General features: G+C 35.2%; 2 protein-coding genes, 2 non-coding genes and 2 pseudogenes across 4 annotated transcripts; 4 read left to right on the forward strand and 2 right to left on the reverse strand.

The window, feature by feature from the left end:
* Positions 1 to 61,581: 61,581 nt before the first annotated feature.
* On the reverse strand, positions 61,582 to 953,805 carry Immp2l (inner mitochondrial membrane peptidase subunit 2). Its single transcript, XM_047562269.1, has 6 exons — positions 953,722 to 953,805; positions 908,928 to 909,064; positions 875,126 to 875,229; positions 354,167 to 354,232; positions 284,297 to 284,399; positions 61,582 to 62,215 (listed from the first exon to the last, which is right to left on the reverse strand). The coding sequence occupies exons 2-6, from the start codon at positions 909,060 to 909,062 to the stop codon at positions 62,096 to 62,098; spliced, it is 528 nt and encodes a 175-aa protein (XP_047418225.1). The 5' UTR covers positions 909,063 to 909,064; positions 953,722 to 953,805; the 3' UTR covers positions 61,582 to 62,095.
* On the forward strand, positions 72,297 to 210,230 carry LOC124990471 (prefoldin subunit 3-like; annotated as a pseudogene).
* Lrrn3 (leucine rich repeat neuronal 3) lies at positions 482,990 to 517,331 on the forward strand. Its single transcript, XM_047562268.1, has 2 exons — positions 482,990 to 483,373; positions 514,592 to 517,331. The coding sequence occupies exon 2, from the start codon at positions 514,950 to 514,952 to the stop codon at positions 517,074 to 517,076; it is 2,127 nt and encodes a 708-aa protein (XP_047418224.1). The 5' UTR covers positions 482,990 to 483,373; positions 514,592 to 514,949; the 3' UTR covers positions 517,077 to 517,331.
* On the forward strand, positions 647,837 to 647,943 carry LOC124992079 (U6 spliceosomal RNA). The gene has a single exon (XR_007110074.1). It is a non-coding gene; the product is annotated as a U6 spliceosomal RNA (small nuclear RNA).
* Positions 660,988 to 662,796, reverse strand: LOC124991592 (RNA-binding protein 39-like; annotated as a pseudogene).
* A 76,420-nt stretch (positions 953,806 to 1,030,225) lies between the features above and the next one.
* LOC124992087 (U6 spliceosomal RNA) lies at positions 1,030,226 to 1,030,332 on the forward strand. The gene has a single exon (XR_007110082.1). It is a non-coding gene; the product is annotated as a U6 spliceosomal RNA (small nuclear RNA).
* The last annotated feature ends 89,740 nt before the right edge of the window (positions 1,030,333 to 1,120,072 follow it).

The raw sequence follows: 1,120,072 nt of genomic DNA on the forward strand, positions 1-1,120,072 counted from the left end.
GGGAAATAAAGCTCTTATAAAGAGATGGTAGACATGGAATCAATGGGTTATTCATTAACGGACATCAAAAGTCTTAATATATATATATGCAGCTTCTGATTCAATAAGACCAATTCTAGGAATCTATCCTGGGGAAATACTTATGGGAACATATAAAACTTTCTACAGAGATGTTCCATTACAGTATTACTTCTAAAACTAAAATACTAGAAATGATCGAAAAGTTATTAAGTAAATATTCATGTATTTCTATTATAGAACATGATGCAAATCTTTAAATTATATACAATAATTTAATCATACTGAAAGAAGTTCTCAATACAAAGATACTATTGCTAAGGAGACTTCCAGTAAAAAGTGAAATGGCAACTTGAAAACATAGATTTAGGTCCCCTCTTTCCTGAAAAACCTAGAATGATAGTAAAGGGGCTTTTAAAAGGCATGAAATCACAAAGACAAACCGGATGAGAGGAAACAGGAACATTTGGAATGCTGGAAAGCACTGGATAGGTGGTCACTTAGAAGATCCTGGTAAGCTGAACTCTAACTCAGCAACGTGAAGAACCAATGAGCAACCTGAACTCCATTCTATTCCAGAACTCATGAAAGCCTCAGAAGCTAGTGGTATCAGACTTAGGAAAGTGATTGTAAAGGAAATAATAAAATATCAAATTGAAAGTTGGATTAAGAAGCAATTTCAAAAAGAAGTGTTTAAGGACAAAGTAAATAATAATAATAATAATAACAACAACAACGAACAAAGGCAAAGTCTGACACAACACAGTAGCCTTGAGGATTTTCCTGAGAACTTATTTCCTTCATGTTATTTTTCTTCTAAGAAAAGCTAAATGTTTATTTTAAAAAAAAGAAATAGAAGAAGTCAGTCACTTAGAGGCTATTCTAGATTTCCCGCATCCAGCAATAACTCTTTCCCTGTGTGGACTTGTTCTGGTACAGGAAGCAAAGCCATCTCTGGGCACAGTCCAGGTGAGGGAACCATATTGAAAAGGATGAAGTGAAATGCTTAACAAGCTTCATAGGCAGCATTTTTGTCTTTATACAGTGAACTTATAAGGAATTGCCAGCGATCTCAAACAGCCAAAATAATCTTCAAGAACAGAGTTGGAGAACTTGCACTTCCTGATTCCAAAATTGATTGGGAAAGTATAGTAATCAAAACAGCATGTTCCTAACATAAGTGTGTGTGTGTGTGTGTGTGTGTGTGTGTGTGTGCGTGTGTGTGTGTCCCAAATGAATTAAGAATCTAGAAATGAATCTACACATCAGTTGTCAACTGGTTTTCAACTGAGGTACTGAGACCATTCAATGGGGAAAAAAATGAGTCTTTTGAACAAATCATGCGTTGACAAATCAAATTCTACATGGAAAAGAATGAATGTGGACTTCCTCCTCATAGTATACATGAAAATTCAAAACGTGTCCAAGACCTAGATGAAGTGCTAAAGCTACAACTTTCAGAAGAAAGCACGAGTATAAATTTCTTTAACTTGGATTAAGCAAAGGTTTCTTAAGTGACAAAAAAATAAATACCCAGAGAAAAATTAGATAAATTGTACTGCATCAAAATAAAAAAACTTTTATGTTTGAAAGAGCCTAGTCTAGAAATTAAAAACTCAGTCCAATGAAAATGTTTGAAAATCATATACATAAGGAACTTTCATCTTAATATACAAAGACCTCCTACAACTCATTAATAAAAAGACAACCCAGTTAAAAAAAGGGAAAACGATCTGAATAGACATTTCTCCAGAGAAAACTTGAACAGTTGTTCAACATCAATAGTCGTTAGGGAAATGTAAATCAAAACCATATTAAGATACTACTTCATATCAACTGGGATGTATAAATCAAAAAAAAAATATCAGAGGTAATAAGTGTTGGGACAAAGATATGAAAAAAAATGTAACCCTCATACATTACTGATGAGAATATAAAATGTTATAGCCACTGTGGAAAATAGCAATTTCCTATAATGCTAAACATGAAATTACTGTGTGTCCCAGCCATTTGGGGCATTTCCCAGAGAAATGACAACTTATGTTCACACAGAAACCTGGACATGACTATCCAAAACAACTTCACTCATTAAAGTTTTAAACTGGAAATGTCCTTCATATTCCTCAGTGAGTCATGGTTAAACAAACTGTGACCCATACGTACCATGGTATCTTATTAAGCAATGAAAATGAGTGGACTATTGATATATGTAACAATTTGAATGAATCTCCAAGTAATTATGCTGAAAAAAATTCCAGAAAGTTGCATACTGCCTGATTCCATATTTGTATAATATTTTTAAGATGATAAAATTTTAGAAATGGAGAGATTAATGGTTGCCAGGGGTTAAGACAAGGGTTGGAGAAAACATGTAGGAGTGGCAGGAGGAATTTATGTTTTTTAGTATTTATGGTCATAATTATTGGAACACTAAATTGATATAACCAAAATTAGAATAGACCTAAATTTAAAGGATGGAGCTATTTGGTAGGGGTCAGGATACCAGAAAGAGGACAAAATCCTTAGATCTGGTGGGGTTGGGGTTAAAAATGTCTGTGTTATTTGTACATTTTTCAATAAATGTTGGGGCAGCATTTGTTCTGTCAGGCAACATGTTCAGTCCTAGAGATGTAGAGCTAAATCAGACGAGGCCTCTGATTATAAGGGATATGTAACTACTCCCCAAATGAAGATGTTTAGGTATTTTCAATAAAATCTTGAATCTACCCTTAGACATGATTACAAAATTGTTCTTCCTTCTAGAAAGAGCAGGCACAAATGCTTCAAGGTATAAAGGAGAATATATATCTGGGTAATTGATATCTGTGGTTCTTCGATATCCCTGTAGACTTCACAATGAGGAGGTTTCTAAGGTACTTCAGGCAGGATATATTTCTGGTGTTAAAAAGAGAATGTCTTTCTCTTCTTAGAGACACAGAGAAAACAGTGTAATAAAACACGGAACACACATTGCTTTTGCTCACCGTGGAAGCACTAAAACAAAGTTTTCTGATTATACAGGTTAAACTTAAAATGAGTCACTCCTCAAATTCAAATAGGAAATAAAAAATGACCAAGAATCAAGGACTCAGTCAGTGACCCCCTTTCAAATCAAAAGGATATACCATGGATCTGAGTCTCTTCAGCATATTAATAATAACTGTATTTTCAGGGATAAAATTAGAATGTTAATTATAACTGACATCGATAAGGACATATATCATTAGATATTTTCTGGATTAATTTCCTTCTTTCTCTTAAACTTTAAACCAACTCCTCATGAATCAACCTCTGCCCCACTGTCATATCAGCAAATTTAACTTAAACAGAAAATTATATTAATTGCTTTGGATCAGATCAAGCATTGCAATCTTCCATTTATATATTCTCCTTTGACTTGTCTGGCAGTGATGATCTCAATGAATCCTTTCTGTATGTAATAATAGGGCTTCTTCAGCTGAGGGCATAAAGTCTCCTAGATCTGTCTGACTGGTAGATGAAAGTTTGGCATGTGCCTAGGAGGAAATAGACACTTTAATTAGCACAGTTACTCACAAGTGCCTTGGACACTGTGCCCCAACGTTGGTGACGCTAATAAACATTGACGGGAGATCTCTGGACTTTGACTAAAAAGACTCTTTGAACCATCACACTTCTTATTTGAAATAGGGAATCATTTAAAAGCCCTATATCCTTCAATACCAGATTCTTAAGCCTCAGAGTTTTAAGCTTTCATTTACCACTCTGGGCTTGCAAGCTGCAAAGGCGATTAGTGAGAAGATGGTGCTGGGCACAAAGGAAATTCAAAAGTGGGAAAAAAAAAAAAAAGTAAATCAATCCGTACCTCACACCATATGAAAAATTAACTCAAAAACAGACAATAGATTAAAAATACAAAACTAAAAACTACAAATTTTCACAGGGAAATGTGTTACTATCCTGGGCAAAGATGCCTTGCATACAATATGAAAAGCATGACCCATAAAGAGAGAAACTGATTAATTAGACATAAGATTAAAAACTTATGGGGCTGGGGAGATAGATCAGTTGGTAGAGTGCTTGCCTTGCAAGCCCAAGGCCCTGGGTTCAATCCCCAGCACCCAAAAAAAAAAAAAAAAAAAAAAAAAAAAACTTATGAGTTTTAAAAATCACTGTTAACTAAGTGAAGATGCAAGTCACACACTGGAGAAAATAGTTTCAAAACATCTCTTCAAAGGATTTGCATATGAGAATATAAAAAGAATTCTTGCAGCTCGATAACATTACTAAAACCCTAATTTAAATACAGTTGAATGATTTCAACATGTATTTCAGCAAGTAATAAATATGGGTAGTAAAAAAAAATATGAAAAATACTCAACATCATTAATAATTAGGGAAAATCAAATTAGAACCACAATAAACTGTAACTATGCATAGAATGGCTAAAATTTAAAAGATTGATCTTAAGAAGTTTTAGCAGGAACGTGGAGCGGTTGTTGGTCTCATGCACTGCTAGAGGGAATGTACAAGGGTATAAACACTTTAGAAAACAGTTTAACAGTTTCTTAAGGCAGTTTCTTAATGTGTTTGGTGGCATATGCCTATACTTCCCGTGGCTCAGGAGGCTAAGGCAGAAGGATCACAAGTTCAAGGCCAGGCTCAGCAACTTGGCAGAGCCCTAAGCAACTTAGTGAGACCCTGTGTCAAAATAAAAAATAAAAAGGGCTAGGATGTAGTTCAGTGGTTAAGAACCCCTGGGTTCAATCCCTAGTACCAAAATAGATATATAAATATATATGTATGTATCATATAATACAGTCATTCTACTTCTGAGTACTAAGAAGAGAAAGAGAAAGGAAAGCATGTGTCCATACACAGACTTGTACGTAACTGTTTAATTACTACCCTCAAATTCTGTAGAGAGCCAGAGATCACCACTACCTTTGACTCGCACTGGTGATTTCCTGTCTTCAACTGCCCACATTAGTTATAGGCACTTTAACTGGTGCACATTCACAACTACGCTGCACTTTTTACCTTTTCCCATCTTTCCCACAGTTAAAATGTGTAGGAGTGGCCAAGTGTAAGCAGAGAAATCCAGATGGCAGCCAGCCAGGGTCCACCTTGCCACTTTGAAGCAAGTCAGTTCAACTCAAGCCACCCATTCATTTTCCAATTTCCTAGCTGATAAAATTCAGAGTGCACCCTAAAGTTTCTACAAGTTCAGACAAGCCATGTTGGTAGGCTCCTCTGGTTTCTGGCTTCTGGGAAGTGGAGGTAGTGTTTCTATTTATGCTCTATTAGTGCCAACATAAAATTCCCATCACTGGTATCCACTCAATACATAAATATATGTCATGACTTTAGTAGATCTTATTGGAGATTTGGAGCATAATAAGAGTAACTACATCGTAGACCATGATAGCCTTCATCATCTACCTCATACTTTCTCCTTGCTCTACATTCCTAAAACTTCCAAAAACGTTTTGGTTAGAATAATTTAGTTCACCCCTTAGTAACCTTGAGACTTACCTTTGTCCAGGCCTTAGGCCTTTCTTCTACCATGGGTACTGATCAAGGAATTTTTCTAATAAAGGTAATTCACTCCTTGGAGAATTCTGGGGCCAGATATTAAGATAATAGTTATTTTAATTCAAATTATTGCTGTAAGATGTTAAGACATTTCACAGTAGAAAGTCACATAATAATGTTCCCTAGAAATAGATTCGATTCCAGCCTTAAGCCAAATGGGAGGATTTGAAATTCTTTGCCCTGTTATTTACCAAGTATAAAACCTTTCCTTTCTCCAGGTATATTTCTCTCTTTCCTCCGACTCCACATAGATTTCCCATTATTTTTCTCAGAAAATGTTTAACTGAGACAAGGCTCAGGTAAGGAATGCTAAAAATTATCTAAGGTATGCCAGGCTCCTTATAGATATTTAAAAGGAAATTGTATAGAATTGACTGCAGTGTGTTTAGTACTTTCTGGACAAGGAGTTATTCTTTAATGGGATCTGAGTATGTGAGCAACTTTCCTCATTATAGATGTATAATGCCAATAACAGCAACAACAACCAACCTGAAGCACCAATTCATTAGAATCATACATAAGGCAAATCTACTCAGTGATCACATTAAAATATGCAGCCAGGAAAAAGTCATCGCTATGCATACTCCCGTATTAAGATAATTGAAATATGTCCTATACCAGTTCATTTTTCAGTACTGTAACAAAACACTTGAAACTGGGTATCCTTTATAAAGAAAAGAAGTTTATTTAGCTCACAGTTCTGAAGTTTCAAGGGCCCACATCTGGTCTTCTTGATGGTAGAGTTCCCAGGTTCTTCAGGGTGTACCATTGCCAGAGACAAGGAGCATGCATGTATGCTTATAAAGGCATTGGAATTCAATCATGGGAACTCCTTCCTGATGGTTTTAACTAATCCTAATCATTTCCCAAAGACCTCTCCCCTAAGAAACACAGTTAATTAGGTCTCCATTCTCTATATATCACAATGTGGATTAAATTTTGACACATACACTCTTAGGTGACACATACACTCCAACCATATACAAATAATAGCATGTCACACTACAAATCAAATTGAAAAAAAAAAAATTCAATAAAAAGGCTACATGTTTCCCTAGGTGCTAGGTTCTAGCAGTTAAAGAAAGTTTGATTGAATTAAAGGCAAGCAAAGTTTGTATTTATAGAGATAAATGTGAGTTCATGTGGTATATATTCATAATGGAATATTACTCAGCCTTAAAGAAGAATGAAATTATGGTATTTGCAGTAAATGGATAGAGCTGGAGACTATCATGCTAAGTGAAGTAAGTGAATCCCAAAAACCAAAGGCCAAATATGTTCTCGGATATGAGGATGCTAATTCACAATGTGGGGGGAGAGGGGGATAGGGAAGAATAGAGGTACTTTGGATGAGACAGAGGGGAGTGAAGGAAGGGAGTGGGTAGAGGGGTAGGAAAGAGAGTAGAATGAATTGGACATTATTACCCTATGTGCATATATGATTACTCAATGGGTGTGATTCAACATCATGTACAACCAGAAGAATGAGAAGTTATAATCCATTTATGTATGATGTGTCAAAATGCATTCTACTGTCATGTATAACTAATTAGAACAAATTAAAAAATGAACTTGTAATTTCTCAATGTCAGTTAGCTACATGAAGGTTATATAACCTCTATTTTTCAAATAAAAAGCAGAGGTTTCAGATTTAGTGGTAGAATTTCTCTGAAAAGTAAGATCATGTGAAACACCAGGCTACAGAGCCAAAACTTTTGAAAACCTCCTAATACCATTTGTCTTTTGAATTTTTACAAATGTCCATTCAATTTATCACTCTATTCTACATGTAATTTCCACACATTTCTTCAAGCATAAATTAAATCTTCAGACATTAAAATCTCCATGACAATGGAAATATTTGACTTTCAGATGGTATGAGATAAGCAAACCCCTTAATAATTAATGGCAGCATATTTATAATAAAATTTTCCTCTCTGGTTCCCAAATCACAGCCCTGACTAATCAGCAGAGAGGTCCTCCCCTATGGGTCTTTGTTGGATGTATGTCTGTCACCCAGGGGAGCTGGGGTCTCCCTCAGGCTCCATCGTAAGTGGCCCACCCTCCGTTTGTGGCACATCCCACCTCCCTTTACACACAGGACCAGCCTTTCGCCTCTTTGTGTCAGGGTCTTAAGCCCCCCTGCACTTCTCGACCAGCGACAAGAGAAGGGGACACTCCCCAACAAGGTCAGACCAGGATAGGTAGGGCCGACTGACCGCCTGCTCCCAGCCCTCCCGGCAGAGGACAATCAGACGTGTCAGGGAGACCCGTCACAGCAGGAACTCGTTTATTGAGGAAATCCCACAGCTTTTATGTAGGGTGGAGGCTAGGTGGGAACCAATCAGCTTAAAGGTCAGCAAGGCAGGGGTCTTCATGCAGGCGAGAGTCCCATTGAACTATATGGCAAGCACGAGCTGATCACAGTTTGCGGAACTGTTGTTTACCAATCCCTGACGGTGGTCCGATTTATCTCATGAACCTTTGAAACTGCTTTCGAGCCTTGATTTTGCTCACTCGCCAGGGAGTAAGGAGTCAGCCTGAGTTAGTTAAGTTGTCATTAGTCCCAACATCTTTGCAACTCAGACTCATCCGTGGTGCTCCCCTGCTCTGCGGCGGAGCAGGGTCTCCACATCGCTCACACTCTGGCCACCTGGCTTCCACGTGGGCTGAGCTGGTGGAAACAACTGGAGGATGGTGTGGGAGCGGGAGAGGCCGGGAGTTTCTCCCTCTGTGGCTACTTGCGGAGGGCGGCAATCCACAGCCAGCAGCTCCGTCCTTCCCGGGGTGACAATGTTAGACCACTTCTTCCTCCAAGATTTAGCGCATTTCAGACCGTCTCATGGTGCAGCTCATCTAACTCGTCCCATTTTCTAGGCTTTGGTATCCCAGGAGTAAATGAGTATCTGAGTAAATGGCCCTAACCCGTGAGCAAATAGAAATTCTTCAAAAATGAGTGCTTGAGGTTAATCCCATCAGGTAGAAGTCATGTTAGTAGCACATGCTCTGGATATGGTCTGATGAAAACGGCACTGCACTCCTGTGATCTTCCCACCCCACACCTACAACCGCAGTCTAATCTCTAGATAAACATCTACGAACCCAAAATACCTAAGCAGCACATCTTCCAAATGAATAAGCAAATAAATTTCTCTCACTATTTTGATAAATAGTACCAAGTTATTCCTTAAAAATGGTAAGACTAGTGGGCATGTATGAAAATGTAACAATGGATCCATCCCATTATGTACAACTATGATGCACCAATAAAATCATAGAAAAAAACAGACTATGCAACGAAGGCCTTAATTGTAGTAAACTTGGGAGGATGGGTTCAACACATCTTCGATCTCAAAGTCAACAATTTGGGCTTCACTAGTTCACCTCTTCAGACCTATATAACATGCGTACATCTATGTGTGTTTGAGGGTAAAGCTACTTTGTTTCTGGTTTCATTCCACTGCTTTTGCCTTATGTTTAGGGTCAAGCTAATCGGGTCTGATCACTCGGGCCATCTGGGAGTCTGGCTGTCAGGGAACAGTAGTCTCTGTTGTACCCTCCCTTTCCCCATCTCATACCCAGCCCCAGAATTGATGTAGTAATGATATGAAGGGATACTTGTTCTTAACTGTAAAGGAAAGGGGAAGTTTTTGATGGGGTTAGGGTCAAGGGGAGAGAAGAGAAAACTGGAAGGATGGCTTGGCTTCTTTGATTGAGAGTTCTAGACTGAGTGTGAAGTCCTGTGACTGAGGGCACACAGGCCGGACACTGAAGGATCCGTTTTTAAGAAAGAGTTTGTACAGGTTTGAGTGAGAATGAGGCCTAGAAGGTGAAAGAATCTCTGGAGTCTTAAGGTCCAGATGACAAAGTGTGGCAGAAGTCTAACAAAGAATTGAATCTCTTCTGTGGGTCTAGGACCACCCCAGTCCCTTGGATTCTGGATCAAAACAGTTGGAATTCTGTGTGACTCCCACTTTAGGGGACTCCAAGATTCCTCAGTTATGTTCCTGCTTGTGCAGGAGAAGTTGCTATAACAGCTGCATACACACAAATGTGAGTTGATTTTGTAGACTTTGGTAGGTGGGGTCAAGCTACTGATATCTACCTTGAGATTCTGATTTCTGCCTTGATTCTTACTTTTTTCAAAATTCCAGACCATATGTACAGAGATGACTTGCCAATATGTATCTTTAGTCTCTGTCCTGTAAACATCAGAGCAGTAAATTCAAAAGCCTACTAGGCATTTGTCCACCTTACCAGTGGTCCCTCAAGCACATGGCTAGAATCAACATTTGCTTCTCTTCCCATCATTTCTATTTTTATTAATGACACTATCATTCATCCTAGCTAATTTAAAACTTTTAACCCATTACTACTCCCTCTACTCAAACTACGTTGGATGAGTAAGGGTGATTCTGGTTGTTAGGAACAGAAACCAGGGCACACTAAATTAATCCATAAGGCAATGATTATCTCACATACTTACAAGTTCAGAGAAAATGGAGAAGAGGGAAAGGAGGGGAAAGTGGGTCTATTAACAATTCAATTATGTCAACAAGGACTCAGGCTCTTTCAAACTCTGTACCCTACAGTTTCATCCCAAGTCTAGTTCTCTTTATTGTCTAAGATGCTTAAAGTAACAATGAGGACAATACTCTGTCCTAGCAGAAGAAAGAAACCATGTGCTCCTGTTAGCTTATAATTCCTTCACTTCCATCAGACTGAGGCCAATCTGGTTTGCAAGACCGCTTATGGATTCTAGAGTTTTCACATGAAAATTATGCACTAGCTAACTTAAATTAACAAGAATCTATCCCAGGTAGGGAAAGCAGGGAGACTCATATTCCCCCAAGTTATGTGAGGGACTCCTGGATGCCTAAACATGGTTGCATTTCTACCAAAAAGAAGGTGGCAACGGATGTGAAGTGGACCAGGTCTATCAGCAAGATGAGATATCCTAGAGAACTCTTGTATTGTCCCCCTGAATACTGACCCAGTGATATCACCAGGACTTTTTGCTGTCTTATAATTAAATGCTTTTATGCTGAATTCATATTTCCTTTATAGTTTGGTCTCAACGCAGCCTTAATGCCTGAATACACCTTCCACTTCAGCCAGACCAGGCCACTCACATTCTCCTATCTGCTCTGCTCCATCTCACGTCCTTCACTTTATAGGTTTTGACTTTAGAGCCGTTAATACTTCCACCTAGATGTTCCACTAAACCCTATTTCAATCAGCAAAGCTATTGTTTACACCTCTATTACAAAGGGTTTTGTTGTTATTATTGTTATTTTGTTTGGGGTTTGGTTTTGTTTGTCAGGTTGGTTGGTACTAGGGAATGAACCCAGGGGTGCTTTATCATTGATCTACATCCCCAGGCCTTTTTATTTTTATTTGGAAACAGGATCTTATTAAGTTACTGAGGGTATCGCTAAATTTCCCAGGTGGGCCTCAAACTTGCAATCCTCCTGCCTCTCAAGTTTCTGGGATTACAGGAATGGATCATTGTACTCAGCTAGGACAGTGTTTCTTAACAGTCTTAGTTATTACAACCACACAGGAAATCTTTTTTAAAATCACCTATTCCCAGGACCCCAGAACCTCTGATTTAATTGATCTGGAGGAAAGCACACACACTGTTTTTCAGTTTGTTTACTTGTTTGGAGCTATGGTGGTAGGAGTCAGGTCTAGTTGTTTAAACTTCTCCAGGTGATTCCAATGCATAGTTAGGACTGAGACGTCTCCAGAATACATCATTCTTTCACATCAGAGCTGGAGGTAAATCTCTCTTGCTCTTAAATTTCCACAACATTTTTATTTCTTTCCTACCAACTTCTACTATAGTTGTGTAAGTGCCTGACTGAACAACTGCCCCAGACGGTAAACTCTTTAGAACAAGGTCCATGCCACATCACCTACCATAGGGTCTAGCATATAATAGATAATGGTTCATGAAAACATGTACAAAAGCATAAAAGTATTTAGAATACTTTTCAAAAATAGAATAATGATGTATCCCTGGTATCAAGTAATAGTTTTGTCAGATCATCATAAATTCCAAATAGTTTATCAACACCTCTGAGACCTTGCCAAAGAATAATAAAGAGATTTACTGTGATGTATGTGAATTAAGTCTTACTAAACTGTTGTCATATTTTATAGAATCTGCAAAACCAAAATGACTTTTAACTTCAAATCATAAGAACCAATCCTCAATAGTACACACATCAATCTAGGCTTAAATTCTTAAAACCTGCAAAGATTCTTTTAAAAAACACTAAATATTAAATGTCTGCTCTGTACTTCCTTCTGTGCTAAGTCCTTTTCAAACATTATTTAATTCTCAGAACAAACCTACTTGGGGAGTGTCACTCAGTTTAGTTACTGTAACAAATATCTGCAATAATAAACTTTTAAAAAGAAAAGGTTTCTTTTGACTCACGGTTTTGGAGGTTCCAGTCCATAATCATTTGGGTCTGTTGCTTCTGTGCCATGAGGTAAAGGCATGCAGGCAGAGTTAAGTGGCTCACCCCCTGGCAGGGGAAGTTGGGAGAAAGGAAGAGAAAGAGACCAGGTCCCCGAATACCCTTCACAGGCACAGCCTCAATGATGTAAAACCTCCCATGAGGCCCCACCTTCTACAGGATCCACCCAATAGAGCCAAGCTGGGGCCTCAGCCTTTAACACCAGGACCTTTCAGGGAAGTTTCAGATCCAAACTACAGCAGAGAAGTTCTAGGATTGCTGCATTTACAAATTAGAAGATTGAAGAGTGGAGAAACTTGCCTAGAGTTACATAGCTGGTAAACAGCAGAGCTGTGATTCAAACCCAATTCTGTCTGATTCCAAACCCCAAAGCCTACCCCTCAACAAAAGCATGCTGCTGAACATTAGAATATTCTTTGTATAAAATACAAACTCTTTCCAGAAAACTTAATCATTTTGCCTAAACTACTATGATAAACTAAATTGATCATCTCTAGTACCAATGACTTCATAAAGTAAAAACTTTATAATCAATTATTTTGGAAGGAAGGAAAAAATAAAGCTAGAATTCAATCTTCACAATTGAGTCCCTTCTTTTTTCAGAATGTAATTTGACAGAGCAGGGACCAAGCCTGTGAGAATAGTTGAAGGATGGGGCCTCTGAGAACCTTCTATCAAAAGAGTAATATTCAGAAAAGAGCTGACAGATAAGAACCATCACTCTGAATATTTAGCAATTCCATTTAGGATAAGTTTGCACCCATGAAGCCCTGTGATTTCAAACCGGGGCAAGTATATCAAACTTCCATTCAATAGATATTTGAAATAAAAATAAGTCAAATTCAGGTGGTAGCTCTATTCCACCAAAGAACAAAACTCCTTTTATACATTAAAAACCTTGTTATATGAGATTCATGAACTCCATTCTCTTTGGTAACCGCCAGCATATTTAGATAATTGATCATGTGTGCTGCCCTTGGGTTCCTACTGACTGTCAATTAAGTTTGTTCTTAATGTCGCTGCATGGAAATGGCTACAAGCAAAGACAGATGACACTACTGCTTTAGGGTGATAGGATTTGAAAAACATCATGACAAATGCTTGTGGCAACTCACAGCAGAATATTCGGATGTAAATTCCACTTTACATCAACAGTGTAATATTTATCTCTGACAGTCCTGATTGCCTATAAGGGAGGTCCTTTTTAGAGATTAGGTTGAATAAAATGTTGGCTTTTACAGTAAAATGCTCATAATTAGGAATGACACACAGTTAATTGATCACTTCATTGAGGTCTTGTGGAAGGTTTTGTTTCTTTCCTAAGGAAAGTAAACTTAATAGAAGCAGAACAAAGGTAAGAGACATGTTATAAGTATTTGGACTTAAGGTACCTGGAGGCAGTAGCCTCTTCGTTATTTCTTGAATTGCTGCCTTATTAATGGAATGCATCAGTCATGACTCTTCCTGTTTCAACTGACTGAATCCCAACTAAGTGAACCAACTAGAGTGGACAATGGGAAATTTATTGGCCCCTAAAACCCATCTGCTGAAGAGGCAGAAGTGGCCTGACCTCTAGAACTGATACCAAGGACTCAAAATGGCTAGAGAATAATAAAGGATCTCTTTTCACAGTCTGAATCTGAAAAGTCTCCACAGAGGAACTGTCTTGCCCTGGTTTGAATCACCTGCCCATCACTTAGATCAGTCACATAGGCAAGGGCTGAATCATGAGGAGAGACCACCCTTCCAGGTCAATGCCCACTGCAACAGATAGGGGATTCGTTTCTGTTGTCAGAAGAGGGAAAGTCATGAAAAACCAAAAACAAGAGGTAATTCATAGGACAAAGATGATTTAGACAGTGTAAGAAATAAAAAAAAAAAATCCCAAATCTGACCCTCTTGTCACATTATCACTTTTAACAAAAGTGAACAAAAATTAGTGCTGTAATACGATTTTTTAAAAATTTTGGTAACATTGAATTGGGTTTAATGAGCCATAATTCATTCTCGCCCACCTGAAGTGAGGAGCATTAGTTTTAGGAAAGTAAAAAGCAATGCAGGATCAATCTTCAGTTCTCCTTTTTTTGAAGATAATGTGTGTCCAAGATTCCCATTGGCCTAACTAGATTATATTCTATCCAAAAGGGGAAAACTACAATCTTAACTTTATAATGGTTGCTTTTCCATCTATGGGATGCCACATTAAAATTTCAAAGATATTCTTTGTACCGGTTGCAGTCAGGTTGCCTGTGTTTAAACTATTGCTTAGGCAAGTACAGGGGTTTAGGATAATTATGCAGGTTTCCCTATTTATTTATGAAGTGTCACATTAAAGTTTAAACCAAGATTTATCATTGAGTATAGATGTCCTATGCATAACAAACAACAATCATCTCTTTAGTCTGGTTGTTGAGTGTTAAATTTGGCTTTCAAATCCAACTATTTGGTATTTAAAGAGAAAGTTAACCAAAATAAACATTAGAGAGCTAGAAATGAAAAGAAGACTCTGACCAAGAGCTTGAAGAGTGAAATTTCCTTTAATAGTCAATAGAAGAATTGCAAAAGTTATTCATGATAAAAAATAATAGAGTCTACTTTCACTGCATTTCCACATTCCAGAATTCCTAGTGCTATTTTTATCTAATATGAAACTTCTGGGTGGCTGGATTCTGCTGTAATTCTTGAATCCACTGACATATCAGTTGTGAAATTATGTGAAAATGAAAGCAAAACACAATGCAAAATTGAGATTCTTAAGATGCCAAAATATTCTATTTTATCCTTCATGAAATCTGCCAAATCACCTGTTCCCCTTGTTCAAATTGTGCAGTGTGTACAGAGCTCAGCCTGGCTCATTAGAAAATCAAGCTGGAAAGAAAGAGGGAGATGTGCAGACCTGGGTGGGACTCTGGGGAAGGGAAGTGAGTGCGGATACGCCTCCCAAGCTGGAGAGCTGTTTTGGAAGTACAGGCAATCACGTAGGCTTGGGTGGCAAAGGAACACCCTACTCAAGTTTGGCCCAGAAAGATATCTAAGTGCGAATCTGAACTTACAGCTGCAACCTGCTTCCCAAGTTCCAGACTTATTTATCTAAGTGCTTCCTTCTTTCAACAAGGATGTACAGAGCACCTGCAAAGTGCCAAGGGGACATGGAAGTGAGGAAAATATATGTGATACCAAGAGTCTAACAGAGGGCAACAGAAATAAATCAGAAAGTTCCACAGAGGAAGAAGTGCACTGAAGGAAAACACCCACAAGGAGATTCTGAGGGAAGCCTGAACAAAGACACCTGAGGCAGAGTTGTCACACACCTTGAGGAAACTCCCTGAGAAAGTGCCTCAAGTCAGAACCAAAGGATCCCAGGCGAAAGTGAGCTCTGGTCCGTATGCCTCCACAAAAACTTACGTTCAAATTTAACACCCATTGTGATATCAAGAGGTCGGCTCAAAGGGGACCCTTAAGAGGTGATCGGGTCTCAAGGGCCCTGCACTGGGTTAATGGGGTAATGGGTTATCTCCAGAGTGGTCCTGTTATAAAAGTCATTTTAGCCCTGCTCTTGGATACACCCTCTCACCACATGGTGCCCTTTGGCACCTCAGAGCCCGGTGTGCTCCTACTGGCAAGAACCTCACCTTGTACCTCCTGGCCTCCTGAACCAGGAGCTGAGTAAGCCTTCATTCTTTATTCTGTGATTCTCGATGATAGCAAAAGAAAAAAGACTAAGAATGGTGGGAGGGACAAGAAAAATCGTGCCTGCGGGTAAAGGTAAGAAAGGAATGGAGCACGTTGTAGGAGTCTATGCTGCCAGTGTGACTGTGGATCCACCGGGGAGACAAGTTAAAAGATGGGAGAACTTCCAGAGCTGGACCACACTGGTCCTGTGGGCAACGTTCATATTAAGTGTTGGCATCAGATCTGCTATTTTGGGGCCGCCATTATTCTGCCTCCCCCACACCACTTTAAAACCCAGATTGTTAGCCCGGGAACTTCCTTGCCAGTAATTGGTCCAGATTGTTAACCCACGAACCTCCTCGTCAACCATTGGTCCATCGTAATTAGCCCGCAAAATTCCACTACTTAAGAGCTCCCCTTCCATTTTCTCTCTCTCTCCTCCTGGCTTTCACACTCTCTCTTGCCTGCGCATGCTCTCTCTCGCTCTCTCGCTCTCTCTCGCTCTCTCTCTCTCTCTCTCTCTCTCTCTCTCTCTCTCTCTTATTTTCTCTCTCTCACCCTGCAGGGAGACACTCTGCCTGTCCACTTAATAAAATCTCTTGCTTGAGTTCCTGTATCTGGAGTGGTTTCTGGGTGCTTTCATTAAGTATTTTACTCTTCATTCTGAGAGTAGTGGGAAGCTAAGAACACATATGATTTAAATTTTTGAACAACATTAAGAAAAGATACAGGTCAAATTAATTTAGTAATATATATTTTTTAACCCAGTATAACCCATATAACATAATTTCAACATGTACACAGTCTTAAAAATTATTAATAAGATACTTTGTACTCTTACACTTGTGGCACATCTCAGATTAAGACTAGTCACATCTCAAGGGCTCAATAGCCCCATGTGAACTAGTGGCTACCAACTGCACAACATAGCTCTAGACAACTAAATGCGTTATTGCAAACTGAGCTAAGTTCTCAGGAGGTTATATACCTCTGGGGTATATAAAGGTGAAGGAAAGACTAATGAGACTTGGTGAGACAGAGAAAACCTCTGTGAGAAAGTTACACTTAAACGAAATCCTAAAGAACAGCAGATATGGACTTAGACAAGGAGCACAGAGCTCCCTGCCACAATCCTCTCATCTCTGTCAGTCATGGCAGTTAATTAAGGAGATACCCGAGGAGGGGTGATGGGGGATTAAGAAAAGAGACAAATAGATACACAGAGGGTGAAAAGGTTGGGGTCAGGTGGGTCACCAAGCCCTGGTGACGCTTGACTGACTCAGAGCTAACTCAGCAAGTACATAGGTTTCATCATCCAAAGGTTAATTGTGGGAAAGTTTCAACGAAGCAGGCAATCTGAAAGATGTTGGACTGGTGAGACATTAGGGTCATCCTGTTTTGCTTGGAATTCACTATTCCCGGGAGAAGATGCTGAACTCAAGGCCTTGACTGATAGAGTCATGCACCTTTGCCTGTAGCTACCCCTGGCCGGTGTTAACATAGCAACTGGGGCATCTTGATCAGTACCTTTGTACAGGCAGCTGCCCGTGCAAATGCAGCCATGAGAGTCAGACCATGATTTAGATCACCACTCTCCACAGCTCCCTGTAGCAGCAGGTACACGATATCCATGATATGATAGAAAAAAAACTCTGGGAAGACTTCTGGGGTCACCCAAGAGATTTTTTTTAATTTTTAATTTTTTACAGACCGCATTTTGATTCATTGTACACAAATGGAGTACATCATTTAATTTCTATGGTTGTGCATGATGTAGATTCATACCATTCATGTAATCATACATATACATAGGGTAATGATGTCTGCCTCATTCCACCATTTTTCATACCCCGACTCCCTCTCATTTCCCTCTATGTAATCTAAAGTTCCTCCATTCTTCTCTTACCCTCCCACCCCCATTATATATCATCATCCACTTATCAGAGAAAACATTTGCCCTTTGGGTTTTTGGGCTTGGCTTATTTCACTTAGCATGATATTCTCCAATTCCATCCATTTATCTGCAAATGTCATAATATTATTCTTCTTTATGCCTGAATAATATTCTATTGTGTATTTATACCACAGTTTCTTTATCCATTCATCTGTTGAAGGGCATCCAGGTTGGTTCCACAATCTACCTATTGTGAATTGACCTGCTATAAACATTGATGTGGCTTTGATACTGTAGTAGGCTAAGTTTAAGTCCTTTAGGCATAAACCAAGGAGTTGGATAACTGGGTCAAAAGGTGGGTCCATTCCAAGTTTTCTGAGAATTCTTCACACTGATATATGCCAAAATACAGTTGAGAGCTGGAGAAGGGATTTTAGCAAGTTCATAGTACTTTCGGCAACCCCTTCCCATTCCCATGCCACACCAGTTATACAATCTGAATCAGAGCCCTCTCTTCTGCCATGTTGGGTATTAACCATGCTTTTGGATTCTGTATTGACTATTTAGCATTTGTTATTCCTACCTCTCCTTAAGTCTGCCAAACCATAGGGCCAGACTGATGACCAAAAGGTGTTCACATCTTCACTGCAAACTAGCTTCTGTAGGTATAAAAGAGCCCTTACGATTCCCCCAACCACCAACCGTGACCTGTGTGTTTCCATGCAGTACCCTATAAAGGATGTCTTTTCCTAGTCACTTTTCACCATCACAGTCATAAAGGCAAAGTTCCAGTTGCTCCATCCATCTGCTTCCCGACCCCAGCACCTGAGAGGTCTTGGTGACTCTAAATGGTGTGCTGTGCCTCTCACTTCTGAGGGAACTGTATTAAAACCTTCTTTCAAGGATATTAATATCTCCAAATCCTCCCTCAGCTACCTTAATAAATTAAGATGTAGGCATAATTCAGTCTCCCCAGCAGAGGGGAGGATGCTTCTCTAACATACTCATCGCCACGTGGGCAAATGGTCTGGTGCTAGTTTAATGTCTGTCTTCCGCACTCACCTCTAGTTTTCTTGAGTCAGGAATGATACATCTTATCACCATTTGTCCAGCATGTAGCACAACTAGCACAAAGCAAATGCTTCATATATATATATATATATATATTTTTTTTTTTTTTTTCCAGTGCTGGGGATTGAACCCAGGGCCTTGCGCTTGCAAGGCAAGCACTCTACCAACTGAGCTATGTCCCCAGCCCACTTCATATATTTTCTAAGAAAGAAAAGAAAGATGTGGGGGAAGTAATGGAGGAGAGAAAGTCTTAAGAATAAAGAGAGGAGGTCCACAGGAGTGGCCACATTCAAAGGGGACTTGAAGCAGTGTCTGAGCATTGGGTTGGGGTAACTGCTCTGTTCAGGGTAGAGGATTCACAAAGCTTATGCAGTAGAGCAGGTCTTTCAAAGCTGAGGAGGGCTAGGCAGGGAGACTGAGGCTAACCCCACTTCTATAGATTGGACCAAAAGACAATTCATAATTAACAGCATATCACCTTTCAGTGAATATTCACATGCTCAGACACTTGGACACTGGTTCCATAGGAAGAAAGGAAACTGCCAATTACACCTGCTGCTTCTCTTTCTGCCGTAGACAAGATGGGCTCAACTGATGTAGCATCTGCAGGTAAAATCAGCCATGATGCCAGAAAAATAGGCTAGAGAAGGTTTGGGTTAATTGAAGTCCATGAAGTACATAAAATCCATCTCAGTATTTCTCTCTTCCTTCCACTCTTCCTCCTTCTTTTCCCTTTCTCATCTTTTTGATATTCTAAGGAAATAAGAATGCATTTATAGGAAAATATGGCAGCAAGGTTATGCATATATGACCTTTAGAATATATAAATTTGACCAGTTCCCATGCACAACCACTACTCTATCTCTTTTTTAAAAGTAAGAGGAGGAGTATTATAAAGGAAATACTTGATTCTTGGACTGTTTAAATGTTTATTAATTTTGGTCACATAGATTTCATATATTCATACTAAATGGAGCTTGGTTTGGGGGATTTCAGTTTTTCTACATAAGCCAAACGTGATGAAAATAACCCAGTTTAAAAGACCTAAAGTTGGCCTCATATTTTTAAATATGGTATTCTACTAGCAAAATTAATTTTTTAGAATATACTATGCAATAAAGCATTATAATGTACATAATGAATAAATAGTGTCACTACTGGATTGATTACCAAGGGTAGAGAAAGAATTAGAATTAGAGATCATTTTAAGAGCAAAGTTCAGAGGCTAGAGAAACTAAACATATTGGATCATTTGATTTCTAGATTTAAACAATGAATTATTTGAAACCATGACAATCTCATTTATATCTGGTCCTTTCACATCATAACTTGCTAGATTGCAATATTTAAGCAGCATTCTTCTCACTGTACATAATAACTTGTTTACTTCTTTTATGTGTCTAATTTTTCATTACTGTGCCAGTCTCACTTTTTAAATTTAATATGTAATTTCAAAGCAGAAAATCAACTCTACTTTCTATATTAATTATGGGAATTATCCAATTCCTTTTTAAGCATTGACAGGGCTTGCAATATACTAAACCTTTGGATGAGCCCACATCAACTTTGATTGTAATGAGAGGCTGTGGTTTCCCCCTGGTAGCTAATTAGTGTTATTTATATAGCCACCTTTAGTCTGTGAAACTCCAAAATAAAAGAAATGTGTTTGAACCCATGTAAGGGCACTATGATAGCTTCCCGTAAATATCTTATTTTCTGGGCTCTTTTAATGGAATATTAAATGAAGCATTAGAAATATGTTCCTCTGAAAGTTGATTTCCTCCATCCTGCTAAAAATGTTTTGAATCTAAATTCTGACATGAATTATTAGCTGAATTATACTTCATTCTTATTTGTCAGTGTCCATTCTCATTTTTTTAAAGAATATCACTACTAAGTAAAATTAATACACACTACCGAACAACAAAGAGACAAAGAGAAATTTCCAGGGGAAGTCCGAAACATGTTCAGCATCCCTCATGTATTACCCAACACAGGATATCATTGATTTTACCCTGAGGGAACTTTATATCCAGCACCTATTTATCTTTCATTCAATATGATGTATATGGCTGTGCATATAGATATGTGTTTCTTCTGCTGACTTAGCAGTCTAATGGATGACAAAGATAAACAGAAGCATACGGCAAATGTGTGCCTTTGGAAGTGTGTTTGAAGGCAAGAAACCTGCCCCTATAGTTCTTGTTTTGCTAGTAACACCACTTGTATGCCAATGCTTCTCATGGAAAGAAACTTGAAAACCAATACCTTTCCAAGGAGACTTAAAGTAGGTAAGAATTATTTTAAAGGAGTAGAGGAAGCTTGAAATATAAACTTGTCTAACCTTCTTAAATCGTCACTGACCACAGCAGATAAGCAAACAACCTCTAGAGGTAACTTATTCTGATTTGTAATAGAACAGATTCTAAAATTTCATACTTTGATGTAAACTCAAGCTCCACTCAGAACCTAAGTGTAGAATAAAAGCAACCTGTAATTATCGTCTGGAAAACAGAACTTTACACACATAAACACACCACTTACATTGAGCCTAGCACTCTCATCTGTGCCGAGAAGGCTAACAGATTCCATGCATCATGTTGGACAATGATTATTTCCCTCTAAATAATAAATGTTTCTTTTTCCGTTTTAAAGGGAGAGAGACATTGGCTCATCTTCTGGGCATACTAAAAACACTTAGAGCATGACTAAAAGGTTTGTATCTGCAAACACTTGGCATTGAAACTTCCTTTCCAACTCATGGGCTTTGCTTAGAGTCATACAGCACCCTTCTCATCTTGTTGATGCATCTGACCATCCCGGGTTCCTCCTCACTTAGATATCTGAGAAGGGAGGTGGAGGCAATAGCCTCCTGACTTTCCCACCTTTCCTTTCACAGAGTAGGAAAGGACAGAAGCACATACATTTTCAGATCAGCAAACATGCATTCCACATAATTATATGTTTTTTTTCAGTCAGAAGAAAATAAGCATTTTTTTTTTTTTTTTTTTTTTTTTTTTTTTAGGAGGGAGAAACCAGGCGGCTTTCCAAAAGTTCTTCCAATATCTAACTCCTGGCCCCTGTGTCTGTTACAAATGTAAATCAATCCTGTTTCATAGACAGCTGAGGTTAGCATCAACAATCCCCCTTTTTCAAGATTTCCTCTGTAAACCATTCAGTTGCTCTCTGAAACTGTTGCCTCATTTCCCACTTGCTATTTTATTTTGAACAATCCTGAAATGTAAATCAAGGCTACCCTGGACTGTTGGTTGCTTATTCAACCACCGCTTACTGCCTATTCCAATGCAATTTACTTCCTCTCTTGCTACCAATGTTCCATGACTGTTCAGGAAACTGAAGGCCTAAGTGTTTTGTGGCCTGTCCCCAGACCCAGAAGATGAGTGTTCATTATGGTGGCATCATAGCTCTTGTAGGTCCCTTGCCAAGGACTGGTCTGGGCAGGGATGCCTGAAGCATCTCTAACTAATGAAACATAGGGATGTCTTTTGTAAGGATTTTGGGATAGCTTTCCATCTTGGTTTAATGAAAGAGAGAGAGAGAGGAGAAATTTATATACTGATGTGCCCTTCTGCCCCTGGGTGTGATTACACACTGTGTCATCTTGAGGGAACGTGTCAACTGTAGCGTGCTAGTGAACACGGAGTGGAGAACGTGAAGAAAACAAGACCCTGATGACATCATTGCCTTTCCAGGTTAAAAGATCCCTGAAATGCCTCCAGATTTCTTATATACGATAATGTATTGCTTATTATTTCAAACTCTTTTAGTTTGGTTTTCTGTTGCTTGCAGCCTGAAGCTCCTTAATTTATAAAAAGCTTTTTGCTTTCAAAAAGACAAATTAAATTCTATCTGAACAGAAATAATTTTGTGTCTGTACTTCTAGCATGTGATTTGAAGGAATATTTCTGGAGTACCCACAATGTTCCAGATTTCCAGCTACCCTCTCACTTCCCGTCTTCTTAAGAGCCCTCTGAGGTGGGTTATTTAATGTACAAGTAGCAAGAGATGGAGTAACTTGCTCAAAATGGAACAGCTTGGAAGCGACAGAGCTGGAAACCCAAGGCCACCTGACTCGGAGCCTGACCTTCTCTCACATACCATTTTCTTTCTAAATAAGTATTTTCTTGATGGATAAAAAATTCCAAAATATTAAGGCAAACTTCTTTTCCACAAGCCAATATTTCAATAAAGATCATATGTGTTTGCTAGAGGCATGCCATGCATCTAAATGTTGTTCATTCTCTGCTAACAGTTTGTATCCAGCCCATTCTCATCTCTGCAAGTGTGCAGGAAAAAGAGGAGTGCTTCCTGCAAGTCAGTCCCAGAGCAGGCATTCCACCTGTGTACCGGCAGGCTACCTACACTCAGAAACACTGCCTCCCGTGTTAGGCACTCTTGTGTTTCTGCGACCAAAAAACATAATGAGAAAAATTAACAAGAAAGTTTATTTTTATTTTGGCTCAGGGTTTCCAAGGTTCAGTTCATGGTTGGCCAACTCCAGAGATCTGGGCCTGAGATGAGGTAGAACATCATGGCGGAAGGGCATAGTGGCAGGAAGCAGCTCAGAACTTGGCAACCAGGAAAGCAAATAAAGATCTCTACTTACCAGGGACAAAATATAAAACCCAAAGACACACCCCAGTTACTTTCTCCAGTCACACCCTACCTACCTACAGTTACAACCCCGTTAATCCATATCAGTGAATTAATTAGTTCACAGTTCTTGTAATATAACCATTTCACCTCTGAACATTCTTGCCTTCTTTTGGGACATCTCATAGCTAAGCCACACCACCTTCCCAAGCTGCATGTGCTCGCTGATGTGTAGCAACTGCTCTAGAAAATTCTGTGTGCCACCTTGAAGTCACTGGCTAGCCCGAGTTGTTTTAAGCATATTTTATTGGCTCCCAAAGTCACAGGATGCCCGTTGAATGTTTAAAACACACACACACACACACACACACACACACACACACACACACATATATATATAGCTAGGCATGGTGGCACACACCTGTACTCCTAGTCACTCGGGAGACTGAGGCAGGAACATCACTAGTTCAAAGCCAGACTCAGAAACTCAGTGAGGCACTAAGCAATTTATCGAGACCCTGTCATTAAATAAAAAGTTTAAAAAGGGTTGGGGATGTAGCTCAATGGTAAAGTATCCTGGGTTCAATCGCCGGTACCAAAACCATGAGTGTGTGTGTGTGTGTGTGTGTGTGTGTGTGTGTGTCTAAATCTCACAAAGCAAAAATAAATTTTTTGGAACTAGAAAAACATAACATCAATGAAAGACAATGTTTAAGGTCAACTAAAATTTGGTCTGAAAAGGTTCAAATGATAATAAGAACTAAAAAAACTTGCTATCCACTAACTATAATAATAGTCTCAAAAGATATATACTTGGTCATCCTTTTAAGATACTGGAATAATATTTTAATATACTTACACAAACTACACAGAAAGACAGCATCAGGAAGGAGGATAAATCAGTCATCTATCAACTATAAATGAATGTAATACAGAATGCATATTTCTACCTTTAGTATTTATTCTTAGAAATTCATTTTTATTATTAACTCCTGAACAAAAGAACTTCTGAAAAGTTGAGGAATGGGTTTTATATGGAAAATCTCATGGCAAACTCACAACCATCCTATGAGGTAGTGTTGGTATTAGTATTGCTGGTCTTCACTGTACAGATGAAGAATTTGAGTTATAGATAATTTTGTAACTTCCCTATTATAAAGGTTAAATGTTTCTATGCTCCTAAAATTTCTATGTTGAAGCTATAATTCCCAATATGATAGCATTTTGAGCTGGAGTCTCTGGGAGGTAATGAGGTTTAGGTGGGAGGTAATGAGGTTTAGGTGGGAGGTAATGAGGTTTAGGTGGGAAGTTATGAGGGTGGGACTAGAGCCTATAAGAGAAAGTTGGAAAGCATAGAGTGAGAAGGCTGCCACTATCTACAAGCCTGTCTATTGTTTAAGCCAACCAGTGTGTGTTATTTTGTTATAGAAGCGTGAGCTAAGATACTACCTAACTTTTCACAGAAACTTTGGGCATCAGGTTTTTGAGAATCTAAGTTGTTTAGTGTATTCTAGGAGAACAGAATCAACAGGAAGTATGATTATGGAAAGGGGATTTATTAGATTGGCTTATACCACCAGAAGCTGGATAGTTCAAAATGACCTTCTGAAGGCTGGAGAGTTGGAAGAACCAGCAGCTACACAGTCCAAGACTCAGAAGCCCCAGAACAAGAAATACCAACAATAGTGCTACACTAGTCTGAGACCAAGGTTTCTGGAAACTACCTGGAGAATCACCAGCAGAGTCCGCTCTGGAAGAGTGAAGAATTGAGAGTCCGATATGCTCACATGATCGAAGCAGCAGTCAAAAACCCGTTGAAGAAGAGCCGAGCTTGCATCTGTATCTGCTTCCTTATTCTTCCAGCTTTTATTCCATCCTATTGGGTGGTGTTGCCCATGCTTAGGGAGGGGCTCCACTTCAGTTCACTAGCCCACATTCCAATCATTCCTAGACACACCCTCATGGACATACCCAGAGGCCTCTTTTTTTAAAATTTATCTTTTAATTTTTACAGACTGCATTTTGATTCATTGTACACAAATGGGGTACATCATTTCGTTTCTATGACTGTATATGATGTAGATTCATACCATTCATGTAATCATACATGTACATAGGGTAATGATGTCTGTCTCATTCCACCATTTTTCATACCTCCCTCCCTCTCATTTCCTTCTACATAATCTAAAGTTCCCCCATTCTTCTCTCACTCCCCACTTCCCCACCCCCATTAGATATCATTCTCCACTTATCAGGGAAAACATTCGACTTTTGGTTTTTTGGGCTTGGCTTATTTCACTTAGTATAATATTCTCCAATTCCATCCATTTATTTGCAAATGCCATAGTATTCTTCTTTATGGCTGAATAGTGTTCCACTGTGTATATATACCAGAGTTTCTTTATCCATTCATCTGTTGAAGGGCATCTAGTTGTTCCACAATCTAGCTATTGTGAATTGAGCTGCTATAAACATTAATGTGGCTGTGTTACTATAATTTGCTGATTTTAAGTCCTTTGGGTATAAATCGAGGAGTGGGATAACTGGGTTAAAGGGCAGGTCCATTCCAAGTTTTCTGAGGATTCTCCATACTGCTTTCCAGAGTGGCTGCACCAATTTGCAACTCCACCAGCAATGTACAAGTGTGTCTTTTTCTGACATCCATGCCAACATCTATTATTGTTTGTGTTCTTGATAGTAGCCATTCTAATTGGAGTAAGATGAAATCTTAGAGTTGTTTTAATTTGCATTTCTCTAATTACTAGAGATGTTGAACACTTTTTCATATATTTATTAATTGCCTGTGTGTCTTCTTCTGTAAATTGTTCAGTTCCTTGGACCATTTACTGATTGGGTTCTTTGTATTTTTGGTGTAAAGTTTTGTAAATTCTTTATAAATTTTGGAGATAAGTGTTCTATCTGAAGTGCATGTGGAAAAGATTTTCTCCCACTCTGTAGGCTCTCTCTTCACATTCTTGATTGTATCCTTTGCTGAGAAAAAGCTTTTTAGTTTGAGTCCATCCCATTTATTGATTCTTGCTTTGATTTCTTGTGCTTTGGGAGTCTTGTTGAGGAAGTCTGATCCTAAGCCAACATGATGAAGATTCGGGCCTACTTTGTCTTCTATTAGGTGCAGGGTCTCTGGTCTAATTCCTATGTCTTTGATTCATTTTGAGTTGAGTTTTTGTGCAGGGTGAGAGATAGAGGTTTAATTTTATTTTACTGCACATGGATTTCCAGTTTTGTCAGCACCATTTGTTAAACAGGCTATCTTGTCTCCATTGTATGTTTTTGGCTGCTTTGTCAGTATGAGGTGACTGTATTTATGTGGTTTTGTCTCTGTGTCTTGTATTCTGTACCATTGGTCTGCCTGTCTATTTTGGTGACAATACCATGCTGTTTTTGTTACTCTTGCTCTGTAGTATAGTTTAATGTCTGGTATTTTGATACCTTCTGTTTCACTTTTTCTATTGGCTATTCGAGGTCTCTTGTTCTTCCAGATGAAGTTCATGATTGCTTTCTCTATTTCTATGAGGAATGTCATTGGGATTTTAATTGTCATTTTAATTGGAATTCAATTGAATCTGTATAGCACCTTTGGTAGAATGGCCATTTTGACAATGTTAATTCTGCCTATCCAAGAACATGGGAGATCTTCCCATCTTCGAAAGTTTTCTTCAGTTTCTTTCTTTAACATTCTGTCGTTTTCATTGTAGAGGTCTTTCACCTCTTTTATTAGATTAATTCCCAGTTTTCTTTTCTTTTTTTTTTTTGAGGCTACTGTGAATGGAGTGGTTTTCCTAATTTCTCTTTCAGAGGATTCATCACTTATGAATAGAAATGCATTAGATTTATGCATATTGATTTTATATCCTGCTACTTTGCTGAATTCATTTATTAGTTCTAGAAGTTTTCTAGTGGATTTTTTTGGATCTTCTAAATATAGGATCATGTCATCAGCAATAGTGACAGCTTTAGTTCTTCTTTTCCTATTTATATCCCTTTAATTTCTTTGGTCTGTCTAATTGCTCTGGCAAGTGTTTCAAGGATGATGTTGAACAGAAGTGGTGAAAGAGGCCATCCCTGTCTTGTTCCAGTTTTTAGAGGGAATGCTTTTGGTTTTTCTCCATTAAGAATGAAGTTGGTTGTGGTCATAACATAGATAGCCTTCACAATGTTGAAGTATGTTCCTACTATTCCTATTTTTTCTAGTGTTTTAAGCATGAAAGGGTGCTGTATTTTATCAAATGCTTTATCAGCATCTATTGAAATAATCATATGATTCTTAACTTTAAGTCTATTGATGTGATGAATTACATTTATTGATTTCTGGATATTGAACCAACCTTGCATTCCAGGGATAAACCCCACTTGTCATGGTGCCTTTTTAATAATATTTTGTATGCAATTTGCCATTATTTTGTTAAGGATTTTTGCATCTATGTTCATCAGGAATATTGGTCTAAAGTTTTCTTTCCTTGATGTGTCTTTGGTTTTGGTATCAGAGTGATACTAGCCTCAAAGAATGAATTTGGAAGGGTTTCCTCCTTTTCTATTTCCTGGAATACCTTGAGAAGTATTGGTATTCGTTCTTCTTTAAAGGTCTTGTAGAATTCAGCTGAGAATACATCTGGTACAGGACTTTTCTTGGTTGGTAGGGTTTTGATGGCTTCTTCTATTTCACTCTTGAAATTGATCTGTTTAGATTGTGTATGTCTTCCTGATTCAGTTTGGGAGGATCGTATGTCTCTAAAAATTTGTTAATGTCTTCGATATTTTCTATTTTGTTGGAGTATACATTTTCAAAGTAGCTTCTAATTATGTTACATATTTCAATGATGTCTGTTGTGATTTTTTTCACAATTTCTAGTAATTTGAATTTTCTCTCTCCTCTTTGTTAGTGTGGCTAGGGGTTTATCAATTTTGTTTACTTTTTCAAAGACCCAACTTTTCATTTTGTCAATTTTTTGAATTGTTTCTCTTATTTCAATTTCATTGATTTCAGGTCTGATTTTAATTATTTCCTGTCTTCTATTTTTGGTGTTGATCTATTCTTCTTTTCATAGGGCTTTGAGATGTAATGTTAGGTCATTTAGTTGTTGACTTTTTTTTTTTTTTAAATGTTTGAGTTCAATGCAATGAACTTTCCTCTTAGTCCTGCTTTCAGAGTGTCCCAGAGATTTTGATATGTTGTATCATTGTTCTCATTCACCTCTAAGAATTTTTTATTTCTTCCCTGATGTCTTCTGTTATCATTGCATCATTCAATAGCATACTATTAGTCTCCAGGTGTATGAGTAGTTTTCGTTCATTATTTTATCGTTCATTTCTAATTGCATTCCATTATGGTCTGATAGGATACAGGGTAATATCTCTATTTTTTTTATTTACTAATGGCTTCTTTGTGGCATAGCATATGGTCTATTTTGGAGAAGGATTCATGAGCTGCTGAGAAGAAAGTATATTCGCTCAATGATGGATGAAATACTCTGTAAATATCCATTAAGTCTATATCATTGATTGTATTATTTAGTTCTATAGTTTCTTTGTTCAGTTTTTGTTCAGAGGATCTATCCAGTGGTGAGAGCAGTGTGTTAAAGTCTCCCACTATTAACGTGTTTTGGTCTATTTGATTATTAAAATTGAGAAGGGTTTGTTTGATATACATAGATGCTCCATTGTTTGGGGCATAAATCTTTAAAATTGTTATATCTTGCTGTTCTATGCTTCCCTTAAGCAGTATGAAATGTCCTTCTTTATCCCTTCTGACTAACTTAGGTTTGAAGTCCACTTTATCTGATATGAGGATGGAGACCCTTGCTTTTTTCACTGGGTCCATGTGCAAGGTATGTTTTTCCCCATCCTTTCACCTTTAGTCTGTGGATGTCTTTTTCTATGAGATGTGTCTCTTGAAGGCAGTATATTGTTGGGTCTTTCTTTTTAATCCATTCTGCCAGTCTATGTCTTTTGATTATTGAATTTAGGCCATTGACATTCAGGGTTATTATTGAGATATGATTTGTAGTCCTGGTCATTTTGGCTTATTTTTGGGCTTTTACTTGTCCTTTGATTGACTTTTCTTTAGGGTAGTTCCTCCCTATGCTGACTTGTATTGTTGCTTTTCACTTCCTCCTCATGAAATATTTTGCTGAAAATGCTCTGCAGGGCAGAGTTTCTATTTGTAATTTCTTTGAACTTTCATTTATCATGGAAAGATTTTGTTTCATTGTCATATCTGAAGGTTAGTTTTGGTAGGTATAGGATTCTTGGTTGGCATCTGTGTTCTTTCAGAGCTTGAAATATATTGTTCCAGGCCCTTCTTCCTTTTAGAGTCTGGGTTGAGAAATCTGCTGATATCTATATTGGTTTCCCTTAGATATAATCTGACGCTTTTCTCTCGCAGCCTTTACAATCCTATCTTTATTTTGTATGTGAGGTATCTTCATTATAATGTGCCTTGGTGTGGATCTGTTGTAATTTTGTGCACCTGGTGTTCTGTAAGCCTCTTGTATTTGATTTTCCATTTCATTTTTCAGGTTTGGGAAATTTTCAGATATTATTTCATTGAACAGGTTGTTCATGCCTTTGGTTTGTATCTCTGTGCCTTCCTCAATCCCAATGATTCTTAGATTTGGTCTTTTCATGATGTCCCATAATTCTTGGAGGTTCTGTTCATGACTTCTTAACATCTTCTCAATTTGTTCAACTTTATTTTCAAGATTAAATATTTTGTCTTCATGTCTGAGATTCTGTCTTCCACAAGGTCTATTCTGTTGGTGATGCTTTCTATTGAGATTTTAATTTGGTTTATTGTTTCTTTCAGTTCAAGTATTTCTGTTTTTTTTTTTTTTTTTTTTTCTGTTTTCAGAATCTCAATCTCTTTATTGAAGTGTTCTTTTGCTTCTTGCATTTGCTCTTTTAACTGTCTACTGGAATGGTCATGCATTGCCTGCATTTGCTCTCTTATCTCATCTTTTGCTGCATAAATCATTTTAATCATGTATATTCTAAACTCTTTTTCTGTCATTTCTACTGCCATGTGTCATTGGATTCTATCACAATAGCATCTTAGTTTGTTAGGGACACTTTCTTCCCCTGTTTTTTCATATTGTTTCTATATATTCCCCTCTAGCAGTGAAGGTCAGAGATACTGAAGTTCCCCTCTTGCAGGCTTATTATGACCCTGCAGTTTTCCACTACCTCTCCTTTGAAGGGGAGATCAATACCAGTAGCACCCAATACAGAGAAAATGCAGCCCTGAACTAGATAGCCCCTATAAAGACTTTAACATTATTGTAATGAACAGTATGAGTTCAATTACTATTTACAGTATTTCTAGTTGTGAACAAGAGGATGAGAAAGGGTGTAGGACGTAAGTGAGTAAATAGAGGTACCTGTCAAAGGGCCTCCAGTCTCCTGTAGGTGTCTCAGGAAGGGAGTTGCCCTTCCAATGATGGTGGCCACACCCTCAGGAATAATTCAAAATGCCTGCACCAGCCTCCAAAGAAGCTGGGGAGCCCCAGCGAGGGTGCGCTGAATCAGCACAGAGGCAGGTGCAGTGTCCCTCAGCAGTAGGGGGGCAGGCAGGCAAGCTCAGCTACTGGCTTCCGACCTCAGTGTGGAGGTGGGCTAGGGGGTCTCAGCACTGACCTCAGTGTGGGGTGAGCAGGTTCAGTGATGGCATCTGACCTCAGTGGGGGAGGGGGTGGCCCAGAGGCCTCTTAATCATCAGTATCTCTTAATCCAATCAGGTTGACAATTCAAATTAACCATTACACTTAGGACCTTGATAAGTTGCTGAGGCTGAACTTGAAGGATTCTCCTGCCCCAGTCCCCCAAGCTGCAGGAATTACAGGTATGTGCCACCACGTCAGCAGTTTTGAGCTATCTTTATGGACTACATGGAAAAATAAAAATAAAAGGCTGAAAGACCGCGCTTGTGGTAGAGTAGAACCTTAGTTGATCAAATGAACTTAAACTTCTGGTCAATTTATCCCTGTCAATTGGAAGAGACTTCTTATTTTGTCTACTAAACTGTATGGAATTTAAGGGTGGGACCATGTGATATAATAATATGTGCCAGTTATTCAACGTTTAGTGACTGCCAAATGCCATTCTAAGTGGTTTACACGTAGAGTCATTTAATCCTCACAAGAAACCTATTAAATTTTTAAGTAATAATTAAAGTATTCATTAATTAATAACTAATGGTATTGTCCTCGTTTGATAGAAGAGGAGACTGAAACAGACATGGTGAATACTCGCTCTAGGAGCTGGGAAGCGGCAGGGCTGGGGCTGAAGGAAGGCAGACGCTGCCTGAGCCCTTTGTCTCCCAGCCCTTCACCCAGTGCCTGACCGTGCTCTCTTTGCTCAGTAAGTACCCCATCGCTGTTTTATTATTGAAGGCCAAAATCAGTCACATAAAGCTATTATGCATTAAAAGAAGAAAGTATCCTGGAAATGGGACTGAAACACTGTCATTTAGGCACAGGAAGAGACTGAGGATTGCACCCAGCAGACAAGACTCAGTGGGCGGTGGAGTAGCTGTGATACCAGAGGAAACAGCATTTCTGTTTTGATATTATTGCCTTAAGACTGATCCACCAGTATTTCCACCGGCATTTTATCATTTTTAAGTGTCAGAATTTGTTTTTGTAAATATCAGAGAATCCATGGTTTTAAGGCACTCCAAATGTGAAATGTATAAATACTGTCAAACAGCCCTCAGGTGTCCAATGGCTGCTCAGAAGCCAGCGTTCAGTTCCCAGGGGCTTCTGAGCTGCAGGCTCTGATGTGGCGGGTCCTGTGGGACACCCACCTTCCAGCCCTACACAGCTCTCCCACGGGAAATTTTGAAAGCACTGGCTCTGGGAAGCTCTTGCTCAAGCTGGGGCTGGTGGCTCTGTCTCACAACAGTTTTCATTCCTCTCCCTCACCCAGAAGGTGGCCTGCCCTCCCCTGACGTCCTCTTATTTGTTTGCTTGTTTGCAGAGGAGAAGGAATAATCGTGGACAAGGGAAGCAGAAGTTATAGGAGTGAAAAGCAGTGCTGGGAGAGGGGATGGTGAGGACAGGAGTCAGGAACGAAGACCAGAGACAACAAATGAGATGCAAGGGATTCACAATAATATAATGAACACTGCTAATTAGAAATAACGCAGGGATAGGAAGGAAACTTGCTACTAAAGGAAAGAACTCAACCTACACATGTAAAAGTTGTCGACACTCTTAGAAAAGGAAATAGATTTCACTTTGCTACTTCATAGAGCAGAAGAAATGGCCAAGAGGAAAATTTTAGACAAGTGAAAGCAAAGAAAATTTTCAAACAAATACCCCCATCCAAAATTAATGGGCTGTCTATATGACAGTGAATTTTCCATAACTTGGGGCATTTAAACAAAACCGAAATGATTGCTTCTCGGGAATGGCATACTGATAAATGACTCCTACGTTCTTTAAATCAAATGTCCAATATTCCTTCTCCCAACTCCAATAACTATAAAGACCAAGTTTCTGAGCTCCACTATAGCAAGAGAATTTCACATTAAAAAGCAAAAAATAAAAATAAAAAGATAATTTAAAAAAATACTTTATGGGATAAATAATTTTCAAATAACATTAAATCATGAAAGGCAATCTCATATTTCAAACATTTGCTATAACTAAGACAATGAAGATCAATGCACAGAGCAAATAAACATGCTAACTTTAATCTTTGCCTAACTTAAATAGTAATAATTGACCTTGGCATAAAATTTTCAGACTATCTTTTCCTCAGGATCTTCCCTTTTATTCATCATCGAAGGAATGCTCGGAATCTATTGAGCTTTTCTATAGAAAAGCATTGCACTGTGAGAGATAGTTCCTTCCAACCCATCTCTCCTGTAGTCTCTCTTTCCTCCACGAGGTCAGTGCCCTTCTGATGGTAGAAATTGGAGTTAATAACTTCATCTCCCAATTCCAACTCTGCTGCATGACTGCAGACTAACCTAGACACTTCAGATAAGTTGCTCATTTACTTTAGCACACCTTTTCTGTCAGTAAATGAGGTATGTTTCAAATACCTGAATATGAGGTTTTCACTAGAGAATTCTAGAATACAGCAAAAATTCTTAGACAACACTCTAAGTCCCTCTTATAGGGCTCCTGACTTTTGTTCCTCTCACCATGCAAGAAGGCAATTCTGAGACCCAAGTTCCTCTCAGCCTCCTTTTTCTCTGTAATTCATGGCATTGAACCACCACTCCATCTTGGCCACAGGTTCAATTCCTACTTTCTTCATGCAAATCCCAATTCCCCTTTTTCTAATTATCTCCCATGGTGAGCCGTCAATATTTGCTTATTCTCTGAATGAAATTCTCTAGATTGCTGAACAGGTATAGGAAAGTAAATTTGACTATGCTAGAATTTTGCTTTAGGGAAATTCATGTTGTTAAGAATTCATGTATATGCTTTCCCAAACAGGCACATTCCAATTATTTTCTTTATTATGTTAAAAAAGACCATTTCTGCAAATTGTAATTCACTGTTTAGAACAGGACAGTTGCTTCTCTTTAAAAATAAAAGTTTTGGTATAAGTTAAATATTAAGTAACAGAAAACAGTTATTTCTATAAATTGAGTAAGAATAAGTGACTAGAAGAAAAAAAATACATGCTGAAGAGTTATGTCTAAGTTCAAAGTTCATCTCTAGTAGAGGGTAAGAGAAGGACAAAGTATTTTGAGGAATACAAATCTTTTTTCCATTCATTTTCATACTAAAAAATCATAATCAGAATTGTATATTTTTCAATAAATAAACTTTTAAAATGTGTTTGTTATTGCCAGTATGAGGATGTGCAAATATCCAGGGGAAGAGAGGGAAACGGGGGAGCAAAGAGAAGCATGGAGGACAGGGTAGTAGTGTTCTACAGGAATAAAAAAACAAAGGAATGAGAGAGGGAGGAGCGTTGACAAAGAGGAATTTGGTGCATGGTTGTCCCTGGGTATCCACAGTAAATTCCAGGACTCCCAAAGATACCAAAATATGTGGATGCTTAAGACTTTTATATAAAGTAGTGAGGTACTTGTATGTGACCTACATAAATTTTCCTGTATACTTTAAATCATCTCCAGATTACTTATAATACCTAATCCTCTAATACTTATAATACCTAGTACAATGTAAATGCTATGGAAACAATTGTTACACTGTACTGTTTAGGGAGGAGAGAGTCTGCACATTCAGTACAGGTGCAGTTTTTCCCAATATTTCAATCCACAGTTGGTTATATGAAGGGCTTGCTGCACATCTCAGAAAAGCAAGACAGCTGAGTCAGTGAAAACAGGATAGCACGAAGGAACATGAAGACAACGTCTTCTGCCAGCCATTGTGACATGAAAAAAAAAAAATTGATTTCCAGCTGTGACAGTGATCCCCTGGAGCAGACTCACAAAGTGGTGGTTTGCTCACTAACTCAGCATCAGGGGGCAGCTGGGATTTTAATTGGATTTGAATATGTTTAGATGTATCATTTCCTCCTCAATTTTACCACAAGCCTAACGACGTCAGAATACCTTTCAAGAAGGTATTGGATTTCTTCTAGAATGCGGGGCAGAGGTTAGAATAGATCTGACCCTCATATTAAAGGGCAGCCAACCCAGCTCCAGTTACTCCACCTTCTCTTGGCTTCTGCTTATATGAATCAACCCCCAAATCACCACTCTCTGTGTGGTTTGCCAAGGTCACTTCCCTCAAATTTCCGTTTTATGAAATCTCAGTTTCCAAGATTCTTGCTCTGCTAAAGAAATCTCAGTCTCTCAACTCCTGGCTCCAGAGTCCCTGCCCCCTTGGACCCACTGCTGGAAAAATAAATGATGAAAACATAAATCCTAATCTTACTTCACATTTTGAGTGAAATACCAAAACTCTTTTCCTCCTCTATACCTTTTTCATCTTGCCCGGAGTCCAAACTTCTCCAAGTTCCACAAGTATGCAACAGCTCCCATCAAGCTCATCAGACCCTGAGTCTGTTCCACAAATCAACATCAGCACTTAGAACCTCATCCCAAGACCTGCTCAGGCCCTTCAGAAAGTTCTGTGTTCCCTATTGCTGAATGAAGACACTCCTTTGCCAAGTATTTAGAACTTGGTCTTAGCTCTGAAACTCTGCTCAGATGAGCAGAAAATTGAACTTGTTAATTTTAACATAAGGGGCAAATGACCTAATAGCATTTCATGCTCAGTTGAGTAGACATAACACTGATAGAAAACAGTTCTGAGACACCTGATCCCTTGGAAAGGGTGTCTGCTCAGGAGGTGTAGCACCCAATGCCATCTCCGAACCCCAGGTGTGTTTGGGAAGTAAAAAAAATATCTTTTAGGTTTCAAATATGAATCTGGCACTTACTGTGTATATCACAGCCCCCATTCCATCTCCTGGGGCTCAAAGGCAGCACTCCAGAAGCAAGTAGCCCCAAGGCTGCCAGGAGACCTATACTGTGCACACCAAGGTGGAGAAAAGGTCTCTAAATAGCCTCTCACCATTCAGGCCAGGTATTGCACCAAGATGTGCTCAGGTCAGAAGAGTTTTGCTGGCCAATAGATAAACATCAACCAAACAATGAACTTTTCATTTTTGAATTTCAGAATTGTAGATTAGGCATCAAGGACCCAAGTCATTAAGAGGAAAATAGGCAAGAAGGCAGGAAGTCTCTCAAAAATTAAAAATTAAAAAATTAAAAAACACGCTGGGCAGAGTGATGTGTGTCTGTAATCCCAGCAGCTCAGGAGACTGAGGCAGGAAGATTGCAAGTTCAAAACCAGCCTCAGCAACTTAGTGAGGCCCTAAGCAACTCAGCAAGACCCTGTCTCTAAATAAAATATTAAAAAGGCTGGGAATGTGGTTAAGCACCCCTGGGTTCAATCCCCAATACAAAAAAAAAAAAAAAAGAAATGGTTAAGTACACAGAATCAAACAAGCAAAGGAGGCAAGTGTGGTATGAAGACTATGTGATGGAAGGATCAAGGATCATTGTCATGTGAAGGAGGAGAGTGTGGCACAGTGAAGAGGAGAGAGCACACATGGTGGGGTTGTTTCTCCCATGCCAAGAGCAGGAGGAACTAGGAAGGACCCAAGGCAGGTACTGGATGGGGAGCAGGTAGGGACCAGAAGTGCTGGAGGAGGGGAAGGTAAAGGAGGGCGGGGTGGGGTGGGGGACATAAATTGGGGTCCAGAGCAAGGAACAGGAGCCAAGAGGAAGCTCCTGATCAGGAACTTTCCCTCCCCTTTAACAACCAGGAGCAAAGAAAGGGATGTTCTAAACTGCAATCTCAGTAACAGAGATTTTGGTTTCCATACTTGATCTGTTCATTTAGACTTCTCTATAAGCTAGTGAATTTCTGTCTCCTCATCTGTAAAAATTATTTACCTCATGATTGTGTTCTTTATATTCATTCTTATTAACTTTATCCTGAATGCACACTTAAGATATTCTGGATCAGGCACAAAAATTCTTATTACCTCAGAGTAAATAATAAGTACATCCACCTCCTGTTACCCTCGTCCTTACCCCTGGAGCCATGCAATGAGGTTATTGTTCTGAGTCAGTAGCTGGCACTTCATAGGTGAGGGACAAATGATTTTTCTCAGCTTATAAAGGGAGAAAGTTTCAGGAAGTTAGGGCTTTTCACAGGACCACCAAGAAACCCAGGCAAGTTTTATTTTCCCACACTTACATGGTTTTAATGAACATTAAATGAGAATTATAGAAAGCATTAACACAAAGTCTTGTGTTTTCTATTCTACATAAAATCCTAATTAATCTTGTGGTACAGGTGAGTTGAACAAATATTGTCTGTACTTTACAATAGGTATTCCTAGAAATGCCGGGACAATGATATAATATTACTGAGGCTTCCTTGAAAACTTAGAAGACAGTTCCCTGAGGTAGGTGTTACACTCTATTTCTTTAGTAAATGATGAACATATTAATGAAATAAATTGGGTAAGAGGTGACCCACCAGTGGCTTCATATGCTGAGGCTTCTACAACTGTATTTCATTTGTTCCATGAGGTGAGTTGGGTGCTAGGACCAGAATATGGTTAATGCAACTGCAAAGTAAGAAACAGATCAAGCTCAACATTATCTATAAATATTATTTGTTTAATTTTAATATTTAGATCTAAGGAAAACATGCAACTCTAAGACAAATACCATTTAGGGAAAAAAAAAGTTATAGAATGGCAGAAAGACAAAGCACTTTTCCATTAATGCTCCTAATTAATATACACTTATCACATATTAGAATATCTAATTGAGTCTAATAAAAAAGTTGGAAGTGCTAATTATTTTACCATTACATTGTTTTACATATTTCCAGTGGTTTCTAGTGAAAATATATAGAAAAACATTTATTATTCATTTTGTGTTGAGGTTATTAAAAATAAATATCTTCATTGAGAGATTGGGAAAATGCTGTTATATACAGAATACAAAATTTTAAAAGGGCCTCTAAAAATGGACTGATGTTGATTTACTGTGTCTCCTGTTCGTCCACATATTTACCTGGCTGCAGTAGTGAAGGAACCTGCAGAGGAGGACTGAGTCAGGTTTAGCGCTGGCTCCGCTCCAACCAACCTGTAACCTAGGCCTCAGTTTCTCTAATACTCCTTTGGTTAGCCTGATGTAAGTTCATCAAGAAGTAAATTAGGAAGAATCCTATCTGATTACTTTCTTTAACCCCAAATGTGGGTGCAGAGTTGGTTCCCAATATAAATTTGCTTAATACATGAAAAAGGAATAGGCAAGGAAGGAAAGGAAGAAATGGAAAAAGGGAGGAGGGAAAGAGTGAAGGAGAGAGGGAAGAAAGGAAGGAGGGAGGCTGTATCTGTGTGAGGGGGAGCCCTATGTTGGTCTAACTTCTACATCTCCTGTGCTGGGGTCTGTCTAGATCAACTGGCCTATCATCTTTTTGTGTAAATAAAGTTTTATTGGAACACAGCCTCACCCATTCATTTACATGTTGTCCATGACTGCTTTCATGCTTCAACCAAAGTTCGAGTTGCATAACTGCAAAAGAGACCACATGGCAACCAAACTGGAAATTTTTTCTATCTGAAATTCTATTCAAAAAATTTGCTAGCCTCTTATTTAAATAGTCTACATAGCTCTGACCTGTCCTAAACAAAGGATTTAAGGGATATATAACAGAAGACCTTATCACTATTTTGGATAAGAGGTTTACATTATGAAGACATACTCCTCAAAACAGCCACAGAGAGAGATTTTTGAAGCACTTCCTGTCCTTTAATAACCCAGTTCTTGGGAAATCTAAAAATGTTGAGACTTTGAAAGGAGCCAGGACATGTGGTACAGAACAGCATTGTCCTCACCAATGCTGTCAAACAATTTTCGTTGACCCAGAACACTTTCTTCCAAAAAGTTAAGGTGTTCATACATCTGTGTTTACTCAGAACAGTTGCAAGTTCCAGCAATATTCCCAGAATAACTACTAAGATGCCCCTTACAAACAAAATCTCCTGAATGGAAAATCTATTATATCATCATACTTTATAGACTTGGTCCTGCAGTTATTGTGTTTGCTCTTGTCAAAACAAACTCAAGAATTCTTATCTTTGTCATCTTTGGAGTTTCTTGCTGGGCCTCAGGGTATTTGATCCATCTTTGTTTGCTTGTTTTTTTTTTTTTTTTTTTTTTTTTTTTTTTTTTTTTTATAGATGTTTATTTTAGAAAATACATGTATATATATACACATATAAAATATTAAATGTTTAATATTTAAAGCTAATATTTCCTCTGGAAATCTATGTGTTTATTTACTAAATGCTTGAAAATGCTTTAAAAAAAGTTGTCTAGCTACTTTTCACATCTTCCATTCATCTATCTAGAGTTTTTAATTCTCAACCTTTACCACACTGAACCTCCAGCACTTTGTCAAAGAAGTTTAGGTTTTCCTATCCCAGTATTCTTTCCCATGGTGGCATTCCTTTTTTTTTTTTTTTTTTTTTTTTTTTTATTTTTTATTGTGAACAAATGGGATACATGTTCTTTCACTGTGTTTGCTTGTTTTTTAATCATGTTTTTTGTTTATATTCAGAAGCAGCCTGAGCTAAAAACCCATAGCTTTTGACTCTTGTTTTTGAGAAAGTTACTTCACAAAAACCTATATCTGAATGCTTTCCATGTGTGACTTTCTCCCAAGAAAGATAAAAACTGAATCCTCTTGAAAATACCGTTTTACTTCCAGGCTCAAATATTTCTTCCTGCGTTCCTATAAGAACATTGACCTCTGTGGCATCAGAATCATTTAACTTCTCTTGTGGCTGTGTCTAAGAAATCATCTCAAAGTATTCTTTGAAACCATGTCTGAGAATCATTTAAGATGATCAGAAAGTCTCCCCGGAAAATGGAGGCTTCAGTCATAGAAGAATAACCTGTTTCTGGGACATTGTCTTTGCTAACCCCTGATGGGAAAGCAGTTGAAACCAATAAGCAGGTACACTAGTCAACTCCATGTGGACTATTTCAAAAAGCAATTGATGGATACAGATATAAAAGTTTAACCCAATGTCAATTTCACAACTTCTATAACCTGGCTGATTTTCTGTCTAAACTGTTTTCAAGCATTGAATGTCCATGAAAACTTTTTCTTGCCCCTGAAGTATTTCAGTGACTTGTATAGAAATCTGCACTGCTTCGCACAGGATTCACTAGCTATGTGGCTACTCAAAATTTAATTAATTTAAATTTTAAAATATTAAAGAGTTGCACCGGCCATGTGTGTATCAATCACCACATGAGGTTAGTGAGGACAGTGTTAGAAGATTGGCTATAGAACATCCCCTCACTGCAGTAAGCTCTATGAGTCAACACAGGATATGGAGAGCAAAGATGACTTTGATGGTTTAATTAATGGAGTTATAACAATGTATCACATTTCCTCCAACTAGAAAATGTTATACTGTAAAGTGGAATTTTTGAATTGCTGGTGTGTTTGGATTCAATTTATTCACCACGCAACTATCATATAATGTCCCATGTGCTGAATGCTATGAAGAATTAATGAACAAAAAGTGTTGCAGCTCGGATAGGTAAGATGGATGAGCCCCACGTGTGTCAGTGACGTGAGCATGAACAGTTCATACTGTTCATATAAAGGAACAGTTCAACCAAATGCAAATTGCCAGGGAGAATGAACCTTATCCACTCAGCCAGGCTTCTAGGAGGTGTCCCCACAGAGAAAAACATTGACTTACTCATTCATACTTTCACAACAGCCCCATGAAGAGGAGAGAGAAAATCTTTCCTCAGTTTTGTAGGATGCAGATAGTCTCTTGCTAATCAGTAATGGTTGTACCAGGATTAGAGGAAGGTGCTATTTCTACTGCATATGTTATGATCTTATAACTAGAAGTTTCAGACTCAGCTGATCAGGGGAAGAACCACAAGTGACAACAGAAAAACATGAGTTTACAGAGGACTTTTTCATTACTGTTTTAGTGAGGATCCAACTTGAAGTTTCAGTTTTCCCCTATTCTAAAATTTCCATTAAGTCTAAATGTTTAAGGAAAAGTGTCATTTCCAAAAGCAGTTATGATGCTTCTATAGGTAATGCAGCTAGAAAATGAGGTACATTTATGGACTAATGCTGAGGATGTTCCAAAATAAGACATTGAAAGCCTTACAGTGTGCTGATTTGAGTTCTCATCAGGAAAGGGGGCACATTTAGAGGCTTCATCATGAGACTCTGCCCTGCTCAGCACATGGTGGTGTTGCCCTTCCAATCAGAAAGGGCATCCCAAAGTACATTTCTATAAGGCTCTTGATGGAGTCACCTTTTAAAGACTTCACTTAATCTGATGGAGAATGTGAGAAGAAAACAGACCCTGTAAATGCATATTTGTGGTAATGCAATTTCTTTTGAAGGGCATTAGGCTATTTCTGTCTTAAAGGTTAAAGTGATTTTAAAACATAAATGTTTGAGTGTCAAGTGCAGGAGCAGAATAAGGGTTCATTATCCAAATGCCTAGCAATGTAGTGCAAACTGAAAATGACTTTCTTCATCATAAAAGACTCCTTGGTTGACTTTCTAGTGAACACACTGTAGCAATAGTTCCATACTTCTAGTTTATAGCTTCAGGGTGTCCTTTTTGTGTGTGTGCTTTATCTTCTCCCTTCAGGCTGAGACATTTCTACCCTCAGGTGTAAAGCAGAAAACACTGGCCTTGGAATTGACTTCACAAAGAGACCATAGATCTCTATAAAGAGGAGAAGAGAAAACTAAAGTCTGGTCAAGAGAAGAGGAGAAGGTAATTAACATGCACCTGTGGGAGTGCTAGCATCCTTCTTGTCAGAAGCAAGGATTCCTCTAGCATGAGTAATTGTGTTCTGCTACCTCCCATGGCTTCTTAGAATTGAGTCACTCTCTCAGGATACAAATACAAAAATAGAAGCAGGACTGACCACATTGGTCACTCATGTAACATCTTGTTCTGGAAGTCAAGGAATTACAGTGTAAGATTTGTTTTAAAGATGTTTTCCAAGGATTTTTATCTAAAGATCAGTTTTGTGGTCAAGAATAAGTATATTCAGTTTAAATCCTCGAGGACACGAGAGACAGACATTCTACTGTTGTAGAGTAGGCAGTTTTAAAGTTCTAGATCTTAGTGGTAAAGTAGTCCTGGGTAAAGAAAGAAGTTCGCATATAGCTATGTTTGAGAAATACTAGGTAGAATAAGATAACAAGTTAGGGTTAGGGAAGGGTCATTAATATGGATCTTTCAATAACTGTGACTAATGGGACAGATTATATTTTCCAAAGGAGCTTCAAGAATATCTCCCATCAGACATGATTGTTACAATGTGACTTGACACTTGTCTCATTTAAGGGTCCCATCTACCCCAATTCTTTAGAGCCATAATAGATTTTATGATTGTTCTATTAAAGAAAGAAAAGGTTTAGTTACACTAAATCATAGTGATTTGTTTAAGATCACTGAGATAGGTATAGGACTCATTGTAAAGGGATTAGCCACGGGCAAGAAGAGATTGTGTTCAACTCTGAATACAGCATGCACAAGTGAGAATTTACAGCTGAGCGTCAGGGTCATGGTCAGTAGATGGAAAATTACTACTCAGGAGTAAGGGAGTTTTGGGCTAAACAGATCTAATGGGATTTTTGCTGAAGACAGGTCAGGATGATCAGATATCACCTGGGGAATGGTGGAGAGTGAGGAAACTGATGTCAGATGGTGAGAGCGATCAGATATTGAGAATGGGATTTCTTGATTAAATTAATAAAGTAGGTTCTTGTTGTAAGTAGATTGTATAAAAAACTGCACAAATCGGCCTCTGAGAAAGTTGAGGAACCCCAACCTTCGTCGGTTTCAACCAATCAATGAAAGCAGTATTTTCTGAGCTCTAAGAGGTTATCAAATCCGTGTTCTTCATCTTTGTTGGCTGGAGGCCACCATGCTATGAGAAATCTAAAACATCCTAAATCATTCTGCGTGGAGACCACAGGGAGAGGCACAGAGACATGTGAAGACAGAAAATTCCCCTTTATTCCCCAACTGCTTTAGTCCCTGCTTCACCCACCATCTGTTGCTGACCCTCCCCAAATCCCTGACTCACAGAGGCTATGAAAGATAACAAAATTATCTTATAATTGTAGCCACTCTGACTGGGGGTTGCCGGGTAAACAGCAATACGTGACCGAAACGGCAGGATTAAAAGAATAACTAAGATGGGGGTTGACCTTGAAAAATGAGAAGGCTGTGCTGGCAATAAGAAGAGGATGCCAACGACCATGGGAAGAGGAGGGAGTGACTGTGTGGGACAGGTGTTAAAGAGGAAGGGGTGGGTGGTACTGTGAAGAATGCTCCCAAGCTCCAGGAGGGAAGAGTAGCGACTTGACCCATGCAAATTCCTAGATGCACTCCCTAAAACCTAGGAAGAGTAAGGAAAGTACACTGAGAGGATCTCATCAAGGAAAGGCCATGCTTTCATAAAGATCAGGAGTGAGAGTAAGAAGAATGTTCTGCCATGAGGAGATTTGGGAGGAGAGATGCACAGAACCATTAGGGAGGATGTATCAGGGCTAAACTCAAGGGGGAGGAACAGGAAACTCAAGAGCTGGTAGCATAGACACCCACTGCACCCAGTGGAGCAGGATGGGCTCGGGTAGGAAGATGACACAGAGAAATTGCAGGGACTCCATGTGGACCCAGTGTGGGCAGAGTACTGACTACTCTAAGGGGTTGTAGTTCAGAGCTTTGAAGTCCCACCCAAGAAACAAATAGACTAAAATTAATTGAACTTGACCCAAGCTTAGCAGATAAGAAGACTTAGGCTGAATTTGCAGACCAATTTAGAGGGCTCAAATAATTATGATGGTCCGAATTATGATTCCCAAAATTCATGTACTGAAGTTCTAATTTCCAGTACCCTCAGAATCCTAGGAAGCTTGGGAACTCAGGCTCTTTCTGTGGGTCCTCTGTGTTCCCTCTACCTGCCTTTAGTTCATGGGCCAGTGTGTTAACACTGCAGCCATTAGGTCAGCATTCTAGCTGGGAGGAGGATGCTCCCTTGAGCTACTTCCTTGAAGTCACGCATACCACATTCACTTGCATGTGGTTGGCCAGCCCTCAGTCTTTCACATGGATATACCTCATTGTGAGGGATGTTGGGAAGGTGGTCTTTATTCTGGGTGGCCATATGTGCAACTGAAAATTGGAAGCTTTATCATTAAGAAAGAAGAATGTGACAGAGATTGGGATATTAGTTTTCTCTGCTTCAGGAAATCATTGATAAAGAGTGCCAAAAGAATTGGATATCTCTGGCCTCAGCCTAAAAAGTAAGTGGAATGAAAAAAGACACAATTTTACAATAATGTATACAGAGTTAGATACTGGAGGTTGGAGGCTTCTAAAGTTAGGGTCTCTGCCACCAGAAATGAGTGCCCCTGCCTTAAAGAGAGCCCACTCACTATCACCTACCTGACTCTTGAATCAGCTCCTTGGTATAAAGTCCTTTGCAGATACATTTGAAGTTCCTTCGTTAGTCACAAAGTGAAAACATTGCCCAATCTGCTGCAAATGAGTCAAGATCTCTCAATCAGCCCAATTTCTCAGAACAGTTTAAGTACTATTCCAGTTTCTCAGTTAAACCCAGTGTAGGGTACTATGTAAGAGTCTCTGCGTACCATCACCTCAAATCTGGACCAGTGAGTATCACAGCAATATGCATGTAGTCTTTGAACACAATTTTAATAGAGAATTGGTCAGGTAACATGAGTCAGAGGTAAGCATCTTCTCCTTACAACCTTAATAAATACATACATACATACATACGTATGTATGTATATATATCAATCATTCAATCTTTCACATGAAGATATATATCCTATTAATAAATTTTGCTTCTTTGGAGAACCTGGCCTAAAGCAGGACATACCTTTGCATGCAGGAAGTTACTAACTACTCTCTTAACTCAGCCCAGTCTCTGATTTTCCCTTTTGATCTGGTACAGTATATTCTCCTTTGTGTAACCAGACTGGAATCTAAACATCTTCAAGGCTCCAATCCCTGTGCCACTTAACCCCTGCCTCTCTTTCAATCATCTCTTCTCACCCCTGCTGCCGCCCTGCCACACACACACCTCATTCAATTCTGGTCACAGTGACCTTGCTGCTTATTGAACATGTCAAGTTCATTCCACTTGAGTCTTCACAATTGTTCATTCCTCATCCTGAAGTGCATTTTCCCTTTGTCTTTCTTATTAAAGCTCACATCTTGAGAGAGACCTTCCTCTCAACATTGTATTCTTCCTTTCCCTGCAGTCCCTGCAGCGTTTTCCCTCAAAGCACTTAGCATGCCAGACTTGAGTTTCTCGCTCTGCACTAGAATATGAGCAGCGAGGCATGGTCTGGCTCATAACTGCATCACAAGCATCAGGAGCAATTCTTGGGCCATGATAAGTACATATCAAATATTTGTGTCATAACTTGATAGAGCAGATAATTTTTATCAGATTCCTTTTCCCCATTTTATATTCTAAGGTTAACATTTTATCTTTCCTATCTTGCACTACAAAATGACAACTCAGAACTGCAGGTTTAAGGGGGAGTTGGTGAAGGGGAGGGAAAATATGAAGTTCTGTTTTTGATCTCCCTAATTCAGGTTGACGATGAGAACTCCAGCTGACCCGCTATGTCTAGGACTGTGTAGAAAAGGATTGAAGGGGAAATTTCTAGGCTAAGAGCGAAGATTATTTGTTCATAATGATCTATTTGAAGATAGAAGTTAGCCTCCTTTTAACTGTGTAGTTTAGCTACCATTTCGCTGACTTTGAAAGACTTAACTTTTTCATCCCTTCAGGGCACCTCTATGAGGCAGGGTCTAAGGAACGAAAGTCACAGATGCAGTTGGTTTCAGGACACAATGGCAGGATCCTCTGCAGATGTGGGTTCTAGAGCCACAGATTATGACGATTTCTCATTCTCTTTTCCATTTGCCCCCTGACAATCAAGGATAAGGAAATCTCATTCCCTTTTGAAACAGTGCCTTGTCTTTAAAGGTATCTGAAGTCCTTAAGTGCTGCCTCTCCCTGATTTATTCTCCAGGAGCATTTTTATTTTTAGCTTTGCTTCTTGCAACTAAAAAGTTTAGTTCATTCCCCAAGGACATGTAACAGCCTTTTCCCTGGGAATGAAACCTAGAAACATTTGTCCTGAGTGATATGCCTCCTGTTTGGGGTTTGCACACAGATTCTACTGGACATATCCAGGGCATTGTTTGACATTCAAAGGTAACATGTAAAATTGAGTATATGGTACCTTTGTCACACATTAAAGTGATGTGAGCCGTGCTCGAGCTAAGAGACACAAGATTTTTGATTTCTCCCATAGCAAGAAATTATATCCTGTAACATGTGCTTGGTAATTACAAATCTTTGTGTGGGCACCAGTGCCATATGCATAATACACCCCGGTGGCACCATTTCAAGGTTGCAAAGTCACATTTTGTAGACGAATCCTTTATAATCACCACTGCTACTGCAGCATTGTCTGTCACGCTTTGCTCTGCCTGAGTGTTTCTATAACAGATCTTAAAGTTGCTAAGTGATTTCTTTAAAATGCAAGTTAATCTTAGTGTATTTGAGATATTTGTTAAGGACTATTAAAAAATGTCACCATGTACCTTGGAAAAAGACTAGGATAAGAGACAAAAAATAATTCTAACCAAATTTTTCATGGTTATCTTCCAATAGCAGAACAATCTTGTAAAAGTTGGAAAGACACAAGAGTACTTTTATACTTCTCTATCTTTATGAATTACAAGGAATCTGATGAAGTGACAGTGCTTAGATATTTTAAATTTTTTTAGTCCTATTTGCTCACATTATAAGATTCAGGAGGATTCCTTCATACATTCATATTTTCTTTATTTTTTTTTTAAATTTTATCTTCACTAGTACCTTGTCAAGTATGTACTACACTGAAAATAGAATAACCAAGTGGTTAAGAGGATAGGTTCACAGAGTGAAATTGACATGTTGAGGTTAAAAGCCTGGTCCACTATTCCTTAGCTATCTACCCCTCAGCGTCACTTAACTTTTCTGCATTTTAGTTTTCTCATATGTTAATTGGGGACAATAACAAAAACTCCTCATTGAGTTGTTGGGATTAAATAATTAATATAAGTACCTGACACATAAAAATTGTTTAAAATCAGCTGCTGTTTCTATAATCATTTTACAGGTCACATAATTGTTTGAGTGATGTCTTATAATTTGTCCAGAGTGGCATTACTAGCAAGTGGTTGACCTGGGGTTTGTATCCTGGCATCTTTGACTTTACAGGACAAGCTCTTAGGCACCATACCTCAGAAGAGAGGAAAGACCAGTTCACTCACACAGGATGATTGGATCATCTCTAATTTTGACTGATGGTATCATTTTGTTAATTATATGTAATTTTAAACAAAAGTAAGTATTTTGATTGTGCAGATTTTAATAGGTTAGGAGTCTGTATTTACCCTAAAATAATCCTGAGTACTGCTGAGACAGAAACTGAATAGCTGTTCACTAAATTTCTTCTTCCTCCTAGGCACACAGTAAGACTACGGTGCACTTGCTTCCTCTCTTCCTCTCTCTCTCTCCCTGGTACTGGAGATTGGACCCAGCTCTTCCACTGAGCTGCATCTCTAGTTATTTCTTATTTTGAGACAGGGTCTCACAAAGTTGCAGAGGTTGGTTTTGTGATCTCCTGCCTCAGCCTCCTCAGTAGCTGGGTTTATTGGCAAGCACCATGGCACCAGATTTTCTTTAAACTTGGGCATTATACAAAAAGTGGGATTCATTGTGATATATTCACACATGCACATAATACGGTTTGGTCGATTTCATTGCCTAGTACTTGCCTTTTCCCTCCTCTCTTCCCTCCCTCCAACAGATCCCCATCCTCTCCTTTCTATTTTCATGAAATCCCTTCTATCCCTATTTTTTTCTAGCTTTCACATATGAGAGAAAAAATATGACCCTGACTTTCTGAGTCTGGCTTATTTCACTTAACCTGATGTTCTCCACTACCATTAATTCATCAGCAAATGACATAATTTTGTTCTTCATGGCTGCATAAAACTCCGTTGTGTATACATACCACATTTTCTTTATCCATCTATTAATAGACATCTAGGCTGGTTCCATAACTTGGCTATTGTGGATTGTGCTGGTATAAACATGGTTATTTTTGTGTCCCTACAGTATGCTGACTTTAATTTTTTTGAATAAATACCAAGGAGTGGTATAGCTGGGTCCTAAGGTAGTTCCATTCCTACCTTGTTCTTTGAGGAATCTCCATAATGAGTTCCGCAGTGGTTATACTAATTTACAATCTCATCAACAGTGCGTTAAGGTTCCTTTCCCCATCCTCACTATCATTTATTTATATTTTAATTTTTTTTTTTTTTTTTAGTACTGAGGATTGAACCCAAGGTGCTCTACCACTGAGCCAAATCCCTAGCCCTTTTAATTTTTTTTTTTTTTTTTTTTTTTTTTGAGACAGGGTCTCACTAAATTGCTTAGGGACTTGCTAAGTTGCCAAGACTGGCCTTGAGCTTGTGATCCTCCTGATGCAGCCTCCCAAGGCATAGTATTTGTGTTCTTGCTGACTACCATTCTAACTGGAGTGAGATGAAAGCTCAGAGTAGTTTTGATTTATATTTCCCTAAATGTTAAGGATGTTTAACTTTTTTTCTTTTATTTGTTGGTCATTTAAAAAATCTTTTGATAAATGTCCCAATAAATCATTTCTTGACTGGGATATTCGGTGTTTTGTTTTGGTTTGGTTTGGTTTTGGATGTTAAGTTTTTTGAGTTCTTCATATATTCTGGAATCTTAATCACCTGTTGAAGGAATAGGTGGCTAAGAGTTTCTCCCATTCTATAGGCTCTCTTCACACTCCTTTGCTATGCAGAAGCCTTTTAATTTGATGCCATCCCTCTCTTGCTCTTAGATATGACACGTAACTGAGTTCTGGCGAATGAAATGTGGAGTGTTGAGCATCATTTCCAGGTAGAGCACATAAAACATTTTTATATGCAGTGTTCTTTGTGTTATTCTCACCATCTACTTGTTGGAAAGGAGAAGGTAATCAGGGCAATATAAGTCAATAATGAGAATCCACAAGAAGGAAGGAGTTTGCATCTTTTAATCACTGTCAAGAAAAGGTTACCACCATCCAGGAACTCCCATTTTGGAATCAAGTTGAAAGAGAAAGAAACTTCTACTATGTTTGAAAATTAGTATTTGGGGATTTATCTGTTAGAGTAGATAGTATAACTTTATTGATACAATTATTCAGCACCAGCCTTATTGGCCAAATTAGTAGGTTGTTGACAAGAGCCTGGGAAGCATGAGATATGAGTGCTAACTTCTTTTACCTCTGTATTCAACAGCATGTAACACAATTCCTTTGGACCCTAAATGGAATTCATATTTTACTTTGGCCAGCGTATATTTTATAAATATCTGAACTATATCTTTAAAAGGTTATAGAATTTGAGAGTTAGTAAATAGTTAAAAGTCACCTAATTCATCTTGAGCTTGCATCCTAGCTACACCAGTCCTATGCAGACTAAGTATCTATGGCAACATGAAATTTACTTCTAGACAATTCTGTTGTCCATGAATTCATGCTAGAAACATATGGTAGAGAATAGACACTGAGGACTAATGATCCCTGACCAGATGCAAACCAAATGTGTTTTGGTCCATGCACCACTTTAGAGTTAAACTTTCATTGATATGGTTCCTCTTCAATGTTCCACAGGTCCCATCACTCTCTATCATCACTTCCTGTTCCTCCATAAACTCGTATTATATTTCTGATCACTGAAGCATTTTAGTTTGTGCTGGTTGGTTTACCTTGAAATAAAACAATTTGTATTCAATCCATAACTCTATACCTTTCTGGCTTTTTGACCAAGTTCCTTAACTCTTTGAGTTTCTCATCTGTAAAATGGTTTCAAAATTACACCCTCCTATAGACAGAAGATATGAGAACATGCTGTAGAGACTTATGATATCAGAATTATTGCTGGAGTGATAATGTTTTTATTGCATCGTCTATGTGAACATCTTTGAATTATTGGTAGAAAATGATCATGTCAGTTCTGTGGTTTCTTTTCTTTAGTTCAAAATTTCCTATCTCTTTCAATTACTTTTGCAATGGCATTATTCAGTTACTTTATGGTTCTAAGCCAGACCAGCAGCATAGATGTGAGAAGTAGGCTGGGTGGGGGCTATGGTAGACAAAAAATTCCATGCTTAGTACAAAGAGTGAAGCCATCATTCAACTGATTGCTTCCAGGTGGCAATATTCAGTTAGCCAGGTTTTCTTAATTTTTCAAATGAAGGGTTTAATCTGAATTATATATATAGAATTATATATATAAAATCTCTCAATTTCTAAATGTGGAAAATTAATTCTTTTTAACATTGTCCTGGAGGCCTCTAGTTTATCAAATCCTCCCTTAAATTTTCAGACCTTAATACATGATCTTTAGCGCCTATGTGCAAAAATCAATCCAAAAACAGGTAGTCCAAAGTTGAAAAATGACCAAAGTATTTTTCAAGATAAATTCTAGTGATTAAAACAAATAATATATTTGACTTGAGGCAGTTTTTATTAATGAATTAAAATGTGAAAATATATGTCATATGTATTAATTATGTGGTAATCACTCACAGTGTTTTCTTTCTGAAAGGACTTCAAAGATTCAAGCAATTTACAATCACAGAACAGCTTTATCAGATGCAAAATTTTTAGTAAAGGATGTGCATTGAAAGGAGTCTGGGGATGTAAGGCTCAAAGTCAGGGTCCCAACTCTAATTCACTAGGGTGTACTTAATCTCTGGGTCTGGCACTGCCATCTGTGTGAGAGCATGTAAAACACTTTTGCACCAGGAAGCTCAAAAGTTGTTTATGGGGATCTCTTAATGAGCTGGTCACATAGGCACACCACAGCCTCATGACCAAGAGTTTAGCGCCAAGACTCTACTGAAACCAGGTAAAAATCACCTGGTTGTCCTGTCCACAACAGCTCATGACTTTCAAAATATCACTCATGTGCAATTAAAATTTTCAATAACCTCAGCCAAGGAGTACTGCTATGCTCCAGGGATAAGGACATACACACTCAATATAGCATATATTAATATATGCTATATCCATAACACAATTTCAACTCTCTTTAAATTCTCTGACAATAAATAGCCATCTTTTTATTGGAATTTTTTTCCGACAGGCAAAATCATCTTTGTTATGACTTACAGCCTTAAGGTTCCCTTTATCTTGACAAAATTATAGATAGGTTTCTTCTTGATTATAAAGGGAGGACATTGGTCCTTTTTTCTTAGTCTTTACTTTAGAAGACTTACAATTATAAATTGTTTCTGTGCTCCTTTGAGCTATAAATCTTTTTGTAGTCTTCTGCCAGTTTTACATACCAGAAATGTCTTTCTTGAGGGCCTGGTAACCATTCCTTTGAAGGAATCATGGGAAAGATAAGACTCCAAAGTCCTGGACTTTGTGAGCCTAACTTCATAAACACCAGTTAGCAAATACAGATGGCTTGATCACATTGACCAAACCCCCTACTAACATCCTCCAATAGTCTTCTATTATTTCACCTCAGCACTTAAAGGCTCTCTCACCTCTTATTTTAGCAGAGTTGAGTTCAATCTCTCTCCCACAGTAGTCCTGACTAATACTATATTTGTCTTGAATAGTCTTTCTTGTTTGATTAATTCTACTGGGCACAAAATCTCACTGACATGATGGTATAACTAAATAAAAGTGAGTTTTACCATAAACATAACCACTTACTAAGCATATTATTTCTAAAAATAACTTTTGCTGGGGACTAGAATGAAATACTTTTTTCTGTATTTTACTTTTAAGAAACTGCTTGATTTTTAATCTTCCTAAGGGAATATGTAGTGATTCAGACACAATCTTTAATAATAAAAGCAATAATACTTCTGAATAATTGCTGTTCCCTGGTACAGAGTAGCTAATTTCAGCAAAGTTAACTTTGTCTTCAATACTTTGCTTTTAGTTTCAACAAACTATTATTAAGCTAGCCTTTTGGCAGAGGCTTTTGTTTTCTTACTGGCACACTGGCTGTGATGTGCTTTTGATGTGATTATAACAGGACTAATGTTTTTGGAAAACAACTTGTATGATGTGAAATTTTCAAATGGGATTATTTTCATTTGTTTTTCCATATAAATATGATTGCCAATTACCAGAATCATTTAGGGGTTTCCAGGTTGAGAGATATCCTTGCCCTCAAACCACATAAGGATTAGATTACAAATAAAAGAACATGCTAATCTTATCATTAAGTGAGTTTTTGGTAATGTGCATGTGAAAGCGATGGTGATTGTCTGATTCTGACCATGGCAGCTATGGGGCTACAATGATAAAAACAAAGCTCTGTGAAAATGCTAACTGATTTGCTCATTATCTCTTCTTCACTGAGTTTCTGGAATGAACTTGAATTGACTTTTTTTCTATATGAGTATATAAGCAGCTAGATTCTGAAGTTTCCATAAAATTTTTCCTGTCACCAAAAAGTTACTTTTACATATAAACGTGTGTGGGTGGGTGGGGGGGTGTATGTATATTTCATATAGCCAAAGTCTCTGGATAGTAACTATGTTTCTGAAGTAATTCACACATCTACTATAAAAAAAAGTTTGAACCAAAACAATATTTTACAAATTTTCATAAATGTGTTTTAAAAATAAAATTTTATCAGAACTGCATCTTTTAATGATCTATGCAAGGTTTTATTTTCATGTATCTATGGACAAATAATATTTACTGGCAGAATGAGATAAGTTCACCATCAATTCTATTTCTAGTTTTCATTTTAATATGTATAAAGATTAAGAAACTTCTCACATAAAAGGTAGATGAAATTAGAAATGTTTTTATAGGAAAGAGTTAAATTCTCTGAACATCCAAGTAATAGGTAAAAATACCACATTATGACCTAACATTAAAATAACTGACAATTCAATTAGGTCATCCTTCAATTCTTTGAAACCAAAGAATTGAAAATGTCTGGACTTGCAAAAAAGATTTGAACCTAGTTATTACAGTCACTCATTTTCTCAATACCTAACAATTTTCATTTTTAAAAATTATCTGGCCCATGGATTTTACAGTGTGTGGGAATGCACCAAAATAAGATTGGAGTTTAGTAAAACATGCTTTTTACTGGGCAAGGTGGTGCACAACTATAATCCCAGCAGCTCAGGAGGTTTAGGCATGAGGATCTGAAGTTCAAAGCCAGCTTCAGCACCTTAGCAAGACCCCAACTCAAAAGGGTAGGATGTGGCTCAATTGTTAAGTGCCCCTGGGTTCAATTGGTACCAAACAAACAGAAAAAAACAAACAACAACAAAACATGTTTTTCTTCTATAATAGGGAATAAAGCAAACAGATTGATTTGAAGGATCCAAAATGGAAAATGAGTCTCCTAAAACTACAATATCATACATGAAGGTTTTCCCTTCATGTAGAGATGTGCATTCACAACAATGAAATGAAGAAAACATCTCTTAAAAAAGCCTTAGGAGAAAATAACTCCTTGCTTCTGCCCCAAGCATCTCTTAGCCAAAGTCCATGATTATCTGTGCTTTTAAAAAATAATCCCCAGGAGATTGTGACAGTGATTCAAGATGGAACATCACTGAAATAAAGGAAAAACAGTGACCTTTTAGAGGTAGATGGACACTGGTTTCCTACTTGGGTCCTAAGACTCACTAAGCCACATTGACAGTAGGCAAATCATTTGACTTCTTAGAATCTCAGTAGTCTCAGCTATGTAACAGGGTAGCAATCTACCTTTTAAGTAAGTACTTTTGGGAAGATAAAATATAATACATGTATATCACTTAGCACGTTGTCTAATACATGGAAAATATGCAATAAATAATTGCTTTGGTTATTGTCCACATGATCACCATCATAATTTATGGACCCGAGTTGATTCTTGAAAGTTGCCACCACATAGCACCACAGTGTCATGGATAACAAGCAGGTATTAGGGGCCCAACTCTCCTCACTGCACCTGACTGTGGAGATAATTATGGAGGAAGTTGGTCTGATTGGATGACTATAAGATGATTTCACAGGAGAGAAAGCAACACTTCAGCATACCTCAATACCTTACTCTCAGAGAGAAATGAGAAGTAATGAGGAACCAAAGAATTCAGGTAAAAAAAGTTCAAAATATTTAAATTATCTCATCCATTAGACATATGTAAGGACATCACAAAATTCCAGTAATTTAATCTCATTTAGAAAACTTAATTACCTTACTTTAAAAATCATATGAAAATTAAATTCAATAAAAATTAATGTATACTCATTTTCTACCTAACTTCATGATAAAAATTAGGTTCGGCTCTAAAGTTCTCCAAATTTGGTTTAAAATATAGCTGGCTGCAGCAGGAAAACGGGGAAGATGTAAAACACCTCCTGCACTTGCAAGAAGGAGACACTTATATTTAGAGACTAAGTGAGAGCTAAGGGAAATCCATTTCTTTAATTATAACCTCATCAGAAGTATGTTAATCAAATGATTACAGCTCATGAAGGGTTTAGATCTTTGAATGCCAAAATACAGGGTTAGTGTACAGAATCACGGAATGATTCAGTCACAAATTACGTGAAGATGGTATCTATTGGTGCTCAAACTATAGCTATGAAGAACTTTTTAAAAGGGAAAGTAAAATCCATTGGTCATTTGTTTAATTTATCATTAATAAAGGGATATTGAATATTGAGATGATAGTGCAAAGTAATCCCCTAAAATGTAAAATTCAGTTAGATTAGAAATGTTTGACTGTCATTTGATTAGAAACTAAACAGTCAAAGGTTTATCAAAGAAACCATGGACTGACATGGTAGTGATGACTTAGAAGAGAATATACCCATGACACAGTCTATCCATGATTTAAGCTTGAAATTCAAAATGAAAATTTCCAAAGCATCACCTTATGCAACTTGATGATGAGTGTGTGAAGATAAGCGAGCAAACATCACTTATCAGCTGAAGTTTGACTATTGTAAAATAAAAATAAATGTATTCTGTCATGATATAACCTGAGTGAGTTTACATGCTTTATTAGTTCTGACAGTTACTTTAAAATATTGGTGCCATATACCTTCAAGGAAGACTAACTTATTAAGTTGGAGCTCTTAGAAGTCCCTAAAAAGTTCCTCTAACTTTTCTGGTAGAACACCTGTATTAAAAACTGTTCAGTGGATTTGGTTGAAACAATATTCTCAGAAAAATTAAGACCACATACAATGATGTATATCTTAGACTATAATGCACGTATTAGAGTAGACTGACATGAACTTCAAAGTATTTTATGGCTTCATAAAACTTTTTAAAGAGATTCATTTATTCTTTGGGCCAGACTATAGAAATTTGGAGTTAAAAAGGGAAAAGACTAAATTGGCATGAATCCTTCTTAACATGGTGAGAATAGAGTTGATAACTTGGCAATCTCTGAAAAGAAATGGAATCTGACTAGGTGAATAACAATGAAGAATGGAAAAAGAGAGTGGATGAGGCAAGATGATGCAAGTACAATGGTTCATTGTGTAATGTAAACAGGAAGAGAAAAGCAGTTCATCTCTAAAGTTCTTGTGAACCCGAGTACTGAGATAAATTGCATTTGCAAGGACTTCTGGGAAGATGCTAAAGTGAATGTGCCAAGAAAGCTCTCCAACTGCTGTTACACTCAGCATTATTTTTCTAAAAATCAATAGGTTCCAGAATGCCTTCCCTCTCCATTAATAGATTTCCTGTGATTTCTCTCAATTTATGTTAAATCCACTTACTTAATTTGTAAGAAGTTGGATGTTCAATATGTAAAGTCTACTTTTTTGTCATTTAAAATAAAATAGAAATTTTAAAATATCTTTTGATAGCTGTTAATGGGTATTGAAAATGTATGAACTATCTTTTAATAGTTATATTTGTCCTTAGAATACAATATAAAAGGACCAACTTTACCCTTCCCCTCCACAAAAAAGAAAGAGGAAAAAGAACAAAAGAAAACCCCAAAAAATTCTGTGTTCTAAAATATTTCTTGGTAAATGGTATCTTGGTCCATTTTCTATTGCCATAACTTAGCACCTGAGAATGTCACAGAAAAAAACAGTCTTATTAGCTCACATTCTGATGGTTGGGGGGCCCGTGGACATGGCACTGGCATCAAGTGAGGACCTTCTTGTTGACTTATAACAGTTCAGAGAGCATGTCACAGTGAGACAGAGCAAGTTTGTCAGGAAGAGTACACTTTATGACAGAGTCACTCCCACCATAACCACTAATCTACTTCAATTTAATCTTTTAATCCATGAATGGATTAATCACCTCCCAAATATCCCACCTCCAATCACTATCAACCTATGGATTTGGGGATTAAATCTCTAACACATGAATTTGAGATCTTTACGTTTTATGTCCCATATCGCCCTTTATTATTAGAAAAGAACTAATGAACTGGAAAAAATGAAGATGGTTCATTAATAAACAATGACTCCATTCTCTAAATCCTGTCTCTCCATTATGTCCACTGTACATTTAGTAGGAACTATGGTAAGGAAGAATATCACATATGAATTTCTGTTTACTACATAAATTTAAAAATTACATTTCAGCTTAATATTCCCTCAGTGGTTCTAAGTATAAACTATCCATTAATAGAATGTCTGGCATACAAAAGGCATTCATATGTGAGCTGGGTGAATGACACTTTGATTTGATTTCACATGAAACCAAACAAACAAAATATATATCTGTCAAATATTAATTTTTTATTATCTGAGGAGATATCTAATATATACATACATACACATACATATTACAGCTAAATTTATATTTTTCTTATGTTCTCAATAATATGTATTAAAGATTCTAAAATGTGCTGAAGAATTCTAGAAAGAGATGCATGGTCTTATTTGTTTCAAGTATCATTAGTAGGATATGGTAATTGCAGATTGAGAGGGAAATCTCAGGAAAAGAGGATTCCCAGAAGTCCTCAAATGCATAATTTCTCCTAAAATCCTTGACTGATACCTGAATAGCACATGGGCAGGAGAGGTTCTGAGGAGACCACTTGGAAGCCATAGCTAGAAGAGGTGTGAAAATCAAACAGATTTCAGTTGCTGCTCACCACTGGGGTAAGGGATTTTGGAGTTGGAATTCTGCCAAGTTACTGGGGCCTGATAAATATTGTGGTCTTTCCACTTAAACTCTAGATGGGTTATACTTTAAGACAACAACTATGTTCCTGGACTAAGGGCAAATCCCAGGTAGATCTTCCCTCAAAAACCAAACCTCCACAAACACAAGGTGATGTTTTTTAGTAATTTACCAGTCTGACAGAACAAAATCTATTACTCTTCAGATAAAAACAGCAGAATAAAGGGCCTCTACAATATATCACTCCAAGTTTCTAGTATATATAATTTGAAAAATCACTAGACATGCCAAATAACAGACATAGAAAAGTATGACTATAATCAAGAGAAATAAGTCAACAGAAACTGGTCCTGAGCTAGCTGAGATATTGATATTAGAAGAGAAACTTTTAAAAGAAACTATTATCTATATGGCCAAAAATTTAAAGGAAAGCTTGTTATTATAAATGAACATAGGGTGAATCTGAAAAGACACATAGAAACTATAAAAAGAAACTCTTAAACTGAAATGTATAATGTCTGAAATGCTAAATTCATTGGGTAGGTTAATAGGAGATAATAAATGACAGAAGAAATGATCAATGAACTTGAAACAGGACAATTTTAGTTATCCAACCTGAAGTTAAAAAATAGTTAAAAATAGTTAAAAAAAATTTTTTAAAGATAATAGATCTTCAGTAATATGTGGGATATATGAAGCAGTTAATAAATACATAACAGGATTCCCACAGCAAAAATAATTTTAAGGATAACTATTTAAGGAAATGATGACTGAAAAATTCCCGAACTTAGTATGAATCAACAACAAACACCAATTAGGAGACAAAACTACACCTAGGCATCACACTCAAACTATAGACCAAAGGCAAAAGAAAACCCTTAAAACAAAGAAGTTTTAACATGATCAGTGAACAAATAGGAAGACTGATTCCCAAAGAAACACAAAAAGTCAGAAGACAATGCAGTTCTGTCTTCAAAGTAATAGCTGCTAAGCTAGAATACTAAACTCAGTGAAAATACCATTTAAAAATAAATCTGCATACTTCTTAAACAATCAAAAATGGAGAGAATGAATCATTAGCAGAAACTGATCAAAGAAAATACTTAAGGGAGTTCCTCACATAGAAGGAAATTAATCCCAGATGGAGACATGGAAATGAAGGAAAAATGAACAGTAAATATGTGAGCAAACTTTTAAAAATATGAACTTATGAAACAATAACTCTGTATTGTGGAGTTTAAATTACACATACAATTTTTAAGTGGTAAACAACACAAAAGGCAGCAGTTGTTATGTGTATTTCAGGTGAATAATTCCTAGTGTTGTCTTTAGGACTAATTAGGAATATGCTGTGGTCTAAATGTTTATCCTCTCAAAAAACAAAAACAAAAAAATCCATGTGGAAATCCTAACCTCCAAGGTGATGGTACTAGAAGGTGGGGGCTTTGGCAGATATTAGAGCCACATGAATTGGATTAGTGCTCCCTTTTAAAGAGGCTCCAAAGAGCTTGTTTTCCACCATGTGGGACTATGCTGAGAAGATGTCAGTCTGTATAAGAGGGCTCTCACCAGGCAGTAACTGCTGGCACAATGATCTTGGACTTTCCAACTTCCAAAACTGCAGTGGTGGTTACTTTTTAAAAGTGACCAGGAAAGCCCCATGATGAGAAAATTTTGAGTAGAGACCTGAACGATGTCAAGGACAGAATCACTATTTATGCATACATGATTGTAGACTAGGAAGGTAGAAAGAAAAATGTAAGTATTTTTATACTTTGGGTTACTATGACTGAAGGTAAATCCTTTTAAGTATCTGTTTGTGACTATAGCACATTATATAATGAAAAACTGGGAGACTGAACAGTGTAATTTCATTAATGATATCTAAATATTCTTCAAGTTCTATTTTCAAAGGCCAATCTCCTCTCTCCCTGCCAAAAAGTATGTTAGTGAAGTTCTAAATCTAAAGTGTAATTTTAAATTTTTCTTCAAATTATTTTTGCTGACAATTTGAATGCAGAAACCATATATGCCAGGCAAAACTGAGCATAAAAATCAGTAGTTTAACATTCATCAAAGTTTAAAGTATTTCCATGTACAACACATTTTAATGAAATTTTTGATAAAATTCTTTGCTATGAATTACAAAAAGTGAAAAGAGAATTGCAAAATGGCAGATCTAAATCTTCCTGGGGCACAATCACTATTTTATATTCTGCAAATGAAATATATAAAAGTCAGTATGCATATACCCTCCCCAAAAGTTAACTGGCAATAACTAGAAGCAATTTAGGTGAGCAAAATAATTTTATATTGATTACATTTATAATTCACAGAAGGATGACTCCTTTCAGCCTAGAAACCTCAGCCCAAGCATCTGTCCTGTGAAGGCTTCCCCCAACCCCCTCCTCAGAATCCTCTGTGCAGAATCCCACTTGCCATCCTCTCTGCTTCCACAGCACCTGTTCCACACTCCATTCCTACTGCTAAACCGTATGGGACATGTTTGCCTCTTTATTACTTCCTCCTTCCACCAAAGAACTGTGAGAAACTTTGTTTTGTGCATCTTGATTTTCCATTCTTAACACAGTACCTAACACTCATATATTGATTGGACAGATAGTTTTTAATCAATTTTGTAAAATTTCATTATTAAATTGAGCAAGATTAACCTTGCCCTGGATTAGGACAAGACTGGCTTGTTCACAGTTCAGTAAGGGTGAGATTACACACATGAACCTCTAGTGTGCCAGTGACTAATGCACTCGAGAATGTACTTAACAGGTAGTGCAGTGATTAACTTTGGCTGAAGTTGCATTTCAAGGAAGTAACTCTTGAGCCAAGTTGTTCAACAAGAATTAGGTGTTAACTCTACTGGTGATGTGCTAGATGGCTAGAGAATACAAAAGGAATAGAAAGAGCACTTACCTCCTCTTTGAAGATTTACAACCTTGAATTAACAGTTTGAGTGAGAATGACACAGGTAGTCAATAAAAGTATCAAGGTTGATGACCAGTTTGCTAAACTGTTAAAATATTGAATTCTTTTATACCAGTGATAAATAGCAGCTATTCCATGCACCCTTTCATTTATCCCTTATTCTACCTTCTCTGAGTACCCCTAATCTCCTCTTCCACGACCCTCAGACTTCTTGTGCACTACTAACTAAAGAGTCAAAACCCCTGTGCACTTACTATTTTACATATAATCTCAGGGAATACACTTTGAGGATTATAAAACATGAAATAGCTGTGAGTATTCAATAAACTGCAGTTAAAGGCCAGACCATGAGAGGTTCAAGCTGGGCACCAGAGGAAATGGAACTGAAAGATTAAGAAGGGCAATGGACATTCATTGGAAGATTTTTAAGCGGCTCTGCTTTTAAAAACAACAATTCTAGCTGGGCTCTGTGGCACATTCCTGTAATCCCAGTGGCTCCTGAGGCAGGAGGATTTCAAGTTCAAAGCCAGCCTCAGTAATTTAGTGAGGTGCTAAGTAACTCAGTGAGATCCTTTCTCTAAATAAAATATTTTTAAAAAGGTTGGGGATTTGGCTCAGTGGTTAAGTGCCCCTGGGTTCAATCCCTGGTACCAAAAATAAATAAATAAATAAATAAATAAATAAATAGATAGATAGATAAATAGATAAATAAAATAAAACCCCACAATTCTGACCAACCTTAGTATAATAAACTCTAGATGATGTTTATTGGATTGAGCTATCATGATGCTAATAAATTATTAGCAGAAATATATGCTCTTACTTTGCTATTGTGTGTGTGTATATGTGTGTGTGTGTGTGTGTGTGTGTGTGTGTGTGTGAACACATGTATTTCTATTGCTCTTTCTTTCCTGCCTGCTAATGAGACATTAGCATCCACATTTGCAAGATGGCTAGTCATTATTTGGGATCTTGTCTGCTGATAAAACAGAAGAAAACGAGACCAGATGAACAGAGGGAATTGGTCCAGAGACTCTGTTTTCATCAGCACAAACTTCCAGCCAACAAGAAGGAAAAGGGAAAAAAGTCTTTAGAAATCCTTTAGACTTTGTGGGGAATTTGTCTCCTTATTTGTACAAATTACAGAATCTATTATTCTACTACTACTCCCTTTTGCAACTGGTGATTTCGGTATTATAGACAGGACATTGAGAAATCATTGGGGGAAAGATCGAACTCAGTTGATCTGGAGTGATTTTTTTTTTTTCCAGTTCACTGAGAATTTTTCATTAAAAAGTGATTTAATGCTGATAAATGGGTTTCTTCATCATTTTGATCAGGCACAAGATCATACAGAAGTTTTGGATTTAAAAGGACCAATGAGGAAAGCTTGATGGTTTGAAAGTATTGACAGAGTTGGTTCCCCATTATTTAATTCCTTACTTGCATAAAAGACAATATGTTCCTCATTAATGGATGTCTAGTTAAGTGATAATTAAATACCAAAACAAGATCTGAACAAATAATTGTTTTATTTTAACATCACCATTCACTGTCAGTTTATCTGGCAGTCACTGCACCATAGATACTATCAATTACAATGTAATTCCAATTATTACATGTATGTCTTTTCATGTTCTCTCTTAACAGTAAATGACAAATTATTGTCATTGAATATTAATTTTCAAAATCTTTCAGCAGCAGGCACAAAATCAAAACCCAATCAACAGAATAAGTATGTCCAGGAAGAAATCAAGGTTACCTCCTTTAAGACAGAGATGCAATATTTTCACATTCCTAAAGGTCTGCATTTGGGGGGCAATAAACAATAGAATACTAAAATTTAACACAGAATCTGGTGTCATTTAATACTGTTTAATAGTTTAAAACTTTAAGAATATAGATCACTTTAATGTGGTAATTATTTCTTGCACAGCATCACATTGTAGGAAGCTTTACCCTTTTGGGGTGCTCCCCTCCCACTATAATTGTCTCCACAAAGTGGGCAGCCTGGCGAGCCTTGCAGTCATTCCTCTTCACTCTTAACCAGTATGCGCTCCGGAGGAAGAACAGATTCCAATTTCTGCCAGCGTTCTGGAGGCCACAGGATATGAGTAGCATGGGCATGCAGAAGTCCCAGGGAAACCTGAGTCCATGAAAACACAAAGAAAGCAACAAAGAAATCATTTTACAAAGGTCATCATCAATATCTTGAGAGCAGAATTTGATCCACATTCCATAGAAAGATGCTGATAAAATAGTCAACACCTACGTAGCATTCCCAGGTATCTAAAGTATGTGAACTCTTTTGATACTTGCAACAACCATTTGATGTAGGTAGTTATTATTTCCTCTTTATAGATTAGGATAAAAAAAAATTCAGCGAGATTAAGAAATTTCTCAAAAGCCACATACTATCAGTTGCTAGAGTCTGGTTCCAGTATCAGGTAGGACAGGCTGCAACCTTAACCTGTACCCTCAAGAACCTATTTCTACAGACTCGGGAAGTGTAAATATAGTTTATAGTCTCAGAATTTTTTTTTAATTAAAAAAAATTTTTTTTAATGTAAACAAATGGGGTACATCTTGTTTCTCTGTTTAGTCTCAGAATTTCTTACAGAGTTCATGTATCTGACAAATTTTCATTTTAAAATCATACAGACTTGAAAATTCACTTTTGTGAAAAATATTGTCTTACTACTGGATGAGCAGCAAGAGTTAGGTGTGAGTCCAGGTAACTAGCCTCCATGGAGACCACACTGAGCAACAGGGTATCAGTACTCATGGAGAGAGTGGAATCCAGGGGTAAGACAAACATGGTGGAACAGGAAGCTAAGGAAAGTATGAAGATTATGGCAGATGGTAAAGAAACCCATCAGCAGAGATGAGCAGTGATCTTCCAGGAGGGAAGAGGAGGCAAGGGGGAAGAAACTCTTCCTGGAGGAAGTAAGGCTGAGCCCAGAGGCAGAAAGGGAACCTTCAACACCATAATCTCCCTAAAGGCATCAACTCCAGCTAGCAGGAGAAGGTGTCACACTTGTTTTAAAATACAGATCAGGGCCATAGCCTCAGAGATTACCTGCTGATCATACCACTGAGATATACCCCCAACACTTTGTATTTTTATTTTGGGACAGGGTCTTGCTAAGTTTTTAATGTTGGCCTTGAACTTGCAATCCTCCTGTTTTAGCCTCCTGAGTTAATAAGATTACAGGTGTATGCCACTACCCTAGGCTAAGATCTTTACTATTAATACCATATTACTTGTTATATGGTCCACATTCAAAATTTTCCAATTGTCCCAATAATATCTTTTATAGCCATTTTATTTTTAAAATTCAGGATCTAATCAAGGATGACCAATTGCATTGGATGGTCATTAGTTTGCTTTCAATTACGTTTTGTTTACTTTAACCTGAAGTCCAGGACAGTTGCCTTGCAAAATGTTCAACATTTAGCATTGCCTGACTTTTCCCCCTCATGAATTGATGCAAGTTAAAAAATTTGGCAAGAAGAAAATACAGTCGATAATGTGTTCTTCCCATTCTATCATATTGGGAGGCAATAATATCAGCTTTCTCCACTGTTGTTAAGTTTGATAGTTTAATTAAGATGATGGTAACCAGATTTCTCCATTTATAACTACATATTTTCCCTTTTGTAATTAGTAAGTAATCTATGAGATATTTTGAAACAGGATAAATATCCTGTATGTCAACAACATTGCATCTAATGGCTTTATTATCCTTTAACAACCCTGCCTCAATTACTTTTTACATTGGAAATCATAAAAACAGTGATTTTCCTCTATTATTTCTTTTATACCTACTAGCTGGCACTCTTCTCTAAAAACAGAAAAAAAAAAGTCTTCTATTTCTCTCTCAGTTCCAACTCCTTCTATTTGAATACCAAGGATGTGGATGTGCTCATTAAGTCAGAACCTGTTACCATCTTTTGTTTGTTGGATGTTCAAAGTCCTCAGTTTGGCCAGTGAGAGCACTGTGTGCCCTAGCCATGTCACTATCAACCTTATTTAAGCACTTTCTTGCTTTTTGACACTACTAGCTGTTGCACTTTAAACCTGTTTCACCTCAAACATTTCCTTAAAATACCTTCGTTTCTTTTCGCAAGAAATGCGATTTATAAACCAAAGTCTGATATGAGGTATGCTTGTTGATCCTGGAATGTCAATATTCTATTACATTTCAGGAAATAACCATGCAAAAATCTAGCACCTAAAGGCTCTCCTTCAGTTTCCCCCATGCGATATTTAATTTCCATTCTTTTACAGTGAGCACCCTAGTTCTCCACATTAACACATTTGCTCATTTACATGTTCCTGAAATACAAAAAAAAAATTAATAATTTCAGGGTGACTATGCTATAACCACTACTTACAAAACATTTACTGGTAAAAATCAAGATTTCTTGGCAATTATTTTGCTTCTTGTATTAGTCTGTTATCTGTTATTTGACTGGGTAAGGTATGAAGAAAAAAGGTTTATTTTGGTTCATGGTCCTGGAGGCTGCACCTGGTGATGGGCTTGTTGCTGGCAGATTCCTGATGTGGCACAGGCGACAGGCGGAGTGTGTCTGTTGGGTCCTTCTCTTCTGATAAAGCCACCAATGTTCTCTCATCGGGTTCCACCCTAATGACTTCCACCTAATCCTAATCACTTTTCAAAAGTCCCACCTTCAAACAGCACAGTTGGATTAAGTTTGTAGCATGTTAGTACCTCACAACGGTTATCAAACTCAATGGCCTAGGAGTCCTTAAAATATATTTTGTTGTAAGGATGTTTGATAGAGTCCTGTGTTCAAACTTCATTTGAATCAATTCTTTTTTTTTCTCCCCAATGTAGTAATGTTACCAATTCATAAACAAGTTCATTTGTTTCTATTTATTTTCAATTTTAGAATTTGCTTTTGTTATTCTTTTTTGATTCAGTTTGGTTTTGAATGTATAAACATTTACATGGTTCAAAAGTCAAAATTATTTTGAAAAGGTATAGTAAGCAGAATAACGCCTCCTCCCCAAAGATGTCCACATCTTAATTGCCAGGAGTTGTGACATGCTATATTTCAGGGCAAAGGGCACTTAAGGTTGCTAATCAGTTGATTTTAGGACACTGGGAGTATTCTGAATTATTCCAGGGGCTCAAATGTCAGCAAAATGAAAAGTGAGTGAAGGTAAGGAGAATATGTTGCAGAACATCCTAAGTAACAGTACCCCCCACATTACTTCCCAGGAAATATTTCCCTTGACCTGATTGATCACTCATGCCATTCTGTAGTTGTTATTTACCTTTGTTCATGTCTGGGCCCACCTGAGTTAGAGAACAGCTTGTCTCCATCTCGCCCACAGGAACCCTTTTTAGATTTAATAGCTGCTTCTCAACTGTACCTCAAGTCTTTACTTGCTTTTCCAAGTTCTTAAACTTTTTCACAAGGGTGCTTTGCCATTTTTTTTAACTTCACTGAACACTTGACAATATATTTGTTTGCTTGCTTCTTTAGTTTTGGAGCTCAGTTTTGGACATAGTGATTCAACTCTGTATTTTTAATCAACACTCATTTTACTGAAACTAATCTTAGGATTCTTTTATTGCGAACAATTATTAAAGATACAATTCTCACTTCCTGAGAAAAATTAATGTTCACAATTATGAATAATAATGGTGAAAAAAACAATGGGCAAAACCAAAATTGCTTAAAATCATGATATGGAAATGCAAAATTTGGGGTTTTAAAAAATATTTTAAAAATATAAAACATTGATGTGGCTGCATTACTGTAGTATGCTAATTTTAAGTCCTATGGGTATAAACCGAGGAATGGGATAACTGGGTCAGAAGGTGGGTCCATTCCAAGTTTTCTGACGATTCTCCACACTGCTTTCCAGAGTGGCTGCACCAATTTGCAACTCCACCAGCAATGTAAAAGTGTGCCTTTTTCCCCACATCCATACCAACATCTATTATTGTTTGTGTTCTTGATAATAGCCATTCTAATTGGAGTAAGATGAAATCTTAATTTGCATTTTTCTAATTAATAGAGATGTTGAACACTTCTTCATATATTTATTAATCACCAGTATATCTTCTTCTTTCCTTGGCCCATTTATTGATTGGGTTCTTTGTATTTTTGGTATAAAGTTTTGTTAAGTTCTTTTAAATTTTGGAGATAAATATTCTAAATGAAGTGCATGTGGAAAAACCACTCTGGGCTCTCTTTTCACATTGGTGATTTTACAGTAACACAGCCACATCAATGTTTATAGCAGCTCAATTCACAATAGCTAGATTGTGGAACCAACTAGATGCCCTTCAATAGATGAATGGATACAGAAACTGGGGTATTTATACACAATGGGATATTATTCAGCCATAAAGGGTCCCACATCATTTCCTGAGAAATTTGTCAAAAGTAGATGAAAGTCTATAGTTATGAGCACATGTTTGTCCTCCAGATTTGTATACCAACATCTTAATAGTCAGTATCTGAGAATGCAACTATATTTGGAGATAAGGCCTATAAAGAGTGATTGAGTTAAAATAATCCTATCTGACTTGACTGGTTTTCTTATAACAAGAGATTAGGACATCCAGAAAGATAGCAGGTATGCCTGCACACAGAGCAAAGACCATGTGAGAAAACACCAGAAAGGAGATGATCTGCAAGGCAAGGAAAGAGACCTGAGAAGAAACCATATCTGATGACCCCTGGAACTAGGACGTCCAGATCCAGAATTATCAGAAAATAAATAGTTGTTGTTTAAGCCACCAAGACTGTGATGATTTTGCTGTGACAGCCCTAGCAAATTAATACACACATGAAAAAAAAAAAGGAACATCACGCTAGCATTAAGGTTCACAATATGTCCCAATCATCACTCAAAATAGGGATAAGAAACATTTGAGGAAAAAAAGAAAAAAGAAAAGAACTTTGTTATTACGGAGAGATTATTGAGCACATGCAACACTCCTGAAAAGTTAAATACTTTGACCAACTACTATAGCCTGGTTTTTAAGTGCCCCCCAAAGGCCTATGTATAAAATGTTTATTCTGCAGTCTCTGGTTCTACTGAGTGGTGGAAGAACCTTTAAAAGGAGGGGTCTATATTCCCCCTAAAAACTGGAAAAAGACAGGGATGCCCTCTTTCACCACTTCTATTCAACATCTTCCTTGAAACTCTAGCCAGAGCAATTAGACAGACCAAAGAAATTAAAGGAATACAAATAGGAAAAGAAGAACTCAAACTATCCCTCTTTGCTAATGACATGATTCTATATTTAGAGGAGTCAAAAAAATCTACCAGAAAACTTCTAGGACACAGAAATGAATTCAGTAAAGTAGCAGGATATAAAATCAATGCTCATAAATCTAATGCATTTTTATTCATAAGTGATGAATCCTCTGAAAGAGAATTTAGGAAAACTACCCCATTCACAATAGCCTCAAAAAAAAAAAAAAACTTGGAAATCAATCTAACAAAAGAGGTGAAAGACCTCTATAATGAGAACTACAGAACACTAAAGAAAGAAATTAAAGAAAACCTTAGAAGATGGAAAGATCTCCATTGTTCTTGGATAGGCAGAATTAATATTATCAAAATGGTCATACTACCAAAAGTGCTATACAGATTCAATGCAATTCCAATTAAAATCCCAATGATGGACCTCATAGAAATAGAGCAGGCAATCATGAAATTCATTTGGAAGAATAAGAGAGCCAGAATAGCTAAAGTAATGCTTAGCAGGAAGAGTGAAACAGGGGGTATCACAATACCAGAACTTCAACTATACTACAAAGCAATAGTAACAAAAACGGCATGGTATTGGCACCATTGACAGGTAGATCAATGGTACAGAATAGAGAACACAGAGGCAAACCCAAATAAATACAGTTTTCTCATACTAGACAAAGGGGCCAAAAATATGCAATGGAGAAAATATAGCCTGTTCAACAAATGGTGCTGGGAAAATTGTAAATCCATATGCAGCAGAATGAAACTAAACCCCTATTTCTGCAGAAAACTCAACTCAAAATGGATCAAGGACCTTGGAATCAGACCAAAGATCCTGTACCTTATAAAAGAAAAAGTAGGTCCAAATCTTCATCTTGTCAGCTTAGGATCAGACTTCCTTAACATGATTCCCAAAGCACAAGAAATGAAAGTAGGAATCAATAATTGGAATAGGTTCAAGCTAAAAAGTTTTTTCTCAGAAAAGGAAACTTATCAGCAATGTGAAGACAGAGCCTACAGAGTGGGAGAAAATCTTTGCCAAACACACTTCGGATAGAGCACTAATCTCCAGAATCTATGAAGAAATCAAAAAAATTTACATCAAGAATACAAATAATCCAATCAACAAATGGGCTAAGGAAATGAGCAGACATGTCACAGAAGAAGATCTACAAGCAATCAACAGATATATGAAAAAATGTTCAACATCTCTAGTAATAAGAGAAATCCAAATCAAAACTACCCTAAGATTCCATCTCACCCCAATTAGAATGGCGATTATCAAGAATACAAGCAACAATAGGTGTTGGCGAGGATGTTGGGAAAAAGGTACACTCATACGTTGCTGGTGGGGTTGCAAATTAGTGCAGCCACTCTGGAAAGCAGTGTGGAGATTCCTTAGAGAACTTGGAATGGAACCACCATTTGACCCAGCTACCCCACTCCTTGACCTATACCCAAAAGACTTAAAATCAGCATACTACAGAGATACAGCCACAACAATGTTCATAGCTGCTCAATTCACAAAAGCCAGATTGTGGAACCTAGATGCCCTTCGATTGATGAATGGATAAAAGAAACACAATGGAATATTACTCAGACATAAAGAAGAATAAAATTATGGCATTTGCAGGCAAATGGATGAAGTTGGAGAATATCATGCTAAGTGAGATAAGCCAACCCTCAAAAAACAAAGGTCCAATAATCTCTCTGATAAGCAGATGATGATACATAATGGGGGGTGGGAGGGAGGCAGGAATGGAGGAATGATGGATTGTATAGAGGAAAAAGAGGGATGGGATGGGTGATGGGAAGGAAAAGTAACAGAGTGAGACAAACATCATTACCCTATGTACATGTATGATTACACAAATGGTATGACCCTACTTCATGTACAACCAGAGAAACAAGTTGTACCCCCATTTGTTTACAATGAATCAAAATAAATAAATTATTTTAAAAAAAAGGAGGGATCTAGTGGGAGTTCTTCTGGTCATTGAGGGTATGACCCTGAAGACCTTGGGATGCCAGCCCCTTCCCCACCCTCTCTCTTTTGCATCCCAGTCAAACTGTGAACAGTTTCACCATGTACTGTGTCACGATATACTGCAATAGGGCTAACAAAACATGAACTGAAACTTCAAAACTGGGGGCCAAAATAAACATTTTCTCTTTATAAGCCAATCATTTCAGGTATTTGTTACAGTAACAGAAAGCTAATTAATGTAGCAACCAACATATCATCTTATTGAGACTTGATTCTCTTCTCCTTATCGTTTGAGTCCCATGTATAACTGTGTCTCCTTAAATGAATTTACAATATTTTTTAGATATTAAGAATCTACTTTAATAGTAAATATTGAACTACAACATAAAAACATCAAGTGCACCATTGCAAACCTTGAGTAGATCTACTGAATAAGAAAACAGCTCCATCTGCCTGTATTAATGGAGCTCTTACAATAACTCTTTTGTCTCTAGGGTACCCTGAGCCTGTGTATTGGTAATCAGGTATACAGATTAGTAGTCACCAAATTGTTTTGATTGTGCACCCCATCAGCAAAATACTTAGAATTCACTTCCATTTTTTATATTTTAAAATTATATATAATTAGCAATTGATAAAATCAAACATTAGCAAAGCTCAAATTCTTATTTTGAGATACAAACAGATGTTTTCATTTTTTCTTGCATTCAGAGTATCATTATCACATCACCTAAATGTTCCTATCCCCACTTCAGAGGTAGGTACTCTAGGAATCACAAAAAGTACTAGTTGGAAAAGTCATCAGCACTATCAGTCAACCAGTTTGTTTTGTCTACAATATGCCAGGGAACCACATGGACTAAGTTTACACTGAATTGTTCGTCTCTGATTGAATTGGCTCCACTGAGAAGTTATTTTGGCATCTGCCAGACGCAGCTTCATGAGCCCCGTTTTCCTTCAGGTGCCAGGGACGCAGGTGCATGTTGAGAGGTTCTCTGCCACCTCCCCATGGACCTGCATCTACAGGATGCACCTCCATTCCTTGGCTTCAGGAGACCCTCTCTGAGGGCAGGGCTTGCAAGGATAAGATAAGGAGAAGCAAAAGCAAAAGAGTCCTGTGGTGGAACAAGGGAGAAAAGACTGAAGTTACCAGGAAAAAATATAGGGAAAGAGGAAACCTGTTGCTGGGAGCAAAGACCTTTCTTAGAAGATGTTCAATACTGGAGGATCAGAAGAGAATTTATGTGAGAATGAGATGAAGCACACAACTTCTAAGTTCATTTGATTAAAATGTTTTCTAAATAGGAAAAAACAAACAAATTTATCTGCATTATTAGCAAATAATATCTATCTTTGATGAATTAATTTAACATCATAAAAAGAGAGAATTTTTCACATAAACAAAATAGGAGTCACATGATATTTATCTTACAATATTAAATTACATATAATTATGTTTGAAAATCAAATCAAACTGAGAAAACATACAAACTTTGAAGAATGTTGTTTTAAAATAAGTACTGGTTTCTCAAGGCTGAGAGAAATGTCAGTTTTGCAATCAGACATCCTAAGTCCTTCACAGTCTTGTCCTTCCAAACATCTTGATGATTCTCTCACCTATCTTAAGAGAAACATTCAAAATTCTTTAGAAAACGTTATTAGGTGACACAGAGTTTTATAATCACTGATGGTATGCCACCATGGATTGACAGCAAACTGCTCTTACCAAAGAACTTTGATACAATCTCAAGAATTTTTAGAAGATAAAATATAAATTAAAATGCATGTACATGTGTACATGTAATAATACATTTTATTTTGTGTTTACAGCATCTTCCCAATAAATCATTTAAATATATCATGAAGGCAAAGGAAATTGGTTCAGATTGCCTCCTGTATCTCTCGTTTGCCTCCAAGGCAGATGAACAAGAATAAAGGAGAACAACTTATCACAAGTGATTCCCAGCCCTCTGGGATGGATCCTAGATGATTACCTGGGCCCCTGATCATCACTCTAGCTACCTGCCTTCTTCCCAGACTGAAGTTACCAGAATGCAACATCAATGCCAATTTTCTGGGTGTGAGCTAGTGAACACTTCCCAGTGATATGAAGTGTCTGGGATTAATGAAGTCTTTCTGGATTGGGGTGTGACAAAGGTGGTGCTGTCCTTGGAAACACTGCTGAAACCAGAGCCAGGAGTGTTCTAAAAGAATGAGATCACTGAAGAGAAACCCAGGACTTCACTGGCAACCTCTGCTTGACGGTGCAGATACTGATCTGCCTTTGTGACTGCGCCTCCCAGGTCACCATTTTCTGCTCATTTCATCATCACACATCAACACAACAATACCAAAGGCACATCTTAAAAACAACCTGAGAGACTAAGAAAAAGAGAAAACAACAAAGTAATTCCTTTCATAGCACAAAAGCAAGTTTTCTTTAGATACCAACAAAAACAGATGCATGATCTAAGAAAATCAAACAGAATTAAAAATAAAGGCAGGGAAACACAAATGTCACATAGAAAAATGAGCAATTGCACTGTTCAAAAAGTATTATCAAAAAGATATTTTGGAAAAAGACTGAAGAGTAGAAACAATGTTACCTACTTTATTTTCAAACATGGATTAACGCATCCAGATTTCAATTTTTCATCAACATATTTTGATAACAGCAGGCAAGGTTCATAAAGGGAAAGTATTAGACTACCATGCATTTCCACATTCCTGAAATGTTTATCTGCACAGAACTGAACAGATAAACACCACTCCTAACAAACAAAGACATGTATAAAGAATGCTTCCATCCTAGGTATTGACTTGCATCAACTCAAAGACAAGCTGATAGGAGAAAAGCTTCAGTCTTTCAGGTGCATGAAGTGAGCTGAACAGATGGGGAAAAAAGCATCAAATTCCTAAGTTTTGATAAGAAAAAAAATTAAAGATAAATGGATAGGAATGAAGATGGGAGAAAAGAGACTCAAAAATGGAGAAATGGGTTACAAAGAGGAAAGAGCAGCATATGAAGAAGAGTGTAGAGATAGAGGTGGAAACTTTCTTTGTAGGGAATTAACTACTTCCACTTCCCTCTCTGGTACCACCACCCTCCTGAAGGACCCTAGCAGCAGTGTCAGTTCTGTGAACAGGTATGTGCAGGAAAACTTAACATCTTTCTCTTTCTCCTCCATGAAGTACCAAGCACAAGAGGCCTTGCCTGGAGGAGTACTTCCCTTAGATGGGAGCTCCTTCCTTCCAGAAGGCATATAACAGGCCCACAGTACCTAACTGGCAACTCCAAAATCTGAAGAGCTCACATATTTTATAAACTTCTGGTAGCAAGACCTGACCCCACTGAGCTGTTATGAATGGCAGTCCTCATTTCTCCACACAGTGTGCCAATTCACCATTTTTACTGCAGAAGCATTAGTGTGCTTGATTACAGAACTGCCCCACACTCAGTTGGGAGTATTACCTAATACATGGTATGAACATGGTTACAGACAGAAGCCCATATCATATTTCCAACAATTGGAAAGCTGGAATTCTGTTATACATCCACATCTTGAGGTATTAGATACAGCATTAAAGATATGCAACAGCAAATATGTAACAAGGAAAATCAATGTAATCAGAATTAGGAGTTTAATTCTAGGAAGGACAGTACGCTGCCGGATGTGAGAAATGTACAGAAAACAATAAACATGATCCCTGATCTCTAGGAACTCACAGTCTGGTGGGAAAGACAGATGTTTAAACAAAGCATTGAAACAAATCTGGCATGCTGGCTATTCTGAGGAGCCCAGGGCCCTGGGAGCAGAGGGTCTGGCAAGCCTTGGAAAGGCTGCACTGACCAGATTCTTCAAAGCTCACGCCAAGGGCTGCCAGAGACTTCCATCTCCTGAAGGCAGATCTCTACCTATGACTTCCCTGCCAGAGTTTTACCTAGGACATTTCTTCTGATCCTCCACTGGATGTCAAAGTTCAGATAAAATGATAGTTTGATACAATGTAAAATTTTGCCACTGAAAAGTAAAGCCATATGCTTTACAAAAGGTTCAAAATGATCTCTCTTTCAAACACCTCATTCTAGGACAAGTGTTTTCCTTCATTACCAGCAATTTTAACTTTAATCATTTCAAAGCAATTTTCCTGTTCAAGACTTAGCTTTAATCAGAATGCATTTTCAGGTCACTTCATGGCCTCTTCATGATTTTCTCCAGATAACTACAGAATCATGCATAATCATTCTAGTCCCCCAAGACAGCCTCAGTAAGTAGTCAGTTCAACATTTTATGCAAAAATAGATACCAAACAGGCCTCTAGGGGTATATTCGGCTAATTTTCATGAATTAATTTCCCAGGATTAATGTTTATGCACCCGTCTCCTTACCACATAATCAAATCACTAGAGTTGAAGTGGTCTAGCTCCTTATTTTGCAGCTTGATTAAGCAGGTGATGAAATGCTTGAATATAATTTGGATAGTTAGCAACTCACAGCATTCCCAATAATCCGTGGTGGGTGCATGGCACTACTGACCAATGTCTCATTGTTTCCTTGTGTTCTCTAGTAGTTGATGTCCCACATGCTATTTTTTTATGTAGGAAATAAAACTGCCCATAAACACATGAGGAGGAAGGTATAAAGTCTTTATTGTTATTGATACTGTCTTAAAAAATATTTAGACCAATGGGGCAGGCAGCCACTGAGATGGGAGAGACTACCATTGGAAAAGAAGGATTTGGGATGACAATGGATTTGGGATGATACCAGTGCCTGCCATGCTGCTGTGGGGGTTGCAGCCATTCTTCTGCTGAGGTCACTCTGTGCATTTTAGGTGGCCATCTGACATCCAGTTTTTGTCTAACTATTTCTCCCTATTTCTCTCTCTTGTTCATCCTTTCAAAATGAAAGTGAGAAGACTTACAAAATAAATAATCAGAAATAAGAGAAGATAAATAAAAGTGAAAACTACAGACCTTGAGTAGTTGCTGTGAACATGTCTGGTACTTAGCTATCTGAGAGTCATGTGAAGAGGAAAAACATGCTAACTTCACAGTTCTCTTATGAAAACAGGAACTTTCATTTTTTAAATGGAAGCTGTTTTTCTCTACTTAAATTTCTAGAATAGATTTCTAACACAAGGTATAGTACAGAATATTCTGTAGGTCCCAATGGATAACGTCCACAGTAGGTTTCCCCCAAAAGGCAGAAGCAGAAATAAGGTTACTGGCAATCTGATGAATATTGTTCTACAAGGAACTAAGGTGATACAGTCTTATGTGTAATTTTCTTAAGATCTGAGTTCATCTAACAAGAAAAACATGTATTACCTGGAGCCTTGGGTAATAAGATGCCCTTTAAATTATCTTTCCTAAATATCCTTCCTCTCTTAATATACATGATCTTCTCTAAGTTTTTTTGATTGGAAATAATTCCTGATCCCAAACTATTACTATATATGCACTGATAAATGAAGAGTTAGACTCAGTGATTTACTCCATTCTGCCTTTCTCCTCATACCAGAATGATACCTCAAGTGGTAAGAGCAGTTCTTATTTTTTATCAGAAGTCCCCCAAATTACACAGAATAGTGTTATTAAATAAAAAAAAAATAAAATAAAACAAAAGGTAAATTGAAGGAGTGATCAAACCCTAGGAAAACTGATTTTTCTGGAAGAAACTGATTCACCAGGTACTTTAAGTTTCAAAGGTACATATGGTGATGCTGGTGAAGCCAGATATGCTTCATTAAGATATGATTACATGATTGGTATGAATCTACATTGTGCACAACCATAGAAACGAAAAGATGTACCCCATTTGTGTACAATGAATCAAAATGCAGTCTGTAAAAATAAAAAAAAAATAAATAAATAAAACAAAAAAAGAAAAAAGACCCTGACAGGCCTGGGCATGGCACAGCCGGCGGCACCCGTCTTGGTGAGGCTTGCATGTCTGTGCAAGTCTCTGTCGGAGTCAGCACCCTCTTCTGTTGCCTACTCCCCAAGCCAAATGGTCCATACAGTCCTTCTCTCCAACCCCAGCAGCTAGGAGAAGCAACAGACCCAGGCTCGGCCAGTTGGACACCCACATCTGGAAAAACGAAAGTAAAGAGAATGACACCGAATGCAGCTTTACTGGCAGAGACATGCGTGCCATGAAGATTTACTGGCAGAGACACCAACTGCTATCCTCACCACCCTGCTCCTGTGGTGTGGCATAAGGGTGTCCTATGTTGCTAACTCTGAAATTTCCAAGCCTGGTTTTCATACTACCAATTCTGTAAGCTATTCAATATCCTTCCCATGACATCTTTTCTGCTTAAATTAGTCAGGAGGAAAATGAAAAAAATCAGAATATGTTTGTATTGTTTGCAACCAAGATACTTGATTGGTGTGCCACTGTCAAAATACTGGTGAAGGAATAATGTCTATAAGGATATTAGTAATTAAGTCTGATTCCCAATTTGATAGGTAAGAAAATTGAGGCTCAGAAATACTACTCACAGTCCCCAGATAGTTAGAGCTGGGACTCAAATCCTAGTACTGGCTCTTATTGAAAGCCCTGTTCACTATACCTGTCAGTGAAATGAAGTGTAGAGCCCTGGAAATTGTAATGTTTGGCAAGGGGCCCTGCATCGATGCTTTCTAAGCCTGCTTTTACCCTAGGGAAAAGTGAGGTCTTTCATTTTCTACAGAAAAAAAAAAAAATTGCACATTAAGGTTTGTACACAGCCATGCCACTCTGTTTGGGAACTGCTGCTGATTTGTAGCACCAGAGCATGTTACAAGCCACTGGGCTGTAAGAAACATTTGCTGGCAGTGACAAGAAAGCTAGTGCTTATTACAGCAGCATACTTATATCCACATGCATAAAGACCCTTGAAACTAAAGAAATGTGGTAAGAATCTAAAGTGCACTCCTGTTACTTGACCCAAAGAACGTGCAAAGGCCTACCATATACAACACACAGAGCATGGTGTTGAAAATCTACCCAGATGTGTGGCACATGGACTCTGGCTTAAGGAGCTTACAATCAAAAAGGGGAAGACAGGTGTTGTGGGCTTCATCCATGGGAGGTTTGTCAGAAGCAGAGAAGTGGAGCCTATAGGAAATGAGAATAATCTGGTGAGTAACACAGGCCACTGAAGAATTAGGAAAAGAGACAGGTTGTACAGGTCCTAAACTGTGAATGGAAGCCACCTCTAACTGCAACCTGAGGGAAAAACAAAGGTAAGAGAGTAGAAAGCAACATGATAGAAGATTTTTTTTTGCAATGGTGTTGATAAAAGACAGTATCCTGCAAAAAAATAAGAAGAAGAATACCTTCAGAATGAAATTCAAACTTCCTAGCATGGTGCACATGGTCCTTCATACATGTGCCTATCTTTTATCTCAGCCCTCCTCAACTTGTACCCATCTTGCAAAGACCTCACTCACTCACTCACACCTCTGCACATTAATACACACTACCTTTTGGACCTTTCTTCTGCTCTTTCCTAGATAATGCCTCTTCATCTCTCCAGACATGGTTTATATGACATGCCCTCCTAAAAGACTTCCATGTCTCCTTTCCTATTTCAACAGTCTACACATAGTTATCTTTAATAATTATCTACTGTACAGTGATGGTCTACTCATTCTCTCTGTCTTATTAGCTGTGAGCTTCTTAAAGTGAGCACTGTTTCATTTTCAAAAGAGATGGCACGAAGTACAAAGAAACTCAAAAACATTAGTGAACTGAGGAAATAAATGAAACTAGACTATGTGGATGTAGATGAATGAGATAAACCCTGGCAACTAACTGGACGTGGGAGCTGAGAAAAGAACAATGAGTAGAGATGAATGACCTGTTTGGAAAGATGGTATTGCCATTAGTAACAGGGGATTGTAGTACAAGGAGCAGATCTGGGAATGAGGAGCTCAGCTTTGGGTTATTCATTCTAAGATTCCTAACTTATGTCAGGGGAAGATATTCTATATGCAGTCAGTTGAACATTTGGGCAAGAGTGTGAAGTAGAACCTAAGAGATGGACTTATCAGTTGCACTTATGGGAATACAAATAAGTGAAGGAGAAGAAAGCAAGGGTGCTAAAGACAGATACCCCAGAGAACAACATTTCATAGGCAAATTGAGTAGTCTCTCTAGTTGCCCTGCTGAGAAATCATCTTCTTTGTAAAGCACAGTTTGAATAACCAACAAGGTAATGTTGATGAGATCATGTTAAAAGTGTACTGGTCCAATGTCAGTCTGAATAGTGATACTAAGCTCTGTATGCATAGACCTCATTGTTGATGTGTTAGGTTGAATTGTTAACAGAATCATTTCAGCTTTGTAAGTTCTCTCCTGCTTCTGTGATATTGTTTTTTAAATTTTCAGTTCTCACAAATAATAGTTCTCTGCCTTTTGTACTTTGATTACAGTAGTTAATTTAAAGAAATCTATTGAGGGTTATTCAACACACAATCAATAAACATGCTGGCATGAAGCCAGGGGCTGGGATGCTCTGATGAGATACACAAATTTCAATATACTGAAATTGCTAAGGGTAAATAACATTTAGTCTTTTGATTCTGAATGTGCACAATACTTACTGTCTGAAAGTTAATAATAACAGAATATTTAGGTAGAAACTTATAAAATGATGGGTAATCCCTTTCAAAGATGACATAATATCAGCAAGATAAATACTGGTACAAGTACTCTGAACCAGAAGAAATTCCTCAAGGCTAACTATGGACTATCCGTGTGCAGTTTATCTACAGAAAACATTTACATTCCAAGCTGGTATTTCCCTAAGTAGACTGAATAATTTTAAATCATATCTCTTTTCTCTATGTTCATCATGTATATGTCAGAGAAAAGGTTGATCATTTTAACAGTAGCCTAAGGAAAATATGATAACAGAGGCAAACTAGATTTTCAGAGGAAAGGTGACAAATTATCTAGACATTCACTACCATTAGCGATTAAACACATCTTTACTCCACTAACTCAGATAATCTAGTCCTGGCTCTGATTTGTAAATTTTCTTCATGTTTTATGACATGATTCTGTTGTGTGATATGTTTAGATTGATCTTGGTAGGGCAAAAGGCTGGGGTTGACTGCTGCAATTCTCGATGCTTTATAAATTCACGGGTGATTCTGAAGTGTCCAGGCTTCCACTTGCAGCTTAAGGAGTGCTTAGCGTTTGGGGCCCTGTGGCTGGATAGAAGCATCCACCAACTTGTGGGAGACAGAGAGATTTGGGTTGATGATGAAGGTTTCACCATATTTCACTCCTATCCTCATGCATACTCTGTGCCAGGCTCCCAGTGTTAAGAAACTGTCATCAGTCAGCTTCCTTACAAAGTGGAATGAAATAAGGCACTCAAAAACACCAGGAGCAGAACTGCCCTGTCTTGGGTGAACTCTTTTTTTATTTCGGGGGGTATCGGGGATTGAACTCAGGGGTACTCAAACCCTGAGCCACATCCCTGGCCCTATTTTGTATTTTATTTAGAGACAGGGTCTCACTGAGTTGCTTAGGGCCTCACTTTTGCTGAGGCTGGCTTTGAACTGGTCTGCTGGGATTATAGGTGTGTGCCACTGCACTCAGTTTGGGTGAAGTCTTTTCATAAAAATCTCTGACCATATTTTGTCCAGTACTAACTGGCACTTGAAATTACAATTTCAAAGAGTTTTCCTTTTCCTTCCAATGGTTTAACTTTTTTCCAATTTTTTTTCCCTATGCCTTCTTAAACCGGAAAAGACACCAGTTTCACAACTTTAAAGACATTTTAACTTGGGGTTGGAAGTGGTGATAATCTCAATCCAGACAAATTCATCAGTCACAGAGAGCATCCTTTCTAGTTATCAAAAGTCCTGATGATCCGGCATCAACAGCACAGCACCCATGTTTCTGGAACACTGATATACTGATACTCTAGGGAAGAGGAGGGCAGTGAGCATGAGTCTCAGAGGGCAGAGTGCACAGACTTTGAAGTTAGAAATCAAAATTGGGATCTAGACTCTGAAAACTAATATTAGTATTGTTGCTGGTAAATCACTTTACTTCTTTGGTCTTACTTTTTCTCATTTTCAGATGGGAATAATAATATCAAATCTGCAGGGTTGCCACAAGAATTAAATGGTGTAGTTTGCAAAGCACGGCACAATGCCCTGCTATTGTACTAACTGCTATATGGCAGCTCTGTGGAAAGTCAGGTGCAGATAAAGCCTGAAGGACTATACAGAAGTAGCAATAAATAAGAAAATAAGGTGTTGAAAAGAGCTGAATTACATCATATGCCATGGTTAAGTGTTAATGATATTGAATTAGGAGCTACGCCTTTAAGAAAAATCATATTTGGCTAGCTTGTGATACAGGTTTATAATAAATATAAAAATGATTGCAAAATTATTGTCTCAATAAATTTACTTCTTAGAAAATCTCCCCACAATATCCATAATACATGGTTGCTGTTATGTTTCATTTATTGATGCAGACCTGAACTTTAAAGGAACTTTTCTATATGCTGAGATGAACTCAATAAAAATGAAATCTTTGGATTAAGGTAACTTCCCTAAAAGACCTCTACCTTTAGCAAAGATATCTTCAGTATTGGGCAAAAGAAGAATGGTGGACAGCATTGTTATTTTAAATTATACAAATGATGGATCACAAAAAAATGGATTTTTCTTAAATGAGCAATATTTTCTTGATTTTCAATACCAGTTAAAAGGTCCACTGGCAGTATGAATTTCTTAGCAAAATAACACTGCACTATAAATTGTGCCAGTTCCTGACCACAAACTCATTCCTTAACCTCTACTGGCTGCAGTATTCACTATACAACAGAATTGCTTTCTTAAAGATCACCAACACCCTCCCTGGCCTGTCTTCAGTCTTCCTCTCTTCTGCAATATTCAACCTTGGTGATCACTTCCTGCTAGAAAGTCTTCTCTGGTGACTTCTCTTCCTAGACTTCTGAATATGCTCAAGTTTTGCTGACTTATCATTATGCCTTCTCTGAATGTAGCTATTTCAGAATGAGGTCCTGACTTCTCTAGTTCTCTGCCCTCTTTGTATGCTTTCCCTGGTGAAACTCACTCACTGCCACAGCTCCAGCTTCTACTATGCTGCCAATATCCACCAACTCCCTGTTTCTAGCCCTGGCCTTTCTCCTGACATCTAGACCTGGTCATCAGGGTGTCTCATATCCACCAATGTATCCCCTCATCATAGGAGGAGGATGCAGGCAACACAGCTTATCTTCAGTTTCTTCAAATGACTATCATATCCTGGCTTATTGACTTTGGGGTTCTTCCTATTTCCCAGCTTTAACTGTCACCTTAGACATAATTAGACTTCTATCTTCACTTCACCACCCTCTTATTGTAAGATTAATGTTCTCTTTTCTGTAAAAGTTAAACCTTTAGTCTGAGATTCCTAATATGTAACAAAAATCTGTTTGCTATAATCTAAAACCTAAATTTCATAGTATGCAGATAGGTAGAGCTATTTTTAAGTTACAAAATCATGTGGTTAAAACATAGCCATTGTAAGCCCACAACATATCCCCTTTGTCCTCAGTTTTATAATCATAATGCCTATAAGATAATATGTGATCCAATCATAACTACAGCTCTTCCTTTTCCCCTCCCCAATTTTAAATTAGTCAATCCTATAGATTGTCATTCCAAACAACTCCTACCAAAGCAAGGGGCAGTGCTGCATTAGGGATAAAAAGGTGGGCAGATTTCCCACCTAGTATGCTTGCTTGCCTGATTTTTTTTTTTTGGTAGTATACTTTCTGCAGAAGTAAAGTTGGCCTTGCCGAATAACTTTTGAGCATGTGTCTGATTTATTGCAGCACCCTGATATTTCTAACAATATCTAATTAGTTGCTGGATGCATCCTATCTTGAATCTCTTTTCCTTTTCATTCTCATTGCCCACATCAAGGAGCAGGTTCTGATTTTCTATATCCTGAATCTGTACAGTAACCTCCATACCAGGCTCCCTTATTTTGATCTAACTTCTATACTTATTTTCTTTTCTTTTTTCTTTTTATTTCCTTTCTCTCTCTCTCTCTCTCTTTCTTTCTTTCTTCTATCCCTCCCAACCCACTTGTTCTTTTGTAGTATAATATCTTCAGTATCACCTTTTCCCCAACAAGAGATGGAGTTTATTTCTTCATCTGCTTGAATCTGGTTGGTGATGGGTACCTGTAACTGCTCTTACCAATTATACTGGGTGTGGCACATATTGGATTGGTAGTTTCTTGTTTTGCCATTTGGAAACCAGCCCTTATGTAAAAAGTGTGATTTTATGAGATTACAAAGAAACCCAGGCCATACAGGATAATGAAATGCCACTTGGGAAGAGAAAAGGAAAAAAAAACAAAACAGCCCACAGAAGTACCAAACATGAGTGCAGATGCCATGTTGGAAGCAGATCCTCCAGCCCCAGCTACTCCAGTTGATGCCAATAGAATCAGACAGTCCACCCAGCCAAGCCCTTTCTAAAGTCTTGACTCATTAGTGATTGCGAACAAATTAAAATAGCCATTTTATATCACTAAGTGTCATGGTTTGGATCTGGAATGTCCTCTAAAGTCTCATGTGTTGAAGACTTTACTGAAGATATTATACTACAAAAGAACAAGTGGGTTGGGAGGGATAGAAGAAAGAAAGAGAGAGAGAGAGAGAGAGAGAGAGAGAGAGAGAGAGAGAGAGAGGAAATAAAAAGAAAAAAGAAAAGAAAATAAGTATAGAAGTTAGATCAAAACAAGGGAGCCTGGTATGGAGGTTACTGTACAGATTCAGGATATAGAAAATCAGAACCTGCTCCAGTGGAGCAATGTTTAGAGGTGGGCTTTGGTGAAGTGAGTAGATCATGAGCTCTCCCTTTTCTGTCCTTATGGGTACATTAATCCATTGACAGCTGAATCAACTACTGAGAGGTGGTAGAAATTGTAGGTGATGCAACATTGGAAGAAGTAGATCACTGGGGAAGGGTACTTCTTGTCCCTGGCCCCTTCTTCTCTCCTCTCTCCTCTCCCTTTCCCCCCTTCCCTTCTTGCTCCCCTTCCTTCCTGGCTGCTATGAAGTGAGCAGCTTTCTTCTCCCATGCCCTTCCTCCATGATGTTCTGCCTTGCCAAAGGCCCTAAGCAATGGAGTTGGCTAACGGTTGACTGAAACCTCTGAAACCATGAGCCATAATAAATCTTTCCTCCTCTATGTTGATTTTTCTCAGGAATTTTTCACAGCAATGAAAAACGAACACACTAAGTTTCAGCATAGCTCATTACACAGAAATAGATAATGGAACCACTGCTCATCACAACTTTGGACACACAGAACTGTGTTCACATGAAAAAGGAACCAAAACGTTATGATTACAAAACAGAAGGCTAATATTACAAATGATAAACTGCTGTTTATAATCTAAATGCTTTGAGGAAAATTTACTAATGACCAATTTACCAACTCCCCTTAATTCTGTTCTTAGCAAAAATTAATCAGTACAACAAATGGATTAAATATCTTTAATATTTTCTAAGTCAAGGCCTCCATTATAAAAAGCTAATGGATAAGTTACAAAATAAGCTGGAACTACCAAAAACATGGGTTATAAGTAAATCATGAGATGAATTTGCAAAAATCTCTTTTGGCAATGTCTATTATTAGTTTAAGGACTGTATGAAGAGCATTCGTTTTTCAAAATGCCATCTAGGACACCTGCATGTGAATCTCCTGGGGTTCTTTATTTGAATCTCTGTCTTAAACAATTTCTACTAGTGATGCTTATCCATATTCAAGTTTGAGATCAGCTAAGTGTGAAAAAGCAACAATTTTTTATAGGAAAATATGGGACATATCAAAACAAATTGAATTTCCATGTGAGACAAAGAAGAATGAAAACCAAAAACACCTTACATCAACTGTAGAATATCTACTGAATCAACTATTTCTTGAGAAGGGTGGAGTTTTGTGTGCTTTAATGTAACGTGACCCGCTAGCTAGAAGAGTACACAGCATGGAAACTTACATGTATCCCACCCACTAGTCTGAGATACCATCATTTTTACCAGGACTATTTCATTGGCCCCCAATATTATTTTCAAATGTCACCTTATCAGAACCACTTCCTATGCCCTCCAGATTTTAAACAATGCCATCTTGTTTCTCTCTACACCTATGTACTACTCCTCATGTCACTTGTTTCCAGATAATGAATTACCCAGTACGAACTGAGTATCCCTTATCTGAAATATTGGGGACCAGAAGTATCTCATATTTTTTCAGATTTTTGAATATTTACATAAAGTAAAACATTCTGGGAATGTGACCCAAGTTTCAACAAGAAATTTATTTGTTTCATACATATCTTATGCACAGAGCCTGGAGGTAATTTTATATAATAGCTTATATAATTTATAAATTTTTATAATAATTTATTTAAATTTAAATAATTTTGTACATGAAAAATTTTCATGGCATAGAATTTTCCATTCACAGCATCACATTGGAGTTCAAAGTTTTTGATTTTGGAGCATTTCAGATTTCTGATTTTCAGTATAAACTTATTCATTTGTCTCCATCTATATCTCTTAGTAGACGGTAAAAACCATGGAAACAGGACATTGCCTTGTTAACTACCATATCCAAGGGCCTATAAGATTTCCTTTATGTAGAAACGCATAAATATGTACTGAATATATAAATGAAAGAATATAAGGAAGCCCTCCTTTCCTTCTGGCTTATTAGAGAATACGAAGGATTCACAGAATAGAAAGGAAAAAAAAAAATCCAGAGGAAGCAGAAAGGAAGGTGTGTTATGGCTGAGGTCAAACAAAACCAGTGTCATGAGTTTGATCTGAGAAAGAACTTCACAGAAAAGGGAAAAGAAGAAGTCTTGCACTGAAATAAGTTTCTAGTAATAGAGACTCAAACTAGTCCAGAGGAGCAGCAGTAAAGCCAAGAAGGCTATAGAGACCCTAGCAAATTTGAGCTCATGTAATGGTGAGGGGTGTTTCCCTTCTGAGGGACCACAGAGGGTCTTTCATCCTAATCAGGTGCTGTGTTCCTTCCTGGGATAAAACATCCTAAATACAGTAGATAGCAGATTCTACCATTTCTGATGACTGACCCTGAAAGAATGATAAAGTCATAAAAAACAAAACTATTTCACAGTAGTTTTATAAAACTCTGGGAAATAGAAAGATAAGTGTTTATTTTTCCAAGTGAAGTTTTTGCCTTTGAAAAAGAAAAGATCATATACAAGTTAATAGCTGACTGAAAATGAATAGTAGAATTTGGTTTTCTGGGTAATGACTAATAATATTGGAATGATCAGCTCGTGGCAGGGACAGAGCACAATCTTACAGAAAAAAGGAAGGTAGTGCTTTGCAGCCTTGCCTCCTGGATGAAGTTGTTAAACCCAGATAAAATCAGACATAAAAGAGAATAATAAACATGAGGCAGAAAGAAGAACCATAATAGAAAGAAGTCTAGCAAGTCTCAGGGGAGAGTAAGGGGAAGGGAAATTAAGTCTGGTATTTAAGTCCTTAATTATCTTTGAGTCACAGCAGAAGTTCTAACATAGAAGCCTAAATGTGATCTTGGCTGTCATTAAGACTTCATGAGAAGGCACTGAGGACTAAGCATATGACTGATTGAGGAGGAGGGAGAAAGGGAAAGAAGAAAGGCTTTGAACCAGAGAGTGTTAGGTCAATTACCATATGACCTATAACAATATTTTTACCTACATATGTATCCAAAAGAAATGAAAACAGCTATTCAAACATATACTTGAACATGCCCATTTTATAGCAGCACTGTTTGCAATAACCAAAAGTGGAAAAAACCCAGTGTCCATCAAATGGATGAATTTACAACTAAAATGTGATATATGAATGCTATGAAATATTATTAGTTCATAAAAAGGAATTTAGTACTGATAAATGAACTCATGCTAAGTGAAAGAAACCAGACATAAAAGTCATAAATTGTAATATTCCATTTATATGAAACATCCAGAATAGGTAAATCCGTAGAAATTGGTTATTTTCCAGGGGCTGGTGGGAAAGGGGAATGGGAAATAACTGCTGCTGAGGTACGAAGTTTTCTCTTGGGGTGATGAAAATGTTTTGGAACTAGATAGAGATAGTGGTTGCATACTAAGTATATTAAATGACACAGAATTGCTCATTTTAAAGTTGTAAATTTTATTATATGAATTCCAATTCAATAGTAAAGGAAATACAGTCTGAAAGTCTAGAAAGTAATTTCTTAAGTAAAATGTTAAAAAAGATATGGAGGAAAGAAAAGGAGAAGGAAGAAGAGAAGAAAGGAGAAGGCAGCAGTCTATGATAGAAAGAGATATGCTTACAGGAACAGCCCAAACGTCAGGGCAGCAGCACAATGTAGGGCCAGTCATGTGGCTGACAGTGCAGAGACAAAACACAGATTTGTGAAAGGCAGACAGAGTCAGCCCAGCTGGACCATTAAGAATGAGTTTCCACTTAAGGTGCAAAACAGAGAGAAAAGATGAACGATGCAGTCCCGAGATGACTGCACTGTGAGAACTGCAAAGGTTAATAAGGTGAGGTCCTTGTCTCCAAAAGCTAATGGGCTACATCATGGTGACTTTCTAAGACCCTGTGCCATGATTGAAGTATGTGAAAGTGTCAGAAACATTCAGAAGAAGGAGAAACCATTATAGGAAGTGGAAACAGGAGAAGCTTCACATACATTTGTACTGCTCTTTATTGATGATCAGAAATGGAGGTGGGGAGGAAGAGTGAAAAGCAAGTGCAGACACAGGGTGTGTGGCATGCACAAGGGGGTTCTATAAACAATAAGGCTGGCAAGAAAGTCTATATCCACACTAGTGTCTGAATGCCAGGCTGAGTCTGGATTTTATCCATTATCTAATGGAGAGTCATGAAGGTTTTTAAGTAGTAACATGTGCTTTGCCACAGGAAAATTTATTTGGCAGGTATGTATAAGATTGATTAGGAGAAAAAAGGACTCTAGGCAGGAAGAGCAGTTAGAAGTCAGCTCTAATAGTCCAGGCAAAAGGGAATAGGTACCTGCATTGAGATAATGATTGTGGGATCAAGGAAAAAGGAAAGATAAAACAGATTATTAGAAGCTGATTGGTAGTTAACAAAGAGAACCCTCCAAAATTTTGAATGGAGGAGAATGAGAGGATGATAGTGTCATTAGCTAACAGAGGTAGTACTGTAAGTAATTGGGTAGAAGGCGGACATGGCACAGACATCAGTTTCATTTCATTGCAGTATGTTTGAAATGCTGGAGAAACAACCAGGTAGAGATGCCCAAGAGACAGCAATAAAGCCTGAGGGAGGAGATTAGAAGTCCAGGAGACATCTAAAAAGGTGTGAGGTTGAAATTCGATTGAAGTTTGTTATGCAGATGGTTTGCAAGCACTTAGGGAAATGAAAAGAAATCAACCAGAAGCAAGCACGAGTTTGCTGCCAACTAGTTATGCCAAATTAACCTCAATTCCTTTGTGATGAGGTATCTAGTCTATAAATCAGGGAGGTTTAAGACATGGTACATCTTGATTTCTGCTCAACATTTAACAATTATTTCATGTTATCCAGAAATATGTTGGATGCAAAAGCAAATATAGATGGATTCATTGTTCAATGAATAACCATACCTGAAGAACATTGAATAAAGATTGATTTTACACCAAAATGTTCCTTACCTTAAAGGAATGGCTTTAAGTAGTACTCTCTAAGTAGTTGAAAGGAAACTCAAATAAAACACAACAATTTTTTTTTTTTTTTGGTTTAAAGAGCTAATCCATGATTTGAAATTTTAACTAAAATTGATCACAGAGAAAATTCTTAAGAAATTACATCAAAATAATAAGAAAGACCCACATGTAGATATTATTTGGAAGAAAATCGCTAAATATAGTGTTTTTATATAAGATATACATGCAGGATTCCTATATAATTATTTGGGAATTTTTAAATATTTCATAGCTGAAAATACCATGGTTTGCTGTACATGTCACTATAAACAATTAGCTTTATCCAAGCAAACTACCTTCCAGTAGTTTAAAGCATCGGTGCTTTCTATCTGAAGAACTTACCATTCAGATTCCATGGGGAGGAATAAGAGCCTGGGAATAAAATCCAAGAAGAGATGGCAGAAATTAAGTTCCTATCCAAACTCTACCATAGTCACTGACTATATATTATCAAGAAGAGTCAATAAATAATTGTGAAATGCACTGAAAATAAAGTGTTATAAAATACCTAATGAAAATAATACATTCTCTCCAATGAGAGATCAGTCATGTAAAGCTGCTACCTGATGAAATAAATAGGTGTAGTTATTATACAGATGTTAATGAAGTCTCAAAATAAAGCATAATTTAATATTATCCATTACTAATAATACTTACAAAATCATTGCCTCTGAATATGAATCTTGCATTTTATTGTAACTCAACCTTTAGAATACAGAATTGTAAAAGGAGAGAGAGAAGCTTGGATATAGACATCTATAAGATCAGAGTTTCCAGCATGTAAAAGGGACTGTTATTTACATAATTAACACTCTTTTTCCCTTTCTTTTTTACAAAGATAACCCTAATTTTCCTCCTGGTAGCAATATCCCAGTAAAAACTGTAACCTAGCTTCCCTTGTTCTCAGACACCTCTGAGAACAACATAACATAAAAATAAAATCCCATGGCTCCTTGGGTACTGAGTGGACACTCCCTTCTCTACCCACCCACTGCCTCTTTCTTTCATTCTTTCTAGAATTCAGAAGTAAGAGTTGGAATTCAGCAGCCACAGAAACTAGCACAGAAACTTCAGATGTCCTTAGGACCAAAAGTCAGGCTTCTGAGAATGGCAGGACTAGAGGACAGGAGGAGCCCTGGACCTATTTGGAACAGAAGAAAGCCAAGTGGATTTCCTGTTATATTTAGTTAAATTTAACCACAACCAAAACATACTGCATAGGTGGTATTCACTTTCTCACCTTTGCACTGAATCACTTTACTCATAAGATGCTGCCTAATTTAGAACTTTAATGTTTGCAAGTCATTCAAAGGTTTTAATAAATATCAAAGCATAGAACAATACCAGCATATGCCTGGATAGTTTATGGCCTGTGTTCATCTGAGATAGTTTGAAAATTATTTTAATTTCTATTTGTCATTAAATGCTAATAACATGTAATTGTTTTTACAGATTTCCAAAGAAAGTGAGGCACTTTGACAGTTGTCAGCAAAGAGTCAAAGAGACTGTGGCAGTGAAAGGTGAGGGGATTTAAAAGTCCATATTATCAGTAGCCTTAATTTGATATCAAGATGCTAAAAATCAGCATCCAGTGAAGAAATACTGTTTACTCTTTCCCACAACTCTTTCACCTCTTCTTATTTCTCCCTGCCTTAGCTTTCTCAAACTTCTATCAGTTGTGTTCAGACATGGTCCCAGTTTCAAAAATAATTTTGCCCTGAACCCAGTGCCAATCTCAACTGAATCTTAAAATAGCTCTCCTTTCCAACATCTCATTTAATGACACTCAGAATAGTAAGTCACTTAGACTTGTTAAACTTTGGAAGATTACTAGGCTTGCCTCCTAATGCAGGAAGAATTCTGAGAAAGTTCTATGAACTCCATCCACTGAGCTCAGATTTTCCCTCCTTGAATACTGATAGAATCTATGACTCAGTTATCATAGAATATGGAAATGATGATGAGGTAGCACTCCCATGATTACAGTTATGTTATTTAGATTGTCTTAGCAGACTGAGGTCTGAAGGATGCTACTCTTGGCCTTGAAGGGAAAAAGGAGTCCTGTTGTAAACTGTCTACAGAAAGAGCCACCTGGTAGGAACTCGAGGGCAATCCTGGGGTCTTGATGGAGGCCTATAGTTGATAGTCTTTTAGAACCTTGTTATTCAGCCATAAAGAAATGAGTTCTTCCAACAACCTAAATGAGCTCGGAAATGGATTATTCCCTGGTCAAATTTCTAACACTCTGACCATAGCATTGAGATTTTTGAGGACAGGACTTAACTAAGTCATTTTCCTGATCCACAGCACTGGGAATTAATGAATAAGACTTGTTTAAAGCCACTAAATTTATGATTATTTGATAAATAGAAAATTAACACACTCCTTCTTGCTTCCACTTGACCTGGGACCCATTGCCCCATTGTTGGTTCTCTCACCGATTTCTTAAAGCTTTAAAAGTTCTATACCTCAGCACTGAAACATGAGCTTAGGTAACTTCTTCTAAATACCAACCCCCTGCATGGTTAATTTCTTCCTTGTACACTTTACCTTGCTTTGGTTAATTCCATTTTTTCAAATGACCCTAACTACTATAATCCCCATCGTCCTCACAAAGATTGGCAAAAAGATTGGCTAGTATTTAGACATTATCCATGGATAAGTTCAAGAAACTTCTGTTGGCTGCAGGATCCCAGCCCGCCCACACTGCAGCTTCCCATCTGCCATGGTGCAGCCATCATGGATTATTCCCGAAGTGGAAGCTGCCATCTATAGGTGGGGCAATTCCCATCCTGAGACACCTGCTGGAGAACAGAAGCTCATTGTCAGGAGAAGTATTGGAAACCTGCAGGGTTACTATAAGTCCATGGGGGGAAACTGAAATACCTCAGATCTGCACTGCTAGAGGGGAAGATACAAGAACAACATGAAAAAACAAGGGAAGAAAGTGTTCCAAACAAACCAAGATGCTATATTAATAGAATCCAATGATAGCATGGTAGAAGAAATTTCAGAAAAGGACTTCAGAATGTACATAATTAATCTGACCTACAAAGCAAAATATGACATAAGACAGCAAATGCAGGCAATGAATGATCACTCCAATAAGCAGATAAAAGAGCAAATGCCAGAAGCAAAAAATCATTTCCACAAACAGATACAGGTTCTGGAAAAAAAAAAAAAAAAAAAAAAAAAAAAAAAAAAAAGCAGGAATCCTTGAAATGAAGGAAACAATAAACCAAATTAAAAACTCAATAGAAAGCATCACCAACAGACTAGATCACTTGGAAGACAGAACCTCAGACAATGAAGACAAAATATTTAATCTTGAAAATTACGTTGACCAGAGAAGATGGTAAGAAATCATGAATGGAAACTTCAAGAATTATGGGATATCATGGAAAGACCAAATTAAAGAATTATTGGGATTGAGGAAAGCACAGAGATACCAATCAAAGGAATGACCAACCTATTCAATGAAATAATATCAGAAAATTTCCCAAACCCGAAGAATGAAATGGAAAACCAATAACAAGAGGCGTACCAACACCAAATGTACAAAATTACAACAGAGTCACACTAAGGCACTTTATAGTGAAAATGCCTAACATACAAAATAAAGATAGAATTTTAAAGGCTATGAGAGAAAAGCATCAGATTACACATAGGGGGAAATCAATACAGATATCAGCAGATTTCTCAGCTCAGACCCTAGAAGCTCAGAGGACCTTCAACAACATATTTCAAGTGCTAAAAGAACTTGTCAACCAAGAATCTATTATCCAGGAAAACTAGCCTTCAAATTTGATGACAAAATAAAATACTTTCATAATAAAAGTTAAAAGAATTTATAAATAGAAAGCCTGTACTACAGAAAATTCTCAGCAAAATATTCCATGAGGAGGAAATGAAAAACAATGTAAATCAGCAAAGGGAGGAAATACCTAAATGAAAAACCAATCAAAGGAGAAACCAAGCCAAGTTAAAAACCAAAAATAAGCCAAAATGACCAGAAAAACAAGTCATATCTCAATAATATCCCTGAATGTTAATGACCTAAACTCATCAATCAAAAGACACAGACTGGCAGATTGGATTAAAAATAAAGACCCTACAATATGCTGTGTTCAAGAGACTCATCTCATAGAAAAGGACATCCACAGACTAAAGGTGAAAGGACGGGGAAAAAACTTACCACACACATGGACTCAGTAAAAAAGCGGGGGTTTGCATCCTTATTTCAGATAAAGTGGACTTCAAGCCAAAGTTATTCAGAAGGGATAAAGAAGGACATTTCATACTGCTTAAGGGAACCATAAAAAAGTAAGACATAACAATCATAAATATTATGCTCCAAAAATGGGGCATCCATGTATGTCAAACAAATTCTTCTCAATTCCAGGAACACATAGGCCACAAAACATTAATACTGGGTGATTAAACACACTGATCCCACCACTGGATAGATCTTCCAAACAAAAACTGAACAAAGAAACCATAGAACTCAATAACACAATCAATAATTTAGACTTAACAGACATGTGTAGAATATTCCATCCATCAATGAGCAAATACACTTTCTTCTCAGCAGCATATGGATCCTTCTCTAAAATATACCATATGTTATGCCACAAAGCAGCCCTTAGTAAATACAAAAAACTATAGAGATACTACCTCGCATTCTATCAGATCACAATGAAAAGAAATTAGAAATCAATGATAAAATGAAAAGCAGAAACTACTCCAACACCTGGAGACTAAATAATACACTATTGAATGATACATGGATAACAGAAGATATCAGGAAGGAGATAAAAAATTCTTAGAGGTAAACAAGAACAATGAAACAACATATCAAAATCTCTGGGACACTATGAAAGCAGTAGTAAGAGGAAAATTAATTGCATGGAGCACATTCAAGAAAAGAATAAAAAGCAACAACTAAATGACCTAATTTACATCTCAAAGCCCTAGAAAAAGAATAGAACAACACCAAAAGTAGAAGACAGGAAATAATTAAAACCAGAGTTGATATCAATGAAATTGAAACAATTCAAAAAAATGACAAAATAAAAAGTTGGTTCTTTGAAAAAGTAAACAAAATTGATAAATCCTTAGCCATACTAATGAAGAGAAGGAGAGAGAAAACTCAAATTACTACAATTTGTGATGAAAAAGGAAATATCACAACAGACACCACTGAAATACATAAAATAATTAGAAGCTACTTTGAAAATCTATACTCCATAAAACAGAAAATCTCAAAGACATCAACAGGTTCGTAGAGACATATGATCCACCCAAACTGAATCAGGAGAACGTGCAAATTTTAAACAGATCAATTTCAAGCAATGATACAGAAGATGCCATCAAAAGCCAACCAATAAAGAAAAGTCCGGGACCACATGTATTCTCAGCCAAGTTCTACAAGACCTTCTAAGAAGAACTAATACCAATGGTTCTCAAAGTATTCTTGAAATACAGAAGGAGGGAACCCTTCCAAACTCATTCTATGAAGGTAGTATCACCCTGATACCAAAACCAGACAAAGACACATCATGGAAAGAAAATTTTAGACCAATATCCCTGATAAACATAGATGCAGTAGAGTATGATCAAGTGGGTTTCATCCCAGGGATGCAAGGTTGGTTCAACATCTGGAAATTAATTATGTCAACAGACTTAAGGTTAAGAATCATATGATTATTTCAATAGATGCTGAGAAAGCATTTGATAAAAGACAGCACCTCTTCATGCTCAAAACATTAGAAAAAACTGGGATAATAGGAACATACCTCAACAGTGTAAAGGCTATCTATGCTAAGCCCAAGGCCAACATCAATCTAAATGGAGAAAAATTGAAAACATACCCTCTAAAAACTGGAAGAAGACAGGGATACCCTCTTTCACCACTTCTATTCAACATCATCGTTGACTAGCCAGAGCAATTAGACAGACCACAGAATTAAAGGAATATGAATAAGAAAAGAAGAACTCAAGCTGTCACTATTTGCCAATGACATGATTCTATATTTAGAGGATTCAAAAACTCCACCAGAAAACTTCTAGAAATAATAAATGAATTCAGCAAAGTAGTAGGATATAAAATCAATATGCAGAAATCTAATGCATTTCTATTCATAAGTGATGAATCCTCTGAAAGAGCAATTAGGAACTGGAACAAGGCAGGGATGCCCTCTTTCACCACTTCTATTCAATATCGTCCTTGAAACTCTAGCCAGAGCAATTAGACAGACCAAAGAAATTAAAGGAATATGAATAGGAAAAGAACTCAAACTATCCCTATTTGCTGATGATATGATGGTATACTTAGAGGAACCAGGAAATTCCACCAGAAAACTGTTAGATCTCATAAGTGAATTCAGTAAAGTAGCAGGATATAACATTAATGCTCATAAATCTAAGGCATTTTTATACATAAGTGATGAATCTTCAGAAAGAGAAATTAGGAAAACTACCCCATTCACAATAGCTTCAAAAAAAATAAAGTATTTGGGAATCAATCTCACAAAAGAGGTGAAAGACCTCTACAATGAGAACTACAGAACACTAAAGAAAGAAATTCAAGAAAACCTTAGAAGATGGAAAGATCTCCCATGTTCTTGGATAGGAAGAATTAATATTGTCAAAATGGCCATACTACCAAAAGTGCTATACAGATTCAATGCAATTCCAATTAAAATCCCAATGATGTACCTTACAGAAATAGAGCAAGCAATTATGAAATTCATCTGGAAGAATAAAAAACCCAGAATAGCTAAAGCAATCCTTGGCAGAAAGAGTGAAGCAGGGGGTATCGCAATACCAGATCTTCAACTCTACTACAAAGCAATAGTAACAAAAACGGCATGGTATTGGTACCAAAATAGAAAGGTGGATCAATGGTACAGAATAGAGGACACGGACACAAACCCAAATAAATACAATTTTCTCATACTAGACAAAGGGGCCAAAAATATGCAATGGAGAAAAGATAGCCTCTTCAACAAATGGTGCTGGGAGAATTGGAAATCCATATGCAACAGAATGAAACTAAACCCATATCTCTCACCATGCACAAAACTAAACTCAAAATGGATTAAGGATCTCGGAATCAGACCAGAGACCTTGCATCTTATAGAAGAAAAAGTAGGTCCAGAGCTTCAACATGTCGGCTTAGGACCAGACTTCCTCAACAGGACTCCCATAGCACAAGAAATAAAAGCAAGAATTAATAACTGGGATAGATTCAAACTAAAAAGCTTTCTCTCAGCAAAGGAAACTATCAGCAATGCAAAGAAAGAGCCTACAGAGTGGGAGAAAATCTTTGCCAATCATACTTCAGATAGAGCGCTAATCTCCAGAATCTATAAAGAACTCAAAAAACTCTACACCAAGAATGTAAATAATCCAATTGACAAATGGGCTAAAGAAATGAATAGACACTTCACAGAAGAAGATATACAAGCAATCAACAAACATATGGAAAAATGTTCAACATCTCTAGTAATAAGAGAAATGCAAATCAAAACCACCCTAAGATTCCATCTCACCTCAATTAGAATGGCAATTATCAAGAATACAAGCAACAACAGGTGTTGGCGAGGATGTCGGGAGAAAGGTACACTCTTACATTGCTGGTGGGGCTGCAAATTAGTGCAGCCACTCTGGAAAGCAGTGTGGAGATTCCTTAGAAAACTTGGAATGGAACCACCATTTGACCCAGCTATCCCACTCCTTGGCCTATACCCAAAGGACTTAAAATCAGCATATTACAGAGATACAGCCACATCAATGTTCATAGCTGCTCAGTTCACAATAGCCAGACTGTGGAACCAACCTAGATGTCCTTCAATTGATGAATGGATAAAGAAAATGTGGTATATATATACAATGGAATATTACTCAGCCATAAAGAATGATAAAATTATGGCATTTGCAGGCAAATGGATGAAACTGGAGAATATCATGCTAAGTGAGATAAGCCAATCTCAAAAAACCAAAGGAAGAATGATATCGCTAATAAGTGGATGATGACACATAATGGGGGGTGGGAAGGGTTAGTGTTGGGGTTGGAGTTGGGTTTAGGGAGGGGGGCAGGAATGGAGGAAGGAAGGACTGTATAGATGGAGGGGAGGGGTGGGAGGGGAGGGGGGGAAGGGAAAAATGGCAGAATGAATCAAACAACATTACCCTATGTAAATTTATGATTACACAAATGGTATGCCTTTACGCCATGTACAGACAGAGAAACAACATGTATCCCATTTGTTTACAATAAAAAAAAAAAGAGCAATTAGGAAAACTACTCCATTCATAATAGCCTCCAAAAAAATTAAAATACTTGGGAATCAATCTAACAAAAGAGGTGAAAGACCTATACAATGAAAACTATAGAACACTAAAGAAAGAAATTAAAGAAAACCTTAGAAGATGGAAAGCTCTCTCATGTTCTTGAATAGGCAGAATTAATATTTTCAAAATGGTCACACTACCAAAGGCACTATACAGATTCAATGCAATTCCAATTAAAATTCCAATGACATTCCTAATAGAAATAGAGAAAGCAATCATGAAATTCACTTGGAAAACTAAGAGAGCCTGAATAACCAAGCAATTCTGAACAGGAAGAGTGATACAGGAGGTATCACGATACCAGACCTTCCACTATACTACAGAGTACTAGTAACAAAAATGGCATGGTATTGGTACCAAAATAGGTAGACCATTGATACAGAATAGAAGACACAGAGACAAACCCACATAAGTACAGTTATCTCACACTAGACAAAGGTGCCAAAACACAACAGAGAAAAGATAGCCCCTTCAACAAATGGTGCTGACAAAACTGGAAATCTATATGCAATAAAATGAAATTAAACCCCTCTCACCCTGTACAAAACTGAACTCAAGACGGATCAAGGGTCTAGGAATTAGACCAGAGACTCTGCATCAAATAGAAGACAAAGTAGACCCAAATCTTCATCACGTTGGCTTAAGACCAGACTTCCTTAATAAGACTCCCTGAGAGCAAGAAATAAAAGCAAGAATCAATATATGGGATGGTTTGAAACTAAAAAGCCTTTTCTCAGCAAGGGAAACAATCAATAATGTGAAAAGAGAGCCTACAGAATGGGAGAAAAATTTTTCCATATGCTCTTTGGATAGAGCATTCATCTCCAAAATTTATAAAGAACTTAAAAAACTTTACACCAAAAATACAAAGAACCCAATCAATAAATGGGCTAAGGTACTGGGCAGACACTTCACAGAAGAAGATATACAAGCAATTAATAAATATATGAAAAACAGTTCATTATCTCTAGTAATTAGAGAAATGCAAATCAAAGCCACCCTAAGATTTCATCTCACTCCAATTAGAATGCCTATTATCAGGAACACAAGCAATAATGTGTTGGTATGGGATGTAGGGGAAAGGCACACTCATACATTGCTGGTGGGATTGCAAATTGGTGCAGCCACTCTGGAAAGCAGTATGGAGATTCCTCAGAAAACGTGGAATGGACCCACCATTTGACCCAGTTATCCCACTCCTTGGTTTATACCCAAAGAACTTAAAATCAGCATACTACAGTAATGCAACCACATCAACATTTATAGCTGCTCAATTCACAATAGCTGGATTGTGGAAACAATCTAGATTCCCTTCAATAGATGAATGGATAAAGAAATTGTGGTATATATACACAATGGTATATTATTCAACCACAAAGAAGAATAAAATTATGGCATTTAAAGGTAAATGGATGGAGTTTGAGAATATCATGCTAAGTGAAATAAATCAAAGCCAAGAAATCAAAGGCTGAATGTTTTTACTGATAAGTAGATAAGGATACATAACTGGAGGGGGGCAGTGGGAGGAGTAAGAGAAGAATGGAGGAACTTTGGATTATGTAGAGGGAAATGAGGGGGGAAGGGAGGGGGAAGGAAAGAGAGTGGACTGAGACAGACACCATTACCCTATATACATGTACGATCACACCAATGTTGTGAATCTACACATGTACAACCATAGAAATGAAAAGTTGTACCCCATTTGTGTACAATGAATCAAAATGAAGTCTGTAAAAATAAAAAAAAATTTAAAATGTATTCATAGGTACAACACACCTTATAAAAATAAAATCCCTACCATCATATTTTGTTTACAAAAACAAAAAAAAAGAATTCTCTGCCAGCTCAGATTTCCAGAAATATTTTACTAACACCCTGACATCTCCAGTGCCTTGCATCACTACCTCTTAGAATATTTCTTACCTTATCACAGACTCTCCAGTGTTGGAGGATTTACCAGAACCTTAATTTGAAATTAGAATATATGTTAAACATTGGACTTTCATGCCTGGTCATTTTTTTCACCTTCTTGTTCCTTCTACATCTCAAAACAAAACTAAAATCACTCATTAATTATAAAAACAAAAGAAATTTAGTAAAAATTGTTTACTTATTATGACCAGCCTATTACTACTGCTATATACTGTTTGAGTATATACAAGTTTTATGTTTAATTTTTAGGAAACTGTAATGAGATTTGACATCAGATGAATATCTGAAGTGTAGTTATATATTCATTTTATAGACCTAGTAAATTGATAAAAACAATTTTTAACATCTAAATTGGGAAGGATTACAGTAAGGAAAATGTCTTGTATTTTATGACATATATAACAATTATATTTGAAGCCATCTCAAACAGGACTGAAATAATCATTTCTTATCAAATATATATGGAAAGTTTATTACCTGCCTTAACTAACAAATCATACTCTAGATTTTATAAATAAATTTAGTAAAAACTGAATATTTCCTACATTGTAGTACACAGTATAACATTTACTGCCCCGACAGTGTACATTACTATTATTTTTACTGATAATAACTGCCAATCATTTGGGGCTTAGTTAGGCATTATTTTAAATGTTTTATATGTATTACCTCAACCTGGGCAAACATGATATGACAATAGAATTATTAATCCTATTTCATAGATGAGAACCTAGAAGATTAAAGACACTAAATAAATTTTAAAGTTTTAAATTGTGAGCCAGGATTTAAATTTCCTTTTATGGTGTCTGGTTTTAATTTGGATGAGATAAATTGTGATGCTGAATGTCTTCTAAAATTTTATTGAAAGGTAGCACTTGTAACTGATTAAGGATACAAATTTAGAATTTATTTTTGCTCATGCCTCACTTGACTTTATTATATACATACACACACACACACACACACACACCCAGAAGTTCTTTATTCAGCCACTACTTATGAACAAAATGATAAATATGTAATAGATAACACTTTTATGAAAATTCCTAATGCTAATCATGTATAAATGTCTAAGTAACTAGGGTTACGCTGAATTTGTAAGCCATATCATGGATAACTGATATTTTAACAATATTTCAACCATTTTTAATCCAAGAACATGGTATATTTTTTGTATTAGGCCTTTAATATTTTTAAACAATGTCTTATAGTTTTCAAAGTATAAGGGCTGCACACACACACACACACACACACATACATACATATATATATATATATATATAAATTTATCCCTGAATATTTCAAAGTTTTGATGCTATTATAAACATTATTGCTTTAAAATTTTAATATTCAAATATTAATTGTTAGTACAGGAAAACATTACTGATTCCACTTTAGCATATTAACATGGCATTTTTTTCATTAGTTTCACTTTTTGATTGACAATCTCTGTACATATTCATGAGATACAATGTGATGTTTTGATTCATGCATACTTTGGGTAATGATCAATTCAAAGTAATTAGTATATTCATTACCTTAAAATTTTATCATTTCTTCATGGTGAATACACTCAAAATCCTTTCTTCTAACTATTTTGAGATTTATAGTGCATCATTATTTGTTATATTTATCCTGATATGCCATAGAACACCAAAATTTATGCCTCCTAACTGTAACATTGTATCCACTGACCAAAATCTCTCCAATTCTGTTCTTCCTACTTTTCCTGGTCTTTGGTAACCACTATTCTATTCCAACTGTATACATATACTACTTGTTCTTTATCTATTTGTCTACTAAGGAATATTTAAGTTGATTTCATATTCTGTCTGGTAGCTATATTTTTGTTTTTTTGATTAACCTCCATACTGGTTTCCATAATGGCTATATTAATTTATTTTGTATCAACTGTATATAAGTGTTCTTTCTCCACATCCTTGCCAGCATTTATTATGTTTTGTCTTTTGAATTATAGGCATTCTAACTGTGGCAAATGGTATCTCACTATAGTTTTCATTAATATTTTCCTGATGGTTAGTTATTTCAAGTAACTTTTATGTATCTTTTGGCCATTTGTAAGTGTTCTTTGGAGAAATGTCTGTTCAAAAATTTAAGTCCATTTTTAATTGGATTATTTGGGCTTTTATTTTTTTCTTTTTGCTACTAAGTTGTTTAAATTCCATATATATCCTGAATGCTAACTTCCTGTCAGTGAACAAGTTTGCAAATATTTTCTCTCATTCTATAGGTTGTCTATTTTCTCTGCTGATTGTTTCCTTTGTTGTGCTGAAACTTTTAGATTGATGTGATTCCATTTGTCAATTTCTGCATTGTTGCAGGTGCATTTAGAGTCATATCTTTAAAAAAAAGTCTTTGTTTCGGCCAATGTCATAAGGTATTTCCCCAAAGTTTTATTCTTCTTAGAACCTTCATAGTTTTGGGTCCTATATTTAAGTATTTAATCCATTTCAAGTTGATACTGGTAATTGTTGAGAGATGGAAGTCTAGTTCTATTTTTTTGCATGTGCATATCTTGTTTCCTGGCACCATTTATTGACAAAAACCATCTTTTCCCCATTGTGTGCTCTTAGCTCCTTTGTCAAAACTTAGTTGACTATTAATGTGGAGGGTTACTCATGGGCTGTCTATTCTGTTCCATTGGTCTATGTGTCTGTTTTTATGCCAGTTCATGTTATTTTAGCTATTATAACTTCACAGCACATTTTGAAGTCAGGTAGTATGTTATCTCCAAATTTGTTCTTTTTGTTCACAATTGCATTAGCTATTCAGGTCTTTTGTAGTTCCTTATAAATTTCTAGATTGTTTTTCCTAATTCTGGATAATCTCTGCTTGGTAAAGATATGTTATTATCATTATTATATATTGTTGGAAGCAATCTGTTAATATTTTGATAAGTACTTTTGTCTATGTTTACCAAAATACTGCTCTGCATTTTCCTTCCTCATAGTATCTTTATCTAATTTTGATATTAAATTATCAAATACATTAGGAAGTGTCTCACAATTTTTACTTCACTTCCCCACATACCCATTTCCAGAGATAATTCCTTTTATTTAGGATTTCCAAAATCTCAGTGTGTAGCTCATTCATATTTTAAAACTGATCAATACATAAAATCAGTTGCCTTGCAGAAAGAATGTTATAGAGTATGAGCTATGAAAAACAAAGGAGAGTCATGAAATTCAAAGCATCATTAGAAACAGAACACTGTATTCAGAAAATAAAACTGATGTTTTAAAGTTTTCAAAGAAGTCTTTGTATGATGAAGAGTATGTTATGTAATGACTAGGTCTCTACAGAAAATGTGGAATATGTTCAAAATATTATTGAGTTGAAATTATATAGAAGAGGTTATTTTTCTAATTACTCTTAAGAGGGAATTTTCAAAGGCTTTAAGATTTACCATTCACATGCCTAATATTCTTAATTTATTTTATAATTTCTAAAGAAAATTGACAAAATTATATTTTTTCAATATGTATAGTGGTAGAAATCAGCAAGTTAATGTGTTAATAACAATCTTTGAATTGTTGAATTAGAAAAATCAAGCCTAAGTCACTTCAGGTTGAATAATTTACCTTAAGAATATCAGTCCTTCCTAATATTTCCAATTTTTTCTTACAAAATTATCACACCTATTAAACAAGTTCTGGCAGGACTTCATCTACCAGGAGTCAGGTGACAAAAAGGAAACAGTAGAATGCATGGTAAGTTACTCATTAGACTATTAACTTTGTCTGACCCAGTTAAGATTTGGTGTTCTAAATGTCAATTTCTGTTCACTTGATTTCTTTTTCTAGCCCGAAAAGAAATTGCCTTTTTCTAAAGAAAGAAAAGACTATTAGAAAGAGCAAACTCAGAAGTCTCTTGGAGGGAAAGTTAAGTACTGGTGAGAACCATTTTTAAGTTGATTAACTGGCTGGGAGGTTAGTGTGATTCTTCATTCTGTTTGTCTGACATTGCCCCTCATTTAACACTTTGGTACTTATCACTGTGCACTGATTTCACAGCACACACCAAATCTGAGAGAACTTTTCAGTAGAGCATTTACTGAGACCAGATCAATCACTTCTTTCTGGGGAAAAATGTCAATTCATATTTTATAATGAAGTGATAAAAATTTAGTAGTCATTTTTATAAATGATCAGCTCATTATGATTTTTTTTACCAGAATTAACTGTTGAAAATGAAAAACTGAAACTAGAAGTATGCTTTCTGTTCCTATTAGCAGGTGTTATAAGGGGCTTAGTGATAGAGAAGAGAATTGCTATTCAGGGTAAGAAGACTGTTAAAAATGATCGGCAACATCTTTCATTCATGTGATGCATGACTAAAGACAACCAAGAATTGCCTTTAAAATTCTAACACTCAGCAAATGGTTGTGTTACAGGAAGGATACTGATAACTGGTTTCTAGTAGAATGTTTCAGAATAAGAAAAGCAGTGTGATTTTAAAACTACTTCATGGCACTTTCATTATTTACTAAAAAATATACATATACTTGTTGTGAACTGATTTGCCCAAGCCCTAAGATTAGAGAGTCCCTCAAGTAAGTGATGTTGCCAATGTGATTAAAAAAAAAACAAAATACAAAGGGCTGAAGAGGGTTCAAGTAAGTTTTCAGTTCTATACTAGTATTTCTGGTATGAAAAGGGAATGCATCAAGTCTGGAAACAGTAAATGGTAGTCAGAAATGTGAAGGATAAAGTCTATATAATCTGTTGAATTTTTGACTAATTAAATATGAAGTAATCAAATGTGATTAAAAGTGGGGAAGAGAGAGTCAAAAGATAACTAAATTTTCTAGTATACAATGGTGGAGATAGCCATCAAAACTGAAAATCTATCATCTCATGATAGAAGTCTGAAATGGAGAAATATTTGAGTCATAAGAATATGAGTTAAAAAAAAGAATTAGAAAACTTGAGTAAGTCAATTTAGAAGACAACTTGGAATAAGAAAAAAGGCTGGCAATGTCTAAGGTTTACTGGAGACTAGGAGGCATGAAGTATACTCTCAAGGCACAGTGTAAACTACAAACAACTCAGAGTAAGTCCTCCAAGGGAAGTGTCTTGCTATTGCCTGCCACCTGAAACACAGTAGGTAAACATCTGCCAAACGAACAAACCAAGACAGTGATATTATAAAAACCAAATGCACAAGAGGGTTTCCAAAAGAGGAGGTCATTTACAGTGGCATCAAGATGTCACTGTTACATTCACAAGTATAACATCATTAAAAACCTCACCAAGAACAGCTTTTGTACAGTTCTGGTGGTAGAACCCAGATTGCAATGCAGTGAAGAATAAATGGATAATGAAATAGTGAAAATGTTGAAAACTTTTTTTCCTTCAAAAATTCCATCAGAAGACAGCAGGAACTATTAATGGATACAATCAAGAAGGAAGCATTATTGAGATTTTTTTTTTTTTTTGGCAAGTTAGGAGAGATGTAAGCAGGTTTATATGTTGGGAAGAAGCCAGGTGACAGAAGAAATGGAAGAAGCAAAAAATAAAAGAGAAAACGGACCCAGTTGATAAGGTTTGGTCCATGAGACATGAAAGAGATGAGTTTACAGATCAGAGATGCAAGAATCAATCTAGATCAAAGTACAGCCCTCTCTGAAAAGTGATAAAATGTGTACCGTAAAGGTAAAAAAAGAAGAGTCAACAATAATTCCCAAATCTCTGATAGAAAGTGATGATCTGCATGTCTTAGCTTGATAAGGATTACCAGAAGGAATAGAGGAAATACAGGCAGATTATTGGTGTGAATAAAGGAAGTCTAGGGCCCTCTGATTCCAACTTCTTAGTGAAGTAGTGATGATGCACCTTTTTAGAAGGACTGGAGTAGAGTAAGTGTTCTGAAGAGAGCAGCAGATTATTTGGGGAAAACTCTGGCACTGGATAAGGGAGTTTCACACAGATATATAGAGAGAACTGCTGCTGTCCAACTGAAGAGGGGATGACAAATTTGAGTCAATCTGCTCAATGGTTGGGTTTTCTCCAGTGGCATTCAGGATCTTAGTATAGAAACCAAAAGGCAAATGGCAGGCTTAAAACAAGAGCAGAAGTTGGCAGAGAAGCATGACAGAATAGATGGGAACCAAGGAGTTGGGAGTGTTGGAAACCACACCCTTGAAAGCTTTGTTGTATGGAGAAGGAAGAGAGTAAGATGGTTTAAGTTTACGAGTGATTGAAGTGCTTAAGAATGTGAAGAGTGGAGGTAGTCAGAGGACTCAAGGAGTGTGGGAGGCTCAAGGATAACAGATTATGGCCCTGAATAATAACGGAAAAGATTTGGCTGGGTGTGGTTCTGTCCTGAGAGCAGAACCTCTGGTGAAGATATCAGGTCACCTCAGGTGCTGGCCTGAAATAGCAGAACAGCAAGTGAGAAGATGGCAAAGCCATGTCCTATGGCAGTCAGGGTGAGCATCAAAAGTGCTAATATTTGTCTGGCACATTGAAGTGAACAAATGAGGTGACCTAAAGCTGTAGGTGACTGGATTAAGGGGTTCTGCTGCCCATATGACGCCATATTCCTATCATACCTGTAACCCATTCCAGTCTATTCTCTGCAGGTGCACAGAACATACTGACTTAGCAAAACTCTGCCTTAGGATTTGTTGAAGGCCAAAATAAAGGATACAGAATGACTAATGACAAAGCTCAGAGGGTTAAGGTGAAAGATTCAAAACAAAGATACAGGTTATGATCCAGGAAACCAAGGGACTGGACCTGGGAGAAAAGAGCAAGGACAAATAAAGAGAATCTATGACTTGGTACAAATTGACCTGATGGCACCTGACATGGATGTGCTTTATGTGTCTTATGATACATGGATGAGTCACTACAGAAGCAAATGAGATAAAATTTGGAGTTCATAATTTCAGGAGTGAGTATTCCAAGCTGATAAGCTATAGTTTTTACAAATGAAGCAATTGTGCTCCGAAAGAAAAAAAAACAATTTATTATTAAAATGCAAAAAAATTACCTATCAAAATATATCCTAATATTTTCCTCTTCAGCAATTGCACAAACTGAGAACATTCTCTGGAGTCTAGGATGCCTATAAAATAACATTTTTGTGTTTCAGTAGAATATAAGATGCTTTATTCTCCTTGAATATCTTTGAAGGAACCATCAAAGAAGCAGAATATCTTTTGCACTGCCAAATGACCTTGGTCTGTGATCTTCATAGAAAACAAACAGCTTTAAATGAGAAGAAGCTGTCGATTCTGGCCATGTCACAATTATGAGAGTTCATCACATGCACCATCCTGTGGTTCTGAAATTATAGCACTCTTTTATGTAGTTACACTGTAAATCACCACCCACTATTTATGGCATTTCTGTGCTTCTAGCCAAAATATCAAGTAAATCAAATTGGAGATGAAATATTTTTGGCTTAAACCAATCCAATATGTTCTTGCTCCTGACAGCTGTGAAACTCAAGAGTTATTTTACATCTCAGTGTTTGAAGTCTAAAAAATCACAATTTTGAATGACCTGATGCACTACAACTGAAATCCTGGAAATCTCATGATGGGTGGGAAATTAGCTGAGAGGGGAATGAGCAGACCATTGTTACTAGATGAAACTCACAGGAGAATCATAGTAAGGAACTATTAACTATGAAGCCTAAAGCAAAAGATCATGAACAGTGAAATTTTAAGATACAGTCCAATTGGAATTAAGGTGTGGCTGTTAACAGGATAATAAAACACAGTGATACATTCTGTCTTAGTCTACAAAGTCAGCTAAAGGATAAAGAATCAGAGCCCCAGTTGAGCCTGGTAATTATTCTAACAAAACATTTATGTAGAAAGCAATCAATATTCTTCAAGGCTGCTGTAACAATTAGTAAAAGAAATAAAAAAAGGACTAAAGGGATGAACTAAAACAAGAATATAAACAATAATGGAACTGTTCACCACCACAGAGGAATATTGTCATCATTGTTTGAGGTTCATAAGTAAAAATGGTTATTTCAGTATTATCTCAAAACAATTCAGTGAAGTCACAGGATGTATCATGCACATAATAAAACAATTTAAATTTGGGGGAAAAAAGAAGAAATTTGATTTTTGCCCTACTAATTGCTAAGGACCATGATACTGACTGTGGCCCTTCTGTTCTTATAGCGCTGTCTCATGTTCATAGGAATATAACCCTTGGAGACTTTTGCATCTATGCTCATCAGGGATATTGGTCTGAAGTTTTCTTTCCTTGATGTGTCTTTGTCTGCTTCTTGGTATCAGGGTGATACTGGTCTCATAGAATGAGTTTGGAAGGGTTCCCACCTTTCCTATTTCATGGAATACTTTGAGGAGTAGTGGTATTATTTCTTCTCTGAAGGTCTTGTAGAACTCAGTTGAGAATCTGTCTGATCCTGAGCTTTTCTTGGTTGGTAGGCTTTAGGCATTTGATGGCATCTTCTATTTCATTGCTTGAAATTGATCTGTTTAAATTGTGTATGTTCTCCTGATTCAATTTGGGTAGATCATGTATCTCTAGCTAATTTGTTGATGTCTTCGATATTGTCTATTTTGTTGGAGTATAAAATTTTCAAAATAGTTTCTAATTATCTTCTGCACTTCAGTAGTGTCTGTCATTATATTTTCTATTTCATCATGAATTTAAGTAATTTGAGTTTTCTCCCTCTCTTCATTAGCATAGCTAAGGGTTTATCAATTATTTATTTTTTCAAAGAACCAACTCTTCATTTTGTCAATTTTTTAATTGTTTCTTTTGTTTCCATTTCATTGATTTCAGCTCTGATTTTAATTATTTCCTGTCTTCTACTACTTTCGGTGTTGTTCTGTTCTTCTTCTTCTAGAGTTTTGAGATGTAATGTTAGGTCATTTATTTGTGATGCAGTCACATTAATGTCTATAGCAGCTTACTTCACCATAGCTAAACTATCAAACCAAATGAGATGCCCTTCAAAAGATGAATGGATAAAGAAAATGTGGTATATATACACAATGGAATATTACTCAGCCTTAAAGAAGAATGAACTGGGCACAGTGGCTCATGCCTATAATCCCAGAAGGTTGGGAGGCTGAGGTAAGAAGGTCACAAGTTCAAAGCCAGCCTCAGCCACAGCAAGGTGCTAAGCAACTCAGTGAGACCCTGTCATTAAATAAAATTCAAAAAGGGCTGGGGATGTGGCTCAGTGGTTGAGTGCCCCTGAGTTAAAAAAAAAAAAAAAAAGAAGAAGAAGAAGAACGAAATTATGGCATTTGTAGGTAAATGGATGAAGCTGGAGAACATCATGCTAAGCGAAATAAACCAATCCCCAAAATCTAAAGGCCAAATATTTTCTCTGATGTGCAGATACTGATCCATGATATGTGTGTGTGGTGGGGGGGGGGAATACTAGGGAAGGATGGAAGAATTTTGGATTAGGCAGAGGGGAGGGGAGGGGAAGGGGTGTGGGGGTGGGAAAGATGGTGGAATGAGATGGACTACATTACCCTATGTACATGTATGATTGCATGAACCGTGTGATTCTGCATCATGTACAGCCAAAGAAATGAGAAGTTGTGCTCCATTTGTGTATAATGAGTTGAAATGCATTTTTCTGTCATGTATAATAATTAATTAGAACAAATTTAAAAAAATACAAAGACACGGTTTTTTAATTCTTGCCAACCTGCTTTTCCAGAATAAGTGGAATTCAAACTTGAATTTTCATTCTAAAGTACATAAGAACATATAATTCTCTTCTTGACTCTGGAGTGACAGTGATTGTAGTCTTAAATGTGCTTGGGAGGGCTTAGTCTTTCATCTTTCTCTCAGCTTCCCTTGATCCCCAACCAAATCATCATCAAGATTATTACACAGTATGTAAAAATAATGTGTTTGCTCCACAAGATCAGCTTTAGGAAGAGTTCTTTGCTTCCTCTCCAATAAATGACCAACATTTACCATTCTTCTATCTAGTGTGAACATGAAGAGGCAACTTAGTGCACAGATCAAGTGCATGGACTTAGGGATCAGACATTGACTGCTAACAAAAACAGGCTGAAAGAAACATGCACTCTATTTCTATGTGTATGACCTTGGGAAACTTTTACCTCCCTAAGTCTCAGCTTGCTCTGTATTTTTGCAAGGAATGGATGAAACAATGAGATGTGAAATACTTGGGAGGTAGGAAGTATTCAATTCAGGTTAGACATTTTTAGAACTACTGTTATTGTTATTACTTTTGTTTTATTTTCTCATGCAGTTTACCCAACAGAAAAAAAATCTAAATTAATAACCATAAGAAGTTATAGAAAATGAAAACAGGTTTTTTTTCTTATAATGAGTAAATCTTATAGGCATTCTGTATTCTATTACTAACTTTGAAGGTTTTATTTGAGGAATCATAGGACCCTAAGTTATGCTATTTTGAGAATGGCTAATTATCAGGAAATGAAGTTTTTTGGTAAATCAAAACACACTGAATGTAACTTGATTATTTAGAGAGGATTTCAGCCTCTTATGTTGCCTGACAGTTATCAGTAGAACTATCAGTTTTCTTTTTACTGGAAAAGAATGAAAATCCTTGCTATTAAAGAATTCTGGATAACAATTTAATTAAACAAGTATTGACTGAATTGTGAACCATGTGGAAAAGCTTTGTGTTTATTGGTAGGGACTGCATGTTGTGGGAGAGGATAAAGTAGGAAAATATTTCAAATACCCTACAATACAATGAAAGAGAGAGAGAGAAAGTTGTAAACAACCATAAGATTGAAAAGAATTAAAGTGCTATAATGAAAGTGAAAATCAAGGGATTGAAAGCACAGCTATGTGAAGGATTGGTTTTAACCCTGTAGACTGATGAAGATTTAGTAAGAGGACTCACTTGAGCTGGCTCTTAAAGATGAACAGGATTTCAACAGGGGTGAAAGATGACAGGATGAAGGATAGGATAAGATTATTTTGGTATATTTAGAAAACACACATGAGAACAATAGTGAAGGAAACAGAATAGGATGGGAAAGGAACAATTAAAGGCATAAAGGGCTTTGCTTAGTGGGGTGGAATAACAACCATAATAGCAATCACAGGGGGAGGAGCAGCAGGAATTATATTAGTAATAGTAAAACTAGTTACATGACTAAGACTCAGTAAGTGCCAGGCACTCAATAAGTGCTTTATGTTTACCATCTCATATAATAAAATGTTTTTTTTTTTTTTTAAAAATCAATAGAATGGAAACCAAACACTCTCTCTGTACTTTTTTGGCATTTAAATTTTTATGGGTTCATAATAGTTATACATAACATTAGGATTTAATTATATGCATGGAGTATAGTTTGCTCCAATTAAGTCCCCAGTACTTATCCTTGCCCTTCTCCTCCTCCCTTTCCCTATTCCCTTTCCTCTATTCTATTGATTTATTTACATTTTTAAAAAATTAGTGTCTTGTGGATGTACATAATGATAAGATTCTCTACAGTAAATTCATATATGTACACATAGGAAAATTAGATCAGATTCATTCCACTGTTTTTCCCTTATCCCATCCATCCTCCCCCTCAATCTGCTTCTTCTGCTCCCCTGATCATTCTTTATTTTGATGGAATCTCCTGCCCCCATTTCTGTTCTCTCTCTCTTCGCTCCCCTGCAAATTTTAGACTAGCTTCCCCATATCAGAGAAAACATTCAACCCTTAACTTTCTGAATCTGACTTGTTTTACTTAGCATTGTAGTCTCCAGTTCCATCAATTTACCATCAAATGACATAATTTCATTCCTTTTCATGACTGAATAATACTGCATTGTGTATATGTACCACATTTTCTTTATCCCTTCATCTGTCAAAGGGCATCTAGGTTGGTTCCCTAGCTTGGCTATTGTAAATTAAACATTAATGTGGCTGCTTCCCTACAGTATGCTGATTTTATATCATTTGGGTATCTATCGAGGAGTGGGATAGCTGGGTCATATGGTGGTTTTTTTCAGAAATCTCCATACTGCCTTCCAAAGTGATTGCACTAATTTGCAGTCTCACCAACAATGTGTAAGTGTATGTTTCCCCCCATGTCCTTGCCAACACTTATTATTATTTGTATTCTTGATAATTGTTATTCTAATTGGAGTGAGGAGAAATCTCAATGTATTTCAAAAACCACAATTAACACAAAAACCATCTCTGATTTTTAAAATGAGAAATCAGGAGTAGAGAAGAAATTGCCAGAGCTCACACAGGTAAATAAGTAAATAAGTGACAAAGATAGAATTCTGACAGATCTCACTCCAAGACTCTTTTACTTAATTCACATAAATAATTTTTCTTTCGTACAAAAATTAAGAACTCATGTAATCCATCTTCTCCATATACATAGTTAGGTCCATTTTTTCATTTAATTACTTTTTGGCAAATAGATGCTGTACTTTGTAATCAACATGGAACTAAGTTCTAATTTTTGTTTCTGTGGTACATGTTGGCATTTGCAGGCAAATGGATGAAATTGGAGAATATCATGCTAAGTGAGATAAGCCAATCTCAAAAAACCAAAGGACGAATGATATTGCTAATAAGTGGTTGATGACACATAATGGGGGGTGGGAGGGGTTAGTGTTAGGGTTAGAGTTAGGGTTAGGGAGGGGGGAAAGAATGGAGGAAGGAAGGACTGTATAGAGGGAAAAGAGGGGTGGGAGGGGTGGGGAGAAGGGGATAAATAACAGAATGAATCAAACAACATTACCCTATGTAAATTTATGATTACACAAATGGTATGCCTTTACGCCATGTACAAACAGAGAAACAACATGTATCCCATTTGTTTACAATAAAAAAAATTTTAAAAAAAGAATTTAGAAGGTATACTTAAAATGTAACAATACCATTATTTCTAGTGAGGTAATAAATGCCTGTCTTCTAGGCCCTTCTTATAATGATAAAGGAATAGGATCATCACTTAGCTCCTTTTTTCTATAATTAACAACCGAGATGGTTTGGGAACATGGATGACAGGAGTGTAGAGAAGGTATGAAGCAGAGGAAAGTGAAGGCAAAGTGAGTTTCTGAAAATGGACACTCTTCATTCTTTACTATCATGGTTTTGGACCAAAAGGATCTGGAATTTGGTACAACCTGCACTGGAAACAATATGAGCTGGGGAGCAGGCAATCGTGGCAAACTTGTTAAAGTTCTGTGCCCATTTCCAAGTCCTTCTTAATAGGAAGATTTTCTTATATCTAAGAGATCACAATGCATTGTGTGTAACACAAACATATCAACTATGACTTAAAAAATCTTCTTTTGTAAGTAATGATGAAATGGTCACTATGCTACAGTCTGAAACTTTGGTTACTGGACCATAGATAGGAATGCCAAATTGTATTATGATTGGGATTTTGAGGTATTCTCCCTTTGGACAGAAGTTATGCATGTGTGTAAACATTCCCCTTCAAGCAAAGAATATGGCTAGAAGTCACTGTCACATCAACTAATGGAATAAATTACCACCAGTCTGATGCAAAATCCTGATCCAAGCCTTTGGTTCTATAGCAGGATGCAGCTATCACAGGGTGATCTTGCTTATAAGCAAACTTCAACCCTCATGTATGAGAATGTTTTAGTTTTTTGCAATCAATTTTCACTGACCAAAGGGAATAAAAAGTAGTCAACTCATAGTGACCAATTCTTTGAGATTGATATATTTATTTATCCTCTTAATAAATCTTCACTAATTAGCAGTTGTAGTTATAAAAACTGATTGATGGAGGAAAAGACACATTCCATATGTCTAGCAATATGTCTTAATAAAATGCCTTTTGTAAAGAAATAATGAAACATTAACAATTTTAAGATATATTTACTGGAATTTTTATTTTATATCTTCTGGTTATGGCCATGGAGATGAATGAAGTGGAGAACAGAGGTAATTATATAGATATGCCATGCAATTTCAGCAGCAATCTCAGATGATTCTCAAACTTTATTCTTAAGACATTTTGGAACAGGAAACATAAGGAATTGAGGTGGGAAATACTGCTTAGGAAATATTTAGCAGAAATACTAGCAAATGCTTCACAGAAAGGTTTATAAATAATTTACATGAATTATAACAGTAACTAAAACTTTTATGCTAAATTTTGATATCTTATTTTGACTACTATCTTCCAGATTATTTTCTATTCCTATGTATTTCTTCTTATGAACAACCCCTCAAAATATTGTAGAATACTTGCACAACTAGAACTGAGTTATGCTTATATAACAAACTATCATTTCATATTTTCAGCATGGATGATAAAAGATTTGTGTAAAATTATAAAAATAGATTTCAAATGATCACCAGTTGTATGTCTTGCAATATAGTTAGTGTGGTTTTCCACCTGAAGCAAGATTATGCCTTGATGAATGGATAAAGAAACTGTGGTATACATAGATATATATAATATATATATATATATATATATATATATATATATATATATATCATGGAATATTACTCAGCCATAAAAATAATAAAATTATGGCATTTGCAGGCAAATGGATGCATTTGGAGAATATCATGCTAAGTGAGATAAGCCAATCTCAAAAAACCAAAGGACAAATGATCATTTCCTTTTTTTTTTTTTTTTTTTGTGGTGCTGATGATCTCACTGATAAGCGGATGATGACACATATAGGGGGTGGGAAGGGATCAAGAATGGAGGAAAGAGGGACTCTATAGAGGAATAAGAGGGGTGGGAGGGGTGGGGGGAGAAAAAAATAACAGAATGAATCAAAAACTATTACCCTAGGTAAATGTATGATTACACAAATGGTATGCCTCTACTTCATGTACAAACAGAGAAACAAGATGTATCCCATTTGTTTACAATAAAAATGAATTAAAAAAAAAAAAGATTATGCCTTGAATGAAAAAAACTATTAGCTATATTCTGCTCCATATACAACTCTCTCAAAATTAGCTTAGCTAGAGAAAAACTAATGTCAGAATAAATGCTTTGACTCCCAACCTGTAGATCTTTTGTAAATAATTCTTATCAGGAAATTTTACTGTGTTGCACTCAGGAACATTCTAGAACCAAAGTGTCTTTTTGCTATATTATAGGAAAGCAACAGCTGGTCACTCTGCTTTAATTTCCTTTAGAGTACTGTTGCAGGTTTCCAGAGGAATGTTGGAAGTGAACTCTTCCAGTTTGCTAAGGACAAGAGGAAATGTCCTCAGCCTTTTGTGTGTGTGTGTGTGTGTGTGTCAGATTCAGAAAAGAAATGCAGTCTAATAGCTCCACTTATTGTTGTTTTATAAATATGTTTTCATAAATATATTTTGATTCTTAGCCTTCAGGTTTTTAAATGAATATTAAAATTTGAAAGAACTAACCTAAGACTGTTCCCATCCATAATCACCTTCCCCGTCCTTTTCACCGGTACCATTAATCGTTACCATTAAGGATATCATAGAACTGTTGAGTGGCTTATCAGGAATTGCCTGTGAGAGGTTAAAACCTGCACGACCTTGACAAAAGTAAAAGCATTTCCAAGTACAATTCATTTAACTACACCATTATACTGGATGACAGGACTGAGACTGAGGGAGTATGAGAATGGTAAAGCTGCAAGTCCCTTGGGGAAGACAGATAAAATGAGGCAGAACACGTCTGAACAACACATTTGTTATAACCAGTCATGGAGTTTTCGAAGTCTTTGCTCTGGAAACTACGCTGATTGTGCCACAGTTCACCTTATCACTGCTGCCACGCAGGCATTTCAGATGTGGGACTTGCTCATCTCGATGTTACACAAAGGAAACCAGAAATGACAGTGCATACGAAGAACTGAACGCAGGCTCGAATTTTCACTAATGTGACTTAGTTTTTAAAGAAGCTCTGGTTCAAAATATTTTCTTTCTTACTTTAAGAAGTAGGTATTTTGGTAAAATTTGAAATTTTTTTTTTAATATTTTGGAATATGTTTTCTTCTATCCCCTTCAAAAATAAGGCAGATGTTACTATTCACTACAATAAATCATTTTATACTAATTGCCATGGTATTTGCTTTCTACGTTCAAATTTTTTAAAGAATAGTTTTTACTTTATAATATTGTTAAATATTATAAATTTATTTTTAGGCATGAAGCATTAGATTCAACCATGCAGCAAAAATAAGAGGAGGAAGAAACTAACATTTTCTGACTGTGTCTACTATGTTTAAACAGTATCCCAAGCAATAAACACAAACAGTCACTGGCTCCTGGAAGGCAGAAATGGTAATACTAACCATGACACCCTGCAACAAGGGTAGTGATACAGCTTGAGACCAAGAATTTGAAGCTGTCTTATTGGGATCATCTCAAAGGGCTTCATAAAGGAGGTGGTATTTAAACTGAGCCTTAGAGAATGAATAATACCAGAAGTAGTAATAATTACTACTTACTACTCACATAGCACTGGCTATATGCCAGGCCCTGTTCTAAGAGCCTTGCATATATTAACTCATTGAATTCTTACAACTCTGTGAGGCAAGTACTGTTACCTCCATTCTATGGATAAGGAAAATAAAGCTCATAACTTGACCAAGGACACACAACTAATAAGTTGTGGAACTAGGATTTGATCCAGATGGTCTAGCTCCATACTCTGTGCTCATAGACACTACATCAAACTGCCACTCACACAGAAATTCACCGAGGAGGAGTGTTAACAAGCCGAGCCAAGTCGAGGGAATAGTAATACATCAGAAGTTATGGGATAAATGATTATGCTGTCTTCAGTCACCAAGGTCCTTGAGAATTTCCCTTAACATCTGAGTAGGTATGTGGAGTTTATTCTTCCCATCATAGGCCAATTCAGTTCAGGTAGGAAAGACAAAAAATGGAGAGGAAAATGGATGAGGTAAGGAAAGCATATGAAAGCATGAAGGTCCATTTTACCCAGAAGTAATTATTATATACATAATGGAATATTAAAATGGAAGTTTTGGCTGAAGCATCAAAACAATAATTAACACATTCCAAAGGAGGTGTTAGACCATATGTTGAATTCCCAAAAGAGGATTCTTCTGAGAATTAGTTACACAATTCTAAAATGCCATACCCACATCAAAGTTCTATAATTAGAAATTAAGGAGGAAAACTTACTTACTTTGGATAAGTTATTGATAAGTTAAGAATTTGACTCTGAAGGGTGGGAGATATCTGTCCTCAGTTCCACATGGAGAAAGATACTTCAATAGGACTTAGAAAGCTTAGCATGTATCTCTTGTAATTTGATGTGCATGTTCCAACTCATGGATGAGAAAACTAATGGCCAAGTGATTGGCCAGTCTCACTAAGGGTAGGATGAAGGAAAGATTGTTGTTATGGAGACCACCCAAATCCCAGAGTACACTGGAATACAAAATGAGTGAATGTTTTCTGTGGAACAGATGTGGGCATTTTGTAAGAAGGAATCAGAATGGGGTCATCTATGATCAAATCCAAGACACTTGGAAAGGGTCCAGATCTCAACAGAAAACATTGAATGGCCACTAGTTTTCTTAGTCACACTACGGATGGTTCTCCTCTTCAAAACAACTGCAGAGGGAAGGGTCTACAAGGAGTCAATGAAAGCAGTCACAGGAAAACAGCTTTAACATCCCCAATGCCAGAGGGCAGCAATGCTAGACTAACACTATGGCACTTGTCAAGGATGAATTTTCCAATTCTTTTTTCTTCCCTTTCCTGTCAGTGCTCCAAACTCAGAGGAATCAGATACTGATATGAACAAACTAAGGCGGGAAAAGTAGACGGAAGGAGTAGAAAGAGGAGATCAACTGTTCCTTTTCCCATTGCAAGTTTCTTATTGCTGGAAGGTCTGAGTTTGAGAGCTCAAGGCGAGAAGCTTAAAGCTATAAATAAAGTTCAGAATATTAAATATTACAAAGGTTAGATATTTAAATCATTAAATTGAAGCTGTGTTTGTGTCCTTTCCAAAAAATACTATACTACATATTAACTGTGAAGCATGCCTATACAAAAAAATCTGAAACCTGAAATGCTTCAAAATCCAAAACTTTGAGCACCAACATGACACTGCAAGTGGAAAATTCCACATCTGGCCTTATGTGACAGGTTGTATTTAAAATGTAGGCACACTAAAAACGCCATATAAAATTACAATCAGAGGCTGGGGGATAGCTCAGAGATAGAGTACTTGTCTTGCTTGCAGGAGGCCCTGGCTTTGATTCCTAGCAATGCAATAAATAAATAAAATTATGATCAGGCTATGTGTGTAAGATTGTATATGAAATATAGATGAATTTCATATTTAGATGTGGGTCTTATCCCCAAGATATCACATTATGTTTATGCAAATATTCCAAAATCTGAAATGCTTGTGGTCCCAATCATTTTGGATAAGAGATATTCAACCTATACTAAAAAGAGTGTATAGAAAAGTCATGAAACTACCTGAACTTACATCAAGGGGCAAGAAAAGGCCTCACTTCACAGAGAGGATTTAAAATGAACTGTATTTATAATTTCATCTTACGAGTTGTGCCTATTTAACATCAAAGCTACACATATGACAATCTCTGTATCAGGTACCTGAACACAGGCAGTGCTACTCACTCCTGTTCACATTGTAGAAGGCAAAACAAGAGCAACAGAGCCTGAGCTCTGGACCCAGTTTGCCTGAGCGTGCCTCAGTTTCTTCATCTGTAAAACTGGGGTACTTAACAGTATATGCTTCATAGTGTTGTTGAGAAAATTAAACAAAACAATATGTGAAAACATTTAGTTTAATGCTTCAACCAGAGTAAGTACTCTATAAGTGATATTTGCTGTACTTGTTTCTATTGTTATCAATATTACTAATGATATTAAAAGATCCTTTTCACCCACCTTATGTGCAAAGAACCACCAGATCTGAAACTCACCACTGTTGTGCTTTACCTAATCTCCTCTGATTATTTTCAAACCAACGAATCCAAATACTGACACCAAGCCCTATCCCCATCAAAGGACAAAAATTTAGTTTCAAAATAAAACAAAACCCTATGTATTGAGTGCCCCCCACCCTGCACTCTGAGTTCTGCACATTTATCTCATTAATTCTTCCCACATCCTGTACATTGGCTTCTATTATCCCCATTCTATCAATGAGAAACTAGAAGTTAGAAAGGCTGTGTTCCTTGTCCATGGAAACACAATCAGTGTGTGGTAAAACCAGGATAAACAGTCATTATCAAGATTCTTGCAATCAAAATTATCACTCATTTTAGGGGCAAATATTGAATATGCTACATCTGATAGGGATTTCCCTAAAGGTCACTAATATCTCAAATGAAAGCAATGCATCTTTTATGATGAAGCCATCCTTCCTTAGTCATCTTTTGATATGTTTTGGGAATATATTAAATATTATAAGGTAAAATAAAACAGATTGACTTTTAATTTCAAGTGAAAGATTTTCATGTTACAGCATGTATAAAACCAACAGTAATTAAACACATGTTGCAGCTGTAGGGTTTGCTATTTAATGGGTGTGAATAGAAAGAGGTAGCAATTTAAATAAATTTGAAACACAATATTCAATTAGTTTACCTCTTCTGAACAGTCATCTCTTACTTTATATCTTCACTTAACTTTTCTTTTACTCTCAGATACCTGACATCTAATATGGGAATTTGTTGTAGGAAATCATGAGAAATCATATATACACATAAAAATGAGTGCATCTATAAAATACTATAAAACGTTAGCACTTATATTAATTTTAACAGGACTTACTATATTTTAATATACAGAAAATACAGCTCTCTCTGCTTCCTAGCAGCCAAGAGCAGAGCAGCTTTCCTCCACCACACTCTTCTACCATGATTTCTGAAGCCTTATCTTGGGCCAAGAGCAACGGACCAGGCCGACCAAGAACAGAACTTCTGCAGTACTTTGCTTTTCCTTAAATCAGCAAGTGCAGTGAGAGGATCAAGCAGAGCTGAGGAGCATGTCCCTTTGGACTCTGAGAAAACACTGGGGCCTTTTCTATGTTGACTTTTACCCATCATCCTTCTGGGGCCCCTGTCTGACTGATAGGCTCCTGAGCAAATCAGGCTGAGTAGAGCAGAAGACAGACAGGTTCACTACTTCGTGAGGAGTCCTGCAAACAAAAGTCTCCTGTGGTTTTGAGGAGGAAACATTTCTTCTTAAATTAACCTCACTAAAACAGTGTTTGCCATAGAACTGAAATTTTTTTCCTTCTGCATTTGACTATCAAATATTAATTGTACATATTAATGAGTATTTCAACACATGCATACAGCATGTACTGATCAAATCAGGGCAATTAGCATTTCTCTTCCCTTTATTCTTTCTGTCTTTGAAGATTTCAAGCTCCTCCCTCTCAGATCTTCATAAAATATATTATAGATTATTGTGAACTATAGTCATACCAGGACTGAATTTTTAAGTTCCCTCAAACTTTATTATTGGGATTCCATCATACCCATATGTTCTGTCTGACAACTCTAATAATTAGAGCAATGATAATACCAACTAATCTTGATGAAATCAAAGAATTATGCACCAGGTTATGGAATGAAAGACTTTATATGAATTTTCTCATTTGACCTTCAAAATAACTATATTAGGTAGGTACTGTAATATCCCCATTTTACAGTTAAGAATACTAATGTTTAATAAGTTCAAATAAATTGTGTGAGATTATTTATCTATTAAGTGACTGGGATAGGATTTGAACAAAGGAGGTTTGGTGCCAGAACCAGAGCCTACTTCTGGTTTGCTCTGCTGTGTATTTACATATGCAAATAAAAGCAAATTACCAATTAAGATATATAGAATATCATCAAAATTTAAATATTTAACTGCCTGTGTATAGTGTTTAACCTTTAGAAGGTGTTCAATAAATACAGATGATCTAAGTTCCTTACTAACAACATGAATATATCTAGCATTCAGAATTAAGAGTGACCTCATATGTTTGTCACTCCAGTAATAGACTTTGCCAATAGCTTCTGTAGTTTGAAACAGACCCAGGAAAGGAGAGGCACAAAAATAAATACAATATATGTGACCCAGATCTGGAATTCAAACTCACTCATGACATTGTTTTTATAGATTTTTTTTTCAGTAAAAAGACTTAGACAAATATATAAATACAACCATGAAAGATGACATCAAAAAATAAGGTATTATTAAGAAATAATAACTTGCAATAATTAGATGAAGGATTCTTGACATGTTCAAATTTTACGGTATTTATGTGATCATTAAATCTATTTTCTCTACTGACTTCAGAATGAAAAAGATAAAAGCCGTATGTGTGTAGTGTGTGTGTGTGTGTGTGAGTGTGTGTAATATCATTTCACAGTTACTGAGCACCTACTAGGTGCTAGGAATGTTCTTGTTAAAAAAATGGTCACCATGTGGAGCTTTTTGACTATATAGGGATACAACTAACCAGCAGTTAGGAAACAGCATGATACCAAGTAGGAAGAAGGAAGTACTGAAGGCTATATGAGGACAAGAGAAGGATTTTTCAGAGGTGTTCCCTGAACACAGCTATGTCAAAGTTGAAACAAAGTGGGGGTGCTGTATTGGGAGAACATGTATGATGGTGATGTTCAAGGGTCTGGAGATCATGAATAATTCAGGATCCTGAGTAGGGTGGGAGTGGGTAGACAGTGGACATAAGGGGTAACCAGGGGCAGTTCGTAAAGGACTTAGGAACTATGACTCCTTGGGTAAATTTCCCTATATGTCCAACATATTTATTTCTTTCCATCTATTGTTTGTTATTAATAAAAGCTAGCTGTTTTTGAAGAAGCTTCAATTTTTAATCAAAAAAGGAAGAGTACAAAGAACCAAAACAGGTCACTGTATATCTTTTTCAAAATACAAAATAAATAGATTTTTGGAGCTACCTGATCCCACTTCCAGCAATGTGCATTATGACTTGAGGGCTTGGAATGTGGCTTACTCTGAGAAAGGATGGACACAAATAAGCAAGAAGACATTTTCTTTTGGGTTTAGATCAATTTACTTTTATAAGGTTTTTGTACACTCTCCATGAATGCTGGAAACTCAAAGGAAAATTAATGTTCCCTAAACTAAATAAACATTAGGGAATTACCAACAATTTCAATTTACTGATAGTGATTTCCTGTGTTCAAAAGGAGAAAATACGTACCCTTTACTTAGAACCCAGGCATCTGGTATAAGTCACTAAACGGAATAATGAAGGTTCAACTATAATAAATAGATTTCAATTGCTTTGGTATCTTATCAGTTAAGATTGGATTTGGCTACAAGAAATAGACATTCCCACTCCAGTGGTTTAAAGAGGATATACACCATAGTTATGTTATCTAGAACTAGAGTGACAGCTCTACAAAGTTATCAGGGACCAGTGACCTTCTGTCTTAACTTTCCACTCTGATGGCTGTCTCCCCATGCTGGCCGTTGAGTCATCACATCTGGAGACTGTAGTAGAATAGAGACAGAGGTGAGGAAGGAATGGCCTCTCCTTTTCAAAGAACCCTCTGGGGAGTAGTACATAGCTCTGTTTAGGAATTAGCCCACAATTAGTCATAAGGCTCTTCCTAACTGAAAAAGAGAATGAAGGAATGTCATTTTTTATAAAAGATAGCAAAGTGTCCATGTAAGAAAGTATGTTTCTCTAAGACATAAAGATAGAAAGAAGGGGTTGAGGAGGCAATTCTTAATCTTGGAATTAAGCACAAATTCCTATGAAATAAGCAGAGTGAACTTGCTCTATTCTTTGAATGCTTGTGTATTTCCAAAATTCATGCTAAATACTCCAGTGGAATAGAATGAGGGGGTGGGGCCTCCAGGAGGTGATCAGGTCACCAGGCCTCCACACTCTCGGATGATACTGCTCCGACAACAATGGGTTTGAGGGAGTCTGTTTGGTTCTGTTTTTTTTCCCTTTGGCTCTTTCACCATATGGGGACTTTTTCTCTAAAATTATAATTATAACAACATTTCTGGAATACACAATGGCAGTGTGTACCCAAAAGCCTTACAAATGTTTGCATGCAGCTCATGAGTGAACGTCTACTATTTAATCCTAGGGAGAGAATCAGAGGTGTGGTAGGAAACGTATGAATAACAATGTTAATAATAAATGTTATAAAATACAATTTAATAATTAGAAACAACTTGTATCAAAAACAAGCAAAAATGGTTGTTAATTATAATACAGGCATGCAATGAAACTATAAAAATTATATACTTTCAAAAGTTTTTTGATAACACAGAAAAATGCCCATAATATAATATTAAGTGAGGGAAGCATTGCGACAAATTAAGTTACATTAAGTTTAAGCTCGTCCACATATGCACATTCCTAGGTAAATGCATAAAAGGTCCCACTTTCAAATGTTAATGTTATCTAGGGAGTTATATTAGTGAAGACTTTACTATCTCCTTTATGGTTTTCCACATTTTCTAAATTTCCTAATGCAAATAAATACTATATTCATACAATTAGAACTCAATGTTACTGAAAATCTATATCTCATTGAAAATTACAAAGTTGCAGAAAATAGGATTATACAGATTTTCAAAATTAGTAGATATTTTAAAAACTCTATAGAGCTAGTTTGGGGTGAGAGATACAGGGTATTTAAGTCTGACAAAGTGCCATTTGAAGGACATCCATATAGCCAATTGGGCTTTAGGTGATAGAAAAAGTTTAAATTATAGTTTAGTCATTATTCATTTAGCAGTAACAATGCATTTTGAAATAATTCATTTGAATTTGAATATGTATAACTCATGTCTATATTACTTACAGATAACTTTTGGAGTGTTCAATATGTTAATCAAAATCAAGTATGTCACTTAAACTGTTAAACAACTGCCATAAATATATCACTAAAAAACTTTTTGATTGGATAAACACTATAAGGATTACCTGGTTTAAGTTTCCAAGTGCAAATTCAATCTGAAATAATATTGCTAAAAATCTCTCTGGTCAAAAGGATTTAAAAAAAAAATCTACAAAGAGTGTGCACAGTTATATCTTCTCCTCACTGATCTGGGCCTTCAGAAACACATCAATACATGCAGTACATAAGAACCAGCTGTAAGAGATTTTTCTTTTTTTTTTTTTTTTGTCAATACAAAGCAAGGTCACTGCATTATAGGAAGACTCAGCACTCTGTTTATTTCACTTCCATAAAGGGATTGTTCAAGGGCAAATTCTAAAAGAATTTGATCCCGAGAATCATTAAAACCCTTGGAAAAGAAGAAGAAAATTTGGGGAAAATTCTGAATATCTAATGGAACATTATTAGATTATGTTGTAAATAAAGCAATAATTTTGTAAAGTTATTTTTATATATCTTAACTAAATGTTCTTACTGCTGATTTCAAAGCAATAGAAAGGAATATACACATGAGGAAACAATAAACTGATAATAATTATAGTGATTCACTCTGGAAATTTCAAGAAAAAAAAAATAAGAAAATCTTCTAACAACTAAACGCTGATGAAATTTTAATCCAGTTTAATGAGGGTCTGCTCTATGTTGGACACTGCACTTGTTACTAAGATCTCCTGCTAATTGCTTCTTAAATACTGTACTTTCTTTCCACACAGCATGTTAATAATAGGGAACAGAGCCAGGACTAGGGTGAAACTAGTGACATGCTTACTTGAAGCACCAAATTTAAGGGGGCACAAATGCAAAAAAGTACTAGGTAATCAAGATAAGCAATATTTTGTAATAATTTCTTTGTTTTTTTCTTTTGAGTGATGGGTATTGAACCTAGGGACTTGCGCATGCTAGGCAAGTGCTCCACCACTAAGCCTCATCTCCAACCCTAAGATTAACAATACTTTAAGGAAATATGTTTTAAATAAAAATTAAATAAACAATCTGTGATGTTCCAGTTTTTAGGGGGAACACTTTCAGTTTTTCACCATTTAGAATGATATTAGCCATGGGCTTAGCGTAGATTGCCTTTATAATGTTTAGGAATGTTCCCACTACCCCAATTTTTTCTAGTGTTTTGAGCATGAAGGGATGCTGTATTTTATCAAATGCTTTTTCTGCATCTATTGAAATAATCATGTGATTCTTAACTTTAAGTCTGTTGATATGGTGAATGACATTTATTGATTTCCGAATGTTGAACCAACCTTGCATCCCTGGAACGAAACCCACTTGATCGTGGTGCACTATCTTTTTAATATATATTTGTATGCGATTTGCAAAAATTTTGTTGAGAATTTTTGCATCGATGTTCATTAAGGATATTGGTCTGAAATTTTCTTTCCTTGATGTGTCTCTGTCTGGTTTAGGTATCAGGGTGATATTGGCTTCATAGAACGAGTTTGGTAGGGTTCCCTCCTCTTCTATTTCATGGAATAGTTTGAGGAGTATTGGAATGAGCTCTTCTTTAAAGGTTTTGTAGAACTCGGCTGAGAACCCATCTGGTCCTGGACTTTTCTTTGTTGGTAGGCTTTTGATGACCTCTTCTATTTCATTGCTTGAAATTGGTTTATTTAAGTTGTGTATGTCCTCCTCGTTCAGTTTAGGTAATTCATATGTCTCTAGAAATTTGTTGATGTCTTCGAGGTTTTCTGTTTTGTTGGAGTATAGATTTTCGAAATAGCTTCTAATTATGTTTTGTATTTCACTCTTTCACCGCTTCTATTCAACATCGTCCTTGAGACTCTAGCCAGAGCAATCAGACAAACCAAAGAAATTAAAGGGATACGAATAGGAAAAGAAGAACTCAAACTATCCCTGTTCGCTGATGACATGATTATATATTTAGAGGAACCTGGAAATTCCACCAGAAAACTTTTAGAACTCATAAGTGAATTCAGTAAAGTAGCAGGTTACAAGATCAATGCTCATAAATCCAATGCATTTTTATACATAAGTGATGAATCTTCAGAAAGAGAAATTAGGAAAACTACCCCATTCACAATAGCATCGAAAAAAATAAAATACTTGGGAATCAATCTCACAAAAGAGGTGAAAGACCTCTACAATGAGAACTACAGAACACTAAAGAAAGAAATTCAAGAAAACCTTAGAAGATGGAAAGATTTCCCATGTTCCTGGATAGGCAGAATTAATATTGTCAAAATGGCTATACTACCTAAAGTGCTATACAGATTCAATGCAATTCCAATTAAAATCCCAATGATGTACCTTGCAGAAATAGAACAAGCAATTATGAAATTCATCTGGAAGAATAAAAAAACCTAGAATAGCTAAAGCAATCCTCAGTAGCAAGAGCGAAGCAGTGGGTATTGAAATACCAGATCTTCAACTCTACTACAAAGCAATAGTAACAAAAACGGCATGGTATTGGTACCAAAATAGACAGGTAGATCAATGGTACAGAATAGAGGACATGGACACAAACCCAAATAAATACAATTTTCTCATACTAGACAAAGGTTCCAACAATATGCAATGGAGAAAAGATAGCCTCTTCAACAAATGGTGCTGGGAAAACTGGAAAACCATATGCAATCGAATGAAATTAAACCCCTATCTCTCACCCTACACAAAACTCAACTCAAAATGGATCAAGGACCTCGGAATCAGACCAGAGACCCTGCATCTTATAGAAGAAAAAGTAGGTCCAAATCTTCAACTTGTTGGCTTAGGATCAGACTTCCTTAACAGGACTCCCATAGCACAAGAAATAAAAGCAAGAATCAACAACTGGGATAGATTCAAACTAAAAAGCTTTCTGTCAGCAAAGGAAACTATCAGAAATGTGAAGAGAGAGCCTACAGAGTGGGAGAATATCTTTGCCAACCATACCTCAGATAGAGCGCTAATTTCCAGAATCTATAAAGAACTCAAAAAACTCTACACGAAGAATACAAATAATCCAATCAACAAATGGGCTAAGGAAATGAACAGACACTTCACAGAAGAAGATGTACAAGTAATCACCAGATATATGAAAAAATGTTCAACATCCCTAGTAATAAGGGAAATGCAAATCAAAACTACCCTAAGATTTCATCTCACCCCAATTAGAATGGCGATTATCAAGAATACAAGCAACAATAGGTGTTGGCGAGGATGTGGTGAAAAAGGAACACTCATACATTGCTGGTGGGGTTGCAAATTAGTGCAGCCACTCTGGAAAGCAGTGTGGAGATTCCTCAGAAAGCTTGGAATGGAAACACCATTTGACCCAGCTATCCCACTCCTTGGCCTATACCCAAAGGACTTAAAATCAGCATACTACAGAGATACAGCCACATCAATGTTCATTGCTGCTCAATTCACCATAGCCAGATTGTGGAACCAACCTAGATGCCCTTCAGTTGATGAATGGATAAAGAAACTGTGGCATATTTATACAATGGAATATTACTCCGCAATGAAGAATGATAAAATGATGGCATTTGTAGGCAAATGGTTGAAATTGGAGAATATCATGCTAAGTGAGATAAGCCAATCTCAAAAAACTAAAGGACGAATGATCTCGCTGATAAGCGGATGATGACATATAATGGGGGGTGGGAGGGGCTAGCATTAGGTTTAGGGTTAGGTTTAGAGTTAGGCTAAGGAGAGCGGTAAGAATGAAGGAAAGAAGGACTGTGTAGAGGGAAAAGAGGGGTGGGAGGGGTGGGGGGGAGGGGAAAAATATAATAAACATCATTACCCTATGTAAACGTAAAAAAAAAAAAAAACAATCTGTGATGAACAAAATGTCAAAATTTTAATAAATATGTGTCAGAAAGCATGCCAAATCTGCTTGATTCAAGTGGAAATTTAAAAATTCATGTTGAAAAATGTTTTCAGAGCAAATAGAATATAAGCCTTTTAGTAGGATATTGTACTTATTTTTAATACATTAGGATCTTCTTTAAACAATTCTCTCTTGAGACCATCATGAGAACATCATCCAGAGTATTTCTACTTATGTCCCTAAGTGACTAAAGGAAATCTTTGTAAGCCATAGACCTCAATAGAAAGCCATTATAGAAATTGTGCAATGGTGTTACCAAAGCTCATTTCATTATTTATGATGGATGGTTAGAATAGGAAAAAAAATAAAAAGAGAAAAATATCATTATGCTACTCCTTTAAAAACATATTTAATATTTGGCTAACCCTGGGTTTTTCAGCTGATTTCTCCCAGCCTTTTACAATCTTTTAGAAAGTCCACATTCAAGCAACTCCAAGAGGCCTTGAGGAAATAAGATGAAACATTCACAAAAAACAAAAGCAAGTGCACCAAAGAGAAAAAAGAGTAGTCCTGATAACCAGTCTGCTTCGGGAAATTTTCTTTGGAACACTGAAACAAGATCTAGCTGTAACATATAAATTATAATAAGGGCAGTTGGCTCAAAGCTTTTATATGGCAAATTAATAACCAGGAAAATCTGATAGTTAATGAACTAAAAATTGGTTAGTTTAAACCAAGGCTTTATCATGTGAATGAAAATAGTTACTTTCAAATTAACAATTTGTGGTTATATACAATGTTAAAACATTTTTATTCATTCACATTACATCTTTTTGGATTTATAAAATACATACAGGATTTTTTTAAAATGAAAGAATATAGAGATTAAGACTTTAGATGATTATATGCATTAAAAAACCTTGACTAACCTGTGGTTCTATTCCACTCTAGATTCTCATCTTAAAAATTCTTACCCCATTTTGCAGGGGTGAGGGTAATTATTGAAATTGCTGAGTCCCAAATCCCATATTAAATTTTCCAAATCAATATCTCTGAAGTTAGAACTCCAGAAATAGCACTTTTAAGAAGACCCTCTAGTAATACTTATATGTTCAAGTTTGAGAACCACTATTGAGTATAGACTTTCAACTTAGGCTTTTAAAAATAGACATGATGGAAATAGCTCAAGGGATGGATTCTGAGGTTTAGGGCTATAGAAATAGTTACAAAGCACTTTCTAGGATATACAATCCTCTCTGACACTTTGATCGTCCTAGTCTAACAATGTTTGCCTGATGATAATTGAAATAGTTGTTTAGAATACATGACTGTCCACTACTGTAGGAAAAAAAAAATCATTAAAGGTTATGTTTCAATGTCTCACTGTCTTGGTTTTACATTGTCTAATAAAAATTTACAGTGCTTTTGATTTTCTTATTTTAAATATGCCTGTGTCCTATTTTATGAAACTCTATGATTTTCAACTTCTCTGTAGGTACACATTTATATATCTAATGATTTTACTCATTATATTTTAAAATATAGGTTTCAATTCTCTTATACAATACAAAGTGACTGGGACACTCACACTAGTATTTTCAAGTCTAGCATTTGAGGCTTCTCTGGCCCTCTGTCACCACTGCAGCATGGTTGTTCTGGCACCATGAAAATCTTCTGCTAATGTGTTTCTCTTCCACTTCAGGGAGGAAGCAGATGAGCCAAGCTCTGGCCAGTCAATGAAAAAACCATCACACTGTGAAGGGATATGGAAGAGGAGAGAAAACAGCTTGCCTGAAAGGAGAGGTTGGGTTGAGAATGTATCTTGATCCATTAGGGGGGCACAGAAGGAAATCGACAGCAAATCAAACATCATATGTTAAAACCAAACATCACATGTTAAAATCAAACATCAAATGTTAAAACCAGCAGAGAACTGAAGACACAGATAAAGAAGGTCCTTCATTTGACCAAGGAGGAAACAAAAACAGTGAGAAGTTATGCAAATAGCTAGGTTGTTCAAAAGAAAAGATCTCATGATTGTAATAGTATTATTTTTGTTAATTATAGCTCTATGAAGTTGCTTTGACCTGCAATGGAGTCTAGAAACTTTTCCTCCACAGTGGTCATACTTTAAGGGAAATGCTTGATGGATATTGGGAGTGCATAATGTGGGGGAGTGGAAGAAAGGACTGCCAATATTCCTTAACTCCACTGCTTTTTGTGAATCCACAGTTACTTTTTAAAAATTTCTTTGAATCTTTCCAACTCCATCTAGATAGGAAGCCCAATTTGTTTCCTTACTATCTACTCCAATAGAAGATCATAGATATTGCAAAAGGGAATAGCGGGAGGTATGAATAACCCATAGTGTCTTCCATTGAACAAAACACTTCTTTTCATTTGCTAATTAATCAGCAAGAAGTTGAGATTCAGTTTTTCTTTACTGATCCCTGCAAATGGACTCATGACTTCAGACACTTAACTCTTAAAACAAAATCCTACACAGGGTTATGTTAAACTTATATATAAAATAGCTTACATTTCAGTGAAATGTTAGATTCTAAGCTGTCAGAGCAACATCAAGGTATCTCAATTTTCTAATACCCAAACATAGGAATCACAAATTTATCCTGACCCCTGGCCTTTAAATGGACATTCATATTGGTAGATACCAAGGACATGTGATAGCACACCATATATAATTTTTCAAAGGGAAATAGCCAAAGGGAAATGACCAAAAAGGTTAGAGGCTTTCATTTGAAAGTGTATGCTCACACACATGTGTGCATGTGTGTGTGGGAGTGGGGGGGGTATGGTGTGTGGAAGAGGGAGGATGAAATAAAAAGAGAATGTAGTCAATGGATGAAAAGTGGGTCTAAACATCAGTATAATTCACTGATTTCTTGTTCAGGAAATCCTGAGCTACCTAAACATGGATATGGCAGGACAAATGCAACCTAGCTACCTTTACCTCTTACCATAAACGTTTTGGGTGCCATTCAACATTTCCTGTAAAACGATCTTGAGTTTCTAGCTACAAAATCTGGTGCATAGTAAACAGCCACCATCACATTTATTTCAGCATCTGAGAAATTCTTCTGATTAGTCTTTTTCCAATCCTATCTTCAAGATTATACATTTCCATCAAATAACTTTTCTTTTTGAAGACTGTCCTTAAAAATGAGGGAAGGAAGGTAGAAGATTCAACCTTCCAGTCACAGTGCCAGAGAAAGAAAAACTAATATAATGGTCTACTGGCTTTTTTTTTCTCCATATTTTGCTGCTATTATAAAAGTAATGCTATTCCAATTAATGTAATCAGTGAATATTGATGCTATCACAAGATCAACCATACCTTATTCAGAGACTAGAGGGGTTGGCTAGATGGTCTCTGTTCTGAAAGTCCAGATTTAATAGCTTATAGAGGTAGAGTACAGTTTTTCTATCTATCAACTGCACTTTTTGTAGAAATCTGTCAGCTTTACTCAGAAGCTATCTCTACCCAAAGGCATATCTGTTCTGGATTAAATGTCAGTCCTCTCTTCTCTTCTTCCTGCCTTTCTATGGGTACAGAAATAGTTTATAGAAACTGAAAAGTTATTTTTGGGTCTGGTGGTATTATCTTGGATTTTGAATTTTAGAAGTTTGATTTAGGATTTTTTTAAGTGATCAAATACACATCTGCTTACTACCTAGTATAATGTCAATTATAATCAAGTTCATAAAATAATGTGTTATAAAAACGAGTATACAAAAGGAAATTTCTATGGTACTGTAACATATTTGCAATAAGAGTCTTTGTTGGTAATTGGTAGATTCAGCCTCACTTCAGTATTTAATCACCCACAAAACAGTTTATTGCCCTGTATATTCCTCCAACAGGAACATTATCATTTTAAAACAGCCCTCAGAGAACCAGGGAACATGGCATGGTGATAGTACATTCTACTTCTTTCATGTACTATTGCCAAATTTTAACCTGATCATCAAGTTCTGAATAATAAATATAATAAGTAGTTCATATTTGAATTGAAACAGATTATTATTGATGCAGAAGACACAGGTCAGGGATTAAGACATAACTATATCTGCAACATTAACTATGTGTATAAAATATTAACTTTTAACTATATATGGGTTTAACCTAAATTATACAACTATAATTTTCAGAAAAACTCTTGAAATATGCTGTTCATAAATGTGTTCAAGTACTGTAGATTCAAGTATATTCATTTAGAGAGATAGTTTTCTTTCTACAGTTTTTAAATAAACATAAATTATAAACTACTAATTTTCATTTTTAAAGTAACCTTTTCCACAATCATTAGGAAAAATAAAACTACCTGCCTTTACTACTTTCTAGACAATATTTCACAGATTATTAAGAACACTGCTCTCAGTTTTTAAAAACTCAAGTACTCATTTAAAATATTGATCATGAAATTCTAAACCTGTGGTTTAAATTTATACAAAGATGTGCATATTGTATGATGGCCAAAATTTAAATGTAGCACTTGTTCAACACATTTTTATTGAGCACCTAAAAATAATTTCTTCTCCAAAGAAACAGAGTTTGATGGTAACTTTAGATTATGTAGAAGGAAATGAGAGGGAGTAGGGTATGAAAAATGGTGGAATGAGACAGACATCATTACCCTATGTACCTGTATGATTACACAAATGGTATGAATCTACATTGTATACAACCATAGAAATGAAATGATGTACCCCATTTGTGTACAATGAATCAAAATGCAGTCTGTAAGAAAAAAAAATAGCAAAACACATGCTATTTTTAAAAAAGATACCTAAGTAGAATATTGCAATATTCTCTTCAAGGTTATAATGGAATTATTGCAAGGTATAGTGAGAATGTAGGGAGGAAGATGGGTCTTAGAAAAGAAAGAAGACAAAGTTCTCTGGGTTGGTAAGGATTGGGAAAACATTGCCTATAGGAGAATCAATGTTAAATGCTAAGCATGAAGGGGTTAGAGGCCATGAAAAAGACTTGGCTGAAGAAATAGTAGTAGTTTGGTATTTTTGTAGCATTAATTGAAAAGATCCAGAGGAAGTTAATACCTTAGAGGACTTTATATGTCATTTAAAAGAGTTCAGGTTTTTGGGGGGTGGGAGGGGTTAGTGTTAGGGTTAGAGTTAGGGTTAGGGAGGGGGGCAAGAATGGAGGAAGGAAGGACTGTATAGAGGGAAAAGAGGGGTGGGAGGGGTGGGGGGAAGGGAAAAAAATAACAGAATGAATCAAACAACATTACCCTATGTAAATTTATGATTACACAAATGGTATGCCTTTACACCATGTACAAATAGAGAAACAACATGTATCCCATTTGTTTACAATAAAAAAAAAATTAAAAAAAAAAAAGTTCAGGTTTTATGTTATAGGTGAAGAGGAATCATTGAACCAAATTTCCACAAGGGAGATATGATACGATATGTATGTATGAAGACCACTTTGTCAGCATTGTAGATGATAGATATAAAAGCATAGTTAAAGGCAAGACCACTGTTAACATCTAGACAGGAAATAACAAGCACATGAATTAGGACAACAGATGTGGAGATGAGAAGGAAGATGCAGACCTGGGAGATACTTAGGAGGTGAAAAACATATAGGCCATGGCATTTAATCAGACCATGGATGATGAAGAAAGAGAAGCCACCAGTGACTCCTGTGTTTCTGTAGTTGATCTTAGGAGGAATAAAGATGTTCCCAAAGCCAAAATAGGAATAGCAGGCTGGTGACTGGAGTAGGAGAAGAGAGATGTAGTTACAATCAATCTGAGTGAGCTCTAGATTCCTAAGAGATTGGCAAGTAATGATAGTAGCAGGCAATTGAATTGATGCAGCATATGTATTTTGAAGGCAAGATGGAAGATAAAGGCTGGAGACAGGGTTTGTGCTTAATCTGTTCAAAATATTGAACCTTTAGCTTTAGAGTATTTTGTAGGTCCTGCACAGTGAGGAGAGAAGTGGGGCAAGCATTGACTCTGAGAATGCTAATTCTGAGATGGGCAGACCACATTAAAAAACAAACAAACAAACAAATAACAAAAAAACCCCAACATTAGGTAAGTTCCTATCAGGGAAATAAACCTTATGAAACTTTAAAATTACATTCACACTCACATTTCTATTCTACATGCCAACCGCTAATTTAAATTAAAGGTCTTGTTTTGATCACTGCCTTTTATAGAGGAAATTGTTAAGGCAGATAATCTTAAATACTGAAGGTTTTTAAAATTATCTTTTCCAATGGGAGATAATGGATTTTATTTAGCTTTGAGTTTTGGCTAATGAAAAGAAGGGTCAGGAATATGGAAAAGGAACCAAGCTAAATCAATAAAGGTTTGATCCCATACTGTAGCCTTCCTTTTCCCCTTTTTCAGGAGAATGGTTCATTCATTGAATTTGTATATATTCACTGCATTTACCGTGCCAAGGAATGTTTGAGGCATTTTATACAGCATGTAAGGGAAGATGCTAAAATCCCTGCTCCAGAGAATTTAACTTGAGTGGGATAGAAAGAAAATAAACTAAATAAGTAAGTTAGATAACATAGCAGTTAGTTAAATAGAGAAAGAGGGAGAAAAATGAAGGAGGAAAGAGGCAAAGGTAATCCACTGCTGGAAGCAAAGGTTGGAATCTGGGCTCACTCGTGGGTGCTCAACCTATATAGTATCACAGGGCCCCACATGCAGAAGTACCCCATGTTTGATTTAAGGTTATCTTATCTTGAACTTAATTTTTTTTTTAACAAAAGTGGCCCACATTTTCATTTTGTTCCTCAAATGATGTACTTGATCCTGCTTGTAATTTTAAATAGAGAGGGTGAAGGAGGCTTTGTGTACACTTCATCTGGCTCACCAGATATACTTTCCCCCTTCCTCTGAACTCTGTCCTGGGAGGCTAGGCCATGTGGACTGTAATGGAAAATTAATTTGCCCTCCGGCCTCTAGTCTGGTATTGATAAAGGGGAGCCCGACAGAAGCTCAAAAGTCACTGCTTTTCACAAAGCCACTCTGTCTACCCCTCCTCTTGAACTGGGTTCTGCTACTGCTCCCACTTCTTGTCCTCCTTTGGCCCTCCAGAGGTCATCACGCTGCTTCGTTAGGTCCGGGTTATGCGTGTTCCTCCCAGCTCCCATTCTCCACTATACCTTCGCTAAGCCTTTCTTGAATTTTTCTAATTCGAATATGCCATCTATGCTCTGCCAGCACTCTGGCTGAAAAGGTCTCATTAAGATGACACTTGTGTAGAATCCTTAAAAAGGTGAGGGAGGAAGCTGTGCAGCTGTCTGGAGGAAGAGAATTTCAGGCCCTGGAAATGGCCTGGGCAAAGGCTTTATGAGTTGGACTCAAAAATCAGAGAAGACAAAATACAGTCTGTGGAGCTGAGTCTGTGGGACAAATCCAATATGCTGTCTGTTATTGTAAATAAAGTTTAACTGGAACATAGTCACACCCACTCATACGTATCATCTGACTGCTTTCTGCTATCACCCTAAGAGTTGAATAGTTGTAACAGAAACCACATGGCCCATAAAGGCTAAATTACTTACTATCTTTCCCTTTACAGCAAAAGCTCTGCCAAACTCTGAATTAGGGGAATAAGAAGGAGGCCCACAGAGTCTAGAGCCTCCTGGGTGAGGAAGAAATTAATAGAAGACCATGTCACAGGGATAACAGGATCCAGATGGTTTGGACCTTATGAACCATGGTAATGGGTAAATTAGACAGTTTTAAGGAAAGGACTTAAATTTTACTAGGTCAATTGTGTTTGTGGCATTAGTAATTAAGCAAGATTAGAAACACAGAGATCAGTTAGAGGACTATTTCAATCAGCCATGAATGAAAAGATGATGGCTGGACCAGGCTAGAGACAGTGGAGGTCAGAGCTTGGATATACTGTGATAGTACAGCCAAAATGACCAGCCAGTGGGCAGAATGTGGGGGGTGAGAGAAAGGGAAACTGAGTCAAAGTTTTCTGACCTGAGCTACTGTCAGTGTGGAGCTGCCATTGACTAAGTTGGGGGAGACATGGTGGCAGTGAGAGAGACTACGAATGTGGGGTCAGGAATGGGAGTGGTGTGATTCATCAGATCAGCTTCAGACACACACACACACAAGCTTTAAATTCTTGTAACACATCAAGTAAAAAAACATAGGGGGAAAACTGGAGAACATGTTGCCCTGGGAGTTCGAGAAGAAAATGTTTCAATGAAGAAGGAAGGACAGACAAATTCACTGTGTCAATGTGGCTGAAGGTCAAATAATAGGAAGATGAAGAATGGACCAGTGAAATTAACAACTTGGGGTTTGCTGATGACCTTGACAAGAGCAGTTTCTGTGGGCTAGTGCGAGTGGACCTGACTGCAGTGGACTTGAGAGATTAAGAAGTGAGAAGGTACAGTTCATGAGCATAGCCAACTTTTTGAAGGATTTTGGCAGTGGAGAAAAGGAGAGACATAGGAAAATGCTAGAAGCAGAAGCTGAGTAGAGAGGCTTGTTTGTTGGTTTGTTTTTTTTTTGTTTGTTTTGTTTTTAAGGAAGAAAAATAGCAGTTTAGTATGCTGTTAGGAAAGATCTTATAGACAGGAAAATATTGATGATGCAGGAGAAAGGATAAGAATTGCCAAAGCCATGTCCTTGTAGGTAAAAGCAGTTAGGCTCTGGGAAGTGGAGTGCCAGCCCTAGCTGAGAGCAATGAGAGTTCTCAGGGCATGTGACACTGAGCTATGTAGTAAATAACAATCAATCAATATTGACTTTCAGTCTTCCTGCAATAAAACCTCCTAATACTCTGAACAGTTACGGCATTAGTATCTAATCAAGATCTGGAAGTTCAATTCACTGTTTGGTCACTGATGAGCTCCAAGACCCCAGACAAAAGATCCAACCTTTTTATGACTTACTTTGTCTCTATTTACAAAATACAGCATTTTCTGGACATTACAGTACCTGGAAAATTAATGAGTTAAATAAGTAAACCTTCCCAGACACCAAATCTCTTTGATTCTCCCTGTTGCAGAACTTCATAGAGAAGAAAGAAAAGAAAGGTGCTTACACAAATGGCTACCTAGCAACAGCCACATGGAGATCTTTTCACAGTCCATTATTTCTATTTTGTACACTTTCTTGAATTTCCTACAAATGAGAGATATTTACTCTCCATGCCTCAACACTCGCTGTAGTTCATTTTCATTTCTGAGGAGACATATCTTTTGCATAAATGGCACAAGTTTAGTGTTCTAGTTGCCATTATTTTCAAAAGAACTGTGCACGGGAAGCTTAGCTGCAGATTCATTGTCCTCAGAGACACAGCTCAGTGGCACTCCCACAGGAGGCAGTCCTGGGACCCAAGGGGAGGTCCTCTCCTTCTTGTTCCAACTGCACTCTGTTCACACCTGCCCTAAAACACTGAGCAAGCTGCCTTGAAATCACTTGTTTATATCCACAACCCTGTCTCCTCCATAGACTATGACACCTTATCTAACACTCCTCTGAGTCTTCACTGGAATGTAGAGTAGATAAGAGATAAATATTTGTTGAATTTAAATACAACTGTTCAAATGGAGGCTGATCAAATCAATGGCATGACATACCAGGAAAGAAATGCATAGGGATTAAGATAGGCTTCTTCAAGGGCTCCTGAGGAAGGGAGACTCATGGTGCATGTGCTCATCCCATCTTAGTATTTTATAGAGATGGAAGTTTCCCAGGATTGCTTAGGTAAACTGAATTGGGAATACTTTCTCTAACAGGCTTTAATATTTTAAGCAGATTTTAGAACCGTTCTTCCTCTCTCAGATGTGTTCCACATAAAGACATAGGGTTACTTGTTTCCTTAAGAAAATATACAAATGCTCTTGTGCCCTTTTTCTACCAGAACTGACATCAATTAACTGCTGAAGTCATAGTTTTAATACTCTCCAGTAAGACAGGATATGAGTGAATTGAATGTACCTTAAGTGACTTTTCAGAACTGAACTTCCTAGATGAGATAAAGTTGAGTACTGTTCTCAGATTCACCCCCATTACTTTTGTATTTCTTGGTTATTATTTAGTTATAGATGACAGCAGAATCCATTTTGATATAATTATACAAGTGTGGAATATATCTTATTCTAGTTAGAATTCCATTCTTATGGATGTACATGATCCGCCCCCATTACTTTTTCCCTCTCCAGTGAGGTCTGTCTTTGAATTCTCTATGCTTCAGCACTTTCTGAGGGAAACAACAACAAAAACAAAAGAAAAAAACAAAAACAAAAAACAATGCCCTTCTTTTTCCGCCACAAAGGCAGTTAAGCCTTCCATTCAATATGAAATCAAGTGGAGACATCCATGCTTTGTCATCAAAAAAGAAAAGTTTTACTTTTCTAATTACTAACTACTGATCAGTCTTGGGCTAAGGATTCACTTGTCTTTGTGTCACCTTGAGAATTCAGTCTTGATTCCCCACAGCCAGGCCTAATGCAGAATTGTTCCCTGTCTATTAGTGTTAATCTGCATGAGCCTCAGAAAAGTTGTTTACATCTAATGTTGAACCACCTTTCACATTAAGTTTATATTTGGAAGCATTTTTTTCTAATAAAGATAATCTGTATCCCATTTGTCTTCAGGAAACTATTAAAATTCAGCAATAGGTGAAAATGTTTCAGAGCTATGAAGGGCTTAAAGTTGAATGTATTCTCAGTCATCTGTACAGTAAATACTTTAAAAATGAGAAAGGAAATGCCCACACCAAGAATGAAGAAGTTGGAAGATCTCACCTCTTACTGCTTTCAATGTATAAGTTGCTCTCAGAGCAAGTACTGAGAAGGAACGAAGGAATGAAGTACCCAAAAGGCACCAGCCCATATTGAAAAGGGAGAAAAGAAAGTGCTGGTTTTATTTTCCTCCAAAGATTCCACAGGGGTTGAGAGGTGCCCCCCCCCCCGCTTTTTTTGGTCTGTGTTTTATTTTTCTTCTACAATATGTTTATTTTAGAAATTTCTTGTTGTACCTTCAATACCTGGAAAATCTCAAGAAGTTGGCTGACTACAATAATGACTCTGATTAGACGCCCATTTGTTACTAGAAATGTACATGATAATCACAGTAAGCTCCTCATGAAGATCATGCAGGTCCCAGAGAAAATTAGAGCTCAGTGAGCCACTGGAGTCAGACCAGACTTGAACCAGATGTAACTTACAGATACATTGATGGGGCTGCTGGAGTGGAGAGAAAGAAAGCTGGCCCTGCAACACCACCACTGCAGTGATTGCCAAATACAGGACTCTGCTGGCTGGTAAGGAAAAATGGTTATATGGTCAAGGTCACTCGCTCCATGGATAGGTGAGACTCCAAGTGAGTCCAGCTTTCTGCCAATCCAATTTTAAACTTTTGGTGTTTACAACTATCTCTAATATTGTGAGATTCCAGATGGCATAGTTAAGGGGTTTTCCAGTCAATGAAATATGAGCACTTCACCAGACTTTTTGAACAGGGAGATGATGAGGAAAAAGAGAGAGAGAGAGAAAGAGAGAGAGAGAGACAGAGAGAGAGGAATAAGGAAAAGAAGAAAGAAAAAAAAAAAAGTATAGCCATTCCTCTTCACTTCAAACCAAGCCCTGCAGACAACAAAGAGAATGAAACTTTTAACTGATCAATGATGTCATTTCCATGACAGAAGAATCTTGAACTCTATACTTACACTGAGACACATACATGATTAGGGTAGAATCAGACCCATCTCTACTTCCATATTTGTAAGAAATCAAGAACAACATGCTAGAGTACTTCCTGATGATCTACAAACTTTAACATATTCTGTAGGAAGGATCCATAATGCTACAAAATTGAAGTAGAAAAACATCCATTAAGTGCCTCTTAGGAGATTTTAAATTTTTACAAAAATAACCATTTATATATATCAGATGCTTATAAGGCTAGGAGCTTATATGTGTAAATGGCTAACCTAATTTACATATATTGTCTAACTTAATCCTTACAGCTATCTTATGAGGTAAATATGATTACGAATCCAATTTCACAGATGAGGAACCTGAGGCATAAAGAGCTTAAACAAACACCTAGCTGTTAATTGGAAGCCTGAGTTCTTAACCTCTATGCCATGATGTCTATAAGTCACAACTTATTCATTTCTTTAACTTCTGACTCTTGGTGTCTTCATGCAACCGTCAGATCTATGGAACATACCTCAAATATTCTGTGTCAAAGCTAAATATTGCCAACACAGCTAACTTTCCGATACCGGGTTTGTATTCTAGCACCCGGTCCACTCCTGAGCTTCTATCCAGGTTGCAGTCCTGTAAGCAAAGAATGTTTTGAATTCTTTCTCTGACAATCACAGTCCTTTTACCTTTTAAAAAATCATGTAACTTGACAACTATCTTAACAGCTATTTTAAGGCATTTAAAAGATTTAATTGCAACTCATTATATTTGCCTCCTAATGTATTTCTAAAATTCATTTCTCCTAAAAGTTGTTAAAAAATAACTTTTCAGAGTTTTTATCTGGAAAAGTGACTTTTGGTAAACATACCACTTTTTCCATCATTAATTGGCTTTGCAGAGCTTTAAAATGTACAAAGTAATTAAACTATAGTACGATTAGAAAATTCTAAATGTCTAAAATGTCTAAATGTCTAAATGTCTACAGGTCCATAGAAACTATAAATCCTAATCTCTCAATCCAGGAAAGGGAACAAGGTTACAGCCTTGGTGGTAGGATCATTACTGGCTGTAAAGTGGCTGATTCTGTGTATAATGTAGGTCACAGATCACTTCAACATCAGCTGCCCCTCGGACCTGCCTCAACACCAGGGCTACTTTCATTCTCCAAGTCACAGTTGTTTCAAAATCCTGTATTGTTCTTCCTTCTTTGGTATCCTTCTTGACCTCCATACACACACACACCAAATCTTATTTTTTCTTTAAGTAGTTTTCTCTGACAGGACACAGGTCAGAGGCAGGCTAGTAGGGATGGACTAGTGAAGTCCTCCGGAGGTCTCTAAGGAAATCTTATCTGCTGAATTGAATTAATGTCCACTTGTATTCTGGACATATGCCCAGAAGCTAGTGGACAGTGGGGCCTTTTATATGCAATACAATTCCCAAAAACAAAAAGCAAAACTAAAAAGAAATGTTTGGAAAGCAAGGGCAAGCATAACAACGTACTGTACTCAACCCTGTATTTGATTTTGAAAACATTTTTCCCATCTTCTATTATTAATCAAAAAAATTTTTTTCAGTTTAATTTTAACCATTCTCTTTTCCTGTAACAATGTATGCAATAAAACCATCCTTTGAGCCGGGGAACAGCTCCATGGTAACAGATTCTCAAACATCAGTACAGGATGGAGCTTTCAGTGTGTGATCACAGCTCTGAAAAGAAGGAGGAGGGAAAATGATGAAACCCACATTGGGGTTCGCTCCCTCCTTGGGATAACATCCTGAGAAAAAGAAATCGACAATCTTGTGAGGTTATGGGGGGTGGGAGGGGAGGAAAATGGAGTCAAGTGACAGCACAAGCTTAAAATGTTAATAAGCTAGTTATGGAATTACAAGGTTTGAAATAAATCCTGTATTTCAGTTCCCTAAAGAGAGGAAAAATGCATTTCCTATTCAATAGAGCAGAAAAGAACTGTACACCCTGATGCCACACTTTGCAGCAGATAATGAAATAGGTCTTTCATTCATCTACTCAATATTCATTGGGGGCCACTCCACGCCCACTCCCCATGGTAGGTATTGTGCTAGAGTCCAGGTTCATTTACTCCATAGGATAAATCTTGGTGAAAATGTATTATATATGGAATGAATTAGGTGTTACCATCTCAAATAGCCAGCTGCACTAGAAGATGGACATCAAAGTTTCATCTGTCTGCTACCAATGGGAATGCACCTTCTTTTCCATTTTCTAATCACTATTATGAAACACTGACAAGCCCCCTATTCTACAAAAACTTCATGTTTTGCCTGCCAAATTCAACTGAACCTCATGGATTTGGAGTGACTGGGTTTAAAGCAAGGTAGTAGTGAATTAGAGCAGTATTTTTAAAAGGTTGTTATAAAGTCTCATCATGGTTGCTGGACAGAAATCTTGTGTAAAAAACTTTGAAAATATTTTGTATTTCAAGTTTAGATTGTCTTTAGGTATATGGGTACTTCTAAAGTGCTTAAGGGTGTTTAATACCATTTGTTCCTCCAATTTTGTTTGCACTATTAATTTGGTTAATGGGTTAGTAATCCTTTCTTTATAGACAGCAGGAAAGTAAACTTCAGCCTAACACTTTTCTAAATTATTACATCCTTTAAACAAATGGGATGCAGATTAATGAAGTTTTTCTCCATGCCTTGAATTCACAGGCGCCTTAAGTGAAGTGATGCATCCTTGTTTCCATTTAATGAATATAACAATCAAGAAATGTAATCTGATTAAATGCAGGGTAACAACTGGATAACTACCTGCCAAAATCACCTTCAAAGTACATCTCCCAGCAAATGAGAAGGCTCTGACCTCCCTACTGTCAATGCAAAATATACAATCACTTTAAAAAGAGTAAAAAGTCATTTATACGCTCTTCTTAGCAGCAGTGAGTCTCATGATATATAAAATAGATGCAATCTTACTACACATTAACAATAAATTGAAGAACATTCTGACTTTCAAATTTTTCATTCATTTAATCATAAAAGAGAACAGCCCCAATGCCAAATATATTACTTGCATTATTTCACCAAAAATAAAGTGAAGAGATGAGACAATATAATTACACATAATATTTTCTACAACATCAGCAAATTACATTCAAGCTTTTAAATAACTCAATGGCATTGGGAATTCTCTATGTAAGACACAATTAATTTCATTTCAACAAAACTTGTATTTTAAAATATTGTGAACCTGCCAAATTAACAAACATCTATCTTGAAATGATTTCTCATAAAGTAGCATTTAATTACAATAATAAAACATTCAAATGCAGGAGGAACAAATATGTCAATGAAAGCGAGTTATGGCCCCAAAGAGGGGGAAAAAAAATCTAACTTCTTTTTTGTGTCACTAAATTAATTGGGGAGAAAATGTTATTACTTAAATGTACCATCATTACTCTTGAAAGCGCTACTCATACATCCATCAAGCTCAAAATAAATGCTACTTTACTTCTAATCTTCTAGCCAACCAAGATGTTATTAAAAACATTAAGAACTCCTCAGTATCTTTGTGGTTTCTTGTATTGATCCAGAGTGACAACAGGAAGAACTACTGAAAACTGTACCACTCCAGTAATAGGCTTGACTCAAATTCCAAACCTCAACCTTTTCATCTATAACATGAAGAAATGCTGCTGACCTAGCTCCTGCTATACTCTTATGCAAGGTACAGGATAGTTTGCATATTTGAAAAGTGCATAACTACTATGTAAAAGCTGGTAGTTAATTAGCAAGTTTTTATTTGCCTCTATATTATATGCCTATAATAAATCAGATTGCTGAGGTTAATGATGAATAGTAGTTTCAAATCATAAACATATCAAAGAAATTAAATACTATAAAGTTCTGTATTTATACTCTAGGAGAGAAGATTACAAATGTAATTTCAAGTTTGCCAAAATTGTGTGTTGGGTTAAAGCAGTTTTCCTGACCCTCAATATATACCCACTAAATATGATGATGGGTATGGGGACAGGCAGCATAGACCAAAGGGAATGGTCAATATTTTTAAAATGACTTTTTCCATAATTGTGGCATTCCCATAATTAGTTTGTACTTGAGATGATACATTCTGTAGTTAGTACTTTACTTATGATTAGGGTATGCTGACACTAGATGGCAGTAAGGGCTAAGTCATAAACACTGGGAATAAAATTCATTTGAGAAATCTTTAAAATGTCTGCTAAAAATTCTGTTTACATTACATGCAATCTAACTTTACATGACAGTTTTATTAAGACAATAAAATACATAATCATAGAGAATCATTACTTTGAACAATTTTTTTAAAGGAACATCTAGATATTGAGATTTACCTTCCCTCTTAATGACTTACTCCAATGCCTATTCATTCTATTCATGATCAGAACTTACTTTAACAACTGTTTGGAAACATTTTTTTAAAATGTTTGATTCTTTATACAGTTGACTTCCAAATCATGGAACAGTCCTGGGATTTCAGTGTATCTGGCATCAAAAAGCAACTTCTGGCAATAATATTCAATTTCTTTAAATTTTGTTTAAAAGCATGGATTCTGTTTATATTTCCAAACTTTTTAGGAAGTTTAAATATATATTTGTATTTTGTAATATTTAATATGTATATTTGATATTTGTATTTGAAATGTAGTTTACTAATAAGAATTTACTAAAGTAAATGTTCACTAATTTATTCTGGTAGGTGGGTACAGCTCAGTGATAAAGTACTGGCCTCGCATGTGTCAGGTCCCAAATACAGCAAACGAGAAAGGAAGGAAGAGAGGAAAGAAGAAAGGGAGAGAGAGAGGGAGAGAATCTTCAAGCATCTTATAATATGTTTATGAATTTCTATGTCATTTCTTATAATTTTTGTTGCATTTCTTTTCAAATCTAGTGATACTGCTATAGGATATTTGTCAAAGTCACAAAACACATTAGAAAAAATTTTTTCTGACTTTCCTGCTCTTCTGACACAGTTCATGCTAGGGTAATTATTGTCAAAATTACAAGGCAAAATTCCATGATTGCTACTTGGAAAACAAGATATTTGACTCAGTGCAGCATCCTTTCAGAAGTGAAGAGAAAAGGGATTCCAATCATTTAAGTTTCTTTTTTAGGAGGTTGTAAAAAAGGGCTCTGTTCCATATAATGACCTCAAAACAGCTAAATGTACTACACGTGTAAAGTTTGTCATTCAAATGCAGATTTTGTTTCCTGATTGTTCTAAATCATTATGGGGAATAGCCCCAGAAGTATCCATCATTTGGGATGTCTTTGGAGATCTAATCTCTCTTGGGAAAATCCTTTGACCCAGGTTGGCCAGGATGACATCTCTGGCAGAAAGGGGGAATTTCTCTAAGGAAAGGCCTATTTAAGGTGAGGGAGGAAAGAAAGCAGTTTGGAGGGTTGATTGTTGAAAGGGGGTTCATTTAACTATAACAATAAATGTCACAGAGCACTTTCTGTGAGTCAGCTACCACGACAAGCACTCTCCTGCATCTTTAACCTTTACAACACAGGGCAGCAGATTTGCTTTGCTCTATGGATAAGCAACAGAGTATTACAGAGGTCAAGCAACTTGCCTCGAACAATCCAGAGTGGAAATAGAAGAGCCTATGCTTAAAATCAGGCATTTAAACATATTTTTCAAAGGTAACACTGTTCATCTCTCAGAAGTCAGAAATTAAAGAACAGAGACAACTAGACGAATACCATAATAAACTTCGGCCTCATTTTATGTATCAAGTTGGGTAGAAGGAACCCCAATTAAAGAGTTATCGTCAGAGAGGGAAGCCAACTTGGAAAGCCAGACTATCAGGTTCAAGAAAGAATCAGTAGGAAGACTAAGAGGCAGTTTTGTGGCATTCACAAACAACTAAGAAGAACTTCATCAAATCACACATTACACAATTTCCTCAAATGCAGTATGGGCTCTTCTGAAGCTACTTGTTTCTGAAACATAAATCAGCTCATACATGATTGATAAATGGAAGAACGCCTCCAGAAAAATATGCAAGTCACATTGGTTTTTAAACACTATTTAAAAATATTTTCCCCAGCAATGAGTGGCAGCTAAGCATAGTACATATGACACATCCACACCTATCTGATCTCAGTTCTGTTACTTGATGCCCAGTCATGCCCCTCAGCTCTCCCTGGCTGAGGTCATCCACCCTACCTGTTAGGAGAAGAGCTCACTGTCTGCTCTGCAATAGACTAATTCATTTTGTCTTTACCTTGTTTCCAAAACTGAACAGCCTAATGCTTCCTTCCACCTGCTTCCATCTAACTGCCTTCAGTTTTTGTGCAATGCTGTATTTCATGTTTTCATTAAATGGGAACTTAACATGTCTTCCTAAATTGGATTAGTATTTTTATTAGGTTTTTAAAAACTGGTTTTTTCTAATGCTCTGGATGCAAAGGTTTGGTCTACCTCAAGCCTATTTTTCCTCATAAACTCAATCATTTTTAGCGTGTGGTTCTGTAGATCTTGGGCACCTTCAGGACCACATATATCATGTTGCAGCAAAAAGCCTGTATTACATGGCTATAATATTTTTTTCATATAATTCTTGATTCTAATCATTTTATTAAGTAGGATTCATGTTGACTGTATTGGCTATTATCTACAAATGGAAGGACTTGCAGATTTCCAAATAACATAGGAGAGCTCATTTAAATAGCTCCATTGATGAAACATAATCTAAACATAGGTGGTTTCCAACTATTTTCTGGCACATGATAAACTTGTATTTGACTCGCTCCAATCCTGAAGGTCTTTAACTTGTCAAACATTAATAGTACAATACAAATATATGTGACCAAGAAAAAAACAATTTTTCATAACTCACTTGGGAATAGGAGGTTTTCATGGTGGGAATAGGGGCAGGAAATGGAATCATTAATTTATCATGTTTTATCCTTTTTGAACTCTGTTTCCTTTATGAAAACTGAGAATTTATGTTTGTCCTTTTTATTTCTTCAAAAGAACATGCTAATATCTTGCTTTCTAGTGTTGCTGTAAAGTCAGAATCATAACTAATTAGGAGTCCTGTGAATTCAGAGTAGTTGTAATCAGAAACTTCAGGCAACGAGTACTCAGGGAGTGGGACCTGGTGTTTGAGTTCCTGTGGCTTCTGATGAAACTTCTGACAGTTTTCATGCTTAATTAGGTCATTGGATCCTATCTGTGAGAGGGGAGAAAAACAAGGACCTGTTCATTAGGCATTTTAAATGATTCATTAATGACTACCTGGAAACATTAACTTAAGAGTCATTACAATGGTATCAGTATTTTTTGCTTTTCTCATTCTAATATTTATTTTACAAGATGCCATAAAACTTATAACTTGTTTATCCTAGTAAGTCCTATTTGCTGTTGCTTATGAGTGGGGTAGATTTGCTTAAATATAACTTATCTACCACAGAACCAGTTTTTGTTTTGATACAAGTAGAGACAGCCAGAAAGAGACTTCACACATGGAAGGAATTGTGTTTCCAAATCTAAATTTAAAAAAAAAAATCTTTAATTTGATATTATTGTGGATTTAAACTGGTTAATTAAAAAAATTTGATCTTGAGTTTGAAACACATAAGGATTTCAAGACCAACTCTCTTCTGATCTCATTGTATCCATTTTCTCCCAGGTCTGCTCATCCATTTGAACAAGGTCTTTTACCAACCATTTACTGATGATTTATAAATCCAAATCTCTTCATTATTCTCTCTTTATTGTTATACAAGAAAAATACCTGGATATCACCTTGACTCCTCTTTCTCCATCAATTAATTATCCAATTATCAAGTACAATGTACTATCTCTGTGCCTCATGCTATTTCAAATGTCATTCCCTTGATTTAACTCAGAATTTGGACTGGGATAGGGGTGGAACAATCTCAGTCCTCTCCTAGCTAGTATTTCTGCTTTTATAAAACTTTATGCTGCATCCAGGATGGTTATTCTAAAGCATTGAATCGTGATAATGTCCCTACTCTGCAAAAAATCTACTGCTTTCAACAGCATAAACTTCTTTGTACGGCACTGACATTATTTTATGGAATTGGTCTCTGCTTATTCTTTTATTGGTGCTGACAAGAATTTTATTGACCTAATGTGTACCAAGCACTGTTCCAGATGCTGAAGCTGTAGTAGTAAACTAGTGTCAAGTCCCTTTCCACAAGGTCTTGGTGTTAGTGAAGGAAGGTAGAAAATAGATGGACACATGTTTAACCTAAATAGACTTTTCTCAAGAGAAGACACACAAAGGGTCAATAAGTATAAAAAACATGCTCATCACTAACCATCAGAGAATTACAAATCTAAACCACAATGAAATATCACTGTATCATAGCCTGCAAAACCCTGTGCAGACACAATGGCTATTATCAAAAAGAAAAAGGTAAGTGACTGAGAGGATGTGGAGCAAAGGCAATGCTTACACACTGTGAATGGGAAAGTAAAAATATGTTGTAGAAAACAATATGGAGGGAGGTTCCTCAAAAATTAAAAATAGGTCTAGCATATGATCCAGCCTCCCTTCTACCAGGTATATACCCAAAGGAAATGAAGCCAGTAGGTTGAAGAGACATCTGTAGTCTCACATTTATTGCAGCACTATTCGCAATAGCCAAGGATCGAAACAATCTAAGTGACCATAAGCTGATTAATGGATAAAGAAAATGTAGTACATAGACAACATGAAATACTGTTTGGCCATAAAAATGGGTGATGGGTGAAATCCTGTCATTTATGACAACCTGAATGGAACTGGAGATCATTCTGTTTAGTGAAATAAGCCATGCATGATACCACATGTTCTCACTCATAGGTGGAATTTTAAAGAGTTGATCTCATAGAAGTGAGAGTACAGAGGTGGTCACCAGAGGCCAGGGAGAGTAGAGGGAGGGAGGGAATCTTTCCCTAAAGGTTAACCAATGGTTAGTTACAGTTAGATAGCAGTAAGAAGTACTGTTGTGCTTTGCACAATAGGGTAATTATAGATAAAAAATAACATACTTTGGACTGGGGTCCTAGCTCAGTGGTAGAGCACTTGCATAGCAAGGGTGAGGCATTGGGTTCGATTCTCAGCACCACATATAAATAAATAAAGTCCAATCAACAACTAAAAAACATACTGTACTTTGTATTTTCAAAAGCAAAAAAAGGATGTGAATGCTTTCACCATAAAGAAATGAAAAATGTTTGAGGGGATTGATATGCTTACTCTGATTTAAATAATGTATACATGTATGGAAACATCACATGGTATCCCATTAAGATGTATAATTTGTACATTTTTTATGTATCAATTTAAAAACTAAATTTAAATTACAAAAAAAAAAGAATTTCAGGACTGATATGAATGAAATAGGTAAGACCGTGTAGTTGGAAGGATGTGGAATGCTGCTTTAATTTTTGAGTGGTTGGGGAAGGCCCCAAGGGAGGGATGACCTGAGAGTGGAGTCTGAAGAAGCAGAAGCATGTGAGAACCAGAAGGAAAACTGAATTTAAAGATCCTGGGACTGGAATGAGCTTGATATGTGTAAGGGACAAAAAGAAAGAAAAAGGTCACAGCAAAGGTCAGCATAGTAAGGAGCCAGATGCACCAGGTTTTGCAGGCTATGATATATACAGTTCAATGCCATTCTGCTCACAATGGAGGACGCCACTGGAGGGTTTTAAGTAGAGAGAGGAGTGACCTGATTAACACATGAAAAGCTTCCTTCACTTCCCACTCACTCTTCATGCTAAGCCATAGCCATAACAAATTCCTTTTGTTCCCACAAACTTCATACTCTTCCTCCAGGCTTCTGGGTTATCCTCATCAACAACTCCCTCCCTTCCTGGCCAGCTTCCACTTATCCTTTGGACCTCTCAGAATAGACATCATTGCCAGAGGAAACCTATTCTCCCAAGCTGAGATAGGCATCCCGACTTTCTGCTTTCTAGCTTTGGTATCGTAACACTTACTGCAACCTGCTGTGATTGCTAACTTTTTCTATCTCCCTCACTGTATCACTGAATTTTTTTGAAAACACACATTGCCCTGTGGATTCCGAGTTACCCAGCACTAGTGCAGAACCTTGGTGTAAAAGTAGGTATTCAGCCTATTTACTGAATGAATGACGGAGTTTTTCTGAGTAAAAAGGACTACTGTGTGCTCATAGGGTAGAGAAGGCTTTATAGGAACAAGCACAGTGAGATGGGCTTACAATTTTTAAAAGAAAATATACATTGTATGAACCTAAAATCCTCGTAAATAACTCTTTATCTAAAAGCACATTTTTTTAAGAATCCCAATCCCTCTGGTCTGATCTTTAGAATTTGTTTTCATTTTGGCAACACATATTTCTAGCAACTAGATTCATTTATTCTTTTTTGCTGCTTCTCCAAATTATGTGGCTAATTAATGGTGTTCTTTGCTTCTTGTTTTCTTTACCTGCCTAGAACACTGTGCTCTTTCCTCGGGCATCTCACATTTCTTGTTGAGCTTCTTATCTCTTGGGCTTTCACATTCACCTCTGCCATTTTGTATTCATTCAGCATAAGAGTAGTGACTCCTCACACAGAGAACACACACGCTGCCTCATCACGCCACCCAGGTGCACATACACTTGTAATTTAGTAGTCAGCTAGTTCCTCATTAATCTGGGATTGATTATCCAATTGATAGATGGCCTAGGTCTCTTCCTTCGTTTGCCTGCTGTCTTTGGCCGGAACATTTTTTAATTTTCACTAGATAATACACAGAGGTGAAGAGAGGAAGTGAAATGCAAATTAATCAATTTTGATCATTCTGAGTAGCTCTCATAAAAAGATCTGATGGAAGACAAGGTTGAAATTATTGGCTCAATTGAGAATTATGAACTGCCAATGGGTGTCATCCATCCATGCTATTTCTGGTCATAATTTAACATGGATTAATTGAAAGGAAAATACGTAGAAGGGGTAAAAAACAAAAGTTGGTGATAAAGTAAGAAAAGAGAGAGTTAAAAGTAAGATGGAAGTTATACTTCAATATGGCTCAATCAATGAATTGAGTAGAGTCTGCCCTAGATTCAAATAATTTCCACTGCTCTGTGTCTTGGTGGGGAAACAAACCAAATCTTGTGTTATTTATCATACTATAGACTAAAAAACCAGAAGGTTGACAAACTGAACTGTTTGGCTCTATAATAGTCTTCTTTGTTCAAGTAGATAAAGCTACTGAAAAGTCCCTGACTGCTATCCACTCATAGAGACACATACACCATGACATGCAGTTGGTGCTTTCCTGATCCCAAAGGGACCCGAGAGTTGAATTCTTCCTTAAGGAAATTTACAAGGTAAAGCTAAGGATGCTACAAAATCTCAGGCCCTTAAGTAAAGCAGTCACTAACCATTGCCTGTGGAGAACTCGGTGGTGGGGGGTGGGGGTTCATCCTTAATCCCTCATAGCTAATGTGAAGTCATCTGCATTTATGCAGGGTCACTCTTCTATAGATGCAAGCCTTTGTGCACAGTGTGCCCCTCAATATAATGGCACTCATTAGCGAATGTACAAACATTTCTGTGAATATATTAAAAGGTTTAGGAGAAATTAGCCATTGTTTATAATTAGAAAATAGCAGTACAAATGTATTTTATTTCATGGACTTTTCTTAATACATTCAAATTAACAGTAAAGTACCTTCCCCCTTCCCAAACTTCCTCTCAGTTCAAATCTTTACATTTCATGCACTGTCTTGTTCCTGTCAGAATGCTTCTAATGTGTTTTGTGGCAATAAATGTTTCCAGTGTTTTTTTTTTTATATATTCAATATGGTAAATGTTCCTTTTAAGCAGCTCTGCTTCACAGGAAGGCATTGGAGCTGATTAGTGCTCATACTTAGGTGATAATTACATTAGGGACAAAGTCAATTATTCCATGGAAAGGGTCTTCCTAAGGTTCAAGTTACCAGGGGAATAGAGAGAGTATTTCTGGAGTAACTGATCCTCTAAAAGACATTCCAAGAAAGCTTTGGGTCCCTGGGCAACGCATGCCACTTTACAGCAAATGGAATATCTGCGTGGCAAATCCACCATGAAATTAGCACTAACGTTGCTCCCACAGAGCTGCTTTGTCCCTGGTGGGAATTATAGGACACTTGCTCCATGGGGCCTGTGTTTACCCCTAGGGTCTATTAGAGATACCCAGAATTCACCTATTTATCAAGCCCTAGGTAGGAGACTGAAAAGCTGATGGGAGGCAGGGGAAGAAAATAATGGCAAGGGAAAATTAATCTTTGAAAGATTCCAATGATAAGTATCCAGGGATTCTCTAAAGAAGGGAGAACAGTTTTCATGATTTCTGTGGTAGATATATTAGAAGTCGGGAGCTACTGCTGGCTTCAGTGACGTTCTTCCTGAGCAGGACCAGGTCAAGAATTAGTGTCCATGCTGTTAGGAAGGAGAATGAGGGAGTTACCCAGGCCTCTCTGCTAGATGGAGGATGATACCTCCAACCAGTTAGGCTACACCTCTGAGAAGCAATGAGAAAATAGCAAGGTGCATATTAACAGATTAAAACTGGGCTGTTGCATGAACAGCACAGACTTGGAAATGGAGAGTTAGTACAGCGGACTGCTTGGGAGCAGGGACCATCAGGCTTCCAGACTTGCAGCTTTGCCACTTAGCTGCGTGATCTTGGGCAAGTCACTTAACCTAGCTGGGCCTCAGTTTCCTCATTTGAAAACAAATATAATGAAAGCAGCTACTCTTAGCCTTGTCATGAAGTTTAAAAGTGCCCATATTTAGAATGGTACCTGATACAACTAAATACTATATAAACATGAGAGTATAATTAGCATTGAGAATTTATTAAAAACAAGAACATAAAACCCAACAACTAAAACTCCTGTGTTATATCCTATCAACCAGGCATTATTCTAATGGCTTTACCTATATTACTAGTATAATTCTCATAATAACCTATAGGGCAGTTCTCTTATAATCTCTATTTTATAGATGAGGAACATGAGACTCATAAAGGTTGGGACCCAGGATCTGGATCCAGCAGTGAGTTCCAGAATCTGTGTTCTTAACCACTGTGTTTGACTTACTCTGTGGTCTTTAGGAGCGCTCTTAGTCAAGACTTTTAATAAATGGGGGTCTCTATAGGATCTAAATGTTATATAAGTAAGGACATTTGGCAGTGTATCAAACTCTCCTAAAGCTGCCTGGTCCCTCTTGGGTCCCGAACCATCAGAGCTGCGGGGATAGGTTACGGATCCACCGAGTTGGTAGAAAATGGAAGAAACCTTGCCAGTGCTCCTGAGGTATCCCTCCGCCTTGTGACTTGATTGAGTTTATAAACTGAGAATGGCAGTGCCCACGGTGGCAGGAGTCGGGCACCGTCTGTGGCATGAGGTCCTGCGTCTGTGAGGGACACCACAGCACAGTTTCTCAGTCTTCGTGGCCTCAAGGCTGTGCTCCAGTGTCTGGCCAGAAGACTGAGCAACTGCCTGCCACACCCTGGAGGACAAGCCTCACGGATACATGGCTCGGAGCCTCTTCAGTGGATGTGACGCTGGGTAGGGGGCAAGTCCTTTCTTTAACACCTGGCTGTATCACTCGGGGGCATCTGTTTCAGCATTCCTGCCTTTAGACAAGGCTCACCAAGACTCTCTTCAATAGCCTGGGTCCTTGACCACAGTGCAATGCGACCGAGTGAATTCTGTCTCCCCTGCTCAAGTCATCTGTAAGCACCAGAGGGGAACGTGCAGACTTAGCCTTCTCAGTATTGCTGGAAGGAGACCTCAGGCACTGCAATCTAGGGACCCGCTACAGAGGGTTACTTGCACTAGGGACTGTGCAGAGGATACCTGAGTTAAACTAGAAGTACCCTGTGTCATATTCATTCCTTTTTCCTTTGTTCTTTTGTATGCATAATTACAGACATGAAAATGTTCGAAATTACGGGGAGGTATAGATATATGTTTGTTTCTATACTCCCAAGGCAATACATACATTCCAAATAACAAGACCTCAAATTCCTGGTCATCTTAAAGCAAGGTTTCATAAGAGAATGTCAAGCAGAAAAAGTGACTATTATTAGTTTCCTTTACATGTGCTTCTTAGAGAACCAAGGATTTTCAATTGCATAAACAAATGAAATGTTGAAACTTTCAATGTTTCAAGGTCTCTAGACTGACAAAGTGCTCACAACCTGCCTGGGGCTATATCTTGCAAGGGCTTTAAGAAAAGAGCATTAAATCTACCATCCTAATTGACTGAGACACAGTCACAGAAATTCAGGTGTTTCAGAAAATAGTAGAAATGATTCATTAGATCACTTTTCTCTGAAGTCATCCTGAACCAGCTTCTCAATCTAATATGATAGAACACTTTACTTATAGGGTCCTGTGGAGAACATTTAAAAAATTAATTAAAAATCAGGGATAGAAACAGATTAAATTGGAAACTCTGACCAAATGCTGTCTTACAAAATATAGCTACAAGAATAATCTTCCTTGGACTGTATTTCCCAAAGAGCTATAAACACAAAAGCAACTATAACAAAACAACTATGCTATTATTAGTACAGCACCCACCTCTTCTTCAGAATCAGGTCTACCAACCTTGCACTGCCACCCGAGTTCTGGGTGAGAAGGGACAGACAGGGTTAAATCATTCATTTCACTTGGTTAGCCTGTCCTGGGGGCAATAAGGTAAGTGCTCAATGGCAATTAGTCTATATATTTTTTAAGTTTCAGCACTAGTATTCTTTATTTTCTGCTGATTAGAGCTACAAATTATTGGGGAAAATAACCTCAAAATGTACGTAAGTAGCCATTTTAATGAAGGTGCTGTTGAAAACAGATACATATTCTTTCTGTATCTTTAGATATTAAATTAGTTCTCCTTTGATAACTACTGCTGTTTAAGGTTGTTTGTATCTGGCAACAATTTGGGAGGGGAGCAGGATGAAAGCTTTTAGTTGTGCCACATAAAAATACTGTATGGTCTTTCATAGTTTTGTCAAGTTTAAAAACGACTATTCTGCATAATAGGTGGAAACACTTAATGAGGGAAAAAACTATGGCACCACCAACTCACAAAGCCTTGGTTACTCAAATTTTTTTGTTGAAAAGAGTGACTAATTTGGTCATCCCTTTTAGTTGGTAGAGGTTGCACCAATTGCTCTTCATTGTCCCAAATCTCACAAAGTATAAAAAGGGGAAAAAATGGATAGATAAATATGGTGTTAAATGAATACACCCAACTTCCTTTCCAGGTCCCAATGCACATAGTCATCTATGAAATTCTAAGTGCAAATAAAGAATCATGAAATGGTTAAATGAACCATGGAAAATGCATAAATAGAATGGAATACTATGCAGCCAGTAAAAAAAAATCATTCCTCTTATGATTATTTAGTGATGTAGCAGGATGCTCAGAATAGGTGAAAAGGAAGATCTATACCCCGTATTTCAATTTTGAAATATGTAAATATGCACATAGAAAACAGAAGAAGGGAAATTGAAGATGCCATCAAAAACCTACCAGATAAGAAAAGCCCAGGACCAGACAGATTCTCAGTCAAGTTCTACCGGACTTTCAAAGAATAATTAACACCACTACTCCTCAGATTTTTCCATGAAATAGAAAAGGAGGGAACCCTTCTAAACTCATTCTATAAAGCTAGTATTACCCTGATACCAAAACCAGACAAAGACACATTAAGGAAAGAAAATGGACCAATATTCCCTGATGAACATTGATGCAAAAAGTTTAAATAAAATTCTAGGAAATCACAGACAAAATTATATCAAAAGGGTAGTGTATCATGGTAAAGTGGGGTTCATCACAGGGATGCAAGGTTGGTTGACATATAGAAATCAATATATGTAATTCATCCCATCATTAGACTTAAAGACAAGAATCACATCAATCATCTCAATAGGTGCAGAAAAAGCATATGACAAAATACAGCACCACTTCATGTTCAAAACACTAGAAAAAATAGGGATAGTAGGAAAATACATTAACCTTGTAAAAGCTATATATGCTAAACCAAAGATCAACATAATTCTAAATGGAGAAAAATTAAAAGCATTCCCTCTAAAAACTGTAACAAGACAAGAATGCCCTCTTTCACCACTTCTCTTCACCATCCTTGAAACTCTAACCAGATTAATTAGAGAGAAGAGAGAAATTAAAGGGGTACAAAAAGAAGAACTCAAACTATCCCTATTTGTCAAGGACATGAGTCTATATTTAGAAGATTCATAACACTACACAAGAAAACTTTTAGAGCTCATAAATGGATTCAGCAAATTAGCAGGATATAAAATTAACACCCATATATCAATTGTATTCCTATAAATCAGGGATGAATCAACCAAAAGAGAAATTAAGAAAACTACCCCATTCACAATGTCTCAAAAAAATAAAATACTTGGAAATCAATCTAACAAAAGCAGTGAGAAACCTCTACAATGAAAACTACAGAACTCCAAAGAAAGAAATTGAAGAAGCCCTCAGAAGATGGAATGATCTCCCATGTTCTTGAATAGGCAGAATTAATATGTCAAAATAACCATACTATCAAAAGTGCTACAGAGATTTTAATGCAATTCCTATTAAAATCCCAATGTCATTCTTCATAGAAATAGAAAAAACAGTTACAAAATTCATTTGGAAAAATAATAGGCCCAGAATAGCCAAAGCAATCCTTGGCAAGAAAAGTGAAGCAGGAGGTATCACAATACCAGGCCTTAAACTATATTACAGAGCTATAGTAACAGTTATGACTGCATGGTATTGGCATCAAACTAGACATGTAGACCAATGATATAGAATAGAAGACACAGAGACATACAGTTACCACATACTAGACAAAGGCACCAAAAACATACATTGGAGAAAAGATGGCCTCTTCAAAAAATGGTGCTGGGAAAACTGGAAATCCACGTGTAGTGAAATAAACCCCATTCCTCATCCTGCACAAAACTCAACTCAACATGGATCAAGGACCTAGGCATTAGATCAGTAACCCTGGGCCTTATTATAATAAAAAGTGGGCCCAACTCTCCATCATGTTGGTTTAGGAACTGACTTCCTTATCAAGACTCCTAAAGGGCAAGAAGTAAAATCAAGAATCAACAAATGGGATGGTATCAAACTAAAAAGCTTCTTCACAGCAAAGGAAACAATCAAGAATGTGAAGAGAGCCTACAGAATGGGAGAAAATCTTTGCCACCTGAACTTCAGATAGAGCATTAATCTCCAGGAATAAAAATAACTCAAAAAACTTAACACCAAAAAACCAAATAACCCAATCAATGAATGGGCTAAGGAACTGAACACTTCACAGAAGATATACAATGGATCAACAAACATATGAAAAAAATGTTCAACATCTCTAGCAGTTAGAGGAATACAAATCAAAACTACTCTAAGATTTCATCTCACATGGCAATTATCCAGAATACAAGCAACAATAAATGTTGGTGAAGATGTAGGGAAAAGGTACACTCATACATTGCTGGTGTGAATGTACAATGGTGCAACCAGCAAGTATGGAAAGCAGTATGGAAATTCCTCAGAAATTCTGAACTGGAACCACCATTTGACCCAGTTATCCCACTCCTCGGTTTATACCCAAAGGACTTAAAAACAGCATACTACAGTGACACAGCCACATCAATGTTTATAGCAGCTCAATTCACAATAGCAGGATTGTGAAAACAATCTAGATGCCCCTTTTTTTCTTTTTTTTTTTCTTTTTTTCTTTTTTCTTTTTTTTTTTTTTGCGGTGCTGGGAATTTGAACCCAGGGCCTTGTGCCCTTTAACAGATGAATGCATAAAGAAAATGTGATATATATACACAATGGAATAATACTTAGCCATAAAGAGAAATGAAATTATGGCATTTGCTGGTAAATGGATAGAATCGGAGAATATCATTATAAATGAAATAAGCCAATACCCAAAATCCAAAGGCTGAATGTTCTCTGGGATATGCAGGTGCTGACTCACAATAGGCATGGGGTAGGGTGGGGTAGGGAAGAATAGAAGTACTGTGGATTAGAAAAAGGGGAATGAAGGGAAGGGAGGGGAGTGGGAATAGGAAAGAGTAGAATGAATCAGACATTACTTTCCTATGTTCACATATAAACACACGTGCAATGTAATTCTATATCATTTACAACCAGAAGAATGGGAAGTTGTACTACATGGAAGTATAATATGTCAAAATACATTCTATTGTCATGTATAACTAAAAAGAACAATAAAAAATAAATAGAAAAAAAGAAAACAGAAAAAGGAAATACACTAATATCTCATGCATTAACCATCTCCTAGTAATGAGACTATGCATGTTTTCTCACTTGCTACATTTTTCAGTTTTTTCTTTTTCTTTCTTTCTTTCTTTCTTTTTTTTTTTTTTACAAAGAGGGTGTTACACTTATCAGCTCCATGAATGTGTAGACTGTATTCAGATATAATATAGTTTGTATTTATAACTTAAAGCATACACAGTTTCAAAATCAGAATTAACAATTTGTTGAGTTAATTGTTGAAGATAATGTCACCCAAAAGAGAAATATTTTATTTAAATTCCAAATAAATACCTGACAGCAAATGGAAACCTAAAGAAGAGGACAAGTGTATGAAGTCTATTCTAGACATAAACTCCCAAACTGGTAGAGAAATCATAACTGGAGAAAAGGCAATGCAGATTCATTTTGATATTACAAGATACAAAAATTTATGTTGACTGTTTTAAACTTTCAAACACACACATTCATCTTTAGTTCAAGGCCATTCTTAAAGGAATACTTAAATAAAAATGCTTTCATCTTGTCCAAATGCTAGTCTTTCATAATTAAAATCTCTGAAGACTAAAATACTTTTTGTTGTGCTATATCTGTTATTCTTCTTTACTTGGAAAACCTCTATTATTCTTCTTTTACTTGGAAAACCAAGTAAAGTATTAAATATAGAGTAAAGTAGGTGTAGATTTAAAAGTAATGCAGCCCAGCATGGTGACACATGCCTGTAATACCAACAACTTGGAAGATGGAGGTAGAAGAAACGGAAGTTCCAGGCAAGCCTCAGCAATTTGGTTAGACCCTGTCTCAAAATTAAAAAAAAATAAAACAAGCTCAGTGTAAAGCGCCTCTGAGTTTGTCAGTACTAAAAAAAAAAAAAAAAAAAAAAAAAAAAAAAAAAAAAAGAGAGGGAGAGAGAGAGAGAAAGAAAAGAAAAGAACAAAAGAACAAAGAAAAAAGAAAAAAAATTAAAGGAAGGCAGACACACACCAACCAGAGACAATGATCAATTTTCTCCAAAGGGAAAAAATGAAACTTCTCTTAAACAGGAAAGTCATTTCTCCTTGTTAGTGTACCATGAGCACACATTATCTTGGTTCTGCAGAACCCCCCAGAGGAAACAAAGTAATTGTGGTTGAAAAAAAAACACAAACAAATAAAGTACAGAAACATTCATGAAAAATAAATTTTTGAGGAAAGAACTTAGTAACCTCAAAACAGAACACAGCTGGGGTATAGCTTAGTGGCACAGCACCTAGATAGCATGTATAATCCCTGAATTCCAACCAACCCCACCACCATCTGGCCAGTGATGAGTCATCTGCAATTTACACAAAATCCTTCATATTAAATAGTGACTAGAATGTGCATAAGTATCTTTAATCTATACCCTGTGTAGATTCAATTAATACCACAGTCTTAAGTAATTCATACTCCAGGGTAGTTAGCATCTGAAGATTATTATAATCAAGAGTCCATATCATATTCCAGAATTGGCCATGTCACCTACTTTAAATATCACTATTGTGTCTATATTATAGGTTGAGATAATGACTTATGTTCAAAAATTTTTTTCTTTGTTAAAATGAGTGATATTTAAAAGAGGTGAAATCCCAGAAAGATTGTACAGGTCTTTCTGCCTTCCATGAACAAAAACCCAGCAACCTAACAGCACTCTAGTTCTGGAACTTCTTTTAGTTGTGAGCTCCCTTAATAAAGGACACAGTCACCTGAGGAAACCAGGAGGCTTCCTGATTCTGCCTCTGTAATATTGTTGCATCTTACCTGGAGTAAAGTTTCTCTGAAGGCTAATTATTTGAGCTCCTACATAAACAAAAAAATGGAAATGGACAAGACTAGTTTTACCCCTGCAGGTTAATAAATAGATGGATGACAGAGCTCATATGTGACTTCCTTTCATTTCAATATGGGGAAGAGATCTTTATATTCCACTTACCCTTAATTTTTAAAAGCTTCTGAAATTTAACTTTTTAAGTATGAAAATTATAAAACTCTACTTAAAGTTTCTTTCTTGGACAACACTTTTTTCCAAGTTGAAAAAATGATAGTTCTTCCTTTGTACCTGCAAAGGTTTTCTTTTTTTTTTTTTTTCTTTTTTCTTTTTTTTTGGATTATTTTTGCTGGTTTTGTTTTGTTTTTTTTGTACTGTTTGTCTTCCCCACTGATTGTGGGTTTCTTTAAAGTTTAGAGTAGGGAGCATGTAAACTTCATCCCTAAAACGTTATAAAGCTGGTGCTTGTTAAAACTTGTAGCTATGAATTTGACATTTGCTCTTCATTAAACTTAATGCATATCAAGAATGTAAGAGAGCTTAGCATCACTAGAAATTTCTGGGAAGGCCTATGATCCCTTCCCATGGTCCTTCTCATCAGCATGGCATTGAGTGCTGTAGGCTTCTTAGCATCCTGAATCCTGCAAGTCACAGGAGCCTACCTTAGTAGGCGTGCCTGACAATCCCTTGATTGGGTCACATTTGGAAAATGAAAGCATAACTAAATAAATATATGAATGTGACTCTTCTGAGCTATGACAGCCCTATAAGCCATTTTTCCTATGGGGAAAACCAGGTTGGTAGCAATATTAGTAAGCAAGATGCAGACACCTGGGACAATTTGGGAGCAATCAAACCTGCCACTCATATACATTTCCCACACTAAACTTCTTTCCTAGAACCTAGTTTTAAACTTACTGCTCCAATAAGACCCCACAAATTGAATAGTTTCTTGAGCCTATTAATTTAATATGAACATTCTGTGCCAAAAATAATATTGAGGAATAGTGCTGAGAAAGCTGTAAAGGTAGAGAATGAAGACTGCTTCTAGAATAGGATGTCGTATGTTATGTAAGCCTCATTCTATAAATATGTTTGGCATAAGTGTTATTCTGCATTATTTTTTGCTACAATATGTATTATTCTGAGGATCTGTTATAGTGGTGGCTTGCAGGTCTACTATATCCAAATTACATATTGACAATTGTGAAAGAGAAAACAATCTTAATACAAAAATAACTGTCAAAAAAGAAACAGCTTGATGGTTATATATGCAGTTTTATTTTAAAACTGATAAATTATTTTAATTTTAAGATGCTGAAAATATATCTTTCCTGTTCAAGGACTTTGACTTGTTTTTCATTTATTGTTCTGCTACTCTAAAAAAGGAAACCTAACATTTTCTAACTGATGGACAGCAGTGAATTCCTTTTTACTGAAACTCCCACACTTAAAACTTCTTGGCAGTTTTTAAGGCAGTGCTGGGTTAGGAAGAAGACGAGAATATGTCAACTCTACTAAGATGAACATCTGGCTTCTAGAGTCACTACATGAAGGCAAAAATGTAGGAACTGAAAAATATTTGTCATATGAAAGTTTTCTAATGTAGAGATCTAATAGAGCCTAGAGGTTTTAAGATATTTAAATTATCTATTTAATATTTCAATTTAATTAAAAAATAGAGTTAAGATTCGGTGTTTTCACATGTATGAGTAAATAAGAGCCTCAAGGAAAATAAAGCCTTCAACAAAATATGAGAACTAGAAGACATAAAACATTTCAGAATATTATCTTCAGAAAACACCTATCTCATACCTATAACACATATTGGAAGAGGTGCCAGGAATGCAAAGATGAGCTAACCACTGAAAATACTCACCTTTACATTAATTACTTCTGTTTTAAGTTAATGATTTTATTCTTATTGCTTTAGCATTACTATTATCCCTGACTTAACCTTTGTTCAATGTAAAAATAAACTAAAATATAGCAAATCAAAATTATGTCTATTTCATATTTTAGGAAGGTCTAGAACAGTGATTCTCAAATCTTCATTTGTAAAATAACTACTTCAAGAAAAGAGTCTTATTGAGAGGGCCAGGAGTACTTCCAAGAAATTATAATAAGCCAACAGAAGATAGAAGCATAGGCCTATAAGAACCACTATCTGAGATATGCTGCCCCAAAACCTGTGACAACACCTAATTATCCTTTCCCAATAAAATTAAGCTACAAGAAGTGGTGTGTTGAAAATGTTTAACAAGTGACTGTCAGTAGGGTGGGAGGAGACTGATTTGTAGTGTCTGACTACATCTATGGTATAAATTCTCCCACAATGGCCATCTTCAAACTACCAATGTGAAATCACTGAACTCAAAGTTGGGAAGAGATGCTCAGCAGCAAGCCATGATGCCTCCATTCTGTAACAATGAAGTGTGCAAAAATGATTAGAAAGTGGTATCCTGAGGATTTATTACTCCTCACATTTTAATTATAATTTATACATAAATTCATAAAATTTAAATTTTAATCATGATCATGGCTATGTTTTAACAATCACTCAAAAAATTCCTGAAAATTTAATAATCAAGTCAGAAACCAGGAAAACTAGCCCTAGCACACACTGGCATAAGAGCCATTTAATTTTGTCTGGTTTATACCAGTTTGATATAAAAGTAATAATTAAAGTGTTTTAGTCAGCTTTTTCACTGCTGTGACTAAAAGGACCCAACCAGAACAACTGTAGAGGAAGAAAAGTTTGAGGGCTCACAGTTTCAGAGGTCTTAATCTATAGAAGGCTGGTTCCAAGGTAAGGTTCCAGGGCTCAAGGTAAGGCAAAACATCATGGCAGAAAGAGTGTGGCAAGGGAAGAAGCTCACAGAAGGGAAGAAGAGCAGAGAGAGAAAGGTCTCCACTTGCCAGATACAAATATGTACCCCAAAGCCACACCCTGATTCCCATGTCCTCAAGCTATACCCTACCACTTCAGTTAACACTCAGTTAATCCCTACCAGGGGATTAAATCACTGATTGGGTTAAGACTTTCACAAACCAATCATTTCTTCTCTGAACCTTCTTACATTGTCTCACATATGAGCTTTTGGGGGACATCTCACATCCAAACCATAACATAAAGGGAACGGTTGTACTAGTTATTCCTATTAAACCTGCTATTAAACTGAAAGTTATTATTTTTATATGCAATGATTATAAAGAATTATCTTTTTTTAAAATCTGTTCCATGCCAGAAAGATACCCAGTTATCACAAAAACATCATGGTGGAAGCAAAGCAAATTTGGGTGAGCAGGGACTGCTCTTACTAATTTCAACAGTGGAGGTTCAGTCACTGAGAGGAGTATGATTTGGAAAGAGGAATGAAAGGGGGACTAAGGTATTTCTGACTCATGATCATATTTGGCAATGTGCTAATGTAAGTAGCTAGTATACATTGCAAATCAGTATACACTACAAATAGTCTATACAATGCATGCATTTCCAAGAAAAGCTACATAGTGTATTCAGCACTTTCTAACTTCTCTGAGCAAGGAAAAACTATTTAAGAGTTTAAGAGCATTATTACCTCTCAGAGCCTAGGATACTGTAGAATATTCTATGAGAGATTAATTTACTGTTACTCAAGAGATCTAAGAGAATTGAGATTTCTTCCTTTTCTTGTAAGAATCCTATTCACGAGCCATCCATGGGTCATGGTGACAATAATAATTACTATTTTTCTTCCCATGGTAAGGAAAACAAAGAAGTAAAATTTCCCGAATAACTGTTTAGCCTAGCAGTTAGAAGCAGATTTGGATTCTGAAGTTCATTTTTTTAAAAAACAATACACTGGCTATTAAAAAAGTACACAAAATGATCATTTCCTACAAGCATTTTAGGATAAGTGCCATCAATAACACATCTTCTAGTGCTAATTAAATAAAAACATTTTATTTTGCTACCCTTTGTACTGTCTTTAAACTCATCTTCAACACAAGAGTGGTTGAGGTGGCTGGCCTAGACAAGAATCTCTTGAGGAAGTGCTGAGATCTCCTTGTTCCTTTTTCTACTTCATTATGATTTGAGGATCTTGCACCAAAACTTCAAAAACATGGCTGATTCACATTGGTACTCAGGAACCTAAGTGTATTGTAAAATTCCTGTAATTGAGTTAGAAGCTGACTCTGATTCTCTATATACTAGAAACAAAAACAAAAAGGGTTTGTATTTAAAAAGGAAAATAAACATTCTGGTTTGCACTGGTGCTAAAAGAGAGTGAAGAATTCACCATTAGCAAGAGATAAGTTACTTAAGGAAAACATTTTCCCAGTGTCTCCATATCTCTGCAAATGTTCTAAAATAAATTTCACATATAAAGCAAGAGTACATTCAGAGGTAAAATTCCAGACTCCTACTGCTTCTATTACCAGGACCCCTCCCACCTCTAATTTCCCAACTCTTTAAGGACACAACTCTGCCTACTCCATCACAGAACCTCTCCCACTGTCTCTGCCATTCCCCATGTGGTCAGTTCAACTCGGTTCCACTCCCACTCTGACTAGCTCTTAATCAGAGTCAATACCCGTTGAAGTACTTGCCAATAAAGAAAAATCTGTCTTACCTTGCAAATTTATTTGTACTTAAAAGAAAGACTTTTACTTACCCAAACCAAAAAGAAAAAAAAAAAAAAAAGGGTACATTTTATTTAGTGAAGAGCCCCTCTTATTTCCTCACAGCGCAGGGTCAGAGTGCCAGCCTTTTCCCTGACACTCTGACCTCATCTTTTATTATTTGCATCCCTGTCCCCTGAGCCTAGAAATTACCTGAGAGTACAGCTCCTCTAGTGTATGCTGATTACCTACTGATGCAGGCTTTTCAGTAGGAACTAATCGAGATTTGACTAACATCCTTTAAGGAAATCAGCAGATGTTAGATAGAACTTAAGGTTTTCATTTGTGTTATCATTTGCTAACTTTGGAAATTTTAAGCATAATTATTGATGATTTTATAAGAACTCACAGATCACTGAAGAGGCTTTTAGTTACATATACCATGTTTGACATTAATATGAGCCAGGCAGAAATTATGTATATTTTCCATAGTAAACTATTTAATCTTGTGTCATAAAAATCATCCCTCTATTAAACTGGCACTTAAAGAGATGTGCTCCTCTTTTCCCTTCAATAATGTAGACATCTATATTCACTATACTGAGTAAAAATTTTCAGCATAATGCTGTATAATTCATTTTACACATTGTAAGTGTTAACTCCGCACATTGAGATTTTTCAAATAATTTTTAAAAATATATATATTTTAGTTGTAGGTGGACACAATACCCTTTATTTTTATGTGGTGCTGAGGATCAAACCCAGGGCCTCATGCATGCCAGGCAAGCACTCTACCAGTGAGCCACAACCCCAGTCCTCAAATAATTTTAAAGTCAATAAAAATCATTGCTTTCCCCTTAACTATAAGAAATATATTCTTTAATTTCAAATTGGCAAAAAATAAAATATTGAATTTTAATTTGATCTTAAGGTATTCTTATTTGGTTGTCAATAATACCAAATATCTACACAAATTTTATGGTCCGACTCCTTTTTGGCCACCCGTATCCAACATCAGAAATATATTATTTCTAAGATAAAGATATTTTATATTTCATCTCAAGAAAACTATGTACAGAATAAGTTCTTAAAATGGACTAAAATATTCATTTTTCTACACTCAAATATAATTTAGGCAAGATATAAATGGAACTTATCTGACAACATGTTAAGAATTGTCAAAAATCTTCATCCAAAATAAAACAGATTCATATAAAATATTAACAATAGCCTGCACCTGAAATAAAATTTTAAAGAGATAATTATAAGGGAAGTCATCCGACCTAATTATACCTATTTTAATAACAAAAAGTACATATAAAGTTTCATTATAATTATGTACCTAAGGTGATATGCTATATAGCCCCTAAACTTCTTTGAAAAATTAATAGGCAATAGAAATCAAATTCTCCTTTCCAATAAAGAAGAGTGATCATTTCATTCAATTAATTTGAAGTTTTCTCTTGAATATGAAGTAGATTAGCTCTTTCTAAGCCCCTTGTGGGTAAAAGAGCCAAGACCTCAAGATTGATTCAGCCACTGAGTCAGCCCAGCAAGCACCTGCTATGGGTCTATCAGTTTAGGGCAGCAAGACAAGGGCTCCTTTCAACTTTGTTTCAATATCCTTGGTCACCTCCGACCTTTAAAATCCAGATGTACTCAAAAAGGACTCTGAGACATTCACTGAACTTATAACCACAAACACATTTTAAACATTTAGTAGTCATTGTACAAGTTGAATCCATAGGAAGGTTGTCAAAAAGAAACAGTAAGTGTGGCTATTTTATATTAGAATTAAGAGTAGGGTGAGAAATCAACCAACTGGGTAAGAGTCTAACCTGCTATGCAATTCTGATAGTTTTTATAAGTCTTACCTTAGCATTGCCAATTTGATGGTTTTCTTTTCTGACAATATGGTGTTTGCTTAAATGTGATAATGCAACCTTATGGGGGAGAAAGCGGGGACAGATGGAAAGGTATCTGTATGAACCACATTATTCCTTTTCAAAACTTTAAAAAATTGTTTTTGATGTTCTATAAGTCAATTTTGCATAGTATTCCTTTTAGGGCATGTTTGACTATATTTAGTACCTTGAATTTTATATATATATAAATATATATATATATATATATGTAATATATATATTAAGAAAAATTCTGTTTATACCCATATAAACCCGAAGTTTACAGTAACTTTTAATAGGTATTTACTACATGCTAGGCACTCAGCTACATATCACTATATGAATTGACTTAGAAGATAAGATTCTTCAGAAATTCTTTGCCTTAAATTGAATTAAATCTTCAGTTATATGCAAAACTAACTTGGCTTCAACAGGCAGTATTTTCAAGAGTGTAGGGAGTTACTGCCTCCTTGGACTAACAATAAGAGGTTCAAAGGACAGAGATTATAGAAAAATAAGAAAAAAAATCCTGAAAGTGAAGCTTCCAAAAGGACCACAATCCTGAAGCCAAAGATAATAAACATTTGAGTATGTAGTCTGAGACAACTGAAGAAGAATAAATAAGGGGTGATTGTGATTTTTTTTCCTGGGAGGATGTAAGAACTCTGGAGCACACTGAGGTTAGAGCCGGAGCAGTGAATCTAGAAGGTGTATGTGGTGACAAAGTTCTTTGTTCTCTAATTAAGTTAAACTCAGCTATCAGGGAACCTATGGAACAAGGATACCATAATGTGCTTGTAAACTGGGTTCTGTAACTTTGGAGACCTATACCCTCCTTGCTAGTGACTAAAGCCTAGTAACAGTAAAACCTGCATTAAATTTCATAATAGTTTTCTCAGGTAGGTATCATCATCCTCAATTACAATGAGGAAACAGAAGGTTGGCAAAGTAATTTTCTTATCCGAGGTCACAGGGCTAGTTCTTAGGTTAACAATTCAAGTAATCAGTTCTTTCCAGCTCAATCAGATGTTCTCTGTCACAATATGACTAGATCATGTCAGTAAATGACACTAAATATTTACATGCTGAAATGCTTAAATGCTTTTAAAAAACTGAATATAAGAGTTTGATAACAAATGTTAAAAATCACTACTGTTATTGCTTTCTTAGTCAATGAACACATTGACTAAATAAAGGGTTTTCACAGTTTTTTACTATATCAAAATACCATGAAAAATCCAAAATCAAATAATTAAGCAGGTTATATTTTCAACTCAAGAATAGAATAAATATTTAGAAGTTTTAGAAAAGGCAGAAATGGATGTAAAGGTGGAGAAACAAGTTCTCCAAGGAGCCAGAGATCAACAGAGAATAGATCAGTACAAAACTGCATAAATTCATTGTGTGGAGGAATGAGAACAGTGTGATTTAGAGCATATTCCTTAACCCCCTGGAGCCTTAATCTCTCCATATAAAAAAGAAATGTTGGACTAGCATATCACTTACTTCATACAACTATTTAAAATTTGTTACTACTAAATCAACTACTAATTCTGTAAGTCTTTTCTTTCACAAATAAGTATTTTCTTCAGAAGGACCAGATGAGTTACAAACCCAACAATAAAAGAATTATTCTCAAATTTGCCTCTCCCTTGAATGGTCTTACCTAGGTAAAAATAATTTAGAAATGTTCCCCTTCAGTAGTATAATTCCCAACATCTTCAGAATTACTTAATACATATGATAGCAAACTCTATAGCCTTGGGCAAGGAAAGATCTTATTCTTATTTTACCTTTTTATGTATCTGGATGCACATTTTCAAACCTCATGACATGCAAAACAGTTTTTGCCTGTGTTCAATCTCTTAAAAATCACGAACTCTTGCATTCCATTGTAGTATCCTCCATTACACTGAATAAGTACCTCCGTCTCTAGTATCCTTCCACATTTCATCTGTAATCAAGAACTTTCATATTCTAAATAACTCTTGATTCCATCTCCATCTACCATGAAGCCATCATCTCTGAACTGGGCTTATAGCCCAAGCCAATTAAAGAATCTGCTAACATTTACATCTACATTTTCTCTCTCTAATCTGTTTTCTATGCTTTCACCAGAGACCTTTTAAAATTGATAATCTGATCATGCTTATCCCTATTCAAAACTCTTTAAAAGTTTATCATTGTTCTGGGGAGAAAAAAAAAACCCTGTGCAAAGTCTTCTGTCCACACAGTGGCCCTCAGACTTTGCTGCGCACTAGATTCACTTGGAAAACACATTTTACAAACCCTGATGCCTGAGCTTCACCCACAGAGACCTTGATGTAATTGGGTGCAGTTGGACAACCATATTTTTTTTCATATTTTGCTAAAATTTTATTTTAAATTTTTTTCTTTTTAAATTTGTTCTTTTTAGATATATAAGACAGTACAATACATGTTGATGCATTATACATACATGGAATATAACTTATTCTAATTAGGTTCCCATTATTGTGGATGTACATGATGTGGAGTTTCACTGGTCATGTATCCATACATGAACATAGGAAAGTTATGTCCAATTCATTCTACTGTCTTTCCTATTCCCATCTCTGTTACCTTCCCTTCAATCCCCTTTGTCTAATCCAATGAACTTCTGTTTCTCCCTCCTGCTTCCCCTATTGTGTGTTAGCATCCACATATCAGAGAGAACATTCAGCCTTTGATTTTCTGGGGGACAACCATATTTTTAAAAGCTCCTCCTATAATTCTCCAGTGCCATGAGGGCTGAAAATCAGTACTATAGAGCTGCACTGTCCAATATGGTCACAACACACCACAGACTTATAGTCATGGGTACAAGTTTAAAAATTATAATCCCATGTTAAGTAAAGTCATTGTCTTCATCCATTTTGTACAGAGCACCACATACTGGACAATTATTAATGAACAGAATATTTACTAGTTCATGATTCTGGAGGCTGTGAAGTTCCAGCCCAAGAAATCAGCATATGGTAAGGGTGACAGAGAGTAAGGGAGGAAGCCAAACTCACCCTTTTATAATGAATCCACTCTCAAGATAGTGAGCCCACTCCCACAATTAATCCATTCATGAGGACAGAGCTTTAATGGTCTAATCACCCCTTAAGGGTTCTCTCTCTCTCTTTCTCTCTCTCTCTCTCTCAACTACCTTCCTTCCTTTCCTTTTTTCTTCTTTCTTTCCTCCCCATATAATTCACTTCAGTCAATGAAACAGAAAGATTACTATACAGGGCTTACTTGACCTTTTCCTTGGGGTGGAGGTTCTTAGTTCATGACAGTGGGTGCAGGAGAGCATAACACTAGTGGCAGATCATCTTGCTTTGCTAAGTTGTATTTTAGGATGAGCTGATGAAGAGAAGGCTTGCAAGCAAAGCACCAAATGCAACTGTCTGGATATTGTAGTCTGGGAGAATATGGCCATCCTCTAGCTGTTTGCCTCTAAATGTCAATCACTACTGCTCAAGTGGGATGTCTGCCTTCTCTTGTATTTTGCTTCCACAATCTGAATGGTGTCACTGGGCTCAATTTCAGGGGTGATGGTCTTGCCCATCAGGGTCTTCACAAAGATCTCCATGTCTGTGTGAGCCACACAGCCTCTGCCACCAACCTGCCAGATTGCTGTCCTCTCTCTTGATACCGTTGTGTTAGGGATTAGGTTACCCCTATATAACTGTGATATATATATATATATGTGATGATATATACCATCACATAACTCTGGGGGACACATTCAATTTATATGTCATAATATTTTTAAATAAGATGATAAAATATTTGAAAATATTTTCTAATACAAGATATTCAAATTACCTTTAATTAGAAGATTAATTTTAATTTGTCATTAATTTCATGACAGTCTTTCTAGAGAAATAGATTGTTAGTGTTATAAGTAAATTTTGGTATTAACGTTATAGTAGGTTGTGGCAGAGTCATAATATCAATTGTGTCTTAGATCCTTTTTACAAGAGTTATTGGCAAAAAATAAAAAGATTAATGTGTTTTAGCTAAAAATATATCCTTAAAACAAGACATCATGTTTTTAAATTTCTGCATCAATATAATCTTGCACTTACCATCACTTGTAAGTAATAGTTATTTTTAAATGATGTTCCTTCTTATTAAGTATTCCTAATTCTGTTAGTGGTGGCATATATTAAGAGGGTGGAATCTTGATGGTGTTTAGAGGTGGGGCCTTTGGGAAGTGATCAGAATGAGATGACGTCATTAGGATGGAACCTCCGGGAGTGAAGCCTGGTGGCTTTATAAGAAGAGGGAGAGACCAGGAGAGACAAAGGTGCGAACTTCCTGTCTCTGGCGATGTGATTCCTTCTGCCACCCAGAGACCCTGCCTGCAGCACGGTCATCACCAGACATATCTCCTTGACCTTAAGCCTCCAGTATTTTAAGACAAAATGAACCTCTTTTCTTATAAAGTTGCCCAGTCTGTTCTACTATGTGAGTTATCAACAGATAAAGGACAAATACTGTATTTTTCACATTTTCCACACCAGTCAGCCCACATTTTGGCATCAAATAGATGTACCACAAGTCCTTTTGCAAATCCAAATGACGAATTCTGGAAAATTACCCTTACTGAATCACCATATTTTCTTGGTGTTAAGTTCTCCTGTTTTTTCAATATACCATGAAACAGTTGCATAAGAGTGAAATAATTATTTTAGTCTAATGTTCCTAGAATTATTTTTTCTAATCAATTGTACCATACATAGTACATGGTCACTTGAAAAAACATCAGAGATTTTTCAGTTGCTCTTTGACATTTAAAGACATTCAAATGCTAGCAAAACATTATAATTTGCAGGAGTATTAAGCCTCTGAAAACACATGAGACTTCAAATAGGATTTGTTCTATCTTTTCACAGAGTAAAGTTGCTAAAAATAGTATGAGCTTAAGCTAGGCCATGGTTTTGTGAAATTGCTATCATTTTACTAAAATGGGAGAAATAAAACAAGACTGTTTTGGAGGCCTGTTATGGAAGATGGATTGGCATTCACATACCAGCCCTCAGAGTGTTATACCAAAGGCCTTTTCTGGTGTGAAGGTAAACTTAACCCCAAGCTCAATCTAACTGTAGGACACCTCATTGTACTTGTATTACAGTATGCAAATACAAATAAAGTTACCACAAATTGGTGAACAATTAATGAGATTCATTGCAGGGATATTTCATCCCTGACTGCTGTTTTCCTGCCAACTGAGACATGATGTATTTAATTCTAAATGACACCACCTGCTCCCACCTCTAAGTGAAATGAAAAAGCTGCCAAAGGGCATGTTGGGAATTAACTTGCAGGCCTCCTTTTAATCAGGCATTTCTCCATAACCCTTGAAAGCCAAAAGCATAACATAATGAAAAATAACATAGCTTTGTAAGTCGATAGTTGAATTTGAAGTGCTCAAAGAATAAAAGAAACTGAGGGTATACAGCATGATGGTCCACACAATAATATTCTTTTCTTGCTGTAAAATTACTTTCTTACTCTAAAGCAGGAAAAAGAGAAAAAAGATGCGTAAGAAAAGACAATATTATATCTGACACGACAAATCAATAAGAAGGAGAAAGTGGAGTCAATGTTTTCATTTGTCACAGTTACCATGATAATGTTACTGTGAATGTACAGAGTGTCTTTTATCTGAGGATTTAACAGAGTTTCCCAAACCTTACTTCATAATGTTTCAATACATCCTCAGTGAAGTATCAACCTGATATCATTTATATTTTTTTAACAAGTAAGATGAATTAGTGTGTGGACAGGTGCTTTACAAAGAACTTACAACACTTTTCTTGTACCTCTTATCTCTTGATTTTCAATCCTCTTCCCTGATTAACTGAGATGCTATTCAATGTGACTGGGGATGGGGGAAGTACACATAGTTGATTCATACCAATTTCTTATCTGTGGGGTCTGTCAAATAAGGACCCATTTTCAGAAGTAATCAAGTTGCTAAAGATGAATTTAGTGTAAGGCAGTATAAAATTCCCCAAACTGTCTTCTCATTAAGTCCTCCCTAATCCCCAGAATTCTCAAAATAATACCCTGATTTAAATGTAATGTCAAAATCACATTTGAATCAGTGATAGTCAAAAAATAATTTTGAAGTTTGCTGCATTTGCTTTCTATTGCTGCAATGAAATATCTGAGATAAACAACTTAAAAGGAAAAAAATGTTTATTCTGGTTCATGGTTTCAGAAGTTTCAGCCCATGGTCAGTTGATCTGCCATTTGGAAGCTGATGGAGGGGCAGAATATCACAGTGCAGAACACATGAGGAGTGAAGCTGCTTACCTCGTGATGGAAGTGAAGATAGAGGAAGGGGTCAGGGCCCCAGTACCCCTCCAAGGTCACACCCCCGATGACCTAACTCCCTTCCACTAGACTCTACCTCCTAAAAATTCCACCACTTCACAGTAGTGCCACAGGTGGGCAGCCAAGCTTTAAGCACATGACCTTTGGGGGACATTTAAGATCCAAACTGTAAAAGGTTCTAAGCTAAAACAAAACATTCTTCAGAAAAGCACACTTTCCCATTCATTCAGCAATCATTCATGCCAACCATTTTTCAAGATACATTTTATATGCCAGGTTCTAGGTGCTAGGAATGGTAATAAACACGATGGGCAAAATGCCGGCCTTGGTGGGGCTCACGTTCTGATGCAGTGATAGAAAATAAAGAACTATGTAATAATGGCAAGCAACAGCAAGAAAAATAAAGAGGTAAAGAGGATAGGATAGGAGCTTTTCCCTGAGTAATTAGAGAGTTCTCTTAACATAGGACAATTGAACACAAATCTGAACAAGAGGAGGAAGGGACCCGGCAAGGACCTTTGACACTGCATGCCTTCTCTTCTACATGCTTTGATGACTTCACTCTACCAAACATCCCTCCTTAAAATTACTAATTCCATTTTCTGATTTATCCCTCACTGGTATACAAATATGTTCTAAAATCTTCCAGTCTAAAAATTAAAAAGGAAAAAAAAAAAGAAAAGCCTCCTTCAACCTGACTTCTAAAACCCATCTCATTGATTTCCCTTTACAAACTCTCCAGAATAAGTGTCCACAAGTGAAAAACTTCTTTTCTTCCCTTTGCTTTTGAGCACATACCAAGCTGGTCTGACGCTCCACCACTCAAGGAAATATGTTGTCAGGGTTATCAATGACCTTCACAATTCCAGAATTAATTATCAGACCACCTTTTTCAATAGCCCTCAATTCAGAGACTCTACCTAAAATTCTTCCCTTTCCTGGTTTCTGTAATACCATTCTCCAACTGATATTTGTGACTCATCTCTGTCATCTTGGCTGGTTCCTTCTCATCACCTTCCTCTCAACTTTGAAGTACTCCAGGGCTCCTTCCATCTACCTTCCCTTTTCTATCTAAAACTGCCCTTACCCTTCTCTCTATAAAACTTCCCTTCTCTATCTAAAATGGTGCATTTAAATAGACTGATGACTTCCAAATATACCCAAGCACAGATTTCTATCCAAATTCATATACTGAACTGTGAACCTGACATCTCTCCTTAGACATAAAACAGATATCACAAATAAAACACCTTGAAAATCATTAATTTTGCACTCCTATACATGCTTGCTACTCCCACAGACTTCCCCACAATGGTAAACTGTGTTTTTCAAAGAGGACTGCCACAATACTTCCCATCCTACATTCTCTTCTTGCAGGGTGACCTTGATATATCTCTCCTCAAGTGGTAAAGTCTCTGGGCCCTCCCCCTTGAATCTGTGTGGACTTTTGTGACTGCTTCATTTAATAGAGTATGAGGGAAATGATGCTGTGTCATTTCTAAGACTAGATTGTGAAAACAAAGTTCCATTTGAATGGGTCAGTCATTCTTAGAACCTAGCTGTTGTACTGTGTGGAAGCCCAAATTAGCCCATGTCAAAGTTCACCTGGAAGAGCCCTGGGTAGGAATTCCAACTGACGACCCAACTAAAATCCTGACCCTAACTAGCAACAAATGCCTGGCATGTGAATAAGACACTGCTGAATAAATCTAGTTTTCCACCATGAAGTCAATCCCAGGCTTTGAGTCCTCCCAACTGAAGCTCTGGATATTCTACAATGGAGATAAACTGTCCCCTGCTACAACCTGTTTAAGTTTCTACCAAATAAGACCTTTTGGTAAAACGATATATATGTCTTATACCACTAAGGTTGATACAGTTATAGTAACTGGAACAAATTTACTAGTTTTTCAGGACAAAACTTTTTGGAGTCGTTGTCAACTTCTCACTTTCTGTCGTACCCACATTAATCTATCAGCAAGGCCTATGAAGTCCAGTTCTTCTTTTGAAATGCACCTAAGATCCTATGACTTCACACCACCATATTTCTTGTCTGGACTACTACAATGGTTTCCTCATTCATCTTCCTGCTTTTACCATCCCTCCTACCCTATTTCAACATAATAGGAAGAGTACTTTCCTGAAAGTATAAGTCATATCATGTCACTTCAAAACTCAGAGTCCAACCGTGGCTTTCTTTGTGTTATAGTTTAAAAGCTCTAATCCTTAATGACGTACAACATTCTTCAAAATCTGGGCCTCTGCCGCCTCCTCCTACCTTCCCTGCCTTGTGTTGTGCATTCTGGGCATGCAAGCCTCCTTACTTTTCCTTAAAAGCAACTGGCATGCTCATGCCATAAGGTCTTTGTAATATCTGTTCCTTCCGCTTGGAACATGCTTTCCCCAAATAGCCATGAAAGTTTCATTTTTTTCTAGGCCCTTTTGGAGAGTCACTTTATCAGGGCTTCCTTGAATACTTTCCATAAAATAGTGTACCTGTACCCATTGCTTTCTACTCATGCTTATATATCATCACCTGACTGATCTTTATATATTTGTTTGCTTGTTTCCCTCCAGTAGGGAGAAAGTTTTAAGAGAATGGAAACTTTGTCTTATTGAAAGCTCTATTCTGTGTGCACAGCAGGAACTCAATAAACATTTCTTGTTGTTAAAGACTACTCCAAGCAGAGGGCAGAGCAAGTTCAAAGGCCCTGAAATAGGAATTAGCTTGACTTCTTTGAGAAACAGTGTGACCAGGACAGAATGAAAATGGGGGACAGTGAACGAGACAAGGTCACAGAAGTAGCCAAAGGCCAGATCATGCAGGTCCTGACAGTCTGTGACAGAGATAGCTGGGAAGAAATTGAAGGACAGTGATGTGATAGGATTGGCATTTTAAAAAGATGATTCTGGGTGCTCTGTGGAAAACAGCCTGAGTGGAGAGCAAGAAGGGAAGAAGAGTTAGGGAGATCAGCCCAGAGGCTTCTGCTGTTTTCAGTCAAGCAAGAGACCAGGGTGTCTCCAACTATGATGGTGATGGCAGAGGTGTCCAAGGCAGTCAGGTAGAGGACATATTTTGAAAGAAGAACTAAACAGGTTTTTTAGTTTAGATATAAAATAATAAGAGTATTTGAGAATACATTCTAAATTTTTGGCCTTTGTAAATGGTTAGACAGTGGTACATTACAGCAGTGCAAATGGTATTGTTTTAGCAGTTGGTTTACTTTAAACAAGAATCCTGTTTCCATATGATAAATTCAGAGTTGGCAAGCAAGTCCCAAAGCAATGTTCAATTGTACTATGGTTTAGTTGAACTGAAGTTCCAAAAAACAAAGAGTAAATGCTTTGATTCTCAGGATATTTAGCAACAGAACACAATGCTTGAACTTCAATAAAAATGTAATCCCAATGGTTCAGGAGGCTGAGGCAGGAGGATTGAGAGTTCAAAGCCAGCCTCAGCAACTTAGCAAGGCCCTAAACAACTCAGTAAGACTCTGTCTCTAAATTAAATATTAAAAAGAGCTGGGGATGTGACTAAGTGGTTAGGTGCCCCTGGGTTCAATCCCTGGAACCATTAGAAAAATAAATAAATAAATAAATAAATAAATAAATAAATAAATAATAACATTCCTTTTATTGTTTGAAACTGAGAGATTGATAGAAGATCAAAATGGCAGCCTGATTACTAAATAAAGCTGATGGAAAAATGAGACTCACGGGGATGACCAGAGTGAGCTCCCTAATACCTTGCAGTGTCCCTGAATTAGGGACTCTCTTAGAGGACACCCTGACTGAAAATCTCTCTGCATGGAGAGGCAGAGAATGCATCTTAAAGACACAAGTCAGCAGGAGAATCTGAGCACAGTCATTTCTTCTCTTAAACTCAACCATCAGAGAAGTCCCTCTTCCTGCCCTGAAAGGAGCAAATGATGAGGTGAAAAGAAGCAGATGACTTCCTCACCTGCTTGTCTCTTCAGGAGAGTGGAGTAGAAACTACTTTCTTTTATAAAAACATGAGATCGGAAAAAATGTTCCCCCTTTTTACCCTCCAAAATTGGACAAGGAAATGAATTTTCATTTTCAATCATAGAAATGGATCTGTACCAGTCATCTATGTATACTTTCATTTTTTTCATCATTTCTCACACACACAAATGAAAGCAGCTGGTGGCCATTGAACATGGAAAGAGACAGATACTTTTGAAAAATTTCCCCTCCATCTCTAACTTGTAGAATTTAGCAAATAATCTAACTTCTCAGAATCTAATTTTCTTATCTGAAAAAGGATCATCTCCTATGTTTTGTTAGAATTGAATGGAAATAAAATTAAAATTTGTATTAAATCAAACCTTATAACTTTTTTCCAGTCCTGCCATTTCGTTGAACTCTCGATAGTCACTGGGACTAAACCTCACACTTACATGATCTTTTAAAAATATTTTTTTAAAGTAGATTTGATTTTTTTAAAAGCAGATTTGGGTTCACAACTAATTGAACAGAATGTACATAGATTCCCATCTTTCACATACATATGGCCTTTAATACTATGGACATTCCACACTGGAATTTATTTATTATAATTGATAAATTGTAATGTACCCATCACCCAAAGTCCATAATTTATACTGGGGTTCATTCATGTACATTTTAGGGGTTTTGACAAAGGTAGAGCGACTTAAATACACCATATTATATTATTATATAGAATAGTTTTATTGCCTTAAAGTTCCTCTGTTCACCTTATATATCTTTCCTGATTTCTTAATCCCTGGAAACCTTACAATGGAATATTACTCAGCCATAAAAGAGAATTTCCTGCCACTTATAACAATAGTAAATCTGGAGGACATTATGCCAAATGAAAGAAGCCATACACTGAAAGAAAAATAGCACATTCCACTTATTTGTAGATTCCACTTATTTGTGGAATGTAAAGGAGTTGAATAAATAGAAGAGAACAGAGGGGAACTTACCAGGGAAATCAGGAAATGTTGGTAAAAGGGTACAAAGTTGCATTTATGTGAGTAAATCCAGAGATCTAATGTATAACAGGATGACTATGGAGCGGCTACCAAGTGCTTTCACCACACATGAAAAGTAACTATGTGAGAAGACAGATGTGTTAAATAACTTGCAAGTAGCAATTATTTCACTATGGATAAGGCTATCCAAACATTATGTAGTAAACATAAAATACATAAAATTTTATTAATACTTTAAATGAAGATACACAAATAGAAAATAAACATATGAAAAGATGCCAAACATGGTATATCATCAAAGAACTGCAAATTGAAACACCTATGAGATACTGACACATCTACTAAATGGAAAAAATTCCAAAACAATGACACCTCCAAATGCTAACAAGGATGTGGAGTACAGGGAAGTCTTATCAATTACTGCAGGGAAACCATAATGGTTCTGCCACTTTGGGAGACAGTTTGGTGGCATCTTACAAAGATAAATATACTCTTGCTATATTATCCAACTCATGTGCACACAAAACTTGCACATGGATATATTTAACAGCTTTATTCATAACTGACAAAATATGGAAGCACCTAGGATTTCCTTTAGTAGGTGAATGGATTAATAAACCATAGAACATCACAATGGAATATTAGCAGTAAGGAGAAATGAGTTATCAAGCCATGAAAAGACACAGAGGAACCTTAAATGCATATTACTAAGTAAATAATGCTAATCCAAAAAGGCTACCTATGTAGATTCTACCTATATAACATTCTGGAAAAGGGAAAACTATCTAGAGAGTAAAAAGAACATATATGGTCATATTTTAAGTGTTGATAACAGATTCCTTTAAAAAACATCTCCATCTTCCATTGTTCTCTATTATTCTATTATCAGGTATTTCCATCTGATTCTTTTATCAGATAGTCCTAGTTTAGAAGTAGGACATTAAGTTTTACTTTAAAAAGTGGCAAAATACCACCATAAAACAAATATTCCAGTTTCCTAGTGACTCTACTATGATACATGACAGCTGCCATTGCCACCTTGAGAGAAAGTCATCTTCAGGTTTTTTGGGAGGGAATGTAGGAAGTATAAGTTTGGTTTGATTATGAGATAAGATGATTCTGCAGAACCATACATATTAAGAGTTAAAAGGAACTTTTATGAAAACTCCAACCCCATACTAAAGCACACATGTGCATGTGTGCACACTCACACACATACACACAGAAACCAAAATAAAGAAAAGTTTAAAGACTTGCCCACAGTTGGCTGCACAGTAGTAGGGACTTGTCCAGTCTTCTGAGTTCTGGCTCAGGACTCTTTCCTCCGGTTTAGACACATGGAGGAAAACACAGATGGGGAGATGCAGTGGGGATCCTGGGCAGACAGAGCAATTTAAGACACCAGGTGCTTTTAAAACAGAACAGAATGAGAAAAAAGATGAATGCTGAAAGTGACTGGAACGTTCTGAAGATAAATGCTGCCAACTTTGTGAAGGGCTTCAAATGAAATATGTTTCATGATTATGGTTGGATTTCTGAGTTTGCTGTTTGCACCCAGTCCTGCTTTTGTCTCTTGATCACAGAAATAAACCTGTAAATTTGCCCTGGCTGTTGACTCAGCATGTGTCACATGACTCCAGATTCTCCTACTTAGTAATGATTAAAAAATCTAAGGCAAACATACTATTTTTAAAAATCAGTATCATATCATGGTTTAAATATGAGATATTGAGCAAGTGGGTCAGAAACAGGCAAGGGATTTTCCTTCCTATATCAGTAATGATGAACATTGTCATAAAATTCAAATTGCATTTTCTCTGGAGGGCAAAAGAGTGTGCTGACAGTGCTTTTTACTTAACAGCTCTGACAACCAACTCAAGCATAAGCATAGCAGCCATAGAGAAACATCTGCTGAACCAGAAATATGGAGACACATGAATTCTGTGACCGAAAGAGAAGATGGCGCTGGATATGAGATCACTCTGAGATTCACATTCATATCTGTTTTCTAACTCCACAGTTGTTGTCCTGTGCTTTGACTCAAAGGATCAAGATTTTGGTCATATATCTAAGAATTCAATGGGAATCAACCAAAAATTAGGAAGGGTTATTAAACTCCAGGCTCTAGCATGCAGAGAAAGAAAAGGTACCTTTCCAACTCACAAGAAAGCACTAAGAGGAAGCAATGCTTAGCCCTGGAGAGGTGGATGGACTTAGGACTCACCCAATGCCCCCAGGCATACCCAGCTGCAAAGAGGTAATGTGTCCAAGGCAGAAGCAGAAACAGAACCTGCCTCTAACTCTTGTCCCAATGTTCTTCCCAGCACACCAGTTCAAAATGACAATATGCTCTTTTACCATCTTTTCTTCTCTTCATCTTTCAAAAAGTTTTGCTTTGACTTTTAAAAGGAGGTTTCCTAGCCAAAGCTTTTAAACTGGATTCTATAGACCAAGTGCTCCCTCTATGATAGATTAAAACATAACATGAATTTCCTCCAAAAACTAAACACATTATATCACAGACTACCCTAAAATGGAAGAGGAAAGAGTTTAAGCTAGATAACAAAGAACATGAACAGATTCTGCATACTAACAAGAGTCACGGTCTCACAGCTCACAACACCAGGTAGCTCCAAAGCAAACCCTGCAAGATCACAGGAGAAAGATGGGCTTTCTTATTTAAACAGCTGATTAATTAACTAAAAAGGTCTACAGGGTGTTAAGAGAAAATTCCACATTTACAGTGCACACACAGGATAGCCAAGTGCTTTATCTCACATTATTCAGCCTTCCAGTGCATACTGGGAATGCAGCAAGTAATGAGTTAATTCATTTCAAGTTTCTAGTTTGCAAAGGGAAAATTAAAAGGCAGCAAAATGAATCAGAACACTCCCCTCCCCAAAAGAGTTCATGTCACTTTCATTTTCCCACTCCCTATGAGTAAACAACTCCTGTGTAAGTATTAAAATGCAGGGAATCTAGAGAGATTTGCTTCTCAATTTAAAAGGTAAAGAGTGAGGTTATCTTTCATAATCTTTTTGCTCAGGGAATAACAGTTCAGTATTTGCTTCTATCTCAGTACATACAAAAAAAGTAGTATGAAACTTAAATTATCATTACCTTTTTATTAGCTTATTTGAACAAACTGAAAAATGTGAGGAAAAAAAAATCCTGAATAGAACATCTCACCAAATCTGAATTCTCACTGAAATCACACAGTAGGTCTTATATGAAATACTAGAGAAAGCTTGAGTGGGAAAAATGTTCGTTTTAAGAAACTGCTTTTATTTGATGATAAAGCATTAATGACAAAAATGTTCTAATTTTTAGGTTAAATGAAAGTTTGCTTTTAACACCATCTTCCCTTTTCCTTGCTGTAATTAACCCTCAAGACAGAAAAAAATCATCTTATTTTGAAAAAATCAAATATATGAAGCCTGAAAGATAATTAACTAAGAGAAGACTGAACCTGACAACACATTTCTGCAAGCTTACACTTATGTGAGCACACTCGGGCTAGTGTGAGAATATCTTCCCTTCTTGATGCCACCCCCACACTGGGTACTGATGATCCCCATGGTGATCACTGGTCCCTACAGTGGTAAGACACTGCAAAATACTGTGGGAAAGTCAGACTGTTGCAAAATGATCCCTGACCTCACAGAAGTTGAAATATACTAACAGAAGTAAAACACATGAATGACTGAAGTCATAACAGTATAAAACAAGTGTCATGTCAGGGCTAAATGCCAAACCACTTAAAATTGGTAATTTGCTTTGAAATGAATCTCTTCATTTGCCTATGAAAAAATGAGTGATAAGAAGGATATAAAGAATAACTATCATATCCGAGAATGACAGAAATGTACATAATAGCTATTAACACAAAAGAAATGGAGATATGTAAGAAGAGATATGTGTTGTACAATGAATCAGTCACAGGGGTCCTTTAGAAGTCACAGCGTTTGTGTCTAAATTTTATTAATCAAAATATAAAATAGTGTGGACTTTGTGATTCTTTTTTTTAAAGATTATGTGTATTGACAATAATTTCATAAGTGTTCTAAAGAAAATTCCTAAATTTCTAAACTTAAAATGTTTAAAATCTGTTCTCATCAGCAAAATATCCCTCAATGAGATAAGGTAAACAGGTCACTATGAATGAAAATCACATTTAATATTGTTTCATTTTAACATCATGGCAAAAAGATTTTTAAAAATTTACAGTGTTTGATTTTTCCCCTCTTGTTACAATAAATTAATATTCAACTTTTATTTCCACTATTAGACACATTCATAAATATATCATGGAGCTGCTTGCGAACCTGTCAAGTCAGTCAGTAGTACATGCCCTATTGTGAATAGCAGCTCCTCTGGACTTTGTGATTCTAATCACAGCAGGACATAATTAAAGAGGAAAAATGGAACAGATATTTTAAAGTTTAGGTGCTGTATTGAACTAATTAAGACAGGCAATATTGATCTTATTTTGAAATATTCAAATAAATTATGTCTAAATAATAATAGAGAAAACAGGCAGCCAGAAAACATATTTCTACTGAACACCCTATGTTGGCATTATGGAAGTACAAAGGAGACTCAGAGAGGAAGCTCCTTAAAGGTAGAGAACACACCTCATTTCACAATTCCATCTGTAGCACCCCAGTATACACCCTGCTCCACAGGAGATGATCACTTAATATTTTTAAGAAATGAACTCAGATGAATGAATGCCTGAACAAGTGAATGAACAACAAAATCCTGTAGCTTATATTCGTTCTATGTCTAGATCATAACAACTGTGCCAATTTGTAACAGGAAAGCTAGGTTTAATGTCGAAAAGAGAGAATAGGAACCAAACGGAATGGAAAGAGAAAAAAAAATACTAAAAGATGAGGAAAAATGGTAACTTCAGTTGAACATTCTATTTATGAACTTCCTGGCAGTTGAGGGGGGGAAAGGGAAGCAATTCATTTTTCAGTTCTTATTGTTTGATATAAGGGAAATGTGTCTTCAGAGAAAGGGACATTTTCTTCAAGCTATATCATAAAAGGAACTTTTCACCAAGAAACTGACTTGTGAGGAAAACTCTGGGTAACTTGATGGGCAATGAGATCAATAGGCCCTTACAGATGTAGAAAGGGTTGTAATGTGGTCCTTGGTTTTATTTTGATAAAAACTAAAGAATGGTAATAAACTGTAACTCAAATAAGGCATTTTTATTGGCAGTTAAGCTTGTTGTGCTCTAAGGATTTACTGAATAATAAATAAACTTTGGAAAAAATGCATAGAGAAAAGCGGTGAATAGTGTCAGTCTAAATACCAGTTGTCTGCTATTGATATTACTGGAAGGAGCTGGATAGTGCTCAAGATTGAAGTCTTCATGAGGAATGCTCAGAGGATAGATTCCTGCATTGTTAACCAGATGCCACGCATGCATCCAGAAGGGTAGAGTTAGAAAATAAAAACTGAATTTGAAGATGTTAAAAGGGGGAACACTCTTTTACTAAACCAAGTGAAAATTAAGGCAACTCAAGAAAAATTCTGTAAATAACTTTGTTTTCTTTCTGAAATTCAAGCCAGGAAGTATTTTAAGACTAATTTATTGAACATATTGTGAAACTGATTTAGACAGTAAAGTCATTTTTAAAAGAAAAAGAATATAATCTTCTATTTTTTAAAATAATTTATTTATTTTGATTCATTGTAAACAAATGGGGTACAACTTGTTTCTCTGGTTATACATGAAGTAGAGTCATACCATTTGCGTAATCATACATGTACATAGGGTAATGATGTTTGTCTCATTCTGTTATGTTTCCTTCCTCCAGCCCCTCCCACCCCTCTTTTTCCTCTGTACAATCCATCCTTCCTCCATTCTCTCCTCCCTCCCACCCCCCATTACGTATCATCATCTGCTTATCAGAGAGATCATTCGACCTTTGGTTTTTGGGACTGGCTTAACTCATTTAGCATGATATTCTCCAAACTCATCCATTTGCCTGCAAATGCCATAATTTTATTCTTCTTTATGTCTGAGTAATATTCCATTGTGTATATATACCACAGTTTCTTTATCCATTCATCAATTGAAGGGAGTCTAGGTTTGTTCCATAATCTGGCTATTGTAAATTGAGCAGCTATGAACATTGATATGGCTGCATGCTGATTTTAAGACCTTTGGGTATAGGCCAAGGAGTGGGATAGCTGGGTCAAATGGTGGTTCCATTCCAAGTTTTCTAAGGAATCTCACACTGCTTTCCAGACTGGCTGCACTAATTTGCAATTCCGCCAGCAATGTATGAGGGGACATTTTCCCCCACATCCTCATCAACACCTATTGTTGCTTGTATTCTTGATAATCACCATTCTAATCGGGGTGAGATGAAATCTTAGGGTAGTTTTGATTTGCATTTCTCTTATTACTAGAGATGTTGAACATTTTTTCATATATCTGTTGATTGCTTATAGATCTTCTTCTGTGAAGTGTCTGTTCATTTCCTTAGCCCATTTGTTGATTGGGTTATTTGTATTCTTGGTGTAAAGTTTTTTGAGTTCTTTATAGATTCTGGAGATTAGTGCTCAATCTGAAGTATGTGTGGCAAAGATTTTCTCCCACTCTGTAGGCTCTCTTCACATTGTTGATTGTTTGCTTTGCTGAGAAAAAGCTTTATAATTTGAATCTATCCCAGTTATTGATTCCTGCTTTTATTTCTTGTGCTTTGGGAGTCAGGTTAAGGAAGTCTGATCCTAAGGTCTTTGATCCATTTTGAGTTGAGTTTTGTGCAGGGTGAGAGATAGGGGTTTAGTTTCATTCTGCTGCATATGGTTTTTCAGTTTTCCCAGCACGAATTGTTGAACAGGCTGTCTTTTCTCCCTTGTATGTTTTTGGCACCTCTGTCTCGTATGAGATAACTGTATTTATTTGGATATGTCTCTTTGTCGTCTATCTGTACCATTGATCTACCTGTCTATTTTGGTGCCACTACTATGCCATTTTTGTTACCATTGCTCTGTAGTATAGTTGAAGTTCTGGTATTGTGATACCCTCTGTTTCACTCCTCCTGCTAAGGATTGCTTTAGCTATTCTGAATCTCTTATTTTTCCAAATGAATTTCATGATGGCTTGCTCTATTTCTCTGAGGTATGTCTTTAGGATTTTAACTGGAATTGTATTGAATCTGTATAACACTTTTGGTAGTATGGCCATTTTGACAATATTAATTCTGCCTATCCAAGAACATGGGAGATCTTTCCATCTTCTAAGGTTTTCTTTAATTTTTATTCTTTAGTGTTCTGTAGTTCTCATTGTAGAGGTCTTTCACCTCTTTTGTTAGGTTGATTCCCAAGTATTTTTTTTTTTTTTTGGAGGTTATTGTGAATGGAGTAGTTTTCCTAATTTCTCTTTCAGAGAATTCATCACTTATGAATGAAAATGCATTAGATTTATGAGCATTGATTTTATATCCTGTTATTTTACTGAATTCATTTATGAGTTCTAGAAATTTTCTCATGGAATTTTTCAGCTCCTCTGTATATAGAATCATGTCATCGGCAAATAGTGACAGCTTGAGTTTTTCTTTTCCTATTCATATTCCTTTAATTTCTTTAGTCTGTCTAATTGCTCTGACTAGAGTTTCAAGGACAATATTGAATAGAAGTGGTGAAATAGGGCATCCCAGCCTTGTTCCAGTTTTTAGAGGGAATGCTTTCAGTTTTTCTCCATTTAGAATGATATTGCCCATGGGCTTAGCATACATAGCCTTTACAATTATGAGAAATGTTTCTACTATCCCTATTTTTTCTATTGTTTTGAGCATGAAGGGGGTCTGTATTTTATCAAATGCTTTTTCTGCATCTGTTGAAATAATCATGTGATTCTTACCTTTTAAGTCTGTTGATATGGTGAATTACATTTATTGATTTCCGGATGTTGAACCAACCTTGCATCCCTGGGATGAACCCTACTTGATGATGGTGCAGTATCTTCTTAACATGTTTTTGTATGCAACTTACTAATATTTTGTTAAGAACTTTTGCATCTATGTTCATGAGGGATATTGTTCTGAAGTTTTCTTTCCTCAATGTGTCTGTCTGGTTTTGGTATCAGTGTGATATTAGCATCATAGAATGAGTTTGGCAGGATTCCCTTCTCTTCTATTTCATGGAATGCTTTGAGGAGTATTGGAATGAGCTCTTCTTTGAAGGTCTTCTAGAACTCAGTGAGAATCCATCTAGTCCTGGACTTTTCTTTATTGGTAGGCTTTTGATAACTTCTTCTATTTCATTGTTTGAAATGGATTTATTTAAATTGTGTATGTCCTCCTGATTCAGTTTGGGTGGATCATATGTCTTTACAAACCTGTCAATGTCTTTGAGATTTTCTGTTTTATAGAGTATAGATTTTCAAAGCAGTTTCTAATTATGTTATGTATTTCAGTGGTGTCTGTCGTGATATTTCATTTTTCATCCCAAATTTTAGTAATTTGAGTTTTCTCTCTCCTTGTCTTTGTTAGTGTGGCTAAGGGTTTATCAATTTTGTTTATTTTTTCAATGAACCAACTTTTTATTTTGTCTATTTTTTTGATTGTTTCTTTTGTTTCCATTTCATTGATTTCAGCTCTGATTTTAACTATTTCCTGTCTTCTATTACTTTTGGTGTTGATCTGTTCTTCTTTTTCTAGGGCTTTGAGCTGTAGTGTTAGGTTGTTTATTTGTTGACCTTTTCTTCTTTTATTGAATGTGCTCCATGAAGTGAATTTTCCTCTTAGTACCGCTTTCCTAGTGTCCCAGAGATTTTGATATGTTGCATCTTTGTTCTCGTTTACCACTAAGAATTTTTTTAAATCCCTCCCCAATGTCTTCTGTTATCCATGTATCATTCAATAGTGTATTATTTAATCTCCAGGTATTGGAGTAGTTTCTGTTTTTTATTTTGTCATTGATTTCTAATTTCATTCCATTACGACCTGATAGAATACAAGGTAGTATCTCTATCTTTTTGTATTTGCTAAGAGTAGCTTTGTGGCATAACATATGGTCTATTTTAGAGAAGGATCCATATGCTACTGCAAAGAAAGTGTATTCACTCATCAATGGATGGAATATTCTATATCTGTCTGTTAAGTCTAAATTATTGATTATGTTATTGAGATCTATAGTTTCTTTGTTCAATTTTTGTTTGGAAAATCTGTCCAGTGTGTTAAAGTCATGTAGTATTATTGTGTTGTGGTCTATTTGGTTCCTGAAATTGAGAAGGATTTGTTTGACGTACATGGATGAGCCACTGTTGGGGGCATAGATATTTATGATTGTTATGTCTTGCTGATTTATGCTTTCCTTAAGCATATGAAATGTCCTTCTTTATCCCTTCTGAACTTTGGCTTGAAGTCCACTTTATCTGATATGAGGATGGATACCTCCATTTTTTTGCTGAATCTGTGTGCATGGTATGTTTTTCCCCATCCTTTCACCTTTAGTCTGTGGGTATCTCTTTCTATGAGATGAGTCTCTTGCAGGCAGCATATTGTTGGATCTTTCTTTTTAATCCAATCTGCCAGTCTATGTCTTTTGATTGATGAATTCAGGCCATTAACATTCAGGGTTATTATTGAGATATGATTTGTATTCTTCATCATTTTGGCTTATTTTTGGTTTTTAACATGACTTGGTTTCTCCTTTATTTGGATACTCCTTTAGGGTAGTTCCTCCCTTTGCTGACTTACATCATTGTTTTTCATTTCTTCCTCATGGAATATTTTGCTGAGAATGTTCTTTAGTGCCGGCTTTCTATTTGTGAATTCCTTTAGTTTTTGGTTATCATGGAAGGATTTTATTTCATTGTCAAATCTGAAGGTAAGTTTAGCTGGGTTTAAGATTCTTGGTTGGCATCTATTTTCTTACAGAGCTTGAAAAATGCTGTTCCAGTCCCTTCTAGCTTTTAGGATCTGGGTTGAGAAATCTGTTGATATCTGTATTGGTTTCCCCATGGATGTAATTTGATTTTTTCTCTCACGGCCTTTAAAATTCTATCTTTATTTTGTATGTTAGGTATTTTCATTATAATGTGTCCTGGTGTGGGTCTGTTGTAATTTTGTACATTTGGTGTCCTATAAGTCTCTTGTATTTGACTTTTCATTTCATTCTTCAGGTTTGGGAAATTTTCTCATATTATTTCATTGAATAGATTGTTCATTTCTTTGGTTTGTTTCTCTGTGCCTTCCTCAATCCCAAAAATTCTTAAATTTCATCTTTTCATGATATCCCATAATTCTTGGAGATTCTATTCATGATTTCTTTACCATCTTCTCTGTTTGGTCAGCTTTGTTTTCAAGATTAAATATTTTGTCTTCAATGTCTGAGGTTCTGTCTTCCAGGTGTTCTATCCTATTGGCTATGCTTTCTATGGAGTTTTTAATTTGATTTATCATTTCCTTCATTTCAAGAATTTCTGTTTGTTTTTTCTTTTTTCAGAATCTCTATCTCTTTATTGATCCTTTGTTTCCTGCATTTGCTCTTTTAACTGTTGATTAGTGCCTGCATTTGCTCTCTTATCTCCTAGTTTGCCTCTCTGATCATGTTAATTATGTACATTCTGAACTCCCTTTCAGACATTTCTTCTGCCATGCTGTCATTGGATTTTATTGATATAGCATCTAGGTTTGTTTGGTACACTTTCTTCCCCTGTTTTCTCATCTTGCTTATGTATCTTCCCCTCTAGGAGTACAAATCTAAGATATTGCAGTTCCCCCCCTATAGACTTATAGTGTCCTTGCTGGTTTCCAATATTTCACTTCCTAGTCTTCAGTAGCCTGAAGTCTTGGAGGAACTTGATAATGCAGTGACCCCAAAAGGATGCTGCCCCTCTAGGGATGGTGGCCTCCAGGCTGGGTATATTCCCTGCTAGTGGGCAGAGGCGCCTCCACGTGTTGACAGATGGTCAACCACAGGAGCACTAGACTGCAGGCTGGGGCCCAGCTGGTCTGGGCCTGAGGCTCTGGTCCTACCTCCCTGTTGGGAAAGTCTCACCCGGTGACTCTGTGCTGGGCCCGGTTCTCTGGGCCTACCTCCCCTCTGTGTTTATCTTCTATTTTTATAACATTAAACTTGTTTTGGGAAGTGTGGAATTTCAAGTATGAACTATCACCTCTTTTGTACTAAATACATAATTGCTCAAATACTTCAGAGCAAAGGAAAATGTACTACAGTCAGATTGACTTAAGGAATTAGAAATATAATTTCTGTGAAAAAAGGCCAAAGAAAGCAATTTATATTTACCACCAGTTATTTCATTTCTCTAAAGACACAAAGTATTCAGTAGAAGCATCTCCAGGCAAAGTCAAGACACTATAGGTTAAGAAGGTGGGTGATTAATAGGAATTTGATGTTTTTTTCTGAATTACTAATTCCACTCAATGAAGCTTTGCTTCAGTTTACCCAAGAATCTCTAATATAACCAGTTTAGTGGTGATGTAGGCCAGCTCAACTCCATAGCAAATTACCCTGTGATAATGAGGGTAGGTTTGGAAATTCATTTCCATAAGTGTTCCCTGAAGTTGTGCTATAAATTTTAACACAAAATTGACCTTAAAGATTTGCTAAAATATTAAATGCATGTTTAAAATATTTATTAATCTGTTCTTCGTTATTTCAAAGTCATATCTTTTCAGGGAAGCTAAGGACTTGAAAGAGAAAATTGATTGCTTCTTTTAATCATCTTTATTTTCTTATTATTTATAAATTTCTAGTTTCATGTGGCTGGACATCCTACAAGGCATCTAACTGATAGAGAAGATTATCAGGAAATGTGAGGATATACCAAGCAGAAAGTGTAAGGAAAGAGAAACAACTGGAGTATTAGAAGCTGTTTATGAATGAATACATTTCATAGAGCTAATAATCAAACTCCCCACTCACCCACAGCTGAATGGTATACCTGTCTGATCTAATGATTATGTCTTCTCTGTAATTTTTAGAGTTTTCCATGAATCCTGGGGAATTTTTGAATGACCAAAATGAGAGATGAAAAAAATCAGAAAATATGCAGATATATAATAAGTAATAAAAAGATCAAACCAGCAAGAGTTTATACAGTGCCTCTTGTATATGCATATTTGCCAACTCTTTAAGAAGTTATAAGAAGAAAGAACCATGGTTTCTTCCCAGAAAGCTGACATGCCGGTTTGAAAGAAAATATGTTTATGTAATTAAATCATTTTTTTCCTCATAACAAAATTTCCCTAAGATAATGCTTTTAGAAACTTGTCATAGTATTTCTACTCACTGTAGTAAAGGATATTTCTTGGAAACAATGACAGATGAGCATTGCTCGTCTCTACCCATGTTGTTATTTAAAGATTCACATACCTAGGTATATAATAGCCATCACCTCTGCTTCCCTGGTGTAGGTCTACAGGCAGAATGCTGATGATACAGGAGGAAGAGCTCCCAATATAAGCTTGTTTTGTTGTACAGTTTTAGACAGTTACCTCATAAATGGGGGCATTGGTCATAAAGAGTATCTTCTTCAGGAAGGTAGATCAAATATTTTTTTAAAAAACTTTGCAAAACCCTAATCAAGTTAAATAAACCAAAGTACATAGATTATAGCCTATGGTTTAATAGATTAAAGGTTTTTTTGTTTGTTTGGAGATTGAACCCAGAGGCACTCAGCCACTAAGCCGCATCCCCAGCCATTTTTATATTTAATTTTGGGACAGGGTCTTGTTAAGTTCTTTAGGGCCTTGCTAAGTTCTTGAGGTTGACTTTGAACTTTCTATCCTCCTGTCTCAGCCTACTGAGTCAATGGGATTATAGACATGTGTCAGGGGCGGGCTCTGAGGGCCCCAGAGCCACACCCTGGCCTGATCTCTAAGATGGCGCCTGGCAGCTTGCCAGAATAAGCCGTACTCATAAGCAAGTTTCAGGAAGTAACTCTGATTGGCTGCTGTATATGAGGTGATTCTTGTAACTGCCCGGAGACTGTTCCTTGGTAGGCTGTCATTTCTGGTAGACTGCTCTCTGATAGGCTTATGTTCTCTATATAATCTAGACACTTCCTCAATAAAGGGTCTTTTGTTCCTGTGACCAAGAACGGTGTACGTGTGATCATTGCCTACGGGCGGTGGGAGATGATAGGCATGTACCACTCTGTCCAGCTAGTAGATTAAGTTGTATATATGAATGGTAAGGCACTGTGGTTTGTGATTCCTTTTAGCTCGTGACTGCTGCACACATACAAAAATGATGTCATGCTTAGGTTTTCACCAGATTTCTAGGTCTGGTTAGAAAGTCAAAGTCACTCATTCTCTGACACAGAGCCTGCATGTGTTATCTGCTACTTACTGAGCTGCTGTAGCTGTCCCTTTAGGGGCATGTTGCTGTTTGAATCTAATACTTTGCTCAGATTGAGCCTTCCCATCTACTACTAGTCTGAACTTTATTTGAATTGCCTGGATTAGAAATGAGTGTATGCTCTCTTGACCTCTGCCTCAAAACTGGATTTTCCACATACATGACTGACTTACCTTTTTTGTTGTTGTTGTCATTGTTCTTATGAGGACTGACATTCTAAATAAAAAAGATAGCCAAAAAGTATAAACAGTGATGCCCTTTAATCATACCCTAGAGGATGGGGAAGAGAAAAATTGTCACTCCTCTTTATTTATGCTACTTACAATTCTAGTTTCATTGGAAATTTAATAGGTTTATAGAATGTGAAAACAACTTCACACTTCAATCATTTCAGTTGTGAGCCCTCTGTACTGAGAAAAGGAGGTAGACCATAGTGAGTGATGCCAAAAAAGGTCCCAGTGCAAACGTAAATGGAGAACACTGAGGTCCTGTACATAGACATTGGTAAGGGACAAATTTCCAGTGCTGGCACAAAAGAAATATCAAGGCCTGGAACACTGGGTAATAGATCCTGGACTGAACAACATGAGTTTCTAAGTAAAATTATTACTTTGTCTGTCTCTGGTGCTGATGAGAGGATAAAAGGCAGCTAACCTACTGTTTTAGGTGGAAATATCCACAGAGCAGCCAAGATCCCAATCCCTCCTAGTGCCTTCACCTAATACAAAGGACCTTGGGCTTGCACCTATAGCCCTACAACACATATTCATCCCACCCACCCACCAACCATCCTGGTTCTGCTGACAAAACTTAGGGCATTGTTCAAGCTAAACAAAGCACATTTGTGTGATATTCCATGCACTACAATATATATTCTTTACTACTTTAGGAATGAATCAGAATAGAAGCAAATCTGAATTAAATCTAAGTTATTTATCTTGTCCATCTTTGAATATGGATAAAGCTAATTGATCTAGTCTAACAAAAGTAGAAACCATGATGCAACTAACTTTATAAGAAGCCAAAATTAGTAAATATTACCCTCTGAATATTTATGAAATTAGAAGTACTAAGATTAAGTTGCTAGTATGGATTAACTTTTATTTTTTTTTTTAATTTTAAAGATGGCTTTATGTGTGTGTGTTAGTAGATGTAACACATATTTTTTCTTAATATAGTTTTCCAATATTGTTAACATTTTGTGGTTTTCTTCAAGTTAATATTCTATATCATTATTTTATTATTTTATCATTTTACTTATAAATGTGCTTAGATTATGATGAATTCACTTTCCTGGGATACTATAAGCATTAAAATTTTGAAAAATATATAATAAACTTGTAAGATATGGTCTTCTATTCAGAGTACATCTTATCAGCATGTTCTTTGTTATGAGCCATAAAACCACTAACTATAATAGGTTTCTTTATTCAGCAAGTATTCATGGAACATCTGGCCTCCCCAAAGCACACCACTGAGAACCATGAGAATACAACAAAGCTAACTAACAAAGTCCTACTCTGAGAGACTTGAAGAAGAATGAAGCAAGAAGGTAGGTCTGGAAGGGTGGTGGAGAAATCACAAGGCAATATGGGCACATTATCCGTGCAATGATCCTATGCTCAGTTCTGGGCTAGTTGTCTGTTCAAGGACAACTAAAGGTGTGGTACTTGCCCTCAAGCAGTTCACAGTCTAGAATAGACACAAATACATGACCATTTCAATACCACATGATGTATAATAGAGATATGCATAAGAAGTATAGATTATAAATACAATTACTAGGAAGAATATCAAGATCAACTCCATAGTGGTTTTATAGAGAAGGCTTCCTAAAATAGGTGAGTTTGGATCTGAGCCTTGAAGAATAAAAAGGATTAGGGCAGAAAAAAGGGGTTGAAATAGAGGGCCTACAGAGAGGTGGGGACAAGTCAGGCACAGTGGCACATGCTTGTAATCCCAGCAATTTGGGAGGCTGAGGCAGGATGATTGAAAGTTCAAGAACAGCCTCAGCAACTTAGCAAGACCCTATCTCAAAATTTAAAAAATAATAATAAAAATAAATAAAAAGGAGAAGTGAGAACAAAATGGACAAAATCCCTTTGACTGTGTGGGTCATGGTGATATTTAGATGTACTGAAGAGAGATGAGTAGGAAAGAGCTATGAGGCATGGGCTTCAGAGCTTAAGGGTGGCCAACAGATTGAATACCAGATTGAAATCAGAATGTGAACTCAATTTCATGAGCAACAGCAACAGAGTGAAAGCAGAATCATTACTGTTATAGTTTGAATCTCTAGAAAGACAGACTTTTAAGCAGAATTTAGTATTGAAATGCTTATCAGAGACTGCTCTTGTGATCAACACATGTGCAGGGAGAGGAGAAAGCAGAATACAGCAGAGGAAAAGGTCAGTTGACTCCAAAGGGAGCTTGGGAGCAGGAAGGATCCCAGAAAGTATCTTTTGTCTGGTAGTCACAGTTCTGCTATGCTCAGTCACTGGATGTGGACAGCTCCAGAAATGGGTGCGACCTGGGACAAGGCAGGTGTCTGTAGCCAAAGCATTTCCTGATAAGGCTGCCAGGCTGTCCCTTTGTAGCACTACCAGCAGCTAAGAGCAGGTCATTTCTTGAAGGAACAGTTGGGGAGTCACAGTTACCCATCTCATTTAATAGAGTAATGCAGTCGTTTTCAAAATATGGTTCCGGAACAGCAGCATCATGTCAACTTGGGGCTTGTTAAATATGCAAATTCACCTAAGACCTAGACAATCACACACTCTGGGGTAGGACCATCCAGGACTCTGTCTACCTAGCCCTCCAGGTGATTATGAAACAAGCAGAAGTTTTAGAACAACTCATAAAGTAGGTATTTGGAGAGTAAGAATGAATTCATAATTAGTGAACAAACTAAGGAGGTACACAGGGACTCCATTCCCAAAGTTTTGAAACTAACTTCTCAGTATGCTGCTTTGAACATACATGTCAAGGCTTTTAAAATTAATGAAATAGGAGATGCCCTCCCTGTTTTATCTTCTATATCTTAGTATAACAGACTTGGGGACTCCACACACCCAGGATTTAGAAGGTAAACACTCCTTTTATGCTCATGCTGTTGGAGATTTAGCATATATTTTACTGCTAGAACTTTCTTTCACATCAATTACTACTTTTAGATGAAAAGGCATTCTATGTGGCATTCCTAAAAGAATGTCCCAAACACTGTTATTTGTATGGCAAAAGTTCATATCATGATTAATTTTTTTGGTCCTCAATTGCTCTAGGCCCCTCAAACAAAATGTTAGTACATTGATTTCTAAAAGAGGAATGGTTTACCTATCAGTCAGGGATGAACTGAACCCAGTCAGAAGCCCGGGTATTCTGAACTCTGGTTTCTAATAAACACTGAGTCCTGTGGCACCCTAATAAAATGCACCTGGCAGCTCAGCTGGGACCACATTGCCCAATCTTCCTGGCAGTGTGTGCTACCCATATTATTTTGGGTCAAAATGATGTGAGATAAGTGAAATGTACAAGGTTTGGTTATCTTCAACTTAAAGACAATCACCTTTCCCTGGACTGCCTCCCATACCCACTACCACCAGGTGCTGGAATGTCAATGTGTCAGCAATTCAGTTTCAGTCATGAAAATGAGGACGATTTAGAAGATGGGAGAACAACATGCAATGATCATGGGTCTTTGAGTGACCTAATGATTCAGCGCTATCCTGCCAGGCAGGCCAGAATGTTACATAGGAGAGAAACAAACCTATTGCATTTCAGCTGCTGAATGTTCACACTAACTTAAACATTTACAAGCTTTACGCTGTACACTGTGTTACAAGATAGGACCTGAAATTAAACTAGGGAATAAAATCACTGGGTGTTCTTCATGTTCCTGAACTGCTTGGAAAGAAACTGACTTTAATTATAAATATTGTTGTGGATGTCACAATGAAGTATTTCCCATTCTTCAACAAAGTACAAAGAAGTTACATCAGTTTTAAAAGATAGATGAGTGAGTTCAAAGTCCTCTTAAATAAATAGCAAAGGCACCAGAAAGTGTTCCATCTATCATGGATATACTATAATTTAATTACAATTCAAAAGAAAATTTATAAATTTATAAGACCAATCTTTATCAGCATTCTATATGACAACTTCAGGTTACTACTAGAAGTAAGCTCTACAAGGGCAATGAATGGTGTATTTATTGCTAATCACAGAACCTAAGAAAAAAATGGTGACACATGAGTGGGTACTGAAGAATGAATGATGTGATGTCTTTCAGGGTTCACCATCTATGAATAATCAAAACACACATACAAAGATAATATGAAAAGATTTATATCTATCCTGGGGCTGTAACATACCTCAGAGGAAACAACACTCACTTAGCACACACAAGGCCCTAGGTATGATTCTCAGCACCACATGTGTACAAAAAATGATGAACACCAATTCCTGAAATATATTAAACCTTTTCCTCAAAATAACCCACAAATAAGTCTTTCTTAATTGCATAAAAAACTCCATGACCCCGTGGTTAATAAAACTTTTGCTGTTATACTTATTGATTAAATTCAAGATTTATGAATAATTGTGTCAAAGAAAATTTGAAATCCCAGAACTAATAACTAGGAACTATGTAGAAAAACATAAATTTGTATTTTATTGTCAAATAAACACAGTGAGTTTCCTTATAACAATGGCATATCACTGGTCTTATACTGGTTGTCTCATACATGGATTTTACCTTAGATGTATTTGTGACCTTTTTTGAAACTTTTCTTAAATCTATCAGTTAATGAAGTGGTATAACACTAAACCCAGAGCACATACTCTATACCAGATAAAAAGATCAAAAAGACTTTTATATATGGCATTATCTAGTCAGTGATTCGTCAACTCCTCGAGTAGATCAACCCTTGGGAAAATGGGCAAAGCATTAATTCAATAAATCAATAGTAGCCTAGTTATCATTGTTCCATTCTAAGGTCAAATGCTGCATCCTTAATTAGGAATTCTTGCTACTGATCACAGAGGACACCTGGTGAGTGATAAGATGGGTAAACTCATAAAATTACTTGAAAAACAGAGCAAAGCCTATTGTATGTGTTTAAGGCAATAATTGCAAATGTCAGTGAAGTTCAAGAGAGTTCATGTTCTGGCTCTGAAGTTCTTTTCTGCATCATTCTGAGTGACTCACTTGAGACTTCAATATTCCATTATTTTTCTTCCACTTAACTCAAAGAAACATTAACAGATTAACATGACAAAATACATTAAAATAGAGTAGGTCTATGGAAGGAAGATATGGTATGGTTCCAAGATAGCATTAAACTGATTGCTTGAGATAATTTATCCATAGTTTCAAAAGTATTCAATGTCTTATTCCTATGATTATATAATCCTCTTCATTCTATGTTAAACATGAGGAATTTTTAACAAACTTTTTAAAAGAACACAACTAAGGAATGGTTGGCCTCAAAAAACATCCAATTAAAGGGAAACTGCACACTAAAATAGCAATTAAGATAATGAAATATTTCTGGGCTCAGATCTAAGACTGCCAAATTTCTAGTTAACTTCCCAGTATAGAAATATGATCCAATTCAAATGCTTTTTTTACCCCCCTCTGAAATTTTCCAGCATATTCAGAGAATGGTGATGTAAAAGATGAGAAGATCTTAATCATGCTGGAAAGTACAAAAGAATCTTAGAAAGTAAAAGCATTTGAGACAAAGTTAAATATTTTCTTAGGATGTAGGGCTCCCATATTTAAGTGGTCAGACTCCATCTCTGCATGGTTTCTTGGTCACTGTTTCTGGAAGATTGTTCTGGTTCATTATCAGACTGAAGCCTGATAATGCTCTAGTTTTCTCTGTTCCCTTTAGACACTTTGGTTTTGTCTCTTTAGGAAGTTTTATTTGTTGAGCTGGTTCTTCTGGTCCTCATGGAGTTCCATCATGTTCTCAAATTGATATGGTTAGTTCCGTTTTTGTCAAATATGATATCTGTGTCACTATACTTAACCCAAGAGGATTTTCCTCTATGAAAAAAACTCAATTTGAAGATGTATCAGAATTTTTCTAATAACCATTTTTAAAAAATGGTATTGGGTTTATTCATGCCCAACTTGAACAAAATAAAAACAAAATTAGGTCAAATATCCCCAACTTCTTTGTAACAATTTCCCTTTGTTAGTGGCACCTTTCTCCTATCTAGTCAGATACACAGCCTAATTTTTGCCAAATATTTGATAATTTGAAATAAATGTCTTAGACTTACATAAAAGCAACCATTGTTTCCCAAACAATTCAGGGAAATCACCTAAATTTATGTATGTACATATATACATACATACATAATATGTTTGAAAAATTATTATAACTTTTTGTATAATAACTTTAAATCTATCCTTTTAAAACAACCCCATTAATGTTATAGTTATTTAAAGTATCATCCTACCTAGGAAACAGCAACTTTTCAATTCTGTATAGAATGTTTATCATCCTCACAAAACCAAACCACAGCTAAACCACTGAATTCTGGATCTTCCCCCAAACCAGATATAAGTCAGAAGACATCAGTGTAACTTCTGCCCCAGTTGGTGATAGGCTGTGGCTTAATATCTGTGTGTTTTCATTATCATGGTCACTAGAGCTCAAAGGGCCTAAAGTTTTGCTTAAGAAAAAGTTACAAATGAGTCTCCTGAAAGATTTTCAAAAGATTTTTAATTTGACATTTAAAAGGATTGCCAATGTAAAGACAGTGAGCTATAAAATAATGCATTTTCACTTTTAATAGTTAGATTTCAATATATGCTCCCCATTTGGCATCTGCTAAAAATATGTATGTGGATAAAAACTAAAACTATTTCAAGGGATGGTAAGGAGTATAAAATTCAATTTATATGTATTCTGTTGAGAATGATTCAGTGTGTGTGAGTGTGTGTGAGTGTGTGTGTGTGTGTGTGTGTGTGTGTGTATCCTAGTCTACACCTAGGAGTTTGGCTTGGTGACAGTGGGCTACATAAACCAGAACATCCACCATGGGCTAATGATCTCAGTACATCTGCTATTATCCAACACTTCAAATCTTTAGTCTGCAATTATAATAGAGGGAGGGAATCAAGAGTTTCTTTATTTTAGGCAGCCCTTTATGAATGAACAGAGTCACTAAAAGGCTAATTGTCTCTTCTGAGCTATTAATTGACTTAGCTCCAGGAGTACTGTATAAAACATATGGTGCAAGATCCAAGCAACTGTCCAGGGCTGTGCACAGGGGGCACTTGGCTTCTTTTTGAAAAGAAGAACTGAAGGTAATCCCTTTGCAGCTGCAGTGCAGATGGTTTCCTTTACACCATTTCACTGAATACTAAACAGAAACTGGAAAAAGTTTGAAAACATGATAAACAAACAGCTGAGTGTTAGCTTAAATGCTCTCTGCATCTATCAGAGAGAAGTATTCAGAATCTCTGGATGTTTACCAGATAGTTAAAAGAAACAGAAACATGAAAACTGAATGAAATGATTCTGGAATTGTACCTAAATATGGTTCTGTGTGGTTTCTTTCAAAGCAACAATGTAATTAAATTTCTCTGAAACTTCAATTATGGGTGTCATGATTCATAATCCTCGACATCATGAAAAGTTTAGGTTTCTCTGAAAATATGCTGGGATGGGCAGAGCTGAGCCCACCTTCCCCCAAAGGAATTACTTGGAAATCACTGTTAACATTCATTCTTCCTCCTCAGTGTAGCCACTTAACACGCTGAAATCCTTTCCAAATAAAAATGCACAGTGAAACTCAATTACCATTTCAACTTCACATCATTTATTCTGTCCTGGCAGAAGAAAAATATAATGCTGGTTGGTGAGTCAGAAAAGAGCAAAGTCATGTCAATGAGTAGTTCTGACCTGTTAACACCCAGCAGGTAAAAATAGTGTGTTTAGTTAGCTGAAGAAGATGAAGATATTAATTCAAAAAAAAAAATTAGGTTTCCTGATATGTGCTCACTACTCTTCTAGACATGGGAATTATAGAAATAACAAAATACATGTCCTGCATATAAACATGTATCCACACACAAACTATTTCATATATAGCTAGAAAGAAGACCAAAATATTAGCAGATTATTGGTTCTAATTAGGACCTAGGAATAGGATTATGGTTTGTCCTTATGGAGACTTCTTCAATTTTCTTTGTCAGGTGCCAATTGGGATTTTCTTAAACACTTATAATCAAAAGTTATTGATAACAAATAATACTTATTACTAACAAACCAGCCCAACCCAAAGGCAGTATAATTTATATGAAATAGGTAATGCATAAGGTGATACAATGATTTCTTTCTATAGTATCGAGTCTCCTAGAAAGTCAAGTATTAAAACTGAAGATCTTCAAAATCTGAAATAAACAAGTACTGTATTTCTGTAAAAGGACAACTATGTCCTTCATCAGCTGAATATTAAACAGAACAATTCATCAGGCAAAATATGTGTTCTGTTCATCAGCACAAAATAACTAATTCTTCCTCTTTTCTATGGCTCACCCCTTCCCACATTCTTGAGTTCCACGAGATTTTTGTGCACTTTGGAAAACAGCAGTAGCTCTGCATTATGAAAAAATTTAAAGGCCAATCACACCAACGCCAGCTCTAAGAGGCTGGTTGCTGGTGTGAAGTTTTCTTGCCTAAACGCCTGCCATCTGGAGCGTGCAGGCATGCTCATTGCCCTGCCTTGCCAGCTCCCAGTCCATTCCCAGCTCTCAGCTAAAAATGTATTGCTTATCCCTAGTTCAGTCTTCTTAATTTCTTTCTCCTCACTTGCTTGTCTTTCACTTAACTTAGTAAAACACTACAATGGCTTCATTTAGCTCACTTGCCAATCATTGTTCAACTAAAAAGAATCACAACAAAATTCACATTTGACTTCTGATATCATTTCTGGTCCAGTGAGTAAAAAGCCCCCCAATATTGGAAATTCTTCAGAGAGAAAAGTTCTGCTGTAATACACTGAGGAAATAATTGAAATTTCATAGCTTATTTTTCTAATGGAGTCTGCTCCCACTCCCAAGTCTTAACATGCAAAGGACCCCTTTATGATATAATATCTCAGCTATCATAGGGCTTAACAAGAGAGCTGAACTGTTGACTTGGGAATGAATGCTTAAGCTGCTTGTCAGAACTCTGGCCATGATAAAACCTTTAATGTGTCACACACATCCTTAGGATGTTACCGCTTCTCAGTGCCAGAGCCAGAAGCACGGGGAGAAAAAGTGCATAACCCAATTGAAAGTCAGCTGGTCATAATGAGAGATAGCTAAATTTATCAAACAGTGAATACTGGGATATTATATGAGTCTCAGATATGTGATTTTTCTTAAAAATAATGTAATGAAATCTCTGACACTTCAATTAAGGATGCCATGACTCAACATCATCAAAAATTTAGGCTCCCCTGAAAATGTGCGGAGACAGGTAAAGCTGAGACCATTTCACCGCTACTAAGTTGCCTATATAAAACACCATGTGTCTTCCCAGTGGGGGCAGAGGGGACCAACAGAATTTGTGACTGAAAGACTCCCCAGACACCAGTTTCTGATGCCAGACCCCATATACTTGGATGTTTTTTTACTCATTTCACAGGTAATTATTGGATAATGAGACTAATAAAATTTATTGGTACTTTGTTGATTTGATTGTCATTTTTTCTTAACTAAAGTAACAAACTTTATTACTTTGTAGCAATTTTCTCTATTTTAATAACACTGTAAAATGTCATAATTTTCTCATAGAATCCAAAAGCACCATAAGGTTTAATAAACAAAAAATTTCACTTTGCCAATTCCAAAATGACCTTAATGACTAATAAAGAAGATGTTGTAGAAAATCCTAAAAGTCAAATCCACAAGGCCTTAATGCCAAGCATTAGTCTGGTGAGAAATGTGATAAAGGGTAATATATTCATAAACAAACATAAGGGGGAGCAGTTTATTATAAATAGCATATTGGGTTTATTCATCAAAGCATCTGTACAGGTAAAGGTGGGAATACAAACAACATTCCCTTTTATGTTTTATGTTATCCTTGTAATTTTGGCATAAGTATTAGTTCAACTCATAGCATTTAGTTAATTGAAAGTATGCAATTTTGTTTCTTATATTTTAAACTTTATTATACATAAATTTAATTTTTAAGTTTTACTATAAGTAACATTTTAAATTACTAAAATAATATACAACCATTTTAAATAACTAAAGAAATCTAGGAGAAAATTAACTGGGGACATCTGCTATCTTCAATGACTAGTACCTTATATCCCTTCTGGACACAACATCCTGATTTTCCTTCAGGTAGCTATACTTGCCTAGTTTGGGTGGAATCCCTTGTGGTTTGGGTAGAGTTGACTGCTCACCCTGATCTTAGGGTGGGCCTAACTAACAAGAGCATTTTAACCCTCTGGCTATAGTGACTGGCTCAGGGAAAAGTAGATGACCTAAACTATTCAGAGAGGTTTATGTTTAGAAATTTGCTGCTACTTTTGCCTTCTACTCTCATTCTCCAGACACACTCTGGAGATGCTACCATTATAAATAACCTTCCAGACTTATTTCTCTGTCACATATATTTGTTGACAAATTAAATGTGTCCTTGCATATACAGATATGTAAAGATATATGTATGTGTGAATAGATAAATTTGTGTATTTACACAAAAGGTATCTATAAACAATGATATACTTTATGTAATTGTTCTGTGCAATGTAATTTCCATATATTAACTAGCATGGCTAACACTATCAATTGCTTGAATGAGGAAACATTCCTACTCAATATCCCTAAAGACAGACAGACAGACAGAAACACACACACACACACACACACACACAATATACCAAGTAACAACTGAACATTGTCTCCCTAATACTTCTTAAAAATTTAACCATGTCACTATTTGCTTAATTTGTTTACTATATTTTAAGTACCTTAGGGGATATGTCTATTCTATTCTGTAGAATATGCCCAAGCACTAAGGCCACACACTTGGCTTACAAATAATCTTGTTGAAACTATGTGTGAACAATGATGGGAGACAAGAAAAGGAAAGAGGAGGGAAAAGGGGGAAGAAATAAAAGGAATGGTGTAGAAGAAAGTCTAGTGAAGAAAAAATGGAAAAGCACATTTCAAAGTCATGTACACAAACCTGCAATTGTATTTCATGAAGAAACGATCTTATTTTTTGCAAAGTGGCTAAGAATAGGACAGAGTTTGAAAGGAATGAGATTATAAATACTTCATTCTTGTTTTCTTTTCACCTTACCTAAAATTTCATATAGATAATACTCGCAAACACATCTTCTTTCTTAAAAAAATGCAAGTTAACAAATGCCAAGACCATTTTTATCAAAATATACATACACTGACATAACTTGGCATTTCCAAGTGGTATTGCATTTTTCCTATGCCAGCTAGTTTGCTTAGTAGACACCCCTTGAAGACCATAAGCAGCATGGAACCGAACAGGAATTATGAAAAATGACTTAGCAGTCAAATGCTTTCCCTTATATCATATATCCCTTATATCTTTTCAAGAGTAAGTACATTGTAAAGGAAGTTGTCATAAAATCAAAGAACACTGAGTCAAAAAAGGTTCATGGAGTGGCTTTTTTTTTTTTTTTAACTTTCTAAATCATCTTATTTTTGCACCTTCTTCAATAATTAATTTCATTTTAGGTGAAACTCCCTTTTGTTGAATTCACTTGAACAAAATAGCAGGATAACTTTTTGATTGGGCCCTTCCAGCAGGAGAAGAGTTTATCATTTTACAACAGATCTATACTGAATATGAAAATTCATGATTATAGATTCTGGATTATCAAAAATATCAGCTTAAAACACTTTTAATCAAAGTGGCCCTAATGGAGAAATGTCAGAAGACTGCATTACTATAGTTAATTGTAGACCTGGCATAAGAAAGCTAATGATTTTAGTTCTGTGCAGATTAGAAATTTTAAGTACTCCAGAATTTCTTCATTTCCTACAAATCCTTCCCTAGGCTAATTTAATGTTTAGTAAGTCTCTGCCTACTAAAGTAATTCATACTACCTAATTTCTAAGGTACATTTTTGTCCAAGATTAAAGTAAATAAATAGGGTGCTTTAAAATTACACCAGAAGGAAAGACCCAACTGTATGTAGTTTGCAAGAGACTCATCATACAGGCAAGGACAGTCATAGGCTGAAAGTGAAAGGATAGAGATAGATTCACCATGCAAATTGAGCCCAGAAACAAGCAGGCTTAGCCACTTTCACATCTGACAAATCAGAGTTCAAGTCAAAATTAGTCAGAGGGAGAACGCGTCACCCAGAAAATATATGATGATAGTATTTTTGCCCCAAATATTTGTGCATCAAATTACATAAAATAGATACTACATGAATTAAAAATTCAGATAAAACTCCAGTACAATTAAAATACTGGGTGATTTCAACACATCAATAGATAGGTTTTGAAGACATAAACTCAGTGAAGACTCTTTGGATCTGAAAAATATTATAAATGAAATGGACCAAATAGACATCCATAGAATATTTCATTTCATCCAACAACAGCTGAATACACATTATGATCTCAGTGGCTCATGGAATCTTTTCCAAAATAGAGCATATTTTAGGCCATAAAACAACTCTTAGCAAAAACAAACAAACAAAATGATATAATACCTTGCATCTTATTCTGCAAACAACAGATACTTGGGTTTTATTTTTAATCCATTCTGCCAGTCTATGTCCTTTAATTGGTGAGTTAAGACCTTTTACATTCAGTGTTTTAATAGAGAGATGTTTATTAATTCCTGCCATTGTGATCTTTTTCTAATGTTTATTCATATTTCTCATTTGTTTGACTACTTTTCAAGTGAGATTTGTTCACTTGTAAGCTCTAGGGTTTGTTTATTTCTTTAAGTATTTCTTTAGTATTTTCTGTAGTGCTCATTTAATCATCATGAATTCTTTTAGTTTCTGATTATCTTGAAAGGTTTCTGTTTCATCATGAATTCTGAAGGATAGCTTTGCAATAGAAATCTTCATTGATAGTTATTTCCTTTCTGGGCTTGGAACACATCATTTCAAGTCCTCCTGGATTTTAAGGTTTGCACTGAGAAATCAGGAGTTTCTGATTGACTTGTCTCTAAATGTGACCTAATGTTTTTTTCTCTTGAGTCTTTTAAAATTTTATCCTTTAATTATAATGTTACATGGAAAGAGTTTTTTGATATTGTCTATTTGGGGTTTCCTGTATTTGCAGAGAACAAGAAAATTTGGTTGACAGTAGGATAAGAGAGAAGAAAAAGAAAAACAAAATAAAGAAAGAAGCAAAAACAAAATTAGATAAAAAAAAAAACAAACCAAAAACCTCCAAACTTTTAAAGGAAAATTTCTATTATAAAAAATGCTAAAAATGAGAAAAAGAAATATGTATATGTATGTGAGTGTGTGTGTGTAATGTCCATGAACTAATCAGCACAGTGAGAATTTTAAAAAAAAGTTGGTATAGGGGGTTCTCAATGAAAAATGAGAGAACTGTCTCTAATGAGGTTATAAAAAGAGCCAAATAGGATGGATGGTCACTGCTTATGCTGAACTATATGTTGTTTTCTCTTGGGATATATACTGATATAAAGAGAACAAGGGCTGGAGGGTGTTAACCAAGCTGCCAGCTGAAGTGGCCTAAAACTGAAGATGGATGAAACAGCTCTCAGTTTACCTTCTCAGATCACCAGTAAAGGTAGGATGAAATGGGAAGTACTACTGATGGGACTTTCGGCCGGACAGGTCAAATGGGTGTACTCCCAGGCTGGGGTTGCTGCAGTTCTGTGAAGGGAGTTATGAAGGCTGGGACTTAGGTTTAACCAGGTCTTAGGGGCATTGCAGGGTGGTATCTGCTTTGGAAAGATTAAATCAACACAACCCCTAGAGTGGGGCAGTTGCCTATCTCTGCTGGGAGTCTGGATCTCGGGAGCCTCCCAAGAATTTTCCTCACAAGGCAGGGGAGACAACTCACCACACAGTCTGATACCCATGAATATGGTCTCCCCAGGCCTAGTTACTGAGTGTGTCACACCTGCCTCTTCAGTTTTCTGGACACTTCAGTTGGTCATCGGAGCCATCAGACTCAAAAGGAAAGCAAGTTGCACTCCTGTCCATTTTTCTGACTTGAATCCCCTCTGGGCACAATCTTCTCTGTACCTGTTTCAGTCATGTTCTGCTAGGTACACCCTATGACACTTGAAAGAGCTTGTTGGGGGCAGTATGACAATGTTTGCTTTCATCTCTCACATTTCTGCAGCAGCAAACTGTAGCTTGACCTCCTCAAGATGGTTCCTGCCTTAGCTTTTCATTGCCAGTTGAGAAACATGGAGAACACCAGTTCATGGGTCAGCCTCCAGATCAGCTAAGTTCAGGTCGTTTTTCTGATCTGCAGCTTTTTCTATGCCAAATTTATCCAATGTGTTTCTCTATCTGTGTTATCCCTCCCCCTCTGTACAACCAGTGCCCCTGCCATAATCAACTTGGCTCCAATGTACTCTTTCTAGTTAGTTGTTCAATGCACCCAAATATCTGATTTCTAGGACACTCTGACTCTTCAATATTAAATTTTAGTGAAATCCCTCTTCTACCCTCTTCACTGAGAAGCAGTACTCCCATTACTTGGATCAATGTAGCCTTTCTCTAACCCACTATTTTGAATCTTCAAAACACAATTTTCAAGTATAGTGTTAAATATAATTAAAATACACTTCATGAAAATCATTTCTAAAAATTGATCACTCGGAAATGAAACCGCATTAAAAATAGGTATTGTGAGTACAAAACTAACATAAGACACAATGCTTTCACAGTATTTAACTTGTCAACAGGCATTTATTATGATGCTTAATCTGTTTTCTCCTCACCAGGATAGTTGGCATGTGGGTTACACAAATGGAGCACATGGTCTTTCTCCTTTGGAAAGTGAAAATATAATTGAGTTAATAGAAAAATTTCATAAAACCACACTGAACAATAATTGCTCAACTGTCAGATACTGCGAGGGTACTCTAGGATTATGATAGAAAAAACATCACCAAAGACTTCTTGAAGAAACTAGGACTTAGGCAGGAACTTCATGGAAATTATAGTACGGTTAGGTGAAAGGAGAAGAGAAGTAGCTTAATGATCATTTGGGAGACATCGAGGGCTGGAAGGAAGTGAGGCTGAGATGGAATTGAGTGAAGTTTTAATGGCCAAGTGTATAGTGTATGATATGGACATTACCCCTATGCAAATATGATGCACATATACTTGGAAATAATTAGAAATGTGGAGAAAAGCACTAAGGAGGTTTGGGAAAATGAGATAGAGGCAAGAAAAGCAACTCCATTAATGTGATGGTGGACACCTTACATTTCTGTGCAAACCCAAGGTGCCATGATAACAAAGTAAGAAAAATAGTGGTCACAGCAACCACATAGTGGGTTTTAGTACACCAAGCTCTAACAATTTACTAAACAAAATGTCCTGCCACAAAAACTCATATGAATTTTAGAGTTAAAGGAGCTAGCCATGGGACTAATGAATGAAATGCAAATTAAACTGAAGAACTGGGTGAAATTCCTAAATAATCATTATAAGCTATATCTTTCAAGTGAAACTATAACTTCATTTCCATTGTATACTTAAATTAAGACAGTAAAAATGCATGCCGAATAGACCAATTTCAACTTTTCTCTTTATTCCTCTATATCACCTAATATTTGTTTAACTTATTATTAATTTTGTTTTACTTAATTTGCCATCTCTATCGTGTCTTTCGTATTTAGGGTCTGACAATTCAGCTGTTGTTTATTTCTGGTAACATTCTCAAATGTTTCATTTGGCATCACTTATTATGTGTAGATGATAAAAATCTGTGCTCATTTTTATCACCTCAACCTAACTCCTAGAACAGACTACACAAATTCAATAAGAATTCAAATCTACTTATCTTCAGGGCACAATACAAAATCCATCTATTTATTCAAGTCTTTGATTAACAGTATCTATATTTATGAAATGCTCTGGGCTTTTCAGGTAAAAATATTTTATATGAAACTTGAGTATTATTAAATATGCTGTGATGCTATCACAGTGTTTTGTGTGCATATGTTCAAATGTTCAATAACTTCAGCCTGAGGGTGAATATGCACCATACACTTACAAAATAAGGAAATCTCCTCTCAAGGTATGAGTTCCATTTACTTAATAAATCAGAAAAAAATTATAAATTTGAGGGTATATAAATAAATTGCCTTCATAGAATCTTACTATTTTATTTCCCATTGTACACTAGACAGTTTGCAAACCATCCCTGAGGAACTGTTAAACATTATTCAAACATATATGTAAGTTATAAATATATCTGATATATACACACACATAATAGTTAATGCTAAACTTGAACTGACATTTGTGGAGAGGGAGCGTCTGACCATTGACAAACTCATCAATAAAAGAGGACACTGCAATTCTATTGTCTACTATAAGACATGCTAATTATCAATGAAAATTCTATTTAACTTAAACTGGTTACAAAGGCACAGTTTCTACTTTAACACAGGGCAGCAGGAAACGCAATGAGCTGTGAAGTCCCTGGGCCTCAGTGCTCTTTCATTAGCTGTGTACCCTTGAACATATATTTTTAACCTTTCTAGGCTCCCTTTTCCCCATCTATAAAACCAATATGATGTGCTGGCGATATAGCCCATCACGTAGAGTGCCTGCCTCACATGCTTGAGGCCCGGGTTTGAATCCCCAGCACTGTGGGATTGCAGAAAACCAATATGATTATCTCCAACATCCCTCCTGCACTAAAATTCTGCCTTCTGATGATAATAAATGATTATGATACTGATACTGTTTCTGATGATACAGTAAAAATATCTATGCATTAGTCACTATCCTGTATGTTTTAATACACTAATGCATTTCATCTTCACAACAACCTATGAGGTAGATACTCTCCATTTTGTAGAAAAGGTTAAATAACTTGCCCAAAGTCAAAGAGATAGTGAGTAGTCAATACTTAGATAAAAGAAGTTTGACTTGGCCTAAACTTCTAATTATGCTATATATTAGAATAAATTATTATGCTTTACAATATAACTAAAAATAGAGCCCTTACCAGTGAAATTTACTCACAACTCCATGTTTGTTGGAATTAATCTAACTTAATTCTTTAGTTGCTAAATCTATAATTCTCTCTCTCTCTCTCTCTCTCTCTCTCTCTCTCTCTCTCTCTCTCTCTTTATATATATATATATGCAATATGTTTAAGGGATTTTAAAAGTATCAAAAAATGTAAGCCTTAAAACAATTCAATGAAGGAGGTTGGTGTGGGGTAGTTATTTTTCATTTGCATCTTATTTGTGAGAAAATTCAAATCTAAAACCCAGACATTTATAAGACCTCCTAATTATAACATTAAGCTTATTTAAATGCCTTGAGAACAAGGAAAGGTATAATTTGTGTTGCAAAGCCAGTGAAAAACACAGCCAAGGACAGAAACTCGGGAATCCTGTCTGAATGTTTATCATTCAAATGTTGTCTCTACTCCAGGTCTTTTTCTGTCTAGGGTCCTGACAAATCAAATTTAAAACACCCAAATGAAATTTATCATTCTCTTCTCAAGACTTTTTCTCCTAAATTCTCTTTTCTGATTGATGACACCAATAATGACTTACCTGAACCAGAAATCTGGAAGTCTCCTCCTTTCTCTTCTCTTAGTCCCATATGTTCACTCAATCCTATAAATTAGACCTTCGAAATACAGCTTAAATCTATTTATCTTCATTCACCATACTTCTGCTTAAAGTCTTAAATCATTTGAAGTAAGTACAAGGTCCTCTGTGATTGATGGCCACTAATTCTGCATCTTCATTTCAACTCCTTTTTTTACCACCTCCACACTGGAGGCTACAACCTACCCAAACTACTCAGCTCCTCAGACTATAGTGCAAATTCCCTCCATGCCTCTGTGCATGAGACCTTCTCTCTCTGGACTCCCTCTTTGATGCGGACACTTCCTTATCCTAAACACTTCTTCCTGGAAGGACTGTTTCCTTATCAATCTTCATCACCAAATTAATCCTCTTTCTTTCTTGTTCTTTTCATAATATAATTTAATGGTAACACACGTTTCATATGATGACAATTAGGGCAAAGCTCCGTGGTTTGAATGTTTTCTCGGATCCTTAAAAAAAAACATGCAATGAGAAAGGCATGGTGATGCATGCCTGTACTCTCAGAGCTTGGGAGGCTGAGGCAGGAGGGTTGCGAATTCAAAGCCAGCCTCAGCAACTTATCGAGGCCCTAAGCAACTTAGCAAGAACCTTTCTCTAAATAAAATATAAAGAAGGGCTGGAGTTGTGGCTCAATGGTTGAGCACCCCTGGGTTTAAGGTTCAATTCCTGGTACAAAACAATAACAACAACAAAAACCCATGCAATGACAATATTATTCTTATTTTACAGATGATATCCTTCAGAAAAGTAAAGCAAGATTTAATTTTTTTTAACCTCTAAAGCCCACGCTCTTCTCATTTCTCTGTATTACTCCTCATTTCTTTGCATCTATGTCCACTTTGTCACTAACCATGGTACTCACAGAAGGCAGGAAATGCCTTTTATTCAAGACAGGGGCTCAGTAGAGGGCACAGGGTCTGGTATAGTGCAGACATTCAATAAATGTTTGGAGGGTAAGTGCAAAAACCCGTGTGTTGTTTAATTCACTAAATAAAATTCTATTTTATTAACTACCATTTAAATAGAAATTCCCATTTTATGAACATGACTGATGGGAAAGGAAGATGTGAACAATGTTTATGAGTTTTTAATGTAATTCTTATTGAGTTTTCTGTATCTCAACTCATTAATTAAAAAAAAATAAGGAATAAGACTGGTGTACTGTATCTCCCAACATTATTCAAATTGAATTGTTTTTTTTTTTTCAAGTTGCTTGGGGTACATTATTAATTTCTTTACTCCCAGAAAGGCCCATCCATTTTTCATGCAATGACCTTGGTCCTGCTTTATGAAAATAAATTTGCACATACAGATGACATGAGTTTGTGTATGGTTGTGCAATCATATTTCTTAACTATCCAAAAAGCAATATTGGCTATCACTAATTGATTTTAAGGAACTACAAAATGTGGGATATCCTTTATTGTAACAAGCCAAATTGCATCATATATCTCAAAGCCTAAGTATATCCTAAAGAAATATGTATAATCAGAAAAATGAGAGATTACACTCTATTTATGTATGATCGATCAAAATGTATAAATGCAGCTACTGTCATGCACAACTAATCAGAACAAATAAAATTTTAAAAATTAAAAAAGAAGCTTACCCTAGGAATGGGGCATTCTACTAAATAACTTCCAATTTATAAAACTAATACACTAAATTCTTGTCATAGCTTTACAAACAAAACAAAACTGCTTCTTACTACAGCACAATATTGAACTAAGTGAATATTTGCCTATTTGTCTCAGTAGCCCCTCTATACTTTGAAACATATTGAGGGGGGAAAGTGAATGCTATGAAAACTAATGGATAGAAAAGAAGTTCTGAAGATTCTAAAGTTGCTTAGAGAGAAACTTTGGGGGAAGACGTCTGGTATGCAAGTTCCATTCTCAAAATGTTATGATCATTCATTCAAAGAATATCAGAATTCAGCCCTGCTATTCAGTTCAATATACTCAGAAGCCAAATTTCAATCTATGATGCTCCTATCAAGTTATCATTCAGTAATTGCTTAGAGAACAAATTACTGATGAGACCACACTAATACCCAGAGCAGTCATTTACCTGTCTGACCAACTTTCATTGTTTATGTGATATTTTCATACATAACACTGTACTTATACTACAACCATTCCCTACAAGGTTAACCAGTTTTCATTATAGTGAGAAGTATTGTCACCCACACGAATTTTTTAATAAAATATGGAAGAGTATGAAATAAATGTCTCCTTCTATTCTTCTTAAATCCCTAATCATTTTCCCTACTATAATTCTTACTCCCACTTTCATGGTATTTATTTCCATAAAGAGATTAATTGTAGATATACAAATGGGATCACACTAAAATTTCTCTGCAGTTTTTTAATAATTGACATAACTTGACAATTTTTGCATAGTCCTACACAAATAACTATTTTAAATGTTTGTAAAATGTGTACTAATTTCACTTTTTGGATGTACTTATTTAACCAACTTTGTGTGTTTTGTATAATCCTTATTTTCTTTTTATTTTACTATTATAACCAATATTATACTATATTACTGAATTAATGGCTTATGAATTTAAGTGGTAATAGACATTGGCAAATTGTTTCCAAAGAGTTTGTACCAATTAATATTCCTGAAGTAAATGAGAATACCTTTCCCCCACATTGGTGGGTCTCAAACTTTGTGTGTGTAGACTCTTAAATTTAAGGAATATAGTGTGTTCTGTGACTTGTATGTATTCATATTTGCCATATTAGAAACTAAACCTGATAAATTAAAAAATGTTTACTAAAACATTTTGGGTAAAAAATGATAAACCCATTAACATTAATATAAAATTTCATGATAAATAAATATATTTCCCCAAACCAAAATCAGTGAAGATAGCAGCTTTGCTTTACATTTTTTACAAATGTACTAATTTTTGTAACTCTTTTTCATGTCTGTCTTAATAGAAGACTACTAAATTTTCATATCTGTTGGAAAATGTTGCTTTGCTTGAAGTGCATGAAGTTTGTCCTCACATAGCAGTCAAGTAGTTGGAAAAGGGGGATACATTTTAAGAGTCTTTTCAAATAATGGCATATATTCTTTGATACCACACCAAAATCTGACAGTAGTAGTTTCTTTAAAAACAGGTGCAAACGTGGAATCTGAAATCTTATCAATGAACATAATGAAATGATGATTACATGAAAATCTTTTAGTGTTGATGCACATCCATGTTGTACTTTTAATGAATCTTTACCTATGAGTAATTTAGGAACATTACATATTGGCCACTTGGAAAATTACCATTCATTAAGTTATACAGAACTCCCAAATGTTGTCTTATTTCATGATATGATATGTAAAAATATTTATCAGGGCATCGTGGCACATGCCTGTAATCCCAGGGACTCAGGAGACTGAAGCAGGAGGATCTCAAATTCAAGGTCAACATCAGCAACTTAGTGAGACCCTATTTCAAAGTAAAATTTAAAAATAATGTAGGGAATGAATCAACCAACATTACCCTATGTAAATTTATGATTACACAAATGGTATGCCTTTACTCTATGTACAAACAGAGAAACAACATGTATCCCATTTGTTTATAATAAAAATAAATAAATAAATAAATAAATAAAAAATAATGTAGGGATATAGCTCAGTGGTAGAGTCCCCCTGATTTCAATCCTTAGTACCAAATGAAAATAATATTTATATCAACAGCAATCTCTCCAGAAAGGTTTTTTTAAAGAGTCTCAAGAAATTGACCATTAAGGAAAATTGTGGCTTAGAAGAAGTGTCTGCAGAAAATCAACCATGTTTCTACCTGGGGATTCCTGAGGCTGTATATAAAATATATATATATATATATATATATATATATATATATATATTTTTTTTTTTTTTTAAGATGTAGATTCCTCAAGAAATAGCCTGGAATGAGAGTGCACATACAATACTAAAGAAGCTCTATGAATAGTACCAAAGATAAGTTTATGGAACTCAAGCTTGCTCAAAAGATAAGGAGGCTAAAAGGTCAGATTCTTGAAATTAAGCAGACTTTGGAAATCCTAAAATACATGCAGAAAGAAAAAGAATCCACCAATTTGCTGGAGACCAGATTGTTATTGGCAGATAACCTGTACTGCAAAATTCCATTCCTCCTACTCAACAAGTTTGTCTGTTCTTTAGGGCTAATGTAATGCTTGAATATGATGTTGAGGAAGCTCAGGCATTGTTGGAAAGAATTTATCATCTGGTAAAAAGCATCTGGATTCTCTTGAGGAACACCTTGACTTTATTCAGATTAAGCATTTATAACTGGAATGTAAAGAAAAGAAACAAAGATGATTCTACCAGGAACAAAGCATAATGCTCAATTAAAAATATGGATCAGTTTTACAAACATTTTAAATACTCCAGTATTTGTTCTTAAGACTGACATAACTTGGACTTTTTTTTTTAACAGCAACAATGATTAAAACTCTAAAAAGATACACAGCATTTTACTTATTTAAAAAAATAAAATTGGTTACAAATGTCTTATAAAACAGACTATATTTTTCAGCAAATTTAATGTTGCTTTCATAATTTTATTTATTTATTTTTTAATTGTCTATCAAAACATAACTCATAACTGAAGTTGGCCAAAAACTGTGAGGTAGCTATAAGAGGCTGAATGTTGGGCACTAGCGCAGTTTACTTTTTCTTTTTTGACAGATCTTACTCTCATTTGATGTGGTTAAACCACTTTAGAGCGAGGAAAGAAAGACAGTTTCAATATTTGTAAACTTGTTTTTCTGTAGTACTTGTAGGACTTTTATGCTCCTTAGTTGTCATTGTCTCCTGTGAGTAAGGTTTCATGAGTTATTGCTTAAACAGTAACTATAAAGATATTCTGGACTTTTCAGAAAATGGCAATTTGCCTTCCTGCATAGTTAGAGGGCAGTTGAGAGAGTACTTATAACCCCAGGTAAGTGCCCAGGGTCTGTACAATGATAATATAAGGGAGATAATGTCCAATGCAAAATAATATTACCCATTTCAAAACTCTTAGCTAAGGTGATATTGTATTTCATAATAGATCTTCAAGATATCTGGAACAGGGATATCTGCAATGGTTGAAAAGAGTTGTGAACTTTTTATTCATGTAAAAACTTCATAGGAATAGTTTTTAAAAAATCCCTGAGGAAAGCCATTGGTACAAAGGCAAGTACTAGATGATATAGATTCTGGCAAAAATACAGATGTATTATTCTATCTCCATGTGCTAAAAAGTATACTTGTGCAATGTTTTGTATTTGTGTTTTGTATAATTAAAGCAGTGATACTGAAGGGAAAGAAAGGAAAGAAAGGAAAGAAAGGAAAGAAAGAAAGAAAGAAAGAAAGAAAGAAAGAAAGAAAGAAAGAAAGAAAGGAAGGAAGGAAGGTCTTTTAAGCATTGAAAAGCTCTCAAGCTAATGGTGGAGGATATAAACTTTCCGAAATTCAAAAGTTTGCTGAAAAGCATAGTTCTATTACTGGCATCAAATATTATTAGTAGTTTTCCTTAAAGTGAAAGGTTTGCTTTGCTAATGTGTGATAAAATATTTGCCATATAGCCAGAGTCTGAATAGCTATAGTCTTTCAGTCATTCCTGCTAATGAAATGGTATTTCATGAAAAATGTGGTTAGAAAGTTCAGCTGGCAACAACACAAGTACTTGCCCTCAGGACAGCCATAGTACTCCAAAATGTAGCAGAAATGATTTATTCATAATTTTCATTTCAATCACAGAAAGTTTTAAGAGGAGATTGTACTGAAAGATTAAATAAAATCAATAATTTTCCTACTCATCAAGAGCATTCTTAAAACAGGCATGTCTTTTTTCATGCCAGTGCATGATAAGGACAAAATGACAGCTTGTTCATCTTGGTGCTGTTGCCTTGGTTTTTGCTAAGGCGCTGTCTTCCCACCATTTCTTTCGTTCCATCAGTGTCCATATCAACACAGTGAAAATGGTTAAAAATGCTCTAGCATTCTTAAAAAATAATTTTGACCTAATAGACCCCTTGAAAATGTTTTGGGGATATTTAAGTCTATAGTTCACTTACAAAACTGCTATTCTCTTATCATCTTCTTTTTATTTTATTGATTGATTGATTGATTGGTACTGAGGATTGGACTCAGGGCAATTTTCATTGAGCTAAATTCCAAGTCTTTTTAAAAAAAAACTTTAAGACGGTGACTTGTTAGTTGCTGAGGCTATCCTGAAACTTACAAACCTCCTGCTGGGATTACCGGAGTATGCTACTGCACCCAGTTATCATTTCCTTTTTGAGGAAATTGAGATTCAGAGATTAAGTTAACCACCAAACACACTTATTAAACTGCCTAGTCAAAATACAAACCCAGGTGTTCTAACCCTAAGATCTTGTCTTCGATGACTATGCACATTGTTTAGGAGACTTTTCTATTGGTTGCCAGTGCTATTACAAAGTTCTTTTTACTGAGATTTCTCAATGGTCCTTCCTATGCCCTCTGGGGTTATGATATACATTCATTCATCAAGCATTTAAGTTTCTTCCATGAGCCGGGTACTGAGGCCATGACGGGGATGCTAAGATGAATAAAATACTGTCTTCACTTTCAAGGATTTCACAATCGATTGGGGAGACAAATGTGTATACAGTTACATATAAGGCCATGTGATAAATGCTGTAAAAGTACTTTGTACTAAGTATTTCAGAAGCACAGAAGAGAGGGTGATTAATTGTTCCAAGAGAAGGGAGGAACAGGGACCTGGGTTTTAATAGCCAAAGTGTATTTTAGTTGAACTTAAAGGACAAATATATTTAATCCCTTTATTCACAGATAGTCCTTCACACACTTGATTACAGCTACTGTGTATCCTATATTGTATGAATTTCTACTACTTTCAATTAACTATTCCAATGCCCTTAAGAACATATGATGAAGATAAATATAAGAAACAAACTTCATATTATGGGAAACACCTTCTGAAAATATGTATTGATCTTTCTTCTGCAACCATACATGCACATTTGTTAACATCAACCTGTAATTAATCATGAGAACCAGAGAGACACTTTTGCCTAATATCCAAACTTTGTATTCTAAAGCACAACTAGAAACAAATATACAAACTAAAGAGACTGTTCAGAAAGTTCTTCATCCAGATTTTTTAGTCATCTTTCCTCTAAGCAGGAGGGCAACAATTTTTTGTTTTATTTTGTTTTGTTCTTCTCTAAAGGGCCAGATAGTAAAAATTTTAGGCTTAGTAACCCAGATAGTCTCTGACAACTACTTAGCCCTACCCATATAGGAGGGAAACAGTCATAAACAATATGAAAATGAATGGGTTCAGTAGTGTTAAAAATATATTGAATTTCAAAACCAGGCAGTGGGCCAGATATGGTTCACAGGCCATAGTATGCTGATTTCAGTTCTAACCTATCTTTCTTCTTATGTGCTCCATCCTCCCACTATGGAGTGAAAAGAGGATGAGATCTGGAATCAGCAGAAATGACTTTTAAATTCTACTCAGGTCAATAACCAGCTGCATGTTTTTAGGCAAACTGCTTTCCTGTTCTAGCACTGTGTTTCTTATGTCATATCAAGAATCTTCAAATTATATAAATAGTAATGGTCATCCTAAAACCAAAGAATTACTCCAAAGTAACTCTGTTTCCTGCCAATAATCTTAAATCCATTTCAACGCAGAATAAACAGTATGAGACACTAAGAAAGAATGAATGTGACTTCAGGTGGTACTATAAGAGGAATGTGTGTATCAAATGGAGACAGAGTCTCTGCAGGTCACAGTGCAGGTAATTCTGAACACACAGAGTGATGAGGCTGTCCAGAAGAAATCAACTGGGGATCTAAAATTTTCTGGTGATTTTATCTAAAGAAATATGTTTGAAAGAACTGACAAAGAATGGAAAAGATAAATTTAATAGGCATGATATTACTTTTCAAATGTTAGGAATCAACAAACAAATGTTAGAACCAAAATAAATATTCTAGTTCTAAATTATATTTCTGAATGGTGGAGTCTGATGGATACAAGTTCTGAGCTCTGGATCTTTGTAGTATCTTGAGTCTGCAAAGTTCCTGCTAGTGACATCACTAGAAGCAATATAATTACTAATTCCTTATACTTGTATAACCATGTAGAGTTTATATTCTTTTGTATTATATTGCTCAAGCATCCTGACCCTATGAGATTAGCAAAGATGAATATCATCATTGCCTTTTTACAAATCAGGGAGCAGAAATTCAAAAAGATTACTTTGCACTTAGAAGATTCTTGACTAAGTAATAAAACGAGAGGCTAAAGCTAAGCTCCTAGGTTAGCCTCAAAAATGTAGACCAAACACTAAAATCAGACATCACCAAATATTTTCTAGAACACCATATCCTTTATAATTCTAGGAGGAAGGAGGGCTTGGGGGAGTGGGATTTAACAGTTTTAAAGCACTTTAAATTTGGAAATAGTTGCTTAGCATTTTGCTTGAGCTGTTAGTGCCCAATTTACCTAGTTTTTCTGTTAAATGCTTCAGTCAAATGTAAATGCTTTATGAATATGGCTCATAAAATGTCCTGGGAGGGGGTTCCATAATAAAACAGCTCCAACTGTGAAGGATTCTAAAAGCAGAAGTTATTCCTTTCAATTTGATTGGTCTCCTATATATACTTTATTCTTACTAAAAGAAAAGAAGAAAATCCCAAACATCTGTGAATAATTCAAATTGCTAAATGGCAAGAATAGATTAATACTTTAATGTTATACTTGTCTTTTATCCAGGCACAACTTTGAACATAATAAATTTGGTTTCAGAACTGAAATCCACAAGATTCTGAGTTTGGTTTATTTTTTTCAATACATATAATTAACTTCATCTTTGAAGGCTTCTGAAGGTTGTAGAGGGCAGAAGAAATACATTTTGATTAAAATGATTCAATCTGTGGGCGGCCTCCACTGTTTCCTACACAGAATACTACAAAGAGATTTGAGAAAGAAGCAATACTGAAGCCAGGGATTCAAAAAGAGAAGATGTTACAGATGGGAAAGTCTCCTCAATTCGCTCCTTCCTGTCACTAGGGATACCAGTGGGAAACAAGGGGGGAAGTCACATGTATGCCGTCCCCCACCTTCAAGTTTCCCATGATGAAATTACAGTTTTACGAACACCCCAGGTGAGCTTGTGTGAGAAAAAGACCTGTGGTGTCTTTGAGTAGGAAAAAGGTGCATTGTTCTTCTGTGTGGAGATGTTGAGGGAATGGAGGATATGACAGTGTACACGGGAGCCGCATGACTCCTCCTTTACTTCCTGTGGACAACTTCCTTCTAGAAATCTCGGGTTTCATATGGGTTGTGGCTGGGAAAGGAGGTAGTCAGGACAATGGTATATTTGATTTTACATGGAGATTAGTTTCTTTTTTTTTTTTTTGCTACTAGGGATTGAACCCAGGGATTCTTAAGCACTGAGCAACATCCCTAGCACCACCACTCCCTTTTTAAAATTTTTTATTTAGAGACAGGGTCACACTAAGTTGCTTAGGGTCTCACTAAGTTGCTAATACTAGCTTTGAACTTGCACTTCTCCTGACTCAGCCTCCCAACCTTCTAGGATTATAGGAGTGTGCCATCATGCTTGGCTGGAGGTTAGTTTCCTAAAAAAATTAGTTTGTAAGGTAAAAATGACCATGAATCAAAATATGCTTAAAAATTTCTTATATTTTCCTTAAAGTACAGTAGTCATGGTTTTACATGTACAACCCTACAACTACATAGAAATATACTTAATAGTACACAGTGTAAAATAAAAAGGTCATCTTGTACCAAAAAAGCTATTGAGATATTGTAATATTAGAAACACACTCAGGGTTATGAGCAGTTAATATCATGAAGTATGTAGGATGTCACTTGAGGGTCAGTATTCTTATGATGAATGAAGGCTAATTTGTACCAACATTTATAATGTCAGACCCTCCTTCTTTCTTTTCATTTTTTCTCTTTCTCCCTTTCTTTCTCTTCCTGACCAGCTAGAATCAAATTCAAATAACTTGGACAACTCAGAGACACTCCACAGCATACTGAGCCTTAGTGTATACACTGGTTTTCTATCATTGCCATAACAAATTACTGTAAACTTAAAGCAACTTAGGTAAAACACAGTCTAAAAACGACAAGTCTATTATCTCACAATTTAGTAGGTCAGAAGTCCAAATTCACTGCTTTGGGTTTTCCAAAGCTAAAATTAGTACCAGTTGGATGGACACAGGGAACTAAATTCAAGTTACTGGCCGAATTCCACTCCCTGTAGCTGAAGGAGGGAGGCCCTCTTTCCTTGGGGCCTGCAGGCTTCTAGAGGCACCCACACTCTTGGGCTCCTGGCTCCCATCCTCTGTCCTCAAGGTCAGTCACAATGGGTAGAATCTTCTGCAGGCTTTTTCCTCCAGTAATTTCAGCCTGCATGTTTATTTTTATACTTATAATTGCAACTTCGGATGATTTTATTCAAATATTTATAATCTCTCACAATAGTCTGATAAATTTTCATTTCTCATATTTCAAAAATCTCTACCTCCCTTTCTGCCTCATCTTTCTTCTGTATCCTTCAACTGTATTTCTACAGTTGCCTTCATGTTTTGCTTTTAGGGGCTCCTGTGACTATATTTGATCCACCTATAAGCATCCAGATTTCTTGCCCTATTTTAAAATCAGCTTATTATAACCCTTAATTCTGTCTGCAAAAATTTTTAATGGCAGTACCTAGATGAGTGCTTGACTGAACAACTGGAGGATGGGAATCTTCAGAAAGCAAACACCTTTAATGTTTCCCACCATACTAAAATAAATTCTTAGTCTTTCAAACATACTTCTTTATAAACCCTAAAACATCATGCATATATAGCCAAAAGTACAGACAGCCACGTTTGTAAATATGATCTTATTTGAAAAATGAAGAAACAAATGAAAACTTACCAAAGAGAACTGTTGTGGGAGGTTACAAATATTTGAATAAAGTATCGCAACAGCAAGTATAAAAATAAGCATGTCCAAAAAGAATGCCCTGGCCTGACCAAAAAAACTGGATGGAAAGAGCCTGCAGAAGCTTTACTTGTTCTCTAGACATTTGGGGTCACTGATTTATTTAGAGGTGCCCAGGTGTTACTTCTTGCCAGGTGAAGTTTAAAGTACTTAGTGCTTTGAAACAAACAACGCTCTGAGACTTGTTAAAGGCCTAGGTGAAAGTCCCTAACTGAATCTAAAGATCCCAGCTGGGTTTTGAGAAACTGGCTTCCAAACTGATTTGACTTCAAAACCACTCTATCATTCTGATTTTAGCCAGTATTTGCACTGGGCTGTCTTTATCCTGGCATATGCATAGGCTTTGCTAAATAACATCTGAGCAAAGTAAGTCATGCTAGAGTTCAGGAATTCCCAGTAGGTGACATATTCCTTCTCTAGCCAGTGGTCAGAGACTACTCTCTTCAGCTGACAAATGAGCCCCTTCCAGTCTTTTACAAACTAAAAGAGACCTGCAGGTGGCATGTTTTAAAGCTTTTACTGTAGCTTTACTTGGTCTGGTGGCCACAGGTCAACTCAGAACAATGGGAAACCCAAGCCCGGTGCCATGAACTTCACCAATACCTACCCCAAACTGAATTTACACCACACAGAGAGTCACTCAATTCTGCACAGGCATTTAGTAGATAGTTGATGTGGATAAAGGTGAAAGGTTTGTTTTTTTCCCCCAAGTACCCTCCCAAGACAGTCAGAATTCCTCATAAGGATTCTAGAGACCAAACATTATTAAGGCATGTGAGAATGCAGGGGGCACATTCAGTTTTCTCTAACCATGCAAATGACATAAACATATTTGACTTGGACACAGAAATAGTGATAACTTCCCTAATGACCTGAAATCTGACTTTAGGTAACCAGGTCTGTAGAAGAAAGGATTAGGTAAAGCTTCTCAGCTCCTGATCTTTTTGCCTCTGGAAACTCTACAGGTGGTTAACAATGCCCAGCTTCCTCCTGCCATGAGATGTAATCAATACATCTTAAATGACATTGTTTCTTGTTTAAAGCATGGGCCACAGGAAGTTTACTGCACTGTTCACTAGCAATCATAGGAGATATTTGCTCCAGAACATGAAAAAGGGATAGTCTTAGAAGAGCTTTAATCCCTGAATTCAAGTATTTTTGTGTCCTGACACCCAGGAGTGATCCAGGAACAATCACGGTAGGATAAAAGGCTACAACAATGAAATAAACCCCTGTGCACAGTAAACAGTAATGCCTCTATGGTACCACAGCACGTTACTTCTCTACCCCTGTGCTCTTTTCAACAGACCTATCTTGAGACCCTGAGAGACAAGAGAAGTAAAAAGTTTGCATGAGTTAAAATTTTGACTTGAGAAATCCTAAATAAACCCTCTATCTTCACTTATTCTTAGTCAACTTAAAACCACTAATTTTAGAGGTCACATGGCTAATGAATACATTATTAGTCTCCCACAAGCTTTGCTATAGATCACAACTATGACACGTGAGTTAAGATGATGGTGGTAATCTGGTGGTTACTTTTCAGGAACTTAAAGGTCACTTTTGGTTACAACACTGACTCTTTTTGGGTCTGTGGATATGTGATGGGTGACTGGAATGGGAACTGTCTTCATATTATGTATTTCCCCTTTACTGCCTTAACTGTTTGGCCAAGTTTTATTCTGCTCTGCATGTAGACATGTTGAATGCCCACTGGAGCTGCTAAGTACTTTCTTTTACCCCACCCCTGTGCTTTTTCAGCACCTATAGAAGCCCATGTACCCGGTGTCCTGCAGTCCTCTTATAAGGCCCAGATAAACATGAAAGACCAAGATGTTTCACAGGATGATGGTGCCACCTCTAGGAATGACCAGAGCACAAGTTGACCATGAATGCCTGGTGGCCCAAGTCGTCCACAAGGCAAAAAGGAAACAAAAGACAACAACAAAAAAATCATCTTTTGGAACCATACCACTGGCCAACAGAAAATGCCATACTCTAGCCTACCCCAGCAAAGAAATAAAAGCTTACATCTCCCTTTGTTTAGGGAACATGCTGGTCCCTTAGTCAGTGCTGTCTGTCTTCAGCTCAAGTCCCAATTACCCACTTAGCTGATGCCCCAATTAAAGACTGATATATGCATGCTCACTTGACCTGATTTGGCCTGCATCACTGAGTCAAAAGTTCTCATCTCTAGTAGTAGGGGCATTCTTGGACAATTTGGGGTCATGGCTAATTTCTAGAGACTTTATATTATAATCAGCCTCTAGTTGGTGCGGAATTGGTTCTAGGACCCCCACTGATGGTGCTCAAGCAAAATCTACAGATGCTCAAGTCCATCATAGAAAATGCCACAATATTGGCATATAACCTATGCATATCCTTCCTTATACTTTAAATGATTTCAAGATTACTTATACTTCCTAGTATAATGTAACATATAAATATGTACAACTATGTAGTTATTAAGCTCTATTGTTCAGGGAATAGCAATAAGAAAAAAGAAGTCTATATATGTTCAGTACAGTCACAATTTTTTTCCCAAATTTTCAATCCACAATTGGTTGAATCCAAGGATGTAGAACTTGCAGATAGAGAAGACTCATTTTTTATTCACTGCAACAAAATAATATCAATCCTTCAGCATTCTCACAAGTTCAATAATACAAACACACTTCAAAGTAATGGCCATTTCTGTGCTTTTTTAACAGAACATCTCACACATAAAACATTGTGTTTTATGTTACAGAAGGCCTAAAAGTGAGGTCCTATGTTAAATTCCATATGGATTTCCATTCTAATGCAGTTGTTAAGTGGTTATGCCCAGCCCAATCCTTTGTTTCCTCCCGCCAGTGAAGAAGATACTTGTTTCCATTTGGCTTTCGTTTGCATTCCTTTAGATGGGCAAACTCAAACTGTGCCATTCTCTTTGGTTGACACCTGACCTATTCACTCATTTATTTGGGATCCTGAACCCTGAGGGCCCTGAGATGAATGTGAAGGATAAACATGAGAGATAAATAAACTAAATAATTTTCTTTTTTTGCTTTCATTGCCAGGAACTTTGGAATTAAGTTTAGTAGTTACCTACATTAATAAATTCTTTTGAAGTTGCTTCTAACTTCTTTTTCATTTAATTTCAGTTTGCTCTGAGTATATCTACATCTCCACTTTTTTACTATTTTTAAAAATTTCTTTAAAATATTCATTACAAATAATAAATAAATCTTAAATGTATTTTTTAAAATAGGGACTCTGCAGAAATACCCTGTGACAATGCTGTGACACTGGAGCATAGTAGCCCTTCCTGATTTGGCATAACAGTCTATCATTTAAGAAATGGCCATCAGATATATATCAGGCCTTATCTGCCATATTAATACAAAGGAGTTAAGGGGGACATAAGCCTACATACATACCACACACACACATGCTCATGAGCCCAAATCAGTCCTGGAGGAAGCTCCTTATCATTCTAGCATTTAATTGCTAGGAAAATAGGTACCAGAAGAATTAGAGACAACCACTGAAAGGAAGAAAGCTTTGTGTTCCTTTTTTCAACTGTGTCACCATTACCACATCTTGGAAGAAAGCAATTTTTGAGTTTCTAAAAGTTTTGTAGTTTACTATTTACTGTAGAATCAAAAACTTTCAACTATTGAGATCAGTCAGGTTGAAGAAGAGAAAATTATAGCATGTGACAGCACAGCATAAGGAAGTAGACTAAGATTGGGGGCTGCCATCTGCTACACAAAGAAATTATAGGGACCAAGAAAACATTTTAAAAAGCATTAGAAGAATTGATCAATCAATAGCCATGATATTTTTTTGGGGGGGGAAGGTGGGTGGGATGCCAGGGATTTAACCCAGGGTGATTAACCACTGAGCCACATCCTCAGCCCTTTTATATTTTTGTATTTATGTATTTATTTATTTTGAGGCAGGGTCTCACTAAGTTGCTTAGGACCTCACTAAGTTGCTGAGACTGGCTTTGAACTTGTGCCACAGTGCCCCGCAACAAACATGATCTTCTCAAAGACCCTGAGCTTTATGAAGCAAAGCAGAACCTGGTTCCCACGAACAGGTGTCATTTTCTACCTGCCAGAAAACCACTTGTTTGCCATGTAACTGTCAGCCTTAGAAATACAGGTTATAGGTGAATATAGAGCCATCAGCAGGGGTAGGCTTCAGATGGAAGCACTCATCTGAGTATTTCTTTGAGGAGATGCATTTGTCAACTGTGCCACCCTGGCTCCTAATGTCATCCCCAAAGGACGTCCAGTAGGAATATGTAAAACAGGAAACTAAATTACCTTTGGTGCTCAGAGAAGAAAAGCATTTGCTTTACCAAAACAATAACAAAAACAAAACAAAGGAGCAGGGGCAAAAATAAACTTGTTACAAAAGGCTCAAAAAAGATTCAACCCAGAAACTAGTTTTAGGGACAGTGTGAAAGAACACACCTGACTAGGAGGTAGTATGACTTCATTATTGTTTTCTGAAAAATAAAGGTGTTTTTTAACTGAGACCAAAGATCTGAACTACCTAAGGGCCTAACAAGGGGTATGGCAGAACTTCTTACAGACTCTGAAATTTTTTTTCTGTAGTGTTCTCAGATTAACCAAGACTAAAAAGATGCCCAGAAGTGACTGGCTCATCAACCAACTCTCCCCTCACATCCCAAGAGCCCTGGACCAGGGACAACTATCAACTGGAAAAAATAACCAGGAGTAGCAAAGAAAGGAAAATTCTTATTTTTGGATGTGCATTTCAAATTATTTCTCCAAATTGACATTCTTGCCTTTTACTCCCTGAAGCTAGTTTTGTTCAGCTTAGTAGCCTTTTTTTTCCTAAATCTGTTTTTCTTTCTTTGTAGATTCACTGGGTAAAAATGGAATCATTTCATTTGCAGATATGACACTGTAGTTAATAAATGCTAAATAACAGGATTAGAAATCTTTCAATAATTCTACTTTTTATTCTCATTGTTTTCTCTTCTTCTTTTCATTTAGCAAATCTTTCTTCAAGTAAGTCTCACAGGGAGATATCCTGATGGACATTGTAGAGCATGGCACATGCTGAAATGAAATTGTAATTACACTGAGACCCAGGGCAACACCCAGTTGTTCATGCTTATTTGTAGCTAGAAGCATCTACAAATGACATATATTAATGAATAGCAGATCCTGTGGTGAGTTAATAGGATAACAAATCTTGGTCAGTACTGCATAAATTGCAGGCAAGTAGAGTTGAGACATATGACCTAGTGGGATGGAATTTCTACAAAAGCAGTTTAGAAATGATGAGATTGAGCTAATACTGGTCCCTGTATTGTCATTGTTCTGTCAACCTACTAAATTCATACATTCTTATTGACTGTTTCCCAGGATTTCTGAGAGTAAGAACTGAATTTACAACCTCTGTTGTAATTTGGGGAGAGGGGATACAGCCATGAATACCCAAGGCACAACCCTTCCATGCATCCTAAGTTATTAAAGAATCCTTTTGGAAACCCCTGCAGCCATAGGTATTCTGTTTATTGCCCTTGTGCTTTAAGTGACTGAAGTGGTATAATGAAACATAAAGCATTAATGAAATTCTATTGTATTTTCACATGAAACTGGAAAAAATAGAAGAGACTGATAATATGTAGTACTAGTCAAGCTGCCCAAGGTGCAGAAAAATTCAATCACTGCTGGTGGCTACAAGAATTGCTGCCACCTTTCTCTGAGAAGTAATAAGGCAATATCCACTTCAGTTTAAAGGTGAAGATACTTTCAAATCAACAAAGTGAGGAACATCACATCATTTATATGATGTTTCATATAAATTTAAAGCAGAATACTTAAGGATACATGTGCAAAGTTGTTATTGCAGTATTGAGCAGTAGCACAAAGGAGGAAATGATCTCAATGTTTATTAATATAAGAATGATGAATAAAATGTAATGCATTCATATTATATAATATTAGACAGCTACTAAAGAGAATGAACAGGATCTATAGGTACTGACATCAGAGGAATGTCTATGATGCATCATATAAAAGGAAGTTATGGGATATATGTGTAGCATTCTAATTACCAGTAAAGATAGGGATGAGAGAGGAAGGGAGAGAAGGAAAAGGAGAAGTAATGAAAGGAGGGGAGAAAGAAGGAAAGAGGGAGAATAAGAGAGAAAAGGGGAGAGAGATAGAGAGAGAGAAAGGGGTCAAGGATATAGAAAATACAAAAATCTATGTGCATATCAATCTTCGTATGAACATAAAGAGTGCAATATTTCAGGCGATTATTTTAACACTGTTTATACAGGGACATGAGACTCAAGGAGGGAAAGGGAAGTTATTATAAATTTTGTTTTATATTGTAGAGTTCTTTAGGATTTATGTAATACAGGAAGGCCAGCATAGTTTGGATATCTAAATGTCCTGAAGGTCTAGAAATGCAGTCTTCAATTTCTTTCTCCCTGCAAACTGAAATTCATATACTGAGCATGACTTGTACTGAGAGACCAACAGACCACATAAGAACATACTGTTTCTAGGTCTAGAAGAGTGGCATCTAATTTGTTTATGCCTACCAAATTCCTGGAATAATTAAATACTATAGGAAAAATCTTGGTTGAAGATATATACTTAACATCATTGGTCAAAATAGAATTTTTAAAAGCTCAAATTCTAGATTTCCAAATAACCAGGTTTAGTCATTATTATCTATCCTTGATTATATATTCCTATAGAATTTCTGAACATGTACTTTAAATAAATATAAATTTATTTATAAATAATACACAACAACTTCTACTCTTAAACTACTTGACTTAAGTTTTGATGAAAACATGTAGACATTTTATTATTTTTTGTTAATGTATAACCTGTGGACTATTCTTTTGTTTCTGTGATGTATGGAATCCTCTTTTGGATCTATAGTTTTACAGATCCTAATGATTTATTTATTGAGTCCATGTATATGGTCCACTACACACATGGAATACTTAATTTATTGATGTTAGAAAAATATAACACAAGGCAAAATCCCTCACAGTTACCCAACTGCTGAAGTTAGCATAGCCTTAAGTGTTTTAGGATATAGTGATTGTAAGATGCTGAAAAGGCATTTGACAAAATATAGCATCTCTTCATCTTTAAAACACTAGAAAAATAGGTATAGTAGGGACATACCTCAACATTGTAAAAGGTATCTATGCTAAGCCCAAGACTAACATCATTTTAAATGGAGAAAAATTGAAAGCATTTCCTCTAAAAACTGGAACAAGACAAGGATGCCCTCTTTCACCATTTCTATTCAACATAGTTCTTGAAACTCTAGCCAGAGCAATTAGACAAAAGAAAGAAATTAAAGGGATACAAATAAGAAAAGAAGAATTTAAACTATCACTATATGCCAATGACATGATTCTATATTTAGAGGGTCCAAAAAACTCCACCAGAAAATTTCTAGAACTAATAAATGAATTCAGCAAAGAATTAGGATATAAAATCAACACCCATAAATCAAATTCATTTCTATACATCAGTGATAAAACCTCTGAAAAAGAAATTAGGAAAACTACTCCATTCACAATAGCCTCAGAAAAATAAAATAAAATACTTGGGAATCAATCTAACAAAAGAGGTGAAAGATACAATGAAAACTACAGAACACTAAAGAAATAAATTAAAGCAGACCTTAGAATATGGAAAGATCATCCATGTTCTTGGATAGGAAGAATTAATATTGTCAAAATGGTCATACTACCAAAAGTGTTGTACAGAGTCAATGCAATTTCAACTAAAATCCCAACATCTTTCCTCATAGAAATAGAAGAAGTTATGAAATTCATTTGGAAGAATAAGAGACCCAGAATTGCCAAAGCAATCCTTAGCAAGGAAAGTGAAGTGGGAGGCATCACAATACCAGACCTTAAACTATACTACAGAGTAATAGTAACAAAAACATCATGGTATTGGCACCAAAATACACAGGTAGATCAATGGTACAGAATAAAACACACAGAAACAAACCCACACAAATACAGTTATCTCATACTAGACAAAGATGCCAAACACTTACATTGGAGAAAAGATAGCCTGTTCAACAAATGGTGCTGGCAAAACTGGAAATTCATATACAGTAAAATGAAATTAAACCTCTATCTCTTACTCGGCACAAAATTCAGCTCAAATTGGATCAAGGACCTAGGAATTAGACCTGAGACCATGTACCTAATAGAAGAAAAAGTAGTCCCAAATTTTCATCATATTGGTCTATGACCTGACTTCCTTAACAAAAGTCCTAAATCACAAGAAATAATATCTAGAATCAATAAATGGGATGAATTCAAACTAAAAAGCTTCTTGTCAGGAAAGGAAACAATAACACGAAGAGAGAGCCTACATAATGGGAGAAAATCTTTACCACACACACACATCAGATAGAGCACTAATCTTCAGGATACATAAAGAACTCAAAGAACTTAACACCAAAATAAATAAATAAATAAATAAATAAATAAATAAATAAATAAATAACCCAATCAATGAATGAGCTAAGGAAATGAACAGGCACTTCACAGAAAAAGATATACAATTGATCAACAAATATAAGAAAAAAATATTCAACATCTCCAGTAATTAGATTAATGCAAATCAAAACTACTCTGAGGTGTCATCTCACTATAGTCAGAATGGCAATTATCAAGAATACAAGTAACAATAAGGGTTGGCAAGGATGTTGGGGAAAAGGTACACTCATATATTGCTGGTGGGGCTGCAAATTAATGCAAACACTCTGGAAAGCAGTATGGAGATTCCTTAGAAAAGTAGGAATGGAACCACCATTTGATCCAGTTATCCCACTCCTGGGTCTATACCCAAAGTACTGAAAATCAGCATATTACAGCCATGTAGCCACATCAATGTCTCTAGCAGCTCAATTCACAATAGCTAAACTGTGGAACCAACCTAGAGGCTAATCAATAAATGAATGGATAAGTAAATTGTGGTACATATACACAGTGGACTATTACTCAGTCTTAAGTGAGAATAAAATTATGGCATTTGCAGGTAAATGGATGGAACTGGAAAATATCATGCTATGTGAAATAAACCAATTCACAAAAATGAAAGGCCAAATGCTTTCTCTGATGCTGATGGATGCTGATTCATAATGGGGTTGAGGGGGAAAAGGGAAGAATGGAGGAACTTTAGATTGGGCAGAGGGGAGTGAGGGCATATGGGGAAAGATGGTGGAATGAGACAGACATTGCTACCCCATAAACATGTAAGATTACACGAATGGAGTGACTGCAAAGTGTATAACCAGGGAAATGAATATTTGTGATCTATTTATGTACAACAAATCAAAATGCATTCTGCTGTCATGTACAACTAATTAGAACAAATTAAAAGTAATTTTAAAAAGATACATTGATTGTATTTCCCACAAATATCCAACTTAACATCTAGTAGGTGTTCTTAACATGCTTTCAACAGCACAATCAATACTACTGCATTCTTCAGAGATCAGGTCTGCATTTGTTCAGCAACTCATTTCAGTGCTGTGGTTTGACCTTAAATCTATTCATTAAACCTATCTTAGAATGTGAAAATCCAGACTTAAATAAAAAATAAATTAGGAGATGATGATTCACAAGATGAAAAGATTTTTTGCTAAGTAAAGGAAAACATTAGGATATCTATCAACAACTAATTTCATTAATTATTTCCAAAATTATATACATATATATTTTTTTCACTGATAGGTAGACAACAGTAGAAACATCAAATGAACAGGTGGTATTCATTAGGACTTGTAAACAGTGCTTGAATTTTTTTTTTCAAAGTCCAAAGGTTGCAACTCAGGAATACAGCATGTGCTTATCATGTGCTAGGCCCTGAGTTCAATCCTCTGCATCACACACAAAAGAATTATTTCAAAATAGCCAAAAGAAAAGATATTGGATATTCTCACCAAAAAGAAATGATAAATGTATAAAATAAAGTGATGAATATGTTCAATACCCTAATTTGATTATCAAACAATGCATAAATGTATCAAAACATTATATTGTACCCCATAAATATGTACAATCATTTTGTGTAATTTTAAAAATTTTTAATTCAGTAAAAAAAAATTAAAAAAGGGTCTATTAGACTTCTGAAAGGTCAATTCATTTTCAGCTTGGGTTAACAGAAATGTCACTATCTCTTGACCTGGGTACAGATTTAAGAGAAATCACATTTAAGACAAAAATTATCCTTTTAAAAGTTTGTGAATATGTGTCCCTGAATAACTGCTTCCTTTTATAGGTATCCCCCCATGCCAGGCACTTAAATGTATATATATGTGTATGCATAATATATATGTATATGTTATGTATATATACACACATGCATATGTATATGTATGTATATATATTTTCTAGGGTGTGGTTCTGAGAGAATGCTTAAATAAACTGACGTCCCTATAATGCCAATCAGAATTAAGCAAAATAGAGTTTAGTAAATTGACACATTTAAAGACTTTATCATTGTTCTTTTTTTGTTTATTTATTTATTTTTATTTTTATAGACTGCCTTTTGATTTATTATACACGAATAGGGTACAACTTTTCATTTCTATGTTTGTACACAATATAGATTCACACCATTTGTATAATCATACATGTACATATGGTAATAATGTCTGTCTCACTCTACTATCTTTCCCTCCCTCACCCCCGCTCACCCCGTTTCTCTCTACATAATCCAAAATTCCACCATTCTTCTCTCACCCCTCCACTCCACCACTCCTTGTTATGTATCATCATCCACTTCTCAGTGAAAACATTCGGTCTTTGGTTTTTTGGGATTGGCTTATTTCACTTAGCATGATATTCTCCAACTCCATTCCTTTACCAGCAAATGCCATAATTTTATTCTTCTTTATGGTCAAGTAATATTCCAGTGTGTGTATATACCACAATTTCTTTATCCATTCATCAACTGAAGGGCATCTAGGTTGATTCCACTTTCTAGCTATTGTGAATTAAGCAGCTATGAACATTGATGGCCACAATGCTTTATTGTTGTATGATGATCTTAAGTCCTTTGGGTATAAACTGAGGAGTGAGATAACTGGGTCAAATGGTAGACCCATTCAAAGTTTTCTGAGGAATCTCCATACTGCTTTCCAGAGTGACTGTACCAATGTGCAACTTCACCAGCAATGAATGAGTGTGCCATCAAAAGCCTACCAACCAAGAAAAGCCTAGGACCAGATGGATTCTCAGCCGGATTCTACAAGACTTTCAAAGAAGAACTGATACCAATACTCCTCAAAGTATTTCATGAAATAGAAAAGGAGGGAACCCTTCCAAACTCATTCTATGAAGCTAGTATCACTCTGATACCAAAACCAGACAAAGAGGAACCCAGGAAAGAAAATTTAGACCAATATCTCTGATGAACATAGACACAAAAATCCTTAACAAAATTCTGGCAAATCGCATACAAAAACATATTAAGAAGATAGTGCACCATCATCAAATAAGGTTCATCCCAGGGATGAAAGGTTGGTTCAACATCAGGAAATCAATAAATGTAATTCATCATATCAACAGACTTAAGGTTAAGAATTACATGATTATTTCAATAGATGCAGAGAAAGTGTTTGATAAAATACAGCACTCTTTCATGCTCAAAACACTAGAAAAAATAGGGGTAGCAGGAACATATCTCAACATTGTAAAGGCTATTTATGCTAAGCCCATGGCCAACATCATTCTTAATGGAGCAAAACTGAAAGTATTCCCCCTAAAAACTGGAACAAGGCAGGGATGCCCTCTTTCACCACTTCTATTCAACATTTATCACTGTTCTATTCATTAACCAAACATCTAAGATGGAGAGTCTCTGTGCATGCACATGCCTTTCTCCCCTGGTTCTGTATCTTGTCTCCATCTTCCTCTCTGTTCCCAGAAGTGTTCCATGGAACCTACTGATGGCCTTCTCTAGTTTCTAGCTTTTGTTTGGATTTAGGATAATGAGAAGCAATGGCAGAGCATCAGAGAATGAGGCTCAAGTTCCTCTAATGGCCACAGCTCCTGCTAGCAGTTCTTTCCTATAGGAAGAGTCTCCAATAAAGCTCTTTTCTGGTCCTGGTAATCTCTCCCCAATTTTGCCAGTCAGACCTGTGAGTGGTAATAGCTCCCTGCTGCTACTAGCCCAAGAGTGCTTCACTACTATTGTTCTCCTTTATACCTGCTCACCCCTTTGTAAACAGTCCGTATTAAACTTATTACATGACAGAAAATGAGTGTGTCATCAATTTCCTTCTGGGATCCTGACCCATATACTTATTTGCAAAGAATCTATTAAGAGATCTATAACATATAAGAATAAATTAGAAATTGATTATGCTCTCAGTTTACAATCTGGTAAAGGAGATAACTGTGGTTCATCTAATATCATTAGTTAATTAATGTCTGCTTAGATATAATTGAGAAAGTGATAGTATTGTCACATAAATTCAGGAGAAAAACTAAAGGTAAAAAACTACATGGAATGATTTGTTGTCTTTTTGCTGGGTAGAAAGAATTTATTTACATATAATATAATCAAATTGTATTCAGAAACATTTTAAGATGATTTTAGGAATTCTACTTTTCCCTGGTTTGTATATGTGCAATACAATATTTGAAGGGGCAATTAAAATGTTGTGCCCTTGTATTTAACAATTATTTCATACACATGCTATTTTTATGGAAAACCTTTTTATCTATTTTCTATACAATATTTATTTTTAAAATTTCTGTATTCAAACCCACAATTGCTAAAACTTTTTTTCATAGAATACTTAAAACTATCTAGTATCAATGGAACTACTAATTATACATTTTAACAATTTGATACAGATAAACCCAATTTTGGTAATAATTATAACAAGCAAATGGCTGGAGTTTAGCAGTGAGAAGACTATAGACTTTAAAAAAGTAAATTCCACTGTCTAATGAGATTTATTTAATTCCAAGTTCCAGTCAATAAACTGGAAAAAGAAGCTCTTTTACGTAAACAGTTGGATTTAGATTTTCAGTCTCTAGTGGTACACCAGGTGAATTAAGAAATGTATAACACAACAATTTTTTCCTTTCTTTTTTATTGTCTAAATGTGAGATGTCCAAAACAATGTTTTAAATACCCATGTACACAATGAAATTATTTCTGTAAGTGAGCAATTATCAAGTCCATCATCTCACACTTTTTTTTAATGGAAACCTCACTTCAAATTTTTTAATGACCATTTAAATTTTGTCAATATATAAACAACAAATGAAACAAAGAAGGGAGAGAGTTCCTATCCATAAAATTTATAATGGGAAATCTTTGCATAAAAATTAATGATGGATGACAAAGTAGAATCATTTCTCTGTAGATATTTATTTTTTGATAACAAGTAAGGCTAATCTAAAATCATTTAGTTTAATTAGAGTTTAACAAATATTCCCCCATGAATATGTTCATGCCTGCTTCAAGCTTCCTAGCATTCTTTTATCATAATAGATTTGTCATTCACACTGAATTTCAAATCAAATTTTGCATGACTTCAATGGATATGTTGTGGAATTAGCAAATATTCAAATATATTGCTTGCAGTCTTTGCTTTTTTGTTAAATAACTGTATTTAGGGAAAATTACTTTTAGGTAAAATCTGCTTAATCCAACTTGGACTACATATGGATGTGGCAAGAAAAAAGTGCTTAAACATTTGCAGAAGTAACTGTAAAGATGAATAACTACATTATCTAATTGTCTAAGAACAGATGTGAGATTTAAAATTTTGCCTGTCTCAATGGCATGGCTTTCAAAAGGGTACAAATATAAATATGTTCAGTTAAAATAAATACTGTGTCAACAAATCTCAAATTCATAAAGTACACTCAAAGCTTTGAACTGCACAGCCTCAAGTGATACATTAGCAGTGCAGACATACATTAAAGCACTTAGCATGAAAATTGTCCACTGTAAAACAGGACAGAAACACATTAAATATTCTTATCAATTTCAAGTCCAAAAGAATTATAACTTAGAACATATGCACTGTCAGTTATGCAAAATGGGTTCAATAGTTTCTCCAATAATTGTCTAACTCTTGGGGAATTTTCCCCCCTATACTTTTGAACTTGTTGAATAGGGAGATCAGAAAGAAAATATTTCAATAATTTATTTTTGTTTATTTGGCTAGAATAGCAAATCATAAAACACTCACTGAACATAATTAACTCATTTACACTATGATTCCAAATCTCTTAGATGCAGGGCCAGCTGACCAGATGGTGTGTTATAAAATAATGCCTTTGAAATGGAGGCTTGAGTTCAGGTCCACAGGCCACAGGACAACAGAGGCAGCTTGCACAGTGGAAGAGATACATGCAACTCCGAAGTCCTGGGGCTGGCAAGTGCTACTGTACACCCTGCCAAAGGGCAAACCAAATGCCATCCTCTTCAAGATCAGGCTCTGCCTTAGTACATGGCTGCTTACTATGCTTCTGACCTTTTGGGGCGATCTGGGAAAGGTGATTGTGAGAGGTCAAGAAGACAACAAAAGTAAGGAGGAGGGAAAAATTAATCAGTTTCCAAAATACCTACAACAATATGCTAATAAAAGAATGTATCCTCAATTGCAAAAGGATGGGCCTGTCCCCTAAGTTACCTTATATATGAAGGGATTTTCTTAGAAACCTTCTTTTGCTCTTAATTAATGAGACTGATTGGTTAGCAACCTCCTTTATGACTAAGCCTAACAGAGCTTAATGGAACAGAAATTTAATTGTAGAAAAGCAATGGAAGAAATACATTAGAGAAGTCTTGAAATCTGAAAATTATGAGCAAAGCGGGCTATCCAAATGGAAATTGAGCAATTTAAGATGTCTTAATTAGATTTAAAACCAGAGCTTAGAAAAACTAAATTAGCTATATTGAATCAGATAAAAAAAAATCTGAGATAAAATTCATGGTTATTATTGGATTACTCAAAATAGTCTGTATAACTTCTTGCTGGTAGTTCGAAACTTGTTGTTACAAGAAGAAGTAACAACAAAAAAGAAGAAAGTATGAACTTTTTAAAACATATCTTTATTTTTTTTTATGTTGTGCTGAAGATCGAACCCAGTGCCTCACACATGCAAGGCAAGCACGCTACCACTGAGCTACGGCCCCAGCCCAAGTATGAACTTTTAATGGTACTTTTATTGCTAACCTTAAACATTAAAAAACTTTTATAACAATTTTCTCCTTCCCTAAGTATAATGCAAAAGAGGTAAGCATAGAAAACATTAATGTCCATTTTGCTTTTTAAAAAAAAAAACCCAAATACCCCAATTTCTTATTCATTTGAGAATTAGAAATTTACATGAAACTATTGTGATCCCAAGGGATTGGAAGGTGATGACAGTGTGGGAATGGGGCAAGTCAGTCAAATAGTCAACAGGTTATTACATTCAGTAGATAAGCATAGGGCATTAGACCATAGAATAAAGGGAGAGAAAGAGGAAGAGTAAAACACCTACAGTAAATATAATCCTAGAGTTCACCACTTGTTCAGTTATATTTATTGGGTGACTATATCTCAGGCACTGTGCTCTAAATACATCTTAGAGTAAGATACACAAGGTCCCTGCTATAATGGAAAATAAAACTGGGGAACAGAATGGACACAAAACAAAAATAACACAGATTAATGTAAATTATAGTAGAAAAGTAGAAAGCCCCAATGTGAGATGATAGCAGGGAAATGTGATTTGGATGTGGACCTTGTTGAAGAAGTGATATCCAAGCTGAGACCTGAAGCTGGAGGAAGGAACGGACAACCCGTGCCAAGAGAAGAATATCCCAGATGAGGAAGCAGTCCAAGCTTTGGCATGCTGTACCACAGACAGGGAAGATGGCTAGAGAGGCTAAGGCATGGGACAGAGGGAAGGTGAGGAACATAACCTGGAGTAAGAGGAAAGGTCTGGTTCAGATAGACTGTGGACTCCATGCTAAGACTTAGCACCTAAGATAGTGTGGAGCCTTTGGAAGGGAATAAGCAGAAAATTGAGATGACTGGATGTGCATTTTTAAGACGCGATTGTATAGGAAAAGGGAAGGTACTGGGAAATAAGATTGATCAAGTTATGTGCATATATGAAAATGGCACAATGAATCCAATTATTATTATAATTATCATGCATCTATATATATATATCATGCATCTATATATATATATGTATAAAAGAGTTCATTGTCATTGCTGAGTCAACAATGCTGTAAAAGAGAAGTCTCTGGATTTCCAGGGTATGTTGGTTAGTGTATTCATTAAGTATTCATATCAGGGAAACATTTTTCAATGTCTATTGTTTGTGAGTTCCACTGAGCAGTAGAGAAATGCAAAGATCAATAAGGCTTAGGGTTTGCTTTCAAGAAATATAACACATTATTAAATAAATATGATTTATTAGCGGTAAAATGTTTATTTATAGGTATGTACAACATGCTAAAAGAGAATAGGTGAAAACTTCACAAAAGAGATAAATATTGAACTGGGTCTTGTAAGGATACATGAAGAGAGGCAAAATATTTCAGGCAGCTGCAATTGCAAAATAATGGAGACATAAAAGAGTGTGGAATAGAATGGAGACAAGAAGAGTTTGGTGATGCTGTACCAGAGAAAAGCATGGGAAGAGGAGCCTGGGAAAGGTAAACCTGTGACAAATGGATGAGCATTAAATTCCATACTATGGTCAGTCAAAGGGGAGGCTATGCGATGAATTCAAGTCAGATGGGATACTGTATTTTAGAAATTCTAGCCCTGTATGGAATACTGGGAGAGGAAAGTACTTAGTGGCAGGGAGAGTACTTAGGAAACTGCTGCTGAAGTCCAGAAGGACAGAGATGGTGAAGACAGAACCTAAGGGGGAATGTGGAGAGGGCAAGATGGACACAGCTGCTCTCCCGGCTCCTTCCCATTTCCATCTCTGCTTCTCCCACAACCACCTATGGCCAGGAAGTTTATTAGAAGGTCATGGAGATGCATTACATTCATACCAAAGACAATGTAAGAGTCCCTGAACTCAAGGGGCACTGAGGAGAAGAGGAAGAAGAGCCCAGAAAAGGAGGCAGGGATTCCCAGGTAAAAATTTTTCTACTTGTTCCCTGCTGTCCTTCATTCAAACTTCTATCAGTTTATTTTCATATCTGTATTCCTTAGCAACTACCATAGTAATTAGCCAACAGTACATGCTGAAGTAATATTAATTTAATGTTTATTTGTAAAGACTGAAATTACTAATGAATGGATGAATGAAAATACATAGTGATTATTTATTTTTATTATAGTCTGACAGAGATATTGAAAAGTATCAGCACTGTTCTCTACTTCACAGATTCTGTGGGGCTTGATCAAGGTACATCTTAAAAAGCCCCCAGGTGGTTCTTCTCTTCGGCCAGTTATGAACTCTCACCACATAAACTCCTGACTATTAATGCCTCAAGTGTCTGGGATAAAATAAGTTCTGAACTTTATAAGAATTACTAAATTTCTGCTACTTTCCCTGTTATATGGCACTATTCCATAGCTCTTTTTAAAATTTAATTCTTTTATTGGTGCGTTATAATTATATATAAGAATGGGATGCAGTATGCCTTTAAATCTACTTCCAATTAATTCCTTATTACTAGATTAAGTCTTCATTATACTTTTCCTCAAATACATTGGGGCATTTGACCAAATTGCCCAATACTTCATCTCAAACTCCCTTCTCCCTTAACTACATGATTCCACGCTACTGTGGTCTGAATGTTTTATCTATTTGAAATTCATATGTTGAAGCCCATCACCAATATGATAATACTAGGAAGTGTATTAGTAGGCACTTAGGTCATAAGGGCAGAGCCCTCATGAATAAGGGTTATTTCCCTCCTCAAAGAGGTCCCAGTAAACTGCCTTGCCCTTTTGCTGCCATTTGAGGACACAGTGAAAAAGTACCATCCATGAGCCAGGAACGGGCCCTCACCAGATATTGCATCTGTTCCCACCTTGATCTTGGACTTCCCAGCCTCCAGAACTGTGAGAAATAAACCTTTGTGTGTTTATAAGCACAAAGATCATTTATTTTGTCATAGCAACCTAAACAGAGGAAACACGGTTGTCCTGAGTAAGTTCTCTTTTTATTACCACCACCAGGTGATTTGTGAACACAGCTTCACCTGTTAGCAATCTGGTAGTGATATTTAAAAACATAATCTTCCACTCCAGACATTTAACTCTAAGAAAACTGAGAACCCAAACAGCAAAATGACTTGGCCAAGGTTACTTCCCCAAACACTAGATTTCTGAAGTTAAAGTCAGGATCCTTCCTACTTGGCTTCACAGTGTCTTTCAACTTCTGATTTTATGACCCAAATTCCAATAGTTCCTTTTGAACACAGGAAAATTTTACTTAGATTTCTTGTTTTCATGTGGAAATGAATAACCATGTAGACATTCTTATTGGATTAGCTGTTATTCAAGCCCCTATGATCAAATCACCATTTGTCTCTGACTCAGTGCCCCCAGTTACCATCTGAAATAATCTAATCCTATAATAATATCCCTGTGACACCAAGGCCTGCTGGTTTTTGATGATTTCCTTCTCCTCTATTCTACCATTGCTATTATTGGAGCCAAAGTCTCCTCAAACCTCTCTAGATGTCCCCTGGATGCAACCATTCATTAATATCACAGTTCAAGTATTCTTACATTACACCATACTTACAAATATCGCATTTCTCTATCTTTTAAAACATGGGCACCAAAAATACAATATGTCATAGATTTTTAAGAAATACGTATTGAATTTTACTGCTTTTTCAAAAGAAAATTAGACACAGTCTAATAAATTAAGTTGCAGGATTATTTCAATAAGAATTAGGAAATCTTAGACTATCCTATATTGCAAAGATTTGCTAAAATTTTTTTTAAATGTACAACATGGACAGAGTTTAAAAATGTAAAAGCAAAACAACTGATTTTCTGGTTTTATTTTTGTACTTTGTACTACCACTATATTTTAAAATATATTTATTTTAGCCTGATTATAATATATATATAATACATGCTCATTTGAAAAAAAAACATTTTAGATACTAGAGAAAATATAAAAAGAAAGTTAAATATCATCCCTTTCTCTAGCTAATCATTGATTACAACTTGATCTACAGATGCAACACAATCCCAATCAAAAACACAGCAAGTTATTTTGTGGCTATTGACAAACTGATTCTAAAGTTTATCTGGAGAGACAAAGGTCCTAGAATAGCCAGCTCTATATTGGAGGATAAAAAGAATGGAGAAGGACTGACATTATTTGACTTGATGACTTACTATAAAGTTATATTAATCAAGAAAGTATGGTATTGGCAAAAGAATAGACAAATAACTTCAATGGGGCAGAGTAGAGAGAACATAAAATAGACCCACACATAGAGTCAACTGATCTTTGACAAAGGAGCAAAGGAAATTCAATGGAGATAGGATAGTTTTTTTGAACAAACGGTTCTAGAAAAACTGGACAGTCACTTGGAAAAATCAAAAGTAGACACAGACATTAATGCTTCAGAAAAAAGTTATTCAAAATGGATGATAGGCTTAAATGTAAAACATAGAATTTTAAAACTCCTAGAAGATAACATAGAAGCAAACCTGGATGGCATGGTTATGACTTTTAAGCACAACATCAAAGGCACAATTGATGAAAGAAAGAATTGCTAAGCTGGACTTCATTAAAATTCAAAACTTCTGCTCTGCAAAAGATAATGTCAAGAGAATAAAAATACAAGTCACAGATTGGGAGAAAGAGTTTGCCAAAGATATATCCAATAAAGAATTATTCTCTAGAATGTACAAAGAACTATTAAAACTCAATATTAAGAAAACAAATCACCTGATTTAAAAAAAAAAAAAGACAAAAGACTTGAATGGAAATCTCATCAAAGAAATGCAGATGGCAACAAGATGTTCAGCATCAAATGTATTAGGAAACTGCCAAGTAAAAACAATGAGATACCATCACACACCTATTGGAAAGGCCAAAATCCATAACACCTACACACTCAGGTTCTGGTAAGAATAGGAGCAACAAGAAGTCCCATTCACTGTTGATGGGAATACAAAATGACATAGCCATCTTAGAAGACAATTTGGAAGTTTCTTACAAAACTGAACATCTCTTATCATATGATCTAGCAGTTATACTCCTTAGTATTTTTTAAATAAACTGAAAACTATGTCTATTCACAAATCTGCACATGGATGTTTGTAGCAGCTTTATTTGAAACTGCCAACTTGGAAGCAACCAAGATGTCTTTCAGTAGGTGAAAGGATAAACTGTCAGATTCTGACAATGGAACATTATTTAGTACTCAAAAGGCGTGAGCTATTGAGTCATGAAAAGACATTTGGAAACTTAAATGCATATTACTTAAGTAAAGCCAATTTGAAGTAACCACACACTATATGATTCCAACCACATGACACTGGAAAAGAAAAAACTATTGAATCAGTAAAAAAGATCAGTCCTTGCCAGAGATTAAGGGAGAGTGAAGGATAAACAAGCAAAGCACATTGGATTTTCAGATTACTGAAACTATTGCACGTGATACTGCAAGGCTGGATACGTGACATCATGCATTTTTCAGACACACAGAACGTATAGGACCAAGAGTGAACACTAAAGCAAACTATGGGCTTTCAGTAATATTGCGTCAATGTAGGTTCAAGGATGGAACAAATGTTCTATTCTGTTGCAGGATACTAACAGTGGGAAGGTTACAAGTATATGAGGAGAGAGAGCATATTGAAACTCTCTGAACTTTCTGCTCAATTTTGCTATGAATCTGAAATTGCCCTAAAATTAAAGTTTATTGATTTTTGTGAAAATTTGTGTTTATCTACCTGACCTCTTGATGAAGAATAACAGAGGCAATGAAATCAAGAAAATAAAATAATTGAGATTTACTGTACTAAAAAGTATATATGCATATGAAATTAAAAATCAAAGTATATGTAGAAAAAATACTTGCTCCAAATATAATCTGTTAATGATCTTTATATATAAACCAATTTGAGAAACAAATTCCAGTAAAAAAGACTTAAGTTATGAAACAAATTTACAGATAAAACAAGTTACTTATTAAGCATATGGAAATAAGTTCTAGCATCACTGTAATCAAACCAAAACATAAATTCAGATAATGATGGTATCACCTATCACATTAATAAAAATTAAAATAAGTGATAGAACTTGGTGATAATAAATAAAAGTAATCTTGATGTTTCCATACACTGCCATTGGGATTATGTAACAAGAAACTTCTATAGAAAAAAGACTTAACAATATGTTAATATGCATGATGAGCCCTTAAAATGTTCTTGCTTCTAAACCCATTAATTCTTCCTTTCCATATCTCTTCCATAGCAATTATCAGGAATTTAGAAAGGATTTATTTATTAAGATAAACTTACAGCATTGTTAGCAAATGTTAAAAACACAAACAAAATTAAATTAGCTTATGCTAAGTAGAAAATAATTGGATAATTAAAATTTGTTTCCAGTGATCTTAAAATGTTCATAATATTTAGAAAAATATCAATAAATGGGGCAAGGAAGTGGAAAGACACTTTATAGAAGAAGACATACAGGTGATTAATAAATATATGAAAAATGTTCAACATCTGTAGTAATTAGAAAAATGCAATTTAAAACAACTCTAAGATTTCATCTTACTCCAATTAGAATGGCTATTATCAAGAACACAAACAATAATAGATGTTTGGCATGGATGTGGGGGAAAAGGCACACTTTTACATTGCTGGTGTAGTTGCAAATTGGTTCAGCCACTCTGGAAAGCAGTATGGCGATTTCTCAGAAAACTTGGAATGGACCCACCATTTGACTCAGTTATCCCGCTCCTCAGTTTATACGCAAAGGACCTAAAATCAGCAAACTACGGTAACACAGCCACATCAATGTTTATAGCAGATCAGTTCACAATAGCTAGATTGTGGAACCAACCTAGATGCCCTTCAACAGATGAATGGATAAAGAAACTCTGGTATATATACACAATGGAACACTATTCAGCCATAAAGAAGAATAATATTATGGCATTTGCAGATAAATGGATGGAATTGGAGAAATATCATGCTAAGTGAAATAAGTCAATCCCAAAAAAACCAAAGGCTGAATGTTTTCCCTGATAAGTGGATTATGATATACAATGGGGGTGGGTGGGTGGGGAGTGAGAGAAGAATGGAGAAACTTTATGTAGAAGGAAATGAGAGGGAGGAGTGGGCAAGAGTATGAAAAATGGTGGAATGAGACAGACATCATTACCCTATGTACATGTATGATTACACAAATGGTATGAATCTACATTGTGCACAACCATAAAAACGAAATAATATACCCCATTTGTGTACAATGAATCAAAATGAAGTCTGTAAAAGATTTTTTAAAATAAATAATTTAAAAAAAGGAAAAAATATTTTACTTTAGAAGAAATGCATAAATGAAAATATATAAATTTCATTTATATATTACATGTAAAGATGATACACTTAGAGACTAGAAATTCAAAGAGAATTGGTGAGAAAACTATTAGAACCAGATAGTACTATGTATACTCAGTAAATAAATTTTATTTTTTAAGTTTTAAAATTTTTAAAAATTTTTATTTATTTATTTTTGCTGCCACTTCTTCCTTTATTTCCAGCCTATTTCAAAATACTGCATTTTACATGCTATAGGATATCAGTAATATGATGGTTAATTTTTATTTTATTAAACATCTAGTTGTTTGTAATATGTATACATAATCTTCTGTAAGGAGATAAAGGGAATAATCATAAAAATCACTTGTTCCAAATGATTTGTGAGGCAAAGTCCTTAAAAATTCTCTTATTAAAATGAGTTTCTTTTTTTAATATATATTTTTAAAATTTTTTCTAGTACTGAAGAGTGAACTCAGAGGTGCTTTTTCACTGAGTCACATCCCCAGGTTTTATTTTGAGACAGGATCTCACTGAGTTGCTTAGGGCCTTGCTTAGTTGCTGAGGCTAGCCTCAACCTCCCAAGTCCTTGGGATTACAGGTATGCACCATGGTTTATTTTAAATTAGATTTATAGGTTTATACAAATGAAGATAAGTGTTCTAAATCTTTTGACTTTTCCTGTGATAACTATTGATTTCACAAACAAAAAAAAATTTAATGTACAGTAAATCTATGTTTTCAAAGTTAAACAAATATTTTTAGTAAATAATTTTTTTAAAAAGTTATAAATTGGTCATCATTATAAAAATAAAATGTAAGATTTTATGTTCAAAAATCAAAATCAAAAAGCATAAATCAAAAGACTGATAGTCTATTTGACATAAGATAAGAGAAACAAAATTATTATAAAAAATAAATGACTACTGGAAAATATATTTGCAAATCACCTTTTCATAATTTATATAAGTTAAAATATTGATGGGAAAAACATTTCTTGATAGAACAAAAATTACATGAAAAATAAAGGGAAAATTAAAATGATTATTAGACATGTGAAAATTTGTTCATCCTCACAAAAAATTCAAAGAATTAGAAACTGGATAAACAAAAATAATTTTGTTTTCTTATGCTTATTAGATCAGAAGTAAATAAGATACAAAGTCTAAAGTATGATTACTTTGTAGGACTTAAATGTGTATACATATTATGGAAGGAAATGAGTGATATTTTAAAAGAAAACAAAATTTAGAAGTTTATATTCAAAGATAATTGAATTGAGATTTTCATTTTATAACTTATTTTAAGGATACAATTTGGAAAGTGCACAAAGAGATTTATGTAGCTACATGATCTTTACATCAAAATTTATGATAGTAAAAAAAAAAACCCACAGTACACACATCTTGTAAGCCATTTTACGTTCACTAACAGAAGTGGCTCCATTCAAACAAGTGCAGGATGCATAGAGGAATTAATACCCCATGAGCAAACTCTGACCAATGGGAGACAGGAGCCAGTCAATAAATCACTCTCCCTTTCTTCCTTCCTTGTCCTGAGAAAATGTTTATGTCACCTTTCAGAATACAATTCTGCAAGGCAGCACTCAATCATGTTTAATACTGAGCAGTGGTCGGCTCTAAATCATTCTCATTTTGGCCCCCCTGCCATCCTTGCCTTGCTTCCCCTTTTCCTCTCATTTACCCTGTAGGATTGGACTCACCTACCAAGTTATGGCTCAAAAGTCTTTTGTCTTATACATTGTTATCTGAGGACTTCCAGACTAAAGGAAAAGTGGCAATTCTAAATGTTCATCAACAGGAATTTAAATTATGCAGAAACTGAGCTAAAAGGATGAGATAGATTAATTTGCATTGATACATGTAGCAGATTATATTTTCTAATAATGGTTTAGCATCATTTTTGATCTAACATTCCTTTCCAGAATCTTGCCATTCCTCTACTAAGAGCTGCAGTCACAAAGGTGATCACTTTGTGAGTGATCAATTGATGAAATCCAGGAAGACTGTCACAGCATGACTTCTAAGGCTAGGATACAAAAGTTGATACAGACTCTACCTCCTTCTCTCAAGACACCTGACTTTGAATATAGCTACCATTTTGTGAGAAAACTATTATATCGGAAATTGTGAAGGGTCTGAGATTTTACCTTATTACAAGTGAATAATTTAGACTTTCACAAGATGGATGGATAAATCGATGGATGGACAAACTAACACATATTTAAAATACACATCTGTACATTATTAATATTGCCTAATGTGCACACACAGAGGGTTGAGGGAGGGACAGAAAACAAAAGAGAATATGAGGCCTCTAGGTCAGAGGCAAAGACCATGTATTACAGCAAAAGCAACAACCATACTTACAACTTTCACAGACTTTCAAAGCCCCAGCACATTCAGGGCAACACCATGATATCTAGATGTACTTTCCCTGATGAACCCTGACCAAGACTGAAAAAAAGCTGTTGTTTTCAACATGAAAAAACAAGGGAAGAAAATGATTCAAACAAACCTAGATTCTACATTAATATAATCCAGTGACAGCATGGTAGAAGAAATGTCAGAAAAGGAGTTCAAAATATACATAATTAAAATGATTCATGAAGCAAATGATGAGATAAGAGAGCAAATGTAGGCAATGAATGATCAATCCAATAAGCAGTTGAAAGAGCAACTGCAGGAAACAAAAGATCATTTCAACAAAGAGAGATTCTAAAACAAACAAACAGAAATCCTTGAAATGAAGGAAACAATAAACCAAATAAAAAAAATCAATGGAAAGCATCACCAACAGACTTGATCACTTGGAAGACAGAACCTCAGACAATGAAGAAAAAATATTTAATCTTGAAAATTAAGTTTACCAAACAGAGAAGATGGTAAGAAATCATGAATGAAACCTCCAAGAACTATGGGACACCATGAAAAGACCAAATTTAAGAATTATCAAGATTGAGAAAGGCACAAAGATACAAACCAAAGGAATGAAAAACCTATTCAATGAAATAATATCAGAAAATTTCCTAAACCTGAAAAATGAAAAGAAAAATTAAATACAAAAAGTTTACAGAACATCAAATGCCCAAAATCACAACAGATCCACACTAAGGCACATTATAAGGAAAATGCCTCACATACAAAATAAAGATAGGATTTTGAAAGTTGTGAGAGAAAAGTATCAGATTACATATAGGGGGAAACCAATATGGATATTAGCAAATTTCTCAGCCCAGACCCTAAAAGCTAGAAGGGCCTGGAATAACATATTTCAAGCTCTGAAAGAACATGGTTGCCAACCAAGAATCCTATACCCAGCAAAACTAACCTTCAGATTTGATGATGAAATAAAATCTTTCCACGATAAACAAAAGTTAAAAGAATTTACAAATAGAAAGCCTGAGCTACAGAATATTCTCAGTGAAATATTCCATGAGGAGGAAATGAAAAACAACAATGTAGGTCAGGAAAGGGAGGAACTACCTTAAAGGAAAAACCAATCAAAGGAGAAACCAAGTCAAGTTAAAAACCAAAAATAAGCCCAAATGACTGGGAATACAAATCATATCTCAATAATAACACTGAATGTTAATGGCCTAAACTCATCAATCAAAAGACACAGACTGGCAGATTAGATTAAAAAGAAAGACCCAACAATATGCTGCCTTCAAGAGACTCATCTCATAGAAAAGGACATCCACAGACTCAAGGTGAAAGGATGGGAAAAAATCTACCATGCACACAGACTCAGTAAAAAAGCAGGGGTTTGCATCCTTATATCAGATAAAGTAGACTTCAAGCCAAAGTTATTCAGAAGGGATAAAGAAGGACGTTTCATATTGCTTAAGGGAACCATAAAAATGTAAGACATAACATCCATAAATATTTATGCCCCCAAACAATGACTCATCCATGCACATCAAACAAATACTTCTCAATTCAAGGAATCAAATAGACCACAACACAATAATTCTGGGTGAATCTAACACACTTCTCTCACCACTGGATAGATCTTTCAAACAAAAACTGAGGAAAGAAACCATAAAACTCAATAATACAATCAATAATTTAGACTTAACAGACATATATAGAATATTCCATCCATCAATGAACAAATGCACTTTCTTCTCAGCAGCACATGGATTCTTCTCTAAAATAGACCATATGTTACACCACAAAGCAGTCCTTAGTAAATGCAAAAAAATAGATTGTGTTCTATCAGATCATAATGGAATGAAATTAGAAATCAATGACAAAATAAAAAACAGAAATTACTCCAACACCTGGAGACTAAATAATATGCTATTGAATGAAGCATGGATAACAGAAAACATCAGGGAGGAGATAAAAAAAATTCTTAGAGGTAAATTAGTATATTTCTGAGATGGCTTGTTATGCAACAATAGACTACTAGAACAGCATGGGAAAGTATCAATGATGAATTATGTAAGTGGTTTCACAATGAAATGTATAACTTGGTCCCATCTGCAGATGCATTTGCACATGCATGCACACAAAGAACATAGAGGAAGAAAAGCAAAAACATATATAAATACATAAAAATTATTATGTTATACTGAAAGATTTGTGCTGGCAGAACTGTAAATTTGTACTTTATACTTGCATGCATTCATTTATTTTTTTAAATGAAGATATATGTTAGCTTTATCAGGAAAAAGTGATGTTCCCTTTTGTAAAATAGCGTGTATATACCTTAATCTCTGCAGAATGTGTTCTTCAGTTTTTATTCTTTCTTATATTTTCTTTTCCTGCTAATTTTCTCTAAAGAATAGGCACTGAATACATATGTAGTGATGTGAGGTAGTAATGATAGCAATGAGAATGCTTTCAGACAGTAGAAGCTGGTTTTTTTCAAAGTAGAAGTGTCAGCCTATTTTTCTGCAGTCTAGGTTATGATGTGAGATGATAGAACCTTTAGAAGACTTTTAAAAAAGAAAGTGCTGTCCCATATGTGACTATAGATAATGCCTGCTTTATGATTTTGAAACTTGATATTGACTATTATTTTCCTGTTTTTCTCTCTAAAAGCAGCCAGTGAAAATAGATTTTTAAAAATTCTAATGATACATAAATTTGAATTACAATTGTTGATGATAGGAGACATAAAAATCTTATCTAGCTTTCTTCAAGAAATCAAACAATTCAATAAAAGAGTTTCAAAGGAAACCAGACAATAATGACTATTTATGTAGGTTATCTCCTAAACCAATAGTTCATTGGACTGTAAGATATAGAATACCAAAAGTAACTATAACTTCTATACTAAATGATAACCACAAAATCTATGGAAGGAAACACATTATAAATGTTCTCACATTATGTAGAATTGTTTTTCTATTAGAAGTGTGGTCTAGAAATAGTATTAAACCAAAATGAAAACAAAAGAGAATATTTCTTATAATCGCCAGTACAGTAGACAGTCCCAAGTTCTTAAAACCATCCAGAATAACTCAGGTAGATACATATTTATTTTAAATATAGTCATTATGATATAAAAATAATACTACCTATTTTTCCACTTAGCATGCTTATATTTTTCTTTAAAAAAAGTGACTACTGTTATGTATCAGTGGGAAACTAACATAAGGAATATATTTAAATATTATATTTATTATGCTTTACTAAAATCTCATTGGAAGAAATCCTGTGGAATAGTAATAATGAACCCATACTTTGAAAAATGCTGCAAAATCCACAGGAGAAAATTATGTAGTCTTTTTTCTTATTAGTATAAAATACTGGTCTTTTAAAGTGTTCTCCATTACGGTTTATTCTGTCAAAATAACACAAATGCACTTTTTGCTCCTCCATCTTAATAATGTTGTGGCCTGAAACATACACTTAAAACCTTACTGAATAATTCCTTATTGCTGGACCTCAAAATTCCGTAAAAATAGGCAATCTAGCCAAATGAAATAATACTCTACACTAATTAATATGTGAGCATGCAAAGATTGCAAGTTTAATAATACTTTTAAATACATATCTAACTCACAGATCCTGAAAACAAATACATAAATGTCAGCTAAAAGAGGTTTTTATCATATTACAAATTGCACATTACTATCTTGATACCATCTGGTTTTCTGGAGTATCTAGTAATTGTCTGCTTACTCATCTCTGTCTCAGTAGACTGTAAGGTCTGGAAGTTAGTGATTGTCTAGATGCAGCTTTGTAGCCCCAGTGCCTAGACTGCACCTAATATAGAACAAGGGTAATAAAGAGAAAACAAGATTTCTAGAGTTGTGTTTTTCATCTAAGGAATACATGTATCATATGCCCAAACCATGTTAACAATGAGAGCCATGAAGGAACAGTTAAAATAAACACTTTTAAAGATCAATTTTATTACTATTTAAGAAAAGAAAATAGTTCAAAAATATTCAGTCAACTTAAGAAAATTTACTAAAAGGATAACAGACCCCAATGCAGTGGAAAATCAAGATCAAACAAAATTTAGAAATGAATTTTATCTTAAATGATATTAAAGTTTCTGCCCCCCCAAACAATAGTTTCTAATAGAAAAAAATAATGGGTTATCAGAGTGATATAACCTAAAGTCCTGCATGTTGAACACTTCTATCTTCCCTGTAGTACTGAAATGTTTAGGACAATAGAGATCAAAAGCCTCTATGGTGACACAGTACTACAATGTAGTATAGTATGTACTAAACTCTATACTGGAAATTGGGCATTTGGTTTTCTCTCCACCTCTGCCAAAGGTTTCACCATAGAGTAATCAGCTCACTTCTCATGGCTTCATTTCAAAAAGTGTGGTATGCAAGATGAATTAGACAATCTTCCCAATCTTTCTGTTTCTGTGCTAGGAACCATTGTGGGAAGAAGCAGATCTGACAAAGGAAGGGGGCTAATTTTTCAGGATTATAACAGAATATTTAATACCTCTTAGCTCATCTGTCAATTTATTCAACATGAATGATATTTCTGTTTTCCCAAACCAGATTTGTCTCTCCTCTTTTTTCCAAAACTCTGCCAAAATTTGTTTTTTCCAAGATAACCCATCCTGCAATACTTCGATTAGATATGACACACCTTAAGTAAAGAGTAACATGTCCCTGCCAGTCTGTATCTTTAATTTATACATAGGCACCTATCTGGGTAATCAGTTCATAAATTATACTTAATATAGAAATATCAATCAATCAATTCAATGCTCATACAGTAATAATTTGATAGACTCAATAATGGAAAACTGTATGTTTATGCTAAAACGTTTAAATAAAACATCTGAAAATATGTAGAGCCTCACTGTACTTTTTCCATGTACCTGTTGTAAAATTTGAACTATTCATCCACTATACCAACCATTCCTCTAACTTAATGAACCTTCTTCCAAAGCCACCAAAGTTATAGATTCTTTAGCCAAAACCCTCTCCCAAAAGTCAGTGAGAATTGTATCAAAACTATCACTAAATATACTCATCATCAAGTCTGTTAAAGTGAGATTATAAGGAAAAGGCAGTTTAAAGGACTTAACCTACTCTTTTTAAGTCAGAGGGTCCTTTTGGTGTCAAACTTCAAAGAAAAATCCTCAGCTGCAAGGCATGTACAGATTTTTAAAGGTTGTAAATACTCTTAAAGGCAGAATAATGCTATTGCCAACATAAGTAGAAAAATGAAGCTAATTTCTAGAAGGTAAATAATCACACCACCTAGAAATAAAGGCAAGACAAAAGCAGTCCTCCACACACCTGGTGATGTATAAAGGAAGTGGCCTTATATTATCTGATACAAATTTATGAAAAGAAAAATCAAGCTATTTTCTTACAAAAACTCAAAAAATAATTATATATGAGTCTTGAGCAGCTAGTAATACCTGATACGTCAGATCAATCTGGCACTTTGGAGAAATTGGCTTGGAAAAGGAAGACTGTCCACTTTATCTTTCTTTGTTTATCTTTCTTTGTTGTGTTTAATGAACATTTATATCAAGACATGCTTTGGAATGTTACCAATTAACCAAGAGAGGCTGAGATCAGTGGCCTTACTTAATAAGCAATAGAAACTCAGTAGTGTAGGTCTCCTAAATGCTGATGAAATGGCTTGCTGCTCATTAAACAGGAGTGGTCTTAAGGGAAAAAGAGTTCTGGGATCCCCCAGCTGTTGAGAAGAATGACTGATCATTAACCTTGATGAAACAATAAGCGCTGGCTCTGGCAGACAATCCCTGACATGCATCCGATCGATATCAAATAGCACCATATAACAGGTCAATGTGTTCAAGTGTCTGGGGAACATCTAGCAGTTCACTTACCCTGGCAGACATCTGGAGACCTGCACAGGGTCATCGTTGAGTCTTTTTGGATAGCTATTTTATGCCACAGATAACACTTTCTCCAAAGATTTCAAACTCAAAATGATCTCTGACTTACTCTAACTTGATAGTTGAATTCATCAGTGATTCAAGTACTGGAACAAACTCAAAATTCCTTTTTGAGGCATATTTGGTCTCTAGGGTAACTTTTCATCTAGCTTAGGATACCAAGGCCTGGCTTTATAATTTTCTTAATAGAATTTAAATCCTACCATTTATGTGGTCCTTTACAGATCTGTTCCTAAACAGTACTACAGAATTCTGCCTTCTAAACTGTCTTCAGATAGTCTAATGTTGAACTAGTCTAATTCTTACCAAAATTTTGACTAACAAAGAATTTGAAAGAGAGTCCTCATGACAGTGGATTTCAAATGCTGTTTACTGGTTGCACTAGAATTATATCAAGTACCTGACAAAAATATAGATTCCCAGTTCTCATCTCAAACTACTTAAGTCAGATATTCCAGGAATACAACCCAACAATCAGCATTTTAAATGATTAAATCTATTTGATTTTTATTCATAATCAGGTTGAAAACCACTGGTCTAAGTGATTCAGCAGTCATTCATTGAGAAGCTGGAGGCTCTTCTATCTTTGGGATGCATTTAGATATTGTAGATCTTCACTACATTTTCACCATTTGAAGAATTGACTTGACTAACAGGTGTTTCAATGTTAAAACATCAGCTTTTATTTCAATGACTATCACGAAACAACTGATATTTCTGCCTCTGCCTTTGCCATAAAAATGTTAAGAAGGATATGCTGGCATATACATCTCATTAACTGCTTACTCCTTCTTAGGAGCAGGATAAGGTCTTTGTCTTGATTATAAAATCTGCTATTCATATTCCACTTTCCCTGAGGCTGCAAGGAAACTCAAATCCAAACTAATGCCTAAGTGCAGCATCACTTTAACCCACACAGTAAGCACATTTGTTTCTTCCCTTGTCTTCGATTTCTTTCTTTCAGCTATACTTGTATTCATCTTTCTTTAAGTTCAAAGAGAAAAAAAAACAAAACAAAACTGTCAAACAGGCAAGGTTTGAGAAAAATCACAACTGAAAATCAGAGTGGCTTTATCATTTGGATTCCATTCCATTTAGAACACCAATCTGGGTCCATCTGGGGATGGGTGTTTTCTATTGGTTCCCAAAAAACTTGCCAGGACAGAAGTGCAGTAGGTCAAGACCAGTCAGTCAGAAGACATTCTTAGTCCTTAAGAAATTCAGAGACATGGTCATTATTTCCAGACTAAAATTTTTGGGACACTTGTTTCAGTCAGGTTTTTTTTGTTTTTTTGTTTTTTTTTTTTTTTGCTACTGTGACTAAAATGACCCAACCAGAACAATTGTAGAGGAGGAAAAGTTTAAGGGTTCATGGTTTCAAAGGTCTTAGTCCACAGAAGGCCAGCTGTCCTCCTTGGGCTTGAGGAGAGGCAGAATTATCATGGTGGAAGAGTGTGGCAGAGAGAAGCAACTCACATGATGATCAGAAAGCAGAGAGAGGTCTTCACTTGCCAGATGCAAAATATATACCCCAGAGCCACATCCCCATTGAATCACTTCCTTCAGCCACACCCCACCTGCCTCCAGTTACCCCTCAGTTAATCCCATCAGGAATTAATTCACTGATTAGGTTGTGACTATACCCCCATCATTTCTCCTCCAAACCTTCTTACATTGTCTCACATGTGAGCTTTGGAGAGACACCTCATATCCAAACCATAACAACACTCCAATTAAATTCCTTAGAGTGGCAGGGAGGAGGGAGATCAAAACTAACTAGGAACCAGTTTGAAGTCTATTGTCAAAGGCCAATCTGGATGGATGACTCAGACTTCAGCATGGTGTATTAGGCGTATTTAGAACCTGTAGTATTGGCTGGAGTAGATCTTCTGGAAACCTCTCCCAATTTGAAAGAACTTTAATTCTCAAATCACTCCTTTCCACTTTCTAATTGTGTCTTTCTGAGATCAACCATTTTGGTTTGTAGAAGCCCCAAACACATAAGCAACTTGTTAACTTTATTTTCTGTATTATTTCTTTTTCCTTTTATTGAAAATTATTGGTTAATTAATTGCTTTGATTAACATAAAAGGTGAGTTTAGAATTCTGGAAGTCCAAACAGTAATTCTGTGATAAAAGTCAGCGTGCAAATAAAAAGCTGGGGATTTCAATGATTCTTTGACACTTTTGAATCAGAGAATGTACTACTAGAGAATTTAGAGTTTTTCAAAGTTTTTTTATTTTTATTTTTTAAATCCAACTATGGAAGTCTGGTATTTTTGACTACACAGTAAAACCTAAATGCAAAAAATGTTAGAAACTCAGACGTACACAGTTTTTTAAAAAAAACTTTTCATAGCAAAGTTTGAGATTAAAAACTTTGATCTACATATTAAGTTTTACCAAAAAAAACATTATTAGGCCTTTTATGAGTGTCACACAAAATTTTAAACCTGTCTCCTTTGTGAGTTAAAGTATAGTTTTTTTAGTCCTAAAATTAGAATAAGCAAAGTATCAAATTTATTGGAGACATTCCTTCATAATCATATTCAGAAAGCAAAATGAGTCATAAATTTATACCTTGATCTTGTCTATTATGGACTTAAATCGATATTATAGTTTTAGCCTAAAAACATTAATGTTAGGAATTCATGAACTGATCTGCACCGTGCATTTTGTTTAGTTTTGTACTGTTATAGTCAACACTAAGTCTCATTCTGGACTCATTAAGAAGAGATGGACACTAAGGGTGAGGACAATCAGAATAAACAAAGCAATTGTTGTGAAGTATTATGTTATAATTTGTGGGATATACATAGGAAACAAATTATATTTGGAAAACACAAGTATCCAACCATCTAACTAATATATAACATTTTTCATTTACCCTCCCTTTTAAAAAATATTTTAGTCACTTGAAAATGCTAAGACTAGACTAATAAATTTCCTAGAAAGTACTTCCTGTTATTGAGAGGCATTTGTGTACAAGTTATATACCTGGGGTCCCTAAGATTAGGTAAAAAGCAATGCCAAGTTGAAGATAATACCTTTTATTGGCCAATTGAATGTTGACAGATACACTTACAGAATTTTATAATGTATTTGCTAGAAGCCAAAGGAAAACATTTCTTATTCCCTGGAAGCATATCTGTCAATATTGTGCAGTTCGTATAATAAAGGTATTATCAGAAGTATGGTTTTGGATTCATATAACTGGATTAGTGCTAGTATTATCATTTTCTAAACAACTGGAGAAGAATAATTTATCCCTCACTGATGCTACAACTATACTGACAGTTCACTAATATAGAGATTAAACTAATAGCATTCATCTTTATATTTGTCATCATCAGCTCCAAAATCATAATATACTCCCTTCCAAACATGGTCTGCAAGTGAATACACCTACTTCCTTTGTGGTTCTCAAAGCTACAGAAACCTAAGAAAACTAATACAAAGGTTGATTCAATTTCTTTGTTCATTTAAAGTAAAACTTACAGCAATAATTTTAATTTTGAGGGCACAAATAGATGAAATTAGTAAAATAATATTAATAAGTAAAACTATATAATGACTCCAACTACACAAAATTATTAATATCAATATTTTCTTATTACAAAAAGTTTACAAGTACTTAAAATGATTCATTTCATTTCAAAGCCAAGGAGAAAAGAAAAAAAAAAAAAAAGACTACCAGCATTAGTTGTTTTAGGCTATACTATTGAAAGATTTATTGTGAGTAGGGAAGGATACAATGTAGGACAAAGAGGAGGCAAATGAATAAAAATCACTTTTGCTAATTTAATTTCAATCAAAAGAAGAAATATATTTTCACTAGTAAAAATGTTTTGGTTGTTTTGGTTCAAAAGAAAAATCCCTTTTGGAAAATCAGGAAAGATTTTATAAACCAAAACTTTAGCAAACCTGTAGAGTGGGGTTTGCAACGGTTTGAATTTTTCTCCCTAAATTTATGTCAGTGGTATTTGGAGGTGGGACTTTAGGAGGTAATTGTGATTAAATGAGAACACAAAAGTAAGGCCCTCATGATAGCAATAGTGGCTTTGTAAGAAGAGGAAGATAGAACCAAGATAACATGATTATTTTAGTCAGCATTTTTGCTGCTGTGACTAAAAAATGTGACAACAACTTCAAAGGCAGAAAAATTTATTTAGTGGCTCATGGTTTCGGAGGTCTCAGTCCAGACAGCCAGCGTCATTCCCTGGGACTCTAAGTGAGCAGACCATGAAAATAGAATAGTGTGGTGGAGGGATGCAGCTCACATGATGATCAGAAAGCAGAGAGAAACTCCACTTTCCAGATACAAAATATATACCCTAAGGCCACGCCCCTAATGACCCACTTCCTCCAGTCACTTCCTACCCACCTTCAAGTACCATTCAGTTAATCCCATCAGGGGATTATTCATGGATTGTTTATGGCTCTCATAACCCAATCGTTTCTCCTCTAAACCTTCGTGCATTGTCTCACATGTGAATTTCTGGAGACACATCATATCCTAACCATAACACACGATTGTCCTGTCTTGCCACATGATTCCCTCCACTGTCATAATGCAACAGGCAGGACCTCACGAATGCTGGCATCATGCTTATTGACTTCCCCGTCTCTCTACTTGTGAGTTAAATAAAACTTTATACCTTATAAATTACCTGTATTGTTTATATTGTTATAGAAAAAGAAAACAGACTACAACAGCACTTTATCCCCGGTTTTCTCACTCTAATTATTAAGAATTAAACCTTAATTTTTCTGAAAATACAATTCAAAGGTCCTCAATGTCTGCTAATTACCATAGGACAGAAGGAAATATTAAATAAAATATATGCATTTCTTTACTGATTTCAAAAAGTGATCAATCACAAGCATATTTGTAGGTTTAAAATGTTTTAATGATAAATTAGTATGTTATTTGCTAATGTTTACCATATAATATAACTAGAGTAGTATAAAGTGAAAATATAAGTACTTATCATAATATTCAAATACTAATAGCAGATTCAGGAGATATGGAAAATATATTATTTCCAAATAACATTATTATGCCACAATATTTAAGTATAAATGACACCCACAAGACCAGCATAATTTGTTTCCAAAATTCATGTTCTAAGTGATAAATACATACATTAATTGGCAGATTAGACTTTTTTGATATCTCTAGTACAATATGTTTGTTATTAAAAAAAACTGTGGGCACATATGTAAAAGCAACACATATCACACATCACATACTCATGTATATCTGCATTTACACCCCTATACTTTCCTGTGAGGATTAGGAACTTCTTTATAGAAGCAGATTTTTCAAGTAAAATTTAAGAGAAAGAAACACTTTATTTACTTTTGGATTCTCAAAATAACCTTCCCTATTATTCCAATGTCTATAAAGACCTCTGTTGGCTGAACACATTAATTTACTTTGGATAAATAGACATTTTTTCAGCAAAGGGCAACAATTCAGTTTTATAAATGCACCAAATAACAGTGCAAAATAATGGCAAACACCCACTTTTTGTCACAAGAATGTGACAATCCTGAACATATTCTTCCTAAATTGACTAATGTCATAGTTTGTTCTGCATCACTGTTCTTTTGCATTAAGCAAGAAATAGGTGTGAAAGTGAAACAACATTCAGGCTGGAAAAAATGCAGAGGATAGAAAAAAAACCTTAGATTTGATTCAGCCCTTTGCAGCTAAAAAAGGAAAGAAAACACTCCTGCAGCCTTTCCTTAAAAAGGCAGGAGTAATAATCATTGGTCCACTCACTTTGGCTGCATTCATTTTTATCAATTATTATTTATCTACATCATCTTCCATATCTTTTTCCTAATTCCACAGAACCTCCATGTGGGGCAGGCTAGTTCCCAGCACTAGACATAGATTTGTGGACCCAACACTATTCAAGAGATTAAGACTATCTTCTGGTTTACAGGTTCAAATTATTTTCATAATTAAATAGGATTGAAGAAATTTTCCTGGTTATTCACTACATAGAAATTGTGACAATGTTTGCCCAAATTGAGGATTTTCCAGAATACAGATTTCTGTGGGGGGAAATAAATGGAAACTTATCTGTGATATATTTGCCGTAACCACTCCTCTTTACCTGTGGATAATCATTTAAAATATAGAATCTTGTCACATTCCCCACAAATACCTGTTCAGGTCTTCCTTTAATAAGTTCTCTTGTCATAATGTAATTTCACTTCATAGCATTTATCTTGTAATTTTATATGTGTGATGATTTGCCTTTTTCCTTCACTTGGCTGTAAACTCCATGAAAACAGATACCACTTGTGTCCTGTCTCGCTCCTAACTTAACATTTGAATGGCACATTTTTTTAAAAAATTCAATAAAACTTCCCCCAAGCAACCCAGGCAAAACCAACTTGTATAAAGGAGGTCATTCAACATTTCACATACCAATTCTCAAAAGAGTATATATATATATATATATATATATATATATATATATATATATATATATACACACACACACTCACTAGAGGTTTATTTTCTTCTCAAAATAGATCCTGAGGGTTATGCTAAATGTCTATTCCTTTATTTCTTCTGTTATGTGTCCTATAATAATAAGCAACAATACTTCCTCAAAAGGATTCTAAACTACAAATGATTTTTAAAACTACACATATAGTTCAACAAAATATATAAAAAATATGAAAAAGTAGGTTTCAGAAACTGAACAAGTTTTCAACCACTTAGGAAGGAAAATGGTGATTCATTGGAACAAGTTTGTTTTTATTAGAAAAAGAAATGCAAACCTCAACTCTATCCTCTTCTGATAGTTACTGGATGGCTAGATAGCTTGACCAAAATTCTTCACAGGATCCTAAAGACAAAATGGCAATGTGAGGACTGGACAAAAATCCAGCTGGGTGGATTTACATGTGGTTAAACACTCATACATAAAGGATATTTACTGATGAATAAATAGATACCAGTTATAACAGAGATTGGTCTTGGTTCATTCTTTGACATTTCCATCATACAGACCTGAAAGCATATTTGTGTAATTTGCAATGAGAGCTAGTAGAAAAGAGTTGCTTAGTTTTGGGATCATGCTTTGAAGTCCAAAAGATTGAGTTTGAATATTAGATTCCAAGATTAATACTTGCATCATTTGAGCAAGGTGTTTAACCTCTCTGAAATTTAGTTTTCTTATATACAAATCAGAAATAATAATGACCTGGCAATAGAAGTTATGTATTTTTGACATGTTATAAATTCCTAGTACTGTTCAGTGCATGTATATCAAAAGGACTCAATATATTGTTGGTAGTCTTATGATAAATGAATAAATCATGTATCTTTTTTTTTCTTCCAGGTATGATATTTATTTCTTTTTCTGAAAAAGTGAGTACTGGCTGGGTATGGTGGCCCACACCTGTAATTTCAGCCTTTTAGGAGGCTGAGGCAGAAGGATCACAAGTTGTAGACCGGTTGGACAACTTAGATCCTGTCTTAAAAAACAACAGAAAGGGGTCTAGGTCAGTGTTAGAGCACCCCTGGGTTAAATCCCCAGCACACCCCTCCCCTCCCACAGTAAGTACTACACAAGAAAAGCAATTTTTAAAAAGCCTTGATAGATATGAAATAATAAAGGTAAGCTTCCCCTACAGTGCATAGTACATGGTATATTAAGGATCTTTGGCTAACTTATGCTGAGGCAAGAAACGTTGAGAGACATTCCCCATAGGTGTCTTACATTATTACAAATCGTGAGAGCAGAGACACATACTATTCTGGACTATCTTTCAAACATTTATATAGTGAGCAGTTTTTGAAGATAAAGATAACATCTCCCTTTACAGCAAAGGGTAGGTTTGCTTATAGCTTTAGAAGATAAGAGTTATGTCTCTCAGGAAGCAGAGGGATGCCCCAGGTTCCTCCCCTTCTAAAAGATTCAGATTCCTGAAAGGTCAGGGTTTCTCTTGGTAACAAAATCCACTGTGTGTGTGTATTTTACCTGACCCTCTTCATACCATCCAATGGAAACTGGGGATCAGGAAAACAGTACAAATTCTGATACTCTGGCTAATGCTGTTGATGTGAATAATGGCCTGCCCTTTTTCTCTGGAGTGTTGAATCCTCTGCCAGTATCTATGATACTATGGCAGGTTTGCCTATTAGCTTTTGAGTAGGGTAAAATTCCAGACCCTCCACAGTTGTTAACAACCTCTGAATCTCATCAGCTTATACTAATACATGTTCATTTTCCAGTTTCCTTATATTTTGCTCACTTACCATGTTGGTCATAGGTTTTTGTAGTTGTTGTGGGTTAGTTTAGCTTTGTGTCACAAATTTTCTTCTTCTGGGATCCAGGTTAAAAATGCAGATTCCATTTGGGGCATATCTTTTCTCACGTCCCAGAGAAAAGAGCAGTGGAAAAGCCACACAGTCCATGTCATACATCATTTTCCCATTCACTTCACCAGCCAAGGCAAGTCACATGGAGAAGCTCAATACTAATGGGACAGGGAAGAATTCTCTTCTCATTGGGAGAGCTAAAATGTCATCTTAAATGGCAAGGACAGTAATGCATAATCCTCTTAGAAGAGAAATGGATGTTTAAAAAAATATATCTGCACAGAGTACATACTTAATAAATGATAGTTATATTAGGATGAGTTTTGCCAAGCCATGACATAAACTAAATTAGAATAGAATAAAAATTCAAAAAACCCTCTCCATGTTTCAAAATGATTTCTAATTATTCTGCATTTCACTTAAGATAGAAAGAATATACCAAAGTTCAATGATTATTTTCTAAAAACTTGACAGAAGATGATATACAAATTAGAATAAATGCAATAAGTTAGTATAAATGTGTTCAAATATACACAGGACGTACGAATATGAGTGTATACTTTAAGAGGAATAAAAAGAAATATTGTTGCTATTAACACAATAAATATGTACATAATGCAAAGTTTTGACTAAACCATTGTTTAATAATCAAAACTAAAGTTCCTAGAATTCTTTAACAAGTATGTTTATCATCTCTACTATTTTAGAATGTTTCTGTGGTTTTTCTTACAATCACCCCAAGAAACATGAGGTACATAAAGGGTTATTTATGACTTTTTCTCTGGATTGTTTTAGATAAAACCATCCTTTGAGTCATCTTTTCATCAAATAATCTCTTTGAACTGGTTATCTGTGCACTGCCACATTTTAGACTCTTATACTGCACAAAATAAACATGCTTTACTTTGAGGCCAATGAGTCAGTTAAAATTTGTCACTAATTTCAAATCAGAAATCATAATCTTGACATTCTAAAAACTATGGTGATGAACTGCATTCTAACCAGTTGTTCCCCTCAGTTTTATCCTTTATTTAACAATCCCAAATACTGTGCTCCTTTGACCACTCTATCCTTTCCTAAGTGACTATGTTTCATTAAAGGGAAGCTTATCTAAATACTTATCTATTCACGTTACAGTGCTGGGCCTTCTGGGAAACTGAGGCAGCACCAAGCCCCCCCCCCGCAACTCACCTGCTTCAAATCCCAAGTTCTTACGATCATGTCAGAAAGATTTCAGACTTTGTCCCTCAAAGTTCTAGGTGTGAGTTTATTAGAAGGGATAGAAGAGGGGAAAGGGAACACTATCAAAGGAGGGAATGAGTCCTCTCAGAGAGGAGAGGGACAGCGTGTCCTTCCTGTCTGCCAGTGTTATTGGGAGTACCAGAGACATTTCCAGATTTCTGCCCAAGTCCACCTTCTACTATAGATTGACAGCATAGGAACTACATGGACAACCTCCAAGAAAAGATGGTGTGGCAGTCAGAATAGGAGTTTTTGAGAAAATTGAGTCCACCCCTGTTTTTGCCTTACTTTCCCGCTCCCTCTATCAGTCTATTACCCATTGAATAACCCCCATTGAGATTTGTGAGGGTCTTGATATTTTGGCTATCAAGTTGATGGGGTGGGGGTTGTGACAGTTTAAGTGATAAGGCAGAGTTCTGGAGACTTGTTACAAGACATAATGAGGACATGGTCCTGAAATGGTAGATTTTCTTAATTAATACTGGGGAGGACTGGGATTGTGGCTCAAGCACTGAAGCCAGAATTAAGGACAGGCAGTTAGTGTACATAGATGATCTGGTGGGATTGAGAAAATGGAGGCTGATTTGGATCCAGGAAGTTGGAGACTGCCCCTGGGAGATCTCTCCATCTAAATGTTAATGTCCCCAGAGCCCTGCCTATACTGCCCCTCCCAAAAGGTTGTTAATGAAGCAAATCCTGAGCTGACTAGGAGCTGTTAATCAAAGCACCCTGGGCCCCCTTCCTGCCCATATCATTCCACCATGGCCTTTCCTCCTGCACATTTGCTTTCACCCTTTGGCCATCCAAGCAGGAAGAAGAAAGATAAGAGAGAGAGAGCAGAACAAAGAAAAGTAAAAGTCTATAAAAGGGGCAGGGTGCTCTCACTTCTTGGGATTCCAGGACACCAGACATGGACCCCTTCCCTCTCCGGGGAGAAGTCTGTGTTACTACTTTTAAATAAAACCTGTTTTATATGCTTGCCTTGGCATACTTCTCTAATGTTCAAACTTCAACATTTGAAGAAGCAGAATGCCTCACTGACAATGGTGGTATCAGCACTTTGCCTAGTATGTGTGAAACCCTGGGTTCAATTCTCAGTACAGCATATACATAAATAAAATAAAGGTATTGTGTCCATCTACACCTAAAAATGAATAAATAAATAAATAAGACTGGGGAGGTTTTAACATGCCAGGTGCCCATCTTTCCAAGTGCCTGTCAATCAGATAAGGCTGCCTATGGCTTTCAGTCACCTTTTATTGTCTTTTCCTTGGGCACCCATTTATGGCATGATCATGCTAACATTTCATGCAATTACATAATATTATTTAGGTGTTCAACTACTTTTACCCACTTTTAACATAAATTCTTTTCATTCAATATGTGAATTTTATGTATTTAGAAATAAATTTTAGTTATTTTCCCTATTACTTTTATAGTTTGAATGTGAGGTATCCCCGCAAAGCTCATGTGTGAGACTTTGCAAGAAGTTTCAGAGGAGAAATGATTGGACTGTGAGAGTCTTAACCCAGTCAGTGAGTTCAATCACTGACAGGGATTAATTGAATTGTAACTGAAGTGGTAGGGTGTGGCTGGAGGAGGTTGGGGCGTGGCTTTAGTTATATATTTGTATCTGGTGAGTGGAACCTCTCTGCTTCCTGATCACTATGTGAGCTGCTTCCTTCTGCCACACTCTTCTGCCATGATGTTCTTCTTCCTTCCCTCAGGCCCAATCCCCAAGAAATGGAGCTGGCCTTCTATGGACTGAGACCTCTGAAACAGTAAGTCCTCAAATAAACTTTTCCTCCTCTAAAATTGTTCTTTTCAGGTCCTTTACTCATGGTGGTGAAAAAATTGACTAAAACACATAAGATTGTAAGTTTTAAGAAGTACGAATATTTTACAAATATACATACGCTTTACAAATGCTTATTTGTTCATTGTTGAGTTCAATAAATACTAATGGTGAAAAATGAATTTACACGAAAATGAAATTTTGAACATCCTCTTAAAGTAAAATTAAGACACACTTTCCTGAAATGTTTCAAAAAGAAATTTAAATATTTTCCCTAACCTTCAGCTTTTCACATCTTGTCTCTACTCTCTAATGATATCCTTCATCTCATTCTTATCAATTATACCAACCAACATTTACTCAGACTTCTATTTCTTAATTATAAACAACTGTTTGAAGTTCTAGCTATAGCCCATGTATTTTTACCTTACAAATGCTATTCTCATGAACTTCCTGTTAGAAGAATGTTAGTAACAGATGGTGGAGCTTCTTGAGATACAAAATGAGACTTTGCATATCAATGCAAATCTGACAAGTGACTTAATCACAAAAGACACCCTTCTTCAAAAACACAATTCACTGGCAGCATTGAGGAACCCAGAGAAAACATCACCTTCGACATAGACTTTTCTTCATTTTTCTTTATTATTAATTAGGCAGGTTTAAGGCAGTTTTCCATTTATGGTATTGAACCTAATGTCAGCTCCATTCTTAATGGGGGAAATAAAGTAAAACCCCTGTTTATTCTCTCAAGACAATTTTTATTTCAAGAAGGACATGGGTATCAGTGTACTTATGAATAAGCTGAAAACTGACATAAAGCAGAACTTCTTAAAAAATGATCTAGGTGCAACAAATTGCATTTACGTACTGGGAGCTAGTAGAGTAAAGGGCTAGAGAAGAGGCGAAAGCATCTCTATGTAACACCAATAAAGGATCCTGTTAAGCAGAGAGATTCCTATGACCTCTGGGTAATTATTATGTAGACATAACATGTTTTAAAAATCATTTTTTTCAAACAGCAAAGTCTAATCACAAATCCTTTTCTTTGAGTATCTATGTTTTAGTTTAAATTTCAAGTTCTTTGCTACTAGTACTGTACTTGGTGAAAGTTCTCATTCGGGAAAAAGAGTAGAAAAAGATGAAAAACGTGCATTTCAACAAGAAGCCTGAGTGACAAAAAGGGAAGCAGAGACAGGAACACTACTGAGTAACCTAACTGTCTGGGAACTAGTTGTAGAAATGAGAGCAAGTTCTAAAACAGCACAAAGGTAGTGGTTGAAGAACATTCAGATTAGAGTGCAAAGGCAGGGAGAAGTCTAGTACTGCACCAAGAGATTAGGGAGGATGAGTATCTTCTCTTGGCATGATCCAGGTGCCGAGTTAACAACTGGCTTCCCCTTGCTACCTGGGCTCCCTGGGGCCCTCTTCCCTCTCAGCACTCCATCTTTGTGTGCATGTTATAACCCATCCTCACCACCATGAAACCTCCCTATTTTAGTCTCCTCTTCTTCAAATCTTGACTAATCTTAAAAATTACTCAAGACAAGTAAGTAATGGTAATGGGGATATTTACATTTGACCATAGGTTTCCCAGAAACACAAAGCTTTGAACCTATAGGAATAAATCTCACATCTATTAATTATGAAAGATTACAATATTCCCTAAGTCAAACCAAGATACATAGTTGCCTGCTCTGCTATATACCAGCCATGACTGTGGTCTATAAAACGTTCAAAGAACCAAAAATGCATGAAAAGAGCCACAATGTATAAATGTAAATGCAGTGGCAGATTTTCATATAAAAATTATACTTCTATGCACACAAATGATAAAGGGAATTTTACTTAAAGTCTTTTTATTTATGCTACCTTCATCCAATAACCTATTCATGTGATAATTATTATTGTATGAATGTATTAGTTTGCTTGGACTATGCTATGGTTTAAATCAGTGTTCTCTATAGGTATGTGTTAAAGGCTTGGTCTCCCATAGTGGCACTAATGAGAGGTAGTAGGACCTTTAGGAGGCAGGACCTGGCGAGAGGTCCTTATGTCACTGGAAATGTGCCCTCAAAGGTGATTGTAAAACCTTGGTCTCTTCCTCTTTCTCTTTGTTCCCTGCATGTGTTATAAGTGGTTTTCTCTTACATGTGCTCTAGCCATGATGTGATGCCCTCACCAAAGCTCCAAAGAATGGGGCAATCTGATCTTTGACTGGAACCTCCAAAACCATGAGCCAAAAGAAACCTTTCTAACTTAATTTCCTCCAGATATTTTATCATAGCAATGGAAAGCTGACTAATACAGGCAGCTATAATAAAACACTATTCACTGGATGGCTTAAGCTATATAAATTTATGTATTCATAGTTCTAGAGTCTGAAAGTCCCAGATCAGGGTGCTAGCATAGCTAGGTTCTGTTGAGGGCACTCCTTTACTTGAAGACTGTTGCCATTTCATGTTCTCATATGTCTGTGAGAGCTTTGGTATCCCATGTTCTTCTTATAAGGACACTAATACTTAAAAGGGGCCCCATTGTTCTGACTTGATCTAAACCTAATTACTTCCTTAAGGCCCTATTTCCAGATAAGACTACAATATGGGGTAAGGCTTTGCCATATGAGTTTGGGGATAACACAATTCCGTTCACAGCAGTGACAGAACCCTTCCCCAATGAAATGTATAAGCAAAATATTTTAGAAATTAAAAGTATTAGCAATAAAATTATGTATTTATGCAGGGAGATAAGAATTAATAACATAATTCTCAAGAAAATAGCTTCTCATGTATTGTTTCATAAGTTTTTGTGCATTGCGCTACCCTCGGGTATCTGTCTTCTTTGCCCTCATCTCTAGATTTCACTTCGGATCATGTTGAAGGGACTGTCATTACCTTATGGGTGCAAGCATCCGCCAATCCAGGCTCCTCCAGGCCATTTGTGAGCCTCAAGCTCTTAGATATCAGAATTTAGCATGACTACACTCAAGGGCCATTCTCTGAAGCTGGTTGGTTTGGGAAACGCCTGAACTCATTATCTTCACATGGAGGCTTCTGACGCTGGCCTGCTCATCCCCACATGCACTGCTCACTCACAGGTGCTGTCACCCCAGGAGCTCCCCGTGGGTCTTTAGGGCTCCAGATGAAAATAATCAACAAACAGAACAATAACACAGAGCAATTAACTGAAGGCAGCTGACCTTCAAAGAGACACAAACCCAAATTGTGAAAAGTTTCTAGCTGTAGTTGTTTTTATTCTGAACACAAGGATCTTGTGAGCTGAAAAAAAAATGTGTAACCAACTTTAAAATTCAGTGATAGGGAAAGACAAGCATGAGGTATCGAGTGAGCAAGATTAGCTAAATCAAGCTGAGAAAAAGAACACCTGGTGTACATTATTTTTGCTAAGAATTTCTTCATTTTTCTTATGCCCTCAGCCCATTTTTCTGTTTGAAACAAAAGAGGCATGAAATTTATAGATTCAGTAATTATAGCAAAAATAGTTGTGGTGCATCAAGACAACCCTCTGAGCTGGTTTTGCCACAAGAATCAAAATCAATCACTCCAAGTATAACAGTAGAACAGCAGGTTATATTGTCCTCGTTGTCATCATCCAATCTCAGCACAGAGGCCAGAAGGTTCACATCATAGTATGTTTATTGTATTTTCTATTCTACATTGCTTCAATCTAATCTAGACATTCATTAAACCTTTGACTGTTGGGCCCTGGGCTAGGCAAAGGTGACAGACACAAAATTACTAAGACATTTTCCATCTTCAGAAAATCTCTAACACCAAAATAAGGACTGGCATTGGCAGACTTTGCTCTATTTACATAAACAGCCAGCCACCACCTTTAAAATGAATAATTGCAATGTGAAGAATATCCCACTAAGCAATGTGTTTGGTTCCTTTTACACATAGTTCTCCTTAAATAGAGTAGGATAACCCCATTATCTGTCCTATAATCTAATCAATTTCTTTTTCTGGAAAATGGCCAAATTTAAACAGTTCCTGAATTGAAGGCAGAGATAATATTCCAAGAAAGGAATAAAATTTCTGGAATAAAATTGAAATAAAAGAGAGAGAGAGAGAGAGAGAGAGAGAAGAGGACTTTAATTATTTTAATATTCTCTTGGAAAGGAAGTTAAGTTTTTCTAAAATAAGAATTTTTCTCTCTAGAGAATTTATTATTTTTACCATGGTGGACATTTTTATAATATAAATAGTTTCTTCGACTTTTACTTGGTCATACATAAAAATAAGCTGCCTAAATAAATGACAAACGGTGGAATTTCTTTCCAGAGTTCAGGAAAATCACCTGGGTAGAAATAAATTGTAGGTGGGGCTACTTAAAACTTTCCAACCAGACAAACTTTCTAGTAAGACAAAATATATATTTAATTAACATTATCTTCCACTCTTTTCATACAACTTTCTAACAAAAATCTGATTCTGTCCTGGCTCCAGCACCTACAAGCAAGGGATATTTGGCAACATACTCAACCTCTTAGAACTCTGCTTTTCTTACAAGTCATAACAGACTCTACAGGACTGCTAAGGAGTGAGAATGAAATGGCACCAGTAAAGCAATAGCCTGTATAAAAGGAAGAAAAGAAGCAAGGAGCATGTAGGGGGCTTTGAGTCTTTCCCTGTAACAGAACAGAAGGCACTGACAGACTAGAATGCATGGGCTGCAGGCTTAAACTCAATGCCATCTTTGGTTCAAAACAGAAATGCAAGTTAACTTGTACTGACAGTTAATGGAACTGGAGAGTGGACTTCAAAGTCATTCAATAAATTCAATAAATAGTTCTTGAAAATCTGATTCTATAAATTCAGATGATTGGTAATCATAAGAAACTATATTATTTAAAATTGAAAAAAAAAAAAAGGCAGAGCATTCACAAGTGTAAGACTTACAAAGTTTTAAAAAGTGAGAACATCTAATCCGTAGAATGAAATGTCTTTTGAATTCTACTCTACCTACCTAACAAACATCACACATACATGCATCCACACTCCACTTGTTCAGGTTGTCATAACATTATTCACCTCTGGTTATGTGCTATGTGAGAAGAGTAGGGCTCCCATAGTCCAGTGCTTTTCAAGGAACACCCGGACTTGCATTACAACTGTACTAGTTTCATATGGGAAATACTTGTGATGGTACAGTTTTCCAAAACCCACATGAGTCCTACTGACTCAGAGCTTCCAGGAAGCTGGGAAATCTCTATTTTTAACAAGAACCTATGGTGATTCTAAAGCACACTAAAGTTTGGAAAACATGGATACAACAACATTTCAGTTATAGATTCTATTTAGAGAGCTTCAGAATGGAATGAGAAGCTTTGGCTCCATCCTTCTTCCTTCTAACCCAGAATTTTTCTCCTTCCACATAGATGTTTTTACCCTTAGATTTTAGATCATCCTGTACTAACTGGACTTTGACTTCTTACTACCCCAGGGATAACCTGATAGCACCAATACCTGCTATCTGCTAGATAAGAAATGCATTTCTCTGGGTGTCCCTAAAGATTCCTACCACACTCATTTCCATTTTGCCCTTCTTCTGGGTTTTAGTCAGCCTGTTCCACTGATCTACCACAAAAGCCCTGTGCTCCACCTAAAAGTAACCCTTTCCCTGGCCTTGTTTCCCTGTCCTATTTGCTCTGATTCAAACACCAACTGTTTTTGCAGTGGAAGCCATTTCACCTTTTTCCAAGAGCACCATGCACAAGTCTTTCAAATTCCACTGGCTGCAATAAGCAAATTTCACACTGTTTTCCAAAGATATCTTCTTGTATACTTTCCAATGACTTCTGATTTCTGAGCCAGGATACAATAATGGGGCTAAGCTCATTTGCAAGACAGACATTTGCTTATCTATTTAACAAAAACATACTGGATGCCTATTTTGAGCCAGGCCCTGTTCTATTATACTGAACCAAAAGGACAAGGTCCTTGAGCTTATGAAGTTATGCATTTTGGAGGAAATTTTAAAAATATAAAAAAGTAAATTTAAAAATGAAATAAGGTAGTGTTAACACCTAAGATTAAAAAAAGAACAGTAATATGATAGCAGAGGGATGTGTGTTTTTGTGCATGTGTGTGCATCTTCCCTGAAGTGGAGAAAATAGGGAGTCAGTCACATAGAGAACTTAAGGAAGATAATTCAAGGAAGAGGATCCAGTAGACAAGGGACCTTTGGCCATTTCAAGGAACTTAAAGACAGAGAGGTACAAGCACACACAGGAAAAAGAGGCAGGGGCCCCAAGCCATGAGAACCCAGAAGGACAAGGTCAAGTCAGTCAAAGAAATTTCTTGGAGAAGGTTTTAAATTCTTATAGCAACAGAAAGTCACCAAATTATTGTGTAGAGAAAGAGACTGGATTCAAGGGTAAGATGGCCTTAAAGACCATGAATACCTTGGATTTAAGCACATGAAGAGCTAAAGCATGCAGGCCACTTAGGAAGATATTGTGGTTGGATGTGATGGAGCCTTGCACTAGGAAGGCTGCTGTGTAGAGGAAAGGCAGAAGATGAGATTGGGGTGTTCAAGGTAGAGGTAATAGGCCACGATGCTGAGCTGTATTTAGTGGTGATGAAAAGCCCAACACCAGCGTACCACCTAACTTCTAGGCTTATGTAACTAGTAGGGCCATCTGCTGAAATGGGGGGAACTCAGAGGAAAGAAGATTCATTTAGGAAGGAAGGGAATGAAGAGTTTCATTTTAGACATGTTAAAATTGACCTGCTAAACAGATGGAACTGGAGATCATGCTAAGTGAAATAAGCCAATCCTAAAAGAACCAAAGGCTGAGTGTTTTCTCTGATATGCAGATGCTAACTTACAATAAGGAGGGTGTTAGGGAAGAATAGAGGTACTTTGGATTAGAGAGAGGGAAGTAAAGGGATGGGGGTTTGGAGGTGGGAATGATAGTAGAATGAATCAGACATTAATGCCCTATAAATGATTACGTGACCTGTATAACTGTACGTCATGTACAACCAATGAGAAGTTTTATTCCATTTATGTAGGATGTGTAAAAATGCATTCTACTGTCATGTATAACCAATTAGAATAAATAAATTTTAAAAAGTAAGTAAATAAAAATAAAAAATTGACCTGCTTATTAAACATCCAAATGTGATAAGCTCTGGATATATAAATCTGAGCAACAGAAAAAAAAAAACAGCATTTAAAGACATAGGGTCAATTTTCTTTGGGAGGGCTTCATGGATAAAAGTTCAGGATAGAGCTCAGGGGCATGCAGAAATTTAGAAGTCTGGCAAAGGAGGATGAAAATGTAAAAGAAACCTAGAAAGGAAAATGCTGGTTATACAGGTTCAAGGAGGCTAAGAGAAGAAAATTCTCAAAATGTTTTGAAGAGAAAGTGGTCAACCATATCAAACACTGCTGGAAGACTAAGACCAGTACATGGAGGAGATCACTGGTTTTGCTAAAGAAACATAACCCTGACAAACCCTAAACCAAGTAAGTGAATGAATAATCTCTTCACAGAAAGATGAAAAGAAGATACAAAGAAAATCCTACCACAGCTTCACAACTTTCATAGGTTTTAATCTAAAATAAACTATAGTAAGATAAACACATCATACAGATAGTATATACAATAGAAATTTCTTTTTTTATTATAAGAAATTCTATCTGACACACATATTAAATCAAGCTAAACACAGATCTTAGAATTTGTCAGCACAGGATAGCCATTTTATCACTCCTTATTCAGAAGACAAAAGGGAATTTTTGTAGACTTATAATTAATTATTCAACAAAGAATAGCCAAGCCAAGTCTACAAATACACTGGTCCTCCATACTGCTCCTAGGAGTACTTACCAGTTCTCTCTCTCATAGCAAAGCTGCCAAAAGCCTGATGATTAATACCAATCTCCCATTTGTTAAACAGTGCAAATCACCCTTTGTCATTTAAATTGCACTGAATTTGAATTTGCATAGGTTGCAAGTAGAGAACAGAATCTTGAAGCCACACTTAGTCTTAAAACAGAATACATTAATCTTTTCTGGCACTGCTTTCCACTGAAACCACAGAACTCAATGCTATTCTTTGGGTGAGTCATGCTGTAAAATTTCCAGTTGACTTATCCACAGAGAGATGGCACCACAAGAAACAGAGCCCACATAAACTTTGGAGAGAAGTGAGCCTTCATGTTTTTAACCTTATGTTTGGCTCTGACTTCAGATATATTATGCTGAGACTACAACTAACTTCCAGGGCTCTGAAAATACAGCAAATAAGTATGAAGCAGGAGTCTTTCATACTCAGTAATTCTTAAACTGGCTCTCCAAATTATTTCCCAAGATCAGCATTTCTTAAAGTGTTCTCTTGGGACATATTTACCTGGTTATTGTTGCTTAAAAAATATAGATCCCCAAATCTTTATGGGTAGTACAGGCATCTGCATTTTTAATAAGGTCCCCAAGTGTTTTCTAGAAATAGTAAAGTTTGGAAACCCCTGACTTAATTTGTTTATAGTGGAGTGTATTACTAGACTTCTCAGGTTTGGGTGTCTTCACTTTTTTGTTTCTTCATTCTCCAACTCATTTTACACAACAAGGCTATATTACCATCCCTAACTTGTTCTTCTAACTATTTATCTACCATATTCAAAAGCCTTTTTTGGTGCTTCATGGCCTGCAGAATAATGTCCAGACATTACTGTGTGATGTTCAAGGTCCTTAACAATGGCTTCAGACTTTGTCCTTTGCATAGTTGAACTTGTGGCTAAAACTGACCAAATACTCAATACCTGCTATAAACACTTCCATCTCCATGCTTCTGCTAACTTGTTCTCTACTTGTCCTCAAGTTCAAATTCTCTTTTTTTCAAATTCACTATGAACCTCAGAGTGATTCACCTGTTTCTTTTACTCCATTTGTACTTCTTACCTTTTATTATATTATCACCTATTCTTTCATCTGCCCTGTAGAAGTGGGGATCAATAACCCTCAGCAAAATAAGGTTTCCATGGAACTACCACAATTTTTATATAACATTGTTCCCAGGTCATAGTCGTTTGCTCCAAACTATAGCCACCATGATACTTCACCCCTTAACAACCATTGCTTGTTCCAGATGGAAACATCACTCCAACTATGCCAATCACAGTTCATTCTCATCTAGATCCTGCCCCAATGGTCATAGTTAATTGGTCCAGGACTGGCACCCATCCCAAGTGAACTCTTTGGATTGTTCAGATCATTCTCTCACCTACATCTCAAACTCAGTCATATCACACTGGAAAATTGACCATGGCTATGACCATGGACTAGTTTCTGCTCAGCTTCAGAAGGCTTCCTGGTAGAAGAGATAAGCATCTGTCAGGTGGGATGAGCCTGGGGGCCACTCTTTTAGTTCTCATGGTTCAAAACACCCTCAAAGCACCATTCAATGTTGTCTTAAAGGACACTATGGAAGAGCTGCCACCACACAAATAATTCATCTATCTAGCACATGGTTTTTATCATTTTATTATTTTTCTTTTCTTTATGTTGAATAGAGGAGACAGGTTCATGCTATATTTATGAAAATTTAAAAGTAACATTTGCAAGAGATAATATTCATCTCTGCCTCTGTCTCTCTGTGGTTTTCTCTTTTTCTGTGAAAGGTTATTAGATTTCCTCTTTTGGGGGAGGGAAAGAAGAAACATATTTTGAGATCAGCAGAGATTCCCTCCCCCCAAGGAAGGGGGCTGTGCAGTAAAAGAAATTCAGAGCTGGGAAGACAGAATGCATGATGAGCTTTGAAGGCACTGTAATTTACTCTAGGCCCAGTTTATATGCCACTGAGTGGGAAAAATATACAGGATATATATAGAATATATAGAATATATTGTGCATCTGTAAATGATTTTGCTTTGCATGATTCATGATGTTTTTGGTTGGTTTATTTTTAAACAGGATTGGAGTTATAGAAAAGCACATTTAAGCAGATATACTAATCAAAGCATCATGATAATTGTCCCCATGACCAGTTTAGCACCTTTCAGGAATTGAAACAGAGAATGCAGAAAATAACTTTATAAGGAGGACAGTCATCTTGAACCTAAAAGATCATGATATATTAATCTAGCGTAATGTTCTCATAAACAGGCATATCCTATTTTAATTTTTTCCATAAAGGAGCATCTTACTCATAGTCTTTCTTACCAGATATTAAATTTACTTTGATGAGACAAAAAAAAAAAGGTATTATGGATAATGAACCTGAAAAGGAGTGAGACAGCTAGGAGTGATGACACAGTACAGAAGCATATAATAAAATTTCACATTAATATAATGTTGTTATACAAAACACATAAAGGCTGTAGGAAGGTTTTCCTGCAACCAAATAGAAGTTTAAATAATACTCTTTTTCTCTAAAAGGAAAAATGCTTTTGATAAGTAATGCGGATTTTTAAAATTAAAATAAAGAGAGGTATTATGTGACTATAATAGAATCAAATCAGAAGTTACTCTTGATAACTTATTTAAAGTTCTCCATAAAGTATATTTCTGTGACTCAATTGTATAATACTAGTTTTAAAACTAACCATTTAACCAGCAATGTCCATCTGGGCACAAAAGACTATTTAAGAACCATGCACATTAATGAATGACCTTTTAAATGGCCTTGCTCATTTTGTGCTATTCGTTTTCATTCAGTGCAGGATAATACATTAAATCTAGAAATATCCCAACAATGAAACAATACCTTCGATTTTAAAGAATTTGCTCATTCAAGGGTCTTACCAGTCCCTATTTAGAATATAAATTTTCTTTGAAAAACTGAGAACATATCTATGTTTTTTTTAGGTTTATTTTTCTTTTGTTTTTAATGACAAAATAACACAATAAAGTTTGTTTTAAAAACCTGTGGATCACATATTTTAAGATTATAATTTCTTCTTGACCAATGTCTTTATAATTCCATAATGACTTATAGAAATGAAATAATTTATAATCTCATTATGTTTTTTTTTTGAAGCAAAACTTAATTTACATGAATAACCTAAATACAATCATGGCTCATTTGAGAGGAATGTTTCATTTTTCTGCTGCTTTCCAGCAAATACCAGGCAGAGAGGGTTTAAAGCCTCTGGGGGAATAGGCAGAGGCTCTTCACAACAGTGCTCTGAAAATGGTTTAGTCAAAGCTCTTCAACTCCAAATCAAATCACTGATGGTCTAAATGAAATTTTAGCCTAAGATAATTGTTAATCTAAACTAGGTTCTAGTAATAGTTATTATCTTGAAGAAAATCAGACCTGCTGATTAAAAACCACCCAAAATTTCATACTCTGAAGAAGACTTGCACCTTTTCTTTCAATGACCGCACCCTAATTTCAATCTACATTATCAATATACTTGTTTTAACATCGTAATTTTATTTGCAGGGGCGATTAGTTAATGCAAATTGAAATTAGTGTAAAAAGTCTGCATTTTTCCTTCACCAAAACTGATACTTTTCTCTTTTGAGAAATTTTAATTTTGAAATACACACGTGCATTTTAAATATTAATTTTAAAGAACAAAAACAAATTTTTTAAAATCATGTTTTTCTGTTGATGGGTTAAAATACAAACTTCTCCATAATATTTTTTTCATGAGCTCCTACATTATAGAAATCACCCACACCTTTTGAAACACATGAAAGAATGGAGAAAGCCTGTGAAATAGGTGGATCATCAAGTGACATGGCTATGAAGTGTAATACAACAGAACTTTGAGCAGATCACTTGCCTGTAAGTTTAATGAATACCGAGAAATCCTAGTTTATCTGTCCCAAAGTCAGGGAAGCAACCTGAGCTTTTTGAGGAAGCACAATTCTAACTGGATAGCCAAGACTTCCAGCTCACATGTCTCTTCATGTGCTCTACAAACTAAAGAACACTGCAGACATCAGTTAATTACTTCAATTTTTTTGGTCTTTTGTATAAAAATGTTAACAAAAATATTATAATGATGTAAGCTTCTTGTGCTTAACTTTAAGGTTGACCCATCAGAGGTAGGTGTTAAGTTTATTTCATATTTTAGCTGGTGAATTTCTCTAAGAGATGTGGTGAGTTAATTCTAGGTAGCAGAATTGAACACATCTACGATCAAATCTTGACTCCTAAGGACTTTCACATCAATATACTTCTCCGTATTTTTTATTACTACCACCTTAGTCTAGGGCCTAATCAGCTCCCACTTGAACCAATACTATCATCAAGTAATTGCATTCTATACCTATAGTCTATTTCTGATCTCATCTTTCATTCATAATTTTCCCAAATCAGTCTTGCTAAGATACCTTTTCTAATTTATTACTCTCCTGGTGAAAAATGTAAATGGCTTTTCTGAGTCATTCTAGATAATGTTCAAATTTCTGACTTTCATATTCAAGGCCTAAAATCATCAGTCCTTAACCAATTTTTCTAAAGTTGTCTATTGCTAATTCAGGAGTAGGCACACCTTTTCCATATAGGCCAGAGAGTAAAGCTTTGAGGGATTGGGGACCATAAGTCTTTCCTTCAAGTACTTAACTTAGCCCTTGCCATGGGAAATCAGTCACAGTCAATACAGAAACAAGAGTATGTTTGTGTTCTGATAATTTTTTTTTTAAACAGAAACAGGTGTTGGCCAGACTTTGCCCAAAGGTCAAACTCTGTCTAGAACCTTTATCATTGCACATTACATTGTCAAAAATTGGTCACTGATTGTGTCATGCTCCTGTATATGACTTAGCAAGGCTCACAGTCTCTTCTATACATACAATTGTTCTTCCATTAGATCACAAAGGCTACAAAAAGTAACTGACTCAGCCAGAAGAAAAGCTTCATATTAGTTCTGGAAGTGGTCTCAGGGAGAAGATAATGTGAGGCGGGGAAATGATAGTATGTGCCAAGATAGGGAGATGCAACCATAATGGATAATTTAGGGAGTAGACAGGGCATAGGCAGGCATGGATAAGGAGAGATCGATCCAGAAAATTTGCCTGAAGAAAGAGTCAAAGGGTTTTAATATCATCCCAATGAGTTCAGACCAGTTCCTTTGAGTCATACTACACTGTTTTCTGATACATGTATTTTTTTTTTCATGAAATCAACAGATTTTATGAAAATTGGTTGATTAACACATGGGTCCCTGTGTCACTCAATATCTGGCATTCAGCACATCAAAACTTTTATTCACTAAGTTTTTACTCTTAACAAACACCAATAAAGAGCCAGATGAATACTTTCCCACATTCTTATGTTCTAAGAAAGAGGTGACTGAGTCCAAATGCCATGAAAGTTTGCTGCTGGTTGATCACAGGGAGGGTTTCAGCCTCAGGGAAGATGTAAACACTTAGCTAGGAAGAGCATGGAATTAAACAACTTGACAAGCTGCCTTCTCAGCAGGAAGGCAGAGTCTTGCATAACAGTATTATTTGCCAGGAGAGCTGAGTGTCCCTCTCCTGGCTTCTCTTCAAGTTTTAGCTAGTGATTCAAGAGGTACTTAGGAGAACATATTCACCACAGTTGTGCATGACCACAGAAAAACTTTACAAATATTATACAATTCATATCATTTTTAACCCAGGCTCTAAGATGCTTGGATAATGATACTGACTCTTTACATTGACAACAACATGAAAATTGAACCCTAAACCTGTGAATAGATTTACTGCTATAAAAATATGAAATAAGGTTTAATTAATTTGTCATATATTTAAAAATTCAGTTTTCGTTAAATAATTTTTATATAATTTGTAACCTAATTAATCGTAATTTGCATGTTATCTTTTATTTTTTAAAAGACATGATTTAATAATTTATAAAAGTGGTTTTTGGAAAAATTTTTTAAATTACTTTTTAATATTTTACAGTTTTTGTTCATTTACATTTTGATTAACAAATATTAAAATTACCTATTATCTAAATATAATTGGGTATAGTCTTAAGCTTTTATATCACTGTCAATAAAGTACACCTTATGGAGGTATAATTATCAAGTTAAAAACATTGCATTTGAGAGTTTGCTAACTTGATTTATACCTACTAAATATTTCAGATGTGTGGTATATGGACCTCCATGCTTTTGACCTCACAAATATTAGAGAAAGTCTAATTTTATTAGGGAAATTCTAATATTCTAATATGGAGTCACTGATGCCACTATCCTGAATTTTCTTATTGTTATTTTAAAAGACAAATTCATTAAAATTATTTTTTTATTTGTTGATTATGTCTATACACACACCATATATGAGATATTATACTAATAAACTTGCATATTGGTCTCAATAGTTGTGCAGATTCCTTCTAAGTTTAAGTAGACAATATCATACTTATGAAAAATAAGTTTGGAATGTTCCTTCTGAGCCTACATCTTTTATTTCTCTTTCCTATCTTAACCTGCACTGGCAATGACCTTTAGCATAAAGTTGAACAATAGAGGTAAGAGTGGGCTTTCTTGCATTGTTTTGATTTAAAAGAGAAGGCTTCTAACATTTCTTCATTGAGTATAATAGGTGTCGTAGGTTGATAATAATGTCTTAAGAAGCAGAATGATGTGATCAGAGTTCTTTTCAGAAAAATCCTTAGTGACAGGAGGATGAAGCAAGAGCAGAATTATACAGGAGTCATATTACAGGAATCACTTCTATTTAATGCCAAAGCTATGGGCCTGTGATGCCCCATCGTTGGAACATACCTTGTGACTCTGATTCTGACCACTGTTTTAAAAAAGTACGTTTTCACTTGCTTGATTCACCAAGTTAGACAAATTTTAATATATCACAAGTTCCCAGGGGTCCTACTATGGATAATATCTAAAGGAATAGTTACTATGGTTCATTATAGGCTCCATGCAAGGCTCCATTACACAGAAAAGAACCAACCAAGTCACTCATAATCCAACTGACCTTAAATTTCGCTTACAAGTCATTTTAGTATATATACCAATGAGATACCGACAGAGAATAGTCTTTTTTAAAATTACCCAACAAGCTTTGGGAACATAAAAATCTCTAAAGAAAGCTGTCTTCCAGAATCTCACCAAAAGATAATTATTAACATTGTTTAAAATAATAAAGTATTTTACATAATTTGTTATTTATTAAGTTAGGTAGAGAACAAAGAATTACCCTGCAAATATTTTATAAGTACACAGCAATTTAAATGAAGACATTCAATCTCAAACCTTGAATGAGAGTATATTTAACTGCAAATTGTTCTCTTTGGACCCCTTTTATTTTACATTTTCTATGTAGCTCCAGTTCTGTAGTCACCAATTACTTCTTAGAAGTAATGTTAAGGGCTACAACCCCACTTTTTAAAAAATTCTGAGAACTTATACAATTGGCAAATTAATAACCCTGCATATATTTCAGTAAATCTTGACTCTTGATCCACTGTCAGTAAATACACACTTCTAATAAAACGAACCACATTTAATCCTGTAACTAAATGGCCCTCAGGAACACTATCTGCCACAGCAATGAAATCTAATGACAATTCTTTTGACATTCTCCTATGTGAAAATGAAATCATGTGGAAAATGATTTCTACACTAGCAGAATAATTATGATAGAGGATAAATTTTGATTTGGTAGAAATGGAAGTTTAGGTTGTCTCTGTTCTTAGGGGGAGGGTATGATAGTATTTATTTCATTCCTATTTTATCGTTCTATATTCTCTTTTTAAAATGGTGTTTTTGTTGGATGTCATAATTATGCACAAAATAATATCTAGCCAAAAGTGAAGTTAATCCTGGGGGACACTTTGTTTCTTCTTTCTATAAGGATATTTCTTCAATTTGAGCATTGCTCCAGTCAATGGGCTTTCTTCTGAGACTTAGCTATCTTATACAGATATTTTTATCTTATGCAGATATTTTCATTACAATGAGATTCGTTTTCACTGGCTTTAGCCTTTTCATGAAATGCATGCCTTTGTCTAAACCAGTCAAATGAAAAATCATACCAAAAAAAAAATGTGGGTTTGCCAGGTTCTAATACTGTTAAAGGGAACTGTGAGAAACAATCAAAGAAAAACACCAAGGTAAGAACCACAAGACTATTGTTATCATTACTTTTGCTATAAAATATAGATTATTTTAGTTCTTAATAAATTTTTAATGAACATGTACTATAAAATGAGAAAATATAGTCACTTAAGTCTAAGCAACATTGCTCAAAGAACGTGTGAATAGAACACTTTACTTGAATGCGTTAACATAGCCTAATGGTCTTTTTCTTTATTTGAAAATGGCCGTTTTTTTTTTTTTTAATTTATTTTTTTATTGTAAGCAAATGGGATACATGTTGTTTCTCTATTTGTACATGGAGTCAAGGCATACCATTTGTGTAATCATAAATTTACATAGGGTAATGTTGTTTGATTCATTGTTATTTTTTTTCTCTCCCCCCCACCCCTCCCACCCCTCTTTTCCCTCTATACAGTCCTTCCTTCCTCCATTCTTACCACCCTCCTTAACCCTAACCCTAAACCTAAACCTAACCCTAACGCTAACCCCTCCCAACCTCCATTATATGTCCTCATCCGCTTATCAGCGAAATCATTCGTCCTTTAGTTTTTTGAGATTGGCTTATCTCACTTAGCATGATATTCTCCAATTTCATCCATTTGCCTGCAAATGCCATAATTTTATCATTCTTCATGGCGGAGTAATATTCCATTGTATATATATGCCACAGTTTCTTTATCCATTCAGCAACTGAAGGACATCTAGGTTGGTTCCACAATCTGGCTATGGTGAATTAAGCAGCAATGAACATTGATGTGGCTGTATCTCTGTAGTATGCTGATTTTAAGTCCTTTGGGTATAGGCCAAGGAGTGGGATAGCTGGGTCAAATGGTGTTTCCATTCCAAGCTTTCTGAGGAATCTCCATACTGCTTTCCAGAGTAGCTGCACTAATTTGCAACCCCACCAGCAATGTAGGAGTGTACCTTTTCCCCCACATCCTCGCCAACACCTATTGTTGCTTGTGTTCTTGATAATCACCATTCTAATTGGGGTGAGATGGAATCTTAGGGTAATTTTGATTTGCATTTCTCTTATTACTAGAGATGTTGAACATTTTTTCATATATCTGTTGATTGCTTGTACATCTTCTTCTGTGAAGTGTCTGTTCATTTCCTTAGCCCATTTGTTGATTGGATTATTTGTATTCTTGATGTAGACTTTTTTGAATTCTTTATAGATTCTGGAAATTAGTGCTCTATCTGAAGTATGAGTGGCAAAGATATTCTCCCACTCTGTAGGCTCTTTCTTCACATTACTGATAGTTTCCTTTGCTGACAGAAAGCTTTTTAGTTTGAATCTATCCCAGTTGTTGATTCTTGCTTTTATTTCTTGTGCTATGGGAGTCCTGTTAAGGAAGTCTGATCCTAAGCCAACAAGTTGAAGATTTGAACGTACTTTTTCTTCTATAAGATGCAGGGTCTCTGGTCTGATTCCGAGGTCCTCGATCCATTTTGAGTTGAGTTTTGTGCAGGGTGAGAGATAGGGGTTTAATTTCATTCTGTTGCATATGGATTTCCAGTTTTCCCAGCACCATTTGTTGAAGAGGTTATCTTTTCTCCATGAAAATGGCCGGTTTTAAATAAAGCTACTCTTATAGTTCTAGAGAACTTACCCAAGGAAAATGCTGCACTTCAACAAGAAATAAAATGAAATGTCAGTTCATTCTTATAAGTCTGCAAGATTATTTCTATATTGCATAAGAATATTTTCAATGCAGCTGAAAGCCATTAACCACTCCAGGCACAAACCACTTCATTCACAAAATACACAGCATCTAGAGTGTAATGCAATGTAGGGAACATTCCTCAAGCTTATCTGACAGCAGTCACTGACACCATGGTCTAAGTAAGCCAAACAGTCTGAACAGAGAAACTAAGGTAATGATAAAGACTCGCCATGGAATGAAGGTCTTTGTAGCTGCTGAGGCTGAGTTTGAACTGAGAGAAGGCCTCGTTCTGTCATGCATCCCAGCAAGCTGTGATGTGAGCTCACCTGCGCTGCCTTGCCTCATGCTGTGTGCAGGAGCTTGCCATTCCCCCAGACTTTTGTCTCAGACCTGTTGCTGGGCAGAATTGCTTAGGCATGCTTGGTTTGTTTACACTACCTCGACCCTCGATGTATAGTTAACCTATAGGCTGACTCTGTTATACTTTAACAAATGTGTTAACCTGATTGGATAATGTCCTGTGCAACCCTAAATAAAATTAGATCCCTGCCTTCAGAGCTCCATCTCCGATGCCTAAGTAAGCGCGCTGGGTAAAGCTAGCTAGGGTAGGCATTATTCATCCTCACCCTCAGCAAACCCGTCTCTGAACATCTACAATGCAAGATTTTCCCAAGTAGTATTTTCACCAATTCTAGAATTGATTCTATGCTACCAAATTCTCCTGGGAGATTTTCATAGGTTTTTCTTATGGAATTTTAGTACCTAAAAGTACTACTTCATCAAGAGGCTCTGTCATATCAACTTAGAGTACTTGTTATACTGTTGTGATGACCTGATTGCCTGTCTCCCCTCTAATCTATCCCTCCTTGCTGGCAGGAATATACATCAGATATCCTAGCACCTACGGACCTTCTCACCTGCTCCTTCTGGGCATCAGGGTTCTATTCATACTTGGCAATAGTGACAAAAGGATTAGGAAGATTCACAGGCTCAACACGCACCCCTTATTATCCATGATGTGAATCTTTGCTCTTATAATCTGTGCATTTTCAAAATTGCTCCAAAACCTATCTCATTTTTTTGTGATATGGTTTCACTGATATCAAAAAGTCCCTTCCTTTCATCCTTCCTGCAACTATAAGAATCTTGTTATTGCTGCCATAATCAAAAATTGTATTTTATTAATAATATTGTAGGAAAAATACAAAACGGGTATGACAGACACTAAACCTCTTAAAATGTCCATTTCCCATGCATGTGTGTATGTGTATATATATATATATATATCCTGATCTATCAACCTCTCCCCAGCTAATATAATTCTTGTTTCCCCTAATCCACTCTACCTGTGAGATTCCACAGGTCAAAAGTCAAGATGGACACATAGCAGATGCTCAAAAATGTGTCTTTAAGGCATAAATGAAAGACTTTCCATGGTGTGAAAGCATGAACTGTACTTTTTTATTTTCCAACTAGTTTTTAAAGTGAAAACTTCTTTGCATTTCAAGAATTTCTAAAGGAATCCTATGGAATTTTAATCTTTGTGTCTCATACTCTCATATATCATGACTTTCAGACTCTCTAGCTCATTTCATTATAAATATTATTTCTAATTCTCATTTATTGCTAAAATTACCATCTCCAAATAGGTATATTTGTTTTAAAAATGCTCTAGGGGGCTAAATTTTATTCAGCTAGGTATCAATGAAATAAGTGATTTAATTAGGTATTTTCCAATTATTTGGAACTAAAAGAAAATCATATTCAGTGTAAATTGTAGTTTCCATTCTTGGATAGAGACAGCGTATCATGATGATTTCTGCACTTAAATGGTTCAGTTCTTCTTCATGGTCCATGCACAGAAATTGCTTACACAATTGATTACAGCCCTACAAATCAAAATATAGCTGAATGTAGTGGTGTAGTATGCCTGTAATTTCAGCAACTTGAGAGGCTGAGGCAGGAGGTTCATGAGTTCAAAGCCAGATGCATCTTAGGGAGGCCTCAAGTAACTTAGCAAGACTCTGTCTCAAAATAAAAAAATAAATAAAAGGGCTGAGGATGTGGCTTAGTAGTTAAGTGCCCTTGGGTTTAACACCTGGTAGCAAAAAAAAAAAAAAAAAAAAAAAAAAAAAAAAAAAAAAAAAAAAAAAATTCATATATCTTGGAAAGGTTATCTTTGCCTTCAAATGTTTAAACCAGAGGCTGGGGATATAGCTGACTTGGTAGAGTGCTTGCCTCACAAGCACTAAGGCCCTTGGTTCAATCCCCCAAAAAGCTTAAACCAACACTGTTTTTTTCTAATGTCCTTTGATCAATGTTGTTCAAATAAATTATTTACTTTGGATGCTAAATAAATTATTCAGTTTTGATTTCTTTTCAGATGCTAGGATTTCTATTATGACATATTTCCATATGACAAATTCCTATGCAGCACACAGTGAAAGTATCTCAGTTGCTCATGACTTAAAGATAAACAAAAATAGAACATATATAAGCTAAATGGAGGCCATGAAAAGAGTAACATTTGTATTTTTCATCAAAAGGAAAGAATACCTCTGAATACTGGAATGAATATTTATAATAAATGGAAGAATGAAATACCATATGCATTTTTAATTGATGAATAGTATGCTCATCTGAAGTAGTCAAAAATTATTACTTAAAAATTCATAGCTTTGTATGCACACATACAAACACAAATGCTAAATTTGATTTTTATGTGCTTCTGCCATTATTAGTACACAGAACACTCATCATTATCTATAATAATTAGTTATTATGGGGTGCTGGCAAAGATCAACATGACTATTTCAGAAAATGTGTTATTGTCATTTACATGGAAGTAGGTGTGGTCAATGAAAGACACTATTTCTTTCACAAAGGGAAAAAAATTACTAAGGGAAATATTCAGAAAATATTTCAAGAAATAACAAATCAACATATAAGAATCATCAGATATCTTTATTACATAATCAAGTAAAATCAAGTATTAATATGTCCTGAACATTTCTAGATAACTATCATAATTTTAAAAGAAATTTTTAAAACATAATCTCTAGATATATCTAGAAATCCAAACTAATGTCATAAATTAGTGAATTCATATTATGAGAGAAGAGAATATTTTCTCTTATTAAGCAATGATTCAAGAGATTTATCATAAATATATATCATGGAGATAGTATTATGCATAACTGAAACATTTTATACCCAACCACTTCTGTGATATTTTTCCCTATGTTCAAAGTAACATAAAATATTTTTATGAAACTTTAAGACAGCATTAAACTTAGAAGTCATTTGCTTTCAATCACCTTTATCCTATTTTTAAAAATAATCAATTTTTCTGATAATAAAAGTAATTAAAAATTTTTGTAAAAGTTTTAAAATGTAGACAAGTACAACAGAATAAAGAAAGAATCAACTAGAGGCATTAGTGCCTGAGGATAATCAATGTAACACTATATATTCAGTTCTTTATTTTTATATATTCACTTAATATCATGAACATGATATCATTAAAATTCTTAACAAATACAGATTTAAATGACTATATAATATTTCATCCATGGATAAGCCATATTTTATTTTCTTACAGTTCTATATTAGTTTGCTTAGGATATTCACTACAATTTTGTATTTATGTGTAGTGTGTGTATATGCACACATATATTTGATCATTTATCATTTAAGATAGACTCAAAGAAAGGAAAGACTTTTATTCTATTCATTAAAAAATATAAGGCCATACAAGTTGAGACTGAGTTCCATATCCAAGAATATTTCATTTACTGTTATATCACCTGTTTATAAGAAAGCATACTAGTTTCTTCCCAAGATGTTATCCTCAACAATTTAGAAATGTGGGTGTCAGAATTAAAATTATCTCAGGTCTCTCCTCCTGTTGTAATGTGTTCTATGGCTATAACTTAATATCACTATCTTTAAATTGACAATCCACTATTCACCTTTAATTCAAAGAATTATTCAATACCCTTCAGAGCTTACATGTCATTGTAATACACCAAATCCAAAAAGCAAATGATCATAAAACAAATTTTTTAAAAAAGATATAAATAGGAAATAACAAACCAGAAGAAAAAAAAAATGAGAAACTCTCTTCCTTAGTCTCTAGTACATTATAACTAAAAGTCTGCTTGAATATGAAAAAAAGTCAGCTCTATTATGAGTATCAATGACAGCAATTTATAATAAACTGGGTAAATTCTGTGATAAGATATAATTACTGTTCAAAGAGCTAAAACGTTAAAAAGCAGTTGGAAATACTTCCAAAGTTATTTGGAAGAAAGTGAAGATTAAAAGTTTGAATCAATTTCTACAGACAAGATAAGCATTTAGACAATTCTGCCTACCTTTACATAGGTTGCCTACTTCCGAGAGGGAAGCAAATCAACCACATATCTGCAAAGCCTGGAGTTCACTCACTTTATGTACAATCTTGAAGCATGTGATTGATAAGCCAAAAAGTTTCACTAAGAATCCTTAGAGGAATATAATAATTTTAACACTATGTTTTTAAAAGTATGAAACTAACTAATGTTTTAGTATTTAGAATTAGAAAAACATTAAAATAATGAACAAATTATTCAGATAACCATTTATTAATAAAAAGTACACTAAGAAATCTTACACTCAAATATCACAGCTTAGCTTTAAATAAAACTTGTGGGGATTTTAAGTTAACTTCTGTTCTCCTATATCCTCTGAACACTTGTTTGGGAGTATCACTACAGATATCTTTTCCTAGTCATAAATTCCTGGAATACAGAACACAAGAACACAATATAAAAGTAAAAATATTATGTGTTAAAACTCATACAGTCCAAGTAAATTAACACGTGATGTGACAAATGTTTTCCTTCATGTAAAAAGTTACTTTATCTAATTTTGGCAAATGAAAACAATGCTAGTTTATTAAATGGAAATTGAAAGCTTGGTCCAATTTATGAATCAAAAGTTAATCTGCATAAATATTTTTCTGGGCATTAAAAAAAGTAAAGAATCACTAAATTTCAAAGTAGTTTTGTGCCTTTGACTCAAGGTATAACAAAGAAATAGATTTCACTTAAAAATATGATTTAAAGAAAATGGCATTAAGTGCTACACACAATAAATCAATGTTTCACATGCTATGGTTTCTTATTATAATAAACACAAAGAGGTTGTTCTCATGAGAAGGAGGTTTTCTTTCTTCCCTTTTTATAAGATATAAGATTTAAGATATTACACGTGAATATTTCCACATTCTATATGCTTTCAGATGAATATATTTTTATTCATAGTTCAATGATTCAAAACACCATTATGAAATATACAGCAGGAATGGGAGCCCAGGAAGAACTACACCATAGACAGAACAGTGAGGATTATATGTGATTCCCAGGATCCTGGCTATCAATGCTCTTCTTTTCTTTCTCAAATGAAAGAGCATAGGGAATATAACTATGGGGGAATAATACTATTATATCAGTAAATCACACCAGCTTTAATGTAATAATAAACAAAATGTAAACCAATTTCAAACTTTATAACTTTATTATTAATAATTACTTATGAATCAACAACTGATAGAAAATAACATTTTTTAATGCACCATTTCAAAATCACTATCCTAACCAATTAGAACCCAACTAAAGTTAACATTTTAATGTGGAGTTGACTCAAAACATGATACATTAATACATTTAATATTATTAATGAAAGAGAAATAAAACCACAGGGAGGTAATTTATGTTCACTTTCAAGTTGCTACTAGATTTCTTCACAACAGACACTTGTACTATAATTGACCTGAAACTTTTCCAACATTTCTAGTCTTCATCTCATTTTTGATGTGTCTTACCAAGATTAAATTCTATTTTTGTATAATTGTTAGTCAAATGCAAGTAAAGGTCTTAGAAGATTTTTTGTCATCATCATAACTAGACATAACTAGACAGAAGAAATAGGAATAGTCTCCTTAAGTTTTTCCCACTGATCCATACATTTATCAACTACATTATTGAACTTTAAGCCAAGTTCAAGTGACTGCTCCTTTAGAGGCAATAACAATGGGCCCTCATAAATATGTGAAGGAAATTGTTTCATTAGAGAACATCAACACTTAATTTTAGACAAAATTATGCAGATAAATTTCATTTCAAAAATATATACAAAGGTGCTCAATATTAAATTATAATATATATTGAGAACAAGTAAAAATATGTTAGTTTAGGAAAATCTGATGGTAAGGCCAAGCTGTCAAACATACTAGATAATCAGAAATAAGGTGTCACTTTCGTTAATGAGTTATTGCAAGAATTCATAGAGAAATTTTGTAAGCTTCAAAATGAAAAAAAAATCCATAAAACATCAGTTTAGTCACATATTTTACAGAATATCAGCATAAAGTATGTCTGCAATTTCTTATATAAATTCTAACAAAATATGACTTACAAAGGTTGGCAAAACAAGCCACCCAAAATACACCACTTTAACATAAGAATTACGTTGAGTTAAAGGCACTTGAAAAACAGATGATGAAAGAAGGGCATACTAATTTTTCCCTTTCTTCCTGAAAACAGATTAAATGCTCTTTTAGAACTTGCCCTCCTTCTAGTACAGGACAGGAAACATTCTTCAATGGATAGTTATAGCCGAGAAAATTCAGCACAAATAGATCTTGTTAAAATAATTCTTTATCTTCCTTTAGCTTCCCCATATAATTCAACTACTTTTCCACAAATACCTTTATTGGTTCAACCTAACACCAAAGAAAGTAGATATGGTCACTTCTTTAGGTCTTCATTTCTTTATGAGAGCTCTTGTTCCACATAAAACGTATTTTAAATTTGTATGCTATTTTTCCCTGTTAATCTGTTTTAAGTCAACTTAATTCTCAGGACAACCTGAGAACCTGAGAAGGTAAAGTCTGCCTCTCTTATAATTACCAATATGATTCCTATTACTCCTGTGCCTTTAATGAACAATTTAAAAAATGTATGCCTATATATTTTATACTTTGAATGTGCTAAACATCAACTGAAAGCATATGTCACAAAGCATTCCTGTGGGTGAAATAAAGATATTCTAACAGACCAACTAACTGACAGCACTTATCAGTACTTTTTTGAAGGAATCTAAATTTTTTCCATTATTTTACACATACAGGCACGCACATATATTTGATACCTTACATATCTTTCTATTTTTAAAAGGAAATATTTGAACATAAAATGTTCCACTATAAAATTCCTAAGCAGTCTTTGCCAAATTATCCAAATGACCTATTTGACTTACTTATTTTCCCACTTTTGAGATCCAATTATATTAACAACAACACAAAAAGATGACTTACCGGCCCAAAAGAATTACTGTCAAAACTGTGTCCATGATGATCACCTTCAACCCAGATGTGACCACGGGGGACTTTGACATATCGGTTTTTGTGTCCCATGGTTCTAGAAATAAAAAGTGTAACCACTGAGGTAAGAACAAAGAGGAGATCCAATAGCTGAGCATATAAACTCACAAAGATGCAACAGGTTAACAAATGTCACAAAGATGCAACAGGTTAACCATGAAGCTACACTATAACTTCATTTTCAAATAAGATGTGTTCCCTATAAACCTATTTACAGTTTTATCTCTTTTCATGTTTCTATAAGTAGGAATTTTGTGCTTAAATAAAATGTATTAGCACCTAATATAATATTTTGCTACTTAATTTAACTCACAATATCCTAAATATATACTTTTGAAATTCAATAAGCCCTAACAAAATACAGACCTGTTTTAAGGCATTTGCTTTTATATTAATATTCAACTTTTCCAATTTACTAGTTGATAACAATAATATTCATTTTTCAGTCCAATAAACTTCTCAAACAGAAACTTCTGAAAACATTTTATGACTTTCAAAATTCACCATTTATAAGAAAGAAAATCATCCAGATGATTACTTGTCATATATAAACTATAAATATTAGTTGAAAATTTTTGATCAGCACTAATCATTCTTAAAAACTAGAAACACTTTAATAATTTTGAAGAACATTCTATATTCTTATTCCTGACCAAGAAAAGGATCAAGAATAGGATTTCTTTTTTTTTTTTCCTGTTAAAGTATTTTTAAAATTTTTTTTTTTATTTTTACAGACTGCATTTTCATTGTACACAAACGGGGTACATCATTTTGTTTCTATGGTTGTACACTAAACACTATTGGTAGCAATGTAAAAACAATATGATCTTTTTGCCTGTATTTCTATTTTGGAACTAATTTGGTAAAGATTCAAAAGACTAAAATGTTAATGCCTTCTGATCTACTTATTCTACTTGTAGAAATTCATTCCAAAGATAATCAGAAGTGTGGATATTTATTTATTGATTGGGGTATCAAGCCCAATTTATTGTCTCCTGTGAAGAATAAATTCACCTACATATCCAACAGAAAAGAATTGGTTAAATAAATTATGATATAACCAATTAAATAAATGAGACAGAATTAGAATCAAATACTATTTCGAGTGCTTGCCTTGCATACACAATTCCCAGCACCATCACCAAAAAAAAAAAAAAATCCACAATAATAAATTATTTGGGGTGCAGAAACTGCTTCCCACCATCCCACCTCTAAAGCCCCATAGAAAACGTCTACCTTTTTAAGGAGTTTCTCAATAAATGTTTGCTGAATGGATGAATGAATATCACCCCCAAGGCTAAAAAGACCAAAGACTGAATTTGGCACTCTGTTCTTTGATGTGAAATCCCTGCAAGACCATTTTTTGTTAGTGAGTTGTATATGTACAGAAGAACACATAAAAAGGAAAACTACACATAAATTGGTGCTATAGAAATTGAAACTATTCATTATCTAGGATGGTTTTTAATTTTCAAGATAATTTCAAAGTTGAATTACTTTGCTTTAGATCAGTAAGTCATTCATGCAAGGAAGCAATCTTGTGGCCATTAGAACCCCACAGTAAGTTAATGACTGCTGTTATTTTTAATTACTACTGGGAAGAAGGTTTTCAGCTTTTTAGAGAAAAGCAAAAACAAGTTGAACACATCTTTACCATCATATACTTTGTAATATAAGTGTTCTTCAATTAAAATCAGACAATTAGTTCTTGACATCAGTACTGCTTTTATCATGAGATTGCCTTTAAGAACCAACATCCCACATCAAGTATTAATGACAAAAAGAAGACACTTTTACTTAATTGTTGAAAAGGCATACTCCCCAAACAAGTACAAATATTTGTTCACCTTATGCAGCTGAGTATTTTGTACAAATACTTAGATAACAATTTCTAATTTTGTCTCTTCAAATAACCATTTAAGAATCACAGGCATGTATGTATTGGGGAAAAAATATATAAAGAGTTCAGTACTATTCAGGTATCCCCTGAGGGCTTTGGAATACATCCCCCACAGATAAGTGAGGACTACTACATGCCTGCATGTGTACTTGTGCAAGTGCATTTGAAGATGTTCTCAGTGTCTGGAACTGTTTCACTAGATCAAAGAAATGTGGAAACCTCTGCAAGAAGGCTCTAACTGATGTCTAATGCAGAGCATTAGACTGGATGGGTGTCAAGAAACCCAAGTCCTGAGTCTAGCTTGCCTCTTCCTTCTTGAGTCTTTCAAGTTAATTTAGTGAGAACTTTATGTTGTTCGTAAAACTGCCAGATAATGGACGAAAATGGGTCTTAGCTCTGATAACAACTTCAATTGTTTGGAAGTTAAAAACTAGAGTGTTAGTGGAGAAGAATTCTGAGGATGCTAGGAGGCTTAGTTAGTAGGCAAGAAGCCTTGAATGACTATTATGTTTGGGGTCCAGGAATGATGACTGACAGCATCCCATAGTAAAATATGATAAACAGTAATGACAATGTACACAACAATAATAATGATTACAATAAAACTTTTGTGGTCAGGTCCTTGAGAATATCAAGAAAAATCATAGATGCAAAGGTGATTTGTGACCTGGGCAGATAGACTCATTAAATGCTTTGATTGTGTGGGGGGTAGAGAATTACAAAGAAAATCCAACACAAAATAATTTCTACAATGAAACTGAAGGTTTTAAATGAAACATATTCTTCTAGAAACCAAAAGAATGAGATAAAACTCAGATTGAGTTTCAATGTCATATAAACCAAAGAGTCAAAACTTGTAATGAAAAATAGGGGAATTATAAAAATATCAGTGAAAGTTGCATATTTCCTTGCATTGAGCATCTTCTCTAAAAAAAATATAAGTACCCTTTATCATCTAGCCATTTGCAATGCTTTATTTTTCTTTCCTTCACCTACTAACACTTGACATACATTTATTGGTTTATTTGTTTAATGTCTACCTCCCCCTACTAAAATGAAACCTAAGACTTTGTATTTTTTTATTGCTTAGTATGTCCAGGGCCAGAATAACATTGCACAAAGTGCTCAACAAACATTTGTTAAATGAATAAGTAAATGGATGAATAGTTGAATAGTGAAAAATACTGCCATGAAGGCAGAATAATATATGGATTTCTAGCAGACCAAACCAGCTTTAATTGTACTTGATATGGTTACACACATGTAATCTCATATAAATTACTTGTATTTGCCCATCTTCAAAATGGGATTAATAAAACACACCCTAAATGGGTTGAGATGTCAGCAGTTGGATGAAAATGCTATAATGGGGAGTTTGTATAGTATAATCTCGAGTTACCCTATATTGCCTTTGATATCTGAATTAATACTTTCAAGTTTATGTGATTTGGGGCAATTGAAGGAAACTGTCAGTATCCCACTATAAAACAAGGAAAATAAAAGTACTTAACTCAAAAAAGTTATTAATTAGATAAACATAGCACATATTAAATACTTGATAAAAAGCTAGTCTTATAGCTAAGACTATTTTTAAGTAAAGCATGGAATATAGTTCTGGTGCTAGTCAGAACCTAATAAATGGTAGTTATTATTGCTATTGTCTTCTTTTATCCATGTTTCTTCCATTTTATAATTCAGATTGTGTTCAGGCTCATTATCTATCAGCATCAGTCTCTTCAAATTACCTGAACTATGCTTTAATAATTACCTTTCCCCACAGTTGCACTGTGACTATAGACTATTTTTAATGGATAATGAATGTTTTTTTTTTTTTTTTTTAACTCATACTCCTTTCTGGCCACTTTAAAACTTTTATGAAAAACAATCTATTTGTGCAAATTCAAATATGCAGAGTAATAGGTGAAAAACACAATCTATCTGTGGTTTCATCTGCTAGTCTCTTGCACATTTAAATATTGCTATACTAATACACAAGGGTTTACCTAGATACTAGACAGGATTCAAAGAACTCTTTTAGCTGTACAACTGGTAAAATCATGCCATATACATAGTGCAGATTCTATTTCTCAGATTTCAGTCTAACTTTTTAAATAATAAACCAAAGTTGCTTTTAAAATATGATGTTAAAATATTGGACTAGTTCTTTTTAGGACTGCCAAAGAAATATAATACTCCTAATAGAATTTCTCTAGAGAAGGAATTTTAAATAGCTTGTGCTTCCTGAATTCACATAAAAGAAAGACAAGGTAATCCTTTAGGTGATTTAACAGTTAAGTGAGGTGTCAGTCTACAAGGTTGTATGTATCTATGGCTTGCAAATAATTTCAGTTTTGACAGTCAAAAATGAGTTCTGTATGGTATTCTAACTACTTAAAGAAGGCATTTTTAGTACTAGCTTTACTGAGACAAGTTACCTAGGTCTCATAAATGGAATGAAGAATGATTGCCTCCAATTTGATTTGACCTTGAAACAATGTTTTTAAAGTCTCTGAAACTTTTTAGGGGTCATTGGTTGAATACAGAAGTACTGTTCAGGCAATTCTTGGTACTACAATGAGAAAATAAATTATTATTTAAAGTATTTCCCAAGCACATGCATGCCCACATACATGCATATTCTTAATTTAGGTATTTACACTAGTAATTCATGAATGATTAGAGGTAATCTTATATATTTTCAAATCATTCTATTGATTATTCTCACTGTTTCAAAATAATGGCTGCCCTGAGGATGTTTAGTGCTCCTGATCCAGAACCTCTGGGTTTTCATTTTCTTAAAGGGACCAGGATTCAAAGGTTTAGGATCCAGCAAGATCAGGAGTTAGAGCTATGCCTCTTTTTCATCACTGGTAAGTAGGATCAGGAAAAAGAAAAAAAAAATTACCATCACGAAAGACAAATGATGCTCTTGCTCTCTAAGGTTGGCTTCTGAAAGAAAATTTTTCCCTTAAGAATCTACATTTGCTCTCAGGTGAGGTAGGATTCAAATTCATACTATTGTATGGTCCGGGAAGGAGTTAACTTTAATTGGCTCTGGGCATCTGGCAGAAGGAAATATAAATTTTCTTCAGGGCTAAATTCAAACAGGGTTTTCAGATTTTCTGCAACTAAGTCACAGTCATTAGGAACCCACAATCCCACATGACAGATCTCATGAGGAAATAGCCACTATTAGTGAGTCAGGACAAACAATGAACAGCAGAATTAGAACCCCCAAGGACTTGGAATTCTAGGAACTGCATATATTTAAATATTTTTAAGTCAAAAAGGGAATTAAAAACTGAGTAAGGAAGAATTACGTTTTGTAAAAAAGCATATTTGAAAAAGACCCAAACAGAGCATTTAAAAATTAAAATATATAACTAAGCAGGTTATAAAGCAGATTAGTATGGGCTAAGGAAAGAAATAATTTACTGGAATATGTACTCCAGTAAAATATAAACATTTTATATTTTATATTAAAAATCACTTAGAATTGAGCACAGAGAAGTAAAGAAATGGAAAACCAGAGAGATGTTAAAAGACCTGGAGAGTTTTACATAAAAATACAACATCATATTATATGAACTCCAAGGAAGAGAATAAAAGAAACAATCTTCAAAAAAAACAGTGGTAGAGAATTTTCCAGAATTGATGCATGAACACATACATTCTGGAATCAAAGAAAATAACAAGATACACAATTTCAGAGATCATAATGAAATTGTAGAATGCTGAAGTCCCACCCCACAACCGTCCTAAAATCCAAGAGCTTTCAGAGGAAAAAATAAAAGTGTGGATTACCTTCAAAGGAATAATAACACATTAACACCAGAGTTCACTCACTGGAGTATAATTTACATGAAACATAATCAGTGGTTTTAATTATATAATTCAAGGGATTTTAAAAATCCATGCAGTCACAAAATCACTAGTAGATTAAGATAAAAAACATACTATGCAATAGAGTTTCAACAAGCCCCATACAGGTGAATCTGTTAACACAATAAGTCAGGAAAATTGTAACTACATTAACATCAGAAAAAATTATATCCCGTTTCCGAGACTGGAGATTGAATTGGATCTGATGGTGAAAGTTGTTAATGACTATTTTATCCTAAAGGAGAATTTAAAACTAATGATTAAAAATCAGTTTCATCTTAAAATTCATGGTCAAAGGATTCTAAAAACCCCTAAGAATGTTTTCACTGTCACAACATGGCAAGGTTTTTTGCTGCTTAATAAACACATTCTCAATTCTAAACTTAAATGCTGATGAATGTTTACTTTGGAATTAAATGCTAAAGTATTAAGATTCACACTCCTTCCCTGGCAGCATGTATTCAATTAGAAATAAAGGCGATGTAATTAATGGAAGGTGAATTTAAGCAAATCAGGCTATAATGTTTCTAGGAAGTTGGATCACCTGAGGCTAACTGTAAGCGATTACATTTCTTCTGATCACAGTTGGAAGGACCTAGAAATGATCTAATAACTCCTTCTTGTACAGACAAAGAAGCAAAGGTCAAAAGCATTTAAATGATGTCATCTAGTAAGTTAGTGGCAGGGCAAATATTATAGAAAACAGACTCCACAATTCCTTTCCACTAAACCATACACCATAACTACTTGGGATTCCAAAGAGGAAGTCTTAACATCTTTCATCTAGAAAAAAAAAAAAAGAAAGAAACATTATTTTTTATGTAGACTGCAGAGGGCTGCTAGGTGATCAGAGTGAATCTATTTAATTATTTTAAATTAAAAGACATACATCTTCAAAATAAAGTTGTAGAATTATTTTTATAATTAATTATTTTAAAATTAATATAATGCTCAGTAGAGCAAGGAATTGTTTTAGTGACAAGTATTTTTGATATATTCTTTCTAAATTTGAATTATAGGATCTTAAATGTGACAGTTACCTTTAATACATAGAATGTTTCATTTGTAAAACATACATTTTAAAAATAACTACGGCTGTCTGAAAAATTAATACAATTCTTCATGAGAATTTGAAAAAGATGCCAACATTTTCTAAGTGTCAGATTCCACACATGCTCCACCAGGACATGTTTATAGTCTACACTTGGAATATATTGCTCAACCCAGCAGTGTGTGTGTGTATGTACGTGCGTGTGCAAACACACAGTTTATGCTGTGATATCTTGTATATTACAGTAAGTCAGTGAGGATAAACATATGGACTCTTGAGAGAAAGATCTGTGATTTTTATTTCTCAGTAAAAATTAACAATTACTGAGTAACTACTATGTATAACCATGTAGATGGTGTGGGTAAGGGCACAAAAAAAGATTCAGTCCTTTTGATTAAGAGTATAATGGGGGGATAGGGAAGAATAGAGTTACTTTATATTAGGTAGAGGGGAGTGAAGGGAGGGGCAGGGGTATGGGGAAGGAATGATAGCAGAGTGAAAGACATTAATACCTCATGTACATGTATGACTACATGACCAATGTGATCCTGCAATATGTATAATCAGAAAAATGAGAGATTATACTCCATTTATGTATGATCTATCAAATAAACAAATGCATTCTACTGTCATGTACAACTAATCAGAACAAAGAAAATAAAAAAAATTTTAAAAGTATAATTAACACATAAGCTCGAGATGTAAGTAACAAAAGAGATAAATGAAATATATAATTACAGACTCTAACCCACCATAGACAAAATTGAACAACTTGGAAGGATTTACAACAGAATAATAAATTAATGGAGGATTTGATAAATGAATAATGTCAAACATTCATATCTACAGAAATGCTGACAAGATGATATTGTTTTAGGCTGAAATAATCAAAAAAGGCATTATGAATATTAGATCAAGATTTGAATAAGTGATAAATACTAGCAGATTAAGATAGTGCATTCCTTTGATTTATTTCTCTGAGCCTTCATTTATCCCAATAAATCTTAAGTTTGATCTTTTTATATTATCCCATATTTCTTGGAAGTTTTGTTCATGATCTCTTAATGTGGTTCTCCTAACACACACACAGACATGGCCTATATATATATATATAAAACAGGTTTGTGAATATATATATGATTATTGTGGTATATTCATACATGGACATAGCATAGTTTGGTGTATTTTATTCCCCAGTACTCTCCCATTTGTCAAAGTTTTTCATTTTTAAATAGGTACTCCTGTATTTTAAAAATAATTTTTGCTTTTTATTTGTGCTCATAAATTCTTTTCCCAATCTTAGTTTATGAATGTACCTCTAGTTATAATTATTTAAAATACTTAATTTTAAAATTAATTATAAAGTTCTGTACATTTCCCTTTGATTATTCAGAGTTGTTGATAATTTATTCCCATTATTTAATCCACTGGATGTAAAAAATTTCAAAAATACTACCATAATATATCACATGTGTCACCTTTTCTTTAAAATGTTCCCTGCAACTCTGCATAGGATATGTCTTTCTTACTTCCCTGTTCTGCGCTATCTGAACCTCTAGTATTGCACTCTTACCACTGTGAATTGAAAATTATCTGCTTACCCAATTAAACTACAAGTTTTTCAGGACCATGTCTGTGTCTTATTTATGTTTGCATCTCTAGTGCCTAACAATTCTGATAGTAGTAGACACTTTGTAGATATTTGTGAAATTAATTTGATTTAGAGAGTAATTTTTTTCTGGTTATCTTAATTAGTATGTTATAAGACAGCAGTGTGGAGTTTAAATCCTATTTACTTACAGAAAAATGATTTTTTCCTTAGTGCATTATTTCCTTGGAGAAGTAGCATCTTAAAAAAGGGGAAATATTTTATAAGTTAATTTCTAGTGAAGATATTTATTACAGAAACATTAAATATATTTAAATTATTTAATTCCAAAGACATTATTGATTTTTTCCCTTAAACATTCTATATACTATTATAACATATTCAACATTAACTTACATAAATCATACTAAATCAGATTTTTAATAGGTCAAAGTATTGTTGGAATTACAGCATGATTACAGACATTATATAAGCTGACTGAATACAGAAAAGATAATTCTATGTAGTAAAGAATGCATCAAACTTCCATATATATAAAGTTAGTTTTGGCTAAAATGATGACTGATGGCATGAAATAATAAAAGATAAATATTAGAATCAGTCTACTTATTGTTAAACTAAACTTTTTTATAAATAGAAGTAGAGACTCATATCACAATTCCATGCATGACTTCCTAGAAAACCAATTTAAATAAAGAAGTAAACTTGTAATGCATAGTTTTATTTTTCAAAAAATCAATATTTATTATAAATGATATTTTTGCACTTGTTCACCAAGTCCTCTCCAGAAATAATTTCCTAGGCGTCTGCTTCATTCATCATTTAGTTTGTTGGTCTTTCCCACTACTTGTTATATAGAGGAAAAAACACATTTCAGTGCTTCTTGTTGTAAGGTCCAGTAACATTTAACTAGTGGAGAAACTATGAACAAGTTTTCATCTTTTTGCTCTGATCACAGTCTTAACAACTTTAGTTTTTAGCATTGGAAGGGATGTATGCTATTTTCTTTATTTCTTAGAAACAAATTTATTGAGTTTTTGGACTGAATAAAACAAAGAAGGAATGTCTCAGAGCTAAAGAGCTCACTAAACTATTAGTCTTCCTTTAAAATGTGTTCAGAAATCTGAACAATTGGTTAACTCTCAAGCAGGAAAGGAATGTGCAAAGGGAAAATTAATGTGAGTTTTTAGTTAGTTGAAGACTTGGATTGAATTCCACTTCTATTACTTTCTAGACAAATGACCTTGTACTCTGGGCCTCAGATTCCTCCCTTATATAGTAGGATAATACTCCAACTGCTCCACAAAGGTGGCAAAATACAATAAGATAATGCATATGACCTTTTGAAATAGTGCCTAGCAGAGCATACCACAATGAATGGTAGACATTATCTACATAAAGGTAGTTCTTTGAAAAAATAAAATTGACAAACCTTTAGCCAAATAATGAAGAGAAAGAAAGAGAGATCTCAAATTACTAAAATTCATGATGAAAAAGGAAATATCACCATGGACAACCACTGAAATACAGACAATAATCTGAAACTACTTTGAAAATCTATACTCCCATAAAATGGAAAATCATGAAGGCATTGACAATTTCTAGAGACATCTGACCTATCCAAATTGAACTAGGAGAACATAGAAAATTTAAACATACAAATTTCAAGCAATAAAATAGAAGATGCCAACAAAAACATACCAACAAAGAAAAAGCCCAGGACCAGTTAGCTTCTCAGCCGAGTTCTACCAGACATTCAAAGAAGAACTTACACCAATACTCCTCAAGTTATTCCATGAAATAGCAAAAGAGGGACCACTACCAAATTCACTCTATGAAGCTTGTATCACCCTGCTACCCAAACCAGACAAAGACACATCAAAGAAAGAAAACCTCAGACCAACATTCCTGATGATGTAAAAATTCTTAATAAAATAATGGCAAATCACATACAAAAATAAATTAGAAAGATAGTGCACCATGATCAGGTGAGATTCAGTCTAGGGATGCATGGCTGGTTCAACATATAGAAATCAATAAACGTAATTCATTGCATCAATAGAATAAGACAAGAATCACATGATTATCTCAATAGATGCAGAAAAAGCACTTGACAAAATTCAGCATCCATTCATGCTCAAAACACCAGAAATACTAGGGAGAGTGGGAATATACCTCAACTTTGTAAAATCTATATATGCTAAACCAAAAGACAATATCATCCTAGATGGAAAAAAATTGAAAGCATTCCATCTAAAAACCGGAAAAAGACAGGGATTTCCTTTTCACCACTTCCATTAAAAATAGTCCTGGAAAGCCTAGACAGAGCAATTAGAAAAGAAAGAAATTAAAGGGATAAAAATAGGAAAAGAAGCTTGAACTATCCCTATTTGCTAAAAACATGATTCTATATTTAGAAGTCCCAAAAAAGTCCACCAGAAAGCTTCTAGAAATCAGAAACAAGTTCACCAAAGTAGCAGGATACAAAATTAATCTATGCAACAATGACATTCCTATACACTAATGCATTCCTATATATGAATGGCAAATCAGCTGAAAGAGATATCAGGAAAACTAACCCATTCACAACAGCCTCAAAAAAAAAAGAAATCAATCTAACAAGAGAGGTGAAAAACCTCCAAAATGAAAACTAAAGAACATTAAAGAAAGAAATTGAAGAAGACCTTAGAAGATGGAAAGATCTCCCATGTTCTTGGATAGACAAAATCAATATTATCAGTCAATTTTTGTCATACTACCAAAATTACTACACAGTTTAATGCAACTTCTATTAAAATCCAACAATGTTCTTCATAAAAATAGAAAAAGCAGTCATGAAATTCATTTGGAAAATTAAGAGACTGAGAATAGACAAAGTAATCCCTAGCAAGAAAGTGACACAGGTGGTATCACAATACCAGACCTTAAACTATACCACAGAGCTATAGTTACAAAAATGGCATGGTATTGGCACCAAAACAGAAGACCAATGGAACAGAATAGAAAACACAGAGACAAACCCACATACATACAGTTATCTCAGACTATGCAAAGGCACCATAAACATACAATGGAGAAAAGATGGCCTCTTCAACAAATGATGCTGGGAAAACTGGAAATCTACATGTAGTAGAATGAAATTGAACCCCTATCTCTCATCCTGCCCAAAACTCAACTCAAAGTGGATCAAGGATGTAGTCATTAGATCAGAGACCCTGTGCCTAATAGAAGAAAAAGTAGGCCCAATTCTCCACCATGTTGACTTAGGAACTGACTTCCTCAATAATATTCCTAAAGAGCAAGAAAGTAAAATAAAAAATCAGTAAATGGGATGGTATCAAACTAAAAAGCTTCTTCATAGCAAAGGAAACAATTATGAATGTGAACAGAAAACCTACAGAATGGGAGAAAATATTTACTACCTGCATTAATTTCCAGGATATACAAAGAACTCAGAGAACTTAATACCAAAAAAAAAAAATAACCCAATCAATATGATGGGCAAAGGAACTGAACAGGTTCTTCACGAAGAAATACAATGGTCAAAAAATATATGAAAAAACATTCAACATCTCTAGCGATTAGGGAAATACAGATTAAAACTATCCTGAGATTCCATTTCACTCCAGTCAGAATGACAATTATCAAGAATTTAAGTAACAATAAATGTTGGCAAGGATGTAGGGGTAAAGGTACACTCATACATTCCTGGTGGGACTGCAAATTAGTGCAACCACTCTGGAAAGCAGTATGGAGATTCCTCAGAAAACCTGGAATGGTACCACTTGAAATGGAACTACCCAGTTATTCCACTCCCCAGTTTATAAACAAAGGACTTAAAATCAACATACTATATAGTGATGCAACCACATCAATGTTTATAGTAGTTTAATTCACAATAGTCAAGCTACAGAACCAACCTAGGTGCAATACAACAGATGAATAGATAAAGAAAATGTGGTACATATACACAATGGAATATTATTTAGCCAAAAAGAAGAATTAAATTATCACGTTTGTTGGGTAAATGGATGGAACCAGAGACTATCATGCTAAGTGAAATAAGCCAATCCCCCAAAATCAAAAGGGGATGTTCTCTCTGACATGTGAATGTTAACCCACAAGAAGGGAGAGTAGGGAGGGGAAGAATAGAAGTTTATTGGATGAGACAGAGGGGAATGAAGAGAGGGGAGGTGGGACAGGAATAGGAAAGACAGTAATATGATTTGGACATAACTTTCTTATGCACATATATGAATACATGACCAGTGTAACTCCACATCATGTACAACCACAAGAATGAGATCCTAATTAGAATAAGTTATACTCTATGTAGTATAATATGTGAAAATACACTCTAATTGTCATGTGTATCTAAAAAAGAACAAAATTTTTAAAATCTGATCAATTTGCTTTCATTTTCTCCATATTTTATGAAGGCCTATAATTTATTTTTGATAATTCATTTCTGTTCAACTTGACACACAGTTTATTGCCTGTGATGGTTGTGAAACTCCTTGTTCTTCAAAGTACAAGATGATGTGATATTTTTGGAAACAGCTTTCCACTTGGTTTTTTAATCACTGTTTTATAAATGTTAATTATCTATCAATACCATTTATATAAACAATTGTAACAGAAGAACCAATTGGAATTTGGTAAAATTTGAATTGGAATCCTTCTTTCACATGAACAAAGTTGCAAAATAGTAGAACTACTATTAAGGAAGTGGGGATAAGTTTTACTATTATTGTGTATTTTCCAGTGAATATTCCTTAATATGAACTTATGTAATAGGTTCATTCGAACAACAGCATTATAGAGAGAATGTAATGACTTACTTAAAAAGTGGTACTAGGTTGCATATTTGACAGCTACAAATTATTTTTCATAAAGTAAAAATATGAAAAATATAAGCTTTGTAGGGTACCATTTAAGGGATCTTGCAAATTTAAGTCCAGATTGCTTCAGCCAACATGAATCTGTCTTTTAAATGAATATTCATAAGTAAATAAATAAATGAGTATTCACAAGTAAATAGGTGAGTGAATTGTCTGGCAGTCAGAAGACATTTTTCCTTTCCTATATACAGAAGTATTACAAAGTGACTGAGCAATTCCCCATGAATTCTTGGGCTACAAAGCATGACTGGGGTTATGGATCAAAGTGTCTGTATGCTAAGTGGCTTTGTGTAAAACAAAGTTGATTTAAAGCTTCCTAAGAGATTTTATGTCTTACATATCTATGAATTTTTGCTATTAATTACCTAAGCCACAAGTAATTGGAGAGCAACTCTCAACTGCCAAGAAATGTGCTCTTAAGTAAAGCTGACTACTTCATTATGAATGAGGAAATTTGGGGAATGTTTTACTCAAATAAAACATCCTGGAAATTATATTGATGAGGTTGTTTAACTTTTTGTGCAACTCAAAATAACAACAACAGAAAACATAAAATTGACTTTAATATTCACTGAACTCATCTGAAAAAAAGTCCCACCTAGAAGAAATTAGATTCAAGTGGATAAAGTGAAACATGTAATTTCTCATCTGTGTGACAATCAAAATTGAAAAGTGAATACTCCATAGACAAATTCTCTCATACTCTGCCATGTATACCAAATTGCTTTCTTTCCTAATGTAAAGTTTTAAATTATATAAACAACCTTGTAAAGCCTAAAAAATGTAGAAACCAAATAGAAAGCCATAACTGATAGTACCAAAAAAAAAAAAAAAAAATCAAGATTTACTTTTATTTATACCTGAGTGTTACCACTAGTCCATTCTTCCTGAGTTCCCAACTTGGTCCAGGCCACCAATATCTCCATGGACTCTGGCAGTTACTTCCTCACTACTTTTTATGTCTCTGCTGTCTTCTGTCTTTAGCCATTCTCCACTCAACAGATCTAATCATGTCATCCTCTTGTCCGGTTGAACATTTTCCACTGGATTCCCATCACACTTAAAATACAAATTTCTTATTTTGGTCAACATGCTCATCTGGGATTCCTAGTCATAGACGTAGTGAGCCAAATAACACTTGGTAATTGGACTACCCTGTGAATTTTAGGATTTAAGGATCATCCCTATCTCTAAGAACCAGATGCCAGTAGCATCCACTTTGCAGACGTGACAACTAAAAACATCTTAAAACATTGCCACATGTCTTCTTGGGGTTCAAATCATCCCACTGGGGAATCAATGTCTTATAGGATCTGGCCCCTGGCTAACCTTTCAGCCTTATCTTTCTTGCTCACTCCACTTCAACAACACTGGCCTCCAATGTTCTTCCTGACTCTGGGCCTTCTCTTCACTTGCTGTTCTCTACGTGGAGTGCTCTGCCTCTAAGCTCATTTTTAACCTAACATGTTCTATGCACTGTTTGCAAATCCTCTTCCTATTTAAAATGCTCTTTCTGTCACCCTCTGACCCTTCCCATGCTTTTCTTCATAGTATTTAACTGCTCCTGGCTTTATGATCTCTCAGGCTTTACCTGATTTTTGTCTGACAAGGGAGTTAACTATAAATTTCATAAAGGCAGAAATTTTAACAGTTTTTTTTCAGTACTATCTTCCTAATTCCTAAAACTGTCTGCAACTATTTTTTAATAGGTGTTCAATAGATATATATTGACTAAATGATTAAATGCGTATGGATTCTGGTAGTAGTCTTCTTTATAATACTGTGTAAACAACTTGAGGTTTTTACTTCCCTTATTTCAATAACAGCATCATTTAATATCTGAAATTCCAAAGGAGTTCAGAAATCTTCAGGTAACACAGTCATTTTATGGCAAGAAATTGGATGCCTGGAAAGGTTAAATAGTTTGTCAACAGTGATAGACTTTAGTTTGTAAAAACTGACCTTAAAAATGCAAAATGGTCACATTTTCAGGGAGGCTTTTCATATTCTCTCTTTGTGGTCATTTTATCCACAGTGATGGAAGGTTCATTTACAATTAAAGTTTTAGAAAAATTCAAATTGAACCTGGTTATAGGTATTGGGTATGAGTAGTTTAATTAATTACTTGTTGAACACAATAATTGAAGACCATTTTGTCTTATATTTTTAGTAGGAAATTCAGTTAGTAAGGTTTTAGACCATATTTTTTTAAATGAAAGAAAATCAATAGCTTATAGTTTATAGAAACAATGATTCTGATTATACACTAACATACTTCAATGTACATAAAGTATAGAATTAGATGTTTGGCACCAGAACTATCTGAATGGATTCATTTTATGGACTTTATGGGCTATTTGCATCAAAGCTATGACTATATGGGAGATAAATATTATTGAAAGACATGGTATTTTGATTCCCTGTAGTTTATGGTAAATTTTAACATTATTAGTAAGATACATTCCTATCAATTCAGCTTAATCCACATTTATTAAAATATGCATCTAAAATGTACATGATTTTGCAGAGTTGAGGGTGATTAAAAGTTTAACCATGGCAAAGTCTTTGACCTCAAGAAACCTTATAATATGGTACAAAAGATGAAATTTGTATGTAAAAATCACAATACGAAATAGAGTATAATAAATGTTAGATTCAAAAGGTGATAAGGATGACAACATACTCTATGTTGATTACTTATTATGAACAAAGTATTATACTAAATAACATAATTCATGCCTTGTCAAACAAAGAATACAGTGAAGGATTTAAATTCAGATACCCCAAAGCCTGTCCACTTAGCTAGTATTCAATACCCTTTAAGAAGAAGGTTAATCCTTACTGGGCTAATCCTGATCTGGGAATTAGAAAAATATAAGTGTAAATATTATCATGGGTATAGCTAAAATTGACAAAAGGAAGATTAAAAAAAATAAGGGCATCAAGGATTTATGTTATGAAACCCATGAGTTCTTTGTTTTGCCTGGAATGTGGTTTAATGGAAGTCAGCAAATAATAGGATACAGGTTGGGGATAGATTGTAGAGTGACTTAAATATTAATCGAAAAAAGTACAGACTATTATGCAGGCCATGGGGAACACTTAAAGGGTGTTATTTATTTTTTTTTAAGTTACAACATGATATGTAAGTATCCTTATACCACACTAGCTACCTGGAGGCAAAATTGACCCAGCTACCAACATAAATCATTCCTTCAGATACCTTCAATTCAACCAAGCATTCCCAGAGTGGAGCCCTTGCTTTCTACACACATCAAGCTAACACTGATTTTAGGGACAATATCTCAGTACACATGGTGCTTGGACAACTCTTTTTGGGGTAATAGTTCTTGTATCTTTGTCGGCTTTTATTGCTGTAGGAATACTTACCATGAGATTTACTCATCAAGAGTTTTTTTTAAGTGTAAAATACATTACTGTTGAGTATAGGTATGAGGTCACACAGCAGATATCTGTATCTTATTACTCATCTTTGCTTAACTGAAACTTTATGCCACTAATTAGTAAGCATTTACCTCTGTGAATCCCTGGCAACCACAATTCCACTCTTTGATTCTATCAATTTGGCTATTTTAGAAAATTCATGTATGTGGAATCAAATGTGTTTTTCTATGACTGACTGACTTCATTTGGCATAATGTCCTCAAGTTTCACTGTGTTATAGAGTATTGAGTAGTATTCAATTTTATGTATACACCACATTTTCTTTATCTATTCACCTGTCTATGCACATTAAGGTCTTTCCACATCCTGGTTATCAGGAAATAGTACTGCAGTGAATATGGATAAGCAGGTATTTCTTTTGATACTTATTTCAAGTCTTTTGGATAAACACCAAGAAGTGGGATTGCTGGGTCATATGGCAGCTCTATTTTTAATTTTTTGTAGGAATCCTCATACTATTTTCCATAGCACTTGTACCATTTTGCTTTCCCATTATTAGCATCAAGGTTTTCAGTTTCTCCACAATCTCATTAACATTCATTGCCTGTGTTGATGTTGTTCTTAATAGTCATCTTCACAGATGTGAGGTGATATATCACTGTGGTTTGAGTTCCATTTCCCTGATGATTATTAATGTTGAGCATTTTTTCATGTATCTGTTTGCTATGTACTGGTCTCTTTGGAGAAATATCTGTTCAAGTCTTTAGCCAGCTTTCTAATCAGGTTATGTGTTTAGTTGGCTGGTTGGTTTAGTTTTTACTTTATTAAGCAGCTGTTGAAGTAACATATATTTTGGAGGTTAGCTGTTATAAACAGTTTGTACACAGATTAAGCCAGATAAATTGTTTACAAGTATTTCTTCCATTCCAAAGATAGCCTTTTCACTGCTGTTGATATAGTCCTACTTGTTTATTTAGTTTTTGTTAGTGGTGCTTTTAGTATTATATCCATGAAATCATTGTCAAGACCAATGTCATGAAGGTTTCTCCTATCTTCCTATCTCTTTTTCAAGGAGCTTTATAGTTCTGGGTCTTACATTCAAGACTTTAACCTACTTTGAGTTGATTGCTGTGTACAGCATAAGATAAAGGTTCAAACATTCTTTTGCAATATCTAATTTTACCAACCCTATTTGTTAAAGAGACCATATTTTCCCCACTGTATGTTCTTGGCCTTCTTGTCAAATATCAGTTATAAATTTATTTCAAGTCTTTATTTTCTGTTCTGTTTCATCACTTATGTCTTTTTTTTTCTTTTCTTTTCTTTTCTTTTTTGGTACTGGGGATTGAATTCAGGGGTGTTTAAATCACTGAGCCACATCCCAATTCTTGTTATTTATTTATTTATTTATTTTTTGAGACAGGGTCTCACTAAGTTGCTCAGGGCCTCGCTAAATTGCTGAGGCTGAACCTGAATCTTGCAATCCTCCTGCCTCAGCCTCCTGAGTCCCTGGGATTGCAGGCACGTGCCACAACATCCAGCCTATGCAGTGTCATTCTGTTTTGGTTACTGTAGTTTGGTGCTATCTGAATATTAATTACATTCAACTTATCCTCCATGTTAGAGGCATGCAATAGAAGGATCACCAAGGAAGCAAAGCATGTAAGTATTTCAGCTTAAAACCTTCCATGTGTCTTATGTTAAGCGGCTATTTGTAAATGAAAGTGAGTCCAAGAGAAGCCAGTGTTCCTTCTGAAGTACCGGAAACACATAATTAACATAATCTCTACATCTTCTGATTGAATATCTATCTCATTTTAACAAAAGTAATCCTTTCTCACCCATATAAAAAATCATATAACTTAGATAATAAATGCTTATAATTATATTCTCCTCATGATTACAAAATACCACTTTGATTAGATGAAACAGGCTTATAATGGAAACCTCTCTATGCACCTAAGCCCTTTGCCAGATACTGCCTCACTTAGTTGTATGTTCACATTGAGGGATGTGCCCTACAAGTACACGTCTACTACTAATAGAGCTTGTGTCCTACAAACCATCAGCCCAACTATAACACCTAAAAAGATAAGAGGTTTTTGGATCTCATCATTAGTAAATCAAATTGTGCATGATTCTTTGTCATATGAGTTTTATTCTCAGCACTCCAATATTATTATTAATCCTTAAATTATTGCCAAGTGTGAGATTGCCCTATAGATTTATAGGATAAGGTGTATGGATCAGAAAACTTTAATTTATTACTTATCTTTAAAATGAGATTTGTTGGAACTGTCATATCTTGTATACCCCATAAAAGAAAAAAGATAATACATTCATTCTTTCACCCCAATTTTAAATTATTTTTTTCCTGTGTACTTGGTTCTAGCAGGTATTTAAGAGAGTATCTTAACTAATCTTGAGATGTCTGGATAAATATTCCAGAGTGCGGATCTCTAAACAAAAGGAATGAATAGAAGCAATCAAGCAAAGAAAGCTAGGAAAATGTATTTAAAACAGAAGGTAAACATATGCAAAGACATAAGAGGAGAGATCAAAAGGACATCATGTGTTAATATTAGAAGAAACCTGATTCCTGTAGTTTGGCTTGAGTGTAGATGTGATAAACATGTGGTACTATATTTCAAAAAGATTAGAAATTCTCATTCGACACAATTCAGACTAATAACTCTCAGAGTATTTTTTCTTTTAGTAGGCAAAGGCATAGAATTATAAAAAATATACACATACTTCTTAACCACATTATGTTATAAAACATATAAATACATAACCCTTTCACCAATCTTTTAATAAGTCATTCTTGGGGTTGGGGGTATGGCTCAGTGATAGAGCACTCACCTGGTACTTGTGAGGCACTGGGTTCAATTCTCAGCACCATATAAAAATAATTAAATAAAATAAAGGTATTTTGTCCATCTACAACTAACAAATATATAAAAGAAGAAGTTACTCTCTTTGTGTATTTTTATAGTTTAGATATGAAGTGTCTGCCAAAAACTCATGTGTGAGACAATGTATGAATGTTCAGAGATGAAATGATTATGAGGACTAATCTAATCAATGGATTAACCCACTGAAGAATTTACTGGGTGGTAACTGAAAGCAGGTAGGGTGTAGTTGGAGGAAGTATATGGGAGGGGGTCACTCTGGGACTTATATTTTGTCCCTGGTGAGCAGTGTGCTTTCTCTCTGTCTCTCTCTCTCTCTCTCTTTCTGCTTCCTGATTACAATGTCCTGAGTTGCTTTCTTCTACCAGGTCCATGTGCCATGAGCTTCTGACTTACCTTGGTCCAGGAGCTGTGGAGTAGGCCAACCATGAACTGAACCTCTGAAACCATGAACCAAAATAAACCTTTCTTTCTTTAAACTGTTCTTATCAGATAATTTGGTCACAGTGACACAAAACTGACAGAAACAGTTGTAAATCCCTAAATGGAAGTCCTAAGAAGTCTTTTATTTTGTAAGCCACACCCATGCTGCACTGTTCACTACTTCCAATTTTAGTTTCTTTACATTTGAGTAAAGCTTAAAGATATTTGTGGCAAAAATCTGAGTAGAGAACCCTTGTATATTTTTAAAAAAAATTTTCCAAAATTTCAGTCATCATATTTGACAGTCATTTAAAAAAGAAAACTCATTCTAAGTTAGTCTTTCAAAATTTTTTAAAATTGTATTTTATCAATGTATGTAATATTTAAATTAAATGGGCTTAATAACAGGTTAACTAGCATGAACATATTAGGAAATAATCACAACTAATAAATCACAACATTTTTTGAAGCATACATTTTGAGTTGTAGAAACACAAGTACATCGTATTTTGAATAAGTAAATTTTATGATGAACATTCTAAGTTATAAGCCTCAGAGGAATATTTTATAGAAGGAATGGAGAGCTTCAGTTAAGTTGGTCTAGGATAAGATCCACTTAAAACTGCATTTGTTTAGTTCAAAGTGCAGAATAAGATGCAAGATGGACAAACAACCTTAGTGAAAACTGAGGTTGGAAAGAAGAGCTGAATGAGCACTGTGAGCCATGCAATAAAATTAGGGAACCTAATGGAAAGTCAGTCAGAGCAAGGCTTGAGAACCTGGATACTGGAGCAAGACTGCCCAAGTTTGTATGTCATCTCTCCACTTATTAGCCATGTGGCCTTGGGTAAGATAATTAGCCCCTACTTAGTGATTCAGTTAATCTACTTTTTTTTTAAAGATGCTAATAGTATTTATTCATACACTATTTTTAACCCACATTAATATCATGCAGTGCTTAAAATAGTGTCTGGTTAAAATAGTCACTCGGTTAACATCAACTGTATTATTATACCAAAGTAATGATTGATAATAGTTTCCAGACTTATAGTTCAAGGCCATAGTTGTTAATAAACAAAATATTTTGAACAGTGCTTCGTGTACTATAATGTTTTTATATTAATTTGTTGTTATGAGCCATTTGAAGGGTTTGAATGAAGGAGGACTGAGATTTACATTTTAGAATGAACTTTGCCAAGAGTGAGACAAAAGAACCAAGGGTGGTTGGGGACCAAGTCTGAAAGTGGGAGATAAATAGGAGGCTGTTGGTGTTAAGCTAGGGCAGACAGAGAGAACAAGGAGTCAAGACTTACTCATATGGCAGGACTTACAGTACTTGCTACTTGACTGGATGTGGCTCTTGCAGGAGAGGGAGGGGTGAAGGCATATGCCATGGGTCCTTTTTCTACATGGCTGCCCTCATATATATAGCTTTTGATTTATGGGTAAACTCAGGAAAGCAGTAAGAACGTCAAAGCAGATATTTGTAAGAAAGTCACAAAATCAGCTACAAAAGGAGGAAAAAACTTGGTCTTTACAAACAGACTCTCTGCATCCAGCAACCTCAGTGTCCAGAATAAACTGACCTTTTCTTATTAAGCCATCAAACTTCTCTCTCTCTCCTTCAAAATTATTTATAGTTTAGTATCACTAAACCATGCAAGTGTTCTTTGAAGATCCAGGCATGAGAAGCCTTGTGGAATAATTCTTTGAACATCTTTCCTTTAATATGAACTTGCCTGATAACTGATTTAGTGTTCACTCTACTGAGAAACTATACAACAAAGTCAACTAGTAAAATCATTACGCTCCCTCTATTGAAACGTGAAAGGCTTTGAGGCTGTTTCACATTTTTCTGTATAATCTTGCCTGGAAGTGGGTATTGATACTAAAAATGTACTTAAAAAAAAAAAAAAAAAACCCGACACAGGGAGAAAGGTACCAAGTTCATAAAGAAATGTCAAATTCACTCTTTATTCTGTAAAAGACTAAAATTATTTTTTTACTAAATAGATAGCTATTTTTATGTTTAGAAGCCTTTGCATATGTGTTTGATTTCTTCCATGTTTTAGAGGGTTTCAGTAACGAGGATAACAATGTTACAAAGGAGAGCTGTAACATGGAGTAGTAAAATAACTGAATTCACAAGTGAGATTTAAATTCCCAGTTAGCTTAAGTTAATAAATATTTATTGGGTGGCTTGTAGGTGCCATGCACTGGCATACAAAAGTGGACAAAGCAGTTCTAGTCTATTCTCTTAAGGAACTTCCAATTTAGAGGTCAAGGTGAACATTAACCAAGAAATCACTTTAAAATATAATATTAGAACTATGCTAACAGCTGTGAAAGAGAAGTACCTGTAACCACAAATGTTTATTATAGGGAAATATGATAGTCTGGCAGTGACAAGAATTGCCCAGAGAGGACCAAAAGTTATAGGCACACTAACAGCATGAGTAAAAAGCCTGTGTCCAGAGAAAATCCAGGGCCTTTTAGAACCTGAAAGAAGGTCAAAGTGTGGCAGAAAGGCAACCATGGAGAAGGCAGGATGAAATCAAGCAGGAGAGGTGAGCAGGGACCATATACTGTGCTACACTGGAAGAACTAAGGACCTTAGTCTGATGAATGCATTTATTCATTTGTTAGGTACCTGAAGAAACACCTTAATCAAGATAAATGAAACAATTGCTTAGTCAGTCACAAGAGACATGAGTTCATTTTACATACATAGAAATTCAATTATTGGTGGTGTTAAAAGAAGTACCTTACACAGCAGGACAGTGTAGCTCTGCAGGGTAAATAGAAGCTTTGTGACTTTCACAAAAAGGTACTTGAGAAAATTTCTAATGCATTGGAAACCAGAGATTGGCATCTTCAAATTACTCTACTCTGATGCCCAGGAAGCACTAGACTAGAATATGCGAGGGCAAAGTTTTCAGGAGGAAATGTTCATTTCTGGACCTTTTTCTGGTGAACTTTCTGCCCTTTCACAGAGGCTACTATGAGGGCCTACCACAAACTATCCCTCTTCCAAGATTTCCTGAGCCCCCACATCTTGATGCAACCCCCAACAACCCTCCTGCTACATTCCATGCTGCCAGTTCAGCTTTTTCCTGGGACACCAGTGCTTACAAATTCTACCTACAATCCCACAATTCAGATGGTTTATCTGCATTGTCCAAAGAAAGGGAAAGGTGATTTTTACTTTTATGAATTGAGAAAAAAGGGCCTGCATTCAAAAAAAGCAGCAGAGTTATAAAGAAAAGAGAAAGAAGGAAAGGAAAGGGGTGATACCATTAAAACAACAGGGCAACCAAGGAAGGAGACACCAGTGTGGGCTAAAGCTTACTAAGGAACTATTAAGTCCTGAAACTTCAGTTAAGCTTTAGGCTTAGAGGGGAGACCAGGCAGAATATGTCATTTCAGAGCAAGCAAAGCAGGCACAAAAATAGGATAAAGGAATGACACATGCCAGGCTTGGGATGAAACATGAAAATTATAGGGGAAAATCAAAACTAGCATAAATAAAAGAGCATTACAATTAGAATAGTGATACAAGTAAAATTAGGAGAGCAAGTATTTAAGAGCCTTAAATGCTAGGATGAGGAGTTTGCTCTTTCCCCTCTTGATATCTGAGATTCACTCAGCAAAGTAACCTAACGGGAGCTGTATTTTAATAAAATTACTCAAATGAATCTTGTAATATTTATTCACTCATTCAACAAACATTTATTCAGTTCTTACAATGCTCCCTACATACAGTGCTAGATGCTAGGATTATAGATAATAAACCAGGAAGGGACATATTCATTAAAATTTTTATTATATGTTAATATAATTATATATTAATATACTATGATATATAATACAAATTTTATTACACACAATACTATATTATTATAATAATGTATATTATAATATATTGTATTATATATTATAATATATATTACATTAATGTTATCTATTATATATGTTGAAGTTTGATGTAACATGACAACAATGTGAAAAAGGATCAGAGAGACTTTGAAATTTTAATTATAGATTAATCACTGAGTTGAAAGAGGGGCATGAAAGCTAACCTGAATTTATAAGACTGCAAGATGAGAAGACAGGGTGGGCACCAAGCAGAAAAGTGGGTCATACTGGGGGGAAAGGTGTGAACTTTTGTCTATAAAATGTTTAGTTTGAGTCATAAGTGATTTCATCAAGATTGAAAGAGTTTATAAGGGACCTGAGAAGTCTCTTTTCACTTGTTATTTTGGTTTACAACATATAATTCTGAAACCCTGGTAGCTGGGACATACAGTATCATGCCAAGTTGCTGGGAAAAATATTTTGATTCAGGAGAAGATTTTATAACAATATTCTATCTGTACATTCAGGTTAGTGAGATTTAGAAGCTACGGACTGGGAGGATTTCAAGATGTATGAAAAAAAACAATGACATTTAAGAGAAAATCATTTTAATTTACTCTTAAATATATTTAAAGTATTGTTCTGGTTTAGATGTGAGGGGTCCCCCAAAAGTTCATGTGTAAAACAATGCAAGAAAGTTTAGAGGTGAAATTGTTGGTTTATAAAAGGTTTAACCTAATCAGTGCATTAATTTCCCATAGGGATTAACTGGGTGTTAACTATAGGTAGATAGGCTATGGATGGAGGAGGTGGGTCTATGGGGCATGCCTTTGGGGTATCTATTTTGTCCTTGTTGAACTGAGCTCTTTCTCTCTCTGTTTCCTGATGTAATGTCCTGAGCTGCTTTCTTCTGTCACACCGTTCTGCCATGATGTTCTGCCTCATTTCCATTCCTTGTGAATGGAGGCAACTGTAGATTGAGACTTCTGAAATTGTATTCCCCAAAATAAATTTTTCTTCCTTCAAATTGTTCTTCTCAGTTCTTTTAATAACGGTAATGAAAAAGCTAACTAAAACAAATATATTTATGTGTTTATGAATACATACAATCATACATCATATATATGCAAATGTACACGTATACATAAATACATATGTATATTTGTGTACATATTTCTTTCTACAGAGATAGTGATAGTGGAACTTTTCAGAATCAGGAAGTAGAAGACACCCAAATATTTAAGATCCTGTCCAAGTAAACCATCAATAATTCTACATATAAATTTAAAAGGTATTTTTGAATATGTTTTTACCATTTAAGATAAACCATTTAAAATTAGAATATGTAGATAGCCCTAGAAAAGGAAATTACTGAACCAAGAATTGCATGCTTTCTTACAATCATTTACTTAAGTTATACTGTGTGGTAAGAAGTTTAAATCTAAAAGACAGAAGTAATAAAAATGCATGAATTCAAATTCAGCTTTAAAAGTGGAATTAAAAATTCATGACACAATGTAAATCAAAAAGCATTGATTTATGTTAAAAATGCCTTTCCCTCAAAGGGTTTTTAAGCACTCAGAAAACTTTATTTTAGCAGTCATGCTCTAATTTCAATTATGTGAAAATTATTCTATCTTCATGGACACAGAAACAGAAGAACAAAGAATAAACGACTTATCCCTGTTTAAACAGCATATCAGAAACTGTTCAAATAAAGGGATTCATACTCTATGGATAAATGAAGACACTTAATAAAGTTGGCTAAAAGAGGGTGAAAGGGCAGTTTTGAAAAATCCTCTGGAGGTCAGGTATTAAATGTGTGGCACTGAACAGAATTGCAAAAGTTTGTACTTCCCCATCTTGACAGCAATATCCCTACTCTTTGCCATATTGTTTTGAGCAACACAAAATATTTTCTCTATCTTTACCCATCTTTATCAAGGAAGAAAGAGAGAACTATTACAGCTACCTACTTTAACCTATCTAATTTTCAACTTCTATTAAACATATCCTGGAAAATGCATGTATTTATCTCAGGCATTTGATACAAGAGCAAATATTACCAAAATAATTTCCTCTACAGAAATCACAGTAAATTCATTACAAAAGTTCTCTTCCTAGAAAGTGGAAAGAAGTTCCTAGAAGACAATGTTCTACAATACACATTCTGTTAAAAATATTAATTTGGCATCAATATTTCAAAAGCATCTAGTCTTTATTGACATAATCCTTTCCAATATAAAGTCAAAATGTCAAAAGGAAAAAAAATGGAAACTCTCAAACACACTATAAATGAAAGAAGGCTGAATCATTCATTTTCCTCCAACCCCTTTTTCAATAGGCAATGTGACTATGCCTTTCAGAATCTTATGGCCTAGCAAATTTAGGATTCTATCCAGCAAAAACAACTATAAAACTATATAAAAATATGTATATAAGAATGATTCCTGCTTCATTATTTGCAGTAGCAAATATATATGTATACACACACACACAAATATTTATACACAATGAAAATATTCAACAGTAAGTAAAAACAAAAAATTATAATCCATTCAAACCGTGAGATGCTGGGCAGAGGTCACAAATAATGAGCTATATTTGTGATGGTATAATGTTCATGATGAATCTCAGATTGGAAACAAAATCTAAACACTAAGCATATAAGTTCATATGTATTCCTATGAGAATTAAATATTACATGGGAGAAGTCATGGAAGGAAAAACACATTTAAATGTTAAAATGGTTTAACTTAGTGAAAGTAGGATAATGGGACAAATTTAGGAAGAGGAACTTTAACCTTTATATGACTCAGTATTTGGGTTCTATGATATCCATATAAAGACAAAGAAAATTTGACTAAATGTCAGTGACTGAGAAGAAGCTGCTGTTTGCCTTGAAAGTGATAATCAAGGTTGACACATACTCTAACTTAGAGTAACAATCTCTCTTTCTGCTCATGAAATGATCCTTGAGATATTAAAGCTGAATACACTCCCAACCCACACCTGAGAACTTACTGTTTTGCATCTACTCGGTGACCTAAACTCCTAGTATGCACAATGGCAGAGAAGTTAGTTAGTTTCAAGAGACATTTTTGAAGGTAGAGATCATCTCACAAATACACATGAGTATGAGTCAAGGAGAACTCTGTGAGCAGCAAGCTTTGGAAGTTGTAAGTTTTTCATGTTCTGTTGTCAAGGAAAATATAAATTTGACTTAGGACTTCCAGCATAGGACAGTCTTCCTCAGAATCAAGAAGGAATTGAGAGTCATCACCACCCTTCTCCTACCAAGATGCCAGAAGATTAGTAACCACTGAGTAATGGACATCAGGTGAGATAATATTCACATACTCTGCCCTTCAGCATAAGGTATGAGTTTTGATGAGCACCAAATGACCAAGAACAAGTATGTAATATTTCTGGTTAGCGAATACCAAGACAAGCTAAATGTGACCTTCCTCAAAAATTCAGAGCAAACTGGCATCAATGAAAATGTTCTGCTATGCAGGAGAGGAAAAGTGTTAATACACAAAATATATAAGGAAATCCTACTGCTTAATAGCTAAAGAACAAATCAATTCTAAAAGGGCAAAGGATCATAACAGACACTTTTCCCAAAGAAAACATACAATGGGCAACAGGCATATGAAATTTGTTCAACAGCATTTATCATCAAGAGCTGCAAATGAAAACCAAATGAAATGTCACCTCATGTCTGTTAGGATGGTTACTATAAAAAATAGAGATAAGTGTTGGTCAAGTTGAGGAGAAAATTGTTCCTCCGGCACACTGCTATTGGGAATGTAAATCAGTACAATCATCATGGACAATAGTATGGAAGTTTCTCAAAAATTTACAAATGGAACTATCATGTAATGCAGCAATTTACTTCTAGGTATATATCCAAAGGAAACGAAATCAATATGTTGAAGAGATTTCTGTACTTTTCATGTTCATTGCAGCATTATTATCCATATCAAAACCACATAAACAACCTAAGAATCTATCTATGAAATATACATATAGAAAATGTGATATGTGCACACACATTCATTCTCACATACCCACACAAACACACACTCGCATAGGGGAATATTATTCAACCATCTTACCATTTGTAACAACATGTATGAACCTGAAGAATATTATGCTAAGTAAATCTCTTTACAGAAAGACAAACATTGTACAGATTTCACTTTCATGCAGAATCTAAAAATCTTTCTTAGAAGCAGAAATTATAGCACAGCAAATGCCAAGGTTGAGGGGTTAAGGAAATTTGGAGATATTGAATAAAGGGTACACACTTTCAGTTATAAGATAAGCAAGTTTTGGACACACGCCTGTAATCCTCGTGGCTCAGGAGGCTGAGGCAGGAGCATCGTGAGTTCAAAGTCGGCCTTAGCAAAAATGAGATGCTAAGCAACTGAGTGAAATCCTGTCTCTAAATAAAATAGAAAATAGGGCTGGAGATGTGGCTCAGTGGTCCAGTGCCCCTGATTCAATCCCTAGTACCCCACCACCACCAAAGAAAAAAAGATATGTAGGTTTTGGGATCTATTGTACATTATAGTGACTATAGTTAAAACCATATTATTTATTTGAAGTTTAGAAGGCTGGGGGTATAGCTCAGTGGTAGAGCCTGTGCTCTGCATATGAGAGGCCTGGGTTCAATCCCCAGCACAAAATTAGTACTACTACTACTACTACTAATAATAATAAAATTAGACTTTAAGTGTCCTCACCCTCTTACCCCACCCCACATTCAGTAACTGTAGGTGGGATGGTTGTGTTAATTAATATGTGGTAATCAATATACAAGGTGTACATATATTAAATCTTCACATAGTACACTTTGAATCAATACTTTGTATTTGTCAACTAAATATTTTAAATAAAATGAAGTACTATACTACAAAAATAGGAGGGGGAAGCATATCTCTAAATAGGATTTAGCAAAGCTTTAACTATGAAAATTCAGTAATACATGGGAAGCTATGTTAGGGATGGAAATCATGCCATCTCCTAAAACATCATATCAGATAGTCTGAGAAGTAAATTTAAAAAGACTAGTAATGCATTTCTTAGGCCACATGGCATCGTTTACCACAGCCAATGCACAATTTTGAAAACTAAAAAAAAAGCGTCCATTAAAAGACTAAAATAATAACAGTGCTAGCATACTATGCTATTCCCTAGATGGATATGTAGAGATGCTACAGACTAACCAGTAGAGGAAAAATCAAAAGCGAAGTTAAAAATCATTGCTTTTGTGATTGGATTTAGTCAATACACAAATTTCAGGACCTTGGGTCACTGCAAAATACAGATAGATGAACTGCTGACAACATAAGGTGTTTCTGTCTAAATGCTTGTAATGCAATCAAGAATTTTCTCTCTTAGAAATGGTGATTCTTTGAAGCAGAATCATATGGCTTTCAAAGAAAAAATTTAACAGTTTCTCTACTTTTTCTGTTCCAAAAGATATATAGAAAATGCATCTGGCACTCTATTTCTTCCAACTCTTTTGTGCTATGACAGAATGGATAAGCTATTCTACTATTATATAAAAGAAGTGGGCCATCACTGGGAATGGAAATTTACAACAGAGAGTAAAAGTGAGTCCTTGAAGAATTGGTGGCCAACCAATTCAAGTTTGTGTGATCAAATGGGATGAACCCATTAAAATATTCATTTTTTTAAAAATCTTGCCCTACTTTCTTTTTCCATCCTCCCACAAATACACATATAGAACTATAGGGTGGGAGGAAGATTAAATAAGTATATGAGCAAAAATAATGTTCCCTTTGCTTATGGCAGATTTATTATCATTGACTTGATAATTTTATATTTCATAGTTTGCCAGTAAATCTTACCATGTGTGAAGTTGATATAAGACAAAATGCCAATAAGTGATTTTATATTTGTGATATTATAAATATATGTTCTGCTAATAGAGCAATCATCATCAAACAAATTACGAAATAGATGTTCACAGTGGTTTGAATAGTGGCTCCCCAAAGATAAGACTTCAGTCTAAATGTCAAAACTTGTGAATGTGATGTGACTCAAAATAAAAGGTATTTACAGATAGTACTAAGTTAAGGATCTCAAGATCATCCTGGATTATCCGCATAGACTCTATGACAAGTATCCATGTGACAAGAGACACAGATGAGAGACCAATAGGGATGAGGAAAGAGCAGGGTAAAGACAGAGGCAGAGAGTGGCTTATATGTTCCCAAGCTCAGGAGTGCTGAAGGCCACCAAACTGTGAGAGGGAAGTAAAGGAATCTCTGGAGGAACTACAGGCCATTCACACCATCATTTCAGATTTCTGGCCTCCACAGCTATGACAGCATGTATTTCTGTTGCTTCACAGCACTGAGGTTGAAGTAATTTGTTATGGCAGTCTTAGGAAACAAATACCACATTATTTTTCTTTTCATGTCTTCCTTTCATTCAAAGGTTACAAATAATGACAATAACGACACTCAGCACTATCTGCTAATGAATCAGAAAGATTGAAAAGTTTTTTACAATCTTCTCCTTATTTAACCTTCTTATTGACCCATAAAGATGACTTTACTATGAACTCATATTGTTGATAAACTAACTGAGAACTAAGATTCCATCCCATCAGTCTGATATTAACCCGGGCTCTTCCATTAAAAATACTAAGACTAGAGATTATAAGTTAAATAGATCCTTCTCTGCTTGCATGTGCATTTAAAAAGTCTCAGAAGAAAGAGGAATAATAGGGAGATGGGAAGAAAAGTCAGAGTGTATCTTCTACTATACAAAATGCTTGAAAAATTATAAACCATGTTAATGTATTATCTGTTAAAAAATAAATGACAAAAGGAAACATCAGTTGCCTGGTAGAAAAGAATTTTTAAAATCCCCTACTGGGGGGCTGGAGTTGTGGCTCAGTGGTAGAGCGCTTGCCTAGCATGTGTGAGGCACTGGGTTCGATTCTCAGCACCACATATAAATAAAAGAATAAAATAAAGATCTATCAACATCTAAAAAAAAATATTTAAAAAAAAATCCCCTACCGGATAATAGGAAATTAAAATAAATACTATAAATTTACAGGCAGAAGGAACAATTTTGAGAATATAACCAAAACCATGTCAAGAAATTATTAGATGACGACTGGAATGCGGCTTCAGTGGAAGTCCGCCTGCCCACTGCTATAGTAAGTCCTAGTTCACCCACTTCTGCTCCACTTAGAAGCATCCACCTCACCACTGCCGGTAGGTCAAGAGTAGACAAAAGCATCCAAACATCCCAGAGCTCAGTGAACACATCTTTCCCTCAGGCATTTCTCTCCTTTCCTATTTATTATAGTTATTGAAAGTGTGATAACAGCCTAAAAGAATGTAAACAGGCATGAGATGTCTCAAAACATCTGAAATTATTAGTGAAGGTGTTATAAATTCTAATTCTACGGATGTTATTTAAGAAAATAGAAATGTTCTGTTCTGGGTAATTTGTATTTCAACATACAGTTAAAATAAGGAAGTACTTAAGACCTCTGACCCTACAATTCTAAAGTTGTAGTACATTTGACCATTATCTAAATTGTATGAGCTACAAAAATATCACATAGTATTCCCAGTGTTACATTACTTTTACTAAGTCACTCATTTTTCATTAAATAATTTCCCTAATAATGTTCAAAAGAAGAAAATAAATTTAATCAAAACAGTGACTCAGGTTTTTATTATCAATTAGCATTTTATCACATCTTTATAGCTACTCAATATGCCAATAGAAGTTGGTGGTTCATCCTTCCCAGAGACACATACAAACACCAAAAGATAATTGAGTAGATTAGAGTCTAACTAATAAAATCTAGGTCAAACTTAATAACCTTCCAGCAGCAGCAGCCACGGTGCATACTAAATGCACCAACCATGAACAGGATGCTTTGATGAAGCCAAAACCAATTCAAGGCTTTCTGAGGATGATCACATACTGACTTCTCTGTGACTTTCTCTTTTCACTGTATTTACCTTCCAATGCAACTTTTATTTCACTACTTTTGTGCTGAAAATTACAAACTGAATTACTGGTAATTAATTTTTGGTTGACTTGTCTTATGACTTACCAAAAGAAGAGATAGATGTTGGCTGAATAAAAAATTATGCTTAAGATATACCCAACTAACACAACCCTTCAAATAATCAAGATTTCAATATTAGAAATCATAAACAGAACTTAGAAACAGCAAAATAGGCAAATATATTGACCCTATGTTACCCAAAAAAAGTAAAGTTTCATGGAGACTTTACTTGTTTTCTGTATCATTTACATTTAATTCTATGGGACAGTGAGGTTATGTTTTCAAGAATCCTAAAGATAGCATAATCTTCAGGGAAGTATTTTTCTCTTGGCTTGTTCCTCATTTGCACTCTGGATAGGAAAATGACTTAAGATGCTCTTACAAAAATTTTGCATATTAGAGAACACAAACAAAAATAAGTTTCTTGCCTTGAAGGGTGTGCAAAGTAGTTAGGGATACACAGGAGGGCCTCAGTTCTGCAGTAACCAGGCACTGTCGAGGACAGGGTCACTGATTTATTCTTGGGAATTAAGAAACATCTCAGAGATGTCCTTGAGATAGAGATGCCATTGAAGAGGTAACCCTTTAAACATTTTACAAGTGATTGACTTTTTGTTTTCTTTCTTTTTCAGGGTATACCTTAAGATGCTCTGTTTTATTGAGATGATTACGAGGATTCAGATTAACTGTGAAAGTCCTAATGCTGGGAATTGATCTTATGGGTTTCTGTATTTTTAAACAGTATTTTTATATTTAATATGCTCTCCTGAGCTTCTAGACCTCATTATATTTGTAGGTTTTGAAAAAGCAATTATCATTATGGGCTATATCCTACTAATTACTATAGTTTTTACTCATGCCACTCCTTTCCCTCAAGAACTAATGTGAATTTTTAAACAAATTATGTGAGATGATTTTACATTTACAAAGGAGTTATGAAAATAGTAAAGTTCTATGCACCTTACACCTAGATTTCTCTAATGCTAACATCTTATTCAACCACAGCACAATTATCAAAACTGAGAAATTAACATTGACTTAACACTATTAACTAAACTACAGATTTTCCAGATTTCACCAGTTTTCCCTGCAATGGCTTTTTTCCTATTCTGAGAGTGTGATTTTTTAAAAAAATAATTCACTGAATAACCAGTTATTTGAGAGAGAACAAAGAAATTATAATTAGAACTGCCAACTTCTTAAATAAAATATTTGTCAAACTTTTCTAGAATATTTTTCAAGATATATTCCTAATATTTTCTAGAATATTCATGATTGTATGCATTGAAACCTTTAAGTGAGATAATCTTTAATTTTTTAATATGCTACTTGTTTTATAACCTTGGTTGAATGTTGACATAGTACTTTAGAAGCACATAATTGTATATTTCACTATTCCATTTTCCCATATTCTGTTGGAACTTAAAATTCAAGGTGGTTCTTTACCTTGGGGATGGAAGGATCTACCCCATTTGGTTAGAATTCTTAAGACTCTAGCATCTCTAAGTGTACTGCTGTAGTGGCAGAGTGGGAGTAGCAGGCACCTACACAGAGATGCTCATTTGATGAAAACACAATGTTCCATGGCCTAACATAAAAGTCAGAGGTAATTTGTCACCTCTGACCTGCATCCCTCCTTATTCCTCTATGTTATTGTATATCTAAGTAACCAACAGAGACCAAGGTGGTTTACTTCACATTACTCTCCTTTTGAGGAGTTTCACATAAATTACACTTAAGAATTCTAGAGGGGGCTGGGGTTGTGGCTCAGTGGTGGAGTGATTGCCTAGCATGTGTGAGGCACTGGGCTCCATCCTCAGCACCACATAAAAATAAATAATAAAATAAAGGTGTTAAATCCATCTACAATTAAAATATTTTTTAAATATTTTATTTATTTATTGTTTAAAATTTTGTTTTTACAGACTGCATTTTGATTCATTGTGCACAAATGGGATACAACTTTTCATTTATATGGTTGTACATGATGTAGATTCACACCATTCATGTAATCATACATGTACATAGGGTAATGATGTCTGTCTTAATCCACCATCTTTCCTTCTCCCATTCATCACTCTCCTCATGACCTCATTTATTGTCTGTTGGAGCTTGCATTCCCTGGCTTAGTACAACCATTACCTCCTGTATACCATCGACTCCACTGACTCCTCTCCCTCTGGTACACTTGCCTGGCAAAACCTGAACCCTGATTCTAGCCAATATCCTAATCCAGCTAAAAATGTCAGGTGTGATTCTCCTAAAAAATATTTTTAAAAAAGAATTCTAGAAACCCAGGTGAGGGAGAAATGCCTGAGATGACTCCCCTTGCTTATTTCTTCTTTAGTTCTCCTTTTAAGACTGGAAACATGGGCTGGGAACAGATTATCTTTTCAACTATTCCATAATTATGAAATCTTGGATCTTAGAATAACAAGTGTGCTGAACTCCCCATGGCATACTATAAGGAACATTACTTTGATGTATATGTGAAAATTGGATGTATAAATTTCTCTTGCACAAGGAGGATGCTCTCTCTCTCCTAGAAGCTAACAGTAGAAAGGACTCCAAAACAACTGGACAGGGAATTGCTTCTTAATAATTATCTAGGGTCCTTGGTATTAGTTAGAAATCATCTTTCCTTGTAGTGCCATTCTAGTGTCAGTGTACTGCAATGCACTAGTACTATTGCTGGAACTTGCAACTTCATTATGGATTTGGTTCATTAGGTAGAAAAAAGCAGTGGCCATCACAGTGTTTCTTTCAGTTAAATAAGAATAAGCTTCAGTCCATTAGCATTTGCCATCACTCCAATATAACCATCATTGTGCCTAGATGCTATGAAAATAATAATTCCACTTTTCTTTGAAAAGAATCTATTAAATTTTAGAATCTATTAAACTGTTACCTAATTATAACATTGTTTGAAAACCTAGTGCTCAGGAAAGAATGTATATGGTAACCATAAACTGTAAAGAAGTACGCAATCATCAGGCTTAAATGCAACTCTATCTCTGTAACTGTATTTTCCACAGGTCCTTACATTCAAAAATCCTAATTTGTTTGTCAAGTGGCTAATATAGTAAGTCCAAAAGTCTCTGGTAGTGAAAGTAGATGACCAAATCATTAATAATCCTTAAATAGTATGAAGTATATAGAAGATATAAAACCCACAATTAGTTTGGATCTTACTATACTTTAAGGTAGTATTTTTAGAACGGATTTTTAAAAACTATCTAAATCTAAAGAACCTAACCACTTCCCCATGAAGAAATTTTAAAAATAAAATTATTCAAACCCTTTGATAAATTAAAGCTTTTAAATATTATTTTTCTTCTCTTCATTTAATTGACTGGTTGCGTTAGGTTGAGGGGACTATAGGAATAAGAAAGCCTTTAGTTCAACACTACTGTCTTGTTTTATACAGAACTCAGAATTATGAACAATTCTTACACTCACTGAGAGAACAGGAGCTTACCCTGTCACTTCGCATATCTAGCAGGAGTAAACTGGTTTCTTGCTAAATTCTGGGTGCAGTGTTTTTCTCATTAGATTGATTGTCAAGACCTTCATTTTATGTGTAGCATAAATGGAAGCTGGAAGCTGGTGAAATCTGATTGATTTTCTGATTTTCCCCACTGCATGGCATGGTCAACAATTAGATTAGTTGTTTCAAAGTATTTCACCATTTCAAATCTCTACCTCTGAAAAAAACAAGCCTGGGGCAGTTGCTATGGTGATTGTGCTCACAGGTAGGCCACCAGGAGTAAGTCAAGGCGACCTGCACCACCATCAGTAACTAGTTCTTTTTTTCTTTAGTCCCTTGACTATAAGGAAGAAGGAAATAAACAATGTGTCATTTACTGATCATGAATCAGCTTTCAGTGATGAAGAGACAATGAGCATAAGTATTACTTTTAAACTCAAGAATAAATAATTCTTGTACTATTAGGGAAAACTTTATTTCACCATAAATATAGGGAAAAAGATAATTTCTTATTAAAGAGCACTGTTTTGAAATTAATTAGAATAAAGCATTTGATAGGGTCACTTACCCAACAAATTGACTTTCTATACAAAGTATAATGTATTTGGTGTTACTAATGTCATCAAAACACACACACGAAAAAAATCTCCAGTAAACTCTTAAAAGAAAAATAAAATGGAAACTGAACTCATAAAAATATAAATGGTAAACTGTTGAATGCAGTGAATTTCACCTGAAAGGAGGCTTTATTTTATGCATGTGCGCGCGCGCACACACACACATACCCATTTTTAGGGGAAATTTGTTCTTATGTTACTAAAACACTTAAGAAGAATTAACTAAGCCTACTATGTTTAACCATTATTTTTTCATAATACATAGTCTATCAAATATACTTTACTGATAAATATTTGGTCACAGTTCATTATTGTTAGTAAAAGAAAGACAATTTCAACATACTTTGATTTAATCTAAAATGTAACTCAAACGATCTAATGTTTTAAATTCAACATGACCTCCTATCATATTAGTCTTTATTTAAGTGCAGATTGGAACTGATTTCTCAGAATGTTAATGAAACACTACATCCCAGTGTCCTACAGGTTGTTTCATTCTGCAGCCTTCCTTCTAGTGATTGACAATAGAATCCCAAGTTCACATCTGTCCAAGTATAGAAACTGATTACTAGAGAGTTAAAAGCTTACCCCTCTCATTGGCCTCTGAGGATGCATTCAGCTTACCTTGTTACAGGAGGCAAATCTGTGTGATTGAGTCAAATGTATGACAAAGGAATAGCTCCTATAGTTACTGAGATTTCTATCTTCTATCTAATATGTTCTTTCCCCTACTTTGTGATTTCACATGGACCACTGCTTTATCAGAATAGCCCGCCTTTATCAACATAAAGCAGGTTTGGGTCAGTGAGAACGCGGTCAGCATTGGTTCTCTCTTCCCAGTGCTTTTTCAATTCCTTTCTAAAGCAAACTTGAGATTTCTGCTGAAAGCATTTAAACGTTTTAATGTCTTTATTAGTGCATTACAGTTATACATAATATTTGGGTTTATTCCGATACATTCATAAATGCATTAACAGAGTTTGCTCCATTTTTTAATTTCTGCAGGAAGATAAAATGACATGAGTAGAAATAAGATTGTTTTCTAAATTTCTCTCCCGAAAGGTCTCAAGGTTCTAACTCAGCAGTTCTTTGCCAAAGATATCCTAGAAATGGCATACAGTGGCCTCATACTTCTGGCAAGTTCCAGGATACTCTCTGTTATAGGTTCCAGACATACCCTATGCTTTTGTCACTACAAGGAACTAGACAGGTTGGTTTTATTCTAAATATTGCATATTCCAACAATGTAAATAAATAATGGACAACAATGTTCTCAGTTAGGGAATGGGAGTCTCACCTTGGAGGCAAATATAGAAAGAGTAGTTGGATATTTCACTCTTTCTTATCTATGTGCTATAATTAGTGCTCCAAAGTATAATTGGTATACACACTGATTAACTAATTTGGAGAAATGTCCTTATTTTCACCTCTGCTACCACACTGCCCTAGAACCTGTCATACAAATGACTCAAGAAAATGTTAAGGATGTTCTCTGTAAAATACAATAAAAAAAGTTATCAAATAGTTTTAACTACATCAAAACATTCATGGTTATATATGAAAATAAAGGGGAAAAGCAGAAGAACAACAGAGAGAGGTTGTCTTTATTTTTTTGTTGTTATTATTTTGTTCTAATTAGTTAGACATAACAGTAGAATGCACTTTGACATCATACATAAATGGAGTATAAATCTCATTCTTCTGGTTGTACATGATAGAATCACACCGATTGTGTGATAATGTCTGTCATTCTACTATCCTTCCTACTCCTGTACCCTCTCCCCTTTTTTCCCTCCACTCTAACAAATCCAAAGTAACTCTATTCTTCCCTAGCCTCCTCCCATTATGAATTAGTATCTGCGTACCAGAGAAAACATTCAGCCTTTGGCTTTGGGAGACTGGTTTATTTTGGTAAGCAGGAAATTATCTAGCTCCATTCATTTACCAGCAAATGTCATAATTTCAAAAGGTACACTCAAACATTGCTGGTGGGACTGCAAGTTGGTGCAACCATTATGGAAAACAGTATGGAAATTTCTCAGAAAACTTGGAATGGAACCACCATTTGACTCAGCTATCCCACTCTTTGGATTATACCCAAAGGACTTAAAATGAGCATACTACAGTGACGTAGCCACATAAATGTTTATAGCTGCTCAACTCACAATAGCCAAACTATAGAACCAACCTAGGTGTCCTTCAACAGATGAATGGATAAAGAAAATGTGGTATATATACACAATGGAGTATTACTCAGTCTTAAAGAGAGGTTGTCTTTTGAAATTTGTTTTGCTGGGATACAATTCAAATCATGACACAAGATGTGGGTAATAAAAGAGTGTAAGTAAGACATTAAATGAGTCAAAGAGGAAGGACATAAGAAGAACAGCTCTATTGTCCATAGAGAGATACACAAACATGTAAATTATCTTTGATTTTTGTAAGTTAAGTGAACAGAGAATAACAATTGTATGTATTTTAAATTTTTGACCTTAATAAGCTAACTCTAACCTCAAGGGCATACAGCAGCACACCAATGCCTTTCTAGGCATAAGGGGCTTTCTTTAAAAATGAGAGCCTGGGGGTATGGCTCAGTGCTAGAGCATATGTTTAGCATGTGCAAGGCCCTGGGTTCCATCTTTAGTACCCAAAAAGAAAAGAAAGTCAAACAACCTATTCAAAGAATCTGTCCTCCAAATGCTCTCACATCTGTCCTATGTCATGTTTTCAAATAGGCACTTTATTCAATTTTAATGTTATCTATTGATATTATGTCTGAGGCCAAAATACATGAGCCTCCTTAACAGACATGCATAAGTTCTTTGCAATCTCCTGTTTTGTTAGGGAGCAGGGGGGGAAATGCAACAATAGTCAAGTACAGATACTTAAATGAAAGAACACTAAAAAGCTACTGAACTTGGCTCTCGATTAAGTATGCCATGTAATTAGCTTTTATCCATTCATTTCACAGTCTGTATGCTATATTACTTAATTGCAAAGAAAAGAGTAGACTGCTCATGTATACACTAATTGCTGAATATACAAGTGACTGAATGACTTTTTTCTCAATTCAAGAGAGAAAAAAAATATTGAAGACAATAAAAAGAAGACAAAAATAGGAGGACATAATCAACAAAAGTATATACTGCCCTGCTTAGTAAAACATGATTTAAGAATTGATGGTATAAGAACTAATTGAAATAACTCCCATACTTGTTCTTACTCATTTTATTCACACTTTGATATTTTTAAAACCTATGGCATTAGATATAAATGTTGGCAAATATATTAAAGTGAAAATTCAAGAACTTCAACTATTTTATATGGATGTGAGCCAAAGAATAACAAATGCACATTTTCTAAGAGACTGTTATAATGAAACATGAAAACAGCCATTTTAACTTGATATTTTTTCATTCTCCATTTATTAAAAATGATTTATATTTATTTTTGTCTGATATTGGTGACTATATGGAGAACATAATTTATTTCATCAAAGAACTAAACACCAATGTCATATAAAAAAATAAAGATTTGTCCTTAATTAGTCACAGAGATTATCATTGTTCATGATTCTTGTCAAGGAACAAAATCTTTGTCTCTTTGATGCCTAAGCCTTAACTTTTTATCAAAAAATACTGTATTCTCAGAGGATCAGTCGAAGGATGTGTATGGTTCAATAATTTTTCTATAGCCTTTGTATTTTTGCCTAACTTCTCTTTAGTGCACTAGAGAACTGCACACCTGGAAAAAATCCTTTTGCAACTTGTGGAATTGTTTCTCCCTGAAAAGGACTTTGGTGCTAACACTTAGAAATGCCATAATATACATCTCTATGAATTTTATCATTGCATTTTTGTATTGATATTGGTGAGACCATTGTCTTTTACCTCACACAGTGTCTTTTATGAGATTTATAAAAAATTTTATTTACTTGTTATCCCCAAGAAAAGTTATTCAGGGGACACTATAAATCTTTTAAAGTGACTGGGTGGCTTTAAAAGATGTCTGCAAATTCTCTGACACTTCTTCAATCTAATTCCTCTCTCTTGAATATTGCCTTACTTTCTTTCAGTTCTAGTGAACTTACATGCACTAGAATGTACATGAGAGAGGAAATATTCCATGTTAGAGGCTAGGACATAAAAGGCAATCCATTTTGGTCTATTGTTTTTTCTCCTCCTCAATTCTCCTCCTCCTCTTCCTTCACTTTCATTGCTCTTGTTTACACTCTCTTCGTGCCTTGAAGACCTTAGCCAGTATAATTCAGCAATTTGAGCCACATAGGCACAAAGGTGCTCTGGGAAGCCCAGGCAATTTCTTACTCTTGTGAAAAACATAATAATAGCCTCCATAATATGTCCATGGTCTTGACCCCAGAGTCTGTGAATACATGAAGTTACAAGACAAAGGAGAATTGTTTGCTAATTAGGTGGTCTCAAGAAAGGGAGGAAGAAGGCAGAAGTAGAGAGGCAGATACAGACATGAGTACTGCAGAGTCGCCAGATACAGAGTCACTGGTTTTGAAGATGGAGAAAAAGCACCAAGAGTAAAGAAATGTGGGAAGACACTAGATCATGGAAAAGGCAGGGAAACAGATTGTTGACTCCCAGAAAGATATACAATTCTATTAATACCTTGATTTTAGTCTGATAATATCTATGTCAGACTTTTAACCTTTAGAAATATAAGAAAAACAACTAGTGTTAAGTCATGAAGTTTGTGATAACTTATTACAGATTCACTTCAGTAGGAAATTATATGCCTTTGTTTTAAGCTGCCATGTTTAGGAATGTGTCCTTATATGCCATTCTGTAATTGGAAGAGTGACGTCACCTAATTCTCAGTGTTGGCAGATAGAAACTTCATATCAAACCAGTGATCCACCTTTGGTCCCTTCATGGGATCTCTTATCTTCATACTAATTTCTATTTTCCTGATATGTTTCCTTTCTTGTTACATGTTTATTTTTGTATACTATCTCAAGTCCTTTTTAGAAATAAATTAAGAATAGCTAAAACAATATAAAGTTATTGTTATGGTTTGGATGTGAGGTGTCCCCCAAAAGCTCACATGTAAGACAATGCAGGAAGGTTCAGAGGAGAAATGATTGGGTTGTAAGAGTCTTACACCAATTAATTCACACCAAGCAGTGAATTAATCCCTGGTGCGATTAATTGAAGTGGTAGGGTGTGTCTGGAGGAGATTGGAATTGGGGCGTGGCTATGGGGTATATATTTCGTATCTGGAGACTGGAGTGTCTCTCTCTCTCTCTGCTTCCTGATGGTGCAAGCTGCTTCCCTCTGCCACACTCTTCCACCATGCTGTTCAGCATCACCTCGAGCCCCAAGGAATAGAGCTGGCCTTCTATGGACTAAGACCTCTGAAACCATGAACTCTCAAATAAACCTTTCCTCCTCTATAATTGTGCTGGTCAGATCATTCAGTCACAGCAGCAAAAAAGCTGATTAAAACAGTTATATACTACATAACAATGTTTTGATCAGTGAGAGACAATATGCATGAAATATACTCCTGTAACCTAGGTGTGTAGAATCTAGGTTTTTATAAATACACTCCATTACATTTACATAATGACAAAATCCCCCAATGTTGCATTTCTCAGAATGTTAAGTGACGCTTTATTATAGGTAACACAGCCTACTAGAAGTAATTAAGTAGAAGGTATAAATAGCTTCTTTTCCTTCACTCTGTTAAAAATAAAACAAACTCTAATGCAGATTTAGAGATCTATAGCTATGGAGAACATTAACTAAAGATGGAGACAAAATACATTTAGTTCAATATTTTCTAAAGATAGGGAAATAAAGCATTTAACTCCACTCTTCTGCAGTAAGAAAACCTTCTTACCCAAAATACTAAAAAGTGCACGTGTATATGTACTTTTTTATGTATATGCATCAAAATACACAAAACATACACATATATACATATCCTTTCAGCTTCATATCGTGTTTGGTTAGGAGAGAGAATATAGAAGAAAAGAACAAATGAAAACCAGGGGTTGATGTAAAAAACACAGAACAGAAGGGGAAAAAAAAGAAATGATTTTTTTTAAAAGACTGATGTGCATACACAGAGAATGATGGATCCCCACAGAGACACACAGGAGACAGAGAATCAAACGGTAACTCACACAAAGTGTGTGCAAAGATGATTATATTCAAAAAGAAGACAAATGTCTTTTTATGGCATAAGTAGTACTTTCTGCATGTGTCTTTGGTGACATTCAAATATTTCTGATATTATACTGAATCTGAACATTCTAAACATCACTATGAAATACTATCTATTGCTTATCAATTGCTCTGTAAACTTAGTGAATCTGCCTTCCTCAGGTTGTCTCAAGTCCCCTGAAAACAACACAGCCTCTCAGAATGCTGAGCCAGAGAAAGCCACTGTGTGGAGTGCACAGTAAAAGCAATTACCTGGCACCTGGAAACTTGCAGATTTGATCAAGTGACTCTTCTGAACTTGTCTGTTTCCTGCCACCTGGTTGCCGTCATCTCTGTGTGGCTCACATCTTTGTAACCAGGTTTCTGTTTTAGTTTCCCTATTGAGCCTGGAGACCTGCCCTAAGCCTCCAACCCATTCATGAAATGGACATCCCTTAAGTGTGCACATCTGTCTCTCCTATGTACTTAACACAACTGACTGGGGACCTGCCCTAAAACATATGAATAAAGTGAAGCCATCCGTGCTGAACTGGTCATAGATGTCTGCTGTTAATCACTGCATAGCACAACTTTCTACTTCCTTTCAATATTACAATTTGTCCTTGTGGACACTTCATTGATATCACTAGCCCAGCTCTGTCTCATTTATCACTGTGATCTTTTAAAAAATGGCAAAATATTTCTCTCATATGGGGTAGAAGCAAAGGTACTCTGTTTCTCAACAGGAAGTCATTAAGGAGGAATAAAAACAAGACTTAAGTGGATATGTAGACTCTTCTAAGCAAAGTTCTTTGACATAGCAAAGCTACTTGTTTATTTGAAATGAATGTAGAAACAGAACAAAACCTTAGCAATTCTTAAGGATGTCATCTTATGCTCTCTTGTACCTCTAGAATGGCTTGCATTTAGATGCTCGTGGGATTTAATGGCTACTGAGGTTGCTCTCATCATCACAACAGGATGGAAGCCTGTGAAACAGCAGATTCCCACCAAGACATTTCCCACCATTTAAGAAAGTTAGGTTCCCTATATTCTTAGGCGTCAATAGGAACTCCTCATTATGCTTGGGTTATGTCCACCCATGGTCACATAAATGTTGCATATGAATTCCATTTTACATCAGTAGAGTTATCCCAGTTTATAAAGCCCTTTTGCATTAATCATATAGAATGAAGGCACTTTCTGTTCAGGCTCTTTCTATGCAAGTACAGAGTATTATTTGCAGATAATGTGCTTCACTGAGCCTGCACTGAATTGTTCACGTAACAGCTGTAAATCAAGATTGACTTTTTGAACCTAACTTTGCATAATTCAACAAGCTACTCAACATCTTCTGCCTAAGCAGGCTCATGACTTATAAGAATCTGAAAGCTAAATAATTCCCCATGACTGTCTCAAAATGATTAAATAACAAAAAGGTTTTGCATTAACAAATCAGGAATGACTCACTTACTGTCTGATTCTTCCCTGATCAAGAAGTGACAGAGAAGGTGCCATTTACAAAGAGAAATGTCATGAAATGATTGAATTGTGAATTTCTTCTAGTTCCCAATTATAAGAAAATGACCACAAAAGGAGGTGGTAGATGGGGGATAATAAATGCTATTAAATACTAGTCTGTCAAGAGACAAATTTATCAGTGTCCTGGTGGTAGATTTAGTCTTAGCTCAGGGGAAGTAATCAGCTTGTAGTTAATGAGTATACTGCTTTTAATCATTTTAACATATATAAGACTGAGCAGTATAAATCAGAAACACCAGTAAGTCAATATATAGTTACAGGGAGCTTCAACATGGCATGACAATCAGACTTCATTGCTGTGGTGAAGCCTTTCCACCTTTTCTTCTGTAAGACAAGCATTTGGAAAGACGGTGACGAGTTCCCTCCACTAACCACCTATTTTCATTGTCCCCTGCTTATTCTACCTTATTCTACCATGATCATCCTTCCCTTGCAGGGCAGTTTTAGGCAGCAGTAAGCCTTTTTTATTTTATCATATTTTTCCCAATTTGACCTGCTTCAATGAGCAAGTGGCCTGTACCTGGAAAGTCTTACTGTTTTCATCACTCATGCCAGCAATGAAAATGAAAAGAAGGAGAACAAATGTTTGCTGAGTTCTTATTAAGTGTCAGACAATTTTTCATGTATTTATCATATATTATAGGTAGATTCTATTATTATTCCTATTTTACTGAATAGGACAGTGAAGCTTGGAATAGCTGCCTAGGGTCCGAGGAATTGGTATTGTAAATACCTAAACTATGACATCAAACTCCAAGTGCTGTATCATCACAACAACAATTTGCATTCTTAGTGAAGTCTGAAGTCATAAAATAAGACTAAAATCACCATCACCTAACTTTAACCATACTTAATTAATCATACCATGACTGCATGATAAACTTAGCCCTATGGCTTCCACACAGCTTAATATTTGTTATTTAAATTATTTCATATAAATGTGTTTTATAACTTTCATTATGCTCTAAATTCATGTAGACTAGCAGCTATTTCTATACAAATTTAAAATTTCTTCTTTAGTGCCTAGTATAGTGATATTTACACACACTGACAACACAAAAATATCAGTGTGTATCAGTTGAATGGCTTATAAATCGTGTGATCTTTTCAAATCTAACTGATGCAAACTGTAATTGTTTGGGGGGATGGGGACAGGAACAAGAGGTAAAATGATCTAGGCAAAGGCTGAGAAGGATGACTGGGAGGCTAAGGGGTGGTAACTGTGCCTAGGGAGAGTGCAAACAGGCAAGTAGATGGTGAAAATAGAGCAGATCAGTACTAGGGTGAGAGCCCTGGGTTGGAGATATAAAGAAGTCACATTTTTTAACTTAATTCTTTAGTATATGTTTTATAGGAAAGTTGCAAATGTTTCCATAGGGACAAAGAAGAGAATCAGGGATTTTTCTGGCCTGAAACATACTGGGCTCTTGTGGAGATGAAGGAATATTAATTGAGTACAGTGTTCAAGTAATTCACACCTAATTCCCCTTGACCCTTATTCCGACCCGATTTGCTCTCTTCCCCACCTAGCTTTCCGCATCTCAATAAACATTTCCACCATGTGTTTAGTTGTTCAGATCAAAACTCAAAGAGTCACTAAGATTCTTTCTTCCTCAGCAGGTCTTGTGTCTAATCTTTAGCAAATGTTTGACCTGTTATTTAAAACATAACTGTACTTCATAACGGGAGTTCTTTCCCCTTCCGTTCTATCAAGTTGGACTACATCGCCATCATCTCTTACCTGGATTACTATAGCCTTCCACCTTCCAGGTTCTACTTTGTCCTTCCCATTACAGTCTGATACACACCAGCTTCAAAGGTGATCATTTTAAAATAGTAATCATATCAAGTCACTTACCTGCTCTGAAGTCCCTAATGAAGAGCCACCAGAGGCATCAACAGGGCACGGTTGAGGCTGAGGAACTGGATCAGATACCAGGGGTGAAAGTGGTATCTTCCCCTTCATCACTTTTAGAACTGCAGAACTGCAGAACTGCACACACACTCACACACACACACACACACACATACACACACACACACAAGTGGCTGGGCAAGGTGGCCCATGCCTGTTATCCCAATTACGTGAGGCTGAGGCAGGACAGGAAGATTGCAAGTTCAAGGCCATCTTCAGCAGTTTAGTTAGTAAGGCCCCATGCAACTTAGTGAGACCCTATCTCAAAGTAAAAAACAATTAAAAGGGCTGGGGATGTGGCTCAGTGGGAAAGCGTTCTGTGTTCAATCCCCAGTACCCAAATAAATAAATAAATAATAAATAAATAAATAAACCCCCTAGTGGCTTTAGGTCTGATAACAAAATCTAAGCTCCGCTTTTGCTCACAGACTTCACATGGTATAACCCTTCCTCCTTCTCTGGCCTCATCTCCCACTACCCCTCCACTTCAAATTCTCCCAGAGGACTCTTCCTTCTCTTCCTTAGACATGCTAACCTCATTTGCATGAGACCCTATGACTTTGCAGGATGACTCCATTCTGTTAATCGGGTCTAGGACACCTTTCCTGGCTGCCTATATCTGCACATATACCTATTCCCACTGAACTTAGTCCATGGATGCTACCAGATCCTCTTCTGTTTTCTTCATAGTACTTGCCATTATCATTTATTTATTTGCAAGCCTCCATATCCTTATACCACAGTTAAGTACAGGCTCATGAGTAGGGACTCTCATTAATTAATGAGAGTTGCCTAGAACAATACCTATTATATAGTTAGGGCTGAGTGACTATTTCCAAAGTGAAAAAATAAATAAATGAACAACAGAAAAAGTTTTATGTGTTTGAGTTTTTTGGTTTTTTTTTTTTCCCTGAAATCATTGCTTAAAAATTTCCATTCTGAGTGTGTTGAATATGGGTTTTACATTCTCAGGTGAGAAATATTTTGATTTTTTTTTTCTTAGCAGGAAAGGAAGAATATGTCATCTACATTTTCCTTGTACACATAGCTTTAATACTATGGTCCTCCCTATGGGAAACTAACCTGAGAATTATGTGAGGATAAAAAAGATAATTGAAAGAATAGTGTCAAAAATTCCATGTTGCCTTTCCAGAGAATGCAATAGAATTTTCTAGCATGATGTATTACTATACACGCCCTCAGTAATAAGGCAAACCTGAGAAAATGTTATTTCAGAATATTACATCAGTGAAGAGCTCTAACTCTTCAGTTTTGCCACAGGGTTTTTAGGATTGCTGTTGCAGTGCTTACTTGAAAAATAATCACAAATAAGAAGTGTGTGGAAGTGACAGGTATATTAACTTCATCATGTACAGTTAAGTAGCCAACACACTTGGAAGTACCGCTTCTTCATTTTCATAGTATTCTACCTGGGAGAAGGAACTTATCCTACACCATGGATAAGGCCCTCAAGCCCTGACTTTTTATAAGGCTAGCCCTTAGCCCAGACACTCTTCTTTAATTAGGAAAAATTATACATTCTTACTCTTCAGATTTCTTTCCCTAATTAATGATGGAAACAAACACAAAAGACCGAGACAGTTTTTAAAAATGGCACAGAGTACAACATGAGCAGAGATAAAAGTATGATTAGAATGTAGACAAAGTTCCCCTCCATGCTCTGAATATGGCACAGTATATGAAGAGGAGTGGGTTACTAGACTCATGAACCTCCATGCTGCACAGTTTAGCGGTAAAGAGGCTTACAAGCCAGAGGACTCCACCTGAAACAGCCTACCTACTTGAGAGCAGATTCAGGGTAGTCAGAACTCCAGGAGGGATTGACAAATCTAAAACATAATGCAAAAATCCTCTGTTGAATGCTTCCATCATTCTAACACAGATGTCATGTAATTGCTTACATTTGACCATTTTTGAGCTACAAGAAGCAATATTTTATGGTTAAACCTCATGCAACCAGGGGTAAGAATGGAAGTGGGAAGATGTTGACTTTCAGACCTGTTATGCTCGGCAAAGTCAGTTTATCTTTGCTCACACTACCAAGTTCTCATCTGTGGAAGTAAAAACCCATTTATATTCTATACCCTGTCCTTGCAGAAGAGACTTTTTATAATCTCACAGTACCTTGGCCTCTGCCAGACCCTTCTTTGGTGAATCTTGTCTCACTTTCAACTGTACCAACAAGTTGTTGGAGGCACACAAAGCATCTGTGGGCTTCTATAAGAAATCCACAAATATCAAGCAAGCAAATTTAAGAGAATTATTTAAAAATTTGAGTACCAATCTTTGATCAGCTTTAGAGCAGGTGCTACTAGTAAGAATGGGTATCAAAGATGACTCCATGCCTTCCTGGCTGAGGAATTTCATCTAGTTGAGAAGGCACACATTCTATAAATAAAAGCAATACTAGTAGAGGGACACATAAAATGACAGAAGGTGAGGTGAGGGATGGTGGAATGAGTACTCTGTGATGTGTATTCTGAGCCAGACTGGACAGGAAACACATTTCTTTACTAAAAATATGCTTCCAATAGACACATTTCTTCAAGTGAAATAAGAAGAAATCCAAACTAATTCATCTATGTATTGCAATTACAGCTTACAGATTTGAATAAGTAAGCATTTGATGGAGTTGTTGATTAAAAATAAAATTGATTTTTTTCTAATGGTCACCTAAGAAGAAGAATATCCTTAAAACATAATATGCAATTCTTACCAGAAGATGAGTTTAAGAGTGGGATAGATTGAAAATCTGAATATTAGATAATTCTCTATGCAAATCACTTTTTGACTCTATCTGTAAGTCTGATTTTACCACAAATTAAAGCTTCCAAGAGTACAGAAGAACTAACAGACACTTCCAGAACACTTCACTCATGAACATACAAACAATAGGCAGGGATTCTTTTATTTGTACCTGAAAAGCTAAGTTTACATTACTAAATCCTCTAAGCAGAAAAAAAGTGAGGACTTCCAAAGCTGACTCCTAGAGATGGAAGAAAGTTTAGAACAGTGGTTTTTAATCATGAGAATCACCAGAAGAGCTCCTAAAATTCTGGAACCTGGAGCTTCATCCACAGTGTTCCTGATTGAATTGAATGGGGGAAGGGGGCCAAGGTCTTTTTTAACCTGTACCAGGAAAGCCCTTAAAAATTACAGATTCCTGGGTTCCATACATTGGTATTTCAAATTTAGTTGATTTTAAGTTACTCCCAGGAATCTGGGTTTTAAAAAGTGTCCCAAGAGCTTCCTCATTTGGTCAGATTTTTTAAATCTGCAAAATTGCAAAACACCATGGTATTCAGTTCTAAAACATAAAGTACAAGAAGTCTAAAAATAATGTAATACGATTCACTGTGCTGTGACAGAAATATTATGAGGGTCCCTGGGATGCCACCTGGAAATTATATGTTGATAGCACCATGACAGTCAATGAAGCTCTCTGTCTTGAACCCTCATCTCTAGGAAGGTGGGCCAAATGACTTCTCCTCTGTCCTCTTTTAAAGGAAGATGATAGATATATCTCCCTCTAGAACAGCATGTCCACAATTAAGCAGTCACATAAACAAGTATTAGGATATAGATCAGGGGTTAACCTGAAATAAAATGTGGATAACTCACTATGCTTATTTTGCCAACAACAAAAGGATCAATAGCACTTAACATAATCATCTCACTTATATGTGGAATCTACAAAGGTACAAGTACAGCACAAAATGGTTACCAGAGGCTTAGGAGGTGGGGGCGTAGATGGGGAAGAGAGAGACATTGGCCAATAAGTACAAAGCTATAGCTATATAGGAGGAATCAGTTGTAGTGTTCTACTGCATAGTAAAATGATTGCATTTAATAGTAATGTATTATATACTTCAAAATAGTCAAAGGATTTTAAATGTTGTCACCACAAAGAAATTTTAAATATCTGAAGTGATGGATATGCTAATTATCTAATTATTCCACAATGTATACCTGTATCAAAAGATCATTTTGTACCCCATAATACATATGATTATTATTTGTCAAACATAAAACTTTAAAAAAAGAAGGATGTAGCTGCTATGAAGGCTTCTAAGTGACACCCCAAGGTAGAAGAGATCTCAAATGAAAAGCGCTGTTCAGATACAAGAGAAAGCAATTTTCTGTATATTTTGCTAAAAGGGAAACATCCTCACATTATAGACTTGTGGACAAAACAGTAGTACTACATTATGACACTAACATTGGTTTGAAGACATTTTTTTTTTCTGGAAATGGGAAAAATCTAGTTCAGAGATAATGCAAAGGGGTAACCATTTTAAAAATAACTGATAGTTTTCTAATGAGTATCAAATCAGTATCAATGAGTATCAAACGAGTATCAAGCTGATCAAATCAGACTGAGGATTAAGGGAAGCGAATTTTAGTTCATTAGTTAGTTACATAAACTTGGGCAGGTTACATACCTTTTCAGGTCTCAGTTTGTTGATACACAACATGAGTGAACTCAATTCAACACTGAAGTTATGTCATTGCATTAGGCAAATGTATGTCCCTATTTAGTAAAAGAGTAATCAAATGAAACAACAAATGAAAACCTGGAGTGACTTGACCATCGGGGAATACCTCAGGTGTCATGAGAAAGACAAACCATAAGATTATATTTTGGTTACAATATGCTGTGGGAAGAGAATGACAGAATTTAGAAAGTCTGTATGACTAATATGCTTATAAGTGGTGTTTTAATCATTACTACCTCACATGCTGACAGAGTGCTGCACGAAGGAAGCCAGCCTGATAAAATACTTAGGGGACCAATCATCACTGTTGACATTCATCCAACACGATAGAGGAAATCGCTACTCTGGAGAGTTATGTTCAGCATAATCAGTGATAATGCTGTCTTTAAAATGGAAATAAGAACCTAGAGTAACGGCACCTTTTTAGGTTGAATGCATCTCTCAGAAGAATGGTTTGTGTATTTCTCATCTCTAGCATAAGTAAAACATTTCATTTTTATCCAGAAACCTACTGGGAGAAACATGCCATTTTGGGGGATATTCTGTTGATGACAGTATTATGGCCACACAATATATCAGTTGAAGCACCATGAGACAGCATACCATACAATTCACGTTGCTCAGCATAATTTATTTCTAAAACATTATTTATTTGCAGCTATTGTAACTGGGAAAACTGCTGATGATCTCAAAGATGTTCTTATTCTTTAGTGGTCTTTGCAATAAATAGTGCCTGTGATCCTTTTGCTCAACACACACACAAAAAGATCTTTTCAATCATGATTAAGTCATGGCTTGAAATTCTTACAATTACTTCATTGCATTTAAACTTTAGTCAATGCTTACTTTATGCTTCATAATTCCATTTAGGGAACAAAGCAGGATATTACTGTTGAGTGAAAGACAAAGGGTTTAAAATTGTGAATGATTTAAATAAGCCATAAGTTTGATCTTATTTATTTCATTCATTCCCAGCAGGTTTAATTTAAATACCTTACGCTTTTCAAGTTTTTCCTATTGAGAAGGTAAAATCTAATGCTTAATAATGTTCTTTCAGAGTCCATGTACAATAGAACACAAAGGAAAATCATGAACTCCACTCAATAACCAAATGCACCTACAACTTTCTTAGGTTCTGACAGTGTGGCAAAAATTCTAATTCATTAGGTTTTTATGTTCTTCTTTCATAGAATTATGTATATACTGTTGTGCTCAACTTTTGTTAAAATAACATAGCTATCCCTCAGTCCATTAAAAGACATCCACAACTTGGTTAAAATGACTTTAAAATAAACTTAAAAATGTCACAAATTAATGTTAAATTTGTTTTAACAGGCTTGCTTTGGAGTATAAAATCTCTTTGTAATCAAATATTTGTAAAATAAAATTCGCAGAATGATTTTTGTGGATTTACCTAACAAATTCCATTTCAAAAGTATATCTATGCCATTATTTTCAATGATGTATTACATTGCATTCCAGAGTTAAGTTTCTTACAATAAATATTAACATAATGTGGAAAGTTTTTATAATTTTTCAACTTACAAGGAATCCTTGACAACCAAATGCTGAACTTAAATTGTAGAATAACTCATTAGGAAATACACTATAGCACCGTCAAGATTTACAACAAACACACTGGAAGTGTTTTAAAAATTAATATTAAGCTGCTATGCTTGGCTTAATTAGCTTTCTTCTTCGTTTACAAAGCATATCTGTCTGGTTTTATGAACTTGGTCTCCAGTCCCCTTTTCTACAAACCTGTTTAATTAAAGTTTAACAGCTGTGTATGCTTTAGAAACAGCAGAATGATTTTTCTCCCTTGAAATACTTAATCCTTTCTTAAAATATGATCCTTCTGAATATATATTTAGTGGACAAGGGATAATGTGATAACTGAGAAACAATGAAAGATTAGAACCTTGGTGCCATGTATTCAATGGGTAGACAGTTTATTGAATCCCAAGCCACCAGGAAATCCTTGCCCATCAGCATGAGCACATCTTTGTTCTTTGAAAATATACAAAATGGCAGATAGGTAACACAAAACAAAATATATATATAAATAAAAAATATAAATATAAAAAAATATAAATATAAAAAATATATATATATAGTTTATATGTATATATAAACTATAAAATTAAATGGAAAGCTATAAAATACAGTATTTAGTGGATTTTATAAGACATTTTTAGATACTAGTAAACACATCCAACACCAAAGAGTTTGACAAGTATGGTAATTAGCCAGCTATTTTGATCAATGACTTGTAAAGTCAGTGCTACCAGTTTACCATCATACCTGCAAATATTTATTAAATAATGATTTATATCTGCCAAAATTTTCTGAACTAAATTAAAAGGTTGATGGATGAGATGAAACCTCAAATAGAATATTTTTGCTTGTGAGATTAAAATATAGTAATACAAAATTAATTATGGATCATTAGCTAAGGCATAGAGTTTCACACAGTCACAACTCCAGCTTTCTCTCCTCCAAGGGTTCTCTTCAGCAGTACTAACCTGACCACAAAGCAGGGAAATAACATGCACTTTTATGCCCTTGTGAAAATGAATTCTTTGACATAGGCTCGCTTCCCCTACTGTGCATTGCTTGTGTGCTCTGTTTGTGGTATATGCTTATTTGATATGTGCACACTGATGCAAGAACAAAATCAATTCTTTTCCAGGTGAGTTCTAATAGAAATTTGGGTAACATGAGTTATGGTTTAAAATGTTTACTTTCCATTCCATTGGTATAGTCATATAGGCCCACTCTGTTGATATCAAGCTTAGCCATATAGATTGTTTTGACCAATGACATATGAATGGATATAACATGTGCCACTTTGAAGAAATCTTAAGTTCCATCCCATAATTCTACAATGCTTTTGTTTTGCTTCATTTTGTTCATTTCCATTGAGATGACAAAGACTCTGTCAGCCTGAGTCCCTGAGGGAAGAAAATAAGGATTAGAGCCTCCTATGGCCATGGTGAACATATAAGAGTGTGAAAAACACACCTCTACTAATTATAAACCACAGAGATCTGGTGGTAGTTTGTTGACACAGAATATGTTAGCTTAAGCTCATTGACACAGGGCCTATCTGAGCTTTTTCAATAATAAACAAGAACATCCATCCCCTTTGTTGTGCAGGGACAATCCCTGCAGCATTTATAATGCTGGAGAGAGAAAAGGAAGACAGATGGCTGAGACTCATGTTCTGTACCACTTGCCTTCCTTAACCTTCAGCAACATGAAAAACTAATGTTCAGCAAATTAGAGAGTTTACATTTTTAAAGATAAGAAGTTGGGATTGATACTAATTGGACTAAGTTGAAATATTTCCAAAATAAATACAATCATTTCACAGAGTGATATTCAGGATTAAAGTTGCATAAATATTGCACAGAGCTTTTGGCAGTCATTAAATTTGACAAATGCAGTACTTACTAAGCATTCCCTTGATACACTAGATTTCTTAAGATAGGATTATGCTAGATCCTAGGCTCCAAAAATTAGTTGCTGACCCTGACCTCAGGGATCTCAAAGGTAGAGGGATGGATGGATGCATGCACATTTGGCTCTAATTCAATTAGGTATATTTTACCCCTGTTGGATCAATAGAGTACTATGGAAACAGAATAGATGACAATAACTTGTGTCAGGGTAAAGAAGGAATAGCTATGCACAGGATTAAACATGGGCATATGTAGAGAAGAATGAAAGTGTTTTTTAATCTTTATATAGTGCTAGCATACAGCATGAGTGTGCATATGAGTGGGAAATGTGACAAAAGGGTAACCATAGTGTACAACAGGAGCACAGAAAGGACTTAATCCTAACTGCAGAAGGTTTTAAAAAGCAATGTCTGAACTGAGATGTTGGTTTGCATACACATATTTTTAAAAATAAGTACATTTTTAAAAATAAATTAATGCATACCATATATGTACATATTATGTGTGTATATACCATATTTCTCCTAATGCATATATGTGTGTGTGTATACATATATATGAGTTATATGTATGAGTTATATATATAGAGAGAGATATATATATGAGTTATATATATATATATATATATATATACACACACACACACACACATATATGCAGATATATGTGCAAATAACAGAGATGGAGAAGAGAGGAATGTTCCTGAGGTAGTCCTCAGCAAGGGTGTACAGTAAAACATCTCCCTCAGATGCCCGACCATCCAGTCTCCTTCTCTAAAAGTAAAAGTTACTCGTTTACTATATCTGCTTACCAGTTTCAATTTCAAAGAAAGTGAAAGGAAACATCTAACAAATTGATCAGGGTGGAAGAGATGGTCAGGATCTGAGAAATTATGTTGACTAATTCCAGAGATAGTTAACTCATATACAAGCATACATGTATGTGGTATGTGTATGTACAAACAGAGCTATCCTTTTCTTCTTAATTGTTACAGAATATTCTATTTTATGACTGTATCATAATGTCCTTGTACTGACATTCATATAGAAGATTTTTGGTCTTTTTCCTTCATAAACAATACTGTAGCTAACTCCATTATTCATACTTCTTTGAACCTAAGTGCAAATCTATCTACCAGATACATTCCTAGAAAAGGAATTGCTAAGTAGGAATTAGCCAGTGGAAACCAAACCAAAACATACCAACAAAAATACAAGACCAAAAGAAGGGTGCTTCTTGAAAAGCAGTGGTACTTGAAAATATACCCAGTTGCCACGAAACTGCAAACTACTGAAGGACTATATCATAATGAGGAGGAACATGGTTTGAAAGATACTCAGAGGTCAGATCATGAGGGGCCGCATTTGTGCTGCTCTATGTGGAAGGCATGAGATTTATGTTTTTCAAAAAATCATTCTTGTGGAAGTGTGTAGGATGCTCTGGTAAGGGTAAGAAAGGAAAATCAGCTAGTATGCAGCCACAGTAATCCAGGGAGGAGACAAAGGACTGCTAACCCATCTTCTGGTTACCAAGAGAAAGTGCTCTCCCCACTTGCCCCAGGTGACATGATGTTTCTAGATGTCTCACTTTGAGAAACAATCGACAACAACATAGCAACACCACCCTCCATGAGGTGGTTAGGTTGCCTACAGAATGCATATAGACGAACATGTGCTCCTCTATAATAAAGCATTTCCAGGTTTTTATAACTTTAAAATATTGAACAAACATGTCATAAAATTTATAGGAAATGCCCTTTTATATACCTTTGTAAAACACAATGGATTAATATTAACTCACTAACAAATATGAAATCATTAAGTGGATATATATAAAAGTTATGCCAAGTATTTCAAGTTCTAAAGTCTACTTCATGAATCTGAAACTACCAGAGGTAAGATTAAATGACTTTATACTTTCTTAAATAATCTCTGAGAATTAATAAAATTAAAAGGCAAATTACAAACTAGAAATATATTTGTTCTAAACATAAGGAATTAAGATACTTGACAGATTCAAAACCAATATGAAAACTTTAAATACCAATTCTAAAAATGGGCAATTATAGAATAATAGTTCTTAGTAAAGGAAACAAGGTTAATTAGTATATATACTCTTCACTATGACTAGCAATGAAAACAATTAAAACTAAAACAAGAAACTTTTTAACATTTTGCATTAACAAAGATTAAAATGAATTTAATACTCATTACTAACTCAATACAGAGCAACATTTTCATATTCTTGGAAAAATTTCTATCTTTCCTGATTTTCTTCCACTTTATTGCTAAAAAGGTTGCAAATTATAATAATAATGAAAAAGGCATTATTTTTTGAAAGTCATGTGAGGATACTAGTGCTCAGAAATATTATAAAGTTAGGAGTCATTTCAATTTCCATCACACAGTAAGCATTCTCTTGATTTTAATGATAGTTGTATTAGATTTAGAATTCAAGCTTAATTTACATAATCCTCCAAAGACAGGCCCAGAAATCCATTAAAGGTCACCTTACTTTCTCATACACATACCAAATTCTAATCTGTTCATTCGTTTCCTCTTCTATTATCATATCCTCTGCTTTTGTAAAGCTTACTGCTTATTATACTTTCATCTCGAATAGAAAATCTTTCAGTTTTGGCTTTCCATCCTACTAAACTCCATTCCAGTATGTATTACTTGCTCCTCTTCATGTTATGGTAAAAGATTAAATAGTCATTTACTTTTTGATGTGTGTAAAATTGAAATCCAGACTCCAGAAATGTTCTTTGGAAGTATCAATACACCTAGAGGTGAAGCAGTGTGGGATGCAGTATTTATCACTGCCTGCTCTGGGCTGCATATTAAAATCAGGTATCACATAATGGTCAGAGAGAATTTATTTGTGTAATAAACAAAGTAGAAAATCTCCTTGGTTCCCAGGTGTCCAGTTGCAGCGCCTCAAGTTAATGACTTGCTGCTCACCATACCTCAAATATACAAGTTTCATCACACAATTTACTCTTCTGAAAGAAAATAACAACTGTCAGACCCCTAATAATGAAAAAAGTTAATCATTTTCATTCACATTCTCATTTGAATCACAACTACCAGGATGATCAATTCCAAAGTCTTATTAGTTCTGCTAGTGAGAACAATTTGGGCTCTCATGCAGCACCACTTTGCATAAGAAAATTAGGGAGAAATTTTTTAATGAATAATTTATAATTAATATTTCTGTCAACAAACCTTTTGCAATTTTTACAAAATAGCAAACATAGACTTTTATTTCAAAATCAACATTAGGAATATTTAGTCATTGCTTGTGACTTAACATATTATATACGTAAGTAGCCCTCACAATAAGTAAAATGATATTTGAACATTTTCTATAATAGTGAATGAGTTGAGGAACTAAGTTACTTAAAAATAATAATCTGTCTTCTAGGGTGTTAGCTCTTTCAGGTTATTGATTTGATCTGGCATAGGCAGATTGAGCTAACATAACAGCTACAAGACAATTGGAGTTCTGATGCTGGGCTGATAAGATGAACTATACATGGCATGGGATAGTATTCTAACAGAATTTTACCAACTGTAGGACTATTCCTTCTGTAGGAAGAAGAGACTATTTAAATAATGAAATGTACTATTTTCTTTTATGAGCATGTAGTTACTCTTCAATTAAGGTATTCCATAGTGTTTTGTAATATAATAGCTCTTCCTTGTCCAAATCATGATACACATCAATACCAATGTCATAAAGCTTTCCCACTACAATTTTTTCAATGAGTTTTGAATTTTTGGACTTTAAGAATTACTGGTTATCAGATTAACTATCTCATTATAATAATCCATTTTGAGTTGACTTATATGCATAGTGGGGATATAGCTCAGTGTTAGAGTGCTTGCCTAGTGTACAGTAGGACCTGAGTAAGATGCTCAGTGTAAGACTAACAAAAAAAAAAAAGATCCAATTTCAGTCTTCCACATGTGGATATGTATTTTTCTCAACAGTTGTTGACTATCCTTTCTCCACTGTGCATTTTTGGTACACTTGTGAAACCTCAGTTCACGATATATGCATGAGCTTTCTATTCTGTTCCATTGGTATATATGCCCATCTTTATAACAGTACAATCCTGTTCTAATTACTGTAACACTATAATAGATTTTTAAAAAATTTTTATTATTTTTTTATTTTTACAGACTGCATTTTGATTCGTTGTACACAAATGGGGTACAACATCTCATTTCTATGGTTGTGCACGAGGTAGATTAATACCATTCATGTAATCATACATGTACATAGGGTAATGATGTCTGTCTCATTCCACCATTTTTCATATCCCCCCTCTCATTTCCCTGTACATAATCTAAAGTTCCAACATTTTTCTCTCACCTCCCAACCTCCACCTCCATTATATATCATCTTCCACTTATCAGGGATTTTTCTTAAGAAAAATTCTATGGTTTCAGTTATGTATGATTAAGATCTGAAAATATTAAATTAGAATTTTTTAAAATAAATAATAACATTTTAAATGTTGCATTGTTCTGTGTAGATTCTTTCCACAAGATCATCTTGGATTCAAGGCACACTGTTATGGAGAATGAAAAATGATGCCCCTGCTATGGGAAACATTATGGTGGTTCCTCAAAAATTTCAAACAATAACTATAGTAGTTCCCCTGATGAATAGGGAATACATTCAAAACTGGTGGGTAGATGCCTGAAACCATGTATAGTATCAAACCCTATAAGTACTTTCCTCTTTTTAAATACATACTTATGACAAAGTTTAACTTATAAATTAGGTACAGTAAGATATGAATAATTAATAATAAAATACAGTAATTATAATAATATTCTGCAACAAAATTTATGTTTAGTGTCTGTCTCTCTCAAAATATTGTATTTTCTCCTTTTCATTTAAAGGAAGCATTTTATGGATCCTCTTAAGGCATCTAAATTTCAGCATCCCTACTTCTACACTCTTGGACCATTTTAAGTCAAATAAGGGATACTTGAACACAAGCATTGTGACACTGAAAGAGTTAATCTGATAACCAAGAAAGCTATTAAGTAACCAAGAGATGAACAGTGCATAGAGCATGGACATGCTGACAAAGGGATGACTATGTTGCAAGCATGATGGAGCAGGATGCCACAGATTCCATCATGCTACTCAGAACTGTGCAAAATTTAAAATGTGTTATTGTTTATGTCTAAAATTTCCTACATAATATTTTCAGACCTCAGTTTACCATGCATAGCTAAAACCACAGAAAACAAAGCCACATATAAGGGGAATTATTGTACTACATAATGCAGAAGTTCCACTTCTAGATATTTACACTAAAGAATTAAAATCAGGATTTTGAGATATTAGCCCTCCTATGTTCATTGTAATACTCATCACCATAGTCAAGATGTGGAATCAACTGAAATATCCATCAAAATATTTGTAGATAAAGAAAATATGTTATACACATACAGTGAAATATTATTGTCTTAAAAAAAGACAGAATCCTACTATACACAACAACTTGAATAAATTAGGAATATATACCATCTGGCTTTTACCAGATGGGCAAATACTGCATATATTCTACTTATATGAAGTATACAAACTAGCCACTCATAGAATCAGGGAGTAGAATCGTGTTTACCAGGGGCTAGGAGGAGAGAGAAATGAGGAGTTGCTAATTGAAGGGCATAAAATTTCAGTCAAGCAAGATGAATAAGTTCTAGAGATTTTGCTGTACAACACTGTAGCCAACAATATTACACTGCATACATAACAATCTTTTAAAAGGGTAAATCTCATATAATCTCACCACAATAAAATGAAAATTTAAATTCATCTTTTTAAAAGAGTGTTTTTGCTTCTTCCAACAATAGGATTCATGAAACATGGAGCTATACATTTACCTGGCAGTACATCAAAATTATTTTAACAGTGAAGACAAAATATTGATAATCTAAAATGGGAAAGAAGCCAAGCAGAAAATTAATACACGATAATAGAATACAAAAATTTGATAGTGTATTAATGTTAACAAAGTTAACAAAGTATTTGTGTTTCTTTTTAAAAATCATCTATGGTTTCCAAAATAACCCTGAAAATATTTAAAATGTTAATATCAACAAGGTCAATAACTGCCAAGGTCACAGAGCTCATAAGGAACAGAGTTGGAAGTACACTGGTAATGTCTCATTCCAAGGGCAACACACTCTACCATATCATGCTGTCTCACTTTGTTCTTAGACATGTAAAAAAATATTTCATATAAAAATTTTAATAAAAAATTGAAAGAATCCATAATTAAATCAGTATTGAATATATCTGCTCTGTGACTCAAATTCTTCCTCTAAACATTTTAAAAGAGAACCAGGGCTCAATGTTAAGTTGAAACAAGTTTAACTTAAATTACACAAAAATAGAAGTGGCATATGTTCTTTAATTATTAAATAATATTCTTAAGTTATGTTCCTAAAAAGGTATTTTAAGACAATCTTTTGAATGTCCTATTGTGATAATTATATCTTTTCGAAATGTTTGACAAACTTAAATTACTGTAGGTAGAGGAAAAAAATCAATATTTAGTTCAAGGAATAAATAAAATTTAGTATTTCTCTATTTTAAGATAGTAGTTCTATTTTACTTGGAGTTCATGACTTCAGGTAGGTGTACTAGAAATGTAATCAAACCAGAGTTACCACACTAATACTCTGACCAGCTCCAGATGCAATGAGCTTCCTACTAGGAAACATCAGACTCCACAGGGGCTCTTCACTTCATTTATTATATCATGGAAGAGTAAGGTTCATGGCAGAACTGAGAAGAAAAGGTCCAGTTACAGGCTACAAGAAAAGGAGCTCAGTGACAAGCATCAAAAATCAAACACTGATTAGTATCTTTTCAAGTGAAGCCAGGAGATGACTGAGCATCAGGCAGATTACATCATCTTGCTAGGATCCCTATCGCAGAGACTTTTTTCTAATTCAGTTAATACTCTTCTTCCTACCCAAAGCACTTCTGTTAGTTCATTCCATAGACTGCCTAGAGAACAGAGGGTTGTTGTTGTATACTCCCTTTTAGAAAATCTGTGTACAATATGAAGAATATTAAATAATGAGGACATTATTCAACATTCATTTTTCCTTCCTTTTTCAATGAATTGTTTGTCTAGAGTGTGTATCATCACTACCAAAAAATGCATTATAGTATCTTTGTGCAGGTTAATCCTAGGACTATTACAGGACTAAAAGTCTATAATTTATGTTTTAACATACCTTCCTAGTAAAGGTATACTAGCAGAACATACACATAGAAAAAAATTAGTCCATAAGATGTGTTATAGTTTGGATGTGAGTATCCCCCAAAAGATCATGTGTGCGACAATGCAAGAACATTCAGCGAGTTAATCTCTTCAGTGGTAACTGACGGCAAAAAGGGTGTGGCTGGAGGAGGTTGGCATTGGGGGTGTGCCTTGGGGTATATATTTTATATGTGGCAAATGAATCTCTCTGCTTTCTGATCATCATGTGAGCCACTTCCCTCTGCCACACTCTTCCACTAAGATGTTCTGCCTCACCTCCAGCCCCAAGGAATGGAGCCAGCTGTGTATGGACTGAGACCTCTGAAACCGTGGGCCCTGAAATAACTTTTTCTCCTTAAAATTGTTCTCGTCAGATGTATTGTTTGCAGCAACAAAAAAGCTGACTAAAAAAGATGTATCTCAACTGTATTTGTGAAATGTTCAAGGAAAGAACTAGTGTCAGATAAATACTTTTCTAATATTTTTAATCTCCTGCTATGAAACACAGGTTAGAAGTTTACTCGCCACATATATGTCAGAGGGTATGAACTCAGGTAAATGAAAAGAAGACCTTTCCTTTTTATTTGATATGCTCCAGTATTGCTTGAATTTTACATACTAAACATGAATTAATTCCTTTTGCTATTCAGGAGGCTGCAGGTCTTTCCTCATCTCAAATACATAGCCCAGCTCCTCAGGCCAACCAGATACTCTCTGCCCCACCCCTACTCTGCTGAGCTCTAGGGGCTTTAGCACATCCCTAAGATGGTGATTCTCTTGTTACACTACAACTGTTTAATTGATTTTGTTATCTTACCTTCAGACTACAAGTTTCATAGGGATAAGAATTATCTGAGTCTTTTGATATTTATAACCCTGGAAGCCAGCACTGTGTTGAGCAAATAGTTAATACTCAAGGCACTCAATAAACAATAGTTAAATCACAACAACTACTGCTGCCATCTCACACTTACTAGACAAAAACTATGTCTCAGGCCCTGTACTAATCAAATTATATCCATTATTTCATGTAATCCTCAAGAAAGCTCCACGGAGAATGCACTATTATAATATTTATTTTATAGATGAGAAAAATTAGGTTTACAGAATTAAATAATTTGGCAAGGTAGCAAAGTCAGCAGCAAAGCTGTGATCTGAATCAAGGCAGTCTGAATTTGTCATCTGTACCCATGGCTTCCACACCATACTACATGAATAAATGAAAGACTATGTAAGAATAATTAAGTATAGAAGATTTTCTAAAGAAGAACTCTATTCAAGAGACAGCAAGACTAAGGCAGAAAATGAAACCATTCAGGGAAACCACTGATAGGGGTGGAGAGAATACCACCACTATAATAGGTGTAACATTACTGGAAAAAGCAATTCAATCTAAATGGTCTATTGACTTTCAGCAAATATCACACCCTTCTAGAACAAGGTGTACATATTATGTTTGATACAGTGTCTACAGAAACCTCCCTATAGTGCTAAATTACAAAAACAATTTTGACTTAAAAATCGACATTCATAAAAACATTTAGTAATCTTCATGTAAAATCAAGATAAACATTTCTAGACATGAACTATTTATCTGATGGTAAGAAAGAAATGCAAATTGCTAGAACATAGTTTTTATTATCAACTAATACATTAATAGTAACATAAATAATCACCTTCAACTATATAAAAGAGAGATATTTTCGCAAAGATATGAATTGCTGGGAAATCTGTAATTATTTTAGTAAGAGAGAATTGTAATTTTTCAGCAAGAAGAAGGTAAGACTATCCAGACTATTTTAATAATTTCCAATGGTAACATCAGAGGGAAACTAATAATTCTTCACAAAACCCCTTATTTAGTGGTAACTAAATCCTTAAACAGACCCTGAGATACCTAAATTCAGTACTCAAGTCCATATCCACTAAATAACAGCATTTATCAGAACCAGTATTAAACAAGGATGTGCAATTTTGATTGGGAATAATTCATTGTTTAAATTAAACCAAACTAACAGGCCTCAGAGATTTCCCAAAACCTTCTGCTCAAACTAGCAACTAGGAACCAGTGTATAAATATTCTCTGTCCTGCTTCCATTTGAGAACTATAAAATAAAACTATTAGCTTCCATGCTCCAAAACATTTTATTCACTAGTCTTTATCAGAGTCCTGGACATAAGCTTCTTTTCAAATCTCCTTCCTTTCAGTTCAGAAAGCATTGCTAATTCCTAATCTACCAGAAATACCATAAATCAATGCATGGAAGAGAGCCATGCAAACACATTAGGCTTTTATTATTCAGAGCTACAGCACCAACAATAAAAAAGAAGAAGAAGAAGAAGTTATTAAACAAGCATCATTTGTAGTTTCACTGGGGAAAACTCAATTTAGTTCTGTTTTTCTTCCTATAGAACTTCATTTTCTACAATATAATATGATTCAGTTGTCTGTGATAGGCTAATATTGATTTCCATATCTTCAATAGTCCATTTAAAATCAACAGGCTTTAAGATGTTTAATTTCTAGTGGTTCAATGGATTTTTTTTGCTAATACCAGAAAGTTATTTTTAATAAATTATGGTGTTTTGACATTTTACAATATAGTGTTTAGACTTGAAGAGGAATTATCATTCAAATATTTTGCAGTGAGAAAAGTTTTATGATTCCCTACCTGTGATTGCTCTGCTCTGTCAATAAGGGTTACAGAAAGTCTCACATTGTGCTTTCAGGTAGGAAAATGACTATGTAGTGGGCAGGACATGCTTCTTAGAACACTTCTGATCCTCCCCTACCTAAATCCTCCCTGGGGCCAATAAGTTATTCTGTTTCCTGGGAACACTTCTTGGAATTCATCTGACACAAGGAGAATCGCAAATGAAACAAAACCAACGTACGTGAAGTGAATTATAAAGTAGATTACACACTTCACTGGTCGGATGACCACTTACTGCGGTTTGTCGTGGCAGCTCTGGTTCATGTTTGATTACCCCAACACAATAATTAATATTATCCTCTTTCACTCTACAAAGGCTCCTACTTTAGGTGATAAATTAGATGGGGACTAAAAGGATTCCATTTACTTGCTTAATTGAGGTTGGTAACAACATGAAACCCCAGATACCAAAAGTTGTGAAGTATATTTCACCAAGTAAGAGGAGAAATAATGCTGAGTTTCCTTTCTGACTGGGGAGAGATATGAGAAACAGAAATATGAGTGCCCTAATAAACAATGTTGCCACTTTAGAAATTTCAATTGTGATTGACTCACATTGATGTGCTGTGGTTTAGGGATTTACATTCATTTTATGCTTTTCTAAAACTGTGCTTCAATGTGAGTCATAACAAATTAATAAGAAAAAGCAAATAACTATGAACAGCATTTTGGTGGAACTAATGGGTATGTCTAAATATTACTTTCATTAGATTTTTACTGTTAGTATTATAGATAAGCATACCCATTTGGGTCAACATTATGAAAATGCCTACATTGCTAGCTAAGAGATTCAGAAAATCGAGCCACTGCCTTGTGATTTTAATCAATGTTGGCATCAAAATAGAAAATCCACACTCTAAAAGGGTCCTCTTTTAAAACCTTGGGAATTCTTGGTTGAATTCTCTAAACAAATACTTCAGCTCTATTTTCACTTCTTGATATAGTGAGTGTGATTATAAATAATGTGACTATTTTTATGTGATTAACTGGAAATAAATCAGAGTAGTCACCATGCTTGTCATAAACAAGGGCACTTAACTGCATTTACCAGAAGCTAGACATTACTTCTTCAAGGGAGAAATATTCTGATCAGTTATTTAAGTCAGATTGCTCACCTCTAGTCTATTCTCACACCGCAGACAGTAATCATTAAAAAAGTCAGTCAGATCATATCATTTCTACTGGCTGGTCATCCTTCTCAAAACAATCCTAGATCCTTACTGACACATGAGATGCTGAAAACCTTCAGGAGTAACTTCTTACCTCAATTTCCTTCCTTAAATGGTGGCTTCCCACAATTCCCTAAGCTCACCTAGTAAGTATTCTTCTTGAGTTTGCTATTTGTTTGTTCATTTGTTTGCTTTGAACTATCTTTCTCCCAGACATTAGTGTGGTTCTTTTTCCTCCCTCCCTTATTTTCAAGTCTTCTCAAACATTTTCTTGTTACACAGATTTTCAAGAAAAACCTTACCTAACATCTACCCCTACCTTGACTCTCTACCTCTTTTCCTATTTTATTTTTCTTTATAGCACTTCTCAACCATGATATTTGCATTCTAAGTTACATATTGTTTACTTATTGTTTACTTATGTGTTAAATGTTAATTGCTTACTGTCTGCTTCAAACCATTAGAATATAAGCACCATGAGGGCAGGAACCTGTTTCTTTCATTTGCTAGTATCTCTTGTTATCTAGAGGAGTGTTCATTAAATGAATGGCACTGAGGTGTACACTGTCTGTGAATTGACTGAATGGAATATAACCAGATCATCTAACACAAATTTCAAAATTTGGATTGAAATGTTTTAACTTATGAATTTGAAGTCCACAACTTCCCCCTTGCACATGACCTTTTTAAATCAGTTTCCTCTGAGAAGGGTATTTCATATAGTGTTGATGAATATAAATACAGAAAAACTTTCTCAGAGGGAAATTTCACAATCTAAATTAGAACTACAGAGTACCAACCACAAAACATGCCTTGACCTCATAATTCCACTTACAGCTATTTATTCTACAAAAATAAACAAGTGTACAAAGGTTTGTGTGCAAGTAAGTTCATTATAACATTTTGAATTCAATAGGGCTATGTTATTTCTGCAATTAAAAAAAAAGAAAAAAAAAAAAAATCCCTAAACTGACCTCGGTGGCACATGCCTGTGATCCCAGCAGCTTGGAAGGCCTAGGCGGTAGGATATAGAGTTCAAAGCCAGCCTCAGCAAACGCAAGGCTCTAAGCAACTCAGTGAGACCCCCCCATCGCTAAATAAAATACAAAATAATGGTGGGAATGTAACTCAGTGGCTGAGTACCCCTAAGTTCAATCCCCAGTACCCCTCCAAAAAAAAAAAAAAAACCTAAAAAACGTTTTTCTTCCTTAGAGAGTAAGAAAAAAGCATCTATTAATGAGAACAGAGAACACTTTTACTGAACTGAATTTTCCATTGGTAATGCCTAGTAAAGTGACTGCAAATTGCAATATTGCGATGCCCTGTTCTGGGATACCTCACAGTACCTGCCATACCTACATACTCTTGCAACAGTTTTCTTACAACTACAGGATATGCACCAGGTGACTGGTCCACCTAGTCACAGATAACTAGACAGGGAAGAGTACCTATCCTAAGGGCAGATGATCAACTGGTTGACCAGTGGTCATCAGATGGATATATCCTATATCTATAATTATAGATGGTTACATTTATACCTCAAAGGGGTACAGTGAGACTTCTCTCACTTAGTATAGACATGAAGAACACAAAAGGAAATCAACAGTGGGCAATTGTGCAAAAGGCAACTGGAATACAAAGAAGGTAGGCAAAAACAATGTGCCAGCAGATAGAGAGCACAAGTGTCAGAAACCAGAAGTCCTAATGTTCCACCATTGCTGTTCTTGGGTGAGGCAAGGCGGATCCTTGGTTTCTACTGCCCTTACTTCCCCAGGGATCTTTAAAATAATGCTCTTTAAAGTATATTTCAATACATACCTGTTTTTTAGCAACCTAAAGGAGTTTAACCAGCAGTATATTATTGGGAGCTTGGATTAAGCCTTTAACAGGCCTAATCTATGAAAAGATTATGTTTTTCTCTATCCTCTAATTATGCATGATTTGAATTAAAAATACTACTGACAAGTACAGTAAGTATAACTAAATTCTAAAAAAGTTTTTTTCTTTGATCATTTTATGAAACAACAATTTTTCTCCAAGAAAAAAAAATTGGTAATCCACATTTGTACTTAGATTCCCTTCTATGTAACCCAGTAATATCCAAAGAAAGGTAGGACTGGAAAGTCCATAGCACAGTCCAAAGCACTTTGCCGGTCACCATTTGGGACATTATTTGACTCATGACTTCTAGTGGTAGTTAGAAAGCATATTTCTACAAGTGTTTTTCTATGTTCTGCCACTTTAAAAAATGGGGATCAGAGGAATATGCATCAGTACATTATATTTTGTTACCTAAATATGCTCTAACATTTTTCAGCACTGTTAGAATTGTTGGAATATATTCAATTATTAATATAAACCCCAGGAATCCCAGTATATTTAAGTCATAAAGTTTCAAAGAAAATAAACTTTTAATTTTTGTTAAAAACAGCATATGCTGAAAAACAACTATTTTTAAATTATTTTTCAAATACTATTAGATTCTACATAGGAGGTAAGTATTGAGCCCAAGTACTTCCATTACTCATTGCTCCAGGATTGAGGTATAGTAAATGGGGACAAATGGGGCCATATGTCATGGTGCAATCTGCAGACTTTCCAAGCATGGGCCACAGCAGTGCAGAGAGCATGCATGCTATCACATGGCCCCAAATCTGTGCCATTAACCATGGCTTTGGCTCTGACTCCAACTCTGCTATGTGAACCTAATATTTACATTTGCTGAAGAAGGCAACCACCCTGCTGTTTCTCAGAGAGGTGTACTGTAGAATTTCTGATTGCAAAGACCAATTTAGTCTGACCCTCCTTTACAAGCTCACATTGTTGACTATTCAGCTAGTGACCAATAATGATAAAACTGAGTTAAAAGCTGTGTTCTCTTCGGATTACAATGTAAAACAGATCCCTTGACAATCTTAATTGTTAGATTACTTTACACAGATGAAACTTCTGCTTGCCTTGTCAACTAATTCTTTCATTTTTTCAAAAAGCTTTACTGATATGTCATTCATACAACATACAATTTACCAAATGAGTTGGATAATTCAGTGTTTTTAGTATTTTAGTTTTTAATTGCAAATCTGATATTTAACACTTTTAATATCTCAAAAAAAAAAAAAAAAGCAAGCAAACCAACAAACAAAACCCTGTGTCCCACAACAGTATGTCCCCTTCCCCCTCTTCCACACCTTTGGGAACCACTACTCTTATTTCTGTTACTATGGATTTGCCTATTCTGGATATTTCATATATATGGAAACATATAATATGTGGTCTCTTGTGACCAGCTTCTTTCACTTAGCCTAATGTTTTCAAGTTTGCTGATGCATTCTTTAATGGAATTGCATCATATCTATACACTGTTTTCCAAATACTAAAAGTGTCTTTTGAATACTTTTAGATTGATATTTAAATTATAACTTAATAAAGCTTTTAAACTGATATTTAAATTATGCCTTATTAAAGTCTTTAAAAGAAGAAGACACTAAACAAATATACATGAATTTAAACCACAACTGAATATAATAGTTTCACTGATATTATATAGGATACTAATGAGCATTTAATCCTGACTTGAAACTTTTTCCCATAAATCCATATATTGAAAAGTACTTGAATTATTTGCATTCAAGACTCATACTTTCAAAAATGTTGAGGATCCCAAAAAATCTGTGTTTATGTGGATACTATGTACCAATATTTTCCATATTGGAAATTAAGAGAAAAATTTTTAAAGTCAATTTGATAATTTAATTTAAAATGACCATAGACCTATGTCATCAAAAACATATCTGAATGAAAAACGTAGTTGTTGTCTAAAACAAAAGAAAAAATAGTGAAGAGGGGCATTTTTACATTTTTGTAAATCTTTTTAGTGTCTAGCTTAACAGACATTAGCTGGATTCTCATATCTGCTTTTGCCTTCAATATATTACAATATCACACGACTGGAAAATTACACTGTATGTTCACAAGAAACGAGAATATAAAGGGCAATTAACATGTTAACATTACTGGAAAAGAAGTTTTGATCTCATAGGACACCTAAATGGGTCACAGGGATCCCCAGCTATCTTGAAGCCATCTTTGAGAACTCCTGGTCTAGATTCTGCTCTAATACTGACTGAGATTTATTTTAATGAGATTACTTAATCTGTTGTATCATTAATACAGAGTTTTAGGATGGATCTTCTTGGTAAAACATGATCAGAAAACTTCCAGAGTAGTTCTCAAAGCATTTTTGACTACTATACTATATACACCTGGTTACAATATACTTAAAGTAAACAATCTAAGGGAAATATAGCATGCCATGTTACCATTTATTTACTCAACCTGAAATATTGTTCTTAATTTATCAATAAGTAGAATAGATGAGAATTACTATACTTGGTTTAAATACCTGATTATTACAATATTATCTATAGCTTCTATTCTTCTCACTAATTCATAAGTTCTGTTTTACATCCTTTCAAGGATTCCCCTCATCTTCATGATTATAAAAGATTGCTATTAGTTTCTATATTTGCTTTGTATACCATAAAATGTTCTTGGATTTTTCTAAAATGGACCTTAATATAACAATCTTCAAGTAATTGTGCTAATTTGAGTACCTGAAAAAAATGATTTAATAGTCACAAAGTATGTGGTTAATTTTGGTTTAATTAATATTTATTTTTCCTACACTTCCCAATTTAAGAGTAATAACAGAATCAGTAATATTATGTATGCCTGCCATCCTGAAATGATTAATGATGCTCACTAAAGATGTAGCAGCTCATGTGGAATATCTCCAAAGTTTTGTGATTTAAAATGTGATTTAAAACTAAATTTAAAAATCTATGTATTAAAACTCAAACTCAAAAACCACAGTGTGGGCACCTACCTTATAATATCTCCTTCAAGAGCAATCACTCTCTTAATGATTTTTTGTTCTGGATTTTTAGGAGACCTAGAAGAAAAGGATAAAGTTATACAGTTAGTTATATCTCTATTGTCTTAAGAAAATGAAAAGAAATTCTATAAGAAATTCTATGACTATATTAAAGTCATAGAATTCTTTGAACCTATGGTATGATATCAATCTTAGGTGTGAAGTAAAGTTACTACTGAAATAATTCTCATTTCAAGTATCTGGAAAAAAGAAGTCATGCTGAAACTTTGCAAAAAAAATACAGGATAAAGAATTTTATTATTAAGGGGTAAAGCTTATTAATAGGCTATTAGTGTCATTTTGCTCTTTTGGGAAAGACAAAAGAAAACATACATAAGAAAACATTTAGACATTTCTTTAAAATGAAAGCATATTTAGGTTTATTTTCTTTAAAAGTAACAGAGAGTTTAGATTTAAATACTCCAGAAAATTAACAGAGGAATTGGTTTAAATTTTCCAGAAAGGTGAGAAGCAATTTTTTTTAAAAAACAAAAAATTAGGCAATTCCTTGAAACTACATTTACACCTAGCCATTTGAAGATTATAAACTATAGAGGGCTAAAACAGGGTTAATAATAGTTTAAAAATATTAACAGGTTCTGATGTACTCAAAAATTACATCATTTATTTTAATCTATTTGGTGAATTAAAAACTTTAACTTGGAGCAATACTATTCACTCTAAATCCCTCCTTCTCCTGGTAGATATCTCCTGTGTACATCCTTTCCACCTTGTAATAATACTGATCTGTGAGGTCAAGACAATGTGGGAAAAGTGATTATACATCAGTGTTGAGATGTGTCATGAAAAAGACTTTCACTTCCAGCTTGAGCTCTTCTTTTCCTGCTCACTTCCCCGACCCTTTCTCCCTCTCCCTTTTTCTCTCAGGAAAAACTGTGTTTGTCCTGAGCAGTCTGTTGAGAAATTCACTTGATGAGGACCTAGATCTGCTCACAGTGAGTAAAATGAGAAGCAAGACTTTCAACTCTAGTCAAGTCCTTAGGAACCATAGATCTGGTCAATATTGTGATTGCAACCTCATGAGGGACACTAAGCCAGAACTACCCAGATAAGGTACTTCTGCTCTCCAAATCCTCAGTAAATGTATGAGATAAATGTTTGTTTTTCAAAGCTGCTAAATATTGGGGAATCTGTTATACAACAGAGGATAACTCTGTTTTGATATGATTAATTTCCTGTCAGTAATTTCTTAAATCTTTTGATTTAACAGACCTGTTTCAAGGAATGTCTCATGTATCACAAAAGTGACCATTTAAAATGTATTTGAAAATCATGGATAGATAAAAATGTTTTCAATTCAAGTCACATTTTGAGTTGAACTACTTTTTAAAAGGAATATAAAGGCACAAAACTGAAAAGATTAAGTATATTCAAAATATATACTTCCTGAAAGGAAATATGGAGTTTCAATAAGATTTATGTTCATGATATGTCTTCTAGAGAAAATGAAATCATGTGAAGTAGTTGCATCTAATTGTGACAATTAGTTATACAGATTTTCATAAAATTATTACCATTCTTCATCTTAAAAGGAAACTTGATCAGAATTTTGGCTGGCTTCTCACCATTATTAAATTGAGTTAAAAGTATATATCTATAATTCCAATGTTATTACTGTAAAGTTTGAATGAGGGCTTTCAGCACATTCAAGCTGATGGTATTTGGGTCCTCTATGCAGGGTTACCTACATAGAGTGCCCTTCCCACATTTCTCTGTTTATATAACTAGCAATGTGTAAAATAATACTCAGCTTGACAGATCACCAAAGAATTGCATATTAAAACAATAGGAGAGTAAAACATTTTCTACTAACTAATAACTACTAACAATAAAAATAAAATGCTATTGAAGATTTAGGAAGATGAATGCTCTCTATATAAACTATATAGTCTATATAGTCATATAGACTATATAAACTGTATAGTCATATAAATGCCTTTCTGTAAAGCAGTCAAGATTTTTTTGTTCTTTTTAACTTGACAATTATACATCTAGGAATTTATCCTAATGAAATGATTTATGGATGTCTGCAAATTTTTGGACATGGACATCTAAAGTAGTGTTGTCTATAAAAAATTAGAAAGAATTCAATAAGAGGATATTAGTTAATTACAGTCTGTCTACATGATATACTTTACAGTCATTAAAAATAATGTTATAGAAGAATAAATTTAATGATACAGAAATATCCACAAAATGAACATTTTTAAAATGAAAGAAAATATTATTTGTACCATGACTTCACACATGTAATTATACAAACAAAAATGTACATCCAATTTTACTGGGAAGAATCTAAAACAACAGGGGAGGGGAGAATTTCTGTATATGTTAAAAGCTTTTATGCCCAGGGTTTGGTTCAGATTACTGGAATGCCCATTAGCAGATGACAACTGTTTATGTCATTAGCATATGACATCCCCTGAGAAGAAAACGCTCCAAGCCTGGCACAGTGGTGCATGCCTATAAACTCAGCAACTCAGAAGGCTGAGGCAACAGGATTGAAAGTTCAAGGCTAGCCTAGGAAATTTAGCAAAATACTGTCTCAAAAACAAAAAGTAAAAAGTCCTGGGGATGTAGTTCAGTGGCAAAGTGCTACTGAGTTCAATCCCCAGTATACCAAAAAAGAAAAAGAAACAAAGAAAGAAAATGCTACAAAACAAGAGTGAAACCTGAACTAAGTTCCCCTTCTAATATTGAAGGAGGTTCACTATTTAGGAAATAACAGAAAAAAATCCCTATTAGTACAAAAACAGTTATGTGAATGATCTTTAAGCTTTTGAAATGCTTGAGAATTATTTTATATTTTGAAATAATCGGTATTTTAAGATCATAAAGCAAAATAGAATATGTAAAGTGAACTATCTTTATAATTAAAGTCTTATAAATTACTACTTCAAACATATCTATACATTTTAATGTAATATTAAACTCATGAATCTAATCAAATAATTCAAAATGAAAAAACCTATTACTAACAAAAATTCCATTATTGCTTAAAATCTATATCTATATTTGAATCATTTGGCTTTTGAATGCATTACTTTGATGTTAGTAGAAGTGGTAGAAGAGTTATTACAGATTTACATCATAAACGTTATTAAACTTCTTTTTGTCTTAATTTTCTTGGCCACTTGCCTATCTTCTAGAAAATGTGAAGAATAACAAGTGAAGGATTACACTTTACTTTAGGGATATAATGTATTCTTCCCAGTAAATACTCAAATTTACATTAAAATATTTAATTTTAGTGTTTTCATAATACGCCATGTTATATTCATTTCTGAGACCTGCATTGTAAACATTCTGTTTTGTTCTTATGATTTAATTAGGTAATATTTCAATAGATGTTTGGACAAGGAGCCTAGAATTATCTCTATACTGCATGGGTCTCAGCAAATCTTTTCAGTATGACAATATGTCTCCTAAACAGGAACGAGGTGTAGGTTAGACATTACAGGATATCCTTAGGATGATACTCAATGCTCTTCTGATGTTTCCATTTTTACACAGCGACAAATCAAACACAACCAGGCCTTAGATTTTGTAATCTTTTAAATGATCTCACGTTCTTCCATGTCCCCAAAGGGTAATTTTGACCCTGTCTGGAGCACTGGGAAAGTACTTTGGCATACTCATGAGGGCCCACATATTTTGTGGAGATGGCATGATTAGCACGGCCCCACTCTCTGTCACTGACATCCTGGTGTCCCACAGTCCTTTACCCTGGACCTACATACCCCCATTCTTCTCCCATTTGAGGCAAAATTCTAAAAACACCTTCTGTGAATTGGGTAGATTTTTATGTGAATATGGTTGAGAATTGGGCCAAACTGTAACAGAATTAATCTCTGGATTAGAAGTCACTTTAGTCACAGTCTAATACAAGCATTGATCCTTCAAAAGTATCACCATTTATTGGACACTAATTACACTGCACATAACCTAATGAGGTTTAAATCTTGGTGCTTCATTCATGAGGTAAACTAAGAATCAATACTCAGGAGATGTTGTATATTAAATAGGGTACATTTCACTGTCCTAAAGGGCACCCATGCACTAACTCATATAATTTGGCATGACCATAATTTTTAAAATTTGAGTTTTGTTATTGTTTTAATCATCAAAACAAGAGTAGAATGAAAGTATACTCAATGCAGTTATAAAAAGTCATATCAAATGGCACCATTCCAACTTCTTCCATTTTTAAATTTTGGGAAATGTTGCCAGGGTTTTACCTGGTTTTCATATAATTTAGAATTAGAAAATCCTTTGGATTATAAACAGCATTTCCTTCACTACTTTTAATTGTAAGCATACTCCATGACATAACTTGTGCACTTGGTGATTGTGGGATGGTCCTCATTGTACCCTGCAAATGTAAGGTCTGCTGTGAAATGGAAATGAGTCTTCTCCAGTTGTTTTTCCACTTCTGTTCTGAATGAGTTGCAGACTCTAGGCAAGCTATGTTATCATTTGCAGGAAGATAAGACGAGATCAGAACCTAAACTAGAAGCCAGGCAATCACATCTGGCTATAACATGTTTTGTTATGTTCATATATTTTTTAAAATAAACCTTGATCTAGCCAAGCAAACGAGAGACAACATTTTTGTTGTTGTGACTAGTCTTGAGAAAATAAGGATATCTGACAACATTGGACTTATTTTTGCATGAAAAAAGTCCACTGGAGCTTAGTAGCAGATATGGAGGATTTGTTATAGTCTCACCAATCTGTCTCACCAATGTCTAGTGCCTGAGTATATCTGAGTTTTGGGACACTCTAGAAGTCTTCTACCTATGGCATCATATAACTTCAAAGAGACATAGATAAATGCTTTGGCAGGGACCTGGGTATATAATACACACCCTGTGAATTTTAGTTATCGTTTCTTAAAATGTTTCATAGAGATCAATTAATTGGCCTAAGACAATTGGTACAGTCCTTTCTTTAAGACTTACATAATTTTTTTAACTCTCTAGTAAAAGAATTTTCAGATTTTGATGAATGGATGTCAAAGAGTTGTGAGAATCTTAACACAATCAGTGAATTAATTTCCTGATAGGGATTAACCTGAGTGGTAACTGAAGAGGTAGGGTATGACTGGAGGAGTTGGAAATTGAGGGTATGGCTTTGGGGTTTATATTTGTATCTGGTGAGTGGAGTCTCTCTCTCTCTCTGCTTCCTGATCATGTGAGCCACTTCCCTCTGCCACACTCTCCTGCCATAATGTTCGAACCTCACCTAGAGCCCCAAGGAATGGAGCCTGCTGTCTATGGATTGAGACCTCTGAAACTGTGAGCCCTCAAATAAACTTTTCCTGGTTTATAATTGTTCTGGTTGGGTCCTTTAGTCACAGCAGCGAAAAAGTTGACTAAAACACAGTGTTCAATATGGAATAATCACAGTTTATTTTTAAATTAGATTGACACAATTGGTAAAATAAAGATAAAAATGAGTAATTTCAGTGTTGGATTCTATGTACTTGCTTTTACTATTAGTAGTGTGAACTTTGTGCCTACAGTCTCCCTTTTAATTCATTCATTTAAAAATTTAACAGTTTTATTAAATAGTATTTGCAAAACTTTTTACTTAGTTTGTCATTTCAGTTACATTTTCTTCTTGCTAAATTCTCTGTGTATCATATGAATCTTTTAAACTTCAACAAAAGAAACTAGACTTCTGTTGCTCTCTGGGCTCATTCTTACCCTTAAAACTGTGGAACTTCTAACTTTAGATATACTTTCAGAAAACGACAGATGTATATATTTAATTCCTAATAATTACTTTTTCTCTAATATGTCTGAAATTGGTCCAATCCAAGAGCCTTAGTATTAACAAAGTGACTTATGGATAAGGTGGCAAGTACTCAGGTTAATGTTCCAAATTTGCTTTTTATAATCTTATTTTCTAGAAGGGACAGGGGAGATCCTGAGAAAAGCACCTCAGGCAGTGATAGAAAGGTTACTATATGTATAGAAAACTTTAATGTGAAGTAGAATTCAGACTGGGACTTATCCAGTCTCATTTGGTATGGCTGGAACAGGTAGGCATGCTTTTCCTATTTGGGCATACTCTCAGAGCATATCCTACCTGAATCAGGCTACTGATCAGCAACAGTGAAACTTTTTACAGATCACAGAAGAGAGTCCAATCAGGTTTCTAGAGATCTAAGAACATGGCAGTGGCAATAACAATTTTGTGTTTCAAATTCATAGTCACAATCCTTTACACAAGTAAATATATTTCAATAGTACTGATAAAACAAAAAAAAAAGCATGAAACTTGAAAGACACTATTGCTTGTAAAATTTTCTTGGATAATATAAATATTGTTTTCACTTTTACTCTGATTAGGAGAAATTTAATAAGCAAAACTGAAAACCAGTCTTATTATTAAGTCAGCCTTGATTATATAAAACCAATTAAATTATATAAAATCAATTAAACATGTATGATGGCTCTAACTTCTATAATTAAAAAGAGCTGCCATAGTTTTTTAATTGAGTGTTTTTGATTCTAAAAAGCAAAGATCTTCACTTAACTATGAAAAGTCAAGGAATTTAGAATAATCATAACAATGAGTTAATTTATATCAATATTTATTAACTTAAGCATTTCCTAGCAGAATGGTTCAAAGTTGAGGTATTAAATATAATTATAATTACGATTAAACTTCAATATCTAGAATACCTATATTCACTGTGTGTAAATAAATATATAGAGCACAAAGATAATATATAGCGCACATGTGAATAAAACTGTTATTCTACCAAGTAGTATGAAGTCATAGAATTTAAAGAAACTACTTCAACCTATAAACTTCTGATCATAAAAATTAAGTTCCCTGATTTATTTATTTTGTAAACCTGTGCTTTTATACATTGACTATGCTTAAAGTTGAACATACCTGTGGAAATGGAGGAAATGAATAATTAACATAAATTAAAATACTAATTATTCTAGACTCTCACAGTGCAGACCCAAACAGAAGTATCATTAATCATGTCCCAAAGTTGGCCAGGCCCTCAAAAAATGTTAGTTTTTCCTTTAGTCGAGCTAGGTCTTAGCTCTCAATTCACACTATCACGCAGAGTTATGCTCCCCAATATAATATCATTTTAGGCTATGGAATAAAAAAAAATTAAGTGGTTCTCAAAGGAATAAAGCTGTGACTCTAATTTCATAACCCTAGCTTCATAACTTCAAGTAAGCTAACCATTTTAGACTTTTAGCTTCCATCAGTTTGTGAAATCCTGCCACATATTTTTGGGAGGCTTCAAGAATATTCATACAACAAATCCCTCAGGAAGAGCAACTTATTTATATTTTCTTTATCTAACCATGCCTATATCTATCAAAATGACCCAGAGAAGGTTGACCAACTGAAACGCAACATGGACACTAATATGTGAGACCCTAAGTTGGGAACATTAAGCCAATCGTTGTGAAAAACATTAGTACCTGTAGATACCTGGAAAATGCTATTAGAAGAGTGGCCTAAGGCCCAACCCATCCCCAACACAGCTTACTTGCCAGATTGTGGGTCACATTGTTGGGAGGAGGATGTCAAGCTGAGGGATGGGAGCATCTTGGTAAAACTGAGAACTAAGGCAGTCTTGCACATTTAACTGGAGCTAGTATTTAACTTGCACCTACTCTTTCACCCATAATTCTTTTTTAGTCAGTCAAATATCTGAAAAAGAGGCAGAATTTTTACCATTACGAAAATAAAAATAATTATCTTATCTATGGTTAACTAAGTTTTTGAAGACTGCCTAATTGTGTCCAACAGATGTTTTGGACAGAAGTGCTGTGTTTGCACATGCCCATCAGAGCTGTGCCCTCAAAATAACACAGTCACGTGTCTTCAGTGTAACCTTCTGTGGTCAAATTGTGAAGTATTCACTGATGTGCCACCTCAGCCCGTGTTTCCTATGCTTACGGTTAGAGAACAGAGAGTAAAGAGTAAAATGGGAATGGGGACATTTCAATGGTTGCCAGGCTTGTTGAGTGTTGGTGAGGGAACTTTACAACTAAGAACCAGAGCGACCAATGTACTTCACTATGGATGCCAAAAGGGAGAGGTGTCAATGGAGGTGCAGGGTCCTTCCTCTGATGCTATCACATCATAAATTCCCCTGAGCTGAGATGCTTCTCTGACAGGATGGAGTTCCATAAACAGACTTAATTTGATTTGAATTGTCTTGGAAAAATCTTAAATTCATCCTGAATTGAAAATAAGAATCTTTTAATTGCAACTGGAAATTTAAACTCAGTAGTGACAAAATGTTATACTTTTGGCATATCTTATTCCTATAACTTGAGAATTTGCACCCATTTCATTTTCCTTTTTCCACTGCATATATTTGTGGATTAATATACTGTCTAGTGACATGCATTACTAATGTTTCAACTGTTCTACTGGATTCATAATTTTCTAGTAAAATCAAGTTTAGGTATATGTGTGGGAAGAGGTTTCTGCATAATTTTCCTAAATGCTTAGTCTCCTGGAGAATGTTGACAGCATAGAGGTTACAACATAAGTAGAATATGAGGCATCCTGACTCATTTCTGTTCTAACCCTGTTGAACTTATTAATTTTTAAAATAGAGTACTATTGTTTTGCAGAAGAGTTCTCAGTTAGGCTCCAATAACTACACACAATTTGCTCTCTTGAAAATGTCAACTTTATGCCCCCAATAGAAAACTGAATGGCATCAGCAACGTCTTCAGAAAAAATACATGAGGTTTGGGATTTTACAAAATCAATTGCAACTAGTCACCCCTGAAAACAACATTATCATTTACTTGCTCAGCTTGGCAGCCACATATAGCCCCAGTTGCTAAGTTATCAGGAACTTTCTATGTATTTTTATCTTCTGCTATTTGTACCAAAATAACTGGTCTATGATAATTTATCTATTGACAAGTTAAGTCAAATAATACTAAGGATTGTCCTTTGGTGAAAAAAGATAGGTTGAGACTGGCAATATTTCAGGGGAGGGGGAAGTTAAAAAGAATTGTGAAAAACTGTAAAGAAACTTTGGGGAAAACAGAGAAAATGGAGAAAGAATTCTTTCCACGAACTAATTGATGTTGCCTCATTAGGATAAACCAAGCCAGAGAGGTACAGAGCAGTGACCAGAGAGAGAAACAGTCTCCTGACAGTCAGGTGAATAAGAAGAAAGTGTGATATCCTTGGATTCAGCAAAGAGAGTGAGGGTAGAAGATCCGTGGAGCTACTAAGTTTGGGTTCTGGTCATTGAACAGAGACCCAGAATCAGACCAAGTTTGATTATCACATTGGTTACTCACACCAATGAATGCCTTTTCCCTTAGTAGGCTACTTTAAAAAAGCTTCTTTCTTTAAGAAAATAACATGGTCAAAATATTCTTAGTTATAGAGAGTAGAACAGTAGGTGCCAGGAGTAGTCAGGGGAGGCAGAAATGCAGAGATGTTGGGAAAAGGATAGAGTTTCAGTAAAACAGGAGCTATGGAGATCTATTGTACAGAACAGGAACTATAGGAAATAATAATGTATTATATACTTGAAAACAGTTAAGAGTAGATCTTAAATGTTCTCATGACAAAAACAATGACAGATATGTGAGCTGATGGCTATCCTGATCGGCTTGATTTAATCATTTCACAATGTATGCATGTAGATATGATCATTATATTGCTCCTCATAAATATTTTATATATGAATACAACTGGGGAAAATATTCCTAACTGATAGTTTTATAGATATTAAACACCAAAGAAATTCCTTTCCAAAAACCACAACAGTATCTCAACGTGTGATGCATAAAGGTAGATTCTACCTTGCCAGTTTTAGTTGACTACACAGTCAGCAATAACTACAAAATGTGTTCAGGGTTTTTTTTTTTTCAATAAAAATACTAAATATGTAGAGACTACAGTTTGTCAAAATGTCTATTCTTTTCTATCATTCTTCAGTATATGTGTGTGTGTGTGTGTGTGTATACTCATACTAATGCAGCTTCTTTTTTGCTAGTTCATAAAATTTTATTCCAGATAATTGGGTAACCACTTAAAATGGAAACATACACTGCCAGCCCACATGAGTAGTTCCTAACATGAGGATGCTTTTATTCTTGGTTGTAAGACATTGATTAATGTGAGAAGCCTTGCCTGCTTTTCTGAACATCAGTCCTCTGATTCTATACACACACAATGGACTCTAATCTCTACAGCTGTCATGTTGACGCTCTTGGTGAGTTGTACATTTCACAGGCTCTAGATCTACTCTACAGATCAAACATGTCCAAGAGTTTTCTTCCAAACCAGAACAGAAGTGTGAGATTATTAAGTCAAAATGAGAGCAAAGTCTCCTCTTCTTGAGTAGATGAAACTCACAGGGGGCTTGATTCCCATATGGTTCCCACAGATGAAGTTTAATGAGTCTCTTCCAGAAGCAGGTACAGGAACCATTTGTAATTTTCAAATACCTCTATAATGTAGTCAACCAAGACTAAACAGAATTAAGGAAAATAATATCTAACTGGTCTTGCATGTCTATGGGTTAAATGTATGAAATAGGCTTTCATTTACATAAAAGCAGATTCTCAGAAACATATGCTTACCACCCACCCTTCTTCATCGGAATGGCTAAAACTTAGGATTTTCTTTTTACTGTAGCATGGAAGCTTTGCCAAGAGACATGAGCACAAACATCAGCAGTGATTAAGAATGATCTTCAGCACAAAATGTGTTCGCAGGGGTCAAATGCACTTTGTAATGGGTTTATCAGCAATGGCACCATGTTTTGAAAGACCACATTTATAGATGTTTTTGATTTATATAACATTATTATACTCTATTTAAAACTTTAAATAACCAAACTCTACTCCCTAAAATAAAATGTCTTCCTGGAAAAGATGTAACAAAATCAAGTAAATACTTCTCACAAAAATCCTCTGATTCAGCTCCATTTTCAAATATAGAGCCCCAAAGCCTTACTGATGCATACCATGTTTCTCCCACCCTTTATCAGCTCTTTCTTGCGCTGCCATCTGTTTGCCTTGCTTTTTCCAGCACAATGCCCATCCCTCCAGGCTGTTCACTGGCACTCAGATGTTCCCTCCAATTCTTTACAGCACAATCCAAGAAATGTTCCAGGTCTTTTCCAATTCTTCTTCCCAAAGATTTCCTTCAGCATATCCCCCTGCATATTTCAGACACTTACCCTTCTTGGATATTTTTTGTCATTTATGTCATATGTAAGTTTGTTTCTGGCCCTCTATTTTAAGCACAGTTATTTCCTGTTACATTGTTCTGTGTTATATACCTGGGAGGAAATTTCTCTAAACATCCCTTATCTTTTATAGTTATAATTCCCTAAGTCCTTATAATTCTAAGCTTTAAAAATTAAAAGACAATATCCAGAGGAGTCCTATGATGAATAAGTGGATAATTCAAATGTTTCTGGGGAAAAATCATACTTTATTTTCATTAACTTTTAGTACAAAGAAGTCTACTATAGTTATATCGATCTAATCATATAGTCAATATCTTACTATACAATTAAGAGTTAAAGGTTGGAACAAATATATAATATGATTTAATAAAAGTAAGGCAAGGAAGTGAAATTCAAAATTTTACCTCCATAGGACCAATGAGAAAACAAAAATTACGGTAAATGACTATTTTCATCTCATATAGTGTCTTTCAAACTACCCTTCTAAGTTAAAATTTCATTTTGATCAGTTACTGATGATCTAGTATAATCACCCTCAAGTCACAGATTCAGCTGTTTGGGATGCAGTCTGTAACATTGCTGTGGTCATGTGTACTTGACCTCCTGCCTGTTAACAAAGAGACTCAATTAATTATTTGCTGTTTTGAATGGCTATTCATTTCACCTCCACCTTTCTTTAAAGCATTAAAAGGCTCAATTGCTTTATCACCTAAATCTTAGCTTTGGAGAAGGCGCACCAAATTTCTTAACTGCCAGTAATAAACTATCTTGATTCAGAAAGCTAATTTTCAGGGCCATAGCTCCTAGATGTCTTATGCTACAATCGGCAGAAGTAACATATTGACCTGGTGCCACATCAACTTCCAAGAGATCCTCTTTGTTTCGAATGGCTGCTTTGGTTTTAAGCTTTTCCTTTATATGAAACAAGAGAGACATAGCACTTCGATGGGTTGGTACTCTCACAATCACAGCCAAACAGTGGTTTTGTTGGAAATATCACTACATGCAACTACAGAATGCTTGTGTTCAGTAATCATTGAAGGAGTTTTTCCAGTAAAGTTTTAATTTTTCCCATCTACATTTAGTTCCATTAAGCTTAGTCATACAATCTAATATTTAAATCTTGAAACACCAAACCAAAGTAAGAAAATAGCTTTGATTGTGAACCTGGACTTTGCCATGTATGGACACAGTAGAACCACCAGCAGTGACAGTCTACATGTGAAAAACTGACTACAGGGCCAAAGGAGTGTCTGACATCCATTAAGAATCTTACACTGCTGAATTTCTTGAGCTCTGATGCTATGTCACATTTTTAAAATTCCTATTTGCTACACACTTGTGTATCTATGGATACATTATTCCCATCTGCATAAGCAGACCATAAAATGACATGAAGTCTTGACTTTATCATTATAGTCAATACCAAAGCAGATACTTACCTTTAAATAAAACAAGTAATGAGTAGTCGATAAGGATGATTAGATCATAACACACACTCCAAGATATTTCTGCTAGGTATCTCATATAAGTGCAATTATATAACATTTGTCCTTTTGTATCGAACTTATTTCACTTAGTATGTCTTCTGAGCTTATTCATGTGTAGCATGTATAAAAATTTTATTCTTTTGGTTGCCATTTTCATGACAAATATCAGTCATGGCTTTATGAATATCCAAATTGATTTATTAGCCTACTGATAATATCTTTGTATATTTTTATGCTCTATAAATGGCAACTGAGACTGCAAAAAATTTATAACTCCTCTATTCTTTCCAAGAGAATTTATACTGACAAAATAAATGAGTCTGCAGTCTGCAGATAGAATGTATATTCATGGTTCTGAAACTTTAAAGTCCAGGGTGGGGTCCTGGGAATCTGTAATCTTCATTTTAACAAGTACCTACATGATTTTCATGCAGGTGATCTTGGCTCACCTTTGATAAACACAGCTAGGAACCCTCACATGAAAATTCTGTGAAGCTGCCCATACTGGCTCCTCACATGTTTGATAACGACATAAGTCATAAAGGTAAGTCATTTTTCAAAATAAGTATGAAAAATAAAATTGATTTTAAAATATGTACAAAATATTAAGCAAGTAAGAAAACAAAATTCCTGACTAGGGGAAAAACAATACTCTAAAAACTTCATATTTAACTTCAACCTGGAAGTAGATACATAACTAGTATGGAATGACATAGATAACTCAAGAAACAAAGAGTAAAACATCATTTCCATATTCTGTAAAAATCATTCTTGAATAAGGCAGAGTGATAAAAACTAAGATAAAACAGAAAGGCCATGGTATTAGGTATACAATAATTCTATAGTAATTCACTAAACAAATATATGCCGGATGACAACAGGACCAGTGACACTATATGGCACTAGTTTACAAAATGACCTTAATATGATCATGGCAAGCATGTTCTTTTTAGTGATCAGGTTCAAAAGCAAACTGTATCACCTTGAGCAAGTCATTTATCACTCTTAACTAATGCATGCACACATGTGCACACATACAAACACATTTCTAATGAGTGAAAAGAGGTGATGACAACTAGTTCTGCTGTTGAGACCATAGGAACTACTAAACATTAGTTGCTGAGCATCTGCTTTACATGGAATGAGCCTCAGAATGAGATAAGTTATAATGGAGTGCTCCATGGGTCCAATTCCTACTTTAAGTAGGAAAGAAGCTATAATCTCTGAAACTAAGAATACAAAATGAACTTCTCCCTAAAAAGATCAGTAACTACATAACATTCTGTGAGGTCTCCATTGTGGTCTATTATATCCAGACAAATGTTTGTCAGTTGCCTGCACCAGTTTCCTCCTTCCATTTCTCCTTTCTACTCTTGCTCTCTCTCTTCTTTATTTTCCTTCCTTCTGTCTTACAACCTTCTTCATAAAATCTTTTTAATAAATGAAAATGGTATAGCTAAATTATGCTATTTTCAGCAATTTCTTGATTTTTTCATTAGCTTATGAGCTGTTAAATTTGTTGCTAAATGGATTCTTACTAGGCAACTTAACTGCTCCACTGAAATGTAAAAGTTTAGTCAACCAATTTTGTGTGAAACTGAAGAGAATCTAATTGTTTTAATCTCTTGTATTCTTTAATTAATTGATTCTCACTTAAAAACGAGGTAACAAAATGAAAACAACAATGACTTATTAAAAATACCCAGGAAATACTGCAAATAGTTTATAGGATATCCTAGAAAAGCAGAAATAAAGAAGTCTGAGACTAAGGGACATTCACAATAAATCACTAGGAAGCTGATAAATGACAGACATTAGTTCACATTTTAGTATCATATTTATTGTTTTAGTGTTTTCTTTAAAGATACTAAACTGTCTCTTGTTAATATATTTCAAGGCTTTTGTTCTGAAGACTTTAAAATGTTATGACTGATTTAATTGTTAATATTTTAAAAGAGTAAAACAATCTTACCTGTATTTTACAAGAAATGTATGCCATAGACAAATTAATATTTTACAAAAACTTCAAATCACATTGTTGGAACCAAGATGAGGACTGGGAGTGTGAGTCTATTTATCTATTAATCAGAACACTACATTATCATTCCTCCTGGAGAACCATTACTCTTTGTAATGTGGTTTCACTTAAAAAAATCAATAGAAATATATATGTAACACCAAAGATAAATTGATGGTGACAGCCTAAAATTGTTTCCATTCTTATAAAAGGCTGCATAACCACAATAAATTAATTGCTTAGAGGGACAAATCCTATTTAAAATAAGATTATCATCTATACTAAACATACCCTTTTTTCCTACAAATAAGAATATAAAATATTTAACTCAGTTTGAACACATAAATTATTGATAACAAAGGTCCTGTAGAACCCTCTAGTTAATTTTCTGCCTCTTTGATCTCTTAAAATTCTTTGATAAAACTTCTTAAGGTATATGCCAAAACCACAAATCTTATTTTTATAAAAATAAAAAGCCACAATTTTGTTAAATCCCACAATTTTGTTTTAAAATTTATGTGACTTCTAAAGTAATTAGAAATATATGAATATCATTATAAGTGACAATTCTTATTATAAATTTATTTTAACAGGAAGGTATATAAAGAAAACTAAGAAGGTTTAGGCCTAATCCTAAATAATTTAAGGTCAATATTTGCTATTATAATTGGAGATCATTATGAATTGAATCAAATGTCTGGTCCAATTAGGTGTTCCTGACAATCATACACAACATTTCCAGAATATGTTTACAACATCAGTATTCAAAAGAATCCACGTAGTATATGCTAATTTTCTCTGGGTCATAAGGTACATGTTGTCTTGCTCTCAAGGACTTTCTAGCACTTTTCTTAACTATTGACATCTTTATTTTTCTACACAAATCATTTTTTTATTCCATTATTCAAAAGTAACTGCTGGGAAATATTTTAAAATTTATCTCCTATTACTTCTTTCTAACTACACATATTGTTTTTTTTTCAAAAGGAATTACATGCAATGTTCTATGATCTGCGTTTTTAAAAATAATTAATATTCTGTCATGACAAGTTTTTCCAATTCTTAACTCTCAATATAATGAAAACTTACAGGAAGGACAAATACAAATCAAAAGTGAAAAATGTGAATTTCTATCAATACTTGTTCAATGAGAAACTACCTAAATTAGAACTTTGAAAGAATTGAATTATTGGTAATGGCACCAGTCATGCTGTTAAAATTATGTGAATAATTGACAATTCTTACCTATAGTTAAGTCTATATTTGGCAAATCAAACCAATTTGTCATGTTATAAAGCATTTATGAAAACCTTGCTAAATGTTCTAGTTGTCAGGCCTTATAAAATAAACAATTATAAGTATACTCATAGCTATTATTAACTTTTCATTTAAATAAAAAAAGAAACTAGTATTTTTGATTAGAAATGATTGATGGGATAAGCAATTTGGGGGAGTTTGAGGGGATCCTTTTTTAAGATGTTGAAAAAAAATTGTTTTAACACTAAATCAATTACATTTCTAGGACTTTGAGAAAATATCTGTTCGTTCAGTCATTTAAGTTAAAGAAATCTTTTCTAAGCCATTCATACTTCTGCAATGAAATAGAGCCTCTTTGTCTGAGTCTGGTCCTCTTTCATTTCTCCTTCCTAATTTTTGCTCCATGCATACAAGCTCATCCACAAAGGCCATATATGCCCTAACTGTCCATTTGGAGACTCAAAACAACTGTTTTAAATATTTGGAATTTTAGTACATTCTCTTAATATTTCTTTTGCCACTTCTTTGAAAAAACAATAGGAAACAATATAAAGGAGTAAAATTTTAAAAATTGTAGAACGTATTGTATCAAACATACATTGCAAGATCTTTTCAAAGACTGTTAATAATGTGCCAGGGAGGATTAGTCACATTTCGGCTGGGTAAATTTATTAATACCTGCATCTCATTTCAGATTCTATTTGAAAACCCAAGTGATTTTTCCTGTGTAATCTGTACATTTCCAAAAATAATATAGATATGTTTCAGCTACTATCTTCCAAAAGCTAAACCCTGCTGCGTCATTTATGCCAAAGGTATAAAACTAAATCAGGTCACATATCCAAGTACATATCTCCATGAAGAAGTCATTGATTCAGAACTCTCACTTTAGAGCAACAGTGTGACCTTAGTTAGATCACTAGTTACTCAAAGTCAAGTAAGTTTAGTTGAGTCCTTACTGCATAAGCACTCATATTAAGGGAAAAAGATATACAGAACATCAAAATTTTCACCTTTGTTGGTGGTCTCAGTAGAAAATACTGAAACTGAATAGGAATGAAGACCCAGAAACTCTCTGATCACTGGAGGTGGTCCTACTAGGTCAAAATTGAAGCAAATTGGTGGGCATCATGAAGGAGATAACACAACAGGGTCCATGAATTACCTAAAAAGACTCTACTGTGACTGTACAAGTATACTTTGTGAGAATAAAATGTCTTCCTGTCCTTTCAAATGTATATACAATGAAATATACATTTGAAAGGTCATGAACATTATTTAAGGACCACATATATTTTTTTTCTTATCATTTAGGGTTTTATTAACTATCAGAAATTATGTAATGCTTGTCAACCATATCAAGTGGATACAAGTGGATAAGGTTTCTTTCTTTTTTTCTTTTTTTTTTTTTTTAATAGACTCTTGAAGTTCAAGTCTCTTGTGGAAATGGAAGTTTTAAATTTTCCTTAGGTCACATATTTTTCTAATTGAAGAAGAATAAGGTAGAATCATTAATGATGACCTCTGAATGTCCCAAATTAGAAAGCCATAGGTTAAAATAATTAAGTATAACCCCCTTTAACATATCCCAACCCTTGATTTAGAATCATATATTTAAAATTATTTTTATCATTAAATAATATGTATTCATGTCATGTGATTATCACAAATACTTAAAATAAAAACTACTGTTGAATTCAACATACACAACTTTTATTAAAATATAAATCAAATGGTCCATTTTGCCTTTAAATAGAAGTTTTTGACAGTTATTATTAGGAAATGCAAATTATTTGACCTCAGGCTTAACCTAATAGCCTAATTGTCAAGTTAATGCATATATAAACCAAAGATTTGTCCTCTTTTCTAGAAATAATATTTGATATTATGCTTTATGCTGCTAATTTGGCAAACTGATAATAAACATAACTCCCATGCAGTAATTTTTTTAAAGATTAAGGAATTTTATCAAGTTTATATAAGATACCATTGCCTCCTGATATTACTTCCTTACCTGTCATCATTTAGAACTTTGGTTATCAGAATCTAGAAATGCAATACAAAGGGTCACATAAATGCTTTCAATATGTACTATTGCAATCTGTCCTAGTTCCTGCATGACACTTAAATATTCATTTGTTTCTCCCTATTTTGCTAAAACTATACCCAGGATAAGAGGTGAAATTTAAGTATTTAACAAGAGTTATGATAAAGAACTGACCAATTAAAAGAAAAGTAGTTTGTAAATGACTAGGTACCACATACTGGCTGAATCTCAGTCCTTCTAAGGACTCTGTATCTATATACATTCAGGCGGTATTCAAGAGAGAAAAATGGAAAGAAATCCTCCTACCTTACTATTTATTTAGTCATTAAGCTTTTACTAATTTAAATCTGTAGATTTCTTTCCAATTCACCACCATGCACCTCCACCTGCAAAATAACATGGACATGGACCTCAAATGCCATATTTATACTCTATAATCCATCCCTGCCTGTTATAGCAAAATTTAGTAAAGCTCAAAAACCTAATACAAAACTGAACCAAGTAGATGCTTTCCAACAAGAACTCAGTCTCTGACTGTTTAACAGAGGACACATAAGCATAGATACTTGAAACAGCCATGGATATACTCTAACACAAATGAGTATATAAGGAAGCAGAGAAACGAGTCATAGATCAGTAGTAGATTAAATATTCACTTTTTGCTTAAACTACTTGAGAGGTTATGCTACTTATTCAAGAAAAAATAATTACCAAACTAAATAAATGAATACTTAATACAGTGTTTCAGATTCAATCTGGAAACACTAGAGATCTAACTCTTCATCACCAGAATGCTAATAATTTTGGTTGCATAAGAGATAAAACAAGTATTAAAGCCTTGTGAAAACCAGAGCTGTAATAATGGATAAATTTGAAGATTAATTTGTAGTAATTTCATGCAGGTGTGCATGCTTCTTTAACACTTCCAAATGATATTTTATCTTGCCTAAACTTAGTGGCTAGTAACAGTCAGTGTGTATGCTTGTCTATTTTAATGAAACTATTTTTGTTGATACATGATGACTACTACTATTTTCTTCACTTACAATAACCTAATTAGTAGGGGCTTAACTTAATTGTAAAAAAAGAAAACACACCTAAAATAAAAATTAATAGTATCTCAAATATTTAAAGTCAATATTTCAGGCATAATAATGTCCCCTCAAAGATGCCCACATCCAAATCCCCAGAACCTGTGATAATGTTATGGCAAAGAGAAACCAAGGTTGAAGATAGAATTAAGACTGCTAATAAGCTGATCACGAAGTCCCTATTTTAAAATAATGAGATTATTTTGGATGATTCAGATGACCCTAATGCAATCACACAAATCTTTAAAAGGGGAATGGAGGGGCAGAAGAAAAGAGTCAGAAAAAGAAATTTGCTGGCAGAAGCAGGGTTTGAGATACTAAGTGTTGCCATGTCTGATGACAGAGGAGAGGGACAAAGAGCCAAGAAATGTGGGTGGCCTCAAGAAGCTTGGGAAAGAGAAAGAAAGAGATGTTCTTCTAGAGCTTCGTGAAAGGAATCAGTCATGCTGACACCTGGATTTTAGCCCTGTGAGACCTGAGTCAGACTTATGAACTACAGAACTATAACATAATTAAACTTGATTGTTTCATGTCCCTGGGTCTATAGTCACATACTGCAGCTATAAAAGAGAACTAATACTTGATGGTTTTCTTAAAAAGTTTTTTGTGCCTAACTTACTAAATATGCAGATTCTTTGACATTTCACAGTGCCTCTAAGACTTGAGTCTATATTATGACAAAAAGTGTGGATTATTGCTATGAAATTGAAAAGTCATTATTTGAAGTGACTATGAAATCTTAAAATTAAAAATAAAAGTAGGATGGTAAGTTGGTATCACAAATCAAATGCAAAGAAATGTAGCTTTTCATTACTTTTAAAAGTGGGTCCAAGTTAAAAAGTACTTTTAACATTCTTGGAATTTGTTTTTTGGAAAGTAAACTCCATATTTATTAGGAATGAAATGACAAAAACATCTATAGCATGAAATACAACGTTCTTAATTTTTCCCCTTCTCAAGTGAGTGAGAACATCAGAATAAAGTTATGAATGTACTTTCTCTCAAAGGCAACAAATCTGTATTTAATATACAATCGAGTGTCATTAATAAAACTGGAAAATATGCCATCCTTAAAATAATTTTTAGGATGCAATTTTTAAAAGTGAAAAACAAAAACAACTGATGACATTTACAAATATAATAGTGGTTTAATAACAGCTGAACTTGTAAAACTGAGTAAACAACATGAAGTTCACTGGAAATATTTCTTTTAATAATAAAAACAAATTATTGCAAGTATATCTAGCTACTAAGCTAGATGAAAGACAGAAATTTAATTTTTAAAATACAAGGTAAAAGTAGTTTTTCCATTCTTTAAGGGAATTCTAAGTTTTCATACACTGTGTACTAGTAAACCCAAGTTGTTTTGCCCCCTGGCTCAAATTTCTGCCTGTTATCAGTGATTCCAATTATCCAGTCAGAATTAATTTTAATTTCATTAGCTATCTGTTGCATTTAAAATATATAGTATTAGAAAGAAAGAGAGAGAGAGAGAGAGAGAGAGAGAGAGAGAGAGAGAGAGAGAGGGAGGGAGGGGGAGGGAGAAGGAAGGAAGGAAGGAAGGAAGGAAGGAAGGAAGGGAGGGAAGGAGGGAGGGAGGGAGGGAGGGAGAGAGGGAGGGTTGGTTGAGATTTCCTGGTTACACTTGTAAAGCAGACAAAGTTTTAAAATCACCCCACCTGAGATGCACCCTTTTCAATTTGGAGTGTTGCTCTTAGCAATCCTGGTTAGAAACCTATTTGATTATCTAATCTCTGAGATAACATTTTAGCCCAGTATGAGTCTAGAAGAGATTCCTCCAGGCATTTTACAAGAGGCACTTAATGACTGAAAACTTGTAAGATACAAAGGAGTCTATCTCTGTCCTGTCAAACAGGATGTAGGGAAAATAATCTTAGTTTTGGGGCTTTCTGGGTCTCTTGTAAATCCTGCCTTAGAAGTTATCTGCTACTATCCCCATGGGTGGTCCCAGCTAAATAAGTGAGAAACAACATAATATAGAAAGAACACTAACTTCAAAATTGGGAAAGGTAGTCTTGAATTCCAGATAAATCTCATAGCTTCTCTGGGCTTCAGCTGGTTTATTTGTAAAATACTATCTTGAATACCCCTCCAGGGCTAGCACACCATTATTAGGTTGGTTTGGAATATATCTTCACCATTGTTAAAAAATTCAGACACTACCATTACCCACTTCAAGAAAAGTGAAGCAACCCTGACGCTTGCTATAAAGCTACATTATACCTTTTAAATATTTTTCTTCTTGGATCACCTATTTTTCTAAGGAGAGATAAAGTGCTATATAATGTTATGATTAGTTCCACCAGTTAACTTTTACTGAAATATCAAAAATTCTTTACTCAAATGACAATAGTAGAGTTAAATATGTATATATACACACAGGTGGATAGCAAGGATGAAATTTAATTTATTAAAAATGTTTCTTTTCCAGATTACTTCATTACTCTTACATTCACCTATGGTGTATAGACAGGTAACATGCTAAAATTCAAGAAAGACACAGATCTAACAAATTGCCTAACTGAATTAAATAATCTCTAATATTTATAAAGATGTCAAGGAGGAAAATAATAGTTGAATTCTCAAAAAAGTGTTCTTGTTATTTTTAAACTCTTGACAGAGGAAGATAATCAGAGTTGACAGGTATTCACAATGTGCTGTATTCCACTCAGTTAATCTGTTTTAGAAAACAAAATGACAATTCTGTTTGAACCAGAACAGTTATTTCTTTAGAACTGCATAAAAATTTAAAACAGTCCTTTCCATTTGCTTTTCTCAATCATTTCAAAGTTTTCTCTGACTCTAACATCCTGAGATAGCATTTCTCCAAACTATGTTCCACAGAACAAATGTTTTAAGAATGCTAGTTTTCTAAGATGTTAATGGTAAAACCATAAGACAAGAGTTCTATGGGAAGTGAAACTTTGGAAACAGCAGGTTAGAGAAGGGAACAGGGTTCATTTATTGCAAGGTTTCTCAGAGACTTTAGTATGCTAATATGAACTGTACATTGGTAACAGATGTGCAGGTGTCCAAACGTTCTGAAGAATCTCTTTTTTGCCTAGAACTTGGTAACATCCCATAGATGACATGGGTAACACTGCTCAATGACTTAGTTAAGAAGTATGATTTTAATTTAAAAATATTAATTAAAAAATTAATTATTCTTGACAGCTAAGGTCCTGACTCTTCCCAAATATTGTACTAAAATAAAAATATTTGAGGAAAACACACATTATTCCATTATTAATCTTAAACAGATTGGTTCCAGAACAGTTTAATAGAGAATGTCAAAACAAAATCAAGTGGGAGAGAGGAAAAAGAGAAACTTAAGTTGCAAACTGGTGCAGCCACTCTGGAAAGCCGTGTGGAGATTCCTCAGAAAACTTGGAATGGACCCACCTTTTGACCCAGTTATCCCACTCGTTGATTTATACCCAAAGGACTTAGAATCAGCATTCTACAGTGATGCAGCTACATCAATGTTCATAGCTGCTTAATTCACAATAGCTAGAGTGTGGAACCAAACTAGATGCCTTCAATAGATAAATGGATAAAGAAACTGTGGCATATATATATATATATATATATATATATATATATATATATATATTGAAATATTACTCAGCCATAAAGAAGAATAAAATTATGGAATTTGCAGGTAAATGGATGGAATTGGAGAGTATCAAGCTAAGTGAAATAAGCCAATCCCCACAAAAATGAAAGGCCAAATGTTTTCTCTGATAAGTGAATGATGATACATAGTGGGAGTGGGGGGTGGGGGGTAAGAGAAGAATGGAGGGAGTTTGGATTATGTAGAGGGAAATGAGGAGGAAGGGGCAGGGGTATGAAAAATGGTGGAATGAGACAGACATCATTACCCTATGTACATGTATGATTACACGAATGGTGTGAATCTACATTGTGTACAACCATAGAAACAAAAAGTTGTACCCCATTTGTGTACAATGAATCAAAATGCAGCCTGTAAAATTAAAAAGTTAAAATATTTTTTAAAATTAAACAAAAAGAAGTAAAGGAAGATCAATTCTCAGTATTAATAGGCTTCAGGAGAAAGATTTAGGGTTTTATGATTAGGCATAGGCTAACAATTCAGTGTTACACAAAAATGTAGAGTTGCACAAATTCAAGTTCACTTATGGCTAAATAACTGTTCAAAGTATGTAAGTTTGGTTAAGAGCTAACTTTTTTATGTGGTCTGTGAGTGACTCTTACATCATCAACAAACAGCTTCCAAGGTTACTCTAGGGGCCACCTCATCCCCATTGGTAGGAAAGGAACAGAGAATAGAAGTGCAAATATGGACGACATTTGGGGGATAGGTGTATAAGTAACACATAGGACTTCTCACATTTCTTTGGCTTAAATATTGTCATCTGGCCATGGTACCTTCAACAGAAGCTGTAAAATATGGTCCAGCTAGTGACTAGACAGCAGCTTTTGCTACATACACTATGAAAAAGAGGTGACGATGAGATCATAACAGTAGGCAAAAGTCACGAAGCACAGTGAGGCAGCAAACACAAATTTAGTCTATACAAATGCCCAATATTAGGCTTGTTTGTAGAATTAAAAAATAACTTTTTGAAAATATTAAAAATAATCCAAGCACCAAAAACAGGGAAGGACTTAAGTGAATTCTTGCATTCCTAAAAGTAATTGTATGTACTTAAGAGAAACAATGTTGTAGAATGATGTCTGATAATTTAGAAGGATTTTATTATACAAGATGCATAAATATACTTTTCAATATGCTATAATTTTCATAAAACTATATAAAACAGTATGTGTTAAAAATGAGCATGTGGAAGATGTCTGGAAAGAAAAACATTAAGATGTTATTTCAGGGGTAGCTGTATTTGAGGGTTGAGATTTTAGGTTTAATTGTCATTTGTTTCTTAATTTTTCATCTTCATATTAAATATGTATTGCATCCTAATATTTCTAAATAATAATGTAAGTGCTTAAATACATATACACCAATGACAATATTATAAAGATATTTGATAATAAAATAGTATATATATATATACACATAAAGTAGTATAAATATAGTATATATATATATATATATCTTTTCCCCAGTACATCTGATGGATAAATGTTTTCTAAGATATTAAAGTTGTAAAAGAGATCTTGGTAGGGAAAAAGTTAACTTTATTAGAATCTGTTTTTTATTTCATAATTTCAACATACAACAAATAATTCTGAGTGTTCTGGATGAACTACATAGACAAAGGCCAATGCTATTTTGTGCCACCAATTATCTATGTTGATACATCAGCAATTACTTTCCATGAAGAACTCTGCTCAATAAAAACTCCTACATTATTTTCTGTTTATTGATCTTAATAAAAGCATAAAGGCGCAAGTAGCAAATGAGGGTTTATAAATCAATGATTCAAATATATACAAATACATAGCTACATGAATAAGGAACTTCAGTAATGCATATTATATTACTATTATTTATTAACAAATTTATAATCACAGAGGGTATATAGTGTAACAGTATCCTTTATGTTTTGTAACTACAAATAAAATTATAAATTTTCCCCACAACCATGAAAATATTAACATTTAAGAAACTCTCTTTGTGAGCTTCTTTAGGAAAGTCTTAACATGCATGCCCCATTGCCTTTATAAATAATTCTAGTCTTTACAAATAATTCTTGCCTTTACAAATAATTCCAATTTAAATATTTGAATACAGTAGATTGATAGGAAATCCAAACATTTAAAATCAGATAATGACCTACACTTATTAAGCCAGATGTACTGATAGCACCATCCCTCTAAATGTTTACTCTCAATTATTTTGGTTATATCCTCACTAGGTGATAAACCAAGAGGACAAGACCCTTGTCATACTACTTCTTCATAAGCAACCTGGAACTGAGGAAAGATTCATGGCACTGGGATAAGACTAATTAGTTTTGATTTTTGCCCAGAAAGTCTCCTTTTTCTTGTTGCTTTCCAAATCCAAGTCTTTATTATTTTGTAGCTGGGATTACTGCATAAAGCTTGTAGCCAACCTCCTTAATGCCAGTGTTGATCTACTCTAAGCTACCTTACACCAAGATTGGCTTTTAAAACACAAGTCTGGGGACATCATTTCTTGCTTAAAAACTTTTGTTGGTTCTCCAGCAATGTGATATGTAGAAACGTAGACCCTGACCCTATTGACCTGGGGTACACACTCTTAACAACAGCAAATTCTGAAGCATTGTTAGAAAAGGGCAAACTCATATTCATATGTCACACCTGTTATTAATAGGACATATTAATAATCTCTCTTTGTCCTTACATGGATAGGAAAAATTTCTAGTTTTCATGCAATAAGACAAAAATGTGTGTTTCATAATTAAAAGTAAATTTCATGAGTTACAATGGATTAGTACAAATCCTATGAGCTGTTTACATAGTACTGGTATTTCAAACCACATCATTTAGGATGATGAATGCAAAGTCTACAGAAGATTAATAATTGATAATACTCTGTACATATAAGAAAATGTTATGGCCCTGACAAATCCTCTCAGAGGTTGAGAAAGACCCAGGTTAATTCCATATTTAAAGCCTCCCAGCATCATAAAAAAGGCAGAAGTCCAAAACATGACCACACATAGGGTTGTTCCGCCTATATGTTTATTTTGAAAAGATAAACACCTTCAACATGTTCAAATGCAATGGAGTACATCTGTGCAATTCACAAAGCAATCAATTCATTGTCATAATGACTATTTCAGAATTAACTCAAAGTGGTATGGTCCAATAACAGGAACGAAGCTTAACATTTTTTAAAGACCACCTTTTTTCACTCTTGTTTGTGCATTTTTGTCCAAATACAATTATATCAAAAACCCTTACATTAGGCCCTCTCTGAATGAGAAGACTGCATCTACAGGACCATGCTGGGCCCTCCTTGTCCTGGTTACAGCTCTTATCCCTGCACACAGAATAAGTGAGTAATTTCTGAAAGGCAAAATACCACCAGACTCTAATAATTGTATAAGAAATATATGTCTCTAATAACAACCATAACTGCCACCACCACCACCTCGATGACTTCTTATTATCTGTGACTCAAATTCCTATAAACACACATCCTGAATAAGATGCCTTCCTCAATAACCTCCTCTCTCTTCCATTACCCTTAGGGGTTATCTTCTGCACCTGGCCCACCTATTTGATTTCAAATTTAGATCCTGCTGTCATTTTCTTTGCTTTAACCTACACTGTTCTTTGTGCCCAAAACAACCCTTGTCATGTCTGTTACCCAAATCCTATTAATTGGCCAAACTTTTTCTTAAATATCCTTTTATGAAACAGTAACTATTCCTGACCTTTCCTTTGTTCTTTTATATTTTTCATTATATGAACAAAAATACATGCTACAATTATTTGTGCATTTCTTTTATCTCCCCAAGAGACTGCACATCCATTGAGGGTAAGGAAAAATCTAGTATTCCCCTCTTACCTTTCCTATGTCCTGTAACAATGCATTATATGTAATGAATATTTGATAAATATTCATTAACCATGAATAACAATAGCCACAAGTTTTGGCAACATATTTACAAAAGTATTTCCTGTGGTTTCACTAACTTAAATACTCAAATTTGCATTTAACAGATGAATTATTAAATATTATGCATAATAATTAGAGATATGGTACCCAATTCAAATATGCCAGGCATAAAGTATACAGTGTATACATATTAAACAGCAAAAGAAGTATAATGATAATGCATCAATGATGCTATCAGCCCTCACAAGTAAGATAAATCATAATCACAATCTAGTTTTACTTTCTGAACAAAGTCTAAAGACATATTTGAAATTCAAATAAAGATGTACTGTTTTTTAACCTGAGTTCCTAAATGTCTTGGCAAGAGCTTCATAATATACAACAGATTCATTAGGAAGCTTAATCAGATCACTCAAGCATTTGTTCATATGGAAAGTTCATACAAATGTATCAAAACTCATAGCCAATATCAATATAACTATAATTGAGAATATATGCAGAAATAACACCATAGTTAATGCTTATTCAAATTGCCAACTTCTTGGCATACAAATTCATGTTGTCCTTTTAGGTCACTAGTGTTCAGTTCCTGGAGTTAAAATAACTTGGCTAGACTCCAACCTCAAGACACTTAAGGGACAAGATCGTTTCTTTAGTGGAAATTCACTACACCAAAAGGGATACGTAATATAAAAAATAACAACCTAGTTATACTTACTGAGTTCTCAATCAATCTTGTTCTATAAAAACAGAAGTGTATGTATATTTTTAAACCACAGGAGACGACTAGTACAACTAATTGAGGAGTAAGTGAAATTATAGTATCCTATGAAAAAATTTAAATAGGCCAGGTTTCTTGGCGTTCAATCTTTCAACCTATTCCAGCTCCTTGTACTCATCATAATAGATGGACATTTGCCATTTTAATGAATGAAATGTGCAAAGGAAAAGAAAACATCTTCAGAACACACTGCCTCTCCTTCCTCTTTGCCACCCACTCAGCACATTAGTTAACTGTGCAATTATGGCTCATGTCTGTCACTCGACTAAAATTGTTCTCTTAGGAGTTACCATGATTTCCCAATGAGCAAATTAATTAGGCTTATTTCCTTGTTTTTGTTTTCTCTAGAAATATTACCCTGGTGGCTATTCCTCTCCTCGAAAATGTATTAACACCAATGAGAATTCCTTTTCTCTCTCCCTGTCTCTCTTTTTAAGTTGATTCTCTAGCTTTTCTTGCTATCTCCCAATAAACATGGGTCTTCTTTAGGGAAGACCCATGTTTTTCTCTTTGCCTTGATATTCTCATGCTTTCAACTATTAGATTCATAAGCAGGACAGCAAGACCAAAAAGTGTCTTTACCTTAAAATTCTAAAGCTGTCCTCACTTCCCATTTAGCAATCTTACCTCCTTATAAATACAGATGCCTGGGTGTTGCATTAATACCTCAAATTCAAATGGCCAAAAACCAGATGCATCTTACTTTCTTCTCCCCTACTACCACAAACCCCAAACAAGACAAAGCACAAAACAAAACTAGGTCCTCTTGACTTTCTTATTTCTCTTAACAAAAAAATGACTTTCTCTATTTCTCCCAGAGAAACGTGCTTGACACCTCAAGGTCAGCACTGACTTCTATCCCTCTCCACTCCTAGCAGGTAGGTTTGCCTCTCCAGTACCCCTCAGGCCTGCCCTCTCTCGGTTCTATCTGTACTCTAAGGCTAGCTCACATTGGTTCTTATGTGGAAATAAGAAACAAAAAGCCTCAATTTGCCCCTACTCATTCCATCCCTAATGCCAATATCAAATTAATATGCTAGGGCATAGCTCTGATTATTCCCTTAACAGTCACTACTTAACAGTCCTTAAACAGTCACTATTCACCTTACAGCATGTCATTTTCTCATAGGAAAAACACATACCTGACTTTCCACTGATCAAAAAGTTAACCTTTTCTCAAGCCCAAATCAATGTCCTATGCTCTTTTTTCCATTTACTTCACGTCATAGGGACTCAACAAACTCTTAACTATATTCTTGAGGTTACTTTTCCCCCTTCATGCCTAGTTACAAAATGTGATAAGCTGTCACTGAAAATCCACTCTCCTGCTCTTTTTTATAGCAAGAGGAAAAAAATCTCTCACCTAAAGAGTATATTTCCTAGCTTCCCCTTCAGCAAAATGTGGTCATATGATTATATTTTGGCCAATGGGATTGGAGCAGAAACCATAGGTGTAGCTTCCAGATCTTGCCTTTAAAAGGATGGAGTGTGCCCTCCTCTTCTTTCCTGCTCTCCATCTTTGATGTGAAAATAGCAGAAACACCCGGGGATTAGCAGCAAGAAGAAAGAGTCTGGTTCCTGAAGAACCTCTTGGAATAGAGCCACACTCTTCCATGTTCCCCTCCTGACCATCTATAATTTGGATGTTTGTGTGTGACAGAAATAAACTTCTACTTGTTTATGTCTTTGTTGTTTTGTTTCTCTTAAAGTAGTTGATGGGACAGGCTAACCAATAAATAGACATAATCTCTTCAGCACCTTTCCTTTGTGTGAAGAATGGTAACACTTATGGCTCACAGGGTATTGTATGGCAAGAAGGAGTTAAGCAGAAACACTCCTGAGCCTCTAATGCCGGGAGAAAGTTTTAATTGGTATTACATAGAAAGGAACATGGTGGCAAGAAATAGAGGGACATATTTTCAGTCTGGGCTCTAATAAGAAAATAAGTCTTCCCAGAAAAGAAGTCCACAGCTCCTGAACATTCAAGGCAGATAGAAAATTAGAGAGCTGCAGCAAGCACAGCATTTCTATTAGAAAGAAAATGAGACATTCTGAAGTGTATAACAGAGAGAAGTAAAATAACATAAATGTCAGTCATTAACTCACACAAAAACTCAGAACATAGAAATAGGGGGTCAAGATAAACAGATCTATATTTCCATTGCAGACTAGCATGGAGGAAGAACATGCTAGGGTCTGCCTGCTGAAGAGAAAGAGAATTGGAAAAGCACATGAAGAAAAATGGATCAGAACAGATGCCGGCCTGAAAGTTATCATTTCTGTCATAAGAATAAATTTGCATTAAAACCTGAAACCCAGGAAGCATATTTATAGTTACTTAGTTGTTAGTAATATTTATGCTTATGTTAAAGTGTAGATGTGAGAAAACTTTTTCCCAGAGGCTGATGAGTGAGAGGCCAATAAAGTGATCAGGGATATAACAGAATCATTTTCCTTCTATCTTGAGATAAAGAAGTATGTTGTTTTGTATTGAGTTTGGTTCATTGACAAGGAAATTTCAAAATCTGTAAACAGGACTTGAAATATCTGATACATAGGTTTTGTATTTCAGTTCCTTCTGTCTCAATCTTCTAAGAAGGTAGTACTTTCCCTGAGCTGGCTGGGTCTTCCATATGTAGGCAGCGTCAAAAATACTCATGAACCCCATTAGGCGCCCTGGAGAAAGGAAAGCCAGGCTAAGACAAGCTCCATCTCTCCCTAAGTTTCTGGCAGGCTCTTTATCCTTAGCCAATTATGTCATATACTGGGTGTGTGTTTTTCTTACCTATCTATAATTCTACACAGGTTATGCCATTTTCAACAAAGTCTTTTGGGCGCCCATAAAATCCTGACATAAGAAATTTCTACAGATGTAATATATATATAGGATGCCTTAGAAAATAGTGGTAAACACATAAGATTTAGTCAGGCAGCCCTGCAGTTAAATCCAGCTTTACCACTACAGCAGATATGTAACTTGGGGCAACTTGTAAAACGTTTTTTAAGCTTCAGTTTGTTCTCCTGCAAAATTAAGATCAAATAACAAGACAGATAATCACACAATTGCATCTTTAAGTGTTTGGCAAATCAAAATACCATAGGAACATGCAATAGAGCAACTAACCTTGCTTGGAAAATAAGGGAAGTCTTCTCTAAATAAATGAACTTTTAACTAAGATCTGAGGGGTGAAAAGGGTTAATCAAGGGTCATTGCAGTGTTCTAGTCAAAGGAAAGACCATCCAAGGCAAAATGCTTGTGGTGGGAGAAGGTATGGCAGGTTTCAGGAGCTGAAAGCAGGCAACCAGAGCATAAAGGACGAGGAGTTGTAATGCCTCTGTCAGACAATGCAAGACAGCAAAATCCATCTTTCCATGAAGAAGTAGCAGAGAGATGTGCACAAGTGCTCAGGAAAAGTCATTTTTACTATCACTGTGGGCAATGGCACCTGGGCGAGGGGACTCTGCCTTAGGATCATTAATATAGCAGTCAAAGGAGAGAAAACCAGCTAAGTAAGCCCTCCTTATAAGATGCTATCTTTACAAAAGCCTCATTGTGTCTGAGGGGCTGCAAAATCACACAGGCCTTTTTCTTTCTTTTCTTGCCCAATGTTCTTCTTTTGACATAACAATAGATTTGCTTTCAATTGTAAGAAATAATACAGAGATATCCTTGTATACCCTTCATTTCTTTCTCCCAGTGGTAACATCCTGCTTAATTATAATACAATGTCGCAATCAGAAATATTGATGGTGATATAAACCACTGACCTAAAAAAGATTTCACCAGATTTACGTGCACTGTGTCTGCGTAGTGTGTTGAGTTCTGTGCAATTTCATCCCATATGTACATCCCTGTGACTACCATCGTAGTCAAGATACAACCTTACACAGGGTCCTCACGCTACCTTCCATAGTCACACTCACCTCCCCCCATCTTTCCTCACCCTCCTAAACGCTATGATGTTACTAGTGGTAGCGGTTAATCTGTTCTCTATTGCTATAATTTTGTCATTTCAAGAATGGGACATACATAGCTCATATAGTATGGACCTTATTTTGTTTTCATTCAACATAATTCCTTTAAGATTTATCAAAGCGATTTTTATCTATCAGTGGTCCATTTTTTCGTATTGTTGAGTAGTGTTTCATGGCATGGATGTACCAGTTTTAACAATTCACCTGTAGGCAAATATTTGGGTTGTTTCCATTTTGGAACCATTACAAAGAATGATGCTATGGACATTAATGTTCAGGTGTTTGAACAAACATGAATTTTCAATTTTCTGGGACAAATGACTAAGTGACAATTTCCATGCCATAATTTAGTTGCAGGTTTAGTTTTATAAGAATGTGTCAAAATGTTCGCCAGAACAGCAGCCCCATTCACATTCCTACCAGCATGTATAAATGCTTCTGAGTCTCTAAATGCTTGTCAGCACTTGGTGTTGTCACTGTTGTTTATTTTAGCTATCCTAATTGCTATATAGTGATATCTCCTTGTGGTTTTAATTTGCATTTCCTAATGACTAATGATGTTCAACATCATAGCCTATGTGCTATGTAGGTATTCTTTTCAGTGATTTTTTTGTCGCCATTCATGTCTTTTGTCCACTTCCTACCTTGATTGACTTTTCTGAGATTGGAGTGTTCTTTACAAATTCTAGACACAAATTGTCAGACATGTGGTAAGTACTTTCTTCCAGTCTGTAGTTCATCTTAATGATTATAAATAGAAATTAGTATTAAGAAGCAGGGAATGAGAAATAATAGCTACGTGGAAGACTCAGACATGCAAAATTCTTTTAATGCCAGACTCTATGAAAAAAACTTGTTTCTAACATGCTCCAGAAATAGAAAATGAAAGTTCTCTAGTACCTTAACCTCTACTTCCTCCCTCTCACATCTGCCATTGTTTATGTGGGCTCTTTCCTCTGATAATATATAACAGGGCTTACAGTGCTTAATGGGTAATCAATACAGATGACTATATATTTTCCTGCCACAAATTTTCCTTTCTCAGGATATCTAACTGGATGGGCCCCAGATCACTTGGCTTTAGCCCTGTATTACCTGAAAGGGAAATTTTTTTCTACTTGCCAACCCCAAGATATTTATTTGTTCCCAATGTCTATAAAAAGTATTAATTTTAGAATCTTGCATTTAAGGATTATGAGAATATAACTTAAGTGGCCTTTCTATACTTATCTCCAGTGTTATTAAATTTCATCATAGTCTTTTGTTATTGTAAAAAATGGGGTACAACTTGTTTCTCTGGTTGTACATGAAGTAGAGGCATACCATTTGTGTAATCATACATTTACATAGGGTAATGGTGTTTGATTCATTCTGTTATTTTTCCTTCCCCCCAACCCCACCCCTCTTTTCCCTCTATAAAGTCCCTCCTTCCTCCATTCTTGCCTCCCTCCCACCCCCCATTATGTATCATCATCTGCTTATCAGTGAGATCATTCGTCCTTCGGTTTCTTGAGATTGGCTTATCTCACTTAGCATGATATATACAATGGAATATTACTCAGCCATAAAGAATAATAAAATTATGGCATTTCCATCATAGTCTTTTTTTTTATTATATACAAATGGGATACATGTTGTTTCTCTATTTGTACATAGAGTCAAGGCATACCATTTGTGTAATCATATGTTTACATAGGGCAATGATGTTTGATTATTTTTTCCCTTCCCCCCCCCCACCCCTCCCACCCCTCTTTTCCCTCTATACAGTCCTTCTTTCCTTCATTCTTACCACTCTCCTTATCCCTAACCCTAAACCTAACCCTAAACCTAATGCTAACCCCTCCCACCCCCCATTATATGTCCTCATCTGCTTATCAGCGAGATCATTTGTCCTTTAGTTTTTTGAGATTGGCTTATCTCACTTAGCATGATATTCTCCAATTTCATCCATTTGCCTGCAAATGCCATAATTTTATCATTCTTCATTGCGGAGTAATATTCCATTGTATATATCTGCCACAGTTTCTTTATCCATTCAGCAACTGAAGGGCATCTAGGTTGGTTCCACAATCTGGCTATGGTGAATTGAGCAGCAATGAACATTGATGTGGCTGTATCTCTGTAGTATGCTGATTTTAAGTCCTTTGGGTATAGGCCAAGGAGTGGGATAGCTGGGTCAAATGGTGTTTCCATTCCAAGATTTCTGAGGAATCTCCACACTGCTTTCCAGAGTGGCTGCACTAATTTGCAACCCCACCAGCAGTGTATGAGTGTTCCTTTTTCACCACATCCTCGCCAACACCTATTGTTGCTTGTGTTCTTGATAATCGCCATTCTAATTGGGGTGAGATGAAATCTTAGGGTAGTTTTGATTTGCATTTCCCTTATTACTAGGGATGTTGAACATTTTTTCATATATCTGGTGATTACTTGTACATCTTCTTCTGTGAAGTGTCTGTTCATTTCCTTAGCCCATTTGTTGATTGGATTATTTGTATTCTTCGTGTAGAGTTTTTTGAGTTCTTTATAAATTCTGGAAATTAGTGCTCTACCTGAATTATGGTTGGCAAAGATATTCTCCCACTCTGTAGGCTCTCTCTTCACATTGCTGATAGTTTCCTTTGCTGAGAGAAAGCTTTTTAGTTTGAATCTATCCCAGTTGTTGATTCTTGCTTTTATTTCTTGTGCTATGGGAGTCCTGTTAAGGAAGTCTGATCCTAAGCCAACAAGTTGAAGATTTGGACCTACTTTTTCTTCTATAAGATGCAGGGTCTCTGGTCTGATTCTGAGGTCCTTGATCCATTTTGAGTTGAGTTTTGTGTAGGGTGAGAGATAGGGGTTTAATTTCATTCGATTGCATATGGTTTTCCAGTTTTCCCAGCACCATTTGTTGAAGAGGCTATCTTTTCTCCATTGCATATTTTTGAAACCTTTGTCTAGTATGAGAAAATTGTATTTATTTGGGTTTGTGTCCATGTCCTCTATTCTGTACCATTGATCTACCTGTCTATTTTGGTACCAATACCATGCCGTTTTTGTTACTATTGCTTTGTAGTAGAGTTGAAGATCTGGTATTGCAATACCCCCTGCTTCGCTCTTGCTACTGAGGATTGCTTTAGCTATTCTAGGTTTTTTATTCTTCCAGATGAATTTCATAATTGCTTGCTCTATTTCTGCAAGGTACATCATTGGGATTTTAATTGGAATTGCACTGAATCTGTATAGCACTTTAGGTAGTATAGCCATTTTGACAATATTAATTCTGCCTATCCAGGAACATGGGAGATCTTTCCATCTTCTAAGGTTTTCTTGAATTTCTTTCTTTAGTGTTCTGTAGTCTCTCATTGTAGAGGTCTTTCACCTCTTTTGTGAGATTGATTCCCAAGAATTTTATTTTTTTCGATGCTATTGTGAATGGGGTAGTTTTCCTAATTTCTCTTTCTGAAGATTCATCACTTATGTATAAAAATGCATTGGATTTATGAGCATTGATCTTGTAACCTGCTACTTTACTGAATTCACTTATGAGTTCTAAAAGTTTTCTGGTGGAATTCCAGGTTCCTCTAAATATATAACCATGTCATCAGCGAACAGGGATAGTTTGAGTTCTTCTTTTCCTATTCGTATCCCTTTAATTTCTTTATTTTGTCTAATTGCTCTGGCTAGAGTCTCAAGGACGATGTTGAATAGAAGTGGTGAAAGAAGGCATCCCTGCCTTGTTCCAGTTTTTAGGGGGAACGCTTTCAGTTTTTCACCATTTAGAATGATATTGGCCATGGGCTTAGCATAGATGGCCTTTATAATGTTAAGGAATGTTCCCACTATCCCGATTTTTTCTAGTGTTTTGAGCATGAAGGGATGCTATATTTTATCGAATGCTTTCTCTGCATCTATTGAAATAATCATGTGATTCTTAACTTTAAGTCTGTTGATATGGTGAATGACATTTATTGATTTCCGAATGTTGAACCAACCTTGCATCCCTGGGATAAAACCCACTTGATCGTGGTGCACTATCTTTTTAATATATATTTGTATGCGAATATATTTTGTTGAGAATTTTTGCGTCGATGTTCATTAAGGATATGGGTCTGAAATTTTCTTTCCTCGATGTGTCTCTGTCTGGTTTAGGTATCAGGGTGATATTGGCTTCATAGAATGATTTTGGGATGGTTCCCTCCTCTTCATTTCATGGAATACTTTGAGAAGTACTGGAATGAGCTCTTCTTTAAAGGTTTTGTAGAACTCGGCTGAGAACCCATCTGGTCCTGGACTTTTCATTGTTGGTAAGCTTTTGATGACTTCTTCTATTTCATTACTTGAAATTGGTCTATTTAAATTGTGTATGTCCTCCTCGTTCAGTTTAGGCAATTCATATGTCTCTAGAAACCTGTTGATGTCTTTGAAATTTTACATTTTGTTGGAGTATAGATTTTCAAAATAGCTTCTAATTATGTTTTGTATTTCACTCGTGTCTGTTGTGATGTTTCCTTGTTCATTCCGAATTTTAGTAATTTGAGTTTTCTCCCTCTTTGTTAGTGTGGCTAAGGGTTTATCAATTTTACCATCATAGTCTTTACACCCTACATTTTGCCTCTCAATTATATTTGCTCTCCTCGATTGGGGTTGCTGCTAGAATGAAGAACATGTAGAACTCCATTGCACAGGGCATGTGATTCTCTTGCTATGAAATTGAGTGCCTCCCCCCACATCTACTTTTCCTAGCAACTATCAGTTACCTGTTGCAAATAAGTACACATTTTGTCTAAGTATGTCAGTTTGCCAACATGTACTCTGTTCTTTCAAGTTTTGTATAATAAATTATTTCATATGAAAATTCTTTTAATTCAAACATCACATCACTTGCATCCCCATGGATGGGATGACTGGAAAGCTGGGATCAACAGGATAAATAGGACCAATACAAGGAAAGAGTGCACTAAAGGAGAGGAAGTGAAAGAGGGTAGTTTCTTAAAGTCTGGGTAGGAAACTGGCACAGTATCCACCCACTGTATTTGATGGGTCTAAGCAGTCAGATTCAAGGTGGAAGGATAAAGGATCACATCTCTCAATGGTAAGAATGTTCAAGAACCCTCAGTAATCTTTAACTCACAGGTGGATTAGGAGAGAAATGATCTGAGTTCTTTAATACCTGAAAATGTCTTTATTCCTTTATAACTTTGAAAATAATGCTGTGTCTTCTAGTGTCCTGTGCTACCCCCAAGGAGTCAGACATAAATCTGATCTGTATTCTTTTTTCTTTTGGAAGTTTTTAATCCTATCTTAATGCTTACGGTTCTAAATGAAGACAAGGTTTTAAAAGTTTGAAAAATTATTGTATAGAGCAATTAAATGATATATATCCTTCTTCAGATCTTGATATGGTCTTTGACTATTTTCTTGTTAATTATTTTTTTACTTTCCATATTTCTTCTGAGATTCTTATATTTTACCTCTATTATTGGTATCTATGCTTTATAGGTTTCCCCCATATTTTCTTTCTCCTCTTGCTCTATTTTCTGCAAAATTTTCCCAATGTTGTTTTCAAATATTATTGACTTAATTTTAGCAATTGTATTTGTATTTGCTAGAAGTGTTCTCTGGCTCTCCAATAGCTCCTGATTCTTGTTTACAGATATAATGTGTTCTCAAATATTTCTGAATATATTAAACAAATTTTTAGAAAGATACTTATGTGTCTTGAATTGTTAGTTCTTCTATTTGTATTAGCTTTCTCCTTTGTTTCTTGATCTTCTACTTTCAAGTATTTGGTCTCCTCATAAACCTGGCAATCACTGGTGGCTTATTAATAGTTATAAAGGAAGATGGGGTTGCTGACATGGGTTTCCTTGCTGTTGAGTAAGAATAACGTTTTCTTCACCAAGTCTTTCCCTTGAGTGGGACAGTTGCCTGGGGTTTAGTCAGCATGAGAAAGGGAAGCAAAGGCCAAGGATGAAACTTGCCAATCTCCATGTCAAGGTAAAAAAGTGCCATCTGATAAGTTCCATGCAACCCCCTCCACTGACAGAATAAGAGGAGCTTTGCTCTCTTTACTGTTAACATCAATATCCACCCTAGAAGCCTGGGCTTTCCCTAGTCAATCCATTCAATTCTTGTACAGAGAAGCCATCTGTTTTGTTTTTGTTTTGCCAAGCACCTGACAGATAACTCTGTTTTGGGAACTGAAATTGAGGAGAGAGATGGAGGTATGCTCCATCAATCCCTGTTTATAGCCATACTTCTTAACCAAACCCCCATGGACTTGGCTGACTCTCAGCCCAGAATTTCTCTTCTCTGTTAAATGTTTATCCCTTTAAAATATCTTATCAGGGATGAAAGGAAAGCACATCCTCCTGGTCAACTGTCTCAAACTAAAAGTTCTTAATCATGTTTTATATTTATATTTAGCCTTACTTTCACAGGTACAAATTTCAAGAGATTGTTAGAAGAGTATATGATACAATGGAAATGACAATTAGGTGATAATATATTTGGATGAGGGGACTTCATTCTGGAAATTTCAGTTATCATATATATTAATTTCTGTTATTAATATATATTAATTCTGTTATTATATACTATTAACAATTTATTTTTTATTATGGACATGAGAAATAATAATTATGAGTCCCCCATGGTAGACTGAAAATATGGAAATTCTTATTAATATTTTGACACCCTCTAATTCATTTTGAAATGTATGAAAAAGATAATAAAAGAGCTAGAAAAGCCAAAGTTACCAGCAAGAGCACTGAACCAGAACTCTTACAGCTGTGTACACAATGATATTAATGCCAGTTCATCCATACCACACATCACCAGTTAGTGGTAACGCACAGATACTGCATTACCAATGGAATACATAAACCTCTGCATGTGGAATCAACGTAAGGATGCTGAGGACTTACTTTTAAATCTTCACACAATTGCCAAAATGCCTGTCTGCTGTTAATGTACAAAACATTATTTGGTTCCTATAAAATAAAATAATGGAGTGTTTAATTATTTCAAACATCCTTTTTTAAGTCAATCTTTGATGAGGGCCCCAATATAATTAAAATCCAGGGAAGCATAACTCCAGCTGACATGTTTTAATACCTTATATTATTATGTTTAATCATGTATGAAAGTATGATAAAATATATAAGTATTAAATAAATATGGTATATTCTTAAATAATGTTTTGACAGATTAATATATCTTTAAAGATGTTAAAGAAGACTTGAGAGAATAGGTTAAAATTTGCTGTTTTATATTAAAAGAGATCAGATTTCATTCTAAGTATTTGAAAACTGCTATTATGAAGTTTGGAAGGCAGTTAATAAAGAAACATTTATTTGAATCTCACAATAATGTGTCAAAAGTTTTCATTGCTGAAACATGGACTGATATGCCAAAGTTCTAATACAGTGAATAGAGAGCATTAGTGGTAAACTAAGGTCAATTTGTAATGAGCTAGGACTCTTCTTACCAAAAATCAGCCAACACCATCCTCAAAACCAGTCACCAAGGAAAAGGGACAATCTATTGCAATATTTGGGAGATAAACATTGAGAGGTAGATAAACTCTCTCCAGCTAAGTAGCTAAAGGTTACAAAATTGATCACACCCAAATTCCTCCAATGTGCAGACAATCTAGACATGTGGACAAGGAATTACAAGGGAACTGTGAAAATGTATTGAACTTCCATGCACAATGGTACACAAATCTTCAATAATATGGTGATCTCTCTCTCTCTCTCTCTCTCTCTCTCTCTCTCTCTCTCTCTCTCTCTCTATCTCTATCTCTCTCTTTTGAGAAAATTAAATGAACTTCCTGATTCTATGAGTTAAATGCAGAGAGTACAAATGAAAAGAGCCTGTGAGGTACCAGCAGTGTTCTGAAAATAAGTTTAACACAATCAACACAGAGTAGAAGCCGTCAAATACAGGTTAAGTTTGCCCTAGGGTGACAAAACCCTCGAAAGCCCAAAGAAGAAGACAAAAAAACCCTGCCTATTAGCCAGTCAGGGTATAAACATCCCAGAAAAAGAAATGTGTTTACTGATGCAGAGGGTCAGAAAAAAAGAAGGAAAATGTTGAAGAGTGACCAAATTTGCCTACGTCTTATCCCCTCAAGGAAAGAAATGATAAGTTGGGGAAAGCTGGGCCACCTTTCACCTTTCACTAGAGATAGTGTATGTGAAAGTCAGAAAAAGTTCTTCAGAATTCTTTGTCACCTAAATAAACCTTAAGCCTGAAGTTCTTGAAACCCCTTCAGAGGCTGCCATGGAAAGGGGAGGGCTGAGACAGGAGGGACTAGAGCAGTTCTTTTTTCATTTGTTGTACATTTGACCAAGGGTACATGTCTTTTAAAAATGGCTCAGGTGAAATTGTTTCTAATAGTCTGACTGAAGGTTTGCTACCCAGTGCTCCAGGTACTACTTCAGTTTCCATGCATCCTGACTCCAGAGATTATTCTAATGAACAGTCTTAAGCTTTTAGATCACTTGAAAGGAAGATCCACTTTGAAAATATCACACTTGTACTGTCTTGTTTTAATAGACTATGGAGAGTACGGTGAGGTTGAGTAAGCACATATCAGAAGGAATACTTTGGGGAATGTGGGTAAAATTGCTTCTGAACCTGCATCCAGGACTGTGGTAATGATGCCATGTAGATAATGCCACCCTCCATATCCTTCTCTAAGAATCCAGAACATTCTCTTGATGACATAGACCCTGCTGCTGCTAGATCAATCAAATGTAATTATCTTTAGGGGGATTTTTTCCATTAGTGTGTCATTATTGTTACTATTTTTACCATTCTTAGTTTATGTTAATTCTTTATCATACACTGAATCAAAACAAACTGAGTTACTCTGGATATCATGATTTTATTATTGATAATTTGTTTGACCTACCTTTTCCTAAAATTAAATGGAGATAATACTAATCCATACATTCTCCATCTTAGAAACTGGTATAATGACCAAATGTTGTTTCTTCTCCCTCCTCCCCACTGCACCTTGTGCTGAGAATTGAACTTAGGGTCTCATGCATAGTAGGCAAACCCTACCACTGAACTACACTCCTAAGTTAAAGAATGTATGCTTTATCAAATAGCATTTACGATGCAAAATTGCCTATTTGTGACTTTTGTATTCATTCACTCTTGTAATCAAAATATCATCAAATAATCTCTATTAAAGTTATGGATCCTAAAAATATTCTGATTATGTAAATTACAAAGTACTATACATATAACAACTGTTATTGCTATTAGAATGTTTATGTTCCTAATTTTGTAAATATAAGTTAGATTAGAGTACAAATTATTCAAAAATTGAATTTGTTGAAATATGAAAACATGTTTGAGTGATTAATGTCATTAACCAAATCCAGGGCTCTTTCTCCATCCCATGGAATGCACATCCCTTTCTATAGTAGGAAATTTCACTTAAAACAAATTATCTGGAGAATATTTAGGGAATTGACAGATGTCACTTTGTATATTCTTAACTAGTAAACTTCTTGATAAATTTGATAAAGACAATAATAAATCAATGCCAAAGATTATACATTCTCAAATTGAAAGGCAGGGAAGAGAGAGCATGATGCACCCCAATACTACCCAGGGGACTGGAGGCTGACTGCCTAGAGGTGAGTGCTCACCTTCACCTGTGCTGTCTTGGTGACCTCGTACATGTCACCCAAGCTTCTGTAGAAGAGGAAATGATATCCAAGCTTCACAGGGCTGTCAGGAGAATTATTTAACTCTCACATAGCACTTAGGTCAGTGCCTGTCACTGAGTAAGGCATCCTAAGCATTAGTGAATATGTCATTATGCTCCCACATTTGTACTCTTACCTCCTTGCAAAGCAGGTGTTCTAAGATTTTCCGAGAAACTTCTTATTAACCCCAAAATAAAAGCAATACCAGATCCATAAAACATGGCCCAAAGTGAATAAAATCCAATGTCTTTAGCAACCCACCCCTTTCGAGGAATGCAAAGCTGCCATTTCGGATGAACCGTGCAATCCTGTGTGTGTACTTAGTGACCCATGTTTATTCCCTCAGTGTATGCTATGTGAGTGGTTTATTTCCTTAACTTCTAGAAATAAATCCACTAATAAAATAACTAGGTATTTGAGAATACAAATAAAAGGTAGATTTTGAAACTTAAGGATAGGGAGGCAAAGCAAAATAAAAATATTCTTCCTTATCACATCAAAGCTATTAAATAAATGTGACTAAATCTATTCAAATATCCCAGGCTGCAATAAGATCTAATATATGGTATAGATACTCAGTCATGAATAACTTGGTAGTCCACCCTAAAGGCAGTTGCTTGAATCATGAAAGGTGTTAGAATATGTAAATTTAATATTCCAGACTCAAAGATCATGTTCCTATATTCCTATATCTGTGGCTATCCATTCAGTGCTTCACTTCGTTGCTTTCCAAGTCGTTGACAACATTTAGAATTCCAGCTGCCTTAATTGTAGATCTACAAATTTCCCCACCCAGAAAGGCAACCAGGCAAATATTGAGTCAAAATTGTTTCATTGTTATACTATCTCTTCTACGGGTTAAAAAGAAGAAAAGCAGACACAGTATTTCTTATTAGCAATAACACCCCTCATACTGTTACATGAAGTAGTTCTAAGAAATTAATAAGGAATTTGCTTTAACCTACAGTTAAGTTAAGGTCCAAGTTATACAGAGAGAATGCACGCATCTCTTGCAATGATAGTTTTGGGAAACTACTTAAATCCAGTATCCAAATCACCAATCTATTAAACAACCACTCCAGCATCTGGTGATCACATGCTCTCAGCATCCTGCATACACAGCAGCCTCAATTAAGCAGATAATTAGTCTACATAGTTCATCACTTACTGATGTCCCAGTAAAGAGAGTTACAATTGTAATGACCAGATTAGTTTATGTTCAGGGTAAGTCTAGTCTTCTATAATTAAACAGCTACAGAAGAACTGTGATTCCTTTTTTGTGTGTGTTTGATTTTGGAGACAGTTACCCACTGAGAAAGGGGTGAAGAATGCAAGTATATTCTCTGAAACAGGGGTCTTGCATTCCAGTGGCTAAAGAATGATCCACTTTGGATCATTCTTTCTAACTTCACGATATATGAAATTAATTGCTAGAATACTGCTTGATGAACAAAGTAACACAAAACAATTAATAGAAATTAATTCAGCAAGGCCATATATATTTTTAAAGCTATAGACACCTTGGCCAAGAGTAGCATATTGGAAGCTGAGCAGCTTTAATCCCTCCTCACATACTTCCTCCCACTGCTGACTTGCAAGGGGCTCACTGAGTCAGAGTTTAGGAAGCATTCTCACTTCATAGGGTCAGTTATACCTACACTCACATGTGGATTCGAAAAGACTTAATCGTCACTGTGATCTTATAAATATATATCAGTAAAAACACATAGACACTGAGTAATATTCCAGCACACACACACACACACACACACACATATACATATTACATTTTTTTGTTGAAGGGCACTTCGGTTGGTTCCATAGTTTAGCTATTGTGAATTGAGCTACTATAAACATTGATGTGGCTGCATCACTGTAATATGCTGATCTTAAGTCCCTTGAATATAAACAGAGGAGTGGGATAGCCAGGTCAGGTCAAATGGTGGTTCCATTCCAAGTTTTTGTAGGAATCTCCATACCACTTTCCATAATGGTTGCACCAATTTGCATTCCCACCAGCAATGTAAGAGTGTAGCTTTTTCCCTATATCCTCACCAACATTTATTGTTGTTTGTATTCTTGATAATTACTATTCTGACTGGGGCAAGAGGAAATCTTAAAGTAGTTTTGATTTTCATTTCTCTAACTACTAAAGATGGTGAACATTTTTTTCATATATTTGCTGACTGATAGCATTTCTTCTTCTGTGAAGTATCTGTTCAGTTAGGATTGAATACTACTCAACCTTGAAGAGGAATGAAATTATGGCATTTGCTGGTAAATGGATGGAGGTGGAGAATATCATGCTAAGCAAAATAAGTCAATCCCCTCAAAAAACAAAGGCTGAATGTTGTCTGTGATATGTGGATGCTAATTCACAATGGAAGTGGGGCCTAGGGAAGAACAGAGTTACTTTAGATTAGGTAGAGGAGAGGGAGCATGGGAGTAGGAAGGATAGTAGAATGAATCAGACATTATTACCCTATGCACATATATAACTATATAACTGGTGGAGTTCTACATCATATATAAGAGAAGAATGAGAAATTATACTCCATTATATATGATGTATCAAAGTACATTCTACTATCATGTATAACTAATTAAAATTAAAAAAAAAACACATAGACACAATCTTGAATGCCAAAACCAATAGAAGGGCCATGATGGTTGATTCAAAAGAGACTGTGAGGTCATTGTGAAAAAGGGTACAATGACATGTGCACTGATGGATGAGGACACAGGAAAAATGACATTTGTATCACATTATTTGACCTCTAAATTTTGTAATATATTAACCAACTTTTTCATGGACTCCTAGACTTTTAACACTAGAAGTGGTTCTTAAAAACAACTAGTTCAATCCCCTGAAGCAAAAGCACATTTCCCCACAACAACTATCTAAATGTTAATTCATGAGTCATTTATTAAGCAAAAACCTTTCTACAGACTCCTACTGAGGAAGGAATGTTTTCCTGTTTTTCTTTTTCTTTCAAGAGTAACAATTTTATCCAATGTCCCATCTTCCAAAATTCTTGCTGTCATCAAGTGACTTGCTTCATTTGAATCTCTGCTCCCAGATTTTCACCTTTCTGAATCTACTTTTCTCTCTCTCAAATTCTATCACCATCATGTAAGTCTTGTGAAATTTCCTTCCTCTTCCCTAGTCAAGGAAACCACTCTGGGAATCCCTCCATCACTTGCTTCTCTAACTTCTCTCCATCTGCTGAATCATTCCTGTCAGCACAAAAATGCATGCTCTTGATCCCACATCTCTGCTGTATTTTTACTTCCTCACTTTCCCTCCTCCTGTTTTTACTTGAGTCCAGTGCACTTGGTACTGGGACTAGGGCCAAAAGTCCATAGTATTTCATTCAAACAGTTCTTTTTGGAGTAGGTACCTTTTAACACACACTGATCATTCTCTCCTTGAAGTGTGTATGCCTTTGGGCCTCTGAAATGGAGTACTTTCTTAATTCTCCTTCTGCCTCATCTGCTGTACTTGCTGTCTCCCGTGATGATTTTTCCTTTTGTCCCTGATGTTTGAATGTTAGGATTACCAGGACTCCTACCTCATACTTCTCTTAATTCAAACTCATTCTCTAATTAATGTTATCCATTCTCATGTGTTTGAGTTCCATAGATATGCTTGTGTGTATACAGTTATAAATGTATATGCACAGATCAATATATATATCTATGTGTGCATGTATTCATATCTATTTGTTATCTCCACTCAAATATGTCATGTGTGAAGGATATGGAAATAATATCCATCAAGAAAATGGACATGACAGCCCCCAGGGAGAAAAGGAGGACAGTATGATCTTGGAGGAGAGGAAGGCAAACAACGGGCCGTGGGCTCTGGACTTTCATCCCAGTAACAATGAGTTTCAAGTTTTTATAATTGTTTTCCTGATATAATTGTTTACATTTTAACCTGCACAACTAGTTTCCCAACTGCCCAACCTGCATATTCTGAGTCTCTAATGATTAAGTCACACTGAATATTCTGTTATGATTAACTCTCATTAAGATCTATAAAACACAGACACCTCTTGTAACCAGTCACCATTTTCTCCCCTGATGCTATTCCACTGCTGCTTAATAAACACAGCTTGCTGATCCAAGGTTTGCTCCCATTTTCAGTTATTTTTGCTTACAATATGCATCTAAAACTTTACATGTTCCACACTAAAGGACTGATCCTCCACTTTCTGATTTTGTAGAAAGTCTTCCCAATCTTTCCAATTGCAGTGAGTAGCATCTAGTCATTTTAGGCTAAGAACTTTAAAGCATTATTGACTCCTCTCTTTTTTCTCTCATTCACGTGTAATTTATTGGCAAATGCTGTTAACTCTGCCTTCTAAATATATTCATAATTTAACTACTTCTCACCACTTGCACAACGTTGGCCTAGCTATAATTACATCTTTTTTGAATTACTGCAATAGTCACCTAATTCCTTTCTCCTATTTTGTCTCTTGCCCCTCTCTATTTTCTTCTAAAACGGAGCCAGCCTGAGTCTTTTACCATGAAATATTGATCTATTCCTTTACTCACATCCACAAATTGCCTATAAAGTCCTAAACAGTATGATTTTCCCATTGTCTCTAAGGTCACCTCCTCCTATCTACCTCTCCTGCTCTACTCTTAATCATACTGGCTGTTCTGTATTCTCTGAGCCACCAAGAATGCTACTGTCTCAGGGGCTTTAAACTCTATGGTTTCTCTGCCTGAGATCACATAGATATCCATGTGGTTCCTTCCCTCATTTCCTTCAGGTCTCTAGTCAAATGCATCGTGTTTCCCTAATGACATATAAGAGTCATTCCGCCTAGGTTCCTAGTCAGTTCCTATTACTCTTAGACCATATTTTTCTCCAGGTCTCTTATATTTTATGGCCACGAACACATGCACACACCATGTTGCTGTTGTTTATTTTCCTGTCAACCTGGTGTGTACAATGTGGTGCTACATGTTAACAGGACCTTTATTTAGTCAGGTAGTTATATGCTATCTTCTTAATTTCCTGGATGATGTGTGGTACATGGCACTCATAACTATTTATTGTATGAGTACTGAGGGGGAAGAAATCCTTTAAGAATGTCTGAAAAAAATTACTCTGGGAAAATACAATATTGACCAGTCTTGAGTCATAAAGGATGAGTTGGAAGTTTCTAGAAACTAAATAGATCACAGGTCACTGTGTGTAAAATCAGGAATATGTACTAATTTCTTACTACTTTGGGTTATCTTGGTGATTGTTAATGAAGAACTCCCTTAACTAGTACCAACAACTTTAACTGCTTTAATACCTAAATTTCTTTGACTTGTATGGCACATAATATGTACTGTAGCATTTGATTCAATATTATTTCACATTCTTTCTGGTTATTCTTATAATATAATCAAAAAGTATTTATTATTCATTTCCTATGTGCCTATCACAACAATTTGCCTATATTTCTTTCTTCTAAAAACAATTTTAAAACCTGGTATCTGACCTTATTAGACTGTTCTAGATAAGAAGATTCTGACCACAAATAATTTCACAGTTTCAAACTATTTCTTCAGTTTAGCCAAAATGGGTGTCCCTGTTATTTGGTAAAGAGCTATAATTGCAATGATTTCATTAACACTATATTAGCAAGTCAAATTAATTGCAGATTTAATGCAGAACATATATATTTATACACACACATATATATACATATGTATTTATATACATCCAAGTCTACTTTTTTTCATTTTAGGCTTATCTTAATTTTTCTAAGACTGTAAATTACATGCAAGCAGGAACTGTGTGATGCTCACATTGCATAACACAGTACCTCACACATCACAGGCACTTCAAAAATGACACTGCTGATCAACTATGGGAGGAAGCATATGTATATCAGAGCATCCTACAGAATTTTGACATACTGAAAAATATACATGTTATACATGGTTTTAACCATATTTATCTTTTGTTTCTGTTTTCAGTCTGTCCCCAAAAGAATAAAAAGAGAAAGTAAATCTTTGGCAATAGCATAAGTACAGTATGAAGGCTTACAAAACCACTCCCACTCATATTCATATCTACTCTGGAATGTGGATTTAGTGTTCTTGGAGCATCCTGTGTAGAAGCTGAAAAATAAATGCTGTGGTTTTAAGAGGACTGCAAAAGTACTAAAGAGAAATTAAGGACTCTGAACCTTATTTGTGTTCTGTAACACTGCTTCAAGGCAACATTTTTATTTTTAAATGTATGCCCTCATTTACTGAGGAAATTAAGAAGTGAAATCTCTGTGTCAGTGTCCCAGCTACTAAAACAACCTCGCCACCGGCTGATTTACAATTGAGTCCTAATTGAATAGTTATGGTTTTAACTATATCAGCATATCTTCAGGTTCCTTAGATAAATATTCCAAGTATTTCCCATAGATTTTACAGGGAAAGTAAAGGGTAAAAAGACTCTTAGAACAGACAATATTTTGCAGACTATTTGGCATATGGCCCTGCTTAATTTTCTGAAGTATATTTCATTTCTGATACATATTTTCAGATTTGGTATGGGAAATATGTTAATTAACAACAGATAAAAGGTTTTAGAGAGAAAACAGTCATGTGTCTTAGGTAATATAACTGAAAAAAATTTTTTATAATTATTTATATGGCGATAGATCTTGTGCTTAATCACTACAATAGTTCTCCATTCATATTGTAGTATATTAATTTAGATGCCTTCAGACTAGGTGAAAATGAATAATCAAAGAACACATTCTCACAGGTATAATAGGGCAAAAATGGAAAGCTTAAATTTAAGTTATAGAGAATTCATAATTAGACTTGGAGTACTTTTTCAAAAAGATTCATCATTTATAAAATTTTAGAGTTGTAAGAGTGTATAGATGTAGGTCAGACAACTATTTTACACAGAAAGAAACTGAGGTTTGGAGACACTTGATGAAATCCTGAGAGTTCCACAGTCAGCTGGTTTTAAGCTCAGGTACACTGAAAGAAATTTGATAATTAACTCTCACACTAGTATAAAGGGAAAGTTCAGCAAGTATAAAGAAAGGAGCAAGTTGCAAACATAGGTTATATTTTGGCTACAGAAGGGAGTTCAGGGGTCAGGATCACAAAAGTGGCACAGTTTCAACTGAAGACAAATTTGAGGTATCTCTCAAAGTTGACTTAAATAGGTCATCAGAACTAGGAAAGTCAAGACACCCACCCGGGTGTTCAAAGTGTCCCCAGGATAAGTGGGTACAACAACGGGGGGGGGGGAGGTAAAACTGCCCCAGAGATCAGTAGATAAGAATGGTGATTAGGAAAGAGTGGCAGAGGTGAATGGCACTGGCGAGTGGGTAGGAACCGGTGGCAGTGATTACAGAGGGAAAGGTAAGAAACCACTACACAGTATTTTAAAGACATGGTTCAAGGTGCCCATGGAAAGAGAGAAAACAGTGTGCTAGCTTAATCATGTTGAGTTATTGAGGCTAAATTTGAAGTGGGCTTCCATTTGCTAAGAAAAATATTCATTAATATACAATTCAGAGTTACTTCTAAGTTTGGCCAAACTGTTTACCTGGAGATATACTGGTCTTGCCCGTTTCCTGAATCTATGTGCACCCAGAATAGAAAGGCATGTGTTATCAGTGAAGAATAAAATACACATAAAAATTCATGCACAAGGGACATTTTCCTTTAGGATGCAGTACATTTGAAAAACAATTTTCTGAAACAATTTTCATCCTTCTGAAATGAAGCCTAGGGGGAAGAGGCAATAACTGGGGAACCTGTGGGATAGTAAAGTCTTCTTTCCTGGATCAGGATCATTCCTATAGCTGAGTAATTATACTCCCAGCCAAGACATTCTTTGGCATGATGTGATGATAGTTTGCAACTTTGCCACAGCCAAGGAATGGATTTTGGCATCATGTTATACTGAAGGCTGCAACTGACAGAGTGTCAAGTGATTATTTTCTCCATAATGAATGAATGAGTGAATAAACAAATGAACAAAAGGAAAACTGTTCAATTTACAATTTGTGATTTTGAGGGGTAATGGATCAACTCTCTCTAGGAAGATACTACGATATGGGTGGGGAACAGGATGACATAGCTTGGAATTACTATGACTCTGGTAGAGTCATTAGCACAAAATTCTCATGACATTTCCAATCCCTTTCATACTGCATTTCCCTCTGGAACTTCACAGCTGGGAAGCATGACTGGAACTCATTTTTCCAGAGTAATTTCTAATTGTATATGGGGAGCAAGAAGAGGCAAATGTGTTCATTCTCATCTATGCTGAGTAATTTTCTGAGTTGCAGTGAAAAGAGGTAGAGGGAGAGAGTTTTAGTCAAGGAACTGAAATGTAATACGGATCAAAGGTACATGAATAAAAGAAATTTGTGTGGCAATTATAGTTAAAATTTGATCTAGCTAATTTTCATATGTACCATTTCTGATGAGATGTCCAAGCATGAGTTTTCAGAGTAAACAATGTAATTATTTCCATTATGATTTTGAATTTATATTTTGTACTTCCCTTAAGCAGCTCAGCACCTCATACGATAAGGCAATTACCCTCAGAAATAGCTCACTAGAGTGGGAATAATACTTCATAATGATGTATCTAATAAAATAAAAAACAATATAAATTTCATATAGGCAAGTAAATATGAATGCATTTGTACCCTGTACTTTCATAGTTTTTCAGTTTATGGTGAAGGTATTCACAAACAGTAATGTTTGCATATGACACTAACATAGAAGCAAATCAAACAAGTTGAAAATGCTACATTCTTGACATTTAAAAAAATAGTTTATACAAACTATTAAAATTTAAGATTTAGAAGGTAAATAAACGTAGATTTAGCACCAACAGTTGTATATATTACATATATGGTAGCTACTCTAGAGTTTGAGGTAAATTAGGGTTGCTTTAGAGATAACCTGGTACAAACCCTTCAGGTTGCAGATTTATTTGTAAAGGCTTTAGACTTCATCTTGCAGGTGAGGAAATGGAAGCCTAGGGGATTTCCTATAACTCATTTCTTCAGAACTTGTTTGAGTTTCCTCAGGAGGCAGAAAAGAGTGACCACACTAAGTCATTATAAGAAACTTTGCAATTAGGAAGAAGAAGGGGTTCCACATAACTTGGTTGCTTTGGTTCATCCAACACATTTGTATCACACACCTAATATATGTGCATTGTATTTGCTACTGGTACCACAGCTGTGAGCTAGACTGGCATGATCCCTGGCCTGAAAAACCTCACAATCCACTGAGAGACACAGACAAGCTGAGAAGTAATTAGAAGTCTTCCAAACAAAGGCTAGAAGAAGATTAAGTAAGGAGGACAGATGAGGTGGTGTGAGAGCATGTGCCAGAAAGAGGTCTTGTGAAACAGGATAAGAAGTTCGGTATTAGAGTAGGACTCATTGTGGATTTTATCTAAGAGATAGACTTGCATAAATTGTATTTTAGAAATATGACTTCAGATTGTAGAGGGCAGGCCAAAGCAGATAGACCAATGACAAGGCTGCTGCAGCCTGGAAGGCACAGCATGATGTCCTGCACAAATAAATTAGCAGTAAGAACCGAGAGCAGCCTTAGGTTCAGGAGGAAAAACTGAAAGAATCGGGTGACTTCCTGGATGGGAGGTGTAAGAGAGATGAAGATTGAGGGAGGCTGTCCAAGTTTCTGTTTTAGTAAGTGGGTGAACAGGAAGCCATTCACACATAAAAAGGAACAGAGGAGGAGGAGGACCGAGGAGGCTTTGAGTGCGAGCAGGATATGTTCACAAGCATCACTCCAAACCAACCCTTCCCACATACAAACTCACACACCTACAAGTGAGAAAATGAATTCATTTTACAGAGAAGTACCACGAGTCCCTGTAACTTGGGCATTGTTAGAGAGTTCAATCTTAATTATCCATATCTTTTGAAGTTTAATCTGTGGCATGTCTCCACAGAGTAAACATAAACTAGTCTGCTTATATTCTTTGCTCTTCTGTGAAAACAAATCTGGTTTACTTCCTTGTATATCTTTCATCCGACCAATAAAATTCTCTGAAAGACAGACATGTAAAAAATTCCCTCACATCAAGGAGTTCTTGAACTTGGGGTCAAGCCAGGAAAATTGCACATACTTCTAGATTTTCTTGAGTCAAATATTCTTAGCAAAACTTATTTTTCTGGAAGTTACCTTTCAGAATAGTAGGCACAACCATAATCAGATATAAGTATAAATTGCATTTTAAATCAAATACAAATGACCTTTGGATTAACTGTTGTTGAATTATAGAACTCTGATTTTTTTAAATCAAAAGTTGGCTATGTATGTATAATTGTACTATGTAGATTTCTTGGATATGGCACCAAAAGCACAGACAACAAAAGCAAAAATAGACAAATAGGACTGTATGATAGCTAAAAAACTTTTATGTATCAACAGATTCAACCAAGAGAATGAAAGGTGCTTATAAAATAGAATATTTACAAATAATTTTTCTGATAAGTGAGATATTTGGTAAGAAGGGAAGTGACTGCTAATGAGCCCTGGGTTTCTCTGTTAAAATGTTCTGGAATTAAATATTGGCAATGGTTGTACAGCTCTGTGGATATATCGAGAACCATTGGATTGTATAATTTTTTTGAAAAATGTTTTTGATGTCTAGTGATTGACATATTTGTGTTCTCTCTTATATATTCCCCTCTCTCACACACCAAAGACTCTAAGGCAATTCCAAACCATTCAGTACACCCTTCAAACACTAAGAAATATTCTAAGGTAGTTCCTAAAGATATCTTAATAATTATTTTCTTTAAGTCACTGCATTCAACTCCCTAGGAATCCACAGACAACAAATACAACATTAACAGTGTTATGCTAAGAACAATGGCATAATGCCAGAGAATTTCAAGGATAAAAATAAGAAATTCCCTTGCCTGAGATTTAGTGTGCATTGCAAAAGCAACTATATGGATCAGTCAGCTTGAATAAGATGTTTTGACATCTAATCTCAACATCTAAAATTAAAACTACATCTTCAATTTGCACTAAAAGCCTTGTGTTTCATCTAGGTTAAACTCAGATAAGAAGTTAGAATGAAGAAAATTAGCTTCAAGAATGCTTATATGAAGGTTTTCTTCCTTCCCCCTCGAACTTGAAAAACAGTTCAATAATTTGTATATATCATATAATAACATGATACCTGTTCTGAGGATATGTCACACTTTAATAAAATTTGAATAGAAAAACTAAAATAGAAATTTCACTAGGATGACAGCAATCACTTTATATCAACAGACATTTCATAATGATTATAATCAATGGAACTCCAAATTGTATTTTCTAAATATATTTGCTTATTTTTAACTCTACTGCCAATATTTATTTTCCATTAATGTCAAAAGTGCAGGATAATATAACACCTCTTATTTTATCACAGGTTATTATGTGGGCTAGCTAAGAGGAAGATTATGTATATGATGATCTTGTTCTTCTAAACCCAACGCCACAGGATCAGTAACTGGGAAACAGGAGGGTTAAACGCCAGTCCTGGCTATGGAAATTGCCTTAAATCCTCTTCTCTTTATTGCTGGTTTTTACTCCTCATTCAGTTCACTTTCAACTTCCTTTTATCTTTGGTAAAACCCCTTTTTCACCAGTCACATGAAACAGGGGAACAGGGGGAAGTTTCTCTGGTTTCAATCCTTTTGCTGTGCTTACCAGCATTCTCCTCTCACAAGCACCCAGGCAGCTCTAGGGCGCAGTCAGCTATAGACAAGCCCCCTAGGAGGCAGGCAGACATAGTGGGGACCACCAGAAGAACAGAACCTACAGAAACAATATCAGAGAAAATACCCATTGAGCAGAAAGAAAAGCTTCTGCCTTCACAAAAGGATGTCATTCTGAATTATACAATGGCCTATTTTTCCAAAGCAAGGAGCCTACTTAACAAAACCTTTTGGAAAAACTGTTAGTCATCTTAGAAAATCAAAGTGATGGGTATCTTAATGCAGTTGAGCTCTAATATGGAACCCATGCAGGTCACAGTTATTATTAAACTGTTCTTGTTTGCTTTTCTGTTTTTCAATTTAAGACATCACCATTATTCTGCTATTATTCGAATTCACATTATTTCTCAGAAGTAGGAAAAATCTAATAATTTCCTACAAGTACATTACCCTGAAAGGTAGCAAGATGATTTTCAATGCTGCAGAACCACCCTGGGTGTTCACTAAAGTCATCAGGCAACATAGTGTGACCCAGTATTAATGGGAATGAATGTTAGAGGCTCTGTGAAGCAAGTGTTGACCCTGATTGCAAATTGTGTATGAATATGCATTGGAATTTCTGAATCCTTCACTGAAGTAGCTTGAAATGGTATATAAAAGATAAGGCCCTGGAACACAGGACAGTTTCTAGAGAAAAGAAACATTTTCTCTTCAAACTAGGAGCTTAATGCTAAGCTATTTGACAGTAAAGACTCAAAAAGTAGAAATGCTTCCACAAGTTACTTACTTGCACTTTGTACGTGCTGTGCTGTTTTAAGTACTTTGTATATGCAGATGTTCCTCAACTTAAAAATATGAGTCAGAAATACATTCTATACACCTAACCAACAAAACATCATAGTTCAGCAACACAGCACACTGTGGTGTATGGGTTTTTTCCCCAGTTGACTGATGGGTGACTGGGAGCTGCAGCTCACCAATGTCTCTCAGGATCAGGAGGCAGTATCATACTACATTATTACTAGCCTTGGAAAAGATAAAAATTCAAATTTTGAAGTACAGTTTCTATTGAATGTGTATCACTTTTCACACCATCATAAAGTCAAAAAATCTTAAGTGGAAACATCATATGTTGGAAACCATCTCTGTTCATGTAATCCTTAAACCCCAACAAACCCCCAAAGAAAGGAAACATTATTATCCCCAATTTATATATAAACAGAGGCTCAAAGTTCAATAATTTTTCTGATACCACAGAGTTAGTACATGGAGAATTCAAAATCTAAAGCCATGTAGATTGGCTACTATTAATAGTGCATAATCTTAACCAATAAAAATGGTGTGCCTTTATTCTGTATCAATGTCTTTTTATAAATATCCATTTTAGAATGGTATTCCATTTTAAAAGAATGCTACACCTACATAACCAATGGTTTAATATTTCTAATAAACTTGCAGGGTTAGATAAGACAAACTGTCAGCTGAGTTAGTGAACATGTTCACAATAGCTGAGTGCAGGCAAGGTCTAAAGCCCAGAATCTACGGTGATGACTAGTTATTCCATGCCTAGATGCTGTGCACATAATTCTGCTCCTTGAAAGCAGAGATAACCATCTCTATGTTCTGAGCACCTAGTGCAGTCTAAAGACTCAATAAATGGTTTGAATGAAGATAGAATGTAAATAAATCAACATAGCATGAAGGAAATGTCTAGTAGTACAGAGAGGAAAGAAGGTTGGAGGAGGAGGAGGAGGATGGGGAGATGTGACTGCTCTTTGCTGTCTTTGCTCCAAGGTTTCCTTACTCTGCAAAGCTACAGGTCCCAGGATTTGCATCCTTGCTGTGCTTGAACAGAGTTCAGGCAGTGGGGCATGGGGCAGGGAGAGCAAAGAGGGAAGTCAGAAATCAGAGAGGGCCCCACAGCAGGGAAGCTACAGTGGCTGAGAGTCACACCCCCACCCTCAGGGGAGCTCTGGCAGGAGTGAGGCAGCCAGGAAGGGGATAGAGGGGGAGGCAGGCAGCAAGGGGCTCTCCTCCTACTTTTCAAAGAACCAAGAAGTCAAACTAAAAGAAAAAAGGATTTAGCCTCCTCTTATACAGGGTCTTATGTCTTCTTTTGAACATGATTTTAGAAAAGAAAAAGTAAGGTTGAAAGGGAACACAAAAGGAAGTCAGAATCATGCCTGGAGAGTTGAAACACATTGGAAGAGCCCCTGCAAATCAGTAGTAGTGGCCACTGCATTTGGAGGGGACCCACTACCACAGGGTTTCTAAAGCCTGACCCGCTGATACTGCTAATTATCCCAGTGGGGAGAAATTATTAGAAGTAAGGATGTAAATTGAGAGGCAACTCATTGACTTCCTTTCCTTCTGCTTTCCTGATTCATACTGTCACTTTCTTTAAGGAACACTGCCATCCATCTCCACATCAAAGCCAAAATGTCACCTTGTTCATGGAGCCCTTCCAGGTCACTCAAATGGTCCTCATCTAATAGCTCTTTTACATCACCTGTGTGGTCTATTCAAGTACTGGATACACATTTATTGCACATCCACCATGCATCTGGTAGAAATACAGTGATGAAAAGCACAGACATTCCAACATTAAAGGACCTACTTCCAACATGTTGCTTACACCTTTTAAATCCCCATATTGAATAACAGAGCATTGAGCACAGAGCAGGCACTGCTTTCAAACACACACACACGGACACATACATACACACACACAGGGCAAATTTAAAATCTCATTTCCCAAAAAGTAATGGAATATGCTACCTTTGGTAGTTTTTTGGGAGAAAATTTCACCTTTGCATTTTGTATTTGGCAATAAATTCTAATATCTTGTCACATATTCTAGATGTGGAAAAAGTGGAAATATGTGTACAATTGGTCATAGGAAAGGAGGAGTTCAATTTGTTTCCAATGACTACATATTATGCAACAAAAATTTAAAGACAGTATTATGAAGTTTCTATTGTGTAAAGACAGTATTATGAAGCTTCGATTGTGTAAAGTGATGCTTATGAAAAAAATACTAAGGGGGATGGTGGGAGTAAATGACTAAAGTAATTTAAAGTATTTTCAAAGGAATCTAAAACTGTGCATCATGACATGTTCCTTAAACTTATGCCATTTTGAAAAAAAATGGCAATCTGTAAAAATTAGAATAGATTTAAGTGCTTTCTTATCTGACTTTTACTTCTCAAATAGTCAAGTGCTGTGGTAGAAACCACACTGTAAATACTTAATCAATAATGACCAGCATAGTTAAGAATGATACTGGTCACTAGAGAAAGTGGGCCTTTAATGCACTATTATTTAACCAGGAAACAACAATGACAATAACAAAACATTTAAGTTATAGATTATCCAACTCCTCAGAGAAGGTGAAGCAATTTCCATGATCCAGACCATCTTTGCTTTTTCTCTTTTTCTTCTTTTCACTTTTTTATATTTTAGCAAGTACTTATTTTTTATAAGCCTCAGAAAATTCTATATGAAAGCAAATTAATATTCTTCATAACTTGATTCCTTATTCACCCTAATCAATTAACATTTCATACACAGAATCACTTGTGCTTAGCTTTATGCTATCCTCTTCCCAAGGGAACTAAAACCACCCTTGTTCTGCCAAAAAAATTCCTGTCTGAAGCTGGAGTCATTTTCTCAATCTCTTATTTCCCACCTAAATACTGATGAGTTATAAGCTTGGCTGTGAACACTCCTAAGTAGACATGGGTGATAAGGATAAAGACAGGTTGGGCACAGCAGAAATGCAGGATCTAATTATCATTCTTTGAATAAATTCCCCTATCAACAGAAACAGAATACAAGCCTAAAGCTTGACTTATGATGGCATGATTTCCAACAAATTCAATGTCACAAATCAATCTTACAAGTTTTTTTTTTTCAACCTGGAGGCAAGAAAATAATAGGATCTCCAGAGGAGTTGGGAGTAGGCAGGACTTTTAAAATTCTACCTGACTCACCAGACATTCTGAAACACCCTGCTCTGTTAAGAATCTTAGTGAGTGGCTATTTTTATTGATGCTAACATATAATACTCCTTGTTAAATATTGGGTTAAAACAAATAATTGAAGAGTGGAGATATAGCTCAGAGCTAGCTGATTTGCCCTCACTGCAAGTCTTAATTTTTCTCAAAGATGATCCATATCCTCTTTTTAGAACTAAAACCAGTAGCACAGAGTCACCACTTCATGCTATGACATCCAAATGCTGTATCTACAAGTCGCTGATTTTTCCGCAACCCCCTGTATAAAAGACAGTAGACAGTCTTAAAAAAAGCATTCTATCTGGGCGCAGTGGTACATGCCTGTAATCCCAGTGACTCAGGAGGCCGAGGCAAGAAGATCGCAAGTTCAAAGCAAGCCTCAGTAACTTAGTGAGGCCCTAAGCAACTTAGTGAGACTCTATCTGAAAGTATAAACTAAGAAATGGGCTGGGGATATAGCTCATTGGTTAAATGCCACTCAGTTCCATTCCTGGTATGGAAGGGGATGGGGGAAGCATTCCAGAACTCTGACCAGAAATAAATTTCAGTCATTTTTAATGCTGACCTTTCATTTTGTTTTTAATAGGAAAATGTTGCAAAACTGAATGAAAAAGACAGCAAATACACAAAGCAAATACAACTCATTTCTGAGCTATGAAGGAGGCACAATAACAAATCACCCTTACAGCTCTGTACCAACTGCTCATGCCCTCAATAGAAAAAAGTCATACATAATGTAGCAGTGAAACTGTTGACAGGGCCACATGGTCACAGAAGCCCGTGAATCTGTGGCTATGGACATGAGGATATGATATGTGAAGCAGGACCTGATGAGATTGCATGTCTCTCAAGAGGGTCCAAAGGGAAGTTCTGCTGTTTGCTTAGCATCTGCAAAAATGTAAAGGCTTTTGATTTTATACAAGTTTCCATTTTCAGCACAAGTTGAGCATATATGCACAAATTGGCATCATTTCCTTCTTAAATATTCAAATACTTATGACTTTGGTAAATATATATAAATAAGTAATCTAGATTACTATAGCTCAAAATGCCCCTTTTTCAAATAAATATAAATATATATTTACTCAAATCATGGGTTTGTAAAGTTCATGAATGTTGGGGTGGTGTGGTTAACATTTGAACTTTTGAAGGTCATGTTGCCATCTGGAATCACATATGCATTTCTGTGAGTAAAAGGGTCAGTCCATGATACTCATCAGTTTTAAAGAGAGCAAATGTTTCCAGAAAGATTAATAATCACTAATTCAGAGAGATGGGTGTATTCTCATTACACAAACAAAATTAGAATACAAAAAGAATTTGTAGATGGTCACTATAAGCACATAATGAATTGCTAGAAAATCCTGGCTATGTGAATTCTATCACTAAATTATGAATCAATAATTTATTATCTGGGGAAACAAATACAAACTGTAGGTTATATTGAAAACAAGATTCTGGGTCAAAATTTTAGCATCATCCTTTTACCTTTTTAAAAAAATGCTTTTCTAAGCTACAGTTGATATATAGTAAACAGTATATATTTCAATTGTAGAATATATAATTTTGACATATGTTTGATTTAATAAACCATCTCTACAATTAAGACATTAAAAATATTCCCATCATTCCAGGAGCTTCCTAGCTATCCCTTAGAAATCTCTCCCTCAAACCTTGTCCCCTTTCCAGTTTCCTGTCACTATATATTGGTTTGTTAGAATTTTATGTCATGGAATTATGCATGTAGATGGTAGAATGGTGGACTACACCCTAATTTCCGCAACCTGGGAACATTACCTATTTGGAAGAAGCATCTTTTCAGATGAAGAATCTGGAGATGAGGAGATCATGTTGAATTATCTAGATGGACATCAAGTCCAATAAGACATATATGCACAGAAGAGAAAATAAAGAGAGAACACAGGCAAAGATGGAGGCAGAGCCAAGAGTGATGTAGCCACAAGTCAAGGAATACAGCAACAAGATGCTGGATAAAGAAAAGAACAAATTCTTTCCTAATGTTGCTAGAAAGTTGCAACACCTTGATTTGGTATGTCAACACCTTGATTTTGGACCTCTAAATTCCAGAATTGAATGTGAACAAAAAACTGATATTTCAAGTCACCGATTATGTGGGTGGCTTGTTATGGCAGCTACAGAAAACCCATTTATTTTTGTCTGAACTTTTAAACTCAGAGTAATTATTTTGAGATTGATTCCATGTAGCAACATGTGGTCATAGTTAATTCCTCTATTTCTGAGTAGTATTTCACTATATGGATATACCATAATCTATTTATCCATTTAACAGTAGATGAACATTTGAGCTATTTTCCAAATTGGGAGTATTACAAGTCAGACATCCACGAATGTCTTTTAAACAGATGTATTCATTTCTCTTGGGTAAATACCTAGTTGTAGAATGGCTGGATCACATAGTAAGTTAGTCCTCTGGGTATGATTGGGTTCCTCTTTATTAAGCTATACTCTGGTGGCAACAAGAGACAACTGTAAAGCTCACCTTATCTGTTTCCCATCTCACAGGGAGCACTGTTCTAAGTTACTAGATGCCCAGGGTCTTGATTCATTTTGTCCTTTGTCTTTGTTTTCAGTGAGAGTAAATTACAACCCTTTAAAATGTAAACTGGCCTTTACACCTTCAATAACAAATAACCAAATGGCCCTTTTAGCCTTTAATAATTATCTAATAACTAAAACATGTAAGACATAAACAACTTTAGTACTACATGGGGGAAAAGAAATGGACAACAGAGAGAGGAAATCACTAACATTAAGTTGCTTACTTTTTCTTATGTTTCAATTTTTCCTTTAGCATACAAAACATTATCAGTGTGAATGGTTAGGTTTTGAAAGACAGAAAATGAATACTGAAGAGGCTTAATTAAGGGAATATTGAAAACAGAATACACTGGAGGAAAGAACTTGTGAAATTTTGTTTACGGGTAATAACCCTTTCCAATGAACACATTCTTCAAATAGAAATGGAGACAATTTTGAAACTTCACTGTGGTGACCTCCAGCTCATCTACCTCTTTAGCGCCATCCTTCTCCCATTTCTACCCTCCCACCATACTCCATCTCCCAAACTCATTGTGAAATATATCAGCAATATCAGTCAGCATGGGCCAAAATGACCTAGTCTCATTACGTATAGTGAGGATTTGAATGTCTGATGTCATCCTGCTGTGAGTCAAAAATCAAGAGGTGGACATGAAGAGGACTCTCTGGAAACTTCCCTAAGCCTGCTAATAAAACTAGAGGGCATGAGGGGCAAATAGACCTGCTCCTCTCTGAGAAGACCAGCCCTTTCCTTTAGAGTTTCCCCTTTCCTGGCTTTCCTTTCCCTTCTAATAAACCCACGCCTATTATTCTTACTGACATGTCTAAAATATTTCTGGCATGATTACAAGAATTGGGGTTTGAAGAGGGACCTTAACACTGCCTGAGTTTCATGGAGGATTTTGCCCCGTAATAAAACCACTTCTGGACGTTGAACAAACCTCTTGCCAGAAACTCAGAAGCCTACAGAGCCCAAGCTCTTGATGTAGATAAGTGGGTTACCACTTAATCTCACTTTGATTCAGTTTCATCATTTATAAGATGTGGTTACTAATGTTGTCTACTTCTTAGAGCTGTTGGGAAGATTAAATGAGGAACAAGTTTTACTTGGGTAAATTCTAACATTTTATACCAGTTGTAGTTATTTTTACCAATAAGAATTTTCAGGATAAAGTTAGTTATTTTTCAAGATACTGTCTAGAAAATAAGCACTGGATCTTGTCGCATCCAGTTATCTAAAATTCAAAGGGTACTACTTCAAACACTACAACATATGTTCTTTCATTTACAATTGAATTATTTGTAATGCCATCTTTTCAACTTGATTTCCTAAACTGGGAAAAGTTAGTATGGTAATATGGTGACTCAACTATTAGGAACAGGGCAGAGTATATAAGCAAAGATCTGTGATCAGCAAAAATCAGTTTAGTAAAGAGAATACATTTTATTCATAGAAGAAGTCACACTACTTTAAAGGGGCCTCTTAGTTCATATAATTGAAATGATTTTAATAACTTTAGTGGTCTTGTATCTGCACTATGGAATGTTAGAAAGGATGATTGGCAGGGACTATGTAAGCAGATACACAACTGAAGCAAAAAGACAGTATCTTACCGTATGTTAGCCAGAAAAGAAATACGAATAAAATTTAAAGCAGTGTAATAATTCAGTCACCTAGGTTACTGAGGCACATATTATAGGTCAGCATAATATATGAAGCCTTGATCCTGAAAGCATAAAGAAAGATTATCTCTTTGATTCCCCAAAGCAGAACAAAACAAAACAAAACATAAAAATAAATTCAAAAGGAAAAAGAAAGAAAAAGAAAAAAAGGAAATAAATATTATTTCCAGTACTTTCTATTTGGAGGTCATATGTCAGAAAGGTTTTCAACTAAAATAAGTTGTGCTTAAATGGTTAACTCTTAGCCATCTGGAAAAGGCAGAACCATGAAATCCCAGAAAATGGCAAATAGTTAAATATTAATGTACTTTTCATTCAGCTCTGTACTCTGGCTTCAGCCTGACAGTACTCTCCAGGAGGGCAATGTGAATGCCCTGCTTTCCACTACACCTCAGCAACCAAACCAGTGCTTACCCCCAGTCAGGCATGAAATTTCTTGAATGATAGGCTGAATGCATAGGTATGTGAATGGATGGTTATAGGACTGCATGAATAAAGTAATCTCATTTTAACTAGTTTACTATTAAATCTTTTTTTTTTTTTTTAACATTGTTTGCTCCAGAATGGAATTTGTGATTCAGATGCCTTTTTCTCAGATCCCTGGAAGTTTAAACATTCCATAAATTATAATAGCCATAAAACAAATCCCCTGGGTATTTAACATTGTGAAATATTCTTGTCTCCCTGATATTTCTTTTCGTTAAATTTACAAAAAAAAAAGAAGAAGAAAGAAAAATGTGCAAACACAATAATTGTTTTAGGACCATTGTTACCAGGATCTCCAGTAGCACATCCTTAAAAAAAAAAAAAAAAAAGTAAAATTCAATAAAACTAAGTCAACCCCAGCCAGAATCATTGTACAATTTTACCTTCATTCTACTACCTGAAGCAAATAATTTAAATTCCTATTCCAAGTAGTTAGAAGTTAATGATATTTTTTTTGCTCCTTATAAAACCTGGCAGTTCTGTCTAAGCTGGTGGGTCACAGAAAAATTTTGCCATTTAATCCTTAAAACAAAGTTTCCCTTTTCTTCCCTTTATTGCAAAGGAGAGTGATGTTGACATAAGGATCAAACTGTTTGCCCTCCAATGCCATTATGAATGTATAACAGAGAGGGGAAAATGTGCAACTTAGATTAGATTACTGGGCTTCTAGCAGGCTCTCCCTGTGCCAATTACAGAGGGCTTTCATTTACATATAAATAGCTCAGAAATTCCAACACCAATGTACTTGAAAACACTGAATCAAGTAGTTCAGAAAAACATGGATTAGGTGCATTTCAATTTAATTTTAAGATGTTTACAACAAGCATGCATTCAAGTAAATAAGAGAAATGGAATCGATTTTTATAACAGAAAGTTACATCTTTTTAAATTATTGAAATTATCTCGACATAAGGTTTCTTTTAGCATGCTGTTAGTGTTTTGTTGCAAAAAAGAAAGGATTAAGTTTTTGTATAGAATCATGGTGTAATGGTTGGGATATATAATGCTGTATTTGATTTCCTCTTAGATTTTGTCTATGTATGTCAGAGATGGTTCTCCAGCGAGTTTGGACCTTATAAAAGATATAAATAAAACAAGGTATAATTTTTCAACATAACTTGGTTTTATCTTTCTGGATAATCTGGTTTAAATTTTCTGCCTTTGTCATGTTCCTTCCCACTGAAAGACATTTTATATTGAGTTTAAACTCATTAGCAGTCTCTAACCACTAACTCACCACAGATTAATGACTCCATTTATTATTCTCTAGCTTATGAGGAGCCATTACAAGTTCCACTGCAGTTTCACAACTAGATTTGATAGATGGTAAAAACAAGCAAATCTGAATGGTACAAAACAAACAACAGTGTACAACAGCATACAGGACCAGTATGTGTGCAAGTTCTGATTTGCTGAATTCATTTGACAGATAAGTACATATATAGAGAAAAGAAAGCTAGTTTTGATATATTTTTATGTGCTGAAATAATACATGTGGTATTTTATATTTTAAAAATATATCACAACTATATGTTCTTCGTAAATATCTGAAAATATTAAGTTCAGTGAATTTCACAGATAACAAAAGCACAAGCTAAAATGGTTAATAATGATGTAAGTGGTAGGCATAGAGAAGGAAGGAAGAGAGGTTCAGGGTGGGGAGACACTCAATGCAGCTGCAGAACATCCTCTATAATTGGGAAGGCTTGAAGGTGTTTAGTGGGAAGTTCTTGGTCTAGGTGGAGATTCTGGACAATACACATGTTAGAAACACTGTTGATTTACAGAAGCAGCTGAAGGACTTATAAAAATGACTGCTATGCCAAATTCTATCTTCAGTTGATAAACCCAGACATTATTGATTATCTGCCATATGCAGGGAAGTCTAATGCTATTTCTCTATGTGTTACCTAGTGTTTAGATACAAACCTTGATATATGTCTAAAGAAAGGAAAAAAATTTCTATTGGATTTCATAAGGCAGAATGGTCTCAGAATAAATGTATCTTAATTGACAGACTAAAGCAATATTATTATTTTAAAAATAAAAATTTGATAATTTAGAATGTAACCTAGGAAAAATGATTTCTTAAAAATAAAAGGCTAAAGTAAGATGAAACATTTGGTAAGACCAGAATACATGTGGTGAAAATAAGTTTTATATTTTAGAGGATAAATTTCTTAAAGTTTATAGTGTAAATGTTCATATACTTAAATGTATAAGAAGTTCAAAAACAAATGGAATAGATTTTTCTCCAAAAAGAATAATAGTATAACAATTGTTAATTGACCTTGTTATTTTTCCTTTTCATAGACATCAGGAAATGAATCTTTATTAATAATCTTTTTTTTAAATATTTTTTAATTGTCAATGGATCTTTTATTTCATTTATTTATATGTGTTGCTGAGTATGGAACCCAGGGCCTTGCACATGCCAGGTAAGCACTAAGCCACTGAGCCACAACTCCAATCCCTTAATAATCTTTATTAATAACTTATTTATTAGTTGTGCAAATCACAAATTCAGCAATAAAACTCAGATTTCCATAGCTAAAGTCAATGCCTGGTAAAGTGAACTTGCACTACCAAATCTGGTCACCATAACTTGGGAATTCTGTCATTTTCTACTAGACTAAGCACACTTATATTGAACACTGGGTCAGGGACAAACTAAATACTTGTTTAGCATGTGCCCCTTTCCTTTTATCTACCACGTCTTCACTCTTCCTCTCTTGTTGGACTACATAGTATACAAATTAGATTTTATGAAAAGAGCATCAGGAATCTCTACATTTGCCTTTTTGACTGACTGTACTTAATAATCATCTTTCTAAAAAAACATAAGAGCAAAAGGCTCTGATGAAATTTTTATGCACTGGAACAACTATGTGACTTATTTTTAATGAAGATGGTACTACTGTCTATGAAAAATATTATTAAATATAACAGCAAAAAGAATATCTCTGAGAAAAAAGAAAAAAGCTACATTGTATTTCAGCATGGGTCTCTTATTTGAGAAGTCATTTCCCTAATAGATATTAGATGCTGCCAACGTACTAAGATTCTACTTAGTATTCCGTGGTTTATTAGCTCTTTTCTCTTAATATCACAATGTGTTGCTAAGGAAAAGGCTATGTATTAAAAAAGAATAAATGACATACATCTGCAATCTAAAATGATTGCATTTGGGATAGGGAAAAAGTGAGTAGGACTGTGAAAACTAAGCTATAAAATAAGATTTTTCTTCAAATGTCACTGGATTCTGAAACTTCCTCTTAAGAAAATCTGAAACATGCCTAATGGATTAGGATATACAGTGCATCAATCAAAATATACAATCTTTACATAAAATAACTACTAACCTTCTTTTAAAAAAATCACTGTTTAAAAGATATTGGAAAAACTATGCAAACAGTTATTTTAAAGGGAGCAAACGTGATTCTTCTAAATATTAATGGTGCACCAGCTGTCATGACAGTCACTTATATTACATGAGTTCTTGACAGATTTAAAACTCATGGACATTGATTCAATTTCCATAAGCCAGTGGTATAATTTAGGTACAACAGAGACTAACAACTTCCGAGGGATACAGTTCAAGGAAGGCCAAGTGAAGAATTGCACCAGAGAAAGATCTGGTTTCAGTTCACTGCCTGCTAGGAGCCAACAGAGATGAGAGCAGCCAATGTCTTTACGCCGTTCAAAGTGCTCTTCGGAGCAGCGGAGTCCTCCGGGGGGTATTTTCTCCATTTTAGAGGTGAAAAAATTGAAACATAAAGAGGTCAGTGAAATATTTAGATCAAACTAATAGTAAGCAGCTAGAGACATACAGATATCTGTCTCTCTGCATCAGGCTGCTGTGGCCAGGCAGGAATAAACTTCTTTCAAAGATGTGTTATATCCTAAGATCCGAAGGCTTAACTGAATTCAAGTAGACCCAGCAAAGAAATAAAACCCCTAAATTATCAATTCCTACTCCACTAGAAATGATCAAATGCCTCTGACTCTTCTGTCATGAATAAAAAACATATGTATACTCCATGGTACCATATTCACAGAAAATAAAATGACTGTTATACTTAGAAAATAAGTATTTTGGGTATTTCAATTTATTACTCATCACTTTCCACACCAGCCATAATTTTAGCTATTTCAATCCAGTAACACATTTCTGAATCTACTGAAGGAGAGAAACTGATATTCTTGATTTTTTAAAAAATCATTGTTAGTCAAAGAGAAAAAGAGATTAAAAACTATTGAAAGTATAAGTGGTTTCTGGCATTATAAAACAGGAATAAAAAGGTGGCCAATTGGACAGTGCCAGAATCACTAGTCACAGAATTCTAAAACCTGTCTGCCAGAACTGTTCCTTCTACCAAGTTCCTTATCCTCGCCAGAGAGCCAGATCCTAGCTCATTTCAACTCATTAATGCAAAAGGAGTCCTAGATCTGCACCCATGGAATTCAACCTCAAGAGTCAAAAAGCAAAAGAAGTCAGTGCAGAGTTCAGGATTGAGCCTAGAGCATCTCTAATCACTAACAGAAAATTAAATGGTTAAGACAAGTGTATTTGATATCAGTCTTTAATGCTTTCCCAATTGTCTAAAATGAAGAAAATTAAGTGAAAAGAACCTATAAAATGTATTCAAAATGGATGCCACTGTTAAAAACTTCTTCCAGGACTGGGGATAGAGCTCAGTTGGTAGACTGCTTGCCTTGCAAGCACAAGGCCCTGGGTTCAATCCCCAGCACAGGGAAAAAAAAAAAAAAAAAAAAAAAAAAATTCTTCCATTAAACAAAATATTTCCCTATTTTCCCATTTAATGCAAAAACTAATTATCATATAATAAATACTGATAGATGAAATAATCAGTTTTCTTATGAAGCAGTTTTTGTACTTTTGCCTTCCCTCACATGCAATTAGTACAGTAAAAGAATTTATCTGAGGAAGTCAGAGACAATGCCAGTCTTCATTCTGATTGAAGATTTAGCTGGGTAGTTCCAAAAGAAATTTCATTGGGTTGCTTTCACAAAGATGGGAAGCCCAGAGATACCTTGGAAGTGGTGCTTATACTGTTGAAGTAAGTAATGAAAGCCTGGTAAAAATATATTGACTTCTTTCACATTGGTAAAAAGTGACTAATTATATAGCTACTCCCTGTTTTTACTATACCACCAAGCAAAAATATATATGGTAGGAACAGTAAATGAGATCAAAAGAATATGTATATACATACACACATATGTTTATTTATGTACATATATGCATATGTATACACATGTACATACAAGAATTGGATAATTAGGTAAGTGGATAATTAGGTAAGTGGGTACCAAATTTTTCACTGTTGGAGTGAATGTTAGAAATCATAGATGTAAATGTAAAACACAAAACTATAAAACATAATACACAGACACAATTCATAACCTGGACTGAATAATGACCATTTATGTATAACATCAAAAGCTTAATCCTTGAAAAAAAGTGAAAAGATAGACTTGATTAAAATTAAAAACTTCTGCTCTATGAAAAGCACTGTTAAGGAAATGAAAATGTGAGCCACCATCTAGGAGAAAATATTTTCTGAACATAAACATATATCTAATAAATAATATCCAAACCATCCAAAGATTGTTAAAACTAAATAATAAGAAAACACACAACCAGATTAAAAAAATAAGCAATGGATCTGAACCAACACCACACTAAAGAAAATATACATATGGCAAATAAGCATATCAAACACTCAACATCCTATGTCATTATAAAATTGTCAATGCTTAAAATTATGTCAGTAGATAATTGCAAACTAAAACAATAAGTTTTTACTATACTTCTGTCAGACTGGCTAAAATATAAAATTCTGACAACACCAAATACTGCATATGTGGAACACCTGCAACTCTCATTGGTTGCCACTGGGAATATAAAATGGTATGGCCACTCTGGCAGATAGTTTAGCAATCTCTTACGAAACCAAACATACTTTTAAACAGACAATGCAATAATAATGCTCCTTGGTATACTCAAATGAGTTAAACATGTATGTCCACACAAAAACATGCACAGAAATGTTTATAGCAGCTTTATCCATCATTGTAAAAACATGGAAACAAGTAAGATGACTTTAATAGGAGAACAGATAAACTAATAATGGAGCATCCATATAATAGAATATTATTCAACAATGAATAGAAGAGAGGTATCAAGTCATGAAAAGACATGGAAGAAGCATTCATGGATAATGCTAAGTGAAACAAGACGAAGTGAAAAGATTACATACCACATGATTTCAACCATGAGGCACTCTGAAAAAGGTTAAACTATGAAGACAGTGGAAATATCTTAGTTGCCCAGAATTATAAGAATTAGGAGGAAAAAAGGAGGGATGAATATGGTGCAACACCAATAACAAGACCAAAAAAGGAAAAAAAAAAAATATTTCAAAAGAAATTCAACAGAAAATCACATTGAGATATTACCACACACATCTTAGAAGAGCTAAAACTAAAAGGACAATCCAATGCTAAGGATGGGCAATTATGTAGAGCAACTGAAATTCTCACGCATTGCTGGCAGGAATGCAAAATGGTAGTCACTTCATACAACATTGAGCAATTCCTTATACATCCCCTGAGACTCACTCTAACTGCACACTTAGATATTTACCAATGAAAACTGAAAACACTTATCAGTACAAAATTATATGTTAACATTCACCAAAGTATATTTATAACCCAAACTAGAAAAAAACTAAATGCTCAAGAATAGGTTTAAAGATGAACAAATGTGGTGTAGCTAAACAATGGAATATAATCAGCAATAAAATAAATTAATAAAATGCAACAACATGGTTAAAACCCCCAAAGCGTTAGATTAAGTCAAAGAAGCGAGACATATGAAATCCATACATAATGATTAAAAAGGCAAAAATAGTGACGTAAAGCACATCAGTAGTTGTCAGGGCTAGTGATGGGAGGAGGCTAAGAACTACAAAAGTATGATCGCCCACTACCCGCAGGGACAATCACAATGCGTTCGCTCTTCTTCATCACAGGAACCAAAAAGGCTTTATTCCACAAGTCTCAGACTTATATTGAGAACATCAGCCTATCAGAGAGTAGACTACCAGGAAAGTCAGCCTATCAAGGAACAGTCTCCAGGCAGATACCAGGATCGCCTCATGTACAACAGCCAACCAGAGTTACTTCCTAAAACTTGTTTATGAGTGCAGCTATGTCTGGCAAGCTGCCAGGCGCCATCTTAGAGATCAGGCCACGGTGCGGCTCTGGGGCCCTCAGAGCCCGCCCCTGACATCTCCCCCTTATTCTTTAAATAAAGAAAAGATGACTTGGGACCATGCCTGTCTTAGGTTGTCCATGGCAAATTACATCCTTACTCGTCATTGGAATTCTGACCTCCAGGCGTCAGAACCCTGTCTTAGGTTGGTATGCATTTCCACGGATCTTACCCGTCTTTGACTACTGGTCCAGCATGCTTAGCCATACTTGGGGGGATGTGCCTGTCTCAATGGCTGTCAAAGTCTGTACTATAGCCCGATGATGACATTGGGTATCTTGGCGAGCTCTGATTTGGCTGCGTATAACATAGGCTATCCCTAAGCAGATAATAATCAGAACAACTACTGTTCCAGCCCACTGTTTTGTCAATCCCAGGGCTTTAAATAGCAAAGAGAACATCTCAGATACCGATGCAACTTGAACCCTGGTGGCATTGACTCTGAGTATTTCAGCTCATAGCTGACTGGTTAAATTATCAAACGTAGATGACCAATTACCAGTAAGGTAGACAGAGAGATTTTTAGATAACATAACCACAGAGCTAAGGTTATTATAAGCAATAGGGGTGACACACACTGCTCTTAAAGGATAAACACATCCCAGTCCCAAAAGTTCTTGCAAGATGTCCACTTGTTCTTGTAGTAAGTCCACTCTTTGATTTACAAGGAGTATGCCTGCTGTTAGATGTTGGTTTAGGGTCTCTTTAGCCTGTAAGGCTGCAGCTGTATTTTCGGCCAAGTGATTGACTGCTGTTGCTGTAGGTATGGCAGTTGCTAGTGCTGCTGTTGCAGAAACCACTATTGCAGTGACCACAGCCACTGTGATGCCAAAATCTCTCTTGTCTCTAGATAGTAGTACTGGTATTCTGTATCTGTAACAGCGACTGGAACAGGTAGGAAGGTAGGAAGCATTTGCTTGAGGTGCAATTTAGAAGAGAAGTAGTTAAAAACATAAAAAGGGGGGGGACACACAAACTGGGGTAGGTGGAAAGGTAATATTTCTGGTACACGTAGATTGTGAGGCAGCACCAGTGAACCTAGAACTGTTTGTCCATGTAGAGGAGTTCCAAGTAAATAGCCGAAATGCCCCTCCTAAGAAACTGAAAAAAGATTGTAAGTTAGTATATCCTGAAGATTAGTGAAGTTATCATTAGCAGTGAAAGAAGTGAAATTGGGAGTGAAAAAAAAAAAATCCATTTTGTACAGGAGTTGCTGGTCCTGCATGTTGACAACCTGTCCATATAGGAGGTGTACTGTGTTTAGGATTACAAGGAGGGAAGATTCTAGGGGTTTTGAAAGTAGTTCCTGTAGCATTATGTCTGCGAGGTACCCATCCTGAAAGTAAAACAGCATCTCCTGTTAAGTTTTTTATGTATTTTTGAAATGTAGAACCATTTTCACCTGGGCGAAAAGAAAGCGTGGCTAAGGGGTGAAAGACTGTCAATAGCATGATCGTCAGGAGTGTCTTTGGTGTCTTTATTTTGTTGATCCGAATTACTTGTTGGTAGCATTGCCACTGGTCGAGTCAGCCGTTCAGGAACTCAGATAGGTGACGTTTTATCCTGTGGAAACACACAAACCGAGCCACGACTCCAGTAAAGCACCGGGTCCGGGCCATTCCATTGTCCAGTAAGAACATCCTTCCATTTTACCGTTGCTCTATCATGTTGTTTATGATTGCCATGTCTCTCAGTGGCAGAGCGACCCTCATTATCCAGAGTTAAAAAATTTTAAATAAAGAGGCAAAGAGAAAGTTTATCTTAGGGGACCTGAAGGTCTCCCCTATTCCCCCTTTTTGTTTATTTACAGACTTTCTTAGCACTTATTTAGACCCTCATGTATTTTATCACATAAGCACTTTCTTACCCAGAAACATTTTGTTTTTCACTAGATATATTTCCATATCTAGAACCTTTTATTTATTTATTTTCTTTCCTATCCGTTGACCTCTTTGTTCACATTCTGAAACAACTCTTATGAAATTTCTGAATTTAGATAAATTACTCTATTTTAACAAGATTAAATATTTGTTATTTATAGTACTCTAATTGAAACACAGTTGAAACTTTTAGAACCCTTTGTATATAGAATTATACCTATTAGGACATAACTCTTAGTAACCTTGTTTTTAGTTTAGTGATGACACAAAACAATTTTTTCTACAGACACATCTGAGTAATCCCATGCATGTCAACTCTAATTCACTTATTTTCTTAAAAAAAAACAAGATATTAGACAAGTGTCCTGAACAGTATTTGCCAGCTTTTTCTTGTTGGAGGAAAGTCCTAGAAAAATTGATGTTAGACATTTTATAAACATCAACATTTTATTAGTTTGACCACCTAGAGACTTGCAAGTTATTTTCAAGACATTTTACTTCTATTAGTTTACCCAATTTAAATTGAACCTTTTTAAATCACGTGAATTAAAAATATGTGGTTCCATTTTAAATTTTAATTTTAGGAGCGCTCAGTTTTGATACAGACAAAACATGACATCAGACAGCACGACATACACATAACACAAAATCAAAGGCCTTGAAACTTTATAGGTGAATCTCTATTGCAATGTAAGAGATGTTCAAAAACTCTAGTTGAGTAAAAAAAAAAAATAGAACTGATCAAAAAAGTCATGAGCTCAAAAAAAAATGTAGAATTCAAAAAAAAACAAGAGTCTTGGAAAGATGATACAGCCGTTAATTACTTTAGTAAAGCACCATAAAATTTACTTTTGCTGGAGTTCAGGTAAGACTTTTTGCTCCTTTTTTTTGGGGGTTTGAGACCGGTCTCCTACTGAGCCTTTAGGCTTTCTCTATTTACATTTCAATGTAAGCCTTGACTGAGATTTGGATCTGAAAGGGGCTAAAATGTTCCAGCAGAAATTTGATGCCTAGGGCATTTTAACCCTTAATCCTGGTTAGTAATCAATTCAGGTTTGGACGCAGAAAATTGTGAAACAATTATATCCCAATATTTGTGGGGACTGGGACTACTAAATTATACTCCTTACTAGGACATGCCACTGATGGTTGGGCTGGTTCTAAGAGCTGAGAGCGCAGGGTCACCATGTGTGGTGTGTGTTTGCCCCATCTTTTCTTTAGTAGATCCTGTAATAGCAAGATTTTTTGTTCTACATAGTAAATCCTCCTCTTCATCTGAACTATCCTCACACCCGGTTTCATTTTCCTTGTCTGTCTCTGATCTTATTGACGCCCTTTCTAATGCTTTAGACCTTTCCTCTTTTATTTCCTCCAAAACCTCTTCCCCTTGTTTTATGGCCTCTCTGCATTTGGTTCGGGCTGTTTTAGTTTCAAGAGGAATTCCATTGGCCCGGAGCAAATCCTTTAAGGGACCTTTCATGCGCATTCGTGACATTTCAGTGTCCATATTTCTCTATTAAACTAACAGAATGCAAAGCACTTTAACTAGCAAAACAAAAGCGAAAACACTTACACTCAATCTCCATCACTTATCCCTCGAACTTTAATCTGGCCAGACTGTACTTTACTTTCCCTGTACCTGATCAGGTCCTTCTTTGTAACTCAAGATCCCGGGTTTTGGCACCACTAATGATCGCCCACTGCCCGCAGGGACAATCACAATGCGTACGCTCTTCTTCATCACAGGAACCAAAAAAGGCTTTATTCCACAAGTCTCAGACTTATATTGAGAACATCAGCCTATCAGAGAGTAGACTACCAGGAAAGTCAGCCTATCAAGGAACAGTCTCCAGGCAGATACCAGGATCGCCTCATGTACAACAGCCAACCAGAGTTACTTCCTAAAACTTGTTTATGAGTGCAGCTATGTCTGGCAAGCTGCCAGGCGCCATCTTAGAGATCAGGCCACGGTGCGGCTCTGGGGCCCTCAGAGCCTGCCCCTGACACAAAAGGTCACAGAGGATGTCTGGGGACATACCCTTCATCTCTATTTTCTTACAAGTTATTGAACTGTACATTTCTATATGGTAAATTTTGATGTAGGTACATTATATTTCCACAATTATGACTAACAAAAAAGTAGCTATAAAATTGGTAGGGGGGATGAGAGTTGAATTCAGAAATCACATACTTGGTTCTTACTCAGCACAAGGTGGTATATGGAACTGAAGTCCAATGAAATAGTAAGACAAAATTTATAGTCTACTTGGGAAGACAAATACGTATACTACCAAGTACGCTGTATCTATGTTAAGTACAATGGTAGGGAGGTTTATATGTTGTACTTAACATAGTTATAGCACACTTGGTGGTGTACATATTTGTATTCCCAACAGTGTGTGTGTGTGTGTGTGTGTGTGTGTGTGTGTGTGTAAAATTATTTAGTCACAGGGAAAAGTGATTAATTCTATAAGATTCACAGAAATCCTAACAAAAAGATTATAAATGAATTGGGTGGGCCTTAAGATGTGATTAGAATATCAGCATGTGGCATTTTTTCTAACCAATTCAAAAGTGTATTTCAGAGTCCTTTCACTATAAGTTTATCTATTCATCCATTAATTCCTCCCTCCATCCACCCATCCACATACTCATTTTGTTATCACCATATTTAAACTAAATACCTAAATATGTTTGCGTGCAATATTTGTTCACTAGTTACTTCATCCATGAAATTGAGAAAATTAAATCTTCAAATTTATATATAATTAAGTGAACAACCATCTGGTTGCCTGGAACTGAGGGGTTTCCTGGGATATGGGACTTCCAGTGCAAAAACAGGAAAGGTCCAAACAAATGGGGAAGAGTTAGTCATCCCAGAAATAACACACCAGGAAACAATCATGACAGTACATGCAAACCTTGTGAGAACATCAACCTCCACCTAACTTGTTATTTATTCAACATATTAGCATATACGTACTTAGATTGCAGCAGTTTTTAGAGTTTTACTCAATATGTTCTCCAGATCATAAGTATACTTTTATTAGCTAGCATTAATAGAAAATTTAATTCCTAGACCTAATTGAAATCTTTTTATAATGATTCTGTTACAAAAAAGAAGAAAGAAAGAAAAGACAGGACAGAGGAACAAAAGGAAGGAAGAAAGGAAAGCAAAGAAAGACCTATAGATGAAATCCTATATCATAGAGTAGAAATATTCAAGGCTAAGTTTGTACCCAAAGAATTTATCATTTTGTGTCTTATGTCTAGTATTTTCTGCAAAGCAGTTAGAATAAACTTAGGCTGCTTAACACTACATATTTGCTTTGCCCTAGCTATAAAAACTTAAATCAGATGAGAAACTTATCTACTTCAATGGATAACTTAGAATAATAACAGGTTAATGTCCATAGCAACAAACATACCTTCCAGCACCTACAACAGAACCTAATTCTTAGTAGGAGTTGAGTAAATATTGTTAAATGAAAACAAAGCTGACAGATTGTTAATTAAAGTTTATTGAACTGCACAGAGGAAAACTCCACATCTATCTGAACTACCATTACAGATCCTGTATAGTTACAGTATTTTTCAAGCATTTTATTAGTCAAATCAATAATAGGATGTTAAAAGAAAGCAGAGAACATTAACGAATTCAATACTCCTTTGAGACAGGATCAAATAAAGCCCTGCTCCATGCTTCTCAGAGTCTACAAAAATGGATAATTTTATTTAGAACTGCTATAACTACCTCATACTATAACTTCTGCACTGCCTTAATCAATAACACTCAGAGGTGTCTGAAATGTAAAGAAAAGAGGAATAAAAAAGTATCATCAGTCAACCCTATTCACATCTTCCTACATAGACCAGTGTTCAGTAAACTGAAGTGAGAAACTAAATAAATTTTCTAAAGCAAGAAATAGAATGTAACACCATTCTAAATTAAAAATATGGATGACATATGTTAGTTGTTAACTATAGATGCTTTTAGAGATGAGGTTACCAGGTTAGAATGAGATCCTGAACCACAGAATAAGGCAAGAAACGGACTGCTTTTACACATGTGATCCACGACAAGTGACAGGTCCAATATGCAGGTGATCACACAGCCACACTTCTTGCCTTGAGATACATATACTGACATACACCACTGCTAGCAATGTATCTTTGACAATTATAAACTCATGTTATGAATAAACTCTCATTCAAATTATTGATTCTTCCCGCCCTCTCATCCTTAAGAGGGAAGTCACAGTAATGTTGAAAATTGTCATATTGGGTAAAAAGAAATTACTAGCTTCTTATTCCTCCACATGGTAACCCCTCTCCTAAATTATCCAGCATGAACTGTGCTGGTCCCTTTAGTAAGAAATCTTTCTGGCTTAAGTTTCCTCATTCACAAAATGGGAACGATAACTTCACTTACCTTACAAGTTACTGTGAGGGTGAGTGAGTTAATGAATGGAAAGTTCTTAAAACAGAGCCTGGTACATTGGAAACTATATCACTTTCAGTCATCACTATTACTTTCATTATTACTGCTCATACTATGTCCTCTTTGCTACCAATACAAAACAAGAACTAGAAAAAGTTAGAACTGACACAAGAAACACAGGTCTCTAGATCTACTTCACTGCTGTTTATAAAGCTATTTTTTGCCCTTTGGACCCCAGCTTATTCCTAAAATTGAGGATTGGTAAGATCTCTTTTAATTCTAATATTCTGATTCACTGAATTCTTTAGTACTATTTAATGTATTTATATAGTATATCTTTGACTTTTTGAAACTTAAATAATGTCTCTAGACATTAAACTAAACTACAAGCATCAGGATACACTAGGCTAGAACTTTTCCTTTTTCTACATAGCACCTTGTTTATTCAGAAATTAAATAAGCAGTCAAAAACTGTTCAATGAGTGAAAAGTAAAGGATTAATTAAGTCATCAGAGTGTCCAGAAGCAATCCAGAATTTTATTGTTAGATATCTCTTTTTTAAATACTATTACTTGATTAAAAAGCTGTTCAAGTCTATCATGCACTTCTATAAAGGGCATTTCTATAAACCAAATGAACTTTTACAGTTTCTATAGTTTGGGATGTGTAAGAGATTTAACACATTCAAAACTGGTATCACTTATTTTTCTAACAAATCCAATAGGATTATAAAGTTAACTATGATACATAAGAAATACCCATGTTGGACTTTTGCAATTAAAATGAAACATTTTTATTATTAATGTTTTCAAGTGATATAATGTTTTGCAAAAGAATAAATGTATACATGAAGTAAACATCGAGGACCAATAATGAGCAGTCAGAACTGCTGAGCAGATCTCTCACTTTTAGCTAGTACCACTGTTGTACAGGATTACTCAAACTGAAAATAAAAATTTTACAAGTAAAAATTTAATTAGGTTTGCCGTCATTACACTGTTCTGCTGTAAGCTGATTTTCTTTTTCAAGCTGTTGGTGCCTCAATATTTAAAAGGCTAAGATGTTCTTAAACTAACCATACACAGTATGGAACATTAATTTTAAGATTTATGTTTTGGAATTTGTAGAGGTCTAAAGGTTTTCAAGGCAGTTGTAAACACATTCCGTTTCTGAAGGGGGGAGGTTTTCAAAAGATCTGGAATACAACCAATAAGATACATTTTCAAGTCAGAGGAGAAACAGAGGAAAGTAAGCATAGTACTGGAGAATCACAAGATGTAATTGAGGCCAAAAGAAGAAGTCATTAATTTCACAAGAGTGCACTGGATGGTTTTAAAACCCACTTCAGATGCATTAGTAGGATATCATTTTCTATTTCAGGAGGAGTGATATCAAACCAAGGCAGTTTTGTAGTAAATGAATCCTACAGCTATATTTTGCAAAAAGGGGTCATTTTAATTTCAGGGTCTTTATTATCCAGCAAGTTAACTGAGTGAAATGTGTAATAACATTTATAATATAAATAAACTCAGTTGTCTTCTCTTCAAAGCAGGTAGTTATTATTCAAGTATTTATTTTCTGGGTTCTCTCCTCTCGCAATTTATATAATAGAATCTTGGTCCTCTTTAATATCAGACGGAAAGCAAACTTTACTAGATAAAACTTAAGGTAGTCAATTATGTACAATTTTAAATTAATAAAAGGGGTAATTAAAAGAGAACTAGTCAGATGCAGAAAGTACAAAAAATGTTTACATATCTATTTTCAGATGATAATTTAAAATGCACTGTATTTTATTCAGAAATAAAAAAAGTTATAGTAATAACAATGTGCTTAACCTGCTAGTGCCTAAATAACCTATCTGTCACAGAGAAACCTTCTCTCATATGCCAATATAAGATTGTTATAATATTGGCAAAATATCAACCACACTTTAGCTTGCAAATATTGCAATAAGTAACATTAATTTGAAGTTAAAATATTTTCCCATAATCAGTAATAGATATGGCAACATATGCTAAGAGAAGAGACTGTATCTACCTAAATATATTTACAGAATTTAAAGGGCCAATAAATAAGAATTGAATAATTCTCATTTTTTATAAAATCTAAATGTAATTATTCACAATTCCTTGGAGGCAAAATTGAAGAGATAAGCAACAGCTGGTGGAAAGTATATTGGAAGAGCAATGGAAAAGCTGTTAACACATAGCACTTCCCGGATTCCTTATTGTGATCTGATTCTTACCAGTAACTCAAAACAAAAAGGCAGAGAGGAGAGGAAAAGGAAGGAAAGTCATCCTTTCCCAAACTGCTAAGGCCATCTGCTGAGTCCAGATGAACAAGGTAGGCTCAAAGACCCTTACCTAGGATAGCAAGGGCAAGGATATCGACTATGATCATGAAGCAGGTGCTCTGAGTGCTCACAATGACCCAGCATCTAACCAAAAAGAGATGAATAGTTCTAATTTGTTCGGTAAATGAGCCCTGGAGCATAAAACTAGAGTGCTTCTAGTGCTTAGTGCTAGAAATACAATGAATAGTAAAGGAGTATACTGGTATATGTTAAGTATTAAATGGGGGAAAGTACAGTTTCAAACCTCCCTAGAACCAGTGTTTTACTTGACATGAATTAAAATGGTTCAAATCAAAAGGACCATCTTGTCTGGTGCAGTGGTGCACACCTGTAATCCCAACCCCTCAGGAAGCTGAAGCAGGAGGATTAAGATTTCAAAGCCAGTCTCAGCAATTTAGTAAGGCCCTAAGCAACTTAGCAAGACCATGTCTTGCTAAATAAAATTTTTAAAAAGGGTGAGGAATGTGGCTCAGTGGGTAAGCACCCCTGGGTTCAATTCCCAGTATCAAAAACAAAAACAATGACAAAAAAATACCGTCTTCATGAATAGTGCTATTAATAGAGAATAAATTAAGAAATTTGGGAAACAGGATATTGGGAACCTTCTAAGAAATAATTAGAATCAATTTGGGGATGACAAATCATTTAATCAAAATTAAGGTTTCTAGTTGTGACCTAATATAAATGAGAAGCTAACAGAAATACATCTCTAAGCTTTGGAATTCAAGACACTTTTTTTTTTTTAACATCTCAGACTTAAAACATTTGGGGAACAGGTGTAATTTCCTTCTAAATGTAATTTCTTTTCTAAACTCTGATAACCACAATGCACAGAATAGAATGCTTTGCATTAGTAGAATAGAATGGTTTGCCTTAGTAGCATGGAGACAACCTTTATCTCATATTTGTTCTCGTTATGTGTGTGTGTGGGGGGGGTGTGTTTTACTGCATCTATTCCACCAAATCAGAATATGAATTTCATTTGAATTTTGGAAATTATAAAACTCAAATTTAAGTTTCAGAATTTAAGACTCAGTTACTCAAATGAAAACTGAGATGAAAAAAACAGTGGAGTGTTTTACTTAGGATGCCATAGAAAGTTCCAAACTAGTTATTTTATTGTTAATAAAAATACATCTCTCTAAACATATTATAAGCAAATTTTTAAGCTTTATGATGAACAAGTATTATACCTATGATACTTTAAGGAAGATATGTTCAGATTCTGTGTTTGATAATGTTCAATGGTTGGTAGAAAATAAAAGTATAGAAAGTACAATTCAAAGAAATTCACATTAATTCACATCAGTGAGCTCTCCCCTTTTTATTCCCTATATATTTGTTAATCCATATAATAAAATAATAACATGGTGATGATAAAGAATACAGCAATATCAACTACTAATTTATATTACATTAATCAAAAGATCACAAAAATATGGAACTTACAAAGTAATTTCAGCATCTCCATTCCTCCCTTAATCATGTACCTAAGGAATATTTTCATCTTTTTATGTAGATTATTGGCAGCACATTATCCCAATTCCTAATAATAGGGTATGGTTACCACATTACATGGTTATTTCCACAAATGAGAATTTAGACCAAATTTCCTAAAATTATTTGAAAATAAATTGATGTTCCTAGTAAATAACTAAATTCTTTAAGTAGTTATTGGAGTTACCAAAATGACTATTTTAAAGGTTGAGAAATGTCAGGATACATATAGTAACAAGAAGAATGAAATTAAAAACTTGATTTAAGTATGTGGGGCTTAATCTTACTGAAGCAAACAAACAGGTTAGAAGACTTTCTCCCCTGGGTTTAATAAAACACATTACACCAACCAATTTTAACAAAGGGAGTATTCAACTAAATTTATCTAACACTTGGTTATATATCCTGAGATACCTTTTAATCTAAAATTCTTCTCTTTAAAAAATCTATGGTTCTTCTCAATTTTTAGGGCACTCTCTCCTAATACATAACAAAGATGTATAAGACTTTATGGAACTAGAGTATTGCATGATATATCAAATCTTAATTATATCAGAAAATACCAGAAATTAATAGTGATGTTATTACTCAACTCAAATACTGCACAGAAGTAAAGTGTTAAAATCATTTGCTTTAGATACATTCAATTACAAATGCTCAATGTCATCATATAATTCTAGCTATTCTGAATTATGATTCACAGCTAGTATTTTGGTATGGTAAATCTTCCAGAAGATAATCCTACTTAGGGATTAGTATTTAATTCTTATGGCCATGTACCACCTAAGGAAATTTAAATTATTATTTTTCTGGGACTCATAAATTTTTGATATTCCTGTATTGAAAAAAAAGTCTGTAAGTGCCTATAAGGTAAAACATATCAACCTAAACTTAGCTTAGCTATGATCAGAAGAAAAAACTTATATGTAAAAGGGAACATTAACGTTCACTTAATTTGTTTCACCCATAAGTATGTGTAAATAAAAAGTTTAAGCATGTACTCGTGCTTCCTTAAAATATGTCTTTATGGCAGCTCATTCTAGCTTCCTTACTATGAACATCTAAATCTAGAAACAGGTAGCAATGTTCTCTTCACTACCAGAAACAGTGCATTTTCTTGCAATGTTGCAGAGGTAAATGGCAAAGTGAATTCTCATTTAAACTCTGTCTTTCCTTCCTGTCCAAGATCCCTTTTTCCTGGATTTCCTCACTTACCAGTTTATATTTCTGATTGTACTTTTGTTATCAGTCACTGAAGTATTAACAATCTCCTTTTCTCATTTTATTTGTATCCCCTGTTCTTATGGCTTAAACTGATATTCATATGCGCAATATTCATGTGCACAACAGTTCTGATCTGTTTATAGCGGAGGACTTTTCTCCAAGTTTCAGGCTGATACATGGAATAATGGCATCAGGTGTCCCATAGTAATATTCTAAAGGGATGAGGCAATGTGGTGCAATTAGTAGTAAGAGTATAGAATCTGGATCCAGATACCTGAGTTAGGATCCCAAATCCACTAGTTGAATGAATTTGAATATGACATTTTATCCCTCTGTGTCTCAGTTTTCTTATCTAAAACAGAGGTTAAAATAGCAACCTATTTATTATAGGGCTTCCTTAAGGGTGAAAAGAGCTTAGAGTTTGGAATATAATATGTGGAACATGAAGTATCTGTTCAGTGAGGCTACTCAGGTCACACAAGCTACATAGGCCACAGAGGGTTCTCAGGACATAAAAGCTACATAGGCCATAGAGACTTTAAAAAGTCCTAGAGAGTTTATCCTGGTGAGAGAGCCTACTCAGTCTACTCAAGTCACAGAGGCCACCCAGGCATAAATGCTACTGAAGCCATGAGATTTATATAGGTCATAAGGGCTACTTAAGTCATAGACACTATAGAGGTCATGGAAGATAGTCTGGTCATAATAGCTATTTGGGTTATAGAGGCTACACAGTTCATACAGGCTACACAGGTGTAAAAGTCTTCTTAGTACATTGAAGATATGCAGAATACTTGGGCTACTCAGTTAATAGAGTGTAGGCTGGTAATATGGGTAATTCAGGACACAGATATAGATCGGAATAGAATCTGCACAGGTCAAAGAGGCCTTTCAGGATATAAAGGCTACTCCATCATTTGAGGGTATGCAGATAACAGGTTTTAATTAGTTGAGTTAGACTACTCAGTACATAAGAATATACACTTTGTACAGGTTACTCAGGACACAGAAACTATGCAGGCTACACAGAATGTACAGGAAAAAAATGTGATCACATTTATTAAGTTGATTTAAATTACACAGGTAATAGAGGCACGGTCATATCATGCTAAGTGAGATAAGCCAATCTCAAAAATCCAAAAGGCAAATGATCTCACTGATAAGTGGATGATGACACATAATGGGGGGTGGGAGGGGGGCAAGAATGGAGGAAGGAGGGACTGTATAGAGGGAAAAGAGGGGTGGGAGGAGTGGGGGGGAAGGAAAATATAACAGAATGATTCAAACAAACAAACAAACAAAAAAGAATATCAAACTTTCTTCATTCCCTCTAATCCAAGATGATCTTATCTTGACCCACCCTCTGGTATTCCAAGGCTAGGAAAAATAATAAAGAAGTAAAAGTGGCTTTATGATTTGAAATGGCAGAGATTATGCCTTGTTCACTGTAGCCAGCACCTAGCAGAGTGCCTGGCTTGTAACTGGAGTTCAGTTACTATACCCTGAACAAAAAAATAAATGTCAAAAGTGAATGAAGCAAAAGACATCTCTCACCCTGTACAAAACTCAACTCAAAATGAATCAAAGAATAGGAATTAGACCAGAGACCCTGCACCTAATAGAAGACAAAGTAGGCCCGAATATTCATCATGTTGGCTTAGGATCAGATGTCCTCAACAGGACTCCCAAAGCACAAGAATTCAAAACAAGAATCAATAAATGGGATGGACTCAAACTAAAAATCTTTTTCTCAGCAAAGGATACAATCAAGAATGTGAAGAGAGAACCTACAGAGTGGGAGAAAATCTTTTCCACATGTACCTCAGATAGAGCACTTATCTCCAAAATTTATAAAGAACTTATAAAACTTTACAACAAAAATACAAAGAACCCAATCAATAAATGGGACAAGGAATTGGACAGACACTTTACAGAAGAAGACACACAGGCAATTAATAAATATATGAAAAAGTGTTCAATATGTCTAGTAATTAGAGAAATGCAAATTAAAACAACTCTAAGATTCCATCTTACTCCAATTAGAATGGTTATTATCAAGAACACAAACAATAATAGATGTTGGCGTGGATGTGGGGAAAAAGGCACACTTTTACATTGCTGGTGGAGTTGCAAATTGATGCAGTCACTCTGGAAAGCAGTGTGGAGAATCCTCAGAAAACTTGGAATGGACCCAACTTTTGACCCAATTATCCCACTCCTCAGTTTATACCAAAAGGACCTAAAATCAGCAAACTACAGTAACACAGCCACATCAATGTTTACAGCAACTCAGTTCATAATAGCTAGATTGTGGAATTAACCTAGATGCCCTTCAACAGATGAATGGATAAAGTAACTCTGGTATATATATACAATGGAATACTATTCAGTCATAAAGAAGAATAATATTATGGCATTTGCAAATAAATGGATGGAATCGGAGAATATCATGCTAAGTAAAATAAGCCAAGCCCAAAAAACCAAAGGCCAAATGTTTTCCCTGATAAATGGAGAATGATATATAATGGGGGTGGGGGTGGGGAATGAGAGAAGAATGGGGGAACTTTAGAATATGTAGAAGGAAATGAGAGGGAGGGGGGTATGAAAAATGGTGGAATGAGACAGATAGCATTACCCTATGTATAGGTATGATTATGCGAATGGTATGAATCTACATTGTGCATAACCATAGAAAGGAAATGATGTACCCCATTTGTGTACAATGAATCAAAATGCAGTCTGTAAAAAATTAAAAGCTAAATAAAAAAAAGAAAAAAAAAAAGACATCAAGTGCTTGTTTCCATAGCTGATCCTGTTGACTCCTCTTACATGTGTACCTGTATATATAGTGAGCCCTCTGTATCTGTGAGTTCCACACCCATGAATTTAATCAACCACAGGTGGATTAAATTGCTTGTAATGAAGACATATGGACTTTTTGTCATTATTTCCTACACAATACAGTATTCCCTATGTAATACAGTATAATAACTATTTTCATACCATTTATCTTCTATTAGGCATGATAAGTAACTAGATATGATTTAAGTATAAAGGAAGAGGTAAAGTTTTTATACAAACACTAGGTCATTTTATATACAGGATTTGAGTAAACATGGATTTTGGTATTTTGCAGAAGTTGGTGGGACCAATTTCCCATAGATACTGAGACATGACTTCACCACGCCCCAACTCAGTCCACACTCCTGTAATTCCTACCAATAGCCACTGATTTTTCAACCTTAGTAAAATGACAATAACAATATACTATATCCTCCTTTAATTTTTAAAATATGAAAAAACAAACTAATTACTTACATATGATCCTATATTAAAGGTCTATGTTGAATTAAACCTATTCTACAATTTGATTTTCCGTGTGTGTGTTGGTGGTGGGGAATGCGCCCAGGGTCTCGCCCATTCTAGATATATGCTCTAACTTAAGATATACTCCTAGCCCTCTAAGTTTTTTCTAAAAGTGGCAAGAAACTAACAAAAAAGGTGTTCATATAAAAAAGTAATGACATATTATAATAATTAACTCATCTAAGAAGCCTAACTTTTCTCATGATTTTAATGTCCCACCTCCTTGCCCCCCTCCTCCTGGCATTAACATCTTTTTTTTTTTTTTTTTTAGTATTACAAATCTTCCCATTTATTGCCAATCTGATGGGAGATAACATACAAAAATGACAATATATATTGTATTTTGTGAATAATATACTCCTGAAGATATTTCAAGGACATTCAGTTAAAAAGAAGACAAAATATACTCCGAATCCACTACCTAAATTAATTTATATTTATAAATATATATGTACACATAATTTTAGATAGGAGATGTTAAGAAAAACTTACTAGACACATCAGAATCTCTCCTTGTAGATAACTGTTCCCAGCCCCTCCCAACCATTAGAGGTGGTCACTAGCTTCAATGTGTTTATAATTAATGCATAATTGTATTCCATAATTATAGATGTGTATCCATAAGAAATAGTTATGTTGCTTGTTTTAAAATTATATGTTACATCATAAGACTTTCTTTCATCCAACATTGTTTTTGAGATTTATTCATGTTGATAGATGGAGTGCTAGTTGATTCGTTTTAACTACTTGGTTTATTCTACTGCTTAACTTACTGCATTAGGAAAATGTTTTCTAATTACTTATTGACATTAAGAAATTTCTTCATATATTCTGTGTACCAATTCCTTATTTTATTTGTATTGTATCTTCAGGGCACAATTTATCTATCATTGTATTTTGTCATTTGTTGATTTTTTTCTAATTTTAACATCTTAACAGTTTATTTATGCAGTACCAAAAATACCTGTGGGAAAATACATAAACATTAAATGAGATGCAAACTTGACATTTGTCAGTTCAGTCTTGCAGTTTTATCTTCTCCATCTTAGCTAAATTTAAGATTATTCTTCAGGTATGAATTCACTCCCTTCTAACAGAAAACTATGGGTTAAAAATTAAATTTAAAGAACAAGAACAAACAGAAGAGTAAAAGTTTGTATATTTCAATATTGGAAAATGCCAGTGTTACTAAGTGACCCTCAATATTTTAGTTTTTCGGTCTTAAAACAGAAATAATTACATCTCTGGCCTTTTCCCCATATCTTTGCAAAGGTAAATGAAGAAGTCTTAGTTAATATGTACTAGACAAGAAAGTAGCACAGAAGACAAAGCTTTTAATTACTAAATGAGAGACAAAAAACGGCTATGGATAGGAATATTAAATAGATATCAATTATCACTCATTCTTCAAATATAAGAGAATGACTAATAATTTTGTCAGCTCCTTTGACAATAAAGGGATCTGAACAAGGTATGTAAGAAAGTTCCTAACCCAAGAGGTACTAATTATTTAACAAAAACTAATAAAACACTGAGGCCTTTGTTAATTCTTCCCATCTGAGCATTAATCAAAAGATATATGTCAAGCAATTGCATTCTTGGATCATGCTCAGCTGAGTGAGATTATTCTTCCCTTGATGGCTTCCAATCTTCTAGAATGCTTCCTCCCTGCTGTCATGAAAAGCAATACTGTGGTTTCACCTTTATATGGTACCGAAAAAGAGGCAATGCCACATCTTGAGCATCTCATGATGCTTATGATGCTTATTTCTCAGCTACTCAAAATTGGTTGACAATTATCAGAACAATAACAGTAACAAATGAAGAGACAAAACAAGAAAAGATGTCACTGACAAAAATGAAGGAATAAATTTGATGCTTCTTTTTACCCTACAGACAAATTAAGATAAATGTTATGTGTATGCTAAGTGAAAGAACTAATGGCAATCTTTTTAAAAGTTACAGATGTAGATGGAAGATATCTGACACATCCAGATGCTACTTGATTATAATTTATTTATATTTATTTACAATTTATCTATACACTGCCTTGGTTTAAGACAGCACGTACAGGTATAAAAAATACAATAAAATCACTTAAAAATGAGAAATATAAGGTGGAAATAATGCAAAGATAGGAAAATAATGAGAAAATAGTGAGATTAATATGCAAATTGCAGTCGATAAAACCCTGCTAGAAAAATTTTCCAACAAACAGCCCACAAATTTAATTCTAAGCTTTCAAATACAAAGGTCACAATAGTTATAAAATAAAATTCCTCCTGATATTCATGAACTGAACTTCAACTATGTTTCTGAACTCTTCTAGCATTCTTAAAAGAAGTGAAAGACAGAAGAGTTACTAACAGGGTGATCTATGTATCACTGCTGGCTTTGAAGGTAGACGGGGACCATGAGCCAAGGATGCCAGCAACCTCTACTGTCTGGAAAAGGCAAGAAAACCAGCTCTTCCCTAGAGCCTCCAAGAAGGAATGCAACTCCAATACCTTGACTGTAGCCCAGAGAAACATATCAGATTTCTGATCTGTAGAATAATAAGGTGATAGATACATATTGTTTTAAGCCACCAAGTTGGTGGCAATTTATATTACAGCAACTGGAAACTAATACAGATTGAAATAAAAACATCCCCCACAAGGTAAAAATAAAAACTAAAATACCAAAACACATTTAAGAAAGAATAATGATAAGAGGGAAGGTTAAAAAAATTTGTGAGAAGTATTCACTAGTGAAAAATTAAGATATTTGCGTAATCTAAAATGATCTGAAAATATGATGGATTAAAACGCAAGATGAAATAAGTATATATAATGAAGGATAAGAAATTTTAAACAGGCAGAAATTAACGCCAAGTAAAGATTAAAAAGACCAATTAGAAATATGGAAATAAAATATAAATAGCCCTGAAAGTTAAAAAAAAAAAAAAAGAAACCAATAGATCGAATAAACTGTAAACTTAGTAAAAGAATTAATCAATTTCAAATATTAAAAGACTCAGAATGCACCTGTGATGGTTAATTTTAGGCGTCAACTGGATTGGAGGATGGCTGAGGAAGCACTGTTTCTGGGTATGACTAGCTGTTCTGAGAGGAAATTGGCATGTGTCATTGGGCTGTGTGCAGAAGATGCATTCCTTCAACTTGTTAGGGGTCCATACAGAACAAACAGGCAGAAGAAGTGGGTATCTTCCTGTCTTCCACAGTAGAATGTCCTTCTCCTCCTGCCACAGGATAAAAGAACTACAGGTTCTTCAGCCTGTGAACCCTGGGATATTAACCAGCAAAACTACTGGGACTCACAGACCTTTTTGTTTCAGACAGAATTACAACATTGGCTTCCTTGATTCATAGGTTTTCAAATTTGTACAAAGCCATGTCACTAGAATCCCAGAGTGTTCAGCTTGAAGATGGCTTATTATGGGACTTCTCAACCTACACAAATCATGGGGAAAATTTCTCTAATGAACCCTCTTCTCATATATCTGTATCTATATCTTTATTTATACCTAAATCCTGTTGATTCTGTCTCTCTGCAGAACTCTGACCAACACAGTATACCAGAAAAATAATGCAATAAAAATATGAAGGGGCCATTGAAGAACATAAAAAAGATTGAGAAATTCCAACATGCATCCAATAGGTGATGAATAAAAAGTTTCCAGAACCGAAGAAAAGATATATGAGAAAGTATACACTAAAGAACCAAGCAGGAAAACCAACCATTAGTCCACCTATAAAACCACCACAGGAAAACTGTAATATATCAAGATGAAGCAAAAAGCTTAATTGCTTAACAGAAAGAAAAACCATCTACAGAGGAGTCTAATTAGACTGGCAGATTTCTCAGCAGCAACAATTAATAGAAGAATGTCATTAAATACCATCTTCAAAATGTGACGGACATAGAACTCTAGTAATAGAGTTAACTATTTGTCAAGAGTTAGCCAAATAAAAAAATGAATATAATTCAAAGGCAGATTTACAATAAACTAATGAAACTTAATCTTCAAGGCTCCTCATATGCATAGGCTGCCAAGTGTTCTGGATAGAGAGGGAAAGCCTATCTACGAGGCATTCCTCCTAGATAAGCTGCCGAAAGAGATCTCAAAATAAAAGGACCTAAATCTTCAAGCCTCCAATAATTATTATGTCCTCTTATCCTATTCTTATCCTAGAAAAAGACTATTTCATTTTTTAAAAAAATATATTATCTTTGTATTTTCTAAAGAAGTTCCTAATATTATATAAACTGCAATCCCTGTAACTTAGCTATGCTTTTATTTCTGGAAAAAAAAAAGATAAGTGAACCCAGAAAAAAGGAGTGGAATAGATAAAAGAGTAAATATAGAAATTAGCAAAATTCTTTGAGAGGCATACCTAATAATGGAATATAAAAATAACTAGGAATGTAGCTCAGTAGCAGTATGTATAAGGTCCCAGATTTGATCCATAGCACAGCAAAAACAAGGAAAAATAATTAAATTTTGTAGGAAAAATAGTTCTTAAATTCTAATTGATACCGACCTGTGTCATTTAGGTATGGAAATGCCTTCATCAGAAAGAAAATAGCATAAATCTGGTACATTATTGCCTGAGAAAATCTGGGAAATATATAAGGCAAAAATTCTAACATGTATTTAGATGGGAAAAAGTCATTAATTGAATCTTTTTATAATCTAGGGATAATAAAGAACTGTTCCCTTTACAAAGGAGATTCTTGGCTCTGCCTCAATCACACCGGGCTACTCACTCAGGCTTAATAGATTGTAGCAAGGTTCAGCATCCATTATAGGGAGTGGTTATTAAACACTTCCCAGGGTTAGACATCTCCCCTTGGTGCCTGTTCTACCCAAGATGACAAAAGTATGACAGTGTATCACTAGCACTCACTCAGAGAAAGCCCTTCACATATTATATGAAGGAAGCCTTCATGGAACAAAATCATGTTAGTAACTTTTCAAAGTCACGTCATTTAGTGGACTATATGGAAGTTTTCCCCTACATTCTTTCTTTGTCCTGCTATGTGACCTAGACAAGAAAATGAAGGCACCTACCTCATAGGAAGTGTGAAAATAAATTAAAGTAACTAAAGTGAGCTTACCTCTTCAGAGAATTTGCATCATTTGTTAGTTACGAGGTATCTGGAAAATGTATATGAACAAAACATATTAATGGATAGCAATATGTTACCACTGTTAAGATTATATTTAAGTCTCTCTCCTCAGGGAACTGCTGTTGAGTTTAAGAAAGAAGAAAGATACAGGAAGGTCATATATATCTCTGCCTGAGGACCTGAAAGAAGAGTATTGAATTCAATTTCACAAAAGGAATAACAATAAAGAAAATGTTCACTTCCAGGCGAGTTACTTTTCCAACTAGCCATATTTTAAAAAACAAAATTTTAAAAAAAGCTATTTGACACCTGTACTTACAGGCTGCCAAAATGTTAGCATTTGCCATGATAAATTGGAATAGCCTGTGATTTCCTTGAGCCCAGAGACTATGTCTTATTCATAAACTGTATTCCCCAAATCTACACCATATGTGGTACATAAAAAGTGCTAATAACACTTGTAGAACTAGTGAATAAAGATTAGTGAATCCCTATGTAGGATGGTAAGGAGGGCAGCTGTTGGTGATAATGTATATAGTTACGAATGACTTTTGAGTAATTCCAGGGATAATATATAAACCTCTGTAACATCTATAGCTATAAGTAAGTGGCACTTCAAGAAATGAATGACATGGAATTCAATAAGAGAGACTGGAGTTAATTGCTTTTTGTCAAACAGGTTTCTGAGGAAGTATTAGTAACTGACCAGAGGTCATCTTCTATGGTCTGTTTAGAGTTAAGATGGATACTATCTTATCATAATCAATTGTATGTTTACTTAGAATGCTTAGTAAATTAAGTCATAGGCCCAACTATTTGGAAACTACTCAATAATTGACTGAAGGCCTACTTCATAAATGATCTGTTTTGTTGAAAACCTCTATTTTTAAGAATGATACCAGCTTTTGAGGTTCTCATGCTGGCTGCACATTAGTATTGTTTAATAATGATGCCTGAGACCCATCCCAAAAGTTCCAATTTCACTGGTATAAGGTGGAACTTAATTAAGCACAGGTTTTTGTGAGGGTTTATTTTGGTGGAGTACCAGGGATTGAACTCAGGGACACTTGACCACTTAGTCACATCCCTAATCCTTTTTTGTATTTTATTTAGAGACAGGGTCTCACTGAGTTGCTTAGAACCTCACTTTTGCTGAGGCTGGTTTGAACTCGAGATCCTCCTGTCTCAGCCTCTCAAGCCATTGGGATTACAGGTGTGTGTGCTACCAAACATAGACATTTTTAAAAGCTCCCTTGTTGATTCTAATGCAATGATTCTCAAATTTGTCTGCACACTGGAGTAACTTGGGAACCCTCTTAAAAATTCCAAACTCAGACTACACCCCCAAACAATGCAATCACCCTCACAGGGAGTGGAGCACAGTCATCAGCATTTCTTGAAGCTCCACAAGAGACTCCAAGAGTTTAGGAAGGACTTCTCTAAAGCACCTATATCTCAGTGAAACTTTCTAGCTGTCCCATCACTAAACTGTTAACTCGTCAAAGACCCAATGACCTTCAGTCACCCCCAGCCCCAAAATAACAATGCTAAAGAAAAGAGTGTAGGTTGACTAAAGAAGATAAATATACCACCTCTCCTAAGTATCTTAGAGAAATATTTTTATGAAATTTCAGTGGAAGAGGTGAAAAACAGTCTCTGTATGAAGAGTTATTCTGAATGTCCTAAGAGTTGCTAAGTTTTGTTAAAACAGGCAGGTTCAGCATTTTATTGTAATATACTATGTAGAAGCAACTGTTCTTTATTCAAGTCTAAAAAGTTGGAACATAAGATGCATCTGATGAATATTTCACCTGTTCCTATGTGGTATTTCTTTAGTTATTAGATGTCAATGTCTGTGCAAGTACAAGTAAAGAATCCAAAAAGAAGATAGCCAATATCAGAGATGTTGACAGGAGGAACAAGAAAATGAAATTCAAGCATATTTGATGTTAAAAGTTATCTGTTTATTTCACTTAAGACAACACTGAATTAGCCTTGACAGCAAAATAACATTTTAGAATATATGGTACAAGTGCTATCTACATGATCGAAATGTTGTAATCACAAAACAAAATCTCTCAGGAATATCATGCTTGTGTTTCAGAAAGACTATAAATAAGCAACTTATTTACAGCAGGATATTAGGAATAAGACAGCATAAAAATACTCATTAATATAATTTATATTTTCTGGGCATCTGTCTTCTCTAAAACACTATCCTAAGGACTATAGGAATACAAATTTGGTCCCCATCTTCAGAAGAAATTCTGATATATCCAAATACTACATGCATCGATTTGAAATCTAAGAAAATATCTATAAAGTGGACCCAGAGTTATTACACTGATATGTTCTTAGCCTTTTGAATATATACGACTACATCTGATAGCCAAATGCATCCTAAAATTGTAATCCTAAAACTATCAAATAAGCAAACAAACAAACCAAAACAGGCTGTTCAAGCCTAGGGCATTGACTTTTATGATACTTCTAAAAGTAACAAAGGATATTAAGACTTCAGTGACTGTTAAGTGACTTTTCAGCTTTTTAAAAATTCCAGATATCGGACACTCTTTGTAAGTCAATCATCTTGGAACATTTCTTCCCTTGGAACCACCAATTAAATTCTCCATTACTTAGTAAATTTTCTTTCTTTGTATAAAAAAAAAGTAGCTAAGAACAGGATATTAAATTGGGTCTTCAGCTGAAGTCCCAAAAGGTTGCAAACAAAGCCTATTTGCCAAGTACTTCTAAAACAAATTCCAAGGCAAAGTCAAAAGCTAGGCCACTTTTGCAGGACTTGTAAAGGAAGTAGTTCAAAAACCAGTTTGCAGCTCTATACCCATTGTGTGAGTATAAAAGTTTTAAAAAGCAGAATTGGAAAAACTAGACCCTTAGGGAAAACACAGAAGTGCTGTGATACTCCCCACCCGCCAAAAGGAAGGGTGGAAATCAAGAAGCAACTGCAATAAACCCTTTGGGAACACAGTGGTCTAACTCCCATGTAAAAAATTTAAGAAACAGAGGTTGGCTGAATAGGATTCTGAGCTAATTCCCCTCTCCTTGATGGAGGGACCAAGTTTTGAGTTTCACCTGAACCAAGGCCAAGAAGATTCATAGGTTTGTGTCCATGTAAGGGCAGAGGAAATGGTCTGGAGGGGGAGATAAAGTCACAGATTCAGAAATTTATTTCATTCTAGTAGTGCTATTGAAGTAAAATGACTGTGCTCCATCAGCTTCCTTTCTAGGAATGAAGTCTATAATGGGCATTCCGAGCACTTGTTGGATAACACTAGACTGCCCCTTCAATGGAGGTTCTGCTAATTCCCCAAAGCTTTCACTCTGTAGAAAGTGATGCTGCTGAGGGAAAGAACCTTACCAACTTTCCACCTCCTCTCTGTCTTTTTTTTGCTATGGTCCTTCTTTAGGTACACCAATGCCGTATAGTCTGCTCTAAGGTGAAAAACTCCTTTTCTGCTTTTTCTGGCAGATTGCCAGTCTTTTTAAAGCAATCTTCACAGATATGTGAATTATCAATTATGTGTACATCGACTATCTATTTTAGTAGCTTTGGTCTCAGTTTAGTGGGTGACTCAGAGCTGGGTCTGATTACTAACTATTCATGCCAGCCAAGGAAATATATCCTTTTGGGTTCAACTCTCTTCTGTACCAAATATGAACCATATCTTTCCAAAATATTTTTTAACCTCCACAATATATCAGTGGTACCCACAGTGTATGTCTAAAAGTAGTCCTAACTGGGTCAGATGGAAAGCACAGGGTATGCTCAAGTTGTTTTAGTCATCAGTCTCTGGACGGGAAAATATCAGTGAAAGCCGAGTGAGCTGATTAGAGGAAAATAAATTAACAACAAGAAAGCTGACTTAAGAGTTACTGGGAAACAACAGATGAAAGAAACATTGACAAGCCTACAAAGAGAGGATGTGGGATTTTGTTTGTTTGTTTAATGTTCGTATTTTTACTCCTCTGTCCAACTCTAAAAATGGAGGCTAATTTACTTCTACAGTATCAGCATTTTTATTCAAACTATGCTGTTTTCTTCTTATGTCAAAAAGTTATTGTTTTTGAGGCTGCTGAATGTTTTCCCTGGAGAACCTGGGAAAGGCTCCAGGGAACTGAGTAAATGCATCTAGTGAATAGAACACAGGACAAAGAAACCTGAGAGGACCAGTCTTGGTTCTTAGCCTTCTGAAGAGTCCTGTCTATTCTTATTATCATCAGAAAATATTTCTAAAGTGTTTTGAAGCCTTTTAGTAAAAAAAAAAAAAAAAAAAAAAAAAAAATTCTTTATAAATACAAGTTTGCTTATATCAGTATAAAAATCCTCAGAGATTCACTACAACTCAAGCTTTCATACTTGAAAATTTCCTGGGGAAAAATATTTGAGAAATGTCTACCTTTTGAGATATAAGTCAGCTAAAACAAGAAGAGAGGGTTCACTCTAATTGTAGCTAGGCACAGAAATCACTATGAAAACATTTCAAAGCATTTAAATTTGAAATATCTTTTTTTAAAAAAATCTTAGGTTGTACCATTTTAAGAAGAACTGTGATTGATTATCTCAAGAGCAACCTGCTTTTTTGAATACCTAACAGAAATATTGGAATGATTGACAGAATCAACAACTTGTACCAAGAAGGGGCAGAGATTATCTAGTCTGGTTCCCTCTACTGAATGGGTATTTCTTCAGCTCTAGGGTCTAAATGAACAACCAGCTTCTATGTTTGGTCATTCCCCTTCTATGTTTGGTTCTTTTCTCTCCTAAATCGCATCTGTTTTCTCTTACCAAAATTCAGCACCATATAAGTTTAGCTCTATCTGTATCAGAGGAAAGACAATAAAATATAAGTTGAAAAGAATTCCAAGAAATATATTATGACCAAAAAAACTCTATTTAGTGCCAAATGCACCAAATACCTTCTGATAAATAAGTGTATCTCTGCTGTGTCAATACCATATTACTTGCCAAAACGGAACAATATCAAATTACATAATAACTGACAAACAAATTAATCATTTTTAATTTTAATGCATATTAATCCAAGTCTTTATGTTAGTAAGGTATGGTTATCTGGAAAAAGCAACTCATTTTCAGAGAAAAAATAAATTGATAAGAATCATTAGTAAAAGAAGAATCACTGAAGGGGTAATTTGCAATAAAAAGGAAAAAAATGGGTCACTAGGGAAAGAAGCACATCAGTGCACTAAAATCTAAAATTCTCATCTTCTTGTGAAAGCATATTTTTAAGACTGCACTTAAAAATAATTCTATTTTATATATTTTAATATGTGGGAATTTAAAATTCATCTATACATCAATTTTTTAAAGAAGAACCAATGCCTCAGAGACAGAAGATTTTTGAATCATTCTGTTGTTTTGACTTTTTGAATGTCCTTTTCTCTCTTTCAGCTATTTTTTAACCATGATAAGAGCTTCTCTGTCTTGAAGACATTTAAAAATACTTCATTTTGAAGAAACTATCAAAGGGACATCAACTGGCACATATGCTTGGCATCAGGGCACACCAAATGGCCCAATTAAACCATTTGCAGTCTTTGCAAGACACAATTTAAATGTACCCAAGAAATGTCAACTGGTTCCTCATGCAAAATTATCCTTACCAATGAGCTATGCCTCAGGAGCTGGGCACATAAATCCTGCAGAAACCCATAGATGGCATTTGTCTACGACACATGCGGCAAGGCAGGAGGTGAGGGGGGAATGAGAGCACAGAAGAGGAGGGGCTTTTGAACACAATGATGAAGACACCTTCTCCACGACAGACAGTGCAGCCGAGGACACTGAACTACAAGCATCTTGCCCTGTTGTAAAGTAGATTCCCCACACTTGGTTCTAAAATAAACATCAGGAGAAAACCTCCATCCTTCTGTCTTTCTCCATGGAACAATTCCTCCAGAGTTCCTAAGAAGTTTTCTCACTTTGATACATTTAAAAAACAAAATAGTAAAGGATGGAAGAGAATTATTAGTAAAGTTATAGACTCAATCTACCACTTCTGCACTAGAGAAACAAAACAAAACAAAAAAAATGGCAATAAAATCATGGAAAATAAAACAGTGGAAAGTGAGGCTCCAAGGTGACAATAGGAGCTGCACAGATCCCATCCTGGCTCCTTTTCACTAGTCATGGGTCCAGCCAAACTTGGATTGGCTTACTTATGTGCAAGAAGTCTTCACCTCTAAAGACAAGAGTTCTCAAAATGTGGCTGCCCCATCTCTTTGGAAACTTGTTTCTGTTACTGAGATACCTGTCAAAGATTCCCTCCCTCACTGGTTCTGGTTCATCTGCCCTTGCCTGGGACTCTGTTTGCTGCACTATCCACCTTGTAGTTTCAAATCTATTTCCACCCTTGCCTACCCTAGCAAACCACTCACCTGCTTTCTTAGATTGGTCCCTTGGACTGTAATTCTTTGTCATTGGACACAAGTTTAATTGTCATGCATACTTAAAAATGTACTTAAAGGCTGACTAAAATATGGTTCATTAGGCTTCAAAGGACATAGTGAGCAGAGGGATAAGAAAATTCAGGGGAGGGAGAAGAATATTTCATAAGCCTTCAAATATAAGTGCAACTAGTTAATAAACACGTACTTGAACATACCTTCCTATAATTATTGAAATATGACAGGTTAAATTCTAGTGGCTAGTAGTATATCATAATACCAGAAATTCATTATATTGGTGGCCAAATAATACTTAGTCTAGTACCTTGGCATATTTAATACAAACTCATGGCATTGAATTATTTTTTAGTATTTTGTATAATTAACATTTTCAAAGACTACTATTAATATGTTGTCTTAAATTCATCTTAATTTTATATTTAAAGATACATTTAAGAATAAGTTGTTTATTCAAAGAACTAATGTATCTCTAAATTATACCTACTTACCAAGACATAGGATTTAACAGAATTAATATAATTAATGAAAATCCTCAACTAAAAAATAGCAAAAACACTAATTCAGAATTTATCCTGTATAGCACATTCAATTACATAAAAGCTACACCAATGATATTCTGTCATCCATATTAGGCTGGACAATGACATGGGTATTTTTGCTCTGTGACATCATCTTCCTGCCTCTGAAGCCTAGAACTGAGATGAAGGCAAAGATATAAAAGCAGAGGGAAAGGAAGTCTTCATAGTTACATGCTGTATTTACTAGGAAAGCAGTTCATAGGGTTAAGTCCCTCTAAAAATACTGAAATCAATACCATCAATTGTTCCTAATAGCTAAAAATTTTAGATATTTAAAATGCTTGATATGAACTCCTTTCATAATATCAGAATCTGAAATCTACTTAATCTGCTTACCATATTAAGCTAGATTTTTACTTCTTGGTGGAATTATCTCGATTTTTTTTCATTTTTGTTCATCAATTTCCAAATTGTTAGCAGCATTCTTTCTTTCTTTCTTTCTTTTTAATTCAAAAAGGTCACAACACTTTGACTTCTAGAGATTACTAATTTAAATCTGCTCCCTCATAACCATTATCCCTATACTCTTCTCTGTACTTTTCAGGGTTTGCTTCCTACAGTTGATTCATTAGCATGGTACTGACTGCTGGCTCATGTCTTCCATGAGGTAGACACCAGTCATCTTCCTCTCAATTTCTCCAGAATACAGGAAGGACTTGTATTGCTCTGTGCTAATCATTCTCAGAGAAAATGATATCAGGTTACTTTTTAAAATAATAGTCTTTTTGAAAGGTAATTCTTATTCATTAGAGTCTAATACTAAAACAGATCTGTTTTGCTAGTTTCATAGAACACAAATCTAAGAGTTTTTAAATGATAATACGAATAAAAGTTAACTCTTAGAAAATATACGATGGGCACCCATTTTTAAAATGTTTTAACAAGCCAGGTGCTATGGTGCATGCCTGCAATCCCAGGTTATTGGGAGGCTGAGGCAGGAGGATCCAAGTTTGAGACCAGCCTGGGCAACTTAGTGAGATTCTACCTCAAAATAAAGAAGAAAAAGAGCTAGGGGTATAGCTCAGTGGTAGAGCAGCCCTAGGATCAATCCCAAGTACTGTGAAAAGGAAGGAAGGAAGAAAGGAATGGAGGGAAGGAGGGAGGGAGAGAAGAAGGGAGAAAGAGGAAGGAGGAGAAATAAGGAGGTTTAACAATATTTTCAATTTATAGGAAAGTACATACACATTAAATGAAACTGAGTAAATGATAACCTGGGGTAAGACTGTCAATGAAATAACACCAGCCAATAGCACTAAATCTAATAAATGTATCTTTTATGATCATGAATATCTGGCTGAACCCTTAAGTCAAAGTCCTAATCAATATATTGCTCATTTGATGCTTTTAAGACTAACAAAATGCTGTCTTTATCTAGCAGTAGAACAAATAATCAAACAATCACTAAAAACTTTATTTCTTCATGTAAAAATGTGGACATTATAAAACATTCATTCTTATCCATGAGCAATTTCTTCCACTGTATGTGGGAGGATATGTGTGAGCACACACACGCATACACACATGCACACACACACACACACACAGAGGCACATATACATATAAGTAGCATGCAGATTATTCTAATTTTGTTCTACAGGCTCTTCAGCAGATCTCTTACCATCATGATATAAAGGCCCAAGGTAACTAACATTTCCATTTTTGAAAAGGCAGAATTTGATCAAGTGAAAATTGTAATGCCCTAGATTTCAAGAAACACATGAATTCATACTCTTTTTTTCTTCCATAAAGTCAAATAAATGTACGAGCAAGAACACTAAAGAGAGGAAGCCATGTCCTTTTTAACTCGGGCTGTCATCCTAGTCAAAGACAATCTCATTATTATAAGCTCAAATGAAAGACAATTAAGAAAAGGATATCTTCAAAAGTTTATCCCAGGACTATGCTAATGTCACTATAAAATTATAATGTGTTTTATATTTATTTCTGAAAGGCCATGACTAGTCTATTTGAAATAATTCAAACTTTGGGTTTAAAAGAGGAAACAATTCTTACTAGAAAGAAGCTTAAAGTAAGAGGAGTTCTTGGTGTTTGTAGGACACAGTATGCTATGGTTTGAATGTGTCCCCATAAAGTTCGTGTGCTGAATCTTATTTCCTCAGTGCAGTAATATTAGACAGTGGGGTGTGTTTGGAGATGTGTGGGTCCTGGGGTGGAGTTCTCATGAATGGATTGATGCCTTTCTTGAAGGGACAGGTTACCTGTCATTGAGTCCAGTCCCCTTTTCTCTTACCCTCTTTTCCACTTTTTTTTTTTTTTTTTTTTTTTTTTTGTAGCTATAGATGGAGAGCATGCTTTTATTTTATTTGTTTACTTTTATGTGGTGGTAAGGATTGAACCCGGAGCCTCACACATGCTAAGCAAGCGCTCTGCCACTGAGCTACAGCCCCAGCCCCTCTTTTCCACTTTTCTACCACACTATGAAGCAGCACAAAGCCCTTGACTAAAGCCACAGAGATGTTGGTGCCATGCTCCCAAACTTCCCAGTCTCTGGAACTGTGAAGCATGCTTTATAAATCACAGTCTCAGTTGTTTTATTGCAACAGAAAATGGACAAAGACACAGTCTTTTTCCATTAAATATGATCTCAGGGCAAAATTACAAATAATATTACAATGAAAGAGAACTTTTTTATATTACATAATAAAAAGTTTCTTAGAGTTTACAAAATTGAGACAACTGAGAACAAAATAAATGTACAAAATTCAGTTTGCCATACTACCTTCCAACCTATCTTTCTTAACTACAAAGCTTTAAAAACCCAAAACGTATTTCAGCATATAGAAACCCAAGAATAATTATCCAGATCATCGTCACAGAAAAATTAGAAGTCTCAGGAAAACAATGTGACAAATGACCCAGCATTTACCAACTTTATCCACATTACCAAATTTCTACTTCAAAAAAACTAAACCCAGAGCTGGGAATATAGCTCAGCAGTAGAGTGGCTATAACTTAGCCATAAAAGATAGGTCCGTAAACTAAAATAAAAAGTGCATTATTTAAAGTATTCAAACTTGTTTTTCCTGTAGAGGACAGTGAAAAACCTAAACCACCTCTAGTTTTTCCAGGGAACTCTTAGCATTTTCTCTCTATATCCCATGAATATCGTTTCCAGTGCCCCACATTTAGTTCTCTAAAATATTTAGTTGTTACACACCTAGCTTCCCTGCTAGACACTTCGTGAGGACAGACTCTTATCTTTCGTCACCTCTGTTCTCCTAGGGTCTAAAACAGTGACTGCAACATATAGGGCAATCAGTGAATGTTCACGGGATTGATTTTATATATTGGCATATATATTTATAACTTACATATTCTGCTGACTGTGTAGGACAGACACTGAAGTACTGCTCAACATTTTAACAGGACAAAAAGCAAATTCACCCCAAAGGTTAACTTAATATCTTTGCCATTTCATGTTGGTGACTTCAAATTTCTAAAATTATGACACTCTATATTGCCATTAGAAGACAGAGCACTTTCATTCAGGGTATGCATATTTAAATACATATTTTTACTTTACAGTATATGGTAATAAATTTGTGATTAAATACCTAATTGTGAAAAAAAAAAAGAACTATTCTTGCCAGAATCCAAGTCCTGTGAAAGCAGCCAATGCTGTCTCATTAGTTAGTAAGCTAATGGAAATGTTGCCAGCATTTCTTTCAGTGTCTAGAAAACAGAGTCTGCAATGTGCCAAGTCTTCACTGATTTATTTTTGTAAACAGCAGTGTAATAAACCCAAGGAAGCCAAAAAAGCAAATTTAAAAAAAATAAATATTCGTTTGCTATCAAGATGGATATGACCTTTTTACCCAAGCCTATTACTGATGGTTCAGAAAGACTATGTGAACTAGTCATTCGTTTATCTTAACAGCATTTGCAGGCACTATCACAACTCAAGTTTTCAAATGCCCTCAATTTTGCATTCCTATGACTTTTCAACAAGGAATCACATTATTTTACCCATGTACCTTATTATTTTCTGACCTTTCAGGAAAAACCTGATAATATAAATCTGCAAAATGAAATAATACTCAAGAATTCCACTTTTCTTCCTTAGCATGCCTGCACATAACCTTCAGCTTTAAATTCACTGTTTTACACGAATTCTATGAAAAGTCACCACAGTGGGGTTTAGAATCAGGGATGCTCTAGAGTGCAGACTTTTGAGTCCTGACTCTAGCACTTACTGGTTTTAAGGCTTTGGGGCAAATTATCTCAGCTTTCTAAGTCTCAGTTTTAAATTCACAAGATGGAGATAACTTATTATCATTCTCATTGTTTTCTTAAAACAACTAAATGAATTAATTCATGTAAAGCACTCAGGGCAACTCTGAACTCAAGAGAAGTAAAAAAACTAATTATTATTATGTATCAATAAGAATACCTACTCAAAAATAAGCTTTTGGGAAAATGGATTCAGCATATATTTTCAAAGTTTGCTGGTATTTTTCCCCTATTTCAATACATATAATTTGAATGCTTAGATGTTTCACCTTAGATAAACTCACTCACAATATATAAGAAATCTATCCATTAGGTCTCTGGGATTTAGACCATGTTAAAACCCAATGTTCTTTTTCTTAAATATCTAAAAACTTCCATAATCTTTCATGAAAACATAGATTTGGGATAGAACAGTGTTGGTTTTCAAGCTTCTGGTTGCATTCCTAAAATGCATATCTGTGAGTATTGTTAAGTCTAGCTCTTTAATCTCCCAGGTAGGGAGGAGTTTCTACAGGAGATGTTTTATCAGCTAGTTTCCAAAACCAAATAAGATTTCAATGGTGAATACAGCAGACGGTCTGGGTTAATTCAAGTTCACAGACTAGAGTGAAGCAGGGATGTGATTCAGAGCACAGTGACAAACTTGACTGGCTAATGAACCATTTATGCTAATGAAAATGTGGTCAATAAAGCAGGAAAAGTCAGGAACAAACCACAGAGTGACTGGCAGAGTCTGGACTTAGCAATCTAAGCAAGGAGAATATTAGTCTTGTACAGTTTTCAGGAAGCCCAAGTAGCTGGGCTGTTGAAGTTGGAAATGATGAAGCTAGGGATCTATGTAGTTATCTCCTCTCCTTCAGAGATCGGTACCAACTGTTCTAAGAAGAGAGTTGCAGGGGAGGCCAGGAACCGTCCTCCATTCACTCCTCTCCCTCACATTCCTTATCTGAACCTCCCACCAAACCTACCTCCAAATATATCTCAAATTCTTGGGCTCTGTGCCGTATGCACTGCCACCTCAGTTGTTCATATCCCCCTTATATCTTTGACCAATCTACCAGAATTCCGTAATATCTTTTGAGTTCCAATTGAAACCTTTCTCATCCAGTTTCTAAAATACATCATTTCTTCACATTGCAGCCAAAGTAGTATTTACAAGTACAACCTTTAAAAAAATAGTATTTACAAGTACTTATTTACATGAAGTACTTTCAGTTATTTTACTGTGAGACCTCCATTAAAATCTTCGTTCTTCTTCACTACCCTGCACTCACAAAGTTCTGGTTATGAGAATATTCTTTACTTTACCTACTCTTTGCACCAAGCTATTTTCCAATTCAGGAAATATTATTTCTTCTTTATGGAATGCTCTCTCACCACCACTAAGTCATTTTTAAGCTGGCTCCTTTCCAACTTTAGCATTTCAGCTTTAAGAGAGAGTTATCTCTTTCCCTGTAGGGTCCCACTCTTAAACCCTAACTTGGCACTTTTCTTTTCCTTGAAAAATTTTCTACAATTTGGAGCCATTCTATTATGTGTGTATGTGTGATTGGCTGATTTACTTTTTGTTTGTCTCCATACTAGGCTGCTAATTCTGGGGAACTACATTCATAGTCGATAAAGTGAGCATTCAGTAAATATGTATTGAGTACATTAATGAACAAAGAAAAAACGAATGAGATTTTAAAATGAGAGTCATTAACAAAATAAAAATAATACAAATAAAGGAAAAGAAAAGAAAGTTCAAAGAAACTGCTTCAGAACATAACATTTTACATAGACAGGGGCTATGTTCCACAGTAGGTACCTTACATTGATTGTTTCTTTTCATCTTTGATGTGATTCTTAAAGGCAATGGGACAATTAAGCTGATTTATGCCTCTCCAGATCCACTTTCCCCATTCTTTTCTACTGTGTATCAAAAGATGTAATCTTGACCAAAATGAGATCTGGACTCTTCTTTTGGCTTCTGGGAGGTAATCTCTAGGTCCTTGGAACCTTAGAAGTGTCTCTGATTATCTGCAGGCCCTAAGTCAGATTAGACAGTCTAATAATATGATTTAGACTAGGTGCTGGCCACACCAGAAAAACAAATGTGTGCTAGGATGGAGCTTTGAGTCACATGATATCAGTCAGCCTAAAAACTGAGATCAACCACATAGGCAATCAATCAATCAGTCATGTTTGTTTGTATTTATATTTGCATATGGAGCCCCAGAATAAACCCTGAACACCAAACATGAGATTTGAGTGATTTCCCCTGGTGGCATACTGTCACACATTTAGGACAAGAAAGGAATGTGTCCGATTCAAGAGGGAAAGGACAATGGAACTTCAGGTTTGGTACTTTACTACACCTGCTTGGTGTGCTTCTTCCACTAGCTGATTTTAATTTGTATCCTTTCCCCATAGTAAACCACAACTATGGGTATGACAGCTTTTAGTGGGTTATGTGAGTATTTCAACAAATTATGGAACTTGAATATGGTTTTGGGAACATTCACCCCAAAGTAACTGGTATGAGAATAAAGTACAGTCTTGGGGACTATTTCTTTTAAACTCTTGCATCCACCACAACCTCCGACATGAGAAGCTGACCTGTGTGGATTATATAAATAATGTGAACCTTTGGCTTAAGGGTGAATGCAGATATTGGGGAGTACAGTGATCCCAAAGGAGGTTAGGCAGAAGAAAAAGAGAGAACTTGACACTTATTCTTGTGCTTCTGTCCAGTAAGACTGCATCAAACTGGCTGTGTCCCTCCCTGACAGACAGATGGCCACTGCTCTTTCCCTTCTCCCTTTGGATAATGACATTTTTAATTAGATTAGTTCCTTCACAAATAAATCTTTCTCAATTTCTCCTAGTTTGAGTGGATTGTTTTTCTTCCTTTTGGGAGCCTCCCTGATAGAGGAAAGCACTATTCCATGAGAAAATAGGGGCTCGAAAAAGTGAAAATAACTCGTGTAACATCACAATGAGACTTGAACCTGGTTTGTCCAATGGCGAGGCATATTCACTATCTACTACAATGGGCAGAAGGAAAGTTGGCAAATAAAATAAAGAAAGAAAAGCAAGAGAGATAGGCAGAGAACTAGGAAAATACATGGTCACAATCTCTAATAGATAAGAGAAGAGATAAGCAAGAGATTGGGCATATGCTGGAGACCAACATGAAAGTCATCTAATTCTTCAAAAAAAGAATACTTACAAGAAGAAATATTTCAGACTATTTCATACTTAGTAATCCCTGAATTAAATCAGTGTACCACCAGGGTAGCTGATGCATGAAGCAGCAAATATATAAATCTATACATACATTTATGCAAATAAGTAGAATCATAAACTCATTATACACAAAAGTTTAATTAACAGTGCTGAAGGAGAGTGAGATGTTGTAATGGTTAATTTGAATTGTCAGCTTGATTGGATTAAGAAAAGGAACAGATTAAGAAGCTTCTGGGTGTGTCAATGAGAGTATGTCTAGGAATGATTGGCTTGTGGGAGAGAGAACTGAAGTGCAGACCCTCCCTAAGTATGGACAGCATGGTCCAATAGGTTGGAGTCCTGGATGGAAAAAAGTTGGAAGAACAAGGAAGCAATAGCAGATCCAAGCTGGATTCTTGAACAGGTTCTTGATTGCTGTTGCTGTGATTGCCTGAAGATATCAGACTCTCACTCTTTCACTCTTCCAAAGTGGACTCTGCCAGCGATTCTCCAGGGAGTTTCCAGAAGCCTTTGGTCTTGAACTGGGATAGCATCATTGATCCCTTTTGTTCTGAAGCTTCAGCATCTTGGACTATGCAGCTACTAGTTCCTCCAACTCCAGCCTGCAGATGGTCACTGTGGGCTATCCAGTTTCTGTTTGTGTAAGCCAATCTAACAAATCCCCTTGTTGTAAGCATACCTCCTGTTGGTTCTGTTCCTTTAGAGAACCCTAAGACTGGAGTGCATTTGTATCAGCATATGTATACACACTCATTTACACACATACATATATAAAGAGACCACAGGGGATAAAGAACAAGAAAAATAAAGTATGTATGAAAAAAGATGGCTAAATTTATTTCACATATCACAATTTTGCAAAAAGTATTTGTGACTGATAACATTTTTCATTATAGAAAAGGAACATTGATCTCACAATAAATTTTGGCAGAGAGAATGTATTCTGTATGAAATAATTTCTCACATTTCCAAGATGATATAAATTAATATGCAAAAAGCACCAAGAAAAAAGTGATTGATTTTCATATTTTCATGAACTCAATATGCAGCATAAATTTGTCATTTTATGCATGTTTTCTAAAACAGTACTCCTTCCCAGTAAAATAAAATGCACAAGGTGTGGACTTTAAAATTTGGCAAAGATTCTTCAATCAAACAAAAAATAAATTTTTCAGGAAAAACATCAACTAATAAATTGAGGTCCTTCAAACTCACTACTGCTTTTTAAAATCCGTAACAGCACATTTTTAGACAAGAAAAACTTCATAAGCCAATTGGAAAGCTCTTTTATCTTCTAGACAACATGTAAATACAGAGATCAACAATGTTAAAAGATCTTGTCTATTCTCTGAACTCTAAACTTCCCAGGACAGACCATGAGGTCATTCTAATTTTAGAAAAGACAACTCAGAAGTCTAGCTCAAATCCCTTCTGTCGTTCTGTCCTTTGAATTAATGGGCTAATCAGGGGATGAAGTCAGCCATTTCTTTGCCAATAACAATAAAAGAGCAATTCCTTGAGAGAATTGCTTTCTATTTGACAATCAGTCTGGTACTCAGCCATGGGAAGGTTGGGTGCATAAATACACTCTGGCAAAAGTAGAGTGGATGCAACACCAACAGTCAAAGGCCTGCTTTGTAAATGACTTATTTTGCAACCCAAGAGAACAACTTCATTACTATGTTTCTTTGATCTCATCTTAAACGGAGCGGACTGGACTAAATCTGGTTAAGCAAATAGATTCTTTCCCTCATACCACCTCCTTTATATCACCGACGACTGCTGGGGACCATGAAGGATGCTTTGGGCTCAGAGGGAAGAAGCTCTTTGATCAATTGGCAATGTCTGCCATGGGCAAGCTGCAGTAGAAATGCTACTTATTTGATGTATCAGTGTTAGATGATTGTTGGATGGTCTTTAAACCCAAACATTTGGTAAAAATGAACTGGAATACAAATGAACAAATCTGTGACAATAGGCCATAAAAAACAATGGACCTGAGGTTTTAATTCTACAAAATTAAAAAATGTATAGTAGATGATACCTAGTGTCTTTTAAAACTATACCATTCTAGGTTTCTAGGTGGAACATGCTTTTGTATGTGTCTTCATTGCTTTAATAATTAGGATGAAGGCTGATGATTGTATTGACCAATTTTAAGTAGCATTCTTTATATAATAAAAGCCACAGTCTCCTAAGACCCTCCACCAAACTACTTATAAACCAACCTAATTACTGTTTAGGGCCAAGATAAGCAGAAGAAGTGGGGAACAGGTCTTCTTCCTGGAGAGACAGTTAAGGTGGAAGGACAGCTGCACAAATCACAAAGAACTGATTCCCAGGCTCTCAGATCTTTCCACAATGTGCAGTTAAACCACTTTCTAAGGCCAAAGGCAGGACAACATGCCACTAAAAAGTTCTTGCACTCTTTGCAAATAGTTCATGAAATAAACCACATCATAGCCCTACAGACAGTCTTCCCTGAAGTTTCACATCCACTGTCTTCCTTCAAAGACAGTTCATATATAACTGAAGAGAGGTGATAAATATTATCCAGAACTTCATAACACAGATTTATAGAATGAAGGGAAATGGTTTTTAGTGAAAGCAGTTCACATTTTTCTCAGGAATGCAGAAGTAGGTATAAAATGATAGTGAGAAAAACACCTACGTATATGCAAACTCCAAAGAAGCTTTGAACAATGAAAACAAAGTTATAAATTCAATTGGAGAAAAAAACTGAGCACCACGAACTGTCAAAGGTAGCAGGACCCACTTTGAAAGGAAGTCTTTGCCTCTGAAAATGTCAGCCATCCGATATGCTTTAAACCTTTTCCCCAAATTTAAAGCAGCACACTCCATGGCTGCACTACTGAAAACTGTCATGATAAATTGTGATTAGTGTTCAGTTGATTAACAACAGTATATAAGGAAGTAATTATATGGATACAATGGTTAGAAAATATGCATTACTTGTTTGTTGTTGTTGTTAAGTAAAAATATTATCTTTACAGAGAGAAACTGGTGATTGGACATTTTTGATTAAGAGAATAAGAATGACTGATAAAAACTAGGATAAGTTGTTTTTGCAGTGGGCATTTCTGATTAAGGAAATAAAAAGACCCACACAAAAAATGAATGAGGGTAAGGTTGTAATTACAAACGAGACTTCACGAGTTTGCCAAATTGAGCACATTATGAAAATGCCAGCTGAGTTTAAAATGATTCTCCCTAGTGAGTTTGTGTCGGCAAACCCAAGAGAGAAGGAATGAAGGGACAAGAGACACAGGGAGTGACAGCAAGACAGGAGTTCTGATCAAGCTGCAAATTTTTATTGTTCACACGGGTATTTATGCTGAAGGAATGAGGGGTATGACGAGACGCAGGCTGGTTGGCTGTGTTCTACAATTGGGCTCCTGATAGGGTGCAAGTTCGCGCCAGCGGGAAGGTGAAATCCCGGAAGAGAAGCAGGGACGGCGCCATAGGTGCCATATTGTCAGAACTATCAGCCAGGAGGGGGGAGGGGTGTGCCTTGTGAATCTGTCAGTTGCCAGTTGCAGGGTGTTTGTGCAGGGCAAGGCAACTGCAAAATGTTCCCTGGGCTGCTGCTTATCGTAAAGGTCAGGACGTTCTCAGAATGAGAACTTCTTCTTGGTCCCGGACAAGTTTGGATTACTGACGTGCTGGAGACACCCAAAATGTTCTACTGCACCAAGATGGTCATGTCGAAGTGCAGTGGAAACCAGGTATATGATATTTAGGCTGAACCCTAGATATGTAAAAATATAATAAACCTACATGTTTTGATTATATTTATAAGCAGATATATCTTGAATTTCAGGTAAGTCACTAAAAAAGTTTCTTATTTGATGTCTTTCTGGTGCTATTGTTAAATCAGGACTTGCTTAAATTTCAGATAGAAAAAAATGACTTTCAATTAATTTGTACTTTTTACCTTCAAAGCAATATGTGATTATGTATTACTAAAAGTTTATAGTGTATAAAGACCTCTTATAACTCAACAATAAAATAACAACCCAGGGCTGGGGATATAGCTCAGTTGGTAGAGTGCTTTCCTCACAAGCACAAGACCCTGGGTTTGATCCCAGGCACCGCAAAAAAAAATCAAATAAATAACAACCCACTTAAAAAAAAATGGGCATTGGGCTTCAATAGAAATTTCTTCAAAGAATATAGATAAATAATCAAGTGTGAAAAGATTCTCAGCATAATTAGTCATTAGAAAACTGCAAATCAAAACTATAAGAAGCCATTTGGCCCCATTAGAATTGTAAGAATTTAAAAAATTATGAAATAAAAAGTTCTAGTGAAGATACGGAAAAATGTAACTCTCATATGTAGATCATAGGAATATAATTTATAGCCAATTTGGAAGAATGGAAAAATGATTTGGCAATTCCTCAAAAAGTTAAACATAGAATTACCAGATAATCCATAATGCCATTCCAAACCATACACCCACCAAAATTTAAAAGTTACTCAAATATTTGTACACTGATGTTCACAGTAGCTCTATTTGCAATTGTCAGAATGCAGAAACAATTCTAATGCCTATCAGTGAATGAACAGATAAACAACACGTAGTATGTACAATAAAATATTATTCATCATAAAAACAGTGACATAATGAGTCCTGCTACAAAGTAGAAGAACCTAGAAAACATTATACTTAGTGCAAGGACCCTGACACAAAGGTCACATACTGTATGATTCCATCAACATGAAATTTTCTGAATAGGTAAATTCATAAAGACAGAAAGCAGATTGGTGGCTGCCAGGTACCAGACAGAAATGAGAATGGGGAAAACTGATTAATGAGTCCAGGGTTTTCTTCTGGTGTGTAGAAAATGTTTTGAAACTTTATATAGTTAGTGGTTGCATGAAACTATGAAAGTATTAAATGCCACTGAATTTGAACATGGTAGATTTTTAAGTGGTTAATTTGATGTTACGTGAAATTCACTTCCATTTTTTAACATTAATAAGGGACTCCCCAAGACTCTGCTATGAATGATAACTATCCATAATAAAAAATGATGGGATCATGACAAAGATTGAAAGAGAATTTTTAAAGGAAACTGTCCACTGGCTAGATCTGGGCCAATTCCAGAATCACTATAAATAATGATGTTATTAACTTCTAATGCAGTTTAGGAAAAAGAATCTACTAGCCCTTATGGGTACTAAGCAAAAAAGAGAACAAGTGAAAGCTACTTGTTACAATAGTATGCCAAATAACATGTATAAAAAGAACAACAGCATTAGAAATGGCCATCTTTTCCATGCCACAGCAGTGATAATTCAGGAAAGAATCATTAGGGGATGCTAAAGTTATTGCATAAAATTTCATTAAAAATAGAATACTTACACAAAATTAACTAAGAATTTTAGGGCAAGTTTCTTTCAAGTGAATCAGTCATAATGACAGTAATTAAAATAATAATAACATGAGTGTATACATGTGTATAAATACACTCACACACCTATATACATTCAAAATGTTATCGGTTGCTGAGTGCACTAGGAATTCCCTGTGTTATTCTTTTTTTAATTTTTTTTTATTTACCTGCACAATGTACATTCATACTATTCCTATAATCATACATGTCCTTAGGGTAATGTTGTCTGTCTCATTCCACCATTTTTCATACCCTGCCTCTCTCTCATTTCCCTGTACATAATCTAAAGTTCCTCCATTCTTCTCTCACTCCCCACCTCCCCACCCCCATTATATATCATCATCCACTTATCAAGGAAAACATTTGACCTTTGGGTTTTGGGGATTGGCTTATTTGATTTGGCATGGTATTCTCCAATTTCATCCATTTATCTGCAAATGCCATAATATTATTATTCTTTATGAATTAATAATATTCTATTGTGTATATATACCACTGTTTCTTTATCCATTCATCTGTTGAAGGGCATCTAGGTTGGTTCCACACTCTAGCTATTTTGAATTGAACTGCTATAAGCATTGATGTGACTGTGTTACTGTAGTATGCTAATTTTAAGTCCTTTGGGTATAAATTGAGGAGTGGGATAACTGGGTCAAAAGGTGGGTCCATTCCAAGTTTTCTGAGAAATCTCCACACTGCTTTCCAGAGTGGCTGTACCAATTTGCAACTCCACCACCAATATACAAGTGTGCCTTTTTCCCCACATCCATGTCAACATCTATTATTGTTTGTGTTCTTGATAATAGCCGTTCTAATTGTAGTAAGATTGTTTCTATGGTTGCACATGATGTAGATTCACACCATTCATGTAATCATACATGTACATAGGGTAATGATGTCTGTCTCATTCCACCATCTTTCCTACCCCCATCCCCTCCCCCTTCATTTCCCTCTACATGATCCAAAGTTCCTCCATTCTTCTCTTATGTCCCCAACCCCCTACTCCCATTATGTATCATCATCCACTTATCAGGGAAAACTTGGCCTTTGGTGTTTTGGGATTGGCTTATTTCACTTAGCATGATATTCTCCAATTCCATTCATTTATCTGCAAATGCCATAATTTCATTCTTCTTTATGGTTGAATAATATTCCATTGTGTATATACACCACATTGTCTTTATTCATTCATTTATTGAAAGGCATTTAGGTTGATTCCACAATCTAGCTATTGTGAATTGAGCTGCTATAAACATTGATGTAGCTTTATTACTGTAGTATGCTGATTTTATGTTTTTTATATGCAGTAAAATGAAATTAAACCTCTGTCTCTCACCCTGCACAAAATTCAACTCAAATGGATCAAGGACCTAGGAATTGGACTAGAGACCCTGCAAGAAATAGAAGAAAAACTAGGCCCAAATCTTCATCATGTTGGCTTAGGACCAGACTTCCTTAACAAGAACTCCTAAAGCACAAGAACTGAAAGCAAGGATCAATAAATGGGACGGAATCAAACTAAACAACTTTTTCTCATCAAAGGAAACAATCAATAATGTGAAAGGAGAGCCTACAGAGTGGGAAAAAATCTTTTCCGCACGCACTTCAGATAGAGCACTAATCTCCCAAGTTTATAAAGAACTTAACAAAACCTTACACCAAAAATAGAAAGAACCCAATCAACAAATGGGCTAAGGAACTGGTCAGACACTTTATAGAAGAAGAGATACAGGTGATTAACAAATATATGAAAAGTGCTCATCATCTGTAGTTATTAGACAAATGCATATTAAAACCAACCTAAGATTTCATCTCACTCCAATTAGAATGGCTATTATCAAGAACACAAGCAATAATAGGTGTTGGCATGTTGTAGATTGCTGGTGGAGTTGCAAATCGATGCAACCACTCTGGAAAGCAGTATGGAGATTCCTCCAAGAACTTGGAAAGGACCAACCTTTTGACCCAGTTATCCCATTCCTCATTTTATAACTTTGGCTTCTAATGTAGGAAAATTTGAGAAATATATTTAGGATAAAATTTTGCATGTAAGTGAACATGGTATGCATTTACTGATCAGTTCTCCGCTCCTATCTACCCTATGGCCTACCCCTAGAAAGTAGGGCAGTATCTAAAGTCTGATATTAGTGTATTCAGAGTTACATTACGTTTGTGTAAAAAATACTTCTTGAATTCTGCTTTGTTACAAAGTGATTTCAACTGTTGAACCACAGACATAAAACATCAGAGAAAGAACCTCAGACAAGCAGAATTAATCCTCTTATTTTATAGATTAAAAAAAAATAAGGCCAGAACAGTAAAATAACCTACTCAAATTAATATATTAAATGGAGGTCAGAGGTAGAATCCAAAGCCTGGTTCATGCACTGCCTGACCTGTAACCTTTTCACCTACCATGATGTCTCATCAAATGGTTCAGGGTCTCGCTTTCTGCTGATTATCACTTCAAATGTTTGAGAGAATTTATAGGATACTTACTTGCTTTTCAAAAAAATGATGCTCGCAATAAATTTTCAAAGCAAGATTTATTTCTGATCATGTTGAAGAAGCCTTATTTCTTAAGGTTCAGAGCAAAACCCAATCTTAGTCCCATGTAAAATACATGGGCACATGAAACATCTTTAGTCCTCCAATTTTTGGACATATTTCTGCCAAAATTCTTGTTCCTCTGCCAACTAACTAGCATTCTCTGAAAAATATTTAGATCACTTTGAAAACAGGAAATTGGCTCACAGAGATTTTATCCATACAGTCACTACAGAGATCAACATTCTAATGTTCTTGCTAGTGGGGTTTCAATACAACAGAAGAGGGTGACAGAGTTCCAATTTTTCTTAAAATATATTTTTAACTTCCAGCAACATTGAATACCTGGTTTTTCTTTTATGTCTGGTTCTGGCCAAGATTGAAATCAGCAATAAGGATAGTTTTATAGTACTTTTGTCTATGATCAAAAAACAGAAATGCTGAAAATCTCTAGAGACAAATCTATCTGTATGGTATCTTTAAGAACAAAGAAATCTGGAGAACTCAGCCACATGGAGCTGACTGATAAGAAGCACTGAATGGAATGACAGGGATCAAAGGTCAATGAGAGTAGACTGATGGGATTATGAAGCAAGCAGGTGGAGATAGGGCTATCAGGCAATGAATTCAATAAGTCTGATTGTAATGAAAGTAGAAAAATATGGTAATTATATTTTTAAATAGCTTGTTTTCAAACTCCTAAAAATTTGATTTATAGATATTGTAATCTATATTTGTAGTTATCAGTTCTATTGGTCTATATTCTGTTTTCATAATACTCAGAACTGCAGGAACATTTAATGTAGTTATCTACTCATTTTTTCTTGAAGTTTCCATAACACTAAGCACTTCCAGTTTTTTTCTTCTTGGTTGTTCCTTCTCATTCTCCTTTCCCATTCTTTCAACTTCTGTTTCACATTAAAAGACAATGGCCCCAAATCAGATCCTCAGACCTTATTGTCTTTCTGTACACTCTTTCCCCAGATTATTTATCTAAACACATTCTGATGCCTTCTATATTTATACTTTAAACTCTAATCTCTACTCTGAGATCTATGCTTACATATCCAAAATATGATATGTCCTTAATTTGGCAGAAAGTCATCCCAAGTTTGACTCATTATTCTGGAATACAGAGAAAAGAAAAGCAATGATTTACTTTTGTTTATAGGTAATTTAAGTGTTCTCCTCAATCTTCTATTTGTTAGTTATCATTGAGTACTCTATTTTCAAATAAACCAATACTATCTAGCTTATGTTGGATCTAGTTCGATTACTGGGGAGATGATCCAGCTAAGGTTTGGTTCTCCAAATAGCCCCCTCATGCCATTGGAGGAGAGGGTCCACTGGTTTCATGCTGACTGTGCCTGTGCTAACTCCTTCTACTCAAAGTGATGTTGTGAAACAGCGAATTCAACAACTCTTGGGAGGCTGTTACAGATACAGAATCAGAATCTGAATCTGAATCTGAATTTTAACAAGATCCTTGGATGGTTCACAAGTCTGAGAAGGACTGTTGAGCTAATAGCTACTCAATGTATGCCTGGTTACTGCTGGTCTTGCTGACATTCAGAGCTGCAATATAGATTATTGTGGTATTTTGATTGGTTGGTTGGTTGGTTGGTTGGTTGGGTTTGGAGGGATTGTGCTGTCGTTGTTGTTGTTGTTGTTATTTCTCCATTGATCTGCTCAACACCTGATAGTTTTGCTGTAGAATTGGCCTCCTTTCAGCTTCCACTGGCAGCAATCTCGATAATGGCTAACTTGTCTTCCATTCACTCTGTAGCTCAGAAATCAGCCCAGACTCTGCCCAGTGACTCTGCTCAATGGCTCTCAACATAGCATCTGTGGTTCTGGAAAGGTAAATATTAGACAATATTTTTCCTAACCTTTTGGTGTGGCCAAATTGCTGTGGCATGGTACAAAAGTGATGGAAGAGGAAAAAAAGGTGATATTTTACCATGAACATAGGCAATGATCTTGTTTACTTTAGTGTACCTACCTAACTCCAAGCTAAGCCATGAGAGCACTTTGGAAGATACCTCCCCAGCACCTTATTCTCAATCCTTTTCTCTCTAAAAATCCTTGAGGCAAAATAAAAGACTTTCCTTTTCCCTTTACTACATCTTATTTTTTCTTCTTTCTGATTCCAGCTAGGACTTAACAGATGATAGGGCCCACCCTTTAACAGGAAAACTACATGAGCTAAGTCACTTTGGCTCAGATGGACTCATGAAAATCTTATCCTAAACAAAAGCCTGGCTTGCAATATTTGCTCCATAAATTCACACCATGGGACCTTTGTACTAGTTGCTTCTTCTGCTTGGTGCATAATTTCATTTCTGAAAAACAGAGCTGAATATTATACAGACTACTTCTTGGAATTCCTTCTGTTACAAATTTGAATCTCCCTTCAGGGAAATGAATGACTAGAGCTGATGAGGACAAAAATGTTTTGTTTGTTTTGTTTTATACAGTTGAGCAAAATATCAAAGCATTTTAAACATTTTAAAAATGGTACTTCTTCATTATATGACAAAAATAGAACTCTGTTTGGATAGAAGGGCAAGGGCGATTTACTCACCACTCAGAATCTCTCATTTCTCTTAGCAGCACCACCTTCTACTTAAGTAGCTCCACCACACAGACAGTACCACTGACCAGCACAATGCAAATAAATGCAATAATATCTATACTTCATTTCAAACCATCACTGGCTTCTTATTACAAATAAAATCTACTGGTTTTCCATGGTTTTCAAGAGTATATGAGATCTCATTCCTGGTCATCACTCAGGCCCAGTACCCAAGCACTTCCTGTTTGTTCACTATTCTTCTGCACACTAGCCTTTTTCTGTAGGGAGGATATGTCAAGCTCATTCTTGCCTGAGCACTTTTACACACAATGTTATTCTAAATGGAACCCTCTGCCCTTGGTTCATGGTTTGACAGACTGTCTTTTCAACATTCATGTCTCAACCCAAACTTCACTTTCTAAGGTGAAATCCTTAATACTGTATGTAAATCATACCTCGTCATTATTCACCATACTATTACCTTGTTTAAATAATACATACTAATGTCTGATATCATAATTTACTTGTAAGTTTGTAACTGCTGTTTATCACCTACCTCATACACCACCTCAACAAATAAAATTTCGGAAATCAGTGACTTTTTTGTTTTTGCCTTTATGCTTCCAGCACACAGAACAGCATTTAGACAAGTGTTCAAATATATTACATGAATGAATAATGGCAAAAGCATGGGAGAAAAAAAAGACGCATGCTGCTATATGAATTTCGTATATGGTATATATCAAGATTCTTAAAATGATCAACTCTTTTTGTACACAAAAAGTCATTTAGAATAATCCTATCCTGTGATTTTTAACATCACATCGTCTAGTATTTAGTATTAGTGTAGGACGCTGAAAAAAATTTAGGAAAACAAATGTCTTCTCCAATATACAAATATAGTTGATCTAACCAATTATCTAGTATTAGTATATGCACTAACAGTAATAAAGATTCTTTTATATTATAATTTTTAAAATAGGGAATATTTCCTTTTATGTAAAGACAAAAAAATGTACCAAAGTGAAGTATATTGAAGTGTATATCATGCTTGATGGGTAGGTGTGTTCTTCTCTGATTCTTTATTCTCTTAGACTTTTCCAAATTTTCTACAATAAACCTATGCTACTAATAAACATTTTTAGATACAATGCTTATTTAGAAAATATAAAAGGAATGAAAATCAATACATGCTTCATTTAGTTAAATATGCCACTTTTTTCTAAACCCACTCTTTCAAAGTGCAATGCCATTTGCTTATATTTAAATTGATAATATTTTAATCATTTTTACTGTTTTATCTGCTCTGGGAAGGAAAATTTTAATTTGAGTCCTAAAGCAATGTTCCAATCACATATGAAACGATAATTCAAAACATTTGTATGTATGCATATGCATATTAAAGACTATAAATTTTCAAAAAATACTAAGTGAGTTTCTAACTTTGCAAATTACAGACGTGTAGTAATAATTTGGGTAATAACCAAATTACCCATTCTTGTTCAAATTATAATTATTTTGGCTACTAACAAATTTAAGTCTTCAAAACTTACTTCTCCAAACAAGATGACTCTTTGAGTTAATTGAAATGTATGATTGTTATAACAGACTGCAGATCTTATTGCTGCAGGCAGAAACAAAATTACAATGAATATCTGATGTTTCATGGTACCTGGAGACATTTTGAGAGCTCTCCCATTAAGAGAATGAAATACAAATACAACCATTATAGACTTGAAACAAAAGAAAAGCTGTCTGACAGATTTGACTCAATCCTTTCAAGGCAATCACTCACACACACACATACGGACGTACACATGCACAAGAATACTTCAAAAAAAGTTAGAGGTGATTGAAAGGACAAAGAGAAATTAGACTTTATTGGCTAAGTGTTAAAAAAATTAAGCGTTTGCTGTTTCTATGATTTAACACTGAATTAAGCAGACTAAGGGTCATTTATAAATGCTGAGCTTGCTATATTTTCCTCATATCAAACAATTCAGATCAGTTTCCTCTTCCCAAATGCCTACCATATGCCAGGCATTGTGTTGAATGCCAAGAATACAAAAAATCCAGACAGCCTGGTATCTGCCAAATCTTAATAACCTATATGGACCTAAAGCATATTCATTTTGAAAATAGAAATTTCATAAGAAGTCACTAGTATTAGAAGAATTTTCTTACCAGCAACCATGATGTTTAAACTGCTAAACATAAACTCTGTAAATATTCTGTAAGCACATGAGATCAGAAGCAGCTGGCAGTTTCAGGCTGTTCACTTCAAAATGAATTGAAGATCTATAATCAAAATTAGTGAGGATATTATTGATAAGATATATATTTGTGTCATTCACATGAATAAACTTTCTTTTGTTCATGGTTTCAAATCTAAGGGCTTTTAGTGATGTTGGGATTCCCCAATTAATACTAGAAAAGAACTTAATTTATCCTTACTCAATTCTTCTGAATTGGGTATTTTTATAATTTAGTGAGGCAGAAAATCAACTATATACTTGAAATATATTTTCACTAAAAATGCAAGACTGCCAATATATATAAAAGCACTAAAGGGAAAAAGAAAAGGTTAAAAAAATAAGCCTTTCTGACAAAAACTATTGGCTTTTTACATTATAAATTTTATTCAATTGATCATTAAGGACCAAAAAAAAACTATACTTGCTTATTATGCTCATTTCTAGAACTTAGACACTTTAAGCAACTTTTTGTAACACTGGCGTTCCAAAGAGAATCTAGAGGAGCCTCTGCACATAGGTCCACAATGCAGTACTAAAGCTCTGGGCTACAAGTTCAAAGATCTCATTCAATCATGAACTCTCATGCAGAGACGTCACCTAACTGCCATGACTGTTAGCAAAACAGTAAAATGGCAAATATCTATAAATATTTGATAATTTCTGCATGTGTGGATAAATTGAAGTACTGACACATCTGGTGGGTGAAAAAATGCTTGAAAAAGAAGTAGTAATACCTTCCTCCTCTGACTTTCTATATTGCATGGCTGTAGCAAACTGATTGGGGGTCTGTATAGTACTTTATGCATTTTAAGAAAATGTCAATTAGACACATCAAAAAATGGGAAGGGGATGATAAAGAATATAGTATAATCAAAGTGACATAAATTCTATGTACTAGGGTAAGGGTGAAAGAAAGAAAGCCTTACTTTTTGGTAGAAGTTACTTTTTTTGCTGTGGGTTGGCAGGAGCTAGAGAGTGGAAGAAAGCCTCCTAGAAGCAGGGTTTTCTCACTCAGTATCTGAATTGGATGCTCATTAAAGCATACCCAGCACCAGTTTGCAGTAGCCATTCTGAATTTAACAGTGACAATTTAGAGGCTGCAAACTGAAGTCTGACTCTGAACATGTGTTTGTTTATTGGCACAGAGATAGCACTACACCATGTAGTTACAAAGAAAACAGAACAAATCTAGATTAATATGGGAATCCATATTTTGTCCTTCCTGTGCTGTGTGTCACACTTCTCAGTGAGACCCTAACAAGAGCAGGAATTAAGAATAGGTCAGAAGAACATCTGCTTTGCTTATTTTGATTACGTGGGCAGGCAAAGGAATTTGCTTTTATAACACTGAAATAACTTGGAACGCGGCAAAAATAAATGCACCTTCTGTCTCATAGAATGTTATTACAGTACGACGCTTTGTGAATGCTTGGTGGCATTTTCAAGCATTTTGTGTTCCCCTCGTTTCTTTCTCGGCTCCATAATGCAATCCTCATGGTTTGAGCACTAGACTTCAAATGAGACATCTATTCAGAGCATGTTCAGACAAAACGAGTGGTTTCCTTAGTAATGGGAACTATGTGAAAGCCTTCAGCGCGGCCCCTCCAGTGCCAGGCTTCTCCCCAGCATGGGGTTTACCCTCGGCTCTCAGCCACCATCATACAGCCATAGAGCACCCTCAAAGTCTGAGCTGGCCAAAGCACTGAATAGTCATTGTATTTCTAATAAAATGTACCTTTTATAAAAGGATGTGAGAAGTGCTCTTAATGATAAGGGTTAATTTGCTCCCTTTCTGCATCATGTCTATAGAATGGAAAGAAAAACAAGTGATTTCACAAAAAAGACATATGTTGTTCTTTTGTTTGACTGTATTTGAAATGTCTCTTACCTTAAAAAGTTAAACTTGTCTCATTCTTTTTCTGTCTATGCCTAAAGACTGCTTCTTCTGATTTTCTGGTTTCTGCATAGCAATTGTCCTCAAGAAAGCTTTGAAATTCTGTTGTTAAGACATAGTGCAAGTTTTGCCTTTTTATAGTATCAAGCATATAAAAAATAAAATAGTAAAACAGTTTTATGGATAGCAATGTTGAAGCTTTCTGTATGTGGATCTATTTACCCATTTGCTTAGTTTCAGGACAAAGCAATACTTAGGAAAAGAGCTGGTTTCTCTAATTGAATAATACATGTGTCCTTCAATTTAAATGCTGACTCTCAAAGGCAGTCAAAATTGTGGAATAAAAATCAATATGAAGGGGCTGGGATTGTGGTTCAGAGGTAGATTGCTCACCTAGCACATGTGAGGCACTGGGTTCAATCCTCAGCACCACATAAATAAATAAAATAAAGGTTCTGTGTCCACCTACAACTAAAAAAGTATTTTAAAAAATGTGAAAAAAATGAAAAATTATCTGAGTTAACTCTTGAGGATAAAAGTTTATAGATACCCCCATACTATGTCAGTCATCTAATCAGGAGGATATAGTCAAATATTTTGAGGTGAGAAAAGCAGACACAACAAAATTATGTTAACACTCTACCAGGAATGTGTTGTGTCAATCCTGGTGACAAGCAAACAGGAAACAAAAGTTTGCTACAAAACATACAAGGGAGAGAACAATAGGCATTGCACATAATATTTGGAAAGAAATCAGTTTTGAGAATATTGTCCTTGGTGACTGATACGTATTCCAGCCCTAGTTACAAACTAGTTCAGTGACTATAAAAGTTAAACAACCTCAGTTTCCTCCTCTGTGAAAAGGAGAATGCCCTGGTTGCTTCAACGTCTTGTAAAATGAAACCAAACAGATGCAGTGCTCACCAAGCATCAGTGTCTTACATAATTTGATTCAACAGGTGCTATTTATTATTATTCTAGGAATTATATTATTTTAGCATACATAATTTTTGCATTTGCATGGCAATACATATTTCAAATTATGATCCATTCCATTGTGTTCTGTGGATAGCTGAAGGAAAATCACTTGTATTTCCCTGAATAACAACAATAATAAATACAACAAAAAGGACAGCAATACTAAATTGGCTATCAAAGGAAATACTGCATCACCATCAGTGATAGTTGTGCGCTTTTCTCCCTCCTGGAAATTGTGATGGATTTAGCCTCATAACTCGAATTCACAACATCAATTCTTTATTTAATCAAGAGAAGGTCTCCCTGATCCAGTTGGTCATGTACTATGGTTAATTGCCTCACATAAATATCGAAGTATAACCTTGCTCTCATTTTTACTGGTCTATACATCACAATCAGATTAAAAGATTTATGTACCACAATGAAACCCACTATTCTGTATAATTATTATGTATCAATAAAAACAATTTTAAAAAGAAAATAATGATTTTATTAATGACTTAATTCTGCTGTGCTTAAATACTTTGCAGTATCACTTTCTTCTCAATCAAACTTTTACGTAAAATCCATTCATCCATTTATTCAACAGTATACTCAGATCAATTACTCTATAAACCCAGTCTCATTTGACAAGGATCAGATCTCCCAGAAGGAACAAATGAACTGAAGATTAAAGAGTGAATAGTGGGAGGCAGCCTTGCTAAAGACAAGTGTGTGCCTGACTGCATATTGTAGAAAAAAAATGGATTAGAAAGGATGAGACTGGAAGCAGGGGAGTTATGAGCAATTATGACAACTAAGAGATGATGAAGGCCTAGTAGACAAGGAGCATGATTCAAAAAATACAGAAGTAAAATCTGCAATATTCACTAACTGGCTGAATGCAGGATATGAAGCAGGAGGAAGGTCAAAGACCTTGAACTTCTTTGAATAACTAAGTAATGATACTATAAAGAAAAAAAAAGAGAGCATGTAAAGAGCAGTATGCAAAAGAACCTAAATTCTTAAGAGGCATAAACCCACAGTGATAGCAGACACAATGTGCAAGCAAATATAGAATGACTAGGAGGTTTGGGTGGGCTAGAATCAAACAAGGAAGGCACAGATAAGATCCCAAGGTAGAATTTCAGCAGCAGAGATTAGATTAGAAACCAGATAAAAATGAGCTTAAAGTGTAAGTAGAAAGTGATGATGTGGTTGTAGCAAATGTTAACAGCTTTGTGAACAACTTTCCTGAAGAGGATAGAGATGGAAAGATAGAATAGGGTTAAGGAATGAAGACAGGATTGTTATCATTTTAGTATGGGTAAAAATTAAATGCATCTACGGATTTTGTGGGAATATGTCAATTGTACCGTGGACTGGAAGTAAGACTGCTGGAAACAACTTCCTGAGAACACGAAACTGGATAAATTTGAAGAAATAGAATGAATAACATAGAGACTGAGAGTGAAAAATAAAAGTCTCATAATTTGATGACTTTGGATGAAGACATATGAATACGTTTGGAATTTGTAAAATTAAGGAAGTTGATATTTAAAGGCATAAATCCAAAAATGATAAAAGCAAAGATATTTTCCTAAGAATCATCAGCAACTGAAAAGGAAAGTTAAAGAGAGTGCTAGAATTTGAAATCTTCCTTGAAGTCAATGAGATAAAGGATAACTTTGGACAAACATAAGGTTGGAAGGGCACTGCTGAAGAACCAACTGAAACATGACACTGCCTTTACAGTAGGTACCAGGGAGCACCACTGTATGATTCCTTCCAGAAACACTCCGTCTTATAAAGACTAGAGTTAAAAACAAAGATCACATTGCTTTCCAGATTTCATTGAACAGGGATGTCGGAAGTCAAGGGCAAAGAATCTAGGTAAGTAGCTTAGATGATTAGATGATGTGTTAGAAAAGGGAGACAAATGAGGATGACCAGGAAAGAACTCGTCTCAATAGAGTTAAGCTATTTGTGATGTCAAAAAAGCAAATGTGGGGGGGCAGAGTTCTAAATTAGCAAAATAAACAGGGGGTTATGATCAAAAGCCAAATACTGAAGTTCAAGACTTCAGAGGTAGCATAATTCCAGTTATCAATAAGACCAAGGGAATGTCCCTGGAAATGAGTCTCTGAAATATAGTGAAATTGCATTTTCATTTAAGAATATTAGTAATTGTTGACTGGTTTAATCTTAAAAATTGAAATCTCCCAAGATTTTAGTAATAGTTGAGGTGAAAAAGAATACTATTCACCAGATATCACGTCTCAAATATGGTGAGGGGCAGGTAGGTAGTAGAAAAGTAGAAAGGTAAATAGCGATCTTTATCACATGGCAGAATAAAATAATTTATGAATTTGCAATTGGTATTGGGAAACCACAGGAATTACAAGAATATGATGCCCATGAACATACACATGCATTCATACAAAACACCCAGCCCCAAGAGTTCAGAAAAATCAGTGGTCTCCAAACAAAAAGACAGAAAAATAAAAGGTCCTGAAAGATTAGTTTTCAGTTAAGAAAAGAAATGGAAGAACACACTGGGAAGTGTCAGAAAGTATGTCAAATCTCATAACTGAGCAATGGAAAAAGTGAAAAGAATTGGGAGGATCCTTGTAGTCCTGGTAGAATATATTAGGCTATAAGATAGAGTTGAAGATAATTTTAAGATTTAAGGCTTAAAATTCTACAATGGTGCACATGTAGGCAGTAGGTACAGGAATCTCCTGTCTATTTTGCAATCCTACTAGCTATAGTCAGTGACTTTCATTCTTGAAAACAACTTCCCTACACTAAAAGGAATAACTATGAATGATTACTAAAAGATTAGACAGAGAAGTTTAGCTCTGGGCTTTCTGTACCCTCCATCAATGAAAAAAGAGAATCAGATGAGAATGATAACTTTTCTTCTCCCACCCAGTAGAAGTCAAGTAAAAGGGACATAAAATATTCATGAAAATTCAAATGATCTTTTAATTTCTAGATAGTGCAATATAAATAGATGCTTAATGTTTTTTCTGACAAAATAGTTTGTATTCTTTCTCAGAAATCACTACTTTGGTCTCTTACTGGGGTACAAGCAAACAATTTTCATTATTCCACCTTTACAAATGAAACTGTGTCAAAGCAAGGAAAGTACCAACCAACTGTACATAAGAATATTGCACCAGGAGCAAAGTGTTATCTCAGGCCATTTGTTTCTTATTTTTTGCCTAGAATTTGTATAAAATTACATGCCATTTTGGTTCTTGGAGCTTAATTTTTGCCAATATCTTAGATGATTCTTAGTAAAATTATGTGAGTCCAATTGGTATTTAATAAGTACTAATCAAAGCAGATGAAAAAGAGGAAGTGACCAGCAAAGAAAAGGTCAGGTCAAGAGATACACTCTATTCTCTCATAATGAACAGCTCTGTTATGAATAACCTCATGTGTAACTGAAGTCATCAATCTGACAAAATCTGTCTCCTTAAGGGTACTCTCTTGATTTAGGCTTTCTTTTAAGTAAATGACCTTCTGATCTTTACTCAAATTCTTGAAACAAAATGAACACACAAAGGTAATAGCCAATTACTGCCTTACTTAGTCACTCAACCATTTTATATGTGAAGTGTATTGTTGGAAATATAAAGCACATAGAACATATTTTCTGCAATCAAGCTGTTTACAACCCAGACATAGATAACCCATAAACTGAAATACATTTTAAAACAGAATTTACACATGCAAAAAAAAGTAAATTAACATGTGAGAAAATAAGGAAAACATTTTAACTAAGATGAGGTATTTCTAAAAGGATGGAATTTTTAAACAGAAGCTTTATAGAAAAAGTATGGTTGCAAAAGAAACATCTGAGAATGAAAAGTGCAACATATGTTCAGGAAATGAGACATTTGAGGTCACTGAGAAATAAGATGTATTGGGAGTGAGAAGTAGAAAGACTGGACAGCAATACGGGGAACATCTCAGAGTTAGTGTGGCAAAATGATTATCTCTGTCAGTCTTAGAGTCAGAATGACTCTGGTTTGATTATAGATTCTACCAGTGAGCAACTTATGTGACTGCACACTCAGTCAAATAATCAGGTTCATAGTTACCCAACATTCTAATATGGAGCAATGAGTGGCATGATTCATGAAAAAAATTTTTGGCACAAGGTGAGTAGTCAAAAACAAGTTGTCCACTATTATTGTTGTTTTTCCTGTTACTACTATTTTAAATATTACAATGTGAATAGAACTTAATGCTGTTAAGAAGTTTAGATTTTACTAAATAACTCTAATTATAAAACAAAAGGGTACCACAAAATAATTCATATATGTTCTAATAACAGGTATTATTTATCCCATTAAAGAAAACAAGTGCCAATAGTTTAGTACATTTAGGGTTTCCCATATATTTCTCCTCAGTTATTTCTGAGCAACTTATGCAATTATCTATCTGGATATTCAGCTATTCATCAACCTGCTGTATTTTTACCCCCTTAAGACACAGGGTTATACTATATGGTCCAGGTTAGCCCTGAACTCCTTGGTTCAACTGATTCCCACACCTCAGCCTCCCAAGCAGCTGACTCTATAGACATGTGATACCACACCAAACTACCTGCTATATATTTTTTAAATTATACAGAAAACATAAATATTCTGTCCTGCACTTCACAATAATCTTATCAACAGCCTCATATATATTGCCACTATTGTTTCCAAAATATCTAGAGAAAACTATCAAATTCTCTGAATGAAAATAATGAAGCCAGGCACAGAAAGAAGATAAGATGAGTAAAAAAGACATAAAGAGAAAAACAAAGAATAGGAGGAAGAAAGGAATCTGAGGAAAATACAGAGAAACAGATCTGTTCCCTGGATTTCTCTTTCTTTTCCTCGCTTATGAACTTCCTTGAGTGATAAGATTACATGTGTTCTTCAAATGGAGTCATATCCTTCATTAAAAATAAGATTTATGGCTAGGTGCGGTGGTGCATACCTATAATCCCAGCGGCTTTGGAGGCTGAGGCAGGAGGATTGCAAGTTGAAAGCCAGCCTCAGCAATTTAGTGAGGCCCTGAGCAACTCAGGGAGACCCTATCCTTGAATACAAAAAAGGGCTGGGGCTGTGGATCAGTGGTTAAGTGCCCTTGAGTTCAATCCCTGGTACAAAAAAAAAAAAAAAAAAAAAAAAAAAAAACCCTCATTTTTTTTCCCAATTCTATTTCCCAAAACTCCTTTGAAAATGAAAATGTGAACATGACCTAGTTTGAAATTCTAACAATCAATGTTATTCACTTAAATCATGTTTCCGTTTTAACTGAGAGCTAATCTGCTATCCAAAAGGACAGTCACTGAAGCCCTTGGGAATACAACATGACCCCTCATCATCAGTGGATCATTCATATTTACTTAGCTTTCTGAGCAACTCATCTTTCCGACTAGGTACTGCATTTCTTCCAAGCTCTATATCTCAAATCATGACAGCAATAAAAATTCTGTCGTCAACACTGAACAATCATAACTATATAAAAGCATCCACTGTCTCGTGCATAAAATCCATTCCTTTTTAAAAACAGTATTTTATTTTTGGCATCCCTTGTTGCTGACTACATCGAATTGGTTGGCACAAACATCAATCAAGCATTCGTTTATTTCACAAATGATTATTGAGTGTCTTGTATAGTGGAAGGAACCTTGGCCCTGTAAATAGACAGAACTGGGTTCATATTTTATCCCCATTATTTAATAATTTTGGGACACTAAGCAAGTAACCTAACTTCTTTCATCCAATGTTTCTACACTGGCAAATGGGGATAAAAATACATATCTGATGAAAGATGTTGTGAAGATTAAATAACTTTTAAAACACACACAGACATATACTAGTGTTCAACAAATGTTGTTTACCCAATGTTTGTATGGAGCTTAAAGACATAAGACATACATCTCCCTGGAGAAGAATCTTACAAGCTAAGGAAGAGGTAAAATTACAGAAAAAATCATGAGATGAAAAAAAAATGATGGGTTATAAGAGAAATAAAGAATGCTACTGTGGGTCAAATGAAGATCATGTCTTGTTTTAGAGGGTCAGAAGAGGTAGACATATAAAAGCCAGAACCCAGGATAGAAAATACAAAAGACATTCCAAACAAAAGGCAAACTGGAATAAAAGTGGAGGAGGAGTGGCTAATGCTTCTGACAATAATCAAAATGATAATAAAAATTGTCAACAACACTGAATAATCATAACTATATAGAAGCATCCACTGTCCCTTGCCTAAAATTCATTGCTTTTTAAAAAAGTGTTTCACTTTTGGAATCCCTTGTTGTTGATTACGTTGAATTGGTTGGCACAAACATCAATAAAGCATTCATTTATTTTACAAATGAATATTGTTTTCTGCATAATTTTTTTTAAAAAGTACAGCAGGTAGTTGGGCATGGTGTCACATATTTGTAGAGTCAGCTACTTGGGAGGCTGACAGCCAAGGTTCCTTCCACTGACAAAAACTATATCCAATATTCATTCATTCTTACTGTTTCATGCATTTTCTAAGCTCTGTATGTGTATTAACTCCTTTAATCCTCATAACAATCCTACGAGGAAACTGAAATGCAAGGTGCTACTTAAACTGAGATGCACAAAAGATACCTAACAGACATGACACTTAAAATGATGCTCAGATTCACAGAGCTAGCAAGTTGGCAAGGTTAAGGATTCAAACTTAGCCAAACTGTCTGCAATCTACCCATTTCCCAAACTAAGAAAACAGGATGAAACAGCAATAAACCTGTCACAAATTAATAACTTTGACCATAAATCTATGAATATGTATTGTATCCTAATCTTTTCTTATTTGATAACAAAGGCAGAAGAATTCTTTCAACATAATTTAAGAATCAATTATTCATTATGCTTTAAAATCATTTCATTAAGACTGACTATTCATTTGGGAATCTCTGTAGACATTTACTAAAATGTACACCCATGTAGTAAAATAAAATAAAACTGAAAGGTGAAATTTCTCTGATATTTTAGTGGACTATAAAAATAAACTTGAAAAAGAAAGAAAAAGGAAAGGTGGGAAAAAATTAAAAAGCAGAGATCTATCAGTTATCTACTGGATGATAGGGTAATTTGGTAAAGAAATGTTAGAAGACCTGAGGGGTTTTATTCCTGGCTCTTTTCTGTCACTTATGTACACTTAAACAAATCTCTTGACCTTCTAGAAGAACATTAGAGTTCGGAGATTCCAAGTTCTCATTTGATGACCATTCACAATTGCATTAACTCAAAAGTCCTGAAATTGTTACTTACCCCATCAAAGCAAATTACTTCATATGGCACTTCATTATAGATATGACACCTAAATAACTGTTTTGCCTATCTTTTTGGAGTACTTTTGTATTTCCATGGATGACTGACCTTGATAAGTGAAAAAGCACCTCAAACACTCACTGATTCCACTAAGCTGCTAATATTTTTAAACCAAGATGGAAACTACAGCTGAAGAACATAAAACTCATCTTTCCATTCGAAGCAAGAGTCATTTTCTTCCCCACAATGTAATCCTATTTCTAATGTGCTGTAGTACTAAATTCACCAAAATAAGCATGAGATCTTTTGAATTTATCATATGCCTATGTTAAAAAGACAATCTCATCTCCTGCCCTCCAAAACACAGTATCATTTAGTTAAAACAACTTCCTATGAAACAATAAAAGGTAGCCTATAACAATAGGACTCAGTCCTAACTAAATGAAAACTTAAAAGATTTTTCTTTGACTTCTAATTTAAACTTCTATTGAAAATATTTTAAAAAGGGATTGCTGGTTCATTTAAAAACCAAGAAAGTAGTTTAAACATGATCTATTTGACCATTACAACTTACCTTCATTATGGGAGTGCTTTAAAACTGGTTTAATTTCTGAATTCGCAATTATACAGTCAATGCCAATAAACCAAAATGAAATGCATAAAGAATCATGATATAAAAGTTCATTTTTCAAAAAGTTGTCAAATTTTTAATACAAATTTTTCATATTTGGAAATAAACCTTTCAAAGCCTGAAATGATTTGGAATATACAAAAATTACAGCTTAACAGAGTAAAATTTGGGGTAACAAAGATGATTATTATCAGTATTATGTTAAATTATACGTAAACACATTGCAACACAACATCCTTAACCCTCAGCAATAAACCCTAACATTTAAGAACTGACTATACCCTTTATGAGTAAATACTAGAGTGTCTGATAAAGAAGAAAACCTTAAAATAACATTGTATAAGAAGGGTTAATAAATTAGGCAAGAAACCATTTTTAACTTGTATTCAAAAGGTTAGGAACCAAAATGAAATTTTTATAGAAAAAAATAGTATTCGGTAGCTTTTTATAAAGTGAAAATATTAGTGATTAAAAACAAGGCTAGCATTTAAAAAAATTTTTAGCATTATGATTATAATAACTTCAAACTTTTGGTCTATGTCATTTCAAGGAACACCTTAAGAACAATTAGATGTGAAGCTCCACCCCACCACACACATACCTGCCCTGCCAAGAAAATCTAACAGTGTCTTTTCTTTTAACTCCACTAGAGGGTAGTCTCTCAAAACGAGGACTGGAGTCATGAATCTAGGTTGCTTTTGACCTGTTGATAAATTAATTCTCATATTCCATTCTTCTCAACATTTCTCTAGTATACTAATAAATACTGTAAAATGTGTTTTAAGAACGTCTGTCCATTTTTTTCCATAGGTATTCTTTGAGACATACACACTGCTATGCTATTCTATTTTCCAAATTCCTGATACATCCAAAACACATGCTTGTATATATGTGTTTTATATAGGATATATTCCTGATAAATATCCATTTAAAGATAATAGGACTACAAATATGGAAAAATCATTTTTGAAGATTTAATATATTATAGAGAAATATACTCAGTAGTCAATCTTGTGTCCTTAACACACACACACACACACACACACACACACACACACAAATAGCACATGCACCAATTCATGGCTGATTTATTACATCACATTAGGAGAAGTGAGTGGATATAACTGAAAACATATCTTCAAAAATCAACCCTTTCCATGCCAATGTTGTGAATTATAGAGAAGCAAATATATGCTTCATTTTAAAAATCTGGTCATTCCAGATATGAAATGTCATTGCTTCAAAAAAAGAAAAGAAGAAAGAAAATTTTTAAAAAAGAACATGCTATTGGACAGCAAGCATACAATCTAAATTGAGTAAGAACTATAGAGAACCAAACACACTCAAAACAGTTTCAGGGACAAAGAGGGAGTCAGATGCTTGTGTCTTTAGCAGGTGTTTTTAATATTTGGGAAATCCTTATTAGTAGAATGCCCTGACTATCTTCAGAGTGAAAACACAGCTTCTCTGAATGACTGATAACACAAAAATGGGAAAACTTGTTAAAAAAAAAAAAAAAAAAAAAGAGAGAGAGAGAAAGAAATCTCAACATTCCCTGAAGGAAAAAAAAAAAAAAAAAGAAAGAAAGAAAATGATTCCTAGGAAAATATGCAAGTCTGTTTCATTTATTTGTACCCTAAGCAGCAGTGTCATAGAACAGACAGGTTGCTTCAGCCAACCAGACTAGAGCAGCTGCGAGTGCTACATCTTGGCAGTCTGAAGCGATTGGCTCCTCTCTGGGGAGTGGAGGGTGTTCAGTTATTAATGACCGCTGAGCAGGCAGCACCATGTCAGTGTGACAACTGATCGGGTGAACGATGCACCACTAACCACCATGGAAACAAGAAGAAATAACGCTAGCTCACAGGATCTCCCTACACTGGATTGAGAGCCTCAGCTGCCGACCAAGAGAGTTACAGGCAAGAGAAGGAATCTGAGCTGCAGCCTCCTGCCTTCCTTTATATTTTAGAATACAGAGAAAAGATTGCTTGCATGTGTGCATATCTTTGGTACATATTTGTGTATACTTTATCACACACACATATGCACTGATTTATATCTGGGAAAGAAGACAACCATGTGATTTATCTGAACCAAGGAACTAAGGAATTCAGCTCGCAGGGACACTGGATGTGGTCTAGCACTGAAACTGCTTTTGCAAGGTAAGTTTAAAATATACACATCTTTTTAAATGTGCTCTATTTCTTCTTTCATTGGTGCTTCTATTTTTATGTCTGAATTCTCCTTTGATGTTTTCTTATTGTCTGAATTCTGAGAGCATTTTTCTATTTTACTTTTGAGAAGAAATTCACATGCAAAAAAAAAAAAACCTAGCTCTGTATATGCCTATCTGTGCTTGTGGGATTCTCCAACATGCATTTTACTAGCTTGAATGCCCATCAGAGGATGTGAGTGAGAGAGAAAAAACAGTGTTGGGGGAGGAGAAGGAGGAGGGAGACAGAAGAGAAGAGGACTAGAAGAGAGAAGAGAGGCGAGGAAGAGAGAACTGGAGAGAGAGGAAGAAGGAGATAGAGAACCAGGGACAAGAGAGAGAGAAACACAGGTTGTGGAGGGTGGCTGGGGAGGGGGATAGGATTTTCCTTTTTCTTCACATTATTTGTAATGAAAAGCAGATCAACATCCTTCTGTGTTTTGCAACCAATCCCCCAAATGGGGCATTTTTGTTCCTTTTTGCTCTGTGGATGGAGATTAAGGAGAATGCTATTATATGTATGTCAAGAGCAAAAACCACTAACCAGAGTAGTGGAATGAGCATATCACAAACATTTATTGAATTTCTGCCAGGCTACATCTTACAGACTGGAGTAAATGACTTCCCTTTAATAACATCCCCTCACTGGTCTGAAGGGACAGTGCAAATGTCTGATTGCTAATGCAGCTGGAACTGCCACACACTAGGTAAAAGGATCCCACAAACCAGAAGAGTTCTAATCTTCTTTGGTAATTAACAGGATCACAGCAGGATGGCTTTAAAGTACATTTCCTATTTAAGAAGATTGTTTGTTCTAACCAAGTGCAATATTCCCTTTGCTGTTATTGAGTCCGATGGCTTAATTCAGCTCTAATTTATTCATTTTTAACAATATGTCCTTGTGTCCGTGCATCTAATTTTATTGAAAGCAGGCTATGAATATGAGTAGAACATTTCTGATTTAATAAAAAGGGGACAATGTGAAAAGGAAAAAGGGAAGAAGAATTAAATCTCTATCAAGAAAAGAGTGCGCCCTGGTACTATAATTACTCATATCCTAAATTTCTCATCTTTAGTTTCAGAAGCAATGCCTTTGAGACAGAATTACTCTCAGTAAACTCTGTGAGCATACATGTAGTGATAATGATTCATGGAATACAACATGGGCTAAATTTTACTTCCAATCTTGTAAAAGGAGTCAGCTACTTAAAATATGCTTTCAAACAGACAATACCAATTGAGGATGTTCATGGAAACATTCACTACCCCATTAATGGGTCCTGCACAGACACTAAAACAAACCCAGGATTTACATACCATCTTCTGGAACTCTCTCCTCCCTTCCTCTAGTTCAACTAACTAAACAGTTAATGGAGACTGCTTCTTTGAAACTGTGTTATTTTTTTCCCCAAAACTGTGATTTCACAGTTATTATTGGTTTCTAGTTTATAACATATGCCAAAACCAAAAGACAATAACCAGTCACTTAGATCCTGCCACTTTCCCATAAATGTGTCAAAAAATGAGTCAGTTTACAATATGTAATGTAAGAAGTCAATTAATTCCAGTGACCTTTGTAAATGATGACAATAAAATAGCTCTGACAATCTGCCAGAGGCTTCGATTTCCCCTCTATAAATGAACAAGTTTTAAAGAGGGTTCCTGCTCAGAGTGAAAAATGAAAGGTGCTGAAGCATTAGCTTGCAATATTGGCAGGCTTGCTCGCTCTGCCTCAAACGCCACATGCAATCTATAGAAAAACAAAATGATTTATTACAAAGAAAAGGTGTTTTTATTTGCTTTTCTGCTATTCATCAGAAGTGCTGCTTTTGAAACAGATCAGATCTGTTATTTTGAGGTAGCTGTTAAGTTCATAGCCAAGAGGAAAGGTTGAAGTAGAAATTCTACCTCCCAATTTCAAACTCCTATATAATGTAGCATTGCAGCATTGATTTCAGTTTTTCCTATACCTTTTGTGAGGAAACTTTTTATACTGAACACACACATTCTTAAATCTTACCCAGCCTAATTTTAAATGTAATCAATGACAACTAAGTACAGTGGATCTGCTCTTTAACCTTAGTAAAGCTCAGATAAATATTTTGTGGATTTTCGTGATCAGTAACATGCCTTCTTGAGTCTGAGACACACTGTCACTCCAGATCCCTCGTGTTGTCATTTGGTGTGTGCCAGTGAGTTTGGTGACTTGGTAAGCCTTGCCAGAGGATGGACACACAGGCATATCTGGAAGACTTAACCATGCCCAGTTGTGTAGAAATACAAGAAATAATAGCTTTCTGTCAAGAGGAGCTTCAAAGAACCATCTTTCCAGGGTGTCGCTTGTCACAGGCAACATGCTGAGATAGAATGCTGATGAGTAGGTGGAATTTTTCCTTTGGTAGTGGTAGTGGTTGCTAACAGTTTAGTAAATAGTGTAACCAGTTTTCTAGATGAGCAATTTAAGGAACTAAGAAAAAGGTGATTAACTTATGATTCACTGTGAGCATTTTACTCTTTCTTTGTTCTTTTTTTAACACTTGTTTTTGCCACAAAATGGGTTTGATGTTGCACTTTTCCCCCCTACTCTGATTTTGACTGAAAATTTCTTATGTAACATGATATTATATTTATTGAAAACTTAAACAGAAAGGTCTGTAACCTGAGTTTAAAAAAAAAAATATTTAAATGCTGTTACCTAATTAGCAGGCCCTGGAGATGACCGTACATGAGGCTGGTGATTCAGAAGTATGTCATTAAAAGGAAGCTCATGGCATGCTAAAAACTGAGTCACAACTTCCAGCCTCAGTAAGGATGTTCCCAAAGAATAATTTACAAGTATGTGACTCCAGCCAATCTGGAGAAATACTGGACATGTTTGTAGTTCACTAAAATATTCCATGAAGACCTGGTTCCAAGTGTAAGCTACTTACATATTGCTCTTTGGTACATAAAACTAACTGAAGAAGCTAACACTAGGCCATATATCAGTATATGTTGTCAATGTTGTCAATGCTCTCTGACATTGGCTATGATGAGTTCTTAGAAAATCTTCACTATGTAACAATAGAACATAGTTCTTACACACAACTCAAAGAATTTGTCCCCATCCCTTGTGGTAAAGTGATATCCAAGAATTCACTAGTAGAATATGATAGTAGTTATTTCCTTGGCCACAATGTCCAAGGGAACCTAACTTTAAAATAAAGAAAGTAGGTGATGCCAGAGGACAGGGGAAAAAAAAAAAAAACAGGGAGAAATCAAAATGTGTAACTTGATGGGAGGGGAGGAAGACCTGAAAAGATGCTACTTAGAGGTCAATAAATAGAAGATTAGCAAAGAAGACTTAATGTTCCTCTCAATTCTTTGGAAGAACAGCAACTACTAAGTCATCTACAGTACTTGCATAAATGTCAAGTTTATACACTGTTTGTTATGATGTTCACTCATTTTAAGGCCATAAGAGAGGGCTATTTTTTTTAAAGTCACCATTAATAAAAATGCATTACACAGCTTCAGCAAAGGGAAATGAAAGATGGGTAAGAGCTTTCAGAGAATAAATGTAATTTTTTTAATTGAAAGTGACCTTCAGTAATTAGCCTAACAAACTTGTATAATAGGTAAAGAAAGTGAAGTCCAAAGGATTTAACATCTTTATAATAAGATACAATATACATTATATTTTAAATTCACATAGTCATTTACTAGAGAGGCCTAGAAAACTCCTTAGAGTGTTCCCTTCACCAGTAAATTAAAAGTCTTCCTCCTCTGTCTTTCAAAAATAACATTTAAAAGAAAGACTCAGAAATATGGGGCAAAAAAAAGAAGTGTTCAATAAGATAATCAAATATTCTAGAAGCAAAAAAAAGAAAAACAACAAAATTTAACAAGAGAAGCAAGAATTTGTTAATAATATATCACAAAATATTTTAAGTCCTTAATTTATCTTTTGGATATAGTCCACGTATTCTGTGATGAGTCATAAACATTAGAGCTTTGCCCTGTTTTTAAAACATCCTAGTAGTAATACTGCTATCCTTCAACTAAAGAGATCCAGCAACTGATCACCTACTCTAAGCTGTAAGTTTTTCTAAGAATTTGAAGGAGATGCTCCACATTCTTTTTTTACTTGGTTTCACTGAAAGTATTTTAAGGCATTTAGCATGCAGCCTCTTCATATTCAGTGCCCATTCTTACAACTGATGCTTTGCTTGCATACCTCACTGAAAAACAAGGAGTATATTCTCAGGAATAGCAACCTTCCTTCTACCACTCTCAACCCCTCATCCTGCCTTTTTTATTTCCGGAGTTAAAGTGAGAGATTTTGTAGGCAATGGTATCTCCTTAACCTCAAAGGCCTATTTTTTTTTTTTTTTTTATACTTTTTGGCAAATTTCTCTCTGCTTTTAAATGCAGTTTCCAATTTTTGCTTAACATAACAGGAATGGACTCAAAAACAGTAGTGGGAAAATGAAGAATAAAAAATCCCAGGAATGAGAATATTTATTTAGAGCTCTACTGTTTACAAAGCCTTTTCCAACAATACCATTTGTTCCTCAAAACAACCTGGTGAGGTAGGATAGGTATGTGATGATTATCCTTTCCTTCAAATTGGAAAATGAGAGTCTGTGAGAATAGTCTTGCCAACATGTAAAGGAGCCAGGATATTCTGACTCCAGAGAACAGGAGTTAGAATGGGTACAGCATTGATCACCACAAGTGACATTTCAGCAGTCAGTAATAATTATCCCTTCCCTTCTTCCTGAATTCTTAGACTAGATCATATCTTTCTAAGTCCTGTTCTTTGCACCACACCACATTATATCCAGATAGATTTTTTTGCAAACTAAAATTTTCATTTCTTAATTTAAACCACAGTTAATGCTATACCCAAGTTAAATTAAAAAGAAAAAATCCAACAACCAACATAAATTATTAGAGGAAAAGTTTGTATGTTGTTCTACCTACTCATCCATATGTTTGTCTGACAGCATTAGCACTTTGATAAACAGATACTTGGCAAAGGTCTCAATAATTGGATATAATGGGATGAATAAATTACTCAGATTTTCCAGGTTGCTAAAAAATTATGAACAAAGGCTTCAAAGTCACTTGAAGAATAACCAATGGATAAAGTGTCAGCATAAAAGCAACTTCTTTGGCATCTCCTTCCTGGTTTGTCTGTCTTGGGGGGAAAGATGATACATTTAACCACTCAAAAATACAAATAAATCTGTAAAGTAAACCAGTAAATGAGTACTATAAAAAGCCAGGATACCAATAAATTTATTTACACTATTCTGAGAGCCTTTCCATTTGAGAATTTGACATTCAGAAGCAACATATGGTCTTTGAATGAAAATCCCCCAAAATATGTTCTAAAATTTGTCCTGTCAAGTTTGACTTCCAGGTGAGGCAGCCCACAAATAATCAACACACTAAAGGGAAGGAGGATAATCATCCTGAATTTTTGCATGTTTGCATTAGAAAGGCCCACTTATTCAATCTGTCTTTGTATCAAGAGACAATAATTTCCACAGGCCTGAAACCATTGGGATCTAAGTCCCTGAGGTGAGGCAGTGTTTCCCTACTTGTACAAAGCAGGGACTCCAAGAATGGGTGGAGGTTTTCTTTTGGGTAGAACCAAGGCCACTAACCTATCATAGGAGAAGCAATAGTCTTCAGAAAAGCACATAACACTTATGAATGACAAAATAATACTGGATATTTTGAGTACAGAAAATATTTAAAAGGGCTCATTTTCACTTTGGTAGAAATGATTGATTTAGGCTTTTTGTAATTTTTTTCTAAAATTACTGAATTAAAAACTAAATAAGGGCAAATATTTTAGTAAATTAATTTCTCTGGAGTAACATTTATTCCTTAATATCTTACAGTTTCCTAATTCCAAAAGGTGGAGGCATGTAAACGACATTGTCAACTAATTTGCAGTTGATATTTGTTAAGGAGAAAAAAATGAAAACTCAAAAAGGGTGTTAAAAACAGATACATTGCTGGGCATAGTGGCCAACACCTGTAATCCCAGCAACTCTCAAGGCTGAGGTAGGAAGATCACAAGTTCAAAGCAGCCTCAGCAAATTAGCAAGGTCCTACACAACTTAATGAGGCTCTGACTCTCAAAATAAAAAGGGCCGAGGGTGTGACCCAGTGGTCAAGTGCCCCGGGGTTCTGGGTTCCATCCCTGGTACCAAAACAAAACAAAATAAAACAGACATGTATTTTCAGAGATACAGCTCATATTGACTTTTATATCTTTAGAATATTTTCCTCATCACTGTATTTATATGCCTAAAAAAATTGGTCTTATCATTGTTAACTGTGTCTCTTGATTCTGTGTTTTATTCTATTTTTATCAAAATTCAGTCACTTAGAAACACCAAATACTGAATGTTCTACAAGGAGTACTCAATATTTACCAAATACATGGGATCATAATGACCTTTGCTGAAGTTACAAAGGTTGCAGGGAATAAATTTTAATACACCTCTGAAAGGATTACATTCCAATTTCTACAAAGGCCAAGGGTTAATGACCTTACACTGCGGGTGCTTAAGGCACTGAAAATTAAAAAAAAAAAAAAAAACAGAGTAGGCAAAAGGGTCTAGGTTTCAGTGCTGTATTACTGAAGAGAAAGTGCAAGAAGATGAAAGAACAAAACCATTTGGCCACCAAACATAGAAAAGAAATATATTCTAGGCACATAAAATTTTTAGAAGCTCTATCCACAGTAATTTTTGCTTAAAAAATATAAAATGTCATTACAAGATATGAGTTTAGACTTTATTCATCCAACAAGTGAATTTGTTTTGTGAATAGCTACACTGATTCACTATCAAACACATCATTTATATTTGTTTTCCTTACTGTAGGTTATCACCCACACATTTTTTTTTTTAACACAAACACTATAGCTGCTCACAAAGTGTCACAAGGTGATACTCAGATAACTTTTAAAACAGTGAGCCATTTGCCAAACTACCATTTCCTTAACAGGTTTCTTTATTTTTAAGCAGCAAAATCATTTACACTATAAACTGTATCACAATATCCTGCTGTTGGACAAAATGGTCAAGAAAATGAAGAATTAAAATAAATGTTATGACAAAAGTTAATGAAAGCAGAGACTTACAGGTCCCAATTTCATCATCTCTCTTAGACAATCCTTGACTGACTCAGGGAATGATATCCGAAGTTCCCATTTATTACTACTGGTCCTGTCTGTGCCAAACATTGTGCTTAACATTTAACATGCATGTTCTCATTTAATCCTCACAATAACTGCATGTGGTAAGTAGCATTTTTCTAACCCTATTTTACAAACAAGAAAAAAAAAAAAAAAAAAAAAAAAAAGGCTTAGAGAAGTAAACTAACTTGTTGCAACTAATTAAAGACCAAACAGGAAAAGGAACCTGTCAGCTTGGCTCTAAGGAACATGACTTGTGTATGAGGCAACACTGCCTCTCACTGGTCCTGCCTAAATATAGCTACTCTATACTTCCTGGAGTCAGATTCTCTTTCATAATACAACTCTATTTGTAATATCATTCCCTATGTTCTGCTCATACTACAATATCTGTCTGCAGGATTCATTCACACTTTCTCCTTCCTCATTTTTTGTTTGTTTCTGGGAAATGAGTAGTGATTTACTTATTTATAGTTCAGTATCACTGTTCGATTAACTGAAATGATTTCTTTAGTTCAATTCATAGCTGGACCAGTGAACTAGCAGCTTCTAGTTTTCTTTCGCTATTTTTCATCAAAGAGAATTCAACATGTATTTTTACCTGATTTGATGACATAAAGGGAAAATGAGAAGTTTGATCCATAGGTCTCAAATTTTGTTTTTTATCACAATCCTTCTTTTTCTCTCATGCATTCTCCTTTAAATGAGGAAGGTAAAAACAGTCTGAATACTACTTTGCTGCTAGTATGATCACAACTAGCAGTGAAATTCATTAGTCCTTCTCATTAGTAATAAGCTTCTTGCTCTGCAGAGTTAATTGATGAAAATCATAATTTGTTTTTTAAACTGACTTAGCACACAGAGACAAACCTAAATCTTTAGCAGAAGTGTTCTAACAGTTTGTAAAACTTCAGTGTTTCTCACTAATTGACCTCCTCCAAGGGCTATCAGGGCAGTCCTTCAACCTGACTGTCCTACATAGAAAAAGCTGAACCAAAAAGTAAGGTAAAAATGTTGAGGGTTCCTCTGATGATTAGAAATGGGGTTTAGCAAGCTCATGTCCACATTATTAAAATAAAGATTTTAATAAAATCATAAGCACTTAGACAACTGAAAAAATTCCATCATGAGGTGATATAAAGTTAAAATTATTTGTGTATTATGAATATCCTAGTTCAAGAATTAAAGGATATGCATAATTTTAAATGAAATTTTCAGGGTTTTTCCTTCTTATTTCTTATGCTCATTTACAATGAGGAGGAAGAAACAGAAAAAGAGGAAAAAGAGGGAGATGTTGGCCAACAATAACTTATCATGCACCACAGCCTGGACCTGATTAAGCTCCTTAAAGACCTCACATTTAACTTCACAGTTCCATGTGGAAAGCAAGGCTTAGCACAGGGAAATACTTGCCAAATTCACTCATTGGCAGTCCTAATTTGAATCCTGAATGTCTGACTCCAGAGTAAATTCTATAACAAATAATGTGATGGTACTGCTAAGGTGTCACATCCTTAGAATAAGCATAGTGAATTTCTCCTTTGGGAAACATTTGATTTTTTTATGCAGACGCATCCAACAACAGGTTCTTTCTATAGTTTTAAGTTCCACAATAAAGACCAGGAAACTTAAACAATATTTAATCAAACTTTACAGTTTTGCTACATGGTACAACCACATGGTATAATCTTATTTCATGAATAATATAATTAACACTTAATATAAGTCAACTAATTTAAAATAAAAGTACTGTTTGCAGATTTTCTACTTAAACATTCTCATTAGGCTGGGTAATTTTAGAAGCATAATGTGCATTAAAAGATGATCACGGTTGAATTCCAGAAGGACTTAAAAACACCTAAGATCTTTATCTTATTTTCAGGAATGGAAAAGAGTTAAGAAATAAGGAAAATTTTTTTGACCATGAATGTCTAGCAAACTGAACAAGAGAACAATATACGGACCTTATCTTTGTTCTGAATGTTGATTCCCAGGTTGGGAAATATAATCATTTTTCCAGATTAGAAATTGATGACGTTTTCTGTTTTTCTATATTTTGTACACTTAGGAAAGATGATAAACACAAGTTTAAATCTGTCCCAGAAAGATTTTTTTGCTATGGGAACTCCTCATGAACTACCACATCTTACCACCACCCCTTCCCCACACCACGTTGAAGGTAATGGTGCACTGAGTTCTTGACCTTCCTTAGGCATAATCATGTCTAATTATAAATGACATGCTGTTTTGTACTTTTCTTGGGAGAAAATTTTATGAGTCCTTTTTTTTTTTTTTAAGTTGGACACAATGCCTTTACTTATTTTTATGTAGTGCTGAGGACCAAACCCCGTGCCTCACTTGTGCCAGGCAAGTTCTCTACCACTGAGCTACAACTCCAGACCCTCTGAGTCTTTTAAAGGAAAAAAATTCTAAGGTAATATTATACTATTTAATTCACTCATTTAGACATGCCTTCCATGGTTATTTAATCAATGACCTTTTATATACCCATAGTCAAGGGCATATTGATAAGGAATGAGATAGAGATAATAGATCTAGCTAGATATTACAGTAAATAGAACTAAATATCTATGCCTCTGATATCTATATCAAACTCACATGAGTGATTACCTTTTTTCAGAATATTGGAAAATCTGAAAGTAATACCAAAGATACCCTAGTGATTTTCTTACATAAATTTTCATGATTAGAAAAGGGCTAAAGATTTTTGTCCTTTATATTTGTCCAGAGTCTGCCAATTTTGTCTTTGGTTAAGTAATTGTTTTTATTTGTGACAATCAATTGCTTGAATTTATACATAATATACATATGATAGGGCCACCATATAGTATTTTTTCCCAAGAGAAGATTGAGAAAAGGGTATAGCTAAATGAGTTAGGAGTTTTACTATAAGGGATCTGACTTAGAGATCAAGTGGGTGACCTTAGTTAATATGTGATAATATAAGGCTGTGACAAACATTGTTTCTATCTCTACTGCTCCAATCTAAAGAAGTACAACATACTTGATCACATCTTAGCTCTTAGTTGATACCCACAGAACACAGATTATGTACCCTTAGGAAAAGAGTCTACCAGAAATGGACAAATCCCTTCTGCCTACATATTTCAGAGTTAGAATTTTTATACTCTATACCACATTCCATCAGGAACTGAACCAAAGTTTACCCAGAAAGTGCCACCAACATAAGTAATGATATTCTTTCAAATACCATTGAATAATATAAGAATCAGAACTGGTGCAACAGAATTCTTAAACCTGGGATTTATATATAATTCATTTTCTCAAAGTAACCCCACTACTGAAAAACATGATTGGAATCCAAAAGTAGGTGATTCGGTGCTTGCCAGTAGGTATATCTCACAGAACATTGACTCTGATTGTAGAATTTCAAAGAATTTGAACCATATGCTCACACCATTCTTTCTTTGAGCACCATGATGATCAAAACTTTCTAACTTAACCACATTGAGAAATTCACCAGTACCTCCTCTGTGAGGAGCCCAAATTTGTTCACACTCTTAGCCATTGGAATCTGGTAGAAGTCCAATTCACTGTCACCCTGTCACTTTTCAACATGTTTCTTTAGATTGGCATTTTATTGACAGTAATGCTGCTCTGCATCAGGCATGTTAATTACTTAGATCTGGGATTTTGGATTTCTGCCCTAACATGATTTTAGCTGAAGAGTTATTTTGCTTTGTATTTTTAATCAGTCAAGTAAAACAAAGGAAAAAAAGAAAAATTATTAAAGGGAAATCTATAAATAAAAGAATGGCAACCATAAAAAGTGGAAAGTTTCATATTAATCCAGAAAAGAATTAAAATGATCCAGTTTCTTCATGCTGTTCTAATAGAAACTCTATTCTTCTTGAACCAAAATTTACAAAGCCCTGATACCATTCAGTCACAATGACTCAGGTCACAAAGACTTTCTACAATGTAGTTACAATTCTTGAACTTATAAATCTCACTGTGAAAACTTTTTTTCAATTTAAAAAAAAAAACTGTTGTAAATTCCCTCCCACAGGAAAACATAGATTAGAACAATGAATACTCAACACCCTGAGTTGTTAAAGTAAAAATTTTAAATTGCTGATGATAATACCATTTTAAGATCAGAGAATGTCCATTTATCAGAGTGACTTCACAGAGATAGTTTTCATTTTTCTCTCATTTGTACTTCTTGTGAATAGTAATGAATAATCTTTAAATTAAATTTTAACAATGTCTACAAGATTTTGTTTCCAAATGTAATTACATCTCAAGAAAGGACTACTGTCTTATTCTATCACTTCAAAAAGTATATGTATTAGTATTTTGTAGTCTGATTGTTAACAATTATATTTCTTTGTTTCTATCCCAATGCCAACAACCATGCATACACGCACATGTACACTTTCACATGTACACTAGCACAATACTAGATTTTCAAAAACATTTGCCAACTGTTAATAGTTCTCATTAGTTTACAAATATTTAAAAAATCAATTCATAGTTGTGGTTGGTTTTCAATTACTTTTTGCTTCTTTGTAGACATGTCATATAATTGAGATGTCAAATATTGCAGCATATTTTAAAGAGTCATTTACACAGAAATACCCAGGAAAAAATCTACTAGCAAGCAAAATTGTACAGCCTTTTATGCAAATCAGTCAAATGCCAAACAAGTAGCTCTATGTTGGTCTTCTACTTCTCCTATTTCCACATCTCCACCTCTAAACTAAAGTTACAACAAATTCTAATGAATCATCAATGTAACAATTATTAGTTATGTGGTAGTGAGTAACATTTAGTGACTACTTTTTATATTTCTGGGAGTTTTTATATTAAGAACTTCTAATGCATTATTTTACTTAATTTTTGCAATATACCTAATGAGGCAGGTATTCTTATCACTCAATTTTTAATAGACAAGGTAACAGTAACATGGTAGCAGAAGAATAACTAATGTCCATGTTTGACAGCTGAATTATTAATATAGTTCTACTGAACACCATTCTGAGCGACAGAGAATGGATAAAGATAAAGGACTTACATTTGCTGTTCAAATAATTTGGGGAATCAATGTAGAGAAAAGCGAGAACACCAACAAGTGATACTCATGGCATATGTGTTTGGGGGAAATCTATGTGTTCTTTCTCACTTCCCCAGCATACACCACTCATCTCTCTGGGTTTACACCTATATTCATACAACCTTTTTGAAAGTCAAATTCACTAAAGAAATGTCCACTGTTGTTGAAGGACTGCTTCCTTTCTTCTTTTATGCATGAATCTACTTTTCACATCTTGAGCCAGTTTTACACAATTGAAAAAGATGAAACTTCAGGTAGAGAAGACATAAAAATCATAAAACTTTCTTTCTGCTGCTGTCTCTTTGCTCCATTTTCCCATTAATATGAGTTCTGTACTCCACAATTCAATATTAGAGAGTGACAATTTCTCTTGTCAGCTGCTTTTGATTTGTCAAATGCCACCTTGTGTTCTAGAAAGGCCCTTACTTCTGCTACTAGTACTCCAGGTTTGCATATTTATGTTTAGCATCCTATTACTTTCAGTTCACTAAGTTCGGTAAGTTCATAACCATATCAATTTTTAAAAAGGAGAGAGAGAATACTAAATGTGAAACTACTCAATAAGTTGCCAGCAATAGTATTAAACAGTGCTACATAAGAGAAAAGTCTCATTGAAAGTCCTCTAAGTAATCTTTTCTGTTTTTGACTTTTGGGAGCAAATGCTCAATTAAGATTTTTAAATGTAGGGAAAATAAATTTTTTTTTAGTAGGGATGTAAAATATGGGGGACTTGACAAGGGGAAACAAGAGATGAGACATTGACAGATTTCCAGTAAGCTGTATGTTGTACTTCATATTGAATTTAAAATATGCACAGAAATACTCATGTTCTTATTCCCTTGGAAACAGGAACAAATTCATTCAGAATGTGGGGTAATGACTTCTATGGAAGACAGAAATAAATAAGAGAGAATGGTACAGTCTCATACATATGAGAAAAAATAAAAGGGAGGGAAGGGGAGTTGAGGTATAACACCTGATAGAAGTGAGTTGAATCCAATATGTGGGCCCACCTGCCAGAATGCCGGGGACAGAGACACCGTCATGGACTTCCAGAAAGCTCCAGTACAGAGCTATTTATATTTCCACAGCAAAGGTAATAATTGAGACAAAAATGCATTCTTATCTCTCTAGACTGAAAACACATATTTTCAAAACAAAAATAATCACAAAATGTTTTAAAATGCCCCTTAAAATTAATTTGATCCTTCTCCAGGTAATAAAGAATATATGTGTCAACAGGCTGAAAAAGGACAAAATAGATGTCAAATAACATTCATTTTGCAACAACAACTTTCTATGAATCTGACATCTAGTTATTTCAGTTAACATCATGTATGAAACTCAGACTCAGAAATTATACAACCAAAAAATGAAATATTAATTCATGACAGCATGTTGAAAGGAACAGATGAGAACAAAACATCACAAAAGTATTTAAATTTTGTGATGAGAATGAGACTGCACATGTTACATCTTGGATGACAACAGAAATTTATTGACTGACAACTTATATCTAATTTGTTTCCTTATTCTACAAATTACAAAAATTGGTTGCTGTGACAACTGTCATGCGATTTTTAGCTTAATGGTGGTGGGGACCTTAGAGTACCACAAAGACACAAACACAACATATAATTTTATTGCTTTTCCCATCCAAGGAAAATAAATCTCCTGACACTAGGTCTATTTTCTCACAGCCTTAAAAATGGGTTGGCTTTCTGTCCTTCTCATTTATGTTATGTATACTAGCAATTTGTACAAAAATGGAAAAGAAAAAAATACTAATATAAAAAGATAAATTCAGATCACCTCAGTCACATGAATGTGATAGGGCTATTGTCTTTTACAGCATCCCCACTTTTATCACCAACAACTCTTCTAGCCAATTTAACTCCACTGATATATGTACCAAATCTATGCATGATACTCCCAGGAATACACTATAGCTCAATTTTTAATGTATCAGCAAAGCCATGCTTATTTTTTCTAGACCAGAAATAAGAGCAAATACAAATGAGAGATGATTTTATTGAAACATATTCTTAATCTCACAATAGTACATAATATAGTTTGTTCACAAGGATGTTATGCAGAACCTTAGAACACAATATACCAACATATGAACTGGAGCAAGCACACGAACAGCTTCATGCTAAATGAAAACCTACTTGCTTCTCTTCTGGTACCCTAAAAATATGCATATATATAAAATAGATTGTATATATTATTTATGTTATATATATTATGCAGATACATATGGAACACTGAAGGATATGTACAATACATACATATATCAATATAATACATAAATACAATGTATAAATTAAATGTATATATTTTATATATTATTTATATTAAATATTATGCAGATACATGTGTATATGTATACATGTGTATATGTATATATATGCATATACATATATATTTATATACATATATGTATACATTTTGAAACATTGAAGGCCCTGAGTGTTGGAACAATAATAACTCAAGTCATTGTTTTCCTTCTTCAATGACAATTTTGGCAACTTTTTTGAACTCTCCAGACATTGGTCTGAAGTGGGAAGGTCAATTTGAAGTCCCTCATTCTTGGAAAGTCATTGATATTGAGAAAGCTCTCTCAGAAAAATAACCCACTTAAAAAACAATTTTAACATGTCTTCCACCTTTACCACTGGTGCAATAGGGCACTTGCTCAGGAATTTCTTCCAGTCATAGGCTCTAGTGATGAACTCACCATTTTGAGGTAGGAACACAAACAGGGCAAAAATTGGTGAAATAGGTCTGGTAAAAGATGCTATAGTTTTACATTAAAAGTATCAATAAGATAACAGGAACTAAAGTCAGTGTATAAAAATACTATGTATCCAGGATGCATAGTAAAAAATGTCCTTAAGATCTTGGATGGAAAAGTACCTGCCTGTATATTAAACATCTTCTGCTGCACCATTTAATCATACCAAGGAAATGGAAACAACACATGGATTTTTTTTTCAACTTTTCCTTGGGCAACAATAGAGAACAATCAATTTAAAAATAATTGGAGAAATTTGTGTTTTGTTCAGAAGGTAAAGGAAAACATTAATTCAACAGTACCACATAGAATCATTTGCTTAATAGCATTTCTAATATGTTATGCATTTATTCAATCTACTTCCTTCTATATTAAAATGCAAAAACAATTACTCTGTATGTAAATCCCAGAAAACAATCAAAGTTTCTATTAAATCAGAGAAGAGACAGTTAAGCTGCAATGTGATTTGCAGATGCTCATGAATAGACAATACTTAGAATTTCTTGCACTAGAATGTGAAAATCAAGGGTGGTAGAAATTCAGGCATTCTCTTTCTTTTTTACTTCCACTCTCTTTCCTTCCCTCCTTTCTTCCTTCTCTCCTTCCTCTCACCCTTTCTTCCTTTCTTTTGAGACAAAATTTGAAGAAGAGTTCTTATTTAAAGGCAAAGATTTAATTTACGCAAGCATATAAAATTGTCTTACGTTATAACACCAGTTCTACAGCAGGTAGAAACGTCCTTTCAACATTATGTTATACATCGTTCACATTTAATTGATCAGTCACAGGGGGAAATGAACAGTTTTAACCTTCTAACTCCTTTATCTCTAAAAAAAAAATCTAGGTAGTTCTGTATGTGCTCACATTAAAGCCATTTCTGTTCATTAAAAATAAGCATGTTCGATAAAAGGCAACTGATCATAAAGCACTGAATAAAAAGATCCTATGTATATATAATAAGAATTTTGTATTTTATGTCTGAATGGGAATTTTTAAAATCCACATACTTTAATTGGGGAGCTACTAAAGTAATAATCTCAAATCTAAGATTCAATAAATGTATTTCATGCTCTGATTAAATGTCAAGGCCACAGACTTGTTATTTCAGATCTCCTGAGCAATAAGTTTGCTAGATAATAATGAACTCCCAAAGATTTATTTGCAGCACTCAGGTATCCATTTGAAAACTCTGAGTCATACTATAATACTTTGAATTCTGTTGATAATATTATAGAATCTAGTGTACAAAGCTTAAATTTTTAGGTAAATCTTACTTGTTTCTTATACACCATGTGGACTCTGGGTTTTTCTGCTGAAACTTATAACCAGTGATATCTGCCCAGTCTTGACTCACAGCAAATATTGTTTGAGTTCACATCAGCTTTTTTCCTTAACAGAATGTATATGACTTTTGTTACATGGATGGGGTCTTTTTGTTTTGTTTTGTTTTTTTCACCTTAGAATTCACTGTCAAATATTACTTCCCAGCACAGATTCTTTATTTCAAGACAGACTTCACTAAAGACACAAACCTTACACTGCAAATGTAATGATTACTTAACTTTTGACCACTGTCAACTGACAACAGTCAGTTTGGCCTTTGGCCACACCAACCAGTTTTCTGGAGGTCTTTTCACAACCCTTACACTCAATTATCTTCATGTTTATAATTACTCTTTTGTTGTTGTTACATCCATCTTCCATTACTTTTAAAAGCCTTTGGCTTTTAGACATTAAGAATGTATTATGATCTAATTGACATGATTTCCTATATTCTCTAAGTACAAATGCCACAGACTTTAAGAAAATGATGTGTACATCTACAATGCTCACTACATACGCTATTACTGTAGATATTTTGTATAAAAATCAATTGAAAACCATATTTTAAGTGCAAGCAATATGTAAACAAAACATACTATCTCCATTAGTTCCTTCACAACAGATTTATTCAAGATATTCTAAGGGTAAGTACCTTTTAAAGATGCTTTTCCAACAATCTGAATTTAATTATATCTCTTAAAATATGCTAGTATTTTCAAATAGGTTCTGTTGCAGTTGTATAGTCTATAGAATTAAAAAAAATACACACTTAGGGCTCAGCTTGCCAAACTTATATCATCATTCTATAGTCCACTTATATAAACTGTATGAGTAAAATAAGCAAGTCACAAAGGAATTTCTTATATGCTTTTAAAATTGTATAATGATATTATGAGAATTTACAATTAAAACAATATTCATTTATTTATTTAAAAGATATGTGTTAAACTACAAGTGAGGAATTATTCTAGCTAAGCACTGGAGATACATCTGTGAAAAAAAAAGAACTATTTTTATGAATGCAAACATTCCAGTGGAGGGGATAAGAAGTGAGAAATAAACCAAAAGCAAATATATTATTTCTGAAAGTATTGAATGCTATTTAAGGGACACAAGATGAAAAGCATTACTTTAGAGGGTACTTTTAGTAAGGGGGTTCATAAATCAAGTATTATTGAGTCGGATAATTAAAAATCAACTTATAAGCAAACATCTAAGATGTCTAAAATAATTTTAATACAATTTAACATGTCTATTTTCTAGTGATTAATTCATTAAATTTTAAGAAGTACCATTGCATTGTACAAAGAAAAAAATTCAGCATTGTGTATGCTTATAAAATAACTAAGACAAGAATAAACATGAAATATTTAGTAACAAATAAAATAATGATTCTGTACTCCAATTGTTTAGTAACAACTAAAGGGGTCAATCAAGTACATATGTGTCTGCAACACAAAGCTTTATGCATCATGGGCTAAAACAAAGGTGGCTAAGGATGGAGCCAGGAGTATGGAATATAGTTCAGGAGTCCTCACTGTCTATTCCTTTCAACTTTGGGCATCTCATTAAATCTCTCTGAGCCTCCCTTTGTCACTAATAAAGTCAGCTCAATAGCACAGGCTACCAGGATTATTATAAGAATCAAGTAAGATCATATATGGAAATTGAACTGAATTTTTACAATACAGCACATCATCACTATGAGTACTACTGTTGTTTTTATTGTTTATTGCAGTTGTTAATAGGACTTATAAGGATCTTGAAGTCCAGTAAAATATGTAAAGTATCAAAGACCCCCTCTATTCATGGATATTGGAATTAACTCTACATTAGAGAAAATGGTATTATTTTTATAATCTGTTTCTCCTTAAAACTGATGGGAGTCAGTTATTGAAGAAAACCTCAAAATTCTAATTTTTCAGCTCCATATTTTTAATTATCCTTACATGATTTAATTATTCTCATATATTTAAAGTATTTCTATTCACCAAAACAATACCATATCTATCAAGAAAATCTAAACACCAGGTATGATCACAGACATATTTTATTGTACTAGCTAGTGTTATGAATTATAATGAACAGAAATCAGATAAAAAGTTTTATTCTATTTTCAGTTTGAATCCTGAACTACAAGTCCACAGTGGTTTAACCTAATTTTACTGCATACCTATCTTTTAAAAATCTATAAATCATAAATATAATACCAAAATACAAATATAAAATACAAACAACTTTTAAGCATCAGCAAAAGTATCACTATATTATGAAATTAATGTTGAAAAAATTATTGACTAAATAAAGCAAATATCCTACAACAGACATTAATGGTAAATAAAATTACTTCACAAAATAATTTGAGCACAATGGAATGGAAAAGTTGAGGAATATCCCAGATCAAACTGAGTAGACTCCAGATCTTGAGTCATATAAATATGAAGTGAAAATTTCTTTTCACAACTCAAATATAATAATCAAACATTTCTTTTATCTACAAAAATGTATTAAATTCTAACCTCTGAAGTTATTATATAGCTTAAAACCATTTCCTTTTCTTAACCTAAGCTGATCATCTGAAACAATATCAAATTATTTGCAGAGACTTAGAAATTTTTCAAACTGGTGATTTGGCACCTAGTTTTCATCTTATTCATACATAAGATGAATACCAGGCTTCTAAGTAAAGTGTGAGCAAATTTACAACATTGTTTTGAAAGAACTATTTCTCCATCAAGATTTGGAACTCCTTTTCTATGATTGGTACAACCATGTGCAACCTTGAAAAAAGATGTAGAAGTGGATGTACTGAGCATGTTCCTCAACAGGAAGCTGCTGTGAAAGAGGTAATGCTAGCAAAGGCCTATATTATGCATTAACACAAAATTAAAATTTGGTAGGTATCACAATTTATACTGCTTTCTATTTTAAAGAAATGGCCATTTAGTCTTTTTATTTCCTCCCTTGATGTAGGTTCTTTAAGGAAATACGTACTTTTTTTAATGTCATTGTTTTCAGCTATCTTGTATTCCCCAAATGTTCATAACCCAGATATAGCCTAGTCTTTAATGATATAGTGATCAAATATCATTGGAAATTTATTAAAGTACAATTCCACAGAGCCCCTTATGAGCAAACATAATGTATATAAAATATGTCCCCTCGTATCACTAATAATTTTAAATTTAGGGAGTTCATGTCAAAATCTCACAAGGTCATCTACAGAAGACAGTCCTGCATAATTAATCCCATGCTAACAATAGTTAGGCCCCTATAAGATTAAGAGGATATAAGTTAGATGACAGTAAGAAGAAAACTCAAAGTTTTAACCTGTATATAACCTGCTTTTGATGTCCACATATGTAGAAAATAATGAAGCCTGACTGACCTAGCATACATCAGGAACTAATCCAGTCTACCCCTTAAGGAAGAGGAATGCAGCTCAATGATGGACTGCTTGCCTAGGATGCATGAGAACCTGGATTCGATCCCCAGTACCTGGGGGAAGAGGTAGGGAAGATTCCTCCAAAGTGCCACTAGGTCATTTCACATTAATCATTTGTTAACACTAGTGTAAGGGAAGTAGCCCACCGACCTATACAGTATCAAGTTCCCATTCCCAGTAAGATGAATAACAAGCACACAGATAAAAACACTGCCTCCCATGCCTTGTTTAAAGATTGCTTTTGAAACTCAAAGCTATAATTCAGGAAGCTTGTTTCAACCTTTCAATGGAGTTTTTGTTGTTGTATTTTAAAATCTTTCTTATAGTCCCTGGACACAAATATAGCAATACTGTTATAAGCAGACTGTTAAAAATATAAGGGGGAAACCACAGAGCATGAGGGTAATCTGGCACAATTTTGAAATGAAAATAGAAAATTCCTTTTTTGAGGCTACTGTGAATGGGGTAGTTTTCCTAATTTCTCTTTCAGAGGATTCATCACTTATGAATAAAAATGCATTAAACTTATGAGCATTGATTTTGTATCCTGCTACTTTACTGAATTCATTTATGAGTTTTAGAAGTTTTCTGGTGGATCTTTTTGGCTCCTAAATATAGAATCATGACAATTCCATGCTCAGTACAAGGAATTAACAATATAGACCACATCGGTATGATCAGTTCCTAAGAAAAAACTGCAGAAAAGCTTCATCCATCACTGAACTCCTAGCCGTCAGAGGCTGACCTATGGACACCTGAAAATGGGATGCTATAATTTATTTTCTTATTTATTAAATTTGAAGAAATTCTTTGACCACAGGAGCTCTTTTAATTTTACTTCCTTTCAAAATATTTTATTCTCCCTATTCTAATAAAAATACTTTTATTCTGTGTTGTTTAATAGCAATAAGAAACAATATTTCACTATAGAACAGAAACTGAACTACCTAGTGACAATCTACTCTGCTCCTGTCAGAGGAAATTTTCTACTGAAATATGACTTTGAGATCTCTGTAATCATATTGTAACTAAAATGTGCTTCATTCTCAATCTGTAATGTATCACTGGACTCTAGTCCAGAGCCTGTTCCTTCCCTTTTTTATAAATCAATGGCTCTGTGTACCAAACCAAGTTAATATTAGAGTACAAATATGAAGAAAACCTTTTTGCTATCATCCTTTTTTATGACAGTTGTTTCTATTTCAAAATCCATCTCTCCTGAGACTAGTATAAAAGTGTTTATTTATGGCAATCAAGACACAGTTTGTTTCTTTTTGTTTTGTTTTGTTTTGGTGTGTATGCCTATCATGTATACCCTAGGGAGAACAGTTCTTACAACATCAGAAATCATAAGGCAAGTTACTTTCAGTGTCCATAGAACCAACACAGACTAGAATAATTAGTTGTTTACTTCTTTTTTTATGAAACTATACTAGCGAAATAGCCAATGTTCAGGTGACTCAAAAGATACAGGCTTCAGGGGGCTGGGGATATAACTCAGTTGGTAGAGTGCTTGATTTGCATGCACAAGGCCCTGGGTTCAATCCCCAGCACCACACACACACACACACAAAATGTTCTGACAAAAAGATACAGACTTCAAAGACTTGAGATATTTGTCTGTCTTCTAATGAGGAAGAAAATGTGATTTAAAATTTGCTTGATAATCACCCCCCAAATGCTTTCATCTGAAATGTAAGGTAACTGAAAATAGGTCTACAAGAGAAATACATTTCCAAACCATCAAAATCCATTTGCTCTCAAACAATATTAAATGAATTACTACTATTTCATATACTAAATTAGAATTCCCCAATACATGGAGTGATGCTCACAGAAGAAATACAGACATAAAGATAGAAATAATGGCTTAGAAATATAATTTGTTTTGCTAATCATGTACAAAAATCAACTTCATATATAATGCTATTAATGAAGTGCTCAGTTGAGCAAAAACTATAATTAAAAACAAATATAAATCAAGTCTCTTCATAATGAGAAATGACAGTATCATGACAAGCTGATAATTTATGAGTATACAGAAATCACTACACCAACATGAAACACTCCTGGGACTCAGATTTCATTCCTCATTCCCTAAAGTCCGCTCTAATAAACAGACTCTTTCTAATGACAGCTCCATAAGAAATTTCTTGAATTTCATAGAGCATTACCAACCAAACTAGAAAAACAGTGAAAATTTAGCCTGAACCCCACATTTTTGTGAACAACTAAGTCTCAGATAACAATGTGATTAGAATTACTAGTGGAGCAAAACTACAGCCAGAAAACAGATTTTTTTACTCTAGTGTTCCCCACAACACCTAACTACCTTTTAAATTCCATTGCAGTAAAACTTTAGCAAGGGATAAGCAGCCAACAATAACTACAGCAACAGCAAAGGCAGTGCATCTCTCCAGTTGCAGGAAATACCTTTCCGAAAAAGACCAGAAGATGAATGGTGCTACTTTAATACCAACTTGAGAGGAAGTAAAACAAAGTGTTAAGGCATAGTTTTGGAGACAAAATAAAGGAATTTTAATCCATTTCTGTATTTAGATCAAGTATCTAACCCAGAAATTTCTCTCAAGTGGCTAGTTTACTCTCTTATTTCATTTACCACTATGTAGACATAAGCATAAAATGAAACAGGAATAATGGCAAATAATTAATTTTATAGCCTTTAAATGTCACAGAATGACTAAAATTCACTGATTCTAATTTGTTAATGGCATAGGGCCAGAGTACTGAATATAAACTTTTGATCAACTACAGAATACAAAGGTTAAAATCAGATATGTGAGCTTAAACACAGCCAATTGTTAGAAACCTTTTTGAAAACCTTTCACATTCACAGAATAATATCATATATCATATAAATATAGAATATGAAAGAATCTTAAAGATCTTGTAACCTAGTTTCTAAATTTTAAATTTTAAAGATAATTAATTTAAGACACAGGGAAGGAGTGGTGTCCTGCCCACAATTACAGAAACACCTTGTAAGTCTGGCCAATGTTTCTTAACACAAAGCAAATGTTCTTCACCTATGCCAATTTATTTATTAATAGGTCAGGAGAAGTTTTACTAAACCATTCTAAACATTCACTTGAAAGCTGACATACATAATCAATAATTAGGTTTGAGAAACAGGAAAATAAATATTTCTCAAGCAAACAAGAAGAGTCTTTTATAGGGATACATTTAGTATAACTCAACAATATCTTTGGGATATGGAACCTTCAATTAGAATTGAAGAGAGACTAAATTTTACAACAAGGGAATATAAAGTAGATAATGGGAGAACAGAATTTGAGTTTTTTATATAAATGAACTTAGCAAGCAATTCACTGTAGAAGAAAATGAAAAACTGAGTTTTAATGTAACCATGGCAACTTTCTACCTTCACCAATTTTTAAAACTTGAGTCAAGTATCAAAATGTTGCTGTTCCTCAGGAGTCTTTATGTTATAATAATGAGGTATGAGGAAGAAGGCACACTTTGTTCTTAATCCTTACCATTGTAATAATTCATATGAATGATGGTAGATTTTGAATCTTCTTACCCATATGTTTCCCCACTATTCTTCAGCTGAATTTTTAAAAGCATCACAAAAGACCATTGAATATTCAGGCTGCTACTGTTGGACACACAGTTCAAAGCATTCCTTCTCTTGTGCATCCACAGAACACCACATACACCTTTACTGTAAATCAAATCTACTGTGCAGCATTCTTCTTAGCTATTTACTCCTTATACAACTGAGGACTTAATGAGCAGAAATTTCACTCTATTTATAGCTACAAGAGTAGCTGCCAAAAGGTGGGTATTCAATCACTGTTTAACAAATGATGTAAAACAGATGAAGAAGCTTAAAGAATGAAAACCTCATTCCAAAGGGAAAGGTAGCTTTTTCCATAAAAAAGATACATATATAATTATCTCTACAAACAATTTGCATTTTTAGATTCTCAAATACAAAAATTACTCTAAAAAGAAATCTCAAGTTATGATGAGTGTCCACAGATATTAAAAATAAAAGATATAAGAATTCTTAAAATTGCCTTTTTTTAATGGATTAAGTTGGGAAGCTACATGCTGTCAGTGTACCATATAAAATGTTTCAGGTCGGTGGCTATTCCTCAGGCAAATTCTATGTTGGGGAGCCAATAGGAGAAATTAAATGTACTGTGAGAAAAACTGCAAAAGCACAAAAGGACAAAGGTATTGGGAAAATTCCAGTTTTAAGTGCTTTGATTTTCAAATTAAAAAAAATATAGTTCATAATCAACAACAACAAAAAAGCTCATTCAACTGCAAAACTACATTCTATCAATAAAAAAATATATAATTTTTTTCTTAAAAATCTTACAAAGTGGAAAAAATCAGAAATGACAGCACAGTGACTAAAGCTGTAGATCCTCCACAAATATTTATTAAAAGATTGGATAGATGAATAAATGAAAGAGGATATATGATAAGCTCTAATAAAAATGGACTTTGAAATTATATGATTTACTACTCAAATCATTTGAAAGCAAATTTATATAATAAAATTTATTGAGATGTGGATTTCCATTCCTGGTGACATTTCAATAACTATGTCTTTCAAACTTTTAAAATATTCAGCTATAATTTATTTTACTCTAATATATGAAAGATGTTGTCTTTAAAACTAAAAGATACAAAAATGACCTTCTAACATAGCTTTATATGAAAAAACAAGTGAAAAGAACAGTAGTTAATTATGAGTTTGTTCTTAACTCCTAAGAGTAGAACCATGTAGATTCATTCTTACAAAATTAAGTCTTTTACTAACAATGCATCTACTTTTGGTAATATTTATTTGCATATTTAAGGGGGGGAAACCCCAAAGCATTTTAACTCTATATTATCTACCTTTTATTCATTAATCTATTCATCACAATAATGTAATATCTAAGTCCATATGCTAGACTCCTTAGCATTTTCCTTAGCAATAGTCCTAAAACTTTTAAAACTCAAGTTGAAATATTATTTTTATTTTAAATATTACTTTTATTTCTTCACTCTTACGTTAAAACAAAAAATTCCTTAATAATTGAAAGGCATAGGGAAATTATGTAAGTATATCATATAATTATCTAATTAAACTTTTTTTTTTTTTGACATTTGGGAACATTTTATTTTAATTTATATTATTTTTTTCTAATTACTTGTACATGGCAATAGAATACATTTATACATTTTGTAGATCACACATAAATGGAATGTAATCTCTGGGAACATATTTTAATAATGGACACAACAATTTGGTTGATTGTGTTGCCGGTTTTAAGAATATGTACATATGCACAAGATAAAAGTATACACTTAAGATATGTGCAGGTAAATATGTGCCAATTAAAACTCCATAAGACTTAAAAAGTGGGGTGTATCCAAAGTTGATGTTAAAAATGCAATATAGAGACATAAATTAGTAATCCATAAAATGACTAGGAATTTATTAGCAAATCATCCATCTTTTTTTTTACTTCCAAAAATTTAATTTATTTAAGAATAATGGCTAATAAAAGTATATCTAGATTATATTTTAAAATTTTATACATGAATTTAGCAGATATACAATCAATTCTTTTTTTTTTTTTTTTACGTTTACATAGGGTAATGATGTTTCTTTTTTTTTCCCTTCCCCCCCACCCCTCCCACCCTTTTCCCTTTATACAGTCCTTCTTTCCTTCATTCTTACCGCTCTCCTTAGCCTAACTCTAAACCTAATCCTAAACCTAATGCTAACCCCTCCCACCCCCATTATAAGTCCTCATCCGCTTATCAGCGAGATCATTCGTCCTTTAGTTTTTTGAGATTGGCTTATCTCACTTAGCATGATATTCTCCAATTTCGACCATTTGCCTACAAATGCCATAATTTTATCATTCTTCATTGCGGAGTAATATTCCATTGTATAAATATGCTTTTTGAGCTTAAAAACATCTTCCACATTGTTTCAATGTGTTCAAAAAGGAAAAGCATCACAAGGAAGATGGGAGGAAGGCAGAAGAAAAATAGGAAGAGTCAGGGAATTTAAATTCTGAAAAAGGATTAAACTGGTCAATTTATTTTTAATGACATACTTAGTTTTGATTTTTTAAATTTTTATAGAGATGTACATCAAAAAGAAATGAAAAGCTCTTTCAAAATTAATACCATTATTAGAATTCTTATCTAACCCAAATCCCCAAATGGTCAATAGCAGAAAACATTTTCTCAGGAGTACAGCATGACTCTAAGGAACAACTATGCTTTTAAATTGGTGCCTGTAAAGTGAATCATTTTCTGTTTTGCTAATGGACACTGTGTATGTAATTGTGACATTCACACTTCTGAAAAAAATATGAAGGTGTATCTTTTTTCTCCTGATTTCTATTAACTGTGTTTATTCTCAGATCCTTAGAAACATTTTAAACCCATTTGATCACTATTTCATATGTTATCATTCAGTACAAATACTAACTTACATTTGTAAGTTAAAAACTAGCAAACCTTTGTTTACTGACTTGTAATCTGAGCTAAGGCCTAATCAACCAACTAAATGTATTGATATTATCAAATCAAATGTGAGCCGAACACCACCCCTAATAATACTAACCTATGATCTAGCAAGAATAATAATCTAATAATCAAATGTTTAGTAAAGGAAAAAAACTAACAGTTTAATGTCTAATAATAATTTAATAATCTAATGTACATTAGTAACCCAAATAGTACTTACTAATCTCATAGTTAGTAAGGGAAAAAAGAGACAAAACAAAAATGATTAAGAAACAAGTGATGGGTGACCAAGGAGATACTCAGGAAAAACTTCCTGACAAAGGGTTTTTATGCTTGAGATCACACCAAGGACCAAGAAACTCAAGAGGGTCAGTTCCCATAGACATTTGGCTTAGAAAAGCAGACATGCAGGCTGTCATTTCTGATGACTGTGATAATTAAGAGGTCCAATTGGCATCTCTGTCTCTGATTGTGTATTCACTAGTAAATTGCAGATTCATAACATATTTCCAAGTATATTTTTAAAACTGGAGCAAAAACATTGGAAAAGTAGATTAAGTAATTTGTGTTCTCTTCCCTCAGTCATATTTCTCATTGAAATGAAGGGGCACTTTGGTTTTGTACATTGATCCTTTGTGATTTTGACTCATATGACTCATACACTAGTCATTATTAGTGGATTAATAAAATTAATTTTCTCAACTCAAAACTCTGAAGACCAAGGTAATGCCAATTCTTCTTGAGAAGTAAAATAATTATACTATCTGTAAAAATTATCACATTTCTATTTATTCATGCTATGTAGCTTTCTAGAAAGTGGTGAAGGCCTAAGGAGAAATCCTAGGTGAAGGCCTAAGGAGAAATCCTAGGTTCTAATCCCATCCCACCTTTTATTAGCTGTGTGATCTCAGGCAAATGAGATCACAATAATTGTAAGGTCTCAATACCCTCACATTAAGTCTGGGAATGTAGCTCAATGGTAGAATGCTGGGCTTGCATGTACAAGGCCCTGGTTGTGATCCCAAACACTACCATGAAAAAATCAATACCTTCACATTAAAAAATGGGCAATAAAGTATCTAACTAACCTGCCTCACAAGATCACAAAACCATTGTTAATATAAAATAATAAATAAGAATGGGCTTTGAGAACTATAAAGCATTAAGAATTAAATTGTTGTTGTTATTATTATTGCTTTAGTATCCTGCAAGTATTCCATATCAAATATCCTATTAGTGAAAGTATCATGATAATTTCCACGGTCATAAGGAAAAGTTAATACTACAATAAAGACAGGTCGAACTTCTACATTCACTACTTCCCATTTTGACAGTTTCTTCCTATAGAGAGAGATAAATAAAATTTAAATTTGTTCACCACCATAAGAAATCTTGTCTCTTATGTTGATATTGCCCAGATAAATCTAGTTCAAACTGTGGCTATTTGCAGTATATGGCTTCATAAATAATGAAATGGGGTCAAGAAAGTTATTCTAATTAAAAACATATAAAAATTTTAAAATTTTTACCAGCCAGAATAATTTCTAAATAAAAGGTGACATTATTAGGTTAATATTGTCTCCAAAAGAATACTGCATGTTTAATATTTCCAATCTTCTGGTTAAATTAAAAGAAAACAGTTTCCTCCTTGTTGGAAAAGTGAATTTAAGAAATTAATTAGCAAAAGCTATAGCTCCTCAATTCTCAACTGAGTGATTTATGGAAACATACAGAAATCTATTTTGTACTCTCTATGCTTTGTCTCCATTTTGGACATAAATAAGCAGTAGATGTCTAAGTTTGTTTTGTTGTGTGTTTTCCCCATACAATAAAGACTGAAAAGCTTACTAAACAAAACAACTATGTATAAGTCATCTTTTTCACCTCTAGCTATTTGCCCAAAAACTGGCACATAAAAGGTATTCAGTAAATGTCAATTGAATAAATTAAAAGGGTAAACCACCAATACCATAGCTTGAATTTTAAAGTCTAATAATCCTTTGCATTTTCCTCAAAATTACTTTGGGTTTTATACAAAAATACAGGCAGCACACTGAAAGTTAAAGCTTAAAGTAAAGTTAAACTTACTGAAATTAGTAAATTAAACAAATTGAATTGCTTAAATCATATTAAAATGATACATATGCAAATTTATTAGAAGAATGAATTTAATGGTTCATTCAAAGCAATTCTTTTGAGTATCTACTACATTCTAATTACCATGCCTAGGAGTTAGGGATGCAAGTCAAGGAAGCTTCATGCTCTCAAGGTGGTTTATTCCTAGCAAAGGAAAGCATTGGAGAAAATACTGTCACAGACATGTGCACTAGGGCCATGGGACCACTGCAGGGTGGAGAGGGTGTAGCTAAGTATAGCTACAGGAAGAGATTATGTGGACGAAAGTCTTATCAGAAAAGAGACGCTGAAGTGAGGTTGGAAAAAACAGTGAAAGATAATTTAAAGGAAGAGGCAAGAACTGGGGAAAGCACCAATAGCTCTAAAGAGGCTGAATGCAGGAAAATGGCAGAAAATGAGGATACATGTAGAGAAGACCCCATAGACTAAACAGGATCATCGGGAATTTTTAGTAAAGAATGCACAGTGTTACAGTTCATCCTCAAGGGTCTTAGAACCTAGTTATAATAGAAGTAACAGCTGGAATGAACATTCAGTAAAAAAGGGAACTTAAGGTCAGCAAACAGATGAAGTAATGAAGGAAATAACAAAGATACTGCTATAGTTATCTGAATCTTCTGACTCAGTTTTTACATAAAAATCACATTTCTGAAAATAAAGGGTAAGAGGCAAATTAGATGTACTTTGAGCTATAAGTGATTCATGATTTTGAGGAACAAAGTTTTTTCTTTCTATTTAAAAAAAGGAGAGTTTCTGTCTCTCCACAGTGACTGCATACCCAAGTACATTTAAGTCTGTCAGTGAAGTACCCATCTTGGCAACAATGCTGTCAAAATTATCATTACTGGGGAGAGTAATTTTTAAAAGGAACAGTGGTAGAGTGCTATGGCCATTTTTGCTAAAAGGCAACAAGTCCAAGGAAGAGACTAGTCACACCCTTGAAGGGTGAGCTCAGCAGCAGTCCAACAGAATTGAGTATGTAGCAAAGTAGCATGGCATTTTAAAACACCCCTTGTATCAGACTGCAACTTGGTTCTGGAATTGTTTATCTCTCAGGGATAAAGACATTGGTAGCCATTTAAAAGAAATATCTAAGTATCTGTTATACTGAAGTAATAAGTTTTATTGTTTGTAATTAATGGAATGTAAATTATTATCAGGGATAAATAAAACAGTCAAACATTATTATGAACTCCAGTTGTGGATAATAATGTATAGTCATACCTGTAATAAGCTATTATTAACATCATCCAAATATTGCCAAGTTCAAGTCACTTTTTATTAGTTCATTAGAGATATACATAATATTGGGGTTCATTTTGACATAATTATACAAGCATGGAATACCATTTGCTCCAACCCAGTACCCAGTACTTCCCCTTTCCCCATTTTCCTCCCACCCTCTGTTTCCTTTCATCTACTCTACTGATCTTTCTTCTATTTATCTATATATTTTTTTCAATTAGTGCATTGTGGATATACATAAAAGTGAAATTCATTGTGGTTTACTCATATGTGAACGTAAGAAAGTTTGGTCAGCATCATTTCACTGTTCTTCCCATTTCCAAAACTCCTCTTCCTCCCTCTCAATCCCCTTCCTCTACTCCACTGATCTCTCTTCTATTTTCATGAGATTCCCCTGAACTACTTATATTATTTCCCCCCCGTCATTTTGGTATACCTTCTACATATGAGAGAAAACATTTGACCCTTGACTTTCTGGTCCTGACTTAAATCACTTAGCAGTTCTATTAATTTAGCTGCAAACACAGAATGATTCCATTCTTCTTAATGGCTGAGTAAAACTCTATTGTGCATAAATACAACATTTTTTAATTCATTCATCTGTTGATGGGCATGTAGGTTGGTTCTATATCTTAGCTATTGTGAATTGTGCTTCTATAAACACTGATGTGCCTGCATCTTTATAGTATACTGATTTTAGATCTTTTAAATACCAAACAGTGGGATACCTGGGTCATATGGTATTTATTGTCCGAGTTTTTTGAGGAATTTCCATACTGTTTTCCAGAGTGATTGTTGTACTAATTTGCAGTGCTACCAACAATGTACAAGTGTATGCTTTTTCCCACACCAAGTCACTTTATGCAAAGGAGATTACGAAGAGAAGCATGAATGAAAATGGGAATTCCAGCTAAATACCACTTCTTCTAGTTCATTTAACAATCAATTTGTGTCTCTAAATACTATATCCTAGGATCTAAGAAACCACAGTCTAACTCATTTGATTGTACTAGAATAATAATATTTCCTAAGGGGGGGAAAAGTCAATATCATTGAAAGGTTGTCTACCTGTCCCCCATTACTAAATGGTAGAGGGAATAAAAAATATGATAAACAAAATTTACGGTATAAACAAGTAAAGAATTGAAATAACAGAAAAATCCTGGAAGCATCTTTATTAAATTTAATGAAACTTCAGTCTTCTAAAGATTAAATCTCTGAGCCTATCCCATGCGTAGGCCAAACCTCAGGGTCAGTTGTAACAAGGACAAAGCCATCAAAACTTACTGAAGGAACTATTTACATATGAAATAATTAGTTAATGAACATTGTTTTTTCCCTTGTACTAATTATTTTTCTTTTTTCTTTTATTCTTTATTTTATTGTATTTAGCATAAGGCTGCTATTCCTGCAAATACTGACCAAGCATGGGATTTGAATAGTATACTCCTAAATAAATGAATTGCTCAATTTCCTGTAACCATCTATACATACTCCATCTTCAAAAAATTCATCAATATTATATCATTAAGGAAATAGTGACCTTCTTTTCTCCAATATGTATGACGTTTTTGGACAAAGCAATTGTAGTACTCATACTTATTTCTATGAAGAAAAACTCTACAGTTCTATGGCATTCATCATTTGACAAATACAAGTGTTCTCCTAATCAATCAGCTATTATTAAACTTACTAGTAGTGACTGTGGAATCCTTAAGGGCCCATTAAATTTCTGAAGAAGAAAGTTAAGATGAAGGACATGCCACTCCAAATTCATGTGCTACTTGGCCTAGCTATCACTACACTAGTACAAGCTGTAGATAAAAAAGTGGATTGCCCACAGTTGTGTACATGTGAAATCAGGCCTTGGTTTACACCCAGATCCATTTATATGGAGGCATCTACAGTGGATTGTAATGATTTAGGTCTTTTAAGTTTCCCAGCCAGATTGCCTGCTGACACACAGATTCTGCTTCTACAGACTAACAATATTGCAAAAATTGAATATTCCACAGACTTTCCAGTAAACCTTACTGGCCTGGACTTATCTCAAAACAATTTATCTTCAGTCACCAATATTAATGTAAAAAAGATGTATCAGCTCCTTTCTGTGTACCTAGAGGAAAACAAACTTACTGAGCTGCCTGAAAAATGTCTGTCTGGACTGAGTAACTTACAAGAACTCTATATTAATCACAACTTGCTTTCTACAATTTCACCCGGAGCCTTTATTGGCCTACATAATCTTCTTCGACTTCATCTCAATTCAAATAGACTGCAGATGATCAACAGTAAGTGGTTCGATGCTCTTCCAAATCTAGAGATTCTGATGATTGGAGAAAATCCAATCATCAGAATCAAAGACATGAACTTTAAGCCTCTTATCAATCTTCGCAGTCTGGTTATAGCTGGTATAAACCTCACGGAAATACCAGATAATGCCTTGGTTGGACTTGAAAACTTAGAAAGCATCTCTTTTTATGACAACAGGCTTATTAAAGTGCCCCATATTGCTCTTCAGAAAGTTGTAAACCTCAAATTTTTGGATCTAAATAAAAATCCTATTAATAGAATACGAAGAGGTGATTTTAGCAATATGCTACACTTAAAAGAGTTGGGGATAAATAATATGCCTGAGCTGATTTCCATTGACAGTCTTGCTGTGGATAACTTGCCAGATTTAAGAAAAATAGAAGCTACTAACAACCCCAGATTGTCTTACATTCACCCTAATGCATTTTTCAGACTCCCCAAACTAGAATCACTCATGCTTAACAGCAATGCCCTCAGTGCCCTATACCATGGTACCATTGAGTCTCTGCCAAACCTCAAGGAAATCAGCATACACAGCAATCCGATCAGGTGTGACTGTGTCATCCGTTGGATTAATATGAACAAAACCAACATTCGATTTATGGAGCCAGATGCACTGTTTTGTGTGGACCCACCCGAATTCCAAGGCCAGAATGTTCGACAAGTGCATTTCAGGGACATGATGGAAATTTGCCTCCCTCTTATAGCTCCCGAGAGCTTTCCTTCTAATTTGGATGTAGAAGCTGACAGCTATGTCTCCCTTCACTGTAGAGCTACTGCAGAGCCACAGCCTGAAATCTACTGGATAACACCTTCTGGTCAAAAACTCTTACCTAATACTCTGACAGATAAGTTCTATGTCCATTCTGAAGGCACACTAGATATAAGTGGCATAACCTCCAAAGAAGGGGGTTTATATACTTGTATAGCAACTAACCTAGTTGGTGCTGACTTGAAGTCTATTATGATCAAAGTGGATGGTTCTTTTCCACAAGATAACAATGGGTCTTTGAATATAAAAATAAGAGATATTCAGGCCAATTCAGTTCTGGTATCTTGGAAAGCAAGTTCAAAAATTCTCAAATCCAGTGTTAAGTGGACTGCCTTTGTCAAGACTGAAAATTCTCATGCTGCCCAAAGTGCTCGAATACCATCTGATGTCAAGGTATATAATCTTACTCATCTGAACCCATCCACTGAGTACAAAATTTGTATTGATATTCCCACCATCTATCAGAAAAACAGAAAACAATGTATAAATGTCACCACAAAAGGTTTGGACCATGGTCGAAAAGAGTATGAAAAGAGTAACACCACAACATTTATGGCCTGCGTTGGAGGCTTCCTAGGGATTATTGGTGTAATATGTCTTTTCAGCTGCCTCTCTCAAGAAATGAACTGTAATGATAAACATAGCCATGTGAGGAATTACTTACACAAACCAACCTTTGCATTCAGTGAGCTTTATCCTCCTCTGATAAACCTCTGGGAAGCAGGTAAAGAGAAAAGTACAACCTTGGAAGTGAAAGCAACAGTGATAGGTGTGCCAACAAATGTGTCATAAAAACAACCAACTCAACTAACTTCAAAGAAAAGCTCAAGACTCCAGTTGCATTAAAAAATAGGCAGAGAAACATAACTTTCTAGAAGGGAAGTTAAGCTTCACCAATGCTGCTCCTGACCAATGGAAATATGTACAAGTTCAACATTTTAATTAACTGGCTTCAAGGGTACTGTGGCAACCAAATAAATTAATTCCATTTTCTAGAACTTTCATGTAACTTTTATGTCTGGACAACAATTAAAGTGGACAAAAACATTTCTGTATTTTTTTTAAGTATATAAGAGTAGTTGAACTGAGCAATACCTCCTCCTGTGTTGTATTACACATATTAGCCACGAGTTTTTGCAGTGACCAGATAAACTTGAATTGACACGTGGTGTAATAAAAAGGACAAATTATGTAGAGTAGACACAGTGAGTATGTGGACCTCTTTTATAAGGAAAAATACATTTTGGATTAAAATCAATTGCTTTTGTCTTGTTTTTGTTTCTTAATAAAGAATAATTTCTGGGAAATATCAGCTGATCAGGTATCATTTAAATTACCACTTTTTCAAAAGTGTTTTTCTATAATGAAATTTTGAATGTTAAGTATAAAACACTTATTGGGTTATGTGACTACATTTATATAATGCACACAAATGGATTTTAGAAAGCATTTTATCAATATTAAGAGGCAATAATAATATTGTTTTTAATACTTTAATTATTGACTGGACAAATCCTCCAGGAAATTATATATTCACTTAAAGATTTTTCTTAACAAGTAGTATTTGGAGTGGATTTAATTATTACATTTGGATAATGTAAATCTAATACCTCAGTGACTGAAAGTGCTATTTCAATAATTGATAGTAGCTCAGCTTTAGGCTGCTTGCTTTGCAGAAAATATTGCCAAATATCAGCAGGACTTATGATCTAAATGTAATTTTTCAAATCTCTATGATTTTAAACACATAATGCATTTCACTGATATAGAGAAAAATAATAATTCATTATGTTGCAAACATAACAAGGAAACAATATGTTCAATTTCAAAACTACGATTTTAGAATTTTGCTATAAAATATATTGGATTAGTAGTAAAAGCGTGACAGGTACAACTTCACAAAATTCTACCTTTAATCTAATTCACCCTACTGTAAAAATAACATAATTCAGATAACTAGAGTTCATTAAAAACTTAAGAAGACTTTAAGTAAGAAGAAGTTTCTGAAATTAATGTAGAGTAAGATAAAAAAATTAAATGTAGTCCTCTAAGACTATATTTAAAGTGCTAAAAAACAGCTTACAAAATTGCAAATCATTGAAAACAAGTGCCAAGAACATTACTAGCTATTTAAAAATCTTATATAAGTAATGCAAGAATTTCACTTTAAAAAAAAAAACTAAGACCATTGAGGTTTTTAGTCATTTTTACAAACAAAAACAGAGTCTAGCAAATTAAACATATTTTTGTATAAAGGAAACAGCCTGAAATATTTTTCAAAAATCTAAGATAATAAGCCATAGTTTTTATAGGCATATTGCCTATCTTGACAAAGCCACACAGTTTCCATGTCAATTACTGTTGTGTTTGTTCATAATCAAGTGTCTAACTTCTCCCAGTAGCTTGATGCTTATTATCAACATGTCACTGCTCTGTAAACATTTCAGCACTTCAGTCATATCTATTTATTAATATTAATATTATATACATTTCTTTTGTGATAGCATTGATAATTTCAAATTAAATTCTAGCTACTTTTGACAATGTGAAGGTTAATTGTTATGAACTCTTTAAAACAAAAAAACAAACCGTGTTAATTTTAACACAACCAAAATATGGAACTTACTAATTCAATGTGTTTCCCAAATTTTACAACCTGATGAATCACTATCACACAGAGGCTGACATTAGAATTTATCAGTAAGACATGCTCATACATCACAAGAGGTTTCAGAACCACGGACAGGACTTTTTGGAGCTCAGCTATTTGTCAAAGATATAGGAGCTGAAATAGGACCTGTTAGGATGCAGGTATTGTATAGGTCAGCAAGAACTTGATCAGGTATCTTATATGTTATTTTTAAATCTATATGCATGAAGAACCATCAAAAATATATCATAGAACTGAGAATGCATTTTGAGTTACATATTTCCTTTGAAACTTATGAAAAGCCTTCTGAAGAGACATCTAGTAGTGAGTATGGAAAGTAAGTATTTTTGTTACAACCAAATAAATACAGATGCTCAAAGCAAGTAATGGTTCTATTTATTGATTTAATTTTAATCTAAAATGCAATAAGAGAGAAAAGATGTTTGCTTCAATGTTGAAAATACATATACCCTAAGTTACATCCTTAAACTTCACTTAAAATTAACTACTACCACTTGCCAAAGTTCTCAAAGCATGTAACTTATAATTGTGTTGCAGCACACAGATGCATTGTTGCAACAGAGAAGTTACCTATTACAGTCAATACTCTAAAGTTTATACTCTATGAATGCTAATTTATTTGTTTACCTTGTATGGAGGAAAGCAACTTTTCACAAAAATAATTTTAAAAGAATTACATATTTTCTAATTCTTACTACAAAAATTAAAATTATCTGAAAGAGCATTCCCAGTAGAATACAAACATACAGTCATGTGTTGCATAAAAAAGTTCTGATCAACAATAGTTTATATAATAGTTTATATAAAAATGGTCTCATAAGATTGTAATGAAGTTGAAAATTTCCTATTGCCTATGTAAACAAACTTATTACACTGTGAGGTGTATAAAAGTAAAGCAATTATATACAGTATATAACACTTGATAATAAGTGTGTAAGTTACTGGTTTATATATTTACTATATTATACTTTCATCATTATTGTAGAGTGTGCTCCTTCAGTTTATTTTTTTTAAGTGCACTAGAAAACAGTATGCCATGTTATGCTGGCAGTACCCTCACACATCTCATGTTGATTACATCTCTTGATTACATCAAAAGGTCATTTGACTGATTCATTATGCCATCTAGGTTTGATAAGTACACTTTATGATGTTCACACAGTGACAAAATAAACTAATCATACACTTCTCAGAATGTAACTCATCATTAAGCAATGTGTCATTGTATATAAAAACAGTAGAGAAAAATATGTAACTGCCTGTAAAGTCAAGCAGTAACATGCCATCATTTTGCCCAGGAAGAAATGAAATAGATTTTTGGTAACATGTATCAGCTTTGACACCTGTTTCAGTCCTTAAGTTTTTATTCTATTTAAACAAATTTTTTAAGTCACAACTGTCTATGGATAAGCATAAGCTGAAAGTGATAACTACTTAGTTTTTTCATTCATGTATCTTTTGTGTATTTTGAGAAAATATTTATTATATTGCTATGAATTGCTGGGGGGAAAAGTCATGAACAGTACAAATTCCTTGTTATCTAGGGATTCATATTCTACTGACTTGTATTCTGGTTTATTTTCTCAATGTTTTCACAAATATGTATTGATTCTTAAAACCAGTTAAAATCACATGGAGGAAAATTTAACTCAAAATTTTATGAAATGAAAATGCCCAGAAAATTACAATAATTTTTCTTGGTCAAAAATGTATGTTGATATAGGAACACTACCCAAATACTCTCCTTAAACTGATTAAATCAAGAAACCTATCTATATCCCATAAGTTATTTTTATGCACAGAATCATGGATAACTATTATATTTCCTATATTTTAAACTCATAGAATTTGGTCACCCAAGAAAATTAGAAGGTAAATTCAAGAAGGTAATCTAGCAATGACAAAACATTTATATATTTTACAAGAAGAACAATCATCTTACTCTATCAACACTAATGGTTAAAAGATCTTCCAATAACTATGAAGGAAAACCTTCAAAATTCCATACAGTGGTCTTTTAGATCAAGCCTTTTAGAATTAATATGTCAGACACTTACAAAGCAAACAATTAAAAAATAAAATTGAAAAGTACATATTTGCCAAAGAATGAGACAATTTTGATAAAATGTCCCTAAAAGCTATCATAAATATCAGGGGAAAAAATCTAACTGTATATATCATTACAGATAACTTGGTGTTCATGCCAATGTTGATTTTCAGAAGGTCATTGAGTAAAGTACAGAAATTAAATTCTAAGATGCAATTTCCTTGATCCAATCTTTTTAAAAAATTTTTCCCAAGAAAATGTGCTACAAATAAGTTAAAATTTTGTGAAAGGTATGTGTTTTTTTACAGTAAACACATATGTTTACTGTATCTAGAATTATAAATGACTATGTTGGGATAAGTTAGAAAAAAAACTACAATAATCTTTTCTCTCATCCCTGCTTCTACAGCCCCACTTCTATAATATCACTGTATCCTGATCAATACATTGTTAACTAGGTCATTTCTTGAGAGAACTATAGCATTTTACTGGCCTGAAACAGCCAAGCCTAGAATCAAATGCTACAAACAGTATCATGGAGTTCTAGAATAAAGAAAGAAATTGATGCCAGTGTCAACAAAACAGTAGCTGCTTTTATATATACACTCATTTAAAAATGAAACACTATTTTAAAGGCAACTATGTCCTAACTTTATCTTATTCTTTGGAAGTAAGAGAAAGATAAAAATTATTATTTTTGCATGAGAACAGGACAAAAACAGATTTAATACTAATAAATTATGAATAATGTATTCAATCCCAAGAAGAATTATTAAAAGAAAAATTTTGAAGAAGAATATTCCAACAAAATATAAATTATTTCCAAAATCTGTCCAAATTATTTAACTGATGATGTATACAGAAATGCCTGTGAATTGAGGAGTGAGCATTAAGCATTTTCAATTGAGAAGATACTTTATGAAATAAAATACAATAGCTTTTTATTCCTACAGAAAAGAGACAAGCCCATAGAGCTTAAATTTACCTATCCTAATTCACTTTATTTTTACCCCAGAGGAATCTTAGTTGATCTTTGAATAAACCATGTGGTATGCAACAATTATAGAATTAAATGCCTCACAAGTATCAATAGGACTTTATCCTAAGAGCAAACTGAGGTCTCCAAATAAGTAACAAATTCAGAGCAAATATCATGTTTGATTTCAAATTTATTGTGGAGTGGCCCAGAATAACAAAACACAGCAAAAAGAATTGTGGTTGACCTCAGTAAGGCTTTGAGAGGAATGAAATATAATGGTATTTGGAGACATTATAGTACTTTGTGTGTTTATATTTACCTTTTCTAATTCTAATATATCTTCAAGAAACTAATAGCATTATGTGACCATTGTAAGGAAAATCCAGTTTCTCATTAAAATATATGGTTCAGTGTCTAAAGTTATTGATTCAAAATCCAATTGTGATATCCATTTGTAATGTTTACCAACCTCTGGAACAAATAATGTAGTAAGCTCAGGACATAAATTGACCTTCCTAATCTTCACATTGAGAGACTCAGAGTGTAATAAAATAAACTCCCTGTTATCTGAGGTACCAGACTCAAGGCTGGTAAAGATAGAAACTGTTCTTAAACTATCAGAGATACCATTACTAAAGCAATATAGCCAAATACAGCAAAACAGTTCTTCAAAAGAACACTATATAAAATTGAAATTCATTATCAGGACTGGGGTTAAGGTCAGATATTCCTAATAATCACCCTGTTAATAAATGATTGAAGAGTCAGCTCTTCAGTAAAGAACAAAAAATCCTATCTCCAAAATACCTTAAAGACTCTAGCCTTCTCATCCATTTCTTAGTGAGATAATCAATAAACCAACATTCTAATATATAACCTTCACATTAACTCACTTATTTTATCAGCATTTTCAAACATATTCACCTATAAAATGCATGAATGTATATAATAGCACAATATGATCAAACCCATTCAAACCCTGAGTGTAAAGGGAATTACTTCTAATCATGGCAATGATATAGAAGAGGAATAAAAATAGTCAGAAACAAAAAATTCACTTCTTTGTATTAATAAAAATTTTGTCCACACAAATCAACAGAAATTCAGTGAATGCAATAGGAAAAAAATGAACTACATAAAATATAATCTTGAGAGACAAGGGGAATTAGGTTTTTCCTCCAATAGATTATGTATGCCTCAGTCCAGGCTCAGTCCTAAAGTGACGATGCAGTGTCACTGCAAGGAATTTAGTAAATATTATTTACATATCATATTTAAAAAAATATTCATTCATATATTCTTAAGGAACGAGAGTAAAAACTGGAAAAGAAGGAAAAAAACAAAGGAAGGAAGGAACATTTACTAAATGCTGCATTCATGCCAGACTAACAATTTGCAGTGGTTTTAGGAAGTACATTCCTGGTCTTAAAAAGAAAACACTATGAGAAAAATGAGCATTTCCCATCTTACTGTGTGGCAGTAAAACAGACAGGGTTGTACATCTCTCTCTCTCTCTCTTTCTCTCTCTCTCTTTCCCTCTCTCCTTCCCTCCCCTCTACCCCTATTCTCTCTCTAAACACACACAATGAATTCATTTACATACAAATACACTAAATGTATACATTTGCATATGCAACTATAATTCAATTTACTCAATCCTCATAAAATCCCTGAGTTCAGTATTAATATTCTTACTTTACATCCCATGTTGTATGTTAGTTTCAGTGAAGTTAAGTGTTTTTCAACAAAATAACAATAATGTAGAGCAGAAAAAACAAAGATACAACACAATGCGAAATATTAACACTAATATAATATATCTTATAAGTAAGTTATAACCCTCAAAAACAATTAAGAGGTAATGGGTGGGGGATGAACAACCCGCCAATTACTAAATTCATTAACTGTTTCTATTATCTTCTAAATGTTCCCATCAATATATTCTTTTCTAATATTCCTATCTCAGTTTTGCATCAGGAATTAGGGATAAAAGGTTCCTATTTGTCAACATCTAGCTACTACTTGTCAAAGAAAAAGAACACAGGTTTATCAAAAAAAGAACCTATGCATACTATTATAAATAAAATATATTAAATAAGCATTTTCACCTATAAGGTGGCAAGGCTAGGGACTTTTAAAATACTTTAAGTGTTATTTCAATACATCTACTTCACAGTTCCAATCTAAAAAGATCTTCTTTCTCAGTTCCTTTAGAGAAAAGTACAGGATGAAGAAAAAGCTGCTAAACCCACTTTACCATGTCCAGGTTACATTCATCATTCATCAAAACCTGATATTATAAAGTACATCCTACATAAAGAATAAGGTTGAGGAAACAAAAGCTTCCTTTGGGCTTACTGCCGCCATCCCCATTCTTATGAATACTGGAACTTCAGACATAGTAAACCCAGAACACTACCTTAACACCAACAGCTTAATGTCAGAAGTCATCATGCTTTGATATTTTAGCTTTGCTGACTGACTTATAATCTATTGCAAACCTTGGGTTTATACAATTATAAATTGTATTTAGAAGTTCTAGAAAATAAAAAATTTTCTATAGATGACATGGATTGTTTATTGACAAATGGGTTAGCAAAAAAAAAAAAAACTTAAATAAAAACACCATCAAACATACCTATGTGATCAAAATCTACAAGTGCTAATATAGGAAGCTGGTCATTCAGACTTCCCAGTAGGAGAAACAAAGTGGTTCATTAAAAACACAAACACTTTAGTAGGTCAAGGAGATTCTAAGATATGAAATTGTCACAAAGAAATAATTTAATGTGTAAAGAAGTTCCTTGGCATTCAATGAGTACTAATTTTTGCTTGCAAATATTTGAAAGTGACTATGCTGAGCAATGTTCGCATCCCTAGTTATATGCTCCCACCTTAGTGTTTGCTGCTGTTTTTGTTAAATGAATAATTTGTGTTGTAGATTCTTTCCAAAAAATGAGATTTGGAAAGTAGTAGCAGCAGAGAGACAAAATTTTTAAGCAGAAAGACAAAGAGTGACCCACATCATCCATGCATGCATTTCATTCATTCAGTTTCTACTGATTGAGTAGCAACTATGTGCCACTAATATTAACTACCAGATATTCAACATTAACTATGATAGACAAATCCTCTTAACATCACAAAACTTATAGTGAAAAGATAAATAGTAACAAATGAATGTGGCATTTTCAATACAAGATAAAAAATTATGGAAAGCACAGAAATATCATCCACATAGCAAACAGAAAGGCCCCAGAAAGGCTACTAACTCACAACTAAGACAATCTTTATATACTCTTTCAATTGGAGAGCAGAGAAATATTGGGAGTAGATCAGGGAGTGCATGAAGATGACAATAGTTTACAGAATTATTTTAATAGCATCAGAATGTGCACAACTGGGAAAAAGGTCTGAAAGAGGAAAGAGTAGGAACTGAATTGAGAATGAAAGAGAGGGAGAATGGTAAAAGTCACCTTTTAAAGGCAACTTTATTTGATGGTGATGCTAGTGGAATTACTATCCCAGTAGAAAATGACTGCCAAATTTAAAACACCTGGACTGATGCATTAGGGTAAAAAAAGTTAGTTTTCTACATTTCAATTCTGTCTCCTCAGTAGTCCAGCACCCCTTCCCCATATAATCCCTAGTCTTTCACAGTTGGCAATAAAGAAGTTAAAAATAAAAAGGAAATAGGCAGGCATACCCTGTAATTAATCTTTTTAGGTCTTCTGTAATCCAAAATCACATAAATACAGACACACACTCAAGACCCTCAAAGCACATTTACCAGAATCTTCAGGATATCCTAATTTCAGATATTTTAAAAATACATCTTTCTATGAAATAAATGGAAGGCCAAAATGTCACTCTCCTCCATGTCTCTCCAAAGGGCAAAGAGATCCTAGATATTCTGGATAGTTTTATATATATAAAATCAAATACAACATAAAATTGTGGCCTATCTCTTTGAATTTGAGACTGACCTAGTTCTATTTCTACTGTCAATTGGACTTTTCTTTCAGATATTTCACAAATATGTTTCATGGAGTCTAATAAACATATGAGTATAAAAATAGAGAAAACTTAATGCATCTTACCTCTTTGAACTGTGTTATGGTTTGGATGTAAGGCATGCCCCTTATATGTGAGAGACAATGCAAGAAGGTTTAGAGGAGAAATGACTGGTTTATGAAAGCCTTAGCCAGATCAGTGAATTAATTCCCTGATGGAATTCACTGAATAGCAACTGAAGGCCTGTAGGGTTTGCCTGGAGTAGGCTGGTACCTAAGGGGCGTGCCTTTCGGATATATATTTTGTATCTGGCAAGTGGAGTCTCTGTTTGTCTGCTTTCTGATCATCATATGAGCTACTTCCCTCTGCCACATTCTGCTACCATGATGTTCTCCCTCACCTCAAGCCCAAAGGAATAGAAATGGCTGTCTACAGACTGAGATCTCAGAAACCATGATCTCAGAAACCATAAACTTTTCCCCACCTAAAATTGTTTTGGTCAGGTCTTTAAATCACAGGAACTAAAAAGTTGACTAGAACAGACTATTTTGTATAATATCAGATAGTTCTAACTAACTGCATTTCATATGTATTACTTTCTTCAGGTGATAAGAAAATTTTTGTCTTTTATTTACCCAATTGGGACCTTGAACTACAAACAAAACAGGAGAGTATTTGAAGAAGTACTGACCCTTATAAACTGGATACTCAATACTAGATTTTCTAATTTTATACTACTGTACTCTCATAAGAAGAAAAGTTTTAAGATTGTCTAATGAAAGGTAGTTTAATATGGATTTTTAGAGTAAGAAAGTATATTATATCATATCAGATTAAGGTTTAAAATATGATAATATATTTTTAAAGCAAAACTTATCTCTTCTATAATTGAAAACAAAACTTTGAAGACACTTCGTTACTAAATTTTCTGAAGTATTTTGAGGAACTGTGATAGGAAGAGTATTAAAATAGATATATTTTTTTAGTTCTTTAATAATGTTTTGTTGGAACACTTTTTCTTGAGGATTTTCAGTTTAAACCAAGAAGAAAATTACAAATAGAAAATAAATTGGGTAAAAGCACATCTATCCTCCCATGACATTTAAATACTGGTGGCAGTACACCCAGAAAACTTAATCATTTTGATACTAGCTTCCTAATTTAGTGGCGACTATTATAACCAATCATGACAGACGTACCTATTCCATTGTATTCTGGTATAGATAATGAAAAAGGACAGGTCATCCTTTCAGACAAAATGTTTACTAAATAAATTTAACAAAAGAGTGGTTTTTAATTTGTTAATAAGAGGAAGTCTGACCTGAGACCAGTCTGTACCACTCAAACCAACTTTTTCTCAGTGTGAATACTCTGATAACCAGGTAGAATATTTTAGTGACTCAGCACAAACAGTGATCTTATTCCTTAAAGAAAAAAAAAAACTTCTAGTTCTACTGAGCATACAAAACATCAGAATATCTATGAAGCCAATGGCCCTTGATTTTGAATATAAAATTAAAATCTTGAAATTATGAAGACATTATAAAACTCTATTGTGTACACATCTATAAAGACCTTTTAAAGATATAAGATATTCTCATTATACATTATATGTGGCATTTGATTATGTGGTCCATACCTATTACCTACTCTATGATGTCAGAAAAATTGTGCTAAACCACCATGATTAATTATGGCTATGCAAAATGATATACCACATAAAGTTATCATGAGATAAACTCGAAAGTCCATTGAATCTTTCCACTCCTCCAAAGTGAACACTCAAAAAGCTGTAGGTGCCTTTCTCACTGGTGATGTTCCTAGTAATAAAGATTTCACTGCACTAAGAACTAACCCTGTGATCTTTAAATACTCTGCCTGCACAAAGGGGATTTATTATCATTATCGTTGTTATTATTAAACCTCTTTTGAAGTTCCCAACCTTATCAACATAAGGTCATATTATCCCTTAAAAACATATTATTTAGGGGCTGGGATATAGCTTAGTTGGTAGAGTGCTTGCCTCACAAGCACAAGGCCCTGAGTTCAAATCCCCAGCACCACAAAAAAAAAAAAAACATATTATTTAAAAATACAAAGGGAGTTGGATATGGTGGCACACACTTGTAATCCCAGTGACTCAAGAGGCTGAAGCTGAAGGATCCAGATTTAAGGAGGGCCTGAGCAATTCAGTGAGGCCCTAAGCAACTTAGCAAGACCCTCCCTCAAAATTAAAAATAAAAAGGACTGGGGATGTGGTTAAGTGGGAAAGCAACCCTGGGTTCAATATCCAGTACCAAAAAAATAAAATAAGAAATACACACACACACACACACACACACATACACACACACATATATATATATATATGGTTTTTTTTGTTTTTTTTTTTGTACGGAGGGTTGAACCCAGGGGCACTTAAGCACTGAGACACAAACCCAACTCCCTCCTTGTAAATATTTTATTTAGAGACAGGGTCTTTCTGAGTTGCTTAGGGCCTTGCTGAGGCTGGTTTTGGATGTGTGATCCTACTTCCTCAGCCTCCTGAGAGACTGGGATTTCATGTGTGTGCCATTGCACCCAGAAAAAAAATAATATTGATATTATTTTAGTGTTATTGTAAAAGTAACATGTGATTATTACACAAGATTAAGTACAGAGAAGAAAGCCTCAACATTCATCCTGTCCCCCTACCACCCTTACAAAAGTCATCCTGTCCCCCTACAACCCTTACAAAAGTCAGCCATTCTGCCTTGGACAAAATTTATGATATTGTCTCTGCCTCCACCATTTCCACCCTTAAACCAGTCTAAAGCTGTCTGCACTTTAAAAGTGACATTGAAGCCTTAAACTCTTAGAATGAAAGGAGATTCCAGTGTTAATCCTGTCATTCTTCCATCCACTACCCAGTGACTTGACTGGCAGATGTTACTAACCTCTATTACATCGGCCCTTTGGATGTCAGCCTGTTATTTTTGAAAAGGCTCTAGGAATAAACAAAATTTTCCATAACATGTTCATCTGAGTATTTGTTTATTCTTATACTCATTAATTTCATTTTAAGGATAAAAAAAGAATGAATATAATTTACATACATAGGTCAGCTCTTCAAGTGGCTGATTATGCTAGCCTGTTCCCAACTTTTCTTTATTCCACTCTGAAGAAATCCTTAAAGCTATCCATGGCACTCTACTTGGACATGATCTAAGTCACCAGTGTTCTCTTAAAATGTAGTACCAAAAATTGAATGCAATTTTCCAGGTGTACTCATCTCTAATCTCTTTATTTGGTTGGAGAGTAGTATTAGCCAAATTGGTGCACCATTTTCAAATGGAAGCACAGCCAACTCTAGACACACAACGGTATTATACCTGACACCAAATCCATGGTTAACATCATCAACATCATCATAGTAAATGCTAAGCACTAGTATACATGACATTTAACTCTTTAAATTTTATCAATAACCATATTTTGCATTATAGATGAGAAAATCTAGGCGAAGGAAGTTTAAGTAACTTACCAGAAGAGTGATAGCAAATTTTCATAGAAAGTAGTGAAAGAAGTTTGGTATCTATGTAAAAGCAAATTGGCACATTGTTGGTTTTTAATAACAACTGTAAACCTTGATATTTCTCCTGTGAACTATTATGACCTCTTAGACTAATGTCATTGAGCAGATAGCAGGGGTAGGTCTTACATAACTTAATTACCACCAGCAATTATCCTAAGAGTAGATAATGCAGAATCTCTACAGCCAGAAATTTTATTTCATTGATGGCATACTTTTTGAAGTGAAGCTTGACACAAACTAAGAACTGGAAAATGAAGCAGAACGATTCCACAACACTATGGTCATTAGAGAAAGTCATAATGATACAAGGCTTTTAGTTAAAACCAGAAATCAATCCCAGCCACTAGTAAACTAGTGAAAGGTATTCCCAGTAACCACACACCTGGCTATTTCATTATTTAATTCACTAACAACCATTAAACTCCAACATGTGCTAATAGGAGGCTCTGAAGAACAGAACACATTAGAATGACTAAAACTTGTATCTATTTTAACTTCTGATTTATAAACATTTTTAAAGCTGTTTTCCACATTAAAAATATAGCACACAATTTTTCATACCCCCTCCCTCTCATTTCCTTCTACATAATCTAAAGTTCCTCCATTCTTCTCTCACTCCTCACCCCACCCCACCCCCATTATATATCATTATCCACTAATCAGGGAAAACATTCGGTCTTTGGTTTTTTGGGATTGGCTTATTTCACTTTCATGATATTCTCCAATTCCATCCATTTATTTGCAAATGCCATAATATTACTATTCTTTATGTCTGAATAATATTCCATTTCGTATATATACCACAGGTATGAGCCTACATCATGTACAATCATAGAAATGAAATGTACCCTATTTGTGTACAATGAATCAAAATGCAGTCTGTAAAAAAAAATAAATAATTTTTTAAAAGAATGTAATAAGAAATTAAAGATCTACCAGATTGTTAAAAAAGTATGTAGCACACAGACACACAAACATTTCACAAAAATAAGATGTTTATTCTTACTTTGTGCAATGTACACTAATATTTTCTATCCTGTCCTTATTTTGCTTTGTTTATGTGAGTATCCTAACTTAGTAATTAATTTCATTAACTACTAAGCAATTCTGACCTGCAAACTTGAAAACATTGAGCATCTATTGGTACAATCATGATCAGAGAGAAACCAAAAGTTAAGAAGTAGCTGTTCAATTGCTATTTAGTTCTTCTTTTTTGTAGTGATTAATTCACAGCTTAATATTGTTTCTATTAATTCCAGGACAACAAATTAGTATAGTTGGAAGGGGAACAGATGGCAATAATAGTGGTAAAATGTTGCCATGTGAAAGGTAGAGAGAGGTAGGTGAAGATGTCACATACATATTGAAGCTTAAAAAAGTGGATTAACTTGCCTAAAAGGAAGTTGTGTTGGGTTTGAAACTCAAATTTGTGTAACTCCAATGTTCATAATTCTTCATAGGTTAGATAATGGTCCACAGAAATCTTATTAATATGTCTAAATATTTCATCTCTCTAAAATAAATTCCAATAAAACTCAGAAAAATTAGAAAAAAATTCTCAAATTAAATCTAATAGGAGATTTTCAGATAAACTCCTTTCAGATTTCTAAGCAAGTACCTCCATTAATGGATTTTTTTTTTTTTTGGCTTTCATCTGTTTCATCTGATGCTTTCTTGTGCTCCATTTAAAAAGAGAAGCAGTGCACAGATCCCCTTACTCACAGGAATACTTCCCAAGAAGTCCAGTGATGCCTGAAACTGCAGAGCACACCAAACCCCATCGATGGGGTTCTATGCCTTTTCTTACACAAACATATCTATGTTATGGTTTACTTTGTAAATCAGGCACAGTGGGAGATTAACAATAATTAATAAAGGAATATAACAATTATAATCATAAAATATATAATTCATATAATATGAGTTATATGAATGAGGTCTGTCTCTTGTTTCAAAATATTATACTGTATTCACCTTTCTTCTTACGATGGTGTGAGATGATATAATGCCTACCTGAGGAGATGAAGTGAGGGGAATGAGACATAAGCATTGTGACTTAGTGTCAGGTTGTAATTGCATAAGGATTACTTGACATAAGCATTGCAATGATGGGACAGTCATATTAGGAGACCAGTGTATTTAGTGTGGATACTCTAGACAAGGGATGATTCACATCCTGGTAGATAGGAGCAGTACAGCATGAGATTCCATCACGCTGCTCAAAATGGCACACAACTTAGAACTTGTGAATTGTTTATTTCTGCAATTTTCCATTTAATATTTTTGGACTACAGCTGACCAAGAGTAAATGAAATGTTAGAAAGCAAAGAAGCAGATGAGAGGGAATTTCTGTACAAACATTCCTAATGTAAAGTTTAATTTATACATTAGGGACTATAAGAGATCAACAACAAAAATAATGAAACAGAACAATCATAATAACATTCTGCAATATGAATTATTTAAAACCTGTGAAGTCTTAATTTCTGGCATTTTTTCATTTAATAGTTTCAGGTTAATGTTGACTGTGGGTAACTAAAACCATGAAGAATGAAACCTTGTATAAAGGGAAGCTACTGCATGTCTTTTACAATTCAACCCACTATAACCAAAAAGAAGGCATAAATCTGAAATATCAATTATGTATACATAGTTAAATTGGAATGTTGTAAAGCTATGGTAGGTCAGTTCAACTTCTAGTAGTGAAAGGGTGTGATAGACCAGTGATAAACTTCTTCTACCTCAGTTCTTTGATAGCATTTATAATGGTATAACAAAAAAAGTAAAATTAATTTTCAATAAAGAATCATTCTATATTCAAATATTACCAATTAGCATGCTGGACAAGCAATTTAGGTGCCTTATAAAGGTGGTCTTTGCTCTTTGAAGTAAATAATTTTTTAGTCAGTGTATATTTAGTCACTGATGTTTTCTTTCACCATTTCCTAATTAAGCCAAAAAAATAGTAAGCCAGAATTACAATTTTCCATCATGCAAAACAAAACTTACACAAAACACTGGAATATTGTTTCTTACACTTAATAAGATCATTTTTTTTCTATTTCACACTTTCAGACCACATTGCTCAAAGTAAGAAAAGGCAAATCTAATCAAGCTTGATAAACCAAGAAGCTGAGCAAATGATAGGAAAAAATAATTTGATTTGAGGGGTAAAGATATTAAATTACCAGCTAAAAGCTCTGAATGATAAAAACAAAGAGTCAAAACAGTTCAGTTTCTTAAAACCAAGGGTATTTCAACAGCTTTACGAAAGAACAGAAATAGTGTTAAATTTTTATGAGGATTTTAATATGAATGAGTTAAGAAATTATACTTTAAAAAAACCTCACTCAGTTAGAATACAGATGGATTCACTACACCTTTGTAAAAATCTACTTTAAAATACAAAATATATTCCATTCATTCTTTTCAACATATTTAGTGAATGTAGATAATGTCATATTGCCCAGAGTAATCGTGATGCTTTTGTTCCGCTGGAGCAAACAAGATCCCCTTTAGCTAAAGGTTTTCTTCTGCTTTTGTCTGTTCAGCACTAGCACAACTGGGGTGACAGTCTCATAAAGAAAATAACCAAAGGCACTCACTTGCCCAGTGCCTTGGCTTCCCTCCAGCACTGACATTTCCTGCCCTACATTAACTCCTGGGGCCACTGAACCAAAGTTAAAAGGAAATAGTATGTCTTTCTGTTTAGTTGTGGTAACTACTTTTTATTACATGGGTAATATAATTCATTGTTTCTTATATAACTGCTTAACCTATTTCAAATTTTAATAGCCATCCACCAACAAACGAATGGATCATATGTTCAAAGTTAGGTGTAACTTATAGATAAAACCCTGCAAAATGACTCAACAATAAATCAAAATAGTCCAGTGAGGAAAGCAAAAATTTAGCTAGAAAGTTTAGAGAGTTTAAAAATAAAGGTTTCAATAATGTATGTTTCTATTTATTATCTTAATTGAGCTAAAGCTGTATTTGGTTCTCATGAATCTAAAAATATCATTAATTGTTTTGCAAATGAAGAATCCCAGAAATTATTTGGTCACTTAGCATGAAATAGCTTGGCATGTGTGTACCTTCAAGGAATAAAATTTACTTGTAAAGCCCTTTAAAGCAAAATAGAATTGCCTGTACTTCTTTCTAGAAAAAGAAAATACTAAAAATTATGATGTGTTCAAAGAGCATAAGTCTAACACAAAATACCATGCTAGTAAATGTTTTTTTCCTGCCTGGCACAGTGGTGCACACCTGTGATCTCAAAGGCTCCGGAGACTGAGGCAGGAGGATGGAGAGTTCAAAGTCAGCCTCAGCAAAAGCAAGGCACTAAGCAACTCAGTGAGACCCTCTCTCTAAATAAAAAAATACAAAATAGGGCTGGGGATGTGGCTCAGTAGCTGAGTGTCCCTGAATTCAATCCCAGGTACCCCACCCTCCAAAAAAAATTGAAATGATTTTTTAAATCTTTATCAATCTCTTCATTTAAAATTCTGCTTGGTTATTGTGAGAATAAATGAAGAAATTAATATGACATCTACTTGATAATAGTATTTCACCAACAGAAGGGATAACCTGGAATTTTTATCTTTGTCCTATTTACAGTGAAGAAAAAAATTTAGAATAGGGCTAACAAAAGGAGTAAATTAGAGAGTGGGCTAGATTGATTTTTTTTTTTGTTCAAAAAGTATTTACTAAGAAACTAAAATGTTAGAGGCTTTAGGAGATGCAAAATGGACTAGACATGCACCTTTTCCACAGTAATTTAGAAAATTAACCATAGTGCAAAAAATTATGAGGGGAAAAAAGAGATAAGAAATGCTGTTGCAATTAAGTAGCTTTCATACTTATTTTGAGAAAATTCCAGACAGTAGTAATTAACCTAATCCTAATATGCAAGTTAATCATCTTTCCCATCTACAAAGTTGTCCTTTTTGTGGAAAAAAAAGACAGGAAAAATGCCTATTAATATTATAAAAATAGCAATAAATCTCCATTTCCTCAAGTAGGAAAAATAAACATTTCCCTCTGAATTAAAAATCCTATTTGAGCCAGGAAAAGAGAACACCTGTGAAGTTATATTTTTGCCTGCTAAATTTTTGGTTTACTTCACAATTCCCTAGCAAAAGGAAAAACTAGAATAATTATTTCTCTGACAAGATTTTTCTGTACTGTTGGCATCAGTACTTCAAAAACTAAACTTTATTTCTGCTATAATCTGTGAGCCTTTCATTGTCTTATCTAATAAATGGCAGTTACATTTACAATTGTTTTTAAATTACGATATTTCCTTGAATCTCAATAAATAGGAAGAAAGGGAAAGAAAAAATAAAGAAAGAAACCAAACAAAGCAACCCCAAAAAGTAAGAACAAAAAAGACAAAAAGGAAGGAATGAAAAAGAAGTGACACAAAAAAGACATATCTGGGAAAGAAGTAAAGAGGAAAGAGACTGAAACCCAAGGATGTTTGGGAAGACAAAGCCTTTGCTTCACTAGAAGTGTTAGCTTATTTCTACTCATTTAATGTTGGCCTGTATCTACTATCACCTACTCTCTATTGCCATTAAAAAAAAAAAAAAGGTTGGCAAAGGCAGATATGATATGACATAGTAATGACCTGGCTAATACGAACCTTTTAGAAAAGATTACACATCTCAGAGCCCATCTGACTCAATATTAGAGACTTTCTGCTTAGACATTCAAACTTCAGGGTGCTGAAATCTAAATGAAATTCAAAGTACTAGCTTTGTGTCTTTCAAAACATCACACTTTAATATTACATTTGCTCTTGGACAAACAATAAAAATTTTGAACACAAATTAAGGGAAAGCTAAGAAATATAATTGGGCAGAGTTAAATAAGTTTACAGGGCTAAGCCATTTCAGCCAGATGGTTTATTGCAATTTTGGAAATATCTGAACTTCTCATAAATGTCACAGAGTGTGAGAACTGAAAACATTTCCATCTGCCTAAACTAAAGGAGCTATTACTACTCATCCATTCTAATGATAATCCCATACTGTTTGCCAAGTTATTAAGGCTGTTTGACCACTTGAGAAGAAATTGTCTATTCTTTCTCTAAAAGGGTAATTCTGATGCCACATGGGTAAATGGATGAATGACAAAACAAAACAACAAAAAAAAATCTATACCTCTTAGAGAGATGCCAGAAATAGTCTCTTCCTGACTACTCTGTTTGAGATAGAGGAAAATATCTATGAGATGTCAAACAGAGCTTGCGTAGTGAAATGGTAAAAGAATCATTCATTAGTATGACTTTTTAACTAAAAATTACATGGCTAGGATTGGCTGAGAATCAGGACTATTATTCAGATCTTCAACCTGCAACTGTCTCTAGCTTATGTATCATTATCTACATATTCTGGCAAAGTTGGGGGTGGGTAAAAGCAAGAGAGATGAGTAACAGTAACGGTTATTTTTCTTTCTGATATTACCACCACATTTCATACCAGTACTTGTAATAATGAATTTTAAATTCTTAACACAGAAATGATAATTCTTGCACAGAAATGATACTAAAATGAATAAGAATTTAGTTCCCTTGTACCCTCCACATTTCCCTTCCCGTCTTTGTGCAAAATATAATTTTATCATAACTTTTCATAAAATTGATATCATATATACATAATTATTAAGTCATATACTATATTTCATTTTTATAATATTTTATATTCCTTACAGATAATTACTGCCTTGTCTTTCTCCTTTTTTTCATTTGCTCAATATTCTGTGTGCCAATAATTCATATATATAAAATCCCTATAGAACAGTAAGTTTGCAAAAACTTCTAATCTACCATAGTATTCTCCCCATTCTCTCTATCATTGTGGGCTTGAGGTTTTATCTAATTCCTTAAAGTGTCTTTTAATGACACTTTAAAGATATCAGATAAACACATGTGTTCAACCTACTATATTGAACCAGGAACTAGAGATCAATTTTTAATACCTGTGGACAATATTGAAATATTAATAGATGTAAAAAAAATGTCAAAAGTCACGAAACACAGAGTATCATCACGATGAAAAGACTTTATCAATAACAGATGGGTTTTGATGGTAAAAGAAAATGAGAGCTCAAAAAATAAGCCAGAATGGTCATTTTTAGTTTCTCAAGTAAAGGATCTGGATATAGTTTAACATAAATCATTCTCATCATTTTCAAAGTTTAAAATAAAGTTCCTCAAACTTTAATGTGGATGGGTCACCTGGGGATCTTGTTAAACTACAAATTATGATTAAGTCTTCATTTTAACAAGCCACTAGGTAATACCACTGATTTTGTTCCAAGAAGTACAGTTTAAGTAACAAGACTTTAGCATATATCATTTAGCCTAGTTATAAGAAGTGGAGAAACTAGGCTAGAACCACTTAACATGGAAAGAAACCTTAGCATAAATCTTAAGTTTTATGGTTCAGGTTTTGGAGCATAAGTTCTTTACTAGAGAAAGTAAAATGCCAGCCACAAGGAGAACAAAAGGTATTTCAAGAAAATGCTCTGCAAATAATTCATGTCCAACTGGACTCACTCATCAGTTTCTCTATACCAAATCAGAAGTCAATAAAAAGATCACATGGAATGCTAGGGAACTGCACAGCATGTATGCTCTGTACTTCTATTCTGACACCATCCCCAACCACTACTCTGTAATAACTTTCAATTCTAAAGTGAACTACTTAGAGTTAATGCAGATTGCACAAGTTAAGGGCTCAGTCCTCCACAAAACTATCCTAACATCAGAAGACAGACTAGAGTCCAGACCACACACGTTTCTGATCAAATGATTATAAATGTGGGGGGTTCCAATGACCCTCTTCAAGTTTTAAAACTTAATAGAATGAAATTCTGAAAGCAGAAAAGTGCTATACATGTGACTGCAATTTTATTATTAAGAATACAAACCAGCTCATTCACATAAAGACACATATAAGATCTGAGAGAATACTAAAAACAGAGCTTCTCTGCTTTCCCCCTGTCAATCAAGGTATGTCCCCCTCCCAGTACATCACTGTGTGTCCCAACCAGGAAGCTCCACTCATCTTCAGTATCCAGGGTTTTTATTGCAGTTTTGGTCACATGATTAAACTCAATAGCCAGTTTATTGTCTCTCCCCAGAAGCCATAAGTTTGGGCTGATATCATTTGATTCAAGGCCCCAACAGTCAAATTGCATGGTTGGTTTGTTCTTCTAATATGACTAACCCTTATCTGATGCTGTCATGGGGCTTCCATGAGTCATAATCTCAGGTGTGAACCCAGAGGCTCATGAGTAACAAAGACAAATATTCCTGGACATGCCAGGAATCAAGGATAAAGTCTTCACTATACAACAGTTACCATCTGCTCTTTAGTGACTTTACCGCTTTCTTTTGTACCTAATTTAGGGAGCAAAAATGATCTATCATGAATAAATTGAGAGAGTGAAGTCACCAAAGATTGGAAGTAAAGAAAATAAAATCTACTCGAGCTCTTAAGTAAACTAACAAATCATACATGATAAATCATGGTATCTTGCTGGGGCTTTGTTTTCTCTCCTATATTGGTAAAGGATAGAGCTGGATTATTTTTTAAAATTATTTTTTATTTTTACAGACTGCATTTTGATTCATTGTACATAAATGGGGAACATCATTTCATTTCTATGGTTGTACACGATGTAGATTCATACCATTTCTGTAATCACACATGTACACAGGGTAAGGATGTCTGTCTCATTCCACCATTTTTCATACCCCCCCTGCTCATTTCCCTCTTCGTAATCTAAAGTTACTCCATTCTTCTCTCACCCCCACCTACCTACCCCCATTATATATCATCAACCACTTATCAAGGAAAATATTTGGCATTTGTTTTTTTGGGATTGGCTTAATTCATTTAGCATGATATTCTCCAATTCCATCCATTTATCTGCGAATGCCATAATATTATTCTTCCTTTGACTGAAAGAACTCAAGCTGTTGCTATTTGCTGATGACATGATTCTATAGTTAGAGGATCCAAAAAATCCCACTAGAAAACTTCTAGAACTAGTAAATGAATTCAGCAAAGTAGTAGGATATAAAATCAATATGCATAAATCTAATGCATTTCTATTCATAAGTGATGAATCCTATGAAAGGGAAATTAGTAAAACCACTCCATTCACAATAGCCTCAAAAAAATAAAATAAAATACTTGGGAATCAATCTAACAAAAGAGGTGAAAGACCTCTACAATGAGAACTACAGAACACTAAAGAAAGAAATTGAAGAAAACCGTAGAAGATGGAAAGATCTCCTATGTTCTTTGATAGGCAGAATTAATATTGTCAAAATGGTCATTCTACCAAAGGCACTATATAGAGCCAATGCAATTCCAATTAAAATGCTGACGATCTTCTAATTGGCTTTAACATTCTATAACACTGAGTTTATTCGATCTTCTGTATTCATTTGTTCAATTACGGAGTGATTTTGTCAGTTGTTAAAATGATCTCCTGATTGGTCAAAATGAGGAGTACAACAAACATTCTTGTGGTTACTGCAATGATATGAGAAAAAAAAAGTCATGTCAAGTGATTAGTTTTTAAAAACTAATGGCTATGCCATTAGTTTTGCAGTGCCACCCAAACAAAACAGACAAAACAAAATGCAACAACAACAACAAAAAAAAAAACCCACTAAATATTAACTCAATCCCTTAGCTAGTTATATGAAATTTGGAATGCATTTTTTTTGATAATACTGATGCAAATTTGGAGGTAATTCCAAATTCCATACATCTACATCAAACAAAGCAAAACAATATGAAAATATCTAATCCACCATTAAGAGGAATATAAAATAGGACAATCCTCTAAACCTAATTATCAGTTATCCTTCATTTGTCTTTCTTATTCCAACTCTACTAATTGTTATTTGAACAGCAAATAGGTGCTGTGAAATAAGAAACTCATGAATTTTAACCTATGTAAATGTATGATTACACAAATGGTATGTTTTTACTCCATGTACAAACAGAGAATCAACATGTATCCCATTTGTTTACAATAAAAATAAATTTAAAAAAGATAAGGCAAATTCAAATTACCAATAAATATGAAATATAAATTCAAGATTAAAAAAAAGAAACTCATGAATTATCACTACAGAAGCATAGCACAGCTGCCTGCATTAGGAATCAACTTATATCTAAGTTGAAAAAAATCAGAAAAGAAGTACAACAGGTAGGGTTCATTCTGATATTTTTCTATCCTGAACAGGACAAACAGATCGTTACAATTAACATCTATTGTGAATTTACAGGGAATCAGCTAGGAAATAATTCATGTTAAACAGAGGTTCTCAACATCATTAAGAGAGACTGAGAAACTGGGCCAGTGTGCATGAGAGCATAAATCACAGAGGTCATGTGTGTTAATGAGAAAAAGAGCATTTATTAGCTTGCAATTTAAAATACAAAGCCCTTCTCCCTCAATGGTTTAAAATAGAATAATATTCTATACCTGAGGACAGGAGAAGGCGGTGCCCTCAATTAGATGAACAATTCTCTTGGCCCCAAAACTTTTATTGTTGTCATTGAAATTCATCATTCTGATTTTACTTTTATATTGTGATGTCTTTGTTCTTATGGACAGGAAGTTTGTGAATATAACTCGTCCTATACTACTGACTCTGCGGAAGAGTTGTGCACTTTTTTTAAAGTTTGAGACCTACACATTTACTTTTTTTGCTCATAGCCATAATGATATATTTCCTGACTTTTGTATGAGCTTCAATCAATGTTTTATATTTGTATGTTTGTTTTGAAATTAAAAACTAAAACAAACCAATATCTTGGCAAATATAATGCTAAAGATCAATGTCATTAAAAAGTAGATATATCTAACATTGGAAACTGACATTTTACTATACAAATGAGAAGCAAAGAAGAGCATGGATTTCCAAAGAAGCAGAATATATAATTATGATACTATATCACTACGAAGAAGTAACTTATTTTACTGAGACATGTTTGAGGAATTTCACTCAGACTCTTCCTCCAACAACCAGACTATGTAAGTAAAGTAAATACTCCTGACACCAGACAGTGGGGCAACAAATTCTAAGTCAAAAATTTCAAGAATAAATCCATGACAATATAGTTAACTTCAAAGTACTGAGAAGATGTTCCCTGTGAGATGTCAAAGACCATCGGGCTATTGTTTTAAAAAATAAATTAGAGAAGCACTATCCCATTCATAATGAGAAAAAAAAGAAGGCATTTTACAAACATTTATTTCTAAGCAATTAATTTTGCCTTTGCTTCCAAATTTCCATTGATTTCATGTGAAATCATTTTTTCACATATTACTAAAGTCAAGGGATAAACTAATATCTTTAATGAAGATGAATCTTACAAAGGAAGGGCAGAGAAAATCAACCCGGAACATCTTTTCATTTGGGCCATTATGAGACTCAAGGTGTCTTTGGTGCTAGCCACTTTGGGAAAGTGTGTTCTCATTTTAAATGATAACAACAGTAATGTCTTCGTGCCTTGCAGAGGAACCAACTCAGAAGATGTATATCCAAAGTGACTCATATGTACAAACTGATCTGATCTAAACAAAGCTTTAGAAGTTTTCAGGATTTTTCATTCTTGAACCTACTCTGTTTTCAGAAACTTTGAGAAATTATTACTTACATTTCAGTATCCCAAGTAACATACTGTAACCTTGTCAAATTATAAGATTAATGTCTGGACTAATAAAATCCCCATGTTATAAAATGAATTTACTTAAAAGGCAAAACTACCGTGCTACTATTTCATTTACTAGAGAAATGCAGAGATAAAACTATAAGCACAAATAATACATTATACCTCCCATTATTTGACATGACAGTATAATGTGCCAGAGTCTCCTCCCTGAACAACTTATTCCTTTCTCTTCAATATTTCTAAGTCAATCCAAATGCAACGTCATTTAATTTTCAAGTTAGCCAATGTCTACTTAGCACATATTTGGCAGGCACAGCAGTGAGTTCTGGGGATACAGCAGTAAGAAAAAATGATCACAATTTCTTCCCTTGTGGGTTAATCTTGGAGTGTTTAGAAGCCATATAAACTGGGAGTTGGATATCAGGAAAGTCTACTAAGGAATAAATCTCTTCCCTAGAGGAGTTGCTCCTCTGCTGACTGTTCCAGTAGTTCAAAGACAGCTTATCCAACTTAAGGAGTTCAAGGGTCAGTCTTCTCCCTGTACTCCCATGCTTTTGTTTCTTTTTTCCTCTTTCTTACTATCCAAAATACTTACTCCAGCTTATGTAAAGGTTACTGAGGTAAAATATACTAAACCACAGAGGGCAGAAATTTTGGGGGATTTTCCATATATATAAAAAGCAGACAAAGACAACTGGGTGGTTTACTTTGAGACAGATGATTCTCAAAGGCAAACTAGGTCTCTCCAATAGTTAGTCCATAAATATTTCTTGACTATTTGTGTGTTAATACTGGGCAAATAATGTTGAGTAAATGACAAGCCCTGGGCTGAGTTTGTGGCTCAGTGCTAGAGTACTTGCCTAATATATATGAAGCACTGGGTTTGATCCTTAACACCACATAAAAAAAATAAATTTATTAAAAAAAAAAAAGGTAAGACCTAACGGTACTTATAGTTGTGCAAAGGAGAAAGACATTAATCGAACTATATAAATGCAAACAATGATAAAAGCTATGAAGGTAAACTTTGAGTCCTGTTTCAGAGGAACCTGATTTGAACTGTGGGGTCAGTGAAGATTCCCCTGAGAAAGCAATGTTTAACCTGGGATATTTAAGTTGAGCAGGTAGCATATTGTTAAGGAAATAAGAGAAGAAAGAACAGTTGGGGCAGAAATATGTATAGTATGGAGATTGGAAAAAAGCAAGAAAGTATCAATAAACTAAGAGATTTAAGAACAGTATGGTTTGAGGACAGGGAACTAGAGAAAATTCCAAGTACAGCTGAAGAAATACACCCAGGCAAATATATCAAGAAAGTTGTCGAAGACCAGTTTAAGGGTTTGGTTCTTCACCCAGTGACAAGTGCTCTGCTGACATATGAACATAGTTAGTCTGAAGAGAATACCCATTATTGCCTCTGAAGGGAAGAACCAAGAGACTGCAGGACAGAAGCAGAAAGGTGATACCTTTCACTGTATAGTCTGCGTACCTGTTGAAATTTACTTTTGTATATATATTAACTATTTAAAAGAAAACAATGTTATATACATTTAAATCACTGGCTCTATTAGAATTGATTGGCAGATGGGTGAATACTAAAAGAGGAACAGAAGGTCACTGCTGTGGTAGCAGTAGAGACAGTAAGAAGTTCAGAAACATGACCTTAAATCATTCTAGTTGACAGTTTGTTATAATAAATTGCAAAACAGAGGTAAGAAAGAGAATGTGTCAAAATAAATCCTAGATCTCAGACTTGTACCTGAATGGATAGCTGTTATCATTCACTACAAGAACATACTAAAAGAAGACTAGATTGAGTATCAGCTTTTCACAAGCCTGCATTTGAGATGCTTTTACTGCATCCAAAGGGGAGACCAAATGTTGAGGTTAGGAGTTCAAAGGAGAGATCTGGACTGAAGACATGCATCTGAGAGTAAACAGTAGGAAAATATTTCTAAGTCATGGGTACCTATGAGATCATCTAGAGAAACCCCCTATTGCAGTGTGTTTAATTTATTAGCATTAAATTGAGGACATTTATTTCTTTCAAATAACTAAATTTTAATAATACATATTGATTCAGTAAGTCTCATCAAAAGTAATGGGATGAAAAGCAGATCTAGCATACTTCCTAAGCAACACAAAATGGCACACCGAATTGAACTAGCCTGGGATGGACTTTTTTTTTTCGGGGGGAAGGGAATGACAGAATCTAATTATAAACAAGTCACATATGGCAAATACCCATTGTGTTAACAATAAAGAAATCTCCCAGGACGGATATGTGAATCAGTTGGACCATTAAAAATAATGATTACCAAATAAGATGCTATAGAAATGGCATGTCCTGTAGATGAGTCATTAGGTAAACTCTCACTTGCTCTCAGAGTGTCAAGGGAACATCAGGGTGAATGCTGTGTCTGGTAATCACAAACACTTAGCAATACTAAAGGGACTATTAAGATCTGAGCCACTTATTAAGGAACCAGTTCTGTGAAGCAGAATCTGGAGGAGGTGAAGAACAGTATGTAAAACTCAAGGCCAACTGAAAATAAATTAATATTAAAAAACAAAAACATTGCTGTAAAGGATGGCTTAGAATGTGCTGTTAAGGCAAATGTTAAGAGGCAGCTGCTCTTGAAACATTCTGGTTCCATTCATCATTCCTAGGCCACTTAGAGTAGTTACTGAAAAGCATGAAGGCTAGAACACAGATATCCTGACTTAGAAGATATGAAAAGAATAACATCAAAAGCTAAGTTTTTTCCTAAAGAATAGAGAAAAAATGAATGAAAAGAGGGTGTAACATAATATATTCACAGATAAGTATAATAACTAAAGTATCTTTGAGGTAACTAAAAATGTTGACTAAATATAATGTAAAATAGTTTAATCTGTGCTGTTCTTGTTAAAATAATATACCTTTTTTACAAGAATTAAAAATGGAAGGCATCTCTACAATGTATTTGGGGGGTGGGAATAAAAGTGAATGAAATTCTGATACATGAAAATTAAGGTGACTTGAAAACATATTTTGTGAAAGAAGCAAGTCACAGTAGGCTAAATGTGGTAGAATTCCATTAATATTAAATGGTAAAAATAGGCAAATCCACAGAAACAAATGAAAGTCCATTAGTGATTGCTGGACTATGGGGAAGAAAGGAATGGGAAATGATTGCTGAGGATATTAGGGATTTTTGGAGGGTGATTAAAAAATTCTGCAATTCCATAGAGGTAATAACTGTACAAGTCTGTAAATATACTAAAATCCACTAAAACCCACTAATTATATGCCTTAGCAGTGTGAAATGTATGGTAAATGAATTATATCTTAATAAATATGCTTTCAAACATATAATAGATAACAATTTACATTTAGGCAAAAATACTATTTAAAGAAGACATATTAACCTGAAATAAGTACAACAATTACTGCATTTTAAGGTTTACAGAGGTCACTACCTAACTATATTTGCTTCCATCTTTATTCATTCTATAAATTACATCTGGGAGTATGTGTAACATGGTATTTAGTGCCCAATACTTATACTAGCTTATTTATTATCAAATGCTTACACTTATTTATTAAACACTTCCACTATGTGTTCCACATGGAATAACTTATAGAATTCCCAAAGTTATTTTGTGGTGCTGGTACTCTTAATCCTAGAGGTAATTTCAGAGATAGCTAGGCCAAGGTCAATGACAGAGTAAATAATGAAGGTGAAATTTGAATCTAGACAAATTACATCATAGGCTCCACAGCCTATGATGTAAGCAGACGCTATACAACTAGTATAATAAATTTTTTTAAAGAGCATGTTAAAAGAAATAAGCAGTTATATTAAATATATAAAAATATATACCAAACAGGATAAAAAAAAAAACAAATTTCTAATGTTTTGTAAAAAAATTCTTACACTTTGGGCTATGATTTCTAATTATAAAATCCTGTCAGAAATCAGCTTAGTAGAAAAGATGTGCTTTGAAATGCTGTTCAATGATTTGAAGAAAGTCTCAAGAATAGAAAAATACTGTTGTTGAAAATGCATGTAAAATATTGAAAGTTTCTTCATGTACTGTACAAGTAGGAAAAGCAATATATCTAGATTAATAAGTGCATGTGGTTTTAAGTAATTATTATAACAAAGTTAATAAAATGTTAAATGGATGAGTTATTTGCAATCATGTCTATGAAAAACAGGTTCACTCTATGTTCAAGATAACTTTTCTTTAGGGAATATATGGCACATATAAGTAGACAATTTTCTCTTCAAAGCATCCAAATAACTCTCAATTTTTCTCTTCCCCTGTGAAGCAATACATCAGCAGTTAACCAATAAATCTGAATTATTTCAGAAAGCCAAACATTAGCAGAATTTCATTTTACTTTTTATTTATCTTCAGTACTACTATTTTGACTTTGTCTTACCTTACCTTACAGTATGGTGACCTTTAAGAAAACTCAGAATCTCATCCATGACATGAAAACCAAACAGAATGCAATGATCTCTTTACAGGCTTAACAGTAATTACTATTTGACAGGGTTTGATACAACCTACAAAGACACTTGCTCTACATTTTCATTTCTCAAATAAGGTCTCTCATCATATTCAAATACTTCCTTATTTTCCCAACCATTTCAAGACAGGGTATACTGTCACCCCTAGGTAGTCAGTCAAGGGGGCCCTTGTTCAACCTCTCTGACAAATCTCCTTCGGTGGCTGCTCCCTTTCCACCACAGACAAATGAACTTCCTGGCATTGAAGAGTTCATTACCTGCTATCATCTTTAAGATCATGTAACAAACCACTCATCTTGACAGTACAAACTTGGAACAAACCTCCAACCAAGTCCTTGGGACTAAGTTTGACAGACTCTTGCTTTAATTGACTCTGCCACTGAGCTGCCTTTGCATTTTAAACATGAAACAAAGCCAACCAAGGAGAGGCAAGGTTTTGGTATTTTCTATATGTTGTTTTTCCACCGAGTACTCATAATCCACATTGTTACATAATTTTGCATTCTTAAAGTAAAAACAATACCTATATAAATATGTATATGTGTCTACAGACATACATATGTATATATTCATATTATGGCAGAAAACCAGCCTTATTGCTACTCCTTTTCTCAGAAAAATAAGCTTATTCCTTTAAATCACTATCCTTATTTGTCTTCATTTTGATTTTCTCTTTGATGTCCTAGCAGATTACTTCAGGTTACCTGCTCTTCTGCATGGATTGCATATAACCAACTGTGCCATTTCATTAGCCACATTCCATTCCTGATGCCTGGAGAGATTATAAGTGCTGATAGCTTTGACTCCTTAGGAAAAGCTGTTTCCCACCAGAGGGTTGCTCTGCCTGTCCGCTTTAGGGTCAGGATGTTATAGAGGAAACTGTACCCTGGCTTCTTGAGCAAGCAGACCAATGTGGCTCCTGTATGACAGGAAGCTATTATAAACCCTTGAAATTAGAACTTAAATTTTATGGTCCTGTATCATGCCTTGGCCACTTGGCAGAATAACTGAGCATACAGAAGGCTTAATCAACATTTGATGGACTTAAATCACAATTTCAAGGAGGAAGTCCTCATTCTCCTCATAACTATTTTGAATAATCCAGTTTATTTTCCATTCCAGATCTTTACAATGTCCAAAAATACAAGTTTATATGAGACATAGGACTCAGTGACAATATAGGGATTTAATTAGCAAAATCCAGTGTGAGGAGACCTATCCTCAGGCCAACTAACCTGGTTTCTTCACCAAATAAATTGTTATGAGAGAGACAGAAAAAGAGAAAGAAGAGACAGATTCAAAAGAGAGACACAGAAACTAGCCTGTAGATTTAAAAATACATATAAAGGATATAACCAACACCAACATGTAAAATGTAGATCTTATTTAGAATCCTGAACAAATCAATTGTAAAATATAAACAAATATTTATGAGGCAATTCTGAAAAGTCAAATATATTAATTGATATTAAGTAATTATTATCGAAGTTTTAGGTATGGCAATTATATGATGGTTATGTTCTACAGACCTTATCTTTTATAGATATTGATGGAAAATATTTACAAATTAAAAACTATCATGTCTGAAATTTGTTTTAAAATAATCTTGGAGAGCAGGAGTTTATTGAAGCTATGGAATGTGTACACAGTGTTTTGTCATACTGGCCTCTACACTCTAGACTACATGTTTAATGTTTTAATATGTAATAGAGATTGTTGTTGACTATAGTAGTTCTTCCTTATCTGAGGGGGATACATTTCAAGATACCTACCAGACCTCTGAAACAGATAGCATCAAATCCTACATATAGTATGGTTTTGCCTATATATACATAACTATGATAAATAATAAGTAATATTATGACAACAAGCTATAATAATATTGCCAGCATTGCTTCTTGTGCTTTGGGGCCATTATTAAGTCAAATGAGGTTACTTGAACACAAACACTATAACACTGTGACAGTCAATTGGATAATGAGGCATCTAGTTATGAGGCAGTATACATAATGTGGATATGACTAAAAGGCAGATAGCATATATAGCATGAATATGCTAGACAAAGTGATGATTCACATACCAGGAGAGATGAAGTAGGTTGATGAAGTATTATCATACTACTCAGAAAAACATAATATTTAAAAGTTAAAAGTTTATTTCTGAAAGTTTCCACTTAATGTCTTTGAACCACAGGTGACTATGTATAACTAAAATCATGGAAAGTAGTTACATGAATAAATGTTTAAAATGCATATAGTCCATACATTTACCTCCCTTGGACTTCTTAATATTACCACATCATTGCCTTTGTTTATAACACTTTACTTTTACACATAAATTCTCCTTGGTTCCTCAGTTCAGCAAAAGTGTGAAACTCATTCCTCTCATCATATCTCAAATTGAACTCTATTAAGGCACACATCACATTTCAGTGCTGTGTTGGTTTGTTTCTTATACTGGTAACTTCATCAATGGCAAATATTCCAGGGAAGTAAATCTTGATTTACTTTGTCAATATAATAAAAAGAACCCAAAAGCTACACATAGTCAAAGTTATTCCTTTGTCACCTTCTCTAATAAATGAGAGTAATAAATGAAACCACTCCAGATCAGCCCATAAAACTCTCTAACAAATCATGGCAGATGCAAGCAGGATATTCTGCCTAATCTATCTACATTGGAGTTCCTCCTCATTAGTACACAAAAGGAAGAGCCATTCCATCTTCCTTGAGGCTTTACTATGAAAGCCATATATCCCTATTTTACTTTCCTCTAACTCCACCTCATCAATATCTCATTTTAAACAATTATCTATCTCTACTGTTTAGCAAATTAGCAAGTTTGAAATCAATTGTTATTCTTCAAGGACTTACCATAATGTCAGATAAACAGCAGAGAGCAAAAAAAAAAAACAAAAAAAAAAAAACAGAAAAAATTATTTGGGATAGATGGATGGATGGATACCAAGCTCCAAAGTAAAATAAATAATTAACTTTATACATCCTTTTTTATTTTAGTTAAATGAAAATACAAAATCATGCAATTTTAGTGTAAATATTAAAGGCCTTCATATATGTTGAAAGCAAATAATATTACAGTGTGAGTGCAAAGGAAGCATATCTCTTTAAAATTGTACTTTATATATTTGGGAGTACTGCCTTATGGCAAATAGCTAATTATTCAGTTTGGGGGGAAGAAAACTATTATGAGCCCAATATATAAAAGACATCATGAAGTTGGAAATTTTAAAGCTGATTAATTTACAGATATTCAAACTTCCATGTAAATGTCAATGTAAGGCATTATCCCCATTAAGAAGAATATTTTGTTTTTCAGATTGTAACATACTATAGCAACAAACACAAAAATTGTACTCATCTTTTAATGAGAACTATATGTTTTCTTTATTGTACTTGCACAGTAAACACACAAATCTCCAAAAGTTACCAAGTCTAGGATACTACAAAAATCAATTTTTCATTGAATGACTCTTCATACCCATTCAGCATGAATTATTGCCTTATTAAGTACCAGAGATTTTTTTTCCCCTAGCTGTACACCCCATTGTACCAAATCTGGTTAGATGAAGCAGAAACAAATTCATATTTCCTAACACTTATTCAAACTCTTTGGACTAGAAACTGTACTGCAGATAGTCTTCACATTTCATCAAATTATTCTCCCAGTCAGGTTCATACCAACAAGGCTCTCATGTATCATTGCTTTTTTCTTTTTGGTGAAAAAGAAAAGAATCCCCACTAATTTCACAGTACAATGATTCATTCATTACTTAATCTTGTTTCTTAGTCTATTAAAATTAAAGATGCATATGCCCTGTTGTACCACACTATTATATTCAATTGTTGGCTGAAATACTGTTAAAATGAAATTAAAATTACTGTAAAAATCTTCACTGGATATTTCTAAAATCCTACTTCCTTATCTTTTTGATTTATATTGCAATGACTGGCTGGCAGATCACTTGTTAGATTTTTAAAGAAACATAAATAATGATAGGTTGATAGGCAATATTATCATCCCACTTGGTGTGTGTGTGTGTGTGTGTGTGTGTGTATTAGGATTTTTCTGAGTGAGAATTGTGTGCATCGCATCAGCAAATAGGATATTTTCTTTTAAGTATAAGAAGAAAATAAAAACAAGAAAGTCCAAACTTCAATATGAAAACAAATTCTTTTATAAGCAAAATTGTTGCATTTGATTATCAAATTTATTTCAGAAAGGAGAAAAAATGGTGATGGTAGACCAGTACTGGTAATGATATCTACAAAAAGGAATTTAAATTGGAATATTAAATGCTCTGAATGCTCTGAATCTTAATTTCCATTAACTAGGGATAATCAATAGAATCCTTAATAGCCGTTTGAGTTTATATTTCACACAGGAGACAGTTGTAATATAAAAATCACTGTAGATTAGTTATTATTAATGTCTTGCTGGGGGAAGACATATATATAGAAATGTGGGTAATAATTCTGCCTTTCCCCCAGGATCAGGATGAATATGGACTTTTCTGTTTCTGAGTTTGTTTTAAGAAAAAGAAATGCCCACAGTCTGTAATGTTTCTTTAAGCAAGTACAGATATCTTCAGTGTGTGTCCTTTGGGGATGGTGATATCAACCCTGAAGACAGCAGGGTAGTGCCAAAGCTGAGTCATAAAATTCAACTCTGGTTAGCTCTATTCATGGAGCAAATATCACTGACAACTGTTTGCTAGGAAAACAAGGGGTTAATGAATATCTAACCTAAAAGTAATGATATTTAGACCTGTTCTCGGCAGGTATTTTCCTTCTATAAAGTTCTGTAACTTCAGTTAAATAAACTGGACTTTATAATAGGTAAAAACTATGGCACTTTCCAACCCATCTCTAAACCACCTGTAATGTCAAAGGAGTCATAAAAAATGGTTTGTGCCAAGTGTGTTTCATGAGAAGAGAACTTAAATGAGATAAACTATTAAAATTTTAGGTCTGAATGAGTCCCAATTATGTAAACATAGAGGAAAAAAATCAAATGATTCTTTCCTCAAAGTCCTGCATAGCCACTGTTTACTGTGTGCTTTCAGGGAAGACACTTAATCTCTCTGCAGATGAATTCAACTATGTGCAAAGTAAGCAATTCTTTTATTTCTTCATATATTTTATAGAAGTAAGTGAGAAAGTGACTTGCCTGGGACCTGTCCACCATTTTTAATCAACCTAAGAAACACATATTCATTTCATATTAAAAACTTCCATGTCACCATTTTCTTCTCTCTTATAAGTTTAAAAAATAAAATGAGCTAGAAACAATTTTCTTTGATATAACTAGAATCAATATCTGAAAACAAACACATATAAACTGACCATTCACTGCTGGGTTTTTGTTGTTTGTTTGTTTTGTTGTCATGAAAAAAAGAAAAGTCTATGGTTTGAGGGATCAACCTTATCTTTCTCTCTTTGTAGGATATGGCAGATAGTAAGAAAATATTAACTCCTAAAGAGATAAAAATATATAAATGCATTTTATAAAAAATAAAAAGGAAGCAGAGGCTTAAAATACAAGATCCCAACCATTAAGAAAGTCACAATAACATGGACAGAAATCTTGCTTTCACCCTTAGGGGCTAAGGCCACTTAGTTAGTGACTAACAGTGAAAATAGAGATAGTATTCCATATCACAGATTTAACATTTTGAAACAATATCTACAGTGATTTATTCTGATTATAGAAGTAATTCATATTCATTCCAAATAAAATTCGGAAAACAAAAGTCCAAAAAAGTAAAACAGTAAGCATGCTTCTTTCATCTAAAGATAATATATGCAATATAAAGACTGGATAATTAAAATGTTTTTGGTGTAATTTCCTCATGTAAAATTGACACCATACAGAAACTATTTATGATTACAATTTTGTTTTATATAGTTAGTATTATACTACACACTTGTAAAAATAACAGACACTGCTCAAAATCACAGTATTAAATAGTTACATAGCAATTACATTAGACACCATGTAATTTTTTAAAAATCGATCTCTACATTTTTGGAAGTTATACTGTTTCCAACATTTAGTCATTAGAAATAAATGTGATATGATCTTTCTTATAAAGTAATATTTGCATATATCTTTGTTTATTTGCATAAAATAAATTTCTAGACTATAAATAAATACAATATTTCTTATAAAATAATATTTGTATACATATTTATTTGCATAAAATAAATTTCTAGAATTTATATTACTCTTCAGGCATATTACTAAACTCATGTCTACAAAAATTGCACTGATTTATTCTCATCAGCGAGAAGATATTTTGTGTTAAAAGGGGAAGTATATTTGAAAGAAAATATGGTTTTAAATTCAGAGGGCAAAATCACAATGTCAAATATTTTGAACACTGAGGATTGTCTAATCACAAAATATATTCTTTTCCTTGAAAGGGCTGGATCTCATGGATCACAGATACATTATGAAATAAAGTATCAAACTTTGTGCTACGCTAATTCAGCATTACAGTACTAAAAATACAAAAGACTCTTATTTGTAAATAATTTAATAATTTATAATTACTTACATAACAATATACCACAGAAGAATGTAAAATCATTCATTTTTCATTATAAGTAATGAAGCAAATATTTCCTTTCATGTAACACTAAATAACACACATATAATAAAAATATTATCCTCTGCTGGATCTATCCTTCTATATCCAAAATGTTCCTACACTATAATGTCTTCTAGATTGTGAATACTAAAACTTACTGATAAGAACTACAACATTGCTACTCATAGAAATAATTAGAAAAGGACAGAACACAATCTGCCTTGTATGGAATTACTTTCCCTGAAAGGAAGAGTAGGTTTGTGGTTGTTAGAAAGCTGTGATCCCCCAAAATTAATCGAAAACACCAGCAACTGAATTCTGCCCAATGAATATAAAATTTTCTAGGGCTATCTTCTGGAGAAAATTGGTTACAACCTTAGTACAAAAAACTTTAATCGCCTGTTAATAAAAATTTACTCTTCCTGCATGGCAGAACATACTTCACAAAAGGAGAAAAAATAAGTTTATGAAGTGACAGAATGCTACCTTCCAGTGATAAAACCACATGTTACAAAAATGTAATGTCTAATAAAGAAGAAAACAATTTTATACTAAACATATTTTCTCAGTATAATTCATAATTACAAAATCATATTAACTTACTCTGTAACATGGAAGCACAAGCAGAACAAAAAAAGCCTCAGTGATGACATCCTGAGAAGATATTACTCTGAATACTACTTGTCAAATTTTTTATTATAGTTTTCTAGCTTAAGAGTGCTCTTAGATCCTAGACTGTATTTGTAAAATCAATATCTTGTTATATCCTTTTACCAGTCAAGAAGCAAAAACATTATGGCATAGAAACAGAAAATTATAAATAAGATTACTGCATTTTATATGTTAAGAAAATGTATTCCATCACTTCTAACTCTTCAAAGTACTCTGATTACAGATAGATATAGGTAGATAAATATACATATATAAATAATCACTAAACAATGTTGCATATAAAATAAACCTAACACCTATGGTAGTCAAAACATATAATACATAAAGGTGACATTTTAAATCATATAATTTAATCCATTACAACATTTGAGACTAAATACTGTTCACTTTATACAGAAAGTAGTAGCAATTAAGCTTGGAGGTAATTATGTGCTTTTATAATTGCTAAGAATAACTTTAAAATGAAAAACAGTTATGAAATGCAAAGTTAGCTTCCATCCAAAATGCTGGTTTTTCAAATCATTGAGCTTTTCAGTTATTTTAGCATACTTCCATATTCAAGGGTGCTGTACAAGTCTCTACATTGCTGTACATTGCTCCTAAACAGGTAAGAAGTTATACTGTGTAGACATTTTCTCAAAGTTCCACCAATACACATTCTATTAAATAATGTAGATGACGAATGTCATTATTTATACAACAACCCTGAATTATTAAACTGAAGAATAAAGATTTTATTCTGTAAACTAGATTCTAGATCTCCTTTCCAAATGATTCAGCCCATAGATAACATATAATCACACCAGAAATCAGAGACTGCCTAACCTTTATCTAATAGATGCTTTGTAGATCCACTTAAATTCAAACCACCACTGAAATAAGCATGAAAAAAATTAAAAGGGCATTCTTCTATGATAAGCATATGCTTAATATTTATGTATTTATGCTATTTTTCTGAATGTCAAAATGTGCCTTTAGAAGTTCTAAACTAGATCACATAAAATTATGGACATTTTGAAAGTTAAAATGTTTCTGGCAACATCCTATGATGAAAGAGTATTTTCTGTTCAGGTTGGTGCTCATGATGTTTATAATATAAAGCTTTTATCTGGTTCATATGTTTTTCTGGAAAAAAAAAAACAACAACAGCTTTTTCTGTGATTTTTAAAAAAATCTTCTCCAAATTAAGAGAACACTCAGGCAGCAAAAATTAACTCACCAAACAAAAGGGTACAATAGAAAATTATTTATTTTTGAAACAGGCAAAGTACCTCACATAGCAATCAGTAGACCTACATTTTGTTTCTAAAATATTCATTCAAACTATAAAGGCTTTCATGAAAAAATAAATGTTTAGACCAGCACTGTGCCAGAGAAATATAAGGAATGTAATATATGTATTTTTAAGTTTTCTAATAGCCCTATTTAAAAGCTAAAAAAGCTAAAATTTTTAGATTTTATTTAATTCAAGATTCACTAAATATTATCACTTCAACATGTAATCAGTAAAAAGTTAATGATTAGGTATTTTACATTTTTATTACTATACAAAATCCAATGTGTATTTTACACTTAGAGCCTGCCTCAGTTCAGACTAGCCACATCTCAAGTATTTCATTAAAACTGGTACCACAATGCACTGTGCACTTTGGAACTTTGGTTCTTTGCTTACTAAATGATGCCATTTGCAAAGGCTATTTTAGTGCTCTGTTTGAAACATTCTAATAGTGTTAAAAAAAATTAATCAATGATGATATGATGCTAAGTTCTTCCATATCTCACAAATATGTGCAACCAGTCTTAGTTAAGTATCTCCAAATACAATAGCAAACTAAATGCAAAATTTCATTCACATTTTTTAAATTATGTCGTAATTATGTTTATATTATTACAAAGTTGTATGAAGTCTAGAAGTTAGACTCCAAATGTTTAAAATAATTGCCATATATAGGAAAAATTATAAATTCCATCAACAAAACTCTGAGCAGCATTTTTATTTGGATATATATATACATATATATTTACATATATATGTATCTCCAAATATATATATATATATGCACTGCAACTTTCACATTAATGAGATGTGGTATCCAAGAAGTTTATGATGACACTCAAGTTGAATCATATATAATATATATTTGGGGGCTAGTATAATAAGTCATTTTGCTTATAAGGGAAAAAATAAATGAGACTCTATGAGCCAACTGGTTCTTGACTCATTGTCACACTTATCTTGAGTATCCACTGTGAAAAGTTCAAAGACTTAAATTTTTATAAAGATAGAAGATACAAGTTTATGATAAAGTATGCCAATTATGAAATTGGATAATAAACTACAAGTGAAGATAATTGAAGAAAAGCAATAAAGACTGGAACAAAGTTAAAGAAAAAGTTTATGAACATAAGAGAATTACTAAGCCCAAAGTTACTTTTTTAAGAAAACTAAGAATTCAATAAACTTCTGGTGAGAAAAATTGAAAAGAAAGAGAGCTACAGCAAAACAGCAAGGTCCAAGCAAATAGCAAGACAGAAAAAGAGAATATAATCAGAAACACAATAGAATTAAAAGATAGTATGAGAAGTATATGAATAATTTTATGGCAATAAATGGAAAACTTTCATGGAACAGAAGTATTTTTATAAAAAGATAGTAAATCTCAAAAGAGAATAAAACTTCATATGAATCTAAAACTTTTTTTTAAAAAAAGCAAAATTATTAGCTTATAATCTTTTCTTGAATAAAACAGAATAAGAGATTTTTAGACACAAGTTTCATCACAGTTTCAACAACAAAGAATTTCAATCTTATACTTTGCAGAGAATGGGAGAAAAAGAAGGGTGAAAAGAGGAATGACTTGTTTCCTAACTCTATGAAACCAATATAACCTTGTCAACAAAATGCAAATATAAAAAGAAAAAATCATATGCTTTCTCATTCATGATATGTGTACACATACCTGAATACAATAAACAAAAAGAAATCCAGAGACACAAAAAAATATTTATACTCTGACTAAGGTCAACTTTTAGGAATGCAAGGGAAATTACAATTAGAAGATACATAATGGCCTTCACTATATTAACAGGACAAGAGAAAATTACAATCACCTTACTAGTTGCAGACAAAATATTTAATGAATCCAATAAACAGTTATGGTAAAAAGTTTTAGCAAACAAGGAAAAAGAATTACCTACCAAAAACCCACAAGAAGTATTGCTAATGATGAGTCATTAGGTATTCCTGTCATGGTACAGCGGTTCCCCCTTATCTAAGAAAACTCAGATATATGAAACCATTGCACACCCTACATATGCAGTTTATTCCTCCATTAACTCATTTGTGTCAAGTATTTCAGTCACAAGGATGCAGAATTGACTAACATGGGGCTTAGTAAATTTTCTCTACATTTTGTATGCAGTGCAATCAGCTGGACCTTGGGACCCTGTTGTGATGTCTCAACCTAATAGCATATTTAGGGGCTCCAAGAGAAAAATCCTATGAGAGAACTCAGTATATAATTCAATAGTATGGTAGTTCTTAGTGTGAATATTCTTTGTCTTATAGGAACTGAGTTTTGCCACACCTCAGGAGCAAAGAGACTATGGTGGCTATGAAGAAAGATGAAAAGATAAAGTGGATGGGGAAAAGACCAGGAAGTACTTCTACCTACCATGCTCAGACAGGTGTTAGGAGAGAAGACCTGAAATAGCTACAAGAAGAAAGTACTGCGTGGTAAAGACAGCACACCATTTAGAAGACAAGAAACAGACAACAGTTAAGGGCATAGTATGGCAGCAGGCATTAAGAAAATTCTCAAGAAATACAGGTTGTCATTATTATAAAACTGATTGCTCTCAGCCAACTAGCACAGATACAGAGTGAAATTTTCTTTCAAAGGACAGTAATATATTCATCCCCAAAGAGAGTTTAAGAACTCAGCTAGGGTTGTGTGATTAATCATTTCTAAGAATACTCAGTCTCTTGGTTATAATTTCAAAATGACAAGAAAAAATAGCAATTAGTATTTTTTATTATCTCATTTAAATCCCATGAGTGAGGTTAATGATAATGGAAGAATTATCATCTACATATTATAGATTAAGAAAGTGAAGCTTACATAGTGTCCCAGGTCATTTTGTGCTGCTATAATCAACTCTACAGACAGGGTAAGTTATAAATAACAGAAGTTTATTTGACTCATGGGTTTTAGAGTTTGGAAATTGCAAGATCAAGGGGCTCCTTCTAGTAATATGGTAGAAGGCATCACCTGGAAACTCTAGAGGAAAGGAAAAGGGAGCAAAACTCCCTCTTTTATAACTAACCCACTCCTGTGATAACAGCCTTAATGCATGAAAGTGGTGCCCCAAGAACTAACCACTGCTTGAAGGTCCCATCCCTTAACACTGTTACAAAAGCAATTAAATGTGAACATGAGTTTTGGAGAGGACATTCAAACCACAGCAGAGAAGAAACTTGCCACGCTAATTAGTGACAAAGCCTGAATGCAACCCAGGAAATTCAGTAAAAGAAAAACTGTGTCTCCATGGATTTAAATTCTAGAGTCTCAAAATCAGTCCTTAAACTATCTGTGAAGTTCTTATCTGGAAATATAATTATTTTACTAAGAGATTAGGATATCTCCCACTCTGGCCTGCTTGAAAATAAACTATATTTTACTATCTCACATCCTATTAAATTACATTGTTACATTTTTTAAAAATGGAAGTGTCAGATACCTTTTAACTATCAGGGACTGCCTAGGATTTAAGAGGTCACTTCTCAGAACTATACTCCAGACCCTGAGGTGCTACAAACTGTACAACATTAGAGTTGGTTTAGTCATGTTCTACATGAATTAGTTCTTTGGGCTGTAGTAACAAAAGTACCACAAACTACGTGGCTGACAACAGAAATTTATTCACTCACAGTTCTGGAGGCCAGAATTCTAAAATCAAAGTGGTGGTACGGCCACAGTTCCTCCAAAGACACTAGGAAAAATTCTTCCTCATTTCTTCTCATTTCTGGTGGCTCCAGACATTTCTTGGCTTGTGGCTACATTAGTCCAAGCTCTGCCTCTATCTTATCACCTTTGCCTCTTTGCTGCATGCCTTTCGTAGAGACTATTGTCACTGATTCAGAGCCCACCTTAATGATCTCACTTGAGATCCTTTCATTACATCTGCAAAGAATCCTCTTTCAAATGAGATGACATTCACAGGTTCTAACACATGGGCACAGTTTTTGGAGGACCACCATTCGACCCACTATACTGTGGAAAAACTCAGCACTTTCACAGTTCCACTTGAAGCTATGATACTGAATATCATTGGATAATGTTTTACTCTTCAGTCTGATGTTTAAGATACCACTTTAATGTTGTCCCATCAGAAGGGCTTGATATGACCACATCATGAAACATATCTGCCCTCTTCATAGTTTGCGCCTTCAGATCTTTTCTCTTCTTCTGTGAAATGATATGGAATTTCGGATACTCTTGGCTCACTGTCATCAATTTATTATCACAATTACATTTTAGATTTGCTTTATTTAGTTACCTTGTTGACTACACTAATGAACACAAAATCCAAGAGGCATGGTGTTTTGTCTTTTCACTATACAGCATTGATCTCTGCCAAAAATGACTAGACCATCTCATTTTGCACAGGACCTTGATGATTTACCAAAATTTTAAGGCAACTTATTGATAAATCCCACTTCAAGCTCAAAATTAAATGACTGCCCTAACTCTGCTGTACCTCAGAGTTGTAGCTAACTCTGTATAACCCAAGTAGTATTAGAAGATCAGCAACTGGAATCATGTAACTCCAAACTGCCCACAACAAATGACTGCTGCAGTGTATCTCACCTTCAGTGCATCAAGAAGCACATTTTCCAAAGACTATCTTCCCTAGGATATGATACAAGGAGAATCAAATCTTAGGCTTGCTGTCTAATATCCCTCTTAGGATTTAATATCATATATCAAAAGAACTGTCCATGAGAAAAAAAATGCAAGAACTTATGGGTCCTATATTACCTATCTCACAAATCCAAGCTTAAAAAAAAGGGTGTATGTGTGTGTGTGTGTGTGTGTGTGTGTGTGTGTATTTATTGTGAAAGAGAAAAAATATATACAGTTACATATATATATATATATATATATACATTTATATGTGTGTGTATATATATGAGGAAAAGTAATATATTATGCTGGCTATGGTGATTTAAGTTAATATTCAAGATCTGCCTTATGAGATATTGGGTATATGCAGTAAGAATTCTTTCATAAATTAGAATAATACCTTTTTCATTAACCATCCTCCCTCTGATTATTTTCATTAATTTGTAGATCTCAGCCTTTCAAACTAAGTATTGCTTTGTGGTTGATGTTGTCTTTACACAGAAGAAGATAAATTTCTTCCTTATTAAAACAGTAACAATTTTTACATAAAATTTTTCTCACTCATGCCTCATTTCATATACATTATTTAAAGAACTAGTGGTGGTGCACATATTTCTGATGAAATTTGAAACAATGTTTTTTGGATATGTTTTCTGTAAAAATGACATGATTTTGAATGTTAAAATTATTTCTAAATAAAGATTCACCAACAAACTTGAAAAAAATTCTAAAAACTATCTATGATTGGTTTTTATTTGTAGGCTTTCTTAAGTTATATAAAAAAAAATCTGAACACTTACTTTTACTTGAGCATTCTGAACTCATTTAGCTGGAAAACCATACTCCCTGTGGTCCCATTAAGTATGTTGCTAAGCAAACCATCTAGCAGAATCTAGAAACAGAACTGGATGTGAGCCAGTCTTATTCACTGAGAGGAGGTCAGTGCATTTTAAACCAGCACATCATTAAAGCAGAAAGGTGTTTTGCTGCTGAACCAGTTTACACTTCTTTTAGGGCAAATATACACATGTATTGACCTATGCCAAAATTGTTTTGCTTGTTTATGCCTGCCTTTGAAACTATCTTCCATAATGCTGTATTGATTTTACTTAACAAGGACTTTCTTTATTTGAAAAACAGACCTAAAGGTAATCATTAAAATCTACTTGCATACAGATCAAGCAAGACTGTAAATTATATTCTGGATTTCCCCTATATTTTTCCATGGGGAAAAATATGTTGTGAGGAAATAATCTGGTCTCTCAAACTAGTATTAAAAATAAAGTTGCTATGGCTTTATAAATGGGTAACAGATTGCCTGCTACTGAATTAAATGTGTGTTAGTTTCTTAGAGCTACCATAATAAACTACTACAACTGGGTGGTTTCACCAACAGAAATGTTGTTTGGCAGTCTTGGAGGCTAGAGGTCTAGAATCAGTTCTTCAGGGTTACTTTCTTCTGAGGGTTACATGACAAACTGTTGCACATCTCTCTCCTCCTGTTAGAAATGGCAACTTTTGTTGTTTCTTGGCTTGAAGTACTTCAATCTTTAATGGCATTCCCCCTCATGCCTATCTCTGTTTCAAAGTTTCCATTTTTATAAGGCTACAGTAATATTGGATTAGGACCTACCTTCTTGAGATGGTCAATCTGAATTGTCAATGTGAATAATCAAATTGAATGTGTCAGTGAGAGTGTTTTTAGGAATGATTGGTATATGGGACAGTGAATACTTAAGAGGAGACCTACCCTAAGTGTGGGCAGCACAGTTCGATAGGTTGGAAGCCTGGAAGGAATGAAAATTTAAAGACAGAGAGAGAGAAAAGAGAGAGAGAGAGAGAGGAGAGAGAGAGAAGAGAGAGAGAGAGAGAGAGAGAGAGAGAGAGAGAGAGAGAGAGAGAGAGCAGGAGTAGACACAGCATCTTTCTTCTTGAGCAAGTACTTCAATTTCTGCTGTGATTGCCCGAAGGTATCAGACTCTAGCTCCTTCATGCTAACCAAATGGATTCTGACATTCCAAGAGGTTTCCAGGTTTTGCTTCCACACTGGGCTACAGCAATTCCTCTTGTTCTGAGACTCCAGCTTCTTGTACTAAGCAGCTCTCCAATCTGCAGCCATTGTAGGACTATCCAGTTTCTGATCCAGTAAGCCAATCTAATAAATCACCTTTTTATAATTATACACACACACACACACACACACACACATATACACACACACGCATCCTGTTGGTCTGTTCCCCTAGAGCACCTAACACACTTAATAACATAATAACGTCATCTTAACTTGATTGTCTGCAAAGACCTTCTTATCAAATAAGGTCACATTGACAGGTACTAAGGGTTAGGTCATCAACATCATTTGAGGGAGTACAATTCAACTCATTGCAAAATGTGTTCAGAATTATAAGAGACTACACTGTCATTTCTATATTTCTATAAAAGTCAAAGATTTTTCGCTTCTGATCCAGTAAGCTTCTGGTGTCTTCGGTTTTTTGTTTATGGTGAGTTTTGTTATTTTAATTTTCTGTATTAGACTTTAGAAATACCTGAGTTAATTCAAATTCATAAGTGTACAAAGATTTTTAAAAATTATTTCTTATAATACACATACACCATTGATAAAATATAAATTATTTTCTTGTTTACACATGCATACATCAGGGCTTCATTTCTAAAAGTAACAGGGTTTTGCAGGTGAAGTGGCTAAAACTGAGTAATTATATTTTGGCATATATTATTATTTAGAATATGTAAGAAAAAAACAATTCAAAAAATTCTGTCCCAATACCGAAAATGAGTCCTTTTTTAGTTTGTGTTACTGTTTTCCCTGGGAGGGGACCCAGTAACTAAGCTGAGAAATTGAGGCAACCTTCAAAGAAGGAAAACTGGATGTGCAGCAAATAGATTGACAAGGAGATAAAGGTAAATTTGAGAATAGAACTCTGCTTCTATAGAGTTGATCATGGTGGAGACAAAAGTCCAGAACAACTGGTAGGACCATAGCAGCCATAAACCCAACAGTCTGAAAGAAGACCGAGGTAGAAAGAGCACCCACACTATAATCATATAGGCCAATACCTTTAAGAACTAAAGTCTATTGTGAATTGAGCTGCTATAAACATTAATGTGGCTGCATTGCCATAGTATGCTGATTTTAAATCCTTTAGGTATAAGTCGAGGAATGGAATAACTGGGTCAGATTGTGGTTCCATTCCAAGTTGTCTAAGGAATCTCCATACTGCTTTCCAGAGTGGTTGCACCAATTTGCAGTCCTACAAGCAATGCATGAATGTACCTTTTCCTCCACATCCTTACCAACATTTATTGTTACTTGTATTCTTGAAGCTTGTCATTCTCACTGGAGTGAGATGGAATTTTGGTGTAATTTTAATTTGCATTTCTCTAACTGCTAGAGATGTTGAGCATTTTTTCATATATTTTTTGACCACTCATATTTCTTTTTCTGTGAAGTGTCTATTCAGTTCCTTTGCCCATTTATTGATTGGGTTATTTGGTTTTTGTTTGTTTGTTTGTTTGTTTTGGTGTTAAGCTTTTTGAGTTCTTTGTACATCCTAGACATTAATGCTCTATCTGAGGTGAGGGTGGTAAAGATTTTCTCCCATTCTGTAGGCTCTCTCTTCGTGTTCTTGATTGTTTCTTTTGCTGTGAAGCTGCTTTTTAAGGCTGGGGCTGTGGCACAGTAGAAGAGTACTTGCCCAGCATGTGTGAGGCACTGTGTTCAATCCTCAGCACCACCTATAAATAAAATAAAGGTTCACTGACAACTAAAAAAAATATTTTTTTAAAAAGAAACTTTTTAGTTTGATGTCATCCAATTTATTGATTCTTAATTTTACTCCTTCTGCTCTAAGGTCTTACTTCAACAGATGAATAGATAAAGAAAATATGGTATATATACACAAAGGAATATTAATCATAAAGAAGAATGAAATTCTGGCATTTTCCAGGAAATGGATAGAACTGAAGAATATCATGCTAAGTGAAATAAGCCAGTCCCAAAAAAAAAACAAAGGCCAGTTGTTCTCTCTGATATGTGGATGCTGACTCAAAACAAGGAAGGGTAAGGAAGGGAAGTTTAGAAGTTCATTGAATTAGACAAAGGGGAAGGGGATGGGAATAGGAAAGGCAGTAGAATGAAGCGGACATAACTTTCCTATGCTCATGTATGAATACATAACCAGTGTAACTACATCATGTTCAACCACAAGAATGGGATCAAAATTGTAATTGGTTGCACCCCATGTCTGTATAATATATCAAAATACATCCTACTCTCATGTATACCTAAAAACAATTTTTTTTTAAAAAAGGAAAAAAAAAAAAAAAAGAACTAGAGTCTATGGGAACCAAAAGAACCTGCACTGGAAGTAGACAGAGAGGTAGAGGATGCAATCTAAAGTACAGAATAACCCTAAAAAGAGAGAGTCCTATAAACCTTCACATTTACTGATATGTCTGAGTTACAAGACCTGAGGTTTCCTATAATCATCTCTCTAACTCCTGGTTTTCTGTACTTAAAACAAGTCTTAAAAGTAGAAACATGAAGCTTGAGATACACAATCATAGTACATAGGAATTCAGTGATTTTATTTTAAAATCAGGTTATGCAAAATATGTCTGATTCCACAAGAAGCAAGAGAAAACTTCTGATTCTGTGTTTGATTATAATTCATTGGTTCATTTTTATCTCTGGGGATTCACTATAAAATATCCAAGATCTTCTTACATATAAAGTAATGAATCCAACCAGCTTTCTTCAGCAATCACTTCTACAGTCCTGTGCTAAAAAGAAAACTATGCACATAAGACACACACTCACATGAATACTTAGAGAGGGCACATGCACACCATATGGCATGCATTTATATTTAAAGTTATCATGAATTAAATTGTCCCATGTGAACTTCTCAATATTGTACTACCTTGGAATTATTAGACTTCACTAGGGTAGCATAAAACCAACGATCTGAATCACTGATATCAAGGGAAATAATATTTGAGCCACCGAATTTTATAAATATCACAAGGGATTAAATATTTGTCTTTATAGCCCACAGAGACAAATAGAAGCATTAAGAGACAACCTGTAGAATACAGATCATTTAAAGCTTCTTTGCTTCCAGTCCCAAGATTTAAGATTCTTTTGCCTTAAAAGACAATATGGCTAATTGAACATTTATGAAAAATGCATTAGGTTAGATATTTAAAACTAAAATGTTTAAAGTGAAAGAATCAAGGTGGAAGAAGTCTAAAATCCTGAAGGAAATTTACCAATATCCTGATCACAATGGGATTTGCATAGGGCATGTCTTAGGATAATCCTTAGACAGAAAGCAACATGAATAATTTTTCACTTAAATTTTAATTGCTTCCAACAAAAAATTCAGGTATCTTACTCTAAAAGTAAATAGAGATATATGTAAAAGATATTTTAAAAATTAGAAACATAAGTTTTGAGTAATAAAATACGGTTGGGGTGGGTAAAGAAATAAGGGTTCAGTGCCTTGGAGTAGTGATAAGTGGAATATTGTGAACTTTGTGAAAACTGGGGAATAGGCATTTGGCAATTTCTTCTTTGCTGTAACAGAAAACAGTATTACTCTCACTCAAAAAGTAATATAAGATCAGAAGAATTTCAATATTGTGAACATATATATTATTGAGGCTCTATTCTGAAGTTAAAGAGATCATATATGTCACTTGCCAAATCTGTTTACTAACGATTCTGAAACAGAGGAGTTTCATAATTAAAGTATGTGTGACACTGCTAGTTTCCAAGCAGACTCCACTCAACTTTGAGTTCTTTGCAGACATAAGAAAAGAAATGTAACATCTATATTTATTATAATATTGGATTAATTTCAATATCAAATATAATCTACAAATTGGAACATTATGATGCAATTTCTCATATCGGTTGATATATTTTCAATGTGGAATTGTATATGTCATGTTATAATAACATTCTTAAAAAGGACATAACATTAATTAAAATCAACTTGAAATTGACACACTAGGATAGAACACAGGGTGATATGTTGCAAAATCACTGTGCAGATAAACTATGTAGGCAATAGAACCACTGTTTTCTCTGTGGCAAAGAAGAAAATGCATTCTTCCAAGGGACTGTTACTATACCACATAATACAAACAAATAAACAATACATGAAGTCTATAAGAGTTTTATTTAGCAAAGGAAAAAAAAAACAGAATTTAGGTCATAAATACTTTAGGAGATTCTAATTTTGTAGAAATAGGACTTTCTTTCAAGGAATTAACAACACTACCAAAAGGTTACAGTCATAGGAAGATTTTCAATAACTTCAATTTTCTCTTTCATAGTTTAACATAATTAGATGATGTGATCAAAAAGTTTATCCTAGATAAACAGAAGCCTATTTATCAGACATTGCATGTTACTAATAAATTAATGTTTAGAAATTAATTTTTTAAAACACATTTGTAAAACAACTTTCCTACATGAGTAAAAATTTAAATATAAACAACATTAAATATAAAATTAATATTAATACAGAAAGGAAAAACAAAAAAAACCTCAATATCTAATTGAGAAACATTTGGGTTACATCAGGTTAGACAATGCTCACTAAATTTTTATTGCATTATATTTAATCATTTATCTAGAAAAAATATTGTACATTACAAAATATAATAGAAACTAAATAATTCCTTCATTATATAGACAAAGAGTACTACATCTACCTAAGATATAAAATTGCAAACGTTCCAGGATTTAAACTGCTTGAAGACATTCACATTGTACTAATTTCTACTATTTGTCCTATATTCAGATAGTCCTAAGCATCTAATAAATTCAATGAACAATTTAGCCAAAATGTCTTACTCTTCAAGCTCTTTTAATCATAAAAAGAACTCTAGAGTTATTATTATTACCCACTCACATACAATAATACAAACAGAATCCACATTTATTATATTGCAAACACAATTTTAAATTGAAAAATTGCAAAGGTGTGATTACTCCTCTCTCATATGATCAGACACCCTACTGACTACAAGAAGTCAGAAGTGCTAACTTGTATCACTTCCCCATCAGTGACATGGAGGATAACACATATTTTTCCAGAAGAAGTAGCATTTAACTTAACAAATAGTTTGATTAAATGATTAGAGAATAGCATAGCCTGTAGTTAAATCTTGACGTCCGCAGGGTTTAACTTGTGACTGCTCCGTAGTACCTATGTGACAAGTTACATAATTTCTTCTTGCCTTAGTTTCCTCATCTATAAATGATGGTAAAGTCCTCATATGGATATGTGAGATTAGATTAATATATGTAAAATATATAAAACATGCCTGTCATGTAAACATTATGAAAGTACTTTTTAATCAAGTGCTACAACATACATGCCATTAGTGGCACACTGACCTGGCTATCATTAACTAATTTAATGGAAGAGCATGGATAATCTCACATGAGAATTTATGGAAGACTGATCACGCATGCCCATAAAGGAGAAAATGTTGCAACTGTAAGAAGTAAATTGAGGCAACCTAAGTGAGTGAATTATTTACCCACACACAGTCTTTCAACCCATTTTGTCACATGCTGCCTGTGATTACTTGGTTAACTTTCCACTGATACTGAGAATGTGAAATGGGTGTTTGCACAATAGAGGAGGAATGCTTTTGAGAGGGTGTGTGATTTTTACATATTGCTGGAAGCACTCATGATGACCATAATGGTTTGGGAACATATGCATGTGTTCTTTTGCTTATGTCTGGTACATGGTTATCTACAACTTAGAGGGCAACAGTGAGTGTTTCCGGAGTGGAAGTATAAAGTTCAACCCTTAGTGAGATAGCAAATATAACCTGCCTTGTGGGATGTTTAGCATATTATGAGAATAAATCAGGAATGAAATATAATCCATCTAGTAAATGGGAATAAAATGACCTGAAGATTAATCAGTTACAGGAAATACCAAGAAAATGTAGATAAAATATGAGAAAAAGAGCTTAGAAGATTGTTTAACATTTAAGAGATTCAAAGCAGTAACCTATTGTTCTTTCTTCTATCATTTTATGATCTTGTCTCCAAAGAAAGGAAACAAATCTAAACTTTTAAACTACTATTCTAAAAAAGATGTACCTTAAAGGAAGGTTAGATATATTAATTTAGCAATGCTTACACAGCATTTTGAACATATGTTAAAATGTCTCATAAACATTAATCCTTCTCATAAATATGAACCTTCATGGGTGTCCATATATATGGACTAGCATCCTTCAATTCTCACTACCTCCTGATATCATAAAATAAACTCCAAACAAATATATACATATTCATGTTAGAAGATGTGTTTTTCTTTCTTAAACTTTGGCACTGGGCCTCAGTTTCTTTGGAATGATACTTTAATCAACAGTGAACTGGCTTTAAACATATGGACAGATATCATTTCACAACTGAATAACTAAAAATTTTAGTCACTTCATACATTTAATTTCATTGCACATTTAAAAATAACACTGACAAGGCAGATATTATAAGTCAGAAAACTGAGGCAGACAGAAGTTTAATAACCTCCTACAAATGGTGCATGGCAAAACCTAGTCTTCTGATCCTAATTCAATGCACAGTACACACGCACACACAGAGACACATTTGCACAGCTACTGCTTTATACTAAAATCTATCTCTTTATTGTATGATTTATTTTCTCAGCTACACCTCACTCAAACATATTGCTGAATTTCAAAGTTCAGAGTACTTACAGGAAATTACAACCCAAATCTTTTGGCCCTTGTTTGCTTATTTTTAAATTTCATGATTTTATTCTCCCTGCTTCAAAAGATTCTATTACTGTCTGAAAAACTATTAACTAGCCTTCTATTGACTCTAGTAAAACAATTATTGAGAAAAGAACATAGCGCCATAAAGTATGTGCATGAAAACAAATATAATCCCTTCTTGGCACAGATGCACAAACTCAAATTGCCAAGAGAGAATCTGAAAGATATTTTGAGATCGATACTTGTATAGTAAATGTTCACGGAGAAATATGAAAAGAAAGGAAGGTATACATACATAGAGCTCAGCATTCAAAGGATTCCTTAAAGTGAGCTGGACATTTCAATAAAAACAAAAAGTTAATAAATCAAAAATAAATAGTCCCCTCGTGGAATAGAAGGCATATGCTAGGCATTTAATAATTTCTTACTGTCATAAAGAATCCCTATGTTTTATGATAAAAAATGTTGAACTCTATTTAAATTGAAAATATTTTTAAATGTATCAGATGTTATGTGGAAAATGAGAAGAAATTACTGTCTTCATTTCAGAGTCCTCTTGACACTATGTATTCCAACTCTAAACAGGGAGGATTAGGATTAGCTAACAACACTCATTATTATCTTGCTACTCCTTCTCCCTCATTTAGCATGTGGACTAGCAGATGATCAAGGAAAAGTTTTAACAATAGCAGCTAACCCTTTCTGCACTCTGTCTACGGGACAGGGCAGGTAATAAATGTATGTCAATTGAAGTACTAGATCACACTGACAAGTCTGGCTTCTAGCACAAAACTTGTTTGAAATGACCACCATATTTTAAAAACTGAATATCTTACATTAACAAGCAATGGAATAAGCAACCTTCCTAATTTTGAATTTAAAAACTAAAACCTAAAAATCCAACTTTCATCCCAAAAGACAGAGTAAACAAAGTTCAACCTGAATGAGAAAAACCCTGCCTTTTTAATAGCAATCAGGGTGAGGCCTCAAGTTCTCCATGTTATTTATTCATCTCTAAAATGAATAAAGTAAGATTTTATATCCTAAAGTAGTTGATATGAAGATTAAAGGATAAAATTGACAAGAAAACAACTTTTTTGTTTTTTTACCTTTTAATTAAGGTATAAGTCAAAGGGTGACTCAAATTGCTAGAATTTAAAGTGGAAAAGGGGGTAAAGTAGTAATCCCACAGAAATACATAATAAAAATGTATAATTATGTATTTCTAAGTATTTATAAATTATAAAAGAAAATTATGTCAATATATTAGATAACTCAGATTAAATGGACAATTACCTAGAAAGACACAAATTGTTAAAATGGTCTCAAGAAGAAATAATCTAAAAAGACCTATAAAAAAATAAAAGGTTAAAGCAGTAATTAAAACACTAAGCACACAGAAAAGCCCAGGTCCAAATGGTTTCTCCACTAAATTTTACCCAAACATAAAAGATTCAATACCAAATCTTCACAAAGTCTTCTAAAGTAGAAGAGAACTTGTTCTTAACACACTCTATGAGACCAGTTTTCCCTGATACCATATCACCATAAGAAAAATATAGATCAATATCTCTTATAAATATTGCTATGATTTTTGAATGTGGTCCCCAAACTTTGTTGCATTAATCTTCAGTACAGCAGTATTGGGAAGTAGAACCTAATAAGATGTTATTAGGCCATAATGGTTCATGACCATGAGTGGAGTCAATGTCATTAACATGACAGTAGGTTAGTTACAGCAAAATGCCAGACTAAGGATGTTAAAATAACAAGTTTGGTCCCCTCTTGTTCATTTACTCCTCTTAGCACTCTCTTGCCTTTCCACCTCTGACACTAGGTGACACAGCAAGAAGACCCAGCCAGATGAGGAGCAGATATGGGTGGCATGTCCTTGAACTTCCCAGCCTCCAAACCATAAACCAAATAAATTTCTTTTTCTTATAAATTGAGTCTTTGGTATTCTGTTAATACAACACAAAATTAAACAGTAGAAATACAAATGTAAAAATAGCAACAAAATACTAGCCAATTGAATGCAGAAAAATGTAAAAAAAAAAAAATTATACACCATGCCCAAATGGGATTTATCCCAGAGTTGCAGGATTGGTTCAACATCTGAAAAATCAAATAAAGTAATACATATTAAAAGAATTTTTAAAAAGGCATCATAATCTCAATAGTTGTAGAAAAAAATTTTTTGACAAAACCCAAAACTCTTTCCCAATTAAAAACTAAATAAACAAAAACACACTCAACAAACTAGAAATTGAAGGGAACCTTCATTGACCTGATAATTGTCAGAAAAATCTACAGCTAGCATCATAATTAATGGTGGAAAAACTGGATTCATTCCTTCCAAAACCAGGAAGAAGATATTCAACCTTGTCACTTCTATTCAACATTGCATTACAGTTCTAGCCAGAGCAATTAAGCAAGGAAAAGAAATAAAAGTCATTGAGACTGAAATGGAGTAAAACTAATTCTATTCTTAGATGCTGTGATTTCATACATTAAAAGTTCACTAGGAGATCCAAGATGGAGGACTAAAGGGAAGCTTCATTCCTTATTACTCCATGACTCGGGATTCAAGCCCAGAAAATATGGTTTCTCTGTGAGGCAGTCACTGCTGTCCACCAATTCCCTGCTGTTTACGCCCCCGCCCCCACCGCCCAACTCTTCCATTGGGATCACCCACCATCTGCCAGCATATAACTTGCCTTTTGAGTGCAGATCGCTTACTGACCCCCGCCTGTCATCCACCATTTGCCCGTTTGCCTGCCTCTTGCCTGACCATAGACCGACTTTCACAAACCCATTGCCCACACCTGATATCCACCCGCCAATCCTCTGTTAGGCTGCAGACCACCCACAGATTGCTAGCTGATTGCCCGCTGCTTCTTGTTGCCTGTAAGTCCATTGTCACAGTATCCACAGGTTTGGTTACATGCAGTTGCCACCATCTTATGACATTAGCCAGGGCCTGCTGGCTTGTCACCACCACTGCTGCTATCTTGGGGCATGGCTACCTCAGTCTAGAGACACTGGCGAGGGCCTGGAGATATTTTGGAGTACCTGCAGGTCTGGTTGCCCCTGAGGTATTTCTGCTTAGTGTGGTAGTGGCTGCCATCTGACTGCCTCTTTGCAGGGTCATTCCTTTGTGTGGACGCATCCCTGGTGGACTCTCTGCAAGTTGAAAGGACATTGAGATCTTGGGACTGCAGTTTGGGGAAGCTGAAGCCCGGGTCGATCAGATGGTAGCTGGGTTTGTGTGGGGCAGTCTGGGTCAGGCAAGCCTGTGGAAAGCTGGAAACTAGAGGCAGTTCCCTGGGGGGAGCACAGATTGAAGAAACTGAAGAAAACCGGACTCTCTCCAGCTCAGTGAGTCCTGAAGTGCTAAGGGACAGAAAAAACCAGCTACAATGATTGGGAAGACTGGATGAAGGTGCGAGGGCATCTATCGGCTTATCTACCCAACCAGTTTGGCACCCACTGGACTGAAGATAACAACAAACTTCAGACAACCCCACCCATTGGCAAAGAAAGGAAGCTGAGAAAATTTCTGAAAGTCAGTGGAAGCAATCATTCAATTTGCCATTGAGACTTTCCTTTTTTTTTTCCCCTTCACATCTCTACCATCTTTGAATCCAAATACTTTTCATGCATCAATTTATTGAGAAATGGGATGTCTAAATAGTATATTACACAATTTTGTTGTGTATTCTTCTATTTTAATTTTTTTCTTTGTTTAAAATCTGTATATATTTTTCTCTCATCTATCTGTCTCCCTGGATTCTTTCTCACTTCTCTCACACTAACAGTCAACCTCTATTAATTTCTCCCTCACTCTTACTATAAATTTTTACCTCTAAATTCTCTCCTTCTCCCTCATAAACATCACATCTTACATGACCTCTGTTCCCTTGTTGTCCATCGTTGAAGTGGTGAATGCTTTCCACAAACTTACTCTACATTGTAAACAATAATTGAACATATTATTTTTGTTTATTGCTTGAAAACTGTAAACACATTAATAGGAGCCATTTGGTTTAATGTTGTATATTGTTTGCATTGGGTACTGTTAATATTGGTCTCCTTCTTAAAGGGGAGGAAGTGGAAGCTTACACTTTAAGACTACAGGGTAGAATCTGTACTGCCTCACCAGCTATACCTCTAGATGCGAAGACACACAAATGACATGAAAAAACAAGGGAACAAAGTGTGTCAAACAAACCAAGATGTTCCAACAACAGAATCTATAGACAACACTGTAGAAGAACTGTCAGAGAAGGAGTTTAGAAAATACATGTTAGATTGATCTTCAAAATAAAGGATGATATCAGAGAGAAAATACAGGAAGTAAAAGATCACTTCAATAAAGAGGCAGAGATTATAAAAAAGGAATCCAACAGAAATCGTTGAAATGAAGGAAACAATAAACCAAAAGAAAAATTCAATGGAAAGTATCACCAACAGACTAGACCATTTGGAAGACAGAACCTCATGCAATGAAGACAAAATATATACTCTTGAAAATGAAGTCAACAGTACAGAGAAGAGGATAAGAAACCATGTACAGAACTTCCAAGAAATATGGGATAACAAGACCAAACTTAAAAAAATTTATCAGATTAGATGAAGGTATGGAAATATAAATCAAAGTAATACACAATCTTTTTCATGACATAATATCAGAAAACTTCCCAAATCTAAAGATTGAAATGTAAATTAAACTACAAGAGGTTTACAGGACCCCAAATGTACAAAATTACAGCACCCACACAAAGGCACATTATAATGAGAACGACTAACATACAGAATTAGGATAGAATTTTAAAGGGTACAAGAGAAAAAAATCAAATTACATAAACAGGGAAACCGATTCAGATTGAGCTGATTTCTCAACCCAGACCCTCAATGCCAGGAGGTGCTGGAATAACATATATCAAACTCTGAAAGAAAATGGATGCCAACAGAGAATTTTATATACAGAAAAATTAATCTTCATACTTGAAGATGAAATACAAACCTTCTATGATAAACAAAAGTCAAAAGAATTTACAACTAGAAAGGCTGCACTACAGAACATTCTCGGCAAAATATTCCATAAGGAGGAAATGTAAAAAAAAGAAAGAAAGAAAATGAAAACCAGCAAAGGGAGGAACTATACTAAAAGAGAGGTCAATGAAGAAACTAAGTCAAGTTAAAAACCAAAAATAAACCAAAATGACCAAGAATATAAACCATATCTCAATAATAACCCTGAATGTTAATGGCCTAAACTCATCAATAAAAAGACATAGACTGGCAGATTGGATTTTTAAAAAAGACCCAACAATATGCTGTCTTCAAGAGACTCATCTCATAGAAAAAGACATCCACAGACTGAAGATGAAAGGTTGGAAAGAAACCTATCATTCACATGGACTGCATAAACAAGTAGGGGTTTCCATCCCCATATCAGACAAAGTGAACTTCAAACCAAAGTTAGTCAGAAGGGGTAAAGAAGGTCATATAGAACTGCTTAAGGAAATCATACATCAACAAGATAAAATAATCATAAATATTTATGCCCTATAGGATGGATCATCTACACATATAAAACACTTTTCAATTTCAAGAATCAAATAGACCATAACACAATAATACTGGGTGACTTTAAAATACCTCTCTCACCACTGGATAGATCTTCCAAACAAAAACAAACTTCCAAAAACAAAACCAGAATTAAATAATCCAATCAATGTTTTAGACTTAACAGTATTTCATCCATCATTGAGCAAATACACTTTCTTCTCGGCAGCACGTGGAGCTTTCTCTAAAACAGACCATATGTTATGCCACCAAGAAACTCTCAGCAATACAAAAAATAGAAATACTAGCCTTCATTCTATAAGATCGTAATGGAATGAAACTAGAAATTGATGATAAAAAAAAAAGCTATTCCAGCACATGAAGACTAAATAGCATGCTATTGAATGATAAATGGACAGGGAGGAAATAAAAAAATAACTTAGAGGCAAATGAGAACACTGATAAAATATATCAAAATCTATGGGACACTATGAAGGCACTGCTAAGAGGAAAGTGCATTGCATTGAGCTCGTACATTAAAAGATAAAAAGTCAACAAATAAACAAACTAACATTATATCTCAAAGTCCTAGAAAAGGAAGAACAAATCAACACCAAAAGCAGCAAAAGACAGGAAATAATATAAATCAGAGCTGAAATCAATGAAATTGAAACAAAAGAAAAAATGACAAAACAAAAAGTTGGTTATTTGAAAAAGGGAAATATCACAATGAATACTACTGAAATACAGAAGATTAATTAGAAACTATTTTGAAAATTTATACTCAAATAAAATAGAAAATCTTGAAGACATCAACAAATTTCTAGAGACATACAATATACCCAAACTGAAGCAGGAGGACACACAATTTAAACAGATCAATTTCAAGTAATGAAATAAGAGACATCATCAAAAGCATACCCAAACAAGAAAAGCCCAGGACCAGACAGATTCTCAGCCAAGTTCTGCAAGACTCTCAAAGAAGAATTAACACCAGGGCTGGGGATGTAGCTCAGTTTGTAGAGTGCTTGCCTCAATACTCCTCAAATTATTCTACCAAACAGTAAAGAAGGGAATCCTTCCAAACTCATTTTTATGAGGCTAGTTTCACCCTGCTGCTAAAACCACAGAAAGACATATCAAGGAAAGAAAACTTCAGACCAATATCCCTGATGAATATAAACAAAAAAAATCTCAATAAAATTCTGATGAATCACTTTAAAAAACATATTAAAAATACAGTACACCACAATCAAGAGGAGTTCATCCCAGGGATGCAAGGTTGGTTCAACATATGGAAAACAATAAGCATAATATATCACATCAATAGACATAAAGACAAGAATCATATGATTATCTCAATAGAGGCAGAAAAAGCATTTTGACAAAATACAAAACCTCTTAATATTCAAAACACTAGAAAAACTAGGGACACTAGGAGTATACCTCAACATTGTAGAAGGTATCTATGCTAAGTCCAAGGCCAACAATATTCTAAATGGAGAAAAATTGCAAGCATTCCCTCTAAAAACTGGAACAAGACAGGGATGCCCTCTTTCAATACTTCTACTCAACATAGTCCTTGTAACTCTAGCCAGAGAAATCAGCCAAACAAAAGAAATTAAAGGAATATGAAAAGAAAAAGAAGAACTCAAACTATCACTATTTGCTGAGGACATGATTCTATATTTAGAAGATCCAAAAAATTCCACCAGAAAACATTTTCATAGAACTAGAAAAAGCAATCATGAAATTCAAAAAAAATAAGAGACCCAGAATAGCCAAAGCAATCCTAAGCAAGAAAAGTGAAGCAGGAGGCATCATAATACCAGACCTCAAACTATACTACAGAGCTATAGTAATAAAAACAGCATGGTGTTGAAACCAAAACAGAGTTATAGATCAATGGTACAGAATAGAAAACACAGAGACGAACCCACATAAATACAGGTGTCTCATACTAGATAAAGGTGCCAAAAACATTCACTGGAGAAACGATAGCTTATTCAACAAATGGTGTTGGGAAAAATGGAAAGTCACATGTAACAAAATAAAATTAAACCCTTATCTGTCACCCTGCATGAAAATCAACTCACTGTGGATTAAAGATTTAGGTACTAGAATAGAGAACCTGTGACTAGTTGAATAAGAAATAGGCCCAAATCTTAACCACACTGGCCTAGGCCTGACTTCCTTAACAAGACCCCTAGAGCACAAGATGTTAAATCAAGAATCAATAAATGGATGGACTTGAACTAAAAAGCTTTTTTCTCAGCAAAAGAAACACTCAATAATGTGAACAGAGAGCCTGTAGATTGGGAGAAAACCTTTACCACATGCACCTCAGATAAAGCATTAATCTCTCAGATATATGAAGAAAAAAATTCCAATCAATAAATGGGCTAAGGAACTAAACAGACTCTTTACAGAAAAAGATATACACTGATCAACAAATATGTGAAAAAATGTTCACCACCCTAGCAACTAGAGAAATGCAAATCAAAGCTACTCTTAAGATTTCTTCTCATTCCAATCAGAATGGCAATTATCAAGACTATAAGCAACAATAAATGTCGGCAAGGATGTGGGGGAAAAGGTACACTCATACATTGCTTGTGGGAATGCAAATTGGTACAACATTTAAGGAAAGCAGTATGGAGATTGCCCAGAAAACTTGGTCCAGTTATCCCCCTCCTTGGTTTATACTCAAAGGATTTAAAATCAACACCCTACAGTGACACAGCCACATCAATGTTTATACCAGATCAATTCACAATAACTAAACTATGGAACCAACCTAGATGCTCTTCAACAGATGAATGGACAAAGAAAATGTAGTACATATATACAATGGAATATTACTCAGCCTTAAAGAAGAATGAAATTATGGCATTTTCAGAGAATATAATGCTAAGTGAAATAAGTCAATTCCCCAAAACCAAAGGTTGAATGTTTTCTGTGATAAGTGGATGCTGTTCCATAGTGGGTGATGGGTAGGGAAGAATGAAGGAATTTTGAATTATGCAGACAGAAATGAGGGGAGGGGTGGGGCAATGGGGAATGGGAAGGATGTTACAATGAAACAGACATTATTACCCTATATATGTGTACAATTACACTACTGGTGTGACTCAGCACCATGTATAGCGAAAGGAATGAGAAGTTATGCTCCATTTGAGTACAATGTGTCAAAATGCATTCTACTTTCATGTATAACCAATTAGAACAAATTTTTAAAAATGTTTAAAGCTCACTAAAAAATACTAATGAATCAAAATGCAGTCTGTAAAAAATAAAAATAAATAAATAATTTTTTAAAAATAGACCAAACCAACAACAAAAATACAGAAAATTAACCAATACAAACTAACCAAAGGACAACAACAAAAATAAACAAGTATAGAAAACTAACACCATCAAAATGACAAATTGAAATATTTACAAGCAACACAGTTAATCCACTATAAAGGATCAATAAATAAGGAAAGAGTTCAGTGGAGGATTGGTAAAATACCTCCTAGAGCAGCCCTGGTCTCTAGGAAATCATCATTTTTAAGAACAATCTTGTAGACCGTTATTTTTTGGTGTGGAAAAATGCCTATGCAGTTAACAGATTTCAACAACAACAACAACAAAACTATAAGTTTGGTATGCCCTATGCTGTGGGGAACATGTGGGAACCAGTGTGAACATTGATGTGTTAATGTTTAACATATAGAAAAAAAAACCCTGGAATTGTGAAATCAACATTTTCTCTGGGCAATACAGTTATAGATAATTTTTACATTTTTCTTTGCACCATTATTGATTTCTTAAAGTACCCATTTATTTCTTCAATGATGGCATGGTATAAGCCTTGAATTGTGTTGTTTTTAGTAAAGTTAGAAGATTCTTTCAAGAGTATAATAAATTTGTACATTCCTAGATCACAGCCATTTCTATGTTTTGTTTTGAGATGAATGATACATAATAAAACTGCAGTAAAACCGAGTATATCAGTAGTTTCTACATTTAATGTGTATAAGACTCTGCAAAGATGACCTACTAAATTCACATGTTTGGGAATTTATTTTGAATTTAATTTTACAGTCAATTAAGTGATCTATATTTGTAAATGTTCCATATGATCTTAAAAAGAAAGTATATTCTCTATTTCTTAAAAAAAATACTAGGACAAATTACTAAATTCACTAAGGGGTTATTAGGATACCAAACTAGTACATGAACTATTATATGTCTATATACCTGCAATCAACAATCCAAAAGTAAAATTAAGAAAAAATTCTATTTATAACACATCAATAGTAATGTAATATATAGGCATAAATTTAAGAAAATAAGTGAAAATTTGTACTACAAAACAATGATTAAAGAAATGAAAGAATAAATAAATGAAAATATATTATTTGTTTTCCACATTAACTTTGCTAATATGGAAATACCCTCCAAATTATATATAATGTAAATGTAATTTTCACCAAAAAGAAAGATGACTTCTGTGTAGATATTAAGAAAATAACTCTAAAACTCATAAGGAATTTAAGAGACCCAGAAAAGCCAAAACAATATTGAAAACAAAAAACAAAGTAGGAGACTCAACAATACTTGCATTCAAACTTATTTCAAAGCAATAGTAATCAATACAATGTGGTGCTATCACAAAAATATACACAGACCAATGGAAAAAAATTGAGAGTTCAGAAATAAACTCATATATTTATCATCTATTGATTTGTAACAAGGGTTTAGAGTCTATCTAATGGGGAAATAGTGCTTCAACAATTTGTTCTAGAATAACTGGAGATCCACCTGCAAAACAATGAATATGGTCCAGAATATACATATAACTCTTACAACTCTTCATACAGAATATATGAAGAACCCTTATAAATCAATAATAAAATGGAAAACAATCTAATTTAAAAATGAATAAGGTAGTAAACACTTCTCCAAAGACAGCCAGAAAAATGGCCAATAAGCACATGAAAAAATGCTCAACAACATTAGTTATCAGGAAAACATAAATCAAAACCACAATGAAATACTACTGTATACATACTAGGATTGCCATAACCAAAAAGACAGACAATTCATTTGCATTAACTGCAGTAAAGGCTGAGCTGTGTGCAGTTTAAGTAAGTACAAGCTGTACCCTAAATATTTAAGGTGCTGTGCCAGGAAGATGATAAGAAGATTTTCCAGTTTCTTAATTCAAACTGAAAGTAAGCATTACTTTCCAAGGGAATCATCAGCAGATAAACTGAACCGCCTTCTACTGAAGAAATCACCAAAGGGAGCATTTGGGACAAATTCAAAAGAAAAGAACCCAACAGACAAATGCCAGACTACCATCACTGATGCATCTCTTCCCCATATAATGGTGAAAGGAATCAGAAAACTAAAGTTACAAATGCTCCTGAAGAATAAACTATCACAGCTGCCAAAGAAGCAAAAATCACTGAGTAAGCATCTAAGAAGATATCAAGGACTCTCACAAAGGCGGTGTCTAAGCAAAACCTGTGAAGCCCTTGAAAGTACCTGCCTCCAAGTTGGAGAAAATGCTAAGATGACAGATCTGATTTTTAAATAAAGATACAATCTGTTTTAAAAGATGACGGATAATAATAAGTGTTGACCAGGATGTGGGATATGTTAGACAGTTTGAACTTCCATAACAAAATAGCATAGCAGGATAGATTGAACAATAATTTCTCACAGTTCTGGAAACTTGGAAGTTCAAGATCCAGGTGCTGACCAATTTGCTTCCTGGTGAAGGCCTTCTCATCCTAGCTTGCAGACAGCCACTTTATCACTTTATCCAGATTAGTGGCTGCTTATGGCTAGGGCAGAAGAAATGGGAAGACAGGGAGATAAAACTACTGTATACTAGGATTTTTTTTTTTGAGGTAATAAAAATGTTCTAAAATGGACTGTAGTGATAGTTATACAGATGTGAATACAATAAAAAACATTGATTTGCTTGCTTACTTTAACAGTTGAATTGTGTGTACACACACACACACACACACACACACACACACACAGAGTGTATGTGGCCTTTCCTTGGTATGTAGAAGTAGGGAGGAATACAAGCTATTTGGTTCCTTCTCTTAGAGGGACACTAGTCCCATCATGAGGGTCTCACCCTCATGACTTTATCTAACTCCTGAATTCCTTCTGAAAGTCCCACTTCCAAATATCATTACACTGGGAGTTTGGTGTTGAGCACATGAACATGGGAGAGGGAACACAAACATTCAGTGCATAATGTGGAGAAATTGGATGACTCTTACACAATATGAAACAGTGCTGCCATTTTGGAAAAGAGTTCCTCAAACAATTAAATATACAGTTACCATATGACTTAGCAATTTCACTCCTAGCTATATATCCAAGAGAACTGAAAGCATACATTCATTCAAGAACTTGCATACTAATGTTCATTGTGGTATTATTCATAATAGGTAAAAGGAAGAAACAGGTACTGGGAGTACAGCTCCATAGCACAGTATAAGCCCAGCATATGAGTTCAATTCCCAGTATAAGGAAAAAAATGGAAACCATCCTATGCCCACGAACAGATGAATAAATAAGGCAAATGCAGCATGTCCATATAATAGAATATTATTCAGCCATATAAAGAAATTAAACATGAATGCTGCTAAACATACCTAAGTTTAAGCAGTCAGTCACAAAAGACCACATATTACATGATTCCATTCATATAAAAAGTCCAGTATACAGAAAGATTAGTGGTTGCTTAAGTCTAGGGTAAGAGAAATGGAGAGAGGGGGGAATAAACCTAGTAGATACTATGTTTTTTTTTGAGGTGGTAAAAATGATCTAAAGTTGACTACAGTGATAGCTACACAGATATGTGAATATACTAAAATCCACTGATCTGCTGCTTATTTAAACAAGTGAAATGTATACATATACAATATTTCAAAGAAACAGTTCTAAAAACCATTAACAATAGAAATGGAAAATTTCATCTTAGAAAGTTACTGGCCATCAAAAGTTTTCTTGATGTCAGAAAACAAGAAAAACCCATTAAAATTGTATACTAAAGCAAAAGTTAGGTGAGAAACAAGCAAACAAATAAACAAAAAACATACTGATTAATATCCAAAGAAGACAAATGGCAAAATAAAGACCTTCTTGGTAACTTTGCTTCACATGATAGTCATCATTGCATTATTCTCAAAATGTACACGTTTCAGTCTTAATTTTTGAGTTATCCAAACTATCCTGTATTAACTTATGGTTAATTAGAAATCCTTTCACAGGGGTTTATTTTCTGAATTCCCTGGGTTCATTTTCCTAGGTCTTCATCCTCTCTTTCTGTAAAATATGGAGTCATACTGATAATCAAATGATGTAACACCTAACACCATGTGCTTGAATATGCTAATTTATTTTTACAAAACTATCTGCAGATAGTTAGGGGACATCTACAGATTCTTTGGAACCAGTCAGCATCTTTCCCAAGAACCATAGAATCAAATAATAAAGTTATATTGAAATGAATGTATTGTCTAATTATTTTTGATTCAATTGTACACACATATTAACAAGGCCCCTTTATTTTCACTGTGACTCTTAATGGGATATATGCTTCATTTTATAAATTAAGAAAAAATTTTACCTGCTGCTTATTAGGTTTCTATGATGTTTCCAGGATTTAAAAAATGCTACCACTTAACATACATCTGGAAGGTTAAAATAAAATATATTACAATGCTTAGTGGATGCTCTTAGAAAAAGAAAGTAAAAACATATTTCATTTTCATTAATCCCCAAATATTATCACTATTTCTATATCATTATGTCATTATTGCTGTATTAGCTTGCTTAGTATCACTATATGTAGGCCTATTTAAATATAATTAGAGGATACATAACCTGATGTCCTTATTACTGTACTATTTTTGTTGCCAGCAGACAATTTTCACATACATGTAAGATCCACATAATAATGACATCTTTAGATCACTGAGTCCAATTTCCCTTGCTATGGATGGCCAGAGAATACATAAAGCAATATCTTCAAGTGGTTCCCACAGTAGGAAGGAATAACATTTCCCCTAACCACATACTATGAAACTTGCTTCTAATGAGTAGTCCTACACTTGTACACTTTCACTGTTCTGATATTTTCTTACCTATATTCTTCTAAAAGAATGTAAGCCCAATGAACAGGGATCTTTTCTGTCTTGATTATCATTATATACTCAAGGCTCTAAATAATACCTAACACATCATAAGTGCTCAATAAATATATTTTAAAAACTATTAAATCCTGTATTTAAGCATCTTGAAATGCTGAAGTAGAGAATGGTTTGGAAAGATGTACAGAAGCTAAAACTCTATTGTTAGAAGTGATTTTGGTTTGGTTCATAGGCTCTGGCTCCACAAACATACTAGTTGAAAGCACAGGACTGAGTCCAAAACCACATGATCAATAAGAGGCATAATGGAAGGTTCTGTTGCCCTAAAATACACAAAATTGAACTTTCAATTTTGAAAGTGGATAGTAAGACAAAAACAAAGGTTTTATATAATCCTAAACAAATAACCAGCATTATTTAATCTAGTTGTATGCCATAAACAATGACAAAAAATTGCTAGTAACTCATTTCAACAGCATGATAAACGCTAACACAATGTAAAGTACACTAAGGCTTCTTATCATTGCTTCCACATTTCTGAATGCCTCTTATAGCTAAAACGAATAGCTATAAATTTTGTAGCTAGCTAATCTGTCACTTTAGATATGCTCAAACCTTGCTTACATATAGAACCAGTATTGAATAAAATTCTTGGGCCTCAAAAGCTTTCAAAATAAACATTCCAATATACAAAGTCATTTCTTATTTCAGAAAAAGGAATACACATAAAAATAAGTAAAACGAGACTTTTTAAATTTCTCTCCTGCAAACATCAGTAAAAGGAATTTGGGTGAAATTGCCGTGACTATCAGGGGTAAAATATAAGCCCCAATGGCACATCCCCGGTGACCTACTTCTTCTAGCCAGACCCTACCTGCCTGTAGTTATTGTCCAGTTAATCCATATCAGTGGATTAATTTTCTGATTCAGTTACACCTCTCATAATCTAATCATCTTGCCTCTGAAAATTCTTGCATTGTCTCAAGCATGAATTTTTGAGGGAACACCTCATATCCAAACCATATTGTCAATTCTGTTTGCCCATCATTTTAAATTCTCAGCACTCAACTGATCAGTATAATCTATGGAACTCTGGGATAGGATTGCCACCTACCAAGCTAATAGCATGGTGAAACTAAATCCATTGTTTCTACTTTCTACCCCGACCAGTTTTTTATCATTCTTTGGTCCTATTAGAACTAGAGTTTGACACTCTCCCAACATCTTGATATGACTGGATTTCAGAGGAGCCCAGAAACCCCTAAGCCCAATTCTCCCCAGCCTTGGTGATGCCTTCCACTCAAAGAATCCCTCAGACTCCTGAAAGCGGTCAGCTTAGAGTCAAGATAGTGTATCAGTTTATTTATCAACAGATAAGGGAGATGGTAAGTTTGGAAAAGGAGAATTAGAAAACAGAACACACAGTACCCCCAAAAGGTGAAAGAGTAGGTTAAGAAAATCATTAATTTTCTTTAGAAATTAATTTTCTTTACAGAAAATAGCTCTGGGGTGGAGGGTGGGGTATGAGTGTAGTGTGCATTTAGGGTAGCTATTACTTCAAGAATGGATTTAGTGGCAAATATTTTTAAAAAGCTGATTCTACAGATGTATCACGTGAATTTAGATATAGAGATACACAAAAGAAAAAAAGAGAACTCAGGCTAGTTTCTAAAGAGTTTGGATTCTCTTAAGTGCTTATATAAATGGAAATTTGGAAGTCAGCAATTCACTAATCAAATCAAAATTAATTTGTACTACAACTCGAATGCTAAATCTTATACAGATTGGCAGTGTTCAGTTAAATTGGTATCTAGATATAACACATGAACATTAAACTAAAAATAGTTTTATACCAAAAATTTAAACTATCATTTATATAAATGCTTAAGACACATTAAGCACTTATAAATGCATCTTAAGTGTTTATTTTGTGACTGCATCTGAACTAAAATAAAATGAAAAGTCATTATGTTCTGCTGAACTCCATGCTGCATCCAGACAGAAGATATGCTATCTCAAATAAGTAATAATGCATAAACACTGAGTTTCTATAAAGTTGTGTGAAAATTATGTCAATAAAATATTTCTATCATGGAAGGAAAGTAAAGCAATTTGATGTATGCTAATGTAAGCCTTTGTAAGAGATATTAGTCATGTACTTGAATTCAGTGCTGATTAGAAAACAAAAAATGCTGGAAATTCCATAAAGATCAAACTAATTAAAGTATTTAATTGCCTCTGACTAATTATAGAAATTGGCAAGCTCAGCAAAGAAAGAGGCTTTTTTAAAAAGAGTATATATTTTAGGCAGTAGCTTCCTTGGCTTTATTTCACTGGTAGCCACTTGTATCATTTCAGATCTGATATTGTAGGTTCTGTCCATAGAGAGTTATAAAGACAAATGACTGCATATGCATTCAGAACTTAACTGGGACAAGTAGAAGTTATATTATCAGACTTACAGCCAGAAGTTGGGTTGGCACTTTCCTAGACAGCTAAATTGTAAATTGATTCTCATTAGCATTTCTTCTCTCATAGATTTTTTTGTTGTTGTTATTACAAGAGCAATTCCCTTTATAAGGCATATGTGTAAGTTCATCCTGGCCCTTTAACTCAAAGGGGCAAAGTACCTCAATCAAGAAACTACAAATCCCCATCTCGTATTTGCCAAGAAACAAAAAAAAATGAAATTTCGATCATAAAGGAAAGAACATGGACTCCGGAGTTCAACTTACAATGGTTTTTTAAAACCCAGTTCTGATATTTAATAAGACTGCCTATAAGAATGTGAGAAGTTACATATTTCTCTTAGTCTTATTTTTTTATATTTATAAAAAGGAAATAATAACACTAATTCCCACTTCGTCATAATAATGGAAAAATACAAGATGTCTAGCTCATTTATGTAACTAGAAAGTATCCATAAGTAGAAGATGTTATATTTGATATTCAATGAAAGACCATCATTTTTCATATTATTTCACACTTATGGATGTAGGAGCAGCCATAAAGAATCAAAGTTTACTCTGGGGTCTTCCTGAGACAGTGTAATTCTGCCTCAAGAATCAAAGAAAAATGGGGGGAGGAGTGGAGAATGGAAATGAATCAATAAGTAGATGACATTCTATGTACTTTATTCTTTACCTAAATATATTTTCATCACTTCCCATATAAAATATTACTCTCAAAAATATAATGATTTATAATAATTAAATTGTACATAACTAAATATGTATAACACATATATAGGGAGGTTGATTTTGAAGTCAATGACATAATCACAAATACTCAATTTCTCCACATCTGTTTAAAAAGGATGAAACCATTTTCCTCTCTCAAGCATTGAAAAGAATTTTGCTAGCTTTTTCCTTCTCTAGCATGTCTGGTTTCACTACTATTAGGAGCAGTTTTATCAAAGGCAGTTCTTCCCAGGCTGCCTCAAACCTGGCATAAAAACATCATGAAGAGGAAGGTTGCTGTGCTACCGGCAGAATTGCAAATGTAGCCTGACTTCTGGTGTTATGTCCAGCAGAACCCAGACACTGCCACTTTAAATGTTAGGCTGCCATTCAAAACTACCCAAGTAGATGTGCAAAGTGTGTGGGGGTGGGGAAGTTGTGCACATGAGTGCACAAGCACATGCACTAGGAAGACATAAAATGGGATACAGGAGTTTTCTGTCCGTGAATAGAAATCACTATATCCATTTCCTCCACTCCACCCCTAAGTTATCCCACAATAGTAATTTAATGGATTCTGTACACTGTTGGTAAGTATAAAAAAATTCTAAATCCAATGAAGATATACGAATAATGGTATATCTTATACCAATAATGGTATATATCAATAATGGTATATTGCTATCGATAAGCATACATTAAAGCAAAACGTATCTTTTGAACTGGTTACAGCTTTGTTTTTAAGTAGCTTTATTGCTGATCCACATATGAATGTCATCAGTGAATGGAAACAGTCCAAAAGACTCCTATCACTCCCACTAGAAGGAAGCTTCAATAAATCTCAAAAGCTATGGCGGTGGTCCAGTCCCTTTGCCATATGGCATTCCACCTGTCCCAAGAAGTTTTGTTAATGTCCTTTAAAGCTCCAAATAAAAATACTGAGACATAAAGAGTCAAGTCTGCTCTGCAGTTTGGTTTTTCAAGCTCTGTGTGGTAGCTGCAAAAATTCTCCTTGCTGTGTGTATTAATGAGACCCTCCAAAGGCACCATTAATACATAAAAACAATCACCAATAACTTACAGGCCTTTTCCTTCTGACTATGTCTGTGTTCAGTGCTTTCAGCAAGAAGAGATAAAATACACCAGGAAAAATAAGTCTTAACGTCAGAAGACATGAGAACTGAAGATCTAAATGCAACAAACAAGAAAATCCATAGGTTCCAGGAATATTACCTTCAATGACTGACTTCTAAAGAAGCCAAGCAATTAAGCACAAAAAATACATTAAGATCAAAATTAACATCAACATATTAAACAGCAATTATCAAACTGAAAATTCACTGATGTATAAAATTCCTATACATCAGAACAATAACAGAAAATTTAAATTTCAATAATCTAAGAATTGCAAGAAGAATAGAACGATTTGCCCCATCCTTTCAAATTATCAACACTTGGTTCATTTAAATTTCATTGCAATGAATTTAAGCATTTCAGATTATATAATATGAGAAATGCAAACCAAAAAGAGTGATTAGCTTGCTTAACTTCTTGACACGTAGAAATATATTCATCATTATAAATTTTATGACTTAGTCACCAATAAAAATCTCATTCATATTCATAGCACATTCCCATTATTTTCTATAGCTTAAAATATTTTTTTCTTTCTGTACTACTTTGAATTTATGATTGTTTTAGGTCCAGTACCAGAGCACATTAATTAATACATTTAAAATACATTGTGAAGAAATACATATATCAAACATAATAAATTTTTAAAACTTCTAAATGTATTCAACATAATTGGTTTCTTTTCTAATCCTATTTTTTCCATGCCTTTTAAAATATATTTGGGAAACAAATCTATAGAATATTGCAGATTCCTATTAAAGTGATTAAGATGCAAAGAAAGGGGCAACTACAATGATGCCAATGCAAATATTTTTGCCATAGGATTATCCCCACCTGCAGTTACAGAGTGGGACTACTCACATTTTCATACCTACTTTGGTCTTTTATTCCTCTTTTCTATGCCATATGTATGTGACTCTCATTTCTCTCACTTGTTCTAAGCATCAAGACTATGACTCAACGTTTATCAGGCAGGTTGATGAGGAAATCAATTTCAATATACAATCTATAATGGCCCTTACTGCCTAGTTCTTCAAGAACCTTTGAAATTCATGTATCAAGAACAGGATCAGAACAAAGCAACACTGAGAAGAAGCCACCTTTGTTGTTTTTATTTGTTAAAAATTCTTACCCTACAATTTTCTGCAACTTTTCTCTAAGTGTAACTGCCTTTTTGGCACCTGAATACTATGCAAAGAGAGCCAGAGTGTGGCCATTTGACAAATTTGGTGTCCCTGGTACTTCCCACAAGATAGAAATGTATGTCATTGCCCATTGGCTTGCCATTTAGCTGTTAATTCTGTAAAATAACCTCTTCCTATTCAATAGGAAGATTTCCTAGTTAATATTTTTGAGTCAGGACTTTATTCCAAATAGCCATCTTCAGATAAGATCAGATCAGACCTATAAAAATGGCTTATAAAAAGGTTGCTCATGTTAAAGTACCATTCCAGTAGCATCAGTCAGTTCTGTTAATAACACTGATTTAGGAGCACCGTCAGGAGAAATCTGCCCTTAAGCAGTGAATGGGAACAAGTTGCAGACAGTACCCCGGATTCACCTCAATCCAGAGCATGTCACTCAGAAGAAACAAGAAAATTCACATTTTCTTTTTATTGCAGGCATTCTCCAATTAAGGCTCTATAGAATTCCATTCATTGAAATCACAAGTGTCAATTAAAATAACAAAAATAATTAAGAGATAAAAGGAGCAAAAACTATGTCTCTGTGGTCCCAGAGGACTGGGAGGCCTCTGTATCAATCATAACTACTAGAAGATATTGGTCTTCCCTGTCATCCACATTCTTCAATGAAAAAATGATACACTGCAAGGGCTTGCCAGAGAGGAAATCTGCTCAACATTCATGACCACAAACTGTAGTAACAGTACTTAATAAATGCAGCAGAATTATTTTCTTTATTGTTTCACTCTCTACTCATTGATTCTACTTTAACTCTCCTATCACTGATAACCCATGTACAGAAAATAATCAAAAGGAGAAAGACAAATTCGGCTAATTTTTCCTAAAACCCTACAAATACTTAGGAAATTATGGCATGGTTTTGCAAAAGCTAGGGGAAAATGGAGGTAAAAGAATGAGGAGGATATTTTTAATTCAGAAAAGTTTCAGAGAAATGCCATCCTTCATAATGTTTATGATCTTGAGCTGACTGAGCTTAAGCTTGCCCATTGGCTTGCCATTTAGTTGTTAATCCTGTAAAATTGTGACTTCTCAATCTCCAACCCACAGGAATTGAAGGGCTTGGAGGAGAAGATTTAGTATACCTTTCTTAGGAAAGGATTCCTCTCCTAGTTTAAATGTTTGTTGAAACAGTTATAGATTAACCTTGACATATTCTATGTGAGTATTGCAAGTAAGGTTTGTTTATAGGAAAATCTTAAATATGATGGTGAGATAATTTCAGATTTTACCAGTTGAAACTAACACGGTCAGTTATCATATCAAAATAAAGATAGACAAACTATCTACAAATACATGTTTTGAAACTTCATCTCACTCCATTTTTTATACTAAATTAAATGTAAGGCCAATAGCTAAAATTACTGATCATTGAGCTGATAGATGTATGCTTTATCATTCCCCTTTATTTCCAGGACAACATGACAGTTATTATTTTTTATTCCTCTAAGCTCTCTAACTTCGTGCTCTATTTTTCATGCTCAAGGTAAACAATGACACCTAAGCAAAAACAAGGTTTTTTACAATTCTACTAGTACTTCAGGCTTCAGTATAAAATTAAATCTAGCATTACCAAAACATCAAATTTGGATTACAGAGTTTCCTCATCTATCATTGAATATATGTTTAGGCCTGCCAAAAGTGAAAATTATTTTGTTCTATATATTAGGATTGAGGTAACTGTCTCACTCCTTTATGTACCAGCAGAAGAAACAGAAAAGTAAGGTAGAGCATGTGGGTTAAAAGTGCTTAAAAGAAGGGACATTTGGGTTTGTCACGCTTCTGTTCAAGTCCTTTTACTATACATATCACTAGTAAAAGTTGACCATAGGCAGGTGACGATCTCTAGAGCCTGGAGGATTTCCTCAAGTAGTCTGGCTTCAAAAATAACAATATTTGCCAGAACATGCATACTACTTCTCTATATTAAATGGAATTATTAATATGAATGTACAAAGGTAGGTGAGTAAATAGGTATTTTTATCATGTGAATAGGTATATCATACCTGTCATATGTAAACAGGTATATCATCATGTGATGTAAGTACATTCTATAACCATCTTGACTAAGCAGTTTGACTACATGGAATCTGGAGCTGGGGAAGGAGAGCTGGTGTCACAAATCTGACATTGAAATAAAAACATATGTAAAACATATAATACAAAACTGGCTGTATAATGAACATCGATAATGCTACATCCTTCTCAATTGAGTATGCTTTAAAGAAAAGAAATGGGCTGACCCCTGCATATTTGAAATGCCAGATAAGGAAATATCACAAAGTTGGTAAGGATAAGATGGAACAAAAGCACACTGCCTCTCTCATGACTTTTCCAAGGACCAAATTGCCTTACAAATTTTCAGTTTAATGTAATTATATGATTAATATATTTTACAGTACATTATTTTGCATTTGAATGATATTCTTTTTTAAATAGTTTTTTTGCAATGATCCTCTCTCAAATTACAGGTAAGAAAACCGAGGAAAAAGTAAATTAACTATTTTGCTTAGCCTCACAGAGCAATGAAAATCCCATTATGGCATATAAAATGCATTTGTTACATTACAGTCACATTTGCTAAGAAAATACTTCCTGAAACATAGTTAATTAAAACCTGCAGCAAGGTGAAATGCTACTCTTCAAGTACATACACACAAATCCTGAATGCTTGTTTTTATTTCTAAATAATCTGCTTTGACTGGGATTGACTTTTAATGCACTCTTAAGAAAAAATCCCAATGGCAAATACCAATATATTCCTTCCCCCTAGCTTGGAGGTCAGTAGCACAATCCCCCACCTAAGGTAAGATGAATCTAGTATTTCTTACTCTTAAGCATGTCTTGGAACCAGTTAGACCCTATAGAAAATTAGGTCAGACCTTAAAGAATCTTTTCTAAATGAGAAAACATTTTTTAAAGGGACATTTCACATTTCACATTCTATACACAACGCTTCACTCTACAACACATTGTAATTTTCCATTGCTATAAGAAAGGCTATTTGTTTTTATTTCTACAACAAAGAATCACATAGGTGAGACAAGTGAGGGAGATTTTTAACAGAAGTAGGAAAGGAAAGTAGTCACCTGAAAAGCTATAGTTATCAAGATCTGCCAAGGGTCACTGAAGCATACACAAATTACAGTTACACAAAGTGACCTCGTGGTTAATATTTTTCCTCATTGGGATCACTTACAGTTTGATCAACTATGTACCTAAGAGGAAGAAGTAATTTTCTCTCAGACTTACCCAGAAGTCAATAAAAGCAGGACGCAACAAAGTTTTTATAACTCTCATCAACTACAATCACATTAGGAAGTCCCATTCCCTGTTATATTATTTAACAAGACCAATTTTTATAAAATAAAAATATTACACTGTGACATTAGTATCGAGAACTGAAATACAGTTGTTTTCAATAATGACTTTTAAATATACCACAAGTAAATTTCTTCCAAAATTTTATTTTTATTTCCTGCTTTACTAGTATTCTATATTGATATGTAATCTGCAAACTAAACATCTAGTACTTCCAACAAACATAACTCCTTTTCTTTTTATATTTTCCAAAAAAAGTTAATGTGTAACATATTTAATCTTAATAAAATCAAGTGAATCTTTATTTTAAAAGACAGATGTCTTCATTAGAGTTGACAATTGATATAAATAAGTGAGAGGTTGGAGTGCATGGTTCACCTAGTTGGAACCATGAGTGTGGAGGTAATAAGAAACCTGGATAGGAGCTCCAGGTTTGTGAGTTTAATCAAGGAAAGTGGATGATGGACCAAGAGAGTGCTGAGTAAACAAAGAGAAGAGCAAACAGAGAACTCAGGTGAACAGTACATTTTTAAGGAACATAAAGGCAGAAGAAACAACGAAGATGGAAGCCAGTCACAGAGGTAAGAGGAGGGCTTGGTGGCAGCTAAGGTAAGGGAGAAGCTCAACGGAGTTGCCCACCAGGTAGACTGGTCCATCACCAAGCAGCTGAAGAGAGCTTGAATTGGACAAGTCCTGAGCATACTTAACATGAACTCTGCTTCAGTAGACTAGATGGGTTCAGACAAAAGCCAGACTTCAGTACATGAATAATAATGGAAAATGAATTAATGCTGATAATGAGTAAAAACAACTGTTTAAAGATGGAATAAGAGAGAAAAAGGAAAATTGTAAGAGGAGATTAATGTGAAAGATTTCCTCTGTTTTTTCTTTCTTTTCAAATTTCATGTATTTATTTATTTAGTATAGGATGTGGAGACTGAGCCTGTTTGTGGGTTCAGGGACACTTGATCAGTGACCATGCACTTGCAGGAAGCAGGAGTGACAGAGGAGCTCAGGTAAAAATTTTGCTCTTGGAAATGAGTTCAGATGCTCCCTCCTCCTACTCTGAGTATGAATGAGGTCAGAATGGATGACCTCAACCAGGAGAAAGGCATCAAAAATACTAAACTAAACTAAGGGGAATAGGAATGTAGTTGAGTGGTAAGAGGGCTTAGCATGCAAGAGGCCCTGGGTTCTATCCCCACTACCACAAAATAGTAAGAGTAGGGAAATTTATATTCAAAAATTGATAGTGTAATAGAGGTTTGGAATGAAACAACTTAAGAAATTGATCTTCATGTCTGTTTTTGAGTCAATACCATGCCATTTTTGTTAATAAAGCTTGAATAATTTAAGTTCTGGTATTGTGATGCCTCTTGCTTCACTTTTCTTGCAAAAGTTTGCTTTGGTTATTCTGGGGCTCTTATTTTTCCAAATGAATTTATGAATTTCATGACTGATTTTTCTATATCTATGAAAACCATCATCAGAACCTTAATAGGAATTACATTAAATTTGTATAACACTTTTGGTAATATGGCCATTATGACAATATCAATTCTGCCTATCAAAGAACATAGGAGATTCCCCATCTTCTAAGGTCTTCTTCAATTTCTTTTTTAGAGTTCTTTCATTTTCATTGTAGAGGTCTTTCACCTCTTTTGCTAGATTGATTCCCCAATACTTTATTTTTTGAGGCTATTGTGAATGGGATAGTTTTCCTGATTTCTCTTTCAGTTGATTCATCACTAATGTGATGAATCAATTGTGTTTATGGGTGTTAATTTTATATCCTTCTACTTTGATGAGTTCATTTATGAGTTCTAGAGGTTTTCTGATACAGGTTTTTGGATGTTCTAAATATAGAATCATGTCATTGAGTTCTTCTTTTCCTACTTGCATCCCTTTAATTTCTTTCTTCTATTTGGTTGTTCTGAGTAGAGATTCCAGGACTATGTTGAATAGAAATGGTGAAACAGGGCATCCCTGTCTTGTTCCAGGTTTCACAGGGAATGCTTTCAGTTTTTTCTCTATTAAGAATGTTGTTGGCCTTGAGTTTAGCATAGACAGCTTTCATAATATTAAGGTATGTTCCTACTATCCCTAGTTTTTCTAGTGTTTTGAACATGAAGAGGTACTGTATTTTCTCAAATGCTTATTCTGCATCTATTGAGACAATCAGATGATTCTTGTCTTTAAGTCTATTGATTTGATAAATTATGTTTATTGTTTTTCGTATGTTGAACCAAACTTGTATCCCTGGGATGAACTGCACTTCATCATGGTGCACTATCTTTTTAATATATTTTTTAAAGTGATTTACTAGTATTTTATTAAGATTTTTTGCATCTATGTTCATCGGGAATATTGGTCTGAAATTTTCTTTCCTTGATTTATCTTTGTCTGGTTTTGGTATCAGGGTGATACTAGCTTCATAGAATGAGTTTGGAAGGGTTCCCTCCTTTTTTATTTCATGGAAAATTTTGAGGAGGAACTAACTCACATAAGTATAGTTATCACACACTAGACAAAGATGCCATAATATACATTGGGGAAAAGATAGCCTCTTCAACAAATGGTACTGGGAAAACTGGAAATCCATATGTAACAAAATGAAATTAGAATCCTATCTCTCACCCTGCACAAAACTCAAGGACCAAGGCATTAGACAGAGACCCTGCAACTACTAGAAGAAAATGTAGGCCCAACTCTCCATCATGTCAGTTTAAGAACTTAATTCCTCAATGAGACTCCTAAATCACAAGAAATAAAATCACAAATCAGTAAATGGGATAGTATCAACCTAAAAAGCTTCTTCATAGCAAAGAAAACAATCAAGAACAGGGAGAGCCTACAGAGTGGGAGAAAATCTTTGCCACCTGCATCTCATATAGAGCATTAATCTCCATGATATATAAAGAAATCAAAAAGTTTAACATCAAAAATCCTGAAATAACACAATAAATAAATGGGCAAAGGAACTGAACAGGAATTTCACAGAAGAAATATAAATGGTCAAAAATTATAGGGGCTGGAGTTGTGGCTCAGTGGTAGAGCATTTGCCTGACATGAGTGAGGCCCTGGGTTCAATAGCACCACATATAAATAAATAAAAGATCCATTGACAACTAAAAAAATTTTTTTTAATTATATGAAAAAAATGGCACTTAGAGAAATGCAAATTAAAACTACACTGAGATTTCATCTCACTCCAGTCAGAATGGCAATTATCAAGAATATAAATAACAATAAATGTTGGTAAGGATGTGGGGAAAAAGGTTCACTTATCCATGGCTTGTGGGATTGCAAATTGGTATAACCACTCTGGAAAGCAGTATGGAGATTCCTCAGAAAACCTGGAGTGGAACCACCATTTGACCCAGTTATCCTACTCCTTGGCATAGACCCAAAGAATTTAAAATCAACATATTATATATAGTGACACAGCCACATCAATGTTTATAGCGGCTCAATTCACAATAGCTAAACTATGGAACCAACCTAGGTACCCTTCAACAGATGAACGAATAAAGAAAATGTGGTACATATACATAATGGAATATTACTCAGCCATAAACAAGAATGAAATTATGGCATTTGCTAAATGGATGGAACTGGAGACTATCATGCTAAGTGAAATAAGCCAATTCCACAAAATGAAAGGCCAAGTATACTCTCTGATATACAAATGCTGACTCACAGTAGGCCCAAGAGTGGAGAGGGGGGAGCCTAGATTCACTGGATTAGACAAGATGGAGTTGGAGGAAGGGAGGGGGAATGGAAATGAGAAAGACAGTAGAATTAATGGGACATAACGTCCCATGTTCATATATGAATACACAATTAGTGTAACTCCACACCTGTACAACCCCCAAAGTGGGAAGTTATCCATGTATGTATATGTCAAAATACATTCTACTGTCATGTATAACTAAAAAGAACAAATTGATAAAAAAAAGAAAGAACTTAAGACAGAATTGAGCTCCTACCTCCAACCTTTTTGTAAAGAAAACATAGCTCTTCTTTCACTAAGGCTTCACAATTCCCAAGAAAGAGTTTTTAGGATTGGGGAAGGAAAGTGCTAAATATAATCCTTGGTATGCAGAGATACTTACTAGAGAGTTTTGGGGCCAGTGTTGGAAGGAACCTCCTCATTTCAGTGGACAAAGGCCTAGAAAGAGAATCTCCTGGCAAATATTTCAGTTGGTATATCTAGTCAAGAGATCCTAGTTGAGTTAGTCAATATTTTTAAACAGTATAATTTTGATCTTTTTGGATACTGTTGATTTTTACTTCTTGTTTTCAAAGCTTATTTTGGTCAGACAGCGTCAACTTATTATTTAACCTCATTCTACCCACTGATTGAATAAATCTCAAGACAAGGTCATACATACGTTTTCAAAATATTGATTTCTTAAAATTTCTCCTCTCTTCCATGCCAGTCCATTTTTAACAGTACTCCACGGGCCAAATTACTTATAAAATCACAGCTACTTGGAGGCGATTTAGAAATTATACTCTAGCCCAGGGAGAAGGGGCAAAGTCCCAGCAGTACCTTTATTCAGCTTTTGCTTTGAGGTATAGCACTCTGCACATACATCTATCTCCTGAGGAACTATTAAGCCACAACAGATCAGGGACCAGAACTTTTTAAATTTTTAGTTGCCCAGTGGCTAGCACAGGGACCTGCCAATCATTGCTACTCAATAAGCACTTGATGAACTGAGTTTTGCTTCCCTTCTACATTTAGTATTCTTTTAATATTAGAGTAAACATTTACATAATACTCAGTATACCTATCATAACCATTAACATTTTGGCCACATTAACTCTCCTGTGTAAGTGGAGCCTCTGGGAAGGGTTCTGGAGATTCCCAGTAGAATCAGTCCTTCCTTTTACCACTACATTGTTTACTACAACATGTGTTACTATGTACTAGTTATTTGCTTTTAAGACTCTCTTTTAATAACCATGATCTCCATCAGTGCAAGAACCTCATTTTATCACTATAACCACTATGTGGCACAATACCTAGTACACAGTAAGAACTCAATAATGTAAGTGAATGAATAGTATTTTTCCCCATAACTCAATAAATTTATGCATAGATGATAAAAATGTTAATATTAAATAAATACTTAGAAGCACTAAATAAAAGACTAATACTTAAAACACAGTATTTCCTTTATAAAGTTTCTTCTATAAAAATTATCCTTTACCAACTCTGTGATGAAAGCAGATTTACCATTATTTCCAGCCTTATAGTAAACATTTAAAAATAACTTATAATGAAATAAAATAATTACTTATGAAGAAATTATCTGCCTAACTCTAGACAAAATCACCTTCTACAAACATATTTAAATGCAGACAGTAAATTTCCATTTTATTTTTATTGGTACTTGAACTATACCAAAAATTAACAATTCTTTATTTATAATTTTCTAGATCATTTTCCACAGCAGAAACATGCTATTTATATTTTATAGGTATAAGACGCTTCAAATAATGTATGCCAATGAATTGTTGGGAAAAAACTTAAATTATTCAAAATTAAAATTGCCAATGTTTGTTTTGTTATTTAATATATCCATTCTTAAAAAGGTAATATTCATTACATTGTACAGTGTATATTACACAGGTACCAAGTGATACATTTTCTACTTTGATTTATACTTACCTAGAATTATGAAGATATTGTTAAATCTGTTTGATTAATGTCATTCAAATTTTAATTTGAAGTAATAAGGACATTGGAAACCTAAATCCTATTAACATCTTTGAATGATAAGAGACTAGAAAAAAAATTTTCCAAAACTTATCAGTTCTGTTTCAACTAAATGCCAGTTTCTATGATCTCAGTACAAATTGGACTGACATTATCAGTTGCTTCTGAAGGAAGAATAAAAATGAGACAGATTGAAAGAATGTAAGAGGTAACACTAATGGGAACAGTCAAAATATTCAAAGTGGTCAAATTTCATTATAAAATTTCAATCACATCTCTTTAATAATTACCATATTTCATTTTTCTTATAAAGAAACTTTATTCAAAGAAATTTTTATTTAAAAAATAAACATTTTTAATGAAAGCTTATTATACATGCTTTACATATGTCATTGATTTCATTTTAACTACCATGTGAGTAGCTTTTCACAAGTATAAATGAGTCCAAAATCCATACTGTTCTTGAATATCGTAGATTTAATTTTTAGATATTATCAGGAAAAATATAAAATCTATTGAAACCAACACACACACATAAGTTTCTTGGGTTCTTCCCAAACCTATAAATTTGCTTTGGCAATATGAATAGAGTAATGGAATATGTAGTCAAATTTAATTTTGTAAACCAAGATTATTTCTGCCTTATAAGTACTGAATAACTGAAATAATTAATCCTTTGAAAAGAAGTCAAAGTCTATGTAGTTCCCCCAAAGGAAAAAAATATTTTACAGTGCTAAACTTTTTATACCACACTGGGTGAGCAGAAGAACAGCCCTGCTCTTCATTTTCAAAATCAACTCATAAAATCAATGTAGGAGAAAAATAGTTCAAGAAAGTGACCCATTGAGTACTGCAAGTTTTAAACTAAAACAATGTGGCTATCTTTCCTAAAGCTTTATCACAATCATTGTAAATAACATTATGAATTCTCAATCAAAAAAGGTTATTTAAGAAACTGAAAGCCTCCTCCTCTTTGTTTTCTAAGTAAGTAAAAACTTATTCAAAACTTTTTTAGTTATAAAAATAACATGTACTCATTGCAAGTACTTTGTGTTCTCACTCATTTTTGAAAGCCAAAAATGTTGATTACATAGAAGTAAAGAATATAACGGTGGTCAGGAGGGGCTAGAAAAAATAGAGGTGAAGGGGGATAGGGAGAGGTTGGATACTGGAATATGGTTAGATAGGAAGAATAAATTCTAGTTTTCTATAGCATAATGGGATACTAGAGTTAATAGCAGTTTATTATTTATCCTATAAGGAACTAGAAGAGAGTAGTTTGAAGGTTCTCAACTAAGAAATTTAAAATGTTTAATGAAATAGAAATGCTAGTTATCCAGATTTGATCATTACACATTACATACATATACCTGTATCAAATTGTCTAGCTGTACTCCATAAACATGTACATAATTATATGAGCTAAATAAGTAAATATTTTTAAAGTTTCCCTAAATTTCCATGAATTTTCTTGAATTCTCTGGAATTCATGAAGACACCTTGAAATAATATTTTATATGCCTTGCAGCCCAGAAAATAATAAAATGCTCAGAAAAAAAGTCAACTGTCACAAAGATCAAATAAGCCAACTATTACTTTGAACATGGACCAAACATTTATAAGAAAACAATTCTCAGGGCATTATAGCTAAATATCTGATGAAGAAATCTCTATACATCTTTAAAAAGGCAATTAAAGATAAAATAATCATATAATTGGTCTTCAACAAACCAAGTAGAATCTGTCATCTGTTAAAAATGAGCATATATACATATATATCTCTTATATATATATCTTATAAGCATCAGTTCCAAGAAACCATAAAGTAGGATCAAATTGGAAGAATAAGGAAGATAATGATATTTTCAAATCCAGCAGAACTCATAAAAGTTGTAATAGCCTTCACTGTGTTTAATAGGACTAGTACATTCTACCCAATGATAAATTGGTCCGATTCTAAACAATAAAATTGCAGTATCAAATGTTTTAAATAATTTTGCTACTCTGAACATTTATCTTGATGAAAGCAGTTACTTTCAAATTCAAAGGTTCTTCATCCTTTGGAATTTTCATACATTAGTAGGGATTTAGAGGCAAAGATCCCCCTTTCAGAAACCAACAAGAAGGAAGAAGCATCTACTGAATATAATTAGGAAATCAGCAGACAGATTACATTACATGGAGGATTGGAGATTACATACATAAGCTAAATTTAGCAATACTTAGTTTTTAATTATAATTTTACTCCAACAATTCCAAGGATGACATTTTGAAGCCAAGTATTCTTTTCCTGTTCTCCAGGACACAGAATAAAATTACCAATGGGAAAATAAAGAAGGCCTTTCTTTCTTCATTTTGAAAATAAGAAAATGTTCTTTCTAGTGTACATGAACTAGCTAGATGTTTTGGCATTACATGGTGATTTCTCTGATTATGGCTTCAGACATGCCCTTACAATCATACAATATAGTGAGTGAAAATAGGGATCAAAATTGCCAGGGTTCATATCCTGGATCAAGGACTCATTAGCTGAGTGATTTTAGGCAAGTTTTCTCTAAGTCTTGTTTTTCTAACCTGTACAATAATTATTACTTGGTTATTATTGTACCCCTGATGTGGATTAACTAACATAATGAACTTGAAATGTCTAATATCATGACAGTGCTAAGTTGTTATGGTTTGGATATGTGATGTTCCTGAAAAGTTCATGTGTGGGACAAAGTTAGAATATTCTGAAGTTAAATGATTAGATTATGAAGTTATGTCCTAACCACTGGATTAATACATTGATGGATTAACTTTTTGGTAGCTATTAGGCAAATACAGTTTAGCTGGAGAAGGTAGGTCACCAGGGTAATACCTTTGGGGTTTATACCGTGTCCCTGGTAAGCCAGCCTCTCCCTCTGCTTCCTGATTGCAATGTCCCAAGATACTTTTCTCCTCCACAACCCTACACTGTGATATTCTGCCACATCTTGGACCCAGAGTTATGGAGTTAGCCATCCATGAACTAAGACCTCTGAAACCGTGATTCAAATAAAATTTTCCTCCTCCAATTGTTCTTGTCAGGTCTTTTGGTCACAAAAATGAAAAAGATGACTAACGCAGGTCCTTTGGTTAACCACAGCTCATTAAGAAGCAATGATTCATAGTCCCTCACATACCTCATGCTGCAATCAAACTGAAATCCATAAGTATTCCCTGCATGTACCCTGGAGATAATGGCCTTGACTCATGCTACCTCCTCTACAATGTATATCTTCCACCATCATTATCTATTGAATCTTACCCTTAATTTCAACACTTTTACAAAAGTCCCTTCCTTTATGAAGTATATTTTCCAATCCTCATCTGTTATCCAAACTCCTACACTGTTGAATGGTACTTTATGTTTCCATAATACTTAAATTTGGCCATAAAAGTTGTAGGTCATTGTCACATCTTTATCTTTAGGTTACCATCTCCTGAAAAGAACTCTCTTCCTTATCTACAACCTCTTCAATATTCAACAGAATGTACTCAAAACTAGCTTTAGATTGGAATGTTTAAGCAGAGCTTACACACCATCATCAGATATATATATATATATATATATTTATATATATATATATATATATACAAACTAATATCTGGAAGTGTGTGTCAGCTAGGTATCTTCCCTCATTTTGGTCCCAATTCTACTGAATATGTCAGATACATTGTTGCTGTGTTTGAGGATTTTAAGTGTTTCTTAGTTTTGATGTTGGTATAATCTGTGCCCAGATTCTTCACTATTTCATGTCTATATTTGGGGTGCACTTTAAGAAAGGAATTGGAATAAATACACTTTTACTCTGAATTATTTATCGGAAACCTTCCCTTATTTTCTGAATAAATTAACACAGTCTATGTATAATGTATATTAACTCCAATACTTCAATTACCTCATTTATGCATGCAGATACTCTATTTAAAGTAACGATTCTAAAACTAAAAGGAACGGGATAACCTGTCACTTTGCCATACTTTTCTTTGTACCTTTAAACGCTACCACCAATACAACCATAATCAATTAAAATAATATGGAAACATGTGTATGAAAAGTGTGAAATAGTATCAAATACAGAATACAGGAAAGTTCGAAAACATCCTAAAGCAGCCAAAGCTGAAAGAAAATGATTCTCCTTAACAGATACAAAAATAGTACCACATCTGAAAGAAAAAACTCCAAGGTCAATGGTAATCAGTAGAAAGTTTATTACCCTGTAACAATGTTAATCTCTATAATTTGACTTGAGTCAGTTTACAGAATAATAGTATGATGTAACACACCAACTAGAGGCAGCATAAGCTTTATCTTTCACTATTATTCTCATTTTGAAGGAACTTAGAGTAGTAAATAATTTACTACTGTCATTAACCTAAGCTGGGTGTGTTATTATCAGAAGTTGCAAACTCTGCTAAAGTAAAAAATCTAATTTAATAATATAAATGGATGTCCATTAGGGATCATGTTAAAACCACCAACCTCATTTCAGTAGATATCTTATCTCACATAAAGTATGTTGCTACACATAAAGTGTCACTGGTTTACCTCTAAATGATCCAGCCCCTTCAGAAAACTGGGTGTAGTTTTAATAAAATGGGACTCATAAGTTTTTATTACATTTCTAATGAATGCTTTTCAGTTTTATAGGCTCTTTGAAGGAGCAATTTAGTTTCTGTATTAAAACATGACTTTATATCCTTCACTACTCTCAGGTTTCAGTGTTGCTATCCCTCTAAATACAAATGCAGATATTGAAGTTTTAATAAAGATATACAGTTATTTTTACTGACATGTATGGGATATGAGTTTACAAAATTATAGGGAAAATTACTAAATATGAAATATCTTTCCTTTCTATATCTTTCTATCATACAAAACTAATCCATAATACAAGATACATAACATATTCAGGTATTAATGAAACAGGATTCATGATAGTCTATTGTCTCAGAGCAAAATATTTTTTAAAAGTCTTATTGGCACACTGGAAATAATAACACTATTGAATTTAATTTGGTGAATCTTTAATAAATCTCTTTATTATATTTAGTGCAACCATATAAACTTTTCATACATACTGTCTTTAAACAATTGAAATCTAATTCAAGTCCAACATCAGGGGTTATAACAAAGGAACTAAAAGTAGCTACATGACATTTTGATTGTTTACTTTCCAAACTAAAGGATATTTTTTATACCAGGTCCTATTTAAGAAGTTGACATTTTTTAAAATGACTAAGGCATCTCTGCCCATGAGGAACCCACTATCTATTGGAGAAGAGGAAGAAAAAGATACGTAAACAATAACATATTGTTTATGACATGACTATTCTAAATAATATGTATGAGGGCTGGGGTTGTGGCTCAGTGGTAGCACACTTGCCTAGCATGTGTGAGCCCTGGATTCGATCCTCAGCACCACATAAAAGTAAAATAAAGGTATTGTGTCCACCTACAACTAAAAAATACATATAAAATATATATTTCTTAAAAAAATAATATGTATGATAAATATCTCCTGATATTTAATAGGTAATTCAGAATGGTGATGTAACCACTGAGGTATATCAACCAACTCTGCACAGCAAAGAAAAGACTTTGTGGAGAAAATGTTTCATTTACAACTTGAAGGATAACCAGGAATTCACCAAACAGATAGAAGGTGAAAGGCATTGCAAACAATAGAAAGAACCCATACATTATTTACTGCTACTAAAATTTAGTACTCTTGTACCAGTTAGTATTTTGTTATTTACTTCATTCCATAACAATCCACCAAAATCTATAGTATTATAGTGAAAAACAAAAGAAAATTCCCTCACATATGTTTTATATTATGTCCTCTACAAAAGCAAAATCAGATTCTATTCATCTAATTCTGATTCCTATCTTTACTTGTTTGGATATTTGGGAACAATTCTTATCTGATCTTCTAAGAAACAGATAAGAAACATTTAGAATCACACACATATGCTTGAAAAACATAACACAAGCAAAAAAAAAATTAAATGGATATGCAAATATAGCTATAGTCTATGACCACATCATGAAAATCAATGTGCTAACCAGTCCAACTTTTATTATATCAAAAACAGAGACAATTATTTCAATTTCAAGATTTTAATATCTATGCCTTTGGGGGAGATTTACAATATACCTGAAATGTTCTGAAGGTTTGTGTCCCCTCAAAATTCCTAAATAGAAATCTAATCCTCAGTGCAACACTATGTAAAAGTGAGGCCTTTAGAAGTTCTGGTAACTTCTAAATGGGATGTTTAATGGGATCAATGTCCTTACAAAGAAGCCCAGGAGCTTGTTTGCCCCTTCCATCATGGAAGGATGCAGCAAAAAACCACTGTCCATGTGGAAAGGGCCATCACCAGACACTGAATCTGCCAGTGACTTGACACTTGCCAGCCTTTAGACTACGAGAAACAAATTTCTGATGTTTATAAGCTATCTACTTTAAGGTATTTTGTTATAGCAACCCAAATGGACCAACACTACCTGATACATGAAAAACAAGATAAAAACCTCAAAGCAAATGCCATAATGATTACACAAATGGTACACCTCTACTTCATGTACAGAGAAACAAGATGTACCCCATATTTTTATTGTTTACAATAAAAATGTATAAATTTAAAAATTAAAAAAAAATCTCAAAGCACATTTTTTGAGAAGTAACTTCTTTATTTAACTAAACATGATTTTGGTGTTCTGGTAAATAACATCATTTCTATGATTTAGCAGAACTGTCATGCAAAACAATCAGAAGCCAGATGAAGGATTTCTGTTTTATTTAATAACAGGTTATTAACTTCCATAATTTCTATTCTTAGCAGTAAAATTAAAGGCAATTAAAAACCACTGATAAAGCTTATATTTGTGAGAGAAAAGGAGCTGTTAACTAGAGTACTGGCCTCTAAGTCCACCTTCCTAACAATTCTCTGATGACAAGTTTCAAGAAGCAAAAATAACTGTACTTATCACACACTCATAGCTTCCCATGATGTAGAATTCATTGTTATAGAAGTGTCTTCCTTTCTTCCATGGAGGCCTATCATTTAAGCTGATTTACTCCAAATAAACCCAATGGGGCAAAGATGAGTGTCCTCACAGTTAGTTTCACTCATGAATCCAGCCAGCAATTCAAGTGCCTCTACTTTGTTCTAGGTTGCTGCACTCTAATGATCGACAGTAAAGAGGATATGTAGAATTGACTTTTCACAGAGACTAGCTGAAACAGTGCTAAAATATAACATCAAAGGAAAACATTATCTGAGCAAGACAGGAGTTTGGGGAAATGGACTACTTCTCTTCAGGAATGGTATAAAGAGATAAGTGATTTTACTCTATGGACTTTAGTTGACCCAAAACTGAATGATTAATAGAGCAAAAATAGAAATAAGTGTTATGGGGGGTTGTGATTTGGTAGAAAGCTAGGCTCCTGAAATCCATTTTGGAAAATGGTGATAAAAACAAGAAGCAAACAAGTAAAGAAATCTACAGGTGTCCACCATATTGGAGGACCAAGCTTAGTAGTAATAAAACTGAGCATTGCTCTGTTGTCCCAAACTACAAACACTGACACTGAAAGGGAAGTAATTCAGCTTTCTGCAAACAGGCCATTTGCTTCCTAGAACATCAGAAAGGGAAATTAAAACTCCTCGACTGGAACAACTCTTCATGTAAAGACACCAGAACAAGAAAAAGGAATAATGTTCCAAAGGATGATATTTCCTTTGAGATAAATTGATTCCTGAAATAAATGCTTCCATGAAAAGAATCAATCATCCTAATAGATAAGACATTTTATTTAATTTTTACCATGTTCATTCAATTCAATAAATATTTATTGAGGGCATCCTATGTGCCAGGCACTGTTCTTGGCACTGGGAAATAGAAGTCACTAAAACAGATACCAGTCTTCACTCTTCTGGAGTTTTTATTCTAATGTAGGAGATAAGAAACAAACAAGCAAAAGCATATGGAATGTCAGATGGTAATTGGTGCTTCAAAGAAACTAAAGAAGGCGAGACAGATAACAGAGTATTGGGAAAGGTGTTATTTTAAATAAAGTGGCCAGCGAATGCAAAACATACATTTTTTTAAAAGGAAAATGAAAAGTAGTAATGTTTGGGAAAGAGTAGGTAAGGATTTTATTACGTTTTTAAAAATCTGTTTTTTTTTTTTTTAATCAAAACTAGAGGACTAAGGAAATAGTTTCATAATGTTAATTTTCCTGCCTGATATCATCACACATTAGATAAAATAATTTACTTTTAACTTCCTCTTTTCCACTTCTGGAAGGAAAGACATAGGTTTGATTCAAAGAACCATAAAAACTAAAATTATCCTTAGGATGCCATTCAATATAATCAGTAGCAATGTAATCCCCAAAAGATAACTCAAAAATATCTGGAAAAAAAAGCAATGAAATCTAAAATTCCCCATGATAATGATTTCTATGTCTGGTGGGACTGCAAATTGGTGCACCACTATGGAAAGCAGTATGGACATTCCCCAGAAAACTTGGAATGGAACCACCATGTCTTGATAACATTAGATTGGTTACCCTTGTAAGAACTTTGTTAGAAATAAGTTTAAACTGCTTCTTTTAATAATTCAAAAGATGTCACTTTACAGAACTGCTGAACAGACTAGATTCACAGATCACTCATGCTCTTAAAATCTAACCATCCCAATCTACACTGAGAAAGGAAATAAATCTTACTTTAGAAAAATCATCTATCACCATTTATGGGGTCTACATTTTAAAATATTATTCTAAAATAAAATCATTTCTCTAGTGGATGAGAAATTATCATGTCTTGTCCAAGAATTTTTCAATGACTTGAGACAAATCCTGCTGTGAGTAGCTTTGAAAATACTTTCAAAGCCCACAGTGCTCACTGATGCAAATGTCTCATGAGAGGCATCTACCTTGAAAAATGTAATTTACAATTCCCTTCTGATGAAAATAAATTATAATATGAACTTCAAGGCATAAAACAACAATCTCATTTTAGTTTGTAATAAACTCCAGAGCATATAGTCACCTCTGCATTACAATGCACATGAAAAAATATCTGTGATTAAAATATAATATTCTGTACAATTTTTCATGCCTATTAAGTATTCTTATTGAATAACTTGGTGAGTTATTGATCTGTTGTATTAACACATAAATAACTATGTATAATAATATTACAATGATGGAAATTCTATATCATGCCTGAATTTATAAGAAGTTACATGATAATATTACATAAAATTTCTATACTATACTTACTACTTAGATTACAAATAAATTTAAAAAAATATTACTCCCCCAAAGTGCTTGAACATTTAAACATCATGATGAGTACTTTCACATAAATAATTTAGTCTTCACAACAACCTGTGAGTATGCTTCACTATCCCCATTGTAAAGATTAAGCAACAAATGAATAGAGAAGTTAACTGACCTATCCAAGATCTCAAGGTAGGAACCTATATTCAAACCCAGTATTTCAGTCAATTGTTAGAACCCCTTCAGGGAAAAAAAAATCATTAAATCAGAATTATACAAACTAATACTACGTTCTCAGAGAAATAAAATTATAATGTGGGTTTTAAAATCCTTAATGAATACCTGGTACTAATAGAATATAGAGAAATAAAACATCTTTATAAAGTATATAGCTTCAAGACATCTGAATTAATCAAAAAAAATAATAACTTGTTACATTTTTGTCACAATAAAATTTAATTTTAAAAAGGAAAAAATTAAAAAGCAAGTAGTAATAGTCTACTTATATTCTTTTTGGGTTTTCATTCCAAATGACTTCCTAGCTACTACTACCAATTATCTAATAGAAAGAAATAGTAGGAAAAAAGGTAAACAAAAAAATTCCAAGAAAATTTTCAAGAAAAAAGAATTTAGAAGGGTTCTTGCAAAAAGATATTGAAGTCAGATACTTATTAAACAATAATTCTGAGCATATCTATGTACAAAATGATCAAAACAAGGTTCTTATCTTTGAAAAAGTCCTAGATAATATAGGAAAAAGGTCAATAAAAACAAATAACCATAATGTAAAAGACAAAGTACTGCCTATACAAAATGACAATATGTAGGGATAGAAGACTTCAGCAGAGATTCTTAGTAAAACTCCCAATGATTTATAGAGAAAATAGTATTAATTGAAAAAAAAATGCCTTTTCAACTACTGTCATTTCTCAAAAGTTTCCCAGGAGCAGGGCATGGTGGCACACACCTATAATCCCAGCGGCTTGGGAGGCTGAAACAAGAAGATTCCAAGTTCAAAGCCAGACTCAGCAAAAGCAAGGAGCTAAGCAACTCAGTGAGACCCTATCTCTAAATAAAATACAAAATCGGGCTGGGGATGTGGATCAGAGGTCGAGTGCCTTTGAATTCAATCCCTGATACCCCCTCAAAAAAAACAGTTTCCCAGGATAGACAGTGAGGGGTCCCCAGTTTTGGAGCTGCCATGCCAGTAGCAATCATGGCTGCTGCTTGTACTTTGCAGGCATGCAAAAGCTGTATGCATAAGCCAAGTCTCAGTGGCATCAAATTTTTCTTGCTTTGATCTCTCTTGTGATGTGATTTCTTCACATTATTAAAAACAAAGCAAAACCTTTAAAGAATGACAAATCTGAAAGTTATAAAACTGGCAAAATCTGATCTTTCTATCCCAGTCAAAAATCCTTTTACTAGTGTATGTACTAACACTATTGTTGGAGGGTGGCTTAGAATATAAGGTATGATTATATGATAATAAGACAAAATATTTTCATAAATATATCAGATTTCATCTATTGTCTTAGTCTGTTCCTGCTGCTATAACAAAATACCAGATTGCATAACTGATAATATGCAGAAATTTATCTCTCACATTTTTTGGAGACTAGAAATCTAAGATCAAAACACCAGCACTTGGGGTCTAGTGAAAACTTCCTTTTTGAGTACCCACATGGCAGAAGGGGCAAAACAAAGGCAAAAGGAAAGAATACGGTTCTCCTCACATGGAATAAGATGGCAGGCATAAATAAATAAATAAATAATTCCTAGGACACTCCTTTTATTTCCTTTTATAAGGTTACAAATTCCATTCATGCAGGCTCCAGCCTTAAGATTAATCACTTTCTAAAGGTCCCACCCTTTTAATATTATCAAATTGGCAATTAGGTTTCAACACATAAATTTTGGGGGAAACATTCAAACCATAGTTACATAAATCTGATGAGTGCTATTCTGAAAAATGTTTTACTTCATTGGTTATATATTTATTGCAGGGACATTGTCATTGCTACAATCACTTTTAGAACTTCTCTCCAAGGATGATTACAAAGCCAATTTGCCAAGTCCTAAGAGAAATCAGTCCCATTAAATGTTATAGGACATTACCTATCAAAGATCTCTCCTGCTAATCCAAATATATTTTCTTCTCCGTCCTTCCATCTTTATCCCTTTGATTTGATTTACAATGAAATCTACAGACTAATCATGTCAGTACATAAACAATAAACAGCCTTAAATAATAAGTAACAACAAAAATATAAGAGCTTTACACAATTAAAAAACATCAAAACAGGAACTACATTCCAAGTTATTTTGTTCCTATTCTGTTCTCTCTCTCTCTTTTTGTTACTGCTCTGGAGCTGAGTCTAATTCCAAACCAAGTTCCATAGAGAAGTCCATGGTAACAAGCTGAGGTTGTTGATGAGGGGGGCCTTATTTGATTCTCATCAGGAGTCAGACTAGCTGGGGCGAGTTCATTTGTGCCCTGCTTGCATTAAGTGCCATTCTATAATAACATGGGCAAAAGTGGTGGGAAGCCTTTTGCATTGCATAAAAGTACAATCACTGTAAGCAGAGGACTGCCAGTACAGCTCCAAACCCAAGCACATATACCAATTAAACATGTTCGAATACACAGTGTTAAATCCCCAAAGACAGCCCAATGACTCCAAATCTGTATTCCTCAAGACACGCCAGACTGCTTTACAGTTAACTCAAATGCCTTCTTATTCTCACACAATTAGGAAATTTGAAAATCCATAATCTACTTCAGATCACATTATTAGTAAAGACTGAACATTTTCCATTAAAACTATCTTAAAATACTAGATCCTGCTTGCTTTAACATAAGCCTATTTCCTCTGTATCCATCCAGAGGAAACAAACACAGGCATCTTTTGGTAGTCCTTTATGCAAGTTCTGCTTAACTTCCCAGCTCTGAGCTACTAAGTCCAGACTTGCTAGCAATTTTCTAACCTTACTCTTGCTTCCCCAAAATAAGCATCTTGGAACTGCAGTTTGTTTCTTTTGGTTTACAGTGACCCAATGACTGACTGATCTTGAGATTTTTAAAGTGAGAATACAACCTTAGCAGCCCATTGTCATCTCCCAAACAACAGAACAATAAAACAGAACAGAATGAAATGAATAACAAACAGTAAGTCCAATTGAGAAAGATTATTTTTCCTTAGGTGTTACTGAGGCTTCAGATGAACACACCAAATAAACAGTTCAAGTAAGTAGAAAAAAAAGACTAGCAATTACCATTCACCAGTCTTCAACTCTTTCTGAAAAAAAAAAAAAAAATTATATAAAAAGTATTTTTAAGATTTTTCAAGGAAATCTATTCTATGATATAACCTTGGGACTACACTGTAATAAATGTGAAACTCTCTGCAGAGTGCCCCATCCCTCACTTAATAATGGCCATTTGAAAACCATCATTTGGGTACAGCCCTGGCTGGAAATGTACTTAAAGGATCATTACCAATGAAATACACTGTGGAGGGGATACAGAATGCTAGCCAAGCACTTGGGCTTTGGAATTGGCCTGCCTGGGTTAAATATCTCAGCTAAGCCACTAATAAAGTAGTCTATGTGCCTCAGTTTCCTCATGGGGGCCGCCCTATTTCACAGGATCAAAAGAATAATTAACATGATAGTCATGAAGCACTTTACTACAGTTCCTGGAACAAAATACGAATTCAGTTAATGTTTGACATTATGATGCTGACACTTCTGAGTCATTGCTTATCCTTTATTATTCCCAGACTTCAAATACATCTTAAAAGATATAAAAACAACCATTTATCTTCCTCCTCCTTTGTTTTCAGCTCAAAATACCCCTTACCAAACAAATTATTATCATACTCCAAAATTCAATCCTTGCTGTTTTTTTAAGTCTTCAGTTGGGAACCAATTGCCCCAAACAGAGTCCATTATAAAGTTTTATATATTATCAGTTTTACTCTGGTTTGGGTTTAAAGTCTCAAAACAAGACATGTATTTGTCAATATCCAATTTGTTGATATCTTAAAAAAATTATCTCAGGTCATTAATCATGTAAGAAAATAATAATGAAGTAAAACTTTCATTAATATTGTATATTTAATAGTTTTAATAGGACAAGTAATGGGAATGATGAAAACAAGAGAGATTTTGTCTATAAGATACAGAGCTCATTATTGTGTAGAATTCCAAAATCAAAGCAGCCCTTAATTAATAACACCTTTAAATTATCTTATTTTGTGGATGGATTATCCGACTGATACTTATTCATTTAATTATGTCCAGACACAGAGAACTGACATTTTACTGGCAAGTTATGAAATGTTTGTTAAAACTATGAAGTCTAATTACAAAAGCCTTCTTTCAGAGGCTCACAAAAGGTGGAAAAGAGCTAGAAAATTATTTCTTTCATGCCAAAGGAAGAAGCATAAAACAAAGAAAGCAAATAGAGTTAAATCAGATGAATGTTACATGTGTAGGTAGTTTCCAGTCCACATGAAAGGGAGACTGAGCCAAGAATACAGAGAAGAAAATGAAAAGATTGGTCCGGTGCCATGCTTTGTTTATTTTGTAGAGAATATCATTAACATATTTACCTTTTTTTCTTCAATGGTGTTGGTGTAACTGAAGTTCCACATTTGCTAATATGTTATCATTACTCAAATAATTAGACTTGGGAGTAATAGATTTTTTTAATTAGCTATCTCAAAGCAGTACCATTATAATCATCTAATTATCTTTTCAGGCAGCTATGTACAAATGCTTTAAATAGTCATTGCCTTATTTCCATGGGTGATGACTCCATGTTTATAGTCTAAAACTATTAGTATTTATGAAAATACAGTGATGAAAACTTAAAGAGCACAATTTATTTATTTCTTCATAAATTTGAAAATAATTTTCAGAAAATTAGAATTCATTAATTACATTTAGGTTAAAAATAAATAAATAAATAAATAAATAAATATGTGTTTTAACTAATAAAACTGGTAAAACTCTTATTCATTTTCAATTTATTCAGATACCAATAAAGTTACTCAGCCTAAATGCCAAACATTTAGTCATATTCAATCAACAAGTTTGCTTAGCTAAATAAATTATTAGCACCTTTATCAGGATAAGATGCTCACCTTTAATTGTATGATTCAATCAGCTTATAAGAGCAAATGTCTTTTTCAATGACATAATTGTGGTAAAGGACTCTCTAAAGAACATATCTACCTGATTACTGTAGCAAAAATATAGAACAGTATTTTAACCGTAAAATTATTTTTCTTCATTACATTTTATTGTATGCAGAAATATAGCATCAAAAGCTTGTGCAGAAATGTCCTATGTAGATAGGACATTTACAGATGGACCTGAAGGTTTGGACCAAGAAGAGAAAAAAGGCTTGCATGTATTTGATCCCTAGGCCCCACACTACGAGCCTATGGACCCTCAGACCTGCCTATCAGTCCTGTTCCATTTGTGAGGGGAAAGGCTAGTGTTCTCCCTATTTCAAAGACTCCAAGCAAGGTGTTCTTTGCCAATAGTGAAATATCAATCTCTTCTCCTTATCCTCTCCTTTGGGTTGAGACTTTAAGTAGCTTGTTCTATCTCCTTTTGATTTAGTCCTTGCTTTTTATGTTCTTGACTCCCTACCTTAATTCAAATTGCTCTAGTCTTGGCATTTCCATAAGAGTAGACCCACGATGTGAAGATCAATAGTCAGTTGACATAATTGTCTTAAATATTAGAAAGTTCTTTAAAGATGAAACACACTTTCAACATATTTGTATGGTCATCTCTACTTTTTTCAACAGTTTTAAGTTTACAGCTGGGTTTGTTTGATATGTAATCAAAATGCTAGAAAAGCTTACAAAATGCATCTAATGTACTCCACTGTTCATAGGCAGAAATCTCTTCAACCAAGCAGATAGTTACATCAGTTCTTAGAAAATTCTACGGGACTATCTGCAAACATTTTTATAACCCCCTCAAGGTATCTTCTCACTATCAGAAGCAGAAAATACATTCCTTTCCCTAAGCCTGACATATTTTTAAGCATCATACATTTTTAAGTGTTTTCTGTTTCTAGTTTTGCAAACTGGTTAATGTGTAAAGAACACTACATCCTATTATATTCTTAATCATAAGATTGCCTTTTAAGGAATGGTCTTAAAAAATGTTTCCTTATGTAAGGGTACTATGTGAATACTAAATAAAGAAATCATCAAATACACAAAGAGCAATATTTTTCTAAGAGTAAAAACTGAAACACTAGTCAAAATGAAAAATAATACTAGACCTTGAAAATCATGTGATATGTCTATTACCAATCCATGTGAATACACATAGGGCCTCTAGCCTTACCTGCACCTACCTTGTATGAAAAGGGAAAGGGAAAGAGAATAATAAATTTATTATGGTTTGAATATGAGGTGTCACCCAAAAGCTCATGTGTGAGACAATACAAGAATTTTCAGAAGTGAAATTATTGCAAGAACCCTAAAATACTCAGTGGAATAATCCACTTGAATGGATTGAGTGGTAACTGTAGGCAGGTGGTATGTGGCTTGAGGAAGTATGTTAATGTGGGCCTGCCTTTAGGGTTTATGTGTCTCTGGTGAGCACAGCTCTCTACTCCTTGGCTATTTAAGTTAGCACTATCAACGTGTGATTGCTGATGATTAGTGAATTTTTTTAAAAAGCCAAATTCTTTGTAATGGGACCACAGGAAAGATACCTGGAATTGGCCAGACCTCACCCTCTGTAAGCTCAAGGGTACAAAAGTGTACTGGTTTTGACATTGCTTTAACAAAAGAAAGGCAGAGCACCCTGCTCCCACAGGGCCATGTAGCAATTTGCTTCCCCAGAAATCATTTCATACCATCCATCCATTCAGGCATTCGGAGACTACTGCAGGAAGGGTACAAGCTCCAAGCTACTACACACATGGACCTGGGCATCATCGACATGGTGCTGAATTAGTAGGTAAGCAGAGTGCAGAGGATATGGGGTTATGGATGCTTCAACCAAGATTTCAAAGGAAAGCATAGGAGGCCAAGCAATAAGTCAGGGTCCAAATCTCTATGGAAAACCCCTGAGAGGGCAAGGCGCAAAGCTGAGGAAGTGAAGTTGAGCCAATGGAGACCTCTGGAATTTAGAGATAGCAGGGGTATGGAATATTGCCAAGGAAAGTTGCAGGTGGTAAGCACAGCCATCCCAACTAGAAGGCCATGTGGGCTACAATTGGCAAGGCCATAGGGCCATAGCTATCCAAGTCCTTTGTAGCTCATATCTTACCACTTTGCCAGATGTGGAGCAACAGAAGTTAATGTTGGCCCAGCTGGGTTTCAGTCTTGCTTGGGTCCAATCCTTTCATTCTATTCCCCCAACTGAGGAGAGGTCTTTTGAAATGGGAATGTTTATACTGTACCATTCTATATTAATGTCATGTAACTTGCTTTTTGAATGTTACAGGTGTTCATAGCTAAGAGTTTGCCCTAGGTCTCAGAAAACATGTTGGATTTGGACTTCTGAGAAATGCTGAAACTGTTAAGACTATGGGACCTCTAAGATGGAATGTATTCTATATTGTGAGCTGGGTATGACCCTTTGGTGGCCAGGGGTGGAATTCCTATGATTTAGTTCTGAAATGTCCCCCAAGTCTCAAATATTGAAGGCTTGGTTCCAAGGCAATAATGTTCAAAGGCTTTGGGGAAATTACTGGATAATGAAGGATTGATTCATTGATAAATTCATAGCTGAATGAACTTTTGGAAGGTGGTGGAACTATAGGAGGTAGAACGTAGTTGAAGGGAACAGGTCCTTGGAAGCATGCTCTGGGAGACTGTATCTTGTCTCTAGCCTCTTTTCTCTACTTCCCAGCTGCAATGAGGTAAGCAGCCTCCCTTACCACATACTCCTGACACCATGATGTTCCTCCTTGCCTTAGGTCCAATGTACTAGAGGTAACCTTTAACTGAAACCTAAAAATCCATAAGCCAAAATAAACCTTTTTTCCTTTAAGTTACTTTTCTCAGGAGTTTCATCACAGTGATGAAAAGATGACTAACACACTGCAATAATCATAAAATTCTCCTAACCATTCATAGCCTGTCTTCAATTCAACATATTGAATCAGATGTTTGTCTGTTTCTGTCTCCTTCTTTCTCTCTCCTTTCCTCCCTCCCTCCATCTCTCTGTTTCCCTTATGGGAAATCATTATGCTAAGTTAGGTATGGGAACCCTGATCTAGAAGGTTAATTCCACTTTATAATATGGCATATATTTTCCATTAAAAACAAGTAATTTTTGTTCAATTATGTGTTAATTCTGCAATCACCAAACACAGATACTTTAATACACACATAAATGAATAAAATGACGTTTAAAACCCAACTACAAAGAATTATAGATATACAATTATGTTATACAATGTGGGAATAGGTTGAAAAAGGAGAGAAATACAAAAGGTAAGGACAATTCTTGTTAGATTTGTGAACACAATGGGACATCTGCTGTTGACGTCTGCCCCAGTCTCCTTCACATCTTCTGCTCCCTCCTTGGGGGCACTATCCAACTCACTCCATGTGTTCTGGTAGGATCTTCAGTCCCCCTTCTCTAATTCTGCCAAAGGCACAGCAAATTAAAGATCCTGTACCTATGTCCAGAGTGGTTAATCTAAAGCAAAGTCAACAGAAGTAAACCTCTAGAACATTGTAAGTGTTAAGAGAAAAAGAGATGTCTGCATTCTGGGGAAATTATTTAAAAGGATATATATTTGGAAATATCTGCCACATCACCACATGCCCCTCTGAATCTTACTACTTACTCTTATGTTTATAGGAGAGGGAAAATGCAGAGAGGTATAGCTGAGAATCAAAGATGGTACAAGGAGGGAAATGAGGGAGAGGTGACAATGCAATTGGAGCATCTGGAGCTTCTCAGGTCAAATGCACCCATGGACTTCTGAGTTCTGTGAATCGATAACCATTCCTCCAAATTACCTAATCCAGCTCTTGATGTGTTTATTATACTAGGTTGACTTGAATTTCCAACATTTTTTATCCCAAACCCCTAAACACAAATATGTTACCTTGCTTAGCCAAGAACAAAACAATTTGTGCAGCTGGGCAGGCTCAAGTCTTTCCAACTGTGGAGTACTACAGGGGCAGAGCAAGTGAGAAGACCAGTTTTACAAAAGAAGAAAAATGAAATTTAGAATCCACCATGATTGTCCACAGTCTCTGATTCAGAAAATTCTTATGGTTCCAAATCCATCAGAGAACTGGATATAATAACAGATTGCCTGAATTACCTCAGGAAAGGCATTCCTTTAACACTGAACTATACCAACTAAGGCTCATTGCTTCAGTTTAAGCAAATATATTTCACACAGCACATTTCACAAGTGTCAACTGGAAGTCACATTTTGAAATGAAATGAACTCTTCAACATGTTCTCATTTTGGTTTTCAAATTAAGTCATTCAGGCAATTATTACAAAGTATCTTTGTATTCCTGAGAAATACAATTAACCAGACAGGCTGAATCACTATTTAAATGCACAAAGACCTTGGGGTGTAGTTCAGTGGTACAGCATGTTCTGGGCATGTACAAGGTCCTGGGAGCAATCCCCATTGTTAAAAGATAATTTTAAAAAATTGTAATTACTAGAATTTAAATAAGAAAAAAAAAAACATACAAAGTTTTGGGGGGGAATTACAGATTTTACCTTTATTTATGGGTCTGAAAATTCAGTGTTGGTAAAAAGTATTCATCTGTACAACACTAGGATTTCTTTAATGAAACTTAAAACTCCAGAGAAAACTAATCAAAATTAGCTTTGAGTTTCTTCACAGCAAAGAAAACAATCAAGAACGTGAAGAGAGAGCCTACAGAATGGGAGAAAATCTTTCCCATCTGCACCTCAGATAGAGCATTAATGTCTAGGATATAAAAAGACTTCAAAAACTTAGCATCAAAAAAAAGAAAAAAATATCAAATAACCCAATCAATAACTGGGCAAAGGAACAGAACAGGCACTTCACAGAAGAAGAAATAAAATGTTCAGCATCACTAGCAATTAGAGAAATGCAAATTAAAACTACACTGAGGTTTCATCCCACTCCAATCAGAAAGGTAATTATCAAGAATATAAGTAACAATAAATGTTGGCGAGGATGTGGGGAAAAGGTACACTCATGCATTACTTATGAGGCTGCAAATTGCTGCAACCACTATGAAAAGAAGTACGAAGATTTCTCAGGAAACTTGGAATGGTACCACCATTTGACCCAGTTATCCTACTCCTCAGCAAAGACCCAAAGGACTTAAAATCAACATACTACATTGATGCAGCCACATTAATGTTTATAGCAGCTCAATTCACAATAGCTAAACTATGGAACCAACCTAGGTGCCCTTCAACAGATGAATGGCTAAAGAAAATGTGGTGTATATACACAATAGAATACTACTTAGCCATAAAGAAGAATGAAATTATGGCATTTGCTAGTAAAAGAATGGAACAGGAGACTCTCATGCTAAGTGAAATAAGCCAATACCAAAAACTAAAGGCCAAATATTCCCTCTGATATGGGGATGCTAACAAACAATAAGGGTGTGGGGAGGGAAGAATAGAAGTTCATTGGATTAGAAAAAGGGGAATGAAGGGAAGGAAGGGGAAATAGGAATAGGAAAGACAGTAGAATGAATCAGACGTAACTATCCTATGTTCATGTATGAATACACAACTGGTGTAACTCCACGTCATATACAACCACAAGAATGGGATCCTAATTAGAATAAGTTATACTCCATGGATATATAATACATCAAAATACACTCTACTGTCATGTATATCTAAATAGGACAAAAAATAGCTTTGAATTGTTCTGCTTATTGCCTTAAAACCCAATCCAAAGACAAAAGGAAGAATGCCTTGATTTACTAACTCAGTAAGTCTCTACTCAATTAAATAGTTTATATTGTTGATAAGGAATTTCCTTCTTTCTCTTTTTGTTCTGTTTTTATTTCTTTCTTTTTCTTTGTTGGTATGTAAGTTGACTTGTGGGAGAAAATCATTCCAATAACAATAAAATGTTTATAACTTTGATGATGTATAAGGATAGTATTTTCTAAACACTCACCATGTCCCAGACACTGTCCTATGTGCTTTACATATATTCCTGCAGTCTACCTAGACAATGACACTATTAAGTAGGCAGTAATAATTTCCATTTTTTCAGGTGAGTAAAGCTAAGACAAAGAGAATTATCTAACTTTTCTGAAGTGACAGAGCAAGTAGATGTGAACAAGAACTCAAAAGTTTGATTCCAGGATCAGAGCTCTTAATCCCTCTGTCTGAGAATAACAGAGAAGATGTACTCCATTTCCTTTTGGGGGGGTTATGGGGTACCAGGGATTGAACTGGGGGGCATTTGACCACTGAGGCACATCCCCAACCCTATTTCATATTTTATTGAGATAGGGTCTCACTGTGTTGCTTAGTGTTTTTTCTTTTGCTGAATCTGGCTTTGAATTTGTGATCCTCCTGCCTTAGCCTCCCCAGCCACTGGGATTACAGGCCTGCACCATTGTGCCCAGCTCTAGTTCCTTTTATGTGTGACGTTATAAACATGATGTCGGGGAGGGACAGCAAATTATGAAAGTATGGAAGAAGTAGCACTCTTAAGCACAGCTAGGAAATATTGGTTGAAGTGAGGGTGGGGAGGAAATCCAAGAGGTGAAAATGGAATGAGCATTTTCACTGAAAAGAAAAGAGGAGAAGCAGATGCTCTGACCTGGTGTTCTCCCAGCATACTCACTGGTGAGTAGGGGTCAAGAGAGTCACGCAGACTGGAACCTCGTGTTGGAAGATCTGCAATATTAGACCTAATTAAATTAAACTTAATTAAGTAGAATTAGAGAGTGATAATTTTTGAGCAGAGTGATATGATTTCTTTCTCCTATAATTTTGAAGTCATGAATAAAGAAGTGGGATGGCATCAAATTATAAAGCTTCTGCACAGCAAAAGAAACTAGAGTATGAAAACAGTCTAGAGAATGGGAAGAAATCTTTGTTAGCTACTCTTCCAACAGGGGATCAAATCCAGATACATAAAGAACTCAAAAAACACCACCAAAAAAAAAAAAAAAAACCCACTAATAAGCCAATCAATTAATGAGCAAATAATCTAAACACATTTCAACAAAAAAAGAAATGCAAATGGACATCAAATATAGGGAAAAAATGTTCAACATCCTTAGCAATCAGGAAAATGCAAATCAAAACTACACTGACATTTCATCTCGTTCCAGTTAGAATGGCAATCAAGAATAAATAATAATAATGATAATCACTGCAAAGAGGAGAGAGAAAAGGTACACTTTATTCACTGTTGGTGGGACTGAAAATTAGTACAACTACTTTGGAAAGTATTACAGAGAATCCTTAAAAAGACTAGAAATTAAACACCATGTGATCCAGTTATCCCACTCCTTGTTATTTATCCAAAAGAACTAAAATCAGCATGTTATAGTGATATACGCTTATCAATGTTTATAGCAGTACAATTCACAATAGCCAAGTTATGGAACCAACCTAAGTGTCGATCAATAGACAAAACAATAAAGATAATGTAGTATATATACACAATGTTGAGTTTACTTAGCCATAAAAAAATGAAATTATGTCACTTGCTGATAAATGGATAGAACTGAAAAATACCATTCCAACTCAGAAAGGCATGGGTGGAATGTTTTCTCTTTCATATGCAGAAGCTAGAGAAAGGGGAAAAAAGAATTTAAAAATAGAATCTCACCAAAATAAATGGGAGACCAACAGAGTAGATAAGAAGAGGATTAAAAATAAAGGGAGTTGGTGAGGGCATGGGAAGTACTGAGGAACAAAACCCACCAATTTATGCTATGTCCATGTGTGAATTTTGTCTATAAGTGTAAAATTATAATGAACTAATTTAGTAATGATAATAATAATAGATGAGAGATGAGTAGGCTAGAGAAAGCAGATCAGAGAGAGGAATAGGGAGAGGGAAAGGGAAGGTACTAGGGAATGGGATTGATAAAATTATGTTATGTGTCTAAAGAAATATGGCATAATGAATCCCACTCTTATGTATTATAGTACATAAATTTTTAAAAAAGAAAAGAATAGGGGGCTGTTGTTGTGGCTCAATGGTAAACCACTTGCCTAGCATGTGTGAGGTACTACATATAAATAAATAAAATTTCATCAACAACTAAAATAATTTAAAAAAAGAAAAGGAGGGAAAATAGAAATAAGTAGCAAAGATTAAAAACTTGAGTCATACACATAATGAAGAATTTTAAGCATACATAATTTTTGAATATACAATATATCATCAGTAGTTAACTGTGCTGGCCATGAGGATAGACATATACTTTTAAAATATACAAGGCTGGGATTGTGTCTCAGTGGTACAACACTTGCCTCACACATAGGAGGCACTGGGTACAATCCTCAGTACCACATAAAAAAAAATAAACATAAAAAAATAATAATTAATCAAATATGCAGGTAATGATTTTGTTTTAAAAAAATTATAAAATTTCATCATTTTTCAGTTTTACATGCTCATAATCCTTTATAGATTAATAAAATACATACTTCCTATTCTTCAATAACATGCATACTGATAGAAACTTTACTTTTAACCCAATGAATTATAACTTTTTTCAAATTACATGTAAAGTTTTAAAAAATAGGATATTAGGAATTTCCCAGCACACTGATCAGCATTTCAACAAAGTCTAGTACAATGCTAGGTAGATATCAGGAGTTCAATATCTAAGAAAAAGATAAAAGTAGGACATATAAACCATAGTCAGAGGCCAAATTTGGTTCTGAGACCTATTTTGTTTGGCACAAGCCAGTATAGAAATTCCTTTGCTATTGCTGTTGTTGTTGTTTTGTTTTGTTTTAATTGCTTATATGTATAAATGGGAAAAGTCACTGAAGAAAATCCAAATTTAAGTCTTCTTCTAGAAGACTTGAGTGTAGCTCAGTAGTAGACCTCTTGCCAAACATGTATAAGGCCCCAGGACTATGAAAAACTAAAAACAGAACCAAATACAATTTCTGACAAAACTAAGTTTGTATTTCCACAAGTCAATAACCTCCTTGAGTCAAGTATCAACTGCACTCTTTAATCTGGGTGTTTGGAAACCACTTTATTATAGTCCTGACCATGCTTTACCATTAGCTAACAATGTCCGTAGTTATGTCCTCAAAGAGGAACTGGTGAAAGTGCACCAGAACAAAAACCAAACAGAAGTACAGTCTCCTCCATTCTATTCCTCTGCCTATTCTCCCAGGTATGCTTATGACCAAATTCTTCTGCCTAAAGAAGTTATATGTCTGCCTCAAAATCACACAGAACTACACTTGAATCTGAAACTTCAGACACAAAATCTAGTGATTTTTCACTTTTGGCACAGTAAATCTGACCAGAAAATGAGGAAGAGTTATTTTCCCCAAACAGAAATCATAAGATAATCTAGTCTACTTGTATATAGTCATTTTTTACCTCATGAGATAAAATTTACTTCACACAACAAACAAAATATGGAAGACACTCAGACTACTTGTCCCTGAATTTTCACCTTATTTCCTTCAATAGTAAAAGAAAGGTTAGCTACAAAAGCCTCAGACCAACCACAAACAGATACCTAAAAAAGAAAAGAATGTCAATGTTCATGAAAGTTTCACAAAGAAACTTGGGCAAAACATTCTCCTTCATCAGAAAACTTGTCTGCTATAATTCTACTTTCATTCTTTCTAACACAAATCTAACATTGGCTCTTGAACAAAATTGTTGGAGTCATTCTTTTGTTCCTTCTATGTTTCTCATCTAGAAATGTGCTCATCAACTTGTCACCCAGACTGTTACAATTTCTACTTAATCTTCACTTTCCCTCTTAGCTGAAACTTTCTCCCATCCTTTAATCATTTCCTACCATGATTACTATAATTTCTTTTTTATTGTCCTCTTGAAATTCATACTTGTTAAATCATGTACAGCCAGACTATGCAGCTAAAATAACATTTCTCTCAACTATATCTTTTGCAAATGCCTCTTGATTCTGTCTTGGAAAATTTCAATTCACCTTCATATCACTCCAGGTAACTTGCGGTAATTATCTTCTCTGTCACTGCAGTTTGGAGTCACACATCACTGATTTTGTCATCTCACCTTCCTCCCATGAGGTCCCAAGTAGATATTCTTTGAGATGTTCTCTCTTCAAGAGCATTGTTTTACAATGTTGCCTATTAAGGTGTGAAATAGTAGTAAAATATGTGAAGGAGTAACTATATCTATATTTTCTTTCTTTTTCAGGGGAAAAAAGTAGATCAAAATGTATTTCACATTTTAAACTTGCTTTGAATTTTAATTTTTGGAACATAATTTCTAATAAATTGGAATTGGGGAGAAAATGGTTTCTCAGATTCTAACATCTTCTGGGCAAAAGATGGGACCAATTCTATCATGAGACACTAAAACTAAAAATATTACAAGACTATATAACGAAAAGGAGATCATTTTAGGCAACAGACCCTTCAACTTCAGAAAGCTTGGTTTTGACTTTACATCCAGTGAACCACATAATCATTTTGAAGTCTTTCAATAAGAAAAGCAGTCATCTTTGATGGGGAGGGGAACAGAAGAAATTTCATCAAATATTTGTAGATGATTTTGTTCATACAGATACCTGAATTAAATCCCCAAATGGCACATTCCACTTTTTACTTTGAAAATTCCTGGGAAGACATACAGATATACATTCTTATTTAGGATATTCTCCCATCTACTCACACCTTTCTTCAACCCTCTGTACCTCCACACTGCCTGATTCCTACAGAAAACAATTTTATTTTTTAGATGCACTTACAGCATTTGTGGTTAGGAATATTTTTCTCTGCAATCTCCAGTAAAGCTAGTTCTCCTTTGGGTGTTAGGATATCAGCCAGGAACACAACAAAAGAATCAGTTCTGAGAGCACTCCCAGTGAGAATAAAGGAAGAGCTATCCACAAGGTAGGAGCTACAACTACTACTACTACTACGACTGCTGCTACTACTACTGCTACTACTACTACTACTACTACTGCCAACACTGATCTACTTAAGAGGGTCACCTGACACTTGTCCCATGAAACAATTAGGGTTGGGAAAGACAGTTTGACCTTGGAATTTTCTCCCAAATTCCAAGCCCATACCTACATTGGTTCAGTTTCTGAAGCATTTGGCTTGAGGGGTGAAGAGTAACCTCTAGAAGAAGCAAGGTGTACTGTGGGGAAATGAGCACAAGGATAATAGGGCTGAGAACGCTTAACAACTGGGTCAGAATGAGAGTTGTCACCAGATGACCCTACCTCCTTTACTTTCTCCTTTTATGAACAACAAAACTAGAATTATAAATTATAGCAACTTTGGGAAACCAACTATCCCAAAATTGTAAAGCTGAAGAATAACCACTCTGAATGTAATCTTAATACAAGAAAGAAAAGCTATTAAAGATGAAATAAATATTGATCCTTCCTGTATGTTCTAAAAATTTTAGTTTAATATAAAAATTAAATTTAGTATTTTGGGAAAGTTTAGAATTGAAGATCTTCAATATCTCCCTAGGTTAGGATTAGAATGTTAGTAGCAACAGCATTTTTTTAGATTCTTCACTTTCAAAATAATGAGCTATAAGAAACCTGCTATCGCCTTTTTGTGACTTAATAAGCAGTAAAATTCAAAGGACCCTATGGTGGCAGAAAACTTAAAACATAAGTACTATAATAAAAATTTTTCTCCTTTTATTTATCTTTTCCCTGTGTACAATCAGTTTAGCTAAGCATCTATGGTCTTAGTAAATAAATACCATAATATAAACAAATGTTCCAAGCTGAAAACTAAGTCTCTGCTCCTATTCTTAAATTTTCTAGAAAAGTTATCAAACAGGCCTGATAAACCAATGTTTTACAAGTCTTATCAATTTTTGTGCACATCCTTATGAGCTATCCAATTCTTATAAATATTACATTTCTTATGAAAATAAATGTCTTCCTCCTGAAAGATCAGCAAATTGGGAATGCAGGTACCTGAGCTATATAATATGATACAATATATTTGCTGTATTTAACAAAACAAAGTTATAAACTTTCAACATTTTCAGAAGTTTTATCAGTTGTTTTCATGACAATGTTAAAGAGAACTGCACCAATAAGCCCTAGGCAACATAAAAAAAATATTCTCCATATGATCTTAAAAGAAATCAGAAATGTCAAAGGCTATACACTCAAGATAAATCTGGAATATTTTCATTCGGCCAACAAAGGCTGGAATATCCTTAATTAACCAGTTTATATCCTTAAAGGGCTGAATTCAATCCGTGACTAAAATAGTTATTTTTTCTGATTCATTATTTCAGGATGACCAGTCAAAGGCCAATACTACATGTGTCAAAGTCAATGACAACAATGGAAATTACTTTAATATGAATGATTGTGAAGTCTGAGCCCCTGGCTAAAGTCAGTTATTGCAAAAGCATAATAAATCTTGGAAATAGAGGGCCTGTCCCTTCTAATAGAAAATAATGAGTATTTCTTAAAATTCTAGGGTTGTTTTTTAAGACTGAAGTAACAAATACTTCTATACAAGTTACCTTATACAAGTGAAAGTCATTTATGTTGAGCCACTAAAACTGATGGGGTGACAGAGGTCATGAAAATATATAAAGAAATAGGAATATTAGTCTAGAAAGGAAAAGACTACACTGTCAACATAGTAAACCATCTACTAATATATGCGATTGAGTTTAACTAGTCAGATCTTAACTATCAAAAATGAGTTTTATATGGAAATTTATAATTTACTCTGAAATTAGTAAATATCTAATTTATTCTACTTTCAGACAACTGAAAAGAATTAAAAGCCTTTTTATGAAGTCTGAAATACTGAACTAAACCCAGTAAAACTAGAACTTTTATGTGTGTTAGAGGTACCCTTTCTGAAAGTATGTTTCCAAGATCACCTGCAGTATATGAGTTCCAGGCCCACTTAAGAGTTCATGAACTACAATCTCTGGAAATAAGGCCCAGGATCCTAAATTTTAAACCAATCATCTAGGCATTTCTACACTGGTTTGAGCCACCACATAAATTTTAAATAAACATTTCAGATATTTCTGCATTGCTATTTTTAATGATATCACATCAATTCTAATAGAAATAACTCAACATAAAAAATTAGCCCTTCTAATGTCAGGAATTGTTATGTACTACTCAAATTAAGTGAGTCACTAGTCCTAACGTTATTCTTAAGATTTCACAGTATGCTTTATCTTATAAAACAATGAAATCACATCCTATTTAATACAGTTTTCTTTTTGGCTTAGCTGTCAATATTCTATGATCTGAAAGCAATGTTCAATTGAACCAGATGCAATAGCCATAAACAAAACCACTATTTTTTTCAGATTTTTTTTTTAATCGTAAACAAATGGGATACATGTTGTTTCTCTGTCTGTACATGGCGTAAAGGCATACCATTTGTGTAATCATAAATTTATATAGGGTAATGTTGTTTGATTCATTCTGCCATTTTTTCCCTTCCCCCTCTCCCCTCCCACCCTTCCCCTCCATCTATACAGTCCTTCCTTCCTCCATTCCTGCCCCCCTCCCTAAACCCAACTCCAACCCCAACACTAACCCTTCCCACCCCCCATTATGTGTCATCATCCACTTATTAGCGATATCATTCTTCCTTTGGTTTTTTGAGATTGGCTTATCTCACTTAGCATGATATTCTCCAGTTTCATCCATTTGCCTGCAAATGCCATAATTTTATCACTCTTTATGGCTGAGTAATATTCCATTGTATATATATATACCACATTTTCTTTATCCATTCATCAATTGAAGGACATCTAGGTTGGTTCCACAGTCTGGCTATTGTGAACTGAGCAGCTATGAACATTGATGTGGCTGTATCTCTGTAATATGCTGATTTTAAGTCCTTTGGGTATAGGCCAAGGAGTGGGATAGCTGGGTCAAATGGTGTTTCCATTCCAAGTTTTCTAAGGAATCTCCACACTGCTTTCCAGAGTGGCTGCACTAATTTGCAGCCCCACCAGCAATGTAAGAGTGTACCTTTCTCCCCACATCCTCGCCAACACCTGTTGTTGCTTGTATTCTTGATAATTGTCATTCTAATTGGGGTGAGATGGAATCTTAGGGTGGTTTTGATTTGCATTTCTCTTATTACTAGAGATGTTGAACATTTTTCCATATGTTTGTTGATTGCTTGTAGATCTTCTTCTGTGAATTGTCTGTTCATTTCCTTAGCCCATTTGTCAGTTGGATTATTTACATTCTTGGTGTAGAGTTTTTTGAGTTCTTTATAGATTCTGGAGATTAGCGCTCTATCTGAAGTATCATTGGCAAAGATTTTCTCCCACTCTGTAGGCTCTTTCTTTGCACTGCTGATAGTTTCCTTTGCTGAGAGAAAGCTTTTTAGTTTGAATCTATCCCAGTTATTAATTCTTGCTTTTATTTCTTGTGCTATGGGAGTCCTGTTGAGGAAGTCTGGTCCTAAGCCGACATGTTGAAGCTCTGGACCTACTTTTCTTCTATAAGATGCAAGGTCTCTGGTCTGATTCCAAGATCCTTAATCCATTTTGAGTTTAGTTTCGTGCATGGTGAGAGATATGGGTTTAGTTTCATTCTGTTGCATATGGATTTCCAATTCTCCCAGCACCATTTGTTGAAGAGGCTATCTTTTCTCCATTGCATATTTTTGGAACCTTTGTCTAGTATGAGAAAATTGTATTTATTTGGGTTTGTGTCCGTGTCCTCTATTCTGTACCATTGATCCACCTTTCTATTTTGGTGCCAATACCATGCCGTTTTTGTTACTATTGCTTTGTAGTAGAGTTGAAGATCTGGTATTGCGATACCCCCTGCTTCACTCTTTCTGCCAAGGATTGCTTTAGCTATTCTGGGTTTTTTATTCTTCCAGATGAATTTCATAATTGCTTGCTCTATTTCTGTAAGGTACATCATTGGGATTTTAATTGGAATTGCATTGAATCTGTATAGCACTTTTGGTAGTATGGCCATTTTGACAATATTAATTCTGCCTATCCAAGAACATGGGAGATCTTTCCATCTTCTAAGGTTTTCTTGAATTTCTTTCTTTAGTGTTCTGTAGTTCTCATTGTAGAGGTCTTTCACCTCTTTTGTGAGATTGATTCCCAAATACTTTATTTTTTTCGAAGCTATTGTGAATGGGGTAGTTTTCCTAATTTCTCTTTCTGAAGATTCATCGCTTATGTATAAAAATGCCTTAGATTTATGTGCATTGATCTTATATCCCGCTACTTTACTGAATTCACTTATGAGATCTAAAAGTTTTCTGGTGGAATTTCCTGATTCCTCTAAGTATACCATCATATCATCAGCAAATAGGGATAGTTTGAGTTCTTCTTTTCCTATTCGTATCCCTTTAATTTCTTTGGTCTGTCTAATTGCTCTGGCTAGAGTTTCAAGGACGATATTGAATAGAAGTGGTGAAAGAGGGCATCCCTGCCTTGTTCCAGTTTTTAGAGGGAATGCTTTCAGTTTTTCACCATTTAGAATGATATTAGCCATGGGTTTAGCGTAGATGGCCTTTACAATGTTAAGGAATGTTCCCACTATCCCTATTTTTTCTAGTGTTTTGAGCATGAAGGGGTGCTGTATTTTATCAAATGCTTTTTGTGCATCTATCGAAATAATCATGTGATTCTTGACTTTAAGTCTATTGATATGGTGAATGACATTTATTGATTTCCTGATGTTGAACCAACCTTGCATCCCTGGGATGAAACCCACTTGATCATGGTGCACTATCTTTTTAATATGTTTTTGTATGCGATTTGCTAAAATTTTGTTTAGAATTTTTGCGTCGATGTTCATTAAGGATATTGGTCTGAAATTTTCTTTCCTCGATATGTCTCTGTCTGGTTTAGGAATCAGGGTAATATTGGCTTCATAGAATGAGTTTGGGAGAGTTCCCTCCTCTTCTATTTTCTGGAATACTTTGAGAAGTATTGGAATGAGTTCTTCTTTAAAAGTTTTGTAGAACTCGGCTGAGAACCCATCTGGTCCTGGACTTTTCTTTGTTGGAAGGCTTTTGATGACTTCTTCTATTTCATTACTTGAAATTGGTCTATTTAAATTGTGTATGTCCTCCTCGTTCAGTTTAGGCAATTCATATGTCTCTAGAAACCTGTTGATGTCTTCGAAATTTTCTATTTTGTTGGAGTATAGATTTTCAAAATAGCTTCTAATTATGTTTGTATTTCAGTCGTGTCTGTTGTGATATTTCCTTGTTCATTCCGAATTTTAGTGATTTGGGTTTTCTCTCGTCTTCTCTTTGTTAGTGTGGCTAAAGGTTTATCAATTTTGTTTATTTTTCGAAGAACCAACTATTTATTTTGTCAATTTTTTGTATTGTTTCTTTCGTTTCAATTTCGTTGATTTCAGCTCTCAGTTTAACTATTTCCTGTCTTCTACTACTTTTGGTGTTGGTCTGTTCTTCTTTTTCTAGGGCTTTGAGCTGTAGTGTTAGGTCATTTATTTTTTGAGTTTTACTTCTTTTATTAAATGCGCTCCATGAAATAAATCTTCCTCTAAGTACCGCTTTCATAGTGTCCCAGAGATTTTGATATGATGTTTCTTTGTTCTCGTTTACCTCTAAGAATTTTTAATTTCCTTCCTAATATCTTCTGTTATCCATTCATCATATAGTAGCATATTGTTTAATCTCCAGGTGTTGGAGTAGTTTCTGTTTTTTACCTCTTTCATTAATTTGTAACTTCAATCCATTATGATCTGATAGAATACAAGGTAGTGTCTCTATCTTCTTGTATTTGCTGACATTAGCTTTGTGGCATAATATATGGTCTATTTTAGAGAAGGATCCATGTGCTGCTGAGAAGAAAGTGTATTCGCTCTTGGTTGGATGGTATATTCTATAAATGTCTGTTAAGTCTAAATTAATGATTGTGTTATTGAGATCTATGTTTTCTTTGTTCAATTTTGTTTGGAAGATCTGTCCAGTGGTGAAAGAGGCATGTTAAAATCACCTAGTATTATTGTGTTATGGTCTATTTGGTTTCTAAAATTGAGAAGGATTTGTTTAACATACATGGATGAGCCACTGTTTGGGGCATAGATGTTTATGATTGTTATATCTTGGTGATTTATGCTTCCCTTAAGCAGTATGAAATGTCCTTCTTTATCCCTTCTAACTAACATTGGCTTGAAGTCCACATTATCTGAAATGAGGATGGATACTCCAGCTTTTTTGCTGAGCCCATGTGCATGGTATGTTTTTCCCCATCCTTTCACCTTTAGTGTATGGGTATCTCTTTCTATGAGGTGAGTCTCTTGCAGGCAACATATTGTTGGATCTTTCTTTTTAATCCAATCTGCCAGTCTATGTCTTTTGATTGATGAATTCAGGCCATTAACATTCAGGGTTATTATTGAGATATGATTTGTATTCCCAGTCATTTGGTTCATATTTAAAATTTTTGACACATCTTGGTTCCTCCTTTATTTTAGGATAATTCCTCCCTTTGCTGATTTGCTTCTTTGTTTTTTATCTCTTCCTCATGAAATATTTTGCTGAGAATGTTCGGTAATGCTGGCTTTCTTTTTGTAAATTCTTTTAGCTTTTGTTTATCATGGAATGATCTTATTTCATCGTCAATTTGAAGGTAAGTTTTGCTGGGTATAAGATTCTTGGTTGGCATCCATTTTCTTTCAGAGCTTGAAAAATGTTGTTCCAGGCCCTTCTCGCTTTTAGGGTCTGGATTGAAAAATCTGCTGATATCCGTATTGGCTTCCCCCTGAATGTAATTTTTCAGATTTATAGGAAAAACTTCCTATGTTTTTAAATGTTTTTTGTTGTTGTTTTTAGAGTTAATTTGAAATTTATCTCAACTCATTAATGGAATTAAATGAGATATAAATCTTAAACAAGCAAACGGTCTTACAGTGATTCGAAAATGATACAAGCAAGGGAATATCATTTAACTTCTTTCAGAAGCCATAAATAGCTAATGGAAAATAAATTCACAAAATATACTTGGGATCTAATTTTTAGATTATGATTTAATGCTTGCAGTGTTTCTTCACTTGGACTAAAGAATTACAGGACTTATCTACTACATTTTTCCAGTCAATTTTATCATACCACATCTTCATCATATTAAAATAGCATAGACTCACAAAAGAAATAAATATTCAGGTTAGAGCTATGCTTCTATTCACTATGTATTCTATACATATTATAAAGTATGATACTTTATATGTATTTTAAGACATTAAAAAATAAAGATTAAAATATGGTTTATCTTCTAGACAGAAATAAGAAGTTAGTGTTATAATAAAATCTGATGATGTTCATAGACATTTCATAAAATTTTTGAAAGATTTGAAGACATGGAAGCTAGATTTTAATTCCTCGATTACAAAGATTGTTCAAATATAGAAAATTCCGAAAAGCATTTTGTGATATATTCATTCAAGATAAAATGTCTTCTGAATTAAGAAAAGTTTTCCAGAGAAACAGAAAAGGCAACAGATGGACTGATAGATAATTAGAGAGGCGGATACATATAGAGAGGTGGATACATATAGAGAGGTGGATAGTACAGGCACATACACAGGCATTTATTTAAGGTATTGTCTCATCTGATTCTGGAGACTAAATTCCATGACCTGCCATCAGCAAGCTGGTGACATACGAAAGTCAACAGTGTAGTTCAAAGACCTAAGACCAAGAGAGCCAAATGGTATAGATTCCAGTGTGGGTCTGAAGACTTGAGAAGCAGCAGAACTGAGGCCATGAACAGACTGATGTTCCAGCTCAACAGTGAAGCATAGTGAATTTAATCTTTTTCCATCTTTTGTTCTATTCAACCCATAGCAGATTGAATGATTAGCTTACTCAGTTCACCATTTCAATGCAAATCTCTTCCAGAAAACATTGATTCATAAAATAATAATCTGATCATTCCTTTGCCCAGTAAAATTGACACATATAATTAACCGATACAAATGCAAATAAAGAATATATCAAGAGCCTATACAAATATCACAAATAAACTAATCTTTAATTATATTACCATTAAAGTAAAAAGAGAAAGAAAAATATTATTCCACTCTTTATGCTCATATTGTACTTAAGATCATAGTTAATAGACCATTAAACAAATTAGAAGTATATGAATTTGAAATCACTGTCCGTATCTGTAGATATAACTGCACAAATAGAAAATTTTAATAGAACAAATAGAAAAAAAGAAGACTTCAAAAATTATCTGGTTGAGAAACTGAGGTTGTGACTCAGTGTAGAGCACTTTTCTAGCACATGTAGGCCCTGAGTTCAATCCTCAGCACCACATATAAATAAACAAAATAAAGGAATTGTGTCCACGTACAACTAAAAAACTACCTAAAAAATTATCTGGTTGAAATATAAGTAAAGGAAAACAACAGACCTACTATATTCAATTAATAAGCATTCAATATTTTTTAGATTCTATATATAATAGGAACAATAACAACTATAATGAAAATGTAGTTCTGGGGGAAAATGTACATAGTCACATTATGAGGAAAATGATAAATATTAGCTATATGTAATGAAAAGTTATGCCATGTTCATATATGGGAAGAATACATATTATAAAGATAGCAAATTTTTAGCATTAGTGTATCAAATTTCAAGTAATTCCAAAAAGTGTTTTTCATAGAAGTTGATAATCTATCTAATACTGAAATTTATTCAAAAGTCTGAAAATCCAATAATAATGACAATGATTTTGGAAAAGTAGTAGAGTGTACAATGTAGGAAACTTTCTTCTATGAGATGTTGAAACTAACATTATTAAAACAATATGACATTGGGGTGGAGAATGACAACTGGATTAACAGAACCAAACAGAAAGCAGCGGAACAGATTCACACCAACATGGACATAGTATAAAACAGAGGTGGCATTACAGATATGTGAGGGAAGACAGGAGAGAAAACGCATCCCTATACTAATTTCAAAGTAAATAGGGATTTACTTTTTCTGAATATTTCCATACTGATCTATAAGGCTACCTCTAATACTTGATTATAATGACCCCCTAATTCCAGATTGGTTGGACCTAAATATGAAAAGCAAAATATAGAAAAATGTAGCTTTATAACATAAGAGTAAAAAACATCTTAACTAAGAAAAATATCTTATGTCAAGCACAAATAAGCAAAAAGATTATGACATAGAAATAAGCATTTTAATAAGAAAATGAGAAATATTAAGCCAGTGACTAGGATATTTTCAAAACTTATAATTAACAGATGATTATTATCCAGATTATAAAAGGGTTCATACAAATCAACAATGATTTTTCAAAAAGGGTGTAACACCAATTAAGAAAATAAAAGTAGGAAAAAAATATTTCACAGAAGAGAAATAGTAAATAGGCATATGAAAAAAATATCCAGTTTCAGTCATAATCAGGGAGATATGCAGTACAACTTCCAGATAAGTTACACAGAATAAATCAATCTATCAATACCAACTTCTGTAAATTGAAATTGAAACTTTCTTATAATATGCACAAAATAGCAAAAGTACTTCTGAAAACAATGTGGCAATATTTTAATGAAGTTGAAGAAGCACATACATTAGACCTGGCAATTATAGTAGTAGGTAGATGCCATAAAGAAACTGTTGCTCTTATGCACAAGTATATATAATAATGTTTGTAGTGACAGCATTATTCATAGCAAGAATTAAAAGAAACCAACATAGCCACCAATAATAGAATGCATACATGATTTTTATATACTCAGTAATGCATACTATATATCATAGACCAAAATTAGAGTTATATGAGTTAACATGGATAAATAAAAAAGCAATGCTGAAGAAAAAACTTACAACAGGATACAGAATGATAACAAATTTTATTAAGAATTAAAATATAATGGTACTATATGTACATCAATAAAAATATGTGCATCAAAATAGAAAAACACATTATGCAAAATGAGCAGGAAATTCAGAATAATAATTAACTCCTTATATACAGTGGTAAGGATAGCCTTAGGAAAAGGTATCCAGGGAACTTATCTTCATAACTTTCTATTTCTTTAAGAAAATATAGCAAAATGTTAAATTATAGATAGGTCATTATTCACTATTATTTTCAGTTTTTCAAATATTTTCTAAAATATTAAGGAAAAAAGAATTTTAAAAGTCTAATTAAAGTGAACTCTCGAAAGTTCAATTCAATCCTCTTGGTTGAAAAAGAGTACCAGAAAGAAAGAGAATAAATGAATGCTTAATTAATTTCTACAATATGCAAACACTCTTTGCTATTATAAACTCTTCAAAACCCTTTTTCATTAATTCCCACCATGTACTTCAGCCTTTTGTAATATTAATCCCAGCATATGATTATAGATTAGTCAGTCAACTTTACTTTCTCACAAGCTTAATTACCCAGCAAATCTCCAACCTTTGTATTGTTTTGCCTTATACTGGCTATAGAGTTTATTTAAATTGCTTCCTGCAGTTCTGCTTACAACTAAAATTTCATACCTGGGGTTAGCTGATATTTATTAAGGTTAAAAAGGTATTAACCTTCATGGTCACAACAGAATTCTGAGCAGTACTGGGCCTTTTCTGAGACCACGGCTCTTATGGGTACCTGTCATTTCTTTCACTACTATTTTTCCATCTCATGATATGGAATGATAACCAAAAGTGCTGCATAGATCTGGAAGAAAACTATGAAATATATTTTAAACTGTTACAAGGGAAGAAAGAGATATACAGTGGAGGAATCAGAAAGAAAACAGCATCTTGGGTCTGCTCTGCCACTCACTCCTGTGTGGCCCTAAGTAACCCACTTCCCCTCTTTGAACCTGGTTCACTCATGTTGAAACAATGACACTGTCCTGCTAGTCTCACAGGCTTGGTGTGAGATATTAAACAGAAGACATATGTGGAAGTACTTGAGAAGTATAAGGCGTTCCAAAGCCACAAAGTGGGAATTTCTAGTACTGTGATGCTTTTAGAACAGAAGACTGTGCTAGTCAATGAAACTCTAAAATTATCTGAAAATTTTCATTAGGGAAAATTAGCTTGGTGACCTTTGAAAACTATTATTTGTCCATGAATAGTGAAAGTGTCACTGCAGAATTTACAAGAAAAAATAGATAATTGTTGATGATATTTTAGAAAGGAACTTTGTTAAAATTAGGAACAGTCAAGGAAGTTGAAGAACGGTTTTAGAGTGCTATATTCCAGAATTACTCCAGGACTAAATTAAATGGTGATTATAATTTTACAAAAATTAAGATGGAAGCTAACTGGAAGGGGTGGCAAAATAGGGAATATCAAGTGATTTCCTTCCTCAAAGAAGGTTCTAAATGTTCATTCAATGGATTTATGGGATGCCGAAGAATGCTTCAGGAATCCATGAACTAAAAATCATTTTCACAGTGTTCAACCACAGGTTTGCAAAATCCCCAAGTACTATTTTCCAATCCCAAAGAAAGAACTTAGAGAACATGACAGAGGAGGTTTGGATATTTTATTACTCATGCAGTCCTCAGCGATGGTAGGTTGGGGAAACATAGAGAATAGGTTGTATGCCCACTGTCCAGATGAATTTATCTTAATGTTTTATGAATACATTCTTTTACTTTACAACCAATGTCCCTCTGCTTTGTTCCCCATGGAAAGTGTGGAGACAAGAGAAGTGATCAGTTTCCCTTCTCCTTACATACTTCATCACATTCTTGGAAGTTCTTTTTATCTCATAACAAGGAAAAACAAGCTTTTCTAGGCTTGATACACAGTAATACTAAGATGTTCTGTGTCTGCTTTGCTATGTTAATATTTATACTGAAGTTGTTAAAGCACTAAAGAAGAATCATTAGTGTCTTAGCACAAATCAAACAAACAAAGTCCTTGTAGTCTTCCACAGCATTTACTTTATTAAAGCAACAAACAAATTAAAACGTTCATTTCATTTAAGAATACCCTGACTGAAGTAATAAAAAAAATTCTTAGTCCTACCATATGTCAAATCAAGTTCACTATATTTTTTTATTTTGTGTAGTGAAATGACAAATATACATGAGGCACTTGGTTATCACAAGCAACAGAATTCATGTGGCTATTTAAGTTGTGAGCCACATTTTCATGAAACACCATTTGTACTTGAAGGAACAGCTGACTATTCAAACTTGGGTTTTTGGCAGACATTATTGCAAAAATGAAGTCAATCTGACACTTCAAGAAAACAACTGACTGTATCCATTGCCAATGATAAAATTAAAGCTTTTTAGAAAAAAATTAGATGTGCAGGGAACTAGTATCTGTTACTGTGACAGTTAAGAGAAAAACTTACAATGACATTATAACAGTTTCCTAAAACAATGACTTTTCTTATGTGATCACTGATGATATTAACAAATGGGATTTGTTCATACTGTACTAGGACATGTGCCAATATATGGGAAATCTATGTAACTCTGATAATCAGTACCTTCCCAATGACCAACATATGACAGCACGATATTTCTCATGGGTAAAGAATTTATTCATAAGAATAAGATGACTGGGTGTGGTAAAATATGTCTATGATTCCAGTGAGTTAGGAGGCTGAGACAGGAGGATCATGAGTTTGAGCTCAACAACTTAGTGAGACCCTCAACACATTAATGAGACCCTGACTCAAGATAAAAAATAAAAAGTGCTGGGGACATACCTCAGTGGTAAAGTGTCCCAGGTTTGATCCCAAGTAACAAAAAAAAATACAAGATAAACCAATAGATTTTAAACAAACAATGCACAATTTCATTTTTTTTTAATTCTTTATAGTTGTAGATGAACAACATGCCTTTATTTTATTTTCTTTATTTTTTAAGGATTGAACCCAGTGCTCTGCCACTGAGCTACAGCCCCAGCCCCATACAATTTTCATTTTACAGTAATAAAATTCTGCTAATTGTGAAGTTAAATATGGAAGAAATTTTAACTACTGACAACAATAAAAACAACAAAAATTTAGATTATGAACTTTGGGACTTTTTTTTAGAAAAAGCATTATCAAGTGGGATATTTTTGAGTGCACAAAAATTGTAACAATCTTCTAGAAAACTAGCTACAAAGAAATGGAAATAACCTAGCAACAATATAATGGGATAGAATGAATAAAATTACAGGGGAAACATATGTGCAAGTTTATGGGGCAAGATGATAATAAATGCAGAAGACAGGGAATGCAGGTAGAACGGAGAGGTGTCTGGTACACAGGCATCCCTGATGAAATGGGATATCATATGTCACGAGCAGCAAATACTTATTGCTTTGAACTCCATACCCTTGGACAGATTGCTGCAATTGGGAATCTTTCCATGTGAAGGTGTAGAGGGACATGCCCATTTGCAGGTGCTCATTGTTAATGGGTAGATTCCATGCCGGGTGTGGAATTTATGGGTTAGACAGCTTTGAATTCAGATGCCTGCTGCCCAGGGGTAAAAGAGATACCAGTGCCCCAACTAGCCTTGTGGTGCCAGCTGCCTGAAGGAAGAAAGAGTCACTGCCCCAGTGGTACAACCCCACCAGGACAACTTTCCCATAGCCTCTGGCTTCTCATTTACCTTGAAGAACCCCTCCTCACCATAAAATTCCCTTGGTGTGTTTCACTATACAGAAAGCATTCATGGGCCCTTTTCCTTTGTTAGGATCAGACCCATCAGGTCTCTTCCACCTCACAAGTCCCTGTTTCGAAAAATATTTTCCTGCATCTTTTGCTTTATTTCTTGATATTACTTTTTCAAACTTTTAATTTCCAGCGGCCCACACCTCTGAGGGTTACTTATTCCATCCCTGTGCAGAAGAGTGTAATGGGTGAGAGAAGAATGAATACCAAGAAAATGCTAAGGTGGAAAATGGAGAAGGGGGATTTAAGCACAATGCATTCAATGGTTCCAGTCATCATTCTGTGGCATTGGTGACAGTGCAAGCACTGCCCCACACCACTGCCTGTAAACAGCCACCCAGTGCTCCATTTATACCAACACGCACTCTCAGCCTTCTCCACTATTCCATTACCACTGCTTTTTTATCCTCTTCCCTTTCTCTATATTTCAGCTCCTCACCAAATTACTACTCTAAGAGATCACAAATTTCTGTCTCTAGCCAACACTTGTTTCAAAAAAATCAATAAGCAAAGAAGGCAGTAGGATATATTACAAAGATTCCCGCTATTTTCTTTTAGGCTTAGACTATAAGAGTCAGTTACTTTTATAGAACCCAGGAGGAAACCCTCCTCACGGGTACTAGTTCTGTATGAAACCACATCTACAACTGCCTTTGCCATTCCCAAAGGACAATGTTAAAAAGGGATTGCAAGGAATATATGTGTCTACAAAAAGTCAGTGCCTATAAAGACAAAAACTGAGTAGAAACATTTAATAAAGCTGCTGTCATATGCTATATAATCCAGCAACAAATCACCTCTAATACTGCAAGCATGCAATAAACATCTGATGCTCAGTACAGCTATCAAAGGTATGTTCATCAAATGTAATTATCTTTTTATGTTTAAACATTTATCAATATTAATATTTTTATAAACAGAATTCCACGATCTATCAAATTTTAAAATAATTCATTATATAGTAGCCTATTTTAAAGTTAATCCAGAGGGGTATATATAACATTTTGAGTAAATCAATACCTTTGAATGCTATTTGGAATTTTTCTGCTGTCAATCTGTTGTCTCATTAGTTGTATTTGTTAGAGAGCCTAACATGACATACTTTAATTTTAACAGCATGTAGAGATTTCCGAAATGCTTCCATTGAAATCTAGCCCCAGGCCACTAAAACCTATCAGAAATAATGTCAGAACCGACTTCAGAAAGGCTAACCAGGAATTCCCTCATTAAGAGATTATCTGCTGTTGAAATATTTTTGTCTTCATGTTGGGGTAAAATAAAACTTTCTGTTACACAAAATAATTCTCCTTTTTGAAATCCAAAGGAAAGTACTATCCTCCACAATGCCAGCATATAAATAAAAGAAACAGACCTAAAAAAGTGAGGACAGGAGTACTCAGGATGTGGTGGAATGAAACATGTCTAGAATGGGCATACTTAACTTGATAAAGTAAACACTACTTCTGTCCATTTAAATCAAGAAACCAGGTTAAAAAACCAAAATGGTCCTAACAAGAAACAAATTTCATTTCTAAAAAGCAAAAGAGTCAATGATCAAAAGGTATTAAATGTGGAATTATCTCCCCAAAACCAGAAAATACTGGAATTCAAGCACAAGAACCATGATAGCTACACAATGGTCCTTGGGACCAGATGGCCAAGGTCAACACAGTCCCTTAGTTCAGTTCTCTCAAGTATGCATTGGAAGCATAAGAGGACTAGGGTACAAGTTAATGAAAATATCTATCCCGAAAAACTGACCACACACTGGAGGAATTCTCTGAGTTTTGCATGTGATTTCTTATTATGCAACAATAGCATTTATGCCCCTGAAATTTTGTCCAAAATACCTAAATATTCTATAGTTTCTTACAGAAGGAAGAACTATGATTATCAATTTTAAGAGAATAACAAAGGTCTTCAACCATCTCAGGTGAAAGACATTTTAATATGTTGTAAAATAATGAATATATGTAAAAATAAAGGGTAAAATAATATATACATTTTCTTGAAAGGTATTTCCTTTTGACAAAGAAAACAACAAGTGCTAGTTAGCAATGCCAGTTTTTTAACCACCTGCTATTAATGTCATAGTAACCACACTAACAATGTACCACTATACTAATAGTCTAAAACCCTTCAGTTCTTCTACAATCTTCTTTGTTACAAAATAACTTCTATCTACCCTGATTACACATGCATTCTAATGAAAACACTAGGTTTTTTTTTTCTTTTTCTTTTTTCGGTACTGGGGATTGAAAACAGGGACATTCCACCAATGAGCCACATCCCAGCCCTGTTTTGTATTTTATTTAGAGACAGGGTCTCACTGAGTTGCTTAGCACCTCACTTTTGCTAAGGCTGGCTTTGTACTTGAGGTTGTTCTACATCAGTCTCCCAGACACTGGGATTACAGACATGGGCCACCACCTCCCACCAATAATAATTCTTAATAATCATCTTTACAATACTTTTTTTTAAATCTACTAATTTAATAATCCTTAATTTTCTTTTGAAATGAAATATTGAGACTATTAAAAAAAAAAAACAGTAACAACAACTTCTCAACCATGGGACAGAAACCTAGGACACTTATTAGCTCAGCAATTGAAAATCACAATAAGGTGATTAAGATAACTCCTTCCTCTTACAGTCAAAATCCCCCATGGTTTCTAAAAGAATGTGCTACAGCTATTTCGAATGTGGCCAAACTACCTTACCCTATTTCCCATACTCCACCATCTTCTTCCATCTTTCTAGGTTAATATGTGGTAAGTGTTCAACTTATTGGGAATGATTCCAATGAATTGGAATTAGTGAAGAATTTCCAGGATGTCTGACTAAAAGAGAGAAGGAATTATGTGTACACTGAAATATTCCATATCATTAGTACACACAGGCTTTCCCATTTTAAAGACAAATGTTTGGCAAAGTTCAATTAGAAGCATCCTTTTGTTCACTATGGAAAATGATTCTAAACTCTATCTAAATACCTGGGAAATGTTACTTATATAGAGAAATGCTCAGAAAAAGCCCAAGCATAAAGAACTGAAGATTATGTAAGCTTTGGTAAACCTCTCTGTGCTACATTGTCTCAGCTCTTAGATGTAATTCCAAAAAAGACCCTGGATGGTATGGAATGGGCTAGTATATGGTTTATTTTCAGCTTTATGGAACAACAGGGATTTGCAAGCTTTAATAAATTCCCAGCTATACCCACAGAAGATCTCTTTGGACTTCACCAAATAGAAAACAAACAATAATGAGTTGCCAGGGTGACAGGGTCTTTATTTGTTATGATGGCATAGAAAAAGAAATGTGCACCTAGGGCATTTGTTTTAATCATGAAAATGGAGCAGCTAGAGCTCAGCATACTTCATCACTGGATCATTTCTACAACCAGCTTAATTAATCTGAAGGACAGTTTCTTGTCTTGTAAATAATTCATTTCTTCAGTTTATAAGTACCTGTTGAGATCTGGTATGAACTTAAATCTTAGCAGGGTCTGTCACCTCTAGACTACAGAGGAATCTGAGGGCTAAAGAGATTTAAAAGAGAAGAAACACAGAAGGCAGAGCAAAAACATTAAATACTTAATTTAACCTTATTTTTAAGACAGTTTTGATGATAGTGTTAATAAATTCATAAAGGTTTTGTATAAGTCAAAAAATTAAATAATTAAACATCTTATTTATCTTGTATCTTGAAAGAAAATAAATATAGGACAATGCTGGTTCTGTTTTACAGGAATCTTTAGACTCAAGTGGTAGTATGTTCACTTAATCACATTTTTTCACAAATATTTATTGATCACCGTGAAGATACCAGGTCCTCTGCCAAGTTATTAAGATCTAGTAATGTTTAATACCTGTGCTCATATAGCTATAAATTTAGTGAATAGGTATGAGAGAATGAGAAAGAGTAATCAAACACAAACATTAAGAAGTATGCAATTACAAACTAACATAAGATCTAAAGGAAGGAATTGCTAACAAACCTGTCTTTGACTTGAGGTGACAGAGGAAAAGGGATAAATAAAAAATTGTTTGAAAATGAAACTGTTGGGGTTGAGAGCTAAAGAATGGGTCTAAGTTAACAAAGAAGGAGTAAGATCTTGACAAAGGCAATAAAATGTATAGAAGTCTTACGGTATTTGTAGGATAGCATTATAGTTTGGATCTTGAAAGTTCCCCAAAGGCCTGTGTGTTAAAGGCTTGGTCCTAGCCTGTGGTGCTACTGGGAAGAGGTGGAACTTTTTAGGTGTGACCTAGAAGAAGGAAGTTAGGCTATTGAGGGTGTGCCATTGAAGGGGATAGTGGACCCCTGAATCTTTTTTCTCTATCTTGCTTCCTGGCCACATGAGGTGAGCCTATGTTGTATGATGTATTGTGCCACACAGGTCCAAAAGCAACAAATCAAGCCACCATGAACTGAAAGTTCTAAAACTACAGGGTAAAATATAATCCTTTCCTCCTTTTAAGTTGATTATCTCACATATTTTGTCATAGCAGCACAAAGCTGACTAACATAGTATTATGATTTGGATATGTGGTGTCTTCCAAAAGCTCATGGGTAAGACAATGCAAGAATGTTCAGAGACTAAATGATTCGATTATAAGATCAGTGACTAATCAGTGGCTTAACCCACTTGGATGGATTATCTGGGTAGTAACTATAGGGTGTGACTGGAAGAAGTAAGTCACTGGGACCTTATATTTTGTACCTGGTGAGTACATCTCTCTCCCCCCGCCCGCCCACCCTTTCTGTTTGTCATATCCTAAGCTGCTTTCCTCTACGATGCTCTTCTGTCTGATGTTCTACCTCACCTCACGCTCAGACCTATGGAGTTTTGAGTGACCATGAACTGAAGTTCTGAAACTGTGAACCAAAATAAAACTTTCCTCCTCTAAATTGTTCTTATCAGATCACAGAACCAAAAACTAACATACAAACTCATGGGCAGGGTATGAAGAGGGGAGGAGGTCAACAAATTAACAATAAACAAGAACATCAATGAAGCCAAAATGTAGACAATAAAATGGAAGATAGGTTCAGATGAATCTAAAAAGGACATCTACCTGAAGTCCTAATATGGCAAAGACACTTAGTGAGACTGTCAGTGGTCATGTAAGTAGAATTGGTATTAGTACAATTTTAGTTATTCTGTTGGTAAGAGAAATTTCTATGTAAATTAGGAAAAGGTTTATTGGGCTAGGAAGAGAGAAGGAAGTAGAGAGGGGCGAAGAGAGACTGAAATCAGGCAAGCCTTCAGATGAAGTCAAACCATACATGGACGGAGAAGCACACAAGACCCAAGTGATTTCCCCAAGGACCATACACTGTCCTCAGGTCTTAGGCCACATGAAGAAAAGCCAACTCTGAAGCTCAATAATTAAGCATGTGCAATGTTACTGAACAAGTGGAGGAAACTGGTGAAAGCATGAAGTACTTAAGCAAGAGGGAATTTCAAGTTGTCCTGAGGAACAAAACCATTTTCAAGACAATAGGACCACAAAACAGAATTACAAGGAGGTAGTTTAACAAATAAATGCAACTGGAATCTGTTATAATAAAGTAGGTTTTAGTTTCAGACAATATAATACAAAGGAATTATGTGAGTTTCAAATGAAAGATATGCTTGCCCACATCAGCTCATTTAGACTAAAATATTTAAGACATTGTTAGTTCAAGGATTACACTGTTCCACTAAGCCAATAGGTAATATGTCTGTCTTTCATTTCACTTTAGTATATTAAAAAATAGTAACTATGAAAAAGATTGGGTTTTCATTTTGTAAAACAATATTTCAATAAAAAATGGAAATTGACTCCTACTCAGCTTTTATTTTCTTTTTAAAGAGAATGTAGTCCATAAATATTGATTTAATAGAGATATTATTAAAAGACTTTAAAACAACAATACACTTAAGATTTGAACACAGCTAAACAAGTAAATGTGTATGTGTGTATATACACATTTATAAACATACACAAATGAAAAAAATCTATAATACTGAAACCAAGAATTGTCCAAATATTCTATCAGCAATCAGATTACTGGGTTTATCTTTGCAAATACTTAATAAGCAACAAAACGTAATATGTGTCTTTACATGTGTCTGAGGTAAATTATTCCAATATAGTATATTATTATGTTCCTACTATAATAAATGCAGGAATGCTTAATTAACTTCACTCCGTACTGTCTACAACATAGAAATAACCAAACAGCAAAACCTTATCTTGCTCAAACTTAGCCTTCACTCCAAACCACCACAGATCTTTGATTCTTCCAAAATACCCAGCTTTCCCTCACACAAATATTTATAGAGGCATTCCTCCAAATATTTACCAAGAAAAACAACTGCTAATCACCACCAGCTCTTGCTGAATGCTACCTCCCCAGTGAGGCCTCTCGCTTGGTTCATTATAAAGTAGGCTGCAACTTCCCTAGTAATACATCCTTCTTTCCCTTCATAGCAATTGTCAACTCAGTGTGCTTATTTGTTTAATCTGCCTTTCCCAACACAGTCTAAGTTCCATGAGGGAAAATATTCATATCTATTTATCCACCAGCAACAACACATATTGTAGGAGTTTAGTAAACATTTTTCCACTGAAAGAGAATGAATGAATGATGACTGAGTAGCTGAAGTAAAATAAAGATAGAGAACCATGAATAAATATGTATTATAATCTTCATTAAAAAGGTCTGTAAGTACAGGCACTTCAAAAATAACCAAAACACTCTTCTGAGGGCTTCTCAAGGAATATCATATGATACAACTGTCAAGAATAATATTTTTTTTTCTATATGGAATACTGCCAAATTTTAGTGCACTATCTAGGAAGTCAATCTGAGTTTATCTAGCAAGTCAATCTGAACCTTAAGACAATTCCAAATGTAAAACAGGAAAACAGTTCTCAAAAATAAAAACTATACTAAACAAAATTACTTTCGCACACACAATTCAGTATCACAAATGAGGCAAAAGAAATGACACAGCCCCATTGATGTTTATAGCAGCTCAATTCACAATAGCTAAACTATGGAACTAACTTAGTTGTCCTTTAGTAGATGAATAGATAAAAAAAATGTGGTATATATACACAGTGGAATATTATTCAGCCTTAAATAAAAATTAAATTATGGCATTTGTCAGTGAACAGATGGAATTGGAGAATATTATGCTAAGTGAAATAAGTCAATTCCAAAGAACCAAAGGCCAAATGTTCTGTCTGATATGTGGATGCTAATTCACAATAAGAGAAGGCAGCTAGGGAAGTATAGAGGTACTCTGGATTAGAAAAAGGGGAATGAAGGGAAGAGAGAAAGAATGGAAATAGGAAAAATAGTAGAATGAATCAGACATTACTATTCTATATGCATATATGTTTGTACTACCAATGAAATTCTACATCATGTAAAATGAGAAAAATGAGGAGTTATACTCCTTATATGTATGTCAAAATGCATTCTATTATCATGTATAACTAATTAGTACAAATAAAAAATAATTTAAAAAATTAATAAATTTTTTAAATTTAAAAAATTTAATAAATGTGGAAAAGATGAATAAATGTTAAGTATTTACACAACTACTTTACTCTTCTAAGTGTATACAAGTAACAAATAATAAAATGATAATTTAACAAAAAATATTCTTTTTTGAACTTCATATGAGTCATAATATAGAATTTTTTGCCAGTATTTTTATATCTATGGTCCTAGGAGCAGTTCATAATGTGTCAACAAAGAATCTTCAGTTTAAAGAATAAATGTCAATAGAAAGAGCCAATACATCTCACAGAAATGTATACACTTAACCTATTTCATCCACCATACTGATTCATTTAGGAGGGAATTTAAATAAAAAAGGAAAGTCACTTAGTCGTGTAAAAATTTATAACCTACTGAGAGCCCAGCTCAGTGTAAAGCTACATAGGTTCCAAAGATGGACTGGAAAGGCCAGTGCTCAAATCTGCTGGATCTGGCTCAGAAATTTTCAATTTCTCAAATCAATACATTTCTTTATTCTTTATGTTAACCCACCTTGCATTAGATTTTCCACTCTTCAAATACAAACCAACAACAAATACTAAAGAGATTCTAAACCACTCTTCCTACTTATAGTCATCAGTTACTCCTCCATTAAATACTACAGAATAATTTCAGAATGACAGTTCAAAAATGAAAATCGGATTAGGTCATTCACTCTACAATATATACTCATTTATAATAGGAAATCGAAACTTCTATAAATTATCCCTATTACCTTTACAAGCCCATCCACCACTTCTAATTCATACCCCTATAAGTCAACAATTCTGACCTTTACTTGTTCTTTGAGCCTAGAATTCTCTTCTCAAAGTCAACTCCTTAGGGAAGGAGTTTCCTTACGCCTCAGCTTATACAAATGATGTTTTGCTGTTCTTTAAAAGCATCCTATGTATAACTCAATCATAAAACATATTTCACTGTACTGCAACCTCTGCCCTTCTAGGCAGCAAACCACCCCCATTAAGGTAACCAACCTGAGGACAAAATCTCTCTTATTTCTATATTCCTGTTGAAAATACTAATCCTGACTCATCTTTGATGGCCAGTAAAGACTAGATGGAAGTACATTTTATCCAGTGAAAGTAAATTTCATTAAATTAAGGCAAATAACCAAGTTTTAAAATAAATAATTTCTTTATATAATAATTAGAAATATAACTTCAATATTTGAAACAACAACTTATTATTCTGAATAATTGGTCTTATATATTTGCTTGGCTGATTTGTATGAAAAAAGAAAATATGATCTCATTTTTAAAATGCCAAATTTTACTCCACAAATCAAGTACCTTAAAATCTCTGTTGTAATAGCATTTGATGCAAAATACTTTCTAATATTCAAACAGAATCAGAATTTGGGGGAAATAGCATATGAAATCAGAGATATTTGACCAATGCACTATATGATCATTTCACTGAGATGACTAAGAAAAGAAAAATATCACCAATAATTATTTTACTCAGGGTGCAAATTTTTTTTCCAAAATATGAATTTTAAATTTGAAAAATAAAGATTCATAAATGTGTATGTTTGATTAATGTCAGAGCAAACATTTATTGATATTTAGTGCCAGCCCTGATAGCATGAACTTAATAACAGAAGTGTTATTCTGAAATCCATATTCGACTTCTATGAAATAGCTTAAAAACCAACCAATATTCTGACTATTCATTAGAAAATGATACCTATAAGTCTAAATGTAAAAATTAAGAAATTACAAATATGGAATATAATTTCTATGCATCAATTGTAGCGCCATCTTGCATATTAAATATTATGCTTATTCAGTAGTTAAAATTGCCCTCTGTAGGCAGAATTATTTGGAGAAATGAAGGAAGATAATTTATCCACAAATTAGTGACTTTAATATAGATTAGAGTACTCATATAATCAGTGCTATAAATTTTCAAGTATTGCTATAGTTACATTTCACAAATCTTGATGTTTTCATTGTCATTCAGTTCAAAATATTTTCTTCATTTTTTCTGATTTCTTCTTTAACATGAGTTATTTGTAGAAGTATTATTTTATTTCCAAATATGTGGGAATTTTCAAGGTGTTTGTTATCAATTCCTAACTTAATCCCATTAAAATCAAAAGCATACTTGATATGATATACATTTTTATTTTATGGAGTCTTATTTTACCCCCAGAAAATAGTCAATCTTGGTAAATTTCCTATGTGCTTGCAAAGAATGTGTTTCTTTACTGTGTTGGGTGGAGTATTCTATAAACGTCAGTTGTACCATGTAAAAAGTGTTCAAATATTCCATATACGTACTGATATATAAAAAATTTACTCTCTACTGTTCTTTCTTCCTTTTATAATGTTTCCATCTGATAACATTTTTCTTTTGTCTGAATCACTTCTTTAACATTTTCTTCACCACAGGCAAGACTGAGTAATTGCTTCAACCTCGATATGCATAAATAAGTTTTCTTTTCATCTTCACTTTAGAAAGATAATTTCACTAAGTTGTAGGATCCCATATTAGTGAGGCTGGGGATGTGGTTCAGTGGTAGAGTGCTTGCTGAGCATATGTGAGACATTGGGTTCGATCCTCAGAACCACATAAAAATAAATAAATAAACAAAATAGAGTTGCTATGTCTATCTACAACTCATTTTTTTAAAGAATCCCACATTGGTTGTTTCTCTCTTTTAAACCTTTTAAAATGTTATTCCCTTGTATCTGTATTATACTGTTCCCAATAAAAAAAAAAAATTTCTTGCCATCCTTGTTTCTCTGTACTTTGTGTCTCTTATCTGCCTTTTAAAAAATATTCTCCTTATCAATGGTATTAAGAAATTTGATTATGATATATCTTGCTATCTTTTTCTTAACCTTAGAGTTCTCTTAGTTTCTTGGATCTGAATTTATAGTTTTTAACTTTTTTCCCTCTCTCGTCCATTATTTTTTTCAAATATTTATGTTCTTCTCCCCTTCTCCCTTCTCCTCCTCCTCCTCCACTTCCACTTCAATTACATATATACTGAGCCACTGGAAAATGTCCCACCAATCACTGATGTTTATTACTCATTTTTCTCTCTGTGGATCATTTGGGTAGTTTCTGTGTCTATACTTTCCAGCTCTGTGATCTTCTTTTTATGGAGTATATTATACTTTACATCCATCCAATGAATATTTCAGCTTAGACACTGGTTATTCATCTCTACAAGTTAGATTTGTATATTTTTCATATCAACTATAATTAGTGTATTCAATCTTTACTTTCTTGAACAGATGAAATTTAACAGTAAAGTTTTGAAACTTCTATCATTAGTATGTTCTATTTCTATCATTTCTAGGTATTGTTTGTTTTGTTAGTTTCTACTCATTTTGAATCATGGTTTCCTGTGCATTTACATAACTAGTTAGTTTTATTAGATTCTAAACATTATGAACTTCACCTTTTGGGGAACTGGATATTCTTGTGCTTTTAGCCTTCCTGAGCTTTGTTTAGAAAACAGTTAAGCTACTTGGCAACAGTTACTCCTTTAAGGGTTTGCTTTCAAGTTTTATTAGGAAGAACTGAACCAACCTCAATTCTAGGCCTGAATTTGTTTCATTGCTAGGGCAGTGGTCTATTAAATGACTTATTAATTATGAAGTTTTTCCATTTTCTGGATGATACAAACATGCATTATTACTCCGTGAATTCTGAGGTTTGTTCCCTCTGTTCCTTTTGGGTAATTAGGGTTTTAGCCATTTATACTTTCCTCACATGCCAATTGGTACACAGCAAAAGTATCCAAAGGTGCCCTTCTTTAAATCTCTATAGTTTTGTTTCTGTATCTCTCTCTACTCCTATACTCTTTCCTGCAAACTTTAACTATCCAGACCTACCCAGACGCCCAAATCAGTCTTGTGAACCCTGGGAATCTGTCAAGTTTCACATGGGTTGCTCTTCCTGTGCAGAGGACTGGAAAATATCTCTAGGCAATAACCTGGCATAGTTATAGGACTTAATTCATTTTTTCCATTCTTAAAGAATCACTGTTTTTAGCTCTGTTGCATCTAATGTGTGAAAATTAATTTTTTACATATGTACTTGTTCATTTTAGTAATTTTGAGACAGACAAATCTAGTCCATGTAATTCCATCTAGGCTGAAATATTCTAATACAATATAAAATGGACATAATTTGGTCCTAGAAAATAAGAATCTACAACACTGAAGTTTCTGAAAGTTAGATTTTGTGATAATGTAAAAAAGACAAAGGAAAGAATATATAATTCACAAAATAAGAAACATAAATATCATACAGCCACGTCAATGTTCATTGCTGCTCAATTCACCATAGCCAGATTGTGGAATCAACCTAGATGTCCTTCAATTGATGAATGGATAAAGAAACTGTGGCATATATATACAATGGAATATTACTCCACCATAAAGAATGGTAAAATTATGGCATTTGCAGGCAAATGGATGATATTGGAGAATATCATGCTAAGTGAGATAAGCCAATCTCAAGAAACTAAAGGACGAATGATCTCGCTGATAAGCAGATGATGACATATAATGGGGGGTGGGAGGGGTTAGTGTTAGGGTTAGGGTTAGGTTTAGGGTGAGGGTTAAGGAGGGTGGCAAGAATGGAGGAAGGAAGGACTGTACAGAGGGAAAAGAGGGGTGGGAGGGGTCGGGGGGAAGGAAAAAATAACAGAATGAATCAAACAACATTACCCTATGTAAATTTATGATTACACAAATGGTATGCCTTGACTCCATGTACAGAGAAACAACATGTATCCCATTTGTTTACAAAAATAAAAATTAAAAAAAATAAATAAATAAAAAATAAAAAAAGAAACATAAATATCCTATTCGAAGAAGTTAACATTTCTATACCCAAGCAAACTGTCTTCCACATATTAAGCCTAAAATAAATGCTAAGTATTGAGTGACTAAATCTTAAAGGCAGTTCATAGTTTCTTTTTTTGATACTCATCAAAATTAGAAAGGATAACTCATTTAAAAAAATGGAAAAAACTAATGCTATCCTGAGCCTTAAAAACCGAATAATCTGTGCTCACTTCAGCAGCACATAAACTAAAAATGGACCAATACACAGAAGATTAGCATGGCCTCTGCAAAAAGATGACACACAAATTCATGAGGCATTACATATTTTTTTTAAAAAAACTGAATAATCAATCTGATATCCTGTAAAAGATATTTCATAAAATTATATATTGTGACTTGTCCAAATTGACTGGAAGAGTCTTTTCCTATTAGATTTTATGATCAACACAGCACACTCACTGACTCAATATTTTAACTTCCTCTGAAATAAGACACATAACAAAAAGATATAAAAGGAAGGTTTTAGAGTGATAATGACCCCATGGAATACAAAATATCAATATGTGAAAATTATTTAAATATATTTAAACAAATATAGGTATATTTAAATAATTCATAATAGTATGTAAAAAAAGTCAAGATTTTGCAACTAGACCCAGCTTAGATCCAAATTTTGTCAGTTAGTATCTATCAAACCTTGAGTAAATTCCTTAAATTCTCTGCAATTTTCACAACTGTATAATAGACACAACAAAATTATCTTTCAAATTACTCTGAAAATTAGATGAAAATGCATACTATGTATCTATAACTACAGTAATAATAGCTTTCTCTGTTAGGGTAAAGAACTGTACAAAACATTAAGATACCCACCGGCTAGCTTCAGAAGAAGATTCAAGCTTATTGTCACTATGCTCAAAGCAACAGTAACCTTCCCAAAGCTTCTGAAAATCATAAAATGATTTATAAATCATAAAATGGTATATATAGTAACAAAACATCTGTCTCCTATAAACTTGAACTAATTCTAGGTCTCTACAAACTGGAACTTGAATGACTGATTCAAATTCATATTCTGATCAACATTATCCTATACCAAATTTATTAATCAAGCTACAGCTATGAGTAACTATACTTACTATCCCTGGAATCACCTCCCTCACTTATTTTCTTTACCCAAATGTCACCCATAAAAGTCAGTAGTATCAGACCTCAAAAGCCTGCATTCAGTCTCTGAGGCACTAATTTCTCCAAAGCCTAATATATACTAATTAAACATCATACATACCACTTTCTGTTAATTTTCATAGACATTCAGTATAATTTCAATCTCAAGTTCTCATACATAATAACAAAACAAAGATGAAAAGTACAAGAATTATGAACACTTCCTTGGCTGAATTCATCATATTTACCAAACTCTATAAAACAAAAATAATATTCTCAAGGCAATATATTAAATTTAGGTCCACTTGACTCTGACAGAATTAGACAAGTGCATATCACAGAATTTCAGCCTGGTAAGACCAACTCCTTTTATAATCTCTTATCTCTGGTGATCCTTTATGAAATCCAGAAAACTTAATCTTCTCCCATATTTTCTCAACTGCTTATGTTTTACTGGCAAAGTCCACTAATTGGCAAGAGGAGAGCTATAGCCACTAGAGAAAATGGAATGGAATAAAATGAGTCAAAGCAACTGATTTTGTTTCAATAGTCTGTTAAATCTGCACAATGAGTAATCGTAACTCTTCTTATTAAATGTAATTAAGTGGTATTTTGTAATTTCTACTATTAAAAAAAGGGATCTTGTATACAATAAAATACCTTTTGTCCTTAAAGAGGAGTAGTAGAAATAGTCACTAATAGTTACTAACAATCACCATCTTATTTTCACACTAATGTGTGGGTAGTCAGATGTTGGACTGTTAGCTGCGAATGTCTCAGTGTGTTAGGAAAACCTACAGGTGTTTTGGCCTAGCAGGGACACCTGCAGGATGGAGCATTCCACTTCAGCCAACTGGTAAGACATGCCACTTCCTCCCCAAATTGACTTCAACGTTACCAAAGGAACCCATATAGGAACCTGGTGGTCTGATCCCCGATGTCACATTGTGATTGGGCAAGAAACCTGTAAAATGTATAGCTGCTCCCACAATAAACAAGTTTGCAAGCTGCTCACCACAAACTTGCTTCCACCCAACTCCCGGAGTCTGGGTCTTGATTCTGCACCAATTACCCCATGTCAGAGCTAGTCCGGCACAAGAAAAGCAACAATAATGAATGCTTTAAAATTGGCAATAAATAGACTTCTCCATTAGTAAAATCAATTACAATTTCAATGAAGTTGTGATAGTGGTTATTAAGGAAACAAAGTGCATCAATAATATAGAATATTTCCTTAAGGATGCACTGTTTCCACTATGTTTCCATTTCTCCTAGTCAAAAATCAATGTTACAGTAGGCTACAGTACTTGCCAATTTCACCTAACTAACTGAAACTCAGCATTCCTTCAAAATTCATTCTTCTAGCAAGAGTAATTTAAGAATTTGGCTTATTTAAGTTGGTGGTTTGATTCAGACACATAATCTAACCATGAATTGGAAAAATTATTACACATAGGGAAAAAAAGACTGCTTTTATTAGCCTTACATCTGTTTACAACATAGCCAATTTTTAAAGAAGGACAGAAACTGCAATCAATTATTAGATACATATTCACACCTGTTGCCTGTCATGTTTCAAACCCCTTAGGTGTGAGCTTTAGTCAAGGCAAATAAAATGAAGAAGGACCAGCTGCAAAAATGGATTTTGTTCTCATTTGGTAATTAAAAGGAAGAACTGTACCATGTGTTGTATACATGACACTCCCATTATTTCATATCGGGGATGCTTCCATTTTCTTTTAACAGATCTGTGATACTGTCAAGTCTATTATTAGGGCTAGCTTTTATAGGTGAGGTTATTGACCTAATTTACATGGGTAGTCTGTCCAATTATCATTGCTACATTTCTCCCTGAAGCATAATAGTCTAAAATTAAACAGAATCATTCTCATTCCAATCCCTATATTTAAGTCTCTGCCACGCTGTCCTACTCAAGGCAGGCCTTGTCTTAGAAAGACAGAGGTGTTATGAACACAAGATGCAAACCATAGAGATCAAAAACTACATGTGGTACAATAATAATGAATGAGCATTCTGAACACAGAGAAATCCTACAGTATTTTAATCATATTATTCCTTGAAACACTTAACAGTAATTGATGATTTTAGGTCTGGATTTACTAATACTGAATTTATATTTGCATCTTATTTTCCAAAAACTATTTACAAAATATGCTTTTGAATGTTATTAACAAGACTGTATCTGTCTTAAATATCTATAAATACATTCCAAATCACTATAGGTGTGACTCATTTGCAAAAAAATATAATATACAATAATTCAAAATTAAAAATAAACCTTGGCAAAAATATCACTTTATTTTTTTAATTATTATTTTTTGATTCATTGTACACGAATGGGGTATAACTATCATTTCTCTGGTGGTACATGAAGTAGAGTCACACCCTTTGTGTAATCATACATGTACACGGGGTAATTCTATTATCTTTCCTTTCCCTACCCCCTCCTCACCCCTCATTTCCCGTTACACAATCCATCCTTCCTCCATTCTTCCCTTACGCCTTCCCCTGTTATGTATCATCATCTGCATCTTCATCTTTGTCTGTTACTCATTTTCATGTGTAGAAAATAAGTTTTTACAAAGAAAATAATATTTTAAATTCAACACATAATATGAAATAGTAGTAAATGTGTTTTTAAAGTGATATTTTTATGATGGATTAAGACTCCTATAATTCAATCATTTCTCCTATGAACCTGTTAACATGTCTCACATGTGAGCTTTTGGGGGACACCTCACATCCAAACCATAACATTCTGTCCCTGGCCCCCAAAAGCTCACAACTACCTCACAATGCAAAATACATTTTGCCTATTTCTAAGAGTCACCATAGTCTCAATAGTTCTGAGATTGCCCAAAATTTAAGTCCAAAGGCTTTTCTGAGGCTTAAGGCAATCTTGCACTGTGAACTCCTATAAAATTAAAAGCAATTTACAATATTTACAAGTATCCAATATATAAAGGTACAGAGTAAATATTTCCATTCATGAAAATAGGGGCATAGAAAAAAAGAATGGGATCAAAGCAAGACTGAAATCCAGCTGGGCAAACAAGTACTGTAGTTCTGTGTTTGACATCTGGAGCACATGGCATGATATCCTCTCCAAAGGACTTATGTAGAACTACACAGAAAGTTAATGCATATTCAGGATTCTACAACTCAGCTATATGATTTTGAGGTGAGTCATTCAACAACTTTAGGTATTAACATATCTAAGATGTAACAATGGAGATATTATTTACCTCAAATTAAAGGTAAATCACTTTTGTAAAAAGTGTCAAAAAGAAAGCTTAAAAATTAAAGCCAAACTAACCTATTCAACAAGGACAAACTTGTGCTTCAAATGATTTTTATCATTTATCAATATAGTATAACTGACCACAAAAATTATTTTAATCAAGGAAGAAAAATGTAACTTGTTATGAACTTTAAACTTAAGTACCATAGGTTGAGCCAAATGTATGTTATGTTTTAATTATTATTTTCATACTACAAGTATAAAGTATATTTTTATACTTATAAAGTTGAATGCAGCCAGGTGTGGTGGTGTATTCCTGTAATCCCAGCTGCTCGGAGGCTGAGGCAGGAAGATGGAGAGTTCAAACCCAGACTCAGCAAAAGCAAGGTGCTAAGCAACTCAGTGAGACCCTGTCTCTAAATAAAAAATACAAAATAGGACTGGACATGTGATTCAGTGATTGAGTACCCCTGAGTTCAATCCCCAGGACACAAAATTAAATAAATAAATAAATAAATAAATAAATAAATAAGGTTGAATGCTTTTCCAGTCAAGGAGGAAAATACCAGATTTTTTATATCTTCAGAAGATTTATGGAACTGAATAATGTGAAACAAATGAAGTAAATTCACTTCGGTGAAAAAAATTTACTGTAAATGAAAATAGGTATTTGCAGATATTGGTAAGGTAGTTGCAGCCTCTAGCAAAACATGATGTTAAATTTTAAGATGTTCTAACATTATATATGAAAAATAAGATTCACCTGACCCAACCATGGAAAATATTCTGTATCTATGAAATAGGTTTTCTTTCCAGATCATGAAGAATTATTTATTGAGAAGGTTGTGCATCATAGAGCTGATTTTTCTAAATGAGAATAAAATGAAAAGAATAATTCAGAAAATAGAATATGAGTTTCCCTTACCATAAACTTTTGCTGAATATGCTTTAGGGAAATAGAGACAGCAACAATAGAGCAGAACAAGGACAGGTGTGTATTGCTCAGTGATCAGTCAGTTCTGCAATAAATCAGGCCCTTTTAGATGCAGATTTTAAGGCACAGCTGAAGTATATCAGCTAGGAGAGAGAATCCAATCTCTTCCAAGTTTATTTATGACAAAGCACTCTTAACTGAAGTCCAATTTGTTTGTGGAATTGCAGTCATACTGATTCAACTAAACAATAAATGAATCTGCCTTTCATAGTTCCAACTCCAGAGCATAAAAGAAAACAAAAGGGACTTCATCATAACAGTACTTCACAATCCAGGGATGCAGTTAAAGGAACAGTGGGAAGGCAGATTTTGGAGTGGTAAAAAAATCCCATGGGCTACAAAGCACAATTCATTAACCAAAACCACCCATGTACTTTTTGCATCAGCAGTATTTCTCCTAGTGAGCCATTCATAACACACAAATGAGCCTGCTGGGAGCTTTTCTTACAATCCCTCGTCATTCTTCAGGCCTCATATAGAAAATTCTGGACATCTTAGATGACCACTCTAAATGTTCCTCGAATTCAACCAAAGCCTATGGCACAAATTGATTATGACACTGACCAACAGAGAAAATTTTGAGAGGTTAAAAACATGAGCATGTTGTAATGTCTAGAAAGGAAAGAGAAATAAATGTATAAATATTCCTCCACTAAGCTTTTTGGACAACATACTATTATTTTTCATAATGATTCCATTATTTAGAAATAATCTATTGCTTAGTATTTGATAACGAGTACTTCTTAATTTGTTATATTTACAAACTATAGCTTATTGGGAACAAAAAGGAAACCTTAACATTTTTTCTGTCATATACTAAATTTCCCTCTGTGCACTTTTCTTGTGACCCAAATACATAAAAGTGAAAAATACTCTTATAAAAAGAACTACCTTATTTCTATTTTTTTTTACCTCAAATAATGACCCTCTTCAGAAGAAACAACAGGAATTTTTTTTTAAAATATGGCATAATGTTGCCTTTTTCAATGGTCACTTGATCATTCAAGAAGTATTCATTATTCTGAAAACAAGCATTTATTAGATATTGATTTATGAAATATTTATTATGCTGAAAGTGTTTTCTATCATCAGTAATTCTTCATCTAAACATTCTTTTAGAATTAAGAGTTGTGATAGAGTTGAATAACTCTGGCAGGAATGTACACTGTACTGGTAAATTCCCAAGTTGCTAAAGTTGATATTCTTGCATATCCACTAAAATAGCTCTAATAGTTCTTCATGTATTGGGCCACAATCACATGACTGCAAAGTTATTGCTTTAGAAAACCAAAATAATCAATTCTGTATTCCTATTTCTTATTGTTTTTAACTAAATATTTATAAACTGATTCTAAGAATTTTAAAGAATTCATTTGGGGAAACGGTCATACTTTTATTGAGCTTTTCTTTGGTGTTGGTATACTGGGCATTGAACCCAGGATTGCTTTACCACTGAGCTACATCCCCAGCCCTTTTTATGTTTTATTTGAGACAGGGTCTCACTAAGTTGCTTAGGGCCTTGCTAAGTCGCTGAGGTTGGCCAAGAATTTGTACCCTCCTGCCTCAGCCTCCCAAGTGGCTGGGAACACAGGCCCACACCACTCTGCCCAACTCTATCAAACTTCTTTCTTTTACCTAAAAAGTAATGCTGCTCTGTCAGCTCTTTCTTCAGTAACTTTTTGCCTTAATATGAGAACCTGTCAGAAGACCAATCTAGTAAACTCTCGTCTAACAAAACATTCTCATATCTGTGAAAACTATAACATGCACAGAAAAAAAGAAACAGAATTTGCTTTAAGTAAGTGAGAAAAGAACATTTCTGAGAATGTTAGCAATCTGTCTTTCTTAAAATAGGTCATGCAGGATTACCGAGATGGATTATCTTCTATATTCAAAACCCAAATGTAGGATTCCTTCCCTTGGGTGTGAGTTCAAACAAAGCATATGGTACATAGGAAAGGAAGGCATAGGCAACCAACAAGTGGAAACAAATTCAAGGTGTGTGTGTGTGTGTGTGTGTGTGTGTGTGTGTGTGCATGTGCACACACACACACCCATGCAAATGTTTATGTGTCTGTTCTGATTATAGATTAGAAATATACTAATGGAAAACATTTTAAATGGACAGTATAAACTCAGAACTAGTAAATAGTTCTCACAGACCTAAGTTATCATGACAAATAAATAAGTACCCTCACTAGCATCATAAGTATACTTAAACTAGCTGTCATATGATTTCAAAAGAGAAAGTCTAGTGGACAAAACCACTGGAAAACAGAAAAGAGGCCAGTAATAATTTGGAATGGAAGAGAGGAGGAAAAGAATGCGAACCTTTGATGAGCATGACTCTAATGTTACATTAGGCTTGAAGTCAACTCTAAACTGGGGTTTTTGAAGGTGTAAATCAAAATTCTACTTTTCAGAACCTATAAAAAGTCTACTTGTGATTAGTAACACAGGCACAATATATGGATAATTATTTAGAGATGTTTTTGATATTAGTTCAGATGCATGAACTTATTTTTAAAGACCCAAAATTAGAAAATAAGGTTTCTATCAAGTTTTGCTGGATATTACATTCAAAAAATTACTAGGTTCTAAGATTGACTATGCCAATATTCATAAAACTAATATTCAGTTAATGTCTATATGAAATGATCTCTTAAATATAAGGAGATCTATAAAACTTTCAGATTTTACTAACATTGCCTGGTTTTCTAATATTTCTATAAATGTTTCCAATTTTATCAAATATAGAAAATATGGTAAGAAAAAAAGAATATAGAGAGGCTTATTGTAATCCAAAAAAAAATTAATGTGATAAAGATGGATTTGAGAAGTTTAGGGGACAGTGGGAAACAGATAGGCTAATCTGTCATTCCTTCACTGAAATCAACAAGAGTAGGACAACACTCCAACCAACAGACCATGTAGGGCTCAGAGGTAAGAGGTAGCTGGGTGTGATTCTCTTTGGTTGCAGAGTTTGCCAGTAAAAAGGACCTTGGGAAAGACCAGGCCAAAATCACAAAAAAGACACACCAAAAATCTGAGGGGGGAATCCCTTAGAAAAGTTGAAATCAAGAGAGTCTACAGTTATGTGTTTCAGAAAGAAAAGATGAACTAATTGTGGTCAAGTTTGTCACCAAAATGTGTGTTAAGGCTCTCAGAATTTATTCCTTACAAGCTGATCTATAAAAATTAGAGAATTACTTAGGCCAAGATTTACAATGGGAAATGCTTATGACATTCCAACAAATAATAGAAGTAAGTGAATAGGCCCAGTGAGGTCAATGGTCAACTAAGTAAGACAATGATATCTCAACCCCAGAAGGCCCTGTTAGCAGGAGTGTGGGTGCAGCATAGCCCAATCCAAAATTTACAAATGACCAAAAATCAAGATTCTTCAGTGAAATATATATTCATTTTTTTCAAAAACAACAACCACATCAATGTTTTTCACAATACTAAACTACCAAGCAAAATATTTGTGGAAAAGGAAATAAAAATGGCCTTCAAATACATGAAAAAATAGTCACGAGATCCAAGATGGTGGACTAGAGGGAGGTTGCGTTCCTTGTCACTCCGTAACTCCGGTTTCAAGCAGAGGATATCTGTTTCTTGGTGAGGCAGTTTTTGCTGCTTATCGATCCCATGGTGTTTACTCCATTTGTCTCTGTGATGATCTGCACTCTGCCAGCATATCGATGCCTTTTTTGAGTGCAGATTGCCACTGTCAGGCATCTATCATCTGCCATTTGCCTGCTTTCGCCTGTACATCGCCTGCCTTACACCTATCCATCACCCAACCCAAGAGGTTCACCTCCTGATCATCCGACAATGGTCAGCAAACTGATCGCCGACCACCAGTGGAGCACCAGTTGCCTGCTGTCACTTGGAAGTTCAGTGTTACAGTACTTGCAGGTTTGATTACACGTGGCTGCCACCATTCTGAGACAACAGCCATGCCCCGTAGGACCCCTGCCCAGACTGACTGAGCCCCATCTCCAGGATACCTCAGCCCAACCAATCACTCCCTGCCTCTGGGGCCCTCACATCGACTGACTGCTCCCTGCTGCCAGGACTCCCAGACCAACTGACTGCGCCCTATCACCGGGACCCCAGACCGACTGATTGGACCCGGCATCCAAGATCCCACAACCACACCAAACACACCGCACCTCCAGGACCCCTGCCGGACGAAACGCATCCCGTCTCCAGGACCTCCAGCTGACCACGTCCACCCCTGAGCTGCAGCTCCCCATTTGCCACCACATTTCGAAGCCAGAGCGGCCATCTTGGATAATCCTGGAAGCCATAGCTCCGATCTTTGGGCAAATCCCACCCTGCGACGCCTGCTGGAGGCTTGAAGCTCATTGTCAGGTACCTCTCATGCATCAGGCTACTGAACACTGGGAGGTTTCATTAGTATATGACTATTTTACAGTAGATTTTCTTTTTTCTCCTTTTTAAAAAATTTAACTTTTTATTTCTTTACTTTTCTTTCTCTCTTTTCCTTTTGTTTACCTGTTCCTCAGAGTCTCTTTCTCCCTTTTTTGCATGCTAACATCCGATTTCTTTTGATTACACTCTCACCCTTTCTATTTTCTAGAACTTCTGTATATTCTTTTCTTATCCCATTAACAGCCACATTCTATATCCCTCTGCATCCTATTTGTCCTCCATTAGAAACTGCAGACATTATTGCAAACCTGTTTGTTTTGCCGAAGATAATATTTGAACTCATTTTGTTTACTATGACAATTTTGTTATTGTTCCCATAGGGGCTATTCGGTCTAGGATTGCATAGTGTCTGATTTGGGCACTGCTAATATTGATCTCCCCTTAAAGAAAGGGTTTTGGAAACCTATAGGGCCACTATAAGCCTACAGGGAGAAATCTGCAATACCCCAGATCTGCACTGCTAGAGGGGAAGATACATGAACAACATGAAAAAACAAGGGAAGAAAATGATCCAAACAAATCTAGATTCTATATTAATAGAATCCAATGACAGTATGTTAGAAGAAATGTCAGAAAAGGACTTCAGATTATACATGATTAAGATGATTCATGAAGCAAAGGATGAGATAAGAGAGCAAATGCAGGCAATGAATGATAATACCAATAAGCTGAAAGAGCACCTGCAGGAAGCAAAAAATCATTTCAACAAAGAGATAGAGATTCTAAAAAAAAAAAAAAAAAAATGGAAATCCTTGAAATGAAGGAGACAATAAACCAAATAAAAAACTCAATGGAAAGCATCACTAAAAGACTAGACCACTTGGAAGACAGAACCTCAGACAATGAAGAAAAAATATTTAATCTTGAAAATAAAGTTGCCCAAACTGAGAAGATGGTAAGAAATCATGAACAGAAACTACAAGAACTATGGGACATCATGAAAAGACCAAATTTAAGAATTACTGGGATTGAGGAAGGCACAGAGAAACAAACCAAAGGAATGAACAACCTATTCAATTAAATAATATTAGAAAATTTCCCAAACCTGAAGAATGAAATGGAAAATCAAATACAAGAGGCTTACAGAATACCAAATGCACAGAATCACAACAGATCCACACCAAGGCACATTATAATGAAAATGCCTAACATTCAAAATAAAGATAGGATTTTGAAGCTGTGAGAGAAAAGCATCAGATTACATTTGGGGGAGACCAATATGGATAGCACCTGACTTCTCAACCCAAACTCTAAAAGCTAGAACGGCCTGGAACAACATATTTCAACCTCTGAAAGAACATGGTTGCCAACCAAGAATCCTATACCCAGCAAGACTAACCTTCAGATTTGAAGATGAAATATAATCCTTCCATGATAAAAAAAAGTTAAAAGAATTTACAAATAGAAAACCTGCACTACAGAATGTTCTCAACAAAATATTCCATGAGAAGGAAATGAAAAACAACAATGTAGGTCAGCAAAGGGAGGAACTACCTTATAGAAAAACCACTCAAAGGAGAAATCAAGCCAACTTAAAAACCAAAAATAAGCCAAATGATTGGGAATACAAATCATATCTCAATAATAACCCTGAATGTTAATGCCCTAAACTCATCAATCAAAAGACAGACTGGTAGAATGGATTAAAAAGAAAGACCCAACAATATGCTGCCTGCAAGAGACTCATCTCATAGAAAAAGACATCCACAGACTCAAGGTGAAAGAATGGGAAAAAACCTACCACGCACATGGACTCAGTAAAAAAGCGGGGGTTTCCATCCTTATATCAGATAAAGTGGACTTCAAGTCAAAGTTAGTCAGAAGGGATAAAGAAGGACATTTCATACTGCTTAAGGGAAACATAAATCAGGAAGACATAACAATAATAAATATTTATGCCCCAAACAATGGTGCATCCCTGTACATCAAACAAATCCTTTTCAATTTCGGGAATCACATAGACCACAATACAATAATTCTGGGTGACTTTAATGCACCGCTGTCACTACTAGATAGATCTTCCAAACAAAATCCAAAAAAAGAAACCATAGAACTCAATAACACAATCAATAACCTAGACTTAATAGACATATATAGAATATTCCATCCATCAACGAGCACATTCACTTTCTTCTCAGCAGCACATGGAACCTTCTCCAAAATAGACCATATGTTATGCCACAAAGCAGCCCTTAGGAAATGCAAAAAAATAGAGATACTGCCTTGTGTTCTATCAGATCATAATGAACTGAGAACAGAAATCAATGAAAATAAAAAAGAGAAATTACTCCAACCCTGTAGACTAAATAATATGCTATTGAATGAAACATGGATAACAAAAAACATCAGGAAGGAGATTCAAAAATTCTTAGAGGTCAATGAGAATGATGATACAATATATCAAAATCTGGGACACTATGAAAGCAGCACTAAGAGGAAAATTCATTGCATGGAGCACATTCCAGAAAAGAATGAAAAGTCAACAACCAAATGACCTAACATACCTCAAAGCCCTAGAAAAAGAACAAAATAACAGCAAAAGTAGTAGAAGACAGGAAATAATTAAAATCAGAGCTGAAATCAATGAAATTGAAACAAAAGAAACTATTCAAAAAATTGACAAAACAAAAAGTTGGTTCTTTGAAAAAGTAAACAAAATAGACAAACCCTTAGCCACACTAACAAAGAGAAGGAGAAAGAAGACTCAAATTACTAAAATACATGATGCAAAAGGAAATATCATGACAGACACCACTGAGATACAGAACATAATGAGAAGTTACTTTGAAAATCTGTATTCCAACAAAATAGAAACTACCAATGACATTGACAAATTTCTAGAGACATATGCTCCTCCCAAACTAAACCAGGAGGACATACACAATTTAAACACATCAATATCAAGCAATGAAATAGAAGAAGCCATTAAAAATCTACCATCCAAGAAAAACCCAGGACCAGAAAGATTCTCAGCTGAGTTCTACAAGACTTTCAAAGAAGAATTCATTCCAATACTTCTCAAAGTACTCCAGGAAATAGAAAAGGAGGGTACCCTACTGAACTCATTTTATGAAGCTAATATCACCCTCATACCCAAACCAGGAAAAGACACATCAAGGAATGAAAATTTTAGACCAATATCCTTGATGAATATAGATGCAAAGATCCTTAACAAAATATTGGCAACCATATCCAAAAACATATTAAGAAAATTGTGCACCACGATCAAGTGGGGTTCATCCCTGTAATGCAAGGATGGTTCAACATTCATAAATCAATAAACGTAATCCATCATTTCAATAGACTTAAGGATAAGAATCATATGGTTATTTCAATTGCTGCAGAAAAAGCGTTCGACAAAATACAACACCCCTTCATGCTCAAAACACTAGAAAAAATAGTGATAGTAGGAACATACCTGAACATTGTAAAGGCTATTTATGCTAAGTCCATGGCCAACAGCATTCTTTTTTTTTTTTTCCTGTTAACATTTTTATTTTTTCAAGGTAACAGGAATTGTATACAAATGACAGTAGACCCTTGCCTCTTTATTTTTATCTAAATAAAAGATAACTCAAGATGAATTCTCAAGAAAAAAAAAAAAAGCTATGTACATAAGGGACAATATCTTCCTTCATCGTCTACTTGGAACCAGTAGTTGTGTTGCTGTCATAGAATCAGGGAAGAGGTTGTGGTAAGTTGGAAGAGGTACATAGGCTGCTGTTATCATTTTATCAGTAAACCACCTGCCGTGCAATGCATTGATGGCAGCAATAGCTGCAGCAATTGACGGGCATTTCACATACACATTGCCCAGAGCGGAATTCTTGTCAACATAAATATGGATGACTCCACCATGTTTATTACATTCTTCAATCACATCATCCTTAATCTCTGTATTCCATCCAACTTCTTCTTCTGCTTGAGGGTTAAACATGTTAGAGAGTTGGAAACACTGTGTTGCAAGTGGTTGAACAGAGGCAGCTGCAGCTAAAGCTGAAGCTTCAGTCTGTTGCGAAAGTCTTGTTTGCAAATCTGCCACAGCACCAAATGCCAAAGAGCCACTCATTTGTAAAGCATGCTGGGCTGCTGGTGGAATCTGCAAACCTGCACCCTCAGCAAGTCTTGCCATTAATTGGAGACGACCAGTTGTTCCCAGGTCAATTCCAGTCCTTTCCAGTTCGTCACTGTCCAAAAATGAACTAGCACTGGATGCATCAGTACGTTCAGTAACATGACCAAAACTTTCATTGGCCTTCCTGCTAGTTCAAATCCATTAAGTTGTTCCAAAGCCTTTTTGGCACATTCTGAGTCAGAAAATGTAATAAATCCATAACCCTTAGAACGACCTGTTTCACTATCCATCATAAGCTGGATACTTTCAATTCTTCCAAAAGGCTCAAAAATCCCATGAAGCATATCTTCAGTTATGTTAAAGTGTAATGAGCCCACATAAAGTCTCATAGGTCCTGCACTTCCCTTTTGTAAATTGTTTGCCATTGCTGCAGCTCTGTTTTTTTCTGCCTGTGATGCCTGTACTATGATCGGCACTCCTAAAACTCACTGGCCAGTTAATCCTATTGCTAGAGGCACTGAGTTAATGTCAACAAACTCCACATAAGCAATTCCTTTGGAACGTCTTGAATTTCTATCAGATATCATCCTCACATCTCGAACCTTTCCTACTGTGGAGAAAAACTCTTCCAAATCTCTTGGTCAAATTCTTGCTGCCAACTGCATGCAGAAAACTGTTCTTGCATCTCTTTCTTCAGGAGTTAGATTATCAATAGGTTCCCTCACAGGACTCTTGTCTTTCTGAATGGACTTTTGCTTCGGGAACGTCATCTGTAGGGACTTCTGTAGCGTCCTCGGAATCTTCCATCTCGACTTCTTGAGCGGCTTCGTCTCCTTTCTTTGCTTCTACTTCGCTTCCGTTCCCAACTTTTGCTCTTTTTCCTTTCTCTATCTCTACTTCGCTTTCGTTCCTTACTTTTGCTTCATTTTCGTTCATGACTGCGACTTCTGCTCTTGCTTTTTCTCCTCCTTCTGGAATCTTGAAACCCACACTCCAATCACAAGGAGATGTAGAGCTTTCCAAGGAGGCAGAAACTTTGTTTTTTGCTACATTCTTCATGGCCGTTACCACTGCTCAACTTGTTCTCATCCTTCTTGTAAGGAGCCTCAAGAAGTGCTTCAATATCAATATCATCTGCCATTTTCTCTAAACGCCTATGCGGGCTTTGGGGTGCCTGTAGTACTTGTCCCGAGTCCGCTGCGCTGCTACTGCTACTGCTGCTGCTGCTGCTGCTGTTGCTACTGTTAAGCCCCTAGGCCCAGGCCTCAGTACCGTCCAGCCCGTATATGGGGCTCCCAGGGCAACTAGGCCCGAGCGAATCTAAAAGAAACAATGGGATTAGAAGAGCCCATACATAGGAGCAGGACTGCGGCTTCCTCAGCACAAGATCCACCCCTGCGACAGCGTCAGCAAGCTCCCTGAAATGTCTGCCAACATCATTCTTAATGGAGAAAAACTGAAACCATTCCCTTTAAAAACGGGAACAAGACAGGGATGTCCTCTTTCACCACTTCTATTCAACATTGTCCTCGAAACTCTAGCCAGAGTAATTATGCAGACTAAAGAAATTAAAGGGATATGAATAGGAAAAGAGGAACTTAAGCTGTCACTATTTGCAAATGACATGATTCTATATTTAGAGGATCCAAAAACATCCTCCGGAAAACTTCTAGACCTCATCAATGAATTCAGCAAAATAGCAGGCTATAAAATCAACATGCATAAATCTAAAGCATTTTTATACACAAGCGAAGAAACACCTGAAAGGGAAATGAGGAAAACAACCCCATTTGCAATAGCCTCAAAAAAAATAAAATACTTGGGAATCAATCTAACCAAAGAGGTAAAAGATCTCTACAATGAAAACTACAAAACATTGAAGAAAGAAATTAAGGAAGACCTGAGAAGATGGAAAGATCTTCCATGTTCTTGGATAGGCAGAATTAATATTGTCAAAATGGCCATACTACCAAAAGTGCTATACAGATTCAATGCAATTCCAATTAAAATCCCAATGATGTACCTTACAGAAATAGAGCAAGCAATCATGAAGTTCATCTGGAAGAATAAGAAACCCAGAATAGCTAAAGCAATCCTTAGCAGGAAGAATGAAACAGGGGGTATCGCAATACCAGAACTTCAACTGTACTACAAAGCAATAGTAACAAAAACAGCATGGTATTGGCACCAAAATAGACAGGTAGATCAATGGTACAGAATAGAGGACACGGACACAAACCCAAATAAATACAATTTTCTCATACTAGACAAAGGGGCCAAAAATATGCAATGGAGAAAAGATAGCCTCTTCAACAAATGGTGCTGGGAAAACTGGAAAACCATATGCAACAGAATGAAACTAAACCCCTATCACTAACCCTGCACAAAAATCAACTCACAATGAATCAAGGACCTTGAAATCAGACCAGAGACCCTGCATCTTATAGAAGAAAAAGTAGGTCCAAATCTTCACCTTGTTGACTTACGATCAGACTTCCTTAACAGGACTCCCATAGCACAAGAAATAAAAGCAAGAATCAATAACTGGGACAGATTCAAACTAAATAGCTTTCTCTCAGCAAAGGAAACTATCAGCAATGCGAAGAAAGAGCCTACAGAGTGGGAGAATATCTTTGCCACTCATACTTCAGATACAGCACTAATTTCTAGAATATATAAAGAACTCAAAAAACTCTACAGGAAGAATGCATATAACCCAATCAACAAACGGGCTAAGGATATGAATAGACACTTCACAGAAGAAGATCTACAAGCAATCAACAAACATATGAAAAAATGTTCACCATCTTTAGTAATAAGAGAAATACAAATCAAAACCACACTAAGATTCCATCTCACCCCAATTAGAATGGCGATTATCAAGAATACAAGTAACAATAGGTGTTGAAGAGGACGTGGGGAAAAAGGTACACTCATACATTGCTGGTGGGGTTGCAAATTAGTGCAGCCACTCTGGAAAGCAGTGTGGAGATTCCTTAGAAAACTTGGAATGGACCTACCATTTGACCCAGCTATCCCACTCCTCGGCCTATACCCAAAGGACTTAAAATCAGCATACTACAGAGATACAGCCATATCAATGTTCATAGCTGCTCAATTCACAATAGCCAGATTGTGGAACCAACCTCGATGCCCTTCAATTGATGAATGGATAAAGAAAATGTGGTATATATATACAATGGAATATTACTCAGCTATAAGAATAATAAAATTATGGCATTTGCAGGCAAATGGATGAAATTGGAGAATATCATGTTAATGAGATAAGCCAATCTCAAAAATCCAAAAGGCAAATGATCTCACTAATAAGTGGATGATGACATATAATGGGGGGTGGGAGGGGGGCAAGAATGGAGGAAGGAGGGACTGTATAGAGGGAAAAGAGAGGTAGGAGGGGTGGGGGAAAGGATAAAATAAAAGTATGAATCAAACATCATTACTCTATGTCAATGTATGAATATGCAAATGGTGTGCTGTTACTCCATGTACAAACAGAAACAACATGTATCCCATTTGTTTACAATAAAAATAAATTAAAAAAAAATAGTCACCATCCCTGGCAATTAGGAAAATACAAATCAAAACTACATTGAGAGTCAGTCCCACTCAAGTTAGAATGGCAAGCATCAAGAACACAAATAATAATAAATGCTGGTGAGGAAGTGTGGGGGTACACTTATAACTTTGGTGGGACTGCAAATCAGTACAACCAATTTGTAAATCAGTGTGGAGATTCCTCAAAAGAATAGTAATAGAATCACCATATGACCCAGTTATCCTACTGCTTAGTATTTATCCAAAAGAACTAAAATAAGAATAATAGTGGATATAGTCACATCAATATTTATAGCAGCATAACTCACAATATCCAAGAAATGGGAACCAGTCCGGGTGCCTGTCAACAGAATGATGGGTTAAGAAAATATGACGCATAGGTTCACAAGGGCACACACATGCACACATACATATACATACATATATTTACACACATATATGAAGTTTTACTAGCCATAAGAAGAATAAAATTATGGCATTTGCCAGGTAAATGGATGGAATCGGAGACATTATCTAAGTGAAAAGCCCTGACTCAGAAAAAATCAAGGGTTGGAATGTTTTATCTCTGATGCAAAAGCTAGAATAAAGTAAAGAAAAAAGATGAGGGGATCAGATATCTTAAGGACAGAGGGAATATCAGTAGAGTAGAAGATTGAGAGGTAGGAGGAATGGGAATGGGGAAGAAGTACAGAATTGATTTGATAAAGTTATGATATTATACACACACACACACACACACACACAAAACAGTGAATTCCACCCTTTATGTATACCCATAAAGCACTGACTAAAGCACTGATCTTTTCAGAAGAGGGAATGGGGATTGGGGAGAGGAAGGGTAGAGGGGAAGAAGGGAGGGCACCAGAGACTGAAATGGAGGAAAATTGAATTCTGTGTATGTATGATTATGTCAAAATGAACACAAGTATTATATATAACTAGAATGCACTAATAAAAGCATTTAAAGTTTTTGCAGAAATTATCTAACTCTGCAGATTGCAAGGGCATTTAAAACTGATTCACTAAAACATAGATTCTGTGCGTCAATTTGCCTCTCATTAGAGCCAGGAAGCCTACCCCCTTTGCTACCAAAATACCCTCATTGAAAGATAGTTTTGAGTGACAAAGGCCTTAAGAACTCTGCATTAGTAGTTTAAATGTATTTTTTTTAGTAAGTGAGTTAACTAATTATTATTTAAGCACACCTTTGTTTTTTTGTCTCTTGTTTTGCTCATCTCAAAGTAATGATTCTAAGCATTCTGGAATGATTCTAAAAGTCTTTGAATATATGCAAATCTGCAAAGGAGAATATTTATAAAAGTGGGCCATAACTTATGAATCTTTCGTCTGGTAAACAGAAATGAACACAAGAATGCTATTTCATGGATGAAAAACTCCTCTGAAATAGGATATTTCACAACTTAATACTGTTCTCAAAGTACTATTTTAAACCTCAGAGTAGACTGTCAGAATACCTAATACTGTATTGGAAAATTGATGAGTCCAATATATTAACATTTATAGGCAAAAAGAAAAATTTCAAATTACATACAGGTTTCTTATCTAGTATATAGATTGCTTCTAGACAAATCTTCTGCTCTTTATCAGTGTTAGTTTTTTACATTGCCAACATTCATATAACTATCAAACATAATTCAAGTAACATAATATAGAATTTTTTAAAATTATCCATTGTTCCATACCCAGATATATGCACTTTACATTTAATCAGTATTTCACAGTATATCAAGTAGTTCAGGACTGATATAACTGCCAGTTACAGAGTAATTCTACCACCACACCAACCCAACTATTATAATCACAAACACCAGTACATTTTAAAAATATTTATTCCCTGAACATTGAAAATGAGTACCAATGTGAAAGACTAATTTTTCCTAAGAAGGACTGAGGTAGCATAGAAAAAAATTAAAATAGGTAAAAAGGACATAAAGGAAGGACAAGAAAATAAAATTTTAATCTGAGCATCTATAGATATTTCTAAGCCTGTCACTCCTTAAACCATTGTCTTTCCCAGAACCTCATTCCCAGATTTCTGGAGATGTGTAAACCTACCTTATGCACTGCTAATTAGCATACCAATAAATAGATTAAATTTTAAAAAGAGATGTTAAGAAAATATTACAGAGACCAAATCAACCTAAGGATCCTGGGAATGACCAGCACCATAAGTTACCTTATAATCACCAGTCTGATGTCATTCCTAATTCCTTCCCATACCCAACCCCACCAAGTTTCCTTTAGAAGAGGAGCCAGGAGCCCCAAATTGCTTCTCTTACTCTTGAGATGATCTATAGTCTCCCTTGAATATGCGTACCTAGTGTTTCTAAATAAATATGTGCCTCTACTGATACATGATGAAATTCTTTTTCATCAGTAGGTCAAAGACCCCACCTGTCCTAAGTCAAGTTCCACTATCTTCCTGGGAACTTGGAACCCTCTTCTAGAGATATCTCTTTTCCCATGACAGGATTACAAATATCACAGATAAGAACACCAATAAAACTCAACCACAAATTGAATGTCATCTTTAATATGAAGCTAGAATGCATTCTCAAATATATCATAAGCACAATATTGACAAGCAATTCTAAACACAGAGTTTGAAAATGTCAGAATGCAAAACAAGACTGGTGGGAGAGGCAAAGAGAGAAAGAAGGGTAACCCTGCACTTTACAAAGAATTTCTGCACTTAAAAAAACTCATGATAGAATTTTTTAACAGAAAAGTTTTCCCTAATAATAACAATAAAAATATTAATATTATATAAAAGTTCTAATTATGGAATATACTCAATATTATCATTAATTATATCCTTCTATTATTTTATTATTATTGTATATCATTAACACATATATGTGATTTTACTCTCATAAAACGATGTGAATTATGAATTATGTACATTGGTTTATAACTAAGGAAAACAAGATAGGAAGTTAAGTGATCTTCCAGGATCCAAAAGATAAATGAGCCAGAGATGGATGAGGCAGGACTTGACCTGAAATCTATTCATTCCAAATCTCATCCTCTGGTTAACATGAGCTTATTTAGAATGTTCAGAGCAAAGCATCCTTTAAAAATTATTGCCCAAAACAAAAGAGCTGACTAAACATTAGAATTCTTCTCATAAAAAGGACATTCATCTAAACACTTCTAACCAGATAATAACTCCCACATACTAGCTTAATCTATATTTCATTGTTCAAAGCCACAATTACCAAGGAATGTTCTGGAAACAATAAATGCTTTTGTTTTGTTTTCAATATTTCAGAGATATTCAATGAGCAGTAATATTCTAAAACCTCATCATTTAAAATAATAAACAATGAAAATTTATTTCTCACAAAATGAAGCATAGAGATTTCTACCATACATTGCATATTGTTTCCTTGGAAAGTGAGATTGTTTTGATTTAAAACAAAAGACTTAGTCATTTCATTTAGATAATATTCTAACAAGCTCATTAAAAAAAATCATCTGTTCTTCCTGGTTTTAAAGTACTATGCTAATTAAGTTTATGCATACAAAAACATTTATTTACCAAAGAACACTTACAAAGTAGCACATGTAAATGTGAAACTTCGTTTTACTTTTGAAACCAGATTTTAAGATTCCACATCTGATGTACATATGAATTACGATTTTTTAATTTAGAAATTTGAAAATATTTAAATCTAATATTCAGTAGTTTCTACAAATACCACTTTTATAGTGTACAAAATTCAGATGTGAAAAAAAGAAATGCAGGAACATTCCTAACACTACAGTAGTTTTGTGACTCTAAGGACATATTTTGGTTTATTATTTAAGATGTTATATATATATATATATTTTTTTTTTTCTAATTTGGTTTGGAAACAAACTCCAAATGAAAAAAATATATCAAGTAAACATCCCATTGAAGGATTAAAACCATGAACTATACTCCACATTTACAAATCAGCAGTCTCATTTTAAAAAGATATGTAAAGCTTCTCTTTCTCACCACAGATGTTCACTATATGTCCATTGTTCATAGAGGACCATGTTGCCTACAGTGAAAACTAATCTAAAATAGAGAACAGAAGTTTTTTTCCATATCACAGGATAATCACAAAATGGCATATCCCTAAAGGAACTTAAGGAGGCTCCTCATTCAATAATTTAACTCTCTGCCCTGAATTGCCACATTAAATTATCATATACTGTGAATTCATACTCCTGAGAAAGAAGTTTTCACAATACTTCAGCTAGGAAGATAATACATAGACTCTAAAATACAGAAAACATAATGGCAAAGAGCAGGTTCAGGTACTTGACTAAAAAGTATCTGAGTAGATGATCAACTTCAGTGATCAATGTAAGATGAGAGGAGTCCATAAGATTTGTAGGTAAGCATCTTAAACAGCTTAAAATTTATAAAAATAGACTAGACTTGACTATATCCTGAATACCAAAGCAAAATATTTTCATTCAAGTTTCTCTTTCATGTTATTAGATTATGTCCTTAATACCACCCAACCAGAAACAAACAAAAAGCATTTTCAGATTCTATAAGGGAAAAATACGACAAAGAATTTGGTTGGCAGTGCTTCACCTACAACTCGTAGTAAATCACACTGAAAGCTGTCATACCTAAAAGGCTGTCTTACTAAAAGAACAATATGAAATTGTCCAAATTATGTATTAACAGGAGTGGCTATTCAGTTATTTTGTTTTAAGTGAAAATTAGTCCAAAAGCCCATTGTTCTATAGGACAGATTGATTCAGGTCGCCCGTTACTAAATTAAACATTTTCTGCTCTCACTGCATCTCATTAAACATGCTACTGCAAGTTTAAATAACAGTGCTTTCATTTGCACAGTCACCCATTTTGTTATTGTTTACAGCAACCTCATTTGGCACATAATAATTCAAGCAGCCTTGGTTTCACATTATACTGAAGTATTAATTTTTAATATAATTGCATTCTTTCGTCCAACAAAAACAAGTTCAGTGGGGATTTTACTCAAGTCATTCTTCAATTATTATACAAGGCAAATTCTTATAGTATTTTGCACCTCTATTTACCCCACTGATTCATTTCTCTATAAATTAAAAACTCATTGTGAGGTTATTTAAACTAGATTATTTGCTAAACAATACAATGAGTAATTACAATGATACAAAATACATGGCCTATACATCTTTAAAACACCTTTTTCCAAAGGTCATTTGATTCAATAATTAAATAAGCTATGTTTCCCTAGCACAATGATGTGTAATTACTAAACCCCACAAATTTGCATGAAAACTAGTAAAGAAATTCTTCTAACATTGGTAAAGGAAGGATAATGAGAATTGTTCCTTTTATCACTAATCTTAATGAGGTAGATATTTGAATAAATACAATAAAGATAGTAAATGTCTTCACTCAAATGAAGGGGAACACAAACTACACTTGAGAAGGAAAAAATTGAATCAACTGAAATGAAAAGGTCAAGGATAAAATAAAATATGTTCTCAAAACAGCAAGAAGGCCTTAATCACTAATTACTCTCCATTTTGTTCACTCATAAATGTTAGTATGTCTTCTATATAATGGGTCATATTTATAATTTTACCACTTTCATAAAGAAAATTGTATTTTTAAACTAAACAGGTTAAAATTCCATTTTGCAATCTGCAAGGTAATGGTCACTAACAGATAATCAAATGAAGGAACAAATAATTACCTAATTGTAATATGCACTATACCTTACTGGAGTTAAGCTTTACTGGTGCCTTTGCCAGTTCACACCAGAGCAGAATCTGGTATAAGGTAATTCATTTCTGCATCTGATCTAAAGAGATTACCTTAACGAAACAGCAAAAAAGACATAGAATTTGGAATGGCACCTGCAGAGTAAGGTGCAGGGTATATTCATAAAAATACTCATCTATACCTTGGAAGCCTATTTACCAAAACACTTGAATCATAATGGATTATATTATTTAAATAAGTGTAAAAGAATTAACCATTTCCCTGTCAAATGTATGAGGAGGAGATTGTTTCTTCTAAAGGAGTGTTATGATTAGATATTAGATGTCCCCCAAAAGCTCATGTGTGAAACGATGCAAGAAAGTTTAGAAGTTAAATGATTGGGTTATGAAAGTGAATTAATCCCATGATAGAGATTAATGAAGTGGTAACTGAAGGGAAATAGGATGTGACTGGAGAAAGTGGGTCATTAGGGGCCTCCCTTTGGGGCATATATTTTATTCCTGGTAATGGAATCTCTCTGCTTTCTGGAGATATGTCCACATCTGCTTTCCTCTGCCACACCCTTCTGCCATGATGTTCCACCTCAACTCAGGACCAGAGCAATGAAGTCGGCCATCTACAGACTGGAACCTCTGAAACTGTGAGACCCCAAATGAACTTCTCCTTCTCTAATTGTTCTTGTCAAGTCTTTTGGTCACAACAGTAAAAAAGCTGACTAAAAACAAGGAGTATGCAACTAAACACGTATTATAAGTTACAGGAATAAAAATTATGTGAAAAATATATGACAGTATAGAATTGTTGATTTACCCTTTCAGGTTTTCAAAGTGTATGAGTTTAACAACAACAACAAAATACTAGCTTAAATTAATAAATCAGTAAATGACAATTTTTAAATGATTCTTCTTACTAATTTTAATTATAGTATAAACTTACATATGGGGTTAAAAAATTGTGGTTTTTGAAAATACAAATTATGATATTTGGAACAAAGAATAAAACACCTAGGAAGCCAAGAGCTATGAATCTCAGGGGGAAAAGGTGCCTTTTTTTAGTTATTATGTAACTCTCAGTATACTATAATAGGTTCATGGGTCACAAAACTTCCATTAACTTCTTACTATGGGATAAAGATGAACAAGTCTCCTTCTGAAATCTCCCTCCCCGAAGTTTAGGATTTCGAGGAAATTACTTCATAATATGGCTTGTGTATTAAGTTACCCGCTCAATGTCATTCCCTCCCAGACATAACCCCACAAGAATAGTAACTCATTGGTGCTCTTTGTGTCTACTACTGTGAGACCTGATTAAGGAAATATTCTCCTGTATCTTGTAGAGCCAAGACAGATTTTTTTTTTTTTTTAAAAACAGGCTACTACCTACCTAAATGCCCTTTATTCTTGGAATTAATATTCATTCATGTACCAGACTCTAGGTTTGATCCCTAACAGTGAAAAATAAAAGAAAGAAAGCTAGTTAGCTAGATTGGGGTCTAGTGGATAAGACAGACATATTCAAGGATAATTATGACTTAACCTGAAAATGCTGTAGCAGATATAGACAGGGCTTGCTATAGATGATCACTTAATCCAGAATAAGGAAAATAAAATGAAACATTTCAAGAAAAGGCCTTGAACTAAATCATCAAAGAGCTACATATTCAGATAATTCAGAAAGGTTATTTCAGTCACAAAATTCAGGAACAAAAAGCACTAAGCCTTTGAGGGGGAAAGGCAACTAAGTATAGTGAGAAGGGGACTGCAATGAGATTGGAAAGGTTAGTAGGGCATTGGATATCATGCAAAGCAATGTGGATCTTATCATGAGAGCCATGGGAGACACCGGAAAATTTTAAGCAGGCGAGAGAGATGACTGGATTAAGTTTTAGAAAAATCATGTTAATAACAGTAGAAACAGAATAGCCTGGCAGTAGATGACTGCAATAATCTAATGAGAAATGAAACCATTCTCAACCAAGGCAGTGGTATAGAGATGGCAAGAAAGAAATTCATCTAATGAATTTCAAGTAGAACCCACTCTGGTCAAATACCATTCAAGGGGGCTGGGATTGTGCCTCAGTGGTAGAGCACTTGCCTAGCATGTGTTAGGCACTGGGTTCGGTTTTCAGCACCACATACAAATAATAAAGGTTCATCAACAACTAATAAAAAAATATTTTACAAAAAAAACCATTCAAGGCATTCAAGGAATAAAATGGTGAACTAAAATCTCTACCATTATAGGACTTACAAAAGCATAAATAATCTATTTTTAAAAAGATGAATAAGTGCAATAATAATACTCCAGATAGAGATAAGTTTAATAAAGGAAAAGGCTGGGAAAAGAAAAAGAAATATATTGGGAATGAGGTTGAAATTTTACACAGAAAGGTGAGGAAAGTCTCAACGAGGAGGTTGGTAAAGACTGGAAGGAAGCGAGGGAACAAGCTGTGTGACAAGATGTAAGTCTAGAGCCTCTCCCTAATAGAGAAGAGCAAGTACATTTTGCCCTCGTGACAACTGTGCTCACATAAGCTGGAGGAAAGAGTGAGGGATGGGAGGTTAGAAAAGAAATATATCAGGAGTAAGGTACTTTGGAAAAAAATATATCTTAATAAGTAGACTAGTGATATTTACTCAAGAAGAAGAAATAATCTCTGAAGTGTCTGAAGCAAGATGTCCTTAAGTAAGAATCACATATGAGTGAGAACCTAAGATTTATGAGCCATATCTTCCTGCAGAATAGCATACACAGGTAAAAAATGAAGAACATTCACATTCTAAATGTGCCTACAATGTTACATAATCCCACAACCCTCATATGAAGACCTCATCTATTCTGAGCCAGAGGATCATGACTAATGTGGGAAAGACCTTGGGAGATGTCCTTGATATACTGGCCTCTCATCTGTATAAACCTTTTAAATGCTAGTCATTGGCATTATTTAGTAGAGTTCGATACTAAGTAAGAATTCTAATTCATATTATTCAGATTTGACAGTCTGGTCCTGCATGTTTGCTTGGGGAAGAAGAGTTCAATGTGGCTGGGGCACTGTGATTGGAAGAGTCATAAAAAATGAGTCCAGAGAGGTAAATGAGTGGCCAAGTAATATAATGTCTTATGAACTAATGCAAAGTCTTTGACTTTTATTAAGAGAAAGATGGAAAAACAATGGAGGGTTTGGAGTAGAAGAGGGGCATGGGAATTGTTATTGTTGTCTTGGGGAAACTCTAGGATGCCAAGGGCAGAAATAGGGAAACCAGTAAGGAGGTAGTTAATTCTAAGAAGGTGAACAATGATGGTACCCTGGAGAGGGTCAGGACTGGAAAACTAGCACAAGCTCTGAATTGATTATAAACTAGAAAATGAGATAAGATAGAAGCAGACTGGCTGGTTACAGGGAAAATTAGAAGATGAGATTGACATCCAAGGAAAATTCATGTGATCAACAGAAGGCTGCTCTCCACCCTATCACCAGGGACACTGGACAGTAGAAGCAGCCATACACTTCCAGACTTTATTCATTATTAATGAACCAGTTCCTCGACCTTAGTAAATGGGAATTATAAGTAGAGAAAAAGGTCAAATCTCCCAGAGATCTTTGCTACACACAGCTATGCAGCATGTTTGCACATGAGCCAATGAATGAGGATGCTGATATCCTGAATTGACACTATTACTTCCAATCCTTTGTTCCATTAGTCTTTTATACAAATAAGCAAAAGGGATAATTGTTTAAAGCAAGCTTGTTTACAGATCATTGGAAACAATTATCAATTTGATGAGCTTCAGAGAGCTGTGAGATAATTTAGTACTAATCTAAAGAGATAGACAACATTTCTAAAACGTTTCTTATTTTAGCAGAAAACAGTTTAGGGCAGATTCATTTCCACATGGCTCAGCTGACAACCAGCTTCCCACATAAATGCACGTGAGTATATTTTCTTGCCAACTGTCCCTGAACATAGTGTAGGCAACACTGAAATCCTCTTCCTGTTTGAAATATGTGCTACTAAATACTTCATCTTCTACACCTTAGTGATATTTTACAGAGAAAATATTGAACCCCAATTGAAATATTAACTTTTTGCTGAACTCTCTTATTCTCAGAGGAATCTGAAAATATCATTCAATTTAATTCATAAACCCTCATGGAACAGTGACAGTGTGCCAGGAGCTGTGCTAATGAAAAGACTAAGACACCAATTCATATCTTTGAAGAGATAACTGGATTGAAGTGGTGGGGAAGGAAGAATCAGAACTTCATGGAAGAGACATCATTTGAAATGGACTTTGAAATACAGCTTTTTCAATAGGTAAAAGGGCATTCCTGAAAGAAAAAAAACAATGAGCAAAGACCAAAAAGAGGGGAAACATTAAGTATTCACAGACCAGGGAATGCCCTGCCTAGGGATTACTGAAGATTTCAGAGTAGCATAAGGCAGGAGACAGGATTACTAATTGATGCCCTAAAACTATGTATGTGAGAAGTGGTGGGGCAGGGGATAGGACAATTGAGTGAGTATATGTGTTTAAGGAGAGGAACATTAGATGCTTTGTTTGCTATTTAAGAAAAAAGAAACGGAAACAGATTTTTGAAAGCATTACAGGAGTACAGTTTGCATTAGGAGGTAAACAAGTACCTCCTAATTACCCAGTCAGCTAGGCCTTTCCTTTAAAATTTCAGCAGCCCACCAACAAATCTTTGACCCTTTCTCTATAATTTTATTTTTTTCATACTTAATCTATCTTATACATATTTAAGCACACATTAAAACTCTTCTACTTATTTATTTTACTGCCTGTCTTCCTCCACTATAAATAAGTTTCCCTAGAGCAGGGACTTTAGTCTGTTTTGTTCACTGCTATGACTCTATCATTGCTGGTCCTCACTAAATATTCCTTAAATGAACAAACACATGAATGAAGGCAAAAATGACTGAAACATAAAGGGGGCCTCTATCAGAAGTCATAAGGTCAGGGGTTCCTTTTCTATATCATGAAGAGACAGACTACTATAAAAGAAAATCAGGCAGGATTAGGAGATCAGAGTTATAGCTCCAAGCTGTACCTCTAATGACATCTATCAGTTTATTCAAGTCACTTTTCGTTCATAAATTATATTACTCTCATCTATAAAATCAAGATTTAATTGAACTCACATATACCCACTGTAGAATAAAACTAAGTCCCCAGCTTAATTAGCCAACGATATGGAATCTTTCTGCCAAATCTATGAAATGACAAGATTTTTGTCATGTCACTGCCCTTTTTTGTACATGTGGTTAAAATCGTTTACCCAGAAAGAAATTATACTGTGATAGGCATGCTTCTATTTAAAGGAATATTTGCAAACAGCAGCTCTCTTATTTCTTGAATTGAATAGCATGAGCAAGGTCACAACCTCATTCAGACAGAGAAGGAAGAGTCAGGGTCCCTGTTGGCTTGATCAATCTCTTGGCCCTAGTTTTGCAATGATCCAAGGAGCTTGTTTCCCCAAAGGCTACCCATAACTGATTTTAATACCGTGTTATCTGGATGGTTTTAATAATGAGTTTGGTCTGAGGACTACAACTACAAATCCATATCCTCCCAGTCTCCAAGATTCTTTTAGTGCTAACATATCATATTTCTATAAACTTTCATAGGACCTTACCCAGTGGTAGAATGATGACCTTTCTTCCTTCTAAATATAAATTCTTCATCAGAGTATGTTTGGTTTTACTAGATGGACAGTGTGTTTAAGCATTGAAAAGAAACTATGAATCTGAAGTAAGGGAATTTTAGGTAGTTTAAATGGGTAATAAAAATAATTGTAAAGTCCTTTGAAAACATAAAATCACTGAGATATATTCAATGCCATTATTTAAACATATTCTAATTTGTTATTATTTAACATTCATATCCCAGTTGGTCAGCATTATGACTTGTGAGCTGCAGGGTGATGAAGGAATCATGCCATCTGCTTCATTGCTAGAAGCGCTGGTCTCCAGAGGTCACTTACTGTGATTATAAAACACACCTCAAAGGAAACAATCACTCCATGCCCTGAGAGGCCAAAGCTCAGATGCTCTTCTTCAAGTTCTCACTGATTTACTGGGCAACTTCTTAGCAGGAGACTCTTAACCTTGAGCTATCTCTTTAGCCCACTCTTAAACAGATTTGAGAAGGGCAACATTTTTTTTTCTTTCTTAAGTTTTCAGATTATATTACAATTTTTTCTATATTCTGTTCCTCAGGGATAATATCATTTATCACCCACAAAGGTGTTGGTTGGTTAATTAAAATATGATTTCAAGATAGAACACAAATTGAAATACTAAAAAATGATCATTCCCATGTGTGTATGAGTTCATGAGCTATTGTGTAAAAATAGTACATTATTTACATCATTACAGGGTAATTTTTTAAAAGAAGAATTAGGTAAATGCTGGCTATTCATGCCTCTATATTATGTATTTTAAATGCAGTAATTACAGGGATTTTTAATTGGTACTAATTATTAATAACCTTGGCTTTACAAAAAGAACATAGGAAGCAGTCACTAAACATTTGCTTTTGATTGGGACAAGGTTTCTGCCCCAGTTTTCTCACAAATCAACTCCCTACCACCATGACATTTTAAATTGTACCCACAAGAGGTTTTCTTTAAGTGTTATATATTACTTCCCTGAGACACTCTCTTCTAAAAATCTGATATCCCTGAAAGAAGTAGGGGATCAGGAGGCACCTGATCACTAACACTGTGTGAAGCCCTACAGGCAGGAGAAATTCAAGAGCATTACATGTTTGGGAGCTGGCAGAGTTGGAAAAGGGATGTAGCAGAGGTCTAAGACAAACTTCATCTATTTCACAGTTTTGCCAAGGGCAGGTTTCCAGTAATAGGTTTAACTTTGGTGGTAGCAATGGGAAAACACAATGGTAAAAGATAAACTTGCTAGTTTCAAAAATTCAACCTTGACAAAAAAAAAAAAACACAGAAATGAAAACTGCACCCCTAGGGTAGAGATGTGAGTAAACCTTCACTTGTACATCTCTATACAAAACTATTATTTTTGCTGCACTTGGGCAACTCAGAGGCATTTGCAAATCTTGCCCATTCTTTATTACTTCTAATGCAAGTAGAGGAAGGCCCAGTGACTGCATATGCATGATAAAAGGTATTATACCTTTAAATGCAAAACTGTCAGTTTCTGAAATCACACACCTAGCTGCAATTTCATTACATACCAGGGCAGAGTTTGTGGAAACAATGAAGACTTCATATCAAAAGCAACATCTGCCCATTTAAGAAATATTTTTATGTGATTCATTTCTTTTGCACAAGTATCAATTTTGTTCAACTTTTTGTATTACTACATTGTCTCATCATGCTCCAACACTGTACAAAGCAGCATGAAGAAATGTACTCTGCATAGGGAAAAAAAAAACATCACAGGAGAAGACTGAACAAAAAAAAGCCAAATCAAATACTTAGTATTTTGAAAAACATACAAGTATGCAAACAATTGTAAAATTAAAAATCAAATATAAACCAGGCAAGGTGGTACACACCTGTAATCCTGGTGGCTCAGGAGGCTGAGACAGGAAGATCATGAGTTCAAAGTCAGCCTCAGTAACTTAGCGAGGTGCTAAGCAACTCAGTGAGACCCTGTCTCTAAATAAAATACAAAATAGGGCTGGGGATAAGGCTCAGTGGTCGAGTGCCCCTGAGTTCAATCCCCAGTTCCCCTGACCCAAAATACAAAAATTATATGTGTTTGACATATACTATGATCTCTAACTTCAAATAGAGTGTCACTTATTTCCCCTTAGAGTTTTAAAAATAAAAAGACATTCGCTTAAAAGAACTGTTATAAACACTGCTTTATATTATAAGCACAATATTTTCTTTCTCTATGTACATGATGTTAAATGCTACTTTTAATTAATGGCATTGAATTACAGTTTAAAATGATAACACTCGCATCATGAAAGAAGAGGTAATAAATAATGGAATTATGTTACCAAATATGGAATTATATGTTTAAGGTCAGCTAAGCTCCACTCTCCCATCTGAATATTGACTTAGAGAACATGAACTCACCACACAGAAATGCTGTCATAAAGTGTATAATCAAAGACCTCTTAGAAATGTACCTGGAGCAGCAGCATCCTGGCTACCTGAACCTGCTCTCAGGGTGAGCAAATACCACGTCCTGATTCTAGAATACTTCTGTCTGTACTGGCTAACTTTTCTTATCCTTCACGATTTAACTTAGGCACCATTTGGTATCTGCACGTTATTAATCTGTGCATCTCCCTATTCCTATTGCACCATCTGTGTTGTGTGTTTGTGTGTGTCTGTCTTCTCTACTAATTTAAAAATCATCCATTCACTTTCTCAGTGCCATCATTTAGCTACATATTGCATGGTGGCTGGAGGAAGCTACCTTGCCTTTGTTTAAAAAAAAAATACTATTTCACTCAAAGAAAATGTGTCAAGTGAATGTGAACTGTAGCATAGATTCCATTACTTGAAAGTTAGCATTTCCTGCCTCCCACTATGATAAATTTCAGTGCTGCCTTAAAGAAACCTCTTCCACTGATCTGCTTTTCATTTTCATAACGTTTAGTATTATTCTTGAGCATAATGACAGAATGCAATCCCAGGACCAAAGAGTCTAAATGCATTCCATTTGTCACAAGTATTGTATTTAGCAACTTGAATTATTTTTATGCAGATGTAGACCATCAATTATCTCATATATTTATCAGAGTTCATTATAAAAGGAAAAAATTTCTCTTTTAAAAATATGAAGCACAAGAGAGAACTTTATGCTATTATTGTGAGCAAATTAGCTGTCAAAACCAACTTTAAAAGCCATACCAAATAACCATACCCTTTGGAAAGTTGCTTGCAATGTAAAGAGTTTAATTGAAGTAACTTCTACATGATACTTTAATGATTTATGGACTGTAAAACCTTCATCCAATGAAATACAAGCATTTATTTGCTCATTTCCTACTCATAGCATTTTCTCAGTACTGTAGAAAGAGATAAAAATTGAATTTTGCTTATACATACTAAATGACATTTCTAAAAAGAACACTTACCTTACATGTAACAATAGTCTCAGGACCACATAACTCCCACTAAGAAAGTCACATTCTCCACTGATATGCCCAAGTGATAGAATGGCCAAATGAAGCATCACATAAAGTTCATCACAAACTGACACTGCTTTGAAGTTAAAATAACACACAATATACCTATGTGCAAGGCCTTCTTTCATTCTTAACTCTATATTTTACTGCCTTGCCCAGGAATTTTCAAGCCTTAATCATCAGAATTACATGGAAGAACATGGAAGAACTTATTAACACAAATTTGGGTCCACATTCAGAGTCACTCTCCATTTGGGGCCTGAAAATTTCCAAATTCAAACTCCCAAGTGTGAGTGAATTGCCAGTGCAAGTACCACATTTTGAAAATCATAGGCTCAGGTTACACATTCACATAGATACCTGCCATGACTCAAGATCTCTATATCCATATCAGGTCCTTCTATCTAATTGCCCATTTGGATACCTTGGAGGGTCTTTGAGTGCAAAATGCTCTACACTACCCAAATCCTATCTCAGAAAAAAATGTGCCATCATCAAGCAAGTTGCTTCAATACAAAGCTTAGAAGTCATTCTTAACTATTCAGTCTAGCCACATCAGGCAAAATGTGTCCATTCTATTCCTATACATCATCCCAATCTATCCATTTCACTTCCTCCCAGCTAGCACCCTGATCCAGGCCAGCAGCAGTATCTACTCCTTGGACCACAGCAATAGTTTCCTAACAAGGCAAACATTCCTTTTCTATTTCTATTTTTGCTCCCATTCAAACTATTTCTTATCATATAGACAGAGCAATTGTTTTAAAACAAATATAGCAATATTAAAACTTTCCATCTAGTTCCTATATCTTTTAAAGTATAAAATCCTTAATACAACTTGCAATAGCCTCTAAGATATCATTTATTATATTTGCCTATTATATCATTTTATGGACTATCTTGTGTAAGCTCTCCCACCTAACCATGCTGACCTTTCTCTATATCTTGCTTTTGTTGTCCAATCTCAGGGATTTTGCTTATGTTGATGCCTTTATATATTCTCCATCTTGCTTTTACTAGCAAATTCCTCATTCCTTTGATCTCAGCCTAAACTCCATATCTCATATAAAACCTCCCTGATTCCTGATAATAGGTTAAGTCACTACTACACTATTATCACAAGGTATTTTGCACTGCCCCTTGAGTCTGATTAATAACATTTATAATTATGTCCTCATTGTACATACATGTTACCATTTAAGCTGCATAGGAACCACTGTGTCTTTCATAATTTTAGTCCTAAGACCTTAGACAGTGTTTAACACATTAGTAAATCCAACTAAGTACTGATTGGTTGATACACAGACTATTGTAAAAATTTAGTGTGTTAATAGAGATGGTAAGTGAACAGAAGTGGTCAAGTTCATTGTGATAACTATCCTGGGTTTGTTTTACACAGGAGAGCTCCAATCTTTTCAAAAGGGCTCACTTAACCCTCTTCTTTGGGCCCATACTGCCCAGACTTCAGGATCAATCGTGGCCATTGCAGCAATCCTCTGGCATTGGCTTAACTATTTATTCTAACCCAGTTTCCTAATAGCCAAGCTCCTATACAGCCTGCATTGTGATCATTTCCCTTGTATACCATTTCTTTATAAACCCTCTAAGACCATATTGTTACCCTGCTCAAAATCCAGTGTCCACTGAATTCCAATTAAATAAAGATGAAACTTACACTATCACTTCTACACCATTCCCAAAACAATAACTGCCTATCTGAATCCCAGAAAGCAGCCTTACTCTTCATTGCCCTATGATGGTTTGGATCAGAGGTGTCCCCCAAAGCTCCTATGCTAATGCAGGAATATTCAGAGGTGAAATGACTGAATTATGAGAGCTGTAACCTAATCAGTTCATCCTAGTTTGAATGGACTAACTGGGTGGTAACTATAAACAGTGTGTGTGTTTATTATTTTTTTTGCGGGGGTGGGGGTGTGGATAACTAGAGGAGGTGTGTGTGTTACCAGGGGCATGCCCTGAAAGGGTTCATCTTCCTGTGGTCCCTTTCCTCTACTTTCTCTCTCCTTCCTGACTGATATGAATGTAGCAGGTCCCTCTGCCATGCCCTTCCACCATGATATTCTGCCTCATGTTGGTCCCACATGGCTGACCATGGCCTAAACTTCTGGAACTATAAACCAAAATAACAACTTTTCCTTCCCTAAGTTGTTCTTGTTGGGTATTTTGGTCACTGTGACAAAAAAGCTGAGTAACACATGCTCCAAATGAACACTTATGCAGAATTAATACAGGCTTTCGACAAGAGTTGCACTACTAGCCTTTACCCTCAGAGATTGAAAGCTATGAAGAGACAATTTTCCCTAAAACTCACACCTTGATTTTGCTCCAAGATACTTACTCCTGGATTTCATGTGACCTGGGTGTTATTCTTAATTTCTCCCTTTGCATCCATTCATTCAAATGTATATTGGAAACCAACTATGTGCAAAGAATGGCCAGATTTTGAGGATATGATAATAAACAAAAAATCATTATTGCCCTGAAAAGAAATCACTCCAGAATATAATACAGAAGTGTGTAAGTAAGATGATCTGTGAGCCCAGAGATAAGCTAACTGATCTAGATGTTGGAAAGAGGGTGAAAATAGAGTTGACAGATGATCAGAAATTAACTGTTTTTAATAAGAATAAAAAGAACATTACAAGCAAAAGGAACACCATCAGCAAAGAATTACAAAACATCAGAAGACTTATAGTGAAATAAAAATATCTCTGTAATGTTGGAACATAAAGTATGAAGCCACATGTAGTAGGAATTGGGTCTGACAGAGAAAAAACAAGTTATGTCATGAGCAGCAGTGTTTGACATGCCAGGGAACTCAGTATTAGCTCATAGCCTTGCAGAGTATACATGGAAAATTAAACATAAGGAGATGTGATAAGGTAAATAAAGGCAGCAGTAGGGGATGGAATAATGTTATCTACTGTGGGTGTAGTGTCATCATGGTGGGACATTCAAACATCAGATATGAGGACACAAGGAGATGCAGGTACCTTGTTGTGAGATTCAGACTAGGAATATTCATTCCACTTGATTAGTGGACACTTTCTGAGGGAGATGGATCCAAAAGGGTAGTAAACTTTGGACATACAGATGTTGGAATTACGAGCATTTAAGGCTGAGGGAAAAAATCACCCCCAAGAGCATAAAGGTTCATGAAACAGTCTCCAAACTAATATTATATTTGACTGGAGCACAGGTGGCATATAGCAAAGGCATGAAAGGGCATAACCAAAAACAGGTTTGATCATAGTGCTGGGAGGATACAAATACCTGAGCCATCAGTTTCATTGATAAACTCCACTGTGTACTAAGGTATGTGTGAAGAGACACACACACACACACACACACACACACACATACACATACATATACATTAATATACATGTGTATATATATGTATACACAAATACACATAAGCACAATATATTTGCCTATGTATGAACATATATGTGTGTATACACAACTTAAATTTTTTTTTTAAATTTGATAACTTGCCTAGAACTCCCTCAGCCAACACATAACTTTGAAAGTCTTTTCATGGAAGAAAATGTGCTTCTGTCACTTTTCCTTATTTATTCTGCCCATGCCATCCAAAACTATTGAGATTTATTTAAATCTGTTTTCTCCACATGAAATAAAAAAAATCAGTGTGAGTCAAAGTATAATACACATAGCTCTAAAATGTAATATTAGTAATAAAACTCAAACCATTCTAACAGGAAAAATTTACAAGTGTCTGATATGGTAGAATCACCTTTCAGAAATAAAAAGTCATCATTACATAATAGGAAATATTAAAACTTCCATTAGAAGGAAGGTTAAAATGAGACTTAAATAAGATGCACTCATACTAGAATTTTTTACAGTAACTGAATAGAATCTTAATTATTTTACTTACTTTACTTGAACCTCTCTAAAAACCCTATTGCCAGTAATTTGGGCTGATGAATGTAGTCAATAAAGAAGAGCCTCCACTTTAACACTCCTCCCTCATAGCCTGTCCCTCTTGTGGTTTTTCCAATAGGCTATTGTTAGATTCATTTACAGTAAAATAATTACCAGCTCCCTAAGCAAGACACATAGCAGGTTATCTATTGTCCCTCAGAGGATTGTTGGACTATTCTTAACAAGCATTCTAAATTACAGTAGCAGCTTTATTGCAATTAACAAACAGACACAATCACAATGCAGTTATATCTCAAAAGAGGGAAAGATTCTGAAGTATACTGCTGTGGTTGTTTTGTGAACAACTGTTTTGCAACCCTAAATTCAAAGACCAGTCTTTTAAGCAAATAGGCACATGTCTCAGGAGCAGGGAACACAGACAGAATAGCTTTTCTTGTTATTCCCAGCAGAAAGAGTAACACTCTGATGGTTCAGAGAATTAACAGAGTGCAGACGTGAAGAGATACCAGCCTTCCCCATCAGTATGTATAGCACTCACACTTGATCATTTACAGCTTTGTCTGCTTGACATCTCCCAGTCTCCAATTCCCAAGCAGTAGCACCGAGGCACATTTCTGCCTCACCATTTCCATTGACATTCTAATCTTGAGATGTGTCAAAATTAAAGTTGGCAAGTTTCCAGACTATCTGAATTCTTTCATGTTTATAATACTGCAATTACACTGTGCATATTCATAGGAATCCCATGGAGGCTCTAAGAGGATCTGTTCACAGAGTCTTAAAAGAATACAGGTCAGCACATGGAAGCCAATATGACTGCATTGCCCACTAATGGGGAAGGATTGGGAGAGGAGAATGAGAGAAGGACTTGACCCAAATGTTTCTTTCCCTGCAAATGATATGAAAGTACACATATAAATAGTTCTACTAATAAGTCCCAATATTTTAAAGAGCAATGAGATTGTTACAAAGGAAGTTTATGTTCTGGATTGAATTACTGATGGTTTGGACTAGAATCATTGTTCCCCCCATTGCATTTTTATACTTGAGCTACTTTGTATAACTATCTCATACTCCAGAAATGGTTGTGTGGGACTGGTAAAAGAAAGCAAGTAATTATATTAACAAGGTAATAATACAAACTCAAATTTTAATAAAACAAAGATATTAGTTGTCCTGGGAGGTGTGTGTGTGTGTGTGTGTGTGTGTGTGTGTGTGTGTGCGCGCGCGTGCGCGCGCACATGCTCATGCTAAGAATATATACATGAATTATTTACAAAATAACACAATTAAGTTTTGGCACATAAATTATATAGTACTTCTAACCCTTTATACCCTGTGACATACAGAGAAAATCATGGTTTCAGTGCAGAACATGAGTAAACACACAAACCTGCTTGTGCATCTTTACTAGCCTGGGGGTTCCACCACTCTCTAACTCTTCATCTCTCCCTAGAACCAAACCATTGTTTTTGGAAAATGACACATGTTTACTTTAAAAAAATATTCAATCAGAATTGATGATTTTAAAAATAAAAAATGATCTAAAATCCCTCTATTCAGAGAAAACCATTTGTCAATTCTCCAGTAAACATCACTGCAGTTCTCTCTCCAGGCACATGCACACAAAAGTCCTCAACTCAGGTATGATCTTCCTAATAGGCATGATTTATACACACCTGAGTTAAATCTTCAACTGAAGTCTTTTTAATCTTTAAGCTATAAATCTGAAGATGAGAAACGAAAACCTAACAAAGTATAGTTTTTTGTTCATAACATATATTATCATCTTCTAGCTCATATGCATTGTTCTTGCTCTTTCTCACATATACCTGTGATATACTTTTTTTGTGATAAAAACTATTTCCTTGGGATCTATGTCTAATTTTCATCCAGAAATCAGATTTAAAACTCTACCTTTAGTCCAATTTTCAAGATATCTTATTGTTCTTAACAGATTTAGAAATACTCATTTTTAACAATTTCTGAGTCATTGAAACAAATTCTCATGAGAATGAAATATTTCACCTAATCCTTAAGAAATGAAACACAGAGAAGTGAATTCAAGCTACCTGAATAATCAATAAAGGTAAGACCCACAAGTAGTCTTTTGGGAGCAATTCTCCTGTGCCATTTTTATAATCACAGGCATTCAAAATATTGTTGTATCTGATTTTACTTATGGAAGATAAATCTTTTATAGCAGAAGCTATCTTATGAAGGCTTAAGTCAGACTTTCAATATTGGGTAAGATTTATGAAACATCAGAATGGGAGCAATTCTGGAACTAAATATAGCCTTAAGCAGATTTAAAAAAAAAAAATAGCTTGAATGTTGACCCCCAAAATCATAGGACTGTGTCCCAATTACCCAAAACTGTAAATGTGACCTTATTTGTAATTGAGTTAGGATCTCAAGATAAGAGAATCCTGTACTAAGACATAGCCTAAATCCTAAATCTAAGGATAAATACTTAAAAGAAAGAGAAACAATCAGAAACACAAAGGAGGCAGCCATGTTGATAGGGAAGTAGAGATTGGAAAGCTGCTTTTAGAAGAAAATAGTACCAATGACTGCCAAAGTCACCAGAAACTAGGAGTGTGGTAGGCAAAATATTCTCCCTTAGAGACTCTATAAAAAAAAAAATAATAATAATAACCTTGCCAACACTGTGGTTGCAGACTTTTTCCCCAACATTGCAAAAGAATCAGTTTCTACTGTTTGTCCCCTAGTTTGTGGTATTTTGTTACAATAGCCAATGGAAATTAATACATCACTTATCTATTGAAAAATTACTATGTAACAGAAGTTTTGCAAATATTTACACTAATTTATTCATTTAATCTTAAAGAAAACAATCTTAATTTTAAAAGTTAGTAATGTTATTATTTGTTTTACAAATGAGGAAACTAAGGCACAGGAAGTATCTGAGCTGAGATCACATAAAAGGGACAAAGTCAAAATTTGAACTCAAGAAAGTCTGGTACAACAACATGTGCTTTTGACTCCCATGTTATTCTTACTTTAGCTTGAAGAATAAAGTGTACTTTAGGATATAAAGGGAAATAAATAGACTTCAAATAAAAAGAGGACAGATTATAAACCTTAACAAGACAAAGGACTCTGGATCCATGAATAACAATATAATGCATCACCAAGTCCAGAGGCTCCATTCCCAAAATGTACAAGCTGATAGAGAGAATGAGTTCAATTAATGTTTTAAACCATCAGAAGAAATACATTCAGATAGGTCGAAGGTACAACAGGTTCACATCAGGGTAAAACTGACAACTACAATAAACAGTAATATAGTTGATGTTAGATATTTATAGTAAATCATGCCAAGGTGGAAAAAAAATTCTTATTGAATCTTGGTTTAGATTTCATTAGAATTTGGGACATTTAGAAGATGTTTACAAATCAGTAAGTATAATTCATCACATAAATAGACCTAAGGACACTAATCACATGATTATCTCAATAGATGCAGAAAAAGCAATTGATAAGAGTATAGCATCCATTCATGTTTAAAACACTAGATAAGCTAGGAAAAAAATGAACTTACCTCAACATTGTAAACTATATGTAGGACAGACTCAAGGCCAACATCATACAAAATGGAGAAAAACTGAAAGTATTTCCTCTAAAAATAGGAACAAGACAAGGATGCTCACTCTCACCATTTTTATACAACACAGTCTTCAAAACTCTAGCAAGAGCAATCAGGCAAGAGAAGGAAATCAAAGGCATACAAATAGGAAAAGAAGAGCTCAGATTATCTGTTGATGACATGATCCTATATTTAGAAGACCTAAAAAATTCTACCAGAAGACTTCTAGAGCTAATAAACAATTTAATTAAGTAGTGAGATACAAGAACAACATACATAAACTAATTGCTTTCCTATACTCCAATAATGAATCCATTGAAAAAGAAATTAAGAAAATCATTCCATTCATGATAACCTCAAAAAAAAAATACTTGAAAATTAACCTAATGAAGGATGTAAAAATGAAAACTACAGAATACTGAAGAAAAAATTTGAAGAAAAGCTTAGAAAATGGAAACAATATCCCATGGTTTTGGATAGACAGAATTAATACTATCAAAATGGTCACACTATCAAAAGTAAGATACAGATTTAATGCAATTCCCATTAAAATACCAATAACATTCCTCCCAGAACTAGAAAAGGCAGTTCTAAAATATATTCAGAAAAATAAGAGACCCAGAATAGCAAACGCAATTTTTTTTTTTTTTTGCTGGGGGTGGTACTGGGGATTGAACCCAGCAGCACTTAACCAATGAGCCACATCCCCAGACCACTAAGTTGCTGAGGCTGGCATTGAACTTGAAATCCTCTGCCTTGGTCTCCCAAGTTGCTGGGATTACAGACATGCACCACCACCTAGCCAATGCAATTCTGAGCAAGAAGATTGATGCTAGAGGCATCACGATACCATTCCTCAAAGTATACTAAAGAGGTACAGTATAGCTGTGTGGTACTGGCAAACCAATGAAATAAAATAGAAGACACAAAGACAAATCCACATGAATACAGTTATCTGACACTAAACAAAGGCACCAAAAACATATGTTGGAGAAAAGATAGTCTTTTCAATAAATGGTACTGGGAAAACTGGAAATCCTTATGTAGAAGAATGGAACTTGACCTCTCTCTCTCTCTCACTCTGCACAAAAGTAAACTCAAAGTAGATCAAAGATCTAGGAATTAGACAAGAAACTGACTGTCAGAAAATGTAGACCCAACACTCCAATATATCATCACTGGTTCTGGGTCCTTAAAAAGAGACCTAAAGCACAAGAAATAAAACCAAAAATCAATAAGTGGGATGGCATCAAATTAAAAAGCTTCTGCATAGCAAAGAAAACAGAACTAAGAGCATGAAAAGAGAACGTTCAGAATGGGAGAAGATCTTTGCCACCTGCTCCTCAGATAAGACATTAATAGCCAGAATATAAAAAGAACTCAAAAAACAATACCAAAAAACTAAATAAACCAATTAATAAATTGACAAAGGAACTGAACAGGCATATCACAGAAGAAGAAATATAATTAGCTAACAAATATATGTAAAAGTGTTCAACATCTCTAGCAATCAGGAAATTCAAATTAAAACTACACTGAGACTTCATCTCACCCTAGTCAGAATGGCAATTACCAAGTATACAAATAATAAGGTTGGTGAGGATATTGGGGGGAAAGGAACAGTACTCAGATATTGTTGGTGGGACTACAAATTAGTGCAACCACTCTGGAAAGCAATAATGGAGATTTCTCAAAAAAATTGGGAATGAAATCACCATATGACACAGCTATCCCACTCCTCAGTATATATCCAAAAGATCTAAAGTCAGCATACTATAGGGATACAGCCATATCAATATTTATAGCAGCACAATTCATAATAGCCAAGTTATGGATCCAACCTAGGTACCCTTCGACCGATGAATGGATAAGGAAATGTGTTACCTATACACAACGGAGCATTTCACAGCCATAAAGAACGAAATTATGACATTTGCTGGTAAAAGGATGGAACTGGAGACTATCATGCTAAGTGAAATAAGCCAGACTCAGAAAGCCAAAGGTCAAGTGTTTTCTCTGATATGTGGAAGCTAAAACAAAATAAGGGGGAAAAGAGAGAAATAAAGGGAAAGAGGTAGGGGATTTCATCAAAATAAAATAAAAATTGATGGACTAGATGAAGGGTATTGAAGGAGAAGGAACTGGATAAGAGAAGAACACTAGAATGAATCTGACCTAAATTTCTTATGTATACATATGAATATACCACAGTGAATCTCACCATCATGTATTCCCACAATACACTAGACAAAAAAAAAAAAGGGTAAATTACAATAGCATAGAGGGACAGGAAGAGGGAAGAAAGGAATAGAGGGAAAGGTGAAATACTATAGACTAAATTAGAGCAAATTATAGACCATGCTATTAAAATTATGTCACAATTAATCCTAATGCTATATATAGTTTTTTTTAAACCCTAAATACATAAACACAAAGAAAGGCAAGAATCTGTGGTACTTGTGTCAAAATTCCTCCCTTCCTTATCACCCCAGTTCACAGAGATAAGAAGGGACATTTTATAATTATAAAAGGGCCAATCAATCAGGAAGATAAAACAATTATAAACATGCAGCCAATAATGGTACACTAAATATATGAACCATAAACTGACAGAAATGAACAGTGAAGTAGATAATTCAACAATAATAATTGGAGACATTAATATTTTACTTTCAATATTGGATGAAACATCTAACCGAAGAAGAATAACGAATACTCTTGAGCAACACTAAAGAAAAAAAAAAAAAAAAAAAGACTAACAGACATCTGTGCAACACTTTGCCCAATAACAACCAATAAATACATATGCTTTTCACACATGGGAGAACCACTATCAAACCAAATGTTAGACCATAAAAAAACTCAATAAACTTAAAAGAATAAAAATAATACAATGCATGTTCTCTCTGACCACACTGAAATGAAATTAAACACCAATAATGGGGGAAATGTGGGGAAAACAAATGGTTGGAAATTCTTACACCCCTAAATAATCAATGGGTAAAAGAAGAAATCAGTGGCAAATCCAAAAATTAGGGCCACTGGGGAGTTAAAAGATCATAGAGAGAATAAATACTAATAATAGTAGTTAGAAAAATATAAGAAAGCTCTGCAGAGCAGATGAAGTAATATTTAACATACATCTTGAAAGATAAATGAGTTTGTGTGACAATGATAAAGAAAGACAATGGAAAACACACAAAGTGAATGACAGAATCTAGATACTGAACACTTCTAGATGATTAGGGCACACAGCATGATAATGGCAAAAGAGGAAGATGACACTAGAAAAAGAGGCAGGGCCAGAGTGCTAATTCCTGAGGAGTTATTTTGGATAACTGAACATCAATAAAATTGTACAGAGAGATGTAAAATAAAATTGTCATTTTATATAATATAATAATATTCACATTAATTATGTTTTACCATTTTCTCTTCAGTACATAACAAATTTTTCAAGTCAAGCAAAATACCCCATATTTAATATGATCCTTGCCAGAGTTTATGGCACAATTCTGGAGACATTGAAGCTATGTCCAACAATACTTCCTTTTTACACTGCATAAATAGTGCAAAACTTCTAGAAATAATTTTCCCATAACAGAAGAACTGTTCTTTCGTTCTTTAAATTCAGTTAGTCCTGCTGGCTATTTAATATAATTGAACAAACTATAACTGATTTGTGTTTCCTTACTTTTTAATGTCACTAGCAAAGAAGTCTTAACATCCTCTTCTGTATCTTATATATGCTGATTTTTAAGGCAACAGTACTTAACAGGATAGGAGACCAAATAAGACACAAGAAACTTTGTTATGCTGTTTATATTCACAAGAAGGTAAAATCTGCTTCTAAAAACCATAATAAAACCTGTACCACAGCAGTATACTGAATATTAAACTTTATTATAACTATACTAGGCAATATTGTAATGAAATAAAAGGACAATGATTTAGAAATCTACCAGCAAATTTAACCTAAAAGCATAAAGCCTTACCACTAATTATGGAAAAATTATCTCCCTACATGCCTAAAAAAGCCAAATGACACACTTGGCATAGAGTAACTTAGTAAAGGTATAAAACAGGAAGGTGGGGTACAAAGGACCATCCATTTGAGTTATAAAGGCAAAAATGTTATTTGACTCAATTACCTTTGTTTCATAATTTACTGAATCCAAGTGTCAATAGCCTGAAAAAAAAAAAGCAAAGCAAGCAGGTGGCCAGGGCAGTACAGTATTGAAGAGTGAGTACAAAGAAAGGCAAATGGAATACACCTTAAAATCCTAGTAAAGGCATTGTTGTACCTGCTCACTTGGGGGTCACGCAAAGGAAGCCAGGGTTTACACAGAGAGAACGGGAGCATAGAAAAAACAAAAAGAGGTTGGAAAGGAAACTCACAAGGAAGTTTAAATTTAAGATTCTTGGCAATGCAACAGTTTGAGGAAAATTGAAGTGATGAAGATGCTTTCTTCATGAAGGGTAGCAGGAATGCAGAGAAATGGTCCACAGAGCAGAGAATGACCATGAACCCCATAAACATTGAAAATTTCACAGATAAGAAAAACAGCAGGAATGCAGAACAGGAGAAGACTAAATAGGAACTTCCACTGAGGAAAGAGGATAATAACAGGAAAGATGGCAAAGAGCACAAATGAAATTAGGAGGAATGGGATGCATGGATGGAAAATCATTACCATAAGAAAGAAACTGTCAAATAATGTTACAGAACAATGCTGTTTTAAGGAGTAGAAAAAATAATGATAAACCCCTTCTCTGTTTTCATAAGGATCAAATAAGAAGTGGCCTCCACTGAAGAGTTCAAAGAGTACTAGTAAAGGTCAAATGTCAGAAGGAATAGGACAATCAATAAAGTAGATCAGATGCATCCTTGGCTGATATGGTTAGAGATGTAGTCGTAGTTACTGGACTGGTCATGCTACACCTAAGACTAATAAAAAGACATTTTGAAAAAATAAATAATACCACATACTATTCTAAAACCAGACTTCAAGTTCAGTTAGCTTCAGGAATATTATGTATTCAAGATTGACACTTGTCAGACTTCAAGACTCATAAAAATTACCTGGAGTTTCTGTTTAAATGTAGATAGAATCTTTTTCAATAAATCAGAGATTGAACCTAAGATTCTGGAATTCTAACAAACTCCCAGGTAACACTGAAGTTGATGCTATGCAAATCTGTAAAACTTACAAGATCCCAGATGCAGTACCTTTGAAATATGTAGAATGTGTGTCTGCCTTAGTGAAAGCTTTCTCAAACTTTAATGTGCATATAAATCACTTTAGGGTTTTGTTAAAATGTAGATTGTGGCTCAGGAGGTATAAAAGGAGATCAAATATTTCACAATATTCCAGATATATAGACACTACTGGCTCATAGTAGTGAGCAGCAACTGATTATACAGCATACAATCATACTATGGTTTTGCCTAACATAATTCATGTTGATAGATGATACTTTCTATCAAAATCAATTAGATAAACCAATACAAACTAAAGAGTTTCTCCAGACATTTTTTCAAATGCCAAAATATTTGCCCCAAACATTCAACAACCATAATAAAATATATCATCTAATGATATATATTGTATATATATATATAATGATATATTTTATTTATATATTGCATAAGGAAGACATTATCATAAATTAATCTCACCATGGAGTTTCCAGTCATTGCTTACTTTTTAAAAATATGAATAGAGCACTAGGTGTCTAATATCAGTAAAACTTAAATCCAAGGAACCATTTGTGAAAGTCAAAAATAGCAATTATTGTAAGAACTTGAGAACCATCTCCTTTTTTACTTACTATAAATCCCTACAGATATACTGAGAATTTCTACTGAATTGCCAAATAATAGGAAGCAAAAGTGAAAACAGGATATTGACTAAACTTGCACCTAGTTTTAAGATAAACAAATATATAAACAAAATGCAAAAATGATTAGAAATACATGTTTCCTATTAGTGGATATGATACATGATTGAAACCAAGTACATATTACCTATGAAAGGAAAGACATAACTTTCCATAAGAACATAAAATATCTAACTAACCATTTGAATTTTCCACAAAGCATCCATAGACTGAGAAATATCTGTTCAAGTTTCACATGAAAAAGTCTTATTAATAGAAATGAATATGGGACTGACAGTCTTTGGGAACATAACAATCAGGCAAGGGCTTTACCTAGTTTTATTAAGGTAGTCACGATATACAGTTTTTGTCACCCCAAATCAATACAACAAAAAAGTTAAAAATGAAAAGGAAAAAAAATTCCAAAAAAACAAACCCTCCACAATTATTTATTAACATCATTTGCCTAATTTTATGTTGGCCACAAACAACTAATTAGTTCAGGGAGAAAGGAAAAGGCAATTATAAACTGGAACTTCTCTGATAAAAGGAGCTTAAATTAATGTTCCTCAGAGACCATTTCTAGTGAATGCTTATTTTACATGTTTACAAAGAATTCTAAAGCCCGTTCTCTAGTTTAGCCATAACAATAAGTCCTACAAACAATAAAAATTTGGGGGTTTTTGATATGCTGCAAGACCATGCATCTTTATCGTTGGACAAACCATTGCAAATACAGAGAAACACACTCACTCTACCAGGCAATGGAGAAGATCTAATAAAATGCAGCCCTGGCCTTTAGGATCCCAGGGGAATGGAAAGAGAAAAATGTATATTAATGTCTGCAATCAATGAAATGAAGACTGATGAGACTGTGTATCTAGAGTTTTGAGCCACGGGGATAGAAAAGCTGCATAGAGTGGTCAAGAAGACTTTCTCAGGTGAGGGAGAGCATCACAAAGGATTGGAAGGAATTTGAATAGACAGTATCATGTAATAAGGGCCTTGCCAAAAGAGGTAACAGCTTACCCTATGACACAAGTAACACTATGGATTATAAGGAGAAAACGAAGGGGCAAGAGGCTGAAAAGGTCATCCAGATGCAGTTTACAGAGGGCCTTTAATGTGATGCCACTGCTTAATGATGACCTCAAAGCCATTCATAGAATAATCTTCATAGGATAATCTACATAGGATCCACTACAAAAAATAAAAATAAAAATGATAAAACAATCAGAAATCAACATATGTGCAAATGATTAAAAAAAATGAAAAAATGTTCAACATCTCTAGCAATTAGAGAAATGCAAATCAAAACTATTCTAAGACTTCATCTATCTCCAGTCAGAATGGCAATTATTATAAATACAAGTAACAATAAATGTTGATGAGGATGTGGGGGGAAAGGTACACTCATACATAGCTGGTGGAACTGCAAACTGGCACAACCACTATGGAAAGCAGTGTGGAAAGTCCTACGGAAACTTGGAATGGAGCCACCACTTGACCAAGCTATCCCACTCCTCCCTTTATACCCAAAGGACTTAAAATCAGCACACTACAGTGACACAGCCACTTCAATGTTTCTAATGGCTCAATTCACAATAGCCAAGCTATGGAACCAACCTCAGTGCCCTCAAACAGATGAATGGATAAAGAAAAAGTGGTATACATACACAATGACTATTACTCAGCCATAAAGAAGAATGAAATTATGGCATTTGCTGGTAAATGGATGGAACTAGAGAATATCATGCTAAGTGAAATAAACCAGTCCCAAAAGAACCAAAGGCCAATTGTTTTCTCTCATTAGGGATGCTAACCCACAACAACAGAGGGGGAGAACAGAAGTTCATTGGATTAGACAAAGAGGAGCAAAAGGAAGGGAGCAGGGATGCGAAAAAGAAAGACAGTAGACTGAAGCATAAGAAAATATCACCAGTATAACTCCACATCATGTACAACCACAAGAATGGGATCCTAGTTATAATAAGTTATACTCTGTACATATATATGTCAAAATACATTCTACTGTCATGTATATCTAGAAAGAACAAATAAAAAAATTTTAAAAAGAAATCACCATTTACAAAACCCTTAGTAATATCTCCTTGAAGATGTCCAATCATACTTGAGGCAGTTCATCAGAAAATGAAGGAAGAGGTTAACACCTCAAGACAAATTACCAAGACAGATTTTACTGTTTGGACTGGGAAGGACTGAAATCTATCAAATAACATTATTGCTAATGCCTCACTCTCTAAATTTCAAAATGCTAATTTAAAGGGGAATCTGTGAAGCTTGAGGGAGAAAGAAAGAGCTCTTGGATCACAAAAATTATAGAAATGTTCATGAAATTCAATGATAAGATTTGACCTCCACAAGGCATCTTCCTCTGGTAATATCCTATTCATTTTTCTAAACCAGACACATAATGTCATCTCTTAGATCTTCACCTCAAAATTCATCTTCCCTTCCCAAGGTTTCCACAACATATGACAGCTCTTAGTGGAGTGGTCCTTTTGTCTTTCCAAACTGAAAATCAGTTTCCTGAGGTTGGGACCAAACTTTCTTCCTATTTGTACATATAAGAGTATCTAAAGTCAATAAATGCATATTTACCTAATGCAAACATATTCATGGGAATACTATTAAATGCAAAGCACTAAGTTCAATACTTCTACACAATAAAGAAATGAGGGACACAATCTCCACCTGAAGGACTTTACATCTACCAGGGAGTTTAGATAAGAAAGAAATCACTGCAGTACAAACTCAAGGATGAAGGTACAATCAAAGCAAATGTTTGTGAGATTTTAATTCACTTCCTATGGAATTCTCAAAGGAGTTTGATAGTTTATAGAAATACATCATGACATTAAAAAAAGGATGATGTTGGAGAAAGACAGGTAAGGGGAAAAAATGAGGCAATAAGATGAAGGAAAAGTAATTCAAAAAAAGTTTAATAGAAGTACAGTTGGGAATGGGCAACAGTTAGAATATTCTCAGCAATAGTTACTCAGGAATTCAACTTTGCCTAACAGCGGATCTTTGAGAACTTTATTCTATGAGTTCTCATAAATAAACATTGTGTGATATATAGACCACTTCTTGACCCACTCCATTGTAATGAAGACAATAGTGACTTAATTGCAGCAGTTTATTAATAATGACCCTCAATTCAGCCAAACACAACACAGTACAACTTAGTAAAAGTAACTGTCAAGGAATCCAATACCCAGCTCTCTGATGGTCTCATTTGGAAAAGGGTTAGTATCTAATGAATAGTTGGATTACAAATATTCCACAAATATTATCTATCAAGATTGAGTTTTAATAAGAACAGAATGGTAGAAACTTTGAGACTATAGTCTCTGAGAAAATCAGGAGTAGAAATATCCTGTGTTGTCAATTAAGGGCATATTGAAATTCAATAACCAATTGATGAACAACCAGGTTTAATCACTTCATGAAAATAGTAAGAGCTGCCTACAGTTATTATCCACTCTTAAGCAGAAGGCCATGATATCTTAAGCAGAGGACATGGGTCCTCCTTAATTGACCTATCGGCGCATGACTTAGAGTATGATCAACATGATTTAAAAATTCATAATTTTCAAGGTAAGTACTTTCAATCATCATGCAGTTAAAAATTAAAGACTTCATAAAGCATCTTTAGAGTAATTCACTTGTACAATGTTTCAAGATATTTTTCAAGATAAACTGGCTGCAAAATGTACTCTTCTGAATAAGTGAGATGACATGTTCCAGAGAGATGTTAGTTACAAACCAATAAAATGTTAGAGGAGGTACTATGAAACCATTCTCACTAAGAACAGTTAGGTATCAGAAATGCTTTTCTTTAAAGGTCACCCCTGGTTTGTGGTAATAAATTCATGATACTGGCATAACAAAGAACCTTATTTTTCTCTTCTCTAGGTAGAAAGGAAAGGGAGAAAGGACATATAATCTGCTCATTTTAGTGTATGAAGTCACTGAGATAACAAAATGGAACACCAAATATATTCCTTGTTTTAGATGTTTGAACATATTAAGTTGTGAGGGGAAAAAAAACTTTACAGACTCTTATTTTGGTTATAGTATTAAGTAGCACAACTGTTCTGTAAAGGAATCAGAATTGGGTAGAGGAAAAAGGAAGACATCTATCCCATGAACAGAAGTGTAACCTAGAGTCTTCTTTACAGAAAAATAAAGCCACCACCAAATTAATAAGCAAGATATTTCTCTCAGAGTACTGAGGATGACAATAGTGAAAATCTGCTTGATTGTCTGATTCAAAGTCATTATGAACTTAAAAACTGTTTACATTCTGAGTTGAGTCTAGAGTAGAGGGGATAAATGGTCATCCTTTAGAAAATGTATAGACTCTAATTCCATTCACAAAGAACCAGAAATGTACAGTTAACAAGAATAAGGATGGAAGCCAGTCACTGGAAATACCAGTGCAAGAAGTTTCATAGCATTTTCCTAGGCCCAGTCCTCCAGGATGGTTAATTATGGTAAAGAAATCTTGGGATCTGTAAAGTCTGCAGTATTTGATCTTGCTCCATAAGCTGGGCAATGAAAACCATCTAATTCCAATCAAACAGAATCTAGATTTCCACAAGTTCAGTAACGAATAAGTTTAACATTAAATACTGCCCACCTTACATTTCTGAGTTCCATGAAAATTCACCTATAATTTATTATGAACTTCATAGCTTGCTTATACTATTGTTTCCAAGATGCTAAGATATATAAGTTTAAAAAGTACTATACTAAAAGAGTTCCAAAGAAAGCAGAGATTACATCCCACTATAGATATGAAGCAGTAGGTCTGACTAAAAAAATAATCATTTTAAAGTAGAAAGTATTTTGTCAAAGGGAAAAAGGTGAAAGAGAAAATTTCCATTTGGTGGACTTAAGAGTATTTGTAAAGAGTAAGAAAAAGTCTAGAAAAACAAGCTGGTAGCAAATTCTCAAGGGCCTTGAACGAAGGGGAAATGTTTAGATCATTATTTGTAAGGCAATAGTGATTGTGTTGAACTGAAATTTCAGCCCTGAGCAACTATATCTCAGGTTAGTCTTTCAGTAGTTGCAAAAAGACACACAAATCGGAAGAGTAATTCTATAAACTGCAGGGGAGAGACCCAAGCTAATTTGTTCTCCCAGAAAGAAAATTTTAGCAACCCCCAATGCCTTCACATAAAAATCAAAAGTATACTGCCTATTGTATCTTTGCATCTAAATGTTCTATATTCTTAGGAGAAATTTGATGTTGATATAACTCCAGATTTAATATAATTTAAAAGTTGAAATTTGATTAATGATCACATTTTAATCTCTATAAATATGGCCACATAAAAAACAATGCCTTGAATTGAGTATTTATCCCATTCAAATCACACACACCTTTAACAGATCTCTAACTTATATCCTATGCCTCAACGTTTTCTTTTCCCAATCTGCCAATACACAGAGAAAACAAAGACATAGTTCAATTGCTTCCCATGCTCACAGCAGTAAAACCACATCGTTCTTCATTTTGTTTTAAAGGGGTATTTCTCCAAATACAAAGGTCTTGCTATTGACCTGCCATCAGTGATCACATGCAATAAGTCAGTTTTCTGGGAGTGGGCTGTTAGATCCTTTCATGCTCCACCATCTAGAGCCCTTTGCAAAAATCACTCATTGTGCAATATACAATATAAGGTATAATGAAAAAGTGACAAGAATATTCCTCTAAATATATATAAGTAGGTAAATAGACTGTTCTATGTGTCTGTTAAAGTCTGATCATATTTGTAAAATCACTGTGATATTTTAAATGCCTTCAGGGTGATTTTTAAATATAACTAGTATTTATTAAAATATGATGAACATTTTTTTTAAAAAATTAAGTAAATTAATTAAATCCCTCAGGTTCTATTTATATCAGGGGTCAGCAACATTGTAGAAGTGCTATGTGCCAAGATGCCAATCCATGTTTCTGGCAAGCAAGGGAGAAAGAAGGCAGAATCCCAGAATAGACAACTCAAAAATATCTGTGATGCAGAGATGTGTGAGGTCTTTCAGGCAAATCTATTTAAAAAAAAAAAAAAAAAAAAATTTTGGCCCAATATAATCCACTTTATATACTTCTTTTTCCCTATTGCACTTATCACTATAAAATTACACACACACACACTGACACGTCTTGTCCATTTTTCTAACTGGAATACAAGTTTCAAGGGAGGGGGGCAGATATTTTCATCTATTTTACAACCTTAGTGTCTAGAACAGTTCCTGGTATCTATCAGGATTTCTCTAAGTGTTTACAGAGGAAAGAAAATCTCATCAAATTGGGATCCTATAGGAGTTATTTATTTACATTTCATATCTTTCTATGTTACTTTAATTGGAAATTATCTCTTCCCTTAAAACCCAAGTGAGAATAGCCTCAAAGGAAATAGATGCTACTTCTAGATAAAAAGAGGCAATGGAGAGGCACAGATAATATTTTGCAACTTAGGGTAATTCAGTTAGAAGAGAGTTTCTGAGAACAACAACAAAAGGTGAAGGAAAAAAAATTGGGAAGCCTTTACAGAAGACCAGCAGTTATAGCAGGTGCTCAATCATCAGAATGCTCTCCTTCTCAAAGGTCAGTGCTCTCCTAGCCTTGGCCCACAAGCATCTCAAAGAGTCTTGAAGTGGTTCCACCGAGCTGAACTAGGTTCATAATTATAGCTTGAAAACATCTACCACACAGCCTTATTTTTTGATAGATGCTTTCAGCTTACAGTAAAGGGGTCTAAAAATGTTTACCTTTAATCAGAAGAAAAGGGCAATGTAACTTTTTCCTTGCTTACAGTCTGAAATTTCTTGTATTTTGTGTACAGTCTGAACCCTGACAGCTACACACAAATCGAATAATGGTTACCAAATGCTGGGAGAGGGGCATGAAAGGGGAAAAGGGAGATGCCGAACAAATGGTAGAAGTTTGAGTTAGAGAAGAGGAATAAGTTTTAGTGAGCTATTGCATAGAATAGTGACTATAATAAATAATAATGCATTGTATATGCCAAAATTGCTAAGAATACATTTTAAATGTCCTACCACAAAAAAAAATGTTAAATATGTAAGGTAGTAGATTTGTTGATGAACCTGACCTAACCATTCCACAAATATATTGTAGCCCACAAATACATTATTTGTCAATTGAAAAAAAAATGTTTAAAAATCTATATAAAAGAACGTTTTACTGTAGTTATCTCCATTAGCTATCAAGAATATGTAAAAAAATTCTCCCTAAATCACAACTCTGGTGATTTAAGCTCTTTCTCACTTGCCCCCCTGCCATTAAGAAAGAACAGCTGTTCATCATCACTCATATAATATCCTTTCACACAGAGTGAAAACCAAGAAAACAACCATATTCTCAAATGCCTGTCAAAAGATAATTCTCTTGGGAACCACTCATGGCCTCTGTATCTATGATTTCACTGAACTTGAAGACTGTAATTAAGTCCCTATTCAGACTTCACTTCTCTAAGCTAAATAAATTCAATCCTTTAAACTTTCATCACAGAGCAGATTTCTCAAACCTTTTAATAATTTCTGTTGGATTCCTCTGGATTCTTTCCAAATTCTACACAATAAAGTCATGACCAGGGGTTCAGGAGAAAAAAGGAATTGCTTGGCAGCCTCTTAATGTTATACTCTTGCATTTTTACAATTTGTTTTTTCTCCCTGTGTGAATTACCCTGTTCACATATCTACTGAGCTATACTCTGTTTACATTTACTAGTTTTTCCACCTTGCCATGGTTATTATTTCATTGAAATCCTTTTCATCTTTTCCAGAGCACTGGCCTCCTAGCTTGTTTTGGAGATACTGAAAGTGAAAACACAAGGTTAAGGACTGAGATCTGGAATATTATTCAGAATCCACTCCCAGATACTTCCCAAGGTGAGCCTAAAATAATATGTCAGAAACTCATGGATTGAAATTTCAATTCTGCCATCTACTAGTTCATGACTGTGGCAAATATTGAATGCTTATAAGAATAATAATACCTACTGCACAGAGTCATCAAGAGAAATGAATTTACTTAATAAAGGGAAGAATATAGCAGAGTGATCCATGCTTTGTCAGAATTCTAATATGTATTCATGATTTAATTTTCTTCATGGAACAACCATTCCAGCCATTTTTAACTACATTCACAGCACAGTGGGAAAGGTCAAGAGGGCTCATTCCTCTGCAGAATGAAACTCAATGTGAAGGATGACAGACTGACCCAAACAATTAATAATAAGTCTAAAGTCTTAATTCTAGCACATACCTCACCATCTGCTGTTTTGCAGGCAAGGCAACAGTAAGAACACACAGAACAATACACAAGTGATGGTGCACACAGATGAGGTGTGGGAAACTTAGAAAATAGGAACCTGGTATAGACAAAACAACCTTAGAAGACAAGCCTCTGAATTTTGCAACTTTCCTCAGTATTGTTTGAGCATTAAACCTTTCTTGTTGAGGTATGAATTTACCATTTTAGTTTAGAAAATAATATAATAGCATACTGTTTTATCAATAATCAAAATATTAATGCTTTCTGTTTTCTGTTAAAACAATTGTTTCAATATTTCAAAAATCATATGGGGGGAGGGGTAGGAAAGATGGTGGAATGAGACATCATTACCCTATGTACATATGATTACACGAATGGTGTGAATCTACATTATGTACAACCACAGAAATGAAAATTTGTACCCCATTCATGTACAATGAATCAAAATGCAGTCTTTACAAATAAAAATTTAAAAATGCATATGAGGCTCAATATTATGAGATGACATATAACTTTAAATGAAAAACAAGGTGAAATTTTTTCCATTTCTAAAAATATTTAAATGAATTCTAAGTAGAACAGGCAAGTAAATTAATATTTTCACTAATGACATCCCAAACATTTGACCTCTTGTTGAAAAATCAATTCTAATAGAACACTAAAGAATTACCTCTTTCTGAGAACAAGAAAAACAACTCCTGTTTGATGAAGTACTGATAGACATGCGTCAAAATTTTTCACTGATGATAACATAATTCTATTTCTAACTGTAAAAGATTTAGCAATGATATGGTTTAAAACTTTCAGTCTTTCATATTCTATGAAATACAGTGGAGGAAAATCTTGTTTAGAGGATGAATAAATAATAAGAACAGCTAACATACAATGAGTTCCTTATGTTCCAGGCACTCTACTAAGCACTTCTCGTAGCCCATTTCATTCCATCCTCAGAACACCCTCAATACAGATGGGGAAATCAGAGTTTAGAGAAGGTAATTCACTGCTGGGGGTTACAAACTAAATCTGATATTCAGGAATATTTAAACCAAGATACAGATCTCAACCTAACCCATTTCTGGTCATGAAATCAAGTTAAGTCATGACCAGCTTTTCCTCGTAATAGGATGTTTGTTATAGGATACGACAGAATAATACTACAAATAATAAAATAGAGTAAACTTGAAAGCAACTGCAGTAAACCACTAGTATACTAGAGGTAACTATGCACCTAGAACCACAATTTGATAGTCTTCAAGAGTACACAGAGATCACTTAGGCTTACAATTCTATTTCATTTATGAATGAGGAAACTAGTCATATGGCTAAGTCAGCAGCAATGTTAGAACAGGAGTACAAGACTACTTGAAAGTATATTTATTTGAGATGTATTATGAGGAATATTTCACTTGCAAACTAAAGTGGATGCTATTGATAATTGTGTCAGAAATTTAGGCATAAAACTGAATTGTCCTGGACAAACCAAAATGAGCAATATATGGCATTAGAGCAAACCAACACCAGACTGTTAAGCAAGAAAGTGGGAAAACTTTTGTTCAATAGCTGTTACCAAATTTAAAAAAGGCAGAACAACTTGAACTTACAAAATAATAAATAATAGCCATATATCCATGTTTTTATTTCTTTTTAGAAAATATTTATATAATTTAAACATTGAGCTAAGAGAGAAGCAGAAGGAAAAGAGCCAACATAGGGGAAAAAAAAAAAAGAAACACTTTGAGCCAGTGCAGGGGGAAAAAAAAAAAAAAAAAAACATCAGGACATTGTAAATGATTCACAAAGATTTTCCAGTATTTTCCAGTGTATATACCAAAAGTAGTAAGGATGGACACAAACTAAATTACTGATACTATAAAGCAATATAATGATATTTACCACAAGTGACACTTTGTATAAATACAAATCATAACTAATATTAATATTCAAAGAACTTAAACAAGAACTAAAAGAGGAACACTTTGTTTTCATAGGTCACTATTTCATAATGATTTGATTAATACAGGTATTTCTAACCCTGGTCTAGTGTCAATGTAGCAATGAATGGACTTTTCAATCAGTGAGATGATGACTAATATTTTAGCCTATAAAGTCATTATGTAAATTTCACTGGTTTATATTGCAGTCATTATGACTTGACACATCTGTTCAGTACAAGTTTTTCCTGATAATACATGAAGTTTTAAACTGCAAATTACAGCATATTTATAATGTGATGGTTTTGTCCTTTACTAAATAGGAAACTTCTAAGGTGTGACCTGTAACAAGATACTCAAGTTATTGCTTACCTCGCCATCTGCTCATATATATTTTCACCTAAAACTATACAGCATTTATAACTACATTAGAAAATGATCTTCACACAATTTGGCACTTAATTATATGTATTAATATCCCACTTACCTGAGGTCAACAATTTAGCATGAAGAATAAGGGCTATAAATGAGAATCATAAAGAAGATGAAAAGTTGGTCAAGTTTGGAAAACACACTAAGCACTAAACTAATGGTATAACCTAAAACCTTCATGCTCAGTCTACTACTCATAGTTCAAACATAATTCAAACAAGTTAAAAATATGGGTTTCCCATTCCACAAAAGACTACAATAAACTGGAAAAGAGTCACAAGACTATTGCTGAACTATGTTCATATATGAATACACAACCAGTGCTACTCCACATCAAGTAAAAACACAAGAATGGGATCCTAATTAGAATAAGTTATACTCCACGTATGTGTAATATATCAGAATAGAATCTACTGTCACGTACATCTAAAAAGAACAAATAAAAATATAAAAAAATAAATATATAGGATATCCTTTAACTTTCTTCAATTTCTGTAATGTCCTTTTAATTCATCTTTCCTCTTTGTTCTTTTACATTGTCTTATCTTCTAATCTGAACTTTATGACAATGACTGTAGCAATATCTTCTCCGATTATGCTTTGTTTTGTAATCTCAATTTTTGAAATAGATTTATTATTTGACTCCTTTTCTCTTCTGATCTTTGTCCAAATATTTGCTATATTATTCGCTATATTATTCCAGCATATTATCATGCTGCTTTCTGCTATTGTAACTCTTTTAAGCTATTATCAGTGTAGTTTCTCCTTAAATTTTTGAGAATAAAGAGAAGTGTTAATCTAAAATAAAATTTGGCACATCCATAAATGAAAATTGCAATAATAAAAAAAAGAAAGCAACAGAATCAATGGAAATTTCAAAAGCAAGATGAACGGAAAATAATCCAGACTTTAAAAGTATATACCGTAAGAGTCCATTTATACAAAATGTAATAATTAAAAAAAAAAACCATTGGGTCAAGAAAGATCAGTAGTTTCTTGGAGCCAAGAGAAGGAATGACTGGAAAGGGAAACCAGAGTACATCCTGAAGTAAAGGAAATGTTCTATACACTACTTGGTTGCAGGGATGTATGTTTGTCAAAATTCAGTAAAGTGCTTAAAATGAGGTTACCATTTTATTTGGTATACCTCACTAACATTGATTTTTATAAAATGTGGCATATGTTCACAATAGAATAGCAAGTAGCAATTAGAGATCATTACTTGGTGTCACATGAAAACATAGAAAAATGGGAAGTATCAAATAGAATTCATACCACACTACCTTGATATTAATAGAAAAGAAATCTATTATGTTAGTTATCAGTGTGGACTCCAGAGACAGCCAATCTATGTTGAAATCTTAGTTCTATAACTATAAGTTATGTACCCCTGACAAAGTTATTCAACCTTTCTGTGCCAATAGGGTAGGAGTACCTGCCTCATAGGGTTGTTTTGAGGATGCAATGAATTAATATTGGTAAGAGTTTAAAAGGTATATAGAATGTGAAAAATGCTATATCAGCTTTTAAATAAATATATCACAATCCTTTTTCAAGAACACACATTTATAAACAAGCTGATTAAGAGCAAAATTGTAGGAACAAGTATTAAATACTCTGCATAGATACTTTGACAGAAAGATCAAGGATGAAAACAAGGAATAAACCAACAGCTAATAGTGATCAATAATGAGTCTGTCAAACAGAAGAAAAAATACAGTTAAAAAAGCAAAGTACTCTGCACCACACCTACTTAACAACCTATATTGTTGTTAGGAATTACCAGAACCATAAATAACAAAGACACTGAGACCTGAGAAAGAAGAACAGAAAAAAAGGCAAAGACATAAGACATCAGGCAAGTATAGTGTTAAAATACACACACATACTAGCTTACACACATACACACAAATGAAAAACACATTTTAGAAATTTTCCATCATTCTTAAATAGGGTATTATGATAATAAGTTTTGGATAGTTCTCATTAATTATAAATCTCATCACAAAATTGAAAGTTACATGAAGTTGTACCATCCAAATAGTTCTAGCACGTAGCAGTCATCACTAAACAACTGATGATCTTCTTCAATACTCATCACTGAACGCCTACTTATATCTATGTGTTCTGGGGAGCTGTTCATAAAATAAATTATCTTCAAATATAACACAGAATTAAATTAAAATAACCATTATAAAATGAAACAAGAATTTGGCATTTTCAGGAATAAATAAAAACCTGTTGTTAGTGGGGATTTGCCAGAAAAAAATTTTAGAGGAATAGGTGAAGCAGAAGAAAAATGTGAGCTTCTCTACTTTAAAAAGACCAAAAGTAGGTCTCATGAAAAATTAAGTACTAAACCTACTCATAAGGAAAGAATTTATTGTGATTTCTGATCTTAAGCAATATGCACTCAAAAGAGGAATCTCATGTAATTAAATACTGAGTTTTTTTTTTTTTATTTTTTTTACGTTTACATAGGGTAATGATGTTTATTTTTTTCCCTTCCCCCCACCCCTCCCACCCTTTTCCCTTTATACAGTCCTTCTTTCCTTCATTCTTACCGCTCTCCTTAGCCTAACTCTAAACCTAACCCTAAACCTAATGCTAACCCCTCCCACCCCCATTATATGTCCTCATCCGCTTATCAGCGAGATCATTCGTCCTTTAGTTTTTTGAGATTGGCTTATCTCACTTAGCATGATATTCTCCAATTTCGACCATTTGCCTACAAATGCCATAATTTTATCATTCTTCATTGCGGAGTAATATTCCATTGTATAAATATGCCACAGTTTCTTTATCCATTCATCAACTGAAGGGCATCTAGGTTGGTTCCACAATCTGGCTATGGTGAATTGAGCAGCAATGAACATTGATGTGGCTGTATCTCTGTAGTATGCTGATTTTAAGTCCTTTGGGTATAGACCAAGGAGTGGGATAGCTGGGTCAAATGGTGTTTCCATTCCAAGCTTTCTGAGGAATCTCCACACTGCTTTCCAGAGTGGCTGCACTAATTTGCAACCCCACCAGCAATGTATGAGTGTTCCTTTTTAAATACTGAGTTTTTAAAATAGAATCCTGCAGCCTCCATGTAAAAAAGACTGGCATGTGTTCTGTTTACAAATACAATTTTATTGCCCAGCCAGGAGCCCTATTAAAGAGAAAGAACAAAAGGACTAACAGCAATCTGTAGGCACAAATAAGCTCTATCCTTGCTGAAAAAATTACAGTTGTTACAAATAAGAAAGTAATTATTTCAACAAGTGTCTAAAATAAAAGCTGAATGGAACTTGGGGAAAAAGAAAAAAAAAATTAGAATAGCTGGCCATGTTGTATACCTGTAATCACAGCTATTCAGGAGGCTGAGGCAGGAGGACCACAAGTTCTAGGCCAGCCTTGGCAGTTTAGTAAGACCCTGACTCAACATAAAATTCATAAAAAGGATGGGGATATGCCTCGGTGATAGAGCAATGCCCAGCACTTGTGAGGCCCTGGGTTTAATCCTCAGTACCACACACGCAAAACAACAATAAAAATTTGACTAGTGTTTACTTTGAATGGAAAAATATGATATCTATAGACATACAGATATCTGAGTCATCCTCAATTAAGTAGCTCTCAGTTGAGGAAGTGACACTGGTCCGATGGGATCAGGTCACAGACTTGTGCAGAATCAAATGCCTGTAACAAGTATCACAACCTAAAAAATCTCATGTGTAATACCCTGCACTTAAAACCCAGAGGGATTTGTTTGTAGCTTTGCAAGATCCTCAACCCTGTCTGCACAGTAGAATCAGCTGCAGGTCTTTTCAAAAGAACAAGACATAGATCCTATCAGTTAAATAAAATAAAAAGTAGGGCTAGAGGCAATACATTCTTCACTGATCAGTCAAAATAATACAGGGTTTATCTTTAAAGATTCTAAGCTTTGATATAATTAAAAATTCCCATGCAGATGTAAGAAATATTAACAGAAAGAATCTTATCCATCATCTACTCAAATTCTCCCAGTGGTGACATCCTCAAAATTTTAATGGGAAAATCACAACCAGATAATAACATTGACACAGTCAAGATACAAAACAATTCCATCACCAAAAAGACCTATACTGTTGTTCTTTCATAGACACAACCACTTCCTTCATCCCCTCCCCCAATTTCCTGGTCCTGACTCCAGGCAATAAATAATGCTCTTCATTTCATAATTTTGTCATTTCAAGGATGTTATATAAATGGAATCATTCAGCATGTGACCTTTAAATATTGGTTCTCTTTAACTCATAATAATTCCCAGAAGATTCAGTCAAGTTATTTTGTATATCGTTCCTTTTTATTGCTGAAAAGGATTCTATAGTACACATTTATCTAACTATTCACCAATGAAGAACATCTGGGATGATTCCAGTTTGAATTTCTTACCAGTAAAGTTGCTACAAACATTCATGCACAAGTTTTTATGTGAACATAACTTTTTAAATCTCTGGAATAAATATTTAAGAGTGCAATGGCTGGGTCATATGGTAATTACATGTTTACAATTACAAGAAACTATCACACTGCTATCCAGAATGGCAGTACCATTTTACATTCCACTGGTAATGTATAAGTGACCCAATTTCTTCACATCCTCAACACCACTTGGTGATGTTACTTTCTCATTTTAGTCACTCTGATGGCTTTCTAGCAATAATTTATGATTGTAATTTACATTTCTCTAAGGGTTAATGATGATGAACATATTTTCATGTATTTTTTGTCATCTGTATATCCTCTTCAGTGAGAATCTTCTTGTCTTTGCCCATTTTTTAACTAGATTACTGGGTTTTTGCAGTTTTGAGAGTTATTTATCTAGTTCAGATATTATGGGGGTTTTGTTAGTTTTACGGTTTGTAAATATTTTCTTCGAGAGATTTCATAAATCCTTTTTGGAGAGACCACACCATGTCCCCTGCAGGAAATGAAAAAGATGTGATGGAAGTAACAAAGTTGAGGAAACAACTATTTAAAATCATAACTCTCCAAAAGAGCTTAGATCTGAACAGACTAAACCCTTTATCGGTACTCTTAATGGTCAGTTCTAAAGGAAAAGAAGAAAAAAAAACTTAAAAGTTTATCTCATACATTCATGGAAAGGTTATTGCATCAGAAAAAAAATGAATTTCCCTATACTATTAACTTCAAACACTAAAATGAATTAAAGAAACTAATTACTCAAAAACGAAGAATGGCCCTTTGGGAAACACTGCTGCCTAAAAGGATTTAATGGTCAAAGCTTTTCTGGATTATTATCATGAATTAAACTAATGAGAGGATGAAGATATTGTTAACAGAAGAGAAGCTCTACTGAAATGCTAACCTTGCCATTTCTGTCACTTGATGAAAAATCAATCTCCAAATAAAATGTGCAGCTAAAGCTTTTCACAGAAAATAAATGCCACAATATTTATGAAGATATCTTTCTCCAAAGCAAAAATACACTAAGGACGGTAGAGTGAAGAAAGAGCAGTACTATATTGTTTTCCAAGTAGTAATGAAGTTTAAAACACCCTGAGAATGAACTGGGAAGAGTCAAACTACAACCTTTGCTGATTTGTAGAAATATCATGATCCGATGTGTGTGATTTTGTGTAGAAATATATATACACTTTTTATACACACACACACACACACACACACACACACACACACACACACACACTCTGCCTGGAAGGATGAGATTATCTAAACATTAATGTCCAAAATCAAGATGACCAACATGTTAATTTTAAAAGTGCAATGAGAAGGGAAATATAAGAAAGAAAGTTCATATATGATCTTTTCTATTTTCCTCAAAGGAAAAAAAATCATGTGTATTTGGAGAATGAGCTACATAACATCAACCAAAGAAAGTTCCAGAAATAAAAATTTAAAAGTATGACTTATGTAAAAAATGGTTTGGGTGGAGGACAAGAGAGGGCAGAAGGGAAGGTGGACATGATCAATCCATGATACATCATGTATGGAAGTGTCACAGGAAAACATGTTCATTCATAAAATGAATACATGTTAGTAAAAAAAATAAACATAAAAGAGGGTTTTATACTGGGGAAGATGACTCCTTATTACACATTTTGGTTAAAGACAGAAAGTAGAATAGGAGAACTCTTTGACAAATGTAAGGATATAGAAAAAAATTTTATCTTGTTTTTCGGGGGTGTTTTCTTTCAATTTACTATGAAATGTGGTATCTGAGGAGAATTACAAGGGTTGGGAAGAATAAGAATCTTGGTAAGGAGAAAGCATCAGAGAAGAGTATGAATAGAGCAGAGGAGAGGGTGCAATTATCTGAAAAGGATTGGTATTTTGGCAGGAACTTAAAAAGTTGAAATGACAAATTAATAAAACTGCAGTCTTATTTACACATCAGGAATGTCATATGTGTTATGGTTTTTTTGGTGTATCTGTCCCAGAAGATTGACAAACTAAGATTCTGAAGAACCAGTTTTCAGGTCTACAAAGTTAAAAGCCAGACCCTGGCACTTGGTTCTGGAACCAACTCCCCTGTGAGACAGTCTCTCCTCTGGATGAGCTCTCCATGCTATTCTGTCTGCAGAGCTTTACACAAAAAGTGATTAATAATTAGTTGAAGCAGTTTCTGAGAAAAAGTGGTAGAAGAAAGAGTAGGGCAAGGAAGCAAATTGTAGGTACTATCCAGAAACTATCACCAATGTCAAGTATTTACATAACAGACCTTTAAATATCATGAAATGTAAAATGTCTGAAATTTTCAGGGACACCTTTTACTTAAATACAATTGACTTACATCAAAATGTGTCTAGCCAGATAGGAGACTGAGGCAAGAGGATTGAGAGTTTAAGGTCAGCCTAGGCAACACAGTGAAACCCCAGCTCAAAAAAAAAAAAAAAATTGTGTGTAATGACTATGTTTTCATTCTATTCTCTATTGCCACATTTTCCCACAGTGCAAAAATATAATTTTAATAATGAGAAAAAATATTTGAAAATATAGATTATTTCTCTGTATGATATACTAATAATGGGCACATACCATTACAAAAGTGTTCAAAACCATAGAATATAGAATACCAAGAGTGGACTGTAAGATAAACTATGGACTTTGGGTGATAATGGTGTGTCCATGTTGTTCATCAATTGTATCAATCCAGCAGAGGATGGAGATAATGGGGGTGGGCTATGCATGTATAGGGATGGGAGTATGAGGTATATCTCTGTATCACCTGCTTAATTTGCTGTAAAAGTAAAAATGCTCTAAAGTCTATTTTTTAAAAATTTAGAACAGAGCTGATCTTATTTATAAGGAATCAAAATCAACAGAGTTTCAGAAATATTTAAATGCCTTTCATTTTTATATATGAGATCATACTGATGATCACTGGACTCTGTGTGTGTGTGTGTGTGTGTGTGTGTGTATGTGTGCAGGCGCACATGCACACACTTGTGCATGTCTGTTTAATTCAAAAAGGAGTTATTAATCAGTATAGTGCTATAATGTACTGTCCCAATAAAATAATGTAGCATAACCAATCTTTAAGGATTATTTCAATTTGATGATTTTCCCCCCTAACTTGTAGCCTTTTCAGCTGAATCTGGAGAAATAAATAACAAGATTAAGAACTTGCTACCCTTAGTAAAACAGAGTGGGGGAAAAAAGTCTACATTGATTTTCAGTATATATTAGCCTTATATTTTAAAAATTTGATGTTTATTGAATTTATTCCTCATTATTAAAAGGACTTCTCTGATGTTTAAATAGCTGATTATCAGAAATATTTTATAAATATTTTTTTAAAATTCTTGGCTTAATATTTCAGTCAATTTTCCACATGAAAAAGACAAAAAATGAAAATAAATAACCATATCACTATGGTCTTAAATTGTGTTATAAAAATTAATACCTCATTTTTATCTTAAAATGTATTTTATTGATATACTTCACAATTAAAATATAAATTTTTTAAACATTTAATTTAAAATATTACTTGAGGCTGGGGAGATAGCTCAGTTGGTAGAGTGCTCACCTCACAAGCACAAGGCCCTGGGTTCAATCCCCAGCACCGCAAAAAAAAAAAAAAAAAAAAGTGAAATATTACTTGAACTAAAAAACTAGAAAGGGATTACTATTTGGCTAATGTTACTTAAATATTATTCTTACTAATAGTATAATTATTATTATTATTATTATTATTTTAAATGCATTTACCATTATTGTCAAGTCACTGTTTTGTTTTGGGATTCCATTCCTTCCAGTGTCCCTTAGAGATTTTAGTCCTGAGCTTTGCACCAAATATGCTTATCTGTCTCATATTATAAAATACAAGTAGGAAAAATTATTATTACGTACCCACAGTAGGTAAAGGTATAGAAAGTTCCAGACTAATAATCACTTCACAAAATCGTGCATGCTATATATAATAAATAAAGTTTAATTTTGTTACTGTGCATATAGGTCAATTGACTAGCATGTATAAGACTGTGGGTTGATCCCAAACATCACCAAAATATACTGTTAAATAAAGTTTGGTTTTGCATAAAAATTTTCTGTACCGTTACAAAATATAATCACATACATAATATTATTTATTAATCCTAGCAAATAATTTTCCAGTCACTAAGTTCCTTATAATTTTTACCATATTCATATTTTATACAACTTTTCTTTATCCTTTTATCTTACTTGGAACTGTTTTTTATATGCTGCCATTACATTACTAATTTTCTTAGAAATGGCTATATCAGAACTTTTACTGATATAATGTAGTAATAAGACAGAAATTCAACCATTTTATCAAATAAATAAAGGAAAGAGTGAGAGAAAGATAAAATAACATAAAGAACCAATCAAATGTAAATTAATAGACATGCAAAAGGAAATCTAGTAGAGGAAGGAGAACAGTGGAGGAGAGGGAGGATAGAGAGAAAAGTAGGGATCATGAACTGAAATCAATTCCTATGCATGTATGAGTTTATCAAGGAGAACCCAAATACTATGCTATAAAACTCTAAGATATAAATAAATAAACAGTACAAATCAATCCAAAATCAGGGTTAATTTTAAGAGACTTAGAATTAACATGTAGAATATAAATGAACATTTTAAGCAACACTACACATTTTAGGAAACAGAGATGCAGATTTGAAGTGTTTCAAAGAAATAAGGCAATTCCACTGGTGTACTTCAAATCAATCTCTTAAACTATAACTACATTCCTGCATCTCTATACCTTATCTTTTTCTGATCTCCATTGTATTAATTACCTACAAAATTATTTCTTGAATCATCCAATAGTGAGGAGTTTAATACTGAAAATCAAATAGAATATCTAGATATGGTAGTGTACTGTTTCACAGATATATTGTAATAAAATATTATCTGAAAGCATTACTATACACTACATGAAAGTTAAATAAATATACAATGATAAACAAAATTTAAAAATCTAAAGTATTTTTTGATCAAAAAACAAAGGACTTGGAAACCAAGTCTTACTGGTGACTTAAGAGATTGAAAGTCAAGTAAACAGTAGGGATGGGGCAGAATTAAATAGGAGAGGAAGAAGAAGAAGAAAACAAAGAAGGAGGAAGAGGAGAGGAGGAGGAGGAGAACAGGAAGGGTTACCAAAAATTATTCAAATTTTCCCTCTTAATGTTGCATATTTTGAGGAAGATTTTACATCTTTATAAAGAGAATCAAAAAAATTCTAGACAGAAAAATAGTATAAAACTGATAATACAGAGAGTGAAATACTATAATTTTAAATATCTGACTCTTCCTGGTCGATCATGCTTTAATGGTATTATCATAATAAAAAAAGAAAATTGCATAAAATAAATGGAAGAAGGACCTGTATAATAACTTTGAAACACATAACATTATAATGAAAAAATTATCAGGATACAACTGGAGAGAAAAAGATAAATTCTTTGATAATAATTGAACTTGGTCTGAATATATAAGAATAGCCTTCAATTTTGCAAAAGTGTCTCCCATTTGCTGAGAACCATTCTTTTATGCCAGCTTAAAATAAGTAAAGATTATACAAGTCCCATGTGCCATCCTAAATAAAGAAAGGGGGAAAAAAATCCAAGTACAATATGGTATTTAAACAGCTGTGTGAAGACACTGGTAAAACAAGAATCATTTTTCAGTTGAGCTAGTTATGCTTCATTTTGCTAAATATAAACTAGTGCATCATTAAATTAACCACTGATTTGTAGACTGAAGCACAGAGCTTCACCTGCAGATAATCCAATAAACAAAATAATTTTTCAGATGCTTGTGAATTGTCAAAATTTGTGGTTGAGAATATATAGTAGGAGAAAAATGCAGAAATTGTTTTGTAGATTTAGTGTGTAAAATATAATCGCTTTCATCATTCAAAGTTTTATTTGCATGAGATGACAAATGTACAACAAATAATATTTTTGTAAATACCCTTGTAAAAATTTTATGTTCAGCAATTAATGTAGATTATTGCAGAAAGTCAATATTTTAGAAATAAACAAAAAATTTAAATGTCATATGATGTATCTAATTAAGCATTACAAATAAATGAGTTTGAACCAGTTGACAAAAAGGAAGAAAATAAGTACATGCTCAAAATCATTTTGCATCTAAAGATCTGCAAGATACCATTAAGTATATTAGAAGAGTTGATGTTCTATGTGGTAGTTTATGGATCAAAGAATTAATGCTGATTCACATAGATTCACTCGGTTTCTTCTTTTCATTATATTACCAGTTTTATTTACTTTTATTAAAGTAAAAGGTTTTTATTTCTTTTATCAAAGTAAATAATAGATAATGGTAAAATATGTAGTTAAGCAAATATGTTAAAAAGAAAATAAATATTTATTTTAAAAAGTCACTGCTATGTAAATTTATTTAGAGTGGAGGTTGTGTATGTGGGGCTCATGAACCCCTTCCACACCAGACGTTTCAATAATTAGAATCCAGGTCTGTTTATTTGGATGGAAAACTACCACATGTTTATTTTCATTAACATTAACTAAACTATTAAATTTCCTTCCATTAAGAATGCAGACAACAAATCTTAGTAGTGTTAAAATGGAGGAGTAACAAAAGCAATGCTGTATTCTACTATTATTACTAGACATACATTACTATATTAGAGAGTTTAAATTACCTTGATGGCACTATTTCAATTCATTTCCTTTATAATCCTATGCATTTAATTTCTGCATTTAAAAACATTCTAAGACTACTTCACAGACCTTACCAGATTGCAAAAGGACCTATAGCACAAAGAAAATATTAGGAGCCTCTAGATTTTAATTTATCAAGTAAGACAAAGGAAAGGGTATGGTGACAAGAAACTCTGGAAATTTAAAACTAATTTTTGTGTTTTGTTTTTGTTTTACTTTTTTTTTATAATTTTGGAAGAACAATCATTCTAGATAAAGCCAATCAAACATTGCTTTAAGCACTAATTAACACCTTCTCCTTCCACTTTTCATTAGTTCTAAGAAATGTTCTTTAGTTTACAATTGCATACAATTGAAAAAGCATGGAATTTCTTATCTTTACTTAACTATTTGAAAATCAATGCTAATATATACTACATTATGACAATAGATTTTACATAGCTATGACAGTATGTGGCTTTCTTAGTCAAGTAAATGTAATCAGTTTCCTATTAATTCTGGCTAATCAACATAGAGAGAGGGATTAACAAGATCAACAGCTGTATACCAGTACAGCCAAGGGGACTAACTCTAGTGAAAGATCACATCTGGAAGAAGAGCTGCAATTGGAATTATAATCTGATTGAACTTCAAAAGAAAAATCTTGATTTCAACTGCATATTCTTTTTGCACAGGTCAAGTAGGTGAATGAAATGATAAGAGATAAAAGTCTGCTTTCAATTTTATCAAGTATTTAATGGTATCACTCAGACCTAAAATTTCTGTGATGCAGTTATTTCTTTTAGTTTACTCTCCTGAATGGGACAATAGTTCCAGTGCTTTCCACTTGGCCCTTTCTACCATATATCCTTCATTCCATGGCCCAGAAAGCTTATATACAAGTTCTGCAAACTACAGATGTCTAGTCAAACTAAGCATTCAAGAACTGAGACAATAACCACAAGGTAGATGTACAGACTCCCTGGAACTATATGAACCAACTCAAGCTACAAAGAAAGAAGAATGAAGATGGGGAGGGAGTGGAGGGTAAAGAGGGAAGGACAACTTCACCTTTTATTGTGACTCTAAAACTTGAAGGATAGAATTTTGGTTCTCTTTTTTTTGTTTGTTTGTTTGTTTTTCTTTTTGTTTTTTCAGCTATACCAGTACTGCAATAAGACAATATCAGGGGGAGGCCCATCATGTAGTTCCCTTTCTCTGACCACCCCAGAACTGAAAATTTAAAGCACTGACCTCATGATTTTTTTACTATAAATTCTCTGGTGTAGTCAGAAGCAGCCAACACAACTCAGAATCCTAAGTCATTATTCCCACCATAATAATCAATTACAGCTTGCATTTGATTTTTCAACTTTGGTAATCTCTTTAGTTCCAGTAAGAAATCTGATAGTTTAACTAAGCTGCCTCTGAATACAATGGCAATTTCCTCTGACAGTGAGATCCTACTGTATTCAGTTCCAAACTTGTCAAATAACCAATCACAGACTCATATCTTTAAAGTTCTATTTCCAAAGACCACTTCTTGTTATTGTCCTCAAAGGAAAGCAGAACCTACTCTTACTATTTCCAATATAGGGAAGTCACTAAGGAAAACTGATTATAAAGCCATTGAGGGAGTTATAAGGGGATATAAGTGCAGCTGCAAAACAAAATCAAGGTAGCAAACCAAATAAAGTGCACTGTCATGCTAGGCTGGGATCACTACTGAGCTTCTGGAAACATTTCCATAACTGACACTGGGATGGCTCTGTTACTGGTCAACAAAGCAAATACTACCCAACATCCAAAGTACTGCTTGTAATGTTGATGAAGCCACCACAAGTGGTACTGGAATAGTCACCTGCAGTCACCTTCAGCCATCCTCTACTCCTTCTTGCATGCTGAAGCACACCAGCCAATGAAAGGAAATAAATAACTTCTTTCCTTCCACCACCCAATCTTTCACTTTTCCCTTGCTTTCGATATTCCTAACAAAAAACTTGCTAGTACTGGAGTCTGGCATACATAGTTCACAGGTTTTTTCTCTCTGTAATAGAATGCAGAAGGGCAGGTAAAGAACTGAGAGATAAGAGCATTAACTGGCACAAAATTAAACATTTTTTTTAAAAGTATGGTAATTCACATATTAACACTTAGAAAATTCAACTTAAATTTATATTTATGGTAAATAAGAGCTGTAAGAAGAACAAACAAATATCACAGAGCACTCAAAAATGTCATTTTTAATCTCATCTTATCCCTTTTTAATATTCAACAAATACCTACTATGCCTACATACCTGCTATTGTGCCAAATGCTGGGGTTACATATGTAAAGCTAACTACAGGAGCTTTTGCTCTAGTTGGGAAATAAATTCAAAGCAAAGAAACAAAATACAATATAGCAATTAATAATTATCAGAAATAGAGGAGAGACAATCACAGCTGACAGGAAGATTCAGGGATAGCTCCAAGAAAGAAGTGACTTTTGGGTATGGCCAGAGTACAGGAAGAAAACAGTATTCGATGCCTGAAAAACAGCATGAACAGAGGCATACAGACCTAACAAAGCATGGCATATCCCAGAAAGTAGTATTTTTATATGGTTGAAATAGAAAAAGGAGGGAGACAAGTAAACTGAATAAAAGGTGAGACATGTAAAAGGTACCCAAAGTATGATTCTCTATTACTCCTACAGTTGACTGGATGGTGTTTTATAGAGTAGCAATATATATATTTGCATTTTAGGAAAATAACTGCCAGAGTAATAAGGAATTGACTGGGGTGGATAAGACGGGGGAATGAAAGTTCAGTTAAAAAGCTAATCTAGTGCAGGATAATAGAACTAAGGATGTAAAAACTGAATTAATCCCCACTTGTCCTATATTTATAGTCTAAGAAAAGGCTGGTTTCCTCCTTCCATATATGTTTCCCAGAATCTGGTCAATCTGTCAGCTAAACCCAGTTTGGAAACTATAAACATGTATTCAATGTTAATTTTAATAATCATATTTCCCTACTGAGATTAAAGAAATAAAATTATCCTGTGGATCTTCAAAACAAAAGTTGCTGATACCTACAGAATATAACTTTAAAAAACAGCTAACAGCCAGGCGCAGTGGCACACGTCTGTAACCTCAGCAGCTTAGGAGACTGAGGCAGAGGATTCTAAGTTCAAAGTCAACCTCATCAATTTAGTGAGGCCCTAAGCAACTTAACAACAAGACCCTGTGTTTCAATATAAAAAATAAAATGTGCTGGGGATGTGACTCAATGGTAAAGCACCCGTGGGTTAAATCTGCAGTAAAAAAAAAAAAAAAAAAAAAAAAGCACAGGTAATAAAAAGAAATTTGAATTAAACTTTGGAATATATTCTTTCTTTTTTTTTTTTTTTTTTTAGTTGAAGATGCAACACATACCTTTATATTATTTATTGATTTATTTTTATGTGTTGTTGAGGATCAAACCTATGATTGCCCACCGCCCGCGGGGACAATCACAACGCGAACGCTCTTCTTGATCACAGGAACCAAAAGGCCTTTATTCCACAAGTCTCAGACTTATATTGAGAACATCAGCCTATCAGAGAGTAGACTACCAGGAAAGTCAGCCTATCAAGGAACAGTCTCCAGGGAGATACCAGGATTGCCTCATGTACAACAGCCAACCAGAGTTACTTCCTAAAACTTGAATATGAGTACAGCTATGTCTGGCAAGCTGCCAGGCGCCATCTTAGAGATCAGGCCATGGTGCAGCTCTGGGGCCCTCAGAGCCTGCCCCTGACACAAACCCAGTGCCATTCTACCACTGAGCCACACCCCCAGCCCATACTCTATTTCTTATTTCCCTGTTTTGTCATGTTTCCTTTTGAAAAATCTATGCTATTTAATAATGTTTATCATTTAAATTGTCATAAAATATGTCAAATTCATACACACTAACTAGAAGAAGTAGAAATTGCCAAAAATAACTGGAAGGAAAATATTTTTAAAGTATAGTGACAAATCCCACCTATAGAAAAAAAAAAAAAGAATGGAGTCTTATTGCTTTTAAGGTAGTGCCTCTTCCACAGAATAGCAATTATTTTTTATATCATAATAAAATCCAATCATTTTATATGGCCAATTAGGAAAGAAGTTCTCTTCAACTGCAATCAGTATGTTTGAACTAAACATCTTTCATTGTTATGGAATATTTGGGAAGTTGGGCAGAGAGAGGTCAAACAATGGTGGAAGTATTGGGGAACTAGCCTGGACAGTGGTAGCATCATAGAACACTGCCGTTGCCTTAGCATCTACCTTATACCTGTATCATAACGCTTAACAATACATTGCTACAAAGTATTTACCTGACTTCTTCAGTAGCTCAGGAGTCCCTTAAAAGTGTCTAGGGAGGAAAAAATAATCCCACTTCTCAACTGATAAAAAGGTGAGTATTTCAGTTAATAACTACATAGGAATGTAAAAAATAATAATAATTGCTCCAGCTAGTACTCTAGAAAGACATTCTGTTAAAGCTTAAAACTATGCTTTAACAATAGGAAAGCATCTCAAGAGTGGAAAGGAATCGCAAGTGGGTGGTTGACACAAGCAAAGGCATAAGAAACAGAGAGAAAATTGTTGGATGTATTCAAAAGCATAAGTCAGCCACCCGAAGTAAAAGATTCAGAGACAAAGAGAAAATGGAACAAAAACATAATTAGGAGAAAGGGTCTAAAAATCAGAATATATTTCATTGTGTCAAAAGCCAACAAGGTAAAATTCTTTGTTATGAGCTAAATGTATGATTCAAAGATGAACACATTGTTACGGAGAAAAGAAAAACTCTTTAGCTGTGAATAAATTAAGCTAACTTATTATTATTTGGTACTCCTTTCTGAATGGAGCTACTGCATACAGATTCAAGTTAACAGGGACCTCAATTTAACACACATAATACTTTAGAAAAGAGTAAAAAGAATAAAATATATAAAGTAAAAGATTGAAGGGGAAATTTTAAAATGAGTGAATATATCTGATAGTCATATATTATCTCATATCCATATGCTCAAGAAAAATTATCTTTCATATTTATAAAAATGATCATTTGTAAAGGATCTCACATATAATATCTCTTTCAGCTCTCACAACAATCCAGTGAAAGAAATAATGTTGTGTATTTGTATAGACATGAAAAGTGGCTCAAAGAGGTTAAGTGGACATGAAGAGTCACAGTCGCACCCAGGTCTCCAAATTTAAATTCTGCACCCACTCCAGTGGACCTCATTTCATCCAAGTAATATGTACAGCATAAAGTTCAGCAATGTTTAAAGACATTCTGGACTAGGGATAAAGACTTTTGATTATCAATGTATCATTTTCAGACCTAGCATTAAAACAAAAGATAATATGGCTGAATGTAAGAAGGCTATTTTAAGATCCCATATTATGCTAGGTACAGTGGCACATGTCTACAATACTAGCAATTTGGGAGACTGAGGCAGGACAATCACAAGTTCAAAGCCAGCCTCAGGAAATTAGCAAGGCCTAAGCAACTTAGGAAAACCCTGTCTCTGGGTATGTAGCTCAGTGGTAGAACACACCCCTAGAATCAATTCCTAGTACAAAAAAAAAATTCCATATTACATACTCAAAGAAATACTATATGACCACCAGCAACTGAAGTCTATCACTCAGTGTCTCTAGAATTCAGTGTTTTGAAGATATAATAAGTCATAGATGGAAATAAACTAGTAAAAAATATATGCAAAGGCCTAAAAATTAAAGGCAAACATTCTTAGCAAAAAGTATATGTGAGTCTATCTAACTCTTAAATTTGGAATCCAAAGAATTAAAAAAAATCAACAATACATCTTCATTCTCTCAGATCATGATCCCAAACAGAAAAAATTCTGCTGGTGACAGAATATTAGTCATTGATTTTACTCAGTTAATTTAGGATATTTATTTTGGTTTTTGAATTCTTAGGGTAAATTCAAGGTGTTTATAAAGCAAATTCTTTCATATTTTTAAAGTTTGTCAATTTCATATTTTATTATTTCCTCATATCAGTCCAAATTAAATCAAATTTCCAAAATTCTAAGAAAGGTTGAATGAAGTTTAAGTTCTACATGTTTTAATTTTCTTTTACTTTTAAGAAAAATATGAAGTAAGCACTTATGTTCTTTTTAAATCTACATTATTACCAACCTAACCTTTGAAGAACACCAATTATGTTAAATTAATATTAATAGAATAAAAATACATAATATAATCCCTAATCATGCAAGCCATGGAGAATTACAGAAGTAGAAACCACACTGGTTTATGATTAGCAAGTATATTTTTCAATATAGGCCAGGATCTGAAAAGCTGAAGAGTGAAACAAGGTCACAGGTGCCTTTAAGCAGAGAGCCTTTAAGGGGCCTAAATATCAGAGTAATTGAAATGCTGATTGATACTTCTCACAAGGCAGATGGCATCCTTTTCCCCAAGATGCCTGGTTAATACAGATATGGAGGTTAAGGATGAACTCAGTTCCTTACAAAGTTTAGTATAGGGCTTGAACTCAAGTACAAGAGTGGTTGGTCAAGTATGGCAGTAATAGGTTGCATGTACATACAGCTGTATGAAGGAAACAGACAAAGTAAGATCTGGGAATCCACTCTCCATGAAAGAGTATACCACAGAGATCATTCCAGTCTTTAAGAACCTTCAGATGGACAGAACTTACCAGGCCTGCACTGACTGTACTCTAGGGAATTTACTACAAAACACTGATATGGTTAAGAACAAATCAGAAATAGATTTCTAGTTCTGAAGTACATAGCAAATTTTTGTAAGACAAAAGATATCCTACAAGAAGCAGAATTTTAAGGTGATACCATGAGAAGCTACTTCAAGAACAAATCTCTGTAACAAAATTATGAAAGATTTCTCTAAACTAATGCATTAGTTAAAAAATATTTAGGTACTAAATTAGGACTATTAAATAGCTGGTGTTTACATTTTGAGGATGGAAATAAGAGGTTTTTCAAATCAATAATGAACAAATATATTGTCTATTCTTCACAAAATTCAGCATTAGCCAAACATTACTGAAAAACTTTAAGAATAACTGAATAACTTTAAGTCTAATTAGCCAGAAGTGAGACATCTGCATCAACTGTATCTTTGTAGTAATTACTTTAAATTTTGTCCACACAATCAAATAAGCAGAAAAGAAAATATCTCTCTCATACCATCATGGTAATCAGAAAATCACTACACAGTATTTTAGACTTCAAAAGACTAAGAAAATGCTTCTACATAAGTTTGTGGAGAGGCAAAGCTGAAGGCATGCGCATGCTTTCAGGACTTTGTGATGAATCATTTGTAATCATGTCACACTCAACTAAGTGCTGAGAACATTCTTTTTTCACCCTCAGAGCATCCAGAGACTGTTCAGCAATATCAAGTCGTGACCCTTATATTTTATAGCTGAAAGACCACACAGTTAAAGTCCTCGCAAGCACTAAACACCATGTCCACAAAAGAAGAATATCCTTCTACACTAATGTGGTACATATTATAGACTTCTACAATGTTGCAAATGTGATACAATCTTATTTCCTGTACAGTAAAAAGAATTCATAGTACAGCAGATCCAAGCAGAACTCCATTTTGGTGAGATGGCCCATACTGGGGTAGGAGGTGGAAGAAGCTGAGTCAGAAAAGAATGGTAGTCAGGGAAGTACCAAAATTTTCATCATTCATCACTTTTATATGTTTGATTATCCCAAAAGAGCAGTCCCCCCAAAATTTTATAAGCTGTTTCAATAGGGAAGAATATGTTCTATACAGATAGGTACTACTTTAATAAAGAGATAATTTCATCTTCAATGTTGGCAATTAAAAACCTAGCATTTCCTAAAATGGAGAATAAAAAAGGAAACAGATTAAAGAAAAGCTAAGTGTATCCCTTCAGGGTAGCACTTCCATGCAATGCCCAAGGGATATTAGAAGGTAATGTATGGTAGGTACTTCAGGTGCTGCATTCTATAGGAGGTGATAATAACTTTTTATGTAAATTATTCCTATTTTTGTTTCATTTTTAACTTGAATATCATTGGAACTATTTCTTGCCTTGATAACTATTCATTACCAGACATTTCTGTGCACTAAAAGCTCCTTTAAAAAATGCCCTTATCCTCATATCAATGTACATCCTGGGTAGACCTCTATTCAGGAAGAGAAAACAAGTCATTGATGACCAGTCAGATGTTAATCGAGGCTCCAATACCAGGAGACCTCCCCTGGGCTGCATACTCTTGGGCAATGGAGAACACCTACCTAGTCAGACTGTCATTTAGGACAAAAGCCAATTCTATAAAATGAATATGAATGACTTCAAACCCCTAAAGTATGCCTTTCTGCGTTGTTCCATTCACTTCAGTCAACGGTATCACCATCCATCTACCTTCTCACCCAAGACAGAAACTTAGAACCATCCATGCTTCTGCCCCTTTCTCCACAATTGGTCAAATTCTTGTTAGCTCTGGAATTAACTCATTTCTATCCAACTAGAATTATTTGCTTAAGTTCACATCATTTATATCTCAGATTATTTTATCAGTTTCTTAACACGCTGTTCTCTAGTTTTATGACCTGTAAGTTCATACTATAAAACATAATGTTCCTTAAATTCTTTTAGGAGTTTCCCACTGTTAGGTCAGGTCCAAAATCTTTCACATAGTTTACAAGACCCTTTTTCACCTGCTTACTCTACATGCCCAACCTTGTAACACACCTATTTTTCATAGCCAAAACTGCAAAATTACTTGGAATTACTTAATTAAACATATGCTGTCAGCACAATGCCATACCACTCCTCATCCCTCAGAACCAAAATCAAATGTAATCCTCACAGAAAACACTGTTAGACCTTTCCAGTTTGACCTGGAGACCCATTTCTCTTCTCCAAAACCTCCTTGTACTTAAAACTATCATACTATATTGTAATGTTTATGTTTTTTCTTTCCCAACCCCAGTCCTGACTATAAGATACTTAAAACTGGAAGCAACCATATTCATGTTTGTGTCATAGTCAACAGCATAGTATTTGGAACAAACAAGACTCCCAAGAATGTTTCCTGAATAAATGAATACATATAAAAGGAGATGTGATAATATGCTTTCTTCAAGGAAAAGAAGGTCACCAAAATATATATGAACTATGAACTACTTTAGTACTCTCTAGTTCTGTCCAAAGAAATAATAACAACTAAGAATTTGTCAACCTTTGCATCTGCCTTACCCTTGCTTACCTTCCCATAAAACCAAAAAGCACCTGTCCATGCTGAGAATTTAAGTCAGCACCCAACTGGCTCAGTGTTAGCAGGCTACAATCTCTATGGAAAGAAAAGGATTTTAAACAAAATCCTGCTTCTTTATATGCTTTAATCATTGCATGCTGATTAAATGACAGTAATTATAAAGAATGTTTTCCATCCACTTACAACTGCTTAGACCAATCTACAGATCTGATTTGACATAATGCTTTCTATGTCCTAAATTAAATGCAGTTACTCTCAACTTTTAAAAAACAACAAAAATCTTTTTGTTTCTAAATTATTTATATTTGAAGTTGAGAGTCTCAGATGTTTACATTGGATCAAGGGAGTGATTTTTAAAAAGGGAGTCCTTTAGAAAAAAACTGCACATAAAAATTTTAGTTCTTAATTCAAATCTTGAACTTATTGTGTAACTGTGCACCCACATCTCTAAATTCAAGGGAATATAGACTCCTAAGCACAATTCGAATTTAAGCACCCTTTTAACAGACTCACTTTTCAAAGTCCAAAATTAGAGGGAACTATAATTAGCACTTTATTAATTAAATAGTATATAACATTAGAATGATTAGTCTAGAAACATTCAACATGCCTTTTGAAAGGTCTGTAAAATACTTCGATTTTACTTTTGTCCTTGCCTTTGTAAATAGGCAATATACATTAAAGTACCCTGAGTTATAAAACAAATTCTTAAATCTAAATTACTTTAGGTTAAAACCTGAAATATTTAAAACCTTAAGAATATTGCAGTCTACCTCATTCATAGAAATTAAAATAATTTTTTTTAGTTTTGTATTTTTATCATTTCTATGGGAGAAAATAATGCTAAGTGATATATGCCTTTTGTAACATAATAGCTTCCAATACGTAGTCTGGGCTACATTTTTAACATGGCCACTATAACTTTAGGACTTCATATGTACAGAAAAATTACTAATAAATAACAGGCTATTCCAATAATTCCTTTATACCTACCCATGAAAATAGCATGTGATAGATAACATATTCTGAATTAGCATTTATTGAGATTGAATCGACCCATGACGGGTTGGGATGCAGAATTTTAGTTCATATGATAAAGATACCCTGAAACTGGTTTTAACACAAGCAGATTCTTATACTGAATTATTCACACAGAAGCATCATTTTCTCCTGCCAATCAATAAAATGCAGAAACAAAAGAAAGTAACGTAGTTTTTTGGAATATATAACCAAATTTGAAACAAATGAAGAGGAACCTTCAACTGACAAAATTGAAAAAGGAATTAAAGTCTGGGTGGTAGGAGAAACTGAGTCAAAACATTAGAAATACATAACATTAGTATATTAATGCTAATAAACAAATGCACTAATAGTGTTTCTTTTAACTATGTAACAACCAAAAAAATAAAATAAAACCAAACTTTATTGATTAATAATATTTTAAAAAAGAAAAAGAACTTTTTACTTGCAAGTTAAATAGTAAGATATTAAACAGCTAAAATTTATGGGTCATGACAAAAGCACATCTCTGGAGAATCTGCAACATTACTTATATAAATAATTTTTTTAAAAAAATAAATGAAATGATCTAAACATTGGATTCAAAAAATAGAAAAACTGACAAAAGCAGAACAAAGAAATTAATAAACAGAAAAAAATTGAAATTAATAAATAAATAAAAAACTGGATTTTTGAAACTCTCAACAAAGTAAGAAAACTACTAGACAAACTAATTTTAAAAAGGTAAGATGCAAAGTTAGTAGAAAACCCAAAAACACAAATTGAGAATTAATAAGGGAGAAATATCCATTAAGAAATATAACAAAGAGAAAAGAAGTGCAGGAAGAAGGAGAAGTCTATTGTGTTTACCAATAAATTTGAAATACAACAAAACTAATCCTAATGGAATCAGACAACATTGTTGAGGAAATGTCTAAAAATTAGGTAAAACCAACTTATCAATTACAGACCATAATTCATTAAGATATGTTTTAACTAGTTAAGGCAAATCAACTTAAAGAAAAGAAACCTAAGTACACATTAGAGAAAGTCACTGAACATTTTTAATAACAGGTACAGGAACAAAACAATAAAATTCCTACAAAGCCATGTGTAATATAATTTTTATTTATATTGAACCTCCACAAAATAAAAATTCCAATTCTATATCTCCACTTATTGGCAAACGGATTATCATTTTTTAAAAGCAATAAGAAACAAATAAACTAAAAACTCCAAATACCTAACAATAATATCAGAGATGTTTTTTGGAATACTGAGAATCTACTGGAATAACTGCTCAACATTTGGTGGCATCACAATCTGTTAATTTTTTTATTAAATATGACTAGGATAAGTCTGTCACATCCATAAAAGCATTAACAGAAATTAATATGCAAATTATGGTGCCTGTGTGGGATGCCATTTCATTAACTTCAATTCACTGATATAATTATGCTCTCTAAACTTGTGACTTTTGCAAATGCCATACCACAAAGAATAGTTAGTGAATACTATTTGACAATAGGTTAGTCAACAGAAAAAAAGAAATGTCTAAGATTTTAGTCACAAAATAATTTTCAAACATATTCACAGATGTATATTCTTTGAGGAAACTGACAGCTTTTTTTACACTTTTTTTAATTTTTGAAATAACACCTATTAATGGCAAAAATCCTACAAGTTCAAAAAGGCTTATAAAAAGGAAACATTTTAAAAGTCTGATATCTTTAAATTATGAGTGTTAATTGTTAATGTTCTGGTGCATTTTTTCAGTTTTCCTGCATGCAGATACATTTTTAAAAAGATAGAAATGTGAAAGTATAAAAAAATTATGTTTCTATTCTACCTTTTTAAATATATCTGTTATAGGAATTATACCATGTTGGTAAATTCCAAAATGTAATTGCAAATTAATGCATACTATGATAATCAAATGAACCTACCAAAACATTTTAATCATTCTATTGTGTTTTAGAGTATAGATTTTTAAGAATACTTAAGTATTTTATACCCTTCTGTAATAAAAAAAAGCCTTTATGTAATTATTTCCAAAAATTTTTTTCTTCAAGTAAAATTACTAAGTCAAAGTATATAAACATGAATACATACAATCTGAAGACTTTCCAGGCAGACAGTCACAAGACACTGCAACCGCCCTTCCCCCACCGCAGATGGTTGCTGGACACCCCACAGCCCCCCCCATTGCAGAAGGTCATGGGACACCCCGCCCACCCCCACTACCACCACTGCCGGACACCATGCCCATCCTCGCTGGGGCTCCCAGCTTCTTTGGAGGCTGGTGCAGGCATTTTGAATTATTCCTGAGGGTGTGGCCACCATTATTTGAAAGGTGGCTCCCTTCCTGAGATACCTACAGGAGACTGGAGACCTTCTGACAGGTACCTCTATTTACTCACTTTTATCCTACACCCTTCCCCTTCCTCTTCGTTCACCACTAGAAATTCTGTAAATAATTATCAAACTCATCCTGTTCACTACAATAATGTTAAAGTCTTTATAGGGGCTATCTGATTCAGGACTGCATTTTCTTTGTATTGGGTGCTGCTAATGTTGATCTCCCCTTCAAAGAAGAGCTACTGGAAAACTGCAGGGTCACAATAAGCATTCGGGGGGAAACTTCAGTACCTCAGATCTTCACTGCTAGAGAGGAATATACAGAAACAATGAAAAAACAGGGGAAGAAAGTGTCCCTAACAAACCAAAATGCTATTTTGATAGACTGAAATGACAGCATGGCAGTAGAAATGACAGAAAAAGAGTTTAGAATCTGCATAATTAAAATGATCCATTAAGCAAAAGAGAAGAGAGCAAATGCAAGCAATGCATGATCACTCCAATAAACAGTTAAAAGAACAAATGCAGGAAGCAAAAGAACACTTCAATAAAGAGATAGAGATTCTGAAAAAACAAATAAACAGAAATACTTGAAATGAAAGAAATGATAAACTAAGTTTAAGACTCAACAGAAACTATCAACAACAGAATAGACCTTGTGGAAGACAGAATCTCAGACAATGAAGACAAAATATTTAATCTTGAAACTAAAGTTGATGATGATGACACATAATGGGGGGTGGGAGGGGTTAGTGTTAGGGTTAGAGTTAGGGTTAGGGAGGGGGGCAAGAATGGAGGAAGGAAGGACTGTGTAGAGGGAAAAGAGGGGTGGGAGGGGTGGGGGGGAAGGGAAAAAATAACAGAATGAATCAAACAACATTACCCTATGTAAATTTATGATTACACAAATGGTATGCCTTTACGCCATGTACAAACAGAGAAACAACATGTATCCCATTTGTTTACAATAAAAAAAAAAGAAAAGAAAGTTGAACAAACTGAGATGTTAAAAAATCATGACCAGAAACTCAAAGAATTATGGGATATCATGAAAAGACCAAATCTAAGAATTATTGGGATTGAGGAAGGCACAGAGAAACAAACCAAAGGAATTAACAACCTGTTCAATGAAATAATATCAGAAAAATTCCCAAACCTGAAAAACAAAATGGAAAATCAAATACAAAAGACTTACAGAACACCAGGTGCACAAAATTACAACAGATCCACACATTATAATAAAAATACCTCACATACAAATTAAAGATGGAATTTTAAAAGCTAAGAGAGAAAACTGTCAGATTACTTATAAGGGGGAACCAATACAGATATCAGCAGATTTCTCACCCAGACCCTAAAAGTAAGAAGGGACTGGAACAATATATTTCAAGCTCTGAAAGAACATGGATACCAAACAAAAATCCTATACCCAGCAAAACTAACCTTCAGATTTGATGATGAAATAAAATCTTTCCATGATAAACAAAAGTTAAAAGAATTTACAAACAGAAAGCCAGCACTACAGAATATTCTCAGCAAAATATTTCATGAGGAGGAAGTGAAAAACAACACAAGTCAGCAAAGGGAGGAACTACCATAAAGGAAAAGCCAATCAAAGGCGAAACCAGGTCAAGTTAAAAACTAAAAATAAGCCAAAATGACCAGGAATACAAATCATATCACAGTAATAACCCTGAATGTTAATGACCTAAACTCAATAATCAAAAGACATAGACTGGCAGATTGGATTAAAAAGAAAGACAGACACAATATGCTGCCTTCAAGAGACTCATCTCACAGAAAAAGACATTTACAAACTAAAGATGAAAGGATAGGGAAAAACATACCATGCACATGGACTCAGTAAAAATAGGGGTCTCCACTCTCATATCAGATAAAGTGGACTTCAAACCTAAGTTGGTCAGAAAGGATAAAGAAGGACACTTCATACTGCCTAAGGGAAGCATAAATAAGCAAGACATAACGATCATAAATATTTATGCCCCAAACAATGGCTCATTCATGTACATCAAACAAACCCTATTCAATATTAAGAATGAAATAGACCAAAACACAATAATAATGGGCGACTTTAACACACTGTTCTCACCACTGGATAGATCATCTAAACAAAAATTGAGCAAAGAAACTATTGAACTAAATAATACAATCAACGATATAGACTTAATGGACATTTACAGAGTATTTCATCCATCATCGAGCGAATATACTTTCTTCTCAGCAGTTCATGAATCTTTCTCCAAAATAGACCATATGCTATGCCACAAAGAAGCAATTAGTAAATACAAAAAAACAGAGATACTACCTTGTATCCTATCAGACCATAATGGAATGCAATTAGAAATCAAGGATAAACTAACAAACAAAAACTACTCCTACAACTGGAGACTAAATAATGTGCTATTGAATGATGCAATGATAACAGAAGACATCAGGGAAGAAATCTAAAAATTCTTAGAGGTAAATAAGAACAATGACACAACATATCAAAATCTCTGGGACACTCTGAAAGCAGTACTAAGAGGAAAGTTCATTGCATTGAGCTCATACAATAAAAAAAAATTAAAAGTCAACATGACCTAACATTACATCTCAAAGTCCTAGAAAAAGAAGAATAGTTCAACACCAAAAATAGAAGACAAGAAATAATTAAAATCAGAGCTGAAATCAATGAAATTGAAACAAGAGAAACAATTCAAAAAATTGACAAAATAAAGAGTTGGTCCTTTGAAAAAGTAATTTAATTGATAAACCCTTAGCCATAATAACAAAGAGAGAGGGAGAGAGAGAAAAAAACTCAAATTACTAGAATTCACAATGAAAAAGGAAAGATCACAACAGACACCGTTGAAATACATAACATAATTAGAAGCTACTTTGAAAATCTATTCTCCAACAAAATAGAAAATATCAAAGAAATTGACAAATTTTTAGAGACATATGAACCTACCAAACTGAATCAAGAATATGTACACAATTTAAACAGATCAATTTCAAGCACCAAAATAGAAGAAGCCATCAAAAGTCTACCAAACAAGAAAAGCCCAGGACCAGATGGATTCTCAGTTGAATTCTACAAAACCTTTAAATAAGAAGTAATATCAATACTCCTCAAGGTATTCCAGGAAATAGAAAAGGAGGGCACCCTTCTGAACTCTTTCTATGAGGCTATGATCACTCTGATGCCAAAACCAGACAAAGACTCATCAAGGAAAGGAAACTTTAGACCCAATATCCCTGATAAACATAGATACAAAAACCCTTAACAAAATACTGGCAAATTGCACATAAAAATATATTTAAAAGATAGTGCACCATGATCAAGTGGGGTTTATCCCAGGGATGCAAGGTTGGTTTAACATCTGGAAATCAATAAATGTAATCCATCACATCAAAAGACTTAAAGTTAAGAATCATATGATTATTTCAATAGATGCTGATAAAGCAGTCGATAAAATATAGCAGCACCCCTTCATAATTAAAACACTAGAAAAAATAGGAATAGTAGGAACATACCTCAACATTGTAAAGGCTATCTATGTTAAGCCCTCAACCAACATCATTCTTAATGGAGAAAAACTGAAGCATTCCCTCTAAATACTGGAACAAGGCAGGGATGCCCTCTTTCACCACTTCTATTCAACATCGTCCTTGAAACTCTAGCCAGAGCAATTAGACAGACCAAAAAGTTAAAGGGATACAAATAGGAAAAGAAGAATTAAAGCTGTCACTATTTCCTGATGACATGATCCTATATTTAGAAGATCCAAAAAACTCCACTAGAAAACTTCTAGAACTAATAAATGAATTCAGCAAAGTATGCATCAATACGTATAAATCTAATGCATTTCTATTCATAAGTGATGAATCCTCTGAAAGAGAAATTGGGAAAACCACTCCATTCACAGTAGCCTCAAAGAAAAATAAAATACTTGGGAACTAATCTAACAAAAGAGGTGAAAGACCTCTACAATGAAAACTACAGAACATTAAAGAAAGAAATGAAAGAAAACCTTCGAAGATGGAAAGATCTCCCATGTTCTTGGATAGGCAGAATTAACATTGTCAAAATGGCCATTCTACCAAAGGCACTATACAGATTCAATCAATTCCAATAAAAATCCCAATAACATTCCTCATAGAAATAGAGAAAGCAATCATGAACTTCATTTGGAAGAATAAGAGACCTCAAATAGTCAAAACAGCCCTGAGTAAAAAAGTGAAACAGGAGGTATCACTATACCAGACATTAAACTATACTACAGAGCAAGAGTAACAAAAACAGCATGGTATTGACACCAAAATAGACAGGCAGACCAATGGTACAGAATAGAAGACAAACCCACATAAATACAGTCACCTCATACTCGACAAAGGAGCCAAAAACATAAAATGGAGAAAAGATAGCCTGTTCAACAAATGGTGCTAACAAAACTGGAAATCCATATGCAGTAAAATGAAATTAAACCTCTATCTCTCACCCTGCACAAAACAACTCAAAATGGATCAAGGACTTAGGAATTAGACCAGAGACCCTACACAAAATTCAAGACAAAGTAGGTCCGAATCTTCATCATGTTGGCTTAGGCTCAGACTTCCTCAACAAGACCCCCAAAGTACAAGAAATCAAAGCAAGAATCAATAAATGGGATGAACTCAAACTAAAAAGCTTTTTATCAGCAAAGGAAACAATCAATAATGTGAAAAGAGAGCCTTCAAAGTGGGAGAAAATCTTTTCCACATGCACTTCAGATAGAGCACTTATCTCCAAAATTTAAAAAGAACTAATAAAACTTTATGCCAAAAATACAAAGAACCCAATCAACAAATGCACCAAGGATCTGGACAGACACTTTATAGAAGAAGACACACAGGCAATTAATAAGCATACGAAAAAGTGTTCAACATCTCTAGTAATTAGAGAAGTGCACATTAAAACAACTCTAAGATTTCATCTTACTCCAAATAGAATGACTATTATCAAGAACACAAACAATAACAGATGTTGGCATGGATGTGGGGAAAAAAGGCACACTTTTACATTGCTGGTGGAGTTGCAAATTGGTGCAGCCACTCTGGAAAGCAGTGTGGAGAATCCTCAGAAAACTTGGAATGGACCCACCTTTTGACTCAGTTATCCCACTCCTCAGCTTATACCCAAAAAAATTAAAATCAGCATACTAGAGTAACACAGCTACATCAATGTTTATAGCAGCTCAGTTCACAATAGCTAGATTGTGGAACAAACCTAGATGCCTTTAAACAGATGAATGGATAAAGAAACTGTGGTATATATACACAATGGAGTATTATTCAGTCATACAGAAGAATAATATTATGGTATTTGCAGGTAAATGGATGGAGTTGGAGAATATCATGCTAAGTGAAATAAGCCAATCCCAAAAAACCAAAGGCCAAATGTTTTCCCTGATAAGTAGAGAATGATATCTAATGGGGGTTGAGGGTTGGGGAATGAGAGAAGAATGGGGGAATGTTAGATTATATAGAAGGAAATGAGAGGGAGGGTGTATGAAAAATTGTGGAATGAGACAGACATCATTACCCTATGTACATGTATGATTTCATGAATGGTATGAATCTACATCATGTACAACCATAGAAACTAAAAGATGTACCCCATTTATGTACAATGAATCAAAATGCATTCTGTAAAAAATAAAAATAAAAAACAACTATTAAAAAAGACTTTCTGAAAAGATTGAAACATTTTACATTCCAACTATGACTTCTATTCCTTTGAGCTTTTGTCTATAGTACATATTATTTTCCAGCATTGTCAATGTAGTGATGAAAAGGACACAGCACAGTTTGTCATTTGCATTTCTTTATTAAATAGGTTAAACTGTAATGAAATTTTATAGTAGTAATAATCCACTGGAATTTGAATTAAAATTATAACAGTTTTGCCTATAACTGCAGTATGAGCATCAGTGCTATTTATATTTTTTATTATTTTTTATTTAGCTTTTAATTTTTTACAGACTGCATTTTGATTCATTGCACACAAATGGGGTACATCATTTCGTTTCTATGGTTGTACACAATGTAGATTCATACCACTCATGTAATCATACATGTACATAGGGTAATGATGTCTGTCTCATTCCACCATTTATATTGCTTGAACTACTCACATATGGTAAACTATGCTGTGCTTAAATTGTATACAGTAATTTTTTTTAAATTACATTTAATCAATGAATGAAAGGATGAGAAAAGTTGGCTGATGGTTTTAAAAGTTTAACAAAATACTTTTTCACAAAATAAATTGATTTTTAAATATTCACTTTAAAAAAAGGGTCCTACCTCTTGAATATGGAATAGAAGAAGTCAAAAATAGAAGAGGTAAAGTATAAAAGAGAAAGGGAGTAAAATGTGTAACAGGGAGAAAAGTGCTGGATGTTACTAGTTTTAGGAGTACTCACCTGGAAAGATCTACTTCTTCTTTTCACAATCATAGACACCAAACAGAAAGTACAGAATTTTATTTAAAAACATGTATAAGACCTAACAACCTTGTGAACTTTGGTCCTGATACTAAATGGGAAAAAAAACACTATAAGACATTTTAGGAGAGAGCTGTGGGCTGGATGTTAGATGATATTACAGAATTGCTGTTAATTTTCTTAGGAATAAAAAGATAGTCATAGTTATGTAGGAGAATATTTTGTCCTTTTTCTTAATGAACTTTTAAAATTTTTTACTTTAATTTTTTAATTTTTTATCAAAATTATACATAAGTGATTCATTATGTCCACATAATTAATACATATAGATTACATTATTTGCTCAATGTCCTTCCCCGGTACCATCCGCCTCCCTCTCCTCTTGCCTCCCTATCATACACTTGCTATTTATCTTTACATTTTTATTCCAAATTGCCATCATAAACACCAAAATATAGCTAGGTATAATGATAATATCCAACATGTTTAAAATTGGGTAAATTACTATTTTCTTCAATATGTGGGGAGAGAATTAGTATAAATATTTAAATTAGTGCATATTAACATTAAAAACTGATCTAAATAATATTGTTATAAGTAGACAACAACACAATGTCTTACTAAGCAAACTGATAAAAGATTTAAAAAGGTGACCCCTCACATCTCAATTGTTAAAACTGTTAGTTCCTTAATCCGTCTCATTAGCTGACTTATGGTAAACATTAGTGAGCTGGCAATGACCCTGGTTAGAGTTTGAACTGTACCTTTTTGTATTTGATGTATTCTTTTTTTTTTCCTCTTTTTTTTTTTTTTTTTTGATACTGGGGATTGAGCTCAGGGGCACTTGACCTCTGAGCCACATCCCCATCCCTAGTTTCTTTTATAGATTTTTTTTTAATTATAGATGGACACAATCTTTATTTATTTTTATGTGGTGCTGAGGACTGAACCCAGTGCCCCGCACATGCAAGGCAAATGCTCTGCCACTCAGTTACAGCCCTAGCTCCCCCATCCCTATTTTCTATTTTATTTAGAGACAGGGTCTCACTGAGTTACTTAGGACCTTGTCCATTGCTGAGGCTGGCTTTGAACTCTAGAGCCTCCTGCCTCAGTCTCCTGAGCTGCTGGGATTATAGGCATGCACCACCACGCCCAGCAAAACTTATGATTTTTTAATAGCCCAAATTTATATATATATATATATATATATATATATATATATATATATGTATATATACATATATATACACACACATATAGTGTGATCTTATTACTTAGCAAAAACTAGAGATATGTCACACAGTCTCTCTAATTTCAGTACTTATATAAATGATTGTCTTTTATAACTATTTATAGGGCAAATGTGCATCTGCATGATGTGATACAGAATAATTTACATTTGTGGGATTATAGATTTTAAACTTTATATCATGACTTCAAAAGGGTAGGCAGCTCCTAAACTCAAGTAAGAAAACAAATATAGAGAAAAATGAAATTACAGATACTAATTTCTAAAATTTATGCAAAAGAAATTTTATCTAAATAGAATACCTCATTTAGCCTGTTTTTACTTGGGAATTTTCATTCAACTTCCATGTAGATCATATGTTTAAATGCAACACTGAAATAAAATAACTCCTGCTTTCATTTGTATGCACTCCCCTTCCCTTGCTGCACATCTCTATTACAGCTGTGCCTGCTAGGTATTGCAACCAACTGTTCACCTCTTCATCCACCTTATTATACTTCAGAAGCCTGAGCCATTTCTTTCATGCATTTTGCACAGAGCAAATATATGATATATGAATAAATAAAAGCAAAATAAATGTAGGAAAATTTAACCCACGAACATGCTATTTCTGAATAAAGAAGAAAAATTGTTTAAAGTGTTTTCAGAGGTATGTCAGAGGCAAGAAAGTAAATTTATGTTATCTTTATAATTTAAATGTTATCATCAAATCCCCTGGTTTAGTCAAAGTAAATGCAGAGGTAGCAAGAAGTCATCGATGAGGTCAGAAATGAAGTTGAAATAAATGAAGAATTCAACATAAGAAATTCCAAACTTGAACTTTGGATTTCTATATATCAAAATCTCATAATTTCAGTGTGAAAATGAGGGTTTAACTATATACCTGATCACCTGTTTACAGGAACAGGTAAATATAGCAAATGTACAAAATATGGGAACATATCATTATAAAGCACTGGAACCACTCACATTTCTCCAACTTCTCATCATTAAGCTGAAAAATATAAAAGATAACTGCAGTAGCCATTTCATGACCTCTCAGTCATAATAGAACTAATGAAAGTACAATAATCCAATCTCACTCAGAGAATTCATATGATTTTTAAAAAGAGCACCACTGGAACAGATCTCTCTGAGTACTCTCCTATAAATTCTTGAAAGTTATTTTGAAAATTGTCAATACAGCTGGGGTTCTTTTCAACTCAGAGGCAGGTTACAATGGAATATTAAAGATGCTTCAAAAAATTATATAATCCAGAAACATAATTTAAACAATATTACTGCAATTATGACATGTTACAATGAAATCAATGATGGCTAAAAATGAATAGGAGCTCACAGAATGATAATTAGAAATGCATTTACATGAATACTCAGTCTGGTCCAGTAGAAAAATAACTGTCCCTTCTTGCTCCTTACAGGTACAAAATTATTTCAGAAGCCACAGATTCTAAAAGCATTCCAAATTCCGAAGTATATAAAATAAATGGCCATTAGAAAAAGTAAGGTTTTATATTTTATAATCCCTAGTGAAGCAAGACTTATAGTCATATAAATGAGAGGTATATTACATCTTGGAGAAGGAACAGCTGAATTCTGTTCTGAATAAATGTGTGTGCCAGTGGGTGGGATGTTCATAATGCTGAAGGGCAAGAGAGAGATGTATATCTTTGGAAGTGATGTGGATAATTACTTGTCATTAAACACTGGAGTAACTGCTGCAGCAAATTCCCATGTAACTATTCCACATGAAACTTTAACATACTCTTGGATTGACTGAACATACAGTTGTCTCAATTGTAGAAAAAAGACAACAGGCAATTATGCATTACACTTTAAAAGAAAGACTATCATTTTATTAGTTAGTACCATGAAACAGTAAAACATTAATAAGAGAAGGAAATGGATTTGTCAGACTACAAACCCTAAAAATAAAAAATAAACCTTCCTCTCAAATTCATATGGAGCATCACAAAAATTAATCACTTAGTGAAGTGACAATAATAAAATATCAGTATATTCTATAAAACATTTTATAAGTAACATTCTCTCACTACAATAAAAAAATAAACTAGAAATAACTGAAGTGGTTTTTAAGATGCCCCCCTTATTTTTTTAAAACCCACTTTTAAATAACTCTAAGGTGGAAAGGTAAATACATAACAAAACTTTTAAAATCTTTTTAAAAAATGAAAATAGGAACACTGGATATCAGATATTTTTAAAGAACTGGTCAAAGGAAAACCAATAAGCTGTAAACATTTCCATGAATGAAATTAAAGGAACGAAAATAAATGAATTAAATTCCCATCTCATAAAAACATTCACAGTAATATACATTAATTTGTATAATGTGTTGTTTCATAATGAATAACTAAAGAAACACAGTGTCCAGTGCACTGTAGGTTTTTACTCGTTTTTCCTACTTGCTCTTGAGAGTGCAAAAGAGTTCCTGGAAATCTAGCTCCCTGGTGATCTAAGGTACTGATTGATATAGTGTATGAGATGCCAGACTTAAAAAAAAATCAGCATTTTATTAATCCTTCCTTTCATTTTTCATTTCCCTCACTTTTCCTATTCTATCTCAGTACACAGAAAAAAAAGATGAGAAAAGTCAAATTCAAGCAAAATCAGTCAAATAGTGGAAACCAAAAGCATGAGAAATACCTCTTTTTGTTTTAAACAAATCACTTTTTACTGTTAATTACCCCATAGAGAGTTCTGACAAAAAGCTTTAATTGACCTTGACCTTGTGGCAGGAACAGGTTACAAGCCAAGTCCTATGAGCTTAGCAGAGAGTCCCTTACTAATGCTGTTTTCAAATCTGTACTTTAACACTGGCAGGAGAAGCAAAGGAAACAGGAACAGCCTTCTTACATAAATATACAAGAGTTGGGCTTTGGTGTCCATTGCCTTCTTTTTTAACATTTCCTACATATTTAAAATTATATTTCACTAAATATTCTTACATAAAGGTATGTACCAACAGCCTCTGTTACTATAAGTCTGAGAGTCCTAAAAAGTAAACAGGCCAACATGAAACCTCTATAGAGTAAGAATGTAACAAATTAAATGGCAATGTACAGGGAAGCAATATTTATATCACAAATAAGAGATGAAAGGTTAATATTTACCATAAATAGAACTCCAAGTAAGAATAAGTAAAAATTGCTGGGTTCAGTGGCCCATGTCTGTAATCCCAGTGACTCATGAGGCTGAGACAGGAGGATCACAAGTTCAAAACCAGCCTTAGCAACTTTGCAAGGCCCTGTCTCAAAAATATAAATAAATAAATAAATAAATAAATTTTTAAAATGGCTGGAGATGTGGCTCAGTGGCTAAAAACCCCTGGATTCAATTCCTTCTACCAAAAAAAGAAGGGTAGGGGAGCAGAAGGAGAAGGAGAAGATGAAGAAGAAGAAATAATCATTAACATGCAATTTGCAGGCAAAATAGAAATAAACATTACAACATAAAGAGACCTCCAGCTTCAATGACCATTTAAAACATGACTAAAATCAAGATATTCTTCCTATGAAATTATAAAATTTAAATAGCCTATAATAGGATTAATCAGATTATGGAGAAACTGCCATTCTAAATAGAATGTTGATAGGAATATAAAATAGTACATTATTTGAGGCCAACATTACCAGTATGTATTAAAATTTAAAATTCACATACAATTTTATCCCCACTTCTAATCATCTCTTCTAGAGATACACATGATTACAAAGAAATACATTCAAGGATATTTATTGAAATGCTGTTAATGGTGGCAATAATGGGAAAGAGCCTAAATGTTCATCAATAAGAAAACAATTAAAAAAGATCAGGCAACACATCTAGCAAAGAACACAGCAGAACAGTATAAAAGAAAGAATTTGAGCTACATAACACAGAAAGTTTGTCAGTATTTATTGAGACATGGTGACATTTATTATAATTTTTAAAAGGTATATAACAATATGAATAAATTGACCCCTCATAAAAAATCAGAAAAGTATGCATTTCTGCATGTGCCTATATACATTCATGTAAGTACACAGAAATAAAGGTCTGTAATGATATATAAAAATGTGTAATGGTGACCTGTAGAGTAGGAAATATGGCAGGCTAAAAAGAATAAAGAGATAATTATATTTCTTAATCAATATATATTTATTTCATATTTGAAAGTTTATAACAGGAATGGGTTCATCCATACTAACCTAAGTTCAGAGTTTTTTTAAATGAATGGGAGACAAAGACAAAGGAAGATATTATATGTTCAAAAGGTTTTAGATACTTTTAGTTATAATGTCACAACCTATTTTTCGGTCTAGACTATATTTTTAAATATTTTCCTATATTTGATGTAGGGGAGTGTAATGGTTAATTTGAATTGTCAACCTGATTGGATTAAGATAAGTCCATGATTAAGAGGCTTCTGGGTGTGTCAATGAGGGCAGTGTGTAGGAATGATTGGAATGTGGGATAGTAAACTGAAATGGAGCCCCTCCCTAAGCATGGGCAGCACTACCCAATAGGATGGTGGCTTGGATGGAGTAAAAGTTGGAAGAACGAGGAAGCAGCAGCAGATGCAAAATAGACTTTTCTTGAACAGGTTCTTGATTGCTCTTTGATCCTCTGAAGATATTGAACTCGTGCTTCTTCACTCTCCCAAAGCAAATTCTGCCAATGATTCTTCAGGTTGTTTCCAGAAGCCTTGTTCTCAGACTAGGGTAGCACTGTTGATTCTTCTTGTTCTGGGGCTTCTGCTTCTTGGACTGCACAGCTACTGGTTCTTCAAGCTCTCTAGCTGCAGAAGACCATTGTGAACTATCCAGCTTCTGGTCTTTTAAGCCAATCTAATATCCCCTTTTTATAATCATACTTCCTGTTGATTCTGTTCCTCTGGAGAACCCTGACTAATTAATACAGGGAGGAATCTTCAACTATCTTTCAAAACAAAAAATTCTCTCTACCAGAGAATTTTCTGGAGTTTATCTTGCGTATAGTGGTAATTTAATTTCAGTGACATCATTTTCAATTTCAAAGTTTCCAATTAATCTTTTCAGATCCATGCATTCTTGTTTGATCTTGCCTGTTTTGTTACATAATTTCTTGCTCTTTTTCAGTGAAAGTTATTTCCTTACTTGTACCCTTGAAAATCAAGCTTACCTATTTTAATCATCAGACCTTCCCATTAAATTAATTATACTAAAAATGAATGCATGTTCACATTACTGATTGTCTCCCTCAGGGATAGATTTCTTTATTTTTTTAAGATGTTGGTGGGCATGCTCTTTTTTACCAGCTAAGGTAAAGTGACCCAAAAAAATCTAGTCTTAACTGGTAGATAAAATAAGCAAAAACAATGCCAAATACAGATTAGTATCACATAATTAATTGATTAATATATTAATTATATATTATATATTATTTAATATTTTAATATATTATTAACACAAATATATTGGTGATAACATGAATATATATTAAACATATATTAATAACATTAAATATATATTTAGTATATTTATAATATATAACATGTTTAATATATTATATTATATGAATTAATATGTATTAATATTTAATGTTGCTTATCTCAATCTTGTTTCAACTCCACACATTTAATTTTTAAACAAAGTTTTAAAAAGCAAACCTACATTGTTATTATTTAAATTTGAATATTTGGTCTTCAGAAATTCTGCAATACTTCCCTGGTTAAGAATTTTTTAATTAGGATAAAAATTCTATCTAATGCAACAAGATCAGCAGTTATTACTTAAAGGGAAATATCAGAGGATTTTTAAAGCCCAGAATCATAAAAATTAATACCTCATATTAAGTAATTTACTTTAGCTTAGAAAAATACATAAATATTGATTTGCCAGTCCTTTGAAGTTACCAAAGTACTCTTTAGGAAGAGCCTATAACAGTAATTACAGCATCATCCCCTGATAATTGATGTTTTTCTCCCATCTCCCATGCCTCCTAGCACATGCTATGCACCATCTAAATGAAGGAGTTAAATAAATAACTTGAATGGGTGAATGAATTGATGGATAGACAGGGGGATAGTGGATGAATGAAAACGTATTTCAGCAGAAATAACTAAGTCTGACTTCAAATTAGTCAAACCTGAAATGTCTTAGTTACCAGAGATGATCAGAGAAATGGCAAAACTAAGGGCCATACATTATAGAAGCAGATTTTCATTGTTTTTACCAACATTAGCAGAAGCAGAAATAGCAAAAACATCGCCATTGACTAAAAATCTGCCACGTGAAAGACTATGAGGTTCAAGAGAGATACTAAAAGATAAAAAAGAGATAAAAAAGATTGCTGCCAGACATAATCTAGTCAGAGAGTTAAAACACAGGTAAGGGTATATATCACAATACAGGGCAGACAAAGAACAAGGTGATACAAAAGAAGTCAGGAGCAGAAGCATAGTAAAGCACTTCATGGAGGAGACAAGCCTCAGCTGTGGTAGAGAAGAGACAGTTCTGGGATCAAGTGCACAGGGGCAGAAATGACAGCTGGGGGGCAAAGGATCCATTTTGCAGAGCCAAGGGTTTATAGGAAAAACATATAGAAAGTATTAAATAATAGAAGCAAACTGTAGATAGAAAACTTCCTTTTCATCTTAGCCCATTTAATTTTTTTTACTATATTGTCATATTTTCAGTAAGAATGGAAGATTAAAGTTCAACAATCCATCCCCAACCTTGTTTTTTAGTTACAGTAAATTTTTATTATGCACAAATGGGGTATAAGTATTCTGAGTAACCAAATATTTTGTAAAAAGTATTAATGAATATACCATTATTAAATAATCAAATATAGTAAGTACACTTAACAGTAAAGTGGTAAGAAATAACTTAAATTTTCTTTAATAACTCATTAAACAAAGTCATTATGTTTTCTTATAGGACACTGAAGGAAAGTAAACTGGCTGGTCTTCATTTAGCATCACTTACTCAGGCACTATATTATGATTCTAGTTATAATTTCACTAATACTATATACTCTGTGAATCATGGATAAAGAAATCCAGGTTCAAAATGTCGTTCAAAATGAGAATTAGGAATAGATCCTACACTTCTTCTCCCTTTGCCACAAAGGTGTGTGTGTGTGTGTGTGTGTGTGAGAGAGAGAGAGAGAGAGAGAGAGAGAGAGAGAGAGAGAGAAAGCTAGTTCCTTCTTAAGAAAGATTTGTAGTTAGCAATAAGCTATGATTCAGTCCATGTAACTAAATGTAACTATTTACTTTGAATCTCAAGAAAATTGTCCCAAAGCTTGATGACTAGCTACAATGTTGATCCCAGTACACTGCAGGTGAGTTTCTCTGGATTTTATTTGTATAAACGATTCTTCCTTCAAACTAAATTACTGTGAAAACACTTACCACAAAGGAAATTGCTAACAAAATCATTATCTACCTCAGTACAAACTAATGTTATTACTTTCAGGAAACAGAAGCAACTGAATTATATTATAGAAATATTAGTTTAAAGGGTCACTGGATGTCAGAATGTATCATTTTCAGAAGTCTCCTGAGACACTATTCATCAGAAATTATAATGCTTAGAACACCAAATTCAATACCATGATTCAGCAGCTCTCTCTCCTGCCTGGTTCATTTAGCACCAGTCATTCAGTTCTGGAAGAGGAGGATAGTTATTCACTTTCTGAAGTATTTCCTTCCTCTAGTAAGGAAGAAGAAAAAAAATTAAAGAGGCCCACCTAAGTCTTTCTATACTAACACACATAAAGCCTCTTTATATTAAATATATATCTAATCCCCAAAGAGGTATCAGCTCTGGAAGGGACCAGCTTAGTCCCACAACCTCATTTTATAGAGAGAGAAACAAAAACCTAGTCAAGTAAACTGTTCATCCAATCAATGTTGCAGAAATAATGACAGAATTAACTAGAAGAGGACTAATTAAACAAACTATAACTGACTCAGCTAGATCAAAGTTATTCAGTATAACTGAACATGAAACAAAGACATAACAAACACTGATACTTTCATTCCTCTAACTCATTTAAACACATATTTCAACTCAAGTATTTCTTTTGAACCTCTATTTGCATATTAAAGGACTTTGGGTGAAAACCAAATGTTATGCTTTAGATTACAGGTATCACTAAACACTCATGTGTGAGACAATGCAAGAAAATTTAGAGGGAAAATGATTGTATTATGACAGCCTTATCTTAATCAGTGCATTAATCAACTTGACTGAATTAAGTGGATGATAACTGTAGGCAGGTAGGTTGTGGCTAGAAGAAGGAGGTCTCTGGGGTATATCTTTGGGATATATTTGTCCCTGGTGAGCAGAGGTCTCTCTGATTCCTGATCGCCCATGTCCTCAGCAGCTTTTCTTCTCCACTCCCTTCTACCACATTGCTCTGCCTCACTTCAGGCCAGAGCAATGAAGTTGGTCATCTGTGGACTTAGACCTCTACAACTGGGAACCAAATAAACTTTTCCTCTTCTGATTGTTCGTGTTAGGTCTTTTGATCATAGTGACAAAAAAGCTGACTAAAACACTGAATCATTAGCCTTCAGCAATATACTAAAATACTTTCTAAACATAATACTAAGTGGAACTGAAGGTGAAATAACATTCAAAATCTATTATCAAATGAGGATACCTATGTTAAAAAAAATCTTGGAGAGAGCTGAATATATTCCAAATAGCTAATTTGGAATTAATAAGGCAATTATAATTATCAAAGAGATACTAATCCTATTTAGATGTAGATTACTAATACTACTATCCTGTATACACCACACTGTAGGCACAATTCACTGTCTGTAACATATTAAACATAACCAAGACACTCTGGGACACAAGAGAAAAACTCATTGGATATCAAATGAACTGATATCTGTAAGTTTTCTTTTCCTGACATCAAATATATGAAAAACAGTTTTGTAGTATGCATAGGACAAAAAGAATCTTACTATCAGTCAACAACTATATCTACAGAAATTTAAAATGTTACCTGAATATTTGAATTTTTTAATGTTCTGTTATATACCTCTTAGTACTTCAAGAGGAGAGCTGCAATATATTTATCCAACACTTTCCTATATCAAAAGGAAAAACTGAGATAAAAAGTATAAAAGAGATTATTCTAGTTGTTTTTAAAAGCCTAAGTAATTATATTGTTTATATTTCATAAGAATTAAAACTGTAAGTTTCAGCAAATGAGACCCCTGTGTTTCTTCAAAACACATCCCTAATGTTCACCACATTATAAAATACAGAACAGAATACAGTCACTTTAGAAAACTCTTGAGCTGTGCCTCCTGAAGCCAGATATACACGTACCCTGGAGTCCATAATTCTACTCCGAGGCAGGACTCAGGAGAATTTATACATGGACAGGAAAACTGAAGCTTCATTTCAGTACCCAAAAACTGGAGACAATCCAAACGTCTATCAGAACGTCTATCAGCATTAGGATGAAAATACAAATTGTAGAACAGCTTCACAAAGGAATACTACATAGCAATTACCTTGAACATCTGCTACACACAGCAGGAATAAACCTCACCTACATAATGGCGAGTGAAAGAAGCCAGACACAAAGAGTATAATATAATTTATACACATTTTCAAAAACAGACAAAACTAATCTATGGAGACCAAAATCATCTGGTTAAAGGAAGAGAACATGAATGAGGTACTTTTCTTTATCTAGATCAATGTGGTGATTACTTGGGCTGTTCTCTTGGAAAAGTTCACCAAGCCTATTCTCAAAATGCCCACATTTCTGTTTGCCTGTTAAACTTCAATCTGAAGTTTTCACCAAAAATATTAAGTATTTGTTAGAATTTTTCTACGATTACATCCTGGAGTAATGGATTCAGCATAGTGGTATTTAAAATAATTGGATTCTAGTGATGACTTGACTACTAACTAGTTATGTGATCTATGACAAAATTTAACCTCTTGGTGATAATTCTAGCAGTCAATAAATCTCAGAGTTCTAAAGAGTTTTTTTAAAGATATATTAATATCTCTGGGTTTGATCCTCAGCACTGCAAAAAAATAATAATAATAATTAAATTGTGGAATAAATATTTATTGTGAGACTACCATGTACACAACATTGTTTTAGGAACCTGTAACTTACAATGGAGAGAAATAGAAAATATGCAGCCAACACAATAAATGAATGAATGATGTAAGCTTCAGTATTTAAATTATATACAGTCTCATGGGTTTATGCGCACACATACACACACACACACACACACACAGAGAGAGAGAGAGAGAGAGAGAGAAACTAGATTGAAGTAAGTATTTCATTATGCTCAAAAATAAAGCCATTTTCAGGTTTAACAGTCCTGCATAAATCTTCAAGAAAATGTCTTGGTAACATATTTAAACATAATCTGAAACCATGGATAGAGTTTGACCCAAAAAGGCATATTTAAAAGAAAAAAAGACTAATAGGGCATTTAAGAAAAACTTTAAGTAACCAAAACATTTTTTAAATGCTAAAAGAGAGACTTGATACTGGATTGTAGAAGAGAAATAAACTTCATTTTGTTTGAGAGGGATAGATTTGACTTACAAGATCCTTCTAGAATTTAATCTTATGAAATGGAATGAATATTTGGTAGTTTTGAAAATATACTAAAATATTACAAATTTTTAAAAAATCTTTGCTGATTTCACATAAACAATAAAAAAGATTAAATATCATGCACAATCTTATGCTGATAATAAATTGACATTCAAATTTTTATATTCTCTTATAGACTCTAAAAATGTTTTTATACTTATAACAGAATTTTAGCTTCCTTCTCAATGAGAAGTGTGTCCATAAGTATTTTAAATACTTTAATTTTTGCTATAATTCTAGCTACATTGGAATTTTTATACCAGCAAATATTCACATTTTCAAATAGAATAAGATATACAAATATCTAAAAAGCTGCATGATTTGTTTTCTACGTGTTTTAATGCCGTTCTAGCATTCAAACTGTTGAAAAATCTAGCAAACTTTAATAAAAAACCTCAAGTCAAATTATCTAAGTATTCAAATAATAGAATAAAATAGCAGTGAAACTGAGGCCCTGTTTATGCCACTCACTACTGGTTTCAAATTGTGCCTCATCTGTCAAGTTGAACCACAACAAAAATTCTTGCAACTACCTATTACAAGTATGAGACATTTATAGAGTATTATCAACAACACTTATTGAGTGTTTGATCCATATCGGACCTATTCTCCACACTACAGTTATAAGGTCTTTCTGAAAGGATAATTCTATCAAGTTATTTCCTTTCTAACAATCATAAATGGCTACCCTGCTACCACAGAAACATGCTCAATTTCCTTAACATGACTCTTGAGCTAGTGTGCTCTGCTCACTTGTGCAGCTTTACCTCTCCACATTCTCCCTAGACTAATGTCTATAACTACACAGACCAATTTCAGGGTTTTCTGAGCTCCTTAGATTCCCAACTCTGATTACTAGCCACCACCTCTTCTAAGATCCTTAGGTCCTGATCTAACTTCTCTTTAACCTTCAAAACTCACCTGAGACAGGACCTTCACCCAGAAGACTTTCCTATTTCCCTGGACACATAGTCCTGTCCCCTACAACAGCACACACTAAGCTGTAGTGTCCAATGCCCTTCTTCCCTGACAACACAGGGACCATTTCTCAGTGTCATTGCTCTGTATCCAGTGACACCGAGCAAACCCAATATCTGTAAGATAAATTAGCGAATGATATCAATGTCATCCTTGGTCTGGGTCTTTGGGACATAACAGAATAAAAATACATATCTAATTTAATCCCTTCCAATTAATTCCCCCAGTGACCTAACAACCCCCAATTATGTTCCACCTCTTCTCAATACCTGTCACACTGCCGCAGTGGAGAACAGACATTCTACACATAAATTCTTGGAGGACAAACTATGTCCAAATCATACCACTGGGTATTCATTTAAATTTGAAAATACAGTATGAAGAGAAGGTGACCTTGAGGAAATTACTTAACATTTGCAAGCTTTATCCTTCTCTTCTGTAAAAGAGGGAACCTTTACCAGCTCATTATATGGTGCAACTATCCACTTATTGATTAATCCACAAATCTGATCATGGTCCCTTGTTCTTTCTCTCCCTCTACTACTTCTGCCAATGCAACCAAAAGTCTACCTCCAATGAAATAATGTGCCGTGCTTATTTGTACAGGCTCACCTCTCCTCACTCTCTTTAGACTAATATCCACAACGATATAAACCAACTTCAGGTTTTCTGAGCTCCTTTGACTCCCAGCTCTGAATCATCTCTTCCTAGATATATGTACCTCCAAAGAGACATTTCAATCCACTTCTCTTCATTTTTTTTTCTGTTCCCACAGTGATACACTTTCTCTCCTATACTTCTAAGTGTATGATTTCTAGTCTTGTCTCCATTCAATTTATTTCACCATAGAGGAGTCAGAATTAACCAGAACGCTCACTCTACTTAAAATCCTTCTCAAAAATTTCCTACTCCCCTATTTATGACCCAGCTCCTTCTGTACCAATCTCTCCATACACACCTCCTTCAGCTTTGCCCTAATTAAGCTCCAGTCACACTGACCTCCTTCCAGATCTCGCAACACACCAAGCTTTTCACCATCTTAGAACTTTCACGCATGCTGTTCACTCTGCCCTAGCATGCTCTTCCTGGTTCCTTTTTAAAGGATGCTTCCTTTGCTTCTTTCGGTTTCAATGTAATAGTTCTTGAGAGAAACCTCTCCTGAATACCATATCTAACTGAACCTCAGTCTGCATTCCTATTATACTCTGTCACCATACTCTGATCTTTCATACTCCTTCTTTGTTATTCAACATATTTCAAGTAGGTAAAGTCATGCCTGGCACACAGAAAACAGACTAATAATCTTTACAAAAGGAAAAGGAACAAAAAGACAGGAAGTGTTTACACAACTATAACATGTACACCTTATTTAGGATGTGAAGACAGTTTCATTATTTTCCTAAATTTCACCTTTAACAGCCTGACACTCATCAGTAGAGTTAGAACAATGCCTTATATTGTGAAAACTATTGTTCATATATGTTATCATGAGGTAAATCATGTATTGATAAAATTAAGTTTATAAAAGTAGACAATTATTACCTTAGAAAGGACAAAAAGGAACATGGAAGAAGAAAAGTAAAATACTTCATAATTTTGATAAGAGAGAATAAGCCCACAAAGTTCTCAAAATGAAGTATCACCTAGAGGCACCAGAAAGATGCCACAAAGTTAAGACTTTGGAGGAAAAAAAAAAAATGAGGCAAAACAACATTTGGTGCCCATCCAGTAACTCGACCCAGAGCCACAGAAAGAGTAAAAGTGATTGGTACAGAGGGTAGCAAAAATAAATCCTGATTATTTTACACGTGGGTTTTCTAGTATTTTCCTGAACAGAAATATTACTCATGAAAATTGGAAATTTCACATAGGACAGCATAGAATGTAATACACATTTTAAAATTCAATCAATTCTTATACAGCTCATAGAAAAATCTAATATTACTAAATGTATAATGTTACTAATTTGAGGTCAGGTAAAAATGCCAAGTAGATGGACTTTTATAGCAAGCTGTTTCAGTTCTGCTTCATTAGAAAACTCAATGCATTCAGGTTTATTTTATGTTGGTCACCTGAGGCACAATTTGCTACCCACCACGCTGCAATAGGCAGCTGTTTTCAATAAGCCCCATGTTGCAGCCAACATTAGACTGTCTCCCGGGGTTTACAGGATGTTGATTCCTAAAGGCCAGATTTCACACTTTGGGGAAATATTAAAAAGACAGCAAACAACTAAAGAGGAAGAAATAATGCATGGTATTTGATTATTTGAAGACATCAATGTATTACAGGAATTAGTTATCACAGAAACTATGATCTGTAAATGGCCCAGATGGAATGCTGAAAAATTACATGTTAGGCAAAAAATGAGTTGACTTGTAGAACATAAGAGGTAGAAGGCCCTATGGAGATTAACTAGGGAAGTTCTGGCTGGTGGTTAACAGATCTAAGTCTCTATTCAAAGCACTAATGTGCCACTTGATAAACTTGATTGTGGACATCAGGTCTTCATGAAATGCCTACTATATTGGGCAGGTCATTTTATGGCAACTCTGCTATGGAATTCATTATATTAGGTGAAAATCTACCTCAATTCTTTAATTTACTCATAAGGCTTTGCTCTTTAGAATTAACAGAATAAATCAAATTTGTCTTTTACATCCCTATAAATATCTGTGACTATTACATACCCTATGCCTCAGTTTTCCTGTCTTCCAATTAAATATCTGTAGCTTATTCAATAATATTAGTCAGTTTAATGGCAACCATAGAACTGTGTCACTCTCTTCTTGGTATAGACATTGTTGTATTCCAATAGTCAAATCCAAACATACTGTGATCAAACAAAAAGAATCAAACACTTACTAAGTGCTTTGCATGTCTTACTTCATGAAATGCTAATGAGGAAAAATGATAATCACCACCTTACAAAAAAGACACTGAGGATTACAAAAATAGAAATACTTGCTAGAGGCTACATTGTTAGTGACAAGGTCAGAAACTGAACCCATGTTGACTCTAAAGCCTATGCCCCAACCTCTGTTCTGGACTACCTTCAGGGGAAACACGACCAGAGCAGAGTACAGAATGGGGATAAGAGAGGCTCCTGAACATCTGTTTCATCTAAATTCTGTTTTTTAATATATAAACTGACCCATTTATTCAATCTATATAATCAATATGCAAACTTCGTTTTTTTTCTCCAAGTAAATTTTTTAAAAGGATAAACAAGACAAGGTTGAGAATAGAGCTTTCCAAATGCTACAGAAATAAGTATGAACCAACTTATCTTGGACTTATGAGGTCAATGAATTTTTTTTAAATAATAGAATTATATTCACACCAAGGTTATTTTTCTAAGGATTTCTCTGAAAGTAGATATGAATAAACAGGAAGTCACACTGGAGGGTAGGAGCAGTAATATATCTCTAACAACAGTTAAGTGAGCCATGACAAATCTCTGGCTAAATTAGCAGTGTGGGAAATGGAACAAAGTGTATGGACTCAGGAGATATTTAAAAAGAAGAACTGACAGTACATGGTGATGGTTGTAAGCTGCAATATGCTTGTGGTTTGGAAATCAGCTCTGGTCACAGTCCAGAATTCCAGCTCCACCACTTTAATGTGTAAATTAAGCTATAATTTAGTCCCTACAACTGTAAAATAGGCATAAGAGCACTTAACTTATGGAGATGCTGGTAAAATTAACTACAATAACAGAAGATTAGAAAAGTCCCTGTTGCATAAGATATATTCCATAATATTAGCAACAAGGATGAGAAGGAGAGGGAAGAAGATAGTTGGGGGGAGGGGGAAATAGTCAGAATGACTGCCAGCTTCTGTCTAGGTGACCAGATAAACTCAAGAGAAAACACATGCAGAACCACAAGCCTGAAGAGGAAGATATGAGTAAGATTTTGAATGTAATGAGCAGCAAATGTCTAAGGCAGCAATGGATTGAAGAGTATATGCTGTGGCTTGAATATGTCTCCTGAAGTTCATGTGTTGGAAGCTTGATCCCCAATGTGCAAGTGCTGGGAAGTGGGGACCTTTAAAACATGTTTAAGTCATGAGGGCTCTGTTTTCATGAATGTATTCACACCATTATCATGGAGGTAGATTCGTTGTCTTGGAAGCAGTTTCCTTATAAAAGAAGAAACTCATTTCCGTCTTGTGCAGCTCTTTAGTGCTCACTACATTCTCTCACTCCAGCTAATGTGCCCTCTCCCTTTCTGATTTTCCCCTTCTTCTCCCCACCTCCCCTCTTCCTCCCTTTGGCCTTCCATCATATGTTGCAGTAGGAAGGCCTTCACCAACAGCCAGTTCCTTGATCTCAGACTTCCCAGCTTCCAGGATTATAAGAAGTAAATTTCTGTTCTTTATAAACTATTCAGTCTCAGGTATTCTGTTAGAGCAGCACAAAAGAGCCTAAGAGTATGTAAGTGTCACCAGTGTAACCTACACTTTTAAAGGAGGCTGGCTATGAAGGAAAGCAGAAAGGACCTAGGACTCAGAGGAGGTGAGAGACTTATTTTAAAGGGTGCACTAGCATAAATAAAATTTAAAAGAGAAAAACCTGAAGACAGGGAGGGATGGAAAGTAAAAATGATTAAAGTGTGAAACCAGGCTCCCTGACAAGGTCAGGAATTGAACCCATGGTCGATGCAAGCCTAGGCCCTAATCTTTGTCCTAGACTACCTCAGGAGTGACCCAACCCAACCAGAAGAGAGAACAGTAGTTGTCTCAGGTACAGGAAAACCAAAGAAATGGCTCCAGTGGAAAAGGACAAGACTTTAAGCAGGAACAGAGGGGACCTTTTCCCTCATGGGACACAGGAAAGAGGAAGCAGAGGTGACTAAATTTGTAGAGAGAAACTGAAGAAGTTTCTCTCTACTGTTTGTATTTCTCAATAACTTGCAATCAACTCCAAGGGAGTAGGAGTAGAGGGAAGTTGGGGAGTAGGGTGTAGGACTAAGTATGATGGCAAAGATTAAGAGCAATACTTGGAAAAAAAAAGTTGGGGGAGGGGAAGTGATTAAGGAAAGGCATTTCTGCAGTAAGCCTCTTTCAAGGCCAATTCAGTAGTGTGTCACCTGTGATATTTTCCCCAACTTTGTTCTCTCTTAAATAAAACTTTTATCTCTCACACAGTATTTAGTTAAAAATATTCTTTTAAAGTATTTATTTTAAAATAAGTATATGTTAATCTCTCCCACTAGATCACATTTTGTTCAATGCTAAATTCTCAGCAATTCCCATAAACAGAATAGGTTCTCAGTTTTTCTTAAAAGGAACAAGCCAGTCAGGTGCAGTGATGTATACCTGTAATCCTAGTGGCTCAGGAGGTTGAGGTGGGAGGATCACAGGTTCAAAGCCAGCCTCAGCAACTTACAAGACCCTAAGCAACTCAGTGAGACTCTGCCTCTAAATAAAATACAAAAAGGGGCTAGGGATGTGGCTTGGTGGTGAGGTGCCCCTGAGTTCAATCCCTAGTACCAAAAAAAAAAGAAAAGAAAAGAAAAGATGGGGGGAACACGCCAGTCCACCTAACTGTACTCCGATATGCTTCTTTCTCCATTTTAGTATAGTTGAAACCAAATGATGTGGTTTTAGTTAAATAGAGAAAATAATGAAAGATTTTTCTGACAGTTAATATGAATCTTACCTATGATTTAAAATCATTTATTGCATCCATAGGTTTTTTAAAATGTGCCAATTAGCATCATTAGTATCATTTATAAAATTAAATTTGTGCAAGAGTCTACAGAATCTACTAAAATAGCATTTAACCACATCTAAGAGGTACCTACCCATTCTCCTAGTGGAAAATGAGCTTCTGTCATTTCAACTAACACCCTGGTAGATTCTGACACCCAAGGGTTTGGATGCCTGAAAACAAGCAATATTTCTTCTGTCCTTCTTACATGTGCATATCATGAAGACTAAAGACTTTCCTTAAATTTTAACTAGCCAAGAAATATTTTCTCCATCAAAAAACCCTTTCAAGTATTTATTTCCTTTCCAAGTAGACTGAGTTCTGTGCATACTGATTAATACTTTATAAGCATGGGCTTGCATGCTGAACATATTGGAGGCCATTTTCCTGAAATTTTAGTTGTTTGCCATAAGGAAAAGAATGACATCTGAGCAAAAACCACATTATCAAAATGGAAGAGCCTCCCAGAGTTTTAATTACCATAATCAGAACATAAGATCATTACTTCAATTCTATTTTTCTCTGCAATTTTGGCAAAAAAACAAATTGAATAATATTAATAGCAATAAATTATTTGACAATTATGAATGAGCACCAGTGTTAAGCAGTTGTTATGTTAGGTATTAGTTGTTATGTTAGGGATGGTAATCAAAATTCAAGAAACATTATTTCCAACCTCCAGGAATTTTCCAGACAAGTTAGGCTGAACATATATGAAAGAAAAAAGCAGTTAAAGAGTTTTGAGCAATAATTCAACAAATGCCCTAAGTTATAACAGTTACCTTTCTCTTTAAATTTGAAATGTTAAGTGTCAGCTTTCTAAACTTCAGAAAGCAAATAAATATTTCTTTGTTTCCATGGAGTCCAAAGAACCCTAACAATGTCATGTTAAAACATTAATAGATTATTATCCTCCACAAGAGGATTTAACTAAGAATGACTATAGAAGAAGAAGGGTGGTCAAATGAGGGGAGTAGAATGGAATGCTTCACTTGAGGAGAGAGAGAGAAGCTGGAATAGCTACTGGGAAGAATGGAAGGAAGGATGGATGGAAGAAATACTTGATCTTCTCCCAGCAGGACCACACTGTCTACCAGCCCCAATCCAGTCTTCTGCCTTGATCTCCTCTCTACTCATTTCTCTGGGCCTTCCTCTTCCTGTCCTAAAAAAAATGAATGTCTCTTCTCTGATGCATAAGTGTAAAAATCCCTGTGCCACACTCCTCCAAAATGTACTCTACATGCGCCCTAATTAAGAGGAATCCTGATTTAACTGTTAAAATACTAACATGTATTTCACCAAGTTTGCATATGTAGTTATATTGTTAAACAACTCTATTTCATGATTATTAATGTATTACACTATTATAAATTAGTAGAATGATGTACTCCATGAAGACAGGATCATCTTAGTGGCCCCAGAACTTACAGCAATACAGTAGGTGTTCAACTCAGTATAAAGGGATAATACCTTCAACAGGTGTGTTGTGTGTCTAGGAGTTTATTAATTACCTGTATCTTATACAATTATCCTGTATAAAACATTATAGCCACAAAAGCAGATTTTATCTGAAGTGATTTTTTTTATTAGAAACAAGCTTCAGCTTGACCGTACTACCATAGAACATTTACTATTTTACTTCCTTTCTACAGAGTATTTTAAAGGGTATGAAAATAGACCAATATATTTTCCAGAAATAATCCAGAATATTTAATTCATTATCACCATGAAGACTTTCACTTCACATCCTTTTGATCTATTTTTAATTGTGTGAGTGCACACAACACTAATTTCCTCACAGAGCTCCCATTTACTTAGACCAGAACAATGAGCACAGTAATTGTTGGGGATGATGTAAAATGTGAAAAATGGACTACACATTTTCAGTCATTACATTTAATGTTATTAGGTTAGATTGCCAACTATTACATTGTAAGAGATGAAATATAACCAGAATTGATGAGGAAATCATAATCTTCACATTTTCAATAAAACACAGGCATTGATTTTGATATTAGACTAAAGAACTTAATAATATTTTGCTCAATTCACTGCTGCATATACATGGGGAAATGGTATCTTGTATTTTCTACCAATCCACTAAATCAAAATGAATGAGTTCCCCCTCAGACTGCACTGCAGATAACTCCCAATTCAAGAAGATAACCAGAAACAGGAGCAATTCATCACCAACATCATTTTATCATCAAGTTCTGATAAAATACATTCCTTTTTGACACATGCAAATTTCAAATGAGTACTAAAGATAAAAATTGTTAAATGAGTGGCTACAGTAACATGGGATTGCAAAAATAAAAGACATCCCTCTCTGCTCTTTGTTGTCATCTAATTACCTAATTATTGCATTAAATTTCAAGCTGTGCATTTGAAATGAATAAATTCTGACACACTGCCCGTCTCAATTTCATATACATTGTACCACCTTTTGAATGTATATCACTTTAGATTTTTTTTGACCTATATATTTCAAAACAGCTGCTACATAATAACTTGATATTTTCTGTTTGCTGTATTGATATAAAACAATCAGATTAGGTAAAGTTCTCAGTGAAATAATGCTCATTTAAACATTTGTTTTATTTTCAATAAAATGGCATGTGACAAAATTTTTTATTCTCTGTAGCATTTTATATCAGTCTTTTCCCCATTAAGATAACAAATACATGAATAACACCAAGATATATGAGAAAAGGATAAGAGCTGTCAATCAGTCAGTTTAGAATCTTGAGCACAAACACCTGAGACATGATAAGCCTACCAGAATTGTAATGCTTGGCAAGAAAATGATTTGTTTTTTTAATTCTTACAAACATAGTATATAAAGGTGATAAAGATCTGTACATGCTTGTAAGCAGAGAAAATGCAAAATATAAAGAATTCAGAATATATGTCAGAGGGAGAATATATAATGCTTGATTATATATTATATTATATATATATATATATATATCTCAAAACTGCTAGAAAAAGAGAGGCTTACATATCTATGTAAGTATAAATCTGTTCATTTTGAGAAAGAAAATTAATAATCTCAACATTTTTCTAACTCTTGGACCAATTCACAAAGATAGAGTAAGGAGAAAAGGAAACAATATGCTATTTTCCCACAAATGTCTCCCACAATATTTGGAACCAAATTAAAATTCATCTGGAATGAGACAAACATCATTACTTTATGTACACGTATGATTACATGAATGGTATGAATCTACATCATGCATAACCATAGAAATTAAAAGTTGTACCCCATTTGTGTACAATGAATCAAAATGCAGTCTGAAAAAAAAATGCAGTCTATAAAAATAAAATGAAATAAAATAAATTCATCTGAATAATGAATAATCATTCGTCTAACAAAAGTGTCAAGCACTTATTATAGATAGTATAGTAGACATAAACATAATTTTCTCTAATCTCCACAAGTTCTTAAAAACTAAGCTCTATCCTAATTTTTAAATACAAAAATTGAGGCAGAATATTTGAAAAACACCCAATATCATTCAGTAACAAATTCCAAACTCTACATTTGGATCCTCCAATTCAAGTGTTGGACCAAATGGAAGTCCATTGTTCTCAAACTGTGAGGACATAGGAACTCCTGACATTTAGAAACTTTTTAAAACATACCCATTTTATATTAGAAAATAATATTGGCAAAGTAAAACATTTACTAATTCATTTTAAAATAAAAATAAAATTCCATTATATGTTATTATAAATAAAATTTTTGCTACATATAAGTATATATTCCCTAAAAGTAGTCATAAAAAAAAAAAAGGCAGGGGCTGGGGTTATAGCTCAGTGGTAGAGCTCTTGCCTAGCATGTGTGAGGCACTGAGTTTGATCCTCAGCACCACATAAAAATAAATAAATAAGATAAAAGTATTTTGTCCATCTACAACTTAAAAACTATTTTTTTAAAGCAGCACTGTTTTTACATTTTCACAGATCTCCTTAGTGTCTGGTTTAATAGGAACAAGAGGATTCTCACTTCTGCTTCTAAATTAATTTGTTCTGATGTCACATATCCTATAGTCTCTGGAAAACTGCACTGTATGCTCATGATACTGAGAGTGAAAAAAGCCAATAAATTATTATTATCATTGTACAAGTCATTGTGCCCTCAAAACTGGTACTGTTCAGAGAGAGCTCCAGAAATAGTTGCAGGGATTCTTCCTTATTCCCTCAACACAACATGGAGAATGCTTAGTTTCAAAGTATGTTATTAATATTGCACATCCATTATTTAACAAAATACAAATTCAGATGTGCAAATATAAGAATTTTGTTTTCTGTAATGGAATGTATCATCTATCTCAACTTCTAGTCACACCTAGTATCAGAAATCATTTTCATTTCTAGAAAATCTTGCATTATTTCTGGGTTGCTCAGAAATTTCTACAGAAGATCAATTCAAGAAATCATGACTCCCCCTTTGTCTTCCTTGAGGTGAGGATTCTACACTGAGTGGCAGTTCACAGAGCAGCCAAATGGCATCAGTAGGAGATATTGGATCCGCAGCATCTTGCTCTGGTACTTGTCAAGTCTAAGATCAACAGCATTTGGGCAATCTCATTGTGAGTGAAATATCTGTATTGTTCTTGATTTTCAATCATATACTGCATGCTGACATTCTGGCTTTATCTCATCATAACTGTGATGGCCCTTTCAAGCTCTGGCCTTGTAGATAGCTTCATCACCTGCCCAGGAACACAAGTAGTTTCAAATGCCTTCCTGGGTCCACAGGAGCCTGAAGTCTACCATTCCACCTTCTTGGTCTCCAGACTTCTCTCATACCACATCTCCTGTCCTGAACCAATGTCACTTAGTGTGGGATACAGTCATGAGATTGCTAATTGACAGAATTTCAGAGGAGCAGGCTATGCAGTCATTCCAACACTACTGCCCCATACCACAGTCACAGGAAGGCCTTCTTGTAAGACTTGCTACTCCCAGTTTTCACCTAGATTGAAGCACAAATCACCTCTGCTCAAATCTTTGCATTTATATTATTACAGTTTATATTATCATAACCCGAAGAAGAAAGTCAGGCAGGATATGGTGTCATCATATCTATGAAATTTGTTTCAACTCTTCTTCTAGCCAAGGCAACACTTACTAAAAAATATGATAAAATTATCTCATTCGTGAACTGATTTAAGGTACTGGGTGTTAAGTCAGCTTTACTTCACTGTAAACAAAATACCTGACAAGAGGGGCTGGGGATTTAGCTCAGTTGGTAGAGTGCTTACTTTGCATGCACAAGGCCTTGGGTTCAATCCCCAGCACCACAAAAACAAAAACAAAAAAACCTAACAAGAATAACTTAGAGCAAGGAAAGTTTACTTTGGCTCACAGTTTTAGAGATTTAGTCCATGGTGGGACAACTCCATTGCTCTGGGATCCATGTAAGGCAGAATATCATAACAGAAGGGTGTGGTGGAGGGATGCTGCTCTGTTCAAGGCCAGGAAGCAGAGTGGGGGAAGAGACCATAGGGAAAATGCATGCTTCCAGAGCACACTTCCAGTAACCCACCTCCTTCAGTCACACTGCACCTCCTATAGTTACCATTCAGTCCATTCAAATTAATATTAGGTTACACTCTGTGGCTTTGATAATCCAATCATATCACCACTGAACATTCTTATGTTAACACGGGAGCTGAATGTTCCTGCATTAACACAGGAAATGAAACGAGACAGAAAATTACAAAGTTTTCAAAAGAAAAGAATATTTCTTGCTATATATGACCACCTGGAAAGACAGATAAATTCAATTTAAAATGATAAATAACAACATTCAGAAGGTCAGAATCAAGATTAACAGTAATGGCTTTCTTATATAGCAAAATAACCAGTTGCAATTTTTATTGAAAAAAAGAATTTTTGAGCATTAGCAAAAAAAACTATGGAACAAGTAGGACTAAATCTAAGAAGAAATGTGCAAAGTGTATATAAAGAAATCTGTAAATTTTTATCAAAAGCAATAAAAGTTCTCCACAATGAAGACATGCCATTCGTTTGACAAAAAATAAATCCCTACCTTACACTAAAGCCCAATCTCAACAAAATAAATGAAACTGTATAGATACCAGAGAGAACAAACAGAAAGAGAATGAACTGGGAAGTAGACCATCCCAGGAAACATAACAATGTTTCGTTTTCCCCAAATCAGTCGTTAACATGGACATCAGTGAAAAACATTTCATGAATGTCCACGGAATGTATTATATTACAAAACCAATATACACACACACACATATTATCCATGCCATATATATTTACACACACATATATACACACTTATGTGTATATATGTCTTGTATATGTGCATATATATGTGTGTATATATAACTACATATTGAATAAAATATAATCAACTATAAAGTGATTTAGTACATTCAGAGTTCTTTTAAGACTAGTAAAATTGATTCACTCAGCATGCTTAAATAATACTTTACTCAATATCACATTCTAAATGTCCCCTTTTAACATAGAATTATAAATTTTCAGGAAAATCCCATGCAAGTAGTGCTATTTATGAGAAAGTTAATTAACTTTCAGATTAGCTGAAACAAAATTTCAAAAAGAAAAAGAAAAAGAACAAACATTTCTACAGATATTGTATTTGGAAGATTTAAAATATACATATCTATAAACCAGAAGAGTATTTTCAACTGGTACAGTACTTCATAAACTGAAAACTCATTTGTCATGGGATTAATCACCAACCACTTCAAGGAGGAGATGTGGACATAGTCTGGTCCACTGTGGTATTTAAAGTTTTTTGGTTAAATGCACACATCTGTGTCCTTCTATTCAAACTGTCAAGATATAAAACACATTTAAAATTGTTTTTTTTAAATACCATGCTGTAATGATCCCTTAGAGGCAGCAACTTTACATGGTGCTTAAACAATGAATTTTTTTCCAACAATAACAATTTTCTTTAAATTCATTTGCAAAACCTCACCACACAGCATGAGGCATAATTTCCTGATAAGCAACTATAAAGTAGAATTAACTATCCTCAAATGAGTATGAAATTAAGTCAGCCATATCAGATTAAGATGACCATAAAGGCAGTTAAAAACATGCTAATTTGCATAGCCCCTAACCATGTTTAATTGCCACATTAAAAATCCTAAATGCATTCCCTTCAGATGCTGGTCTGTTCTTTTACGACTCAAAACAGTGTCAACTGAATTAACTTGTTTTACCTAAATGTTGCACGTGGTTTTTGCATTTATATTAGTGCAGCATTCAAGAGCTCTAGCTATTCTGTCTAAATATTTTTATTTAAAAAATTAATATGATTAAGTTCACAAAACTGATTTTAATGAGGTAAGTAATATATTAAAAATATTCTCTAAACCTTAAGCAATATGAGTCATCATGAAAAATTTATTGCATGTGTTTGTGTATACACATATGTATACATACATAAATGCTGTTTTCCATTCCATTCTGTTACCTTGAACCATCTGAGAGGTAATCATCTTCCCCTAAACAAAGACTGGGTAGACTAAGGGCACATGTCAATAGCAGCCATTAGCCAGTCATTTGGCATATTACTGTGATCATTCCTTCACCATGCCCTCTCCACCACCAACAACTATACTCGTTCATGTCTGCTTTTCCTCCTAGGATTGGATGAATCCTTAAGACACCCTACTTCAGATCCAGAAACCCAATCTCCACTGGGCTATTGATTGTTTTCCTTTTATGAACTGTTTTCCTTTATTGTTTTCCTAAACTAGTAAAATTGATTCACTCAATATGTTCAAATAATATTTTACTCAATATCACATCGTATAGGTCCCATTTTAACACAGAATTATAAATTTTGAGGAAAAAATACTCATATAAGCAGTCCTATTTACAAGAAAGTTAACTTTCTAGATTAGCTGGAATAAAATCTGGCTTGTTTTTGCTTTCTGGGTGCCTCAATAATGATCTTAATACCCTCAATTCCCTGTTCCCCAAAGACCAGGATACCACCAGGAGTTGAGGATAAATTATGTACTTCACCATTTACTTTGGCCACCCCAAGAGTTAATGGAAGTATCTTTTCCCATCATATTCCTACACAGAATCTTCAACATGCAGCAATGCAGAGAAGAGAAAATTAATTGATTCTGACCTCCAGAGGGAAAAAAATCACAAAGCATAAAATTATTCTGGCTTACTCACTATCACAAAAACCTTTGCTTTCCTGACCAGAGTCAGGAGTTAGAAACCCCAAAACATCCATACCAGGCAGCAAAGCAATAATGATCTCAACTGACATATTTCAACTAACTTATAGTACTAATGAAAGGTTCACTTACCCAATTCACTAAATTATTCCCAACCCCAAGAGAACTATACTTAGATGAAATTTATATAGTTTTCAAATGAAAAGCAGCATCTTCCAGTGGCTGCTAGAAATGATCAATGTGGCTGGTTCTGACTGTTGGTTTTATGTTCTTAAACAGCAACCAACAGAGGTATCTGGAATTCACAGGAAGATGAAGTCTCTTTTATAAAAATAAAGATTAACAAGGATGGAAACAGAAATCAAGATAGTAAAAGAAGGTGTTGTGATTTAATTACCCAGAGATAATTGCTATCAACATTTTATTATATTTCATTTTAATCCTTTTCTTCTGTTGTGCAGATGGATTCCTTCAGCTTCATCGTTAGTTGCGCTCACTAATAGATGCTAAATAGCTAGAAAAGGCTAAACTAGAAAACTAACATTTATTCCCAAGACACCCAGGAGAGCTAGACTTTGGCACATGATCTAGATCTTGCCAGGAAGATGCACTGGCATGACATGGGAAGGCAGAAAACAGTGGGGCAGAAGCTGGCTGCTGTTCTCTCTGCTTTTACTTGAAAATTCAGTCACTGAGAAATTTCATTTTTCTGCAGCATTGATCTCAATGGTCAATCTCTATTTTCATGTCAACAGCCAGGGCCAGGGCATCCATTTCACTAGTGTGAACCAGATAGAGATGTGATCCTAGACACAGCAGTACTGAGGTGGTTTCATAGTCCTCCAGGTTCCTGAACAGCAGAAATTACAGTTTTCTTGGCTGGTCACCTATGCAACAAGCAGACCCTCTCTCAGACAGAAACATACTGGTTAAGTTTTATTGTGTTTGGACCATTGGATATTTTTTAATCTATTACATAAGTTAGTCCTTACCCTAATTCATAAGGGGTCCAGGAGATAGTCATTAAATTAATGTTAAAGACAAGGCAGCAAAGGTAAGTGGAAGGAGGGAGAGTAGGAAAGAAGGAGAAAGAAGAATAAATGGTTGGGGATATAGATTTTTAAAGGATTTATAAGATAGATGTTCTTTCCTAACAATTATTCAGCACTATTACAACTATTAAATTAATAAAAATGTATCTTAATTTCTTTTCAATAAATAATAAACAATTAATAAAACAATTTGTTAATAAACAAATTGTTAATAAACGATTTTTTAATAAACAATCCTATAATATCACCAGGATTCCTTTTAGTAAACAATAAACCATATGTAAATAGAACCAGCTTTCTGTGTGTATAAAATACTAGGCAGTTTTTCCAATTGCTGTAGTTGAAAGAACATGATATTGAAAAAAAGGGTTTAAATACCAGTTTCACAACTTATTAGTTGTGTGGGCATCTGGTGCCTATTATTCTCACTATTACTAATACAACAAACTCAACCATATGCATGTCAAAACGAAAACTGTTGCATTTTGCAAGCATTTGCCAACATTTAATTATCTAGTACTATGTAGAGTAATTTCTATATAATTATATGCACTTACTAATTCAATTATCAGGGAATATACTTCACAGCTAACTCACTACACAGAGTTCCACGAGCTATAGAGCAGTTGCAGCATAACTGAGCATGGCTAAATCAGGAAATGAAATCTAGGACATAAATTTTTCCCATCCAAATCATATCTATTGGGCTGTACTGAAACCTAACAAAATACTTGTCTGCTCAAATTCCTGCATTGATCCAAAAGTTTCTTTCCCAGGAAAATGCTAGGATTGCCTAGGAATAGTCTTCCCCTTCAATGAAGAAGTGTTCATCTAAGAGAGCTATGTATGCCACTTATTGTTAATAACAGAAGATCAGCTTTATCATAAACCTGTTTATAAGACATTCACAACCTAGGACTCTACTCTTTATTACTAACAAACAATATTCTCTCAGTGAACATAATCTTAGTTTTATCTCTCATCCAAATTGTATAAAAAATATAGTGAAGAAAGTTATATTCTATGAAAAAGAGATTTGAAGCAATAGCCTTCAGTTTTTTGTCCTCCCATAATCCTAAAAGAAAAAAAAAAAGTCTAAAACCGCACAATGCATACTTTCACTTGACATCTAAAATTTTTCATCAGAAGTGATGAAAGTGATCACAAAAGATATAAATTCTGGTATGTCGCAAATGTTGCCATTTTAAAGTAAAACCATTACTTTTAGAGTACTAAAAGAATCTAAAATCCACAGTATTTTGATTAAAAAAATTAATCATTTTTTTAAATGAACCAGGATTATAAATTTGATGTAGTCCACTTTTTTTTGCTTAAAATCATATGCATACTTTTCCACAGAATCTTACTCTAATTTTTATTCCTGAAAGTTTTTAATTGATCACCCTATCATAATTCTGTACAATAAAAATATTTATGTTCAAATCTTAAAACTAAACTTTTAAAGTTTGTCTTACTTCCCAAAACTATAATGTTCAAACAAAAAAATATGTTGGAAATACATCTCTTACTGAAATGGATAAGATTAGTTTTTTTCTTTTTAAAGGTTTCTGAATGATTATTAGTTATTGCTATTATGAGACTAGATTCCACTTCAATTTTCTTTCCATTTTTTATTTTCTCTCTTTATGAAAGGACTTAAAACCTTTGTTCATTAAAATGCTATAGCAATGTTAACTCAAATGTTCACAATCAGAGTTTTCATATATTGAATATTCTTAGAATGTTTCAACTGATAACAACTATATCTTCCTATAAGTTTGTCAAATCCAAAAAATTAGAAAGTCTCTGAGTTGCAAAAGGACCAAGTGTCTAGGTCATTTGCTTTTTCAGTAACAATACCAATACTTTCTAACTAATTCACTCTTGGTGCAAGGGGAAATTTCTACCCTAGAGATATGCACCATAATAAGTTTAGAACTAGATGACAGATCTGCCTTCCTTCTTGTAACATGAGAGAAAAGTAATTCTGAAATAAAAGACAGAAAAGGAAAACATGTTTTTCCAGGGTTTGATGGAAAAATTTTAGGAAAGAATATGATAATTAAAGACTGAAACATTGATTCTTAAAAATCAACTATGTGCCCCTTGGGAAGTAATCACGTACCATTTTGAAGGTCTCAGTGCTAAAGGACATTCTATCCTTCAGCGTTCTAAGTATTTGAAGTTCTCTCTCTCCCTGCCCCCTACCTCCCATCTTTCTCTTTTTTCCTTTCTCCCTCCCTCCAGATGCAACCCCAAAGCCCATTCCCTGAAAGCAATCACACGAAGATAACCTCTGTATTTATAACATTATTATTGGTACCACAATCATCAGAATACTAAAAAAGATCTATAGTGAAGAAACAAATATGCCAACTGTAAGTTCTATTCTTATGATTAATAATTAAATTTCATTTTTTTCAATTTGGCTCCTAAAATTCATCTCCTTATTTGTGCTATTAAGTTTGTAATTCCCTGGAGATTACTGTCTACATAGAAAGACAGAGATGTAAAGAAATTTTCTACATATCAAATGATATCTAAATTCTTGCTACTCAAAGTATTAACCTTTGAACAACAGCATAAAGAATTATCTCTAACCTTGCAAATTTGGAAACCCTGCCCCAAACTGAAAAAATCAGAATCTGAGTTTAATAAAACCCCCAGGTGATTCCTATGCAGATAAAATCTTGAGAAACACTGACCTAAGACGGGGGAAAATAATTTTGAAAATGTAATGCATAAAAAGCATTTGTCTCTAAAAGAAATGACACTTCAACCTTTCCCATCATAAGAATTAAGTGATCCTCATATTTCCATTTTTGTCCATCTTATTACCACTGGGCCAGTTTACATCCTAAGACCATAAAGCTTGAACTATAAACAAATTAGATATGTATCTCTTCATCATTATCCTGAACTTCTGAAGTGTTAGTAGACTAGCTTTCCTGCTCACCTATATTCTTTCTTCCCTTCAGTTCATCCTCTCCACAGTTTAAAGAGGGGATTTATATAACAAATCTGATCATGACATTCCTTTGTTTAAAAGCCTTCAAGATGTCTTTAACTTCAAAATAAAGAATGTGATGATATGATCATCTAGTCATTATTTACCTTTCCAGGCTCATATTGCAACCACTTCCCATTTCCTCCTATAATTGCTTTCTTAGCTCCCTGCACACATCATGTGGTTTTATGTCTCTATTAACTGTCCATCATGTTGTCTCTTTCTAGAATACCCTTGTCCTAGTTATCACCTACCTAATTTTACCTGTCCTTCAAGGCTCGACTTAGTCATCTCTTTTTCATGTATGACCCCCCACACACACCCATTCCCCGCTTCAAACACACACACACACACACACAAAGCAAGGTTTATTTTCTTTGTACTTACCAGACCTTATCATTTGATATGCAGAAAATTTCTTTACATCTCTGTCTTTCTATGTAGACAGTAATCTTCAGGGAATAACAAACTTAATAGCACAATAAGGTGATGAATTTTAGGAGTCAAATTGAAAAAAAATAAAATTTAATTATTAATCATAAGAATAGATCTTACAGTTGGCATATTTGTTTCTTCACTATTCATGTGCCTTTGGCATTATGTTATCTGATGGTTTTATGTTTTGGTATTTTTTTTAAATAATTTGCCTCAATTTCTTTTTTTGCAACAAGTTATATAAAAGGAGAGAGAATGGCTCTAGGGTTTGATAAAATTACATAATCTGTCTCAATAACATTTTCTATAATAATAGTAATTACAGAATCAGCTTGGGTATGTGGGGTCAAATCAGCGAGACAGTGAAACATCATATGTAAACTATAAACATTATGATGCATTATTGCAATTACTCATTTTTACTAAAATCAGATCCATTATAGCAAAAATTGTGGTTAGAACTTTAAAACAACAGGAAATACCTAAAGAAATAAGAAAAACTTTAAAGGAGGTCTTAACCTTTCTGCCGCTGAACTTTTGAATTTAATTCAATATAAAATTAATATCCTGGAGTGGCCTTTGCACAATCCTATATTTCCTTAGTTTCCTGTACTTCATGAAAGATGTAGAAGATATTATTTGAAACTTCAGGTTCTGAAACACGATCTGCCAACATGAATATTTCATTCATTGAAAATATTTTCATGCTTATCCTTTTCAACAATGCCACATTATAATACTCTATTTCATCTGCCCGTGACAGACATCATTACTAATCTCATACAGCTGCTTGTTTCATGCCACACTAGAGCAGTTATTGGATTTCCTACAACATGGCAGCCAATTGTGACATTCATATAAGGAACGCCATGATAAATATACAAAGAACTATAAGGCTTGGGAAGCTAAAACATCATAGGTTCTGAAGGAGGCATCTTGACTTAAAAGAGAGAAACCCAACAAACAACCAAAACTTGATTAAGGATGAAAAGAAGAAACAATTGTCAACTGGTCATAAACCAAAACTGAATCAACTTTCAGGAGAGTGAAGCTAGTACCCAGATTTTGTTTTTAATGCCAATCCTTTAAAATGAACTGTGATTTTTAAAGAACTGGCTAGGACCAGGGCTGGGCAGAAAAAAAAATATGTGATTGTTCTGCAGTAGCTTGTTATGCTAGAAAATAAGGAAATGCTCAAGGAAGGGTACTACTTGTCACAAGTTCTCAGAATTATAAACCACTGTGGAAAGTAGGAAAAACAAGCAATTAAAAAGACAGAAGTTTATGAGGGAAGTTTCAGAGTAGAAAGTTGAAGTCTGAATGGTGAAGGAGATGTGATACTAGAATATCATAATTCTGCAGCCATCACAAAAATGCCTGGTCAAGGCAAGAATTAATAACAGACACTAAGTCAAAAGGAGAAATTTCTACTAGGAGCAAGACATAAGCATAGTCTCAAAGTATCTCCCCACAGATTGTGTATTAGAAGCAAGGGGATAGGACTGTGGGAATAGCTCAGTTGGTAGAGTGCCTGTCTCGCATGCATAAGACCCTGGTTCAATCCCCAACACCACACAAAGAAAAAAAAAAAAAAAAAACAAGGGAACAATTAGTATCAATGCAATAAAGAAAGTGAACAAAACCTTGGTCAGGCAAACATTGAGTGCTTTCAGATGTGATGCCTGGAAAAGAAAATATCACTTATGTAGTATTCAGGCTTGGGATGCAAAATTTGAAACTATATCAAGGGATACATCAGATCAACTCAAATGAGGAGCATTCTATAAAAAAAAAAAAAAAAGCAAGAGGGAGGGAAGAAGGCAGAGCCCTCTACTCTTCAAATAACTTGATGTTATAAGTGACAAAAAAACAGGCTGAAAAATTGTTAAAGATTGAAGATTAAAAGGGACAAAGGACATATGACAACCAAATACAATACACAACTCTATACTGGATCTTGTACTGGAGAGAAATACACAAATTTTATAAAGTACATACTGGGTACACTGACAAAATTCAAATATGAATTGTAAGTTAATAGCATTATATCGATATTCAAATTATTGGTGTTGGAAAATTGTACTATAGTTGTTAAAAAAATTTACTCTTAGGAAATCACACTGAAATATTTAGAGGTAAAAGAAGGCAATAATAGTCATAACTTTCAAGAGATTCTGAGAAAAGATAGAATATTCATATTTTCTGTATGCATTTTTCTCTATCCATTCTCTCTATACATTCATCCATATGTATACACACACATATATATTCATTCTGTGTATGTGTATATATCTACATATATATGTGACAAAAAGTAGTTCACCTGAACAAAAGGGAACAAAATGCTAACACTAGAGGAATCCTGGTTTAAAAAGTATATGTGGGGCTGGGGAGATAGCTCAGCTGGTAGAGTGCTTGCCTTGCAAGCACAAGGCCCTGAGTTCGATTCCCGGTACCGCAAAAAAAAAAAAAAAAAAAAAAAAGGATATGCGGGGCTGGGGAGATAGCTCAGTTGGTAGAGTGCTTGCCTTGTAAGCACAAGGCCCTGGGTTCGATCCCCAGCACCCAAAAAAAAAAAAAAAGTATATGTGCATTCTTTGTACTACCCTTATAACTTTTATGTAAGTTTAAAATTACTTTCAAATAAGAAGATTAAGGGGGGGGAAGGGGGACGAGGAACATAAAATTCAGCTTCTGTCAGAGAGGGGAGGAATGCAGTGATGATGCCAGGGGCTATTTTGGGTGACAAATTCAGAGTTGCTCCTCTTAGGCTCATGCTTTACAACTACAGGCGCTGTGTGTATTCTTGTGTGGGCAAGATTACACTGGAAAAGAGAATAAAGGGAAAAAATCATGCTCTATAAGTTGTTTTAATGAGTTCTTTAAAACTACTATGTGATTATGGGAAAAGTCACAATGCAAACACAAGACATAGGCGAGTAAGTACTTCTGAGTAATAGTCATCAATTTGTTTTATTCCACTGGGTTAAAAAGCATAATATTGTTTTTAAGTGGAGTTACTTTGTATTTAGCAATCTTTCCTCCTTCTTAACTTAGTAGTAATTTTTTCTGTCAACAAACATGAGGTTTTTTTTTTGTATAAAACAACACAGTTAACAAGAATAATACAAATAATTATTAACATTTATTGCTTACAAAGTACTAGGGATCATGCTAATCAGCACTTACTATATGTCACATCTTTTTTCCTAATCATTCTTATGAAATAGATCTTATTATTTACTGTCTTTTCAGATGAGGAAAATCAGAAACAGAAACATTAAGTAACTTGCCCAAGGTCACACTGTTTGACTCAGAATTTATACCCTGGAAATCTCACTGTACAACTCATACTTGTAAACACCCTGTTCCACTACACCTTTATTACATCTCTGAACCCAAGATTCTGACCTCAATGGTTCTTAAAACATAGATAAAATGCCCATATATTACTTCAAATCCAGTACTTTAAACTGGTAGGCAAGCAACAAATTATAGCTATTATTTCCATTCACTGTGGGCAGCAAATGCTATATATAAAATGTAAAAAGAAACACTATCTTAGATTCATTTTTCCTCTCCTTTTCTTCTTCTGACCTTTTGTTGGGGTGGAGGGAGGAAGGTACTACTGAGTAACTAAAATGCTACCAGAGGCAAAGCATTGGTACAAAACTTAAAATATTATCTATATATGTTAGATAATATATAATTTTTATATTTTTAAGTGTACTATAAAGAAAAAGGCGACTATACTGGAGGCAGAATAAACAGGAGTTTTCTAGTGTAATATGATCAGTTATCAGATAACTAGATATATGTGGCGACCCAGCATCTAGCCCCATTCTAGACCTCATCTCAACTCACATTTGGGGAATTTTATTTCCCATTATGCAGTGCTGGTAAAAGTATAAATGTAATTCTATGTTATCCAACTATGGGAATCAAAGGCATCTCTTGAAGGTTGCTTCAAGAAAACCCTGTGCTCACTCTGTTAGTATGTAAAGAGGTGAGCATACAACCCAAGCTCAGTCAATCAGACACATGGTATATTAGGTAGACACTACAAACATATCAAAGAGATGCTTAGAGTTGATTCATGCCAGCAACAGAGCCTGGGTTTTTCTTTCCTTCTCTTTTCTTTTGAGTGCTTCTACTACCAAAACCTTCCAGATCTGCCTGGTTCCCTGTAGTCTGTCTTCAATTCTGTGAGCTCTTCTCATTCTACATACTTTTAAGAAATTCATTTTCTGCTTTTAAATCAGTCTGTTTCATTGCTGGAAACAACAACAGCAACAATAAATGCATAGAAAAAAAAACATACAAACATAAGATGATGAAATTATTTAATTATCTTGAACATTTCTTTGGGTGAATTTCATGTTTTCCACTACCTTGGTATATTAGAAAAAGTACTGGCCAAAAGATTAAAGATCTAGAATCTAGTCCGGGTTTTCCATCGACTGGCTTCAACATTTGAAAGTTTAATTAATTCTGGCTCTTTTTATCCTTTTTAATCCACAAAGGAAAATGGTTTGAATGACAAGTTTTTTGTCTTTTTTTTTTTTTTTTTTTTTTCTCCTTTTGGTACTGAGGATTGAGCCCAGAAGCACTAAACGACTGAGCCAAATTCCCAGCACTTTTTTATATTTTATTTAGAAACAGGGTCTAGCTAAGTTGGTTAGGGCCTTGCTGAGTTGCTGAGGCTGGTTTTGAACTCACAATCCTCCTGCCTCAGCCTCCTGAGCTGCTGGGATTACATGCATGCACCACCACGTCCAGCTTATTGTCTGGGGCCTCACACATGCTAGGCAGGTGCCCTGCCACTGAGCTCATCTCCAGTACTTATCTAATTTTTAATTTTTAGGCAAAGTCTAACTAAATTACCCAGGTTGGGCTCAAATCTGCAAACCTCCTACCTCAGCATCCCAAGTCACTATGATTACAGGAATATGCTACCGTTCCCAGCTTGCATTCTTTTTTAAAAAAATTCATAAAATATTACACTTTATAGAAGGGCCAATAATATAGACCTTTTTCAATAAATTAGACATGGATAACTGTCCAATGTAATATTTTCCCTTCTTTTTTTTTGATACTACTGGTTTACATACAAATAAGATGCTATAGCAAATTCTAACATAACAGAAATCAAATACTTTCAAACACTTACCTTAAAGGAATAACACTGCATATCTCAGAAGATTTAGCTATAAGAAATAACTTGTTTTGAAAATATCAGTATTCAGTAAAAGTCATTGCATTTTTGAGCTCCACAAGTAAAGCAATGCATCTTCTATAGAATTTTACATTTTCTAATACCACATTTTCCTCAAATGTGTTTTTCTTCTGTTCAAATGTTGTATAAATACCAGTCTTATATAAAAGTTGCAAGTTCAAAAGAATAATTCCTTTTAAAAATTAAATAATTTGACAAACCTGTTTTGCTACATGTGTATAAAATTATTAGTATACTTTCAGAGAAATATATTCATAACAGTACTGTGATTTTAATTTTCCTAAAAACTATAAAATTACTTGTATCAAGTAAGACAAAAATGTTTAAACTGGCATTAGCCATGGATTGGTGAAAATCAGAAAAACCAGTGGGAAATTACAGCATAAAGTCAGAATGAGTACAGTATTGAAACCAAGACAGCTATAGAAAAATACTTTTATTAACTCTTTATAATTTAAAAAAGAGGCTATTCTCAAAAAGCCCTTTAAATCAAGAAGAACATCATTAAATCACCTCTCCAAGAATGATGATTATTTAATATTAACATTTATCAAACAGTAACTATATTCCAAAGTCTGAGATTTTGCTCCCCTTAGGTTTTATTTCTCTAGACCTAAGCTTGGATATACTATTTGTTACTATCTTTCAAAGCAATTCAAATTCACAGGAAACTCCATCTATCATGAAAGTCATTATGTTAAATTGTGGGATGGCGAAAAGGAATATGAATTTATATATGGTCTTTAGGCACTCAAAGCTACAAAAATTGGCTCAATATAATGTGATACAGGCTAGAGAAGAATGGTATCTTGTCCTATCTATTAAGGAAGTAATTAATTCTGTTGGAGACAAAGTAAAAGCTATAGAGAAAACAGCATACAGTAAACCTTTATAAAACTATGAAAAATTAAGAAAAGTAAAACTCTTATCTACATAATGGACTTTATAGTCAGTCATATCTGACATATTTGTCATATCTGACATATTCAGATTCTAGCTCTATACCCCTGGCCATGTGAAACTGAAGAATTTGTTTAAAAACCTAGAATCAAGCCCTAGTTCTGCCCTTTAGTAGCTATGACTTGACATAACATTGACCTCTTTTGATCTCAATTTCCTAATTTGTTATGCTATAAAGACCCTTAATTTCTCCTCTGGTTCTAACATGAGTCTATATTTGATACAAAATTATAAAAATTACTATCTCTGATGTTTTCACTTAAGAAATATATAGCACCTACTATGTGTCAGGTACTGTTCTAAACATGTGGAGTACATTAGTGAACAAAATACTAGTAGGCAAAATTACCTATCCTCACTGATCACACAGAAAACACTTGAAAAACTTTTAAACCATTCTGTTATCTCCTTGTTTAAATATCATTTCCCTGTGAAGTTTATCTGGGTATTAAAAAATACTTAACAACAGGAATTTTTCAAATAACCAAAAACATTAAAATACAAAGAAAACTCTAGATGATGAAGTATAATTGCCAATGCTTCTTTCAAGATCTCAATGAAATTATGGCATTTGCCGGTAAATGGATGGAAATTAACAATGTCATGCTAAGTGAAATAAGCCAGGTCCTAAAATTAAAGGTCAAATATTTTCTCTTATGTGCAGAAGCTAGGGTAAAACAAAGGAAAGGGGAGGGAAGGATAGGCTATCATAAAGATAAAGGGAAGAGCAGTAATGTAAAAGAAGGAGATGGAGAGGCAGAGTGGAGGGATGGGAAAGGGGAGGCAGTGCAGAACGAATTCTTAAACAATCATGGTATAGTCGGGCGCAGAAGCATGTGCTTGTAATCCCAGTAGCTTGAGAGGTTAAAGCAGGAGGATCTCAAGTTCAAAGTCAGCTTCAACAACTTAGTGAGGCCCTAAGCAACTTTTTTAAAAATTTAAAAAAGAGCTGGGGATGTGGCTGAGTGGTAAAGTGCCCCTGGGTTTCAATCCTCAAAATATTTTTTAAAAATCATTTATGCACATACATAAATATACCACAAAAATGTCATAAATAAAAGAACAAATGAAATGTAAATAAATGGACAAGCAAAGGGAAGTCTAGTAGAATAGAGGAAGGAGGATGGGGGAGTGGAGAGAGGGAAAAGGGGTGAGGGTAAAAGTGGGGGATGATGAACTAAAATCAGATTCCATGCATATGTTTGTTGGGATAAACCCAACTACTATCTATGACTATAAAGCTCTAATTTTTAAAAAAAAATCCCATTTCTCAAAGTTCACACCGAATCAGCAAGTCTTAGCAGTTTCACCAAAAGGCAATACATTAAGAGATTCCCTCCAAACCAATGTAAACTATTACACATTTAAACTATTGCACAATTTCTTAATAACTGTGACATGACCGGATAAACTTTATATAAAGATGAATAAAATCTATACACAGAAAGAAAATATTAGCAAAAAAACCTATAATCTCACTTCTTTTTCTCACATTCCACCTCCATACGTGCATTTCTCAGCCTCGTTGTAGACTATTTCACTGCATAAGGTCTTTATTTGAGAGTTACATATAATCATTGTTCAAAATCTGATTTATTATTTAATAGTAATTGTGACACATCAACTCTTTCAGACACCTCCGAAATAAACACTCGGAGTATGTCAGGTGATGTAATGTGGGGTGGCTGCTTCTCTCCTTTGCTAATCCACTAATTTCTCTGTACGCCCCTTCTCCATTGTCTGACGACACTGTCTTCTTCCTGATTGCTGCTACAGCTTTCTGGATTCCGCAGCCCGCCTCCTCTCAGAATGTGTGCATTCTGCTTCACTCCTTTGCTTGCATCCCTCCTTAGAGGGAAGATATTACTAGGGTTGTGCTGCTTTCCTCTATGTGTGCAGTCCCTCAATGGTTGTATACGTTTGATTGCCTTTCTTTCAGTGATGGTTAGATAATGAGGTCACAAAGTTAAAAACAAAACCAAAATCTCAGTAATATGTATATAATGCATCCTTTAAAAGAGGACTATGGCATAGTATGTGTCATGAGATTTGTAAAAAAGATCCCCTGCAACTAGCAGTCACCCTCTGTGGACAGGGAAGAACATAATGACAGACATTGTATGAATAGAGACTGAACTCACGGTTCACTCATAGAGTTAGGCCATTTTCTTTAAAGAAACAGAAGTCAAGAGAAAACGGCAAATATATACAGGTATGGCATAAACTAGAAATTTAACATTCTAAAAGGTGTAAAGAGGTGAGCATGTCAGTTTTAGAATAAACAAGCCCAGCTTGTACATTAAATCCAAATAAAATGAACAAACATACTAATAAAAAGTAAAAGCACTATTTTTAAAAAAGCTAAGCCTGGCAGCATCAAAAAAACACTGCAAAGTAGTGTCTTAAAGCTAATCAGCTATAATTGGCAGTCTCCAAGATCTGAAACTCAGAATATATTGACAAATGGTCACAATTCTGGGTTAAAGAATAAAAAACCCTGGCAATTATTTCATAGAGGTTCAGCATTCCAGTTTTGCCAGGGAGATGTACACAGAATTACACAGGGCTAGCATGAGGTTCTGTCCAGGTGTCACATAAAAATTACAAGCAACTAGCAAACAAGACACAAAAGATAACACAAAGAGGAAAACTTTGGAATAAATTTTGCTTTATTTTGAATGCTTCTATAAAAACTGGAGCCCTGTTGAAGAAAGGGATATTCATCTCTCTTATGGTTTGCATGTAAGGTATCCCCACAAGCTCACATGTGAGACAATGCAAGAAGGTTTGGAGGAGAAATGATTGGGCTGTAACAGTCTTACCCAATCAGTGATTTAATCCCCTGATAGGGACTAACTGAGCGGTAACTGATGTGGTAGGATGTGGCTGGAAGCTGTAGGAATCAGGGGCATGGCTTTAGGGTACAAATTTGTATCTGATGAGTGGAGTCTCCCAAGTAGGAGATAACATACATTTGTCCTCTACCTGCCACTCCATACATGCCCCTGGTTGTGGTCACATAACCACAAAATGAGTTGCCTTAGAAGGAAGTAGATAACCACGGAAAGCAGAAATGTGCTTAATGACATGGTCAAGGCACTGCTTAATCCACACCTTAACCCTGCCTGGCTCTGGTCTTTTCACATATAGCTGCCAAAAAATATCCTTGTCTCGTTCATACTTTCGATAAAACATCACCTTCCCTAACTTCTTGGATTCTGTCAGTACAAATCAAGACTTTTGGAGTTTGGGGAAGATCAAAGCTCCCCAGCATTTACACAGCCATGGACAAAAGTAAAACTTGAAAGCCTGTCCCCTCCTCTGCCACCACAACACTCACAATTTTATGATTTTATCTTCCTGGAATCATCAGAATTAATATTATGCCCTTCATTTCCCCATTTCATCAGCACCCAGAGAAGCCCAGGATCCGCCAGGTCATCATCTAATTCCCACACTTTCTGTGGGCAGTGAGGTTACCCCAAATGCACCTGTCACTCCAGAGCCCTCACATTAGTTTTGTTCTTTCCAACACTGTTTGCAAATATCTGATGCACTGTGAATTCTACTAGAATTTTCCATAAATACTACTTATTTGTTTCTTTCGTTAAAATATAAGTGCCATGAGGACAGAATTTTTGTTTTCTTAACTGCTACCCCCCGGTACACAAAGAGCTTTTTCAGTGAAAAAATACCCAAGAGATGTAAAAGAGTTGAAGACACAGGAGTGGAGGTTTCTTTCTTTCTCTTCCCTAGACTTGGCATCTTTTAGGATGAGGTAACAATCTCATAATGGATTCTCTTGAAGTTAACATTCAACACATACAAACATTACCAAAACTATTTCTATCAATTCTGAACTCGTGCTCGAAAAGTTATTTTGTTCTCTGTATACATGATAATATCTTTTCATTCAAAATATATATTATCAAATAAAAAATAAATTTCAAAAATGAATTACTAATTATTAACAAAATGGTATCAATCATTAGCAATACACTTATATATTCCTTGAAATGAGCTTATGTTTTCTCTTTTATATAATCTGTTTTAAAGCTCTCATTCATTGTCATTCTAATTTCCTGAAGTGTTAAAAAAAAAAAGGGTTCTAATAACCCAAATGAATTGAAAGCATATGTGCATACAAAAACCTGCACTGGAATGTTTATACCAGTTTATTTAAAATTGCCAAAACTTGGAAGCAACAAATGTATTTTTGATAAGCAAATAAACTATAGTACATCTGTACACTGGAATATTATTCAACATTAAAAATAAATGAGCTATCAAATTACAAAATGACTCAGAAGAGTCTTAAATGCACATTGCTAAGTGAAAGAAGTCAGTCTAAGAGGACTACATACTATAGGACTGCAATTATATGACATTCTGGAAAAGGCAAAACTGTAGACAATAAGAAGAGTAGTGGTTACCAAAGGATTGGAGGTGGTGGGCAAGTAAAGAAATAGGTGAACAGAGATTTTTAGGGAAGTGACACTATTCTGTGTGATAATGTAATGGTAGGTGTATGTCATTATGCATTTGTCAAAACCCACAGAATGTACAAAAAACAAAATAAAGAAGAAATTTGGTAGAAAGAGTTTTATGGAAATTCTGTACTTTCTGCTCAAGTTTTCCATCAACTTAAAAATGCCCTTAAAAAATGAAGTCTATCAAAAATAAAAAAGAAAGGTATAAATAGATTACCTATGAGTTTCTCAGTGATCACTGACATGGTTATCTCTCCCTTGAGTTTTGTTTGTTTGTTTGTTTGTTTTAATATAACCAGATTCTGCTTCATAGAAAGTGAAATAGTAAATCACAGGCAATGGATCCCAGTTACTTGCAGGGCAAGCTCACTGCCAGCCTCGGAAACTTAGCAAGACCCTGTCTCAAAAATATAAAATAAAAATAGAAGGGTTTGGGATGTAGCTCAGAGGTAAAGTACCCCTGGGTTCAATCTCCAGTATATCCTCCCAGCCCCAACCCCCCAAAAAAGGAGAGAAAAAATAAAATGATGAGTATGGGGGCAGAGCAGCAGATAAAGAAATTTAAATTATAAAAGCTTTCTCTTTCACTCGTAGTCTACCAAAGAAATCATGAACACCATGTATGAACAAGGATGGTTAGAAACACCTGTTTTAACACTATTGAAACAAAACAAGACAAGGAACCCTAACATAACAAGTCAGAATTCCTTATGAGTTTCATTTTCCTGTTTCAAATGTTATAAATGATGGATCAAATTTCTGCAAATACTGACAAATCTACACATTTAAGGTCCATAATCAGCCTGGATAAAAGTGGAAATAAAGCACCAATGTAATCTGTTTTTTGCTATTGAGGATGAGGCCTACAAAACTTTCCAGTTTATTCATTACAAAGAATTATACAACTTGCCCTAAAACACTAAAAAGTGGCACAAATGATAGCAAAAAATAAAAATAGGAGAAAAGAGAAAGCACATGCATTTCACAGAGCACTGCTAAAAGAATGTGTTTCATCTGAAACTATAAGGTAGGAAAAGGACATCACAAATTTTCACTAAAAAGAAAAAGGATTAGAGATGGTCAAAAAAGTTAACATACTAGAAGATAGGCAGCATAGCACAGTGGAATGAGGGCTGGCATCACCTACTAGGCCGAGTTGTCTTGAAAACTGAATGAGATAATGTTTGTAAATACACTCAGCAAATATCAGGCAGTAAAAATACTGAAATGGAGAAAAAACACTGAATAAAGGTGAAGTGGAAGAGGCCGGGCAGCAAGGCTCTTCTCTCTTGATGCCTTGAAGCTCCAGGAGATTGTAAAGCTAGTTGGGATAGAGATCTTAATTTGCCTGTTTTTCTTGACAACTTCGCTTATAAGTTCTACTGATGCTTATAAGTTCCTATAGAACACAAGCTGGTGTGAGGATTAGAAACTAAAGGAAAATGCCTTCAAGGATAGGGTGCTGAGGGTAGAATGAATTCTGTTACACACACACAAAAGCACTAAGATTTGACTCTATGTCTTTCATGCCAAATTAATTTCTCTTCTACTGGGTATGGTAGTTCATAAATCCCACTCACTCTGCGCCCCCAAGCATGAATGGAGAGTATGTAGAAATAGATCAAAGATTTAAATGAATGCATTTTTAAGTTAGGAAACTCATAGATGACAAGAATGGCTTATACTTTTGTTTTGAATCAAATCAAAGTGTAAAAGTGCTTTTTTTCTGCTTTTTTAATAATGGAGAGGAAAATGTCAAACTCCTCTCTGATGCTAGACTTATTCTGACCCTGTCTATTTCAATCTTCAGTAAAGATGCCATTTGGTTCATGAAAAAGCCAAACCTACATCATAGTGATTTCAAATTATTTAATGGGAGCTGGTTTGAACTATCCAAGCACAAAGCTGGTCTTTTTAAAGTGCTCACAAGCTAGAGTTTGACAGTGTCATAAGTGTCTACAAATGAATACTGAATAATGCAAATTGGTAACCTGTTGACAATGCATTTGCATCAATCAAGTGAATACTCCTGTAATAAATTCACATCTGACCCTTTTACTTTTCCTTGTATTGATCATTTCAAAGCTGGTAAGGTCCTGGACTAAGCTGATGACAGTAGATAAACAAAAAGGAAAAATGGCATCTTAAGAAAATGACTAAGAAAAATCTATAGAGCTTCATAATAAGAAGATGCTTTTTTAGCAAAAAAAAAAAAAAAAAAAATTAGAAGAAATGTCAGGACTTAACAATTCTACAAAGTGAGCTTTTCCAGGTCCAATCTATCCCATTATCCTTATTTCTGAAAAGCATGTTGATAAAGTACTGATCATCAAGTTCCTTGCATATTTCACAAATGTTAACTCAAAAAAGCCAACCATAGAGTTCTTATCAAGTCTAGAATAAAAGGATGGTCAGCACCTGTGAGTCAAATGCATAAAGATGTGAGTAAAATAGCTTTGCTCAAAATTCAAAAGCTCATAGGACCTGAGTACACAAGTTTTACCCTTTAATAGTATTCCCACTAATTTGGCAACACAAATGAGAAAACAAAGAGTTGGAATTATCTCCTGTGCAAAGACACTGAATGTTCCATCTAATATTAACTACAGCTATCACATGGTTCAAAAAAGTTCATAAAAGAAATAAGACTAGACTTTTTGTTTTCACGAAAGAATATACAAAACTTTCACATCATATTCAAAGACAATATCACAATCTAACTAGAAGACTTCAATATGTTTTATAAAGGCTTAAAATTACTAGCACAGTTCTGGCTCCTTTTTGGAAGATATCTTGTGCTTCAAGTGTTCTGTCTCTGGTCAATTTAGATGGTTCTCAGAAACACAGTTCTAACTGAAGGATTAACTCAGCAGAATTCCCAGGATGGAAGCTAAGACTAAAGTCATCTCCCTGCACATTGGTGCCATATTTGCCAGGCATATAAAGGAATAGTCTTGAATGTTGAAGACTGATGAAATAATAAAAGAAACAGATAAAATAATAAAAGGTACTAGAAAACAGATGAAAAACCATTAAAAAAATAATAATGGTCTTGTGAGATAGAACCACCAAAGAAGTGGTTTGTTAGGGTTTGGATGTGAACTGTCCCCCAAAAGCTCATGAGTGAAACAATGCAAGAAAATTTGGAGGAGAAATGATTGTGTCATGAGAGTCTTAATCCAACCAGTGATTTAATCCCCTGATAGGGATTAACTGAGTGGTAACTGAAATGGTAGGGTGTAGCTGGAGGAGATTGGAATTGTGGTATGGCTCTGCGCTGTATATTTTATATGTGGAGAGTGGAGACTCTCTGTCTCTCTCTCTCTCTGCTTCCTGATGATAAGAGAGGCTTCCCTCTGCCACACTCTTCCACTATGATATTCTGCCTCACTTCAAACCCCAAGGAATGGAGTCAGCCTTTTATGGACTAAGACCTCTGAAACCGTGAGTCCCAAAATAAACTTTTCCTCCTTTAGAATTATTCTAGTCAGATTATTTAGTCACAGCAGCAAAAAGGTTGACTAAAACATGGTTCTTACCCCACTTGCTTATATTTTGATTTCTAAGGCTGATTCATTCATAAAGTCTTGCTCATATTTTAATTTCTAGGCCTGACTCATTCATAAAATCTTGGGTAATGCCTAGAAATAGGCATTTAAACAAATAATCCAGTTAATTCTCATGTAAATAGAAACAACACAAAATGCTGGCTAAATAACAATGCCTTAATCAACCTGTGAACAGATTTCCTACATTTGGTAAAAGTGACATATTTTATGAATTATAAGGCCTTTTGAAATTTAAGAGTCATCATTTCTATGGAATTATGCAATCATGTATAAAGAAATAACCAAAGCAACAACAGAAATAATAATACAGAAAACTTAAAAAACACATGACTGAGATATATTAGAGTATCATCTTTAAGAACTCATCAGGCTCTGGATTTAAAAAGGTTTGTGTCTAAATCCTATATCATTAACAAGTTCTGTAACCTTGAGAAAATTACCTATCTTCTCTAAGCCTCAATTTTCTAATGGTTATAATACTTAGCTCACAGAGAAATTATGATGAACAACCAACTTTGTGTTAACACATGCTCAAAACCATAAAGAATAAAAAGTAATGAGATAAATGAATGGACATATATGACATTACTTTAGTTAAAGAGCAAATTACGAAAGTAAAAAAGCTTTATAATCTCATTACTTTAATATATATATTTGTATGTATGGATGTGTGTGGCTAATAAACACATAAAAAGATGTTCAACATCAGTAGCCATCAGGAAAAAACAAATCAAAACCACAATGAGATGCCACTTCACATCTACTAGGGATGGTTATAATCAAAGAGACAGATAATTTTTGTTGGTAAGAAGGTAGAGAAATTGAAACTCCATGCACAGCTGGTGAGAATGTGAAATGGGATAAAGGATGCAGATGCTTTGGAAAACAGCTTAGAAATTTCTTAAGTGCTTAAATATAGATACCATATAAGCCAACAATTCTACTCCTACTTCTATACCCAGGAGAACTGAAAAGAGGGACTCAAACAAAGACTTGTACATGAATGAACCTTCATAGAAGCAGTATTCATAACGGTCAAAACGTGGAAAAAACTCAAATGCCCATCAACTGATGAATGGATGAATAAAATACAGTACATCTATGCAGTGTAATATTGTTAAGCCATAACAATGAATATAGTACTGATACAACATGACGAACCTTAAAAATATTATTAAGAACCCAGTTACAATGGAGTGCATATTATATAATTACAGTTATATGAAATGTTCAGAATAGTGAAATCTACAGAAAGCAAATTAGTGGTTGCTAGGGACTGAGCAATATATTCAATATCCATTGTATGTTTTTCAGTGTGCTATTTAAACTGGCATTCAAGACACACACAAAGTTTACAGTTTAATATACTTTCAATTCACTTAGTCAAAATTTTACAATTGTCACAAATATGAAAACTGATGAACAAAATTTCTGGAAAAATTAAACACATTTAAGATATAAAATGACTTTTACAATGATGATGATGATGATGACACTTAATTTTTTTAGTACATACTAAGTCTAATTATCTCTTATTTTTCAAACCAGTTTTATGAGGCAGGTATTATTATAATCAATCAAAGGCATTATGGTACTTGTAACAGGAAAATCTGAGAAGCCAGATCTTTCAATCTCTAAAGTGTGTTTCTGACCAATACTTCTGTAATATCATAATAATTATTTTAATATCTTTCTGAAGAGCTGAACTGAGTTTTTATAATATTCAACTGCATTATTGGATCAATAATTTTAAAAATCCTGTAAGCAAAAAATCAATTCTCTAAATCAGCCCAAAGAGTTATTAAACCTGAGTTCCTTACTTCTTGGAACTTGAGAACTTATAATATCAGTTCCTTCTGCATTGTGATAAAGGTTAACTCAATTAATTCAATTCATTTACTTAACAGACTTGTGATCTTTACAACATGAAAACAGGTTAGTTTATGCTCCTAACTACATAGTTATTTTGCATGAGAAATACAATCATAAATCCATAATATAAAATATATCATAATTACTGAATTGTTACACTGTAGATCTTTCCATACTTGTGCATATTTAATTAAAATGATATTTATCAAAAGGCTAATGAGATCATTTTGAAACACAATTAACTGAAAAGCTAATGAGATAGTAGAATACAATCTGTTTATTAGCTGAAGAGCAAGATATGTGACATCTGTACACAGTAAGATCAGAATTACCAATAAAATATCATTGAAAGCTCAGCATGAAACTTACAGTAAAAATTCCTATTAGTAATCAGAAAGGCCACGTACAATGACAGTTCCTCACTTCTACAGCAAACTTCAAACTTAGACTGCTAATAAATGAAAATTTATATTCTAATCAAAGAAATTATCCAATGAGAGCAATAAATTACATATGATTATAATTTTATGGGTATTTAAACATAATCATTTCTCAAATTGCAAAATAGGTCAAGATGTTAATATGGCAAAATGATATTTCATAATATTTACTTTAAAACAATTAGATTGCTGCAACTCAGAAAAACATTTTTTATATTTCAGTGAGCAGATAAACAATTCCCTTATCATATAAATATAGTAAAAAGGAACCATGCTGAAAAGCAAGTGGAAATGTCTATTATTTTCTCAATTCACAATGATAATATTAATATTATATATCTAAGACTTCAATTTCAAAATCATAAAATTTCAGAGATATCAAAATTGTAGATAATACCAAACTCTAGAAAACAAAATTGTGCAAATTGTGTAATTACCAATTATTTGCTCAGCAAATATACAGTAAATCATTTTAAAAGTAAGAAAACCAGCAAATGAGTTCAAGCGCGGAACAGAACTCATGAGAGGTTGTCTAAACTACAATCTTGGTTAAATGTTTCCTAAAATTAAAAACAGAATTCATACATATGAATAAATTTAGATAAAAATTAACAGAATTGTACACATAAGCAAAATGTATATATTGTGAGTGCCAACTCATGTCTATAGTCAATTTAGTATTATGAATTATCTAAATGCAAATCAAAAGTGAATAGCCAGAAGACAGTAAAAATAGCTCCACCAAAAACTCTTCTGTGTGTATTCAACATTATATATGCAATAATGAAATCACTAATTTATTTATTAGGATAAAAACAATACTTTATTAGAGCATGTAAATAATTTGAAGATACTGCAAAAAGTGTCTTTTTATTAACACTTTTCCAATTGTATATTACTTGTCATATTAAGGCCCTGCTATAAGAGTTTTAAACATTTATCAATGAAACACATTCTATATTCAAAGTAAGATTATATTTAGTATCTTTAAAGAATCTGCCATAGCAGATTGTATATTTATTGATTCCTACAACATGCTCCAGCCAGATAATGATCTTTGTCAAAATCTGAGCAATCTGATCATGTGTTCCTCTTCATACAGACTGACAGCAATACTCCAGATGTAATAAATGCAAGCTATTCACCTAAGTGGAAGTGAAAGAACTAGTTCTACTGTTCAGATTTTTATTTTTCTTTTAAAAATTTAGTCCCTTGAAATTTAACTTCTTGAGTTAATGCACAGCTATTAAAAAGCAGCAGACTTGTAATCAATACCTTTACTAACAGCTATTCCCTAGGCTCTCATAAATATAAGCAACAGGGTTATGCAAGATGGAAAATGCCCAATTAGGTTTTCCTGGACCAATTTAACTTGTCCAGCTATTGAATATTTTGACAATAAATACATTCACACTCTTGAGTTTGAGAGAGAAAAATCAGCTTTTTAATTAGCTGTAAAACTAGCCTAGAAATTAGCCATCTGGCTTATCTCTGAGTTCGTTTGTGTTATCAGAAATAACAAAAATATTAGGCATAAATTGCTAACCTCTAAATATAAACATAATTTCAGCTTACTTCACAAAAAAATAACAGAACCTGTTTCTTTACAGTATTTGAGTTAATTCTAAGTTTAAAAAAAATCACGTTGTTCTCACTGCTATCCATTTTCCATGTTTCCAGAATGAAAGAAGAAATCTGAGCTTCTTAATCAGGTGTAAGTAGATCTGAGAATAAAGAAAACCATGTCATCACCCAGGTGCTGGCATTTCAGTCAACAAGGGCTGAGACAACACAGTAAAAACTATTGGAGCTGATTAACTTGGATAGTTAAAATATACCCTTGAACCCCTGTGAATAGTTCTTCTGGTCTTGAGTCTTTCAGCCAATATACACTGAGCATCCACATTGCAATAGGCATTGGACATGCCACTAGAAACATGCAGATTAGGAAAAGAGAAAGTTTATAGTCTAGCAGGGAGATACATACAGGAAAACAAATGTTAGTGCAACCTGGTAATTGCCAGTAATAGACTTTATATGTATGAGATTGCTGCTAGCATAAATTTGTGTTATTTAAACTGCAGATGCTAATTTTGTGAGCCATAGAATCAGTATAGTCACAACCAGCATTTTTAATGTAAATTTTAAATATAATATAAAATACTAAAGTGTACCACATGAAACACAATAATGCTTTGCAAACTTTGTTTTACATAGGGGTAGATTTAGATATAGACATAGATTTTACTATAGCTAGAGATATTAATATAAGAATGTGTGTGTGCTTACATGTGCTGCATCACATTAAAAAACATGTCAAAGCATTCTTCATGAAGGAAACAGCATTCAGGAGGAGATTGTATGAAAAGGCTTGTTCCATTAAAGTGTAGGTAGTTTTTGGACAAAGGAGAGCAATTAGGTAAAGTGAGCACCCAGCATATTTCTAACTAGATTAGGTTGGTGTTAGTTGGTGGAGTTTAAAGAGTGGGGTTTAAAGTATAAATATCATAAAGGGAGTAGATAAGGGCCAGGTCATGTCAGACCTTACAAAAGATAATACCAAGTTGAGATATTTGTCCTGTAAATGGGGACTCATTTAAAGAGTTGAAGTAGAGGAGGGACAATAGCAAAATAGAAATGATATTTTTATCTTGATGACAGGGTATAAAGAGTTGTTTTCACCAGTATAGTAGCCCTGAACCACCTCACCTGTGCCTGCTAAACATGTAACTGGCAAGGGCCATGTGCTGAAATAATATTTTGGGTAGACTGTTCAAATAAAATAAATTACAATCAATATGACATTTTTTAATGTGGCTACTATAATATGTAAAATTGTATCTATAGCTTGCATAATAAATTTCAATCGGGCAGCACTAATGTAGAATGAGGAACTGTAGGAGGAAATAATGAGACCAAATTAGGCTATTGCAATCACTGAAGTTAGAGAAGATAAATCCTGATCCAGGACATATGGAATGGAGAATAATAGAAAAAAAAAAAAAAACTTCAAGAGCAGAAAGTAAGAGACAGGACTTGGGAACCGTATGGGTTTAAGAGATGAGAAAGAAGGTCATAAATTCATTCACTCATTCATTCAAATCATTATTTCATGCCCATTATATGGTGGCTACCATGCTGGTCATGCTACAGTGAGCTAAAAATGCTTATCAGCTATTTGGTTTAGGAAACTGAACAGAGACTATTACCATCCATTGAAGTAGTAAACAGAGGAAGGAGGAATATTTTATCAAATGTATCATGTATGAAATGCCTCTAGTTCACTTAAATGGAAATGTCTGCTCAAACAATTAGACGCCAGTATCTGAAATGAAAGAGAAAGATCTAAGCAAAAGCTAGAGAATTTGGAGTTATCAGTATTGAATTGGCAGCAATCCTTTAAGAAGAATTGGCTGTGATTGCCCAGGCAGAGGATGTAGATAAGGGTCTAGTGTACAAGAAAGAACAACATTTAAAAAGAGTTAAAAGGAAAAAAAAAAAAAGAAAGAAATAATAAGTCCAATAACAAGGAGCAGCCAGTTGTAAACGAGAAACCAAAAAAGAAGAATACTGTTTTTTATTGAGAGCTTTTGGGTTATACTTAGTAGTTGGGTTCATCCCCACAAAACATACATTCTTGGAAATCTGCTTCGGATCATGATCCTCCTTTTCCCTTCCCTTTTTCCCTCCAGTCCTCTCTCCCCTATCCCATTCTCCTTCTTTTATTCTACTAGACTTCCTTTCACTCCTCTATTAATTTGTATTTGATTGGTCAAAAGAGAAGAATATTTTAAGGAAATACCATTTGAAAAGATCAAGCACAGAAGAAAAGTAATTTTGGAGAAACATTGAAAAGTATACAAAATATAAAAAGCAAAAAAATACATTTAGCAAATGAGAGATTATTGAAGACCTTCATTAAAGTGATCCCAGTGGTAGGAAGGAGCAAGATTGCAAAATGTAAAGGGGAGGCAAGGAAAGAGGCCAACCATAGACAACAGTTCATAAAGCTTATTTATGGATTAAAATAAAGTAGTGAGCACAAAATCAAGAAAGAGTTTGGAGTATTTTCATCTTTGTTTTTGACATGAGAGAGTTGGGCAAGTTCAAAAGCTCAAAAAAGTAATCAGTGCAGAGGAACCAATTAAAGCAGCAAGAAATGAAATAAATAATGGAACATGGTGGAGTTTAAAGAGTGGGGTTCAAAGTACCCCACTGAGGAACAGGGGGAGGAGACCCAGAACAGTTGTGGATAGGCAGCTCTGAACAAGAGAAAGCAAATTGATTTCTCTAGGGATAAAAGGGATAAAAGAAGCAACAATTAATACAGTTGCACATAAAAAGTCTAATCTCTGAGCCAGGTGCAGTGGCACATACCTGTAATCCCAGCAGCGTGGGAGGTTGAAGCAGGAGGATTGCAAGTTCAAAGTCAGCCTCAGCAACTTAGTGAGGCCCTAAGAAACTCAGCAAGACCTTGTATCTAAATAAAATACAAAAAAGGGTTGGCTCAGTGGTTAAGTACCCCGGGTTCAATCTCTTGGGCACATAAAAAAAAAAGTCTGATCTATTAAAATAGTATTTGGGTTATATAGTAATAAATGAGAATATATGGTTAATGATAACTGCAAATATGGTTCCACAGTTCCAAGGATTTGATTAATTTTTACAAAGAAATACATAAATTATACTTAATGAATACAGAATTTCAACTTTATTAAGAAAGGCAGAGCATCTTATAAAGTACATTATAGTATAAAAAGTATTTCAAATAGTACCATTGTACACTTGAGAACATAAAGTCATAAAAAAGTAGGTGAGTTCTGTAAGACCTCATTTATCAACAAATATTGAATAAATGCCTACTACGTGCAATGCACTGGGATTGCAGAAGTTCTGCCCTCCTGGATCTTTTTCTTTGGGTGAAACAGGTAACCAATAAAATAAATAAAATTATGTCAAATAGTGTTAAGAAGAAAATGTGGCAGCTGAGGGGTAAGTGAATAAAATGACCAAAGGAAGCTTCATTGACAAGATAATATTTGTACAAAGATCTAAAAGGGGAAGGATAGTACCAAATCTTAGATTTCCAGTGCTTACAGTCTATTCAATGTAGCAATAAAAGATGAAGTCATTGACATTCCAGAAAGTAGAAAAGGAAGGAGTATCCTGTTCCTAGCATATTAAGAACATCAGGAAAGTTGTTTGAAAATCCTGAACAGAATCTAGAGCAGTATCCCAGGCTAAAGTAAGTCCCCCACTACACATTTGGATACTCCAAAAAGATGACAAGTGGGAATTTTCACAGCAATAGCAATACCACCATGAATAATAAAATGTTAAAATTATAACTAAAGAAAGCTTGATCTTTTTATTGTTGTTTTGAAAGACAGATGTCCTTGGTGGTTCATTATGGTTTCTGTCATTAAAAAAAATTCTACTGAGTTTTTTGGCTATGACAAGACAGAAAATGAGCTGCTGTAAAAAGAGTTATTAATAGGAGGAAAAGCATAAATCTTTAGTCCCACTAACAGATCACCATCTTCATCTAAGGCATGATTTATCTTTTCCAGTGAATTATCTGTGTATCTCAATTAATTATTAACTTCTACCAACTGGAAGTAAGATTTGATTCAGAAAAGTGGGGTAGGAAAGCAGATATGACCCACCAATTGCTCTATATGATTAATAAATAATCTAAGAAACCAACTAGACAACAAATACATTTTTCTGAAAAAATTACCACTCACCACTCTAAGAGTAATCCATCCCTATATCTAGTTTGCCCTAGTCCTTAATATCATTTCTCCTTTTAGACTCAGACATTCATTCATTCACTTAACAAGCATGAACTGAACACCTCCAAGAAGGCAAGTACTTTGTGTGTGTATAATTTCCTATTTGAAAATAGTTTGTGTATTCACAGACACACACACACACACACACACACACACACATACACACACACATATGTTCTATCCAATCCTCATTTGGGAATATTTTTAAGCATGTCAACTATTTAAATTCATGTGAGTGTGTATGTTCATTTTTGTGTGTGAAAATATGTCTTCATAAAAGAAAGGAAAAAACAAAAGAGGGAAGGGCAAAAGAAGAACTAAAATTACATTAGACAAAGGAAAAACTAAATAGACTAGTGAGAAAATGTAAAAATTAAAACAAAAAAATGGCATGAGGCTTCACTTCAGTCATTTACTTCTTATCAACTGTTCATCCAATGTACTCCTATGTTCCCTCTATCAAGTTCTACCTTTAAATCTATTGGCAAAAATATCTGTGCCATATTTAGCTTGTAAATATAATTTACTCTGCAAAAGAAAATTAGGCATAAAGCAACCCACAAAAAAGAAAAATTGATAACCCTATTTCACAAAAGAGATTTAACCAAGATAACACAATAAGTTTCTGTCCTATCACCCATTAAATTTAAATTCCATTTTGCTTTTTATACCAAATGGCACTATTCAAAACTAGCAGAAGAAACCCTATATCTATATGTTGTCCTATAAAAAAAGAAAACACTATTATTTGTATTTCTTGTTAAAATACTCTAAGAATGAAAGAACTGTTTTCAGAAATGATGAGGTTCCTGCAGATAACATTTACCCACAGGATTTGAGGATTTCTTGTGACATAAAGTGCAGAGTACTTTGAGGGTGGTTACAGATGCAATGGTACAGAAAAGGCTTTTAACTTTGGCTCATTTCCTCTGACCACCATGCCTCCACTCTAAATTATAACCTCTCAAAGCTACAGATCCTTTAAAACTAGCTTTGTTTGGTATCATCACAAAATAAGAACACTTTGTTACTTGAAAATAAAAGCACAAAATCACCACACTCAATAACTGTTCTCATTATTGCAAACCAATAAACAAGCCTCAACAAAAATTGTTTTATACTAATAGCTCTTGCTTATCAAGCTGCCAAGAAATAAATCCAAAAGAAAACAAAGAAATATCTGCCTTAACAATATAGATGAATTCTTATCCAGAAACTATCTTTAATATCAGAAATGACTGGCACATATCCTAGTGCTATTATTATCATCCATAAAAGAATCTTAAGCTAACCACTAAAAATCTGTTGGTCACATCTGGAATAATATAAAGCTAAAATACTAAAGGAATCCCAGTTTTTATTTTTTGAATTTTTGTTTGTTTTAATTAGTTATACATGACAACAGAATGTATTTTGATTCATTGTACAGAAATGGAGCACAACTTTTCATTTCTCTGGTTGTACACGATGTAGAGCCATACCATTCATGCAGTCATACATGTACCTAGGGTAATCATGTCCATTTCATTCCACCATTCTTTCCCAACTCCATGTCCCCTCCCCTAAATCCCCTCTGCATAATCCGAAGTTTATCTGATCTTCCCTTGCCCCCGGCCCCTTTATGAAGCAGCATCACATATCAGAGAGAACATTTGGTCTTTGGTTTTTGGGGATTGGTTTATTTTGCTGAGCATGATATTCTCCAACTCCATCCATCTACCTATAAATGCCATAATTTTCTTCTCCTTTAAGGTTGAGTAATATTCTATTGTGTATATACACCATAGGTTTTTTATCCATTCAGCTACTGAATTAAGCTACTATAAACATTGATATGGCTGCATCTGATAGCTGGATCAAATGGTGGTTCCATTCCAAGTTTTCTAAGGAATCTCCATACAGCTTTCTAGTGAGGCTGCACCATTTTGCATTCCCACCAGCAAAGTATGAGTGTACCTTTTTCCCCACATCTTCATCAGCACTTATTGTTGCTTGTATTTTTGATCATTGCCATTCTGACTAGAGTGAGATGAAACCTTAAGAGTACTTTTGATTTGCATTTCTCTAATTAAACAGGTTGAACATTTTTTTCATGTATTTGTTGATCAGTTGTATACCTTATGTGAAGTATCTGCCTAGTTCCTTAACCCATTTATTGATTGGGTTATTTGGTTGTTTTTTTTGTTTGTTTGTTTTTTTTTTTTTTTTTTTTTTTTTTTTTTGGTGTTAAGCTTTTTGAGTTCTTTATACATCCTGGAGATTAGTGCTCTATCTGATGTGTGTGTGTGTGGTAAAGATTTTCTCCCACCCTATAGGCTCTTTCTTCACATTATTGATTGTTTCCCTTGCTGAGAAGAAGCTTTTTAGTTTGAATCCATCCCATTTATTGATTCTTGAATTTATTTCTTACACTTCAGGAGTCTTGTTAAGGAAGTCAGGTCCTAAACAAACATGATGAAGATATGGGTCTACTTTTTCTTCTATTAGGTGTAGGGTCTTTGGTCTAATTCTGAGGTCCTTGATCCAGTTTGAGTTGAATTTTGTGCAGGGTAAGAGATAGGGGTTTAATTTCATTTTTCTGCATATGGATTTCCAGTTTTCCCAGCACTATTGGTTGAAGAGGCTAACTTTTCTCCACTGTATGTTTTTGACACCTTTGTCTAATATGAGATAACTGTATTTATGTAGGTTTATCTCTGTGTAAAGAATCCCATTTTTAATTTGGAAATTTCTTTTATGACATATCTCATACCAAATACTACCTGCTCAGTTTAGTCACTTTTATAGTCTTATGCACCACTTTATATCCAAAGGAAAATAATAATAAGACTATGAAATGAGGTATTTGGGCCCCTTGCCCATGACTGGGACTAAGGAATTAGCTGGTGTGGCCAGCAAGGTGAGAACCAAATGTTCAGCTCTCTGGTCGGGGTCATGGGGCAAGGTTAAGAAGGTAACCCACAGAGGTGTGAGATCAGTTACATACAGAAGAGCTAACCAAACTAGTAAGTATATTAAGAATAAAGGGAGCCAGGTTTTTCAATGCTGAAGTAAACTACAAGTATAAAATGGGGGAGGAAGAATAAACTCTGTTGTTTGGGACTGGAATTTGGAAACCACAGGGACATATTTTTTGAAAGATAAATGAACATATTTATAGGTACATACATGTGAATCTATACTTCCTAGGTTTGTCCACTGAGAAAATTCAGAAGTAAGACACCCAGTAACAATGAGCCTAGGACCCAGATCTTGGCTTTTAAATGTCATTCTCCAATAAAATGAATCAGAAATCCATGATGGCTGCAGGAAGGGGGCAAGAAAATTTTAAGATGAACCTAGATCATCTTTTAGCCTGATGAATGAGAACAGCATCGCTTCTGTGGCAATCTCAACCTATGCATGAGGAAACATCAGAAAAACCCTAAAAGAGAAATATAATGTAGCTGTTCTCTTCACAAACACAAAGGTTATGAAGAGACACATAAGGACAGACAAAGGAACAGTTTTAGGTTGAAGAGACCAAAAAGCCAGGACAACTAAACACAAGCTTTGGATTCTGGACCTATTAAGAACATCAATAGAAATACTGGTGAATTATGTATTGGATCTGTGTAATAGATAGTATTAATGTATCAAAATTAATTTCCCATTTTCTAGTTATATTGAGGGGATTAAGAGAATGTCCTTATTTTTAGAAAATAGTCATTTAAGTACTAAAGGAGTACTGGGACATCATGTCTGCAACTCACCCTCAGGCCAAAAAGTTTTTCAAAATAAAAATGTGTGAAGGTAAGGAGAGAGGGAAAAGAGTGAAAGGAAAAAAGGAGAGAATATGATCTCTGTAAAAAGATGCTAATAATAGGAATCTGATGAAAAACACATTTGAGTTCTTTGTCCAATTTCTGTAATGTTTATAGAAGCCTAAAGTCACTGTAAAAAATTTTAACAAAGAAAAAAGTTTAGTATTCAATACTCATACACTATTAAGGAAAACCTTAACTTCCTATGAAGGTCTACAATCTGCTATGAATTTTGAAAAAAAATGCACTGTGATTAGAAGAAAAATACAGCCTATATAATTCTAGGACTCAACATAAGAATGCTAAATTTTTTAACATTTTTTAGATGTTGATAGACCTTTATTTTATTCATTTATTTACAAGTGGTGCTGAGAATTGAACCCTGTGCTTCACACTTGCAAGCAAGTGCTCCACCACTGAGCCACAACCCAGCGCCTGTTAAAAGAAATTTTAATATCAACCTGACTATAAAATGTAAACTATTACTTCTTACAAAACACTTGGCTGGAGGCAAGTGTAGATGCAGCTCAGTGGTAGAGTACTTGACTAGCTTGTGTGACGTCCTGGGTTCAATCCCTAGTGACACAAAAAGAAAAAGGAAAAAAAGAAACAAAAACCACAAAACTACTTAGTTGATTGGGGTAATATATACTTGGGAATTATAACTATTATAAACATAAAATTGCAGAAAATCACTGATTTTGATTTTTATTGTCTTAAAATAAGAAGACCCATGAAGGCAAAGAGATGCATATCCAGGTCACCCTCCAAGGACGGACTGGCTCACTGACCACATATATGGTCTCCAGGTCAGAAGACTTCAGTGTATCCCATAACTGCCCTGCCTTGGACATCCTATGTCAAAGCAGGGGGACGTGAGACAACTATGAAGATTATACTTCCCCCAGACACCCCACTCTGTCAGCTTGGCAGGGGTTCTTTCAGGCCTCTGTTGTAGTTTGGCTTCTTCCTAGGCCCAATTCCTTATCTTTCCCCAGCTTCTCCCCAGGATGATCCCTAACAAACATCTAATAGACCAAACTCTAATTCCAACATTCATCTTGTGACCCAACCTGCCACAAAGTCTTCCTGTCTGATTTGATAAAACATCGCTTAATATGGGTACATCTTATAAATTTACTTTGTGAGTCAGTAACTTTATTTCTGACTCAAAAGGCATATATAAATCTCTTTTTCAGGTGAGCTCTAACTTTCATCCATTTACCTTTTCATGCTGTGGGACATAGGAATTGTACTTTCCCCTTTTCATGTTAGCCAAATATAAAAGATAATCATTGTTTAAACAACAAATTTCCCTCTTATGGTCCATTAGCTCCTGCTGCTTCTTCCTGTAGTGAAATTGAAATATAACAAAACGATTTCCATGGCAATAGATAATAATCAAGTAAATGTGAATTTCTGCCTTAGCAACAGAACAAAATAAGAGGAGATTATGGGATTGCAGTGGGGCTAAATTTCAATTTCTATGTGTGTATTTTTTGTATCACATTTTCAAACAAAGAGAGCATAAACAAATGCAGACACACATAACAGAAAACTATGAAAAGTAAAATCCTAATTATAGGATAAGTTCAAAAGAAAGAAATCTTAATAATCAATGTATAACATTGCTCCCTACTTTACTACCAAAATGTACTCAACTAACATAAAAAACTTCCTTTATAAACTTAAGAATTCTTACAGTTTTATTCAGAAGCTTTTTATCTTCTGTAATGTCCATTCTAATTACTAATATATACAATTATTTTTATTTTTAATAATGATATGGCTTATAGCAAATACATAAATGAAAGATTGTCAAAGGAACAAAAAGTCTCTAGTAAGCATGGGAATAGAAGAACTGGAGAGTTTCTAAGCAACATCAGTAGATCTATGATCAGATACCCATTTTTTAAAAAATATTTTTAGTTGTAGATGGACACAATACCTTTATTTTATCTACTTATTATGTGGTGCTGAGGATCGAACCCAGTGCCTCACATGTGCTATTCAAGTGTGCTATCACTGAGCTACCCGCCCAGCCCTCAGATACCCATTTTAACAACATCTCCCACTCCCACAGACTGACGCCTGTGTGGAGCACCCTGTGCAGGCCAGTGCTACTAGGTATATGCACTTCTCCTTCAGCCCTTGAGCTACCATTCACCAAGAGTTGCTGTTTTCTGGCCACGCTTATTAGAAATTGTTCTTATTACTGTAATTGTATTAACTAAAAGGTCCAGAAACTGATGAAATATGAGTGCAAAAAAAGCCCATCAAGAGTCATCTCAGAATGAAATGACCCTTTGTTATGGTTTACATATAAGGTGTTCCCCAAAAGCTCATGTGTGAGACAATGCAAGAAAGTTTAAAGATGAGATGATCAGGTTATGAGAGCCTTAACCTAATCAGTGCATTAACTGGATGGTAATTATAGGCAGGGAGGGTGTGACTGGAAGCAGTAGGTCACTGAAGGCATGTCTTTGGGGTTTATATTTTGTCCCTGGTGAGCTCTCTCTGCTTTCTTGTTGCCATGTTCTGAGTTGCTTTCCTCCTCCACACCCATAAGCCATGATGTTCGTCTCATCTCAGGCCCAAAGCATGGAGTTGGCCATCTATGGACTAAGACCTCTGAAACCCTTATGTGTCAAATAAACTTCATGTCCTCTAAATTGTTCTTGACAGGTCTTTTGAACATAGCAGCAAAAAGCTGACTAAAACATCCTTATTACTCAGAAAATTCCAAGGGTTTAATAAGCTCTACATCAAGAATACAAAGAACACTACAGAAAACAAAGACCAAATGTCTTTCCAAGATACCATGATATTTAAATTTCTTTCTCCCCTTATTCTACTTTTCCACAGACTACCTTCTATGTGATAGCTACTTACTTATGACCTATTCCCTACAACTGCTCTGCTCCCACCGCCTCTTTGAAAAGTGTATCCCATCTTTCCTTCCCTTTCTTCCTCCTTTCCAAGGTTTGCACTAGATAATAGGCAGAAATTAAAGATCATTACGAATTTCCAACTATACTTACTCTCACATCTGTTATGCTTGGGAGTATTTGCAGTTATAAACTGCACGCTAAGAAGAGCTATACAGATTCAGTATCTCTAGAAAGAACATTCCCTAAGGAATGATAAATCTATTTCTCAAAACTAATATTCTATTTTACTTTTAAAATCCTACCATCATATCCTACTGCCTTTGCAACATTTTGTTTTGCTTAGCCTCTGCATATACAAAACACCACCCTGTCAGCATTAAATATAGGATACAGTAAGTACTCAAAAAATTCTAACTCCTATATCATCCATATTATCATGTTTCTAATTAAATAACAAGATTAAAAAACAAAGATAAATACTCTTCAAAAACATGATTTTTGAATAGCGAAAGACAATCTATTAAATCTATTCAAGCCCAAAATGCTATGAGGATAAGTCCTCTAATTCCAGAACCTAATCTTACACACCCTGCCACTATACCTCCTACTTGGTGATATTTCTCTGTTCCCACCATTTGGTTCTTCCAGACTTTCTTGGCATTTCTATGTAACCTACTGTCTATTTAAAATGTCCCTATCTTTTTCTCATTAGGGCTTTTCCATGTGATCAATACTGTTTGTGTAGTCTGAATGACAACATCTTTTAATGTCCCTTCCCTGTGCTAAATTTGCATTCAGATATTCTGCGGGGCTTAATTGGAAGAAAATAATGATGTGGGACATTAGGCACAGAGACTGAGGAGGGACTATTGGCCTATCCTGCTTATACAAAAGACTCACCTTTGGAAAAGCATATGGGATGAGAGCACATTTCTACTCTAAAATCAAAAGAGTTTTGGTCAGCAAGGAAGAACAAATTCTGAAGTTGGGTTGTATAGTATTGTTGATTATAGTTCATAACAATATATTATCTACTCAAAATTTGCTAAGCAAGTAGACCTTAAAAGTTCTCAACACACAAAACAAAAATAAGTGTGTGGATATGTTAATTAGCTTGGTTTAACCATTTCATAACGGATGCATGCATCAAAAAATCATGTTGTATTCCATATAATTTTTGTCAATTAAAATCTTCACAAAGCTAAAAAAGGAAAAAATAAAGATGAAAAAAATTTAAATGTCTCGATTACAAAGGTTCTTATAAGTAATATTTTTCAATTTTACAACTTCTATTATTTCCATAAAAACCAACAGAAATGATTTTTCAATCACATTGAAGGGAAAAAGAAGGGGGAGATTAAACTAATGAGTCCTTCTCATATTCTGATCAGGTTTGGGGTTTTTCCCATTTTTTTACTCTAGTCTAAATGTTTTAAATACTTCCATGAATTTTTATAATAATCTCTTTTGGGACTAAGATATTTGTTTTGAATATTTCAGAATCTGATGACAGGTGCTGAAATATCTTAATCTCACTAATAAATATTAAAAATTAAGCCTATTGTTTCAAATATAATTCATCAAGTTAAAAGGAGTTAAAAAGAAGTCTACAAAATAAAACACAATTCCAATTTTTAGTGAATATTTATACATAAACACTAAAGACAGTATTTTACCTCAAATATTTTGACTGTCAACATGTAATAAATATTCTGGAGGAACAAACTCACATTAAATCAATTCTCTGCCTCTACGGAATGTACATTTTGGTAAGATAGAGAGACCTGTGCTTAACTAACAAAGCAGAATAGAGTGGTTCTTACACATAAATCATAATTCTTATAGCACTTGTGGAAGTACAGACTCTGACTGGTGATGAACCACTGAGGTTCCTCAACTATATGTGAAGACTGAATGACAAAAATGTTATTCACATCATGATCATTTCAAGCAATTCATGTGGTTAAATATATATTGGATAGCTATACACAAGATCAGTGGAAAAATAACATGAGATACTTTATTAAGCCACAGAATTTTGAATATCACAGATTTAAAGTTAAACCAGCATAAGAACCTCTGATATTCCATAGCAGTAAATATTAAATTAGTGTACAGAATCGCAGAAAAAAATTCTTCAGGAAATTTTCTCCTGTGTTATATATTCATGGTTAAAAAATATAATGGTAATAAATTCAGAAGCCAATCATTCATTCAATCACCTTGTACACAGCCTATGAATGAAAAACCAACACTAAGCAAAAGCCTGCTGTTCTGAAACTGTGTGTGAAATATACCACCTGGCTATTTATTCCTGGTCCCCAATATCAAGTATGCTTATTTGTTTCTATAGGTTACCCTCATAATGAAATGGAATCACCCTTTTCCTTGGAAACTTTAAAAGCCTGCAGTTACCACAAAATCAAATAGGAGCTGAAGAGAGCATTCAAGAAACTTCTTATCTACATAAAACCTGCTACCTATTAGTGTCCCAATGAGTTCCACATATATGTTACATTTATTTAAATCTACTTTTGCCTGTACTTTCTATGGCCATTCTTGCATTGCAATCCTCTCCCTCCTATCCAAACCTTTTCCAGCCGAACTCAAGCACCATTCTCTCCAGAAAGTCCTCCTAGATGATCCAAATCCACACTTCCTTATAGTATGCAGTATTCAGGTTGTAAATCATATAATTTTAAATTGGTCTTGCTTTTATCATACCGACTACCTTAAAATTCTTCATCATTTATTTTATACTTCCTATAATATTTAGTATATCAAGTAATGAATACTAAGTATTAAAGTTATACAAGTTACTTAAAGATGATCAATAAAATAATGGAGTCCAAATTTTCTTTTTACACGTGAAAAAACACAGGCCAAAAGTTAATCAGCTACTCCAAAATTACATACAGTTTGAGAAACTACTCTGTATTCTTCAGGTCATAAGGAATCCTGCAGATGGCTAAGTAAAGCTAAGAACGGGGACCCCCTTCCTTGGTATTACTATTAGTAATATTAGTTAAATTGGGATCCTTGATTAAAAAGGTAGTTTGAATTATAAATACAAAATTGCCATCATAACAAACTATAAATTATTTGGGCATGCCAATTTGAAATCTTTTGAAAAGTATATTTTTATCCTATATGTTATTGTAAGGGGCATACATGGAACAACACTTAATACATATAATACATATAATAAAATAATTAACTAATATCAGTGGAAGCACAACATACAAGAAGTTTTATCACAAAGGTCTGACTAATCAATCATATTTAATGCTGCCCTACCTCATGGTATGTTATCTACATGACTAGAAAATAAATTGTCCCATAAATTCATACTTGTCAGTTTTTTTGCTAAAATCCTTCAAACAAAGAATGTAAATTACCTGAGAAGATAACTGGCATACCAAGGAATCAGGTACAGAATGATATAATTAAAAATGCTCACCACCATTGTTTAATGGAATTACTGAGAGCCTTTTAGCAAAAAGGGTTTGCCCAGCTGCTATAGTAATGATGATGAAAGATTTTATTTCCTAATGATCTCATCTAAAACACATTATATTTGACAGAATATAAATACATTCAAATATAATAGGCACATAAGAATACTAGTTATGGCTACCTTTTCTCACAAATAACAAATGACTAAGGAACACAACATAACTAAGATTTTGAAATGCTTTTTGGAACTCTTTTCCATTTAGGAATAAGCAACTACATACAATAGTATGTGGCAAATGCAAGCATTTAACTATTTTGGAAAGAAAACTATTTTAGAAAGTCTATCAACTCCACTTCTCATCCATTTGAAAAAACTTGAATTTGAAGAGGACATCACTTCATTCTTAAGATCCCTCTACACTAAAATAAAATTTATTCTAAATTTTCACATTTGACAGACAATAATATCAAAGAGCAGCCCACAATTCCCTAAAGGAATGATGTCAATTGGTATTTCTTAAATTAATTCAGTGACCTACAATAATGTGAGTTCTTGATACATAATATCTGTCAGTAAGCAATAGAAAAATTCAAAACTGCTTCTAAAGTCTGAACTCCGAAAAGTAAAGAAAAATACATATCTAAAGAAACTCCATAGTTCCTGTTTCTCTTTACATCTGACTTGTAGTCATATCAAAAAATAAAAATTACACCAGGTATAGATTGCTAGAACTAGAATTCCACAAATTAAATACAAATTTGACTAAAATTTCTGATACTTTATAATCAATCATCTTTCTGAGTTATAACATTACTAATCTGTGAAATTCCTTTTACCAAAGATGGTTTAGTGAGTTTCACATGTATGTACATATCCATCTCATTCTTAGTTACTTAATAGAAAATGTGCAATGACATTCTTTTACAAAGATTTCAAAGTTTCAAGAAATAGCATTGCTCAATCTTACAGGATATATCTTTCATCTCTGAACTCTGTTCTACGTTCATTGTTTCTAGGGATATAGATCCTCCAACATAAAGACCAGTTAAATAGTCAGGAAAAGAAATCTGCAATTATAATAGCATTTTAACAAAGAGCCCCCACACATTAGATTATATAAAAAATTTTAAAATACCACTTGAAAGAATATACTAAAAATTGTGATTAGAACTTTACACTCAAATGACTAAGAAAATTTGACATGATACAATAAATTCTAGAGAATGATTATTAAAGTATATTATCAGAAAAATAGTATGTCTAAGATCACAGGAAATCAGAATATTACCTATTTAGCCTCTTACATGAATCATTTGTCCACTTAAAAACAAAGGTGAAGTGGGGAACCATAAATGGGAATCTCTCCATATTCTCTGAGTTTCTATCCTGTCTCACTGAATGTTCCTTCTCATATTCATGTCTCCATTCTCCCACACTTCAAACCTCGAAGTGTTAAGACAACCTTAGGACCCATTTAGGGTTTAGGTCTCCTCTTTTTACTCACTGTCAAGGTTAGAGGTCAGTAAACTATTGACTATAGGACAAATCCAGCTAAGTACCTATAAGTTTTTATAAATAAGGTTTTACTGGAAACACAGTCATAACCATTTGCTTAATTGTCTACAGGTTCTATGACAATATAAGGTCAGAGAGGAGTAATTACAACAATAACAAAACTACTTACAGTGTTTCTGAGCTTCACAGAAAAGGTTTGCCAATTCCTGTCTAAGGGATGTCTCTTAGATGCATAGCTTTAATATAATTCATATTTTGACAACTTCCAAAATACTATTTTCAGTCCTGATCTAGACTTGTATTCCCTCTTTTCAAAATCTATTCTTAGATGTCTAATAGATAAAAATTTAACATATCTGAAAAATAAAAATTCTATTTCTACCACACCCACCTACTCCTATACACATTCCCATTTATCCAATTAAAATAAGCCAAAAATTATAGGATCTTCCTTGACTCTTACTCTGAGTCTCTATCCCAACCATCAAAAAATATTCTCAAAATAATCCAGAATCCTGGCCATTTCCTACCTGCTGCCACCCTAACGCAAGCCACAACCATTTTTCATCAACACTATTTACTGGACCCCTATTTTCTGCTCTAGATTCCTTACATTCTATTTTTACAAAGCATCTAGAATGATCATAGAACTACACTACTGAAAATATTACAAAGGACTGGTAGGATATGTACCTTTGTTATATTCACTCTCCTCCTCCTGATTCTGATCTCTCCATACATCTCTCTACTGTTAAGAATAGTTCTGCCTTGAATCATTGCTCTTGCTGTTCTAGCTGGAAAATTCTTCCCCCAGATATCTAGTTGGCTTACTTCCTAATTTTGACTCAGGTCTCCACTCAAACATTATTTCAAAATAGAGGCCTTTTGTAGTCACTCTCTCTATAACAGTGCTATAGTGGATTCCATGGAAAATAGATTATAAGACTCAAGATTTGCACACATGTTGGGAAAAGCTCTCAGAACATCTCAACAGGAATGAATGAAGCAGTGTAGATAGAGGAAGAAACAGAACCACATTATAGTTGTACCAGAGGCTTTGGCCACAGGAATCGCTGGAGTGGAAACAGAATTGCAGAACTATTCGAATTGAGGCCAAAGGGCTGGGTCTTTGAGCCCACATGCTAATGCATTTTAAGATTCAGTATGAATCTACATCATGCACAACCACAGAAACGAAATGATGTACTCCATTTGTGTACAATGAATCAAACGCAAGAGTCATGCATAAACATACATATAAATACCGAGTCACACTCTATTTTTCAACTGCATCATATCACAAAATTGTAGGCATAACATTTCTCTTACCACTGAAGAGCACAATGGAACAAGAGAAGATGACAGTGTGTTTTATCTTTTTCATATGAAAGTTTAGTAGTAAATTTCACATGGCAGTAAACCAATGTGAATGGAAAACTTGGCAACACTAAGTTCTTGTGTATCTCCCAATAAAACACTCTCAAATTTAGAGAGTACTAAATAAAAGACATGATAAATAAACCACTAGTATGTAGTTAATATTTAACAAAAAAAAAAAACCTAAGGCATAAAAATGATCAGCAAGCCTATAATATTTGACCACAATGTATCTTAAGCAGTCTAATAAAACACAATGCACAGACAGTGAAGGAAAGTGAATGTGTAACTAAAATTACATTCACCTTCAATACCTTTGCAGTCTAGGACTGAAAAACCTACATCAGCACTTTCTGTCTAAATGATATATTGATGCAAAGCTAGAATAAAAATGGTGCTAAAAAATATTCCATTTATAACTGAGAATAAATGTTTCTAAGTGATGACAAGCTTCTGTCAGTTAAATTGCTTTTATATAGAAATATTCTTCAGTAAGTTTCCTCTGGTATTTTATTAAGAAACTTTATAATTAATTTATGTTCCAAGCTAATAATTAAACAACTTTTTATGTGTGTGTTGACTGTACACATTAATAATGTGTTTATTTAAGGCATTCATTTAAAGTTGAAAAAACCATTCCACAATAGAAAATTAATTCCTACCCTTAAATCTTAAAAGTATAAAGTATCTACCTAGAAAGCAATGCATCAATAATAAATTTATTATTCAGTATGGATATCAGACCACAGCTGAAACTCTGAAAGTCTATGTATCCAAGCACATTAAATAGTCCCCCTGGGTTAACATATAACAATGAGCCGCTCTCGTAATTCAACATGCAATATGGTAAGACCCATTACACTATTGGTGAGACTTGGCACCATGTTCAGCCACAGGAAGGAGAAGCTGTGCTTCACTTCTGTACAATGTGTCAAAATGCATTCCACTGTCATGTATAACTAATTAGAACAAATTTTAAAACTTTAAAAAATTAAAAATAAATAAATAAATAAATAATAAAATGATATCAAAAAGTTTTAAAAAAACAGCATGGGTATGTTTTGGATCCAAATTTTTTTTTTTTTGATCCAAATGTTTTAAAGAAAAGCTGTATATGTTTTCAATGAATGAATGGTGTACAAAAACACAGACAAAAAATTTAAAATGACCTAAAGTGCATCTGAACTTTTGTGAAAAACTTAACAGTTTGTTTGGCTTTCTTCTTAAAGAGTTTGATATAACATCTTACTGTCTTATACAAAGAATCTATGCAATTCCTGACACAAATATACAATAACATATGGCTTGCTCTGAAGATTCACTAAATTCCATGTTCAAGATTAAAGCAAGTATATTCATTACAATGAATTTAAGGGTTAAAAATAACTATACTGATCTGCTATAGAACTGCCATCCCAAATAGGTAATGAATTAGAAAAGTGGGGAAAATATAAAAAAGTTTTTCAGATATTGGACAAAGAAAGAACAAACCTGTATTATTAGGAAAAGCAAAATAATTCAGGTGATTTCTAAGACTGCCAGATGTAAACTACAGAGATGGGGAACTCAGAAAGAGCCTCATGGACAAAAGAAATTGAAAAACACATTGGAGTTTGCCATAGTTGGGATGGCTGAAATTTATCTGAACAATGTAAATACTAACATTATCTAATTTTTTTTTTTTTTTAAGTTTAGGACAGGCAATAAAAAGGGAGGAAAATGTTACCCAAAATCAAATGAAAAATCATTCTACAAGATACAACTTGGGAGGCTAGGGGAATAGCTCCGTGGTAGAGCACATGTATTATGGCCCACAACATGTCATATTATGAAACAACGAAAGAAAGTTCAGAGGTGAAATGATTGGGTTTTGAGAGCTTTAACCTAATGGGTGCATTAATCTTCCCAAAGGGATTAACTGGATGGTAACTGTAGGCAGGTAGGGTGTGACTGGAGGAGGTGGTTCTTTGGGGGTGTGCCTTTGGGATATATATTTTGTGAGCTGAGCTCTCTCTCTGCTTCCTGATAGGAAGTCCTGAGCTTCTTTTCTGGGCCAACCCTTCCACCATGATGTTCTGCCTCACCTTGGGTCCTGAGGAATGGAGCCAGTAGTTCAACTGAGACCTCTGAAACCATGAGCTCCAAATAAACTTTTCCTCTTCTAAAATTGTTCTTGTCAGGTCTTCTGGTCACAGCTATAATAAAGCTGACCAAAACAACATGCTTAGCATATGAGGTGCTGGGTTTGATCCCCAGTGCCCAAAACAAACAAATAAAAAAACTTAAGTGTCCCTGGGTTCAATCCTTGGTACTAAAAATAAATAAATAAATAAATAAATATTTAAAAATTTAAAAATTGGGACACACAATTATAAGTATAAAAGCCATGTGAAAAATAAGTTTTTAAAAAATAATGAAGGAATAAGATCAATGGTTGTGTGTGGTAGAAAAAAAAAAAAAACCCAAATTCAAACGTTCACATAATTTCTGTGTGGTAGGCAGAATTCTATGAAGGTATCCTGGTGTGTACTCTACATCCCTTCCCTTGAAGTGAGGGCAGGACTATAAAATAGAATAAACTTCACTACCATTATCAGATCCCATTATATAACAAAGAAATTACACATGTAATTAAGGTCCCATTGTATATATATGCCACATTTTCTTTATGGAATATTACTCCGCAATGAAGTATGATAAAATTATGGCATTTGCAGGCAAATGGATGAAATTGGAGAATATCATGCTAAGTGAGATAAGCCAATCTCAAAAAACTAAAGGACGAATGATCTCGCTGATAAGCGGATGAGGACATATAATGGGGGGTGGGAGGGATTAGCATTAGGTTTAGGGTTAGGTTTAGGGTTAGGGATAAGGAGTGTGGTAAGAATGAAGGAAAGAAGGACTGTATAGAGGGAAAAGAGGGGTGGGAGGGGTGGGGGGGAAGGGAAAAAAATAGTGAATCAAACATCATTGCCCTATGTAAACGTATGATTACACAAATGGTATGCCTTGACTCCATGTACAAATAGAGAAACAACATGTATCCCATTCATATACAATAATAATAAAAATAAAAAAATAAAAAATAAATTAAAAAAAAAGGTCCCAAAGCAGGTGTCCTTGAGTTTGTTAAAATAAAGATTATTCTGGGCTAATCAGGCAAGACCTTACAAGGGACTAGGCTTTTAAAGAAAGAGCCTCAAAACTCCAGCAAAATATTTTTTTCTGTTGGTCTCTTAAGAAGTGAGCCTAGTATGGGGGGCCATAGAGTAAGGAGCTAAGGAAGAGGGACTTGAGCAGCTGAGAATAGTCTCTATACAAAAGCAAACAAGAAAATGAAATCATACAACTTTAAGAAATAGAATAATGAAAAAAAACATGAACATGAAAGAGGATCCCATGAAATCCCACATGAGACTGCAGCCCAGCCAAAACCTTAATTTTGGCCTGCAGGACCTGGAACACATAATCCAGTTATGCCCAACCCAGACCCCTGATCCACAACAACTGTGAGATAATTAATTAATGTTGTTTTAAGCCACTAAGTTTGTGGTAACTTATTACACAACAATAAAAAACTAATAATAGTCTGTTACCTCAAAGTCAACAATTTGAATTTTTCAAAAAGACATTTGAGGATTCAAGGAATTTTGAAAACTGAACTGAATTTCATAATCATAAAAATGTAGATTGCTTTATTTTGCATTTAGCTGGCATTTGACATTTTGAAAAGTCAAATTACAACTAGCATATATGAAAATCATAGCCTATTTAAAGAAACATGCAACAGAGAATAAAATATAAGAACAAATCAGGAAATAATGTTTAAAATTCTACTTAAGATTTTGCAAATTATTACTAAGTGATAGATTTTTTTTAAATTTAACATATACAAGTGTTAGTCCCCCCAAAAAAGAGGAGAAAACAAAAATTTTTTAATTTTCAAAAGAAACATGACATGAGTCCTGACTTTCTGAATAGATTTCTAGAAAACTTTCAAAAGCAGAGTCAATGTTCATATTTTTCTACATTCTTGTCTCTAGATCAGGGGGAAAAAATGAGATCCAGCCTAGTCAACCAACATTAAAGACAAAAATCCTCTATACCATTGAGTGACACATCTTGTATCACAGAATTAAAATTCTGGTAGATGAGGTTCATCATTAAAAAATGTAAAATAATTGAAATGGAAGAAAATATTGAACATTTAAGATCCAAAGAGTTTCATGACTTTGTTTTTATGACTAAAAAGGTAAAGACATATTTGATTTTCTATTTGTTTTTTATAGTTTAAAAATACTGATATATAAGCTTCATAGATACTAAGTTTTATTTTTCTTCCATTATTTTAATTCAAGGATTAATCAGACAAAATTTAGAGTATTTGTACTGGACTATCCTACTAACATTAAAGACAAATAAATGGAAGTTCATATATGATGTTTAGTACACAATAGAGCATAAAAACTTAATAAGTGGGAACGAAGTACTGATACAGGCTAAAATGTGGATGAACCTCAAAAACATGTTAAGTAAAAGAAGCCAGACACAAAAAGGCCTCACACTGTATTGTTTCAGTTATATGAAATGTTCAGAACAGGTGAATCCAGACAGACAGAAAGCAGATAGGTGGTTTCCAGGACTTAGGGGAAGGGAAACAGGTAGTGACTGCTCATAAGGTCTAGAATCCTCTTCTGAGATAATGGAAAGGTTTTAGAACTAGATGGAAGTGAGGCAACATTGTTCATGTTCTAACTGCCACCAAATCATACTCTTTTAAATGGCTTAACTATATTATGTGAATTTCATCCCTATTAAAAACATTAATCTAATCCAGTTAAATGTTAATTATATCATGTAGCTGTATAGAGAATATCTAGTTCCAGCTTTGTCAACAATTAACTATGTAAATAAACATCAGCAGCAAATGTCCCAGCAACTTGGGAGGCTGAGGCAGGAGGATAGGAAATTTGAGGCTAGCCTTAGCAATTTATCCAGGTCCTAAGCAACTTAGTAAGACTCTATCTCAAAAAGGGTTGGGGATGTGGCTTAATGGTTAAGCATATCTGGCTTTAATAGTACCCCCCAAAAAATTCTTAACTGGCCCCTTTACACAATGAAACAACACATTATTTGAAAGGCCACCTGTTCACTGCATTAACAATACTGAAAATTTTCTACCCAATACTAGGCATATAATGAATAAAATACACAGTCTTTCAGAAAATTATATTAATGATACACCATGGTATACAATAACTGTATTAAATAATATGTGTGATTTCTTTTTGTTCTGCCAATGAAATATCCATGAGTGACCATGAAATACCATGTCATAACAAGATAAAAATTGAGTCCAAAAATCTGAAATCTGGTTTGGACCACTAGGATTAGCAAACTATTGTAATTCACCACAAATCATTGCAAATTTTATGGCAAATATTTTTACAAATAAGTGGAGTGCTGCCAATTATGTGATGCTTAAAAAAAATTGTTTTAAAAATCATTCATTACTAGCCAGGCATGGTGGTGGCACTCACTTGTAGTCCCAGCAGCTTAGGAGGCTGAGACAGGAGGATCTTAAGTTCAAAACCAGACTCAGCAACTTAGTGAACCCCTGAGCAGCTTTGCAAGAACCTGTCTCAAAATAAAAGATAAAAAGGGCTGGGGATATGGCTCAATGGTTAAGCACTGCTGGGTTAAATCCCTAGCACTCACTCCCCAAAAAACCATTTATTACTAAACTGTTTGTGCAAGATTAGGATACATAGAATACACATGAATATACATTAATGCAGTGGCAGCAAATATGCAGTGAAATATGGTATATGGGTAAGTAGTCAAATAAAATATTTAGTAGTCAACTAAATAATCCACTTTCCTTTTGTCCTTGGACTCATTAAAATTCCCAAGAGAAAAGTTAAAGTTAATATTTCAAGAAAAGATTTTAACCTCTATTTTGAAAAAACATTTTAACTCATAATTCAGATTTTTCAGTAAAATTGACTCAAGATTATTTGCAACAAGAAGTCAGTTATGTCAACCAAGGAAACGCTTTAAAGTTTTTTTTTTTCTTAGTTTAATGTAGAAAGTTCTGTCAGAGATTGTAATGCTGACTTAACAAAGTGATACATAACTCACACTTCTGAAATAACTTTTGAAATGTCAGTCCATTATAATGTATGGTTTTAACCTTAATCCCAAGAGAATGTACTACTATGAAGCAATAGATTAGTTTAATTTCATATCATTAAAGACTTTTTTGCTTAAAGTTAAGAAAAAAAAAAGAAAGCTCTGTCAGCATAATACTTTCCATAATTAGGAGAATCACTTTGCTTATAGACATTAAACAAATCATATATGATACAAAATTTAGGCTGCAATGAAGAGTCTAATATCTCAATGAAATCAAAAGTTAAGCAGAGAAAGATATATGTCTTTACTAGAATAAAGTAAGTATTAATTTTACATAAATATGTTAAAAAATTAGATGTTAAATCACCATCCAAACAGCAGCCATTAACTACATGCATCTATTTAAATTGATAACAGTGTAAATTGTACCAAATCAAAGATTCAGTTCCTCAGTTGCATTAACCACATTTCAGGCATTCAACAGTTGTATAAAGCAAGTAGTTACCATATTGGACAGCTCAGATATTAGAGACATCCATCATTGCAGAAGCAGCACTTGTTTGGCAGAGGTAGATTTATCATCAAACTTGTAATGAAGCTTAAGCTTCAAGGCTCCTCATTTTGGAAAACCCCTTCAGAACCTAGGAGGAGCCTTAGCAGTGCCTTTACATGATTATGTATTTTAGAAAAAATTGCAAAAATGAGATATTTTAAGAATAAAATACCTATTTCTTTCCATTCCCACTTCTCCCTCTTGTGTGAGGTGATGGGAGTCACAGCAAGCAACTTGGGATTAAGAAAAGGGGAAGTTGAATTGGTATAACATACAGTTTGGATTTACTAGGCTACATAGGCAATGGTTCTCAGTCATTTCCAAGTGTAGTTAATTACTGCTATCTGTTCCAGTACAGGAATTAATTTTGGAATATACCTTTTTCCCACTGCTAACTGACCTGGAGTCATGATATCTGGAGTCATGAAGCTGCAGAGTTAGAGTATGGAGATGTAAATGTCTCTAAAGGCAGTCAGAACTCGAGGTATGCAATAAGTGGAAAACAATCAAAGTCTGAAATGTTCACAGTCAGAAGCTAGTCTGTGGGAAATTCTTACAATCAGGAAACATAAAACAATAAAAGCAGATGAAAGTTAAGTTTTTAATCAATGCCTAGTCAAATCAGAAGTTCACTCTTATTAGGAAATTGATAATGCATATACAATCATAATTTTACTATACATTTCATTTTTTAAAAGATGAGACTCACATGAAACAAATTCTCAGAAACCCTGTGTTTGTAGGACACACCTATAAGCAATATTTCAAGAACTGAGTATGTCTGTGTGAAGTTGCATGTTTCATAGATTTCAATTTGAATAATGAAAACTAATTTATTACCATGCTACAGGGAAGACCAATTTATCCTTCTAAACTCTTTGTAGAAAGTTATAAAAGTATTGCTCTATGGAGAGGCAATCACCATTATACATCGTGTAGAAGTTTAATGGTGTGATCGGCCATGTTAAAATACTATATTCTAAATACTGTGATATAATGTCATTCAACATCTTCATTGAAATTTGCAATCAGTTGTGATTTCTTTTCTTATTCTAAATATATACTGACTCTTGGATATAAATTTGTATTTGTAATTTGTATTTTACATTACAGAGGACTCACCCTAAATGGTCTAAGTTTCAGGTCTCTATCTCTTGATCTGCCCCTGATTCTCAGTAGTGTCTTCATTAAACTATATATTCATTAATTAATAATCTCTATGTTTTCATTTCTTTCATTCAATATGTGTTACAACGAGAATTACTCAGTCACATCCTTGTCATTGCATACTGGAACTTAAAAGGGGTTAATTGGAGATACATTCTTTCTTCTCACTCTGGACCTATTTGTTATATCTTCAACCTTCAGCACAAAAAGATCACATTTAGCACTGATATGAATGTCATTCCTCATAATTAGGTTGCACTGAGTGCCGTTGAGCTTTGTATTGCTAATACCAGTGAAGTTCTTAATGCGTTTACAGTTATGGCTATTCAAACCAACAAGGCTTTTCCTTGAGTAAACAATATATTGAAACAAATGTTGGCCTGGCAATACCAATTCATTTGAGAAAATAAAAAGCAAAACATGCCAGTCATCTAATTACAATTAAGAAATATTCTAAATGATACCAACATTTCTGAAACCACTTTTTTGTATTATAAAAATACACAAACAATATAAATATAAAAATGCACAGTAGCTAAATGCTACTTATGCAAATATTATTACCTGTTACATTTTATTTATATTTCATTTCATATCCTTTATACCTCAGTAAACAATACTTCAATAACATAATATCTCATTATCATACAGCAAGAATATTCTTAGCCTGAAATTGCACCAAATAAATTGTATGTCAAATTTCTGAAAGCCACAGCCATAGGTAGAAATCAAATGAAATGCCTAATTTCACATAAATGGCTAAAGCTTAAAATGGATTACATTTATATGACTGCCTAGGCACACTTATAATGAAGTGTTTTCACTTGCTGCTTCTTCTAACTGTAGAATACTGTTATTGAATATATGAGCAATATATTGGCAACCAAGGAGGAAAAAACTCAAAAAATATAAAATGAGAAGTCTCCTAAAATAACCAAATTTTAGACTTGGAATATACATATTCTAACAGTTTTGTTTCTCTGATTCAGCCCTGACAGATATATTTACTAAAGATAAAAAAGAAAGGAATAGATTTCTTACAAGAGGACTGGGAGCAAGGCAATAATTTACCACTGTCATTCAAATACTACTGTAGTATTGAGAGAGACACAAAAGGAAACAGTGAGTACCAGTGGGTGGGAGAGGGTAGTGATTTATGGTTTAATGGGTAATCAGTTAATACTCAGTTTTGGGCTATAAGTAGATAGATAGGTTAGAAACTCCAAAGAATTCATAATGGCAAGGGCCAGTGTCCAGACTGCACCATGCTATATTTTAGATTGTATAGGGGACTCAAGTTCAGAATGGAAACATAGCAACACAGAACAAGAATCACATGAGGGGCTGGGGTTTTGGTTCTGCAGTAGAGTGCTTGCCTAGCATGTGTGAGGCACTGGGTTTGATTCTCAGCAGTACATATAAACAAATAAAATAAAGATCCATCAATAACTAAAATATGAATATTAAAAAAAGAATCACATGATTATCTCAATAGATGCAGAAAAAGCATTTGACAAAATTCAGCATTCATTCATGTTCAAAACACTAAAAAACTAGGGATAGTAGGAACATACCTCAATATTGTAAAAGCTACATATGCTAAACACAAGGCCAACCTCATTCTAAATGAAGAATTGAAAGCATTCCTGCTAAAAACTGGAACATGACACGGATGTCCGCTTTCACCACTCCTATTCAACATGTCCTTGAAAACATTGCTACAGCAATTAGATAAAAGAAAGAAATTAAAGGAATACAAATAGAAAAAGAAGAGCTCAAACTATCCCTATTTGCTGACATGATTCTGTATTAAGACCAAAAAAAAAAAAACTCCACAACAAAACTTATAAAACTCACAAATGTATTCCTATAAAGCAAAGGGGAATCAGCTGAAAAAGAAATTAGAAAAATTAACCCATTCACAATAGCCTCAAAAAATAAAATATTTGGGAACCAATCTAATAAAAAAGGCAAAAGACCTCTACAATGAAAACCACAGAATACTAAGGAAAGAAATAGAAGATCTCAGAAGATGGAAAGATCTCCTGTGTTCTTGGAGTCAGAATTAATAGTGTCAAAATGGCCATATTACCAATCTGTTACACAGATTTAATGAAATTACTATTAAAATTCCGATGACATTCTTCACAGAAAAAGAAAAAGCAGTCATGAAATTCATTTGGAAAAATAAGAGGCCTAGAATAGAGAAAGTAATCCTTAGCAAGAAAAGTGAAGCAGGAGGCAACACAATAACAATTGAAATTATACTACAGAGCTATAATAACAAAAACAGCATGGTACTGACCCAAAAACAGACAGGAAAACAATGATACAGAATAGAAGACACAGATACAAATCCACATAAATACAGTGATCTCATACTAGACAAAGATGCCATAAACATGCAATGGAGAAAAGAGAGCCTCTTCAACAAATGGTGCTGGGAAAACTGGAAATTCATATTTAGCAAAGTAAAATTCAACCCCTATCTCTCACCCTGCACAAAACTCAACTCAAAGTGGATCAAGAACCTAGGCATTAAGCCAGGGACCTTGTGCCTTCTAGCAAATGTAGGCCCAACTTTCCACCATGTCAGCTTAGGAGCTCACTTTCTCAACAAGACTTCTAAAGTGCAAGAAGTAAAATCAAAAATCAATAAACTGAAAAGCTTCTTCACAACAAAGGAAATAATCAAGAATGTGAAGAAAGAGCATAGAGAATGGGAGAAAATCTTGGCCACCTTCATCTCAGATAGAGCATTAATCTCCAGAATATACAAAGATCTTGAAAAACTTAACACCACAAAAACAAGTAACCCAATCAAAAAAATGGGCAAAGGAACTGAACAGGAACATCAGGGAAGAAGAAATAAAAATGGTCAAAAAATGTATTAAAAAATATTCAACATCCCTAATAATTAGAGAAATGCAAACTAAAACTACACCATGATTCCATCTCACTTCAGTCGGAATGGCAATTATCAAGAATACGAGTAACAGTTAAAGTTGGTGAGGATGTGGGAAAAAAGTTTACTCATATATTGCTGATGGAACTGCAAATTGGTGCAACCACTCTGGAAAGCAGTATGGAGATTCCTCAGAAAACTTGGAATGGAACCACCATTTGACCCAGTTATTCCACTCCTCAGTATATACCCAAAGGACTTAAAATCACCACACCACAATGATGCAGCCACATCAATGCTTACAGCAGCTCAATTCACAATAGCAAAACTACAGAACAAACCTAGGTGCCTTTCAACAAATGAATGGATAAAGAAAATCTCTCTCTCTCTCTCTCTCTCTCTCTCTCTCTCTCACACACACATACACACACACACACACACACACACACACAATGGAATATTACTCAGTTATAAAGAAGAATGAAATTATGGAATTTGCTGGTAAATGGATGGAACTGGAGACTATCATGCTAAGTAAAATAAATCAGTTTCAAAAAGGAAAGGCTGAGTGTTCTCTTTGATATATGGATGCTAACACACAATAAGGAGACAGTGGGGATGGGGAGAATAGAAGTTCACTGGATTCAACAAAGAGAAAAGAATGGAAGGGATGGGGAGATTGGAATAGGAAAGACAGAATGAATTTGACCGAACTTTCCTATTCTTATATACAAATACACAACCAGTGTAACTCCACTTCATGTACAACCACAAGAATAGGATCCTAATTAGAATAAGTTATACTCCATGTATGTATAATATATCAAAATAGACTCTACTGTCATGTATATCTAAAAGGAATAAAAAAATTTTAAAGCAATAATTAAGTTTCAAAATCTAAAAATATTGAAACATAGTATGTGATGTACATATCACAAGGTATCTGAATAACAAGTGGGATCCATTACATTTGTATTTTAAAACATTAATAAAGTAATTTCAGGTTCCAAAAGATTTGTCTTCATGTACATTAATTAAAACTCTTGGATTTCAAGATGGCGAACTAGAGGGTGGCTGCATTTCATGTTGCCCCAGGACTCAGGATTCAAGAAGAGGAGATATTGAGAGACTTGGGACCAACTCAAAGCCACCGGGTGAGTCTCTCCTGTTGGGGAGGCGTCCCGGATGGGGCAGTCGTCCCGGAACGCAGGGAACTTTGTGAAGTAGAGTTGCCCAACGAGACACCCCTCCCCAGCTGGAGCAGTGAACCCAGACAACTGGGAGCATCGTAGAGGAAGCCACTCAGCACAGCGCTTGGACTCGGAGCAACCCACCGGGGCTCCAGCGGCTGCACAGAGGAGGAGGTGCGCGGCGAGCTGTTTGGACGAAGAGCGACCGCTTCTGAACACCCAGGGGGCTGCCCAGAGGAGGAGGAGGAGGGCGGCGGGTCGCTTGGACTTGGAGCAGCCGCATCAGGGCTACAGGCAGCTGCCCAGAGGAGGAGGTGTGCAGTGAGCTGTTTGAACTCAGAGCGACCGCTCCTGAACACCAGGGGGGCTGCCCGGAGGAGGAGGAGGAGCGCAGCAGGTCGCTTGGTCTCGGAGCGGCCGCACCAGAGCTCCAGGCGGATGCCTGGAGGAAGCGTGTGGCTGGTCGTTTGGACTCAGAGTGACCGCTCCTCAACATCAGGGGGGCTGCCTGGAGGAGGAGGGGGAGTGAGGCGGGTCACTTGGTCTTGGAGTGACTGTACCAGGGCTACAGGCAGTTGTCGAGAGGAAAAGGTGCGCACTGAGTTGCTTGGACTCCTAGAGACGGCACTGGAACACTGGGTGGCTGCCCAGAGGAAGAGGAGTGCGGCAGGTCGCTGGGACTCGGAGTGACTGTACAGGGCTCCAAGTGGCTGCTCAGAGGAGGGGCTGCATACCAAGCGATTAGGTGCAGAGCAGGGTCCCAGGACCTAGGCAGGTTCTTGGTGGAAGAGCCACACAGAGACAAACTGAGGGGTGGAGTGAAGTTCCCAGGACTGCGGGCAGATTCTCTGAGGAGAGGAAGCCTAAGGAAACTCGTCAGCGAAGGGCAAGGCTTCCACACCCAGGAGGTAGGTCCGGGCCCCTGGGAATATTGCAGAGGAAGGCAGCCCAGCCCAGGTGGTAGCTGTGGATTGAGGGGAACCTCTAGGATGGAAACTGACCAGCGAGACCTCCCCACGGGGTGAGTCTTTCCTGCTGGGTGAGGATTTCCCACAAGGACAGTAAAACCAGAGACACAGGCCCAAATAGGCCTTGCCTCAGCCCACAGCCTAGTTCCCCTTTGGATGATCATTGGTCAACAAGTGGAGGCACCTCTCCCCAGTAGCAGGGAATATACCCCACCTGAAAGACAACACCGCTAGAGAGGCAGCTTCCTTGTGGAGCACTGCATTATCAACTTCCTCCAAGACTTCAGGCTACAGAAGGCTAAGAGGGGATATATTAGAAATCTTCAGGGACATTGTAAGTGAATAGAGGAAATCTGCAATATCTCAGCAATCCACTGATACCTGAACAATATGGGAAAACAAGGGAAGAAAATGCACCAAACAAATCTAGATGTTATATCAATAAAATCCAATGACAGCATGGCAGAAGAAATGACAGAAAGGGAGTTCAGAATGTACATAATTAAAATGATCAGAGAAGCAAACGATGAGATGAAAGAGCAAATGCAGGCATTGAATGATGAGATGAAAGAGCAAATGCAGGCATTGAATGATCACACCAATGACAGTTAAAAGAGCAAATACAGGAAGCAAAAGACCATTTCAATAAAAAGTTAGAGATATTGAAAAAAAAACAAACAGAAATCCTTGAAATGAAGGAAACAATAAACCAAATTAAGAACCCACAGAAAGCACAACCAATAGGATAGAACACCTGGAAGAAAGAAACCCAGACATCGAAGACACAATATTTAATCTTGAAAACAAAATTGACCAAACAGAGAAGATGGTAAGAAATCATGAACAGAATCTCCAAGAACTATGGGATATCATGAAAAGGTCAAATTTAAGAATTATTGGGATTGAGGAAGGTTTAGAGAAACAAACCAAAGGAATGAACAATCTATTCAATGAAATAATATCAGAAAATTTCCCAAATCTGAAGAATGAAATGGAAAATCAAGTTCAAGAGGCTTATAGGACTCCAAATACACAAAATTACAACAGACCCACGCCAAGGTACATTATAATGAAAATACCTAACATACAAAATAAAGACAGAATTTTAAAGGCTGTGAGAGAAAAGAACCAAATTACATTCAGGGGGAAGCTAATACGGATATCAGCAGATTTTTCAATCCAGACCCTAAAAGCTAGAAGGGCCTGGAACAACATTTTTCAAACCCTGAAAGAAAATGAATGCCAACCAAGAATCTTATACCCAGCAAAACTTACCTTCAAATTTGACGATGAAATAAAATCCTTCCATGATAAACAAAAGCTAAAAGAATTTACAAAAAGAAAGCCAGCATTACAGAATATTCTCAGCAAAATATTCCATGAGGAAGAGATGAAAAACAAAGAAGCAAATCAGCAAAGGGAGGAATTATCCTAAAGGAATTGTCAAATAAAGGAGGAACCAAGTTGTGTCAAAAATAAATAAATAAATAAAATTTTAAAAATGAACCAAATGACCAGGAATACAAATCATATCTCAATAATAATCCTGAATGTTAATGGCCTGAACTCATCAATCAAAAGACATAGAATGGCAGATTGGATTAAAAAGAAAGATCCAACAATATGTTGCCTGCAAGACTCACCTCATAGAAAGGGATACACATAGATTAAAGGTGAAAGGATGGGGAAAAACATACCATGCACATGGACTCAGCAAAAAAGCTGGGGTTTCCATCCTCATTTCAGATAATGTGGACTTCAAGCCAAAGTTAGTCAGAAGGGATAAAGAAGGACATTTCATACTGCTTAAGGGAAGCATAAATCAGCAAGACATAACAATCATAAACATCTATGCCCCAAACAGTGGCTCATCCATGTATGTCAAACAAATTCTTCTCAATTTCAGAAACCAAATAGACCATAACACAATAATACTGGGTGATTTTAACACGCCTCTCTCACCACTGGACAGATCTTCCAAACAAAAATTGAACAAAGAAACCATAGATCTCAATAACACAATCAATAATTTAGACTTAACAGACATTTATAGAATATACCATCCAACCAAGAGTGAATACACTTTCTTCTCAGCAGCACATGGATCCTTCTCTAAAATAGACCATATATTATGCCACAAAGATAATGTTAGCAAATACAAGAAGATAGAGACAGTACCATGTATTCTATCAGATCATAATGGATTGAAATTAGAAATAAATGAAAGAGTAAAAAACAGAAACTACTCCAATACCTGGAGATTAAACAATATGCTATTATATGATGAGTGGATAACAAAAGATATTAGGAAGGAAATTTAAAAATTCTTAGAGTTAAATGAGAACAAAGAAACATCATATCAAAATCTCTGGGACACTATGAAAGCAGTACTTAGAGGAAAATTTATTTCATGGAGCACATTTAATAAAAGAAGTAAAACTCAACAAATGAATGACCTAACACTACAGCTCAAAGCCCTAGAAAAAGAAGAACAGACCAACACCAAAAGTAGTAGAAGACAGGAAATAGTTAAACTCAGAGCTGAAATCAACAAAATTGAAACAAAAGAAACAATACAAAAACTGACAAAATAAATAGTTGGTTCTTCGAAAAAATAAACAAAAGTGATAAACCTTTAGCCACACTAACAAAGAGAAGACAAGAGAAAACCCAAATCACTAAAATTTGGAATGAACAAGGAAATATCACAACAGACAAGAGTGAAATACAAAACATAATTAGAAGCTATTTTGAAAATCTATACTCCAACAAAATGTAAAATTTCAAAGACATCAACAGGTTTCTAGAGACATATGAATTGCCTAAACTGAACGAGGAGGACATACACAATTTAAATAGACCAATTTCAAGTAATGAAATAGAAGAAGTCATCAAAAGCCTACCAACAATGAAAAGTCCAGGACCAGATGGGTTATCACCGAGTTCTACAAAACTTTTAAAGAAGAGCTCATTCCAGTACTTCTCAAAGTATTCCATGAAATAGAAGAGGAAGGAACCCTCCCAAAATCATTCTATGAAGCCAATATCACCCTGATACCTAAACCAGACAGAGACACATCGAGGAAAGAAAATTTCAGACCAATATCCTTAATGAACATCGACACAAAAATCCTAAATAAAATTTTAGCAAATCGCATACAAAAACATATTTTTTTTTATTTATTTTTTTTTTTACGTTTACATAGGGTAATGATGTTTATTATATTTTCCCCTCCCCCCACCCCTCCCACCCCTCCCACCCCTCCCACCCCTCTTTTCCCTCTACACAGTCCTTCTTTCCTTCATTCTTACTGCTCTCCTTAGCCTAACTCTAAACCTAACCCTAAACCTAATGCTAGCCCGTCCCACCCCCCATTATATGTCCTCATCCGCTTATCAGCGAGATCATTCGTCCTTTAGTTTTTTGAGATTGGCTTATCTCACTTAGCATGATATTCTCCAATTTCGACCATTTGCCTACAAATGCCATAATTTTATCATTCTTCATTGCGGAGTAATATTCCATTGTATAAATATGCCACAGTTTCTTTATCCATTCATCAACCGAAGGGCATCTAGGTTGGTTCCACAATCTGGCTATGGTGAATTGAGCAGCAATGAACATTGATGTGGCTGTATCTCTGTAGTATGCTGATTTTAAGTCCTTTGGGTATAGGCCAAGGAGTGGGATAGCTGGGTCAAATGGTGTTTCCATTCCAAGCTTTCTGAGGAATCTCCACACTGCTTTCCAGAGTGGTTGCACTAATTTGCAACCCCACCAGCAATGTATGAGTGTTCCTTTTTCACCACATCCTCGCCAACACCTATTGTTGCTTGTATTCTTGATAATCGCCATTCTAATTGGGGTGAGATGAAATCTTAGGGTAGTTTTGATTTGCATTTCCCTTATTACTAGGGATGTTGAACATTTTTTCATATATCTGTTGATTACTTGTACATCTTCTTCTGTGAAGTGTCTGTTCATTTCCTTAGCCCATTTGTTGATTGGATTATTTGTATTCTTCGTGTAGAGTTTTTTGAGTTCTTTATAGATTCTGGAAATTAGCGCTCTATCTGAGGTATGGTTGGCAAAGATATTCTCCCACTCTGTAGGCTCTCTCTTCACATTTCTGATAGTTTCCTTTGCTGAGAGAAAGCTTTTTAGTTTGAATCTATCCCAGTTGTTTATTCTTGCTTTTATTTCTTGTGCTATGGGAGTCCTGTTAAGGAAATCTGATCCTGAGCCAACAAGTTGAAGATTTGGACCTACTTTTTCTTCTATAAGATGCAGGGTCTCTGGTCTGATTCCGAGGTCCTTGATCCATTTTGAGTTGAGTTTTGTGTAGGGTGAGAGATAGGGGTTTAGTTTCATTCTATTGCATATAGTTTTCCAGTTTTCCCAGCACCATTTGTTGAAGAGGCTATCTTTTCTCCATTGCATATTTTTGGAACCTTTGTCTAGTATGAGAAAATTGTATTTATTTGGGTTTGTGTCCATGTCCTCTATTCTGTACCATTGATCTACCTGTCTATTTTGGTACCAATACCATGCCATTTTTGTTACTATTGCTTTGTAGTAGAGTTGAAGATCTGGTATTGCAATACCCCCTGCTTCGCTCTTGCTACTGAGGATTGCTTTAGCTATTCTAGGTTTTTTATTCTTCCAGATGAATTTCATAATTGCTTGCTCTATTTCTGCGAGGTACATCATTGGGATTTTAATTGGAATTGCATTGAATCTGTATAGAACTTTAGGTAGTATAGCCATTTTGACGATATTAATTCTGCCTATCCAGGAACATGGGAGATCTTTCCATCTTCTAAGGTTTTCTTGAATTTCTTTCTTTAGTGTTCTGTAGTTCTCATTGTAGAGGTCTTTCACCTCTTTTGCGAGATTGATTCCCAAGTATTTTATTTTTTTCGATGCTATTGTGAATGGGGTAGTTTTCCTAATTTCTCTTTCTGAAGATTCATCACTTATGTATAAAAATGCATTGGATTTATGAGCATTGATCTTGTAACCTGCTACTTTACTGAATTCACTTATGAGTTCTAAAAGTTTTCTGGTGGAATTTCCAGGTTCCTCTAAATATATAATCATGTCATCAGCGAACAGGGATAGTTTGAGTTCTTCTTTTCCTATTTGTATCCCTTTAATTTCTTTGGTTTGTCTGATTGCTCTGGCTAGAGTCTCAAGGACGATGTTGAATAGAAGCGGTGAAAGAGGGCATCCCTGCCTTGTTCCAGTTTTTAGGGGGAACGCTTTCAGTTTTTCACCATTTAGAATGTTATTAGCCATGGGCTTAGCGTAGATGGCCTTTATAATGTTTAGGAATGTTCCCATTACCCCAATTTTTTCTAGTGTTTTGAGCATGAAGGGATGCTGTATTTTATCAAATGCTTTTTCTGCATCTATTGAAATAATCATGTGATTCTTAACTTTAAGTCTGTTGATATGGTGAATGACATTTATTAATTTCCGAATGTTGAACCAACCTTGCATCCCTGGGATAAAACCCACTTGATCGTGGTGCACTATCTTTTTAATATATATTTGTATGCGATTTGCTAAAATTTTGTTGAGAATTTTTGCATCGATGTTCATTAAGGATATTGGTCTGAAATTTTCTTTCCTTGATGTGTCTCTGTCTGGTTTAGGTATTAGGGTGATATTGGCTTCATAGAACGAGTTTGGTAGGGTTCCCTCCTCTTCTATTTCATGGAATAGTTTGAGGAGTATTGGAATGAGCTCTTCTTTAAAGGTTTTGTAGAACTCGGCTGAGAACCCATCTGGTCCTGGACTTTTCTTTGTTGGTAGGCTTTTGATGACCTCTTCTATTTCATTGCTTGAAATTGGTTTATTTAAGTTGTGTATGTCCTCCTCGTTCAGTTTAGGTAGTTCATATGTCTCTAGAAATTTGTTGATGTCTTCAAGGTTTTCTGTTTTGTTGGAGTATAGATTTTCGAAATAGCTTCTAATTATGTTTTGCATTTCACTCGTGTCTGTTGTGATGTTTCCTTGTTCATTCCGAATTTTAGTAATTTGAGTTTTCTCCCTCTTTCTCTTTGTTAGTGTGGCTAAGGGTTTATCAATTTTATTTATTTTTTCAAAGAACCAACTATTTATTTTATTAATTTTTCCGATTGTTTCTTTTGTTTCGATTTCGTTGATTTCGGCTCTGATTTTAACTATTTCCTGTCTTCTACTACTTTTGGTATTGGTCTGCTCTTCTTTTTCTAGCGCTTTGAGCTGTAGTGTTAACTCGTTTATTTGTTGATTTCTACTTCTTTTTTTGAATGCACCCCATGAAATAAATCTTCCTCTAAGTACTGCTTTCTTAGTGTCCCAGAGATTTTGATATGATGTGTCTTTGTTCTCGTTTACTTCTAAGAATTTTTTTATTTCCCTCCTGATGTCTTCTGTTATCCATTCATCATATAATAGTGTATTATTTAGTCTCCAGGTATTGGAGAAGTTTCTGTTTTTTATTCTGTCATTTATTTCTAATTTCAATCCATTATGATCTGATAGAGTACAAGGTAGTATCTCTATCTTCTTGTATTTACTAACAGTAGCTTTGTGGCATAAAATATGGTCTATTTTAGAGAAGGATCCATGTGCTGCTGAGAAGAAAGTGTATTCATTCTTTGTTGGATGGTATATTCTATATATGTCCGTTAAGTCTAAATTGCTGATTGTGTTGTTGAGATCTATAGTTTCTTTATTCAATTTTTGTTTGGACGATCTATCCAGTGGTGAGAGAGGTGTGTTAAAATCGCCTAGTATTAATGAACATCGACACAAAAATCCTAAATAAAATTTTAGCAAATCGCATACAAAAACATATTAAAAAGATACTGCACCATGATCAAGTGGGTTTCATCCCAGAAATGCAAGGTTGGTTCAACATCAGGAAATCAATAAATGTAATTCACCATATCAATAGACTTAAAGTCAAGAATCACATGATTATTTCAATAGATGCAAAAAAAAGCATTTGATAAAATACAGCACCCCTTCATGCTCAAAACACTAGAAAAAATGACATTGTAAAGGTCATCTATGCTAAGCCCATGGCCAATATCATTCTAAATGGTGAAAAACTGAAAGCATTCCTCCTAAAAACTGGAACAAGGCAGGGATGCCCTCTTTCACCACTTCTATTCAATATCGTCCTTGAAACTCTAGCCAGAGCAATTAGACAGACCAAAGAAATTAAAGGGATACGAATAGGAAAAGAAGAACTCAAACTATCCCTATTTGCTGATAATATGATTATATACTTACAGGAAATTCCACCAGAAATCTTTTAGAACTCATAAGTGAATTCAGTGAGGTAGCAGGTTACAAGATCAATACTCATAAATCCAATGCATTTTTATACATAAGTGATGAATCTTCAGAAAGAGAAGTTAGGAAAACTACTCCATTCACAATAGCATCGAAAAAAATAAAATACTTGCGAATCAATCTCACAAAAGAGGTGAAAGACCTCTACAATGAGAACTACAGAACACTAAAGAAAGAAATTAAAGAAAACCTTAGAAGACGGAAAGATCTCCCATTTTCTTGGATAAGAAGAATTAATATTGTCAAAATGGCCATACTACCAAAAGTGCTATACAGACTCAATGCAATTCCAATTAAAATCCCAATGATGTACCTCGCAGAAATAGAGCAAGCAATTATGAAATTCATCTGGAAGAATAAGAAACCCAGAATAGCTAAAGCAATCCTTAGCAGAAACAGCAAAGCGGGGGTTATCCCAATACCAGATCTTCAACTCTACTACAAAGCAATAGTAACAAAAACAGCATGGTATTAGTACCAAAATAGAAAGGTAGATCAATGGTACAGAATAGAGGACATGGACACAAACCCAAATAAATACAATTTTCTCATACTAGACAAAGGGGCCGAAAATATACAATGGAGAAAAGATAGCCTCTTCAACAAATGGTGCTGGGAGAATTGGAAATCCATATGCAACAGAATGAAACTAAACCCATATCTCTCACCATGCACAAAACTAAACTCAAAATGGATTAAGGACCTCGGAATCAGACCAGAGATCCTGCAGATTATAGAAGAAAAAGTAGGTCCAGATCCTCAACATGTCGGTTTAGGACCAGACTTCCTCAACAGGACTCCCATAGCACAAGAAATAAAACCAAGAATCAATAACTGGGACAGATTCAAACTAAAAAGCTTTCTCTCAGCAAAGGAAACTATCAGCAATGCAAAGAAAGAGCCTACAGAGTGGGAGAAAATCTTTGCCAATCATACTTCAGATAGAGCACTAATCTCCAGAATCTATAAAGAACTCAAAAAACTCTACACCAAGAATACAAATAACCCAATCAACAAATGGGCTAAGGAAATGAACAGACACTTCACAGAAGAAGATCTACAAGCAATCAACAAACATATGGAAAAATGTTCAACATCTCTAGTAATAAATGCAAATCAAAACTACCCTAAGATTCCATCTCACCCTAATTAGAATGGCGATTATCAAGAATACAAGCAACAACAGGTGTTGGCGAGGATGTGGGGAGAAAGGTACACTCATACATTGCTGGTGGGGCTGTAAACTAGTGCAGCCACTCTGGAAAGCAGTGTGGAGATTCCTCAGAAAACTTGGAATGGAACCACCATTTGACCCAGCTATCCCACTCCTTGGCCTATACCCAAAGGACTTAAAATCAGCATGCTACAGAGATACAGCCATATCAATGTTCATAGCTGCTCAATTCACAATAGCCAGACTGTGGAACCTACCTAGATGCCCTTCAATTGATGATTGAATAAAGAAACTGTGGTATATATATATACAATGGAATATTACTCAGCCATAAAGAATGATAAAATTATGGCATTTGCAGGCAAATGGATGAAACTGGAGAATATCATGCTAAGTGAGATAAGCCAATCTCAAAAAACCAAAGGACTAATGATCTCACTGATAAGTGGATGATGACACATAATGGGCGGTGGGAGGGGATAGTGTTAGGGTTAGAGTTAGGATTAGGGAGTGGGGCAAGAATGGAGGAAGGACTGTGTAGAGGGAAAAGAGGGATGGGAGGGGTGGGGGGAATGGAAAAAATAACAGAATGAATCAAACATCATTACCCTATGTAAATTTATGATTACACAAATGGTATGCCTTTACTCCATGTACAAACAGAGAAACAACATGTATCCCATTTGTTTACAATAAAAAAAACTCTTTATATATTGTTAACATGGTATACTAGATCATTTTAAGACTAAAAATTAAGTAATTCCACCTCTAAAGCAAAACATTTGAAACTATCACATTTTGACTTATGACCTTTGAAAAATATGTGTTTGGATCACAAAATTGTATCACTTCTGCTGACTACCAGGTAAAAATCTTTATCAAGTAATTTTTAGGTTTACATATTCTGATGACAATACAGCAATTACAAAGCTTAAAGACATGCTAGCCCTGAGTTACTTGTGGCATCCCCCTAACTACATGTCATTAGTCATTTCATTAAGTCATTTTCGTTCAATTATTCTCTCAGATTTTCCAATTGTCTCTTCAGTTATTCATTTTGCTCAGCAATCCTTTGACTTTGTATGTTTTTCTTATAAACATTTACATACCTTATTCTTAAAGATGTCACATTTTGGCAAAACTAATATATAGTGAAAGAAAAAAATCAGAACAGTGATTGCCTGTAGGGTGTGGGGCAGAGGTTGATTAGGAAGGGACCTGAGAGAACTTCTGGGGTGATAGTAAGTTCTGTATCTTGACTGGGGTTTCAGTTGCCCAGTACATGCACAGGTTGAAACTCAAGTGATGTCACTTAAGATTTATGCATGCCATTGTATTTAAATTTCAGCTCAAAAGAAAAAAAAACTAAGCTATTATTGAACTCTAGTCAGTGATACAAATAATGAAGGCATTAAGGGAGGAAGGGGAAGTCCTTTCAGTTTAATTTGTCATGCATCATAAATCAAGAAGATGACCTCATGGATTAATCAATGAATAGTTATATAACAGAAAAATGGTAACATATGAGTGGTATTCACAGAAAAAGTCTTTCAGCTTCTCTGTATTCTTAAAATTTTTCATTATAAAAAAATTTTCCATAATGTGTACAAATTTTAAAAGTCACTTCCCTCATAATCCTCTTCATTTTTAAATGCACTGAGTAAGAGAAATTAGTAAGTGCTTCCAAAGATTTGGAACCATGATTGTAGTTTTCTCCTTTATTTCAGGCATTTAGAAAAACTGATCCAAATTATTAAGACTGTTAAAAAATCTTCCTTCTTTAAACAATTTATTCATCCATTCCTTCATTCATTCTATAATACTTATCAAACATTTACCTTCTATGTAGCAGAAGTCTCTAAGTGCTACAGAAGAAAGACAACTTAATTATAATACAGTATAATATATATTAATTGCTACAGGAATCTGGCAGGCTAAGCAATTTCCGGACCATAAAGAGTAAGTAAGATTTTTCCCAGATGGGAAAAAGGGAGCAGAAAGTTCATTTCAGGCTGCATAAAGGATTATAAGTAAGCCTGTGATATATAAACTTTATTTTACTACTAAAAAGTAACATATTTATGACAGTTGCTTCATAAATATGTCAAAATATCTGAAATAAATGCACATAAATTTGATTCCTCCTTTTACCATCTTATATACTGCTAAAAGATTCACTGTCTTTTTAATCATCCATATAATCTAAGTGTCTGCTGTTCACCACTGAACCTAAGTTTCATATATGTCATTTTCAATCATTAAAGATATGTTCACTTTTGATTTTATTACTTCTTAATAAATTACTCTGTTTTGGTTTTTTGTTTTCATGATAAGTTTTACCTGCAATTCACTTTGGGAAACAATGCCTTAAAATCCTAAGAGTGAATACTAGGAGCTTAGACAAGTTCCCCAGACCAGGTAGCAATTAAAAATGCAAATCTTTCCTATACCAACCTAACCCATATAAATGCACAAAGGATAAACATCAAAATGTAGTCTAGGGGCTGGGGAGACAGCTCAGCTGGTAGAGTGCTTGCCTCGCAAGCACAAGGCCCTGAGTTCGATCCCTTGTACCGCAAAAAAAAAAAAATGTAGTCTAAATTGTCTACAATCTACTTAGATATTTTTAATATTTTATAACTTTCTTTTTCAAGTATGTGAGTGATCCCATTTTCTTTGATGAGTAGTTTGTTTTTCTAAACAATCTAACCAAAATTCTAGTACGCAGATTTATTGGAACATGCCATTTTTTTATCTCCAACATGTGGCTATATATACTACATATATATATATATACACATATATTATATATGCATACACACATATAGAGAGAGACTATATAGTTTGCATGCTGATATACATTCTTGATTTAAAAAAAAAAGACTAAAAGCAATCAGTGCTTTGGTGTTTAATAAATAGTAATTAATGATCAAAATATTTGCCTGTGTACCTATCTATGCAATTGGAGACATGCTTTTTAATCTGGGTCAGAAGCTGAGGTAAGCCAGAATTCATCTTATCTTTTGAGTGTAGCTACAAAGTCCTAACTCTTAGTCTCATTGCATTACAGAACACCTCAATGTCACAATAGTTTTTCATTCGCTCCCTTTCAGATCCAAACTCCTTACTTCACTGCTCACCCAAGACTAGCACTCTTTACAGAGTTCACTAGCAAAGACCTTAGAACTCTTTTATCATTTATCTGTTAGTGACTGAGAATAGAAATATCACTGGACCTTCACCTCAAATAATTCTCTAAAAAAATTCTCAGCAACTGAGTTGGGCCAGAGGTTCAGACTCAAGATGCTTTGTAATTTGTCTCAAACCATTTTCTATCAGTACTTTCAAATGATCCTACTGAATGAGATGTTTTGTTCTGAAAGACTCTGAAAAAAAATCAATTACAAAAAGTAATATTAAGGTACTTAAGACAAAATAGTAAATTATGAAAAAAGCATTCAGAGATTTGAGAAAAAATACTTCTAGAATAACAAAAAATTAAAAAGAAAATCTGATTTCATTTGTTTGTATACATAATAATGACTATTACTATTTAACTTAAAACTGTATTCACATTAAAATTGGAAAAACTGAAGTTATAACTTTGAGATTGCAAATTAAGTGATTCAATTTGATGAATTATAAACAGAAGGGAGTATTTCTGCACAATGTCAGAACAGTCTGTAAATTTGGGACCAACCTTGCAAAATGATCTTGACTACTGGTCAGCTTATGAATCTTTGTATAGTTTTCATCATGCAAAAATAAAAAAAAGTATTCTTGATAATAAGAATACTTGAATACTTATTAAATTATAAATCTAGCCCCATGTGTCATAAATATTTAAAAATAGTTCATCTTGAATGTCAAAAGGCAAATACAGAGCTCTATTAGTCAAGTTCCTAACACTGATATTTTCTTCCCATAAAACATGCTGATTTTCTAAGATACAGATATGCACCTTATTTTGCTAGAATGCTCACTTTAAAACCTGAGTGCTACTAGTACTGACTTTTACTTTTTCCTCCTTCGTGATCGGCTGCAATGCTCCTGATAGGAATGCACAATGTGTAGCACCAACACTCAGGCTGCACTCCTCATTGGCTACATCCTGTCAGCAGACTGTGCATTCGAACCTTCATGTTGCTTTTTTATTTATTTATTTTTATTTTTTGTAATATTCTAAGACAGTGATTTCTTTCTTTGTTCCCTTTCTTGTATTTCAATCTTAGAGAAAATGATAGGGCAATTAGAACCTTATTTCATAAATAAGTGGTTCTACCTTACTTATCTAAAGCAAAATAGATTTTGTTTCATATCTGAAAGAGAAAGATATAGGAAGAAGAAAATGAATACTGAAAATTTCAAAAGAGATAGAGGTTTCAATAGTAATTTGTTAAAGTACTAAAGGACTAGAAAAAACAATTTGATATAAAAAATTTTGAATGACTAAAAATACTTAGGTAAATCTCTACAGTCCTAAAACACTTTTACGAGATGATATGTATGTAAAATAAACAAATCTGTCAATTCAAAAAAAAGAAGGAAAATAGTTTTTGTAAAAGGAACAAAATCTACATTAAAAACTTTTTAAAAAAAACTTTGATAGAGTACCTTTCTAAAGAAATAGCCAGATGTGTAACAGCTTTATTTACACCCAAGAAAATCCTATTCTGCTTTCCTGACAATAGGCTTTATATTAAAACTAGAACAGTACAAAAAGTTCAAAGGAAGACTTTTCCAAGTATAAAATGAGCCTAAGATAAGTTAAGCCACAGATGAAACGAGTATACCATCTTCACAAATCTGTAAATGCTTTAATGCATATTATTATACAACCACAAACAAATCTGTACATATTCTCTGTTTAAACACTGTCATAGTTTCCATGAATCATTCTTTCATTTTCCATAAGTATTTAGAAAGCAGTGCAGTTAAAAGCGGGGGCAGAGTGTACAAATAAAATCTTTGAGACATTTTGACAAACAGAAAACATCTGACAAAACATGGATGAATAGATGGTAGCACAGGTAGATACATTCATATACAGCAGATGGATGAACAAATATTCAGAAAGGCTGGTAATGCTTTCTATTAAAGAAAAAAGCATGCCATCTTTTCTGTTCCTCTTTTTACTCACTATCTCTCACAAATGTTCTTAATTTGGGAGTTGCCCATGAACTTCAGAAGGTTTATGAATCTCTATGAACTGTAAGAAAAGGAATGCATGCTGATATGGGTAAACACTCACAATGGCATGTGTTAAGTATGAGAGAGACAGACACAGAGTTGGGGGGAGGGGTTGGTTGTACCTGTGAGAGTGTATATAGATACCTATTCATAAATTATTCCTGAGGTAAGGATTGACAACTTCTTATAGGAATCGTGGCCTAAGAAAAGGATAAGCACTCACTATTGTGAAGTGTTTCACATGTTTAATTTATATGGTGGAACAATACAAGGTAGCCTTCTCAAAGCTGGTAAGTCAAGCTAAGAATCTTAAGAAAACATACAATAGACTAAAAATCAGAATACTCAACTACAAAACTCTTAACTACCTTAAAGAAACTGAAAATTACATTGTTTAAACACTCACTGATGTTTTAAATGAAACTAAAAGCCAAAATTGGAACTGACAGTTCTCCAAGCTTACTTTTAATAAGGTCACAGTTAGGGACATAAAAAGTTCTCAATCATAAGCATTCAATATTTGGTGAACATTTTTCATAGCATAGCTTGAACCCCCACAAAGGCACCTTAAAAAAACAAACAGAAGCATAGAATCATCTCTCTCTTTATTAGACTACATACCCAAACAGGGTTCCTTCTTCTGTTTCCTGAAACAATTAAACTATTCCTTTTAAAAACTCTCCCTTCACCAGTATTTCGCCTGTCATCAAAAGAAGCAAGGCCTCAGTGAAAAGTATAAAGCCTGCTTCACAAAGCAGCCTGAACTGAAAGAGCAGGATCCCCACACACAGACTAGGGAAGTGTAGGCACTCACAAACACAGCTGGTGCGAGGCATGGTTCCTGAATTGAACAGCAGGATAATACCTGCCCATTATGAAATAAAAGCTGTGAACACTGGCTTGAAAAAAATCAACATAGCATCCCTGATTCCATATTTATGAAACATCATCCTTTCACAATAGCACAGAAGAATTAAGTGACGGATTTAAAGACTCACATCTAATTGACCTCCAACCCAGATGAAACAGCCTGTGTTTCTTAAATTGAGACTCCAACAGCTAAATGCTGCCTTTCAAAGGCAATAGAATTTCAGAGAAATGATACCTTCCGAGGGATACCTTTGAGTTTTTCCAAAACATTTATCATGTGGCAAAATAATTTCATAAGTTTTTTATTGGACATATCAGCTTGCACTTTGAGAAATGCAGACCCAAGAATCAAATTCACAGCAGAAGGGCAACATAGTGTTTTAGGAAGTACTCTGAACCAGAATCAAATCAGGTGTAGAATCTTAGGTCTAAAACTAGAGGGATGGATTCAGTTCCAGGATAACAATGATCGGAATGTAATTGCCTTTGTGACTATTGCCACATGTATACAAAACAATCAGAAGGGAAAGCATTTGAGCCACTCTATTTGTGGTCTGAATTTAACTCATAAAATTACAAAGCCCTGAAAAAGAAAACCAGAAACAAATGGAGAATACTTAAAATAAGGATACTGAAAATTAATAACAAAATGTGGAAATAAATGTATGTAATATTTTCAAAATTTCTGCAATATGCTCCCTGGATAAGCTGAATGACACATGTCCAAAAACTATTAGAATGGAATCTAAAAATGACAAAAACTGAAATATTATTCTTCCTTTCCTGATAGGAAAAATGAAAACACAAAAATTTACAAATTTTTAATGAAAGGAAAAGATCCTTCTCCAATATTCTTTTCAACATTTGAGTTTATAAATAACTATAATTCCAAAAGTATTTTTTTTTGCTGCTAACTTAAAAAAAGGTAAATAATTGCAGATAAAACTCTTGTTATTTGCACCAAACCTTCCTTAAGTTACCAGATACTCCATCCTTAAGGACAAAATCCTTACTTAACAAATAACAGCAATCACTTAGAAAAATAGTGAGATTTTTAAAAATTATTTTTAAAAAATAAGCTTCTTTCAAGTAGTATAACCAAGTATTATCCTGGACACTGGGTATACAAAATAAGAATACATTACAGCTCATGAATATTTTTGTTGTTTTCTCTTTTGCCTCAGGAATTAAATAAATAGTAGACATTATTAAGTTTGACTTTATGGAGGACAAAAGTGTTCCATCTCAGCAATCACTATTACACAGCCAGCAGTTCTGTGTATATGGCGAGGATTTATAGCTATTTTGTGAGATAACAAAACTCAGATAAACCTAGAAAGTAAATATAATTCATGCTATGCTAATACTCACCACTAAGTAACTTTGGACTTGCTCAAGATTTTACTAGCCAAAGAAAAAGGAAACTTCTATACTTAAGAGCAAGTCATTTTGCCCCGTGCTTAGTGGATCTGCCTTCTCATATACAAGTACTTTACTTATTCCTATTAATCTAAGACAATGTAAGCCTAACAGTCATCCAAAATAAGTAGAAAATTATGCAGAATGGAAGATCACAAAGGTTCTTTCCAGCCAGTTTAATGTTTAGTTATACACAATTTAACTGAAGGAGAGATTGGTTCCAAGATGCTACCGACGACCCAGTAGATGCCAAATTTACTGTTGTACATGTCCTTTATATAAAATGGTGTACGATTTGCATATATCCTACAGACATCCTCCTATATATTTAAAATCATCTCTAGATATTTAAAGTATTCAATACAATGTAAATAGTTGTTATACACATCCTTTAAGTAATAATGACAAAAAAAGTCTGCAGATGTTCAGTACAGATGCAATTTTTTTCTAAATAGTTTCAAATCTGTGGTTGGCATAATCTACACATGAAGCCCATGAATACAGTTTTTAAGTCTGATACTTGGGTGGGAGGTCCATAAAATACAGTAGATCAATTAAGAGGGTGGGTGGGTTCATAAAAATATAATGGGACAAATGGAAGAAAATGATTTGCCTTTGTTGAAGATTAACCAAAGAACTACTGTATCTTTTGGGTTACTAGAAATAAGTTTTCATCAAAGATTTCCAAGACAGAAATTAAGAAAGTAAATTGTCATGCTTTGCTTGCTCTGGTTCCATATTTCATAAAGAGGTAGTGTAGCTTCTCTTTGAGATATTAGGGTTATTTCTTTTTTTGCTTTTTTTTTTTCAAATCAAAACCTTTGTAGAATGTCTAATGATAAATTGAATAAGGATCAAGTCAAATCTTCCCTAAGTTCTATTCTAATGTGAATATACTCCTAGAAAAACAAAAGAATTAGTATTTAGGAATTCACATCCGAACAATCTGCCTTAACACAATATACTCCAAAATACAAAAGAAGCTTGCTGGAGTTAGGGGGTCATGGAGGCTTCCACCAAGATTTCAAAGGCAAGCCTGGGAGGCCAGGCAAAGTGCAACAGGGTTAGAGTCCCTGTGGGTAGCCCTTGAGAAAACAATGTGTGGAGATGTGTGAAGGAAGCCAAAGCAGCACTGGAGACCCCTCAAGATTAAGAAATGCCAGTACCATGGAATGTCTGCCAAGAAAAGCTGCAGGAAACAAGTAGAGACAAGTCAACAGAGAGGCCACGTGGGCTGCAACCTGCAAAGCCACAGACAGGGGTGGAGCTGTATAAGTCCTTTGGAGAGAACATCACTATGCCATGTGTACCAGAAGCTGGACATGGAAAGACAGAACTTATATGCCAGGTTGGATTTTGGTATTGTTTTGATCAAATTCTTTTATCTATGCCCCCTTCTTCCTTTTGAAATGGAAAAGTTTACTCTGTGCTTTGATATATCGTATACATATAACTTGCTTTTTATTTTTACAGGGGCTCAAACGGCAAGTTTGCCTTGAGTCTCACAGGAGAGTTTGGACTTGGACTCTTGTCCAAGGGACTCTTGAAAACACACTAAATGTATTTTGTATTGTAAGGTAGGCATAAGCTTTTGAGCGTCAGGGGCTGAATGTTATTGAGTTGTTATTGAGAATGTTATTGAGATATGAGTTGTTCCCCAAAAGCTCATGTGTAAGACAATGAAAGAAAGTAAAATGAGTGAGTTATGACAGCCTTAACCTACTCAGTGAATTAATCACCTGATAGGGGTTAATCAGGTGGTAACTGTAGATAGGTAGGGTATGGCTGGAGGAGGTGGGTCATTGGGGTCATGTCTTTGGAGTATATATTTTGTCTATGATGAGGGGGGTCTCTGCTTCCTCATTTTCAGATCCTGAGCTGATTTTCTTCCATTGCATTCTTCTGCCATGATATTCTGCCTTACCTTGAGCCCCAAGGAATGGAGACTGCTGTCTATGGACTGAGACCTCTAAAACTGTGAGCCCCCAAATAAATTTTTCCTCCTCTAAAATTGTTCCTGTCAGGTCTATTGGTTGCAGCAATGAAAAATATGACCAAAAAAACAAAGTTGACCAAAGGATATTTGTCTCAGAATTATCTGTAACAGCAAAACTCCAGTAAAACCAAAACTATTAAAATAAGGGAATTATCACATAAATTGAATCATAACCACTTGACCTTCTATTTTAAAGTCATTAAAATGATGGACATAAATATCAAGTGGCAACATGGAAATGATTTGCTAAAAGATAAATAGATAGCAGACCATAAGGAAATATAATGATCCTTAAAAAGGGACAGTTTTATCCAAATAATGTAAGAAGACAAAAATGAATTGTTCAGTATATTTCATAAAGAAATTAGAAAAGTTCGATTAAATAAAGATGTATTTTTAAAAGTGGCCTCACAAGTCTTCATATGCTTAGACATAGAGTATATGTCACTGAATACTTCCAAATAAAATTTTTTCACTATAAAAAATTGAAATGAAGTAAGACTAAAAACTTTTAAATCCTAAATACATTATTACACTTGGAATATTATCTCTGAGTTAATATTTACATAAATAAACAAAACTGCACTTACTTTTTTTTAAAATCAGTTAAAATAGTTTAAAAAAAAAAAAAAGATAATTCCACTACAACTGTTTGGAAAAAAGAAACCCAAACAGAAAAGAAAGAACTGTGTCAGTCTAAGCATCTTTAGCAATAAGGTATGAAAATGACAAATTCTAGAAAGATGTATCTAAAATAATTTTAATTTAACCACTTATCAAAGATTATTACAATTTTAAATCACCATTTCATTATTTCTTCCCAACTATCCACTCTAGCTATTTAGCAACTATCATATAACACTATTTTGTTTGTATAGGACTTATTTTTATCTGAAACATTCCTATTTTATTTATTGATTACCTGTCCCACACACTAGAATGTAAACTCCTGAAGTAATGTTTTCCATCTTGTACACTTCCAGTATATCTACATGCAGATATGGAGGTTTTATACATGTGAGTAAAGCATCACTACAGTTGTGCACAACTGACTGCATTAGGTTATGGGCAATTGTTATACATGTAATAGAAGACCAGGATTTTAACAATACCATATACTTACTGGTGATGTACCACACGTTAGGCATGCATGCAAGAAAAAGCTATTCCTCAAAGTTTCAATTGCTAAATTTTCTTTAACATTTGTTCATATAAGTATTATGAATTATTTATTCTTTGTTACTCCACAAAATTTAAAAAAGCAAAATATTCTTGAGCCAAAACAAATCCAATAGTGTTACTTATCAAAGGCCAATATAAATAAGTTATAAGAGCAAGTATTTTTCAACCAAAAATACTAACATTTACTACTAAGTACATATTACTAATTTTTAATAATATCCTAATGATTCAAACAATACTATATATATATATACATACATTATAATAATCCCTCTGATGTTTAAGCATAGAAAAAGTTCTTACACATTAAAACGTATAGAACTATATTTTTAATAAACCACCATTGCTTTTTCATAAAAGTAAGGGGTTTGAGTTTAAATTAATATTATATTCAGGAATCTAATATTCACTGTTTTCACACATGGCTCTTTTTATAGAAACTTCTGAGGATCAACTGGAGGAGAAAAAAATACGCAGTTCTAATGGAAGTTAAAGGCCTGAATTGTTTTCTTGGAAATCTAATCCATGGTACACAAACTCCTTTCCTTGAGATTCTCCTATTCATTCATATTGTTAGAAGAAATAATAATGGAATATAAAACTTTTCTCTTCTCAGTTGTTGTTTACAATCTGAACAAAGATCATAACCAAAGAATACATTTGAAATGGAAGTTAATGTAACAAGAAGTAGCAGGGTGAGTTATTCTTTTTCCTAGAAGATGCAGAACAGTAATACTAGTAGCTACTAAAGAATAAATCTCTCATTCCCTTACACCCACATATATACTTTTAAAACAGAAATTAGAACCACTTGGCAGGTGTCTTGAATTTAAAAATACAGGTCTTCCCAAAGATGAACTGAATTCAACCAAGTTTTATTTGTCTACTATGTCCTATACACACCCATAGGATAAGATATGACTAGGAAAATATTTGTCCCCAGAGGTGCTTCACACTCATATGAGGGCAATACTTGGCAAAGAAAGAGTGTGGCCACAATGTCAACTCTAGGGGGGCCCAGAAGTTAGAATCAGTCCTTCTATGCCTAGACTAGGAGCTAACTAACTTCAAACCATGGGGTCCTATACTTTAGCATCCACTCATCTACTGGAGATGCTTCTCAGGGAGCCTACCTCACACACTTGGCCACTAATCCATGTCCCCCACCCAGAACCCCACCTCGTGTCATGAAAAATGGCTCTTCCAAGTTTCCCCTTCCCTTCCCACCCCACAACTCTAAAGACCCAGACTCAGCACTCCTTCCCCTCATCAAGGGCACTCACATCTCAAAACTGCACATTCAGTCCCGATGACCTGGGGAGAGGAAATTTGAACTGTGAAGAGCAGGGTGGTATCTGTGCTGCTAACTGTCTCAAGGACAAACAGGACTGCTGGGCCCCTGTGCTTACCAAGGTTGTTAAGAGATATTTGTCCGAGGAATGTGCGGTTGCCTGGAGACCTTATCCGTCAAGGACGGGAGCGGGGCTTAGCCCCGACTCATCTCTTGTATAGTTCACCCCTTCCCTCCTCCCTTCTTCCACTAGGAGCGTTCAGTTCTGGCAGGACCCAATGAGAATCAAATAGATTGGCCGGACCCAACCAGAGGAGGACTAATGTTTAGCTGTTCAAATGTTAACCAATTAAAAGAACACTGTAAAACTGCTTGCCTTTCATTATAAAAACCCTGCTAACGAGGGCTCGGGGCCTCTCTTAGCGTCACTGGTTAAGGATGCAGAGGACCAGGTTCGAACTTGCTAATAAATGACTCTTTGCTGCTTGCATTGATCGTGGTCTCTGGTGGTCCTTGTGGGGTCTCGAGCCTTTGGGCACAACAGAACCACATTACAATAAGGAAAGATAACACAGGACTAGAAAGTCAGTCAGTATGAAAACCACGTGAGACCTCTGCAGGTAATGTGGTCTGAATTATTTATCCTAGGAATGCCCAAATCAATACATTCAAGAGCTCACTGCAGAGTAAGGATTCCTTTTAGGGAATCCACAGTAGTCTTAGTGTATATCTCTATAGGAAGTTATAGCCAAAAACTACTTCAAGTTTTGCTTTTTCAAAACTGGTTTCAATCACTGGAAATATCTATAGAGATAGGTATTTGGGAACTTCATCATTTGCAGTTGACTGATTTTTCTAGACCCTCCAATACAGAATTTTACCCCTTTCCTGACCCTGTGTGCTCCCAATATAAACTCTCATCGATGCTAGGATATTGTTTGAAATAACCCTGAAGCCTGCGGTCAGATGGAGGATGGCTGCAAGGTACCTCCCTAACCTTCTGTAATGGCCTGTGCTAATGGGAAGGCAAGGTGTTCCTTGCAACAGCTGTGTAGCTATCTCAAATCATTGCCAACTACCAACAAAAAAACAATCTGGTACAAACTAGGACTGGGTGCTGCTAATACAGCATATGATACTATAATGCTAAATATATACCAACAGAATCTTCTACAATTCCATGCCAGGAGGTCTGTTTAAATCATAGGAGGACACATGTTTTTAACACTAAATTTCCTATATAATTTACTGCTGCTGCAAAAGCCAAACTGGGTTGGCTTGGACCTAGCTACAATTACCATTTAAATATGATAAAATGAAAGCCTTGGTGCTGACAGAGACACCAACGTGGAACGCAAGCCTCATACAACCTGCTATGTTTTTAAATCAGTAACAATATGTATACATAATAGCATAGGTTGGTTTTATTTTCTTTTAAGATGGAGGTTCAAATTCTATTTAACATCCTTCATTGGAAAGATGAGAAAATTAAGCCCAAAGAGTAATTGCTTTAAACATAGCCACACAAAATATCAGATATAAGAATTTCTCTGTTAATTATATATACCTCTTCCCCATAAAATAACCCGATTTTCAAATATGATAAAATAAGTTATAAGTTTATCAAAGTAACTTCTTACTTTCAGGATAATCAGAGTTCTGAGACCACTGTCAGCAGAGAAGGAAACCTGAATGGTTAGGGAAAGGACACAGAGAAGGACAAAACCTGGATCTCACTCTGATTCAGAATGAATTAAATTCCCAGGAAACCTGGTAAACTTGAACTGCCTTGGTGCAGCTAGGCATACAGAGCTCAAACATCTATCAAGTTCTCTTTGAACAGTTCTTAACAGGGGGTGGTATGAGTGTGCTGTTTTATGTTCCTTCCCAGTCCAGGCAGAACGGAATAGAAGTCTGCTTAAAGTGAAAACTATTTTTAATACTTTTTTATTTTAAAAAATCACTTACTTTATCACTTTGAAGAAATACATTTCTTGCTACGTTTCTAATTTTTCCCCTAATATCAAAACCTTGAATTTGTTTTTCTGCATTAGTTACAATGTTCTTTCTCTCATAGTTGTTTTGTATTTCACTCCTGGAAATTAAACCCAGGGCCTCACACATACTAACCAAGCACTTTACCTCTGAGCTACATTCTCACTACATCTCAAGTGTTTTAAAATACTCTGCATAATCATATATATGTTAGTGCACACACATTATGATAGAACCATTATAATATGCTGGCAAATATGTACATTTACATGAACACATATATGTATATACACTCACAAGCACATGGCTGCATACCTGGTAGAGCAGGGAAGGCACTCACACATTTGGACAAGTAAACTCTCTGTGTCAAAGTTTCTTTATCTATTAAATGGGGAAAATGATAATAACTACCTCTTAGGATCCTCCTCCTCTTATCCTTTACTTTCTTCATCATCATTTTCATCACAACATCTATATCAAGTGCTAAACTGTCAAATCCAGCATTATAGATAATATTTATAGATTGTCTACCCTCAGAACATAAACAACAGGCCACTGTTAACCATGATGATAATGTACATATCTCACACAAAGATGAGAATAAAAATAATAATCACAAACTATAGGGCATAGTGCAATGGTCTCCAAATGGATACATTTACCACTAAAATTACACAAAGATTTTTCTAAAGAGTGATTAGGAACATACGTATATTTAAGGATCAATTTCTTGATCTTCAACATATATTTGAACTCTTTTCCCTAAAAATGATCTATGTCAAAAAGGGCCTCTCAAAATAGAGGCAACAATGTCTCATATACAGGACCCTGTTATGGGACAGAAAAACCTTGGGACACCAGAAACAAACATTACCTCATATGTTTATTTAGCCTGCATAATGAGGAGTAGCCTTCCAAGCTAGAAAACATCCTGCCCTCTTTCTACCTTCTTACCAATCTTTTCTTCCTTACTCCTGAAGAATGTAGAGGGGAAAATGATAGATAGACACATACATTAAACTGTTCTGCCTTCAAAAGGAGTGCAACCATGCAAAGTAAAGGAGAATAATAAACATCAGTAGAGGGAAGGGAACAGAAGGAATGAGGAAGAATGGGGAAGGAGAGATACTGCGACTGAATTAGAACAAGATATATTCCATGCTTTTATAATTATATCAAAATGGATTCTACTGCCCTATAAAATTAAATTAAATTAAAATTTAAAAAGAAACATTTGAAGATTGAGAATAATAAAACTTCAAAGTTCAAATAGAGAATTAGAATTGTCTAATTCTCTTGAATTAAAATTCAAGCACATTCTATAGGATATGAGCATTCTCTAATACGTTTTAGAGCTTAGATTCGATGATTCTTTTTGTGGAGTGCCAAAAGGGTACAGGCTGGGAAACAGGATTAATTGAAGAAAAGAGAAGAATAAGAAAACAAAGTGGAAAGAGGAAGCAAAGAAAACTGATTCAGCAGTAAAGGAAAAAACCCTTTTAAACAAACCAATTTCATAAAGGCCACAAGTTAATAGAGTATAATCAGTGATTGAAATGTCAAAGACTGTCAAATATTGTCTAATGTCTAAAACTACTTAGCCAACAAAGAAATCCTATATTTTCTCTGGACACATCACTAGAAGCATAAGCAAGAAGCCGATAGGTATCATTTTTTAAAGGCAGCCTTTATGAGAATATAAAAGAAGATACACAGACCACAGAGAATGTAAAACTAATGATATTTTTCACACATTTTTAAAAACAGCCTTAGTCACTAATGGGGAGTAGGGTTACAAGAGAGAAATATTGCTAAAATACTACAAGACTCAGTGATACATGGAATAGTTTAGTCTTATCTGTTTCAAGCATCACTCATATAGCAGTCAAGAAACAAGTTTGTTATCTAATTCTGAGCCTTGCTTTAAAGTTCTTACCAACGATAATCTTGTATAACCTACTATAACTACCCATACACACACACACACACACACACACACACACACACATATGCATGCAATCAGGTTTAGTAAGGCAATTTGTGATATTAATATATTAATATATTAATATTAATATTTAATATTGGACATTCAAAGCAGATCAGCAGATCAGGGACTTCTCCTGCACTACCACCACTACTGCCACCAGAGACACCAGCCAGAGCAGTACCTCAGCAAGCAAGCAAGGTGGAGGGGTAAGGAAATTAAAGAAACCCTCCTCTTTTAGGAGGCCTGGGGGTATGTTTGGTTATGGAGATATCAGAGATCAGAAATACTGCCTGACTGACTGAAAGGTGTTTTACACAATATCCTTGGGCCAGAAAGAAGCAACATCTCTCCCAGTTGCCAGGGAAGGACAGAAGAAAGAACCACTTTGCAGGGCAAAGGCTGGCAGGTGGGAGAGCCAATTCCTTGCCAACCCAAGTTTAGCTTGAAATACAGGCCTGTACCACATGATATATAGGATACCTAACTGATCAAGAAAAAATTGAACAGGAAAGGGGATTACACAGGGGAATACTGGCATGGAAGCCCACCCAGCTCCTCCCGTCCCCCATTAATCCCATCACTTGGAGGATCAGCTGGGAGACATGTGCCTGGCTGGGAATTCAAAAGGGAAGGGTAGGAGAGATTGAGTTTGGGGACTGACCCCAAGATACCAGAAAATGTGGGATCCACATATGATGAAGGGGTCTAAAAAATGTTTCCTCCACCACAGGAATGGAACCTAGGGGAGATCTCTGGGTGCAGTCTTTCAGCATGGACCTGCAACTGGTAGGCCCTAGAGGTATACTGATTTAAAATCTTCAGACCAATCGAATTTCAACAAGGAACCTAGAGCCTCCTTAAGACTAAACAGCCCTCCAGGATCTCTGCCTATGGGATTTCCTCTCTCAATTCAGCAACCCCACAACAGAAGGGAAGCTGAGAATCTTTTGAATTTCAACAGAAACAATACTTTAACTTTTCTTTGAGATCTATTTTTTTTTATTTTAATTTTTTTTTCTTTTCTCTGTTTAATTGTGACTTAATGGTTCATGGACATGTATACATATTTGCATTTGGTTTCTTTCTCATTTCTGGCATTTTTGAAACCAGTTATTTTTCATGGATCAGTATTATGAGGACTAGAATGTTTGATTAGAATATTTAAGTTTTGTTTATATTCTTTTATTTTTCTTTTATTAAATTTTACTTTATATACTTTTCTCTCCCTTATGTTTCACTTGATTCTTTATTTTCTTCTACTAATAGCCAATCTCTATTTTTTCTTTTTTTCACTTTCTTTAATTTTTTACTTCCATTTTCTCTCCTCCTCCCTCATAATTATCACATCCTATATCACTTCTGTTTTCTTCCTGTCCACCATTCAAAATTGTAAACCCATTTGCAAACTTACTGTTTATACTTATAGGCAATAACCTATCATATAATTTCTATTTATTGTGACAATTAACATTGTAGATGTCATAGCACAAACTATTTGCTTTAATGCTTTATATTGCTTGCATTGGTTATTGTTATTATTTGTCTCCCACTAAATGGTGAGGTACTAGAAACTTTCAGGGACACTGTAAGTCCACAGGGTAGAAACTCTACTGCTTCAGATTTATAATGTTAGATGGGTAGACACACAAACAACATGAAAAAGCAAATCACCCCAACAAACAAAGATATTTCAATAACAGAATCCATTGACCTCACAGTGGAAATTTGAAATGTCAGAGGAGTTTAGAATGTTCATAATTAAACTGGAGCATGAGGTGAAGGAAAGAAATCAGAGAGAAAATACATGAAGTGAAATATCAACTTCAATAAAGAGAAGGAAATTCCAAAGAAACATTAAGCAGAAATCTTCAAAATTAAGAAATAATTATACCAAATTAAAAATTCAGTGGAAAGCATCAAGAGCAGATTCAACTACTTGGAAAACAGTTTCAGACAATGAGGACAAAATATATAATCTTGAAAATAAAAACCATGGAGAAAAGATGTTAAGACAACATGAACAGAAATTCCAAGAAATATGGAATAACATGAAAAGCCAGAATTTAAGATTTATTGGGCTAGATGAAGACTCAAAGATACAAACCAAAGGAATACATAATCTTTTTAGTGAAATAATACCAGAAAATTTCCCAAACCTTAAGAATGAAATGGAAAATCAAATACAGGGGGTTTACAAGACCCCACATATGCAAAATTACAACAAACCTATAACAAGGCACATTATTATGAAAATGCATAATATACACAATAAGGATAGAATTGTAAAGGCAGTCAGAGAAAAACTCAAGTCTGGATCTCAGATGATTTCTCAACTCAGACCCTCAAAGATAAAAGGTACTGAATGATATATACCAAACTCTGAAAAAAAATGGATGCTAGTCATGAATACTACACCTAGCAAAATTAAGCTTCAGAATTGATGAAGAAATAAAAATATTCCATGATAAACAAAACTTAAAAGAATTCACAACACAAAAGCCTGCACTACAGAACATTCTCAGCAAAATATTCCATAAACATGAAATGAAAAATAAAAGTGAAAACCAGCAAGGGGAGGAACTACAATAGAAGAATGACCAATCAAAGGAGAAACTAATTCAAATTAAAAACAAAATAACAGGAAGTAAAAATCATTACTCAATAATAACACTGAATGTAAATGGCCTAGACTCATCAGAAGACATAGACTGGCATATGGAATTTAAAAACAAGGTCCAACAATATGCTGTCTCCAAGAAACTCACCTCATAGGCAAAGACATCCACAGACTGAACTTAAATGGGAAAAAAAAAAAAAAATACCATTCGCATGGATCTCATGAACAAGCAGGGGTTTCTATCCTTATATCAGATAAAGTGGACTTTAAGACAAAGTTAATCAGAAGAGACCAAGAAGGTCATTTCATACTGTTTAAGGGAATTATACATCAACAGGACATAACAATTGTAAAAATCTATGCCCCAAACAATGCAGCATCTACATACATCAAACAAACCCTTCTCAATTTCAAGAATCAAATGAACCACAACACAATAATACTGGGTGACTTTAACATACCTCTCCCATCACTGGATAGATCCTCCAAACAAAAACTAAATTAATAAGCTATAGGACCAAACAGTTCAATTACTAATTAAGACTTAACAGACATATATAGACTATTTCATCCATCAATGACTGAATACGCTTTCTTCTCAGCAGCACATGGATCCTTCCCTAAAATAGACCACATCTTAGGCGACGAAGCAACTCTAAGCAAATTTAAAAAAAAAAAAAAAAAAAGAGATAATACCCTGCAATTAGGAAAAAAATTAGAAATCAGTGATAAAATAAAAGATAGAAGCTACTCTAACACGTAGAGACTAAATAATACACTATTGAATGAACAATGCATAGCTGAAGAAATCATTAATGAAATTAAAAAATACTTAGAGGTAACTGAGAATAATGACACAACATATGAAAATCTTTGGGACACTATGAAGACAGCGCTAACTAAGAGAAAAGTTCATTGCATTGAGCTCATATTAAAAGAATAGAAAGTCAACAATTAAATAACATTACATCTCAAGGCCATGTAAAAAGAATAAGTCAACACTAAAAGCAGAAGACAGGAAATAATTAAAATCAGAGTTGAAATCAGTGAAATTGAAACAAAAAATTAAATTTAAAAAGTCAGCAAAACAAAAAGATGATTCTTCGAAAAATTAATAAAACCAATAACCCTTAGCCAAGCTAATGAAGAAAAAGAGAAAAAACACAAATCACTAAAATTCGTGATGAAAAAGGAAATATCACCATGGATACTAAATGAAGTACAGATGATTATCAGAAACAACTATGAAATCTATACACTAGTAAAATAGAAAATCATGAAGATTTTAAAAAATTTCTAGAGAAATATGACCTGCACAAATGGAATCAGGAGGCTATAGAAAATTAAACAGATCAATTTCAAGCAATGAAATTGAAGATGGAATCAAAAGCCTACCAATAAAGAAAAGCCTAGGGGCAGATGGATTCATAGCTGTGTTCTACCAGACCTTCAAAGAAGAATTTACACCAATTCTTCTCAAATTATTCCATAAAACAGAAAAGGAGAGTGCCCTTCCAAACTCATTCTGTGAAGCTGGTATCACCCTAACACCAAAACAGAAAGACACACCAAAGAAAGAAAACTTCAAACCAATGTTCCTGATGAAAATAGATGCAGAAATTCTTGGTAAAATATTGGCAAATCACATTAAAAAAATATTTAAAAGATAGCACACTACAATCAAGTAGGGTTCATCCCAGGATTGCAAGGTTAATTTGACATATGGAAAATAATTCATCACATCAATTGACCTAAAGACAAGAATCACGTGTTTATCTCAATAGATGCAGAAAGAGCATTGACAAAATTCAGCATCCATCCATGCTCAAAACACTAGAAAAACTAGTGATAGTAGAAACATACATCAACATTGTAGAAGTTGCTAAACACAAGACAAACATCATTCTAAATGGAGAATTTAAAAGCATTCCCACTAAAACCTGGAATAAAACAGGGATGCCCTCTTTCACTCTTCTACTCAACGTAGTCCTTGAAACTCCAGCCAGAGCAATTAGACTGAAATTAAAAGGATACGAATAGGAAAAGAAGAGCTCAAACTATCCCTATTTTCCGAACACATGATTCTATATTTAGAAGACCCAAAAAGCTCCACCAAAAAACTTCTAGAATTTATAAAAAGTAGCAGGATATAAAATGAACACCCATAAATCTATTGTGTTCCTGTACACCAATATGAATCAGCTGAAGAGAAATTAGGAAAACTATTCCATTCACAGAAGCCTCAAAAAAATAAAATACTTGGGAATCAATCTAACAAAAGAGGTGAAAGACCTCTACAATGAGAACTACAGAACACCAAAGAAAGAAATTGAAGAAGACCTCAGAAGATGGAAAGATCTCTCATGTTCTTGGACAGACAGAATTAATAGTGTCAGAATGGCCATACTAGCAAAAACGCTACAAAGATTTAAAGCAAATTCCTGTAATAATTCTGATGACATTCTTCACAGAAATAGAAAAAGCAGAGTTCCGGCTGAGAGTGTGGTGAGAAACAGAGTGCGGCCTGCTCTCCAGGCCCTCTGGGGCCCTCCGGCCTCAGGCCGGCGGGTGAGCTGGGTGAGCTGGGGGACCCGGGGACAGGCCGCGGCCTCTTCCCTGCAGACTTCCGAAGCTCCCGCTGGGACTGCCCACTGGCTGGCCCTGCCTGTGAAGGACCTGCGAGCCTTCTCCCCTGGCTGGATGACCTGATGGCCGCCCGGACCATGCGGGCGGCCGAGTCTCCGGGCCCAGTCCTGTCAGTCCCAGCCGCCCAGAGTTCCCGGCGCCTTTTGGGTGGTGGTGGGCGTGGCGGGGCGAGAATGACGGCTGCCCTGAGGCTGCGGGGGCCTTGAGGGCCCTCGGAGGAGTGTGGATGCCTAAAGCTTGGCCACGCATTGGACAGAGGAGCCACGCAGACTAGGGCCCTCTGCGACAGCGCCTTGACGGGACAGGTGAACAAAGGCCTTAACTGTCCTGGAAGGTGAGCGAAGCCCCCGAAGAGGATGACGGGTGGAACGGTTAGCGGCCTCGGCGGTTGGTGTTGGTTCTCCCCAGAGAAGCGGTAGTCACTTGCCGTGGCCACCACCCTGGGAAGATTTCCTGGCCGTGTGTAGAAGGCCTGTGTATATAATATGAAAAAGCTGCTCTCAACTTGCCCCCAACCTGTTAAAACGTGTGCTACGTCTGGTCGTTCTCAATGTGAAGAGGTTGCCCAGGCCTGATAGAGTCTTGTAAATGGCCTTTTGTTTTTAAAAATCAGAAATGTCTTCTGCAAGTGACTTTGGAATGAATTCGTTAGCCCATCTCTGGAGCTGCACTTGTCCACCTTTGTTAAGTGGGTTAGAGGACGTGGAGAAGACTGACCGTGAGGAGGAGAAGGTCCTGTGCAGACTGGTTTTATGTAAAAAAACATTTTTCTATTGTAACCATTGTTTTGTGTGTGCATTTTATTTCTCATTACTGTATAGATAGTTGAAAATTCTAAGTACTTTTTTGGAAATATCTAGGCTTTCTAGATGTTCTAAAGTGCCTAATATATGTTAAAAGTAGAAGTGGTAACATACAACATGTTTTGTACATTTCTTTTTGTTAAAATTCTTATGAAATTTTTTTGGGGGGGGGCAGTAGCCAAACCCCCTTTTGAGTCGTACAGAGTTGTGTGCTGGTCCTTGGGTGTGCCTACTGTGAGTTAAGGCTTGTACTTTATGTCTATGGGTTTTACTTTGCTGTGTATATAGTGTATATAAAGGACAAATGAATCCTGATCTGCATCTAGTCTATCTAGATGTTAAAAAGGTTATCAGTGTATGACAAAAGTGGAATTAATAAACAAATTTTGTATGTTTTGTGTTAAAATTCCTAGGAAGGATTGTCTTCTGAAAATTTTGAGCATTATAGCCCACTGGGTTGGTGACAGGCCAGAATGCTCATATTTTGAGGACATTTTTAAATTAGGAAAAAAAAAAAAGAAATAGAAAAGGCAGTCATAAAATTCATTTGGAAAAATAAGAGGTCCCGAATAATAAAAGCAATCCTCAGTAAGAAAAGTGAAGCAACAGGCATCACAATAACAGAATTAAATTATACTATAGAGCTACAGTAACAAACACAACATGGTATTGGCACAAAAACAGACATGAAAACCAATGGAACAGAATAGAAGACACAGAGACAAATCCACATATATACAATTATCTCATACCAGACAAAGGCCCCATAAACATACATTAGAGAAAAGAGGACCTCTTCAACAAACAGTGCTGGGGAAACTGGAAATCCACATGTAGTAGAATGAAATTAAACCCCTCTCTCTCACCCTGCACAAAACTCAACTCAAAGTAGACCAAGGACCTAGGCACTAGACCAGAGACCCTGTACCTATGAGAAGTGTAGGCTCAACTTTCCATCATGTTGGCTTAGGAACCAAGTAACTCGACAAGACTCCTAAAGCACAAAAAGTAAAATCAAGAATTAATAAATGGGAAGTATCAAACTGAAAAACTTATTCACAGCAAAGGAAACAATCAACGATGTGAAGAGAGAGCCTACAGAATGGGAGAAAATCTTTACCACATGCACCTTAGATATAGCATTAATATCCAGGATATATAAAGAACTCAAAAAAACACAAAAAAAAATACCAATGTTACAGTTTATTGCTTATATACCACTAGAAAAATGATGATTAACTATAAGATAATTCTTTTTATCACTTAGATTTCTTATATTTTTATCTCTTTATCATATATTTCACTATTGTACTCCCATGTCTTTGTGTATACACAATTTATCTTTATAATGCCAAGTCATAAGATTTGGCACTTACTGAGGTATCTAAAATCCACATATCTGACTTGAAGTGTTAACATAATCATATTCACACATGTAGAGACAATAACAAACTACAACAAAACTATCACTTGAGGGGCTGTAGGTGTAGCTCAGTGGTAGAGCATGCTAGAGGCCCTGAGTTCAAAAACAAACAAACAAAAAAAAAAAAAAAAAAAAAAACCAGACAACAGGGGTTTTAAAAGTTCATCAAGTGAAAGATGAATTCTACTTCTAATTTCAGATACTTTAAAATATGAAAAAATGTGCAACTTAGGAATCACAAAATACCAGTGTTCTAAATGCAAAAATACACAGCAGGAAAATAAATGGCAACTATTTTACAATCAGAAACCTCATCACTATATGGTCAGCATTTGCTTAAATAGTGGAGCTAGGATAAGCCACAAGCTAGAAATTTATTAATCTTACAACTGAGATCCAAAATCACAAGAAAAGTTAAATAATCCCTGAGATTGTAAAATTGGATAGAGCAGAGATTACTGAAATTACACTAAACTGTCAGGTAGCCAGGTTCTAAATCAGAACACTTTTCCAATGCCTCAAATTCTTCATCTGCAAAGTGAGGCAAAATATAGGTGATATCTAAGGTCTTTCCCTTATTAAAAACCTAATATTTCAAATAGTTTTCAATACTATCAATCAGATCTCCGGCTAAATTTTATTTAATAGTGGTACTTCATAAAAAGAAAAAGAGGAAACTGTAGAAACCTAAGCTGTTAGATTCTACAGTAGAACAAAACAAACTGCACAAATTTAAATATATTCCAACCATACAGCCTGACTGAAGACACTGTCTCTATCAGTTTAAAGCTCAAAGCTTTGGAGGATAAAGGAGATCTATATAGCTACAGCAGCCCTTCAAGGTATACAAGACACTTTACCTTTTACTAGCCTGTAACATACTTCTTTTGTACATGGCAAAACGATACTCATTACAAATGCCCTAGTCCTTCCCACAAAGTTATTGTAAAGTCTCCAAACATCACTAATTTGTCCCTTAAAGCAAACATATAAAATACTCTGTGACATAAGACAAATGTTCACAGGGTTCTTTACTTGCTTCAAGATACAGCACATAATTCATTGTGTTTCTAAAGAGAACCTTACAACCCAGATATTTTTATCTAAAGAATTTAAGACTTAAATTTGTTACGTTTTTTATTTCTTCTTGTACAACTTTTAGGTCATTTAGTTTGCTTCAAGATATAAATTATATTTTCAATAATTGAATTTACTTAAATTGTGGGGGATTTTTTATTGTTTGGTTTCATTTTTGATTTTTTTTTTACTATCTAGTTAGTATAAATATTTTCTTTATTTGAGCAACATTTTCTTTGTATGAGAACATTTTCTTGGGATAAGTAAATTTCTATTAAATATGTAAAATTATTTCTATTTAATCCATCCATTCAGCCTTGAACTAAAACTAGTTTTAACTGGTCAAAAACTCTGATTTATTATTTCCATCAATAATACCCATGAAATACTTTCTTTTTTAACAAACGAGCATCCCAACACTGCAGTACCTTCAACTATCAGAAAACTATCCTTAATTACCAATAAAATTATTCCTCCAATTTCTTTTGCCTCTATGCTCTATTTCCCTTCAAAAGTTCTCTGTTCCATAATTTTCCTGATTCTACCTATCCATCTGGCCTTCCCATTAATTTCTTTAGGACCCTTTTCCTCCTTACTACCACCATGGCATTCCATAAATTCTCTGCTTATATCTCCTTCATCTTGATTCCAGTTGTCTTTAGGATGTCTAGAATTGATAGCCTTTTAGAATTTAAAACTTCTAATTTCTTTAAATTTTCCTAATCTTGTGGTACATAAATTTATACTTTGGGACATCTAATTCCCTTATATAATCCTAAGAATCTAAAATTGTTAGGATTTGCATTTTACCAGTTCTCAGATCCTGGATAAACTACTTTACCTACTTTGTCAAAACAGGATGCTAAAATTTTGCTGAAAACAGCCACAAAAAAAGTGTAGCAACTTTCTAATAGAAACTGATGATTTCATAAGTTTCTATGAGTAAATGTAGCATAGTTTACTCTCTCTCTACCAGGTATGTCTAATTTTTTTTCATATTACAAAGAGAACTACAATATTTATCATTATACATACTTTTCATATTAATAATATCTCCTTAGTGTACAAGCCCAGAAGTAGAATTAGTGGATTGAAATGTGTGAGCATTGTCAATGTTCTTTTCTTTCCCCTGCCCTGGAACTGGAGAGTGAATTCAGGGACACTTTATCATTAACCACATTCCCAGCTCTTTTTCCTTTTTATTTTGAAACAGTGTCTAAGTTATGGAGCCTGGCCTCAAACCTGTGATATTCCTGCTTTACCTCCCAAGTAGCTGGGATTAGCAGTTTGTGCCACCACAGCTGGCTAAAGTTCTTGATTAATACTGACAAACTGAATTCCAAAACAATGCCATCACAATGTTAGTTCATGATTACAGGAATCTTGTCTCTTTCATGCCCACCTCCAGGAATGGTGATATAATAATGAAAAAAAAGTTAGTGCTCAATAAATGTTAGTTAAACTGATGAATCAACCAATCAGAACTATGAAGTATTCCTTTATATCCTTATGATATCTTTATGCTACATTTCCCTCCTCTTGCAGTTACCAATGAAATGGGAGTAAAGGTGGCTAGGCAAATGTTTTAAGTGGCTTCTATTATGTCCTCCTCCCTCAGACACAGCAACCAAAATGAGAGGCAAAAGATTCTGATGTTATTATTTATCACCATTAATTTCTTGCAGTAAAATGTGGCTTCCCCTTTAAATATATCCATTTTAACTCAGTAGAAAATGACAGAACTCAGTCTGTGGTAGGAGGATTACAAGTGTACAGTACCATTACTAAGAAAGAATATAAAGCAATAAAGAAAACGGCTGAAGTCTAGAAAGCATCCTCAGTGCTCTGCTTCAAGATCAAGCTGACTGAAAATCAAGAGTCCTTTAATTCAAAAAATTCTAATAAGGTTTGTTAGATTTCAGTATAATAAAAATGCTTCACAGAACAGCTCTAAGATTGCCTTATTGTAACTTTAAAAGCCCCAAAGGGCAACTAGAAACAAGGCAACAAGCTTCATTTTGAAATTCAGCTATGTGGGTTGAAGTGGCACCCGAGTGTGAAGGTGGAGGATGTACAAGGAAAGAAGGTAGCCAGAACCTCAGTTAGGAAATGTACCTCAAATTAAACTCATCATTCTAGAAATGTAATACACAAACAAAACAAGATATACATACAAACACCTGGGTACACAGATTGAGTTTCTCAAGGCATTTTAACGATTACCTATGTAATGAATATTTCTTCAACAAATACAGCTAAGTATATTTGTGTTTCAGTGTTTCAGTGCAAATTGCAAGAACTAAAAGAAAGTAGAGGGCTAGGGATATAGCTCAGGGGTAAAGTGATTGCCTAGCATGTGTGAGGCCCTGAGTTCAATCGTAGTGCTAAAAAATAAAAAGTAAAGGAAGCTAAGTTAAAAATTAGTAAGAAGTTTCATGTCAATTAAGTAACATTTTGACATATTTTGGGTTTTTTTTGGTTTGTAATTCATAAACAAAAGTATTTGAGGAGATGTTTAAATAAATGTTTTCCTTCTCTCTTTTAAGTGGCAAAAGAAAAAAAATAAGAAAAGGGAAGAATGAGTATGGTCATTTGCAAATCTGCAATGAGGAAAATCCTTTATCAAAATATTTCTTTGACTTGTTTGGCCTTATAATTAATTCCCACACTTATCATAAATGTTAGAGTCAGGCAGCAAGATTATCTAATGCCAAAATTATATCCTGCTTTATCATAATTCAAGTTTATTACATTTTTCCTTTATAAAATTAATTAATATAGAAAATTCATAATATATTGAACAGATGATAAAATAGGGAACACCCAAAACACTCTAACCCAAGAAAATCACACACACACACACACACACACACACACACACACACACACACAAAGCCTGAAGTATATATACCAAAAAATAGATAATATGCTCTCAGGAGTTGATTATTAAAAGTGATTTTCTAAGTATTTTTACACTAATTTACATGTTTTGATTTTTTAAATATTCTGAATGTATAATTTTTTAAATTATCAAAGTAAATCTTAAGATATAATCCATCTTATTTGAGCTACTTACTTCAGATAATCTAAATCATTTATTTATCAAAACTTTAAGCATAAGTTTAGTTTCCTGCATGATTACCTCAAATTGAGACTTGAAATATTAGTAGTAATGACATCACTCATTATCACATGTATGTGTATTACTTTCTTGCTCCTTCACCCTCTCATACTTACGTCTCCATCTAGAAAAGCATATGGTAGAATCATGAATTGTAGAGGCAGAATGAACCACTTTAATCCTAACTCCATCATTTACTAGACTGGGTAAACTGGGCAAGTTGCTTTCCTCTCTCTACAGCAATAAAATAGGTATATAAACAAGAGAAAGTCACAGGATTGTTAACGCGAGATGTCAAATTACATTAATTTTATGATCATTAAATCAGCATCCTATATTAATAAACTACTTAGAATAAAACCTGTATTAAAATAAGTATTCTATGAGTACTAGTTGCTATTATTAATTTCTCCTTTGATGTTTTTCCCCTGAACTATGTCTTAAGTTAACCTATCTTCAATCATTTTATGTGGACCTTACTTCCTCAATCAAACATTAACTAGTAATATATATAAACACAGCCAACATTTTAACTTTATCTAAACAACCTATTCAAAAAGTCAGTTAAGGTTTGACATTCCTATTATACCTGACTCTCTGACCCCCATTTGGCAGTACATCTTAACTTCGGAGGAGTTCTATCCGCTTACAACACATTTTTGATGACTTCACTGTCAGACAAGATCTCAGTATTCATTAATCCCCTGTCTGAGCTATTCCAAGATACAGATGAGACACTACACTCCCAACCACTTCCCCAGCATATATTCAAGGTTTTTAGTTTTCTTTTTTTATTTTATTTTTTTATTTTTATTTTTTTATTATTGTATACAAATGGGATACATGTTGTTTCTCTATTTGTACATGGAGTCAAGGCATACCATTTGTGTAATCATACGTTTACATAGGGCAATGATGTTTGATTATTTTTTTTCCTTCCCCCCCACCCCTCACACCCCTCTTTCCCCTCTTTCCCCTCTATACAGTCCTTCTTTCCTTCATTCTTACCACTCTCCTTATCCCTAACCCTAAACCTAACCCTAAACCTAATGCTAACCCCTCCCACCCCCCATTAAATGTCTTCATCCGCTTATCAGCGAGATCATTCGTCCTTTAGTTTTTTGAGATTGGCTTATCTCACTTAGCATGATATTCTCCAATTTCATCCATTTGCCCGTAAATGCCATAATTTTATCATTCTTCATTGCAGAGTAATATTCCATTGTATATATATGCCACAGTTTCTTTATCCATTCATCAACTGAGGGGCATCTAGGTTGGTTCCACAATCTGGCTATGGTGAATTGAGCAGCAATGAACATTGATGTGGCTGTATCTCTGTAGTATGCTGATTTTAAGTCCTTTGGGTATAGGCCAAGGAGTGGGATAGCTGGGTCAAATGGTGTTTCCATTCCAAGCTTTCTGAGGAATCTCCACACTGCTTTCCAGAGTGGCTGCACTAATTTGCAACCCCACCAGCAATGTATGAGTGTTCCTTTTTCACCACATCCTCGCCAACACCTATTGTTGCTTGTATTCTTGATAATCGCCATTCTAATTGGGGTGAGATGAAATCTTAGGGTAGTTTTGATTTGCATTTCCCTTATTACTAGGGATGTTGAACATTTTTTCATATATCTGTTCATTGCTTGTACATCTTCTACTGTGAAGTGTCTGTTCATTTCCTTAGCCCATTTGTTGATTGGATTATTTGTATTCTTTGTGTAGAGTTTTTTGAGTTCTTTATAGATTCTGGAAATTAGCGCTCTATCTGAGGTATGGTTGGCAAAGATATTCTCCCACTCTGTAGGCTCTCTCTTCACATTTCTGATAGTTTCCTTTGCTGAGAGAAAGCTTTTAAGTTTGAATCTATCCCAGTTGTTGATTCTTGCTTTTATTTCTTGTGCTATGGGTGTCCTGTTAAGGAAATCTGATCCTAAGCCAACAAGTTGAAGATTTGGACCTACTTTTTCTTCTATAAGATGCAGGGTCTCTGGTCTGATTCCGAGGTCCTTGATCCATTTTGAGTTTAGTTTTGTGCATGGTGAGAGATATGGGTTTAGTTTCATTCTATTGCATATGGTTTTCCAGTTTTCCCAGCACCATTTGTTGAAGAGGCTATCTTTTCTCCATTGCATATTTTTGGAACCTTTGTCTAGTATGAGAAAATTGTATTTATTTGGGTTTGTGTCCATGTCCTCTATTCTGTACCATTGATCTACCTGTCTATTTTGGTACCAATACCATGCCGTTTTTGTTACTATTGCTTTGTAGTACAGTTGAAGATCTGGTATTGCAATACCCCCTGCTTCGCTCTTGCTACTGAGGATTGCTTTAGCTATTCTAGGTTTTTTATTCTTCCAGATGAATTTCATAATTGCTTGCTCTATTTCTGCAAGGTACATCATTGGGATTTTAATTGGAATTGCATTGAATCTGTATAGCACTTTAGGTAGTATAGCCATTTTGACAATATTAATTCTGCCTATCCAGGAACATGGGAGATCTTTCCATCTTCTAAGGTTTTCTTGAATTTCTTTCTTTAGTGTTCTGTAGTTCTCATTGTAGAGGTCTTTCACCTCTTTTGTGAGATTGATTCCCAAGTATTTTATTTTTTTCGATGCTATTGTGAATGGGGTAGTTTTCCTAATTTCTCTTTCTGAAGATTCATCACTTATGTATAAAAAGGCATTGGATTTATGAGCATTGATCTTGTAACCTGCTACTTTACTGAATTCACTTATGAGTTCTAAAAGTTTTCTGGTGGAATTTCCAGGTTCCTCTAAATATATAATCATGTCATCAGCGAACAGGGATAGTTTGAGTTCTTCTTTTCCTATTCGTATCCCTTTAATTTCTTTGGTTTGTCTGATTGCTCTGGCTAGAGTCTCAAGGACGATGTTGAATAGAAGCGGTGAAAGAGGGCATCCCTGCCTTGTTCCAGTTTTTAGGGGGAACGCTTTCAGTTTTTCACCATTTAGAATGATATTAGCCATGGGCTTAGCGTAGATTGCCTTTATAATGTTTAGGAATGTTCCCACTACCCCAATTTTTTCTAGTGTTTTGAGCATGAAGGGATGCTGTATTTTATCAAATGCTTTTTCTGCATCTATTGAAATAATCATGTGATTCTTAACTTTAAGTCTGTTGATATGGTGAATGACATTTATTGATTTCCGAATGTTGAACCAACCTTGCATCCCTGGGATAAAACCCACTTGATCGTGGTGCACTATCTTTTTAATATATATTTGTATGCGATTTGCTAAAATTTTGTTGAGAATTTTTGCATCGATATTCATTAAGGATATTGGTCTGAAATTTTCTTTCCTCGATGTGTCTCTGTCTGGTTTAGGTATCAGGGTGATATTGGCTTCATAGAACGAGTTTGGGAGGGTTCCCTCCTCTTCTATTTCATGGAATAGTTTGAGGAGTATTGGAATGAGCTCTTCTTTAAAGGTTTTGTAGAACTCGGCTGAGAACCCATCTGGTCCTGGACTTTTCTTTGTTGGTAGGCTTTTGATGACCTCTTCTATTTCATTGCTTGAAATTGGTTTATTTAAGTTGTGTATGTCCTCCTCGTTCAGTTTAGGTAGTTCATATGTCTCTAGAAATTTGTTGATGTCTTCGAGGTTTTCTGTTTTGTTGGAGTATAGATTTTCGAAATAGCTTCTAATTATGTTTTGTATTTCACTCGTGTCTGTTGTGATGTTTCCTTGTTCATTCCGAATTTTAGTAATTTGAGTTTTCTCCCTCTTTCTCTTTGTTAGTGTGGCTAAGGGTTTATCAATTTTATTTATTTTTTCAAAGAACCAACTATTTATTTTGTTAATTTTTCCAATTGTTTCTTTTGTTTCGATTTCATTGATTTCGGCTCTGATTTTAACTATTTCCTGTCTTCTACTACTTTTGGTATTGGTCTGCTCTTCTTTTTCTAGCACTTTGAGCTGTAGTGTTAAGTCGTTTATTTGTTGATTTCTACTTCTTTTTTTGAATGCGCCCCATGAAATAAATATTCCTCTAAGTACTGCTTTCATAGTGTCCCAGAGATTTTGATTTGATGTATCTTTGTTCTCGTTTACTTATAAGAATTTTTTTATTTCCCTCCTGATATCTTCTGTTATCCATTCATCATATAATAGTGTACTATTTAATCTCCATGTATTGGAGAAGTTTCTGTTTTTTATTCTGTCATTTATTTCTAATTTCAATCCATTATGATCTGATAGAGTACAAGGTAGTATCTCTATCTTCTTGTATTTGCTAACAGTAGCTTTGTGGCATAAAATATGGTCTATTTTAGAGAAGGATCCATGTGCTGCTGAGAAGAAAGTGTATTCATTCTTTGTTGGATGGTATATTCTATATATGTCCGTTAAGTCTAAGTTGTTGATTGTGTAGTTGAGATCTATAGTTTCTTTATTCAATTTTTGTTTGGACGATCTATCCAGTGGTGAGAGAGGTGTGTTAAAATCGCCTAGTATTATTGTGTTGTGGTCTATCTGATTTCTGGAATTGAGAAGGACTTGTTTGACGTACGTGGATGAGCCAATGTTCGGGGCATAGATATTTATGATTGTTATGTCTTGCTGATTTATGCTTCCCTTAAGCAGCATGTTATGTCCTTCTTTATCCCTTCTGACTAGTTTTGGCTTGAAGTCCACATTATCTGAAATGAGGATGGATACTCCAGCTTTTTTGCTGTGTCCGTGTGCATGGTATGTTTTTCCCCATCCTTTCACCTTTAGTCTATGGGTGTCTCTTTCTATGAGATGAGTCTCTTGCAGGCAGCATATTGTTGGATTTTTCTTTTTAAGTCAATCTGCCAGTCTATGTCTTTTGATTGATGAGTTCAGGCCATTAACATTCAGGGTTATTATTGTGATATGATTTGTATTCCCAGTCAATTGACTCATATTTGTTTTTGACATGATTTGGTTTCTCCTTTATTTGGCTATTCCTTTAGGCTAGCGCCTCCTGTTGCTGATTTGCATCGTTGTTTTTCGTCTCTTCCTCATGGAATATTTTGCTGAGAATGTTCTGTAATGCTGGCTTTCTTTTTGTAAATTCCTTTAGCTTTTTTTTATCATGGAAGGATCTTATTTCATCGTCAAATTTGAAGGTAAGTTTTGCTGGGTATAAGATTCTTGGTTGGCATCCGTTTTCTTTCAGGGCTTGGTATATGTTGTTCCAGGCCCTTCTAGCTTTTAGGGTCTGGATTGAAAAATCTGCTGATATTCTTATTGGTTTCCCTCTGAATGTAATTTGATTCTTTTCTCTCGCGGCCTTTAAAATTCTGTCTTTATTTTGTATGTTAGGTATTTTCATAATAATGTGCCTTGGTGTGGGTCTGTTGTAATTTTGTATGTTTGAAGTTCTATAAGCCTCTTGTACTTGGTTTTCCATTTCATTCTTCAGATTTGGGAAATTTTCTGATATTATTTCATTGAATAGATTGTTCATTCCTTTGGTTTGTTTCTCTAAGCCTTCCTCAATCCCAATAATTCTTAAATTTGGCCTTTTCATGATATCCCATAATTCTTGTAGATTCTGTTCATGATTTCTTACCATCTTCTCTGTTTGGCCAACTTTGTTTTCTAGATTAAATAATTTTTCTTTGATGTCTGAGGTTCTGTCTTCCAGGTGTTCTATCCTATTGGTTATGCTTTCTATGGAGTTTTTAACTTGGTTTATTATTTCCTTCATTTCAAATATTTCAGTTTGCTTTTTTTTCAGTATCTCTAACTCTTTATTGAAATGATCTCTTGCTTCCCGTATTTGGTCTTTTAACTGTTGATTGGTGCGATCATTTAATGCCTGCATTTGCTCTTTCATCTCCTCCTTCAATGCCTGCATTTGCTCTTTCATCTCCTCATTTGCTTCCCTGATCATTTTAATTACGTATATTCTGAACTCCCTTTCTGACATTTCTTCTGCTGTGCTGTCATTGGGTTTTATTGATGTAGTATCTAGGTTTGTTTGGGACATTTTCTTCCCTTGTTTTCTCATATTGGTCAGGTGTCAGTGGGACCCTGAGATATTGCAGATTTCCGCTATTGGCTTATAGTGTCCCGGTAGATTTCCAGTGTATCACCTCCCAGCCTTCAGTAGCCTGATGTCTTGGAGGAATCTGATAATGCAGTGCATCCGAAGAAAGCTGCCCCTAGCCCCCTACTGGTTCCAGGGTTTTGAGCTGGCTCTGTGCGGAAAGGCTCTCACTGTGGGCCTGCACCATGCAGCTGGCCGTGTGGAAGGAGCCCACCGCCGGAGTGTGGAAGGCTACCTGGGGAAGACTCTAGCTGCCCTGCCCTGCTCTGATAAGCCACCCCTATCTGTGCCTGCCACCCGGGTCGAGCTTTACCCAGTGGGCAGACTCACCTGTGGCTCTATTTCAGTCCAAGTCTCTCAATGCCTCCCCTTCTTAACTCCTGGGTTCTGGAGCGACTGGGGGTGCAGTCACCCTCTAGGCTGCCATCTTGGATCGCCCCGTGAACAGAGCCTGCAGCCGGAGTGGGCAGAGCCGCCTGAAGAGGTCTCTGGCTGCCCTGCCCTGATCCCAGAGGCTGCTTGCGGATCGAAGCTCTCCGTTGGTTCGGGGACTTCTGGCTGGTTCTATGTAGAAAGCCTCTCACTGGGCGGTCTCATCCGAGAAGCTAGCCTTGAAAGGCACCTCCCACCGCAGGGGTCCAGGCTACTTGGGGAAGTCTCTGGCTGCCCTATCCTGGTCCCTGAAGCTGCTTGTGTGCCAGAGTACGCTGCGTTGCGCTGGCTCCAGGACTTGGAGCTTGTTCTGGTCAGAAAGGCTCTCACTAGGGGCGGTTTTTAGTTTTCAAATCCCTCCTTCAGCCAGAGAAATGGCCCTTCAGTTGTGATTTTCCTTCCAAAATGTGTGTGCTTGATTTCCATTTAATTTGGGGAAGGGGGAAGAAAAGATGGTATTTGAGCCCTGATATGACTCAAAAGAATTTGAAAGCTTCCTAGATTTAGTAGCCTTTTAGGAAAGGATGAGAAATTGGAGAAAGAACCTGAGAAAGGAAATTCACTGATTTTTGCAAATATTAGCCTTGTTTTAAGTTAAAATAATTGAAAAATTTCCCTACTGGACTTAGCCAGAAAATATCTTAACCATAATAATAACTATACTGAACAAGAAGTGATTATTGTTAAGGCATAAAATGACTATTTTAATACAGTTATATTTACTATATTTATGTATTTATATGAGTAAATGCTAATTATGAATAAGTTAAAAATATCTAAATCTCATAGTTCATCTTAGAAATGAATACTAACTATGAGCCAAGAGTAGAGCATCTAGCATTCATTAGCATGAAATCAGACCGACTAACGGCAGACCAAATCACTGATGAGAAGAGATGAGGGGTAGAGTGCCCTCTAAAGATGAGAAAGTCCTGGTCTGAATCTTCTCTCCCGAACTTAAGATGTGATCTTGGAAAAATTACCCAGTCTTTAGCTTCAGTTTCCTCATTGTATAATACATCTTACTCCACAAGGTTATTGGAGAAATTAATGAGGTAATAAAGGTAAAAATTTAGAACAATTCCTGGTATACAGTAAGCCCTCAAAAATTTCCCTTTCTAAAATTTCCAATTATATACATAACCCAGAACTATATACAGTTCTATAAAAGATGGTACTCATTTTAAAGGGAGTATTTTATTGCAGTTTCAGTTCTTTCTTCTCCTAGTTGAATGAATCCCATGTAAGCACAAATGATTTTACATAATAAATGTTCAAAGATGGTTGATATTTACATTGAAAATAATATGCCATATTTTGAGTTCATGTCTAGACTTCCTTGGAATTAACAGAGATAATAAGGTTAATTACCATTTTTAAAATGATGATCAGTTATTACCTTGTTTTCTTTTTGAGGAAAGGGCAAAACATTCTTACTATATGCAAAAATATTTCTGTTGATGATGTATGCACTGCTTTTTATGACCTCTAGTTTTTTTTCAAATTAAGCAATTAGATTTTAAACAAACACTTGGGAAACAAGCAAAAATCATTTTCTCAGCATTTTTAATACTTCTTAAAGGTCTCCAAGAAGTAACATACTCCAATTAATATTTATCCTCTTCCTTAGAGCATTGATGACTATTCTGCCAGCTAAGGCAGATGAGGTTAATAATAACAGAATTTGGCTGGGAGAAACAACACATTGCGTTGTAAAGAACTATCATCTCATCCAACTGAAATATGCTAGGAGAATAGGGGCCAGGAAACAACCAAATGTAAAAATATTAAGGAATAGATAACAATTAAAGTCATTATTTCTCACCCCAACTAGATCTACTAACTGGTAGAATTACTTTGTACCTACATTAGTATTACCTCAGGGGATCTACTGTTTTCCTATGAAAGTCAGGTGAACTGCACAGCTTAACCAAGATAGTTCTCTGTATTAGTTTCCAGGTACAGAAAACATATCTGTAAATAAAGTGTACATCATTCACTGTTCCTAGGATGTTATTAACTCTTGCTTTCCAGTAACCAGAACATCTATAAAGGGATTTCTTTATAAAGAAATAAAAGAAATCTGCTCGTTAACTCCGTTATGGGTATCACGTAAACACACCACTTATCACTGATATAGAAATGTTCTATAAGACATACTACCCATACTTGATGACAAATTTACTCCAGGAGCCATCAAGAAGCCTAAAATTTAATCATTTGAAACATATTTTTATATTTTAAAGGCTTTTAGAGGATAAAGAAATATTAAGAAATATAAAACAGGGTGTCTTGAATTCAAAATAAAACAGTAGTCCAGGACTTATTTTTGTTGTTATTGTTACTGTTGTATCAGGGATTGAACCCAGGGACACTTAACCACTGAGCAACATCCCCAGCCCTTTTTATTTTGTATTTTGAAACAAGGTCTCACCTAAGTTGCTTAGGGTCTCACTAAGTTGCTGAGGCTGGTTTTGAACTTGCAATCCTCCTGCCTCAGACTCCCAAACCACTGGGATTACAGTCACATGCCACCACACCCAGCTGGAAATAGCATAAATTTTAAGTAAAAAACTAAAATTATCCAAATTATATTGGAAATAACACTATTAACAATATGAAAAATGTACTAGAGTAAAGAAAGTCAGCATTAGTACAGCCATGCATGCATACCCATGTTATAGCAGCGCAGTTCACAACAAACTACAGAACCAGCCTGAATGTCTGTGAATAAATGGATTAAGTAAAGGTGGTACACATACATGATAGAATTTTATTCAGTCATAAAGAAGAATATAATTATGTCATTGGCAGGAAAATGGCTAGAACTTAAGAACATTATGTTATGCAAAATAAGCCAAACTCGGAAAGTCAAGGGTCAAGTGTTTTCTCTCATGTGTGAGAGCTGAAGAGGAAAAAGGAAAAGAAAGGTAGAGTGAAGTCTCATGAAAATCTGAGGGATATCTGCAGAGTAGAGGCAAGGAAGAGGGTAGAGGAGGAGGAAAAGGAGAAATACTGGGAAATGCTATTGGCCAAATTAAATCATTATGTTGCACACGTATGAATACATAATGACGAAACCCACCATTTTGTACAATTATAATGCACCAATAAAATATATGGAAAAAAAGAAAATGTACTACAGAAAACATAATGAAAGAATTATCAGTGTGGCACCTGTACTACAGCACCACAAAAGGAGAAAAGAAAAATATTGAATAGACAATTTTTTAAGTAAACCCCAAGACTAATTATTTGCAGATGGTAAGAAAATCCGATAAAATGTACTCCCTATTTGTATAAATATGTCAAATTACATTCTACTGTCATGTATAACTAAAAAGAAAAAAATAGGTAAAAATTTTTTAAAAGATAAAGTCTCTAACTTTAAGTTCTTACTAAACATGATGATGTTAATAAAATTATTAACCAGAAGAAAACAAATTGGTGTGAGAGAGTGCTGAGTTGAGTTTGAGGAGTCTGCATCATATGGATGTATTCAGTAGACAGCTAAAATAGGCATGGGGCTTCAGAAAGCAGTCAAGTAGGCCAGAAGTCAAGACGAGTGGGCAAAGGAAAAAAGAAGAAAGGAAATATCAAAACAGACAAGAGCTTTTTCGCTTTTTTAAAGTAGTACTAGATCATTTAAAATTACATAAAGGGTTCACATTATATTTCTATAGGACATCCCTGAGCTAGGGAATAAATACTAGACTGAAAGAAGAAGAGTATTCAGAAAGGTTTCATCAGAGCAGCTCTTAAGGGATTGATCACATTACAGTAGAAGTTTATGAACAGGATAACTTCACAATTTTAGGTTAAGAAAATTAGGCCCAGAAGGTGGGAGGAGGGAAGGAGGGGGGAAATGCTGGAGAATGATACTGACCAAATCCCATCATTATGTACAACTACAATGCACTAATAAAAAATGTGGAAGGAGAAAAAAAGAAAGATCAGTCAGTCCTAACCAACTAGGTGTCTCATTTAAGACACATAGCTAGAAACAAAACCCAGACTAGACTCCAGTTCATTGGTTTTCACCCCTATTGTCCCACCTCTTAAAATATCAGTAAAAACTTAAAAGTTTAAATTTAAGATGATATAAGTTCAACTCTTTATATATACCTTATTCTGTGCCACACTCAAAATGACAAAAAAAAGTAACCCCAAACATCTTAAAATTAGGACTTCAATATATAGTGTCTTTTGCTCATCAATATATAATTCAATATGTTAAAGTTATGCCAGCTCTTAATTTAGTTTAGTTTTGTTTTACTTTGGGTATGTGTGTGTGTATACATACACACACTCTGATTTATTTCAACTCAACTCCATATTAATTTTAAAGAAAATAATTATCCATACAAGCACATACCTCTTATAAAGTAGTTGTGAAAAAAATAGACCTGGAAAAGTTCAAAGAATTTATTTCTCAACTCTTGTGTTATTATTATCTGCCATTTCAGAGTGGTAACTAAGACCTTATGGCGTTCATTACTATAATATCCATTGAAAGTTAAAAGCTAAAAAAGTTCCAAGTGTGGCTACAGTATATGATAATACAGTATTTCAAATTCTGGCAAGATTTAAAGTTCTTCTTTGCCCAATAAAACCTTCAAAGTTTCATCCTACCAATATATTGTATGTCAACCACGGTTTCAGGAACACCCACAAATATAACCAATCAAAATCTTTGGCTACAATTCCTTGAATACTCTAAGCTACTACTATAAATCTATTTATTCTGCCCATGTAAAAAGAAGATATTTGTAAAAAAAATAAAAACCCATAAAAAAGAAATTAAATTATTTTCATGGTAATTTTCCATGTGAAATCAAAAAATAAATATTTTGAACCGTATAAAGTATATGAGTTTATGAGGTAGATTATTAATCTAATAACTGCCAAAATAATGAGTTATTTCCTTTATAGAGCTACTGCCCCAAATAGCATTCATAAAAGTGAATAAAGATTATTTGATCATGCCTATTATTTGAGCATGCTTATTTCATTCTGGATACATATCCTATATTTACTTTAACAAATAAAAATTATTATTGGTATTCCAAAATGACATTATTGAGAGTGAAAAAAAAAAATACCAACTTTCACTTCTTGAATTTCAATGTACTAATTTCAATGTATCAATAGATACACTTCAACCTACTATTTCCATGTATCACATGGATAAAAGGCTGATGCAAGTCTATCTAATAGAGTTAGACAGGCACATGGTGACTGTGCTTTCCAAAGAAAAATTTCCATTTTGATCTGTTGTCTTTTGCCATGCTGTTTGTGGTCCCTCTTCACATAACTGGAGTTCAACCATTCCAGTTATTCCTGTACAATACAGCAGCCTCCACAATACAGTAGCCTATTACTACCCTAAAGTAGAGCACCCAGTGCCCTTTAAAGCTGAGTTTCAACACATCCTTAAAAGAGGTTTTTCAGTTTTCCCTACTTGTATATGTCCCTTTTCAGATTACAAAATAGTGGGCGCTAAGTGTCCCAGTGTTCTCTATTATTAGTAAAGAATAATCTAGCATGGAGCTACAGAGAATTACTCCTTCCTCTATGCTGGCAGAATGAATCACATTGTTGTGAAGTAGGTTTATGTAAACCTACTTCATGTTAAGAATAATTGACAGTTGATGGTAATTAAAGTGCATATGCATGTACTGTAGATTCAATATCAACATTCTGGGAATATTTACCACAAGCAACATTTTACAGGTCTTTTATATGGTATAAAGTCTATACTTTGATATAAAGTATTATTTCCTTAACTCTCAGAATGTTACTAAGAGATCAAGTCAAAATTCAGTGACAGTTTTCAATTTTTTACTACCAGTGAAAATCTGGCTATTTTGTACTTGTTGGGTGTAAGTTAATTTGTGATTTATTGTTATTCTTATAGGATGCTAAACTTAGACACCTTATTCAAGACTAACAAAACTATTTTACCACTTTTTACCTACAACTGTTCACTCTCACCTCAAAATTTTTATACATACCTCTAAAACTGTCTTGCTTACTCTCTAGTCAAGTATATACTGCCCCTCTTCAAAATCTAGTTTCAATTCATACCTCTTTTTTTTTCCAGCTCCTCTACCTTCAGTACCTCATTTATTTCAACATCATATTAATAACTTTTTGGGTGACTATAAATTCATTGTACATCATGTGCCTGCCTCACATCTAATTTGCTCATATGACACAAATGGGTAGAAACTGCCATTTCCATTGTGCCAGCTGGCAACATTCGGCACTATATGCTTTTAGATAAATTAATTTTTGAAAAAGCCCTGGGATGTAGGTAGGATAAAGTGCTTCCCTACATGTATAAGGTGCCCTGAGTTTAATCCCAGCAACATATAAACACACACACACACACACACACACACACACACACACACACAGACGGATGTGCAATGATTGCCAATATTTATTATATAAATACTCTCGCCAAGACCGATTTCAAATTAGCAAAATCAAGTCAATGAATATGGCGTTGGGAATAGGTGCTTTACTTAATCTCGAGTACCAGTACTAGCCATATACTAGTACTAGTACCAGTCCTAGTACCATGCTTGACACAATTGTTCATTTACTGAATATCAAACTTCCATATTAATATGACCACATACCACATTTTTTACAAGTTTCAAAAATGTCTGTTTTCAATTCTGTCTTATTCAACATACATCTATCTGGCAGAATAGTAAGTTCCATGAAGAGTGATGTTTTTCCTGTTTTCTTTATTCTTGTATCACCAGTGGCTAGTTCTATGCACAAAATGGACACTTAGGAAACAGCTGCCAAAAGAATAAACTCAATATTTTTAAATATAACTAAATATTACATAAGTATCCAGTAGAAGTTATGATTTGTCTCATATCATAGAATAAATTTAACCCATGATGTGGAAAATAAAATAACCACAGAGAAAAAAATCTTTCAAGTTAAAGGGTACTTTGGAAGTTACCAGATACAATCCTTTCATTGTATAATTAAAAAGTGATCCACAAATGTTACTTGACAAGTTAAGTGACATATACTTCCTTAATATCAAAGTGAGTCCAGAACCCAGGTCTCTTGGTATCTGATCCAAATATTTTTGGACTATATAATCATGACTACCCCTTGAGTTACTGCCTATTGAGTTCCTGTGGCAAAGCTACGAACATCTGAAAAACATACTTTCTATTGGTATTCAATGCCAAACTACACTTGATATAATATCTAATAATAAAGACAGAAGATGCTAAACCAGTGTCAAAGAGAGACTACAATTATAAAGGATATTTCTGTATATATCAGGTGACCTTTTCCTCAACACAGCATTACAGAAGGTAAGTCCAAATTCTTAAGCAAGCCATTCTTACATTTGGAATCATCTGAATTTAATTATCTTGGTTACTATTCCCTCTATCTGAACACTAGTACAGAGGTCATATAAAATTAGATCTTATATTGATTCTAGAAACAATTATCAAAATTGTCCCATAATTCAAGGTTCATAGGGGCATAAGGTGTAAGTTGTAAAAGTGGCCAAGAATCTATTAACATAATTATAACACTTTAACAACCCATATACATATAAATTATTTAAATAACTAGAGAGAAGAAAAATCTTTCTTTAGACAATATTTGGGATTTTTACCTATATGTTTTTAATAAATCCTAAACTAAGACACACTTACAAGAATCATAATCTCCTATACTGAATCTCTCTTACTGATTCAATTAGGCTGACAGTCTCTAATGGTGTTTCTATACTGAAACAGTTGAGTAAAATAAACTCAAATTTAAAGAGCTGATCAACAATACTAAAAAAATTATAACTAACATAATGTTGTACCCTCACCCAAAAATTCTTTTTCTATAATTCATTTTTGCTAACACTTAAAAATCCACAATACGATAACGCCAAGGAATCATTACTCCCTTAAAAAAAAAAAACTAAAAACATCATTTTTCCTATTTCTAGAGAAAATGTGAATATTCAAAGAAAATTGCAGGAGGTTAAGTTCATTAGCCAATATTCCCCCTAACACCTAAGGCAGTTTTCTGATTTTTTTTTTCAAAATGATCTTCTTACTGCCTAATTATCCATATTGCTTTCCTTCCGTTTTGTTAAACTGAAATTCACCCAAGCAGTTTAACCTTTCATTTAGAATCATTAAATACAACCCCTCCTTCACTGATAATTGGCCTCTTTATTAACTGATTTACCTCCTTGATTTATGACAAATCTTTTTTGCCAAATTTGGATCTATTCTAATACTTCCTTACCTTCTTTCAACTCAATTAACACACTGTCACCATTACCAAAGCTTTCCTATTATTTCTTCAAGTTCTTATTGCTCTTTAAAGATCTTCCAGTAGAATAATGAATTTTTAATAAACCTGAAATATTTTAATGTTTCTTCTTTAATTATATGGTGAAATTTATGAGAGACATACTAGTCTTACTCATGTTTCCTACTGTTATCATAATTCTCCACAGTAACTTTTCAGCAATCCAAATACACAAATCTTTGCACATAAACCTATGACCTCTAAAAGTACAGAAAGCCATATTATAATTATCATATCCATAGCCAAATCAAACTGAGCCAGCTTCTCTGTCAGCAATTTCAATATCCATACAATTCCTAATAAAGTGAAACCTACACTTGTGCCTTCAGTAAATATTCATGTGACCTCTGAGTGTGAGTAAATCTGTTACCAGATTATACAAGAGAATAACCTTTCATAATATGGGTCATTGATGTTTCTCATTAAAACAAAAAAAAAATTAAAGGTATTCCCTTTCTCTTTTTTAGAAACATTTTCTTGGGCTCCAAAGCACTTATGAACTTTGGTGGTTTGCTGCTTTAAGTCCTCCCCTTTCTTATCAGCCACAGACACATTTTCCAGCAACTGTCACTTCCACTAACCAAACACAGTGCCTTTTTTTTTTTTATAAAGAAAAAGAAAATAGGAAGGTAACTGCTGACCTTGGATCAAATAAGTTTATGTATAAGTTTAGTTTTCAACTTTCTCCCCCATTTCCAATACCTAAACTATGAAAAAGAATATGGAATAGAACATCTTTACTGTAAGAATCACTGGTCAGTATGTTTACTAGTGGGAAATACATCCTAAGTTGACAAGAGAGATATACAAAATTAGAACAAGATTAACCATTAGAATCTTAAAAATTCTATTCTCATAACAAATTACAGGGACAAAATAAAAGTAAGATTTCTACGTCTTATTTTGAATAATTTTAAACAAATAGAATGAATTTTGTGCTCATCCTTCTGTAAAACATCTACATACCAATTTCTGAGTTTTTAGTTTTCAAAAAATGTCCACCAAAGACACAATCTCAATGAGTATATATTCATTTGATACCTTTGGCCAATAAAGACCTGGTGTTCAAAATTTCCTTTTCTGAACTGGTGATGTAGTTCTGCAGTAGAGCACTTACCTAACATGCTGGAGGTTGTGGTCTCATTCCATACCACCACAATTAAAAAAAAAAAAAAGTCTCCTTATGGGTTCCAGAATTTGTTTATGGCTTTTTCTTTAAAAAACTTCAAATCAGTTTTGATTCCTGATTCAAAAGTCGCAACATTTTCCTTATATTCTGAGTGATTGATTAATATGTCCAGCTCTAGAACAATTTCATCTTGATTCCTAAAATGTTTTCTACTCAATTTTCAAGTGGAAGAGACTTCGGAGATCAAACTCTAACAAATTCCTTTTTCCCCTCATATTTTTAAATCAATTTCTAGAAAGGGCTCTAATTGGTTCAGTTTATGTTCATGCACAGCACTGCACCAATCACCAGTACCAGAGGCCTGGAGATTCAACCGAAACAATCCAGGGTTCAGAAGGTTCATAGTCCAGGGTTCAGAAGGGTCATAAGCTTAAGCTCTGAAGTTACCATCTTGACATTCATAACACTTTTATTTATTTTTTTAAATATTTTTTTAGTTGTTGATGGACCTTTATTTTATTTATGTACATGTGGTGATGAGAATTGAACCCAGTGCCTCACACATGCTAGGTAAGTGCTCTGCCACTGAGCTACAGCCCCAGCCCCTCATAACACTTTGAATTAATTTTATAAAGTGCAATAGGACAATTGAGCATGTGCTGTGAGTTTACTTATCTAAAAAAGTATGTGCTTCTTTTTCATTTCTGAAGAATATTTCTAATAGGTTCAAAATTAAAATTTGATACATTAATTTTTTCTTTTACCACTTTAAATGTCATTTCCTATCTTCCATTGGTTGAAATATCAGCTTTTTTTTTTTCCTTTTTGCTTCTTTGAAGGTAAATTTTTCCCCCTTTGGAGATTTCTCTCTTACTCTAGTGTTCAGTGGTTTGACTCCCATGTGCCCTAAAATGTGATTTTCATTATATTTTTTCTGATAGTGCCTATAGTTATACTTTAATATATGGCATGATGTTTTTCACTGGTTTTGGAAAATTCTTGTCCTTAACCTATTCAGATATTGCTGCTTTTTCATTCTTTCCCTCCTCTTTGTCTGGAACTCCAATTAGATGGAAGTCACTTTTTCAACTATTATACTATTTTTCACCATGTGTTTCATTCTTTTATCTCTCCATACTCTGGTCTAGATATCTTCTACATAAACTATTATCCAGTTCACTAATTCTCTCCTTAGCTATATCTAATTGTTCTTAAGCTCTTCTTTTAAATACTTCATTTGAGTTACTAGAATTTCTAGAATTTCTTTAAATTTTTTATGGATTCTAATTATCTGATGAAATTCCTTATTCTTTTCATCAATATTTAATGTATTAGTAATCATTATTTTAAAGATCATGTATAATCATTCCACAACCTGCATCACTAAGCAATTATTCTGTCATTTATTTTTTTTTTTTATCTTGGTTTCTAATACAGATGGTATAACTTTTTTTTAATTGAATGACAGGTAATATACCAAAAAAAGTTACACGAATTCTACATGCCAGAACTTCTTTTTGGCAACAGCAGTTAATTAAAGGCATACTACCTTAAAACTAGAATTTAGTTTATCAGAAATTACATTTCAATTTTTATAAAGTATAATCTCTTTCTAGTCTTCCAAAACTCCCAGGATATACCCTTCAAGGATCCCAATTAAAAACTTGGAGTGTTTTACCAGAGTCCGCCTTCTCCTCCCTGAATTCTAGTTTGTAACTTCCCAACACTGTGAAACTACCAAAAATTCTACTCAACCTCTCTCTATCTTAGCTACCACCACTTAACTTCTTAGCCCAGTGGCCTGTGCTGCTTACAAACTGACAGAACCCAAGACAGAAGTGGCACCAAATACAGAACTCACCTTCATGTGCTTCCCTTCACTACTGATCTTTACCCCTTCATAGGACTCAAATGCCTTTACATTATTTTTAATGCAGTCTCTCATTTTTCTTAGTATGGGCCTTGGTTTGAAATAAACTAGTCCATGATAGCTGAAAGTAAAATCAGTTCTTGACTGATTTTAGTGGCCCATCTTTATGTATGGTTTCATATATTACTGGTTCCAAAAGCAATTAAAATACACTGACATACCTATAGGATAGTTGACTTGTGTTATATTTCCTCCTAATAAAACCTATGCTATCTACTGCTCTAAAATCTCAATTAACTCTCTTAGAATTACTAATTAAACTATTAAGCTCATATTGAAAATGCCTCTCCTCCACAGCTTGGTCTAATTCCTTACATATAACATACCATGTGTACTTAGGACCTTCTTCTTACTTTTATTTTTTATTTATTTATTTATTTATTTGTGTATTGGAGATTGAACCCAGAGATGTTTTACCACTGAGCTATATCCCAGCAGTTTTTAGTTTTCATATTGAGACAGGGTCTCACTAAATTACTGAGGATGGCCTTGAATTTGATATCCTCCTTCCTCAGCCTCCAGAATCACTGGGATTGCAGGTGTAGCCACTGACACAGCACGAGTTCCCTTCTTTGCAAATGCTGTCTTGTACTTCTTTTTTAAAATACAAATAACAGTATTCTTATAGACTTCTTTCACACTGAATATAAAAAGTTATAAATACAAGTATCTAGTATTTCCTAGAATATTGCCTATGCAACTTTGTTGACAACATCTAGTTACCTCTCAAAGGACTTAAGATTTATAAAATAAGATAAACAGAGGCTAGAGATATCTCCTATAGTTATATTACCATAAAATCTCAATAATTCAAAATTAAAATTTATGATCACTGAAACATTTTTAAACTGTAATTTGTCTCTGAACTAAGAAAATATTTTATTGCACAATTAAAAGTATAAACTTTGTGAAGGTAATTAATTCTACTCAAGAAAACAAATTGTTATTAAGCCTGCCTTAATGATACCAATTTTTTGCATGCCTACAATAGCATTTTAAAAGTCAGTTTAGTCTACATCAAATAATAACAATAATCCTTTATCTCATTTTTTAAAAAAGATATCACTTGTAAATATACTTTTAATTAGTGCAAATTATGATGGGTTATTGACTCTCAAAAGCTAAATCTCTTCAAAATAAACAGAAACACAAATTTTACTTCCCAGAATTTTACTGTCCTTTAAAAAAGAAAAGAAACCAGAAACCTAAGCAATTCCTCTCACCTACAAAATCTTTCTTTGAAAGCCAAGGTCATTCTGCATGTTTCCAAAATGTACAATATTACCTACAAACTCAGAAAAACATTTGGTTATAGACAAAACCATAAAATAAAATTCAGAATGAGTATAGATAAAATATAAAAGAACACACAATTACATTTTTTCAGTTCAACTGATAATTGGCTTTTAATACAATTATAGGTTATTATTCAATATTATCATTGCCCTAGACATTTGTTTTAAACATGAAATTCCTTTTTTAGCAGGCTCCAATTCATTTCCTTTGGTAGGTCAAGATCTTTAAAGAGGTACAAACTACTGAAGACAAAGAAATTAGCACCTTTCTTCCTAGGTACCCCTGCCTACCACTGGAAAGTTTCTATTGCATTTCATTACTTCCCTGGTTCATATTTCCTTAACTCTTTGCTCATATTTACTGCTAGAGATGTAGCCAACACCTTGGCCATCTGTCAGAAGTGAGTGTATCATGTTACAAACCAGCTGTTGAAATTGCACACTATATGATCATAATAGAGCACTATAAATGAAGAGACTACATTTTAGGAACCACTAATTCAGGCATTTGGCTTCAGAAATAGGAATAAAAGGAGAGATGTAGACATAACAGGGCCTGTATGACTTTTTTGCTGAGAATTGTTAAGTTGCTCAGCCACACCTTCATAACACATATAAAGAGGTATTATGATAAAAATAGTTAAGAACACAATTTGATGTGAGGCACTTCAAACCTTTGCTCTGCTATTTACTTAACCTGTCCTGAAGCAAACTGCTTAACCTATGCATCAGCATTCTCATCTATAAAATGAGGAAAATAATACTATCTACTTTTTTCGATATTTTTAAAATAAAGATTAAATAAAGTGAACATACAATTCTGCCCAGTCACTGAAAAGTAATAAGCAATCAATAAATACTAAAAAAATGTTGTAACTATCTTTTTTATTTCTCTTGTAGATTACATGTCTCTTCCCTTTTGTCTTTGGACCTCATCACTCCAGCACTTTCATCAACACCCAGTGTTTATCTTACTGTTTTAAATCTCAGAATTTGAGGTTTCATCTTAATCCACCTTAGAAATATTCCAGGGAAACAACAGTAAGTACTGACGAAAGGTTTGGCATAGTGTTATCCAACAGAAACACAATGAATATCAGACTAATTTTAAATTTTCTACAGGCCACATTTAAAAATTAAAAATAAATAGGTGAAATTAATTTTGATAATGTATATATTTGACTGAAAATATTCAAAGTATTATTTTAACAAGTGGCAGTGGTCACATTGATTTTTTCAGCAAACACATGTGCCCAATACATCATATAGTCATCATAGAGTTTAGGGTCAAATGACCCTACTTCAAATTCTAGCTCTGTTATTTATTTGGACCTAACTTGCTCTGAATTTCATCATGTTAAAAATAAGTAATTCTAGATATTGTTATGAGAAATAAATAAAAATAACATATTTAAAGCACTTAGCACAATGTCTATATATAAAGATGGTTATTAAATAATTCCCTTGCTCTAATCTGCTCTAAAACATTAAGCCAGCTCAATGTAGTATAATCTGTAATCAACCCCTTCTACCTTCCTTTCCACCTCTAACTATACACTTTAGTCTTTTACCTCGCCTGTATATCTCTCACTCCTTGCTTCTTAGCAGTTACAGATTTAATTGGGTGGGCTTATTTTTAGAAACCATAGACCCTATCAGTCATGAGCCAAGAATATGGTCCCCAAGAAAATAAAAAGATCTGTGCCTGAAAAAGTCACCTGGCAATCTCCTCCTCTGCTCTGATTTTAACCACCCACCCAGCTAGCCCTAAAGCAGCCTAAGCTTCCACCTCACTCGGCTGCTACCACGGCTATGGTCTTCTCAGCAACCCCCACTGACATCAATGACTCTGCATTTAAAGTCAGACTTGCCTCAAGGTTTTAAAACATTGAACATCATTCTGCAACATAACTGGCCGTACCCTTCAAAAGTACCAAGGTCATAAAAAACAAAGACCAAGAGCTGACAGATTCAAGGAGACTACAGACATAAAAAATAAAAATTAAATATAAGATCCTGAATAGAACTTTGGCCCTCAAAAAGGACATTAATCAAAATAATGGCAAATGATTAAGGTCTGTAAGTTAATTAAAAATATTATATTATTGTAGTAATATTCTAATATTGTCAACTTGCTGATTTCAATAATTACACTATGCATATAGTTAACATAAATGAGAACTCTCTATGCCAATTTTACAACTTTTCTTTAATACTATTTTAAAATGAAAAGTTAAAACACTTTTAAGTGTGATTATTTGAAACTTTAGTATGGAAAAGCCTCTGTTCCAGGAGACTTGTTAAATGATATACTATTATGAAATAGTGCTACTTATGTTAAGCCTATTGCAGTAAGGCCATCGCACAGGTTAATGAAAAGTCAATTCCAAGGAATAGAAAATCCACCTTAATCACTACTATTAGTTTGCAAATCAACTAAGTGCCTGTGATACCACCTGTATACACTCAATTATACTGAGGATTTAATGACAGTATATCATATTTTGTGTGACCTGTAGTTTTATTAAATAAATATGCCTTCTTAACTAACTAAATAACATGCTTAAACAATACTCCACTGAGATGAACTTTTTATAGAAAAAAGGAGTTAAGAAAAGATGAAGAGATAGAGAGAAGCATATTCCAAGCATACCTGCCTCCCTCCCCCATTCCTTCCTTTCTTTAGGAAATAGCAGTAGTCAACAAGCCCCAAACAATACCCCTTACAATAGAAAAGACAGACAGTTCTGCTACACCATGTATTTCTGTAACATGAACTAGCTCAGAGATAATTAGTAAAAGGAGAAAAGATCTCAGTACAATGCAGAAGTACATTTGTTCATATGTAATTTTCCCCCAGATCATTAATATTTTTTTCTCATTAGTAACAGTAACCAAAAGCCAAGTATGAGGAAGGAATCAGTATTACACATTTAATCCCTTCTAAAAAGTGATTATTGCAAAGTTAACCCTGATCTTTGCTTTAAAAGAAAAAAAATCACACACATTGAAAATAAATTTTTAAAAGTAACATAAAACCATGATCACAGCATTCACCTCCAATATCAGCATATTTCACATAAAGTTTACAATCTTTTCTCTATTTGCAACTTTTCATAACATCCCTCCTTGCCCTTACATTCACAGCCAGCCTCAACCCTTCCTTATATCACTTATAATCAGGTAATAATATTGCTTAGTGACTATTTGCCATTAAATAACAAAATGCTAACACTTTTTTTAAGTACTTAAAAAAAGGTGAAGGCAACAAATTTTCAATTTGTTATTTATTAAAAATGTATACACCTTTGAAACTTAGAATTTTTAGCAAGATTATTATTGTTTTTATTGTGTTCCAGTTACAAAGTTTCATAAACCTTACTAATTTAACCATGAATTTGCAAACTGAAATTTTTCCAGAAGTGTACGTTATAAATTATAATAGAAATGATGTATAACCACACATTCTAAATATGTAAAATGCCATTCCCGTTTTTTTAATATGAAAATATACTGTTTCCAAGATAACTAATATATCAATTAAATGTGCTATTAATATCAGCTTCTCAACAAAAAGATTAAGTGCATTTCATATGCTCTTTAAATTCAACAATTATTTCAATATTCATCATACATTTCTTAGATATAATGTTCTAATGTAATAATGAAAATACCATCTACCTAAAAATCAAACTGATGCTTTTCATAAAGAAAGCAAATATTCAATGTTGTTCAACATGGAATAAATCTATGTATGAATATTTGTCAAACCAACATCATCTTCTAAAATGAAGCAGTCTATAAATTGTATGAAAACAAGGATATGTGTCAAGTAAACATTTTTGCTCTAAAACCAAAATAGAAAACTTTAAATACAGTATGGTTTTTATGGCTTTTATAGTATACCTCAGATTAAAGAAGAATTTAATGTCAAACTTTTCATTTCTTTCTCAAAGAAAGCAACACAATTGCTTAATGATTATTTGTTGTTAAATAATATAAAACTTACAATAAATATTATTTCATGTAAATAACTCCTGCTAACAACGAGCATTATGAAAGTGTATGTTATTTGTACCTGCCAAAGATATAGAACATAATTGAGTCATTAAAAATATAGTTCACCTAGAATAGGTACAAATTATTATAACAACTGTATTTTGAATATAAATGTTTTAAAATTTAATTTATATAATAAATATCTAGCACTTCAACATTTATTTAAAAGAATAGTGTTCTCTTTTCAACATAATCTAAGATATGCTAAGATATTCTTATAAACCCATACAACCCTAAATTTTTAGAAGCCTTTCTTACTTTTCAATCACCTATTCAAATTCACTTGCTTAGAGATAGTCAGCTTGTTTCTCACTGGGGGAAAAAAAACACTGCACAATTTTCTGCTTGCAGTGTGACCTCTTTCACTTGGGTGGGTATCCACTCTATCACAGACTAAGTGAGGATGTAACCTTGTCAAACCAAAGACAAAAGAATAATGAGCGTACGACAGGCTTACCCATCATGGAAAAGGTTTTGAACGAGGTTATAAAAGTAGTATTCTTAATGACAAAATTAAAGTACACTTCAAAGAATAGGTTAATATTAGAGAAGGCACTCAAAATCTGAGAAGCCTCTAATCCCCATCCTTGGATGTCTGCCATGCAGAACTCCACTCAGATTTACTTATTTCATTAGCTACTAACTAGATTTGGTTAATATATTTTCAAATGAATCCTAGTAGAACAGTCTTGAAGGAAATAAACTTGTTGACTATTTCCACAAAGCATTAGTCAAAGGTAAGTATGGAGAAATAGATACTGGTTTATTTTCACTTATTATAAATTATCACCCAATGAGAAAGAAATCATTCTAATTCAAAAATGAGAAATACAAATTGGAAATCTTCACTCAACAGTAGGTTTTACTACCAATAAAACAAACAACAGTACAACTGCTACAGTAGTTACTACCCTAGTCCACTAACTGGTATAATAGAGAATTACACTGAGACATTTTTATAAATAGCTGAAACTGAAAGAAATTAGGCAAGTTCTGTGGCAGTCGTCTCAGTGTGACTTACTTTTTAAATAAACAAATAAAAATCTCAAATCTAAACCATTCAAGCATGCACTAGGACTATGTATTATATCATTGTGTCAATTATGCACACTTTGACATTCCTTTTCTACAACTTATACTGGAATAAAATTTTTGTTCCAGATCAGTCACAATATTTTAACAGAGAAACAGCGCCACCTTTTGGTCCCAAACAAAAGCCTCTAGTAGGAGTCTTCCCAACTTTCTTTTTCAATTAAACTGCTGACACATATAACTGTCATTGAATTTCACATCCTAATTATCATCTAAATTTTAGCTTCAAAAATGAAGAAACATTGAGGTAACATAAAAGTTGCTTACCAAGATGGAAAACTTGAAAATATTCCAAATGCATATATTTTGGATCATCAGTATAATAATTTCTATCACTATTCCATTAAACACATTTTAGCAAATTCAGCTATGCCAAGCAACTGATGTATCTTAATAGAAAAGGTTTTTATAGCATCATTATATTTAAAGATTGATTTTTTAAGTATAGTATTTAAATTGTACTCATTACTTTAATAATTGGCCATAGGACATTACCAGTGGATTAACAGTTAAATCAACATAAGAAAAAATACAGATAGTATGCTTCTGAATTACTTACACCAATGACACAATGTCACCACGTTGTACTTCAAAATTCCTTACTTTCCAGTGGTTCAAAAGTACCACATCTGATGACTGGCTTCCCCCAGGATTCAAAGAAGGCTAGAAAATAAAGAAAAGAGATACATCTATCATTTGTATTTTTCAATCTTCACGGTTCCTTTAACTTCATAGCTTGATTGGAATGCAATAAAACATTTCTAATATAGTACCTTTCAATAAATTGCTGTTCTAAAGTAATTGCAAATGATGAGTTTTCAAAAGGCTCACTGCAATTCTTCATAAATGAACCAGAAAAAAATAATAATAAATTACCAATGCTTATTTGAAAGAAAAATATGTGCTAGGTATTAAAATCTTTACTAAACTCCAGTAAAGATATATGGAAAGTTTTACAAAGAATTTTTTAAAACTTTGGAAAGAAGTGACCCAATCCTCCCAATATTCATATAGGATCTAATTCCACAATAGCACCCATCATTCTTCCATATGGTAAAAAGAGGAAATAATCTCAAATCAACCAGTAGAAGACTCATATAAAAACCAGAGGGAGCCAAAGAAACAGGCAATTGAATAATCATTTAAAATGTAGGGATTTCCCATCTCAATCTCTCTTTTCCCAAGAGAGTTAAGTTCCAAGGGTCTGGTCCCAGTATGAGCCTGTGAGTGGCCTTCCTTCTAGGATTCAGACAAGTGTACCCTGTGCCCAAGAATGAATGGAGGAAAACATTGAGAAACACTGTGTAAGAATTCATCTGGAAGAATCACCTATTAGGCACAAAAATTTGAATGAGAAGCCATGAAGCCACTTGTCTTTTGGATAGGGGCAAAGTCAATGGATAACAAGTCTGAGACTTGAGGTGAGAATGGTGGGACAAAAGAACAAGAACTAAGAACTCTTCCACTGTTGACTAAGAATATCAATATGGGAAACACCAATTTCTGTGGTTATAGGAAGGGTGCCAAATACCTGTACTCTCTGCCTTCGCTGAGAGGCTGGGGAGACAAAATCACAGCAGCCAGGACAAGCAAGGAAAGCACTGAACACCAAGTAACAGACAGTCCCTGGAGTAGCAGTGACATTCTTTTTCTTAAAGATTCTTAGAATCATTGTTAGATTTTCTACAAAGCAGACATTGGCAAAATGAGGAAATTTATTCTGAAGGTTACCATCACGACCTTAGTTTTGATTCCCCAGGTTTGTGTAACCAAAAATCGTTAGGTTATCCTTGGAGATCTGCAATATTCCCAGAGCTCCCACCAACTCCTTGGTATAATAATTTATAAATCTAGCTTCAGACTGAATCCCTCTAGCATCTCACTTGATTTATCATCAGTTCCTACAAAATAAAAGTTTCTTCCTCATTTTCTTATATCCTGTCTACCTCTTTCCCAATCAGCTTAAAATCTTCATTGTCTCCTTCCAACCAGTTGCCAAGCTAAAGAGTGTTTTGTTTCTCATCATAATGTCTTTCAGTTATGATACTTTTCTTTTTTCCACCATCATCATATCTTAAGCACAGCCATCACATAACTCACCATATTTCTACACTAATCAGCCTCTTACTTCCAACTCAGAAGGAAAGGATTCCATTTTTATTTCTAGCTATGTGATCTTGAGCAAGTTATTTAACTTTAGCATGCCTTTCTGTACCAGGAAAATGATGATAATTAGTAACTATTACACAATTAATAATTAAAAATAGTAGTCACCACCTACAGAGTGCTTACTACAAGCACCATTCTAGTAATAATAGTCAGATGTCCTAGGTGGTTGCTTTGTGCAAGAGAGTGGGACTTTAAAAACACTAACTTATTTTGTAAGATCATTCATTTATAGTGCTTACAACAGCTCTTGGCCCATAATTAACCTCTCAGTAACTTCTACTACTGATATTACTGCACCACAATTTTAATTATGAGCAGTTGTATATCCTTTCTCTAGTTCCCTCCTTGCTACATCCCTAAGTGAAGATGAGTTGATGAGACATGTGGCAAGCCCAAGGAGCTTTACTGGGCCATGAAGCTAGGGAATAGAGTATCTTGTGTCACAATAGCATGATTAGATTAAAAGAGGGGCTTTCCACAGTGTTCATTAGCTCTCATTCATATTCTCTATCTCTCTCATCCTCTTTGTCTCTGGATTCTGTATCTTGCAAATTCCCTTTCCTTATTTCTTTCCTTCTGTAAAACTGATGTAAGTGAAGGTGGCCTAGGGGGAGATCATCTGGGTTCTAGACAATAAAGGGAAAATTTCTTTCCTGCTGCTCTTTCACCATTTTTTTTTCCTGCCATCAGAATAGTGAAGAACAAAGATGATTTAATTATTTGATTGTCCTCCCATACTCTCTCTTATTGGTGTTTTTAAAAGTTTGTGGCCAAACCCCTAAATAAGAAATGAATTTTACACTGCACTCAGTACGTGCACACACATTTAAATAAAATTTTGCAAAAGATTAATTAATTACCTTACTACATATACCTTGATATTTTCTCTTTTTTTCCCATAATCTGTGTATTTAAAATTCTGTCTATAGTCAACCATATTGATTTCATACTAACTTATGGATCTTGCAATCTACAGATAGATGGCTTTGCAGTCCAGTGTTAAAATCATGCTTTAATGGCTGAGGGTGTGGTTCAGTGGTAGAGTGTTTGCCTAGCATGAATGAGGTCCTAGGTTCAATCCCCAGCAGCACCACCAAACAAACTAACAATATACGTACATATATAGTATGTGTAATGCTTTAGATGATTCTTCCTTAGCCATTGTCCTTAAAAAATTATTTTTCCAAGAGTGACATTTTTAGTTCTTTCAGCTCTGTCTCTAAATTCTTTTTCATCTGCCTCTAAATTCTTTCTCTAGAAAATTCTACCAATATTCTGTTTCAAATACTACCCATAGGCTGATGGCTATTAAATGCATAATCCCAAGTGATTTTCTCCTTCTCTATATTAAATTTATAGCAAGCACTTCATATTACAACACTGAGCATACTATAATGTAACTTGTTTTATTTATTGGTCTTTACAACTAAGCAGGAAGCACACTTTTTCCATCTCACAGGAATACTTTCCTAATACTCATCTTCTCCCTTTTACCATCCTTAGTCACAGGTGATCAAAAATCCCAAGTTCACCACCACACCCTGTGATTATTTCTATCATACCATATTTAAATGTACAAAATTACTCCCTCGTCTCTTTTTCCAATAGCCTTTATAAACATCTGGGCAAGAGATTTTTTTCCTAGGTTTGTGTTCTTGAGGTCTGGGCTCTCTGAAGGTAATTAATATATCTTGTAGAAAGAATTAAAATATTAATGAAATTCTCAAGCACTTCCCAAATTAACATGCCCAAAACAGAGATGTTATTCCGGTCACCTCAGTTCCCCAATATATTCCTCTATTCCCCTCTTTGGCTAACAGTATTATCACTCACCTGTCCCCCATTCTAGAAGACTCTAGATCTAACTTCAATTTCTACTCACTGGATCTCCCATCCTCAGACTTTTCTTCTGCTAAGAATCCCCTTTCCCCACTTTGAAAATTCTACTCATCTTTCAAAGTCCAATTCAGGTCACTCCTCTATAAAGGCTTTTAAAAAGAAAAAGGATAATTATGTTAGTAAAAATACCTAGAGTTCCCTTGTAAAATTTTAAAAAATTATATTCTGCTGCTCCATAGACCTAAATCTTGACAATTGGATCTACCTTTCCCTTATAGAATCATTCTTTCCAACTCTTCCTAAACTAATTGTAAGAAACAAAACATCAGGCACTGTGATCAAAAAATCAAAAGACTTATGCAGGGGGAAAAAGATTCCTGAAAGAATCATCTCTAATCTCAAACTGTAAAATATTAGAGATCTGTCAAATAGCATATGGAAGAACTTGTCTGATTTTATAAGAGAAGCAACAGAGTTTTCTTTTACCTTTCCTCTCTTTTGCAAGGTTAAATTATTCCCCCATCTACACACCCATAGCAATTTAGGTAAACTTCAGTGATAGCACTTAATCTGCCTACAATATGACTCTCAAGTGTAAGTTTCCCATATCTTATCCATTTTTGTATACTTTATCCCAAAAGAGTGGCTGGAAAATATTATTTCTATACTTGAAATTTAAAAATATAAAAGATTCTTAAAATAACATTATAAACTGTGATGATTCCTAAACAATGTACATTATCTAAACAATGTATACATCTCTTTCACTGAAAACATATTTGGGTAACTGGTAAAAAAAGAACATTTTTGTCTCTTCAAGTTAGGCAATTTGTAAACACTAGTAATAAAGTATAACAATGCTTTATTATTACCCATAAAGAAATAAAAATGGTAATCACAACAGAATAAAATAACTATATTATTCATTTATGAATCTGAGTAACACTTATGAATATCATAAAGAAAAACCGGGGGCGATCCAAGATGGCGGCCTAGAGGGAGACTGCACCTCCGGTCGCTCCAGAACCCAGGAGTTAAGAAGGGGAGGCATTGAGAGACTCGGACTGAAGTGGAGCCACGGGTGAGTCTGCCCACTGGGTAAAGCTCGGCCCGGGTGGCAGGCCCAGATAGAGGTGGCTTATCGGAGCCGGGCAGGGCAACTAGAGTCATCCACAGGCAGTCCTGCGCACTCCGGCGGTGGGCCCCGCCCACACAGCCAGCTTCTCCAGGTTCTCGGAACGGAACTGGCCCGCTAGTGAGAGCCTGTCTGAACAGAGCACGCTCCGAGTCCCGGAGCTGCTGCAGTGCAGTGTACTCCTGCAAAGAACCAGCGGAGAGCCTCGATCTGCAATTAGCCTCAGGGATAAGGGCAGGGCAGCCGGAGACCTCTTCAGGCGGCTCTGCCCACTCCGGCTGCGGGCTCTCTTCACGGGGCGATCCAAGATGGCGGCCTAGAGGGAGACTGCACCCCCGGTCGCTCCAGAACCCAGGAGTTAAGAAGGGGAGGCATTGAGAGACTCGGACTGAAGTGGAGCCACGGGTGAGTCTGCCCACTGGGTAAAGCTCAGCCCGGGTGGCAGGCCCAGATAGAGGTGGCTTAGCAGAGCCGGGCAGGGCAGCTTGAGTCTTCCCAAGGTAGTCTTCCACACTCCGGCAGTGGGCTCTTCCCACACGGCCAGCTGCACGGTGCAGGCCCACAGTGAGAGCATTTCCGCACAGAGCCAGTTCCAAAACGTGGAACCAGTAGGGGGCTAGGGGCAGTATTCTTCGAATGAGCTGCTTTATCAGATTCCTCCAAGACATCAGGCTACTGAAGGCTGGGAGGTGATACACTGGAAATCTACTGGGACACTATAAGCCAATAGTGGAAAACTGCAATATCTCAGGGTCCCACTGACAACTGACCATTATGAGAAAACAAGGGAAGAAAATGTCCCAAACAAACCTAGATACTACATCAATAAAACCCAATGACAGCACAGCAGAAGAAATGTCAGAAAGGGAGTTCAGAATGTACGTAATTAAAACGATCAGGGAAGCTAATGAGGAGATGAAAGAGCAAATGCAGGCATTGAAGGAGGAGATGAAAGAGCAAATGCAGGCATTAAATGATCGCACCAATCAACAGTTAAAAGACCAAATACGGGAAGCAAGAGATCATTTCAATAAAGAGTTAGAGATACTGAAAAAAAACCAAACTGAAATCCTTGAAATGAAGGAAACAATAAACCAAGTTAAAAACTCCATAGAAAGCATAACCAATAGGATAGAACACCTGGAAGACAGAACCTCAGACATTGAAGACAAAATATTTAACCTTGAAAACAAAGTGGAACAAACAGAGAAGATGGTAAGAAATCATGAACAGAATCTCCAAGAACTATGGGATATCATGAAAAGGCCAAATTTGAGAATTATTGGGATTGAGGAAGGCTTAGAGAAACAAACCAAAGGAATGAACAATCTATTCAATGAAATAATAACAGAAAATTTCCCAAATCTGAAGAACGAAATGGAAAACCAAGTACAAGAGGCTTATAGAACTCCAAACATACAAAATTACAACAGACCCACACCAAGGCACATTATTATGAAAATACCTAACATACAAAATAAAGACAGAATTTTAAAGGCCGCGAGAGAAAAGAATCAAATTACATTCAGAGGGAAACCAATAAGAATATCAGCAGATTTTTCAATCCAGACCCTAAAAGCTAGAAGGGCCTGGAACAAAATATACCAAGCCCTGAAAGAAAATGGATGCCAACCAAGAATCTTATACCCAGCAAAACTTACCTTCAAATTTGACGATGAAATAAGATCCTTCCATGATAAACAAAAGCTAAAGGAATTTACAAAAAGAAAGCCAGCATTACAGAACATTCTCAGCAAAATATTCCATGAGGAAGAGATGAAAAACAACGATGCAAATCAGCAACAGGAGGCGCTAGCCTAAAGGAATAGCCAAATAAAGGAGAAACCGAATCATGTCAAAAACAAATATGAGTCAATTGACTGGGAATACAAATCATATCACAATAATAACCCTGAATGTTAATGGCCTGAATTCATCAATCAAAAGACACAGACTGGCAGATTGGATTAAAAGAAAAATCCAACAATATGCTGCCTGCAAGAGACACATCTCATAGAAAGAGACACCCATAGACTAAAGGTGAAAGGATGGGGAAAAACATACCATGCACACGGACACAGCAAAAAAGCTGGAGTATCCATCCTCATCTCAGATAATGTGGACTTCAAACCAAAACTAGTCAGAAGGGATAAAGAAGGACACTACATGCTGCTTAAGGGAAGCATAAATCAGCAAGACATAACAATCATAAATATCTATGCCCCGAACATTGGCTCATCCACGTACGTCAAACAAATCCTTCTCAATTCCAGAAATCAAATAGACCACAACACAATAATACTAGGCGATTTTAACACACCTCTCTCACCACTGGATAGTTCGTCCAAACAAAAATTGAATAAAGAAACTATAGATCTCAACAACACAATCAGCAATTTAGACTTAACGGACATATATAGAATATACCATCCAACAAAGAATGAATACACTTTCTTCTCAGCAGCACATGGATCCTTCTCTAAAATAGACCATATTTTATGCCACAAAGCTACTGTTAGTAAATACAAGAAGATAGAGATACTACCTTGCACTCTATCAGATCATAATGGATTGAAATTAGAAATAAATGACAGAATAAAAAACAGAAACTTCTCCAATACCTGGAGACTAAATAATACACTATTATATGATGAATGGATAACAGAAGACATCAGGAGGGAAATAAAAAAATTCTTAGAAGTAAACGAGAACAAAGACACATCATATCAAAATCTCTGGGACACTATGAAAGCAGTACTTAGAGGAAGATTTATTTCATGGGGTGCATTCAAAAAAAGAAGTAGAAATCAACAAATAAACGAATTAACACTACAGCTCAAAGCACTAGAAAAAGAAGAGCAGACCAATACCAAAAGTAGTAGAAGACAGGAAATAGTTAAAATCAGAGCCGAAATCAACGAAATCGAAACAAAGAAACAATCGGAAAAATTAATAAAATAAATAGTTGGTTCTTTGAAAAAATAAATAAAATTGATAAACCCTTAGCCACACTAACAAAGAGAAAGAGGGAGAAAACTCAAATTACTAAAATTCGGAATGAACAAGGAAACATCACAACAGACACGAGTGAAATACAAAACATAATTAGAAGCTATTTCGAAAATCTATACTCCAACAAAACAGAAAACCTCAAAGACATCAACAAATTTCTAGAGACATATGAACTACCTAAACTGAACGAGGAGGACATACACAACTTAAATAAACCAATTTCAAGCAATGAAATAGAAGAGGTCATCAAAAGCCTACCAACAAAGAAAAGTCCAGGACCAGATGGATTCTCAGCCGAGTTCTATAAAACCTTTAAAGAAGAGCTCATTCCAATACTCCTCAAATTATTCCATGAAATAGAAGAGGAGGGAACCCTACCAAACTCGTTCTATGAAGCCAATATCACCCTGATACCTAAACCAGACAGAGACACATCAAGGAAAGAAAATTTCAGACCAATATCCTTAATGAACATCGATGCAAAAATTCTCAACAAAATTTTAGCAAATCGCATACAAATATATATTAAAAAGATAGTGCACCACGATCAAGTGGGTTTTATCCCAGGGATGCAAGGTTGGTTCAACATTCGGAAATCAATAAATGTCATTCACCATATCAACAGACTTAAAGTTAAGAATCACATGATTATTTCAATAGATGCAGAAAAAGCATTTGATAAAATACAGCATCCCTTCATGCTCAAAACACTAGAAAAAATTGGGGTAATGGGAACATTCCTAAACATTATAAAGGCCATCTACGCTAAGCCCATGGCTAATATCATTCTAAATGGTGAAAAACTGAAAGCGTTCCCCCTAAAAACTGGAACAAGGCAGGGATGCCCTCTTTCACCGCTTCTATTCAACATCGTCCTTGAGACTCTAGCCAGAGCAATCAGACAAACCAAAGAAATTAAAGGGATACGAATAGGAAAAGAAGAACTCAAACTATCCCTGTTCGCTGATGACATGATTATATATTTAGAGGAACCTGGAAATTCCACCAGAAAACTTTTAGAACTCATAAGTGAATTCAGTAAAGTAGCAGGTTACAAGATCAATGCTCATAAATCCAATGCATTTTTATACATAAGTGATGAATCTTCAGAAAGAGAAATTAGGAAAACTACTCCATTCACAATAGCATCAAAAAAAATAAAATACTTGGGAATCAATCTCACAAAAGAGGTGAAAGACCTCTACAATGAGAACTACAGAACACTAAAGAAAGAAATTCAAGAAAACCTTAGAAGATGGAAAGATCTCCCATGTTCCTGGATAGGCAGAATTAATATCGTCAAAATGGCTATACTACCTAAAGTTCTATACAGATTCAATGCAATTCCAATTAAAATCCCAATGATGTACCTCGCAGAAATAGAGCAAGCAATTATGAAATTCATCTGGAAGAATAAAAAACCTAGAATAGCTAAAGCAATCCTCAGTAGCAAGAGCGAAGCAGGGGGTATTGCAATACCAGATCTTCAACTCTACTACAAAGCAATAGTAACAAAAACGGCATGGTATTGGTACCAAAATAGACAGGTAGATCAATGGTACAGAATAGAGGACATGGACACAAACCCAAATAAATACAATTTTCTCATACTAGACAAAGGTTCCAACAATATGCAATGGAGAAAAGATAGCCTCTTCAACAAATGGTGCTGGGAAAACTGGAAAACTATATGCAATAGAATGAAACTAAACCCCTATCTCTCACCCTACACAAAACTCAACTCAAAATGGATCAAGGACCTCGGAATCAGACCAGAGACCCTGCATCTTATAGAAGAAAAAGTAGGTACAAATCTTCAACTTGTTGGCTCAGGATCAGATTTCCTTAACAGGACTCCCATAGCACAAGAAATAAAAGCAAGAATAAACAACTGGGACAGATTCAAACTAAAAAGCTTTCTCTCAGCAAAGGAAACTATCAGAAATGTGAAGAGAGAGCCTACAGAGTGGGAGAATATCTTTGCCAACCATACCTCAGATAGAGCACTAATTTCCAGAATCTATAAAGAACTCAAAAAACTCTACACGAAGAATACAAATAATCCAATCAACAAATGGGCTAAGGAAATGAACAGACACTTCACAGAAGAAGATGTACAAGTAATCACCAGATATATGAAAAAATGTTCAACATCCCTAGTAATAAGGGAAATGCAAATCAAAACTACCCTAAGATTTCATCTCACCCCAATTAGAATGGCGATTATCAAGAATACAAGCAACAATAGGTGTTGGCGAGGATGTGGTGAAAAAGGAACACTCATACATTGCTGGTGGGGTTGCAAATTAGTGCAACCACTCTGGAAAGCAGTGTGGAGATTCCTCAGAAAGCTTGGAATGGAAACACCATTTGACCCAGCTATCCCACTCCTTGGCCTATACCCAAAGGACTTAAAATCAGCATACTACAGAGATACAGCCACATCAATGTTCATTGCTGCTCAATTCACCATAGCCAGATTGTGGAACCAACCTAGATGTCCTTCAGTTGATGAATGGATAAAGAAACTGTGGCATATTTATACAATGGAATATTACTCCGCAATGAAGAATGATAAAATTATGGCATTTGTAGGCAAATGGTCGAAATTGGAGAATATCATGCTAAGTGAGATAAGCCAATCTCAAAAAACTAAAGGACGAATGATCTCGCTGATAAGCGGATGATGACATATAATGGGGGGTGGGAGGGGCTAGCATTAGGTTTAGGGTTAGGTTTAGAGTTAGGCTAAGGAGAGCAGTAAGAATGAAGGAAAGAAGGACTGTGTAGAGGGAAAAGAGGGGTGGGAGGGGTGGGAGGGGTGGGAGGGGTGGGGGGGAGGGGAAAAATATAATAAACATCATTACCCTATGTAAACGTAAAAAAATAAATAAATAAATAAAAAAAATAAATAAATAAAATCTACCAAAAAAAAAAAAAAAAAAAAAAAAAAAGAAAAACCTTAAATTAGGAAATTGTTTCTGTAGCATCACCAAAGTCATAGTTCTTTGCACTTCAATAAAACATTTTAGAGAATATGTTCTAACTTTTCTAAAACAATTTTTAGGAAAATTCACTAGCTTTGAAATGAAAATTTTATATGGGAAATAAAAAACATCTAAATTAGATGATGATATTCCAGAAAAATTAGTAAAACATGTTATTACTTTGAAATTTTGTATCTTGTTTTTCCTTGTGGGAATAGCAGTGTATACTTCAGACAGAACAAGGAATCATTTCAAATCAAAGAAGCTATGAAAAGAAAATCAAAATAAAAAGCCATAAACTTTGATAATCTTGTGTGACAAATCTGTTTCCTTGTAATGTTGTCAATGTTTTAAATCCCAGCTTCCCAGAAACTACAGCAGATTATAAACAATAAAGATTTTAAGCAAAAAAAAAAAAAAAAAATCTTAAGAGTATTTAGGAGTTTCCACCTATATCTCAAAATGTGTGGCTATGTGTAACTGTGATGTTCCTGTTGGCAATCGAGGAGATGTTCAGTAGTAAAGGTAAAAACATAATAATGGCTGGGGTTACTAACAAAGAACAAAGAAAGCCCAACATCTGCTATGCCTGGACTTTGCTTCAAAAACTCCCATTCTCTCACACTCAATCTATTCCTCTCCTACCATGAATCGCTCAAGTGAAAAATCAACTTGAGGAACTAGGGATATAGCTCAGTGATAGAGCACTTGCTTAGTATGTGCAAGGTCCTAGGTTTAGTCCCCCGCACTTCCAGGAAAAAAAAAAAAAAACTGAAACCAAACTTGGAGAAATTCAAATAGGTCTTCTCTAAAGACAGAACATTATGCTTAAGTCTTGGCTCCATTTCATTACTAGCCATATTACCTTGAGCAAATAATTTGATAGTACTAAGCCTCATTTCTTCATCTATAAAACCAGGAGTATAGTACCACCTATCTCATCAGGTTTTATGACAAACAGAACTATCTACTAGACCTTCCTAACAGTACATGAAAGACACTAGTGGTCATCAAATACAATGATGATGATGGTGGCAACAACAGAATAAAAGGAAACAAAATCAAGCACAGCACTCCTTCCATAAAATCCAACACAAACGAAGCCTTTATATATTTCTCTGTACCTTTCTCATTTTAAAGACTAAGCTGGAAATACCCAGGCAGAAAATTCTACCCCCTTACTTCTAAATTATGAGTGGATTGTTTCTTCACTTCTTTCAAACAGATAAGTCACCGTGCTTTTGTTTTGGTACTTAATTCTTCTGCCTCTAGGAATTAGTTACCAAAAAAATGTTTAAAGTGCACAAATATGAAGTTATCAATATCTATGAAAATGTTCCACCTATATTATCTTTTAAGTTTTCTATTTTGAAACATGCATACACATATAAAAAGATGTCAAAAATCTGATCGAGATTTTGATGTTCTTTACCCTTTTCTGCACAGTTACGTTTCATATGTTAACATTCATAATAAACAAATACATCTTTTTGGAAAATTTTTAAGTTACATTTTAAAAAGCCAATTGTATATTTTTCTTTGACCTAAGTACTATACAGTCCACTTTAAGAAAGATAATATAAGTCAGCAGAGTGCAACAGATGTTAATATATGCTAAAGCTAAAAATAGTCAATACGGAATCTGCTCTCCAAACAAGTACAACATAAAAATTGGACTTTAATGTTTATCGCTGATCAAAAACTATGTTGAAGGACTTTTACTCCTCCCACAAGCAAATGTTATTCTCAAGGTGTCCTAAATCTTCAGCTTCTGTCCCAGTTCAAATCACATAAAAGTTTTGAGGGAATTTATTCTTTAGTTTAGGAAAATAAAACTCCCCTAGTGAATTAAAGAGAATTAAGATACATTTCTTATCTGATTTAGCTGAAATTAATAATTAGTAAATGATATTATTCTGTTTTTCCCTATAAATTTTTCTACTTATTTTCTAATTTAAATTAGAAAATAATTTTCATAGTCACTGATTCATTGCCTACAGTCTACCAACAAAGCCTGGTTTCAACTTCTTTGGAAGTAATGCTTTCAACCTTTTCTGGCTTATAAAAAGCACCATCATTGGTTATATACAACCTACAAATTTTAAATATCACATTTTATTCATTTAAATAAGATAGCCCCAATAGCAGTCATGAAAAACTAACTATATCCTTTAGACTTCTTTTACAGAATCATTAGGTCAGGGGGGAAACTAGAAGTGCAAAAGTATAACAGATGAACCTGGGAATGTAGTTCAGTAGATCATTTGCCTATCATGCATAAGCCATGGGTTCAATCCTATATATATACAATTATATATATACATGCACACATATATGTATATATACACATAGATGTATGTGTATATTTATAAAATACACAAATACACAGATTCATGTATATTTTTACAAAATATACATATATATACACATATATGTGTATGTATGTGTATGTATAGATACATGAAATTGAAATCGTACTATTTGCTCAGAACATTTTGAGACTGCAACACTAACCAGAAAGCATAAAATCCAATTAAAATAAATGTATAGTTTGATTATGGAATCAGTATTATTTAAAAGAATGTAGACAAAATCATCTAAAATGTCATCTTTCTTCCCTTGCTGTTCAGAGGTCTCTATCATTTGCATGGTTCTAGAGTTCTCAGATTTATCTCACTAGATATGCATAACAAAATAAACTATAATATATCCAGTGTGAGCAAATCTGTTAGAAATGAAGCATTCCTCTCACCTAAAGGGTACTTATGACCCCCTTCATGCTTGACATCCCCGCCACAAGGACAATCCATTTAATTCAAAAATATATCCAATTTTTTTACTTTCAGGCTCTTAACCCAGTATAAACCTAGTCACACATAAATTCCATGTTAAGTGCTAAAAGAAAAATAACAATAATAAAGCACTGCCAGAAATGTACACTAATTAAATCCTAGTCACATCTGATGCTTTATTATGTGTAAAATGAGCTCTTAACACCTGTTCTGGCTTCCAGAGGTTGCCCCAGAGAACACCTGATGGTATGTGCTATTCCCAGTGGAAACTCCCCTTCAGAGTCACTCCAGAGCTCTAGCCCCAATCAATTACCACACTGCCCTTGAGACAATTCTGCCAGTTGCTCTCCATTCACACATGTAGACCTTGGATTGCACACACATCAAAGTTAAAGGAGAGAAAAAAAAAAAAAAACTTACTTGGTCAAGGATGTAAAACCATAAAAATCTATTCATACTTCTTTTCCTCATTCATTCATTCATCACTAAAAAACCAAGTGAATTCTGACTCTGCCAGGCTCTATGCTAAATAATAAATTCTTTGCCCTCCAATATACAGATATGGATTCAGGAACATTTAATCAGACAGATCATTAAGAGAGTCCCTTTTTAAAAAATAATTGTGTTCCAATCCCATTCCATATTTACTTGTAGTCTTATGTTCTCCACTTTAAATTGAAGTGAATGTTTTCTTCTCCTTTTAGAATCTCTCCATGAAATTTTACTCACATAAAAATAACGTTTATTTCTACAGATACTGTAATTTCTGTTTTCCTTTTTAAAGTATTTGAAGCAATATAAATTTTTTAAAAAAGATGGACATATACTACATTAACTTGGAAAAATATTGAGCTTCTAGTTTTTCATTTTCCCAATCTTAATTGTATGTTCTACTACAGAGTAATACATCAAGTTTTATAGGCACTCATATAGTGCTGGTAGGAATAAAAATAAGGTAATTTCCTAAATTATACTTAAAAGTCTATAAATGATCTTATCCTCTGACCTCAAAACATATTTTAAAAGTTTTCCTAGGGAAATAAGCATAAATATGTGAAAAGATGTATGTACAAAGATGTCCATCATACATTATTCATAATACTGAATAATGGAGCCAATTGATACAGTAATATTCCCTTATCCACAATAAATATGTTCCGAGACCCTCAGTGTTACTTGAAACTCAGTACCAAACCCTATAAACATTGTTTTCTACTATACGTACACACCTGTGATAAACTTTATAATTAGGCACAAAATGAGATGAATGACAAGAATAATAGAACAATCAAAATGATACACCATAATAAAAATTATATGAATGTGGTCTCCATCAAGGTATCTTGCTATACCACAGTCACACTTCTTCTAATGCTGATATGAGAAGATACAATCCCTTTATGATGAGATAAAGTGAGGTGAATAACAAATATGCAAGACACTGTGACAGTGTTAGGCTACTATCAACCTCCTGGCAATAGTCAGGAGGAAGACCACAAAGCAGAAATGCTTCCTACTTGACCACTAGTAAATGAAACAGCAGAAAAACAAATTTTGGATAAGGAAGGACTATTGCATTAATAATAGAAACCCAATTAAACCATGATTTAGCCATTGTTAAACCATGTGATATATGAATACAAAAAATGATGAAAGAACACAAAGCAATATTAATACATAAGGATATTTGGATATATTTGGCAAATAAAGTGAGATTGTGATAAATGAAAAAAAAATAGTATGATCCAATTAGAGAAGGAAGGGAAAAAGGAAAGAAGGACAGAAGGAAGGAATAAAATTCTGCAAAAAGGGAAGTGACAATTACTAGTAATTTTGAAATGCATACTTTGAAGTCATAAGCCTGGGCTTAAATGTGTGTAATCTTCAGTAAGTCATTTAGTCTCTCTGATCAAATTTTCTTCATTTATAAAATGGTATAGTAATAGAACCTACATGACACAGTTATGGAGGATATAAATTAATGTGTAAAGTGAATACTACATCATAGTGACTAGAACACTGTTACCATTCAATACATTTGAACTATTACTATTATTATATAATACAATTAAAATAACTAATTCTGGAAGGTGGTATAGATTATTGTTATTTTGTGTATTTTTTCAATATTTCCTAAGTTTTCACCAGTTTCCAATGTTTTTGCATAAGAAAAAAAGCAATTTATTTTTAAAGGCATCTGATTTTTATATCTTCTTATTATAAACATTTTTGTAATTTATTTTCCTTTTTAACAACTTTATTGTTTAAGAATCACCTTAATTCAGATCACTGCAATTAGACTGTAAGCTTAAAATCTGATGCAAACTTTCTGGCTCATTATGCAATAATTATAAAACATTAACATTAAATATGTGTATGATGTTTCTTACCTAATAAAATAGATTTTGAGTTAGCTCTTATGATTTACAGTTCTAATTAATCATGACAAGGAAAAAATCACATAAAATTAATGAAACACAAATTTTACATACATAACATCTCTACATATTAACAAGATAATTTGCTATACACAACATAAGTCAGCTAGCTAAGTGGAAAGGCTCCCACATACAATGTATACCAACAAATCTTTAACACCTTCATAAAATGAATAAGGTTTCTCATTCACTGTTAAGTCCTTTTCTTCTTTTATTAGTTTATTTTAGTTATACATATTAGCATTCATGTCTTTTAAATATTTTTAGATGTTGATAAACCTTTATTCATTTATTCATATGCGGTGCTGAGAATCGAACCCAGTGCCTCACACATGCTAGGTAAGCACTCTACCACTGAGCCACAACCCCAGTCCCATTAGGATCCATTTTTACATAATTATCCATGAATACTATATAATTTGCTCTAATTCAATCCCTGGTACTTCTACTTCCTCTCCCTTCCTCTCCCCCTGTCCCCTTTCCTCTCCCCTACTAATTCTTCTATTCATTTACAGGTTTTTTTTAATTAGTGTCTTGTGGATATACATGATGGTGAGATTCACTGTGGTATAATCATATATGTACACTGGAAAGTTAGATCAGATTCATTTCACCATTCTTCCCTTTTTCCATCCCTACCCCTCTCCCTCAATCCTCTTCCTCAACTGATCCACTGATCTCTCATGTATTTTCATGAAATTTCTCAACACTTTTTCTTTCTTATTTTGGTCTATCAAACATATCAGAGAAAACATTCGACTTTTACTTCCTAGATCTGGCTTATTTTGCTTTACTTAATGGTCTCCAGTTCCATCCACTTACCAGCAAATGCCATAATTTCATTTTTCTTTATGGCTGAGTAATACTGCATTTTGTACATATACCACATTTTCTTTATCCATTCATATGCTGACAGGCACCTAAGTTGGTTCCATAGCTTGGCTATTGTGAATTGTGCTGCTATAAACATTGATGTGGCTGCATCCCTGCACTATGCTGATTATAGATCTTTTGGATATATACTGAGGAGTGGGATAGCTAGGTCATATGGTGGTTCCTTCTCAATTTTTGCGAATCTCCGTGCTGCTTTCCGGAGTGGTTGTAATAATATGCAGTCCAACCAACAACATAAGTGTATCTTTTTCCCCATATTTTCACCAACATTTAATATCATTTTTATTCTTGATAATTGCCATTCTGGCTGAAAAATGAAGAAGTCTCAATGTCGTTTTTCCTAATTGCTAGATATGCTGAACATTTTTTATATCTATATTTTATATTTTTATTTTATGTAACATTTTATATTTTGTGACCTTCTTTCTCTTAGGAGCCCCAGGCTGGGCAAATATCCAATGTGTACTCTACTGTTTCCAGTACTGGCACCACTTTGAGAGAAGACACTGAACCCTATTCACTACAATCACTTCAGAGCAAACCCACATACTATTCAATCTTAAGAAGAATGAAAAACTTGTTGATTCTGTTCTCCATAGTTCCTCTAAACCAGGTATGAACTTGTAGTTTCTGAAACAGATCAAAAATTAGTTATTAAATATAGTAAAATTGCTATAACATTATATAGGGTCTGAAAGGGGGAAGAGAGAAAAATTGGGCAAAAGAAATATAAAACAAAAAAAAAGGATAGAAAAGAATAATACATACCAAAGTGAAAAAGGAAAAGATGAACTGGCGGTGGTGGGGTGGGGGAGGATGGGATTTTGAGGCAGCAGCAGGTAATGTAAAAGAGAAAAGAGCAGGTAACATAAGAGAAGCAAGTATAAACCAGAGCTAGGAAAACAAAGATAGAAAATTTTTAATTAATGCTTTAACTATTAGAAGAAATACAATCAGTTGTGTTGGCTGGTAGGGTAACAACTATCAAATAAAAAGGAAGAGTGATATATATGACCAAAATTTATGTTAGAACTATTTATAGTAAATAATGCCAAGGTGAAGAAAATTCTTAGTGAGTCTTGATTTGGATTTCATCAAGATTTGGGACCTTTAAAAAATGTTCATCATTCTTTGGATCTCTCCAGGGGTGCAACAGGAGCCACTCCCTTGTTGCTATGAACTTCCATCAGCCAATTCTCACTTATGAGCTAAGGGTCCTCAGGCTAGCTACTTGAAGGGTACAATGCTATGTCTGCTGACTGTTTTCATTGTGTGCAGGACTCAGGATGCAGAGCTCTTGGCTCCCTTCCACAGGATCCTTTTCAAAGAGTCATGAAGCCTGGTGGCTGATCGCTGTCTATAAGCACACATCCTGTGGTTATAGATTCTCTGTGGGTGATCTGTGGTGCATCTCCCCTGATCAACACAGCTCACCAGGGTACTGTCCCTATTAGTGGATAAAGAGACTGAGTTGGTTTCATCTGGGTTCTAGCTTACAGTGACTCAAGTTATGAATCACGGCATTGCTTCCCTCTGCTGACTGGAATTCAGACAGGTTTTTGGTGTGACCAACCTCCTGGCAAGCACCATGATCTGGGCACCATCACTCTCCACTGCCTGGGACACAGGCAGCTTTCTGCTGTGACCATCATCCTGCCAGCTAAGACTGAAATCTGGTCACCATTCCTCTCAGATACCCAGAACAGCAGGCAGCTTCCTACCATGACCGACCTCACACTGGCTGCAGCCACCATTCCTTTTCACTGCCTGGGACTGAAACTGCCTTTCCACTCACTTCCTGCCACTGGGATCATGCCCATCTGCTTCATCTCTGCCTGGGTTGTAGGAAACCCTGAGTTAAGCTAGTACTTCCTGAGGCAGGGACTGCTCCAGCCCCTTCCCCTTGTTCGGGTGGAGAGAGCTGGGGGGTTTCGACAACTTTTGGCTAGTAGATTATTTTTTGTCTAGTAGATTATTGAGACATTCTACTGCAGGGATACTCCCTCTGGCTTAAATTATTGTTATCTATAGGTGGGGATATGTCACATTGATTTAATTTCTTCTCTGGAGGCTGGTCTGCTATGGGCTCCACAAAATGGCTCTCATGCCTGGCATGGCTTTCTGTCCGCAATTTGGGTTAAACACCTTGATCTTCAGTGATCCTGCTGCTTCTGTGGCATTTAATTTGGTCTGCTTTTCTTTCCAGTTGTTGTTAAGGGAATGAGTTTATATGTTTTTCCTCTCCCTCCTTCTCTCTCTGTTGCCCCTCCTACCACCCCTCACCTTGGTCCAGGTCAGGATTAGTGAACTCTGTCCTTATTTTCTGTTCCAACAACTGAACTTCAAGTTTCTTCAGGTCTCAGGCTGTCTAATATTGGGTCTTAGAGCATTTATTCTATCTATCATCCACCTCTCCAGTCAACTGTTCCCTCACTCTTCCTTTCCTATTATGGAGATCTCTGGGATCCTTACCTAGCTCCATTCCATCATCTTCCCTTTCCCCTGGGGTAAGATCTTCTTGCCCAGAAAAAATTACTTTCTCTGTGATATATCCTCCTTGATCTAAAAAAAAAAAAATGTTCTACTAGGGAATGAAATAGAGTAAATCATGTTATACACATCTGTGAATATGTCAAAATGAACCCCACTATTATGTATAACACATTTTACTAATAAATATACTAAAAATTAAAAATCAATAAATGTTCATATTAAGATGTGCAGGAACAGAAAGGCGCTCAACAGATAACAAGGCTTTCAGAAGGTTGCTTGGATGATTTCCTTAGAAGTAAAGAACTCTAGAGGGTCAAATTCCTCCAAGCAGGTACAACAATCTATTCACAAGGCTTATAAAGTATCTGTGAACAAATATGTGAAGGCAAGACCATGGATTTCAGATCCTTTAGTTCTTCACTGCTGAACATGATGCAGTAGCATGTTAAAAGAAAACAGAAAAACAACACCATTCTAACAGTATCAATAAAATTTCAGCCCATGGGCCTCCTGAATTACAAAGATGGAAGCCATTAGAATTCAGAGGTTCGAATGCATAGGAAACAAACTACCTACTAAAAGGAATTGAAAAGCATTGTGGTACATGAAAAGGACAAAAGTATATAGTTCTTGTATTACTATCTAACTGCTTCAAGACAAACCAATCCAAAACTTAAAACAAAAATCACTTATTGGCTCATGGTTCTGCAATGAAGGCTCTGCTTGACTAGGAAGTTCATTAGTCTGACTAGGATGACTCAGGCAGCTGCGGTCAGGGAGAGAGCAGTGCTCCAAGAAGACAAGCACTATTGTGTAAGCAGTTTGCACATTTGCTGATATTCCACCAGCCAAAAAGAATAGCGGTGATGTGGCCAAGCCAGGAAAAAATGTAGGCACAGACTACACAGAGCCCAGATACCAAGAGGCATGATTCATGAGAACTGGTTTGAGACAAGGAACATGAAGGTAACAGTCTACCAAAGTTCAGCCTTCTGGACCCAATGAATTATTTCCCACCCACACCAAAATATATGCAACCCTCCCCAAGAAACTTCAAGTCTCAGACTTTTGCAACAGAATCAAAGACTGTTAATTCATGATATTCATCAAGAGAAGACATGGATGAGGACTCTAGAGTGGAGCTTGGGGGCAGTTCACCTATAATCAGAGACTTATGAAAAAAAATTATCTGTCCTTTAAACACCCAACATACAATGGAAGGACAGGAGCAAGATAACTACAACAGATTCTAAAAGGCAATGAGAGAAACATACAAGTCACACACACAAATCTAAAGTCCAGCAGCATAAGTAGTCAGTGCCTCCTACCACAGGAAAAGGAATGTTCTCTTGCTAGGGCTCTTCTCTGTTCTCTGGAATGGTTCTCTACCCTATCATTGTTCATGACTCTTAACTCTGCCTCTGGCCTTTTCACTCAAGAGACCTGATGCTTTTTTAAAAGAAACACTTGCTCATAGTAAGTTGGGACCCAGAGGTCCCTTTTGACATTGAACATCCCTTTTAGTACAAGCTAATTCATCTCCCTTGAAACTTTATAGAGTACTTATTAATCTAATTGGGGTTCATTCCATTCTCCTCAAAATTACACCCATAACTCTTTTGTAAAAAGACCTTTCTCTACTTTGGAAGTACCAGGATGCTATGGCACAAAGTCCATAAGAGCCTTACAATCACTTCTAATTAAAAGTATTTACTAAGTATCATCTAAAATCTTTCTGAGGTCTTAACAAAGAGTATTACAATTAAGATTTAATCTTTTTCCCAAACCATTTCTTTTTTTTTTTTTTTTTTTTTGAAAGCCCATTTTTAGTTGAATTCCAGGTTCACACTAATGTAGCATTGGAACTGACTTCCTTAAGAGTTAAGGAATTTAAAGCACTGAGATTTTGGACTTTGGGAAACACAAAATGAATCACTCAACCAAACCATTTCTTATTTTGAGAACCTTTTCCTTGCTAGAGACTGGAAGAGTTTTATTTTCCAACCCAGAAAATCTTGGGTATATTGTACTTCCTCTAATTTCTCCTTTAGTTTTTCTCTTACACCTTATGCAAAGCTACAAGAAGCCAAAAAATGATTTCAACATTATGTCCACAAATCTCCTTAGACAAACAAATATATAAGAGTTCATCATATATATCTGTTTCCAAGTTCCTGCAGATGACAGTTTTGAAAATTGGTTCAGTACCATTAAACATGGGGGTCACTATTATTCCAATCTTCAATAACAATTTCCTTACCACCTTTCCAGTTTCCACTTAAGGTTGTTTGCCATTTGTCCAGCTTCCTCAGGTAATCCTCCTGTCACTTTTCTCCCCCAACCCTCCACTGCCACACAAAACCAAAACCAATGTCACAATGTGTATAGATTTTTGTTATGCAAAACTAATAATATCACTAATATATATAATATTATCAATTTTTGTTACAGTTATCTATTGCTTTATTAAAAACCACTCCAAAACTGTGTCTTAAAAGAACAACCAAAGTTTATTTGTTCAAGATTCTGAGTTTGGGCTCCTGTCAACTGGGCAGGTTCTGTGCTGGTGTTCCTGGAGGTCATTCACGTAGCTGTAATAAATGGGACTAAACAGGATTGGACAGTTCAAGTCAGCCCCATTAACAGGTCATGAACTTACCTGCAGTTTGCTAGCCAGGATGCTTTATTTATTCGCCAATGTATACTTCAACAGTATAGCCTGAGTTCTTACATGTTCCCAGCTCAAAAATTTTTACCAAACTTGTACTTGAGCAATATTTGCTGATGTTCCATTGGTCAAAGCAAATCACAAGGCCAGAGTCAATGTGAGAGGAAACTATGCAAATCAAGGAGAGAGGATTGAATTCAGTGAGAAGCTATGGCTATAAAAATATATACACCTTTCACACTAGTGAATGGACCATTCACTCAAAGAGCACTCAAACAGCTTTCTGCTGTTCATTTGTTAAATTACAGAAATAAAAGACCAATTAATGTTTTTTAAAAAATAAAGAAATGCTTGCTGGAAAATTAAATAAAAGATAATAGCCAATCCCAAAAAGCCAAAGGCCAAATGTTTTCCCTGATAAATGGATAATGATATATAATAGGGGTGGGGGATTGAGAGAAGAATGAAGGAACTTTACATAGAGGGAAATGGGGGGGTATGGAAAATGGTGGAATGAGATAATCATTACCCTATGTACATGTATGATTACACGAATGATATGAATCTGCATCATGCACAACCACAGAAATGAAAAGGTGTACCCCACTTGTGTATAATGAATCAAAATGCAGTCTGTAAAAATTAAAAATTAAAAAATAATAAAATAAAGTGCTTTGAACAAAAAAAGTAAATGATAAGCTAAAAAGTATAAAGTATTATTTTTTTTAAATAAAAAGGCAGTGTAAAAATAAAATGAAAATTAGGAAGAAAATATGAAGTTCACAAAAAAGTAAGGAAAATTTAAAATGACATATTATAAATTAGTATAATTGTTGGTATGAAAGATGAGAAACAATAAAGTTAGCACAAATATATGGTGAATAACAGACAAAAGGATGGGGAATAAAAGTATATTTTTTGAAAGAAACAGAAAGTAAGAATGCAAAAGGCTCCACAAACAAGAGCAATCAGGATTTTTCATGCAAAAGTAATTACCAAATCTAGGAAACCCCCAACAATTCGCCCTTACCCAAGACTTGGGGTTACATACAAGGAAAGAGTTCTCAAATGTTAGAATTTACAGAACTCATTATAATGCAGATTCCAAGGCTCTCAGAAAATGATTCATATGTCCAGAATGGGACTCATGAATCTCACTCTTAGTTAATAAGTACCATATAGATGATGTTAATTTTAAAAGGCCCAAGGAGCACACTGATTACAAAAGGGATTTCTCAGACAAGGAACAATGTGCCTCTTTATCCTTCACAATGCACTTACTGCTTGAAGTCATTATGACAAGGCAACATTTAAAATTTCAGAATCAAAAGCCAACCTGCTCCACTCCCCTAATTATAGCTCAATTTCAGCTGTTTCATCCTTTCAAGCCTTCCTCCATCAACAAAGCAACATTTTTCAAACTATAGGTCACGACCAATGAGTGAATCATAGAATCAATTTAACAGGTTGCGACCAGAACCGAAAATATCAAAGGGCATTGTACATAATGATGGTAATTATGGCTTAAGTATTGTTACATGAAACTTTCATTTCATTTCAATTGTGCATATGTGTATAATGCAAAACTCTTACTTAATATGAGTCATAGGCTAAAAAGGCTGAAACTCTCTGCCATTAAAAATATGATGGGTTCACTAAGAAGCTAAAAAATTTTCAGAATAGTACAGAAACACCCTCAAAGTCCTAAAAAAAAAAAAAAAAAGTGATGACAATTTCATTTTGTCGTATTTCTGTAGAGTTTAATTATTCAGGCACTTCAATGCTTCAAAGAATAAATTTAATATGCATTTATTCAACTTGCCTCTGAATGGGTAGGTGAGAAGAATATGGTCCCTTTCTTTTAGAAGCATACAAAGTAGGATAAGTCTATGAAATACTAGAAGATAACAGAAAAAAATCATAATCATGAGTCAAATGTACAAATGCTGTAGGATTTCAATTAAGTGAATGACAGAATTAAGGAAATTTGTAAGAAGATAAAACTTGAAGATAACCTTAAAGGGAGTTTAAGATAAAAAAATGGAAAGGAGAAGTTATAGTAATGAAACTTATATAATCAAAGGAGGCTGACTACCTATTTAATAGAATCTCAGAGCTCAGTGGCATAACACAACATGGAATGAATTTACTCCACATGGTCACTCAGAAACCCAGGTATTTCTGATCTTATCTATCTACCCATTCCCCATGGTGGCCTCAGTGTCCTCAACTGGATCCTCTGCTGTACTGTACAGATGCATACACAGAAGTTCCCAGCTTAACAATATTTCAACTTCTGATTTCCCAACTTTGTGACAGTGCAAAAGCTATAAGCATTCAGTAGAAATCATACTTTGAACCTTGAATTTTGAACTTTTCCCAGGTTACTAATTTGTGATACAATAATTGTTCGATGCTGGGCAGCACGACAGTGAGCCACAATCTGTCACCATGTGTTCATGAGGGTAAACAACCAATACTCTATAGTGTGCTGTGCTGCAGATGTTCAGTAAGCCATGATACTCAGTAACTTAGTGTGTTAAATGTATTTTCAACATATTTTCAACTTACAATGGATTTATTGAGATATAACCCCATCAAAAGTATGTGCATGTATTTCAGTATTTTATGGCATTTGGAAATCTTTACAAAAATAAAAATAAAAAACAATTCCCTACTAGGAAGAAACAGCTTGCCTCCCAGGGTTGGCCAATTCTTATAAACTGCAAAAACTAGGCCAGAAGTATGACTTCAATATGCAAACTAACCAATCCAGAGCCAAGCCCTCTCTGTCTGGTCAAGACACCCCAGAAGACAATGTTCTCTGCCTTAATCATTTCAACTAGTGACCACTCTTTGAAAATCATTTAAGCTAGCCAATCCTAACCTATTGACCCTGCTCTGCCTTTCCCTTCCCACAGAAACCCTAATAAAGGCTCTAGTCTAGTACTTTCTCCTCGCTTCCACCTTCTTCCTCCTGGCCTCCCTGGTGTCCGTCTTATGTGGCCCTATGTCTATCCCTTGCCTTCTGTCTCCAGACCTGTGAGTATAATATAATAAATTTTGCTTTCTTAAGTCTGTCTCCTTTTGTGTTCAAAGTAGACTAATCATTTCCTAAAAGAGTATAAAACATCTGCATCTAGCAAGCAAGCAGAAGAGAGAATATAGGAGAATGACAAGGTTTTTATGGGCCATGCCTATAAAAAGAACCTCACTTCCACCTATTTTCCATTGGCCAGAGATCAGTCATATCTGACTATTAGAAAGGTAATAAATGAATTAATCAGTCAAGCCATCCAGTCAGTCTTGGGTCAAAGTGAAGGACTTACACTCATCATGAGTCCTCTTCTCTTATAATGATAAACACCCCAGACAATATAACAAGATAGAAAGAAGGCAGATAAGAGGCAAGGAAACTTAGAAAGTGAATTTCACCATGGCAATGTTCCTAAATTTTCTAGTAGCTTATCTATATCCTAGATGAAGCACTGGAGAAGCCAGCAACCTGGAACCAAGAATTAGGGCGAAAAAAAAAAAAAAAAAAAGCCTGAAGAAAAGCTGATTTTCACTAGCCAAAGAACCAAGTAAAAAATGGTTTAGCAGAACAGAAAATAATTTTTATAATAACCATCCTAATACAATCAAATTATCCCCACCCCATGTCAGCACAGCCCAGCAGAGAGGAGGACTTCCCCCTGTCAGGCAGCATGGAGGTGTAATGAGAGGACAAACAGCACCAGTCAGCATCCCGCCTTATAGGTTGAGAGAGACTGCCCCCACAGACTTAACTAATTTCATGTTAGTTTGGTAATTTCTTTAAAAATAAAGTAAATGTACCATTCCACTACTAGGTACACTCCCAGGAAGTATTAAGTGTGAAAGAGGTATGATGTTTTCAGCCTACTTTCAAATGGTTTAATACCAAAAACAATAAGAATGTACATATGTATACATACATATGCATGTATATATACATACAAAAATACTGGGAGAGGGAGATAAGGAGAAATTGAGAAAGAGAGGAGGGAAGGAGAAGTAAAGAAAGAAAGCACAAAATAAATGTGGCACAATATTAAAAACTAGCCTATCTGGGTACAGAACCCATGGGAGGTTGTCTGTACTATTACTATAACTTTTGTGTAAAACTAAAATCACTTCAATACTCTTTTATTTATTTTATTTTATTTTTTTGAGATGGAGACTTATTTACTGCCCAGGTAACCCACAAACTCAGTTGTGATCCTTCTGCCTGGGCATCGCAGTTAGCTGGGATTATAGATGGGCACCACCATGCCCAGATTAACAAAAATTTTTTAAAAGGTATAAAAAAGCCAGTGTTTAAATAGCATGCATAACCTTAGTTACCTTAATTATAAAAAACAGAAACATAGAGTAATTCTCTCATGGGAAGAAAAAAAATATCCATCAAGGGACATTATAACATTATCACTTACCAACTGTTTCAAGATCACATAGGTTTGTTGCTATAAATACTGAGTTATTTGAATTCTCTGTTAATGATAGATTACAGAACTACATAAAAACTCATAACATCCTAATGGGTAAAAACCTCAGGTGATATTTCTTTGCCAGAGGTAATCTGGGAAGAAAGCACACACAAAAAACCTTAAAGCATTCCGACATTAAATCCTGGCTTCCTTCAACATCAGCCCCAGCAGACCAAGGGGAGCAAGCAGAGGAGTCAGCATAGGAGGAATATATGCCAGGTGCTTCCCAGCATCTTGGAAGTGCAAATTCAGCAGGTAACATAAAACTCCCCAACTCTACCTTAAATGCTGCAGTATAAATCACAGTAAATCTCTTTCCTTGAGAATCTATTTGTAGCTAGCTTTCCAGAATATCAAAATAACAGTTACAACCAACTGACTCTTGAGTATTACTAAACCCCCTGTAGGCTAAAAATTTAAAAAAAAAAAAAAAAAAAAATAGAGAGAAAGAGACTCTCTACTTGTTTTTGTTTTTGACAGAACTTTTAATTTTAAACTCACCAAGAAACAAAACAATGGCTGTAAATAACTAGTTAGGAGTATAAGAGGTTTATTACAAATCAGTTTTCTTTACTTTGATACATAATTGAAAGCCAAGAAAATTTCGAATTAACAAATGTATATTATTGATGAATAAAGGCCTCAGTGCTGAATAAACCCAGTTTTCTCTCATCTTCTAATTTTCAAATATATTTTGTATAAATATGTCTCTGAAGCCTGAGTTGGAGAGGTAATATAGCATAGAGATGTTTTCAAATATTTTTCTCCTGGCAATGCACAACAGAAAAAAGAAAAAAGGGAAAATCTTTAGTAATATAAAAATTATATTCAACTGCAGAGAAATAAGATAATGACACAAAATTATTTTCCTTCACTTACTTTCTAAAGTCTTAAAATCTTAGTTTTAAATGTAGAATGCATACACCTTCTATCAGAACCAGTGACCCTGCTGAAGGCATTCTCAATCAAATAAAATCTAAAACTTTGGTGTGAGGTCATTAAACTATTCCTAGGGCACCCTTTTACTCTAAAAGCCTCTATAAGCCATTGAAGTTCTAATTTGAATAATTGCATTCCACCTACATAAATTCCCTCTGTAGTTTCAAATGTATGTAATACCAGTCTTCATTTCCTGAATTAAATTAATGTCATATAACATAGTGCTTCTTAAAAAAAAAAAAAAAACAGTGTATCTACTTTCATAGGTAACCTTTCAACAACCAGTAGAAGTGATTCATGTGCACCAGAGGTGAATAGGTCAGTATGAATAATCATTAACCAGTAATTTGTGCCAGCATTCATTGTGTGCCTAGCATTGCAAAAGGGATATCTCATCCAATAAAATGGAAGCACCTATACAGCTTTATGAAAAATCAAAAGTTTCATAAGTTTCATAAACTGAATCCTATTTTCCATTGAACTGTATTAATAAAACTTTAATGTATGACTTACCTTCAGCTAGCTGAGATTCCCCATGTTTGATCACCCCTATTTTTCTAGTCAGATACTTAATGAATTATAAATTAATATTGGAAAAACCTAACCTAAGAAAAGAACCTGTGAGTCGTATTTTAAAAGAAAAGGATTATTTCTCATAAGAAGGAATCCTGAAAAGAAGCTTCCCCTAGTAAATGAGAAACCAATAGAAATTCTGAAAGATTAAAGATTTCTTACAGCAAAATTTTTACTTGAATTGAATTTCCAGTGTTGCCATAACAGTATTTATTGAATAAACTCAAAGAACTGAGATTACATATACCTTTAAAAGATTTAATCTTGAAATCCTTGGGTGTTCTTAAATACTAGGTCTATATGATGCAGAGTGATCTCTAAGAAAAGCCATTCTAACCAGACTATAGTGAGTAGCTCACACCTGAAATTGCAGCTACTCGGGGGGCTTAGGCAGGAGGATCATCATCTCAAAAAACCTTATCTCAAAAAAATAAAAAAGAAAGAAAGAAAGAAAAGAAAAGAAAAGAAAGTCACTCTAAAGTAATGATCCAATTGATCCTGGGCTATCTCAAACCTAAAGATGCCTAAAATACATCCATCTAGGCCCAACTTCAGTTACTCACAATATTGGTTCATTTCAATTTTGTCAATCTTAGACTATAAAAACAAGGATCATGCTTGTATGCTCAAAGATAAATACAACTTTTTAGATGATCTCTAAAATCAACCATAAGTCCTTGGAGTCACAGAGTGGCTATGGTAGACATATTTATTTATTCATAATTCTTCTACCCCTCCCACCTCTGCTATGGCTTCCTTGAGGGTGGAAACTATACTTCCACTCATTGAATTTGGTTTGGTTCTGTGATTTGCTTTGAACACTGGAAAATGGAAAGAAGTATGAAGTTCTGAACTAAGACTTTAATAGTTTCTGAAGGTTTTTTTTTTCATACTCTTGTGCCCTGCTGTTGACTATGAGAAGAGCACATCCCAGCAGGTGCTGCTGTATACAGCAGACTAAACAAAACCAATAGGCTACAGTGACTAGGGTCAGCCCACAGAGTTATAAGCAAGAAATAAAGATCTTTCATGTAAGTCCCCAAAATCTTGGAGTTGTTTGTTACCATAGCAAAAAGTTAAGAGTGGTCAAGAATAAAAGGGCTTAAGGTATTATTTTCTGGTGCCATTCTGTTCCTGATTAAAATCTCCAGGTCAATTCTCCAAAAAAATAGAGTGCTAAACTAAACAAATTTTCAATTCTGGATATACTAGGAATTGACAAAACATTTATCTGACAGATTGACAGCTTCTAAAGTGATTTCTTCTGAAGACATATCCATTTGCCAGGACTAATAATTGTTATACCTTCTCTACTAAAGTAAAAGCATCTTGAGGGCAGAATTTATGTCTGATTCATCACCCCCCACAGCACCTAACATAAGTGTTTTATACTTACAAGCCATTGGTAAATATCTGTATTGCAACAAACTTACAAGTGCTCATCAAAATTACCCATATCCAAAAATGATATGCTGAAATACAAAATTCATTATATATTTAAAATGATTAGACATTATCTTTCTACCTGAATACCAGGAGAATTAGTACTATGCAATGACTAACATTCAAACTGATAACTTATACCAATATGAACTGCTACAAAATGGTGCACAGTTTCCTTCCAAAATGTTGAGATGCATAATGAGTGGTTAGATGACACTCTCTATCATCGCTGCAAACAAACACACAGCAGTGAAGCATCAAGCATCAAGGGCACAATTACAAGGATTGTCCCATAGAGAGTCCTGTTGATCTCTAGACTAGCACTCTTCCTCCTTGAGTTTTTATCACTGGTCCTCTGTGCCTGTCCCCTACTCATTTTGCCAGTCGTCTAATTTTCTTCATTATTATCTATCACCCAATTAATCTATGTACTTACGTTATTGACTTTCCTCCTCTTTCTCTATTATTTTTCCTTTGCCCTCCTCTTTTTGTTCTGCCTCCCTTTCATACTTCTAAGCCTTGGTACCAGAAGACACCACCACATATCCAGAGTACCCCTCCTTCACAACAAACCAGTCGACTGCCTGGCATCAAATGGATTTTCAGGCCTAAGTCAAGAAAAGCATATGTGTTTCTTGCAGGATGTTCTGGGACTTGTAGAGATCTCCATAATTAAGGAAATTTAAAAACAATTTATTCCAAGAAAGTGTTGGGGAGTGATACTGACCAAATTATATTGTTATATTATGTGCACATATGAATGTATAATGACAAGTCCCATCATAACGTACAACTATAGTAACGCACAAACAAAAAATGTGGAATAAAAAGAACTTATTTCAATAGTCAAATTCTGCCAAACCCCAGTCCAAAAACATTCAGTTCATCAAAGTTGTGTATTGCAAAGGATGTCTTTAAATATGAAATTATTAGTTAATCCCCAAATTTCATTATTACAACTTCTACTCTCAATAATTTTAAGTATGACTTAGTGCTATCTAATGAACGTGTAAATGAAATTATCTGTTATTCCTAAAGTCTTAAATTCAGAAAATAAAGATCCAACTATAATAAGCATATATATTTTCCTTTCTTTTCAGAATATCCTTTCCACTTGTATACTGAAAATAGCATCGCCCTTCCTCTGGGAAACATTACCTGTACTTTACCCCCAATTCCCATAAAATAATGAAATTTAAAATAAATGCCCTCCAGCTGGGTATGGTGGAGCACATCCATAACCTGAGTGACTTAGCAGGCTGAGACAAGAGAAATAACATGTTTGAGGCTAGTCTCAAAATTTAGTGAGGCCCTAAGCAACTTAGCAAGACTCTGTCTCAAAATAAAAGGACTGGGGATGTAACTCAGTGGTAAAGCACCCCTGATCAATCCCTAGTACCAAAATAAAAAAAAAAAAAAATTTTTTAAAAAGTACATAAACAATAAAATGGAGGCTCCCATTTTCCTACAGATCAGCATAGCCATAAGCTGGGAATATACACCTTTCCAAAGCCAGGCCAATACGGTACCCCATCCTGCTGGCCAAATTTGATCTGTATATTTGTAAAGATAAAGATATGTGACACAAGCTGAATTGATCGCAGTCCTTCCCCCAAATTTTTCAAGGTGAAATTAAAGCAAGGAAGGTGATCTCTCTCCTGTAGTCATAAAACTGGGCATCTTAAGGCATGAGAGCTCACAGCAGCCATGTGCCCTGGTACTTAGTCAAAATGCAGATAGAAGCAGAACTTAGAAGACTGACAACCATGGCCACGCTGGTTCCAGTTGTCCCTGACAACTGCTGCACTCCTGTCCTTCTCATGAGTACATAATAAACAGTCTGATAAATTCCCCTCTATCCCTAAGTAAATTCAAGTTATTTTCCTATAACCAGTAGCCAAGGAAATTCTACATATCAAATTCCAAGACAATAAATTTGATTTCTGGGGGTGGGGCCCAGGAATACTGCTACAAATTATAATGCATCTGCAGATTCTAACACATCTAATGCAAGGCTGACATTAGTCCACAGACTAACATTTAAGAATAACATGATTTAACACTTTCTTCACCACCTTCTTCACTAGGGATAAGCTATATCTCTCATAAGATAATTTCTTGTCCATGGCACTCAGTTCCCACAAGCCCACCCATAGGTGGTCAGTGGATTAAAAATATAAAGATTAGGATATTATGATTGTCACATGATCCCCTAGAATATCATCAGATCCAAGGTAAGAAGGTTTTGTTTCTGGAAAACGTTTTTCCTGGGAGAGTAATGGTTGTATATTAAGATAGTACTAACAAAATTGGAGAAAATCATTATTAATCTGATTATTTGTTATTAAAAGACATATACCCATAGATGGACTCAAAGTTCTCAGGGACCAAAAAGGGATTTGGGCAGCTATGGATAAGGAAGTCTCAATCTGAAATAAAGAATCTGATTCAAAAGTTCTGCAAATAAAGTCTATCTTTCCCTAAGCCTTGTCTAAGACAAGACTGCCAAGAATTTAAAGCTGAAGAGGCAGAAAATGCAAACTCCAATGTTACATGTATTACACTATATTTAGAAATAAAGATTTACATCTGTGAATCATTTTTCCTATATTTACTATACCCCTGCATTAAAATATTTTTGCATTCAAAGCAAGTGGTCACTTTGCTCTGAGAACCTGAAAGACAGAAGAGAAATCAGAATCTCGTGACAAAGAAAAGGACTTAACTACCCTCAAATGACTGGAGCGGAAGTTAATATAAATGCAACTCTGTTTTAAACCAAAGAAACCTGTTTCACCCAAAGAATATCTGCCCTAACCATATGCTGACCTAACATTTCACAGACTACCAGACTACCAGAACTCAGGAAGGGGTCTGAGATATATAGATATAGATATAGATATAGATAATATAAATGTAAGATATATACATATACACACATACACACACATATGAATCACTTATAATAAAATAAATCCATCCTAACTTCTTAAAGCTGATGCCTTTGTGTTATGGTTCGGATATGACGTGTCCCCCCAAATCTCCTATGTTAATATAGGAATGCTTGGAGGCAAAATGAGAGTTGTAACCTAATCAATCCATCCTAGTTTGAATGAACTGGCTGGGTGGTAACTGTAGGTAGGTGGTTGGAGGAGATAGGTCACCATGGGCATGCCCTGGTAGGGTGCTCCTTCCCTATGGCCACTTCCCTTTCTCTCTTTGCTTCCTAACTCTGCCATAGACTGAGCAGTTTTCCCCTACAGAGCCCTTTTGCATAATATTCTGTCTCACCTCGGGCCCAGAGCTAGAGACTCAGTCAAGTATGGACTGAACCTCTGAAATCATGAACCAAAATAAACGTTTCCTCCTCTTAATGGTTCATTAGGTATTTTGGTCACAGCAACACAAAGCTGACTGAACACTAATGTCCTTAAGTAGTTCTAACAAAAATGAAAAAAAAAAAAAAAAAAAAAAAACCAAGCTGGTTTTTCTCTGTATAATTTTAATCTCTTGAAAGTTTATATATTCACTTTATTTCTTTTTTTATAGAACTATTTAGCATAATACATAAACTTAACATGTTAGTAAGAAATAAAATCATACTACAAAATACAAATGTTGCTTAATTGCATAAACTTACTTATGTAGATAGGTTCTAAATATAAATCTAAGAACAATAAAATTTTCTCTGGTATTCCAGAAGATTATTCACATGTAACTTTTAGTTTTCTACATGCTGAAGTTCTTCCTGTATAAAGTTCACTTAGTATTTTCACTCAGCAAATGTTTAAAGAGCACACTAGAATATCTGGGATCAGTGATCTAGACTTTTTTTTTTTTTTTTAGTTGTTGATGGACCATTATTTTATTTATTTCTTTATATATGATGCTGAGAATCAAACCCAGTGCCTCACACATGCTACAAGTGCTCTACCACTAAGCTACAACCCCAGCGCAGTGATCTAGGCTTTTCTATAAACTAAAACTATATATCAATAGAATAACCAAATTTTTTTTTTCTTTTTTTGCGGTGCTGAGGATTGAACCCAGGGCCTTCGTGCTTGCAAAGCAAGCACTCTATCAACTGAGCTATATCCCCAGCCCAGAATAATCAAATTTTACCCAAACTCATCCTTCAACTATACCAATAATTTGGTCTTAAAAGGCCCTATTCACAGAAAACAGTGTCATTTAGTAAAATTTCTTTAGAATCTCCATTTACAATTCTCATCAAAAGTCAAACTTACAAAAACCAGAGGAGTATTTGATAGTTGTTTTTATTCACCTCTACTCTGATTATAATAGTACTGTTTTAGGAAACCTTATAAATTAATAAAGTGAAACTTCGGTTCAATGCTTATTTAAAACCTTTTATTTACCAGTATTGAAATAATATCTAGAATTCTTCTTTCTAGCATTTTATAAACAATGAAGCATGTGCTTTAAAGAATGAAGTTGAACTTGTTTTCACCTGCATTGATGCTCCTTCCACTCGTGCCACACAGGCAACCCGATCCAAGAAAGTCACTGCCACAGGCACTGCCACAAAGAAGCCTTTACAAAAGGCCTTCAAGTATCTTTTCACCCAGCCTTGTGACTGTGCCATACCTAGAAATACAAAGAAAACAAGTGAAATTAGCCTCAAGAAAGGAGAAGGACAAAAATAAGGCAAGAAAATTGAGAGAGGGTGGGACTGTGGCTCAATGGTACAGCATATGCTTTGCATGCATAAGGCCCTGGTTCCCAATCCAAGAATGACAGACAGAAAGACAAAAGGGAAGGAAGGAGTGAGTTAGAGAAGAGCAAACTTGTTTGTTTTTTTTTTAATTTATTCATACTCATCCTTGAAACCATTAGAATAAAATTTGATTTATGATCCCAAAGTGAAATGTATTAATTCAGATTAATCTTTAGTAGCTCAACTCTACTTGAAAACTTTAGTGGAAATTTTCTATCCTCAAAGCAATAGTACATAAGAAAAAATAATAAGCATATCAAATCCTTTTTTGTTGAGTAAACTTAACATGTGTTGTTTTGTTTTTGATAAGTAAATCCTTATTTGTGGCTATTATGATGAAGATGCTCCTTTATACCCCTAAGAGAAGTTTTAGTGGGACATGTGTCCACCCAGCTGAAAACTATTTCCCATACTCCCTTCACAAGAAAGCATGAACATGTCTGATCAATGGCATATGTGCAAAAATCACACACTTCTAGGTTATACTCTTAAAAAGGGTCTGTCCTCCCTCTTTTTATTCCCCATTTTATAACTATACTAACAACAATGTGATAGTAGAAACAGGAATAGTCATCTCAAGTTATAATATAAAAGTTGCACATTAAAGATGGCAAAACAACAAAAATAGAAGGATCCTGAGTACCCAGCAGCACAGAGGCTCAGTAACTGTCCTGTACTTCTTATATTCTAACTGTTAAATTGGAGGTAAATCATTTTCTACCATGTGTAAATGGCCCCTATGTTGGTTTTTGCTATGGTAACTAAACTGATCCTAAATAACAAATCTATGATAGACTGAGAAAAAAAAATCACTATACGTGAATTCAATATATATACTTATCAACCCTTTCTTAGCCCTGTAACCATCTGATTAATTTTCAGACTTTCAAGAGATTAGGAGATCCCCTTCTCATAAAATGAAACATAAAATAATGAGGGGTCAAGATAGTTACCCTGTTGGACCAAATGAAGCCAAACACAGTCCAACAGATAAAGAACATTCCTGACTGGGGAAGATAAATGAACAGTTGGTTCAGTGTCTTAAAGACCATGTGCTACCCAAGACTAAAAGGAGTAAGTGGGGAAATGGGGGCAGGGAACCCATAGAGAGTCAGAGTACTCTTCATTTCTCTTTCCTTACTTAGAATGTAAGACTAGATCAGAATAACTGAAAACTTCTTTAACACAATCACACGCCTCCTTCAGCCCCAAACCCACAAGGTTAACTTGCTTCCAAGATGATCTAAGATTTCTTGTCCTCCTGAGAGTGAATCCAGAAGGGTCAAGAAATGCAATTAGGCCAAGCATTTGCCAGAAGGCACACACCAAGACAGTCTTTCTTTTTTAAGTTCCCAAAGGTCACACTACTAATAAAAGAATATTATGACAATATTCATACTACAGAAATGGAAAAGAAACAAAAAAAGATAAGAATATAGGAAGGAAAGAAAAACAAAAAAGATTGAGAAACATATTCATGAAAACAAAGAAGGGAAAGAGAGGGAGGGAGAAAATATATTATGATTTGGATATTAGGTGTCTCCCAAAAGCTCATGTGTGGGATAAAGCAAGAATGTTCAGAGGTGAGATGATTTAGGACAGCTATAACCTAATTAGAGGTTTAATTCATTTGATAGACTAAGAATCTGAAAGAACTACTATACTTGATGGTAACTATAGGCAGGCAGGGTATGGCTGGAGAAAGTAGGCTGGGGGGGCTGGCACATGACATGCCTTTGGGGTTTATAGATCATCCCTAGCTAATGGAGCATACTTGCATGCACGGGTGCACTTGCTGGCTTTTAGGTTCCTTTGTGTGCGCACTCACCTCTCTCAGTCTGTCTCTGTCTCTTTCTCTCCCTCCCTCTCCCTGGAACCCTCCTTCCTGGATGCCATGAACTGAGCAGCTTTCCTCCACCATGCCCTTATGCCATGATGTTCTGTCTCACTTTGGGCCCAGAGTAATGGAATTCAGCTAACCACGGATACGACCTCTGAAACTGTGAACCCAAATGAACTTTTCCTCCTCTTAATTGTTCTTATCAGGTACTTTGGCCACAGCAATGCAAAACTGACTAACACAAAGTAAATATTAAAAAGCGGGAAAATTACAAATTCTGCCCAGATTCTCACTTCTGAAGACTTCACCCAGTGAACTATATAATTTAACCTTGAAATGTGAGACAAGGAACATGTGAAAAATGTATCACTTCCTACATGACATAAACACTGTGTACTTACAAAACCACTTGCAAAGAGTTCTTTCAAGAGATTCCACTTATTTTATTCTGAAGGAGTTTTTCCTTTGGAAAATACATATAGAGAGTGTGAATGCAGTAAAGAGGAACTCATAGTTTTTCGACTGACAGAATAAAAAATTTTCTCGAGTTATCAATGTAGGATAATGACTCTCGAACTTTTTTTTTATGTCCCATAAAGAAATGTTTTACATTGATTTATATGTATATATATGTATCATTGATTTATATATATATGTATGCATGTGTGCATATATATGTATAAAATATATATATGTGTGTGTGTGTGTACTCATACACATACATACCCATTTACACATATATCACATCAATTAAAATGTAACTGAAAAGTTTCAAAAACAAGCCAGGTGCAGTGATGCACACCTATAATCCCAGCTACTTGTGAAGCTGAGGCAAGAGGATCACAAGTTGGAAGACAGCCTGGATAACTTAAGACAAAAAAAGAAATTTAAAAAAACTTTGGATGTAGCTCAGTGGTGCAGTGCTCCTAGACATCACAGACACCGCCAGTGAGAGGAGGTAGGGGACAGGACTACTGACTTATTCTTACTATATAATGGGTGATAATTTTAGTTGGTAGTATTTTAAATTGCTAGTTGCAAATCACTAATCTTTATGACCTACAAAAGACTTTTGACCTGCAGTTTTATCTAAAGTGATCTATGAACATCCTAAACCCCTTTAAAACCTGTACACACAAAAATTTAATAATCTGAATTGGTTAATTCTTAATGACCCACTGTAACTGACAGAACAGGGGTTATATGTGTGCATAAGGAATAAAGACCAGTAAATTCTTATTTACAATTTTGTCAACATATACCACATACAACATTCACCCAAACCAGTAATTCTTTATATATAATTAAAATAACAGTAATTATGGACTAACTTTAGAAAATAAACTATTTAAAAACATGTTTTCATTCCAACTCATTAATCAACTATAATCTTAAGAAAAACTGCTTATGAATTCCTACATCTGGTACCCATGAAATGTTTGGCCCAAGATACAAATACTTCTATGAGCAGCTTCCACCACTGCACTCCTGAAATAGTAAGCCTGCTTGACATTGCTTCATTCATTCATCCCCAGCTTTAATATGAGGTTCTTTAATAAAACTAATTTCTCATCAATGACACCTTTCACCTAGAATCAAAATACCTTTACTAACTGCTTTTATACATTTTCAAAAAAGATTTAATATACTTTTTCAATGAACTGTTTAACAAAGTTTCCATTTATCATCTTCTACATGTCTTGGCAACAGAAAAATAACTTTGACATATTTATTAGATCCGTACCTTCAGGATGCAAAAGATGCATTTTTCTCAACATTAGATTTCATTAGCACAGTCTCTGAAAGTATTTCTAAAGATTTAACAACTCAAACCTTCATTAAATTTAAAAGTTCAATGACTCCCATATACTTTCTTTTGTTTTCCAAAATACAAACAAATAAAACCAAGGATTCCAGACTATGAAATATATGAGTTCACAAATAATTTTTGGATATAAGATACACATTTTGGAGGTTAAACTGGTAGGATCTGGAAATTAAAGGGCAATGGTGGAAGAGGGAAGGAGATAAAGTGTCAAGAGGGAGCAATGACTTGCCAAAGCACTGGTATTTTGTCATTCTCGAATTATATTCCAAAATACTAAAAACATGTTCATAATTCAGTTCCTGAAACTTTTATTGAATCCCACTAAGGATAAGCCTATGGGTTAGGTGCAAGGGAAAGAACAGTGAAAAAGCAGATATGTTCTTTGCCCTGAAGGAGTCTTAATGTACCAAGGAAGACTACCTTGAAACAAGTATTTCCCATTAAAAAGGAGAATATCAGACTAAGTGAAATAAGCCAATCCCAAAAAATGAAAAGCCTAATGATTTCTCTGCTAAGTGGATAATGATACATAAGGTGAGGGGAGCTGGCAAGGGAAGAATGGAGGAAGGATGGATTGTGTAGAGGGAAATGAGGGGTGGGGAGGGGACAGGGGAAAGAAAGATAATGGAATGAGACAAACATCATTATCCTATGTACATGTATGATTACACAAACGGTGTGGCTTTACTTCGTGTACAACTAGAGAAATGAAAGTTGTACCCCATTTGTGTACATTGAATCAAAAAATAAAAAATAAAAATTTTTTTAAAAGGACCAATGGCCCAGAAGCAGAATAGCCTGGAGCAAGGGAATGTATTCATCAGAAAAACATCAGGGAAGGTGGAAGTTCTCCCAAACACTTGAGACCTAAGCATTTTACACAAAAGGAGTAGCATATGTGAAAGCCTAGGGTCAAAATAAAATGTGGTGATTTACAAAACTAAAAAAGTTCAGTTTGAATGGAGTATATACAAAATTCATTATGTTAATTTTTAATTCAGAAAACTATTTATTGGATGTCAAGCACCAATGCTAAATGCAAATAATATAAAGCTTATTGTATGATACCATTTAAAAACTCAGTAAACACTACATTTTCTATGTAAATTTATGTATCCATATAAAAGTATTTGAATATTATTTGTATTGTTCTAATTATTTAATAAACACTTATATGTCATATAATTATTAATATAGAGTGAAGGAAAAAAGGCAGACTCAAAAAATAATAACAGTAGTTATTTCAGAACTTCCCCTCATTTCTAACACTTAAGAAAGAAGATGATTCCTTCCCTAAACAGTCATTGATATATAGGTAACAGAGGGTAACCCCAGTCCTGGTCTCTTTCCCACTACACCAAATTACACTTTCTCAATCCACTTTCTCTCTGCTTCTCTAAGTAGAACAAAAACACTTAGTAAAATTCTTTATTAAAATAGCTATCAGTATATTTGACTGAGTACAATGTTTCTTTGTAGCCAATTGAGGCTAGAAGGAATATTGTATGTTTTTGATAACTTGAGAGCTCTATCAAATCTATGCTACTTTTTACTCTAAGATCCACAGACTTCAAGTATAAGAAGTGTCTCTTTTCTGTTCACGGTGCCCTGTGTGTGCCAATAGTTATGAAATAGTTAGGTTCTCTCCATCGGATACAAACTGGGAATGCTGTTAAATATAAAGATGCCACAGCTGTCCAAATAAAAGATAGGTACTGGGGACTGAATTAGAATAAGATATACTCCATACTTTAATAAATTTTGTCAAAATGGATTATACTGTTATGTATAACGAAAAAGAACCAAATTAAAAAAAAAAGGTAGTGTGCATGAGTAAAATGTAAAAGGGAAAAAGACATTAGCAAAAGTTACATCAAACTCACATTTCCAGAACTTTGAGCCCTTTTCTTTTCCAACCTGTGTTCTCTTAAATACTCCTACTCCATTTAGTCACTGTGGCCCCCATGAAGGAGCTAGGTAAGAGAGTCAAGGGCCCTGAGTCAGATTCCTCTCTTGGCCCTAAACTAGTCATATGATTTTGGAACAAGTCACTTCTGGGCCTCAGTTTCCTCAACAAGAAGAGTGTTAGATTCCATTTCTAAGATCCTTTCTAGGACTAGTATAATTTATTCCTATAATTTTAAATTGTTTTTAACTGTTTTTTCAGGATTTTGGCAGATACTAAGACAAAGGAAAAACCCTCAGGTTATTATTGACTAAGGAAATATCTGGAAAATGCCTCTTAGATTTGAGTCTTTTTCAAGTATTGAAAAGAAATTTAAATTTTATTAAAATATAAGTTTTAAAAGGCGATAGGAAGCTGGAATCAGTGCAAATCATATAAAATGTCATTTTAAATATAGTTAAAGAACTGAAAGTCACTGCTCTTTCATTTCTCATTTCTACAATTCCATTGCTCACAGCATTGTTACTATCCCCTGTACAGCAAAGTCAAGGCAGGTATTTTTTTTTTTTTTTTTTTGCTGAGAGCAAAAGTGTGAGGAGTGTCAATCTGATAGTGTGCAGACCCTGTGAACAAAGTATTAATGGTGGTTATTTTCAGAGGCTCAAAAGAGAAGGCTAGTACAGTCCTGTGCTCTCTGAATTATGAAGGATGCCTATATCAGCTAGCATATAAATACTAAAGCAGTCATAATCTAACAAAGACATGAACTTTACATTTCTGTGTTAATCATACCAAATCAAAATTTTAAAGTTCTAATGGCATTCACATTTTGGTAAAGTTAATTCATTTGCTCTTCTGTAGAAATTGCCAAAGAATTATTAGGGTGAACTGATCCTTCATTCATATTTCAAATGTTTAAAACTACCATACAAATAGCACCTAGTGCCCACTACTTCTAAGAAAACTTCCTTTGAGCAATAATAATGTGATACTAAAATCATCCCTGGCAAAAAGGGAATAATTATTATCAGCTACCTCATTCTGCTAGTAACTTATGCAAGTCATTTAGTTTAAACATTGCTCCTAAGAAAATTATTGCTTAAGTAGTAAGCACACCTGCTTCATTGCTGAAGTACTTAATCTGAGAATATTTTAAATAAGCTTTCAGATTCAGTTGAAATCATATTTGCCACCTGGCATATATCACCTTTATTATTTTTTTTATTATAAACAAATGGGGTTACAACTTGTTTCTCTGGTTGTACATGAAGTAGAGGCGTACCATTTGTGTAATCATACATTTACATAGGGTAATGATGTTTGATTCATTCTGTTATTTTTCCTTCTCCCCACCCCTCTTTTTCCTCTATATAGTCCATCCTTCCTCCATTCTTGCCTCCCTCCCATCCCCCATTATGTATCATCATTCACTTATCAGTGAGATCATTCATCCTTTGGTTTTTTGGGATTGGCTTATTGCAGCATGATTTTCTCCAACTTCATCCATTTGCCTGCAAATGGCATAATTTTATTCTTCTTTATGGCTGATAATATTCCAGTGTGTATATATACCACAGTTTCTTTTTTTTTAATTATTATTTTTTTTACGTTTACATAGGGTAATGATGTTTATTTTTTTTCCCTTCCCCCCCACCCCTCCCACCCCTCTTTTCCCTCTATACAGTCCTTCTTTCCTTCATTCTTACCGCTCTCCTTAGCCTAACTCTAAACCTAACCTTAAACCTAATGCTAACCCCTCCCACCCCCCATTATATGTCCTCATCCGCTTATCAGCGAGATCATTCGTCCTTTAGTTTTTTGAGATTGGCTTATCTCACTTAGCATGATATTCTCCAATTTCATCCATTTGCCTGTAAATGCCATAATTTTATCATTCTTCATTGCGGAGTAATATTCCATTGTATATATATGACACAGTTTCTTTATCCATTCATCAACTGAGGGGCATCTAGGTTGGTTCCACAATCTGGCTATGGTGAATTGAGCAGCAATGAACATTGATGTGGCTGTATCTCTGTAGTATGCTGATTTTAAGTCCTTTGGGTATAGACCAAGGAGTGGGATAGCTGGGTCAAATGGTGTTTCCATTCCAAGCTTTCTGAGGAATCTCCACACTGCTTTCCAGAGTGGCTGCACTAATTTGCAACCCCACCAGCAATGTATGAGTGTTCCTTTTTCACCACATCCTCGCCAATACCTATTGTTGCTTGTATTCTTGATAATCGTCATTCTAATTGGGGTGAGATGAAATCTTAGGGTAGTTTTGATTTGCATTTCCCTTATTACTAGGGATGTTGAACATTTTTTCATATATCTGTTCATTGCTTGTACATCTTCTACTGTGAAGTGTCTGTTCATTTCCTTAGCCCATTTGTTGATTGGATTATTTGTATTCTTCGTGTAGAGTTTTTTGAGTTCTTTATAGATTCTGGAAATTAGCGCTCTATCTGAGGAATGGTTGGCAAAAATATTCTCCCACTCTGTAGGCTCTCTCTTCACATTTCTGATAGTTTCCTTTGCTGAGAGAAAGCTTTTAAGTTTGAATCTATCCCAGTTGTTGATTCTTGCTTTTATTTCTTGTGCTATGGGTGTCCTGTTAAGGAAGTCTGATCCTAAGCCAACAAGTTGAAGATTTGGACCTACTTTTTCTTCTATAAGATGCAGGGTCTCTGGTCTGATTCCGAGGTCCTTGATCCATTTTGAATTGAGTTTTGTGTAGCGTGAGAGATAGGGGTTTAATTTCATTCTATTGCATATGGTTTTCCAGTTTTCCCAGCACCATTTGTTGAAGAGGCTATCTTTTCTCCATTGCATATTTTTGGAACCTTTGTCTAGTATGAGAAAATTGTATTTATTTGGGTTTGTGTCCATGTCCTCTATTCTGTACCATTGATCTACCTGTCTATTTTGGTACCAATACCATGCCGTTTTTGTTACTATTGCTTTGTAGTACAGTTGAAGATCTGGTATTGCAATACCCCCTGCTTCGCTCTTGCTACTGAGGATTGCTTTAGCTATTCTAGGTTTTTTATTCTTCCAGATGAATTTCATAATTGCTTGCTCTATTTCTGCAAGGTACATCATTGGGATTTTAATTGGAATTGCATTGAATCTGTATAGCACTTTAGGTAGTATAGCCATTTTGACAATATTAATTCTGCCTATCCAGGAACATGGGAGATCTTTCCATCTTCTAAGGTTTTCTTGAATTTCTTTCTTTAGTGTTCTGTAGTTCTCATTGTAGAGGTCTTTCACCTCTTTTGCGAGATTGATTCCCAAGTATTTTATTTTTTTCGATGCTATTGTGAATGGGGTAGTTTTCCTAATTTCTCTTTCTGAAGATTCATCACTTATGTATAAAAATGCATTGGATTTATGAGCCTTGATCTTGTAACCTGCTACTTTACTGAATTCACTTATGAGTTCTAAAAGTTTTCTGGTGGAATTTCCAGGTTCCTCTAAATATATAATCATGTCATCAGCGAACAGGGATAGTTTGAGTTCTTCTTTTCCTATTCATATCCCTTTAATTTCTTTGGTTTGTCTGATTGCTCTGGCTAGAGTCTCAAGGACGATGTTGAATAGAAGCGGTGAAAGAGGGCATCCCTGCCTTGTTCCAGTTTTTAGGGGGAACGCTTTCAGTTTTTCACCATTTAGAATGATATTAGCCATGGGCTTAGCGTAGATTGCCTTTATAATGTTTAGGAATGTTCCCACTACCCCAATTTTTTCTAGTGTTTTGAGCATGAAGGGATGCTGTATTTTATTGAATGCTTTTTCTGCATCTATTGAAATAATCATGTGATTCTTAACTTTAAGTCTGTTGATATGGTGAATGACATTTATTGATTTCCGAATGTTGAACCAACCTTGCATCCCTGGGATAAAACCCACTTGATCGTGGTGCACTATCTTTTTAATATATATTTGTATGCGCTTTGCTAAAATTTTGTTGAGAATTTTTGCGTCGATGTTCATTAAGGATATTGGTCTGAAATTTTCTTTCCTCGATGTGTCTCTGTCTGGTTTAGGTATCAGGGTGATATTGGCTTCATAGAACGAGTTTGGGAGGGTTCCCTCCTCTTCTATTTCATGGAATAGTCTGAGGAGTATTGGAATGAGCTCTTCTTTAAAGGTTTTGTAGAACTCGGCTGAGAACCCATCTGGTCCTGGACTTTTCTTTGTTGGTAGGCTTTTGAAGACCTCTTCTATTTCATTGCTTCAAATTGGTTTATTTAAGTTATGTCCTCCTCGTTCAGTTTAGGTAGTTCATATGTCTCTAGAAATTTGTTGATGTCTTCGAGGTTTTCTGTTTTGTTGGAGTATAGATTTTTGAAATAGCTTCTAATTATGTTTTGTATTTCACTCGTGTCTGTTGTGATGTTTCCTTGTTCATTCCGAATTTTAGTAATTTTGAGTTTTCTCCCTCTTTCTCTTTGTTAGTGTGGCTAAGGGTTTATCAATTTTATTTATTTTTTCAAAGAACCAACTATTTATTTTGTTAATTTTTCCAATTGTTTCTTTTGTTTCAATTTCGTTGATTTTGGCCTGATTTTAACTATTTCCTGTCTTCTACTACTTTTGGTATTGGTCTGCTCTTCTTTTTCTAGCGCTTTGAGCTGTAGTGTTAAGTCGTTTATTTGTTGATTTCTACTTCTTTTTTTGAAAGCGCCCCATGAAATAAATCTTCCTCTAAGTACTGCTTTCATAGTGTCCCAGAGATTTTGATATGATGTGTCTTTGTTCTCGTTTACTTCTAAGAATTTTTTTATTTCCCTCCTGATGTCTTCTGTTATCCATTCATCATATAATAGTGTATTATTTAGTCTCCAGGTATTGGAGAAGTTTCTGTTTTTTATTCTGTCATTTATTTCTAATTTCAATCCATTATGATCTGATAGAGTACAAGGTAGTATCTCTATCTTCTTGTATTTGCTAACAGTAGCTTTGTGGCATAAAATATGGTCTATTTTAGAGAAGGATCCATGTGCTGCTGAGAAGAAAGTGTATTCGTTCTTTGTTGGATGGTATATTCTATATATGTCCATTAAGTCTAAATTGCTGATTGTGTTGTTGAGATCTATAGTTTCTTTATTCAATTTTTGTTTGGACGATCTATCCAGTGGTGAGAGAGGTGTGTTAAAATCGCCTAGTATTATTGTGTTGTGGTCTATTTGATTTCTGGAATTGAGAAGGATTTGTTTGACGTACGTGGATGAGCCAATGTTCGGGGCATAGATATTTATGATTGTTATGTCTTGCTGATTTATGCTTCCCTTAAGCAGCATGTTATGTCCTTCTTTATCCCTTCTGACTAGTTTTGGTTTGAAGTCCACATTATCTGTGATGAGGATGGATACTCCAGCTCCTTTGCTGTGTCCATTTGCATGGTATGTTTTTCCCCATCCTTTCACCTTTAGTCTATGGGTGTCTCTTTCTATGAGATGAGTCTCTTGCAGGCAGCATATTGTTGGATTTTTCTTTTTAATCCAATCTGCCAGTCTGTGTCTTTTGATTGATGAATTCAGGCCATTAACATTCAGGGTTATTATTGTGATATGATTTGTATTCCCAGTCAATTGACTCATATTTGTTTTTGACATGATTTGGTTTCTCCTTTATTTGGCAATTCCTTTAGGCTAGCGCCTCCTGTTGCTGATTTGCATCGTTGTTTTTCATCTCTTCCTCATGGAATATTTTGCTGAGAATGTTCTGTAATGCTGGCTTTCTTTTTGTAAATTCCTTTAGCTTTTGTTTATCATGGAAGGATCTTATTTCATCGTCAAATTTGAAGGTAAGTTTGCTGGGTATAAGATTCTTGGTTGGCATCCGTTTTCTTTCAGGGCTTGGTATATGTTGTTCCAGGCCCTTCTAGCTTTTAGGGTCTGGATTGAAAAATCTGCTGATATTCTTTTTGGTTTCCCTCTGAATGTAATTTGATTCTTTTCTCTCGTGGCCTTTAAAATTCTGTCTTTATTTTGTATGTTAGGTATTTTCATAATAATGTGCCTTGGTGTGGGTCTGTTGTAATTTTGTATGTTTGGAGTTCCATAAGCCTCTTGTACTTGGTTTTCCATTTCATTCTTCAGATTTGGGAAATTTTCTGTTATTATTTCATTGAATAGATTGTTCATTCCTTTGGTTTGTTTCTCTAAGCCTTCCTCAATCCCAATAATTCTTAAATTTGGCCTTTTCATGATATCCCATAATTCTTGTAGATTCTGTTCATGATTTCTTACCATCTTTTCTGTTTGGCCAACTTTGCTTTCAAGATTAAATAATTTGTCTTCAATGTCTGAGGTTCTGTCTTCCAGGTGTTCTATCCTATTGGTTATGCTTTCTATGGAGTTTTTAACTTGGTTTATTGTTTCCTTCATTTCAAGGATTTCAGTTTGTTTTTTTTTCAGTATATCTAACTCTTTATTGAAATGATATCTTGCTTCCCGTATTTGGTCTTTTAACTGTTGATTGGTGCGATCATTTAATGCCTGCATTTGCTCTTTCATCTCCTCCTTCAATGCCTGTATTTGCTCTTTCATCTCCTCATTAGCTTCCCTGATCGTTTTAATTACGTACATTTTGAACTCCCTTTCTGACATTTCTTCTGCTGTGCTGTCATTGGGTTTTATTGATGTAGTATCTAGGTTTGTTTGGGACATTTTCTTCCCTTGTTTTCTCATATTGGTCAGTTGTCAGTGGGACCCTGAAATATTGCAGTTTTCCGCTATTGGCTTATAGTGTCCCGGTAGATTTCCAGTGTATCACCTCCCAGCCTTCAGTAGCCTGATGTCTTGGAGGAATCTGATAAAGCAGCTCATCTGAAGAAAACTGCCCCTAGCCCCCTACTGGTTCCACGGTTTGGAACTGGCTCTGTGCGGAAATGCTCTCACTGTGGGCCTGCACCGTGCAGCTGGCCGTGTGGGAGGAGCCCACTGCCGGAGTGTGGAAGTCTACCTTGGGAAGACTCTAGCTGCCCTGCCCGGCTCCAATAAGCCACCTCTATCTGGGCCTGCCACCCGGGCCGAGCTTTACCCAGTGGGCAGACTCACCCGTGGCTCTATTTCAGTCCGAGTCTCTCAATGCCTCCCCTTCTTAACTCCTGGGTTCTGGAGTGACTGGGGGTGCAGTCTCCGTCTAGGCCGCCATCTTGGATCGCCCCATGAAGAGAGCCTGCAGCCGGAGTGGGCAGAGCCGCCTGAAGAGGTCTCTGGCTGCCCTGCCCTGATCCCAGAGGCTGCTTGTGGATCGAAGCTCTCCGTTGGTTCGGGGACTTGTGGCTGGTTCTATGTAGAAAGCCTCTCACTGGGCGGTCTCGTCCGAGAAGCTAGCCTTGAAAGGCACCTCCCACCGCAGGGGTCCAGGCTACTTGGGGAAGTCTCTGGCTGTCCTATCCTGGTCCCTGAATCTGCTTGCGTGCCGGAGTACGCTGCGTTGCACTGGCTCCGGGACTCGGAGCTTGTTCTGGTCAGAAAGGCTCTCACCAGCGGGCCAGTTCCGTTCCGAGAACCTGGAGAAGCTGGCTGTGTGGGTGGGGCCCACCGCCGGAGTGTGCAGGGCTGCCTGTGGAAGACTCTAGCTGCCCTGCCCGGCTCCAATAAGCCACCTCTATCTGGGCCTGCCACCCGGGCCGAGCTTTACCCAGTGGGCAGACTCACCCGTGGCTCTATTTCAGTCCGAGTCTCTCAATGCCTCCCCTTCTTAACTCCTGGGTTCTGGAGCGACTGGGGGTGCAGTCTCCCTCTAGGCCGCCATCTTGGATCGCCCCTCTATATACCACAGTTTCTTTATCCATTCGTTTATTGAAGGGCATCTGGGTTGGTTCCACAATCTAGCTATTGTGAATTGAGCAGCTACAAACATTGATGTGGTTGCATCACTGTAATATGCTGATTTTAAGTCCTTTGGATATAGGCCAAAGAATGGGATAGCTGGGTCAAATGGTAGATCCATTCCAAGTTTTCTAAGGAATCTCCACACTGCTTTCCAGAGTGGCTGTACTAATTTGCAGCCCCATCAGCAATGTATGAGTGTACCTTTTTCCCCACATCCTCACCAACACCTATTGTTGCTTGTATTCTTGATAACTGCCATTCTAATTGGGGTGAGATGGAATCTTAGGGTAGTTTTGATTTGCATTTCTCTTATTACTAGAGATGTTGAACAATTTTTTTTTCATATATCTATTGATTGCTTGTAGATCTTCTTCTCATATATCACCTTTAAATAGAAGGTTCTGGGTGATGTTGACCTCAACCACATAATAACCCACACTATCAGCTCTTCTCTTTCCCATAACAACTTATTATAGCTTGTGCATGAATTCATCAAAAATTAGTCTTGAATCTGCTTATATTTCAGCCTGTACAAACTCACCAATCACTTATCTGCAGCAACGAGGTAGATAAATGCACCTCAAGTCATCCCAATTATAAAAATGATTTAAAATTCGTGTAGGAGGTTTGAAGAAGAAAACAATGAGTTACTTCTTTATATCTAGGATAAAATGTAACTTTAAATTGTAGTAATAAGTAAAAGGGGAAACTATCAAATTATGAATATCAGAAAACATAAGAACAAGGCTCCATGAATATCTGATATGCAATTCCTAAATCATTCAATTCACTTACATCTACTATGTATCCAGGAACTCTGCTAAGGGATGAATGTATGACAGAGAAGCCTAGTATGGTCTTTATCCATATGATGGAGTATGCATTTTCATTCCTTCAACCTTAAGTACTTACTCTGTGCCAGATACTAGGTTAAGACCCCAGATAGACCAAGCCATACCTCCTTCCAGAGGGACTTCTGACAAGATCAATAGAAACAAGTAGATGACTACACAAAATTGGGTTACTCTACTTCAAGGATTTCTCCAACAGGCCCTATTACTAATAAAGTGACTATACACAGAGCCTAAGCATCTGAGTAAAGGGAGACACTTGGATACATCTGTTCTAACAAAATAAACAAATAAATAAATAATGAACTAGAACAATTTTGGTTCCCCTAGAAGCAGATCTACAGAAACCAAATCAAATAAGTTTTCAGGACCATTTTTTCTTTCATAGTATGATATGTAACATTTGAAAGTATATATTAGTCCATTTTTTATTACCATCACAAAATTCCCAAGAAAGACTACTTTATAAAGAAAAAAGGCTTCTTTTGGCTCATAATTCTGGAGGTACAAGGTCTAAGGGTTTCATCTAATGATGGCTGCCTTGCTGGCAGAGTGCTGAAGTGACACTGAGCATGAGATAACAAGAAATAAAGAATAAGTATGCATAAATATAGCTCTTTTTATGAAATCATCAGGCTCTAATCATGGGGGCCCTGCCTTAAAAACCTTATCAAATTCTAACCCTTCCCAAAGTCCCCACCTTTGACAAAAATTTTTTAAAGCAGAATGAAATAAAATATAAGACAGTGCTGGAATTGAACCACAGGAGTAAATTATATCATAGTCATTAAGGAAGAAGGGAAAAAGGAGGGCTAAGAATTGCAAAAAACAAAGTGAGAAAAACTGAAAAGAAAAAAATGAATGAATCAGAATGTAGGTGATGGGTTTAGGAAGGTTCATTACAAAATTCTTACAATTTTTATCTTCAAAATTTTTCATTGGTATGTTAGAAATAAGAATAAATTACATTTTGTAAATCTCCTAGACAAGCAGAAAATAAAATAATGAGAGTAAAGGTATATATGTCCTACTTGAGATAGTAAGATCACTGGCTCACTGGGTTTGGAAAACCATAAAACCTCACTGGGCTTCTTTAAAAGCTGGCTCAGAAGACCCTAATCCTAAAGCTTAACTGTTCCTGTAACTCCATATAGACAACATTGAGAGCACTTACAACTCAGGCCCAATCTCAAATTTCAGTTATTAAAATTCCATAAATTCTATAAGAATAGTTTATTATAAAAATAGGACAGTGAGTATCTTTTTATAGACAAAAAAATCCTTTAAATGATAACCATAAACAAGGAGAACCTCAGTAAACGTCAAACTTTAATATCCCAAATTTGGATTTCAATACTGCACTCTATATTTTTTCCAAATTAGTAGAAAAATATAACTGCTATCATTAAGTAGAAGCTAGAAATCATGTGGATTTTATGTGAACAATGGGGCAACTTAAATATAGGTGTAAGTGAAACAGACCAGTTACTTTTCCACAACCCAAAGAAAGCAATTAGCAGATTTTTGACTATTTCACCATAAGCCAATTTCTGAAACAACAGTGTTTTGAATTAGTAAAAGAACATTTTTGTAGTAACTAGAAATATTTTTCTACTATCAAGAATACTTATGGAATAGCTCAAAAGAAATACTGCATTTAGTATTTGAGTTGAATGTGATTACTGGCTTAAAAAAATTAAAAAGCCTATCAATAGAAAAATCACCCTTCTTAAAAAAATACTAATAATACTATAAAAACTTTCAAAAACCAAAACTAAGAAATCAGAGTGAGACAGGAAAATGAGAACAAACTGATAACATTTAGAACCTAAAAAAGATGGGCACAAAATAAACAAGAATATCAGAAAAGTTGAACATTAGACAATGCATAATGAAAAAGACTCATTAGAAACACATGACATGCTGTTTCTGAAGTACGGTCATCAAAGTATGAGCTTTATTTTCCTTAGTTACTTGGCTAACTCACATTTTAGCCTATTATCTAATATTTCTTCTTATTTATTTCCCTTAAATACTTTCCATAAGAACCATATCGTTGCCCTATTTTAGAATGGCACAAGAATCTCATTTGGGTTCAAAGGGATATACAATAGGAAATTAAAAAAAAAAAAAGTTCCATAAGTGAATATAATGCATCCAACACAAATCACCTCAACAAATAAGAACCAACAACATGATTTTTCTTTGATCAGGGTTGAGAGTAGAAAGCAGTAAGTTTTTCTCAAAATGACCATGGGCACTAGACCCCAAAGGGACAAAGATGGAAAGGGATGGTCAAAAAATGTTAGACTGAAAAATATAATGTAATAAACAAACTTATGGCCATCCCAGGAACTGCTGCTATTCTTTATAAAAACATAAAAATTAGAAACACAGGCTCTAGCAGGAGGGAAGCACATTAGGGCTCTGATTAGTCTGTCAAAAATAAAACCTGTCCAAACTATGGTTGAAAGATTTGGAAGGCTGCCCACAGCCCATCTATGGCAGCTGCAAGTCCACAGGGAGCTCAACCAGCAGTAGTGCAGACTCAGTCCTAGATAAAGATACAAGCCAGATGAAAAGATTTATACAATTTAAGATGAAAGCAACAATAAAAACCTCCTTTGGAATGAGTGGTTGGGGTCCTTTAAACTTAAAAGCACAAGTCCATCTACACACACACGTGTGCACGCACTTGTTGCAATAGCAACAAAGTCCAAGGGGGAATACAAATAAAATAAATAAATAAGTAAATAAGTACTGCCAAGAGGCCACAGGACAATGAAGCTCATGCTGTGTAGCCTGGAGACTAAGGCAGATGGAGCACAGCACTATCCAGACTCAAGTGCCTGCTGCAAAGAAAGTCCAGGGATTATAATGAGTCTCTGATGAGTATTATAGCACATAAGGCTGGAATGTAATTTAGATTCCTCACTACACATAATGCCTTGTTCTGATTTTGCATAGTTGCCCATGTAATAGAAGATCCTGTTTAAGATACAAGGGAATTTTGATACCTGTGAAATTCATCAATATGCAATGCTCTGAAGTTACTATGTATTTGTCAATCATAGCATTCAAAATTACTCATGGAAGCATAAAATAATGTAAAACAATTTTTAAGAATGCTAAAAGCAGACACTTGAAATAAAATAAATGATCCCAACTATATAATTCCAAAAAAGCATGAGAAGTTGGGGAAATTTTTTTAAAAAACTTAAAATATCACCCTATTATTATTATTTTGTATAAATATTTTTAGGTACTTGACCAGTGAACCAGTGAGAGTCAGTGGCTTTTAAATAAAATAGAACACAGCATTATGTGACATTCTACCAATTTTACTTATGACTCTTTAAATGAGTCAATATATTAAAAAGTGGGATATTAGAAATAGATGTATATATGAACAGAACAAAAGGAAACTTGTGTTTTAAAAATGTCTACAAATTCTTTAAAAGGCATAGTCTTCAAAAGGTGGAGTCTAATACCCCTCTCCTTCAGAGGTGATTGGAACTTAAGTTTCTTTCTGCTAGCAAACAGAATGTGATGCTGTGACTTCTGATTCTAGACATGAATGGCTAGCTTCTTCCTCTGGGATCACTACCTTCTACACAAGCCAGCAACCCTGTCACTAGAATATCCAGCCTCACTAGAGGTCCCTGTGAATGGAAACTGAATCCAGCACTCACTCACCAGCAATATGAGTGAGCTACATTCAAGGCAGACTCCCCAGACTCAGTTAAGCCTTCAGATGACTGTTGGGCTTGGGGTGAAATCTGAACTCCAACTCCAACCTTACCAGAGACCCTGAACCAGAACTATGAAGCTGAGCTGTTCCTAAATTTCTGATTTATGGGCACTGTGAGAGACAATAAATGTTTTAAGCCACTAAGTTTGTGGGTAATTGTTTTGCAGAATTAATTAATATAATATTAAACTCAGAAAAAAAAACTTATGGACACAAAGAAACTTGGCATATGAAAAGTCAACATTCACATTGGGAGGAAAGGAAATAGAATTAACAAATGATTTTGAAAAAGTTAATCAAAATTTGGAGGGGGGACATCAAGACTGGACATTTATTCAACTCATTATAAGAAAATAACTTTCAGATAAGTTAAACATTAAATGTAATAAGTGGAATATGAAAGTAATGAAAGAAAATAAAGGCAAACAATCTTTTAAAGGTAGAAAGAGGCCTTTTGAAACATTTAACAAAAAACAGAACATTAAAAAAAATTGATGGAATTAACTATATATAAATCAGAAAGTGCCATAAATAAGGTTCAAAGACTATCATCATGATATAAAAAATTCCCAACATACGTTAATAACAAAAGCTCAATATCTCTCAAATTATACAATCCTTATAAATTATTTTTAAAAGTTCTGAAAGAAAAGGGAATTGAAGGCCAGAAAAAGCATTCCATCAAAAGTAAAATATGGATAATATATAAAAATATAAAGATGTTAAGACACGCTAATAATAAAATGAATGCAAATTATAAAGTATCATTTGTTTGTTTTTGCCTATCAGATTGGCAAAGTTTTTAAAAACTGACAATATTTAGTGGGGGAAAATAGAATCTATCATGCTTTCCCAGGAATAGAGATGAGTATAATCTTTACTGAATGGAACGTGGCATTATGTACCAAAACGTTACATGAACAAACTCTATGATGCAGAGTCCACTCCTAGGAATTTCTTTCACATTTTCAAAGATATAATTAAGGATTTTCAATGCACCATTACTTATAACAGTGAAAGACTTAAAACAACCTAGACAGCCACAAACATATAAATTAATTGTGGTATGCATACAATGAAATAATCTGGAATCATTAAAAATTACAATGCATAGTTGCATTGCTTGACAATGTCTTGAAAATAAGTTGGAAAACTGTCCATGGAATATGAACCCATTTATGTGAAATTTTTTACACATCATCATCATTATCATCATTGCCTTGGAAAGAGGGCAGATGATGAAAAAATATGAACCAAAATGATAATACTGTAGTCAAAGCAATAGGGAATACACAGATGTGAGTGATGGGAACATAAGGTTAAGGGAATAATTCTATAAACTGGGCTCACTGTTCTGACCCCCCCACAAGCTTTCTTTTGAAAAGCAATTTACCTACAGTCCTATGTGGCTTAAGTCAATAGGATATGTTACATTCCTCAGCAAATAACCTGTTATCTACAGGAGAAATGCAAGCCTGCAATGCCAATAAGAACACCACAAGTTACCCTGAATAAGGGGTACTTTTATGACCCTTACACAGACCATCCAGAACTCAGGGAAATAAGGATAATTCCCCCTAACCATAAAATCTATAAGAACAGGTTCCAATTAGAACCAGTCAGCATAGGCCAAAGTGACCCAGAGTATTCATACACAATGGTGACTTGAAAGTCTGATGTCATCCTGCTCTCAGCCAAAAGTCAAGAGGTGGACTTGGGCAGGACTCTGGAAACTTCCTGGGACCCCAACAAAACTAGAGGTAAGAGGGGTATGCCATCGTATTCCTCTCTGGGAGGACCCACTCTCTCCTTAAGAGTACCCCCTTTTTCCTTTCCCTATCCCTTCTAACAAACTCATGGCTGCTATTCTGAGCAACATGCCTGAAATCTTTCTGGCACAATCAGAACAGGTGAAGAAAGGACTTCTGAGGCTGCCTCAGTTCCATGGCAGGCCCTTGCACTATAACAAATGGTCTTTTACTTTCTTCTTTATATTTTTCCACATTACTTAAATCTTTAAGTTTTATCTTTCTTTACTAAAGCAAAATCAATGAGTTTTTTTTCCTGTTACAACAGATATTTTTAACATAAATTGACACAGGCAGAAAAACAATAACAGCAAATGTGAATGTTTTGGTGGTTTTTATAGAATTCCCCAGTATGTGAAGTCTTCCATCCAATCAAGAGCAAGTTTTCACACAATTAATGGGAAAGCCCCCTTTAGGCATCAAGACTTTCCACTGTTAAGCTGAGGAAAATGAGAGTGCAAATGAAAGAATGGGAAGATATTTTTCTCCCCTCTGTTTAAAATAAAACAAAATTGACAAATCAACATCTTGGAGCAGATTTTTAGCTTGGGTGATCTTCGTTTGTATAAGAAGTAGAAGATTTTAAAGGACCTACAACTCAAAGGTCACCAAGATTTAAGACGAAGATTGACTTTGATGTGGAGTGGGTGCAAAAAACAGTGGAGAGTTGTTTACAATAGCTACTTTCTTCATTCTGTTTAGAAAACACCACTGGTTTCCAATGATCTGTTTGTATCCCTATTTTCCTCATAGGTCTTTAATTTATTTTTATAGGATGATTTTGATTCTTGCATTTTCAAGAATGCATACATATATGGCATTTATAACAGAGATGTTTCTATTATTCTGAATAAAATGCAAAACTAGAAACATTCAAAAAGAAAAGAAAGAAAGGAGGGAGGGAAGAGAAGGAAGAGAAACAAGGAAAAGGGAAGAAAATCTTTACCATTCATTTTCCTTCAATGATAGTTTCTAATGAATAATATTAGATACAGGGCAAAACAACCTCATTAGTATCCTTTATTTACACATTTTGATTATGTGTTTTATATACACACACACACACGCACTTCTTTTTAGAAGTGATGTTTGTCCCACAGACACTAAAAATCTAAACAAAACAGAGAATTAAACAGTAATCAACTGTGGGAGGAGGACTAATCCAATTAAATTCTGAACAAAGTATTTGATGGTACAACCTAAGTGGGAAGAGGGAGAGAAATGCATACAATTAAGGAAATAATTCTGAAGGTATTTTAGATACATAGTAGAATATAGCAAATGAGTAAAGGTGTCAGTTGGGTTCTCGCTAAGAAAAAGGGAAACATAAATACATAGGGAAGAGTTCAAGGAATGCTCAGAGGCCCTAAGGCAAAACACCAAAAATAGGATCAGTATATCCAGCAACCAGCTCCCAGGTTCTAATGCCAAACCCCAATTTAAGGAACAAGAGTCCTTTAACAAAAAGACTGATTCTGGGGCTAAGACAGGGAAGATAATAACATAAACCTTGACTGTCTTATGTCACAAGCAAATAAACACTCGGGGGAAAAAAATGGAAACAAAAGAACACGGGAGCTTGCTTGAAGGTGTTCCCACTGGTTAGATGTGGGAAAAGTTGATCACTTAAAGTTAGTAATGACTACAAAGCATTGAAAAAGAGCCCCGAATTTGCTTATCCACTGAATTTCAGCAATATCAAATAGATGTTTTTCTTCAAAAGGAAAATTAAGTAACAACAATTTAATTGTGTATAAGTAATTAATATGATTTAAAAATTTTGGGGGGCTGGGGAGATAGCTCAGTCGGTAGAGTGCTTGCCTTGTAAGCACAAGGCCCTGGGTTCGATCCCTAGCACCCAAAAAAAAAAAAAAAAAGAAAAAAAGAAAAAAAAAAATTTTTGTAAGCTAAGTGAAATGAAACACAAAATAATATTGCAGCTAGGCACAGTAGCAAACAACTATAATCCTAGTGACTCAGGAGGCTAAGGAAGGAAGATGGCAAGTTCAAAGTCAACCTGGATAATTTGGCAAGATCCTGGCTCAAAATAAGATAAAAATAGGGCTAAGGATATAGCTCAAAGGCAGAATGCTCCAGGGTTCAAGCACCAATACAACAACAATAAAAATATTAATAGTAATAAATTGCAAAATATTATTTTAAAATAAGTTCCTTTTGTGATCATTCTCAGATATATCAGTTAAAATGAACTCTCCAGGCAGGGGCAAAAAAAAAATCTTTACAATTCATAAATTATTCTTCTACACTAACTCCCAAAGAAATGCCAAGCTGAGTTCATTTTTCATTGTTCTTTAAGTAATAATATATCTACATATCCAACTGTTTAATGAAAAAAACAGAAAGCTGATGAATTTGAAGATTATGTAAAATATAGAATGTTTTATTATCATTAGTACTAGTATGCAATGGGTGGACCCTCATAGCTTCATTAAAAAACACCTGATGTTGAAATTATCTGAAGCTAAAGGACACGTTGGGAGAAGCACAGAAATCATGACCAACAAAAAACATTTGAACTGGCATCCCTTTCGGTTTTATTTACTCCTTTCACATCAAAAACATTTATTGGGGCTGGGGAGATAGCTCAGTCGATAGAGTGCTTGCTTTGCAAGCACAAGGCCCTGGGTTCAATCCCCAGCACCACAAAAAAAAAAAAAAAAAAAAAAAAAAAAAAACATTTATTGAAGAACTGTCAGGTGTCAGACATCATACCAGTTTCTATACTGAAAGAATTAAGACACATCTGTGTATCTATAAAGATACTGAACATTACACATTGTTCTTTTGAATTATTCTAGCCTTATAATAAGGTTAAGAGGGTCATGAAAAAATGAAGAAAGATTTTTTTTAAAGAAGAGAGGCAATCAGGGGTGTTAGGGAAAGACAAACTATACAGTACTCTATACTCTGATTCTTGTACTCTCAGAGAATGATTCCGTTATCCAAAATGCTGCCCCAGAGTCAACATGATAGTCACCCAAAGTGCCCTCTCCTGAAAACATACAAAAAAACTTCTGCTTGCAATCTTTCAATTACTCCCAAATCCCTATAGCAAATCAGATTTAACATACAAGGCTAATTATAATCAGATCACTAGTCTCATCATTTCTATCTACTCTTGCATTAGCACATCATGCATCAAGTAAACCTAGCAACATACAATTTCTAGAACTTCCACACTGAAATTTGTCTCTGGACCCTTATAAATGCTCTCCCTTACATCTTCAACATTCTTCCCACATTTCTTTGTTTTTATCCACTCTTATTCATCCCTAAGATTGAAAAATACTGGGAAGTCCAACATGAATCTTTCAGGTTGAGGGACTCTACAGAAAGTTCGCTCTGATTCTCCAAGTCTAAATTAGATGCCCTTTGTATGTGTTTCCATAAAATCCTACACTTCCTCTAATGCAACATTTAACATATCTTATTTTCTCACCTTTACCCTCAATTGACTGTGAATTCTGAGAGGGAAGATTCTCATTCACTGCCCATACTTCAGTGGCTTGTAGTTAAAGTTTCAATGTTCAATATAGTTTATTAAAGAAATTAATTAATCACTTCTAATAACTACTAAAAATTTTAATTATTTTGATAAGCTAACCTTATAATTTCCTCTCCATATAGTCTCTCTATATAACATTCAGAATGTCATGAATGTTACAGAGATATAAATTGAGGGAAAGGCATTGCCCAACCACAGATAACAAATTTTGTGTGTGTATAGTAAGTGTATCCATGCCTGTGCATCTGTCTAAAATCTCCATCTTTCACCCGATTAATTTACTTCTCAGTTGAGTATATTTATGGAGAAAGTATTTTTTAAAGAAATTACACACACACACACACACACACACACACACACACATTGAACTTTAGAAAGTTAATTTTCTTGGTGCTTTTTTTCTTCAGTAAATCATAATAGCCCAGCATTCATTCTTCAAGACAATCAAAATGCTACAGGAGCAAGTAATTTTCATAATGCATTCAACTATAAGGCAATAAGAATTTTTGTTGAATTAACAGTACATTTTTACAAAGTGTTCAGTTTTTTGTTTTTTTGTTTTTTTGTTTTTTTTTTCCTTAAAAGTGATGTTTTTTGATCTGTGCTCCATGATATCCTAAAGATTCCCTGGAGGCTCAAAGGTCAAGGGAAGCATGTCCTAAGTGAGCAGAGCTCTGGATCCTGATCCCTACCCTCTATCAGAGACACTTTGCTTTTTTATCTGTTGATTTTTTTTGTTTTCCTTTCTTTTCTTGCAGTGCTGAGAATGGAACCTGGGGCTTCAAGTATGCTAGGCAAATACTCTACCACTAAGCTCCATCTTCAGCCCCTCTTTCTTTATAAAGAATGGAATTCTAAGCAAAATTTTATTTACAGAAGGGTTTACTATATTAAAATAAGAAAAGGAAAAGGTTAAAAGTAACTGCCTTCAAGAATCAAGGGTGGATTGAGGCTTGCATTATATAATTAAAGCCCAAATGTCTTCCAGATTTCTTGATTAGACTAAATTCATCTCTGTCAGGTTTTTAGGCCTTTATTTGTGAAAAAATGAGAAAAACTATTTAAATGCATAAATATCTTGGTAGAGGGAAAAGTCCTTGGCTTTCAAGAGGTATATTTATTCTCTAATGCAGCTATTTTTTAATTTATTTATCTTATTATGTTTAATGGCATTATTTATGTACCAATCTTCAAGTTAATGATTCATAACACAGAACAGCAAAATAATCTAATTGAACAACAGAAATTGAACAACAGTCTACTGTAAATGCCAGCTACTACTGTTTTATACATTATATACAACTATGCTACCCCACTTTAATAGTTTCTTCCTAAAAAGAGACCATATTAAATGGAAAGGTCCACTGAAGCCACATGTAACTAACAATTTTAGCTACTTTGCAATCAAGAAACAAAAAGGGAATGGGGTTACTGAAATAGGGGTGCTTCATCATACAACTGTCAGAAGACCAGTGGAGAAATTCCATTTACCTGTGAGCCCACCGATGAGTGATGAACTGAAACAGAATTCCCTTCAACAGAAATCTCCTGCCATCCTGTGCACAACAGCATGGAATTATGGAATGGCACTCAACAGGAAGTAACAGAAACACCTGCAATCCAGTCCCTGCTCTGTAACTTTACAAGTTAGGTGAACCTGAAACCTTTAGAGCTGAACACATATAATTATGAGATCTACTGAACTGAGAAGCCACCAATCCAGTTTTCATCTCTTCTGGGAAATCTTATGCGAGCTTTCTAACCTACTCTGGCATTCACTAGCTATACCTTCATTTGGCACTCAATATTGTTACCATTTTATAGTTACATCCATTCTCCTCACATATCCATGTCTCAATCCTTCCTCAATATCCTAATGTTCTTGGAATTTGCTAAGCATTTGCAGGTAGTAAATAAATGTGCTTGTTTAATTATAGTTATGGTTTTTAATACCACTCATTTAAAATGTTGCTAGAAAGTCAGTTTGGTAATATTCTGTCTTATACTCCATTCCTTAAATGTCAGCAATGAATGTAAGGGAGAAAATGAGTGACCAGATTAGACTGTATTGAGAGCCAACAATCCACCTGATAGGAGCATCTCTATGCATGTATCATTTTCAAAGAACCAAGTGTCCATTCCTTTCTAGGGCTACACCTTTCTTCTTCCTCTCACACTCAATATCAAATTAGATACAGTTAAGTCCTAACCATGCCAAAGAATAGGAAATTAATTTCATCTACTTGACCAGGTTATCCCTAAGTTTCTTTGCTCCAACTATGAATGATTCAATGAGTCTAACTTCAGATCTTTACCTTCCATTTGAGAATGGCCCCTCCCTCTCAGTTCTAAAATTGCCTGTCTTCCATGATGTGCCCCATCACCATCAGTATCAATGTACCCACACTCTGAGACCATTTCTGACTTCTGCAGCAATGTTAACATACTCATAAATCTATGTTACTTCCAATGATGACACTGTTAAATTTTGATCTTTACTTAATACCTGTGTTCATTTAATAAAAACACATATCAAGAGGCTGGTTGGGTAGTACAGAAAAAGACACTCATTTGGAAAAGCTTCTAGAGTATTCCTACTTTTGGCGAATAGGGTAAGCATGACTCTATTTGCAAATAAGCACCAATAATAAATAAAATTAAATTATTTTCATACTAGCCACCAAAAAGTCTATTGTTCCTGTTTTTTTTTTTTTCATTTTAATCAATAGCTTAGAAGCCTTGAAGATAGTCCTCTAAATTCTCCCATTTTGTAAGAAACTTATTTTTATTGTCTGAACAACATTAAATAATATTAGTGTCACATGGTTATTACAGTAAATGGCTTAGAAAGAAACTCCAGTAACAATTTTGATAGGTTTTTAACAAATATATGAGGCTAGACAAAATTATATGAACCATACAGAAATTTTAAGCAATTTAGATTAGTGTCTATCAGTTTTGAATAATAAAGTTTTTCAGAATCTAATGTAGCTTTGTTGCTCAAAAAGGCTTAGCATATTACTCAAAAACCTTTCCTAGCCAAAAATTAGTTATCCAAATTCAAAAGTGGCAATTTTACTTCCTCATATCAAATAAAAACAGTCATAATAAAACAAGATGAAATCACAAATGAAAGGTCAATTTTAAAAGTGACACATGTGTTAAAGACACTTTGGGAAATACTTAAAACATTATTTTTCCTTGGCCAAAAGGATACCAACATTTTGCTATATTTAGGGTTTTAACTTCAATAAATATTAAATAGTCACGTAAAATTTTTGATTAATAGTACAGTAAGATTTTGTTCCATTTTTAATAAAGTTAGTGATTAACCATTAACAAAATCAGTAAAACTTATCTTCCTCAAGTTATGACCAAATCTACAAATAGAAGAAGCATGAGGGAAAACAAAAAACAATAAGTAACACTGTTAAACCAATGAAATTTTAAAAATCGGGCCAGCATATAATATTCATTTTGTGTTGTCTAAAATATTCCATCACTGTATTAAAGAGAGCAAAATATTTTGTTATTCCTAATTAGTTCATTTAATCACTACATTTACCTTGTATGTATCCCCCATTTTAAAAGACGTAAACTGGTGCTGAGTGTTTACTTTTCCTGGGGTCATACACATCGTAAATAGCAGAGCTACATCCAGACTTTTTAACCCAATGACCTGTGTGCCTAAGGACTATGCTGTCTCCAAGTTATTCACCACTCCCAATAAACACAGGGCAGAATGGATTACTGATTTCATAAATGCTACTGCAGCATTTAGAAGCGACTTAATTGGATTTAAAAAAAAAAAAAAAAAAAAGCACTAGACAGACAATTCAACCCACTATTGAAAAAGTAAATATGCTGCCAAGCATGGTAGCACACACCTGTAATCCCAGCAGTTCAGGAGGCTGAGGCAGGAGGATTGCAAGTTCAAAGCCAGCCTCAGCAACTTAGTAAGACCCTAAAGCAACTTAGAGAGATCCTGTCTCTAAATAAAAATATAAAAAAGGGGGCTGGGGAGATAGCTCAGCTGATAGAGTGCTTGCCTTGCAAGCACAAGGCCCTGAGTTCGATCCCCAGTACCACAAAAAAAAAAAAAAAAAAAAAAAAAAAAAAAAAAAAATATATATATATATATATATATATATATATATAAAGGTTGGGGATGTGGGGCTCAGTGGTTAAAAAAAAACTAAATACTCAAAGTCTCATTCAAATGAGGGAGGGTTGAGAAAGCACTAGATTTATACACAACATCAATTAATAGAAAAATATAATGAGCTGTGTTTGAACTTACTGAGTATTAAGGCCCTTATTACGGTACTTGGTTTCAGCCCACTCAATTGCCATTTAGAAGATGAAATTCCAATGCTGAAACAAAAGAAAGCTGAAAGACAGGTGCATTCCAAAACATGTTCCCTTTTGTAATTTTTCTTCTCCATATATTACCTGGATCTTTAAACACTCAAGTAGGAGCTAAAGCAATTCAACTGTATATATAAAATGTAAAATTGGAAATGCCAGAAAATCAACATGACCTTTCAAGTGTAACATTTCCCACAATCGTTTAGCTAATACTAGAAAAACATTTTACAGTGTTTAAAGCATAATCTTCACATGTAATATTTTCAGCAAATATAAAAGCAAATACAGAACAAAGTACTTAAAAATCAACCACATATTTAAACTCTAACTGGAATTAAGTTTAAACTACCACTTCTTCTGCAATAGTTACACTGCCTATTAAACATTCATAACCATATTAATATGGTATACTTTTCAAATACAAAACTGATATAACCATACCACCCTATCCCAGTCATCTCTTATTAGTATAATAAACTGACCCTCAACTTGCCCATATTAATTTGACAACAAAAATTTGCTGTTATGCTGGGGATGTAGCTCAGTGGCAGAACACTCGCCTAGTATGGAAGGACCTGTACTTGATACCCAGTTCTGCAAAAAAAAAAAAAAGTGTGTGCGTGTGTGTTGGAGAAAAGAGACAAGGCTGAGCCCCTTCTGTGGCACAAGACCACCCTTAATTAATCCCAAGGCACTAGCTTCAAAAGCATATTTTCTAACCAGCCAGATACCTCGTTCAAAAATACTTTTAACAAAGATAAAAATTACATAGTTGATGGTATTACCATAAAATTAAATTTTGTATGAGAACAAATATAATTTTTATATATTCAGATCTAATCATACATTTGATAAAAGCAACAGATATGCAAATCAATGCTAACAGATGTCAAACTTTCCCAAAGACATAATCTCCCCTTCAAATAAACCACCATTCTTAAATTTTTTTATTCTATAATCAAATAGTAATACTTTAGAATGTATCTTTTTTTTCTCCTTTGAGATTATTTCCAAAAGATGCTAAAAAGAAAATACTTTTTCTCAGACTTCTCTTTTCCTAGGAGGAGAAACAAATTAGCAAGACAAAATCAAAATTCACCTCGTCCCCTTTATTAAATGCTATGAATACATAAATCCTGTTGGTTTTAATACCTATGAACAAGGAAGAAGAAGAAATCAAGGAAACAAACTGAGCGATTTAATACCTGGTGAAAGAATAAATTCTATCTTTAAATTGAGTACAGTTCCTATCAACTTTGTGGATTCCATTCATTTTCTTAACGAGGAAAAGAGCAAAGTTAAAACATAAAGAGAAAAAACAGTCAAACATCAACAAAGAAACTAAATTAATCACCTCACCTGTCACAGAGGAAAATCAATAAGGTCCAGTAAATTTATATATGCAGATTTCTTAGGGAAAAACTTTGGAATAAAATGTCTTTAACTTTACTCGACATTCTCCTCCACTGCATGGAAGAAAGCTAGGAAAAGATGACCCCTGTGGCAGGGGGCAAACAGGGCTGGGCTTACTGTAGCACAGCAGCAAAACCACAGGAGAGAAGCTTTGCGGGAGGAGAGAATTACGTTAAGCATACATAAAAATAATGTTCACTAGCATTTAATCAGGAAACGAATATAACTGGCTACCCTAAATATAAAACAGGCAGAATCAGCATGGCAAGAACAAAACAGAAGAATTAAAGGATTCCTGAGAATGGTTCACATTCCAAAGAAAGTAAGAATGAGACAAACTCAAGTAAGAAAAACACAAAAAAACTCAACTAGACAAAAACAAGCTCTTATTCTGAAAGAAACAGAATAACATAAAGCACTAAGAACAAAAACAACTACACCCAGAAACCAGGCTCACACACAGTCTCACAACAGGAGAAAAAAAGGACAACATATTTTATAATCTTAAGAGAAAACCTGAGGTAGGAGGATTGCAGGTTGAAGGCCAGTTTCAGCAACTTTAGTGAATTGCTAAGCAACTTAGATCCTGTCTCTGGATGTAGCTCAGTGGCAAAGCATCCCTGAGTTCAGTTCCCAGTACCAAAAAAAGAGTGTGGTCAGCAGGGGGAACCAAGAGGAAAACAGCCATCTTGTAGGTCAGTTCAGCCCACAGAAGCTTCCAACTCAGCTGCATCCTAATGACAGAATCTCACTGTGGCATGACAGGCATTTCCCTAACCATTAGTGATGCTGAGCATCTTCTCATGTTTATTGACCATTTCTATATCTTCTTTGGAGAAATGTCTATACAAGTCATTTGCATTCTTTTTAATCCTTTTTTGTTTTGTAGGAATTTTTATATACACTGAATATAAACCCCTTAACAGATATATGAACCACAGGGTTTTTTCGAAATTCATTTTTCTTCTCCCTAATTTCTCAGAGTTGGTTATATATAATATAGAAATATATTTTGAGCTCAATGTTTTTATTGTTTTTATTTTTGTGAAATATTCAGAATACCCCAAAGAAGTATACAATGGAAAATAAGACTCTGTCCCATCCCTATTCTCCAGCTACTATGGTCCAATCCCCATGAACATGATCCACTCTCTTACAATTACCTAAAGACATATCCTATATATACAAAAGAAAATACACATCTTAATTCAGTTTTCTCCAAAATAATAACCTACAATACATCCATTATTCTTCACCTTATCCTTTTGACATCATGTCTTGAAGATTACTTCATTTCAGTACATATTTAAACTGTCTTATTCTTTTAACAATTATTAAATATTTCATTGTATGTACCTTATTGATTCAATTCCCTAAGGATAGGCATTTGTTTCCAATTGCTGCCAAGAATATCTTAACTATATATTATTTAAACTAATTATAAGATATTTAGGATATGTTCTAGTGAAGGAATCAGTGATATGTATATTTTAAGCCATGATAAATCCATACACCCCATTAGTAATGAAAATGCCTATATTTCCCTATAACATCAATGATATCCTATATTTTCCTATTTTCTTTGCCAATTATGTTTTAAAAAGTTATCTCATTGAAATTCTATTTTGTATTTCTCTTATTATGAACTATTCATATTCTTCATATCTTTGCTCAGTTTTCTATGCAGTTGTTGGTTTTTTTCCCACTGAGTTGTTGATGCTTTTTGCATATGAACTGCAAATTTCTATTCTATGATTTGCATTTTGATACCATGTTCTTTTATTTTTTACAATACATAATCTTTATGTAGTTAAGTTGTATCATTCTTTTAATAGTTTCTGAGAATCTCTTAATTTCCATCCCCACAATCATCACAGTGAAAATAATCATTACCTTGCAAGTAAATTACAGTTTCTCAATTAGCCTACTCTTCATCATTCCTTCTACATTCCAACAGATGCAATATACTTATTAATTTTCCTAAAACACTGTTTAGCATGTAGGTCTCTGGTCAAAAATCCTTCAATAATTCCTTCCCTACTGTTTAAAGACTACAAACCATACATGATTTATAAACAACTGGATTTAAGATTTAGGTCATCCATAATCTAACCTCAACCTATCTTTCCTATAGTCCCTTCCTATAGCCAGATGGTTTATTCATTGACCTTAAATTTAAGAAGAAATGCACTCCACTGTCTTTGTTCAAACTATGTCCCTTATTTTGAATTTACCTTCCCTTCAATGTTAGTTCGAGTTGGTTTCTATATTCTCTCCCCCACTACTCAAGGTCACCTTGATTCAACAACTGTCTAGAGAGGGCCCATTACATTATACAAAGGTAGAAAATTAAGTTACATCCAGTGAATTTTCAGCTATAGGAGCATATAGCAAAGAGAATGGATAGAGGCCTCTAAACTTTTAAGCAGTATCTGAAAAATGAGAAGCTCTGACCCAGATTAAAAAATGAAATAAAAGCTGTTGAGTCATATCTCCTCTATAATGATTGCTAAATTTTATTCTCCTCATTCTCAACATCCTAACTCAGATAACCCCAAAAGGGAATTGTACATATTCTTTCTTATTTGTTGATGACAACTCCTTTTTGATTCCCCATTTCTACCTTAGGGGTTAGTGGTTGAACAGTTCTTCCTACATCTTTTGTCACAGGATATTCCATCATTCTCTCTTTGACCATACAATGCATTTTGAAAGTAACAAAAAATTCTAAATTAGTAAAAATGCAGAAGTTGAGAATGAAATATAATAATGTCATGCATTCTCAAACTTGGAAGTAAAGTTTTCTTGAACTTAAGTATTATGTCACTGTCCATTCTTCTAAATATTTTAACTAAAGGGACATTTTGATTGAAACTATAACTGAATTTATTACATCATCTGCCTCAGGAATTCAACTTCACAAAGTTATTTTCATTCTTTTGCCCAGAAACTTTCTAAAACAAAGTATATGCCTTCCATGAGAAGACATAAGCAGGTTTAATCGATGAGACATATGCAATAAAAAGAAAGTCATTTTATTCTCAGATATAGCTACATAACCATCTTTCCAGCATATTGCCTTTTTAGCCCCCAATCATTATTTTCTTCTTCATTGTTATGGTTTGGATGTGAGGTGTCCCCCCAAAAACTCATGTGACAGACAGTTTCAAGAAGGTTTAGAGGAGAAACGGTTGGGTTGTAAGAGTCTTAACCCAATCAGTGATTTAATCCCAATAGGGATTAACTGAGTGGCAACTGAAGTGGTAGGGTGTGGCTGGAGGAGATGGAGATTTGGGTTTGGTTTTGGGGTATATATTTGTATCTGGCAAATGAACTCTCTTTACTTCCTGATCACCATGTAAGCTGTTTCCCTCTGCCACACTCTTCCGCTATGATGTCTACCCTCACCTCCAGCCCCAAGGAATTTAGCCAGCCTTCTATGGACTAACACCTCTGAACTGTGAGCCCCTCAAATAAACTTTCTCTCCTTTAAAATTGTGCCAGTCAGGTCATTTAGTCACAGCAGCAAAAAAAGCTAACTAAAACATTTATTATTTGTCTATGAAAACCAAATATTTTTTCTAAAGTTGAAAATATTATGAAGTCTGATTCATTAACCAATTAACTCCTCACATTTTTTGAGTTAAAATTCACATCAGACTTATACGAACAGCTCATATAGTCCTTAAAAATAATCCATGACATGTATTGTGTTTTTTCCATATTTCTAAAAGGAGAACGAAGTTTAGAGACAAAAGTGACTTGGTCCATGCTCACACAGCTGATAGCAGAGCTCCACGTCAATGAAGACTTTCATAGCCCAATTCCACATCTTTTTTCTCTATATATCATCACTTTTGTATCCAGAATGTATATTTAATGCCTATATTTTAAAGTTATATTATAAATGTTTTAGCTGAATATTAATTTAGAATATTAACATAATACAATCACATACCAAATTCTCAAATTATTAATCTTCTAGAGCATTGTTCAGTCTACAGGGCTTCTCTTTGCACATGACAAATAGTGAGACTTAAACACAAGTGTATGGATTTATAATGTGCTTCAAACTATCCTTATATAATAACAATGCTGAATATTACTTAAAAGTAATTGATAGTTATTATTTTAATCTGAGATCAATGAAATTCTTAGTAAAGCAGCTATTAGAGAAATAAGCTCTTGGAAAAATAATTGAAATAATTTGTAAATAATCTGCTGCACCAAGTAAAACTAAAATTAGGTGAAAAAGGCTGCATCCTACATGATTCAAACTACATGACATTCTGGAAAAGGCCTAAAACTACAAGGTAATAAAAAGGTCACAAGAGGGCTGGGGATTATAGCTCAGCAGGTAGAGTGCTTGCCTTGCAAGCACAAGGCCTTGGGTTCAATCCCCAACACTGTTTTAAAAAAAAAAAAATCACAAGAGTTCGAGGGAAAAAAAAGGATGAATAGGAAAAATACTGAATTTTTACAGCACTGAAAATACAACTCAATATGATACTGGGATGAAGAACACAGGTTATTAGACGTTTGTCCAAACCCACAGAATATATAACACTAGGAGTGAACCTTAACATAAACTACTTCAAGTGATAATGACTTGTCAAAGTAAGTTCATCAACTGTAACCACTGCACAAATGTTGACAGTGGAGGCAGCTATGCATATACAGGGACAGGAGAACAGGGGAAGATTCCATACCTTCCATCCAATTTTGCTTATGAACCTATAACAGCTATAAAAAAATAATTTGTCTTTAATTCAGGAAAACATCTGTGGCAACGCTAATCTTTTCCTACCAACTGTTACTTCACAGTCCTCCACTACCATTTACTAATGAACTTCAGTAGCTACTAACCCTAACTTTCAGTGCAGTGCAACTGTTCTTTGCACACCCACTGCTACTTGCAATATTTGTTCTGCAAAAGACAGGGAAGGAGTTAGGTACTGAAAAGAGATGAAGAAGGTAGGTAGTGGCCAAGGAAGCAAGGAATTCCTCAAGGAAATCAGTAGGAAAATCTGCAGGAGAGAGTAAAAAAAAAAGAAAAAAATTCCAAATTGCTCTGAATTTGTTTACTGATCCACATGTTGAGAATATCATACATAATAAAATGATCCTAAAATAAAAACTGTGATATTATAAACATTTCCCTTCTTCAAAAAATGTCTCTACTATATACAATTATAAAACTAGAACTTGATAGTGTTTACAGTATATCCTCCAGCTACAAAGCAAGATGATTTTTCAAAAGGTAACCTTAATGCTACATTTTTCAAAACAAAGATAGATAAAAGTATGTGTGTCAAAGTGTCATTACAAAGACCTGTTTCAGAATAAACTTTTGGAGAAAATTGCAAAGATTAAATTTTTATGATTTATTACATGAAAGAAAGTTGTATACTTTTATCTTCTGGGTATTCTAAATTCAAGAAGCCAAAATCAAGTTATGTAGTTACCAAAACAAGCAGAAGTTCAATGAGGTTTTGAAAGTCACATAAGAATGATTGCTGGGGGTATATGTATTTGCATGCTTGAGAAGGTCAGACTAAGGATGTAGCAGTCCAATCCTCTGAGTCATTTAAAATAGGTGAAGGGCTCTAATGGCAAACCAGGGACCTATGAAAGATGGATCTAGCAGGAACCACCAACACCACCACCATCTGAGCAAAATATAACCCTTTATTTGAAATTTCAGAGGAGGCACAAGAGCTGGAGGGATGCTAGCTATTCCAATTCAGTTCAGCAAATACTGCTTAAGTACCAATGAAGTCCAAAGCCTTGGGTTACAGGTGCTGTGGGACAGAGAAAAGAGTAAGACACAGCTTCTACCTTAAGAAGTTTCCAATCTAACATGTGGAAAGACAAGTCCACAAAATAACTCTAATCCAGGCAAAATCAAGCAAATGACGAGAGAGATACAAAGAATAAGACATTTAGAAGTTTCACCAAGGAGATAGACTCTCTAGGATGACACATCAAGATATTATTCAGCTGGTGAATAAAAGGTTCTTGCTACCATCACTATTATTTCTAATTTTCTCCCATTCAACATACTACTTTTATACCACTGGATGGTAAAAGCTTGAAAAACACACTTTGGCTCTAGCCTTATTAGTAAAGGAGTAAAATTTTTTAAAACACAAAATAAAGATAGAAGATAAAATAATTTTTTTAACAAGAGAAGAAAGACTTGGAGACTTGGAGCAGGCATAATGTCAACATGGCATAAAGCAAACTAATTCCACTTATATTCAGTCTCAATTTTATTAGTCAATAATGATGTTCATATAAATTCTTAAATTAACCTCAAAGCATTTCTATGCCAGGCAGAGGTTATCCTCTCATGTAGCCAATCCCCCACAAGAGGATTTCCCCAGTGATCCTTACCTTATGCCCTCATGGTCTATGAATCCAGTAAAATACATTAAAAAAAATACAGATAAGTCATGAAAGGCACTGATAGTTTCCACACTGGTCCCTTGAATCCTGCTCTGTGGGAGCCAACTTCCATGGCAAGAGGTCAGCTGCATGGAAAACCCTTCATGGAAAGTAAGGAACTTGCCAGTCATGTGAGCAGGTCATCCTGGAAATCAATCTTTTAGCCTTAGCCATGCTCCAACAACTGCAGCTCTAGCTGAGAGCAACCCCCAAAATGCAACTATGGCAACTATGACATCATAAATGATCAATGTTTTATCCACTAAGTTTCTCATATGCTACCAAATAACGGAACTAGTATATCCCAATTTTACATGAGGCTTAGAAAGGCTACATTTACCTATCATAGAAGAATGACTACAGATACCAGATCTAGAACCCAGTTTTTAGACTTTAGGTTCAGTTTTGTTGTTAAACAACATCACTTCTCAAATACATCATAATACCATAAGGATGATCATTCCTACATAATTATATAACTGATACTAATGTACCAGACTTCCCATTGTTCAGAAACATAGTACATATCCCTACATGGAACCTACACATAAGTAAATTTATAGTGCTCCATGGTATGCTGCAGTTTTTACTAACTTCAGGAAGACTGCTATGTTTTAAATGTATATACCTTCAAAGTAAATATCTAACCTTAGTATTACAATACTTAATAATTACATTATTAACACTGAGAGTAAATATTTTTTCTTTTCTTTTTGCAGTACTGGGGACTGAACCCAGGGCCTCACACGTTAGGTAAGCACTCTACCACTGAGTTACATCACAGTCCCTGGAAATATCTATATACCTTATAGTCTTAATCATGAAAAACATATATATAATCTTAAATAATTGGACTTACTATACCAACCTAGAAATGCTCAAATGATAATTTGCTTTTTTAGCTGTGTGTAGGGGTGCATACCTATAATCCAGCAACTTAGGAGGCTGAGGTAGGGGAATCACAGGTTCAAGGCCAGCCTCAGCAACCTAGCAAGACTCTCTCTCAAAATAAACAAATAAAAGGACTTGGGGGTGTAGTCCATGGTGCACCCCTGGGTTCAATCCCTAGTACTGCAAATAAAAAAATGGATTTACTTTTTGGCTTTAGGTCTTCACTGTTTAGCATTATAAAAATGTAGTAAAATATATTGTAAAACCTTTCATGATGGTGAAATATTAATCCAAACGTATAGAATCTTTACTATCTTGCAGGAGAAGGTAGGCAGCTCTTATTCCTGTACATTCATGGAAAATGCCACAACGTACTTCATTGTTACCACAACATCTATATATAATGTTCCTTCACATAAATCACAAATCACCTTTTGATGTGCAAACTCAGTAAGACAGGCAGAACACATATACCACCATCCTATTTTTTAAGGATGGGCTTAGAGAAATCTAAATAGCTTAAAAGGACACATAGCTATTAAAGAATTTAAACAATTTAACTTACATTTTTTTAGTTCTAAATCCCTGCCATCTCATCTAAACAAACCACACAGTGGTTGTTGTACCCTGCCATTAGAACACCTGGATGCTCTGAAAAATATCAGGGCCTGGACCTCATTCCCCAGATATTGTGATTTAACTGCTCCGATCTGTGTTAGCTGTCTAATATACCACAAATCAGTTGTGAAAAATTCGCATAAAGTTTGTATCACAAGAGAGAGAATCTTTATCTCCTTAGAACTCCCTCAAGACAAGGATACCTTGCAATAAACCAAGAAGAACAGAAGGGAGATTAAAAAAAAAAAAAAAGGAAAAAACCATAAGTCCTTGTTTGTGGCTTTCATGGGACCCCCACCAAGGAATATTTTATTACCTTGATCTTACTCTTTGAAACTACCATACCATACTTGAAGCTATAGCTCAAACATCATCTCTGACCCTTCAGGATCACACAAAAAAGTAAGTCCTTTCCCTCCACTCCCCCCACCCCATCTTACCTTAAATTCCACCTCTATAATAGCACACACATATCAAGGCACTCAGGCACTTATTTATTTACATATCCATTTCTCTCACTGGCCTGAGGCTCTTTTTTTTTTTTTTTTTTGCAGTGCTGGGGATAGAACCCAGGGACTTGTGCTTGTAATGCAAGCACTCTACCGACTGAGCTATCTCCCCAGCCCCTGAGGGCTCTTAAAGGGCAGGATCCCTGTCTTATTTATCCTTTCCATCGTGTTATCTTTGCATTTAGCACCTTTATCATAGCAGATATTCTTGGCTAAATTGAGGGGTTTTTATGGTTTGTTTTTTGTTTTTTTAATGTTTGGTACAGTTATGTCCCCATGAGCCTCCTAGTAGATATTACTGAAAATTTTTCAACCTTAATAGTGGAAAGTAGACTTTTTAACCATTCAACTGGATTAGAGAATAATATGTGCAAAAAGGCCAGATGTGATGGGAGCAAAAAAAACAATGGAACTCTGGGCAGGAAAGAATTAATTGAAAAGACATTTAATGGTAGGGTCAGGTATGAATTAAAAAGCAGGGAAGAAGTAGGCAAAGAAACAACTGATTTTCATTCACAAAAAAAATATGACAAGAAGAACATAGGCAGGCTGAGGAGATAGTTCAGTTGGTAGAGTGCTCGCCTCGCAAGCACAAGGCCCTGGGTTCAATCCCCAGCCGCAAAAAAAAAAAACAAGAAGAAGAAGAAGAATATAGGCAACTCCATTTTCAACACACCCCTTCTATGGAGTATCTCTCTATCCCTCATTTAAAAAAAAATAGAAAGTAAGTCAACAGCTGTGGTTTTCATCCTTTTTCATTTTTGAGCACATCTTAGAATCCTGGAGAACCTTTAGATATCCCAACTGATACCTTTACAAAGTGGTGATTTCATTTCTTTTGATTATAGACCTTAAAGAGAGACTGCTAGATCACAGGATAGTTCTATTTTTAATTTCTCAGAAACCTCCAACCGTTTCCATAATGGCAGTACCCATCTACAATCCCAACATGCACCAATACTTATCACTCTCTTTTATTTTATAGTAGCTTTCCTAATCAGTGTGAACATACGGAAACAACCTAAGTTTTCTGTCAACACATGAAAGGATAAAGAAACTATAGTATAAATATACCAATGAAATATTATTCACTCTTAAAAAAAAAAGATTCTGCCATTTGTCACAACACGGATGACTGCAGAAAACATAATGCTAAGTGAAATAGGCCAGACAGGAACAAAAATATTAAATGATTTCACTTACATATGGACTCTAAAAATACAGAGAAAATGGGGAATGAGATTGATCAAATTATGCTATGTGCATGTACAAATATGGCATAATGAATCCCACTATTATATATAATTATAAAGCACAATAAAAATGAAAAAAATGCAGAGAATGGAACAGTGGTAATGAGGGAAGCAGGGAAGAAAGGGAAGATGTGGGTCAAACAATACAAAGTAGCAGAAACTTAAGATGAACAAGTGTAGAGACCTATGTGTAACATAAGGACTACAATTAATAATACTGTATTAGAGTTGGACCCTTGCTAAGTAAATAGATTTTAGCTGCTCTTCCCACAAAAAGGAAATTGGGGTGGGGGTTAACTATGAGATGATGAATGTAAATATCCTTCAATATACTAACCATTCAAATATCTACACATATCTTGAACATCGAGTTGTATGCACTTGATATTAATACATAAATATTATTTAAAATGCATTAAATAAATATCTTGACTAAACAATGAAGTCATTATCTCCTACAGAAGGGACCCAACCATGCCTACTCCCTATTCTCATGTTCTACCCCACTCTCTCCCCTCTTCTCCTATTCACTTCTTTACCCATGGCAGTTTAGTTCTGCCCCACCAATCCCCAAGAAATCAAAGACTTATAATAGACATTTAACAATCTTCATCATATTTCATGATTTATAGTATTACATTTTAACTGGGTTCTACTTCTTGAAATTCTGCCACTGGCCTGAAAGCTTCACTTCCCTTTTTCTCCTAGCCTCTCTGGCTACCCCTCTTCAGCATCTTTCTCTTTATTGGCCTGTCCTTTAAGTTTCAATATTCTCTAAGTCCAAAGCTGAACACATCTTCTTTTCCCTCATACCTTCTTCCTCTTCTGTTTTCCCTCTCACTACCCAGAAACGTGAGAAGCAGTATAGCATTCTCTTTCTCCCACACCTTTTATATTCAGTATCACAAAAACCAATTCTCCCCTTCCTATTTTTCCTAACATTCTCACTTCTCTATCCCTACTACTTCCATCCTTGTCTGAGCTCTCAACTCCTCTTCTCATACTAACACATCATCCGCACGGGCCTCCCATCTTGCCCAGGCCCCATCCCCACTCTAGTCCACCCCCAATCTACCCAGCACTGCTTTCACAGTGATCTTTCACCTCACTCACAATTCTTCAGTGACTCATTAGTACAGATGGGCTAGAAAGTGCACACTAAATTTATCTAGTTTAATCTGATTTCACTTCTAACCTTGCCCTTCACACACTAATATGACTGACCTACATATAGCTCCAAGAACACACTATGTTCTCATAATGCCACACAACTGCTCAACATACTATTATCTCCCCCTGGAAATGCTCTCTGCTGCTTTTCAAGCTGCCTACTCCTACTCAGCTTCCAAGTCTCACTCAAACACAACCACTACTAAACCCTTTCTTGGTATTCCCAACAGGGATCAAGAGCTCATGCTAGGTTTCCTTTGCATTTGTACTACCTTCATTATAGCAAAATAGCACATTATATTTGAATATAGATATCTACAGTCCCACTACACTCAATCCCCTTAGCTAAGGACAGTGACTTTTCATCTTTATAGCCTCAGCACTATTTCGATGCACGCAGCATATAATTAAAAAAAAAAAAAAAGTAAGGGGAAGATTAATGAATAAACTCTAGGCTAACAAAAGGACAAGAAAGTCAACTGGACATAGCATATAGAGAAAAAAAAACATACAGATCTTAAGAAAGTACAAATGTCTATTATTCAGTCTTATCCAAAAAACAGAAAAATAAGGTCATTCAGGTTTTATCAAGGTGACAAAGAAAAATAGTCATTATTGGACTAAGCAGGAAATAAGAAGATAAGAACTTCCAGTAGAACAGCTGACAAAACAGAGGCTAGAGGAAAAGATGGTTCTTTTCCTGGGAGCCAAGCAATTCACAGAGCTAAGTCCACATGACTTCTCTCATCAGTTCACCCAGCATTCTCCTTTGTCATTATTCTACATATGCCTTTCCAGACCCCACTATCAAATCACAGATCCCAAGGACAACTGCCCTCCATTGAAAAAGTCCTGGTTAGTGTGTTAGTCTGGATATAAGGGTCAGGGCTGGAGCGGAGGGCAGGGAGTGCCTTGGTCTTTCAGCCAGGACCAAGAAGAAAAATGAACTACTTTATTAAGAACCTATTTTGTAGCAGATATTGTACCACTTTAACCGTCACTAAACCTCACTATAATCATGAGTAACTATTCCATTTTTCCAGATAAAATATTTGTGTCTAGGCTACAGGTAAACAATGACAGGGCCAATCCCGACATGAGAGCCTCCCGAATTTTTCTATGCCCCTCACTATCTCAAAATGGAGAAGGAAGTTCCAGCCATCCTAGATTGGGACTCAAAATACATTTTTCTCAGAAATTAATACATATTAGAGTATTCATTTACCACTGTTAATAGAAGGACACTTGATGAAATAAAAAAAATAAAAATAAAGCGTAAGTGCTCTGGACCTTGACATACAATGCTATTTGTTATTTTATTCCTATAAGTGCATCATTAACATATACACAATAGGCTTAAAAAACAACCTTTGTAATACAACCTGGTTCCCCAGTGAGGGTTTTCTTTAAGAATATTTTTACTTCTAAAAAACTCAATGTAAATCACCAAAGATAGAAATAACTTCACCTTGTTAACTTGCAAGAACAATGACACTAGAAGACACCTGTGGGAAATGTGCTTATCTGACCAGGTGCTCATTTTCAGTGTGCTGTCATTTGAATAAAACATCATACTAAACGCTATAGACCAGAGCTTATAATAGATATGCCACAAACTACAGCAGTAGAGCTGATATGCCCATAATCTACTGACAAAATGTACTTCTTAGCAAAATGAAACCAGATGTCTGGTGTGAAATCAGATGTCTGTGGACTTGTCTTTCTCAGCTTCCAGAGCAGTATTAGATACACTAAATACACAGCTTAGCTGTATATTAAACCCACAACTTGGCAAAATCATGACAGTTTGGACATGAAGCATCAGCATTTTTATTGTAATTCTTATAAACCAAAGACATTTCTGAAATAGAAATCCTAACTTTAAGCACTCAGCTAAATGCAGTAGTATGTCTTTCTCACTTTGGGAACAGTGTCAGAGCTTTTTAAACACATTATAGAAAACCTTTCCCTTCATTTCTCAAGCTGACACTTTCTAGGCAGGGCTGAAGAATGATCTGATAGAGGGAAATGGAGCCACATCAGTTGACAGTCCTTGTCCCAGATATCTTAGGATCAGACATGATAGGTGATCTACTGTGAAAATACATACACCCAGGAATGCATAGCACCTATAAGAAAGTAACTACTAGACTGCTTTCCACTATCAAAAGAAAGATCATAAGAAAGTGATGAGTGATCAGATAGAAAAACAGGGAGGGAAATTACAGTGAATATCTATATGCCAGGCACTGTCTTTAATACATTCTTTTTATTACTCGGTATACTGTTTTGATGGATGATAAATCAAGAAGCAGTACAGTTTTCACTGGTCCAAAGTGACATGGTCAATAAAATAAAGGCAAGGATTAGAGCCCATATATAAAAGACTACAGGAGCTGGGGAGGTAACTGAATGGTAGAGCTCTTGCCTAGCAATGCATAAGGCTGGGTCTGATTCTCAGCATCACAAAAAATAAATAAAAGCAGCTACAGAGGCTGAAGCAGAAGGATCACAAGTTCAGTGCCAGTCTCAGCAACTTAGTGAGACTGTGTCTCCAAACAAAAATATAAAAATGGCTGGGGATGCGGCTCAGTAGTTAAGCACCCCTGATTTCAACTCCCAGTACCCAAAAAGAACAAACAAAAAAAAAAGATTGTAAAAGGCATGTTACTTCTACATGAGAATTTGAGGGAAAGCAAGGAATGGTAGTAAATAGCCAAATGGTAGAAGAAAATAATTTTTTTTAATTTCACCGAAAAAAAAAAAATGTATATATACACATATATCTTGTTTTATACATGTTCTACATGTATTAAGATATAACTAAGTTGTATGTATATTTAACATATAGGTGTGTGCTATGTATATAGATGGAACAAAAAGTTAAGAAATAATACCAAACTGTTAGAGTAGTCAGTCATTCTAAGAGTAGGCTTACATGAGACTCACTTCCTGCCTTTCATATTCCTACAAGATTTAATTTTAAACAACTTGGTTTTAACTTTATATAACTTCTGCAATCATAAAAAGACAAAAGGACTTGTTTCAATAAAATGCAGTTAAATGTACAGAAACCCATGCACATAACAGTCTACTTCCTATTTTCCTACATGCATCATCCTTACTCTCTCCATATTTTCCTAATATTAGGCCTTCTTATGGAACAATTCCAAAAAGTTAGCCTCATCTAATTATTGTACTCATACAATATATTATTACATTGGAAAATGACTAAAATACTTTCATTTTAGGACACAAATGATGGTCAGTCATCCTTGAAAGTCTATTACTGACTGTAGGAACATAGAATAATACTGTTCTCCCACAACACAATATAGACCTGCAAATCATTAAGATCCATAGGAAAGTCTTGCACATTCACACATAAGTATTCAGAAAATCCACAGATACTGGTGAAAGGCCCATCCCAAATAACCATCTCCAACAGTCTTTTCATTCTCACCCGTCCCACTTTCATCAAAGTGTTCGGCACATGGAAGAAACTGATGTATTCAATCAGTACATGAATACAAAATCAATAATCAGTCACACCCTGGATTTTCATAAATAATTATGTGGTTATCTGCCACTTGGGCACAAATATGAAGGACAGGTTACCAGGGAGCCAATGGTAAGATAGTTAGAGGGCAATTCTAATAAAATAATTTAAAACGTTTATTTTATGTGACATATATGAGGTGAAGGGATTCACAACCTTCTGAGAGAAGCTGTGTTTCATTTCACCACCAGAAAATAGGGAATCAGTATAATTGGAGAAGTGATGGAAAGGTACCAGTGAAGAACCAATGAAAAAGACCACCATGGAAATCACATTGAACTTCCCAGGACTTCAATGTGCTGGTTTGGCAACTTTCCAAAAGTGAACAGAATGCTTGTGAAAGGGCATCCAAGTGAAAGTCAGGAGAAAAAGGCCCACCCTCCTAATTTCTCTCCACCACAAATTCCATCTTCGATAGCCCTGAGAGAAGATCCCAAAAGAACTTGGACACTTGTGGTATTGCCAGTAACATTAACCTTTGGGATCCTAAAGGATTTTTTTTCGATAGTCCTCTTTAAAATAAAAATCCTGAAGGGGTTCCAATTAATTATCAATCAAGACCTTGATTCCTTAATACCCAACAGTCTCAGAGATTAGTCAAACTAGTAAGATACCGGCCCAAGACAGGACCTTTATGACCAAGCTTCCAAGTTAAAATAGATGAAGGGAAATGATATTTTCAGTCAGGTCATTTGATTAAGTTCAAGCTGTCAAACTTCCAGCTAACTACAAACACTGCAAACCTGCAAAACATCGAGAGCTAGAGGCCTGTGACCTTTGAAGGTGGGTCTTCAGTTTCTAATGAAAAGCAGACTCCGGGCCCCAACTTCCCCAGGGGCAGTTGTGGATCTCCCTATCTATGGTTTGCAAGAGCTTTCTCTGTTTCTCTCAGGAGGAAGCCCTAGCTCCTTCCACCCCTGATTGATCCTTACTTACCCTTTCTCCCGCGCTTCCTCGGTGAGAAGGGGTAAGTGGTTATTTTGTGCCCTCGCCCAATTTGGTCAGAACCCTAAAAGTAAAAAAAAAAAAAACGACAGAGATAGACACGTCCTTTAAAATCCTGTTGCTCAAGGCTGAGGAACTCCCACCATCTGTCCAACACTACCAGCCTGTCCCCACAGCGCTCCCTCATGGACAGGGCTTGGGGGCGCTGGAGTCCCTTTGTGAGGTCAATGTAAGCGTGCTCTGGGAAGACCCCTCAGCGGGGGCCACCGAATCGGTGGCGGGTCAAGGGTCGAGAAGCCGGTTTTCTAACCCGGTAAGCCAGGAGGAGGAAGACAGGAAAGGCGACCGCGCGGGCCTCAGACAAACACGCGCACGCACACATGCTCTCGGTCGCCCTGCGGCCGAGCAGCCCTCCGCCTCCCAGCAGCGCCCACTCCGCGGGATGCCAAGCCCCGGGAAGAAGCCCAGGCCCAGGGGACCACCTATGGCCCGCGGCAACGCGCCAGCTGCCCGCCCCCCCCACCCCGCCGCGGGGCGCCCGCCCTCCGCACCCGCCTGCGCAGCTCTGCCCAGGGGAAGTCCCCGCGCGGGGCCCCGCCCCCGCCGGCGGCAAGCCCCGCCCCGACCCCCAGCGCGCGGACCGACCGCGCGAAGCTCCTCCCACGGCGGAAAAGCGGCCAAGGAGCGCTCCCCGGGTGGGGCCTGAAACCTGGCCTGGATCTGCAACGGATCAGAAACAACACCCTTTCAGCAAGCAATTACATGTAATACAAGCACTTATGTAAACTCAGCACCGTACTGATGGCTTAGAGGGCAACAAAGAGCGGAAATCTAGAAAACCGTGTCGTCAGCTCCTCTCATTATTTTACAGGCCTGGAAACCAAGACCCCATAGTTCCTTAAATGCACAGCTATAACTACTAAGTGCCTCACAAACGCTCCCCTCTGATGTCTGATGACTCCTTTCTAGTCATGTACACACGGAAAACTATTCAATTTTGCTGCTCTAGGCAAGAGGAGTAATCTAGAACAGGTGATTTACTTTAGAGAAACTATAAATTTATACTTGAGTTTTCGCCATCGAATTTTCAAAAGTACAAACTCTTAACTTGGGTTATTTGTCACAACCTACAAAGAAAGTGTAACCACTTATTAACGGACATAATATGATTTCTTCTTTTTTATTCCTCCCCCAATTAGACCTTTATCATTTGTCTTTATGTTCCTTCTGAGTATTGTTAAACTATTTTGTCGTTTTCAAATCGCTTAGTACTAACATACCTGATGTTCAGACACACAGGGTTCAAATTCTAAAGGTTTAATAATCTACTCAGAGCTTAAAAGACTTGATAACTACAATTCTAAGAGTCTCCTAAAGAGAACAAACTTGCTTTCCTGCGAAGGAGATATGGGATAGTTATTCTTGTCACTGAAATAATTACTACATGGTAAGCTATTTCTGTCATGGTTAATGATTAATCCCAGAAGCACTTAGGTCATAGGATTACCCTCTTCCAATGGCAGTCAGGTCCTATTTGTTACCTGAACTGTGTTCTATTGCTTACTGTGACCCCAAATTAATACAGATGGAGTCCTTTTCACTAGGACCTGACAGTCTCAGATGGAATATACATAGGTAACTAGCCAAGACAGTTGTATGTGGCTTTTATTATAGTGAATGTAAATAAACATACAAAATGTTGCAATACAAAATGTTGACATACAAAATATTGTCACTAAGATTCATCAGATGTCCTTAAGAAACAGCAGAGCAGTTTGAAAACGTGTATGATTCTAACTATAAGACAACCTGGAAGTGACAAAACTTGAAAGACAGTAAGAAGATCAGGGATTTGGAGAAGGAAGGGATCAATAAGTAGAACACAGGATTTTTAGGTCAGTCAAACTATTCTGTATTATACTATAATGACAATAAATGTCATTACACATTGTCAGAACCCACAGAATGTATATCATGAAGATGAACTTTAATGTAAACTCTGGACTTTAATAATGATGTGTGGGTGTAGATCATCAATTGCAAAACACGTACTTCTCTGGTGCAGGAAGTGGATAGTCAGGGAGACTGGGCATGCCTGGTGTCCAGGAATATATGGGAAATCTGTCCTTTCTGCTCCATTTTGCTCTGAAACTAAAACTGCTCTTTAAAAAAGATAAAGAAAAAAATTTTTTTTCTATTTTAAAAAGGGAACTGAAGTAAAACCTGTTACTATCCCATTTAGCTCACTTATTCCAAACTAAAATTCAATTTGACAGTTCATATTAACAATTACATTTCTGAAAGTTTTTCAAAGCTTTTACTATAGAGGAAACTGATACTCTTATTTGAATTGATATGAAAACATTTGAGATTTCATTTATATTTTCTTTGGAAACTCAGATATTTTGAATATGAATTATACCATCTGAAAAAATGAAACATTAGTAATAGTTATTAACCCAACTTCAGGTATTCTTACAATGAGTATCATATGCTTCCTTTTATATAAATATAAATGTGAGCCTAAAATAAAAATAAAACAAAATTTGTTTTCAAATATACCTAAATATAGGTCATAAGTTATTGTTTGGGGGAAAAAATGTGGGTTTACAAATAAAAAAGTCTTCCAGTGTGGAATTTCAAAAATGAATTTCCAACTATAAAAACCAAGGTGTCAAATTTTAGGTATGGGGGCATGGAATGAGCTTGGGATATCTTGTGCCACAAAACGAGGAATCCACACAACAAATAACTTGTCAAAGGGACACAAATCAGCATCAAGGGGCTCCTTTGGCCAAAGGTGGGACAAATTTAAGCATCAAAAAAAAGTAATGTATGCAGTTGTTTGAAACAATATATAAAAATTCATGAGTTCTTAGTAATGCTCCAAAGAAGAGAAGCAAAAAAATTACAGAAGAAAAAAGAAAGTAAGAAAGAAAATCACTGGACACTATTACAAGTAACTAAAACAAACTTCTTATTCTAAAATTGTCAATTAAAAGAAAATAATTAAAACATATATTGCCTTTCCTGATTAAACAATACTTCTGGAAATTAAATAGTTGTTTAGGGGAAGTTATTTTTTATTAGAAATATGAAAGAAACAGAATTGGAAAACCTCCACTTAATGATCTCCCATGTAAAAAAAAAAAATATTTAAAAAGCAATCATCAATGGATAAAACCATTAGATGAATGGCTGATTAGAAACTTTACAATGGAGATCAAATTATCACCACCTGAGCCTAATAATCCACATATTGCTGGCAAGTAGGACTCCAGACAATGTGTTTCCTATTTAATGTCATCTGACACACTCTACATACCTATGATGTGTTCTTGCCAAACACAAAAAGGAAACAAAAATGGAATCTAATCAAAACCCAAAACTGACTTCATTGCCTCTCACAGGTTGAAACACGGGAGTTAAAGAAGCAAGTTGAATAACACCACAAAGAGGTTAATGAAGAATTTAGAATGTGGACACTCTATAAAATGATTGATAGAGTTTTTTTCTGCAGCAAGTTAATAACAGGGCAAAAAAAAAAAAAAGAGAGAGAGAGGTAAAGGGTCAGGAGAAGCTTTTAACAAACATGATTCAAATATCAGAACTACAAAAAAGACCTATGCAACTATGTATATTTGACTATGGACCAATTTAGATAATACCAAGAAAATATTGTTATTCATCAAAGAAAATAATGTTATTATATTTATATAAAAATGTCTATAATTTTTGGAGAGATATTCTGAAGTATGTTGAAGTTAAATGACATACTCTGATGTGTTTAAATACTCCAAGAAGGGCTGGGGATGTAGCTCAGTTGGTAGAGTGCCTGCCTTGCAAGCACAGGCCCTGGTTCAATCCTCAGCACCGCAAAAAAAAAAAAAAAAAAAAAAAAAGAATAATACTCCAAGAAAAAAAAAAAAAATAAAAAGGAAAGAAGAAAGAAAAAGGAATTGATGACCCAAAAACAGGATGTGTTGAATCTAGAGGATACAGGGGTTCTTTTACATTTCTCTGTGTTCGTATGTTTGAAATTTTTTCATAGCGAATATCTAAATATAAATGACTGTATTAGCCCAGATTTCCTAGAAAACACCACCTGAGACTGGTACAAATACTACATTTGTTGGGGGGCAGGGACAGAGAAACAGATACACAGTGGTATGCTTACAAGCTGGTTATAGCCTCACAGTTACCACATATGATTGCTTTGTCACATGTGTTATCTCAAGAAGGCTGTATGACCCACTATATAAACAGTCATGCTCAGGAGGGCAAAGGGCAAGCAATGTATTTGCTGGATTGCTCCTGCCTTCTTTCAGTCTCTTCTATAAAGGAGATGAAGCACTTGAAGAAAAGACTGGGGGGTGGGCAGGGGAGTGGAAGTAGGCAAATAACCATGCTCATGAAGTGACTGAGATTATTTTTCACTATTTAGGTAACTTTCAAGGTTTAGTGAAGGTAATTTTTTAATTTCTCTTGTCTGGAATGATCATTGTGTTGATTTTTTTACTTCAAGAATAATTTATTCACTAGCATTATACATTGTATCCATGTATCAAAAATAGCACACTGTACACCATAAACATTCACAATAATGTGTCAATTAAATATTGCAAAGTAACATCATGACACCATTATCAGTCCTATCTTGGTCATCAGTGCAGAGGTGGTTCCTTGGTGAAACTGCCCTTCAGTCGTAGGAGCAGGGGAGGGCACTTGCTTATCATTCCCCTTGCTGGAGTGGAGATAGGGATTATGCATGAGGAAGAAAGAGGAAGAGAGACTGTCCAAGTTTTCATAACTCACTCCCCTTGTGTTTGAAAATATATTATTTCATTATTTTCCAGAACTGATTTCTGGAATATCTATTCTGTGAAAAATACTGGAATGTAATAGGAAGTTCCTTTACATCAGTTTCACCCTTTGATGATACTGAATGACACAGTGGCTTTGTGGAGGAAATAAAGGAATTGATTCATGGTGAAGAAAAAAAATTGCAAAGTAAATAAAGAAATAACTTATTCAGGCAGTCATTATTTTGATCAACAAAACCCAGTCACATAAATGACTACAGAAAGTAAATGGCTTTACCATGAAGCTCAGGGCCTCACACATCTCCATATGGGCTATGTAAGTGAGCTGATCCAAGTCCTTGGAGAAGGCCTTTTGGCCCTCCTGGAACAACAAGATCACAAGAGGCTTACGAGGAGCTGCAACAAGACCGTTTCTCATTCACCTCCCTATGCATGGAGGTGACTGTTGTTACCCAGATTCCCACTGCCTTCTGTGTTCTGAAGAGGTATAAGATTTTCTGCCTCATCCTCTTTGCTGGCTGTAAAATACTTAGCTAAAGCATGACTCCTAGATACAGGGTGTTCTGTCATCATCCAAATTGCAGCCATTAGGCCCCATTTTTTAGTAGCACTAAGTGCAAGGGACACCAGAAGTGGTACCTTTGACCCCTCTTGCTTCTGTAAGTACTAAATTTTTTTTTTTTTTTTTTTTTGCAGTGCTGGGGATTGAATCCAGAGCCTTCTGCTTACGAGGCAAGCACTCTACCAACTGAGCTATATCCCCAGCCCCAGTACTAAAATTTTTTAAGCTAAAAAATGGCAGCTCATTTTTTTCTTTGTTGGCCAAATCTATCAGCTTTGCCTTGGCCAACTCTAAGCAGGAAATTTTGACTTTGTTTAACCCTAATGATATATTTTACCCTTTCTCTTCACCCTTTGCTCAACCTACAGTGTGGATAATCAATAGCCAGTAAACAAACTGATCAGAAGATATGCAAGACTTAGATTCAGAAATAGTAACCATTCTCTAAATGTTATAAGAATAATTTTTGGTCAATAATCAAAGGAGCCTTCTTTCTCCTGCCTAGCTTCAAATTAATTAATAGGTTATTCTTAAATGTCAGGTCAAGATTTGGATCTCTTAAAAGGATAATGATCAGTCAGAAGGATTTTTGTGAGGTTTTTCTTTGGGCAGGGGAGGGTTGCTGCGAAGTGAAACCCAGGGCCCTCACAGGTGTACCTGTGCTCTACCATTCACTACACCCCCATTCCCATCAGCAGGGTTTCCAAAAACATTATTTTCTACTCATGATTAGATATTATCCACACTGGGTTTCAAAAGTCTGGGAAAAAAATAGAGAAACATCAAAGAGCAAGCTCCATAGACAAGTTCTACTCACAATTTCACAGGTGGAAGACCTGTATCTATCTTTTTTACACATTTTGATTAATAATGATGTCAACTAATGATCATTTTGATTTCTTATTTAGTACAATAATAAGAGTCACAATTCCATTATTCTTTATAGGTCATAATAAAGGAGCAAATGGAAAAGTAATGAGTGAGGGTAAACTATAAAGGAACGCTTCACACTACCTTGATGCCTCTGATTGAACATGCCCTAAGCATGGGAAACAGTTGGTTCATCCCATTTTGATACAGCAGCACTGGGGGGAAGTTCACTTCTGTTCTCCAGGAGGGTGAGCAACTTGACCAGACTCCTACAGCTTGTCCTGTCTCATAGATGCCAGGTGGGTATAGAGGTTCAACCACTGGCTGGGCCCCATTTACTTGGGGGTGAGCAGAGGCTGACTAGTCACACCTCCTTGTTTAGTCTTGATGCAGACTGGGGGTGGAGACTCAGCTTCCTGTTGGTCCCCAGTGGCACGGGGCTGAGGAAGGCATTGTGAGAAGGGAACTAAAGCACAGCTGTGACAAGCCCTGCCTGCATGCTTCCACCTTATTAAGTCTCCTTGTGTATAATAAGCTCAGCTCATTGTTGAAGGCTGCTGACACCATCTTGAGAATCAGAGCAGTACCTGTTTCTGCCAGGCAGAGATAGAAGATCAGCTCCTCACTCAGCCAGCCAACATCACCCTGAGGGGGAATCAGGGCTGCTGCTGTGTTCGGCCTGTAAGGTAGAAAATCAGTCTCCCACTCAGCCCTGCTGAAACATGGGAAATGGAGGGGTGCCGTTTTCCATCCATGTTTGGAGGCAGGGCAGATACTGCCAGAAATATTTTTTAGTATGTTGTTGGCACTGTCTGGGATATGTGGGAGGCAATAAGGAAATCCAGGGAAGTCAGTGCCATGTACTCCTCAGGTCCCCAGGTTCCTAAGTGGGTCTCCTTTCTTCTTTCAACCTTCAGTTTTTCTACACTTGTTTGTTGAGTTATGCCCAGAATTTTTTATTTGTAAGAAGGACCTAAAAGGAATGAGGCTACTTCAGTTTGCCCAGAACCAGAAGTCCTTCTTGAAAATACCTTAATAGAGGAAATGCAAAGAAGAAATGAGTTTTTAATTAATATTTCAGCATGAAATCAGAAGCCTATGTAAAATTAGGATTATCAAAAGCCATATGTACTGGGCATCATGGGGCACACCTGTAATTCCAGATACCTGGGAGACTGAGGCAGGAGGATCACAAGTTCAAGCCAGCCTCAGCAACTTAGTGAGACCACGTCTTAAGATGAAAAAGAAAAGAAAAGGACCAAGAATGTAACTCAGTGTATAGCACACCCTGGGATCAATCCCCAGTCCAAAAAAAAAAAAAAAGCACTATTTATCAGTTTCCAAAATTGAAATGTACTTAACTGTATGTGCTGTAACACTCAATTTCAAATGCAATTTGATGCTCTCTTTAAATTCAACCAATGTCAATGCAACATGAAAAAAATTTTTCTACATGTGAGATAGTGTCACAAACAAGGATCAAAATGATCAGATAGGGAAATTCATGCTTTGTATATTTTCAATTTTTATTTATCATTTGTTTGTTTTGGGACAGGGTCTTGCCATGTTGTCCAAGTTGTCCTCCAACTCCTACGTTCAAGTGATCCTTCTGCCTCAGCCTTTCAAATAGCTGGAACTAGAAGCATACATGACACCCCATTCACTCAAATTTTTTACTTCAAGAATGATTACTTTAAATATATTGTGTTGCTATCTTTCAGCATTTAAATTGATTTCATCTAATGTTTATTGTTTGGTGATTTCTCTTCTTTTAATTTTTTTTGTAGCAGGGATTGAACCACTAAGTAATATCCCCAGCCCATTTTTATATTTTATTTAGAGACAGAGTCTCACTGAGTTGCTTAGGTTCTTGATAAATTGCTGAGGCTAACTTTGAACTTACAGTTCTCCTGCCTCAGCCTCCCAAACTGCTGGGATTACAGGCGTGTGCCACTGCACCTGGCAGTTTTTTCTATTATTAAGTAGAGATTTTCTTACATATCCTTGAAATGTATGCTATTGTAAAATGCATTTAGAATGATGTCTTTATCTTTACACAAAGCCCCTGACATTTTTACTAATATCCTATCACCAAAAAATGATGTACCACTTATTATTTTGGTCTTTCATCATTATTTAAATGCAAGTAAGTACTATAAAAAATATAATAAATTATGATTTGGAATTATAATATCTTTAATCAAAATTTTTCCCTCTGCAATTTGCATGTCCAAACTTACTTAGTCATTCCAGGTTCACCAATGCAGAGAAATCATGATATACGCTTAAACAACCTGCAAATGTTCGGCCTATGGACAAAAAGGCTTAGGTGGAAATCCATATGTTGTAAAATGAAATCAAACCTCTACCTCTCACACTGCACAAAACTCAACTCAAAGTGGATCAGGGACCTAAGAATTAGACCAGAGACCCTGTACCAAACAGAAGAAAAAGTAGGCCTGAATCTTCCTCAGGTTGGCTTAGGACCAGACTTCCTTAACAAAACTCCCAAAGTACAAGAAATAAAAGCAAGAATCAATAAATGGGATGGACTCAAACTAAAAAGCTTTTTCTCAGCAAAGGAAACAATAAATAATGTTAAAAGAGAGCCTTCAGAGTGGGAGAAAATCTTTTCCACACACACTTCAGATAGCACACTAATCTCCAAAATTTATAAAGAACTTACAAAACTTTACACCAAAAATACAAAGAACCCAATCAATAAACGGGCCAAGGAACTGGACAGACAACTTAAAGAAGAAGATACACAGATGATTAATAAATATGTGAAAAAGTGTTCAACATCTCTAGTAATTAGAGAAATACAAATTAAAACAACTCTAAGATTTCATCTTACTCCAATAGATTGGCTATTATTAAGAACACAAACAATGATAGATGTTGGCGTGGATGTGGGGAAAAAGCACACTTGTACATTGCTGGTGGAGTTGCAAATTGGTGCAACCACTCTGGAAAGCAGTATGGACATTCCTCAGAAAACTTGGAATGGACCCACCTTTTGACCCAGTTATCCCACTCCTTGGTTTATACCCAAAGGCCTTAAAATTAGCATACTACAGTGGTAGAGCCACATCAATGTTATAGCAGATCAATTCATAATAGGTAGATTGCCTTGTTCCAGTTTTTAGGGGGAATGTTTTCAGTTTTTCACCATTTAGATTGATATTGGCCATGGGCTTAGCATAGATGGCCTTTACAATGTTAAAGAATGTTCCCACTATCCCTATTTTTCCTAGTGTTTTAAGCTTGAAGGGATGCTGTATAAAATAGATCAAGGACCTTGGAATCAGACCAGAAACCCTGCATCTTACAGAAGAAAAAGTAGGTCCAAATCTTCAACATGTCAGCCTAGGATCAGACTTCCTTAACAGGACTCCCATAGCACTAGAAATAAAAGCAAGAATCAATAACTGGGATAGATTCAAACCAAAAAGCTTTCTCTCAGCAAAGGAAACTATCAGCAATGTGAAGAGAGAGCCTACAGACTGGGAGAAAATCTTTGCCACTCATACTTCAGATAGAGCACGAATTTCCAGAATATATAAAGAACTCAAAAAACTCTATACCAAGAATACAAATAACACAATCAACAAATGGGCTAAGGAAATGAACAGACATTTCACAGAAGATCTACAAGCAATCGACAGATATATGAAAAAATGTTCAACATCTCTAGTAATAAGAGAAATGCAAATCAAAACCACTCTAAGATTCCATCCCACCCCAATTAGAATGGTGCTTATCAAGAATACAAGCAACAATAGATGTTGGCGAGGATGTGGGGGAATAGGTACACTCATACATTGCTGGTGGGGTTGCAAATTAGTGCAGCCACTCTGGAAAGCAGTATGGAGATTCCTTAGAAAACTTGGAATGGAACCACCATTTGACCCAGCTATCCCACTCCTTGGCCTATACCCAAAGAACTTAAAATCAGCATACTACAGAGATACAGCCACATCAATGTTCATAACTGCTCAATTCACAATACCAGATTGTGGAACCACCCTAGATGCCCTTCAATAAATGAATGGATAAAGAAACTGTGGTATATATACACACTGGAATATTATCAGCCATAAAGAATAAAATTATGGCATTTGCAGGCAAATGGATGAAATTGGAGAATATCATGCTAAGTGAGATAAGCCAATCTCAAAAAAATCAAAGGACAAATGATCTAACTGATAAGCAGATGATGACACATAATGGGGGATGGGAGGGAGGCAAGAATGAAGGAAGGAGGGACTGTATAGAGGGGAGAGAGGGGTGGGAGGGTGTGGGAGGTGTGGAGGGAAGGAGAAAATAACAGAATGAATCAAACACCATTACCCTATGTAAATGTATGATTACACAAATGGTATGCCTCTATTTCATGTACAGAGAAACAAGATGTATCCCATTTGTTTACAATAAAAATAAATTTTAAAAAAAGTTTTAAATAAAAAAAATAAAAAGGGGGGGATGTTGCTCAGTGGGTAAGCCCCCCTGGGTTCAATCTATGGTTACCCAAAAATAAACAAACAAATTAACAACAACAACAAAAAAAAGTAACAAAGTAAATACAAAAAAAAAAAAAATGGCTTAGGTGGGTTATTGTTGGTGGTGGTGGTGTTGGTGGTGTTGTCATTGTACTGGGGAGTGAATCCAGGGGCACTCAACCACTGAGCCACATCCCCAGCTCTTTTTTGTGTTTTATTTAGAGACAAGGTCTCACTGAGCTACTTAGGGCCTCACTAAGTTGCTGAGACTGGCTTTGAATTCACCATCCTCCTGCCTCAGTCTCCTATGCTGCTGGGATTACAGGTGTGGTAGGTGAGAATTTGATAGTGATCTCAATAAACTGGGTATTCCATTGCAGAGCATGGGTAAATGAAGGTGTACGTGTGTGTGTTTGTATTTGAACATTGGTAATTTAATATTATTTGTAGGAATATCTGTATAATGTAAAGGAAGAAGTACGAATGTTCCAAATATACCTGTGGGGCCTACTCATCTTTTAGCAGGAATTGCCGGTCACATCCATGATGTTGTTCTGCTGACAGTGCTGTTATTTCCATTTGTTGATTGGATTATTATATTCTTGGCGTAGAGTTTTTTGAGTTCTTTATATATTCTGGAAATTCGTGCTCTATCTGAAGTATGAGTGGCAAAGATTTTCTCCCACTCTGTAGACTCTCTCTTCACATTGCTGATAGTTTCCTTTGCTGAGAGAAAGCTTTTTGGTTTGAATCTATCCCAGTTATTGATTCTTGCTTTTATTTCTAGTGCTATGGGAGTCCTGTTAAGGAAGTCTGATCCTAGGCTGACATGTTGAAGATTTGGACCTACTTTTTCTTCTGTAAGATGCAGGATTTCTGGTCTGATTCCAAGGTCCTTGATCTATTTTATACAGCATTCCTTCATTCTTAAAACACTAGGAAAAATAGGGATAGTGGGAACATTCTTCCTCAGTCCTGACTGCTCTTCTTTATTATTATTTTAAATTTATTATTATTTGGTGCTAGGGATTGAACCCAGGGTCTCATGCATGGTAGGCAAGTGCTCTCTACCACTAACTACATCACTGACTCCCTAACCTTCTTTATTCTGAAGCTATTTTCTTGCTTATGCGTGAGATAGTTTCTGCTACATACAGTCTGTGGCAACTAAGACATTAATACAAGAATTGGTACTGTGATAGGATTTTGAGTAAGAGATCAGTAAAGAAAGACTTGGATGTGGGTTAGGGAGGAAACTCACAATCCCCATCTACTCTCTATCGCCAATCTTGGGCTAGAAATTTGTCATCCTTATGCAATATTGAAGTAACTAGTCAAATTACTCATTGTCTCTTATAACATAGTCCATTGTCCACCAAGCCATTAGGGGCCCTGAATATTAGTGTATAGCTACATTTTTGTAGCTACCAGTGAAAGGTATAGCAGAAGAAAAAAATCAAATTGGTTTGCTTGAGTGGAATCACATGGAGAAAACTGAAGCTTCCAAATAGACTGATGAGTTTCAGAGAAAAAAATCAATCAGGAAATGGTAGTTGTAGTCTTCATGTCTTGAATTGACTCTCAATTGTGTAGAAAAGATAAATAAATCTCTTAACTGGGAAAGTGCAGGATCCCGGAAATAGGAATGAGGATATCCTGGAGGAAGCAGAAGAGTGGGGAAACATTGACCATAAACCTACCTCCTCACCCTCATCCTTCCAAAGTAACCCTCTCACTGGCTATAACAGAAAAACAGAGACAATATTCCATAACTGATTAAGAAGAAAACCAGTTTTGCTATTCTGGTTACCTTACACCAGGCCAGATAATCTAACTCAAGTCCTGGAGAATAGTATGACTGACAAATAAACAAACAAATCCCTGAGTTGAGTGGGCAAGTATTGGATATTCAGTTCAGAAGCCTGGAAATTTTCAGGGCATGACCTAAGAAGATTTTTGATGTTGGATTTTAGCAAAAGAGTCCCAAATGAATGTGACAGCTAACCAGACTACAAAGTTTGGAGGTAAAGTGCCAGTGAACAAAACACATCAAACAAACTAAAAACTCAAATTAAGCTTGGTAAAAGGGGTTCATAGTTGACTCATGCCAGGAATGAATGCAGATTCAATTCTTAGAAAATCTTCAGACATAATCCAAGGAAGAGTTACTAGAAGTTCACTATTAGATCACTGAGAAAATTGCAAAAGTAGTCAAAATTATGCCCACACCAATCACTAGTTCCTTTACTTTTCCAATCTGCTACTGTCTGGCAGAATAAATCATATGTTCTAGACCAGTAATCATTTTGTAGACTTTTCTTTCCACTCTTACCTCTCTACGTGGATATTTTCCCCAAGTATTAGATATATTGGAGGTGATTAAGGATTAAATCTGATTAAACTTGAATTGGAAGTTCATGGATTGACTTCCTAAAATTTGTAATCTTACAAATGTAAGAAAATGAGAAGGAAATTATAATTAGGCTAGAGGAAGAAGCAAACATCGCCTGGAAGTTGTGTTGGCCCCTGGAAACAAGACAGACTGTATTTATTCTGCAACTCAAGAGGAAATAATTGGTGGAATGAGACTGACATCATTATCCTATGTACATGTATGATTTCACAAATGGTATGAATCTATATCATGTACAACTATAGAAACGAAAATTTATACCCCATTTGTGTACAATGAATCAAAATGCAATCTGTAAAAATAAAATATAATAATAAAAAAAGAAATAAAAGAGGAAATAATTAAGATAAATGAGATGTGATTACAGAGAAGAAAATTTTGGACAAACGCATGTGAACACACACACCCACACACACACACACACACACACATATCCACTTTCTAGACATTAGAGAATTTTGAAAACAGAACAGACTGTTTCAAGAAATAGTATTTCATGCCAAATCTGTAATGCCACCTATTTGGGAGGTTGAGGCAGGAGGTTCACAAGTTTGAGGCTAGCCTGGGCTACTTAGCAAAACCCTGTCTCAGCATAAAATAGGACTGGGGATGTAGCTCAGTAGTAGAGTGTTGGCCTAGCATGCACAAGGCCCTGGGTTCAATCCCTGGTACTGCAAAAAAGAAAAAGAAAGAAAGAATTATTTGCTGTCAAGAGTAAAAGCTGGATAACCACCTATTGGAGATATTATTAAAAAGTTGTTAAGTGTTTATGATTCTGGGGCTGGAGTTGTGGCTCAGTGATAGAGCACTTGCATGTATGAGGCACTGGGCTCAACCCTTAGCACCGCATAAAAACAAATAAATAAACAAAGGTATTGTGTCCATATACAACTAAAAATATTTTTTAAAGAAGAGTTTATGATTCTCTCTATTGTTACATTTTTTTTCTCTTAGTGAGATACATAGGACATATATTAAAATTGCCATTTATGGAAAAGAATGATGAAGTTCAAAGAGCATGTTGGTTAGGATTCTCAGTCAATTATAAAGCAACTTGAACTAGCCTAAGCAAAAGCTAAACAAAGCTGAGGTGGGGGGAAACAAACAAACAAACAAACAAACAAAAACACTATAAAGATTAAGTGGTATTTCCCAGAACATAAGGGCAGTAGAGTAGAGGCAGTTAGGTCCTCTACAGGGACTAAAGTCATCACAACCTTCTCTCTGTCTTGACTGTTTCAATCATATGACTGCTTTGTTCTCAATTTCTGCAAATGCATTGTCTATGCTTCCCAATCACATAACAGATAGAAGGTATTCATTCCACAGCTCCTGAATTTACATCTCCATCATTTAAGAGACAAGTTCAGAATGATTAGATGCCTCAATTGTTTTAGATACTAGGGAGCCAATTAATTATTTCCCCTTATAAATTGTACACCAACTGAGAAATAGCCACAGGAAAACTGGATTAGAGAATGGGGTTTGGGCAGAAAATGTAGTTTTCTACCACTTTCCTTTGAAATAAATTTACCCAATCCAGGCAGATCATTCAGCAAATGCATTTCTTGCATCTCAAGAGCAATCCTGACCTGGTGAGCTTATCGCATGAGGAAGACATCCAGGAGGTGACCACACTCCACTTGCACACATGCAGAAGGAGAACCAAGGGTTTGGTCAGACACATGCAATGAATTTTTCTCAACTTACTAATGAAGTCAGTCCACCAACTCCCACAAGGATGAATTGTTTTATAATGGAGAGAAAGGCAGAAACTTTCTCTAAAATATTTCTAAGAGATTAATAATCTTACACAACAGGAGAAGATAGGAACTTGGCAACAGGAAAAGCATATATGTCCCATAGTCACCAATTCTTATTTCTTGAAATAGGGATGCTAATTGGTCCACTTTGAACCAGATGTTTGCCTGAATCCAATTATGGCTTCATCAGCATGTTTTGAATGGAAATAACAGCACCGTCAGCAGAACAACATCATGGATGTGACAGGCAATTCCTGCTAAAAGATAAGTAGGGGCCCCACAGATATATTTGGAACATACATACTTCTTCCTTTACATTATACAGATATTTCTACAAATAATATCAATTACCAATGTTCAAATACAAACACACACACGTACACCTTCATTTACCCATGCTCTGCAATGGAATACCCACTCACAGCTTCCAAGTTTATGTCTCCTTTATTGGAGAGACCAAGAATGCTATGCTAAATCATACTGGTTTCATTCAGGTATGTCCATAGAGAATACCTGATAGGCCCAGTTTGTCCTTCCAGTGGAACTTGATCAGTGGTGTTTACCCAACATTCAGATATCTTTCTAATTATAGAGAATCTCAAATGAAGTGGACAGAAATTCCACTCATGGTTCCTTTGTTTCTAAAGCAAAGACATGTGATTTAAGTTAGCTAATCTGAAGCTCTTGCCTAGAACTTTGAATCTGGAGGAAGTGACACCCACTATTTGGATTACTTTTTCCTCTATACCTTTAGCATCAATGGCAGTGACATCTCATTCTGGTGGCAGTAGTAGCAGTGGTATTAGTGCCAACAGTACATTCCAGTTTCTGGTTATTTGGTAATGACTGCTGAGCAAGGATAGCTGCCCCATTTATTAGAAGTCTACCCTATAAATAGGAAGCACAGGTCCCAGGAAAGAGAAGGTAGGCAGATACCTCAATTAATGTCTTTTTACATTGATGTATAACTAGTTGCCCAAGACCATAGAGATGATTCATATAAGAAGACAATATATATTTTTCCCGATTAATATAGCAATAATTCTTTTGTTCCTCGGATTAATTTTAACTTGTGAATTAGTAATTTATGGGAAATCTGAGGTTATGAATAGAAAGGCTAACATAAATACTTTACAATCTCAATCATTTCCTCTTATATCAAATTTAAAACCCAATTTATCTGGAGACATAGCTCAGTGGTAAGGCCTACCATGCCTACCATGCTCAAGGCCCTGGGTTCAATCACCAGCACTGCAAAAAATAAAATAAAATAAAATAAACAATTTAGAAGAAGAAAAGACTGAATTCAATCAAATAACTTGGTTATTCAAAAATAATTGCTTACTTAGTTAAACTTCATTCCTTTAACTTTGTAAATATATCCTAAACATTACTATGCTAATATGGGACAGAGAAATGAATTACTAATTAAACTCATAGTTAAATTTAAAATTATATTAAAAATATTTTGATAATTTTCAAAAATTAATTTTTGAAACTAAGCAATTTTTAAGAAGGGAATAATTTGGATTTTAAGTCCCAAATAAATAGATGTTGCTATTTGAATTTTACTTCTATACAACTAAGATTATATTCAAAATCTCAAAGTAGGCTAGGGATATAGCTTAGTGGTATAGAATGAACTTTGCATGTACTTGGTCCTAGCTTTGATCCTCAGGACTGCCCTACCCCAAAATAATATTCAAAGTAAACCTGATATGATATACCAAGATTATCCTTCAGAATGAGTAAAATTAAGTGGAATTTTAAATAAACTGAGAACTCCTAGGTTCCTGAAGACATGAATGACTAGAATTCCATAAAAGTTGTTTCTATAATTCCATTAGCAATGGCTGGAACAGTTAATACAGGATCAATGTTTAAATGTTTAAGAATATTTGCTTCAATACATTTGAAAACACCAAGTCATTCTTCTTAAGTTAATTGGCAAGCTATTGTATATTTGCAATACAGACTTTGACTTTTTGTGTGGTAATAAGACAACATCTATCCTTCTGAGATTTTTGTCTGTAAAAGAATTGTACAGGAAATTAGAAAGATGGTTAGCAATCATGTATGCCTTCTTAAGACAGCAATTGTATAGTAAATGGAAACACAGAGAAGCACTGGTGATAACAGATATGTTTTACTCTTTACTTCATGGCTGAGAAGAGCCTGTAAGTCAACTCCCAAATATGAGAGGCAAAAGCAACAGCATACTGCCATGGAATTATACAATGTTAGATCTGAAAGGAACCTTGATGTATTAATCAGCTACTACTATATAACAAGCCATCCCAAAATTCAGAGACAAATATTTATTTTTGCTGACAAGTCTGTGTATTACTTGAGTTCCATGTGTTTGTCATTCTCCCCAAACCACAAAAATAATATTAGGGTTTTTAAAAGATGACACTGGTTGAAGCCTTATTACCTGCCAGACTGTGTTTAAAATATTTTAAAATATGATCTCCCTTACTCCTCAAAATAAATAAATAAATAAATAAGTTAAATACTATTAGCATCCTAATTTTACAAGGGAGGGAACTAAGAAGGAGCTTTCCCAGATTCATTAGCTTGGTATATGATGGACCTAGAAACACAAACACAGGTCCACCTGACACCAAATTCTATGTTCTTAACCATTCTGTTGTCTAGTACTTTATGAAATAGTCTATTCATTTTTAGGGAATTTTAAGTGCTAAAAAGTGCTTCTTTTACCTTCAGTTAATTATTTCTTTCAGTAATGTTTAGTCACTGATCTTAATTTTGCTCTTAAGCATATATAAGACTAAAAAATAATATTTCATAAATTGATTGATATAGTAAAAATGCCTGAAAACAGCATGTGTTCAACAAAGATTAATCTAAATCATCCCCACAATAAATTTAACAGTCACTGATAAAATATTCAAGCAGGCAGGTCCAGTATTAATTGCAGTCTCACCCAGCTTGTACATACCCATTTATACAAAAACTATCAGACAATGATAAATACAATGTTTAAGTCTAGATATACTGTGTTTATAACATTTATTTTATCTACCAGCCCAGTTGTCCTATGATAAAATAAAATGACAATTACAGGGATTAGGAAGATAAGGGAACATTAAACAATGCTTTTTAAAATAATAAGCACATACTTATTAAGAAGTAAATAGGCCAACCTAGTATTCACTTTCTTTATTAATGGAAAAAACTGAATTTGTTCAAAAGCATATGATAACTAAGTACATAATCACTATTGGGGATAATATGGTTGTAAAAGATGATTTTTCAAAATGGTAAAATACAAACATTAAATCAATAAATTTAAAGATTTTATTTAATCATTATTTAATGAGAAATGGGTTGGATATATGCACACAATCAGGAATACTGAAGTGAACTTGCTAATAGATGCAAAAGAAAAAAATAGATACTAAAAATCATTTGTATGTCCATAATAAAATTAATTTGCATAGCCATAAAGAAGAATAATTTTCATTTGACTATAGATAAGTTTCTTATACATTCCTGAGTTGTAAAATAGCTCAGTTAAGGACAGTCCAAGGTATGGAACCCAATAGATAACTTTGAAGGGTAAGACAGACAATTTCAGACATTCCAGTGAAAAGATACCCAATAATCATACACATCATAATCAAAACCTCCTACAATTCTTTCTGACAGGGTTTCTAGAAAGACATCAAATGGAAAAACTGGTAGAATTTTGCTAATTAAATGAAAATTTACAACTTCTTTTCTTTTTGTAGTGCTGGGGATTGAACCCAGGCCTTAGTACTTGCCTCCCAAGCACTCTACCAACTGAGCTATATCCCCAGACTGAAAATTTTGCAATGTTTGAACCACTTTAATTTTCTAAAAAAGTTATTATATGAGAATCTACAAGAAAAAGAATCATCCAGGAAAATCACGAAATTATTTTCTTAGATTCTTCTTTGTCAGATTTTTCAAATTAACCTATTAATCAAGGTCAGATGGGAATAAAAGAAGATGATGATGAAGAGGAGGAGGAAAGGAAGAAGAGGAGGAAGGAAGATGGAGAAGTAAAGGGGAAAATTTAATAAATTTTCTTCATATGCTTTCTCACTTTTCTCCCAAAAAATTTATTTAAAAGTGATATTATGGAGATTGAAGATGGCAGAGTAGAGGAAGCCTGCATTTCCACTGATTGGGATTCAATCAGTAGGATAACTGCTTCTCAGCAAGGTGGGTGAAAGAGGGAATTCACTAAAATTCAATAGTGGACTGTCAGAATATCTTTGAGACTCCGAAATTCCTGTACATTGATTAAAGAACAATAAAAACTACATTGGAGCCAAGCCAGTTGCAGAACTGGCTGAGATAATAGCAGTGGCTCTGTTTCACCACATAGGGTGGGGAGAACAGAGAGAGAGAAACACAATGGACAGATTTGGAATGGAAAAACCTGTAGATCAGAAATAGAGCATGAGCTTAGCTAATCCAGAGACTGGACAGTGAACTGCTGTTTAAAAAGTGAGACTGATAGCTGACCATGACCAGAATGAGAGTGTTGGGGAACTGAACAGGCAGGTATGAATAGACTCAGGGACTAAGCCTGGGAAGCCTGTATTTTGGGGCAAATGTGTATAGGGTTGGTTCCCCTACCATGCAAGTAGAATTCGTGGGAGGCCCCTGAAACCCAGACTTCCAGTAGAGTTTGGCATCCGTCTGTGTTAATTTAATCTCTCCAGAAAAAATGCCATCCAACAAAATCCCTAAGCCATGATTAGAACTAAGCCCCAGCTACTGGAACTCCCCTCATAGAACTCTATAGCAACCCCACCCCAGGAGTGCATTGATCTGGTCTGTGCAGACAAAACTGCAATGGAAAACACTAACCATTTCATGTGACCTTCTACTGATGAGAAGGGAAGCTGAAAGTTATTTCAGCTTCAGTTTTAGGCCTCTTCAAGTGGCAGCTAAGTGAGCAACACAAAAAGAGGAAGGAGTTAACAACCCCTAGCCTTTGCTCTTCCTCTCAGAGCACAGTCCAGGAAGAGAGAGAAAGGACAGTTGGGCATTGGCAGAAACCATTCATTGTATTAACCACCTCAGTGGAGATAATTCTTTCATTTGTGATTAAGAATCTTTTTCCTTTGTTTTTTCCTTTGTTTGTGTGTGTGTGTGTGTGTGTGTGTGTGTGGTATTTTGGCTGATTGATTTGTGGATGGATATGGATATATATATATATATATATATATATATATATATCTTCTGCTGTTCACATTTTGAACATATATATATATATAATATATACACACATACACACACACATATACATATTTGTTTCCTTTTCCCCTCATTTTTGGCATTTTTTAAAATATTTTTTTTAGTTGTCAATGGATATTTATTTATTATTTATTTATTTATATGCAGTGCTGAGAACTGAACCCAGTGCCTCACACTCACTAGGCAAGTGCTCTGATTTTGGCATTTTATGATAGTTATTTTTTTTTCCTTGTCTTTTGAGGGCTAAGGGTTTTGAGTTGTTTATTTCTGCTTTGATTTATGTTGTCCCTGTTTTGATTTATATTTTCCCTTTATTCTCCCACTAGCAGTTGAATTCCTCTCTCTGCCTTTTCTCCCTTTACTTTGTTTTTTCTATTTTTTTTCTTCCTTTTTTTTTTTTTTTTTTTTTTTTTGGTACCATGAATTGAACCCAGGGTGCTTAACCACTGAGTCACATCCCCAGGCCTTTCTATTTTTAATTTTGAGACAGGTTCTCACAAAGTTGCTCATGGCCCCTCTAAGCTGCTGAGGTTGGCTTTAAACTTGTGATCCTCCCTCAGCTGCCAAAGTTGCTAGGATTACCCTTGTGTGTCACTGCACCCAGCTTCTTCCCTCTTTATAACTTGGACTTGCTACATCTCTTCTGCTGTTCACATTTTGAACATGCAGAAGTTTCTTCTACCTTCAAATTTTCTTTTCTCTTAATGAACTACATTTTTATCATTTTTTAACTATTTGGTTTATATTACTCCTGTTCCACCATTCATGTTGTTGCATTTATTAGTGTTGTAGAATACATAGTTAACACCTATACATAGTTAATGTCAGACCTAGTTCATGGTTATTTATTGTTTTTGCTATTGGCAATTGCTGACTCACCATTCCTGTTTTTGTTAGTAATTAGTGTTGTATCATAGTAGACGCTGGGCATTTGTTTTATTGCTGCATATTGTTTGCTTCAGTTGTTGCTATTGTTTGTTTCCCCCTTTTCTGTGGGGTTCTAGCAATCTACAAGGATACTACAAGTTCACAGGGTAGAAACTCAGCTGCAGAACCAACCCTAGCCAATAAAAGCACACCTTGATCCACACACAAATTAATCACACTCAAACTTCAGTTATACTTTAATACAAAGACTAAAAGAGACAGAAATCCAAACTAACAATCAGGCCCCATGCAGGAATGACTAGGGGTGGGTCCTCAGGTCCCACTCATGCACATCATCTCCTACAGGAAAAACAGAACACAAAAATTGTGTTTCCAGTGATAGAGCGCTTGCCTAGCACATGTGAGGCACTGGTTTTAATCCTCAGCACCTCATAAAAATAAGTAAATAAAGGTATTGCATCCATCTACAAAAAAAATTTTTTTAAATGGTCATACTACCAAAAGCAATATACAGATTCAATACAATCCTCCCCAAAATTTCAATACCTTTCTTCACAGAACTAGAAAAAACAGTTCTAAAATTCATTTGGAAGATAGAAGATGCAGAATAACCAAAGTTAATCTAAACCAAGAAAGCAATGCTGGAGGTAATCACAACACCTGAGTTCAAATTATAGAGTTATATAGTAACAAAAACTGCTTGGTACTGAATAAAAATAGATGTATAGAACAATGGTACATAACAGATAAGCAGAATAAGAAATTCCCAAAATAATGAGACCTGAGAAAAGAAAAGGGAGTAAAACTGAAGGTCATGTATTGACAGCTTTCATCTCCCAAGACAAATGTTTCCAGATGCTGGTTGCAGGTAAAGAAGGTATGTCTTATCATCCTCAAAAGAAACAATCTCTAGGAAGTGTTATCTCCTCCAAAGTAAATCCTCTTTAGATCCTTCCCACAGACATTGACCAAAAAACTCACATTCCTGACTTGTCCAAGCAAATTGATATATTTCACTAGACCACCCCTCAAAATAACTATATAAAGCCAGTCCCTTTCTATGTTCAGTGGCTCATTTTCCACCAGGAGAGTGGGTTCACGGGCACCATTTCATCCCCCTGAATAAAGAGCTGAGATGACGCGTGAGGTTTGCATCCTGTCTTCTTGTGCTAACTGTACAGAATAGAAACACAGAGACAAACCCACTCAGGTACAGTCATCTGATCCTTGACAAAGAAGCCAAGAACATACTTTGGAGAAAACACACCCTTATTCACAAATGGTGCTGGAAAAACTGCTTATCCATATGTAGAAGCATGAGACTAGAACTTTATCTCTCATCCTGCACCAAAGTCAAATCAAAATGGATCAAGGACCTATTAATCAGAACAGAAACTATGCAACATTTAGAAGAAAATGTGTGGCCAATACTCCAAATTAGGCACAACAACTTTCTCAATAGAACCCTAAAGGTCAGGAAAATGCCAAGAGTTAATAAATAGGATTGCATGAAATTTAAAATCTGCACAGCAAAGGAATGTGAAGAGAAAACCTACAGAATGGGAGAGATATCTTTGCGAGCTACTCTTTTCTGATAGGGTTAATATCTACAATACATAAAGAATTCAAAAAATTTAACGCACACACACAAAATAAATAACCCAATTAATAAATGGCCAAATGAACTAAAGAGGCACTTCTCAAAAGAAGAAATACAAGTGGCCAACAAATACGTGAAAAAATGTTCAACATCATTAACAATTACAGAAATACAAATCAAAACTACACTGAGATTTCATCTCACTCAAGTTAAGATGGATGCCATCAAGAATATAAATGATAATAAATGCTTAAGAGAATATGGAGAAAAAGGAACACTTTTATGTTGTTGGTGGGATTATAAATTAGGACAACCACTATGGAAATCAGTATGGAGATTCCTCAAAATATTAGGCATGGAACCACCATATGATCCAACTATACTGTTGAGAGCAGGGTGGTATCTGTGCTGCTAACTGTCTCAAGGACAAACAGGACTGCTGGGCCCCTGTGCTTACCAAGGTTGTTAAGAGATATTTGTCCGAGGAATGTGCGGTTGCCTGGAGACCTTATCCGTCAAGGACGGGAGTGGGGCTTAGCCCCGACTCATCTCCTACATAGTTCACCCCTTCCCTCCTCCCTTCTTCCACTAGGACCGTTCAGTTCTGACAGGACCCAATGAAAATCAAATAGATTGGCCGGACCCAACCAGAGGAGGTTTAGCTGTTCAAATGTTAACCAATTAAAAGAACACTGTAAAACTGCTTGCCTTGATTATAAAAACCCTGCTGACAAGGGCTCGGGGCCTCTCTTAGCGTCACTGGTTAAGGACGCAGAGGACCGGGTTCGAACTTGCTAATAAATGACTCTTTGCTGCTTGCATTGATCGTGGTCTCTGGTGGTCCTTGTGGGGTCTCGAGCCTTTGGGCACAACAATACCACTCCTCAGTATTTACCCTAAAGAATAAAGTCATCATACTATAGTGATACATTTTTTTTTTTTTTTTTGGGTGCTGGGGATCGAACCCAGGGCCTTGTGCTTGCAAGGCAAGCACTCTACCGAATGAGCTATCTCCCCAGCCCCTATAGTGATACATTAATACCTATGTTTGGAACAGCACAATTCACACTAGACAGACTATGGAACCAGTCTAGGTGTCCATCTGTCCATCAATGGATGAATGCATAAAGAAATGTGGTATATATACATAATGGAGTTTTATTCAGCCATAAAGAAAAAAGAAATTATGTAATTTGCAGGAAAATGGATGGAATTTGAGAATGTTATGTTAAGCAAAATAAGCCAAACTCAGAAAATCAAGGTCATTCATTTTCTTTCATATGGGGAAACTAGAGAGGAAAATGAAAAAGAAATTTGGGGGTGGAGGCTGCATGAAAAGAAAAGGGAGATCAGTATAGTAGAAGAAAGGGACAAGAGAAAGGAGGAAGGGAGAGTAGGGGACATACTGTGGAATGATATTGACCAAATTATATTTTGTATTGTGTATATCTACAAAAATATGTGACAATAAATCACACTATTATATACAACTATAATGTACCAATAAAAAAATAGAAAAAAATGATATTATATAACTAATGACATTTTATATGTTCAGATGATTGCTAGCAAGCTTAAAAAATTTTTTTCAGGACTAGGATTGTGACTCAGTGGTAGGGTGCTCACCTAGCATGTGTGAGGTACTGGGTTCAATTCTCAGCACCTCATATAAATAAATCAATAAAATAAAGGTCTATGAACATCTACAAAATATTTTTAAAAAGAAAAAATTTCCCCTGATGATGTTTTCATTCAAAGATCATTGACTGATATTTAAAAATTGGCAAAGAAAATATAATGAGGTCCAAGAGGCACAATTAATGTGTTCAAGCTGGGTGCAGTGGTGCATGCCTATAATCCCAGCAACCCTGGAGACTGAGGCAGGAGGATCACAAGTTCAAAGCCAGTCTCAGAAACTTAGTGAGTCCCTAAGCAACTTAGCAAGACCCTGTCTCAATTAAAAGATAAAAAGGGCTGGAGATGTGGCTCAGTGGTTATGCACCCCTGGGTTCGATTCTTATAAACAAAAATAAATAAATAAATAAACGAAAAGAAGCTCAAAATTACTAGTTATTGGAAAAATTCAAATCAAAACCAAAATATAATACCACTCCACACATCCATTAGAAAGGATTTTATCTTATTTTATTTTATTTTATTTGGTACTAGAGATTGAAACCAGGAATGCTTTACCACTGAGCTATATCCCAAGTTCTTTTTATTATTCTTTTTTATTTTCAGGATTGTGCTAAATTGCCGAGAATGACCATGAACTTGTGATCCTCCTTGCCTGAGCCTGCCACATCACCAGGATTCTACCATACTAGGCAGGAAGGCTAAATAAGATGTTGGTGAGGATGTAGAGAAATTGGAATCAATGTGTATTGCTGGTAGATATGTAAAATGGTACAGCAACTATGGAAAACAATATGGCGGTTGATCAAAATGTTAAAGATCTAAATACCATAGGATCCAGCAATTCCATTTCTAGGTATATACCAAGAAGACTTGAACATAAGGGCCTAAACAGATACCATACTTGTATACCAGTGTTCATAGCAGTATTATTAACTGATTGGATTCAGAGAACAGTGTCACAAAATATTTTCAGTAGAAGGAATTTCACAAAATAGCAGAAGTAGGAAGGTTGCATCTACATTCCCTCAACCTTTTCCTGGAGCAGGTCATGAAACCTAGCAAGGATTTTCAAACCTTCCCTAGAAGCAGGTCATAAGATCCTCAGGTGAGATGTATTCTTCATATATCTAGAGGAAAGAGGCCAAAGCAACAGAGATGCCATGGAGAATCTAAACAAACAGGCCTTTCTAAGTTTCCCCAGTCTATTGCCATTAGTTCATATCTCCTTTGTCACTCATACTTCTCCACCTCTATCCATTTCTCCATCAAACCTAGCCTAAAAATACAAGTTCAGCCTATTTCTTTAGGATCTTCAGTTCCCTTTGAAGGCTCTCAAGTCACATACAACTGATAATAAATAAATTTGTGTGCTTTTTCTCAAGTTAATCTGTCTTTTATTATAAGGGTCTCAGTCATGAACCTAGGATGAGTTAGGAAAATAAATTTCTTTTCCCCTCCATCACAAAAGCCAAAAGGTAGAAACAACTGAAGTATTCATCAACAGATAAACTAAATGTCCTATATGTAAAAGAGGGACTAGTCACTGACCTCACCAACTCCATTTTGTTTCACTTTGACATCATTTGCCTCTTTAACTTCTTTTTTGAACCATTTTCTTCTGTAGTTCCTTGTATTTCTAGTTTGATTGATAGATATCTTTATGACAATGGACTGAAACTACACCAAAGCAATGGCCAGCCTCACAGATTACCCCATTGAGATTGTCTGCTAAGTGGGAGCAATTATCGCGTGATTGAACCAAGGCTGCCCCCCACCACAAGCAGATGCAGTCATCTCATACTGGAAACTAAATTACCCTTCAAGCAATAATGACCTTCCCAGAGTTTCACAGAGAGATAATGATCAACCAGACCATGGCTGACAAGATGAGCTACTCTGGTAGCTATGCAAAACCCCCTAGTCATACAAACCAAATCCTTTGTTCCCCTTTTCTACAAAACCTCAAAGTTTCTGTCAAACTCTAGAAGACAGATCTTTGATACCTCTACCCCTATATTTATTCGTCAAGGTATAACTACACTCATTAAAGCTCCTTTCCTGCCCTTCACCACTGCCTGTCTCTTTTATTGACATATTGAAACAAGTGGGGACCTCTGGAGCAAGGGGACCTTCACCATAGAATGCTGGTAACATACATACATATTGAACACTTAAAAGGAATGAAATTCTGGGTTGAGGATGTGGCTCAGTGGTAGAGTGCTTGCCTAGCATTCGAGAGGCTGTTCAATCCCCAGGACCACACAAAAAAACAAAACAAAACAAAAAAGAACAAAATTCAGATATATGATAGGTGGTAGAATATGGATAAACCTTTATAAATAATATGCTAAGTGAAATAAGGCAGAAATAAAAAGACAAATATTTATATGAGACATCTAGAATGTCAACTTTGTAGAGACAGAAAGTAGAATTGAGATTTCTAGGGACTTGTGGGGGAGGGATGGGGAATTATTGTTTAATGGGCACAGAGTTTTTGTTTCAGGGATAAAAAAGTTCTGAAAATGGATAGTGAAAATGTTGCACAACAATGTCAATGTACTGTGTAATGGCGAAACCATACCTGGTTGTGAAATGAAATTACAAAGATTTTATGGTAAGAGTTCAATGCCTGGGGAAGGGATCAGTTCTCCTCCCCTTTCTTAGGCTTTCTCCAGGAGGGTCCCTACCTTTTGCATTGTCAGTAACTGCCCTAACAACCTGACTACTCCCTCCTGAAATGTAATAGATGTCTGTGAAAAGAGCTGTTTCTTCTTATCTGTTCTGTGAGCATGCTTTATGTTAGAGGCCCTGCACAATTTCTTCAGCTGCATAGATTAGAAATTTTTTTAAAAAAGAAGAAAAAGCCCCAACGATGGGATGGGTCTAAGATGACATCAAATAACCTATAACTATTGTGAGAAATTGTGGATCAGGGCTCAGAATTTGGAGTTTTTGTTTTCCTCTGGACCCACCAGCGTAAAATAAAGTTCTCCTCTGCGAGTACTGCTTGTTTCTTCTGGACCAGTCTGTTTCCCACAACACTGAATACAAATAAACTGTAAACTTAAGAACGTTTAGATGGTAAATTTTATGTTATGTATATATTTTCCCACAATTTTAGAAAAGGATCATTAGTTGAAAATCATAGGTTTCAAAGCTCTTTCAGAGCTATAAACACTCCAAATTGGCTTCCACTTAAAATTTCTCTCATCAATTAATAAGCATTTATGGAGAACTTTTCTGCTAAACATGGAAGTAGGCATAGCAGAAAATTCAAAATACTATGACATCTTTTTCTAAGATTCATTATTTAGTTCTTCCTAAATTGAGATTAAGGGAAAAAATTTTTAATTTTTATATGGTTTTGTTTTCTTTGGTTGGGAAGGGATTGTTAATAGGTGTGCTGAGGGAAAACAAAAATTCTTCCTCATCACAAATAACTGTGTGTTTTATCATTGAACAAAGTTAGTTTTTTTTTTTTTTTTAACTGTGGGACTTCATATAGCCTTTAATATGCTAATGTCTATTTTGAATCTCCACAACAGGATTTAGTAAGCGACATTCCTAAGCTTATTTGATCAGGAATTCTTTGTTCTCTTGGAGCCCAATTAATTAACATGTCCCTTTGTACTGTGCCCATAGAAGTTGAGCTTCAGAGCTACAAGCTATGTGGGGAATTCTCTTTATACAGGGCTAACTGCATTAAACAATCTATAATTATAGTATAAATTTGTAGTTTATCACAAATTGTTCTATAATGTGTACATGACTATTTTAAAGATTTTTTAGAATTTAAAGTATAGATTAAACTTTAGAGACCAAAGGAGTAATTTTCTAAAATAATTTTGTGCCTCAATTTCATAGTTCTTTGTTTTAGATAGCATTGAATATTCTAGGAAAAATAGACTTGCCGATGGAGATTATGCAGAAAATTGTGATTCTGACTTTGCGATATGTAACTTTTAAACATTTTAGTAATAAAAAAAAAAATTCTTATTCTTTTTTAAAATATTTTTAGTTGTAAATGGACACCATAACTTTATTTTATTTATTTATTTTTATGTTGCACTGAGGATCAAACCAGTGCCTCACTTGTGCTAAGCAAGTGCTCTACCACTGAGCCATGACCCCAGCGCCTCAATCTTTTCTTGGTAAAAGAATTGCTACCAAGTTGCATCTAAATAAATAATATAAATATGTAATAATATTATATAAGTATATAATAATATAAATAATATAAATAAGGGCCTGTGATTTTCTCTCTGCCTGTGGATAATTGAAATTTTTTGAGGCTGATTCTTTAGTTTTTATTTTAGAGACCGGTCTTGTTGTGTTGCCCAGTCTGACCTCAAATTCCAGCCTGGACTCAAGCAATTCTCCTGCCTCAGACTCCTGGGATTACAGCCATGTGCTACCATGACCTGTTTTTGAAGGTGATTCTTAATCCATATTTTAAAAATTTTATTTTGGAATGTGTGGGTTTGAACCCAGGGCCTTTGTACACGCTAGGCAAATGCTCTACCACTGAATTACATTCAAAGGCTGTAATTTTTCAAAATATTTTTTTAGTTGTCAATGGAACTTTATTTTATTTATTGGTATGCAGTGCTGAGAATCCAACTCGGTGCCTCACACATGCTAGGCAAGTGCTCTGCCACTGAGCCACAACCCCAGCTCATCAAAGCCCATAATTTTAAATATGTCTCTTCCCCCCCATTATTAAACCTAGCTTTAACTCCCAACTGTCAACATATATTCACACATTTTCTACATATTCTCTGATTTTACATCAATTCTTCAAAATTAATTTAAGTATAATGAGTATCTGGTTAAGGCTGAAAATACAACAAATTTGAGACTAGTTCATGATTTTAATGATGGTATCAATTACATTTTCATTTGTAGTATCAATTTCATTGTGCATAAAATATCACAAATAAAATTAATTAGAATATTTAAATATCCAATACACATATTATTAAGTGAACTTTCACTTTGGGCTTATTTATTTATTTATTTATTTTTGTGGTGCTGGGAATCGAACCCACAGCCTTGTGCTTGCAAGGCAAACACTTTACCCACTGAGCTATCTCCCCAGCCCCTATTTATTTATTTTTAATATTTTAAATTTCATTTTGTATGGTCCTAGGGACTGAACCCAGGGCATTGTGAGTGCTAAGCAAGTGATCTATCACTTGCCCAAGCATTATGAAGGATAGAAGTGATGAAGTTGCCAAGATCAAATAGTTGACTAGACCAAGCATCTTTGCAATGGCATGAAACATTTGCTTAGCAGTGAAGGATAAAAGTCTAGATTCAGCCTAGGAAAGGAAATTTAGAAGTATAAATATGCATTGGATGGAGGTGCAAGTTACCTGAAACTCAAGCATTCTAAACCCTAAGATGCTGAAAAAGAGCAACGAACATCCTACTCTCGGAATTCAAGGGTTAATTCCTACTGGATGATCATGGAGGCCTTCAAGGAGGACACATTTGGGCTGGATTCTGAGAGACAAATAGGATTCCAACAATTTTTTCCAGAGTGAGCAAAGAGGCTGAGATGTGAAAGTACAGGGAATGTGTATCTAGGAATGTAATTGTGTAAAGTATAGAGTACATGAGGGACTCAGAAGTAAATGAGACTAGAAAAAACAGATTGAGGCCAGATCATTAATACTAACAAGTTTAGACTTTATTCTCTAAGTAATTGGGAGCTGAGGAAAGTTTTTGAGCAGAGGGCATGATCTGTGTTTCAGAACAATTACTCTGGTGTGCCCATGGGGAATAGATGAGACTGAAATGAGGCAGGGAAGCTAATTAGGATGTTATAATTGTCAAGTGAAAAATGATGAATACTTGATTGAATGGAAAGGAAGCAATAAATAGGAAAGACATTTTAAAAAATTAACTGATCTTGGGGAGATAATCAATTAGAATGCATACGGATGCAAGAAATAGACTTTCTATTGAACAGGATTAACATATAGAAGTTTATTTAATTCAAATAGCTGATGTTAGTGCAAAAACTTCACAATGTTAGTGACAGCATTTCTCAGTTTTCTTGGTTTTTCTTTCAGGCTGTTGAATAACCCTCTTTTCCATGGACTGCTTTAGGTGTGATTGGGCAGAGCTGGTTGCATGGCAGTCTCCAGGTGCAGCAGAATGAGGAACAGGAGTGTCTTGATTATCTGAGACTGAGTATGGTCCGTAACTAGAGATCAATCACCTTGTCTTTTTGAAAAACAGTTATTAGCAAGGAATACATCATCCCTGGATATTAGATGGATAAGTAATATTATTATTATTATTATTATTATTATTATTATTATTATTATTATTGTCACAATAAATAATTGGATACGGGGAAGCGGTGGGTTGAAGAGTGTCCTCTCCAAATTCCTGTCTACCCAGAATCTTAGAACATGACTTTAATTAGAAATGGTCAGCTAATGTCCCAATGGAGGAGCAGAGGTAAATAACAAATTTGAAATATATAAAGTTTATGCAAAACTATTTCCCCAATACAGGCGGTAAGTTCGGATGCGGGTAGCCAAAAAGGAGTCAGACGAAAAGTGGCTCAACAAAGCTTTATAGGGGTTGGCTCCAGTCCTCTAGGGTGAAAGCCAGAGTGGAGGACTAGGGAATACGAACCATAGTCCCCATGGGGCTGTTTTGTAGTCCGGGATAGGTGGGGGAAGGCTTGCAGGTTTAGTGTCCCCCTGGAGTTGGCTGGGGACTCCGTTGATTGACAGTCGATTGCAAGGCGCCACTAGGGTTTATCTGCCGGCATCTGATTGGTTGTTCTTTAGCTCGGTCTGCCTGATGGCCCGCCCCATCCAGCTACTCAGACCTCCCTAACAGACAATTAAATGTATTGTGGGTAATGGTGCTGTCATTAAAACATGTCTTCTGATGTCCTATACAACAAACACATTTCCATTCAAGATATGTACAACTGTTTGTTTTGTTTTGTTTTGTTTTATGGTGCTGGGGATTAAATCCAGGCCCTTGCACATGTTAGACAAGAGCTCTACTGCTGAGCTCCAACCCAGCCCTACCAACTGTTTTTGACAGTTATGGTTGTGTTTGGTAGAGAACTGTTACTCTTGTACTTTTTGATATTGGAAGGCAAGAAGATTATGACAGATTATGACTGCACAGAGCTTTTCCCAAAACAGATGATTTCTAGTCTGTTTTTCAGTAGTCTCTCTGTCCTCATTCACAAGTATGAAGGAAAAAATAAAAAACAGGGTGCCTGAGATAATTCTCCACTGTCCAAAGATTCCTTTCTTGCTTGCTGGGATGCATATTGATCTTAGTGATAACTCCTGTACTATTGAGAAACTTACCAAAAATAAACAGAAACCTCTTATTCCAGAGACTGAAAAGCTGTTCCATGATCTGAAGTCTGTCAAGTATATGGAGTGTTCTGCATTCACACAAAAAGGCCTAAACGAAGTTCTTGACAAAGCAAGGTAGGCTGCCCTGGAGCCTCCAGAATCCCCACAGCCACATCCTTCCAGAGTACTTTCTGCACAGCTGGTTTTGCCATCATGCTAAAAGCAATGTTTAACTCAAACTAAAAATTAAAATGCATTTTTGCAATAGTGACAAACGTCCAGCAACTACCCACACACATTCAGGCAAGACAAAGTCCATAGGTATGGTCTCCCTTCTTCTTCCTGTTGGAAATATTGGGGGTCAACAGGGCAAGAATTTTACTTCCACATGTAGAAGGGCGCACAGCAATCAAAACCAAAGCAGGAGCACCTCACAGTCTGCTATGCCTTTATCTCTGCTGTAAGGGTACACTGGTCATTGGATGGGGCTGAATTCACAATCTTTGGCACGAACAGTTATTAAGAAAAAAGAGCAAAGAAATACATCTTTTACTTGTCCCCACCTCTCTTTGTTCCTTTGTGGAGGGGAAAGTCCTCAAGAATCCAGTGCCTTTTGGCAAGGACACAGTTTATCTCTGTTGGTCAGGTCAGACCCCTTCCTTTGCACCTCCTTTGTCAAGGGACTGTGAATTTTTAGAGTTTGGTGTTAACTCCTTGTAACTTTCCATTCTGCTCTTCCCTCCAGCTGCTTTTTTTACATCCCAAGTCATTTTACATTTAAAGCTAAATGGACCAACTGGATTTTCTATTTCTCATATTCCCAAAACTAGATAATTTTGTGTAATGATGTATTGTCAGAAAAGTGATCACTACTAGTTTTTATTTTTGTTAGGTCTTTAGGCCAAAGTAACTCCATTTTGAAAATCAGTACCCACCCACTCAGGCATGACCTTCCCAGTAGGCCCATCCTGAAAGAGTTCCTAACTACGGAAACGACAGCAAAGACTCAAGTAACAGTCACAGGACCAGACTCGTTATTTTTTAACTACTCAATTGTACATGACTATAAAGTTTAGAAGTTTTTCCTGCAGGCTACTGCGCCTTGCAGAGGGGCCACCTGGCAGACTCTCTCTGTCAATAAACCTTTGCTTGAGCTCAGAGCTGTCTCTTCGTTGATATTTGGGCCAGTTACCCTAACAATTTTGCTGTTGTTGTTGTTGTTTGTTGAAAAAGCAAGGCATATTTGTGATGACTGTAACAGACTAATTCAAATGGAAGCTGCTCTCTGGTTTTACTCTGGAGAATAATCTAGGACATTTTAGTGTTGTTAAGTTTTGTTTTGTTTTGTTTTCCTTCGTTTTCAGGGGGAGAAGGTGTGTGTGTGGTGGGGGTTCTTTCTTGTCTTGTTTTTTAAAGTTCATTGCCCAGTAGGGGGGAGGATGGATTTTTTTTCACATTCCACTTCCTCGATCTAGTTTAGAAAACATGTCCCCTACCTGGTGCTCTGAGGAAGGAGTAATAATAAATGCCTCATTTAATTGGAAATGGTCCACTTCACCTTTGGAATACAGCTCTGAATACAGCTCTGACTTATTTTTTAAAAGGGACAAGTTTTCCTTTTTCTCTTCTCCCTCTCCCCCTCCTTACCTGGGGGCAGGGAATAAGATTACCCTGAGTTGTCTGTGCTCTGTGGGATGCCTGCTGAGGATCTGGGAGATGACTATCTCCCAAATTAACAAGTGAATCCTAATCCGCCTTTGAGGTGCCCTGGAACCCCCTACCAGAGAACCTCTGAAATGTAATCCTGGAAGAGCTCCTTTAAAACTGCCCTGTTCCTCCTGATGGGCAGAATTAGTCTTTGGGACAGGAGTCCCCTGTGTTTCTCCTTTGCTAGCAAAGCGATAAACCTTCTTTTTTCCTTTTTCTCAAAACCATCCTCGTTATTGAATTGGCATCTAGGACAAGGACCGAGCTTTCAGCAACATAATGACATTTTCCTTTTCTCTCCACCCTTGAATAGATCCAGTATTTGATGATGAAACTCATGAAGTGGGTAGAATCTGTTTTGCCTCTCCTCTTTTTTAGGATGTACTCCATAGGTACAGACTTTTAAGGAAATTTAGTTACCATTTCCTCATTTTTTTTTTCATCAGGGGATTGAACCAGGAGTGCTTTACCACTGAGCTGCATCCCCACACTTTATTTTTTGAGATAGGGTCTTGTGAAGTTGCTCAGGGCCTCAATTAATTGCTGAGGCTCGCCTGGAATTTGCAATCCTCCTGCCTCAGCCTCCCCAGTCTCAGGGATTACAGGCATACAACATCAGGTCCCACTGAAAGGGTCTTTACAGATGCGAATAAGGCAAGGATCATGATGAGATCATAAGGGATTAGGGTGAACCCTAAGTCCAAATAGAGTGTCCTTATAAGTGACAAAGATAAAGAAAGTCAGATATTGAAGTGATAAGGACAGATTTTATTCAGTAATGAACTATGACACTTGAGAATATGATCCAGTATGAACTAAACTCAATTTCAATCTGTTTTAAAGAGAGAATTTGGGAAGGGGAATTGTGGGTAAGAGAGTGAAGGAGAGGAAATAGGGCCGGAGATGTAGCTCAGTAGTGGAGCAGCTTTCTTAGCACACACCAGGCCTTGGTTTCAATTTTCAATTGAGTGGGGTAGGGGCAGGCTGGCCTGGTTCAAGTGCTAACTGGTTCAGGTCAGAGTTAGGCTCCTACTCCTACCCTCCTAAAGAGACTGGGAGACAAGGGCCATATTTTCAGATATCCACTGAAACTAACCACATTTTTTTTTTTTTTTTCAGTCTTATGCTTTCCAGACAGGAACTTGGGACACAGTGGTCATCCCAGGGAGAAGACCATGAGCCGTTAAAAACTCTGCTGGTGTTTGTTTAAATCTATTAATGTGGGTGGAGAGTGGTGGGGATGGACAAATCATTTGTGCTGAAATTGTGCCTTTTTATAGACCAAGTCTGAAGTTTAGTTGAGAAGAAAACTCAGAGGCGTGGACTGACTGTAGTTTGGTCCAGGAAAGATTTTTGTCATAAGAGACAGACACAAAATTAAGAAGGCAAGATGGAGGCAGAGATTGAAGACATGTTACCACAAATAAAGGAATACCAGGGGCCATTAGGAGCTGGAAGAGACCAGGAAGTGTCCTCTCCTAGAACCTCTGGAAGGAGTGTAGCTCAGCAGATACCTTCATTTTTTTTTTTTTTTTTCCTGCTGAGTTCTGGGGATCAAACACAAGGCCTTGTGTATGCTGAGAGCATATGCTTTACCACTGAGGAACTCCCTAGACCCTACATTTTTGCTGGTTTTATGGTTTATTTGTTTTGGTACCAGGGATTGAACCCACATGGCACTTAACTGCTAAGCCAAATCTCCAACCCATTTTTATTTTTTATTTTGAGAAAGGATCTAAGTTGCCAAGACTGGCTTTGAACTTGTGATCCTCCTGCCTCAGCCTCCCAAGCCACTGGGATTATAGGCATGCACTACCTACCGTGCCTGGCAATTTTTGCTACTTTAAGTCACCCAATTTATTGAAATTTTTATAGAATCTGTAGGAACCTAATATAGGGGGTGACAGAGATTGAGAAGGTCTAAGTAAAGTGCTTGGGAGAGAATGTTGTCAGGATTCAGAACACAATACCCTAAAGTGTGGTGCCTTGAGATGCTGAATACTTTGAAATGAAATACAGCACAAGGAACAAGGAAGCAAGGTCTCTCTTCAACTTTATAATATAATATAAAGCTGCTCCCCAACCCTTTACACTGTAGTCGTTTCCCGCCTCCCAACTTACAACCTAGCTTGTCAGTCTGTGAACATCCTATCTAGCTATTGGTTCATCAGTCAGCTTGCCAGTATCCTTCTCCGTTATTGGTTCCCTGTTAGCCTGTGGAATTTCACTGCTTAAAAATAGCTCCCCCTCTGTTTTCTCTCTCTGTCCTCCTTGCTTTCATGCACTCTCCTCCTGGCTTTTTACTCTCTCTTGCACAGCTCTCTCTCTCTTTCTTTCATTTTCTCTCTTACCCTGCAGGGAGACACTACCTGTTTGCTTTAATAAACCCTTTTATGTGAGTTCCTGCATCGGGATTGGTTTCTGGGTTCTTACAAACTTCTTCTTTCCTCCTATCTCCCACCCTTTTTCTTCCCAAAGCAAGTCATGGAAAGCGGAATTCCTTTTCCCTAAGGCTCATCAGAGAAACTAGGGCTCCACGCCCTCAAAATCAGCCATAAAAGCAACAAAGGTTAACCTTTCCTTCTCCCTTGAAGACCCTCACTTTAGAGGGATCCTGCCCCATACCAGGAAAAAGAAAAGAAAAACCCAGGAAGGACGGAGTGCCACATGGAGAGTTCAAGAGGCACCTGAGCAGTTAGAACTTGTTGAGTTTTCTGCCTTAGTCTGTTTCCTTCAGATCACACCCATTTGTTCAATTACATTTCCACATGGCTGGACAATCTTAAACAATCCTAAGCATCAAAGTTGACAGTTTAACCTGGGTCTGAAGGTTCCCAAGGCCCCAAAAAATTTTGATGAAAAATTTTTGTTTTCCTTTCCTCTCATTAATTTATGTTTTATTATAGGAGTATCATATGTAACCCTCATGGTGAATGAAAAAAGGGTGTCACATCTTTCTGTCCCTACATTATTGATGCCATGGGTTGAACATGTTGATTACGGGATGTCTGAAAAGTATTAGTATAGGATTTTAGGCAAGAATTAGGATTATGAATTTAGAATTGAAAAAAGAAAGAATAAAGACACTGTAAGGGAAGGAAAAGTAAATCTCATCAGTGGTTAATAATACCAAATAGAGTAAAGGGGCTAAAAATGTAGCTTGGTGGCAGCATGCTTGTTTAGTCTGCATGGGGACCTGGGTTAGATCCAAGCATCACAAGAAAATAAATAAAAGAGAGAATAGTTATAGTGCTTAATTGACCACTTAACACAATGTTTCCTTCCCATATTCAAATTTTAGTCCTATGTGGCAGGAGTAGAAGGAAAGCTAGCATCACTGAGGGGTAATGACTTTGGCCTACAAGGGCCAATGAATATCCACAAATTAAGTTTGGAAAGAATCATTAGCAGCACTTTGATTTCCCATTTGCCTTAGTAGCAAATTTAGCAACACTTTGTAAATTGCATTGTGGATTGTAGTCTTAGTTTTTTTGTTTTTGCTTTTTTTAAATAAGAAAACAATAAACAATAAAGCATAGGGTTGCTATGTACTCATTCCTTCTAATATAATTTTTTCCTGTTTATAGTATCACATTTATTCCACTGCATTGTAGTCATCATTTTCTCTCCCCCTCCAAATTGTGAGTTTCTTGAAGGTAATGCACCATTTTTTATTTATATTTGTATTTCAATTACACGGTGTAATAGTCAACAATTAAGTAATTTATAAAAATTAAATGAATATGGCAACAATTCCATTAAGGGCACAGTCTCTAGAACTTGACTACCTAGGAGAAACCTGAATCTATTGATTATTAGTTTTCCGATGATAGGCAAATTACTAAACTTCTCTGTGCCTCTTTCCTCATTATAATATAGAGTAACAAAATTCATGTCTTAGTCATTTCAGAATATTTTAAAAATACCATGAACTGAGTGGTTTAAACAACAAACAATCTCATGGTTGTGAAGGCTGAGAAGTCCAAGATCAAGGTACAAGATTCAGTACTTGTAAAGGCCTTTCTTTCTGGTTTCTACACTGGCTCCTTCTTGCTATATCCTCACCTGCCTGAGAGAGCTCATTTTTCAAGTGTATCTTCTTATTTATTTATTTATTTATTTGAACTGGGGATTTTTATTTATTTTTTCCATTTTACAGTACTGGGGATTGAACACAGAGACACTTTGCCACTGGATTATAACCCCAGGCCTTTTATTATTTTATATTTTAAGACAGAATATTCTATACTGCTTTCCGATTTACCCCTCTTTGTTTTCTTTGTTATTTTACTCTCTGTTCATTTATCTAATGGCAATTTTATAATCTATAGATAAAATTGCCATGAGAATTGTCCATTGGCAAATTAGTCTCCGGAGGGCAAGAACCTCATCTGTTAAGTTCTCTACTCATCCCATGCTTAACAGTATCTACACACGGTAGAGATCAGTAAAAGTTTGGTAAAAGAAGAAACTGATAAACAATAAATTTTTACCTTCTGCAAAATCCAGTTGAAATCTTCCATATAGCTTAATATTGAAATTCCCAGTTTAAAGTTAAAAGAAAGGTAAAGTGCAGAAACAACAGTCTTTCAGGCAGATCTGGGAAAGAAGGACTCCCTTTATTTCTAAAATGTATGAAAAAAAGATACTAGCTTGCACCCTGCAATAACAAAACCATGTCTTCTTTCTTTTTCCTTTTTTTTTTCCCTCTCTTTCTCTCTGTTTCTTTCTCCTTCTCTCTCTCTCTCTTTTCCCTTGCACTACTAAAGATTGAACCCAGGGGCATTCTACCACTCAGCTATATCTCCATTCCTTTTATTTATTTATATTTTTATTTTCAGACAGGGTCTAGCTGAGTTGTGCAGGCCAGCCTTGAACTTGAGATCCTCCTGCCTCAGTCTCCCAAGAAGCTGGGATTACAGGTGTGTTCCATTGCACCTGACTATATATTCATTCCTATATTCCCTGTTTCTGAGGGGAATGACTTCAATCTCATACCTCTGTTCTGACTTTGACTTCCTATACTACCCACTCTTCAAGGGAGTTTCAACATTGGAATAACTAGCAATAATATCCTGTCCCCAGAGAAAGATTAATCCACTCACTAGAATAAGGTTAAAGGTTATTTCATATCAATTTTCTTGTTTTAGTATTATTTATATAGAAGAGGAGTCAATGTTGAAGAATTGACTATTTTTAAATTGATCACTCTTGGGCTGGGGATATAGCTCAGTTGGTAGAGTGCTTGCCTTGCAAGCATAAGGCCCTGGGTTCAATCCCCAGCACCGCAAAAAAAAAAAAAAGAAAAAAAAAAAGAAATTGATCACTCTAGTGGTATACTAAAATGATTAGTGAAATAAATGTGTACAGAATCTTTATAGCATTAAAAGTTTTAAAACCAAAATGCAAAATGCCTTTATTTAATTAATATAAAAGCTTTGGGCTAGGGCTGTGGCTCAGTGGGACTGGGTCTGTGGCTCAGTGGTAGAGCACTTATCTATCACTTGTGAGGCACTGGATTCGATTCTCAACACCACCTAGAACTAAATAAGCAAATTAAAGGCAATGTGTCCATCTACAACTAAAAAACAAAAAAGCTTCCACATAGTTCTGCTCTGCCAACCTTCTATGTTTGCCCAGAGAGGGCAGCAACAAAGGAAGAATATGTAAACATTTTAATCATTTCTAACTTGCCGTCTGTGACAACTCACCCTGCCGGAGTCAGAAAGGATGGGATCACTTTTCCATTTCCTTAAGGTCACCAAGGACAGACAAGCTCAGGACATACTGTATTTGTCAGAAGCAAAAGAGATGACTGGTGAGGTGGCAGTGACAAATCTGTTCTAGGCTCAGCTCATTTTACTGAAGAATGTATGTCCCCTTCTGACATTTATCAAAAGAAATTCAATTTTATAAAAAGAAGGATGTCAAATAATAGTACATTGCTAACACTCATTCTGCTGCTGTCAGAAGAGTTGATGGGGGCAAAAAGGGAAAGGGTAGATGGAAGAGAAAGTTATTTTGGAAAGAAACAAACAAGGTATAAAGTAAGGCTAATATACTTGCAGGCTTGAATACATTTCTAATTAAATTGTCTCTTTTTGAGTTTCACGTTAGTTCCTTGTTCACATTTTGGAATACCCAAGTTTTCATCATCTCCAAATGTAAGAAATGATACAGTGGAGTGTTTCGGTTTTTTGTTTGTTTGTCCATATTTTGTTGTTTGGCTGCAGTTTCTCTGCATCAGGAAAGAAAGCTAATGAAACCAGGTAAAACCCCAGAGTACCAAGTACAATGACATACACCCTGTGGACAAGCAATCAATATTTCTTATGGTGATGATGATGACTTTTCTCTGGCAGAAAAGGATGTTCTGGGTCAAAAAAAAACCCCAAAGTTGTGACAGAAATATTAGAAAAATAGAAGTCAGATTAAGATCAAAGGAAGGAACTTTGTCAGGAAACTAATGACGAAATTGACAAAATACTGTAACAAAAAATAGAGTTTGACCATCCTGCATAAAAATATTGAATTAAGGAACAAATTAAATCCCTTTCTTGATGAGGGGTTACTGTAGGACATATGCAATTAGACTGTCTTCTAGAAAAGACAGGAAACTTGATTAACAGATTCAAAAACACAGCATAGGGAAAATAGGCTTAACACTAGGAGGTGAAACACCAAATGTTATGCAAATTGTCTTTCCCCCAAATGGTGGAAAATTTCAATCAAGGACTGAAACATAGTTAAAAAAAAAAAAAAAAAAAAAAAAAAAAACCTATGTCCTCTAGCCTTCAACTAGTCATTAGGTTTTACCAATAAGAGCCAAAGGAGGTTCCAGAGGAGAGCATAGAGATGCTACAGAAAATTTAACCATGAAATAGGGTTTTTGCTTCTTCACTACAAATCTTCAAATATCTGGAGGTGTACTAGGAAAGGGTGGCTGAGCAGGCAGCTAGCAAAACCTGATGAAAGATGCAGGAACTTGAGGTTTCAAGATGGCAGACTAGAGGACGGTTGCATTTCATGTTGCTCCAGGACGCAGGATTCAAAAGAGGAGATAGAGAGAGACTTGGGACCAACTCAAAGCCGCCGGGTGAGTCTCTCCTGTTGGGGAGGCATCCCGGATGGGGCGGTAGCCCCGGAACGCAGGGAACTTTGTGAAGTAGAGTTGCCCGGCGAGACGCCCCTCCCCCCACAGGAGCGGTAAACACGGACAACTGGGATCATCGTAGAGGAGGCGGCTCAGCACAGCGCTTGGACTCGGAGCAACCACTGGTGCTCCGGGCAGCTGCCTGAGGAGGAGCAGCGTGGCGAGCTGTTTAGACTCAGAGTGATTGCTTCTGATCACCAGGGGGCTGCCTGGAGGAAGAGGAGAAGCGCGGCGGGTAGCTTGGTCTAGGAGTGACTACATCAGAGCTACAGGCAGCTGCCTGAGGAAGAGCTGCGTGGCGAGCTATTTGGACTCTGAACGACCGCTTCTGAACACTGGGGGTTGCCCGGAGGAAGAGGAGAAGCGCGGCGGGTAGCTTGGTCTAGGAGTGACTACATCAGAGCCACAGGCGGTTGCCAGAGGAGGAGGCGAGTGGTGAGTTGTTTGGACTCAAAGCGACCGCTCCTGAACACTGGGGGGCTACCCTGTGGAGGAGGAGGAACAGGGCGGGTCACTTGGACTCGGAGTGACTGCCTAGGGCTGCGGGCAGTTGGCGGGAGGAGGAGACGCGAGGTGAGTTGCTTGAACTCCTAGTGATTGTGTTGGAAACCAGGCGGCGGTCGGAGGAGGAGGTGTGTGGTGGGTCTCTGGGTCTCAGAGCTATTGTACGGGGCTCCAGGTGGCGGCTCAGAGGAGGGGCCGCATAGCCAGGCGATTAGGTGCAGAGTAGGGTCCCAGGAGCTAGGTGGCTTCTTGGTGGAAGAGCCGCACAGAGACACGCCTAGGGGCGGAGCAAAGTTTCCAGGACTGCGGGAAGATTCTCTGAGGAGAAGCAGCCTAAGGAGACTCGTCTGCGAAGGGTGAGGCTCCCAGGCCCAGGAGGTAGGTCCGGGCCCCTGGGAACGTTGCAGAGGAAAACAGCCCAGCCCAGGCAGTAGTTGTAGATTGAGGGGAACCTCTAGGAGGGGAACTGACCAGCGAGACCTCCCCACCGGGTGAGTTTTTCCCACCAGGTAAGGTTTTCCCCCAAGGATGGTAAAACCAGAGACACAGGACCAAACAGGCCTTGCCTCAGCCCACAGCCTAGTTCCCCGTAGGATGACCATTGGTCAACAAGTGGAGGCACCTCTGCCCACTAGCAGGGAATATACCCCACCTGAGGGTCACCATCCCTAGAGAGGCAGCTTCCTTGTGGAGCACCGTATTATCAGCTTCCTCCAAGACTGCAGGCTACTGAAGGATAAGAGGGGATATACTAGCAATCTTCAGGGCCATTATAAGTCAATAGAGGAAATCTGCAATATCTTAATGACCCACTGATTCCTGAACAATATGAGAAAACAAGGGAAGAAAATGCCCCAAACAAATCTAGATGTTACATCAATAAAATCCAACGACAGCATGGCAGAAGAAATGACAGAAAGGGAGTTCAGAATGTACATAATTAAAATGATCAGGGAAGCAAACGATGACATGAAAGAGCAAATGCAGACATTGAATGATGAGATGAAAGAGCAAATGCAGGTATTGAATGATAGCACAATTGACAGTTAAAAGAGCAAATACAGGAAGCAAAAGATCATTTCAATAAAGAGTTAGAGATATTGAAAAAAAACCAAACAGAAATCCTTGAAATGAAGGAAACAATAAACCAAATTAAGAACTTCATAGAAAGCACAACCAATAGGATAGAACACTTAGAAGACAGAACCTCAGATATTGAAGACAAAATATTTAACCTTGAAATCAAAGTTGAACAAACAGAGAAAATGGTAAGAAATCATGAACAGAATCTCCAAGAACTATGGGATATCATTAAAAGGCCAAATTTGAGAATTATTGGGATTGAGGAAGGCTTAGAGAAACAAACCAAAGGAATGAACAATCTATTCAATGAAATAATATCAGAAAATTTCCCAAATCTGAAGACTGAAATGGAAAATCAAGTTCAAGAGGCTTATAGGACTCCAAATACACAAAATTACAACAGACCCACACCAAGGCACATTATAATGAAAATACCGAACATACAAAATAAAGACAGAATTTTAAAGGCTGTGAGAGAAAAGAACCAAATTACATTCAGGGGGAAACCAATATGGATATCAGCAGATTTTTCAATCCAGAACCTAAAAGCTAGAAGGGCCTAGAACAACATTTTTCAAGCTCTGAAAGAAAATGGATGCCAACCAAGAATCTTATACCCAGCAAAACTTACCTTCAAATTTGACGATGAAATAAAATCATTCCATGATAAACAAAAGCTAAAAGAATTTACAAAAAGAAAGCCAGCATTACAGAACATTCTCAGCAAAATATTTCATGAGGAAGAGATAAAAAAAAAAAAGAAGCAAATCAGCAAAGGGAGGAATTATCCTAAAGGAATAGACAAATAAAGGAGGAACCAAGATGTGTCAAAAATAAATAAATAAATAAATAAAATTAAAAAATGAACCAAATGACTGGGTATACAAATCATATCTCAATAATAACCCTGAATGTTAATGGCCTGAATTCATCAATCAAAAGGCATAGACTGGCAGATTGGATTAAAAAGAAAGATCCAACGATATGTTGCCTGCAAGAGACTCACCTCATAGAAAGAGATACCCATAGACTAAAGGTGAAAGGATGGGGAAAAACATACCATGCACACGGACACAGCAAAAAAGCTGGAGTATCCATCCTCATTTCAGATAATGTGGACTTTAAGCCAAAGTTAGTCAGAAGGGATAAAGAAGGACATTTCATACTGCTGAAGGGAAGCATAAATCAGCAAGATATAACAATCATAAACATCTATGCCCCAAACAGTGGCTCATCCATGTAAGTTAAACAAATCCTTCTAAATTTTAGAAGCCAAATAGACCGTAACACAATAATACTAGGTGATTTTAACACGCCTCTCTCACCACTGGACAGATCTTCCAAACAAAAATTGAACAAAGAAACCATAGATCTCAATAACACAATCAATAATTTAGACTTAACAGACATTTATAGAATATACCATCCAACCAAGAGCGAATACACTTTCTTCTCAGCAGCACATGGATCCTTCTCTAAAATAGACCATATATTACGCCACAAAGCTAATGTCAGCAAATACAAGAAGATAGAGACACTACCTTGTATTCTATCAGATCATAATGGATTGAAGTTAGAAATAAATGAAAGAGTAAAAAACAGAAACTACTCCAACACCTGGAGATTAAACAATATGCTATTATATGATGAATGGATAACAGAAGATATTAGGAAGGAAATTAAAAATTTCTTAGAGGTAAATGAGAACAAAGAAACATCATATCAAAATCTCTGGGACACTATGAAAGCAGTACTTAGAGGATAATTTATTTCATGGAGTGCATTTAATAAAAGAAGTAAAACTCAACAAATAAACGACCTAACACTACAGCCCAAAGCCCTAGAAAAAGAAGAACAGACCAACACCAAAAGTAGTAGAAGACAGGAAATAGTTAAACTCAAAGCTGAAATCAATGAAATTGAAACAAAAGAAACAATACAAGAAATTGACAAAATAAATAGTTGGTTCTTCGAAAAAATAAACAAAATTGATAAACCTTTAGCCACACTAACAAAGAGAAGACAAGATAAACCCAAATTATTAAAATTCAGAATGAACAAGGTAATATCACAACAGACACAACTGAAATACAAAACATAATTAGAAGCTATTTTGAAAATCTATACTCCAACAAAATAGAAAATTTCGAAGACATCAACAGGTTTCTAGAGACATATGAATTGTCTAAACTGAACGAGGTGGACATACACAATTTAAATAGACCAATTTCAAGTAATGAAATAGATGAAGTTATCAAAAGCCTACCAACAAAGAAAAGTTCAGGACCAGATGGGTTTTCAGCCGAGTTCTACAAAACCTTTAAAGAAGAGCTCATTCCAATACTTCTCAAAGTATTCCATAAAATAGAAGAGGAGGGAACCCTCCCAAACTCATTCTATGAAGCCAATATCACCCTGACACCTAAACCAGACAGAGACACATCGAGGAAAGAAAATTTCAGACCAATATCCTTAATGAACATCGATGCAAAAATTCTCAACAAAATTTTAGCAAATCGCATACAAAAACATATTAAAAAGATAGTGCACCATGATCAAGTGGGTTTCATCCCAGGGATGCAAGGTTGGTTCAACATCAGGAAATCAATAAATATAATTCACCATATCAATAGACTTAAAGTCAAGAATCACATGATTATTTCAATAGATGCAGAAAAAGCATTTGATAAAATACAGCACCCCTTCATGCTCAAAACACTAGAAAAAATAGGGATAGTGGGAACATTCCTTAACATTGTAAAGTCCATCTATGCTAAGCCCATGGCTAATATCATTCTAAATGGTGAAAAACTGAAAGCATTCCCCCCTAAAACTGGAACAAGGCAGGGATGCCCTCTTTCACCACTTCTTTTCAATATCATCCTTGAAACTCTAGCCAGAGCAATTAGACAGACCAAAGAAATTAAAGGGATATGAATAGGAAAAGAAGAACTCAAACTATCCCTGTTTGCTGATGATATGATTATATACTTAGAGGAACCTGGAAATTCCACCAGAAAACTTTCAGATCTCATTAGTGAATTCAGTAAAGTAGCGGGATATAAGATCAATGCACATAAATCTAAGGCATTTTTATACATAAGTGATGAATCTTCAGAAAGAGAAATTAGGAAAACTACCCCATTCACAATAGCCTCGAAAAAAATAAAATACTTGGGAATCAATCTCACAAAAGAGGTGAAAGACCTCTACAATGAGAACTATAGAACACTAAAGAAAGAAATTCAAGAAAACCTTAGAAGATGGAAAGATCTCCCATGTTCTTGGATAGGAAGAATTAATATTGTCAAAATGGCCATACTACCAAAAGTGCTATACAGATTCAATGCAATTCCAATTAAAATCCCAATGATGTACCTGACAGAAATAGAGCAAGCAATTATGAAATTCATCTGGAAGAATAAAAAACCCAGAATAGCTAAAGCAATCCTTGGCAGAAAGAGTGAAGCAGGGGGTATCGCAATACCAGATCTTCAACTCTACTACAAAGCAATAGTAACAAAAATGGCATGGTATTGGTACCAAAGTAGAAAGGTGGATCAATGGTACGGAATAGAGGACATGGACACAAACCCAAATAAATACAATTTTCTCATACTAGACAAAGGGGCCAAAAATATGCAATGGAGAAAAGATAGTCTCTTCAATAAATGGTGCTGGGAGAATTGGAAATCCATATGCAACAGAATGAAACTAAACCCATATCTCTCACCATGTACAAAACTAAACTCAAAATGGATTAAGGACCTTGGAATCAGACCAGAGACCGTGCATCTTATAGAAGAAAAAGTAGGTCCAGAGCTTCAACATGTCGGCTTAGGACCAGACTTCCTCAACAGGACTCCCATAGCACAAGAAATAAAACCAAGAATCAATAACTGGGACAGATTCAAACTAAAAAGCTTTCTCTCAGCAAAGGAAACTATCAACAATGCGGAGAAAGAGCCTACAGAGTGGGAGAAAATCTTTGCCAATCATACTTCAGATAGAGCACTAATGTCCAGAATCTATAAAGAACTCAAAAACTCTACACCAAGAATGCAAATAATCCAGTCGACAAATGGGCTAAGGAAATGAATAGACACTTCACAGAAGAAGATGTACAAGCAATCAACAAACATATGGAAAAATGTTCAACATCTCTAGTAATAAGAGAAATGCAAATCACAACCACCCTAAGATTTCATCTCACCCCAATTAGAATGGTGATTATCAAGAATACAAGCAACAACAGGTGTTGGCGAGGATGTGGGGAGAAAGGTACACTCATACATTGCTGGTGGGGCTGCAAATTAGTGCAGCCACTCTGGAAAGCAGTGTGGAAACTCCTTAGAAAACTCGGAATGGAACAACCATTTGACCCAGCTATCCCACCTCTTGGCCTATACCCAAAGGACTTAAAATCAGCATATTACAGAGATACAGCCACATCAATGTTTATAGCTGCTCAGTTCACAATAGCCAGATTGTGGAACCAACCTAGATGTCCTTCAACTGATGAATGGATAAAGAAACTGTGGTATATATATATAATGGAATATTACTCAGCCATAAAGAATGATAAAATTATGGCATTTGCAGGCAAATGGATGAAATTGGAGAATACCATGCTAAGTGAGATAAGCCAATCTCAAAAAACCAAAGGAGGAATGATATCACTAATAAGTGGATGATGACACATAATGGGGGGTGGGAGGGGTTAGTGTTAGGGTTAGAGTTAGGGTTGGGGGGGCAAGAATGGAGGATAGAAGGACTGTATAGAGGGAAAAGAGGGGTGGGAGGGGTTGGGGGTAGGGAAAAAAATAACAAAATGAATCAAACAACATTACCCTATGTAAATTTATGATTACACAAATGGTATGCCTTTACGCCATGTACAGAGAAACAACATGTATCCCATTTGTTTACAATAAAAAAAAAAAAAAAAAAAAAGATGTAGGAACTTGTGGGACCTGCTGGAAAGTGTGGAAGACACCAACAGTGTTGGTTTTTGACCTTTCTGTGTGCGGTGCCTATGTAGTGCCATCTAGGGCTGTCTTATTTATTACAGGGATTCTCTTAAAGTCTTCTTAAGATGCTTCAATTAGTCAAATAAAAAATACTTTCGTACACTTTTTCCACAAAAGTAGACACTGTGTTAAGTCCAATAGCACAAAGCCAGGAATCCACTAAGAAGCTCTGAGCTCAACCCCCAAACTTGTGCTTACTCTGAGATTTTCAAATTCAAGGTCCTAAAAGTCATGTAGAACATTCAAGAACTTATCTGTTATCAAATATCTTTCATTGAACAAAGCCAAATCAAACTCAGTATCATATAAACCAGAACTTTCTGCTGCTTCTCGGAAGATTTTGAGAAGAATTACGGTCACCTCAGTGATTTCCTACATGACATCATATAGTCATCCTCACAAGTTTTATTACCAGCACAGTTTTCAAGCTTTGAACATTTTCATGCAACTGGCCATAAATACTTGAATAAATTCTTTTGAATACAGAGCAGGGAATAAATAATAAAAAAATAAAAAATAAAAAGAAACAAGATAGGCTAACATACAAATTTTAACCCTTTAGAGGTCAGTGAATTTCTTCTAAGATCAGATTGTAAATAAGTTCAGCTTTCCATTACCTACACTCTCTCACAAACTGAACTCTGCTGCTACAGCACAAGCATAGATGATAGGTAACATGTGGGTCTGGGTATGACTGTGGCCAATACAGTTTTATTTACTATAATTGGTATCAGACTTTGACCTTCAGGTCCTAATTTGCTGACTTTTGACTTTCCATTATGATTTTCCTCCTTCATTTCTTTTCTTTCATCCCTTTTCAATGTCACAACCTTTCGCTCAAAATACAGCCAAGCTGTGGCAAATAGACCAAACATTGTAAAGAAAGATTGCAGGGAAAACTTGAGATTCAGATAGAACTCTGCTAAATCACTGGGAAACACTGGAGTTAACAATCCATTCCCTATCCTGCTGCCTGAGTGATCTTTCTAAAATGCAAATTTGATCTCACAGCTCCCTAGCTTAAAATGCATCACCAGGGACTGAAAGCCCTGCTCTGCAGCTTGTCACAATTGGCTTATCTATGGCTTTCCTTCCCTCTTCATCTCTTGCCATTACTTCCTTCTCCCATTATATGATGCAGCCACACAAAGGATTTGAAATTTCCAGAATCATATCTGCTTTCTTGGCTTTCAACCCATGTACTTCTTACTCACTTTGCCTTAAACAGTCTTCTCTACACATCCCTGGCTCTGACAACTCCTTGAGGGCTGAGCCTAGATGACTCTGTCTCCCAGACCATGATCCTAAGACACCCTCTGCACACCTGAAATGTACTATTCTCACTACAATCTATGAGTAATTACTGATGTAGATTAATTTGAAGTTCTTGAAAGTTGAAACTGTGGGTTTTTTTTTAAGTGTAATGAAAACTTAGAAATACTGACTCTTCATTTGGACCTGCAAATGTAAAAAACTTGGCATCTCTACCTCCATTTTGCATCTGTTTTTTTTTTTTTTTTTTTTTTTTTTCTCTACGTTACCAATGGATTCCAGGAACAACAGGTCTGATCAATAAACATCTTGAGATGGATTGAAACTATCCCCCAAGCAATAGTAACTTTCTTATTACCAACAACAAGACTCTGCTTGACTACTCCTGAAATAATGACCAACCAGATTACAGTTTGACCAAGGCTGCTTAACTATGCACATTTCTGGTCCCCCTTTTCTATGCAGTCTGGAAGTTCATGTTAGTACCTACTATGGTTTAGATATGAAATGTCCCCCAAAAGCTTATGTGTGAGACAATGCAAGAAAGTTTAGAGGTGAAATGACTGAGTTATTAATTAATGCATTAATCCACTGATATGGATTAACTAGTTGTTAAGTATAGGCAGGTAGGATATGGCTGGAGGAAGTGGGTCACTGGAGGCATGCCTTTGGGGCTTGTATTTTGTCCCTGGTGAGCAAAACTCTCTATCTGCTTCCTGGTGCCTTGTCCTGAGCTGCTTTCCTCCTGAACACCCTTCCATCATGATGTTCTGTCTCACCTGGGCTCGAAACAATGGAGTCAATTGTCTGTGGACTGAGATTTCTGAAACCATGAATGCCAAATAAACTTTTCCTCCTTCAAAATTGTTTTTGCAGGTCTTTAGGTCATAGTGATGCAAAAGTTGCCTGAAACACTACCCTATAAACAGTACTGTAAATGCTGGTCCCCTACTTCTTCCCAGTATGGCCATATTGATTAAAATTCCTTTCTTGCTTTTCACCATTAACTTTTCCCATTTGATTTTTGGGGCAAGTGGTCAGACCTAATTTGTTAAGATCCCCAGTCAGGCCTCTGGCCTAGGACTTTGGTGACAAAAGCATAGTGCTTGGCACATTGAGAATAGTCCATGTTATAATTTGGATGTGAGGTATCCCCCAGAAGCTCACATGTAAGACAGTGCAGGAACTTGCAGAGGAAAAATGATTGGGTTTTAAGAGTCTTAACACAATCAGTGAACTAATCCCAGATGGGATTAATTGAAGTGATAGGGTGTGACTGGAGAAGGTGGTTATGGAGAAGGTGGCTATACATTTTGTATCTGGAGAGTGGAGTCTCTCTCTCTGCTTCCTGATCACTGTGATGTGAGCTGTTTCCCTCCACCACCCTCTCCTGCCATGATGTTCACCCTCACCTTGAGCTCTGAGGAATGTAGCTGGCCTTCTACCGACTAAGACCTCTGAAACTATGAGTCCTCAAATAAACTTTTCCTCCTCTATAGTTGTGCTGATAGGGTCATTTAGTCACAATACCCCCAAAAAACTGACTAAAACAGTCCATAAGTGATTATTAAGTGAATTAATCAATTATTTAATGTATTAAAATGAGCTTTTTTATCAGGTATGCTGGTGCATGCTTGTAATCCCACCAATTTGTCAGACTGAGATGGGGGATTGCATGTTGCAGGTTAGCCTTGGCAATTTAGCAAGACCTTTTCTCAAAAAGAAATTAATGAAAAAATGGACTGGGGATGTACTGAGAGGTAGAACACTCCCTGGTTGAGTCTCCAGTACTAAAAAAAAAAAAAAATGTGGTCCCTCTACTGCAGTCTATAGTTTCAGTTGTCCCTAGCTAAAAATTATACCAAAACAACTAATAGGGGAATTTTTTTTTTTTTTAATGAGTTAAAGTTAAGCCTGAAACAGCATCAAACATCAAACTATGGGAAAGGAAAAATCATTTTCTCCCTGCCCTTTAACGTTCTTAGTTGGGATATCTTGTAACTAAAGAGAAGCTAAGTGAAATGTGTATTTTCTGTCTTAGTTTTGGGTTTTGCACTATAACATAATACCACCAAATGGATAATTTTAATGAACATAAATTTATTGGCTATGGTTCTTGAGGCTGGGAAGACCCAGATCCAGGGGCTGCCATCTAGCAAGGGTTTTCTTACTACATAATTAAAGGCAGAATTTGTTACACAGATTTAAGTCAATAAATTGTGACTTCTCCACTGATTAACAGTCTCCTGTGATTTAGTCAGTCTTCTCTTCCTAGTACTGAAAAGTGTTCTTATAAATGGAGATTTCCTTTATAGATGGAAATTTCTCTTACAAAGGACTAAGGGATACTGATTTCAGAGCTTTTCCTATGTTTGCTTTTGCCAAAATAATCAGCCTGAAATAACATTTTAAGTTGGATTATTTTGGGAAAATATCCAAATAGTTTATTATCAAAAAGGTATATTTAGGGTAGCATATTCTGGTTTCCTATAGTCATATTTTGCTGTCCAGGGTGATTAATGGGATTGTCCTGAATCCCATCTATATAAAGAAAAAATATTTTAAACTTTTTAAGTTTTTTATTTTTCAGATTGAAATTGGGCTTATAGCTTTACACTGTTGCAACTGATGTTTCTTTAGAGACAAACTTGGGACATTTTCTATTGGTATTAATAAATCCACCTTCTATTTACCCCATCGGTAGCAATTTTTTCTCAAGAAGTTACGTAACAGTCAGGTTTCATTTGAAAAGCAATTAAGCATTTATAGGGTCTACTGGAGACATGAACAGGTGCTATAAAAAATGTTGACAAGAACAGACTGTAGAAAAAAAAATTGTGATTCAATGGGACATTTTGTATTATCTATGTATGTTATATCCTTCTGGGTTATTAGAGTCTAACCTTTCATAAATTTGTACTATTTGTAAATTGATAATGACAAATATTCTCCCCCAAGTCAAGTTCTTCTGAAATCTCTTGACCAGGGCCTCGCTCGTGGTCTCTGTCTGCAGCCCACTTACCTCAGTTTTAGTAAGAATTCTGCTGAGATAATTCCCGAGCCTTGGTATCTAATCACCCTGGATTGCTGGTCAAATTCCTCTTCCCTCACCCTATCCTATCACCCTGGTCTATTAAGTCAATCTAACAAGCATGCCTGTAACCTTGAAGTTTTCTCTTAGTAATTTTTCATTCAGTGAACCCCTCTCTGATCCTTGGCTCTAAGTCCCCACTTTTCCTTGTATTTGAAATGGAATTCAATTTTATCCTGATCTCTTTTCCCCTATTGCAGTTCCTGAATAAAATTTGCCTCTACTATCTGGTTCTGGTTGTTTTTAACAACAAACAAATACATTCTGCTCTGTCTAGCAAAGTTGAACTGATTTTCTAACCCCTATTTTAAAAAAAAAGTATCACTCTCATTTGCAATTCTATTACTTTACTCCATAGAAATTTGTGCCTTTTGACTTTTCTCTTAAACCAGTACTTTCTAACTGGTTCCCTCATTGAGTGCATAAAATAAAAATTTTAGCACATGCTAATTTTTATACCCATATGAGTCATGATTTTATCTTTTATAGAAAATTCACACTTAAGGGTTTTGGTGGTTCCACTGAGGTGCCCAGTGGATTCACCTACCAGAGTCAAGTAATCTTTATAGTCAGAGAAGTGCACTCATGGGCAATTCAGGTCCAAGTGGGTCTTTTCTTGGTTCACAGAGGTAAATCCAAAGGGTCAGGGGAACTTTGCTCCTCTTTTCCTCATTTTAATTTCCCCTGTACCAATTTTCTGTTTGTGTTTTGATTTGGGTTGGTTAGTAGCCAATAATTTATTCCCCATTGATGGCAGTAATGAGTGAGAATTTGGTTTAATGACCTGATTATTTGATGACTTCTGTAAACGAATTAATGGTTTACAGAGTTTGCTGCTAGGTGAGAGATGGCAGAGAATCTGATGTAGTAGTCTTTTCTGTTTCACTTCTATTTGGAGTTCCTGCAGAAACTAATTCAGAAATGTTTAAAGAATCAAGATCACATAATTTTGTGATAAATCTTTGGCAAATGAGACAAGGTTAATGTTATTGGTTTAAAAAAATTGCTGACTTATTTGATTTACCAGAATATAACAAAAATATAAATACAGGTAATACAGATTTTTATTCTACTTGATATCTTTTTTCTATTTTTTTTTTTTTTTTTTTTTTTTTTTTTTAGCAGTACTGGGGATAAAGTCCAGGCGTTCTCTTCCACTGAGCTACATCCCAACCCTTTTTATATTTTTGTTTTGTAAAAGGGTCTTGAGAAGTTAACAAGGCTTGCCTTGAACTTGGCAGTCCTTCTGCTCCAGTCTCCCAAGTCACTTGGGATGACCGGTGAGCAGCACCATGCCAAGCACATGGTCTCTTAAATAGGTTACTGATCAAATAAACTTGCCTTACTTCTACTAAATGTCTAAGATTATAAAAAAGTGTAAATTTGTGCTTACCCATATCAAGTTATTATTCTGATAGACTTTCTTTCAGCAGAAATTATGCCTTGTCATACGTCAGCTTTGAGGACAATTTCTAAAATCGATAGGTAACTTAAAACCTTGGATTGACACAAAGTGGATTTAATTAATGGACACTCATTAGATAGACAGTAAGATAGTATCCCAAGATTGTAGGATGGAACACTGAAATACTGATTACTAACCATAACTTGAAGTTTATATCCTTCTCCTTCCCATTTTTATGAGGCTATCTCTTTGAGGCTATAATGAATGTGCTCATTTCTGCCACTTTGAAAAGCATATATGAATGATGTGGATAGCTGAGGAAGCTGGGTTAGGCATATTTACAAGCTCTGCAAGTCTGCTACAAAATGCTGATATGTGACAGTGCACAATTATGCAGCCCCCCACTTTTCTCTGTGAAATTGCAGTTCATTACTTTGGCTAAAAGTTATAATGAATATGTGGTTTGGACTATATTTAGGAACTATAGTTTCAGAGAAATACAGCTGTGTATTTCTATTTTTTTGAAGAAAATTAGAAATAATTTTGGTCTCCAGAGGACCCCAAATAAGTAAAACTGTTTTGAGATTTCACAGAAGGTCCCTATAAACTCTCAAGGATTTGGTCTTTCATTTTATAATAAAGAGTAGAGAAGGGCTAGAAATAATTAGATTTATTTCAATTGTTTTTATTGATGTGTCACAGAGAAAGAGTTGTCAAATCTGTAGAGAGGCTAGTCTTCCCTTGTTTAAATGTGCTTGAGAAAAATCTTAATGTAAAAGTCCTAGTGTTGTTTTGTCTGAAATTAAGACAAGAGTACACTGTTGTCAATAGTTGTAATTTCAGTTATTATTTCATATTAGTTTTGTTGTGATATAATTCACATATCACACAATTTAACCATTTAAAGTGCACAATTAACCATTTACTATGTTCACGGAGTTAGGCAAACATCATGACAATCAATTTTAGAACATATTCATCATCTCAAAAAGAAATCTGCAACCATTAACAATCATCCCCCCCAAGCTATTGAGGGAGATTTTTGCACATCTAATATAAATGAAATATAATATATGTGACTTTGGGGGGGGGTACAGGGGATTTAACCCAAGGCACTCTACTACTGAGCTACATTCTCAGCCCTTTTTATTTTTTTTATTTTGAGACAGGGTCTCACTAAACAGCTTAGCACCTTGCTAAAATGCTGATGCTGGCCTCAAACTTGTAATCCTCCTGCCTCAGCCTCCAGAGTTGCTGGGATTACAGGAGTGTGCCATCACTTTCCCTTAGCACAGCATTTCAAGATTCCATGTTGTGCTATGTATTAGTATTTTATTCCTTGTTATTGTGAAATGTTATTCCATTGTATGAATATAACACATTTTATGTATCCATTTATCATTTGATGAACATTTGGGTTGTTTCCACTATCTTGACTATTAGGAACACTGCTATTATAGAAATTCACTTACAAGTTTTAATGTGGACATATGCTTTCATTTTTCTTGGGTATATACCAAGAAATAGACTCATATGATGAGTCTCTGTTAATTGTTTTTACAGCTACTCTATGTTTAATTGTATACTGTTTTCCAATGTGGCTTCAGCAGTTTGCCTTCCTATTAGCAGTGTGTGCTGGTTCCTATTTCTCTACACCTTTGCCAACACTTATTATTTTTTTATTATAGGCTTACTAATGAGTATGAAATGGTATCACCTTATGATGTCAACCACCATTTTATATGTGTATTTTTTTCTTGAAGAAATATTTATTCAAAATCTGTGCTCATTTTGTAATTGCGTTACCTTTCTTATTGTGTTGTAAGAATTTGTGTTTGTGTATGGAGTGGGGTGGGGTACTGGGATTGAAACCAGAGCCTTGTATATGCTAACTAAGTACTCTAACAATGAACTATATCCCCAGGCCCCTTTTAATTTTATTTTGAGACATGGTCTTAATAAATTGATAAGGATGGCCTTGAACTTAGAATCCTCCTGCCTTAGTCTCCCAAGTCACTGAGATCATAGACATGTACCACCACACCTGAAGACTTTATATATTCTAGGTCCAAGTACCTTATTAAATATATGAGTTAAAAATATATTCTCCCATTCTGTAGGTTGTTTTATCACTTTCTTGATGGTGTTTTTTGGATCACAAGTATAGTAAAATGCAAATTATCTGAGTTTTTCTTTTGTTGTTTGGGTTTGCGTGTGTGTGTGCGCGCGCGTGCATGCATGCACATTATATAGAAGAAGGCTTGGCTTATTCCAAAGGCACAAAAATTTAAGTCCTACAATTTTGTTCTAAGAGCTTTATTGCTTTAGTTCTTATATAGATCTGATCCATTGTTGGTTAATTTTATATGTATGATATGAGGAAAAAGTTCGAATTTATTCTTTTGTATGTGGGTGTCCAGTTTTAATATTTGAAAATAAACCTGGAGGGCTCCCAACCTTCCAGATTAGTACAGAAGTTCATTTCCTGGCAGGTCTGAGAATTACATAATATTTGGTGGACCTGAAAAATTAAGGAAGTCGCCTAAATTTATAGGAATTCCAGTTAACATCTATTAATGAATTCTTGCCTATTTTGGCAGGGGGGGAAGGGTTCTGGGGAATGAACCCAGTAATACTCTATCTTTGAGCTAAATCCTCAGCCCTTTTTATTTTTATTTGAGACATGGATTTCACTAAGTGCTGAGGTGGGTCTCAAACTTGCAATCCTCCTGCCTCAGGATCCCAAGTAGCTTGAATTACAGATGTGTACCACCTTACCTAGCTTCTTACCCTACTTTTCTAGCCTTTGGATAGCATTAACAGACTTAAAAAACCTATTCTAAAATATTTTGTAAAGCTTCCAGCAATGCAAACTTAAGAAAATGTATATAGTAATATACTATTCTTGCTGTGCTTATGTAAATTATCATGCCAAATCTACTGACATAAATCTTATTTTGTGATCAAGAATAATCTTCCAAGATTTTTCTAATCAAAAAAGGAAAGACTAGGGAAAAAATGTGTTGCAATGTAAACTACACATTATCTATACATATAGTAAATCCTGCAGTATCAGATCCTAGCCGTCTATAAGTTTTGAGCTATTTTACAACTCTTCGTAAATAGACATGCACATTCCATCTTGTCTGATTGGGTTTCAATTGACTCCCCTTCTTTCCCACTGGGAAAAAAATCACATTTTTCTCCATTTACAATTCCATTCCTTTATTCCATAAAAATGTGAACCTTTTGACTTTTTCTTGGAAGCAGCATAACATATAGTTGGTTCCCTAATCATATAAGTAAAGTGAAATTTTTAACACATTCTTTTTTATTTTTTAATCTCTAGGAGTCATGATTTTGCCCTTTTTCCCGCCCCAAAAAACCCAATCTTTCAACAACACATTTTGAAGTGAAATGGAGATGAAATCAGATAAGAGAGAAAGGGATACAAAAATACAAAGATTTTGAATGTATCTCATTTGAACAATTTATAGACAATAAAGCAATGTTTCTGAGTGGTTGACTTGCCCAAAGTGATAGAACCAGACAATGAGAGTGAGATGGGGTGGGGTAAACAATAACTAATGGAAAAAGAAATTAAAATGGTATAAAAAATGGTGGAATGAGACAGACATCATTACCCTATGTACATGTATGATTACACAAATGGTATGAATCTACATTGTGTACAACCACAGAAATGAACAGATGTACCCCATTTGTGTACAATGAATCAAAATGCAGTATGTAAAAAATAAAAAAGAAATAAATAATTAAATAAAAAAAGAAATTAGAATGATCAAAAGCAGGTAAATAAGCAATTAATCCATAATGGTCTCAAATTCCTAAGTTAAAAAAAAGTTTATTTATTTAGGACCTTGCACACATGCTAGGCAAGTGATATCTATAATTAAGCTACTTTTTCAGCCTTACCTCCCCATCTTTTTTTTTTTTTTTTTTTTTCATTTTTATTTTCAAGACAAGGTCTTACTAAATTGCCTAGGCTGCACTGCAATTTGCCGTCCTCCTGCTTCAACCTTTTGAGTAGCCAGGATTACAGCTATGTACCACCATACCCAGCAGGAACTATCTTTTCTTACCTAAGAAAGGAATAAAGACATGAAAGTGTGCTGCTATCCAGTGTAGGAAGGAGGTTGTAGCTAGGTATATTCCTGCTTTGACTTAAATACAAGTAATCTTTGTTCAAGCATTTCTTCTTCTAGATATTTAATTAGTGAAATGCTTGCCCAAGAACGTGATGATATAAGTTCGAGAATATTTATTTCCAGCAAAGTGACAAATGCCTATATTCCCAGCCACTCTGCACTTGCAGGATTGCAAGTTCAAAGTCAACCTGAATAACACAGTGAGACCCATTAAAAATAGAAGAATGTTTATTTCTAGTACTATTACAATAGAAAGCTTAAGAACACTCTGTGTCCAATAATAAGGGATCGTTACAGAAAATAGTATTAAGATTCTTTTTTTTTTTTTACTTGTTTAAAAACACATACACACACACACACATCTCACACACACACACACACACAGTGAGTATCTTAGAGGGATTAGACTATGAAAATCTACTCCAGGTTTTTTTTGTCTTTTGTGTTTTATTTATAAATAATTTATTTTAGGTATTAAAAAGTGTAGCAATAAGATAATCTTATCTTTGAATTTGATGCAGTATCATTTCTGCTCTTCCCTTATTTCAATGTATCATATAAATTAACTTATTTTCTCAATTTGCCAATGGCAGCTTATCAATGGAAGTGGGAAGGGATGTAGGACAGCATTCTGGATTTGCTGCATGGGGCAGAGAGTTCTCATTACTAGTCACCAAAAAGATTTTCTCTGGGATGCACACAATATTCGGAAGATTTAATAAAGATCCACATATCCTTCTAAACAAATTATACCACTTACCTAACCAACAATTGAAGGTCTTTGGGTAAACATCCATGACCCAAATGGCTATTTGGACTATGAAATATGTGTGTTTGTGTCTATTTATATATGAGTTTAAGTTTTTGGTTTTTGGTTTGTTCAATAGCATTGTTATATGCCATAGAAAATGATCTGAAATAGAAATCAAGAAAGCATCCAGGAGCAGAGGTGCATGACTGTAATGTAGTGATTCCAAAAGCTGAGGCAGGAGGATTACCAGTTTGAGGTCAGCTTCAGCAAAATAGTGACTCTCAGCAACTTGACAAGACCCTGTCTCAAAATAAAAAATAAAAAGGAATGAGGATTTAACTCAATATTAAATGCCCCTGGGTTCAATTTCTTAGTACCAAAAAAAAAAAAAAAAAAAAAAAAAAAAAAAAAAAGAAAGAAAGAAAAAAATCAAGAAAACAATCCAATTTGTAATAGCTATAAAAAATACTTAGGAAAAATTTTTGCCAAAGAGGTGAAAGCTCTGTACAATGAAAATTATAAAACATTGATTAAAAAAAAAGTGAAGAAGACACAAAAAGTAAAAAGACATCCATGTTCATTATTGTTTTGTTTTTGAGAAGGGAGTTTGATTTATTTATTTATTTATTTATTTATTTATTTATTTATTTATGAATGATACAGTCTCATTATGTTGACCAGGCTGGTCTCAAACTCCTGAGCTCATATGATCTTTCCCCTTAATTTTATTTGGAAATGACTAGATGTCTTTCAACTACAGTACCCATTCAAGAGTTGATAGATGATGTATGGGTAAACAATCAGAATACATATCATATAAATAATCACTTATAAATGAGTGTAATTAAAATGGAATGATTCAAATGGGATTTGTATGGTTTATAAATCAATGTACTTTTGTGGAGTTGATTTCAAAATGCATATGTCTCCTTTTTTTTTTTTTTTTTTTCTTTTTCTTTTTTTTCAGAGAGACTGATTTTATTTTCTCCATCATCGCACTTTTGGTGTAAAATTTCTCTTTTACCCAGTGACCACCTCCCTACTGTCAAACCTCTGGAGATTCAAGGATGGTCCTGGGGTGTCCGGCCTCGCAGGCGTTACAGGTCTTCACTTGAGGTGGAGCTTCCCACGCTTCGTTGTTCCGGTCTGGCTCGTCCAGACTGAGCTTCTTTTTCAGCTCCTGACTGTGGCTGAGTCAGGTTGGCCCTGTCTTTCTACTGGCTTCAGCTGCAGAGGTGGGAGCTCTGGCAGCATCTTTGTTTCTACAAACTCCTCTCAGGTGCCTTCTGACCTTGTTAGTCACCTAAGGCCCCTTTTCTTTCCTGCCCTTGGTTGGACACGGACTTACCTCCTTTTCCCCAGTTTGATAGCTGAGTTGGATCTTTCACTGTAAGAAACCGGATGCTACTGGTTTCATGACCATGTTTCCTGATGAGCAACTCCGGGTGGTCTACCCAGGCCAGCCTGACTCCCTGTATATATGCGCCCCAGAACCTCCATTTGTTTTAAAAGGACAATTTGAAATAATTTTCATAGGTGTACAACATAGCCTTTTAAGTATTTAGATTTTAAGTTATACTAAAATGCTATAGGAAATGGATTTGATCAGGCAAACAAACCAATGTCATGGTCATTCTCCATAAGTACCATGGCAAACAATACCTAACATTTAGCAGATTTAGTACACTGAAATTACTTTTGTTCGATGTGCCTCCAAGCAACCCAGTGAGCTAGTTAATGATTATCCTGGTTTAACAGGACGTGATTTGCTGTATTGAGTGAGAAAATGATTGACTCCAAATTATCCCAGGAGACAGAGTCAATATGCCAATCAATATCCCTGAGGATAGTTCCATAACATCTTCAGTATTTCCAAAGTCATACTTTGGAGTCTTTTATGTACTGAAAACAATTTTAGAGGGAAAAAATACACATAAAAATCTGCCTTAGCCTATTTAGGCTGCTAATATCAAAGAATAAACTGAGTGACTTAAATAAGAAACATTTATTTCTCACAGTTCTGTAGGCTGGGAATTCTAAGATCAGTTACAGGTTACATTGCATTGCTTAATGAGCCTAGAGAGGGCCTACTTCCTGCTTCATAGATGGTGCCTTCTACTGTGTGACCACCTAGTAGAAGGGAAAAGGGAGCTGAGAGTATCTCTTTCATAAGGACATTGACCAATTTCATGAGGCTTCCACCCTCCTGCCTGATCACGTCCCAAGGAACCACCTCTAATACCACCATATTTGGGGTTAGAATTAAAAAAAAAAAAAATTCTGGGGGGAGGACACATTTAGCCCATAACAAAATTCTTCACTGAGGCTGTATGTATAGACTAGATAACATGTCAGTCCTCCACAGTTTCCATTCCAAATTTATTTGCTATTCAATAGACAGGTTTCCAACTGCTTTCTATTTACCCAACAAAAGGAAACAGGTGAATTATAGAGCAAAAGCATACAAGGAGGCTGTTCAAACTTCTTGACAAGGGGGTGCTTAGCTTTGTCTTCTGTTGTCTAATTCTCTTCATACTACCTGGGATTGGACTTTGCACATAAAAACAACCTATAGCTGCCAGTAAGGGATTGAGAAGATTGGAATACATCATAAAGGGGTATTCTCCAATACCCTATTCTATTTCCCAGGAGGTCCTCAACAAATATTTATCTGCCTGGAGTTTTGGTGGGATGCCCTTGAGGCTAGAATATTAATAGGTAGCATTTTCAGGCTTATTAATTCTTAAGCAAATATCTTTCCCCTTCATGGTTGGTTATAACATCTAAATAGTTAAATGCTACCTCATCTGATATGGTACCTGTCTGCCACTCTCCCTTTTTAGAGAAACTGATTTCCAAATAATTTCTCTTGTACATGCATTTTAAAGGTGTGTAATTAACTGGTAACAGGTTGTTAGGTAGCTGATGAGGTGTGAACCAGTCTCTAATTTGTTTTCTTTATTTACAACTTTCCTTGCACTTGAAGATGACAGCATGGTGTTTTTCATTCCCTGCTTACTTCACCAGATTAAAAAGTGATTTGTGAAGCCATTTTTAATTCCTCAAATTCCATTAAAAACGAATATCCAAGGGAGTCTTAATCAAGACATAATAGGCACTAAAATGTGATCACACAACAGCACTTCTAATGTGGCCCTATTTCAGCAGTAATATTCAGGGTTTGCCTCCACTTAAGTGAACTCAGCCCTAACACTGACCTACAACTTCTGAAATGTCTATGCAGTTGGTACTGCGTTTATTGCCAATATTTGCTGCTAACATTTTATTGCTTTAGAATTTATCATATAACCCAAAGGGATAATTTCTCACAAAATGATTATTACTGTATTCTCACTAAAAACATTTGTTTCTCCCTTCAAATTGCCTTGCCTTCTATTTAATAAGAAATTTTTTAAAATTCAGATTGAGAAGAAATTAAAAGAAACATAGTGGAATGAGCATTTTTAAAAACACAAGACTAGAATACTGAAGATGCAGCTGAAACAAAAACGGCTAAATGTAGAATTCATATATAACCGAAAGGGGTAATTTGGAACCAGGGAGCATATTGAGTTATTGGGTGAGTTTGAAATGAAAAATGAAAATAGAAACTCTGTCCTTGCATTTTAAGAGAATATAACTAAAAGTTAAGCTATAGAAGTTAAGAATATATAAAAATGTCACGTCCAAAACTTTTCACAACCCCTGGCTAGACAGTTAACCACCTTGCAACAAAGCACAGTTGTTAGGAAACTGGCAACTTTTTCCTTTCAACCTATCAAAAGCCTAAATCTGTATTTATATCTATCTATTTTTAAATGCAGATACGCCTCAAAGCATCAACTCCAGAAGCCACTGTGGTGATCAGTTAAAAAGTGATAATAATACAATGCTTACTGAGCTCTTGATTTATAGCAGGCATTGTTTTAAGTGCTCTATGGCATTACCTCATGGAATCTTCATGATGACCCTGTGAAGAAGATTATTAGACTTCTTATTTTATAGACTAGGGAACCGAGGCCCAGATTTATAGTTAAAAGTAACTTCCTGAAGGGTACCTACTGCTTGGGAAATTAAAAACAAAATCTCCTGTCAACTCCAAAACCTCTCCATAAAGACAGGGGGGACAGTTTTGTTATTGAATAAGCACTAAACCAGAATATCATGCCCACCAGAGGCAATCTATTAAGAATTTGTGAAGACAAAACTCACCCTTTTATATAAGTGAAAAGTTACAACATTTCATGTTTTCATTTCATGTTTTCAAGATAAACAATTAGTCTTCAAGTAAGAGGACTTGACATCAATATTTGTCACATAGTTCATCCTAACATTACCTGGTATTGTAGTGTTAGCTAATTGGGTTTATACAGAAAAAAACCCCAGGCTTCTCATATCTTTTTTTTTTTTTTTTTTTTTTTTTTTTTTTTGTGGTGCTGGGGATTGAACCCAGGGCCTTGTGCTTACTGACAGGAGGTAGTTTTGAAACTTAGAGCAAGATATTCACCCAACTTAGGTTCCTACCTTCCCACAATAACTGGCAGGTATAGGGCTGCTATTCCAAAGAGATAACCCCCAGGTCCCTGAGAAAGGCATTCCTGGATCATAAAACTGACAAATCTAGTTTCAAAAGATGTGTATACCTTTTCTTTTTATTTTTTAAAAATACGTTTATTTATTTGTTTTTATAAGGATTGAGCCAATGCCTCACACATGCTAGACAAGTGCTCTCCCACTGAGCTACAACCCCAGGCCCGGTATACCTTTTTGAGATAGAAGAAAGTACTTAAAATTGCAAGTTTACTAAAGTAAATGCTTTTAAAAAAAAAGGAAGAGAGATCTCCTTATTTTCAACAGGGAGAGTTAACCCTCTTTTTTTTTATTTTCAGTGCTGGGGATTGAACTCAGGGTCTTGTGCATAACAAGCACACACTCTATCACTGAGCTATATCCCTGATCTCTCTTATTATTAATTTGTATATGTCCATACAATCACTAATAAATGGTGAAGTTATAACTGAAGCCAAGATAGTCTTGCTATGGAGTCTTTTTTAAAAATCATATGCTAAATACCTTTGTAATCTTCCTTCTTGGCTTACTGGAGGGAGGAGGTAGACTGAGGGAATTCACGTATTCACCCAACAAATATTTATTGAGTGCTTATGCATTTTGCTAGGCATTAAGGATACAATTATGAATAAAATAGTCAAGAGTTTTACCATCATGGAACTCAGTGTTGGGATGGAGATGTCAGGTAGGTAGACAGCCATGAACATGTGAGGCAGCAAAGGACAATGAAGGCTGTAACCTATAGAGAGGACCTCAAACATATATAGCAAAGGGAGTCTATAGGTCACAGGATAGGAATCACAGGGAGGGCTGGGGAGATAGCTCAGTTGGTAGAGTGCTTGCCTCACAAGCACAAGGCCCTGGGTTCGATCCCCAGCACCGCAAAAAAAAAAAAAAAAAAAAGAATCACAGGGAATCTTACCACATCAAACATCTGGAAAATGGGAACTGCTCTGCCAAACCTCCTCCAGCCATAGTTTATTAGAACCCTTAAGGGAAGAATCATTTCAAGATCATGTCACACCTTCCTCTTGTGACCAGGTCATCATGACACTCACGGAGGACTTTTGCTTAGGACTATACAAAGAATAATAAATCACTTGGGGGTAGGGGGCATATGAAACTAGGGCAAGAATGAGGGACTCCAAAACCTTTAAAAATCCTAGACTGTAAGAACCACACCTGTCTCTCTGGAGGCAGACTGTGCAGAGACTATGTGGTACGTTATGTTCATTTCTTACTTTTCTAATAAACTCCTGTCTACACTTTGTGCAACTTATTTGAAATTCTTCCTGTGGGATCACAAGAACTGGATTCCCATGGCTACTTTGGTTCTGCAGGCATGTCTTCTCTGCAACAGAGACCCATATTAAACAAAAAGCTTTCGAAATCTACCAGAGATTGAGGAACATAAAAAGTACAAGGTATTTTGAGAGCATATTACACAGGGAATTTCAACTAGTTTAGGTGGTCTGGAAAGCTATTTAAGTTAAAAACTGGATTTTTTTTTTTTTAATTTTGTGTGTGTGTGTGTGTGTGTGTGTGTGTGTGTGTGTGTGTTTTGCTTTCTTTTGTACTGGGGATTAAACCTAGAGGTATTTTACCACTGAGTTACATCCCCAGTCTTTTTTATTTTGAGACACGGTCTTGCTAAGTTGCTTGGGGCCTTGCTTAGTTGCTGAGGTTGACTTTGAATTTGCAATCCTCCTGTCTCAGACTTCTGAGCTGCTAGCATTAAAAGACTGTGCCACTATGCCTGGCAAAACTAGAGTTTTTATGGAGAAGAAAAGAAGACCATAAAAGGTCAATTTCAGGATGGAGTACTAAAGAGATTGGGAAGTACAAGTTTTTAAAATATGCATGTCATGTTCTTTGAAGGCTTATTCTGCTAGAGTGAAATGATTTTTGATGGTACATATAAAATATATATTTTAATTATCCTTGATTAACTAGATTAGACTTATTTGTAGGGAAAACAATAGAAAACAAATAATAATGTGAATGTCTCTGGTCCACGGTAATGGGAATGATTTTTTTCCATAAAAATGCAAGTAAATCTTGTCTGGCGAAGTTAATATTTATATTTATATATATATATATATATATTTTTTTCTAGTTGTACATGGGCACAATATCTTTATTTTATTTACTTATTTTTATGTGGTGCTGAGGAGCGAATCCATTGCCTTGCAGGTGCGAGGCAAGTACTCTACCACTGAGCTATAATCCCAGCCCTGGTAGAGTTAAAATTGATTTCTAACTTAAAGAAAACATAATTCCAAAAGATTACATTTCATTGATCTATAAAATATGAGCTAATTTACATCTATTAACAACTTCATTCCAGCATTTCTGGTAGGTTCCATGTATGTCTGTAATTCAAATATTTCTTTGAACCAGTTTTGTTAGAGTAGGTTGCTGCACAGACATGAGCAAGGGAGATGGGGAAAGGAAATTTGGTTTCTGTCTCTGGGCTGCACCCTACTGGCTGTTATACCACCCATGGACCCAGGGACCACCTTCTTGTGGTCAGACAGCTCCCTGTCAATATGGAGAAAATGAATACAGTCTGTGCTAGAATAATATCCAAGATGGTGTAAAATAGGCACACATACTCTAAGCCATGGTGGGAAACTGCATTGACTGTCCCAAATACACACTGCATGAGAAGAAAGGTTCCTAGACCAGATATAAAACCTCCCCTCTTATGAGACCCCAGGCCAGTTCCAAGGACTGCTCTACCTCAGAGTGTTACTTCCATTTCACAAAATAAACCTTTATTTTTTTCTAACTGTGTCTCTCAACTGAAATCAATCTTTTGGAAAGACAAAAACTGAGAAAACATTGGCCCAGTAACTGTTTTAATATCTTACTAGTTTTCTTATTAATTAATCAGTTAAAGAGAATATTTAATATGTCTTAATTTTATATTTGGTAAGAGCCATAAGTATACCTGTTAGCCGGCAGGCCTGCATTTTTAGTGGCAGGCTCCTAGACTCACAGGACTGGACTGGCAACATGGTTCAAAGTTGGGTTTTTATGTGTTTTTGTTTTTTTTTTTGTTTTTTCCTTTGTTTTGTTTTTCAATTTAACTAGGACCCTTGGAGAGACTTGCAAGGCACCAAACAAAATCACCAAGTCACTCTGACTCATTTTTTGTTTGGTGACTTCAAGTTTACTAGGCTTATTATACTAAATTCTCAGGAAGTGATACTGTCCAAAATATAATTATTATATTGTGTGCATGTTTAAATATGTAACAAAAAATCCCATCAGTATGTAAAACTATAATACACCAATAAAAATGTGAAAAAACCCCACTTCTGACAAATTATAAATTCTCCCCCCCGAAGCATTGGTGTTTGCCATTTTTGTAACAAGTAATTTATGACCTCAAACTGGGCATGGAACATGCCCACATTTACATGTGATGATGATTTTTTCTTATATAAATACATAAATTTCCTCCCAAAACCCCTTTCTTTCTTTGCTCACATGAACACTGCTTTGAAAACTATTCCTAGTTCTCTCCTCACTTGCTACCAGTAATAAACTCCCACCACTATTTTATTTCCTCATTGTGCTTATTGCCTTTGCACTCACCAAGAGGCAAACTCATTGTGTTACATACTTTTTTTAAAATTATAGTCTAGCAACTGTGATGTAAGTTCTTATAGCAGATGTTCAGGCCAGGGCTCTTGGGTTTAACAATAATGAAAACACACTTGTGACCATGTTTCCATTTTTTTTCCTCTATACAGATCAGATGTTACACAAAATTGTCATCAATTCTTTAACTCTCACTCCAAAAATCCTACTCCAAGAAATTTTATTAGACTCATTTTAATCCTAAAGAAATAGCAACTTTAACAGAATTCATGGGGAAAATGTGAAGCAAAAAAGAACTATAAAAAAACTATATAAAAAAATAGAGTATGCATAGAGAGAAGACACTAAATTTTCATAAATTCCAGTTAGATTTTTAGGTAGCGTTGAGAAAAAATTTACTATTATTTGTCTCACATCCATTATTTCCTTTAAATCTCCAGGCATTTTCCCCTCATTTTAAATTTCAGTGCAGAGTGGGGCACTGCCTGCCCTCCCCATCTTTTCTCCTTCTAGCTCATTCTACTCCCACCCCTCAGGCTTTTCTTAGGTCACACTGTATTCTTTCTATTTTTTTTTTTTTTTTTTTTTTTGTACTGGGGATTGAACCCAGAGGTGCTTTACCACCAATCCACATCCCTGGCCTATTTACTTATTTATTCATTCATTTATATTTTGAGACAGGGTCTCACCAAATTAAGGCTTCACTAAGTTGCTGAGGCTGGCTTTGAACTTGTGACTCTCCTAACTCAGTCTCCCAAGTCTCTGGGATTATAGGTGTGCACCACCATGCCAGGCATCACACTGTGTTCTTGGGTTCCCTCCCACTAGCATTTAAACAAAACAAGGAAAAATTCTAAATAGAGCACAGAAAGTCCAGCCCATTTTCTCTATTCTACTTCATTGCTCATTGGAAAGGGAGTGAAGTAATCTTAACTTGCTAGTTGATATTGCTTGGTAAGTAATGCTCATTTTCTGAAAGACACCTGGATTTAGGACAGGCAGAGCTGCTATTAAATATGTTGACACTTGGATCACAATGAAATTCTTGAATAAAGTAGGTAAAAGAATATATCACTGTTGTCTTCTTCCCTTTAGGGCACTGTTATAAGGTTCTGCCTATCATAGAAACATCAGAAATTTCTCAGTGTTCTGGAGGCTGTGAGTCCAAGATCAAGGTGCCAGCAGATTTGGTTTCTGGAACACTGTCCTCTGGTAGTGTCCTCACATGTTGGAAGGGGTAAGGGGTATCTCCTGGGCCCCTTTTTTGAGGCATTAATCCTATTCCAGAACTCTTTGCCCTTATGGCCTAATAACTACAAATGCCACATTTCCTAATTTCATCCCCTTGGGGGTTAGGATTTCAATATACAAAATTTGGGGGTGGCAAAACATTAAATTTCTAGCAACTATGAGCTATTTATAATAAATCAGAATGAAATAAAACATTAAAGGAATTACAGAAAAGTAATAGAATGAGTAAGAGTATAAAAATATGTTGTACTAATCAGCAGTGCTGAATGAACTTTAGCAGTTAGAATTTTAACTTTAAAATAATATTGGAATATTAAATATTAGAATGCTATCTTATTATTTAAAATGACTTTCCTTTAAAATTCAAATTTGATATCACCTCCACAGTTTAACATCTATCACATAGCTTCCTGTACTTTAGATAAATAATATATTTTTAAAAAATTGAGACTGCTTATTTTTTTCAGTTTTATCTTATAGCCACAGTCCTTGCTCATGATTTGAAGAGTGGAAGGATGAGGAGGAAGAAGGTAAAAGATGCATCCTCAGCACAGGTCACCACCTCACTGCCAATTCCCATCTCCTTCCAGGGTAGCACTGGAATTGGGTAAGGCCCACATATGCAAACATAAATTCCTTAAGTAACAGTTTAATTTGCCTTTGAGGAGAAGCCTCCAGAATTCATTCAAAGATGGTTTGAAACTGGTTTTTCAGAATGGACATGTACAGAGCGCTGGCCCAAGCTCCACACAGAGCCCCAGAACCCCATCTACCAACGTGTTGGGATGCCTCTGCAACCATCTTGGATTATCCCCAGCACCAATGCTGCCATCTGTAAATGGGGCAGCTTCCATCCTGGGACACCTGCTAGAGACTAGAAGCTCATTATCAAGGTACCTACAGGTTAGCCACTGCTGCTGCCACCAATTGGGAAGTGGCCACTTACATCACCAAGGGCCCTGAAGGTTTGGTTGCATCTGAGGTATCCCTGCTAGGTATGCTAATAACCACCATCTTGCTGCAGAGGGAGGAAAGAGCCTTGCAAGTGGTCGATAGATGGGAAAAGGGTGTGAGGGCATCTTGATCCCAGATCAGCACCCACTGGGATCCCAGAGACAACTCAAGAGCAATTGTTGGGACCCAATGTCAGCCTGGTCCATGACTCCACTGAGCATCTGGTCCAGCTGGTTTGGCAACCAACAGGGTCCTCCAGCTCCTCAATTCCTGGTCTCCCAACCATCCCTGACCACCAACTGGCCCAGTGCCTGCAGCTACATGGCTACACACAGCCTGGTCCTGATTTGCCCAATACAGAACAACTTCCCAAGATAGGCCACAGGTCCTGGTGCTCAGTGCTCAGGACCTCCAGGGAAAGAGGTTCCTGAATGGGAAGTCAAAAGGGCAGGGACAGGAGAGATACAATTTAGAGACTAAATTATAGACCAGGAATTGTGGGGTCCACAAGTAAGGGAAGGGGCTAAGATCAGGCACCCATGTCACACCAGTGGATCCCAAAGGAGAGTCCTGAGGTGCAGTTTTACAGAGGGACTGGCAATTGCTATACCCTGCCTCCAGGAGTCCCAACTCCAAGTCTAATCCTCCCATCTAAGTAACTGTCATCATTCTGAGGGTGGAGTTACCAGTAAACTCCAGACAACCCTGCCTACCAGAAGAGAAGAGAGGCAGAGAAGATATTGAACTGCAACAGAAACAATTGTATAATTTTTCCTTCAAGACTCTTTTTTCTTTTCCCCATTTTTTTTTCTTTTTTCTTTTTTCATTTCCTGCTCTCACATCCCCATCACCTTTAAAATCAAGTACCTCTCATGCACCAGGCTACTGAAGACTGGGAGGTTTGAAGAGTATATTACAGATTTATTGTAGACTTGCTTTCTCACTCTATTTTCCTCTTATTTATTTGTTTCCTCAGAGTCTCTTTTGCCCTTTTCTCATGCTAACGACCAACTTCTTTTGATTCTGCTTTCAGTCTTCCTATGATCTAGTACCTCTGTATATTCACTTCTTATCTCATTAACATTACATCCTATACCACTCCCCATCCTCTTTGTCCACCGCTAGAAATTGTAGACCTTATTGCAAACCTATTGGTTATGCTGTAGATAATAATCAAACTCATCATCTCTGTTTATTATGACAATATGGTTAACATCTTAATAGGGGCTGTTTGTTTTAAGGCTGCATATTGTTTGTATTAGGTGCTGTTAAAGGTGAGGTATTGGAAACCTGCAGGGATACTATAAACTTATGGGGAGAACTGTAAAACCTCAGGTCTGTACTGTTAGAGGGGAAGATATGTGAACAACATGAAGAAAATAAGGGAAGAAAGCGCCCCAAACAAAACAAGATGCTATATTAATAGAACCCATTGACAGCATAATAGAAGAAATGTCAGAACAGGAGTTCAGAATATACATAATTAAAAAGATCCATGAAGCAAAGGATGAGATAAAAGAGCAAATGCAGGTAATGAATGATCACTCCAACAAACAGAAGAGCAAATGGAGGAAGCAAAAGATTATTTCAAGAGATAGAGATTCTGGAAAAAAACCCAAACAGAAATCCTTGAAATGAAGGAAACCTTAAACCAAATTAAAAACTCAATAGAAAGCATCACCAACAGACTGGATCACTTGGAAGACAGAACCTTGGACAATGAAAACAAAATATTTAATCTTGAAAATAAAGTTGACCAAACAGAGAAAATGGTAAGAAATCATGAATAGAACCTACAAGAATTAAGGGATAACATGAAAAGACCAAATTTAAGAATTATTGGGATTGAGGAAGGCCTAGAGATACAAATCAAAGGAATAAACAACCTATTCAATATCATAAAATAATATTATAAAATTTCCCAAACCTGAAGAATGAAATGGAAAATCAAATACAAGAGGCTTACAGGACACAAAATGTACCAAATTATAATAGATCCCTACCAATGCCCAATGTGAAAAATAAGGATAAAATTTTAAAGGCCATGAAAGGAAAGTATCAGATTACATATAAGGGAAACCAATAGGGATATCAGCAGATTTCTCAGTCTAGACACTAAAAGCTAGGAGGGCCTGAAACAACATATTTCAAGCTCTGAAAGAATTTTATACCCAGCAAAACTAACTTTCAGATTTGATGATGAAATAAAATCCTTCCATGATAAACAAAAGTTAAAAGAATTTACAAATAGAAAGCCTGCACTACAGAACATTCTCAGCAAAATATTTCATGAGGAGGAAATGGAAAACAACAATGTAAGTCAGCAAAGGGAGGAACTACACTAAAGGAAAAGTCAATCAAAGTAGAAACCAAGTAAAGTTTAAAAAACAAAAGTAAGCTATAATGACTGGGAATACAAATTATATCTCAATTATAACCCTGAATGTTAATGGCCTAAACTCACTAATCAAAAGACATAGACTGGCAGATTTGATAAAAAAAAAAAAAAAAAAAAAAGACCCACCAATATGCTCCCTTCAAGAGACTCATCTCATAGAAAAAAACATCCACAGACTGAAGCTGAAAGATGGGAAAAAGCACACCACACACATGGACTCAGTAAAAAAGCAGGGGTTTCCATCCTCATATCATATAAAGTGGACTTCGAACCAAATTTAGTCAGAAGGGATAAGGAAGGACAATCATACTGCTTAAGGGAACCAAATATCAACAAGACATAACAATCACAAATATTTATGCCTTAAACAATGGAGCATCTATATACATCAAAGAAACCCTTCTCAATTTCAAGAATTAAATAGACCACAACACTTTAATACTCAGTGACTTTAACACACCACTGGACAGATCTTCTGAACAAAGAAACCATAGAACTCAATAGTACAATCAATACTTTAGAATTAACAGACATATATAGAATATTCTATCATCAATGAGTGAATACACTTTTTTCTCAGCAGCATATGGATCCTTCTCAAAATAGACCATATGTTATGCCACAAAGCAACCCTTAGTAAATACAAAAAAATAGAGATACTACCTTGCATTCTATCAGATCATAATGGAATGAAATTAGAAATCAATGATAAAATAAAAAATGGAAACTACTCCAACACCTGGAGACTAAATAATATGCTATTGAATGATACATGGATAGCACAAGACATCAGAGAAGAAATTAAAACATTCTTAGAGGTAAACGAGAACAACAATACAACATACCAAAATCTCTGGGATACAATGAAAGCAGTACTAAGAGGAAAATTCATTGCATTGAGCTCATTCAATAAAAGAATAGTCAACAAATAAATGAGCTAACATTACATCTCAAAGCCCTAGAAAAAGAAGAACAAATCAACACCAAAAGTAGGAGAAGAAAGGAAATAATTAAAATCAGGGTTGAAATCAATGAGATTAAAACAAAAGAAACAATTTTAAAAATTGAAAAAACAAAGAGTTGGTTCTTTGAAAAAATAAACAAAATTGATAAACCCTTAGCCACACTAAGAGGAGAGAGAAAACACAAATTACTAAAATTCATGATGTAAAAGGAAATATCACAACAGATACCAGTGAAATACAAAAAAAATTAGAAGCTATTTTAAAAATCTATACTCCAACAAAGTAGAAAATCACAAAGACATAGACGAATTTCTAGAGACATATGATCCACCAAAACTGAATCAGGAGGACATATGCAATTTAAACAGATCAATTTCAAGCACCAAAATAGAAGAAGCCATCAAAAGCCTGCCAACTTAGAAAGTCTGGGACCAGACGGATTCTTTGTGGAGTTCCACAAAACCTTCAAGGAAGAACTAATACCAGTACTTCTCTAAGTATTCCATGTAATAGAAAAGGAGAGAACCCTTCCAAATTCCTTCTATGAAGCTAGTGTCATCCTGATACCAAAATCAAAAATTCTTAACAAAATTCTGACAAATCACATACAAAAATCTTGAAAAGATAGTGCACCATGATCAAGTGGGGTTCATCCAGGGATGCAAGTTTGGTTCAATATGCGGAAATCAATAAATGCAATTCACCACATCAATAGACTTAAAGTTAAGAAACATATGATTATTTCAATAGATGCAGAAAAAACCATTTGATAAAATACAGTACCCTCATGCTCAAAACACTAGAAAAAAACAAATAGTAGGAACATACCTCAACATTGTAAAGGCTATCTATGCTAAGCCTAAGGCCAACATGAATTGAAATAGAGAAAAACTGAAAGTATTCTCTCTAAAACTGTAACAAGACAGGGATGCCCTCTTTTACCACTTCTCTTCAACATCATCCTTGAAACTCCAGCCAGAGCAATTAGACAGACCAAAGAAATTAAAAGGATATGAATAGGAAAAGAAGAACTCAAACTGTCACTATTTGCTAATGACATGATTCTATATTTAGAGGATCCAAAACACTACACTAGAAAACTTCTAGAACTAATAAATGAATTCAGCAAAGAAGCAGGATATAAAATCAATGTTCATAAATCTAATACATTTCTATTCATAAGTGATGAATCCTCTGAAAGAGAAATTAGGAAAACAACCCCATTCACAATAGCCTCAAAAAAAAAACTGGGGAATCAATCTAACAAAAGAGATAAAAGACCTCAATAATGAAAACTACAGAACACTTAAAGAAAGAAATTAAAGAAAACCTTAGAAGATGGAAAGATCTCCCATGTTCTTGGATAGACAGAATTAATATTGTCAAAATGACCCTACTACCAAAAGCACTATATAGATTCAATGCAATCCAATTAAAATCCCAATGACATTCCTCATAGAAATAGAGAAAGCAATCACAAAATTCATTTGGAAGAATAAGAGACCCAGAATAGCCAAAGCAACACTTAGCAGGAAGAGTGTAGGAGGGGGTATCATAATACCAGATCTTAAACTATATTACAGAAGAATAGAAACAAAAAATGGCATGGTACTGGCACCAAAACAGACAGGTAGACCAAAGGAACAGAATAGAGGACACAGAGACAAACCTACATAAATACAGTTTTCTCATACTAGACAAAGATGCCCAAAACATACAATGGAGAAAAGATAGCCTGTTCAACAAATGGTGCTGGGAAAACTGGAAATCCATATGCAGCAAAATGAAAGTAAGCCTCTATCCCTCACCCTGCACAAAACCCAACTCAAAATGGATCAAGGACCTAGGAATTAGATCAGAGACCCTGCACCAAATAGAAGAAAACGTAGGCCCAAATCTTTATCATGTTGGCTTAGGATAAGACTTCCTTAACAAGACTTCCAAAGCACAAGAAATCAAAGCAAGAATCAATAAGTGGGATGGATTCAAGGTAAAAAGTTTTTTCTCAGCAAAGGAAACAATCAATAACGTGAAGAGAAAGTCTACAGAGTGGGAGAAAATCTTTACCACACGCACTTCAGATGGAGCACAAATCTCCAGGATTCATAAAGAACTCAAAAAACTTTACACCAAAAATACTAAGAACCCAGTCAATAAATGGGCTAAGGAACTGAGCAGACACTTCACAGTGGAAGATATATAATCAATCAACAAATATATGAAAAAATGTTCAACATCTCTAGTTTAAGAGAATGCAAATCAAAACTACCCTAAGATTTCATCTGACTCCAATTTGTATGGCTATTATCAAGAATACAAGCAACAATAGGTTTTGGTGAGGATATGCAGAAAAAGGTATATTCATACATTGCTGATGGGATTGCAAATTGGTGCAGCCACTCTGGAAAGCAGTATGGAGATTCCTCAGAAAACTTGGAATGGACCCACCTTTTGACCCAGCTATCCCACTCCTTGACCTATACCCAAAGGACTTAAAATCAGCATACTACAGTGATACAGTCACATCAATGTTTATAGCAGCTCAATTCACAATAGCTAGATTGTGGAACCAACCTAGATGCCCTTCAACTGATGAATGTATAAAAAAATGTGATATATATATATATATATATATGTATATAGATATAGATATAGATATATACAATGGAATATTATTCATCCATAAAGAAGAAAAGAATTATGGCATTTGCAGGTAAATGGATGGAGTTGGAGAATATCAAGCTAAGTGAAATAAGCCAATCCCAACAAACCAAAGGCTGAACGTTTTCTCTGATAAGTGGATGATGATACATAACAGGAGGGGAGTGGAGAGGGCAGAATGGAGGAACATTGGATTATGTTGAGGGAAATGAGGGGAGGAGAGGGGACAGGGGCAAGAAAATATTGTGGAGTGAGACAAACATCATTACCCTATGTTCATGTATGATTATACGAATGTTGTGACTCTATGTACAATCAGAAAAGTTGTACTCCATTTGTGTACAATGAATCAAAACGCATTCCTCTGTCATGTATAACTAAATGGAACAATAAAGTAAAATTTAAAAAAGGAATGGACATGTACAGAAGCATCCAGCTCACCTTGTCCTTCATCTTTTGACATCACAAGTTCAAAATCCTCTCACAGAAAGTAAGTCCTCCCCAAATGACGTACACATCCTGTAAAGAGGCACGATGACTATATATACCTGTGTGAATGAATCAAGACTTTCCTCTTCTCACTACCCAGTCAACCAAACAGATTCTCCTTTCTCTCTTTCAATAAAGTCTCTTGATACCAACTGATCCCCATGACAGATTTGAGCTTTCTTCTCTGCTATTTTCTTTGTGGTCAGCTTTCAAATAAAAAAAATCCAGTGCCTACTATTGACTTCTAATACCTGGCTTTGAAATAAATCCTATTTTCAAAGGGTAGTCCTTTTTTAAATAAAATGGAATTCACCTTGCACACATGGTGTACATTCATTAGTTAAACACCACCTAATTTCTTAAGGTCACAGGCTTTGTTTCTGCCTCCACAGAGTTCCAACATGCAAGGCAACCAGGAGTAGAAACCAAGAATACCACTCCCTACCACTCCCCACCATAGAGAAATAGCAGTTGGGTGCATGCGTGCGTCAGAGGGTGGAGGGAGAGAGTGTGTACCATGTGGGTGATTAAGAAAAATACTGTCCCCCAATCTCATATGACTTGCTAGAAAATGAATCCCACTATTAAGAATTTCTAATCTATGAAAATAAAACCTGAAAGAGGGATAAGACCTGAATTGGGGCGATGGGGATTGTGGAGAATCAATGGAAAAGGCTGTAAGATAGGATGTGGTTCAGAGATATTCAGCCTGGACAGGACATCAAACAAGGGGGCTTGATGAACCCTAGAGCCCAGGAAAGGAGGTGTGTGCAGAAAAATAACTCATGCAGAGTACTCAAGATATACCAGAGCCAGGAGTCCTCTGAGCCTGGGGGAGAGAGGTTCTTTGAACATAATGGGGCAAAACCTGTATCTGAAAGTATTTACTGAGAAGAGTGGCCCACAGGCTTTCCCTGACCAAAACAGTTTAAGAACCTGTGAGGTTTAGCCCTTTTCTTGTTATTATGTTCTTTCAATACTACTTTTTCCTTATCAACGATCTTTCTAAAACTTTTCCAATTTACTCCTTTGACAAAACTTATATCCTTGCAGATCTCTGATACTATCTTTAGATATACTCCTCATGAAGTCTGTCCTATTTTCAGGGACTCTGAAGGAATGGGCTACCTAGAGGAAAATATCTGAAGTCTAAGATACAACTGAGGATAAGAACCCTATTTCAGCTTAGAACATTGTGGTGGACTTGCTGAGAGCATTTATGATGCATTTAAAATCTGCAAAATATTTCACCAACCCACTCGCCAGTTTTTGCCACAATGCCAAAAAAGATTAAAAAAGAAAAGATGAAGATATTATAAGTATGACGGTATGTGATGCTGCTCCCTTTTCTCTCAGTCTGCTCAGTACTAACTTCAATTCATCTTCTCCCAGGAAGGAGTGTTTGTAAATGGCATTAGAATGATTTTGGATTCTCAGGAAGGCTGGTCTGCCTGGACTCCTGGAAGCAGCTAAAGAAGCTCTTGTTTTTAATGTCATGTTGGTTTCTTATTTATTTAATATGTCAGTCAAAGGGAGTAATGGCTAGATCATTGGGCACACAGCAATATGTGGTAACATCTCTTTTTGTGTGAAGGATTTTAAAAGGAAGATTACCTTGAAGTGCCTGATTTGGAGAAAGAGGCATGTGTCTGTCATCAAGAGCTCTCAACTATGTGCTTAACATTCTGCTGCAGATGTTTTTAAGCATTCTACTTCATATTATTCTAGTTGTGTAGTTTTAGATTTTAATGGAAACAGTACAGTTCAAAACATATTCAAGTGCTCACTTCAGCAATACATACACTAAAACTGAAATGATACAGAGATGATTAGTACGGTTCCTGTGCAAGGATGATATGCAAACTTGTAAAGTATTCCATATTTGAAAAAAATATTTGAAGTATTTTAATGATTAGAGAGCAGTTTAAATTCTATTTATCTCTACATTTTGGAAATGCCAGAAAAAAAAACATTTATTTTCTACAAGAATGTTTCACATTCTATCAAGAATGTTCAAGAAGAAAGAATACAGTTTCCATTTGTTTCCTAATAATGAAATAATGACTGTTCACTTATTTTGTTGACCAATATAAAAATAAATATACTGGACTAAAAAAAAAAAAATCAATGCAAAATGTTTAGGTCTATCTACAATTTTTTACACTTTCCTAAACCTTTTCATAATTAATTCATAATACATATCCTAAAATATAAATCTTACTTGAGAATATAGCAAATATCCATTATTCTGTATCTTTAATCTATTTGTTATTTTTGCTTTATTTATTGGCAGGTGGCTGAAATTTGAAGAAAGTTTAAGAATTTAAAACACTCTGAATGAGAGGCAATTATGTTTTTCACCTCTAGTATTGCATTAACTCCTTTAGGCTACCAGAATCCTATTTTCTAGATTACCTTTCCTAACAGACTCCCCCAGACCCTACAACAGAGGTTATAGTGACATTTCAGGGAATAAATGGGAACACTGAGGATCACTGTTGGAAGTATAAAAAGCGGTCAAGAAATCACTCACTTAAGAGTAGTAAGGGTTCAATTGATAAATTTGAGTCCAACCAAAGCCTGCTAGTAAGAAATCAGGAGATTGCTCTCTTTTGAGAAGGGTATGATTTTCTTTTTTCTAGAACAACTTGATATATTGTATCAAATTACTTTGTTACAAAAGTAGAACTCCTTATCTAAAGTTCCTTTGAGTAATACTTTAAAAGTGAAAGTTTTATATCAGCATTCTTATTAAAAAGAGTGATATAAATATTTCAAAGTCTCAAGGTTGCTGGGATTAAGTGGAGAATAGGAGTACCCAGAACAAGAAAGAAATTGCCACTTTTTAACTAGCCAGGCTGAGCTTAGATGCAGTTTGGGAACTTTATGTATTTTCTGGACTGGAAATTAAAATATTTGGAGGGAGGGGGACTGGGGATGTAGCTCAGTGGTAAATCATGTGTTTAGCATATGCAAGGTCTTGGGTTTGAATCCTAGAACCACATTTAAAAAAAAAAGAATAAAAGATAGAAGAATGTTAATAGGCCCAGCTACCTAGCTCAACAGACAAAATTATTAGAGTAGCAAAACTTTTGCTAACTCGTCAATGACTACTCTCTTTGAAAACCATCAAAATCTTTCCCTACCCACCTCCATGAAAGTGTTTTGTCACTTAAGGAAGTGTCCACCTCCCTTAGTGAGAATCTCCCAAATAAAGAAATAATTTTTTTAAAAAAATTCTTTTCAGATGAGAGGATTTTATTGGTTTTATTTTCTATAGTTTACATTAAAAAATAATGGCATTTTGGTGGCAGTTGTTTAAATATAAAATAATAATGTTGAATATATATTGTTTTTTCTAAAATTCCCTTCTCACCACCACGTAAAACAAGATGAAAGATAAGTACTTCTCTACCAATTGACTTTACAGTCCATAATTGCCATATTAATATGTTCAAATATTGGATTAAGGCAATAGGATCCTGTTCCAATATAATTTGACTATCGGTACTGTTATAGTTCATTAGATTGGTCCAAATCCTTAACACCTGAGTAGGGAATCAAAATATATCCCAGGTCCAGGGCAGCCTCAGATAAGGCAACACTGAATTGGATCCCAGGCAGCTGTGGAAAGAGGACTGGGGTGCCCCCAAAAAGAGAAGTCTTGTTCCTCCTTTGATTTTATAGCTATGGAATTTGTGCAATGCCTTGAAGGATTAACTGGGTTAAATGTGACAGGCTTTTCTACTTGTCCCTGGAGGCTCCAGAATATGTCATCTGAGATGGAATAAGAAGAGCTAGCTGATCTGGATTTACAAATTGCTACAGTTCTGCTTGGCTCTTTTCTGTGCTATTGGTTATGTCTCACTAAGTCAGTTTTCTGGCAGATACGTAGCATGAAAGGCCGACTACCATTTTTGCCAGTATATTTACTCTCTTCCTCTTGACCACAGGACTTATAAACATCCTCTAGGTAGAGAAATGCCATATATGCATCATAATGCAGAGAATTAGCTGTAGACCCTCCCCACAATTCTTTACATCATACTTTCATGATAATACATTTTGAAAAGTTTAAAACCATGCTATTTTAAATCAAATAATATTCTGACATTGGCTTTTAGTTTTTTAAGATGAGATATTCCCATACAACATAAATCTTGACTTTAAAATATTAAAAATCCATATGTTTAACAGCAAAACAAAACTTTGTAATAAAATAACAATATCAAAAGGTTAAATATGTTTTTGAAATAAGATCATGTACCATATGAAAAAGTAGCTATTGTCAGGGAAAAAAACATGGAAGACTATTTTTCAAAGGGTCTCAAAGAACAATTTTTCTCAGCATACAATTTCTTGGATCAGTTTATTTAAATGATTAATTTCTTTCCCGGAATCTTCAAACTCAGAATCCAAATGGCCAATAATAACAATAAAAAACCCAAATCCAAACCAAAGAAGATAGCCTCCATCTCCCATTATCTGAGCACTGACTCTGAACAAAGCACTGTGCTAAGAAATCTATAGAGATTATCTAACTTGATGCTTATAACCATTTACTATCATCATCATCATCATCATCATCATCTCTGGTAAAGATGTTCACATTTTCTTAAAGCTCAAGATTCTATATTTAAATTTGTTTCTGCTAGGATAGAAGGAAAAATTCTTAGCAAGGGTGAAAGCAGTTACACAGTGTTTTTGAGTCAACTTAATTATAGAAGCAGTTCTATCATTTATGAACTTAATAGAATCACTAATACAGAAGAAAAAATAAAATAAATTGGAATAAGTCAAAATGAAAGAAAACAGCAAATTTAGTAAAACTCTGAGAAAGCATGAATAGGAAAGATCTAAAAAGAAAAAACCAAATAACTGGGTGTTTTAATAATTTAACCAAATAACAAACTAATAGGTTTGTTGCTATGACCAAAAATGCCTGACAAGAACAATTTTAGAGGAGGAAAGATTGATTTGGGGAATCACAGTTTCAGAGGTCTCAGTCCACAGAAGGTCAACTCCATTGCTCTGGGCCAGAGATGAGGAAGAATATCATGGTGGAAGGGCGTGGCAGAGGAAAACAACTCAGCACATTGCACCAGGAAGCAGAGAGAGACTACTCCGCTCTATAAGAACAAAATATATACCCCAAAGGCATGCTCCCAGTGACCTACCTCCTCTAGCCACACCCTACCTGCCTACACAGTTACCATACAATTAATCCCGATCAGGGGATTAATGCACTGATAAGGTTGAGGCTCCTATACTCCAAGCATTTCACTTCTAAATTTTCTTGCATTGTCTCGGACATGCACTTTGGGGGGATACCTTATATCTAAAACATAGCAGTGGGTTACTAGAAAGAAGACCATGAAAGCAACAGAGTGATCTGCATTGACTATTTCAAACATCCCAAAGTTGTTTTAGTGCAGGCATTTGCTCATTCATTAAGTTATTCAATGAACATTTATAATTAGGCACTGAGAATATAAGGAAGGAAAGACACAGTTCCCACTCTCTTTGAGCTCACTACCCCTGGAAATAGGCGCACAAGAAAACAACTGCTTTTAAAAACCAAAATCAAACAGAAAACTATTCTTGAGAAAGTCTGGGTTGTTTTTAGAGATGCGGTATCCAGGTGGCATATGGGATAGAGGAAGTACCATGTGCCAAGTCACTGAGGAATGTAAGAGCAGGGTTAGAAACTAACGTGTAGCTATGTTGATGCAGTAGAGAGCACGAGGCAAGAGCTGTGAGAGCAGGAGGAGACACGGCTGGATAGGAGATGATGCTAAATGTGGGGACATGGGGCCAGATCAGGAAGGGTCTTTATCATGCCAGGAAATTGAAATTTTTATTCTTTGAGCCCTGGAGAGCACTCAAGAATTTCGAATGGGAATATAACATAATGAGATTTACACTAAATAAATATCCTCTGGGTCGTTATACTCTGATGGCAGTAGGGTGACTACAGCTAACAATAATAAATTATGTATTTCAAATAGCTAAAAGAGAGAATTTTGAATATTTTTAGAGAAAATAAATGATAAAAACTTAAGCTGTTGGATATACTAATTACCCTCATTTGATCATTACACAATGCATACAGGTATCACAATATAACATCATACCTGATAATGACGTACAATTATTATATGTGAATAAAAGTTTTTGAAAAATTCTCTGAAGGAACTGGAGGCATAGCTCAGTGGTACAGTGCTTGTCTTATATGTACAAAGTCTTAAGTTTTGGTTCCTAGCACACACACACACACATCCTCTGGAAGCTGAGTAGAGCTGAAATAATCTTGGTTACAGATGATAAGACCCTTGTGAACTACACCAATTGTGCTGGTATGCTTGGAGACAGAGGCAAAACCGATAGGTCTTAGCCATTGATTGGAGAGAAGAAAGGCATAGGGAGAAATTTATGTTATCACCGAAATGACTGACCTGGGCAAATGGGTATCTGTTAGTATTATTCTTTGAAGTAGGAATAATCAAAGGGGAAAAATACCTTTCCAGAATATCTCTTTTTTGTGTTTCCTATCTTATGAGAACTAACAGACTCTTTCTTCTTTCTTTTCTTTGTGTGTGTGTGTGTGTGTGTGTGTGTGTGTGTGTGTACACATGTGCACATACCCAAGACCTGCCTTGCACGGGTTCAGGATGTGCCTTACCATTGAGCTACATCCCCAGCCACACAACACACTCTTTTTACATACACACCCACAATAATATTCCCTTGACTATTCTGAAAAATTTATAGATAATATAACCTACACACACACACACACACATATCTATACACACACATCTGTATGTGTGCTTTTATGTATACATACATATATATATAACACGTTTAAAAACTTGAATACAATGGCTCAATATTAAGATAAAGTATACATAAAAGGAAAGAAATTGAGGACAAAAAAATCTTTATCAATGAATTTTCAGGCATGACTAATGATGTAGGCATTTGTTTGGGCCTGTGAAGTCATTATCAGTGACTCCACCATACATGCAAACCAACATGCCACCACAATGCCCTGCCATAAAATCTAGGAAGAGAACTCATTTTGGTTGCAGTATTGGAGAAGGCTTCATAAACCCAGTGAAATTTCAATGCAACTTTTAAAGGAGGATAAGCATTTTGAAAGGTAGAATTAGAGGAAGAAGGATGTTCCCATTACAGAAAAAAGCACAAGCAGAGAGAAAGGGAAATACAAGGTGAGCTTCAGCTTTTGCCATGGCAGAGTCTGCATGGAGTTGGTGTAGAAAACTGAAGAAATAAGTTGGCTGGGGTAGAGAATGCCTAGAAGTCTACCAAAGAGTTTAGATCTTACTAATCCCAGTTGAACTTATAGCCAGTATTGGCAAGTTATTTGCATTAATCATTATTGTGCATAATTTTGTTTTGTCATAAATACCAAACAGAACCCCTATAGCCTACCCCTGCCCAAATGAACAAATTAATGAGCTTTTATTATCCAAACTGATAAAGCTGCATTAAAGAGCATTGAATGTAATGAGTAGATATAAAAATAGCTTTTCAGGGGCTACAGTTGTAGTTCAGTGGTAGAGCACTCACCTAGCATGTGTGGGGAACTGGGTTTGATCCTCAGCATCAGGTAAAAATAAATAAATAAAATAAAGGTATTGTGTCTATCTACAACTAAAAACTTTTATTTTTTATTTTTTATTTTTTTTTTAATCTTTTCAGGGGCTAGAGTTGTGACTCAGTGGTAGAGCACTAGCCTGGCATGTGTGAGGCTCTGTGTTCAATATTCAGCACCAAATATAAATAAGTAAAATAAAAAAGATCAATTGACAACTAAAAAAAATTTTTTAAATACCTTTTTATATAATGTTGGAAGTGAAAGGATCAAATAAAGTCTTTTGTGCTTTTTCTTCTGGAAAATAATCTGAGAAGAGGACATTTATGATCTCTGCTGGCAATGATGGCAGAAGAGTAAAACTCACGTAGATGACAATGTCAGACTGAGAAGAAAATGAATTTCACTAGACAACTTCCTAAGACACAGCCCATGTTAACATTCTATCTTTTAAGACACATAGACCAATGGTACAGAATAGAAGACACAGAGACAAACCCACACATCTACAGTCATCTGATTATTGACAAAGGTGCCAAGAACATACATTGGAAAGGCAGCCTTTTAAACAAATGGTATGGGAAAACTGTCTATCAATATGGAGAAGAATGAAACTAGATCCTTATCTCTCACTGTGTTCAAAAGTCAGCTCAAAATGGATCAAAGACAATGCTAGGAATTAGACCAGAAACTATGCGATTCCTTGAAGAAAACATTAGGGCCAACACTCCAGCATATAGGCATAGGCAATGACTTTTTCGGGATAATTCTACTGAGTTCATAAATAGGATCATGCCAAATGAAAAAGCTTCTGCACAGCAAAGGAAAAACGAGGAATGTGAGGAAAGAACCCACAGAATGGGAGAAAATCTTTGCTAGCTACTCTTCTGATAGAAGATTAATATCTAGAATATATAAAAAACTCAAAATAACACCAAAAATATCAATAACCCAATTAATAAGTGGGCCAATGAATTAAACAGATACTTCTCAAAAGTAGAAATACAAATGACTAACAAACACATGAAAAAAATGTTCAACATCATTAGCATTTAGGAAAATGCAAATCAAAACTACACTGAGATTTCTTGTCTCACTGCAGTTAGAATGGCAGCCATCAAGAAGGTAAACAATAAATGCTGGAGAGGGTGAAGAGAAAAAGGAACACTTTATACTGTTGGTGGGATTATAAATTAATACAACCACTATGGAAATCAGTAGGGAGTTTTCTCAAAAGACTAGACACGGAAACACCATAGAACCCAGCTATACCATTCCTCAGTATTTGTCCTAAAGAATTAAAGTCATCATACCATAGTGACACATGCATACTCATGGTTATAGCTACACAATTCACAAGAGCCAAACTATGGAACCAGCCTAGGTGTCCATCAATGCATAAATGGATAAAGAAACTGTGGTACATATACATACCATAAAGAAAAATGAAATTATGCCATTTTCAGAAAAATGGATGGAACTAGAGACCATTATGTTAAGCAAAATAAGTCTAACTCAAAATGTCAAGGGTCATATGTTTTCTCTCATATGTGGAAGCTAGAGTGGAAAAAAGAAAAGAAAGCGGGGCAGGCAGGTGCTCATGAAAATATTAGGGAGATCAGTAGAAGAAAGGGACCAGGAGATGGGTGCAGGGGGATTGGGAAAGTCCTGGGAATGATATTGTCAAATTATATTGTTATATGCATGTATGATATGTAACAACAAATCCCATCATTATGTACAGCTATAATATACCAATGAAAAATGTGGAAAGAAAAAATTCTATTCTTTGAATCATAGAAGTTTCCTTTTTACAGTATAAAGATGTATTATGTAATATTCAACAACACTGAGAAGTTTGTTATTTATCCTAGCTGAAAGACAGTAAGAGAGAAGTTTCAAACAATATTCTTCTGAGAAAAATAATCTTTATTTTATTTCATTTTATCCTCAAATGTCTCATTAGGTTTTCAAAGTCATATATACATGCTCATCAATTGTCCATTTGGTAGAGGAGCCAGCCCACAAGATTCAGGAATAGGAGAGCTTAAACTACTTCCACACATTTTAAATCTCATAAATAACTGAGATATACTTGATGGTTGCTAGGTTGCAGTCAACTTTCATTTCATTCTATCCCATTTTAATGTGATTTAGGTTTGTTTGGTTGTTGTTTTTTGCTTCTTTTTAATCCTACAGGGAAAAGCTTCTGATGATTGAATTGCCATGTTAATAGTACCTATTCTAAGGCAATGACTTTGGGGTATTTCATGCCATTTCTTTTCATATCTTCAAACAAAAGAATGCATAGAATTCCCAAGCTAGCTACACCAGTGACAAAATAAAAAGAACAGAAATGAGTATGGCCTGAAATTTGCCCTTTTTGGTCCCAAAGTTACTCAACTTCAAGACACTTAGTGCAGAAGGCACTCAACTAAGTTACATCAGTTCCTCAGATTGAAATCTACCTGGGGTGAATTGAGTAAACACTGAAATATTATAGCATCTTGTCCCATAGCCCAAGAAAACTAGGAGGGTTCCACCTTTAGATGTCAACTCTCATTGTTGGTATCTAGAGTAAGAATCTGTAATCTACAGCAAGCAAACCAAAGACTATAGCTCCTGGAACTATATCCAGCCAGTCACCTTCACCTGTTTTTATAAATAACATTTTATTGGAGCACAGTCATTCTCATTCATTTTATATCATCTATGGCTATCTTTACCCTAAAACAAGAGAATTGAGTAGTTGCAAAAGAGACTGGTTTGCAAGTCTAAAATATCAACCATCCAGCTTTCCATAATAAATGTTTGCTGACCCTTGCTCTAGCATATTATACTAAGAAGCCTCAGCTAGTCTCAAAAGGAAAAAAAAAATACTTTGTTCTGATATACATATATTTATTTATTTATTTATTCATGGAGTAGTAAAGCTATGCATTTATCAGTCTTGCTTTATCCCAAACCCAGAAGATCAGTGAGACAGGAAATGAAAGATATAAGAAAGAAGATTCAGCATTAAAACCAAAACTTCAGTATTTCCACCCAAGGGAAGGGGATTGAATCATAGTATTTCAAAAGAGTTATTGTCAAGGATGCAGGAAGTGATATTAGAGAAAAGAGATGAATTGTTACTGGGGTTGATTAAAAACTTGTAAATCCAGCTGGGCATGTAGGTGCACTCCTACAATCTCTTGGAAGGGATTTGGGAGGTGGAGGCAGTAAGATGGCAAGTTGGAGGCCAGATTGGGAAAGTTAATGAAAGCTTGTCTTAAAATAAAAAATAAAAAAGGGTTGGGGATAGAGCTCAGTTGTAGAGTACCCCTGTGTTCTATCCCCAGTCTTATAAACAAAGCAAATCTTGTAAATTCAAATCGATCAAAGTTAAAGAAACACACAGCACAGGGGTAGAAAAGAATTCGCCTACCTTTGAAAAACTGTATTCACATGCATACACATGTACTCACACACTCATTCCTTCCCATCACACAAAGCTGCTGATCTCCTAGGAATAATGACACTACTTCTTCAAACTAAGATACTGGAGGTAGAACTGGTATGTAAATCTTTATTTTGGTCAGTAGTTAGGTGTTTGAAAGGAGATTAAATACAGCACTTGTAAGTGGACAAAGCAAATATTTTCACTGTTCCTGGATTCCAGAGCATTTTCTTGAATCTCATTGCAGAGAGTGGGCTGTACCCTGTTCTGACTTACTCCATGATACATATAATAGTAGTTTTTAGGCTACAGCTAGCTCCATTTTATATAGTAGTTTGTCATGGGTTGTTCCATTGTGAGCAAAAGTACCAAGGTAGAATTACCCCCCACCCTGTTTTTATAAGTAAATAATCACCATTTACACAACCATCTTTAACACAACCATCTTTAACACAACCATAGCACAAACTGATAAATTGTGCTAGTAAATAATGGCCACTGCAAACTCATCAGATTAAAACAGTAGTACATAAATATACAGATGTGTGAGCTGTATATCAGGAAAACCCAAGTCTGTGAGCTCATCAAACACACCAGACCATTGAATGAAGCAACCTCCTCACCTGAGACCCATAAAAGAGGAGCACCCCAAGACCTGTGGGCCCACACACCAATCTGTCATCAAACCCATTGAACACATCAGAAATTCCACAGATGACAAACATCCAACTCAGTTATTGGGCTCATCTCCCTCTTTTTGTGGGCCTGCTTGACATGGCCCACTTTGAAATTGTCTGCCATCTGGACTCTGATCTAGAATAAGTTCTGTGTTCTGACACTCTGAGTACTGAACAAGTTCTTCTGCTGGTCCAGCTGGTTAGTAATCTTATCTGACCACCAAGAACGACTCTGCATTTTTATCTGCTCTCTGCCTTTGCTCTCAGTGAAGCTTTCTGGAACCTCGTGGCCACCTTAACCCTCTTAACCTTTCCAAAACCTATATTGATCATTGTGTAAAATGCGATATGTGACTTGTATGTTAGATATCAGTAATTTAAGAGTGGAATAAAAGAAACACAAAATTGCCTGTCCTTTGACTACCAGGTGACCTATGAGTACTCAGTGCATTGCAATGATGATAGTGGTGTAGCTTATGAATTATTATTCAATAAATTCTGATATTATGGAAAGACTCCAGTGTTTGGTTTATGTTAATGACAGCTTGCTCAAGACAGTCATAGTCTCAGAACACAACCTAAGAAAAGACAATCCAAAAGTGTCTGAAGACTTTCAGAACATGGTCTTAGAGCTATTTGTCAGCTGAAATGCAAGATCAAATGCTATTTGTCAGTGGGAAGATACAAATGATCCATTGATAAGCAAATTAACAACATAAGAACTGTTGAGTAGTTAACAACATGCCTCGAGGAAGAAATCAGGCAATCAGCTTAATTTCTTTGTTTGGCATACTGACAAACGGGAAGCAATAGATGTAATATATATAGACTTCAGTAAGGCTTTTGATACCATTTCACAAGACATTTCTTTTCAACAAGCTGTTAATACATAGCTTGGATCACAGTGCTGTCAAGTGGCTGAAGAGTTGCAATCAAAGAGTAGCTATCAGTGACTTCTTGTCATCTTGAGGACATTTATCAAGGGGTGTCCATCCATAAGGGCTGGTTGTGGGCCAGAGTTATCCACAGGGTGATGGAAGTGAGAGCAAGTTCAATAAATTTGCTGATAACACCAATCTGGAGCAGCTGCTTACACCTGGCAAGACAGGAATAGCTTTCAATGACCTTGATTAAGTCAGGCTGGTAGAGTGAGACAGAGCCAGGATGCCAGGCCAAGACACAGTGGGTAGATTTTCTATGCAGGAAGTCTTATGGTATGTTGCAGCAAAATTCGCTGTGCTTTATTTCCAATTTTTTTCTGAAGCACTATAATTAATTAACAATTCTCCATGATGCCAAGTGGTTTACAGCTACTTTTATTATACTAGTTTCCTAATTTGCAAAATGGAGACTCAAAGCCTATCTGAGGACATTCTTGTAAAATTTAAATAAACTCTGGAAAGTGCTTGCCAGATAGGTGAATGTTAGTCTCCTTCTTCCTCCTATTTTCTGACCTTTGTTCTAGTAGAACCCGTATTGAGAAGGAAAAGCCTCATAACAATGTAGAAATCCAAAAGGAAAACAAATCTTTCAAATACAAAAACATTGGCATTAAATCTCAAACCACCCTCTGGCATACCAAAAGAACATGGCTTGCTGGGTGCAGTGGTGCATGCCAGTAACCCCAGCGGCTTGGGAGACTGAGGCAGGAGGATGGCGAGTTCAAAGTCAGCCTCAGTGAAAACAAGGCACTAAGCAACAGAGATCCTGTCTCTTAATAAAATACAAAATAGGACTTGAATAATGTGGCTCAGTGGTCGAGTGCCTCTGAGTGTAATCCCTGGTACTAAAGAAAAAAAAAAGAAAAAGAAAAAAGAAAAAAGAATATGCCTTAGTAATATTTTACACATCAGGTAGAATACCTTTGGAAGAATGTTTCAAAAGTAGATTAGTAGTTACAAGAATTTTAGGAAATTCACCTTCAGTAATTATGGAAGGCAAGGTTTGTTTCTTTTTTTATCAAAAGATGGGTCCATGTCCACTGCGGGTCCTGCTTGTTTTATTTGCTTTTTGAGTTGTCAAAAGGAATGGATTTTAAAACTCCATTGGATAAAAATGGATAATAACTCTAGCTCAAGTGGTTTTTTAACCCTTTTGGGGACTAAATAAGTTCTTAAAGAACAAGGAAGGCGTAAAGGAGCCAGAGGAACATCTGGAATACAGGTTTACTCATAAGTCCTCATCTAAGTCTAGACAGAGTTAGGACAGGTCCCGAGTCTTATCCCCCTTAATGTAACTGGACAGACCTTGGTGCTGGCACAGTGGAGCAGCAGGCTAAATAATGAGAAAGCTGGCTGATATTCTTGGTCAATCTCCCTCAAAAATGAACTAAAATACATCCTTAATTCTAAATATTCTGCTCGAAGAAGATGAGGTGAAAAGTTTCCTGCTCCAAATTCCTTAAATTCAACTGAAGAAAACAAGAACTAGTCAGAAAATTAAGTTGTCAGCATTAAACACTCCCTCCTCTCATCCTCTCAGTTCATTGCTTTTATTTCACAGGAAAAGTTGACCAATGAAAAGAGAGTTTTGCCATATTCCCATCACTAAATCCATCAACCTGTCTGCATCTGTTCTCAAAACTTTCCCATTTCTCCTAAATCCAACTTATATGCACTGATTCACTCCCTCTAAACTCTGATGTAAAAACTGCCTGCTCTGTTGGATCATTCTCATTGGCATATGAATATGTCCTTAAATCTTTAACTTAAAAACAAATGTCAAAAACCCTTCCTAGATTCCTCTGTGGCTAACACTGCTAAGACTCCATTCTTTACTGCCTGTATCTCAAAACTCCAAAAAGATATGTGTATATTTTTGCCTACAATTCCTCATCTATGTCACTCTTGAATGGATTCTAATTACTCTTTTGTTTTCTCTACTGGAATCAAATTGCTATTAGCAAGATAATACTAATAACTTCCACACTAATAAAAATGATGATCAAATCTTGGTCCAGTCTTTGTTTTATTTTTAACCTGTTTATAGATCACTTTCTGTATTATTTGGAACACTTCCTTCACTTGTCCCTGAAGACCCTACTTTTTCTGGGTTTTTCTTTTACCTCCCTAGCTGCTCTCCTCAGCCTCCTCTGCTTGATGCTCCTCCTGTTCTAATCTCTGAACACTGGAGTATCCAAAGACTCTGGCTTCAGACTTCTCCAACTTCTAGATTTACCTCCTGAGAAATTTTGTGCAGTCTAATGACTTTATAGACCACCTATTTACTAAACTCCCAAATATATATTAGCAGCTGGGATCTCATCCCTGAATTTCATACTCTTCGACATAACTAACTGCCTTCTTGACATTTTGCCCTTAAATGTCTGACATCTTTAATGTAGCATATCAAGACCAGATCCTTGATCCACATTCCTCCTCCAATTGCTCCTTTCCCAGATTTCCATCACAATAAAGCCAATTACATTCTTCTCCTACCTCACATCCCTAAACATGGAGTCATCCTTAACTCTTCTTCATTTTTAGTTCTGCTGGCTCTATGTTTTGAAATATATCTAACTCTACTCTTCCTACTGTCATCATTTCCTGGTAGAATTTTACAGGAATCTCCAATTAGTCTCCTCTTCACAAGTTTCTCTCTTTAACCCCTGTACCCATCTGTGATAGTAGCCTGAGGAGGTTTTCTAAAGCTCAAGTTAAATTATGTAAAACTTCTGCTCAAAACACTTCATTTACTCTCCATCTCATCTAGAACAAACTCCTGCCTTTTCCTGGATCCTCAAGGCTTAAGTCCAGTCCTGGGAATTTTTCTGACTTCATCTTCCATAGCTCTCCCTCCCAACATACCACCTTCTGTGCCTTCCTGTCACTCTCTAGCACTTGTGCCCCAGAGTCCTTGGCCTCGCTGCTCTTGGTACCAGGAACCCTTCCCATTCATAAATCTGCACTTAAATGTCACTTACTCAACCGCGCTATATGAAATTGCACAAAGCTACCCATCTCTTCACTCTTTAGCCAAAAAGCGTGGGTGGGTAAACTGCTTTAGTGTTATTATTAGCACTTACCACCATCTGATTTAAATAAGTTCATTAGTTGGCTCTCTCCACTAAGATATAAATTCCACAACAGCAGGGATTATTATTATTGTGGGTATATATGTGTATTTTATTCACCACTTTCTTCTTAGCACTAAGAACAGTGCTGTGCACAGAATATGTACTCAAAAAATATTTGCCTGTTGAAAGAACTGAAAACTACAACCTTCACTTCAGGAAATTGAGCTAACACTAGAATCACATGTAATACTTTAAAAATCAATGTATAACATGTAAATTTTATAAATGTGCATAATAAACATGAATTCTTGATCAAAAGTTTCTCTTATTTTTATTTTATGCACGTGGTTGAGTGTGTGTGGGGGGCGGGTGTGATTCTAGAGATTAAACTCAGGGCCTTGTGCATGCCAGACAAATGCTCTTCAAGTGAGTTATATCTCCAGCCCCTTGACCAAGAGTTTTTGTTATGGCCATTACTTGTAAAAGATAAAAATGACTTCAGTAGTTGTTTCAGTCAGCTTTTTCACTGCTATGACCAAAGGACCCAACCAGAATAATTGTAGAGGAGGAAAAGTTTATTTGCAGGCTTACAGATTCAGAGGTCTCAGTTCATAAAAGGCCAGCTCCATTCCCCAGGGCTCGAGGTGAGGCAGATCGTGGTCGAAGAGTGTGGCAGAGGGAAGCAGCTCATACGATGATCAGAAAGCAGAGAGAGACTCCACTCTCCAGATACAAAATATCTACTCCATAGCCACGCCCCCAATGAACCACTTCCTCCAGCCACATCCCACCTGCCTCCAGTTACCACTCAGTTAATCCCACCAGGGATTAATTTACTGATGAGGGTAAGGCTATAACTCCATCATTTCTCCTCCAAACCTTGTTACATTGTCTCACACGTAAGCTTTTCAGGGACACCAAATCTAAACCTTAACAGTAGTGTATTAGTCCAGAGAAATAGAAACAACAGGATGTGTATTTGTAGAGAGATCTAAAGAATTGGCTCGTTTGATTGTAGAGGTGTGGTAAGTCCAAACTCCGCAGTGTAGTCTGGGAAACTGGAGACTTAGGGGAAGAGCCATAGTTTGAATTTAAAGGTTGTGTACTGGCAGAATTCCTTCTTTCCCAGAGATGATCAGTCTTTGTTATCTTAAGGCCTTCATCTGATTAAACGAGGCCATACCATATTATGGAGAATAGTCTACTCAAAACCCACCAATTTAAATGTTAATTTTATCCAAAAAGCACCTTCACAGAAACACCCAGAATATTGTTTGACCAAATATCTGAGCAGCATGTCCCAGCTATGTTGACATATAAATTAGCTGTCACATGCAGGTTATTCTAAATATATATTTGCATTTACCTGCTTTGTCTCTTCATTCATCCATAAGGTCTCTGGATATACTGGTTTCAGGTAAGAAGGTGATCTATAAATGTGTGAGTTGATTTTCAAATAATAAGGCCAATGGTGTATGCTGAATGTCAATTAAAATTACTCTCACCATTAAGGTCCTCTGTTATATTGGGTAAGCACTGCTAAATTCCTCACTCAATTCCTTTACTAAAATAGGTCCTATTTGATTACTTATGCCCTTTGAACAAGCTGAGTTGAAAATAGAAGGTCTTCCAATATCAACACTTCTACTAGAAGACCTTTACTATGGTATTTAAAAAATGGCTGTTTTTTATCAAGAAAAAAGTTAAGTAACCAATTAATAAGTTTGATACAGAAAAAAATTCTGGTTTTGATATAGATTCAAAAGGAACTATCAAAATAAGAGGTCAGGAAAATATCAGCTATAAGAATATAGTCATCCTATTGGATTGGCATCAGTAGCTCTAATTTTATATGCCTATTTTTTCACTTGGATCCCTGATACATTGAAATTCACATATGAGCTTAGGTCACCCTGCCATTTCAGATTTAAAAAAGAGCTGGCTTCAGTCTCTGTCATCTGTCCTGTGGGAAGTATCTGTCCCTGATATTTTCACAAAGTTCTTAGAGCTCATGTTTCTATGGATATATCTGTTCCCACTTCTGTTGACCTCTTAAGTTCAATTTCATCTGATCCTTTGTATCAGTAAGGGTTCTTCAGACAGAGTCAATAGGATAGATGGATGAGATGGGATTTCTTCAGGAAACTGGCTCAAGCAGTTTTGGAAGTTGTGAAGTTCCATGACATACCATCTGCAAGTGGAAAACCAGGGAAGGAGGTAGCGTAGCTTCCAATTCTAAAGACCTCAGAATCAGGGGACCCGAAGGTATACTCTTGGTCTGAAGTCAAGGGTCTCAGAACCTGGACCTCTAAGGTTTTGTTCTATCCAGATCCTCACCCAATTGGGCTGTGCCTGTCCACACTGAATAGGGTGGATCTTTCATATCAGTTCACTGACTCAAATGCCAGTCTCTTCCAGAAACACCCTTACAGACATACACAGCATGAATGTTTTACCACCTATCTGTGTATTTTTTTATCCAGTCAAGGTGACACCTAAAATTAACGATTACAACCCCAATGTTAGTAGTCAGTCCCTACTTTCCGTTGCTGTGACAAAATACCTGAGATAATCAACTTAAAAGAGGCTGGATTTATTTTGGTTCATGGTTTCAGAAGTTTCAGTCCATGGTTGCTTTGTCCTACTGCCTTGGTCCTATAGTTAGGCAGAACTTTATGGCAGGGAACGTATGGTGGAGCAAAGCTGCTCACCTCATGGTTGCTGGAAGCTAAAGAAAGAGGAAGGAGCCAGGGTCCAATATATCCTTCAAGAGCATGTCCTCCAATTATCTATTTCCTCCAATTAGGCCCCACCTCCTAAAGATTCCACCTCTCCTCAACAGTATCATCTCCTAGGAACCAAGCCTTCAACACAAGGACCTTTAAGTGACATTCCAGATCCAAACTATAGCCACCCCCAAACCTCTTTCCTCTCTTTATCTCCATTTCACATATTTTCTGTGCTGTGTACTGACTCAGATGTGGACTACAGATCCCTCTCCTTCTTGAGAAAAATCACACAGATGATGAATTGAGTGCATAACAGATTTTATTAAAGATCTGGGGAGAGAGAGTAGTTAAGTCACAGTTAAACACATTAAAAACAGATTCACACATATACATACATACAATGACTCTAGTCACTTGTCATCACTTGTTTTCCTCTTGTTTTATCCACCTATATATTTTCTCCCTCCCCTTCCTTGCTTGACCCCACCACATTTCTGTTATTTCTCATTTAGAGCAGTTTCATCTTCTGCTCATACCCTCAGAGTCTCATCTTCCCTCTGAAAGGGATCTTTTGAAGTGTAGTCTTAAACCATGGCAACAATGCTATCCGTTATTAAAAGTTTTCTCATTTGCTATCTGAAAAGGTGACCTTGTAAGTTCTGATTACAAATCTCTCTCTCCCACTCACTCATTTTCTCTTTCTTTCTCAATATGGACCTTTGTGAACCAAAATCCTGAAGGACTTTCTGTAGATTTTTGAAATTTTATCATTTCTCTGATTCCATGACAAGCATCTCTTTTTAAAGACTGAATGTCCTCTTTAAAATCCCACCACAAAATTCTTATACCTGTAAGGATATCATTGTGTAAAGTCTTTATAATGTGAAGCAATTATAATGTCTCAGTAGATTTATAGATAGAACTGTACTTTCAAAAATATTACCTATTCTACTATCAAACATTCTCTACTTACATTATTTAAATCATTCTATATTCAGAAAACTAGAAAGCAGAGTCTCATTGTCATACTGGAAAATAGCAGAGGCATCAAAGAATAAATGAAAGATTCTTACATTTGAACATACCTCAGTAGATGAGGACTATTTGGGTACCTTTAGCTACATTGCTAACGATTAGTTATTGGTATACTCAAAGACCTTAGCTTAATAGTTGCTCAAAATAACTTTTTTTTTTGGAGCAAAAAGTACATTTTAGGAAATGACTTGGTAGAACATTTGTATCCAGATGGAGCTATCAGTTCTCAGAGAATTCATTTCCTTTATTTTGGCAAAATTTCCTTTTCGTGTTTACTGTGTGCCAAACACTGTTAAACTGAACACGAATTAAATAATTTAGTCCTCCCCCCAATCCCTAAGGTAGGCATTTTTATCTCCATTTCACATATGAAAATACTGAGGTTTAAAGAAATTAAATAACTCATCCACAAAAAATAATTTAAAAAATAACTCATCCATGATCCCAGGAGGTTGGCACACCCAGGTGTCTCAGATAGGACCCTGGCAAGGAACAGTTGGCACACTTAAACAGTGTAATTGAGGAGTATTTAAAAAAGGAAGTATTTATCAAGGTGTGGGCAGGAGTTAATAGCATCAGCAAGGGACAGTGAAGCACACAAGGGTTAGTAACAATGGGCTCCATATTTTCCATAGGCCTCCAGATACCTTACAGATGCTGTAGTTTTAGGTAAAGGAAAGCAAGCACTGCCAAGTTACAGCTCAAAGGGATAGGTATCAACAGAATAAATGACTTGAGTCATTTCTCATCATACCTTCTGATCTCCTGCTAGTACCTCCTATCCTGAATAGTACCTCCTGAAGAAATGAAAGTGAGTCTCTCTGGGCAAAGAACAGGATGAAGAAGGTGAAGGGTGGGTCTGAAGGAGGAAGAGGCCATTCAGCACCCCAGGTATTTCTGAATCCAGACCTTGAGTCCTTGACTGCTGCATGATACTTTTACCTTGTCAGTGTGTAAGTAATTTCCACAAGAGGAGTATTCTGTATAAATATGATATTTATACATATTCTGTATAAAGATGATATGGTAGAAGGAGTACTAGAGTAGGAGTTAGGAAAATCAAATGCTGGGAAGTATGTAAAATGCCTGGCAGAGTATAAACTTAATAAATGTAGACCTCCTTCCCTTCAGATTGTGCATCACGAGTCTCCCAACACAGCATAAAACCTACAAATTGAATGTTTACAGAAAGGTCAAATCTTGTCATTGAAGCAAAAGGTTTCCAACAGATTGTGCTTGATTTGGAATGTAAATCTGAATAATGACAGCTGATGAGAACAGACGTCAGTAATCCGTAAACTCTCAATTTTCTGGGTCTTGCTAAAATAAAAGCACGAGGAGATCATACTGTAGTATACCACATTTGGCACACTTCTGAGTAGAGGCCTATAGTAGGAAGAATAATGGCCCCTAAAAATGCCCATATCCTTGTCCCCAAAACCTGTGAATATCTGAACTTACATGGCCAAAGGATCTTTGCTGATGTAATGTGGAGATTGTCCTGGATTATAGAGTAAACTCAATCTATTCACAATATCTTAAATTCAGAGAATTAAATGTAATGTCTTAAATGCTACAGCAAACCAAAGAGAGGGCAGCATAAAAGGAACATGAACCCCTGGTGCTAGTTTTGAAGATGAAGAAAGGGGGCCATCAGCCAGGGAATGTAGGCAGCCTCTAGAAAGTGGAAAAGGTAAGAGAATGAATTCTATCCTCGAGCCTCCAAAAAGTATTAAAACCCTGCTGATGATGCCTTGAATTTAGCCGACAAGAACAATTTTGAGGAGGGAAAGTTTACCTTGACTCACAGTTTCAGAGTTGACTGGATCCATTGCTCTGGGCACAAGCTAAGGCAGAATATCATGGTGGAAGGGTGTGGCAAATGGGCACTGCTCACTTCATGGTGGCTGGGAAACACAGAGAGGGGAAGTGGCCTCAGAAGATGAACCCTTCAAGGGCACACCCTTAGTGACCTACGGTCTTCAGCCATGCCTCACCTGCCTATGGTTACCACCCAGTTAGTCCATTCAAACTCGGTTACAGTTCTCACAATCATTTCACCTCCACACACTCCTGAACTAACGCAAGAGTTTTTGGAGGACACCTCATATCCAATCCATAACAGATACCTCTGTCAGATTTGTGATACCTGGAGCTATAGCATAATAAATTTGTGTTGTTTTAAGCTGTTGAAGTTGTGGTAGTTTGTTATGGCAGCAGTAGAAGACTAACATAAGTCTCTTCACCTTTTTGTTTCAGGGTAAGAGAGAATCTTAATATATAAATTTCTGGATATATTATGATTGACATTAAAGTGTTCATTGGGCTCCTAACATCAATCTTTCAGTATTGGATCTATTCAAGTTCTAGGGTAGAATCTGTAATCAATTGCGTACCCATGTTATTTGAGAATAGATTGATGCCTCATACTGTTATTTTTTATAAAACTATCTCTGCCTGATCATTATAAAGTTTTGTTTTGAGTAGTAATAATAAAACAGTCATGGGTAGAATAGTTCTTGAGAAAAGGCCCTGAAGTAGTAGCTTAACTCCTGGTCATATGAAAATAGAAGAATCAAAACATATTGAAAACCATCAAATCCATCAGTCAAGTCAAGAATCTTCAGTATGCAGTACTCCTTTTCTGCATCCAAGTGATTATTCTGATTGCACACAAAATTATTTGGGCTTCTTGATCAACCAATATTCACCATGGAATATAAATGCTGCTGTTCCTCCAATATCACATAATCCTAACCACTGCTTTGTGCAGCCACACAGGAGATATAAACTGAGTCAGTTATTTAAGCCCAAACCACCTGTTCCGGAAGGAGTACAAAAAATTAGGATGAGAGGGATGTAGGGAAGACCCAACTTATCTGGGTATTTATATAAACTCTCCTCTTCATTATGTATATGTGATACAGCCTTCAGACCCTCAAGTGTATTGAGAGGTAATAGCCCAAGAAGGATATTCCAGTGGTTAGGCAACTGCAGAATCTTCAAAGCACATTCACCCCACAGAAGAAATCTCATTTCCAGATCCTTCCCTCTGTTTTGTAAGTGGCACCACCTAAGGAGAATGAGAATCTGCCTTTGTATTAAGCTTCCTTTGTTATTTTTGCTTCAGACATGATTTCTAAGTTTGAAGTCTCAGGACTTCAGATGAAAAGAATTTCAGAGTTAGTTAAGGGGGGTCACTATGTGAGAATGTCTGTTTCCAATCTCACAGAGTGCCCACATGCCGAGTGGCTGATTAGACAAAGGCCACAGAAAGAGAACAAGAAAATCAACTCCATCAGTATGGGATTCAGAATTCACCATGGTTGACAACTATTTATTTTTTACTTGTAGTCAGTTTCCCAAGGGAGATAGGGGAAATGTGTCACCCCTAGTAGAACATTGCAACACTTCCATTAGGGCAGATGGCAGGAGCATCCTGCAGAGGAACAGACAGTGAAACCTACAGGCAACTGCTGATTCTCTTTGCAAAGGATGTTACATTTATATTTCATTTCTTCACCTTTTCAAAATCTTTCAGTTTTAAGTATACTTTTGGAACTCTGGCAGGTAATATGAAGACTGGTTTCTATAAGCTAATGCTTACCCTAAATATTTTAGTTATATATTCTTAAGAATAGTTTTTATGATAATTTCTTATATATTCTTAAGAATAGTTTTTATGATAATTTATTTACATAGGTCAATGCCTGTCCATGATGTTCTCACACTTTCATCAAGTATACATTTTTATTCAACTCAATGTCCAATATCAAAATCCCTGACATTTTAAAACTTGAGTTTCTACCAAAGGTATAATTCTTTTTAAAAAAATTCTGCTTAGCATTCCTCCAGCATATTAATTAGCATGCTCTTAGCTGCAAGCATCAGAATATTCAAAATGGTTAAAAGAATTAGGGACAGTGATTTTCTCTCCAACCAGGAAATCTGGAGGGAGGAAATTCCAGGTTGGTTAAGAGGTTGGCTCAGACCCCAGGCTCCTCCACACATTTGCCTTCTAAACGCTCTAGACATCACTTCCTCACACAACCAAGTCCTTTCTCTGCATGTCCTCCCCGTTTTATGAAGGGAGGAAACTATTTTCCAGATGGTCCCAGCAGAAATGTCTCCTTTTAAATCTTTTACCAAAAATGAGTCCCTAAACTAACCCTAGGGGAAAAAGCTGAGATGACTGGTTTAGTCTGATTGTGATTCATCTGCTGGACCTGGCACAATCTTGTGGAGCATCTCATCCCTAACAACAAAGCAACTATATTGGGGTTCTATTAATAAGACAAAGAAGAGGAAGGCTCTTGACTAGATAATCAACAATGCCTTCTGCACACAGGGAGAGGTTTTGGGACATGCATTAGAAAAAACAGAGGTGGTGGTTGTAAGAACAGATCCCAGGTGTCAGAGATTCTGATTCCGGATGGGGTTTAGGAACCCATGTTTTAACAAGTCCCAGAATGTCTGGGGTCTAGGTGACCTACCAACCACAGTTTGAAATACTGCCCTAGGGAAATGACAGCAGATTTTCCTTAACAAAACAAAACAAAACTTCTGTTAACTCATCAGTAAATATTCAATCTTACCTGGATCCACACATATAAATCTATTATTAGAAAATAATCATTCTTAGGCAAAAAACAAAACAAAACAAAAAAAAGGTCTATCTCCCTAAGTGGGTTCATCTGATAATGTCCAAATGAACAAGTAGCTCACAACTTCTTATAAGGTAAGTCAATAATAGCCTAGTGTTCTAGAGTCCCAACTCTGAATTCAAACTTTCTAAGTTCAAATTCAATGTCCCTCATATATTAGTCATGTGACCTAGGCAAGTCATTTAGTCTCCCTAAGTACCTATCTTATCTGTTAAAACAAAGATAAGAATATCTGTATGAAAGGTGGGTAGAAGCTGAGCACAGTGGCACACAACTGTAATCTCAGGGGCTCAGGAGACTGAGTCAAGAGGATTGGGAGTTCAAAAACTGCCTTAGCAAAAGTGAGTCTCTAAGCAAGTCAGTAAGACCCTGTTGCTAAATAAAATACAAAACAAGGCTGGGGATGTGGCTCAGCAGTTGAGAGTCTCTGAGTTCAATCCCTGGTACTCAAAAAAAAAAAAAAAAAATGGGTAGAAGAGAATGTGGTGTCACACCCTGTAATCTCAGCCACTCAGGAGGCTGAGGCAGGATTACAAATTCAAGGACAGCCTCAGGAAATTAATGAAATCCTAAGCAACTTAGTGAGAACCTGTCTCAAAATAAAAAAATAAAAGGCTGGGCATATAGCTCAGTGGCAAAGTGCCCCTGGGTTTAATCCCCAATATCCAAAGAAGGGGGGACAAATGTGGGTAGAAGAAGATAATGAGATGATGCATTTAAGGTACTTAGTGCAGAACTTGGATTAACCACTTACAATAACAATAAATATTATGTATGGATAGGGCCATTATAAATTTTTAACCCATCAAATATTTTTGTCGCTACTGTATTATTGCAAATTTGTTTTCTGCTCAATATTTAGTTTAGGTCTCAGTTCAAAGTATCAGTTCCACAGAGAGAACTACCACATCTCACTATTTGAGGAGATAGAATTTGTTTATTTGTTTCCTTCTATCTAACTGACCATCAGTTCCATAAGGCAGGGCTACGTCTTGTACATCCCTATTGCCTAGTGTCTGGATTCTTGAACATATTCTTTTTCTGTGTGTGTGTGTAGTGCTTGGGATTGAACCCAGGGCCTCACACTTACCAAGCATGCACTCTACCATTGAGCTACATGCCCAGTTCTACATGTGTTTATTTAAGTAACTGTATTTTCAGAAGTTTCTAAATAAGATGCCTGTCCATGTAGATATAACCTCAAATACTATACACAACTAAATTAAAGAAAAACATGTCAAAATGTGATTGCTTCTATAAAAAAAATTTGATATAGTAAGTTAGAGTTAATGTGAACAATCCAAGATAGTGAATTAATAATGATTTTAATAAAAACTAAGAGCCAGTATTTAACCAAATAAATCTCCCCATTGACACATTGTTAAATCTAAAAATTGTGTATGACTTTGAAAAACTGAATGAAGTTGCCAACATTTCCTGAAAATACTGGCCATTAGTTATGGTTGTGACTTGGTTCCTTAATTTAAAACTGTGCCTATAGAAAAATCAGTAGAATTAGGCCTCAGGCACTTTAATGTGTATCCCTCCTGAAAGAAGCTCAGCACCATGGTGACACTCTGGTGTGCTAAACAAGTGCCAGTCAATAACTTTCTGCAGTGGTGAAAATATTATATATTCCACTGTCTCATCTATTACCCACTAATCATATATGGCTACTGAGCCCTTGAAATGTGGCTAGTATGACTGAGAAACAATTATTTTGTGTGGAATTTTTTAATTAGAGATTTATAGTTATAGTGATTGGATTCACCCCAACACACTCATACATGCGTGGAAATTGATTTCAGTTCACGATCCCCTCCACTTCCCTCCCCTCTCCTATTCTCCTTCCTCTGTTAGACTTCCTTTTGCTCATCTATCAGTTTATATTTGATTGGTTCTTTATGCTATCCTATCTATCCTTCCTTCCACCTTTCCTTCATTGTATTTTAGCATTCACTTACGAAAGAAAATATTCAACCTTTGAGTTTCTGAGTTTGGCTAATTTCACTTAGCATGATATTCCCATTTCCATCCATTTACCAGCAAATGCCATAATTTCATTCTTTTTTATGACTGAGTAGAACTCTGTTGTGTGTATATATACACACAATTTCTTAATCCATTCATGTATTGACAGACATCTGGGTTGATTCCATAATTTAGCTATTGTGAATTGTGCTGCTATAAACATTAATATGGCTGTACTGCTATAATAAGCCAATTTTAGATCTTTGAGAAAATGCAAAGGAGTGGGATAAATGGGTCATATGGTGGTTCCATCCCTAGTTTTTTGAGGAATCTCCATATTGCTTTACAGAGTAGTTGTACTAGTCTGCAATCCCACCAACAATGTACACATGTACCTTTTTCCCACAACCTCACCAGCATTTATTGTTGTTTGTATTCTTTTTTCTTAATATTTTTAAATTATCAATGAATCTTTATTTTACTTATTTATATACAGTGCTGAAAATCAAACCCAGTGTCTCACACATGCTAGGCAAGCACTCTGCCACTAAGCCACAACCCCAGTTCTTGTTTGTGTTCTCTTTTTTTTTTTTGGCGGTGCTTGGATTGAACCCAGGGCCTTGTGCTTGCAAGGCAAGCACTCTACCAACTGAGCTATATCCCCAGCCCCTTGTTTGTATTCTTGATCATTGCCATTCTGACTGGAAGTATGATGAAATCTCACACACTTTTGATTTACATATTTCTAATTTTTAGAGATGTTGAACTTTTTTTTATATATTTGTTGGCCATTTGTGTTTCTTTTTGAGAAGTTTCTGTTCAGTTCTTTTGCTCATTTATTGATTGGGTTATTTGTGATTTTTTGGTGTTATTTGAGCTCTTTGTATATTCTGGATATTAATTCCCTTTTGGAAGAGTAGCTGGCCAAGATTTTCTCCCATTCTGTTCTCTCTTCATGCTCTTAATGGGAGAAACTGCACTTTTAATGTAATTTAGTTTTAGTAGCCACATGTACCTGTTACCACCATGTTGGACAGTGATCTTCTAAACATTTTTTCAGCAGATGAGCAACATATATTCCCAGAACTTTAAATTTTGAAAATGACTTTTTCCACCAGCTCTTATTTCCTGTGACTCCCACTTCCCAACTTTACTTTTATCTCAGAGTCAGTGAACAGTTTGGCTCCTGAATCCAAACCTTCACTGCCCCAAGAGTGACACAGAGATGTATCATAGAAGAGGCAAAAATAGTCACTGTCCTGGAAGTGATTTTGGTCTTCCAGAGAAGACAAAAGGTGGCAAAAAATTACTTTGATGTATACCCATATGATTTAAGACCTGATTTTTATTTATTAAGTCAGCAAATCTATTAAACCCTGTACCAACTGACAGGGGCAAAAGGATGGGGATAAAGACGGATAAACTCACCATCACAATATGGAGTGGTACCCGTGGTTGGGATTATAGGTGAGCGTGACCACACCTAGTTAGCCTCTGAACATGCTTGCATTGTCTCACACCATTCATAAGCTTTTGGGGACACCTCATATTTAACTCCTAACAATATATTTCCTGATATTTTTCTATGTGTTTACATATATGAATGTACATTGCAGCTATTTTTATTTTCAGGAACAAGAAAGTTAATTAATGCAAAAAGAAAAAGAATTCAGGGAATAAAAAGGGAGTTGGTTTGCTATCTTAATAAATTCTTCAATAACTGAAACTTAAAAAAAAAAACAATAAGGGATGGTAGACAGGGTAAGGGTAGGGCACTGTGGAAATGCACTGGAAGGCAACTACCTTAGGCTTTTGGGACAGGGGAGTGAGTGGTGGGTATCATGAAAAGAATTAGTGATATCTAATTTGAAACCTTGAAATATGATGTCAACCAGCCTGGATGTGAGAGATGAAAGAGGAAGAAGATTAGAAACAGAGTGAAAGTGTGTGTTTAGGAGACTTGAATATGACATTCCAAAATATGCCACTTTAGCATAAGAACTATTTGAAGTTGAAGAAAATTGAAAAGCAGATACAAGAAAAGTTACCTTCTTCCTACCATTTATATAAAAGCAGGACATAACTTTACCAAAGTAAAGGTGTCCCTCCTTCCCTTTCTATCAGGAAAGACAAAGGTTGGTCACCAAAGGCAGAGTTAGACCCATATCAACCTGGAGATAGCACCAGACAGTCATACATAATAAAATACCACTTATATGCCTTCCCACAATTCACCATCCCTAGAGACCCAAGGTCCTTTTCCTTTGTCTTGTTACTTCTGTAAAAGTTTATTGTTCTTTGTTGAAGACTCCATATAAGCCTGGATCCAAAGTCACCTCTTTGAGAATTGCTTATGTCCTGGGTATCTCCCAAGTCTGCATATATACATGTTAATCTGCTTCTGTTTGTTTTTCTTGTACTAATCTGTTTTTTGTTACAGGGATCTGTCCCAGTTACAAACCGTAAAAGATAAAGAGAAAATTATTTTTCCCCTCCTGGAGTGCCCAAAGGCCCAGAGGCAAGAAAAAACTTGTTTCAGTGAACTGCAAATAGTTTAAATGGAAGATAATGCAAGAGGAGACTCGTCATGAAAGGTACAGTAGCCATGCTGGACAGGTAAGCACTGACCAGATAATGGAATCCCAAGAATATTAAGCAGTTTATTCTAAGTGCAGTGGATCAGATTATAGTACATATCAATTTATAAATGCCCAGAGCTTTGTAAAGTCAAAAGCAGATCTTACTGGAAAATTCCAGGGAAGAAATTTTTACTCTTAACCAAAAATACAATTAATGTGAATTAAAACTACTGGGGACTGAAGTACTAGGGATCAAACCTAGGGTCTCTTGCATGCTAGGCAAGTGCTTTACCACTGAGTTTCATCCTAGCCTCCAGAGGGGTATTTTAAATGATTAATAAATGAATGTGGAAAAATACAGTGATCAGTCTCAAAACTTGTGAGGTTATCGTGAAACAGTCTCTCAACTGCAGATGCTGATAATATCAATTAGAATAGCTCCTTTGGAAAGTGATTTGGAAATTTATGTTACATATTTGTCAAGTTGCTCATATTTGTTGATCCATTTCTGAATCTTATGTTTTAAGATAATAATCCAAACTATGGGAAGGACTATATACCTGAATTTATCTGTTACAATATTAATCTATTTCCATTATATTATGAAATAACAAATTGAAAGCTAACACTGCTAAATAACATGGAATAACATCATAACAATATTTATGATGTTGTAATAAATTCAGATATCTGTTAAATAAGCCATTAATCATGGGAAATGTCATCAAACTCAAATTGAAAGATATTTTACAACATAGCGGCCTTAAATCTTCAAAAATATCAATGCCATGAAAGGTAAGGAAAGGCAAAGGAATTATTCACACTTAAGAAGACTGGAGATGTTACCACTAGATGTTCTAGGTGATCCTGGATTGGATACAGGACTGGAAAAAAAATTTCTATGAAGGATATTATTGAGATAATTGGAACTGGAATATGGACTGTAGATTATAGATTTGTATCAATGTTAAACTTCTTTTATTTGACCATTGTGATGTGGTTATGTAAGATAATATCCTTGTTATTTAGGAAATATACACTGAAGTATTTAGTGATAAGGGAACATTATGAATGAAACTCAGAAAAAAAAATCTGTGTAGAGAAAGAATGAGAATGATAAAGCAAACAAGGAGCAAAACATTAAAAATTGGTAAATCTGGTGGAGCATATATTAGAACTCTCAGGAAGGTAGAGATTATATTCCAAAGTAATACACAGGGATGGGGATATATCTCAGTTGGTAGAGTGCTGGGTTGAAATCCCAGCACCGCAAAAAAAAAAAAAAAAATTATACACATACAATGATGGAGTGAAATATATCTGAGTCATAGCAATGATGTATGGTGGTGGGATTATAGGTACCTTTTCTCTTTCTGCCAACTTTTCTGTAGGTGGTTATATTTATTTCATTTTCTCATCCAATATTTTATTTTCATAGATAACACATTTTGTCTGAAAGTATAATCTAAATCAGCTACCTTCTAATGACTATTCAGGCTCTACCTCATGTTCACAGTAGAATCAGGTATTACAAATCTACATAATGATCATCCAACCTCAGTTTTTGCTGGAAAACAAGTTAGAAAATCAGCCAAAATTTTACCACCTAAAGGCACCATGTACACGGAACATCTTGATCAACTGAGGACAAAAATGACCCAACCTGGAAACTGGTCACATAGGTTTAGTGTGGATTGAGTTCTCCCAACTTATTTAACTCAATAGCTATTTACCTTTAAAAAAACCCCTTTTGTAGTTTTTTTAAACCCTAGTTTTAGTGTGAATACTAAAAATAACTGGATATTGTTATAGATAATTGTCCAAATGGCTAAATTAATTTTTTTTAGTTGTCGATGGTCCTTTATTTAATTTATTTATTTATATGCAGTGCTGAGGATCAAACCCAGTGCCTCACACATGCTAGGCAAGGGTTCTAACAGTAAGCCCCAACCCCAGCCCCCAAATTATTAAATTTGATATTCCATTTGGAAACAAAATTAGAGATAGTTGTGCACAATAAAGTGAAGGTGCATTTAGATTTAAATATTAATGATTCGATTTTTTAAATTAGACACAATGCTTGTTACATTTACTGTAACATCAACTCTAAAGAAGGTGCTAGAGTAGTATGTCCCCTTCAGAATTTTTTTTTTTTTTGCTGGTCCAACATTTTCTTTTTTTTTTTTATTGTAAACAAATGGGATACATGTTGTTTCTCTGTACATGGCGTAAAGGCATACCATTTGTGTAATCATAAATTTACATAGGGTAATGTTGTTTGATTCATTCTGCCATTTTTTCACTTCCCCCCCTCCCCTCACACCCTTCCCCTCCATCTATACAGTCCTTCCTTCCTCCATTCCTGCCACCCTCCCTAAACCCAAATCCAACCCCAACACTAACCCTTCCCACCCCCCATTATGTGTCATCATCCACTTATTAGCGATATCATTCTTCCATTGGTTTTTTGAGATTGGCTTATCTCACTTAGCATGATATTCTCCAGTTTCATCCATTTGCCTGCAAATGCCATAATTTTATCATTCTTTATGGCTGAGTAATATTCCATTGTATATATATATATACCACATTTTCTTTATCCATTCATCAATTGAAGGGCATCTAGGTTGGTTCCACAATCTGGCTATTGTGAACTGAGCAGCTATGAACATTGATGTGACTGTATCTCTGTAATATGCTGATTTTAAGTCCTTTGGGTATAGGCCAAGGAGTGGGATAGCTGGGTCAAATGGTGGTTCCATTCCAAGTTTTCTAAGGAATCTCCACACTGCTTTCCAGAGTGGCTGCACTAATTTGCAGCCCCACCAGCAATGTAAGAGTGTACCTTTCTCCCCACATCCTCGCCAACACCTGTTGTTGCTTGTATTCTTGATAATCGCCATTCTAATTGGGGTGAGATGGAATCTTAGGGTGGTTTTGATTTGCATTTCTCTTATTACTAGAGATGTTGAACATTTTTCCATATGTTTGTTGATTGCTTGTAGATCTTCTTCTGTGAATTGTCTGTTCATTTCCTTAGCCCATTTGTTGATTGGATTATTTACATTCTTGGTGTAGAGTTTTTTGAGTTCTTTATAGATTCTGGAGATTAGCGCTCTATCTGAAGTATGATTGGCAAAGATTTTCTCCCACTCTGTAGGCTCTTTCTTTGCATTGCTGATAGTTTCCTTTGCTGAGAGAAAGCTTTTTAGTTTGAATCTATCCCAGTTATTAATTCTTGCTTTTATTTCTTGTGCTATGGGAGTCCTGTTGAGGAAGTCTGGTCCTAAGCCGACATGTTGAAGCTCTGGACCTACTTTTTCTTCTATAAGATGCAAGGTCTCTGGTCTGATTCCGAGTTCCTTAATCCATTTTGAGTTTAGTTTCGTGCATGGTGAGAGATATGGGTTTAGTTTCATTCTGTTGCATATGGATTTCCAATTCTCCCAGCACCATTTGTTGAAGAGGCTATCTTTTCTCCATTGCATATTTTTGGCCCCTTTGTCTAGTATGAGAAAATTGTATTTATTTGGGTTTGTGTCCGTGTCCTCTATTCCGTACCATTGATCCACCTTTCTATTTTGGTACCAATACCATGCCGTTTTTGTTACTATTGCTTTGTAGTAGAGTTGAAGATCTGGTATTGCGATACCCCCTGCTTCACTCTTTCTGCCAAGGATTGCTTTAGCTATTCTGGGTTTTTTATTCTTCCAGATGAATTTCATAATTGCTTGCTCTATTTCTGTAAGGTACATCATTGGGATTTTAATTGGAATTGCATTGAATCTGTATAGCACTTTTGGTAGTATGGCCATTTTGACAATATTAATTCTTCTTATCCAAGAACATGGGAGATCTTTCCATCTTCTAAGGTTTTCTTGAATTTCTTTCTTTAGTGTTCTGTAGTTCTCATTGTAGAGGTCTTTCACCTCTTTTGTGAGATTGATTCCCAAATACTTTATTTTTTTCGAAGCTATTGTGAATGGGGTAGTTTTCCTAATTTCTCTTTCTGAAGATTCATCGCTTATATATAAAAATGCCTTAGATTTATGTGCATTGATCTTATATCCCGCTACTTTACTGAATTCACTTATGAGATCTAAAAGTTTTCTGGTGGAATTTCCTGGTTCCTCTAAGTATACCATCATATCATCAGCAAATAGGGATAGTTTGAGTTCTTCTTTTCCTATTCGTATCCCTTTAATTTCTTTGGTCTGTCTAATTGCTCTGGCTAGAGTTTCAAGCACGATATTGAATAGAAGTGGTGAAAGAGGGCATCCCTGCCTTGTTCCAGTTTTTAGAGGGAATGCTTTCAGTTTTTCACCATTTAGAATGATATTAGCCATGGGTTTAGCGTAGATGGCCTTTACAATGTTAAGGAATGTTCCCACTATCCCTATTTTTTCTAGTGTTTTGAGCATGAAGGGGTGCTGTATTTTATCAAATGCTTTTTCTGCATCTATCGAAATAATCATGTGATTCTTGACTTTAAGTCTATTGATATGGTGAATGACATTTATTGATTTCCTGATGTTGAACCAACCTTGCATCCCTGGGATAAAACCCACTTGATCGTGGTGCACTATCTTTTTAATATGTTTTTGTATGCGATTTGCTAAAATTTTGTTGAGAATTTTTGCGTCGATGTTCATTAAGGATATTGGTCTGAAATTTTCTTTCCTCGATGTGTCTCTGTCTGGTTTAGGTATCAGGGTAATATTGGCTTCATAGAATGAGTTTGGGAGAGTTCCCTCCTCTTCTATTTTCTGGAATACTTTGAGAAGTATTGGAATGAGTTCTTCTTTAAAAGTTTTGTAGAACTCGGCTGAGAACCCATCTGGTCGTGGACTTTTCTTTGTTGGAAGGCTTTTGATGACTTCTTCTATTTCATTACTTGAAATTGGTCTATTTAAATTGTGTATGTCCTCCTCGTTCAGTTTAGGCAATTCATATGTCTCTAGAAACCTGTTGATGTCTTCGAAATTTTCTATTTTGTTAGAGTATAGATTTTCAAAATAGCTTCTAATTATGTTTTGTATTTCATTCGTGTCTGTTGTGATATTTCCTTGTTCATTCCGAATTTTAGTGATTTGGGTTTTCTCTCGTCTTCTCTTTGTTAGTGTGGCTAAAGGTTTATCAATTTTGTTTATTTTTTCGAAGAACCAACTATTTATTTTGTCAATTTTTTGTATTGTTTCTTTCGTTTCAATTTCGTTGATTTCAGCTCTCAGTTTAACTATTTCCTGTCTTCTACTACTTTTGGTGTTGGTCTGTTCTTCTTTTTCTAGGGCTTTGAGTTGTAGTGTTAGGTCATTTATTTTTTGAGTTTTACTTCTTTTATTAAATGCGCTCCATGAAATAAATCTTCCTCTAAGTACTGCTTTCATAGTTTCCCAGAGATTTTGATATGATGTTTCTTTGTTCTCATTTACCTCTAAGAATTTTTTAATTTCCTTCCTAATATCTTCTGTTATCCATTCATCATATAGTAGCATATTGTTTAATCTCCAGGTGTTGGAGTAGTTTCTGTTTTTTACTCTTTCATTAATTTGTAACTTCAATCCCTTATGATCTGATAGAATACAAGGTATTGTCTCTATCTTCTTGTATTTGCTGACATTAGCTTTGTGGCATAATATATGGTCTATTTTAGAGAAGGATCCATGTGCTGCTGAGAAGAAAGTGTATTCGCTCTTGGTTGGATGGTATATTCTATAAATGTCTGTTAAGTCTAAATTATTGATTGTGTTATTGAGATCTATGGTTTCTTTGTTCAATTTTTGTTTGGAAGATCTGTCCAGTGGTGAAAGAGGCGTGTTAAAATCACCTAGTATTATTGTGTTATGGTCTATTTGGTTTCTAAAATTGAGAAGGTTTTGTTTAACATACATGGATGAGCCACTGTTTGGGGCATAGATGTTTATGATTGTTATATCTTGCTGATTTATGCTTCCCTTAAGCAGTATGAAATGTCCTTCTTTATCCCTTCTAACTAACATTGGCTTGAAGTCCACATTATCTGAAATGAGGATGGATACTCCAGCTTTTTTGCTGTGTCCGTGTGCATGGTATGTTTTTCCCCATCCTTTCACCTTTAGTCTATGGGTATCTCTTTCTATGAGGTGAGTCTCTTGCAGGCAACATATTGTTGGATCTTTCTTTTTAATCCAATCTGCCAGTCTATGTCTTTTGATTGATGAATTCAGGCCATTAACATTCAGGGTTATTATTGAGATATGATTTGTATTCCCAGTCATTTGGTTCATATTTAAAATTTTTGACACATCTTGGTTCCTCCTTTATTTGACAGTTCCTTTAGGATAATTCCTCCCTTTGCTGATTTGCTTCTTTGTTTTTTATCTCTTCCTCATGGAATATTTTGCTGAGAATGTTCTGTAATGCTGGCTTTCTTTTTGTAAATTCTTTTAGCTTTTGTTTATCATGGAATGATCTTATTTCATCGTCAAATTTGAAGGTAAGTTTTGCTGGGTATAAGATTCTTGGTTGGCATCCATTTTCTTTCAGAGCTTGAAAAATGTTGTTCCAGGCCCTTCTAGCTTTTAGGGTCTGGATTGAAAAATCTGCTGATATCCGTATTGGCTTCCCCCTGAATGTAATTTGGTTCTGTTCTCTCACAGCCTTTAAAATTCTGTCTTTATTTTGTATGTTAGGTATTTTCATTATAATGTGCCTTGGTGTGGGTCTGTTGTAATTTTGTGTATTTGGAGTCCTATAAGCCTCTTGGACTTGATTTTCCATTTCATTCTTCAGATTTGGGAAATTTTCTGATATTATTTCTTCAAATAGATTGTTCATTCCTTTGGTTTGTTTCTCTAAGCCTTCCTCAATCCCAATAATTCTCAAATTTGGCCTTTTCATGATATCCCATAGTTCTTGGAGATTCTGCTCATGATTTCTCACCATCTTCTCTGTTTGTTCAACTTTGTTTTCGAAGTTAAATATTTTGTCTTCAATATCTGAAGTTCTGTCTTCCAGGTGTTCTATCCTATTGGTTATGCTTTCTATGGAGTTCTTAATTTGGTTTATTGTTTCCTTCATTTCAAGGATTTCTGTTTGGTTTTTTTTTCAATATCTCTAACTCTTTATTGAAATGATCTTTTGCTTCCTGAATTTGCTCTGTTAACTGTCTATTGGTGCGATCATTCAATGCCTGCATTTGCTCTTTCATGTCATCGTTTGCTTCCCTGATCATTTTAATTATGTACATTCTGAACTCCCTTTCTGTCATTTCTTCTGCCATGCTGTCGTTGGATTTTATTGATGTAACATCTACATTTGTTTGGGGCATTTTCTTCCCTTGTTTTCTCATATTGTTCAGGAATCAGTGGGTCATTAAGATATTGCAGATTTCCTCTATCAACTTATAATGTCCCTGAAGATTGCTAGTATATCCCCTCTTATCCTTCAGTAGCCTGAAGTCTTGGAGGAGGTTGATAATGCAGAGCTCCACGAAGAAGCTGCCTCTCTAGGTGTGGTAACCCTCAGGTGGCGTATATTCCCTGCTAGTGGGCAGAGGTGCCTCCACTTGTTGATCAATGGTCATCCAATGGGGAACTAGGCTGCGGGCTGAGGCAAGGCCTGTTTGTGCCTATGTCTCTGGCTTTACCGTCCCTGTGGGAAAACCTCCCCCGGCCGGGAAGAGTCACTCGGTGGGGACGTCTTGCTGGTCAGTTGCCCTCCTAGAGGTTCCCCTCAATCTACAACTACCACCTGGGCTGGGCTGTCTTCCTCTGCAACGATCCCAGGGGCCCAGACCTACGTCCTGGGCCTGGGAGCCTCACCCTCCGCAGGCGAGTCTCCTTAGGCTGCCTCTCCCAGAGAATCTGCCCGCAGTCCTGGAAACTTCGCTCCGCCCCTAGGCGTGTCTCTGTGCGGCTCTTCCACCAAGAAGCCACCTAGCTCCTGGGACCCTGCTCTGCACCAATCGCCTGGCTATGCAGCCCCTCCCCCGAGCCACCACCTGGAGCCCCGTACAATAGCTCCGAGACCCAGAGACCCGCTACACACCTCCTCCTCTGGACAGCCGCCCGGTTTCCGACGCAGTCACTAGGAGTCCAAGCAACTCACTTCGGGTCTCCTCCTCCCACCAACCACCCGTAGCCCTAGGCAGTCACTCCAAGTCCAAGTGACCCGCCCTGTTCCTCCTCCTCCTCCTTGGGGTAGCCCCCCGGGTGTTCAGGAGCGGTGGCTCCGAGACCAGGTGACTCACCACGCTCCTCCTCTAGGCAGGCCACCGGTGTTCAGGAGCGGTCGCTTTTAGTCCAATCAACTCACCACTCGCCTCCTCCTCTGGCAACCGCCTGTGGTTCTGATGCAGTCACTCCCAGACTAAGCGTCCCACCGCTCTCCTCCTCCAGGCAGGCCACCAATGTTCTGGAGCAGCTGCTCCGAGTTCAAACAGCTCGTCACGCAGCTCCTCCTCCGGCAACCGCCCGAGGCTCTGATGCAGTCACTCCCAGGTCAAGCAACACGCCGCGCTCCTCCTCCTCCTCCGGGCAACCTCCCGGCACTCAGGAGCGCTCGCTCTGAGTTCAAACAGTTCACCACGCAGCTCCTCCTCTGGCAACCGCCTGTGGCTCTGATGCAGTCACTCCCAGACCAAGTGTCCCGCCACACTCCTCTTCTTCCTCCGGGCAACCCCCTGGTGTTCATAAGCGGTTGTTCTGGGTCCAAACAGCTCGCCACGCAGCTCCTCCCCAGGCAGTCGCCCGGAGCCCCAGCGGCTGCTCGAGTCCAAGCGCTGTGCTGAGCCGCCTCCTCTATGATGATCCCAGTTGTCCGTGTTTACCGCTCTAGCGGGGGGAGGGGTGTCTCGCCGAGCAACTCCACTTCACAGATTCCCTGCGTTCCGGGGCTACCGCTCCATCCGGGACGCCTCCCCAACAGGAGAGACTCACCCGGCAGCTTTGAGTTGGTCCCAAGTCTCTCACTATCTCCTCTTTTGAATCTTGCGTCCTGGAGCAGCGTGAAATGCAGCCGCCCTCTTGTCCACCATCTTGGCCCCCCCCCTTCAGAATTTTGTTATGGATGTGTTTTATTATATCTTTAAATCAACTCACATTTTCTTAAATGTAATTTGTAAGGAAACCTTAGGTCACTACTATAAATTGAAGAAAATTATTGCTTGTCATAAATAAAAGAAACCACATAAAGAAATACAAATGAAATATAAACTGTGTTCTTAAATTCTAGCTGGTTCCCTAAAATTTTTGTCAAAAAGAGATATTATCAAGTGCAGAGAAGATGTTTAAGACTCACCAACACCAAAATGAGATTTTTATCTTGGTATAATCAGAAGGATTAAGAGAATGGACAAGGAAATTGTTTTCTCATTGTGCTTCAACATGTACTTAGCAGTTCTTCAGTACCACCTAAAGCTGTCTGGAGTACCAAACTTGGCTGGATCATAGCTACCCATATTACCAATGATTCAATTTTTTAAATTAGACACAATGCTTGTTAAATGGTACCATAGCTACCAATATTATTTCCCATAAAAATAATATTGCATGTCTTGCTCCCTTAGATCCAAGTAGGAAAATGTCTAATGGAAAGATTTAGGGGACAGGAATGAAAAATGCAATGTCTAGCAATGAAATGCTAACCTAGGTAACATCTTTGGGATAGTCCCAGTTGACCTGTTTTGTAATATTTCTCCATGCTGTTTAGAGTATGCATTCCTTGACCTACCTTCTGTTTCTCTTAGCTAAGTTCATTCTGCTCTCCAACACTGCTTTGACTCCACAGAGGTTGGTGAAGGCTGGAAAATCATCATGGAAGTGGCCAGAGTTGAGATGGGCCCTAATGCCAAGGACAATAATCCCAGCAGAAACACCCATTGACCTGGAAGCCGAGAGCCAGGTCAGCCCAGCTGGTCCCTCCCACCTCTAGCCAATGTTTCAAGTCAGCAGCCAGGTATTTACAACATACAACATGATAAAGATGGAGATTATAAAAGGCGATGTGCAAGTGTGAATACCTTACCGTTTTGTAGAGGAGTTTTCTCAGAATTGGAGGTCATGTTGCCATTATCCTGCAGAAAGACTGAGCTGCCTCGCTGGCTCCTGGGAAGTCTTCACAGCCGTACTCTGAGGGTCATTAACCAGGGCTGCAGGTAACAATTACCCTAAGCATTTAAAATGCCCACAGGTGGCCTCATCCTGGGACTGTTTAATTTGTGTGAGGCAGGGTCCTGCTGCAGAAGTTCTTTTAAATAGCTCCCCAAGTTATTATGAGATGCAGTCATAAAGTTGAGAACTAGGAAGACACAGTACACAGTAGTCAGTGTCACCTCTGGGGCTTGAGGGCAGGGTTAGGGAGGGTGACACAGGGTTAATTATCAAGAAAGTGTTGGTGGCTTGACTACACTAATTTATCATCAGTGTTTTGGGAAAATAGGCAGCCTACACTGCTGGGCCAGAAGTGCCCACTGTCATAATTTATAAGATAACATTTTAAGAAAAGTCACTTTAAAAAATCACATGTAAATTTTCACTTAGCTTAGGTTTCTATTTATTAAATGTTAAACATTTTGATTTTTCCAGTGCATATCTCATGGGCTGGAGTGGAGTGACTGGGTCAATTGAACTTGTTTTTTCTTTTCTTCGTTTCCCTATTTGCTTTTTGTCTTTAAAGTTATATTTGTACATTTAAAATGGGGGATGGGATCCATGTGAATCTAGAAATGAACAACTAACTCTCCAACTTTGTTCTGTGTGCGACTTCTCATTTTCAACTGATTAGAAACAAAAGTTAAAACTGTTACTAAAACAATGTTTATGAATAGAATAGGCTAATAGAACATTGAATTTAAATCGATTTCGAAACATTTACGTAATAAAACTTGGATCGGTTATTCAGAGTCAAAGATCTTGCATACTCCTAAGACAGCAATTACTTGATAAGGAAAGTCACTGCATTTTCTTTAAAGCCAGCACAGCCATTGTGGTGTCATTTGTAATTCTGGCAGAATCAGCACATCCTCTCCTCCCACAGGTTAAAGCTCTATGTGCTGATTCTGAGTGACAGGAACAAATGTCATTCCAGCCACCACCTCAGCATGAGGAGGACTCCTGGGCATAAAGCTGGTCCTCTCCCTTGCTGGGGTTTTGCAAAGCTTAATTAATGTTTGCAAAACACTTGGAGGACCTTATACAGAAATTACTATGTAATTGCAAAAGATTACTGTGAGGAGAAATGCTACTAAAATTTACAGGGAGAAGAGAATTTAATTAGTAAATCTTATGCTTTGCTTTGAAAATTACATCAGACAGAAGTGAATTGACTTTCTGAGTGCCAAGGAAAAAGGGAGGGATCTAAGTAGAGTGGTCTATAAATTCAAGGTATTATTAAGTTTCATAGTTCAATTTTGAATTCATAATAGTACACACTTAACCAACTACTTTAAAAGTCATTTATTACAGAGATTAAAATCTGCTGTTTATTTGATATCTGTCTCCTACAAAGCTTAGTGATAAGGATCCTTAGTTTTCTATGAAGTTCAATCAGAAAACACACCCCATCCACTATAATGGTAATTGGATTTACTTGGAGTTCTTTCTCCACATAGCTCTTAGATCTCTTGTCAGTGCTGTGTATTATTTTTGTGGGATTAGATTTGGGGAAACTTCAGCAACATCAGTACTATTTGGCATTTTATTAGTTTCTATGTTTTTCTGAAGCAGAATATCTGAGCTGAACTTGTTTATCTGATAACATAATTTCATAATCATGAAATTTTTAGTGGTTTCCCCTCCCTAGTACATCTTCTGGCTAATGCATTGAGCAGAATCATTATTCTAACTAACTCATAGAATCTAGTGTTTGCAAACCCCAAATAAAGTTGACCAAGTGGTTACAGTGTGGCTCTGGGCTTTAATCCCTGAGAATTGAGTAGCTTGGCTCAGGGCTGAGCTTGCTCTCGGTTCCAAAGCAGTTCCCCTTACATATGCAACCTGGGTTGCATCACATACACAACCTGCAGGAGCTGGAGTCTAGATCACAGGGAGGAGCCCTTGCCCAGGAGGTGGGACACCTATCTGACTGTGGGGAGATCATCTGGGTTGCTGCAGTAAGCCAGGGTTTGCTAGTGACTTTCTTTACCCAAGAGAGGCTGTTCTTTCAAGACATTTTCAGTAGGCATAGGAGTTGTGACCAGGAATGAAAACTAAAGATTTGGTTGGAAAGGAGCAAGGATATAAGGTTCTTCAAGAACATGGGCTAGGGCTGGGCACGGTGGAGCATGCCTGTAATCCCAGCAGCTCAGGAGGCTGAGGCAGGAGGATCGTGAGTTCAATGCCAACCTCAGCAATTTAGCGAGGCCCTAAGCAACTCAATGAGACCCTGTCTCTAAATAAAATATGAAAAAGGGCTGGGGATGTGACTCAGTGGTTAAGTGCTCCTGGATTTGATCCCCAGTACCGAAAAGAAGAACATGGGCATAAAGGGGGGTGGGAGGGAGGCAAGAATGGAGGAAGAATGGACTGTATAGAGGAAAGAGGAGTGGGAGGGTTGGGGGGGAGGAAAAATAACAGACTGAGACAAACATCATTACCCTGCGTACATGTATGAATACACAAAAGGTATGACTCTACTTCATGTACAACCAGAGAAATAAGTTTTACCCCATTTGTTTACATTGAATCAAATAAATAAATTATTAAAAAAGAAGAAGAAGAAGAACATGGGCTAGGATGCCATGGTCATCTTGTTGAAAGTTGCAGTCTCAGGTACGTTTAAACCTCAGGGGAGAGGGTAGGAACTAGAGACCCGAAGACATTATACTTGCATCATAAAGGATGCTTTAGACTGGAATCCAGAGGATCCCAGAATGGAAAGAAAGACAAAACTTAAGAAAGGGGTACAGACGCCAGAGGTAAGTTCTTCCAGTGGGAGCAAATGATAACAGCTGATTTGCTTTTGCCCTGGCTCTATGATGCTCATGTGACAAAATCTTATCCCTGATAATGGATCTTTACTACCTTGAATACATTCTTTGGTGCAAACAGCAGAAGGTTTCAGAATGTTGAACTACGAGCTCCATGCCAAGAAAAGCAGCAATGGTAGAGAAACCATCCTCACCCTTTATGATCCTTTTACAAAAAGAGTGCTCTACAAAAGATCAGCCTGTCCTTGCATTTTCCCAGCTAAGACCCACCTCCACCCTTCCTCAATGACTCACTCTCTTGATGAAATCTCATTTTCTCCCTCTCTTTGAAACAATCTGCACTAGTAAATGCTCTCCCTATTGCAATAGCCTGAGTGAAAGCATCTCCTTAATTGTCAGGTGCATTTTGTTTTTCACAAGTCTAAACTCCTCAGCTTTTTACAGGAGGCCCTTCACATCCAACCCTGCCCCTGACATACTCCCTTCTGGCCTCTCCTCTAGCACACCCTGCACACCAGTCTCACAGTCTATTTGCATTTTACCACCTAAGTACTACAGGGACAGAATGATGTAATGCCTTTCTTCGCACGTAACTGACATATATAGCTGAGAGGTTAACGAGAAGAAAGCATAATGAATTTATTTAAATCAAAGTTTTAATGACACATGAGCCTGCAGAAATGAAGACCTAAAGACCCAAGGAAAACTGTCTATTTTATGCTTAGGATTGTTGAAGAATCCGTGTGGAAATGAGATTGGACAAATGGGTGTGATCTAATGGAAGTAGACTGAGGTAGAAAACTCAGCAAGTTCTGGCTTCTCAGGTGCCTCTTGGCCTCTTCATGTGGACTCCTTACTCCTGAGTATGGGGTAGGATCCCTCTAATGAAGATCTCCAAGGGAGAAGAAAGAAAGCAACTTTTCATGGTTTAATGTCTGATTGGCTTGGGGGAAGAAGGGTTCTAATTTCTCTGACCAATTTCGGGGAAGAATAATTTTAGTTACTATAACTCACTTTAGGTGAATATAGCATAGTATATATATATATATATATATATATATATATATATACTATATATATAAACCAGTATTTTGTTGTTTTTTATCATTATCAAGTGTGTATGCACATGATTATATGTGCTATACTTTTATATAAATGGCAGCTTAGTAGGTTTGTTTACACCAGCGTCACCACAAATACGAATCATACCTTGCGCTGCCACATTATGATGATGGCTAACATTACTAAGTGATAGGAACTCTTTGGTTCTATCATAATCTTATGGGACCACTGTTACACATGTGGTTCATCATTGATTAAAACATTGGAATTCAGCACATGACTGTAGTTTACTTTGGGCCTTTGGGCCTTCAATTCTGAAGCCTCTTGTGTCACTTTATGTAGAAGGAAATGAGAGGGAGGGAGGGTATGAAAAATAGTGCAATAAGACAGACATCATAACTCTATGAACATGTATGATTGCATAAATGGTATGAATCTACATCATGTATGGTTATAGAAACAAAATGATATACCCCATTTATGTGCAATGAATCAAAATGCAGTCTGTAAAAAATAAAAAAAAAATTTTAAATTAAATAAATTTGTTATGCATTTCACATATTAATCCATCTTTTGCTATAGGGGTGTTTGGTCATGGCCCTTATAATGCAGGAGAGGAAAAAATATTACCCTTTCACCCCAAAATTATATTATAAACCCCCTCCTCACTGACTTGCCTTGAAGCAGGTAAAACCCAATGGGACTGTGAGCTACATGATGCCTGGTGAACAGACACTTAATGAGTGTTTACTGAAGAAAACCTGCTTGATTAATGGTTGGAGAGTGGACAGCTATGGTAATACCCACCTCTGTGCTGTTTACATGGAAATGAGCATTGCTGCTGTTCTCATTTGATTGATAGCACTCACCCTTTACAGATTGGTAGTGCTAATTAAATGTCAAAGGGACTAAATTGCAAAGAGTGAATTGTCTCCTAATTAAAGGGAGAGAGCAATTGAATTAACTGGTCTGGTAATTGTTCAAAGTGACCAAGCTGAGTCCTTAGAGTCACCATTTCTTTCTTCACTGGGTACTGGGTTACAACTGAGAGGCAAGCATTTGAAAGTCAAATGAGGCCTTGGCAAAGGAAACTTTGGATTCCCTGAATTTGAGGATCCCTCCTTCCTCGCTTGCCCCTCATTATCTACCCTTCTCTTTCTTCTCTTTATACTTCAGTTCAAGCTTTCCCAACTTTCTATCATTACCACAAAGGTTATTTTTATAATTTCTGCCGTATCTATGTGCCTCTAATATTTAATGTGGTTTGCACACAAAAAAGTAAACTATATGACTACCTTAAACAATAACCAGTATTACATGTCATGAGTCAAAAATGCACCTGAAAATAAAGAACAAGAAATTCTTGGCCTCTATCCTGGAGAAAAACAACTCCATTTTTACAGAGCAGAATTCTAAAAGGGCTCTTCCTTGGACCCTGGTTGCCTCTATAGGCTCTCCGTCTTGATTATCTGTTTTTTTGTGTGTGTGTGTGTGTGTGTGTAAGTCCAAAAGATGTGCTTGCAATTATAATCTGAATCCTAATTGAAACAAGGCAGTTTATAGGTCCTGAATGAGCACCAACTATCTCCATGGTCACTGTAACACATTTGAGTGACATTGCTTCAGTTTCCACATGGAAATGTTTATTACTTTGTTGATACTGTGTCAAATAGGAGTTCCCAATTTTTCACTTGCATGCCACAAATGATTCTAAGTAACATTCTCCTGGTTTTATTTTCCAACCCTTTAAACCACTTCAGATGCTTTGTTCTAGGATCCTATGTCCCTTTCAAAATCATGCAACTAGAATTTGGAACTGACATTTAGTAAGCACCTATTTTAAGGTAATTTGCAAAGTCTATCTCTATCAATCTCCTTAACAACCTTGACAAATAGGTGTTGTGATCTCTATTTTATAGATGTGAAAATTTTGCTAACCATTATAGAGCTAGAGATTCCATTGCCCATTCGCCCCTACTCTGCACTGCCTCCGTGAAACTGTTGGAGTTAAACCATTACATCATGGCTGAGTATCATGGCAACATGGCTATGAGATTCCTACTTGCTATATTCCTAGTGATAAAATCAAACCAGCTATGCCTGTGACTCATTTTCAGCTTGCGCTTCCTCTGACCATTTCATCCAGAGATGGCAGACAGGTTTCATCTAAATGCCAATGTCAAACAATAAGCAGAAGCTGCATGGAGCCCCACTTGGAAAGACTGGGGGGTTGGCAGGAAAGGATGATTAATTGAAAATATCTCCTATGGGCTGTGAAGCAGGGAGTAATAGCACAAGCACTGAGCATTTTCCATGCTCGATGCATCTTTTCTGTAGTTACTTATGTGTATAGTTATTTCCCCCTTAACATTTACATGCTCCATATTTTCTCCTTTTATTCATGGCTTAGCAGTGGTGTTTTGGTGTCATGTTACTTCTTTGGCCACCTAAGTTTAAAATTTGAATCTACTTATGTGAATTTGCTGGCAAAACTTATTTCTCTTCTTTATATAATCCAATGTTACCTACATATCTAAGGTGATAGCAAATAAACTAATACAGGTACTTCATAGCCAGTAGGACTATGTGCCTGCCTTAGATTTTATAATATATTAAAAATAAATCTCACAAAACACTTAATAAGAATTTACCAATTTTTGTGCTTATGATTGCTAATTCCAAAATTGCCTCTTCCTAAACAAATCTAATATTAAATGGACACTTAATCCATTTTCAATTACACAGATAAAATTTTCCCAAGTTGGAAGACTAGCTTGAGGGTTTGAAAATAACTTTTTTGTCTTAAGAATTTCACTGATAACTTATTGGCTAGAATTCAATAAAAGTGATTTTTAAAATTAATCTATGGTTGTTAAAGCCCCTCCCATCATTTTCTTCCTTTTAAAAATAAAGTGGGTCTCAGATATCAGTTTATAAGGGACTTCTAAACCAATAACTGAGAAGGTCATGTATTCTTTTTTCTTTCTTCCTTTTCTTTCTTTTTTCTTTTGAGAAGGTCAGGTTTTCTAATATGCATACAAAAAAAATTTTTTTTTTTTAATTTTTTACCCGAAATGACTTTTTCAAAATGTTAAGTATAGGATACAGGCAGGAATGAAGTGAAAACATACATGTAGTATTTTTATAGTTAAACTTCTTGATTTATTGTGCATTAAAATGGAAAAGCACGGTATTTTTTTTTTTTTTCCTACCAAAAAACCATTAGTGCTGGGCATAGTGGCACACATGTAATCCCAGTTACTGAGGAGACTGAGGCAAAGAATTACAAGATCAAGACCAGCCTGGAACCTTAGTCAGACCCTTTCTTAAAAGAAAATATAAAAGGACTTGGGATGTACCTCAGTGGTAGTGTGCTTTCCCAGCATACACAAGCCCTGGGTTCAATCCCCAGTACTACAAATGAAAAAAAAAAAATCTTTCATGTTATTGAATGAATGAAGTTTGAGAACCATTTCATCCACGTGAGTGATCTGTAGCTAGAATATTCTATGTTTAGCATGTACATACTGATTCTTGATTAAAAAAATAAAAGGTTGTTTCTGGAAGCCAAATTTACCTTCTTAAAATTATAGTATTTTCTTTGAGACTTTTGCTTTTCTCAAGCGCCACAACTAATAGCACATAAAATAAGAGCAAGCAGAAGTCATATGGCACTCTCAAGAGAATATTCATTTTAATTGCATTGATCTTACTTCATAAGGTTAAATACAATTGTTCCCCAAGTAATAGATCATTTTTATTGAGGTTAATGTTGAGTCAAGATCTAATTTCAGCAACTTCTTAAAGTTATTTGAACTGTTTCCTCTAGTCACATAATGATACTTATTGTTCACTTGAAATTCCAGTTCACAATATTTTACTTCAGTCATTTATAGTTGGAAAAATTTTAATAAATATTGTGATTCAAAATAGGCATATATGCTAGGTAAGTTAAGAAACTTCAGAAGACATCCATTCACGAATATGCCAAACGTGCCCAACAAAAAAAAAATCTTGAGGTTGTTTTGAAAGTTTTAAAAAAGAGGGCTTTACATCCTTTGATACTCTTCCCATCAAGAGACAAAGTCCATATCTAACCCCTTGGATTTGGGCAGATTTTGAAGGCTTCAACAATAGAACTCAGCAGAAGTGACACTAAATGACCTATGATGCTGGAATACAAAGGACCATGCAGTTTCTTTGCTGGAATACCTGTTCCTAGAGTCCTAAGCCAACAGGGAAGAAGCCCAGGGAAGGTCGCTATGATGGAAAAAGTCCATGGAAGTTTTCCAGCAAACATTCCTGATGGAGCAAGGCCAGCCCTTCCTGTCATTCCCACGAATGCACCAAGCATGAGTGAAGAAGCTTCCAGATGATTCAATTCTGTGAACCACACCCAGATATCCAGGGCTTCTCAGTTGAGACCTCAATGTCATGAGGCAGAGACAAGCCATCCTCACTGTGCTCTGTCTGGATTCCTCACCCATAGAATCCATGAGCATGATGAAGGTGGGTGTTTCACATCTCTAAATTTTGGGATTGTTTGCTATTTAGCAACGGATAACTGAAACATTACTTGGTGCCTGAAAAATGGCTGTTTTCATAATAAAACTTAAAACGTGGCATTGATTTTAGGACCAGGCAGGTGGCAGAAGCATGTTGGACTTTGAGGAAAATGAGGAGAGGTATTGAAGGAAATTGAGAGAAATGCTATGGGAAGTTGAGGGAAAGAGGACCCTTGCTAATGTTAGTAGAAAGTTTGGTAATACTGTCACCTGGGATAATATAGAAAATAGGAGATACACTTAATGAACACAATGATCTAGAAAAAGAGGGTTTTTTTCTTTTCTTGTTTATTTGTTTGTTTTGGTGTTGGGGATTGGTACTGACATACTAAGAACCTGCTCTGCCAGTGAACAATACCCTCGAGGCCTAGTAAAATAGATTTCTGTGCAGAATATTGAAAATCTCCTGACTCCATCTCTCTGCTTCTAATAAAATGCGCAGGAGCAATGAACTAAAGATTAGAGCTTAAACAAAATGCAATAGGCACACATGAGTTTTTCTAGTTAGTAGAGTTCTCCACATAAGAAAGAACTTCAAGGGAAAGATCAAGTCCTAGATGATATTGAGAAAATGTAATCTCAAGGGAAAGATGTTATCCAGAGTATGACTTATAAGTCTTTGTTTTGACCTCAAAAAATTTTAAGATGGGCCTCACAGACTCTTTTCAGTCTTCTGAGGATCTTAGAGGTGTGCCTTGCAGACACACTCCATTAAATATAGGCATTGTAAGAGAAACACGAATCAACAAATTTAAGAGCCTTAAGGGCATTGTTCCCTAGCAGCCTCAGAAGAGACCCAAGAGAGAAAGACTTCCTAGCAGAGATTTCAAGGTATGACTAATGAAATGTAACATAAATGGATACCCAGAAACTCACTGTTTTAGTCAGTTTTTTTGATGCTGTGACCAAAAGAACTGACAAGAATAATTAGAGGAGGAAACGTTTATTTGGGGACTCACAGTTTCAGAGGTCTCAATCCACAGATGACTGACTCCATTTGTCAGGGCACTAAAGTAAGGACTGACATCAAGGTGGAAGAGTGTGGTGAAGGAAAGCAGATGGGCACATGGCACCTAGGAAGCAGAAAGAGAGAGACAGAGAGAGAGAGAGAGAGCTTTCACCATGGACAAAATAAAAATCCCACACCCTCAGCGACCTACCTTCTCCAGCCACACCCTACTGGCCTACAGTTACCATACAATTAATCCCTATCTGGAGATTAATGCGCTGATTAGGGTAAGGCTCTAATAACCCAATCATTTCACCTTTAAACATTCTTGCATTGTCTCACACATGAGCTTTTGGGGAACGCCAAATAGTTAAACCATAACACTTACATGAAATTTTAAAAAGTTAATATCAGTTTGGAATGAAAGGAACATAAACAATATAAAGTAAAAGGAGGTCTTTAGAACACTGAACTTGTATGGGTAGGAAGAATATTTATCAGATGTATAAATGGGTTATTTCTTTTAGAAACAGAAGGATGACACAGGAGATAGAACCAAAACCCCAGAGGGTAACACCTAGAGTTACCGTGAAACATTTCTAGGAAGACCCTGCTCAAGGAATTGACGCATGGGAATGACTGATTTCAGAATTTCTATGGACCTGTGGCTGCCACGTGCTAGTTCCCTGTTTTTTAATTAAGAGTGTCTCTTGCAGTTGACCTGTGCCTGTCCTGCCCTGCTGTGTCCGATGTATTGGTGGGGGTTGTGGAGAGGACAAATAATTTCTCTCTTTAGTTCATGGGTTTTCAGATCATTTCTGAGGAATTACACCCCAGGAATCTCATCCACATCTGAACCTTATATAGATTTAAAAAAAAAATCCTGGACCTTAAACCTGAGTGTGATATGATAAAAGGATGGGACTTTGGGGAGTTCATGGGACATATATTTTGTATGTGGAAGGGATGTAAATGCTTGTGGCCCATAAGACAATTGAGGCAGTTTTAAAATTTGGCCACGAATTCCTTAACACTTTTTTCATTAAGAGGTGAAGTCCTATAGACTGAAGATCTATGTTGAAACCTAATCTCAATATGATGGTGTTTGGAGATAGGGCCTTTGAGAAGTGATTGGAGTCTCTATAAGATGAGTTCCCCCTGCATGCTCCCTTCCCTCCATCCACACAGGAAGATGTCATGGAAGTACCATGCAGTGAGAAGGCAGAGCCCAAGAGTCCAGATAAAATCTGAAAATGAAACCTACCTTGCTGACATCTTGATCTTAGGCTTCTTTTTTTTTTTTTTTAATTGTAAACAAATGGGATACATGTTGTTTCTCTGTTTGTACATGGAGTAAAGGCACACCATTTGTGTAATCATAAATTTACAAAGGGTAATGCTCTTTGATTCATTCTGTTATTTTTTCCCATCCCCCCACCCCTCCCACCCTCTTTTCTCTCTATACAGTCCTTCCTTCCTCCATTCTTGCCCCCCTCCCTAACCCTAACTCTAACCCTAACACTAACCCCTCCCACCCCCCATTATGTGTCATCATCTGCTTATTAGCGATATCATTCGTCCTTTGGTTTATTGAGATTGGCTTATCTCACTTAACGTGATATTCTCCAATTTCATCCATTTGCCTGCAAATGCCATAATTTTATCATTCTTTATGGCTGAGTAATATTCATTGTATAAATAAACCACAGTTTCTTTATCCATTCATCAATTGAAGGACATCTAGGTTGGTTCCACAATCCGGCTATTGTGAACTGAGCAGCTATGAACATTGATGTGGCTGTATCTCTGTAATATGCTGATTTTAAGTCCTTTGGGTATAGGCCAAGGAGTGGGATAGCTGGGTCAAATGGTGGTTCCATTCCAAGTTTTCTAAGGAGTCTCCACACTACTTTCCAGAGTGGCTGCACTAGTTTGCAGCCCCACCAGCAATGTATGAGTGTACCTTTCTCCCCACATCCTCGCCAACACCTGTTGTTGCTTGTATTCTTGATAATCACCATTCTAATTGGGGTGAGATGGAATCTTAGGGTGGTTTTAATTTGCATTTCTCTTATTACTAGAGATGTGGAACATTTTTTTCATGTTTGTTGATTGCTTGTAGATCTTCTTCTGTGAAGTGTCTGTTCATATACTTAGCCCATTTGTCGACTGGATTATTTGCATTCTTGGTGTAGAGTTTTTTGAGTTCTTTATAGATTCTGGAGATTAGTGCTCTATCTGAAGTATGATTGGCAAAGATTTTCTCCCACTCTGTAGGCTCTTTCTTTGCATTGCTGATAGTTTTCCTTTGCTGAGAGAAAGCTTTTTAGTTTGAATCTATCCCAGTTATTAATTCTTGCTTTTATTTCTTGTGCTATGGGAGTCCTGTTGAGGAAGTCTGGTCCTAAGCCGACATGTTGAAGCTCTGGACCTACTTTTTCTTCTATAAGATGCAAGGTCTCTGGTCTGATTCCGAGTTCCTTAATCCATTTTGAGTTTAGTTTCGTGCATGGTGAGAGATATGGGTTTAGTTTCATTCTGTTGCATATGGATTTCCAATTCTCCCAGCACCATTTGTAGAAGAGGCTATCTTTTCTCCATTGCATATTTTTGACACCTTTGTCTAGTATGAGAAAATTGTATTTATTTGGGTTGTGTCCGTGTCCTCTATTCTGTACCATTGATCCACCTTTCTATTTTGGTACCAATACCATGCCATTATTGTTACTATTGCTTTGTAGTAGAGTTGAAGATCTGGTATTGCGATACCCCCTGTTTCACTCTTTCTGCCAAGGATTGCTTTAGCTATTCTGGGTTTTTTATTCTTCCAGATGAATTTCATAATTTCTTGCACTATTTCTGTAAGGTACATCATTGGGATTTTAATTGGAATTGCATTGAATCTGTATAGCACTTTTGGTAGTATGGCCATTTTGACAATATTAATTCTTCCTATCCAAGAACATGGGAGATCTTTCCATCTTCTAAGGTTTTCTTGAATTTCTTTCTTTAGTGTTCTGTAGTTCTCATTGTAGAGGTCTTTCACCTCTTTTGTGAGATTGATTCCCAAGTATTTTATTTTTTTCGATGCTATTGTGAATGGGGTAGTTTTCCTGATTTCTCTTTCTGAAGATTCATTGCTAATGTATAAAAATGCCTTAGATTTATGTGCATTGATCTTATATCCCGCTAATTTACTGAATTCACTTATGAGATCTAAAAGTTTTCTGGTGGAATTTCCTGGTTCCTTTAAGTATATAATCATATCATCAGCAAATAGGGATAGTTTGAGTTCTTCTTTCCTATTCGTATCCCTTTAATTTCTTTGGTCTGTCTAATTGCTCTGGCTAGAGTTTCAAGGACGATATTGAAAAGAAGTGGTGAAAGAGGGCATCCCTGCCTTGTTCCAGTTTTTAGGGGGAATGCTTTCAGTTTTTCACCATTTAGAATGATATTAGCCATGGACTTAGCGTAGATGGCCTTTAAATGTTAAGGAATGTTCCCACTATCCCTATTTTTTCTAGTGTTTTGAGCATGAAGGGGTGCTGTATTTTATCAAATGCTTTTTCTGCATCTATTGAAATAATCATGTGATTCTTGACTTTAAGTCTATTGATATGGTGAATGACATTTATTGATTTCCTGATGTTGAACCAACCTTGCATCCCTGGGATGAAACCCACTTGATCATGGTACACTATCTTTTTAATATGTTTTTGTATGCGATTTGCTAAAATTTTGTTGAGAATTTTTGCGTCGATGTTCATTAAGGATATTGGTCTGAAATTTTCTTTCCTCGATGTGTCTCTGTCTGGTTTAGGTATCAGGGTAATATTGGCTTCATAGAATGAGTTTGGGAGGGTTCCCTCCTCTTCTATTTTATAGAATACTTTGAGAAGTATTGGAATGAGCTCTTCTTTAAAGGTTTTGTAGAACTCGGCTGAGAACCCATCTGGTCCTGGACTTTTCTTTGTTGGTAGGTTTTTGATAACTTCTTCTATTTCATTACTTGAAATTGGTCCATTTAAATTGTGTATGTCCTCCTGGTTCAGTTTAGCCAATTCATATGTCTCTAAAAACTTGTTGATGTCTTTGAAATTTTCTATTTTGTTGGAGTATAGATTTTCAAGATAGCTTCTAATTATGTTTAGTATTTCAATCGTGTCTGTTGTGATATTTCCTTGTTCATTCCAAATTTAGTAATTTGGGTTTTCTCTCATCTTCTCTTTGTTAGTGTGGCTAATGGTTTATCAATTTTGTTTATTTTTTCGAAGAACCAACTATTTATTTTGTCAATTTTTTGTATTGTTTCTTTTGTTTCAATTTCGTTGATTTCAGCTCTGAGTTTAACTATTTCCTGTCTTCTACTACTTTTGGTGTTGGTCTGTTCTTCTTTTTCTAGGCTTTGAGCTGTAGTGTTAGGTCATTTATTTTTTGAGTTTTACTTCTTTTGTTAAATGTGCTCCATGAAATAAATTTTCCTCTAATACTGCTTTCATAGTGTCCCAGAGATTTTGATATGATGTTTCTTTGTTCTCATTTACCTCTAAGAATTTTTTAATTTCCTTCCTAATATCTTCTGTTATCCATTCATCATATAATAGCATATTGTTTAATCTCCAGGTGTTGGAGTAGTTTCCGTTTTTTACTCTTTCATTTATTTCTAACTTCAATCCATTATGATCTGATAGAATACAAGGTAGTGTCTCTATCTTCTTGTATTTGCTAACATTAGCTTTGTGGCATAATATATGGTCTATTTTAGAGAAGGACCCAAGTGCTGCTGAGAAGAAAGTGTATTCACTCTTGGTTGGATGGTATATTCTATAAATGTCTGTTAAGTCTAAATTATTGATTTTGTTATTGAGATCTATGGTTTCCTTGTTCAATTTTTGTTTGGAAGATCTGTCCAGTGGTGAGAGAGGCGTGTTAAAATCACCTAGTATTATTGTGTTACGGTCTATTTGGTTTCTAAAATTGAGAAGGATTTGTTTGACATACATGGATAAGCCACTGTTTGGGGCATAGATGTTTATGATTGTTATATCTTGCTGATTTATGCTTCCCTTAAGCAGGATGAAATGTCCTTCTTTATCCCTTCTAACTAACATTGGCTTGAAGTCCACATTATCTGAAATGAGGATGGATACTCCAGCTTTTTTGCTGAGTCCATGTGCATGGTATGTTTTTTCCCCATCCTTTCACCTTTAGTCTATGGGTATCTCTTTCTATGAGGTGAGTCTCTTGCAGACAACATATTGTTGGATCTTTCTTTTTAATCCAATCTGCCAGTCTATGTCTTTTGATTGATGAATTCAGGCCATTAACATTCAGGGTTATTATTGAGATATGATTTGGATTCCTGGTCATTTGGTTCATTTTTTAAATGTTATTTATTTATTTATTTATTTTTTGACTCACCTTGGTTCCTCCTTTATTTGACAGTTCCTTTAGGATAATTCCTCCCTTTGCTGATTTGCTTCTTTGTTTTTTATCTCTTCCTCATGGAATATTTTGCTGAGAATGTTCTGTAATGCTGGCTTTCTTTTTGTAAATTCTTTTAGCTTTTGTTTATCATGGAATGATTTTATTTCATCGTCAAATTGGAAGGTAAGTTTTGCTGGGTATAAGATTCTTGGTTGGCATCCATTTTCTTTCAGAGCTTGAAAAATGTTGTTCCAGGCCCTTCTAGCTTTTAGGGTCTGGATTGAAAAATCTGCTGATATCCGTATTGGTTTCCCCCTGAATGTAATTTGGTTCTTTTCTCTCACAGCCTTTAAAATTCTGTCTTTATTTTGTATGTTCAGTATTTTCATTATAATGTGCCTTGGTGTGAGTCTGTTGTAATTTTGTGTATTTGGAGTCCTATAAGCCTCTTGAACTTGATTTTCCATTTCAGTCTTCAGATTTGGGAAATTTTCTTATATTATTTCATTGAATAGATTGTTCATTCCTTTGGTTTGTTTCTCTAAGCCTTCCTCAATCCCAATAATTCTCAAATTTGGCCTTTTCATGATATCCCATAGTTCTTGGAGATTCTGTTCATGATTTCTTACCATCTTCTCTGTTTGTTCAACTTTGTTTTCAAGGTTAATATTTTGTCTTCAATATCTGAGGTTCTGTCTTCCAGGTGTTCTATCCTATTGGTTATGCTTTCTACGGAGTTCTTAATTTGGTTTATTGTTTCCTTCATTTCAAGGATTTCTGTATGGTTTTCTTTCAATATCTCTAACTCTTTATTGATCTTTTGCTTCCTGTATTTGCTCTTTTAACTGTTGATTGGTGCTATCATTCAATGCCTGCCTTTGCTCTTTCATCTCATCATTCAATGCCTGCATTTGCTCTTTCATCTCATCATTCAATGCCTGCATTTGCTCTTTCATCTCATCGTTTGCTTCCCTGATCATTTTAATTATGTACATTCTGAACTCCCTTTCTGTCATTTCTTCTGCCATGCTATCATTGGATTTTATTGATGTAACATCTAGATTTGTTTGGGGCATTTTCTTTCCTTGTTTTCTCATATTGTTCAGGAATCAGTGGGTCATTAAGATATTGCAGATTTCCTCTATTGACTTATAATGTCCCTGAAGATTGCTAGTATATCCCCTCTTATCCTTCAGTAGCCTGAAGTCTTGGAGGAAGTTGATAATGCGGTGCTCCACAAGGAAGCTGCCTCTCTAGGGATGGTGGCCCTCAGGTGGGTATATTCCCTGATAGTGGGCAGAGGTGCCTCCACTTGTTGACCAATGGTCATCCTACGGGAACTAGGCTGCGGGCTGAGGCAAGGCCTGTTTGTGCCTGTGTCTCTGGTTTTACCATCCTCGTGGGAAAACCTCACCTGGCAGGGAAGACTCACCCGGTGGGGAGGTCTCACTGGTCAGTTCCCCTCCTAGAGGTTCCCCTCAATCTACAACTACCGCCTGGGCTGGGCTGTCTTCCTCTGCAAGGTTCCCAGGGGCCCGGACCTACCTCTTGGGCCTGGGAGCCTCACCCTTCGCAGACGAGTCTCCTTAGGCTGCCCTTCCTCAGAGAATCTGCCCGCAGTCCTGGAAACTTCGCTCCGCCCCTAGGCATGTCTCTGTGCGGCTCTTCTAGCAAGAAGCCGGTCCTGGGACCCTGCTCTGCACCTAATCGCCTGGCTATGCGGCCCCACCTCTGCGTCGCCACCTGGAGCCCCGTACAATAGCTCCGAGTCCCAGAGACCCGCCACACACCTCTTCCTCTGGACACCCGCCCGGTTTCCGAAGCAGTCACTAGGAGTCCAATCAACTCACTTCGCGTCTCCTCCTCCCGCCAACCATCCGTAGCCCTAGGCAGTCACTCCGAGTCCAAGTGACCCGCCCTGTTCCTCCTCCTCCTCGGGGTAGCCCCCCGGGTGTTCAGGAGTGGTTGCTTTGAGACCAAACAACTCACCACTCACCTCCTCCTCTGGCAACTGCCTGTGGCTCTGATGCAGTCACTCCTAGACCAGGCAACCCGCCGAGCTTCTCTTCTTCCTCTGGGCAACCTCCCTGGTGTTCAGAAGCGGTTGTTCTGAGTCCAAACAGCTCGCCACGCAGCTCCTCCTCAGGCAACCGTGTGTAGCTCTGATGCAGTCACTCCTAGACCAAGTGACCTGCCGCGCTTCTCCTCTTCCTCCGGGCAGCCCCCCGGTGTTCAGAAGCGGTCATTCTGGGTCTAAACAGCTCGCCATGCTGCTCCTCCTCAGGCAGCCGCCTGGAGCCCCAGTGGTTGCTCCGAGTCCAAGTGCTGTGCTGAGCCGCCTCCTCTACCATGATCCCAGTTATCCGTGTTTACTGCTCCAGCGGGGGGAGGGGTGTCTCGCCGAGCAACTCTACTTCACAAAGTTCCTTGCGTTCCGGGGCTACTGCCCCATCCGGGACGCCTCCCCAAAGGGAGAGACTCACCCGGCGGCTTTGAGTTGGTCCCAAGTCTCTCACTATATCCTCTTTTGAATCCTGAGTCCTGGAGCAACATGAAATGCAGCCGCCCTCTAGTCCACCATCTTGAAACTCAATCTTGGGCTTCTTATCTTCAGAGTTCTGAATGTCCTATACTTTAAACTTCAATCAAATCTGTTTAACATTGAACTAAAGGTGCTAGAAAAGACAGACACTTCTTTACCAACCTCCCTTCCCTGCAAAGGATTGTAAGGATTGCAATGGAAGAATTTGCAAGCAAGCACTATTGAAGTTTAGGTGGGTGAATTTGTCTTATCAATTATCTATCATTAAGCTATGATAATTAAAAAGGAAAAGAATTCCTACAAATAAGAAAACCACAAAGAAATCAATAGAAAAGGACAAAGGATTTGAACAGGGAATTTATTAAAGTAGAAGCAAAATAAAGAAAAATATGACAAGATACTTGCACTCAGTAACCAGGGAAATGGTTAGAAAGGCACAATGAGATTTCATCTATACCAATAAAAGCAGAATGTTCAATGCATTGATTTGTGAAAAATTGGACCCCAAATGTCCCATCACCAAGAAAATGGGTAAGTAAATTGGGTATCTTCTTGCAAAAGAATTATATTCAGTGCTTACAATAAGTAAACAAGCTACATGTATCCTGGTATATCAAGTAAATATCAAAAACAGTATTAAACAAAATAAGCAAGTTCTTGTATAAGAATACCTACAAAATGATGTCATTTATTTAAAATTTAAAACATGGGCAATAATACTATATCTTGTTTACAGATACAGACATATGTTGCAAAAAGTATAAAATATTCATGAAAGTGATAAATGCCAAATTCAAGATGGTAGTGATATTTGGAGTAGATAGGGAGGGAAATGCATTGAGGAAAAGGACACGGGACACTTCCATTCAAAATCTTTGTTTCATTTCTTACAAAAATATCTGAATCTAGGGTCTGACAATACTGGATACTTAGTATTTCAGGTACGTTATTTTGTTCCGTATGCTTTCTATTGCTTCAAAGTATTTCATCTTAAAAATGAAAAGTGGTTTGGGATAGCATTCTAACTTGGTTAAAAGGAAGTCACTTTTTGAATATCTCTAACAATAATTGTAAGAGGTTTTTCCTCTTCTAAGATTCCACAACAGTGAAAAATATCAAGATTTTTATGATTATAAAATACTGATAACGATTGGGCTGTGATGGTAGCTCAGTGGTAAAATGCTTGCCTAGCATGCATGAGAAACTGGGTTTGATTCTCAGCACCACATACAAATAAATAAAAATAAATAAAGGTCCATCAACAACTAAAAAAAAATTGAAAAAAATTGGCCTGATAAGCAGATGATGATATATAATGGGGATGGGGGGTGGGGAGTGAGAGAAGAATGGGGGAACTTTGGATTATGTAGAGGGAAATGGGGGGTATGAAAAATGGTGGAGTGAGATAGACATCATTACCCTATGTACATGTATGATTGCATGAATGGTATGAATCTACATCGTGTGCAACCATAGAAATGAAAACAATGTACCCTATTTGTGTACAATGAATCAAAATGCAGTCTGTAAAAAATTAAAAGCTAAATAAAAAAAAAAGAAGAATATAAGTAACAATAAATATTGGCCAGGATGTGAGAGAAAAGGTATACTCATACATTGCTGGTGGAACTGCAAATTGGTACAACCACTCTGGAAAGCAGTATGGAGATTCTTCAGAAAACTTGGAATGGAACCACTATTTGACCTAGTTATCCCACTCCTCAGGTTATACCTAAAGGACTTAAAATCAGCATACTACAGTGACATATCAATGTTCATAGCAGCTCAATTCACAATAGCTAAGCTATGGAACTAACCTAGGTGCTCTTCAAATAAATAAATGGATAAAGAAAATGTGGTACATATACACAATGGAATATTACTCTGCAGAAAGAAGAATGAAATTATGGCATTTCCTGGTAAGTGGATAGAACTGGAGACTATCAAGCTAAGTGAAATAAACCAATCCCAAAAAACCAAAGACCGAAAGTTCTCTCTGATACACCGATGCTGACTCACAACCGGGGCAGGTAGGGAAGAGTGGAAGTTCACTGGATTGGACAGCGGGGAATGAGGGGAAGGAGAGAGTGAGAATGGGAAAGACATTAGAATGAATCAGACATAACTTTCCTATGTTCATATATGAATATGTGATCAGCGTAACTCCACATCATGTACAATCATAAGAATGGGAAGTTATACTCCAGTGTGTATGATATGTCAAAATACATTCTACCGTTATGTATAACTAAAAAGAACCAATAAATAAAATAAAATAAAATAAATTCATAAAAAACAAAAGATTGAAGCTGGTGTCTTCTGGGCATGGCAGGAGTCCAGCCCGGGCTTTGTTCTCTCCCATTCCTCAGGCATCTTGTCCCAGGACCCTCAGACTACAGTTCACTTGTCATAGGCAGTGCATTTATTTTTTTTTTTTCTTTCTTTTTTCTTCTACTTTTTAAAATTTTGGTACTGGGGATTAACCCAGGGGCACTCAACCACTGAGCCACATCTCTGGCCCCTTTTGTATATTTTATTTAGAAACAGGGTCTCACTGAGTTGCTGAGGTTGGCTTTGAACTTGCCAGCCTCCTGCCTCAGCCTCCCAGCAGCAGTGCCTTTCTTCCAGCCGGCTAGTTTCTTCCCCACTGTGGGGAAGCAAACACCTTTCACTGCTAGAGATGATGGGGCAGTTATATCTCTTTTCTGCTTCCTCAGGAAGATCTAGGCATAGCTTCTAATCTTTAAATGCTCTAGATATGATCAGTCATGAGTCACTCTCATATTATCTGCATTTCAGAGAATGTGTATCAAACTCTGAATTCCCTTCTATTCCTCTTACTCTTGTCTGTGGTGAGGGAGAAGCACCCATCCCCCACCTAATGGTCATAAACTAACAAATTAGCATAAACACAGCACACCCAGATCCCGCTGTAGACCCTTTCAACTACCCTTCAGGGAGGTGACAGGTTAATATTGACAAACTAGTTTTCCCATCTGTCCGTATGACTTGCTTGTGTGAATAGTTTGGAACAGAGTTTGTCAAAATATGGGCCATAGACCAAATCTGGGCTGGCCAGCTGTTTTGATATATAAAGTTGTACTGAATACAGACATGCTCATTCATTTATATATTGTCTATGGCTGCTTTCATGCTCACATGGCAAGACTGAGTAGTTGCAACAGAGACTGTGTGGCCTGCAAGTCTAAAATATTTACCATCTGGCTCTTTACAGGGAAAGTTTGCTAGCCCTTGGTTTAGAAATACACTGTTCAATATGGTAGCCTCTAACAATGAGGCTATTTAAGTTAAAATTAAATTAAAAATGTGTTTCCTTGGTTCCACTTTTCAAATGATCAATGGCTACATTTGCCAAATGTTGCTGGGTCGGGCGATAGATATATTTTCATCATTACGTAAAGTTCTATTGAATAGGGTTGACACAGAATATTGATTTAGTGTGTCAAGGAATTTGGTACTCGTGATATTTTTGTTGGTCTTTTGACTTTAACCAGAAATAAGAAAAAGTCCCATTTTAAACATTCTGTTCGACTGTTATTCGAGTAATTACTCTTTTAATCCTCTCAGTGCCCTTGTGAAATAGGGCACCTATTTATAGTTGAAATGGAGGACCAGTATGTAAGTTAGTTTCCATTGCTGTGACCAATATACATGACAAGAACAGCTTAGAGGAGGAAATGTTTATTTTGGTTCACAGTTTCAGAGGTTCAGTTCATGATCAGTCACCTCCATTGCTCTGGGACTGAGGTAAGGTAGAACTTCCTGACTGAAGGACTGGCAGAGGAAAGTTGCTCAGTTCTTGACAGCCAGGAAGAAGAGAGAAAGCTCTGTTCAACAGGGACAAAATATATACTCCAAAGGCATGTCCCAGTGACCTGTTTCCTCCATCTGCACCTAATGCTTATAGTTACATCGGTTAATCTACTCAAGTAGGTTAATCCACTGATTAGGTTATAGTTCTCATGATATAATCAATTCACCTCTGAACATTCTTGAATTATTTCACATGTGAGTTTTAGGGAGTCACCACATATCAAAACCATAACAACCAGGGGAGTTAAAAATAGGAAACATCATAGGGTAACATTTTCCTTTTAGAAACAGCACTTTGGTGGCATATATAAAATAAATGTTAGATGTGACACTGAAGGAATGATGCAATTTAGCACATTAATATGAGAGTCTAAGTAATGGCTAATGAATGTGTAGTAATATCCTAGGGCAACCATTACAAAAAATATGTTTAACTGGGCAGCTTAAGGCAACAGAAATTTATTCTTTCATAATTCTGGTATAGCCATCCCTCCCTCTGAATAGGGAATTATCTTTCCTTACTTAATTTAGTTTTTAGTTGTTTTCAGTATTATTTGGCTTGTAGTAGCATTACTCCAATCTCTGCATCTGTCATCACCCATTCTTCTCTCCTGTGCATATCTATATCTGTGTCCAAATCTGTATCTGTGTCTCATAAAGACACCAGCCATTGACTTAGAATCAACCCTAATCCAGTATGAGCTAATCTTAACTTGATTGTCTCTATAAAGATCCTGTTGCTAAATAAGATCACATTCCCAAGTATAAACCCCCATCCAAGTTTTGGGGGATAAAATTCAACCCACTACAGAAGACAAGAATACTTCAGACGCAAGGTGATAGAGAGATGAGAAGGGAGGGAAGTGAAACTTTAAAAATGAAATTAGTTGTACTGTATGAGCAGTTCTGATGCTTTAAGAAGCCTAAAATAATTTACAGGATTGAGGCTAAAGTGACCTACAAAAGAGAAAATCTAAAAGGAATAAAACCACTCTGGGATGAGAAAAAGATGTTGTTTGATGCCATGGGCCACCTAAGCACAGATTTTCATTCAGAAAATATTTGGCTAGAGATTTAGGGATGAGATTGATCAGGAGGGGTGTTAACAGTCAGGCAGAAGGGAGAGGGGTGAACAAACCTTGGGGCACACATATGTTTGATGGATGGTAAAGAAAGAGCTGCCCAAGAAAAGAACAGGGAATGATAAACTGTGTTAGTCAGCTTTGCATTACTGAGAAAAATAGCCAGTGAGGAAGAAAAGTTTATTTTGGCTCAGGGTTTCAGAGGTTTTTAGCCCACTGTTATTTGGTGCAGTTGCTTTTAGAATTGTGGTAAGGGAGTACCTCATGGTGGAAGCACATGGCAGAGGTAAGCTGCTCACCTCATGGTGAGAAAGAGAAAGGAAGGGGCTAGGGTCTCAGTAAACCCTTCAAGGGCACAGCCCCAGTGACCTACTCCCTCTAACTAGTCCCCATCTCCTAAAGTTTCCACTTCCTCTCAGTAGCTCCACCAACTGGGGACCAAACCTTCAACACACAAGCCAGTAGGGTACAGTCCAGATCCAAATTATAACAGAAGCCAAGAAAGCTGAGAAGAAAACCAAGGGCAAGAATGTTATGGAAGTGAAAGGGCAAAAACATTGCCAGAAGAAAGGAGTTGTTAACAGTGTCATATGCTACATTACTCCAATTAATAGAAGGAATAGAAATATTGATTGGACTTGGAAATTCTGATGAAATTGGCAAACCCAGTGGGATAAAGAGCAGTTTGGAGTGAATTGAGGGGCTAATGCAAGAAAACCATGTGGATAAAGTAAATGGAACCAAGCCATCAAGGAGCTTGTCTATGGAGGAAAGCAGTTTAAATAATAGCTATACATTGATATAAGAGCAAAGAGATTTTTGTTTTGCTTTGTATTATTTATTTAAGATGGGAGATATTTGAGTTTATTTAGATGCTGAGAGAGTAGGGTCAGTATAAGGCAAAGATAGAGGAATCTGGAATTAATGAGGATTAATGATGTAGCAAGTTCTCTGAGAAGGAAGGATTTAGAGTGCAGATTTTGACAAGAGGAGAGACACAGTTTCCCACAGGGATGGAAAGAAAGCTAGACTGGGAAAAGTGTCTGGCAAATTTAGGAGAATGGGGCAGAAATTTGAAGAAGTTCTTACCTGATGGACCCTATATATATATTTTTTTTGTCATATGTAAGAGAAGACATCAACAACAATAAATTTAAAGAGTTGCAAGAAATATTTTTCTTCCTTTATGTCACTGATATTTATGTCACTGATATTTTCAAATATTTTGAAAATTTGAGATTGAAATTATTTTTATCATCTTGTCTTAGCTATTTTGCTGCTGTGACTAAATGACCCAATCAGCACAACCATAAAGGAGGAAAGGTTTATTTGCGGGCTCATGGTTTCAGAGATCTCGATCCATAGGTAGCTGGCTCCATTTCTCAGGGCTCAAGGTGAGGCTGAACATCATGGTAGGAAAGGGAAGCAGTTCACATCACAGTGATCAGGAAGCAGAGAGGAAAAGACTCCACTGGCGAGATACCCATATATATCCAAAGTCACACCCTATCACTTCAATTACCACTCAGTTAATCCCTATTATGGGGTTAAATCACTGATTGGGTTGAGATTTTCACAACCCAATCATTTCTCCTCTGACCCTTCTTGCATTGATTCATATGTGAGCTTTTGGGAGACACCTTACATCCAAACCATAACACACCCATAAAAATATGAAAGACTGTATAAATCATTTTGGTATGCTCCTGAAACTCATCACCATTATTTTCTCCAAGAGATTTATTTCTGTCTTTATTGCTTGTTTGAATTACCATTACCACTATTGCTCATTTTGGTTACCAGGAACTAAAGTGTAGGGAGGTTCAGCTGGTTATGGTCATCCACAAGTTCCTGAAAGGATTGGACCTTAGCTAGAAAACGTATTACTATTTCTCACAAGTGATGGTTTTATTTCTCATTGAATGACTTAGTAATATGGCCCCACTAGAGACACAGAAAAATCGGTTTTGTCTTGCTCCAAACATTTATAAACAAATAAGATGAAGATCTTAAAACTTTTAAGGGTTTGGCTGTATGCAGTGACACACACTTGTAATCCTGGCATCTTAGGAGGGTGAACCAGGAGAATTGAGGGTTTGAGGCCAGCCTGAGCAATTTAGTGAGCCTTCCCTGTCCCTGGGCTCAATCCCCCTTACCCTAAACAAAATAAAACAAAAAACTTATGAGGATTAAATAATACAAAAGATAACAAAGCTGTGGTGTGAAATGTACTCAATGTGATAAAATAATAGTCCAAATAAACATATCTACACATGGAAGTATGATATGGTAGTCCTCTCTTATCTATAGTGGGATACATTCTAAGAACCCCAATTGATCTCAGAAACTCTGGAGATAGTACTAAACCCTATATATATGATTTTTTAAACATACTTTACACCCATGATAAAGTTCAATTCATAAACTGAGTGCAGTAAGAGTTTAATAATTATCAAAAATAAAATTAAGCAATTATAATACTATACGGCAATAAAAGCTATACGAAAGTACTTTCTATCTGAAAGTATCTTACTGTACTGTCCATGCCTATGTAATGGTAGGATGTGAAGTGAATGTTGTAGGCATTGTGACAGCATGAGACTACTGTATAAGAGTTACTTGAGCATCAGCACCACACACCCATGGCAGTGAATCTGATGACCCAAATGGCTACTAAATGACCAGTAGGCATAGCATACACAGTGAGGATATGCTGAATGAAGAAGAAATGACTCACTATGACTCACTTTCTGAGTAAGATTGAGTGGAAGAGTGGGAGATTTCATTACTCAACTCAAAAAGGTGCACAGTTTAAAACTTGTGAATTTGTTCATTTATGGAATTTTTACACTTAATGTTTTCTAACTGCAGTTGACTATAGGTAACTGAAACCTCAGAAAGAAGAACTACTCTCTATGATTGAACTGGCATTGCAGATCAACAAATAAGAATTCTTCAATAGATGGGGTCAATTGGTTATTTGGATTGAAAAATGGAAATATTTTTATGCAATACATATACATCCATACCAAAAAAAAACCAACTGGAGGTGAATCAAATATTTCAATGTTAAAGGGAAGTGAATTTTTTGAACACTCTAAAAGAGTAGCTTTACCTCTGAGATATGGAAAGATTTTTTAATTAAATAAAACCCCATAAACCATTATGAAAAAACTGATAAATCCAACTACACTCAAGTTAAAAATGTTTGATTATAAAAGCATCCTAAAGACAGTGGAAAATATAAGGCACAAAGTAGAAGATACGTGTAATATATTAACCTGTCAGGTTAATATGAAAAATATGTAAATGTATCCTATAATCAATAAGAAAGAAATTTCAACTCAATAGAAAAGCACAGAGGCATCTCACAGGGAAGAAACAAGAACAACCCATAAACAAATAAAATGATATTTAGCCTCATTAGTAATCAAGAAAAAAACAAATTAATATCACAGTGAGGTACCATTTTATTCCCTTTAGATTGGAAAAGCCAATTAGTCATACAATATTAAACCTAACAAGAATGTAGAGCTACAGACCTCTTAAGCTCTGTTGATGGGAATGCATATTGGTAAAATGACATTGGACAACAAATGAAAATTTTCCATTAAACATGAACACATGCATACTCTGTGACTGTTTATGTATGCACCTTAGAGAAACTCTGGGTCATATGCATCAGGAGGCAGGTACAAGAACTGTCACAACAAATTTGAAAGGCATAAAACTAGAAACAACTCAAAACATTCAGAGAAATGGATAAATGGAGCAGTGAATATTAACACACTGTAGCAGTATGCAGGACTGTGGATGAAGATTCCAAACAATGTGGAATAAAAAAGCAAGTCAGAGAAATGATAAACAATATGATTCTGTTTATATGGAGTTTAAGAATGGGATAATACATGCAATATATGGTTTAAGGTTATGTGTTTTATATGACAAAATGATAAGGAAATATGAGATCGTGATGAATGCAAAATAAAAAATAATAGCATGCGACTCACAGTTGGTTTCAAAGGTATTAGAAATATCCCACTTGTCAAACTGTGAGGACTCTGTTGTGGACTCTGTTATTTAATTTGATTATTCCACAACTGTATTAGTACATGCTGTCAGATATTTTGTATATATATCACAACTTTAAAAATAAGTAAATAAAAGTATACTTGTAAATAAAGGATATACTCCATAATTTAAAAAATCTGAATGTGCAACATTTGTCCTTCTGTGACTAGTTTTTTTCTTAGCATAATGTCTTCAAGTCTCATTCATGTTGTAGTATGTGACAGGGATTCTTCCTTCCTTCTATATAATGATTAATACTCCATCACATATATATACTGCATGATTCCATTTATAGGAGTTATCAAAAGTATTCCAACCCCTTGATGCAGAAAGTAGAATGGTGTTTGCTAGGGAGTTGTTGTTCAATAGGTTTCAATCCTGCAAGATAAAAAGTTAAAGGTCTACCATACAACATTTTGCTTCTAGTTAACAATACTGTAATGCACACTTAAAATTTTAAGAAGGTAGAATCATGTTATGTGTACCATAATAAAAATGGATACATAATAGGTAAATAAAACCAGTACATTAAAAAATTGGTTAGTGTATTCTAAGATACATATATCAGATCATTATAAACAATAGTCTTTCCCTAAATTGTGTTCAATTAGATATGATGCCTCAGATCCCCTCAGAGCACACTGTGGCGGGGAACCACTGCTGGAGCCTGTCTCAGTGTAGTAAGTTGTTTTAGTCAGCTATTTCATTGCTGTGACTAAAATATTTGACCAGAACAATTTTAAAGGAGGAAAATTTTATTTGAGGGCTTATGGTTTCAGAGGTCTCCATCCTAGACAGTAGGCTCCATTCCTTGGGGCTCGAGATAAGACTGAACATCATGGTGGAGTGTGTTGCGGAGAGAAGCAGCTGGCATCATGATCAGGAAGCAGAGAGAGACTCCGCTCTACAGACACAAAATTTATACCCCATAGCCACACCCCCAATGAACCACTTCCTCCAGCCACATCCCACCTGCCTCCAGTTACTACTCAGTTAATCAGGGATTAACTCACTGACTAGGTTAAGACTATAACCCGATCATTTCTCCTCCAAACCTTCATGCATTATCTCGCATGTGAGCTTTTGGGGGATACCACGTATAAACCATAACATAAGTGATCTGAATCCATCACATATAGGAAGTGGGAAGGAATGTTCAGTCTGATACAAAGCAGACTAAGCTCTCTTTAAACACATGAAGAATTGTCCTTGGGAAGAGAGAGACTTGGTGTTCCAAAGAACAAGGATGCAAAGGCTAATGTAGCAAGTCTTTGACTTCACCCAAGTGCCACAGAGCTCCTGAGTGAGAGAATATGATGTCTCATGGGGGCTGGGGGCATGGAGTGTTAGTCAAGTCATAGTGGCTGGCGACCATCTGCTAGGAATATCATAGAAAGATCTCTTCCAGTTCTGAGTCTCATTGACTCAATGACAATGCTGATCAATTAAATTAACAAATGATTCTACATTAAACACTGAAGTGTCAACAAGGACACCCTCTATTCATTTTCTGCTCTGTGATGAATATTAGCTGTGACTCAGTACTTGGGGAAAATATTTCAATCTTCTTTAAAGATCTCTGTGTGAGCATCAACATGGTGCCCTGACATGGTGACTTTCTGGCCTCTGCAGGTGGGGCCATGTAACCTTCCGCTTGGTAAACCAGGTTCCTGTATTTGTGAATCATAGAAACCCACTTCAAATTAGAATAAGAAAAAAATGTGAAATAAATCTTAAGTTTTAGCAGAAATATTTCACAAAATTTAAGGGCAGGAAGTACAATCAAACCTGATGGGATCTGGACTGAGAAAGAGATTAGGCATTCTCAATTTCTCACTACATTTTTATTTCCAAATCTCTTAATCTCTGGGGCCACATGGTCTTTTTATACTCATAAAGAGTCCCTTAGCTTTATTGTTTTCTCTGCAGGTAAGTGTCCTTGCCTTTTCCACATGCAGTGCTACCTCCCAGGTTAATGTGCAAGCTTACAACCATTGCCAAATATCTAAATTCCTGATGGAAAGTCTTGATTGACTGAGCTTGGACCAGGTGTTCATGCCCACTCTGCATGGTCAGTGCTCAGTGGCATGTGGTGAAATGTGGTTTGAGGGTTTGCCTAGATAGGTACGAGTTAGAGCTTAGAGGAATGGAGCAGCTAATGAGATGAGTGGAGACCCCAGATGTTTTCCAAAAAATCTCTAACTCATGGAGTTGTTATAAGAATTAATGTGTAAGATACACAGTCATGTATCATAGAAGTCTTATGACAGATTCACGGACACCTTGTTACTGTTGGTTTTATCTCCTATTCCTCTCCTTTGTTTGTAAGCCCCAGTTCTTTTTTTCTTTTTTTTTTTTTTTTTTTCAGGAGGCGGGGTGCTAGGGATTGAACCCAAGGCATGCACTTTACCAACTGAGTTATATCCCCAGCCCCCAGTTCTTTTTATGTAAATTAAAAAGCAATATCTTTACTCCTTTGGTGTTTTTTTAATGCCCATTCTCATTATCTTTATTTTTTTCCCACTTTTTTTAATTGGTGCATTACAGTTGTACATAATGATGGGATTTTTGTTACATATTTGTACATGTATGCTATATAACAATATAATTTGAGCAATATCACTCCCCATCCTTTGATATTTTTGTGAAGATTGTTAATGTGTGTGAAAGGACTTTGTAAACTTGAATAAAATATAAACATGTTTCCACTATACTTGATTTTAGTCAAGTAACTGGAGGCATCTATAGTTGGGAGTTTCCAAGTGCGGCAGATTTTCATCTCCACTACCATTGCTTTGGTCCCCTACAGTTACCTGCCTTTCCTTTGTATATTTGTCCGTTTGCAAGGTATTGGAGATATTCTGTCTCTCTTGGTCACTGATAAAGTCCAAGGTAAGGACAAATTACTCATTTTCAGGTCTGAATTGGTCCAATTTCTAAAATTTGGTTTTTGCCCAATTTTCTTTGCCCTTGCCTAGAGAACAAAATAAATCAATAGACAAAATGAAAGTTCAGCTACATCTCACATATGGCCAAATGGGCCTACTCTCTTGATTTGGCTCTTTCTTCCCTATCAGCCACCAGCTGACAAGCAATTGATTATATCTGCACAATTGTTCTGCTTTTTCAGTCACCTTAATGACTAAATTGGACCAACAGTATACTTACAAGTCACTTCTTATTTAGTCATTATCCTATAGATAAGCAATGATGGGGCAGGAACTGTTAATTCAGCTGTGTGTGTTAGACATAGTTCAGACTCAGCAGCTTAGGAGTATGGTGCTGCCTGCTTAACTAACACTAATTCACATCACAGGACAAAGGTCAAAGAGTTGTTTGCTAGCACTTCAACCAAATGAAAATACTGAATAAAATAAAGCTGAGGACCATAGACATATCTTCATGTTTTCCCATTCTTAATCAATAAGCACAAATTTTAGTGGTATTTTTATATTTGCATTATTGGAAATGAGTTAATGTATGTAAATGAATTTTCCTGATAATTTCTACTTCTTTTTTCCATACCGGAAGAAAAATTAACCACTTTTACTGGGCATTTCTTTAAAAATACCACTCGAATCTAAAACAATTTTTAAAAAACCTAAATTACATATAACATACCCTTGACATTTGTGAAGACTCTTCCTGAGGTCTTTGCCTGCCCTCAATATTGAACCTATATTAGGCTGGAGTTGTGGCTCGGTGGTAGAGTGATTGCCTGGCATATGTGAGGCCCTGGGTTTGAAACTCAGCACCGCATGTAAAGAAATAAAATTAAAAGATCCATTGACAACTTAAAAATTTTTTTCTTTAAAAGATTGAAGCTACAGGAATGTACAGATAACTGACTTCCTCCTGGGTCACATTTTTCCAAAATTTTAACTTTCACTAAAAACTTTATTCTTGTTTAATGGTTGTGGGTAATACAGAAGCATACTTTATGCAGCACTGAGTTGTGTCATATGTGATTCTGTGTGCAGTGGCAGAAGTAAAGTGGGGGGAAAAAAAGCACAGGCCCAGGAGTGGGAATGCTGGGATTGAATCTGCCTTTTACACAGCTGAGTGACATTGGGCAAATTACTTGACTTTCTCACACCCATTTAAAAAAAAATTTTTTTTTTAGATGTTAATGGACCTTTATTTTATTATTTACATGTGGTGCTGAGAATCAGACCTGTGTCTCACACATACTAGGCAAGCACTCTACCACTGAGCCACAACCCAACTCCTCTCACACCCCATTTTCCTAATTTGAAAAATAGAAATTGCAATGGTTCACTATAGTGTCCCACAAAGTTTTGTGTGGTAAAGGTTTTGTCCCCAGGATAGTAGTATTGGAAAGTCCTGTGGACCTTTAAGGGGTGGGGCTTTGTGGAAGGTCCTTCAGTCACTGGGGACTTTGAAAGTGACAGGGAGATCCCAGTTTTTGAGTCTCTTCCTCTGCTTCCTGGTATGTGACAAAAGTGAATGGATTGCTCGGTCACATGCTCCTACCCTGATGGGCCACCCTTACCAAAGGACAAAAGGGATGAGGGTGCCCAGTCTTGACCTGAAAACTCCAGAACAGGGAGCCAAAATAAACCTTTTATGTTTGTAAGTTAATTGCCTCGGGTATTTCATGATGGAAAACTACTATGGAGATCATAATGAAACTTTCTCCTTAAGGCATTATTGACAAGCCAGAGTACAAGAAAGTTTGATCACAGTACTTGACAGAGAGTAATTGCCAAATAAATGTTGGATTTGAATTAATTACAATTATGAAGAACATAGAAGGTTGACTTGAGATAGAGATTTTGCATGGGTGTGGGCTATAAGCTCAGATATAAATGTGGTGACTTGAAGTTCATGGAATTCACATTTACATCTTAGCAAAGCTTCAATTTACATCACAAACTTCTAAGGTCATTGTTAATAAGTCAAAATTGTGATTTTTTCAAACATGTTAATGTCAGAGCTCTATTTTAATTACATTTCTCTCTTAAACATCCCACTTGTTTAAAAAAATAGGCAATACTCAGTTCCTAAGTTGTAACACTGAAGTCAATTAATAAAGAGCAAAGCCACTTATTTGAGCATTTCAAATTTGCTTCCGTAGAGTAATCAAAACATAAATAAGTAAATAAATAATTTAAAAGTGACAGGAAGATTTGTTTCACATGCTATATCTTTGAAGCACTTTTTGGAAAATGTTAGGTAAATTTTGATATTTTACTTGAGCATTTGTCATTCTCAGTGAAACTTTCACTGGGAATATCAAAACCATCCCAACAGGGTTAAAACTGGCCCAGAGGCTGAGAAATTTCCTTCACGACAAAATTTAATCTAAAGAGCTCTAAGGTCTAAGTTGGTATGATTTTATACGACAAAGCCAATTATAGGCACATCTACTCTCTACTTACTGAGAGCTAATTTAAACTAACATCATTTCATATAATCTTCCTTGGGAACTAAATCTTTTGCTTCTTAGGTAAGTAAAACTCTTTTTCAACTTCAAAGGGAGTTTTGCCTACCTTAGAAACTGGCTCATGCTTCTAAGCATATTACCCTTATATCATCTCCCTTTTCTTTATATTTCTTTTTAGTTCCTTCCTGTCTGAAAATTTTGATGGACTATATATTAATGAATAGGTGCAACATCCATGCTAATTTGCATTAGTATCTGACCCTTTGCTTCAACTGCTTAAGTAGCTTTTAAGAAAAGTTTGGTTGGCATGCTCCTAAGAAAAAACACATTGTAATATACATATAATTATGTTCATATATTGATATATATGTAAAAGACTTAGGGATGTGTTAGAAAATATATAGTCTAGAGTTTTGGTATGAAGGACATATATATTTTGTTTTTGCTCTATTGTGCTAGTGACGTCCTTTGTAAACATGCATATGGGTCATGTAGAAATATAGAGAAGCTGTACCAAAAAACTTCAGCAATTATTTCATATTTTTAAACACTTGCAATCCCAGCACTGGGGAGGTTGAGGCAGGAGGACTGCAATTTCAAAGTCAACCTCAGTCACTTAGCAAGGCCCTAATCAACTTAGGGAGACTGTCCCAAAATAAAATAGCAAAAAAAGAAAGAAAGAAAAGAAAAAAGAAGATCTGGGGATGTGGCTCAGTGGTTAAGTGTCCCTGGGTTCCCTCCCTGGTACCAAAAAATTGATGAACTGTAATTCTTTGGTGTTTCCAACTCCTTTCAAATGAAAATTCTTCATCAGTCTTCCTTACTTCTCTGAAGAGTGAGCAGGAATCAGGCTTGTCTCTTGAAAAGTCAAGAGTAATTTTACTCAATGGATTTATGCAAATTGATATTTCAGATGAAGATGTCTCAAGTAAAGGTCAAGACAATGCCCCAAACTGAATTTAGTTTCAAAGGGCAACTAAGAAGTTCAGACTCATTTGTTTTCATCAATATTTTGCTGCACCCACAGTACACGTCATAATCAAATTCAACCTGAGCAGAGAAGCCTGATCACAGCTCCCTATTGCTGGTGGTGCCTGACTCTAGAGTCTAGATATAGTAATATTGCGGACACACTTTGTTCCCCTCTTCATTGTCAGTCATCGTTGCATTCTAATTTGGGAAAGTAAAACCAAGCTCAGTTATCTGAGTTGTATTTTTAATTAATTGAGATTATGTGATCATAACTAAGATTTGGCAGCAATGGCTAGAACAGACTTATTAATGATGATCAATTATGACCAGGTGGACTTTTTGACAGCTGATTTTTACCTGACAGTATATGTAAAGGCTTTAATTAGATAAATAGAGCTAACAAGCTGACCTTACCATCTGCTGTCATTTCTCTTCCTAGGTAGAGTGTTTCATTCATTGCATATGAAATTTCAGTGTGGGGTCCCGTGATTGCCCTGCAAAGTACTTATGGTCCAATTGTCAAGACAGCAGTGGTTGAGTACCTATTTATTGTCTGTTACAGCTCCATAACCAAAAAATAATTTTCTAAAACCAGTTGGTGAGGATCCAAACATTTCCATTCTTGCTTTAAGTCAAAAGGAACAAATGAGGCCCCTTTCTCTTTTGTCCAGTCAATAATAAGTGAGCATCAGGGAATTCTGAGGCCTGCATTGCTTACTTTGATGTGATGGTTGGTGACAGCTACAGTGATATGGTGTGATAGTGGCAGTTATATAGGCAGAACGGTAGAACTGCCATATCTGACTCAGGTCCCCTTCAGAACTGAGGTGTTAGTGGTCAAGATTGTTGGCACAAACAGCTCACAGATGTGCCCTGCCTTCCCTACTGCCCTCAGAAATTGTTCTTGGCCAAAAGGAGCTGCTTCATTCGGGGTTACACACCCCCTGCTTCCGTTCCTCTTTCTCCCCCAACAGCAGCCATCCAATGACAGATCAATGCAGGAGTAAAACGCCTGCCCTCTCCTCTCAAAATGAGACCACTGTGAAAGGCCACCTCTGCTCCAGGTTCAGAGTGGGATCAGCTGAGTCTGTCAAATGCATCTCAGTTCAATTTCTCCCTCTGCCTAACCTAGTTTGCCTCACCCCTCACAAAGTTTCAGAGTTCCCCAATAAAAATCCTATACACAAATCTCTTTCTCAGAGTGTTTTCTGGACACCCAGGCTAAAACATGCAGCCATGTCCCAAGAGCCTGTTTACAAATATCAGACCTGGTCCAGGTGATTTTTGTGTCCTAAGACTGAGTCTGCATTTCTGTGTCTTCTCTACGGATTAGAGATGATTTTATTGAGCATTTTATTATGAAGCCAGTATGGTAAAGGCTACATCTGGCAGGTATTCAATCTTTCAGCACCTATGGTCTTATCAGATGTCCCTAGAACACTCATGTATTGAGTCAGTGATTTCAGGGCTTGACTCTCCCATCCATAGTTTGTCTATTTCTATAGAGCATCCTTTTATTTTCTTCTTTACCCTTGGTCATTTATTCTAACTCCTAATTGCTATCCTAAACTGTAGTTTAACCCTCAATTTCCTTGAGTTTGGTTTTGGACACACTAAATTGAAATACTTTTAAGACATTCAGCTGGAAATATTATGTTAATGGATAAAGAAGCTTGAACTAAAAAAAAAATGTAAACGTTAGCATAAAAATACCATAAGATACTATGGAAATGGGAAGAAGTCATTTAGGGAGGGAGAAGAACCAAAGGAGAAGGGTTAGGTTGAACTTGGGTGCCTAATGTCAGAGACCTGGGAGAGGGTGCAGAACCTGCCAAGACTGAGAAGGAGCTACCAGAGAGAAAGGAAGAAAACTAGGAAAGTGTGGTATCCTGGAAGCCAGAGTGCTTCCAGAAGAATGAGTAGGTCATCTGTGGGATATTTTTAAATAACAACTTTGTAAGTACACCATTCATATGGCATAAAGTTCATATTTTTTTGAGAACTGGTCCTATTAACTATAAAACACCACGTGAATGCTCGTTATGCATTTATTGCTAGCCTTGCTTAAAAGAATCTTTCTCTTTTTTATCTAATAAATTTTGAAATAATCACACATTTACAAAAATGTTGGAAAGATGATACAAAGAACCACGTGCTGGTAAATGTTTAACAGTGGGCGTGGGGTTCTGGGTTGTAATCTCTGCCAATTTTAAACACAGTTGGCCCTCTGCTGTTGTGGGTTCCACTAAATTTGTGGATTTAAATATTTGAAAAAAAAATTGTTTTTTTCTGAACATGTACAGACTCTTCCTTGTTATTCCTTAAACAATACAGTGTAATAACTGTTTCCAAAGCATTTACATTGTATCAGGTATTAGGATGCTTAAAGTGTTTAATTCAGAGACCTGTGCATCTCTCACCACTAATTCCAGAACATTTTATATCCCTCCCCCAAACAGAAACCTTGTATCCACTAGCAGTCATTCCTCATTCTATCTTCCTCCAGTTCCTGGCAACCTCTACTATACTTTAAGTTTTTTAATGCACTTGCCCATTACAGACAGTCTGTATAAATGGAAACTTACAATAAGTGGTCCTCTGTGACTACCTTCTTTCACTTATGTGTTCAAGATTCCTTATATTGTGACATTATCAGTAGTGTTTTATTCCTTATTATTACCAAATAATATTCCATCATAAAAACATACCACATTTTTATTATTAATCATCAATTGATTAACATTTGGGTTCTTTATACTTTTGGCTATTATAAATAACACTTCTATAAACATTCATGAATATGATTTTGTGTGGATATATATTTTTAGTACTCTCGGATACATGCTTTGTAGAATTGCCGAGTCATATAGTAACTTCACTCTTAACCACTTGAAGAACTTCCAGGTTTTTTTCCAAAATGGCTTTACTATTTTGCATTCTTTCCACCAGCAAGATATACTGGTCGTGTTTTCCCCACATCCTTGTCAACACTTGTTTTTTTAAATTTTTAAATTTTTAATTTTTTACAGACTGCATTTTGATTCATTGTACACAAATGGGGTATATCATTTTGTTTCTATGGTTGTACATAATGCAGATTCATACCATTTGTGTAATCATACATGTAATGAGGATTACACAATGTAATGTAATCATACATGTAATCATAGGGTAATGATGTCTGTCTCATTCCACCATTTTTCATACCTCCCTCATTTCCTTCTACAAAATCTAAAGTTCCTCCATTCTTCTCTCACCCCCCCACCCCCATTATATATCATCATCCACTTATCAGGGAAAACATTTGGCCTTTGGTTTTGGGGGATTGGGTTATTTCACTTAGCATGATGGTCTCCAATTTCATCCATTTACCTGCAAATGCCATAATATTATTCTTCTTTATGACTGAATAATATTTCATTGTGTAGATATACCACAGTGTCTTTATGCATTCATCTGTTGAAGGGCATCTAGTTTGGTTCCACTTTCTAGCTATTGTGAATTGAGCTGCTATAAACATTGATGTGGCCGCATCACTATAGTATGCTAATTTATGTCCTTTGAATATAGGCCAAGGAATGGGATAGCTGGGTCAAAAGGTGGGACCATTCCAAGTTTTCTGACGAATCTCCATAATGTTTTCCAGAGTGGCTGCACCAATTTGCAACTCCAGCAATGTACAAGGGTGCCCTTTCCCCCACATCCATGCTAACACCTATTATTGCTTGTGTTCTTAGTAATAGCCATTCTAATTAGAGTAAGATGAAATCTTAGAGTTGTTTTAATTTGCATTTCTCTAATTACTAGAGATGTTGAACACTTTTTCATATATTTATTAATCACCCATATGTCTTCTTTCTATTTAACATTGTCCTTGAAACACTAGCCAGAGCAATTAGACAGACCAAAGAAATTAAAGGAATATGAATAGGAAAAGAAGAACTCAAGCTATCACTATTTGCTGATGACATGATTCTATATTTAAAGGATCCAAAAAACTCCACTTGAAAACTTCTAGAACTAATAAATGGATTCAGCAAAGTAGCAGGATATAAAATCAACACTCATAAATCTAATGCATTTTTATTCATAAATGATGAATCCTCTGAAAGAGAAATTAGAAAAAACACTCCATTCACAATAGCTTCAAAAAAATAAAATAAAATACTCAGGAATCAATCTAACAAAAGAGGTGAAAGACCTCTACAAAGAAAACTACAGAACACTAAAGAAAGAAATTAAAGAAAACCTTAGAAGATGGAAAGATCTCCCATGTTATTGGATAAGCAGAATTAATATTGTCAAAATGGACATTCTACCAAAGGCACTATACAGATTCAATGCAATTCCAATTAAAACCCCAATGACATTCCTCATAGAAATAGAGAAAGCAATCATGAACTTCATCTGGAAAAATAAGAGACCTCAAATAGCCAAAACAATCCTGAGCAGGAAAAGTGAAACAGGAGGTATCACAGTACCAGACTTTAAACTATATTACAGAGCAATAGTAACAAAAACAGCATGATATTGGCACCAAAATAGGTAGACCAATGGAATAGAATAGAAGATATGGAGACAAAACCACATAAATATAGTCACCTCATACTAGACAAAGGAGCCAAAAACATACAATGGAGAAAAGATAGCCTGTTCAACAAATGGCACTGGGAAAACTGGAAATCCAAATGCACTAAAATGAAATTAAACCTCTATCTCTCACCCTTCACAAAACTCAACTCGAAATGGAATTAGACCAGAGACCTGCACCAAATAGAAGACAAAGTAGGCTTGAATCTTCATCATGTTGGCTTAGGATCAGACTTTCTTAATAAGACTCCCAAAGCACAAGAAATCAAAGCAAGAATCAATAAATGGGATGGACTCAAACTAAAAAGCTTTTTCTCAGCAAAGGAAACAATCAATAATGTGAAAGGAGAGACCATAGAGTGGAGAAAATCTTTTCCACATGCACTTCAGATAGAGCACTTATCTCCAAAATTTATAAAGCACTTACAAAACTTTACACCAAAAATACAAAGAACCCGAACACTTGTTATTGCCTGTCTTTTTGATTATGTCTACCCTGGTTGGTGTAGAGAGGTATCTCATTGTGGTTTTGGTTTGCATCTCCCTGAGGACTGATGATGCTGGGCATCTTTTCATGTGCTTATTGGCTATTGGTAAATCTTCTTTGGAGAGATGTCTATTTATATTCCTGTTGATTTAAAAAAAAAATTTGGTACTGGGGATTGAACCCAGTGGTGCTTTACCACTAAGTTACATCCTCAGTCCTTTTTAAGTTTTTATTTTGTGGCAGGGTCTCATTAAATTGTTGAGTGTCTCACTAAGTTGCTGAGACTGACTTTGAACTTGTAATCCTCTTGCCTCATCCTCCTGAGTTGCTGGGATTACAGGTATACACCACCATGTCTGGCCCTTTGCTAGTTTTTGATTGAGTTATTTGTCTTTTATTGTGTAATTGTAAGAATATGTATATGGAAAATGTGTTGAAAATGTTTGCGACTTAGAGATGTAAGTTCCTTACCAGATATATGATTTGTGAGCATTTTCTTTCATTCTGTGGGCTGTCTTTTCACTTCCTTAGTGGCACTACTTGAAGCATAGTTTTTAATCTTTTGCAGTGCTTCTGGTGTTATGGTCTACTGTGCTTTGAATGATGCTGAGAGACAGAAGAAAAGTGAGTACAGAGAAATAACTACAGACTTGGTGACAAGGAAGTCACTTGTAACCCTGGAAGAAGATTTCAAAGTGTCGTGTTTGGAATCCTGGTGGAGTAAATTGTGAGGGACTTGGGAGAATGTGAAAGTCAACTCTTGGTCCTGAGGTACATGAACTTTAGGAGAGGAAAAATGCTCCCCTAAGTGTTATTTTTTTTTTTTTTTTTTTGGTACTGGGGATCGAACTCAGGGCCTTGCGCTTGCGAAACAAGCGCTCTACCAGCTGAGCTATCTCCCCAGCCCCCTAAGTGTTGTTTTTAAGGGAGGCATTCTAAGGGGATCTTAGCTGTTAGGTAAGACAAGGAAATCAAGGAATGTTCAGGAAAGAGGTTAAAGATATAGGAGTTTATTGATCAGTGTTTGGGAATCAGAAGAGGCATGGAGAAGGGTTAGGGCTTGTATATGATTGGTAGATTTGGTCATTTTGAGGGAGGCTTGGGTTGAATTCTAGTTTATCCTTTGTCTTCATATCAATAGAAATGAGTCAAAATCCTAAGGTGTTGTAGCCAGCTAGAGACCTCTGGCTGCCTGGAAGTGAAGAGAAATAGGGTCCATTACTCTTGGTTCTTATAGTGGGAGAATGAATGCTGCCTTCAACCATACTACTCAAAATGGAGGTTCCCCCAGATAGCAATGAGACTGGATTCGATGATACTTTACACATAAAACACAAACATCTGTTACAAAGACTGATAAATTTTTGTGTCTATCTGAAAAGAATGTTTCAGAAAAAACATTTGGACTTGGCAACAGAGAGTCAGTAGCAAGTCAAATCCACATATCTTGATTTGCTAATAGTTTCAAATGTATAGTTTTGGTCTTGATGGTTTGAGATATGAGTTATTTCAACCTACGTTTTTGTGGGGAGAACATAACTTTCAAAAGTATTTTTAAGGCACTATACATTCTTAAGTATTTTCAATGTGCACACACACACACACACACACACACACACACAACTCATTAAAAATTGTCTTTCATGTATATGTAAAAGTATCCTGAATGTCTGCTTTGCTTTATCCCAAGACTTTACTGTGGCAAAAAATCCAACAGAGACCACTGCAAACATGATTTAATTTTACTGACAATTTTGCATCAATTCTCTCATTGAAATTGCCCATGTGTTGGTTAGGTTAGTGTTTATTCTAAGCTGTCTGGTATCATGGACTGAATTTACAAAGTCCTCCCCCACCAATCCACATACGTAACAATTCAAAGGTTCTAGCATGGGTAAGTGGCTCTGTTTCAAGATGAGTTATCTCTGCCTTTAATGTGTGGTTTCCTCTAGACCCAAGGTTACTGCTGCAATTCTTTTCATTTCCAATTGGCAGTAAGAGGAAAAGACAGCTCGACTGCCTTTGTTCAGTTTGTCTTTATATGAATTGCCCTAGAATTTACATATATCATTTATAATCACATACCGCTGGCCTGAATTTAGTCAAATGACCATCCCTAGGTAAAATGGAGGCTGAGAAATGTAGTCTCTGCCATGAATCCAGGTAAGACACAGGGGTTCTAGCACCAAATGGAAACTAGGGATTTAGCAATCTCCACTAAATCCACTAAATTGTGTGTGAAAATTTACAAGTATTTTCACAGCAAACTAAATCCTTGTTTCAGTGATGTACAGGAAGGAATGAACCACTGAATAAGCAACCTCTTTCTGTCTGTTCCTTACAGATAAGACATTTGAGGCAAGAGGGTGGTAGCTCCCTGGGTTCATGATCCAAGTTTTGATATTTAGTGGTTCTGTGAGAAAATTAACTTTTCTGTGCTCTCTTTCCTTCTTAGAAAGATAAGGAGGAAAGTGGTTACAACAGTGCTTGTGTTAGGCCAATCACTCGATTAACATATAGACAGAGGAAGTACCTTTCAACTAGTAATTTCAATTAACAAAGTGTCCTGAAATTGTTGTTAGTATTAGTATTATTCTAATACAGGTAGTACCTTTTTTCTTTGCCTTTTTGGGGATTGAACCAAAGGTCTTGCACACGCGAAGTAAGTGTCCTATCACTAAGCTACACCCCCAGCCCCTGGGAAATACTTTTCAATGAGAAACCATGATCTTATTTGACTTATCTCTCTTCTGTAACTTTTCTGACATAATTTCTCTTCACTCCTCCAAATTTCTCTCCATTCTTAATACTTCACCACTTTCTGTCTTGGCTTACATTTTTTTCCTTCCAATATCTCCCTAATAATTGATAATCACAAGTCCCTCAAACTTTCATTTCAAATCTCCACCCTAGCAACTCTTCCATCCCACTGCTTCCATTCAAGGTCCAAGGATGAGGCCTACTTGAATAGAGGACTCAGAGGATTCTGTCTAATGTTTGGAAAAGGAGATAGCTAGTCAACACAGCTATTTTGACCCTTCTTCCATTTCCTGGACTCCATACCAACTTTCTTATAATCCGTGTATGTAATGTCTGAAACTGCAGCAGCTGTCTTGTACCAACACACCCAGAAGAAGAAAGCAAATACCCCAAGCACAGTGTAATGAAAATATGGAGCAAGCTGGAATACCTGTGAGCATCATTGGTCAACTGATTCAATGCCAGCAGTCATAGAACTCTTCGTTCCTCTTGTTTTTTGCCTTCTACAGCTATGTACCGATAAATCTCACATTTCCTTATATTTCTTGTGTCCTTTCTTCCTCAGAAGAAGGCTCTGTCCTATTCAGGTCCAGAGTGAGCAATGCTGGAGACAGATAATACTTCAAATTTACTTTTCCTTCACATCCCATCCCCTGACGCTAGCCTTGCTCTATCAATGCCTCTACTCTTCTTGACGTGTCGTGAGGTTGCCCAGCGCTCTGCCTGAGGTTCCGGGACTCGATCCTCATCTGGGATGTGGCATCACAGGGAGAGTTATGGGCATTTCAGTTGCTCTCTGACGCAGGTCATTTCCACCTTTCACCTATTCTTTTGTCTGAATAAGCTTCTGAATAACTGGGAAGACCCAGTTTTTCCACAGGAATGTTATTTCTTAGAACTGGGCTTCTTTATGGTTCCCATCCTGATTGGTTAGAACTCACTGGGCATTTGCTGCCTCTGACCCTGGTTGGGACACTGGCACTCTGCTCTCCTTGAGAAGATCTCACAGACACCAGTGGAACAGAGTATTGGCCTCCTGAGCAACCACTGGTCACTGGCCTCTCTGTAGAGCTCCTTTGCTGACCCTGGCAGAGTCCCTGGCTTCTCACCTGAGCTCAGAGAATGGATAAGCCAAGCTTCTGTCATAATTGGAGACGTCTATAAGATTTGAGATTTGTGCTTTTCTTTGTGCAAACTGTGCTCGGCTGTTAGCTCTTACAGTTGATCTGTCACCCCAGCAGCAGGTATGACCTGGTAGGTGGGTCCAGTCCCACTTGCCTGGTCTCATTACAAGAAAACTGTCACATCTTAGCCACAAATCCTTTGGTATCTTGATAATAATTCTAGTTACTTGGGCTTTCTGATTTGTTCTTTTAACAATGCTATGACTCCCTGAGGGTTAGTGAGTTCTTCTTTTTAAATTTTAAAAAATGAACTCTGAAAGGGTATTTATGAACATATAATAGACTCATAATAATTGCAGAATGCACAGATAATGAGTCACTGAGGCCAGGGAAGCCCACAGGTCAGAATAACAACAGTGCTTTCTTTTCATATTTCTATCTTCTGAACAGCTTTAGGGAGTTTGGCCTGGTTGTAATTGATAAGGAAAACAGGAAACTTTAATTCTTTCTACTACGTCTTGTTGGATTAATGCCATGACTGATGGCCAGTATTACATGAAAAAAAAAATGTTATCTTAACATTTAAACTAGTAATTTCAAACGTGACACCTTTGACTTGGACGCCACTTGTGATAGAACATATGAAAGGGGCGTAATGTAAAATCCAACCTTTGAGGCCTTTGTGGTCATCTCTGCAATTCAGTGTCCACTCATGCCTGACAGGCCCCATTCCCTGGTTTTAATCCACGTGTCTAGTGCACCAGCTGTGTCTTGGCTCATTACATTTGATAGGGTCCTCAAGGTTGTGAGGCTGTGAGACTGTGAGACTAAGCCTCCCTGGCACTTTTTTTTTTTTTTTTCTCTTTAGTTAGGGAGAGGAAAGAGACATTTTCATCTTCTCATTGCAGTTTTTAATGGAATGTCAACATTTTTTTCCTCGTTATATGTGAAGTGATGACTAGTCAGTGAGAAAGTGCTGGAGTGTGAGGAAAAGCATGAAAAAAAGATGGTGGAAAGAAATGGTAAATTGCTGTCTAGAGCCTCAAAACATAAGCGGAGGGCTCACTTAGGACCAATTAACAAGGAAAAATATCTTCAAAGGTTGTCCTTGTGTGGGATTGAATCAATAATTGTTTATCTGATTCACTGTCAGTTCTTTGGAGACAGAAATGTTTGAAAATTTGGCTCCTTTCTATTGCAGAAGAGTTTGGGGGCCATATCAAATGAGTGTCTTATAATCCAAATATTCCTGTGAAGAAATCTACCCAGGTGTTGAAATGGAGCTTTCCAAATGAATCTTAAGGTCTGAAGACATCTACAGTTTGAGGTAGCGGAAAAGTTAGGAGATTACACCTTATCTCCTTTTTCGTCCCTCCACACAGATTCTGACTCTACAGAAAAGAAAAATAATTGAGTGTTTTGACCAACAGGAAAATCAAGGTATTTATTTATTTATTTATATTTTCACAGTGTTGGGAATTAAACCCAGGGCCTAGGCAAGCACTTCACCACTGAACATCTCCAGTTCTCAAAGGTCTTGAAGAACATGAAAATAGTATATTTTAGTGGAGAAAACTGTATTCCTCTACAAATATAATAAAACAGGTAAAGTAATAAATACATGTATTAAAAGGATGAGTGCATCAAGGGCCATTATGGAAAATTACATTATGGCAAACAAACATCATGGTTATTTGTGGCCCTATGCTTTGATTTCTGACTTTTAAGTCCCCTGAACATCAGTCACTCACTTCCACAGCCTCCTCTGAACTCCTCACCCAGAACTGCTTTAAAATGATAATATCCAATATTTCATTCTTGCTCATCACTTCTTCCTTCCAACTATCACTCCTTTCACATCTCCTCCCTGGTCTTATCCTAACCTCCAGTCACATTCTTCCAAGTCTTTCAGAGCCTTACAAGTTTCGAATCCAGTTAAAGACAATTTTCATTTGCCTTCCTGGAAAGTAAGATGATGGTCACTGAATTCTTCTGGAAAAATTCACAAAATTGCATTGGTCGGTGTCATTAAAAAAAAAAAAAAAGAAAGAAAGAAAAAAAATTCACCATCTCCAGTCTCACTTGGCCCTCTACAATGTCTAGGAATTCTTGTCACATCTTTAGCTCCAACAAATTTGGTCCTAACTTCCCAGTTCTCCTCAGGTCAACTTCAACAGTTCACTGTCATTACACTCAGCAAATATTCTCTTCCTACTACATGGATAAAAGAGGATCACTGGGAATGAACTCTTCAAATTCCCTTCACATCCCTAAAAAGATGCCAATCTGCATTCAGCACCTAGATCTCCAGAGGAAGATGCATTCCTCCTCCTGCTAAAGAAAAATCCTTTTTCTTTCTTTAGGATAGGATTCCCATTCCCAGTTTCAAGAACATTTTCACCCACCTCATAGACCAACTGTTTTTCTCCCAGATCCATACTATTACTTCTAGTGTAGTTAGACTTCTTAAATGTGCCCTTTTGCTTCTCCACAACTCTGCCTTAGTCAGAGCATCCTTGCTGCAGACCCGCTGAAGTCCAACTCCACTCTCTTAGACCTCACTTTAGGATAAATGCCTCAGCTTTACCACAGCAATCTCCTTAGATTCCTTTCTAGTTCTTATCATGCCTTTATCATATATTCACCTATTTATTTATTTATTTATTTATACGAGCTAACGATAGGAAAATTGAAAGTATACATGGGGTAGGGTGGGTAAACACTAATTTTTTGTCATATATTTTAGTGTATATAATTCTTTGATAATGGGTTTATATGTATTGTTTTATATCAAAATTTTCAGTTAATTGTATTGTAAATATCTTTCCATGTCAATAAATATACATACATACCATAATTTTAATAGTTACTAAGCATTACCTTGGATGTTTTATTAAAGCCATTTAGAATATTTCAAATTTTCATTATAACCAGTGTTGCAGAGATTATGCATGCTTTCCTTTTACATTTCTGATAAGAATATTTTCTTAGAATAAATTCTTAGAAGTGAAAGTTCTAGGTCAAAGAGAATTTTAGAGAATGTTGCCCAAAGTCTCATTCTACAAACATTTTCATCCTCTGATAAAGCACCAGACAGGAAAATTAGCCGCCTTCCATAGAGAGCCTTCAGCGCATTCATAACATTCAGCTGAAGGTGCTTCTCTGCTCAGCATCACTTGCTGGTGGCAGAGTGGACAGCTGTGGCCGAGGCAGCCAGTGGGCATCATCAGGCATGGTGCAGAAAGTCAAACCCCTTTCAGCACCTCATGCAAATGCATGCTTGTCGTTGCCAGCCAGCCCCCACCCTTCAAACCATCAGTTCCTTTTAGCACTATGTTCCTAATATTTGATGCATCTGACTTGAACAAATTTTCTGAATGACATACAGCTCCCCACCAAATTTAAAGAATGATGGAATTTTCTTTAAAAGCCAGTGATGGGAATAGGGAAGAAAAGAAAATTAGTGTCTGGGAGCCATTACCCACTCACCAGGATTGCTCAAGTACTTTTGACTTGAATTCTGCAGCAATCAAACACTCAAGGCTCGAAGTTCAAGAAGAACCCCAGGCTCTTAGTCTAAAAAGTCTAAAATCACAGCTGAGCATGAAAAGGTAGAGCAGAAGGACTAAAACAGGTTCAAAACTTACTACATAATGTAAAATTACTAGTACTACAAAACTATATCCTGATAAGTACTTGAAGCTAAGGTGATAATCAATCAGCTTGTTCCTGTGAAATATTTTGACTCTTGCAGAGAAAAATATTAAAAGCAGTTTCTGCAAAATATCCCAACCCCTCTTCCCTTTTTTGTGGTATTGGGGATTGAACCCTGGATGTCCTATCACTGCACTACATCCCCAGCCTTTATACTTTTTATTTTGAGACAAAGTCTCACCACTAAGTTACCCAGGTTGACCTCAAACTTGTTTCAAAAATTTCAGTTAACAGTGTGGCAAATATCTCCTTAGCCTCCTTCCTTAACCTCCCCAGTAGCTGGGATTACAGGCATGCACCAGAATGCCTGGCCAAATGTCCCATCTCATTCCATCAAGAGTAACAGATGCCCAGAAGCACTGGCTCTCACCCTCTCCTAGGCTCCATTCAGACTGGGGCTTCCACCTCCACGTCCCCTTCCCCTGCTTTCCAGACTTTGAGATTTCATGAAGCCATCTAATGAAAAGACTGGGAGAACAGCCATCAGTCAAGTTTTAATTGTGCAAATGAAGACACTGGGAGAAATATTTCATCTATTAACACTAATATTTCAAAAACAGAGGAAGGACACTATAACATCCTAAGAAGATAAAGTTCTTCTCAACTTAAGACAGTTGGGAATTTAAGACAACATATTTATCCATCTCTTATTGTTCTTATTTTTTTCCATTTCAGGAAAAATGTGTGGAAATTTCATAATGCAACCCTGGCATCATACTGCATGCCAGCACATTTCCTACTTTCCCCAAACACAGCTCAAACACTGTTTCCAGTCTGTTCTGAGATACACCTCTCCTCCTGTTCCCTCTGATGCTCACTCTTAGCCTTTTTTCCTACAGTTTTTTTCTCCTGCTGTCCTTTTCCATTGACCCCCACAGAGTTCTGATTCCATTGTGGGTCAATACCCCTTTTGCTTACCTCTTACTTTTATTTCTCCCTGGATTTCTCTTTTAAGTTGCATCCTATATGTCTTGATTATACCTTGTGCTTAGGGGATCTCGGCATTACTGAGTTGGAGGGAAGGAAAGTGGAAAGCGCAGCCTACCCCTTCACTTCCACAAACACCCAGGAGATTGTCAAAGTGTCCCCCATGCTGGCTGCTGCCAGGGTTTACCCATTATGCTACCTAGGCTGCTCCTGCTTCTCCTTGCCCAAACTTTTCTTATTTCTAGAAAAGCTCTGACTTGGATATTCCTTGGCCTTTTTGTCCTTCCATTTCTATTACATTTATTTTTAATTATGAAGGTAATCTAAGTATTTGGCCCAAAATTTGGAAAATTGAAAATAAAGAAGACAAATTATCACCATAATTTCCCTCCTTATAGCATATTATAAGTTTTTTTTTTTTTTAGGTATGCAATTTAAAAAGCATAGAAGTAAGCATAGTGTATGTTTACTTCAAATCTTGCCTTTTTCTATTCCAAATTAATTTTTTCTTGTTATAAATCTTTTTAATTTTTTTTATTTGTTCTAATTGGTTATACATGACAGTAGAATGCATTTATGCACTTTGATAAATCATACATAAATGGAGTATGACTTCTCATTTTTCTGATTGTGCATGTTATAGGATCACATTGGTCATGCAGTCATACATGTACATGAGGTTATAATGTCTGTTTCACTCTGCTATCCTTCCTACCCCCAAACCTCTTCCCCTCCCTTCACTCCCCTCTACCTAATATAGGGAAACTCTATTCTTCCCTAGTGCCCCCACCCCCGCATATTGTTAACAATCTTTAGAAATATTCTTAAACATTGTCTTATACTCCATTCCAATGATAGGATGTGTCATATTTTATGTAACCATCTCTATACCATTAACATTTCTCAGACTTAAAATTTTTGCTTGATTCTCCAAATACGTCTCATTTTTGAAATATTTTCTTAGCATAGATTTCTAATAATGGAATTATATGACTCAAAGGATATAACCACTTTTTAGACTTTTGATCCATATTGCCAAACTGTTTTGAAAAGGTCATCCTAATTTAGTGCCACCAACTCTATCAAAGAGTACAACTTTAACCATGTTCTTCTCATAATTGGGTGATGTGATTTCAAACATTTAGCTAATTTAATACGCAACAAATGTTATTTCACTGTTGTTGTACTTTTCTCTGATTAGTAGAATGGTTAATTATTTTACCATATGTTTGTTTATGGTTCATCTTTTGTAAATTATCTATTTATTTGTCTATTAACATATTTCCCATTCATTTCCAATAGTATGCATCTTCATATTATCTTAATTATTATTTTAAAAACCAATTTGGATGCATTTCTAAAAATAAAGACATTAACCTTGTCACATTTGCTACACATGTCCTTCCTGTCTTGTTTGCTCTTTTATTTGGACTTACAGAAGTTTTGACATTTTATCCAGCTAATTCTGGCAACTTTTTGTAAATTCTTTAGCTTAGGAAGTTGCCTAATCAAAAGGAATAAAAATAGAGAATTGCGGAGAAAGAAGGTTGTCCTGCTGTTTGCGGTTGGCATTACTTATATTTGTTCAGGTCCAGCCATCACATCAGCTGGATGAGTGGGGTCAAAGGTCACAGCTGGCTCCCCTCACTTCCCACCAGTGGAAGGTGGGATGGATGCCTGGGTGGAGAGCTTAACCATGTCTTCCCCTGGGTTTGGAAGAAGGATTTGAGTAAGTTGTGCATGATGAGGCAGAGGTGGAGGTAGTGCCCCTACAGAAAGTGAGGGGAGGGATAATGGGTGTGCCAGGATACCAGCCAAATTTCAAATTTTTATGAGAGACCTGAGCCCTTGTAGCCCTCATCATACATTTGTTATGGTTTTCCTCTCTTGGAGGGAAATAACCTGGCACTGTTAGAGGCTGTTTTGGAGTAGGAGTAGTCACACCAAGACCTGGATGTGCTTTTATCATAGTGAGAATAATCACATTATTGACACCAAAGGAACTCGTAAACTGGCAATACCTGCAGAGTCCTTCTAGAACTCTCTAAAACTTGTTTCTATTGGTTGCTTAGTGCTGCTACTAAAGAACAGAAGAGCCTGCCTGTTAAACTCATCACAAAGGACCCAATGGGATTAAAACTGGCTGCTGGTCTCACTGCCAATCACTTTTTCTCCAGGAGAGGACTCACATGGGTCCAGAAACTCCTCCACCTTCACTCCTCCTACTTGGGACATACCCATTCCTTTCAGTAGACACTGGTTTCAAAGTCTCTATGTGCTTCTTAGAGAGGCCCAGATCCAGATTTGCTCTGTCACATAGAGGAAAAAAATAAGAGAAGTAAAACCAGTCAAACGATATCTGAATGCTATCTATTTTTTGCTTCACTCTCTTAAAATGTGTTACACTCATACATGCATTTAGTTCTAGAAAGTCATTAAGAAAAACAGGAGTCCCCTGCAATATCCCCACCCTCTGCCATTTTCATTTACCAAATACAATTATTTTCAGTTTTTAAAGGTTTTTCTTCTTTTTTGCAGTGCTGGGGATTGAATCCATGGTCTTGCACATGCTAGACAAGTGCTCTACCACTTAAGCTACATCCCCAGCCCAAATTTTAAAGTTATTTTTTAATGTTTGCTTTTTATTTCTGTAAATAAAAAGTATCTCATACTGCTATTTTTTAAATTAAGTTATAGGCATTATCTATGGACATTCTTTTATGGAAGATAATTTATTTTTCACATACACAAATTCCTTCCTTCCTTTCATCTTTCCAGTAAAATTATATAATAATTTGGGATAAGATCAATGCTTTACAATTCCAAAACTATGTCAATATTATATGCTTCTCATTCACATAGTATACTATAGTTATATTTACTATCTCATATAAAATTTTTTTACTCTTTTTGGTGTTAACTGCCTTTGTTCACTTGCATAGCTTATTCTCCTTGGAGACAGTTTACTTGGTGAGCAGACTGTTGTACTTTCTGGCTGTTCAGATCATTATCCTTACTTCTAGGTGTTTGGCTCCCTTTCTGGTTGTGAATGTCAACGTCAACTCTGGATAAGTGAGGTAGTATCCAAGATGCATCTTGTGTCCAAGATGCTTGGGAATGACTGGTATTCTATACAAACAGCAGATCCTAAATGGTTTTTGTTTCTGAATCCAGAGCTACATTCCCAATGCCTCAAATGTTTTCCTAGCAATCTCTTCTCTGAGAGGAAGGATTTTCAAAAGGGGCTATTCTCCATGCCCCCAACCCCTGCTGGGTCCCCATAGGGGATTGAACTCAGGTCCTTTGTACATTTTAGACAAGTACTATACCATTTGCCTAAAATAAAATAAAATAAAATAAAATAAAAAATAAAAATTGAAGACAGGGCCTCACTGAGTTACCCAAGTTGGGCTAGGCATGGTGGCGATCACCTGTAATCTCAGCAATTTGGGAGGCTGAGGCAGGAGTATCATGTGTTCAAAGACAGCCTCAGTAACATAGCAAGACCTGTTGCAAAATAAAATATTAAAAAAGGGCTGGGGATGTGGCTCAATGGTTAAGAGCCTCTTGGTCAATCTCTGATACCAAAAAAAAAAAAAAAAAAAAAAGAAAAAAGAAGTTACCCAGGTTGGTATTGAACTTGAGATCTCCCTGCTTCAGCTTCTGGAATAGTTGGGATTACACTACTGTGCCTATTTGCCTATTGATTTTCATTTCCCCCTTTTATTTACTTTACCAGGGTATCAATTCTTTAACCCAAGATTCTATAAAATACTTAATATATTTATTAACATTTTCTCAAAGTTTAGGTACAGCAGCAATAGTTTCTTCCCATGTATTACATTAGGAAGAAAAAGGAAATAAAACATCACAATATCCAATCTTGAAAAAATTGCCACAAAAATATGTTGCACCTGGCATAAAACTGATGCAACCCTTTCAGAAATAATCTGCCAGTATTCATGTGTAGGATACCAGAATATGTCACCCCAAGATATGAGTGTATACTGTAGGAGACCAAAGTATCCCACCCTATAATATGACTCTCTGATATAAGGATTATTTTGAGAAACATCAGACATGGGAGATGCTCTGGGAACAGAGCAGAAGATACCCTTTAGCAAGAGAAATTCACATCTATAAGGGAAATCTCCATTCGTAAGAGGGTCTTCCTCTCTGTGCCAGGAAGACAAGGATGGTTGAATCACAGGAGATGTTTACCAATTGAGAAGGCTGGGACTGAAACAGGCACATCAAATTTTACTCTTGTTTATTCTGCTTTTCCTGGTCACCTCCTGATAGCTGGCCTCCTTTCCCAAACCTTTTTTCTTTGTTTTTAGTTGAAGGTGGTACTTAAGCCTGAATTCTAAACCGCCTCTTTGAGGGCTGCTTATTTTTCTCTGGGCATCTCCCACAGGTACATGAGGTACCATTAGAAGACTTCTGTTTGTTTTCCTTGTTAGCCTATCTTTTGTTATGGGAGTGCTGCTAGGAACTTAAAAGATACAAGGGAAATATTTTCTTTTACTCTTATTCAAGAGAAGAGAATTACAAAACCATCATTCTTTTTTTTAACGTATCTTTAAAAATTTTGTTTTTTCTTTCTTTCTTTTTTAAAAAATATCTTTATTTATTGATTTATTTTATGTGGTGCTGAGGCTCGAACCCAGTGCCTCACACGTGCAAGGCAAGTGCTTTACCACTGAGCTACTGCCCAGCCATAAACATATCTTTTAAAATAATTTTTATGTATTCGTTTTATTTTTTACAATTCAATCTCAAACCCATTTTAAGGAAATAATGCAAAACACTGAAAAAGCTATATGCAATGAGAAGGTCTCAGTGGTATTATTTGTAGTACTACAGTATTAGGCATCACATAATGTTCATTAACAGATAAATATTAAATTGTGGAATAATTTTTATATTCATGTGATAATATGAAAATAAATATGTACTATAACATTAAGTGAAAAATAAAGGCAGTATTTCTAGGTTCACTGTGATTACAACTATGTAAAACATACATGTTGAGAAATGAAATGGAAGCCCACGAATGGGTTCACTTGCTCCTAGCCCTAGCAAGTCTGTTTTTCACTGTTTATTTCACCTCACTCCCTTGAATGACTCTCCAAATGATTAACCAATAAAGTCAGTCCTGCGTGAATAAGGGAAAACATCAGAGAACATCACCAGTCTTAGGGCCTCCCTGTCAGTAATCTTTCTTTAGGTTTACAGGAAACAGGAAGGTCTGGAACGCCTAGTGACCGGTGAGCAACACAGAAACCATGTCAAGAGTATTAATTATTGCAAGAATGAATCGCTGTCCCAGTGCCTACCTGACTGGCTAAAATCAGATTCCCCAGAAACACCATATGTGCTTTTGTGCCTGCAACCCCTGTCACGATGAAATTTGGGACAAAATCCTTCATCTTCCACTTGCCGACTTGTGGTCAATTACAATCTTTCTTCTATTACTGTCTGTTAAGTTACTGGCTTCATCAGGCAACAGGCCTTTCACAGTTACAAATTCTTCCATCTCATGCGCTTATTCCAATGCTTATTAGCATAATTCTACTCTTCCAGGAAATCTCTTGTCCAGGTGAATAACAAATATTCATAAGAGGAACTTCTCAACAGACCCATCAACTCTAATAGAAAGCACCAATGGATAAATGTCTCAAGATACTCTGAATCCCTTGAGTCAAAATCCCTGCCTTGCTGTCTCCACCCATCCTAAACAAGTATACCATGACCTTTACTTAATCTTAATCAAGACCTGCTCAATGAAAGACCCACAGTAAATGAAACTCCAAAATTTCAGTAAAATCTGATCTTGTCTTTGCCTCTCTGAGACAGTGCTGAAGCTCTGTCAGGATGGGACTTTCTCAGATGCTCAGCAACGAACTCAGGCCTGTAACATCAACAGTTGGTGATATCTGGGGAATAGGCACTCAATTCAGAAACAGAAAAAGGAATTTGTAAAAATAACAGTAGCTATGTTGAGATCACTATTCAGTCAAATTTCAAACCTTTTCTGGTTTCCTTATATAATGAGGACAAGACTTAATTCAACCACTAAATGAGAATTCATTTTGGTACAAGCCACCTTTTAAAGTGTAAAGAGCAAATAAAGGCAAAATTATGCAATTTGTTATTCCTTTGTCGTCTTTTGTAGAACAATCACATTGCAGAGAGAAACCTACTTAGGTGGGAAACTGAGCTATTCATATCGTAATTATGCTTGTAGACTTGAAATACTTATGGGCTGAGTTATAATGAAAATACTCCGGAAATGCGTAAGTCATTCAGTTAATGCTGAGAAACTATCAGGAAGATGTTGACAATGGCCTTTAACTGGGTTTTGGTATTTAATGGGACAGAGGCTTTGGACAGTGGTTTGCTTAGCACTGAGTTACATGAATGTCATAAACCTAACCCAGCACAGGCACAACTCACAAAATTAAAAGTCAGGCTTT

Source organism: Sciurus carolinensis, chromosome 8 (genome assembly GCF_902686445.1).
Source record: "Sciurus carolinensis chromosome 8, mSciCar1.2, whole genome shotgun sequence".
Classification (NCBI taxonomy): domain Eukaryota; kingdom Metazoa; phylum Chordata; class Mammalia; order Rodentia; family Sciuridae; genus Sciurus; species Sciurus carolinensis.

Excerpts from the sequence above, each read along its gene's own strand:
- Lrrn3 (XM_047562268.1), top strand. The coding sequence starts at position 514,950 with ATGAAGGACATGCCACTCCAAATTCATGTGCTACTTGGCCTAGCTATC.
- Immp2l (XM_047562269.1), bottom strand. The coding sequence starts at position 909,062 with ATGGCACAGTCACAAGGCTGGGTGAAAAGATACTTGAAGGCCTTTTGT. Across the intron at positions 875,230-908,927 it reads TGGAAGGAGCATCAATGCAG|CCTTCTTTGAATCCTGGGGG; the intron begins GTGAAAACAAGT and ends TTTATTTTCTAG. Across the intron at positions 354,233-875,125 it reads GGTGACATTGTGTCATTGGT|GTCTCCTAAAAATCCAGAAC; the intron begins GTAAGTAATTCA and ends CTTTTCTTCTAG.